Source organism: Sinohyriopsis cumingii, chromosome 12, assembly GCF_028554795.1.
Source record: "Sinohyriopsis cumingii isolate HCF-2022 chromosome 12, ASM2855479v2, whole genome shotgun sequence".
NCBI lineage: Eukaryota > Metazoa > Mollusca > Bivalvia > Unionida > Unionidae > Sinohyriopsis > Sinohyriopsis cumingii.
The window spans coordinates 36,807,926-37,920,409 of NC_142972.1; the positions used below are offsets into that span (position 1 = coordinate 36,807,926).

The window sequence follows — 1,112,484 nt, forward strand, 5'->3', positions numbered from 1 at the left end:
ACTCTAGGTTGCAGGGATAATTTGATAAATTCGTCCTGTGAAATAACTTAAGGGAAGTTTAATAAATTAGTCCCTGTGAAATATCTAAATGGAAATTTATGGCGTGACGTTTTGAGCCATTATTGTGTAATAAATAAAGATATAGATATATTTGTGACTTGAAATTTATGTGAGGTATGTTCACCTCATGTAGTCACTGCACAGTATGTAGCCAGAGACATACCAATAGTAAGCTAGAAAACGGATCTAGCCATGTACAGCAGTAGACACGTTGGTACAAAGAAAGTAGAATCTCTCAAAAACTGCCTGGATAACAACTATTTTGAATTGCATCAAGCTGTTAAGTTTGTAGTGTTTTCATAATTACCACCCCGGGAATGGGCTTGTTTGTAAAACTGTGAACATCACGTGTTCTCCACAAATTACATTCAGACATGAAAACTGCATGTATAAATTTGGGGGTAGGGTGAATCAATTTTGTATTCTATGAATTCCCACTGACTTCTCATGTCAAGTAAATTATATTATCATGTCCGGCTTTATGATACCTATCCAAAATATGTACCTTTGTGACTTCACTCATGTATTTTGGTTTTTATGAATTTTCATATTAGCCAGATGTGTGCAACATTAATTTGTGCACAAAAAGCTGTCTCTTGTACCCATACAGCTTTCCTCGATAATCCGTAAATAATCTGCCCAGAAACAAAACATTCGAATAATCGTAAATGAAAATACAGTCAGTGGGACTACGCAACAGTCATCCTATGCTGTAAAATGGCGTCAAAGTCACAAAACCACAAACCATATACAGAGGCAGAGATGGGCTATATTTTCTCGGCAGGAGGAGTCAAAAGAGAGTACAGGTATCATGTCAGGGGCTATGCAGAGATCGATATCAGCTGCAACAAGAACATCCGTTATGTACAGGGTCATTTCTCATGCATTTTTCTTTTAAAATGTAGTTTGTAAAACTATGGTAAGAAATAACACGTGACAACAACGTTTTATATACTACTTAAAGGACCGAGCAGAGTTGCAAAATTGTATTCCGCCGGCTCAATGATAGTACTAAAAAGCCACTTAACTTTAGTGAATATGAATCTCCTTTATTGATCAAGAATAAACATTATACAATTTTGTGTTATGTCATACACTTGTAAAGCAGAACAGAGATAATTTATTGAACTAAGATTTTTGAGGGACTAGAAAGAATGGTGAAGTTAGAGTCATTCTTAATTGGTAATATTTTAACGGATATATCAAATATCGCTATTTAAACATGGACACTTAGAAACTGATCGCAAGCTATTAACTCCAACTTGCTTCATGTCATCTATTGATTGGAAGAATGTATATTAGTCTATTTAAGAGCATTATTCCGCTGTCATTTTGATGGTGATGCAAGACTTGTATTTAGGCATTGTTGGTATTGATTTAAGGGTCATTGTTTAATCTGTAGAATGTGAAGATTATCGTGTGGATGTCTACGTAATTAACGAGGCGTTGATGGTGATGGTTAAGTCAAATATGTGACCCATAACATGATAGGTTGTTTTTTTAAAGTTCAGCTTCCTCTCAGAAAATAGCCGCAAAACTTTTGACACGAACTTTAGCATAATATCACCTTTGAAATTTGAGATCAACATACGCGTTATTAGAATTGGGACGCAGTTGAAAGTTTTGCTACTAAGAAACAAATCTTGACACCATAAAAGACATCACTTATGATCTAAGTGCATGTACATGGTAATAGATGACGTCCCTGTGCTAGCATGTCATATGCCTTACGTCTCCTTAAAGGCGTTTTTGAGAATAATATTTTTCTTTCGTAAAGAGGATGCTTAGTTATCCATGCGTTATGTGAAGCTGTACGGATCTGTAACATGTAACATGGACCACAATTCCTATTTGTTGACAAGTATTGTGGTAAGAGCAGGCACTGACTCTAATCTATACGCGTCACATAGTATAAGACGTGTTTAAGTGTCAAAGGTTAGTACTAATGACTTGTCATTGGAAGGTCATGTACGTATTGCTCGATGCACAAACAATACGTTTACATTGTTTTAACAAATTTCTGATATCAGTGCTAAACCTCTTACTGTGCCATAGAATAGGTTACATTTTATTTCCTCTTGCTGTAAATTTCTACATGCTAAAAATATATCCTAAGTGAATGAATGCGTGTTTTCTGAATCTGAGAATGTGTACCTGCTTTGAAATCTATTGGACCCTCGTTCGAGGTACAATACCAAAAATCATAATCAACACAAACATATACACACTATGTAAACGAGACTTTTCTTTGATAAGGCAAAGTCTGAGATGATTCTTTGAAGTCGTTTAGCAATGAAACTATTATCTGTCCTACCCTTTCTATGTCTGGAGTGTAAAGCCTCTTAGTGTGTAGCCCTAGCCTTGAAGTTTCTAATATATGCCCCTTCACCTTTATATATGGTTCCACAGCATCCCACTCAAACTTCGTGTCACTGAATTGTGTACGAGTTATATCAATATGTATATGTTGCCAAACATGTACTCGGGTTTCTTTGCCGCGTGCAGCATCACCCGATGGTGGTATATTTTTTCGGCTCTAGTTATTTCGAAATACTGAGCGAAAATCAGACTATGCTGCACGTGCAAATTGCCTGCAGCGAAAAACCTAAGTACCTAGATGCGCATATCTGTCACAGCTAGTATACATATAGAGCAAATTCTCTATAACCAAATTACATTACGAAGAGTCTTGTCGGGAAGCTAGTTAGGCAGGTGTAGAAACCCTGTATCAAAATCTTTCAAAAATAAAATTGCTAAAATAAATTAAACAAACATACACACTATGGAGGGAAACAACAAATAAACATAAAAACCTTTTAACTTTGGGAACTAGGGGTTCCGTCAAATTATGTTAATTCTGAGACGGACCACACCAAAAAAAAACATTATGTTATTCATTGTGATTGACGGTGGTTTTCATACAAGGATCTCCAGGTATACTTTATCCTTTATTTTGTAAGGTGCCATTATTTATACTGTGTACATTTTTGTTATTATTTTTGTTTTTTGTTTTGCATTTTGGAAGTTTAAGGTGTTTAGCCCCTATCAGATTAAGTGGGTAGTTTTTACAGCCCAAATTGGCAATGACAACTAAAGAACAAACTGGAGGAAAGATTAAAAATTACTTTCCCACAGATCTAAATAATACAGACAGTGGAAGACCACTACTTGCGTATAGATCACCAGTGTGCCATGTGTTGGACCTTATAAGCTTTAATGAGGCAGAAAGGCCGCGCCCAGCCGAGATCATGCAGTACCTAATAGGCAAAGGAATAAAAACTAGCGACATCAAAGGACTACAAAATGGTGGCAGAGGTCTATAATTCCTCTTCGCAAAAGGAGGAAAGCCACTATATGACAATGATCAGACAATCAAGTTCAGAGGCAAGCCAGTGAAGATCTACGCCCTGCCGCTCTTGATCAAGAAAATTGGCGATAGAATGATAGATGTGCATTTTTCGGGACTCCCAATGGAAATTGCGACGATCGAATTAACGAACAAACTGCAAAATAAGAACGGCATCAAAATCACTACTGCACAAATAGCCACATACTGGGGATTCCCTTCAGTATACACAGGAGTGAGGATAGTGAGCCTCACCCCGGAAGACATAAAGAAGCTGCCACCCATTTTCTACAAACTGGGTTTTATTATTAAAACAATTGCGTTATAAAGGATGCCGATACGACCGGCAATGCTACAAATGTGGGAATACTGGACACCTACTGAGAGAATGCAAGCAACAAACACCACCGCAGGATACAGAAAGGCAGATTAACACAGCCCCAAAATCATATGCTGAAGCACTATCCAGTTTAGTACCCAAGGGAACAGATACAGTGACAGAAAATATTCTAGTACAATAAACAGAACAGGAACAAGATCTACAAACTCAAAATGACACTACAGGAAGCTTACAAGATAAATGGGGATCTGCTGACCAAACTAGCTCAGCAGAAAAGAAAAAGGCAAGAGCTAGAAACAGACAAATACAAAGAAAGAAGCAGGAAGTAAAGCTGATAGAGAGACAGCCCCCTTCTATGTCCTAGAGACGCAAAAAACAGCAACACCACAAAAATTTGGAGCAAACTCTTGACAATATACAGACAAGTCCAGATATATAGACTATTGAAGAGAGAAAGGACACAGACACTTCAATGGAGCAACACGTGGTAAGAACAACAACTCAACCAAGACAATACCCTGCAACACCAACAATTTACACAAACAAGATAAAAGACAGCATCAACGCCCAGAACACTGTCAGAAGAAGAGATTAATAATGAGTTTAGATCACCAGGAAACGAGACAGGAAAGAAACAAAAGAAACAGCAAGCAAGACGAACAGTCAGTCTCAATAGAGAAGATAAAAGAAAAACAATCAGCATCAAAGAATACAGGGCAAAAATAACTAACCACTAGAAAAATTGCAAATAACCAAATAACGATTATGTAAACTAGAACCTAATAACACAAAATAAAAACTTAACGACTAGCCCATAGTCAAGATGGAGGAATTAAACCTGCCAATCCTGACTATGAACACTAATGGTATAAATAATAAAATAGATGATATCATAGCACAAGCTAAAAACTGATATAATATTAATGCAAGAAACGCACGGAATGCCGGAACACATTATGAAAAGATTAGAGGAAGAACTAAATGCACTAATCTTTATTAGTAACCACCCTTCAGACATAAGGGCTGGAATGGCTACAATTATCAGGCAAACCGCCAAGGGAGTGAACCCTGAAAATATGGAAATACCTAATGAACAAAAAGGACGTCTAATTCACTTAAAAATAAATAAATGGAACATGTTTAATACATATGTTCCGCCAGGTGTAAATAACAGGAAAACTACATTTATTCAAAATATAAATCATTATACTCAATATTTTTTAGAAATTTGTAAAATGGGAGGAGATTTTAATCGGATACTAACAGAAGAAGATAAAAGTGATAGATGGACGGAAAATGATAAAAAACAAACTATTTAAATGTATCCATGCTTTCATGAAAACAAAATAATATTGTAGACGGTTATATATTTTTAAATAATAATAAGAGGGAATATACGTATAAATATAAAATCCATAAATAAAGTCGTATTTATACATTTTACATATCTTAAAATGAGACAAATGCAATTAAGAAATGTGAAATTCGACAAGACAAAATAGCAGATCATAAATTAGTATAACTTGAAATAACTATTCCGAACACTATACAATGGGGACAGGTAGTGTGGAAAATGAACAGTGTCTCATGCAGGATGGATGATCTGTATGAGAGCACTGTTCGCACATACCTCAAGATTTTCAAGGAAAAGTATACTAGGCACATAATGAAAGACTGGGAAACAATCAAAAGTGAAATTAAACGAATTACGAAATATCATAGTAAGACAAAACAACTTCAACAACAATGTCTAAAGGAAAAATATTTAGAAATAATGACATCTATAAGGCCATTAACAAAATTAGACAATGAAATAATCAATAAATGGGAGAAAATTGAAAGAGAGATTACACAGGGAATACAATTGAGATCAGGGAAATATGGGAATATATATAAAAAAGGGAGAGGGCTATACATAAGAATGGAAATTGAAAGGGGAGAAAATACAAAGATAGAATCAATACAAGAAAACGACATAATCCACCAAAATAAAACAGATATTTTACATAATATAAAACAATAATACACAAAATTTATGAATCTCAAAATATCAACAAGGAAATAATAAACAATTATATAGAAAATACTAATTATAAGCAAATTACTACAGAAGATAAGGAGAAATGTGAAAACTTTATCACCGATAAAGAAAGCTTAAAAGCAATTAACAGCCTCAAAAAGAGAAATCACAAGGATCCGACGGCATAACATCGGACTTCTATATTACACTGAAATACGAATTAGTTGATTTTCTAGAACTATTATATAACAATATGCTGTTAAAAGGGGATATGACGAAAACACTAAGGGAGGGAATTATTACTTTAATCTATAAAGGGAAGGGAGACAAACAATTGATAATAAAATGGAGACCGATAACCTTGCTAAATAACGACTATAAAATCTTTAGCAAAATCATAACCAATAGAAAACGAAATTGTTTAAACAAGATAATAGATATAAACCAGAGCTGTGGGGGGAAGGGAAGAAATATTACGAATAATACTCTATCAACTAAAGAAATAATAAATCTTTTAGATGATAAAGAAGAAAAGGGAGTAATGTACGTGTTTGATCAAGAAAAGGAGTTCGATGGAATAGAACATAATTTTATTTTTAAATCATTAGAAACATGTGGCTTCGGCCAAAATTTGATAAACTGGATCAAAGCTATGTAAACGGATATCACCTCTAAAATAATAGTAAATGGAGCGCTTACTAAGGAAATTAATATAAAAAGATCAGTCAGACAGGGCTGTCCCCTGTCTATGCTGCTATATGTAAAAGCAATAGTATCCCTGAGAATAAATATCAACCAAAACAACAATATTCAGGAAATAAAAATACCAAATTTGAAAAAAGAATTTGAAACTATATTACATGCAGACTACTGCACCAATTTTACCAGCGATGGATTTTCTTTCAAACATCTACAATATGAATTCACAAAATTTGGAAATACATCTGGTTCAGCGATCAATCATGACAAAACAGAAATTGTATTAATAGGAAACTGGCGAGGTAATCACCCTGTATTCACCAATTAAAAAATTAACAGACAAGTAAAAGAACTAGGAATTTATTTTGGAATGAACTCTGCTCACAAGAAATATCGTGAGTTACAAAGTTAGAAGCACGAATATAAACTTCTTTGCACACAGGGATTAACCTCATGGACCGAGTACAAGTAGCTAAAACCTACAGGTAGAGTCAATTGAATTACACAATGAGCACGATACAAGTAACTGAAGCCATGATTAACAATATAGAAAGGCGAATACTGAGCTTTATTTGGGATAATAAAATCCACTATTTAAAAAACAGCATATATGCAGACCTAAAGACAAAGGAGGATTAGCCATACCTAATTTAAGCTTTATACAGAAAACTAACATTGTAAATAGGTTTAAATATTTGAATAATACACCCCAACTATCATGGGAGGCAATATATATATATATATATATATATATATATATATATATATGCCAGTAGCTTCTCGAGGGTCGGTGGTTCTTTCCGGGGATTTCCCTGGTTCTTCCTTCACCATTAATACTGGCCGCCATGTATAGCCTATCTTGTGCTGAAAAATGGCGTTAAACCCTACAACAACAACAACAACTATATATATATATATATATATATATATATATATATATATATATATATATATATATATATATATATATATATATATATATATATACACACATATGGATATCTATCTCGCTTCAACGATTCAATATATAAAAACAATTTATTAACTAAACTACTAAAACCACCTGCAAGATGTAAAAGAATAACTGAACTACTATACAAATAAAGAGATAATCAAAATACATGGGATAAAAATGAATATATATAAAACTCTAAACGATAGTCTGTCAAGACAAACAATTAATAAAACTAAAATACCCAAACTTAAATTGGACATTAATATGGAAACACTTTGCAGGGATAAAATCCCCCTCTATACAAGGGAGACTATTTTTATACCTACACGAAAGCTGGATCACAGGTGAGACAGCTTTTGTTAGACATATTATAAATGTGGTACCACACTGTAGACTATGTAAAAAGCATATAGATTCAAAAGTACACCTGATACTACGATGTGCTAAAAATTATGCAGAAAGACTACTTTTAAAAAATAAAATCACAACTAAATATGGAAGAGTAAATGATTCACAATTTTTATTTACAAATAACATCAATGACAAGAAAATATACAACGAATTAATATTATATATCAACTCCATTATGAAAACGAGAAAGGAAAATCTTTTACTTAAAATCTCAGACATTATGATTTTAACTTAATACTAATATTTGTGTATTTTTTTGCACGCCTAAGGAGATCCTTGTACGACAGTATATACTATTATCTACCTACTTATTCATCTTTCTAACACAAGAAAATAACAATAGAAAGAACACATTCAACACCTTCTGACACACATATATAAATAGTATCTTCCAACCTACTACCTACACTAAAATGCTTCTAAAAATTACAACAAAGTAAAATAAGAACAACTCGAATGGAATTTGATCATATAAGCCAGTCCGTACAAAAACACAAAGGGATAAAAACATACAAAAAACATAGCAATAAATACATACTGGACACCATCGATCCATTGGCCCGGATCACTTGTATAATTAACTCCACTAACCAGCCTGGGTTGAGGAGAAATGATACACTAATTAGGCAGGTGTCGAAACCCTAGATCAAAATCTTTCAAAATGAAATTTCTAAAATAAATAAAACAAACATGCACATTATGGAGGGACAAACAAATGAACATAAAACCCATTAACTTTCGGAACTAGGGGGTCCAACAAATGATGTTATTTCTGAGACGGACCACACCAATAAAAACCCTTTATGAGAGCAAATCTCCATCTGTAGAGGTAATGAAATTTAAGTATTCTTTGTTACTATTTGTTTTATATGACAGAATTGTTTCATACTTTAGATGTTTTAGAATTTATTCTAAATTCTACAGAGAGTCAATACCTAGGTTATACAACGCCGTATTAGAAATATTATAGTCTGGTTCGAGTTAACTATTTGTTGTAACTGAACAGACAAATTGAATTTAATCATGCGCTGCATGCATTAAACGATTAATGTAATGGGTAACGAACTCATGTGCGCGCATGTGCAACATATATCAACGCATAAATACTTAACCGTGTCATATGTACTACACGGTTTATTGTTATAATTTTAGCTGCCTTATACATGATTTGATGTGGAGTCACAGACCTCGGTGTGGTTTCCTGTGACGTATACGCTGTGTCTGGTGACGTTGGTTCGGAAGAGTGTACTGGTGTTCTCGATGCGAGGGACCAGGGCTTCGCGACCATCGGGTCTGTGTTAAATGTGAAGGCTCTCGAGGGATCCTTCAACAGACTGAGAGGGGCGGACCGTGGGTGGGTGCTTCTCTGGCCATTGACTAGAGCTAATGGAACGGGAGTTACATCATCGACGTCAAATGGGCGCCACGATAGTTATATATATTATGTATTGCACGGAGCGATGACACATGGGTGGAACTCAGCAAAAAAAAACAAGAGATCAGTATTAGGTTCGCACTATTTAGGGAAATACAAACTCAACATGACACGACGAGAACAGATGTTCTAAATCAAATAATGAAAATACTCTATGAAAACTGAATTTCTACATCCCCGATTGTCCACTCGAATGGATGTCCAACAAATGAAATGATTAGTTGTAAAACTGACACACTTTAGGTTGGAATTTTGTAAATAGTCTCATCATAATAGAGGTATATACCATCACAAACAAAAGGGAATATGTAGTGCAAAAATACATTTACATACAAACACGCCAAATCAGATGCAAAATGAGGCAGTAGCTCACATGTGTATACTTATCATCCATTTGATCGGGTAGCCGAACGGTCTAAGCCGCTCACCGTTACAGAACACTTAATCATCTCAACTCAGTCCGCATGGCTTCGAGTCTCATGTTCTGACAACGAAAGTATGCGAGAAAGTTTGACATTAGATTCCCGTGAGTCGGGGGTTCTTACAGGGATTTTTCCGAGTTCTTGGTTCCCTCAATTTACTTCCGACACAGAGGGTATATATGGGCTATATTTTTCATAAAAACACACCAAAAACACAAACAAGTGTATATTTCTTGCACTCACTATCCAACACACAATCTCATATATAAAGGGTGGGAGTATGATCTTTTAATACACACCAACATGTCGAGTTTCCACCAGTATGACTTTATCCATCTTGTAAAAAAAATATTTTCAACTGTTATTTTTGGAAAGCATTACAGCAATGTAAATGATTCGTAAGAAATTTGTTATTTTAATAAATAATATCTTCCAGTTGTCTATATTACCTTATGTGATGTGATGTGATGCGTGTGTCTTTAAAAAAAATAAACATAAATATCTGATTGGATGTTCTTTATAGGCTCACAGAAGCAGATGCCCTTGTAATGAATTCGTCCACGGTTTCAGTAAAACTATTTTGCCTATGTGCAATTTTACCTAAAATAATTGCATTATCTACTGGAAACCATGACATTGTTTTAACGCCATCTGCAGTAAGCAGGGTCACATATTTATGGTTACAGAAAGACATTCTAAACCAACAGATGCAACTCAGTCTATCCAATACACTCAAACTCTCCAGCTTCCAACCTATATGATAGTTTCTGTATTACACTATACGCGAATTCAACTGATGGGGCAGAAGGAGTTACAATGGAGATTTTGTCAAGCCAAATTTTGAAATCCGAACTACCTTCACTACTTTCCGTATAAAGTACATTAATATCAAACCCTTCACTTACCCAAGAATCATCACCAAGTACGATTGACAATGAACCACGGTACTACCTTTGCCGCCCAGGTGTACGTGTCAGCTTCTCGCAAATCGCAGTAGCCACGTGTATGTCGTCTGCACTATGCAGCACATACATGATATGGTTAAATTCGACGTCTTCAACAGAACATAACTCCTCAGTACTCTAGCTCTACCATTTTATGTTCAGAGGACTTAATTTATTCCTCTCCCCTGCTATTATCAACGGCCCTTTTTATTATGTGCCTGAAAACGTTCAATGGAATGATAGGTCTGAAAGAACTTTACATTATAAATGCTGCAAATATAACTTTCCACACGACTGCATTTGCGACGGTTACATTCGCTCGAGGGATTGTCGATTATAGAGATCGAAATGTCAGCTTTACCATCTTTGTGCCATTAGCAACATTGCGGTTTATCAAACTCTGTGATAACAATATCGGAACAATAAATGCTACGGATTTTAAATGCAATGCTCCTTTAAAAATCTTACAAATAATTCAATTGTGTAAACATAATCTTCAGAAAATAGCAATAAATAGTTCTGAAATAAACGTCAGATAATCTTCTATTTATTTCTTTCAGTGATTACAAAAATAGAACAGATTTATGAGTTTTCTTTCCAATGATTATATTCGTTGTTATGGCTGAATGTTGGAAACAATATCAGAGCATTATTATCAACTTACATTATAAATTGCTTAATCTTGGCGAAGAATAAACCGTCAATATTTTATTCTGCACTGCTAACACTTCTCCGAAACTTCACGGTTCTCCACCTACCTGATGTAATACTAAATATGTCCATTTTTAATGAAATAAGAAATCATCAGTACTTGCAACGTCTGGTCCTAAAAAGCAACTTGTTAAATATATGGAGATGTCGTTTTATTAGCTTATTGTAAGTGTTGGAATATTTGGATCGTTTTAACAACTACATCAGGATCAGAACTCTACTCAGGAATATATTTTTGTCCCAACAACATCATGAAGAGCTAAATGTTTCTGGAAATTTAGAAATAATAAATAAGGAAGCGATTAGTGGATTATCAAAATTGAAAACTCTTGCTTTGCACGATAGTAAGATCCGTAATTTTTATACTAAGAGGTCTTCAACCACTAATCGCGCTGTTTTCAATATTTGTTATAACGCTGTAGAACATTTGCCATAATTTCAAGGACTCCAGAATCTTCTTCTTTTTGGATCTGAAGGATAACAATAAAAACTACCTTAATCGTTCGAAGAAATCAACCTGAACAACAGCAGAATTAAAACTACCGGGGTAGGAACCTTCACACATTCACACCATCTGCTCATACCGTTGATATAAAATAATAAAATAGACTTTATAGAATAGAGTGCATTCGGAGACTCACCAATTATGGAACTATATTTACGAAATAATTTCCGACATAAATGTTTTCTGACATAGTAATATCCCACATCTTCGAAAGCTTGTTATTATTTCAATAATGTTAGACTGCCTATATCCCCTGATTCCTTTAGCATATTTAACAACACTGAAACATTAAATATTTCAAATAATAAAATTCAAAGAATATATCAAATAAGACAAAATATCTTCAGCAATCTTCCTTGACATCATCAACAATGCTTACTTCAGTAAAACTACAAGGAAATCCACTCAATTGTGATTGTAACATGCAATGGATAAATAGCGGGTTGTTGTCTTCAGATACGCATGTCATGCTTATTATAGATTTGCCTACGCTTACGTGTACAGTTTCGATGTCAACAGATATTCGCTGCTCTTCAGACTCGCTACCGAAGATTTCCATTGTCAATAGGAAAGTGATTGTGACATTTTGACATGTTCGTGCTGCAACATAGACGCGTATGCATGTTCATACCCTTGTTCAAATAAGTGCATGTGTTTTCGGAATAGTGACAGATCAGTGGTTTGATGAACTTCCAAAGGAAATATCTCTGACAACAATTCATATATACCTGGATGGAAATAACATTAGTGTAGTGTCGACATATTTCATCACAAATATGACACACTTTGAGTATCTTTCCATGAATGATTCCAATACACACGCTTTTGGGAAACACACTTGTTGCGGTCTAACAGTAAATCATCTACAAGGAGTGACATGGGACTTGTGAAAACAAGGCTAGTTTTCTTATATTGTCCATATATATTGTACTCAAATGAATCTCGTTATTTTTTATATAGGATCCACAGCACTTTAAGATTACAGTTTAAGATCGGTCGCAAATTGTCTTACTTCACTTAAACATGTGCTCTCTTTACTTTCTTTTCCACCACTCTGGCTAATAATAGATTGGCTGTGTCCATCACGTTGTTCTCGTTGCTTCATTGTTTACGTGGCGATAGGGGGATAATGGATATAATGTGATGGGAAATTCTCACATTATTTAAATGCTAAATTGATGTTATACAGTTCAGTTCGAATCCAACATACACATTTGTTTTCTTGACTTTTGGTGTATATTTTTTAAAATCTTGTCACCACTCTCCACTGATAATTGCCAAAGTTATGTTATGATATTATATCAATTTTCACTCTTCCGTAAGGCGTGAACAATAAACATAAACATTAATATTCGCTAATAAATAACTTGACATTTGGTTGTAATCCGAAATATGTACAAAAACAGTACATTTTAGCCAAATATCTTTCACATCTATGACACTTGACAACCATTTGATTAAAGAACCATAAACATATTTGTAATATTCAAAATTTGTGATAAATTCAACTGTTTTGCACAAAAATTAATGATAATTTCGAATTGTTTTCTCATGGAAAATGAAAATATGATGCTGATATCATTACATTCGTACGAAGATTACTCGGGAGTTCCGTACATTCTTTACTCAGGGAAGCTACCAAAGTACTGATACTGTGAACAAGTACCGTGGTATGGTCCACCGGGAAAAAAAAGACAATTCATTATGAGATATGCTGACTCACCAGTGCAAGCTTCCAAGTTTTAAATCTCACTCATTATCATCACACGTCCAATTGAATACGAGAAGCAAATATTTTATATTGCCTTGTTTGCTAGATCAACAAATCGTTTCTGTGTACTTTTTCTTTCAACTGCCACTTCTCGCACCGCTCTTATAAAAGTACTCTACCTACATATGTTTGAAGTAGCTCACAATCTCAAATATGTCTGAAAGGTTCTTTTAACACTTTCTGTCATCGGCATATTAAAGTCTCTAAATAATCTTAAACGAAAGATGGTAATTTATAAACAATTACAATATTTTGAGCCTATCAATAAGTTACCTCATGCTAATCTGAACCATAACCATTTAAAGGAAGTATTGAATATCTTTCACATACATATGAGGAAAGCAGCAACTCGTGATTCCTTATGTTTGAACCATGCCGCGATCTCTAATCTTTATGAAGGAGTTCATGATCTATAATATCTCTGAATCAACTCACGATCTTTAACTTGTCTCAAGCAGCACACGATCTCCAATTGTTTGAAGCTGCTCACAATCTCTAATCTCTGTGAAGCAGCACACAATCTCTGATGTATCGAACAAAACTATAACACTTTCCTTCATCAATAAAGATAATTCACTCTGAACGCATTAATGCAAAAGATGATGATTTTTAACAATCAAAATAATTCGGTACTTCTATGGCACCTACGACATGACATCATACCGATCCTAACCTTGCCATTTTACAGTATTTCTTGAATATATGAGATATAAATATGAGGAAAACCAGTTGGAACATTGTCAGGCAAACCATAGGATTGTATTTTGTGTAATCGCAGTTTGCGAAACAAATAATAATCAGTATGAATTGTATGAACATTTTCAGTACTATTACTTTCGTTTGAAATAGAATCAGCTGAGAATCGAATAAAATTTCTGACCTATTGCAATCTTTTTCATTGTACAAAATTCAACTCTATTGTCACTCCGTAACTCCGACCGGTGACGAAAACAAAATTAGAGGAGTAATTTTTCTTTGTGGGATAGACTTCTCCCTGAAACATCAGCTAAATAAATACTTTTATTAATGGCACCTTTAACAAATAATTGACTACATGATACCCAATGTACGTGAACTAAGTACCTATTCCATCAAACCCGCTACCATTTGATTACGAGTCAAACACTATACAAAATGTGATACCGTGGTGCCCGCTAAACAAATAAATAAACAAACAAATACGTAAATAATGCTGATTTTTGGGCCATCTAGATTCGCAGGTTGTAATGATCTCAAGTTCGTTACAGTGCAAATGTAGGAATTTAACTAATTTTTTCATTTATTGCTGCAGACCGCAAAGATATGATACTTGCATATCTCTCTCTCTCTCTCTCTCTCTCTCTCTCTCTCTATATATATATATATATATATATATATATATATATATATATATATAAAGAGAGAGAGTGAGAGGGGTAGAGAGAGAAAGGAATTACAAATTAACATGCATCTAAACAGTAGTTTGAAGAAAAATTGAAACTGAGATTGCACAAAAGTAACGTACAATATCTTTACTCATAACGGCGTGTTTACACTTCCCTTGAGACTTATATAAAGTGGTTATATAATCAATGATACCAAGTTGCAATTTCAGGTCGACACAGTAATATAACAGTCTTAGTTTCGGGGCATACATATTTAAAGAATTTAAGGCATTAATGTTGCTGTCGTTGTCTCTTAAACCTATTATAAGGTTCTAAAAAGTGATTATTATTAATCAAATATGAAACTATCCAGAGGCCGCCCTCCACCTCTGTGTTGACCATCGTATCAACAAATGGGCGAACATCCATGAAAACACGAGAATAGAGGATATTCGCTTATGTAATACCATAACTCGGGACCTATGAACAATGATGGTAAATGTTAAGTAAACCGACCAGAGATAGAGGGAGAGATAATTAAGGTCGGTAGTACTGTTATTTAAAGCAGAATAAAGGTTATATCAACTTTAAATATATTAAGATATTTTAATTACCTCTTGCTGTTTCGTCGTTTCGCTTAGATCCTATTCCACGCTAATTTCCTTGCGCCTGTTCCTCAATACACTGTCGAGAGTTAAGTATTCAAGAATCAATATGTATGTAGGTATAGTGATCTACTTTCTTCATTAAGACCATCTTTTATGTTTAAATCATAAGTGAATCTTATATTGATTTAATCAATATGAATAAATATTGAAACTCAAAAATAAAAAAAACAAATCAACTTATCAATATGAAAAGGTGATTGTGAATAGGCACAAACAACAGAACTACACTTTGTAATGGACACACTCAGCAGGCAAGTGAGTTCATTAAACCAGTGAATACACAGTTGCCTCTCGTCAATCTAACTCCGTTCAAATGACAAATATATGTATTCGTATGTGATATAAATAAAATATATGTATAGAAAAGTACGCTGTATCAATGATATACCACTGGTTGTATAACTTTGTTAATAAAAGGAAACAATGCAATCCTCGTTTCCCTTTAATGAAAAATGTATTCATCTCATGGTATATTATGGATACAACGTACACACACACACACACACACACACACACACACACACACACTTATAAATAAGTGTTCAAAACTTTAAAGTTCATGGATTCTTTGAAAATGTATTTTCTGTCTTGGAAATATGGCAACTGCTACAGTCACATTTGCTTATGAATTAATGTGTTGACAGATAAGTTATTGCTTCAGACTGGTAAGCGTATTGTTTTTTCATGAAATATTGTAGGTATATTTTTTATTCAGCTGGGACACTCTGGAAATGCTTAACACAATTTTAAAAAAGCATGTTTGACAAAATACATTTCTGACTGTTACTATGCTTTCCGTAGTTTATAAGAGAGTTGGATGGCTATGAAGCGTATAGGTCTGTATAGTCTATGTGCATGGATCAGTATTTTTGTCATAGTTCATTTCACACAGCATTGATAATTTTAACCTATATGTAGCACAGTAAATTGTCACGTCAGCGTCATTAAATATAGCTAATAGTGTATCATTTGTTTCACACGAAGTATTTAAAACTAGTTAGGTAGCTTTAGCTGCATTTTATTGACGATGACCTGAAAATGTACTGAACTAGGCCTGCATATAAGATAAAATTGGACACTGTGTTGACTGAACTAGCATAATGCCAAAAAGCTTGACATCGTATGCGTGTGTGTCTTTGTCTCTCTCCAAACGTTTTGTTATGGTGTGTTCTCCAAGATAGATTGACCTTAAGTTATTATATTTTTGTTTTATATTTGCTGTATTTGTTAGATTTGAGAATAATACGTCAGGCATAGCCTGAAGACAACAGGGTTTTTTATTTTGTTTAAGTAGTTCAGAGCGCTTGGACACCTTGACTGAGACGACTGGTCTGAGATAACTAGACTCAGATAAGAAAAGTAAGGTTAGCTAAACAGCTGTATTTCTCTGTCGAATGGGTAAGAAATATAACACAAATGTCTGGGTTTGGACCGAAACAAGGAAATCCAAGTCGCGGAGTTACATATAATGTCTCCACAAACGACAAGCCTCGCAGGGAGACATACAATGTAAATCCGCGACAGGGATTTCCTTATCTCAGTCCAAAACCCCAACGTAGATTATTTTTCTCACACTATTTTTTCTTTTAAAGTAACTCTTCACTAGTGTAATATAGTTCACGTACAAAAGTTTGCATGTGGCTCATTAATACAAATATGTTAATGAGAGCTGTGGTGTGACCGTTGCATCCGAAGTACACAGTGTATGAGCGTTACGAAAGAAATATAACAACATAAATTGTCGCATAATAATGAGGTATTATCACTTTCATTATAGGGATGTTATATGAACCTGACAATAATAAATTAATATTCATTACAAGAAACTGTTTCATTTTCATCAGTTCCAATATTGAAAAGTTATATTGTAAATAATGAAATGATACTGGGTACTCAATTCTACTGCAGTTATACTTAGTACCAGCTGTAACGAAGAGTAATATGTTGTATCAGATGGACGTGACATACTTGTGTTGTTATTAATATTGATTGTAAAATTACGCCCGTGTATAAAAGCCTCTCCACATAAGTACCCTAGCGGATACCCATGTCCTAAACTTAGAGTTCACACTGATTGCTTGAAACGTTACTTTTCTGTCTTGAACATATGGCAAGTACTAATGTAGTATGTGCTTATGGATTAATGTGTTGACGGAGAAATGAGTGAGTGAGAAAATAACAGCCGCTTTTCTTTTAGAGGCAGCGTAAACATCATCAGGTATCACGGTACCAATTGTTTCTCCATATACCTTAATGCTAATGTTCTGTGAAATAAATATACTTTCTGTCCTACTTGGGCATGCATGTCACACACTGCCATATAGAACAATGCTAGATTGTCAATTTGACAATGACATAACCAGGTACTCCATTGCATTTAAGAGAGATAACTCTACTGGAACTAGACAGGGGTAAGAGTTATCTAGTCACAACAAGCACATTTTCAGCCATGTGTACCATATTTTAAAAAAATCATAAAAAATACAAAATATGATCTAGATAGAAATTAACACAAACTCACATGTTGCCAAGAAGCTCAACATTTTTTTAAGCCAAACAGAAAGTACAACTCTTACATAATGCACCAATCACAGCTAGAGTTGTTCTTTAATTCTGAATACAATGTTCCATACACCTTAAGCTCCGCCCACCTGGACTTGCGCAATTGGTACCGTTATACCTATAGCAAACCTTAATTTTTCCAATAATCTGTGAAATAGTTCGGGACTGTATAAGTAACAAATATACTTAGTCTCACTTGTGAAAAACAATTTGATGAGGTACTAGCCTATGTCTTATATGAATGTGTATAGAAATGTCATTGAGCTGTTTGAACTATTGTTTTCATACTTTTGCTTCACCATCAAAATCATCTTTTGAAATAAAATGAATTCTTTCAACTATGAGTTGTATCTTATTCATATCAGCACTTATTGAACTTCACATAGGTGATATGGGATAAATCACATTATGTCATATTATGTAATAACTAGGTCAAAGGTCAATGTACCAAATAGTATGTACCTTTCCTACTTCAAAATGTACAATTCACCTAAAGGAAAGGAATTTATATTTGTTTGGTAGGTACAGAACTTAACATCAGAGACCGGTGGACATGACCCAATCTTATTATAAAGTATAAGCTTTGACCACTTTACACTATCTGCAGATACAAGAGGTCACTAACCACCAGTCCTCACACAAAGGTCCACCTACCCATCCTCATTGTAACACAAATAGTAAGCTTTCCTCCTTTGTAATGTGAATAAAATTGTTTCAATAAGCCAATCAGTCACCAAATATAGTAAATCACAGCTTATAAGTGGTTATGTTGGATTGGGGGGTGAAATTAGGGGAATAAAATACAGAAAAATGCCAAATATAAACACTAAGTATAGCACATCAAATGGAGTTAAAAACAGGAGGAATGTGTTTATCTAAAAAGGAGAGGTAGCTTATGATAAAGGAATTAAAGGAGGCAAAATCAGCAATGCGAGAAATGAGAAGTGAAAGTTTGATGACCTTACCTTGGACAAATATATGGGGCAGGGCCCAACAGGTCCAAGGACAGCCCAAAGGCAACTGTGCTATAACATCCCTTACAGGTACCCAAATTTCAAGTGAAGTTGTGTTCATTTCCATCTAATATAAAAGGGTGAATAATTTAGATAATATAGATACATATAAAGTATATTTCTTCTACATAAGAATTTAATAATAATTGGCATAAGATAGAGATAAACTTATCTCAGATCCAAGCAGAACATACCTTATCAGTTTTTAAACTTGTAAACTTTACTGTGAGAAATTATTAAATTGCTTCTACTTACATTTGCATCAAGATTGAGGGCTAATATAATACTTCACAAATCTTCTCTTTATTTTCATAACCAGTCACTGAAAATGTGAGATTTTATTTCCTTGAAATGTTATGACTGGTGAAAGGGAGATAACTGAATGATATACATAAGGTGTGGTAACCTCTAATACAGTATCCATGTAATATAGATGAGTTCATCAACAACCTGTATTAACTTCATTGCAATTAAATTATCTCAAAAATACATTACTGATAAAGTGAGAACCTAACATTTAGACTCCTATATTTAGTGGAGACCTCAAGAGTCATGTAATTTTAATTTCTAAGATGACGCAGCTCTTTCATATCACATAGTTCATATTTTCTACAATGCCGGCATGTAGAGTGCAGCCTTCCATAACTATGCAGATATCATCTCATGCCAATTTGGATTCTTGCGATGGGATGCAAAGTTTCAAGAACAGTGTGGATTTGAATGGAATGAATACGCACTGTGTGACTAAAATGGTTATCATTCTGTAATGTTGGACCAAACATGGAAATTCCACAAGAGCAGCTTGACAGAAAGAAATAGGATTAATTGAAAGTCAATAGTAGATTATAATTGGGCTTATACAAGTGCCAATGGGAAATGATGACTTAAGGAAACTGTTCTTATTTGTTGGTATTCACTGCTACTTCAACAAAAGGGAATGCAAGAGAACTGAACTAACTACATGAACAATTTCAAAGCAGAAAAGTGTAAAAAAAAAAAGGACAATTAGAGCAGGACGATTCAAATCAAAGTGTGAAGGAATACCATATCCTTAATAAATTACCTAAAAATTACTCATGCCAGAACATCCCACATGGTACAAGTGATCTCTCTACAAGTGTACTTAGAGTGTTCTCTATCCTGGTTTATGGCATGCCTCACAAGAACAAGATAGCTGTTTTTGTACACATGATTTTTCATCTTTTGCAGGTAAAATAGCCAATATTTGGCCAGAATCAACTATATTATGTTTCCATAACTTATTTTGTTGCATGCATTCCAATCTAGGAGGTAACAGCACATACATAAAGGCATCAGGTAACACAAGTCTATATCTATCATAGCTATAGTTATCAAGAGTCCCCATCCAAAGCCAACTTGTACTATTTTCTGAAGATTTCATACATTTTATTCTTAAAGAACTTTCAATATTTGACCAAAACTGTTCAGCACACATTTGTTTTCCTACATCAAACTAGTATAGTTCATAAATGCCGCCCACATGTATGCGTTTCTATGGATACACTGTGAGGCTATTCTTTCCTTTAGGTATCACGGTACCAATTGTTTCTCCATATACCTCAATGCTAATGTTCTGTGAAATAAATATACTTTCTGTCCTACTTGGGCATGCATGTCACACACTGCCATATAGAACAATGCTAGATTGTCAATTTGGCAATGACATAACCAGGTACTCCATTGCATTTAAGAGAGATAACTCTACTGGAACTAGACAGGGGTAAGAGTTATCTAGTCACAACAAGCACATTTTCAGCCATGTGTACCATATTTTAAAAAAATCTTAAAAAATACAAAATATGATCTACATAGAAATTAACACAAACTCACATGTTGCCAAGAGGCTCAACATTTTTTTAAGCCAAACAGAAAGTACAACTCTTACATAATGCACCAATCACAGCTAGAGTTGTTCTTTAATTCTGAATACAATGTTCCATACACCTTAAGCTCCGCCCACCTGGACTTGCGCAATTGGTACCGTTATACCATCAGTAGTTTTCATTATTTCTTACCTGAAGGTTCTCATTCGCTTAGATTTTATAAAACCCTATATGGATTTATATTCACTCTTAGCATGAAGTCTTAATAAGAAACGACAATTAATCTGCAATATATTTAATCACCTTTTCGACCTTGTGCTAAATATCACAGTCATAAAATATTTGCATGCAAGTGTATTTGGGCAAAAATGCTAAATACTTAGCTGAATTATGTTTATGCTAGGAAATAATCATTATCAAGCGATGGCAACTGAATTAGCGACACACTCACTCACACAGTCTTTTGAACTAGGTTTCAAGGATGGAATCGCATAAGATTATAACTAAGATTTTGGTTCTCAAGTGTTTCATGTATTTTCAGGCCACAAACTTTCTTGATATATTCTGTTTGACTAGGCATTCCTCTTATTAGAGTTGGGTACCTTCAAAGCATTTTTACCGAGGTATACCTAGGCATTACTGAACATACATCTAGCTACACGTAACATGGTATACCGCAGTTATATTAGGGGACAATAAATGAATGTTCTTTAGCAGAGGTCTTATATTTTCTTTTTAAATTTTCATCTATCAATGGATGAGAAAATATTGATCAGAACAATTATGATGATCTGATTTACGTATTTATATTACATTTGAAATTATATATATATATATATATATATATATATATATATATATATATATATATATATATATATATATATATATATATATATATAGCTTAAATGATAAATTATCACATATATCTCATTGAAAGAAAAAATATACTTTCTGGCAGTAAACTATTTTGCGAATACAAACTGTACATATAAAATATTTTGATTCCAAACATCAAACTACATATCAAAGATTTTAAAAGAACCATATATACATATACATATACATATACATATATATATATATATATATATATATATATATATATATATATACGCAGACTTGTCTTACTCTGCAATGTTTATTTCGCACTGAATGAGACCATGACATTTCCCTTACCTGTATCATAGTCAACAATATTGTTGCAACAGTGACTGACTACCATCTCATTATCTTAGTTACAGTCTCATTTCCCTAGTTGACTCTATTATTCTAGCAATACCTGACTACAGTCCCGTTTTCTTAACTTATGTTTAATAATTATAGATATGGATATCTATGAAATAGGTGTTTGAGACTTGTGTTTTTCTCGAAATTGTTGTGAGAATATACGCTTCCCATAATTACTTTACAGTATGTAGACATTTAAAAACCAATATTCGACTAAGAAGAAAAAACTTCCGGTGTCCTAAGCAGTTTAAGCGTCCGCCGAGGATGCGGGATTTCAAGGGTTCGAACCTCGACCGAGTCATATGGAAGAACTATGTAAATAGTATTAACTGCTGCCTCGGTTGGATTGGAATATTTAGAACTTAGGGATAGGACTGGTTTGTCTGTTGTCAGAATAATGTTATTGGGTTGGACATGATGCTGCATATTTGCTGCATCATGTTACAGTGCTAGACATCACTTTAAAATGCCACACTGCAGAAATTGTAGCGATGTGACTAAAATTGTTAATGCTACGTTACAAATCCAAATCACACAAATACCAACACAAAGAAGAGGTAGCCATCCTCAGCACTAGACGTGAGTAGAATATCTAAAAAACGGGATGGATAACATCTATCTTGAATATAATAAGCTGTTTAGTACACAATGTTTTACAGAATTATCAGCTGGGAAAAGTGTTTATGTTTGCAATATTAGCATCACATGGTGTCGAAAATAACCTTCGGACATGAAACAAATGCATTTATACATTTGGTGATGTGGTGCATAAACTTATCATGCTATGCACTTTTCTGGTCAAGTGAATAATATTATTCTGCCTTGTGTTACTATCACCTATAAAAAAATGCGAAGCTTTTCACGCCACTTGCGTATTTTACATATTGTGATTTTCTTTATCTACACAGGTAAATGCTACATTATATATGTGCATCATACAAATTCATGCATTCTCAAAAGTCTGCAGGACCTGACCGCTAAGTGGTCGCTATCAGATCTCCGAGTAGGACAGTGGAGGTCTGATTTTAATCAGACTGGTGATCAGTCTCGTTATCCGAGGTATCTTTGTTGTCATAGCAGTCCCAGCACTTCTTGATTCAAGAAAGGTTAGGTATTCTTTTTTTCTTCCGAAAACCTGACAAACGTGCATCAAGAGTTGCTGCGATGGCTGTAATTCAGAAACCTTATAAAAATCTGTTATTGTGACTATTCTATATATACTTTATTAATTTTCACCAGTGATCCCAAAAACATACACTATGGTGCTCAAATGTTTTCATGCTACAAAAAATATACGTTCAGGAGGTGTACTTGTTTCATTCGTCGAGGATGCAAACTTCACACGTTAACTTTTGTTTTTATTTTGCAATGCTGAGTGACTTCAGTCATTTCAATGTATGAAATGGGAATCAGAATATGCTGACATCATCATATAAGTGTCAGTTGAAGACATTCATGATATTTTTACTGTCCATTTTGATATTTTAATTGTTATAGGAAAATATAGGGTACTGTCTAGAGCAAGAATATTATTTAATATTTAAAAAAATTGTGGTGAATGATCAGTAAAGCTGAGCGCATTTACCCACTGGGTCCCTGGTTTAGGGTATAGTACTATAAATATATGTGAAAGCAACCTTTCAACTTTATATATAGTAATATATGATGGCATGTGGTGGCACGTTCTACACTTAAATGCAGCATACATGTATTTTCAATTTCACTTATATTTGAGAAGAACAGTATTGATTCACAAGGAGTATACACTGTTATTCATCAGTTATGTGAAGCTATAGGCATATTAGCATAGACTGGTTTACATATTAGTGCTGCTCATCTGGGCTTAACGCAAATTTTCACCACATCATAGACTGCATGTGAAGCTGTACGAACCTCTAACATGACACAGTTAGTAGATGGTCGAGGATTGTTACGACACGAACAAACACTGTAGAATGTATGCATCACATATATTATCAGGTGATGAAGTGTCAAAGGCTATTACTACCTTTGTGCCATTGGAATAAAGTTGTGTTATCTGAGTCTGGCTTTGTGTACCTGCTTTAAAATCTCGTGGAACCTCGTAAGTGGTACAATATAAAAACAACTCAACAAACACAGGTACACACAAAAGCACCTTCTTTAAACGAGTCATTTCTTGGTTAAGGCGAAGTTTGAGTCGCTTCTGTGGAATCGTATAACAATGAAGCTACCAAATGTATTTCCAAATGGATAATGTTTTCCTACCTTTCCAAAGTCTGCAGTGTAAGGTCTCTTTGCGGGCGAACCCAGATTTCCAGATTCAGCTGGATCATGGGCAGAATGCGTCGAACGTAAGTCCCTTCATTGATATATCATTCTACAGTATCCCACTGAAACTTGACAAATGTAGGAGTAGTGGAGGAGGTGAGAGCCAAACTTTTAATTAACATTGCAATTTATACTAAATAGTGCATAGTATGACAAATTATATTGGATAACCTATATATTTTCTCCATCTATTTGAGTCTTTGGTTATTGGGCAGAGATATAAAACAAAAACTGCATACACTTTAAAATATTTTTGGCTTGGAAGTTATCTTGAAATGGCAATATATATTCTTATAAGCCAAGTAGTCTTTACTTGACCGAACGGTTGTATAGAAGTCATACGTTTACCCCAACTTTCCAAAGACTTCCATACAATTTCAGTTGTAATTTAGAATGCCCGACGTGTCCATTCTATACCTAAAATTTACTCTAATTAATGCAAGACCACAGATAAAACAACCTGCCAAATATATATCAACCGCACATCTGCATGGTTTATCTCCATCAGGTTTTCGTACCGCCAGTCGTTCACGCCTTAGAAAATATACGAGTATCCCCTAACACTGGAAACTATTTTAACTCTGCCGCCTTAAGCCAGTTCATATATGCTTTCCATGCACATTTCGCCAATATAACTGCACCACATTTACCCCCATGGCAACATAAGCGGTATCTGCCGAGTCCCTTCTTATTTATTATTTTGTGTAATTGACCGGTTTCCTCCCGTAAATACTGCCACTGCACTCACACCACCAATGTACACCACTAGATTTTAATATGGACTATCTTACTCAGGGACATTCGTTCGGTTTTGGCCTGAATTCACTATTAGTGAACCATGGCATCATGGAAAATCACTAACACTTCACTCCGTGATGGTTGCTCCTAGCAACTGGCTAATTATTTCGGGCTAAGGATATTTCCATTGCGCCGAATTCCAATAATCACAAAAGTAATCACACAAATTTAAGAATTTTTTTAAACGGCAAATGCGCATACTCCAACTTTAAAACAATATATATATATATATATATATATATATATATATATATATATATATATATATATATATATATATATATATATATATATATATATATATATATATATATATATATATATATATGTATGTATGTATGTATGTATGTATGTATGTATACTAGGTTACCATACAAAGGATGTATCAAAGTTAACATCCGAACATTTTTCCAGATCTGTTATTTCGTCACATTTAATCTACTTTCAAATTCACATTGATTTGAGGAACATGTTATATCTCTTAAGGACACGTTGCTAATTTCAAATTCAAACACATATTGGGAAGAAATTGATCTTCACATATTTATTAAATGCAATTCATTTGTGTGTATACAGTATATTTTCCCTCATCTCATTAGCAACCGTTCTAATTTACCCTATAGATGATATAAGTAAGGGGCAAAGCTAAAAATTAACTTTTAAAAAGATCAGTCTATGATAGGACTAATCTGTAATAACTTGCGCAAGCTTACGTGATTAACACATCCGACTTCAAAGAAGTCACGTGATTGAGATCGATTGAATCACATCCACACGTTTAAAACACGTTCCTAGTCTCACTACCAGTTGTTTAAGACATGAATATAGTCATTCTTAGAGTTCACTTTCCAGTGATACCACCAAATAAGCCATCATCACTTCCCATGATCCCTTCTTTCTCATTTGTACATAATGCAAGACCTCGTGTAACACTTAAATATTTTAATGAAGCGAAAAAACATTTACAAATAGATGCAATTATATGAGGAAAGGACAATATGCATGTATTGCTAAATCAGATCTCTCTTTTTTTAAGCAAGTGAAATGTACTGGTTACTATTGCGGACGCAAAGCTTTTATCTCTTGCTTTTGCACAAGCAGTAGGTGTAAGTTCTTCCTTTAACAACAGAGTTATATTCTAAGCCATTTAGTGCAGCAAACAGTCAGGCCAATCGTCAACATAAGACAACACAATGTGTGAAACTTAAGTATTGTTAGTATTTCAAACGATTTAGACGAGAAACCGTAAAATTCCAGAAATATCAAAGGAAGAGAACAGTTCTGTTCTTTGCAAATGTACTCGTGAATAGAATATATAAAATTGGTATTGATATTATTCTGTATCACATTTTAGAATAACACAACACGATTTTCACATAGTCGCTACACCTTACATGCTGCGTGTGCAGTTTACTATTTTTCTTTTTACATCGCAACTTGTTTATTTAACATCTTATATGATTCTGATTGGTCTAAATAACCCTTGTAATTCCTGCGCAGTGTTTTCATTCCTGATTGGCTGAGACCTTGGGACGTTTCCTCTAATAGCGTGATGGAACTCTTTTTTTGACAATCACAATCAAGATTTAAACGACCATTTCTCGATCCCTTGCCCACCATGCATTAGGAGAAAACGTTACCTCTGTCGGAATATGACCAAATTTAGAGAGTTGGGGAGGGGGTACAAAAAACATGCACGCTCTCTTATGAAAAGCGTGGTGTTAATGTTAATTTATAGGAGTAATTAAGCACGCTTCCGTTTGGAAGTATGCCTCCCATCTCATATTATTCCGCCACTGTACTTTAATTATAGCGCTAATGCATCGTATTAATTGATGCAATGTGATGCACTATAGATTCTCGATATAAATTTGTATATGTCTTCAGGTACTGCCTGAAATCAAATAAGACACATATCCGGTCGCAGATGGGACTTTTCTGTACCCATCAATCTTCCCATCTCATAAATATCCAACACTGGAATGCTTAGTAGTGGAACTAACACTCTTTAGGCTGAAACATTGCAAAAAATGTCATCGACAAAGAGATATGTAGCTTAACTAACCTAAACAAAATCAACTAACTATTTGTCATCACGGGGTCTGTTTCAAATGTTCTATTGCTTTCGAAGAACAGTTGATCTTCGAGTTATATTTTGATATAATCTATATTTTGCTGGTTGTATAACTGTATTATTAATTTAACTAGCGTCCAGAAGTATATTTATTCGTTCAATTCGTGAAAGTTGCAGCCTCTGGGCCGCATGAAAGAAACTATTTCTACTTCTTTCTCTTTAAACTATTGGCATTAAAATACAACTATTTGGTAATCAGAATCTCAAACGGGTAATGATTTAATACTGCATTTATTCAACTGATTGAATAATGTCTAGATTCTGCGAGCAAATATCAGAACATTATCAACTTGAGATTCTCTATACGTGCACAGCATTTGGTTGCATGCGGAACAGCGTTATTATAGTGTCTGAATTCATGTCTAAAGCTTGATTTGAAAGAAAGGCTGAGTAAGATATTTTATTCCTATTTTTGGTTTCCACAATAATTTCTCCTCAACTTGCTACAAAGTTACCTCACCGGTTGTCTCGAACACTCGATCCTTTTTAATCATTACAGCCTTAATTGGAACAAATCAACATTAGTAAAAAACAACTTTTGCCGTCACAGATATACACTACTCATTTACAGGTGAGGCCTTGGTGATAACTGAATATGAAAGGGATGATTCATAAGTAAGAACAGACTAGCTCACATACTTATAGTTACGATCCATCATACCATCATATATACAAAACGAGGGGAGAGCACCAAACTTATATTTACTATCTATTATACCATCACATTCACATAAAGGGAAGGTCTAGGACAATACTATATGTTCATAAAAATACACAAAATCACATGCAAAATGAGGAAGTAGCTCACACATGTATACTTACCATCAGGAGCACCGGGTAGATGAGTGGTCTAAGGTTCTCATCTTTACAGCTCACTTACACATCTCACCTCTGTCCACGTTGGTTTGAGCTGAGGGCTCGGACAACCTGGGTATGTTCAGTAAGCTTCTCATTAGCTTCCAGTGAATCCACCACACAAAGACCTATATAAAAGGGTGGGGTATTATCTTTTTATATAGACAAACATATCGATTTTGAACACGCGTGACTTTTTGCATCATCTCAAACATGATTTCCAATTGTCTGTGGCTGGACAATGTTAAGATCAAGGATAGCCCTGACTAATCGGTGGTCCATCCAGCACTCGGATCCTCTCAGGGCTCTTGTTATCCGTACATCGCGGACATCTGTTACGAACGATGATATGGTCGATCAGATGGCATTGATTGGATCTGGGATGCATCCAAGTCGCTTTATACTTCCTCTTCTGACGGAAGAGTGTGTTCGAGATAGTCAGATTATTCTCTGCACACATCGACAGTAGAAGCAGTCCATTCGTGTTCATTTTTCCGATTCCATTTTGTCCCAATAATCCAGTCCAGCTTTCGTCGTCGTGGCCCAATCGGGCGTTGAAATTACCAAGTACGATGAGTTTATCTCAGGCTGAGGTAGCTTTTACGAGGGCATCGAACCTTTCGTAGAAGGCCTCCTTGTCTCCTGGTCAACGTGGGGGCATACGAACTGATGATTCTGATATACCATGACCTAGATAGGGGGACGAGGAGTTGCATCAAGCTTCGTTCACATGCGTATGAACCACTGGGAATTGACACAAAAGTGTAGTACGAATGGCAAAACCGACTCCATGTATTCTTTGTTCATCTTCTCTTGTCTCCTTCCAGAAGAAGGTGTAGCCACCCTCGGGTTCGCAGATAGATCGTACATTGGCGAGACGTGTCTCGCTAAGAGTGGCAATGTCAATATGGTATTGGCTCAGTTCTCTGACTATGAGGGCTGTTCTTCTCTGAGGCCTGGGTGTATCTTCTTTGTCCATGAGTGTGTGTACGTTCCATATACCGATAATGATTTTGGTTTGTTTATACTTATGGTGTCGACCGCATTAAGTGTTAACTGACAACCATGGCTAGCCGGCCAGTTCGTTTATAGTAGAGGCAATTTTTAGGACACCTTTTCTAGTCCTTTCCGTTACTAGGGTGAGCAGTGCTGATCTAAACAGGTCTGCTCAGTCACCTGGGATGCTACCGGACTTCCTTGCTCTCCTGGTGCAAAGACAAACAACAATTTGTCCACACACTGCCTCAATGTAGATTTGGAACTACGACTGTCAGTAATAACCTCTACTGGTCGCTTCGTCCCTCCCCTATCACAATTGGGCTTTGAAGATGCGCAGATTACAAAGAAAGAGGACTCAGGGGTTTGAGTGAGGAGCGCAACACAAGAAAAACCTGCCCGTGAAGGAGATTACGGTGAAGAAGTTGGTCAGTTTTACTGATAACAATATATGATCATCGGATGAAACCTGTCTTTTATGCAATGCCCCTTTTAAAAACTTACAAGTAATTGAATTGGGCAAAAATAATCTTCGAAAAATAATTATCAATAATCTGAAATGTCTGATAATCCTCTTCATTTCTCTGCCGGTGATAACAAAATAAAACAGATCTGAGAGCATTCATTCAGGGGATTATCTTTGTTTTCATCGCTGCACATAGAAAATAATCTAATAACATCATTATCCAGTAACATATTCCAGGACTTTAATTGTTTAGAAGTCTTGAGCTTAGCCAAGAACAGACTGTCAAACGTTTCTTCTGTATTGCTGAGCCATCTCTAAAACTTAACTGTTCTCCACTTATTTGATTTAGCACTATTTCCATTCTTAATGAGATAAGAAATCTTAAAAACTTGCAAGAGCTGGTTCTGTACAACTATTTTATTGAAAGCATGGAGATGTCGTCCCTCAGCCTCTTTTCACGGTTGGAATATATGGATATTTCTAACAAATATATCAGGACTGTAACTGACTCTATATTTACGTCTCTACAAAATCTTGAACAACTAATTATTTCTCGAAATTTAATGGAAATATTAGGCAAGGTTGCGCTGGTGAATTTTACGACACACTGCAATCTCTATGCACACAAAGTATATGAGATACTGAAGTCTCAGAGGCTGTTACTAATGTTGTGCCAATAGGGGATATTCGACGAATAGCCAGATGCTCAATGAAAGACATTTTCACAGTTTTCAATAAACTTGTTGTTAATAAGCATGACACATTTCTAATAGCAATGCTAAAATTCTGAATATGTCATAGAATTGTATACGTATTTTCGTTCAAGGTAAATTTATACACGCTAATGTATATGTGCTAGTGAATGAGAGTGTGTTTTCTGACTCCGAGTTGACGTACCTGCTTCAAATTCTCGTAGAACCACGTAAGTAGTACAATACCATAAACCGGAATACACACACACACACGTACACGCATACTACTTAAACGAATCTTCTCTTGGTTAAGGCGAACTTTGAGTGGATTCCGTGGAAACGTGTAATACTGAAATTAGAATAATCTGACAGTATGAGTAGTGTTTATCTCTCTTTTCTAGGCAGCGATTTAAGATCTACTAGCGCACAACAAACGCGCACAACTGACTCATGGGCAGTATGTATCTAATCTAAGGTGGCAGGGAACAGTTTCGTAAATTTGCCCATGGCATATTTCTTAACTTAAGGCTGTGGTGCGACTTTTTCAGCTATTGTTGTTTACTATTTAAAGATATGGATCTATTTGTGAACTAGGTGTTTCGGGCTTGTGTTATTCTTGGAACTGACGTCAGGTATGTACACCTTCCATATCTACTCTGCAGTATGTTGATAGTGAAATACCAATTGTCGGCTAGGAACAAGACCTAGCCTCCACTAGTTGTTGTTGTTGTTCTAGGGTTTAACGTCATTTGTCAGCACAGGATCGGCTATACATGGCGGCCAGTATAACTGGTGGAGGAAGAACATTGGAAAACCCAAGGAAAAACAACCGACCAACCAGAAGCTACTGACAGGCTTTCCCACGTACCCACGCTAGTCGAGCCTTGGACTCAAACCCACGCAGACAGAGGTGAGATGGCAGTGATCCGGAACGGAGAGCGCTTTAGACAACTCGGCCTCTCGGGGCCACACCTCCAATACTAGTAAACACATTGGTTTGGCGGAAGAAGATTATCTCAAAAATGGCTTGGCTGACAACTATTTTCAATTGCATCATCCTGTTTTGTACACTGTTTTGCAGAATTGTCATCTAGGAAAAGGCTTGTGTTTGCACCGTGAGCAGCACATGGTGTCAAAAATAACCTTCGGACATGAACATTGTAGGTATAAATTTGGGGTTGGGGTACATAAACGTCTTCTGCTATGAACTGACATTGACTTCTCTGGTCAAGTGAATAGTATTCTTCTGCTTTGTTTTAATATAGGTATCTAAAAATATGGACCTTTTTAACCTCACTTGTGTATTTGATTTGTTGTTTTTTATACTAGGTCGCTGATTGCGGCATTAAAGTTGTACATAACAACTGGCCCCTGTCCCCTAAGACTCTTCATTGTTGTATATGACTGTACAGAATCCAACTCAAACATCGACTTGAAACTCTTTTAAAGTAGTTGGTGGAGTGGGTGAGAGTCCAATTTTAAAAAAAAAATGTTTCAATTTATACTAAATAATACTGTCTAAAATTGTTTCTTTCATTTTTCAAACGAGTAAGAGCAAGGTTGATTTGTCAGCTTTCTTACAGTTTCGTAAATTCGTTCTCACTGGATAGTTTCGTATTTTGACACCTCCCTAATTTTTAAGGTAGAAGGCATGAACGTAATTATCACAAGCCTAGCATTTACAAATGCACACAGATGCTAAAGCTGTGAAGTGGTTGAGATTTACTTTGAGTTAGACTTGGAAATGGGTTGGCTTGTTGGTGACTGCCTGTCACAGTTAGACAAGCATTGGAGATCAAAAGCGTAACTTGGGCTGCAAATCAGCATCCGACTTGGCTTACGTATTTACATGTGTCTGCTACAGAGGTAAATATCTAAAAATCTAGATGGTTGAGGGATGATGGAAAGTATGCTAATTTGTTATAGTACTAGTAAACTTGATTCATGCGTAAGGCACATAATGATTCTTTTAGCTGCTTTGTCACAGGAAAATATTCAAAACAGCTCTTTCCTGTCAAAAATGAATGTAAAAGGGAGGGGTTGGTGGCAGTGTTGGTTCAGTATAAAAACCACCAGTTCCATTAGGAATTAACCTGATCGCCGCAGTCAAAATCTCACATGTATGCTTGCTACAAAAATCATTATTTTATTTTATTTTTGTATCTTCCGTGTAATATTATTCTCATGTTTCTGCAATAGGTCATTGTCGGATAAAAATTCACCTGATAAACTGTCCAGTGAGACCTTAATTATCTCCGCTTACACGGGGAAGATATCGCTTGGGCTTCTCTGTACGCAATATAGAACAATAACAAAAATAATAAGGCAGTCCGTCAATAAAACGATGAATGTTTATCGTCTATATAAGCAGATCCAAGGAAAAGGTGGACATTCATTTTCATTGATATTTGTTTGACAATTCGACAAGCGAGTATGTTCAGGCGTAGGTCATTTGGAGTACATTGTACTGCATCAACACAGCCACGTAACCCCAATGTGTTACCCTTACAGTAGATGTTTGTGAAACTGATAGACTATTGCTATGAGAACGCCACGTGACATGGGGCAAAGATTCATTCAGGAACATGAACTCAGATTTCTAGTTTTGCCCAGAGATACTCGAAAACTGCATCTTTGGCTTTAAAATGTATATTGGGAAAGACTGTATATAGATCGCGTTTGCAGGCTATCACACGAATGATATTTCAAAGGTAACATTTCTTGACATTCAAAATGTTGTCCAGAATTATGATGGTGCTATACATATAATCTGCTCTCAAACTGAGATGAGAGGGAGATTCTGACACGTAAAACGCACGCATAGCTAGTTCAAATATAAACATATGATAGGAAGGCACTGGTCAACAATTATTTACTATAGGCATTTTATTAATGGTAAATTGATGATTTTCTCACCCTATGTCTGTAACAACCATTGTAATTTATACGTGATAAGAGGAAATAAAAAATGCAACACTCTTGAGCTTTTACGTTTTAAAAATAGAAATGAACGCATGGGCTAATCTAAAATAACTTAACCAAGCTTACGTGATTAACAGATCTGACTACAGTGTTGTCGCCTACTTGAGAGACAAAAGGACTTCCACACTTTTCGAAATACATATAGTCACTCCGCGAGTTCAAAGCCCAAATGCCGCCTTTTTTCATAACTTTCATTGATCCTCCAATGTGACTAAAGTGGAGTTACGAAAGTTTACGTTTAAGTTCAGTTTAAATTACTTTCAAATACTCAGCTCAGAATGAGGAGCTGCCACCTCTTAATTCAGTCCCCAAAGTCGCTTGTAATTCAAGAGTGTACCGTAAGTGGTGATGTGACAAGGTCAACAAGTTTTGTTAGTGACTAATCTAAAAAGAACAACGCTAGAACTTGGCGGACAAACTCATCCGAGAATGAAGAGAGGCAGGCCCACTATTTTAAACGGATCTGAGTAGAATAAACGTGCATTAGATAAAAATAAGACTCGGGTGAATATTGGTGATAAGCTGGAATAATGCGCTGAAGACAAAACCAGCAATTGCGGATTTCCATATCAGCTAGCAAGCATATGAAACGCCCCTACAGAAAGTAAAATTATATTTTCTCTCTGCTAAGATTTATCTTTATTCCTTCATTTCTTGATATTCGAAATTTGTCCACAATTGTAATTTTGCTATATATAATATAATTTCCAATCAAAATTAATGTGGGGTAGATTCACCTTTTTCGACCTTGTGTTAAAGGTCATTGTCATAAAACATTTGCGTATTAAGTTCATTTGCTTATAATCCTAAAACCTCAAATGGATTATATTGATACTTGGGATGAATCATTGCCAAGTACATTCACTAAGATTCATCAAGATTTCGCTTCTCAAGTTTATCATGTGCTTATACGTCCTAAACTCCCTTGATATATTCTGTTCGACATGAGATTCTCATTATTAGAACTTGGTACCTCAACAATTTTGCTCTGCGGTACATTTAAATATACCGCGATTCGTACCATGGTAAACATCAGTTATGTGGGAACAAACAATTTCTTGTTCATTGCCAGTAGCCTGACATTGTCTTTTTTAAATTTGTGTCTATCAATAGCTGGAAAATATCTTGCAGTGATTTATAGGAAAATAAAACTATATTATATACATTATATACTACAAATAATCATATTAATAATAATAATAACATAAATAATAAAATCGGTTGAAAACAAAATCGACAACCACCCCTACCCCATCCCCTAACAACCGATAAATGGATGAAGAGTACCTTATGCTAGATGAATTTCCAAAGTGCATAATTGTTGAGTACGTTGTAATTAAACTGTACCTAAAGTTGGAATGAGTAACCCTCACACTCTGATTGACACCCTGTGAATGTGATCGTTCTAACATCAGACAGCTTGTTGATCAAAATAGAAATAGAAAGTGTTTACACTGAAACACCAACATTATTGATAAAATAGGCAGATAAACTTTGAGTGAGATGCCAATACCCGGGCAAGACATTTATCAGTGGGGGCTTCAGTAGGTTCCGCAATTAATAAATGTACGCAAATTCCTGAGTAATTACTATTAAATTCATGAAAGATTACTCAGGAATTTCCGTACATGTATTACTAGCGGAATCTACTAAAGCATCAATACAGTGAAAGCGTACCCAAGTACGTACCAGCGAAAACAAAGGAAATTCATTCTTCGATTTGCTCAGTTACCAGTTAGACCTTGGCGTCAAGTTGACAATGTTTAAATCAATTCTTCTGTTGCATAGGACCTAGATATCTCGATAGATACTGAATATTAAAAACACCATAGAAGCACAGTCCTTGAGCAATGACTTGTGGGACTTAGATATCGTGAATGTGTCAGGTCGAAGAAATACATCTGCTCTTTTAGCTGACATTTATGGCTATACATATATGCGGGAATTTCATTTGTATGTCATATTAACAATACAAACATACAGCCAGTCATGCTTACTTACTTACTTGCTTACTTACTTACTTACTTACTTACTTTTACTTACTAACTTACTTACCAATTTGCATGCATTCATTGTTGCCGCCATATTAATGACAAACATTTCCCTCCAAGTTATTGTATCAATATTGGTTATTATTAAGTCAAGAAGCATGCATGTAGTTTTAGTTAAAGGATATGGTATTGTTAGAGTGAGAGATCAGAGTAAATTCACTACTTTCGTAATACGGATCAGATTGATTCTAATTGGGTCCAAAATGTTTGTTTTAGACGTTGGTCAAAATGTTGTATATGGAATATGGAAATATTTTGCTATTCGTAGAATCCATGCTCAGTATTATACTTGATCGAAATCTAATTGCCGGGGATATGCTAGAACGTTTAAATTCCATGAAATAGAGTAGTTGCATTCACATGTACACAATACAGCTAAATATGAACTCTTCAATCCTGCTTTATCACTCTTTTTTAGTTTTGTTCGAAAACTAAAGTCTTCTCTAAAGGGGGATGTTGCTGCCATCATAGTAATGCCTACCATGTCCCTTCACGTTTTTGTACAAATATTCGATATCATGATGACAAGAGGACAGGATGTTAGTGGTAGTTTTAGTTTAAAAGACTTTAAGCTATTGCATATGGTGATATTAAAAACATATTCTACTTAGATCAGGTATCTGCTGACCCATCGGACTTGAGTCTGTGTTTGTCATCAATGGAAAACAAGAATTTAGACTGTAAATGAACACTGACTTTGTCTCTATTCTGTAGTTTTGATAAAATATTGCCCTGGTGTAAAACTACCAATCTCTTCTGTCTAATGGGCATGTTTCTTTACTCCTAACCTGGATGAATACTAAAGAATTTTAAACCTATACTGGTTATTTAACTGCGTTGTTAAAAAGAACCCCGTAACATACATACATACATACATACATACATACGTACATACATACATACTTTGATATGTAAACTTAATTTGTTTACGTCACGGCTACAAGTCCATGTACAAAACTGTCCACTCGGAATCGCTATGCTTTGTTGAAATAACTAATATAATATTTCAGTTGCTATGTATATTTAATGTGTACTGTTTGTTGGATTTTCTTAAAGATTATATGCTGTGAACATTAGCATTTGGTGCTTGACATTTGTCTACAATCAACTTTATGGACCGGTGTACCTGACCAGTTACATTTATTTTGTAAGAAAACGTAGCTAATAGTTATCTAAGATAATATATTAAATATTCACATCATTATTAATGGTAAACATGTTTACATTACTCGGAATCTAAGATATTACATTTTTCACTTAGAAAGTCCTAAAAGTATGGACAACTTTAAATGTTTTATAGAGGAGACTGACCAATATTGTGTTTCTAATATTGTGTCAAAGCATTTCGTATAATATTGTTTACCTGAAAAATTATGCATTATTGTCCTAACATCTGAAACAGGATCAGTCTTGTTGTTGTGTTCAGCTTTTAAGTTTTTGGAATCATTCATGGAAATACAATGTGCTCAGTGATATTCTTGGACTGAAATATTAATGTGGAACTATAATGAATTCAGACACGAACATTTTTGGATTATATTATTGTGATACATCAAACGACTGATAGCACATCCATCGCCACGCTCCAGGTCAATGGTACATTAGCACATCAAGATTATAGACACATCAACACATTCAATATCGAAATTTATTTTGAACACCACTGGAATTATATTGAAACTTAATGTATTTGGACCTCTGATATTACTTTTAATACTGTTAGGGACTTAATTCACAAAAAATTAGTTCTTTTTTAAATGTTCACTTTGAATTCTGCGGAAATAAATTATTTCTTGTATTTTAGAAAACTTGATGTTTTTCGATCGTTCATGTTACTTAGTTTAAAACCAAGTAGTCTAGCACATAGATCTTATGGTCGATTTCTGCAGCTACGTTCCTAGCATGTCTATTGTCAATCAGCAAGTTTAGGATCTTTTTACCTAAGATGTGGCCATGTTTTTGTTTTACAGCTCTATCATGGCTAGACCTCCTCTACCTAGTTTTATTTTATTTTTCCAACATTTGGGTAAAACTAGATATATCAATATTCTTTCTGAATTTTTGCAAATATTGTTAATCTATTGTTGTTATCCATAGTGCCACTGCAAGTGTCTTACCTGTCGCAACCGTTTTGCATGCAGATCTTTGTATTCTTTTTGACCCATTGAGAAGTTATGTCATCTCCTGGCGCTTTTTCTTCAGATTGTACATCTCTCTCCTCCACAACGACTTCTTCTGGCTCAGCTATCACGTCTTCTGTGGTGTTTTTGTTTGTTTGTTTGTTTTTCTGTTTGTCCTGCTTTGAGTTGTAGCTCCCGTGGCTACCATACTGAAATCTGCTCTTGTTTTTCTCTGATTGGTATTAAACGCCAGCAAATACATATTTTCTGTAACTGCAGCCTTATAGTTTGCTTCCTCTATTTGGGCAGATGATATTTTACTATATATCTTTAAAAACATTAGCGATCAACTCACCGTTCTCTGCTTCATCAGCAGACTCAGTTTGGGCAAAACAAATCGTCAACGCTACAACATTGCGTACCAGGAACTTCTGTAACTCGATGAAAATATGATAAAAGTATGTTTATTGATGCCTATAGCCTCGTGATAGCACTGCTTAGATATTAGCAGAATCTATTCCGCAGCAATTTGCGTCTTATATATTTTTGAACATAATTAAAAAGACAGCGTTGTTATATTATATTATATTAACAACTGTTTGAATTTAGTCTAAATAGAGCTGCTCATTTATTTTTTTCAAATTTTTCCTGTAAAAAGGTGTTTGGTTTTTCAATCGAGTAAGAGCATAGTCGATGAATCATCTTTATAACGACATTTTCAGACATTAATGATGTCTCCTTAGAGTTAGCAGGCTTCGTCAGAGCGTCTTCTATATCAAACAGAGAACAAGACAAAGTCGAGGACACAATCCCTCAATCACACCTTGTTTATCGTCTGTATAGGCCGATCCTAAAAAAATAGGTGGACATTTACCTTTATTGACATCTGTTTGATCCCTTGACAAGAGAGTCAACTGACGTGTAGAACTGACGCAGTTCTTGGTAACCCGGATATTTTGGCATGTCTAGTTAGAATACGTCTCAGAGGACGTCACATGGTTTGGAGTAAAGACTGATTAAGGAACACGAAACTCGGATATTATGTTCTTGCCCAGAGGTACTCGAAAACTAAACGGACGTTAATGATTATTTTATTTTGAAATTTCTTTTGGGAAAGAGGGTGAGTTTGCTGGCTGTCACTTGACGGATCTCTCAAAGGTAACGTTATTACAGATCCTAAGATGATGTGGGTGATGGTTTGACATGTCTAAATCACACATTACTAGTTTTAAATTCAAACACATGTCCAGAAGGCATTGATCTGCACATATTTCTTGTATACAATTCCTTATTTCTAAACTGGTTACATGTTCTCCCTGCTTCGGTAACAATGTAATTCAATTCATACCAGATAAAAGTGAGGGAACAAGCAACATCTTTGAGATTTTTAATTGTTAAAGCATCAATGTATGCGTCGAAAAAATATGAGATTAACAGTTTCGACTTAAAATCTTTCGCCTAACTAATTGATTGAATGGCTTCCACACTTTAAGACATTCATATTGCCACTCTTCCTGTTATTTTAAAACAGACATATAGTCATTTTTCTAGTTAATTTTGCACTGGAAACTAAAAAATATGCCATCATCACTTCACAGGCTATTTATGTTTACTTACTACAAGACTGTCTGTGGGGTGAGTGGGGGTTTGGGTTGTGAATCGTAAATATTCCAATATATTTTTCAAAGAAGTGATTTTAAAAAATTCAAAATAAATGCAGTTATTTGAGCAAAATGGATCTGGACCGATTAAAGCAAAGAGTATATATGGGAAAACATAGTATCGCTGGATTGGGAATTATACATTATGGAAATTGCATACGGAGTGGATGGGAGAATGAACACTGTGTCTGAGCCAAAGGAAGAAAAGAGTTCAGTTAATTGTGAAAGTACATAAAGATGGTATTGATAATATTTTATATCGTATCAAAAAAATGGCATCTTGCAATTTATCAAATAGTATGTACACGTTGCACATAGTGTGTCTAGATTAACATTTTTCTATATCAAAACATGCTTACATATCACTTCGGGTGATTCTGCTTGATCAAAATAACCCAATTAAATTCTTGCACAGTATTCTCTTTAATGGCGACCGTGGAAATTGTCCTTCCTTCTGGAACCTTTTTATTTTAAATATTACTATCAGCATTTTGGTAGCCAGTGTTCTAAGCAATTGCTAACGGCACTTTGGAAAAAGGATTGTCGGAATATGGCCAAAGGGGCTCATTACAGATGAAACTACGAGTATCGATAGAGAGCTAGGGATACGTGTAACATGGACCCAACCCTATGACAAGCGTGGTTTAAATGTTAACGTATAAGAGTTATTAATCTCACCCCAGTTTAGAAAAAACATGTGTACATATGCTGGTCTCCCATCTGTATGCAGCAAAAATGCCCCAACTAACTAATGTTTCTTGTATGAGGTGCGACCCCGACTCTAAATAAAACTGGAATATGTTTTACTATACAGTTCCAAGCCAATAATGCAAATATCTAATCACAACTGGAATTTCAGCATATAGTGATCTCCCCTTCAAACGAACATCGAACAATTAGAATGTTTGTAATGCGGCTGAAATAGTTAAGGTTGAAACATTATGAACAGGATCACTGAAACAGAAAAAATGCCTTAACTAACCTAAACCAAGTCAACTATTTGATATCACAAGGGTTTCCATGGTGTCAAATGACAATAGTTTGTCTGTCAAATGTTATGATGATCTGACTCTACAGTTTTCTCATTGAATTATCATTTGAAAGGACCTACATATTACGGGTCATAAGTATACAAAATGTATTTCTTCTTCTTTCACTCTATTTCCATTAAAATAAAGTCATTATTGATAAATAGCGTCTCAAATAGGACATGATTTAATATTGAATTTATTAATTTTGTTGAATAATATCCAACTCACGTGATCCTTTATGGTGTACAAATACCACATTCGCGACGCTTGCTGGGCCAAGGGGGGTTTGTGAGAAAGCTTGTCTTTAGTTTACCAGCGTCCGTGGTTCCTCTCGGGGTTTTCCAGGTTCTTCCTCCACAAGCAATACTTGTCGCCATCTGCTCAGAAAACCCCACAGAAAATCAAATAAAAAAACAAAATGTCAACACGGCATCACTTGCAAAAATGTAGGAGAAAGGTCGGTTTTGTTTCATACAGAAACACCAAAACACGAAGTATCCTACTTGCACGTACTATCCAACATACAATGACCTAAATAAAGGGTATGGGGCATGAACTTTTCATGCTCACAATCATTGATTATGAACACGAATAACTGTATGCAACTTCTAAAATATTCTGTTCAACTGTTACATAAATGATTCTTAGGAAATTAGTAATGTACGCTTGCATGTAGTAGCTTCCAGTTTTCTGTATTACATTATGCTATATATTAAACAATCTAAACATACATTTATGTTGTTTACAGGCTCACAGGCGCAGTGACATCATGGTGAATTCCTTCGTGTCTTCTGTAAACGTAATGTTCTTATATGCAACTTTGTCCATATTAGTTGCAATTTCTACTGGAAGCCATAACAACGTTCCAGAGTTCTCAAAATCAATTTCACTATTTCCCGTACAGAGTACGATAGTACCAAACACTTCAATTATTCAAGAACCAACAAACATGATTCGAAATGAGAATGAACCACAGAACTACTTGTGCCCCCCGGAGTGTGATTGTTGGCTACACGAAGGTCCCAGTCGTCACCTGAACATCTTCTGTACTCTTCAGCACATCCATGATGTGACCTATTTTGATGTCTTCAACAGTACTACAATAACCTGTACACTAACCCTTCGTTGTGACACTCTTACACATCTGAACAGTACGCTTTATCCCTTTATGTTCAGAGGACTTCATTCATTCACTGCCCTTACTATTCTAAATTGTCCTTTTGATTATGTACCAGAGAAAACGTTTTATGGCATGACAGCTCTGAGAGAACTTTACTTAAGCAATGCTGCAAACCTAACGTTCCACGCGGCTGCATTTGATAACCTACCATTCCTCGAGAACCTGTCGATTGTAGAAAGCGAAATATCGTCTGCACCATCTTTGTGCCATTTGCGAACTCTGCGGTTGGTCAATTTCACTGGTAACAATATCGGAACATTAGGTGAAACTGGTCTTTTATGCAATGCCCCTTTTCAAAGCTTACAAGTAATTACTTTGTGTAAAAATAATATTCGGAAAATAGCAATAAATATTTCTGAAATTTCAAATAATCTTCTATATTTTGCTGCCAGTGATAACAAAATAGATCACATTTCAATGTATTCTTTTAAAGGATTATATTCGTTGTCATTGCTTAACATCGAAAACAATCTAATAACATCATTATCAAGTAACATTTTCCAGAACGTAAATGCATTAGAGAATTTGAGTTTGGCGAAGAACAGAATGTCAAATTTTTCTCCTGGATTACTGAGCCATCTAGGAAACTTGACTGTTCTTCACTTATCTGATTTATCACTAAATAGCTCCATCTTTTATGAGATAAGAAAGCTTCTAAACTTGCAACAGCTGGTTCTAAGAAGCAACTGCATTAAAAAGATGGAGATGTCGTTCCTCAGCTTCTTTTCAAAGTTGGAATATTTGGATATTTCTCATAACTACATCAGGAATTTAAATGAGAATATATTTGCTTCTCTACATAATCTCGAAAAACTAAACATTTCTGGAAATTTGATTGAAATAATAGATAAGGACACGTTTAGTGGATTATCAAAGGTAGATACACTGAATTTGCAACATAATAGGATCCGTAATTTACACAGAGATTGTTTTCAACCACTCCTAGCATTACGTGTGCTCAATCTTTGTTGTAATGCTATTGAAAATCTACCATCGTTTCAAGGACTCCAGAATCTGTTGTTTTTGAATCTGAGACATAACATTATAAAGTACCTTGATTTTTCAACTTTCGCAGGTGCTAATGGCATTGAAGTAATCAACCTGAACAACAACAAAATTAAAACTATCTGGGCAAACACGTTTATAAATTTGCAAAATCTACTTTTACTTTCCTTAAACAATAATGAAATAGACTATGTAGATTACAATGCATTCGGAACCTCGCCAATTACACAACTATTTTTAAGAAAAAATAATATATCAGACATAATCTTTCTCCATTACAGTAGTTTCCTGAGACTTCGAACACTTGATCTGAGTTACAATAATGTTAGGCTGCGTATATCCTCTGACACGTTTGGTAAATTTCGACGGATTGAACATTTAGTGATTTCAAATAATAAAATTGAAGGAGTATCTAGTCGTGCATTCAAATCTCTACTTAATCTTCGACTTCTCGATCTTTCACATAATGAGATAAGATATCTCGAGGAAACTGCGTTGTCATCATCATCACCAATAGGGACTTTGGTAAAACTACAAGGAAATCCCTTCCATTGTGATTGTAGCATGCAATGGATCAAGATATGGTGGTCGTCTCAAAATACAAACGGCGTGTTTATTTTAGATCTACACAAGCTTACGTGTACAGCATTTGACGAAACTAATGATTCTTTTATCTTCAGACTTCCTACCGAAGATTTCCTTTGTCAGTATGAACGTGATTGTAACATTTTGAAATGTTCATGCTGTGACGTAGATGCGTGTTCATGTTCGTACCCTTGTCCAGATAAATGCATGTGTTTGCACAGCAGTGACAGATCAGTTAACGCTGTCCGATGTCAAGGAAAATGGTTAGATGTAATTCCAGAGGAAATACCTCCAGCAGCAACTCATGTGTACCTGGATGGAAATAACTTTAGTGTAGTGTCAAGACATTCTTTATCAAGTATGCCACACCTCGAATATCTATATATGAATGATTCCAATATACATACTATAGATGATTACGCATTTGCGACATTATCATCACTGAAGACACTACATCTTAAAGGAAATTATATATCTACAATTTTGTCAAAGACTTTCTTTGGACTAAACAAATTACAACGATTATCACTTAGCAGCAACAGAATATCTTTTATAGATGTCGGATCGTTCAGTCATCTTCCTGCGACATACAAGCTGGACTTGTCCAAAAACCTACTCCACAAACTAGATAAAAATGTATTGTACGAAATGTCATTTGCATCATCAGTCCATCTTTCAGATAATCCATGGACATGTGATTGTGAATTTCTAAACTATTTTAGCAATTCCACATATTTTAGCGTTCAAATAATTAAAGACTTTTCTGCATTGACCTGTACAACAACCACTACTTCATCCTCCAACACAACTATGTTAGTGTCGAATGCGTTGTTTTCGGATATGTGTCCAAGTATTATCGAAAGTCAAACCAAGGAATTACTAAATAGCTTCACCTTGGTTTCGACGCTAGCAACTTTACTTGGGGCCCTCGTGATTGTAGTCATTATTATCTTTATTCTCTTTTGGAAACGTGATTTTCTGAAAGTTTGTATTTACATTAATTTCTGCTGGCGAATCTGCAATCATGATGTGGACCCAGTTAATGTTTAAAAATTGGATCATGTTTTTGTTTCGACAAGAATGACGACTTCATTGTGCAGGAATTATTCCGGTTCTTAAAAATAAATAAAACTGCAGACTGCGTTCATTAAACGGATTTCCCGGTACGAGCAGCGATTGCGGATAACACTGTATCTCTCCAGAAACCGAGTCATATTGTTATTATCGAATACTTTTGTCTAGAGTGAGTGGTGCCAATACTAATCTCAGATAACTCATCAACGGTCACTAGCAGAACGTAACGCTTAAACATTATGATTATTTTATGTGAAATAAATAAATCTAAACAGGTCCCTGAAATGAAAGATTATACATAGACAAATACGTATGTAAACCACGACGATGTTTGGTTTTGGAAAATAATCAAATATGCTATGCCTTATTTTGAAGGGCTCTAGTGCATAATTTCACACAAATGTCTCTTTGCTTTCATTTTCTCATTTTGATTCAATGTGTTCAATGTACGAAGGCTTTAAATCACTTTTCAAACGGCAAACTTGGCGTAGGCAGGGTTTTCCTTGTCTAAGAAAATGTATTGCTTGACTAGAAAATTTGATCACGTGACAAATTAAAATGGAAACCCTGCATAAAAGTCGTGAGAGTGGATGTTGATTGTTTCAGATTAATTTATGTGATGATAAACGTCTATGTACTGCTGTCGCCGAGTCCAATAAGTGAGTAATACTGGTGTTATCGTACAATTTTGTCGAGAGTAAGTGGTACCAAATCGAATTTCAGATGGCTCATCAAAGGCTACTATCTGTTTCATCTCAGCAGTGCCAGACGAAGGTGGAAATGCATGGGAAAATACCCAACCCAACCCCACACCCCATAGTAATTGGCTCCCCTGGATCGCGTGTTTCAAATTACATGTGTTTAAATAAACCCTCAAATGATTCATCAAATATAGCTAAAATAAGTATACAAGAATAAAGGTCAGTTTAAGAAAAGCGTTAAGGGTGTATTTGTGTCTCTATATTTTAGGTGCCCCAGCCTCCCACCAGCACCACCACTACTACCACCATCGTCAACTTTAATCTGCCCCTGTCTCTCAGACTGGATTAGTATAAGAACTTGATGTGATATTTTTTTAAGTTGAGTATTTATTGTAATGATGGACTTCAACCAGATATATAAGCATACAATTTTTTTATTTGTTTTAAACTTCGTTAAATTCAAATGACATTTTATCAGGGTGTATTCTTAATTTGTCAATCATTTCTAATATCAGTTTTCAGTTCGCTCTTTCAATTTTACAAAGACAATTCAAAACCTTCACTTCAATCAAAGCTATTCTACTTTTGAAGCAGAGAAAATAGTATAGGATTTTATTTGTTTTTCAGTAATGCTTTTATTACAATGAGATTTCATTGATGTTTACTGCTCATTTAAGCATGAAAGTATGTAATTTGTTTCATACAAGTAGGAATAAATATGTTCAACCTTCCCATAGGTCATTTTATGTTTATTTTATTCCACACGAACCATAAGGTCTTAATATTTCGTGCGGTAAATGTGGCTTTATTGCCTATATTTGATACGTCAGAAAGAATGAAACCAAACTCAAGAAAATCAATAAACAAGTCATTCGATTGTACTCGGCAAATAATCTCATAGAATTATTTTGCACCAGTTTACCATTTCAATTATTTTATTTCATTTTTTGACAAAGTTCATAGGAATCGAATTAAAATACTTGCAATAGTAATGATAATAATAATAATAAATCGGATCAAAACAAAATTGCATCCGACAACCACCCACCCCGCCTGCGAAAACCGGAAACAGTGAGTGTTCTGTGGCTTATAGTAGATGAATTCCTACGTGTATGCTAATTTTTGAAATAAGCTGTAATGTACAAGCTAGAACTAAACATGGGATGAACAAGCTTACACTGTATCTGACACCCTGTGAATAACATAGTGCTAACATTAGGCATTAAACAGCTTGTTAATAAAATTAGGAACTTGATACTGAAGTGAGCACTTACTATATTAATATAATAGGCAGGGAGACCGCTCAGGTGGCCTGGTGGTTAAAGCGTCCGCCTCAGATGCTGAAGGTCGCGGGTTCAGACCCCGGCCAAGCCATACCAGAGACTTATAAAACATGGTACTTACAACTGCCTCCCTTGGAGCTCAGTATTAAAAGATTAGTATTAGGATTCGTCGGCCTGGTGTCGGAATAATGTGACTGGTTAGGACATGATACTGCATGTCTGCGGCATGATGTCCCAGTGCTTTTCAGCGCTATAAACTGCTGCGCTGCAGAGATCGTAGTGATATGACTGAAAATTGTTAAAGCTACGTTACAAATCCAAAACACACACAAACACGCATATAGGCAGGGAAACTTTGAGAGGGATGCCAATACCCACATTAACTCGGCCCTTTGACCGCGGATTCAAGGTCGCAGTTATATAAGATTCTCATTAAGATTTTGGCTCTCAAGTTTTTCTTGTGCTTATACGTACTAACTCACTTGATATATTCTAGTCAACTAGGGATTTGAATTATTAGAACTTGGTACCACGGACAATTTTGCACAGCAGTACTTCCGAACATTACGCTACACATCCCATGGTAAACATCAATTATGTTAGGAACCGACAATTTAATGTTTTGGGCAGGGGCCTGACATTACCTTTTTTAAAATTCCGTCTCTCAATAGCTGGAAAAATATATTGTAGTGATTTACAGCAAAATCAAACTATATTATATATCACATAATAATAATAATAATAATAATAATAATAATAATAATAATCGGCTCAAAACAAAATCGCAACTGACAACCACCCCCACCCACCCCATAACAACCGACAAATTAATGGTCCGTACCTTTTAGTAGATGAATTTCCTATGTGTGCGTTAGTTCTTAAATCTAAAAACTGTAGAGAAAGTTGTAATGATTAAGCTTCCACTTTGATTGACAACCTGTGCATGTCATTTTACTAACATTAGACAACTTGTTGATCATAACAGGAAGTATTTACACTGTACCCTACACCATCACTATTGATATAATAGGCAGAGAAAATTTTGAGTTCGATGCCAATACCAAGGCAAGATATTATATTTATCGGGGGGGGGGGGGGCCTCTTAACAAATATTTAGAAAAAATATTTAGTGGACTTGAGAAATTACCTCAACAAATTCTGTCATGACATCCTTTACAAAAGATTACATTCACTTAACACATTAACATACGCTAGTTAATAACCAAAAAATGACATTTTGTGTTTCATCAGAAACTTGTCCAGAAGTTGAATTTGGTCCGAATGTCATTCGCAACAGGGTCACCACGATGGTATGCTTGACCCGTATTAAACAGTTGATTAAAGTAGCGTAAATATATGTGTAATATTTAAAATTAATATCAGATAAATTAAACTATTTTGTACAAAAATAATAATTTCGAATTGTTTTGTCATTCTAAATTAAAACATGCTGCTAATATTAAATTCATGAAAATATTACTCTGGAATTTCTGTACACATTAATTACTTGCGGAACCCAATGAAGTATCAGAACAGTGAAAGACTACCCTAGTACATACAAACCGGAAACAAAGGCAATTCATTCTTCGACATGCCCAGTCACCAGTTAGACCTTGGCTACAAGTTCACAAGACTTAAACCAATTCTCCTCTTGCATAGGATCTAGATATCTCGACAGATACTGAAGATTACAAACACTATACAAGCAGTGTCCTTGAGCAATGACGTGCTAGTCTTATATATGGAACGTGTTTAACTTATACTGACCACTAAGATTCGTAGAAATGAATCTGCAGTTGGCCGAATTCATGGATGTACATATATGTGGGCCTTAATTTTTTTTTTTTTTTTTTTTTTGTTTTCCACATTGACAATGTGGAAGGGGTGTGTAAACTTACCCTGTGGCTTGGAAATAATGCTTCTAGATGCTTTCATCCTAGTTTTATTTATTTTTTATTACGTGCATAGACCTATCGGAAAAAGTGATAATAAAGGTATTATATAACGATACATTGTAACCTAGGTTCACATCCACATCTTGTCTATAACGTACAAACAATAGAAAATAAGACCTTTTGTAGTTCTCCATTCATAAATAATAAAGTGTTTCCTTCGGAAAGGAGTCGTAAAAGCTGTATTATTATTATTATTATTATTACGTGAGTGTTTCTTTTAATTTCTTTTGTTCTTCAGTAATTTAGATGTTTTCCTCTTGCACTATTTCTTTCTTTCTGTCCTTCTTCCTCGTGTCTTAAAGCCAACGGTCTCAACTAGCTTAAACATAGCCATGCAAACAATTTGATTCTAAATACTGCTATTACAAATGTATCATACATTTTTCATTATTCAGCTCTTTTTTATCGTTCCGCCCTTTCCTGGAGCGGATAAATCTCTTACTCTTGACCATTCGCATGAGAGAGAGAGAGAGAGAGAGAGAGAGAGAGAGAGAGAGAAGCAATAAGATTGCCATTTCGAGAAATAAATATGGAGGGGACGGGGTCTTTTGGAGTCTGTCTTTTGCATCTTTGCTAGTGTTCGTATGTTGAAATTTGGATGTATTAAACCCGTCTTCTTTAATAGTATAACCTAAAATGTACGTGTGGTTTGAATGGTTGTTTCTAAATCATCAAAACTGGGCGAGATGGTCTACCATAACTGCTCCATTTCATTTTTCAAATCGACTTATAAACCAACAGTTCGATTGCGGACTTCACCATTAGTGGAAACTTCTCCGTATCCTTCAGTAAACACCCTGTTGTAAAACCGTCTCGATGTTCTTGCTGTTTGTGTGCGTGTACACGCCTTTGAAATAGAAATTGTTATGATATATTTCGGATTAACTGTACATTCTAACATTAATATAAAAGTCGTTTTTCCTCATTTCAAGGTTTAGTTTTATCTTTACATGTTAAATGTTTACAAGATGAACAACGTTACCATGTCAGTTTGAAATCCAGTGCCAGATGACCTTGTTTATTTGATATCACTACAACACAAAAAGAAAATTCAAGGGACACTTAAATTGAATCCCAATTTACCTTAACTGTCCTATCACAAGTCTAAACATATAGAATGTTCTGAATGAATTATAATAGTCTTCAGTGATCTGATGTACCAGATGGATGCTATCCAGGTTGTCTGTGAATCAGTTTGCAATAATTTCACAACATTGTGTTAATCCAAAGGTAATGAGAACTTAAAAAATCCAGTGACTATATTTAATAAATAATTCCACTAGAATTATAGCTGAACACAACTGTAAATTCTGCTCAAAGCGGATTCCTAAAGACTGACCTAAAATAGAATAAAGTATTTGTTTATCAAATCCGTATTTATACATATTTCCCTTGACCTGTAACCTAAGTGATTTCCAGCGGGAAAAACTAGTCTAACTAAACAAAACTAACCTTGGACTCTTGCTACGAAAACGTCTTGTTTACTAATCACCATTATCTAAAACTACAATCTATAATGATGGACAAAAGTTCAGCATTGAATATTGATAGTCATCACAGTTATAAAAAGCGGGTTAATAAATGAAATAATATGGCAAGATTTTGTCACGAAAAGAATCTAGAGCGTTTTCCTGATGATATTCACCACTGAAAGTACATACGTTTAAGGGATACATACTATTTATTAAAACAATTAAAACAGTAACGAGATAATGTTGAGTTTAGTGTGTTATGCCACAGTAATGATGTCGATAATAAGATTACAGATTATGTGAGTTTCGCATATATATATATATATATATATATATATATATATATATATATATATATATATATATATATATATATATATATATGCATACATATGTATTATGCATACATACATACATATATATATATACACACACACACACACACTATATATATATATATATATATATATATATATATATATATATATATATATATATATATATATATATATATATATCCACACATCCTTAGTCGGTGACGTAATTATATATTTTGAACAAGTGCCTCAAACGCTGTATATATTACACAAAATATTCAATTTATCACACTTGCATAAAACTGACAAAAATTATATCAAATGTTAGGATCAATCATCATCATAAGGAATATTTTTGTTCGAAATATTAATAACATAAACTAGGCACTTTTCTAGAAAGATTAACGGGTTCCATCCTATAGACTCCTAAGCTAAGCGATATTTCTGGTTCCGCTCCCGGTTATCAACTATTTTATTTGACAACATCGTCTCCATACCTCCTGTAATATGTGAGTTGTTAAGAGGAGGGATTCCAAGTATTTTATGTTTTAAAGAATAACATTTTAATGAGTTTATAAGAAGTTAGCAAGTGCCAAACAAGATTCATATTTACATACGAAATAGGTTTTATGTGTATTGAAGTTTAGCTGTTGGGGGGAGTGACATTTTTTGTGGGGGTGGGAGTTGCTGGGGGGGGGGTTTTGCTGTCTTTTTCTGAGTTTTGATTGTTCTCTGGGTTATCAACAATAATATGATTTACATCTTGCTGTATTCAGCTGAAGGAGTCCTTCATGGATTTTCGAAATATACTAATGCCAAATCTATATTTTGACTCTGACTTTGACTGTGATTTAAAGCTTTATACTTTTGCTGACACTCATCCATGTTAGCTCCTTTATGTACTTCTTTTTCATCTCACTTTTCATTGAGCTGCTTGATAAACTTTGAACATCTTTTTGAATCTTTGAATACATCACGAGAAGAAAGGTAACTGTCAAGTAGGTCTAGATCTTGTCCAGTGTACATGATTCCTATCACAGCGTATACAAGCATGTATGTCATGTATGACACAGCCTGAGTAACATGTAATATGATTTAGTTATCCGAGAACAAAATAATAATGATCAACAGCACTTGAAAGAGACGATTTGTGTTTGAAAAGTCATCATCAGTGTGAAGTTCTATTGTGACTCACTGTTATACGTTGGGGTGGGGCGCTCCCAATATTTATTTGAATTACTGTGGAATTCCCACCCTGGCTCGTTTTTGTAGGAAGTGAAATTAGTGATAGAGAGAGGTAAAGCTCCGAGCCCCCAGTCAGCAATACCGACAATTAAATTATTAAGAACACAAAGGTGAAATCCAAAAGAATAACAATTTAATACAAATTAAACGATATTAAGTTCTCAACCAATCTGCTTCCTCTCGACCATGTGACAACCTATTTCATCACGTGATTTTAGTGTGAGATGACTTTCCCCTGTACTTGGTTTCTACTCATCTGTGTTTACTACGCCAATTGCTTTCCTCCTTCCGGAGTTCTCCGATTCTTCCTGTCCTCTTCCCCTTTTTTCTTCTTTTCTCCTCCTCCTTTTCTTTCTCTCTTTCTCCTTCAACGAAGCTTGTTCTCCGCCTACTTCTATCCTGTCTCTCTGAGACTCGGGACTTGACTACTCTGTCCCCAAAAGCTTCCTACGAAAAACACAAGGACACTAAATCAACAATCAATCAATCATCAGATCAAGGTTATCTACATCTTTGGTCACGCATTCGTGCACATCGAAAAACACACACGTTCTTAGAAAAACAACGTTGCAATAAGAGATGTATCCTACTTATCATACAGAAATCACTAAATTGCGTCACATCAATATATATATATATATATATATATATATATATATATATATATATATATATATATATATATATATATATATATATATATATATATATATATATATATATATATATATTCTTAATCTCATTATTCTCAACAATATCACAATAACCCGATGCATTTCTGTACATCACACTCCCACAAGTGTACACAAATATTCAAATATTCATATCATTTAGATTTACACACTGCAACTATTTCCAAAATTACAATTTAATTCAACAATTGCAAAATCTAAACTATCACATGAATAAATACATTAGTTTACTACGAAGTAACTAAATAGCGTATTACAATATCAATTCTGACGAGCGAGCAATCTACATAATCACAGCTCATTTCTCAAGTACGCATGTAAATTAAACAATACAAGGGTAGTTCTATGGACTAACGATTCTAGTAAGTAAATATACATACTGCACTTAATTACAATTACAATGCCGTAACATTTTGCAACAATCGAGCAAATAACTCACTGACCTTTACGAAGCTTTCTGTCCTTAGAATGTGCTAAGAGTTTTCCCGCCAAATCACGAGTGGCTCCCTCGGAGTGAGTATATTCTGCTTTACCAGTACGACGGCTTACAAATCACTAATTCGTTATCAGTTCAAATGACTGTTAAGTTCTGGTTCGAATTGATGGCCCCACCTTTCCTCAGTTCTAATTGGATATCAATTCTACCCCCAGTCGATTCAGATTAACAGACGAGTCTCAGGCCATCTGTCAAAGCGGGGAGATTTACAATAGCGTTGAGGGTCCTTTGTTCTTAGAACAAAAGCTTCTAACATCTATATGCGAGTGTTAACACCTAACGGGGGGTTCTTGTACAAACAAAATCGCCGTAACAGTGCAGGGTCGACATACTCATTGCGCTAATCCATTCCTTTGTTCCTGACTTACGTAATCGCTGGCAGGCAAACGTGACAATCAGATTGTTGAAGTTCTATTGATCCTCATGAATTACCCATCTGTGTCTTAAACACCAGTTATACATTCTACATCTGCGCGAAATCAGGTACACGAGAAAATTGACAAATAGCATCCTGGTAAGGTTAAAGGTTGTAAATGTTAAAAAATCAAAGAACTATAAGAAGAAATGAAGATAACAGAACGACAATAACGATTCTTTGCAACAAGCCTTTTAAATCTTTAAACCGTCTTGGAAAATCGAGTGCGTAAGCAAGTAATCAAGTAAGCTGTCTGTGGTTTCTCGTGTGCTCTGAAGAACTGATTGTTTTAATTAGCCATGTAATTTGCTTTGAAATTTTGTCGATGGAGACCGGAGTAGAAAATATTACAAACCCATTTGTCTCTGAAATAACTCCATGTAATGCTGATCCTGTCAACGGCCGGTATGCGTTTGGTGACTTCGTCTTTCTCATAGATATAGAAAATTAGGATAGTAATCATCCACGGAATAATAAATGGAATAATTAAAACCAGTTTCATCAATTCCTTACAACAGTAAACAAATGCGATACGCTTTATACCGCGGAGTTCTCTGCATTATTCTGTACACATATGGCGCCACAGATCCTCACATAACGTCTCGCATGGACCGCTTATGCTAACTTACATTTCACAATAGTGCTATACAAAACCTAGGTGAATCTTAAAGGGACACAGTCGTCTGAGAGCCATATCAAATGTTGCACTTCAAAGCTCTTTATTCTAAACAATATATTGCTTCCTTCTGAATCTTGTGAAGTTTGTTTAAACTCTCCTTTAGTTTTTCTATTTTGCAGAAATTAATGTATGCAATAATTGGCTTCGAGTCGCGATCCATATATGTATGTATGTGTGTGTGCGTGCGTGCGTGCGTGCGTGCGTGCGTGTATGTATGTATGTATGTATGTATGTATGTATGTATGTATATATGTACCGTTACATGTATGTATGTATGTGTAATCTTTAATTATTACAGAAGACCCACCCTGGCTCGTTTTTGTTAGAAATTGAAGTAGTGATAGAGATGCACAGCTCCGAGCCCCCAGTCAGCGATGCCAACAGTTAAATTACTGAATACACAAAAGGTGGAATTGAAATCAAAAACAAATTTAATGCCGTTCAATAACAGATAGTCCATCCTCAAATGAAATTCAATATTCAAAAGTCTATCACTCGTCTTTCACTCGAGCAAGTGACGGTCTATTTCATCACCTAACTTAGTGTGATAGAATTTCCGCCTGTCCTGTGTTTCTACTCATCTGTAGTATTTCTTGACTGGTACCCAGTACCCCTTCAGTCCAACAAATACGTCTTTCACCCTTCCACTTCCTCCACTTCCGTTCTCTCCTTTTCTTGTCTCCCAGAGACTCGGGACCAACTCTACCAGGGTATTTCCCTTCTCTGTCTCCAAAATCCCCTCCGGTCCCTAAAAGCTTCCTTGACATAATAGTTTTCGACAGTCGAGCAAATGAGTCGCTGACCTGTCCGAAGCTCCTTTGTAATTCCCAGAATAACAATGTTTCCCGCCAATTTCGAATGACGTCGGATTAATTTTTAACTTCCTTATGTAATTCCCGCAGGATGGTTTAGCGACTACTGACGTTTAGTTTCAAGACACTATATTTAAATTTGCGATTCCTATGGTGGCCACACCATGCTCATTTCCGAGTGGATTACGATTCACCCATTTTCTACATAATTCGCAGACATTGCCCCCTCCCCGGCAGTCTGTCAAGGGTGGATTTATGACCCCCACTTGATGTTCCTTGAGGCCAACAACGGCAATTCATGCAACTTACGTGTGAATCGCACGCAGCCAAATAAGACGCCAGTAAGAAGTTCATATGGCCATGTTGTAAACAACTGGCTTCCCACTCATCCTTTTGATGTCGGCTTACACTATCGTAACATCAGTCGGCCGGCCAGCTGGGTACACATCGCTATCACACTCATTGTTCGCAAGGCTGACACTCGCAACATTTGTAAAACGAATAATTAGCCTAAGGGTCTAGCATATACACGTGGCAATCTGGTTACTGTTCAGTACTTATAACGTGACAGTATGTGACAGTATGTATGTGTGTGTGTGTGTGTGTTTGTATGTATGTATGCATGTATGTATGTATGTATGTATGTATGTATATATGCATGCATGTATGTATATGTCACACTCATCGTACGGTACTATTTATAATACCGGAGAAAAATGGACAATTAAAATTTAAATAGATCCGAGCTCCAAGTCAACAATGCCGACGGTCTAAGTATATAAATAAACCAAGCTGGAAAGTATAACAATTTAATAAAATATAACAAATGAATTAAATAATTTCCCAGTGACAATTTCTCAAATTCAGCTCTTTCAAAATAGTACAATCGATGACCTATTAGAAGTTGCCAAATGTCATCATATACATTTAGCGGTCTTAAGGGGTCCCCGCGTGGCCGAGTGGTTTAAAGCGCTCACCGTTCCGGATCACTGCCATCTCACCTCTGTCTGGGTGGGTTCGAGTCTCAGGCTCGACTAACGAGGGTGCGTGAGAAAGCTAGCCAGTAACTTCTCGTGGGTCGGTGGTTCTTCCCGGGATTTTCCGGGGTTTTCCCCCACCAATTATACTGGCCGCCATATACAGCCTATCTTGTGCTGAAAAATGGCGTTAACCCTACAACAACAACAACAACAACGGTCTTAAGAGAGAGAGAGAGAGAGAGCGTTTCCTTACCGATGTTTGACACAGTCACTGCCACTCTTTGGTACTCCGGTACCCTGGGTAATACACTCTCCTGGCGCTGCTGGTGCTCACAATTACGTGTCCTTCCGGCGCTGCACCTGCACCCAAACCTCTGACGTCATTATGGCGTCTTCTACGTGCCCTTTTGAGCCTTTTCCCCGTTCACGCACTTTGGGCGTCTAACCTCCACGTCCACACTGAAAGCTTCCTTAACAGCGTAGTCTGGTCTCGCTGCTCCTCTCTAAGGAAATTTCATCACTCTCTCACAGACCATTCATCAGAATAATGGCAAATAAATTAACAGGTCAACGCACTCACTCATGTCTACGTATTCCATACACGCTTTGTTCTACAGTATTATAATTGTGCTACACAAATATTATTATTAACGAGTTCAAATACCTCAGTAGTGAAGTGGGGCGATTCAGGGACAATGGGAAAATACATTACAGACACCCACCCACCCCCGGGCCTGTTTAGGGACAAGAATTATAGGGACAATGAGAAAATACATTACAGACCCCCTTTGGGCCTATTTTGGGACAAGATATATAGGAACAATGGGAACATGCAGTCAAAAACATAGTGGGCCTGTATAGGGACAAGGGAAAGATAGCGTCTGACGTCACGGTAGGGGAGATTGGTAACAATGTAGCAACTAGGGAAGTTGACGTCACAGTACTGAGCAAATAGCACGGGTGTACAGATATAACACAGACATAACTTACATTATATACTTACACAACATGGGTTCTTCTTCTTCTACTTCAAACGGGAAGGAGCAAAAAACATAACCAAAATCTAATATCCACGCACGTGAAGAAGCAAATATCTAACCCAAAATCTACTATCCACACAGAAGGAAAGTTAAAAACCACACACTCTACTATCCACACAAACGTACGTGTGCGATCACAAAACCCAATAATCTACTATCACACAAACTTACGTGAGCGCTTACAAACAAACACCCATACAGACACACACACACACACACACACACACACACAATATCATTAGTAAAAGAGTAAATTTTTAAATTCACACTACTCCACAATCACACTAATTGGCAAATTGAATAGTCTCTTTTCTAGAGTTTTTGTTATCCCTGAAAATGGCTGTTTTTCTTGAACTCCATATGCACCTGTCAGTGATTACACCTTCCGGGCCTTGCCCCACAAACACATCTTCTACTCCAATCATTCTCCCAATTCACTCTTCTAGCTGGGAGTGCTGAGGGAGGATGATTCGCTTCACTCTCCCAATCTTCTGTCTCTGGGATTGTCAAAACTTCCCTCTTTCTTCTTCTATTCCATACTCCAGGATGTTGGGGTCTCATTATATTATCTCTACGCACATGTACTGCTACTGGCTGTGGTGCTGATAGAGATTGTTGTGTTGGTATAGTGTCCAGTGTTTGCCTCTGTGGAGGTGTCCTTGCCTCTGGCTTAACCTCACACACAGCTCTCATCATGAGGTGAGGTAATAAAGTTTTTTTCTTTTCATCCTTTTCTTTCCTTTTTCTCTCCTGCTCCTCCGGTTCTATTTTCTCATGAATCAGTCATTTATAGCATTCAGGTACCAGTGGTTTAAGTGTTCTTTACGTTTCACTTATATTTTAACCAGTTCTCGGTAAATGCGTTCTCTCAACTCCACTGGCGCACCACGAATGTTTTCATGTAAAGTATCCATGATTAGGTCATACTAAAACTCTCTTTTGTTGGAGACAATAAGAGTACTGTCTGCCCAAAGATGGTTTTACTCCAGTGGCGAATCAAAATTGTTTAGTCACTAACTTGCACATCACAGTTCGTTCAGAAGTTACCTGTTTCACTAAGGTGACATTGTGTAAAATATTTTGTTAATTCTCTACCTCTTGCTCTGGAATTTGTTGCAGTAAGTCTACTTGGTAGCAAATAGAATTATCAATAACAAACCAATCCTTTAAACCAAGAGGTAGTTAATGAATGTCTGACCAATGGAACACTTTCAACTGAATTAGTCCTTTTATAGCATTCAGGATCAGTGGTTTAAGCACCGGTGACGTAACGGATGCAATTGTTCTTTTCTTTTCACTTGAATTTTGACCAGTTCTCGGTAAATGCGTTCTCTCAACTCCACAGGCAAACCACGAATATTCTCTTGTAAAGTATCCATTCAGGGATTACTGATATCGTCCCAATAAAGGTAAATAGGGACAATTGGGAGACCATCGAACATGTCCCAGGTAGGCTGAATCTTGTTCGTAACCTCAGGCCGCAACTGAAACACTGTACTTTGTATCCCAATTCAGTCTCAGGTCCCAAATAGACAAATCCTGTTCTAGCTAAAACATTCTAAGTAGGTAATCTTTCCCTATCAGTGGGCCATTTTTGAAACTTTTCCAATCGACGGACACAATCACAATAGTCAGGTAAGACGACCGGAAAATGGTAGGGTTTGAACATGGAGATCTCACTGGGTCTCTCACTCGATTCTTGCTGTGACGAAGTCATTCTTCTGGTTGGTGGCTATCCTCTTACAACCAATTTTTTATATAGACATGTCTATACCGCAAAGTGAAGTGATTGGGAAGACGCACTTGCTTCTGGTACACGATTTGATAGACTTTTTCAAAGGGTCGACTGACGATTTGGTGAGTGGGTAAACGTACAATCTTGTTCGGATGGTAGGTGGTCACTTTAAAGTTTCCATCCTCTCCAGACTGCAAGGCTTCTTTCAATACCCCAACGTTTACCACTTCACTGGTGCGATAATTGAGAGTCAATCATTTCACTTTACATTCGGTGTGTACTTCTTGTTTGTCTCGGTATTCGTAGCCGTAATTTTTAGGACCGCCACTAGCGAAACTTAAAATCTTCTCGTCGGGGTGCTCGCCTGTCCAGCCTCCTAAACGGTCTCCTTCGATGTTAGGGTGTTGCTGACCCGGGCGATCGATGTAAATGCAACTGTCCGTGTCAAAGTACAGGACGCTATGCTCTAACAGTTCTAAAGATTCGTACAATTTTAAGCGAGCATGAGCTGTCACGTAGACTGCAATGATGACATTTCCAAATTCACGGGCTTGTACAAAGTCTTGGTCTTCTTCGTAATTGACCACGATCAAATCCTCACGAACGACGTCCACGTGTTTCATGTATTTGGTTTAATCGTGAATCATCTGGAAGTAGCGGGAAGGTTCTGTCAAGAGCTCCGTCTTGGGTAAACACGGTCGTTGTGCCATTTTGCCCCACAAGCAATTTAACATCACTTTGGCAAACGATCGCCTGCCTTCGTTTTTCTCGATGTGGTCTAAAGTGATACCTTGCTGCTCCCAGTATTTTTCTTTGAATGTATTTTGATCTTCGGGAGTGTTACACCAGGAAGGATAGCCAGTGGCTTCATGTTTCAGTTTCAAAAAGGCATCCACGTAGTCTGCGAAAATGCCTTTCTGAGTCTCGTCGCTCTTGTGGTATTGTTGTGTCTTGGGAAAGTGGTAAATTTCGTACACTTCTAACAGTTGGTATTCCAGGTCCAGAGCTTTGAACAATTCCACGCTGACCCACGTCCCCGTCAAGGCGCGTTCTTCCTTGGTGTGCTGACCAGGCTGGTCTTGGTTACACGTTTAAACACAATTACGGCAAATGGGAAACAGTTTGCCTTGGCAATGGTGAGGTAACACGGGATGATACAAGTCCGTGGGAGGCAAACTTTTGCACTTGATCAAGCCTTCGTATTGTCGAATGTGGTCCAGGTCGATGTGTTCCTTCAACAATTGCGGGTGCCCTGCAGGAAAGCGACAATATTTGCACACGTAAGGATACAGTGAGCACACGTACAAGTATTTGATTTCTTCTCCTCTTCGTTAGCGTGGTACAGCTAACAGATGGCATTCGTCCGTCCTCCGTACAAACTGTCCCTCGGGTTCAGGGGTCCATCAACTTCTAACTTTCTACGATGCGTTTAAACTCAGGATCGGTTTTCAAACGGTGATCGTACTCGTGTTCACACATTTCCACCACTTGGTATCCTTGCTGTTCTAACTTCAAGCGTCGCTGACAAATGGCATGGTACTAGTCTTCTATGGTCCGTTGTAAAATCTTATTTTTAGTGCCACGTTGAAGGTAGCAGACGGAACATCCGTGAAATAAGCAACCGTTAAACTCGTACACAATCTTGGGGTTTTCTAAGTCCCAGCCATATACCGAATACGTTCCCGTGGTCCTTTCGCCTCCTCCGTTGCGGGCGTACGGAATCCATTTGTCTTCCTTGTCGTACAAGTAATGTAACCAGCGTAGGGCTTTGACCGAGTATTGACGTTTGACAAAATTGGTCGTTTGAGGACTGATGACAGCCAGGGTGTTTTCGGGCATGAATCGATGACGGTACACTAAGGAATACGCTTTGGCAATGGTGCAGGCTTCTTTCAAAGGATCGACCCCTCCGTGTTCCATGAACAGTTCTCGAAATTTTCCACAGCAACGCCGTAAAATGTCCAACTAGGAACGACAATACTTTAACATTTCTTCCTGAAAGTCGAAAGGGTCCGAAGCGTGAGCCTGGTACTAAGCGTAGAAAGCTTCTCGTTGTATGGTACGCATCTTGTCGGGGTCGTAATCGTGAGCCTCAGGCAAATGGGGTAGAAAGGCATATTTATTGGTTTCGTAATTGAAAAAGTGAGGAAAGTAACCTTTGGCCATTTCTGTCATTCCAAGCGTTTTAGGCATTCGACTCAAATGCATGGCCAAGTAACTCATCGAATCGTTAAACTGTACTTGTACCACTTGCATGGAATAGATTTGGCTCCGTACAAAGTCACTTTAGGGCGTTCGATGCCTTGTTCCGTATAGTATCTGAGGAGAAACTGTCCATCGTATCCGGAGAAATTGTGAGCCATCACGGTGGCATGACGATGTCAATCTCCGTAACGTTCAATGTCCTGTTGGCTCCACGTTTTGTCGATGGGGTCAAAGATCCGTTGAGCGAATTCGGCTAGCGTGTTAGGTCCCCGAAAGATTTGCTCACGTCCTCCAGGAATCTTTCTGCATTGAGGGCAATGACTAAAGATAGGTTCTTGAATGCACTTCTCGCACGCTCGGTGAACCACGCAGAAATTAGGAATGTGAATGCCGGTCTCTTGCAAGCATTCGAAATCGAAAAAGATGAAATTCCCTTTCTTCTTGTGGTCATCATCTTCCTGTTGGGGTTGGTATTCTTGAATGTAGCATTGGTGTTCCAAGTCCACGATTTGGTGGCTAATGTGACATCGCTTCTTTCCTGAACATACGTGTGCCTTGGCATTATTGGTAAGTATGGCTTATCCACAAGTGGGGCACAATCTCAAGCACTTTTCTGTTGTGAACCTTGCGTTTTTAGATGTTATTGGTAACAGGCAGAGCTGACAAACGTACGCTGACAAGCAGAGCAATGCACTCGTTCTTGTCCTTCGTCCAGACAGGGTTGAAAGGCCAAACATCCTGAGCATTTCGAACCACAGTGTTTGTGTTGCTCTCGATTGTTATAACCATAGTCACATTTCTCACAGTAATAACTGTATCCCAGGAATCCGGTGATACTGGTAATAGTATCGAAATGTTCATTGTGATAATAAACGTGAATGCATTTTCCATCCTTAAAATCTTTGCCTCAAAACAACAGAGGCCCGCGTACTTCTTGAGGGTGCACTTTCAAAGTGTAGCGTGGCGCTATGACATCTTGCAATTTTTGCATTTCAGGAATACCACGGGGGGGGGGTGGTCTTTGGACAGGCCGGCTTGTTGTAACAGGAGTTCTGCTTCACTTCGTTGTTTTGCTCGGTTCTCCCAGGCCCTTTTCCATTCTACCGTGTCGTTCTTGTCGGCATGCGTTTGTCCCACCACGATGGCACGGGCTAAACACATGTGGTCTTGAGAGTTGTTAATTTGGTGCCGCGAAGGTTGTCCACCAATAACACCTTTATGCGTTGTCCCCTCCCCTTGGGGAGAGAGACGTGGGTCATGAACAGTGTCGCTTTTCCATCGGTGATGTGAAAAATGTCATTGGATTGTTGCACGTGTTGTATCTTGTCCATGACTTTGGAAGGGGTCAATTCTACTGGGCTACTGAACTCGATCCAAACAGGGGACTTCAAACCGTCGTGATGAATAGAACGTCTCAAGCGATCGTCTTCTTTGGCTTTACATTGGTGTTTCAGTGAGTTAACAAAGAATCCCACACCTCAGTGATGAAGCCCTCAGCTTTCTCCTGCGGTACGTCGGCCTCGAAATCCTTAAACTTCACCCTGTAAATGTAAGCCGTAGTACTAAATTGTCTAGAGGAGCGCTTTTCCGTCTCTACAATGTGATAGTAATTTTCAGGGTTTACAGGTGAACTTTGACTAGGTGTAGAATTACTGGGTCTGGAATCTGGTTCACTCATGTCATCTTCAAAATCACTGGCATGAATTTGTGCCAGGACTATTGTAAGAGGCGATAAAGCACGTTTCTGTCTCTTACTTTCTTCTTCTTCTTTCTTCACGAATTGAAGCGATCTTTCCATCTTGACTTCAAAAGGTCAAATGACTACATGTTAAACCCCATGGCTCACTTTGTATCCATAGCAGATCAGCGTAAATATAATGAGTGTGTGTCTTGCCTTCCCATACTCATTTCACTCTTGAACCAAGCAGAACGATGGAAGAGCCTACACAGATCGAACGTTTGATCAGAGCTTTGCGAGTGGTCATCAGAAAATTTTCTTCAGACAAGCCGACGGACTACTCACCCTCCTTTCGAGATAAAAGTCAAGATACTTGCTATATCTGTGAGAAGAAAGGGCGTTGGTCTTCAGAGTGTCCAGACCGTCAAAAATGCAAGCCAGATGCTAGAAGAGACAAGTTAATATACATGTTATCATTGTCAAGAAAAAGGACACTGGTCTTCAGATTGCACAAAGAAACAACAGGAGCAAGAAGAAGAAGAGAGGGATTCTAGAGAGGAAGAAGAGGTTACCTCCCCCAAGAAAGAACGCAGACACGTGCAGAAAGAGAAACATGAGAGAGAAAAGAAGACGAGGAGAAAGTGAGGAATAAGTGGGAGAAAAAAAATGTGAAAGTGAAGAAATTTAAAAAACAGAGAGAGTGAAAACAGACACAGACGAAGATTAAGAACTTTTGAAAGTGTTATGTTGTGCTGTGAAATGAATTGTAAAATTTGTACCAGAATAGACTAGACATAAAATGTAAATGTCTCTTGGTTATGATTTTTAGAATAAGAACCTACAGTCACGCACTCATACATTCACACATACAATAGTGGTGAAAAGGTCTTTTTTAGTTTTAATTGATGTTGGCAATGAAATGCTATCTCTTTTCGAGAGAAATAGGTGGCCCTGAAAAGGGCCTTTGGGTATTTGTTGGTTTAAACGACAAACTTAGGAATGGGAACTAATCAACTTTAACTGCCTTAAGCCTTTGCCACGGCCAAGGCCTACTTCTGAACTGTCTCCTGTCGATGATTTGGTACAAATCACTAATGGTGGTACGGCAGGCGTAGTCACAGGGTTGGGTTGTTTAACTCGGGAAGATCTTTTTCTCTTCGTTCGTAATAATGAAGTCTGATACATTTCTTAACTCTGCTAAAATGTCCCAATGTACCGTGACCATTTGACTTTCACTACATTGTTTCTTAGCTGCTTCCTGTCGTTTCCTTCTTGCCTCTTCGTCTTGTTGTTGTTGCTGAAGGAGAAAAGCTTTCTCTGCATCCTTTTGCTGCTGTAAAAATTTCTCCAATTCTTCTTTCTGGCTCTGTTTAAAATTATCCATGTGTGGTAAAGAAGAAGAAGGTGGCTAAGGTACTGGTTTCGGAACAAATTCTTGCGAAAGAAAATCTACAAAATCCCAATTAAAATTAACCTCTTCAGGAAGTAGTTCTGGGTTGACTTGGGTAGTCGATGCTATTCCATCGTTTTTTGTCTCCACAGCCGGTACACCCCAATTCATCATCTTCTTAGTTTCCATTATTGGTGTGGTCCGCCTCAGAATTACATCATTTGACGAACCCTCTAGTTCCTAAATTAAAGGATTTTATGTATGTTTGTTTTCTTGTTTTCTTTGGGGGGGGGGGTGTTTTGTTTTGTTTTTATTAAGTAAGTTGTTTGTATATTTTTATTTTCAAATTTCATTTGGATAAATTTTGATAGGGTTTACACACCGCCCTACTCTAGTGTCTCAAAGCTACATTGCCCTGGCTGGTTTTGGAGTTATTTTCTTCAGTGATCCATGCCAATGGATTGATATTGTCCGGTGTATGCTATATGTATTTGCTATATTGTTTGATTGATTTTATTGTTGTGCTTGTGTTCGGACTGTCTTTGCTGAATCAAATCTTTTTGAGTTGTTCTTATTTATTTTTTTATAGTATAGAAGCATTTTAGTGTGGTAAGTAATAGGTTGTTGAATAGTTGTATTTGTTGTATTTTAAAAGTATAGTGTGGATAGAAGCAGTAGTATTTGTGTTTATGAATGTGCTGTATGTGTAGTTGTTGTTAAAGATAATGCAGTCTTACAAGGACCTCTTTTACAGAAAAAAATTCTGTCTTATTATGGTGAAGAAGAACAAATTATAACAAATAAAAAAAATTAGAAACAGTTTCAATGTATTTATATCCTATTCATTTTGGATTATATTTTAGAAATTAGAATTTGGATTCAAAATCTTCCATTCTTATGTTCATAATAGTGTTAATATACCCTATTAGGTCATTGTATATATTCTTTTCCTCAATATTATTTGTAAATGATAACTGCATACCATTAAACGTTCCATATTTACTTATAATCTTGCTTTTATGATTTGTCTCTCTCTGTATCCTTCTTTGGGCATCTTAATATTATATGCTCTTTTGAGTCAGTATGGCTCTTACATTGCCTGCATCGTGGTATTTTGTTAATTATATGTCTATTAAAAACCGCCTCACCGGTCATCCAGCTTCCATGTAGTTATAGAAATATTCTACCTTGTATAGCTGGTGATTTAATTTCCGCGAAGTTTTTTTTCCATATTATTGACCAGTTTAGGTTCGGATATTTGAATTCTATTGGATGTTTATCTTGACTTGCTCTCTCATTTAATATATTATATATCTTCTAATTTTTATCCCATATATTTTTGTTATCTCTATATTTATGTAATAATTAACTTATTCATTTACACCTCCAAAGGGGTTTTTATAGTTTTGATATATTGTGTTATTAAAACGGCATATATATATATATATATATATATATATATATATATATATATATATATATATATATATATATATATATGTATGTATGTATATATGTATGTATGTAAATAGATTCCCTCGGTAATTGGGGAGAGTTATTTAGATATTTAAATCTGTTCAAACTATTGGATTTTTGTATTCCACTTATGTTAGGTAGGGCTAATCCTCCTTTGTCCTTAGGTCTGCATATATTGTGTTTCTTTAGATGGTGGATTTTGTTGTCCCAAATAAATCTCAGTATTTTCCTTTCAATGTTATTAATCATTGCTTCTGTTAGTTGTATGGAGCTCATTTTATAGTTCAATTGCTATACATGAAGGATTTAGCTACCTGTATGAGGTCCATGAGGTTTATTTTCTTATGCAGCCAAGTTCTTGTTTGTGTTTCAACCTTGATTAATAACTCACTGTAGTTTTCTTTAGAAGAGTTCATTCCATATGTAATTCCTAGTGCTTTTACTTGTTTTTTAATCAGGTTGGGGAAAAGCCTGGGTGGTTGCTCCTCCAGTTGCCTATCAGTAAAATCTATGTATTGTCGTGATTTATAGCTGAACCAGAGGCTTTCCCATATTTTGTGAATTCGTGTTGTAAATGTTTGAAGGACAACCCATCTCTGGTGAAGTTAGTGCAGTCATCTGCATGTAATATAGTTTTGAAATCTCTTTTCATATTTGGTATTTTTATTCCCTGAATGTAGTTATTTTGATTGATATTTATGTTCAGGGATTCTATAGCTATTACATATAGCAGCATAGCCAGGGGACAGCCCCGTCTAACTGACCTTTGTATACTTTATTTCTTTTGAGAGGTATCCATTTACTATTATTTTAGAACTTATATTATTGTACATGGCTTTTACCCAGTTTATCATGTTAGGTCCAAAGCCACACTTTTCTAGTGTTTTAAAAATGGAGTCATGTTTTTTCGATCAAAAGCTTTTTTCTTGATCGAATAGATACATGACTCCATTTTCTCCTTTAATGTTTAATAATTCAATTACAGCACTTATATATAGAGCATTATTCATAATAGTTTCCCCTTCCCCCCCCCCAGCCTTGATTTATGTCAATAATTTTATTTATACAGTTCTTTATTCTATTAGTTATTATTTTGCTTAAGATTTTGTAATCATTGTTTAGCAAAGTTATTGGTCTCCAGTTTTTTAAAATCTTTTTTTCTCCCTTCCCTTTATATATTAGAGTAATACTTCCTTCCATTAGTGTTTTGGCCATCTCCCCTTTAAAAAGTATATTATTATATAATAGTTCTAAAAAATCTATTAATTCATACTTAAATTTCTTATAAACTTCCGCGGTTATGCCATCTGAGCCTGGCTATTTCCCTTTTTGTAGACTAATAATTGCCTCTAATATTTCTTTATTAGTAATAAAAGTTTCACATAACTTCTTGTCATCTAGTGATATATGCTTATACATTGTTTCCCCATATAATTATTTATTATCTCTTCATCTATATCTTAAGATTTATAAATTTCAGCAAGGTACTATCTTATACATTCTAAAATGTCAGTTTTAGTTTTATAAATTTTATCATTAATTACTATTGAATCTATATTTTTGTTTTCTCCACTTTTAATTTCTAATCTTCTATATATTCCCTCTCTTTTTTATATAGGTTTTCATATTTCCCCGCCCTTAGTTTAATCCCTTGTGGGATTTCTTTTTCCATCACCTCCCAGTGTTTTTATTGGTTTTTTCTGACTCTGTTAGAGGTCTTTTTTTGGGTCATAATTTCTGAATACTTTTTTTATCCACTGTTTTTCAATCCTTTTTGTCTTGCTATAATATTTGGTTATCCGTTTTATTTCATTTTTCATTTTTTCCCATTCTGTCATTATATCCTCAGTGTGTTCTTTCATCCTGTTGAGGTGTGTGCGAACAGTGCTCACGTACTCATCATCGAGCACTAGAGCACTGTTCATCTTCCACACGCCTTGTCCCCATTTCAATGTGTTTGGAATTTTTTGTCTCTAAAAGTACTGAGTTATGGTCTGAGATCTTTTCTTTTAAAATTTCACAATGTATTAATGCATTGGTCTCACTTTCAGAGATATAGAATATATAAATCCTACTTTCTTTACTGTTATCATATTTATACGTATAGTCTCTTGTTTTTATTAAGAATTCTAAAAATGTCTACAGTGTTATTTGTTTTTATAAAAGTTCTAATCCACTTTAAAATTGTTCTATCATTTATAGTTAGTCCTTCACTTTTGTCCAATTCGGTAGATACCCAATTAAAATCCCCGCCTAAAATGCAGTGATCCATGGCAAATATTTGAGTGGTTCAGGTTTTGTATAAAGGTCGTCTTTCTTCTTGTAATTCCAGGTGGTATGTATTTATTAAATATATTCCAGTTGTTTAATTTTAAGTGGACTAAGCGTCCTTGTAAGTCATTCGGTATTTCCAAATTTTCAAGGTTTAATCCCCTGGCGGTCTGCCTGATAATTGTCGCCACTCCAGCCTTTCTCTCTGTTGGGTGGTTGCTAGTAAATACTAAGGCGTCTAAGTCCTCCTCTAGTTTTTTTTTCTTTTCATGACGTGTATCGGCATTTCGTGCGTTTCTTGTATTAAAATTACATCATATTTCTTAGCTTGTGCTGTGATACTTTCAATTTTATTATTTATACCATTAAAGTTCATAGTCAGGATTTTCAATTTTAGATCCATCTCGACTATGAAATTAGGGAATTAAGTTTTTTTATTTAGTTGTTAGGTTGTTATTTAAAACAGAGAGTTATTTTTACATTATATGAATTATTTAGAATTGTTATTTTAAATTTAGATTTAGTAGGTAGTCTTTTTGCCCTGTACTCTCCAATAGTTATGATCCTTCTTTTGTAGTCTCTATTTAGACTTACTGTTCTCCTTATTTGTTCTTTTTCTTTTGTGTCTTTCCTGGATTCTCTTTCCCATGGTGATTTGCATTCTTTAATGAAGTCAGTGATTTCAGCTTTGGAAGGTGTTCTTTGGCGTAGACGCCGTTATATTCCTTTTATGTGTAGCCATTGGTGTTTCGGCCTGTCCTGTTTTGGGTGCTGTTGTCGTTTCCACTTCTACTTGCTGTTCTTCCGTAGCTATCGTCTCTTCTATTCTTGAAATTTCGAGACTGGTTTGGGTATTGTCTGGTGTCTGTTCTAAGCTATTTGAACTTTCTGAGGAGTTTGGCTCTTCTATAACATAGACGGGAGCGGGTTTTTTCTCATCAATTTCGCCTCTCTTTTTCTGTATTTTCCTGGCTCTTGCTTTCGCCCTCTTTTTCTCAACTGAACTAGTCTGGTCCGCTTACTCCCATTTCTCGGTTTCGTCATTTGGAGTCTGCATTTCCTGTTCTGGTTCTGGAACAGTTTCTACCATACTCTCCGTCTCTATTGTTATTATCTCGGGCGTTGTGTTTGTTATAACTGCTGCATATGATTTTGGAGCTGTGTTTGAAGACGACTCCTGTGCAGCCTGTTGCTGACAGTCCTTGGCCAGATGGCCAGTGTTCCCACACGTGTAGCATTGTCTATGGTTTTGGCACCCCTTGTATCAGGTTTTAATTAGAAAACCCATGATGTAAAAGAAGGGTGGCATTTTCTTGGCGTCTTCTGGAGGGAGGCTCCAATGTATACTGAGGGAAATCCCCAGTATGTGGCCATATGGGCTCTTATGGGCTTCACTCCATATTTTCTCTGTATTTTATTTTGGAGCTCTACGGTTGGTATTTCTAATGGTAATCCTGTGAAGTGCACGTCCACTGCCTTCTCTCCTATATTTTTGATTAGGGGCGGCGGGGCGCAGATTGTCACGGCTTTCCCTCTGAATTCTATCGATTGATCTTTCCTGTACAGAGGTACATCTCCTTTGGCAAATAAGAAGAAGAGGCCTATACCCCCGTTTTGTAGTCCCTTGATACCGCTTCTTTTTGTTCCTTTCGCTACCAAGTATTGTAGCAGTTCGGCTGGCCTTGGTCTTTCTGCTTCTCTGAAGTTAGTGCAGTCCTGGCGATCTGTATGCCAGTAGTAATCTTCCATTGTCGGTATTTCTCAAGTCTGTGGGGAAATAGTCCCTTATCTTGGCCTGTTTTGCGTGAGCATACACGGACATTTTGGGCTTGGATTAAAAAAAAACAACCCAATGTTTTTTTTAAAGGAATTAAACCTTACAGTTTCCAAAATCAAACAAAGTAAATTACACAAAATAAAGCAAAAATGTACACTATGAATATGAAATAAATAAAATATGTGAAAAAAATGAAATTAAAGTATACCTGAGGTCCTTGTAAGAATTTTACAAAAGATCACAGAACAAATATCCTCTGCACGTGAGCTGATATCAGGTAATCCCAAGAGCGTAATTGCCGACGATAAGCAGATTACCGACAGTTTGAAAACTGCGTCGCATGGATTGACTGCGCACAGACGCTAGCGACCCTATATAGATAATGTGACGTCACAGACTTCTCTCTTCGGATTGGGCGAGTGACTCCGTGTGGTGACTGAATTTTGTGACGCGTGTTTAGATTGGTGAATGAACTCAATCGGTTTCGATCCTCCCTTCCCCTATAAATAACCGCAGTTCGCTGCATTCCTTCACCTGTTCTTGTCACAAGAGGTGGACCGATGTAGAATCCTCTACTCTCGTATATTCAATGCTGTTCTGTACGGACTTACCCATGTATGTCAAATCATCGTGGACCACTGTCAGGATGACGGATACAAGCGTTTGGAAAAGAAGAATTTATGTGGAGAGACAAAGCTGTTTGAAGAGGGTTTTGATTTTCGGACCAGAAGTCAGACAAAGTTTGAGGAAAAGAAGAAGACCTATACGATGCCCTCTATCTTAACGGAATAATGTCAGCATAAATCCAAAGGCCCTTTTCAGGGTCCCTCACTTGCCTCGAAAAGAAATGACTTTCTTGCCTAACCCTCCCAATTTTTATTTTAAATGTTGTATTAGTATAATGTAAGCTATGTATGTGTTACGTCTGTACACCTGTGCTCTTTGCTCAGTACTGTGACGTCATCTTCCCTAGTTGCTACATTGTTACCAATCTTCCCTACCGTGACGTCAGACGTTATCTGTCCTTTGTCCCTATACAGGCACACTATGTTTTTGACTGCATTTTCCCATTGTTCCTATACATCTTGTCCCTAAACAGGCCCAAGGGGTCTGTGATGTATTTTCCCATTGTCCCTATAAATCTTGTCCCTAAACAGTCCCAGTGGCGTCTGTAATGTAGTTTCCCATTGTCCCTGAATCGCCCCACTTCACTACTTACCTCCATACACATCTAAAATTGTTAACGTTTCGATATATTAAATTATCATCATCAATAGCAATCATATGCATTTTCCACTCTACGAGTTTAAAAAAAAAGACACATACAAATGTATAAATACCATATATACGAGTGCATACGTGGAACAACTATATGTTCATATACGGATAAGCAAGTACAGGTCTAACACAAAACTCCATAAATTCAGTTATGCATTACTATGCAAGATAGTAGTAAATGACACATTGCACTTAGATTTCAGTTTAACAATCTACTATACGTAACAATGTATCAATCTCACAAATTCCTATTTATGAAAGTAGTACGAATATTGGGACGAAGATATGTTATGTTAAGAAGCCTTCGTTGCAGATTCCAACCTCGAATTCCACGAGAATGTATTCTCTCCTGTTAAGACCGCTCCGGTGGCCTGGTGGTTAGAGCGTCCGCCCCAGATGCAGGAGGTCGTTGGTTCGAATCCCGGCCGAGTCATACCAAAGACATATAAAAAGGGTACTAACAGCTGCCTCACTAGGCACTCAGCATTAAGAGATTAGTGTTGGGACTGGTCGGCCTGGTATCAGAATAATGTGACATATGCTACATGTCTGCGGCATAATGCCCCAGTGCAAAACATCACTTTTAGGTATCACGGTACCAATTGTTTTTCCATATACCTCAATGCTAATGTTTTGTGAAATATATATACTTTTTACGCTACCTCAGCATGCATGTCACACACTGTCATGGAGACCAATGCTAGATTGTCAATTTGACAAGGACAAAACCAGGTACTCCACTGCATATAAGAGAGATAACTCTGCTGGTACTAGACAGGGGTAAGAGTTATCTAGTCACAACAGACAGTTTCAGCCATGTGTACTACATTTAAAAATAATTATAAAAGATACAAAATATGATCTAGATATGAATTAACATAATCTCACATGTTGCCAAGAGGCACAACTTTTTTTAAGCCTAAAAGAAAGTACAACTCTTACATAATGCACCAATTACAACTAGTGTTGCTCTTTATTTCTGAATGCAGTGTTCCTACACCTTCTGCTCCGCAAAAATGGACTTGCACATTTGGTACCGTTGTACCTATAGCAAACCTTAATTTTTTCAATAATCTGTGAAATAGTTCGGGACTGTATAAGTAACAAATGTACTTAATCTCATTTGTGAAAAACAATTTTTTGAGGTATTAAGCTATGTCTTATATGAATGTGTATAGAAATGTCATTGAGCTGTTTGAACTATTGTTTTCATACTTTTGCTTCACTAGCAAAATCATCTTTTGAAATAAAATGAATTCTTTCAACTATGACTTGTATCTTATTCCTATCAGCCCTTATTGAACTTCACATAGGTGATATGGGATAAATCACATTATGTCATATTATGTAATAACTAGGTCAAAGGTCAATGTACCAAATAGTATGTACCTGTCCTACTTCAAAATGTACAATTCACCTAAAAGAAAGGAATTTATATTGGTTTGGTAGATGCAGAACGTGACATCAGAGATAGGTGGACATGACCCAATCTTATTATAAAGTATAAGCTTTGAACATTTTACACTGTCTGCAGATGCGTGAGGTAACTAACCCCCAGTCATCATACAAAGGTCTACCTACCCATCCTCTTTGTAACACAAAAAGAAAGCTTCCCTACTTTGTGTTGTGAATAAATTTGATTCAGTAAGCCAATCAGTCACAAAATATAGTAGATCACAACTTCTAAGTGGTTATGTTGGACTAGGGGTGAAATTAGGGAGTAAAATACAGAAATATGACAAATCTAAACAATAAGTATAGCGTGTCAAATAGAGTTAAAAACAGGAGGAAAGTGTGTATCTAAAAGGTAGATGTAGCTTATGATATAGGAATCAAAGGAGACAAAAGCAGCAATGAGAAAATTGAGAAGTGAAAGTTTGATGGCCTTACCTTGGACAGTATATAGAGGAAGTGCACTATAGGTCCAAGGACAGCCCGAAGGCACCTGTACTATAGCATCCCTTACAGGCAGCAAAATTTCAGGTGAAGTGGTGTTCATTCCCATCTAGTATAAAAGGTTGAATAATGTTGATAGTATAGATGCATACGATTCATATATCTTCTACATAAGAAATTAATAATAATATGCAGAAAAATACCTGAACAAAACTAAACATACTTTATCAGTTTTCAGACTTGTAAACTTTATTGTGATAAATTATTAAATTGCTTCTACTTACATTTGCATCAAGATTGAGAGCTAATACAATACTTGACAAATCTTCTCTTTATTTGCCTGACCAATCACTGAAAATGTGAGTTTTTATTTCTTGAAATGTTATGTCTGGTGTAAGGGAGATAACTGAATGATTTACATAAGATGTGGTATTGTTAATTACTCCAATATAGTATCCTTCTAATATAGATGAGTTCATGAACACATGCATTAACTTCAATGCAATTAAATTATCCAAAAATACATTACTGATAAAGTGAAAACCTAAACTTCAGGCTTCTCTATGTAGTGGAGACCTCAGGAGTGATGTAATTTTGCTTTGTGATATGATGTGCATTTTTTATATAACGTAGTTACTGTTCTTCACAATGGCGGCATGTGGAGTGCAGCTTTCCATAAAAATGCAGAAGTGGTCCCATGCCAATTTGGATTCTTGCGATGGGATGCAAAGTCTGAAGAACAGCGTGGACTTGAATGGAAGGAATGGGCCATCTGTGACTAATATGATTATCACTCAGGAATGTTTAGCCTAATATGGAAATTCCACAATAACAGCTGGACAGAAATAAATTGAATTAATTGAAAATCAATAGTAGGTTCTAATTGGGCTTATACAAGTGTCAATAGGAAATGCTGACTTAAAGAAACTGCTCTTGTCTGTTGGTATTCCCTGCTACTTCAACAAAAGGCAATGTAAAAGAACTTCTCTAAATAAAATGCATGAACAATTTCAAGGCAAGAAAGTGTACAAAAATGAACAATTAGAGCAGGACAATTAAAATCAAAGTAAAAAGGAACGCCATATCTTTAATAAATTACCTAAAATTACTCATACCAAAATATTCTATATGATGCAAGTGATCTATCTACAAATGCACTTAGAGTGTTGTCTATGTTGTCCTGGTTTATGGCATGCCTTAGAAGAACAAGATAGCTTTTTTTGTACACATGATTTTTCATTTTTTGCAGGTACAATAGTTAATATTTGGCCAAAATCAACTTTAATATGTTTACATAACTTATTTTCTTGTATGTATTCCACTCTAGCAGCTGACAACACAGACATAAAGGCATCAGGCAACACAAGTCTATATCTGTCATAGCTATAGTTATCAAAAGTCCCCAACCAAAGCCAACTTGTGCTATTTTCTGAAGATTTCATACATTTGATTCTTAAAAGACTTTCAATATGTGGTCGAAACCGTTCAGCATCCATTTGTTTTCCTACATCAAACTAATAAAGTTCATAAATGCTGCCCACATGTATGCGTATCTATGGATACACTGTGAGGCTGTTCTTCCCTTTAGGTATCACTGTACCAATTGTTTTTCCATATACCTCAATGCTAATGTTTTATGAAATAAATATACTTTTTATCCTACCTCAGCATGCATGTCACACACTATCATAGAGAACAATGCTAAATTGTCAATTTGACAAGGACAAAACCAGGTACTCCATTGCATTTAAGAGAGATAACTCTGCTGGAACTAGATGGGGTAAGAGTTGTCTAATCACAGCAGACACAGTTTCAGCCATGTGTACCACATTTTAAACAAATCATAAAAAATACAAAATATGATCTAGATATGAATTAACATAATCTCACATGTTGCCAAGAGGCATAACTTTTCTTAAGCCTAAAAGAAAGTACAACTCTTACATAATGCACCAATCACAGCTAGTGTTGTTCTTTATTTCTGAATGCAATGTTCCTACACCTTCCGCTCCGCAAACCTGGACTTGCGCAATTGGTACCGTTATACCTATAGCAAACCTTATTTTTTACGAATGAATGAATGAGTGAGTGAATGGATTAAATTGCAATGGAAGTGAGTGTATTTATCCTATTATATGCCTCTTCCGAAACATCAGTTCCTATGCTAGTTGTGTTTAACCTGGTAAAAATGTATTATTCTAAGTAAAATATATTTATATAGATTCATAAATTGTCAATAAAGTCATAACAATTATGGTACTGCAATGTGTTCATGTTACACTGAGAGAAAAAGATCAAGTTCACCCGGTGTATGATTTCTTTCTCCAGTTCTCTTGGAAACACACTTCACAGTACCATTTTGTTTTGTTATTGCAAGGCACCAAGACTTAAATAATTTTGATAGATAAATATGAATGAGTCAAAATATTATGTCGTTCGTCACCAAACGTCACCGCCTAATTGACATCAGAAAAATGCTACAACAATACGTTCTGGATAATCTTAACGAAAATGTTTATGCTTTAATTGTTATGTACAAACCTTGAAAGGTATCAATAGCAACAATTATGGTCAGTATTGTGCGGTGCATAGCTATCTCAAGTATATATGCATTGAACTGCAATATTGCACAAAATTTGCATCTCCTGAAAGAGTCATAGGTTACTGCATTTGTATGGGAAAATATGAACGAGCTTTTTGGATTGAAATACTGCACGACCTTCGGAGTGCAGTATATTCATTTGACAAAACGAGTTCATATTTTCCCATACAAATGCCGTAACCTTTTTATTATATGCTCATTTTTGTTTAACTACCTAAGGCTTAATAATAATATACATTACAAGAAACAGTGTATTTGATTTATGCTCTATTCCAAAATAAGTTCACAACCGTTGATTCTTCAGAACACAATAACAGTACTCATGCCCACATAGCTCCGCCCACCGACCTTTTAACTTCATAGCGTATCGTGCGCTTAGTCACTCATTTGAAAAAAGAAACCCCATTTTGCTCTATCTGAAATTGAAATTTAAAGTCATGTTATGAATGACCGCGCTATTGAACAAAGTTCCCAACTGGTCAGGAATGGAGGAATTGAGTTGTTCTGTCAATCCAGCTAAATTCTGATTATCTCCTTTTGGATGTTTTCCGCACGATGTACATGTGACTTGAGGGTCTGGCGTTGACAACAATATGCAAAACTCTTTCTGTTCTCCCATGGATAATTTGGAATCGTAAGCTGGAAAAATATGAAAGTTTTTAAATCTACATTCTCAAGAAGATGCTGGATTCGACATTGTCTTTTAGAGAACAACAAATTCTTTTCGTTTAAGAGTGCAGTACAGTCTACTTTGTTATGTGATTTCGATTTCAAAAATGTACTCTAGATTATAGGCCTACATATTACAGTATATTTCCGCGATGTGGAGCAGTATTTGGAAAACAACTTGATTTTTATTAGCAGAAAGAGACCGCAAAGAACATTTTGAGAAGATTAAAGATGCAAGTAGATGTATTCTCAGTATTATTACCAGTTATAGATGACATATTTTTGTGCCCAGTCACTTGCATGATCTTTATTGGAGGAACACCAGCTTTCGACAGGGTAGTTGCAGTAGTCTTCCTTACTGAATGGTTGGTAATTCTACTCTAATTTCTGCCCTTTCTGCGGCTCGTTTCATCAGAGTTCCCCGTTGATTAACCACCATTGGTCTCGGATAATACCTGCAGTTTTTAATAGTTTGTCCAGTAAAATATATTGTTTATATTTTTAAAATGCACACGTTCATAGAAATCTGTTTTCTTATATTTCGCAAGGTTGGTTGATGCATTTCATTGTGAAAATTGTTTGGTATTTCCAGAGTACACAATTTATTCCAGATTTTTCCCATATTTCTTGTTTACTTTGATATAATTTTATTTTCATTTATTCTTTTTATTGTCGGGAAACAAAATTACGAATATATTTTTCTTTATATTTTTTGTTTTAAATAAGAACATTAATTGAATCTTTAGAAATATAATTACCATATCTGGAAAGTTTCTGTCAGTTTCTGCATTGGAAATGGTGTCAAATAAAAGGGGCTCTCGGCATCCATCATTTCCAAAGGCATTCGTTTCAAATATTGCAGGTAAAGATGAACAGGGTCTCGCTCCGGTGTTGTTCCAGTATAAAAAATGCGAGGTATTGTTGATCTGTAGTCATCCTTCCCAGAACCGTCAAAGGTTTTGCTATCCCTCTCATCATATTGAAGATATTTTGTACCGGTTGAATCTGTGAAAACTGATACATTTCCAAACATTAATTTTCTGTGCTCGTCTCGGCCTCTAAATCCAACATTTTTCCAAAAAAGTAGAACAGGGAAAATTCAAAAGCAGCTGACTGTGAGAGCCCATTTCACCAGCTGAAAATAAAGTTTCTTCGTCATTGTGGCTTTTCTGCTCTGATGCTCTTGCTTTTCTTCCAAACCCAGCCTTCTTCAGTTGCAATGTTTTAGAATTTAGTGCTGTGATTGATTTCTGAAATGGACGGTCTCTAAGAAAGACGGGATACCCTTTAGCCTTAAGACACCGGTCTATGCTGTTTCTTATAGAATCTAAAAAGTATGGCTCATACTCAGTACCATTGGCTTTGCGAATCGTTATACACATCTCCGCTAAATACGTGTTTAAATGATCCGGAATTATATTTTCAATGCAGCGTGTCTCACGTTTTGTTATCATACAGCCATCGCTGCACATTTCTGATGTCACGTTCAGTCGCCTGCTTTGTTGAAAGTTTCTTTTGTTATTCTATGAATTCATCCACATTGTCAGCTGTGGCATCTCTACTTTCAAATGGTTCAAACAGCTAGTTTACTTCATCCAAACACAAATAAAATAAATCAAAAGTGCTGGCGTCTGCGTCCATTGTTTATTTACAATAGAAAGTAGATCCTTTATGCACGTAAAGGCAATATGTGTATTTGCGCGCGAGTTCAGTATCGGTTAATATTGCACAATTCTGACAATGTAAAGTTAACGGAGAAAAAATGAGCATATAATAATCATTTTTATTAAATTCTTAGTCTATTTTATTTTTGTTCCTTTTATTTTGTATAAAAAAATAACTTGTCTTTAGCATATTTTATTAATCGCAATGTATAGTGTAAAGCATCATACGATTATAATACTGATGTTGATTCACACAAGCATGCACATACACACACATCATACACAAACATTTGTTCTTTGGTTTTCACATTTATGTAGCAAGGTCATCCATGATAATGCAGAAAACCTTTATCTTGTACTTCCGTGTTTTAATACCTTGTTTGTGTCGATCGGAGATGTTTATTGATTGACCTAAACGTATTTGTATACGAAAATCAAGTCATTTATTAAGAAATGAGCAAGAGAGAACGTATTCTATGACTGAGTGAAACAAACGAAGGTAACTATATTCTCAATACAGTGAAATATCTGTTTAAAGAAAACAGTGGTGAAGCAGATGGAACAGTTCCTCCAGGGCCTCTGCAAAACAGAAGTGGGAGCCGCATCACCGTTACATTATTTTGCATTGTTTGGTTGTTTGGAGTGGGGGAGGGCTGCATTTTAAAATTCTTCAAGGCATCCTACCACCTTAATCCGCTTTTGCAAGAGACCATAATATTCTTACATTTCTAAAGAGGTAATTTTTATTTGTAGGTGCACATAAACTTTCGTTTATTTTGTGCAGGTTTTCTATCATATATGTGTCCGTTAAGTAAGACTTCACTGTACATTTATTCCATTTGTGAAGCATTAGTAACGGCCATTTAACCACAGCTTCCAAGCGTACTTCCGTTTTTTAGGCTCATGGTCAGGTGCCTTCAGAAGCAGGGAAACAAATGTTTAGAAAAGGGTACTGTGGTCAAAGATGTTATGCGATTCTAATTAAAATGTGAAATTAATATGCGTGATTCTGGTAACGGTGCGGAAAACAATAGGGTATGAAGATTAGTACTGCATGTCTGTTAGTTTTATTTATCATCTCGTCACTCGTGTTAGTTGTTACGAATGGGATGCAAAGTTATCTGCGAAAGGTCATTAAAATAGGGGAAACAGAGTTACTAGAGTCACACATACAAACGCACATATGGCCTTGTAGATGTTCCTACTATTCTTCAAAGAGAGAAATACTATTAACACGATCATGTGCACAGGCCCCTTTAGCATTGATAGTATGTCAATTAACAGGTATGCTATTAGAACCGGACAAGTTTCAAAGAGAGCTTAGAAATCATTTTTGTACCTTGAAGACAGGGTCCAATATATAATATTCAGCATTAGATATATAGATGGATTCAATACGGTGATCAGACGTTTCTTCGGTTCCGACCGATATAAGCAGAATACCCAACAGTTTGAGACTCGTTTAGGGTGGGACTGAAAAGTTTTGAGACTGGTTTAGGGTAAATTGTTTTTTATATTTTTTTCAGGACAGCATGGGCTGTGCGTGGTGAACAGTAATCACGTATAAGAAAAACCCTGAAAAATCACGAAAAGAAGTACAGACCCTCGGAAAGCTGCTGGCAAGCATGTTTATATATCCATTCTGGTAGAGCTCAAGAATCAAACCAGCGTGCATTGACGTAAGATATAAGTGATCTGAAAAGGCGAACGCCTTGGACCATCCGGCCGGTAATGGCACCTGGTTAAGGATACAGAACTATCAATACCTACAGAAGCATCCTTTCGACAAGGTTCAGTTCACAATTTTAACATCCTGTTCAGTATTCAGAATGTAATCCTAATCTATGTTGAAGCATTATCCCGCTCTCATTTCGATGGTAATGCAAGACATAGATGTCGCAGAATAGAAACCGAGTGGGTTTTTGGACTAAATGAATAAGACAAACACAATATGAGGAAGATGGAAATTTATGAAATAAATTAATAAAGAAAAATATATGATGTAAAATACAATGATTCTCTCACGCTCTCAACATACGATTGACTCAAATCACTCTACACAACATTCACACATTGAAAATAAACCAAAAATATGAAATCAGTATGAAGTACAGATCCAAGAAACCTCATGGACCACAGATACGCTTCAAACAGTATTCTACAATACAAGAGATTCACATAATCGCAAATATGAAATCTGATTAAGATTCAAAATAATCTTATGAACCAACTAAGATTCAAAATAATCTTATGAACCAACTAAGATTCAAAATAATCTTATGAACACAGGTAAGATTCAAAATAATCTTATGAACACAAGTAAGATTCAAAATAATCTTATGAACCAACTAAGATTCAAAATAATCTTATGAACACAAGTAAGATTCAAAATAATCTTATGAACCAACTAAGATTCAAAATAATCTTATGAACACTACTAAGATTCAAAATAATCTTATGAACATAAAAATGCAATTCGAACAATAACTGAACCAAACGTATGCTTCTAGACCCCTTGTACAGTTGCACGATTCCTTGGGCTGGCCCACACTCTTATCGGCCGCTCGCACCCTTTATAGATCCACCACATGTACAATCATACGTACACACGTATAGACAGCATACAGCACCCTTTTGAATTTTCTACTTCTACGTCCGTGGCACAGACATACGTACATACATACGTATCGACAGCACGCAGCCTTAAATACTCTGGAAACTCCAGACAGCTCTAAACAGCTTCAGATAGCTCTAGACATCTCTAGTAAACTCTAGACAGCTCTAGTCACAGTCACAGTCACAATCCCAGTGACAGTCACAATCAGCTACAATAAAACCAAATTGGTCATAATAATAGTTTCTGTAAAATCTATAGAAATATGCTAATACATTAACCTCTAATAGTGACTTGTAATTCAAAGTTCAAATCTGCGTTGTAATAAATGCATTATTACGCGATAAGACATTACAAACCGAATAAGCTTCGCATATCAAATGAAATGTAAATTTAACACTTACCCCTATGGCTGGAGAACAATGGAGAGCGTACACTCCTTGACGTGATCCAAAACGACCAGTGTCGGTTTAGAAATCGATCTTACTTAAATCCATATGAGAGTGAGCAAAGGTCAAGATAAAATGCCCGTGCATATCATGTTATTAATGTCCCGTCGTCGCAAGTAATTTCAGGCGAGGTACATCTATGTGCATGCATATGGATCTGTAACATACAACATAATTCGTAGATAGTTGACGATTGTTACGATACGAGCAGGCATTGACTGTAAACTATATGCGCCACTTAGTACATGACGTGTTTAACTGTCAAAGGGTAGTACTAATGATTTCTCACTGCTAGGTGCTCAGATAAATACATTTACACAGTTTTATCTTAAACCTATTGTTGATAAGCATGACAAATTTCAGATAGCAGTCCCAAAACTCTAAATATGCCATAGAATAGTGTGTACAGTATTTCATCTTGCTAAAAATGTATACATGCGAATGCAAATATCCTAGTGAATAAAGTTGTTTGTTCTGAATCTAGGATTGTGTACCCGCTTTAAAATCTCATAGAACCTCGTAAATGGTATAATACGAAAAATATAATCCACAAAAACATATACACCCGATTTAAACGAGTAGCTTCTTAGATAAGGCGAAGTCTGAGAGGATTCAGGGAAGTCCACTAGCACTGAAGCTATCATCTATCCTATCATTTCTATGTCTTTAATGTAAAGTCTCAGGGCATTAAGGGCAGTAAGCATCTCCACAGAATCCGACACAAACTTCACCTAGTAATCGTTTTAATCGCATAATAATCGTTTAAGGAGTGGAGGATGCAGTGACCGCCCAGTTTTAAAAAATGTTTCAATTTATACTAAACACTGCTGCTAATATATGTCTGAAAGTTCTTTTTCCCTTGAAAAAAAAATCCTTCATTTTTAAACCGAATAGGGCCAAAGACGATGCATAAGCTTTATAACGACATTTTCATTTACTAATCATCTCTACTAGTTTCATACTAAACTGAGAAATAGCTAAGTTAATCAGACAACACCTCAATCAGAAGCATACTTTTTATCGTTTGTGTAATCCGATCTTAAGAAACGCTGGATATTTACATTTATTGACATTTATATGACCCTTCGACAAGCGAGTCAATTGATCATGTGGAGGGCATTGTATAACATAAACAACACCGGGTAACCCTGTTATTTTCCCTGCCTAGTGAATGTACTTGTATCTGTTAGGCTATTCATAGGAAAACGCCGAATATTGGAGATAACGATTGATTCAGGAAACCGAAACTTTGATTTCTGTTGTGGCACAGAGACACTTGAAAACTGCACCCACTTTAAAGATGCTGGATTTGCACATTTACGTTCGGAAAGGCAGTAGCTCGTGGTTTCAGGCTGTCAAACGTTATATGTATCAAAGTTAACATTATCTGAGATCTGATATTTGGTCCGGAATTGTTCTTCTGTTTTATCTAATCTACTTTTATATTGAAGCTGATTTTAAGCAGACTATGACTTGTCTAGAGCATACATTGCTAATTTCAAATTCAAACACATGTAGGGAAGACACTGATCCTCAAATATTTGTTATATGCAATTGATTATAATGTAAATGGATAACTTTTTCCATCATCCTCGGTAACAACCGTTGTAATTCACTGTTTGCATAGCAAAAGTGAGGAAAAAAGACAACTTAACGCAAGTAGCATTAGATGGCACTATTCGGAAAGCTAGCATCCCAGTTGGGGAATTTTATATTAAGGATATTGCACCCAGGTAGTTGTGTGAATGAACACTATCGTTGACCCTATGTTGGCTGTGGATATTTAATACAATAGTGGTCCTCATGTTATCATGTCAATGTGCGGCAAATGAAAATTAACATCATAAATAGCTTGTGAGGGCTTTGACTGTCAAACACAAGGATGAAGCTTCAGGTAAAAGGGGAGTTCAGTATTAGGTTCGCACTATTTAGGGAATATAAATTCAACCACGACGGATAACACAAGGGGGAACAGATGCGCTAAAAAAAATAATGAAAATCCTCTATCACAACTGAATTTCTGTATTCCTGATAGTCCACTCGCATGGATACCTAACAATTGGAATGATTATTAGTAGAACTGACACACTTTAGGTTGAAACGTTATAAACAATCTCATCATAATAGAGACATATACCATCCGTTTTACAAAAGGCAAGGGGTGGTGCACAAATATATTTTCATACAAACACACCAAATCAAATGCAAACTTAGGAAGCAACTCACATACTTATACTTAACATCCATTTGAACATGCGGCCGAGTGATCTAAGGCGTTCACCGTTAAAGATCACTTAAATATCTCACCTCAGTCATTGTGGTTTCGAGTCTCTGGTTTTTACAACGAAGATATGTGAGAAAGTTTGTCATTAGCTTCACGTTATTCGGAGGTTCTTCCCATGATTTTACCGAGTTCTTTGGCCGCCATGTGCTGAAAAGAAAGCCACAAAAAATAGTATAACTTATACAAAGGGAGGAGATATCGTCAATGTTGTTTTAAAGACTATCACAGATAACGAAAGAAATAGCTTGGTTTCGCCTTAGAACGATTTGATCATTTTTGTCGTACATGCGTACAAGGTTACCTAGGGTGGATAATTGTTTTTCTACTTAAGCCACTGAACTAGCATGTATCTCGTCGTAGATCGCTTCCGGCGAGACACACTAAAAGCAGGGTACGCACAGGTACTTTACCCTTACTAATATTCATTCTCCTGTACATTAAAGGCAAGTGTCTTCTCTAATTGACACACTGGTCTTTAGGATCTTGTAAATGAGTGTACGTTCTTCATTTTTCTTCTACACCATTTTTGGGAAAGTGTTACATTTTTATTTTACTTGATATGTAAAGCATATTTAGATTTTAATGTCGTAGCGTGAAATGGTTCCTTTACCACTACGCGGATTTGAAACTTTGTGAACTTTTCAATTGTTACAAGCTGCTAATATGAGTTTAATTTAGTAGCATGCATCTATAGGTTTTAATTCCGTACCAATTATTATGACCAGTTTGGTTTTATTATAGCTGTCTGTGCGTATGTGCGTGTGTGTATATAAGGATGTTGGTCTGGCCGTCTGTTTGTCTGTATGGGGATGGAACCTGATGTGACCACCAAGGCCATACAAGGACGGAACCGCTGATTTGTAACCTTATGATCATGATGGATCTATGAAGGGTGTGTGTGGCCAATGCAAGTGTGGGCAACCAAAGAATTCAGGAGAACTGTATGGTTTGTCAATGGACACGTGTGCAAGTTTTTACAAGTATTTATGAGTCATACGACTGTACAAATGACTGCATGATGAGTCATATGTGTGTTTAAATTATGTTGTTTCAATTGAGAACAATTGAGTCATTTTCATTACATGATATTATTTGAGTCTTACTTTTAATTACATGATATTATTTGAATCATACTTTCATTGCAAGAGGTTATTTGAATCTTACTTTCATTACATGAGATCATTTGAATCTTACTTTAATTATATGAGATTATGTGAATCTTACTTTCATTATATGAGGTTTTATGAATCTCACATTCATTACATGAGAATGTATTAATCACATTTTTGCTTTCGTATTTGTGAATGTTTGTGTGAAGTAACTGAATGAGTTGTATGTTTAGGGCGTGAAGGAAACACTATTTGTAGAGTATATACATACTTTTATTAATTCAATTCAAAAACTCCCATCTTTCATCACATTGTGTTGTGTTGTCATTTGATCCGAGCAGCCATTCAGGTATATACAAACACACCAAACACAAACAAATGGGGAGAATATCTTACTTAAACTTACTATCCATTGCACCATATCCTGTCCAAAGGGTGGGCGTATAATCTTTTTATATATACAGACATATCGAGTTTGAACCAGCATGACGTTATGAGTCTGTTAAAAATGATTTTCAACTCTTCCATTTGCACAGCGTTACAGAAATCTAAATGATTCATAGTAAATCAGTAATATATACGTATTTTTAAGAAATAATAATTTCCAGTTGTCTGTATTACATTATGTGATATGTGTCCAGACAATTTCCAGCTGTTTGTATTCTATCTCTTAACTTAAGGTCTTTACACGCTCACAGGCGCAGTGGCCCTCGTAATGTATTCGTCCATGGCTTCAGCAAAACTATTTTGCCTATGTGCAATTTTGCCATATCAATATATATATATATATATATATATATATATATATATATATATATATATATATATATATATATATATATATATATATATATATATATATATATGCAATAAAAAGAGTTGTGTATTTAATATTAATTCCTGGAAAACGAAAGGCCACTTAACTAACTAAATTAAACAAGGTTTGGTTATACCAATATTCAAAGGAGGGGGAAAGAACAAATTAGATATGAATAATTACCGCGATATAACTATAATTCCAGTGCTTCAGAAAGTTCTAGAACAAATTATATATAGTAGACTACTTATATTTTCTAAACAGATTTCTTTTCCAAATCCGTTGCAACAGGGTTTTAGAAATAATTGCGGTAGTATCACTGCAGCGTTCTGTATCAAAGAATCTATATGCTACTATTTGGATAAAAATACTCCTGTCTATGCTACATTTCTTGATAATGCTAAAGCCTTCAACACAGTTTGGCATAACGGGTTATTCTACAAGTTGTACAGACTTGGCATCAAAGGGAAGACCTGGCGCATCATGAAAGATTCGTTTGAGAGAGTAACAAGCTCTGTTTTATATGCGGGCAAGCTGTCCAAACGCTTCGATATTATGCAGGGTGTAGGACAGGGCCGTATCTTGTCTGCCTGGTTCTTTCTTGTAATGATAGATGATTTGATCACGGAATTAGATCACACTTTGCGAGGTCTAAATCTTGTTGATCTCCACCTGCCTTGTGTCTTATTAGCAGATGACACAACTGTAATGTCTAACTCGCGTCATTCAATGCAACAGCTGCTAGATACAATTTCCGACTATGCGAAAAGGTGGAGATTAAGATATAATGCAGATAAAAGTTGCACCATCTTGTTTACTAACAAAAGAACGACTGGTATACCTTCTTTTATGCTCGACAAATCTCCAATTCCGGCAGTCAAAAGTAAGAAGTATGCCGGCATACCTCTAAAATACAACTTAAAACCAAACGACGCGATAAAAGAAGCATGTGATAAAGGCAAACACTTGTTAAACTCTTTATATTTTATTGGTATCAGAGATGGAGGAATGAACCCTCTAACAAGTCTGAAGATTTGGAAAAGAATTATTCTACCCTCGGTCCTATATGGATGTGAACTATGGTCAGGTATCACAAACTCAAATATAGAAGAACTTGAGTTATGCCAGAGATATGCAGCGCGACGTATGCAAGCTTTCGATAAATATTCGCCTACGGAGGCAACAAGTAGTACCTTAGGACTCTGGTCAATGGAAGCATACATAGATAGGATGAAATTGCTCCTTTTCAACCGATTATGTAAGGGCGATTGGACTTTTATCTGGAAAAAGATTTTCATTATGCGCCTATGTCAGTATCTGAACAACCCGCTAAAACAGACGGGATTTATACCTGATATTGACAGAATAACTAAGAAATATGGTATGGGAAATGTTCTTTTAGACTATGCAGAAAGAGTACAAACTGAAGAAAAACTCATCTGGAATCGACATATTACTGATATTATCCAAAACCATGAAGAAACTACCTGGAGAGCAAATATGGAACTAAGGGATGATTTAATTCACTTCAGAAACATTCATTTGGACTTAAAACCAAGTAATATATGGTTTCTTGGGCGTAAATATCCATCCATGTTATGGCCTCTCTCTGAAGTAATGAAACTATATATCATGCCTGTTGGTAAAGTCATGGTATGCAAACTCTGTGGAAAAGAGACTGACGACAGAGCGAAACATCTTATTTTAGGCTGCGAAATGCTGCTTGAGGAACGAAATGTTTTCTTTGAGAGAGTGATTGACTCTTTAGAAGTGAGAGACGGGGTTAACTTATTCAATCAAGAAGACGATATATTGTTGGAGACACTTCTTCGAAGCAGGGTTGACTGCATGTCGTCTATTGACGATGACGTATCAGATAGGCTCATGTTGGTGACCGCAAACAGCATAGCTTCATTCTACAATAAAATGTGTGCCCTACTATCAACTAACATGCCCTAACATGATATTAAAAGTAAGTAGTAAATTAACATTAAATATAAACAATTAAAGGCCAAAGTCTTCTTGTCATATCCGCAAATTTTGTTGTCTGACAGCTGTTTGTGTGTGCGTTTATGTATTTGTTTATGTATTTGTTTATGTTTATTTCCAAGAGATTTCTATATGGTTTTCTATATTTATATATCTCATTTTGTAAACGCATTAGTTGACGATGTATATATCATGCTTGCGTTCTCGTCTATGATGTGTCTCATAATTCTATGATATGTATAATATGTATCTTAGCAACCTGATATACTCTTTGTTGTAGAGGTTACTAAGTCATTTAGACAGTCAGTCATATGCACGCACGCATACGCGCAAACAAGTATATATATGCATAAATACATGCGTCATATGAAGAAAAGAAACTACATATAGAATTACACTGTTATAAGTTTTACATTTCATTTTCGTTGCTATCTCGGACTTAATGTTAAGCACATAACACTATAGACGTATTAACTTTTCGAAATATTATCATCATCAAGCAACTGTTAAAAGATCAGTGCCATGCTCAGCCAGATGATTGCAGATTTGCATAATTGCAGGTATTGAGATATTTCGTTTTGTCAATACGGTAGCTGACACAGTATTACTAATTGTATTACTACTGTATCTTTGTCACTTTTCTGTTCTATTTTATGATCTTGTATTATTCTGAATTTGTTTAATCTGATGTAATCTCTTTTTAAAGAGGAAATAAAGTCAGTCAGTCAGTCAGTCAGTCAGTCATACATACATACATACATACATACATACACACAAAGAGACTGACGACAGAGCGAAACATCTAATTTTAGGTTGCGAAATGCTACTTGAGGAACGAAACGTTTTCTTTGAGAGAGTGATTGACTCTTTAGAAGTGAGAGGCGCGGTTAACTTATTCAGTGAAGAAGAAGATATATTATTGGAGACACTTCTTGGAAGCAGGGTTGACTGCATGCCGTCTATTGACGATGATGTATCAGATAGACTCATGTTGGTGACCGCAAACAGCATAGCTTCATTCTACAATAAAATGTTGTTGTTGTTGTTGTTGTTGTGGGGTTTAACGCCAATTTTCAGCGCACGATAGGCTATACATGGCGGCCAGTATTAATGGTGGAGGAAGAACCAGGAAAACCCCGGAAAGAACCACCGACCCACGAGAAGCTACTGGCAAGCTTTCTCACATGCCCACATTGGCTGAATCTTACAATAAAATGTATGCCCTACTATCAACCAACATGTTCAAACATGATATAAAATGTAAGTAATAAATTAATATTAAAAATAAAAAATGAAAGGCCAAAGTCTTCTTGTCAAATCCGCAAATTTTGTTGTATGACAGCTGTATACAGTGTAGATGTTTATGTATATATATGTATGTGTATATGTATGTACGTATGGGTGTATGTATGTGCATATGAATATATGTGTGTATGTGTATATGTATGTATAAATATATGTATGTGTATGTGTGTATATGTGTATATGTCTATGTGTGTATGTATGTATATATGTGTGTGTATGTGTATGTGTGCATGTATATGTGTGTGCATGTCTGTGTATATGTGTATGTATATATGTATGTGTATATGTACATATGTATATATGTGTACGTATATAAATATGTATGTATATGTGTATATGTATATATATGTATGTGTATATGTATATATGTATATGTATGTGTATATGTGTGTATATGTATATGTGTGTATATGTATGTATGTGTATGTGTGTATATGTATGTATGTGTGTGTATATGTATGTATGTGTGTGTGTATATATATATATATATATATATATATATATATATATATATATATATATATATGTGTGTGTGTGTGTGTGTGTGTGTGTGTGTCTGTGTGTGTGTCTGTGTGTTTATGTATTTGTTTATGAATATTTCCTAGAGATTTCTATATGGTTTTCTGTATTTATATATCTCATTTTGTAAATGTATTAGTTGACGATGTATGTATCATGTTTGCGTTCTCGTCTATACTGTGTCTCATAATCTTATGATGCGTATAATATGTATCTTAGTAACCTGATATACTCTTTGTTGAAGAGGTAATTAAGTCATTTAGACAGTCAGTCATAGATAAATGCATGTACGCACGCATACGCGCAAACAAGTATATATGCATAAATACATGTGTCATATGAAAAGAACTACATATAGAATTACACTGTTATAAGTTTTCCATTTCCTTTTCGTTGCTATCTCGAACTTAATGTTAAGCACATAACAATATAGACGTATTAACTTTTCGAAATATTATCATCATCAAGCAACTGTTAAAAGATCAGTGCCATGTTCAGTCAAATGATTGCAGATTTGCATAATTGCAGGCAGTGAGATATTTCGTTTTGTCAATACGGTAGCTGACACAGTATTACTATTGTATTTTTGTCACTTTTCTGTTATATTTTATGAACTTGTGTTATCCTGAATTTGATTAATCTGATGTAATCTGTGTTGAAGAGGAAATAAAGTTAGTCAGTCAGTCATACATACATACATGCATACATGTATGCATACATGCATACATCTGCTAATCATGATTTTGACAATATTGATGTCAAGTGCGCAGAGCTACGTCAAATGCCTGCATTAAGATAACAAGAGTTATCTCCCTATTCATGCATACAATAGCTATCTCCCATGATACATTCTATTTTTAGCCACACAAAATATGCGTTTGCCTGACCACAAACTCGACAACATATTATAATGCTTATTTACACAGGAGTGGAAATCTCAACAATAATAGCTATCGCATGGCCTACTGTCTCACTGATTAGGTTACTTGTATTGACATTAGGGCTGAGTGATAGTTAGGGGGCCAGTGCAGCAAAATAGCTGAGTTAGAACCCGTTACGAGATTGGGCTTTTCCCACATTTTTATTTCATTTTTCGAGCGCATACTAGCCGCCTTTACAAGCTACCTCCAAACAGTTGGCATTTACATGTTGAGTATATCTGCATAAATGTATAATTAGACTGAAAGTGGTCTAAGTGATGGCGTGGAGAGGTCAGCCGTCTTTGATTTGAATCAAGTAAGTAATAGGGGCTATGTCAGAGATGTCTTACGTCATGCAATTTTAACCAAGAACATTAAGAGCAATGGCTACATACTTAACGCAGTTTCCAGCATAGGTAGGTGTCTACAATTTGTTAATGCGCAGATAGTTATTCCTGAGTGTTGTCGTGATTTCATACCGAACGATATCATTATCGATCATATCAACAGCAACAAGTCAGAGAAAAGGATCGAAAACCTCGAAGCTCGAAGTTGTATCAAACATTAGAAAACACTTGGCCTGGGTCGACGCTTTCTTATTTTGGTCTTCTATGATTCCAAATAAATCCCACTCACCATTCCGTGCCATCTGGTTCTCGTTTTCTTTTACTGAAGCAGCAGCTCCCCCTCAAAATTTGGATGACTTAAGTGGTTCCCCTCAAAACTTAATTGACTTAAATAGTTCTCGTCGTCTTGACGGACGAACTCAAACTAAGGCAGCATGAAGTTTTATATTTAGTCATTTGTAATATCTTCTCTGTTTTTGTTTTATTTGGGATGATTTGTTTTTCTTCTTATTCTTTCTATTCTGAAAGCCCAAGTAGAGAGGTAACAATAATATAATGACCAAATGGAGAACCCACCGAATCTACGATAAGTATGAATCCAATCAGCCAGCTGCAATAAGGCATGTTAAACTCAAGCATGTTATTTCAAATCAGCCTGACAACATGGATCACATTAGAATGATAGCGACAGGAATTGTGATAGCATCAAAAACAATGCATGCGCACAGGTTCATATTTGAAAGTCACCGTGGTATGATACTAAATAATTGTGTCCTGGACAATCTGAATGTGATCAGAGCTTTGCTGGTCGTTATATTTCTTCTTGATCGTATAATAATTATAGGTTACAGCATTTGTATGGGAAAATATGAACGAGTTTTGGGATGGAATACTGCACGACCTTGGGAGCGCAGTATATCCTTCCGACAAAACGAGTTCATTTTTTCCCATACAAATGCAGTAACCTTTTTATTATTGCTCATTGTTTAATTCTACCTAAGGTTTAATTATATAAACACAATACACTACAAGAAACAACGTAAATGAATGTATGCCGCATTCCAAACTAAATCCACAAGCGCATATTCATCATGACACAAATCAACATTATTAATGCGCACATAACTCCGCCCAGATAAATTTTAACTTAGTCGCGCGCTCGACATAACTTTCGAAAGAAAATGGTGTGTCTAGTTAAAATTGAAATTTGGAGTCCTATTGTGAATGAATGTGCATTGCAACAACTTTTCCATTTGATCTGGAATAAATAGATTAAGGTATTCTTCTCGATTCTAGGAAATTTCGTGATTATTGACTGGATTTGTATGTGGCGATTCCACATGAAATACATGAGATTTAATAAGCTAGGGAGAAACGTGTTGACATCTGCAAGTGTGTTTCTGTTTCTGTCATTGAATGTTTGAAATGATAATGTGGGAAACATATTAAGTCTTTCAATTGCAATTATCAGAAAGACGCTATGGAATTTAATGCTTATTTCATTTTGGGTGCAGTAAGGAGGATGCAGTTGCACTTATCATCGAAATTACAGCACAATTTCGAAATGTGTAATCCAGATTGAAAACCTATGACATGGCTCATGTAATTCGGATTTGCAGAATTAAGAAAATACATTTTTCAGGATGTAAAACTGTAAGTATATTTTATTTTGCCATTCTTATCACCAGCTAAAGAAGAGAGTATATGACTTGTCACTTTTATGTTATTTGTAAGGACCTTATCTTGTGTCTGTTATATAATGTAGCTAGCCTAAATCCGTAACATGGTATCAACGCGGAATGTGCCAAAGTAAATGGTATGTGGCAGTCCACGAAACATCTGTTTTAGTTCATTCAGAAACAAATTTAAACAACCACAACCTAAAGAGCCTCTTACGCGAGTGTACATGATTTGTGTACAAATCAAAAGTGCTGACGTCTGCGTCCATTGTTTGTTTACAATAGAAAGTAGTTCCTTTATGCATGTGAATGCTATATGTGTATTGTCGCGTGAGTTCAGTATCGGGCAATACTGAACGATTCTGACAATGTAAAGTTAACGGGGGAAAACATGAGCATATAATAATAACATTTTAACATAAGAAACCTTAATAGTTCCAGAACGGCGAACCTGACGTAGATAGGGTTCATTTAATTTGAAATGTATTTCCTTCTGTGGACTGCACTTTGAAACAAAATTCTTTTACAGGAAATCAGGGTCGGCCACTAATTTGTCACGTCATTTACAAGTTTTGTTTGCCTCCTTTTCTTCTATTCTCTATTGTTTTGGGGTTTTTTTTCTCCAAATACTAGATTGTTCATGAGCAAGAAATCGTTTGATGCTGCTCTCTTTTCTGCGTATTGAAATAAATATACAACTTAAACCGAATCTCCAGTCCGAATTTCACGACACGTTGAATCTTGATGAGTCGCAATCCAAATCTAAGACATTGTTTTGATTTTTTGCAGTGGATAACATAGCGCACCTTCTAAAGCATGTTTTGAATCAACTTAGGCATTCTAAAACTGCCAACGTCAAGTTGTTAAGGGCTATAGAATAAGGACATAGCATTGCGTCATCTCTACATCAGCCTCGGGAACGCAGCCTGTGTCTTCATCGCCATGTGATATTTATTATGGAAAATATTCTGTGGCATCCAAGCAAAATTGCTCACAATAATTTCTGCGATACGGCTCAGCCAAACAAATTACTCGTGTCAAGTAGGTAATATATTGTTGTTTTCTGCGTCTTGTCATATCTGTGCATGCATGTATTGTTCACTGCAGCATGTCTCTTTGTGACGACAGAAATTCCACCTCGGATTTCCTTTTCGAGAACATTATGCATATCAATATAAGCGATCACCTCAGGTCTGATACTTGTAAACTTGAGTGTTATATTCAACTATAGTCTTGGACAATAATAATGCCAAGCAGGATTTAGCATGTAATATGATATGCAGAGATTACAAAATTTTCAATCACGTCTGCAGAAACAGCAAGTCTGATTTAAAAAAAAAAAAAAAAAAAAATCTGGACATTAGCCTAAATGTATATACCGAATTAATTACAGATGCTGCTAGTGTTTGTGTAGTTGACATCAGAAATATCAGTGCCATCCACTTGCTGTAGAATTCTTTTTGCTGCCATCGAGGTCTCATCAAGCTTTTCCACGACGTCATGTAGTCGTACAAATAAACTCCTTTACTTGTTAGAAAGCTAAGATTTGTCAACAGCAAATGCTTCTGCGATGTATCAAAGCGATTTTGTACCAGCTATTCAAGTGAAGTTTGTATGAAATGCATGCTGCCTGTGCAACACGGCTCACCCATAGAGAATAATAAATATAGTTATTTGGGTGCACGTTATTTTCTTCTCCAGCTTACCAGAATTTTTCACTATGAGATGCGATTCGTGGCTTCTAGTGTTGTGAGTTGAGACTGGAATAACTTCGGCAGTCCGAAGTTTCAGAGTTTCATGCACCGCCCCACGACAAGTGAAGTGAAAGTTATCTCTGACCTTGTCCTCGTCCTCTAGATACGATTAAATTGATAGTCTAACTGACGGGAGGGACTCTCCTAGTACGTTTAGGCTTCAAGAGAAAACGAAGTCTGATTAAAGACGGGGCAACAAAACAGTAGGATGATATCGAGCGCTTAAAAATACTATTAGATAACTTCCTCTGCTGTCTAATGTTTTGAACAAAAGTTGCTTCAAGGTACTCGCTCGCTTCGTCCGAATATTGCATCATCTGCCGGCCATATTCCACATTGAGCACTAGGAAATGAGTAGGCGAATGCTGACGCTCTCAATAGTGTTTGGATTCTGGTATATTCTGGCGTTTTTGCTGTTGGTTGTAAGATGGATATCAATGGATTTATGAATAATTGTCGGCTGGAGAAGTCGAATAATGTTATCACCTGGACAACTCTTTTCTCAAGTGCATAATTATAGGCTTTGAAATACATAGCTTCGACATCCCGAATCCAGGTACGGCTATATACATGATGTTACTGCAGCTCCACCGAACTCTGCTCTCACTTAATTTCAAACACTTACACTCGGTGATATTTTGTAAACAACATCATATATATTATATCAGAGTTTCCTAGGTTCGCGCTCGAACTGAATAAGCTGTTGTTTGAGCAGGCACATGTTAAAACAGAATTGTCGGCCCATTTGCCATATCATAGAAGGACAGCACTGGCTTTATGAACAATATGTGCTAACTATTCCATCTGAACCCTACTGTGATCAGAGTAGACCTTGATATGACGAATCTCATTTATGTTGCTGACGTGAGATTGAACCAGCTGCAAGAGTAACTTTTTGTAACGAAAAGAGTCAGCTAGCTGCACAAAGAAACTAGAAGCGACGGCAAGAATTATAATGAGCTAGACAAATACCAAAACTACAGACTATAATAAGGACGGAAAATATATTATGTCCAGAAAACTTAAAACGAAACAAGGAAAGGACCATAGCGAGGACCACGACTGCATGGACAAGCAAATCAAGACGAACAATCGAAAAACAATTAAAAGAATATTTGGGAAAGAGTTGGCAGAAGAAGATTCTACAGCGAACTTGGGATCGATTATGATGATGAAAAAACAATGCTGCGGGGCGGAGAGCTGTCTGATGAATAAGCTGGTGACTAGATTCTAATGTGGAGGAGGGAGTCCAACCCGGATACAGAAATTCCTCAACCTGCGTTTGGAGTCAAAATTCCACGGACAAACCTGAATCAGATATTCCTCAACTAGAACAGCCTCAACAAAACGAAATTCCAGAAAACGACCGCAGAAGCGTATTATCTGATCATGAGACACAAAAGCTATGAAGACTATGACATTTAAAAGACCAATATTATTGCGGCGGCTCTTGGACACGTTTGGACATTAACTTCAGATAATCTATTAGCGCGTCCGGCACAAAGTGGACACATTATATGTCTAAAATATGCTGACCAAGAGGCAGATCATCGCATTTCGGCTCCCACATTCAACTTGAAGCGGCATAAGGACTATTTTAAGAAATATACAAAATATTGTTTGAATTGTGGCCAAACTGGATGTTCAGTGGATACCTATTCTGAAAAACAGGAGAAACTAGCAATACTTATGTTATTATCGTTAAGTACCACTTAAACAAGAAACTGCTATTGATTTTGTCAGACTAAGGATTGCTAGCGAGAATATCCTTAAAGAAAGAACATCAACAACAATAGAAGAGCCGCGAAGAAACTTTGATGATACTCTAGATATGTCAGGCTATGACGTACCATTTAAACTGCGACAATCACGCCATGTGACATGTACTGGGAAACTAGATATGGGATGACACACACAATAAAACTGAAATTCCAAAATCCTGAAGAAGAAAGCTGCAGCATAACACAGAAAAGCCGCAGGCAGACAATGAGGGAGACAACCATGACTTCACCGAGATACCACATCAATATTTACATCAAGAATTTGCCATAAGCCAATGCTGATCTTAAAACAAAGCTAGAAGAAAGATAATTTGAGATCAGCTTCTTCAGAAAGTTCTAAGGAGCAAATCATTAACTCAGAGTTTCCCACACAGAAGCTTTGATCTGTTAAAACTATATTTGTATAATATGAAAGTTAACATAGACGTCAATCGTATTAACAGACATCTTGAAAAGAAAATAACGCGAGAACCAAATCTTAAAACGTTATGTGCAAGTACGCTTACATCACGTATACGAAAATTTTTAATCAAATTAAGACTTCCTTCATCCCTCCCCCGCCCTCAACACTTGATCTGATCCGTCCCTGCAAATTAAGGTTGTAAATGAAATGGCTGCCAGGATGCAAGCGAAGTTTTGTTTTTCCAAAATTATGGTCTCGTATCTGATCCTGGCCCTGCTAAATCTTTAAGTTCCTCTGCTACTAAGGAACATCGGATTCTCGATCGAACTTCACCCGGTCGCCAATATGAAAGGCTTTCGAAAGTTGGCTTTTAGCCCAATATTGTCAACTTCTTCCAACTTTTCTGTTGTGTTCACATCGATAGTTAAAACAGTCCTCCTAGATATCTCTCAGTCAAAAGAGAATGGTCTCCCTTGCGAGAAACAAGGCCATGCAGTAACTTTCATTACAGAGACTTCAGGAATCAGGTCACAATTAGTACTTCCAGTTCAATACCCACGAGTGTAGTTCTAGTCTATTTTAGAACATTTTTTCCTCTCTTATTTTGGTGGTGATAGAAGAGTTTTATTTATGCATTTTTGGTAGGGATTTAAAGGTAATTGTTTATTCTTGAGAATGTGAGCTCAGGGTGTGGTTGTCCGTGTGTATTTCGGCGACAGTGCAAGTGAGTAATAAGGCCTTGGTGATGATCCGGATGCGAAATCTATGTTCTGTTTACATGCTGCTCTGTTGGCAGTCTAGCATCTCAAAAAAGAGCAGGTCAACCTTTGACAAGAACTTCACCGAGAAATCATCTCTGAAGGTATTTAAAATTAACATATGATTTGTATTGATTGTCACACAGTGGAAAGGTCAGTACAAAGAAACAAATGTAGAGAACACATAGTAAAATGAATTGTGTTATATGGCCTGTCAGGTTCCATAAATAGGCACTATATTATGTTGCCAAGTTTCTGGTTAGGTTAATGCGCATTTTACATTGCTACAAGATAATATATGTATAAATAAGGGATGAAACTCTTCTAACCTTAACACATGCAAAAGAGGTAACTCTTTAACGCTTTTCATCATTTTGCTCTAAAATTATTATATAAGCTACCATCATCTGCCAATCGTCCGCAGTAATGTTTGCCTTAACAAACATATAAAAATCATAGTCTATGTGTAAATATGAATATAGGCTAAATGGTGGCATATGTAAAGGAGAGTACTGGGATCACAGTATCGTTATTACGAGAGTGCAACAAAGCTTTTACGATGACAAAATTGTGCAGACAAATATTGTCTCCTGATATGAGCTCATCTTGGTGCATGCAACTCTCCTGGAAAATGATCATGGATTGCCCTCTCGGTTAATACGGAAAAATCGCTCTGTCTTCTTGTAATAACGATACATATTAGCTCATTATCCCCTTTATCTATACAAACAACGTTCTTGAAAAATCATTGAAATGCCCTCTTTAAACTATTCTTTGTGAATGTAGAAACCTTGTCTTGAATTGTTCGTTATGTGTCTATTTGCAATGCAAAAAGACCACTAATGATTCAGTCTCAAATAACAATCATCTCTTGGATCAGATAAAGTTTTGTATTCCTCTTTTCCAATAGAAATGTGAAATTGTCATTGGACATTCGAAATGTATAATTTACTGAATCACGCTATAATAAATGCAAACTGTATGAATAAAACATATATGGGATGAGCTTGATTTAGAGCCATTTAAAATCAATAGAGCACAGACTTGTAGATCAGCCTGGTTCCCAGTTCTTACAAAACGTAAATTAACTTACTTAGGCCATGAAACGATCGTCTCTTCAGCTAAGAAACTATTTCATCTCTAGAGTGCCAATACCGAGAATAAATGAGCTCAACACATGTCTTGTAACTGGTTTTTGACATGTAAGAAGGGCTATGAATTACACTAACCGCCCAGCCACAACGGCTCCAAAACAACGGGAACGTTTCAAATGCAAATGAAAGGATATGTCTAAATTCAAGATGTCATGTAGGTGGTAGTGATGGAAAAGTCAGTGTTGATCTTGCTAAACTGTTTATGCTGGTCTTGCCTACATCAAATTAAAGGAACATCATGTTTTTTAAAAATTCTAACATAACGGTTACGCTTTAAATATAAGTTGTGGGGCCAAACTTATTGGGGGGGGGGGGGGCATTTACTAGGATAGAAATCATTATATTAAATTGTCTTAAAGAACAATGTAGACTTCTTCTACAACCGTATTCGGTAATTACATTGGCTCTGACTTCTTCCACAACCGTGGTATGTAATTACGTACGCTCTGACTTCTTTCACAACCGTGGTATGTAATTACGTAGGCTCATGGGAACCGACATCTCGCTAGGATCTTGTGGCTGAACGAATCTGCCTCAAAATGTTTACATGTACTACAGCAGTTTTTGTTCACAAATAGGTCGCTATTGTACACATAGATCATCATTCCCATGTGCCTAATAATATCTGCATTGTAATAGACAAAAGAAAATTACCGTACATACTTGAGTTGATGATTCAACAATAATAACACATCAGAATCTCTGCTTCTGAAATATATATAAGAAAAAAAAAAGAAAAAAACGTTTACGGCAAAACTCAAGAAGACATAACCAAGACATTACTATGTCGATATTATAACCCCTATAGTTACAGTTAGGTTGCGTACATATATGAATGTACATTATAGTGAAATAATTTGTCCATCATTCTCCCATAAAGTTAATGCCAGAATTTATCTAACTGCAGACACTTTAATTAAATAGTAAATAACCTTACTTTAAAAACAAAGAAAAAAGAAAGAACATAAAACACAAAATGTACAAAATTTGTTTAAAGTTTCAGAAATTTAATACCGGATATAAATCATCTCTACCATTTTCTGCTCCGTCTTACAGCTACGACCATAAGAAACGTGTTGAACGGGAAACATCTAACTTCACAAACACGCGTCTTTCTTGCTGCATATCGTGAGAATAATCTGCGATCGTCAATTACAGAAAATTTCACTGATTGTTAAATAATCGTGATGTAATTATTCAAGGGAATTGTATAAAAGGTGTAATTTTCAATAATTTCATACGTAATTATCCTTATTTTAGGCAACATATTTTGCAGAGGCAAGTGTTCGGTGCAATACGATGCACAGCCACCAATGAATGCATTTTGTGTTGTTAAATTGTAATGGTTATTATTAATTCAAAAAATAAGTTTTGCAAAAATAAGAGATTCTTATAGAAGCGATTATCCTTGATGTGATTTCGTTTGTGATTTCAACATAGCTACAATCTTTTGATATAAGAGGCGATACCGCACGTGGATATATTGTTGTGTTCTTAACTTTGTATTAATCATTGTAAAATGCTTCTTGTGTTGACGTTTTGCGATTTTTGCGATTTTGGCACCAGATCAGATTTCACCCTCAATTTTCTCGATGTTAAATTTTTTGTAATTTTCGTCTCGACAAGTCTTGAAAATAAAACCACACGGAGACTTCAACACATGCGACAAGTCGAGTGCCAACATGAGTTTACGAGGAATTCATACACAACCAAAAAGCTCGACAAATAATTCCAAAGTTATGACAAATTACGAAAATTCTTTCTGACACTCGAGTTCCAATACGTATGAGGTAAAATATTAATATATCACTTTGCATGATTGTACATCAGCCATGGACGATATTATGTTTTTCACAGTAATTGCAATTTAACTAAGATTGACAGCAATATCACAGTCAATGCTCCAGTAGAATACAAACAGGTTATAACTTAATTACTGGAACGTCTCTATGGTCTTAAACTAAGTAATATAAAGAAGCAAAACCAACCAGTTTCAAATCCGAATATAATCATAAAAGTTATATCACCAGTCCAAAAGTATCGAGCATTCCGAATGAATTCCAATCTAGAAAATCTGGATGTACCAATAGTCATTAATGTGACAGTATAATAACAGCTGCGATGCATTTGTGTTTTATTGACACATTTTTATTTTCAAAATGCATTATAAATGAACAGCATGATTTGGTACTTTGTTTCAGGACGAAAACGATAATGCTTAAGTAAACATTTAGGTTTTCACATGTATATTAAGTAGAGTTATGGGACATATCGATGATGCGCTATTCTGAAGTTTGCAATCTTTCGTCCATGACGACACTATGTAATGTCATGACTGATCATCCACATGCTCTACAAAATTATGTTTCACTTAACTTAGCCCTTTACAGTAATAAACGAGGGTATGATAGGTTACAGAGACAGGTATAGCAGTCGATATATATTCCACAATTTTGTTAATAGCTCTCAAACTAGTAGCTGGTGCATATCAAGGGAAACCTCATTCAAAACTGATTCCAAGACGTTATGTTAAATAAAATCTAGAAGAACCCTTCTTGATGCAGTGTTTTAGTGTTTGCATCACGGAAATTGATGCAATCTGCTGCTGACTTAATATGCACCAGATTCTAAATATTTGCTATTTTAAATTTTAAGATGCAGAGTGCAAATAATATAATCGAAGAAACTGCAGCGAGGCGGGCTTTGCAAATAATTGAAATAAAGGTCAACATTTATAATTTTGAGACCACTAAATTTACTTCAGTGAGGCAAATTTCAGAGAGACTACATATTACAATGTGAACTTTTCAGATGATATATCTTAACTTAATTCTTTTATTAAAGTTATATTCTTCAATGGTGCCAATGTGATGAAAAATCATAGGCACGCATTTGCACAAAAGATATAGCAACACCTGTACATTGAAGTGTATGGAAACGTATTTACATTAAAAAAGATATGGGAACACCTTTTGCTTCAATGCATAGGAACTCCTTGAGAGCAAAGGAACTGGAACACCTTTGCATAAAAGAAGCACTTGTAAACAACGATCATGGAATAACTGTATGGGATATCTAAATAAAAAGGCTTCAGTTTTAAAAAGAGATATTGAAATCATGAGTCTATTACATTACTTAAATACAAGAAGAACACACTGTTTTCAACGTTTAATTATACAATAGACCTTCTGTGTATTAAAGTCGCGTGTTTTTATAATTATTTATCGAACAGAAGGTAGAGGTTATGTTATTAGTACAGAAAGGACTCGAGTATATTTTACTACACTTAGATAATAAACCCCGGATGTTTCATACGTGTTTTAAGCCTATTGTTCGTTATGCTTCTGAAATTTGGGGCAGTTGACACGAAAAGTCATTGAACGGTTTCATCTGAAGTACGTATGCCCAATCACAGGTATCACAGAAAATGTTATTGGTCATGTCCAAATGTTTAAATGGTGAAGAAAGAATTACATGAACAACTTATATAAAAGAACTACTTTGTATATATGGTTTTGTTGGTTATATATGGTTGTCGGAAGATGTTGATGTGGAAATTTCATTGCACTGTTTAAAAAGATAATAATATATTGCAATTTTCATCCGTGGCACGATGAAGTAAATCAAGATATTCATTTTCTTTCTGTAATGCGTACGAATGTATTAATTTGAATTTATTTCAAAGTGAACAACTCATTTCATTTCCCGTTCTTTATTTAAAAATAAAAAATACTATTATTTAAAGCAAACTCTATTTTGGAATGGTTGCTTATAACTATGAACGAAACTTTTGGTAACTAAAATAGTTCCAAATTCGAACTCATAGTACAAAACAATTCGCATGGCTCAAGAACCTCAATAATGTGGAAGTTGTGTTTAATTCACTATTTCATTTGATATGTTTAATACTTGTCAGTGAAATATTAAAAGTGTCGGAATCTGCTTTTGTGTGCAATATTATACTTTACAATTCGGCATCAATACTGGATAATAGAGTCTTTACGATCTTTCCTGGCTTAAAAATAATTGGCTTTAAGAAGCCAGCATAATTCACCCCAAAAATCCTGGCTTATTTTCTAGGCGGATTATTGATTCAAAATAATTGATTCCTTAAGTCCCGTTCGTGTTATCTATTCATGCATTGAGCTTCCACAACCACCATTTCGCATAATATACGTAAGTCAAGGCGAGAGGAACCTGACGCACATACCGGGATAATTAAGGCAAATGTCAGTAAGGGTCATGAAGTCTGTATCGATTCGTTTCTTTGAAACGCTTTCCCTCATCAGCCTCTTTAGAGCCAAATGTTAATCACGATTACAGAGACAGGAAAAGCACACTTTCGTAATTGATGCTATTTTAATTTCTGATTTAAGCAAGTTATAATAGAAGTCTCTGTCATTTTTAGATTAAACATTAAACAATCTACTGTGACACATGTTCACAGAATACATATGAGCGATTAATGATATCGGTGTACGATCCTATTTGAATGAGAAAGAGAAAAAAGATATTAAAAACAAGAAAGAAGACGATGGCGATGGCTATTATGATTCGAGCTTAGCCATGAAAAAGAAGAATAATTAAACCCAATTTGAATATACCCCTCGTCTTCAGCTCTAGGTGTACATGAACACCCAGGCAGGAAATATGTACCCGTATTATCCACCTATCAACTTATATGGCTAATAAAAACAAACATGATAGCTTTAAATATTTTGCTGTAGGATAAATCAAGTTAGTCATGGAAGTGTACGTTATTCTGAAAATGAGTTATCGTTTTAGGTTCACCTGATTGATATTCCGTTCCTGTCATTCTTGCTTAATAGTATCTTTGATAGAAACCATCTCGTGAGGATTTTAAAATTAGATGTGATTTTGAGCCAGCGATTTGAGAAATTGGTTCTTTCAAGCCCTCACAGCCTGTATTGATCGTAATTTGTTCTGCTCAGTGCGAAATAAATGTAGCATCAAACCTTTAGTCCATAGAAAGGCTTTTTCTTGACCTTATGATTGTATTAGTAATTCAGTGTACCATCAACCACTGAAATATTTGCAACGGAAAAAAGTGCCTGAATGTATCTGAGTATAAAAATGAGTGGATATTGTCGTTGAATGACAGCTTTCTGTTTTAAACATGCAACGCCTTTAATAGTGTTTGGTGTTTTGTTTCCTTTATTTCCTTTTTAATATGTGTTGTAGTCTGTTATTGTATGGAATTAATATACATCTTTCAGTTGACAGTACTTGAAATTTCATTATGCAATATTCAAAAACATTTGCAAGGCTCATTGTTATTTCGCATGAGATAACAATAATATATCGTCACCTTTCAAGAACAAGCCAAATTAGTTTGTCAAAGCCACGATTATCAACAGTAGCTGCAGCAACAAAATCAATAACAACAACAACAACAATAATAATAATAATAATTATTATTATTATTATTATTATTATTATTATTATTATGAAAGTTATTTGAAACCACACTGTCAAGAAAGCAAGAAGATGCGGTTGTAGCATTTGCTGTATCCCTATATGTATTAAATATTCTTATGATATATATATATATATATATATATATATATATATATATATATATATATATATATATATATATATATATATATATATATATATATATATATATATATATATATATAAATATATATATATATATATATATATATATATATATATATATATATATATATATATATATATATATATTCAAGTATTACACAGATCAATGATATGTCTATATGAATTACACAATATGAATTACACAAACCTATGATATACCTATACGTATTCTACATACCAATGATATGCTTATATGTATTACACAACCAGTGATATACATGTATGTATTACACATACATATGATACACCTATATGTAGTATACGTATATATGATATGCTTATAAATATTACACAAGCCTTTGATATACCGATCTGTATTACAAAGTCATAACTACATAACTCTTAAACACATGTATTCATATACTGACATATCAATTGATATTCATACAGACTCACTCACGTAACACTTATCTGATCAAACTTTTAATGTAAACTACATTCTAGTTTGACAAATGTATAGCCAAGGTAACACTAATATTTTGTGAAAAAGAAAATACTTGGCTGAGTAAATGTGACTCATTGTAGGCAGAAACTTTTTCTAAGTTTTTTAAAAGGTGTATAACAACTATTCTGTACTCTTTCTGGAATTGCTTTTCAAGCTCCACACCAACGTCTTTTATGAAAGTGTGTACTTTTCAGTTAGCCCAGACAGTACAAGGTTATTCAACCTAATGTCCCCTGAAGTAAGTTAATGTTTATCATAGTTTAACTTTTGGTATGCCTTTGCTTGGGGTATCACAAGTATAGGACATCTAAATAGCGTTGATTTAAAGATAACGAAATAACTACATGCCTGCAGTTGCACATCTTTAAGAACAAAACATTCTTATCAGGAATAATATACGTGATGGCAATATTTCTATAATAGTTTTCTGCATTTCCAATGAATATATCGATTTCATTTTGATTCAAAGGTATGGTTCATTTCTTATACATTTACTGTCTTATAGGAGAACTTCTTTTTCTGAATATATGCTTCGTACTCTTAACAAATGTGTTTGGTGCCTCAGTTGATTCAAAATTCGATAAGAGTGTGAACACATTTCGCATCACCCATGAGTCTCGTTCTTTTGAAAATTGACTTTAATTAACTCTTCTCTCTTCCTCAGACTGTAATAATGCAAATACACTGTAATAATGCAAACACACTGCATTTACCGTGATACAAAATTCATCCTTGCCATACGTACTCGCATGCAAAAGGAGATACTAATACTTTCCTCATATGTTGCGTATTGTAAACTGAGTGTAATAACGAATTTGTCTTGTCTTGTCTTGTCCTGTCTTGTCTTGTCACCAAGACCGGATTTTGGGGCAGGCGTTGGCGGGGGGTGTTATTCAATAAGGTATTCAAAAGTTCAATAAACGGGCGGGTAGGAGCGGGCGCCGAAGATGGTCCTTGCCTGGGGCGCCGTTTGATCTGTGGCATATTTGTTTTTCGGGTAGGGGTAGTCCTTGAAGCAGCCGCGAAATATTAAGATATCCTTACGGTATCACATTATGCCTGGAAGAATTTATTAAGAAACCCGCATGATTCACCCCAAAAATAATGGCTTCAGTCGTAAGGAAAATAATTTTGATTCGAAATAATTGATTATTTCAATCCCGTTCGTGCTAGTTAGGCAAGATATAGTTTCTAGTCATCAATGCCAATGATATACTTTCTCTTAATAGTCTCTTCCAAACCCAATTTCAAATGAAATATATGCTTGAACTTTAGCACTATTACAATTTATTATGCATGAATATATCGTGTTTTTATCAGGTACCCATAATGCTCAATTACTCATAATGTAGTACAGAGTTTATATCGCAAATCAAGCATGACAAAAATCCTAGGAAGAACAAAGAAACTTGCGATTCCATCGCGTCTTGGTAAACTGTATAATTTTGGTCTGCATCGACAAAGCCTGGCTAGAAAGGCGGTTTTGAAAACAGAAGATACTAATGAAGCAAAGAAGTTCTCACTGTATATGAAACAGCAAAAAGAGCTTTGCAGAAAAAGCTTTTAATAATCTGCAAAAGCTTGCAAACATACAAAGTTACTTAATCAATACGTAATTATTTCTTATCTCAGTTTGTCTCCAAGTGCTAATTTAAATGTATATACTATCATAATAGACAATTAAGATATGCATTCTCGTGACGCCAATGTCTTTCTCTCTGAGATATTATCAGCATATGGCAAGTTTATTTTCCATCAGGGAGTTTTGTTCCCAAACTAAGCTTCTTTTTTACGTTAACTGGGACAGAGCATGGGGGCACTGGATGAAACTAGGCTCCCTTAAAATTCAAAGCCTCTGCTTTAAATACATGCACAATGCATGGTTGACAGGAGAGGCTGCAGTGAGACGGCGCATGGTCAGAGTACCGCCAAAATGTCCACTGTGTAAAAGAGGCCCGTTTTCTAAATTCCATGTGATAATACAATGTGAAAAAACAAAAATAAATAGGGACAAGGTAATAGCTGAAATAAACAAAACAGATAAATATAAACAACAAAGCATTTTATATCTTGATGGGAATTTTACTAAAAATACGCTGTATAAAATTACTGACTATATCGTTACAACAATGATGGCCTGTGGCCAAATAATAGTCATAGGAAAATAAACTAAAATGAGAGGCATATGTAATGATAACTACCAACGGTAGTTACCCCAATGGGACATTACTCCTGCCTACTCTTGATAAATAATAGTAGAACGTATACCTCTCCATTTCTACTTAAGCAAATATATATTGAATACTAATACCTTTCTTTTATCTTTGAGAATTATAGGACAGATACCTACACTCACATGGAGCTAGGAAGGAAGGAACAGGCATGCGACATGGAAAAGTAGACATACAACACAATACAAACCAATCTATACTAACACCTATACTGTCACTCAACTGTATAGGAAATAAAATTTTTGGGAACCCTTTTCGGAAACATAATAAATAAATAAAGGTAGCCAAGTTCGAGAGAGTGAAGTAAAAAAAATAAAGTAAATATGGAGCTCTCTCGAACACAGCTGACCTCAGCAGAATATAGATGGGCGAAGAACGATACACACATAGCACACACTAAAACAATAGTTGTTTTTTTCCCCTAAAAATATTATTACACTGTTACTTCGCCCAAAATTCAAAATTCTTATTCTAAAAACTTGGAAATATAAATATGTACAAAATCTAGAAGATCCATGTTATAAGGATCGCAGGACAACTGGGGAAGAATTCGATATAGACGGCTGTCCCAACACGAACACAACTATAGCACGAACAAACATATAGCACATTCACACATAGCAAACACGGGACGTAGGCGACCTTTAGCCAAGGTAACAAAGATACTAGGAGAGGGACTCCGAGTCAGGTGATCGAAAACGACTCGGAAGAACAATCCTATAGAATACACTAGGAAATAAATACCCCGTCAAAAATTCATTTAAAATTTTTGATCGAAATTCTGTTTAAATTAAAAAACAAAGCAACATATCTGAGGGACTCAGTGAAACATAAAAACACTTTTATTCTTTGGCTGGGGGGGGGGGGGCATCTGTCTTGTGCCCAAAAAAAAAAAAATTGTTAGTGTCCATAGTCACCGAAATTGCATTGTTATGGCCGAAGAGATAAAATAAACAGGCGAACAGGTATTGTTGCAGAAAAATCTATTGTACAACACAAATTAGAAAAGTGAACAGTAGTTGTAGATGAATATCCGCAGGTTCTGTAGTGCAGAAGTCAATCAATACATCTAGAACGTTGTATCATGAGATTGCAGGTGTTCCGTTACAGTAGTAATGGTTATACTTAAGTTCTAGAGGAATGGTTAATATTCGCCTGTTTTGGTATAGCATTGTAGAAAGGAGTAAAGTTCTTTTGGCGACTTAACAAAATTGATTATCCATAACTGCCATTTTTTAAATACTTTCATTGCTTGTCTTGACTTGTTAGTAAGAAACGTCCCATTAAATATAACGTGTCGCCCCAGGATACGTTTTTGTTTGGGAGTCGAATGTACTGATTGTACTCACTTATAAGACGAGTCCAATTGCAAACTGCACAGACTCAGATCTGCCGTCGAATAATGCAGCGACAGATCTGGGTCAGTGCAGTTTCTTAGGAGCAACCCGTAAAACAAACAACATAGACCCTGATTTGCAAGTGCATTATCCAACGGCAGATCATGATATTTGTTGTTTGCAGGTCAGAGCAACTAAATTCGTACTATTTAGATTACGAGGTGAAGGTCACTCCCTTCATATAACCAACACAGTGAGAGCTATTGACAACACGACATTTACTGTAACCTGTTTTCTCTTAAAATGGTCGTATTATAGAAACATCACGGATCAGCTGCTGAAGCATGTTTCCTTCAGGGTAATAAAGATACCTATTAAACACAAAGTTAGTTTCGTAGCCATTAGTGATGCAGGAAATTAGCAATGAATCTAAAGTGCGAAAACTCAATATGCAATTTGCAAAGCCATTCAGAATAGATCATGAATGCCACTTCCGGTACATAAGTGACGAAGATAGAGCTACCACTAATATTTCATTGGTAATCATGTTTCATCTCTATCAAAACGAAGAAACAATAGTAACTTTATGGATGCCTTCCATGAGAGTTATCGAAGCTTGTTTCCTGCAATGTACAAGCAATATTTTCGAAAGCTAAAATGACAGATTCGTTTTCATTTATGATACATGGAATTGAGAATGAACCCAAAACATCAATAATCTAAGATCCGTTTCTTGGTGTTCAAATTTATGTTCCCTCTTTGAATGAGAAGATGCTTATCCTCCTGAAATAATTATTATTTGCCATTTTATCAGGGTTCAACTGATGTATTTATTCACCTTGCTTCCATATCATTTAATTTAAAAAATTTTAAATTATGGTGAAATTCCTTCTAATAACATAACTCATTTTTATTTTCAAATATGAGTCGTATCATTGAAAAGTTGCTTCATCAAAATAAAAGAAAAGACGAAACAAACATAAATAAAACCAAATTAAAGCAATTAAAAACAATCGCTGACTATTTCTAGAATTTACCGGCAGTTAATTTCGTAACGGCTTTTAAAAACTGTCAACATACCGCGTATTAAAATATGTACATCTTCCACACCAATCCATTCGCATAAACGTCACCTGGAAATACACGCTTGTTTGTTGCCTTCCCTACTTCATGAAAACAACCTTCCCTTCACAGGAAGCATGTACAATCGTCAGCTGTTGATTAGAAAGACAAATAATTTGGTGAAAATGGAAATGTTCTTGGGGAGGGGGGTAACAGCGAATATGGAGTAAGACATTAGGTCACGTTATGGCGGTTCAACAGGAACTTCGAGGCCGATAGCTGCCATCTTTAGCTCTTGACGAGACGATACTTGGCCGAGAAACTTAATCAGTTCTGCAGTCAGACCAATATTGATCCGAATAGATTTGCTGTCGAACACAATTTATGATTTTTCTGTAAATTACTAAGTCGACGTATTTTTCTCTCGCAGAAATAGCCAATGTGGTCTGGCTTTTATGGAAATATAATGTAAAATAATGTCCCTGGGGTTAACATTGGGGCCACTATACCTTTTACGCGAATTTAATATTATTATATGCTAATTTTGCTATCTGTTAACGTTGCATTATCTAGAATCGTTCAATATTTTTCGATACTGAACTCGCACGCAACTTCATATTGCACTCATAAATGAACTACTTTCTGTTGTAAACAAGCAATGGAAGCTGACGCTAACACTTTTGATTTGTAAACAAATCATTTACACTTGCGTAGTAGGCGCTTTACGTTTTGGTTGATTAAATTTGTTTCTGAATGAAGTAAAGCAGATGGTTCGTGGACTGCCACATACCAGCTGTTTTGGCACATTCCACGTTAACTTTTTTTTTGATACAATGTTTCGGATTTAGGCTAGCTTTACACTAGACGCCAGAAAGTGTATTTACAAATAACATCCAAGCGACAAGGCATAAACTGTCTTCTTTAGCTGGAAATAAGAATGGCAAAAAAATGTACTTGCAGTCCTGAATTTCCTCAAAATGTACTTTCTTAGTTATGCAAATCCAAATTACATGAGCCATGTCATAGGTTCTCAATCTTAATTACACATTTCGAACTTGTACTTTAATTTCGAATATAAGTGCAATTACATCCACTTTACTGCACTCAAAATGAAATAATCATTAAATTCCATAGCGTCTTTTTGATAATTGCAACTGAAAGACTTCATATTTTTCCCACATTATGATTTCAAACATTCAATGACAAACAGAAACACATTTGCTGATGTTAACACGCTTCTCACTCGCTTCTTCAATCCGATGTATTTCATGTGTAATTGTCACATAAATCCAGTCCATAACCACGAAATTTCGTAGAATCGACAAAAATAGCACAGTCTATTCATTCCAGATCAAATGGAACAGTTGCTGCAGTGCGCGTTCATTCACAATAAGACTCCAAATTTAAATTTTAAATGGAAACGCCATTTACTTTCGAAAGTTATGTAGAGCGCGCGCCAAATTCAAATTTATCTGGGCGGAGTTATATGCGCAGTAATAATGTTGTTGTGTAATGATGAATCTGCGCTTGTGTATTTAGTTTGGAATACGGCATACGTTCAGTTACTTTGTTCCTTGTAGTGTATTTTGTTAATATAATTAAGCATTAGGTAGAATAAGAAAATGAGCATATAACAAAAAGGTTACTGCATTTGTATGGGAAAATATGAACTCGTTTTGTCGGATGGATATACTGCACTCCCAAGGTCGTGCAGTATTCCATCCTAACAACTCGTTCATATTTTCCCATACAAATCCAGTAACCTATAATTATGATCGCAATGAGAATTTGAAGCTAAAATCGTCAATATTGTTAACATTGAATGATACTATGGAGGTTATGGAATTTAACCAAAAGCAAAAGTGTGCTGAAATTGCGGCTATGGAAATCAAACATTAGGTCGCCATTTTAGACAGATGTCCCAATGTTGTTTGTTTGAATTTAAAGCTAGAAAACATCAAAAGAATGTATCATGGTAGGCTGTTATAGCGGCTATGGAACTATAACATCAGCTGCCATTGCGGGGAAAACACTGAATGGAATATGGTCTAACGTGAATTTAACATTTTGTGTCAAAAGGGTGATCTAACACAATTTACAATTCTGACATGTTTGTTGGTGATAGTCGACTTGACCATGTGATATTCAACTGGCTGCTGTAATGAGGTGATATAGGTGAATCGGGGGTGGGGGTATTTTAAATAGTGGTGTCCATATATCTAACATAGCTGTTATTAGAAATGAAACTAAAGGTTATACTAAATTCCACACCTGGAACGGAATTTAGTGAAAACTAAAAGAGACAGAATATTTTGTATAAATGGCCGAGAGAAAAAGTAAGCTGAACACGCTACCATAAAGAATATGTGGGGGGGATAAATTTATGATGTTCAAACATATAGTCAATTTCTTTGTGTAATATTATTGAAATTAGCGCGAATCTGATAATTGCAATTCTTAAATAAGATCTTTTTTTAGTTTTAGTTTATTTTTCTCTTTGTCCGTACATAAAGGTTAATACTCTGTATTATGTTGGCAATAAATATAATATTCGTATGTCATACACCTATTGAAATATATTTATTAAACATTTGGATTAGCAATGGAACAATTTAACATTTTCTTTCATTTCTTTGCAGCATCTGAGCAGTCCACCTTCTCTTTTCTTGCAGGCAAAAATGAGCACATATGAATAAAATGACTTGATTATTATAGTGAATTACTGATTTATTGCTGTTGATAGCCTTTTGTGTTTAGATTGCATATTTGCTCGTTTACCTTTATTTTGTTAGTGTCGTGTTTCTTTTGATAAGTTATCTGCATCTAACAGACGCCTTTATTAATTATTCCTTGCTTTTATAATTTTCTGACTTTCTAAAAACAAGTATTGTACATGAAATTGATTCCTATTGCTTTACATTTAGTCAAAATGCTTTACTTATCCTCACTCTGACATCTCAGTCTTGACAGCCCTACTCACGCTGACATCTCAGTATTGACAGCCCTACTCACGCTGACATCTCAGTATTGACAGCCTTACTCACGATGGCATCTCAGTATTAGCAACCTTACTCACGCTGGCATCTCAGCATTGGCAGACACGCTGGCATCTCAGCATTGGCAGCCTTACTCACGCTGCCATCTCATCATTTGGCAGCCTTACTCACGCTGGCATCTCAGCATTGACAGCAATACCCACGCTGGCATCTCAGTATTGGCAGACTTACTCACGCTGGCATATCAGCATTGACAGACTTACTCACGCTGGCATCTCAGTATTGGCAGCCTTACTCACGCTGCCATCTCATCATTGGCAACCTTACTCACGCTGCCATCTCAGTATTGACAGCCCTACTCACGCTGACATCTCAGTATTGACAGACTTACGCTGGCATCTCAGCATTGGCAGCATTGCTCATGCTGGCATCTCAGTATTGACAGCCCTACTCACGCTGACATCTCAGTATTGACAGCCTTACTCACGCTGGCATCTCAGTATTGGCAGACTTACTCATGAATGGCATCTCAGCATTGGCAGCCTTACTCACGCTGTCATCTCAACATTTCCAGCCTTGCTCACGCTGCCATCTCAGTATTGACAGCCCTACTCACGCTGACATCTCAGTATTGACAGACTTACGCTGGCATCTCAGCATTGGCAGCATTGCTCATGCTGGCATCTCAGTATTGACAGCCCTACTCACGCTGACATCTCAGTATTGACAGCCTTACTCACGCTGGCATCTCAGTATTGGCAGACTTACTCATGAATGGCATCTCAGCATTGGCAGCCTTACTCACGCTGTCATCTCAACATTTCCAGCCTTGCTCACGCTGCCATCTCAGTATTGACAGCCCTACTCACGCTGACATCTCAGTATTGACAGCCTTACTCACGCTGGCATCTCAGTATTGGCAGACTTACTCATGAATGGCATCTCAGCATTGGCAGCCTTACTCACGCTGTCATCTCAACATTTGCAGCCTTGCTCACGCTGGCATCTCAGTATTGACAGCCCTACTCACGCTGGCATCTCAGTATTGGCAGACTTACTCACGCTGGCATCTCAGTATTGGTAGCCTCGATTTGATTACAGTTCGGATAGTGAATCCCATTTCTTTACGCAACACAATGTAAAATGTAAGATATATGATCTTAATGCCTTTACACTTTATGTTTCACAAAATATAGATTTTTTTCAGTTAGTTTTATGGGGCAAATTGAATATAATTCGCTCCTTGAACAAATGCTTTTTCTGTAAATAGATATGTAAGCGTATATGGGTATTATATGCACAATAGTGGGTGCATGGTGCCAGCTACCGCTTCTAGTCGTTTTAACTGCAATGTTATATAGTTGAGAAATCATTATAACTTTAATATGCCTGGTTTCTTCAATTCTCTGCAGCAAAACAAAATTTTATGAAAATAGTTATATTGTAAGCATTTTGTTCAATATTGATAATTATATCAATTGGGCGTAAAATTTAATTTCAGTAATTTTTCAGCTTGATTCAGTATGTTCCACTTCTTCTTAAGCTTGCATTTTAGGAGTAACAACTGTCTTTTGATAACGTTTTCGATAATGAGATTTTGTTGTTATGTTAGATATTTTCCTTTTGCTTGCGTTGAAGCACCACATACACAGAAATGTATTTAGGTGTATGTATAATGATTCAGACCCTCTGCTTTTCATTTGGAACCTATCTTTGAATTGTGTTAAATAATTTTACAATTATCTGAATAGGTTATTTGAAAAAGATAATGCACGAAATTATTGTATTTTCTGAACGTAGTACAACGCTATGAAGCATTGATTAATATGTTAGTTTTGCCTGTAAATATTATATTTGTATTATTTGAGATTTTCAAATTATCAAAATAAATAATGAAATGTACGTAAAGATTCTAGTCTGTTTAAGGACCAGTTAGAGATTTTAATATTTATAAATATTAAAATCTTTTATACTTTTATATAGGTATTACATAGGGTTATTTCCCTTGTTGCGTACAATTTTTCACTGTGTTAGAGCTTGACTGGTAATTACTATACGTTGTTAAAAAGTCATCATAATTTAAAATTTAATTGATATGATCTGGATAATTTAGACAGAAACAATATGTAAACTACAATGATGAGCATGATTCTTAACTTCTTTCTTGCTTTCTTTCAGTTTTGTATAGATCAGTGCTGTCCAACCTTTTTCACACCATGGGCCACTGAAAAATGTTTTTCTTGAAGCCGAGGGCCGAAGTAGAAAACTGCAAAGCAACGACTATATAGCTGATCGAGCTCTGGCGGGCCATTTAAAATCAGCGCGCTGTCCGGGGGGGGGGGGGTGTTGGACAGCACTGGTCTAGATGTTTTATAGATTTGAGATTGATAATACACAGTTGTTTAAGCCTTTTCCGAAACTAGGTTACTCCCCTTGAATTGGTACTCTTCTGTCCACTCAATGCGCGTGCCAACCGTTCTACCTCAGCTTTGGAGGACTTTTGTTACCCGTAATCTGTAACATGTTTTTTATGACAAAAATTACATATTTTTATAGTATTGATATACAGTTTTATCTTATATGGTGTAACACAATATCTACACGTATTAGAGCCGACATTTGTTATTAAATTTCACTCACAATCAAGACCATATTTAAAGTACCAAAATTGGAGGTTTATACATTTGTACAAGGATTTGCATGGAACTTGGTGACCCGCAGAAGAAAAGACGTGTTCTCATATTTTTGAAAGCAAAATTTTAAAAAAAGAAAGGGCATTCTAGATTTTTACGCAACACATTTCCTTTTTGAAACTGGAGACATATATTGACTCCACGTTGGGATATGAATGCTTTGTATATTCAACGGCCTCTATGGTATTGCAATTTTGGTGCGCCAGTGACTTTTAATTTTCATTGCAAATATCATTAAAGACGTTCTTCAAGACAATACGTTCATTTTAGACACAAGTACTCATGAATACTAGTAATAGATAGTTAAAATTGATAGTGGCTGTAAAAGTAGCTTTGATTTAGCCTGTTTACAGACCAGCTAATTCTATAGTGATTATAAAATTTGAATTGTATGTGATGTGTGTGATATTGGATTTTAACGTAGCTTTAAAAAAGTTTTCAGTCATGTCGCTACGATGTCTGCAATGTCGCAGTTCATAGTGATGTCTAGCACTAGGGCATCATGCCGCAGACATGTAGCATGATGTCCCACTCAGTCACACTATCTTCTGACAAAAGGCCGACCTGTCCTAACCCTAACCTCTTAATGCTGAGCGCCAAGCGAGGCAGCTGTTAGTACCATTTTTGTAAGTCTTTGATATAACTCGGCCAGGTATCGAACCCACGACCTCCCGCATCCGAGGCGGACTCTAACCACTAGGCCACCAAAGCGGTTATTTGAATTGTAAGAAAACATTATCTAACGTAAATGGCTTAAGCTTGATGCTTCTTTATTTATTTTGGAAGATGCAGAATATGTGCAGCTAGTTAAACATCCTGACATTGGTGTTGAGAAATATGCCGTAACATATGGCAGACATAACAACAGGTTAAAAATGAACTGCTACTGCATTTTTAAGTTTATTGGGAAGAATTTGCCATTTCGTTTTCAGATATGTGAATAACGGTTATAGGGTAGAAGAACGTTCCGCATAATGGACAAAGGGAATACTTATTTGTGTAGCAAAATGGAAATAAACCAAAGCATTTAAAAACTGGAGACTAATAACATTATTCGATTTTTAATCTAAAATGGCTTCTGCTTTTCTAGCTAATAAGCTAACATCATCTGACCTCATTTTATAAACGATGATCACACTCGTGTTGTTAATGGTAGATACACAAAGTAAAATATTAGAAAAACAAATTTAAAAATGTAAATAAAATACAAATTTACAAATTGTGTTAATCTGGTTTAGATACGATGGCCGACTTCCTCTTTTTTACTTATTCTCTCCGGTAGGTCGAAACTGCGATGATGATAAAAGGAAACACATTTTATCCTGTAACCTTTTAAATATCCAAATTTTCACGTCAGGACTGGGACTACTGGACTATTGGCAATGGATTTTTTTTTAAAAAAAAAAAAAAAAAAAAACGACGGCGGCGAGAAATATATTAATGACAACCAATTGATAACGGATCGGTTAGACATGGAACATCCGCAAAATGACATGAAATTCAAAACCATACCGTTGCTATATTATTATCAGGTTATGTTGCATCCGTTTAGTCTGATCAAGTTTTAGATAAGCAACACGTTAGGCTGATCTGAAATATTTGCAATTTTACCTTCAATATTTGTTTAAAGGCCCATGCATCATTTGAAGGTCGATTATACTCAAGTTCACACTATTTTGTGATGTTGGCATTGGACTGATACGGTAATAGGCAAAAAATAGTGTCATCACAACCAATGATAGTTCCCGCTGCTTCTAGTTCGAATTATAACGGTAAGCCCTCTATATGATTCGAAAGAATCATCAATTATGAACAAATATCGCGTACTGTAATATATCGTATGCCAATTATCGTCTAGATCCAATATTAAAATCGCAAAATGGGATTGATCTCATGTTAGGCAATTAAACAATATTTCTCGTTGAAGCATTTGAAGTCGAAGTGTAATGTTTACTATTAATAATAAAATAAAATCCCTCCAGATATGATTGTGAACATCCATCGCAGCATCTTTTAGCTATTAGTCCATGCCAAGTCACGAGAAAGTGAATATATTATAATTTTTATGTCTATTTACATGTATAATATTATTTTGCTTGTGTATTTGCATGTTAAATATTGTAGTCAAATCTCTCCAGATATGATTCGTAACATCCATCGCGACATCTTTTGGGTAATTGTCCATATCAAGTCACAAGAAAGCGAATATATTATTATTATTATTATTATTATTATCTGAAGTCTTTTTGCACGAAAAATATCATTTTGCTTGTTCATTTACATGCTACCTTCATAACAAAAAAGGAACGGAACAACTTAATGTATACTGAGATGCCAACTTAATCGCTTGAAATACATGTTCTGTCGCATCTATTTGTACGCCTCTTTCTTATTTATATTATAATCTAAAACATGTGAAACTCCTCACAATAATTTATATTTCATATTGAAATTCATTAGTATATTCAGTGTATTGTCATTGGCAAAAATACGGAACTGACTGAAATTCATCGGAATTTACAAGCTATTGTCACTGGCACCAGTATGGCACTGACTAACATTCGTTGGAATATACAGGGTATTGTTATTTGGCACCAGTATGGAACTGACTAACATTCGTTGGAATATACAGGGTATTGTTATTTGGCACCAGTATGGAACTGATGATGTTAGACCACCGTTTGTCAAGATCTTGAGTTAGAACTTCAATTGGATCAAGCCAATATTTCAGATAAAATTGGACTGACTCCAAATATGATATTCATGGAAGAACGCATAAGTAATTATAATTGAAATGCCCAGTGAAAAGGTGCAATATTGCGTCCAAAGGTTCAAATGCAACATCAAAAGCAACCGATCTGAGAATTCTTTTACCTAGTTATCTAATTCCTGAAAGCCTCAAAAACAGGTTTTTATATCCATGCTTCCGACAGTGCGGACATGCCACAATTTTGTGAAAGGTGTAAAGGTGTTTTGAAGATTTTTGACAATGGCGTTTTAATTGCACTTACAGTGTTTTTGAGGCCCCCAAAAATATACTGGTGGCGTTTTCGAAGGATATCGAATATTACTTAGGCAGGCGAGTATAGTACCACAACATGCATTTTGAGAGTATCGAGAATGCACATGCATGAAATAGTCTTAAAGAGACTTTGGAGATACTTTAGAAGTCTTCGAATCATAGTTTTACGTGCTTCAGAAGGCAACCAGACTGTTTTAAACGCTTTTTATACGTTATAGAGAATGAAGAATGATATATTATTTAAGCATACTTCATATGGTGTCTTATAAGTTTTAGAAAGTGTCTGTTGAGGCTTAGAATGATATATTTATACTGTTTAACAAACCCTCGTTTATGGTGCTTTTAAGGTTATCTAGAAGACTAATTATGTGGGTGGGGTGGGGGCCAAGGAAAGGCTCTAGAAGTATATGCATCTTTAGACCATTTTAAAAATATCATTGAAGAGACTTTTACCGAACTTAGGACAAAATGCGATGAGCTGACCATTTAAATAACTCATTTTCCCCTGTGATATATGTATTTGTGTGTGTGTGTGTGTGTGTGTGTGTGTGTGTGTGTGTGTGTGCGTGTGTTTAAAACAATATAAAATCCAAATAATATAGATATTTATGAAAACTACTTCTAATGTGTTATTTAACTATTACAAGCTGTTATAAACATAGTTTTTTGTTGCATTAAATAGTCGCATAAAATACAATATTACCCATATATTATTTTACAGAGAAGTGTGATGTGATGTGATTTGGATTTTTAACGTAGCTTTTAACAATTTTTCAGTCATATCGCTACGATATCTGCAATGTGGCAGTTTATAGTGATGTCTAGCACTGGGGCATCATGCTGCAGACATGTAGCATGATGTCCCACCCAGTCACATTATCCTGACACCAGGCCGACTGGTCCTAACACTAACCTCTTAATGCTGAGCGCCAAGCGAGACAGCTGTTAGTACCATTTTTGCAAGTCTTTGATATGACTCGGCCGGGGATAGAACCCACGACCTTTCGCATCCGAGGCGGACGCTCCAACCACTAGGCCACCGGAGCGGTATTTTACAGAGAAATAGTGATAGCATGGCAAACGCATACATTACTTTTACTAAACAAGCGGCTACCATACTTAGAACAGATGTAACTGGGGATGGATTGCGTTGTGTATTTGCTAGATTAGAAACAGCAGTTGAGAATGTTTCAACGAGTCGTTCCTACTGGAAATTTGGGAATGACGTATATGCGGAATACTCTTATAATCTACCTGACGCAGATAACTGTTATCCATTAACAACTGAAACATTAAACGTTACAAAGGATAGTTAAATAGCTATCAAATTAAATCATCAAAACGTGTATTTTGTAATTGTACTAACTGTGGTAAATTAACACACAAGATAATGACTAAATGGAAATATATAGTATCAAGACATAATCAAGCACCAGTCTTAGTTTGAAAACAACTAAGTCCATAGAGTATTAGTGATTAACCAATATAACAGATATTTATATTCATTTAAATAGTATGAGAGTCCGATTGAAGTTAATGAATAACTCAGCAATCGGGGAAAGAATGAAACTGAGTAAAGTAACTGAGTTAATATCGATTTAGTTATGCCAACGGAAATCGACCAAACAAAACGACTAATGAGCAATCCAGCATTTGTCTCAATAAAATATTGAATGAGCAATTAATAGCCATCTGTAAACCTAAATCAAAATTAATGTCTAATCGGTAAATCTACTCAAGCTAGTAAGTATTATCCAAGTTATTCTTGTATGTCTTTTATTATAATAATTTAAAATTATACACCATAAATGTATCATTACGGCACTTCAAAATAAACATATTTTGATAACTGTATGAACTTTTAATACAAATAGCTTAATAATTCTGGACAACATTTCTTTTATATTAAATTTCAACTAATAGGCGATGAGCTAGCCATTCTAGAACTTCATTTATTGGGTCACGAAAATAACTGAAATATGTTATTACAGCACTTGTAAATATACATATTTAAATTACCATAATTTAAAAAAATTGTTCTGCAAAGTTTAGAAATATCTTTTTAAACAAGACATCATGCTAAAAGAGACGGGCCAAACACTTTAAATTCGTGTTCTTGAAACTTCAAAATACTGTAAGTATATCATTCCTTGCCGTCTAAAATACTTTGAAATGTAAAATTCCAATTTCTTCAAAAAGTAATTTCGTGAAATGCATAAAGCAAACGCTGCGAACTTAAACAAACAAACAAAAGCACATTATCCTTGGACCTATAAAACACCAAAAATATATCATTGTAAAGCCTTTCAGCGAACCTTCAAGAACATCATTATAGTCGTTTTGAAACCATTAAAATAAACATCATAAACATTCCCCTGAGGATTCCTTAAACTCTCTGAACAGATCCGTTGCGGATAAACACAGTATTCTACAGACACCTTCTGAACCAGCACCGTTTGGAGCTTGTCCATGACCCATGGAAGCTCGTGCGTGACAGTACCATGTGTGCCAGCCTCATACGGAAGAGTTCTATTGCCACCCAAGGGGGTATTTAAAGTTAAATTACCATGTGGCGTGAGAGCTTGATGTGTTGGTGTTGGTAACAAACTCAAGATAAGAAGTAGTGTTGTGTAATTTCTACAGATCAGTTTCCACAAAGCGGAAATAAATGTTGATTAAGTAAACTGCAATTTATTTCCAAGTCGGGAATGAAAAATTTGAAATTTACTTCTGCCCCAATAAAAGTGTCTAGGGACATAAGATTCGCGAGGACTTAATGTGTTTTTGAAGCTGTTACTGGAGTCTATTTGACGAGTCTTAATATAGAATGCATTCCGTTCTCGAATAGTAAAGAAAGAAAGGAGTTGATATAGAGACTGTATTATATACTGTACTAACTATAAAGGGGCCCCGAGTGACCGAGTGGTCTAAAGCGCTCTCCGTTACGGATCACTGCCATCTCACCTCTGTCTGCGTGGGTTCGAGTCTCGGATTCGGCTAATGTGGGTATGTGAGAAAGCTTGCCAGTAGCTTCTCGTGGGGCGGTGGTTCTTTCCGGGGTTTTTCCGGGTTCTTCCTCCACCATTAATACTGGCCGCCATGTATAGCCTATCGAGTGCTGAAAAATGGCGTTAAACCCTACAACAACAACAACAACTAACTATAAAATGTTTAACATTACGTAATTCATAGCGTGTAATATCACTAACAGCTGGTGGAATCAGAGATAAATGATGACCAGTTGTCAGTTTATACAAGAATGCAAGTTTGTCTTTTGTTGTTTGTATCCGATATATTCACATCCTATTTCTGAGAGTTAGTGCTTAAAAAGACTAATTTTGTTGCACCAGTCACAATTCTGGCTACCTCATTTTACATTTTTTCCTATACACATTACATTAATGATTAATCAAGCGTTTTCCATTATAAAAATTTGATATATCTGTTTGTACCACGAACGGTCATTTGAGAGAAAAACTCCAAGATGTTTGTGCGGGTCAGCTTCATTAATTCGTTGGTGAGCATACACAGCTGTGGACAGAAGAGTTTATTAATTTTCCTAAAAGTTTACAGTGATTCAGTTTTAAAAGGGTTGAAAGATACGAGCCAATTGACTGTCCACTAAGAAATGTTTTCCAAGTCAATTTTGGTTACCAGCGATTACGATGGGATTACATACACTTATAAAGAGACTTGTATCATTTTCAAATAAATTATATTGGAGCATGGATCAAATACAATGTAATGTCGTTATTAAGAAATGTAAAGGACCTAAAATCGGTCCTTGGAGTACACCAGCTCTAATAACGCCTGGAAGTATCAATCGTTGTGTTCTGCCGTTGAGAAAGCTATACAGCCATTTTATAACCCTTCCTTTGATATGAGCAGCTTTCAATCTGTGAACGAGTCCTTCATGCCATATTTGGTCAAAGCTTTCCTTGTGTCGCAAACACAACTCTTATTCCTTACCGAAATATATTGCTTTGCAGAACATATCACAGATGTATGTAAACTGATTAACTGTAGAATCGCCCGGAATAAAACATAAATGGAAAAGTGTAAGAAATGTTTTTTTTTACACTGAAGTAATTAGACTATTGCCTTAAAAATCAGTCTCGCAAAACCTTACCAGCAGTATTGGGAAGAGGTATTCGATTGTAATTAGACACGATGGAAGTGTAGTACTTATTTAAAGCAATCAATATGGATTTGTATCGTTTGTTGCGATATTTAAAAAAATGCACGTGCATATCATGATTTCTTGACTTTACCAGTCTCGTGCACATTAAATGTCAACCAGTAATACTATGAAAAGCACCTAAGACTGAGATAAGTAACGTGGTGGGGGGGATTTGGATTTTTAACGTAGCTTTAACAATTTTTTCAGTCATATCGATTCGACGTCTGCAGTGTGGCATTTCATAGTGATATCTAGCACTTGGGCATCATGCCGCAGACCTGTAGCATTATATCCCACCCAGTCACATTATCCTGAAACCAATCTGACCAGTTCTAACACTAACCTCTTGATGCTGAGCGCCAAGCGAGGCAGCTGTTAGTACCATTTTTTGTAAGTATTTTGTATGACTCGGTCGGGGATCGAATCCACGACCTCCCGCATCCGATGTGGACGCTCTAACCACTAGGCCACCGGAGCGGTGATAAGTAATGTTCTTTAATAGAACTAAAGTTAAGGTATTGGACCCAAAAAAATGGCTTTTTATAGTCTATTTTATTATAACCAAATGTTGGGAAATTTAAGATAAAATCAAAACAATTATATATTTTGCAAATCAGCAAGTATTATTAATTGGTATATGTCGTGAAAAGAAAATTAGAACATCATATCGGATTTTCCGATCCTAAATTTACTTGTAAGTATTAAAAGATTAATCGCAGTAGGTTTCTGTCGTTTGTCAGATTTTAGAATGTCAAACTACTTTTTATTAAAATCACAGGAATTAAAACCCGTGCTACTTAGATTCCGTCACAGAATTCACTTCCTGTAAATAGCTAAAGTAGGAAGAACTATATGCAAAAAGTAATTTATAGTAACACTGGATCAAAGAAGCCATACTCTAGGACTAAAATTGTAATAACTTCCGAAGTCAATAGCTGCAGCATCTTATTGCCGCTATAGCGCAGTAATTCTTCAATGATTAATTAATACTTCATTAAATACATTAGAAGTTTCACACAACATGTGTAAGGATACGACAACGCATAGAAAAGCCGTACGAAAGTTCCGTGGTTCGAAAGTCAGCTGAGATGATAAACGCTTTTCCTAAATACAAGAGCCTGTAAATTGTGTATTGGCATTACCAGTGCAGAAAAATGGGAACGGTGTCCAAAAAATTTACTTTGTAGATTGTATATCAGAAACAATCAGTATGGGGTTATGGCGAAGGACGTAATCCATTTAGGCTAAATCCCTGCAGATTGCACAATAAAGTTTCGTACTTTGCAGAGTTTGTTTTTTTTTTAAGAAAAGAATTTCCCAGGTTTGCCTCACTGGTAATCCTGACTTTTTAATTTGACCTTGCATATCTTAGATATTGCTTAAAAAAGTGTAATTCCCTTCATTTTCGTGTATGGTTGATGAGTGTAAATTGAGTTATAGAGTACTGTTTGACCTTACTTCAGATACGCTCATATAAACAATGCTAGCTCGGCTTGATCATTTTCACTTCCTGGACTATACGGCTAAATTGTATTTTTTTATGAAAAAAATGGAGCAGATATATTGTTTTGTTTACTTTTTATACATTTTGTCAGTTATTCATTTCACTTTCAGATTCTGGTATTGCCTACTCTGACAAAATTCGTCTACCCTATTTTAATAACTGCTAATATTCGTGTACTTTGGATTAGTTCTGGCTGATTTTTCGAGCACATAGGAGCAGCTATTTTGATTAGCTCTGTGTTTAGATCATGCACAATTTCCACAACTACAACATGCAAAGAACTCGCAGGCACAGTACATGAAAGTAGTATAGAGGAATAACCACACTCCCTTCTTTGTGCGTGTTGCTAATGCAGACAACATCACCATACACGTGTCACTCTTTCAAAGTACGTAATATCGCAATTGTAATAAGCTTTGATGTAAAGGTGCACAATAAATGATGACGTATATGTAACCATTAAATGATAACGTTATAAATTAATGTTGCAAAACATAAATAAGGGTACGTTGTAATGAATTAAATAGTTATCAGAGAGGTGCTTGAAATCTACAACCTCATGATAAAGATACAATGTATATTTATTGACAATTTGTGACAGAGTAAAAGTGTGCTAAGACTCAGTTCTGTTGAAGTGTAGCATTCATTAAAAGTGTTGATGATTTTTTCAAAATAAAATCCTGCAATGTTGCAGAAAAGGTTGCAGCATAAATAGACATAATCAGTCCTGACAGAAATATGGTTAAAACATTTCAGATGCAAGAAAAAAATATATCTTTCCATTTGGCTAAATTTACAGTAAAACTTGAAGATCTCGCATATGCCATTTGTCCGGATTGAAAAATAATAAGAATGTGTGGAGAACAAATTTTGATTTAAAACATGATGTCTTCGAATATGGATAGAAGTGACAAACTTTGTCATAAATCTGAAGTCATTGCAGCAATTGAATGATAGACAAGACTTTGCAAGTTGTTTAAGAATAAAGGTACCTGCTGTGCACTGACACCCTACAGTATTGCAGTTTACACCAAAAGACAATATATATCAAGCATACTGTGTTCTCGTTTTGCTTTAATCCTGTTTAAAATGATGGAGAGATTTTAGAGCAAGATTGAAAACTGTCAATCAATTGTTGAAACTAATCAAACAGGATAAAAAGAGAAGAAAATACAATGAATTAAAAGAATGATTGACTGAGTAATCTATATACATACCATACAAGCAAGAACATAAATGATTTCACTGCTAAAGAGTTTATGCTAGACGTGCGGACGACCAGTGGCAGATTTTGTTCAGGTGTAAGCACGTAAAACCACGTGTATAATAATCCATCCCTTCCACCCGCAAAACACCATATTCCCCACCACCCATCACTTCGATTGCTTTGATCTACTTATTATAATTATATCTTTGATGCAATTCAATATGAAATTATTCTTTATATAAACATGTTGAGAAATCGCCAGTGTATATAATGAGCCAACAACTGCAGACCGAGTAGACCCCAATTTCACATCGAAAAACCCATCGATAGATCTAGGTGTACTCTGTTCGTGGACCGTTGGGTCTGCAGTTGGCTTGCGTAGAGATTGAATTTTATTGTTCTCGGTGTGTACGTTATTCTCGGATGGGTGGATACGTCGGGATATGGCAAACTTTTAATTTCATTATCCACTCTGTTCACACCAAATTAAAGGATGCAATACGCGTTAAAATTTGCGATGACAGGCCAACGAAGCGCCCACCAGAAACACATCATGTCATCGTTGTCTTTATAGTTATCGTCCACTTGGCAGTAATAGTGTTCGTTGTAGTGGTAGAAGCAGCGGCAGCAATAGTAGTGTTGCTGTCGTCATCAATTTTGCTATTATAATCGTTATCATCAGCATCATTACTGATCGTAGATTTTCCGGACTTTTGGAACCAGTCATATAGTATTTTAGGGTGGGGGTGAGGGTGGGGGATGGGTAATGATCTTTTGGACCAGTATAGTTTTCTTCTTTTACTTCAAGACTTTTTTCAACAAATATAATAATTATAATATGTTATTTCTACTAAACAAATCCTAGTTACCTTGTCCCCTCCCCCAATTGAATGGTCGGTCCCTTAGATTGTCACTCGCCAAACTCCACACAGATCGCCTATCCCAAAATAGTAGTGCCGATGTGAATTGGAGTTCAAACTAAGATGCCAGTGAAGGGTTTGGCAGAGGCACATCAACTAACTGAACAATGGAAAGTGTTTTACGATATATTTTTGGTAAGACAGTTATGTGCAGTTTTACGTCCATATTATCCGAAAGTATTATTATGCTATTCGTGGTGGCTGAGGAATACGACTCTTTCCCCGCTAAAATTGAGCATTTTATGTACGCCAAAGAGTGTCTCTAACAAAAGCTATAAAAAGCATGCAATTTGCTTAAATCATTAGCCATTTTAGTGCTAGAGAGATAAAAGAATTTTTGACACAGAAGAAAATTATTTTTAACCCCTCCTAGACGTTGATTTGGGAAACAAGGGAACATGTACACATTCATTTTCACAACGATGATTATTTTCAAAAGAAAAATAAACAGTGATAATTTTATGAAGCACGTAGGTAATAATGGATTTTTTTAAACATGCGAATATATTTAAGTATTTACAGAACAAGAAAACACTGACATCGCCGCTACTAATATGTTTAAAGGCCCTCAGAGGGGTCATGAGAAATGACGCGAAGAAAATCGATGCTTTAGTGTTTTACACACAGATGTCTTTATTACTTTTATTTCTTTCTTCACAGTCGTATGTCTGCTTTTCTTATTAAAGAAAGGTCTATTACGTCTATTGAAACTAAAATGACGACTGTTCTCTATAATTAGCGAGCGGCTGTGTTTTAAATATTTTATTCCAGATTAGTGAAGCGTCAGCCATAAATGCAGCTTTTAGAGCATGAGTTTATCCAGGTTGACGCTCAATGAGTGGATGAGATATGGGATTACATTCTCTCTCTCTCTCTCTCTCTCTCTCTCTCTCTCTCTCTCTCTCTCTGTATGTATGTATGTATGCATGTATGTATGTGTTTATATATAAGTTGATCAGGACAACATTTCCGGTGCCCCAGGATCGTCCAGATTGAATGGATAGATCTGAATAAAATCCGTCACCATATCATAGTACTTGAATACAACCAAACCTAGGTCAAAATTATTTCTCATACATAAATGGAGGAATTAGTACCAAGACAATAATGCAAGAAGGAACAAAGATAACAAAATGTCCTGGGCAACAAAGCAAAGAAAAGATTGTGAGAACGCAAAATATAAGTCCTACTCTATGTGCAGTATTTGCGGCCATACAAATAGTATCTAATATTTGCAGTATGTGAAGCAAGAGCGACTACATCTAAGAGGTGACCTCTGAACTCAGTGTCATGAGTTCAAATCTACACGTGTGCGTGCGTGCATGTGCTCACGCGCGCGCGCGCGCGTGTGTGTGTGTGTGTGTGTGTGTGTGTGAAATGGCTTTAGCAAAGGTAAACTGGATGTCTCGGCCATTGCGCCTTCACTATAACAGTTGCAATGCGGCGATTATTATTATTATTATTATTATTATTATAAATTTCTCTTTCATTGTCTCTCCTTGCTATGCCCATTCTTTGTATTGTACGACTGAAAATCCATGGTTTAGGTTTAGGAGAAATATCGATTCGATCCATCGATTCAAGAACCATTATTTGTACTTTTTTTGGCCTCCGCAGCTGTAATTTAATCTAGTATGTACACTCAAGGCATGGAAGTGTGTCTCTTTGCGCCTGAACTTGGAAAGCCTGTAAATGATTAATCTATCCGTGTTTCCCGTAGGGACCTAACAGCTAAAGAGACGCATTTCTTATTGAAGTGTCAACTTTCAATCTTCCTCCCTGCTGATGCCGTCCTCATCAAAAATTAAGTTACACGAAGAAAAGTACTTGTGTTATTGACGTCTTAGTTATTTTTATTTTATTTATATATAACAAGGAAAGAGAGGATGAAACTTTGCCATATAAACTAAGTCCACTTTATGGTGCTAAATTTATATAAAGTGTGCAGGTTTCTGTACGAAAACCATATACGGTAATGACAATTGTTGTCACGCGCTTCTTAAGAAAAAAGTTTTTAAAATTCAATTTGCGACTGTGAGCTGAATTTAAAAAGAGACTGACCTCAGATTGTTAGAGGGCGATGAGGAGAATTCCGAAGACAGGTGATGACAACGATGATGATTATGATAATAACGAAGACAACGATTCAAAGATGACACAGATATGACTTATGACGCAGTAAGGAATAGAATGACAGAAACGACTTTTACCAACGATGACTGACTCAATCAAGAATAGTTTCACATGATCAAATGAAAAAATGTAAATATGTCAAAATAGTAGTTATTGCACATAGAACTTTTGAAAAAGTTCATTAAATTTGCGATGATGATGATAGTAGTAGTAGTAGTGTGATTTGTATTTTAAAACGTAGCTTTAAACCATTTTCAGTCCTATTGCTACTATGTCTGTAGTGTAGCAGTTTATAGTGATGTCTGGCACCGACCAGTCCTAACACTAACCTCTTAATGCTGAGCGCCACGCGAAGCAGTTGTTGTTACTATTTTTGGGTATGATTCTGGCTGGGTTCGAACTCGCGACCTTCCGCATCCGAGGAGGACGCTCTGGCCTCAAAGGCCACCGGAGCGGTCGATATTAGTAGTAGAGTAGTAGTAGTAGTAAAGGTAGTAGTAGTAGTAGTCTCGTGTATTATAGAAAGTATAATGTAGGTGTTTATTCTAAAATATCTCCATATTTAATGCGTTTTCTGATGGGCGGAGGGTCAAATTTGTGGCATGGTCCTCATATTGGGTTACTTCCCATTACATCTTAGATAAAAACACTGCCACAATAGGTGAAGTTGGCTAAAAATTTGCAGAAAGATCTTTTCTTGAGTTAACTTTCCTTGCTAAAAACAATTTGCAAAAAAAATCCAACGAATAATATTGAAAATGTAACATTTAAACTAGCAGACATAGCGCGGCCATAATGCATTTATTGATTTTTTCATTAAAATTAAATAGCTAAAATAACAGAAACAGCGTTTCAAACGAGGCTGACCTCGAGGTAAAGGGTTTGTGCAAGCATGGGCGATCTTTATGATATCATCTGTGGATCATGTGGAATCGTTTCTTGTAAATTGCACGTTATACTCGCTGATCGAACATATTCAGCTTGCATCGGAAAGAGACGATGATGTTCCGAAGGAGTTATCTGCAGTCTTCTCTTTTGCCTCGCCTACATAGGCAGGCCAGAATCATACGCCTGGTAAATGGTAAATATATGTATTCCGATCAGTTAGTTGTGTAACGGAGTGGGTACATAGCAAAGATATAGACTAACGATCTCGATGCATCATGGGGGTGGGGGTTGGAGTGGAGAGATACAGATTCAGTACTTTCATTAAGATGAGTGGTACTTTTTCTCAATTGGACTTTTCCGTCAAGTCGAGAAAGAGACACTGGATGCAAGTCGCCATCAATTGAGAAATATATTCTGCACTACTCGCAATATGGCAAAGACTCTAAGCAAAGTCAGATTTGGAACATCCGACCTTTTCTGTAGGAACATACGTGGTGTGATCTGCCGACGGCGATTCACTAAACCCACAAAACTGATGTGAATTCCTGCATCTACTTCAAGATTATTTCTCGTCTTGACGGAAATGGCCGAGCGGTGTTCTAATCGGTTAGTTCTGTTCAGTCCACGACTCATTATATTGTCCGGAGAATTACATTTTATTCTTCATTTTTGGTCATCAGATATTTCAGTATTGTGTTAGAATGGAGATAATAGTCATCTGATTGAGGATATGCGGACGTAAATGAAGCGTCACCTATAAAACTCAATGTGCGACCACACCCCCAACCTTGAAAAACAAAAAATAACTACTCGGCTCTCATATAATGGGTTGATATCCAATATTCTTTCTTCTGCTTCTTCTTCCTAATCTTTTTTTCATTATTATTACTGTTATCAATAACGACATATACTGTGATATAACTCGATCGGTTGAACTCTCTCTCTCTCTCTCTCTCTCTCTCTCTCTCTCTCTCTCTCCGGTCTGCAGCTCCACGTGTGGTGGTGTTCCACGTCGGGTCACATTACTCCATCACTTTCTCCATAGTACCCATGAATGTCTCTTTAGGCCGACCCTTCTTTTAACTACTTTCTGGGCTCCAGAAAAGGGTGTCCTGGACAGTATGTCTGGTAACATTCAGCACGCATACAGTCGGCCGTTGCCATCTTTTTTTCACAACCTCGACAAGATATGTTCATGACGATCTTCCTGTAAAGCTAGACGACGCCAACAATCCTCCTCATGTTTTTGGAAGATTTCAAGTCTTAGTGCTATCCTTGGCGTTAGCGTCCAACATTTTGATCCGTAAAGCATGAGATTGGTTCTGAAATCCTCACCTTGATTTTGATTTCAAGTTGTCCGGACTTCCGTGTGTATTTGAGCATAGCGAATGTTTGATTTGCCTAGCTAGTTCTAGTTGCTGATTCTCTATCTGTGAGTCTCCGTCTGTAGAAATTTAAATTATGAGGTATGTGAATTCTTATACCTCTTCAATTTCCAGTTATAGGACCGTTTGTTATATGTGCTTTCCTCGTTAATTTGGTTTTCTTGTATTTACTTTGGCTCTTTTCTTTACGTCCGTCTCCATCTTTTCTTCCGTATCTACATGTCGACTTGAAAACAGATTAATGTATTCGGCTCAGCCAAGAGTTTCCACTGATGAAGTTAGGATCCACCTTATTCATTTTCTTCTGTCCAAATGGGTCTCTTTCATCAGCCAGTTGATGGCAAATGTGAAGAAGAAAGGTGCAAGGATGCGACCTTGTTTCAGTCTTGTGTTTACGCTAAAGCTGCCTGTAAGAGCATTGTCGCATAAAGCTTTATATTGAAAGCCACGATGCAGAACTTTTATGATATTTACAAACTTCATGGGATAACGTGGAACTTCAGTATATTTTTAGTGAGTTTCATTATACTGATTAATTCATTTTGCAATGTCATCACATTCTGGCTACTGGGATCTACTTTTCTTGGCTGTTAAAATTATTATTAATAATGAAACAAAAGATCAGTATTTTCCTGAGTTCAAATTTTCTGAATCTAATTCTGCCGATGGTTCCGATTTGAAAGGCATTCCTTTCACAAACCACAGGTTTGTATATGATTTTCTTGATGAGCATTCATTGCACATATAGGCAGAAAACTTTTATATATTTTTTAAAACTACCCTTTCATTACCATATTGCGTAAACATATTTGTGCATTGCTGACGATTGAGAAATTACAAAGTAACACAATTGTTTTCCGCCTCCTGCGAAATTCTTTGAATGCATAATGACGGAAGCTGTCGAAACCTTTCCACCTAGTTGCACACATTACATGTAAGTGCCCAAAACACAAAGCTCTTCTCAAAATTAGACAAAAGAGAATAAAGAACAGTGTACTATGTCAGATGTGGCTGTTAGGCCTCCTGACAGTTAAAATCAATATCAGAAGACCGATTTTAAAACAAGAAAGTAAATGGGATTCGGGCTTACTTCTGGGTACTCCATGGAAAACGTCACACAGAATTACAGGATTCTTTTGAACACAATAATTTGTTAGTTTCGCAGTATTCAACGGCAGAGATTTAATCCAGATTGGCACGGAATGAGATAAGTGCTTTATCCCGACAGTATGGTAGAAGTTTAATCCAAACTGGCACGGAGAGAGATGTGTAATTTCTGTCTGTCAGGATCCTATTATCTTAGACACGTTTCATGACTTTATTTATTGTCTTTTCTTTTATCTTTCTTTCGGTCCTCTTCTTGCCTGGTTGCGATAAATTTTGTTACGTACGCAATCGAAACAAAGAAATATAAATAGCTTAGAATATAAATATGCGTAAGAAGAAAGTACTTTAAACACAGGGACCAAGGAATGTTTTCATCAAAGTTGGCCTCTTTTTTTAAAAATACAAAAAAAAATAATTAAAAAAATGCAACCCACCATTCTCTGCTTAAGTCTATTCCGATAATAGGCCAATCGGCATGCACTGCGGCAGTTTCATCAGTCATCTATCTTTAAAATCCGATATCTTAAAGTACATCACCAATATTATTTCCTCTTTTCAGAGATAAGCATTAAACAAACGAAACAGAAAGAAAAAATGAAAAAAATGGAAAGTAATTTATCTGTAATATAAATTAACAGAGGCGTACTCGAGAGGAGTCTCTTAGAATCGCATCTTCTCTTCTAGGATGCTCATACGAGATCACTATATTTAATACAAAGTTAGGCGTACTCCAATGAAACTTTCTAATACTTAATTACTGTACACATCATCATTAATTTTGTACAATAAATACAATTTTAAATATTATGTCATAAATAGCGTGCAAGAAGATACCACTGTCATGTTTTCTACGATCACACGTCTTCGAAATCTTGATTATTTGAAAATCAATCTTATTACTAACAATATAATGCATGTATTACAGATACAGAGAACATTGAAGCAGACATTACAACATTTCTTAGTATTTCGACTCATCTAAACCGATAACTTTGGGGAATTCCCCACCCAGGCGATGCTGAATAAATTCCTGATATATTATGAAGGAACACATCAAGATGAATGTCAAAAGTGTTTACAATATGTGTCCAAAATATTTATCTTTGCCGCACAGTGCTTTGACAGCAAATACATGCATGGGTTATCACGTTCTTTTTAAGAACAATTGCAGTGTTGACAAACTTTATGGTATTAAATGGAAAAGTGATCAGAACATTTGCGATGGATGTAATTAAATGAATATTATTTGTTTTTTTAAAAGTTGGACATGAAATTGAGGGTTCTATTGAAATATAAATATTTTTAAAATCTTTTTTAGGACATTTCAATATGGCACAAGTTCGTAAAGCGCTCATTTTCATACTTAAGAGTAGTCTATCTAATAATTTTTTCCATTGTCTTTTTCCTGGAAATACTGTTTCTTAAAAAAAAAATCAGTAATTCATAAATATTATTTCAGCAAACTGCTATATATATATATATATATATATATATATATATATATATATATATATATATATATATATATATATATATATATATATATATATATATATATCGTGAATAAAACATTTACGTTGTGTAACACCTTTTCTAGATAGATATAGGTATAATCTAAATAAAAATATTCTTTTAGATTTTACATTTTCTAGAAGATGGCATAATTTACCCCCAAAAATGTTTAATTCCCTTCTAGCAGTTACCGATACAATTCTCTCTATCCCCGGTAACGTTTCGCTCATTCTTTAACGTGTGATTTGAGGAAATCCTTGCAAATATTATTGGTAACATTGTGCTGAAATACATCGAATTTACTTAAGTCTTTGTGTCTGATATTCGTCCAAACATCACAGCCATAAGGGACTGATAGTGAAACAGTTATTTGTGTGCTTTTGTAAAATATACAAACTAATGTGCCAATCCCTGCAAGAGAATAAAAATGATTTTCTGCCTTTAGTACAAGCCCTGTGTACTTTTATCAAGCATTTCACATTGGAACACACATAAATTACAACTTGCTCGGTTTCATTTAAATTAGGCATGGTTTGATTGCCTATTGTCCACTTAAACTTCTCCCATGTTGTTTGTCTATTCTTAACGTTGAAGGTGAAATTCCAAATCAGAGAGTAGCTGTTACATATATCAAGCATCTTTTGCAAACGGATGGGCGTGTTTGCAACCGAGTTATATCACCGGCTAGCACTGGATTTCCAGCTGGAGTCCACCAAACAGGCATCCCTAATTTTGACTCCTGTAATTCTGGTAAAGGTTATTAATGTTAACAAGATGTAAGATATCTATTTAAAAAAAAAAAACACAAGATGGGGCTTTGAGCTGAGCTTGATCAACTGTACACAAAATTCCAAAATATATGCAGCTTAATTTTCGAAATATTTGTTTTCAATACATTAAAGCTTACCGTATATTAGCGTTTGTAACTGTCCAATCAAACTCCAATCAACAAAGACCCTGATTTGCCGTCGCATGATGCGCCGGCAGATCACGATCCATCTTGTTTGCTGTACTGATTACTCATAGTAACTGCATCGACCTGCTAGCACATTATGTGCCAGCAGATTTGGGTCTGTGCAGTTTACACTTTTATCTGTGTACGGTAAGTTCAAAGAACAATATCTGTGATATTCTGAAACTTTACTTTCGTAACTTTGGTTCCTGTACCCAATAACCTATATTTACCCCAAGTATCGTATCTGATGGTGAAGATGGATAAGAAAACGTTTAAAAGAGTACTGGGCCAGATGTTACGGATGTCATCTGTTCTCACTTAACACGGATATAAACGTCTCTAGCTACGACTCGAAAGCTCAAGATATATATCAAAATAAAACGTCTGAGATGTTCTCTAGGTGTACGGTGCACTTAGAAACACACTGCGATTTATCAACTTTCGGTGATTTATGTCCTCAAAAAGATTAATATGTCCGCTGTTGGAACTAGAGAAAATGTATGTATGTATGTATATATATATATATATATATATATATATATATATATATATATATATATATATATATATATATATATATATATATATATATATATAAAACTTTTCCTTTGTTGATTTTAATAGCACTTTCAACACTTGTTTGGCTGTGAAAATGGTGATATACTTGCTTTTTTAAAGATACAGCGATGCAGCTGGACCTGCAACCCTTGGATTACGAATAAGAGGCTCTACCAACTGAAAAACTGCTGCTCCCGTTCCATGATGTCAAAACAGAGAATAGTTTTGAAGTGACACAATAAAATAAAGTAGGATCCATAATACCATTTAAAATGAAAAGATAGCAGTAAGATAAGTACAGTGGAGGGGAAGGGGTCATTTGTTTTTAGCATTCTCTGCAAACATTCTGGCATAAACAATATTTTATATGTAGATATTATATGCGATAAGCAAAACTGCATCATTTATTTCACGTATTTTGATCGTTGCGGAAAAGCTTAAATTATTAACAATTATTATTGTGTAAATTTATTATAACTACCGTAAGGATAGTGTGCCCGGTTTGTGTATGACGTTGCGCAAATTGAAATAATTTTCTACTGAGAAAAAAGTGTAAGATTTAATTGAATCATACATCTTTTCAGTGTTAAAGCAATACATTTAACGTCTTTTCAAAATGTATGTTCATGAACACATGCATTTTTATCTTTGAGTTAGTTAGTGATCATATGCTGTATGGACCTTTCAATCTTTCATTAATTCTAATAGCAACGGAAAATAGAAAAACAGAGATAAGAAACAATCTGTATTGGTAGGGGATAATGCGCCCCCTCACCCCAACACATAACTACTTGTACTGTTAAAAGAGCACATTTCAAGCAATATCTACTTATCTAACTTCCACACGTCGTCAATTATTTTTCCCATGACTTTTCTACTTTTCCGCCTCTGCCTAATACATACCTGGCTTATCGGGACCTCCCAGACTGCTACTAGACACGATAGGAATGCTGCGTTTAAGAGGTCGGTAATTGATATACACTTACTTTAATTGAGACATCCGAGATTGTAAAGGGGGAGGCGTGGTATTTCAGTGTGGGTTCCGTAGATCGTTTGTTCATAATATGAAGACTTTTTTAATGAAAAAATACAATAATCGGTTTCAGGCCTGTAATATATTGGAAACCAATTTGAGTATCTACTTAAACTTTTGTCTTTAATCGTGCAATCTGATTTGTTGAAATTCAAGTCTGATTTAAACTGGATCGATCAATCTGGTATTTCATCCAAATATTTTACACTTAGACCAAACTTTCAAAAATCTCAGATCCAGAAATTTCATTCGATAATACTGAAGTCTGAATTTGTATTGAATAAAGTGAATAACACAGTCAACTCTAGACCACAAACTGAACATTTGTATGCGAAATGTAGCCTTTATCTCCTAATTGTAATACACAAATTTTAAGATGTGTTGATGATGTTTGAGACTGTCAGTAGTAGCGCAATGTTTTGGAGCCCATTGGTTGAAGGCTGTCATAAGCAGCACAATGTTATGGAGTCATCGATTGAAGGCTGTCATAACTAGCACAATTTTTATGGAAACATTGATTGAAGGCTGTCGAAAGCAACACAACGTTATGAAGCCATTGTTTGGAAGCTTTTATAAGTAACGCAATGTTATGGAGCCATTGTTTGGAGGCTGTCATAAGTATCACAGTCATATGGAACCATTGTTTGGAGTCTGTGATAACCAGCACAATGTTATGGAGCCATTGGCAGGCGGCTGTCATAAGTAACACAACATTATAGAGCAATTGTTTGGAGGTTGTTGTAAGTAACGCAATGATATGGAGACATTGGTTGGAGGCTGCCATAAATAACACAATGTTTTGGAGCCCTTGACTGGAGGATGTCATAAGTAACACAACGTTATGGAGCCACTGGTTGGAGGCTGTCATTAGTAGCTCAGTCTTATGGAGTCTGTTTGGAAGCTGTCATAAAAAACACAATGTAATGGATCCCTTGGTTGGAGGCTGTCATAAGCAATGCAGTGTTATGGAGCCATTGGTTAGAGGCTTTCATAAGTAACACAATGTTATGGAGCTAGATATCAATGTTAAGCGAGTCAGTTTTTGACAGATCCAAAAGCACATGGTTATGATGCCAATGTGCATTCATAAACCATAGGTACATCCACAATTGATCCCATTACCTTAACAAATGCAAACTCCACATTCCACTCCATCAACCTACTGTGTATTTCATAAGATATGTACTTTTGATTGAAAAGCAGTTCATTTTTAACAGAATCTGCATTCAATGACTTGGTGTATTATTTATGATTTTCGAGTCTTCATCGTCTTCGATACATTTTTGTACTTGAATGATTTCGTGACTGCGGGATCTGGATTATGTGATTGTACAAGAACTGAACCTGTGTTATATACAGTAAAATACGCATCTTGATTTATCACTGTTCTGTTCTTAACTCAGTATTGAAGGGTCGTCCTTCTGAAAACCTATAGCCTTCATATATTCTTATGGAAGTAACCCAATGTCAAAGGTAGCACAGTTAAGTGAAGGGAAGTAAAGCAAAACTGCACAATGTGAACAATCCTGAGAGAGAGAGACAGACAGACAGACAGACAGAGAAGCAGGAAAAAAGAACTATGAATCGTATTCTTATTTTCAAACGGCATAACTAAAAGGCTATTAACCTAAATATGAGGCATGCTACCATTTTTTATTATACAGATTGGGAGTCTCGGTAATATGCTGTCTACAATTTAAGATGTCATCAAACTTATAGTGCAACTGGAACTTCTAGCAACTGGTAGTCGGAGAGCAAATTCGATGTTTTGTCGCTCATGAAGCTTATACAGGAGCCTTTAGGCACTAGTCACGCGATCAAACAAACCTGCAGTTAAGCATTGATGATTTCAATATCTCAAAGTACTCTCTCTCTCACTCACATAGACATGTACATTGCACATCTAACGTACCTTCCTGTTTACTTGCTTACACTTTGAGTATCTATCACTGTGTAAAGGTGCAAAACAATTTAGAGATAGTTTCGCAGTACAATTTGTCATGATCAGCCTGGCACGTAACTATTAAGTTTTACGTATAAGCTAGACTGGGACTAAATTATTGACTGGGATCTGTTATGCTTGTGGCATGAATTTAATATTAATTAGAACCCGTTTTATAACGGTCCGACAGATATGTCAGTGTAAGGTCAATAGCGGGAAAACGAGAAGTGTCGAGACAAACCAAGAAAATGTTTTGAAGTCTTGGGCCATTTGAAACAAGTGTCATAAAATGATATTTTCCATAATGGTTATTAATAAAAGCAGACTAGAGAGGATTACTCTGACTTCGATGGGAGTAATAAAACTATTGGTGGTTAGAGAAAGTAATCCTGATGAGCTAATCTGAACGCGGGGGTGTGAGTTCCCAGATGAAATTCAGGTTTTTAAGAAATTCCTCTCTCAAAAGCAGTCAATCTAAGTTTCAGACGCAACCCATAATTTAGGTCCGAGAATTAATAGAAAGTACTTTTCTCGTTAAATTGTCTAAGGGGCGCGTGTCGGAAAGTGGGGGGTCACGAAAGGAGAGAGATTCGACTTTATGGTTTCGGAAAAAACACAAGGCTATTCTCACTTACAGACAATATATGTTCATTAATGTAAGTTTGTTATTACTTGTTGAATTTATTTCTTTTAAGTGCATACGTCAAGTTTTCCTCGAGTTCAGAAGTTACTGTTGCGTGCATTTTGTCTCAAATATCATATGATTCATATAATATATGAATGGGTTCGGAGCTAGAGCTTTTGTTTGTAATAGAAATCATATATCGGGCGAATTCATTTATTGCTCTATTAGGCATTGTAAGAATTATTTTTTTTTTTTTTTTTTTTTTTTGTCTTACATGATTTGTATCATGTGTGCATAGAATTGATTTTTATATCTCTGGAAATGTATGACAGTGAATCGTTAAATCGTTAAATAGCAAAGTAGCGTAGTTAAGAAAAGGAGTGATCTAATTAGTTGATCTAAGTATTTAAATTTGTGCATTCTTTACAACCGAGAATCGATGATGTTAACATTAGGAACATGTTCAGCTAGAGATTTAAAGCCACAGCGGGGTCTAGTTATGTCACAGGTATCAGCTAGGAATAAGATGTATAGTTATGTCACAGGTATCAGCTAGGAATAAGATGTATATTTACGTCACAGGTATCAGCTAGGAATGCGAAATAATTTCCGATAATAGGGTGAGTATGTATCAGGTGGCGAACTGGCCAATTCTGTTGAATTACGATAGACTATATCTGACGTACAAGAATGGGAATATTGTTGATCCCAGAAGAAAAACATGACACGTATTTAGGTTGGGTATTATATTTTTTAACTGAATGATAAAATAGCTCCATACTGCACTGTAGAGTAGAAAAAGCAGTCTGCAACCAAGACGGTTACTGGCTGGAAGAGAGAGAGAGAGAGAGAGAGAGAGAGAGAGAGAGAGAGAGAGAGAGAGAGAAAACAACAACAACAACAATGTAAGACTGTCCTATTACCAACAGTGATTTGGAACATATCGGAAGAAGCACCGTGTGATGCTGACATACTGGTAATTTCAGTTCGATCAGTTTATATACTAGATAATATGATGAAGCTTTTTCCATCGGTATAACAGAACGGCTAATTGAATTTCGCATAAATTGAGTAATTCGAAGAGAAAGTGTATCATTCAAACGTCATGTTCAGTTTCATTTTGTTGGTGTAATTGACTATATTTGCGTACGGGGACTCGCGTTGTTCTATTCAATATCTCAGATCAGGTCCTTGCTATTACATTGCTTAATTTCAGTTTTAATAGTATTATTTACTCTATCAGGGTAATAGCACTGTGGTCGATCATCTCCAAAATAACGATAACAAAACACAATAACAAGGTCTCACAACTTCCACTTCGTGACACACTGGTTATTATATGTCTCGTGTTTAAGAAAGGCATACGTGTGTGTGTGTGTGTGTGTGTGTGTGTGTGTGTGTTTGTGTGTGTGTGTGTGTGTGTGTGTGAAGTGTCGAATTTTCAATTGCAGTGAACTTTAAGGTTGAATGCATTGAGCATTAAATTTTATCTCATTTAAGCCAGAAAAGTCTCTGTGAAGGGTCACTTCGGCCTTTCTTCGTTCATCTCCCCCATGTCAGTGTAAGCTTCAAAGGGCAGCATTCCAAATCTTTGAAATTGACCGGGGTATCTTAACACGGTCCGTAGAAAGTAAACATTTGAGCTACCAACCCTAACCACTTGGTAGGAACTTATGTCCACTTATCATTTTTCCAAAGGGAAATTGTTACGCACCGTCGTTCACAGATTCCGAGCTGTCTAAACCCGATGAAATGAATAATTTATTTGGGGAACATTAGGGACCACTGCCTATGATTAGGCAGAATAAATTAAGGCGTACACTTTACAAGCAATCAGACTTTAAAATGACGACCTTGGTCGAAATTCTTTAGTCTGAAAATTCCTGAACGAGGGAGGGAGTTTTGACTGCGGGGATGCCTAAAGAGAATATAGCTTTCCTCGTTAAACAAGAAAGGGACCAGGTGGCCGTCTTGTAAAAAGAAAGACAGGTTTTAGTGCTAGGACTCACAAGTTCTGAAAGAGAACAGCAATAAGGAACAGCTTTCTGGGAGGGGGACGGGACAGTCTAAAGACAGATGTCCGAGGAAAAGAGAAGGACGAGGTCAGAATAAAAGGACCAGTAAGTCCATGAAGGGACAAAGCACACAGCTTAAGAAGGATGAACTAGGAGGACGCTGGTATACGGTCAAAGGAAAAGAAGGTGACGCGATCAATCGAGGACATTGTGCTCTTTTCACCTCTCGTTATGATGATGAAATAAAATTAGACACTCCAGTTAAACTTTATTTATATAATCTAGCTTGAACTGGAATTGCCGTTATTAATTTGTTTTAATTAAATTTGTTAGTATTCTCACTCAGTTCTCTGTTGAAATTATAATCTTCTTTCACTGCAGCCGGGCTATAATATCGAGGGAGGTCATCGTCTAGATAACTCCAGCCAAGTCCAATTAACCACCTGCTTACTAAGGGGGAGACGTTATAATATATATATATATATATATATATATATATATATATATATATATATATATATATATATATATATATATATATATATATATATATATATATATATATATATATATATATATATATATATATATATATATATATATATATATATATATATATATATATATATATATATATATATATGTGTGTGTGTGTGTGTGTGTGTGTGTCTAATTGTGTGTGTGTGCAATAATGGCGTAGCAACTGCAAAAATATGGGAGGACCCAAAATTCACTTTTCAGTAAAGGATCGCTAGTGTCAGGGATTGATTACGATAATTGAAATAAATTACAACGAACAGTGCAAAACTATCTGTTTTAGGTAGCCTAAGCGCTTTTGACTATAAATGAGACTTTGCAATTACAAAACAGAGGCAAAGAAGAGAAACGACAAACACAAATATAGAGATAGAAGTGTCCTTTCGAAACTGGATATCGCACCATAGTGGTTTTAGATCAGAATTCATGACATTGCGCCATATTGATTTTAACTCCAAATTCATTTCATTTCGGATCAATAATAAAGTGCGATATCCACAATGTTGAAATAATCTTTTTATTATATTCAAAATAGGTTAAAGTTTTGTTAAATCAACCTTTCCTCTTTTTGGAACATGTAGTCAATGAAGTTAGAAAACGCTTAAGATAGTCAAAGTAAACTGGCTTTGCGTTTTGTTTTTGTTTTTATAAAAAAAATTATGTTCATCATAATATATAATTATATTAATCCACACGCCGTCGTAAAATTGCCAGGCTAGTTGTCATGGTTAAGAAGACCAAAGTGATTACAGAAACAAAACATTTATCAAACCACATGCATATCTCATTTTGTATAATTGACCAGTGAGTCAAATCAAATTAAAATATAACATTGCAAGCAATCAGATTGAAACACCATAATCTGATGCAGGATCGGATCGTCATTTTCTTTTATATCCGGCAATCAAATGCGTGGTTTTATTACATTCAGAATGCTGTCTGACTTTAGTGTGTCTCATATTCACGCAACTTCTACATACACGGGGAAACCAAAACAACAGTCTTTGACAACTGCTTCTCGAATTTGCCATCAAAAACAAGCATTTCTGATGTAGGTGCTTTATTTGCACGCTTCTTGAAAATATATATATTGTTTCATAAACAAATAAATACTCGTGAAGTTTACACAACTTTTGCGAAACCTTTCACACCGTGGTCTTTGACACATTTCAAAGTATGCTTACAAAATAGTCCATTGTGCCCAGAAAGGTTTTGTACAAATACAAAATGTGTTAACAAATAACTTATAAGTGTCGACAAGCAAAACCATTATCAAAATGAGTTTCACTGGAGAAAAAGAGAGTAACTACATGCAGAAGGTTTAAGAACGAAGAAGGGTGCCCCCGCACAAAAACTAATAGTCTCGTAGGAACTCAGAAGGGTAATAGTTCGAAGCTATAAGCGTTCTGTAATCCTCAACGGACACCCATTGTGATGACATTTGCATTTTCTATCAGATTCACGCATCTGTCCTTCGGTGGTACAAAACCGTTGGCCGTTGATTCAGTGTCATTGTGTATCAGTGAGACGACAGTTACAGGACACACGGTACTAATTATATGGAAAAATGGGTGAACACAAAATAGAGTAAAAACATAAAATAGAGTATATTAGGATTTGGCTGGCCAGGATTGGTTATGTTTTAGGAAAAAGAATCTTTTGAGAGCTTATCCTAGTTGTAAGTGAAAAAGATAGACATTGTTTTATTGATGAAATTTCAGTCCTTTAACAGTCTTGAGTTTTGAACACTCATTACTAAAATTAGCAACTGACTCTTTGGAGCAGAATTGAAAGCACATGTTTCAAGCACATGCAGGTACAGAAAATGCCCCGGCTTATATCCTTTTCTCTAAACGGAAGCTGACATCGAGGTTTCATCTATACTGTTAAATATAGGTTTGATCATGAGCACTCAGAAATTTTTAGTTATTGAATTTTTAATACCATGGTGTTTGCATAGGTTTATAATGGGAACTGAATTAGTATCATGAGTCCTACAGATTTGCGTTTCCAGAAAACACACTAAAAGCCTGGGGAATATAAAGGCATTTCAAGACTAATTGCACTTAAAAGTTCGCGACGTGGGATACAAAGACAATCACTTTATCCCATTCGGGTCACCTCGTGAGAAATTAATGAAGAAAAAAAATATTACATAATAAAAAATAATATAAATGCTCAAACAAAATTTTAACAAAATAATTTAATTTTAATACAATTGATTGCATTGCCTAAATTTCATTGTTAAAATTTTTGTAGTTACCAGTAATAACATATTTTTTTTTTTTTTTTTTTTTTTTGCCTGATTCAACCACGGATGAATTTTCCCAGAAAATACCTGTTGCTATGAAAAGCCTAACTTAACACGATCGCGGTGAGGGCTTTGCACTGCATCGCTTGCAAGAAATCTTGTAAATCGCTTCGTAATTTTATAAATGTTGCTAAAAATATACATTTACAATAATTTTTTATAAAAATAAAACAAAAGCTTTATGCAACAACCGTTTATACACTGAGATATTTTAAATAATTCCAGTTGTTATGAATTGACCTAGTTTTCTGCAATGTGATTGGATATAAACGGTTAAGTGAGACTATCTGAAATTGGATACATGAACGTTAAATTCTGGATAGTACTTTCAGTTCCCATTCAGTTTCCAGTACACTTTAGATGAAAAGTTGTATATGCCAACTCATTACACCATAGAAATAAGAACAACATGTACCCACCTCCATACTTTCAGATTGAAAACAGCCCCTGCTAAAACCGACACTTCAAACAATGTAATTGCACACTACTTCCTGCACTCCAACACTCACCTCTTTTGCAAAGCAAAACATACAGAATACTCCACGCGCCACTACATTCATAAATTGTTGTAGGATTGCTTCAACAATACGTTTCACCATCTGACGATAATGGTCATATAACGTTAGAACAGCGGACATAGTTTTATGTGAGCTTTTGAAAGATCGAAACACTTAGAAAGCACGAACAACGAATGATACAAGAACGGGATGGGGTGGGGTTGTCCAAGTAGTCTAAGGAACTCACCTTTACAGATTATTGACATTTCACCTCAGCCTGCGTGGGCTCGAGTCACAGGCTCAACCAACGTGGGCGTGTGAAAAAGATTGCCAGTAGCTTCTCTTGGGTCGGTGGTCCTTCCTGAGGTTTTTCCGGGTTCTTCCTCCACCAAATGTACTGGCCGCAATGCATAGTTTATCATATGCTGACAAATGGTGTTAAACCCAGAACACCAACAACAACCTAGTGGTTAGAGCGTCCGCCTCGGATGCGGGAGCTCGTGGGTTCGATCCCCGTCCGAGTCATACCAAAGACTTACAAAAATGGTACTAACAGCTGCATCTCTGGGCGTTCAGCATTAAGAGGTTAGTGTTAGGACTGGTCGGCCTGGTGTCAGGATAATGTGACTGGGTGGGACATCATGCTACATGTCTGCGGCATGATGCCCCAGTGCTAGACATCACTATAAACTGCCACATTGCAGACATCGTAGCGATATGACTGAAAAATTGTTAAAGCTACGTTAAAAATCCAAAATCACATCACACACACATCACACCAACAACAAATAAAACAACCGGTGCAAGACGCGCAATTCACGTTGAGAAAAAGCAATATACTGGTTTGAAATCACTCTAATAAAAGTGTCTCGGACCACTGACATGACCCGCTGCCACTATACCCTGTAACAAATACTAAAGAGTCGTCTACCCTTCGCTAAGGAAGATAAGGCTAAGTAGTCTAGTGCAATGTGAAGTGGCTAATAAAAGAAAACTACTATATATGTAATGACGATGAAACGAGGGGAATTATAATGATTATATGGTCATGGTTGGGTATTTATCGAAGCATAAATTGTTACCTAATCACCTCCAAAGTTAACATCACTTTGTGAGTGTTTAGGTAACAATTTACATATCGATAAATACCCAACCAAAATTATTTAATCTTATTGTTGTTGTTGGTGGTGGTGGTGTTGTAGAGTTTAACGCTAATTTTCAGCACTAGATAGGCTATACATGGCGGCCAGTATAAATGGTGGAGGAAAAACTCGGGAAAACCCTGGAAAAAACCACCGACCCACGAGAAGCTACTGGCAGGCTTTCTCACGTCCCCACATTGGTATTTAATCCTATAATAAAATTTCGAATTCATTAGTAATTAGACGCAATAACCTGTTTCTGCTATTTACAGTACCTTACAAGAGCATCGCTTACTATTTACGCAATGTTTTTTCGGGGTGGGGGGCGCTTACTTTCTGTGATAACCTGGAGGGTTCGTTTGCTATATTTCAGTTTATTTTCTTATCACAGGTGAAGGAGAGTTCGTATTCATTTCCATTAAATGAGATAAACGTTTGTGTACATTTCAAAATGTGATATTTCGTAATTAATTTTGACAAATTTGCATTTTTTTATTTCTGTTGCATGACAGTTACAATTTTAGTATAATAAAATGTTTTGCCGATTGCACAGTGAATGAATGTCTATTAACATCAACATGTCTACTTTAATTGTTATGCATTCTCATACGACGATGGGCAGATAAGTGCAAATAAGAAATAATGGATTAAAATAATATTAGCATAATAATGTTATCTGAAATTGTAAATGTATTTTCAAGGTTTACTTAACTCAATTGCAAATAGAAGTTCTTCACGTCGTCTGTGTCTGCGATATTTGATGTACACCTCGATCATTGGTGCTTTGTTGTAAACCCTTCTATTTCAACCCAGGACTCGTCTTCATTTTGTATTCGAGCTGTGAATTATAACATGGGCCTGACACCGGCTACAAAGGTCTTTTGCTGACTTTAATTTCCGTCGACAGAGGAAAGAAATAGCATAAAATCTGCATTCAAGAGCTGAAGCTTGTATGTGCACTTTGAAACATATTGTTATACAGACAGCTGCATGCAGCGGCGTCGCTAGGGTTGGTGTCACCCAGTGCGGTAAACTCATGGTGTCACCCCTCCAGACTTCCAAATAAGCACCAGACGCTCTGCAGACTGCATGGTGGCACCCTGTGCCTGCTAGTCATGTATTTAACAATGATCAGTTAGTTATTCGCTTATGAAATCCGACTAGACCGAGCAGTGAATGCTCTGTAAAATTTGCAATTTTTCATTTTGGTGTCACCGCTCTGAGATGGTGTCACCCGGTGCGGTCCGCATCCCCCGCACCCCTCTAGCGACGCCACTGGCTGCATGTAATCATTTGTATTACATGGCAATACTATTACTACTACTATTACCATACTACTAACCGCTCCGATGGCCTAGTGGCTAGAGTGTCCGCCCCAGTTGCGGAAGGTCGTGGGTTGGAACCACGGCCGAGTCATACCAAACACTTATAAAATGGTACTAACAGCTCCCTCGCTAGGCGCTCAGCATTAAGAGGTTAATGTTCGGATTGGTCGGCCTGGTGTCAGGATAATGTGACTGGGTGGGACATCATGCAACATGTCTGCGGCATGATGCCCCAGTGCTAGACATCATTTTAAACTGCCACACTGCAGACAACGTAGCGATATGACTGGAAAATTGTTAAAGCTACGTTAAAAATCTAAATCACACACACACACACACACACGCGCGCGCGCGCGCTATTAACATTACTACTACTACTACGACGACGACGATAATAATAACACATATCATCATAATGATCAAAATGATCTTTACAATATAATTTACTTGCATTTAACGGTTCCTTCTCTTTTAAGAGACCGCTCAGGTGGCCTAGTGGTTTGAGCGTCCGCCTCGGATGTGGGAGGTCTCGGGTTCAAACCCCGACCGAAGACTTATAAAAATGGTACTAACAGCTGCTTCGATAGGCGCTTAGCATTAAGAATTTAGTGTTATGACTGTTGGGCTTAGTGTCTTGATAACGTGGCTCGGTGCTATATGTCTGCGGCATGATGCCCCAGTAATAGACATCACCATATACTACCACAATGCATACATCGCAGCGATATGACTGAAATTTTGTTAGAGCTACGTTAAAAATCCTAATCGACCGCTCCGGTTGACTAATGGCTAGAGCGTCCACCTCGTACGCGGAAAGTCGTGGGTTCGAGCCCCGGCCGAGTCATACCAAAGTCTAATAAAAATGGTCATAACAGCTGCCTCGCTAGGCTTTCAGCATTAAGAGGTTCATGTTAGGACTGGTGGGCCTGGTGTCATGATAATGTGACTGGATGGGACATCATGCTACATTTCTGCGGCATGATGCCTCAATGTTAGACACCACCATAAACTGCCACGCTGCAGACGTCGTAGCGATATGACTGAAAATTTTTAAAGCTACGTCAACACACACACACACAAACCCAAATCACACACACACACACACACACACACACACGTCTTAAAAGAAATATGTGAAATTAAATACTTGTACAAATTAAACTATAAATCTTCTGCTAGGCAGCATAAACCCACGATTTTCTCGGATATCAGGATTTTCCCATGATATATGAATTAATATCCTCATCCAATGCACAAGGGCTTGTATCGTTTGCTTCCAATTGGCCTGTCATACATGTACTATGTAATATAGTAGTTATTCCAATGCACAGGGGCTCGTATAGTTTGCTTACAATTGACCCGTCATACATGTACTATGTAATATAGTAGTTATTTTATAGTACATGTGTGGCAGGTCAATTGTAAGCAACGATACGAGCCCCTGTGGTCCAATGTGGATATGTACGGAAGGTTGCCAGTAGCTTCCCCTGCGTCGGTGTTTTTGCCGGGCTAACCCAGGTTCTTCCTCCACCAGTTGTACAGACCGCCATGTATAGCCTATCATGCGTTAAGAAATGGTGTTAACTCCCCCTCCCGCAAAAAAAAAGAAACACAATTTTTTTAATAAAAGAAAACGATCAACAGCATTCGCATCCGACCTATAAAAAAGTGTTCTGCAACCAACTGCTGGATACTAATTTCAAAACAGATACCAACCACCTTTTTGAAATGGGGATACGAGTGTGATTTTATAAAGATCAATTGAATTTACTGGCGTAAACCCCATCCCCCAAAACATGCATGTATATAATGCACGCGGAAAGGACATGCGTTACAAAAGCGCAGCAGGCGTTGCCGGTTAAAACCAAAGGAATCACGGGCAATAACAGTGGGTATGATTGATAAAGGTACTTAAACGGTGTACAACAATATATACTACTACTTCACTTTTGTATTGATTGCTTGTAATACCAGCTTGTTATCACGCTTCAAATCATGGCATGGACTGACAGATGGCAGGTGCGCTTTCTCTGGTTTATATCAGGCTAGAATATAATAATTTTGAACGGTACATTAATTTCATTATTAAAGCATTTGCTGGTTAACAAGAACGCGTGCCCAGCTGCGTGCAAAAACCCATATTGTGTTCGCTCTTTGTTGTACGTATGATAACAAGTAAACAGCGTGTTCTGACAATAAGTTTAGTCCGTTTTTGTAAAATTAAAGCATCCATGCGGAGCCCAAAAATGAGATTATTAATATGACATCTCTATTTAGGTGTATCTGGCTTGTATACGGATAAATGGACAGACCCACTAGGTCCGGCGTGTATCTATGTAACCGTTATACTGATCGGATTCATGCAAAAACGTGTTCAGTTGTGATATTTTAATATTTACAACACGTCATATACCGCAAATAACAACAACATATAAACAGTGGTAGATGTTAAATTAATCTGAGATAAAGACAATTAATTCACGATATTCTTTGTTCAACAAATTTAGAACAAAAACTACTTTTACAGAAATAAAACAATAAGTTTGACAGCTATCAGTTTTTAAATAGATTTTTTAAGACGAAGATTATCTAATGTGTGTGTGTGTGTGTGTGTGTGTGTGTGACATAATTAACTTTGGGAATGTATATATGTATGTAAGATGACTTGGTAAAATAGTGAAGGACCCATACAGTTCTATTAATTGCAATCAAATCCCTCTGAAAGAAAAGGTATGAAGCCAGCCCAAAATAATTGAGACCATTGGAAATATTTATCTAGTCTCGACTTGTCGCAAATTGGCGACATAAGCTTTATATTCCGGAAAGCGATGTGATTTCAGTAAGTTTGCCTTACTTACAACAACGAGAGCAGCAGCAGCAACAACAGCAACAACAACAAAAGCAACACACACACAAACACACACACACACACAATCCCACACGCTAACATATTGGTTGTGTATTTGTTAAGGGGAGTCTCTGGTCTTTTCCCTGTATCGAGAAACATTTAAATAATCATTTAGCCAAACTTGTCCTTAAATTATCCTGTGAAATACTTTAGCATTTCAAAAACGATTATCCTTCTTTTGAAAAGAAGAGAGTCCAGTCTGCCGTCGTACAGTGTGCTGGTAGATCAGTGACTGGCAGAAGAGAACACACCCAGAGATGACAATTGACAGCAAATTATGCTAACGCGGTCTAGGGTATATCCTATTTTCGGTCATATGTATGCTGTAAGAAAAAGGAAAAAAACAACAAGTATCTTTACCCGGAAGAAAATGCTAATGAATGTCCCTTTGTGAGAAGCCTTTCATTTTCTAATCAGTCGCGTGACATTCATTATATAGGACATAAACAACTCCAGTCAACAACTTTTACACTTTTATCATCACGATGTCATTCTGTGAGAGAGACAGAGACAGAGATGGAGATGGGGTGTATTTTAATTTAAATTAGACTCGACGACGTAACAGAAAAAAAGGAATTATTCCAATAAAAATAATATTTTCACTTCAAAAGTAATAATTTATAAAATAACTGAATTAATCATGTACGTATGAATGCGTCTGTGCGTGAATTGTTCTGCATTGCTTTCAAGTACGAAGTCAGCAGGTACTAAAGTCCTGAATTAACCCGAAAGTTGCGGAGAACTGAAAACTGGCGTGATCGTAGAATATTTTATTTACGCAGTAAAATGCAATTACTCAGAAGGATATGCCAATCTAACTTAACTTGTCACGGATCCAGATTACCAGCAGTTTAAATTTTCCTTTCACTCCTTTCGTTTTCTTTTGTCTTTCACATTTCACAAGAGACCTGAAAGAGCCATGCTTGGAATGAAATCAAATGATGTACCAAAACGGCGTCTGGCAGTGATAACATAATTACAAATATTTAGATGATGGAAAAAGAAGGTAAACAATCGTCAAGAAAATATGTCTACGTTAAACATACCATCTGTTTAAATAAAACGAAAGTCTTGTATGCTAGGAGTTGGTGGAAAAAAATCGAAAGGTGCCTCTTTATATTATATTTTAGTTTGATTCGCATCTCTCTCTCTCTCTCTCTCTCTCTCTCTCTCTCTCTCTCTCTCAAACCGCTGAAACAACTCCACGGTGCACGGTACAAATCATAGGGGAAAATGGGAACCAGTCTTGAAATGGGTATAGATAAAATAGAGTATATATGGGTTTGCCTGGCCAGGATTGGTTAGTAACGAAAATAAGATTTTAAGAAAAATGATGTTTTGTGGGCTTATCTTAGTCGTAACTGAAAAAAAAAACCCAGAGAAATTGTTTTGTTGATAGGATTTCAGTTCCTTGACAGACTTGAGTTTGAAAGATTCATCACTGAAATCAGCACCTGACTCATTGGTGCTGAATTGAGATTACATGTTTCAAACACATGTCGATCCTAAAAATGCCGCCGGTCATATGGTTTTCTCTTTACAGCAGCTGTAAACAAGGATGTGTCTATACTGGCTGAAGTAACGCTTAACCTACATTTTATGTAGGATAAAAATCGAGCGCTAATTAAAACGTGAAAGTTTAAAAGCACACTTAAAACATGGGTCATGGTCATCTAATCAGCTTCAAAGGTCAATTATTGTGAGAGTCTGTGTCCACAAAAAGTAAATTTGATCTGATCTTAACGTGAGAGTTGAATACTTTTTAATACGTTGACCAAATCCACCTTCTTGGTTATGGTGTAAAAATCACTTGTGAGATTTAAAATATCTTTAGCCAGTTAACAGTTGCCAGTGAGATTTTGGACGTTACACTTAAAAGTTATGTTTTTGACCTCACTGTTACATGTGTGCGTGCGTGTTTGTGTCTGTGTGCTCTTCGATTGAGAACTTCGACTGAGGTTTCTGTCTCAGTATACGTAAAAGCTCATTTCAAATTAACTGTATGAAATTCATTGCATGATCTTTTACTTTAGAAAATCTTCGGCATTAAAATATTTAAACTATTCCAGAAGTTTTCTATGCATGGCGTTATGACGCCATTTGTGACGTCATAAGGTTGTTTTTTTTTTCCATTTCGAAACTACATGCATTTTTGCATTGCGGAAAATTAGGACGTCTGCCAGCAAAACCTACTGGCGGAAAGTTTCAAGAGATAACCTACATTTAAGGTACAAACTATGATATACAGGATTATCCTATACATCGACCATAACTTCAAGGCAGCTATCTTCTATATCAGCAAAGCAACTGAAGTAAAATAGACAAAGAAAATAGGGATATGTAACTAAAGAAAATGTTCCAAGACAATGCAAACTCGGTCTATTGCAATAGCGTTATCCCGACACACCAGCACCAACACCACCATCACCATTGTGGACCCTAAGTTATCATCAAATATAATTATCACTGAAATAATACTTGTAATTATTATGAAGAAATTAGGAATGGAATGGATGTCTTGTTTCAAAGTGATGCCTAGTTTTTGTAAAGACAGTCCAAAACCATCAACATGTTTTGTTTTCTAATTAACCATAGCTATTACAAGGTAACGATGTCAAACCAAAATAACGAATCAATATACCTGTATTGAAATAGTAATCACACTTACTGCAATCGAACTTCAAACAGACGTTTCGTTCATACTAATTATATGCCGAAGATAAATATGCAGGTATCTAGCCCATGTAGGAACATATCATACGTGAAATGATAATCGTCTGAGTCGGCAATTACCGTATAAAACCCATCAACCTACAAGCAGAGTAGACACCATATATGCCGTCTCGTGCTACTTCGGTAGATCAGGCTCTACACAGTTGGTTCTTTTTGTGGTTCAGGTTAATAGCCTATACATTGATGTGTGACGTCAGACATGGGTCTGCCATGTTCGCAGTTACGGGCAAATTTTACAAAGGTAAATACGGTAGGTCTTATACGTTAGCGTTATATAAATAATTGATAAATATGAATATGCCGGGTACGGTTGATGTATCTCAAATAAAGAAAATAAATCTCTCTCTCACTCAGACACACACACACACACACACACACACACACACACGGACACACAAAACATACAGTATGTGTTATGTTCGCAGCCACATATTGGTCCTCAGAAAATGAAATGGTTTCAGTGGTCTACTTACCTTCAGATGTATCTTTAACCATTCTATTCTATTTACATCGATAAAAAGTTCAAAAATTTACAATAATTTTAAGACTGAAACTATTTACAAATTTATATTGGAAATGTAATTGTTGAAATTGTGACACTGTACCGTATGGTTGACACGAGATGTCGCATAGCAATTAGGCAATGTAAATTCATTCACTGACAATTTGCACGATTCTTGTGAAAAACTAATCATAAAAACTTATACTTGAAGCCTACATTTTGTTGATTGGGATTCAGTTTTAAAATTTCTGATGGCATTTTCTCACTGGTTATATAAATGTATGCAAGAAGGTCAACAATCTTCACACATTTTAATATCTATTCATTCTGATGGAGAAAGAGAGATAAGAAGAAAGGGAAGAAAATGTAATTGTTGAAATTGTGATACTGTACCGTATGGTTGACACGAGATGTCGAATAGCAATTAGGCAATGTAAATTCATTCACTGACAATTTGAACGATTCTTGTGAAAAACTAATCATAAAAACTTATACTTGAAGCCTACATTTTGTTGATTGGGATTCATTTTTAAAATTTCTGATGGCATTTTCTCACTGGTTATATAAATGTATGCAAGACGGTCAACAATCTTTACACATTTTAATATCTATTCATTCTGATGGAGAAAGAGAGATAAGAAGAAGGGGAAGAAAATGAAATGGGATTAAATGTGAAAATACTGGTCTAAATAACACACATAAGGGCGTATGTATTTCCTAAACGGAAAAAGGAAGTAATTAAATTAGTTATAACGCCATTGTGGCGATATAAGTTTTTCCCACTGATATATTTCAGTATCTTATTGTGGAATATATAATAAACGTAGATATTTCAAATTAAAGGACATTGAAAACGGGTTTCGTTTAATTTATGTGTTTTAAGAATATAAAAACGTCTGAGTCATATGGTAACACGTAATGGGTCTCACTCCCGAGCGAAACAAACACCTGCATGAGTCAGGCTTGGGGTTCATTTTTTTTTCACCTATTTACAAGGACCTAAAGACAACAGCCGGTGTCAACTAAATGGTTCTTAAACCTGAGAACACAACAAATAATTGTCCCCTAATCGTTTGTGACGAAACAGTCACGAGACCCTAACTTCACACTTGCATGGTTTATCTTGCTTTCATTGGTGTGATCCATTAATGATCCATTCCAAACCGAAGATTTGTACTTCACAAGGCACGATCGAAACAAAAAAAAGTATTCCTATCTCAAATTACTAAACACTTTTAGATTAGAACATCCCTAGAATGGTCTTGTGTTCAGAAATTACCTATGCTTTGTAAACGTCTCATGAAAACTGTACATTATCACCTTTGCTCATAGAAACGGGCTAATTACTCGGTTTCAGATATATCTTCCCAACAGAGACTAACCATCATCAAAGAATAATAACTAAAATCTAACAAAGCCATAAACAGAAATGTAAAAACAACTAACACTAACCCTAATTTATTACAATATTAACAGAGCAATGGGATAATTTCCCGTGTTTTACAAACTTTTACGTACCAAACATTAGAAAGTAAGCCTTGCGCAATCTTGGTAAAACTTTATATAAAACATTTAAAATTCAGAAATGTCTTGATGGAATAATAATCACATTTTCCTTTCTTGACAATGTGAAAAAGTGTATTTGCATCTGCGGTGCAATGTGTGTAACATAGTCCGAATGAACGAACGAACGAAATAACGAACCAATGAACGAACGGACGGATGAACGAACGAATGAATGAATGATCAGCCACATATACGTAGCGATCGTTCATTAGAAAAGATACAAAAATATAGATATATTGATGTGTAATAACTCCTGTATTCCCAAAAGTATGCACACGTTAACAAATATGAAACAATTAGTTTCACATGTCATTAAGATATTAATAAGTCATGCCATAAAAAATATTCGCACTCAACGTCAGGGACATTTGTAACAAAGTGAATGATTTAAGCCGAGTATAACAGGATGGGCGGAACTTCTCAAGACTTCCTTTTCAGAAAAAGAACGAGAAAACTGACCTATTTCACTTCAATTGTGACGCTGCTGGTGCTTTTACCAAGTCACATAACAATAAGAGGAACGCAAAGAAAAACTTTGCAGGTGACTGAGTTTTTTTTATATCAATTTGCTTGAAATCATTATGCACAACTTGAAAAACTGATAAAGGAGTCAAAGGATCTGGTAACAATAGCGTCGCTATATCGAATGCTTAAAGCGAGATGAGGCATATGTGACATTCTTAAGAAATTGTATCCTATATATGTATGTATGTATGTATGTATGTATGTATGTATGTATGTATGTATGTATGTATATTGTTTTTCTAGGGTTTAACGCCATTTTTCAGCACAAGATAGGCTATACATGGCGGCCAGTATAACTGGTGGAGTAAGAACCCTGGAAAACCCAGGGAAGAACCACATGAAGCTACTGGCAAGTTTTTTTCACATTCCATTATGTTATGAAAGGGGATGCCACAATTATCTGATTGTTGTGATATTCTAAAGCTTATTGTGGAGTTTCCATTTCGCATAATTTGCCAAGTATGAAGAACCTGCTGATTTATATAATGTTTGAGATCAGAATATGAAATATTCCATTCAGAAACGGGCAGCATCGGCTGCTTGATCAGACCTTTCATTACCCATAATACCAATGTGACTAGGCAAATACTAATATTTCCAGATTGTACGAGTAAATCATATATATATAGAGAGAGAGAGAGAAAGAGAGAGAGAGAGAGAGAATATATGTATAATATGTACGCTGTATCAATGATATACCACGATATGTATAAATTTTATATACAAAGATTGGTATATCATTGATACAGCAGACATATTGTACATAAATTTTATTTTTATCACATAAAAAAACAAAATATTTGCCCTTTGAACGGAGTTAAAATTTACAACAGGCACCTGTGTATTGACCGAGTGAATGAACTCCTCACATCCACGAGTGTGTCTGCTACAAAATGTAGCTCTATGCCTTTTGTGGCTGTTCAGTCACCTTTGCACATTGATAAATTGATTGTTTTCTTTTTTAGTTTCTATTTTCTTCACATTGATTAAATCAATATAATACACACGTACGATTTAAACATGAAAGATAGTTTTTATGATAAAAGTAGAGCACTACAAACACTTGGTTGGCTACGCCATTCACATGAAAGCTTTGTCATTCACGTACCGGCGCATGGAAATTAATGTGGAATAGAATCTAAGCGAAATGACGAACCATCAAGATGTAATTAAAATATTTTAATATACTAACAGTTGATCTAAGTCACTATTCTGTTTTAGAGAGAGAGAGAGTAATGGTTAGCATGTGAGGTTTTAAATTTGAATTTGATGTAGTGAAAAGAAAGCATTAAATATGTACGCAAAGCGTATTGTTTGTTGGTTCTACTTGCTAATTCTCCAGTCTAAATGCCACCAGACGACATCTATGACAATATAGCAAAACCTGTCTTAACTAGTAAATCAGTGGTCAAGGGGCCCACCGCGGTCACAATTTGAAATTCACAGGGACCTACTGGAGAATTTTTCTTAGGGCCCACAAATTCTGTCCGCGGCCCTGTAGTTAACAATTTTATAAATGAATAATATACAATCAAGCAATTCTAGCCGAGTGAAGCACTATGTGATGTTGGCAGATAGATGGGCGGAAAAAAAAAAATGGGTGAAACGAAAATGCTGTTCAGTGTTCACTGGCTTGGAACTTAGCCAAACTAAGCTAAAAGTCTAGATCAATATATGCTGCACAATCTCTGTGTGTGATTAAACTTATTAATCTCCACTGATTGAAGAAAAAGAGGAGGAGATTAAGAAGCAATAATAGAAGATGGTAGATACAGAAGAAACTTCAATGAATTCGTGTAACACTAACAATCCGCTACCTAACACTTACCTAACTCAAAAATGTAGGTGACAGACGGAAAAGTGCAACATTATATGTTCTACCCCAGGATCCCTACTACAAATTTAAGGGCCACTTGATCTGTAAAATTCTTATCCTCTTTCTCCCAACAGTCTGCTAGGTTTTTGGAGGATTGTTTTTGTTGTTTTTAGAAGTGAATTAATTGTTTAAAAACTTTCTGTACAAAATTCTTGATATAATGATATGGTTTTTATGAATTTACCTTCAGTCGCCATTGACAGCTCACACAAACACTGAGGATAGAGGTCGCTCTGGAGTGTTTGTACAAACATTAAATATAGATATCGCCCTGGACAGTTACAACCATTTAGGGTATATGTCGCCCGTTTATACAAACATTAAAGATAAATGTCGCCCTGGACAGTTTTTTCAAACATTCAGGATATATGTCACCCTTTACAGTTTGTATAAACATTCATGATAGATGTTGCCCATGACAGTTTATGCTAGTACCCCTCATGTAAACTGATTGACAGCTACTGTAACCTACAATAGATTACAGTGGGTTTTATTAGAATTATAGACAACTACTGCAAGCTACCGTCATATTAGAATTAAAGACGGATATTGCAAGCTACAATATAATACAGTCGGCCATATTAGGATTAGAGACAAATGCTGCAAGCTACAGTAGTATACAGTCGGTCATATTAGAATTAGAGACAACTGCTGCAAGCTACAGTAGTATATCAGTCTGTCATTTTAGAATTAGAGGCAACTGCTGCAAGCTACAGTAGTATACAGTCGGTCATATTAGAATTAGAGACAACTGCTGCAAGCTACAATAGAATACAGTCGGTCATTTTAGAATTAGAGACAACTACTGCAAGCTATAGTAGTATATCAGTCAGTTTTGCCCGTCACCCTTGCCGGGGTATAGGCCGGCCACAAAAGATCGCCAGAAACTTCTGTCATGTGCCATCCCCTCGAGCTGACTCCAGGTGTGACCCTGCATAGCGATGTCCGCCTGAAGGTCACGTCACCAGGTGTTTCTTGGTCGGCCTCTTCTCTTGCCTTGAGGGTTCCACCTCAGTGCCTGTCTGGTAATGTCGAGCCTTGCCTTGACGTCTACGTATGTCTTTCGCGGCTCGCACCACATAGCGTCATAAGTCTTCCAGAAGAATACCCTTCCACCCTCAGGATTTCAGTTTCTGGTGTTTCTTCTGTTGACGTTTTTGTAGCAAGTTGGGTTTTACAGGGTTGGGTTGCTAGCCCCACGCCCAACTCTCCTCCTTTCACATCTGGGCTTGGGACTGGCAATGGCGTTGTTACATTAGTATATAATCGGTCATATTAGATTTAGAGACAACTACTACAAGCTACAGTAGTATACAGTCGGTCATATTAGAATCAGAGACAACTACTGCAAGCTACAATGGTGTAGAGCAGGGACGCCATTTCAACTTTTTTTTTTTGTTGGGGGTTGCAAAACTTGACGGGCTTGTTAATTTTCGTATATAGGCAACAGCAATTTTATATTTTACAGCAAATGCAAATTCAGAGGGGAGGGGGGCAAATGCCCCCACTGCCTCCCGACCCCAATGACGTCCCTGGTGTACAGTCGGTCATATTAGAATTAGAGACAACTACTGCAAACTACAATGGTGCAGAGTCGTTCATGTTAGAGACAACTACTCCGATCTACAACAGTATACAGTCGGTTATATTAGAATTAGAGACAACTAATGCAAACTACAATGGTGCAGAGTCGGTCGTGTTAGAATTATAGACAACTACTGCAAGCTACAACAGTATAGAGTCAGTTATATTAAAATTGAAGACAACTATTGCAAGCTACTGTAGAATACAGTCAGTCATGTTATAATTAGCGACAACTAATGCAAGCTACAACAGTATACAGTCGGTCATATTAGAGTTTGATACATCATCACAATAGAACATAGACGATAATTATTATCAGCTTACTGACTCGAGATTTCACATACCATCTATATTTGATGATCAGTCGGGTCCAACTTCAAACAACATAGATCTGAATCAAATGTCTCATAATGCACAAACAGAGCAGGGTCTATGTTGTCTGTTCCACTAACTACTCCTAACAAATTGCACAGGCCAGAGCTGCCGGTACATTATGCAACAGCGTATGTCAGTTTGCAGATGGGCGTTACTCATAAGCGATTAAACACGAAATGCGTTCATCCTAAGTAGAATGGTACACAGTACACAGCGTCTTTTGCTGAAGTGTGTGTGTGTGTGTGTTTGTGTGTGTGATTTTGATTTTTAACGCAGCTTTGACAGTTTTTCAGTCACATCAATACGATGTCTGCAGGTTGGCAGTTTATAGTGAGTGATGTCTAGCACCGGGTTATCATGCTGCAGACAAGTAGCATTATGTCCCACCCTATCACATTATCCAGTCCTGACACTAACGTCTTAATGCTGAGGACCTAGCTAGGGATCTGTTAGTACCATTTTTATAAGTCTTTGGTATGACTCGGCCGGTGTTGCTGAATTATCGATACATTTTATTCAGTCCTGGAGGGAATACAAGATTACAACACATGTAACGATATTAAAATTAAATAGGATTTAGACATATTGCAAGAATTGTAGATAAAATTACTTGTATGAAAAAAATAAATATATTTCAAATGCAGACATAATGGTCTTATTGGGTTGTATTGTTTTTACTTTCTTGACTACGTTATTTTCTTATAACTTTATTTAACAGGGATTCGTATTGGAAGTATAAATAAAAAAAATATGCGCAGAAAGAGAACACGGGCACAACAATTGCAATAAATATTTCAAAAACAGATTGTTGCTGAATTTTGTAACAAACTCCAGCTTCTTAATAAACCTTTGTTAAGAGCAGTCAACGTGAAATAGCAAGTCATTGATTTCTGTGTCTTTGATCGCCATTCATGCGTCCCACCGTTCTCCCTCTGGTGCCCTTTCTTCACAACATTCTCTTGTTAATTGAATCGAACAGCTCAACAGCAAACGTTGATTGCTTGCCTTATTATATGCGACGTCTTTCAATCTAGACTCGCCTAATCTCCATATTTCAAATAGATTAACTTTGGTTAATTTCATTTCGGAGATAAACTATAATATATTCTACAACCGCCATACATTATTAGCACTCAGTTTTATTTGTCTTTTACAAGTGGACGTAGCCAATAGAGTGTTGAAAGTGCAAACCCAACGAATCTACTATGTGCAATCCAACCATAGTTCCCTAAATGAATGTACAGGTGTATAATATGCCGTTAACTATGAAGCAATCAAATGAGGAGTATCATCACGTCATCGTTGTTGTCGTCGTAGTCATTACAGTCGTCGTCGTCATCATTATCGTCGATTCACTATAACGTAGGCAATGCAATATGAACTGAACAATCTTTCAAATCAGAAAAGTCAAGCGAAACAGATTTTAAAATCAACATCCAAAATAGTGATATGTAATTCTTATTCATGGTGTAACAAGACAACCGGATGGGATTTCGGATTTACAGCAGAACACTTTTGATGGTGATACAAATACAATGTTTAATGACGAGCGACTTGAATAGAAAAGAATTATGATTAATGCGTGCGTATAATATCCAAATATTGGATCAATTAACATAATCCGCAAGAACTAAATAATGAAAATACAAATAAATGATCTTACACAGTAAAAGGACAAGGGGTGCATGATTCACAGTGATTTCACAACGAAAGAATGATGTGTTTTACTCAGATAGTAAAATTGGTATTTTACTCAGAGTAAAAATGTATCCACTCAAATAGTGAAAATGATGAAAACAAAGGAACAGATGTACAAAATATCTTTACAGTCCCAAAAACACACTAGTTATTACAAACCCCAAAGATCAGCCCACGGCTAAAAGATTGTATGTATGGAGTTACACACTCCGTCACCAGCACAGATGGCTACAAGTCACACTGGTCAATCAAGCAGTCAGTATTCCAGGTTGGTCAATCAAGCAAACAGTGCCCACCAATCTTGGTCAACAACACCCGATCACCTGCTACTTGACCAGCAACATTGTTTACTCAGCTCTACGGCTGCTATGGTTCAGCTTCACAGCTGCTATGGTCAACTTATATGGTTAGCTCTGCAGCTGGTACCATGTCGACTCCGATCATTCCGATAATTCTGATCACTCTGATCACTCCAATCAGCAATACAGATGCGACTCCGATCACTCTGGTCACTGACCACTCCAATCAGCTATACAGCTGCGACTCTGATCACTCTGGTCAGCCTGGTCAGCTGAAAATACATATAACGATGTGTACTATGCATGACACGGGCATATACTATAAAAAGTAATGACGTTATATACGGTAAGAAACACATATTACATTATCGGCAAAAGAATTTAAAAACAATACACAAGTTCAGAAGTGTACCTAACCATGCCCGACAAGAATCCTACGGTACTAAAAGTTTCTAAAAAATGCAACTTTATACATTGCTAATATAAATATCTTGCTAAGTCACAAACAAGAACAGAAAATATTTGCATGATACTACGTAAGCCGAAGCTAGATAGAAACTATACCAAAAAAATGTGGTAGTACAATAGTTATAACTTATACACAAGAAATTAATAACTCACATACCTCTACAGCTGACGATGTGGAAGTCCTTAAATTTATTGATGTGATTCCTCTCAGATTTACATCATAGAGGAGACCTCCTAGTGTCTAAAATTAAAGGGTTTTGTGTGTTTTTGTAGTCCCCCCCATATATATTTTATTGTATAAATATTTGTTATAAATTTCTATTTTATTAAATTTTGTTCTATGGTTTATACACCTCCCTAACTAGTGTATAGCTACTCCTTGACCCTGGCTGGTCTTCGAGTTATTTACATAAGTTATCGGTACCAGGGATCACTATTGTCCGGTGATTGCTATGTGATTTGTGCTATATTGTTCTGTATGTTATCCTTTGTATTTCTGTTCGGAATGACTTGTAAAGATCAAATTTCTTTTGTGTTATTATTTAGTTATATTAAGTTAATTTTTGTTGGAAGCAGTTTAGTGTAAGTACATGAGTATTAAGTATATGTATTTGTTTTGAACAGAGAGTAGTAAGGAAATACTTAACCGAGTTCATATTACGATCACCTGGGATTCCATGGCACACGCGTTCAGCTTAGAGTTGATTAGTTAATGCACGTGCAACACTTGCGTCCTGCACGAACTAGTAGCTGCTCATGCTAGCACATGTGCTGCAAGTTTGATATCCATTAATAATTCAAGAAGTTTCAAAGTATAGCATTGGTAATTATATATAAATATTAATTTAGCTTCAGGTTCAAGTTATAACATTGATAATAAATAGTTAAATATATATAAGTATCAATTCAAGAAGTTCAAATTATGACATTAGATAGATAGATAGATAGATAGATAGATAGAGATAGAGATAGATAGATATTAATTCAAGAAGTTCAAGTTATAGCATTCCGCGATAGTGTGTTTCATTTTTGAAAGCATTTGTTAAGTACAAATAAACAAATAAGTAAATAATGTTTCTAGTGTACAAGTTTGTTTGTTGTTTGTATGTTTGTGGTTAGCATAAAATTAATGAAAATTCGGGAAAACTGCCTCTTTGTGGTGTACTCCATTTATTAAATTCAAGTTACAAGTTATGGCAATTTGGTAGCAGATCTTTTCTGTTTAGAACATTTAAGAAACTTTGAAATAATTCTAACGCTAGCATACGATATCTTCAAGTAGTTGTTTTGAATGGGTTTGCATGTTTGCAAATAGATTAGAAAAATTGTAGTGAGTGTTTCAGTAATTAGCAGAGCAGAGAAGCTTGTAAGTCTCTATGTTCGTCCATTAAGAATTTTTGCGTTCAGTTATCTGAACATTGTCTTATACATGAGAATATATTGTTAAACTTGGTTTCGTATTGTATTCTCAACTTGTATTCGTTTCTAGTATTATAGTATACTTATTGTATACATCCTTTTATATTGTTAGTTTTGTTATCAAGTTGTATCCCTCGATTAGTTATTCAGTTCTACAGCTTGGCATCAGTTATTGAATCATAGCCCTGTACACTCAGTCATTTCCATAGTAGTATGCCTTTACATATATTTCCTCAAAATTATGAAACGTTCTTTATTCTGGATTTTAGTCCATGTTCATTCTGAGTTTCCTAATTCGATATTGTAACGTCACTCTCTTAGTAAGAGGGGCGGTTAATTGGATTTGGTTGGCGTTATCTAGAGGATGACCTCCATCGATATTATAGCCCGGCAGGAGTGAAAGAAGAATAGAATTTCAACGGAGAACTGAGCGAGAATACTGGGAAGAAACAGTAATACGAGCCCCCTTTGACAAGAAAATAACAAATTTAATTAGAACAAATTAATAACGGCAATTCCAATTCAATATTTAACAGGAGTGTCCAATTTGGATTTATTTCATCATCATAACGAGAGGTGAAAAGAGCGCAATGTCCACGACTGATTTGCATCACCTTCCTCCCTTGACCGTGTATCAACGTCCTCATAGTTCATCGACTTCCTAAGCTTTATGCTTTGTCCCTTCATGGACTTCCTGGTCCTGTACTCTGACCTCATCCTTCTTTTCCCTCGGACTTCTGTCTTCAGACTGTCCCGTCTCTCTCCCAGAAAGCTGTTCCTTAAAGGACAAAATACCCCCAAATTTCTGTATACCCCACTCTCTAGACGTACATAAAATTCCCTCAGGTTACTCAGAGCATGTTGGCTATCCACACACTGCGTAAATTCTGGCTTAGTACGGTAGGACATTGACCTCACTTCCAGCGGCAGGTATTGTTGTTGTTGTTGTTGTTGCTGTTCTAGGGTTTAACGCCATTTTCAGCACAAGATAGGCTATACATGGCGGCAAGTAAAACTGGTGGAGGAAGAACCCTGGAAAACCCAGGGAAGAACCATCGACCCACGAGAAGTTACTGGCAGGCTTTCCCATGTACCCACGCTAGCCGAGCCTTGGACTCGAACCCAAGCAGACAGGTGAGATGGCAGTGATCCGGAACGGTGAGCGCTTTAGACCAGTCGGGGCCCCCGCGGCAAGTATTAAATTACCACACGAGCGTCTATCGAATATTACCGTATTATTTTACATATGCTACTACATGTTCGATTACTATTGCATGAAACTCACAAACTGTAACTCACAACAATCCTTAACCTAATGATTATTCAAACACTATAAAATCAGATATAATTAGGTAAATATCGTTAACTCACGATAATCTGTATCGTCCTAACAAACAAAGGAAGTTATTTCATATACCCTTATGAAATCCTACACATATGAACATTTGGATCGCATGCAGTCAATTCTACCAATGACCTAATAACTGTAAAATTAAAAGGTAAACTGCATAACAATTCTAAAATTCAACATTTCCATGAAATTGAATAAAAATAAATTGCATAACTCTAGCATCAACACATTTCCATAAAATTGAATAAACGATACATAATATGGATCCTATCATAACAAACACATTTGCATACAACAAACAATCAAATAATAGAATATTACGTGAAACTAAAATTGCGTACCTTATTGCTGTTCTCTTTCAGAACTTGTGCGTCCTAGCACTAAAACCGGTCTTTATTTTTACAAGACGGCCACCTGGTCCCTTTCTTGTTTAATGAGGAAAGCACTATTCTCTTTAGGCTTCCTCGGACAAGGACTTCTCTTCCTCTTTCAGGAAATTTCAGACTAAAGAATTTCGACCAATTTCGTCACTTTAAATTCTGATTGCTTCTAAAGTGTACGCCTTAATTTATTATGCCCAGTTGTAGGCAGAGTCCCTAATTTGTCCCAAAGAAATAATTTCTTTCATCAGATTTAGACAGCTCAGAATCTGTTAACAGCCGTGCGTAACAATTTCCATTTGAAAAAAAAAATGATAATTTGACTTAGGTTCCTACCAAGCGGTTAGGGTTGGTAGCTCAAATATTTACTTTCTAAGAGCCGTGCTAAGATACCTCAGTCAATTTCACTGAGTTGGATTGCTGCCAATTTGAAGTTTACACTGACATGGGGGGGGGGGATGAACGAAGAAAGGTTGAAGTGACCCTTCACAAAGACTTTTCTGGCTTAAATGCGATAAAATTTTAGTGATAAATGCATTCAACTGTAAAGGTCACTGCAATTCAAAATCCGACACTTCACATATATTTATATCGAGTTGTATTCATATATAAATTGTAATATACTGTTTAAATATTATGATTCATTATACGTGCCATTCAAGGTTAAGTAGTGTCTATCGCAAGAATAATCGCGAGACGTTAATCAATCGCGAAAATAGTCGCAAGACTCCACCCCACAAGAATGAGTATCAGAATAATAATTCCTGTATCCGTTGTCTTGAATCCTAGTCCGTGGTCATTCCAAGTTGTATTCATTTTAGTGTCGTGTCATTTATATTTCCATCGTCTCATATCCTAGTCCATGTTCGTTCAGAGTCGTTTCCTTTATAAATATTTCGTGTATCCGTTGTATTGAATCCTTGTCCATGTCCGTTCAGGGTCATTTCGTTTGTAGTAAACTGTTTCATATTTTAAAAAAATGTGCAAGTCTTTAAGTGGATCGCTCACTGACAAGGCATTCTGTAATGTAAAGATTTTGACCTTCCATGAAGTATTTATACACAGACGATAACGCAATACATCATCTGTGCGCTGGAAGTATTCGGTTGTTCCCATAGAAAGTACATCCCACGTGCGGCATAGGATGAACCAAACTCACTATTTCGAAAGCTTTGTACAATATACATAAATCACCCTCGGGTATCGTTGTACACTAAAAACGAAACACGAGTACATGTATTTAATAAATAAAAGGATTTATACAATTCCGTGACACATGTTAAAAATCGATTTCATTCGGTTTGACGCGCGAGCTGGGATTGCTGAAGTGACTAATGCGGTTAAAACAATCTTATTCAAATTACTTCCGGGGTACATTTTAAAAACCCGCGAGCACTCATCTTCGCTAACCAAGGTTCCGATAACCCTATGGAGAGAGAGAGAGAGAGAGAGAGAGAGAGAGTAAGATGAAATGCATTATACATATATTTATCTATTTACCTGGGTATTTTACACTTGAGTAATTGTCATACTTTGTTCATGCTTTTCTTGGTGTCTGCCAATAAAATAAGGATAAATAAAAGACTCAATAATACTGTTAACGGCATAATATACACCTGTATTGAAAATTAGTCTGTGTAAGCACTAGTGGCAATCTGATCAAAATCAGATCTCCATTGTCCTACGTGAAAATCTAACAGCGATCGTCTAGGGGTCATGTTCCAGTGACCTATACACAACCATAGTCGCTAACTGTATCAGTGAATCGTACGAAATCTTTTATCTTCGCGTTTGGGAGACTGAGAAGCGTGTCTCAAGAGCATAACGATTTGACTCACTTTCAAATTTGTTGAAAGTTGCATTTCCTTTGGCTAATTGGTTAAAATGTCAAAAGAGCATGGCCCCTAAGCTGTCGCTGTCAGATCTTCATGTAGGATAGTGGAGATCTGATTTTAATCAGATAGTACTAGTAGGACATTGTTGACTCGAGATAACTGACCAGCTGATCTCTGTGACTTTTACCTATAGGTAACGTATGTGGTCTTGAACTGAATTCAATGTGCGGAACCCCAAATTCGTATTCGACTTGTCATTACAATAACGTTTAACTCATGTCCTCCATCATTTTTGGCGTTGAGTGCAAACCATCCACATATATTGGTTAAGGCATTTACTCTTGAACAAAATGTATTCCACAAAGCTCTTTTTTTTCTCTAAGTCAAAATAGCTTTGATCTATAACCTGTTGACGCCAAAGAAACTAAACCTCTTCCATCCTTAATGCGCATGTCCTCTACAAATTTGGGAAAAGGTAAGTGGTATAGTACTGGAGTTATTTTGTAATAAAGCATATTTCTTCTTTCAGTCAGTTCCTTTGACCTTTGCCCTTCAACTCTACTTGTTCCAAACCAAATGTTTGAGCCATCTACAAACATTGGTGATGGTGCATGATCTAAATCTAACATTTATGTGCATAAGTCACATTTATTGTACAGCCACAGGAGCCTTAACCTTTGACCCAAAAATATACAGGCTTCTGTCATGCAAGCCATGCACAAAATTTGATTCAGGTATGTGAATTGAACTGATTTTATTGTGCGGAAACAATCTTTCTTTTTCCTGTCAGTAACCTTAATCGTTCACTTTTTTTAACCCGCACTCTGCATGATTTATCTATAGCAAAAGTGCAAGCCATCTATAAAGGTTTGGTGCAGGTATGTGATAAAGAATTAATGATATTATGAAGAGAAAGAAAAACAGTTTTATTCTTTTATTCATTATGCCAATTACTTTTTTTTTACTTGTAGATACTGAAATTGACAAGTTTTTTCTTTACCCGAAGTACAATTCATATTTTGGAGAACTGGAGGTATCGTACAGAAACGAATTGGGAAACAGATTTCTGACGTAGGTACGGATAACGTCATAAGTCTCGCACTCGAACCTTTTTCTTTTCTTCAATTTTTAAAAAATAAAACTCATAATCAAAGACAGATATCAGATTTAGGAGTGCATCTATGACCAAGCATTTGGAATAATAAACAGGTTCGAGTGCTTTAATACTTGACAAAAACTTGCCATTAAGGTGAATGTTGAAGTTTTGAACTCGAGCAAACAATGTCGAGGTAACCTGCATTTTTCTTCGATATAATTTAATATAAACATAACAACACATGCAAGTATTGACTTGACTGCGCTGTTGAGTCTTACATAATTCACTATGCACTATGATGAATTTAGTATATAATGCTGAACAAACCATTCGGAGCTCGTGGCCTAATGGAAGTACAGAATGTAACAACTATCGGTAGCTCTTACTTTAATGGTTGTATAGAATATAACTCTTATCACTTGCACGTTATCTGCATTTTGGGTCATGACAAGTGGGAAAAGATCATGTATTAACAAGTTTGCAATCAGGCCTGTAAAGGAATAGTGTGTGTGTGTGTGTTATGAGATTTTAAAAGAGTATTACAATACAAAAATCCTGTTATAATCCTAACAAGAATCTTTCATAATGCTGTTGCACAGCTGTTATATTCCTAGTCGAACATCTTTCATAATAATTTTACAGCCTTAAGGATTACGTTCCCAACATGTCTAATAGTTTTGTGCCCCGATTATTCTTCTCTCTTCCTCTTACGTTCCGTGCAATGCTTTCTCTGTAACATTTTCCAAGTTTATTGAATCGACGATTAATAGAGTTTCAGGTTCGTTACCCGCACATGCCAGTCCAGGTGGGATTCTGTGTGGTCTGAAGAAAGGCGTTTAACTGCCACTTCCTCGGCATGATATAACCAATAATGTGTTAAAACTGCAGTTAAACCAACCAACCAACATATATCGACGATTATCCGCCGATGGTGTTGTGGGATCACTTGCCTTATTGCTGCCAGCGTCTTTAATATCAGGCAGTTTAATCTCTATTCTTCCAATAAATAAATTTGGTTTCATTACTGATATGACCTACACAATAAGTGAACATCAAGGCAGGAATCAGCAATGCGAATAATCGATTCACATCTGATAAGCTCATGCTATCTGTATTCTAAAACAATCAATTCCAAATTTTGGATTTCGCCGTATATGATTTGAAAATAAAATTAGGGATATAATCCAGCCACAAGACTGAATACATTTGCCACAATTAACTCATTAGTGGATAAAGAATATATTTACTTCTAACTATGACAAAGGACTGTTGTTTGTCTCTTTAATGGAAAATAGTCCTTAAGAGTGTTGTTTGTCTCTTTAATGGAAGATGGTACTCAAGAGTGTTGTTTGTCTCTTTAATTGAGGATATTACTCTCAAGAGTGGTGTCTCTTTAATTGGGGAATGTACTCAATAGTGTTGCTTGTCTCTTTAGTACATGGATAGTACTCAAGAGTGTTGTTTTTCTATTGCAGAGACAATACTCAAAAGTGTTGTTTGTCTCTTTAATGGAAGGACAGTACTCAAGAGTGTTCGTCTCTTTAATGGAGGGACAGTACTCAAGAGTGTTCGTTTGTTTATTGCAGGACAGTACTCAAGAGTGTTGTCTCTTTATTGCATGGACAGTACTCAAGAATGTTGTTTGTCTCTTTATTGCTGGAAATGTACTCGAAGTCAAATGTTTTAAAGAGTGTAAACAAAATTTCATGTATTTGACTAGACAACAAAGTTGAATAGTATTGAGTTATTGTGAATTATAACTCAGTAATATTCTCTCATTTAAACAGCTATATTAAGTGCGAATGATTCATTTATTTCAATGATTAATTTATTTCAATCAGGAAAATTTAAAAACGATTAAATATGATTCACACTCTTCGGCAGATCTGGGAAGAAAGATAGCCAGACTAAAAAAATCAATAACTAAATACTACAAACCACAATAAATAATGTGCGAAATTAATCGTCCGCGACATTTTGCCCTGCTAGTTCAGGAGCGAAGATGGAGGCGAGAGCAGGGTAAATACATTTGTAATCTAGTAGATTGAAAGCCTGAGGCTGGGAAATAATTGTTTATATCCGGTCCCGAAATTGACCGTTTATTAAATTAACGCGTTTCGCTAACACCGTTGGTACGCGGTCAGTGACTACGAAGCCTTGATATCTTTGGGAATTACTTGTACTCACTTGCATTTTGTGAAATATGGGAAAATGGAGCAAGCTGTGTTACTATCAATCTTCATTATCGTTATTATGGGAATAATGTCTTTGTTATTACAGAGTATAATCAAAAAAGCATTTGTATACGTACTTAAAGCATACAAAAATATGTATGGTCAGTACAAACGTCTATCAAATGATTACAAATTTAGTCGTATCGTATGGTCTTCGTTCTGCTGTTGATTCGAATAAGAGAAATGTGAACAGTTAACAAAAGTGAGAGCACGTGTTCTGTGTAAAGACCAGCTGCTGCATCCGTAATGCTTAAGATTACTTTATTCAATGTGGCGAAAGTACTTGAAGATTGGATTTTGCGTTCCCCAAGTGCAGTAAATGCAGTAATATACGTTCTTATAAATCTCCAATGACGAGAAACAGACGCATTCCTTACATGACCAATCGTGGGATTTTCAACCTGCAATTTTTGAACAGAATGACTTCAACATCCGAGTTCGTTTCTGTATAATTGAGATACAGTCTGCAGCTTAAGTTTGTTTAATATTTCAGCAGTAGCTAAATGGCTGTTAGTGCGTTGTGTTTATCGAGTCACGTGTCTCTCTGAACAAGATACTGTATGGTGCAAGAAGAGAGAGAGCAATCAAGCATTCATCTGATAGTTTTTATGTTAATTCAGACGCCAGCAGAAGCTGCTGAACGCAAGAGTTGCATTTTGTGGATAATACTTTCGAATTGGGATTCTTTGATATATATAATATACGATTATGGTGCACCATTTTCCTTTTCACTGAGGAAAGTCATATGGTTTGGACATTATGGCATGCCTGTTTCAGGAAGATTGAGTAAGATTATATGAAAATAACTGTGACAGAGACAAACGAGATAGACACATTTTGGAAGGAAAGTTTAAACAAAGTACTTGAGGAGCGACTATAGTATTAAAATTATTGACTTTCCTGAGAGTTTTGATCTCCTGAGCAGTGAGCATATCTCAAAAGCTTTAAAAACAGCAAGAGACAGTGAAGGGGGCAGCCAATCCTCTTAAAAGTGTTTCAGTTTATGGATCTTGGTTGTGTATTTGGTGGACCAAGCAAATTTGCAGGCCCACTTTGCTTTTGCCTCATTTGTTTGCTTCAAGAAAATGTAACAATTGTGCCACAGCTTTCGTTAAGGCTCGGCATAAAAGGCGAGTAAATTGGTTCCCTAAGCACACTTCCAGGAAGAAGTCAGGATGGCATACAAGCTGACACCAAGACGGTATGAATTTCTCTCACTCAATCGATAATTTGCATATTGAAGACTATTATTTATTTATTTATTAGCTGTTTTGGTAAATTTCTTAGGGTGACTATTTTTATTATTATGTGAAGATAGTATAAATGCATTAAAGTGATAAATAAGGCAACGCATTTGATAATGATATATATAATTCTGACAAGTGTTCTATCGTATCATATTTCTTGTTATCTTCTCTACTAGACGGTCATTTAGAGAAATATCGATCTCCATAAAAGCAGAATCAAAATTTGCTACCCGTTATATCTACATTCGCTCTGATAGGTTATAACCGTTATATAAAATTAACAGTATCAGTGAAAAGTACTTGTGTTGTAGCGTCAACGAAATATAAGACCATGTTCGTTGTGCAAATATCACCTAAAATAAATCATTGTTTAAAATGAAATATTCTCATGAAATGCAGCGACGCGGAAGTGCGCTGCCATACTTGTTTTAGATAATTGTTTCGGCATGAAACCTGAACGTTAATTAGAGAGCTTATCACATATGTTCATTCTGCAATTGATCATGCTATCTGGCCTAATATCATCTCATGTTTTGACTCGGTCCCATTGTGAGCCTTTCTGTTTTATATTTGAATGCTTTGTGTTTACAATGGTTTCCCGAAAGAAAAAAAACTTTGATTATTTATTTCTTTATAATGGAGGCAGGAGCCGCATGTTTGGCTTTGGGTTCAAATTTAACTATATGATCAGCCATGGTCGGCTATCGTAATGTGTCTGTGCAAGGCACCGTCCTCTAACTGCCTGAGCATACAAAACCTACTTGTGTTGCTGTGTCGTAAAATAACAAACAAAACTTTCTCTAAAAATGTTTGCTACCTCAAAATATTCTGTGGCATGTTCTGAAACAGACGAAGAGACTTGGAATATATAAATATTTTGCAATGAACATTTACATGGGACTAAAATTTACATATTTCAGCCAATGAATGCCAACAATTTTGAACACAATAGTCCCGTTTCAGTATAAAATGTTTCGTAACACGGGCACAGCCTTAAAATGATGCGAAATGACAACTAGACTATTCAAGTTGTTGTTGAATTAATTTTACTCGTAAACATAGTCAAACACCAATGATTCCGAGCACTAGTGCTGCTCTAAAGACATTAAGTGCAGATTCGTGCTTTTTCACGAGAACGTTATTTCAGAAATTCTGAGTTAATGCTATATTTTACAGGTCGATATTTTGAGATGTTGAGGTTGATGCTATATTTTACATGTCGATATTTTGAGATGTTGAGGTTGATGCTATATTTTACATGTCGATATTTTGAGATGTTGAGGTTGATGCTATATTTTTCAGGTCGATATTTTGAGATGTTGAGGTTGATGGTATATTTTTCAGATCGGTATTTGAGATGTTGAGGCTGATGTTATATTTATATTATTATAATTAAAAAGTTTAGATTTTGTTAAACATTTCGTCAATATTGTACAAATTTTATTTTAGTGACGATGAAAACTCAGAAAAAGTCGGGATAATAAAACACAATATTCATTCCTCGTGTTTATTTTGTTTAGTGATTTTGAGCTTTGTTTTTCATCTCAGATTAAACTGTTAATAAGTTTCCGATTACAGAGTGCACTCAAACGCTAAGCACAATCAGTATTCAGTGCTGGATAAACCCTTCCAGGGTCCTAAGCTCTGAAAATATGATGGTGCCCCCCCCCCCCCAACAAAATGTGAAACTCAAAAAGAAAAATATTAAAAGCTATTAAAAAAAAGTGGCAAATTACCAGTGTTGCCATCATTCCAAATCAAAATACTCGTACGTACAGATAGAAATGGTCATATATAATTCATACCATTTTATCATCAACGATTTGAATTTTCGATTGTGCTCCAGTTGGTCTGGTGCCCCAAGCGCGTGCTTAGTGTGCTTAACGGGTAATCCGGCACTGTCGGTATGTATACGTTAGTGTACTTGTATGTTAGAAGAGGAAAGGTTTACACGATAAATCGTCCTTCTCAAAGATCAAAGGAAGCTGATTTTCGTCAAGGATCAAAGAAAGAAAATCGTCAATTCAAAGGAAAACAATACTCATTTGCCACAGGAAACAACGTTTTGCAGCATATTATGTGTACAATAATAGCACGTTAAAGAATCCTATTTTGTAATTTGGCTGCTTGCAGTTGAGGCATATTGATATAGTATTGTCCGTCCGTCTGTTAGCCTGTTCCGACAAACTTACTAGAATTACTGTGCAAAAACTTCTGAACGTGATCAAATGAAATTTGGCCAGAATATTTGTCTATTGATATGTAAATCACCCAGTTACATTCTGGGATATTGGCGTAATTTTACTTTTCTTCTTTTTCTGTGAGCATATATTCAGACAAAAACAAATGAGGTTGACAAATACAGTTAAACATGAATATTTGTGTTCGTGTATCAATGACCTCGGTAGATTTTCGGACCAATAGAGACATAATTTTCCAATTTTGTTCACTCATTCTAGAACTGTTTAGACTTACCATTTTTTACTAAAAATAAACCCGCGGTTTTATTGCTGTCATGATTCCGAAAACTAAAGGTTTCCATGGAAACATTGGAAATAGCCACTTATCATTGCAGCTGAATTGAATGTACCTAACGATTTTCACCTACTGGACAGAGTAACAATGTAAAGGCAAATCAGACTGAGGCTGGGTTTTTATGACGGGGGGGGGGGGGGCAGTAAGAAAATAGATTATCATCATCGTCGTCATCATCATTGTTGACTTCGTTATCTGACTGGTTCTTAGATTTTGGAAAGAACCTGACACGGTGATTAACAAGTGAAGCCTAACACCTGTCAGTATTAATTTAGTTATAGATAAAGGACAATTATACTATCTGTAAGTATGCCTCGAGACTGACTAATAAAGATCTTACACATTATTTCTTATTACATATCGGATACACTATCTACCCCCTTAATGACTACCGATCCGTTTCGAATCAGGCATTTTGGTGATGTTTTCGCGTATCTGGGAGTATAGTGGAATATTTCTTAAGATTTATTTGTGCGAACAAAACATTTTTAAGTGGCAAACGAAAAGACTGATGACATATAACCATCACAGCTTAAACTCTAATATATATATATATATATATATATATATATATATATATATATATATATATATATATATATATATATGTATGTATGTATGTATGTATACTGTAGACTCGAAACGCATTGCGTGCATAATTTAACTTATACTGAACATACAATCCTTTAACTAAAGATATCGTTAGTTCGAATAGAGGTATACATCTCACAATTTCATGAGTAATGTTAGGTTGTTTATGAACTTCATCGGATGCCAGAAGATATTTTGGCGTCTTCGGTTACGGTTCAACTTTTGTACAAGTGTAGTGACTGAAAGGCCTGTATTTCTCATGGAGCCTGGTGGCTTATCGATTAGTGTCCCTGACTCACAATCAGGTTCGAATTAGACTTGGTCGACTATATGGTGTATTTCTTGGCAAAGTATTGTATCCCACCCTCCCGTTACTTAGTCATCCAAGTGTTGATGTGTCGTTAGTCACCAATGAATTGATAAATCAACCTGTCGTGCCTTTATTTCTAATCCTAGACAGTTCTCTTAAATAGTCAAGTTCATTCGTTAACTTAAATAACTGGTTAACAAATTCTTAAGTGTTTTTGATTTACCAATGTATCATTGGATGCATATACGTACAAAAAAAGGAAGTTTGTTAGATTCTCCATTTCCAATCTTTTCTTTCATTGACCTGTTTAGAAATAGTATCCAGTCCCTATACAATAGCGAAGTTAAAGAGCTGCAGAAAGAGTCCCATTGCTTGAGTTAACTTGATCATGTTCACCAGACAATTGAAACATCGCTCGCCATTTCTGTCAAGTCAATAAATAACTTCAAGGAAAACGCTGAGGATATTTTGTGTGGGTTTGCCAGATTGTATTTGTCACAAGAGAGGCTTGCCACCCGACCCATGCATGCAAGCAATTATGCATTTTGGGCGTCATCTCTTAGGCAGCTGCACACTTCACACAATAAATCATTTTCCCCCATTTTTATTCACTTGATCATTTGCACTTTGCAGCTACGAAACAATAGCTAGCTTGAGTGAAAGATCTTATTTTAGAGAGTCAGGCGAGTGTTGACAACATACTATGCTATGCGATATATATATATATATATATATATATATATATATATATATACACAGCGTTATGCTATGATTCATAACTGTACCTCCCTGTCCCGCCCCACCCCGAACCATACCATACGGTACCATAGCATAGCATAGCATACCATACCATACCATACATAGCTATTGCTGTGATTTGCTATGCTGTGCTTTGCAAAGCTACGTTTCGCTAGGTCATAATATAATAAATACTACTCAGTACTATATTATACTCAGGTTTAAAACATAATATACTTATAATTAAGCCCGTTTATATTAGTTGCACTGAGATGAAATCTACGCACGCTCTTATTGCGCAGAATGTGTTTTTCAACGTTACATTTACCTTAGGCATTTTCTGCGATCTTTATACTGAGACATTGTCGATCCACATTCGCAGATCATATTGTTTTTAAACTCATTTTTAACTGATTGTTATCTCGTTCTTGCATTTTTTTAAAATTTATTTCAATAAATTTGTAACGAATTTTATATTCTCCGTGTCCATATAAAGTTATAAACATTGTCACGATACGTTCATAAATTGTCTTTAGTTTTTCTTGGGTCCCGTTCCCCTATAGCAATCAATTTTCTTCTGTTCCAGCCTTTCGGTTACGAAAGCAGTCTACATTATAGGTAAGATAAAACTTGGGGGTGGGAATTACATGAATAAAACTAAACTTGCATCAGTTTTCTTTAAGATGCATACCATCATCATCTTTATTTCCTTCCATGGAAGATTACATGATATAAGAATAAATCATCTGAATACAATCAATAAATAAGTATTTTTTAAAAAAATGCTATATTACGAAATTCTTACACTTTATCAGTCAACAACGTGTTCGTCAACTGCATAAGTTGCAAGTTACAGTACCTTATTTGCAGAAGATAGCGGCACACTGCATGACAAAGTATGCTGCATACAGGACGAATAGCTTGGAGTTTTCTTTGTCGATTACACCTGAAGGTAACCTTTTACCTAGAAGATACTGTAGTTGCAGCTCATCTTCTGCATTAAATAACGTAACGTGCAGGCTCAGAGGAAATTTATCAGATAGGAAATCCCAGAAAGAGTTTCTAAAATTCGACATATATGGACAACTAACACAACAATGAAGTATCAAGTCTGTATAAACATTCCCACATCTAATACACTTATCAAGTTGTGTTTGAGGAACAGCAGCCCATAGTTTAGCTACATATGTAAATACGTTAGTGTGTTGTCTCTACACTAATTATAATGCTTGTTCAGCATCCTAGTACGATATATTAAAGAGGAATCGTAAATGTGAAATAGTACAATAAATATTTTTGGAAAAAAGTAAAATAATAAAAATTGATTTTTGTGCAAACCTAAGCAAAGTGCAACTAAGCTATTCAAAAAATATTCTGCGAGTTATACGAGCTAACGTAATTATTCAAACATCTGTGTCTCTTACCCTTCGATATGTTTTACTACGTATCGATGTATGTAAATCTGAAAGGCAATGTCACCGTGGGACTTGTAAAGATTGGTATCAGCTTGTAAAAGGAAATTAAATTGTATGCAATCGGATAGCCTGTTGTTGTCGTTTGAATTTGATTTGCCCGTAACATCTTCCGTTTCTAAAAATATGTATTTTGATTGATGGGGCAAACAATGAGTCACTGTAGGTAGAAATCAATAAACACTTTTAGTAACGGATAAAACAAATAAGTGACAAATGCTCTGTGTGTGTGTGTGTGTGTGTGTGCCTGTGTGTGTGTGAGAGAGAGAGAGATTATAAAAAGGCCTTACTGTTTTTTACGTCTTTGCTTTTTGCCACTGTTTTTCCAAGCCCTGAATATTTGTAAAACTTTAAACTTTCGACAGTACAGCAAAAATACCAATCATACGATCAGAAGCTATTGATAATGTTTTCCTATCGTCAAGATGTACATGGTGTAAAACCGGTTATGCAGGCTAGGGAAAAAAATAAAGATAACAAATTACATAGCCACAATGAGTCAGGAAAATTGACCTTTCACTCATTGTTTTACCGTACGGATTTAAGCCGCTTATATTCCGTTTACTCGGACTTTATCCACAGTCATATAATGTAATTCTAAACTCAACAATTTCCAATTTTGCAAAATAAAGTTTCAAAAATCTGTTAAATAAATTTGTTCTTTAAATGTCTCCAACAAGAAAACAGTTTCAAAATAATACTAGTCATTGACATTAGATGGATAAAGACCGAGGCAATCACCTACTCAAATGTGAGATCATCAACTTCTGATTGGTTAATCCTATCGAACACGTCGGTGAGACGATATTTAAGCTTGGGAGATGTTTTAAAATATCTAAAACGTAGACTCGTACTTCAAGGCCTGTTGGTGAAATTGGGTCTAAATCGCATATCAGGTATTGTGTTTTCCGCAGCTACTTATGCGACGCATACGTGTACGGCATATCTTTTCTCTATATCTTTTTCAACAATATACTAATTCCTATGAAAGATTGATAAAGAACCTAAGAAATGTTGACACGTCATTATGATACGCGTTCAGCCGATTAAAAAATATGCTCGAGTTTTGTTTTCAATATAAGAAGGAAGAAGAATAGTTTCATTGTATTCGTGTATAAACATGTTTATAACATAGGTCTATTGATATTTGTGAGAAATCAAAAATATTATGTTACTATTATAAAAATTACTTTTAAAAATAAAACTTAAATTAGAAGATACCTAAATTTTGTTTTATTGTCATACCTTTATAAACAGAAAGATATATTATGCAAGGATTTTTTTTTCTTTACGTTTTTTTATTCTTCCAAAAACTTGGAAGAGTCTGGAAAAGGAACCCTTATGGAAGGAATAATAAAAATGTAGAAATGAGAGACATCATTAACAATATAAGTACATCACCCTAGTTTTCCACCCCCATTTTTTTTAATTCTATGTTTATAACATAGGTCTATTGATCTTTGTGAGAAATCGAAAATATTATGTTACTATTATAAAAATTACTTTTAAAAATAAAACTTAAATTAGAAGATACCTAGATTTTGTTTTATTGTCATACCTTTATAAACAGAAAGATTTATTGTAAGGATTCTTTTTTCTTTACTTTTATTTATTCTTCCAAAAACTTCACAGCACAACCAAGGACAGAGCATGATACTTTTGCCCTTCACTTGAAGTGGGCGGTTTGCTTGAAAATTTTGTGAAAGACCGCAATTCAGGAGTTCCACGCATTTCTTTATTTTGAGGTTTTCATGTTTATATTTTATCAAATTGCGAGGAAACATCTGTGTTGCAAAGTGCATTGGGCTTGGTAAATTGTTTTTCTGGGTTGAACTGTACGATTGCATCATCTTTATTAGCAAAAATAATGCAACAGTTTTCTTCCGCTTAAAACTTTTGAACTATTGTCTCGTTTAACCAGACCTTCCGTTTGGTTTTGTCAGATCTTCACCATAATATGGACGTGGTGTAGGTCTTTTGAAACGAATTTATAACTCAAAACGAGGCTCAACAACGTGTTGATAAACGCCTGGTAGACACGTTAGCGTTCTTGATACAATCTTAGATCATGTAAAGTACATACTACGCATGTTTACGCTTATCGCATTGATAGTACTGCTAAAATTCGCGGTATAGAAGGTGCGTATCACCCATTATGCAACAAATGTATACCATACCCCTCACTTAGTTATAGATCTCTCAGACTCACGCGAGTCACGTTGAATGAACTACCTTAACTACTGTTTAAAATATAATGCTGTTTTTGTTACCTCAGCATGAGTCAGAATATTTTCTAAAACGCATGCACAGAAGACCAAGTGAAATGTTGAAAAACAAAATTCTACAGAAGATTGTCTGATAAAATTTAGTGATTTTGAAACATGTTAGTGCTCTCTCTCTCTCTCTCTCTCTCTCTCTCTCTCTCTCTCTCTCTCGTGTCTTAAAAGAATGCTTAGAACAATTTCATGAACAATGTGCTCTGTCTTGGGTAACAAGATGTTAATTTCCATGCAATAAGAGCTTTAAAAAATGAATATGTCGTACGATTTCACCATGAAAAAGAATATCATGTGCGTAAAAATGTATGTGATTCAGAAAATTTGGTAAAAAGGATAGATTAGTGAAATTTTAATTTATATTCCAGTCATACGGGGGGTGTATAAAAAAAATACCCCAACAAAACCACGTATCAAAATTAAATAAGGAACAAATGACAATATAATGATACTATAATGACAATATAAATGCTAAAGTTCGCCCGCCCTTGTGAGAGAAAAGAGGAAGTATACTGCGACAACGCTGAGAGTGCGAAGTGTTTCGTAAATCACATGCACTGTAATGTATTTAATTTTTCGTAAACCACCAATCCGTACATGTCATAATTGTTTTATATTTTTGTTTTCTGCAACTTTTGGTACACAGAATTGGATTCTTATTAATATAATTTTACAACTGTATTACTTACTAAAATTAAAATGGTTTGTTTTATCTGCACTCATTTGTACAAGAGTAAAATGCAGAAAAAGTTTGCAGGCATTACCTAATTATTATTTTAAGTTACATCGATCTTCCTTGAGTGAATCTTGCCGTATTTATTTTTCTCCAAATGAAATAAACAATATAGTCGAAAAACTGAAAAACATTATTCGGAAAACTGGAAAGTAATATTCTGAATATATCTGTCTAACACCAGTATGTGATTGGAAATGAATTTGTACAATAAAATGTACACTGTCTTTAAAACAAGGCATGGTCTTAATCAGCTGTGACACAGTAATACACTATATATGATTATATCATCGACGTCATACTGTGTTGTTGTTGTTGTATGGTTTAACGCCATTTTTCAGCACAAGATAGGCTATACATGGCGGCCAGTATAAATGGTGGAGGAAGAACCCGGGGAAAATCCCGGAAAGAACCGCCTACCCACGAGAAGCTACTGGCAAGCTTTCTCACTTACACACATTGGCCGAACCTGAGACTCGAACCCACGCAGAAAGGGGTGAGATGGCAATGATCCGTAACGTTAAGCGCTTTAGACCACTCGGCCACTTGGCCACACGGGGCCCCCGTCATACTGTGTACAACCCTATGAGAAAGTCTGTCACTTAATTTGACTTGGTAATTGTCTCCGCATTAGTCCTTATAGAGTTTTTAACTTCTGACTTTATATTCATTTATTACACCACGCCGATTTTGTTTTTCGGGACATATGTCTATAAGAGGTCATAAAAAGAGCCATTCACTTTCTCATTTTTGTTTTAAATATAAATCACTTGGTTGAGAGATCTAGCATGGAACTGTGCATAAGGTTCAAGTAAATTACAGGGACAAGTTTTATATATACTTGGACAAACATTTCTTGAGAGAGAGAACAAAATATTCATGTGCGTATTCGGAACGACACTAAGATCGCCCGCATTAGCGCCTCCATAGAACATTAGCACTGCATTCGGAACTACCTCAGTAATTTATGTAAGACTAAAACGTATCTCGACACAGCAACCGCAAAGAAAGAAACCTCATTCTATTAAGACTACGTTGGCTATTTCTGCCATTCGGTTGGCTGTAAGACTGACCGAGATATTACGACACTGCGCCATATTCGCTAAATAAGCGACTCTGCTATCAGGTGATTTACAATCCAATTTTGGATATTATCCCTACGCCGACCAACTCTGAGGTCACGATTGTATGATAAGTGCAACAAATTAGTTCCAAACACGTGGTTCCATTACTTTGTTAATTTTCACGACTTACCGAAGTCAGTCTAATAATCTTTTGGAACTAATTTAAACTAAACATAATTCTTTCAAAACTGTGTTAATATGTGTTTTTGCAAAGTGTAAAATTGCCATGCTTATTGCAGCACTGCCTTTTGTCAAAACTTCATTTTCGAAGGTGTGTAGTTTTGCACGTTTTAAAGCTCCTTAATTTCGGAGGTAAGTCAATCTTGCTTGTAGTTCGCAATCCCATAAAGCCTAAATAGAAGCAATAGGTTTATTAAATAAAAAAGAAAACTATCTAAGTTTAATATTACGAATGAAAAAAATAGTTCTCACATTCGTAACTTCTTGGTCAGTCCTTGTTTGGTAAATAACCAAAGTGAACCGAAAAGGAACTATCCATATCCGTGGGAAGTATGATCCATAGGATTGACCTCAAAGTTGCGAATGCTTGGCACTAAACAAGCGGTAGTCATGGTTCTTGTAGGAAAACTGGCAGCCGGATACAAGGTGCAGAGCCTAGTTTATCGCACTTTGTCAGAATTTTTTAAATGTTAAAAACATTACCTATGTATTGTTATATTGTATTATTAAACATTTTTATATGGTGAAACTCAACACGACAGTTATTCTTCGGTTAGATAAGGCTGGTTTAATTTAAATCTATATTACATTATTTTCTTTGCATTCATCTTGGAATAATTGTCATGTGTGTTACCTTGAAGTTAATCACAAAATAATAATAATAATAATAATAATAATAATAATAATAATAATAATTTTTTATGTCGGTGCTCTCCAAGCAATACAAATTTCTTAAAGTTCCCGAAACGATGATTTGTTTCTTACGCACTGGTGATTCCTTTGTTATGAGTAACTGGAGAGCGACATAAGACTACGAAATGATTAGGTTGTTGAAAAATGGAAACCCAAGGCTGATGCCTGAAATTTAATATTAAAAATGCTACCTATTCATTTATACATTGTATTATTAACATTTTAACCTGATAAACTCAATATAATTACATTTCTGTTAGATAATAGCTGGTTTGATTGTAATCTATATAACATTGTTTTCGTCGCATTCATCTAGGAATACTTGATATATGTCTTTAAGTTTGAACTTGACTACAATACAAATGAATTGCTCTCCGGTCAATAAAAATGTCTTGAGTTGCTAAAACGATAATTGACAATTCCTTTGTTACGAATACATGGGGAGCGACATAGGACTATGACGGTGGGTAGGTCATTCAACATGAAAACCCAAAGCTGATGCCTGAAATTCGTTTTTCAAAGAGAGAGAATTTAACAACTGATATTTCGATCCAGAAATTGTTATTTACCTCCCAGGCGCGACGATGTTTGCTCACTGATTTATTTTTTTTTTCAAGAAAAAGATTAAGTTGAAACCTACATCGTGCCATAATTCAATCAGGTTTCAAAATGGCGACAAAATCTCAACGGGATAGGGAGATTAAATCTGATAAATGTGTTTAGGCAGTTTGCGCGATCGATGCCAGCAATGATTCATCATTTATACAGACTTGCTTTTTGTGTCGCGAAAACTCCCAGCATTGCAAATGTCACATAATCCGTCTACCGTGTTGGTTCCAACGAAAGTCAATTACAGATTATTCGTGCTTGTGGAACGGGTTAATGTAGAAATAATTTTGTATCAAAGTGCAGATAGTCCTAGACCTCTAACTCAGTGGAAGAGAATAAAAATCTAAGGACAATTACGAACTAAAATATCGCCATATGACTGTCGATGATCGACACAGATAATTGGAGCTTGTATGGCCTTTATTATATGGCAATTCCAAAACCATGCAAGGTGTCTGTGTGTGTGTGTGTGTGTGTGTGTGTGTGTGTGTGTGTGTGAAAACAACATCATCATTATCATAGTATAAATATTAGTAATAGTAGCACAGGCATATATTGTTATTGTTCCTTCTTGTACTATTAGTAATAGTACAAGTGGTAGTAGATACTACAGCAATATATTGTTGTTATTGTTCCTTGTAATAATAGTGGAAATAGTAATAGCAGTAGTCGTAGTAGTAGTATTAAAGGCATATATTATTATTGTTTATTGTAATAGCAATAGTAGAAATGTTGTTGTTCCTATTTTCCGGTTACGATAAAAACCGAAGGAGCAGAAGCAGTATTAGTACTGATAATAATGTTTAGTGATGGCAGTAATGCAGGAAAATTCCTTTGTATGTGGACTCCCATTAGAATTTAAGATATGAGTAATTAAATATGAGTAATTAGACGGCAATACTTTCAAAATCTGTGCAGGGGATACTACCAGTAAAATATATTTACACGGTGATCTCTGTCAGCTTTCATTGAGGGGTTGCCTTCTTCTGTCGTTATAAAATCATTGATATGTTAATTTCATACCCATACAAAGGTCATATTTTGCATATTTATAAAGATTATTTTTTCAAATGAAAGGGTCATTTGCTTTTATTAAATACTGCGTTTGAACGAAGAGTGCAACAACAAACAACAACAATAATAATAATAATAATAATAATAATCATAGCAATAATAATAATAAATTCACAGATGTATGACATTCGTTTTGTGAAATTTTAGAAGCTGAAAGAGGAAAATGTTTCACACAAAGAAGGGTACTTTAACTTTTTTTTACGACAAAAAATCAAAGAGACGTTTGCCATCGAATTCCCAGTAGACTCTCACACATCAAGAACCATGCGAAAGAGCGCTGCAATCATTTGTCTTGAGGTCAATAAGTCCAAATCTTGTATTTGTACTTGTCAAGTGGTCTGAATGCCGAACTAGTCAATATGTAAAGTTTATTCGACACATGCATGGTAATTGCATTTGAAATGTATCAATACACAACAGTATCTTCTTCTAGCTTCTTTTTGTTTTCAATTTCTCGCATATACAGTTACACGTGTAGGTAATACAAAGATCTATAGCCACAAAGAGGAATGTCTATAAAACAAGGAATGGCCCTAAAACAGGTCATCAGCTAGACTACAATTCATGGAATGACCCTAAAATAGGTGATCTGCTAGCATACACTTCACAGAATGGCCCTAAAATAGGTTATCTTCTGATATACACTTCATAGAAATTCCCTAAAATAGGTGATCTGCTAGCATACACTTCACAGAATAGCCCTAAAATAGGTGATCTGCTAGCATACACTTCACAGAATAGCCCTAAAATAGGTGATCAACGGCATACACTTCATGAACATAGGCGATCAGTTGTGCATACACTTCCTGGAATGGCCCTAACATAGGTGATCAGTTGTGCATGCACTTCCTGGAATGGCCCTAACATAGGTAATCAGCTTGGATGCACTTCATGGAATTGCCCTAAAATAGATGACCAACTTGATTCTTCATAGGATGGCCCTAAAATTGGTGATAAGCTGGCATAGAATGGCCCTAAAATAGATAATCAGCTGGCACACACTTCAAGAGATGGCCCTAACATTGGTGATCAGCTGGCACACACTTCACGAGATGGCCCTAAAATAGATAATCAGCTGGCACACACTTCAAGAGATGGCCCTAACATTGGTGATCAGCTGGCACACACTTCACGAGATGGCCCTAACATTGGTGATCAGCTGGCACACACTTCACGAGATGGCCCTAACATTGGTGATCAGCTGGCACACAATTCATGGAGTAGCTCTAAAATAGGTGATTAACTGGCATACACTCTCCTACCTCAGTATGCAATATTCATATTGATTAGGCTGCTACAAAGTACATTCGTGATGCTTCTGCGCTGTTACATGTTTGTTTACATTATATTTGCCAGCCTAGCCCAATGCTTAACTTAGATTCGTCCGTGTCATTCAACAGTGTACCTACCGTCACAGGTGTCCGACGAAAGCTTCTAGTTGAAGACAAGCAATATCCTGGAAAAGAAAATAAATCATATAGAGTGACTCAGATTACTGCTTCGACTCGTTCCGACACTTGACCGGGATTATCATATCAAAACAGAGATAAGGTTTTAACTGTGAACAAAATCTGTTTCACTAGTGACCCTCATCCTCTCTGGCTGTCATTCCCGTTGATAAAGGCACTCAGCAATACTGTATAGATCATTTTACTCCTGATATATTTGTCTTATCAACAAGCTATCGTTTATTTTTCTAGGCAGGACCAAACTGAATTTTCGAGTTACAGAACGTACGAATTGTTCTTTACCGATAAATTACGCTTGCGCTCAGACTGACGGTACATAACAGATTTACGACTCTACGAAACATTCCTAAATCAATTTTAGAACAGAAGTAGATTCAAAGGCAAGTTTTTGCTTAACATTCACTTAATCAACTGTCGAAATTGTTTTCATTACCTCCTGGCTGACGAGATTCTTCGCGGCACACAAAAGTCAACGGCAAAAGTTGGTTGGTTCAAAAGTTAACTCTTAACCTTTCCCAGCAATTGAACGAACACAGTTTAGTTGACTCATTATTTAACTTATTATTTTTAAATGAAATGGTATATATTGTGACCATGTTTATTTTATGTATTACGTTTTGAACCAATCAGCTTTCGCCCTGTCTTCTGAATGCCTCCAATTAGCTCTTTATTCTGGTGGTTGTAAATTTTGTTTTCAAATGATTATAAGTGAACGGACGTTTGATTTGAATGAATGGCAAGTAGAAACTTTCGTTTGCACTATTAATGTTCTCATATAAATGAAGGAGTGTCTCATAGAGTCATTTATAGCAGAAAGTACATGCAGTCTGTAAGCGAGCACAGCATTGTCTGACCAAGCAAAAATTCGCATAGTTCTTAAGTTTTGTAGCCTGTAACTTATAAAAGTAAACGATGGCTTGATGAATAGAAAATATATCAGGAGTAAAATCAGCCATGAATTATGTCTGAGTACCTTCGCTGACTGGAATAGCAGCCATTGATCGATGGTTGGGTGTTGAACAGAGCGTTACTCACCTTGTCTTTCATAGAGAAAGGATCCAGTGACAGAACGTGTTTAGCAATAACCTGAAGAACTTTTGCCACTCAATGTGATATTTATTCTTCATTAGGCTATTGCTTTTCTTTCGACACTAAACTTGTGTCGACCACATGCAAATGCTTTTAGATCTATGTAAGAGTGCGAATGTTATAGGGTCAGTCCATGAAACCCCTTTCACTGTGAATTATTTGATGATGTTGCGAGCCTGAAACTCAGATCAACGCGAACAGTGTGTGTGTGTGTGTGTGTGTGTGTGTGTGTGTGTATTTTTAACATAGCTTTGACAACCTTTCAGTCATATCGTTATATCGCTACGATATCTGCAGTGTGGCAATTTATAGTGATGACTCGCACTGGGGCATCATGCCGCAGACATACCCAGTCACATTATCCTGGCACCAGGCCGACCAGTTCTAACATTAACATCTTAATGATGAGCGCCATGCGAGGCAGCTGCTAGTACCATTTTTATAAATATTTGGTATGACTCGACCGGGGTTCGAACCCGCGACGTCCCGCATCCGAAGAGGACACTCACAACACTTAGGACACAGGAGCGATCCAACGCTGAGAGGGGTGATATGGATTATACCCCAAATGCTTGTCAGTCGCTGCCATTCTGGTCATTTCGGTTATTTACGAAACAAGAATTCAAGGAGGCGTTACGAATGGTGGAACTATTGTTTTCAATTGTAATCCCTTGGTCAAACCCACAGTCGATTCGATTGTAAAAAAATAGTAGAGATGATCCGAACAGATTTGGTTTCCTTTTTGGCAGTGAAATTGCCGGCGAACAAAATATTCGATGTTGTAGTCAATAATTGCGCCTTAATACATCCGAAGCATACTTTTGTGTGGCAGAAATAGCCAAGGCAGTTCCGATTATTGAATGATACGAAGGCATCTTCGAATGTCTAAATGGTGCATAGCATCATGTAGTCTAGCTCAGCTAGACTCGCTTCGCTACACAGTATATTCGTCACACGAGTGTCTGTTAGTTTATTTTGTGTTGTTTTTGTGATAGTTTGCTCTCTTTTTTTATATAAAAAAGTACTTTTCTAGTAAAGCCAGAATGTAGCTTTTCCAAATATTGGAAAAGTAATTTCATTGGCTGATGAAACTTGCACAGTTTTGTTTATGCGATGACTTTATACCCGTGAACAGTTTCAGTGGCTGGTTGAGGCGGGTCTCCTGTATAGCTAGTGGTGTTAAATTGCATCCTTGTTAGATTTTCAATCTTATTTTACTTAAGATTGAATAGTTATGTCTTGAGAGAGAAAAAAAGAGATGTTTTTGCAGTTTTACTTCCATTAGCGGTGACCTTGTGGTTAGAGTGTCCGCCCCGCCCGAGTCATACCAAGGACATAAAAATGGTACTAAAAGATGCCTCGCTAGGCGCTAAGCATTACGAGGCTAATGTTAGGACTGGTCGGCCTGGTTTCAGAATAATTAGACCAGCAAGATGTTCTCCACCTTCTTTTTTGTTTTGTTTTGTTTTGTTTGACTGGGGGTGGAGACCAACGTTATTATGCACTACTTGTGCTGAAGCCGTCCGCACTATGTATCTTCGGATGATCGGACCGCGCGATATTAATTAATAAATTTATTTAGACTAACCTTTGTATCCAGACGGTAAGTATAATCCCTCTTCTAATGATCCACAGCGTTAAATCCTTTAGAACACACAGTTTTTAGTATAAATCCCTGTCAGAACAGAACACCTGTGTATTCATCGGCTGTTGACCTCAGATTTGAATTACTGACGCATGCGTGTAAAACAGCATCACCACTCGGAAAGAGTAACGCGTGAAAACCTTCTTGCGAGGCATATATCACTGGGAACTTACTGATGCTTGGGTGGGAGCTGTGTCGTTACGGCAGAAATTTAGGACAGAGACAGAGAGAGATACGTCATGTCAGAAATGTGAGATAGAGTGAATGATAAATAAATTGTAAAAAGACCACAAACTGTATTCAGATGTGAAAATATGCTAACAATAATAATAATAATAATAATAATAATAATAATAATTTATTATTATTACTAGTGGTAGTATCTTCAATCATATTTAATAACATTTACAATGGTATAAATGGATTTTATGACATACATACATATCTACATATTAATACTTTTCAATACTTATAAGAAGAACATGGTTATTATGATGCCCCAGGATAAAGTATTTTCTGTGGTTATTGTTGCTTCCAAAAGGACACCATTGATGGGCCATCATCTCTTCTTACTTTATCTTCCATCCCTCTGATGAGAATTGTCTTTGTATACTCGAATTTTCGGTCGACAGCCTTTTCACTTATAGAGTCTTTCTTGCTCTTCCCTTTCTTAGATTTCCTTCTTGATATCTTTTTGCAATTATAACAGACGTATATATGTATTATACATGTATGTATTATTAAATACCACTGTAAATGTTATTGATAAAGTTCATCATACTAATCATGTTATAAGTAATGTTAAGTATTAACATGTATGTATGTATGTATGTATGTATGTATGTATGTATGTATGTATGTATTCATAAATACCATTGCAAATGTTATTAATAATGTTTATCATAATAATCAAGTTCTTCTTATAAGTACTGTAAAGTATTTCTCACATTTCGTTGAAAGGGATATACAGACGTATTTCGTCAATTTATGTTTTATGTCTTGCCAGGCTCACAGTTTATGTTTTATGTCTTGCCAGGCTCACAGTTTTATGTTTTATGACTTGCCAGGCTCACACTTTATGTTTTATGTCTTGCCAGGCTTACAATTTTATGTTTTATGTCTTACCAGGCTCACAATTGATGTTTTATGTGTAGCCAGACACAATTTGTTTTATGTCTTGCCAAAACGATAACAACGCGTTAAGTTGCACCACGGATGAAAACTTAAGTGTCCATTGATAAGGAGTATCGCATATACTCGCTTATAAGACCAACCTTACTGCAAATTGCACAGACCCAGATCTACCGGAGGATCTTGCGCCGGCAGATAGAGGTCTTTACAGTTTGCTAGGACTAATTAGTAGAACAAACACATAGACTCTGATCTGCAGGCGCATTATGCGACGGATGATCAGGATCTTTCTTCTTTGCAGTTTAAGTCGACTTATATCTGAGTTCAGATGTTATGTTAGAGGACTTCGTGTATTTACTTGTAAGCTTGTATATTCTACATTTATATATACACCCACATACATACATACATACATACATACATACATACATACATACATACATACATACATTGAAATTACATGCAGCAATATGTCATTATTTTATCTATTCATGAAATTATCACAATCGTGGCTTCTTTCTTGCAGGTGGACGAACTTTGCCGTGATTCTTGCGAGTGCTTTGCAGTTAGTGTCACCAAACCTTTCGTGTCCTCCATCATGTGACTGTTTCTATGTTGAGAAGGAATTACGCCGCCATCTTGAGGTGAGGTGTTTCGTTCCTCAACTTGACGATCTTGATGTTTCTCCTTTAAGGTCCGTGACTGTAAATTACTCATTGCACGTGCATTGCAGTTCTGACGCAACGAGTGAGCTGAAAAATTACGCCCTATCTGCGTTACATCTCTGCGTGGATTTATCTCTCCACAGTTGTAAGATTTACTTTCTCCAACGATATGCTTTGCATGGGCTTTCGGTTTTGAAAGGGTTGTACGTTGACGGAGCAAGTGACATATCTATGGGAGTGCAGACATTTTCATTTAATCCCTACTTACAGAGTTTAAGCATCGTCAACAGCAGACTTCTTCACCTGCCTGAAATATGTGATCTTCAAATGCTGAAAAATGTAAATATGTCTGGAAATAGTTTATTGAAAGTTTCTAATTCTGGGTTGGTTTGTATGGATGGCACTAAAATTCTTAACGTAGAGAACATTGATTTATCCAGGAACAAGCTCAAAGATATTACAAACTTGATTGAATATCCCCGATTCCCCATACTGGAAGCTTTGTATTTGTCTGGCAATCAGATACATTTTGATGATACAAACGGATCATTAGCCAACATCGGAGACTTGCAGACGCTGGACTTGTCAAGTAACCAGATCAATTCTTTACCAGCAGATTTGATCAAAGACAACCTTAAGATAACGGATCTCGATCTTTCCAATAATTGCTTGCAAAATATTCCGAGAAACTTTTTCGCTAATTCCCAGAAACTTCTCAGGTTGAATCTTAGTCGGTGTTGTTTAGACAGCAGTGTTTTACCCGAGCTTGTACCAGTAAAAAAACTGACTCATTTATATTTGAGTCACAACAATATGGGAGTTATTCAGGAATCCGGTGCCGAGGCATTGAAGGCAAAGGCAGATTTACTTGTATTAGAACTATCCTTCAGCTCGATTGAATCCTTTCCCGAGTCTGCATTACAGTCTCTGGAACAACTCGTCGAGCTCTGTTTAGATGGAAATCGGCTGAGCTCAATATCAAGAAGTTTATTTTATGGATTGAAATACTTGACTCGATTGGATTTACAAAGCAACCGGATTGAAACTATTCACTTCGAAGCTTTGACGTCCTTGGGTTCCCTGACACATTTAAATTTGTCATCCAACTACATCAGAGATCTACCAGCGTTTCCTAACTTGTCTTCGTTACTTTACCTCGATGCAAGTTCGAATTCTGTCAACAACTTATTCAAGGGTACGTTCGATGGATTAATCAATGTTAGATCCATCAGCCTACGAAACAATTACATTAAGTTTTTAGCTGATGGCATTTTCACCTCTTGTCCTAAACTGGAAGCACTGGATCTTTCCAAGAATGAGATTGAATTTATAGAAGCAGAAACCTTCAGAGACCTTCCACTGAACACACTATACTTAGATCACAATCGCCTTTCGGAGATTGGAAAGACATTCATGTTTATGCCGAAGTTGGTAGAGCTCTATTTAAGCTACAATCGGATTAGTGATTCTATTCACAATGATATGTTTCCACAAACTTTGGAAATATTGGATCTTTCTCACAATAGGATTAATACAGTTCGACAACATGCATTTAATGGCATGGATAGGCTTCGTACTGTGAATTTAGTTTCCAACGATCTTCGAACCCTAGCTGAAGCGTCAGTTGCTGTCTCGACTGGACGTTTCCTACAAACCAGTTTTTATATTGAAGGGAATCCCTGGCAGTGCGATTGCGAAATTGTCTGGCTCAGGAGATGGTCTCCTCCTCCTCAAGGACCGCTAATTCCAGATCTGAATTCCACGTGGTGTACTGGTGCTTATCAATATCCATCTGCACCTCTGAGAAAAATTCCGGAAGATAAGTTCTTATGTCAGTACAGAAAAATGTGTAATGTCTCGTGCGTGTGCTGTGGATACACCTCGTGCTTATGCGAATACGAGTGCCCTGATGAATGCACGTGCTCAAGGAGCAAGGACTGGAGCTCAGAGCATTATATCATATGCTCAAATAGCAACGTGACAAACATCAAAAGGAACCTACCCAAAATCGCTAGGGATTTAGACCTTAGCAGAAACAACATTACAACAATTGAGAGTCTGAACTTTATTGAACTGAGCTATTTGCGTCACCTAGATCTCAGCAGAAACATAATCAGCGTCCTACAGAACATGAGCTTTGTTGGTCTGAAATCTTTGCAGGTGTTATCCCTCTACAACAATAAAATTGAATTGATAGAGAAGGGGGTATTTTTTTCTTTGGAAACTGTAAGAGAAGTACTTTTACAGAATAACATGATCAGATACATAGAAGACGGTGCATTTAATGGTATGAAATCGTTGAATTTGTTGAATCTGGCGAATAATGCATTACAAAAGGTTGATAATTACATATCTCACCTCATGTTCTCAATTCCACGCTTGTTTCTTCATGACAATTCTTGGATATGTGACTGTTTATTATACCATTCATTAAAATGCGTGCCAGCCGCATTCGTGAACATCACTTCTGATAAAACTCTTGAGAGTGATATTTCATGCACTCTTCTTCAAAATGAATCTACAGTGCAAACAAGTCTCGTATCTTTCGGTTCCAGCTGCCCAAAGAAAGTTATTGATGTAATTAAAGGAATATCTTACAATCTTACTTCACCTAAACAAACCGTGCAAACAGAAGAATACAATTCGGTTGTTACAACAAACCTTACCGACTCAGATGTGCCACAACTGGTGGAAACAACCATTCGAGATACAGCAAATATCTTCGGAGATCTTAATATAAGCCTTTTCTTTCCTGCCCTTTTAGCGGCTATTATAATCTTATTGATTATTTTTGTCATCTGCAGGAGGAATTTCGTTAAAGTCTGGCTCTACGCAAGATTCAAGTGCAAAGTAAGTAAAAATGACGTTGTCGAAGACAATAACAGATATTTTGATGCATTTGTGGCCTATAGCCCCAAGGATGAAATCTTTGTCATTCGGGAGCTTGCTCTTAGACTCGAACGAGGTCGACCAAGTTATAAGCTCGTTGTACAACATAGGGACATTCAAAAGAATGCATCTATGCAGGGTTTTATACAACATAATATAAAATCAAGCAAAAGGACAATTATGATCGTATCAAGTGATTGTTTCGAGAGCGAACCTTGGTTTCGGTACGTTTCAAAATATGCAATGGAAGACTCCCCAGACAGAATAATCATAGTTGTTCTTGGAGAAATAAATGAGGCTGAATTAGCTCAGCCACTGAAATCACTGCTCAGGTCAAGACAATGTATTCATCAGGAGGACTCATGGTTCTGGGAAAAGCTAAACTATTGCATGCCAGAACCACACAGTAGTTCCTCAAAGAGAAAAGGTACCCTGACAGAGACTCAACCGTACGCAGCTTCGGATCTGTCTGCCATGAATTATGTCATGATGGACAACGAAGCCTATGAGGAACCACTTTCCGTAACCTCTCAACCTTTACCGTCTGTAATCGAATACGCTGGAACTTCGTTGGCATATAGTTTGGAATCGGACTACAAAAGTTGCTCAGACAGCTCCAATGTGTATGAGGAAATTGCGGATTTTAAGGTCAAACCCGACTCGTCTGGTCAGGATACACTTGAGACTAAAGCAGACTATGTTACCCATGCATTATAAGCTAATTCAATAGTTAAGACGAAACTTAATTGTTAATCGTGATACTCATCTGTTTCAACATCGTTGTATGTAATACATGTAAATGATGTCACTTGTAATTCGATACATGTTTATGTCGACGGACCTGTTGTTACTTGTACCGCTCATTCAAGGTGGTTATTTAGTTCACGGTGTACGTAATTGTATTCCTTTCTGAGCTTCAAAAGCATCCGAATTACACCGAGTGTTAGCTGGTTGTGCCAAGTTGGTAGTTGACATTGCTTACACCGTATCTTGTATGTAAAACTACTTATCCTGTAACTCTTGAATCATTCTATAATCACATAGAATGGTAGTAAATACGTGATTCACAACGCCATTGCCTTCACAGATTTCCTGCATCTTGTTCAAAAGACATTGTCTCGAGTTTTCTGTAATTTTTACAAGGTGTGTTCAAAACTTGCCTAATAGAACTAAATTTTAATCTTGTCGTTTTTGTTTCCATACTTTCTGAAGGAAGTGCAGTAACCTTGTATTCTTTTCCATCAGCTGGAGGCGTTTGTTAGCGTGTGCGAGCATGCGTGATCTCGCATAGCGCATCCTTAAACACTAAAAACAATTTATCAAACATTGAATTATGACTGAGATGGTTTGTAAATTTTTAGAAATGTTTATGTATTTGTGCATACTCTACGGGTCGGAAAGAGATTTGCGTGGGTGAGGGTGGGTTGGGGAGGTTATAAGAGATTGAATAGGTGGGAAAATCATGTCTCTGATCCTTCTGACTTCTTGAAGATTTCTAGATAATATCTTCATTCTTTCAGTTAAAGAGAAAAACAATTATTTGACATCAACTTGGTGTATATACCATCCATATCATACATACTCAAATTTGCTTTGATATTGTTCAGCAACGCAGAAGGTTCAATGTTTGACTATGTTTACAACTAGTCTTGATAATACAAACGATTCATGTGGACACTTAAGGTTCTGCTCCACGTTAATTAAGTACTAACGAAATAGGGACAAACATACGGTGAAACTGTCTGCATTTACAAGAACCACAGTGCAAGAAAGTTAGCCTACCTCTGTGCTATGTTCATGTACTGTGACTGAAATTTCCTTCTATGTTGAGTAAGGGAAACATAGCGTCGAATAAAAAGTTCATTTGTTAAAAATGGCTTCTCTTATGCTATATTTTTTTAAATAAAAAAGGAGTCTAATATATACCCGCGTTAGCTGTTATTTACAATAGGGCAACTTAATTTGTTTTGGTTGCATACTAGATTCTGGAAGTGCAATAAATGAATCATAAGTTATAAAATGTATGGAAAAGTTATTGGTTAGTTTTCTTTCGAATTTACCTCTGAAGTCCATGAAGTGAAAGTGACGAAAATGAGCATGCAGCCTTTAGAGATGCCCGTCTAAGGTAAGGCCAACCCGAGTACTCTGCAACCCAAATTACACTCTACAATCATACGAAATATCAAAGGAATTAATTAATTTTTGATACCTAAGATGTACAAGGCATTTTATAAGTTGCCATAATTTCCATCGAGAAAAATCTGGCATATTGTTCTTTTTTAAGAATCACACAATGTGCAAAGCAAGAAATGGTGAGTGGACTCTTAAGAAAAAGATAAACATCTGTGCAATTGTTTTCTCCTTTTAAGATCATCATGTATCCTTTTTTTTAATTAAACGGTACATATTGATGCTGGATGTGAAAATATGCAATGATGCTTATTTTGCTTATACAACATACCCTGTGGCAATAATGTGTTTGAAACATTTTATGTTTGGTAATTAGAGCATAGAACTAAAATCAGGTTTTTAAAACTGCTAGATTAAACGATGACAAATACAGCAACAGTTTTTATTTTATTTCATTTGTACAAGAATTGATACATCAATAGTGACACATCAGATTTGCATACTTCATATACTGGTGTCATTACAAACTTTTAACCCTTGATTTTTAACCCCATGAACCTGATCCGTTTTTTATAACTATCTGAATTGTACAATTTATCAGTGATATCTCGGGAATAATTATGGCAACTTTCTTGTGGAGCAGAAGGGATATTAGCTTGAGGGAGACTTTAGGAAGTGTCAGTACTGTTCTGTGAAATAAATGCATGATAATTTTTGCGAAGGATTGCTTAGATACTTACGATTTGAATGTTTCAGCTATACAACTTTCGTTTTTTTTTTTTTTTTTTTTTTTTTGGTCCTTATGGTTCGGCTCCACTGTTATTAAACTCTTATACAAGACGGGCATGAGTAAAGAAATTTGCGTGCACGTGGAGCTCGCATAATAGCGATACTATTGGGATACCTTTCTGATACAGACTGTGACTGAAATTTCTTTATATGTATTATCAATTGCAAGAAACAAATTACATGTAATTTCTTTTTAAAACCATTATTGGCTAGCTTTTCAGCTTTTATTGTTTTCTTCTTCAGTTTGTCTCAGAAGTTTAAGAAGCCAATGTCCACACTGAGCTAGTACCGTTTTGAGACATGCGTTTCTGAAGGAAGGGATAACCGTATAATCCCCAACCAAAATTACATCCATCAATCAAACACCCAAATGAAGGAAACTTTTCACGTACAACATAAGTGCTGAAATTTTATATTTATTTTCACACGGTCAGTTATCACATTCTGAATTTTGCCAGTTTGAACTCGAATGTAATCTAGTGAATGATTTGTTTTATACTTCATTATGTACATGGTCAAATAATAGTAATGCTCGTATTAATGCAACTTTTGCAATATCAACAAGGTTCATATGCAAGATATAGTCCATTAATTACACGGCAAACGTTTCTAAATGCCCCCCCCCCCCCCACGTAAAGACAGCTTATTTGAGCGTCAATAAAACTTCTGTAATCTGGTCACTTGTATAAAATGGTCATCATGTGTTTATCTGGTAACTTATGTACGAGCGCGTGAACTTAGTGGTTAGTATCCTAGATTCGTATACAGGAGGACTAGGTTTGATTCCGATATCATGCTGGATTGACTACCGTATTGTGTTCTTAGGTAAATTACTTTAAATCTCAATGACCAAAATAAACTAGCTAAAGCCACTAAGCAAAAGAACTGAAAAGAACGGCTCAGCCCAACCAATCCAGAACTGTTGTTGTGGGTTTCAGATGCACGCCATCTGGATAGCGAATTTTATGTGCTTACGGTGACCATGAAGTAATGGTTCCCTTTCTTTAAATCAAAATATCCTGTCTTTTTCTTTAGTCTCAGAGTACCATTTTTTTTCTTAGACTTTGACTAGGCATGCAATAGAACCCACGAAGGACCTCTGTTTACTTTAGATGTCGTGTATAAAACTGAAATCATAATGATTCAATCAAAGTTGTAACAATGCCAAAGAAACCGAACTAGTGATATAATGACAAATTGACTTTTAGGTTTTAGTAGTGCAAACCAAAAGTAATTATCGGAAAGATATATCAAATTCTTTACGTTAGAATAAAAAAATTGATAATTTGTCCGTCTTACAGTTTCGCTTCGACAAGTATCCGCATGTTATTGATTGAAGTCGAATGTAATTTCGTGCAATGTTTTCCCTCGATAATGTCGGATTAGGCTGGTGTACAAATAATTCGAGAGGACAAGGTAATCGATATACGTTCGGCTATCCTACAGTTTTTCGGATAGAATGTATCGTCTTACTCGGGTACAGTTGTCTAAGGGACAATATTCACTTTGTGACGGGCGATTTTACTTTAAAAGTTAAAATTGTAAATATAGTTAAACTTGTAACATACTCCTGACTTGATGAACAATAATTCGAGTTGATCAACAATAGCCGATAACGTGAAGATTTCAAAGTAAAGTTCGTTTTTTATAACCTCCAATAAACCCATTTTAGTCTTGTTTTTAGTTATTTATTTTGTTTGGGGAGGATGGAGGTGCAGTCCGCTAAAAACAGGTTTAACTTTACTTCCATTCCTTAGAGTTGTTTCGTATAGTATGAACACCTTTGTTCGTGATATCTCATGATTTAAAAGAAATAAATTAAGGAATGTGTAAATATTGTTCGCATCGAGTTCGTGTATGAAGAAACTTAATTTTGCTGTCGAAATGTGACACTGGTATTGAGAATGTGCCATAAAATGGATTCGTCTTAACGTTGAAAATACTCACTGAATCGTTAATATTTATGTCAGTTCACTTTGTAGTAATGTTCACGTGTTCTTTGCACTAAGTGTTTGATATTTTTCTTTGATAATAGTCATTAAATAAATAATTTACCACCAATGTAGGCTTTCTCGACTTCTTCCAAGAGAGCTTTATCTACATACATACATACATACATTCATTCATACACACATACATATACATACGTACACATACATACATACATACATACATACATACATACATACATACATGCACAAACAGTGACCATCACCGCACCCACCCCACCCCGCATACAGCAGTTACTAATATTTCTCATCCATACTAACGATGCTGCACGGATAAAGTCGCGAGAGGAACATACAATGCACGAGAAAGATCACGAATGCAGACGATAAACTGTGTGTCCAGTTCGGATAGCCAATTATCATTTTACGTATGAAATGAATACATTGAATAATGACCGTTTTCTGCACCCTTTTTATCGTTTTGCTACACACACACACACACACACACACACACACACACACACACACATACATACACACAGACAGACAGACCGACCGACCATCTAACATGGACTGGTATACTGGAAACTGCAGAATATTTGCTCATTCCAGAAACTTTACTTCACAAGTAGATAGCAATGCATGCTTGCTCCACGAAGACGTTCAGCAGTCTGCGTATCTATAAGGAACAAACGCATGTTCAGAATACCATCGTGAAGAACATGGCATATTTAAAATACTTTCTGCGTAGCATTCACTTTTTATTGCTGTTGCGTTAAATCAAGCTCCACGAGGGAGAACCACTACCTATAATGAATCGTCGCGTTTTGTTTTGTTCTTTTTTGTTTTGTGTTTCTGTTTAGGTTTGTTTTTTTTTTCGGGGAGGGGGAATATCCTTAATAGTATTATACTGTAAAAGTACCAGCAAAATATCGGATTATTTCAAACAATCTTATTCACCTTTTTCCTTCTTTGTTCCCCCACCCCCGGATGCTTGGCTTTGTCTTTAAAACCAACGGGGTTTAGAAAGTGACTGAGATGCATTCTTTAAAGTCATTTTGTTCTTGAATAAACCCAAATAGTGTTTTCTTACCATAGAAAAGAAAGCCATAACTGTAAGAAAGATAAAGAAATATCATATTAGTCTGCAAACAGAATATAATTAAACATTTTACACTCATTTATTTTAGAACAGTTAATTTTATCCAAAATATTGTTCACATGTTATAATGAGTGGTGATTTCAGTATTACACTAAGTTATTATTCAAACTACTAATAATAACGTTAAAGATTTGAAACAAATTCTGGTTGATTATGAAATTCAGGATTTATTTTTAAAAAATACTCAATCTAGATATACAGTTATAGTTAGGAAAGAAACAAATTAAAATCAGGTTTCCACTGTCCTACGGACGCTCTAACCACTTAAGCACCCGGAGCGGTCGATAATATTGTTGACGTTGTGAGCTACATTTTTTAAATTGTTAACATATTTTAGCACGAAGACTGTATTCAAGATCAGCGGCGTAGCAATACATTATACACCTTGCCTGCAAAACATAATTCTGGGGCGTTTTTCAATAAAATAAGTTGTTTGATGAGTATCTCCCCCCCCCCCCCCCCCCCACTTTACCGGATTACCCCCAGACCCCGCGTGGGCGGTTGCTACGTCACTGATCAAGATTTATGAAGGTAGGAGTTATTTCCTTGATTTACAAAAAAAACGTGCTTTATCCCCTTTAACAAATTTGAGAATATACAACACCTAAAATGTAGGACAATATTTATGATTCGACGTTTTGTTTTTAACTGTACAAGGCGCTGAAAAAAAAGATTACTTTTTAAATCCATTTCAGAAAATACAAAATTTCATAATGAACAGATTGAATCACATTCTTAGATTTTATACTTGATACATGAAAGATAAAGGTCCGTTGTAACCGACATAATATCGCGCTATGGATGAAATAGTGATTGTGCACGTGTCTCGGCCATGAATTTAAAGAAGTTATCAGAGTCTGACACATTTCATTTTGGTGTTTTTATCTGATAGACAACTTTTTCATAGTAAATACATAATGTGTATATACTCGATATTTAGCTAATGTTATCACGCTCCTTTCTTCAAAATTCCAGAGCCCTATAGGGGCGGAAAATGTACCATTCTTGCGCATTTTGTAATCTCGCAATCAAGTTTGGTGCTCCCCTACATTCCAAACATGCTTGTGATGAGTACGATAAGGACATACATGATGACAGACAGGTCGATGGATGTAAGCATATCTGACTTTGCTTTTCTAAGCATGAAAATTAATATAGAAACAAACGACCCAAGATAGCTAAATACTGAAGTTCTTTTTTCTTTGGGCCCAATGTCTCAGGTATCTGCATTTTACTGCAGTTACTTACTTTTGATTTTAAAAAGTGTTCAAGTTGCTTGCTAAAATGTAATTATGTACGGAGAGAATATAAAATAGGATGCTTAGGTATACCCCATCGTTGCAAGCCAGTGGTGATAATCCATCACGTTCATTTATCACTCTTGGTTGCCTCTGTGTGTGTGTGTGTGTGTGTGTGTGTGTGTGTGTGTGTGTGTGTGTGTGTGTGATTTGGATTTTTAACCTAGCTTTAACAACTTTTCAGTCATGTCGCTACGATGTCTGCAGTGTGACAGTTTATAGTGATGTCTAACACTGGGGCATCATGCCTCAGACATGTAGCATGTTGTCCCACCCAGTCACATTATCCTGACACCAGCCCGACCAGTCCTGCACTAATATCTTAATGCTAAGCGCCAAACGATGCAGCTGCTAGTACCAGTTTTGTAAGTCTTTGGTATGACTCGGCTGGGGTTCGAACCCGCGACTTCCCGCATCCGAGACGGACGCTCTAACCACTTAGGCCACCGGATCGGTCGGTCACTGGTTTAGAAGTTTCCTCTTGTCTCATGAATATTCATAAATTGGGATTAACCAACCACTGCAAAACGAGAGTGAATTTTTCTCTGTATTGTGACCCGCATGACCTATCTCGTTGTTTGAATGGATCACTCCAAGTTTCTCTTCCAAAGACCGTTACTTCTCGATCGAGAAAGCGGTTGATGTGAAGGAGAATGTAACAATGTGTTGGTGATAACCTATTATTGTTTTATTCCCATTTCAATGAGAAACGAAGAAAAATCAGCATAGGATTCCATCGGTTTCAGTATCCTTTTTAGTCAAACAAACAATACAAGTCAGGAAGTTGTTTCAATGCGCTCGCAACATTAAACTTTGGACTCAAACAGAACACGACGATTAACGAGGTCAGGTTGCAGAAGAGAACTGTGCTACAAGTGGTGCTGATAAAATCTCTCTCTCTCTCTCTGTGTTTTTAAATTACTGAACAAAACCAGCTTGCTCGACAAATTTATTCAATATTTCTTTTGTAGTACATCTATTTATAAAGCTATGTGTGCTTACATGTCCGTTTATTTCATAGCCTTGTCATGTTTTAGTTATCATTTGTATATTATGGGAGTTGGTGTTGGGAAGATATTTCTCAAATCAAGTAATTAGCCAGTTTCTAGGAGCAGACTTCATAATGCAAAATATTCTCGGGATATTTTAAGGTAAAAGTGTTTAAAACTGTGAGATAGGAATACTTTTTTGTATTAGGTGTTTGGGTCGTGTTTTGTGGTGCATGGTGTAAAGTAAAGTACCATTCTTTATTTTGGAAAGGTTATGATGATCGGCCATACAAATGTGAAACTGATGCACATGGAAGTGTCAAATTAGAGTTTCGTGATTTGTGGTCATTAGGTGATAAGAAAAAATTATTTGTAGTATTTACGAGCTCTTCATAACCAGGGTACAGTTCAAATTGTGCATAATAAGTAGTTCGTTTCATGGTTAACTTTTCCTTTGTGAATGAAAGCTATCAGCAGAAATTGAACAGTCAAGTTACGGCTTATTTGTCAAACTGATGAAAAGGTCAATGATTATCCTTACCTGTCATCAATGAACACAACAAGAGTTTCGTAAAATATGGTGTCTTCGTATAAAAAACACGCATTTATGTAAACTCTTTACCCACACCTCCATCTCCACAGATTACACCTGACTTACAAAACGTTTGGTCAAATAGTTTAATGTCAAATCTTAACATTCACGACGCAATCACCGCAGCCTCTGCCGAAAATAATAACAAAATACTTTCACCGTTTACTAAAAGCGGTGAGACAAAAAGAATCTGTTATACTTTTTTATGTGGGTCAACAAAATTCCATGTTAACGATCATACTTCGTAGGCTGTAGCAAGCATTTTCACAGGTAAATTACAGACTGGACGATGCATTGGACCTTTGAACTTTGACATGAGCGTGTATGTTTGTTTTGAACTCAAATTCATTTAGACATTTAATGAGTTTAAATTGCTGCATTCAGAACAATGGAATCTCCCTCTTCTATTTCAAATCATATTATTTGTACCACTAAATGTAGTTGTATGAATTGTTTTAAAATATACCAGCTGACATTATTAAAGTTTAATATGATTCGTGATTTTAATATAATTTCTATTTAAGCTGCAGTACTGTCACTGTGTGTTTTCTGTTAACTATACGCCTCTAACAGCATTTCCCCTTTCCGTCCATCCTTCACGAAATTTAATTAGCGTCCGTCAGACTTAGAACGAAACCCGCATATGGATAAATCACTGTTCCCACAATTTGTATAAGAATTTATTGTCTTTTTCACTGGTACATGAATGCATTGTATGATAGAATCTTGCGAACGCATTTGGTCTAAAAGATTTCTCTGGACCGCCAATAAATTTTTGAAATTAATTATCATTTGAGAGGTTTGAGTGTTGAGAGCATCTGACTACCGCAGCAGTTGAAGAAAAAAAAAAAACTATTGCGATATAGGAGGAGTATAGGGGTCTTTCCAGGAGTCATATGTATGACAGGTATGGGGTTAAAGGAAATTAACATTAGGGATGCCATCTTAAAAGTATGGCAGTTTGCAATTAATGGGAATTAATGCTAAAATATCCATAGGTTTAGACTGTTAGTGAGAGTCTGGATCAAGGGTTATTTAATATAAAGGAATTAACATTACATTTCATTTTGATGCCGTAAAATAATTTTGTTTTAGATATTAAAACGACACCCTCTGGTGAAAGAAAAAGCTGTTAAAAATTTCCATAGGTCTAACATACACATACATTCACTAACACGCCATATGACCAACCAGCACCGTACTACCTAATGACTAAATGAATAACTAATACTCGCACAACCTAATCAATACGCCGCTTGACTGACTGTCACCCACTGATCTACTGACCAACACCTGCATTTACTAACCATGCGCCGTTTGACTGACCATTACCCAGTCATCCACAGACAGACCTATATTTACTTACCAATGCTGTAATAAATTTAGAGTATGCGCATTTGGTTATAGCCCCCCGTTTTAAGGAATTCTTAGATTTGTGTTATTACTTGTGTGATTATTGGAATTCGGCGCAATGAAAATATCCCTAGCTCGAAATAATTAGCCAATTACTAGGATCAAACGTCAGGGAGTGAAGTGTTAATGAGTTTACATGATGCCATGGTTCACTAGTAGTGAATTCAGGCCAAAACCGAATGAGTAAGATAGTCCATATTAAAATCTAGTGGTGTACATTGGTGGTGTGACTGCAGTGGCAGTATGTACGGTAGGAAACCGGTAAATTACACAAAGGAATAAATAAAGGACTCGGCAGATTTTATGTCGCCATAGGGGCAAATATGGTGGAGTTATATTGGCGAAATGTGCGTGGAAAGCATATATTAACTGGACTAAGGTGGCAGAGTTAAAGTAGTATCCAGTGTTAATGGATACTCGTATATTTTCTAAGGCGTGAACGGCTGGCTGTAAGAAAACCTGATGAAGATAAACCATGCAGATGTGCGGTTGATATACATTTGGCAGGTTGTTTTATCTCTGGCCTTGCATTAAATAGAGTAAACTTTAGGTATAGAATGGACACGTTGGGCTTTCTAATTTACAGTTGAAGTTGTATGGAAGTCTTTGGAAGTGTTTGGAAAGTTGGGGTAAACATATGACTTCTAGCGAGAATCGCGCCAGGGTTTGACAACCGCTCGGTCAAGTAAGGACCCTCGGCTTGTAACAATACGTTGTTTAACAGACCGTCATTCACATCTACTAATCAAAACTCCGTTTGACTAACCAGCACTAACTCTTATACCAGAGGCGTAGCTGGGGGAGGGGGGGCAGGGGGGTACATATGTCCCCGGGCGCCAAGGTACAGTGGCGCCAAAATAAGGCTTACAACGTTACATTATAATAAGTAAACAAGGGTAATATTCAAAAATGTGATTAAACGGAGAGGGGGCTGGGGCGCCAATTTTATAGTTCGTCCCCGGGCGCAAAATATCATAGCTACGCCTCTGTCTTATACTAACTAATAAGCCATTTTGACTAAGAAAAACATGCTCTTTCTAGCTAACGGAATGAGTAGTCGTGCGTACACATACAGGAGAATACTATCATCCATAGATTGTGAGTAGAGAAAAGAGTCTGAGTCCTTAAAAATTATACACAAAAATGTACTTATATACTTCGAACACAAGGGTAGGAGTACTCATGCACAATCATATCACCCACCCCACCCCCAGATAGGAGAGAAGGGATTAAGTTTTAATTGTGAAAGATATAAACGACCTCAGAATAAGTTTTAACATTCTCTCTCTCTCTCTCTCTCTCTCTCTCTCTCTCTCTCTCTCTGTTTCTGAAAGAACTGGTGGCTCTGAGATGGGCCTTTGAGGTTGGTAACAAGAATGGTTAGCACACACCATATCTCTTCACTTTTCTGCGTCTCAGTTTTCTCTTGTTCATTGGTCCATATTCTAACACTCTTTTAAGACAACCGTTTCTCTTTAAATATATTCCTAAGATAGAGGCAACTGCTTCAGTCCTTTCCCTGATCGTCCACTTGACTATGGCGTAGACTCCGATCAAAAACATATTTCAGATGTCGGTCGAACTCTCTACATTCATCATCAACATTTTGACTTGTTATGAGAACGGCTGACAAAAAGGTTAAAGGCGCCTCAATAGTAGTCTACGAGTGTGGCGTTCTATGACGTTCTGCTATGAGCTGGGGTGGGGTGCTCCCAATATTTTATTTAAATCACTATGGAACTCCCACCCTGGCTCGTTTGTAGGAAGTGAAATTAGTGATGGAGGGAGGTAAAGCCCCGAGCACCCAGTCAGCAATGCAGACAATTAAATTATTAAGAGCACACATGTGCAATTCAAATGAATAACAATTTAAACGATATTAACTTCTCAACCAATCTTCTTCCTCTTCATGTAACAACCTATCTCATCACGTGATTATAGTGTGAGATGGCTTTCCCATGTACTTGGTTTCTACTGATATGTGTTCTACTCTGTCAATTCCTTTCCTCCTTCCGGCGTTCTCCGTACTACGATTCTTCCTATACTCTTCCCCTTCTTGTCTCCTCCTCCTTCTCTCTCTCTCTCTCTCTCTCTCTCTCTCTCTCTCTCTCTCTCTCTCTCTCTCTCACGATTAGGCTTGTTCTCTGCCCACTGCCTTGTTCTATCCTGTCTCCCCTCTCTGAGACTCGCAACTTAACCACCCGGTAGTTCTGTCCCCAAAAGCTTCCTGCGAAAAACACAAGGACGTTAGCATGTTTCGTTAGCCATCTCGCCTAGCACTAAATCAACAATCAATCGTCAGATAAAGGCTATCTACATCTTCCGTCACGCATTCGTGCACATCGAAAAGCCCCACACGTTCTTATAGAAAACAACGTGGTAATAAATAGCGGTATCCTACTTATCATACAGAAATCACAAATTGCGTCACATCAGTATATATATTCTTAATATCATTATTCTGAACAATGTCACAACAATCAGACGCATTTCTGTACATTACACTCCCACAAGTGTACACAAATATTCAAATATCCATATTATTTAATTTTCCACACTGCAACCATTTCCAAAGTTACAATTCAATTCAACAGTTGCAAAATCTAGAATATCACATGAATAATTACACTAGTTTACTAAGAAGTAACCAAATAGCGAATTACAATATTAATTCTGACTACGAGGTAGCAATCTACATAATCATAGCTCATTTCTCAAGTACGCAAGTAAATTAAACAATACAAAGGTAATTCTACGTACTAACGATTCTAGTAAGTACATATACATACTACACATAATTACAATTACAATGCCGTAATATTCTGCAACAATCAAGCAAATAACTCACTTTACGAAACTTTCTGTCCTTAGAATGTACTAAGGGTTTTCCCGCCAGTTCACGAGTGGCTTCATCGGAGTATATTGCTGCTTGACCAGTACGATGGCTTACAATCACTAATTTGTTCCCAGCCCAAATGACTGTTAAATTCTGGTTCGAATCGATGGCCCCACCCTTCCTCAGTTCTAATTGGATATCAATTCTACCCCAGTCAGTAGAGTTTAACAAACGAGCCTCAGGCCATCTGTCAACGCGGGGAGATTTACCACAGCAACAAGGGTCCTTTGTACTAGAACAAAGTTTCCAACGTCTACATGTGAGTTTTGACACCCAACGAAGCGGGGCTCTTGTACAAACACGAATCGCTACGGTAGCCGGAGGGTCTACATATACATATGGCTGCTAACCCATTCATTTGCTCCTGGCTTACGTAATCGCGGGCAGGCAAACGTGAGAACGAGTGGAGCAAAACTATTTTTTGGGATCATCCAATCATAACGCTTTTGACTTAATTCGTATAATTCAGTCAGTGTTTTTCTATATCTTCCAATCAGAATGCAGCAATCTACAATTGCAGACTATCTTCAGTGCAGTACAATGCTGCAAATGAAGACATTTTGTTGGGATGCGTCTGCAATGGATTCTTTTTATACCTGAAAGATAGTACAACTACTGCTGTTGTAGCAATAATTATTCTCAGCTAGTGATTTTGATTCGAATTTAGCTATTCCCTAATTCTTATACGCGAAAAAATATTTGCCGGTACCGCCGTCACCTCCTTCTCCATCACTGTAATTTTATGATGGTATTAAAAAGGAATATAATATATAATTAGAGACGTTTTACCAATGTCAAACAGCTAAAAGAGGTAAATAAGTGTGTGTTCTTTTGGATTTTTAACGTAGCTTAACAAATTTAGTCATATCATTACGATGTCTGCAGTGTGGCAGTTTAAAGTGGTGTCTAGCACTGGGGCATAATGCCGCAGAAATATAGCATCATGTCCCACCCATTCACATTATCCTAACAGCAGGCCGACCAGTCCTAACACTAACCTCTTAATGTTGAGTGCCAAGTGAAGCAGCTGCAAAACCATTTTTATAAGTCTTTGGTATGACTCGGCCGGGGTTCGAACTCTCGACCACACACATCCGAGAATGATGCTCTAACCACTTAGGCCACCGGTCGAGGAAAGGAAAGTATGATTCAACAAGAGGAATGTTCTGAACAGCGATGAGAAGGAAGGTAGTGGCAACAAACTGTCAGATTTGTTACAGAATACTTGGACGGAGTTAAAACAGTATCAAACTTCTTTTGGCGAAACTCAAGACAAAGGAGACTTACACAGTCCAAAAATTCTAGATATTGCGTGACTACACACCAGCGAGATGCCAGACACTTACTATTACAGTTCCAGTAGCAGCAGCTGCAGAGGAGTACAGCATGGAGGTAGAAAGGGTTAAAGCAATTATAATTCTTGCTGTCAAGATAATATTTATTTCAAAACTCAGCATATCTTTGTTATGACCTCCCAGATCTCTCATAAAAATCAAACATAAAAATTCCTCTTGAACAAGAATATTGATATTTTAAAAGAAGTATTATACAAGACTTCTTCATTTCCTCTGACCACGATAACTTCCTCTCAAAGTCTTTGCAATCTTCCAAAAATCTCTTGCACAAGAGGGAAATCATGATGTCCCTTCTCTTTCAAAATTGGTTAGTTTTAGCAGGCCGACCAGTCCTAACACTAACCTCTTTATGTTGACTGTTACACACTGATCGTTTGCTACACATTTTTTACACAGATAAAAATGGTGAAAACATTGGGATGTATTGGCAGTACTTTTTATCAAAGTCAATAAGAAAACAGCTGATTTAAAAAATACCTAAAAACATCTTAGATACGGTCTGTGAACATTTTTAAAGAAACGATTCCTTTGACCATGATACAGAAACAGCAATTAAGATGATATCATCACCTTCTCTGAAAAATGGTGAAAAACAAAATTCCAATTATTCAAAAAGAAAAGGTGTTCTTTCAACGAGGATGATTTATTCCCACGCTGATAGGATCGTTGTTACAAGTTGCTGCTCCCCTATTAGGTTTGATTGCTGGAGTTCTTTCAGGAGGCAGGTAGAGGTGATTAGAAAACGTCGACTTCTCTAAATGTACATCATACCTGTGGTTCAAGTCCTACTTGGTTAACAGGACACAAATTGTATCTGCAAATGGAATACACTCCAGCCCAGTTGATCTAGGTTGTGGTGTTCCACAGGGGTCTGTTTTTGGACCTGTTCTCTTCATTCTGTACACTCAGTCGCTCTCAAGTGTCATATATCATCATCCAGTGTCTCACCAATTGTACGCTGATGACACCCAAATATACAAATCTAGCCACCCAACTGAAGCTGATGCTACCATCCAAGGTGTAGAGAGGTGCATTTCTGATGTGAAATCATGGATGACATGTAACAAGCTGCAGATGAATGATGATAAAACTGAGGCCATTCTGATCACAACACGAAGACTTTCTCATTCACACCCTTTACCTCAACTAATAAATATCAGCAACTCCAACATTAAATTCACACAATCATTAGGAAACCTAGGTGTTACTCTGGACAGTTCTCTCACATTGCACCAACATGTCATGAACCTATATGCAAGGCTGCATATCTTGAGCTGAGACGCATCAGCTCAATTCGCAAATATCTTTCAGTTGATGACACTAAAACACTTGTGTGTTCATTAGTACTTTCAAGACTGGACTATTGTAACTCAATTCTGTCTGGTTCATCTCAATATCTACTCCAGAAACTTCAAAAAGTTCAAAACACAGCTGCTTGGATCATACTTATGTAGCAGAAGCATATGTTTTATAATTTTATATCCATGTTTTAATTAGGCAGAAGTAGGTATTTTATTATTTTATGTAGTTAATGTTTATTATTGAGTGAAATACAGTCATCAGTTGCAATTTTTGTGTTATTCTCATTTTACACGTATTTAGCCATTTAGGTAACCTTGAACCAGGATTATCTGTTAGAGTTTTGTTCACTGAGCAATGCAACTACCCTGATTGCTGGTCATGCTGGGTTGTTCTATTGTATGACAAGTGGTAAACAACTTTCTGATTGGTTAGTTTGCTACTTGTCTGTATAAACAACATAGTATGAACAGCATATTAGTGGTCAGTCCATTAGAGTTTCTGAAGGGTGCTGGTCATGGCATTGCATTAAAGTGCTATGATTCTTGTGCTTGCAAGAAAATGTAAATTGGCCTTTATCCCATATGATAAGGGTGTATTTAACAAAGCAAGGAGAAATTCTCAATCTCCACCTATCAACCCAATAATGCACAATAAATCCAATACTGAACAAAATACTGGACTTGTATCGTCTCACCAATGAGTAGAAGGCAAGTGCGGTAACACTTAGAGTACCACGATCAAAGCACACCTCCCCGCTGCTCTGTACCCTACACTGGCTATCCGTTCGATCCAGAATCAAACACAAAATTTGTTCTGTGTGCTACGTTTCACTGTCGGACTCTTGTCCAACATACCTATCCAATCTCACCCATGTGTACACACCAGCAAGATACTTACGCTCCTCTTCTGACAATCGTATACTCATTATTCCCACTATGAAAACAAAGTCATATGGACAGCGTTCTTTTGCATACCAGTTCCCAGCAACGTGGAATGAATTGCCCGCTGAACTTAGACACAAAGACACATTGATCACATTCAAGAGGGCTCTCAAAGCTCACTTATTTCGACTGCAAGAACAAAGTTAAAGACTTAATAAAGTTTCCTACCTGAAATATTCTCAGTATGTTTTTTATTTTTTAATGTTTTGCTAATTTCATGGTGTTTGTTTTTGTAATAATATTATTATGTGTTTTTTATCTTATAAATGTTATCTAATGTTGTAAAGCGCTTAGAGCTTCTAAAGATTAGGCGCTACACAAAGTCCTCATTATTATTACTATACCTATTCCGCTGGGTCTTATGGAAGGGCGACAGTTAAATTTAGTTGCTTAAAAACATTTAATGGAACACCATTGTTATTACCAACAATAAATGTTGCACTTACCTCCTGCTCCTGATTTCAACCCAGACGTAACACTTGCAACAATTTACAATCGTCGATGTCAGGAACAGAAAAGTAGAAAAATAAGACAGTGAACACATTCATGCTTTCAACACTGAAAATCCTGAAACCAAAGCCAGGAACAAGAGACCTTTTTAAAAATCTTGAAAAAACTTGTTTAGAAATATTTTACACATAAACATTCTTGTCAAAATACTGACGCTTTACCACGTCTGGTCAAAATGTATTATATATCGTGAGGCTATAGTATCCCCTTTCACTACTAATGTATTATATATCGTGTCATCGTAGCATCGAAACTGTTTGAGAAGAAATGACGCTTCAAAATCGAAGTGACTATATATGCTTTATTATTTTGACAGTCGGAGACCAGAAAAAGAAAGAAAATTTAAACTCGGGAAATTGGATTCGCTTTGAACGAACAAAACTCACTTTTGACCAATGCAATTTACGAAATGGATAACTGAATTGTTTTGTATGACAGGAACAGTGCGTAAACGTGATCTATCTTTTCTATAAACTATGATTAATGAACGGATAAATATTAAAGGGAAATTTTACTTGTCCGAGTTACGACGAGTGACCAAGAAAGATGACGAGATGATATCGAAAGCATTATTGATCAATGAACAATTAAAGTGACAAAACATCAAATCCAGGAAGTTAAATGCCGTTAGACAGGATATCCTCCGTATTTTGATTCTTAGATTACAGTTTCACAAACCATCGACAATATAAAAAAAGTAAAAGTTACATACATGCCGATAAACACTGCAACACCTTCTCTGTGGACGTGGTACAGAAAATGTGTAGCAAACAATCAGTTCGTCTTTTTTCTAATAATTGTTTGTGGGGTATGGTTTCACCTGAGCAGCCATTCCAAATTTGAATTTGCAATAAGGAGATATAGAACTGCGGACTATTTTACTCAGCATATAATTGGCTATCATCTTCACATCCCTCGTTGAAATGTTCTGGAACTAGTAACAACAACGGTATCCACACCAACGCTAAGCGCAGTGCTTAAGATCATGTCAATCCTTTGGAATCCTGGGGAAATCATCTTCTGACATCGAGAGACTCCTCAGAGAAAAGAACCATCGAACAAAGAATAATCAGTTTTATTTAACATTACCATCCCGTGGATTTGTTTCCCGAGGACAAATTATGTTTTTCCACAGCCAAATGTGCTGCTATTCTGAATAGAAATACAGATTTAGTTCCTGTATATTAAATTTTACTTGCAGTTCACATTGAAAATGTAGGTCATATTCTGGAAACCAAAGGCCATACAATTTATATTGTAGGTAACAGTTGCTTTGCCAATTAATCAAATGACTAAACAAACACCAAAAACAGTCATTCCTCTGCCAGAGTGTCCCATGTTAGTGCAACAGAATATATTGCAACAGTTCCGCTATCTAAGGCAAATATTTGTAACATATAATTTAGAACAACGTTGAAAACAAAACAATTGATCCCTAAAATCAATATAATTTTTTACACGTACTTGAACATTTCGTTCTGTTTGAATATCTTTCATATATTGCATTGAAACCTAACATCATGGCTGGATATTGCATACAATACATATTTACGGATTATAAATGATCTTGGTTGGAAGAATGATAGCTATTATACTGTAATAAATTTGGAGTATGTGCATTTGGTTATAGTGCCCGTTTTCAGGAATTCTTAGATTTTTTGTGATTACTTATTTGATTATTGGAACTCGGCTAGTTGTTGTTGTTGTTGAGTTTAATTTTAGTGGCGTGCGCACAATTGTGCATGTGCCACTTTTTCCTGACTGCACCGCAGCCTGCTAGTTGTTCCTGGAGAAGGGAATGGTGCCACCTCCCCCAGGCTTTTATGGATTCAAGGAACCCTGATAGTTTGGCCTCAATCTATGGGTCCATAAAGGTCCCTTACAGTTGAATGGTTGGCTGTCATTAGTGGGAAGGAGAGCTCGGGAACGGTGTTGCTGCTTTACATCGCTGGTTTCTTGTTGCATTTGCCTGGTGTTTCTTGCGATTTATTTATTTTTTTCGATTTTTTTTCTTCTTCTTCAAAATGCTCTAAAAACGGGGGGTGGGGGTGTTCTATGCTGTTTATATAGGTTCTTAGTAGAAATCATGTATGAAGAGAGATTTTCAAGGTTATTATGGTATTACTAGTCGAGGTGTTTAGGGTGTGCTTCCTACGTTATGTTATTTATAAGTTTTTAGATATTGCCTCTTTAAGTTTTTTATTTATTAATGTTTTTAGAGATTGAATGTTATTTATACTTTGTTTAGCAAGAGACCGGAGTCCTAGCCGATTACTCGGCCAGTTAGCAGGAGCAAACGTTACGGAGTGAAGCGTTAGTGAGTTTCCATGATGCTATGGTTTGCTTTTGGTGAATTCAGGTCAGAGCTGCACGAGTGTCCCTGTCGTTCCATAGTCCCTATTAATATCTAGTTGTGTACATTGGTTGTACGACTCCAGGTGCAGTATTTATGATTGGACACTGGTAAATTACACAATGAAATAAGCAATAAGGGACTGTTCTGTCGTTGGCAGATACCGTTTATGTCGCCATGGTGGCATATGTGATGCAATTTTACAGGCGAAATGCGGCTCAAAACTATGATCTGATTTGCCTAAGATGGCGTAATAAAAATAGATCCCTGTGTAGGGAAAAGTTGAATAGTTTTTAGGCGTGAAATGCTGACGGTACGAAAGGTTGAGAAACCATGCAGATGTGCGGTTGATAGATAATTGGAAAATTTTGAGATCTGTGATCTTGTATTGATTAGAGTAAATTATTTATAGAATGGACACGTTGGGCTTTCTAATTTACAACAGATTTTGTATGGAAGTCTTTGGGTTTAGGGGACAAATTATGACTCCTAGCGGAATTGTGCCAGGGTTTGACACCGCTCGATTTAAGCAAATACCCTTGGTTTGTAACAATACTTGCAAATCATCACACATTTACATAAATTTAACCTGAATGACCAGAAAGCTGTGATTCATAATACGCTTTTTTTGCATGCATATAATGTATGTTCAGTAAGCATTGATCTTTCATATTATCAAGATTCTGAACACAGCTCCCAGATGGAATTGTATTGTTGCCACTAAAAATCTACACGGATAACTAAGGGTAACAAGGATAATAAAATATTTGCAGAAAGAGCAATGTAAACTAGACATACGAGAGCACGAGTCTGACGAATATCATTGTAGGGGATATAACCAAAGGAAGCACATTTACATATTTGATTAAAGTTATGCCCCTTATAAATATACTTTGACTCCATATGCTTGAACAATTTGTTTTAATACATTAGATTTACAAATGGTATTACCTGCTATCATTAGAATTTTTAAACATATGCACACACACATTAAAAAAATATGAACAAATGTGATTTATTACAATCAATCGACACCTGATAATAAACACATAAACACTGGACAAGTTACATAAGTTTACATGATCACTGTATCAAGTAAAATAAGAAAAAAATTTAATACGTGAAGAAACGACAACGTTAATACCAATAATAATATCATACAGGTTCGAGAATTTTTATTTTGTACTCTACGGAGTACCGAACCCAGATCCGCGGGTAAACGGCACCCATCGCCTTACCTGCACACACGAGCCCATATTCCCTCACGACTAAGCACACATCACCATTAAATGATGTTACTCAATCGGTGTTATATGCATTCGTGTGTAGCAGACACACTCGCATGACGACCTAGTAATTAATTCTCATGTATCTACACAGTCATTCTGGATTCCTATGAAAGAAATCAAGGTACATAGAAGAAACAAACCCAGAGAATTATAAATATAAACCAGACAGAACGGAAATGGCTATCCCTGGATACCAGTAGTAAATAGGGCCACCATAGGGACAATGGGAATTAGCATTACAGACCGCCCCTGGGCCACTATAGGGACAATGGAAATTTAACATGGAGAAAAACGCTGGGCAACTCTAGGGACAATGGGAATTTAACATGGGGAATAGAGTTTGGGCTTGTCTAGGGACAATGGGAATTGAACATGAGGAATAGAGTTTGGGCTTGTTTAGGGACAAGGGGAATTGAACATGGGATTTTTTTTATTTTTTTTTAAAAAAATTTTTAAAAAAAGGGGTAGGCAATTGAAAAGTCATTCTCTTTTCGAGAAATATGGCTGGCCCTGAAAAGGGCCTTTGGGTTTATGTTAATGTAGCCATTAACATAAAGGGCACCGCATTGGTCTTCTTCTTGTCCTTAGGCTGCGTCTCACTGTTGGCCCGTAAATCAGGACTCTTTTGAGACATCCTTGTCTTTCTACGTAGATCCTACGTATCCACAGACTGGTGTCTGTCCTGTGGACAACGGTCCACTTGGATCGGACATACATGGGTATGTCCGTCCGGAACATCATGGAAGACACAAGCGTAGAAGATTGCACATCGGTCCACATCTTGAAGCGACGAGAACAGGTGAATCAATGCACTGAACTGCGCTTATTTATAGGTAGAGGAAGGATTGAAACGGATTGAGTTCATTCACCAATCCGAACACGCGTTACAAAATTCAGTCAGTCCGCATCCAATCCGAAGAGAGCAGTCTGTGACGTCATGTATTCTATATAGATTCGCTAGCGCTTATGTGCAGTCAATCTATGCGACAGTGATTCAACATGACGGAAACTCAGAAAACGATCCATTGGGGTGCACCAGTAGGGGAGACTGCCCAAGGGAACCCGGACTTACTTTCAGAAGAGGTGAATTGGGATTTTGTGGATTTTCTCTCCTCGCAAGCATTTGTTCCGGAACCTTCGTTACCTTCTTCATTACCGCAAGTGGAGAATTTTAGGCAGAGACAGAAAGAAGAATTGGAGAAATTTATACAACGACAAAAGGAAGCGGAACAAGCTTATCTCCTACAGCAACAGCAAGAAGAAGAGGTAAGAAAAAAACAACAGCAACAACAGCAAGAAGAAGTAGCAGCAAAGAAACAAGAGGGTGAAAATCAAACGGTCACGGTATTGTTGGATATTTTAGCGGAGTTAAGAAGTCTGAAACAAATGTATCAGACTTCTTTATTACGACCGAAGAGAATACGACCTTCCCGAGCTAAACACGTCAACCCTGTGACTAAGCCTACCGTACCACCCTTAGTGATTTCAACCCAATCATCATCAACATTACGCAGTCCAGAAGTAGGCCTTGGCCGTGGCAAAGGCTTAAGGCAGTTAAAGTTGATTGCTTAAACTCACCCCTACACCATAAAGAATAAAGGCCCTTTTCAGGGCCACCCACGTTTCTCGAAAAGAAATACAATTTCAATTTGCCAATAACTCAAAAAAAAAAAAAAAAAAAAAATAGTAAACAGCCCATTTTACCCTTATAGTACGTGTCTTTGTATGAGTGCGTGAGTGTACGTTCTTATTTTAAAATCAAAACTCAAAGACACTTACCTTATATCATTAATTTATTATTTTATCCATTTTTACAATCCAATTCACAATTCACAACACATAACTTTAATAAAAAGTTCATTGACTTCTTCCTTCTTCTTTAGTCTCTCTGTTTTTCAAATTTCTTCACCGTCTTTTCCTCATTTTCTTCCCTTCTTCTTTTCTTCTCCTGTTTCTTTGCCTCTTGTAAATATAATTGTCTTCTTTCTTCCTCTTCTTCTTCTGAAGAATCCCTCTCTTCTTCCGAAGAATCCCTCTCTTCTTCTGAAGAATCCTTTTCTTCTGACTCCTCTTGTTTCTTTTTTGGGCAATCTGGAGACCAATGTCCTTTTTCTTTACAATAATAACAGGTATCTTGACTTTTGTCTTTTTTAGTCCCTGTTTTTTTTCTTTTTTGACGGTCTGGACACTCTGAAGACCAATGCCCTTTCTTCTGACAGATATAGCAAGTATCTTGACTTTTATCTCGAAAGGAAGGAGAGTAGTCCGTGGGGTGGTCTGAAGAGAATTTTCTAATGACCCCTCGCAAAGCTCTGATGAAACGTTCGATTTGGTTAGTCTCTTCCATCGTTGTGCTCAGCTTGAGAGTGAAATGAATAGTGAAAGGACAAGACACACACCCTTTTATATACGCTGGTCTGCCATGACTATAAATTAGTCTATGGTGTTTAAACTTGAGTCATTTGACGTTTTTCACTCAAGATGAAACGATCCTATTCATTCGAGAAGAAAGAAGAAGAAGAAAGTAAGAGGCAGAAACGTGATCTATCGCCTCGTACCAGGGCTGAAATCTTGGTACAAATTCATGCCAGTGATTTTGAAGAGGACATGAGTGAACCAGAATTTGAAACCTCTAAACCAAGTTCACCACCCTTAGTCAACCCTGAAAAATACTATTCGATTCGAGAGACGGAAAAGCGCTCCTCTAGAAAATTTAGAACCACGGCTTACACCTACACAGTGAAGTTTAAAGATTTCAAGGCTGACGTACCATTGGAGAAAGCAGAAGGGTTCATCACCGAGATGTGGGATTCTTTGCTCACCGCACTCAAGCGACAATGTCAACCCAAAGAAGACGATCGCTTGACACTATCCATAGATCACGACGGCTTGAAATCCCCTGTTTGGATCGAGTTTAGCAGACCCGCAGAACTAACCCCTTCCAAAGTCATGGACAAGATTCAACACGTATAACAATCTAATGATCAGTTTGACATCACCGATGGTAAAGCCACACTGAAAATGGCCCACGTCTCTCCTCCTCAAGGGACTGGACGCAAAAAGATGTTATTGGTGGACGATCTTCGCAGCACCAAAAAGAGTCTCGTCCAAATTAGCAACCCTCAAGACCAAATGTGTTTAGTCCGTGCCATCGTGGTGGGACGAACCTATGCCAACAAGAACGACACGGTAGAATGGAAAAGAACCTGGGAGAACATTCGAAAATCGAACCGAACCAAACAACGAAACGAAGCAGAACTCCTGTTGCAACAAGCTGGCCTGTCCAAAGATAACACCCTGTGGCATTCCTGAGATGCAAAAATTGCAAGATGCCCTAGCTGCACGCTACACCTTGAAAGTTCACCCTCAAGAAGTGCGTGGGCCTCTGTTGTTTCGAGGCCAAGATTTTAAGGACGGAAAATACATTCATGTTTATTATCACGATGACCATTTCGATACCATTACCAGTATCACCGGATTCCTGGGATACAGATATTACTGTGAGAAATGTGACCGTGGTTATAATAATCGAGAGCAACACAAGCATTGTGGAATGAAATGCCCAGGATGTTTGGCCTCTCCACCCTGTCTGAGCGAAGAACCAGTGCCTTGTTCAACTTGTCTGCGCACGTTTGTCAGCCCTACCTGTTACCAACAACATTTGAAAACACAAGGTTCACAGAAGAAATGTGCTTGTCAACTCCTGAAATTGTGCCCTACCTGTGGACAAGGCAAATGTACCAATACTGCCAAGGCACACGTATGTCGAGGAAAGAAAAAATGTCACATTTGTCACCACATCGTGGACTTGGAACACCAATGTTACGTGCAAAAATACCAACCCCCACCAGAGAAAGAGGACGGTCACAAGAAGAAAGACAATTTTATCTTTTTCGATTTCGAATGCATGCAAGAGACCGGCATTCACATTACTAATTTCTGCGTGGCTCATCGAGCGTGCGAGAAGTGCATTCAAGAACCTATCTTCAGTCATTGCCCTCACTGCAGCAAGATTCCTGGAGGGCGTGAACAAATCTTTCGGGGACCGAACACGTTAGCCGATTTTGCCCAATGGGTTTTAGACCCCATCGACAAGACGTGGAGCCAAGAGGACATCGAACGTTACGGAGATTGTCATCGTCATGCCACGGTGATGGCTCACAATTTCTCCGGATACGATGGACAGTTTCTTCTCAGATGCTATACGGAACAAGGCACCGAGCGTCCTAAAGTGACTTTGAACGGAGCCAAAATCATTTTCATGCAAGTGGGACAAGTACAGTTTAAAGTTTCGATGAGTTACTTGGCCATGCCTTTGAGTCGAATGCCTAAAACGTTTGAAATGACAGAAATGGCTAAAGGCTACTTTCCACACTTTTTCAATACGGAAGCCAATCAACACGCCGTTCTACCCCATTTACCTGAGGCTCACTATTACGACCCCGACAACATGCGTACCGAACAACGAGAAGCTTTCTACGCTTGGTACCAGGCTCACGCCTCGGACCCTTTCGACTTTCAGGAAGAAATGCTAAAGTATTGTCGTTCCGACGTGGACATTTTACGGCGTTGCTGTGGAAAATTTCGAGAACTGTTCATGGAACACGGAGGGGTCGATCCTTTGAAAGAAGCTTGCACCATTGCCAAAGCGTGTTCCTTAGTGTACCGACAACGATTCATGCCTGAAAACACCGTAGCTGTCATCAGTCCTCAAACGACCAACTTTGTCAAACGTCAATACTCAGTCAAAGCCCTACGTTGGTTACATTACTTGTGCGACAAGGAAGACAAGTGGATTCAGCATGCCCGCAACGGAGGGGGTGAAAAGACCATCGGAACGTATTGGGTCGATGGCTGGGACTTAGAAAACCCCAAGATCGTGTACGAGTTTAACGGTTGCTTATTTCACGGATGTCCCGTCTGTTACCCTGATCGTAGCACTAAAAATCAGTTTTTGCAACGAACCATGGAAGACTTGTACCAGGACACTTGTCAGCGGCGCCTAAAGTTAGAACTGGAAGGATACCAAGTGGTGGAAATGTGGGAACACGAGTACGATCACCGTATGAAAACCGATCCCGAGTTTAAACGCCTCGTGGAAAGTTACCAGTTCATGGACCCGTTGAACCAGAGGGATAGTTTGTACGGAGGAAGGACCAATGCCACCTGTTTGCTGTACCAAGCCGACAAAGAGAAAGGAGAAGAAATCAAATACTTGGACGTGTGTTCGCTGTATCCCTACGTGTGCAAATATTGTCGCTTTCCTGTAGGGCACCCGCAATTGCTGACGGAACACATCGACCTGAAAAACATTCGACAATACGAAGGTTTGATCAAGTGTAAAGTTTTGCCTCCCACGAACCTATACCATCCCGTCTTACCTCACCATTGTCAAGGCAAACTGATGTTTCCCTTGTGCCGTACTTGTGCCGAAACGTGCAACCAAGATCAGCCTTGTCAGCACACCCAGGAAGAACGTGCCTTGACGGGAACCTGGGTCAGCGTAGAATTGTTCAAAGCTCTGGACATGGGATACCAACTGTTAGAAGTGTACGAAATTTGCCACTTTCTCAAGACACAACAGTACCACAAGGGTGATCCCAGTCAGAAAGGCATTTTCGCTGACTACGTGGATGCCTTTTTGAAACTGAAGCAAGACGCCAGCGGCTATCCTTCCTGGTGTCACACTCCCGAAGACCAAATACAATTCGAAGAGAAATAGTATGAACAAGAAGGCATCACTTTAGACCACATCGAGAAAAACAAAGGCAGGCGATCGTTTGCCAAAGTGATGTTAAATTGCTTGTGGGGTAAAATGGCACAACGCCCGTGTTTACCCAAGACGGAATATTTGACAGAACCTTCCCGCTACTTCCAGATGATTCACGACAAAACCAAATACATGAAACACGTGGACGTCGTTCGAGAGGATTTGATCTTGGTCAATTACGAAGAAGAACTGGACTTTGTACAAGACGACCCTTTTGGAAATGTCATCATTGCGGCTTACGTGACAGCCCATGCTCGCTTAAAATTGTACGAAGCTTTAGAACTGTTAGAAGAACGCGTCCTGTACTTTGACACGGACAGTTGCATTTACATCCATCACCCGATTCAACATCACCCTGACATCGAAGGAGACCGTTTAGGAGCCTGGACAGACGAGCATCCCGACGACAAGATTCTAAGTTTCGTCAGTGGCGGTCCCAAAAATTACTGCTACGAATACCGTGACAAACAAGGAGAAGTGCACACGACGTGCAAAGTGAAAGGACTGACTCTGAATCATCGTACCAGTCGAGTGGTCAACTTTGGGGTATTGAAAGAAGCCTTGCAATCGGGAGAGGATGGAAACTTTAAAGTGACCACTTACCAACCGAACAAGATTGTACGTTTACCCACTCACCACATCGTCAGTCGGCCCTTGGAAAAAGTCTATCAAATCGTGTACCAGAAGCGAGTTCGACTTCCCAATCATTTCACCTTACTGTATGGACACGTCGGTATTGGTCTGTATATAAAAAGGAACTCTAGGCAAGATCGATAGTTCATTGGGACTACCAAGACCGAGCGAACAAGATGAATACTTTCAGAGAAACACAGAACATGTTGTTTAGAAAGGCACAATTCAAGTGTGGGACTTCTGAAGTGGAATGTGATTGTGAGCCTTGCGATGGGTACGATGCTGTACGTTGTGACCTTAGCGATGCCGTAAAGCATCATGGGAACTTTAGTGTCACTACTCCTATCATGGAAAGGGATGCTGTGCGTGTCAAACCTGAGGGATGCGAAAGTGATGCCGCTCGTCCTCTTGGACATTTTACTGGGTTTCGTTTCAAAGGGGAATGTTCACCTTCACGTCTACCTCCCTACGGATGTCATTCAGCCCTGAGCAAACTCCTGCCCATGTCACTCAACCCTCATCGAAACGAACCTGTGAAAGACGAATATTCGTTTCCTGTGCGTTTGTCGGAATACTGCGACTTTGAAAATCGTCTTCAATCGTTCAAAGGAAAATGGCCTAAGTATCTGGGAGGACCGACCCCCGAAGAATTAGCCAGAGCCGGATTGTTCTACTTGGGCGTAGGAGATAAAGTCAAGTGCTTCAGTTGCGGTGTGTCACTTCACCACTGGGAACCGCAAGATTCGGCCTACGTAGAACATGCTCGATGGTCACCGAATTGTCATTACTTACCCTTAGTGGGACCGAGACATTGAAGTAACTTACCATAATCTGTTCATGGATACTTTACAAGAGAACAATTGTGCTTTGCCTGTGGAGTTGAGAGAACGCATTTACCGAGAGCTGGTCAAAATACAAGTGAAACGTAAAGAACAATTGCATCCGTTACGTCACCGGTGTTTGAACCACTGGTACCTGAATGCTATACAAGGACTGATTGAGTTGAAAGTGTTCCATTGGACAGACATTGATCAACGACCCCCTGGTTTTAAAAAGGAATGGTTTGGTATTGACGATTCTATCTACTACATTGTAAACGTACTGCATCGAATTCCAGAGGAAGAGTTAACGAATTACCAACATCTTGTATGCAATGTTAACTTGGTGAAAGAGGAAACTTCTGAACGAATTGTAACGTGTAAATTAGTGACTAAACGATTTAGATTCGACAATGAATTAAAACTATGTCTGTGCAAACAGTACATGTCTTGTGTCAGACCAAAGAGGATTTAGTATGACCTATTCATGGATACTTTGCTAGAGAACATTCGTGCTTTGCCTGTGGAGTTGAGAGAACGCATTTACCGAGAACTGATCAAAATACAAGTGAAACGCAAACTCAAAGTTATTCATCCGTTTTTAAATTATGCTCTGTTCCAAAGTACAAGAAGACTGATTATGAGTGGATATTACATCAGGCACAAAGTTAAACGAGGCTATTGGCCACCACCCAACGATTCCAAAAACAGTGTATATACTTATGGATACTTTACAAGAGAACATTTTGGGCTTGCCTGAGGAGTTGAGAGAAAGGATTTACCGAGAGCTGGTGAAAATACAAGTCAAACGTAAAGAACAATTGCATCCGTTACGTCACCAGATCTTTAACCACTGGTACCTGAATGGTATAAGAAAACTGATAAATCAGAAATTGTTTCAGTGGTCAGACATTGTTCAAAACTTTGAGGTCGCCAATGATGTACATGTTCATAATTTTGGTTACTTCGACATTCACTTACTGCAACGTATTGAGGAAGACAAGTTAAAGGATTACCAACATTTGTTACGTGGAATCTGCTTAGCGGAAGACGAAACTTCTAAACGAACTCTGACGTTTCGGTTACAGTATGTAACATTTAAATTCCCTACTGGAGAACGAAGATCTCAAGCTAGAAAGTACGTGTATTGCATCCGAAAAAAAGAGAATATAAAAACAGGCTGCCATGCCACGACTTATGTCACATGTCATTGAACAGATTCCGTGGAAGGAACTCAATGACCATATTCAAACCGTGGATCATTACCATCGATTATTACAAGAACTGTATCCATTCAATTTGGGACGACAAGTGGTGTGTGTCTTAGTGACTTGTTTTCTGGGATTTCGTTTACCAGCCGATTCTTTGTGGACTCTTTACGATCAGTACTTACCACCTCAATGGCCTTAAATGGTCACGAAAAACTCCTTTTGCTCAAAGCCTTGCGTTTTCATCTGGATACTTCTCGACCTCAACAGGAAAAAAAGATTCGTCAACTTTTAGCTACCCAAGACGTGTATGACGATGTGTGTGTAGCTTGCGACTTACATCCTCATTGGACAGATGTCCGTGCCTGGAAAGAATGGGGTTTTGAGGCTTGGACCCAAGAAGTGGCCCAGTATGCACGAGAGTTGTTCAAGGAAAAAAGTTACTTTTCAACCCGTGTTAGTGACGGTGCCAGAAGAACCCGTCACCCAGGACAGGCCTGAAAGACCCTTTCGGGAGGACACTTGTGTGACCTTACCCCCTACTATAGAACTGGTTAGAACATTACCCAAAACATGTTGTTGTAGAGACACTTGTGTTTATTCCACGTTAATGGTTATCATGTGCCTTTTATTCTTGTACTTAAGCCTTTGGCTTTTATGTATTTTTGTCCTTCGTATTCATGTTTGAAAAAAAACATTCAATAAACGTGTTCTGAAAAAAGTATATAAACTCTTGTCTTGTTTGTTTTCGTGTCACAAGTGACATTTCTCACACTATGGCTACCTCTGCTGTCTCTGCTCCCTCTTCCTCTACTGTCAAAGTCATCGACGAACACTTAGATCGTGCCAGTTGGGAGGCTTTGTATCTTCGCCATCCCTTTAACATGCTCATTGCTGGACCTAGCGGTTCAGGCAAAACCGAATTCGTCAAACGTTTGATCGAACATAAACATCATTTGATCGATCGGCCACCTCAACGGATCGTGTGGTGTTACAAAGAGTGGCAATCGGCGTACAGCCTCTTGCGAGAAAGTCAAGGCGATTCCATCGTGTTTGTGGAAGGCATTCCTAAAGAAGACGACGGCATCGTCTCTGACTCCCGTCAAACCCATTTGGTCATTTTCGACGACATGTTAGGAGAAGACGAAGAAGAAATTAAACTGTGGTTCACGCGCAAAGGGCATCATCGTAATGCCAGTTTCGTTTACATCACTCAAAATTTGTTTCAACAAAGTAAAGCCCATCGCACCATCAGTCTCAATGCGCATTACGTGGTCTTGTTTAAAAGCCCTAGAGATAAATCGCAAGTGCAAGTCTTAGCCAAACAGTTAGGAACGCCTTGGCTGACTCAGGCGTACGACGATGCCACTCAAACTCCACACGCCTATTTACTCGTCGATTTGAAACCTACGACCCCCGAGGATTTGCGATTTCGTACCCACTTGTTTCACCACTGGTGCCAAGACGGAGGGCCTGTCCTGTACACGTCTCCGTCCTCGACTTAATTTCATTCCCCATAAAAAAATCTATAAAACCCTCAGACCCTTTTTCGTCTGTCTCACACAGTGTGAACATGACGTCCCTTCAGTCGCATCTTCCCGTCAAATTGATTCGTGCCTTGTATGGCATCAGTCGAGAAAAAGATCCACAAACACGAGCTCGTGTCTTAGAAGCTAGTCTCAAAGAAGTCTTACGATGGTTCACGGTGACGGCAGGTCAAATACTCCAAGGAATCATTCAGATTCCTCATCAAACCAAACGCTTTTTCGATCGAAACAAAGTCGCTTTGGTCCAACTGGCCGATCCCCGCATCGACACTCAAACCAAAAAACAAATCATTTTGAAACCTAGAGGGAGCGGTACTCTAGGAGGGGTCATCATTCGCTCACTCTTAAGATGGGATCCTAATGCCCCCAAAGTTATACCCAAGAAAAAAGTCCAACGAAGCCCCAAGAAGAAAAAGAAAAAGACCAGGTCCCCAAGAAGAACTTCTCCAGTGGCGGTACCCTCCTCTGATCAGACACCACCACCACCCCGGAAAAAGAAAAGAAGCCCCCAGAAAAAGAAACAGAGAAAAAGTCCCCAGAAAAAGAAAAGCCCACAGAAGAAAACTAGTCGCAAGAGAGGCACTTCGGCCAGGACGCAACCTTACACTCGCAAACCACGATCTGCCACGGCAGTGACTGCGTCTCCGGCATCCTCACGTTCATCCACTTCTCCGTTGATGACACCAAGAACTGAAAAGTACTTGGAGACGTTGATTACACCAAGAACTTCTCCGGTGATGACTCCAAAAAGAACTTCCCCAGTGGCAGGACCCTCCAATTTAGTGGCAGTGGCTGCTGCTCACAAAGTACCTTCTCCCAAAATCAAAGTCCAAGAAAGATCGGGCATGTTACAAAGTTTACTGGATTTGTCCAAGCAAGAACTGGCTCGATTTAGTCCGTTGCGTACCCCTGCACGACGTGTCATGCCTGTCCTCAAACTGATACGACGTAAAGACAATCAGTGGCGACGCGTTCCAGTATAAAAAAGGCCTGTGACCAAGTCGGGGGTATCAGTGTTTTTTTGGTACTCCTGAAGACTCAAAGATGTCACCGTCCAGAAAACCCCAAGGAAAGAAAAGGAAAGGACTACCACCACGTTTAGTCAAACATGGGGACATGTTATCTATCCTGTCCAAAGGTTCTCCACCTCTACGAAAAAAACTCATTTAATCGGCCTCCAAAGAGGTCATCAATACCGTGTGTGAATGTTGTTTGAACGTCTTGAAAGGCACGATCCCTTTGTCCAAACACCAGAAACAATGCTTAAGCAAACATCGTCACGTTCTTCGCCAAATGGTTCAAAAGAAAATTCCCATTCGTCAAAAGAAGAAGATGTTGGTCCAACGTGGAGGCATTTTGCCTCTCTTGTTAGGCCCCATACTGAAAGGAGTCTTGGGAACCATGTTGGGAGGACTGGTGGGAGCAAGATAAAAAGGCCCTCGGAAGTCCCAAGATCTCAGATTCGACCCCTGACAACCCCATGGAAGGACGAAAACTAGCTTTAGTACCTTACAAACGATGGATGGAATACCATCGGTGGCAAGAACAACGCACCCCGCATTTACCTCCCAATCCCCATTTGAGCGAGATGTCCCAGTTACAACACGAATTGCAGTCCTTGATGGATCGCCAAGATTTGTCCGAAACAGAAAAATCGCAAAAGTACGGTCAACTCTTGCAACGACTGCAACTCTTTCACCAGAAAGCTTTAGACGAAACAGCTCTACCCACTTTGAAAGATGTTAAGACCTTGATGAAAAGTCCAGCTCCATCATCACTACCACCACCACTACTACCATCCCCAGGGGTCACCAGAGATGCTACCCCACGAAGACCTGAGGAAGAAGAGATGCGAGAAGTGTTTCAAACACCGTCAGCAGCTCCCATTTCGAGTAAGATTGCAGCATCCTTGTTGACCCCGTCCCCCACACCCCAACGAGAAGAAATGAAAGCTTGGGTTAAAAAGATGATGTCCACTCCTCCTTCGGCAGAAGTGAAAAAAAAAGAAGGGAAACCAGAAGTGAAAAAAGAAAAAAAAACCAAAGCCATTCCATTGCCACCTCCACCACCACCACTACCTTCGACTTCTACTCCCGTAGCCCATCGGACACGTAAATCCGTATCCAAACCACCCTTTCGACCCACCCAAAGTAGCATCACCGAAGAGTGGGTGACATATTAACACACCAAAAAATGGAAAAAATCTTAGCCAGCATTTACTACGATCCCTCCCATCCTGCAGGTTACGCAGGAGTTCAAAAATTGTATCGTGCTGTAAAAAGTCGACTGAAAAGTCTCCGTTTACCTCAAGTGCAACGATGGTTACAAGAACAAGCTACCTACACTTTACACAAACCCATTCGACGCAAGTTTGCCAGAAGTCGCACCCGAGTGGAAGGCATCGATCATCAATGGCAAGCCGATTTAGCCGATGTCTCTCATTTGGCCACCTACAATCGTGGCTACAAATATTTGTTTTGTGTCATCGACGTCTTTTCCAAATTTGCCTGGGTCGTGCCCTTGACTTCCAAATCGAGCAACGAGTTAGTGCGAGCCCTGCAACGGGTGTTGAAACAAAGCGGTCGTCACCCTCTTCGATGGCAAACGGACAAAGGCACCGAATTTCTGAACCAAGCTTTCCAAAAAGAATTAAAGAAACGTGACATTCATTTTTTTACCACCAAGAATCCCGAAACCAAAGCCAGCATCGTGGAACGTTTTCAACGCACTTTGAAAGAACGCATGTGGAAATATTTTACGCATCACCACACTCTAAAGTATATCGACATCTTACCGCACCTGGTGCAAGCGTACAACCAATCTTACCATCGAAGCATCGGACGTGCCCCGCAAGACGTGACTCCCGACAACGAAGTACTGGTGTTTGAGCGCCTGTTTGGTACGTCCCCGACGAGGGCTGTCCCCAAGAAAAGTGGAGAGTTGGCCGTAGGAGATTGGGTGCGCATTGGCAAAACCAAACGCACTTTCGACAAAGGTTATTTACCTAACTGGACGACCGAACTGTTTCGCGACACTGGACGAGTGCATGGCCGTCATCCTACCGTCTATAAATTGGAAGACATGAACGGAGAAGTGCTCAAAGGAACGTTTTATTTGCCCGAGTTACAACGTGTCACCAAAAAAGAAGACGACGTGTACGACATCGAAAGCATTCTCGAACGCAGAACCCGTAAAGTGGGCAAACGACGTGTCAAAGAAGTCAAAGTACGTTGGAAAGGATATCCACCCAGTTTCGATTCTTGGATCGACGCTTCGCAAGTCATCGACTATAAAAAGAAGTGACCATCATGCCCTTTCACACAGCAGACGCAGCTACGTCGACCACTCCTCCTTCACCCAGTTCTTCTGTGCAAGATTTACAAAAACAACCCTTGTGGGTGTGATGTGGAGAACGTGTGCCTAAAACGCAAATCGTCTTTTTCTGCCAAATCTTCGTGGTGTATTGTGTCATCGGGGCAGCCATTGCCAATTTGAGTTCGCAACAAGGAGACAAACAATTGTGGACCATTTTATTGAGCAGTTGCATCGGTTACCTGCTTCCCAATCCCTCCCTGAAATTCTCCTCGAACGGGAACCACGGGAACCTTGTGTCCAGTGCCAGTGCCAGTCACCACTCCAACAACAACCACAACCAGAACCCCATTTTGGGCGGAGACACGCCTCTGACGTCCAGTAACCCCTCGGACAGTCACAGAACTCTGGAATTATGAGTCACGAAAACCAATTTTACTTAACCTTACCCAGTGACAGTTCCATGGAGGTGTTTCCCAACAACACGTTGTGCTGTTACACGGCCAAATTACCTCAGGCCATCCCCTTAGATCACGAAGCCCATTGGGAAGTGGCTTTAGTAGAAATGATTCACCCGACCCAAGTCCTCAATGTCCTTCCCAATCAAAATAAATTTGATGTGGAAATTCATGACGAACAATTGCAACAAGAGTTGGATAAGATTGGCAAATATGACAAGAAAACCTATAATGACAAAACTCGAACGTGGACCTATCACTTGTTGATTCCCCCAGGCTATTATTTTAGCGGTCAACATTTGGTCAACACCATAGTCACCAGGTTTAATGGCGTGTTTCTGAGAGCTTTTGAGCTTGCCAAAAAAAGTGTCACCATGGAATACCACAAAATAGCTCGTCGCTTCCAGATGAAATTTCCTGAGGGGGGCAAATTCATGTCTTTCTTATTTTGTCCTGAATTGTTTGACATGTTGGGCGGAGACATGGAGCTGAGGAAGAAAGTAGAACAAAAACCCGAATTACCAATCATTTTCGACAACGAGTCTTTTGTCAAGTATTTTCGTACCCCAGTAGAACTGAATCAAGGACTGAATTTGATTTTCGTGTATTCCGATGTGGTGGAATACAACGTGGTGGGACACACCTCCGTACCGTTACTGCGTGTCATTCCTTTCAATGTGGATTCTGCCGCGATCGCTGACGAGGAAGGTGGAAACACTTACCACGTCCACCGCGAATTTGTCCATCCTCACTATTTGCCGGTCAGCAAGTCGTATTTGGACACGGTCAACATTACTATAAAAGGAGAAATTGGGGACAAAATATTCCATTCACCAAAGGAAAAGTCACGGTGAAACTCCGTTTTCGAAAACGGTTCTCTCACGACTCGTAAGTCATGTATCCAGTGTACCGAGGGGTTGCACGACAGCGAGGACACGGTTTAGGAGATATGTTAAAATCGGCCTTTCGTTCGGTGGCCCCGGTGTTGAAACCGATGGTGACACGCGGATTGCACGCCTTGAAAGATGCGGCACTGACGCAAGGCAAAGAATTTCTCCAAAATGTCATCATCGACAAACAAAACCCTAAAGAAGCCTTCATGAGGGCTGGCAAAAATGTCCTGCTGCAAACGGGCAAAGACATTTTAGGCCGACGAGACACACCTATAAATGCCCTGCACGCTACCGAGTCAGGCATTCAGCAAGGACAAGGCAGAAAGAGACGACGAAGAAAACACCCTTTCACCAGACTTCAAGCGAGAAAGGCCAAGAAAAGAAGAACCGTTCGAGACTTAGACGTTTTCGATTATTGAGACACAGAAAAAAATGATGCACCGAGGGTCATGTGCTTGTTCCAAGACGGAACTGGATATGTTTGCCATGCCCCCCACCATGATGACGATGCAAGAATCCCAGTGGGTGGAATTTCATCCCGTCTCCTCATTGACCGATTCCGCTCACATCGAGTTCCAAATCAAAGGACAACCCGAAGATTACATCGATCTGAATAGCAGTTACCTGTACTTGAAAGTCAAAGTAACCGAAGCGAACAACGGTCCCATAGACAATGATGATGTAGTAGCTCCCGTCAATAATTTCATGCATTCCTTGTTTAGCGAAGTGGACTTGTACTTGAATAACAAACTGGTCAGCAGCAGCATGGATACTTACCCTTACCGAGCGTACCTGGAAAATCTCTTGACGTACGGAAAAGAAGCCAAGAACACTCATCTGGATGCTTGCGTGGTATGGAAACCTGACCAAATGACTAGGTTCAACAGCATTACAATTGCTGGGGATGCTCAAAATTTATCGGGATTTGTAGAACGACGGAAGAAAATTCATCAAAGTCGTAGTTTAGAACTGATGGATCGCTTGCATTTGGACATGTGGTTGCAAGAAAAGTATTTGTTGAACGGGGTGGATATCCGCTTGAGACTGAATCGCAGCAGTGCCGCTTTCCATCTGATGGCTGCTCATGATGCCACTTACAAAACCATCATCCAAGAAGCCAGGCTCTACGTACGTCGTGTGGAAGTGTTACCTAAAGTGGGAAACGACATCAGTCAGACGTTGAGCAGAACGACTGCCAAGTATCCGATACGTCGCGTGGAAGTGAAAACCTTCACCATTCCTGCTGGACAGCGATCCATGATCGAAGATCATCTGTTCCAAGGACAGTTACCCAAACGTTTGATTGTTGGTATCGTCAAGAATTCAGCTTTCAATGGAGTCTACCACGAAAATCCTTTTGAGTTTCAACATTACAATGTGTCCAAGATCGAAGTCAGTCGCGATGGTAAGACCTTGTGTACCCGACCTTTCGAGCCTAACTTTGGTGCCGCGAAGAATTATTTGAGATCGTACTTGTCCCTGTACGAAGCCACGGGACAGTTAGGAACCAACACCAGTCACGGTATTTCGTACGACAATTATGCAGGAGGCTATGCTTTGTGGGCTTTCGATTTCACTCCAGACCAAGGCAGCGACGAGGAACATTTCCACCCTATAAAATCGGGTCAGATTCGTGTGGAAATTCAGTTTGCGAGTCCACTGGAAGCAGGGAACACAGTGAACGTCATCCTGTATGCAGAATTCGATAATACCATAGAAATCAACAGTTTGAGAGAAGTCATTCTAGATTACTAGAAGTCATGGAAGACTGTTATCCCTCTTTACCTAGTGGAGAAACTTTGGACATGAAATGTGAGGAGGCTGTGGAAGAAGAAGAAGAAGTGATCATGATGAAGTCGAGATGGCCAGAACAAGAAGCCCATTTAGTCTGCTGTTTTGCCAAACACTTGGTCGAAAAAATGACGGAATTGATCAAGAAAGATTGCTATGGATGTCAAAACGATCATCCCAGTCAAATTCAACACGGTAAATGCCTGATGTTGAGTCAAGAAGAAAAATTGGACGAGTATCTGGACGAAGCTTGGAGTCTCATCTCGGACGAAGACGTGTTGCACCAGTGGTATAAAGACTTGCGTGAACATTCTTGTCCACCATTAACCACTCAAGAGATCCATCGTATCGAAGTTCTCCTGAATCAGAGTGAGGAGACGAAACGAAGAAACGGTTATTTGTCAGACATTTTCAAGCAAAAAGTCAGGATCGAATTGACGACTTATTATTACCTGTGAAGAAGAAAACACACAGACAAATCAATGGATACCTGGGAACTTTATTACCTTTTGAACCACAGTTCGTATACGGCTTCTTGGAATCCTGTCGTCTGTGCTAAAGATGAACTCCCTCATCGCAAACCCCAAGACCATCAAGCTTACGTGATCAACACGGACGACAGTCATCTTCCAGGAACCCACTGGGTAGCCGTTTACTTTCCTCAAGAAGGATGTGTGGAATATTTCGATTCGTATGGATTGCCTCCTTTGGAAGACGATATCATCGACTTTATGAGAAGAAATGCTCAGACCACACGATTCAATAATGTGAAATTACAAGGCACAGATTCCTTGGTGTGTGGACAATATTGTGTGTATTTTCTGCATCATCGCAGCCTGGGCTATTCCTTAGAACATTTAGTGACTCATTTTGATCCTCGTTCTTCTTCAAGAAACGATGTGAAAGTAGATAGATGGTTTTGTGACCATTATGCTTATCTTTTGTCTCAAGCTAGGAAACGTAGTGTCCATCAATGGCCTAATGATTTCCAACAGTGGAAATCACAACGTTGTCAGCCCTGTTTAAAGTAAATTGAGAATTGAAAAAATGTTTCTGATTTGAAAAAAAATGTTTGATGTTATAGTGTTGGATTATTGTTAAAAAATGTTAGAGTTGTTGTTTAGTGTTAAGTGATTATTGAATAAAAAATGTTGTGTTTTAAAAAAAATGCCTTTGTCTTTTGTTTAGGTATAAGAATGTTAGATTGATGCTCTTTCATTTCTTACTATCCCTCTCATGACACTCATTGAACGTTGCGACTCGAAAACCGTGTGGGGGATGTTTTTCTTCACGTCCGCGCTTTGAGTTTAAGAACCGGGGTTGTTTCCAGTCTAACCATCCATTGTCAACTCATCCTCCTACGAAGATGTGCTCCAAACTAGCTAAGCTCAACGAAGCCTACGTGAATTTGCATAGGGTCAGACACAGTCTGATACCGAAGCCAGAAGAAATAGAGAATGTGAGAATGCTAAAAGTCACTGAAGACCTGATAGAAGAGCTCTTCAGAGAAGAAGTGAACAGGGAGAAAGAAGAATGGACAGAGAAGTACAGACTTCAGAGACAGCAGCAACAGCAGCAACAACAACAACAACAGCAGCAACAATCTGAACCTGACAGAGGCTTTGTCGATTGTCGTATCGACACCAAAGAATTCTTCTTCTCTTTCCGAAGAAGCAGACCTATCGCCAGAAAGTCTATCCTCAGAGGACATCGCATTCTTAGAAACTAAAAAAGATTGCCATAGCAAACAAAAAAATAGCCCTTTTCAGGGCTACCCAATACTCTAGAAAAGAAATAACGATCCATTTGCCAATGTGTGTAGGTAGAGTAGTGTGAATATAAACAATAACTCTTTTTTTTCAAAAAAATGTGAGGGTATGTGTTTGTGTATAAGATTGTGTGTTTGTAAGTGATCAACTAAGTTGGTGAGGATAGTAGATTAAAATGATGTCTTTTTTGGTGTTTGAGGTGTATATTTTGGGGTTAGATTGGATTGCTTTGCGTATGTCAATAGTCTATTGAAGTGATTCATGAAAAAAATTTTAGAATAGGAATGGGTAGCATAAAAAAGTGAGTGAGTGTTTCTTTTAGGTCCGCGCGTTGTTTCTTTGGTCATGATCTAGGTGAGATCAATTTTAGAAGTTAACATAATAACCCTCAACACAAAACAATCAATAAATGACCACCCCAATAATGGATTATACAACAAACCGGAACATTATAATATGGCAATGGAATGCTAGAGGCTTAATAAGTAATATCAGTGAACTCAAAGCCAAATTACAAAGCTTAGAACACAAACCAGATATTATATGCATTCAAGAAACAAAAATAACAAGTAGAACCAAACAAATACCCAAACTCCCAGGATATGCCCCAGGTCACTTCAAAAATCGAACCACGGGACAAGGAGGTGGGGGTTTAGCCATCTATATAGCAGATAACATCCCGAATGTAACAACAATAACCATAACACCAACCCCAGGTAGCAACGAAGCATTCGAAATTCAGTCCCTCATAATTCATACAGGCAAGGGTCAAATACAAATATTCAATATTTATGACCCAGGGGGAACATCAGGCACAGCTAACTTAATTACTTACAAACAAATAAATGATCACAAACGAGTAAATCAGATCGTCATCTGTGGAGATTTCAATGCCCATAACGAGCTATGGGAGGTCGGTGTGACGGACAAAAGAGGCAAATTGATTGAAGAATGGACCGCAGAATCTAACTTAGCCATTTTAAATGACGGTACAAAAACACGCCTTAACCCAGAAAACGGTCTCATGTCCGCCATCGACCTCACCATTTGCTCGCCATCAATAACCCAGGTGGCGGACTGGAGAGTGGATCAAACTGACCCCTTGGGCAGTGACCACTTTCCAGTAATAGTCACCCTGCAGATGACGGTCCAATACAACTCGCTAAAAAGAACCCCTAGATGGATATATTCAAAAGCAGATTGGACCTCATTTAATGAAACACTAAGCAAAATAGACACCAAAAACATAGAAAATGATAATATTAATAAATATTACGAAGACCTGATTGATACCATACTAAAGGCAGCCACCACTAACATACCCAAAACTAGTGGTAACCCACATAAACAAGGAGTCCCATAGTGGAATGATGAATGCAAACAAGCCATCACTGATAAGAAAAAAGCCCTCAATAAATTCAAACGCACTAAAAACTCTATTGATTTCACTATATATAAACAAAAGGAGAAAAACCTTAAAAACATAATTAAACAGGCAAAGGAATCAACTTGGCATAATTACTGCACGAATATCAATATCACAACTAGTACCAAACAAGTCTGGGATAAGATTAGATCAATTAGAGGAAAGACAACTAACACCACTCCAAAAATAGCTGGAGCCATTACTAATAAAGAAAAGGCTGACCGACTAGCTCAGCATTTCTCAGATATGAGTAGCAACACCAACCACACCCCAGCATTTCAATTACATAGGGACAAAGTAGAAAGAACCCATAGTAATCTCTTTAAAGACCTCGGTCCCAAAGTCTCGAACCTAAATAAAGACATTACAAATTACGAATGGGACCTAGCATTGAAAACCAAAAACGAAACTAGCCCAGGGGAAGATCAAATAGGATACACAATATACAAAAATATCCCAAATAACATTAAACAAACAATTATTAAATTACTAAACCAAATATGGACCTCAGGCAAACTACCCGATAAATGGAAACACGCAATAGTAATTCCAATACCCAAGCAAGGAAAAGACCCTAACGATATTAGCTCCTACAGACCCATTTCCCTAACAAACAACATTTGTAAGATCATGGAAACCATAGTCACCAACCGACTCAAACACCACCTAGAGAGCAATAATTTAATCTCCGATAATCAATGCGGATTTAGAAACAAAAGATCCACCACGGATCAACTAATACGATTAGAAACCGCAATTAAATTGGCGTTCAACTCCAAACGCAAAGCTGATAGGAATTTAATTGCAGTATTTATTGACCTCGAAAAGGCATTCGACCTTGTATGGACCAAAGGCTTATTAGCCAAACTCAACCACTACGCCATCACAGGTCGAATGTTTAAATTCATTGAAAACTTCCTCGCTGACCGTAAAATATCAACCAGAGTCGGCGACACCTACTCTGAACCACACACACTTGAAAACGGTACACCACAAGGGAGCGTACTCAGCCCAACCCTTTTCAACATCATGATTAATGACTTGGACACCAACTTAACATCAAAACTAACTGAACTCTCACAATTTGCTGATGATAGTGGATTATGGAGAGCAGGAAACCCCTCCAACCACAAAGTAATCAGCGATATTCAAACAAGTTTAAACAAAATAGGGAAATGGGCTGATAAATGGGGTTTCAAATTATCCCATGAAAAAACCATAGCAGTATTATTCACCACCAAACGTAAATTACAAAATCAGTTTCCCAAACTCACCATCCAAAATCAAGAAATTAAATTCGTAAATGTAGCACGATTTTTAGGAATGCATTATGACTCCAAGCTAAACTGGGGACACCACATAAACGAACTAGTCAAAAGGTGCAATAAAGACCTTAACCTCCTTACAACCCTTAAAGGAACCACCTGGGGATCCAATCAAGAAACCTTACTAGCATTATATAAATCGTTAATTAGATCTAAACTAGATTACGGATGCCAAATTTACAACTCGGCACCGCAAAATAACCTCAAAAAACTAGATAGCATACAAAGAAAGGCCCTAATTATTTGCACTGGTGCACTACCATCCACATCACTAGTGGAACTTCAAATCTTAACTGGAGAACTGCCGCTCCACCTTAGAAGACAAGAACTCACCCTCAGATATGCAGCCAGGCTAACAACACACCCCGACACACACCCCACCCGGCTAGCTATAAATAAATGCAACATACCTTTTAGAACTAAATTATCACAAAACATACCAGCAGGAAAATTAGTCCATCAATTAGTTGAACAACTTCCTATAGACAAACTCCAAGCAGAAATTGCAAATCACTATGACAAAGAACCATGGATAAATATCAACCCCACAGTTAACACCCTCATTACGAAATATGGCAATAAAAACGAACAGGAACTCAAACTAAACACAATCTGTACAGAAGAAATCAACTCAAAATATTGCAACTACATTAAGATTTACACTGATGGATCCAAAATTACAGAACCACCCAGAACAGCAGCAGCTTACGTAATCCCCGAACTTAACATTAAAGTAGGACGAAGACTTCCTAACCTCTGCTCTATATACACAGCTGAATTATGGGCCATACTTGAAGCACTCAAATGGATCAAAGAGAACAAAATACCCCAAGCGTTAATAATAAGTGACTCGCTAAGCGTCATAAACTCAATACTTAATAACAACACCAAATCAAGAGAAAACTATCTTAGGCAAACCAATTTATTGTTAAAAATACTGAACAATAATAACTTACAAGTAGAATTTATGTGGATACCATCCCATATTAACATACCAGGTAACGATATGGCAGATATAACAGCTAAACAAAAACTAAACGAAAACACTCACATCAACCTAGATTATAGCATATGCGAACTCAATAGCATATCTAAAACCCTCATTGATAATAAATGGCAGGAATTATGGAACACAAGCACTCAAGGCAGGAAACTAAAAACCATCATTAAAGAAATATGTAGAAATAGGAAACCACCCAAAACAAAAGGCAGTGAACAAAAATTCATAAATAGAATACTCACGGGCAAAACCAAGCTGGCTAACAGCTTCGGACAGTACATAGGACCACAACCACATAACCCTAACTGCTACCACTACAGGGTCCCAGAAGACATAGAGCATATTTTTAACAACTGCCATACACTTGAAAAAGAAAGGGCTAAGTTTAAAGTTAAACAGCATAAAATTGGATCCCCTACAACATACCCAGAATTCTTGATGAACACAAACCCCAATATTAATCTAACATTCAAAAATATCATAAGTTTTATACACGAATCCAATCTACTCAAAAAAATCTAAGAAAGTAAATCAAAGACCAATTAAAAATATAACAAATCACTGTTTGGGAATTATGACGGCCGGCTCGGTCTCGTGGGTTCACAGACTGACACAGCCGTTCATAGCCCGAATAATAAAAACCAGTTAAGGACGAATATTACAAAATCACTGTTTGGGAATTATGACGGCCTGCTAGGTCTCGTAGGTTCACAAACTGACACAGCCGTTCATACCCCGAATAATAAAAACCAATTAAGGCCACAAAAAATTAAAATAGGAAAATAGGAATTAATTAAAACAGGACTCCATAATAACATACAAACAACCATAAAACAAGTTTTCATTCCAAACCAATAAGATAGGGAATCAAAATAAATAAGGAATTCATGAATAAAAAAAAAATACTCCTAACCGTCTCCTTGTCTCTTAAACAACATCTGGCTGAACTTTTAAATCAAGCTTCCACAGCTATTTCTACTAACATACTCAGCCAAATCCAGGCAATGTTGGCAGACGACACTGAAGAATTTGAAACTTCCACGCTGGCAGCGGCCCTGGAAGTATCATCATCCAGCGGCGATGAAGCTGATGAACCTGCACCACCTAAACAGAGTGGAAAAAAGGAAGGCTCTGTCTACCGGAATATCGGACTGGGAAAGGCAATTGATGATATCAAAAAAGCGGGCCACTTCGTCAATGCCACAAGACCGGGTGTCCTAATGTGACGTCATCGCTGCCGACCAATCGTGGCGGGAGTCACATACTGCTTGGTTTGACACCTGGGGCATTTCAATCCAACTAAGAAACACGAGTGTGTGGTGTGACTATTCCCACTCATGTCTATTAGCCTTTCAGTCAGGTTGTTAAGGACTAGTTAGTCCTACACCTGAGTGGCTAAATTAAAAAGTACTCTTTGAGTACATAAAAGCCTGGGGGATGAGGCTCCTTTTCCTTCCCCCAGGAGTAATTAAAAATCACGCAGTGCGTGAATAAAAAAGTGGTACATGTTCAAAAGAACGAAAACCACTATAATCCAACTAACTAACTAACTAACTAAGATCAATTTTATGTTTTTAGGGGGATGTTTTCCTTCACGTCCGCACTTTCACTATAAATTGAAACTCGCTGGGCAGTCTAGCTATCCTTGTTGATTGATCATCACAAGAATGAATAGCAGAATAAGCAAACTTCTTGAACTCCAGATACATCTGGAATATGTCAGGCGCCTGTTAAATGAACTGGCCGCGGAGGCTATAGTAGAAGAGGAAAGAATAAAGAAGGAAGAGGAGGAGAGAAGACAGAGGGAAGAGGAGGAAAAGAAAATAGGAGAGAGGATGTCGTACAATATTCCCGAGACAGAGGATTGGGGTGTTGAAGCGAATCATCCTCCCTCTGCGCTCCCCAGAAGAAAGGGGAAAGGAGACTGGGGAAGAAGATGCGTGTGTGGCGCCAGGCCAGGAAGGTGCCATCATTAGATAGGTGCATCTGGAGTTAAAAAAAAAACAGCCCTTTTAAGGGCTACCCAATACTCAAGAAAAGAAATAACAATCAATTTGCCAATGTGTGTAGGTAGAGTAGTGTGAATATAAACACTAACTCTTTTTTAGTGGGAGTGTATGTGTTTGTGTTTGTGTTTGTAACTGATCACGTAAGTTTGTGTTAATAGTAGATTATGGGTTTGTTTATTGTTTATTGTTTATTAGCGTATGTGGAGAATATAGTTTGGGTTTTATTATATGAAATGAGAAAAGTAGGGGATGTTTTCCTTCACGTCCGCGCGTTGTTGGGTCATGATCTAGGTAAGATTATTTTTATGTTTTAAGGGGATGTTTTCCTTCACGTCCGCGCTTTTCGTATAAGAACCCACAGTATTCGTCGTTCAAACCATTCTACAAAGAAGATGGCTTCGAACCAACTGGACAAAATGGAAAAATTACAAGAGGTTTTAGACAATTTAGGAATGATGGAGCAGATGTTAGTAAGACTCAATGAAGACCACTATTCCTATAGTCCCCATCGTGTAAAGATGGAAATTAATAACGTAAGAAAAGTAAAGGACATAATAAGTGGTGTCATGAAAGAGATAAAGGAGAAGAAGGAGGATGAAGAGGAAAGGATAAGAATAAGAAAATATAATGAAAAAATTGAAAAAGAAGAAGAAAATGAGAAGAGGAAGAAAGAAGAGGAGGAAGAGAAGAAGAAAGAAGAGGAGGAGAAAGAAAGAAAGAAAAGAAGAGAAAGAGTGTAGGAGAGAAAATAAGAAGTTGGTTGAGAAAAAGAAGAAATTAGAAGCAGAAGAAGAAAAACCAAAGGCCCTTTTCAGGGCCAGCCATATTTCTCGAAAAAAGAATGACTTTTCAATTGCCTACCCCTTTTTTAAAAATTGTTTTAAAAAAAATTTAAAAAATCCCATGTTCAATTCCCCTTGTCCCTAAACAAGCCCAAACTCTATTCCTCATGTTCAATTCCCATTGTCCCTAGACAAGCCCAAACTCTATTCCCCATGTTAAATTCCCATTGTCCCTAGAGTGGCCCAGCGTTTTTCTCCATGTTAAATTTCCATTGTCCCTATAGTGGCCCGGGGGGGGGGGGGGTCTGTAATGCTAATTCCCATTGTCCCTATGGTGGCCCTATTTACTACTGATACCTATAGAAGAATGCTTGATAATAATAGGCAGAATTAATATTTTAATACAACTAATACTATCATGCAGGTTAGAGAATCCCGGGTTCGAATCTCCGTAGAGTACGAATTAAAAATTCTCTAACCTGTATGAGTTTGTACCTAACTGAATAATGTCCTTGTTTATAAATAATATATTACAGTTTTATTAATAGACCTGCTATTGTTGACAACATAGAATGCTCTAGAAATGAGTTTTTCACCCTCATCCTAGTCCTCATATTGTGACTTTGGTTTCTATATAATGGAGAAGTAAACAGAACTTCTTTGTTCCTATCTTAACATCAGTGTTTAGAGGAGTCAATGTTAGTTGTGTTTCATTTAATATTTGAAATAAGTTATTTATTTAAATTATTCATTGGAATTACAAATTGCTCTTCGATTTTAGGACTAAATCACTGTTTTGGACTTATTCTTAATTCATTGAGGGATATTTTGATTATATCATTGTGATACATAAAAACTGTTAGCACATAAACACTTTGGTACATCATCAAGTTCAAGACTGGCATTCATTAGAAACACCATTGGAATTCGGAATACTCTATACATTCAGACTTGTGATAGAACTTACTAAAAAGTATTTGGAACTTAGTTCATAGTATCATAAGCTCTTTTTAATTTTCACTTTGTATTTCAGATATCGTAGCGATATGACTGATTTTTTTTAAAAGCTATGTTAAAAATCCAAATCACACACACACACACAGACACTGGTTGCCATACGAATTGCTACCGTGAGTACACAGAAGCAGTGCGGCTAGTATATGAACAGTTCAGTGTATTGCTGCCTTGTAAATAGACACTGATATACTGTATCCTACTGACTTACACCTATTTAGGTCCCAATTTGTTCTGGTGAATTTCTATGCTTTGATCAGCGTTCATTATCCAGTTTCCTATTATTATTATTATATTATTATTGTTATTATTATTATTATTATTATTATTATTATTATTATTATTATTTAAAGCTGAGATTGATTAGTCAAGATTTTCAGGAAAGAACTGCCATTGGCGCGTTTACCGCCTTGTTCATAGCTGAAAGGTATTTTCCGGATTTGGATTTGGAGTTTGTAAGTAATTTTAGAACAAGATTGCTGTCTGCTATTTCCAGTTCCGTTGTAAAGGTTGCAGCTTGCACATTTCCTAGATTAACAAATTTTAAAAAATAACATGTGTGCATACCGATTATTTACATATATTTTGCTTGCTTAGGAGTTGTCAGAAATGCTAAAAATATTTGCATTAACTTTATTTTGAAACTTCTTGGAAAATGATATGTTGAGAACACAGGACACGACGAAGGTGCTGCTCTGAAACTAACATATCAATAACTTTATTGTTTGCCTTTGGAATATGATTAATGGTGGAGCAAAAAATGGAGTGTCAGCTTATCTCGTGCATACAGAAGCTAACTTTGTACGAAACGAAAGCGGTATGAAAATAAGTCTATGCTAGTAGTCGGATAGATTGACGTGTTGCCAGCCCCTCCCCCAAAACAGAAACTAACATGGAGATATTTATACAATGTCATTTCGATTCAAAACAAAAAATGAAAAAGATTTGGAATTGTATTACCAAAAGTTAATTCCAGGCTTCTTAAAAACTAGGATATAGCGGGGAGAGTTACCTACCCCTGTTGCTTGAGCATAGCTATACTTAGTCCTACAATGTAAAATGCATCACGTTATTTCTGTTTTGGCGCAGTGTTATACTGCCCAAATAACAATCTTTTATAGCATGTTCCAATGTTGACTGACATCAGAACAAGTGACCAAATTTTAAAGTCATGTTGATTTAGGCGGACTTTACTTACTCTGATGTATTTGTTTTTTTCGTACAAATTCTCACCCATGCGAATGGACATGTCAAGTTCCATGGACCTATATTTCAGTTAGTTGGAATGTAATGGAAGCTGGGAATGCCAAAATTGGTTGAAAAGAATTGATAAATATCTTGAATGATACAAATTATCTAAATACTTTCTTTGATATTAGTGTATCATTATTCGTTTCAGTGAAGAAAGATTCTTCAACCTAATTTGATTTTGGTATTCCCAGCTTCCATATCATGACAACCATCTGAATGGAACATGAAAATGCACCATCAGGATAAAGACAGCAAAATAAATATAATCAATTAGATTTTAAGTTTGTGGAAGAGTGTCAATATGGGCTGCAAAGTGTGTGAGCTATTCCTGAACATTTTTCCTCTCATTCTCCTGTCAGTTGACTTGGGAACATGCTACACAAGGTTATTATTTAGGCAGCAAGACAAAGCACTAAAACATAAATAACACATGATATGCCTTACATTGTAGGAATAAGCTACCCTAAGTCCCACCCAGTTAAATTTTGAAGTTAGACTTTATTATAAACTTTTAAAAGGTGCAAGTCCTTTTTGCATGTTTTAATGGAGTCAGGCAAGTGTTAGTTTTCATACTTTAACCCCTTTATTTACCTTTATCTGGTCATCCAGAGACCCTCTGGGCATAATGAAAAAATACTGAATGCTTCAGTCTGTCTTTCATCATTTATTTATTCATATCCACTGATACTACAGTAAGTGGTTTTTGATAACTGTCTTATGTGTGTGAGTTCTATTTTTTCATATTAGGCTAAGTGACAAAATTATCAGCCAATCAAACAATTTCAAACAAAAGAAATCTGGTACAGTTAATTAGCAGTGTTTTATATGGCCTTGTTATATCATGATTACTTAACCCAGATACTCAAAAGTATATCACTCTTTGGTTTCAAATCCACTGACTCAGTGCAATGAAATTAATAAAAGCACTTCAGTGATATAATTGTCCATTCCTTTATGAACCGATTAACTGACAGTAATGAGCCTTTAATAGTTTTAATTGAGTATATAGAGCAGGGGTGGGCAAAATATAAAGACTGGATCTGGCCCATGACCTCAGTTTATCTATTAATGTACACTATAGAGTGTGGCTTTAAAAATCACTTACCTGGACTGCACCATAGAGGAAGTTGCCCATTCCTGATCAACATTCTATATTATATTGGAAGCAAGACAGTTTTGCTGATCAAAGAGCAGTCAGTGTTTGCATTTGAAGACAAAATATATGTTATAATCTTTTTATTAGAAGTAGTTGTCAGATGAGGAAATCTTTCCTATTTGGACAAAATGAGTATACTATGTTATTTATATAAGGAAGGTCATGAGAAAGATTCAGAGGAGGAAATTCTTGTGAAAGTTGAGGGGTAAAAACTTAAAGCTGCAAGTGAGTAAGATGTAACTCTTTTTACAAAGAGACATAATCGAGACTTTATGGCAGCAAAAAATGTCAAATACGAGACATCTAAGAGACAAAGAAATGTTTTTTTATTTAAATTTTTAAAAAAAATGTAGCTTTGACAATTTGAGTCATATCGCTATGATGTCTGCAGTGTTGTTATTTATAGTGATATCTAGCACTGAAGCATATTGCAGCAGACATGTGGCATCATGTCCCACCCAGTCACATTATCCTGACACCAGGCTGACCAAGTCCTAACAAACATGTTAATGCTAACGGCCACGTGAGACAGCTGCTAGTACCGTTTATATTTTATGCAAGTCTTTGGTATGACTCAACCTGGATTTTGCATCGGAGGCAGATGATCTAACCACTTAAGTCACTGGAGCAGTCCCAAAGATAGATTTAGCCACATCGTGTTGATAATTATTCAGGGCTAAAACCCACCAAGTCTGAAGGAAAAGATGTTTTGCAGTTATTGCAAACAGAATCCTAGACCAGCATAAGTTTTATCAATTCAAACACTATGTATCAATGGAACTGACAAATTCAGATTTAATTAGGCAAGTCTCATTACACTTTTGAGCCTCATAAAGCATGTGCAGCACACAGTATATGTGTAAAATTAGCCAGCATGTGCAGAAAATCCCTGAATTTAGAGTTGTTGATACATGTACTCCACTTGGAAAGGCCATTTTAAACATACACGAGAATGAATTGAAGGAAAGAAAGTGAGAGCTCTCTTTTTCACAGTCTATACCCTAGTCCAATACAGGAAACCATTTTCTGATATAAAAATGCTGTGTACACTCCAGGAGAACAATGTTAAACTCAGTGCTAATTTTAAGAACAGACTTGGGTCAGGAGACTTTGTTCTGTCAGTTGATCAAGTCTTAAGTAGTTAGGGAAAGTGTGAGTTTGAAGAAATTCTTTTCCATTCTTGATGGATGTGCTGATGCTACCATATTTGAGCGATAAAATGTATATTAGATGCCGTGACAATAAAACAACTTAAAATATTAATCCCTTTGAAAAAATAGATGTCCTGTACATTACTTCTTTTGTTTTTATATGGATTAAAATGCATGTATCTCATCGAATCTAAGCAAAAGATTCCAATTTTGGTCCAAGTGAAAATTTAGGAGGTCCTAGTGAATTTTCTTAAACCACTTGTTCTGGACGTGTAGTTGAAAAAAAAATTTGATTTGCCCTGTACAATGTGAAGCCTGTCTATAAAGGGCACTAAAGTGACCACAGGCAAATGTCCTTTTTATATATCGATGTAAAATGATCATAAAAGAACTCTTAAGTATTGGCTACTGCTGTGGTGGCCTAGTGGTTAGAGCGTCCACCTTGGATGCGGGAGTTTGTGCGTTCGATCCCCGGCCGAGTCATACCAAAGACTTACAAAAATGGTATTGACAGCTGCCTTGCTTGGCACTCAGCATTAAGGGGTTAGTGTTAGGACTGGTCAGCTTGGTGTCAGGATAATGTGACTGGGTGAGACATCATGCTACATGTCTGCAGCATGATGCCCAAGTGCTAGACATCACTATAAACTCTCACACTGCAGACATCATAACGATATTACTGAAAAATTGTTAAAGCTACGTTAAAAATTGAAATCACACACACACATACTCTAAGTAGTGTTCTTTATGAACAGGATTCATGTATCTGCTACAGGTGCACAATATTATTGAATATTAAATTGCAATATGAACATTTTGATACTAAATATTTAAATGTTTTATGAAACTAATATTACTAAATCAGTACTTTTACCAACATATTTCCAGTTATGATCATATTTAGAATTAAGGTAACAGAATTCCAATTAATAATAAATCTTTGTCACTGGGAAGCTCTCATTACTTGTTACAGAAGAAGAACTTTGTTGATATCGATCACTGAACTGACATTGACTTTACACTACATGTCTAACAAGTTCCAAAATCATGGCTTAAGTATGACAGTTGGGACCTGTGGATACTTTTTTTTGTTGTTTCCAGGTAAATTCATTTGAAAATTTCACAATTCACTGAGCCTTGTCTTAAGTAGGTACTATAGAAAGTGTACAGAGCAGATGTTACTAAGTCAGGATACATTGGCTAGTAATAAGAAAGAATAATTAATAATAGACTAATGATGAATTCCTATAATGAAATACATTTAAGTTCTCTTGCTTTAATTTCCAGTTCATTTACATAGAATAAGGCTCAGCAGAGTGAAGTAATATAAAGAGTCTGTTTGGAAAATGTGTTTACTGGATGGTTATCCAGACAATAAAGGTTGTGTAGCACACATGTTAAGATAATCACTTGTGAATAAATACATTGTAGGACAACTGGAATTTCCTCATAATACTTTATGTGAGATTAGGAAATCCCAAAGTGGGGTACCACACCTATATTCATTGAGCAGCCATGACTGTTTATTGGCCCACAGGAATTCGTTTCTGTATTCAGATTTATTTAGAAAAATTAGACATCAAGGTATCCTGTATACAAATTAAGCAAATCACATTCAATCTGGCTTATCCGGAGCAAATAACAACAGTGACACATTGCATCTTATAAACATTTGCAGCATGTTAGCAGTCTTATTGATAATTGTATCAATATTTGTGATCATTTAAATTCAGAAAGTTTTGAAGTATCGGTTGTTTCTTTATCAGTAATATATTGCAATAATATTGGCAATATTCCATTAAATATTGCAGCATGATTTTCATTTCCATAACCACTGCTGGAGTCCACTTCGATAGATTTAGCTTTTGCTACTTACAAAAATTTTCAACGAAACTTTATATATGATGGGTGAAGTTAAAAAATACTTTGTAAGACTATATTATTTTTTCAAAATTTAACAACATTTGCATTAATATTATGTTCTTCATTTCAGCGGTATTATATAGTGGGTTCCAACGAAACAGAAACTTCATTTAGGGTGTTGAAGATAGACCGTACAGAGCCGAAGGATTTACAGATTCAAGATGATAAGGTATTGTAAGCTTTAAAATGGTGATAAGCTTCCTTAATTGGGATGCAGCAAGATGGTATAGTGACTATGCTTCGCGCCAGTATATATTTGCCGGTATTCAAATTACAAAGAATAACTGCAGACAATCAAAACCATGCAGAGATCCTCAGAATGATATCATTGATGAATTGTCAAAAAAATTCTCACCATGCCTGGATGTAACGTTTGTGTCATAAGTGTCATGTCCCAAAATCAGATACATATTATGCCAATCTCATAAGATCCTGACTGTGTTTGACTAGGTTAGAAATCTTATGCTTGATACCAGTTGTACAAAGAATGCAGCACTAGAACTTAAGAAGTTTATAAACTGGTTTGGTGTCTGAGTTTTGTTTTGGATTCTTATGAAATAGTGGTAACAACTAGAAAAACAGCTGACAAGTAGTGTTTATTTTATATTGTATATATTCACTCTGATCTAAAATCACCTGATGTCATACATCCTTTTTTGTTCATTTGCAGATGAAAAGAAAGTATGCCTACTTTGTTGCCATAGTTCCATGGGTGTAAACAACATCTTGTCTATGGAATTTTTGTTTGTTAAAGATAGAAAATAGTATAAATGATTATAAATTGGCAAACAATTTCAATTTGCTTCATATTTTCCTTTAAATTCATGCAGAAATGTTTAGATGTTGCAAGTGATTTTCAAGAATGTCAGATTTTCCAGCCTCTGTACATTTGATGACCAGGATCCATTCATGTTCATTGTTATGTGCTTGTAAGTTTTAATATTTCGATAACACTTTTTGGATCGAGAATGATTTCATAACAGTTGTTCTTTCAGAAAGAAAGGAAAAGAGTAGTCAGTACAAGTAAAAACTTAATAATTGTTCTTTTACCATGCTCCATTAATTTTCTCATCATTGTTGTCATAAAATATTCCTTTTTATAACCCATGATGAAAATGGTCGGCATGTAGTGTTAGCCTTTTTCTTTACTATATCTGTCTTTCTGCATATGATGGGGGGCCCTGGTTTGCAGAGTGGTATAAAGTGCTCGCCTTTACTGAACACTGATATCTCATGGGTGTGTGAGAAAGCTGCCAGTTGCTTCCCGTAGGTCGGTGGTTCTTCCTGGTGTTTTCCCAGGTTCTTCCTCCACCAGATATACATGTATTGCCTATCATGTGCTGGAAAAGGCATTAAACCCACAAAAACCAAAACTCTCTGCCCATGACAGTTTGATTTAGTTTTTTCTTATAGGTCAGTTCTCAGGTACTAAGGCCATGCATGTGTACTCCATAAACACATGTCTAGTTTTCTTTCTTGAAACTAATTTGGAGTTTATTCTTAACTTTTTCTTGCAGCACACATACAACAAGATTGAAATTGCTGATTTGCTAACCACAATTGAACATGGCAACCTGCCAAAGACAACACAGAAGGGAAGCAATATTGGATTCACAAGAACTGTCTCTGCTTTTGGAATCGTAGGTAATGGCATCAATCTTTGCATTTAAATTATAATGGGTGTTGGCATCTTTTCTAGAATGTGCATTGTGGGATTTGTAAAAATTCCTTAAAATTTAATGTGTTAAAATTGTCTGCTATCTTTTCAAGGCCTACTCTCACATCACTAAATCCCTCCTATTTTCAGAAAATTTGTTCTTTTTTTCACAATGGATGGGTGAACTTCATTTTTGTTGTTCTTGAATAGACCCAGGATCTTTCTAACCCATACTGAGACTGGAGAGATAATACATTTAAAATACTGCCTTCTGCTAATAGTAGTCTATAGGTATTTTATCTGTATTCTCTATCCCATGTTAAAATTAGTAATTGAAGTAGAGACTGAATTATTTAAAATAAAGTTTCAAGATGAGAAGTTATAAAAATGTTGTAGGTTTCATAATTTTATTTTATTCACAGGTTTTGTCAGATTTCTGGAGGGCTACTACATTATCCTGATCACTAAACGTAGGAAAATTGCTCTAATCGGACCCCACACAATTTACAAGATTGTTGACACTGCCATGTTGTACATTCCAAATGACAGTGTCAGGTACACCCATCCGGATGAGAGCAAGTAAGTACAGTGGTCCCTAGCAATAAACCCATTAAGGATACCAATGACCTGTAATAATATAGGCTTGTTCATGACTCGTTAATTTGATTTAATGTTACTCTATTTTGTTCTTTTTTTACTTCATTTTATTCATCTAAATATGTAGTTTTACATTATTAAATGTCGATATTTTTTTGCAGTGTTTTAAATAACTTTAATATTATAACATAATGCAGTAAATCTTTCAACAATTGTTGCAAAGTTTACTAAAAGAGGAAGTATTCAAGATACACCTACATTTGCATATCAGTATAAAAACATTGGAAAACTAGTCTCATTGAAAGAGTCTCCATTAGTCATTAACAGTCTGTCACTCCCGTATTGAAGCCTCAAGGCAGCCACCAAGTTCTATACCAAATAAGGATATTTTTACCATCTGTATCCGGAATCGGCCAATGTGGGAATGTGAGAAAGCTTGCCAGTAGCTTCTCATGGGCCGGTGGTTCTTTCCAGGGTTTTCCCGGGTTCTTCCATCACCATTAATAATGGTTGCCATGTATAGCTTATCGTGTGCTGAAAAATGGCGTTAAACCCTACAACAACAGCAGCAACTATATTGATGAATAGCAAGAATGAATGATTGCTATTTTGAGTTTGAGCTGTGATCAGTGTTGGTTCTGGCACTTGTCAAAATTACCAGAAGTGACCAAATATCTCAGAGAGACTTCCATTTGAATTAAAATTGTGAGATTTGTGATTCATATAGTCTTGTTTGCCCAGGTTTTTACCATTATAGTTTGATAAGTATAAACTGAGGTTCTTAAACATTAAATATTATTGTGAGGTGACAACAGTACCTGCATTCCAGAACTATGGGCTGTTCATAAGGAGCATCATTTTAAAGAGGTTGTTATCCACACCTAAGGCACACTATGTACCAGTGTACACCATAAAATGGAAATGGCATGTTTATGTACCAGTATGGATCTAAAGTGCAATGTGCTTCTGAGGTTATATGAAAGTTGCTTAGTTTCTCCATAAAATACATTACCTAATGACATTAGCATTAGGAAATAAACTCCACAACCTCCCAAAATAATGCTCTTCCAAAAGAGGAACCCATCCATTGGACCATACCCACTCGTAGGAATCACATTTGTATCACCTTATCCAAAAAGCTGCATCTAAATTGCAGGTTTTTAGAGATTTTGCTTCCATGCAGTTGTCCCACCTATCGACATGCAAGTTGGAGAATGTTGGCAAAGATACCACTCCCATTTTGGCACAAGGTCCGCTGCATGTCTTTCCCTTGCCTTAGTGCCTTTATGACCAGGTAGATGAGATTGCAGTCTGATCTTGCAGACCTTCACTACTTGCAAGACCCTTGCCAGATGTCCTTTGCTATACTGGCTGTTAACTAGTGCATCCATTTGTCAAGTGGTTTGTTGGTCAGAGATCAATGAATTGACTTCTGTCCAGTCAACAGATTCATCTGCAATGATTGAGTAACATTTTTCATCCATCTTGTCTGTTAGTCTGGCTGTCCAACTGGCATTCCTGACATGACATGCCTTGCTGGGATTCCATGCTGTATTGGCCACCCAGAATGTGTCAATCACCTAGCCATATGTTCTTGCAGTCTGGGGATCATTCTGTTTTGGATATGCGGAGTCCAGCATTATTTGGCTTATTTAATGGACAGGTACCACTCCTCTCTTAGAGACAATGTGGCAGCATCACGTCCATGTGATAGGCTCTTTCCAAGCATAGTGTGTAGGATGATCATAACCTTTCTGTTCAAGAATGGGGCTGTCTTGATTTGCCACAGCACTCCCACACAAATGTGTAATGGATGGAATTAGATTCAAGACTGCAGTCAAAGAAATTTATCTCATTTTGTCAACCTGTGGTGAACCTGATATTAATAAATGTCTTTGGTTGATGCTTATGAAGAAGATGAGAACCACTCATGGAGAATTCTTCACCAGTTGTATTGAAGAAATTACCAGGCACAATTTTGTCAAAGTCTGATACCCTGGTAATGCCTTAAGTGTTTTTCTTAGTGAGCCAACTGCTGACATTGGTCTCACTTGCACATAGCCAGTCTTAGTTTGGATAAGGATATTTCTGATGTTAACAAATCTGCCGACATGTTTTATTAGATCAAGAGACAAGTATTTAATGCCATATCAAAACTGATGAGAGATACTTTAGCAACTTCCTCCTTGTAAGTTTTGATTCCATGAGCCATTTTCCACCTGGCAGAAATCACAGGTAGTAGTCACGCATGGAAATTAGTGTGATGCATATTCAAGGTTAATAACACAGTGTACAATGGATAATGCATTAAGACTTCTTGCAGTTCAGATTTGGTGAGAAATGATATCCTCTTGCACTTTTCTTTAACCACATCACACAGGTGCTTGGCACTCCTTGCCTTTCAGCTACTCATTTAGCTTCATGAGGTCTAGTGTTAGAGCAGGACAGATCATCGGCAGAAGCATAAAGGAAGTTTGCCACAACAGTAATAGTCTTTTCACAGCCAAATGAATTTCTGGCAGCCACAGTGGAGCCTTCTGCAAAAAAAAAGAGTTCTGCACTTCAGACTTGGAGATATATCTTGACAACTTAAAGGCTTTCAGTTTTAAAGGTATGGGAGGGAAAGTAGCACATTTTTATTAACTGGTGTCAGGACATTGTTGTCATCCCCCGCTTATTAATTACTGATTAATCAATAAAAAAAAAAGAAAAGAAAACCAGTGTTGCTTTGATATGCTCACTTTGCACCTGTTTAGCTCTGGGCTTGATCTCCCAGTTCTGTTGTATGCAAGATGATAAACCCCCCCCCCACATCTTAAGTTGGTTATTTTCTCTGGTTTCTCCAGTTTTTTTTTTCCATCATAAGGACGATCCTACACTATGAGCTGCATTACCTGAGCATAATTACTAAAATTTATTTTAATGTTTCTTAAATTCTTATTTTTCTAAGATGCTCTCTTTATCTTTCAGGTATGTCAAACTGTTCCAGAGTGTGGATTTATCCACTAACTTCTACTTCAGGTATGATCTGTACAAAATTCAGTTTATTTTCAATTCCCGTAGATAAGTATGCCATGCTAAGAGAAGAAAATACAGGTATTGTGTTTCTGCTCATACATATATGTGATCTTATGTCATGCAGGTACTCACACTGCTGAAGTTAGAAACTTAAGACACTGGGATTTGGTTGCACTAGATTTTGATAGTTTAGATCAATTATTTAGGTGGAGCTTAGTGGGGAAGGGGATATGTACTCATGTTAATGTTGGGGTTCAAACATCATACACTCAGATATGCCATTGCAGAGCAAGTGTTTTCTTTGTTCTTCTGATTACTCCAAACTGCATAGACCCAGATCTGCTGGCACATCATGCAATCAAAGGACTGGTTCTGTGCAGTTTGCTATATGATCTGACCTGTACATGAGTATATATGGTATATATTGATTGAGTTGGGATAAATTAAAATAGGAATTGGATAATGCTGCATTGCTACAGACTTTTTAATAAGCATGGTGTGTTAATCATAGAAGTCAATATATTCTATATGAACAACATAGTTTTACCTTTTATACTAATATATTATACTTAGTTCTGCCTTTATTTTTAGATTTCTTTATTTCTTATGTTTGATGCACAGAAAAACCTCTTAAAGACAGGGTTTTCCATGATGCATAAATCACATGTCATTCACACAAAATTAGCCAATGACACATAAATCAAAATTCAAGCTTTACATTGTAATTGTTAGTCTTATTACATTAGATACTTGTTATTTCTGGTTCATGGAAGGCAGTGTGCTCTGGTAACTAAAGTGCATTTAGACTGCTACAGGATTATATTTATAAGGAAATTATAAAATATTAGGAAAAGCTATTAAATACATGCCAAGATTTGCTGTTACAGTCACAATGGCTCAGGTTTTCTCAACTGCTAATTTGTATGTGGAGCTTCCGTGGCAGTCACAGTCACCTATTAAGAACAAGAGAACTGCAGTTGAATTGGATGAGCATCAAAGACAAAAATTTAGGCTTTTCTTTCTATGTGGTTCAGTTATTACTCATGGTTAATATATGACAAAAGTACCAGTGTGGTGACATATGATGTGTGCATAAGAACTGGTCAGTCAAAACCATTTACAGCTGGATGCACATACATTAGAAATTCAGCATTAGTTTACCAAAGTTGCTCAAAATCTTGTGTTGAGGGTCTGAAACAACTTTAGTTGCAGTCACACTTGAAGAAAGATGTAAAAAAGTCAGCAGGAAAATAGCTTTAAAAGTGAGTTGTTGAATAGTTGCAAATGGTATATGATGTGCATCCTGTCTTGTCAAATTGGTTTCAGCTGCTGTTCTAATCACTTTATACAGTGCTGTTTGTGAAAGGGGATTTTCTCAGCAAAATATACTAAAACAAAAACTTTGAAACAGGCTGAACCTGGAAAGACTTAACAGTCTTCTGAAGGTTAGGCTTCTCCTTCATTAAATGAATTTTCTCTCTGTAGCAGGTGCTTTTGGGGACATGGAAAGAAAGAAACAGCAGTAGATTTGTTTGTTAAACTGTCCATTAGTAGAAATGTAAAATTTTAAATATTTACAGAGTGTTATTGACTTATGAACTTAATCTAATTAAGATGAAAAAAAAATATAAATATAATAGGTATCACTGCTTTTAATTTTTTCTTTAAAATTTCATACATAATTGCCAAAAAGGTCTTTTCATCCTTTGATCCCCAAAACTACTTTCGCTCACAATTTTTCAAAGGGAAGGTCCACATTACATGCAATTTTAAAACCATAGGAAAACATTATCAGAGACCATATCCCTTGGGACCAAATTAAAGTTTGATTTATACAGTGTTTTAGATTTCTGAATTAATATAATAGAAAGAAGGAAAAATTCAGGACCATTAAACATGTTCACTTTGAAGGGTATTTTGGTTTTCTGGGGTTAGTGGGTCTTATTGTAATTTGTATGGTTGCCATAGGATGGGATTTTAATGTATATTTTTGATTTGCACATTTTTCTAGTCAGACATAATGGTATGCTTAGCTTAAAATAAGATAAACTATCTTTTATTTATTTATAAAATCAGAATTTAGTTGTTTGTAATTTCCTGTCAAAGAAATTGCATCACACTCGCATACATGTATTTAACATTTAGCATTGTCACATTGGCATGTCTTTGAGTGATGCAGAGTCTTTAGTATTGGTTCTTTGATAAATAAAATCTCAAAATCATACCATCAAACATGAAATTAATATTGAAAAGAGCTGTTGATGTTTTTAAAAGAATTTCTAATATATGTGCATATAGTTGGAATCTTAAAATGAATTATTTTTTATTATATGAAAACAGATGGCATAAGGATTATAGCATTTGAATGTGAACTATATGGGAATCAGATGTGTTTTTCCTAATATTTAGTTTGATAATATCTTTATGTTATATATTACTGATGCAAAGTTTCTTGTAATTCATGCAAAACCTAATTAGTTTGCTTGCTTTCTTTCAGCTACAGCTATGACCTGACACACACCCTTCAGTTTAATATGACCCCAATCATACCAAGTAATATGCAACATACAGGCCAGGAAAATAACAAAGGCAAGAGATGAAGCTTGTTTTATAATTAAGTCTGGTGCAGCATCAGCAGTTGCACAAATAGACTTGCTGTGTATAGAGTATTAAGTACTTTCATATATAACCCAACAAATTTAATATTCATGCAGTTAAACTTTTCAAAACCAAAACCACCTACAGTGAACTGAAATCCTTTTGAAACTGAATTATAATTTTTATTCCAGATTTCTCCTTTAATTTCTGTAAACTTTTTAGTCAGTAAACTGAAATATCTCTAATCGAAAAAAAGAAAACCACATAGAAATGTTTGAAGTTTAGTGTCATTTTTTAAAACTAAAATGAGTGTTATAAAACTGAAACTTAATCAGAGAATGTGGTCAGCCAGTGGTCTTAAAACAGTCTGAAGCCCTGCAGAGTAAAATAAAACCTGACGTAGAACCACATAAAGATGTTATGAAAGCCTCGCTATCATTGATATCTGCTTTTGATTTTATATATATATATATATATATATATATATATATATATATATATATATATAGATACATACATACATACATACATACATGCATACATGCATACATACATGCATACATACATGCATACATACCACCATGTCGGTCAATTCTGCATGTCGGGTAATTCTGTGCAATGATACATCATTTCCGTAAACATTTGATCAAATGCTTTTATTGGTCAAAAATCCATTTTGTATCAAGAAAAAAATGATCATGCTTTAATTAAGGAAAGTGATATTCATAAAATGTACAAAATTGTCCCACATTTTGACTCGAAATGCATATGAAAGTGTGATTTATAAATCTCAACATGAAGACACTCCATGACCTTCTTGAACAGTAACCCAGAAAATCCTGTTTACTTTGTATCTTTTTTAATCATACATGTATACCATAAAACAATTATACATCTTAATTCAAGTTCAAATTTTGCACGAAGTTGTCCCACACATACAAAATCGTCTGCTACCCAACGTGTCAACTTGCCGCGAGAACAGGATTCTTATGACATTCCGTGCATATAGTCTGTTTCTAAATTCTTTAATAATTTTTTCCCATAAACAAGATGTTGCAAACACATTACATCCTATTCATTGTTGTTTCTCTTCCACATAATAGCTTATTTTTCATAAAATGTTGAACTTTACTAAATTTTTTACAAGGTCGGTTTAGTTTGCTTAATATCTCTTGCCATTTATTGGCATTGTTACATTGAATTTTGTAAAACTAGTTATAAACCTGACCTAATTACTCGATTGAACGGCTGACAGATACAGACCAAAGTAATGTATTTCATTTCTTTAGCTCAATGGATAAACATTACATCTTTTCAAAGCTGTGTGCAGAACAAGCCGACATATCGTGAGTCATAAAAACATGTGTCCAAATTTAATATTATTTTGAACAGAATATTCTGGTGACAATTGCCTCTTTTCAAATGGTAAGCATTACAGTATTCTATTTTTGTCAATCTGTTGAATTTGGTATGCGTTTTGCTTCAATATTGGAGACTGAAACCTTGGGTGCGCAGAAATGCCTGACAGCATTGCATATATATATATATATATATATATATATATATATATATATATATATATATATATATATATATATATATATATTTATTTATTGTGTGCACTTGATTGTTTGTCTTCTTCATTACAGACATCTTGATGCATGCAATTGCTCATTGGTACACACATGTAATGTGTATGCACATTGGTACAAAATATTTGGCCCAATGTTTTAGACAAGAAACTCAAGTGCACGCCCCATTACATCCTAGCAAGACTTTTAAGTTACATCTCATATCCATATTATTGATTAGTCTCATGGGGAATGTAGTGATTCCCTTTTCACCCATCATTCAAATGCAGAAACAGCTGCATGACATACTGTATCCAACAACAATTGTTGATATAGTCTCATGGGTGAAATCAAGATGCCCTAACCCACCCACCCCACACCACCCCACCCCTGCAGATGCAGAAGCAGTGCCAGAATGTATGGTATCCATGAATACAGTAGGAAGCAAAACATTGATTCCAATCAAGCCGTGGAATCTCATTTGATCAGTATCACTTGAAGGGCTTTGTTATTGATATGTTGATAAGTAGAAATGGTGTTTCTGTACTGTAATTCCGCTGTGATGAGCCGATGGACCTGCCAATGAGGCATGAGTGTTCACAAACAAATATGCCCATGCCCATGAGGCATGATGGTTTGCAATAATTTACTCCATCTATGCATGAAAATATTAGAAAACTAGCCAGATGTGGAAGATTTGCAATTTGACCAATACTGTTTGGACGGATAGTTTGTACCAATACAGTACCAATGGATGGTCTTTACTGACCATATCACGCCAGCTGGGCTAATGCTACATCAGAAGTTAAGAATCAGCTTCCTCCCTACTTGACTTGTGCATCTGATGAATTTTTCATCTGAGATTAAAGCCATTATCTTTCTGTTTTCCTATGCACTCCCTCCCTCTTGGTTCTCTACTCCTGTTATGGCATCAAATTGAGGAAGTGAGAAAGCAAGAGGCACAAGAGTCGCTCTTCAACTTTCAGTGCACTTTACTACAGTACCACTCTCATCATTTTAAGAAACCCCACTCTTCGCAGTGGGGGTCTTAATCCCCTCCACTTTTGCTCTACACTGCAATGGAGGTTAAATACCTACAATTCCCCACTGTACCTCAGAAGGCATGCTGATTGCACCACCACCCTGAAGAGGCTGGTCAGCATTTGAAGAAACAGTGTATGAAGACTGCCCTTGCAAGTCTGAGACATCAAAAATGATTTCTACCAGGTAGCATTTGAAGAATCATTCATTTGTATTTGGATAATATATTTAGACAATACAAAAAATAATTTAAAAAGTTGTGTATATTCAGTATGTTAAATATGTATTTAGAATTCTTTACAGTAATGTTATGGTTTTGCTTTATTCAAAGAAATCAGAACAAACTTATGCATTGACTTGAGAAGAGACACACTTTATTGAGCTCCAAATTCAGTTTCTGTATGTATAGATTAATGAGGGGTATAGACTGCAACTTTAGCTCTGATTGCTCCACTAAGATGAAACTTTCAGGATGAACGGTCTACTCCTTTCAGTGATAGATGTACCCAGATGACTTGTAATTACCTTCCCTTTACTTAAGTAGTAAGAATTGCTAGTAATCTATCCATGCCCAAAGAAACTCCTTCATTCCTGGCCCCTTTCAGGGATGTCCTGATTGAACAAAGAGTTTGGAATTTCAATTATGGAAAGGTACACAACAACTGAAGATACACCACTTTAGAGACATACAAGGGGAAATTGTGTGTTGTCATTGACTGGTGTTACATCAGTGAAGTCACACCACTCTCAGCACCCATTCTCTGATGGCAGACCTGTTGTTCTCTTTGAAAACAAGAAGTTAACCCCTATCACATTCAAGGGATAATGTTCCATGATCTCGTGCATGTTCAGACTATATGGAAGGATTGATTTTGACCACAACGAGGTAATGTCTGACTTGCAGTTTGGGCCACACACACCACTCACCCACCAGAAGCATGCAATTTATGATGACACTACAGCTACATAAAATTTCCATTGATTAGAACTACATGCAGTTTCATTCTGATCGTTCAGTCGTTCTTTCCTGAGAACATTCTGCTTTCACTAGTCAGCCATTAATAACAACTATTCATTCCCTGTCAGGGGCCCCGAGTGACCAAGTGGTCCTAAGTGTTCATCATTATGGATCACTGCCATCCCACCTCTGCATGTGTGGGTTTAAGTCTCAGGCTCAGCCAGCGTGGGTATGTGAGAAAGCTTGCCAGTAGCTTCTCGTGTGTTGGTGGTTCTTCCCAAGGTTTTCCCAAGTTCTTCCTCCACCATTGATACTGGCCACCATATATATTCTTTCTTGCGCTGAAATGGTGTTAAACCCTACAACAATAACATATCATTCCCAGTCCTTGCTTGATCTGTTGAGAGAAGCAAAGCAGCAGAACCCAGTACATACCCTCAGACATTACTTGAGATGCCAGAACAATATCTGCATCAGCTGTAAAAGACTTTTCTCGCCCATGAAGGCAGGAATGCAAGACATATGTGTTGTGATGTGATTTGGATTTTTACCATAGCTTTAACAATTTTTCAGTCATATCACTACGATGTCTGCAATGTGGCAGTTTATAGTGATGTCTAGCACTGGGGCATCATGCCGCAGACATGTAGCATATCCCACCCAGTCACATTATCCTGACACCGGGCCGACCAGTCCTAACACTAACCTATTAATGCTGAGTGCCAAGCGAGGCAGCTGTTAGTACCGTTTTTGTAAGTCTTTGGTATGACTCGGCCGGGGATCAAACCCACGACCTCCCGCATCCGAGGCGGATGCTCTAACCACTAGGCCACCGGAGTGGTATGCAAGACATAAATCCAGAAGTGCTGGTTGCTTTGCTATAGGGAGTTATTTAATTATTATACTTTGAATTCTCGCAGGATCAGGTACACTAATGAAGATTTCAGTTTACAAAATCTGAGTGACTTGCATCATCCTGTCCTTGAATATAATTTCTCATTTTGGGACATAGCAGAGAAAAGAACTTAACCTCGTTGGGTTAGTGGTTGCAGCATGGACAATGACCGCTCACCATTTATGAAAGCACAACCTTAGACCCAGACACGAATTTGCCACTTTCACTGGATTTTCCATTGAAACTTTTGATGGTGAGACAAGAATCAAATCCAAAATCCCACAGGGATTTCTCTGGCATGTGTATCATCAAATTATCCCTCCATGTGCTAAACTAATATTAGGAGAAGTTCATCCTTTAGTACAGCTATCATGATCCTAATGGGTGACACAGGTAGAGGTAGGATGCTCATCATTTCTTCCTCGTCTTGCCTATTTGCCAAATATAAAGTGATCAGGTAATGTATTTGATGGAGAAAGCCAATTTTTTTCTTCTAAATTATGTTTATTTTATAATACTTACCTGGTCATATTACAGATAATCCCTCCCACCATTTTCTGCATTGCATGCATCTTCTAAGGTTTCACTCAAGGAAAAGCTGGTTTCATCTGGGTAAAATGGTAACCACCTAATGGGTAGCAGGGGAGTTAACCTGTAAGATTTGCTTCCCTTTGTCTCTATGAGCAGAATGAGGTTTTTCAGGGGGTGGGTGGGCAGCTTGATGCAAGGTAGCAGAGAAGGGTATCCCAATGTAATGTGATCAGGTAAGTATTGTCAGAGAAATATAATTTACTGAAAGGTTTGATTTTCTTAAGACCAAAAAGTATATGTAAGGATACTTAATCACATCTCATTCTCAAGTGAAAGTAGATCCAAAACAACTTGTACCTAAAATCAAATATGGTTTCTTGTGATTTCAGTTGTGAGAGTTTTCACTGTATCTGATATTCCTAAATACAGTAACATTGATTCAAAATACATTTATAAAATAAATGAGCATATAAAGGTCTAGTAACTTCATACATGAAAAAATATTTCAATTTAGTAACAATTGCAGTAAATCAATTTTCCTTGCAAATATTGCTATAATAGATCACAATTATTGTATTGACCATTTCAGTAAAGGTATAAAAAAAAGTCTGTTTTATTTCCAGAAACATAAGTAAATGTTCTGTTTTATTTCCAGAAACATTAGTAAACATTAGTATATATCAGTAATCCAAGTTTGCGCATTATTTCAGTGATGGTGGGTTTAAAGAACAGCCCTGAGTACAAGTTTGTCTGGAACAAGTACCTGCTTGAGAAATTTGAGGGCAAGGTTGACTATGACTGGATCTTGTACATCATATATGGCTTCATTGCTCAGTACAGTATCCTTGGTAGCCTATGAGAATGTGATAAATTTAACCCAACTGAAGAGTGTTGGCTAATATTCAGTAACCCAAAAGACAGGTGGGTCTACTGATAGGGCCAGCAGATTCAGGAAAGTCAGGGATGTTATTCCACCTGAGCAAATGCAAGAAGTTATATCTTTAAGCAAATGAGGTTTGAAATGGACAGTATCAGGTTAAAGATTGGCTACATGTTCTGGACTTTTGTTACCTATAAAAAAATACACTGTTAGTGTTTAACTTTCAAGAGTATAATTCAGAGGAAACTCCGGTTGTTGACAGGTGTGATATGTACAGATTGGACAATGTTTACCAAAATTTCTCTCTTGAATACATTCCCAAACAAATTAGTATTGGGAACAAGCTCTGCTACCTCTCATATTAACATTGGGAAGTAACTGTTCCAATCTCTTACAGTTACCTCCCCTTAACATTACTAGGTGACTGTGGCGGTTTACTCAGTTTTTAACTTTTACTCAAAATGACATAGATTGTATCTTTGTGTAAATTTTTAGCCATTGTAGACTTGAGCAGTTATTTTTCTGATCTTGTACTCTAACACGATATGGTTGGTGACTGTTGTTATATTCATATGGTTGTAATGGTTACTCCTTTCATTACATTGATATAATCTGTACGCTAAATAGGTAGATCATAGTAATGGACATAGAAACCCATCTTAACTCATACAATAACATTTTCTCAGCCCATGTATAACCTTTGTATAAAGCACATCTGTCTGTTGAGGACAAAATGGTGTGGTGTGGACACCTATTATCTTTTATATTCAGGTTTCATTGTACTACATATATTAAGTTTCTTTTCTAAATGGTTGCTTGGCATTTAGCCCACCCCATCCCCAATTTTATTGCCATTTGTAGTCATAATTTTATTGTCCTTAATGTTCTCAAAATAAAGCCAAGTTTGCATTGAACAAATTCTCTTGTAAACATGATCACATTGAACATATTCATAAACCATTTCCATGTAACCAGTAAAGTCTTCTGTGTAAAAATTTCTCATACACTTTATGAACAACTGGTGTGTCAGAAGAGTTTGATCTTTATTAATGTATTGACCCTTAACAGCTTACAGATGTCTGTGTGTATGGTAAGCCGGTACACATTACACTTGTAGCTCGTAGATCAAACGAGTTTGCTGGCACTCGCTTTTTAAAAAGAGGAACAAACTGTGAGGTGAGACAATGGAACATGATGTGTGCTCTATAATTACTCTTATGTAGTGTGCATTCAACCATGAACAATTTAGACCCCGATTTCTATCACATGATGGACTTACAGATCAGGATCTATGCTGGTAATTATTTGTAATAATATGGGGCTTATATTGCCCTGATTTGTGTGCAAACATTTGGCAAGCATGAATGAAGACTTTTAACCACATAATTTTTTACACACAAAATTATACATAATTTTTATTCTTACATAATCCTAATGAATGTTTTTTAACAACAACAGCTGCCAAAAAAAAACCACTCCAGAAAGTGAGCCATGATTAAGAATTAGATCACTGTAAATTTCCACTGTTCAGGGATGGTTACTTGACATATGTGACTTGACAGCTGGTCACCTTGCTTTGTTTTCTGTCTTATTTCATTTATCACATTCTCCTACCCCTATGATGACAAATGACATATTCACCCACTGTTGGCCAAATGATCATTGCTGCTTCAACATTGCCATACTGTTATCTACAATTCATGTGAGACTCAGGTTTGCAGTTGACACAAGTAAAACAAAAATGATATGCAGCACACAAATCTCCCATTTCTAGTACAGTTTACATCACAATAAGACATGTTCAGGCAGCAAACCTTATCATACAGGAATATAAACAAACAGCATAGACCTTGATCTGATTGAACATCCTATAATGGCATTTCTGGTTCTACACTATTCAGAGTTGGATGTGTGCATTATACGCAATTAACGTTTTGGTCACCCCACCATGATTCAGCCTTTCTAGCCATTTTTATATTTACAAGTTTCTAAATATGTTCTCGGAGGAATTTTGTTTATTTATTATTGATTTGAGTTTTTTAGCAGACAAAAGTCAGATGTCATTGTTATTTCTGCTTTGTAATTTAAATTGAGTGGTTCGTATTGTTATTAGACTGGTTCCTTCAAGAAGACTTAGGAACCAATCAATTACATGTATCTAGTGAGCAGACCCATTTATGATATAATATAGTGACATCTCGTACCTTTAATTGTCAACTAAAGGATCATTTAAATCAGACATTTTTCACTTAAAATGTACTTCAGAAGTCATTTGTTTATATTAGACAATGAATATTTTCAGTTGGGTGTTAAATCTTTTAGAAATTGCTGAAAGGACTGAATGATTGTAAGTGGAGCAAAACTTTAAATACTGTGCAAATTCATGTACGTGTGTTTTCTTGATTCCCCAGGAATTGTTTGTACTAGTTTTAGACAGTTCTTTGTACTTTCTTCTTCAAATACATTGCCAGATTATTATAGGAAGTAACCTCTACTGCTTCTGAGTTCAGCCCTCCACAAAAGATAAGTAAAGACTTTCCATCTGCACCACTTGTACCCCAGTAACTTGCGAACCCTCTTATAATGAGGGGTCAGGCATGGTTCCCATTTTTTAAACTGAAAAATACAAACAATATTAGCTCTATTTGTTGAACTTGAAGAAAATTGCAATCAGAATTGATAAATGAAACTTCTGTGTATCGCTAGTTTTATCATTGAAAATGCTTGATTGGACATTTGGAAACTTTAATCAACATTATGAAATTATCAGCTTTTAATAAGGAGTCATATATTTTGTTTTAAGTTCATTCCAAATTACTGTACCTTCTTAGTACACTGTAAATAACAATATTCAACACACTTTTGATCAATGAAAATGTCACGCCTGCTGGAGGCATTACTTTATAAATAAATATCAATTAAATAAATTTAAATCAAGCAAAATTTGTATTTTAGTTCTGTCTTTTAGTTCAGTTTAAGTGTAGTCTTTATAAACGCAATGTGCCCTTTTGTATTCAAACAAAATGCATCAATAGATCATAACAACTATGTTTGCATGTGTTTCGCTGAGAACCTAATTAAGTGCCAACCATGTTTTGATATCAGACTTACGGAAGTGTTTGCTTTATGGTTGCACTGAATTAAAAGCTGGCCTCCTTTATATTGTCATGTTTATTGCAACTTCTTTATCAAATAAAGGAGGTTGGATAACAGAAAAGTTAAAAAGCATGCAGATTCTACATGTGTAAGATCTAGCAACCCCAGGCATAAATCGACTGAATTCATTCCAATTGATCAATGGAACACAGTTATAAATAGTATTGTATATGTAATATAATTAAAGTATCTTAAATTAACCTACTCATTCATACATGTGATCAAAGGCAGCAAGGCCACCAAGCGAAATGAATACTCTGTCTAATAATGAGCTTTGTTCTAGACATGAGAAGCGAGTTTCAGAAAATTCCTTAATTGGCACTTTGAGATATCCTTAAGGCTGAGTAGATGTATGACTAACATTTGCAATGAAATATTTGCATCAGTATGCTACTAACTGAGCAACAGAAATTTTTTTAGTTTCAACGTAGACGATTGTTTCACAAAATAAATGCCACTGTTTTTGAGGAAAAGGAAGTGTGTTTTGTGGTATATCAACAGTTAGTCTGGTCCTTGTTTTGTAAATTCCCTGTTTTGAACTTTGTAGCCATTTATAACACAGGAAACCAGACTAATCAATAACAACAAAAAGCAATGGTGTAATACACAAATGTTCTTGCATACACATGAATTTTGTTTGGAACTGGTTGGAATAATGTTAACAATCTTTAGATGTTGAGCATCTTGAAAACAAATGTCATTTATACAGAATAAAAAACAACTTTATATGAAAAAGTGCTTTATTAACAAGTATTCTCAATTTGATTATAAAACGAGTTACCAGCCATTAAACAGTACATTTACAGCCACCCATCCCATGGTTTGCTCAATGTCCAGCAAAGATGGATCATCTATTTTTTGGAGGTCCCTTGGTAACTCATGCCTTTATTTATAGTGATGTCTATGTTTTTGGCCCCCACTGTGCACGAGTTATCGAGGGAGAGGTCTGTATATAATATAGATCACATATATTGGTGAATGTTTACAAAACAGACTTTAGTATACGCATTTTACAGTTTGGTTCAGATGAGGGAACATGAAAGGAAATGACAGATTGAAATAATAAATAAGAAAATTTGACTGCATTTAACGACCATAAAGGATATGAAATGCAAATGGGAATAGAATGCAAGTGGGCAGTATTCAGATTCAATGAAAAGAAATTCAGACTTGGTAAAATGTGTAGTTTTGTTGGTTGCATCTAGCTTACAATCTCAGGAGATGTTGAGAAAGTAGATCCTTTCCTGCATTAAAATTTTTTAATTTGGTTTTGTGTTTTTTTCTTCACTAGTTTGTGTCTAGTGAAGGCATATGACAAATGATGATGATAAATGAAAATTAAATATCAGAATTTCCAAATTTTGAGCCTAGACGAATTATCATTGGTCTCCAAATCATCTGTTAAATTAGAATGACTATATTTTACCTATTGCTAGATTTTGTAGTAAAAGGCATATTTATATTTTTATTTACTCTGGTTTGCAGACACTGATTAACATCAGTGAGTTGTTTTGTTTGTACAGGGTGCTGTGGCCAATGAAGTAGAGACAGAGCAGATAGTCCATGATGCTTCCTTGACATCTCTTAACAAGACTAGAGTCTCATCATTTGTACAGACAAGGGGATCAATACCAATATTCTGGTCCCAGGATGTCTCAACAATGGTCCCAAGACCAACAATAACAGGTTAATTTGCAAGTCCATACACCTATTTACATAATGTATCTATGAAGGACCATCACTTTTTTGTGCTGGACTAAATGGCATCCCATGCAGATGTTGCCTTCAGCACCCGCATACTTGGAATTTTTTTTGTAAACTCATGAAATGGCACCTCTGAGCTTGGTGCCATGTATCGGCCACCCCTTTTTGAAAGCTCTGTCTACATGTTTATCATACATGCTGAAGTGCAAAGAATGTAGGTGCAGCTTTGGCATCAAATAATGATAGTTACAGAAGAATAAGGCCATGTTCTTTGCTTGATATTATGAGTAGAACAAATAGTGTTTGGACAGCTCCTGATCTGAGAATGGTGACATGATCATTACATTATGATATCATCAGTATGATATCACTTTTAACCAAAGTGCACTGTAGCACTGTTAAGTATGGAAAGAGATGGCATGTAAAATGACATATTTGCAAGTTTCATCTGTAATTAAATAATAAGATAATATATACAATTTTAATAATTTAAATAACTGTCCTGAGGGAAACTGATGAAGCCATAGAAAAATAAAGATGACCTTTGGAAGTCTTAAGTGATTATATAATTCCATAAATTGACAGTGCAGACAGGCTGTTGCAAAAACCAATGTAATCTAATTAATTGTATCATAATGAAATAATTTCACTTACCAACATGTACGTTTCTTAGTGTATTTGATCAGATGATTAGGTAATCTTTAATCAGTGCAAATTTGATGAATTTTAAAGTGCTCATTTGGCTATTATTTTATTGACTTTGACATGGTACTTTTCCCCATAAGTTTCTATGGATTGACACTTATTTGGAGATACTCAGCTAGGAGTAGTGCAAGAAGATGTACTACAGCTTAATAATTGTGATTTCAGATTGCTTATAATTTTGTTTTTAGATGCATACAATATTTTAGCAAAATCTGTTAATAAAGATTGGAATATATGTACAGTGATTATGGTTATTTTTCTTTAAATTGTTCTGAAACTGGACCTTGGGAACTGGTCTTTTTGTACAAACCTGCTGTGAGAGACCACCTGTCTTGAGAGACCGTCTTTTGTTGGCAGAAGAGATGGTCTATCATAACAGGTTGTACTGTATATGGATATAGACAGGGAAAAGACAATTTTTTAATTCAGGGATAGTGGATTCTGGAGGTAGAGTTCATTCCTGACCTTGATGTGAATGGGGGAGTAATTTTGGAGAAACATGAATATCCCATTTGTTACAAAGTTCACAGTTCACAAGCGATTATATTTAAGCAGGTCAGAAACATTGCTGCAATACATTATAGCATGCTTCTGTCTGTGAATTATTGTTTATAAATTTTCTTATCAGTTGCATAATTTTTGTTAATTTTCAGTAAACTTGTACTGAATCACTAACTTTACAAAGTCTTTAGTAACCACTTAAAGACTGTATTCATGTGTATCAGATACCTGTTCTTTATAGCATAATATATTGCAATGTGGTGATTTTATTCCTTGGGGCTAGTAGCATGATTTAAGCCTGAGAGGGGTTTTAAGTTGGCTTTTCTTCTTTCCACAGTGGATCAAAGTGACCCTTATTTCCATGCTGCAGGGCTTCATTTCAACTGGACCATTCGTAGATATGGAGCACCCATTATTGTTCTTAGTCTTGTTAAGGTAAGTTATAAAGTTTTTATGACATTGATATACTTAATGATGTACATTGTGTCTTCTTATTGAGAGCATGTCCACTGCTTTTTAATGCAACTGAAAGTATCTTCTGTAAAACTGAGTTTATCTATCTTTTTTGCTTTTGATCATTTTTGCTGCCTTTTTGTTGTGTGTCTATTAAGATAGTAATGGGACATCATATTCCTGTTTCTGTTCAACCATCCATCTGTTCATTAATTTCTATCCATCATAATACAAATTTTATACAAATGTTTTGATCATGTTTGAGATAAATTGATACAGTTGCTACACATATGTATCATAAGTATACTACCACCCTGGCATTGACATTAGAATCAAGTGAATGAAGTAAAAGTATATATTTATGTAGAGTCATGCTACATCTCAACTGTTCTTTCTTTCTAGTTTGTGTGTTTAGCTCATGTTTTTTGCTACTTGGTACCTGACTCCTGGATGTGACGTAAAGTGGCATTGGACAGGCTCATTAATAGACCAAGCTCTGTCATGACTTGGTAGCAACTATGATGAATCCCCATTCCGTGAAACTCATTAACAATCCTGGACCAATGATGGATGAGAAAATACAGTGAACACCTCAAGATTACTATGTTCCAACATGGCTTGACCCTCCCAGCCTTGTTCACCCTTCCACCTGCTTAGTCACTGCACACATCACATGAGGGTTCTTTGTCATCCCATTCTTCATGTTTGCAGATTTGCACTCACAAGCACCATTTTCCCTGCTTGATCCAATAATGTCCAAGGAGAACCTTCATGCATCAGTCAAAGAGATTTTCTGGCTGGTGCCCTAAATTTTTGTATGCTTCCACTTACTCTTTCAGTGGTCTTATAGAAAGTGTCTTTAACCATTGATCTTTGAGCTGTTGCAGACCTGGAAATATCAAAACCATAGTATGGATCTGAAGTCTTTTCTTGACACTCAATAATTATTTCAGAATTTCATTGTGGTCTCATCCATGCTCAACTTGGTTTGATGGTTCTGTTTTAACAGTGAACACAGCTTAAACTCTTGCATTGATAATCCCACTGATGGTTTTGCTTGGGAGTTGGTCGCTCATATGGCATGTGTTTTTATCAGAACAGTGCAACATTCAGTTTCCACTGACAAAGATGCATCTGTTAACATAAAACTTGTGCAAAACTGTGCCATTCTCTTATTTCTGCTTCCTTGGATGATCATCACAAAACCAATTGCAGATTGCAGCCGCTTTCTTCCAATCTTGTCTTCCACTGCTAGATTGAAGAGATCAGGGAACAAACCATCAAAGGCAAACTTCTTTTTTCCTAGGGGGAGATCAGAAAACAGGAAGGACACCCCTTCCTTGGGTATGCAGAATGGAAACAAGGATGAAAGCACTTTACTTCAATTAGAGCTCATTGTTTTAGAGCCACCATTGATAAGTCATTGAGAGACCAGGATTGATTTTGATCCGGTTTCTCTACTTGGTAGCTATCTTGTCATTGAAATTGATGTCATGTTCACACTTTTATAACATCTCATTGGGTTGAAAATTTAAATATACAAAGATTTGAATATTTGCTATGGCAGACCTGCCAACTCTTACGATTTTGCCATAAGTCTTACGAAATTTACCTTTAAAATATGGACTTATGGCATACAAGCAAAAACTATGGAAAAATGATCATTGCCGAATATTGCAGAAAATTTGTTTGTCCATGTTTGATTTGGGTCTGGGTTTCATATTAGAAGTAGTAAAATTGGTCAGGGAACCAGACTAACTTTACAGCAGCACATTAGATGCTTTAAACTGCACATATTTGTTCATGCAAAGCGTCTACATGAGCAAACTGTTGATTATAGAATTTTTTTTAAAATGGTAGTCCAGCAAGCGATGCATGATTATGACAAAAGGGGAAATAAGCCTCTTGAAAAGTGTTAATAATTCAGGAATATTCAAATTCTTGTGAATAAAAGCTGGAAGGGACACAATTATGTTTATTGGACATCACATGCCAATTTGAGTATGACTCATGGCGGGAAATATGATTGATTTCGTCATGTGAAATGGAAAAAAGAATTCCCAAGAATTACATCAAGTTGAGAGATAGCAAAAAGCCATTGAGGTCTATAGGGTTTGGAACTAAAATTTGTGCAACTATACTTGTGGTAAATAAAGTCTACGCATACTTTACAAGCTGCACATTCCAAATGCCGAACTTTTAATTATGTTTTCCAGCTTTACAATAACAGTTGGTATTTTGTTACACATTACTGAAAACTGGTCAAACTTGGGAAAAAAATCAACTGCCTTACTGAGACGGACTTGTCAGGGTTGGCAGGTCTGCTATGGAATGATTGAGAGACTGTCCTGACAACCCTTGCATTTTGCAAATTATCCAGTAGGTCCTCCAGATCATATTCATGGTCTTTCCCCATTGTCCAATGCTCCAAGTACAGATGTACCAAGAGAGCCATATAAAGTAGATGTTCAGCAGCAATAAATAAATGCTTTCCTTTCCGATAGGGTGTTAGACAATGCTCACAGCGTACATTCACCAGGATTTTAATCCAACTTTTTGTTCCCAAAGCCAGTTGCAAGCTTTCTCCGGTCATAGATCTGAGATCTCTCTCAAGCAATTCATTTGGGCACCTGTAGCTCAGAACAGAGACACTGAGATCTCTCTCAAGCAATTCATTTGGGCACATGTAGCTCAGAATAGAGACACTGAGGTTCATTCTCAGCATTGTTAAGGAGGGAAACTTTGCAGCCAGCTTAGACTTGTAAGCTGTGTTCCTTCATTTAATATCTACATGTTTTCCTCAAAATTTAAAAAATTTGTATTCATTGTATCAGTCCAGGTCACTCCCTTTCAGTCTGGATATCAGTCCCTGGATGTTTACAAGAATTTTAGGCAGTCATGTCACACTTTGAATCACCTCCATGCTTGTGACTTAGACAGTCAGCAGGTGAGTTATCGTTTGTATTCAGACATGAAATTCCTTGTTTTGTTTTTGCTTCACCTCGGATTCCTTGTCCACAAGAAAATTCCAATCTTGTCCAGTCTCACCATTTCACAGGCTTTTGTATGGAGTTCAAATCTCTCTTAAACCAAGACTATTTTCATTAAGAATGAGCCTGAATGGGCAAGTATTTTTGAAGATATATTTTTACTCTAAAGACTGATATTCTTTCTTGAGATCTTGCAAATTTTACACATGTAATGCTGATCTGATATCTTTATGGCTCCTATTTATAAGGAATATAGAAATCTTGAACCCAGATTTCTTTGCAATAATGCTATGTGTTTGACTTTCGTGTACATTTCAAATGGATGAGTGATTTCAAGCCCATTTTGGGTCCCTTTTCCATTTCCAGAGACGAGAGAAGAGGCCTCATGAGAGCATATTATGTGATGAATTTAAGAATACTGTCACCTACCTGAACCAGTTCCTGCCAGAAGAACACCATATTAGGTACATTGGATTTGACATGGCTTACTCAAGTAAAAGGTGAGGACTACATGCCATGAGAAGGTAATATGAGCAAGCAGTAGGCTCAGAATTTTGTGTGCTCTTATTTGAATCTACCATGTTGTTATCACTGTGCTCTTGTGTTGGGCTCTCTGCCTTAATTACTCAAGTTGATCCAACTGAAAATGATAATGTCTTTGAGCATTGGTGGTGATGGTGGCCGACATGCAATGGAAAATGAACTGTTGGACTTTGGTCCCATTAATTCATGGGGAACCACTTGTTGGTTTACTTCATGCCATGGAGCTAGGATAAACTTTGAATTTTTTGAGTCACTAGTACTATATGGAAGACTTGATGTCATTTAATACTTATAATTTTGCTTATTTTACAAATGTGCCTGTTTCTTTTGAAGCTTGTGGGAGCCTCAATGACTTATAAATTTCATATGATAACTGAACACAGATTATGTGGGAAGAATGTAAATGTTAAGTAACTACTGAAAATGTTCAGTGTTATGACTTGCTTTATTGTTGGACACCTCAATGTCATGCTTATACTTGTGTGGCTGTATGACATGATATCTTATGTGTAACATTAATAATATGCAATACTTTAATGAAGCATCATATTGATGACATGTCATGCAATAAATGGTCTTTCCATATTTCAGCAAGACTAAAGACGTTTTGTCTCGTCTAGCTGAAATTTCTCACTCTTGCATCAAGCAGACTGGATTCTACCTTAGTGTACCAAAACCTGTCAATGATTACATATGGACCCAGGAAGAGTAAGTGTTAACATGTTAGCCAATTTTGTGTTGGAACTATGATATAATATATAACTATAATATTTACAAATTTTGTATTAGAACAAAGAACTTATTGTATTGAAGCAGAATTTGCTGCAAGATTTTAGGTTTGGAGGTTTAGGCATGAAAATTGAGAATCAAGTCTTTAGAAGACTAGAACCAATACTTATAATTATGAATCATGTCTACAGAAAACTTTAGTGCCAGTATTTTTAATGGTCGGTCAGTTCTGTAGAAGACTGTAGGGCCAGCATTTATAATTGTGCAATCCAGACCAGATAATGGAACTCCTTGAAGCCAGATTACTTGATATTGAGAGTTCAGTTTAAGGGAAAAATGATATTTTACTGAACCAACTTTCACAGGATATCCAAGTTTGCATATTTCATTATCTCAATCTGTGGCATAGAATCAAGTTTGATCAGTGAATTGTTTTGAACCTCTCTTGTCCTTGTATAAATTCATAGTGGTGGCTTACGCATAGATTAGTTGAAATTAGTTCCACTTGGATGTTAATATTACACTTTATCTGTTCCACTTAATTATAAAGAAAAGGAAACATATGACTTTTCATGGCATCAAGATGCTTCAGCCTAGTTAAATCAACTTGATTTAGGTAATTTTAATCATATGTGCAATCAAGTCCTACATTAGTCTTATGTTTCACTTTTTGTAAATTTAGTAAATATTTGTACAATTCAATATAATCAAAATATACTCATACTATTGTATTATAATGAATTTCAAATAGATTTAAAGATATCCAGAGCTTCAGAACACAGTGTGGAAGCAAGCAGACAGGTGTTGTCAGAACCAACTGTGTTGACTGCCTAGACAGAACGAATACAGCTCAGTTTGCTCTTGGCAAATGTGCTCTTTCCTATCAGGTAGGAATGAAACTTCTATGAACATGTAACATGAAACTTTTATTCAGTTTTTAGCCCACTTATATCTTTAGACCCTGTGAGCTTATTGTCCTGCATCTGTCATTCATTATCCTGCTATCATCTGTTGTTGTTATATTGTTGTTGTTATAGGGTTTAATGCCATTTTTCAGCACAAGATAGGCTATACACTTGTCGACCAGTATTAATAGTGGAAGAAGAACCCGGGAAAACCCCAGAAAGAACCACCAACCCACAAGAAGCTACCAGCAAGCTTTCTCACATATCCACATTGGCCAAGCCCAAGACTCCAACCCACGCAGACTGAGGTGAGATGGCAGTGATCCGTAATGGAGAGTGCTTTAGATAATTTGGCCACTCGGGGGCCCCTTGCTGTCATCTGTAGTTTCACTCAGCAGACCATATTTGTGATCCAGTTTTGATCAGACTTTGAATATAGGCTGATATCATCAAGATCTGGAACAGCATTAATAGGGATCCATACACACTGATGAGGTGAATTTCATCGGATTGATTGAACTTCTAATTCTGTTCTGATCAGACTTAGAATATAGACTTATATATCAAGAACTCAAAATAATTGAGAATGAATAAGATCCATGCATTTTAGTCACGAGATTGGCTGAGCTTATTTCCAATATATAAGTCATAGTTCTAATCCAGTTTTTCATCAGCATCTCAGAGGATGCAAGTAATGACCTAGATCCATACATATTAGTTGCATGTTATTTTTTGAAGCCAGTTTCCTTTTCCTTTGTTGCACAATGCTCCTTCCCAATTCTTGGTTATGTAATCATTTGGTTGTATGCTCAGTTTAATTTCACCAGTTGATATGATCATAAATGCCAATATCTCTGTGTGACCAAAACTTCAGCTGTTCATTGTATAGCAGGTCATCATTGATTATTGATGCCGTGGTGCATAAAGGAAGACTTTGTTTATTGGAACTGACTGCTTGCAGTGTGGTGTACACACTGTGGACAAGGTTTTAAGTAGATGTAATTAAAGGAATTATCTTTTTAACTGAATTGTCTTCTTGGCTGTCTGATTTAAACTTACTGATATCCTGATTATTGTCAAATTGTATGAGAAGCTACAAGTAAAATTTAGATTGCAATGCATCAAATCAAGGTCGGTTTGAAAAACGTTTTTCTTTAGCAGATAGCTTCTGACAGGGTTTAATACTTGTCATTTATTAATTTAATGAAGTTAATGTAGTCTATTGCTCGAAATTATTGGCAAAAATTGAACTAGAAATCTCAGATGGCAGTTATAAAATTACTACTACTTGTTTGTAAGAACAAAATCAAAGAGCACACCAATTGCTACTTACTTGCTATAGCATTTTTCTTTAAAATGTACATGTAAAACACAGATCCTGATGTAATTTTAGTAATTGATATAATTTAGTAATTGATGTAATTTTTGCTCTCTGAGTGCAAAGATGCAAAGTATTTACAATTAAAGTAAATACACTAGTAGTTATTGTCATCAAGGTGAGTTTTCTATGCCCCTAAATTTATGTGAGGCTGTGTGCAGATATGTTGACCTTGGAGGTAACTGCAGGGTTCCCACACTGCTGGGAAATTGGGAAAAATTTGGAAGCAATAATCATTTTTTTCTTACCATGAAAAGTTCTTAAATTTTGCAAATATTGATGAAAGTCGGGAAAAAACCTTGGAATTATCTGCCACCACTGAACACCAGAAACAGTTAAGTAACTGAGTAATAACTGAACTAATCATGACTTAAATTTATTGAGTTCTGGCCAGAATATTCTGAGGTTGCAGTCAATCCAAGTGCTCATTGGATTAGATTCATCCATTAGATGGGTTATTTCACAGACAACTCGATATCTATATCTTTTATTACATGGACGGAATGAAAACCAGTCTAGCATCACAAGAGGTCAACATCATGGCAGCAGAGTGTAGCTGCTTAGCAGATGACCTAGCAAACTTAAACGCTGTTATATCATGTTATACCTGCATGAAATCGATGTGAACATTATTTATTTTCTCAGAAATTGTGAGTGTCACAATCATTATGTCTTTAATATGCTGAAAGACAAGATAAAACTATGGTGTTGATGAAATTTGACTTGATACTCGTGATTTGGATTGTTAGTCGCACAAGTACACAAATATCCCAACTCAAATGTTCATGACATCATTGATCAAGTAATTACTTCTATCAGTAATAACCCATTTCAAATGTTGTAGAAAAAATTTAACATAATAAGTGAAAGTTATAGACTATTTGTAATAAAATCACAAAAACAAAAGAACACTAGATTCTCTATATATTTATTCCAAGCACAACTATCTGGGCTTTTTGTTGTATCATGTGACTACCACATTGACATGTGCTTTCTGCATATTGAATCTGACTGTCCTGATTGCTGCAACAACAACAGGTTTCTGTTCATTGTTCTCTAAATAAATATGTTGCGAATTATATGTTCTTTCTGTTTTTTTACAAATGGTATCTGACTATGATTCAGTACAATTTAACTTTTTTGTACAACAACATTAAAACGGAGTATTTTATTGATATAACAGGACTTTTGGAGTTTTAATGTTGTAGCTTGAGATTTGTTTAGTCATGTGACTAGTAATGCAAATGGCGAGTACCAGATGTTTCATCAATGCTGTAGTTTCATCTAGTCTGTCAGCAGATTAAAGACTAACAATTATAATACTGTCCATTTCTGAGAAAATAAATAATTTTCCTATCAGTTTCATGCAGGTAAAACTTGATTTAACATCATTTAAATTTTCTAGGCCCATTGGTAAGCTACTACTATATGCCACTAAAGCACGGAGGTGACAAATTTCAATTTTTCGAAAGCAACTGCTCTGACTCCACACCCCAACCTAAATGTACAAATGTGAAAAATGGGGTGGGAATATTCTGAGGAAAGCCAGATTTGAAGATGGACTGCCACTCATTTTAAGTCAAATTTATAGTACAAAACATTGAATCTCAGAGCTGAACTTTGGTTCTATACTAGTACACTGTGACTTGAAGCTTGTATTTTATATTAAAAACAATATACGAGCTTCTGTGAGTATCAGTATAACTTTGGGGACTGGTTTATTGCATTACAGGGATACCATTGTTGATTTTAGAGAAAATTCAATTCTTGTTTATACATTAGTATGTAATTTTAAAAGGTCTTTTTATCAAAATTTAAATCAACTGTTTTGTAAATATGTTTTTCTTTTCATGATGAATTTTTAACCAAATTGTCTTAAGGAGTTTCAGTTGTTTGAAAAAAAATATTGTTTTCAGTCTTATTGGTACAGATTTTAATACAGGGTTAAACAAGATAAGATGCCAATACTTTGCTTTGTTTTTTCTTACTGTGTTAGGAAATGTTTTTTTGCAAAACATGCATATAGATTGCAATCCTGATTTACGACTGATTATTCATATTTCTGTTCTCCCACAGCAACATCTGGGAAGTGAGAAAAGTGGCCTTTGGTTATTGCTTGAGACAGTTTAAATTCTTCAATAATTTGGTTTACAAGACTAAAAAACTGGCATTTTTGAATTGATGATTCCTTAATACAAGTGGTCTTTAAGACGAATTCTTCTGTACATACCTTCACTCAAAATGAGCATAAATTGAGATGTTGGTTTTGTCATTAATGTGATGCAAAGGGCAGCTAATATAATGACAGAATTTGTGAAAATTAAAGACACATAACTTTTGAGCATTAAAATCCACATGCTTTATATATTTAGTTGCTTAGGAAATACAAATGAAGCCTAGTTCTTGATCTTATCAATATATGTTTTATCTGCATTGTAATAAAAGGTACCATATATACTAACTTTAAGTTGAGTCCAACTGCAGAATGCTTAAAATTTGATCTGCTGTCATATAATGTACCAACATATCTGGGTCTGTACAGTTTGATAGGAGTAATCAGTAAAACAAACAATGTAGAACTTTGTCTGCTTGTGCATTATGTAATGGCATATCATGGTCTATGTTGCTTGCATTTGGACTCATCTTGTGAGGATATACATTATAGTTGTAACAGTTCAAAATGAATATATTTTGTGTTGTTGATGTCTTGTCTTATACAGAGGATTTTTTTTTACAGTTGTGTGCTTTAGGTGTCCTGTCTACACCAGAGCTAGATTTTGATACAGACTGCCTCAGGTAAGTGTTAAGTACGATTTTCAAGGGTTTGTTATAGTATCGTTACTGTCATATCTGATTAGAAAATAGCAGGACAAAGATGTCTTTTTCCAGTGGTGCTGGTAACAGTGATGGTGTCATTGTCAATAGTTTAAAGGTTAAAACATTTTTTCAGGTGGGGGGGGTACATCATATACTTGTACATGGGTTTTATACTTAGTAATCTGTGGAATATTTCTACTTTGTAATCTGTGGAATATTTATACACAGTGAAACATATCACATTCTGCAATAAGATTGACTCACCAGGTAGCATGTTTCATGATGGCTATATTAGATTCTCACCAGGTAGCATGTTTCATGATGGCTATATTAGATTCTCACCAGGTAGCATGTTTCATGATGGCTATATTAGATTCTCACCAGGTAGCATGTTTCATGATGGCTATATTAGATTCTCACCAGGTAGCATGTTTCATGATGGCTATATTAGATTCTCACCAGGTAGCATGTTTCATGGTGGTTATATTAGATTCTCATCAGGTAGCATGTTTTGTGTATATTATTTTTTATGTATATTATATATGATTTTGTGAAAACAATGTATAACCCTTGTGTGATCTGTACATAACTGCTGTTATTTCCTGAATATGGTAAGGGACCTGACATTGAGAAGAAAAAAAAGATGAATTTACAGATATTTTTTCCAATATTTTCCTCTTATTAGGATAATGCATTTCAGGGAATAGGGTGACTCACACATCAGCTAGTTTTGCTGTATCCAATAAATAGGCTACTTTATGTACAGTTTAAGTGACTCTAACCCTCTACTGCATTCTTTGAATCAGTTAACCAAAACAGAGGAAGATGCAAGTAGACTGCAAAGTTTGGAATGAGACTGTGCACAGTAAAATAATGTGCTAAGATGTGTTTGCTGTTTAACTGTGGGGCTCTGCTTGGCAGAATGGTATGAGGTGCTTGCCTTTGCAGGTAACTGACATCTCAACTCTGCATGGGTTTGAGTCTCAGGCCTAGCCATCATGGGTATGTAAGAAAGCTTGCCATTTGGTTCCTGTGTGTCGATTTTTCTTCGCAGGTTCACCCTCCAAGAAATATACTGGTCACCATATATATCATGTGCTGAAAAATGGCATTAAACCAATCAAAACAACATCAACAACTGATTAAGTTTATATTCACCATTTCAGCATTATTGATGTTTGATATTGTGTGTGTGTGTGTGTGTGTTTTGGATTTTTAACATAGCTTTAAAAAAAGTCAGTCATATCATTATGATTTCTGCATTGTGACATTTTGTAGTGATAACTAGTGCTGAGGCATTATGCTGCAGACATGTAGCATGATGTCCCACCCAGTCACATTATCCTGACACCAGGCAGACCAGTTCTAAACTAACCTCTAAATGCTGATCACCAAGCAAGGTAGCTGCTAGTACCATTTTTACAAGTCTGGTATGACTCTGCCAATGTTGGAACTCGCAACCTCCCGCATCCGAGGTGGATGCTCTAATCACTAGGCTATCGGGTGGTCATGATATTTTGAAAATATTTAGGTGCTAATTTAAATACCTAGCAGTACAACACAAATCCATAGAAATGAAATCCTCATATATTTGTCCATTTTAGAATCAAGGAAAAACAATAACCACATGACACATCAAATGCTTTTAAGCTTCCAACAGCTGGTAGTATATGTTTATCACTGTAAATGAGAGGATTTGTATTTAGAGAAACATACTTTTAAATCTTTATTTAATGTCACATCTAATTTGTTAGATTTTAAATCTATAATTTTAGTTGGTTGAATTGGACAAAAGAGTTGATGCATGATTCCCTCAGTGTGTGTGAATTAGGCACTTCACGGATGACAACCATTAAAACTGTTGCATAGAGATTGCCAGTTGATTTCGTACTCACTTAGGTTTCTTTGTTTCCAGCTTTTTATAGATCTACTACATTAACATTAGGGATATAAGCCTGCTATCTCCCAAATCCTGACTTACTAAAAAGACCAAAAAAATCTTTTCCTTTTAATAGACAAAGGGCTATAACTCTTGCCCATTACCTCTCCTTGTCGCTACCAATAGTTGCTTTGCTTTGGTAATGTCAACTTTAGCCATCCATCTAAAAATTTGGACTTGCAGTGTGTAACAATCATTCCTCCACACATAAATATTTTAAAAACATTTATCCAATTTTTTGTGTGAATGTGTCACATTTTCTCTATGGTCAATGCACTGACTGCTTCCTTGATCTTGACCTGATGTAATGTATGTTTGCGCTTTATGCTGCTCAATCCATTACTATTTGGGTGCAAAATTGATACCGTTCAGAGGCAGGCAGTTCAGGAACTGTCCCTCCAACTCACAACCCAACCTGGACAGTCTTTTATAAACAATCTGCCCCCACCCCACCCCACCCCCACACACACAGTATAGGATGATAGGCATGCCAGAGACAAGGGATCTTTTTCATCATTTCCTCAGATCTAGCCTAATGCCAGGAGGCAACAAGCTAATCAGTTTAGGAGGCCATCTTTCAGGGAAGGCAAAGAAAAGATCCTCTGCCTCCAAGCCCCCTAACTCTTGATGTTGTCCTGACAACCCCACCACCCACAGATTGCCTACCAGTGGGGATGCACCTCCTACAGTTCCAGTCTCACAGGATCACTCTGGGAGGCCCCGAGTGGCCAAATTGACTAAAACTAAAGTGCTACTGTTACAGATCACTGCCATCTCTGTCTGCGTGGGTTTGAGTCTCGAATTTGGCCAGTGTGGGTATGTGAGAAAGCTTGCCAGTAGCTTCTCATGGGTTGGTGGTTCTTTCTAGGGTTTTCCCAGGTTCTTCCTCCACCATTTATACTGGCCACCATGTATAGCCTATCTTGTGCTGAAAAATGGCATTAAATCCCACAACAATAACAACACAGGATCACTTCATTTCCTCAGAGTGAATGGGTGATTCAGGTTATTTCTGAGGGGCTTTCAATTTCATTTATCCAGCCTCCTCTCACCTGTTCATATATATACCATCAACTAAGGAGGACACTTTTCTACAACAGGAGATATTGAATCTGGCTTGGCAATCAGCATACAGATGCCAGACCAGGGAAGGGAATCAGATTGGCAGCCCTGCCTTTTGTATAATCCCACTAAATTTGTTCATGTTGTGTGGGTCTGCCTCCACAGGGAAGTGATTGGTCCTTCCACTGCATGCAGTCAAAGCCTTTATGACCTTGACTACATGGTAGGGATGCTGATGCTGCAATCCATGGATGGACATCATCTTCTGAAGTAGGGTTGAAAAAGGGAAAAGGGGTCAAACTTCTGAATCTGACACTAGGGACAGTCCCTTGGGGTTCCCTGCTTCTTTCCAACTGTTGGTCAAGTTAATAGAGGAGGAAGAGATCTGGTCTTCTCACAAAGCATCTAATTAGGTTTACCTTCATTAATCCTGTGATCTGTGTCACAAGCCTTCATGCTCCAAGGACATTAAAATTCTGTCTAGCTTGAAGATACCCTGGGGCTACCTCTTGACCAGATTTTTAAGTGCTTCCTCACTCATCTAAGGAGCTTTTATAAAGGCTTAGTAAGGCTAGAGTGGTACAAGTGGGTACTTCTGTAGGGATCTGAGTTTGCCTTTCACTTAAAACATTGGAGGCCTTGGAGCTAAAGGCTAGGACACTATTAACCATAGATATTTTGGCAGCCTCTTTCAGCGTACTGAAGGAGGAAACATGGTCTGCCCTTCAACATTTTTTGAAAGCAGTAGCCAAAACATTTAGATATGCATTAACCTTGTCCCGGGTTTTATTGGCAAGGCTTCTTGAGCTGTGCAGGGATATTGCTCTGGACACATCCATGGTCTTACTGGAGCACAATAAAGAACCTTCTAAGAGCTGCTACCCAGGAGGCAGAGATCTTTGGAAAGCTCATTCCTTCTGTGGCCTTTAAGGATTTGATTGACTTGCAACACCGATTGACCAGTTGATTTGGTACAGGTAAAGGAAGTGGTATACCCTCTTCTCTAGAAGGTTGCAATAAATAGGGCCTTATACTTCCTTGGTTTCTTGGTACAAAAAACTGGGCAAGTTGCAACTAATTAGGAACCTTTTCTCCTTTAACAGGTCTCTGCAGGAGGAACCTTTCAAGGTAGAGACCACATCTTCAGTCAGGGATGCTATCAGATTTGGGACTGGGCAATCTCAATAGATTTTCAGGGTGTGTACCTTCACATCACTATCTTTCCTTCTCACATAGTACCTCTGATTTTGTTTGAACATCTTCTAATGTTGTACTCTGTCGCTCAGCCTAGCCTTCCTATCTTACAATATTTCTTTGATTGGTTGATCCACAGTGGCCAGTTATAGTCCTTCATACTTGATCTGTCCTGAGTGACCAGGCTGTTTCATTTACCCAGTCAAGAGAAATTGGAGCTTACTCCATCTCCAGTGTTTTCCTACATAGTGAATGAATTTCCTCACAAACAGGATTAGTCTTGAGGACCAGAAGACAAGATCCTGATCATTTAGGTGATGCTGACAGCGAAGGTCATGTTGTTAATTGGTCTGTTTCTTTTTTATCTGGTGACCTTGAACTCTGCAGCAGACCTGATTCCCTAGATCGATTGCATTTGTGCTCTCACCAGTTTCTCCTTCTTACAATCTGGAAACTGCATAGGGGCCATCACAAAGCTCAAATTTCTCTAGGTCTGGATTTCCACCATTGTCTGATTTGGTGGACAAATCTGGATGGGTTTCTGGGTAGACTGTCTGGGTATAACCCCCAACCCCATTTCTGATTGGGGTGCTCATCTGGCACTGGAAGGATTGATTCTTCAGGGTTTTGTGGTCCCAGGAAGAATCTGCTTTAAACATTGACATTTTGAAATGGGGGCAGTGGCTGATTCAATGCCACATATCTGGACCAAGCTTTGTGAATGGCATGTGCTTAGAGTAAGGAAGAAGCCTAATGGTCTGATGTTTAAGAGGTTAAAGATCGTAGTGATCATGATGGAAAATAAAATGCTTTCCACAGAATAATGTTAGTTTACATCACATGTTCAACACTTGCACTCGTGGTAAGGATGATGTCTATCAGTTTTGAGGTCAAAAAGACAAGGTCACTGTGACAGAAAAAGAAGAAACATTGTATACACACAATAACAACAGTTCTACATACAAGACATGGGTCAAAAGGGTATGGAAGAAGCCTGTTGATTGTTTGGTCTCAAGTTCAAAGGTCAAGGCCATTTTGAAGGAAGAAATATGATTTCTGCACAGAAATGTCAGTTCCTTGCTTAGATAACTATTAAACATGTATTGGTGGTGGTGGTATGGTGGTTAATGTACCCTTCACAATACTTTTGTGAAACTGTTATCAGAGTAAGAAAGCTGTTTGCTGTAAATTTCAACAAATTAAGCATTAGATCAAAATACTTATTTTATTGAAACTTATTAAGACCATTAGAGTATACTGAAGAAAAGTATAAGCAAAAAATATGCTGCAAAAAGTGTATTCACTTACTCTGTTTGGACACTAAAAATAAAACACCTTTTAGCCTATACTTGGTGTAACCTTAGAGAAACTCCGCTAATTAATTAGAAAATCTTGCTTTTCTCAGTCATAACTTTATAGAAAGCAAAGTTTGACTGATTTGCAAGAAAGAAGTTCAGTATAAACAGATTTGAAAAATATGTACTTCTGTAATTATTTATACAAAAACACATCAGTATCTGGTTGCCATGGCAACCATTAATTTCACCCATTGCATGCTGTAATAAAGCATGTCCAGTACCCATTCAGTGTTCACAACAAATTATCCATGTTAAAGAAAATTATTATTGTATATGAAGCAAGCTCATTATGAATGGATGATAAATTACTGACTTAATGGATAACTTGTGTGCCAATAAAATAGTTCAACCTTCACACTGATGTGCATTAAGGGTTCAAGGTTATGCAGTTGTTTTTGCTCCATGTCTTGTGTATAAAATATTTTTCCTGATAACAGTATTCAGATATCATAGTTATGAGGTACTATCTTGTACGTGATGAAAATATTTGAGGGGTTTGCTTTTTGAGGTTTAATACCAATTTTCAGCATATGAAAGGCCATACATGGTGGCCAGTGTATCTTGGTAGAGGAAGAGCCCCAGGAAGAACCACTGACCCACGGGAGGCTTCAGGCAAGTTTTCTCATATACTTGAATTGATCAAGTAGAGACTTGAACTGACGTGAGATGTGTGAGTGATTTTTAAAGGTGAGCACTTTAGACTGCTTCACCACCCAGGGCCTCCACTAAAAATAATTTGATTTGAAGTAACATAACATTACACATGGATTTAATAGATTCTGTCAAAAACTTAAAACCATCAAACCATCAACTTTAACACAGTACAGCAAGAACATATTTTGATTATACTGTATCATTGTATCACCATCTCTTCAAAGAAATATGGAGAGTTTATGGCTGTCTAGAAGGAGTTTTGCAACATCAGGCACATATGTATACATATTAAGTTCAAAATTTCACTCCAATGGAATGCATGATGTGCATGATAGCAGCCAAAACAATTTATGCATCTTCCAATCACATATTATAATTGAACATTATAACTTACTAATGAGAATTATAATTAACTTTAATATTTTAAGAAAAAGGGAGAGCTTGCATAACACTATTTACCCTGGTATCAACATTGGTGTTGGTGTTTTTGATTAGTTGGGCTGTTGTCAGTGATATCTCTTGGACTTGTTAAATAATCTATGTACTGTAAGCCTTTTGCACCTAAGGATGCTTTAATTTTGTGAATGTTCTTGCCTTGAAGGATGCTGGAGGACCTGTATGAAGATTTAGGGGACACAATAGCCCTTCAATATGGTGGTTCCCAGCTAGTCCACAGGATAGAGGGATATCGGAAAATAGCTGTCTGGAAAGCCCACTCTAGGGATATCCTGCAAACCCTGTCTCGATACTACAGCAATACTTTTTCTGGTAAATTTTATGCTTTAAATGTGTTTGTTATGTTGACAAACATTTTCAGCCATTGTCAGTCTTTCACGACATATAAAATGCATGTGTTCTGTAACATATCACATGGAAGTTATCTCTCTTGGTTAAGAATGCGAAATTTAATATCAGTTATTTCTGTATATATAGAATTCTGTTTTCACATATGTGGATGGCATGAGAGAACTGTGTTTATTTCTAACATGACCTAAGACTGTATTTCCTAATACAGTGCTAAAATACTATAATTCCTGATGCAATGCTAAAATACTATAATTCCTGATGCAATGCTAAAATACCATAGTTTAATTTGGTATGCTAGAATATGAACATAACTAATATGCACTAAAATAGTATAATTCCTGTTACAGTGCTAAAATACTCTAATTCCAGAAACAGTGCCAAAATATTATAATTCTTGAAACAGTTCTACCCACTTATGTCAACAAGCTGCCTATGTCGATAAAAATGCAAAGTCCTCGGCCATGGTTTATTGTTACTACTAAATCTATCTTGCTTATGTCAATGTCAGGATAAGAAATAAATATATATGATGACAGAAGCCATCAATTCCATATGGAGCAATTTCCTTTGTTTGCTAATTGTTTATGTTGACAAGCAGCAACTTGTAACCATACTTTGCTCTCTGTGCAATGATTTCATGTTGCTGCCAGGTTTTAATGTTGTCATTGTTCCAACAAGTGGATATTTGTTTGGCCATCCAAAATTGGCAGGTGATTTCAGTAACATTATGCACACAGGCAAGAAGGCTACAATCTTCAATAAAAATAATGCAATTGTAAAAAAAAGAGCTGATAACCTTCGTAACTTTTTATATATTTTGTAATCCATTCTTTCTGCTTTCAGAAGATGGTATTGTCTAGTGTGGCAAAGTTTGTTTCTTCTTCTATTTAATAACTTCTAAAGATTGTGTCCTTCAGACTAATTCTGGCTGATGTTTTGAGCACATGGGAGCAGCTGTTTTGGTTAGCTGTGTGTTTTAGATCATGTACATTTTCAACATGCACAATCAGCCACAGTACATGAAAGCAATAGATGTATGCCAACATTCTCTCCATTATGCATGATGCAAATGAAAACAACTTCACCTTGCAGCTGTCACTCTCAGAAATACATAATATATGTAGAGTGTTCACTTGGCCAGTCCTTATTTTTAAATGATAAACAAAGTTTTGACTTCTCTAATCCAGGGAGCCGTGGTAGCTCACTTCTAATCCAAGAGTAATGAGTTTGATACACACCACCTCTTCGTGCTATACTGATTAGGATACCTTTTTGTGTCCTTAGAAGAAGAACTTGACTCCATTTGCCTTGGCATGATAGAGCCTATAATGTATTTAAAGTCCTATGAGAAACATTTTTTAAAAAAATAATGTACTTATACTGTCTACATTTATGCCCTCAAAGTGGGTACTGGAGTAGTGGTGGCACACCAAACAAATACAATTTTGTTTCGATTTCTGTTCAGACAGAGTATTAATTTATTGTAGATATGGAGAAACAACAGGCCACAAATATATTTCTTGGTCTATTTAGTCCAAAAGAGGGGCAACCCAATATTTGGGAGCTGGTTACAGATTTCTACCTCCACAATAGAGATGCCAGAGGATGTATTGTTCCCAGAAAAAGGTTTGTTTTCATACTGCAGTCATTGTCAATTTCCTGGCTCTAAATAAATATTGTATTGGCCTTCACCCTAAAACAAATGCAACTCACAAAATATGCTTTAAAATTTTTCCATGAATGATAGTACCTTTGGGTTTTTTTTCTGAATAAAAGATCCCATGGTTGCTCAGCATCTTCAGAAGAATATATTTTGAACATAATCTACCAAGAAGAACTAGTGCAAATTAGAAAGTCATATAAAAGCATTAGATGTTATATCAAGCATAATTTTTAGGCAGTCATATTAATACGAAATATTGCATCTAGGATGCATAATACATTGATCTGGACTGATAAAGATCCTTCTTGGTGTCTTTGGGATGCAAACAATTGTAGGTGGGATGCAAAAAGATGAGAGTTTATATCAGAATTTGTCATAAATTTGTTTGTTGCATACCTTCATAATAGAAACTGATTACAGATGATAAATACCAAAATGATCAGTTGTTAGTTTGTGATTTTTATATACAAGGTTATTATTGTCCTAGTTGTTTACATTAATTTTCCAATGGTAAGTTGATGTTAACACTTCAGCTGCTGTATTAGTCTGGTTCCATTCTTAGTTAAAATTATACTTAGTTTGAGTATTTATTACTTGTTAAACATGGGACCTGACCACTGTATAACTTCCTCAAGTAGCACTTATATCCTCAACTATAGTAGTTCTTTTGTAGTATGCAAAAGAAAAAAAAATTGTTACATTCACCTTTTTAGAATTCAGTTAATTGCAAAATTGTTTGAAATTTGCACCATGATTACATGGAGACAGAAATTCAGACCAATAGGTGTCAGCTACTGACAAGCTGTGTATGGTTAAAACTCAGGGACCTGGTTATTACTCAGGGACATGGGATGCAAAAAATGTATTGTGCATTCATTCTAGGATTTATACAAAAACATCTATGATCTCAGTTCAAAAGGGTGAGGTCTTTTAATAAGCTGGTAGGTAGTTATTATACATTAAATCTTACACATAGATTAGTAATGATGAATAATTAACATAAATTTGTTGCTGTCAGTTAATTCCCATTATTTTAAGTTATTAAAATTGTGAAATGTGCTGTGACCAGGAATTGGTAAAGTGCAGCTCTTTCAACTGAATCGAGAAGCTTATCAGTGACATTAACTTATTGACTAAAAACAGGTTTCTGCTGATTGAAGGCCTTGGTTAACTTGGTCTAATTGCTTAGCCTCAGTAAATGTCTCCTTTGCTGTTAATTTACATTTTCTGAAAAATAAAGTGTTAGAAATTTGAACGGAATAAATGTTTGCATGCTATTTATGAAAGATCAATGTAATAAATATAGCATTGTGAAAGGGTTATATTCACGATCCAGTTCCATAATGTGATTTGGATATTCACCAATTAAATCACCTCCTCAAGTTAATTCCAATAAAAAATTTAAGATTGGTCACATACTAGTGAAAGGTAAAATGAAGAAAAGGAGATGAATTTTTTATATAAACATACCCCAATGTTTTTAATGCCTATCTTATTTTCGTCCAGGTATACCAACTGGTGCAACTGGGCTTCATTTCAGTGTCTGCCACTTCCTAGTGATGAAGGTAAAAATTAATGCACACTTGATAATATCATAAATAATGATCCAGGCTTACTTTGAGACAGTGAGATAATAGGTTATGTAGATAATTGTTGTATTTTAATGCAGAATAAATTGTGCATCCTGGTGACACTTCATTCAGACATCTGATAGAACAGTCTGGAAATGTGGCCTCAGGACAGTCTTTTACTGTAATGATGATGATGATGATGACAAAGATTCCTCCTTTTTTATCAAATAGATGTAAGTCAGGATCTTTTACATAACATTCTTACAGATCTGTAAATGTAGCATGATTTTATTTATTAGTTATGGTGTTGTAACACATATGTAAATATTACTTTTGTCTTATTGGTTATGACATTTTAATACATCTGCAAATGTAGCATCTATTTTGTTTGGTTTTACATCCTGCAGTAAAATGCACAATGTGCTTTTGGAAACTTTGACACCATTATCATGCCATCTCTCTCCATGTTAAGAAGTGCCATGAATAATTGCATTTTCTGTAATTTCTTGAAACATTCTATGTTCTAAATGCTATGAATATTTACATTTTCTGTTATTTCTTGAAACACTTCATGTTGTGAAGTGCCATGAATAAATATTTTCTGTAATTTCTTGACACACTTCATGTTGTGAAGTGCCATGAATAAATACATTTTCTGTAATTTCTTGACACACTTCATGTTGTGAAGTGCCATGAATAAATACATTTTCTGTAATTTCTTGACACTTCATGTTGTGAAGTGCCATGAATAAATACATTTTATGTTATTTCTTGACACACTTCATGTTGTGAAGTGCCATGAATAAATACATTTTATGTTATTTCTTGAAACACTTCATGTTGTGAAGTGCCATGAATAGTTACATTTTCTGTAATTTCTTGAAGCACTTCATGTTGTGAAGTGCCATGAATAAATACATTTTCTGTAATTTCTTGACACTTCGTGTTGTGAAGTGCCATGAATAAATACATTTTATGTTATTTCTTGACACACTTCATATTGTGAAGTGCCATGAATAAATACATTTTCTGTAATTTCTTGAAGCACTTCATGTTGTGAAGTGCCATGAATAAATACATTTTCTGTAATTTCTTGAAGCACTTCATGTTGTGAAGTGCCATGAATAAATACATTTTCTGTAATTTCTTGACACTTCATGTTGTGAAGTGCCATGAATAAATACATTTTATGTTATTTCTTGACACACTTCATGTTGTGAAGAGCCATGAATAAATACATTTTATGTTATTTCTTGACACACTTCATGTTGTGAAGTGCCATGAATAAATACATTTTCTGTAATTTCTTGACACATTCCATGTTCTAAATGCTATGAATATTTACATTTTCTGTTATTTCTTGACACACTTCTTGTTGTGAAGTGCCATGAATAAATACATTTTCTGTAATTTCTTGACACATTTCATGTTGTGAAGTGCCATGAATAAATACATTTTCTGTAATTTCTTAAAACATTCCATGTTCTAAATGCTATGAATAATTACATTTTCTGTAATTCTTGAAACACTCCATGTTCTAAAGTGCCATGAATAAATACATTTTATGTTATTTCTTGACACACCATGTTTTCAAGTGCCATGAATAATTACATTTTCTGTAATTCTTGACACACCATGTTTTCAAGTGCAATGAATAATTACATTTTATATAATTCTTGACACACCACATTTTGAAGTGCAGTGAATAAGTGTTTTCTGTTACTTCTTGATACAGTTTATAAAATCTATCAGAAATGGGATAACAGTATTATCTTTTCATATTTATCTGCTTACTTTGGTGATTGATGTTGCCAATTTTACATTTATTTTTTCAGCGCTGCTAATCCCTCTTTGATGAAACTATATCTGCAACTGTAGAAATTCTAATGCTAGCAGATATGTACAGTTATTAGTGCAGTAATTTTGTAAGACATCTTACAGTGTTGATTGTGATGTAGCCTGATACGTTGCATTATTTGGAAAACAAGTCTTGGTAAAATATGGAATTTTGCTGCGGTCCACCAAAAGGCTTGCCTTATCCCAGTGTTCACCTGCCTTATGCAGAGTAATACCAGAACTTTCTCCAAAATATATTTTTGCACACATTTTTCTTTGATAACTTTTTTATAAAAATATTGTCAACAACAAATTCTTCCTAGATGACAGCTGGCAGTTTTCATTTATAAAAACATCTGTACAGAATGTAAAACAAACATCTACAGTCAGATAACACATTTCAAACATCTCTAGTCAGATAAAGCATTTAAAACATCTCTAATCAGATAAAACATTTCAAATATCTCTAATCAGATAAAACATTTCAAATATCTCTAATTGGATAAAACATTTCAAATGACTCTAATTGGATAAAACATTTCAAACATCCCTTATCAGATTAAACATTTCAACAGTTGGACAGTTGAGCAGCAAAATGATGTCTTTAAACCATGCCCATTGCATACAGAGCACTGAACATTTTAATCCCAGTTATCTACTTTTTATATTCATGTTTCTATAGTTATTTGCTTTCACAGGTCATAGACAAGAGCTTATGTGATGGCCTGTTGTCCATTGTCTGTCTTCCCTTAGCTGGCACAAGTTTGTTAGTGCTGTTCCTAAAGTACTAGGAGCATTGCCCTGAAATTTTACAGACACATTAATTCCATGGTCTGTTTGGTCCTTAATGCAAATGATGCAGCTTGAACACTATGAAAATCTTGTTATCACTCTTCCTTTTGAACAGATCATTATAAAATTGTATGGTTTGCGATAAAAGACTTCTTATAATGTTTTGTTGGTTCCCAGTGAAAATGGTGCAATATCATGTTCAATATGTTCACCACAGCAGCCATCTTGAAAATCTCATCACTTCTCTTCCTGGATGGAAGTCATATCTACATGGGGTTTTACCAGAAGACATTGTATAGTGTCTGGTTGTTACTAAATGAAAATTATGCCAATCTGACAAAGTGACATCGTGAAAATCTTGTTATTGCTACTCCTTCCAGATGGAAAGTCATGTCAAAATAGGGTTTTCACCATAAGAATTATTATCTCTAGTTGGTCCTATATGCAGATGGTGCCCGTCTTTTATCAAATTATCACTGCCATGATAGCCATCTTGATGTATTGTTATGTGGTTTTCACCAAATGTCTCCTCATGGTGTCTAGTTTGTCCCAAGTGAAAATGGTGCCAGTATTACATCCAGTATTGCCAGCACAGTAGCTAATTTGCAAGTCTTGTAGCTCAAGACAATCATCAGAAATAGTTTCAGCACTTGACAGTTCAAATTAAGAAAAGGTCTTATTTGAAATTCTGAAAATTGTTTTTGGGCAGGAGAGCATCAGACCCTTTTGTTCATCCATTGGGATTAGTTTTTGAAGATTTCTTAATCATTGTACATTTTAGAAGAAAAGATGTTTGTGGTTTGTATGATTTCTTACATAAAAATGTTCATTACTCAAACAAATCTGAGTCTGTAATAATTATGATTGAACACAGAACAAACAGCACATGATATTCCAGATTTGCTGTTGTACAATGCACTGGCAGATCTGGGTTTATGCAGTTTGATATTTGTAATCAGCAGAATTAACAACACAGATGCTTATCTTCTGGTGCATTTTTTGACAATAGATCAGAGTTTTTGTTTTTTTGCAGTTGGATCTGATTTATAAGTGAGTAGGTATGGTAATGACGATGAGTTAATTGTACATCTCTGCTTAAACTTTATTTATTTTACATAAGTTGAAGGAAAAAAATAAGTTTTTACAAGTTGTAGAATATGTTCTTGATGACTCAGATACCAGCTTTATTTGGTCTTTGTAGAATGCATTCTTAAGGGCTCAGATTTAGCTTGATGTGTAGTCTATGTAGAATGCATTCTTAATGGCTCAGATTTAATTTGATGTGTAGTCTATGTAGAATGCAGTCTTAATGGCTCAGATTTAATTTGATGTGTAGTCTTTGCATAATGCATTCTTAATGGCTAAGATTTAGTTTCATGTGTAGTCTTTGTATAATGCATTCTTAATGGCTCAGATTTAGCTTGATGTGTAGAATGCAGTCTTAATGGCTCAGATTTAGTTTGGTATATAGTCTTTGTAGAATGCATTCTTAATGGCTCAGATTTAGTTTGATATGTAGTCTTTGTAGAATGCGTTCTTAATGGCTCAGATGCAGTCTTAATGTCTCAGATTTAATTTGATGTGTAGTCTTTGTAGAATGCATTCTTAATGGCTCAGATTTAGCTTAATGTGGTCCTTTTAGATCATGTTCTTGGAAGCCTATATGTCAGCTTGATGTGGGCTTGTAGAACAAGTTCTTGATGGCTCACGTGTCAACTTTATATGGTCTTTCGATGAATGTGTTCTGGATGGCTTTGACGTCACCTTAATGTTGTCTTTGTAGAATGTATTCTGGATGGCGCAAATGTCAGCTTGATGTGTCTTTGTAGAATTTGGTTTGGATGGCTCAAATATGTCAGCTTGATGTGGTCCTGGATCAAATTCTTGATGGCTGAGACGTCACCTTGATGTGGTCCTGGATCAAATTCTTGATGGCTGATATGTCAGCTTGATGTGGTCCTGAATCAAATTTTTAATGGCTGAGATGTCAGCTTGATGTGGTCCTGGATCAGATTCTTGATGGCTGAGATGTCAGCTTGATGTGGTCCTGGATCAAATTATTGATGGCTGATATGTCAGCTTGATGTGGTCCTGGATCAAATTCTTGATGGCTGAGATGTCTTTTGAGTAGTAGTAGACGGAGTCATATGGACCAGGCATCAACTCCAGAAGTGCAAAGTCAATAAGTTATTACTTTACTGTCCAGGTTACAAAGTTTTTTTATACATACATTGTCTTTCAGAATAGCTGAACTATGCTGTCTTGCAACAATTACAACTTGCAGTTATTTTGCAGCATACAAATCAGATGATTACAAGGGTGTAATACTTAAGACAGACCCTCAGGATGAGAGAGTCGATCTTTTCCATCAGTACTATAAACCTTACCAGCTGACTGTTCTTGAGGACCTGTACTGCTCTGCGATGGCTCACTCTGTCAGGTAGTACATAACAATTAATTGTGTGATTTATAATTTATACTCTTGGATTCACACTTTTGATGAAGCTTATCTTAAGATCTTTCACAGTGTTTGAGCTGATTAATCATGTATTTGGACCTTAGGATTTTAAAGTACGTAAGAACCATTAATTTAAAATTAAAACTCAGTTTAAACAGTGATAGTGATGAGTGAAAACTAGTGAAAGCTTGTTTCATACCTTTTATGTAATAAAACCTATTGTATGTTGCAAAAAGTTCTATGTAGTGTTATATTATGATTTTTTTGTGAGCCTGAACAGATTGCAAAAATATAACTTGACAGAAGAAAAAAATTAAAATTGCAAAACCTGAAGATTAAACATGCAGATTAAAAACAATTGGCACTTCACAAAAATTGGAGGCTGTAAACATTTTTAAATAATCTGTCCTTTGATCTTTTACCAGTTTAATTTCCTCAGAATATCTGAATTGATCTACAATTACTAAACATTATGGATGGCTTGCACTTCTGGTAAGGTTGAACCCTTCTATTTTGGGGTCAAAATGTTAAAGGTCACGGTCACTGTGATGGAAAGAAGAAAAAAAGTTTTTGCACAATAACTGTTGTTCCCCACCATATACAGTTAACAAAACTTGTGGATCACTTGTATTTGGGGTAAGAATTAACTCTATGGAAGTTTTCAAAGGTCAAATGTGAAGGTCACCTTGACTGCAGAAAGAAAATTGGTTCCACACAAAAACATTAGTTTCCAATAACAGACCTGGACTCTACTTTGTACATCTGGACCAAACTTTGTATTGCTATGGACTCCATGTTCAGAATTATAAAAAAGTAATAAAAAAGTAATCCAAAAGACACCAAAAAATGTTTAGCATTCATAAGTTAAAAAATTTACACAAAAACCATTGTACATGAAATTGGACTGTCAAACATATGACAGTATGGGTTGAAAGAAGAAAAAAACAATGAAGCTTAGTATTATATCTTTATTTCCATTTTAAAGCATTATTTGACAGAATTAAATGCATTTGAACTTAACTGGGTACCTATAGTTTTTCTGCTTCCTTCCCATAAACACACATATATATATATTGATCAGACTTTTTATTATTCTCCATTATTGTTATACAGTGTAACCCTGCTATAGCACAATGGTCAGGGTCCACAAAATGGAATCATGCTATATACTAAATCATGCTATAACCAACCAAGTCAATTAGTTGTTGAAATGATGCATGTACAAGAAAACATCGCTGGGGTGGGTGGGTAATAAATGTATGTGCAAAACTACATGCATCATTGGCACAGTTACCATTCTAAATCAGTGCATATTAAACACGAAATACTAATGTAGTGAAAACATAATAAATTGCATATATAATTTAATTTATTCAGAGAACCACGCAGTTGTACACATATATACATTTCTATGGCATAAATAGAGTATCAGTGCTTTGTACTCATCACCAGCTGATTTCATGGCATGTGTGAGAATGCATCCATAATAATTCCATCAAAAATATGCACACAGAAGTATAATATTTAGTATATTTATCACAGATCATTATGTGTGTGAAATCAATACAAAAAAAGAAAGCCATCTTAGGTTAGGATAGATGAAGCACATTTAACATTCATCATGTATAAGCATGTGTGTTCAGTAAATGATGTCTGTATTTCATACTGCAAGAATTTTCTTTACATCGAATACCCACTTATTAACACATTGACACATTTTTGTTTGAACACTTACAGCAGGAATAATTGTTAATCAACAATTGGGTCATATTTTTAGGGTACTGTATTTACCATATATATTGGAACATGATAAATTATTTTTTCCTGTTCCAGAACTTACATTGAAACCTTTTTTTTACCTAGATCATATGTCCCAAGACCTAAGAAACAAAATAAAATTGTGTTGAATTTGCCCTCCTCACACACATTTAAAATAGATAAATAGAATGTTTATTTGATAATAAAAAAGAAACCAACCTTGTATTATTATCGTTGATTCCTCTTTTTTTCATCATGAGCATTAAAGATAAAAAATATATCTCTGTATATGTAGCATAAGCATCCATGCTGTAGCGTGTATCGCTCATGTCCGATAAAACACAACACATTGTTCATTAATGTGAACTTAGAGAAACAAATCCTATTTGGTTATATACAGAGGGCTGAATATGTTATCCATTTGAAAACTGGAGCCAACAAAATCGCAAACAAGAGAGGGGATTATCAACCGATTACTTGAAGGAATCTGCCACTCATGCATAACACGGTGTTAGGTGTAAAATAACCAAGATTGTATTATATCCAGGTTAATTATATGACAGTATCTCACAAATAAAAATCATTATTTGAAAATACAGTCAATGTAAGTGCAAATGACAATCTTTTCATTAGCATAGGTTAAAAAGTCTTTTTAAAGCAACTTATTGCTGTGTATACTTTTTACCTGAAGACATCAATGTATTATTTATGACTACATATACCAAGCAAATAGAAGCCCAGGTGGTAAATAAACACATGCAATTAACTCATTGTTTGAAGTTACCAACAGGATAAGAAATACAAAGGTTATTTTATTACAAGGCAAGCTGATCTTGGAAGCCAACCTTTTGAATCTTTTAAGTGTGTTGATATATATATATATATATATATATATATATATATATATATATATATATATATATATATAATAAAGTCAGCTGACATATGGAAGCCAACTTTGGTTCCTTTTTATTGCTATTCAAGGAATTTTGAAAATAGCATGAAAAAGGGAAGAATTTGTAAAGTGACCCAATATAGTGCTTCTTGCATGGACATCGACGATGACACAGTATCACCCAGAAGATTTGGAGAAAATAAAACCATTAGATGAATTTGTGATGGTCAGAAGAGAAGAAGATGATTTCGCTGACAATATGATCGTTAACCTGGATGAAGAGTCAGTGTACTCTGATATCATTCCTGAGTGGACTTTTGATAAGAACAGGGTTAAAAGTGAGAATTACAAGACTGGTGCAGAGTTTTAAAAAATCTGACTTTAATCCTTGCAGTTTCTGCTTCAGGAGATTTGTTGCCTTCAATGATAATTTTCATGGCATGAGAAGGCTAAATATTCATGACCAAAAGGATGGATTTTTATGTGAGCAGAAAAAGGGTTGGGTTGATGAGATGCTGCTGCTGTTGATTAAAGAGTTTTACTTCAAGAACATAGTTTTATATTTTTTTTAAAGTAAAATTTAAGTTGGAATATATTTTTCGATATGTAATTTTTTATGATTTAAAATGTGTCCCACAACTTATGACCTGAAAAATAAGATGTGTCCCAGTACATACAGTGCACAAAATAATTACTTAAAAAATTCATTGAAAGTGTCCCAACCAATACAGTGTCACAACATATACAGTATGTACAAAATTATTTCCTGGTCAAATGATTGATTAGCACTTGATTTACAACATTTTTTCTTTTTATATGTTTTATAAATCATTGTATCATAATCTGAGCAAAGTTTAGCTGTGAGATTGACTTTGTTGATTAGAAATTACTTAATTGATTTATAACTTCAGGTTAGAATCTTTTATCAACCGCTGCATTGTTTTGTGCTTGGTTTATTATGCAGTTTAATGGCCAGTTGTATTTTGGCAATTATGTGATCAACAGTTGTATGCAGAATACATTGAAGACAAACATAAAGCAGGCTTGATGGCTTTTTTGTTCATGGATTAATAATAATAAGATTAACACTTAGGAGCTGACATCTTTCAAAATAAACTAAGATCAAGGTGCAACGATTGACTACTGACACATTTGAAATGAACATTCACAATGGAAATGCATAACAACTTTATTCAAATAAAGAAAGGTGCAGTCATGCAACGTTTTTCTTCAGGAATAAAATACATCTTGCTGAATTATAACATTAAATTCTTGTTTATTTTGGCACAGTGTATAAAGAAATTGGTGAAATTGTCATAAAATTTTGAGAGCCATGCCACAAATATATATGAATTCATACACAAGCTCTTCCCAAAAATTATAATGAATTTTTTACACGATATTTTTTGCACTTTGAAAATAAAAATGTATTTTGTCTTGTATGAAAATAATTTACATAATTTTGGGAGACATGCCATGATTGTGTTAAATTTAATTCTTATTGTAATGAAGCATGCTGTAGCAGGGTTTTAGTTTTGTACACAAATCAGTCAAGACAGCATCTATTGCATTAAAGTGGGGTAGAGCTGTATTTGATTAGCATTAAGAAGCACCATTCTCCTTATCTCCCATTTTGTGATATACATGCATTGATTATGACACCTGTTAAAAGTTGGCATGTTTATCTAACTCATCCAAACTTAGCTTTAACATCAAAATCTGTAAAGGCTGTGGCATAGTAATTGAGTTGATTGGGACCAACTTGTTTTAGTAATCCATAACATTATAGTTATCATTCTTATAGATTTTAAATAAATTTATATCATGACCATCAAGGCTGTATTTTGGAAACAAGCAAATTGTTTAGGTAGTCAGCAGAATACAACTACTGGTGTTATAGTTTGCAAAATGTTACTTATTCTGAACATTTACATTTTCTTTCACTAATTTTCTTGTAGGAACTTCATGCCAAAGTCAGCTGTGGATTTCAGTCCATTTACACGCAGGATTATTGAAAGAAGTAAGGAAGTTAAGTAAGTGACAGGATTGTCATCATTTTGCAATACACGTGTTGCTATTGTGGTTAAAAATTCAGTATATATGTATATATTATTTTTGTTTGCTTGATTCAACATTGTAAACATCGGAAGCAGACGACATAGTATTTTTCTTCTATGTATATATGTGTAGTCATGCATGCACCCCTTTGGTGAAAATAGACTTGTCCAGGAACTAGAAATGACTGATGTACAGGTTAGTCTTTTACAATGAAAATTTCTGTTTGGAATGAAACTCACAGACAATAAACAGTGTTAGGGTCCCACCTGGACATAATTAGGTTTGAAATTAAAAATCAGTAAATGAACTAAGTTCTGTGTATCTTTTATCTCATTTGCATTTTTTGTCTCTTAAATTGGTAGCAGGGTATAAACAAATGGGGAGGTATATTCAGACTGTAATTTACTACCGATCACACATAGTATAATCGAATGATTACTTTTAGGTTTTTATATGTTTAATTGGTAGTTAATGGGTCATTCTTTTATAATACACTTCACATTATTGTTTACACAGGAAGTTTTTACTATAAATTGCTACACTGGAAGCAAGGTGGGAAAAAATGTATGTTCCAGCATTTTTGTAAAAAATAATTTTGAGTACTCTTTAGATTTCAATGGGTAGTGGGAGATACCACTCATTATGGGAGGAAAACCCTCCTAACCAGGAGGTTTATATATATGTAATGTGGCAGTAATTGGTTGATAGATCATAGTAAACAGTTGGGTGACTGTTGCAAACATGTAGACACCAGATCAATCTATCAGAGAATTTTGATAAACACGTAGATACCATATCAATCTATCAGAGAATTTTGACAACATGTAGATACCATATCAATCTATCAGAGAATTTTGATAAACATGTAGATACCATATCAATCTATCAGAGAATTTTGATAAACATGTAGATACCATATCAATCTATCAGAGAATTTTGATAAACACGTAGATACCATATCAATCTATCAGAGAATTTTGATAAACATGCAGATACCATATCAATCTATCAGAGAATTTTGATAAACACGTAGATACCATATCAATCTATCAGAGAATTTTGACAACACGTAGATACCATATCAATCTATCAGAGAATTTTGATAAACATGTAGATACCATATCAATCTGTCAGAGAATTTTGATAAACACGTAGATACCATATCAGTCTATCAGAGAATTTTGACAACATGTAGATACCATATCAATCTATCAGAGAATTTTGATAAACATGTAGATACCATATCAATCTATCAGAGAATTTTGATAAACACGTAGATACCATATCAATCTATCAGAGAATTTTGACATGTAGATACCATATCAATCTATCAGAGAATTTTGATAAACATGTAGATACCATATCAATCTATCAGAGAATTTTGATAAACACGTAGATACCATATCAGTCTATCAGAGAATTTTGACAACATGTAGATACCATATCAATCTATCAGAGAATTTTGATAAACATGTAGATACCATATCAATCTATCAGAGAATTTTGATAAACACGTAGATACCATATCAATCTATCAGAGAATTTTGACAACATGTAGATACCATATCAATCTATCAGAGAATTTTGATAAACATGTAGATACCATATCAATCTATCAGAGAATTTTGATAAACACGTAGATACCATATCAATCTATCAGAGAATTTTGACATGTAGATACCATATCAATCTATCAGAGAATTTTGATAAACATGTAGATACCATATCAATCTATCAGAGAATTTTGATAAACACGTAGATACCATATCAATCTATCAGAGAATTTTGACAACATGTAGATACCATATCAATCTATCAGAGAATTTTGATAAACATGTAGATACCATATCAATCTATCAGAGAATTTTAATAAACATGTAGATACCATATCAATCTATCAGAGAATTTTGACAACACGTAGATACCATATCAATCTATCAGAGAATTTTGATAAACACGTAGATACCATATCAATCTATCAGAGAATTTTAATAAACATGTAGATACCATATCAATCTATCAGAGAATTTTGACAACATGTAGATACCATATCAATCTATCAGAGAATTTTAATAAACATGTAGATACCATATCAATCTATCAGAGAATTTTGATAAACATGTAGATACCATATCAATCTATCAGAGAATTTTGATAAACACGTAGATACCATATCAATCTATCAGAGAATTTTGATAAACATGTAGATACCATATCAATCTATCAGAGAATTTTGACAACATGTAGATACCATATCAATCTATCAGAGAATTTTAATAAACATGTAGATACCATATCAATCTATCAGAGAATTTTGATAATAAATGTACCTTAAATCTTATCTGACCTCTGCACAGGTCATCTGCACATCACAGACGTACTAGTCATTTTCATGTTTCACATGGTGGATCATGGAGGTTAGTTGTATTTCTGCATCCCTTGCTATATTGTAAGCAGATTCTAACCAAATATCTTATCAAGTTCCCAACTTCCACAGCTTATGATTCCTCCATATCTTTCTGAAAAAAAATGCTTCCCAGAAAGTTGCTGCTGTCATGCATCATGTATGCCTTTAACCTATTGTTCTGAAAACCTATGCACATCACAAGTTTTGATATATTGGAGAACAGTTATAAAAAAACACAAGAAGATAGTGTAGTAGCATATAATAGTAAACAGATTTGGTAATTAATATGTTGATAGAACCTTCTACTGAGTTAAGCAAGATCTATGGTAAGAAAAATTGTCCATCAATTGGTATGTCTGTCAGGAATATATTTATGTGTATGCTTTTAAACAGATCCTTTACAAAATAACTTGCATGTGACATATGAGTTACTTATGTTCATCACTTATAAAGGGCTTGTAAAGTTATATCTAAGTGACTGTTCACTTTGCTTGCAGATAATCTTTATAAGAAATGTATAGGTGAATGATTATGATTTTTAGGTAAATTAGGCATTTCACTTATGTGTGATTTTTACTTTTAAGTGAAGCATTGTTTATTCATAAATGTGTTAGCTTATTAAACTTATACATGAAGTAAGTGAAATGTGAGTCATGCATTTACAAGTGATTGAATCAAATGTGATTCATTCACATGCTTCACTTATTAATGAAATATGAGTAATTCAGGTTGCTAAAAGTATCCAGGTGAGACATTCACTCAATGCACTTACACACGATGGAAGTGAAATGTGGGTCTATCACTACAGTTTGCACACAATGGAAGTGAAATGTGAGTCATTCACTTACTACAGTTCACATGATGGAAGTGAAATGTGAGTCATTCACTTACTACAGTTCACATGATGGAAGTGAAATGTGGGTCTATCACTTACTACAGTTTGCACACAATGGAAGTGAAATGTGAGTCATTCACTTACTACAGTTCACATGATGGAAGTGAAATGTGGGTCATTCACTTACTACAGTTCACATGATGGAAGTGAAATGTGGGTCTATCACTTACTACAGTTTGCACACAATGGAAGTGAAATGTGAGTCATTCACTTACTACAGTTCACATGATGGAAGTGAAATGTGAGTCATTCACTCAATACAGTTGCACATGATGGAAGGGAAATGTGGGTCATTCATGTTCTACAGTTACACGTGATGGAAGTGAAATGTGGGTCATTCACTTGCTGCATTTAAACATGATGGAAGTGAAATATAGGTCATTCACTTCCTACACTTGTAAGTGTCAGAAGCAAAATGTGAGCTATTCAGTTACTACACTTAAACATGAGAAAAGTGAATCCCTGTTAATTGTATGAAGTTTTGTAATAACAGCATGTCCCCTTCCCCCAAGGGCATGACAGGAAGTCATCTCAGTTGCAAGTCATCAGTTCAGTAAAATGTAGAAACATAACATAATCCCCGAATGATAAATGAAAGTTTTCTTTAAAACATTTGTCTGCTTGGCAGAATCTGTCATCATCAAGTACTGCTGGATTTGAAAGCTGGTTTTGATTTGGCCAGCACACCTGGCAGCTGTTTAGTTCTCTTTCAGAATCTAATGACTTTTCTTCTTTCATGTAAATGAATGTGGTTTCAGAAATCGACTATCAGTTTGTGAACACTAGGATATCAACTCCACCAAAACAAATGCCATAGGGAGCAAGTGTAGGAATGTTCCATTTGCAGACTGCTATGATTTAAATTGTGGAAAGAGGATAACAAAGCTTAAATTATGATAGTTTTATCCCCTAAAATCAAATGAGCTCTGGATTTGTCTCTTGCAACATCATTTGGGCAACAGTTTATTTGACAGCATCTAGCAATAAATTGTTTTTGATGACTTCAGTCAGAAATAAAAAAATAATATTGTTTTAAATGAAATCTTAGACACCAATTTATTGGTGGATGCTGAAGAAGTCCCCTTTTTACAGTGTAACCAGTATGTGAGTGTGTCTTCTAGCTTATGACCTCAGTTTGCTATTTACACACACACAGGGGCCCCGAGTGGCCGAGTGGCCTAAAGCGCTCACTGTTCAGGATCATTACCATCTCACCTCTGTCTGCATGGGTTCGAATCCGAGGCTTGGCTAGCATAGGTACGTGGGAAAGCCTGCCAGTAGCTTCTTGTGGGTCGGTGGTTCTTCCCGGGTTTTCCAGGGTTCTTCCTCCACCAGTTATACTGGCCGCCATGTATAGCCTATCTTGTGCTGAAAAATGGCGTTAAACCCTAGAACAACAACAACTACACACACACACACACACACACACACACACTAAAGTTGCTGTATCTAAGCTTTGATGCCAAAGGTCCTTCAGAGTTGGAAGTTTTCTTTCAGTGTGTTTTTATTTCTCTTGAACCATTTTCAATGAAAGATTCTGAGATTTTCTTTCATGCAGTATGATTGAAATTGATAAATCTTGTGGGAAGCTGTGCATTTTTAATGAAACAAATTAGTATCACCTTTTGTTGCAGAAAATAACAATGCCCATGAACTTCACTTATGTTCAACTCATAAATGCTTGTACCACTTAGAAATGACATAACGATCACTTATTAGTGAAATGTTAGTGGTTTTATTATGAGGTTTAATGCCATTTTTCAGCACATGATAGTCTTTAATTGGTATAGGAAGAACCTGTGAAAACCCATGGGAAGAACCATTGACCCATGAGAAACTACTGGCATGCTTTCTCATGTACCCATATTGACTGAGCCCAAGATTAGAACCCATGCTGACAGAGATTAGTGATCTGTAAAGGTGGGCACTGTGGACCACTCAGTCACTTGTAAGTGAAATGTTGGTGAAGCATGGATTAATATTGTATTACTTGCACATGCTAACTTTTACTAATACAAATTATTATTAACTTTCAAGTGACATACAATTCTATTTGTAAGAGATAAATTTCATTAGATGATTTAATAGTTTACTTAGTCCATTGTTGTTTATTATGTTGTGATAAAGAATAATGCGCCAAATTAGTTTTAGTTAACTAAAAGTTTACATTTCCATCAAGCAACAAGGGAATTAGCATTAGGTAGCTACCAGAGGGAAATCATGACTTACAAGTATAGCCAGGGCAAGCAGTTTAGACATTAGTTTATTTCCAGTACAGCACAACCTAATCTATACCAGTCACCTCCCATCTAAATATGCATCTCATGTCTGTCTTATTTCTAGTTTCCTCTCAGATCCTTTTCCTTATATACTTTTACCTATCTCACTCAGCCACATCCCTTGCACCAACACATTTGTCAGATTCCTTGGCTGCATGCTATAGAATGGTTTCATTAGATAAAGCCTGCATTCATCATTGATGATATCAGATAAGAATTGTTTTAAAAGATGCAGGGTAACTTTAAGCACAATTTGTTTAACATTTAGAGATGGAAGGAGAAGATCAGAAGGTATGATATATCTAATGAGGGAACAAAATATACTAAAACCGAATCAATCCAGATACTTTTTATTTCAAATCATGTTGGACAGATGAAGATCCAGTGACAACTGTGGATAGCTATAATCCCCCATCCTATGATATTTACTTTCTTACAAGCCTAGTTACTGCTCCGGTGGCTTATTGGTTAGAGTGTCTGCCTCGGATGCGGGAGGTCATGGGTTAAAATCCTTGGCCGAGTCATACCAAAGATTTACAAAAACAGTACTAACAGCTGCCTCGCTTGGCACTCAGCATTAAGAGGTTCATGTTAGGACTGGTTGGCCTGGTGTCAGGATAATGTGAATGGTGGGACATCATGCTACATGTCTGCGGCATGATGCCCCAGTGCTAGACATCACTATAAACTGTCACACTGCAGACATTATAGCAGTGTGACTGAAAAATTGTTAAAGCTATGTTAAAATTCCAAATCACACACAAACACACACATACAAGTCGAGTTAAACTGCAAACAACAAAGATCCTGATCTGCCATTAATAATGTGCCTGCAGATCAGGGTTTATGTTGTTTGTTTTACTGATTACTCCTAACAAGCTGCACTGACCCAGATCTGCTGGCATATTATGTGATGGGTTAATGCAGTTGGACTCGACTTAGAGGCAAGTATATATAGTAGTTTAAATACTTTTTTTCATTATGCATTGTGCTGATGTGAAGCTACTCCTAGCCAGTCATCGCAGTTAGGGAGAGTTTCAAAACTAATCAATTATGAGACACAAAATTTACTAGTTACCAGACTATGATATGAGCTTATTGATTTAGGCTGGGTACCAGTCAAAGATAAAGGATGAATTCCAACAAATTATTGCATCAAATAATGATGGAGAAAATCTGTTTCCAGAAATGTATTGGATGCCAAAGATTTAGATAGTGAAACATATAAATAAATAGTTTTGATGAATAAGATTTCAATTTCTTTTATACAAAATATACCGTAAATCCACAAATAATTTGTTTGTTTACAAAATCATATAAGGATGAATCATTTCAATATTAATCTATTGACGGTTTTTCCGTGACTGTACCTTTACATGGCAAATGTCTCAAATATCCACCATCACAGGTTTTATAATCTTTATATAATCCCATTATATGTCAATTACTCAATACCAATCATAATTATTTTCTATTTTGGCCATTGCATGTATTTGGTCATTTAAATATTCAACTAGTGTATGAATGAAAGGTATGGGATTTATCTTTTCTTTTATTTGAAACAATATTTATGTTGATAAGACAGAACTTTAGAATAAAAATTGTATCACATCAAGTTTCCAAGGATAACCACATTCTTGCATATGTTCCTACTTTATTAAAGTGAGATATAATATTACGGTGTTGTACTTAGCGCTAAACAAGTGGTTTTGCAGATTTTATTACATACATAAGGCTGCCAAAAAAAAATGTGTTTCCAATCAGCCAACTGTCCCTGTTTCTCATTGTGGCCCCTAGCACTTCTCTTCACCCATGGAAAAAAATGAACAAAAAAGTCCCAAAATTGATTTGTGGTTCAATTGATTTTGCCCAGGACTTTCGAAGTGCTTAATCCTCCTCCTCATAAAAGCAGTGCAATAGGAAACTCATTTATTTTTTGGCCAAATTATACATCAGTTTGTAAGCTCTTATCTGTGTGTGTGTTAAAATTGAGTAGAACTACAACCACTTGTTATGCTGTGTAGAACACCCATGCAAGCTTGGGCATTTTAGCCACATGAATGATTTCTCAACACAACCATTTAGCATTACAGCAAAACATCAGTAGTGACCCATGGCTTTTTCAGTACTTGGTAACATAAAAAAGCTCAGATATATCAAACTGTAACATATTCAGCTGGTTGTGTTGTATGTATCATATTATATTGAATCAGATTCTATGCTATCTATACAGTTATTGCCTTATATCTATGTATATTATTTATATTCATCTTTTCCATCTTTTTGCTATTTTCAAGTCAAGAAGTTAATCCCAACATCAGTGGCAAGGATTCAACGGCTTCTGTGACCTCGACAGCCTCAAATGGATCAGAGGATGCCAGCATCGGCAGTAACAGTAGTCTAGAAATTGAGGGTGATATCACCATCTCCAACTGGAGTACAGATGAGTCGGATGATTTCCATGAGATAGTGATAGACAAAAGTGTGGATAGTGCATGTTGTAGAAGAGATTCAGGAGTATATGGTCTGGAATTGAGGACACCCAATGATATAAAGATCTATGAGAGGTAAGTGAATGTTCTTTCCTTGTACTTTATTTCGTTAACATTGATTCCACAACAAGTTATGCCAACTTACACAATGTATTCTCTATGGCTGATGTTTCAGCAAAATGTTTTGAAGTGGAGGAAAATGGATAACTTGGAGAAAACACTTTGGATAGGTGACCAAGTACTTTTGCACTAATTAGAATGTGGAAATGATCACCAAATTGGAAGTGCAGTCTAAAGGTGCCTTATGGCTGCTAGTGGCTCATATGGGCACACTAGATCAGTTTTTTTCTTCTGACATCTTACCATATCATGATGCATTAATAGTACAACCACTGCCTAACAAATATAGCCCTCCAGAGCTTGTTATAAGCAGTAAAGTGCTGATGGTCATCATTGCACCTTGGTGGAGGTCAGGGTAGAGTGATCTCCACTTGGATAACGGGACTGGCACAAAATCCCATTCATACATCAGTTACTACTGCCATTTTTGCTAGGAAGCATTCCCTTTTCAGAGAGTTTGCAAATTCAGTATCCACTTGGGCCTTTTCACCATTAGAGTGATTCAGAAGTTTTCTCACACAGGAAAATATACTCCAGCTGTATTTCTGTCATATATGAATATTTCACCCTTCATTTGTCAGACTTGTCCCTATGATAATTGTTTTGGTGCCATTTTCAGAGGCTCCCTTAGGATCCATTGTACTTCACTCATTTTAGCACTCAACCTAGTCCATGAATTCTGTTGAACAATTGTCTGTCGTGACATACATGTAGTTTCCATAGGCATATTTTTATATCGAAGTATCTTCTTAACAGCAAGTTTAACATGATGTTTGATTGTTTTCTCCTGTTCTGCTTTGTATATTTAGAGAGGTCAGTACAGCATGCAAGATCAGGTGTGTAGGGCGTAAGCATCTCGAGCTACAACTGAGGTCAACTTCTCTACTTGTACAAGTATTGTATGGCATGTAACTTATGCTATACATGGCATATATTTTCATGCTGCTGATGCCACCTCTGTTTACACAGATTTTCATGAAATACCGTGAGCCAGCACCAGCATGGTATAGCAGCCCATTCTGACCAGCAATAGATACTCAACAGATATACCCCAGTGCTGGCAATAGTGATCTTTCTAAGGATCTTCAATACAGGCGCTGAGTCATACCGTGTGGTTGAGGGCGAGCCAGCTGTACATAGCCATCCTGGGGACAGGAAGGTCAGAAGTGGATCTACGGGTAAGTATTCCACTCACTTACCCAGACAGGCTTCAACAATGGAAAGGGGCTCTACAACTGCAAGCACCCAGGGCATTTTGCCAGGGACTGCCCCAAGGGCAGGTCGACACTGGTGAATGCTGTTGCCAGGGAGAAATGTGGGAGCAAGGCGATCTGTTAACCAGTAAACCTTGCATCCACCACCATCAATGGGGAAGGTGCCACCATATTGTATGACACTGGTTGTAGTGTCTCCACCCTTGTCAGCAAGAAATATATGAAGCCAGTGGACTATACAGGGAAGGTGATTGAGGTCCAGTATGCCAACAGCACGCTTGACTTGTTACCAGTTGTCCTCATTGATCTTAGGTCACCTTATGTAAAAGGTAAAATTTAAGCTGCATGCTTGTCTGGGTTGTCACATGACATCATACTGGGATGTCGTTATGTGTTGCTGCAACATAACCCCAAAACCTGTACACCGGCACCGGTGAGTGCTGTAGACATCAGGTCCAAGAGTCGTAGGTGAAGATAACGCTGATGCAAGTTACATCATTACCGGTTAGTAACGTACTGCCAGCCAAGTTGAAGAAACTGCAGCAAGAAGATGCAACACTGGCACAGTTGTATAAACACGCTGCAGAAGGGATCGAGAAGAGAATTCTGAATGGCTAGGTGAGGTTTATTTAAAAGAAGGGGATCTTGTACCGCCACTCCAGGAAATCATACAAGCACTTCAAGCAAATCGTCATGCCTAAGGCGAAGCGAATCAAAGTATTGAAGCTCATGCATGAAAATTTCATGGGAGGACACATAGGGATTGCCAAGACGCATGACCGTCTTGTCAAAGGATTCTACTGGCCAGTGGTCCAGGGAGATGTTAAGAGGGTTTTTCTCTCATGTGACAAGTGTCAGAGAATGTCACCGAAAACAGATCATCGACCTGTTCCCATGGGGAATACTCCTCTTATCAATGAACCATTCTGTCGCATCGCGTTGGATTTGATCAGACCCATAAAACCCACAAGGAAATCAGTTGCATGGGATTTGGTCATGAGTCGGAGTGCCTGACAAGATCCTGATCGATTAATGGACACAATTCATGAGTCATATGATTGGGGGAGGTGAATCAACTTATGTCAGTTAAGCATTTCACGACCACACCGGATCACCCCCCAGTGCAATGGACTGGTCGAATGCTTTAATGGAACTCTGAAAAACACCCTTAAGAAGCTGTGTGAGGGCCGTCCCAAGGATTGGGATCAGTATATTCCTGCCATGCTTATCACATATTGGGAAGTACTGCAGGTGAGTTTAGGGTTTCCTCCTTTTGAATTCTTGTATGGGAGGACCATGCATGGCCCTATCACCGTACTGAGGCAGCTGTGGACTGATAATTACTTTCAAAGAGGTACATACTACCTATCAGTATGTTACTGACTTGCGGAACAAACTGGAAGAAGTTTGTACTTTAGCACAGGAGAACCTCAAGCAAGCAAAGTCGCGTCAGATGAAGTATTACAACAAGCACATGAAACCATGCCAGGATGAGGCAGGGTACAAGGTGTTGTTGCTGCTGACCCAAGAGCACATCAAGCTTCAAGTTTCTTGGAGAGGGTCATAGGAAACGGTAGGTGGTCAAACCTATTGGATATGACTACCAAATAAAGAGAAGCTGTACTATGCAAATCTCCTTAAGAAATACTGAGAAAGAGAGGCCTCTAGAGCTTTTGTTGTTGCCATGATCGTCACTGAGGATACCAAAGGCAATGCAGGAAACACAAACACCATTCCGAGCTGTCCATTGACAAAGGCTGAGACACCCTCATATGTGGAGTGCAACCCAATTCGGACTATGTGGCAGTGGGAAGAGGTAAAGATGTTGCTGGTGCATTATTCCAATGTGCTTACAGAGATAGCCAGGAGAATGTCACTTGTCGAGTTCAGTTTAAAGCTAGTGGATGACTGGCCAGTTCAGTGGAAATTGAACAGATGATTGCTCTTGGAGTGATCGAACCTGCCATCTTCCCGTAGTTTCTCTGTAGTCATAGTACATAAGAAAGATAGCACCCATCAGTTTTGCATCAACTATAGGAAACTGAATCCGGTAAAGGAATTTCCGGTCGAAATGCTACTTGACCCAGAACATATTTTTGCCTCTGTGCTGATTGCAAAATATTTCTCAAATTTAGATTTGTCCAATGGCTATTGGCAAACCTCTGTCAGAGAGGTCAATAGGGCAAAACTTGCTTTTGCTACCCCCGAAGAAACCTACCAATGGTTAGTTATGCCTTTTGTAGTCCAGAACATGCAGAGCATCTTTAAGTTATTGGAACCCTTGCGCAGTAGGGGTTTTCACAACTTTATGGATGATCTCCTGCTAGCCACCGAGACATGGGGTGAGCACCTAACTCTGCTAGTCGATGTTTTGGAATGATTGCGTCAAGAGGGATTGACGGCTCGTCCTTCAAAATGTCATGTTGGATTCTGGAGGCTAGACTATTTGGGACACGTGCTGAGCCAAGGCACACTGTCACCAGAGAAATCTAAGGTGGAGCTGCTGCAAAATGCCGCATGGCCCACTACGAAGACTGAGGTAAGTCATTTCTGGGATTGGCTGGGTATTACCGGAAGTATGTAGCCAATTTCAGCACAATTGCGAGATCGTTATCTGATCTTACCAGGAAACGGGCCCCGAACAAAGTTATTTGGATGGATGCACGCTTTCCAAACTCTAAAGGATAGACTGACATTCGATGCTGCTGTCCATCTACAGGATCTGTCCAGAGACTTTGTATTACGCACTGATGTGTGTGATACAGGTCTTGGAGCAGTGTTACTACAGAAACATGATGGAACGCTTTTTCCCTGTCTCATATGGCAGTCAGAAACTATCTGCAGTCGAGAAGAACTACTCCATATTGGAGACAGAATGCCTCAGAATCGTGTTCAGGATATCACGGTTTATATTGGAGAACGACCATCAGCCACTCGCGCATCTTGCACAGGCGAAGCTATCAAATGGGATCATATACATAATTGACACAGAGAATGTAGGTGCAGATTTCATGAGTAGGAGCGCCAAAAATGCATAGATTGCTCAGTAGATAATTATATGTCATGCTGTATGTTTGTGTCCATAAACAGCGTGTGGTGTCGTTATGATTTTCTCCTTCATATTGCGAGTAACTGCACATATTGGCACTTCGAAAAAAAATCCGGGGATTTTATTTTCAAGTGTAGAGGGTGTCACATTGTGAAGACAGTCCTCATGTATACATCTTACCTTGGGTGGAGAATGATGTCACCACACCTTAGCGACTGACCTTTGTTGCAAGATTATGGCTTGAATCGGCACTGGAGTGAACAAAGTGGTGGCTATCTTCCAAGAGGCAAAGTACTAGCAGAACCAGAAGAGGTTGTTTTTTCACACCCTAGCTGTGGGAGAAAGAAATTTGACTTATTCTTGAGAAACTAGGTTGACTACAGTTCAAATAGAACCCAGTATCAAATCAGGGTTGAGTTAGGGAAATATGGGTGGGGCACCTGTCTGAAGCAGACCCTTATTCCACAGGTCATTTTATGAACACTTCAATAATTGGCAGAGGTCTGGTAAGTTAGGGAGTGAATTCTAATAGGTGTACTCGTGTTGCATATTATAACCATGGTGACTGCGTCAAGGCCAAGGCGATATCAAAGGAAAATGCAATTCTGCAATTTGTTTTCTTGATTACAATCATTGCACCAGTGGAGTTATTTTAATTATACTTTAGCCGATTATATGTTGCTTAGCACAACCATTTTTATTGCTGTCACTTTCAATCTCTAAAGGTATTGTGACAAATCTTTATCCAAGTCCTCACTTTATTTAGTAAGTTTTGTAGGTTAAATATCAAGGTCATTAAGAGGGAAATTGCTTTTAATTAATTTTGGTATTGACTTCCTTTGATGAAAAGTTCTTTGTTTTACTTGAAGATTGTAGTCAGCTTTCTTTGATGAAGGGTGTATGTGTTATTGAAGTCACCACTAAAGGACAGCTTTGGAGAACCAAAGAAATGCCCATTTCTTATTGTGGCGGCAACATCAAATAATTGTATTGCATGATTGAGACTGATTTTTGTTTCCATTTGTTAAGTACGTTTTCAGAACAATCTGTGCTTCGAAGGTAATCTGTTTCTTTTGAAATTTCAGGAAACTGTTTTATCTGGGTACATTTTTAAACAGAAATTGGCTGTCATTTGGTCTCTTCTAGTTACTGTACCTCCCTGCCTATTGAACAGACCAACAAGTAAGATGGTTTTCTTTTTTCTTTTTTTTTATAAATTGTGATAGTGGAGTGATGCTTTCTTCCACGCATGCATCAGAAATTTAACAAGTGTCAATGGAAGATAGAGATGCAGGTGTTCTGGTCTGATGACAGGGATTATTACAGAAAATCTGAGTGTTCTGAAGGATTTAATTCTGAGTGAAAAGAAGAGGAATTTTACTTACCATCCACATACAAATGTCAGTCTGTGTAAACATATTGATTACTAGCAAGCAGCAGAAAATCCAATGAAAGATAGATTACAAGATAATGGCTCGTCCGTTGATCGCCATTACCATAAATGTCAACAACAAAAGAGCAGATATCTCACAACCTACAGTACCCATGCTAGATGTCAAGATAAGCAGATTATAATATAACAATGCACTGTTTAGATGGTTTGTCAATATGGACAAAGAAATTTGTTTATATAACAAAAGATAAATTTCGGTGCATTTTATATCAAGTTTGTGGCTTCCTTTCTTGGGGCCTGTGAATTTCCCCACTCCAAACCAATGTTTGTATACAAGTTTATACAGCCAATAATGTCGCCAATAAAAAAAAATCGCTGGATGGTATATTTGCTGGCAATAAGGAAAAAATATCCAAGTTTGTGACATTGGCGAAGTACTACACGATCCCAGAATAAACATTGTACCCGTTATTTTTTTTACTTTTAAGAAGAAAAACCTTTTTTGTGTACGAGACAAATACATATAAAATTTCAGAAGCCACACCAAGATCATCTTGTATTTTTCATAAGCAATATCTTCCCCAGAATGATAATAAACTACATGTATATGAAATTTCAGGAGCCACACCATGACGGTGTTATATCTGAATTCATTTTATAATGGAGCGTGCTATAGTAAGGTCACACTTATCTGAATTCATTTTATAATGGAGCGTGCTATAGCAAGGTCACACTGTAGTATATAATGGTTACATGACCTGTATGACTTGTAATATAATAAAAAGGGTAGTATTTGCAACAGGGCTAGGCTTATGTTGGAAATCATGATTTGGGTCATCTACCTTCAAGGTTTTTTTTACTTTTAAAATATGGTTTCTCAGCATAGATGTGGCACCACCACTTAAAAACCACATCTGACACTTATTTTAATAGGTAGTTTTGGGAAATATCTGTCACATAAGTTTGTAATAATTGTTCATTCTGACGTGATAATAGATGTGTGAAGCATTAACATCAGTATAGTGTAGTTGATTACATAAACAATTATTCAGGTTTTTCTTCTTCCTTTCATTAAGTGCATGAATAATGGTACAAAATATACATGTCCTATGTAAAATAGTACTGTATGTAGATACTAGTAGGGCATGACAAAATCTGGAAAGAATTGACCTAATGATCTGGGTGATCTCAACTTTGACCTTTTAGCCCTGCAAACAGTAGGTTCCTTTGCTGCCCACAAGGCAAGCAATTGGTGAATTTTTGGAAAGAGGATGGTGTAGAAAACCATGTCCTTTTTTTGACATTATGACCTTGACCTATTTAAATCAGCATCTGGAGCATATTTCATTCCTACACCATCAGACCCATTTCATTGTTTAGTGTCATTATGTGCTATGTAATTATATTTCCTGCCTACACCATCAGACCCATTTCATTGTTTGGTGTCATTATGTGCTATGTAATTATATTTCCTGCCTATACCATCAGACCCATTTCAGTCTTTGGTGTCATTATGTGCTATGTAATTAATTATATTTCCTTCCTACACCATCAGACCCATTTCTTTGTTTGGTGTCATTATGTGCTATGTAATTAATTATATTTCCTTCCTACACCATCAGACCCGTTTCAGTGTTTGGTGTCATTATGTGCTATGTAATTAATTATATTTCCTTCCTACACCATCAGACCCATTTCAGTGTTTGGTGTCATTATGTGCTATGTAATTAATTATATTTCCTTCCTACACCATCAGACCCATTTCATTGTTTGGTGTCATTATGTGCTATGTAATTATATTTCCTTCCTACACCATCAGACCCATTTCAGTGTTTGGTGTCATTATGTGCTATGTAATTAATTATATTTCCTTCCTACACCATCAGACCCATTTCAGTGTTTGGTGTCATTATGTGGTATGTAATTAATTATATTTCCTTCCTACACCATCAGACCCATTTCAGTGTTTGGTGTCATTATGTGCTATGTAATTAATTATATTTCCTTCCTACACCATCAGACCCGTTTCAGTGTTTGGTGTCATTATGTGCTATGTAATTAATTAACTTTCCTTCCTACACCATCAGACCCGTTTCAGTCTTTGGTGTCATTATGTGCTATGTAATTAATTATATTTCCTTCCTACACCATCAGACCCATTTCAGTCTTTGGTGTCATTATGTGCTATGTAATTAATTATATTACAGACACACTTTACCTTATTCATATCAAAGTGACCTTGACCACAGACCTTTTGATTCTAAAATTGTTAACTTTCTTGCCCCATGCAAGGTATTTGGTTTGGAGCCAAACAAACTATTCAAAACCAGTTTTTTTCTTACACCTATGGCAACTCTTGAACACTGACTTTTACAGACCTAAAATTTAAAGGTATCTTTCATCTTAAAAGTACATGCCATGCACAAAGTCTGGTCGAGAACGTTTTCTAGAACTAAAATTATTGTACTCAATCACTTTTCTTCTTTAAGTCACTGTGACATCAACATGTGCATCTTACTTTAATTGCAAGTCATCTCCAAAATTTGGTCAAGGTATGTGATCTTGAAATGAATTATTATGTAGAATTTCATCATTCAGTTACCACTTTTGGTCAAGGACTTAGTCAAGTCAGAGCTTAAGTTATTACATAAAAATCCCTTTTGTTTTTGAAGTCACTGTGACCTTGACTTTGGTCACTTTGACCACAAAATATGCTTCATTTTTATCCCAAGTCTTGGTCCATTCACAAAGTTTAGTGTAGGTTTGAGGTCTATAACTATTGTGCAGAAACCGCTTTTTTCTTATTGAGTCCTAGTCCATGTGCAGTGCCATTCACATTGTACATGAACTAGAATTAAAGTTATTTATTGAAAACCATTTTTCTTTTGTTAAGTGACCTTGATATATACCTTTTGACCTCCAAAACCTAAAGATTTGTCCTAACCCCAAGTGTAAGCCATTAGCAGGTTTGGTTATGATCTATTGTTTATAGCTAAGTAAACATTTTGTGTGAAAACTAAAATAGATGGTAGGTCAGATGGACTGACAGATAAATGTCATAGCATCATAATGCAATCTCCTTACAACAGCTATACAAGAAAATAATATTGTTGCAGAAAGACTTTAGATTTTCTATTTCATTTTCTGTAGGTATGCTGATTTAGGAAAAGCCTGCATAAAGCCTGAGAAGAAAGCTAGAAATGTTATCTCAACAGACTGCATAGAGATGTAAGTTAATCTATCAACTGATATTTTAAAACAATTTTTTCTTCAAAAATATGGCATTTCATTGGCACTTGAATGATGATATGTTGCTGTGGGAAGAGGATTGTACTATGTCACTTAGGAAGAGGGTTGAAATTTCCACTGTATACTATTCCTTTTTCATTGGATTTTTAAATTTGTAGCAATCAGAAAATCCAAAAAAAAACTGGGTGCATCAAGAAGTAGTTGAATTCACTGTAGATTTCCTTTGAAGACAGGTCATATATATTAAGCAATACTCATAGTAATTTTATGACTTGATAATTGCACGTTTAACTTAATAACAGGGTTCCACATTTAGTGGAGAAAGATAAGGGCTACTTTGTATAGATGGAGTGACATTATAAAAAACTGACTTTAGAGATTTAGTAGTACTGATCTGTAGTTCAAATGATTTCTGATCACAAACATGCTGCATTTACAGAATTTGGAGAGATATTATCAATCCTGTCTGCATTTCAGCACCCCATTGACTGATTACAGGGACTGCTTTGTCCTGGGCATACCAACAGTGTATAGGGGTGCCACTGAGCTGTATGCTAGTCATGTCCGATGTGGTCTGAATGGCCCAGTGAGCCCATCCCAGGGAAACCAAGACATCTATAAAGACTATGTCAGGAAAAAATACAAATAAAGATATCAACATCATTGGTGATAAATTTCATCAGTAATGTGTATAGGGTATCTCTAGATGTAAAATTTATCAATTTCATTAAGGCAATATATTTTGAATTTTGTCAAGTTACTAGTCAAAGGTTATACGTAATTTGATAAATATTGATGGTATATATTTGTCTATTCATATCATGATTCTGTGCAAAAAAGCATTTACCAACAATTTTGCAACATGATGTATGAGGATTTATGCATTGAAATCTGTGTTGCTGGTCAATACAAACAATTTAGGTCTGATTAGACAATATATGAGAATATTCTGTCAGAGATTCATTTTGGCTGAAATAGATCAATTGGTCAGGGCTGAGTAGATTATTGCTTGCTTTTACATCTAGATCTGACAGAGAAATACACTGAGTCAGCACAAGATGCCATTCATCTTTCCTGCCATGTGCCATACTCAATGCATTGTTGTCCCTATTGCTTCTTTTGCCCAAGAATCTGAAAATTTCCTTTTTTTTTCTTCATTACTGAGTATTAAAAACTCTTTAAGAGGTTATTTTCCCTTTTGTTCTGAAAATGTATCTCTTGATGGATGCAATTTTTAAAACAAATAAGCAACAGCATGGTCATGCAGATGTTTTGCATCACAAACTATGTGCATATTAAAGCGTCTGAGGTACTCGTGTAAAGTTGGCCTGGTTCCCTGACCAACTCCACTGAATCTAATATGAAACCCAGATCTGAATTGAACACAAACAAGCCATTATCCAGATTTTACTGCAGTTAAAGGTAATTTCTTTAGGACTTTTTAAGGGTTAGCAGGTCTGTTGTACTATTTGATTTAATGTGTGAATTCACTTTTATTTTAGGTGTACTAATTATTATAGGTTTATATGATTGCTGCAAAACATGAATAGAAGAACTTGAAAAAATAGGATTTCATCTGTGGACCTTTTTTCCATCAGAACACAGCCAGCATTGTGAATACTGATGAAAAAGTCTTTGTTTTAGTTTGTGCACTATTCATTGTCCGTTAGTAATTGCTTGTTGCCACTCAAAATTCCTTATTTCTGATCTGATTTAGTATCCACAATTCAATCAGTCTTGGAATGTAGTTTTACATCATCAAAATCTCAATCAAGTTTGATAATGGATCCATGTATATCTTATACTGACTGGCTAACCATGTTTCCACCCAGAAGCTATATTTCTGATCAAATTCAATGATGAGTGAGATGCACACATATTAACAAGGTGATAATGGCTAGCAGCTTGTTGCCAGTATTCAAGATGTATTTCTGATCAGACTTTGACCCCACTTGAAATATGGACTTGAACAAGTTCAGTAATGAACAAGAGTCATATTAATGAGGTGGTATTGCATATGATTGACCCAGTTTGTTACCAGTCTAGTGACTGCATTTCGGACCAAATTTAGAAAACAGGCTTAAGGCATTAAAAATCAGGGGAAGAGTAGTTATAACCAAAATCCATTTATTAAATTTGGTGATTTTCAAACTGATTGGTTGAACTTGTTGGCACATTTTAGAAAATTAATCTCTGTTCATGTTTTTATAAGACTTGGTAATTGGGCTTACGTCATCAAGATTTATTATGTGTTTTTTTAGAGCAAGATTGATGCATATGATTAGTTGAGCTTCTTACAACGTCAGAGACTATTTCTGACCCAGCTTAATCTCACTTAGTAAATAGGTTAAGGTCAAGATATTAAATGATTTTTATCATAAGCATCTTGCATGTGATACAGCTTTTGCTTACCACTCTTCAGACTGTATTTTCCATTTGGAGGATTTCAATCAAACTTGGTACGTATAACTAAAAGTACCTAATTTGTTTAAAATACTTTGTATGAAACAAATTAGATACTTGTAGCTACATTTAATGATTCTGACCTAAATATTTACTGAGTTACAGATATAATAAAATATGTAATGCTGTGTGGAACAAACTAGTGAAAAAGACAAAGCTGAGGTATTGATCTGGCATTGTCTTATACTCAGCACCAACTTATATATGGATAGTTTACAGAATTTGCAGATTTGACTTGTACTATAGGCCAGCAAATACAGTACTTATTTACAACTTATTTCAGGATAAATAAGATAACCTGTGTGGTAGGTAAGTTATATGTGATGTACTTTCTGTAAAAAAATTGTTATTTCCATAGAGGTTCATTGACAGACCTTGTGCATGTGACAGTGCAGATGCAGTATGTTGCAGTGATTGGTGCTTTCCTAAGAGCTCTGCAAATTTCCTTTGCTTTCACATCACATGAATATATGTTTATATTCCATAGTTGATAACTGTTGATATGTAGTGGTCTTCTGTTTATATATGTAATAGCTGGATGAATCAGCCTTCAAAAGAAGTACATTTTAACAATTGGTCCTTTGTGTTTTCATTTTTCTAATCCAGGTATATAAAGTGTGATATACAGTGACCAAAATCTAAATGATCTGTTTATATGTATCACTGACTTTGGGAACAACTGCATCTTATGTATTTTGCTCAGTGATTTATTTTTCCAGTCCAGAAAACTTTATTACACGATTATGTATACCAATTCATTTGATCATTACTTCATCTTACGTGCAATATTTATAACATTCCCGAATAAATTGCAATGCTAAGAAAATAGAGTTTGTTTTTGTTTTTTCTTCAAGTGTTGTCTGACACAAGATGACATCATCTTTCTCCATTATCAGTGTTATTCTCAGATTAAAGTTATGACTAGGTAGTTCCAAGGTTAAGGCTTCTTTCTGTAACGCTGAACGTTCCATATTTAAAGTGAATTTCTGGGTTACAAATGCTCCAATAGAAGAGGTATGCATCTGTAACAGATTAACAACACGTGCTTTGTACAGTCATCAGATAAAGTCACTCAATACAGGGGTGTGAAATCGACATTTAGTCATGGAGGAGATAGGATGACAGAAAGTTGGTTAGAAAAACAACTAGAGGCCATATCAGCATTTTATTGGAGTTTAAGATAATCGTCATCAATATTGTAAGAGGATTTAGACAGTAATTGAAATTTGGACAGACATTATCTCTGATAATTTATTCTTGCTACACATATTCTCTCACACAAAAAAATGAGTATACATAAATCCAACTGCATGTAGCAAAAAATGATGTGTTGTAGGACAATGTACGTACAATGTTAATACTCTTCATTCTAGCTAGAATTTCTGTAACACTAGTGAAAACAAGGACCCTTTTATTGGACCTTTTTCAGCATGAAACATAAACTTAAACTCACAAACCCCCAAATTCTGATGGGATCTTCAGAGTCAACTTCCTGTTTGTATATGCTAGCATATATAACCTGTTTGTATATGCTAGCATATATAATCTGTTTTAAGAAGGAAATATGTAATTTTTGGAAACAATTTGGCATATCTCTCACAATTATTTGTCCAAAATGGAATAATTCCTTTTTAATTTCATTTGACAGCACAATTTTAGAAAGAATGTTTAACATCAGCTGTCTTTAATGTTGGACATCATTTGTTTTGGCATTACTATTTTTTATATTTACTGTCCTGTAATTTATTCTCTTTTTAAACCAGCAAAATAGGCAAGTCAAAATACATGTCTAAAATTCTTTGTTACATTTAAAAATTTTAAATGTATATTTCTGAAGTTAATTGCTGCTAATTATTCCCAAAGTATTTCTGTACCTGTAGCATAATCATTTTTAAGATACTTTGCTAATAGTAGCAACTACACCAAGCACACAACAAAAGCAAGTCAGTGAGCCAAGCTTTACAACCTCAATAAACTAAATAAAAGAATGAATGAAAACTTTTTTATCACCATGATGGTTCAGTGGTTAGCTGATTGGTCTTGCATCACATCCATCCCAGATCAACTGCTGTGGTTAATCTCAAGGTCTTGACACTATATAACCTTTCACACATTTCTGTTCCATTAAATTACAAACAATCATTTATCACCTTTGTACATCATGATATTAAAAGCTATTAGAAATTTAAAATAAGCAGTTCATTCAAGTTTTAGTTGGTATATTATCATGGAATATCACTACTGAAATCAGTGGTTGTGATTTTGGATACAGGTGTTCTCCACTGAGTGAACATTAGATATGTTGTTTTTGTTGTTGTTATAGGTTAAACACCATTTTTCAGCACAAGACAGGCTATACATGGCGGCCAGTATAAATGGAGGAAGAACCACCAACCCATGAGATGCTACTGGCAAGCTTTCTCATGTACCAACATTGGCTGAGCCTGAGTGAATATTAGATATAAAGTTTATGAAATGAGAAAATAAAATAAGCCACAAACAAGTGGCATTTTGTGTTAATGGTGTCATGAATTTGTATCTGTTGAATTACAATATTCATACAAGTATACAGTCCTTTAAATAATCACAGACGTTATTACATGATCAAATTAGGTGTTATGGCACACTGTAACAAAAGAATGTTATGACATGACAGTATGACACTTGATATTGTGGGATATATCTGCTTTTGAAACTTGGTTATGAAAAAAACCCACATAGGGTCTGATACTCTGCATGGGTCAAGCAACTTACAAAAAGAACAGAATTTCAAACTTTAGGACAAACTTTTTATAAACAGCAAAACTTCACAATCTCACAATATGAACATGATTTTTTTTTAAAATTGCAGTAATATATTATAACAAAATATTTGAGAAGTCATAATATTTACTCCTGAAGACAAAAATGATAATGACAGTTTACATTCAACAATGCAGTGAAAAAAAGTAACATGGCTATAATCTTAAGACATCTCAACAAATAATTTGTACATTTTCTTTCATATACACTTCTTCATATAAATAGAAATATACTTTGTTAGCAGGAATATTGATGTTTTTCAAAGATCTTAAATACATGTAAATATAAAAATTTTAACATTTCAGAAAAGAATTGCACACTAATCTTTGTTCTAGCTCCAACATTGACTTGGGCATGTTCTCCACTTCCAGGTTAAGGTTGAATAACTTGTATTTTTTTTAAGAGCTAAGCAGGAGGGAAGCCATTATATTGTTCTTTGAATAACGAGAGAAACAAAAGTGCTAACATGAGTGAACTTAACATGGATCAATTATAGGATTAATGTCACTGGACAATAAGCCTTTAGTACACTAGATTTATCATACATATTTACAGGAAAATCCGTTTCAGTTTATAAAACTGTCACACAAAATAATTTTTGAAATACTCGGGCTACATTCTGTATTTTAATATTATTGAAATTACTCTAAGAATAACTTAATGTAACCCTTCTAAGATATAAAATTGATTGATCTGCTTATTGACATGTATTGGAAAGGGCTGATACCCACTCATGCAATTATACATATTGAGGTACAGATTAACTTACTTTTAATTGAACAAAGATGCAAATTTGAAATTTAAGGTGGGAATTCTTGGTAAAACTCATGAGTGAGGGAAAAGACCTTCCAGAAATAATTACAAGAAAAAACCCAACAACAACAAGAACCAAACAAGCAAGCAAATACACAGCCCATGTACAAACAATGTATGTGCATGAAACTGGAATTGTGCAAACATTTGGACACATGCAATTAGTATGTACAACAATTTATATCAGCAGGTAATCGACAGTAATTAAGATATTCACATATTTAATGAATAAAATATTGGCATTTTCAGTCAAAAGTGTACATTTACATTCATGATGCAAATGAGACAGAAGTAGCAGACCTCTCATATATCAAACTAAAAATGCAAGAAAAAAAGTTGCTTCTTCCATTTCTGTTCTGTTTAAATCTTAAATACAACAAAGCATCTAGATTAATCCCACAAAAGAAAAGTATATTGCCTCCTGGAAACAAATTTTAACTTGATTAATGAAATACTTGAAGGACTTAAGTTAACATTTAACATGCCACTTGCATATACATTGTATTTATTCTACACAAAAAAGTGCAAAACAAATTTTAATTAAAATGCAAAACTCTTGTTATTACATGTAAATGGTATTGTACATTATTGTTCTCCACCTTGTTTACAATGTTGCTCTTTATGCAACTGATCTATTGACCATACAATGACTGTTAAACAACTATTACACACAAATAGATGTCCCAATGGAATGATGACCAATCTAAATGTCTGATAGGTGTGAATACTTGTGTGAATGGAATTGTTCTGTGGGCAAGTGGGACTTCTCCACATAACATACAATTTCAGCATATTTTTTTTTACACCAATAAGTTCATAAAATTTTCATCATATCCTTGATGTCCCATTTCACTAACTATACGTTTTCCGACAAAAGCATGATATCAATTAAATAAGTAATGCTTATGAGCAAGCAGGTTATTCTACTCGTGTACAATAATGCAACAGTGGACAAAAAAAGTTCTGAATGTCTCTCTGAAACTAATGATGGTTGAACTGCAGAGACGGAGAGTTTTTCTGTTATTATCTATAAAGACTGTGATTAGAAAAATGCGTAAATATTTTAAATAATCATGGACAAAAATTTAATATAAATTTCTTTTTAGATGTCATTTTGAACCATTTACAGATTTTTTTCGATGAATACCTCGTCACGCCAGACTATTTCAAATTTTCCCAATGGTATACTTTTTTCCAAGCACAAGCCATAATGTTTTTTCATGCATTTTAATACTGAAATCTATGCCACTGTACTCAATGAAATGTAAATACAAGTGTATTGATAATTAAATAGGCTACTTTGAATTAAAAGCTTCAGTGGTGAATACAAAATGTAATTTTATTTGGAATTTGTTTTTGAGTCCTTTTTTATTTGAACATCATCAGTTCATAAAGATTCAAACTTTTATACTTTTAAGTTTTCAATGAAGATATATCTCTATGTTTGTATTTAAGTTTAATGGCATGTCACCACTTTAATGGCTATACGGTGTCAATTAAAATAAAAGTTCTACAGGTGTATAAATAAGTTGCACAGAAAAACTTGAAGATAAACTCTTCCAGTTCAATGTAAAACATTAAGTACAAAAAAGATTTTCTTTGAAGACTATTCTTCACACAGTGTCACAGATCTTCAAACTTAGAGGTATGCTCATGTTGAGAAATATTTCTGAGAATTTTCTGCAGATATTTGCTTAGTGGAGAAATAGCCATTAATTCCCTTGATTCTGGGCATTTTCAGTTATTAAATCGGACTAGCAGCCAAAAAGTACATAAAACTCGGCTTGAGCTCAACATCACAAAACATGAAATATCACAGTCAGGAAGAGAAGATAAACTGTTCCCATCACCACAGTTACATGATCATGTGAGGTCCCTGGTGATATACTTGTGCCCCCTGATGTCTCACGTTCATGATTGGGCAATGTTGGAGTTACAATTTCATACACTGAAAGGAAAAATATTAAACAATTAAAACTTTTTATACTTGACATATTTGTTTAGTCATCTATAAATCCAAGTAGCAATGTATAATTTAATAGACTTGCATAACATTCTAAAATCAGGAATTTATATACTCTAATACAAAGACAGAAATGCTACCAAAATTAATATACTCCGCACCCAGATTAGGTTAACATTCAAAAGGGACTCATTACACATAGTTTTTTAATCCAAGTTTGACTGAAATGGTCTAATACAAGACATTAAAGAAATAGCAAACAATTTCTGTTTTATTTTGGTGAGTGTTCTCCCTGGGACAAGGTTTTCTCAAAATTTTGTAACAAAAGAGGATCAGTTGCTGTGCCATACAACGCATGATCTAGTCATGATACATATTGTATTCGAGCAAAGTTTCATTGAAATATCTTCAGTGGTTCAAAATTTATACTTGGACAAAAATAAATGTCAAATAATTGGCTCTGACCTTCTGGTAGGGTGCATGGTGATGGTACAAAAAAATGGTCATGATAAGTTTCATGAAAATGTGGTCAATCATCGCATGGATACGAGTTGGAAATGCAAACGTTAACAGACAGACTGATGGACAATGCCACAACATAATACACACAAGTGTAGAAAATTCCCACATACCTGGCACAAATCTGTAGTTTGCCTTGAAACCAGTGGCATCATAGATGTCATTGGATTTGAAAGTCACCCTGAAGAAGGCTCCATCAGACTCCCGGATGACTTGCCCAGGATTCATTTGGCCACACAGGCGTGGCAGCTTTCTGTCTTCTGAACTCAGAAAATTTGAAAAAGACACGTAGTCACTCTCAGTGAACTTCTCACATCTAAAAATAAAAAGGAAGAAAAATTATTTTTGTTCATTGCAAATTTTACAGCCAAAAAATTATAGGTTATCATAAATATACTGTCTTGAATGGATGAAATGTTTCTACAAGTCAGGTATGATAAAACAAGTCACCTGTAATATCAGAAAGTACTGGTACACATAACAGCCAATTATATTTAATATATACTCTATACTTTTCAAGTTATTTAAGCCAGATTTTTGTTTTTGTTTTTAACAAATTGCAGGCCCTCCTCCCACAAAATTAAATGGCCAGTCCCTTGTGTGATTTCTGATGCTGATAAAGTTGGGTGACATGATTCTAAAATTGTCAGGTGATGTAATTGTGTCACATCACAGTATCTGTCATTGTCAACCACATATCCGAGTAACTGCATTGCAAAAAAAGATCTATTATGAAAAATTCTTGTCTTGATTATAAGAGACCTTTATCATACCTTTTTCTGCATGTTCAATACTAGTTTTAAAACTTAGTTTTACTGTGAACAGAATAAAAATTCTTGCATTAGAAATGTTACTACTGTTTTTAAAGAAACGATTTACTTGCATCTTCAACTTGTCAAGCCTCGTCAAAGTCTTTTGCTTACGCTTTTGTTTTTAAGTGAAGCTGATCTCCATTTTGTTTCTTTGGGATAGACAGATAGGAAGAAAATTAAGATCAGAGCGAGAGAGAATACTATCGTATTTCAACACTTTTATTTCACCTATATCTGCCACTTAAGTGTTTGTGTATAATGTAGATTAGTTAATATATACTGCTTGTGTTAGAAGTTACCCGTATTACTATAACATCTGAAATAGAATACCCACAGGATGTAAAGCATTATTCACAAATTATTAAAAATGCATGGTTCATAATAAAAAACGGACAGTGCAACACATACCAGTCATAAGATCTACAAGATACAAGCAACATGAAAACACAGAAGCAAAGAATTCAAGAACTTAAGTTAAATGAATTAAAAACATGCAATGTGTTAATTTACTTGGGCAATTATAATGGGTATTTACTAGCATTCATTCTGTCTACACTGACCTATTTTGACAATCTGGGTCATCAACAGCTTATGCCTTTCTACATTCTTATCTCATTTGAAATTTTAGTGCACTGGCCTGTGTAATGGAGACAAATATTCTCACTTATATCAGTTGAAATGATTGCCCTTGATAAAAGAGACAAATCTTCTCTCTTATCCCATTTGAAACCTTAGTGCACTTGCCCTATCTAATGGAGACAAATATTCTGTAGTGAAAAGATCAGATCATGAGATTACAAAAGGAATTTTCAGCCACGGACCAACTCAAATATTTGATATCTTACTGGATAACATCATATCACTGACCTGATATCTTACTGGATAACATCATATCACTGACCAATCAGATATTATAATTTAGAGCTGAGACAAATTGTGAGAATCATCTTGGGACTTGATCTCAAAAGCGACTAGCCTCTTATAAAATGTTGACAAAATTGTTACACATTACCTTGATGCCAAATGACCAAAGGCCAGTGGGTGGGTGGAGTGGGGGATGATTTATCTGTCTCTTGAGGAAATTTACATGTCTACAATCGCTAAGGATATGCTGCCTCATTTTGTATGGCCATATCTATTGATGTCACCTTTTCCAGGAAATACATTTTCAATGACTTCCCTCTTGAAAGCAAACTCATAAAGATTTATTTGGCTGCATTATGTGTCGTCACATGAGGACTGGTGTTTTTTTTAAAACTCATTCAAAGTGCAAGGTCAAGGCCATTAAGATCTTCAACATTGTGATTAAAGTCATTTAAATAATGCAATGATATTGAGTTAAATGTGTTTTGAGATTCACTTTTTATACTATATTATATGGTTTCCATGATACAGTTTGTTGTTGTTGTAGGGCCATTTTTCAGCACACAATAGGCTATACATGGCGGCCAGTATTAATGGTAGAGGAAGAACCCGGGAAAACCCTGGAAAGAACCACCAACCCACAGGAAGCTACTGGCAAGCTTTCTCACATACCCACATTGGCTGAATCTGAGACTCAAACCCACGCAGACAGGTGAGATGGCAGTGATCTGTAATGGAGTGTGCTTTAGACCACTCGGCCACCCCACATGATACAGGTCAGATTTAAGCAATGGATACAATGGCAATGATGTGGTAGCAACGATAGGCATGTGAAATATTTATCTCTTCCTATTAATGAGCATTGGGGGAAGAATTTCTGTAAAATGAGAATGGAATGTAGCAATAAATTCTAATACAAACCTGAAGAATCAACATCAATAAACACTCCTAGAATCAGGAATCATTGCCACAAGGTGTCAGTTATGCTGATGATGTGATAAAACAGGACTGCCCAACCTGATAATTAAACATGCCTTTGGGACTTCACTTTGAGTGTTCTGAATTCTGAGATGCTTTATTAATTCTCACACCTCTGTTTTCCTCCTACAGATGAAACAAGCTTGGGTTTACCATTTTCCTCAAATGTCTGTTAAAGATTCCTAAATCTTACTAGATCTAGTCTTTGTAACATAAACCAGGGAACTTCAAAACAGTGCTATCTACTTTATTGCCTTGAGTTTTGTCTTTAGTGATCAGTTCTCTTCCTTCGCTAGGTTTATGTTTTGGTGTAATAACAGAATGCATCTGAATTTGTCCTGTGTTTTTCCTTTGTTCAAATACAAATCCTGACAGACTACCACACAAAATATCAACTAAAGTGAAAAGGAATTTCCTTTGCTCAAGTAAAAATCCTGAGCATCTTAAACACTCTAAATGTCAACTACAGGCTGTACATGAATTTCAGAAAATATATACATTTCCATGCAAATAATGTATTTCTACAAGACAGTACAATGTCCTATCATATGATTTAATAGACGCTGCACACTAATTAAAATCAATGATTTCAAACAAGAGTAACCGAGTTGTACATTGTACATCATCATCCTATATTTAATTGTTCTGAATTAAGACACAAGCTGCGTATTCCCAACATGCGACAGCACTGCCCAAGAAACTAGATGTAACTTGACATCTGTAGCTCATTTATTTCCTATGTCATCAAGCAATCCTCAAAGTTTGGTGCTGTTATATAAGGTAATTAACTTTATCTAAAAGAAAAGTAGGTCAAGACAGGTGGTCTGGAAATGAACTTGCTGTAAGATAGCCATTTTTCTTTTATTTGATTGTAACTGTAAGCCTTTGACTTTTCAATTTCAAAATCAATTAGTGTCTTTCTTGCCACAAGTGCATGACATCCTCAAAATTTGGTGAAGGTATGTGGTCTAGGACTGAAGATTTTGTGCAAAAACCTTTTTTTTTCCAAGCTGTTTGCAAACCATTTCTTCCCTTTGAATCACACTGACTTTGATCTTTGACCTTTTGACTCCAAAATAAATAAGTTTCTTTTTCATTCCAAGTACAAGCTATCTACAAGTTTGGTAAGGGAATGTAGTCTAGAAGTAGTTATCCGAAAGAAACAAATTTTCTTTCCACAAGTCACAGCAACTTGACCTTCTGACCCCCAAACTGATTGGGTGCAAGTGCAAGCCATCTATACAAGTTGATGAAGGTACAAGCTAAACACAAAAACGCATTTTTGTGTTAAAACCTAAAATGGACAAAATGTTGGACAGACAGATGTACAGTGTCCAAATATTGTATACCATGATGCAAGTCGATATTATATTTACTAAATAAATGTAAGATTCCTAATAAAAATATAATAATAAAAATATAAAGATGGTAAAACATCATTCCATAATCTGTTGATTTTTCTTTCATTTTCAGTGTTTATAATACTGTGTGACAAATGCATGAATCAAATAACTCCATGAAAACCTTGTATCAGTCAAGATAAATCTGTCAATACAGTACTGTGTTAATGCCCAACTTAAAGACAGTTTTTTCATGAAATTGACAAAATTAGGAAACTGGCTTGCATGGGAAAAAAACTACAACTAATTTATAACAAGGCAAAATAAACAAGTTATTCCATGATGCATGTTTTTTCTCTGTTTCTGATGTTCTATGAACTGATGAAACACAATTTCTACACAACAATTCATGTGATGCTAAATGAACAATAATACATCATACAGTGGCTGAGGAGTACAGTAGTCAGGAAATGTCAGCTATCTAAAGAAAGAAAAACTAATAAATTGCTCCCATAGGGCATCACACTAGTCCTACATGTAAGACCTCAAGGCTGATATTTGTTTTGGGCCTCATGCACCAAAACAGAAATAACGTGCTATGTAAGACTAGGCATCACAAAGGCTGACAGCCAGATAATGTCACTGAACTACAGGGAACAATTAAAAAAGCTGTGATAATGATTACTAACATGACGGCCTTAATGAGGGGAAACAAATTACCCTATATACTTGCTTTTAAGTCTAGTCCAGCTACAAAACTGCACAGTTCCAAATCTGCCATCACATAATGTGCTGGTAGATCTGGGTCTATGCAGTTTGTTAGGAATAAGCAGTAAAATAAACAACATAGACCCTGATCTGCTGAGGCATTACATGGTGACAGATCAGGGAATATGTTGTTTGCAGTTGGACTTCAACAAGAACTTGCACAGATGACAGCAAAAACACATAAACAATGAAAAAATGTGTGTGTGATTTGGATTTTTAACGTAGCTTTAACAATTTTTCAGTCATATCACTACGATGTCTGCAGTGTGACAGTTTATAGTGATGCCTAGCACTGGGGCATCATGCTGCACACATGTAGCATGATGTCCCACCCAGTCACATTTTCCTAACACCAGGCCAACTAGTCCTAACACTAACCTCTTAATGCTGAGCACCAAGCGAGGCAGCTGTGAGTACCATTTTTGTAAGAGTTTGGTATGACTTGGCTGGGGATCAAACCCATGACCTCCCGCATCCGAGGCGGATGCTCTAACCACTAGGCCACTGAAGCAGTAATGAAAAAATAATTTAACACCTAACACCCATCAGCAAGAAATGATCATTAAAAACAGCTATCAGATTTTATGATAAAATTCGACAGTCTCGAAAAAAGAAAGAAAACTATCAGATGTGACCGAAGCAATTAGTCATCAAGCTGGTGTCTCATTCTTGAAGAGGATAACAAAAGTCTGAAGAAGAAAGTGTCAGCTATTAGTAAAAGACAAAGATTTGCTTCCAACTGAAATTATTCAAAGGAAACATTGCTTTGCTGTTTTTTAGAACCTGAAAGTTATTTTAACTTTAGTGCAGAAAGACATAAATATGAAAACAGAAAAAATGTCCACACTTGGAGAGTAAAAAAAAACAAAAAAAAAGATCAGTGAAATGAACTGCCGAATTATGAAAACAAAATAAATCACCCAGAAAGAAAAATATAGTACACATACCAAACCCACCCAGAATACAGGAAATAAAACTTCATGTCACATGATCATTAGTGAAAAGCTATCTACCAAACATGGTCATAAATGTTGATAAATGTCCTCCCATTTTAGAACTAGTAACTAAATTGGCTTCCTAATCTCCTAGATTCTATCACAGGCAGAGGAGAAAACATAAAAGTTAGAACATAATGTTTCTGGAAAACACTCTTGTAATCAGAGGTTACATCATTAAATAAGGTTACTGAAAGCATTAAATAAGGTCACTGAAAGAGATCTGAATCCTTGGTCATATATATGATGCCATATAAAGAGTGACCTTTCTCAATAAGGCACCATCATTATGTGCCAGTTGCCATGCCATTAATGGGCCATTATTATTGACTATATTGGAAAAACAAGTTCTATAACATACTACTTGGACATTCCTGACTCCTCAGTCTGTTTTTAATGCAGTGCATGCCCAAGAACTGACACAGATATTAATGAAATGAATACTCTAATTAAACATCTATGTCAAGAGTGGAATTACACAATGATGGAGATTGTGGATGCATTTGTGACAAAGTCTGAAACAGTTTTGGAGCACCTATTGGCAAAAGACAGAATCCATCTGAACAAGTAGGGTTTTCACACCTTCTCCATGCCATATATAAACAACACCACATGTGTTTTATTCCGAGTGGGCCAAACGAACAAATTTGATACAGTGTAAAAAAATGTATGTTTCTAAGATGCATCAAATGTGTTCTTTACATCAGACTTCGAACAAAACACTTTTATGATTCTTTTCAATTTTTTTAAATGTATACTTTAAAAATTGACTAATGCATTTGGCATTTTTTAAATAACATTGTTCCTAAGATTATCAAATGAGGTATTTTCATCAGACTTCAAACAAAACACTTATGTGGTTTTGTATTAATTACATAACCCCTTTCTATTCACACATTCTTTTCATTTTTTTTAAATGTATACTTTTAAAAAATTAATAAGGCATTTGGCGTTTTTTAAACAACATTGTAAAATCCAAACAAAAATCTTGAAGTACGTAAAAAGGGCTAGGCCTAGGTATATACTATGCTATTGCTTCATCAGTCTGTCCGCGTTGCAGATCTGGATTTACTCTTTAGCTTTCAATTTCTACAAATATTGTATAGGACATATTAATGTATTTCATGTGCAGTCATGGGCAAGTGGATTCTTTCCTTATGTCTCAAATGGAGCATAGCTTTTTGACCAGTAAGTCACCCTTTTACCTTTTACAATTCACATACTGAATAGACACTCTACTTCCAAGCAAATTTCACAGACTAAAAGTAAATAAATACGTTCAATAAATAATTTATTTATGATTAAAGTGATAGTTTAAGCATAAATTTTAATAAATCACAGATTCATTCTCTTTCTGACATGCAGACCAGATTTTCAATGATCATCTAGATATGAGAACATTCTAAACAATATTTTTCTGTTTTTTTTTCTCTTTATTTTCTACTAGAACAGTCATCAGAAGTTAAAATGTAAAAAACATACACTTCCCTCCATGTATCCCTGTGATGAAATACACATACACTTCTCTCCATGTACCGCTGTGGTGAAATAGTCTCAATAGCAGTGTAATAAAACATACACTTCCCTCCATGTACCCCTGTGGTGAAATAGTCTCAATAGCAGTGTAATAAAACATACGCTTCCCTCCATGTACCCCTGGGATGAAAAAGTCTCAACAGCAGTGTAACAAGATGTAATTCTTCTAAATTTCCATCACAATCAAAACAGCTACTGCTCACTTTGATCTGTTTTCCTTTATGTTGCAAATGTTTGTTTTATCCTCAGATTGTTTGATTTGGTAAACAAATTAGATTCTTCTGTAATATTCCCAGAAAAACCAAAGTCCCTCCACTTAAACTTGCTCCTTAAAATATATAATTCCACAGACCATATTTTTTAAACTCTGAAGATGAAATGGATTTTGGGTAAGTTTAGTAATTTAGATGACTTACATTGTGGAATGTCTCTTGGGAATTAAACATGGGGTTAAAGTTCTCTGAACATTAGGGCATTTCTAACCAGCTGCCTTGATTAATGACATGACCCCCCCCCCCCCCCCCCGCCCCGAGTCTTTACTTTGGATTATTTCAGCTTTCAGTGCAAGATTTCAGTAGCAAATAACTTGGTCTCTCTATCTCTAACAGATTTTATGTCATTTTGTAAACCAACTTCATCTAAGAACTCATTGTCATATACTGTGTCAAAAATATTGTTTTTCACCTCAACTTAAGTTCTAATTTCTCAGTGGTGAATACCATGAATTTCCCATAAACTGCTCATTGCTACTTACCAGATTGCCAAAATGTGGACATTCACCAAAGATAAAGGAGTTTGCTATGCCTATCATACATCAATGGTCTCTAATTATCACTAATGAAAGGTTTGTCAAAAGTATGGGACTGAAACATGAAGCTCTACCTGGGCATAAAAGTTGAGCTTTATCATCTCCAGCACAGAGACGACCAGGACGGCAGATCTGTAAAGGGAGTGAATCTACTGATCGATGCTGGATTTTTCGCTTAAAAAATAACCTGGCTGGCAAAGGTAAAGAAACTGATTCATTATAAATTGCAGCCACTGAACTGCAAACAACCTGGTTCTTTGAAAATGTTTCTTGCTGCAGAATCACAGCAGATGCTCCAGTTTGGCATCATAGACCTATGGATGCAGAGCATCTATTGGCACGGAATGATGTACTTGTCAAATTTACTCAAATACCTGTCCTGCTGATAAATCACTTGAAATGAATCAAGCATGAATTTGGAAAATCTGCAGACTGTTGTGGAGGAGAAAGACCTCCTGATGTGTTGTTGGAGAAGAAAATCATGCACTGACTTCATATTGTGTTGATGCATAACCCTGTTGGGTTAAGAACACTGCCATAATTTCTAAATTGTTTTTTTAGAGGGCAGACTCTTCCCAGGAGTACAAAACCTGAAGAATTAGAACCTTTTGACTACTGATGAGCACCTTAACCGGGCATATGATAGGGCTAAAACAGACAGGAATGAGTGTAGGTGCATGCATGACACTCCAGCCATAACTGAGTCCCAGACCAGTCTATCTAGCTGTCAGAGGATCTGTACATGGTTTCCAGTTTGCTAGAAAGAGAAACTGGAGAGGGCACAAGTGTAGTCTGCCTAGGTGAGCCATGTCTGCCACAGAGTTCAAGGTTCCCAGAAGGGATATATATAGACAATCTCAATCTGAGCACCTCAAACAAGGTTAGGATTCTGTCTACAGAGTCCTACAAGACATTAGACTAAACCTTTGAGAGAGAGAAAATTCATCCCCACATATATGAAATCTTGAGACTGAACCAGCTCCAATTTCTCCAGGTTGGGTAAAAGACCCACTCTGGTCACCGTGGACCATCCATGAGCCAAATCTTGTCTGAGGACTCTAACCAGCCATTGTGGATCAACCAGTCATGGAAATACTGGAAGATAAAGACCCCCAGTGACTTTAAGAGGACAGCATGACTCTGGAAAAGCTCTGGGTGTGGATGTGAGGCTGAATGGAAGAGCACAAAACTAAAATAGTCCTCCCCATACAAGCAAAACCAGCATTATTTTCTGAGAGCAGGAAAAACAGGGATGCGAAAGTGCACATCCTGTAGGTCAGTAGAGACAGCCCTGCAGTCATTCGGCCTTTATGCAGGTCGATATGAAATTTTCCAGGCAGATTTAAGATGGATTTCAGATGGGCTTTTTAAGCATTTTCTGCCTAAACCATAACTTCTTATTTCAGGAAGCATAGGCAAATTTCAAGCAGAATTCAGGTGGATTCAGGGTGGAATTTTAGGTGAAATATGCAAATTAGTTGTCCTAATATTCTGCTTAAATAAAAATCTGTCTAAGATTTCTGCCTGAAATAAACATCTGCCTGAAATCTGGTAAGACATTTTCCAGGTGGACTTAAGTCAGATTTCAGACAGGTTTTTCAAGCGTTTTCCTGCCTAAACCAAACATCTAAAGAAGCTTAGGCAAATTTCAAGTGGACTTTAGGTGGATTTGTGGTGGGATTTTAGGTGAAATATGCTAATTAGTTGTCCCGAAATTCCGCTTAAACAAAAAAAATCCATCTAAGATTTTCACCCTAAAAAAAATCCACCTGAAAATAATCCCGCCTGAATTTTCCACCTGAAATAAAAATCTGCCTAAGGTTTCCATCCAAAACAAGGCTGCCTAAAATATCTACATAAATATCATCCAATAAAAAATCTGCTTCAGATTTCTATTAAACTGGCTAATGATTCTTAGAAATTATTGGGAATCAAAGATAAATACTCACAATAATTTTTATAATGGATTATAATTTTATTTTGACAGACATTATCATAAAAGATTTAGGTTTTTCTTGTCCTCATTTTCTTTCTAGCATAAAAAACCTGTTCCATGATGGCACCATTCGTGTCTTTTTCATTGCACAGAAATTCTGGTGAGATTTCACAAACATTTTCCCAAGACTTTCACTTAAATTTGCTGAGATCTCACTAACAATTCATTGAAAGTTTGGTGAGAGTTTACTAAAATATTGTTGAGATTTCACAAAGGTTAAAATGACCATTATATAGTATTTTACTTAAGTTTCAGTAACTTTTAACAGATATTTCAAAAGGTTTCAAATAAACAATGTATACGAAATAAACAGGACTTTTTTGAACCAGGATATTATTTCAGTGTACATGAAACAAAATTATACAGCTGTTATAATTATATGACATTGAAGAGATATGGGAGTTGTACCGCAGACTTTACTTTTTGAATGTACAAATTATATGCTGTTGTGGTTGCTTGAATGAGTCCTTGTTCCATAATCAGCCATGACAAATGTTTATCATAATACGATTATTGTTATATTACTCTTAATTCTAACACAATAAGAACAGTTTGATAATATAAATAATACCACACATACTATTTAAGGATGATTCTACTTGTGGGTCAAGAAAACTCCACAAAGATATGATAATCTTTGAAAGACATAGGTATCTGGCAACAATATCAACAATTCCCCACCGGTGATCTATACTCTGTCCCTCCTTAAATTCTGGAAGACAGAGGCTGTGCTCTGCATCTTCAGTAACTTCACTCAGAGGTGTCAACGTTAATCTGAAAAAGGATTTCTTTTGCAGTTTTAAAATTTTCATCCAATCTGTAGCATTTTATGTATTCAAAGCTATCATATCCAGCACAAAAGCCTATCATTGATACTTTGCTTATTTTCCTGAAAATTGGAAGAAAATAACAAAAGCCCATTCTGTTTTCCATAACCACTTAGAAACAGTATAGAAATATTGCTTTTTACAACCTTCAGTGGTTGAGTATTTACAAATGCATTATGTAATTGCCCAGGATTTTTTTAAAAAAATTCTCATGGCATAATATCTAGTACCAATCTTGAATTTTGTCAAATTAGGAAACGGAGACAATTTCACATGCAAATACTATATCAGACAATCATAACTCATTAATATTTCTGTCAAAACCACATTATTGATTTCTACTAGCATTTATCGTTGATGATTCTTTGATGTACTGGTATTTTCAAGGAAGGACTAATTTATTGTGATATTAAGACTTGTTCAGAGTCATACACAAAAATGTACTTGTGGCAATACACACAGATATAAATTAAATATTTTAAATTGAAGATCAAATTAAATTTAGCTTTTTGTCTTTGTCAAGTTTTTGGTTAATGTATTCAGACAGCAGCCTACTGCTCCACCATAGGACATTTTGTCTGCTGTCAACTTTCAAAGTTGTTCAGGTGCAGTCCACACAGGGATGATGTCTGGATGAATTCATATACAGGAGAGAAAGAGTGAATCCTATTTACCATGCCCACCTCTCAAAGAAGATATATGACCAGATTTGTGATTACAAAACATTTATGTGCCCCTCTCCAGACACACAATCATGAAGACAAATAAATACCATTACCCAAAATTTCAAACCAATTTTAGACAATTTCTATAAGGACATGACAAAATTAGATCATGCACATATACATACAAATATACATATCACATTTCTACCATAAGTTGTTTTATTTTATTAATCTTTCCAATACAATTTTATCAAAAAAGAAAGAGGTTTAAAAATGTAAAACCTTAAAATTGCTGTAATGGCCTAAATAAAGTGTGAAAAATGGAAGGATTCTGTGTGTAATATCAATAGTTGTCATGTAGTTGCATACATACCAATCTGGGATTGATGTATACCAGGCATTAGTTAACCTAAATCCTGCAAGCTGCATCTGGCTTGCAACCTGGTTTTATCCAGTTACATTTACATTTACATCAAACTGGAACATTTTAAAATCATGATTTGTCCTATGCCCTGGATATAGTTGCACATACATGGTGTATATAATAAACACATGAATGGACAGCTGCAAAACAATATGCTCCTTCTGTTATAATTGTGGGAGCATACAAATTTAATGACAGATTTTACCAGTGTTCATCATCACAGTAAAATCTGTCATGAGAGACCACTGCTATGAGAAACAAGTATCTCCATCCTCAGATTTACTGATTATTTAGTGATATGATCTGTTGCAAGAAACTACATGTCTTGAGAGAACCTTGATTTTTTGGCAGAAGGGGTGGTCTTTCAGGACAGGTTCTACTATACTTTGTGTTGATCTGTTCGGGCTGTTGGCATTGTGGAATATCATTCATCTGAATTGACAGTATTCTGAAGTCTCACAGAGCCCCCAATCTAGAAGAGTAATTGTAGGTTATAGTCATTACATGACCTACCAACTCATGAGAGAAATTTTAAAATCTAACTGCTTGGATGCTGATCAATATCCAGCTAAGTTCCCGCAATATACATAACAGAAATGTTGGAATCATTCATATGGGGATTTGGTGATTGATGTGTGAACTTTTAATCATGATCCAGTCAAGTTTTTCGACAAGAATTATTTGCAGATAAGATGAGATGAAATTGATTCTAGTTTTGGGAGATTGCTGAGACTTACAAAAAACTGGCACTCTTGTCAGAGCATTTAAATATGGGGGTCAAGTTATGTATTTGTGAAGAAAAAGTGAACTGGTGTGTGCTACAATGAAATGGTATGTTCTGAAATGAATTGGTGTATGCTAAATGAACTGGTGTTTGCTGAAATGAATTGGAGAGTGCTGAAATGAACTGGTGTTTGCTACATGAATTGGTGTATGCTAAACTTTTCATTTTCACAACAGATGATAAATCTGAAGAAAACATTAAAACCCTTGAAACAATTTCACACTGAAGGTCATGACCTGTTGGTTGAGCTCATGATCCAAGCACTACTGACAAAATGCATGGCCTTGACCCCAAGGTCAAAAGATTGAGTGAGCATGTCACAGAATTATTTGTCTTGTGTATATTTAATTTGCATTGTTTGTTGGGGTAATTTTTCTCCATGATCATATGATATGTGTGATTGCATTTTGGACTTGACCTTATCTAAAGTCAAGTTCACTATGTACCTGACAGTGATGTTGTTTTGATTTTGGTAAACAATTTCTCTATGAGTGTGAGTTAAATAATAGAATCATTATAGTCTGAGTTAATAACATAATGTTTACCATGTTCTTTATTATAATTTTAGTAACAGATTTTATCTGTTTACAACTTAAAATTTTCTATAATAAACTTTGGACCCACATCCTTGCTTTACTTGTGTGTTTTAGTTCTTTCTATATAACTTTGTTTTCTTGAAAATTGATTAATTCTTGCTTTAATATCTTGTAGCAGAATCAGTTTTATTGTTGTGTTCAGTATTTTATTTGGATGGAATCATCTGTTCAAATTAATCTTCAAAGGAGGTACAAAGTGGTCATCAATAATATTCTTGGAATGGAACATTGATTTGAAATTATAATGAACTCAGACAAGAATATTTTTGGATTATATTACTGTGACTTATCAAAAGATTGTTGTCACATCTCCTTGTCATAGGCCACTACAAACACATCAACACATTCAGAGTTGGAACTTTTTGGGACACCACTGGAATTTAATTAGAACTGTATTCATTAGGATCAGTGACAGAACATATTGGATTATTTTAGATTTAGTTTACAATACTGTAAGTTCTTTTTAAATTTTCACTTTGTATTATAGGAAAATAAATTATGTTAAATTTTACAAAACTTGTTGGTTTTCACTCTTTTCTGTTGTTTAGTTTAAGACCATAGAGTTGTAGTAATCTTACTTTCAGAATGATTCTTCCAATGTATGAAAAAAAGCAATCAGGTGGTTTAGGAAAAATATGTGAAATAATGAAACTAAAGAAAATCATTACAAATATTTTCTATGACTGACCTTGACACTGTGGTCAAAGGGGTAAGTGTACATGTCATTGAATGAATTGGATTCCTCTCATAATGAATATTAAGAAATCCATCAAAGAGTTTAGGAAATATAGGCAAATAAAAAGAAACTAAAAAAAAATGAACAACAATTTTCAATGGTGATCCCAACGTCAAAGAGGCAAGCATGCATGTCACAGAATGAATTGTCCTAGCTTCATAAAGATTCAATCCAAGTAGTAAACAAATCAATGGCTTTGCAAAATGTAAGCATAAATAAATATTTTAACAAAAACCTTATTTTTTATATATCTTTAAATGTGACCTTGACCTCAAGTTTATGGGGTGAGCAAGCTTGTCATAGAATTAATTCTCTTAGCTTCATTATGATTTGTGACAAATTTTATGGGAATCTATCATGAGCTTTAGGAAATACTGGTATATTCCAATGAATGAAGAACTTTAATCAAAATTTTTTAAAAGCTGTTGATGTGGCTGCCATTAGAATGCTTATACAGTACCTTATTTCACTGTAACATGGGTTTGAACTGCATACTCTGTATTTTGCAACTATTACAGTCTAATTGAACTTAAATCACTCCAGAAATATGTGGAATAATGCACTTATTACAAAATATCCAATTTCACTAATGGAATAATAATGGTGTTGGTCTTCTTAACAGGTTCAATTTATGGCTAACTGCTCCAGTTTTTGCATCATATAAAAGTGCGTTTTGCATAAAGAGAATCAGATAAACAAGATTAGACTGTACTATAGTGCCTCAAATATCTAAATCAAATCCATAATTTACAAGAAACAAGCATGACCAACCTTTCTACCATCCCAAAAATACCTTTTCATGGTCTCTTGATAATGAAAGTTAAGCTATTAATAGCAATCATTGCCAATAGACTGTTTTATCTCAATGGTGATCTAGTGTCTAATCTGCAACAATGCCATAGTGAAAATGTAGTCTGGATTTATGGTAAATTACAGACTGAAAGACATGTTTTGGAAAGTAATTAAGAAACCAGAACTGCTGACCTTTTAACTTCTGGACATTACAGTGCCCAAATTATTCCTGTTGTAATTTACAATATATATTCTAATAAAAAATGTAAATTTGGGAGTCAAACTAAAATTTTGTACTTGAATATGGGTATATATATATATATATCTCTATATATATATATATATATATATATATATATATATATATATATATATATATATATATATATATATATATATATATATATATATATATACTTATTGGTAAATTCTTTTAGCCAGAATAATGTCATTATTATAAACTTTGAGGTAACTGGAGGGTTCAATGCTGCTTATGAGCAAGGGGAACACAAGAAAAGATCAGGCAGCACTTACATGTACTGATGTATATAATTTAATCTAATTAAAGTTAAATCTGCACTTAAAGGTCACTGGCCACCTATATTGTACAAACGTGTGATATTATTATAGTTATAAACAAAACGCATTGGTTATATATGCACACCATAAAAATGTTTAATTAGACTTAAAACTCCACTTTATAAAATGAAAAAATTATTCGGCAATCTCTGTAAACAATCGGTAGTTTTTGCATGCCAAAACCAGATATGATGTACATGTATCCCTTCTATTCAACCTATTCAAGTGCTCAATTTCCCCATGTAAATGTCTATGTGATATAGCATACGATCGTGCTTTTGTACAGCATACTTGGTGCACTGTGTTGCGTACGCATGTAACCCAAAGAGTGATGATGGGAAAAAGCGTTCTTTCTTTTTCTGAGAAACCATGTTTACCAGAAAAAAGTGGATTTAATCTGTGGGATCGAATAGGGGAGGGATGAGAAAGTTGTATCATTTATGCCGGATTATAGTGAATTTGGCCCAAAGACAATTCAGCCCAACTCAAAATACAATTCGGCCATACTTAACAATAGTTTGTACGTTCTTTTTCTTCAACAAAAAAGTAGATGCTATGTAAGATAGGTTTTAGGAAGAAAACTAAATTTAAACAAACTATTTTGATATTGTTTGAAAGAAAACAATCATACTTCATAACGAACATATTTATGAGAGAAAACACAAACTGACATATCTTGCTTGTTCTAATTAAAATATTTATATACATTTTTTATGCTAAAAAATATATGCATCTGCACAACGACATTCTCAATTTAAGTCTTCTGGTCAAATTGTCAATAATCATTTCTGAAACAAAAATACATAACAGATAATATTCTACATAATACATATACATTTTGCTAAGGGTAGTGTACATGAGATATTATAACAAATATACTTAATTTTAGGCTTCATGTTGTAACACAGATGCATACAATACATACTAGATTACACGAGAGAGAGAGAGAGAATAATGTTGAGCATTTTGTCAGTATTTAGTTGCTGCAATATGAAGCTCTTACCAGTTAATTTAATTTTTATTTTTTCTTCACATAAATTGAAAGCTTGTCATTACTGGTCAATATCGTCAATCATATTTGTTCCATTATTCTGTACAAATTAGAAAGGAAATAATTTTGTGTTTAATTTGTGCCCCCCATCCCCCGCTCACGGTACAAAATAAATTGATAAACATACACTTGTTTGAAAATAAAATGAAAGAAATTAACCTTGCATTGTTATCATATATTCCTTCTTTTTTCATCATGCAAAAATTAAATTAAAAAAAAAATATATCCACGAATTCTGTATATGTAGCGGATGCGGGCTTGCATATGCATCCTTAGTGTAGTGTGTATTGCTTATGTCAAATAACAAAATCGCAAATGAGATGAAAGTATCACCCGACTGCTTGAAGGTACCTGCCATTTACGCATGATAAGTTACTTACTGCAAACTGGCCCAGATTGTATTGTATCCAGGTTAACTATAAGTCGGTATCTCACAAATAAAAAGAAATCATTATTTTAAAATACATTCAATGTGAGTGCAAATGATAATCTTTTTGCTAGCATGGGTTACAAAAGTATTATTAAAGCAAGTTATTACTGTGTATACTATTTGCCCTGCAAACATCAGTTATGACTACATATGGCAAACAAATAGAAGCCCGGGTGATAAATGCAACTGGCAGGAAGCAATAAACTCATTGTTTAAACTTACCTACATGATATCAAATACATAGGTCATTTTATTACAATGCAAATCAACCCCGGAAACTTGACTTTGGTATCTTTTTAGTATGCTAATTTTTTCTTCTGAAGTCAAGTTTGGTTCCTTTGGATTCTTTAAGTGTGCTGATTTCTTTCATCTTTTTTTTATATAAAGTCTGCCGACATAGGGAAGCCAGCATTGATTCTTTTTACCTGTATTAACGGGAATTTTCAAAATAAATTGAAACAATGAAACAGTTTTGAAAACGACACAATCTAGTGCATCATGCATGCATACTGATATAAGGCTGAACAATAAATTAGTTTTCATTAGTTTCATCTAAATATTCCCTATCTATAGTTTATAGTGTTTTATTTTTCGACAACAAGAAGCATGTACTTCGTCTTGTAGGAATAAATGTACATCATTTCCGGTTGGCATCCTCTATAGGTGGGAAATCATAACTAAGTGGAAGTAACAGCGTTGTATACTTCTATTTTGAGTAATTAAATTATTATTTCTTCTTTACACTTGATAATTTTTTTGTTCTTTTTGTGCGAGTATAACTATCTTTAATCATGTAATGCAAATCTGATATAAGTAGGAAAATGTTGGAGTATGGCCGGTGACCTTTAAGGAAAACAACCTTTCAAGTGCGCAGCAGTTAAACTTGAAATTTTCTCCCTAATAATTTTTGAACCACCACCGATTTAAACAATTTTAGGTCCCTCTTAAAGTTATGTGCCGAGAGCTTATTTTGCAAAAGCTCCATATATAGACATGAGTAAAGGAGCTGCTGCTGCTACCTTAATCTGCTACATTTGTAGTTTTCACTCTTGAAGATCTGCTTATTGCCTTACTTGCCCAAAATGTGGCTTACATTGCTGACATTTAATTTCAGTTAGATTTTCCCTGCCAATGTTAGATGACAACTGAGTTATTTTAACTCACCCACATGTGTAATGATTTAGTTTTTTAATTAATTTGTTTTGCTTATAACTTTTAGTTCCATAATCTTGTTTTTAGCTTTCAGTTACTTAAATTCCTGTGTACTGTTTTTATATATTTGCTAGCCACTATACATGTATATTTTAACTCTAGATGTAATTTTATAATCTATTCATGTAAATTGCTTTCTCTGCATGAAATCTTAAAAGAGAAAGTGCTCTGTCCACGTGGGTTTGAGTCTCAGTCCTGGCCAATGTGAGTATGCAAGAAAGCTTGCCAGTAGTTTCCTGCTGGTTGATAATTCTTATTGGGGTTTTCCAGTGTTCTAACTCTGCCAGTAATATACTGGCCATCACTGTGCAGAAAAATGGTGTTAAACTCATAACAATGGAACATAAACAGAAATTTAATCTTTTTAATCTTATTTTCAGACTAATTTTGGGATAAAAAAAAGATTTTTAAGAACTAGTTACAGAATGTATGTATGTATGTATGTATGTATGCATGTATGTAGGTAGGTAGGTAGGTAGGTAGGTAGGTAAGTAGGTAGGTAGGTATGTGTGTATGTATGTAGTATGTATCTATGTATGTATGCAGGTTATCTATGTTTGTTGAAATTGTTATTTTATTGTTTTCAGTCCATGTGTAAGGTGTAATATTGGCATGGGGAAATGGCTTTATGTTGAAACAAAAAGCACAAGCAGTCTTGATGTTGCTCACATGCAGACCCTGGCCAGACAGTCAAGTCAAAATTTGTCTTGTCTGATCTGATTAAAATGAATCATTGTCATTTCTGAGACAAAGTTAAATCATTTTTTTACAGCAACACTTGGTAGATGAAATACAAGATTTGCATCATTAATAAAAAATTCAAAGATCAAATTGGCCATAACTACTCAAGCAGTTCAAGAGAAGTCATTTCAGCTATATAGCAATTCTGGAGGACCAGTAAATAATGTTGTTGATGAATTTATCAGGATAAAAAACATAAGGACACAAGACAGACAAGATGCCATGACATAACCTTAAAATGCCTTTGGCTGCAAGTCGAGCTAAAATTGATAAACCATGACTTATTTATTTCTATCAATCAAAGAAATTATCTAAACATAACAAAATCTGTCTTAAAGAACATTTCTATGGAAGACCACCTGTTGTCCAGATTTTTAATAAATGGATCATTTTCATCTTTTGACAGATCACCTGTCTTGTGGGACCACTTTCTTGGCAAAAGAGTGGTCTCTCAAGACAAGTTTTACTGTAGTAATAAACTGAACACATACAAAATAAAAGGCTACAAAGGCAAAGTAAAGATAACTTCATGCATGTATTGTGTCAGTTGCCTGCATGCTGAAAAAAAACATGATATATGGACTCTTTCCTGTTCAAAGCTTTGATTGGGGATAAAGTGTGACAATAATGAGAAAGAGTAAATATTTTCATGTAAATTGACATTAAGCAAATTGCACTAAAATTAATTTTTTATACGTGTTACAGGCTTATTAAAATCAATCACAAATATAACACTCAAATAAAATCTTTAACTCTTTATACATATATAGACAAAAAAATATTGAGGGTTAAAGTTCTAAACCAAAGACAGAAACATGTCAAAGCTTGCCAAGAAAATATAGTCTTGATAATCAGTTCCCTTGTGATTATCAACCAAATATGTACAGACTATTCACTCTGTATACATTTTATAATCTGAGTAACCTTTAACATTTATTTTAATCCATCTGCCTTTACCTTAAACCATTCACTTTTATCTTAATCCATTTATCTTTGCCTTAATCCATTTGTCTTTATCTTAATCCATTTATCTTTACCTTGAACCAGTCACCTTTATCTTAATTCATTTACCTTTGCCTTAATCCATTTTCCTTTATCTTAATCCATTTATCTTTGCCTTGAACCATTCACCTTTATCTTAATTCATTTACCTTTGCCTTAATCCATTTTCCTTTATCTTAATCCATTTATCTTTATCTTGAACCATTCACCTTTATCTTAATTCATTTACCTTTGCCTTAATCCATTTTCCTTTATCTTAATCCATTTATCTTTATCTTGAACCATTCACCTTTATCTTAATTCATTTACCTTTGCCTTAATCCATTTTCCTTTATCTTAATCCATTTATCTTTATCTTGAACCATTCACCTTTATCTTAATTCATTTACCTTTGCCTTAATCCATTTTCCTTTATCTTAATCCATTTATCTTTATCTTGAACCATTCACCTTTATCTTAATTCATTTACCTTTGCCTTAATCCATTTTCCTTTATCTTAATCCATTTATCTTTATCTTGAACCATTCACCTTTATCTTAATTCATTTACCTTTGCCTTAATCCATTTTCCTTTATCTTAATCCATTTATCTTTATCTTGAACCATTCACCTTTATCTTAATTCATTTACCTTTGCCTTAATCCATTTTCCTTTATCTTAATCCATTTATCTTTATCTTGAACCATTCACCTTTATCTTAATTCATTTACCTTTGCCTTAATCCATTTTCCTTTATCTTAATCCATTTATCTTTATCTTGAACCATTCACCTTTATCTTAATTCATTTACCTTTGCCTTAATCCATTTTCCTTTATCTTAATCCATTTATCTTTATCTTGAACCATTCACTTTTATCTTAATCAATTTATCTTCGCCTTAATCCATTTACTTTACAAGACTACTTTATACATATTTATTCATCTACTATGCAAACAACCATATCACTACTTTTAGTTAAGATAAATCATTACATGTATGCAATTAAAATGTTATTTTAGCTGACTAGTTTTTTTTTATAAAAATGAGGAACATCTGCTTTTGGAAAGCATACAATTCAAATGATTATAAATAAATCTTTCTGTCACGAGAATGGTGTCTTCTGATCAACAGTACATCAGACAGCACATTGCATTTCATTCAATGGATCCTTATTAAATTTGTATTGGGATCTGCAGTTGATCTGTTGGTAGAGCATTGGACTCATAATCCAATAGTCACAGGTTTGATACATGACCAAGCCAGCCTGGGTCAGCTACTTCAATGTGTCTTTTGGAAATGTCTTTAGCTCCACATGTCCTAAGTGGCATGTATTGCTGATAATATGCTTAAATTGTCATTGATAAAGTCAACAGTAACAAATACAACAAATATAACAAAAAATGTAAAAAATGAATTTAAATGATTTCAGCAAGAAAAAAAGGTAAATTACCAAATCCTGTCTCCTTGCTAACAAATCTCTGGATAGTTTGTGCAAATAATCTATCTGCTCAGAACAGAGTCCACATACTATGAAAATGTTTTTTAAAATATTTTAATAGCAATCTGAACAGGGTATCCACAGGTTGTGCTCCATACAAAGGGTAGGCCTGACCTGTGAGGGCATACATGAATTTTTGTGTTATTAACAAATTCAAAGCATTTTCTCCTGTAGGATCATGGCTTTCATTTCAGTCAATTCTGTAAAACAGGTAAAGAGGATACCTGTCAGAATTATATCATAGCAGGTTTGATGGTAAGATTTCTTAACTGAAATTTTTTCTTTTTCTTGACTTGCACAAATGTGCCCTGAAAGAGATTATTTCAATAATACTGTATTATTTGTCAAAAAAAAAGGATCTTTGCACAGTGGTTTCAATATGCACTGTGGCTAAGTGGTTTCAGTATGCACTGTGGCTAAGTGGTTTCAATATGCAATGTGGCTAAGTGGTTTCAATATGCACCATGGCTATGTGGTTGCGATATGCACTGTGACTCGGTGGTATCAATATGCAATGTGGCTCAGAGGTTAGTGTGCTGGACACATGACCAGAAGGTTGCAGGTTTGAATTCTGCCCTGACCAGACTGGGTGACAGCTGTCATGGTGTATTTGTGGACAAGGCCATTTACTCCAATTCCTTGTCAAAATACAGCCTTTCATGTGTTGATGTTCTTTAAACATGAAACAGTCAAATAAATCATAAGGATTAATGTAAGAGTAAAATATGATATCAGGTATTCATGTGATCGATGTTTGAGTTATCACTGTCTTACCATATTTCTAAAATGATGAATCAAGACAAGGTAGAGTGGGATGTGTGGAGGGGGGCAAGGTGCAAGTTTGTTTTACAACTAAAATTTCCAATGAATCTTGCCTTTTTCCCTCCATATTTACTGGAAAGTCAGATAAAATCGGAGATGATCCCTGATGAAACATACAGCAAATTTTGGGAGTTACCTTGGCTTAAGTCCATCTACATCAAACTGAGTGAATGTGATCTCAACTTTCTGGTTTTTCTTCCCATAGAAAATGTAATGGCACTCTGTATTACGAGGATAAAACCCTGAGAAGTTGGGGGATGTGAAAGTGCCACTAGCACCTTTACCATGGAGGTACATGAATGTGCAAACTGAAAAAGAAACGATAAAACATGACAGCTAAAACGATCACGAACACCAAAAACTTAAACAAAATGTGTGCAGTAACTTGTGTCAGTCGCCAAGTCAAATATCCCTTGAGCGACAGTGCAGACAGTAGAAACAATGAAAAAGTAAGATAAATGAAATGGTGCAAGACTAGTCAGAGAAAAGTGCTTACATAAAACATGGTAAGAAGTTTCAGTACGAAAGGAAATACATCAGTTCTTAAAAGCTAAAAATTTTTTAGATCAAGCCATCAATAGAGTATAATACAGCAACTGAATAAAGTTCACTACAGTAAATGAGTAAAATTCAATGTAATAAATGAATCCTTTGATGTTATGGCCAGTGCTGTATTGTGGGCTCCTGCAATTTTTTGTCATCTGTCCACTAAATCTTAATATCTTTCACCTTATGGCATGCTTTTATTATCAGCAATTTAAAAAAATGCATCTACCATATATATTCACTTGTAAGTCAAGTCAAACTGCAAACAACAATGACTCTGATCTTCCATAGCATAATGTGCCTGCTGATCAGGGTCTATATTGTTTGTTCTACTGACCCAGATCTGCTGGTGCATTATGCAGCAGTAGATTTGGGTCTGTATAGTTTGCAGTTGGACTTAAAAGCAAGTATATATAATACATTTTTCTTAAGTGCACATCCATACAGATCTATGTCACTGTTTGGAATGGTCAAATCATAAATGTGATAAAACCTGTAATATGGCATTTGATATCCATTTGAAATGATCTTTGGCAATTAAAACATTGAAGGTTTGTGTTTGACAGCTACTGCTGTAGTCAATCTGAAAGCAGTAAACTATAGCAATTAAGATTTAATTTATTTCAGGCTGCATTAATGAAAAACAGTAATAAATTAATGTTAAAATACATCATTTTTCAATCAATCAATAAATTACTACTGCAAATGTAAAGTATTTCCAAAGAAATGGGAATCACGAAAATAAATGCTTACAGACAGGGAGTGAGCACTAAAGTTAAATAACCACATGATTCGAAACAAAAAATCCATAATGCAGCTCATTTCAGAAGAAACCTGATATTCAAACATGTTAATGTTTTTATGGGTTATCTCAGAAGATCTTGATAAAACATTTATCATATTAAAGGCAATGTGCATAGAAATGATAATAGTACATGGACATGGCAGGCAACAAAGTTAAGGTGGTAAAACTGTCAAAGCAGGTCAGATTATCTCATTTTTAATTAAACACTAAAAGTACATTAAGTCTTATCCAGTTTATTTAACTCTGACCCTTTAAAATGATGTTTCCCCTGCCCTTGGAATCCACAGTTCAACCCATACTAGGCCCCAGAGGACACATATAAAGAGAATATGAAAACCTCTTTATAACAAATGATTTAAATGGAATCCCAAGTTGTTCATTAAAGCAAGAGATTACAAACATTTCAATTTACAAAAGCTTCGAGTTGAGCTGCAAAGTGTAAATACAGTGTGAACCTGTTATAATGTGCCCTGTGATAATGTGAATTTGGATATAGTGCAGTTGTGGCCTCGCTCCCAAAATTTCATATATTCATTCACACAAGAAGAAAAAAACAAGTCTTCAAAGTATGTGAAATAGTGTATAAAAATTTAATATCATTTTGGGGAGGAGATTGTTTATGAATTCAAATATAATATGATCGTGGTGTGGTTCCTGATATTTTAAATACATTTTTAAAGTACAAGAAATAGTGTGTAAAATGTTTATTATCATCTGGCGGAATTCAAATATAATACAATCATGGCATTTCTTCTGAAATTTAACAATTTCGCCAGGTTCTTGAAGTGTTATGCCAAAATAAACATTATCGGAAATGTTACTTATTACTGATCCATGAGTAAAGCCAGTAAGTCGTCTTTGTGATTGTCTTCAATTAATTCTGTATACAATCGTTGCTCAAACAATAGTGGACATATGTTTCTTTTTTTAACTGCATACACAACCAAGCAGCAGATGTGGTGGTAGTTGATAACAGATTAAAAAAATAAACATCAAAAAACAAAAGCCGCCAACATGTTTGCTGGGCTTGGCAGTGTTATTAGATGCAATCAGTTGACCAGTAAATGATGTCCACTTTAATTGCTGTAAATTGAAAGGGTATGAAATTGTACATGTGTTTAGCTTTAAATCTTTATAAAAGTATTTTTCTCATGTTTCTTTTGATATTCACAAAATCTGAAGTAAAAGTTATATGCAAGCTGAAAGCATGTATTGTTTGGTAATTTTTCTTGATGTAGTCATTCAAATGAATAGGCATACAAGTGTTAATTATTGGGAATTTACAATGGATAAAGGTACACGGAAATGCATATGAGAAAATTTTAGCAGTATGAAATTTGTACAGACACATTCATAGACCCTGGAACGTAATGAACCGTACATGTGCTTCTTCTTTCTTAACCTACTTTTGCTCTTATTTTTTTCCCATTGAATTCAGACACATAATGATCTGTGACAAAAATACTGAATAGTTTAAATATGTATGCAATTATTGCAATGGAAATACATGTATTTTGGATTAACTGCATGCCACAATGGTACGATATCAGACAGTAAGTAAACAGTATTAATACTCTGTTCGTGTTATATATAAGACATTGAATTCAGACACAATGATCTGTGACAAAATTATTGAATATTTTAAATCTGTGTGCAATTTTTTAATGGAATTACATGCATCATAGATGAATTGCATGCCATGACAGCACGATAGAAAATTGTGTTGATACCCTATTCATGATATACATTAGACATGAATAAACATATATGTGCCAATGCGTTGTTCTCTGAATAAAGTAAAATGCTGTAAAACCCCGCATTAACATGACCTCACTATTAACAAGATCCAATTTTTGGACCCCAATTATGGTATTATAGCGGGGTTCCACTGTATATGTATTGAAAACAACAATAATATTGCATAATAAAATTAATAAAATATGACAATATACACAAATTTGTCTGTATCAATTGCCTGGAAAATGGAAAACAATATTTTGGCTGAAACAAATTTGAAGTTGGATCATTCACAAGTACATATGGTAAAAGAAACATCATCACGTTCCAGTGAATCAGAATGATATATCCATAAAAGCAAAAGAAAGTTGTGTGATGTGACCAATATTTCTTTGTTACATTTTTGAAAAGTGATAGATGACAAGACCTAAAACATCAACATCAGTTTAATTTACACTTGGATTCAAGATTTCTTGTATTCTTGTCTTATTAAATATATGCCAATGACATACATTCAAAATTAAATAGGAGTCTCACTGGCATACATGTTAAATTAAATAAGAGTTCTTATGGCATACATGTGAAATTCCAATGGCATACATGTGAAATTAAAGAAGTCCAAATGGCATACATTCAAAATGAAATAGGCATCCCAGTGGCATACATGTGAAATTAAGAGTCCCAATGGTATACATGTGAAACTAAGAGTCCCAATGGCATACATGTGAAACTAAGAGTCCCAATGGCATACACGTGAAACTAAAAAAGAATCCATGACATACATTTGAAATTAAATGAATCCCAATGGTATACAATCAGTATTAAATAAGAGTCCCTTGAAGCAACTCATGATCCACCTGCTGAAAATTACTTGTATAGAAATCCATGATAAGATAGTTTCTTCTGTTCCTTTATTGTTTATCATTGCAGAGTGTTAAGGCCATTTCTAATAATTTTAAGAAACTCTTACATACCAACCCTAATAATAAATATGTTTCCTTAAATGTCTGAATTAACATGCAATACCTTAAGTAAAGTAAACAATCTTTGTCATGATCAAGATACAAAAGAGTATAAATTTCCTAAAGGTTCCTCATCAGAGAAACAAAAAAATGCACCCACCCCCATGTCAACTTAATGTCTTCAGCTTGGCAGGTCAAGATATTTTTCAAGTTTTCCCACAACAGTACAAATGCCTGCATCACTGAGATTGTGGCTGTTAGTCAAGTGAATTATAATGATAAAATCTGATTTAACCAAGCCTTAATCACATTAACTTTCTCCTGCAAATTTCTGTTGATTTGTCCACACATTTTTATAACACCAGCTTTCAAATTTCTGATGATTTGTCTACACATTTTTATAACACCAGCTTTCAAATTTCTGATGATTTGTGTACAAATTTTAATAACACCAGCTTTCAAATTTCTGATGATTTGACTAGCTTAGACAATATGGTCAGCCATATCAGCACACTCAGTACACTTTGGGATGTGATTACTGTAGTGAGACCAAACATTCAGTACAGGAATGCAGGCACAGACATCCAATACAGTGCCATAACTGTGGTAGCTTTGAACACAAAGCCAAAATTCACACTAGATTTATGGAATAGGAAAAGGGCAATGTAGCCATCTCAACTCCACAAGAAGACTCTATTCAGCGGGAGGACCAATCTGTCAATCAAAGACTGTCATATACACCAGGCATCCCTTGTCAAAACAGATTTGATCTGCTTGCTGATGCATGTTCTGAATGTGGAAACTTACCAGCTAATTGTACATATTCAAATATGACTGATAGTTCAGATTTATACAATGATTATAAAAATAGAAAATGCAGAAAAACTAATGACAGTTGTAATGATGATCATTGTGAATATAGTTTTAATACTTTTAATGTCTCCTTGAGTGCTTCTAATAGCATTGATATTAATCTCATGAATTTAGGAATTTCTAGTAAGGGTTTACACATAAGTCCTTTAAATATTCAGGGTTTTCATGGAAAGATTGATCAAGTGAAGTTACTGCTAACCTCTCCAAATAATAATATCCATTTATCTGGACTCTCGGAAACAATGTTAACAGAAAATCAGGGTGAAAATTTCTTGTATATCAGTGGCAATGACAAATCTTATTGAAGAGATAGGAAAGCAGGCAGTGGTGGGCTTCTTGTGTCTGTTAGAAATGGTTCTATTTCTAAAAGATGGGAAGACCTAGAAACACAGGAAATTATAGAATCCATCTGGCTACAAATCACTCCAGAAAAAGCTAAGCCCTACTTAGTAGGTTTTGTGTACAGATCCCCAATCATCACATACTGATTGGTGTGAATATTTTGAACTTCAAGTAGATACAATTTCAAATGAAGAGAAAGAATTTTACATTCTAGGTGATATAAATAAAGACCTTCTCATTGATCAAATAAAAGTGAATTGGATGGATTTTATTACTTCATTAGGTTATGGAGCAAATAGTAAATGAACCCACCATAGTAACATCTACCTCTAAAACACTTTAGATCATATTTATACCAATACAAAAGAAAATGTTTTGGAAGTAATGGTTCCAAAGATTGGTATAAGTGACCACTTTGCAATTTTTCAAACACATAAAGTCAATGGCAAATTAAAAAAAATAATACCCATAAATCCATTACTTATAGATCTTTTCAAAACTTTGATGCTGTTAAATTCCTGGAAGATCTGAAACAGATTCCTTGTAATACAGTCCAAATCTTTGAAGATATTGATGATGTTTTAGATACTTGGACAGATCTGTTCATCAGTATAGTGAACAAACATACCCCTTTAAAAACACACAGGATAAAGAAAGACCACCAGCCAGGCTGGATCTCCCTAGAAATTTTTGAAGCAGTAAAGCAAAGAGACCAACTAAAATCAGTACAAAAATCAGGCTGAATACAGAGTTTGGAGGAATAAAGTTAATAAAATGATACGTCAAGCCAAACAAGCGCACTACAAAAAAGTGCTGGATGAAAACCAAAATAACCTGAAAGCTATCTGGAAAGTGTTTACAGAGTTTGGTGCAGGGAACTGTAAGAATGAAACTGAAATTTTATCCCTCAATCAAGAGGGCATTTATACCAATAATCCAACAGACATCTCAAATATTTTTAATGACTTTTTCATTCAAATTGCTGAAAAACTTAAAGAACCCAGAACTTATTCTGATCATCTGGAACTCAAAAATGTTTGTGCTAAAAAACTACCAAACAATATAAAGTCTGAAATTCCTAAAATGAGTCCAGAATTTGTGTTGAAATATATTTATTGATATGATTGGACCAAGGTTACTAAAGGTAGCTGCATCTGCAATTGTAGAGAACATAGCTCTCATTTGCAATGAAAGTATTAGGTCTAATAAATTTCCACAAACACGGAAAACTGCCAAGGTTACACCATTGCATAAAGCAGGAACAAAGGATGATGTAAATAACTACAGACCCATCTCTATCCTTCCTTGTCCTCCAAATTACTAGAAAAACATGTACATGATTCTTTTTTCAACTATTTAAATACTTATGATCTTATTCATGATAATCAGTCTGGTTTTTGACAGAATCACTCCTGTGAAACTGCACTTGTATCTTTGATAAATGGCTGAAATCATTAGATAAGGAGAAATGGTAGGCACTATTATGGTTGATTTTGTAAACCATGAGATTTTGCTTGAAAAACTAAAAATCTATCAATGCAGTGAAAAATCCCTAAACTGGTTTACTTCTTACCTAACTGACAGAATGCTAAAATAACAAACTACACAGACCCTGATCAGCCAGTGCATTTTGCAATGGCACACCTGGGTCTGTGCAGTTCACAATTGGACTCCTCTTATAAGCGAGTTCATATGTTGCTGACAAGACATAAACTTGAATTAATCTATTCACTGATATATTTCATATGAACTGTCCAAGATAGATTATTATCTACAAAAACACCAAGTACTCTATCCATTGGCTAACATATATCCACTTTGGCCAATACAGGGAATAATAATAATAATAATAACAATAATAAATGTGATCTATGAACTAGTAATGTAGGACCATGAGGTAGCAAGGGAATAAGGAACATCTTCATCCCACTCTTGCTCCTGGGAGGTAGAACTTTGTGACCCAATGTCTCTCTGTTGTAATGGAAACTTGGGGTATAGGAGGAACCTTAATGTGTAACTCCTGGTACAGAGATAATGGACTATTATTAGCAGCAGACTCTACAGGTGGGTGATTGTGACTCTCTACTCTCCTGGGGCATATGGAGGAAGGTTCATCCTCCCTCCCTGCTGTTTGGACCCAACATTGAAAGTGGAAGATGTAGGTCCTTGGACTGCAGCATTGACCTCTCTAACATGTGGCCAAGGTACTGAAGCCCATGGTTGCAAGCAGGAAATGGGACAGCCACTTTCTTGTCATGGTAGGCCCCATATCCAATAGGGAATTAGAGGGATTATAGGAAAAGGGGAGATGCCAATCTGATCCCCCATCCCCAACAGGGTGAAAAGGTAGTCTGAAGGAAGGGGAGGGGACTTGACTTGATCCCTTTATCATGGGGCTCCAATGGTCAGTGTGAGGTACTTACAGACTGGTGCATGATTGCTGGTCAATGACTGGGTCGAGTGATTCAGATGTATTGGACGATCTTTCACTAACCTGATAGACATAGATACAAGTTCTTTCCTTACCTGGTTGCTCAATCCTGTCACCAACAATAGGCTCCATGGAGTGAAAGGGTGCCGCTTCCCCCTTATATGGAGGAGGGAATTTGTAGGGAATGCTGCTCTCCCTCATGGAGGGGGGTATGTGGCACAACTCACTCTTTCATGGGAAGGTGTGATTCATTTTCTGTCCTAGTGGTGCTGTTTCTCCCTCACATAAGAATTCAACTCACTCTCTGCCCTAACAAAATGGTGAAAGCACTGTCCATCCCTAACAGGAGGGCATGACTCACTCTCCACCCATTTATTACCTCCCTTTGGAACAGCCAAGAGTCTCTGACAAAACTTTGTAACACTTCTCCCAGATCTGAGGAGAATCAGAATGAAAACTATGAAAATTCTGAGAAAGACATAGCAGGAACTTCCTTCTTTCCTTTAGAAGTATGGATATGCTCGGCAGGATAACAGATCTCATCCGACCATAGACTGCAAACGGGGCAACCATCTGTCCTCTCACAGCCTGTACAAAGTAGCTAAGTGGGTGTGTGTCCTGGGGTCTTCCTGTGGCTACACCCTGCTTAGACATTGCTACAAAATAATGCTGAAAAGATTTCTTCAAAATCTTGTATGCAGGTATACATCTCCCTTGGATAGCTCAAACACAATGGGGTCCAAAACATAGACCACACTGTAAGAGAGGGCATGAGTACCAAGGGACCTCACAAAACTTAAGAGAATGCCATCTCACTGGATATCAGAAAAAAAATGGGAGGGGGAGCAAAAACAGTGATGTTTTATGGCTGATTATTCATTTTATAGTTGCACTGGGAATAGTTGTCAAAAAAAGAACTTTTTCTATTGCAGCAAATGTTTCCTCTTTTGTATAAATTAACCTTATTTTCAAGATACCCAATCTCTGAGGAAATCAGAGAATTCTAATCCCACTAAAAACTCTTGCTTCTCCTTACTAAATGTATCTGTGAAGTTTTTTCATTCACCAAGTACTCATTTCACTTTGTTACCTTGCTATTTATGATCACATCTGAAAATGAGCTCGATAATTTAATGTAATTTAATAATATTTATACCTGCATTGAGTCATCAACCGAAATGAACTGACCTGATACACAGCCATAACCAGTAACTCTTACATGGCTTGGATTTGAATAACTTTAAAGTTTTCTTTTATCCCTTATTTGCTCTGATACAAAGAACATTAATGTGATAATACAAAGTATGTCTGATTTTAATTGATTGTAACAATACAACAAAAATACTTCTGCAAATTGGGAATCAAAACACTGTCAGCACTTAACTGGATTCTTACAGGAAAGCTTGCAAACTTAACTGTGATGGTAAGTTCACATTTTTCATTTTGAATGCAAGAGGGCATATTGCATTTACATTTAAACAGAATTAAAACACAAATTTCACTTGACAGACTTATTTAATTGGTATCTATTTGTTAAGGCGTTGCCACCAGTTTGCATTAGTGATATATTCATTCATCAAAATTTTGTTCTTATTTATAGTGAACTGAGAATATTGTTTGGAAAGAAAAATTAGCAAAATATACAACTTCTGAATTTAAAGTTATGAATTTCATGGTACATTTTCAAATTTTCACGTTTTTTTTCAACAAAACAAAAACAAGGTTTCATTTACTAATTTTGGTCATGATTTTCTTCATTCAACAAATAGGGGCCAACATTTTTTGTACTTTCTAGTAAAATATATATAGGATACATACCTGACCTCATGTTATAAGTGGGTTTGCAAGTTATGTGGGTTTGAGTTATTGAGGGTATGATCTATGCATATTTACATGGACTAAATCTTCGCTAAATATGATAACAGCAGGAATTCACCTTTCTTAGGTGTTGTCTCCAAGAAGAAAAAACCCAATGATGTTTTAATGCAAAAAGGTAAGCCATGCTAAGCTGAGAACTGAAGATTAATAAAAGATAATGAAGTCAACCAGGATTAATATAAAGCTGGGGGTGATTAAATTAGTGAAACTCCAGATGATATTGCAAAAGGAACAAAACAGGATGAAAATGGAAAACTAACCAATACTGATTCTAGCTGAAAATAAATCAGTGTTCGATAATGAAACACACAGCATAAATGAAAAAAGTGACGTGTGACCTGCTTTTCAAATTTAAAAATTGATCACAATTCACATTAAGGAAATGCAAGTTTTGACAGTTCATTGTAATAAACAATAAAATGAATCAAAAGAAGTTTGTAGACCCAATTAGGCCAGGATAACAAAATACAAAATTAGGGCAGGATAACAAAATCCATTCCCAAGCTAGAAAATAACAAACTTATCACATGATGAAAATCTAAATGCAAGGTAATACAAAAATATATACCAGAAAAAGAAGGTCAAATTGCTTTGATAACATAGTAAGCGAAGGAGTTTCTTCTTTAATCTAAATAAAGTAGCCTTGACACTGACAAGCAGAAAAAGACTGAAAATATTTCTGGGTTGGACTTGTGATGTCCTGGTATTCTAAAACCATTAGATTCACCCTATGGAAGAATGAATTCTCATCATATGGTTGCTGTATCTTCTATCCTGAAAAGAGCCCACTATACTTGCAATAGCAACAGGAGGTGTATCACTGATTTTAAAACAGACTTCTCAAAGCAGCAGCATACAGGTGTGTGCATCATAAAAATAGTCCTCACAAAGCATTGATAATACTGTAGTATCACTAATTTTTATGGATTTTGTTGTTGCCCTGAACCACAAATTTAAAGATCCAATGATAAATTAGAAACATCTTATAAAGAATACAACACACACACAATTGAAATCAACAAAGTTATTTGATAAATCAGTGTAATTTCTGTAATCTCATTAAAAATATTAATGTTTGCATCTGTTTGTTCTATTTTACACCTTTAAATAACAAAAATAAATTGTAAAGCATTTTATATTGTTACAATGCACACATATTTGTAAGGTATGTTGAAGCTGTGATTTCCACTCACCATCTTAAATCAATATGTTTTGAGATAAGGATTGAGAAATGAGAAAAAGCACAAGATCTTCAAACACAGTTATTACTGAAAATGAAAAAAATAATAAGAAATGATACTATAATTGAAAATTAGATTGAATATTTATTCAAAGTGATTTTTCGTTCCAGTGAACTTTTATCAGAAAATTAATATTCTTGTGGTGGCATGTTTTCCTATTATCCATGCTTGCTTAATCACAATCAACAGCATGACTGTAAAATACTGTAACTACTGTTGAGGGACAACTACTAATGAAAAATGTAGTATATACACTAATTACAGCAGAGTACTGAAGCTCACATCACTGATTTTCAGAGGAAACCACTGAATAAACAGTTCATCAATCAAGTCCAGTGGTACACATAAATGTTTGTCAGGTAAATAATCTTGAAATTGTTGAATTAAACAAGTTCAGCATTCTCAAAGATATGGAAAATTAGGTCAGATCTTTCACTCAGTTTTGTGGTTGAAATTGTTTGTAAATGAGCCAGGCTGAAATGAAGTAATGAAGGAATGATTTTCCATCTCTTTTCAATTTTGTTAGCATCTTCACACTCTGATAAAAACATCACATGTTGACATTGCTTTTTAATATGTTTGAACAAGGGGCATCTGGTCATGTGTTTGATTTAAATGTTGCATGATGATATTATCAAAACTGATAGGGATCTAAGTTGATTTTTACCACTCTTAATGCCATTGTAATAATGCCGTTGATCACTAGAAAGCAACTTTATGGGCAGTGTTTGAAGGAAGAAATCATACATATGTATTTAAATACCTGATAAGTAGCTTTTATATAGTGTTGCTGACCACATTGGCTCCCTTTGATGTTGAATACAAGTGTTCATTTTGACAGGTGCTTGATTTGTGATCATACAGGTGATCATTAACTGTTTTAAGCATTGAGGTGGAGCAGCCATCATTTGTTGTCATCAAAGTTTGTTCCTTTATAATGTTTATATGGAGAATTTGAGGCTGTTAATCAATGAATGCCCTCATTTATGCAAACATTAACAGGTAAAATCACAAACACAAAAATGTATTTTTCTCTTTTCAAAGCCATGAAAGTAGAGACCCATGAAAATAAAGACCTTAGAAAAGACCAATCAAGTTTCTAAAAATTTGGCAGACTGAGATTTCTTAATGTGATCTCAATTTAATGTACAACAATAGTACAGTATAAAAATAAAAAATAACAAAACTAGTTTTACATTTTGTTAATAGGATCTGAGAATGCAATTCAATGCATAAAACCTTTCTGAAACAAATGGACTAAAACTGCTAATATAAAATCCTATTTTTTAAAGAAAATAAATTGTATCAAAATCTGTAAAAAAAACATGCCAGCATGGTGTCAAAATAGAAACAGTGCAAATTTGATTGATGATTGAAAATGATATGACCTTTTGCTCTATTTGTACCCGTTGCTGACTGGTTTGGATGATTTTATTTGAATATTGTACAAAAACAACATGAAATGTGGATTTTTAAAACCACAAATTAAGAAACAAGCTCAGTTTTTCTCTGCCTTCTTTCAATATATGTACTTTCTTTGCACCTATCTAGAAAGTATGTGATACAAGGGTGTTTTCTTTCTTGCAGTAACATGCAAATAATAACTGGAAGCAACAACTACCCATTTTCTCAAAATGATTTTGGAATCTTTTTAGTCTAGCATCAGTCACTTGGAGTTAATTGACAAATTAATTATAATTCCTGTGATCCATTTGGTGGAAATGGAACAATTCTCTACCATTCCTGCTGCTTTGGATTTTCGGCTTAATACTCCACACTAATGCTGACATTTTAACTAATTAGTAAATCTCTGATTAGTTAGTACATGGTAATGACTGATAATGAAACTTGATCTGATTTCTGACACTTTTAGGCCTACCACTCTCAGATCTCCAAAATCTATCTCAGGCTTCCGACATCTGATGATGTAAGTCTTTGAAATTTAGTAAGCCAGAAGAGGAAGTCATCCTCTAAATTCTACACCACTCCTTCATTATAATGCCCATCATTATAACATGGTCCCCATTATAAGGCACGTATGATCATGATTCCCATTTCATTATTCAGTGGTAGATATATATATGTATCATTTACTTCATTATAATGCCCATCATTATAACATGGTTCCCATTATAAGGCATGTATGATCATTATTCCCATTTCATTATTCAGTGGTAGATATATATGTATCATTTACTTCATTATAAGATGGTCTCAGTGTTATGTTGTATTCTCTAAAGATCCCAAGGGCAGATTTGTAACTAGTTCTGCATATGATTTTAACTTTATTTTACATAAAGTTGCAGAATATCAAAGATTTCAGACATTCAGTTTGAGCTTGAGTTTTGTACTCAAAAGTTTGAAGAATACAAAACCTAGATCTGTGTAAACTGCTTTGAATGCCCCTCCCCACCCATCTATGCATCGGGCATTCAATACATGTTATCCATGCCTGTTTGTCCTGTTCCATCTTGTCCCATCCTGTTAGTCAGGAATTTTGTTTCCCCTCTGGGCATGATGTCTTACAATAAAAAGATCTTGGCCAAATTTGGATTAGTCACTTTCAGGTAAAACTGTCCTTTGGAACTCTCTTCTTCTATTGTTTCATACTGTCCAAGACATCCAAGTCATATGGACAAATTTTAAAGCAAGCCATGAAACACTTTTTTATTTAGGCCAGAAATTAGGAGAGTAGTTGACAAGACAGCACATTACATCAACCCCACAAAGTCACATGGCATCATTAATATCACCATGTTCAATAATAAAAAAAACTCTATTTAACATGTTTGTTTGAATGGCATATTGGACATAAAACCTAACTGTAAAGAGCTATGTCAGATGGAAAAAAAAATGTTTGACTTATTTATACAGAAAAGTTATTAAACTTGTAGGTAGGTGCTGATATTATGCAACAGAGTGGTTTGAAACTGAATCTACACTATGGTGTTTCTTGATGTAGGTAAGCAAATATTGACAAGCCCAACTCTCACTGTTTTGCCCATCACATTCCACCAATTATACAGGAACACCACAAATTGCCCATCACATTCCACCAATTATACAGGAACACCACAAATTGCCCATCACATTCCACCAGTTATACAGGAACACCACTAATTCTGATATCTCTCACATTCCACACATACTGTAGTAAAACCAGCTCTAATGGTAAGCCAATCTCTCACTTTCTACAATGTTTAAGAAACATTACAATTATTCTCAACATGCAATGCTTATTTTCACTGCTTTCAGCTACATAAACTATAGGTATTTTTAAAAGGAAAATATTAAAAGCTCTTTTAAGAATTTCAAGAACTTTAAATGGTAGTAATAATGCTATTCTTGTAGCCAATAATTGACTTCCGCTAAAATATGGATTTATGACTTAAACAGCTCCACAGCTAAGAGCTCATATGAAAGTTTTCATCAAAACTGCAAAATCAATTTGTGGACTTGAAACCATAATGTCTGGCAATGGTGTCATTTTGACTCCTTAATGGTATGTGTTAAGAGTGAAAGCTTTCAAGAAGTTGTTTTAATAGTTGTCATTAATATGTCAGAGACATTGATCTTTGAACAATACTTGTCATAGAGCTCATGTTTTTCAATAAGACCAGGCAAGTTTCCAACACATTCAGACAAATGTGTCAGAAAATGAAATGTGTTCCCTCCTGATAATATTGTCCGTAAAAGCCACAAAAGTATTTGATTCTCTTTATAAGCTGTAGCCTGCAGTTGCCTAGTTGGTTGAGTATCAAACTCATAATCCACGAGTCGCTGATTCGATACCCACCCAGTCCAACCCGGCTTTGCTGCCCCAGTTTGTTCTTGTGAAAGGTGCTTAGCTCGAATTTCCTCTGCATGATATAGCTTTTATTGTATTAAAAGTGCTGTTAAAACCAACAACATAAGAATAAAATTATAAAATGACATATGGAATGTATAAGAGACCCCCATGTTAAATTAAACTACACTAAAATGAGGTTTGTTTCAACAAGGTTGTGTCATAGTACTGTATATACGCTTATAAACTGAGTCCAACTGCAAAATGCACATATCCAAATCTGCCATCATATAATGTGCCATCAGATCTGGGTCTGTGTGGTATGTTAGGAGTAAACAGCATAACAAACAACATAGACACGGATCTGCAGGTGCATTATGCTACAGCAGATCAGGGTCTTTGTCGTTTTTGGTTTGACTCAACGTATAAGTGAGTATATATGGTATATAAAAAAATGATTTATTAAATCTAAAGATCGGAAATCCCCTTATGTTTGTTGTGCATCAGTCAAGGATCGAAAATAAAGTTAAACAAATTAAGAAATGAAAATAAAACTAAATTAAAAAATCAGTTTTATCAGATTTAGGACCATGCTCATAATACTACATTAATGATGAAGCCAATTTGTATTGCAAGTATGTCTTGTAATACAACAGTGGGTATTAGCATATATACTAACAGACACCATATATACCCTCATCTGCTGTTGAATAATGCACCAGCAGATCAGGATCTATCTTGTTTGTTCTACTGACTGCTGCCAACAAACTAAATAGACCCAGATCTGCTGGCGCTTTGTGCAATGTTAGATCTGGGTCGCTGGAGTTTGCAATTGAATCCAATTTATATGCAAGTATAAACAGTAGGCTGCAACATAAATCAATATTATGTGAAATAAAATTATAACAATAAATGATTAGCAAGAACTAATGTAAATTAAAATAAGCAGCAATGAGAAATAAATGTTTATATGATGTAATAAATTAATTTTCTTTACCCATGTTATATAAAAATACATTATAGTAAGGTACTATATAATGAGAGACTATTGAATTGACAGACTAAGGTCTTTAGTCCTAACATATGGTTTTGTCTGTCAAATTCACTTCCATTTATAAATCTTGTTAAATTTTGGACTTTCACTGTAATGCATACATGCCATAACATGATATGTCATACACACACACACACACATAAAAAGGTGATTTTATAGTCTCAAAACCCCCAACATGGTCATGAATAAAAAAAAACATGATTTTCAGTAACCTAAGAAAAACAACAGAAAGATATTGTGACCACCACTAGTTATGTCTCGAGCATGAAGTTAATATAAACAGTCAACTGTTCTGTTTAGAGCCCATCGTATCATCAAGGCAGATAATAAAGCTGATTATCCTATAGGCAATTAAAAGTTAAGTTGGTCACACATGAGCATCCACCATTTCACAAATTTCTAAATTGGCTGAGAAGAGCTAGGTTAAATCCTTTAAAAATTGTTCATTAAAAACCCATTAGGTTAATTTGCATAGGTAAAGTGGAACAACTAAGTTCATTTGAAGTTGTAGAAAAATGAAAGAGATGCATGTAGAACAACAAATGGTACTGCACAATACTGCCTTGAATGAGAATGTTTATGCCATCTTTATTATTACTGACAAGTCTGTGATAAGCAGCAACATTTCTTTGAACTCAGATTACACTCCATACGTAAACACAAAACAACTATTCGAAATAATGTACAGGTGTGATTACTGTTTTAGGTAAAATACCAAAATGCAGTTATAATTCCATCTGTAAAGGCAGCAAAGCCTAGTAAAACTAAATTGTAAAACTCACAGACAGAGTTTGACTTTTTTTAGTGCAATAGCAAGGGGAGAACTTTACTTTATGCACACAATGCAAACACCACCTCAATGGTAGTCACTCTGAAGTGTTCTACATCCATTGACATAGTAACACGACCCAGAATATTTGACACTCCCACATATCAGCAGATGCAAAAAGATCAATTTCTAAACCAAGAAAAATTCAACAAAGTCTTTGGGTAAGTTTGGATAACCATACCATCCAATTTCTAATAAATGCAAAGATGAACACAAATGACATCTGCATGACTGTTACACCCTACACTGAACTAATGTGAGCAACAAAGGCTACATTTAATTAAGACCATGTAATAAACTATTTAATTAAGACCATGTAATAAACTATTTAATTAAGACTATATAATTAACTATTTAATTAAGACTATATACCCCAGTTCAATGAAGTTCAAAGGAAGAAATGTCGTATACTCAATTTTTATGAATGCCCATCTGGTTGAGACCATTTCAGCATTGTCACATGTGTGGGTATGCATTTGTATGTGTGTAGATGGTACTGGCATGTGTGGGTATGCATTTGTATGCATGTAGATGGTACTGGCATGTGTGGGTATGCATTTGTATGTGTGTAGATGGTACTGGCATGTGGGGGTATGCATTTGTATGTGTGTTGATGGTAACGGACAATGCTAAATCTACCAACTATTTTTGTTTGTAAGTGTATTAAAATGTTTTAATAAAAACCCCAGAAACATTTGAATTTCCTTCAATTTTCTATACATGTGTACTGATATGAAAAGATAACTTATTCTCAACTTGACGCAGTCACTTTTTGGGGTTATGTACACTGACGCCCCTTGGGACCTTAAAACACATTTTAAGTCTGCAAAACCACATCAACACCATTGGGAATGTGGCAGATGTGGCAAAGTAATGTCACAAATTTTAATTCATTATAAAACTGGCAATAAAAAATTAGCATGATAATATGCAAAATTAATGATATTGTATGACTTTTATGGCAAATGATTAGTCATCAGTCAAGTAGTGCATTTTACCTGCTATAAAAAGTTCAAATAGCATCACTGCTTGCACTGTTATGAAGTACTATCAAGATCCATTCTAGGACAAATGAGTGTGTGATTCACATTAAAGTGAAAAATACAGTGTAAAACAAAACCCCATTGGAATGCATGAAATTCATGGATCATATTTACAAAGCAACCATAATTTTTCCATGAAGTTCCTTCTGCATCTAGAACCCCCTCCTTTTTTTCCAAATGGGAGGTTGCTATTTTTCTCCATACATGGGCACCCACACATGGGGATGTGGTATTTGTCCCACCCACCCCAGATTTCACTTTTTAACATGTTTTGACCCACATCCGTAAAACTTAATACCTAAACAATAACATGTTCCCCTCCCCCCATTGAAAATAATTCTGCAGGTGCTCCTTTCTGCATAGATTTTTGGTTCAAGAATACACCATGGTTATACAAAGAGATCCACTTCTACCACTGTCTTAAAAGCTGAAAAAGATACTGACAAATTAAGCAAGTTGCAAAGATTTGATCAAAGACTGGCAGTCATGTCCTTGCAAGGACTGTTCTGATTTTTTGTAAACTGCAATTTCCTTCTATAATATGTTGTTTAAAACAGTTGAATATTGGATATCTGGTTGTTCTGTCTAAAAACAGTTGAAAATTATATATCTATTTACTCCGTCTAAAAACAGCTGAAAATTATACATCTATTTACTTCGTCTAAAAACAGTTGAAAATTACACATCTGGTTGCTCTGTCAAAAAACAACTGAAAATTACACCTGGTTGCAGTCAAAAAACATTTGAAAATTATACATGGTTGCTTCCGTTCTGGAATTTGATGCTTTGTATTAATCCTAATTTAATGTATGGCTGTTGCAGAAACTGGAAAGATGCAATTCCAGTATAAGTGGAAACAAACAATGAAAAATTCCCTAAACTGAGATGACTTATTCCTTAAACAGATGTTGACAATTAAATTACCATATACCCTTACTAACAAGTCATATCCAAGCACTTGAAACAACACAGATGAAGATCTGTCATTGCATAATACCATATATACTCAGTTATATGTCAAGTCAAAGTATAAACAACAAAGATCCTGATCTGCCATAACATAATGTGCCTGCAGACCAGGGTATATGATATTACTCCTAAAAACTGTACAGACCCTGATCAGCTGTCACATTACATGACTGCAGATCTAAGTCTATGTTTTTGCAGTTGGACTTGACTTGTAACCAAGTATATACTGTACGCCAGCAAGTCAGGGTCTATGGTGCTTGTTCCTCAAATTTCTCCTACAAACTGCAGGGGTCTTTTCTGATTGTTCTAGTGCTGATTACTAATAACAGTGATGCAGGGACACAGATCTGCCAGCACATTTTGTGACAGCAAACCCATGTCTGTACAGTTTAACTACAGCTGAACTCAACTTTTGAGTATCTATCCGAAGAAACCATTGTCATGCTGATCACTGAATATACATTAAAGATCAGGAGCTCTAAGAAGCACAGCAGTTACTAACGAGGCATGTAACGGACATGTTGTGAAGGAATTTTAAATATGAGAAGCATCTGGATAAGGACATATTTCATAAACTTACCATTTCCTTTCATGCTGCTGCTTTACTGGTCAAACGTTTGATAAATAAATCATGAAAATTCTGATGTTCAGTCAGCAGCTGTTCACAATTTGCCTTGTGGAAATATTTACAAGAGTTTTTTAATTAAGGGAAGAGTATGATGATGAAAACTAGATATTTATGAAACAGAATGATGATTATCCTTGTATAAAACCTCTCGGATTTGTCAATGGATTTTACGGAAGAAAAAAACAACAACAACTGATCAAACACTTTGATCACAAGATAAAAACTTGACGCTAGGATACCAAAGACCTCTAGGGAAAGTTTACAAGCTACTGCTGCTTTTGTAAGAATTTAAATGGTGAAAGTAAATTTGTAATAAAATACTGACAGTAACTTTCCTTCGATAATTCAAAATGTAAAGAACACAAGGGTCTGACAACTACTAGTCTTGATATGTATCGTTTCATCCAAAGAAATATATTAGCTGCTGATAGCCCATCTAAAACTGACTTTAAACCTGAGCTACTTCCATGTCACACCATGACAAATCTCCATGTTTTTAATACATATTCTCCTCCACTCCTCTCTTTTGCCCTACAACCTTTTCACAGGGCTGATAATTCCTACTCTATTACATGAATATATCTCGTGCATCCTTGTGCTATGACTGCATGTGTAAAGTTTGGTTGTTGTTGTTGTTGTGGGGTTTAACGCCATTTTTCAGCGCAAGATAGGCTATGCATGGCAGCCAATATTAATGGTGGAGGAATAACCCAGGAAAACCCCAGGAAGAACCACTGACCCACAAGAAGCTACTGGCAAGCTTTCTCACATACCCACATTGTCCGAATCCTTAAGACTCAAACCCACGCAGACAGAGGTGAGATGGCAGTGATCCATAATGGAGAGCACTTTGGACCACTCGGCCTCCCTGTAAAGTTTGGTAAAAGAACATTAAAAAAGAGGTCACTTTAACTGTAATTGTTTTTATTTTTGAACTCTAATTTCTCCCAGGTCAAATATCAAGATATTCCACTCAGAGATGGTATCACAAGAGTGAAGTTCTGTATCCTGTGGTTTTGAAGAATAAAGACAAATGGACAGACAACAATATCACTTTCCTTAAATATAGGCGTAGTCATAGAACTATACAAATTTAGTCCATATATATAATTTCGGTTTCACACATTTTTTTCCATACACAAAAACCATACCAAATGAACTACAAGTCTATACTAATTTTCGGAATTGCACTAATCTGGGATAGATTCATCAGATATTGTGCCATTCTTTCAATTAAATTATTTTTTTAAAAATAATTAAACCATGCTGGGCTAATAATCACCATCTGATTTTTAATGCAGAGTTTCCAAAATATGCCCTCTGCCAGCTGTCCTATTAAGGGTTATGGTGATTTTAATCTTTACCCTGACTACCTATAATGATTGTTGAATGTACACTATGTGGAACTGAATTATTATATGACAAAAATGTATTTCTTTTTCAGATCAGTGACAATGATGTGTTATGATTTGGATTTTTAATGTAACTTTAACAATTTTTCAGTCATATTGCTACGATGTCTGCAATGTGGCAGTGTAAAGTGATGTCTAGGACTGAGGCATCATGCTGCAGACATGTAGCATGATGTCCCATCCAGTCACATTATCCTGACACCAGGCTGACCGGTCCTAACACTGACCTTTTAATGCTGAGCGCCAAGTGAGGCAGCGGTTTGTACCATTTTTGTAAGTCTTTGGTATGACTTGGCTGGGGATCAAACCCACGACTTCCCGCATCCGAGGCAGATGCTCTAACCACTGGGCCACTGAAGCTGTCAGTGACAATGATGTTTAGCTGCTCTGAAAACAGATTTCTTATTAGCCAATGAAATCCTACATGTCAGAGTGAGGAGACCTCAGTGGTATATAATAAATCACTAAGCCATTTTGGATAAATACACACACACACACACACACACATTCTCTTGACTCTAACAAGTTTTTCTTATTTCACTGTTGAGCTCCCATCCTTCCTCTCTCTTTATGTATGTGGATACATATATATATCACATACCAACACACACTTCCCTTACCTAAAGGAACTACAGACAAAACAGTACGGGGCCCCAAGTGGCCGAGTGGTCTAAAGCGCTCACCGTTCCGGATCACTGCCATCTCATCTCTGTCTGCATGGGTTCGAGTCTAAGGCTCGGCTAGTGTGGGTACGTGGGAAAGCCTGCCAGTAGCTTCTCATGGGTCAGTGGTTCTTCCCTGGGTTTTCCAGGGTTCTTCCTCCACCAGTTATACTGGCTGCCATGTATAGCCTATCTTGTGCTGAAAAATGGCATTAAACCCTAGAACAACAACAACAACAAAACAGCACCTAAATGATACTGACCCAGCATTTCACAAGAATATGACCCAGTTACCCAGATTTATCATTAATTTCTTCCCTCATATTGACATGTTTTCCAAATTCTTATTCCCCACTTGTTGCAAATTTGAAACCTGATAATGGTCCCTGTTGATTCTGTTATTTCCATTCAGCCTGTCTATTCAACCTTACACATCTTTTTTTTGGTACACTACAGTCCAATACCTGCTATTGTAAACTTTGATTAGTAGAGTTGGCAAACACTTTTGACAGATAGATAATTGAAATGCTTCATTGCTGAAAGTCCCACAGTAAGTACTTTATTTTTGCAGCAGATCTAGGATCTAAAAGTCGAGTGCTTTTATGATCCAATTAATTTCATTAATATTAATGAATCTTACAAACTGCATACTCACTGCAGATGGCATGCTCAGTATTTACATACGTACTGTATATACACTGTTAAAAGTTGGGTCCAACTGCAAGCTACATGGATCCTGATCTGCCATTGCAGAATGTGCTAGCAGATCAGGTTCAGCGTTGATGATCATGCTGATTACTCTTGACAAATTGTACAGACTCAGATCTGCCAGTGCACTGTGTGATGATAGATCAGGATTGGTGCAGTTTGCAGTCAGATCATGGTGACTTACAAGGGTTATGCACATAGTACTAATTTTTAGGGGTGTGGACAGTCACATGTTCTGAAGAAAACACCTAACATGGCAATGTGCTGGACTGATGTTCTATTTATACCAAGATGCATTTACCAAATGTGCTCTATGAAACAAAGAAGCTACAATTCATCCCAAAACCACACGATGTCAATTCTGCTAAATCAATTCATACGCAGGACATTTAACTCCAGTGCTAAACATGATAAAACAAATGATAGTGCAGCTAAAAAGAATTCATGCAAACAAAACTTGAGAGAAACTGGCATTCTGCAGCCAAGGGAATAATGACCTGGACTGACAAAAGCTGGTGCAAACCTACCCTGATTCTCCAACATAAAAATCATCGAAGGTTATAAAAACTCTCTCCTCTTTGTTTTTTCCTAGACCATGGAATTGGTAATTACATTCAGTGTAAGGTGGATATTGTCCAGGAAAATTGGGGGATGTGAAAAATCCCACTTTGGAGCTTGTACTGTTGTAGTGAAATAAGCAACCTACAAAGATGATACATGTCAGGATGGACATCATAAACAAGATTTAAACGTGCATGTCTACCACTATAAACACCTCTTGAAAGACAAATTATGTGCTATTTAGAATACTTGTATTGAAAGAGCTATTAATATTTTAATGTCATGATGTATATGAAACATTATTGGGAACAATACAAAATCAGTGAATTTCTCATAAAATCTACTTTAATGCAAATTTGTTCATTATAAAGTGGAACAATACAAACTGTACACATAATTTTGCTATCTAAAATACATATATGAGTTATAGATAAAAAAAAAAAAAAAAGCTTGAATCTTTTGTAATTCTCACAAGAATTCTAGTTTTAACTGGGCCACAGACATTCCTGTCGAGCTATTATATGATTTTGGTTAAAAAAATTATTTGAAAGTTTTTAATTACATTTAATTTGAATAAAAGATTTCTTGATTTCTCTTGTTAGACTAGTCATGGCAAGAGTTAATGTCACAGCAACATCTGAATAAAATTTGGAACCAGTCATGGCACAAGTAAGATAACAAATAAAATTGCTAAATCTTGTGTAATTCTGGATTTTCTTAAATGTGCTAATTATTTATTAGTCTTAAAATATTAAATTATGCATATGCTACAGAATATTTGCTACTGCACAACGTGAACATGAATATATGGTTACCTTTTCTTTGATCTTGTATACCAGATCCCTGGACACCAAAATCTGTAAAACACAAATTAAAAAAATGAAATAATAACTGCATATATTTATGTGATTAACTGAAAACCACTCATCCTAAAGTAAAAAAATAAATGAGATATCAAAAGTCACATCTTGAAAAATGGCTTTGTTCATTTATTTAATTTAATTCAATGCTTTGTTATAGGAAGCATTATTTACAACTTGTAAATGGTACATTTACATAACAACTGTAATAGATCCCCATGTCTGGTAATGATACACTTTATTTTAGTCATTATTACTTGTGTCCTATGTTAACCCTAACCTCAATGAAGTTTTAGTTGAATTGGTCGAAATTTTGCTCAGAAAAATCGAGTGAGAAAATGGTGTTCACCATTTCATGACATCTTTCATGTCAGTCAAGTTATGTGGTCTAGAACTAAAGTTATTATGTAAAAACGACCTGCATTATTTCAGTCACAGTAATGTTGATCACAGTAGACCCTAAAATCAAAATGCTTTTTCCCTTGCCCCATCTGCAAAACTTTTACAAAGTTACATTCATGTTTGTGATGAAGACAAACATTTTCATTGACCCTAACCTTTAGTCTTTTGATCCCTATCAAGAAAAGCTTATGTGTAAAATTGGACAAAGGAAGATGCTGTATAACTCTGACGTCATGTAGTAGAAGATGGACAAATGGACTGACAGACATGGAGAGACAGAGAGACAGACTGGGTCATAGCATAAGTATGCACTGCCAGGCAGGTATATAACAATCAAACAGGACAATTTACAGATTGTATAAATTTTAAAAACTGCGTTAAACAAACTTCATATGGAAACTAGCTTTATACAGATACAAATCAACCAAACATTATCTTGAAATGAATAATCTACAATATACTGTCATCATCCATTATACCAATGATTCAATTTGGACACACCCATAAAAACAATTTTTCACCATCCTGCCTACATACAACTCCTGGGCAGTTCTACCAGTCCAATCTGCAAGCCAAGTTCATAATCCAACTGATATCACAACAGAGAATAAATATTATAGGACTCATGGTACTAATTCAGTTCCTATAGTAAACCTATGTAAACCCCATGATATTAAAAATTCAATAACTTAAAATTTTTGAGTGCTCATGGTCAAACCTATATTTGTCAGTATAGATTAAACCTGGATGTCAGCATCTGTGTAGAGGAAAGGATATGATCTGTAGTATTTTCTGGACCTGCATGTGTTTGAAACATGTTTTCAATTCCACACCAAAGAGTCAGGTGCTAATTTTAATAATGAGTGTTCCAAACTCAAGGCTGTCAAAGGACTGAAATTTCATCAATAAAACAATGTCTCTATTTTTTTTCCACTTACAACTAGATAAGCTCTCAAAAGGTTCTTTTTCCTACAACAAAATTACATTATTAACCAATCCTGGTCAGCCAAATCCATATATACTCTATTTTAGGTTCACCCATTTCCAGGCTGGTTCCCATTTTTCCATACCATTAGTACCGAGTGTCCTTTAGTATGTACAGTTCTCCAAGTCCACTAAACATATTACTGTAGAACATGTTCCACACACACCAAAAAACACAAAAGTTTTCGACCCAACCCTTACCCAGCAGTCATGTTTAGAAAAACATAATTTTCAATAGTCTAAGTTCTGTCAAGAACAAGAGAATAATACCAGTCTTGACACGACAATAAGTGCCTGTAACCTGTATGAACAGTAAAGAGTTGTGCTTAATGGAACAAATCCTCTCCTCAGGGCAGTTTATACAGCTGATTGTCATAGAGGTGATTAAAGTGCAAGTTAGTCACAAAAAATCAACCACCTTACACAGATTACTTAACTGACTGACAATAACTAAGGTGATACTGCATTAAGAATACTTTGTGGAAGAACCCTGATAGACTAATTATCACAGGTACATTATACACAAAGTGCAACAACCCATGATGTTTGAATTAGGTGAATCAGGAGTTCCATAAACAAAAGTTATTACTCTTCGTTGCTTTGAATGGTAACGTTTAAACCATTTTCATTAAAGATTATTGGTTAGTTCATATGAAGTTGGATGTAAGTTCATATGTCATATCAATAACTTATCCTGTGGGTGTACAGCATTATTAACATATAGTTATGCAAAAGTAAAGCAGATATTCATACAAGTATGTAATTACTTTTCACAAGAATCATAGCAGTAACTTGCATTTGAATAAAGAATTCCAAACATCTCAATTTCCACCAACTATCGTACTAAATTATCCATTTTGGTGAAACCTCCATTCAGGAGACCTACAGATGGGCACCATAAATAGGTAGATTGCTGATTAGCCAATACAATTAGAAACTATCTACACCACTCTGTAAATAACTTGCAAGCCTGCGCTATTAGCCAATACAATTAGAAACTATTTACACCACTCCCTCGATAACTCTCAAGCCTGCTTATTAGCCAATACAATTAGAAACTATCTACACCACTCCCTCAATAACTCGCAAATCTGCTTATAATGCGGGGTCAGGCGTGAATCCCATTTTTAAAACCAGAAAATACCCCCCCCCCCAATTTATCTTTATTTGAAGAAAATCGTGATCAAAATTGGTAATGGAAACTTTGATATATCGCTCGTTTTATCATCAAAAACAGTAGAGAGGACCTGGAAATATTATGTCACAAAGCCAACTGTATTTCAACCAATCAGTAGTGGTCTTAATATTTTCTACTTTATAAATAGATAACAATGGCATGCATTGTGTGATAGTTGATGGGAGCAGGCTGAAACACTAAAAATATTTATGTCAAATGTAAATTGGCAACATTTTTCTTCTGAAAAGTAATTGCATACATAGAGAGATATTAACTGATATCTTCCCTTTGGCATGACACTGTATCAATACAGCTTCAGTCATGAAAATTCCAGTTAACTAAGGCAGCTGTGACATTCCCTGATGAGATTAAATTTTTTTTTTTAAACAATCTACATATTGTAACATCTCTGAGGTGTCACTCAAAAAGACATGTGATAGCTTGTTGAAAGGAAAACTTTCTTCTGATTAGAATGATGCCTCAATTGCTGAAAAGCATCACTGTCAATGCAAACACCATTTAGACATTGACAGCTAGGTGTGAAACTCCAATATAATATATCTATAACTGTGCAAAAGAAAAGAATTGTTTCCTTTGCAACATGTTCTAGACTGACAACAAGTAGGCAAATTAGGCAAAGGCTATAACTGTAGCATGCAAAGTTTAGGTGATTCTGTACTTTGATGTTTTCTAAGGGCAGAAAATGCAATCAGATTTATTTCTCAAGATACAAATCAGCACGAATGTGGCCCAGGGACAATAATGTAGTAAAGTTATATTTGGCCAAGCCAGTTTTAACCCAATAAGGATTTGAGGTCTTCCTGAGCCCTGCCAAGCAGAAGCTATCCATGAAGTTTGGCCAAGATAGGGGGTCTAGAATTACAACTATTGTGCATAAACAGAAACAAAAGAAAACTGAAGGACAAAAAAAGTAGAATTACAGACATCTTAACATAATGGTTCACAACCTTCTTTGGCTGTGACCCTAAACAATTTTTTCTTTCTTTCTGAGCTGCATGTCTCTATTTCCACACTGTGATAAGTTTTCCACACTAAAACAAAAAAATCATGCTGAATGTCCTCATGACCTGTGGGGCTGGAAGCCATTGTCATAACATCCAACACTCCGCCTTACAGTGGGCAAATAAAAAGCTTATTTAAAATGGAAGCAACCTTGACCTTTAGGTGTGGCATTTGGATGTGACACATAAACACAATAAATATTAGCATTTAATAGATGATAAAAGATTTATCAGGGTGTCTGAAGTAAAACCGATGTATAAATGAGTGAAAAACTTACTTTGACCTGTGGTTAAAATTAGAAAGTAATGTTCTTTCTAAAAAATCAGAGTACTTGCCTGTCCTAAAATTATACTCCAGCTGGAACCCAAACACATTGCGTGTCTCTGAGTGGGAAGTACTGGTGAATACAACCTTCATGCGTTGACTGCTGGACATCAACTGATTGGGACTTTTGTTTCCACAGTATTGTCCCAAAAGAATCTCTTTGTTTTCTATATAAATGAAGACTGAGATACTGTCTTGGTTGATACAGCTGCAATAAAAAAAAGTTAAAGTCTTTGTTATTCTGTCCAATAATTGAGGGACAGAAGATGTAACTACATTTTTCAGGAAAATGGCAGATATCGAACCTCTGCAATTTCTCATTAGAAAAGTATAAGCAACTGCATTTTTTAAAAGCCATCAAAAGTATGAATGCAGAAATGTACCTAAAAAACATAGATGTCCAGAAAACCTGAGTCACTGGTGCATAAAATGTAGGGCACAATGATCTACTTTTGATTGATGGTTGAAAACTGAGGAACATCAGTGTAAAATATGCTTGATCTCCAAGATGAATAGTATACATATGATAAACAATATAGAATACTTTAAACCACAGAAAAATGTGTGAATAGAGAGATGGTCAGAGGTTTACAATTTACGCCTAATTATCCCCCTCCATAATCATGACATGGCATATATAACATGGTAAATTGCCTTTATTAACTAACAGCAGTGTGTCTTTGTGAAAAGTAATGTGAATGATACTCAACAGGCGTAATGCAAAGTATCTTTTGGTGGATTCTCTATCCATATCTTTTAGTGAGCACCAATGAAAACTGCATATTAAATAGGATTAATCTATAAAATCCATGCATTTTACAACCTTCAGCAATACTCGTCAAAATTATATATAATGGTCTGTACTTGCAGTGACTGAAATCAGCATATAATGTGATGGCAGTTCTGGGTCCACACTTATAATCACTGAAATCAGCATATAATGTGATGGCAGTTCTGGGTCCACACTTATAATCACTGAAATCAGCATATAATGTGATGGCAGTTCTGGGTCCACACTTATGATCACTGAAATCAGCATATAATGTAATGGCAGTTCTGGGTCCACACTTATGATCACTGAAATCAGCATATAATGTGATGGCAGTTCTGGGTCCACACTTATAATCACTGACATCAGCATATAATGTAATGGCAGTTCTGGGTCCACACTTATAATCACTGACATCAGCATATAATGTAATGGCAGTTCTGGGTCCACACTTATGATCACTGGAATCAGCATATAATGTAATGGCAGTTCTGGGTCCACACTTATAATCACTGAAATCAGCATATAATGTGATGGCAGTTCTGGGTCCACACTTATGATCACTGAAATCAGCATATAATGTAATGGCAGTTCTGGGTCCACACTTATAATCACTGAAATCAGCATATAATGTGATGGCAGTTCTGGGTCCACACTTATAATCACTGAAATCAGCATATAATGTGATGGCAGTTCTGGGTCCACACTTATGATCACTGAAATCAGCATATAATGTAATTGCAGTTCTGGGTCCACACTTATGATCACTGAAATCAGCATATAATGTAATGGCAGTTCTGGGTCCACACTTATGATCACTGAAATCAGCATATAATGTAATGGCAGTTCTGGGTCCACACTTATGATCACTGAAATCAGCATATAATGTAATGGCAGTTCTGGGTCCACACTTATAATCACTGAAATCAGCATATAATGTGATGGCAGTTCTGGGTCCACACTTATAATCACTGACATCAGCATATAATGTAATGGCAGTTCTGGGTCCACACTTATGATCACTGGAATCAGCATATAATGTAATGGCAGTTCTGGGTCCACACTTATAATCACTGAAATCAGCATATAATGTGATGGCAGTTCTGGGTCCACACTTATGATCACTGAAATCAGCATATAATGTAATGGCAGTTCTGGGTCCACACTTATAATCACTGAAATCAGCATATAATGTGATGGCAGTTCTGGGTCCACACTTATGATCACTGAAATCAGCATATAATGTGATGGCAGTTCTGGGTCCACACTTATGATCACTGAAATCAGCATATAATGTAATTGCAGTTCTGGGTCCACACTTATGATCACTGAAATCAGCATATAATGTAATGGCAGTTCTGGGTCCACACTTATGATCACTGAAATCAGCATATAATGTAATGGCAGTTCTGGGTCCACACTTATGATCACTGAAATCAGCATATAATGTAATGGCAGTTCTGGGTCCACACTTATAATCACTGACATCAGCATATAATGTAATGGCAGTTCTGGGTCCACACTTATGATCACTGAAATCAGCATATAATGTAATGGCAGTTCTGGGTCCACACTTATGATCACTGAAATCAACATATAATGTAATGGCAGTTCTGGGTCCACACTTATGATCACTGAAATCAGCATATAATGTGATGGCAGTTCTGGGTCCACACTTATGATCACTGAAATCAGCATATAATGTAATGGCAGTTCTGGGTCCACACTTATGATCACTGAAATCAGCATATAATGTGATGGCAGTTCTGGTTCCACACTTTAAAGTTAACTGTGGTCATGTAAACACATTTAATAATCTAAAATTAAACTTTGTTTTCTAAAATGTATTTTATTACTGATATAATTTAACCATTAAGTCTATTCAATCATGGACCGCTCCGGTGGCCTAGTGGTTAGAGCATCCACCTCAGATGCGTCAGATCGTGGGTTCGATCCCCAGCCGAGTCATACCAAAGACTTACAAAAATGGTACCTACAGATGCCTTGCTTGGTGCTCAGCATTAAGAGGCTAGTGTTAGGACTGGTCGGCCTGTGTCAGGATAATGTGACTGGGTGGGTCATGATGCTACATGTCTGTGACATGATGCCCCAGTGCTAGACATCACTATAAACTGCCACACTGCAGACATTGTGGCGATATGACTGACAAATTGTTAAAGCTACATAAAAAAATCCAAATCACACATACATACTATTGGTGAATGCTCTGCATCTTAAATGTCATAAGAAACAACCAGACACAAATTACTGACCACTTTGGACCTTTACAATTGTGGCCAGTGGAACCAAACTGGGTCAAAAAGGAGTTCATCAGGTCTTATCACAAGAAATTAAAGAGTAGTACTAATTTTTTCCAACCTGTGCAGCTTTCTTTGTGACATCATTGTGTGTTGTATTCAAACTTGTTTTTAAACTGAACAGCACCTTTAGGTAGGCCTTGTCCAAAAATGTCTATATACTTTAACACAATTTTGTTGTATTTATTGGGGTGTGTATATGATCTTCCAAGGAATATAAAAACAACAACAACAACAATAATTATAATAATGATGATGATAATGATGACGATGACTTTGTTTAAAGAAGCTCATTTGGTAAATATATATGGCGCAATTTTTACAGGATGAGGTGTCTTTGAACAACAAAATGCTATTAGAAACTAGACAATTGATCTACTGCTGCAATAAAAAATGCACACGGCTTTCATGTAGCCATTGGATTCTTATAAAGAGTAGTAGTGAATATGTGTAAAACATAATAGATGAGTACAAGATAAAACAATGTTTTCAAGAGTAGTAGTTCTGAATTACACAAAATCATACAAAACAGATGTTGACTAAGAAGCTTTTCAAAAGCTTGGCATGAGTCAGGTAACTTCATATAAGGTGGTATGGAATTTCAAAAGATTGGCATGAGTCAGCTAACTTCATATAAGGTGGTATGGAATTTCAAAAGATTGGCATGAGTCAGCTAACTTCATATAAGGTGTTTCATAGTCTGGCTACAGAAAAAGCAAAAAGAATCTTAAGTAACAAATTTAAATTTCGTTTATTAGATAATCTGGAGCCAATCAATGTTAGGATTTATATAGCCTAGGAAACCCTTCTAAAACTGAGTTCTCTGCTGAAATGGAAGCCATGTGTTAAGGTGTTGCTCTACAGTTTTGTATTGTACATAGGGTTAAATTCCTAAAGAAAAAGCATTACCGGTACCCTCATTTTCTTCACTGATTATAATGGCTATTTTAAAAATGACCTTGTATATCTTAGTTATTTTGAAAGAACTTTTAATTCCCTTTATTTTGGTGTAGGATTTAAAAAATTGCTACCTCTGCTTGGTCATTTTCACTTCCTGGACTTCAGAGGTAAATTGTAAAAAAATGAGCCAATAACCTTTTTATACATTTTATATATTTTGTAATTCATTAATTGCATTTTCAGACTCTGGTATTGTCTAGTTTGGCAAAATTTGTTTCCCTATTTTAATAACTGCTAAAGAAGTGTAATTTAGACTAATTCAGGCTGACTTTTTAGCACAAGAGAGCAGTCATTTAAGTTAGGTGGGTGCTTAGATAATGTACAATTTCCACAAGTACAATATCCAAAGAAATTTCAACCCAGGACATGAAGTAACATAGATGTATATCATCATTTTCTTTACTGTACATGTTGCAAATAAAAACACCTGCCCCACTCTCAGCACTTCATAGTATCTGTAGAGTGCCCACTAATTGTGTATCTAAATCTGCATCAAGAATAACTCTACCTGCTCTTTGTTTTAAATTCAGTAATCTTTTCTTGATTTTCTGCACAAATATTACACCAGACAGAACAACAATATATTATGTGTGACATGATATTTTCATTGCAGAATATCTTTTGTTCTTGAGAGAGATATATTTTATTCTTTTCAAGAGATAAAGCAGTGAATTAACTTTTTAGTGACCTTATCATCTTGCATTTTTTCTCATCTTTTACTCTTGCTTGACTACCTATGATCATTCTTTTGATTTGGCTGCATTATCTTCATACCAGTGAGCTCACACTAGTTATTTAGTTTTACCAAATCTTGATTTAATTTAGTGATGATCTCATAGCCTGTTGATCCAGTATTATACAATTTCATTTCATATGCAAACATGTTGGTAGTGGATAGCTCAATGTGCTAAGGTAAATCATTGATGTACAACAGAAAGAGTAATAGTACAAGAACTGAACCTTGTTTAACACCAAACTTTATCAGTTTATTATCTGAACGCTTATTTAAAATAGAAACTTCTTGTCTGCCTTCAAGATAGGTTTGAAACCAAGTTAAGTTTCATGGTTAACTTGATATATGCTGAGATTTTTCAGCAGGATATTATTGTTTTTATCTACAAGGATAAATGCCATTACAAGGTCAAGAAACACTGTACCTACCAGATTACCTTGACCTACTGCTGTTAACCTATCATCCACCATTCTAGTAAGTGTAGTCTGACATGAATATCCTTCATGGAAGTTGGATTGACATGAGTATAGTAAATTAAATGAGTCCAGGCAGTTTCTAAATTCATTACAACATGTCTTTCTAATATCTTTGAAAGTGCTGATGAAAATGATATAGATCTGTAGTTTTTCATATAAAAAAGATCTCCATTCTTATGTATTAGAGTTACTTTTGTCAATTTTAGCCTGTTTGGAAAAATACCTGTGGAAATACATAGACTGAAGATATACATGTGAAGGTGCAATCATATGAGATGAGTTTTAGGTATTTAGCACTTAATATAGATGTATGATGATCAAAGTAAAGTGAATAGTCACCTTCTGAAGGTTTATGTAATGCCCAAATTACCTATATCACTGTACTTTACACTTGTAATACCAAAAGTAACATGTTACGGGAACTATAGTCTACATTTTTAATAACTGAAAGCAGCATGAAATGTGATTGTTGTAGATCAGGATCTATGCTTGTAATGGTTGAAAGCAGTTCATAATGTGGTGGCAGATTTGGGTCTTACTTGAAAAACAGTGAATGTATATGGATGAGAGGTGAAAATTTTGTGCAACAATGATTATATTTTCTCAGTATGTCATGCTGACCTTTGACATTTTTTAGTATACCTACTCCTTCTTATATCAAGTGCAAGCCATTTATAAAGTTTGGTCTATACTATACAACAAATGTTGTGTTGATACCATTTTCTTCTACCATCCAGGGACCTTGGCCTTTGACCCCAAAATTGATAGGGTATTTCCTTATCAAAAGTGAAAGCAATCCATAACATTTGGCAACTATATATAATGGAGAACTCAAAATTATTGAGCAGAAACAAAATTGGAAGCAGATGGATGAACAGCATTCCAAGATTGAACACTCTATCATGTGACAGGCATATATAAAGTGGTCTTGCTAAATCCCAAAACATGTGGCAAAATTAAACTGATATATGACCAAAAAGGAAATTACATCATATTATTTATGTAAACCATCAACAGGCTGTAAAAGACTCCATAGTAATGTTTTTTTACTCAATTATTTTGAAATGAAATCTTTGTGCGACATCTGTTAGTGATGCATTTTAAAGGCTAATGGACAAGATAATAGTAGGAAATCAAAATGTTCCGTATCTAACATGGAGATCATAAAATGTTTTCACAGCTTTAAATGTAATGGATCTGCATGGCACGGCTGATTTTGCACATTTAAATTTAATGGAACAAGATTGAAATGACATTGACACTAATGATTAACATAAAGAAGAAGAAACTAAAGTGGACTAGAGAATGATTGTCTGGTTGATAGATGCCTAATGGCCAAATGCATGAGCAGTTGCAATCTGAATAGCAATCAGTCATTTTGGGCAGAACTAAAAGATAATTCCATCCTACTTGATGCTTTAGTGACAAATGGTCCTTTTATGGTTGGCACCTTTACTTTTGGCAAAATTTACATTGATCCAATGTAGATCATTATGCCAAAAACAATCTGGGTATCTTTCTATTTGACAAAGGGTAGAGCCATTTCCCATTCGGATAAATTAGTCAAGAAAATCATTCAAAATGATTTGTTACTCTTCATCAATATCTAATGGCATATTAGCACAATTTTTCCAGTGGTTAAAGGCTTTTATGACTCCTGCTGAAGTCGATTAAATTAGTTCACCATTTGTGTTTGGTGTGATGTGTCAATTATTTTCTGGATGTTCAATTTCGGTTATAAAAACCTGAAATCCCTTGACATAATAGCATAATTTTTCTGTCAAATTTGGTCAAATTCCGTTTAGCACTTTTTGAGAAGAAGTCATTGAATACATTGTCTGTTTTTAGTAATAGTGGCAAATTTGGTTCATTATCATAAATTTGTGACAATTACAAGAAAGGATACTTTTTGTCAAATTTGGTCCAGTTCTGAGTAGACTATCTGGGCTTGCTTTGTTGTTTTTTTTATGTTTATAAAACAATTCTTCTTGATCAATGAAAAGGTCTTGAGAAGAAAATTTGATCTGAAAATCTGGATTCCCAGAATTCTACCAACGAAGATATGGGTATCCATTGGCATATTTGAGGAATTGTCAATATGCTCTTGTCTCTGATTGGTTATATAGCTTTCATCTAATATAATAACATCTAATAGATGCACTATAACACAATAGAAACTTCAGAAAATCTATTTTATTACTTGGAATACTCCCATCAGGTGGTGCATTGAATTACCATGCAAATCATGGGTGATTATCAAGGGCATCAGAAAAAATGCTTGTGTGAAGATTTTGAAGGGATATTTAAAACTAGCTTGCACTTAAATGAGGTAGATGCCGTAAAAGGCGCTTGCACTAAAATATAGATACATCCAGATGCACTTTTATGTGTTGCATGTGGGAAAAGGTTAACAAGATAAAAGCTTGCCTTCCAGAGTTCAGTCTGCCAAATATGGTCATACAGCACCTGTGAGAAGTTGGCTGATTGGCATTATTTATATTAATGTAAACATGTAGACAGCAGACAGAAATGTCACGGCAACCAAATCTGGCAATCAGGTTGTAAAATAGGGCCATGGAGTTGAAAAATAAAGCTAAAAACATTAAATATAATCTAAACTAATCTATTAAATATAATCATCCAAAATATGTACATGAATGCTTAAGTTTTTATTTACATATCAGTTATATCTTTCAGCATATTATTTCAGGATCAAAGCTGACTGATTAAAGTTTTATTTTCTATCCATTTCAGCATGTTGGAATACTAAGATATTGCAATATTTATCTTGTGTTCATAGTGTTCAGTTAACCGCAATCATCTCCATATGAAATATGACCCTGTTTCAGATAGTATACAAATACACTCATATTTAAATAAAATAATACAAGAATTTACATTGGTTGCCATGGTGATGAAAAGTAGGCCTTCATAGGATTAAAGGATTAAAATCACTTGGAATGTATTAAAAATAATATACTGACAGAACCTTTTATCTGAATAAAAATATAATTCATTCTTCATGAAAAAAATAGACTCAGCCAATTTTAACTTTAACATTATGGTAAAATACTAATTATTAAAAATAAAGAATGATTATATTTATTCTGTTTGTATGGAATGGAGTCAAACTAAAGTGGTATATCAGAAAACTAATTTAATTTGCATATTTAGAATTTGTTAAAATGCAGATGACTCACACATTTTTATATGTAAATACAAATATGATTTTTAATTATTTGTTATGAAGCAGTTTGACAAATACATGTAACTATACTGTGACATGTAATGACTGACACCAAACCCAACTGCTGTTGGGATGAATGTGTGCATGGCAATACTTGAAGTTGTTTGGAGGAACAGCAATAACAGGATTTTCAAGATACTGTAAGTCATATCAGCACCGTTTGCATTTAGGACTGATTAAACATCAGAATAAATCTTCTGGTGTGAACACCCCATGTCAACATTATTTTCTGTGCAGGCGGTAATAAATAGAGCTTAAATATGGCTAACATACTGGCCACATTGAATGTCAAAATCAGCACCATTTTTAAATATGACCAAGTGGACATCATAAGTCTTTACATGAAAAAACCCATGCCAATATATTTTTTTGTTCATGAGGTATAGTGTTATGACTGTATAGTCATAAACTAAGGAACAGAAAGAACCAAGACCAATTTTGTAAAACTTAACAAATAATTTAATCAAAGTTATACAATGAAACTTTGAAAGAGCAATCTGCAGTATTACGAATTGAATCTGAAAGAATCCTAAAGTTCTATTAAAGTCGAAATGAATCAAATGTTCTGAATGAATTTCAAATCCTTGAATGTACTGGTCTGCCAACAGTCCTGATGTATGAAAATGGCTTGTCCTAAGCTCCTTTGAATAGTTCACAATGGTCACAGAATAATATTCTAGTCCAATGAGCACTATGTAATTCCAATGAATAGTCCTCAAAAATGTTTCCTCTCAAACAAAATCTAATACGTCTGAAGACTAATGAACAAGATGGCTACTCAGTGGCCATATTGAATGTCAGATCAGCACCATTTTTAGTTAGGCTCAACTAGACACCATAACAAGTCTTTCAGTGAAAACCCCATGTTGATATGATAATCTGTTCAAGATAGAGGAATTTTAAGATGGACAATGTTTGGACATTTTGATTTTGTTTCAGGACTAGACGACATTTTCAAGAAGGCTGCAATGGCAGCCATACTGGATTTCTGATTAGCAACATTTTCATTTTTAACAAACTAGACATTATAAGCAGCCTTTTTCATGTTGATGGGACTATATGTTCAGTAGGAGTAGCAATAACGAAATTTTTAAGTTTGACCAATTAGGCTGACAAATGAACAGGATGAATTAGTTCATGAAGTTTCATGGCAATCCTCCAGCTAATTCTGGCAGAGCTGCGATGACACACTTAAGCTAGCAGATGGACAGAGGATGATGTTCAACTGACCATACCAATTGCTCTTCTAGTCTATGAACAGAAGAGCTAAAATTATGTGACTGTTGTCATAGTCTGTGACAGTAAGTTAGGCTGTCATGGCTTTCTCAGTTGCACAGCTCCAACGGATTTTGAATGAAAACCAGTATGCATTCTATGCCTGAGCCTTTTTTAATTTTTTGGTTTATCCTGATCACCAAAATCTTTGTCAGCCATTGTGTTTTGAGCTTCCACTACAATGGTAAATAAAAACTGAGATTAACTTACTGCAGTCAAATTAGTTGTGAAAAGCCTACACATTTTTTTTAATTACAAAGTAGACATTGGATATCCCCTGAAGACTTTTCTTGTACTGTATGATTTCCATGAAGTTTTGGTTTCATTGATTTTTGATGCTGTATAAATTACTTCTAATACAAGGGTTTCACTCATATGTTAGTAGAATACCATCTGTACTCACTTATAAGACGAGTTCAACTGCAAACTGCACATATCCAGATCTACTGTTGTAATATGCACTGGCAGATCTCGGACTGTGTGGTTGGTTAGGAGTAATCAGCAGCACAAACAATACAGACCCAGATCTGCAGGCACATTATGGTTTGGCAGATCTGGATAATTGCAGTTTGCAGTTTGATTTGACTTATACTTGAGTATATATGGTACATAAATATGTACCAAATGGAGAAAGAACAGACTAACAGATCCAGATATGCACTGGCATAATGCATTATCAGAGCTAAGTCTATGCTATTTAGAAGCTGGTGTACATTATACAGCATTCCCTCACAATAAAGCACCTCAGTCTAAGTTGGTTCTTTTTATAAGGTGTGTATGGTCATTGTTTCCATTCAATTATTTAATGCGTAAACCAGGTAAATAAAACAGTCCACAATTATGGCTTATATTATAGTGAGGGAGTAATGTGTATGAAGACAATTACTAATGCAGGTGAAGTTCTTTTGAGTGTGTATCCATGGAAATTGATACATAGTATATACTCACTTATAAGTCAAGTCAAATTCCAAACAACCAAGATCCTGATCTGTCATAGCATAATGTTCCTGCAGATCAGGGTCTATGTTGTCTGTTCTACTGATCACAATTAACAAACTGCATAGACCCAGATTTGGCAGTGCATTATGTGATGGCTGATCTGGGTCTGTGCAGTTTGCAGTTGGACTTGTCTATTAAGCAATAATAAAGGATAGTACCAATCATTAAAATATTGAATTAACCAGCCCAACAAGGATGATGCAGGAACAAATGATTTTGAAATTCACATTTTTTTTAAATGTAAAAATTGGGTTCTTTATGTAAAATTTCACTTGCTCAACAATGATTTTTGTTTTTCTGTGCTTAGTGTGCAAAGGAATTGCCATCCTCTGATTAACTTGGTAATTCCTGACTCGATGGAGGAATATTTTGCAAGCATTTATTAAATGAATTAGAATTAGTATCATCACAATTTCAAATTACATGAATATTTACATTCTGTCATCCATGTGACAGGACCAGGACATCAAACAAGTTGATATTTTAATTGACATATATTTTACATTATCTACAAGGGTTGAACAGAAAGGAAGTGCAGTTTTAAAAATAAATGTTGTGAAAAATATTTTATTTTCAAAAGAGGTAGATTTCAGATATAATATGGTATTTGTGGTAGATGGCCAATAAAATGGCATTTTTGTCCAACTGCTAGTAGAATCACATGTATGGTCAGCTATGTTGCATCATGCACTTAAATCAAGTCCTCAAAGAGCTGAGACTGAGAAGAATTTCCTGAAATTCATTAGTCACATTAAACTTTTTAATTGCTGAATACTGACATAAATATCCAGGAAATATTGACCATTTCTCATTTTATAAATTTTAACTGAAAAGTATTAAAACTAGCACTAATATTTCTCAGAAACTCTGCTATATCAAATTTGGAAACAAAAATATTTTCATGTGTCTGTTTTATCACATGTCTGAGTTAAAGATTTTTACCCAATATCTTCAAGTGCAGCATAAAATTCTTTATGATGACCTTTGACCTTGAAACCAACATCAAGAATAGAAGATCACTGAATTTGTCTACAATGTTCACACATAACTACACTGTACATGCCACATTAGCATACATTTGTAATATTTACTGAAAACAAAGTAACTTTACTTAAGCAATATCATTTGAGGTATTCTTTACATATAACTGTAGTGTTAAATGACACAAATTATGTTCATACATGTTTGTATCCTCATGCTTAAAAGCCATTATAAATTAAATACCAGTATTTTAACCTTGATCTTTGACCTTGAAATCAGTATCAGAGTGGTGACTATATTCTTGTTTATAGGAAGATATAACTAAATACAAAGTCTGGTCAAAATTAACTTGCACATATACAAGTCACTGTTTATAAACTCAGTAAATTAGAAACAAATACAAGCAATGACTTTAGACTTGACCCCAAGGTCAATTAGGCCTGATTTTCAAAACTCCTTCACAAATGTGCATATATATATAAGTGGTAAAATCTGCATCATTTTTTATTTATAACCAATTAACATTGCAAGAAATGTTTTAATTAAAGATCTATATCAATGCTGCCTTTCATACTGATTTCTTGATTTCTGAGATAGCGATGTTGCCATGATGGAGATAAGATGAGCACGAGTTTCCTTCAGAACTAGCTAAATCATCAATTTGTCCATTTTGCAGGTTGTATCAACATCGTTTTAATACAAGGACATCTACATATAACAATAAACTAGCAGTTGCAAAATGCTGATGAAATCATCTTTTGGAAGAAGCAAACTAACAAGATTTGTCAAATTTTGAGAGGTCACAGTCACATAATTTTCAATTGGACCAACTAAATATACTTACAAGTGTTTTAGTGAGAACCTGAGAGGTCAGTATCTTCATCCCTTAAGGAGGACAAGGTATAATGATTTTTAAGATTATCCACTTAGGAGAAGTAGCTGAGACAAAATTTCTAGATGGCCACTTAAGTGGCACCATTGGACATCAGATTGACACCTTTTTTCATTTAGAACCGAACATAACTATGGCTATCCATTTATGAGAGGTAGAGAACAAAATCTGGCAGTCATGGTGAAGGTCTGAAGGCAGCATTTTCATTTTGGTGAAAACCCCATGTATATATGACCATCACTTTAGAGGCATAGTAACAAAATTTTCAAGATGGCCACCTTGGTAGCCATACCGGATGTCTGACGGGCACTTTTTTCATATAAGATCAACTTGAAATCATATGAAATCTTTTAGTGAAAACCTCGTGCCAATATGAACTTCCAGCCTAGAGGAGTAGTTATAATAATAAGATTTTCAAGATGGCTGACAAGGAGGCCATACTGGTTGCCAGATTACTACTTTTCATTTAAGACCAACCAGAGATCATAAGAAGTATTTAGAAAAACACCATACTTATATCACCATCCATTCAGAAGGAGCCATGGTAACAAGAGTTTCCAGACTGTAGGTCAGATTCACAGCATTTTCACATATGATCAACTAGTAACCATAACACATCTTTCAGTGACAACCATGTCAATATATCCAACTGTTCAAAAGTAGTAACAATAACAAGATTTTGAAAACAGTTGCAATAGTGTCCATACTGAAAGTCCAAGAGGCACCATTTTCATTTGGTATCAACTAGACCTTCAGAGGAAGGCGTTTGTAAAGTTTCATGGCAATTTTCCTAGTACCAGTAGTTTAGGAGAAGCGGTGATACTAAACTTGTGCAAGTGGATATCCAAGTCTGTCTGGATATGACACTGTCTGGATATGGCAGAAAAGGCCTCACACAAAGTTTTCTTGTTTATAACCAGAATAGTTAATAATATGAATATATTTCTGTGACTTCATTTTCACTCTTTAACATTACAAAAAGCTTCTATCCTGACAAGTCTGTAGCAACACTAACAGCCAGTTCCAACAGCTCTTGTAATCAATGTGTTAACATAAAATGTTTGTGTTTTTATTCAATCTTTGGGAACATTTTTTGGGGTTTCTTTATCAATGCTGCACTATTGTTCTTGCTCCTGCAAAAATACGCAGGTTCCTGACTTGTTTTTAAATGAGAAAAGTGAAGTTTATTCTTTACATGACAAGTTCAAGGTTACTCTGAGAGCAAACCAACACTCAAGAATGAGTCTGTTGCATTTTGCATGAATAAACAAAATTAGATAAAATCAATACAGAAAGAATTCTTACCCATGAGGCATATCTGGATCCCCACCATTATAATAGAGATTCATTTTCTTAAAGCTCAGCTGGACTCGCTCCTGACCTTCACCTTCAAACTCATAGTTACATTTTATAGAAGGAGGGTATGGATGTGGATAACTGTGACTTTCTATTGTCCCATTCTTGGCATTAACGCTGGATTTCTTCATATTGCAGCTTGTAACTAAAATGAGATAAAACAAATTTCTTTTATGTGAAGAACAAGAGGCCAAAAGTGGAACCAATATTGCTCACCTGTTATATGATGGTCTCAAAGGCAAATGTAATTATAATTCATGTAGCTACCCTGAGCTGAATGACACACCTATGAATGGATTATTTCTGGCTATCTTGTTGAAATCAGTGGGATATGATATTGTTTTCATTGATTTTGTAGTAATTCTGGTTGGACTATATGGTGCACTGGCAGCTTTTGCATGAATGTAAAAAGTGTTCATGGCAGGCAGGACAGGACAGGACTCGACCTTCCAATATGGTCTGATAGGGTACAGCAGTTTGGAAAGTCATTCATGATAGTTAATACTTTTATAGTATATATTAGTAACAATGAGCCATACATGATTGGACATGAGTATCATTTGTAGGTTTTCCATATAGATGCTATGGAAGCCACACCATTGCATAGGGGGCCACCAAAGACACAAGCCTGACAGTGTATGTCCAAAGAAAAATTCATACCAAATTCAATCTAAAATTGGCAAGGCCATATTTAATGAAAAAGTTTAAAATAGGTTATGAATATTTTTGCTATGCATGCATCTTTTACAAAGCCATGCCATACACTGTTTTGAGGATGTTGTAAAAAAACAGCCTGTTAGGTTTGATCAAAACTGACTCTCCATATGGTGGCGTGGAAGCCACACAAATTGTTAGGAATGACTCTGGACACATTCTGAGCAAAGCATAACCTACCAATATTTCAGATGGTTCAGACTACGTGCAGACCAAATGCCCCTGCAGCTATTCCAAAATTCAAATTTAAAATACAACTTCATCTGGTATTATTAAATCAATATCAAGGAGCCACTGTGCGGCACAGTGATTAACATGCCAGACTCACCACCATGGATGTGCATTTGAATTGGATCAGCCAGAGTTGGCAACTGTAGTGATAATCCTTGGGCAAGGCAATTTACTCACTAAATAAATGCCTTGTGTTGCTGTGTCTAATAAACACCAAAAACTCAAAAGTGTTTTAATTTAATCATGCATACCAGGTATAGCTCTTTTTAGAAGAGTTTTCTTCCCAAAAGAACAATTATTATAGGAAACACCTACTTAGCAAAGACATTATATTCTCCAAATTCCTAAAAAGGTTTAGTCTTCAATTACTTCCTGACAATACATCAGATTTTATTACTGTATGGAGCTTTTATAGACTCCAGTGGATAATTCTATGACTATATCACAACTAAACTGCCTGCATTTATATCTATTCAGCATTTTTCATATCCATGGCAACTTCATCCATTAATGTACTTCTAATCATTACATCTTGACCAATTCTATGGTGATTGTCCTTAATGCATTTCCTTTTGTCCAGCCTTTCAAAAACACGCAGTTAGGTATACAGTCTATGATAAAGTTAAGCCCATCAATAAACTCTGCGTATCCACTCCAATGAGCTTATAACAGCTTGCATTTACCATATATACTCTCACCAAAAACAGATGTGAGAGGTCGTTGGTTCAATCCCCGGCTGAGTCATATCAAAGACTTAAAAAAATGGCACTAACAGTTGCCTTGCTTGGCGCTCAGCATTAAGAGGTTAGTGTTAGGACTGGTAGGCATCATGTCCGGATAACGTGACTGTGTGGGACATGATATGCTACATGTCTGCGGCATGATGCTCCAGTGCTAGACAACACTTTAAAATGCCACACTGCAGACATCATAGCGATATGACTGAAAAATTGTTAAAGCTACGTTAAAAATCCAAATCACACACATGCACACACACTCATCTAAAAGACATGTCCAACTGCACACTGCATAGATCCAGATCTGCCCTAGCATAATTCACCAGCAGATCTGAGTCTGTGCAGTTGTTAGGAGTAATCAGTAGAACAAACAAGACAGACCCTCATCTGCAGGCACATTATGCTATGATTGATCAGGATATTTGTTCTTTGTAGTTAATGACACGGCTTGTGAACAGACATCATGTATTGCTTGACCTTGTGCAAACAGCACAGATCCAGACCTCCCATCACGCATGATCAAATACTGATGTTCATTTAATTTAAAATGAACATATGTGGACCCCAACTTTCTGACTCATCCCAAGACAGCTGTGGATTTATGCTTTACATAACAGGGTTGGCATTAGAGACAGGTAAATACAAAATTGAGAAACTGTAATAACTAATAGCATCATTATTTAAGTATAGGTTGCAATGGCCCTCATTTGACCTAACAAATCACTACCTCATACCTAAAAAGAGAATGTAGCTCCAGTTTCAGACAAACAGATAATAATATGGTGGGCCAGTACGATTATTTAAATTATAAAATAGTTACTTAAAGAAAATGAATAAAGCAAATTAATTTTTAATTAATATAATGAAGCAGCAATTAATCTTACTGATTGCTATTCTTGCTGCCTAACTACCTGTACATACAGATGATCTGTTCTATTCATATATCTCTGTAACACTATTTATACACTTATTCTTGCCCTTTGCATCATTTCTGTAACATAATGGCAATTAAATGATGAGGTAGCTTGTGCTCTAAACATCGGGAAAACATTTTTTATACCGTCAGTTAAAATCAAGGGATTTTTCAGAGGGGTGTGGGGCAATTAAGATTGAATTTGAAAGGGTTAGTTTTTTTTAATCTATTCAAAATGGGCATAGTGAAACAATTTTTATTAAAATTAAATAATGTACTTTATTCTAGTGATTCACTTCAAAAGATTTACAATTGAATCATACAAAGATCAAATAATAAATAATAATAATAATAATAATAGTGGTTTACTACTGGAAGGAAAGGTAGTAGGCATTACAATACCATTGGCACAAAGGTAAGCTTGATGAATATTATGGTCTAATATATATCACCTAGCTAACAGGGTCTGTATAATAAAAATGAATAACAAAAATAATAACTTCATCATTTTTCAACCTATTATCATGGAAGTTTCAGTATATACTTCGTGTTCATACCACTTCATATTGATGTACCATCTGTACTTGCTTATAAGACTAGTCCAACTGCAAACTTCACAGACCCAGATCTGCCATCACACAATGTGTCAGCAGATCTAGGTCAGTACAGTTGGTTAGAAATAATCAGTAGATGCAAACAAAGACCCTAATCTGTAGGTACATTATACTATGGCAGATCAGGATCTTTGTTGTATGAAGTCTAACTTCACTTATAGGCAAGTATATATGGTAACAGTCAAATGTTTTTAAAAAAATCAAATTTTATATGCCATGGCAGGCAAAAGGTAAGGTCAAATCTATTCTAGTAATACTGTATTCACTTGCTAATCAGTTGAATACAAATGCAGCTACAGACCCTAATCTGCAGTTGCAAAATGTGTTGGCAGATCAGGGTCTATGTCATTTGTCCTACATAGTAAAAAAACTGCACACAACAAGATCTGCTCACACACTATGCAGTGAAAGATCAATGCATTTTACAGTGGGACATGACTTGTAAATGGGTATATAAGGTAGATAAATTTAACTACAATTAGCCATCCTCTTGCTACAAGTAGTCATACTAGAGACCTCCTCTTGCTACAAGTAGTCATTCTACAGACCTCGTTACAAGTAGTCATTATACAGACTTCTTCTTGCTAAAAGTAGTCATTCTACAGACCTCCTTTTGCTACCCCACCAAAAAATAATTCACACCTGATTAATGCTTGCTGCAAGTAATTCTATTCTTATTTTATCTGTCTCCAGTTAATACAATCCTCCTCTATATTTTACTAATTATGTTCCCACTTCACTCCTCTTTCCATCAGGTCTCCTGTCTACTTCAATTGCAATCAGATTAGAAGACTTGCTATGTCTACAGTTTGTATCAGTATGCAATACACACCCAGCTGTGATCAGCATAGATCCATATCTACCCTGGATAATGTGCCAGCATACTGAGTCTATGCTATTAGTCCTAATTATGATTCAACAGTAACAACCAAACTCTGCCACAGAGGTAATCAATGACAGACAATGTTTCTTCAGGATCAACCTTATTCTGTTGCATGCTTTCTCTGATGCTTTGAATTGAATTTAGTGAAAGTAAGATTATCAATTACAGTGCTAGAATTGCTAGCTCAGTGCATACAATTTGCATACTTTCAGTTACTTTTAAGAATTCCATAAAAAAATAAAGTAAAAACAAGGGCATTCCTGTCAGAACATTGCAGATATCAAATTGCAATCATTGGAAAGCAATATAGCCAATAGTAAAGACCGTGATCTGCCATCACATTGTAGGACAGCCAGTCTGTAAAGAATGCTTGTCACACATGGATAAATATGGTACCCATATATGAAACATCAAATTTGGTCCTGAATACATACCATGATTACTTGCTTTGAATCATAGTAATAACTAATAGCATAGCACCATATAATCAGGGTCCATGTTCTGCTCATTACTCTTAGCAAACTTCATAGACCCAGATCTGACCATGTATTATGCGATGACAGATCTGGTTATATGCAGTTGGCAACTGCAACTGGCTTGTAATAAATATGTGCAGTATTGCAAAATATTCACTCCAAGATCTTTGGCACTGTAGTTGGAAAACTATACCCAGTATGTTATTAGTGTCAAATAATGTATCCTCGTGATGTCATGTGAAATAATGTATCCCACTGATGTAAGATAATATATCCTCATGATGCCATGTTAAAACAATGTATCCTCATGTAATGTCAAATAATGTATCTTTATGGTGTGATGTCAAATAATGTATCTTCATGATGGCATGTCAAATAATGTATCCTCATTATGTCATGTTAAACAAAGTATCCTCATTATGTCATGTCAAATAATGTATCATCATGATGTCATCCCCAATAATGTATCCAATGGTATCATGTCGAGTAACAAGCTCATCTTAAAACCTGTGTTTGGACTGTGGTGGGATTAGTGACCTTTACTGATAGATGATCATTTATTGGGATGGTCTCCTTCAATGACAAAGATAGATTTTCATCTTCCTTTGACAAAGAACCCATGTAACATTTGAAAGGGATATGATGTTACGATTTATGTTGGGAGTCCAATGTTGGGAATTGTAATGTTCACTATTAACTGACTGATTGTTGTTTGTTGTTACATCTGAGTAAGTGTCTTGCCCAGACCAACTATGTTTACCAAAGTGGTCTTAAATTTTGGTAGGTTTTAAATCTGAACTCTTTTGATTCCCAATCCAGCATGCTAAACACTCAAGAAACAGGAGTTCTGTAGGAAGTTCAATGAAATTAATGCAACTTTTTATTTACCTGAAATTTGTAAGACACAACTACAAAATAATCAAGTGGAAAATGAATGGTATTATGTGCCATACAGACTTACAAGCCACATACTACTGCAAGCAACACAGACCCAGATCTGACACTGCATAATGTGCCATCAGATCAGAGTCTATGGCGAGGTGTTTATGTACTAGAGAGTAGTATGTCTCAGTGTTTTATGTACTAGAGAGTAGTATGTCCCATCATTTTTATGTACTACAGAGTAGTATGTCACAGTGTTTTTATGTACTAGAGCACAGCATGTCTCAGCATTTTTACATACTAGAGAGTAGTATGTCTCAATGTTTCATTACTAGAAAGTTACATTATCAGTATATCTCAGTGTTTTTATGTACAACAGGGTAGTACATCCCAGCATTTTATGTACTAGAGAGTAGTATGTCTCAGTACTTTTATGTACTAGAGAATACCAGCTACCATACTGCCTATGTGTACCTTTTATATACACTCTGCTGGGAAGGAAGAATGTCCCAGCAGGTATGCACAGAAAACAGAGAATCAGAGTTTTGATGTTACTCCAGATAGAGTACATCTATCATACCACCTGAGTGGACTGTTTATATACCTTTGGGGGTGGGGGAAGGGGACACTTCTTACCATAGTGACAACCAAGTATCTCATAATTTTGATGATTCTTTGGAGTGAACCAGCTATCATGCTTATTGGATGTTCCTTTTACATACCCTTTATTGGGGTAACAAGAAATGTCTTAATTGCAGAGATGACTGCAAGTCTCCAGGCTTTGTGACATGTATCCACAGCACACCTACCATTTTCTCCTGAGTCTACCTATTATGTAAATTTGTTGGTATGGGCTATTTAATGCAATAACAACAGAGAGTCTCCAAATTTTGATGTTATATATTACTCATGTATAAAACTGTAAGAACAACTTTTACAATTTAAAATTCAAATGTGCAAATGTATCTTGACTTTATTATCATCATAAGAATAACTTGGGGTATAGTCTTGAATGAACAATAGTGCCCATGGGTATGGTCTTGAAATAATGAGAAAACATGTGGATATGTGTTGAAATCACAAGAAAACCTGTGGATAAGGTGTTACATAACAAGAAAACCTGTGGATATTGTGTTGAAATCACAAGAAAACATGTGGATTAGGTGTTGAAATCTCAAGAAAACATGTGGATATGGTGTTGAAATCACAAGAAAACCCAGTGGCTATGGTGTTGAAATCACAAGAAAACCTGTGGAAATGGTGTTGAAATCACAAGAAAACCTGTAGATATGGTCTTGAAATGACAAGAAAACCTGTGGATATGGGTTTGAAATCACAAGAAAACCTGTGGATATGGGTTTGAAATCACAAAAAAACCCTGTGGCTATGGTGTTGAAATCACAAGAAAACATGTGGATATGGTCTTGAAACCACAAGAAAACCTGTGGAAATGGTGTTGCAATGACAAGAAAACCTGTAGATATGGTCTTAAAATGACAAGAAAACCTGTGGATATGGTCTTGAAATCACAAGAAAACCTGTGGATATGGGGTTGAAATCACAAGAAAACCTGTGGATACGGGGTTGAAATCACAATAAAACCTGTGGAGGATGGGGTGGAAATCACAAGAAAGCCTGTGGATATGGGGTTGAAATCACAAGAATATCCAGAGTTATGGTTCTAAAGTAAAGAAAACTATCTGCAGTAGGATTGGAATGTCACAAAAAAACCTGGTAGTAGAGTTGCAATGTCACAAAAAGATCTGGGAATAAGGTCGTAATGTCACAAAAATATCTGGGAGTAGGGTCGTAATGTCACAAAAATATCTGGGAGTAGGGTCGTAATGTCACAAAAAGATCTGGGAGTAGGGTCGTAATGTCATGTGAATACTTGGTCTTTTAAGTTACATGAATAACTGGGGTTATGGTTTTGAAGTCACAAGAATCCCAGGGAGTAGAGTTGTGAAGCTGTTGTAGGGTAGGCATTATACTCATCCATATACATTAATGGGTAGTATATGGTAATGATTTTAAATATTGATTTTGTTGAGAAGTTTGAGGATGTTTGTTCCATTTAAACTTCTTAAATTGGTTACTATAAAACAAATAAAAATTAAAAATGGTTAAAACTAATTTGTTGTCCATGTGTATTGACAAAAGCTATGAATCTAATAGGATGAAAGTTTCATAATCTCAAGTGCAATTTACAGGTTTCATGAAAATAGGGAATTACCATCCCTTCAAGAACAGAGTAAAACAGTCAAATACTGTTCTTGAGCAACTACAGTAAAACCTGTCTTGGAAAAAAAGTTTTGGAAGATCGCATGACCTGAAAGATTAAATTTTGAATCGCAGAACAACTGTTTTATGTAATGTGACAATGTGAAATGAGAAAACACTTGTCTTGAGAGACCACTATTTATTAGTAGAAGGGTGGTCTTTTAAGATAGGTAGTAAGTACTTGGATGCTGGTGTTTTTCTTTTGCATGTTGTCATGTGGATCTCTGAGAATAAAGGGTGTTGATGGTGGTTGTGGTTCTTTTAGACACTTGGAATGAAGTTTTTAATGCATTTTTAACAAAATGGCAGATACAGGGATGTTTGTTCTCTTTGACCAATATTTTGATCCATTTGACTAAGGGTACTCACATCTTGTCTATGTGCTGTTAAGAGTGGCCAGTCAGTGGTACGAAGTTTGTACATTTATTACTTGTTTATGACAGTCAGGAGCCAACTGAAATTAAATCTCCAGAACATATCTGTATAGCCTATGAAACAAAACATTAACTTTCATTCCTGGCCAAGTTATCCTGAAATCCACAAGTAATTTTGGGATCAAATCATTAATGCTAAAGGTGCCCAGAGCAAGATAACAAATTATTGCAATCCTGCATCCCAAGAGTAAAATGTGGTAACAGAAAAGAAGAAAAAATTGCATTAACTTAACATGCTCAGAAAATACCCACAGGTGTATTGCAAAATCCTTTGTCATGGCCTTTTAATTTTGAATACAATATGCAGGATAGAAGATATTTAAACTAAACCTTTATGTACAACACCAATGTAATGGTGCAGCATTTTGGTGAGGTAATTTTGCAGTACATTTTCTCACTTTCAGGATGAAACATAACCATTACATCTGTTGTATAGACTATACTCACAATAAATTTCCGCCTGTGAGGGATGGGATATGCTCTGTTTGTAGCATGAATTGAATCTTAAATAGAGTCTGTTTGATAACAGCTGACAGATATGTCAGTATAAGGTTATATAGTGGAAAATGACAAAGTTGAGACAAACCTGAGCACAAATTTGAAACAGGTGCAAAAATTATATTTTTCAGAATAGTTATTAATAAAGGAAGACTAGAGAGGATCATTCTTATTTTGATGGGAGTGTTAAACTTTTTGGCAGATAAAGTAATCCTGACTGGCTAAGCTAAACGAGGGTGTGGATGCTCACAGGTGGAATTAAATGTTTTAAGTAAATCTCCCTCATGAAATTATAGCACCCAACCTAAATTTCTGTCAGGTTTTATCTTCTCCTGGGATCACATCATCCCCAACTCTTGACAGCCAACATACACTCAGAATGTTTGGTTAATTTATAATTATCATTGTTTGGAAAATACTCAAGTTATTTAAATGGTTATCACTCAAGGTATTTTTCACATATACTCCAAAATTGGGGCTTTCTAAATCATACATGTTTGTGTTATCATACTCGAAAACCAATACAGTTATAAGCCCTCAAGTCAACATACATGACAAATGTAAATAAATTGTGTGCCCAGTGGTTTTTACAAAATCTATTTGGTAGATTATGCATTACTGGTGGGTAGATAAGGTCAAATGAAAAATGCAATATGTAAGTAAGCTTGTTCAGTAGCAAGATGAACAACACAATGTCTCATTTCCAAGGACAGAATATCCTACTCAACATAGGATCAATCAACCACCAAAGCAATTTGTCAGCAGTATCCATAAGGGTTTCTTTTTTCATTAAAAATCATCAAGTCTGATTCAGCGGAGGCAGTGCAGATGCAATTTGTACCTACGTATCACTAGCATGGTATGTACATATGTACATATGTATCACTAGCATAGTATGTACATATGTATCACTAGCATGGTATGTACATGTGTATCACTAGCATGGTATGTACATATGTATCACTAGCATGGTATGCACATATGTATCACTTGCATGGTATGCACATATGTATCACTAGCATGGTATGTACATATGTATCACTAGCATGGTATGCACATATGTATCACTAGCATGGTATGTACATATGTATCACTAGCATGGCATGTACATATGTATCACTAGCATGGTATGCACATATGTATCACTAGCATGGTATGTACATATGTATCACTAGCATGGTATGCACATATGTATCACTAGCATGGTATGTACATATGTATCACTAGCATGGTATGTACATATGTATCACTAGCATGATATGTACATATGTATCACTAGCATGGTATGTACATATGTATCACTAGCATGGTATGCACATATGTATCACTAGCATGGTATGTACATATGTATCACTAGCATGGTATGTACATATGTATCACTAGCATGATATGTACATATGTATCACTAGCATGGTATGCACAATCTTGTTATTATATGACAGACTTACAATTTAAGCTACTTCAAATGTATGTGCCTTCAGAGGAAGATTAAACCTTTACTGGGAAGAAACTTTACAATTTCCATTAAATTAGTTATCATGGAAAAAAATGTAATCGATAAAATTAAATATATTCAGACTTGATTGAATAATTGCATAATATAAAAACTATTACGTAATATTCAATCAAAATTATTTATGACAATAAAATTTAATCTGCCCAGTAAGTTGCTTCTTTCCAGCATTCAATCATTCTGAACACCCACATTCTTGACATATAAGATGAGAAATGAAATGCAGGATTTTTTTGTTGTTGTAGGGTTTAATGCCATTTTTCAGCACACAATAGGCTATACATGGCGGCCAGTATTAATGGTGGAGGAAGAACCCGCGAAAACCCTGGAAAGAACCACTGACCCACAAGAAGCTACTGGCAAGCTTTCTCACATACCCACATTGGCTGAATCCTAGACTCGAACCCACACTGACAGAGGTGAGTGAAATGCAGGAGATCACTTCAGAAAAAACAAGGTTGCACAATAATGCTGATCATTTTTTTCAGAATAGAGATCACCCAACTGTTACAAATCTGAAACATTTTAAAAAATGTATTTATTAACTTCACTAATTTGATTAAGTCCATCCAATAGTATCCTGGAATACTACAGAAAGTAATGATACTTAATACTATCTTTACATGAAAATAACTTGGCCTTAATATATGCAGTGCTCAGTGGACTCTAATGTCTCCGACATGGAACCACTGGAATTTTGGGAATCTATTGTCTCCAATATGAGACCACTGGAATTTTGGGAATATAATGTATCCTATGTGGGACCATTGGAAGTTTGCAAATCTGATGTCTAATATGTGGGACTAGTGGATGTTTGAGAATCCTCCTATGTGGGTCCACTGGAAGTTTGGAATCTAATGTCTCCTTTATGGGACCACTGTAAGTTTGGGAATCTGTCTCCTGTATGGGACCACTGCAAGTTTAGGAATCTAATATCTCCTATATGGAACCAATGGAACTTTGGGAATCTAATGTCTCCTGTGTGGGACCACAGTGACAGTTAAATCAGAACTTGGCCAAATTGCCCCTGAATCAAGTTTGTCTCCACTGCAGACTATATTGTCAAAGTCCAAAAAGTGAAAAATTTTAGAACAATTTGCAAAATGACACTAATCTGGTACAATAGTAAAATAAGGTCATGTACGTATATGTCCAAAATGCCAAATTTAGTTTGCCTACCTGAAGTTCTTTCTGCTAAACTGTACCAACCAGGTAATAATCAAACAAAATTATAATCAAATGTATTAGCAGCATTAAGTCCAAAAAATTCAAAATGTGCACACACAAAAAATGTACATATTGCTGTACTCACCTGAGCATCAGGCCTTCTCCATATAAATACAAACATGCTTACCAAGTTTTATAGGACTATCTCAAGTGGTATTTTGCTAATTTGTGCTAACAAGATTTTGTCAAAAAGTATAAGTCCCAAAATTTAATCAAATAAGTCCCTCAAAGGAACAGATGCTCAACTGGGCAATAAAAAAATTCTAGGAATTGAAAATAAGACCAACTCTTCCTTTCCACTGTTGAGTGCTGAAACCATTTCTGATATTCTTCAACAAAAACAAGATTTTCAAATTTGCTGCTGTGGTGGACACATCTGATGTCAGAGTGGCACCAGTTTTATTTAGGACCAAATAAAGATCACTTAGAAGTTTTCTGGTAAAAACCTCATGTCAATATGACCAACCATTCTAAGGTAGAATCAACAGCAATATTTTCACTTAGAAGTTTTCTGGTTGTTGTTGTTGTTGTTGTTGTGGGAATTTAACACCATTTTTCAGCACATGATAGGCTATACATGGCGGCCAGTATTAATGGTGGAGAAAGAACCCAGGAAAACCCCGGAAAGAACCACCAACCCACGAGAAGCTACTGGCAAGCTTTCTCACATTCCCAAGAAGTTTTCTGGTAATAACCTCATGTCAATATGACCAACCATTCTAAGGTAGATTCAACAGCAAGATTTTCATTACACCTGTCATGGTAGCCATACTGAATGTATGAGAGGCACCATTTTTATTTAAATCCAGTTACATATCAAAAGAAGTCTGTTGATAAAAACCACATGTTGATATAGCCACCTGTTTCTGAGGAGAAGAGGTAGCAATAATTTCAAGATGGTCACCATGGACTGAAGGTCAATTTGCATTATATTCATATAGGACCAACTACACACTACATGATCTTCTGAAGAAATTTCCATGTCAAAATGGCTTTCCATTTAAGAGGAGTAATGATAATAAGATTTTCAGCATTGCCACCATGGTGGCCATAGCAGACATCAGACCAGTACCATTTTAATTTAAGTCCTACAAGACATTCTAAGAAGTCTTCTGGTGAAAACTACATTGATATGTATCTCCAATAATAAGGATAAATGATAACAAGATTATTCGATATTATATTTGAACCATTTCCATTTTGAACCAACTAGACATCATAAAAGCTCTTCTGGTGAAAACACAATTTTGATATGATCAGCCACTATGACAGCTACATTTGGGGCAAGATTTGCACCATTTTCATTTTCATTTAGTACCTAGTAGACATCAAAAAATGTCTTTCAGTAAAAACTCCATTTTGATATGATCATTCATTTATTAGAAGTACATATAGTGATAACATGATTTTCATGACGGTCATTGTGGCAGCCATATTGGATATCAGATCTGTGCCATTTTTGTTAAATATGAACTAGATATCCTAAGAAGTCTTTCAGTGAAACACCATGTTGATATGATCATCCTTTCAAGAGGAGTAGAACTTGCAAGATCTTCAAGTCGGTCACTACTGTGGACATATTAAACATAGATTGGCACCATTTCCAAGTAGGATCAAACAGATATCATCAAAAGTCTGGTAAAACCACATGTTAATAATACCTTCTGTTCAGGAGCAGCAGCAATAACTATATTCTCAAGATGGATGCCATGATAGCCATATTGGCTGTTAGATCAGTATCTATTTCATTTATGACCAAATGGACATAATAAGAAGTGTTCTATGAAATCCCCATGTCAATAGGACTTTCCATTCAGGTGTAGTGATGACAAGATTTTCAAGATGGCTGCTGTGGTTGCTACACTGAATGTCACATCCTCAATATTTTCATTTGGGATCATGAAGTGAAAAAGATATAAGAAGTGTTTTAACACATTAACCCCTAGCGACAACTTCACGGGGCAGGAGGTAGTAGCCTACTACCGAGCCCTGTAGCGTCATGGTCATGCATGATACACTAAAGTGGGTGGTATTATAGAAAGGTAGACAGATGTAGCTCTACAATGATACCAAATAATCTGGAACATGTAGTTGCACTACAAAATACAGATAGAAAAACCTCATTTTTTAGACCCGACTATTTTTTAAGCAAACTTCGCCTGTAGTCGGAATCCCATTTTGTGTCCGGAATTTAGACTTTTTGGTCTCAGATCTAAGGCAAACTGGTATGAACTGCAAACAGACAGATGAGCCTTTGCAAAAAGTAGGATAAGATGGGCATTTGGAATAAAGAGTGGTCTCCATACAAAAATAATGGCTCCGTTTAGCAAAAACAAAAAAAACAAGTCCAACTTTTACCCTTCTGCTCATGCGTGAGTCAAATAGCCAATGAATAATGATGTTTCTAACACAACTAGGCAGTATATTATTGAAAGATGACTGGGGATTTGGTGTTTTCGAGTCTATTCAGAAATAGCTTTCAAAATGTGTTTCCTACTCGATTTTCAGGCAAAAATGGCAGAAAGCTCCAGGGGTTAATGTGTTAATGAAAACTCTATGTTGATATGACCATCCATTTAGAAGTAGCAATAATACAATGTTCAAGATGCCATCAGTTGTGGCAATATTGGATGCCCTAGTTGCACTTCTTTTATTTAGGACCAACTAGACTATAGGATGAGTGTTTATGTAAAGTTTCATTCAATTTTCTGAGCAGGAGTACAGATAAGAAACTTGTACTAATGGAGTGGACTCTCTCCCTATCTCTGTCTGGAGTCCTAACTTTTCTATTGCAAATTGTTTGATTTTGATTTCTATGCTTTGCTAACTAAATCAAAATACTGAGCTGCAGTTTTAATATCTCAACTAAGTATGACTTTCAGTTTCCAAATTTAGAAAGAAAAAAGGAACTCACAAAAGAGGTTGCTAGAACTAGAATGTTGACTGGTGGTAATTAATTTTGAGTCAGTTTACAAATTAATTTTAGATGTCTGTTTTGACACTCTAATATTCTATAAGTTTAAAAAAAAACATATCTTCATTTCAGTTGGTTATAATCCTTCTGATTTAATTTTCATTAAATTTTCTAGCTCTTCCAAATTATGATCAATAAAATAACAGGACTTTCTTGTGAAAACGTTTTCTTTAAGATAAAAGCAAAATGTCAGAGCAAATAAAATCATATAAAATTAAATAGAAAGTAACATTTCTTGGTTAAAACACCCAGTCTCTGATAAGATGCTGTATCCAACCTAAATTTTGGTTTATACACATTTTATTTTAGTTGATACATGTTTTAGTTTAGTTGATACACAGTTTATTTTGGTTGACACATGTTTTATTTTGGTTGACACATGTTTTATTTTAGTTGATACACAGTTTATTTTGGTTGACACATGTTTTATTTTGGTTGATACACGTTTTTTTGTTTGACATGCATCTGATTTTCTACCATCAAGTATGGCAACTACAGGCCAAAATCTGATGGAACTAGAAATCATGTTGCACATTTCTGGACCAATACTGATAAAATCACATGGATTAATTGTTATACTTAGACTAAAATTCACTTTTTAAATCATTATTTTAAGTGACTGATTTTCCAACGTGAATCAATACAATAGCTCCCTATTATGAAAACCCAGTTCCTATATTTGTGGTATTTATGTGCACAGAAAAAACTGGCAAAATAATACCAGTTGTGGAATAAATGAATACAGCTGTATATTTTCATCTAAAAGTCCCTCTCCAATAATATTACTCAAGATTTTCCAAACTTAAAAACCAGATTACCTATGCACAGCTTACATGTATTTACTCACAGCTGAAAGGAATATTTGTTTTATGATAAACACAAAATTGTATTTTATTTTACATGTATCTGGAAATAAAAATTGCTGTTATGTGTAAAACATGTATATAATTTGTTTGATCCAAAAGTTAACCTAGCTTTTAAACTGTACTCCAAATCAAATGAATGTATAGTACCCAATGATGCTTACTCACATAAAGTTCTCATAGTTACAAAGAACTACACAAGAAATTTCAGATTTGTGGGAGTTTTGATTCTGCAGATTGCTTTTAATCATTTAATTTGTCATCCATGTCTATTCAGTGAAGTTAGCAATTTAAACATTATGTAATATATTAGTCACTTAATGACACCTCAGCACAATAACTGCTATTATGCCAATTAAAATTTTTGTTTAAAAAAAAGACTAAAATGAAGAACTGCATAAAAAAACATTTTAAGAAGATAAACCCATCTAAATAAATGCAAACATTAAGCACAAGAAGATAAAATATAAAAGGTACAGATATTAAAATTATCTCTGAAGTTGATCAAATAAATGATAAAGGTAAAGTCAAAGTTTAACACATATGGTCAAAATTTGCTATATAAACTGCATTCCCTTAAAGAGTCAAAGATTTTATTGGGTTAAACATCTTCATCTGGATTCTTCACAGAATTTAAATGAAAACACTTCTGTCTCATGAAGTAAAAATCAACACACTTGACAAGTACATGTTTCACTGTCAGCGGACACTGGCAGGCTTACCCTCTGGATACAATAATGTGTGTGCATCTGTTTCCAATGTGTAATCAGCACAATACAATGATTCCTCTACAATTCATTATATGCAAGGGATGCCCCTCTCCATTGGTGGGTTTGATGTTAAGCCCATTTGTGGAGTTTTTATTCCACACATTTTGTTGGTATGATGAATATGCTGATTTACATGGCTGCATGTGCCATGGAACAGGGTGCAAAAGGTCAGCTCTAAAATAATAATAATAATAATAATAATAATAATAATAATGATAACAACTTTCTTTAATGAGGAAGCTCATTTGGTCAATTAAACTGACCATTCTTCAATAAGGCCTTCTGCATTTATATTTGTACAAATATATAATGTACAATTTTTACAAGATAAGGTGCCTTAGAATATTAAGATAATTGATCTACAGCTACAAGTAAATATATACATGACTTTAAAGATGAGTAAATACAGGATTCGTACAATGAACAGTAGTGATCCTGTGTAAAACATTATAGAGGAGCACATGATAAAACAATGTTTTAAAAGTAGTTAAGGACTGAATTAAACAAAATCATACAAATGTCTGTAGATGTTGACTTGGAAGCTTTTTAAAAGCCAATGGCAGGAGTGAACTAACTATAATAAATTCCATAGTTTGGCTCCAAAAAAGCAAAACTCTTCATATAAAACTCTGATTTGGTTTAGGTTAAGTATAAATTGTTGTCTGAGATGGATCTTAGTTCATATGTATGTACATTTTCAACAAATTTAAAGTTACATTTAAGATAATCAGGAGCCAATTGATGTAAGGATTTACAGACTAGTAAACCATTTGAAACCGAGTTCTTTGCTGAAATGGAAGCTACTTTTGGATTTTAGAAAGATTTGTTGATGGTGCATCTAAATCAGCATCAAGAATAAACTCTAGCTACTCAGCTTTGAAATTTCAGTAATCTTTCTTGATTTTCTTTCTGTATCATTTTTATCCCAGACAGAAACAAAAATATTATAGGTGACATTGCAATGATATATGCATTGTAGAATATCTTTCTTTTTCTTGAGGGAGACAAGATTTTATTCTGAGAGAAAGCATTGAGCTTACTTTCTAATGACCTTATAAATTTGCATTTTCCAGCACAAAATATTGTCTATCATGATGCCAAGTAGTTTTCATTTTCAGATGTTTATATATCCATTCCCTTTAGTATTGCATGGAGGTTGACTTTCTCAGTCTTTACTCTTGCTTGACTGCCTATGATCATGGCTCTTTGATTTGATTACATTTATCTTCATTTATTTTTACCAGATCTTTATTTAATTTAGTGCTAATCTCACATCCTGTTGATCAGCATTGTGTGTTGTCATCTGCAAACAAGTTGGTGGGTAGATCAACGTGACATAGAAACATTAGCTCACCTTTATATGACCTGCATTGTGAAGGTTTCACTTATTCTGCAGTCGTTCATGGAAATAGAATTCTTATTTTCATATTTACCTAATGTCAAATGACATTTAACTAAATGCTATTACAATGACTGGTATTGACACTTATAGAATTTCTTTGATGCAGTAATATTGTCATTTAATATCAAGTCCAATCAAAATGCAAATTGAACAGACTCAGCTCTGTCATCATATAATGCACTGACAGATCTGGATCTATGCAGTTTGTTAGGGGTAATCAGAATAACAAAAACAACATAGACCCTGATATGTCTGACCATTATGTGTTAGTGGATCGGGCTCTATGCAGTTTGCTAGGGGTAATCAGAATAACAAAAACAACAAGGACCCTGATTTGTCTGAACATTATGTGTCAGCAGATCAGGGTCTATTTTTATTGCTATTGGACTTGACTTAAAAGCAGGATTATACAGAAGGTCAGAGTAGTAAACAGGAAAGACAACTATTTATTAATGCAATAAAATTTATATTAATTTCTGTCAAAAGAAAATTATGAATAAATAAATATTGATGCCAAATATGCATACAATGGACATGTTATGCCAGTAAATATGTCTATATATGTATCTCACTCTAGAAGCCAACCTCCAACTCCTTTTTGCACTTGCAATAATTCTCTAAGGAAACTGTTGGCAAATGACTTGATAAATAATTCACAACATAATTCTAAACTCATAGAAGATTTATTGCTAGTACTGTGCAGAATTATTCTCAAGTGGGTTTTCAGACACATCTTTTTCTTATTCACCTACTCGCGTATTGATGTGCAGTATTTGAAGACAAATGAAACTATTGATAATTTCAATTCATTCATTTAAAAAAAAACATAAAGAAACAGATGAATCAACAATGTCCCCATTTTGACTGCTTTTACTTTTTGGGTTCCAGATTACTGCTTTTTTTGTTTCAGGTTAAAACATGTGAAGGAGCCAAGTAATAATGAAAAATGATTCATCATATGGAGACCACTGTCCAGTAGAGGATACCTTTGCTTGTAGAGTAACACATCTTACAGCATGGGAGCAAAGAATAAGTTGTTGTTGTTGTTGTTGTAAGGTTTAACGCCATTTTTCAGCACACGATAGGCTATACATGGCGGCCAGTATTAATGGTGGAGGAAGAACCTGGGAATACCCCAGAATGAACCACCAACCCTCAAGAAGCTACTGGCAAGCTTTCTCACATACCCACATTGGCCGAATCCGAGACTCGAACCTACGCAGACAGAGGTGAGATGGCAGTAATCCATAATGGAGAGCTCTTTAGACCACTTGGCGGTTCTAGGACAAAATGGTAGTGGACAAAATGGTACAGACAAAATGCTATGGACAAAATGTTAAGTGGACATAATGGTATTGGACAAATTGGTATGGATAAAATGGTGCGGACAAAATGGTACGGATAAAATGGTATGGGACAAAATGGTACTAGGATTAATTGGTATAGACAAAATGGTATGGTTAAAATGTTGCAGACAAAATGGTATGGGACAAAACAGGATAAAATGGTACATATATTAGAATTTCGATTGCTAATGAAAATAATAATTACCTAAAATCATAATAAAATTTAATTTTTATACACATATTATAATATTCACGCGTCAATAAACTAACTGAAAAAGATACCAATACAAATGATTTTTATTAAATTTGTTTAACTTTGGAAATGTTAATTGTATTTTATTTATAAAAAATAGAGTGAAACTTCAAATAACTTATGTCGAATCTTTCAAAATGCAATGATACCAAATAGTATTTCAATGCTATTTTAATGACTGTTTTTCTTTTACATACCCTTAATTTTTGGTGTCCCGTCATTTGCATGCATGTTAAAAACGTGCCAACAATATATTGCAGCAATTGTGACATTTGTGATTAACGAAAAAGTGACACACTAGAAAGCCTGGTAAGACTTACGAGACCTGTGTATATTGCGTATATTTGGTGACGGTCTGCCGTGCAAAATTTTCACAACTCGTACGAGTGACATTTTCCGAACTGCGCGAGTTGAACCTAAAATATAGCCAATCTGGTGTCAGACAAAGCTGACAGTTTAGAGTAGAATAAATTAAATTGCAGTCCGAGTTACAACAGTATTGTACGGCATGTAGAGTTTATCGATCAAAGTATCAAAGTGAACTTTAAGAGGACTTTATTGTCTTGATTATTTATATTTTAAACTTGTAAAAAAAAATCATCATGTTAGAATATGTTACTTCTCAAAGAGGGACTCGCAAGCTTGCATTTCAGGTTATTTATTTACCAAGAACACCGATGGCAGTGATGGCAAGGAGCTCTGGCATTGTGAAAGAAGAACATGCAAGGCACGAATTCATACACAAGCGAATGTAATTGTTCTTGAAGTTGGAGTTCATAATCACACGGTAACGCATGGGCAAGTCGAGGTTGAAACAGCTTGTGCCAACATGAAAAGAAGAGCAGAAACAACCGAAGAAGCAACACGATCGATTGTTCACAACAAATTGCTGAGTGTTGCAGTTGCAGCCGCTCATCTACTTCCAAAACGAGCAACCTTATCACAAGATGTATGAAGACATTGTCAAATGGCTGTACCGAATGATCAACAAGACATTATGGTTTATTCTCAGACACAGAGCAACCACCCATTCATCCATGTCAACCGAGATAACACGATCATTTTTGCAGCCGACGATGCTGTGGATTTCCTTTCGAGATGCCAACATTGGTTTGCCGATGGCACATTTCGAGTCAGCCCGAGTGGATACAATCAACTCTACACGATACATGGCTTTTTCAATGGCGAAGTTTTTTCTGCAGTGTATGCATTACTATCCGAAAAAACCGAACAAGCATATCAACAACTCCTTCAAGAAATTCTCACCTTTTACGACGGTTTAGATCCAGTTACTGTTGTATTTGATTTTGAATTGGCAGCAATTAGAGCTTTTCAGAAAATATTTCCGATGGCAACAGTAACTGGATGTATGTTTCACTTCGGTCAGTGCGTCTGGAGGAAACTGCAATCAGAAGGTTTTTCAGAACATTATAGAGACGAACCTGATTTCGTGCTTCTTGTCAAGCGTCTTCTCGCTCTAGCATTTATTCCAACAGATAGCATCATAGAAGTCTTTGAAATTCTGACCACAGATCCAGCATACCAAGAAATTGAAGCAATATGTGATTACATGGAGGACAACTTCATCGGAAGACCAAGGAGAGGAAGAAGAGGTACACCAAGATTTGCAATTCAGTTGTGGAACCAATATTCTAGATGCATCGATAACCTACCTCGCAGCAACAATGCACTCCTGGGTTGGCACAATGCTTTTAACAATGTTGTTGGTTTTGCCCATCTGACCGATCACAAAATTGGCACGAAAACTACAACAGGAGCAGCATAGCACTCAACTTCAGCGTTGTCAAATGGAACTGGGAACAACAACCAGAAAGAAGAAAACATATGTTCGCATCAATGAAGCACTTCACACCATAGTGGTCGATTATAATAACCAAGATCTGGTTACATATTTGGGAGATATCGCTAGAGTGCTCAATATAAATGTTATCTGACTGTGACTAGTAAAAACTTGTCTGTTTTTTTTAAATTTCGTATTAATAAAATTGTAGTCATACCATTTTGTCTGTACCATTTAATCTTAGTACCATTTTGTCCCATACCATTTTGTCCGTACCATTTTGTCAGCACCATTTTATCCATACCAATTTGTCCAGTACCATTATGCCCACTTAACATTTTGTCCATACCATTTTGTCCGCTACCATTTTGTCCGGCCACCCACTCGGCCACTCAAGGCCCCTAAAGAATAAGTAAATAAATGATTAATCATTCAAGTCTGAGTTGAATTAAAGATTGATCAATAAGCAAATGACCAAAGATTTAATACAACTCACGTATTAAGAGTTAGAAAAACTGACAATCTTTTTGAACGTCATAAAATTCTTATCAACTTATATAAATGTATGCATGCAAGAGAATGTGTATATGGGGTGGTGGTGGTGGTGTGTGTGTGTACAAATATATGCATAACACACTTGATTTGTATAGGTACCTGGTATTTAGTTTTTTGGGGGTGGGTGGTAAAACTTATTTTAATTATGCAATATTTACTTGCTGCTATTTGTAGCTTTTTTAATTTTGTCCTGAAACATTTTGCCAGCTTGATGTGAATACATCCTCCCAAAGAGTGGAGAATTGTCAACTAGATGTGGTTCGCTGGTGCCCTTGTGCAGAACAGGCATCTTTTTTCATATTATTATTATACAGCTAAATTGAGTTATTTCAAGTGCTATGGTACTTATATAAGTTTTAGAAGAGAAGATATATTCCTGTATAAATTTTCTAAATTCCCTCCATAAATTTAATAACAGTATGTCTATGATAGAGAAGTATTACTCTACAGTCTGCTGTTAGATTTAGAGGCAGAGATTTTGGGTCAATACAATGTTATCAGCAGCTAGTCAAATGCTATGGTGTCAAGTTACAGTGCTGAGTTTACAAGTAATTTCTTAAAATAATATTTTGGGAAATTCTAACATACAGTATCAGTGGGAAAAGAGTGTATATGGAGAGTACATATATGGCTTTACTTTAGATTATATAATTTAGATTATGTGCATTCTGATATGTAGATCAGAGTTAGATAAAGGGTCTGTACCTAAGCAGACCAGACCTTTAGTTCTAGAAAAGGTCTTCAGGGTCAATGCTCTCTCTGAAGTCTGCTAGGACTGTTTAAAAAGCCAGGTCAAACATAGTGCAGGGAGTCAGCATGAAGAACTAGAGGTATCAGAGTTCCACATTAAATGTAGAAAAGATGAAACCCTCTTGCTTGTGAATAATTCCCCATAGTGCAGTTACATCAAGTAGGTGCTACAACATTATGCCAGGTCATTAGAATGGGGTGTGAGGTGGGTATTTGACAATAGTGATGGGTAAGTACTGCATCATTAGTTTTACCCTCCCAACCCCAGCTACATTTAAATAGCAATAGTATCTTACCCATCACAAAAGTTTCTAGCTGAATTTGTCAGTTAGGTTGGTAGGATGATGTAACAAAAACTGATAAAAAATAGAGAACAATGGAAAGAACAGAACGTTAGGGGGACTCAATTCACTTTACTTAAAGTTGGTGTCTCTCTGGGTCATATATTGTGTGGAACTATGGGTCCCAGAGAAAAACTACCAGTGCTCTGTTGTGCTAAGGAAGGAAGAAGGAGGAGAAGGTAGTGTGTGATTGCCAAAATGCTGACGTCCTCCAAACAAGGTCAATATCAGTATGTCTAATGAGGCTGTGACAGCTAACCTCATAGAGAAAACCTCTATCAGTAAGGGTCTGATAAAGTCTCGATGGTAGTGACAATCTACCATGAAATGACAGAAACTGAATATCGGTGACCCTTCATTTTCCCTTGAAATAAGATGAAGCATCTTGACAGGGCATAACAGCCTATCCTGATCATTCACAGCACAGATTCAACTAAGATTGGTGGTCTTGTTGGGTGGTGCTTATTCCAATGTACATGTAGTTGCTTTAGCTAAAAATTCCAGTTGGTAAAGAAGAACAAAGGAATCACAATTGCCAAGAATGGTAGCCAGCCAGTGTTGAAGACAAAGGCAAGAAACTCACTCAGTCTTATCATAGGCAGCAAGGCAAGCAAAAATCATAGTCTTGACTGAAAGGTTCAGTAAGGTAGCTTCACTCAATGGTTCATAAGGTAATTAATTGTTCAAGCAATTGTTCAAAGATTATAAAACACAGCACTGATTGCATTTGGATGTAAGAGAACAGGAGAGAGATCTAGCTCTCACTCAAAATACTTGACAAGTTCAGCAAGGTGCAAATCCAAACCAAATACTGTGCCCTGAGAGAATTTAAATGTGTTGGAAATGGCAGCTCTATTGACCTTTATAGTAGATACAGAACACCCTTTTCTTGAAAAGAAACAAAATGAGGTCGGCAACAGAGAGGGACAGCAAGGATCAGCGTGTTCCAACTGTAATGATCACAGAATAATTTCCATTTGGCACCACATACCTTTGACAAAGAATCTTTACCAGCCTGAATGATGCATCTGGTAACTCAAAAATCTGGTTTTGGCAGATAGGTCGCCTGTGATGAAGTCACAAGTGGAAGTGGAGAATGTGAGGGCTTTATGTAGGAGTGAGCCTCTGTGTTGTGACAAGGACCTTGGTTGATTTATCAACAGATTTAGAAGATCATTGAACAATGATCATTAGGGAAAAAGTTGTACTATGAGGATGACAGATGTAAAAGGAAAGTCTGTTGTTGAGCCTGGTCACAAACAAATCCACCAGAGGCTTCCCCCACATTGTTGTAAGGGACCCAGAATGCATCAGTGCTGAGACCATTCCATGAGGACTATCTACTATCTTGCCTTACCTGGACAGACTGTTCACTAATACATTCTTCTTGACCAGAATGTGGTAAACTCAGGATGTGGTGTCCTCTGAAGCTGTCCAACAGTGGATGTTCTAAACCTCCAAGCAAAGAGAAGGAGCATATGTGCCTTCCTGACATAGGAGATATGGTACAATGGACATATTGTCAGAGCAGACCACGTCACATAGACCCTTTACTTCATCGATGCCTCCTTGTAATGATAGAAATATGGCATAATTTCTAGATTGTTGATGTAGTGGGATGATTCAACCAAAGTCCAGGATTGGAAATACTTCCTTGTCCATACAAAACCTAAGATGTATTGCCATGTGGACGAAGATGGCATGTTTGAGAAAGCATCCTGAATATTGATGGCAACTGCCCAACGTGATGGACAATTTGCTTACAGGTTGAGGATAATGGTCCCCATCTCAAAATGTTCCACCAGAAAAAACCAGTTAAAAGAAAAATATTGACTACGGGACAAACCTTTCTGTTTCACTGGTGACCATGAATATTAGGAAGTAAAATGTGGGCATCTGATTGTTCAGTTAAACCCTCTTTACTGCTCCTTTCTTTGAAAGGATGTGCACATATTCAGTTTCCAAATTTGAGTGTCACTCTTGGCAGTTGTGGCCATTTTTACCCCAAAATTATAAATATTCGGTCTTTGGAAATCCTACCAATTGAAATCCACAAAAATTGTATGCCCCAAAAACAAAGTACTATAATAATGGTCAGTTATTGGGTACATGCTTGGACCTATTTAAGTACTTATACAAAAATATAAAAAACTTCTTTCTTTTTTATGGCTAAGAAAGCTGTCAAAGTATTAATAAAACACCTGTAGCATCCAGTGTCTCAAGTTTTCTTGCTTTTTAAATGCTTTTGATGTTCATTTCAAAGACCTCTCTACATTTAACATCTGAGCTTTCCAAAGTACAGTACTGTTTTTCCCGTCGGCATTTCAGATAATGCAACGGTTGATCAGGATCTATGCTATTCACTGACATCAAGGTATAGTGTCTACTCTGATCTGAAGACTCTTAATGCAAGGGGGCCCTGAGTGGCCAAGTGGTCTAAAGCGCTCTCCGTTACGGATCACTGCCATCTCACCTCTGTCTGCGTGGGTTCGAGTCCAAGGCTCGGCTAGCGTGGGTACATGGGAAAGCCTGCCAGTAGCTTCTTGTGAGTCGGTGGTTCTTCCCTGGGTTTTCCAGGGTTCTTCCTCCACCAGTTATACTGGCCGCCATGTATAGCCTATCTTGTGCTGAAAAATGGCGTTAAACCCTAGAACAAATACAACTTAATGCAAGGGCAGGTCTGGACTTGTGCTATTCACTCTACTTATGATATCAAGGTAAATTGTACACTCCAATCTGCAACCACTTAATGCAGGTCTAGATTTTTGCTATTCACTCTACTAATGACACCAAAGTACAGGTGAAACCCATTGTAATGCAATTTATTATAATGCAATTCCGCTTATAACATGATGGCAGCATTGCTCCCATTTATTAATTTAAGGTGACCTTTATATTTTAACATCATAAATACATGCTATCGAAAAAGCTGATTATTCGTATCCCTAGCAGATTTTTTATCCCAGCACTGTGTCAAATGTTGCCTTAATTTCACCATGCACCATTTCTGCCATATTGGCATGTAGACAATTCAAAACTGAAGTACATTTAATTTCTTATGAAACTCAGAGTACAAAACAGGGCCCCGAGTGGCCGAGTGGTCTAAAGCGCTCTCTGTTACGGATCACTGCCATCTCACCTCTGTCTGCGTAGGTTCGAGTCTCGGATTCGGCCAATGTGGGTATGTGAGAAAGCTTGCCAGTAGCTTCTCGAGGGTCGGTGGTTCTTTCCGTGGTTTTCCCAGGTTCTTCCTCCACCATTAATACTGGCCGCCATGTATAACCCTATCGTGTGCTGAAAAATGGCGTTAAACCCTACAACAACTACAACAACATCAGAGTACAAAACAAACAATATATGATCAAGAGGTTAGTCAATGTTCATACGATTCCACTTATATTATGATGTTATTCTTTGGACCCTGAGCATTGTGGTGTACCAGATTTTACCTGTAAATCTTCATTCCAATCTGCAGGCCTTTAATGCAATGGTAGGTCTGAGTATAATGCTGTTTAGTTTGATGTGCATTACAGGCAATTACCAGCTACTAATACTGTTTATACTCTCTTATGAATCCAACTGCACAGACCCAGATCTGTCATTGCATAATGCACCAGTAGATCTGGATCTGTGCAGTTTGTTTGTTTGTGGTAATAGTAGGAGAAACACAGACCCTAACCTGCAGGCACATTATGATATAATAAATCAGGATCTATGTTGTTTGGAGTTGGACTTGACTTAAGGTGAGTATATATTATTGAATTGTAAAAGCTGTTTGAACATGTAGCAATCTTGACCTGAAAGCACAAAACTACAACCAAAGGTCACTCATTGTAATTCTGTTCTGGGAGACACAGGATGTGCCTTATACTGAGGTAGTTGCCTTATAGTGAGGTATGGTCAATATGACAACCATATTCACTCCCTTAAATGTTTAAGTGTAGTTGCTTTATACTGAGGTATGATCAATATTTCAATCACATTCATTCCCTTAAATATGCAAGTTTAGTTGCCTTAAACTGAGGTAGGGTCAATATTTCAACCACTTTCATCCCTTTAAATGCGCAAGTGTAACTGCCTTATACTGAGGTTAAGGGTCAATATTTCAGCCACTTTAATCTCCTAAAATGATAATATGACAACCACTTTCATCCCCAAAAAGGTATCCACGAGTAGAGTCAAGTGACATAAGAGGGAACATGTACACTAGACTTCTGTACCTTATTATAATGGAACATTGTATATATTATTGAACTGACACCTACCTTGATTGTAGACTTCTGGATATTGACTTGCAAGTAGAACATCACACTCCATGAGAACAATACAAAGTAAAAAGATGTGCAACATTGAACAGGGAGCCATTTTTTCTGCTTAAGTGCTAAAACATCTACAGCAATGTATGAAACACCTAATGTTTTTAAACACCTTAACATTAATTCAGTCAATGGTTCATCAAATTCTTGGATTCAGTCATGGAATTAAGATGAAATGTTTCCTTTTCTCTACAGAATTTCTCATAAGGATTAAAATACAGCAGATGAATGTCAACACTTCAGTCAAGATGGCAAATAATCCAAAAAAACATCCATTTACAAAGAAGTACAATGCTCTCAACATATAATATCACAATGAAAAATGTGTCAAAAATACTGTCATGTGACAGGTTGTGAACTATGCAAGTTCATAGTCAGTCATGGTCAACATTTATGAAAGATTCTAATCAATTCCAGAAATGTCCAAGAATGAATCCTTAGCACCTCTTGAAGGTGTAATTTGCAAGAATAGCAAATTAAAAATTGATGATCAATAATCTGGCAAGCTGATAATAGAAAATGCCTGTCTCTTACCTCATAAACCAATACTATTTCAATGTTCTTCAAAGAACTCCTACAGTTTCAATGAGGCTAAGTAGTCTTTTCATAAGGAAAAACAATCTTTCCTCTTTAAGCAAACAAAACTGCACAGGTTCAAGACAACAGACTAAGTCTTCTTGTAAAGAAAATTTCACGTTTCCGTCACAAATATATCTTTCATGATAATACTTCAGCACTGAGTCTGCTTGGAAGATTTATCAAAAAGGTTTTGATGATATTCTTGATTCAGTTAAAATTGGCTTCCGGAAATTCGTATGTATGTTATTTTCACTATAGGAAAAAATTCTGACTGTCGGTTGAAACCTCCACTCTCAAATTAGACATTGCTGTGACTTGCTGAGCAAACACAGGTTGAATTTAGTGTAAACCAATAACAGACACAATACAGTAACTTCAATCAATCTAACTTCTGCTATTTAGAAATTCAAATTCCTTCACAGCAGAACTTGCCTGAGGAAGTAACATCCAAACTGCAAAGCAGTGAAGCTGATAGTAGCCATATCAGGTCTTTGCTTCAGGGTCCATCTTGCAGCTGATTTGAGATCTATAAATTATTTCCAGACATATTTGATACTTAGAGAACATAATGCATCCTTGAAGCTGAAAACAATCCCTGGCTAAAATCTAAGAAAAATAAATCCTAATGGTATGTGCAGCTGTGTGACAACTGATGACCAATTTCTGTAAGGAAATCACAGTAATCAGATATACTGAGGCTTTTTAACTAAACTGCCTCCACACAGGGACTATCAAGTAACACAATCAATTTGGTGAAGGATATATTTATAAGTACATGTATTCCTACACTAAAGGCAATATTACATCCAAGATGCTTTTCAGAACTACCAGACAGCGTGGTATGTTGAGAGCTCTTTAGTACTTCCAATATTCTGGCATCCAATTCACTAATGCAACACGTACGCAATTCAGTGTATGTCGCTAAAGTTCTGTTGTGTGCTTTGAGAGAGGAGAAGATAAGCATGGTCAATAGTATAACCGAGTCCGAATTTATGAGCCGAGAGTCAAGAATCCCACATATATTGTACTATTCCATGATAAATCTCATATCCAGGCAAAGTTTATTTCATGAATAAATGTTTATTATATGACTAATATGTGACTAAATTTAATGACCTCCAGCCCAATGCAATTTCCATATGACAATCAAGTTACAACTACTGAATGTATATGCTAATGATCTGGTTGTATTTGAAAATTAGCAAAATCCTGAAATTAATGTCCCCACCTTTCAAAGAATTCTTATAATATTTCAAGCATATAAAATTTGGATGAAATCCAATCATGATTAAGGGAGTTATTGTGCAGAAATAAAGGTTAGTTGATGGCACACTGCATTGTTAAGCTGAGTTATAGGCCTTGATTATTTGAACTACACAACTTAACAATCAAGGCTTATAACTCAGCTAAACAATGCAGTGTGCAGTCATTTAACTCGGTCAGTCATGCGAAAATCAGGCTGAATACCAAATGACTGATATCCAGTAATGATGAAGGTAATTATTGCAAAGAAATTAAAGTGGTTGGTAAATGACAAAATGCTAAACTCAACCAGGATCTTGTCAATTTTTATATAGAGACATTGGCTGAAATTCAATTATAATCACTGGATTTATTGTTTGGGAAAGAAAGCGAGTGCATATGAAAATCTTGGGTTTAAATAGTTCTGAAAAAATGATGCTGCAGAAGGCAGATAATCAAACTTCTCCAAGGTCACATCAATGTTAAGCTGCATACTAAATCTCAATTGATTCTGATAATAATGGAGAATTATTATGTGCGGAAAAAAGCAAGTTGGTTTGACAATCAGCTGATGGCAATGAGGATAAATAGTGATGCAGAAATTGGTGATAATCAAACTCGGCAAAGTCTTATCAATTTCAATCTGCATACCCATGTTTGGTTGAAAGAAATCAAGTAGCAACAAAGAGTTATTCTGTTGAAACAAACAATATGTAGGTGGGTCCAAAAATCAGGGATATAAACAATGACATTGAGCAAATAAAATTTAACTTGGCTTATGTCTCATTATTTGGCTGCAAACCAACTTATTTAAATAGTTTTAACTGAAGGAATTAATTACTGTGTAAACAAAAGTGGAATGGATGGATGGATGAATGAATGGCTGAAATGACAAGGCCAATTCAATGCCCCTCCTTTTTATCTAAAAGCTGGATACAATAAAATCTCTAAAACTGATGTTGCAATTAAAAAAACAAATTTCAACATTAAACAAGATGAAACCCTTTCAAGCAGACCATCTTTAATGAAGTTTCCACTCTTAAAAATTGCATGCAACCATTGCAATTTGCACATGATAAAGTTGTTCTTGTTCTTGTTGTGGGATTAATGCCATTTTTCAGAACATAATAGGCTATACATGGCAGCCAGCATATTTGGTGGAGGAGAAATATGAGAAAACCTTGGGAAGAACCATGGACCAATGGAAAGCTATTGGAAAGTCAAATGCCCACATTGGCCGAGCCCAAGACTTAAACCCACGCGAACTCAGGTGAGATGTCAGTGATCTGTAAAGTCAAGCACCTTAGACCACTCAGTCATTTCAGAAAGGAAACTTAACAGTATTCTGGCAATAACTACCATATATGCTCTCATACAAGTTGAGTCCAGCTGCAAAGACAGAGATCTGCCATTGCATAATGTGTCATGGGTCTAAACAGTTTGTTGGTAGTGGTCAGTAGAACAAACAATAAAGATCCTGATCTGCCAACACATTATGCAAAGGCAGATTAGGGTCTATGTTGCTTGCAACTGGACATGCCATATAAGCAAGTTTACATGGTAAAGCCTTATGATCAAATCATGAAGGTGTGAAAATCTTTTACACAAGCTGACTTATCAAAGGCTATTGTCAACTATTTCATTTACTGAAAAATGGGTTAAAAACCAAAAACAATAAAAAGATGACCTTCACATTGTGCTATTACTACTTCCTTTGTACTTCTAGACACATCACTAGAATTCTGACATGTCTTAAGTTATTCACTATTCTTATCCCATAGTATTCCTCTGAGTGATGCCATTTTTGTCACTTAAAATAGCAATAAATATCATCACCATGATAAAAGCATACATCACAGATACATATAGTAAATGCAGAACAAAATTTTATGAACAGATTTTTTTCTTTGTGATCCTTTTAACCAAAGAATGATACAGTACTTGTTTGTTAATAATAAAATTTATTTTTGAATAAATCTCCTGATGATCATATCAATCATGAATGTGTGCATATTTCCAAACAATCTCAGGACCAACCATTTAATCTTGTGTAGGGGTGAGTTGAGGGCTTTCTTGTCAACCTGGATATTTTCTTTCCTTTTACATCAAGTCTGTTTTCTTCCCCAGCAAAATATGAGTGGCACAATTACATTTTTCCCACAAAAATAAGAGCATGAATTTTTTTTCAAGGTGTTTGGGAGCTGGATTTTGTTTCTCAAAAGTCTGCCCCTCACCTCCAATATGGTAGAAGTGAACCTAACAAACTGTTTTTTTTGCATGTTATACAAATAAGCTTGGACAAAAAACTTGTAAAATATGAGATCTCATGGAGTTTTATCAAGGCTGGTATAAGCCTTGTCAGAATCCAGAATTTGGGATAATAAGATTATCTCAGGTATGAAATGTTATTAAAATTGAACATTTTCAAAAACAAGTTCCAGAACATCCCATACTTAAATAAACCTTATGTGCTTAGCATCAAAAGTTTTTATTTCTAAAAGTTTCATTTTCCCCTGGATAATGTAATGGAAATATACCCAAGCTGTGTCTCCCATACAAATCAGACTGGGACATACAAGGAAATCAATACTTTACAGGCAGACTCTTTGCAGGTTTGATATCAGGGCAAGAAGACCATGGCAGATACAAATACAGCAACACTGTCTGAGGTGCTAAATGTGATCATTCCTTTCAGACATGACACAATTAATCAATTTATTGAGAAGAAGTAGGCACACAAAACAAATATAAAGGCAAACTAGAGGAACGGTGACAAAGACAAATAAATATACTCCTACATTTCCCATATCCCACCCCTACCCATTAAGGAGCTCAGTCTACAATCAAAACATAGGAATGGTGATGACTTTACTCACATTATTGATCAGATAATTTTAAGGACCAAATATTTTTTATTTTTTTTAAAAAAAGGGCGGGATACCTCTTGTGAAAATTCAGTGAAATCATTGGTCAATATGCATAGGTTCAAATGTTGACCATTATAATATACAAAGTTTCAACAACAATTAACTGAAAACTGCAAGCATAGTGGTATTTACAAAATTCTGTTATGCACATAATGACAACCAGCTGTAAGTTGGGGCCCCAGGTGGATGAGTGGTCCAAGGTGTTAGCCTTTACAAATCATCAACATTTCACCTCTGTTCACTTGAGTTTGAGTCTCAGGCTTGGCTAACGGTGGGTATGTGAGAAAGCTACCCAGTACTAGCAGTTTCCCATAGGTCAGTGGTTTTTTCTCAAATAGATACATTGGCTGTGATGTAAAGCTTATCATGTGCTGTGAAATGGCATTAAACCCACAAACCAACTAGCCATATAACACTCCATAATATGAGATAATGTGTGACTGGTTGCATTAAGTAGATTGTGTCCAACACTGCATTAAGCCACAAGATAAAAATGACAACAACTTTGACAAAAATTGCGGAAATTAAGTGATTTGTTAATATGTGCCTCTTCAGGTGATGACCAAAATATTTATATTTTCATGGCAATCCATTAAAAAAATTGTGGGACAACTTTTTTAACAAATTTATATAATTCTGTTAGGTATACTATCATAGGGGAGGATGTAAAAACTTCTCCCACATCTGAGGTAGTAACTATAGTAACTAATGCATGTAAAATGATTTGACAATGTTGCAGATCTTGAGAGTGATGATGACCTTACTAGTATATCAACTAACTTTCACAACAATTCATTAAACAGAGGCTGAAGTGGATATGTAATTGCTCACCTACTGATATGTGCCATATGGCCAGATGCAACAGTGGTTGACAAAGAATCTGCATCAGGAGGATGCTTCCTGTTGAAAGGGGTAGGTATGTTAATTTTGGCCCAAAAGTTCACCAATTTTTATATGGAGACCTAATAGGATATGTTTTGTGCAAACTGATTAATGCTTTTCCAAATTCATTCAAAACAGACTTACCATATCATACATCTCTATTGTTTAATTTCTGGAACCTGATTTGTTTTATCAGTAATATGTACATATATGTTTATTACAATCCTTACATTTGTAATATTGTGTGTGTGTGTGTGCGTGCACATGTGCATGTGTGCATGTGTATGTGTGTGTGTGAAGAAAAGGCAAGTACCAGTATAGTAACAAAATAAAAAATGAGTAAACATGATGATTAGGCAAAGGAAAAATCTGTGTTTCCTACTGCACTATTTATAAAATTAGGATAAGATTATTTTACATTACATACATTATAATGATTAGAATATATATATATATAATGTACTAAGCACTTAAGTACTGGGCTAAACCAGCTCAATTAGATGCACAAATCAATTTCGGAATTTTTTATAACAAAATTTTTCTTTAAACATTATATATATATTATAACAATTAGTGCATATGTATGTGTATATATATATATATATATATATATATATATATATATATATATATATATATATATATGAACTTGTGTTAATGGATGACTGATGTCAGGTGACAAACAAGCCATAAACTCCTCTTGACTATGACCCGTTAGAGTCCACAAAGTGTGAGAGCTGGGGGGGGTGTGTGTCTAGTTGTATTCACAAGCTTGGATGCCCAGCAGAAGAATGGATGGATGATCATAGAGGTCCAATGTGGAGGAATACTAAAAGATAAATGACTGGAAAGATGGTCATGTTGCTCAGCCATTTGATATATTGATGATAGAAAAATGAGATTGATTGGGCATTTCTAATTTCATGGGATATGTTTTCTATATGTAGTTATGAATACTGAATGAACTGGAATTTGATTTGACTCTGTTATGTTTTTCTCTTCCATACTAAGATGAAAATCAAAGTGAATAATACAATGTGATGCTTCTGCTAGAGTTTCAGATAGGAAATTTTATTTGCATAAAATGTTCACAATAAGCGTTAGATAATTCAAACCTTGGCTCAGGAAGATTTCATTTTAGTGATCATTGAAAATTACATTTACATATTACATGATTAGAAGGAATGGATATCACGTAGGCTTGAATACATTTGATCATATGAACTACAGGAAATTAACTTACCACATATACTTGCTTGTAAGACAAGTACAACTGCAAACTGTACAGATCCAGATCTTCCATTGCATAATAAGCAGTTAGATCTGGGTCTCTGCAGTTTATTAGAAGCAATCAGAAAAAACAAACAACATAGACCCTGAACTGCAGTCACATTGCTATAGTATATCTGGATCTTTCTTGTTTGCAGTTTGACTCAACGTATAAGCAAGTACATATGGTAAGAAATACTGTTTTGTAACGATTACATTTTGACATGATCAATAAATTTCACCACTGTACACGTCAAAAGCATGTAGTTTCTATAAACAGTAAAAAAAATTAAGAGCCCATGCAAAACTGTCCTTGAGGCAGTTATCATAGAGTCAGTTATTATAGAGGCAGTTATCATAGAGGCAGCTTATCATAGAGTCAGTTATCATAGAGCCAGTTATCATAGAGGCAGTTATCATAGAGGCAGCTTATCATAGAGTCAGTTATCATAGAGCCAGTTATCACACAGGCAGTTATCATAGTCAGTTATCATAGAGACAGTTATCATAGAGCCAGTTATCATAGAGGCAGTTATCATAGAGGCAGCTTATCATAGAGTCAGTTATCATAGAGCCAGTTATCACAGAGGCAGTTATCATAGAGTCAGTTATCATAGAGGCAGTTATCATAGAGGCAGCTTATCATAGAGTCAGTTATCATAGAGCCAGTTATCATAGAGGCAGTTATCATAGAGGCTGCTTATCATAGAGTCAGTTATCATAGAGCCAGTTATCACAGAGGCAGTTATCATAGAGACAGTTATCATAGAGGCAGTTACCATAGAGACAGTTTATCATAGAGTAATACAGTGAAATGTTCACAGATAAACAACTGCCATTTTCTAGGTTACTTAATTGGCCGAGAATTAAGCTAGTATGATGCTGTGTCAAAGCATATTTAGCTAATTTGCATAGGTAAAGTACACTAAGTGGAACAACCCAATTCATTCTAGATGTAGGTACAATCATTGAGATGTATGTTGAAGAGCAAAAGCTATTACACATTATGGCCTTGAATGAGAATGTATAAGCCATCATTATTAAAGCTTGATAGCAAGTTTATTATCAGGGGCAAGGTTTCTTTTAACCTGGCTTATATTCCATATATAAAATGCAAAACACAATTATTACAGTAGTTGGAATACAGTGTACAAGTACGGTTCATTTTTTTGGGGGGGGGGTAAAGGTCAAAATGTACGACAACTGTCAGCATTACAACACCACACAGCACAATTTCCATTCCCTCAGAACTGTACAGATGCAGAAAGATCATTTTCTAAGGTGAGAAAAATTCACAAAGTTAATAGGGGATGTTTGAACAACCTGTATATTCTGACTCGAATAGGTGCCATAATAAATATGAATGACATCAGTTTTACCCACCCCACCAAACTGATTTTTTTTAATGTCAGTGTGGTGACTTTGTATGTGATGATAATATTGAGTAATTGCAGGTCTACCAACTATCTTTGGTTTAAAAGTATATTTAAAGCATCAAGGAAAACATCATTTTATTCTCTTTCTTAAAAAATAAAATTTGAGTTTCCAGTAATTTCATTTATGCTTATTATAACTTATTCCCAATTGGACGCTTTTTTATATCACACACACTGGCACCCTTGGGACCTCAAAAAACATCAGAATCCCAAAACCTCCAACACTGGCTGGGAGTATGGCAGGTATGACTCAGCAACTAGTGTAGAAAAGGTGTTAATGGAATGCTTTCTCTGATGTCTGCAAGGATATTTTATCTTAACTAAGATCATCCACAGTGCTGCAGTCAGTTGGTCAGTCCCTCAAGGAGGCAACATACAGAACAGCAGTACACAACCCTCAGCCCACGGGCCAGATCTGAAAAAGGTTGTGCACCCCTGATATAGAACTAGAAGGCATCATATTGAGTTAAATGTGTAAAAGTAAAACTCTCTCACTTGGCCGATGCCCCAAGTGAAGGCTCTCATGGCACAATAGGCACCACAGTTGACACAAGCCAAAAAATGTTTTCTGAACAGAAATTCTTGAGAATTTATATATTTTATATATCATGGTGATAATCTGTTGATTTCCAATTTTCTGGTAATTTATAAATATCCATAACCCATGCATGCACCATCCAAGTATATTTCTCATTCATCATCTTTCCAATTCAATAACAATAAACACATAAAGTTAAAACCAACCCAAAGCATCACAAGTGCAAACTTTCAGAGAGAAAGATGAGAAATGTGTAGAGCTTTCCACAACCTTCTTTTCACACACCAATTTGTATGCACAGGAAAACAGGAGTCTTTCATCATCATGGTCTCTTTTGAAATGAGGACAAATTTGTTTTATTGGTTTTCTGCCTGCAGCAAATTTCATCTTCAGCTAATCAAGTCTTCATTTTCTCGAGGAAATTCGATATTTAATAGAATTCAGGACCAGCTACAAATTGAGAAAATTATCTGGTGGTCTAAAAGACAGCTTCATTCTGCAGAAACAGCAGTATAATCAACCCAGACAAATATTTGTTGACTTGCACCTGTAGACTTGACTCATAATAGTGCATTACTGGTTACTTTTATTGATGTCATTTTCTGTGAAAATGAATGGATGTTTATAAACAGCTGTGTGCATATGTCTCTAAAGAGAATTAAATGCATGTACAATTTGAGAAATTAAACAATATGCATATAATAGCACCAAATTGAGTTATTTCAGTGTTTTTTATGAAGTTTAAGTTATGCCTTTGAAATGCTGTGCCAGTAAGTATATGCTTTTCTAAGCTCTCTTGATAAATTTCAATTGTTTCTAGTTAAATATTACCTGGACACGATTTTAAAGATTGCTTCATTTGTACTTAATGCTAATTTTGGCAACTGCGATTCTTGTTAAAGATTGTCTTATCCTTAGCTCACACTTGCATCTTTGACTGTAGGGGAAATTACAGTTAGATGTTGAAACCAAGTGAAACAGAGACACCCATTAGAACATGAATGGTATCAAAGCAGACTTGCAGTAAATCACTCTTAGCAACTTCCTCTTTACAGCCGAACATTTAGTTTTTGACCAAACATTTTGTTTTGTGATCATTTGTTGCAAAATATGTAACTCTTTCCGTTGGTGCAAAGTGCTTAAAATCAAATAAATTACCAGTAGTGTAGCTTTTATTATATTGCTCATATGAAAATATTTTACAAGTAATTTATCACTAAATATAACATTTTGGAAATTCTTCTACAAAGGAAATTTTACAAATGTTAGTTTGTGAAGAGTGGATGCATTTTGGTGATATAATTTGGACACAATTTAACCCTAGTCGAGGCAGCTATTACTGGTAGTACCATTTTTATAAGTCTTTGGTATGACTCATCTGGGCTTTGAAACTGTGACCTCCTGCATTTGAGCTGGATGTTCTAACCACTAGGCCACTCGAGTGGTCATATTACGAAAAATGAGGAAATCCTGTTGCTGGCAGCCATGGCTGAAAATAGTGCATATGCAACTTGCTGGTTCAAGTTTAATTCTAATGCTAGCTGTGCTTGAGACATTAGTGGATTTGATACTGTTTAATTCTAACACTAGCCATGTTTGAGTGATTAGTGGACTTGATGATACTGATTACTTCTAACACTAACTGTGTATGACAAAGAACAGTGGACTTGGTGATACTGTTTAATTCTCTAACACTAGCTATGCATGAGAGATTAAAGCACTTCATACTGTTTACTTTGAACTCTATCTATGCCTGAGAGAGATCTGTGAACCTGATAATACTGTTTAGTTTGAACACCAGTTATGTATGAGAGAGACTAGTGGACTTGATGCTACTGTTTCATAATTACATCAGTCTGCAGACCAAATGTTTGTAAGCCCAAATATTATTGGTTTCTAACTAGAGTTTGTGTCTGGATTTTGACTTTTTTGCTCAAGATCTAAACCAGACTGGTCCAAACTGCACGCAGACAGATGAACCTTTGCAGAAAGTAGGATAAGTTTGATGTTTGTAGTAAAATGGGGCCAAGACAAAAAATCATGTATCTAATGAAGAAAAAAAAAAAAGAAAGAAAAAGGAAGTTCAATTTTCATCCTTTTGCACACATACAAGCAAAACAGCCAATCAAAAACAGCATCTTTAATATACCTAATTATCTCGCTAAATGAAAATTACTTGGAAACAAATGTGTTTGCATGCAATCATAAGTACCACAAAAATGCATTTCCACCATTTTATGCAAAAAATAAAAGAATCTCCAGAGGACATTAAGAGGAAGAGAATTCCCAATTATGGCAATTTACCCCTGAAACTGTTCAAGCTAATAAACATTTTTCCCAAGATGACAAATTCAGGCTCCCCCAAAAATTCACCACTTAAAATTCAATTATGGCAAGATGTAATATATGTCATACATGTCATGACATTATGAGAAATAGCAATATCAATTGTTCATGTTTAGACAAGCATTTGTGCAATGTACTGGTTGTAATGACAATATAAACCAATTTGAAAACAATTTAGCCTGTAAGTGATTTTTCTGATTAAGCAGATTTGCTGCAAAACATTTTCACCGTCACTTCATTAAAATTGTAAAAAAAAAGATTCCTATCACAGCCTGATTATAATTTTTCACTATCTTTATGCAATGCAAAATTCAGGGTTGAAACATGAGTTGTAATTTTACAGATTTTTTTAATACAATATTTATAAATTTAATACCGTTTGATACAGTATGACCCTTATTGTATCTGTTGTATATATTCTGTTGTATATATCTGTTGCATATATTTGTTGTATATATTCTGTTACTTTTAAAGACCAATAATAAACACCCACATAATTGCCTCAACATAAAAAACATACATGTCATTTTCCTATGGAAATTAAAAGCATGTTATTTTGCTATGGTAATTAAGTGTGTAAAGATACTAATTTCCACTTTCAAATGCCCCAACCATAAAACACAATGTGGTCTATATATTTAAATGTTGTGCCCTCCCCCATTTTTTCCCATGTGCAGATAATGTCACTGCTTGCCATGTATATTTACAGAGTCAGGTCCAGCTACAAACAACATTGGCCATGATCTACTCTTGCAAAAGATGCCAGCAGATTAGGGTCTGTATTGTATGTTCAGTTGATAATGTGATTACTCTGAAACAAATACACAGACCCAGATCTGCAAGCACATTTTGAGATGGAAGCCATGGGTCTATGCAGCTTCTGGGTCAATTTCAGCTTATAAACAGGTATACACAGTAAATGCTACAGCTGTACTTCAGACTCCGGCCAAAAATTTAATATTAGAGTTAAAAACACAAAAGTTGTTATGTTTTTTTTCCTCCATGTTAGCAGAACCAGAAGAAAATATTTTTTTAATTTCTATTAGCAAATTCCACAAGTAAATCTTCTGAGTTAACGAACATGGCCACAAAGTGTGTTTCATTAGCAAAACAGCCTCAATATTCAATTAATTGTATTTGAGTAATTAAGCATCACCATGCATCAGACTGGGCCGGGAACTTGAAGATTAAACATTAAATTATGGCATTTGCACAGAACTTGCAGATCTGCCAGTACATTTATAATTTACTAACAGGTCTGGGTCAATTCTATCTGCATGAAAAGATATGTACAATGAACATTATAGACCATTATCTATTGGAACATCAATTAGGTGTGCATTTTAAATGAACGAAGTAAGGAACATGATGCTGCTTGATACAGTCACATGTGACTTCATTAACACTTCCCTAGTGGAAGCCATTTACTGTCATATGATTATATGCCAAATGCTGTAGATCAGATCTAACACAAGTGTACTTAAAAAACAAGAGTACAGTGAATGGCATATTATTTGCCTACACCATTTTTAAATCTCCTCTATGTAGATAGTCAAATTATTGTGCAGAAACAGTATTTCTTGACTATCAAACTTTTGACCCCAAAATCAATGGGCTTATCATTCGTACCCTAAATTGAAGCCACGAACAATGACTAGTCCAAGTAAGTGATGGAGAACTCACGTTACTGTGCAAAAACTGTTTTTCTTCTTCTAATCAGTGACCTTGACTATTGACCTTGACTGTTAAGCATTCGAGCTCAAGATCAATAAGATTCTTCATTAATCCTGATGCATGGATGAAGTTTAACGATTGAAGATGGTGGAGTACTCGAGTTATGGTGCAGAAACAATTTTTTCACCTTTCAGTCACAATGGCCAAAACTTTTTGACCCTAAATCAAGTGTCCCTTATTATCCAAAGGGGCAAGCCATCCAGTTTTGTACCTGTCGATGATGAGCAAGTAGAGTTATCATGTGGAAACAAAATGGGTAACAGTTGGAGGGACAGGCAGACACCATAATATGCTCTGCCTCTGGACATAATAATGGAGGAGGTGAAACTGGAGAGTAAAAAGATGTGGGGAACACAGGAGAATATCAAAGATATTACATGATCTGGCCTTTGTAATGGCATCTCCACAGAATATTTTCATCCTCTGCATATCAATAACTTTTCCTGTATTCTACCAAAATATAATACTATGCTTTACCGGTTCATTTTTTGGCCAAGACCTTTTGGAAATGCACCCGCCCCAACTGTTAAATACTTACATCTCTGTGGAAATGTGAAAACTGATTATTGTTTTAAAAGTTTAAATGTGTCTTTTAAAAACAAAAAAAAAAAATTCAAAGAATTTTACAAAATCCAATATAATGTAGAATAATTACGGTATTTATTTTGTATAGAATAGATGCAAAAAGTCTTCCACCACATGACTTTTTTTCTTGTTATCAACAGTTACATACAGGCAGTTTTTGACATTTTAAAGCGTGCTGTCACGTGATGTGGCACTAGATATGCTAATCTGTGGTAATATATGCATGAGGAATTGTAAAACTTTTGAATGCAACTTGCACAGCATAATGTTACTGGTGCTACTTCGTAACATTGTTTTGTGTAATTTCCATACTGTTTTAAGAAAATTTGCATTCAATTGTCATCACAAGTCATACCTCTGACATTAAACAAACAAAAAATAAAGCACATTTGATAAAAATAAATTAAAAAGTAAGATAATTCAGAAGAGACCTCATCAGTGACAAGCAGAGAAATAAAATAAATCATTCATGAAGATATTGTAAGATCAGAATTTTCTTGTGGCCTAAATATTTAAGGATGGGGGATGGGAAAAAGCTGCTCCAACAAGAGACCCGACTGATACAGCCTTCATCAAAATTGGCTTAAATCCAAAACATAAATATCTTGCTTTCTGGTTCCTGATCATATAAACAGTGTCATTAACTGGGGATTTTTTTTATTGCAATAAAAAGCTAAGGAAAACCTAAAGCATGGAATCTGGCATTTATCCTTTGGAAATTTGCAGTCAATAACAGCTTTAGCTAATAAAACAAGATTTATTTGTCGTAGTTTGCATTAGTAATGGGCATGAAACCCAATACAAATAAAATTCTGGCAAGAGGTAGTCAAAGCTTGAGCTAGGCCTTAAATTTCATGCAAAAGCTTGGAAAATTAATGAAATGATTTTCAAACAGACTAAAGCAGTGGTTCACAAACCAGTGGGTTCCAGATTATTCCAAGGGAACCTAAAAGTACAACTATTAGCATGGGGGGGGAGTCTGCAAATTTTTTTGAAGTTGAGAATAAGGAGTCCTGATACTTCAAAGAGTTGGGAAATGCTGGATTAGAATATTTTAATTCATAATTTCTTCTAAAAAATGAATGATCATAAACAAAGTCTTTTAATGTTTCCAATTCCAAAAAGTCTGAAAGTTTAAGTTGTATATGCAGCCATCATACAAGCAGCATGCCCTTGAACTAAATGTCTCAGTTACACATTCAATTATCTTATAGTTAAAAGGGCAGAAACTAAATTTTGCAGACTGGTTCATATTATTTTCTTCACATAAAATTAGTGATTTTTTTGCTATGTAACAAATCAATTAATGAATAAGCCAGCAAAAGGTCTAGTTATAGGTCTTAAACATAGTTAAAACAAAGGACACCTGAACCAACAGTTCCGGATTAGGGAGAAACAAAGTCAAGTCAATGGTTGAAATGGCAAGGAAAACTTAATATTCCACTGAAATATTAGATAGTATTATGAAAAAGAACTCAAGAAAACTCTGCAAAACCTTTAATGTCTTGAAGAGCAAATCTGTCAATAATGTGCCATTTACATATTAAGCAAGAACCTCTTGAAATTGCAAATGCACTCAATGATTACTTGGCGAATATAAATGCAAAACTTATGGATCTCACAGCACATGAAAGATTCTCCTGTGATTAATTAAATCAGCATATTTGCTAAAAACCTGGCAAAGAGTGTTTCAGAATACAGAAAGAGAGTCTTGAATTCATTTTATGAATTAGATCAAATTTATGTCATAATATCTACTGGTTTAGATGACATAATTGCTCAATTCCTAACACTCTCATTTCAAGTGATCACACCTTCACTTATGTATACATGTATCTTAAATCTAAGTATTTCCACAGGTATTTTTCAAAACAGAATAAAAAGGGCAAAAGTGACTCCAATACATAAGAAGAGATATCTTTCTGATATGAATAATTATAGACCTATATAAATTTTATCATCAATTTGAAAGATATTAGAAAGACATGTTGTAATGAATTTAGAAACTAACCAGAATCTTTAATTTACTACATTCATGACAATCAGGCTTTCCTGAAGAACATTCATGCCAGAATGATGGATGATTAGTTAACGTAAATAGATCACAGTCACCTGGTACATACAGTATTTCTTGACCTTACAAACTTTTCCTGAAGGACATTCATGCCAGACTACACTAACTAGAATGGTGGATGATTAGTTAACATAAATAGATCATGGTAACCTGGTAGGTACAGTATTTCTTGACCGTATAAACTTTTCCTGAAGGACATTCATGCCAGACTACACTAACTAGAATGGTGGATGTTTAGTTAACATAAATAGATCATGGTAACATGGTAGGTACAGTATTTCTTGACCTTACAAACTTTTCCTGAAGGACATTCATGCCAGACTACACTAACTAGAATGGTGGATGTTTAGTTAACATAAATAGATCAAGGTGCCCTGGTAGGTACAGTATTTCTTGACCGTATAAACTTTTCCTGAAGGACATTCATGCCAGACTACACTAACTAGAATGGTGGATGTTTAGTTAACATAAATAGATCATGGTAACCTGGTAAGTACAGTATTTCTTGACCTTACAAACTCAGCATATAGTTGAGTATGAGTATAATCTGAGAACGATTACTTCAAGGTACATGAAATGCTAAAAGGAATGGATATACAACAGTCTGAAGATGATAAACTACTTGGCATCATGGAAGACAAATTTTGTGTGTGCGTGTTTGGGATTTTTAATGTAGCTTTAAACAAATTTCAGTCATATCACTATAATGTTTGCAGTGTGACAAGTTTATAGTGATGTCTCACACTGGGGCATGATGATGACGCAGACATGTATCATCATGTCTTTCAGTTACATTATCCTGACACCAGTGCCAGTCCTAACACTAACCTCTTAATGCTGAGCAGTAAGCGAGGCAGCTGCAAGTACCATTATTACAAGTCTTTACAAACCCTCAACCTCCTCCATCCTAGATGGATGCTCTAAAAATAAGGCCACTGAAGCGGTTATTTTGTGATGGAAAATGCAAGCTGTCAAGGTCATTAAAAAGTTAACTCACTGCTTTATCTCATGAACAGAAAAAAATTCTTATCTTCCTCAAGAAAAGAGAAAGATATTCTACAATGCATACGTTATGCCACAACTAGAATATTGTTGTTCTGTCTGTGGTAATAGTGAAATAAAAAATTAAGAAAGGTTACCGAAATTTCAGTAAACAGCTGCTAGAGTTACACCATAAAAAATCATTTTAAAACCCAAAAGTGACTTCCATTTCAACAGAGAATTCAGTTTCAAAAAGGTTTACTGGTCTAAAATTTCTTATATGGTTTAGGTCCTGATTATCTTAAACGTAACTATAAATTTATTGAAAATGTATATACAGTGTATTATGAAATAAGATCCATCTCAAACAATTTATTTTTACCATAAATCAAATTCATAGTTTTATAAATATTTAATTTAAGATGTGTCTGAAGTTCATAAAAAACTTAATTGACATTAATTAAGTCTTTATCAGGATTAATTGAGGTATCCGTGGAATCAACATTATGTCTTTAATGTGTTCTGGGACTTCGCTTCAATGGCCTATTCTAATTCTGTCTCTGTTGATTTAATGGCCCATGCAAGCTCAGTCACAGGTTTGTCTTTAATGCTTCAGTGACCCATCATTCATATATTGAATACTGCATGAAAATTTGAACAATATAAAATGTTTGGAAAAATAATGTTCTTTTTTTACTCCCTACAATGATAACATGTCATATCACAAATCTGTTTTAATGTAAAGGCAGTGTCTATCAAATTAAGAGCCATAAAATTTGTGTAGTTTCTCACCATGACCATAATTTCCATATATATATATACTCAATGATAAGTTAAGTGTGATTGTAAACAACATATACCCTGCCATTGCAAATTATGAGGGCATATCAGGATCTATGTTGTGTTCTACTGATTACTCCTAACAAACTGCATATTCCTGATCTGACAGTACATGATGTAACAGCAGATCGGGGTCTGTGCAGTTAGCTATTGGATTTGACCTGCAAGCAAATACATATGGTAAATGACCTGATCAGATTTTTTCAGCCATTAGAGAAAATGTTATCATTTGTTCTACATTTCTGATTAGTTTGTTTGTTTATGGTCTGAAATAGGGACATAAATGTTTTGAAATCTATTTTATTTATTACTCTAACCTTGCAGGTTTTTCCCCCCAGACTTGCAAGTTTTAATTTACAGAATCCATTATACATGAGATTTTAATTTGAAAAATGAGCTGCATAACATTGCAAATGTTAAAATAAGACAAATAAATTTTAACTAAAAATCAAATATCCTCCCTCAGCCATTTCTTCCAAGTATTCTCCTACATGAAAATACAGTTATACACATTTTGTTTTCATTAAACTCAAAATCATTTTAAACACTGAAATTCCATATATGAAATGTATCAAACAAGACTAAAGACAAAGTACTTACTTTGTAATAATTAGCAATACCTCTTTGAAATACTGCAGGGATACCCATAAGCGTTGTTTTCACCAAAGCTGGGATATCCAAATTCATATCATCTTCCTCCATGGGATCCCAATAAATCCAATCAAATTTTTAAGGTGAGATCCCAAATAGGCTTTCCCTATTGGATTCCACTAGGATAAATTTATCTTGGGATAGCCCAAAATTCATACATTTTTCCACTGGGATCTAAGCTGTAATTTCTGGTGGGATCCAATTTGGATAGACAAAAATCAATACAGGATACAAAAAGTCCCCTAATTTTTCCCTGGTAGGACCTATTTCCTCAACTAGGATCCTGAAATCTATTTATGGAGAGTTCATCTGTAAGATGTATTGGTTAACTCACAAAAAGGATTGTAAAATTATGGATGGAAGTTTCCTCTCTAACACTGATTCATGACAATAATTGTTTTCACATTCCTGAATGAAAAATTAGTCAGTCATGCACTGCAGAAACTGATGTAACTTTCAAACAGTAAAACACCCACAGAAAAGTTTCTCAGCTCAAGATAGAGCATACAAAGTTAGGTTTCACTTAGTGACATTTAAGCAAATACCAGCAATCAAAGCAGATTATCCAAGACTAATCAGGTAATGGCAATAAACAGCATCCAGATTGTGTACTGCTGATAGCTTGCACAATAAAACAATGTGAACAGGTAAAAAATATGAAGACCACTAATATATCCAGAGTGTAACAGACAGACAAAAACAAAGGTCATTAATCAAACTTTGATTTTGAATTGATTCACTCAAAATAAACAATAATGAGAAAAGGAATTCAAACAAAAATCTCATAATTTGCAACAATGAAAAGATTTATTATTTATTGAAATAATCACCTCTTTTCAAGTTATTCTTTCTTTAAATCTTTTCATTATTTGCAGGAACCAGTGTCACATGATGCAGGTGTCTGCTTCGGCATGTTTACAGTATCAGAATTTGCCCAAAAAAACTTTAAAAAGTTCTTGTGTATTTGCTAAAGGTGTCATTAAAGGGATTCAATGCAAAATTATGAGTAAAATGATGTATTACCCCTCTCTCTCAAGAACCCAAGCATAACTGGGTCCAAAACACAGAACACAGCATAAATGATAGTACAAATTACTAAATTACCTCAAATAAATTAAGAATGGACTGGACTTCAACAGTGAGAGTAGGGGCTTGGCTAAATGGTTGAAAACTCATTTTATAATCACTTTGGGAACCATGAAAAACTTTATTATAGTGAACTTGTTCACTTTCTTTTTTAAAATTACCTTTAGTTTCGACCTAACTAATATTTGAAAGAACATACTCCAAGAAGTTTCAAGACAAATCACGTGTACCAGAAAATAACATTGTGTATGTCACTGCTTTTACTTGTGAAAGTGGATACATTCTAACATTATTCTTAATCCAAAACAGAACTAGATTATTTTTTCCCCCAAAGCTGCAGAAAAGTTTTTTTAAGAAACAAGAATATGAAATTTAGTTGCTATTGTTTTATCTGCAAAATATTTACTGTATATACTCACAAGTCCAACTGCAAACTGCAGAGATCCAAATCTGCCATCACATAATGTGCCAGCAGATCTGGTTCTGTACAGTTTGTCAGGAGTAATCAGTAGAACAAATAACATAGACCCTGATCTTCAGACTCATTATGCTAACAGCAGATCTGGATCTTTGTTGTTTGCAATTTGACTGGAACTAAATTCTGCTTGTCCTTGAAAATACTTCTGAATGCCAAGTCAGGAATTATGTTTGTTACAAACTTTGGAACCCATTATCCATAATGAACCCTATCTATGAAACAAAGTACAAGCATTTCTTGCACTGAGTACATCTGCTTATTTCCCTTGCTATCCTTATCATAACTGCAAATAAGTAGACTTTACTACTGGCTATTGTTATATACTTTGATGATATTATTTACATAGGTGGGATATGCATGCCTTTTAATGATATGTTTTTAACCACTTAACTTTATTTAATACATAAGATGGAAAAGTCTCAGTGACAATATAAAGTAGACCAACTTTCAACTGATTGTGTGTGTGTGTGATTTAGATTTTTAATGTAGCTTTAACAATTTTTCAGTCATATCACTACGATGTCTGCAGTGTGGCAGTTTATAGTGATGTCTAGCACTGGGACATCATGCTGCAGACATGTAGCATGATGTCCCACCCAGTCACATTATTCTGACACCAGGCTGACCAGTCCTAGCACTAACCTCTTAATGCTGAGCACCTAGCAAGGCAGCTGTTAGTACCATTTTTACAGTCTTTGGTATGACTTGACCTCCCATGTGTGAGGTGGATGCTCTAAATACTTAGGCCACCAGAGCAGTGATTTCAACTGATTGTAACAATTCAATAAACATTTCTGCCAATCAGCTATCAAAATGCATTTTGGGACTGATTAGGCACCCATGGAACTGCTTGGAGCCACTACATGAAAATAAATTAACACTTTTCATGCTTGAGTACAAGAAGGCATTTCATGGAGCCATTGCATGAAAGTCAATTAACATGTCTCATGCTTGAGTACAAGAAGGCATTTCATGGAAACACTGCATGAAAATCAATTAACACTTTTCATGCTTGAGTACAAGAAGGCATTTCATGGAGTCATTGCATGAAAGTCAATTAACATGTTTCATGCTTGAGTACAAGAAGGCATTTCATGGAGTCATTGCATGAAAGTCAATTAACATGTTTCATGCTTGAGTACAAGAAGGCATTTCATGGAGTCATTGCATGAAAGTCAATTAACATGTTTCATGCTTGAGTACAAGAAGGCATTTCATGGAGCCATTGCATGAAAGTCAATTAACATGTTTCATGCTTGAGTACAAGAAGGCATTACAAGGAGCCATTGCATGAAAATCAGTTAACACTTTTCATGCTCGAGTACAAGAAGGCATTTCATAGTTATGATGTTTAAAATGAAACCACTGTTTTTATTTGACTGTCATTTCATCACACATTGGTATTAACTGTATGTTGAGAGATATTTTATCAAGAATATTTAACAACATAAATTACTTTTTATTAAAAGTTGTAAATGTCATAATCCTGATTCCAAATTTCCAGGCACAAAGAGCTTTGTTCAACGATATCTCTGGGTTTTGCTTACCAATTATGGCTGCATTTTTATTTTTACTAAGCAAATAGGGGCCCATTATTTCTGTATTTTCTATAAGAAAACCTGCTCCTCCATTGGTGGTGCATATTTTTGCATAAATGGTTTTTAATAAAGTGCTTTATTGTAAAGCTTCCTAAGTGCATGCCATTTTTGTGTAGCAATGATTATTCAAGTAACTGATGTTCCAGTGGAACCCAGCACATTATTGGAAGAACTGACAGGGCAGAAAAGGTGCTAAAAGTGATGGATGTACGAAGACAGCCTCATCATGATCCATTAGCCTAAGCACAGACAACTACCATATTTACCCTGCTAATAAGCCCAGTCCAACTGCAAGTAACAGATCCTGGCAGCCATCATATTATGCACCAACATATCAGGTTCTCAGTTGTTTGTTTTACCAATTACTCCTAACAAACTGCATTAAACCATAAGTGATGGTACATTATGTGATGTCAGGTCTGTATCTATGCAGTTTGCACTTGTATCTAGCTTTTATTTGAGTATATAAGGTAATTAAATTCCACTGACCCATTTAGCAAAATAACTATACTTTCATGGTAAGAGTGGAAAAACATGCCAACATTCTATGAATGATCTACAGAAAAACAGTCTTTAAATAGAATGACTCATATGCAAGATGTGGAGCTTGTTTCTGAAAAAATAATTTGTAGGTACCCACTATCAAAATCGAGTATGAGGAAACCACCCTGTTTACATCCAGTATGAGGAAACCACTGTTTACATCCAGTAATACCTACACAACAACAGTAAAAAAATGAAAATGGTTTAAGGTTCAAGCCAACTATCATGTACATTTTACATGTATATAGTTGTCTTCCCAAATATATTAACATTAAAACTTCAGCAATTTTTTCTTTCTGCCAAACAGCATCCTTCGTTCTCTTAAATGGCATATTAAAAAATCCACCACACATAGGCTGGTTTTGAAGAACACACAATAATGAGTTGTATGTAACCTATATTGAAGTTTCATACTCATAATAATATTTCTTGGCTAAACCATTTCTTTTCAAGACTCAAAGGCACCATTGTGTTGCAGCTACCATAATGAAGACACTTCTACTACTAATGGCTTTATTTAATAAGGGTGACACAATTAGTTTCATGGAACTAATCCTCACTGTGACCCTCTATTATGTACATATTTATTTACATTCAATGTACATGTACATAGTTACACACACACAGCATTGATAATAAGCTGTATTTATATGTGGACATAATAAATAGAAAATTGAAATGAACATGCACCAACTAGGCACACTACATATATTTAGTACAAATGTAGTGAGACAACAAAGTAGATGGTTAGTGAATTTCCATTTTAGGTTGCAATGTATTTGTAAAATGGAATAAGTTTCATTTTTCATTCATTAAATTAGATTATAATTAAATGCATTTATATTTGTACTTTCTCCAATTTCCTTTGGGATTCTGTTCCTAATTAGTGATCATGAATATTGCAAAAATTTCTTATCTTGCTAAATAACCACAGACATAAACTGATTTTATGACATATGACTTGAATATATTCATTCCATTGTAAAGGTTGTAAAATATCACCACAAGGATTTTGTCATGTGTAATCATGTAGGCAAATTTAATTCAACTTAAGATTCAAATTGTTATTTTCCAATTTTGCTCTCTTTTGCTTGGTAGAAACCATTAATACAGTGTACTTTAGTCTTGTCTGTGTCTGTGTTTACTTTCTTGCCATGTTCCGTGCAACAGGAATCTATTCAAAGTAAGGCTATCTAAAGGAAGACCTCAACGGGTCTGATTTTAGCTGTTTGAAATTTCTTAGTGTGATATGATCTGCACTCAAGTCATAGATGAAATATGGTTACCTATTTTTAGTGGCAGATCGTTTATGAAAATAAGAAGGAGGAATCAGGGCCTAGGATTTATCCCTGTGGAACTCCATTTTTAATATGTTCTTCTTTAGAAAAACTGCCATTTAATATTGCACACTGTTTTCTTGTTGCTAGATATGATGTAAACCCAATCAACTGTTGAATTGTCACATTGAAAAATGCTCAGTTTTTTTGGATAAAAATATCATGACTGACGAGGTTAAAACCTTTTCCAAGATCAACTTGTATGGGTCCAACTAATTTTCCTTGATCTAATCCATCTATCATGGAGACTGAGGCTGTCTCACATAATCGGTTTTCTCTGAACCCTGATTGTTTTTAAGAACTAAGTTAAAGTTAGATATGCATATCAAAAGATTGTCATGCACATGTATTTCAAATAGTTTGGAGAAAGTTGGTAAGATAGATATGGGTCTCTTGTTATTGATATCTTCTTTGCTGCCAGACTTGTGAATGATGGTAACTTTTGCCAATTTCCACGTCTGGGGAAACATGGAGGTGGCTATGCTTACATTACATATGTAAGCTATGCTGTCAAATATTGTATCTGACACAGTCCTCAGGAGATGTGATCCAATATTATAAATGCTTGTTGATTTCCTTGTTGCATTAGTCTGCAAAACTTTCAAAACCTATTCATTTGGCATTGCATGCTGAGAAAAAAAAATTGTCAGGTGGAATTGTTTCTGAACAGAAATTTCATAGTTCAACCTGATTAGAGTTTACAATGGATTCCTAAATTCGATAGGCTTTGCTGACAAAAAAATGTCAACATCCTCATCAATATCCAGCCTTCCTAAGTTTTTGCATTTTGTACGACCTTATGAAACACTTACCTGCATCTACTTTGTTAAACACTTTCCACACAGGATTCTTATTGCAATTATTGCCTAAAGCTGACTGATACTAATTCTTCTTTGCCTGATTGATCATTTTGGTTACTTTAATTTTCCATTTTTTGTAATGCGCTGGTTGACCAACATTGAGGAGTTTGTTTCAATTACGGTTCATGCAAGTGCCTGCCATAGCGGCAAGTTTATAAAATTTGTTACAAAAGAAGAGAAGTCATCCCAAACATAAAAATTCATGACATACATGAAAAAGAAGCATTTTGGTTCCTACACAGATATGTAATGTACAATTAAGTAAATCACAATAAACTCTATTTTAAAGGGAGGTAATCTGGCATCATTATTACATTACTCCACATATTAAATGTGTTTACATAATAACTGGTGGCATCTGCATTTTTATCTTCAGGATTAAATGTATGGAAAATGTTGTCAATCTTGCAACTTTCTTCACGCTGTCATAATCAGAGATTATAAAATAAAATGGACACAAAATTACAAGCAGATATTTGTCTGTTGAATAAGATAATCACGTTTCAAGTCACTGTTTGTCAATTCTACTTGTGATTTCTATCAACAGTATACAATCTAATCTGCTGGTGCTTTTTGTAATGGATGATATAAGTTTAGGACATATGCTGATATGTGCGTGCTATATGTAAGCAAATACATTAATTGCCATGAAGTACAAAGCCTTTTTTAATGTCCAAGAAAAACTGGTACTGGAGCATTTTTAAAATTTTTTTTTCACTAATTCAACTGATTCATGATAGTACCAAAGAAGATCTCTTAAAAAGAACAATATCTGACACATGATTAAAATGAAAGGCAGTGACTTACATACTAAAAATTCATTCTCCCTTTATGAAATAATTCACTCTGAGGATAAACATTTGTCAGGCACAACTTCAAAAACTACCAATATATTCAATGCAAATAAGAAGTTTTCTGTCAGTAACATTTTCAAATCTGTAAAGTACATCAGATGTTCTCACATTTCCTGCAAACTTCAAAGGTTTATACATAGGTCATTTAAATATTCAGGGTTTTCGTGGAAAGATTAATCAAATGAAGTTACCGTTAACCTCTCCAAAATAATAATATCCATTTATTTGGACTCTCAGAAACAATGTTGACAGAAAACCAGGGTGAAAATTTCTTGTATATCAGTGGCTATGAAAAACCTTATTGAAAGGATAGGAAAGCAGGCAGTGGTGGGCTCCTTGTGTATGTTAGAACTGGTTCTATTTCTAAAAGATGGGAAGACCTAGAAACACAGAATATAGAATCTGTTTGGCTACAGATCACTCCAGAAAAAGCTAAGCCCTACTTAGTAGGTTTTGTGTACAGACTCCCATCATCACATACTGATTGGTGTGAATATTTTGAACTTCAAGTAGATAAAATTTCAAATGAAGAGAAAGAATTTTACATTCTAGGTGATATAGAGACCTTCTCAATGATCAAATAAAAGTGAATTGGATGGATTTTATTACTTCATTAGGTTACAGAGCAACTAGTAAATGAACCCACCATAGTAACATCTACCTCTAAAACACTTTAGATCATATTTATACCAACACAAAAGAAAATGTTTTGGAAGTAATGGTTTCAAAGATTGGTATAAGTGACCACTTTGCAATTTTTCAAACACGTAAAGTCAATGGCAAATAAACAAAAAATAATACCCATAAATCCATTACTTATAGATCTTTTCAAAACTTTGATACAGTTAAATTCCTAGAAGATCTGAAACAGATATTGATGATGTTTTAGATACTTGGGCAGATTAGTTCATCAGTATAGTGAACAAACATGCTCCTTTAAAAACACATGGGATAAAGAAAGACCACCAGCCATGCTGGAGCTCCCCAGAAATTTTTGAAGCTATAAAGCAAAGAGACCAAATAAAGTCAGAAATCAAACTGAATATAGAGTTTAGATGAATAAAGTTATTAAAATGATCTATCAAGCCAAACAAGCACACTACAAAAAAGTGCAGGATGAAAACCAAAATAACCCAAAAGCTATCTGGAAAGTGTTTACAGGGTTTAGTGCAGGCAAATGTAAGAGTAAAACTGAAATTTTATCCATTAATCATGAGGGCATTTATACTAATAATCCAAATGACATCTCAAATATTTTTAACAACTTTTCTGTTCAAATTACTGAAAAACTAAAAGAACCCAGAACTTCATCTGATCATCTGGAACTCAAATATTTTTGTGCTAAAAAACTTCCAAACAATATAAAGTTCTAAATTCCTGAAATGAGTCTAGAATTTGTGTTGAAATGTATTTAAAAAATGGATGATTGTAAAGCTACATGACTTGATATGATTGGACCAACTACAGACCAATCTCTATCCTTCCTTGTCTCTCCAAATTACTAGAAAAACATGTACATGATTCTTTTCTCTACTACTGTATTTGAACATTTATGATCTTATTCATGATAATCAGTCTGGCTTTCATCAGAATCACTCCTGTAAAACTGCACTTGTTTCTTTGATTGATAAATGTCTGAAAGCATTAGATCAAGGAGAAATGGTAGGCATGACTATGGTTGATTTTCGTAAAGCTTTTGATCTTGTGAACTATGAAATTTTGCTTGAAAAACTAAAAATCCATCAATGCAGTGAAAACTCCCTAAACTGGTTTACTTCTTACTTAATCGATAGAGTGCAAAAAGTATCTTTAAATGGTCAACTTTCTGAAAGTAAAAATATTAATTGTGGATTACCACAGGGCTCTAACCTTGGACCTCTGGTATTCATTCTATTTATCAATGATTAAATTTACCTCTTTAGATTGGAACAAATCAATTTCTTCCACTGACCTCTATGCAGATGATACTACACTGTCTGAGATGGGTAAAACCAAAATGGTACTTAAAATTAACTTACAAGATGCTCTCAACAAACTTCAAGTATGGTGCAAGGAAAACAGTATGATCATAAATAAAGAAAAAATGAAAGCCCTACTAGTTACAACACAACAAAAACGAGCAAGGCTAGATAGTGACAAACTCCAGGTTCTATTTGACAATGTGAGCCTCAATATGACCTCTCAAGATAGAATTCTTGGTGTATTCGTCGATAACAATCTTACTTAGTCTATTCAAATTAAACATGTTTCCAGAAAGGTTAATTCTTATCTCTGGCTACTGAGGAAAATCAAAACATACATTCCTCTTTAGTATAGGGTCATCTTTTACAAAAGTTACATTCAGCCATATCTGGACTACTGTAATGTAATTTGGGGTAATACCTCTAATTCAAATATAACAACACTTTTAAGACTCCAAAAGAGGTCTTGCCATTTAATTCTGGATCAGTGTATAGACAATTTTCAGGATGCAATGAATAATATAAAAGTTTTAACAATACATGAAAGAATATTTCTTAGAAAGGCCAAATTGATGTATAAAGTATCCAGAAAAGCCATTCCTGTCTATCTAAGCAATATCTTTCACCAAAGAGTTGCTGATGGTACTCCAAATTTAAGGTCCATAAGAAGTAAAAATTACATTATGCCAAGATCAAAGAAGGAATTGTTTGAAAAAGTTTTCAATATACTGGTCCTCTGGTATGGAACAACATTCTCAGTGACATAAGGCAGGCTCCTAGCATTTCTTCTTTTCATACTCAATGTCTCAAATAGATGATATCTTTAGAAATTGAACAGTTCTAGTACAAAAAATACTGGATGCTTTTCTGCAATTCTGCATCATTTTCATAGTTGAATTTTTCAATGAAGGATGATATTTTATGTTTTATATATGTTTATGTTTTCACAGATGCCTGTGCATGTGTTCCAGGCTTGCTACTTTGAATTTTAAAATTACATAATTATTTAGTGTCAAGCCAGATTCTTCACATCATGTTGTATATACTGTACATAACAGATAGAAGGCCTCAAGGTATATTAGTTCTGTAACTAATTGAGTTACCTTCTCTAAATAAAGTCTTTATTATTATTATTATTATTATTATTATTAAGTTGTTGCAATTAATTCCTTAATGCCATAATTTTACTTCATGTGGTAGTACCTTTGTCTACAGTCTGTGACATCATCACAATTCCTGATAGTTAGAGCTGAGAGTGGTTTTGGAGAAAAAAAACTGAAGAAGGGTGAAATATTATGATCATGCTCAGCAATGTAAAAGTTATACTCATGCTCAAAAATAGAGCAGAAGTTATACTCATGCTCAAAAATAGAGCAGAAGTTATACTCAAAAATAGAGTTGTATAAGCATAATTACTTTCCCCCAAAACAGAGTTTTACATCCAGATTTCAGACTTCCTTTCATTTGAGCTACTAACTGATGAACCCGAACATTATACAGGGTGCCAAACTTTGTAAAACATGTGTACTTTCAGATTTTTAAAAAAGGGGGACCTGGAGGTGAAAATCAAGGGCCCAAAGGAGAAACAAGAGTCTTTACAAGGCTTTCCTTATCAGTCAGGAGCCAGGTGATTACCTGGCTACCTTTATTTTAAATAGCTACTTGTACAAAAATCTGTATCTTTTTGGGGGAGGTACCCAAAACCCTCCACTATTTTGGCAACTCACCCTCCAACTTTAAATCTAATGGAAGGCCCTGCCTTAAAAGGACCTGATGTTCTATTGGTCAAAAAGAATTGCCAGGAATTCACAAGACTATTTCTTCCTTTTAATTGCATAGTGTTAAACCAACTCTGTTATTCTTCAGTGATACAAAATTTTCAAATTAGCTGCTGTGATGGACATAATGAATGTCAGATTGGCACCATTTTCATTTAGACTGCATCATTTACTGAACATCAAAGTCTTTTAGTGAAAACCCATGCTGCTAATATCATCCATTCAAGATGAGTAACTAGAACATTATTTTCAAGATGGCCACTATGGCAGCCATACCAGATTGCAACATATTCATTTAAGATCAGCTTTACCATCATAAGTCTTCTGATGAAAACCCCTATGTCAAAATCTTTATTTTCAGAAGAAATAGGCAATTACAAGATTTTCAAGATGACTGCCATGGTGGCTATAATAGCACATAATGTTTATTTAGCACAGTCTAGACATCATATGAAGTCTTTTAATGAAAATCCTATTTTGAAAATTACCATTGATTCAGGAGGAGTAGCAATAACAAGATTTTCAAGACAACACCTTTGGCAACTATACTGGATGTTTGAGTGGCACCATTTTCAACTTGGGCCATCAAGACCATGAGATGAATATGTGTATAAAGTTTCATGGCAATCCTTTAGGTGGTTTTGAAGGATTAGTGATAACAAACTAGTGCTAACAGACAGATAGCTGTGGGATGACACTCAATGGACAAGGGACAAATGGCCATCCCATAATCTCTTCTGGTTGTTGTTGTTGTTGTAGGGTTTAATGCCATTTTTCAGCACATGATATGCTATACATGGCGGCCAGTATCAATGGTGGAGGAAGAACCCGGGAATACCCCGGAAAGAATCACAGACCCATGAGCTCTTCTGGTGTATTACCAATAGAATGAAAGAAGAAGTCCAATTTTCACCTATCTGCTCATGGTATGACACAAAAGCCAATATAAAACAGCTTCCTCTAAACAAGTAAGAAAATGGTTGCACGACAATGTCTCAGGTAAAAGGTGCTAAAACCCTTGTAAAAAAAAGAAGAAAAAAAAAGAAAGGTTTAATTTTGAACAATTTTGGAAATAGTTAAATGGAATTCTGAGCTTGGAAACTGGACTGTAGTTTGTACAGAATACCTTGCTTTTTTCAACAATTATTTGAAATGTGTCTGCTTCACAATGAAGTCATAGCTTATAAGAAACGATTGAAAAATAACTTAGTTCAAGAAAAATGGTTACCTTTAAAGGGGCCATACCTTAAGAAATTATGAATGAGAAGAAGCAACAATAAAATCAGTAAGTGCCTATGAGTATATCCATCTAGTTGTATTTTTTATTTTTATCATCTACTTATATATTGTAATACAAAACAATATCAACAATAATGTTTAATCCATACCTGTCAACCAGTTGAGATGAAACCTGTATGCCAGACCAATAAAAACCTTACAAAGGCAAAAAAAACTTACACGAAAAGATATATTCATACAATATATAAAATCAACAGTTTTAAAACAACAAATGACATAAATGAACTAATTTTACATATTTACATAATTATTTACATTTCTGAAACTTTATTTCATTTTATTCTTTTTGATTTTCAGTGTGTTGTAACACATGCACCCACACACACATTATTATATGCAACACACTCACCCTTTGCACTTTTCAAAATATAATCAGGGCTTTTAAAGTCTATGCAGCAGGTGTCAGTGTTTATTTTACGCTGTAAAAATGATTTTAGTATGTCTGCATTCAAGGACTTCCAACAATATGTATTTTTTTCATCATAGAAAAAGATTTTTCACAGTCTGCATTGTTGTATGTCAAGGTAAGTAGTTGCTGAATAACTAATTTCAGATTGGGAAAGCAGATGCCACCAGTACTATATGTCTGGCTGATAATATCCAGCCAGTAGCCACAAAAGCTCCTTTTCTGGCCATCGTCTGTTAATACAGGCACACAATCATTTGGCAGCATGCAATAATACTCAAAATCATCTTTAAGTGCTTCATGATCCAGGTGTGGAGCAACTCAAAAACGAAAGTGTCGCTACTAGTAAAAATAAAAGATATGTGCAAAGTATTTTGAAAAACCAATTTTTAAGGTATAATATTAACTTGTTTGGATTTATCATGGTCTCATTTTACATATTTATATTTTTTCCCCATAAACCCTTAGTCCTACAATATAAGACCCCAACCTGATATTTATTTTTTGGGCATCCAGGTTTCATTGCCCTTGATGGTGCTGTGTAGTGTGTTTCGATGTCAATTAACTTTGAATGATCAGTCCAATTTTCAGAATATCTCTCAGTACTTTTCTGCAAATTAAAGTTATAATGTTTTAGTCAGACTTTACTTACACTGATGTCTTTTTCCTAATAAATGCAAATTCCCATACAAGCAAATGGACATGTTTTCAAGTTCTGTTGGCTTACATTTCAGTTGGCTGGAATGCAATGGAAGTTGGGAATACCAAAATCAGAAGGATCATAAGAAACTTGAACAAAACAAAGCTATCTAAACACTTTCTTCAATATTAATATATTTGTATTTGTTTTGCTAGAAAAAAGATACTTTCACTTAACCTGATTTTGGCATTCCCAGCTTCTGTTGCTTTCCAAAGCATAATAGAGTTATCCCCACATTGATTGCACATAGCTTAAAAAGATTCTGGATCACAGTCAATTTGAAGAAAAGAATTATGTCCAAACCCCCCAACTTAACAAAATAAATTGTAAAAATAAAAATAAAAAAACCCATTAATTTTTATAAGAAAAAATGTACAAAACAAAAAATGATGAAAAAACCCCATACACCTTAAAGGCAAATTGTACAAGTTGACAGGTATGTTTAATCTAAATACTGTACATGTATATGTATTGAACAACTGAACAGTATGATTTGGATTTTTAACATAACTTTTATAAAAAAATCAGTCATATCACTAAGATGTCTGCAGTGTTACAGTTTATAGCGATGTCTAGCACTGGGGCATCATGCCACAGACATGTGGCATGATGTCCCACCCAGTCACATTATCCTGACACCAAGCTAACCAGTCCTAACACTAACCTCTTAATGTTGAGCACCAAGTGAGGCATTTGGTAGTACCATTTTTGTAAGTCTTTGGTATGACTCGACCGAAGATCGAACCCACGACCTCCTGCATCCGAGGCAGACACTCTAACCGCTAGGTTAACAAAGCGGTATGAACAATTGAAACGAGATGTTTTAATGAATCCTGTCATATTATGAGGCAAAATCTTTATGGCAAAGAAAACAAGTACAGGCTGAGAGAGGTGAGATTTACAATGCTGTTCAAAACACGATGAAGATGATGCTAAGGAGGGTTTACCTAAATATACGTATTCAGCAAAGAATCTATCATACTAAGCGATTAAAAGATGTACAGCAAATAAACAACTGCAAGTTGAAAAAGGTCAGATATGGACATTGAAAATGACTCACATAAAAAATAGTTATCTCTGAAAGCCTGATGAGTGGATTGGGGTAAAGGTTGAGTTTAGAATCAGTTTCATTAAATGGATGTTGTTTCAGTTAATTGAATACTGGGTATATGTTTCTAAATTTTGGGAAACATAGCAGTTTTTGCTCCATTATGTGGCTTAATGATTTTTCTCCTTGAAATCAACGCCAATACTGATCATTTCCAAGTTTATGTGATTAATCCTTAAGAATACAGAAAAGAACATCAATAAGATAGAACTTAGGCTTTGCATACTGTATATACATGCTTGTAGGCTGAGTCCAACTGTAAACTGCATAAAAATTATGGGATGGCAGATCTGGTCTGTACAGTTCTTAGAGGTAATCAATAGAACAAGCACAGAGACCATGACCTGCAGGCACATTATGCAACAGCAGATCAGGATCTCTGATTTTTGCAGTTTGACTAGACTTATAAGTGAGTATATATGGTACTGAGAAACTTATTGATTTCAGTGGATAAAATTTAGTACTACATGCCTGGTGCTTTTATTACTGGCTGCTGCCATCATACTTTATCTCCACATCTCTAGTAGTCTGTCTAAACAAGCCATGATTTGCAAGCAATGTGGAATTGATGTGGAAATCAATAAGGTGATGGAAAATTCCAGTTAATTGAACATTACTATAATTGAGGTAGCTTACTACATGTGAGGGTTAAATGCTTCCAGTTTTCCAGAAAAACAAAACAATTTGGAATAAAGAAAAGACATTCTATAACTGAATTTGCCTCAATTTGGAATAAAAGAAAGACATTATATAATTGAATTTGCCTCAGTTTGGAAAAGGTGGAAATATATATTAGGGTAGATGAATTCTGTCGACAAATTTCCTTTTATTGCATATGTAAATTTTTCAATGACAAGCAATGCATATTTTCACAACACAGCTTGAAACAGATTCCAATTAACAGGTAATGGTATATAAGAGTACCGGGTAATAGTGACATTAATTTCTAAATTAAGTATATATAAAAAAACATTGGGGTGGGGGTCAGGGATCCTTTTCTCGAGGCAGGGAATTCTTTCTCAATTCTCTCCAAAATACCTTCTTTTTTAACAGTAATTAAGAGAATTTTTTTACATTTTTATTACACAAATTTACTATATATACTCAAGAGTGGAGTCCAACTACAAACTCATCAGGTCCAGATCCATCATTGCATAATGTTCCAGCAGGTCTGGATCTATGCAATTTGTTAGGAATAATAACTAGAAAAAATGACAAAGACTTTGATCTGCTGGCACATTATGCAAAGGCAAATCAGGGTCTATGTTGTTTGTAGTTGGATTGGACTTATAAGTATATGTGGTAGATAACACACTAGAATCTTGATGGAAACCGTAGTCCTAGTACTGTTCCTGAGATTTTTAAAAATCCATACTTAATGATGGTGCATTTTATCAATGTTAACAATGCTATTAGAAAATATTCCAGACATTCCCTGCATATCTGGAATTACAGTACTTACGAACAGTTAAAAACATTTATTCCAAACAAGCCATATAATCGAAAGCACCATGAATTTGTCTTGGACAACCAAGTGAACAGACAACCAGTTAAATTTCCTGACACCATAATTTCAAAGACTGGCCAAATGACTAATTTCAATTTACTCACAAGTCAGATTCTTCTGAAACATGATGTTAATTTTTCTTGGTAATTATTTTCTGCCAATCAGTCAAAGTCATTCTTTCAAATACGGTATTTAAAATACAACCACAAATATTCTAGATCAGAAGCACATACAATATTTAGTTGCCTATGGCCTAAAACAAAAATTTTACTTTCTCAATAATTATTTGTATAGAACTTTTATTGAAACCTTATGTAAAGGCATAGCCATCTGGCAGTTACCATTTTAAAGATTTCAATAAATTTATTTCTATTGTAATGATACATTTATAAAATTTTCCCTCTGAAACTTCTTGTTGTGTCCAAAATGCAGTATTTTGGTTCCAATATGGATTACATATACTAAGTTAAATAAGTTTAGATGTACACTGCAACATTACCCTCCAATAACGGGAGTCATTTTAGGATTGTTACACAAGTTCCAAGTCAATATTAAATATTCACAAATTTTGCATTTTGCAATTGTTATTCAATGTCACTGAATGTGCTTACATAAAGTTGGTACCATTATTCAATGTCACTGAATGTGCTTACATTAAATTGGTACTATTATTCAATGACACTGAATGTGCTTACATTAAATTGGTACCATTATTCAATGTCACTGAATGTGCTTACATTAAATTGGTACTATTATTCAATGACACTGAATGTGCTTATATTAAATTGGTACCATTATTCAATGTCACTGAATGTGCTTACATAAAGTTGGTACCATTATTCAATGACACTGAATGTGCTTACATTAAATTGGTACCATTATTCAATGTCACTGAATGTGCTTACATAACATAATAAAACCAAACTTTTAAGAAAATGTATGAAATTGCAGAAAATTCAGAAAAAAAATTTATATAAATAAGTTCACTTTATAACAGCAACATCCAACTCTTAAAAGAGTGATCGATCGACTAACCTCTTTTAGTAGTCTGGTTCTGTTCAGGTAGATGTACAAAATAGGCAAAAATGAAGTATTTTTAAACAAACTTTAGTATTAAAATTGAACATTTTTCATCTGTAGCTTTTGCAATCATCTAGTTTCAGTTAAAAGTAAAGAACTGCATGTTAATCATATATTTATGTGCTTAAATATACAATTTTTTTTAGGATACATGTAATTACTAGTGCTATGAGAACATGAATTACTCGGAGCTTTAGTAAGCTTACCAACGCTACCTAATTTTAAAATTCGTTGCAACTAAAAAATGGTATGGAAAGTTAACAAAACAAAATTTACACAAAAAGCAATTAAACTGGCTGTAAAAATGTTTGAGACAGGGCTTGGGTGTATTTATCCAGTCCTTTTCCACTTGATGTATATGTTGTAATGAAGCAAAGACATCTAATTCAGTTCCGATAGACTGTATAATTCATGTTGGTCAAAATTATTATACTTTTGTTGTAAATCTGGTAAACCATACTTACATCATATAAATGATGTATCCAAAAGGATAGTTTTAAAATCGCAAAATGATGCACTGCACAGCTCATTTTTGAGAAGAATTTTGTTGTAGGTGCCCACTATAAAAGTCTTCGGTGAAATCTCCCAGTTTACAACTAAACACTGCCTGTGTGGTGACAGAGAGTAAAATGAAAATGGTTTTAGGTCTGAGACAGTTTTAAACCAGACATGTGCATCCTATGGCTTGTGACCCTGGTTTTATCTGCATATTTACATCAAAGGGTGTGACTTTAAAAAAATTGCTTATCCAACCTGCATCCTGGAGGAAGTTGCACACGCCTTGTATAATCATACATATGTTTCTTCAGAACAATTTAATTGAATTTTTTGTGGTAAAATTATTTTCAGCAAGTCAGCAACCTTTGTTTTTTGAAATATGGTATATTCAATATACATGTACTACCACACACAGACAGATTCTGTACCTCATAAAAATTACCAGTAGTTGTCAGGCATGGTTAACGTGTTCATGATTAAGTCTGGTACCATAAATTTTGTGTTTTTCAGTCTTTACCAAAAATTTCAAAATATGCAATTATTTCCAAACAAGGGAAAAAACTCCAAATTTATTACTCTTATTTGGAGTTCTGCTTAGATATCAATAACTATCTAAAATAATAATTTAGCAATACTCCAGCAAGGTATCACATAAATCTCTGTGCACCTCATTGCAATTAAAGTCAAACATGACTACAAGATAAAAACTGTAGCAAAATCAACAAAAAGCTTTGCTTGATTTTTTTGGTGTTCTCCAGTAATGAGATTGATCTTTATATACAACCACACATGATCAATAACCTGAGTCTTTCTATTTATGGCTTAAGTATTGTTATTGACCAACCATTCTAGGCACATGGATTTTCTTTCATAAACCTGTCAGCTGCTCCCTTCTGCAAAGAAGATTCACTGCCCCGTCATGAACATACATAGATAAAACCTATTCATACAAAATGCAATCCAGTGTGTCAAATAGCTGTTACTTGTTGATATAAATGAATGATCTTTGACCATCAGTTTGAGATATAACTTTGCTCCGAAAATGAATTACTTTGATTTATCAGTCTTGGTTAAGTAGTGGATTTCCTCACACAAAAGGCCAGTTTCTGACAATTCAGTACATGAATACAGTGAATGTATATAGTCAATCGAGAATGAAATGTAATGAACCAGAAATCTAAAACACAAATGGAGAAAATGGTTTCTAAATGTAGTAAATACATTTTGTCAAATAAAATTGTTGTTACATTTAAGATACCTGGCTTTCTCATTAGCCACATAAAGCCAGCCCAAGAACTTTCTACCTCTCCAAATGTTAACATTTATGTCTAGTATTTTACAATACTGTAACATTTTTGTTAAATCACTGCATGACTTAGCCTTGTACTATTAAATTTTTGAACCAGTTGCCTCAAAAGATAACAAGAAGGCTGGATATCAAACTTGCACTACAGTAGCTTCCCTTGGGTTGGTGGTTATTATTGGGGTTTTCCCTGATTCTCCCTCCACCAGTTAAAATGGCTGCCATGAATAGCTATCCTGCACTGAGAAATGGAATTAAACTCCAAAAAACAACAAAACCAATGTGCCTTGTCAGGCTACTGTACACTTTCTCCAAATCTTTCATGAAAAGCAAAATAATTTTTCTAATAATTTAAAAAATGTGAAGATTAGGAACTGTTTGCTTACATACTACTAAAATATCATCACTGAATAAGGACATACCATAATCACCTTTACAATGAAAATAGTGTCAAATTATGTACAAATGCAACAGTATAAAATCCATCTGCCTCGGATGCAGGAGGTCTTGGGTTCAAACCCTGGCCAAGTCATACCAAAAACTTATAAAAATGGTACTAGCAGCTGCCTCGCTGGGTGTGAAGCATTAAGAGGTTAGTATTAGGACTGGTCAGTCATGACCCACTGCTAGACATCACTATAAGCTGCCACAATGCAGAGATCATGACAATATGACTGGAAAATTGTTAAAGCTACATTAAAATTCCAAATCACACACACACAATAAAATCTGCATCCGTCAAACAAAAATTGACTATTTGTTTTAGTAATTGGGAACAAAAGCCAGGTAACAGCATAACTGTTGCCCTTGCTAATGGACAAAAAATTTGATTTTGTGGGGATTAGGGAATTATGTGTGTATGTGTGTGAGGTAGAATGAAATTGTTTTTGACAAAACACTTTGACAAAAATTCATTTTGCTCTAATTGCAGAAGTCACCATATGATATCCATCATTTTTGTTGAAAAAAACAGCAACAGACCTCTGCATAAACTTGTATAAAAAAGAAAACAAAAATCTTGACAGGAAGGAAAATCCCAGCCCATCTAAACCCCCTCCCTTTCTGAGCTTTTCCAATATACTATAGGACTACTCTTCATAAACAAACTATCCCCATGTTGTCTACTGTAACAGTTTTGACTCAGAGTGGCAATATCACCAATTTCTTACATGATTCTACTGGCTGGTTTTGTTAAGCATGAAAGATTTACTGTCCTGGCCAGGAACCTTCACAGATTTTACCAACTGAAGCTAAGCTATAAACTAGAGAATTAATTTATCATTGACATTAGGCCTTAACCATAAAGCCTGAAGAGCATAAAAAAGATATTTTCAACAAAAGGCTTTCTTATGATTTTATCACACTAGGTTAAAATGCTTATATTGAAATCCAAAAAAATGCAAAATTATGTTTTTTAAAATTGTTTTTAAGAAGTATTAATAATTAATCTTTGATAGAGAAATGGTTATTCACAAAATCCAGTTTTTGGCATCAGATTTTCAGAAGATATCAGAATGACTGTATAAATAACACTTATTAAGTCAAATCAGCAAATTATGGCACAGGAAACTAGAACTATTGGCAATAGATGCTTTGCCAAAGGCTGCATGACTACAATCTGCTCATCAGTGTATTAAATCCATGTTGGGAAATAAGTTAGAAGGATAGGAATTCATGGTCATAGTTCCAAATAATGATGTGGTTTGCAAGAAATCTAAGTCACTCATTGCCTCATAATTATAAGATGTAGGTCAAATCTAGCTGAAATCCTACAATCCTTGGAAAAGGAATGCTGCAGAAACCAATCTCAGGAGAACAGGCAAGCAGGGTCATGACTCTTCTAAAGTCGAATACTGGGAATAAAATTTATTTTAAGGTATGGCATGGCACTTTTTAGTTAGAACTTATAGAACTTAATAAGTAATGCTTTGAAAACCAATATCAGCAGAAAAGATAATCAGTATGGAAAATACTCATGTGCACAGTACATCATGAAGTGTTAAAAATCAAATTCAAGATCTTATCAACATAAATGTGAATGCTATTTTTTTTCTTTGAATGAAAAAATCCTTTGTTAGGTTATGATATATATAAAAAAATATTGAAGTTTATAAAATCAGGGGTCACAACGTTTCTAAATGATGCTATGGAATGATGCAAATCAAAACCTATTCAAGGTTCAATGTCAAGATTGGCTGAAATCCAACAATACTTGGCAAAGTTTAGTTGAAGAAACCATAATCAAAAGGATGAGCAACCAGATAGCATAACTCCTGTCTGGTAAATATCATAGGCGAATGCTGGATATTGAGCATTTCAAAAGTGAGATCAATATAAAACCTAAAGCGAACTTTTTTGAGTTGAAATCCAACAAAATGTTGGTAAAGTTATGCTGCAGAAACAAAGGTCAGGAGGATGGGCAATCAAGGGGAATAATTCTTGCAAGGGATGTCTTAGAAAGGTGTCATCACTATAGAGATCCCCAAGAAATGTGGATGAAATCCAACAATCCTTGGTCAAGTTAGGATTGGGAAACAAAAGTTTGGAAAATGGATATTCAGGGACAATAACTCCTCCAAATAACATAAATGATTAGAAATCAAACTCCTCTGAAGTGGAATGAATATAAAGCTGCACACTAATTTTGCCTCAGGACATTAATTTCTATAAAAGTCATCTTCCAAAAACCCAGTTATGAAAAGCTGAGAGGAGAAAAGATAACTTGCCTCATGACCATAGGCTTTGACTTCAACTAGACCCGTGATCTAGCTCATCCTTCATAGCATTAAATTATGTTAACGTTTCTTATCAATCTGTCTAGACACAAGTAACATATTAATTTGAAAGTTATTTTCATTTGCATTCTAAAAATGAAGCCTTTTATTGCTCATGTTTATTAATAACTATCTCAAAGTCCAACCTATAAAGTGTATATAAGAAGCTGGAAGCCAGGCCACAAGTGCTATTCCAATTTTTAATAATGATTGATGCCCCTACACACAGCAATTATTCAAGTAAGTGCCATCATTAAATCTGTTCAGGTTCACAGAAAAGCTTGACGCCATGAAATAGTTTGTGCCTAATGGCTAACAAATTTGTATTGAAATATTATGAAATTTCAATCAGCATGCAAGAAAAACAAAAAACTGCTACACATTTCCTGTACTGCATGCTGTTGTTGTCTGCATCCATACAAGTAATGACAGAATTTTGAATAATGTGAAATAATTGGTTGGGGAACTAGTCTAAAACTTTAATAAGTCCTAATCATCCAGAAACTTATATTCAAGCAGGTACCACTACAAATATGTTGCCAACATGATCTATAATGATATTATAGAACTGTATAAGTTTTCAAAATGCTGAAGAGGATAGTGATTGTTACATTTTATGTTGATTTGCCAAAAGAGAAATGACACACATAAAAAAATATATTTCTAATTTGGAGAGAAAATGGGACTGGGTAAGAAGAAGTGACATGGACCAATTTTTGTTTTTGGCATCTCGTGCAGTAAGCACTTGTGCATAAGTCTTGACAGACAAAATGATTTTATGTTCACTTCTGTCAACAGAAGTTCAGTCCGGATGGAGACCTGTTAAGAAGACTACATGGAATTAAATTCAAGAATATTGTAGTTCAGCACAAGACTTCTTAATGATAAACTTTTGAAGAACCGTGAAAAGGAAATTGTTTTAGAGAAGTTTTTTTTCTTATCTTAACTGAGATATAATTATGACAAGCAATACATTTGTAATAAAATTAGTATTACTTAGTCGCAAAAAACTCAGAAACAGCAATGTATGCAGAGGCCAAATTTCACATATTAAGATAAAACCAATTTGCTCTCAAAGCATTATGATATTTCCCAACAGGCATACCTCACTCATGTTTCTCTGTGAAATGTAACATGTCTGCAGCCTAGAATAACAATTAATTCCTAATTGTATTGACTGCATGGATTTTGGTCATCACTTGAAAGGGATTTCCTTTTCTCAGTGCCAGCCATCTACATTATTTTTCTCATCTGAATATTCTTCAAAAAAGGAAGCAATAATGATCCCATAGGTATTTATATTGCAACATTTATTTGCATAAACCATCACCACAATTGTGAAATCATTATAGTGCATCACACTATATAATGTCATCAAATCATCACATGACAACTGATATAAAATGACATTTCCAAGACAACTAGCAATACAAAAGGATTACAAATCCATTCAGAATGACTGATGTCTGAAATTCTTGATGCTGTAAGAACCAGAGACAGATCCAAGACATGAGAATTGACAAGTCAAGACATGGGAGCATAAGGAACATGGGTGCTTGATAAAACAAGACAATGGAGCTTGACAATCCAAGACACAGAATTTTGATGAATCAAGATACAGATCAAGATAAACCAAGGCAAAGAGGCTGATTGAACAAAGACACAGGAGCTTGATGAACCAAGATACAGAGCAAGGTGAACCAAGGCAAAGAGGCTGATTGAACCAAGACACAGGAGCTTGATGAATCAAGATACAGAGCAAGGTGAACCAAGGCAAAGAGGCTAGTTGAACTAAGACACAGGAGCGAGATAAACCAAGACACAGGAGCAAGGTAAACCAAGACACAGGAGCTTGATGAATCAAGACAAAGGAGCAAGATAAACCAAGGCAAAGAGGCTGATTGAACAAAGACACAGGAGCTTGATGAACCAAGATACAGAGCAAGGTGAACCAAGGCAATGAGGCTGACTGAACCAAGACACAGGAGCTTGATGAACCAAGATACAGAGCAAGATGAACCAAGGCAAAGAAGCTGATTGAACCAAGACACAGGAGCTTGATGAACCAAGATACAGAGCAAGATGAACCAAGGCAAAGAGGCTAGTTGAACCAAGACACAGGAGCGAGATAAACCAAGACATGGGAGCAAGGTAAGCCATGACACAGGAGCTTGATGAATCAAGACAAAGTAGCAAGATAAACCAAGACACAGAAGCTTGATGAAAGAAGACAAAGAATCAAAATGAACAAAGTTAATAGCCAAAACAAGGGACTGATGTTTTACTGGTTGAAAAGAATTTGTAGGAATGCTAGAAAGATAATTTCTTCCTTTTAACTGCTACATGTTGAAACCATTACTGATATTCTTTAGCATCATATTGAATGTCAAATTGGCATCATGTTCATTTGGAGCCAGCATTGTACATCACAAGAAGTCTTCTCATAGAAACCCCATCTGATATACTTGCATGACTTTGTTTCAGAAAGAGTAATGATAACAAGATTTTCATAATGGCTGCCATGGTGGCCATATAAGATTACAGGCTAGCACCATTTCCATTTGAGGCCACCTAAACACCATTAAGTCTTTCAGTCATGAACAATGGTGATATAACCTCCCATCAATCCAAAGTCATAACAATATTTTCAAGATGGCTATTGTGGTGTCCAGATTGAAAGATTAGAACAGTTTTCATTAACAACCAACCAGATAACATATGAAATTTTTAAGTGAAAACCCGAAGCTGATATGACCATTCATTCAGTGATAAGATGGACATGCAAATGGCATCATTTTAATTTGTTACAAGCTAGACAATGCAAGAAATCTTTTGGTGAAAAATCCATGGCAACAATTGTTTTCATTTAGGAGAAGTACTGGTAACAAGAATTTCATGATGACTGCTATGGCATCCGTATTAGAAATCAGTCAAGCATCATTTTCATTGAAGACCAACCAGACATCATAAGAAGTCTTTTAGCGAAAACTGTATGTTGATGTGACCATCCATCCAGGAGGAGTACCAATGTATATCTGAGTGACATCATTAAACCATTTTCATTTAGGACATACTAGACATCCTAAGAAGTCTTATGGTAGTGAGAACCTCATGACAAGATGTCTTTACTTTCAAGAGAAGATAATAATAAGATGATTTTCAGATGGCTGTTAAGGTAGCAATATTGGACATATTTGTTATGGTAGCAATATTGGACATTTTTGTTATGGTAGCAATATTGGACATTTTTGTTTATAACTAATCATAAGATGTCTTTTAGTGAGAACCCCATGCTGATATGACCACCCATTCAGGACAAGGAATAATAACAAGAAAGATACTGTGGTAGCCATATTGGATATTAAACATGCACCATTTTCATTCAGAACCCACTAACCATAGCATGAATGTCTGTGTAAAGACATTTCATCATAATCATCTAAGTAATTTAGTTGGAGTATTCTCCAAGTTATTCAGGAAGAGTAACAATAGCAAATTTGTGCTAATGGATTGACAGATGACAGATGATGGACAACAGACCATCACACAAGATCCTCTCTATGTCCAGCATTTTTTAAAAACCCTTTCTAATATCAAGCTCCTGTGTGCCACAATTAGGGGAGATGACAGAGAGTGTACATTATGGAAAAATATTATTAGAAAACTTGTTAGAAAAGCCAGCAAAAAATGTATACCAGGAAAGAATCACAATAGTAACCGTGGGCTTTTTGGAAAATGTTTAAAACAGATAAAAGCATATTCTGAAATTCTTCAAATTCATATAAACAACATAAAAATAATTGCTTCAGATCTCGATATGTCAAAGGCAACACTAATGGACCAATATAGCCAATGACTCCTTAAAGCAGTATATATCCTGTCTTAGCAGATCATATTAAATATCTAATCAATGTAAATATAAAAACTGGACAGTCCCATCTTCCCTCAAATGGAAGACAACAAAAATCACCCATACTCACAGGAGACCCAAGTGGGATTGAGACTGCTGACTGCCTGAGAGTGAAATGCAAGATCTCATGGTCATGAAATTTGGGTCAGTATGATGCCATCTGTGGAAATCTATTCCGATGATGTTGATTTAGAATGTTATGAGAATAATTATTTCAAGATTTCTACATTTGTTGCATCTTCAATCACTTTTAATGGCACATGTACCACACCATTATTTCTCATGAGTGAATGAATGACGAATATTAATGTCACATTGGTGACAATAATATGAACTGGTATGTGATGAGGAATCCTTAAACAAGGTCAGAATCTGTATGCAGGAACAAAGCCTTTCTAGAGGAGCCACCAAAGATACAACTATATTAAGATATATTTTTACCAAATTTTGTCAAAAACATATGCTCAGCTGTTTTTGGAGAATAAGATAAATAGGTTTTCTATTTCATTTGAAAGTCACAGTGAAGAGGAGTAACCCCAAATTTTGATTTTGAGAGAACACGTCTGAAGAAACATTCAAACCATGTTTAATTAAAACTGTCTCAGCTGTTATGGAGATGAGATTGAAAATAGGCCACACCACTGCTTGGGGAGCAACCCTGGAGAACATTTTGATAAAGCTTGTCCTAACAAACACTCCCATCAAATTTGATCAAAACTGGCTAAGCCATTCAGCAGAGAATCTGAAAACAGGTTTTCCATGTGGATCTAAGGAAGCCACACTACTCACAACACCAACACACAGGTTTTCCATGTGGATGCTAAGGAAGCCACACTACTCCTTCAACTAGACAATGTTGATGGAGCAGGTAGAGAAACATTGCTACCAAGTTTGATCAAAATCGACCGAACTATTCAAAAAATGGAAAACCCATTTTTAATTTCTCCATTACCACAGGAGGAACACCATTCTAAACCTAAGACACATGAGACACAATTTTGGTAGAGAACATCCCAAGGAACATTCCTACCATTTCTGATCTAAACTGATTGATTAGATTGATTGATTAGATAGATTGGGTTCCATCTTGAGCAAAAGTGGACTTTTGTTGAACAGTTACCTTTTCTATTGGATTATAGGGTCTCAACACGGAAAACTGAACTTTCTATAATCAGGTAAGAATGAGCACTTGTGGAAACTGTTCATGATTTAAGCACACGGCTAATCAAATAGGGGCAAGGAAGTTTTGCCAGACTTTAACAATATCAGCTTCTGAAAGTGCACTGAATGAATTACCTAATATATAAAATGTATTTTAAAAAATATTACCTCTGAAGTGAATGAAGTTAAAAGAACCAAGTATAGCTTGCAGTTTTTTTTTATAGGTGCATATCAAAGGTAAGGCCAAGTTGTATACTCTATAACCCATATTACACCCATCAATCATACACCAAAATAAATGGAACTAAATAAATTTCAATATCCAAATAAAGTTCAGCCACAGTACATGAAAGTAACAGAGGTATATCAACATTCTCTCCATTGTGATTGTTGCAAGTGTACACAACTTTCCACATGTCACTTTCTCAGAAGTTCATAATATCTGTAGAGTGCCCCTGAATAGTTTGTCCAGGAGAAGTGTGTGTTTGTGGTTTTCAATGTTCAGTGTAGCTTGAACAGTGTTTTAGTCATATCGCTATGATGTCTGCAGTGTGGCAGTTTATAGTTATGTCTAGCACTGGGGCATAATGACGCAGACATGTAGCATCATGTCACACCCAGTCACATTATCCTGACAGCAGGCCGGTATCCTAACACTAACCTCTTAAAATTGAGCATCAAGTGAGACAGCTGTTAGTACCATTTGTATAAGACTATGGTATGACTCAGCTGGGGTTTGAACCCATGACCTCCTGCATCCAAGGTGGATGCTCTAACCACTAGGCCACTGGAGTGGCCCTGGCCAAGAGGAAATCACCTCAGTTAATAAGATGGATGGAAGAATACTTCTATGATGTAATGCAACGTACATGTGATTGCAAAGACGGCTACTGTAATATTTACTGCTGGTAGGTGTTTTTCCAATTACTGGCACAAAATCCAAAGCATCTTCTGACTGAAATCCACATAACAAGTTTAATCCCAATGTGTTAATAAATAAAGGCTCTAGTCTGTCCATGATGCCAGCTACATTCATAAATGCAGATTTTGCTTAATTCAAAAGCAGACTGTTTTGATACAAAGCTAATTAATAGATTTCGTCAAATTCTTCTCATAAATAATTTAAAAAACTTGTGTGTTCACAAATTCAGCCACTGAATCTCAAGATGAACTTATTAATATTCACAAATTTGCTATCGACTTTTCCAAAAGTTGATGAATAAAAGTTATATTATAAGTTACACCAAAATCTGGTCACAAATAAAATCTCTATTCAGTTCAAAAGGTCATTCAATCAGATCTGAGATCAACTCATTAATAACCTTGTCTTAGTGGTTAACAAATTCAATTGAGAACTCGTTTATGTAATACTACACAGCAACATAATATACTAATTAAGGGCCATTTTCTTGTAAATATCACAACTCTGTGTCTCATGGTATTATTTGATGTATAAATCAGCCTATTCTGCATTAAATATGCATATGAATTTCTTTTTCATACCTAAACACGATCTTTGACGATGGGCTGGTATGGGAAACTTAAGAGAAAATGCTACATTTGAGCAACTTAAAACTAGAAATAAGCTCTAAGCACAGGCTTGCTCAAACAATGTATTTACACTAATTGATTAATTTTTATGAAAATATTTGGGTTCTCATATTAACTTATGTGAGCACATTTGAGATATTAACTAAAAACTAAAAATTCTTGACGTTTACTATGTATCATTGTTGTTGTTTTCTCGGTTGCACAGTAGCTGCCTACATCTTGCTAATTGTGAACAATTAAAAATGATGTTATCCATTCATTTCTCTCTTTCTTCATTTTTTCTAATTGCCTTGGGAACAAGATTTTTCTAACAGGTGCTGAAGGGGCATTTGGAACTATATGTAAACAAAGACTATGTGGAATAAACATTAAATGGATTTAATATATTTTTATGTTGCCAATTATTTGCAAAAGTATGCTGTAAGTAATAGGATAAGTACATATATATTATTTATTTTATACATAAATAACGGGGTTTTCTTCATTTCCATCATGATACTGTTTGCTACGTTTAATTCACTCACTATTACAGTGTAATTCTGTGCAAGTAATCTTTAAATGAATCTGTCAATTTCCAGATGGAAATAACAGTTACAACCAGTGTATTGTTTCATTAAATTTTGTTAACTGTGTCTTTCTTTGAATAGTAACAATATTAATTCTTTAAAGCTAAAGCATTAACTGGGAAAACAACAAAGGATCATCTGCAGTTATATAAATCTGCATGGAAGGAATGTGTTATCTGCATGATATACAGATTGAACAACATAAGCTTCATGTTAGCTCAAATGGTATAGCATTATTGTGTAAAATTGTTATACCAAGTCTGAATCCCGAAGAGCCGTTTTTTTTCTTCTTCTTTCTTTATAAGAATTAATATCCATGATATCAACAGCTGTCAGTTTACAGGTTTGAAATAGAATTAGTAACTACTCAGTTTTCAAAACCAACCAAAAATAATGCGCAATTTGAAAATCATTTTATTTTTATGTTGTGCAAGGTAACATTTTTTTATCTCAATGTTATTCATCTAAAATGGAACTATACATGGGTGGCCAATTACGTCTGTATCAGAAAATAATAATGGTATTGGAACTTGTGTTGTAAAGCAGTTATTCTTCCATAATTAGACAGTATAACTTTCATACAAGTTTATTTATATTCAATTTTTTCGTACTGAATTTTTATCAAACTTTCTGGTGCACTCAACCACATGAAGAAAAATCACTTTTAAACTGACTTAAAAATGTTAAACTTGCTTACTACATCAATGATGTTTCTAACAATTGCTGAAATTAGAAACCATTTCAAACAGTGGGAACCATGTTCACAGTCTCAATGGAAGCCAAGAAACTGAATTGATTTATGATTTTTTAATTGAAAATATTTGTTGCATTACTTCATACTCCAAAAAGCAGCAATTATATCTGCCTCAATCATTTGCAAATCATTTTTATAAAGTGTAATATTTTTATGGGTATGGTATTTGTCTAAAAAGAAACTAGTGGAGATTGGCCAAATATTTTTGCATCAGAAAATGATTGTGGTGGAACAAGTGTTGTGAAGCAATTATTATTCCATAGTTATATAGTATCATTTTAAGACTTAATGTTTTATTCCATTTTCCTAATCACTCCACCAAATCAAGAAAAAACTGATTTTGGGCTGACATACATTTTTACCTGCCTACTAAATCAATGAGTTTTCAAGAAATTACAAAATTAGAAATTACACGTTTTGTTTCCAAACAGTGGGAAACATGTCCCAGGGTCAGGATGGAAGCTAAAGTAACTGAATTGATTTATGGTTTGTTAATTGAAAAGGATAATGGTATTGTTCCTACCCCCTAACGAACAAAAATAAAATAAAACAAGTTTGTTCAATCTATTTATCTAAATACTGCATATTTATTGCAATGGCATATTTTCTTTATTTCATTAAATGATAACCTCATAATTTGATACACTTACTGATTATAACACCAGAAAATCATAAATATAATAACATTTACAGATTTACCACTACTATGACTACTACTAATATTAAAAATGCTACTACTACTACTAATAATAATAACACTAAAACAATGTCCATCTACCTATTTTTCTAGTGGTAATAAACAATGGGGGGAGGTGAGTTGGCACTAACCATAAAACATATCAAGCATACAATATATTCAGACCAAAACAATTCTGAAATTAAAAATTTTGGTGTGTAACATGGCTAATGGATGATACAAGAATTTATGATATAAAACATGAATTATGATAATTAATACATAATAAGCCAAGTTGTTTCTTTTTAGATACTATTCATACAATTAGCTCATGGGTCCATCCCTAGAATAACTGATTATATGGAATCTGCAGGCTCTGTGTATCATTATAGACTAAATATGTAAGTTAGTACCTGCAAATGCATGAAAAGCACCCAACAAATGAGACTTTATGTCAGATAAATTTGGGGAATGGTCTAAAACACTTCAAATGCTGCCATAAAAGGCACATAATCAATTCAACTTCAAATTCCATTGACATCACAATCTCACAGACATTGTGTTGTATGTAAAAGACCAAATGGGTATCAAAATCATCTTGTTAATGTCCCAATGATGGCCATAACCCCGTCTTTTGCAGAGTGTAGTATTTTTACAAAGTCAGATAGTAGATGTTGCAAATTCCATTTGGAAATCTACTTCACTAATTAGTGAATCTCTGTGATTTATCACTGCAACAAAAAAGTTTGAAAAGTTACAAAATGTTCATGAGCTAATATAAACAAAGTCTTAACTTTGATGTTCCTTCTTCCTTATCTGATGATGACTATTTCCACCGTTTTTGGCTTAAAAATGAATCAATTCCTGTAACCGAATAAGGTTTAAATCCTGGTTCAAGAGAACAACTTGCTGAATAAGCACAAATTGTACTTCAAGACAGATGCATCCACTTGGAAATTGAAGGAATTCCCCAGGATATCAGTTGATTACCTGTGTGACATCACTATGGGCATTATCAAGTCAAACAGGATCCAAAGTATACAAATGAGCAACTCAAAGAGGAGGGGCACTATGAGGTTATAGCATGCATGAATTTTCCAGGTCTGTTACATGCAAAAATTCATTCTCGCCACTCCAAAAATAAAATCCATTCACTGTGGATCCAATTCAAGCTGAAATATCAATGGACTCCATCAAAGGATGGTATTGTACCTGCAAGGATGGTGCTTGGGTTGTTGGGTATTGTGCCCATGTAACTAGTTTCCTTGGCTGCAAAAGATTGGTAAATGATGAGTTGACAAAGAATGCATCACTAACTAGTCATCTTAAGGTTGCATCGTCTATCCCAGGATGTGAATATGACAATGGGGAATCAAATGAGGAGTTATTTTACTACAATGTGACCACTACTTTCATCAGTAGTCATCTGGCTCCTTTTATGTTTATATGACAAATGATAATTTTGTATAATTTGAATTGTCATCCGTATCATGATGTTTCCATTATTATGGCACCTTATTTGTGTGATACTGATGAAGAGAGAATGATAATACATAACAATTGCCAGATCAAGACCTTCCAGGGCCCTTATCACTGAAAATATTATAGTACCCCACCCCCACTACTAAATGTAAAATTAAAAACAAAACAAATATCAGAAGCTAAAAATGGCTTGAAAATATCAGTGCTGCCACCATTCCAAATCAAAATACTCGTACATCCAGACTGAAATGGTCATTTATAATTCATTCAGTTTTATAATCAGCAAATAATTAAAAAAGAATTCTGGTGCCCTAAGCATGAGTTTGTATGCTAATTGGTAATCTGACAATGTACATAACACATTCAAATGAATACCAAAAGGTATATTTTTAAGACATACTCATTAATAATTTGACTTTTTATGTCCATGTTGGCCTGAATAGTTTATTGTTAATGCTTTTTATTCTCTCCAATGACTGTGCAGTCATTGCAAGTTCTGTTTGGTCACATCCCAGTGAATCTAAGAGGGGTCCAAGGTTAAATACAAAAATAAAATGGCAATCATAGTAACAACTGCTCATCTTAAATGTACAGATGGCAGGAGTGTATCACTCCTGAGTCATATTGTATGTAGATGAGTGGAAACGTTACAATCATCAGGATTTCCTATTAGTTAACTGCTGCCATTAGATAATGTGTTTAGTGAATGCATTTCTTTTATCAGATGCTTTGTCGTCTCTTGCTTGCATAGATTTTCATTTTAAAACTTCTCTGAACCTCAAGTTATATAGAAAGCCTTACAGCGAGGTATTCACATGATTTTTACATAGGAACATGGACAAGCATGTCAGCTTTTATGTATAGTATACAATACTTAAATATTTATGGACTGCTCCGGTAGCCTAGTGGTAAGAGAGTCCACCTCAGATGCGGGAGGTCATGGGTTCAATTCCTGGCTGAGTCATACCAAAGGCTCACAAAAATGGTACTAAAACAGCTGCCTCACTTGGTGCTCAGCATTAAGGTTAGTGTTAGGACTGGTGAACCTGCTGTCAGTATAATGTGACTGGGTGGGACACCACACTGCAGACATCGTAGTGACATGACTGATATTATTTTTAAGCTATGTTAAAAATCCAAACACACACACACACACACACAAAATATTTATGCACACAATTTGCCTTTGAAACCTCTGTCAAATTATAATTTTCAATGTAATAATGTGACTATCTTTACTTTAACGGTATATATGAACATTATTTTATTCGTTATAATTTTTCTATATGTTTTTTTAATTTCTTCATTGCCCGCACAGAGGGCCCCAGTTTTGAGTCACGACAAAGAATTTAATATACATGTGCATAGGATGAGAGAGGGAGAGAGTATAGTCATATATAGTTACTTTAAACAATGAAAAGGTAGAAAAATACTTACTTTGACTCCTTTTTCATCCAAGTTTATGTGCAAAACTTGTTCCCTAAAATTCCTTGGAATTTGCATTCATTCAATAAATCTCCAAATGTAGTCAGTGTAATGCAGTATTCTCGCGCTTGTTTAAAAATAGACGCAAAAAGTCTAGAGAGTACGAAACCTATAGCCATTACTTCTAAAACATATTTCACATTTTTCAGAAGTTCATTAAAAGTGCTGATCCAATAGTGTTTTCTTTCTTATTATTTCTTTCTTTACAGATGAATGTATAGTTTAGAAATAGATTAGAGTTTGACTATAGGCTACCTCAAGGAGTGTGGAAGACAATTTTTTTTTCTTCTAAAGAAACACAGTAGTATGTGTGTTATACAGCCATGAAAATATAAGGATAAAAGTACTTTAATACATAAAGAACATTTGTCATTTCCAGTGAAGGTAACAAACCCATGTATTCGGCGAAGAAGCAAACATACAGTCCCCTGTTAATGTCTCCTTTACAATCATATTCAATAATATTAAACAATATTTTATTGAGGAACAGTTTTTGTATTTTATGATTAAGTACCTTTTTGTCAACATATTTTAGAAACAGATGACGTATAATTTTGATATTCTATTTTTGTCTATGAGGGACCATTTTGGAATAGTTATAGAAACTAAATTTTATTTATAGAGCTTTATAACCCCATAATTAATAAAAATGCATATTGCAAATTTGAAAGTGAGTGAATAGCTCATGGTAAAGCAGTATCTATGAGAAGTAAATGGAAAAGATGACTACTTTTCATGTCTTTTTTGGAAATGATTTGACACCCTGTAACCATGGCAATGGACATGTGAACACAAAACTAATGTCAGAAATAAATGTTAACCACCTCATGTGTACAGTATACATAATATAAGGGCATTTGGAGAGGGGGCAGAAAATGGCCCTTATTCAATATAGTCCTTTCATCAAAATCTATCATAAATAAAGCTTGTGAAACATCTACTGAGCCAGCTATAATCAGAGCTTTGGTCCACTCATTAATAAGCTTAGATCCTAATTCTGTTTATACCAAGCTAGATACCAAGTTTGATCAAAATCTGTTCATGGATAAAGCCTCTATTGCATCCACACTAAGAGCCAATCTGAGCCATGACTACCTTATTTATTTATAAATATGTACTGATTTTTCTAGTAATCAAGATCTTAAAGCTAGATTTCAAGTTCTGGAAAAACTGGTTCATAATAAAGTCTGTGGAGTTCCTGCAAGCTTTGGTAGATGGACCTACAATACATGGTGCACTGTGCTGAACACACGATGGACACAGGATTATGCCGTGAGCTCACAATGCTATAAAACACTTGCTGTTCAGCCAGTTGAGCTAAAACTGCCAACATTCTAGGGAAATTTGTGTAGTACTACTTTTTAAGACTGTTCTTTACACATTTTCTCACAGCAATATCCAAACCAAATAAAGTATATACATGTATTGACAAGAGCTATAAATGTTCTTAAAACTAGCAATGGACATGTAGTCCATACCTGAGATTTTGTATCGCAGCCATTTTGAGAAACTGCCTACAAATGAAATATGAAATGTTTTACTAGATTTTTAAGAAACATTAGAGACTGAGAAGACCCATCATCCAAAATTACAATACAATGTGTTATGAATATTTATTAGTGTTCTATTGCCAAAAATCAAATAGTCTAAGAATATTTTTCCAAAGAAAATCATGGCATCAATTGCCCATACTTCACTTTCCAACTATTGATCCTTACTCCAGTAAGCCACTCTCAAATATCTATTGGAAGCTCTACCCTCTGATTAGGCCATTAAATAAGCAGCTGGCGGCAGTCTGTTTGGGGTCTTTGGAACACTTATGCTTTCAAAAGATGTCCTAAACAAGAGGATAAGAGTCTGTCGTGTGTTATTTATGCAGATTCAATGTCTTTTTTGTTTGTAAAGTAATAGGTACTTTGGCAAGGAAAAATAAAAATAAATTTGAGAGTCATACATTATATTTAATATTGAATGTATCCATTTTCATTGAATTTCTTACAGTGCAGAAATCCCCAAAATTGGAACACAAAACAAAGTTGAAGCACTCAAAAGGGCAAGTCCAAAACCACAATGTTTACAAACTTCCTGATCTTCTCAGATGGACCATCATCTGGAGACATATCCAAGTGCAAGAAATTTGTCTCCATTAGTCACCTCTAAGTGACATACACTCAAGGGCACATCAGAATTATTCTATATTCCAAAGCCCACATGGGGATGGTAATAGAGTTTAAAAACTATTTCATCACAAGTACCTACAAAGTGTGAATTGAGTAAACTGTGCATTCAATGATAATTGATTAAGAGGCATGCTTCCTTGACAACAGTAGTGTAATAACAACCTTTATCAAATACTTTTGTGCAATAAATTCTTGTAACTAAATTTAATTTGTCATGATTCATAACACTGATTGTCATTCATTTTGGATAGAGTTTCTATAATAATAATAATAATAATAATTTCAATAAGGTAACTCATTTATGCAACTATTATCTCCTCTGGGGTCTAGTCAGAACAGTAAATTCTAATGAAATAAAATTGTATTCAGTTTAACATAAAGTTATTAGCAATATACACAAGCATTAAAAATACAAATACATACTATTCATGTATATAGAAAACTTAAAATGGCTGCTGTGGTGGTCATATTTGATGTCTGAGCAGCACCATATCGGACCAACTGGACCCTGGGATGAATGTCTGTGAAAAGTTTCATTAAACAACACCAACATGTTGTTTATTTTATGTTTATTTTATTTTATAATTTATAAAGAAAACCTAGACAACACCATGGCATCAACATATGATCCACGGATTAGCAATAGAATGATGTATTTAAAAACAACAATGGGAACATTTGCGGAGAAACAGATGAAAAATGGATTACACACACACTTTCTTGAAAATTGTCTGGAAGACAATCTTGTGCCAAAGAGATTACATTTAAAACAACAAATTCATATTGGGAATGACATAGCATCAAAGAAGTTTCAAGAATTTATTGACACCCTATTGGAAAAAGTATCTTTGGAAATATGTGAGAGACTAAAAGAAGAACATCAGAGGAGAGTGATCAAGATAGGCAGAAAAAACTAGAAGAACATAGAGATGAACTAAAAACTTTGATAAAAGGCAATGCTGGCATTTTTTATGAAGAACTTTTTTAAAAAAAGAATCTAAAAAAAATGAACTATTGTCAAGTCAACTTAAAAATTTACAGAATTTACAGAGAGAGAAAAACACTTTTCCAGGACAATGAGAAACCTCAACATCAAAAATTACTAGAGATAAATCAAAAAGATATAATCAACAACCAAATGAATCAGCAGGGGAAATTAACTTCATAAATAAATAAACAACGACCAAGAAATGAAAATGAAATGGAACAAACATCCTCAGCATCAAAAAGAATCTATCAACTAAATCACACAAAAAAAATTATAGACCCATGCAAAACAATTCCATGAATGATCAAGCAAAAAACTTAATAGCCCCAGGCACACAAAAGGCATCCTATGCAGATGCAGTAAAAAAAAATGGGGCAAAGAAAATTACACAGGAATCCAACATAACCATTATAGCAACAATACAAAGACTAATGGAAACCATAATGGAGCTGTTGCAAACAACACAAACAGAAGAAATAATAGGAGATTTTTTAGAATACAAAACAAGAACAGATGGAGAAAAGAAAAGAAAAGAAAAAAGGAATTGAAAGAGGAAAAGAAACCGTGTTAAACCTTTCTGACCGAATTCTAACTAATAGTGATTACATTCTTCTAGGTAAGGGGTTATCATTAAATTGTGTACATATTCACAATATGAAAGTAGTTTTCATCTACAAAATAAGCCCCTTTTCAATAAAAAAGAATCATCATTTACACCTTCTAGTGGATGAGATAGTAGTCCTAAAAGAAAACATTTTACAAACATATCTGAAGAAGAACTAAATTCTTTGCATACCTTATCACAAGATGAAAGTAATATGAAAAAGCTGATAAGTCTAGCACCATAGTAATAATGAATAAGGAGGATTATATTAAAGAAGTAGAAAGACAATTAAATGTTGAAGTATGTTATACAAAACTTTCCTATAATACTTCTGAAGAAATGAAAGAAAAAAAATAAGCAAATGTATTAATGATATCTCTATACACATTGCTCTATAGATGATGAACTATATATATCTTCCCAAATATAATATGCACACCTCAGTTTTATATTTTACCCAAAATACATAAAACAGTTGATAAATCACTACCATTAGGGTATCCAGGTGGACACATTATTTCTACATGTAGCTCAATTACAAATAATATACTGCAATATACTGATTATATTTTAGAACCACTGATGAAATCATTACCTTCATATGTCAAAGACACTTTTGATTTTATTACCAAATGGAAATCTTTACCGAATCGAACTGAAAATTCATTCCTAGTTATACTTGATGTGGTTTCACTCTACATGAATATAACACACAATGATGGTATCAAAGTGTGTAAATATTATATTGAAGAAAATGAATATACATGAAAACTATCCAAAAAACATGCTTGTGATTAGATAAAACTTGTGCTCAAAAATAACTTTTTTCAATTTGATGATACAAACTATCTCCAAAAGTTGTGAACAGCAATGGGCAGTTCTATGGCACCTTCTTACACATCTTTATTTATTGCGAAATTTGAAAATGATTTTCTAAATAAATGCCCCTTAAAACCAGATGTTTGGTTAAGAATTTTAGATGATATCTTTATGGTTTGGAGTTATTCATTAGAAGACTTTTATTATTTTATAGGCTGTTTAAACAAATTACATCCAACAATAAACTTTACATTCAATGTGTCTAAAACTAAAGTATCATTTTTGGACGCAGAGGTCATGAAAAATGAAAATAATGACATCACTATCACGGTTCATGTTAAAAACATGAATATTCATCAATATGTTGAATATTCTTCATGTCATCCTAAATCATGTAAAAACAGGATACCATATAGTCAAACAAAAATATATAGAAGAACTATTTCGGATGACACTGTTTTTAAATCATCTTTGACGGATTTAGGTCAGCATTTTTTAAATAGAAATTACCCTATTGACATCATTAACACTGCTTTCTAAAGAGTATCTTCTCTTACACAAATTGAATCTTTACAATGCAAAATCAAAATCAGAAATGAAGATATCATTCCTTTTGTTATTAAATATAATCTAAGTTTGCCTAATATAGGTAAGATTATCAATAAATATTGGGATTTATTAAAATTATCATGTAAAGCAAGTGTCATATAGCTACATGAAAGAAAACCCACACTTGCTTATAAAAGGACTAAAAAGATTTCCTAATTAATTCTAAACCAAAAAAAACATCATATAAAAAGGATCATCGGCTAAATGTAATAGACCTAGATGTTCTCACTGTTCTTTTACTAATGAAAATACTTCTTTCGATAGCAATAATACAAAAGAAACTTTTAATATGCGTTGTGATACTAATTGTGCAACATCAAATGTTATTTATTTGATCACATGTAAAAAATGTGGCATCCAATATACTGGACAAACCAGTCAACAAATATCTAAATGTATGAACCAATATAGATCAGACATAACAATTATATCGATCAATCATTTTCATCTCATGTTGCTGCACATTTTAACAAGAGTTCCCATACTTTGCAAGATTTCTCCTTTCAACATATTGTTATAGCTGATTCTCAGAGGGAATGTCTGCTAAAAGAAAGTTATTAGATTCACCGACTTAATATGGTATATCCAAAAGGTCTAAATTCAAAAACTGTATATGACATTCAAAAACTGTACATGACATTCATTAATTCCATTTTTTTCTCTTTTTTGAATTATGTCCTTTGTTTACAATTAGTTCAGAATATTTTTATATTTTTTTTCGTTTAGAGAATAACTAGTGAAAGTATAAACTAATATCATAAAATTAAGTTTTCTAATTCTTTAAAAATGAAAGGGCATTTTAAAATTAATTCTCAGTATATTACGCTTAATTATTTATAAAATACTTATTTATTTTATGATTATAAGTCTTATTATGCACACCATAGTTTTTATTATATAATTTGAGTTCTGATGGAATACTGAACATTTGTCAATAATATATCAAGGTATAATATATAAAAAATTGTAAACGTGCATTATACAAAATAAAAATATTAATAAAACTGTTTATCTCTATTTATTTATAAAAATTTTTAAAGTTTCATGGCAGTCCTCCATGTAGTTTATGAGAAAAAGCAATAATAAACTTGTGCTAAAAGACAGATGGATAAAATTCCATTCCATAATGGCAAGATCATATTTTCAGCATTGGCTTACAACAATGCTAACCTGTTCAAAACTGAATTGAATCATGCTTGGCCTATAAGCAAACATTTGTGTTAATCCAGGCTTATTGGTTCCTTATTTTTTGTAAATTACATATTGATACACAAGGGTATTACTTGAAGGATTTTCCAGTGGCAATAATCAATGGTCATGAATCATTAGTCTAAGGGAAACAACTCTACATTATTTACAACACAAGTCATTTTTAGGTTATGCCCCTTCAGACAATAAATGCAGTTGTTACCCTGTATGTATTCCAAACACTTCATTAGTAATATTTCCTGACATACATAACCCTGACCCAAACTCATATAAATCCTCAGCCTGAATGCACAATCAGATTCAATATTGATAGCTTACAATATATATATATATATATATATATATATATATATAATTGAAACAAGAGATTTCATTGTAGCAACATATGTTAAACATGTATGGTTTATTTTGCAGTACTTTAACATATAATAAATAAAAGAAATGATACATGCATAAATTGAATCTGAGTGAACACTTCAGAGGTTTTGTCAATTTGGGCTTAGATATCTCCCTAGATATGAGAATATCACATTGTGAAACATCTGCTTTTCTTACAGAACTAGAATAAGGAGGTAAACCAATAATATCTGAAAATTTCCTCTACCAGTGGTATATGAAACTTTTTCCCTACCAATGGCGTATGAAACTTTATCCTTACCAATGGCATATGAAACTTTTTTCCTACCAATGGCATATGAAACTTTTGCCCTACCAATGGCATATGAAACTTTTTCCCTACCAATGGCATATGAAACTTTTTCCCTACCAATTGCATATGAAATTTTTTCCCTACCAATGGCATATGAAACTTTTTCCTTACCAATGGCATATGAAACTTTTTCCCTACCAATGGCATATGAAACTTTTTCCCTACCAATGGCATATGAAACTTTTTCCTTACCAATGGGATATGAAACTTTTTCCCTACCAATGGCATATGAAACTTTTTCCCTACCAATGGCATATGAAACTTTTGCCCTACCAATTGCATGGGAAACTTTTTCCCTACCAATGGCGTATGAAACGTTTTCCCTACCAATGGCATATGAAACGTTTTCCCTACCAATGATATACTGAAATGCTGTAGCAATGATATATGAATGCTTTACCCAACCAAATCATGCTACAGAGTTTTGGTATGGGCAGACGAGGTGTTAGATTGCCTATCTAGATTTGAAGCTGCATTCCTTCACAAAAAATACACTGGGTTAATGGAATGATATGATTCTGCATCTCTCCTTATGAAAAATTGAAAATACTTTTGCCAAATATGTATTCATTTATAAGTTGTTTGCAAATGCAAACAATATAGACCCTGATCTGTTGCTGCATAATACAATGGCAGATAACACACTGCATAGATCTAGATCTGCCAGCACAATATGTAACAGCAGATCTGGGTCTGCACAGTTAGCTGTTGGATGACACATGTGCTTACATAGTGTATATCTGAATCAAGAAAAATGCAAAATCCAGGGATTCAACATCTATGATTTTAACACAGCTGATGTTTAAAAACCTAGGGAAAGCAAGTTATTTTTTCAAAATGTTCATGTCACTTAGTACCAATCAATATTATTTTTAGTCCACAGCATTGGAGCTATACCCACAAATCGAAGTGGACAATCTGGACAGACTGAGGCTCATCTCAATTTGTCACATCCATGCTGTAAAAATCTTTAAACCTCCATGAAACAAGTGTAAACAATATTCCATGATGCATAATAATCAATACCTTTCTGTCGGCACAGTACATCAAGGTTTTAAAGGAAATTTAACCTAACCTAATTTCTTTGAAAATACATCAACCCTTGTAACACCATTCTATTTAGAAGACACAAACCAGTTAAAGTTATCAGTAGCTGCAGTCAAGGCTTTATTTTCTTTTATTAAAAAGTTCATATCAGCTCAAGAATGAAGAAGAAATTTTATGCTTCATGTGGACTCAACAGTGACAGTGAATGTTGATAAATGAAATGAAGAGAATTTTGATGGAAATAAAAACAATGGTTGAGAAAATCATGGGACCTATAGCTTCGTCCACTTAGGTATTGTAATGATTTCTCATTTGAGACTCACTTCCTGTTTACTTATAGTGGACATAAAAATTATTGTTTCCTTGGTGCATGATCAAATGTTTATACATGTCATTATGAAAATATACCATTCTGGTGATAAGATTATTTAACATGATCCATACTGACAAGTCAAGCCCATCAGCAACCTCAGAGATCTAGATCTGCCATATGTCATCCACTTAAGGTATTGTAACAAATCTGAAATTCTATCTGTAATTTTATGTACTAACACATGTACCACTGATTCTTCGCCATCATTTACATGTCAGTCTTCTGGTTCTATCAGACCAAGAGAGACAACTCATGTTAGGATTGTGTTATAAGAGTTGTCTCCTTTACACTACAGAAGACCTAGACAGGCTGAAACTGCTAGGTCAAGTCAAACTGAATACAAGCACTAGATTTCTAAGAAGCCTGAGTCCTCTGCTATATTTATCTGCTTGGCTAAGAAAGAAACATTAAAAAACAATTAAATGATTAAATGTCCTGCTATATTTATCTGCTTGGCTAAGAAAGAAACATTAAAAAACAATTAAATGATTAAATGTTCCATGACAGAAGAAAGAATTCCGGTAATCTATTTAATGCAAGAATATTCTTGAAATTTTTTATGAGTTGTGGGATTCTGCTTTAGTAAGACTTCTGGCTGCCATCAAGCAAAGGATAAAAGTAGCCTACTTTTTATGCTCAAAGGTACCTTTTTCTGACTCGGTTGCATGCTCAGCCTGGATTGGTTAGTAATAGCACAAGTTCCCTCCTTTGCATGCTCAAGCATACCTGTGTATCTGAATGAAGTAAATCCTACATGACAATAAAGTCTCGCAATTAAAATTATTGCCAACGATCCCTCAATGCAGATTCTGTGAATTACATCACACAATAATAATCTCACTATAAAAACTGTGTAAAATTTATAAATGCAACTTAGATTGATAATTACATGGACTTGATAATATGAATGCTGAGTATTATGTCAGTTCCAGGCATACTGTATGGGAGGAGAGGGCAAGTTCCAGGCATGCTGTATGGGAGGAGAGGGGCAAGTTCCAGGCATACTGTATGGGGCGAGAGGGGCAAGTTCCAGACATACTGTATGGGGGGAGAAGGGCAAGTTCCAGGCATACTGTATGGGGGAAGAGGGGCATAAACAACTGCTGGTGAAAGTGGTCTGTGTTTTGGATTTCCTGGTAGGTGCCCAAAAGATGAAGCCCCCAAAAGTCCTTAAATTTTATGCATTTAACTGTAAAGAAAACTGGCTTCATAGATTCCACCAAATGGTCACTAACACTGTTAATGTTTTTAGAGCATTAAACCAAATGGAAGTCTACAATAAATACAAGGAGCCTGCTCACCATCATTTTCTTGTGGCTGGTATAGTCCATTTTCAGCAAGAGGTGGAGGCAAGGTTTATACGTACATAGAAAATCAATGAACTATCTGGAGTTTACAGAACACTTTGAACTACATACTCATTACAAACTATGAATGAAATACTATGTACCCATTACAGACTATGAATGAAATAATATGTACCCATTACAAACTATGAATGAAATACTATGTACCCATTACAAACTATGCATGATATAATATGTACCCATTACAAACTATGAATGAAATACTATGTACCCATTACAAACTATGAATGAAATAATATGTACCAATTACAAACTATGAATGAAATACTATGCATCCATACCAGACTATGAATGAAATACTATGTACCCATTACAGACTATGAATGAAATACTATGTACCCATTACAGACTATGAATGAAATACTATGTACTCATTACAGACTATGAATGAAATACTATGTACTCATTACAGACTATGAATGAAATACTATGTACTCATTACAGACTATGAATGAAATACTATGTACTCATTACAGACTATGAATGAAATACTATGTACCCATTACAGACTATGAATGAAATACTATGTACTCATTACAGACTATGAATGAAATACTATGTACTCATTACAGACTATGAATGAAATACTATGTACTCATTACAGACTATGAATGAAATACTATGTACTCATTACAGACTAATTATGTATGAAATACTATGTACCCATTGCAGACTATGAATGAAATACTATGTACTCATTACAGACTATGAATGAAATACTATGTACTCATTACAGACTATGAATGAAATACTATGTACTCATGACAGACTATGAATGAAATACTATATATTTCTTACAGACTAATTATGTATGACACACAATATGAAATACTATGAATTTGTTAAAGACTAATTATGTATGAAATACAATGTATTTGTCATAAAATTATGTATGAAATATTATTATATGCTCATTTTTTTACCCGTTAACTTTACATTGTCAGAATCATTCAGTATTCCCCGATACTGAATGCACTTGACAATACACATATAGCATTCATGTGCATAAAGGAACTACTTTCTATTGTAAACAAACAATGACACAGACGCCAGCACTTTTGATTTGTACACAAATCATGTACACTCCCGTAAGAGGCTGTTTACGTTGTGGTTGTTTAAATTTGCTTCTGAATGAACTAAAACATGTTTCATGGACTGCAAAAAACTGTTTTGGCACATTCAGCGTTGATACAATGTTACGGATTTAGGCTAGCTACATTATATAAAAGACGGAAGACAAGTTCCTTACAAATAGCATACAAGTGACAAGGCATATACTGTCTTCTTTAGCTGGTGATAACAATGGCAAAATAAAATATACTTACAGTTTTACATCCTGAATTTCCTCAAAATGTATTTTCTTAATTCTGCAAATCCGAATTACATGAGCCATGTCATCGGTTTTCAATCTGGATTACACATTTCAAAATTGTGCTGTAATTTTGATGATAAGTGCAATTGCATCCTCCTTACTGCACTCAAAATGAAATAAGCATTAAATTCCATAGCATCTTTTTGATAACTGCAGTTGAAAGACTTCATATTTTTCCCACATTATGATTTCAAACATTCAATGACAGAAACATAAACACATTTGCAGACGTAAACACGCTTCTCCCACGCCACTTCAATCCAATGTATTTCATATATAATTTGCACAGATGAATCCAGTCCAAAATCACAAACTTTCATTGAATCGAAACAAAATACCAAAATATATTCATTCCAGATCAATGGAACAGTTGTTGCAATGCGCATTCATTCACAATATGACCGCAAATTTCAATTTTAACTAGACATGCCATTTTCTTTCGAAAGTTATGTTGAGCATGCGACTAAGTTCAAATTTATCTGGGTGGAGTTATGTGTGCATTAATAATGATGTCATTGTGTAATGACAAATCTGCACTTGCGTATTTAGTTTGGAATACAGCATTCATTCATTTATGTTGTTTCTTGTAGTGTATTTTGTTTATATCATTAAACCTTAGGTAGAATAAAAAAATACAAATGCAGTAACCTAATGATGTTTGACATGTTTAAAAATTGTTGCAAGTTTGAGAGCAGAATTTGCCAATAAAGATGGGGCATTCTTATTCTCAGCCAACACGTTTGATAGAAAACTTATAATTAATTATTCATTGTGAAATTTTAAATGTATGGGAATTTTAAGTGCTATAAATAGTATATTATAACCTGTAATCCAGTTCATGCACACCTTCTTTACACAAAATGGTGGACTTTGATTTAGATAGTGACTCAAACAGTGAAAGATTGTGGGAAATTGTCAACGAAAGCTCTGATTTTGATATTGATGATATACCTTGTGATTTAGACATCTCTAACACCAAATCAGAATCAGATTTTACCTATGTAAATGCAGACGGCGATGATCCACATAATGGCGGTCATCCCAGTGTGACCCAGGTATGATCTTACCACCAGCCCTAAATTGCCAGCTGATTTCAATCTTTCTACAGCAAACCCAACTGACTACTTCTTTCTTTTCATAGAAGACACCATGTTTGAAACAACTGCCAATAAAACCAATTTATATGCAGAGTGTTCACCTGTCACATCTGATGAAAACAGAAGGTTGAACTGGGTTAGATATCATCATGAGTGTTTCTCCATATCATTCTTACGAGGATTACTAGTACACAGATTAATTTTTTGGGTCTTGATGACTTTTTAACACAATTACAAAAAAAAGGTATGAAAAAAATCAGTCAGTATTTTTGTATCAGTGCAAAAGCCTTGCAGATGCAAAGAAATGACCCCACTTATTATCCCATTATCCCAAACCTCTTTGTGACATGGTGTTGGCCAATTTAAAAAAATACTACAAGCATTCCACTGAAAATGCAGTTGATGAGGCAATGAAAGGTTACAAGGGGCATTCAGAACTGAGACATTATATGACTACCAAATCGGATAAATTTGGAATAAAGTTTTGGGTTATGTGTGATGCAGTTAACTCCTACATGAGTATTTTTCAGCTATATTGTTTCAAAAAAGACCAAAGTGAACTCCAGACAAGGTATGCATTGGGGTATCTTGTTGTTTGTGATCTGTCACAAGATCTGGAAGGTGAAATATAATTATTTATACTGTGATAGGTACTTTTCCAGTATTACCCTTGCTGAACACCTGGAAGAAGAAAACATTTACACCTGTGGCACTATATGCAGCAATCATAAAAGTCTTGCACCATTTTTCTTAGGAAAATAATCAGTGATAAGGGAGTCAGATACCAAACAAGGGCAATCAACAACCATGTGAAGGAGTTTATCTTAATTACTGCATGGAATGACAACAAAATTGTAAAGGTAATATACAACAATATTGATGATGATGATGATGATGATATTTGTGAGACTGGTGGGCAAAGAAAAGATCAATGTCACACAACCAAAGACTATCATCCATTTATACAATAAACATGTGAATGGAGTAGATAAACATGACCAGCTGAGAAGGCAGTATGCTGCTGGAGGACCAAGCCAAAATTACACCTGGTTCATTACTTGGTTCATCATTGATGGTGTTAAGTTAATGCTTACCTGATCCACAAACAGGTATCAACCAGGCAGGTAAGCAGTGCCCAATACACTCAAGCTAACTTTATCCTGAACTTGGAAGAGGTCTGATCAGTAACTTTTGTAGAAGAAAACAGTCAACTGTGAGGGTAAATGGTGGTTCCAGGTGATTCTTGTGTTGTCAAATCAACAACAACATGCATATATGTGCTTACCTGAGCTAAAAAAAAAGATATATAAACTGTGTTTTCAGATAAATTTTCATCCTGAAACTGTCTATGGCTGATGTGTGTATAATATCCATATGTGTCATGTCTGCTTCCATGCAGTACAGCATCAGGAATGAACCAATTGTGTTTCAGACTGAATATAAAATCAAGTTTTCTGTTTGCATTAAAAGCAGAAAAATTAGGTTCAGTTGTTTCTGTTACCTATTTTTCACCTGTTTAGTGATGCTGTAACTGTTCGTTATCTGCAAAAACATTATGGAATTTGTAAATAGAGAAGAACAGTGAAACAGGTCAGCATTATCTGGGGCAGAGCAAATAACAATAGTCCTCTTAAAGTCAGTACTAACAGGGCAACTACTCACTAACGAGGTTACAATTACTTATATTTATATCTCATGAATACAGTACCCTTCATGTAACAATTTTGTAATGGGCTCCTCAAATTAAAAAAAAAAAACACTTATCAGTATGACACTTTAATGACAACAGTTTTAAACAGAATAGACTCTGAAAGTATCATCTAACAATTTGAGAAAAAAAAGTCTACTCTGATTTAAGGAGAGTGATGGACATTGTGAAAATGAACAGATGGATAAATGGAAAAGATCGCCACTGAGATAATTACATATATACAGTGAGCTGCAGTGTCAGTGATGATCTCCACAACCCCAAGTACATAAAATCATCTGTAATTATCTTGTCTTGCTGCAAACATCATATTTATCAATTACTTTTGGCTCCTAAGTGTGATTTCTCCATCACGCTATAATAGCTGCAGAAGCAAGCATACTGACCAAACTGATAATATTCTATTATAAATCAACAGTGCCTGCAAATAAAAATAAATCCTATTCAGCTTGAGCTATCGAACATATTTCATTTATAGCAAACTTTCCAAAACACAAACATGCAATTATGGCAAACATTGGCTCCCAATTATAGTTATTTGCATAAGTGTGTTTTGCTTCCTCTGGCTACCAATCTAAACAAGTCAATAAATATTCAATTCTTCCTAATTGTGAGATCTCAAACACTTTTGGTAAACAAATGACTGACATTTTTGCACTCCTACTGGCATCACTCGCATAATGTTTTAGTTGATGTGTGAGAATAATTAAAGCAGTGTAAAATTGCTAGAATGTCTGACCACTGCTGATGTGAAAATATTGACATTGCCACTGGACATAATGAAAAATGTTTTCCAGAATATTATCTGAAATAAAATTTAAAAGTAAATTGGAAATTTGTAGAGGATAAATATTGAGACAATAAAACTCTTCCAAAACAAGGTGCCGAAGACCATATGTGTTTCTTGACTTTAAAAAATTTATCACTATAAGGCATGCAGATTTGGGGTAGAGTATGCTGTATTAAATTATTGTGCACTCCCAAGTCCTAAAAATTCAAGTATTTGTACTCATATTAGAATTTGTTTTAAGAAGTTAAAGTGCTCATACCTGTACTCAAAAACTCTCACAATAAAACAGAAGTAACATGGTACTCCAGATAAACATTTTAAAGCACACCATAATATTCAGGCAGTTAAAGACTGTCCACAGAAACATTTCAAATCCATTTAACTATTTAAAGTTAAATAATCTATTTAATCAATGAGCAAACAAATAATTAAAAAATTTCTTAATTCTTGGATATGATTGTTTTTTTTTTCAGTGTTGTTTACTTGTGAACCTAAGACAGAACTATGCTTCCAAGATCTACTGGAAATGATGATAATGTGGCTGGTTGGTTAGACCCAAAAAATGTTTCCACTTGGCTGACCATCCCTGATTCTCACTGCCAAACCTAGCACTTTTTTCCCCAATGGAACAAAACAATTTTTTAAATTTAAAATTCACACAAAATTACATTAGAAAAAAAAAAGAAAAAAAAATATATATATATATATATATATATATATAATGTATTTTTAAAAAAGCACCCACATACTCTAATTTTAAAACCAGTGCAATGGGCAAGACAAATTTTAATTTTAAAAGCACATGTTAATGAACGGCGACAATGTCATAACATAATCTGCCCCACTTAAGGTAGTCAACCCCGCATTTATTGACCATCGCAATAAAATCATGTAATCTGTAGTATATAAGAACAGTAAACAGTCCTGCTCAAAGCTCAACTATACCATCTCCTTGGGTCATACAGCTGATAGAAGGCAACTAACAGTTAAGGCAGTCAGAGAAAACAACCACCTTTCAAAGATTACTTAATTTAGCAGACAATAGCTAGAGTGACGAATCATGTTAAATTCTGTTGTCGGAAAGACCATTTAGATAATTTGCAAAAGTACACAAAATAGAACATCCCAATTCATTTGAAGTAAAGTATATCAAACAGATGTGTTGAAGAACGATGAAGTTATGATTTTTACTCCATATATAAAATGAAAAACATGATTATTGCAGTTGTTAGAAAAGTGTTAATGTGTCATTCACTTTTGAAGAGTGTGGATTTGGAAGCAATACACTATCAGCAAAGAACAGAAAAAATAAATCTCAAAACTCCAGTCTGACAGAGTTATAGTTTGTCAAACACAGCAACAATAGGGAAGCATTTAATTTTTTGACAGTTATACTTTGTCAAACACAGCAACAATAGGGAAGCATTTAATTTTTTGACAACAATCATACTTTGTCAAACACAGCAACAATAGGGAAGCATTTAATTTTTTGACAACAGAGTTATACTTTGTCAAACACAGCAACAATAGGGAAGCATTTAATTTTTTGACAACAGTTATACTTTGTCAAACACAGCAGCAATAGGGAAATATTTAATTTTTTGATAGAGTTATACTTTGTCAAACACACCAACAATAGGGAAATATTTAATTTTTTGATAGAGTTATACTTTGTCAAACACACCAACAATAGGGAAATATTTAATTTTTTGACATCATAATGACATTAAGCATATGATGACCGTCAAAATATGAGCATCACCTGGATGTAGTATATCAGACACGATGAAATGAACATTTTCTTTATCATTATTCATTATCATTACCTTGTTAAAATACTAACTATTAATTGACTATGCTTTTGAGGATGATTTTAGCAATGAAATAGATTGACTGAAAGACAATAATAAGCACATGCACAGTTGATTTGTGTTGATAAAGTGTTAACACCAATGGAATGAGGCATTTATTACCACTGTATTACATGTAATGCCTTCAAAACTTCAAAATATTATGATCTCAGCCTTCCCTCAATGAAATGGTCAGACCTAAATGTGATATTCATTTTTTCTGTAGAGACAAGCATATCCTGTGGTAAAACTGTATCAGATGCAATTCTGACAATGCTAACATTAAGGTTGTTAGGAACAACAACATTCTGACCAGGAGAGAAGTTTGGACAACAGTACTGTCCAGTCTCTATTGAGTGCAAAGATAAGTACTAGTGATACCTGTATAACCTTCAAACCCCCTCCTGAACTAATGAAAGCAGTAAAAGACTGCATCCAAGTAGGCATATATTTTGTCATCAAATGCATTTTAAGACAGAAACTTTATTGTTTTTATTTAATATCAGTGTGTTTGTGATTATGTGAGTGTTTGCACATGTGTATGTGTACAGCTAATTTGATAGCTCCAATGATAAATCTGCCAACTATATCTTTCTTGTAAGTATATTAAATGCTCTGAGAGAGAAAAACTAAACAGAGAATTAATTGCTTTTATTTAGATTTGAATTTCCAAACATTTTCTAATAGGCTGTTTATTCTCAATTGGATATTACCTTTTTTGGTTTTACACACCGCACCCCCCACCCCAGGACTTCAAAACACACTTTTTTGAGTCTCACAAACCCCCAACACTGTCCAGGAATATAGCAGGTATGGTATGAATATTGTATATACTCATCTATAATATCTTGTACAGGTATATTACTAATTTTTGTATGAATATTGTATGTGCTCATCTGTAAGACAGTGTGACCCCACTATAACAAGGTAGTTGGGAGCCATAGAACCTGACCATATTATAGACCAAACCATGTTATAAGCAACCAGGTAATTTAGCTGAAGAAAATGATGCATGTACCCCAAAATATTTGTGGGGGGAGGGGTAGGTAATAAATGCGGGTAGTAAATACGTGCTTCATTGGTACAGTTACCATCTTAAAGCAATGCATATTAAATGGGAAATATACCTGTAGTGAAAAGAGAGAAGGCATATATAATAGTTTACTTTATATTTAGAACCGTGGATTGGTACCTATATGTGTATACTATTATATATACATACATGTCTAATGTATAGCATGAATAGAGTATCAACATCATGTATTCACTCATGAATCTCATCACATACATTGAACCCACAATACAAGTAATCCATCGAAAATATGCACACACATTTACAATATTCAATAATTTTGCCACAAGTCAAATAGGTCCGAATTCAGTGGAAAAACATAGCACAATCACGTAACAAATGATGAAGCACATTTACTTTTTAATACGTCCCAAGTCGGTAAAAGTTAGTTTGCATTTTAAGCTGCCGTTGGTAGCATTCACAAACATAAACTTTTTCCAGTGCAAAAAGGAAACTTTCATGACACAGCAAACGTGTTCCAGTCACATTGGAAAATGAAAAAAATCCATCAGATTCCATTGCTTTTATGTAATGGGCTAATCCAGAAAGAAAGCAAGGAAAATTTAGCTGGTAAGTTAAAAATACATGTACATGTATTACCTATTAAAGACTGAATCCGTTTGAGAAAAGCCAAATTAATGTACAGGATATCCCATAATAGTGCTCCTGAATATTTACAATCACTATTCCAGTATAGGCTCCTGGTAATACTCCCCACCTGCAATCCATGTCTACCAAACAGTATAAAATTCCCAAACCAAATAAGGAGTTATTTAAAAAAGTTTCCAATACACTGGAACTCTGCTCTGAAATAGTGTTCCAGTTGAGATTAGAAATGCACACTCTATTTCCTTCTTCCAAACCCAATATATCCAGACTGGCTTCAGAGATGCAACTAAACTAAATAAATTCCTTTGTATGAGGGCCTCAAGGTAGATTAGTTCTTAGCTAATTGTGTTACCATCTTTAAATAAGGTTATTATTATTATTATTATGGATATATTCTAAGGTGATAAGATCCCCTTAATATCACATGCACTAGGCAGTGGGGTGGGTGGTGTGAAATCATTTGGAAATTTTCTAACTTTATCATCAAGGTCCATGGCTTCAAGATCATTTTATACTCAAGTTAAATCTTCTCTCTAGGGACTGTAATAGTTTCATCCTCATAGAGGGAACATGATATCAAATTGCTTCCCCAAATATGCATAGTTTGATCAGTGGCACTCTCAGCAAATTAGATTACAAAAAGCATATCAGTTCATCTGACATGTGATGGGGTAAATAATAAAAAATCAATGTGTTATCAGAATGGAAGTATTTTTGACTGTCACTTTGATTATGGAGAAGAAATAACTCATTGCAAAGTAAGAGTTGATTCTGGAAAGTAAATTATATGTGAACAGAGCTGGGGAGAATACTCTGATGGTTCTGGCATTCATACTCTGGTTAGACTGGTACACATACTTTTTTTAAATTTCGTGTCAGCAACACAAATACACTACACACTCTGGTGAGATAGGTTCACAGCACATTCTAAAAAAACAATTTATGTCATGAAGACAAATATGCTACAAAACAAGAAGAACAATTCTTAAAGTGTTTCAAAAATGTTACTTTTAGATAAAAAGACAAACTGAATAAAATAAAGTATACAAATCTTTTACAACTTTCTAACATCAGAGTTGGATTTTGCAGGTCAGATGTATTCAGACTCTTGCATTTTTGTAACTTTACGATATTTCATATCATAGATCCATCATGTAAACAATTCAAGTAAAGTTACAATTATGCACATTTTGTATCTAGCTATAGAGGGTCAATATGCATTAAACTTTAAAAGACTTCCTAGGGAATATCTGACGAAAAAAACAATGGCTATGTATTAAAACAGATTTAAACCATATGTTTTCATTTAAATGCTGCATCCCAGATCCCAGTATAAGAGGCAAGGACAAGCTTTTCATCAAATGGAGAACAGTCTATTTGGTAGTCTGCATTTAGGTGTCTTTCTTCCGTTTAACAAGAATCTAAGTGACTTCCTGGCATAATGTAAATGTCATTTCTCCTTTTCCTATCTTAGACACTTTTTTAATCAGTTCACAAATGTACTGATGTATCACAAATTGTGCAAAACCCCATAAAGTGTAGCTTAAGAAATGTCTTCTATGCATCCTTGATAGGAGATTTAATCATTTATCTTTCCATTCACAACACACATGCTTCAATCTATGTGGCATCATGAAATAACAGCTTCTGGCTAGAAACTGCATAACATATTTTGCAGAAGAACTTGAAGTGCTCAAATTATGTCATTAGAGTTTGGACAAGACCATCAATTAAAAAAATATTATACAAATCTATATATGCCAGCAGTATACAGTTACTTGTACTTACAATTATCTGAAGTGGATCTGGTTTCTAGAAAAGAGAGAAAAAAAGGTGTACATGAACAAGACATTATTTGTCTTTTGGATGTTTAATTCTCCTGCATGCAGGTAATTGACAGTTTTTAACAGAAGCCATATTTTCCTTTCTGCAAGAGTGACCTTGACCTATGACATCAAAATTGATAGGTTTCTTCCTTCTGAATTTAAATTAACTTTTACTTTGGTTCACTTTTACCCATGCAGAAAATGTGCAGAATTTTACATAATATATTTTAATATCATTAATTTTTGTGGGATATCAAATTTCATGGATTCTGCTGTTGCCCAAACCAACAAATTTAAAGACCCAATGAAAAAGCTTATTGCAATGTGTGATGAAGAGACATGTTTCAAGAAAGGTTAATTCTTATCTTTGGCCACTGAGGAAAATCAAAACATACATTCCTCTTCAGTATAGGGTTATCTTTTATAAAAATTATATTCAGCCATATCTATTATTGTAATGTAATTTGGGGTAATACCTCAAATTCAAACATAACAACACTTTTAGGACTCCAAAAGAGGACTTGCCATTTAATTCCAGATCAATGTATTGACAATTTTCAGGATGCAATGAATAATATAACGATTTTAATACATGAAAGAATATTTCTTATAAAGGCCAAATTGATGTATAAGTATCCAGAAAAGCCATTCCTGTCTATCTAAGCAATATCTTTCACCAAAGAGATGCTGATGGTACTCCAGATTTAAGGTCCATAAGAAGTAAAAATTACATTATACCAAGGCCAAAGAAGGACTTGTGTAAAAAGGTTTTCAATATTTTGGTCCACTGGTATGGAACAACATTCCTAGTGACATAAGGCAGGGTCCTAGCATTTCTTCTTTTCTTAATCAATGTCTTAAGTAGATGAAATCTTTAGATGATTGAACAGTTCTAGTCCAATAAATACCGCCTATTTTCTGTAATTTTGCTTAATTTTCACAGTTTAATTTTTCAATGCAGGATGATATCTTATTTATGTTTATGTGTTCATAGATGCCTGTGCATATATTCCAGGCTTGATACTCTGATTTTTAAAATCACCTAATTATTGAGTGTCAAGCCAGATTCTTCACATCATGTTGTATATACTGTATTTATTGTACATAACAGATAGAAGGCCTTACGGTAGATTAGTTCTGTAACTAATTGAGTTACCTTCTCTAAATAATGTCTTTTGTATTATCATTATTATTATTATTATTATTATTATTATTATTATTAAATGCAAGCATTCCAGAAACTTTGATCAAGATATATGATCAAGAACTAGAGCCGTTATGTGAAAACCTTTTTCTTCTTTCAGTAAGTAATCTCGAGCAAGGATGTTTTTTATCAGCAAAATGAAGAGGCTTCTTTCTTACCAAACATGCAAGTCTTCCAGAAACTTTGGTTAAGGTACGTGGTCAATACCATATCTTTCAATCACAATGACCTTTACATCTGACCTTATGATGCCTGTTTTGACTCTATGATCTTAAACTAAGTAACAGAAAATAGCAAAAACAAAAAAGTTTATAAAACTCAACAAATAATTTATTTCCTAGAAAACAAACTGAATATTTATAAAGAACTTACAGTATTGTGAATTAAATCCCAAACAATCCTAAAAGTTCTATCGCAGGTCGAAATGTATTCAAGAGGTGTTCCAAGTAAATTCTAATACTGCTAGTGCTGATGTGACTGTAGTCTCAAATGTGCTAATGTGTCAATGACCTGGAATGTGGCAATGTACTAACAGTATTGACGTAACACAAAAATATAATCCAAAGGTCCTTGAATGAATTCACAATAATTCAAAACTACTGATTTAGTCCAGGAACTATTAATAAGCCCTTGTAATTCCAGTGTATAATTTAAATAAATTAAATGAATCCACCCAAATTAAAAACTGACCATAACAATAAAACTGATTTCACTTCAGATGCTAAAGTAGGAATGAGTAATTCTGAAGTAAACAACATTAACATAAAAAGACAAGACACAATAATACAGCCAGGATGTATGTCAGTTTCCCTTCTAAAGCATTCAAAGTTGTCAACAAGCTCAGGATTTCCCAAGTGAAAAACTAGTGTTCTATGCTCAGATACAAATAAACATGTTTACCTCCAATAATAATGATCTGAATATTTAATATATAATCATAATGAAATATTAAGTATGTATCATGTTGTTTACAAACTAAATGTCCTTAGTGAGGTAGACCATTGATTGTGGATATGGTCCATTATGAAATACATAGCATATAATCATTGTGAAGAATGAACAAAAGCTACAAAGAATATATATATATATATATATATATATATATATATATATATATATATATATATATATATATATATATATATATATATATATATATATATATATATATATAACAACATCAGACTGAATGGGCTTCTTCCCAACCCCATATGCAAGCCATCCACAAACAAAATTGGTAACAGATGGCTAGATGGACAGACATCATCATAACATAATAATGCTCTTACATTTGGTAGATAAATGAAAATGTAAGCCTTGGTCAGTAGGTTTTGACATGGATTTATCAAACCAAAGAAAATGAATTTACCTTAAATCTCCCAAAACAGAATCAGAAGATTTCATCACAGTATCAGTTTCCTGTGAGAGTATGTGAGACTGCAGAGAATTCTGTGAGATTTTACCTCATACAGTGAGATATGAAATATACACATATATTACTGAGTTTTACATATGGCCAAAAAAAAAAAACACACACTGTACTGTGCATATTTCAACCCAGGAATATCAAAACATTTAATAGCCAGAAAGTGCCTCTTTTTAGCTAGGAAGAGAACAAGTGTCAACTGTTATTCTCCTATGATAGGCTAATTATGTATAATTAATCATAGCTCATTCCTACATTTAAAGAATTTGGGCAAATTATTGTTTAAACAACTCTTACTGGTGATAAACCCACTTCAACATAAATTAAAAGGTGTAATAGGTGAGGCTTCTTAAGCTTATAATGGGATTAACACTGAATAAAGCCTTACCACCATTGTTCTGTGGTGGAGGTTGCTGAGTATAAGGGTTGGCATCATCAGTAAACTCAAATGTGGCTGCGAAGCCCTGACTTTCATGGTGATGGTCACTGTTGAATTCTATGAACATGTACTGCCCTGAGGACACGATATCCAGTTGGTTGTGAATACCACATATTTCTCGAAGAATTTTACCATCCTTGTTGTTACTATCATATACTTTGACCGTATCTGGATTTGACTGACAGCTACAAGAAGAAAAGATCATCATACTTTCTGGTAAATGAAAATAAAGAGATACAGTCAATTTGTTTAAAATCAAGATCAAGATGGATACCAATGGGAGGTCAAGTTGTATTGACCTTTCAAATGACCAATCAAATTACAGCTTTTATATTTACAAAAGTGACAAACTTAATTTGAAACATGTAGGTTCTAATGATAACTCTTCTAACACAAAATGCAATGCTTTCTCTGTTGTTACCAAAAACTAAGTAATGAATTCCAAATGTCAGAAGGATATGAATTTGTATTACTGCTTGTCAGATGTACCTTTGTAAAGAGTCGGTAGGTAGGTAGATAGGTAGGTAGGTGGGTGGGTGGGTAAGTGTGAGGTACAGTAAAACACTACCATAACATGCTTAGCATTTACACAAATTCATATAACATGATCTTGGTATGACTTCCAAAATTTTACAATAATTTCATCTACTTCTTGAAGCTAAGCTTTGTTGCCAAAAATAAAAAAGCATCTGATTCAATAATTTGTATTCTTGAGGAAATTTCTTTAACAAGCTAACAACTGTTAATCTAATTACTACTGAGCCATCAACAATAATTACATGATGTCTTTTTCTTATTTGTCTTCAATGCATCCCATTAACACTAGTTCTATCCCGGGTAAACAATAGCTAACACGTGCTTGCTCATTCAGCTGGCACACTCAACCAAGAATCAAGCAGTGGTTTAGAAAAGTTTCTCAGCTGAATTTATAAATCAATTAATTTACCAACCTATTTAAGGGAAACAATAGATGAATAATAATAATAATAATAATAATAATAATAACAATAATAACAACAACAATAATAATAATAATGATGATAATAATAATAGTTGTTACTTTATAACTATTAAAACAAGTTTATCACCTCAACTGTCATAGCAGTTTTAGTCATTGTCCACTCACCAATCTTATTCATTTTTATTTTAGACTCAGAAATGCAGATAAGGTTTAAAAGTGAAATTGAATTTTAAAATTTTAGGTTATTTTTGTGTTGTTTTTTTTTCTTCTTCAAGGTTTTAAAATACTTTGCAGTTTACACACACACAGTTACTTTGTCTCCATGGTGACCATAACTTTGATTACAAATCTGATAAAGTATGCTTTACATTTGTTCTTAATAATTACAATGAAAATAAAGATAACATGAAAATTGATAAATAATTACAATGACTAGATGTATTTCATTTCCTTAGTTCATGCATTTTCTAGACTGCTAGGCTAACATAATGAAAACCTGTGTGTAAAAAAAGCACTTTCTGTGGGGTCAGGGAAGAGCTGTTCACCATTTTTCAAACTTTTTAGGTTTTTATCATTTATTTAGGTTTCCTTCAGTTTTGGAAGGCTTTTTTCAGGTTTCTAAGGTCAAAATAGAAATTTTTAGGTTTCAAGAAAGTGCTCCAAATCACTCATATTCACAACCCACTGTGATGGTAAAGTTACATACATGTAACTTATATTAATGTATGCCACTTGACTCAAACAGGACCATTTAACACATTAACCCCTGGAGGTTTTTGACATTTTAGCTTGAAATTCGAGTAGGAAACACATTTTGAAAGCTATTTCTGAATAGATCTAAAAACACCAAATCCCAGGTGATCTTTCAATAACATACTGCCTAGATGTGTTAGAAACATCGTTTTTCATTGGCTATTTTAGGCTCGTGCATGAGCAGAAGGGTAAAAGTTGGATTTTTTTATTTTTTTTATTTTTGCTAAATGGAGCCATTATTTCTGTATCGAGACCACTCTTTATTCCAAATGCCCATCTTATCCTACTTTTTGCAAAGGTTCATCTGTCTGTTTGCAGTTCATACCAGTTTGCCTTAGATCTGAGACCAAAAAGTCTAAAATCCAGACACAAAATCAGATTCTGACCACAGGCGAATTTTGGGTAGAAAAAAATCGGGTCCAAAAAATGAGGTTTTTCCCCCTGTATTTTGTAGTGCAACTAGAAATTCCAGATTATTAGGTATCGTTGTAGAGCTACATCTGTCTACCTTTCTATAATACCACCCACTTTAGTGTATCATGCATGACCATTATGCTACAGAGCTCAGCAGTAGGCTACTACCTCCTACCACGTAAACTCGTTGCCAGTGGTTAACATGTTAAGTTGCTGGGGTATATGGATTTGCCATCATAATCAAATATCTGTTTTTCATCTGCTGTTGTGTAAAATCATACTTATAAATGCAACTGTCATATAATACTACCTTCATTGTATTCATTTTTTGTCTGTCTTTCAGAGACTGTCTGTTTTTATGAAGATAATTCTTTACCCATGAAACTGAATGGTTTACTCCCATACTGAGTCCAGGCAATTAAACAGAACCGTTCAAGTATCAATCTAAAGTGCATTACAGGGCGAATACCCTTGACCTCCTGTATGAAATTTCGATTAATTAAAATATTTTTCAAGCCTAAATACAAGTTTCCTTTTAGAAACTCCTAATGTCTGATTTATGAATTTTATTGTCTGTCAGAATTCAGACCCTTTGGTCATGTCCAGTAAATAAAAATGTTTCCGATTTAGAGTTTCCTGAGTTAGTGTGAGTTTATCAGGAAGAAATTAAGTATCTAGATTAAATGGCTCAAGCAGAAAACGTGTAGAAATTATGCTTTCTTTTCACATTTTCATCAAATTATCACTATTGATACAACCAGATCAGCTGGTGATTGGTGAATACTCTATTTACACTTAAGTTACTGATCCTTGTAGAGATTTTTTTGTATGTGCCAATATAAAGTTTTTACCCCAACCCAAATATTAAACATGTAAAAACTATTTTAATTCTTGATTTATATGCAATACACAATACTGTTATTGTGTCCTTCTCACATTTGGCTTTTATCTTAATTGATAAACATGCATGAAGCTTTACACACAAATATGTAAGTAAAAATTTTTTTTAGGTACAGTCTGCACCTGAAGTGAAGCTCGCAATTTGGAATTTAAGAATATAATGAATACCAACTTTAAATCTGATGTCACATGTATATTAATAGAATACTTTGTTAAAATGAACACTTTGCCATAATAAACGATCAGCATGGACCAGAAGTCTTATATTATACAAAGGGACTACGTGCATAGCAAAACATTGGAAGTTAGGATTTCTTCTCTAAAAATACACATTACTAATTAAGTCTGTGAAAATGGTTAAAATGCTTACCTGGAATCCCTATTGTCCAGTTGAATGTTCTGGAATCGAACAATGACTCTTTCTTTAGCATGTCCCATGAATATATACTGACAATTAGAACCTTTTGGATAGTTCTGTGGATATCTTGGTGAGAAAAACTTCCCTTTAGTGCCATTGTTACTACTCTGAAAAAAGTATGAGCACTGTTTTCCTAATTGTTTGTGGCCATCATTTCTGAAATCAGCTGAAAAAGAAATCCAAAAAAATTAAAATGACACTAAGTTTTGGAATAAACATTGTAAAACTAAAGAGAATACCAGAATATAACCAATACCTGACTGGACAAAATCAACATTTGTTAAGTAGTTGTATGGTTATGAGAATTTACTGATTCTTAGAGAAGACAACTCCACATAAAGTTATTGCCATTTTCTTTCTCCACCAATACAATTTTAATAAAGAGTTATTGTTAGATTCCACTAATAGTGTAAAATAAAATCTCAATGTATATGACAACCTCTTTCACTCTGAGTCATCTCCCTTCTTGTATCCCATGTGTGAAACAGTATTTTTCAACACTAATGTTGCTGTTCTTGTAGTAAATTCTCTCTATTAACAAACTTCAGATTGGACACTAAATTAATTTTAGTCAGGTAAAACATTTGTAATTTATAGTCTCTCCCTCTATGGAATCTAGAAATTTATAATTTCTAGATATAATGAATATCAAATGCACCCTGACAATATTAACATTTATCAGATCAAAAAAAAAAGAGTCCTGAGTTTCTTTTTTCATCCTAAAATTACCAAAACATCTTCAAGTCCTTTTTTATCAAAGACTATCAAATTCAAGAATATCAGGCCCAAAAAGAACTTTTAGATGCTGATAAATTTAATTATGGAACATACCTCGATGGGCCATGTGACTGTTTCAAACAGGGTGATTATCAAAAGAAATAATTACAAATGGCTGACTGTCTATACCCCAAGTTAACTGCATCATTTAGCAGAGTTATAACCCCTGACTCAGACCAATTAACTTCTGTTTCACCACAATAGCTCCCATAATTACTGAATTTCAACCAACTCCCATAATTACTGGATTTCATCCAACTCCCATAATTACTGGATTTCAACAAACTCCCATAATTACTGGATTGCAACCAATACCCATAATTGCTGGATTTCAACCAACTCCTATAATTACTGGATTTCAACCAACTCCCATAATTATTGGATTGCAACCAACTCCCATAATTACTGGATTGCAACCAACTCCTATAATTATTGGATTTCAACAAGCTCCCATAATTACTGGATTGCAACAAACTCCCATAATTACTGAATTTCAACAAAATTTGATATGCAGCAAGATACTGATGAGACACTAACAGTGGTTGTTTGTCTGCATATTTTGTCAGTCTGATGGAGTTAATAGTCACCCACATTTGTTAGCCGCACATTAACTTTTTTAACTGTTATTGGATTTCATCAAAACTTCAACTGCATATCGTATACAGCAACCAAGAAGATGCAACTTCCACTCATTTGCTCATCTGAAAGTTTTGGTTGCTTTGGTCATGTGACTCAACTTGAGCATATCCAGATTTTGTCAACCATAACGTTCAAATGAGTTATTGAGAAGAAGTTGCATCTGATTAGTTGCTGTATTTATTTTTAACTGCCACAGGGTTATTTCTATTTCACACGGATTTACAAGTTGTCCAACATTTGATTTGACCTGAAAATATTCTGTACATAACAGCTGAAAAGACCCTTGAACAGACTGCTACCCAACAACTGAGAGAATACAATGTGCACAGGTTGTTGTGGACACGTATGTCTGAAACAATTGCTAAATTTAATTAATAGGTGAAATCATACCTAAAACCAGTCCATAAGTATCAGTAATGGTTGGGGGGGGGGGGGGCTGATTTATATGACCAGAGTTCTAGCATGTTAAATCACATTTCTATACTGCAGATCTAATACCTCCATTAATCATAGTGAAGTGTTCTCACTTCACGACTGACCACTTTTCTATGAATTCATAAAACCAGTGCACATAACCATCCTTGTAAATCAGCACTTAGAGACATAAAGTGATAATCCTGAATGTCTGCCTTTCTTAACATCTAAAGTGGCATATTATCATCATCAGTTGAAAGGTTGCCCTTTTTATATGGAAACCAATTTAGATTAACACAAGTTAAAGTGGCTACCACATGTATGGATTCTACAAGCAGTAGTTACTTAGGGACATGTCTTCGTATAAGATTATTGATATAGATACTCGCTTATAAGACAAGTCCAACTGCAAACTACACAGACCCAGATCTGCTGGTGCATTATGCAATGGCAGGTATGGGTCTGTGCAATTTGTTAGGAGTAATCAGTAGAACAAATAACATAGATCCTAATCTGCAGGTGCATTTATAATGCAATGGCAGATAAGGATTTTCGTTTGCAGTTTTACTTGACTCATAAGTGAGTATATCAGGTATTCTGGCTTCATTTTGTTCCACAATAGAAACTGTATGGCTATTTCAGTAAAATATTCCAGACTGAATAACAGTCAAGTGTTCAGCAGAATATGGTGTCTTATTTGCATCCATACAATGGTGTATCCCTTTGTAAAAACCTAACACAGAATCTGGGGAGCCATGATAGATCAGTTGGTAGAGCATTTGGATTCTTGATCCAAGGCTGGTGGGTTTTATACCTGCCCACTCAGGTCAGCCCATGTTAGCTGCCTTGGCATCTTCGTGTGGAAAAATACTTAGCACTTAGCTCAAATTTTGTTTGGCATCATATAGTCAATAATGTGTCAAAAGTGCTTTTAAAAACAAACCAACCAATAACACAGACTGAATAGTGAACTTGATATCTGTGTCCCACCATGCTTATGTAAGTGAAAGGAACATTAAATTGGACAAAAAAACTTGTGCATTAGAGTAACACAGCACTATATACACTTATGTACAAATTGAGTCCAGCATCAAAACAGCACAGACCCAGATCAACTGTCACTTAATGTGTATGCATATCAGGGTCTATGCTCTTTGTTCTACTAATTAGTCCAAACATGCTCCATGGCCCAGATCTGCTGGTGCATCTGACAGCAGATCTGGATCTGTACAGTTTGCAGTTGATTCTGATTTGTATATGAATAGATATGGTTGCATACTCCCAAGTTATTATATGAATCCATAAAGAAAAAGTGCAAGATAACACCTTGTCTAAACAACCTGAAGGAAATCACTTCAGTTACCAAGATTCTGATATGAATATTACAGACCAGAAGGTACATTATTAATAATGATGATATTGAGTATAAGGTCATCATAGCACTACCTCAGTATAAAGCCCTTCATTATAACACAGTTCCAGTCATAATGCCTTTCAATCTAACACAATTCCAGTTATAGGGCCCTTCTTTATAACACATTTCTTGTTATAAGGCCCTTCATTATAGCACAGTTCCTGTTTTAAGGCCCTTAATTATAAAATTTCCTTTTATAAGGCCCTTCATTATAATACTCCTAGTTATAAGACCCTTCATTGCAATAGTTTCTGTTATAAGGCCCTCCATTATAACAGTACTTGTTATATGGCCCTTCATTACAACACAGTTCCTGTTATAAGGCCTTTCATTATAACAGTTCCTGTTATAATGCTTTTCATTATAACACAGTTCCTGTTATAATGTTTTTCATTATAACACAGTTCCTGTTATATGGCAGGTATGGTCAAGGATTCCATTTTGTTAAGTGGTAGTAAAATTATATGTATAATGTACTTCATTATAAGGTGGTGTCACTATAATCCGGTACATTTTATGGCTACCACAGATAGTTATAATTAGGGAAATTAGTATAATATACTCCATTGTAGAATGGCTTCACCATAAGCCAATGCTCTATTGCTCCAAAGGACAGTGTGATAGTGAGGGAATACTGTAATAATATCTTCTTGTGTTCCAAAAACTTATAAGTTTGAAAATGCACAGATTGAATACATGCCATAAATCTTCACAATGATAAAGGGATTCAATGACAATATCAACACAGATTTAATTATTTTCCATGTGTTACTTTTTATATTATTAAATTAAATAAAAATTAAATATTATTAAATGAAAAGTTTCTGAAGAAGATCTATTTCATCAACAATTTTACCGTAAGCCAGATACTGTGATAGATTAATAATTTAAAAAAAATACTTCATCAAGCATTTCTTTAAAACATGGATAAAATGATGTATCCTTCAAATTGAATTTACATACAAACGAGAACATTTTTGTAGATACAGTCAAACCTGTCAAAAGCAGCCACCCATGGAAAAAAGCAAAACTAGCTTTTGCACATGTCACATCTGTACACAGGTTTACATTTTAAAAGTGGCTTTGGAACAAATGCCAACACAAAATTTCATCATTATTATTATTATTATTAATAATAATTATTATTACACAAAAAATACCTTCCTTGTAATAGTTTACTTTTCATACAGTCACTGTAGATATGCTCCACTGAATGGGTAAAGCAGAGAGAAACAACTGTTCAATTAGGAAACACCTGGCTGCTGATCCTAGAAAGCAGGCGACAATTACATAAGAGATTTATATAGCAAATTTGCTGGAGGAAATCAGAATGGCAGTTGTGACTAGGTGACCAGTAGGACAGGTTTCACTATATATATATATATATATATATATATATATATATATATATATATATATATATATATATATATACTTGACTATTTTGTAACAAATATTTGTAGTTTGCATCAAGTAAGTACATAAAAATTAAAAATAAATGCTTCAAGCCTTGATATGAAATGCTTTCAGGGTGTAGGAGGGACAGTCTTAGATTAGGGTGTAGGTGGGGCAAAGTCTTAGGTCAGAAAAACTAGAATCAGTATGAAATAAAATACTGTATTGTCTGTAATTTTGTACATTTTTTAAACGTTGATTTGTTTTACTTATATGCCAAATATTTACTTATAATTTTCAATATGAAAACAATTAAAGCTTCTATGGATTGGTAGTGCCTGAAAAAATGAGAGCATATGAAAACTTACAGACAATCAGGTAAGAAGAATGCTTAAAGAGCAGGATTGCTGTCAGATGTGTAATAAATAGCAGGTTTACAATGTGGAACAAAGATAATGTAAATTTAGGTGCTAGACACACAGTGTCAAGGAACATGGATTCCAGTGATAAACACGGGACATTTTTAAACAGTTCACTTGTCATGACGTTTTGGTCTATTGTCCTACATCAAATGCAACTTGAATCAATTTCTTTCCAACCATTCTCCTCAGCCCAACACATTCTATTACTTAATTCATCTTCCTTGAACATTCTGCAGGTGGTGTTGTACCTGATGAAGGACTGTAGTCCTAAACATTAGAACAATTCAACTGTTGAAAAATTGAATTTTAACTTCCCTTATCAGGAACAAAAATATGTAATAAGTGAAACTTCCTTATACAGACAATGTCAAGACCAAAAGACGTGGTCATAAAAGAGGCGTTAATTACATGGAGTTTCAAAAGACCTTAAACAGCACCAAAATATCTGGCCAGTGTGCAGTGGAGGGGGTGGGATAAAGAAGGTCTGATTACAGGAAGTTTCACTGTAATGAGACAAGAATATGCACTCAAATTACTGTAGAGTGCTTTAAAAATATCTAGCAGTAAAATTCAAGACAACAATATACACTAGATTCAATTTTAGTTAAGAAAACAATATACACTTGAGTCAGTTATGGGTGCTTTAGAAACAAGCAAAGAGGCAAGACAACAACATACAAAAGTACAATTTTCTTGTAGCAGAGTTAAGCTAGATTAAGAGACAAGCCAAATTGCTTGCATATCTTGAGTGAAGGAGTGAAGACAATCCTACTTAATGCCAGCAGCTAGAGTCGAGAGATAAGCAAGGCATCTGCCATGTTAAGCAGATGAATTCAAGCTAAAGGACAGTGTTTGTTATGGTGAAATTAATATTTTCAACAAATGATTCCAAAAGTTGAAGTTTTTGAGAATGCAAGTAAATGAAGTTAAAGTAGAATTGTAAAAATGGAAAATAAATATATAGTGACACATATGACTCCATTGTCAATTAAAATCTTGCCTGCACAGGGACTGGTTGCAATGTGAGCGATGAGCTGCTTGGTGCGGCAAGGGTCTGGGGGAATCAAAACAATCAAAACAATCACAAACTACATCATAAGGTAAGACATTTACAATGTTAAAAATCTACATGATGCAGACATTAAAATCTAAAAGCATCTGGTGGGTGGGTGGGTTGGTATGTAGTTCAAGAGGACACTGCTTCTATGAACTCCTAGCAATGAAACATCAATTAACAATTTTCTAGCAATAATACCGAAAGAAGGTTTAAACTATATAGGATACATGTGACTAGCAATCATGATTGTAAACTATTAGCTGAAAGAAGACAAGCCAAACGAATTCAAAACTACTATCAGCTCATTGTTTTTCCAGAACTTACCATGTGATAAATTATATCACTATACTTTCTTCCTTCAACATACATATATCAATATTTACCATAATACATGTACAATAGATTTTTTTTATATAAAATAATTGTTTAATAATTTCAAATCAAGATAATAATTGCTTCCAACAGAATGCAAAAGTAAATAATAACCTTCAAACATAAATGAAATGAAATATTTAGAAAATATGAACTAGATTTAGAACCTTTGTCACTCATAAATTTTCAAGCTTTTCTAAACATTTTACGTCCCCCCCTCCAACGCCATGCCAACCACCCACAACAGCTACCCTGGGTAATAATAAACTGAAATCTGCGATATGTTGTAAACCAAATATGCTAATGATGTAATGTTCCTTCCTTCCTGTTACAGATTCATAACCGAGCATGGTCTCAAAATGTTTTAAAAGTCTGTTTAGTTGAAATTTAATAACTTATACACAACTCCCTCCCATGAATCAATTTACTGTGTGACCCTGCTATATCATGCCCTATTACAACATGAATTTGGATATAAAACAATTGTGATATGGCTACTGAAATTTTATATACATGTATTTTTCTTGCACATTAAAAATATTTTGTTAAAAGTAGAAGAAAAAAACATGTAAAAAAATTTTATTATCATTTTGGAGAAGAGATTGCTAATGAATTCTAATATAAAATGATCATGGTGTGGCTCTTGAAATGTCATAAACATGTAATTTTCTTGTGCACAAAAAATATTTCTTCTTAAAAGTACAAAAATAAAAAGTTATTTTTCCTTTAATAGCGACAAATTATACCATCTGTCTATTTTTGGTGACACTGTTGGCTTTTAAAACTAGTATTTTAGGCTTGGAATAAAGAAATTCAGAGGCACCATGAAAGGAAGCCACAAACTTGATATAAGATGCACTTTAATCTATCTATTGTTACATAAAAAATTTCACACTGACAAACCATCTAAATAGTGCATTGTAATATCTGCTTATGCTGACATCTAGCCTGAGTATTGTATATTGTGATACACTCCAATAATCATGCTACTGGGACCAGCTACAACTAACCAACATCTGAAGATAGGAACAGTAACTGGTATGATTAACCAAACAACAGCTAATTCCTTCTTTTTTTTAAAATGTACCCAGAAAAAATAGTTTTCCTGAAATTTCATAAAAAATTGATTACCATTGAAGTACTGATTGTTCAAAAATAAATACTAAGCAAATGAAAACAAAAAAAAAACAGTCTCAATCAATGTTTCACAATTCATTGATGCTGCTGATGCAATAAGAAATGGGCATTTGTTTAGTCCTCCGAAGGTATCTTTTAGCTGTGACTTCAATAACACATGCAATTTTCATCAAGGAAAACCAACTACAATCTTCAGTAAAAACTAAAGAACTTCTCAATGAAGGAAGTCAGCAATAAACTCAAATAAAAGCAATGGAATCAGATGATGGATTGTTACATTTTCCAAAGTGACTGTAACATGTTTATTCCCCGAGTAGCCTTGGAAAGATGATAGCTGTCTCCAGCTGACAAAAAACCTAGGCTAAGTACATGTACATGTAGCATGTAAACACCTATTGCCACATGCTAGTGCAAGGAATTGTCTAGAGACAACTGAATATAGATTAAATGAGGATGACCATTTTTTATCCAAATGGTGTTTGTGTTTTCTAATGTGATGTGCCTGATGCATGAATTTTATAACATGTGATCTAGACTCGAATTCATGGATTTTTCATATATATGTCCAGTACTTATCAATTTATGGATTATACTAAACAAATGTAAGTTGTCAATATGCAAGTGTATTTCAGATTAGTTTATCTTCATTTAATCAAAAGCACTTATTTTTGCACCTGCTTCTCTTACCACCCCCGGGCAATTGTTTGGGACATGCATAATTGACTTGGTTGGTTATAACACTTTTAGTCTATAACATTGCCAGGTTCTGTAGACCCCAACCACCATGGTAAAGCAGGGTCACCCCATATATTTAACTGAAATTATAAAATATTTGATCAATGACTTCCTCTCTGAGATCCCAGAGCCCAAAATTAAAACCCTTTAACCCATGCCTACTATGCATAAACAAAGTAATGGATTTCAACCCACCATTTTGGAATAAGATGGATATTACTGACAAATTAACAGGTTATCTGCAGATGTACTGATGCAGCATACATTATCTGAAATGATTATAAACATGCGATATCTAGCAAACTAAGAGACCAAGACCCGCAATTCACGATACATTCTATAAATTACACCTGTGAATACAAATCATCAGCACAAGATAAAATTTCTTACCTTGATTAAAAAATTTAAATGTTCCCCTAAAACCTGTAAAATGTCCGGTTGATTTACTGGTAGTGTGGTATTCTAATATAAGACTACGACTGCTGGAATAATATGTCTTTTGTTTTAAATTTGAAATATTTCCACACAAAACTTCATCCCACTTGCTGTGCTCATTCACTTCTGGTCGATCAATGTTTAGAAACATTTTAAGGAAATCTGAACATCTGAAAAGAGAGAGATAAGAGACATTTAATCTAAAAGAAAGGTTCACATGTGAATACAGTGTGTCAATGAGTGTTAAGAGACATTTAATCTACAAGAAAGGTTCACATGTGAATACAGTATGGCAATGAGTGTTAAGAGACATTTAATCTACAAGAAAGGTTCACACGTGAATACAGCATGGCAATGAGTGTTAAGAAACATTTAATCTACAATAAAGGTTCACATGTGAATACAGTATGGAAATGAGTGTTAAGTGACATTTAATCTACAATAAAGGTTCACATGTGAATACAGTATGGCAATGAGTGTTAAGAGACATTTAATCTACAAGAAAGGTTCACATGTGAACGCAGTATGGCAATGAGTGTCCAAGAACAAGCCGAGTACATCTCTCAATATAGTCAAAAGTTTAGATTTGTATATTGAAAAAATACAACTACCAGTGACATTTTCGGAATCATTTCATTAAGATTTATTTTTCTTAAATTTATGTCAAACATACTTTATGCAGAGTTTTTATAAACCCTTTGCACTTGGAGTCCTTGACTCTTGCAAGTCTCCATAATCTGGGGTTCCAAACAGAGGAACTGGGTTTCCAGGTGAGAAAAGTGGTTACATTCAAGAAAATAACTAAAATTTAAGTTTTGTAAACCCCCTTTACTCTTAAATGTGAAAATTCTTCATTTTATTCATCGTATTCACTTTTTTTTGCCAACTAGTGCTTTTTTTTATAACCTATTGCACAGAACAGTGTTTTTTCTTAGACAAAAATTACACCAGGACATCGGAAGGGGGGGGCGAAGGAGGACATTTGGCAATAGTAACTAACAAATACTGCATAATTAATGTGTTTTAATAGCAGCAATAACTTGCTCATTGCTACTGCATAGGTAAATTTGTCAGGTGGGTAGACTGATTTTTTAAATTGATCAAAAACTGAGATAAAACAGAATGTATTCACCATTTAAGAGAGAGAACCACTTTACAGAATGTTTGTATCTCTTTGGACCACAAGTATTGTCAACCTAAGGGTCCCATAGAAAAAATGCCTGCACTTTGTTGTACTAATAAGTAAAGATAGAAGGAGGAGAAGGTAGTTTGAGATCACGAATATGCTACCTTCTTTAGGTCCTCCAAACAATAACGATTTTGATAAGCAAATGAAGCAGCAATGGCTCACACTTCCTGGGGTTTTCATTTTATAAATGTGTGTGTGTGTCAGTTTAACATAACTTTAACAATACGAGTCATATCGCTCTGATGTCTGTAGTGTGACAATTTATAGTTATGTCTAGTACTGGGACATCATGCCACAGACATGTAGCATCATATTCCACCCAGTTACATTATCCTGACACCATTAGAAATTTTTCACTGATAACATATTTGACACACATCCATTAAAATGACATCCTTGAAAAAGATAACTATTTTGTTCATCACATACAAGGTACACATTCATCACATACAAGGTACACAAAGTGGATAGCATCTCAATGAAAACCTTCCACTCTATAGGAGGATGTATTCACATCCAATGGATGAGGTTTTTCAACATGAAAAGTAAAAGCTATGCAATAATGATGGATAAGCTATTGCTGCATTATGTTTTTTTTGTATGTAGGCTCTTTTGTAGAATCCCCAATAAATGAGTCCACCTTAGTTAATGAGGTGGAGTCTGATATTAAAGATTTTAAATCTCTTTGAGCAAAGTCAGGCACAATATACAATCAGGACTTGGTTTGGTTGGACTTGGCTTGAGGTACTTTGCCTAAAAGGCTTTTTTACCTAGCACAAAAAAGTAACTTGTTGGACAATGAGGGTTAAGTTGCATACTGATCATCTAGTCACATGCAACAATTTGTTTTATTGAAATTAATACATTATATGTAAAAATCATTTATGTAAGGGGAAGAACTCTTCTTGAACCCAAACATCTGAATCATGATAGTTTCCATCACATGTTACTTCCATTCCTTTGATAGGCAAGCTGACATGTTTGTGCAGGATATTTTCTATCAAGTTTGGTCAAATCCTACTCAACAATTTTGGAGAAGAAGTTGTTATCAAGCATGTTTGTATGTTTACAATGCTGAACATAGTTGATTGCCGATTGGCAAAATTTGTGTAAATTAACAGCCTTCATCCCAGGATGCTTGTGTCAAATATACTTCAATTCCAGTTGGGATATTTTTAGATGTCACTATTTATATTTTTAGTAACAGTGGCCATACCTGTCAGCATCATTTCTATAAATCTGAAAGCCTTATAAACCTGGATACTTTCTGTCAAATAATTCACTATTGAGCCAAAAGGTCAAAGGTCAAAGTGACTGAAAATAAAACTGGTTTCTGTCAAACTGGTACATATTTTGCTGAATAGTGCTTGAGAAAATATATATATATATATATATATATTGTTTAGTGATGGTAGTCATATTTGATGTCTGATAAGTGTCATTTGCATCAAAAAACTGAAAGCCATCAATACCAGGTTGCTATACATCCAATTGGGTAAAATCTTTTAGTTTTTTGAGAATAATTTGTTTAATGGTTTTTCTATTTTGTTAATAACAATGGTCATACTTGATAGTATATCAGCATAACCTGAAAGACCTTCATACCAGTATCCTTTCTTTACAATTTGGTCAAATTCTTTGGTGTGGTTAATTTGTGCCATGGTAAATGGATTTTTCTATTTTTAGTAATGGTGGCTTACTCTGACAGCAGATTGGCATCATTTTAACAATCTGAACAAGACAGATGCTAGGGTGCTCTCTGTACAATTTCATCAAGATCTGTTCAGCCATTTCAAGAAATTAAGAAACAATTGTTTACAAATGATGCATGATGAGTAAATGAACCATACCATAAGCTCACTAGGTCTTATGGCCAGGCGAACTAAAAATGTAAAATTGTTCATTACATTGATATCAGAATCAAATGCAGTCGTGAATGTACATATTGGCTGACAGAGAAATAAAATCTAAGATCCCAATTTTTATAGAAAAAGCTGGAGGACAAGAAGTGAAAATTTAAAGCTGAACGTATGTCAAAGTGCAGCCATACAGTATCTTCTTTCTTGAATGAAACAATATGTAATTTTCTCATTTATCCATTCAAGCAAACATCATCCATAAACCCCTAGATCTGTCCCCCTAACCCACCCCATGAATTTTATCCCTATTTGTCAGGAGCCTATGGGATATTTCAGCCCCAAATTAACTTTCTTTCTTACATCACTCTGTGACATTAACCATCTACCATTTTACACATATAAATGCTGGGCACTTTTGAAACATTACAGTATTCTATTCAAAAGATCTGCATTCACATATCACCTGAACTGGTTTGATTTATATGTGAACAATTAATGTCAATTCTTGAAAGCATATAGCAAAGTCATATTATAAAAAAAACAGTTCACCTTCAATTATAGTTATTTCTTTTGAAAAAAACTAACATTTGTGATACTAAATTTATTGATCCAATTTTCTTACAACCACCAAAAATTTTGATGTGATCATAAAGGTTTTGTACATTGTAATGAACCATGAGCACGTACCGATACCAGGTACACAAGTAAAAACATATTTGATTTGGTCAATTATACATCTGACATAAATTCATGACAGCCAATAAATTAAAGTCTACACTTAATATTGTTTGTGAAATCTAAAACAGAGCAATAAATATTTGCTTTCAAACATTGGGAAGTCGAGTGTAAAGATCCATCAATTCAGCTGAAGATAATCATTATTGAAGATGCAACTTGTCTTTTGAAAGATAGAATTTTGTTATATTTCATTCGATTTCATGCATATATCTGATACTTTAAAATGTGTAATACACTTGAATTACTTCTAAACAAACTGATAAATATTTGATTAATCTCTGAAACTGAGCCCTGAAAACCTCTAACCATGATAATGAAAGTGAAATATTGACATGTAAACCAGTCAAGTTATAGAACAGAAAGATGTTTATTTCCTGCAGATGGATAAAGGACCCATGAAAAATAAACATTGACTTTGTTCAACTAATGTCTCTTGTTCAACCATTTCAATTCATATTCATGGTTTCAGAAAGGACAGTTTTATTCAAGTGCTTAGTGTTGGAATCTAAAATAGCATATTTAATGATCGAAAATAAATACCTGGAAAGGAATAGAAAAATTATAAATTACATTATTTTTATCCAGATATAAAACTATATACATGTAGTTTAATTTAGATAAAAGTTCACTCATCCAAAAGCACACAAATCTAATTATTAATTCCTCTAATTAAGGTCAGAAAGCGATTAATTTCATCCAATCTGATTAAAATCAGATCTCATCTGTTATACAAGAAGATCTCACAGTGACCACTTAGGGGTCATGTTCTGGTAACCTATGTCATTACCATAATCACTAATTTTATCAACCAATCAGATGAAGTCTAATATCTTCATGTTTGGAGACAGATCTCACAGTGACTACTTAGGGGTCATGTTCTGGTAACCTAGGTCATTACCATAATCACTAATTTTATCAACCAATCAGATGAAGTCTAATATCTTCATGTTTGGAGACAGAGCACTGTGGATGAAGAGCATGAATATGTACCGAATGATTTGATTCACTTTCAGATTTATGAAAGCTGTATTTCTATTGGCTAATTCAAAGGTCACATGACCCTTAAGTGGTTGTCATCAGATATTCATATAAGACAACAGAGATCTGATTTTTATCAGACTGAATTTCACCTAAACTGAGGTCATGTTTGAGAAGCATTCTCCAGGGTACTCTTGATTTTAACAACCCATACAATGAGTTCTATGTGTAGTACTGTTTTTGCATACATGTACACTGTATTGATCCATGTTTGCAGTCCCATAATGCATCTGTAGAACAGAGCAGGTCAACTTCATTCTTTGCTTGAAATCATAAGTGGAATGAAAGACAAAAGTCCAGCTCCATCCAGCATAAAACATTACTCAACATTTTGAGTAATAAACATCACTCTAGACTGAAAGTTCATACACAATATGTACAAATACAAATGTTAGGTATATACAATAAAACAGTAAAATTATTTCAACCTCCCAATTTTTAAAAAGTTATTTTACATTATATATGTATGTGTCATTTTGAAAAAACATGCAAAACTGAAAGGAAAGTGCAGAAAAATACTGTTTTAAATGAAATCATCATCTTGCGGGATGGAGAAAATTTATTGATACTAATACTATAACATTTGAACAGTGAAATGCTCAAGCTTGGTAGAAATCCAGGGTAGGCATATAATCATACTTTAGGCTTAGCAATGTCACAGCAACCAATAGATTTATCAGTCTCTAGATGGTGCATTCTCCTTCTTGCTTTTAACTATACTGGCACGAGATCTGGGAACTAAATACTGGTAGCACAGTTCTCCAATGTGATCTGGGAACTAAATACCTGTAACACAGTTCTCCAGTGTGATATACATGAATACCCATGTGATTTGGGAACTAAATACTAGTCGCACAGTTCTCTAAGGTGATGTATACAAATACCCATGTGATCTGGGAGCTAAATACCTGTAATACAGTTCTCTGGTGTGGTACACATGAATACCCATGTGATTTGGGAACTAAATACTGGTAGCACAGTTCTCTGGTATGATATCAAATACCCATGTGATCTGGGAACTAAATACCCATACCACAGTTCTCTGGTATGATATAAACAAATACCCATGTGACCTGGGAAGTAAATAGTAGCACAGGTCTCCGGTGTGATACACATAAATACCCTAGCATTCACATGCTAAACTCATTTTGGACACAATTTTAATTTACATGGAACTAGACACATGTCTGAAAGAAACATTTTTATCAATTACCAAAAATACTCAAACGTCATGGCCAATTGCAAACAACATAGACCCCAATTTTCTGTTACATTATGTGCCAACAGATCAGGGTCTGTGCCATTGGATCCAACTTATATAGTAAATATGGTACTTATGGAATAAATTTTGTTTTTTATTATCACCTATCATGCCTGGTGATGGTGGTGGTATCTTTATTAACATTAATTGTGCTTTTGCAAATTTAAAAAACAAAACAGCTCAAACAGAATGATTTTTGAATACTTGGAGCTGGGTTCTGTGGCAAAGCTAGGGATTGCAAAGCAAAGTCTGTAGCAAAGAGATTGAAGATGGCCTTTGCAAAATATTTGCTGCACATATTTATAAATTCCAGAATTTTTTCAGCATATTCCAGTTGCAGAATATATGCAGTGAATACTTTCTTGTCTCTTTGTATTAAATTTTGCCAAATGTTTGCAAAATGATACTGCAGAAAAAATGCTGTATACACTCACTTCCAATTGTAAACTGCATAGACACAAATCTGCCATTGCACATTGTAGTCTGGCAGATCTGGGACTATACAGTTTGTTAGGAGTAATCTGTTGAACAAACAAGACAGACCCTCATCTGCCAGCACATTATGTGACATCAGATCATGGTCAATGTTCCTTGCAGAGGGACCCAACTTTAAGTATTGGTAGCACAGCAATGAATATTGCAATTATGTTGTACTGAAATGGAATATATTCCATCAATATCCCATTTATATGTGGGTGACAATTTTACATCCAGGAGAGTAGCAAAAATGTCCCATTAGCATGGAGATCATTATTTGAAAATAGACCACAATGATTGATCTGTTTATGATAATAATTACAATGTTGACTAGACAATAGATTGTCTCATTAGTGTCTCATTAATGCCTAGTCGCAGATTCACATCATGAAAATGTCCACTGCTGCAGACGACAATCTTTTATTTAATCTGTGGACAGTTGCATCCAATTTTTTCCAACCTAGACAGGAAAACTGAAATTGGTTACAATAATACAGTCTGGAAATCAGCTCATGTTTAATCAGCATAAATGGCAGATATCATGCATCAGAAAAGTGTTCTTCCATTCTCCCAATGTATACTATAAAATTCAATAAACCCTGAATACAATATATTCTTTATGCAAATATGACCAATGGTACAATTTACATGCATGTCCTGTGTTTAATACTTCTGTAAATAGGCACTACAAGTTATTGCTAATTCTGAACAGCATTGTCCAAAAGGTCACAGTAACTTTGACCTGACCTTCTAATTTTACAAGCAAAAGGCTTCTACCTTACCAAAAGGTAGACCATATATGAAGTTTGTTGTACAATAATTGTTAGAACACAAATTATCATGCAGAAGCCAATGGCATCTATCTTGGTCTGTGTAGAACACAAATTATCATGCAGAAGCCAATGGCATCTATCTTGGTCTGTGTGACCATGACCTTTAAGTGAACAAAGTTTAAGTTATCAAGTCATCCTCAAAGGATGTTGCAATTATGTAGTGAGATTTTTAAAGAAACTATTTCCAATGGCTGTGTTATGGAAAAAACTTTCTGACTTAGAAGTGACATGTGCTTGACTTACAGAGGTCTTGTAAGTCACTTACAAGTTACTTGTACAATGCATATGTAATGAGGAAAGTGAAATGTCCATCTGTCTAAATGTAAGTATGGTATATAATTGAAAACAATATTAATCCATGATTTACCTACATTTCACTTATAAATGACATATAAAGTATTTGAAAGTGGTATAAGCCTTCGCCAATGAGCACACATGAACTGAAACAGGTTTTGACACTGTCATTTTCTAACCAACAGTATACTGCAAAATACAATCTTAAGTCCAAGGGTGACTGCAAAATACGGTCTCATGTCCAGGGGTGACTGCAAAATACAATCTCAAGTCCAAGGGTGACTGCAAAATATGGTCTCAGGTCCAGGGGTGACTGCAAAATACAATCTCAAGTCCAAGGGTAACTGCAAAATATGGTCTCAGGTCCAAGGGTGACTGCAAAACACAGCCTCAGGTCCAAGGGGGATCACAAAATACAGTCTCAAGTCCATGGGGGAATGAAAAACAATCTTAAGTCCAAGGGTAACTGCAAAAAGACAGTCTCAGGTCCAAGAGTGACTCCAAAATACAATTTCACATCCAAGGATGACTGCAAAATACAATCTTAAGTCTGAGGTGATGACAAAATACAAACTGAAATTGACTGTCATTTTCTAACTAATAGTGTGCTGCAGTCTTAAGTCCAAGGGTGACTGAAAAATACAGTCTCAAGTCCAATAGTGACTGCAAAATACAGTCTTAAGTCCAATAGTGACTGCAAAATACAGTCTTAAGTCCAATAGTGACTGCAAAATACAGTCTTAAGTCCAATAGTGACTGCAAAATACAGTCTTAAGTCCAAGGGTGACTGCAAAATACAGTCTTAAGTCCAAGGGTGACTGCAAAATATGGTCTCAAGTCCAATAGTGACTGCACACTACAGTCTCAAGTCCAATAGTGACTGCAAATTACAATCTCAAGCCAAACTGTGACTGCAAAATATAGTTTCAATCTCAAGGGTGACTGCAAAATAGAATCTGAAGTTCAAGGGTGACCATAAAGGATAGTCTCAAGTCCAATTGTGACTGCAAATTACAATCTCAAGCCAAACTGTGACTGCAAAATATAGTTTCAATCTCAAGGGTGACTGCAAAATAGAATCTGATGTTGAGGGTGACTGTACACTCCATGAAGGATGACTGCCAATACAGGCTCAAGTAAAAGGGTAACTGCAGAAGATAGTCTCAAGTCCAAGGGTCACTGCAAAATAAAGTCTAAATTTCAAGGGTGACTGCAAAATAAAGTCTCAAATCCAGGGTGACTGCAAAATATAATCTCAAGCCTAAGGGTGACTGCAAAATAAAATCCGATTCCAGTCAAAAATCCAAAGAATTTTGTTTCTTCAAATATTCACTAATTCCCACCAGATCTGACTATCTGAATAAGAAACATTTAAAACAGAATTTCATTACAATTGACTTTAAATATTTTCAGATTTAAAAAAATAAAACTTATAATCCTGATGGGTTTCAGATACCTAAGCAAACAAAATATAGTCTGTGGGGACATAAGTAAGGATGCACACGCCCACATTGTGGACACACCATGAAATAAGGACATTTTCAACATCCAGCAATAAACTACTTCCAACTAAAAACAACATTATTCAGTACTAAACATTCATTGATGTATTCTACTGAAATCATAAAAAATAATTTATTGCTGGATGCTGAAAAGTTACTCCACATCAAAAACATGTCTCAGTGGCAAAAATCCATAGCTGAGGAAGATTTCCCGGGCAAACACTATCATAATTTAAACTCTGCCACACTTCCTGTCCTGTTTCCAGAATTTAAACCATACCAGTCTGTTCCTATGGAATTTAAAACATACCAGTCTGTTCCAATGGAAATATATTATATAGACTTGTTCCCAATGAAGGTTCTGTTTCTTTCACTTTGTGCTTTCCAGCAACACAAAGTAGGTATTACACAAATATCCTTATGTTCACATGCTCACAATTGATTTTGTGATTGACTGGCCCAAAAAGTAAGGTCATTGCTGAAATACAACTAATCAGCCATATGTGAGTCAAAATCTCACTTTCAAAATCAGTTGTAGAGTCCTACTTAATGATGACAAACGTTGCCCAAGATGTGTGTTTGAAAGAAAAATTTTATTCATTATTTAGAAAATAAATTATGTTTATGATTGTCACTTTTAGGTTTCATCTCAGCCCAAATTTTGCAAGCTTTGAAATGATGTGTCTCAAAGCAGCAGACTGATGTATGTACTGGAACCATTTCATAAATTGTCATTTAAATGGAAATGAAAGAAATTTTATAAGGTCCAAACTAACAGATAGCCACTTATATGCATACATTCTTTCAAAACTTATGACTTGTATTTATACAAAGCCACAAATTTCCTGACAATCTGGAATGGGGACCCTTTTTAAAAAACCCAAATTCATTCAATTTTGTGGGAATTTGTTCTTACAAAATTTCATTCAATTTTGTGGAAATTTGTTCTTACAATCATGTTCAAGTGTAATAAATTAATGACTTTAATGTCACTTAAGTTCCAGCTGCAAAGAGCTCTTCAAGATTACTAACAAGCTAATGTCAAGGAACAAATGTACACCACTTTCAACTACCTTTTCTCCAGTCGTCCTTCTGGACATGTTTGCAAATTTCTTCTGTGACAAAGTACAAACCATTAGAGATAAGCTCGACACAACAATTTCAATTGACTCGTCGTCACCATACAGCTGGGATACAGAATTTGAGCGGCAACCATTAGCAACATTTGAACCTGTCTCTATGGATTTCGTACATACAATCCTGACGAAAAGTGCACCAAAGTCATGTGAACTTGATCCAATTCCAACATCTCTGCTGCTTGAGTACTTAGATCCAGTATTCCTTCACTAACGGATGTTATTAATACCTCTCTCTCATCCGGGGAATTCCCATCATTTTTCAAAACTGCCATTGTAAATCCTCTGCTGAACAAAACAACACTAGACCATAATGATTTAAAGAACTACTGCCCAGTTTCTAATCTCCCATTCATATAAAAAATCTTAAAAAAGGTTGTTCTATCCCAGCTTGTGTCTCATCTGAATTCAAACAGCCTTTTTAGCAATGTACAATCTGCAAATCGCCCTTGCCACAATACTGAAACTACTTTTCTAAAAGTAGTTAATGACATTCTCTCTGCTTTGGATAGCGGAAAGATTACAGTCCTCACCCTCCTTGACTTGTCTGCAGCATTTGACACAATAGACCATAACATATTACTTCACCATCTCCAGCATATATTTAGCATTCATGATACAGCCTTACTGTGGTTCAAGTCCTACTTGGTCAACAGGACACAAATTGTGTCTGCAAACGGAATACACTCCAGCCCAGTTAATCTATGTTGTGGTGTTCCACAGGGGTCTGTTCTTGGACCTGTTCTCTTCATTCTATACATTCAGCCACTCTCAAGTGTCATAGATCATCATCCAGTGTCTCACCAATTGTACGATGATGACACCCAAATATACAAATCTAGCCACCCAACTGAAGTTGATGCTACCATCCAAGGTGTAGAGAGGTGCATTTCTGATGTGAAATCATGGATGACATGTAACAAGCTGCAGATGAATGATGATAAAACTGAGGCCATTCTGATCACAACACAAAGACTTTCTCACTCACATCCTTTACCTCAAACAATAAATATCAGCAACACCAACATTAAATACACACACTCAGTATGAAACCTAGGTGTTACTCTGGACAGTACTCTCACACTGCACCAACATGTCATGAACATATGCAAGGCTGCATATCTTGAGCTGAAGCACATAAGCTCCATTTGCAAATATCTTTCAGTTGATGCCACTAAAACACTTGTGTGTTCATTAGTACTTTCAAGACTGGACTATTGTAACTCAGTTCTGTCTGGTTGATCTCAATATCTACTCCAGAAACTTCAAAAAGTTCAAAACACAGCTGCTTGGATCATACTTAGAGTACCACGATCACAGCACACCTCCCTGCTGCTCTGTACCATACACTGGCTATCCATTTGATCCAGAATCAAACACAAAATTTGTTCTCTGTGCTATGTTTCAGTGACAGACTCCAGTCCAACATACCTATCCAACCTCACCTATGTGTACACACCAGCAAGATACTTATGATCCTTTTCTGACAATTGTATACTCATTATTCCCACTATGAAAACAAAGTCATATGGATAACGTTCTTTTGCATACCAGGGCCCAGCAACATGGAATAACTTGCCAACTGAACTTAGACACAAAGACACAGCAATCCCATTCAAGAGTGCTCTTAAAACTCACTTATTTCGACTGCAAGAACAAACTTAAAGCCCTAATAATGTTTCCTACCTTAAATATTTTCAGCATGTTTTTTTATGTTTTCTAATTTCATGGTGTTTGTTTTTTGTAATCATATCATTATATATGCTTTTTATGTTATAGGTGTTGTCTAATGTTGTAAAACGGTTAGAGTTTCTAAAGATTAGGCACTATACAAAGTCCTCGCTATTATTATTATTATTATACACTTGTAAGTGAAATATAATTCATTTTTAAGTGAAATTCCTCATTTGCATAAAGAAACTTAATCACTCACCTATATGTCATTTGTAAGTATCTTAGAAGTTTAGCAAGTGAATGGATCACATTTCACTTGTAAGCAAAGTTTTCTTCATTTATAAGTGAAATGCCTAATTTACAAATGAATTCCTAATCCTTAACCTATACATCACATGTAATATGAATATAAGTTACCACCAAGCCATGAACATGTTATCTTCATACAAGAGTGACCTTTTGCAAAGCCATATTTTTCGGCAGTTTGGCCATGGTGGTAACAATTTTTGTTCTGGACGACATTCCAATACATAAAAACTATATCTGGTTATAAAACAGACAGACCTTGGATTAGAAAATCTTCAACAAACAACAAATGTACATTCTGTGTTGAAGTTCAGATAGGTAGTTCATTCTTTCTGAAGGAAACAAAACTCCACCTCCCCCAACCAACTGACCCACCTATGTGTATTGTGGTTGGCTGCATCAAAATTAATTAAGAACTGAGAGCTGTTTTTTTAAACCCTACAACAAAAGAATTTTTTCATGTCCCATTCGCAAGCCATCCATAATGTCTGGTCAACCAATCGGCCTGGTCTAGAACTGAACTTAATGTAAAGAAACCATTATTTTTCTCATGTACAGAAACCATTATTTTTCTCATTTACAGAAACCATTATTTTCTCATATACAGAAACCATTATTTTTCTCATCTGACCTGATGTGAGTTCTGCCATCAGTAATATTTTTCTTACATCAAATTCAAGTTATCCACAAAGCTGGGTAAAGAAACAGAATGCAGGTATTTAGTTACTGTATAAACCCACTTTTTCTTCTTTTCATCACAGTTAGAGCCAAAACAAAAAACAGGATATATATAAATCATAATATAATTTGTTCAATATTCAAACAGAAATTGGTACCTGAATATTCGCTTGATTACTTGGTGAGTTCAGCAGCATTGTGCAAAACACACAGACATGATTTTAAAAAAACAATGCAACTTTCAATTGGTTTACAAGGGAATAACTTCATTCCTGATAAATCACCTGAAATCTACATCCCAATTAACAAGGTAATCATAATGTAACACAATTCTGAATAGTCATTGCTCACAAGTTAATGAAGAACACATTATAGAATAGCAGGCATATCAAAGTTAACAAAATCTTTATGTATCAATCAACCAATGCTTCACAACATTTGCAAAATTCTGTTGGATAATTATTCCTTAAGGAACTGACTTTGTAGTCAGTCCTGCAGACCATAAGTGTATCCCCCATATCTGACTACTAGTTACCGTGGAAAGCTAATTCCACTATATTTCCACACTAGGTCTTTCTTTAAACTTTTGTAGTCATTACACAGCTTAGAGAATGACCAATATGCTTATAATCTGACACTATCATTTTCTTTATTTTCTTAGAAGTCAGCAATGCAGATACAACTCTACCCCATTACAATGTGACTTTTTATAACATGATTCCTCTCCCCCATTACAATGTGACTTTTTATAACATGATTCCTCTCCCCCATTACAATGTGACTTTTTATAACATGATTCCTCTCCCCCATTACAATATGACTTTTTATAACATGATTCCAGATATTACAAAGTACTAGACGTATGGACTTATGACCAAAATCAAATCATGTCTAACATTATAAGGGTTGAAAGAAAACAAGGTAAAACTTAGTCTAATTTGTTCAGTTCTTTTCAAAACCATTATTGAACAAATTTTGATAGTGCCCTCAATACCACAGTTCCATGAATTACACTGTTCTCACTATATCATGGTTCCATACAAAGTGGTCTGGTACATAACTCTGTCGACAGTTTCATGTGAGGGAGAGTTGTATCAGCTTTATATCACTATTAAGATGAATGTCTGTCAATTCATGACTTTGGAACTGAAACATTTCAGTTGTAGGGGTCCAGAGTTTGCTGTTTCAATAAAATGTACTACCCTGGTTTTGCTGTGCATTAGTACAAAAATCATAGCTATCAGCATAACGTTTTATTTGTGATGGGATTTTTTTATATTTCCTTTCTTATGCCTTTGAGAAAATAGTTTGTTATGAATCCCTTTTAACACATGAAACAGAGTGTTCTTCTCCCATAATTGGTTAAGGCAGGAAATTAGTTATCTGGTATATTGCTTTCTGGTAGACAGTTACATGATACTGTTTACAAACATTCCAGGTCATTCAATTCTAGTCCAATGTAAATCTTACACATCAGACAAAGTTAATACCCATGTATGGGTTTCATAATAATTTATCAGGTCTGAATACAAGTTTCCTGTTGTTTAGCAGACTCCAAATGTCAGATTTGGGCATTTTATAGTTGGTAAAAAAAGGTCAATCCCTTTGGACATGTCCATTATATATGACAAATTTTAGAGACCTGCAATCAGCTTATCCACACTCAATTAAATTAAACTGGCCACATGACCATGCAAGTCTGACTGAACAAATCAGTTCCCAGATAAATTGTCGAGATAATATCCCTGTATTTAACCAAACTGGTAATCAAGTTTCTACACTTCCTTAATTTCCATTTTCAATACTAAAGTAACATTCGACCACTCTAGTGGTCTAAGTGGTTAGTGTCTGCCTCAGATGCGGGAAGTCTTGGGTTTGAACCCCAGCCAAGTTGTACCAAAGACTTACAAGCTGATGCCATGCTTGGCGATCATGCATTAAAAGGTCAATGTTAGGACTGGTCAGCCAGGTGTCAGGATAATGTGACTGTGTGGGACATGATATTACATGTCTATGGCATGATGCCCCAGTGCTAGACATCACTGTAAACTGCCACACTGCAGACATTGAAACAATATGGCAAAAATTGTTAAAGCTAAATTATAAACACACACACACACACACACACACACACAGGAACATTCTGTGTCATAACAAGTTTGAAGACAAAAATGGAGAAAGAGAAACAAGTTTTGGAGGATGTATAGAAAAAAAGATTAGTTTGTTTACTCTGTAGTTTACATGTCTTGCATAATGACATAGGTCCAACATCAGATGTGCCAAGATCAAAATCTCTGAACAAGAGAATTTAGAATAAGAAATGTTATAAATTCCATCTCTTGAATATAACCGTCCTAATTTAATGCATCGTATGTAAAGACAAAAATAGCCCTAAGCTTATAGTCAACATTTTTCTACTCCCAGCAATGGTTATATCCTTTCAGGTCTAAATTCCTTGAAAAATATCTTTATTATCCAATTCTCCCAATGTGTTTCTTTCTGTTTCTCAATCTAAAACTAAGGATGTATGTCTAATAAACACCGAAGCCTCTGTCATCATTGCTGCAAGAGAATTGGACCTGTCATTCTTTCTGAGTAAGAATCAATACATAAATCCATTCAATTCAGGTCTTTTTAGAAACATCACATACATCCTTATGATTTTTAACATGCAACAACTCAAGACATTGTATGCATTATATACAGTTCCAAACGGAAGTGTGTTCCATTGTCACTGGAATACAAATTAGCATGAACTTGTCTCAATAAAGCTCTCACTTAGAGTCATGATACGCTTGAGCAATTTTCAGATATAACTGCAGACAAAAATTTGACTTCCATTTTGACAAAATTCAGATTCGTTTATTTTCTTCAGATAATCTACTAATAATTTAAATCGAAAAATATCATCTCAAGCTAAATTTAGAAATCTCTTATTATCGATTCTTGCCTGACAAGAAATTAAAACAGTGTTGACAAAATTAACATTTTTTGCTAAAGCTCATCACCGACCTGCGAACAGCATAGATAACCGATCTAGCAATTGTTAAAACTCAGAGCTCAAGTTTGCTAGCAAGTTTTCAATCTCAACCAATCAAAATTAAACTAAATTAAAACTCATTTTGACTGGCCGAATCAAATCTCTCACTCAAACTCAAACTTGGTTTATTGATTTCCAGGTCTGATCCACTGTAGTATTGTATTAGAAAAATAAAGTTTATACTATACATGCTGCAACTTGCCATTTCAAACAGACTGAGCAAAGACCTTGATCTGACTGCATATTATGCAATGTAAGCTCTGGGTCAACAGTGTTTAACCTGTCAATTGTGCACTTGCTGTATGGTTCTAACCAATGTAAATCATGCATGAATTGTATACCCTTTTGTTTTTAACAGCTGATACTCTTTATCAGGACTATTACAACTCCAGGACAAAAAGGTGACTAGAATCATTTTGACAGCTGAGGAGTCACTGTAGTAAGCAAAAGATTGATTACCATTTGGACTTCTGTTCTAGAGATGCAACGCTTTAGCATTGTGCCTCTTACAATATATTGGTATTCACTTTGATACCTAGGTCTCTGAAGCACTTTATAAAAGCACTCTTTCATAGTAAGGTCTCTGAGACACTTTATAAAAGCATTCTCTTTCATACCAGTGTCTCTGAGACACTTTATTACAGCATCCTTTCTCATACCAATATCTCTGAGACACTTTATAAAAGCATTCTTTGATATTAATGTCTCTGAGACATTTTATAAAAGCATTCTCTTTCATACCAATGTCTCTGATGCATGTTGTAAAAGCATCGTCTTTGACACTAATATCTTTGAGACACTTTATAAAAAGCATTCTCTTGCATACCAATGTCTCTGAGGCACTTTATAAAAGCATTGTCTTTGATACTAATGTCTAAAACACTTTTATAAAAGCGTTTTCTTTGATACCAATGTCTCTGAGACATTTTATGAAGCGCTGCCTTTGATACCAAGGTCTCTGAGACACTTTATAAAAGCATTGTCTTTGATACCAAGGTCTCTGAGACACTTTATAAAAGCATTCTCTTTCATACCAATGTCTCTGAGACACTATATAAATGCATTGTCTTTGATACTAAATTCTCTCAGACACTATATAAAAAGCATTCTCTTTGATACCAATGTCTCTGAGACACATTATAAAAGCATTCTTTTTCATACCAATGTCTCTGAGACACTTTATAAAAGCATTCTCTTTGATACCAATGTCTCTGAGACACTTTATAAAAGCATTGTCTTTGATACCATTGTCTCTGAGACACTTTATACAAGCATTCTCTTTCATACTAATGTCTCTAAGACACTTTATAAAAGCATTCTCTTTCATACCAATGTCTCTAAGACACTTTATAAAAAAATTGTCTTTGATACCATGGCCTCTGAGACACTTTATAAAAGCATCCTCTTTGATACCAATGTCTCTGATAAAACATTGTTTTTCATACCAATGTCTCTGAGACACTTTATTCAAGCACTTTCTTTGATACTAAGGTCTCTGAGACACTTTATAAAAGCATTCTTTTTCATACCAATGTCAATGAGACACTTTATAAAAGCATTCATACCACGGTCTCTGAGACATTTTATAGAAGCATTGTCTTTGATACCAAGGTCTCTGTATTTTACCGAGATCTCATTATTTTTAGATGCATACAATAATGAACATGTCAACAGAGTTTTCCAGTCTGTTACTCAGAGTTTGTGTAATTATAGATTTACTCTTGGTAAGTACCACAGAGATAGCTAATTTAGCATTTTACACTTGATAGTTTGAGTCTCCATCATGATACACTATCACTTAAGTCAATATTGCAATGTTTCAATGACATTAAACCAGTTCTACAACCATGGCCACTTTCAGTCACTCTTAGCTCCAGTGCAAAATACTGAGGGTTGTATAGTGAAGGAACATTGCACTTGCTATGTATATTTAATTTGTATTGTGTGATTGACCTTTGTCAATTATTGAGAGTTGGAGTTTGGGCTTACCTGACTAATGTGTTTTTTTTGGTAAACATATTACATAACTAATTTTTGTCTGTGATTATTATTTTAAGATTATTATTTGCAGATAAACATGTTCACTTGGAGTTGAGTTCAGGCCATTGGTTTTCTCTCAGGAATTCCTGGTATAACTGCTATTTGCCATATTCTTTAATAAACTTTTAGTAATAGACCTGATCTTGTTGAGAGCTTTGAATGTTCTAGAAATGAACTTTAGGTCCTCTTATTGTGTCCTAGGTTTTCATATTAAGGATGCATTTGGATTACCCATTCCTGTCTTAACATCTGAAGTGGAACTAGTTGTTATGTTCAGTTTTAAATTGAGAGGATACATTTAAATTATTCATTGGAATTATGAAGTGTTTATCAATACTTTTCTAACTAAGTCACTATTTTCAGATTATTGTGAATGCATTTTGGATTATATCATTGTAATACATCTTGACTTAGTATATAAACACTATTCCAGGCTATTTGTACATCAGCACATTCAAGATTGGAATTTATTTGGAAAACCACTGGAATTCATTCTGAATACTCTATACTTTTGGACTTGCGATAGAACTTTTAGGACTATTTATGATTTAATTCACAATACTGTAAGTTCTTTTCAAATTTACATTTTGTATTCTAGGGAAATAACAATTTTTTTAAAATTTTACTCAACTTGTTGGATTTCACTCTTTGTTGTTACTTAAAGACCAAAGAGTTGTAACATACTGTGACCAATTTTTCCAGTGAGTCTAGCTTGCTGTATATTGAGCATTGTACAGTAAGGGACCAAGGTTGCACTGTATAGATACACTGTATAGATATTTTGTGATTGGCAACCATGGTCTAGTTTCCAATTACTTCAGTTCCAATGTATTCTAGGTTGCTGCATGAATGAAGGAAACTTCTGACTTTCATACATGTGTATGTATCAATTATGCTGCCTAAATTGTAAACAGACAGTGAAAATGTATGGGTTAATATCATTCCTGGAACTGTGAATTTCTGGAAATTAGGTTACTGAAATGGTGGATGTCATCAAGGTTTGGCAAATATAATTCCAATGGTATTCAACTAATGATTTCTGATTGAAACTATTCATACCAAAATCATTTATTCCCTTTGAGTTCCTTGGTTTTGACTTTAGAAGCAATGACTACATTTTGAACAAATATAAGCAGGGCTTAAACTAGGGTCAGAAAAATGGGAGCAGTGACTTCTCCCTCCAGATAAAAATGTAAGAATTGAAAGAGTTGATGGAATAAGCAAGGGAGAAGCCACTTAAATGCATTTTTCTTGTGCAATATATTACGTGTTGGGATCTCAAAATTCTAATGGTTGTTGCTAGACATTTTTTTCCCAAAACACTAATATGGTGACCTGACATTTGTGATATTAACATAAAATAATTCAGATGCATACAGAGATGTAGCAATAAAGAAAGCATTGATATAATTATTAATATAGCAGAAGCTGTTATATTTTGGGTTCAGGTTGCTTGGATTTTATTATTATTCTTCCATGCTTTCCTAGTTTTCTCTCAAGATAGGTACTTGTAAAAATTATATTTTCTTTTGGAAAACTGCTATAGAATGTCACCCAACAATATTATTTTATCCCACTCTAGACCTTTCAATTAATGAAATAATTGCTGACAAGAAGCAGACTTTCTGCAAGAAAAAGGAACAATTCTTAATGGACTAGCCTTTCTAGTCAAGCCTGACAGTAAAGTTTTATTTGAACAGGTCCTCAAACAAGTCCTGGAGAACAAAGTTAGTTGTTGTTGCCTGTGTATCTCATCATTGATAATTACAGCCTGTGTATCACATCATTGATAATTACAGCCTGTGTATATCATCATTGATAATTACAGCCTATGTATTTCATCATTGATAATTACAGCCTATGTATCTCACCATTGATAATTACAGCCTGTGTATCTCATCATTGATAAGTACAGCCTGTGTATATCATCATTGATAATTACAGTCTATGTATCTAATCATTGATAATTACAGCCTGTGTATCACATCATTGATAATTACAGCCAGTGTATCATCATCATTGATAAATACAGCCTGTATATATCATCATTGATAAGTACAGCCTATGTATCTCATCATTGATAATTACAGCCTCGACTACAAATATTTTCTTCTAATGGTCTTATTATGTACTGACACCACCTTACAATATAGTTAGAAAGCACTTTTCAAAAGCAGAAAAGAACCTTACATGAGCAAACATCTGGCATCTTTTATACCATGTATATGGAAGTTAATTACTATTGTTAAATTAAAAGAAGGAGTGAAAATACATACCACTCAGCATATATGTCCTCAAAAAACTAATTTAGAATACATGTTTTATAGTAAACAATACTAAATACCTTACTAGCTACAATAAGGGAATAAGGTCGGATATACAACATGGGGAAAATAGTTGCCATATGTACAGTTCCGTGAAGCTGCCTATTTAGGTACCTTTAGTTCAACAAAATTGGGAATCCTTTATTTGCTAATCAATTGCTGGTGCTTGCAAAACACAAAGTAGTGTAGTCTGAATTTCCTCGGACCCTTGCCACCCCATTTTTGATATTTGAACACTGATGTTGGGATGTAGGGTCAGAGTCCACTCCCTATCGAAAAGTTGGAATTTGCCAACACCATTTGGTGTCTGTATAGGGTAACCACTTACTAGTCAGCCTAGCAAACTTGAATGACCTTTCATAAAGATATACCTGCATGAAATTTATAGGAATGTGATTTATTTTCTCAAAAATTGCGAGCAATTAGCATTCATCATGTCTTTAATCTGCAGATAGAAGAGACAAAAGTACATCATTGCTGAAATTTGACCTGGATCTCGCCATTTGCATTTCTAGTCAGATGACCCTACACCCCAACATCAATGTCCAAATATCAAAATTGGGGTGGCAAGGGTCAGAGGAAACTCGGACTAACAGTAGTGCAGAACATGGATTCTTTGAATTATGACGGAGGGCCAGTCATTTTCACAAAATAGTTGCCTCGATAAGGATTATCTTTTAATTAGCCGCACTGGCTTTCTTGCTTGTTTATTTAAGACTAACCTTTAGCAATTGTGCAATTTGGCCACAGCTGACCAGATTATGAAAATAGGACACATCCTGGGGGGGAAATAAGGCATGCCACAGGGAGAAACAGCACATCCTTTGCAAATTTCATGCATAATGGACCCGGAAGATCAATCAATATTTAGTGAAAATACGGTTTTAAAATGCCACCAAAAAAAGACAACAATTTTACATCCCAATCTCTCTATTTTTTTTTTCAGCCTCCCTACTTGGCTTTTGAAAAGTTGACAGGTATGCCTTATACGCCATTTTACAAAACCAAGGTAATCGTGCCAATATTATGGAATGAAAGGCAATTACACATCCATGTACAGGATATAATGGCTGGTCAAAATTCCCTCTTAACACAAGCCAGTTTCATGGTTTTAATGATTAACTGGCCTGTATTGCTGTCAAAAAAAAAGACAAATCCATCAGTTATCAACAAAGGAGACTGAAACTTCAAGCTTCCCATTGTGTGGAAAGTTATGATGTTGTTCAGCCAAAACACAAAAATAAAATAGAAAAATAGATTGATGATGATCTTATCTGATCTATAATGAGAATTTTTGCCTTTATTATTACCACGTACTCTTCATGAACATGAAAGTTATGCTGGTTATGTGCCTTGTACAACTAAACATGTGTACCTTTTCATAAATATTACCTCAGTTTGTCGGATCGATTATATAACTGAAAATAAGTAAGTTGTGAGTGCGTGATTCAACGTAAATGAAACAGTTATTAAGGACTAGCTGAAATGTTATCTGGAAGAATGCAATATGGTAGAAACAATGAATAAAGCAAAATCTGCATCTAATATGTTTGGGAATAAGTAAGGATTTAAGTTATGCTATGCATGCTTTGTACTGTGTAAGTGCTGTACATTATAGTTCAGCCTGGTCTCCCGGGGAAACTCAACCAGCCCACAAATAATTAAGTCTGTATTTGCCTTTATTAATTTAACGTTAAAGAAATCAGAAAATATGCACATACAAAATAATAACAAAATCAATCATAGTACTTTATAACACTTTAATAAGTGTTGGGTCACCGAAAATGATTATTTTTAAATGCATATGTCTTAGGACATAGAAAAAATTATTTTTTTGTGTCCCAAGATTTACAGCCATTACAGTAGTCAACAAAAAGACTTAAAAACTGTCATATTTAGACATTGGCCCACAGATAAGCTAACCCTCTTTCTTCCATCCCTTTATTTTTTCCTAAATTATTCAACTTATATGGGAGTATATACAGTAGTAATCTCTGACTCCAAGCTATAAATGTAAAAGCCCATTAAGAAATGGACAGAAAGAAAAAATAGAAATCAAACAATAATTATACATTTATGCCATGTGTGTATTTAGATTTGATTGCAAATTATGTATAGCATTAACAGATAATGGTAAAGACTTCCAAGCCATGGAACCAAAGCACTAAAAGCTTCTTTTTTTAATAATTCTTGACATTGTTTTGAAGTCTGAATATTAGTTTGAGCCTGTTTGTTTTTACACACTTTGAAAAGATTTTGGAGGTAGTAACATAACATTCCATGAACTCAATAAACAAGAACTGTGAGCCCTTATACAGTTTATTCTATCATGAATAGTCATCTAATCTGAGAATATAGAATAAATACTCAGAGGAAATATCCCATAATACATCTAGTATGATGAATGTAGCCCATTTTTGTAACCTCTTTTTGCTATGACAAGAAGACAAGAGTGAAGCATGAAAGCCGATTTTACCCTCGAGATGGTAACTATTGCTTAACTGGCTTGAAGCAGCTGTTCCGATTTTTGTGCCATTTTTCATGATATATGTGATTGTTATCTGTCTTTGTTTACATTATTGTGTTCATCATGCATTGGCTGTTCAGTTCGTATGTGTTTCTTCATCTCTTTATCTTGGAAACAAGAACAATTAGACTTTTTCTCAGCTGTCTTGCTCCACTGCTACAACTTCCTTTGTTGTTGAACAAACTGTCATCATGGGATACTCGCCAGTCAACCTGTTTATGCTATGATGGACCCTCATTAATTGCTTTAAATGACCACTCCTTGACTCTCCACACTACAGACTAAATGAACTGGGACTACATTCATCAATACTTAAATGTAAACAGAAGCGAAAAAAGAAACGTTGTTTCAAGGCTAGCAAGCATAGAACAAGAAGAATTCCAGTTATCTCCCTTATGCCCTTTCTGACTCAACAATTAAAAAAGTTGACCATTAATTTTGATAACCTAATTCAAATCCCTATTAAACTGTCAACCTTTGTGTCAACTATCCAAGAGATACTTCTGTGTATTGCATTATTCAATGCCCAATCAGTAGGACCACTGGAAAGGGGGCGCACACCAGTTATTATGTACTTTTGAGAGAGTGACGTATGTAAGGTGAAGTTGTTTGCATTTAAACATGCACAATGGAGAGAATGTTGGCATACCTCTATGCTACATTAATGTAATGTGGATGATATTTCTTTGGATATTGTACTACTGCTAACTAAAATGACTGCTCCCTTGTACTAAAACATCAGCTTGAATTAGTCTAAAGTACACTATGCATAGCAGCTATTATAAAAGGGAAAATAAATTTTGCCAGACTAGACAATACCAGCTTCTGAAAGTGCAATGAACGAATTACCAAATATATAAAATGTAAAAAAAAGTTATCAGCTCTTTTTTATACAATTTACCTTTGAAGTTCAGGAAGTGAAAATGACCAAGTGGATCTAGCACTTTTTGAAAGGTGCACATCTGGAGTAAGGCCAAGCTGTATACTCTATAACCCATATTATACACATAATCATAAACCAAAATAAAGGGAATTAAAGGTTCTTAAAATTATACCTAAGATATACAAGGTCTTTTTTACATAACCAGTATAACCTGAGTGAGGAAAGCCGGGGAAATTCTTTTTCTTTAAAATTCTAACCCTATGCAAAATGTGAAACTGTAGAGTGCCACCAAAAGCACACAGAAATAATTAACTTTATCAACAATCAGAATATCAATGTCTTTTTCCTGACAGAAACATGGCTAAAAACATCAGGTGATGAGCCCAAGTGTGCAGATCTAACACCCACCGGTTTCTTCATCAAGTCATTCCCCTGCCACTCTCACAGAGGTGGAATTGCTGTCATCACAAAGAACTCCATGATCAAACATCTTAACCACACCACAACTTTTAATTTCTACCATACATCGTTTGAACTAGTCCAAACTGTAGTCCTACATGTAAGACCTTGACGCTGATATTTATGTTTTGAGAACTAAAACAAAGCCTATACTGCCCTCCTCCTAGTAGAAAAAACAAATTGACTGAATCTCTCTTTTTGGAACAGTTTCCGAATCTCCTTGAGTATGGAAATTCAATAGATGGCAACCTGATTATTCTTGGAGATTTCAACTTTCATTTTGAATGTCCCAGAAACCCAAGCACATCAGAACTCCTAGATTCCATTAATGTTTTCAACCTCAAACAGTCATTTAACCAACCCACCCATAAACATGGTCACATTTTAGACTGGATTCTTCATAGACCTGATGATAATATTCTACGGTCCTCCCTGGTATTGCACAAACTTGCATCAGATCACCTCTGCATTATATGTCATCTTGACGTATCTGTCCCTAACCCTCCACCTTTATTTGCTGCTAAGAGAAACCTCCATATAATAAATAGAACCAAACTAATGCATGACATCCAAGCAAACCTAACAACTTGCTTACCTCCTACAGCAGAACAACTCAATAACTGCCTGCATTCATTGCGCGACAAACATGCCCCAGCCACCAAGCACAGAGTATCAATTCAAAAGTGTTCTTCATGGTATAGCAGTGTTAGGGACCAGCTTCGTACTGCTAAAAGAGACCACCATAAAGCTGAGAGCCTTTGGCTTTCCACCAGACTCACTATTCATAAGCAAATCTATTAAGCCGCTAAGAAGAATGTCACACACATAATCCCTGCAGCAAAATCAGCCCACTACAGTACTATGATCATGGAAAGTTCCAGCTGCAAAGAGCTTTTCAAGATTACTAACAAGCTAATTTCAAGGAACAAATGTACACCACTTCCAACTACCTCCTCTTCAGTTGACCTTCCAGACCTGTTTGCAAATTTCTTCCATAACAAAGTACAAACCATTAGAGATAAGCTTGACAACACAATTTCAAATGACTCGTCATCACCATACAGTTGGGATACAGAATTTCAGTGGCAACCATTAGCAGCATTTGAACCTGTCTCTATGGATTTAGTACGTACAATCCTAATGAAAACTGCACCAAAGTCATGTGAACTTGATCTAATTCCAACATCACTGCTGCTTGAGTGCTTAGAGCCAGTATTGCCTTCACTAACTGATGTTATTAATACACCTCTCTCATCCGGGGAATTCCCGTCATTTTTCAAAACTGCCATTGTAAAGCCTCTGCTGAAGTAACCAATACTCAACCATAATGATTTAAAGAACTACCGCCCAGTTTCTAATCTCCCATTCATATCAAAAATTTTAGAAAAATCTGTTCTATCCCAAATTGTATCTCACCTGAATTCAAACAGTCTTTTTAGCAATGTACAATCTGCAAATCGCCCTTGCCACAATACTGAAACTACTCTTCTAAAAGTAGTTAATGACATTCTCTCTGCTTTCGATAGCGGAAAGATTACAGTCCTCAACCTCCTTGATTTGTCTGCAGCATTTAACACAATAGACCATGATATATTACTTCACCATCTCCAGCATGTATTTGGCATTCATGATACAGCCTTACTGTGGTTCAAGTCCTACTTGGTCAACAGGACACAAATTGTGTCTGCAAATGGAATACACTCCAGCCCAGTTGATCTATGTTGTGGTGTTCCACAGCGGTCTGTTCTTGGACCTGTTCTCTTCATCCTAACACTCAGCCACTCTAAAGTGTCATAGATCATCATCCAGTGTCTCACCAATTGTACACTGATGACACCCAAATATACAAATCCATCCACCCAACTGAATTGATGCTACCATCCAAGGTGTAGAGAGGTGCATTTCTGATGTGAAATCATGGATGACATGTAACAAGCTGCAGATGAATAATGATAAAATTGAGACCATTCTGATCACAACACAAAGACCTTCTCACCCGGCTGTACTTTTTCCATCGTATACTCTGGAAAAGGATGGAATACGATGGAAAAACATGGAAAACCCTGGAAAATGATGGAAAAATGAAATATTCTGCAGAATTTAGCATGGAAACCCTGGACATTGTGCATGGAAAATGCTGGACATGCCTGGAAAATGCTGGACATTTTGGACTTTGAAATTTTTCAGCATGGAAAACCCTGGAAAACGATGGACATTTTGGACTTTGATTTTTTTCAGCATGGAAAACCCTGGAAAATGATGGACATTTTGGACTCTGAATTTTTTTCAGCATGGAAAACCCTGGAAAAGCATGGACAGTTTAGACTTAGAATTTTTTGGATAAATTTCAGCATGGAAAACCCTGGAAAAGGATGGACAGTTTGGACTTAGAATTTTTGGGATAAATTTCAGCATGGAAAACCCTGGAAAAGAACTTAGTCAATTTTCAAGATTGGTACAAAGAATTATTTTGAATTACCTAAAGAAAGAGCAATCATGACTAAACTGCGCTGTAACACAGATTTTTGAACTTGAAACTAAACTATTATTTCAAACCTATGATAAATATATACTGAGAAATAGAGGACACAAGTCAAATAAACAAACTAAACCATACACACACACACACACACACACTTGACCCCTGCTTTAAAAAAACAAACTACAAGTGTTGAAGTAGTACATCATTTATTGTATGTACCACATATGTAATTAAATGTTCATTATCAAAAGAACATCACTATACAAAAATGTTGGTGTAACACAAACTATTCATGTATGAAAAGATATCCTGAAAAATTAGTTAAATCCTGACCAGAAAATATCTGGTGCATATAAAATCATAAATATGTCCAAATCTGTTCACCACTTGTGCTTGACACTACAGTGTATAAGTATGAAATTCTGCTGTGCAATGGTGAGAGCCATTTTAGTCCTTTTCATGATGATTGGGGAGAACAGTACCATAAATGGCATTTCCAATTTCAACAACAATAATAGGTTCTCGAAGACACTTGATCCTATTTTTGATGATGAAAGGAAGTCTTCTTTCTTGTCAGAGCCAACTTCATTCCAAACAGATGTTTGCTCATAATTATTAGTTATGTACACCTGTACAGCCCCCAGTTTCACACATTTCTTCTTTATCGGAGTACAATTTTTTGCAGATCCCACAATAAAAATTGTATTTGAGATACTCCTTACTGAATTCACATTTTTCCTTCAAATCTTTGACAATTGTCAATCCTGTGTTTGCTGAAGGAAGATGCAACTGAATTAAGTCCAAAAAGTCACATATTTAGCATCTGACAAATTATGTCTTGTTGGCAAAGCCCCAAGGACAATAACATGTTCAGACTTTGTGATTTCACTACAATATATATCTTGTTATGGGGCTATGACATAAAGTGGGGGATCTGTGACATGAGATGGGTAAGACTGAGTTGCTTCATTCACCTGATGATACTGTTCATTGTCTGAACTTGATTAAAACTCTATACTTTCTTCTGAGTCAGATGAAAAACTCATGTCACTGTCACCATATCTAGTTGGTTCATCTGTTGATATTCTCATTATATTTGAAGATTAGTATTACGTACAGTCACCAATTTCATAATATCCAAGACCAACAGAACTGGATTCACCTAGATCAACAACACTGTAATGAGAAATACAAATTTTAGTGAACATGTATAATTCATATTAAAATCTTAACATTCAAACATTATTGTTTTGTTGTGGGAATTGAATATGTACAGTTAATATTACACTGTTACAGTAGTTTAGTTTGACAAATCCAATGTTAATGGATGCATCATTTAAACATGGGTAATGCAAACATGATACACAATGAATGCATGTAAATGACAAGTAATTGATACACGATAATATACTCAATCATACAAAGTACATGTGATACAACATACACTTCATAAATGTATGTGACGTTTTCAGAAAAACAACTCAAGTTTCATAACATTTTAGGGCATTATAAGAAAAATGAAAGTAAAAATTATATTTAACATTTTAAATAATTAAAAACTTAAGTATGACAATGCATAACAATAAATTATTATATCTTGTTCTGCAAGAATCAATACTGATCAGATATTTCCTGGAATTTCTGTAATTGGCTGATTTGGTTAAATATGGTGTACATTGTGCATATATTGTGTATGGTGTGTTGGATAACCCATACAGAGTGAACGTTCTGTTCAAACACGTACACTGAATATTCTGTCTGTAAGTACTGAATGATTTCACCATATACTCAGAATTTGTTGAACTCTGAAAATTCCACTTAGTGTTGTATAGTGAAATTTGTTTATTCCTTAAATTATTGATATGATAATGAAACTGTGTTTAAGATATGAGCCATGTTAAGCTGTGAATGTACTAGGTAAGAACAAATGTATAAAGAATAATGCTTATCTTCACACAAATAAACATTGTTGTGGGAGACAGCTGCAGACATTATTTAAAATGTAAAAAAACTCTCTATTACTCCTGGAATTACCATTGTTTTCTCTTCCTCCAGTACATGGTGCTTTTAGGAATGGACTTTGTGGAATTAACTTCAAACTGCTTATATATTTTGTCCTGAACACCAGTACCTGTAATACACAAACAGCATTAAAACGTTTACAGACTGTACAGTCAGACTGATTAAAACATTAACATATCGTTCAAAAATCATCTTCATGGTAAAACTTGTGTACATTTTAATCTTGCTAAGATTAATGTGAAATTTTTCAAAATTTCTTTTTCCAGGACTTAAGTTACTTAAGTTATGATTTTACTTATATATGTAGCAGTCTGAAAATTTAGCAGTAACCTAAAGACCTTTTTGGACTAGATCTACAAATACTCAAGAAATTCACAACTTTATCATAATACCAGAGCAGTCCCTGTTTGGGCTTACATGTATCACTGGAGTTAACATTTCCAAGACTGACAATTACAAGGTTATGGCTGTTAAAATAAAATTCCACAAATTAGGTTGCTTTGAAAGTTATATATACATATATATTGAAAAACAAAAATACCTACTCTAATTTTAAAACTGGTGCAAAAGGAAACTTGTTTTTGACCTTGTATATCTTTTTACATTTATTGAAATATTTGCTTACAATTTAATTACTAGTCATACATATATTGTGTTGGGCGGTTAATCATATAGTCAGTTTATACTTGGGCAAACGAGATAAAGTCGAGACTCCGTTTATCTCATACTCACCTATAATATTTGGGTGTCCAATTTGTGTTGTCTTTCCATTTGTGTTCCACACCTCGACACGATATTGCCTCTTGGTCGTAAACTTTGTCTTCTAAAACCACTTTACTGTAAACCAATCATTCCCCAACATATCCAAATCACGGCGTTGGTATCCGATGTATAGATATTAACTCTTTAGATAAATCATAAATCAAAAGAAAACAAAATGTCTGATTTTTCTGTCAAGTATTCGCCTTCGCGTATCGGAGTCACGTTTTTGTCACGCAGAAATAGCCGAGGTTGTTCCGTATGATGATGGCTGATGAAGCTGACTATGATGGGATATAACATTAAGAACTTATTTTTTTTTAACCAATTACTACATTGAAAAAGCCGGCATATTTCGATTTCATGCGTTAGAACCAAATTTTCTGTAAAAAGAAAAAAACAAAAAAAAAAAAAAACCGTTTCTGTAAATTTTGGTTCCAAATTTGGCACCGAAAAACTCTTTGGATAACCAGTCTAGAATTTGGGCGCAATTTTCGATTGGAGTGTCATTGAAATTGTAAAATATAAAATATCCCAGGATTTTAAGATGACCACTGAACCAGAAATATCACTGGTTATATGGGTGTATGATCGTCCCATTCAGGGAGGCATAATCTGTATGGCTGATGTACGCTCGCCACGAAAAGAAATGAAGGAATATCGCACGGGAGAGAAAGTGATGGCGGTTTGTCGTGGTTTCAAGGGATACCATGAGTGTATTATTGCGAAAATAGCAGGTAAGTCATTACTCAGTCCAACTGTAGCAAAAATATTTGCACGGCCGCCAAGTACCTTAGCTGCGAAAGACTTCGCGTGACGTAAATTTACGGAAAGTTATTACGAAATATATCCTATGGAACAATTTCTTTTTTTCATGCTGTTTGAAGACTGATAAATTAAACGTCAAACTTGTAAGGATATTGAAAGGTATGTGTTATGTTTTAAGCTTTGTTTACATAATTGGCAACATTTTTTACTTATCCTAATGCACAATGACCAGTCATCTCGTGTCTGTCGTTCAAAAAAGTTGGTACGTGCCGGCCTTGCGAATATACATTTACAAATTGTAAATTTCACTTTAAATTTTATTGACCCTTGATATTATTAATGATCTGACTGGTATTTGTATTTTTTACATTTTCGTTATTATTTTCCAGACAGTGTGCTATTTGTAGCAATAAGTTATATTTGTTTTAATTAATTTTAGACTGTGACTCGGAAATATACCGGTAGATCTCTTTTCCAATTAATCTTCAATTCAGATTATGGCTTGTTTCTGTCTATCCAATTTATATTCAGCCATTTCAGTAATATTTAATAGTAACTTATTGTATAATTAATAAGAATGTACAGTTGTAAACTGTTGGAAATGATTATCATTTTTCCTCACCAAAAATACTTGTTTAGTTTGTGTCCTTTAATTTCAGAAAAAAAGTGGCAAGGCACAGTTATGTAAACAAGTTGATGGCGACAGCTTCATTGAAATTCTTTGATCTTTTAATTTGAATTAAGCAAGCGAGAGGTAATACCACATTTGTTTCAAATTCAAATGTCTAGAACATTAGCTGTAACCTGGAGTTGTGTATGTAGATAAGTAAATATATCAGAAACTTAGTGCATATGAATCATCATGGTGAAAATTTGGATTAAATTTTTTTTCACACCCAGCATGAGGCAGAAATATGTCAAATTTTGGATTTTAACAAAGCTGCTAAATAAATATTCAGAATGCTGTACAGCTCTGGTGAATATATTGGGAAGACACTAACTGGGGCAAGAGCCAATAATAAGTACACACAAGGCCACCTCTCCAAGAACAGTCCAGAATTCAAATAATTTATAGTATATTTTAAATTATTAACCATGCGTTTTAAACTTTGTTAACCTATGACAAAATATATGCCAAATTGTAACAAAATTTTTTTATGAACTAAGGCTGGAACATTATTATGAAATTAAAACGTATACACAACTACTACTTGAAACATTATAGTGTAGACAGGCAATATTCAAATGGACAATGTAAATCTACTTTCAGTTTAAATGGTATAATCACAACTGCATGTATATATGGTAGCCAGTTTGTGTGTGCGTGATTCAGATGTTTAGTAACGTAGCTTTAACAAATGTTTAGTCACATCGCTACAATGTCTGCAGTGTGGCAATTTATAGTGATGTCTAGCACTGGGATATCATGCCACAGACATGTAGCATAATGTCTCCCACCCATTCACATTATCTTGACACCAGGTTGACCAGTCCTAACACTAACCTCTTAACCGTTTACCTTATAGAGCATAATTACAAAGTGCAGCATGCTATAAATAGAGCACCTGTTACCTATTCGACTCCATACGCATAGGCCTGCCTGTTAACTGTTAAGCAATGTAGTGTATTTTATGTTAAACAGCAATTGTAACCGTTTTACATTTTTGGTACACATCTGTTATGTGTGGAAAAATTTAAGATTAAAAGTCTGATTGTTATAGCTGCGTAATTATTTTTCACTGAAGAATTTTTTACGTGCTTTAAAATCTTGAGAGGACTCATTCACCGTCATGTCAGGGAGGCCGCGTGACCAATCGTAGCTGCCATTTCTCATACTTCAAATTTACAATTTGTCGTCTGCATCTACATCACTAAGTCATCTGAATTTGATAATTTATGAAAACTAATTGCTGCCTGCATCAATATCAGAGCCTTTACCTAAGTTATTGAATCTTTCGTAGTTCTGATTCTAATCGTGAAAACTTCGTAAGTATTGAATGAAATCCGCGACCTCCATTTTGGAGAGTGGAGATTATGACCCAGTTACTTTAAATAGCAGATATCGACCAGGGCATAAACAGTGACCACGTGATCTGATGTAATTGTCATTCACAGAAATGAATGTAGTATCTAAATGGGGGTTTTCCCCGAAGGTGGCGCTATGAAAACCGGCTTAAAATGGCTGATGTTTACAGTAGGCGTCAAAAGGCGCTTCCATGTGAATGGAGTAGAGGCGTCAAAAGATGCTTGCATGAGGTAAAGGGTTAATGCTGAGAACTAGACGAGGCAGCTAATAGTACCATTTTTTAAATAAGTCTTTGGTATGACTCGGTTAAGGGTTCAAACCTGTGACCTCTCACACCCGTAGCAGGCGCTCTAACCACTTAGACTTTGGCCACAGGAGCAGTTAGCTAGCCAGTTTAATTTGTGATGGAAACCACAGGTTTTTAAGCCTATCAAGTTAGTCATCAAGCCAAGTGCCTCATTACAATTACCAACCTCAGGGATTGTAAAAGTACTGTAATTGCATGAAATGTTTCAGGCATAACTCTCATTCTCTCACTCCCCTCTCTCTCTCTCTCTGTGCCTCTGTCTCTGTCTGTCTGTCTGTCTCTCTCTCTCTCTCTCTCTCTCTCTATATATATATATATTTTTTTTTTTGGGATTGAAATAAATTTGAAATCTTGCTTGATTCGATTCATTAATATACAATGATTTGTATTTCAGAAATCATGAAGGAGAAGTATAACATTGGGGAGGTGATGGTGAGACAGAAGCTTTGCGATTTGGTTAAACCATCAAGAGTACCATCACTTCCACAGACTCCAGTGGTGACAACAGAAAAATAAGAAATGTGGTGAATGAACTATGAAACAACACGTGTAAAAAGAAATAATTTTTTTAATTAAAATTGAGATAGAAATTAACGTGAATTTCTGTTATTTTGTTGTTAAGATTGCTTCAGAATAAATTCAAACTATAACTAGAGTAAGAGAACATATTTTTAGAAACTCGGATGATGTTAAGGAGCCAGTAATCTGGATTTTATGACACCAGTAGAAGTGTAGCAACATTTATGACAACTTAAGCCATGTTGTCTACTGAATACTAGTGCACAACCTATTAAGCTACCAGTGACAAGTATAGTTTTTAATTTTTGTTTCGTTGTTTAAAAGTTACTAAACATCACAGTCAATACAATGAGTTGGTTGGGGTAATTTGGATCATGTTCTTCTTGAAATTATCATCAAATAAAAGTTGCATCACTGTTAAAAATCTTGTTTTCATAAAATATTTCAACAATTTTCAGCTAAATTTTAGTGTTGTCCAGGGTTTTCCAGCCTACCCTGGATAAAGACTGGAATATTAGTCCAAATGCTCCAGCATTTTCCATGCTAGAATTGTCCAGGGTTTTCCATCGTTTTCCATGCTAGAATTGTCCAGCGTTTTCCAGCCTACCCTGGACATAGGCTGGAATATTAGTCCAAATACTCCAGCGTTTTCCATGCTAGAATTGTCCAGGGTTTTCCAGCCTACCCTGGACAGAGGCTGGAATATTAGTCCAAATACTCCAGCGTTTTCCATGCTAGAATTTTCCAGCGTTTTCCATGCTAGAATTGTCCAGGATTTTCCAGCCTACCCTGGACAGAGGCTGGAATATTAGTCCAAATACTCCAGCATTTTCCATGCTAGAATTTTCCAGCGTTTTCCATGCTAGAATTGTCCAGGGTTTTCCAGCCTACCCTGGACAGAGGCTGGAATATTAGTCCAAATACTCCAGCGTTTTCCATGCTAGAATTTTCCAGCGTTTTCCATGCTAGAATTGTCCAGGGTTTTCCAGCCTACCCTGGACATAGCCTGGAATAATAGTCCAAATACTCCAGCGTTTTCCATGCTAGAATTGTCCAGCGTTTTCCATGCAAGAATTGTTCAGGGTTTTCCAGCCTACCCTGGACAGAGGCTGGAATATTAGTCCAAATACTCCAGCGTTTTCCATGCTAGAATTTTCCAGCGTTTTCCATCGTTTTTCATGGAATATGATGGACATTCTACAGCCGGGTATTCACATCCTTTATCTCAAACAATAAATATCAGCAACACCAACATTAAACTCACAGTCAGTATGAAACCTAGGTGTTACTCTGGACAGTACTCTCACATTGCACCAACATGTCATGAACATATGCAAGGCTGCATATCTTGAGCTGAGACATATCAGCTCCATTCACAAATATATTTCAGTTAATGCACTAAAACACTTGTGTGTTCATTAGTACTTTCAAGACTGGACTATTGTAACACAATTCTGTCTGGTTCATCTCAATACGTACTCCAGAAACTTCAAAAAGTTCAAAACACAGCTGCTCTGAGATCATACTTAGAGTACCACAATCACAGCACACCTCCCCACTGCTCTGTACCCTAAACTGGCTATCCATTCGATCCAGAATCAAGCACAAAATTTGTTCTCTGTGCTATGTTTCACTGACAGACTCCAGTCCAACATACCTATCCGACTTCTCCCATGTGTACACACCAGCAAGATACTTACGATCCTCTTCTGACAATTGTATACTCATTATTCCCACTATGAAAATGAATACATATAGACAACATTCTTTTGCACACCAGGGCCCAGCAATGTGGGATGAATTACCCACTGAACTTAGACACAAAGACACAGTGATCCCATGCAAGAGTGCTCTTAAAACTCACCTATTTCGACTGTAAGAACAAACTTAAAGACCTAATAATGTTTCATACCTTAAATATTTTCAGCATGTTTTTTAAGTTTTCTAATTTCATGGTGTTTTTTTTAAAATCATATAATTATAAATTTATATATATATATATATATATATATATATTTATGTTATAGGTGTTGTCTAATGTAAATCACTTAAGAGCTTCTGAAGATGAGGCGCTATACAAAGTCCTCATTATTATTATTATTATTATTATTATTATTATTATTATCTGGAAATGAGTATTCTCTGATATATTTATAATGTTGCTGGGCAACATGGTCTTAAAAACTTTTATACAATTCTAGAAGTATGGAGACAGATCGTTAATTTCCTGGGTCAACTTTCACACCACTCTTATAGATATGACACACTGTTGCTACCTTCATAAAGTCTGGAAAACCATTTGTATTAATTCTCAAGATGACAAAATAACTGTTTCTGACATTTTGTGAACAGAATTTGAGTTTCAAGATTTTGGGTTCATTCCTTCTAATCCTGCAAATTTAGATGTGTAGAGTGTAGTCAGAAGGTCATATATTTCTCAGTAGCATTTCACATAAAGAAGATTGCACAGCAGGCTCTACATTTTCCAAGGTCTAGAGATTTGGCATATCTTGATTTGTATGTGATACAACAACTGAAAGCAACATCATTTGACAAAGTAATGGTCATACTGTCATATTCTAATTTGAATTGTGCATGTACATTTACTTTTCAAGTCCAGCCCATTTAGACATTTGCAAAGTTGTGTGCTCCATTTACTCTCCTGTATGATTTGAAATTTTCATATCAATGTCAATGAAAAGCTTGGCCGTTTCTCAAACTCTGACTCCCCCCTCGCCCATCATTCTTTTGATAATATTTGTCCCCCAGCTGTTTTACCTCATTTCACATGCTAACCACTTAGGTTCTTATACTGTTTGATCCTACTATAATTGGTGCATGCATATCCATTACATCAACAAATCATTTGTACCATAGGAATAAACCTTTATAAACATTATGTACAGTGCCAATTATTTTTAAAGGCACACTGTCTAGCTAAGACAGTTATTTTTTTCATTTAAATTTTGATAACATGGTATTAAATTTCAAATTTTTGACCATTCTTAGCCCTTTTAAGCACAGGCTTTGTCACATAGACTTAATAATGGTCACTAAGTGCATGCACTGGAACATGTTTCTCTGATACATTGTCTGGTCAGTTTGCATAAATATGACCAGTCAGGGTTGAAGTTTTTTCAATCACTCTTGTCGGTTGATTTTTAATTTGTGTCAAATAATTAGTTTCTGTTAAAACCAGCCATCTCTTGGGAATAAATTCAAGGTAATCAATGTCGAAGTCACCTCATCTGAATCTTTGGAGATCTTCAAATCAATGAAATAAGTCCAGGCTGGAAATTTTGCTAACCTATGTATAGTTTTTTTTTCAACACAAGTAGAAAATAATATCTCTCAACATTCACTTAAATGCAACTGAGATAATCATCTTATGCCTTAATTCAGTACAATGACAGACTAATGGCAATCTCTGTCATTTTATAAATTTCCTCCCATTTCCAAAAGGATCTATTCTATTCACAAAATTACTGTGACTCTGTTATAATGATCGTGCAGTGTTTAAACAAGTAGAGCTTTGGACCTTTCTCCAATGTCACCATTACTACACATCTCTGAATGCAGACCAAAATCTATTACTGTATTATAGTGGCCTAGTGGTTAGAGCAGCCGCCCTGGATGCGGGAGGTCATGGGTTCAAACCCCAGCCAAGTCATATCAAAGACTTCTAAAAATGATACTAACAGCTGCCTCATTAAGCGCTGAGCATTAAGAGGTTAGTACTAGGACTGGTTGTCCTGGTGTCAGGATAATGTGACTGGGTGGGACACCATGCTACATGTCTGCGGCATAATGCCCTAGTGCTAGACGTCATTTTAAACTGCCACACTGCAGAAATCATAGCAATACAACTGGAAAATTGTTAAAGCTACTTTAAAAATCTAAATCACATGCACACATTACTGTTATCATCAAGATGGTATTAAATTGTGTAAATTATCATATACAACTACTTACAAATTGAGCCCAACTGCAACTTACACAGTTCTGCTGTTGCATTATGCTCCTGCAGATCTAGGTCTATGCAGCTTGACAGAAATAATCAGTAGAACAGAAAACACAGTGTCTGATCTGCTGGTTCATTATGTGATTGCAGATCAAGGTCTATGTTGTATGGAAAATAGCACAAAAGTAAACGCTGACAGGATTAATCTATTAATGATTACTTAACCAAAACAAAAGAGAGCAAACTTGGAAAATAACATTTTAAATTTTAAGTTGAATGAAATTTGCCAACAAATGGTTACCCTTGACAACATCCTTGGGTTGATAGTTGACAACATGATTTGCAGTGGAATGAACATATTCAAGTCATGTCGTAAAATCAATCCAGGCCATATCTATCAACTAAACATAGGTTAATATATCACAAATGATATATACAACCATACCTAGACTACTGTAATGTTGTCTCAGAGAAACACCATTGATAAGAATATTTACAAATTGTTTTGCTGGCAAAAAGAGCTTGCATACTCATCTTAGATAATGCTGAAAGCATTCCAAATGAAATGAATGATATTAAAATGTTAACAGTAAGTGAATTAATATTTTTGAGAAAGGCTAGACTTATGCTTAATGTTTCAAACACAATATGGCCCTATTATGTATAAATGAACTATTTCATGCTAGAAACAATATGGTCCCATTATGTATAAATGAACTTTTTCATGCTAGAAAACAAGGCAACACCTCCAATTTAAGATTAATTTCAGCTAACCACCCTTCCATTGCAAATCCAAATAAAGAAAAGTTTTCAATATTCAGGATCACCAATTGGGAAAAGAATCCCAAAGGAAATTAGAGCAAGTACAAATATAAATACATTTATTTATAATCTAATTCAATCAATGAAATCTGGAACCTATTTGATTTGACAAATACAACTTAAGAATAAATTCACTAACCTTCCACTTTGTTGTCTCACAACTTTTGTACTGTATTTACATAATGTACCTAGTTGGACTGTATATACATAATGTACCTAGCTGGACTGTATGTACATAATGTACCTAGCTGGACTGTATATACATAACGTACCTAGCTGGACTGTATATACATAATGTACCTAGCTGGACTGTATATACATAATGTACCTAGCTGGACTGTATATACATAATGTACCTAGTTGTATTGTATATACATAATGTACCTAGCTGGACTGTATATACATAATGTACCTAGCTGGAGCATGTTCCTTTGAATTTTCTGTTTATTTATGTCCATATACAAATATAGCTTATTATCGTGTGTGACTATGTACATGTACTTTGAATGTAAATATGCATATAATAGAAAGCCAAATTAGGAAGATTAGTTCTATGCAACAAAATGTGTCACCCTCTTTAAATAAAGCCATTATTATTATGATGATGATGATTATTATTATTAATATTATTATCGAGGTCATGTGTAAGTTTCTTCTGACAACTGTCAAATCACCTTCCAGGTCATGTGTAATTTTCTATTAAATCACTATCTAGGTCATATGTAGTTTTCTCTCTAATCCTTTAATCCAGGTCTTGTATAATTTTCTATCAAACCACTATCCAGGTTATGTGCAATTTTCTATCAAACCACTATCCAGGTCATATGTAATTTTTTATCGAATCACTATCCAGGTCATGTGTAATCTTCTATCAAATCAATATCTAGGTCATGTGTAATTTTCTTTCGAATCACTATCCAGGTCACGTGCAATTTTCTATCAAATCACTATCTAGGTCATATGTAGTTTTCTCTCTAATCTCTTAATCCAGGTCTTGTATAATTTTCTATCAAACCACTATCCAGGTTATGTGCAATTTTCTATCAAATCACTATCCAGGCCATATGTAATTTTGTATCGAATCACTATCCAGGTCATGTGTAATCTTCTATCAAATCACTATCTAGGTCATGTGTAATTTTCTATTGAATCACTATCCAGGTCACGTGTAATTTTCTATCAAATCACTATCCATGTCACATGTAATTTCCTATCAAATGACTATCTAGGTCATGTGTTCTTTTCTGTCAAATCACAATACAGGCCATGTGTAATTTTCTTTAGACAACTATCAAATCACTTTCCAAGTCATGTGTAATTTTCTATAAAATCACTATCCAGGTCAAGTGTAAATTTCTATCAAATCACTATCTAGATCATGTGTAATTTTCTTCTGACAATAAGAAAAATCACTATCCAGGTCAAGTGTAATTTTTTGTCATATCACTATCTAGGTCATGTGTAATTTTCTATCAAATCACTATCCAGGTCATACATAATTTTCTATCAAATCACTATCCAGGCGATATGTAATTTTCTATCAAATCACTATCCAGGTCACATGTAATTTCTATCAAATCATGATCCAGGTTGTTAAGTGTTAAATTCTGAACTGTACTGAACCTTAAAGTTGAATGCACTGAGCATTAAAATTGTATCACATTTAAGCCAGAAAAGTCTTTGTGAAGGGTCACTTCGACCTTTCTTCTTTTCTCCCTCCCCCTTTGTCAGTGGTAAAACTTGAAAGGCTAGCATTTATGACTCAGTGAAATTGAGCAGGGCATTGCAATGCTGTCCTGAGAAAGTAACACTTGAGTTTACCAACCATAACCACTTGATAGGAACCCATGTCAAATTATCATTTTCAAAGGGAAATTGATATGCACCATAAGCTAAGATCTGATGAAAGAAATGATTATCTTGGGAAAAATTTAGGAACCACTGCATATGATTGGGCAGAGTAAATTAAGGCATACACTTTGAAAGTAATGTGATTTTAAAGTGGCGACCTTGGTTGAAATTCTTTAGTCTGAAATCCTGAAAGAAGAGTAGTTCCACTTCAAGGAAGCCTAAAAAGAATAGTACTTTCCTCGTTAAACAAGAAAAGGGGACCAGGTGGCTGTCTTGAAAGAAAAGTCATGGTTTAGATCTAGGATGCACATTTTCTAAAAGAGAACAGCATTAAGGTACGCAATTTTAATTTTTCACATAATTTTCTATTTTTTATTGTTTCTTTTATGCAAATGTGTTTGATACAACTAGGATCCATATTATTGATCATTTACTCAATTTCATGGAAATCTGTTAATGCCAGAGTTGTTATGCAATTTATCTCTTTAATTTTACAGTTACTAGTTCACTGATAGTATGGGCAATAGCATGCTATCCAAGTTTTCATATGTGCAGGATTTCATAGGGTTATATGAAATAATGTTCTTGTCTGTTAGGATGATACTGATTATCTAGAGTTAACAAACATTGCATGTTTATATCTGATTTTGTAATGTTTAAATAATCTTGTAGGTAAGGGATTGCTGTGAGCTAGAATTTTGTGAATTTTATGCAATATTAATCAAGCATGTGGTAGCATGGGTAAAGAGATACGGTAACATTAGATATACCACTAATGTCTTAATTATGGCCTGTCTCTGTAAAGTGAGGGTGATGTTCTATTGGATTAGTTCAGAATTTATGCATTGTGGATAGCTAGTATGCTTCTGAGTAATGTAAATAAGGGAATTTATGTATGTGTAGAAAGTGGTGCATATAGAGATTTAGGGGAGAGATAGGACAGTCAGAAGATGGAAGTCCAAAAAAAGGAGTGATGAGTTCAGAATAAACGACTAGGAAGTCCAGGAAGGGAGTGAAGAGTAGAGAATAAGAAGGCTCGAGAAAACAGGAAGATGATACACAGTCAAGGGAGGAAGGTGATGCAATCAGTCGTGGACATTGCGCTCTTTTCACCACTCGTTATTATGATGAAATAAATCCAAAATCAGACACTGCTATTAAATTCTGTTGACATAATTTAGATTGAATTGGAATCAAAGCTATTAATTTGTTTTAATTAAATTTGTTATTTTCCTTGTCTAAGGGGGCTTGTATTGCATTATTTCTTCCCACTATTCTTGCTCAGTTCTCACCACTCCAGTGGCCTAGTGGTTAGAGCATCTGTCTTGGATGCGGGAGGTCGTGGGTTTGATCCCCAGCTGAGGAATACCAAAGACTTACAAAAATGGTACTAACAGCTGCCTTGCTTGGCACTCAGCATTAAGAGATTAGTGTTAGGACTGGTCGGCCCAGTGTCAGGATAATGTGACTGGGTGGGACATCATGCTACATGTCTGCAACATGATGCCCCAGTGCTAGACATCACTATAAACTGCCACACTGCAGACATCATAGCGATATGACTGAAAAATTGTTAAAGCTACATCAAAAATTCAAATCACACACAACACATCTTGCTCAGTTCTCTGTTGACATTCTACCTTTCCAGTGACCAGGCTGTAATATCAGGGGAGGTTATCCCCTATATAATGCCAGCCAAATCCAATTAACCTACCCCTCTTACTAAGAGGGCAACATTACACAGGTCATACGTAATTTTCTATTAAATCGCTATCCAGGTCATGTGTAATTTTTTATCCAATCTGTAAGAAAATCATAAATTCTTTAAGAAAGAACTGACAAAGATTCTACTAACAGTTCTCTTATACAAAGAAGTGAAAATTTGTAATTTAATTGGAACAAGTAGATCTGGCAATGATATCAAGGCCTGAAAATTATGCTGGTCCGAGGTCCATGACCCATTTATTTTAGTTGTGGACCTGTCCAATATTAGCAGCACTAGCCTGCCAGGCCTTTATTATGTTTTACTTTCTTACTTGTTCCAAATAATTTAATAAATTGTGCTTTTTCTAATCATTAAATCATCTTGGAAAAAAGTCAGAAAAGTGCATTGATGCAAATGGAAGTCTACTGAAAGTGAGAGAGACTGGTGGATAAAATGTTACTGTAAACTGGCAGTCTAACCATAATCTTTGTCAGTCAAATGTTTATCTGTTCTCACCCATAGCTAAAACAAAGCTTCAACTGCTCTGACCTACTGCATGTGCTACATCAACAACCATTAGTTTGTTTAAAGTATGGTTTTACCAGCAGTGGATAAATATCAATGTCAGAGATATTGTTTCCTATAGGAACTGATGCACTGCAGGACCTCAAAAGTCCTAGGCCAGAAAAGAATGCAAACTGTGATAAAAGCAAATATATTCTGACTTTCCAGGATCACTGGAAACAAACTTGGCCATGGGTTGAATATGGCGAGAATATGTTGCTTATGCTTCGCTCAGCTAAATCAGCAAATCAGTCACTTGCCTTATTCAAAGGCACTTCAGATTTTAAAACTCACCCATTGATAGTGCATAAAGAAGCAGACAGCATATTACTAGCTCCAGAATGGTTATCGCCAGTAAACTGAAATACCCCCCTCATTAAAACCCCTACTGCCCATGCCTTCACAAAGATGAATGTAGATCAGAAGAAAAGGCTTGAATGTCTTTTCAACAATGCAAATGGTTGTGCTAAAACTGGAAATCCATTCTCTGATTTTGTGTTAGCTTGTCACATTCAGCAAAAGAATAGCTTAGATTAGCCACAAAATTACATCAACAGTCATGTCTGTACATCTTTCCTCAATTATATAGTTCATTCCCTGAAGGAGCCAACAAAAAATCTGATATTTGAGTCCCAGTTCATAAGCATTCTTTATGATGGATAAGCACTGATCAAGCCATTCTTGACCAAGAGATAGTATTTGCAAGGTAAATTTTGCCTGCAGACAAGATGCCCACCACCAGAATATCTATTATTCCACTGTCTAATGCCAGAGCAGATGGTATTTGTGCTGCAATCAAGGTTAAGAAAGTATTGAATTAAAATAGATTTTTGAAACCAGATTGAAAAAAATTTGAAAACCATTGATCAAAAGTTAAAAGTGGATACCAAATATCATAGTTGACTGAATACCTGTTCACATATCTCCATCTACAAGTGTTTGTGAGTGTGGTTTTTCCAAAACCAGCTGTGTAAGACTGACTTGAGCACTTCCTTGACACAAGAGATTTCTCACAACCAGTTATTCACCATATGTCACAGGGACCAGAACAAGTGGATTTCTGTCCTGATGAGGCTAATGCCCACTAACTCCTTCCTTTGAGAAAACAAGGCACTTGACACATACACTGATGAGGCTAATGCCCATTGATTCCTTCCTTTGAGAAAACAAGGCACTGGACACATACACTGATGAGGCTAATGCCCATTGACTCCTTCCTTTTGCAAAAACAAGGCACTTGACACATACACTGATGAGGCTAATGCCCACTGGCTCCTTCCTTTGAGAAAACAAGGCACTTGACACATACACTGTCAGGGCCAAGGCAGTGTTCATCTGAGGTTGACTTTGAGCAATCTTTTAAATGACTTGTTTCTTGGGAGGTTACAGACTGTATATAAACCCAACTTAATGGTTTGTTTTCTTGCTTTACTGAACAATACTTAAATTGCAAATGTGTTCCATTTTATGTTGGTGCTTGATGTTTTTCATCTGATGTTGAGAACTTTTTTTATAAGTGAAGTTTCTGTTAACTACTGTACAGCAGCCACTAAGATTCAAAGATTATCCATTCAAGGGAGGCATGACCATGTGATTGAAAAATTTTAAAATGGTATGGTAAGTAATGAATTTATGATTGAATAAGTAATATAACATATGTCTGAATATTCAGTTTGTATTTATTTTTTCCCCTCTCTTTCATTTATATTAATACCCTGAAATATTCACATATCCGACTTGCCTGTTGGGCATGTCCTTGGCTTATGCAGACCTGTGTAGTTTAGGGTCCATCTGTTCCTGGACTAGTGAGTCAAAAGAGAAATTTTCAGGCCCTGCACATGCATTTTCATTTACACAATTATTGTTTATGTCAATGTTTACAGGTAATAAACTAATTTGCACATTTAATGCTGCAGCCTTACAGAAAATCTATATTTTCCTTCAAAAAATGCTTCAAGTGATCTCAGTACAGAAACTCCAATTACGGTGATGATTTTACTTAATATGTAAATGAACCAAATCACTTCAACTGTTCAGGAATTTAATTATGGCACATTATTTGCAAGTGATAAATGAAAAGGAAATCGGCTACTGAATAACAGTGAAATGACAAGAACTTGTGTGTTGGAGATGATAACCAATTAATCTATGTCACCCCAGTTTACTGGAGAAGGGAAGATGATGATAATAACCAGTACACATGTTTAAAACTTTACATCACAAAAGATAATCTGCTTTACTGAGAATATCACTGATCTATATCCAGTTTATCACACTGAATAATCATGAGATGAATGGTTCACCAGCTGTTGTTATTCCTACCTACTGATAATACCTTCAGTTCATCCATGAAAAGATATGGGTAAACAAAATGGTTCCACAGTCTGAACGTTGTCTCTGCAAATACATGTTTTTGAGTGTATGATACATTCCTTTAGCCTAATTTCCAATCTGCATGTCTTATTTTTCATCAGCTTCATAAAACATACTTGGTGGCTGTACATTTTATAGACTGTTGCAAATTATTATAAAGTTTGAAAATATTGAAAACTGGAAGAATCATATGCACTGTATTTAGGTTAATTATGATTGAATAGATTTCAATTCCAGCATGATTTACCGCCCTTGGTAAAACATATCGGCCATCATGTGAATCAAATTTTTGTAGTATTATTTATGGCAGAAATTTTAATTAATTAATTTTCTAGTGTCTGATCATGCATACAAAATTTATCTAGAACATCATATTTCTTAAAACTTAAAACTGGTTGGAAAGTTGCTTTTTTTATAAACAATCCAGCTATTAACTTTACCCAATAAAAAGAAACATTTAAAAAACATAAAGCTACATTAAATTATTTCACTGCCAGTTAAAATATAAAAAGAATATAAAAATAAAGAAAACCAAACAGTTAATGTATTTATTCCGATGGACTGCTCTCTGACTGTGTGATTCAGTGAGGATGATGTGGAGGTCCTGGGGTGAGTAAAAAATGCAGACTTGTCAAGTCACATTTAGGCCTCACATTAACAATCCAGCAAATCAATTACAATAAATCTGAACTTGATTTCACAGAGACACAGTACAGTATGATTGATTAAAAGGAATGAAAAAAGAGTGCTTTATTCTTTAATTTATTGACTGCAAGAATGCATACTGTATATACTCACTTAATAAGTCAAGTTCAGAATGCATACCATATATACTCACTTAATAAGTCAAGTTCAGAATGCATACCATATGTACTCACTTAATAAGTCAAGTTCAGAATGCATACCGTATATACTCACTTAATAAGTCAAGTTCAGAATGCATACTGTATATACTCACTTAATAAGTCAAGTTCAGAATGCATACCATATATACTCACTTAATAAGTCAAGTTCAGAATGCATACCGTATATATTCACTTAATAAGTCAAGTTCAGAATGCATACCGTATGTACTCACTTAATAAGTCAAGTTCAGAATGCATACCGTATATACTCACTTAATAAGTCAAGTTCAGAATGCATACTGTATATAATAAGTCAAGTTCAGATTGCATACCGCATGTACTCACTTAATAAGTCAAGTTCAGAATGCATACCACATGTACTCACTTAATAAGTCAAGTTCAGAATGCATACTGTATATACTCACTTAATAAGTCAAGTTCAGAATGCATACTGTATATAATAAGTCAAGTTCAGAATGCATACCATATATACTCACTTAATAAGTCAAGTTCGGAATGCATACCGTATATACTCACTTAATATGTCAAGTTCAGAATGCATACCGTATATACTCACTTAATAAGTCAAGTTCAGAATGCATACTGTATATAATAAGTCAAGTTCAGATTGCATACCACATGTACTCACTTAATAAGTCAAGTTCAGAATGCATACCACATATACTCGCTTAATAAGTCAAGTTCAGAATGCATACCATATATACTCACTTAATAAGTCAAGTTCGGAATGCATACCGTATATACTCACTTAATATGTCAAGTTCAGAATGCATACCGTATATACTCACTTAATAAGTCAAGTTCAGAATGCATACTGTATATAATAAGTCAAGTTCAGATTGCATACCACATGTACTCACTTAATAAGTCAAGTTCAGAATGCATACCACATATACTCGCTTAATAAGTCAAGTTCAGAATGCATACCATATATACTCACTTAATAAGTCAAGTTCAGAATGCATACCTTATGTACTCACTTAATAAGTCAAGTTCAGAATGCATACCGTATATACTCACTTAATAAGTCAAGTTCAGAATGCATACTGTATATAATAAGTCAAGTTCAGATTGCATACCACATGTACTCACTTAATAAGTTCAGAATGCATACCACATGTACTCACTTAATAAGTCAAGTTCAGAATGCATACTGTATATACTCACTTAATAAGTCAAGTTCAGAATGCATACTGTATATAATAAGTCAAGTTCAGAATGCATACCATATATACTCACTTAATAAGTCAAGTTCAGAATGCATACCATATATACTCACTTAATAAGTCAAGTTCAGAATGCATACCACATGTACTCGCTTAATAAGTCAAGTTCAGAATGCATACTGTATATACTCACTTAATAAGTCAAGTTCAGAATGCATACCATATATACTCACTTAATAAGTCAAGTTCAGCTGCAAAATGCACAGATCCAGATCTACCACTGCATAAAGTACTAGCAGATCGGGTTTTAGTAATTTATTAGGAGTAATCAGTAGAACAAAGACCTTGCTCTTCTGGAACATTATGCAACAGCAGATCAGGGTCTAAGCTGTTTCAAGTTGGACACAATTTATAAGGGATCATAAGAACATAGTGGATGAAAGTCCACAATACATGAAAATTGAAGATTTCAATAAAATTTTTAAAAAATCCAAGGCACAGATGCTAAATATGGAGTTATCAATAATAATTTTAATGAAATATTACCCCTGAGAATTCATGCATGCATTCAATGTGGTTATCTGCACCAAATGCAATAAAATATGTCCTTGATGCTACTGCATGAGGGATGAAAAAAGACGCCAATGAATTGATAAATTAAATTAGAATTACCAAGTAGAAGCATGATTGTAATTTCATGAATCCCATAAGTGCTTTAGTGATCACATAAGATGACATTGGTCACATGGCTGATCAGTCTTGAGTGCAAAAAGAAATGGAAGCCTCAGTGTTTTATTGGGCGGGAAATTGAAGGGTTATGGGCATGTGATCACTAAGGCACTTATGGGGTTCATGAAATTGAAACTGAACTATGATTTGGCAAGTCTAGTTTAATTTATCAATTTCACTTCCCCCATAAGTGCCTCGTGATCCTATGGAGATTTCAGAGAGAGGCTTCCACTTAAGGAATAGATTAACAACTAGGAAAAGAAGAAAACTTGTATGTGTTTGTTACATAAACAAACCAGATATTCCAAAGTTACAATGTACATTACATGACCATTATGGAATTTTGGATGCTGACAAGACATTTGTACTAAATTCAGTCTTGTCTGTAACAGGCTTATCATACAATTTCCTGAAAATACAGAAAATAGCCCAAACAGCTACCTTCAAGACTGTACCCAACTGTATGCCTCTAACACAGGCTGCAGAAACAGATGACCTGAAAAGCTGATGTGTCAATACCAGAGGTCCTCAAAACAGTCTTCATCCAGCTTGATAATGAGTCTTTTGCATCGTTTATATGGGGCGATTATTTGCTGATGAGTAACTGTGTTTCAGAATTTTGCAAACTTGGTCTGTTGCAAATAACACTGTAAACAAGCCACAAGATATGGATAAGAGTGAAAAACAAAGGGTTCCACATAGTTCCCTGGTTTAGATTGTTTCTGCAATGAAGAAAAATATATTTGTACCCTGTCAGCACCAATTTTTATTGCTATTTATCTGCATAAGGTGAAATGTATGATACCTCTGTCCTGTTGACAAAGCAAACAGCATGGCTCATGGGATCACGAGGCATTCATGGAGGAAGTGAAATTAAAAACCATTTAGAGGAAATCACACTGCATAATTTACAAATTCAAGTGCTAATAATTAACTTCTTGGTCAAAAGTTAAATGCAAGTCATTGAAGTTTTGATAAAAATCTATCCCATTGGCAATGCATGTATAATACAGCACAAGATACATCAGGTGGCATGTTACAGGATCATGACGATTTCCTCTACAGCGATTCTGGAGCAACTTTCATTTTAATATTCCGAAGTCATATTGTAGAAATATCCTTAGACTGCCTAATGTAACAAAAAACAGACATTTAAAGTCCAAAATCATGTTCACACCAGCTTGAGACACTAAAATATAATGTGCCAATATATGAATTCCTTGAAAAAAATATATATTCAGAATTGTTCCATAGAATTGATCCTGCATTTTTCACAAAATCAATGCAATGATGTAACCCACATCATACAACTTTAAAAAACTTGCATCACACATTTTTTAAATCAAACATTTTTGCAATGGTATCATTACTGCTAGAAATGTGATGCTAATAGTGTCCCAGTCTGCTAATTAATGTAGAAAAGTGATACAAATAGTGTTCCAGTCTGCTAATTAATGTAGAAAAGTGATACTAATCTAGTGTCCCAGTATGCTAATCAATGTAGAAAAGTCATACTAATAGTCTCCCAGTCTGCTAATTAAGGCAGACTCAACAAAAACCATGTTAACTAATCAATGTGTATTAATTATTTCTCATAATTGTATACACAATGAAATGCAGATACTCTTTTTCAAGCTTAGGAATTTCTACATGATGAACAATTTAATGTAGAAATAAATGAGTACACACCATTCATTCTGAATATAATGTTACCAGTAAGTGGGGCAAAAGTTCTAAAAACATCATGTGAACACCAAAGGTTTGGACAGCTAGAGAAGTAACTGAATAGTAAGTAATTTACAACTAGAATAGAAATAACTGAATGCATTGTGAACACCTAGAGACATAACTGATTTGTAAGTTTACAACTAGAATAGAAATAACTGAATGCATTGTGAACACCTAGAGAAGTAAATCAATGGTAAGTTTACAGCTAGAATAGAAATACATGTAACTGAATGCATTGTGAATGTCTAGAGAAGAAATAGCCAGATAAATGGTAAAATTAAATGACTGCCTTATGCACATGACTAAATAGCTGAGTGAATGGTAAAATTAAACTGAACGGAACTGTACACTTCTAGAAGAATCCTGGCCAATTCAGACCATGGCTGATTTGGACCGTGTCTGATTCAGACCAAATTACAGTCTGCTTTTGATCCTTGTGCTTGTACAGTATGCATTATACAACTTTCAATGATAGCTGATACAGATAAATAGTACAAAATAAAGTCAGCTAATAAAAATCACTTAAGGTTGCTTTAGTAAATACGGTTTATTTAGTACAAAGAAATATTCTAAATAATCTATTTCATTTTTAAATGCAATAACATACTGATACCAGTTTATAATGGTGAAAAAATAATTAATACATTAACATACTGAGACTGGTCTATATCAACAAAAACACATCCCCTGCATTTACTTTTCTTCAGTCTCAATAATTTGCAGAACATTAAATGATACATCATAAATTGTACAGGACCTCACATTCACTTTCGTAGCATACAAGTTTCATCTTGTACTATTAGTGTATTGTACAATAGACAGTATAACAAAAAATTCTGCCTAAATCTAATAAATATAACAAAGGCATAAACCTACCCAGACCTATAAAATGTAGACAAAAATATTGTAAAGCATAGACAAACTCAGACATATATATATATATATATATATATATATATATATATATATATATATATATATATATATGATCTTACTGTATGGACTATGTTTGCACATTTGTTCCAATAATTTTGGCATACAATTAAATGAATATGAATTCACAAGAAACAAAATAATGTGCTTTAAACAAAGATTTTATAAGATATATTTTTCAAACAGCGGTAAAACTGCTATTTTCATGACCCAAAATTCTTTTTTTGTCAGTGTTCTTAAATTGTATTATCTGACAATAAGAGAAACTATTTAAATTTTGCACAAAGTTGAATAACCTTTTTTAAAAAATATTTCATTGCTAAACCACTGATTCAAGACAAACAGTCTTACGTTATTTCATTTGATTATATGTAACAAGCCTATTATCATGTTACTGTAGTATTGAGGTTTTGTTGTCATAAGTGCATATTTTAACTGCTCAACATACTTGGAAAAAGTGAGAAAAATAATATATTTAAAACAAATTTGAATGTCACATTTAAAACCTGTATGAAACAAATAATATTTCACAGGATCTGAATCAGCCAGGAATTTTGGGCTGAATCAGTCAAGTCCAAATCAGCCTCTTACCCTGCTATAATAATAATAATAATAATAATAATAATAATAATAATAATAATAATAATACTTTATTTAGAGATTAGGTAACTAAATGGGTTTAAAGTTTGAGCAGAACAGTGAATGCACTGTGTACATCTAGAGCAAGAGAATGGATCATTTATAACTGGGCTAGAAATAACAACGTATGGAATATTTTCATGTAGAGTAGAATATCCGAATGGATGTAGGTTTTCAAAGTCAAGTAGAAACAACTGAACGTATCATCAAAGTGTAAAAGTAACTTATTACAACTTCACAGGATCAAAATCACTTTAATGTGAGAATTTACAGATAGGTACATGTACTAAGTAGAATGTATGAATGGAGCACACTGCTAAAACAGAAATAACTCTAAATGAAAGATTAATAGACAGATTAAAAATATCTCTGAACGGACCCTATGGGTTAACAGCTAGAGAATAAATACAATGAATGCACTGTGAACATCTAAAATAGAAATAACTCTGAATTACCATATATACTTCTTATAAGATGAGTAGCTGCAAACTGGACAAGCCCAGACCTTTAACTGTCACAAAATATGCTTATGTACAAAGTTTTAGAATAGCTTCCACTAAACCTGAAATGCATGCATTTTCATATGTACATGTTGGCTGAGCCCGAGACTCAAGTCAAGCAGACACAGATGAGATGTCAGTGATCTGTAATGGCAAGGGCCTTAGACCACTCAGCCACTCAGGATTTGTATGATATAAGCATTTTTACCAAGTTTTATAAAACCAGGAACAGAATTAGAGTTTTAAAGTGTTCAGAATGTCATTCAATCAGATGTAAAATCATTCATACGCATGGCTCTTACTAATACCTACTTTTCCAAGATCTTGATAACCAAAGCCTATTTACTGGTGCATTATGCTATGGCAGATTAGGATCTTAGTTTTTTTGCAGCTTTACTCGACTTATAAGCAAGTAAAGATGGCATATGCATGATCAATCTGCATGCTGAGTTAATGGACAGCCAATGTAATATTTCATTACTAAAAACATCATCTGTGTCTAAGCAACTTTAAAAAAATATAGATCTCTTCATAAAAATGTGTATTCCAACTGTTTTCTATGGAGTAAATATAGTTTAAAAGACCTTTATGGCATCATTGTTTAGTGGCCGAACCATTAGTAACAAAAACCTATAAGGCCTACAGAGCAGAAACACCAATGACACTAAGTAATTTTATCTGAAGCAACTTTGCATTCACTTGCCATCTATACAACTTAGAATCATTCAAAGTCCATAAAGATGACAATAAAACTATCAAAGCTTGACAAAATGGTCATATCTTGGGATTAGGAAACTGCAGACAGCCAGTAAACCAGTCTGAATTAGTAGCATTGTGCCCACCACTACATCTGGCTACCAGTCTGTCTAGATGTCATTATGGCTTCTGTGATATACCCATCCTGTCAGGTTAAATTCTGAATCCCAGGATTAATGGAGTCTCAAGCATTTGGCAAGTATCAGTCACTTTGATTACAATTTGTCCAAGAAAGCCCTTTAAAGCATCTTTAATTCTCTTCCTAATGCAGTTCAAGTAAATTACTGCTGATGGTGCGATGATTTTCAGACGAAGCTGGAGGACAATTTTGTTTCTTGAGTCTTAGAGTGATTCCGAAGATAATTAAGTCCTGTGGCAATGACACTATTTTAGTAGATTTGAATCAAGATGTCTTTTTTAACTAGTCCCCAACAAGTGATGCAAGGATTCTGAATGCCACACACAGACCCATGACCTTGACTTCAATCCAATTCAAAGTTTCTGTATCAAGCATTATTTCCATTTTTTGGGTTGCTGCAGGCATATCAATGACAATGCATTCTCAAAGAAGCACCAAGATGTTTCAAAACATGACTGTCAAATTAAGACCTTGCCCGGTATTCATAACCTTTTCACATACAGCTGTTGTATTAGAAATCACACCCTTAGTCAAATTCTTTCAAAAACTATAGCAAAATGCTTAATGAGAGAAGAGCTAGCAGCCAGAGAAAACTTCATGTTCATGAATCAACAACAAAGATATTTTATCTCAAAGTTTGAAGTAAATTTTCTAACTTGAAAATGTTTGACTTCTAATTCAAGTCCTTGTTTCAAAACAGCTACTCCCTTCATTAAAGCAATTCCTTAAAGGTCAAAGGTCCATTTCAAGATGTTCTTCAATATATGTATTGTCAGGGATCATTTAAATACAAAGATGAGAAATTCCGTTAAAACGATTCCATCTCTTCTCAAACCAAATGAAGGATTAACTTGGGATATAATAAAGTCTTCAATCTATTTATTATAATGGCAAATTATTAAATTTAATCATTTTTGATTTTTTTTTATATTTCCTTTTTTCTAATTTTTCTGGACATGAAAAACATGGACCATTCATCAATTTATCTGTGCATCTCCTGGGAACTGCAAAAATGTAAATACTAACTGATACAAGAAAATACAACAGTGGTTTCTTGCTGATATCATTCCCATCAAAATTCAATAAAGTTGTTCTTTGCTTCATCTCTGTAGTGGATACAATAGTATTCATGCTGTACACATACACTAGAAGAGTGGTTTTCAAAGTATGTGTCACAGAATGTCATGCACGAGGTTGCCTTATGCCAATTCAAATATATTGCAATGTTATGATTTTACAAAAAGTCTAGTTAAAAGATTTAATTGTTGGGTTGAGGACAGATATGATTTTCTTCAGCTGGGATCATGAGATAAAATTTGAAAAGCATTGTACTAGTATATAAATATACAGATACAATGGTTTATCTCATGAATGGCCCCCATGACCAGTGGCCACCTCCTTTATATGGCATCAGTGAGTCTGTTTAAAAGTACCCCTCATGAAAGGATACTCTTCTAACATGACCAGCAGCCAGCTAATTAGTGCAAAACAATTGGCCACATTTTAATTTAATATGTGTCCAGCACCAATTATTTAATTCATGCAGTTAGGTAAGTAGTCCAATTATCTTTACTGATGTCTGTTTCCCGATGTCAGGTTTTCATTACTGAAAGAAGTGTTGGCTAAATTACATGTACCTCTAAGGCTAATATTATATCATTAATATCAACGTTTATAGGAAATTCGGTCAACAATGTTGTGATAGAGTTCTGGGCTTCATAGAGCAGCTGAGGTTGTTTTTTGCTTATTATGACCAACCATACATAATTGCCAAGATCATAGGCTAAATATAGATTTGGTGGATTAACACATAGAGAGTAATTAGCCTTGAACATAACAGAGTACCAGACAAAAAGACCACAAAATCACATAACAGTTCATCTATCACTTCCTTTATAAACAAGGCATTTCATTTACAAGTTTAGTCAGTAAAATTACATTGCAGTACTTTACAATTAGCAACATAGGAATACATTATTGCAAAACTTTCTGGAAAGGCCATCCGTTTTATACAGACACTTTTCCTGTGCAACAGAGGTGGCCATATAAGAGGGTGAATACCACTGTATACTAATATAGATGCTCTACAAATATACTAGTATACTTACTACATAGATACACAACTATTCATTCTATATAGACATACAACACTCTCTCCATAACATGCTCCTGAACAACTTATTAACCCGCTAATAATGTAGGGTAATGTGTGGATAACATTTTACAAGATAGAAAATAAAACTGGACCAGATTGTGAAGAAAATTGTGATCACATTGGCAAATGAAACGTTGATATATTGTTTGTTTTATTGTTGAAAATGGTGGTTAGCAGCTGGTAATTTGAATCAAAAACATAAAATTCACAACTTTTAATAGTCATTTATTTTGTTAAATTTCTTTTCCCAAAAAAAACATATTTAGTACACTATAAATAACTGTACACAATGAAATTTCAATCCATGAAAATGTCAATAACACCTACTGGTACCTGTATTTTAATAAATAAATACCAAGTTTTTTCAAGTGAAATCCATCTTTTAATTATGTTTAAGTATAATCATCATAAATGCAATATGTCCTCTTGTGTTCAAATGTAAGTGTTTCTATGAGAAAGTATGTGCCAACAATGTTCTGATTTTCGACTTGCAGGAGTATTTGTTACTCAATCAAAAGCAGACCTGTTTTGTGTTATGAAATTAACTACATCCTCGTATGCTAGCATTGTCATATGTTAGGTCAACTCACTTCACATGATCAATCAAACAGTGTTATTAATATTATTATGCAATGAAATCATGGCATCTAAATTTTACTAATAGAACAATTGAAAAAAACACACGAAAAACTGAGTTTCACCTTTGATGGTTAAATCTCTAAATAAGTGTGTATATATATATATATATATCTATATATATATATATATATATATATATATATATATATATATATATATATATATATATATATACACACACACACACACACACACACACACACACTTTACAGATTTACCATGTGTACTGAAAGGTTAATTAATAACATCTGAGGTGCTGTGGTGACTCCTCTGTCAATATGCCTGACAACAGACTGGCTCCAGTCCATTACAAATCATACCCCACAACTGGTCTTTGAAATTATTTATCTGGTTACAAAAGTAAGTTACTTAATCATGCTGAGGATTACCAAATCCATATAAACTTTAAAAATTTCAAACCAAACCAAAATCCGTTATCACAAGCTTTTGTTAATCTGGAAAAATAAAGTTGTCAACAACAAGTGTGATTCTAAAGAATGCTATTTTTGTGTATTACCAATATAGCCACTTCAGCCTGTGTTCTTTGCAAGCTAAATGTATTTAAATGTAATTTATAGTATAAACTGAAGTTTTCAGTGTAAACCTAACATATTAGGCTTGATCTTAAAGGCGTTTTGCCATTTAAAAATTACAATAGGTCATTTTTTACTTGGACCTGATTATTTGTTCTGAAATATGAGAAAAAGAATTCATTATTTTACTTCCCCCATAAGTTCCTCACTATCTGATGAGATAACATTGGACAAGTGACTATCAGAACCATGGTTACCTTGATGTGATCAGTTTGTGAGCAAAATATTAAAGAAGAAAATGCCAAATACATATACAGCATAATTTATAATTTTCTGCATAAAAGTGTTGCAGTTAGAATCATTCTTTTGCCATTTGTGAGCAATATTTTTAGCACATTGGGGTGCACCTTTTCAGAGGCAAAGTGTTGCAGGCCATTTCCCTAATTTTGCAAGTTTCACAGGACTGTGAATTTTAAGACAATGGAGGGTACAAACTGCCCCTGCAGATCACAGAGGGGATGGGCTTAATAAATGAAATACTCAGAAACTGTTGTAAACAAAAGGCAAAAGTCACATGATTCTAGCACATTTTCCATTACATTTTTCATGGAGTAAACAAGTGTGCTTGCTATTAGCAGCTGCATCCATAGGTGCCAGACCTTAGCAAGGCACATATTGGTCAGCTCGGACAGGCTAACTCAACTCAGCCATTACAACTACAACAAAACGTGATTTCATTTTGTCTGGCTCTACTGGCACAAGTCATGTGACTTCTGCCAAAAATCCCAATATAGATGTGCTGGACAAAGAATTAGCAATGCAATGTCAGCTGTAGGCACAAAATACTGATAAAATGCATGCACAATTGACAAAAATGGAAGAAATAATGGCCAGCTTTGCTAGGAATATGCAAATGCAGACCAGCTGTGGTTTCAGCCAGCAAGTCACATGGTCAGTTTGACAAGGCAATGGATTTGCCTCAGTGAGGAAGAGGAGGACTATGAGGATGTCAATAATGGTGGTGTTGCATGGCTAATTTTGCCAGACAAAGACTCCAAAGAGGTTGACGTGAACAATGATGATGATTTGTCTGCAGAGGTTGAAAGTTTCTGGTTGGAGCAGATAAAATTTGGCCCAAATGTGGATGAAAATCTAGCTGAAGTTGTCAATATAGGCTTGCTCTTATTCTTGACTTTAATGACAAAGTTCAATGTTTGCTGAAAAAGCATTCCTGACCAGGTACTTGTGACAATTTAAAGGTGTTCAGAGTGAACACTGAAGTCTGGAATGCAATATCCAAACAGGCAAAGAGTGCAGATATTTCACTGCAAAAGCTGCTAACTCATCTGGAACAAATGTTGGTCCCAACCTTAATTAAGGGCAATTGAACTGTTTAAAAAGCATAGGAACAATGTACAGAAAGTACCATTTGATTCAGTCCAGGATTTTGCCATGGACATTTATAAAATGTTGTCCTTTTCTGTTCAGTGACTTAAGTTTCAAAGGCTGCAAACTCATAAAGCCAGAGATAAACGATGCTGATCAGCCCATCTGTGCTGCCTTGAACCCTATCACTGACTGGCCTATTGGTGAAAACCTAAAAGGACAGATTACTAACCTTAATGATTCTCAGAACCTGGCTGCTTGAAAGAAACAATACAATGCATCTAAAAGAATAAATTGGGCTCAACCTTTAAAAGCACTGTGCCTTTCTTTTTAAGATGACACTCCCAAAACCAGAATTTTCAGTGGAAGATCAATCATGGCTGGAAACAAGGTTACAAAAGGTTTGGAAATAAGAACAGGGTTTTCTAACAATCAGAAACATCTGTAAGATCAATCCAGGCCAACAGTATGTAGCTTAATGTAAGTATGATATTTCTTAAATGAACAATACAACCAACAATTTTGTTACCTGCAACTTTTTTTTTTGCATTTTTTGAAGGATGGCAGAATATTGCTTCAGATGCTTGGATTCTAAATACTGGTCAAGGTTATGATATTTAGTTAGAACAGCAGACTGTACAGACATATTTACCAAACCAGATTAATTTCTCTTTCAATGAAGAAAGACAAATAAATGCTAAAATTCACAAATTTAAATTTCTTACAAAAGGTTGGACTGTCAGCCATTTTGAATTTCCCATGCCTGGAGAATATTTTTTCAAACATTTTCATTTGACATAAAAGAGAAGGGTCTGTGAGACTTAATTTGAATTTAAAACATTTCAAAACAAATGTTAAGAAGATACATTTCAAAATGGAAACTTTAGAAACAGTTGTTATGCCATGCACAAAAATTGTTTCTTTGCATCTCTTGATTTAAAGGACAATTCCATGTGTGATAGGAAATTAACACCCTCAGCACAACCTCTGATCTGATGCAAAATGCTGACCCTCAGGTGGAACTTTCCTATCCTATGCCATTACATATGATGAATTCTGCTGTTCTTGTGCCACTGTTTTGCTCAAGTCCATCCCATTTTTACTCTCTGATCTGCATCAAGATTCATTTAATCTAAGATTAATTGCAGGGTATCCTCATTAAAGAATAGTCTTGAATATTCTATAGTCTTGGTATTATCAGTTATATAGTTAATTTTCATGCTCAAAATGAGTCATTAGTATTTCCATTAACACTTTCATAGCACCAATAATCTCATCTACTTCAAAACTCTCAAATGAAATCATTAACTGAAGATCAATCACACTGGAGTCTGCCATTTTAATTTTTCCAGTTACCATATTTTAACCAGTATTTTAAACTTATTTGCAACAAATATCACATAATACTTGTTCCAGGGCCCAATGACCCAATCAAATTAAGTTTTAAAACCAGTTGCTGACTTGAAATATGGCATATAGTATACTATGACAAACGCTACAGAACCTCTACCAATCCTGTGACTTATGCCATGAGAAGCACTTAAAGAGTTAATTAAAACCTATGTTAATATGACCATCCATTACAGAGGAGTAGCAATAACAAGATTTTCAACACGGCCACCATGGTGGCCATTTTGGATGTCAGCTCAGCATCTTTTTCACCGGAACCAGAGTTGCCATTGTTGCCAAAATTAGTGTCTGTGGGTCACAACTTTGATTTAGGACCAACTGGACATTGGGATGAATGTGTTTATTTCCAAATGGACGTGAGAAATACGATACTGTGTTTAAAAAACAGCAAATGACAGTATTTTTTATTTAAAATCAGATAAATATGCTCAAGTAAGTTGCATTTCTGTATTTTTAATATATTCATGAAAACTATCTGAAATGATGAAACTGAATATTCAAATAGTCATCAAAGAGAACAGTAAAACATGAATTCTGTTCAATCCAGCCCATGTTTTTCAGGCATCCATAAAAATACAATTCCCATTATAACTGCAAATTTGTCAGAAAACTATGCAGATGTGTACATTATGTTGTAGAAGTATTTATGTTTGCAAACAAGCAACATGAGGATGCTTGGGTAATGGCACCATGCTGGTGGGCAAAAAGAAATATCAATAGTGGTGATAAATAGGAGTCATCATGACTCTGTGGTTAGCATGCCAGATTTACAACTAAAAAGGTGAGGGATCAAATCCTATCATAATCCCATGCTGGTAAGTGTGTTCCAAGAAGCTTGCTCTAATTACATACAACCTATTTGTGTTGATGTGCCATAAAAAAATGCTTATCAAGTTTACAGCAAATGAAAAGTTTTAATCGGCGTCAATACATTTTCTAAACAGAAGAGTTAATCAATATTTCCATGAGTTAAAACAGCACATTAGATGTTGCAAACAATATAAACAGTACTGTTACCTATAGATCAGACTGGCCAGTCAGGTAACCATATTAAAGACAGGTAACCATATTAAAGAGTTATCAATTTTCCTTTATCAGGAAAACTTGATTTTGTAACGACAACAGACCCAACACATAAATATTAAACCTATCAACTTCTGAAGTTAAATCATGGTTACAGCAGGTGACTGAATTACATTTAAAATTATCAAAGATCAATTTGAAAGCTTTCAGAACATACATAACCACAGGATACTGCAATTAACCATGAACCATAATAACACCCAAGCTATTCCTGCATATGCTCTTCAATTATTTTCTTGCAATTTGTTGTAATTTTGTTTGATAGACATCAACGCAGTGGTATGTTATTGCAAAGGAAATGCAGATGTTACTGCCACAGGTTCAGCAATTGCATATCCATTTCAGTATTGAAAATCAATCAAATTTTGGGGGAATGTGAAATAAATCATGTTTTGGATGGAAAACTCAAAGTTAACATGCTAATGTTACATAAACAATGTCTAGGTTTTGAGGATTTTCAGGAAGCTGGGTATGTGGTTAGGAAAACCATACTTTAGAAACAGAGGTAATTTAGAAACAATTAGGCGACTTCTGCTTCTCTTATTTTCAATATCCTGCAAAAATATTTGAGGAAGAGTACCATAAATGCCACATTATATACCTGACCCATTGTAGGTACTAAAAATGCTAAATTTAGCATACATACATAAATAAAGCATTATTTTCTAATTAGACTTACAGTGGCTGTAACCTCTGATCTTTCCACCCCAGAATGTATGGGTTACTTTATTACCCTAAATGGCATGCCATCTAAAAAGTCTGAATAAGTATCTTACTCAAGAACAAAAGTTGTTCAGCAAAATCCATTTTTTTACCACAATGATCTTCAATTTTTTCAACAAAATCAACGATCCTCTTCCATACCTTAAGTGTAAGCCTGACATAAATTTTGGTTAATGTATGTAGCCTAGAGGAAAAGTTATAATGCAAAATAACTCAATATTTTTCTTCCTTTAGAGTGACCCTGACATCTGATACTGATAGGTTTCATCCCCATTCCCAAGTGAATTGCAGTCAAAAAGCTTGCTCCAGGTCTGTAATACAGAACTAATGCTATTATACTATTGCTATTGTGTGGTAAACATTTTTTGTTCTTTTAGTCACCTTGAATTCACACCTATATAACCGTGAAATAGAAAGGATTTTTCTTTACTACACATGCCATCTGTAAAGTTTAAACTAGTTTTCTGATTTACAATAACTGTTATTGTGCAGAAAATCTCTTTCTTTCAGCCATGGTGACCTTGTCCTTTGACCTTTGATGCCAAATTAAAAAGGCTTCTTCCTTTCCTTATGTACAAGCCATCTACAAAGATTGGTCAGGGTATGTTTGTATAACTAAAGTTATTGTGCAGAAACCAGTTTTCTTCATTTGGTCTATGACAATGACCTTTGACTGTTTAACCCCCAAACTGAAAGGGTTCTTCGTTACCTCAAGTGCCAGTTATCTTTGTGTAGATAGTAGAGAATTCCAGTTATTGCGCATAAACAATTTAAATTTTTGATAACCACAAGACTGACCATTGACCTTTTGACCTCCAAATTGGATTGGCTCTTTCCTTATGTCAATTGCAAGACAAGCACAAAGTTTGGTCTTGGTGTATTATGTAGAACTTGTGTTATTGAGTAGGAACCATTTTTCTTCTTTCAGTCACTGTAATCATCACCTTAGAAATTCTGAACCCAAAACCAAATATGACCTTCTTTACTTTAAGAGCAAAATATCCACAAGCTTGGGTAGTGTATGTCATGGACAAACAAAGTTATTATGCAGAGGCAATCTGTGTTATTTCAGTCACAGTGACCTTGACCATTAAGTGTCTGAGCGTAAAATCAATGGGGTTCTTCCTTGTACCACATGCATGCCATCCACAAAGTTTGTTAACTTCAGATATGGAGGACAACTTGAGTTGTAATGCAGAAATGAAACTGGTAACATGCGTATGGATGGACATCTTAACATAATATACCTCTCCCTTGATAACTCGCACACAACGGGGTTCAAAAACATGGACCACACTATGAGTGAGGGTGTGAGTTATCGAGGGACCTTCATAATAATATGAAATGATGTTATCCTCACTGGACATTGAGAAAACCACCGGTGGTGGTGGTAGGTAGTAGCAAACTGATCTGTTTAATGGCTGAATACTCATTTTAAAATCGTGTTTGGAATAAATATTGATAAAGCTCATTTTCTAATGAAGTTATTCATTTTAGGTAAAAACAATATTTATTTTCAAAATCCCCAACTGCTTAGAGATTGTTAACATTATTCTAGCTGGTCTTAACAATCCTTCATGTGTATGCAAAAACATTGTGTCTTACATCACTGCTTTATGTTGTTGTTCAGTAGTCTGGTTCCCCGATCTGTATGTTCCTTGCATTACTCTCTCCATTAGTGGAATGAAGCAATAGGTGCACAAGAAAACTCTTAAAGAAATGCTTGCTGACATATTTGTTATGGTAGATTGACATATTTCAAGTTTGAATACAACTGGGCACATTATATTTATGATCATTACATTTAAACAGACCTAAAGATAGAACTAACACACGAATTTCACTTGATAAGAAAACTTGTTTAATTGGCATTCATTTATAAAATTGCTGCCTCAAGTAAGTATTTGTGACATTGTCATTGATCAGGTTCGTTGCATACTGTTATTCATAGTGTACCAAGTATGTTGTTTGGAAAAAGATTTTTAACAAAATACATGACTTATTAACACTGATAAATTCATCATGCTGATTCATATTTCCAGGTCATGTCAACCGTTTTTGACGATAAAACGAGCAATATATCAAGGTTTCAGTTAGCAATTTTTATCATGATTTTCTTCATTTTCAGCAAATAGGGGTCAATAATTTGATACTTTCCAGTAAAAGAAATGGGATCCATAACTGACCCCATATTATCAGCAGGTTCATGAGTTATCATGGTGCATGTTATTGAGTGAGTGGTGTATGCTCTATCTTATGGCAAGTATAAACACACTTATAAAATAAATTCAGTCTGACTTCTTTCACTTGATATCCATTGATCCAACAATTACTGTCTGGTGTCTGTCATTCTAACTGTTTCTGTCTTGACGTATGTTGATCCAACTATTACTTTCTTGATGTCTGTTGATTCAACTATTACTGTCTTGATGTCTGTTGATCCAACTGTTACTGTCTTGATGTCTGTTGATCCAACTATTACAGTCTTGATGTTTTTATCCAACTATTATTGTCTTAATGTCTGTTGATCAAACTATTACTGTCTTGATGTCTGTTGATCCAACTATTACAGCCTTGATGTCTGTTGATCCAACTATTACAGTCTTGATGTCTGTTGATCCAACTATTATTGTCTTAATGTCTATTGATCCAACTATTACTGTCTTAATGTATGCTGGTCCAACTATTACTGTCTTGATGTTTGTTGATCCAACTATTATTGTCTTAATGTCTATTGATCCAACTATTACTGTCTTAATGTATGCTGGTCCAACTATTACTGTCTTGATGTTTGTTGATCCAACTATTACTGTCTTGATGTCTATTGATCCAACTATTACTGTTTTGATGTATGTTGATCCAACTATTACTGTCTTGATGTATGTTGATCCAACATTACAGTCCTGATGTTTGTTGATCCAACTATTACAGTATTGATGTTTGTTGATCCAACTATGACAGTCTTAATGTTTGTTGATCCAACTATTACTGTCTTGAACTCTGTTGATCCATCTATTACAGTCTTGATCTCTGTTGATCCATCTATTACAGTCTTGATGTATGTTGATCCAACTATTACTGTCTTGATGTATGTTGATCCAACATTACAGTCCTGATGTTTGTTGATCCAACTATTACAGTATTGATGTTTGTTGATCCAACTATTACAGTCTTAATGTTTGTTGATCCAACTATTACTGTCTTGAACTCTGTTGATCCATCTATTACAGTCTTGATCTCTGTTGATCCAACTAGTACAGTCTTGATGTATGTTGATCCAACTATTACTGTCTTGATGCCTGTTGATCCAACTAGTACAGTCTTGATGTCTGTTGATCCAACTATTACTGTCTTGATGTATGTTGATCCAACTAGTACAGTCTTGATGTCTGTTGATCCAACTATTACTGTCTTGATGTATGTTGATCCAACTATTACTCTCTTGACATCTACTGATCTGACAATTACTGTCTTGATATCTATTGATCCAACTATTTCTTTACAACTGAATGAAAGAATGCTGTTTTTAATGGGTATGGTGTTCATTTATGAGACAAGGTATCAGAGCTTGACATTAACAGTCACCTGATTGCCTTAGGCAGGAGAAACCCCCCAAAAGCCTGTCCACCTATGAACATGTTTTTGGAAAGTGTTCCAATGAAAGAAAGAGGAAATGCTTGTAGAAATCTATTGATCATTTTATGAGAAGCTGTTAAGCAGTTTATGCCAAGAAGTAGTTAAAAATTTTATTTGTTGTATTTTTAGTAATGTCAAATATAGAAGATGATCAGTATCCACTGTGAAAGTCCATGATCCCACACTCATGTGCAAATTGCTCATTCGATTTTTGATATGTAAGTAATCATTATTAGTGGATGATGTACGATGGATGAAGGACAATACCATAGGCTTCACTTGGCCTAATAATGGCTAGGTGAGCTAAACTTAAAACAATTTTTGGTAAAAGTATGAATTACAACAGTTCTGCATTCTACCACTTATACTTTCACTATATGCTCACCTACCAGTCAGATCTTACTGCATAGAACCAGATCTGCTAATGCATAATGTGCCAACCGATATGGGTCATTGCTATTTATTATGAACCATCAGAAGAACAACAGACCCTGATCTGCTGGCACATTATGTGATGACAGATCAGGGTCTATGTTGTTTGCAGCTGGACTGGTCTTATAAGTGATAATATACAGTATATGTATAAAAATTACATACATTTAATATATGCAAGGTTTAATGAACGGGAATCTTTTTTCAACATATGTGGATGATGTATTTCTGACACTTGTAAAACATGAAACCTGCAAGAAATTTGCTCACATAGAATGGTTGTTAAATATTACTTACTGTGGACCAGATGGACTAAATGAAGGAGGCTTCAGGTCAAATTCAAGGAAAGTGATTTGAACAAGTTCATTTACATCTCCAATGAAGGTGTAGAGGATACAGTCGATGCTATGATTGCTTGGCTGAGGAAAGTTGGGTGAGTGAAAGCGTCCCTGAGATTGTCCATAACTCTGAAACGTCACACATTCACATGCTGAAATAAAAGAAGAAAAAAATTCTAATGAAACATTCACATGAAAATTTCAAAATCAACAATGACTTCATTATTTTTCCTGGGGTACAAATTTTCATGCATTTTATCATCGCTAAAAAAGCATAAATTGTATGCCCCAATGAAAAATGATCCTTCCATGGAAGAAGCAGGATTCCACCCCAAAGTAATAAATTTAGTACTGGCATAGATGTAATTTTTCATAAAACAATGAAACTTGAAACCCACAAAAATAAATTTGCAATATTACAGAAAAATGAACAAGATTTAGGTACAGACAACATTTAGATATGAACAAGATTTAGGTATGGACTAGATTTAGGTATGGACAATATTTAGGTATGGACAAGATTTAGGTATGGGCAAGATTTAGGTATGGACAAGATTTAGATATGGATAAGATTTAGATATGGATAAGATTTAGTTATAGAAAAGATTTAGTTATGGACAAGAGTTAGTTATGGACAAGATTTAGGTATGGGGAAGATTTAGGTATGGACAAGATTTAGGTATGGACAAGATTTAGATATGGATTTAGATTTAGTTATGGACAATACTTAGTTATGCACAAGATTTAGGTATGGACAATATTTAATTATGGACAAGATTATATATTGAAAAGATTTATATCTGGACAAGATTTAGTTATGGACAAAGAAATTCATATTTTGGACCCATATTTTTCTTGCTTTTTCAGTAACATATGATCATAAATTCAAGACCCAAAAATTATTAAAGTTAACACATCAGTTCACGTAATCTCAAAGTTCACTCTTAGCTATATAATAATCATTCCTTTGTAATTGGGTTATAAAGGGTAACCACAACTATATTTGAATTTGTTCTGTGTGACAAAATACTTCGTGTCAAATTTGCATGTTTGGAGTTTCAAGGGAACTCATGAACATGGTTTCCAACTGTAAATACAGAGCATGTTTCACAATGATATTTTCCAAATTCATGTTGGAATGGGATGACAGTTTTAATGAAAGAAAGAAACCATTTTTAATTTGTTTTTATAATTTTTGTTTTCTCTGTACAAAATCTCTCAGTAAAGGTGAATAACATCACTGATGTATGGTACAAAGTTCAATCAGCATGATTTTAATAATTTTTCTGCACATGCTGGTATTCAACCTCTGGCCACCTTGCATGCATAATCTGACATCAAGGAAAACTTTTGTCATTTAAGATGCAAGATAACGGTTAAACTCTTTATCTTTTCACATTAATCTGCTTTTTGAAAATGTTTCAAATCACAGTAATGTAAAATTAATTTTAGCTTTCTACATGGAACATAATGAATTGGTTGTTGCTGGCTATGAATTACAGCAAGAATCAACTCTGTAACACTCTGGCAAATTCTGGGCCAGAAATCTGGACCAAGCTTGAGGATAACAGTGTTCAGCTGAAACAGACAAAAGTTCAGGTTGGTTGAGATCCATATTAATTTTGGACAAGTTTGATGGGTCACACCATGTAACCCAAATCTGCCTCAAACAGTTTCAGTCATTCGACAAGCAGACCCCTGATTTTTCGTTCTGTGTTATTTTTGTTGTTGATATTGTTTTGAGTCTTAAAAGAATGGTTTCTTTTGCAGGAAAGGATGAAACATATCTTTTGCACAAAATTGTCTGATCTTTCTACCATGAAAGGGGCATATACTCCCTGAATTCTCTTGATATCTGACCCTGCATTCAAATGGTTGATTTACACATGGACTGTATCCAAGTACCTAAGAATAGACTATACCTAAATACTTAAGCAATGGGATGCACCTAAATATTTAAGAGAATGGACAATACCTAAATATTTAAGAATGGTCTATACCTAGATATTTAAGAATGGACTATACCTAAATATTTAAGAATGGTCTATACCTAAATATTTGAGAAATGGACTATACCTAAATATTTGAGAAATGGTCTATACCTAAATATTTAAGAATGGTCTATACCTAAATATTTGAGAAATGGACTATACCTAAATATTTGAGAAATGGTCTATACCTAAATATTTGAGAAATGGACTATACCTAAATATTTGAGAAATGGTCTATACCTAAATATTTGAGAAATGGACTATACCTAAATATTTGAGAAATGGTCTATACCTAAATATTTGAGAAATGGACTATACCTAAATATTTGAGAAATGGTCTATACCTAAATATTTGAGAAATGGACTATACCTAAATATTTGAGAAATGGTCTATACCTAAATATTTGAGAAATGGTCTATACCTAAATATTTGAGAAATGGTCTATACCTAAATATTTGAGAAATGGTCTATACCTAAATATTTGATAAATGGACTATACCTAAATATAGTATGAAACATTACACTACAGAACCTTGAAGTACAAACTAAATACAATCAATTTGGCACCAAAAGTTAGAGCAATTTAGCTAGACTGAACACTAACGCTTTAAAATGTATGTCTGTTGCATTCCAGGCCAATATCATAGATTTTTGCTGAGAAATGATTTCAACGAATTCTATATATTACAACATTTTCAGTATGTTTACATCATTAAGAAAACCTTTAATTAAAATCAAAGACACTTTAACGTTAGAAAAGTTCAAAACAAATGTATACCCTACTAGAATTGTCATTTTGATTATATAAAAAATTCACAAAACAAGTCATTTTATAAGCCTTCATAGCTACTTCCAAATAAAATACTGTTTTTGACTTCCAACTTGAAATAGTTTGCTATTGGTGAATAAGTTCAGAAGGAGAGAAACACTATACTTACCACCTGTCAACAATACTGCATGTTGTAAAGTTAAATTTATCTACAACTTTAAACATAATCAATATACTAACATCCTCTATCAGTGTTTACTATTTATAACTAAGCTTTATAATTTCTTCTAATTAAAACCATGATGATCATAAATTCAGGTAATTACAATCACATATTTAATTAAGATCTCTATCTTTATGAACTCCATAATCACATGTTCTTATTTCATTCACATTTATTTTCTTTATAAAATAAATAAAGAAATAATAGTTATAATAAAGAATTGTCTTTATTAATTTATAAAATAACTGACATCCGTTAATTAAACTTCTGAAAAATTATTTATCAATCAGCAGTAATAATTAAATGGTAAAAGTATTATGTATAAATTACTCAACTATAATGCATTCATAGTCCAGTGTTAACAATGTACCGAATATACTTGCTTATAAACTGAGTCCAACTTCAAACAACAAAGATTCTGATCTGCTGTAGCATAATGAGCTTGAAGAGCATGGTTAATATTGTTTGTTCTACTGATTACTTCGAACAAACTGCACAGACCCAGATCTGCCAGTGCATTATGCAATGGCAGATCTGGGTCTCTATAGTTTGCAGTTGGCCTCAACTTCAAGCAAGTAAAAACGGTAATATAGAGAGCAACCTCTTACATCACTGGCTATTTTTTGTAAAAATTAGTTACATGTATATTTTAAGTTTCTAATTTTCTTCAGTTAATAATATTTTATTTTCCCCTTTTGTACCTCTTGAAATATGATATTCACTCTCAAAAGATAAGCAGTGTTCTTTGGCTGAAAGAAATGGGGACAAGAAAAGAGAAAAAAAAAACATTAGTGGCAAAGAATAATTTTTCTTCATCTAATTTAACATAAAAAAAATCAATGTATGCTTTAATGGTGATTATGATCATGATGATAATCAGGGGTGTAGTGCTATGGAAATGGCATTCCCTTACTTTTGTTGGCATTCCCTTACATTTTTTGGCATTCCTTTAATTTTTTGTGCTTGCCATTGTCCCACCCCGCATCTGAGTAACGTGTTTCCTCACATCTTTACTGCAATCTCTCACTTCTTTATTTAGCACTACACCACTGGTGATGATAAAGGTGGTAGAGGTTATAAATGAGGATTCCAATAACAACAACAACAACAATAGTATTGGTAATCATATAATTAAACTTGAATAAATGGAACAGAGCATACATACATTACATGTGCATGATATGAGAATGATTGTTTCAAGGTTTTTATAGTTTTTATATTGTCATCCATATTTGCATAATATTGAAAGGCCAGGTCACTTCTGTCCAAGTTGTTCAAATTCTGTTGATCTCTTTCATAACATAAAGTTGTGAAAATATCTTTCTATTTTCAGTAATAAAGGCCAATTGTTTAATGGTGGAGCAGCACAATTTGCATAGAGGTGAAACATTTTCCTGCTAGCATGATTTCTGTTAAATTCTATGTATGTATGTATGTATGTATGTATGTATGTATGTATGTATGTATGTATGTATGTATGTATGTATGTATGTATATATGTATGTATGCATGTTGATAGGTAGGTATGTATGTATGTATGTATGTATGTATGTATGTATGTATGTATGTATGTATGTATGTATGTATGTAAGTATGTATGTATGTATGTATGTATGTATGTATGTATGTATGTTGATAGGTAGGTAGGTAGGTAGGTATGTATGTATATTGATAGGTAGGTATGTATGTATGTATGTATGTATGTTGATAGGTAGGTAGGTAGGTAGGTATGTATGTATGTATGTTGATAGGTAGGTATGTATGTATGTATGTATGTATGTTGATAGGTAGGTAGGTAGGTAGGTAGGTATGTATGTATGTATGTATGTATGTTGATAGGTAGGTAGGTATGTAAGTATATATATATCTGGATCAGCAGGTAGATAGGTAGGTAGGTAGTATGCATGGTTTAATGGCACAGCTGCTGAATTCTTTGGGGCCGTGAGTGGCCAAGTGGTCTAAAGTGCTCTCCGTTATGGATCACTGCCATCTCACCTCGTATGCGTGGATTAAAGTCTAGGATTCAGCCAATGTGGGTAGTGAGAAAGCTTGCCAGTAGCATCTCGTGGGTCAGTGGTTCTTCCCGGGGTTTTCCCGGGTTCTTCCTCCACCATTAATACTGGCCGCCATGCATAGCCTATCTTGTGCTGAAAAATGGCATTAAACCCCACAACAACAACAACAACAACAACAACAGCCAAATTTTTGCTATGTGGTGCCAAAATAAAAATTTTAAAAATTAAGAACTGCCAGACAAATTTTAGAAGGAAAGAAAAACATTCAAAATCAATGTAAACATATAGTACCATATGTACTCACTTGTAAGTTGAGTCTAATTGAAAACAAAAAAGTTCCTGATCTGCCATCACATACTGTATCTACAGAACAGGGTTATGTTGTTTGTTCTAATGATTACTCCAAACAAACTGCACAGACCCAGATCTGCTGGTGCATTATGCAATGGCAGATCTGGGTCTATGCAGTCTGCAGTTTGACTAGTCTTATGGAGCATGTACAACAAGATAAAAGATAAAAGGTAAAGACATTAATCGATGCAAAACCAGAGTTCCATTCAAAAATGTATAAAAATGGTCCCCACCAGGTCAAAAAGTTAATTTAGAAAATGCAAAGGTTATCAATATCTTTACTATTATCTTGTAGATTTAAGGAGTTGTTATATACTATATGTCCCTTAACACACAGGCACTATTCAAAAGCACTTGTTTCATGAATTTATTAATTTCTCCAATAAATAAATATTTACTTTTCAAGTATGATATGTTTTCAATCAATCACTGTTGCATCAGACTATAGCACCATTTCCTACAATTTCCTTATCAGCTAAAATAGCTATTTCCACAGGTCATTTTAGCTGACATGCAAATTGCTGTAAACTGTGCTAGATTCTGACTGAACAATGACATATTGGATACATGTCTTAGATCATTTGTTCAATCCTGTTAGTTTTGCATACATGAAGCTGTTTTAAAACCAAGTTAAACCACATGCAGTTAGTGGGAGACAACAACTACATGTATTATTGCACAGATAAGTTAATAATAACAACAACTACATGGTACTGTTATTGCACAGATTACTTGATAACAATAACTACATGTAGGGTGATGTGATAAGAATGCTTTGTGGGACAGTCCATTATGTGAAACTGGATAAAGTACACAAAATGGAACAAACCAAAATGTTTCAAGTTAGGGAAATCCAAGTGATGCATGATCTGAGTTGATGATAAAAGCATTATTAATCTTGATTATCTTCAATAATAATGTTTAAGCCATATTATTATGGATTACTGGCTAGTCTGTAATCAGCTTGGGGCTACATTATAATCCATACTGTCATACTCATCAAAAGGAAATATTGCACCAAATGAACTTGTATGATCACCTCTCAACATATAGCCAGGAAAGTGCTGATTACTATATTCACATATTGTATCATTAAGTCAAGATGGGGTTCAAACACACCCATCACTCAACCCTCCCCATTTCCCTATGCATGAATACTGGATGGATCCACAGCCTTCGTTGTTTTGCAATATGTTAAATATAATTAAACTCATTTGATTAGAGGTCATTAAAGTTACAAGGTCAACTATGAAATATACAGACAGACATACAAATGGATATACAAGCACAATGTAGTGGATTCATTTATTTTCATGATCAAAATTTTCTGGAATTTATATTTTCATCAGCACTTTAATTTTGTGACTATACTGCTGATTGATTGGGGGCTTTGGGGAGGCTGTCTATGATTGGTTAGGAGCTATGGGGAGGCTATCTCTGATTGGCATGGGGCATTGGGCAGGCTGCATCTCATTTGTAATGGGGCTTGGGAGAGGCTGCCTCTAATTGGTAAGGGACTTGGGTTGATGCTATTGTGTTCATAAATGGAGTGATCACAATGTTGGGTCTCGTAGTCTGTGGAACAAATGTATTTATATGACAGTATGTGATTTTAAGAAGGAACATGTATTGTTCAGCTTCTTCTTCATAAAAAAGATAAAAGTTTTCTTAATTTTGTGCACTTCTATACACACAGATGCTGATGCTCTCATAATTACATTGTCTCTCTTTTTCTCTCCACATAGAGCTTACCAAAACACATTTTGTTTCACATCTGCAAAAGGACCAGAAAACAAAACCCACAATTTTTGGGGTCCCTAAGATCTATATGTGAATTTTCACAGTATATCACTTCAATTTTACGTTGAATTTGCTGTCTGGCAGTCATGTAACAACACTGACAGAGCCTGTTGTAATTGACTGTTTCCATGAACAAACCAGAGTCACATGTTCTGACTATGTCAACTGTAGTCTTCCTATCTCTCACTCCAGATCTGATGCATAAATAGATTCGGGACATGAAGTAGACTTGGAAAGCATGCCCATTCACAGACAAATGAAGATTTATATTAAAATATCTGACATTCAGACAAAGACAAAAGTATTTTGTCTTTGGTACGAGACGATGATATCGATTTTAGCATCCTTGCTGAAAGATTGGACAGCGGTGATTTGGTGAACTTCAAATAAATCTTGAATTATGCTAATGTATATTGTATGCTATACATAATGCTCCAGACATACAAAAATACAATGAATCAACACTGTAAAATTCTATTTAAAATTTTATGTGATACACAAAGGACTAAAACGCAGAAATTTTAATAATTACACCATTCATATATTCTGGAAGTTTTGTCCCATTTCACTATTAAAACAATCCCATGACCATAAGGCTTGTTTTCATTTCTTGATGGTCACGAACTGCAGCTCTCCCTTGTTATAATGCACTTCATTATAATGTGATTCTGGATATAGCACAATACCACAATGGACTCCAACTGCAGCTCTCCCTTGTTATAATGCACTTCATTATAATGTGATTCTGGATATAGCACAATACCACCATGGATTCCATGGCCAAAATTATACAAATGTACTATTTATACTCACTTATGAGTCCATCTGCAAACTGCAGAGACCCAGATGCCAATTCATTATATGACAGCAGATCTGGGTCTGTGCAGTTTGTGAGGAGTAATCAGTAGAATAAACAATACAGACACTGATCTGCTGGGGTATAATTATACCTACAGATCAGGGTCTATGTTGTTGTTTATGCCAAGGCATAAGGTGCCTGCAGATCAAGGTCTATGTTGTTGTTTATCCCAAGGCATAATGTGCCTGCAGATCAGGAATTGTGTTGTTGTTAATGCCAAGGCATAATGTGCCTGCAGATCAGGGTGAATGTTATTTATGCCAAGGCATAATGTGCCTGCAGATCAGGGTCAATGTTGTTGTTTATGCCAAGGCATAATGTGCCTGCAGATCAGTGTCTATGTTGTTCATTCTATGATTACTCCTAACAAATTGAACAGACCCAGGGCTAACAGTTCATTATGTGGCATCTTTGTTGTTTGCAGTTTGATTTGACTTATAAGCAAGAATAAATGTTGTAACATTGGATGAAAGAAAGCAATGTTAAGCTTAATATTATCTATCTTTATTTCCTTTTCAAAACACCATTATTTAACAAAGTCTGACCAACTGCCACAACACAAATGACATTATAAACAAGGTAAGCTAACAGTAATACTCATAAATAAAATGTCACTGGGCAAATGTCTTTGGCCATGAAGTTTTGACTTTCAGTGCAGCTAAAATGATGAACTGTTAATACAAGTTACATTTTTTAGGAATAATTTCATGGTTTCTCCTCAAGGGTTCCAAAACAGATATTGCTTATACCATAGATCTTGCCTATAATCCAAATAATTTCACATCTTGATAGCATTTAGAAAGTGTCATTGTCCTCATTGTATAGCTGCTTGATTGCTGATCAGCCCAACCAAGATTTAGGCCTATTGACCCCGTCTGATGAATAATTTTATTTAAAAAATACATTATCTATAGTGGTTAAAAAATTCTCCTCAAGATGCAAAGTCACATAATATCTATAGGTCAAGCAAATAATAAAAACCATCCAATGTCTTGATGACAGTAGCCTATTTACCAAGTTGTTAATAAAATTAGGTCAGAAATAGTCTATTGAGTGGTGAGAATAGATTAGCCAATCATATGCAAGATCACCTCATTAATATAAATAAATCTTGTCCATAACAGAACACCTTGTACATCTTGATGATATGAACCTATCTACAAAGTTTAATAAAAATCTGATCACAAACAAGTGTTGACAAAGTCAATATTATAAGTGTCACTCAAAGTGTCACTCAAAGGTGCAGATGCTTCACTAATCAGAAATGTTTTCTAAGAATTTAAGATAAGACCATTTCTTCTTTCTACTGAGTGCTGAAGCCAAGTCTGATATCTTTTAGCAATAAAAAGATTTTCAAATTATATCTGCTATGATAACCATACTGACTGTCAAGCAGCTGCATTTTCCTTTAGACCAACCAGACATCATTAGAAATCTTTTGGGGGAAAATGTCATGTGAATTAACGACTCTGTGTGTGTGTGTGTGTGTGTGTGTGTGTGTGTGTGTGTGTGTGTGTGTGTGTGTGTGTGTGTGTGTGTGTGTGTGTGTGTGTGTGTGTGTGTGTGTGTCTGTGTGTGTGTGTGTCTGTGTCTGTGTGTGTGTGTGTATGTGTGTGTATGTGTGTGTGTGTGTGATTTGGGTTTTTAACATAGCTTTAAAAAATTATCAGTCATATCACTACAATGTCTGCAGTGTGACAGTTTATAGTTATGTCTAGCACTGGGGCATCATGCCACAGACATGTAGTATGATGTTGTACCCAGTCACATTGTCCTGATACTAGGCTCCCCAGTCCTAATACTGATCTCTTAATGCTGAACACCTAGCGAGGCAGCTGTTAGAACCATTTTTATAAGTCTTTGGTATGACTCAGCCATGGTTCTAACTGGAGACCTACCGCATCAGAGGCAGATGCTCTAACCACTAAACCAATACAAAATATGACTATAATAATAATAATAATAATAATAATGACTTTATTTAAATCCATGCAGAGGACAAGTGATAACAAGCTTATCCACATGGCTACTATGATGGTCATCCTGAAAGGTTGGATCAATCTCCATTTCATTAGGCCCAACTAGGCTTCTGATCAAAAACCCATGTTGACAAGACTCAACTGAGGACACGCAACAATAACATGATTTTCATGGTGGCAGCCATGATTACCATAACTGATTTCAGACTGTCACCATTTTCAATTGGAAATTACAAGATTACAAGAAGCATTTTTGTGAAAAGTCTTTGTCAGTATGATCATTCATTTAGGAGATGCATCAATCACAAAACAGTTAAGATAGCCACTGTAGTGGACATATTGGAAGTCAGATTGATGCCGTTTTCATCTGAGACCAACTGTACATGATAAGAAGGCTTCTCATGAAAACTCCAACTGTACATTCATAAGAAGGCTCCTCATGAAAATCCCAACTGTACATCATAAGAATGCTTCTCATGAAAACCCCAACTGTACATCATAAAAAGGCTTCTCATGAAAACCCCAACTGTATATCATAAGAAGGCTTCTCATGAAAACCCCAACTGTACATCATAAAAAAGCTTCTCATGAAAACCCCAACTGTATATCATAAAAAGGCTTCTCATGAAAACCCCAACTGTACATCATAAGAAGGCTTCTCATGAAAACCCCAATATCAATATGCCTTTCTGCTCAGGAGTAGCAACAACAAGATTTTCAAGAGGAATAGTGACAAGACTTTTAAGATGACTGCAGTGGTCACCATATTAGACTACATATTGGCACCATTTCAATTTAAGACCATGCAGATATTATACGTAAGTTTAGTTAAAACCCCATGTTGATATGACTTTTCATTCTGCAAGAGTAGCAATTACAATATTTTCAAGATATCAGCTGTGGAAATCATAGTGAATATCCATGCTGTACCATTTTCATTTAAGAGAAACAAGACCTAATAAATGTCTTCTAGTGAAAACCCCATGTTGATATCACTTCCAATTCTGGAGTTTTTCACGTGATGCTTTATGGCACAGCAACACAAGTAGGTTATTAAGTGCTAAGGAATTGGAGTTAAGTACCTTGTGCAAGAATATTGCCTTGTGCAAGAACATACAATAGCTGACTCTGGCTGGTCTGATGGTAGGATTTGAACCTGCACCCTTTTGGTTGTGATGTGGGCATTCTAACTACTGAGCCACCATGGCTCCCACCTCAAGAAAGAGTAGCAATAACAAGATTTTCAATATGGTTGTCAGGGTGTCTATACTGTGGATATTATATAAGCAGCATTTTCTTTCCATGCTGATACAACCCTCCATTCAAGAAATGAAACAATACAAAGATTTTCAGATGAATGCTCACTAACGGCCATAGTGATGTGTAAGTGGCAAAATTTTCACAAAACCCATTTTTGTACAACTTTCTATTCAAGAGTAGCAGAAGCAAAATTTTCAAGATTGCTACCACTGCAGCCATATTGGACATAAGATCACCACCATTTTCACTGAGAACCATGCACACATCAGAAGTCTTTTAGTTAAAAACCTATTCTGATATGACATCCATTCAGCATAAGTTGACACAAGATTGTCAAGATGGCCACTGTGTTAACAAGACTATGGGATGAATGTGTGTTTGAAGTTTATGGCAATCCTCAGAGTAGGAGTACAGATGTGAAACTTCAGCTATGTAACAAATGGACATTGGACATTACAGGCCATCCCATAAGCTTTTCCAATCAAAGACCAGAGTAAAGGTCATTAATCACCTCATTAGGATGCATGAATCACCTCATTAGTATGCATGAATCACCTCATTAGTATGCATTAATCAGCTCATTAGTATGCATGAATCACCTCATTAGTATGCACGAATTATGCTCATAATTGTACTTATTCTAGACTTTATTGATTTAATCCTGTTTACTAAGTTTGATAAAAATTGGTTAACATATTTAACATTTGGTTTCTGGTGTGGTAACAAGCTGAGTCATTCACATGCAATATCACCTCATTTGTGTGCATTGCATGTATTATAGAATTCATTTAGGATCTTGATCATTTTACCCTAAGTTTCATGTTTCATCAAAGTCAGATCAAAAATATGGATTCAAGAGTGGAAAGATCACCTTGTTAATATGCATGATTCCAAGATCTTAATGATGTATACAATTTGATCAAAACAGGATCAGAAAGTACTGGTTCTAGAGTGTTAAGATGCTCAGTCAATGTCAGATGCAAGATCACCTTGTTAATATGTATGTATGAATCTCTCATTACTGAACTTGTCATACATCCTAATAATATATAAGTGATATCTATGTTATTTTTAGTAGATACAAGGAAAAATGTAACAAATGTACTGGAAACAATGAATTGTCATGAAAATGTTTCCACTTCATGAGTGAAATTTTCTTGTTATTATATGTTTGTTAAGGCAAAAGCCATCTATCTGCATTTGTTTTCTCCATTCTGTACCCATACAATTATGAGCTTAATTACTAAATCAATAAACAGAAGTTCCTAAATTATGCAATAATTCTGGGATAGCAACATTTAACAAATTGAACTTATACAACATCGTGTTTCAAAATGAGTGGTTTGTCAAAACAAAATTTTCATAGGAAAAAAATAATCATACAAAATATAATACTTGAAGTCTACTTAAAAGTTTAATGTTGTTTTTTTCGGAGTTTATCGTGGTATAAACAACCGGTCAGCTGCCAAATCACACAGCAAATAAGGCCTGAAGGGTATTATGTAAACTGTGTTGTGACAGTTTGTGCCACAATAAACTCAGAAAAAGACAACATTAAACTCTTATAATCGCAATTCTTTATAATTTTATTAGTTCTTCTGTAACTTAATAACATAACTCAGCATCCAACAAATAATTCTACCAATGGCAATCTAAGGCTTTGAACATTCCACTGTATTTTTGTAATATTTTATCTAAATTGGCACATGTGGTCTGAGTTGAAGTTCAATATTCAATGCAAATGATGTGTAGTTTTGTTATACATACAAATGACTTGGATTGGATCAACTCATTTAAGTGTGCATGATCTTTGTCACTATTGTACTCATCTGAAATTTTGAAGATATAAGCCCATATTCCAAGCTCAAAGTTTGCTTGAACTTGGATTAGAAGCATGGAATCCTGAGTGGTAACAAACAATCATTGACAAATGACTGATGATGGACAACAGACATTGGGCACAGGGCCATACCATAAGCTGACTGGACCAAACATTCAAGATGAAAGCAAAACAGTTAAGCTGGCCCAATTTGTCAAAGTCAGATGACATAGGGAAAGGAAAATTAAGGCACTTCAATTTCCACCTGAATTTAGAAATAGGAACGTTCTTTGTCAGACAGGAGAGGACAAAAACCACTGAATTGCAGCTATTTTTGAAGTAGTTTTGCTGGTTCATGAGCTTGGTTTGAAACTAGTGAAAAATAAGATGCACTTAAAAGATCCTAAAACCACCAGGTACACAGATTTAGGTCTTCTTAAAGTAATAACTCCTACCAAATTCTGGTTTCAAGCTGAAAGACCTTTAAAGTCATTATGCTGAAATGGAAGGAGAAAGTTCTAAATCAATCTGGGGTCACAAGTTCATACACATTTTGCTGGAAAATGATGAAAATGAAACTGCACTCCAGAACATTTTCACAGAAGACAGTGAAAAACTGAATGTTACCCAGGGGTTCTAAATGTAAAGCACGATATCAAATTTGGTTTCAATTCAATACTTATATGGTAGAAACCATAACAATAAAATGTCCAAAGTTTAAAATTAAACATGGGATACAACTGTTACATTTTGCTAGAAATGGCAAATAGTAATACCAAATCTGACATCAGACAATTCAGATTTATTTATCTCTAATGCAATGCATGACAATCTTGTATGGCTAAAACACACAATGACAATACATATTGATGACTTCACAGCCAATGAAGGCTAATAGTTTATTTGGACAGAAATATGCAAGGAAGATTGATTTATTTGTAAAACAAAAACATTTTCCTCAAGAAATAACTGAGTCATTTGTAAGTGAAGCTAACCAGTCTGCTGAAAAACAAATTACTGAGAAGCCTGATCCAAGTGGTCACCTACTTCAGTTGCAGAAATGAAGGAAATTTTAGCAAGACATGTCGCTTAAAGCATCATGCAAATCCATCAAAAATGATTGCCTGGAACACAGGTAATTGCTATGGAATACAGGGTATTCTACATGTAATGAGGCTAGAAAAATATAAGAGGCTATCCAAGTATTTCAATATTAATGACACAAATAACAACCTCCATGCAGGCAACCCATGTATGACAATTTGTGTTGTACAAGAACAGTACTCAACACCCTCCATGCAGGCAACCCATGTATGACACTTTGTGATGTACAAGACCAGTATTCAACACCATCCTTGCAAGATGCCCCATGTACTCGCTTATAATATGAGTCCAACTGCAAACTGCACAGACCCAGATCTAAGTATATAAAGTACAATCCAACAAAAATGAACCAAGAAATCAACAAGGGTATAGAGTTTTCCTTTAGACAATACTTGCCAGCAAAGCATAATAAATTTAGTAAAATAGTTAGGAAGCAAGCTAATCCTGCCAGGAGAAGAAACCATAGCACATAATATGGTGGATATCATATATACCATCTATAATCACTTTTAAGTCAAATCAAACTGCAAACAGCCAAAGATCCTGACTGCCATTGCATAATGTGCCTGCAGATCAGGGTCTATGCTGTTTATTCTACTAAGTGCTTCTAACAAATTGCACAGGTCAAGATGTGCTAATTAATTGTGCACCAGCAGATCTGAGTCTGAGCAGTTTGCAGTTCGACTTGTCTTATAAGGCAGTATATAGAGTACTACACAAAACATCTGTATGCATGCTTTTTCAGTCAACTTCTTTTAAGTTACCATTTCTGTCTGTACTTCTTAATGGCCATGAATATGATAAAGTTACAATGAGATGCTATGGATGTTTGTGCACTCAAACAAATAGGCTCTTATGTAAATTAGGAAGTTGTTTATTTGTATATCAAAATTAGATTATTCAAGTCTTTTTGCTGCACAGTGTATTACAAACCCTTATGGACCAGCTTCAGTGAATATACAAAAAGAAAATTACTTATTTGTTATAATAAAAGTCTTCATTTTCTATTAATCACTCCAAGATGGAACTGTGGCTCCACCATCTTATTAAATTAAAGTGTATTTGGTTTTAAAAAATAATGAGAAAGTATGTGTTTTCAATGATGACAAAAATATCTAATAGTAAGAAATATATCTTGAAAATTCTGTGGAACTACGATATTCATTTTAAGTCTTGGATTATATATAGATGGATCAAATTACTATTAAATGTCTTGCATAATTTTGTTCTTATCAATAACATACTTCTTTATTTGTACATGTGTCTGTATATTTGTATGTAGGATATGTATAATCTTTAAATGCCTAAAATACATTTCATATCTTTACTTAGATGTAGTCTGAAATAAAGAATTCTTATCTTGTTGTTCAGCAATGGCATAAGCATGGTGTACACAGACCTGGTACCTTGAGTGGAATAAAAATAAGGATGCCATATGAAAAAAATAAGAATTTAGAGGGGGGAAAAAAACAGGATCAGTGTTTGCAACCATATATTTACAAAAACTTTACAAAAGATTTGACATCTCTGCTGTCCTGTGCTATTTACTTAACATGAAAAACGTATGCTTCAAACATGCCATGAAATCTATCTTTTGTCCATTTTTATCTTTTATGCTGATATTTGTGTTAATTCAATTAACACATTAAATATCAGCTTAAAGGATGAAAATGGAAAAATGATAGATTTTCATGGTATGACTGTAGTGTATTTCTTATCAAATTTCTGCATTACTTTTGCTGTCTTTGAAGGAGGTGCATACATTGTGAATCAAACTTGGGGGAGGCATGTTTTAAAAATTAAGGGGTTGTTGTCTAATAGATCAAATAATCAGAATTTTGGGATTTTGAAATGAAAATTCAGGATGATCCTGAATAAGCTGGGATAAGTGGCAGGACTGTGCATGGCACCAAATATTGCTACTTTGCACTTGAAGAAGAAAATGGATGCTGATTTTGCTGGTCAGATCCCAATGCAGAATACTACATGTAGAATACAGCCTTATGCAATGTTTTCCTTATGAATCTTCAAACCAAGGACATACCAAGACAGGGCTGATTAAATGGTAGGATTACAATCTGCACCTAACCACTTAGCCATCTGCTCTCCTCGTACTAAATGTACGAGCCTAATTTACATCCCTATGCCTACAGGAGGTTAATTAACTTCAACGATTCTGCAAATGTCTGCTTTGATGATGTACTCATTAAACTCCATATCATGTATCCATATTAAGCTATTGTTTATATTCACAAGTTGGATCTAACTGCAACCAACATAGACTATGATTTGCAATCATAATGTACCAGCAAATCTTACATGTTGCTTGTTCTAGTGATTACTTCTAACAAACTGCAAAGACTTAGATCTGCTACTACATAATGCAACAGCAGATCTGAGTCTATAAAGTCTGCATTCAGATCTGATTGCACATGTGTATACATGTTATTCATAATAAAATTCTGTTTGAAAAATGCAGTTTAATGATTCTGAGAGGCAAAATACTATATTTCTTCCATTACAAGTCCCTGTATGCAGAAGACAAGCCTGTTCTTCTTTTGAAAAACATTCCCCCTAATTTTAGTTTGCCATCAAAGACTTTCACCAGTAAATAACTACTCATCTTGTGTCATTTAATCCACTCAATGATGTGTGCTCAAAAGGAAATTGAACAGATTTTGGAGCAAATTTCAAGGAGTATGGGCAAAATGCAAGGACTTTTCATGGATAAAACCAACTTTTTCTAAATTCAAGGAGTTTTCAAAGTAACCTCATTGAATTCAAAGATTTTTAAAGGTAATATGAAATGTGGGAGATTGCAAACTTGTTTCAAATATTATTTTCAGTTGGGTTTTTAAACATGAAGTATGAAATATAAAACTGACCTGGCTGTTTTTCTTCGATTCATGTTTGAAGCAAGAAAATAGATGATTAAGCTATTGTCCCTTGCTTGAGTATGATGCAAGATTAATTAAAACTTACATGTGTAAAAAAAAGAATCAGTTTAATTGTAACTATGCTAATAGAATTTTGATTTTAAAAAACTTACCGGGATTCACGCCATCACTATATACCATCAAATAGGCCATGAATAGTACAATACCCTCCAGACAAATCACCATCTGAAAGTGGAGAACAAAAATGTCAGCACAATGATACAACCATTTTAAGCTATTCTTATTTATTACAATGTCTGACATTATTATTTATTAACTTTGATATCTTTAATTAGGAAAAATAATTCATGGAGTTTTTCCCCAAGAGGAATATAGACTCGGCATGGATAGAAGCAGAGAAAACAACATCATGTATATCAAGCAGGAAATTGTTTTGGCAAGGAAAAACAGAAATTTTACATTGCCAGTGCATCACCACAACCATATAGCACCTATACAGAATGTCACTTCATGACCTTGAAAATTAAGTCAAGGTAAAAAGACACCTGCATTGTTCTTGGGAACTTTTTAATGTATCTACGTATCAAATTTGATTAATGTTGGTCACCTGATATTGTAGATGTCAAGCTTATAAGCGGCCATTCTGTCCAAGCTCCAAGTCATCCTGTGATCTTGAAAATCGTGTTAAAATCACCTGTACCTAATCAGGTCACATAACCCTCTCAAAACATCTAAATATCCTTTTAGGTCTAGATCATGGGTTGTATTAACTCCATGCTAATCTCCCAATCTGTGACTTGCTGGTTCAGTCCAGTCCAGCTGTCATCAACTGCCTCTGGCAAAGCACTTTATTTACATTGTCCCAGCACCAAATAGCCTTATATTTGCTGATGTGCAATTAAATACAGATCAACCACTCAAACTAGACCAGTGTAATAGTTTCTGAGGTATCCTGCTTACAAACTCAGTGTGATGGATAAACAATTTGGATCCAATGTATCCCACTGGTTCAAGCATCAATATGCCAAACCTGTAACTTGCTACTGCATTAGAAAATACATGCAAGTGAAGAGAGTTTAGCTAAAACCTAAACACAAATTTGTATGGCTGCGAACTTGACCTTAGGACCATTGATGCAAGCATATGTAGAATTGATGGTCTTGGCTTTGTAATCATTAATGGCAAATGTGAGCATAATCCATCTTGGAATTTATTAACAAATGAAAACCTTCACCCCAAGGTCAAGTGGATTAATGAGGATGCAGTAGAATTAATTGTTAGTCTCATAATGATTTGAGTGAAGTGGGATGAGAACCTATGAAATAGTTAAGGAAATATAAGCAAATAAAAAACTTCAAAACTTTAACAAAAGGTTGACAATCACAACGCCGTTGAGAAATGACTGATATATCTCGTCAATGTCAAAACCAGGAGAATAACTTGACTCACTCTAAGGGACTAATATCCTATACTGTCTCTCAATGCTTTTTCTTCTTTTGCATTGAAACCATCTCTAATACTCTTGATGGAGAAGATTTTCAAATTAGCTGCTACGGCAGCCATTTTGGATGTAAGATTGTCCAACAGCAAACACAGACCCTGAATTGCTATTTCATGATAGCCTGGTAGATAAGGGTCTGTGGTATTTGTTATACTAATTACTAACAAACTGCAATGACCCAGATCTGCCAGCACATTAGGAAATGGAATATCTAGATCTGTAAAGTTTGCACTTGGAGTACCTGGATTACCAGGAGGAACATTAATGAAAATTATTAAAACATTTCATGTAACCCTAACATCTCAAGTGGCTGTTTAATCTACTAACTGTCCCTTGCCTTGTCAGTACAATGCACTGAAATCTTAAGCAGTGATTCAGACTGTTCATTTTTGGTCAATAAAACTGGAGAGAAAAAATAATTACTGCCCAAGTGAATACTTGGATCAGAACACATGTGAACATCATCAAGACACTGTATACAGTGTTCACACACTATAATGCTCTCCATGGAATCCATAGAGTAGGTTACCTTATAGTGAGATCAGCTTATAGTAAAATACATTCAATGTACACTTTTACTACCACTTAATGAAATAGGACCTATGATGATACTTGCCCTACAACAGAAACCATGTAATAATGAAGAGCCTCATAACAGGAACTGTGTTATAATGAAGGGCTTTATAACAGGAACTGTGTTATAATGAAGGGCTTTATAACAGGAACTGTGTTATAATGAAGGGCTTTATAACAAAAACTGTGTTATAATGAATGGCCTTATGACAGGAACCATGTTATAATGAAGGGCCTTATAGTGAGGGTGCACTTTAATACCCTGATCTCCAAAATCACATCTTTTAAAAGCTGAAATTATTCCACCTCATCAGATGCTCTAGAAAGATTCAGACTTAAGTTTTTTAACAAAAAAAGTTGGAAACAAAATATAATGATAGTACTGTATGAAACCAATCTAACTTCAAAGTGATTGATTGTCTTTTAACAGCACATTTGCACTTGAAAGACTACATACTGCTGAAGTAATTGGAGCAACATACCTTGCCCAGAAAAACACCAAGGAAGCTGATCTGGACTGGCATTAGCAGGATTCAAACTCAAGAGTCTAGCATATTAACCATTCAGCCAATGCCACTCTACAACTTAAAAAGACCTCCCCAGAGAAATCTTGGACCTGAATATCAATTGAAAGGTATTGAGACACTAATCCTCCAATATCCTGATTGACAGCTGAAGATTTCAATTATCCTACAACATGGCTTACTCCATGGTCAAAACTTGCTGACAAGATGAAAAGAAATCCAGTCAATAACAAGAATGACAGGACAAGCGAGTTCTGAAGATTGCTACAAGTGAGTCATGGTGCAGTTTTCCCTTCCATGTATAAATCATTAGGAATAAAAACATTTTGATGCAAAACACTTCAAAAACATGAGAATGAGATCTATCAAACTTAATGCCGCTATCATACAAGGTTGAGCTAAGAGGATTGCCTTTAACGATCCATTCAAAAAATGGGTCTTAAACTGCAGTTAACTTCAGAAATTTCATCCTCGTGATCAAGAGCACAATTTCTATGAAAATAACACCCTACACATCCATGTACATGTACCAGTATGCAAGTCAACATCCTAAGACCATGAACATTTCAAGGTCAAAAATAATGAACAATTACAATTTAAGCACAAGTTAGAGTGTGCTACATACAATAAAAATGATGACAATCATAATGCTGTACAAAAAAGAACAACTTTTTTTAAATTTGCAAGAAACATGTATGTGAAAACTATGATTTAAATTCAACAACTTACTGATAATTCTTGTTAGTATACATTGATTTGGGGGATTTGGGATTAAAATCAAAAGCTCCGATCTAACAGAGATCTGAAATACACCCCAAATGCAAGGGCATGTTTTGTTGAGCTTTCGATTCACCAATCAAATTCCACCTTTCACACTTATACAAGTGAATAAACTTTGTTCAGAATATATTGTTTCTAATGACAGCACTCCTTAAAATGAAATGCAATGTTTCATCTGATAATTTACTAACAACAAGTGGACCAGGCACTCCAAAGGTTGGCAGAACATGAACCCGTCCGTATCTGTGCCTGTCATATCTACTTATTACATACAGTATTTAAACCAGAATGAGCATGTAAGTATTTCACTGTCAACTTAAAGCAGAGAGAATATTTCGAATGCTGTAAAGACTACAAAAGCTAGAATTTCGGAATTCTTACGTATGCGTGTAATTGTCCATGTTTGTGTCATTTGTGTTTTATTTTATTTTATTTGACTCCAATGACTATTAAAAAGGTAAGAAATCCCAGAAAGGTAATGCAGTAGAAACCAAGGTTAGGAGGCCTGGGAGTCAAGGGCCATAACTCTTCTTTATGATAGCAAAAGATGGATGAAACTATAATTCTTTTGAGGTTTCATCAATTTAAAGCTGCATACGAAATTTATTTTTAAACAAATCTGAAAATTCAAAATGATGTTCTGTTTCAGAAACCAAACTGTAGAAATATGGTGAACATATGGATAGCATGATTACTATAAGACTTGGCCAACTTGTGGAGCTGGGCCCTAATAGTGACTTCAAGAGAAATATCTGTTTGAATAGATAAACATGTTTGCTGCAATTTTTAATGTAATTCCTTTGGAGTTGTTTCCTTGTGAACTATGAAAAGCAGGACAGTGAAAACAGATTTTGATAGACTTAAATAGATATTTATTTTTAAGAAGAATAAATACTAGAGGGCCTAAGAATCTGATGATAATTTTTAAGTGAACCTAGAAAACCTTAAAATATGACAATTATGTGATCAAGACAATTTGGGAAATCTTGCTGGAGCTGTGACTACTGCAACCAAATTTGGACTACAATATCCAGATCAACTATCACCAAAATGTAGTTAACCTTTCCTGTAGCAATAATTTTCTCTGAAACAGAAGTCTCAGTTTTAGATCATTATGTGTCTGGATGAGAAGAAATAAGTTATTAGAGCTTTAAAGACTTTGGTTCTAAGAATTAATTGAAGAAAATAAAATGAAATCTCTTCTTAATGGAAATCGAGCTATAATTTTTTGATGCGCTGTGAAAAAAACACAAAGTGAACAGTAAAATACATAATATAAAACAGTATCACAATCTGCCAAGAACTTTTAAAGATATCATAGATTAATGTTAGTCATTCCTGTTTACAGTCAGAGGAAGAAGAGTTGCCATGACAAATGTAGCTGTGACATCACTAAGTCACATTGCTCCCTTGCTGATGCTGATACATTGATTTACCTGTTCACTCTGGTATAAGAAAGTTTGTTTTGTATCTGGTGTAAAAAGAAATCATAAAATGATAAACAAAGTTAAACTCGTTGTTGTATATAATTTTCAATTAGACAAAAATAAGTGGGTGTTCTTATAATGAGGATAAAACACTGAGATAGTATATTGGGCTCTCAAAATAGTTCAACCAATCGCATGTTTCAAGAAGCTGAAGGCAAAATAACTTTACTGATTTGTGATATAAAGTCAACATTTAGTCAGAAGAGGTATACGTTTTAATTTGACATGAAATAAAATCTACATTTAATCTACCAAAAATTACGAATCAGTTTCAACAGCTTAAACTTTTCGCCTAAATTGAAAGGATTTATGATAACATCACTGAACAGACATATGGCATGGCATCCATTGCATTGGGAAATTCTGGCAATGAAAGTGGCAATGAAATCCCTGACAAGAGTACTAAAATGCAGTCCTGCAATAAATATCCTAATCTGTATACATTAAACACAGAAAATGCATACACTCACCCTTAAAGCCTCAAGGACATCTTACTGTTGAAACTTTTGTCATGCTGTAAAAAGTTATTCCTTAATGGGGCTCAAGCTCCAACGTACACTACTAGCTCATTACTGCTCAATAGTTTTATCAGAATTATGTCTTATACAGTTTCTTTATTTTGATAACAAAGTTTGTTCTTTTTATTTACAATTGCTAATTATGATACAGATTAAGTTAGTATGATGATTCAAGGGAGGTGACCTTGCAGAGTTCTACCAACTTCTACCTAATCCTGTTGGATGAAAACATTTACATTATGAAATACTTCCATTTTTTATGGTGAGTGGAAGCAGCAAAAAAAAAATACAGTATAAGCCATCGAAAAGCAAATATTAGTTGAGTGATATTGGGTTTTCATCCATTAGAAACTTAAGCTCATAGAAAAGGACACTAATAATTCATTTATTTTATAAACCTTCAGTTATTTCCCCCACTTTAAAGTAACTGCATACATGTTCATAATTGCAACGAGCAGCCAGCCTTACTGTGATGTACCCATACATACTAGCCAATAAGTCAAGGCCAACTGCAAACAAGAATTTGACTGAATGATGGCATTTTTGGGGGGTCTATTCAGATGGGGAATATGATGTCTTTTTGTCCAAATATTCTAAGATATCATATATACTTGCTTTTAAGTCAAGTCAACAAAGATCCTGATCTGCCATAGCATGATGTGCCTGTAGATCAGGGTCTATGTTGTTTGTTCTATTGCTTCCAACAAACTGCAGAGACCCTGATCTGCAAGTGCATTATGTGATGGCAGATCTGGGTCTGTACAGTTTGCATTTGGGCTTCACTTTTAAGTAAATAATTATGGTAGTTTTTAATTTTTTACTTTTATTTCACAAGTTCTGTTTAAAATGTACAATAATCATATGAAATAAAATAGGAGTGATAAAAGATAATTTCAGCTTTAAAAAAGACCCCTAATTATCACTATATTACAGTAGTTCCCTTTCAGGAAAAAAATAAAAATGCATGTACCAGTAGTTCAAATTCTGAATGTACTTCTTTTGTACTGTAAAAGACTTTACTGCAATTTTACATACATCATGAAGAAAAAGATTTACTTACAATCATTTAAATGGCCTTTTCCCTGGAACAAATTTTAATATGTTTAATTGACCTTCTGACCTTGCAACAAATATTAGTGTGTTTGTGTGCTTCCCATTCTTTAACTCGATGGTAAATAAGATTTTAGACTTATCCATTTACTATTCTTTATTCCTAATTCTAATGGTCATAAAACTAAAATGTTTTGATAATACTCATTATAATATACTTTTTATTCACCTTATCAAGATTGTGTTCCCCTGCCCTCGAAATTTGGGAGGCATGAAAAATTTAAAATGGACAAAGAAATTTACCAGATATATGTAGTACTTAATGCAGTTATAAAAGTTGGTAAAAATTGAGGCAATCTTTTGATGCTTTGACAGTTTAGTTTACCTGGAATGAGCTTCACAATGGAATTTTCCATTGCGGATCTCACTCTTGTTTAACATGATTGTTAACTCATTATCTACCGACATTTAATGTAATAATTTCCTGCAATTTTTAAAAAATAATAATTCACTGATTAAATTCCAAACTGTATTTCTGCAAGCTTTTAACCCCAGAAATATAGTTGCTTCTGTTGTTAATTCAACCATTAAAATGCATTAAACTAGCAGCCATCAGTGACTTTGCAGTGCATCTTGGATGTTATGATTGCCAACATTATTCTAAAATGGAAATTAACTGCCAATTTGTAAAGTTTTTATTGCCATTTACCATTCTAGTCAAGCAAACACACACATGGATTGACATGTATTAAAGAAAAATAGTAGATGGAATTTTCAATTTTTCCATGAAAATAGTGTGCCCTAGTCACAGGAGTAAAGATTTGGGGGCATAAAAAAAAACCACTGCAATATAAACTCCTGTCAACAGACAAATCCATGGCATGTTTCTGATTTTTCTCAGGAGTCTTTCCAGCTGTCTACAGGGAGAGGATACACTAATATTATTCCATTTATCCCTTATGGTTTCTGTGAATTAGGTATTTTTCAGAAGCCAAAGGTCAATATGATAGCCATCTTGGCAAATGCTGAATCTATGAAGAAAAACATTTAATGCTCTTGGGATTTATGTACTAGATAACCATATATAACAGATGAAGACCCATGCCTAATCATAAACACATTCCAAATATTAGCAAAAATAGGACTGAGCTCAAGATCAACAAGGTATCTGGCAAGTATTACAGGGTTCAAGATCAACAAGGTACATGTATCTGGCAAATATGACAGAGTTCAAGATCAACAAGGTATCTGGCAAATAGGACAGGGTTCAAAACTGACAAGGTATCTGACAAATATGACAGGATTCAAGATTGACTAGGTATCTAGCAAACAGGACAGGGTTCAAGATCAACAAGGTATCTGGCAAATATGACAGGATTTGAGATCAGCAAGGCATTTGGCAAATATATGACAGAGCTCTAGATCAGCAAGGTATCTGGCAAACATATGACTGAACCTATGGGTCTAGGTTTCTTTGCACTTGGACTCAGCTTACATGTGAGTACAATTCATTTACATTGACCGATAGACTAAAAATCCATAAAGAGATTCTTAAATGCATTCAAATTATGCAAAATATTTTAATTTTCAGCATCAAGTTCAAAGTTTTCTGCAAACTGATCCTGCTGTAATCAGTTTATTTTGTATGATGCTACATTCAATAATCTAAATTATGATGTAGGTTCAAGTTCCAGAGGTTCAGTGTATGTTTTCAATGACGGCATTCATTCAAAAAGAAACATACATAATCAAAGTCACCTAGATGATTGATGCAATCAAAAGGCATCAGACCAACATCTTGATGCATAGACCATAAATTGGAGAAATAAACACAAACAACCAAGCCAAGGTGTAAAATAAGAATTTATTACTGTATATACTCACTTGCCAACACCCGTGAGACAGATGACACTTCAAGGGAGCTATTCACGTGGTCTCTCGAGACTGAGCCACCAATGATGAATGATGATGATGATGACTCACTTGTAAGTTAAGTTAAACTGCAAACAACAAAGATTCTGATCTGCTGATCAGGGTCTATGTTGTTTGTTCTACTGATGACTCCTAACAAACTCCACAGATCCAGATCTGCCAATGCATTATGTGGTGGCAGATCTGGGTCTGTGCAGTTTGCAATTGGACTCATCATATAAGTGAGTATATACAGTAAGTTCTTGAGGTCTTTAGAATATCTTTGTCTCATAAAAAGTCATCCCACACAGCTGATTTTATCCAATGAAATCCTACAATAATGACAACATGCAGATGATGCTTAATTTTATGCCACAGACGCATTCCTGAGTTTATGGCATAAATTAAAAATTGCCTTAAATCAAAAGTAATTTTTCCCATAGCAGACTTATATATTGAAAAAAGTTACTGGGCAAATTATACTTCTAAATTTCAAGTAATGATTATTTATTCATAATTTTCTCGGTGAGCAATCAGATGGATACACTTACATGTACACAATCTGCATGCAAGTACCAGAACATGGCTTCTGCGATGGAGTAAAAGGGAAAAAGAAAATTCGTTGTTTTTTCGTCATTACAAATGGCATTAAAATGAAAGCATGCAAGTCAAATCAGCAATTAGAAAGCATCACCTGTATTGTATCCTTCTACTGTATAACCCCAAACAACAAGCTATACATAATCTGAGGCCTGTATGCCCTTTAGATAAATTAAATTTCATGGGAGTACAAGTAGATGCTAAACAGAAATGTACAATTTTCACATAAATTTTCATGCAATTATACATAGACACCATGTAGACTATTGAAAATAATAAAATAGTTACACAACTGTTTAACAAAGCCAGTTATAAAGAAAGGTTAAAATCATGTAGTAAAACAAAGATGATAGAATTATTTTTACCTGAAGTAAAATAATATTCTTATTAAAATTTTAAAATATGAAATGTTATTCCCAGTCTGATTGAAGTTTTAGTATGTTTACAGTATGTACTGATAAACTAAATGGATTCTTATTTTGGGCTTGCATAAAACGAAGTTATACATCACAACACTATGTGCATTCATCATCATGTACAATGAAAAATGGAAGTCACAACTAATATATTAACGAGATCGTGAATTACATTTACATGTAATTGACATCTTATTCCAGAAAACAGAGTTATGTCATTGAAACTGAGGACTCTAAAAACACGGCTTGACCATTTACAGGTACTGAGATGGAAATGGTGCTAATTGTTTCTATTTTAAAGTGTCTTGTAAAGTGCTACAATCATCAAGCACATGCTTTCTAATACATAAATGGCTGAATTAATAAAATCTCTGTATTCTGGCCTTGGTATTTCAAATAATAATATGCCTATTATATTTGGTCTTCTAAGGCAGTACATCATGAAGACAGTTCATGGACATATAGAAAAAACAAAATGCACATTCAAACCTGTACAGAAAAAGGGAAAACTATACGAACAAATTAGGCAGATAGTGGAACTCTTTGGATGACTTCCCTTCTAGCCAACAAAAGAAGGAAAGGGTCATCAGTACTGGATATGGAACAAAAATCGATTGAATATTGAGTTATTGGACTTGTCAAGTAAAATTATCATTAACATTTCTACAAGTAACTGAATAAAATGAGATGACACACTAACTTCCTAAATATGAACATTTAAAAAGAGTGCACAAAAAGTGGATCAAGTATAATACAGTAAAACTTGTCTTGAAAGACCACTGCTATGTGAGACCACCTGTCTTGAGAGATCATAATTTACTGGCAAAAAAGGTGGTCTTTCAAGACATGTTCTACTGTAACTGAAAGGAGTACATAAAGAGAATATTAAAACCAGTGGCTGGACTGTATCTTTAGAAGAATTTGCATTGTCAAGATTTTTATATCTTTTTAATTTTCATGTTACATAAATCTATATGAATTATAATTATTGTACTCCAATTTTCTTTAAAAAAATGGTGTACTTAAGAGTGATTGGTAAATACTGTTCGTAATGAATATTTTGTCAATGATTTTAAATAAACTGAACAAAATATTAGACAATATGAGACAGAGTAATTTGTATTGCAGGCATGTGCAAACAATGGCCAATGACTTGGTGTTATCCACTTATTTACATTTCAGCATTGGTGAGAAAATTTATATTAATAAATAATTGCCTTCAAAAATCTTTTTTTTAAAAGCCAAGAGCATTACTTGAAAAAAACAAAAACAAAGCCGTCAATAACAAAAGTTAATTTTAGTAGATTTACTGATCAAATGATACTTTTTAAAACCTGAATTCACACAGCTACTCAGAGAAATGAATACTTAAAAAACTTACTGTCAGAACTTGATGAAGACAACCATCTAAATAAATGGTTTGCTTGGTTTGGTTTGCTCTTTTATGGCACCGTAACAGATGTATTTGCATCAGTTGGTGCCAAAGCAATAAATTGGAGTAAACATTCTTCCTGAAGGACACACCACAGAAGCTGACATAGATTGATCCAATTATGTAATTATATGATTCAAACACACCCCTTCTGGTCAAAAGTTGAGCAAGTTAACTCTGTTAGTTGCCTCTTATAACATGCAGAACTGTACAGAGAATATAATATAAATCGCTGAGTACACATTGTATTAAACAGCCATTCATCTGTCTCATTGATGACCTACCTTTTATCTCATAAGTACAGCCTTATTGTACAAGAGAGGATATTAAACGTTTCTCTCAATTAATACACCACCAAAGATTGGCTAACTTCCAATGGAATAATCCATAAAAATATAATAAAAAATATGAATGTTATTCTAGCAAATGGGGAGAGTGTTTGGTTTGTTTTGGCTTGGCATCTTATGGCAAAACAATGCCAGTGGCTTATTTAGTACTGAGGCAATCGGTGTATGATTCCTTGACCAAGGATCCACAATGGTAGCCAAGGAAAGCTGATCCAATGGAAGGATTTGAATCTGTTCATTTTCAGTCATGTGTCAGGCACACTAACCACTGAGCCACCATGGAGGAAGATGGACATTTCTAATGATTTTTGTAATAACAAAAATACAAGATCTCTGTTCATATTATTAGAACCAATAAACTACATAGACCAGATCTGCTGGCATATTATGCACCAGCTGATCTGCATGTGTGCAGTTTGTGGTTGGATCCAACTTCCATGTGAGCACACATGGCAGGTAACTCAATCTATAATTGTTCACAATGATGACATAATCCAGTTAAATCAAAGCCTTATTACACTCTAATACAGTCCCTGAAGTAAAGGAATCATTCCAGTTCCTTCTTATTTCACCAAGGAAGTTCCACTACATTACTCATCAAAGAGGAATTACTATTCTTAATATGACCATTATTGATGTCATACAGGTACTGATGCCATTAATGCCTAGCACCAAAGTGACACTTGTGCTTCAAGAGTTTATCTCATTAATAAATGGTAGTGATAAAACTGCATTAGTAATCGGCAAGAAAATAACTGCAATTTGTGCATGAAGATGAAGCTAGGAAGTCTGATTACATCCTACAAGATAGTTCAGTGTTATATGGTGCTATCACAGACAGGTGACAAAGACCAAGAGAAAAAAAATGTTTGAAAAAAAAATGGTTTTTGAAGATAATCCTTCTGCAGTTGTCATCATTATTTCCTGCACTAAATTTTATGAAATACAATATAGCAAAGATAGATTGAAAGACAAGGATAGATAAATGCATACAGTAATATAGATAGACAGAGATATACCATTGTGGAAAGAAATCCCAACATCCATCCAATGTCAATATAGCAAATAATAAGGTTTTTTGATAGTTCAAAGCCTAGTATTTCAACACATTCTAAAATCAATACTTTTCCCTACACTATGATTGTTCTCTACAATACCACTTTACCCTTTGTCTAGCCAGTAAATTAAATTATAAAATAAATAAAACTAAACTGAACTGCAATATTTTAAAATATTACCTTCAAAGGCATGAATATGTGTCAGGCAAAGTTTCTTTGTAAATCCGATTCAAAATTTACCTATCTTGAGCTCTAAATTGAGAAAAAGCATTCATGAACAAACTTACTTATCACCAAAAGTTTCTCTAACAAAAAATCTTAAAATAATTTTAATAAGACATTTTGATTTGCATATATATAAAACTACTCAACCTGACAGTGCTTAAACAGGATTGTTGATATCCAGATAGATTTAAATAAATCAAAAGGTGCTTCATGTTACACAAGAATATTCGTAATCATATAAAAATGATGTTTTCCAGACATTTTTGCCAGTTTATATGTTTATGTTGACATGGAATACTGAAGATATATACATAATGACATTTACTTTTCCGATAGTGAAGCATGCAGGACATTTGGGAATTAGCAGCCAGATAAATTGATAATTCAGGCAGCCAGATAAACTGATAATTCAGGCTGCCTGATAAATTGATAATGCAATAGTGTAGCTAGCTGTTTGCCATCAGGATTCTTTGTCAAAGATAACCAAGGTTACAACTGATGATCTCAAAGGGGTTTCTGAGAGTTGTTTCCTGCACCCCTCCAGTTCAGCTAAAATGCACAACATTAATTTTTTTTAAATTTGGGCATTTTAAGCAAACAAACCGCAATTATTTCATCAAAACTCTCAAAGGAACTAGAGTTGTTGGTGAACTCAAGCTCGCAAGATGTTGCTTTCTTTGGCACTTCTTTAAGAGTACACAATAAATGATAGAAAAAAGTACTGGTCACAGCAATAAATTTTTGGTATGTGAGATGTATTAATCTCCTGATGAACTTTATGATCAATATATATTTAGTGATACAGTAGCAAGTTGAATAGTGCTGAAAGCTTTATTTCTCTTATGCAAGATTTTGGCAATATAGCAATAGCTAAATATTAAACAGACTTAATAAATCCTGAAGGTTAGATCACTGCAACGCTCTTTTATCTCAAGATGGACAAACTGTTCAAGTTGTATGTCAATAGATGATACAAGAGTTATAACCAGTGCAGAAAAACTGGACATGTATTTTAAACAATTTGAATTAACCTCAGAAAGGTTAAAGTGATCCAGTTTCAGTGCACAGTTTATATCGAGCCTATGATACACCTACAAAACAGACAAATTTAAAGAAAGTTTTAATAAATTCTGGAAAGCAGATCACAGTAACCTAGTTTAGTATACTTGTTCATAAAACGATGCATGCACATTGAAAGTCTGATGTCAGTGGGTGGAATACCACAATTTTTTTAGCTCAGCAAGGGAGATCTCAATGGGCAAAGTGAAAGCTATACACTGCATGCCTCTTAAGGCGGGTGTCAAAAATTCCTGACCTAATGACCTTGACTTTTGACTCTGAAATTATTAGGTTCTTCCTAACCCCAAGTGGAAGCTACCCATTAATATCTAGCCAAAAATATATGCAACACATGATAACATGTAAAGACAATACCTAGATTTAATGCATTAACTACTATACGTCATGTTCCAAGCACACTTTTAGGTACATTTACTTAACAATTTTCAGTTGCTGATGTGGTCTACAAAGACAAAAATAGACTAAATCAATCGAGGCTGTGGGAACTAAATACAGTATGTTATGATGCCAATTTCCCCTGCCAAATGTATGTGCATCAAACGAAATTGGAAGAGACACATTCGCATGGCACCTGCAGGATCATGTTTTGTTTTGTTTTAAATTAATCTGTCTTTGGATATCTTGACTGTTAATCTGAACAGGTACAGGATGTAAATTATACTTGCTTGACTGAATTTGTTTCTTTGGGGAGAATTATTTCATCAGAATTTACTTTACTGCCAGCAGCTGGCTCAAACACCTGCTATTTTTACACATTTTATCATCCTACCCATCTAATTTTATAATGCTATAAACATTTTTTTTATATTGTTACACTGACATAGACTTACACTTTTAATTTTGGGCCTCTTGTTTCAAAACACGAGAAAGATGTAGTTTAAGGAGGCCAAAAAAATACGTTTCTGGTCAGACAACTATCCATGTTTCTCACTGCAAAAAAATCACATATTAATTATATATAAAATTTAAAATAAAATAAAAAATGAAGCAGCCTACCCTAATTTTAAAACAATGAATAGCAAACATAGTTTTTTGGGGGGTGGCTAATCTAAAGTTAAATTGGTGAAGGCATACAAACATTACCCAAAAGAAATAAAAATGTATATGATATTATTTTAAAAATCTTTCAAGGATTAACAACTGCCATCATGTGACAGACTACAATCCTTTGAATTTAAAACAAGTGAATGAAGCAGTTAATTAGGTAGATACAGTAATACAAGACAGACAGTATATATGTTGTAAACAGTCTTTTTGTTTTCTTAATTAATTAGGACAGAAACATGAACAGCAAGTATTCATTTCATTTTTTAATAGTTTATATCATTTCATAAATGTCATTCACTATACTACCATCCTACATTGCATTGAAAGACTGAGTGGTATCACCAACATAAATAATGTGATTCATATGTATATACTTCAAAGAAATCAAACCACTTTTACAGCTGGCAGAACACTTCCCTACTGCCTTCTGCAATTACTGTCCTTAAAATGATGTTAGTTTCCAAGCAATCCCAATGGGAACCAGTCTGATCACACAAGATAGGTGTTGTCTGCTGTACTCCATTTCCAATTCAAATGAAGCCACAACACAAGTGTGTTTGGCAGATGCATTTCAGAGTGACAGTAACTTTGATAAATAACTAAAAAATATTGACAAGACAGTATACAAATTTCCTTTAGCATAATTGATATCAACAATAAAAACATTTTCAAGAACAAATATATTTTATTTAAAGAAAACCAGGTCAGCAGAATATCCAATTTTCCCTCTTTCCCATCAGTACCTATAAGCTTCATTCAACATCCACAGATAACTCGTTAACTGCATATTGTCAAATTTAACATATGCAAAACACATAATGCTAAAACTTATAACCTGGAACCTTTCACATGCACAAATGTAAGGGCTGCACAACTTAATTAAGTGTCTGGGATCCCAATTGAAGTCAGTTTATGATCAGGTTAGTGTTACAAGCAACCTGGATGGATGTAAGGTGGAAATAATATTTGGCATTAACAAAAAACAAGAAAATAAGCATCTGCGTGTGAAATTTAGTATATACTCACTCAATATTTAAAAGCTGTCATGCTTGCTGGCCTGTTTTACATATCTTTATACCATTATCCAGTCAACTTTTTGAGACAGATTACTACTAGCTGTATGCCTCAAAGAATTCTAAATGATGGGTTTACATAGTTTTCTTGGGATAATGGTTCTTAACCCTGTATACTTAGTTTCCTTGTGAAGAAAATGTTTCCATTTGTTGAAGAAAATCTATCTAGCTCAGAATAACTGAATTAGCAAAAAGTGCCAGTGACAGACAATCACAAGAGTTACACCCATTTGTAAATGTGTTTCTGTCCTCAACAGATATAATACATGTCAATGCAGACCAATTCTAATTTCCTTTCAGTAATAGAAGCACCAGCCAATGTATGTCAGTCACTGTGTGGAAGGCATGACAAACAAAAGCAATGTTTAACCTTTCATGGATGGCATTTGAGGTACATTAGACAATTCACATTATGTCAGCCACTGTGTTTTAGACAGCTCAAGTAAAAACAACTGTTTAGTTTCGTATTCATGGCATCTGAGGTACATTAGGCAATTCACATTATGTCAGCCACTATGTTTTTGACATTTCAAGTAAAAACAAGTGTTTAGTTTTGTATTCATGGCATTTGCGGTACATTAGGCAATTCACATTATATCAGCCACTATGTTTTAGACAGTTCAAGCAAAAACAGGTGTTTTGTATTTTGTGGCATTTAAGATACAGGCAATTTACATTATGTAATCCACTGTGTTGCAGTTCACTTAGTAAAAACAAGTGTTTAGTTTTGTAGTCATGGCATCTGAGGTGCATTAGGCAATTCACATTAAGTCATCAACTATGATTTTGATTGTTCAAGTAAACAAGTGTTTAATTTAGTATTCAAGGTATTTGTGATACATTAGGCAATTCACATCAATTGTCATCCACTGTTTTTAGATTGTTCAAGCAAAAACCAGACAGCTTTGCATTCATGGCATGTAAGGTATGTTGACAATGTACTGTATGTCTCTGAACCCAAAATGAAAGATAATGGAAACAAGAGAGAAAATGACAGCACATGCCAATTTTATGTCAGCCTTCTGTGTGGGAGACAGATGAAGAACAAGGAATGTGCAAGTTGGCCCTTAAATGGGAAACAGTTGACACAAAAGGCAAGATATATCTGACATACATGGAAGAAAACTGTTCAAGGACAAAAAAATTAAATTTATACAGACAAGTTCAAGACTTTCAAAAGTTGTAAACTTTTTTAAAGTGTAATCTCTAATGATTCACTTTTGTTTTCTTTCATGTGAACTTGATTCCTAAATTAATTTCTGATATTAATCTTGACAATTTTACTGGAATCCAAAAAGATAAAAAGAAAAAAAAAGTTTTCTAACAGACATGTCTAAGTGTTCTTGGTGATGTCAAAACCAGACTGGATTTCCTTAAAACCTAAAAAGATGGTGTGTGAATTCATCATCAATTTAATAGTAAAACCTTTTGCCATTTAGTTTTTAGTGATCATATTCACCCCCAAACAGTTAAATGTCTAGAAAGAAAACTGTTATGATATACCACATAAAGGAAAATCAATACCAATATTACAAGAATCAAAATCTAAAATAACATGCCTTTACAAAAATTCTCTGCTAATGCAAGACTCGTTTCTGTTGAACCCACCTTGAATGTAGACAGATACACTGACAGACATGCACATAGATGCCAACAAGTTCACAACATGGAGCTTCTGTCAAGGTGGAATGCTGAGCATTGAAATAAACAATCGTATTTTATTATATTGGAATCAGAGTAAAAAAAAATGCATTTTGACCTAGATTCTTAGCATGCATATTGTTCTGAAATATGACATGAGAAGCTGACAAAAGCTCCCATTAATGACCTTCAGGGTTTGAAATAACAAGACTCCTGCCTCAAATGAATTATAGCAATAAACTTGAAGTCAATAACCACTGCCATAATCTTGAAGCAAGCAGTCCACAGAGGGCCATTTCCACTGTGTTTAATTTAAGTACTAGAGCCACAATTTTACCAAGAAAAAAAATTATACATTTAACAAAACAGAGTAAAAAAAGAAATCTACAAACAACATTAGACAATATATATGTATATGCATCTCATATAAATCAAGTCCAATTGCAAAGAACATAGACCCTGATATGGAGCTTGTTGTTCTGATTATTTCTAACAAATAATAAAGGTGCATATTAATCAACATAATATGCAATACAGATCTGGGTCTGTGCAGTCTGCAGTTGGACTTGAACTAAGAAGACTAATACAGTATATATACATACTCCCTTATAAGTTGAATACAACTAAAAACTGCACAGACCCAGATCCACCATCGCATAATGCACCAGCAGATCAGATCTTTGTTGTTTGCAGTTTGACTCAACTTATAAGCAAGTATATACAGTATGTATATATGATATTTTATTCTTACATTTTACATTGGAAATACATGCATCCAAAGACTCCATGGTCAAAGCACTTTACTAGGTGCCATTAGTTTTACACTAAATAGTCTTTCATGTGCTGATATCCTGCTAAATACAAATCATTCAACCAATTCCATGTGCTGTACACAAGTTTTCAATGTGTATATGTTATTTCAATAAAAAGAATTCATCTAATGTTTGAACAGTATTATGGCAAATTTTCACCAATCTGATTAGTTACAACTGCAAAATGCTGATGGATTTCTCCTGCTCTTCAGTTCTACTTCCAAAAGTTATCTAGAAACTATCTATCAGAACTAATAATTCTCCCTGATGAATAAATTTCTTCCAAACGAAAGGCTCTGTTGGTATCATGGGGGTATACTGTTGCCAGTTCATGACAGCTTTTCCTGAAAATCAATTTCTGGTCTCATTGTTGCAAATCCACTCTTTTGCTCAACAGTCTCCACTAATACTTGGATCAAATTTGATAACAGAATGGACAGCATCCCTAATGAGGTCTGTTTCTATGATATTGTACGATGAAAATAAAAACTATTAGTCTATTTAAAACTCCATCCATCCAAGATCTTAAGACCTATTTCTTTGACAATTCATAAAAAAAATGCTACTAATTTAAGATGAGAGAGTCTGCCTTACTGATGGGGTTCTTGAAACTTTTGTATTTTCTGAAATATTAACTGCCAAGTGCTCCATCCAAACTGTTAGAACTTGCAGTATTTGACCTGCAAGGAAACTCTTGGGCCACTAATTTACTCATGGATTTGTTCAAGACAAATATGTCCAATTCATGAAAGATAGAAAAGTCAAATTACTTTTTACTCCGCAGCTTCTAACTTGAGAAACATAAATTTTGCAAGTTTAGCAACATTTAGGTTTCTCAAATTTTAAAAAAATCCCTCCAGTACCTGAATCATGAACTTTTTTGTGACACTAAACCCATTTTCTGTGTGCAGCAAAACATATAGTTTTTTTAAGGGGAGAGGGAAAAATCATCTTTCATGAAATAACACTTAACTGTTGCTATTGCACAACCGTTACTTTTCCCAGTGGAAAATACTCCAACTTATGATGAGAATTTGTCCTTCCATTAGGGTGAACCAGGAGATTCTAAAGCACTAGATCACCATTGGTTCAACTCACAGATACCTTCGCTATATGTATTATCCTTAATTCGTTTTGAGATACAGCTTAAACTAGTGGGGCATCAGTTTGGGGGTGGGAGGAAGGTATCTAGCATTTAGGAACAGGTTAGTAATATATCAAGAGATTTATTTTTACCCCCCCCCCCCTTTCCAAAAGACAAATAAACAGCATTTGAATACCAGATATACAAAATCTTTTGCTACTGCATAGCTGAATGTGTGACTTAAGTTGGAAGATTAATGATCCCACACTTGCCTTTTAGAACAGTTGACTTCTGCTGAATGGCATCCATATGGGTCATTTTTTGGAAATAAAACAATCTTTCTGAGAAAATTATGACTTTGCTTTGTTGAGTCTGCCAGTGAACATAAAAGGATGAGAAGCTAGTGAGACACAAACAAGTTAGATATTCCAAGAGATGGCTCAAACTTCATGATCTTTAATTTCATGAATGAAAGGTCCGACTCAGGAAGGGACAGATAAGCTCTTCTAACAATATATGCAATCAACCTCAAACTGATGGAAGCTGAAAGATCATCCAAACACTTAAGGGGAAGGAAAATAAGTTTCTTACACTTTCTTGTCTGTTTAGAATCTGCCAAATAAAAGCAAAACACTCTAACAGGGCACAAAAGTATTGACTTCATCATCCCCAGCACATGCATGACTAAGACTGGGGATCTCAAATGGAGAGTGGAGCAACTGATGGAAGCTGGTGCTGCTACAGGAGAGAAGCCGACTCGTAATTCTGCTGAGCCTCATCCAGCCTGGCACTGAGAGAGAGTCTGTCTCAGTGGCCGGGCCTTTCAAAAACTTCTGAGTTTTGGAGAGGGCTGCTATATAGTCTTTGATAGCAAAACCTGAGCATTGTTTCTCTTCAAAAGTGATGAGAAGAAAATCAACCACTATATTCATAGGAAGACAGTTACGACTGACACCTTTCCTACTCCATCAATCCCAAAGGATATTTTCCACTTGGAATCATAGGCCTTAGACAATTAAAGACTGGCTCCTGGACTGAATCATGAGCAACTTGTTCAAAACCTGGTCCTGGTGGAGAGATCATTTTAGAGGAGTCAAGTGAAAGGTGGAGAATCTGTTGGTTATTGTCAGGGAGTGAGTCCCTATTTCAGGACAGGAGGCCCCTCATCTGGGGTAAAGTCCTGTATGGTTTTATTAAAGTCAGATTTTTACTCCAGATATAAAATGCAAAACATGATTAGTTCAGTTGTCAGAATTTGTGTTCAAGTGATTCACGTTTGAAAAGTGTGATTCAGGAAGCAATGCACTATCAAACAAGCAAGAAAACTCAGTAAAACGAAATTTCAAAGCTCCAGGTTGACGGGGTTGTACTTTGTCAAATAAATCTGCAAGGAGGAGCACTTAATTCTTTGCACATACTGACATTAGTCATATTTACAGTAGTAATTCTGAAGTATATGACAGCCATCAAGACAGGATCACCATCTGTATGTAGCTCAAGAAACCCCAGTGACTGTCTGGAAAAATGGCAGGTGTGAGATAGGGAGAAAGTCTGTAGGCTAGCCACCCTTGTCATTAGGCCATAAACTTCCTCCCTAGGCCTTTGTGGCACACCCTTCTAGGGTCCAACTTCCAAAGGGGAGTTCTGAAATTGGGTTGTTGCTTGAATGGGGTTGCATGTCTTTTAAAGAACTTCACCTTGTGATTAATCAGAATGATTTTGCTTAATGGCCAGACTGATGGGCCAGGAGTGGATACAAAGGACCACCTTTGGTGGTCTCTGAGTTAAAAAGAAGCCAAGGAGGGGATGAGACCTCCAAAGAAAGACCCTGCTTCCAGGGGGACAGCCCTCAGAAGGTTCTTGCTGTTGCTCCAGGGTGAGGAGAAGCTCCAATGACAAGGCTCAAAACAGGGACAACAGATACCAAGATGTTTTTGTCACTGCTTCCAACTAACTATGAAAGGCAATTGTTTACAGAGATTCCGCCCTTAAGCAGGTTTGAACGGTACTGCTGAAACTAAGGTTATTAGTGATCTAGTCTTGTGTCTTAAAGTTTCCAGTGCTGAACTGAGAGGCAGGTCTATTTCCAAATGGAAATACCCACTTTAGTTGCTTTTGCATCCAAAGTGAGTGATTTAACTGGCCAGGAACAGATATGAACCTTATATCTAGATGGAGAGATGAAGGGTTTCAAGTCAGAGGGGTGTGCACATAAAGGGGCTCAACTCAATCTATAGCCCCATACCGTACAGGCTCCAATGACCAGTGACCATTTGATAACTGGCTGCTGACACCCAGGAGACTGATCAATGGTGTGCTTCATGAGATGACTCAGAGCTGATATCTCCCCTTACCAGTTGGCTCAATCCTGTCACTGACAACAGGCCCTGGGGACTTAACGTATGCTGCTGCCCCTTACAGGCAGGAGTAGGGCCACTTTCACTTTCAACCCCACAACAAGCTCTTCATGAATAGATGGTGCTGCTCTCCCTCATGGGGATAGGAGGTATGACTCACTCTGCCCTTCTGGATGGAAGAGGGCACTATCTGCCTAACAGCAGGGAATGACTAACTCTCTGTCCTAGTACAAAAGAAAGGGTGCTGCTCCTTCCTCATGGAGGTTGTGTCTCACTCTCTGCCCTCATGGAATGGGGAAGGTGCTGCTAGTCATAAAAGACTGTCACAAATCACTCATTATCTTCCTTAGGTTGGGAATCAATGCCACCAAGACTATTATGAGAATATGATAATCCTTCCAGAGACACTCTAGAGACTTCAAGGAAGAACTAAATTCAGCAAGGTCCCAGACCTTGTCTGACCTGAGATAGATAAGTGGGGCAGGTGTCCCAGGGAGCTATCATGTGGCCACACCCACTGACACCCTGCTTGGCCTTTGTTGAAACAGAATGCTGTAAAGATTAATTCAAAAACGTCTATTTAAGTAAATGTATAAATGTATTTTTGTGCATGAAATAAATCTACACTAATATAATAACTACCTGAGCTAGAAATAAATTCTCAACAAAAATAGTCATGCTAACATCCCTTTGAAAAAAAGAGTCTAAATGAAAGGCTATACCAGATGTAACCAGAAAAAGAAGAAAAAAACTTGATCAGGAGTAATTCCACACAATAAAAAATGACACATAAAGAGAAAACTTAAATAGCAATGCAAAACACAAAGCAAAAGCATATAAAATTTGAGCAGCATGTGTGGCCAAGAAGAAAAAAATGTGTTTCCAATTGCACTGGTTTAAAATTAGGCAGATAGGTTACTTTATGTTTTTTTTAACATATATTTAGTGTGACTTTTTGTGGATTTTTTTAACATGGGGGAAAAAGAGTGATAGGGTCAGCAATGAGAAACAGGGATGGTCAGCAGATAAGAAACAGACTTATTTGTTCGCTTGGCCTAATAGCTATGACTGGAAAAAGGATGAGGGACAGTGCATGGCAAGGTATGTGCATAGTGTCTCGGGTGATCCAGTGTTAAGGAATATTTTGTTTCACCCAAATGAAAGGACAAATTCTTGTCCTACAGTCAGTCTATTTTCCATCTGGAAAAGTACCAGCTATGCAAATGCAACAGGTTTTGTATTATTGATATTAAAATCAGACATTTTTGTCCAATATGTAATAAATTTGGTTTGGTTTTGTGTCATGTTAGCACATACAAAGATGAAACGGTATATCATTATGAGGAAACTGGAATCAATTTTTCTTCAATCGAGTTTTGTACAGAGACTTAAGGTGTCAGTCTGGAATGCATTCTTTCCATGCATATTCAGTATTACAGCATAACAAATAATAACCCAGATAATATATATTCTTGTTACTTTGGGCAACCATCACTGAGTACAACTATCTTCCTAAAGTCACAAGACAGGCTTACATGCATTAAGCTCAGCCTCCTAACATATAGTTTTGTTGTTTAATTTTTTATTGATCAATTTCAGTTTTCTTGCTGGGTTTCCGATGACACTTTAAACTCTTTTCCGGTCAGTGTCATGACATTGAACATAGCCATGGAATATGAAGTATCCACAATATTGTAATGGATATACTGTACAAATTTAAATCTAAAAAATGTAAATTACTGTACATACTAAATTGGAAATCGAGTTCAACTGCAAATACTACTGTCTCTGATTGGCAGTTGCATAGTGCTTCAGAAGATTAGGGGTTTATGTTGTTTGTTCTACTGATTATTCCAAACAAATGTATAGATGCTTAATGTGCTGGTAAATCTGGGTCTGTGCACCTTGCAGTTGGACTGGACTTGTAAGCAAGTGTCATCAGTAATGTTAAACCTTAATATATGTATTCTGACATCTTTCCCTTGATGGTTTATTAATGACTATAATCAAGGTAAATCAGCAAGATCATACAGATGTTATAGTTGTTGTTGTTGTGGGGTTTAATGCCATTTTTCAGCACACGATAGGCTATGCATGGCAGCCCTGGAAAACCCCGGGAAGAACCACCGACCCACGAGAAGCTACTGGCGAGCTTTCTCACATACCCATGTTAGCTGAATCCTAGACTCGAACCCACGAAGACAGAGGTGAGATGGCAGTGATCCGTAATGGAGAGCGCTTTAGACCACTCGGCCACTTGGGGCCCCCGATGTTATAGTCTGATACAGGTTTTTTGAAATGTTTGTTGTTTGTTCCAAAGGCACTTGTATAACATTATTGAGTAGAGCATGCCAAGGAAATGGGAGACACATGTCTTTCTGAAGGAAACACCAAGGCAGCCAACTCTGTCTGGCTCAAACAGGTATCAAACCCAAAAGCCTTGGATTGCAAATCCAATGTTTTACCAAGTGAGCTACCATGATTTCCTAATTTAAGAAATATTGTTCTGTTGGCTCATAAAAATTAAGATTCTTTTAAATTTGTTTAATAAAACTTGCACAATAAACCTAAATAATCGTCTTCTTGCAAAGGTCATAGACAAATTTAGATGCAAAGTACTAACCTAATGCTATGAGAAAACAAAAATTTTAAAAGTCTTGATGCTAGGATGCTCTCTTTCAGCTTTGGTCTAAATTGAGCCAAGTAGCTTCCAATTCATTTTGAGGCTCCTCAGATTTAAGTAACAGTGGCCATATCTTGTGGTCAGTTGGCATCATTAGTACCAATTTGAAGGTTGTTGTTGTTGGTTGGCTTTTAATCACTTTGAACTCTCTATTGGCTATATAATGACAAGGAAAACAATCAAGTGACATTCCCAAAATCACTCCAAGGCAGCTGACTCAGGCAGCCTGGGTGGGTATTGAATCACCAACCCTTGGATTAAGAGCTAACCCTACCATTTCCCAAATTTACAAGGTCTTAATGCTAAATTGCTCTCAGCCAAATGCCTTGAGATTGGCTGAGTGGATAGTAAAAAAAAGAAAGTTTTGAAAGATGATTCCATTATAACAACCATAGCTGATGACAGCTGATCAGCACCATTTGTACTTAAGAGGTTGATCAACCTTGATGCTACAGATTCTCTGACAAATTTTGTTGGACTCCATTCAATGGTATTTGAATAGTAACAAGTAGCAAATGCAATAAATAATGAATAACAGTTAAATGATGCATGCTAAATGCATAGTCATGTCGTAAAGCTGTTAAAATAAATAACCTTATACAAGTACAAACAATCCAGACCTCTAGCAAATCGCAGAGACTTTCATCACAACAGGAAGCCCTCCATATGCATCCTGTTTCACTACAAGGTTCCACAACATTACGCATGGAAATGAAATCAATAGTACTGATTTCACCATAATTGATGTCACATACCAACAGTTGCCATTAAAGCCTGACACCAAACTGGCACTTGTGTTTAAGATATCGTTATTGATAAATGGTGCTATTATTGCATTAGAAATTGGCAAGATAATAACTGGAATCTTTGTATGTAGACCACAATTTGCCTCCAAGAACTCTTCTTATCTGCTACTAATCACAATTCAAAATGACACAATCGCAGATGATATTGAATGCAGATGAGTGTAACAAATCACCAAACATGATATTTTTGCTGCGTTATCAGTAGTTTTTGCTTTATTATATATATATATATATATATATATATATATATATATATATATATATATATATATATATATATATATATATATAAAATACAATTTATTTTTTGGCTTTCTGAATGGACTAGGCACATAGGGAATAACTGAATGCTATATGAACCACACAATAATTCATACACTCTTAGATACATTTTAACTGACTCTTATAAAATCAATTGGCAATATTGGCAATCTTTTATAATAAAATTTATCACTTTTAGTTTTGTTCTTCATTTTCTTACTGCATGTTTCTGGAAGGTGACATATGAAACTGGATTACATCACATTTTTATATCTGTTCAGTGTTTAACACATTAACCCCTGGAGGTTTTTGTCGTTTTCGCCTGAAATTCGAGTAGGAAACATATTTTGAATGCTATTTCTGAATGCATCTGAAAACACCAGATCCCTGGTGATCTTTCAATAACATACTGCCTAGTTGTGTTAGAAACATTGTTTTTTCATTGGCTATTTGGCTCGCACATGAGCAGAAGGGTACAAGATGGATTTTTTAAAAAAACTCTTTGCTAAACGGACCCATTATTTTTTTATTGAGACCTCTCTTCATTCCAAATGCCCATCTTATCCTACTTTTTGCAAAGGTTCATCTGTCTGTTTGCAGTTCATACCAGTCTGCCTTAGATCTGAGACCAAAAAGTCTAAAATCTGAACATTAAATCAGATTCCAACCATGGGCCAAATTTGGATAGAAAAAATCAATTCCAAAAATTGAGGTTTTTCCCTCTGTATTTTGTAGTGCAACTAGAAATTCCAAATTATTTGGTATCATTGTAGAGCTACATCTGTCTACCTTTCTGTAATACCACCCACTTTAGTGTATCATGCATGACCATGACACTACAGAGCTCGGCAGTAGGCTACTACCTCCTGCCACGTTAACTCGTCACTAGGTGTTAATGTGTTAATATCAGTGACTGTTAGAGCAAAACATGGTGTTATCAGCAGTATCACTCAAAGCATTGGCTTAACCTGGTAAGCTAAAATGCAGTTAGAACAAAGGATATTACTTAAAAAATTGTCTCTAGAAAATACAGCATTCACCAGTGTAGTTTTTACCAAACAGTCCCTTAGTTTCCTTGTAATGTTTTATTTATTGAGGGGATATAGTAATTTATCTCACGGTCCATCCATCTGTTTGAAATATCTTCTCCTCCTAAACCACTTAGTGAAAATTCAATAAATCAGGTATGTTGGTTAGGTGGTGACTTAACCATTCATGGAAATTTGAAATGGCAAGCAGCTGTAATTTATATTTACACGAAGAGGAAAATGGCACTCTTTCCCAAATACACAGAACTGGTGAAAACGAAAATGTCACAGAATATTTTATCTTTTCTGCAAAAACACTGCATTTAACCACATTGTACTGTACACTAATGCAATGAAACAGGTCATAAGACCAGTCGAACCGCTCCGGTGGCCTAGTGGTTAGAGCGTCCGCCTCGGATGCGGGAGGTCGTGGGTTCGATACCTGGCCGAGTCATATCAAAGACTTACAAAAATGGTACTAACAGCTGCCTCGCTTGGTGCTCGGCATAAAGAGGTTAGTGTTAGGACTGGTCTGCCTGGTGTCAAGATAATGTGACTGGGTGGGACATCATGCTACATGTCTGCGGCATGATGCCCCGGTGCTAGACATCACTATAAACTGTCATACTGCAGACATCATAGCAATATGACTGAAACATTACTAAAGCTATGTTAAAAATCCAAATCACACACACAGATCAGTTGAGCATTGTAACTCGATGTATGTGTGTGTATGTATGAGAGAGAAAAAGGCTGCTCCATGCACTCTAGTGCAAAGAAGCATTAGTTTTTAAGATGAGTGGACCATTGTAATGAATAAGAGTAAGAGTCTGCTTCTTCATGCACTCTAACAAAACAGAGTTGTTGTTGTTGTTGATCCTGTTGTGGGTTTAATACCATTTTTCAGCCCATGATAGACTGGCTTTACATGACTGACAGTTTTATCCAGTGTAAGTATTGTGTGTGTGTGTGATTTGGATTTTTAATGTAGCTTTAACAATTTTTCAGTCATACTGCTACAATGTCTGCAAAGTGGCAGCTATCGAAATGTCTAGCACTGGTGCATCATGCAGCGGACATGTAGCATCATGTCACACCCTGTCACATTATCCTGATACCAGACCAAACAGTCCTAACGCTAACCTCTTAATGCTGAACATCTAGCGAGGCAGATGTTTGTACAATTTTTGTAAGTCTTTGGTATGACTCAGCCAGGGTTCGAACATGCAACCTCTTGCATCCAATGCAGATACTCTAACTGCTAGGCCACTGGAGCAGTTGTGGAAGAATTAAGAACCCAGGAAAACACCAGGAAGAACCACCCACAGGAAGCTAATGGAAAGCATTCTAACATACCCACATACCTAGCCAGAGATTTGAACCCATATGGACAGAGGTGACATGGCAGTAATAGGTAAAGGCAAACACCTTAGACTACTTGATCACTCAGGGCTCCCAAAGCAGGTTGTATGACCAATGAAGTATGGTAACTTGATGTATATGTAAGTGAGAAAGATAATTCACTTCCTGCACTCTAACCAATCAAAGCAGGTTGTATTAATGGCTGGAGCATTGTCACAGATGCAACCTATTAGCATGCATGTATGTCCAAGTGAGAGTGAGAATCTCTTCCCTGCACTTTAATCCATCAAAGTGGTGTGTAAAACCAATGGAGCATTGCAAACTTTCAAAAATTATTGCCAGCAAATTGAAATAGTTATTAGTATTGTGGAGTGAAGCAAAGTGGAAATGCTTGACTTCACTGTATTTAAATGGCCATAAATGAAAGAAGCACTTCTTTAAATTAAAAAAAACAAGACTATCATGAATAGCACATACATATAGAATCTATATTGAGGTTTGGACTGTGACAAGGAAATCCCAGTTAAGGGGTTACATTATTTATCTCCCCACAAGGTTTGCCAAGGGGGGGGGGGGAGACATACAATGTAACCCCAAGTCTGGGATTTCCTTGTCTCAGTCCAAAACCCAACATAGATTCTTTTTCTCACCCAATAATTTCCTTTCAAGTAAAATAGAACTTCTCACTTTTGCAATATAGTTCACGTGCAAATGTTTACAAGCAGTGCATTAATACAAATATGTTTATGAGGACTGTGGCATGACCATGTCATCCAAAGTACAGTTTTTATGCATAAGCCAAAAAAATAACAACATTAAATGTTGCATAGTATTGAGGTATTATCACATTTAATATATGGATGTTATATGAAATTAACAATAAATAGCTAATATTTATTACAAGAAAATGTTTCATTTTCATCAGTTCCAACTTAGAAAATTATATTGTAAATAATGGAACGATACTGGGTCCACACCTCTGTTGTAGTAGTTATAGGCCATTATTATAACAATAAGTTACATGTAGCATGAGTGTCCATGCTTGGGTTATTCACGGGTAATTAGTGATTTGTGTCACTATCGTATATAACTCTGCTTTGAAGGAGGTGAAACTATTTGTGACATACTTGTGTTGTACTTAATATTGATTGAAAAATTACCGCTGTGTATTAAAGACCCTCCAAATATGGACCCGAGGATAACCATGTGCGAAACTTTCAAGTTCATGGATCCTATGAAAATTTATTTTTCTGTCTTGGAAATATGGCAAGTGCTACAGTGAAATTTGTTTATGGATTAATGTGCTGACAGATAAATGATTCATTCTGGCTGGTAAGTGAATTTTTTCTTATTAAATATTGTAAGTATATTTTTGATTCAACTGGGGCACAATGGATATGCTTAAAAAAATTAGAATAAAGCATGTTTGACATAACACATTTCTGGCTGTTACTAAGTTTTTCATAGTTGTTAAGACAGTTGGGAGGCTATGAAGTGTATAGGTCTATAGTCTGTGTGCATGGATCAGTGTTTTCTGTCATAGTTCATTTCGCACAGCATTGAGAATTTTATCCTATCTGTAGCACAGTCAATTTTCAGGTCAGTGCCATTAAATGTAGCAAACAGTATATTATTTCACATGAAGTATTTAAAACTAGTTAGGTAGCTTTAGCTACATTTAATGACACTGACCTGAAAATGTACTGAGCTGTGCCTGCATATCGGATAAAATTTACTATGCTGTGTGGAACGAACTAGAATAATATCAAAAAGCTCGACATCATATGCATGTGTGTCTTTGTCTCTCTCGAAATGATTTTGTATGGTGTGTTTTCAAAGATGGATTGACCTTAAGTTACTATGTTTTTGTTATACATTTGTTGTTGTTGTTGCTTGATTTTAGAACAACTACGTTGGGCACAGCAGAGGACAACATGGGTTTCTTTTTTTAAAAGTAGTCCTGAGCACATGGACACCTTGACTGAGACGTCAATGGTCTGAGATGACTAGACTGAGAGAAGAAAAGTAAGGTTAGCAAAACAGCTAGATTTTTCTGTTGCATGGGTGAGAAATTATACACCTACCCAATGTCTAACAGTACTCTATGCAAATAACTAAACTTTTTGTGCAGACACCATTTTTATCCTTTCAGTCATTGACCCTGACTTTTCACCTTTTGACTCCAAAACTGATGGACTTTTTTAAAACCCCAAATGCAAGCCAAAGTCTGGTCCAGGTATTTGATGTAGAACTAATGTTTGTCACTGTTGTTGTTGTTGCTGCTCTTATCATTATTATTATTATTATTATTATTAGTTGTAGTAGTAGTAGTAGTACATTATTACTAGCTATTATGCAATGAATCAAGTATATTGTTGTCTGAAATTAAACTTCTCTCTGCTTCCTCTACAGGCTGTTCCTCTGATGTTTCATTCCCAATGTGTTTCTTTTAAGACAAACCAGGTATATACATGTATGTATGATTAGGGTTTAATGGCACATTATACAATACTGGATATATGGTGCTAAACAAATGGCAAGTTCTACAAATCAAAAGATTTTTTTTAAACTACAAAAAGAAAATGTATGCTTTACAAAAAATTAAAGCTGTATATAACTCTGTAAGTTTGGTAAATAAATGAAGAAAAAGAATTCCTTAAAAATACAAAATCAAAATGTTTTATGCTGGTTAAAAACATTCCCTCAAAAAGTCTAAGATTTTTTCTTCGGGTAATTCTTTGAAATTTCTCCAGTTCTGCTCAAAAGTTTTGTGTACCATTGTGCAGAGTTGATTTTTAATGAAAAAGAAATTCCCAGGTTTTCCTCACTGGTTATCTTGCCTATTTAAAAAAAATACCTTCATGGGTGTAATTTGGGGTGTAGATTATAAACTTGGAAGTCAGCTCTCCAAAAACTGCTAGCTTCACTAATTTAATAAGACCACAAAGTTTGCTACCATCTTTAGTAACATAATTTATATTTGGTAACACAGAAATGGACACAATGCCATAAATATCAAGATCAATCTCCCCAAGCCAAAAGGCAGATGTAGTTCTATGTAAGGAATACCATAATAATAGTTTCCATATTTTGCATTATTTATTTGCAAAGAAATTCACAATACAACTATGCACAATCTTTATGACTGCCAGAAATCCACATGTGTGGTACAGGTTTATTTTACTGAGACAAAGAAATAATGATCTGATGAAATACACACAATTTGGAGTAGCAAGCACAATTATTAAAATGAAACGAAACTTCAAAGAGGTGTCATAAATTTTTTACCATGTGCTAATCCCTCAAGCAATGATGATGGCAAACAATACTGGCAATAGGGTGTGTTTGCCACTTTGTGTAATACACAACAGTTAGATAAAATTCTGATACAACAGACTCCACTTTGAACATTAACAAGGACCTGGCTTCATTAGTTTTTTTTTTGTTCGTTTCGAGGTCATCTGAGTTTCAGTGCTTTACCTGGAAAGAGCATCATTTATTTTAACGAACTTGAAACACTAATCTTATACAGCCTACCAATTAGTACTAGAAGTGTAATTACTTTCCCCAGTAAAACTCATTTACAGTGTTCCACAATGAGTACAGACTTGTGGGTTTCCAGGGTTTCCACAGTATTTGGTCCAATGTCACTCAAAATCTTAACCCAGTGTATGCTACCTTTTCCGTCAGGAATTTTTCAAAAAAATATGGTAACAAATTTTTATTAGTGGATGTTCATCCATGGCTACATTCTTTATGCTAAATTATATCACAAAACTGAAAATGAAGATGGTTTAGAGATAAATTATAAAGAACAACCAGAAAATCTAATTCCTCACTCTTTTACTATTTCTGCCAATTTCCATGTTGTTTTTAAAAAAAATGTAAATTGACTTCCATAATTTAAATAATAGTGTGGATTTCTTGCAAAATCTGTTTTAACCATGTATTTTTCCTGATATGTTCACTCTTTTTTTACCACAATTATGTATTGTATCTTTTATTCTGCATTTACTCCATTTTACCTGTTATGTTATCCCACTCACAGTGCTTGCAGTGGGAGCATTCAAACTGGATCCTGTCTGCAGAGTCTATCACCCTTCCATGCAATAAATCACTACTTTCTTGCATGTTCTGTTTCTCTCTCCTTCTTAAACTAATTCATATTCACAACCTTGGCTGCCATACAGTCTTAACTGATGCATGACACATAAGTGCTGGTCTGGACAGCTTTAGTGTCATAAATAAATAAAATTATTGATTTTCTTAAAAATGGAAACAAACATTGCATGTTCAATTCTGAAAGCAAGTTTTTAGCAGCTGATCCAGAAAGAGTTTACAGACACCTGCTGGCAGTTTTACTCATGTTGTAAATTAGAGGAAGTTTAAAGACAAGAAAAAGTAATTAAAGCAAAATATAATTTACGAAAACATGAAGCTGGAAAGTCAATATTGTCTTGATGTGTAATTATTTTTAAATAAGCACTCCTTCTGTTGCATGTGTACTGGTAAACAACATCCACTACCGTCTTCTCTAAATTAACATATCTTCTAATCTCCCCATCACAACATCAAATAAAAGTGAATTGAAGAATTGCTTTAATTGAAAATACAACATAATTTTGGGGAGGTATGGGACAAGACCTTAATTAAGAGGTTGTTCATTTGCTCTTTACAGACCAACCTCATCAGAACTCTTCAGTTAGGGAAGTAGGTTAATTATTTTTCCATCAATCTGTACAAAGATCACACTGGTTTTTGTGTGTTATGGATTGCCTGGCAGGTACTCGTTAATCCTTGGTTATGCTGTGTAGTATGCAATTACTATCTTTGAGGAAAACTACAAAGCTAAAAGTGGGCACATTGCATGTCTACATGGATAATTAACCAACCTGAAGTCTGTTTGAATCAAACCCTATCAGCACCTCAGCTCAATAGTGACTACATGGTGCAAGCCTGAGTAAAATTTTAGTAATTCCTAAATTTGTCATTAAATTCAAGATTAACATATTTTGCAGGAAAAGAAATTCAGAATTTAAAGAGTTAATTGTTTTTTCTTTACTCTTCCCATTTTTTTCTCTTACTCAGATTACATTATTATCACAAGTTTGGTAAGCAAAATGAAGATAAATCTCGCTTATGGAATAATTTCCAAAACTGATTGAAATGGCAGTCTGGGCCCTAACCCATCTTTCAGTAAGACTGATTTCCTGGCTCTACTAAATTAGCAACAGGAGAGGATTTTGGTCCAGCTTTGTAGCCACATTTCCTCCCCCACCACCTTCCAGAACGTTTCCTGTGAATTTAAGTATTTCATATTTTTTTGTCAAATTCATAATTGTGCACATATTTATTTTGTGATCAGTTTGACACATTTATAAAGCACAAATAATTTTTCACTCTGAGGCAAGGTATGGTAAGGGACTTTTCTCAATGGTAAATTCAGTATCATTCAAACTGGACCTTAAAACATGGCCACAAATGTTTTTCCTACATTTCTTGTACTGAGAATTAATTTCCCACAGAGTCCTGCCACCTTCACTTTCTGTGCTTTTCAGTATGACATGCGTTCCTAAATATGCTTGAATCAGGAGTTGAAAGACTAATAACAAAATGTAAAGCATCCAAAAGACCAGGATAAGGTCCAGGATAAGAGTTGCATCTGGTTCAGAGAAGAAAAAAATCTGGTGCCAGACCACATTCATATCATCAATAACTTGTGGGATTTAGTGAGGTCAGATGGCAGGAGCTAACCAGCAATTTTTCAACCTTTGGTCTCATTTTATTTCATATTCATTGGGTATAATCACGTATAACTGCAAACAACAAAGATCCTAATCTGCCAAGGCACAAAGTGCCCGCAGACCAGAGTCTATATTGTGTATTCTGCTGCTTACTCCTGACAAACTGCACAGACCCAGATCTGTCAGCACATTATGTGAAAGTAGATCTGGGACTGTGCAGTCTGCAGTTGGATTCATTAGCAATAATTAGTGTAAAGGGATAATAGTAACTGTTTAATAATTTATATAAGCATGGAAATGGTACAGTAGTATTCTCTAAGTGGAAATTAAAATTACAACACACCATTTTCCACAAAAGCAGTCTTTTTCATACACTTCCATAACATTAAATTCAAACTGCCTCATGAAAATGGCTTCTTTCATGCTCAAAAATGAATCAGTTCATTTTTATTTCTATCTAAAATTACAATAGTTTGGGGCTAAAAACAAAAAATACATCTAAAAGATACAAATTATGAAATTTTAGATTTTATTAATTTCTTTCATCATAATGGTTTTTCATTTGTCATTTTTTATTTACTTTATAATTTATTGCCAACTGTATACTTGTTTAGTTTCTAGACTGTTGATGGCTTGCCTGGTGTTTATGATTTAGCATTATGGTTTGCCCGGTGTTTTTAATTTAACACTTAGTGTTTATGGTTTGCCTGGTGTTTTTAATTTAACACAGTGTTTATGGTTTGACTGTTGCTTTTAATTTAACACTTAGTTTTTATTGTTTGCCTGATGTTTTGAATTTAACACTTAGTGTTTATAGTTTGCCTGGTGTTTATTTATTAGCATTTAGTGTTTATGGTTTGCCTTGTGTTTTTAATTTAACACTTAGTGTTTATGGTTTGACTGTTGCTTTTAATTTAACACTTAGTGTTTATGGTTTGCCTGGTGTTTTTAATTTAACACTTAGTGTTTATAGTTTGACTGTTGCTTTTAATTTAACACTTAGTGTTTATGGTTTGCCTGGTGTTTTTAATTTAACACTTAGTGTTTATGGTTTGACTGTTGCTTTTAATTTAACACTTAGTGTTTATGGTTTGCCTGGTGTTTTTAATTTAACACTTAGTGTTTATAGTTTGACTGGTGTTTATTTATTAGCATTTAGTGTTTATGGTTTGCCTTGTGTTTATGAATTAGCATTTAGTGTTTATAGTTTGCCTGGTGTTTATGAATTAGCATTTAGTGTTTATGATTTGCCTGGTGTTTATGGATTAGCGTTTAGTGTTTATGGTTTGTCTGGTGTTTCTGGTTAGAAATTATAGCATTTAAATGGTCACTCTTTAAAATTTTAAACACAGCACTAATAATTCATTCTGTTTTTTTTCATTATTTGTTAAGTACTTGTTTTCCATTCATTTTCTGTGTGTTCATTCTGATTGCATTTCAAAGGGGTACGTAACTGATTCAGAGTCTGTGTCATGCATCTGGACATTTTTAGAAAACATCCAAATGTTTCAAGTCACAATAGCTTTATATATAATTAGGTAATACTGATGCTTGATATTGAAAGGTGATTTACCATATTCCAGTATATCTGGTTCAGGAAAACCCTGGGTAAACCCTGGGGAAGAACCACCAACCCAAAGAATTTAGCTACTGGCAAGCTTTCTCACATATGGGGCCCCGATTGGCTGAGTGGTCTAAAGAGGTCTCTTTTACGGATCACTGGCATCTCACCTCTGTTTGTGTAGGTTTGAGTCTCAGATTCAGCCAATGTGAGTATGTGAGAAAGCTTGCCAGTAGCTTCTCGAACATCAGTGGTTCTTTCCAGGGATTTCCTGGGTTCTTCCTCCACCATTAATACTGGCCACCATGTATAGCCTATCATGTGCTGAAAATGGCATTAAACCCTACAACAACAACTTTTTCACATACAATCAAATCCTGAACCCAAGACTGGAACCCACGCACAGAGCATAGAGATGGCAGTGATTGCTAAAGGCCAGAGCTTTAGACCATGTGGTCCAAGGGAAAAAGGAAGAATGAATGAACATTTCATTACAAAAATATTTTTAACATTTAGAAAATTCCAGTTTTGATAAAGACACTGAGTAATTGGTCAAAAGTTAACCACGCAGGTTTTATGACACTGCATTAGTACACAAGATATGTGTCCATATGACACAGATGCCCTTGCCATGATAAGCAACTGGTTATTAAAATTTGTCTAAAAATAAAAAAAAATAACCTCTATCATCTCAGTGTAAAGCTTCATAAAATGAAAATTGTATTTTAAATCCAGAATGTCCTTTAAATGTTAATGAATGGAAATGATTTCATAGCTGCAATCAACATTGACCCTGATCTGCCATAGCATAATATGCTAGCAATTCAAGGTCTATAACATTTCTTCTATTTGTTGCTCCCAACAAAGTGCATACCCCCAGATCTGCCATCTATTGTGCGATGGGAGATCTAGGTCTATGTAGTTTGCAGTTGACTTGAGGTATAATAGGCAAGTAATTACAGTAGATAAAACCATATAACCCCTCCAATGGTATGGTCATGCATAAAAATACTGTAATGTTGGTTTCATTGATAAGGCAGTTTGTCTTGAAATTTACATAAACAGGCTTCCAGTCATCTGCATCTACATAAAAATAAGTGATTGTGCATAAGAAAATTACAAACGATTCAGAAGCATGTTAAAAGCTACAAAGGTTTCTAAGTTGTTAGTGCATAATGTCCTAATTACAAAATTAGTCAATAATGTCCTAATTACAAAATTAGCATAATTTCCCAATTAAAAAATTAGAACAATGTCCTAATTATAAAATCTGCATCATTTTCTGATAACAAAATCTGTATAATGTCCTCAAAACAGAATTTGCAAAATGTCAGACAGTAAAACCTGTCTTGAGAGACCACTGCTATGAGAGACCGCCTGTCTTGAGAGACCAGGTTTTCCATGTACAGATTTAGAGATTATATAGTGTTATAACCTGTTATGAGAGTCCACCTGTCATGAGAGACCATTATGTTTTGGCAGAAGGGGTGGTCTTTCAAGACAGGTTCCACTGTAATTACAAAATATTGTGACGTTATTTGTCTTGAGCATAAATTTTGTGTTTTTTCAAGAATATTATACTTTCAGAAGTATTTAAATTTGTGAATAACAGAACCAGGTCCTCTTGTTCCATGTATGAGTTCTAATTATGTTGCCTTTAAATCTCTAGTTTTCAACTTCCAAGAAAGTAACTGAAACTTCTACCCCATAAATTAAAATAAATGTATGACACCACATCCTTTTAATAAAACAATATATTTATATAAAACATATGACTTTTAAGGTGCAAATACAAAGCATATTGATGGTATATCAAACTGTGATCCACCCATGTCACATGAATACACAAATATAAGCATGGTTTAAACTGGATGCTATTGCTTCCATACTCGATAGATCAGTGATGAATTTCCACCTATTAATCATTAATGGCATAAGAAAATAACAAAAAATGATATTAATAATCTTGATTTTCTAAGTGAATTAATTACTATACATAATTTGATTGAAATCCCCTGTTTTCTCTTTCTTCTCTCTCTGTCTCATGCATAAAGGACCAAAATATACATACACCAAATCCATGCTGGACAAAAATGGATAAAATGGCAACCTCAGAAATAGATAATGGTCAAGACATGCAGCTGTTTCCATATCAGAAGTCCTCTTTTTACATGTTTCCATAGTAGAAGTCCCCTTTAACATGGTTTTATAGTAGGAGTCCTCTGTATACATGTTTACACAATTTGAATAAAATGATTACTTTTGTTAGTATTGAACCTGGATACAACCAGTGAGGCATAATTTGGATACAACCATTGAGTCATAATTTGGATACAACCATTAAGTCATAATTTAGATACAACCACTGAGTCATAATTTGGATACAGCCATTAAGTCATAAGTTGGATACAACCATTGGGGCATAATTTGGATACAACCACTGAGTCATAATTTGGATACAGCCATTAAGTCATAAGTTGGATACAACCATTGGGGCATAATTTGGATACAACCATCGAGTCATAATTTGGATACAGCCATTAAGTCATAAGTTGGATACAACCATTGAGTCATAATTTGCTCAGATTACAAAACTTTAATTTTACTCTTATTTTATTCAATTCCTGACCTTTATGTTCATCAAATTAATGAAGTGTTATTATCAGCGGGGCATGGATATATAATCGAAACAGTGATTTTAATTTCACTCTCAGTGCAAGCATACAGAAAACAATTTTAGGGCAACTTTTTCACATGACCTCCATTTGGATTGTTGTAAAGGTGTATGCATATATTGATGGAAATTTTCAACACCAACGTTCTGAATCTGAAAATCCTGCATGATTAATTTTCACTTTTTCAATTTGTTAAAATTCAATTACATCTTTATGATACTCTTGAATTTCTTTAATTTTCACAAGGTCAAAATGTCGGGATTTGTGACCAAAGAGCAAAAGTTGAAACAAGTGACCTACAAGGACATTTCCACATATACGGTATCTCTTCTACCAGGAAATTTACATCTAATCATTCCAACAATATTGGTGGTTCTGTCATTCCTAATTTAAACATAACATGTGCAATTAATTCAGTCTGAAAATCAAACCTGGATCAGCTTGCCAGACTAGTTCTCCATCATATTCTGTGATGACTTTCATAACATAATCTTTCTGCACTGGGAACCAGTCAAATCAAATAAGGTCTCTTCCTTTTACACTCAATTACCAATTTAAGATCAGACAAAATAAATAATGAATCTCTTTGACAGATACATATCAAGGTGAGAATAATTTATCAATAATAGATAAATATAAATGAAAACATTACATATAATTGCACTTGTACCATACTCAGGGTGAGATCAGTCATCTCCAAGGATGACATGTTTAATTCCCACCTGGGGAAACTTGGGTTTGCTACCTTGATTTCTCCTTGGGAAAGGCACTAAGTTCACATTTCCTCAGCATCATATAGCCAAATATAGTTCCAAATAAAGAACTAAATACAGTGCCAAATAACGCAGTAAATAAAGTGCTAAAGTCATATTAAAGCCAGCAAAGCCTTCACAATTGTTCCATCGGGAGCAGTAGCGGTCATTCCACCATACAAGAAACCATCCATACACCCTAATCATGCTGCCTCGGAAGAATCCACTCAGTACACCCAAATCATGCTATCTCTGGAGAAATACATTTGGTCATTTATCCAAGTGAAGTAATTAAATAACTATAAAAATAAAGATATGCCTAAAATCTGTTACTTGTCCTTTTTCTTATTTCCTTCAAAGTCACTACTACATATCATTGAGACGGACATTGGCCAGTTGATGACCAGACTTGGAAACAGAATCATTTAAGTTATGAAATATAGGTCAAGGAGTTCACAATGATGCTTGCTACTCTGTTTTTACCTTGTTCAGGCACAAAGCCAGTTATTGGCATATACAGTAAAGATTGTTTATTACGTTCTTGAATAAGTTTTCCCAGAGTATGTCAGTTTCAGTCCCCTGCCATATTCCTAATCACTAAGGCTTTATTGTAACGTTCCTTAGTTGCAACATTTTAATGTTTACAGCATTTCTTATATGGTACCTGCCAGAAAAAATTAGCTCAATTGTAATATATTTATCACCTGATTCACCAAAACCAAATAAACAAATTGTCAGTCATTGAAATAAGAAAGGAATAAGAATAAAGGTGCCAAATAAAACAAAGCTTGATAATCACACATCAATTTTCACAAACAGTAAATAACAAAGGCCACACAAAGGCACCATGTAACTAGGACATGATAATCACACCTGATTCATATTTGTTATTTTAGAATCTCATGGTGCTGATTCAACGAAATTAAAGCAAAACAACCCAAATGTTGGTTTTGTACTGTTTTGAGCATATAATTTAGAAACATTCTTTGGCTATCATTCCATACCTTTACATTGATTTATTTAGTAGCGCTTTAAGTAAATTTCTCAATGTGTTCATTTCGAATTCCAACTTTTGTAAAAATGGCTGAAAATTCACATCATAAACAAGAACAAATGTCTATTTTGACATGCAGCTACTGAAAAAATGAGGATAGATACAGGGCCTGCATAAAAGTTGAGTGTGAACTGAATGTATTGGCTGGAATCAATATGATTTATAATAAACGGAGTGATGTTTCCACAGAACGTGTTCAAAACTGTTTCATTAAGGAAGGTTTGCTGCTGCTGATGTTCCTTTACTATGGTGTATGATGATTTATGCCTAGTTTGGTCTGGTAATGAGGATGTTGATTTCTTGATTATGTTAATTCTGATTGACAATCACGCATCTTTGATACCAACAAATGAGGAAATTGTTATGAAATTAGAGATTGCCAGGAATCAACAGATATTTCTGCTACTAGAAGTGATGTGGATGACTGATTTATCAGTGCAACCCATTATTCAGGACACACTGATATATTCTTCATGAGCATTTGCATGTCCTTAAAAAAACAAATCAACAGAAAATCTCATATTAGTATATCAAAAACAACATATGATTACTGACAATTTCTTTCCATCTTAATAAATAAAACACTAATTAGCTAGCCATTAAGTCATAAAACAAAGATGTAGAAGCACATGTATATTGGAAAATATCAGTAGATGTTAAAATTTACTGCTTTATCAATTCTTTTCTTCTTCATGATAACTTGTATTTATACAGAGATATGTTGTTGGAAAAATGTACTATCTTTACATACGAGTTCTGACAGGAATCATTCCAGTATAAATTGTTTTCTACTGATGTGACCAATGTCATCAAAATGGATGAGATGGTAGATCTGGGTCTATTTTGTTTGAAGCTGGACCCAACTTACAAGAGTATGTGTAGTACTGGCATGTTGTGTTTCTTCCAAGTTGAATTTGACTTTTATTAAAATCTATTTTTGTAGTGGACATTTCCAATAAATGGCTTTCAAAATGTTCAAAATACAATGGTTAAAATCTGTGAGTAAAAAATGTTGAGACTGTATATTTAACAGCTACTGTGTTTCTCATATGATCAACCTATATTTAACAATAAGTCTATTCCAAACCATTTCCAGGCAAACATTTATACAAAATCCAGCGACAGACATATCCCCAAATTTAAAGAAGAAAAAAAATTGCACGGCTGCAGGTTGTCAGGGAGAGAAAGAGAAGGGTGGTAAGCTTGGTTTGACTAATGGTATATATAAAACACTGATTATGGAATTACCTCATTGTTATATGCCTGAAACACAAGAGCTTTTTTGTTGATATTTTTAATGCCACATTTATCACTTTTTTAGCTACCCAGTATATAATACATGCGATTCTTAAGCTAGCGATCCGTAGGCCAAAAACACCATTCTAAAGCCTGTCTACTGCAAATACTGTTTTATTGCTAAAATCTACCACTTCTGAAAATTAAAAGAATTTTTATAAAAAAAATTATTTAAGCCACCCCAATCCCCAACACAGTACTTTTTACTGTTCTATCAACAAGTTCGAGAAACCTGCCAGAACCAGCCAAATGGGGACTGGAAATATTCCACCAGTACATTGACCACTGGAGTGGGATGATGTGTGGCAGACCAAAATAACAGCTGACGTGTATACAACATGCTGTTAATTGATTACTTTATTGTTGGAATTCAGTGAGTTTTAAGGCCAAATATGGTATGTTTTTGGAGGTGTTACAAGTAATAAAGAAATATAAGTTGGTCATGATCCTTGATGTAAATCAGCAGACCATTGGCAGAGGGAGTTAAGATGAAGACCGAAATAAATGATTTTGGCAGTCACATTAGAGAGGAAGTATTTAGATTTTTTTGTTCTGTTTGCTTGTTATTGTATTGATCAAGATATTTTAAGCAGACTATTTAAAAGCAGTTCTTGAACATTTTGTTAAATTTATGTCAAACTTCCATAACTTCCAAAACATGTCCTTTCACCCAAGGCTAAGAAATATTACAAATTTAAGACTGCTTAAATTTCAGAATATACTGGCATGTGAAGATGAATAGTGATGGTACTGAGTTTGCCTTGTGCATTTCAAATGTATGCATCTTTGTATTTCATGAACTTCGCATAAATTAAGTTCAATCCCTACATAAAAATATCAGCGATATATTACTATATTATTAATTCTGGGATAAAATTATTAATTCTGGGGTAAAATATTCATAAAAGAATAATTACACAATGTCTTTTTTCATTGTTTAATTCAAATCTATATCATTTTTTAATAAAATTTACAGTTGTGAAAGCTGCTAGCAGGTTTTTGTATCTGAGCCATTAAGAGAAAGAAGCCCTTGAGGAATACATATATCTACTCAAGAATACATCTATCTACTCAGGAATACATCTATCTACTCAGGAGTACATATATCTACTCAGGAATATATCTATCTACTCAGGGAATACATATATCTACTCAGGAATACATCTACCTACTCAGGAATACATTTATCTACTCAGGAATACATTTATCTACTCAGGAATACATATATCTACTCAGGAATACATATATCTACTCAGGAATACATATATCTACTCAGGAATACATCTATCTACTTAGGAATGCATCTATCTACTCAGGAATACATCTATCTACTCAGGAATACATTTATCTACTCAGGAGTACATTTAAAATCCAAGTCACGAACTTCCTCTTTATGGTGAATGAACATAATCTTCTGGAGTATTGGAGAGGAGTCAGCAATGTTACAAACCCAGCAAAAGGGAAACTGAAGCATGAACTTCTGTGCAGGCTGAGCATAGATGTCAATTAGTACCATGCCATTACAACATTTTAATGATGATACAAAGAGGGCATTGACCATTCTTCACAAAATAAGTGATTCAGTGGTAAATCTGGACCAGAGAACAATTGAGAACCTGTTAAGTGTGAAGTTTAATAATCAGTGAATGTCACCTGTCACCGTAAGGTGAATTTGTGAAGGAAACTAAAAATCATATTGGATGTGATAAAAAAATACCTTTGAAGTGAACTATAAAATAAACAACTCCTCGTTTTTGTTAACTGGCAATATTCTGACTCATTAATTATTACTGTAATGTTATCATCCGAATTTGAATCTGATTTTATGTTCAAAATTTGCTATTATTTTATACTGTGAAATGAATACATAAAATGGCAAAAAATGAACTTGTTTTGTTTTCACGCCTCTTTAAGAATGTAAAATTTACATTGCAAAAAATCTACTACTTTAGAAGTCAATCTTCTGATCAAAATTTATAAATCTGCTGGCTTGAATCCAGCTAGGTTTTGTGACCTGCATGGTGTCTGATGAGGAAATGATAGGCAAGAGCTTTTTGCCAAGGACATGCTAAGGCCGCCTACCTGGGCTGGCCTGGTTGGGTACTGAACCCATGATCCTTGGATTTCAAGTCTAATGCTCCATCAGCTGAGCTACAGTGGTTCCCTAGAAGACAAAAAGCTACAGTGGTTTCCTAGAAGACAAAAAGCTACAGTGGTTCCATAGAAGACAAAAAGCTACAGTGGTTTCCTAGAAGACAAAAAGCTACAGTGGTTTCCTAGAAGACAAAAAGCTACAGTGGTTCCATAGAAGACAAAAAGCTACAGTGGTTTCCTAGAAGACAAAAAGCTACAGTGGTTTCCTAGAAGACAAAAAGCTACAGTGGTTTCCTAGAAGACAAAAAGCTACAGTGGTTCCATAGAAGACAAAAAAGCTACAGTGGTTCCCAAGAAGACTAAAAACTACACTGGTTCCCTAGAAGACAAAAAGCTACACTGGTTCCCTAGAAGACAAAAAGCTACAGTGGTTCCCTATAAGGCAAAAGCTTCAGTGGTTCCCTAGAAGACAAAAAGCTACAGTGGTTCCCTAGAAGGCAAAAAGCTACAGTGGTTCCCTAGAAGACAAAAAGCTACACTGGTTCCCTAGAAGACAAAAAGCTACAGTGTGATAAATGTAGCTGTAACTACAAATGCTCAAGTCAGATTGATATCAAAACATTAAGCAGGATCCACAGGCACTTAATGTAGCCATTGTATTAAACCTTTGAGTCCATTAATACAAAAACAGATGGAATATTAATTAAAATTTATGAATATAATTAAATTTTTCTACTCTAATTCCAAGAAATCTTTTGTATGACTTCATTACTGTAAAAGATGGTCATCTAAAAAATAGGTTACTACTTTAAAAATTTTAAAAAGTTTTTAGTTCACAACACCAGAAAGGAAATTTTGAATTTATATACCTTTTGTGTGTACTTTATGAATCATGGGTCATTTACTACTTGAGATTCTTTATTATTTTGCATAACGTTTTCTAATTATAAAAATTGAACTTTATATTCTGCATGCAGTCATGACATACTATGCATCAATGCCTTTGTTTTGATATGGTCATTCATGCTGTGTATACCCCACTTTCATGCTGTGTATACCCCACTTTCATGCTGTGTATAACCCACTTTCATGCTGTGTATACCCCACTTTCATGCTGTGTATACCCCACTTTCATGCAGTGTATACCCCACTTTCATGTTGTGTATACCCCACTTTCATGCTGTGTATACCCCACTTTCATGCAGTGTATACCCCACTTTCATGCAGTGTATACCCCACTTTCATGCTGTGTATACCCCACTTTCATGCAGTGTATACCCCTTTCATGCTGTGCATAACCCACTTTCATGCTGTGTATACCCTACTTTCATGCAGTGTATACCCCACTTTCATGCTGTGTATACCCCACTTTCATGCTGTGTATAACCCCACTTTCATGCTGTGTATACCCCACATTCATGTTTCATGATAAAATACTGTCAAAAATGAATTTCAGTTCTCAAACAATGGGTGGGTGGGTGGGGTGGATCCATCCTTTATGTCATCTGCCTTTCATGATAATAGCTTCATTTTGAACATCTATTCCAAATGGGGAAGGTGGAGTATCACTTTTAGTTAATTTAAATTATATAAATTGTGTCACTTCATGGTATTTATAAATTTTATTTTTTTAAATGATAATGTTTTATAAAGAAAATGTACATATAAAACTAAGTTTCATGTTGTTTTCTTTCAACCCATGTTGTCATCCATTTAATGATGGTTTAATTTTGGTCACATGTTCAATAGCAGTACCATGTCATATTCAGAACTACATTATATTTAAGGGCATTATAACAAGGGAGGATTGCATTTTTAAATTTATTTCCCAGAGACTCCACAAATTATAGCATTTGAAAACTGAACAATGGATACACTATAAGACTTGACTGCACCAGGGATCCACTCTTCTTGTAAAGCCTATATTAATATATGCAAAATCCTGTGTCATGGCTATATAAATGTATCTACAATGCTGTGTAATATCTATACTAATGTATCTACAATACGATGTATAACGTATCTGCAATGCTGTGTAAAGATGATACTAATGTACCTACAATGCTGTTTAATACCTATACTAATGTATCTACAATACCATGTATAATGTATCTACAATGCTGTGTAAAGATGAAACTAATATATCTAAAATGATGTATAATACCTATACTAATGTATCTATAATACTGTGTATAATGTATCTACAATGCTGCGTAATACCTATACTAATGTATCTACAATAATGTGCATAATGTATCTACAATGCTGTGTAATACCTATACTATTGTATCTACAATGCTGTGTAATACCTATACCAATGTACCTACAATACTGTGTATAATGTATCTACAATGCTGTGTAATGCCTATACTAATGTATCTACAATAATGTGTATAATGTATCTACAATGCTGAGTAATACCTATACTAATGTATCTACAATACTGTGTATAATGTATCTACAGTGCTGTGTAATACCTATACTAATGTATCTACAGTGCTGTATAATACCTATACTAATGTATCTACAATGCTGCGTAATGACAATACTAATGTATGTACACTGCTGTGTAATGACAATACTAATGTATCCACAGTGTTGTGTTGTTGTTGTTGTAGGGTTTAATGCCATTTTTCAGTACATGATAGGCTATACATGGCAGCCAGTATTAATGGTGGAGGAAGAAAGAACCACCGACCCATGAGAAGCTACTGGCAAGCTTTCTCACATACCCATATTGGCTGAATCCTAGACTCAAACCCATGCAGACTGAGGTGAGATGGCAGTGATCTGTAATGGACAGCGCTTTAGACCACTCGGCCACTCAGGGCCCCCAGTGCTGTGTAATGCCCATACTAATGTATCCACATTACTGTGTAATACCTAAACAAATGTATCCATACTGCTATGTAATACCTAAACAAATGTATCCATACTGCTATGTAATGCCTATACTAATGTGTCCACACTGCTGTGTAATGACAATACTAATGTATCCACAGTGTTGTGTAATGCCTATACCAATGTTTCCCCACTGCTGTGTAAAGAATATACTAATGTATCTACACTGCTGTGTAATGCCTATGTCAATGTATCTACACTGCTGTGTAATGCCTATACCAATGTATCCCCACTGCAATGTAAAGACTATACTAATGTATCTACACTGTTGTGTAATGCCTATAATAATGTATCTGCACTGCTATGTAATGTCTATACTAATGTATCCACACTACTGTGCAATGCCTATACTAATGTATCCACACTCCTGTATTATGCATTATATTGTTTGAAAAATGCTCAGAAAATATATTTGCATTATGTCAGCATTTCGCTTTATTGTCTGCTAATACAATATGTGTAGTCTTACAACAGTGTCACCTGTGATCCCATACTCAGGAAGTAGATATAATGGTACCAAATGAACAACCCCAGGGAGTGCAGATAAAACTGGCTGTGATTCATGCATTATGTAAGAGCTGTAGTTTCTTTCAGGCTTATAAAAAGTTGAGTCCCTTGGCAACATGCTAAATTATATTAATACATATCTAGATCATAATTTTGTATTTTTTATGATTTTTTAAAATGTGATACCCATAAATGAAAATGCATCTGTTGTGACAGGATAACTCTTACCCCTTTTTAGTATGGGCAGAGTGGTCTCACTTAAATGCAATGGCAGACCTGGTTTTATCCTTATCAAATTGAAAATCAGACATTGTTCTTTATGACAGTGTGTGGCATGCATGATGTGGTAGGATAGAAAGTATGTTTATTTCACCAAAAGTTAGCATGGAGGTCTATGGAAAAACAATGGGTATCATGATACACCACTCCCTCGATAACTCGCACCCTGATAACTCACAAACCCGCTTATAATTCGGGGCCACGCATGGATCCCATTTTTTAATGCATAAAATACCCACAAAATTTATCTCAATTTATTGAACTTGAAGAAAATCCTGATCAAAATTGGTAATGGAAACTTTGATGTATCACTTGTTTTATCCTCGAAAACGGTAGATAGGACCTGGAAATTTAAATCAGCACTATGAAATATCAAATTTAAAAATAGGTCATACAATTTTTTACATTTTCTTTCCAAACGACATTCCTTGTAGACCACAATTAACATTATGTAAGGAAATTTTGATCAATGAAAATGTCACTTATGCTGAGTGGAGACAGTACTTTAATAAATAAATACAAATAATTTTTTTTTATCAATTGAAATTTGCATTCTAGTTCTATCTTTTAGTTCCTTTTAAGTGTAATCATCATAAATGCAATGTGTCCTCTTGTAACTAAATGTAAAATGTGTCAATCTACCATAACAGCTATGTCTACGTTAGTGTTTCTTTGAGAACCTAATTAAGTGCTGACCGTGTTTTGACAACTGACTTCCGGAAGTATTTATTGTATTGGTGTATTGAATTAAAAGCTGACCTCCTTTGTATTAACAAGCTAATTATGTCTTTTGAATCAAATAAAGGAGGTGGAATAAAAGAAAAGTTAAAAGGCATGAAAATCCTACAAGCTTAAAATCTAGCGGCCCCGGTCGTATGTCAGGTGAACTCTATTTGATCAATCAAACACTTATAAATGTTATTGCATATGTAACATAGACTATCTTTAATTAACCAACTCTTTCATAACTGTGATCAAAGATAACAAGGCAGCCAAGTGAAATGAATACTTCATAAAATATAGAGCCTGATTTCACAGATACGGACCATTGTGGGCAAGCAAGTTTTAGAGAATTCTTTAACTGGCACATAGAGATATCCTCAAGGATGATAAGTTTAATTATTACTTCCAGTGAAATCACGATATCAATATTGTACTAACTGAACAATAAAAAATGAGTTTTGACGTAGACTACTGTCTCATGAAATAAATGTCACATGTTTTTGAAAAAAGGAATCTTGTTTGGTGGTGTATCAACAGTTAGTCTAGTTCCCTGCTCTGTGGACTCCCGTATTGGCAGGATAATATTAAATATCACTACGGGAACCAGACTCATCAAGAAAACTAAAAGCAGTGATGTAATACAAAGATTTTTTTCGCGTACATGTGATGGTTGTTGAAACCAGTTGGAACAATCGTTTGTATGTTGGAAATTTTGAAAATAAATGTTATTTAAACAGAATATTGAACAACTTCATTAGAAAAAGTGTTATTAAACATTATTATCGATGTGATTGTAAAATGAAGATTCAGTCAATGAACAGCCCAGTTCCCTAACGCTGCTCTCCCCTATGATTTTCTTGATGTCAAAGTGATTTTTTTCTTCAATTTTTGGAGGTCCCTTGGTAACTCACATTTTGCTTATAGTGCGGTCTATGTTTGCAGACCCCATTGTGTGCGCAAGTAATTGAGGGAGAGGTGTACCTCAATTTGAGGTACACCTCTCCCTCAATAACTCATGCACACAATGGGGTAAAAACACTGATACAAGCATCAGCCTTTGCGAGCATTCAAGCAAAGTATTTGATGAAAGACATTTTTGTTAATCAAGGATTACTATGTCCTATTGGCTCTGCATTTTAATAATTACCCCTTTTTGCCTTTATCTTGCGTGTATTTTTAAAGAGATTTGTGATATCTGTACCCTTTATCTTTAATTTAAATATGACATGTACTGTCTTCCAATGAATTTTGGCAAGGTTTCTGCCTTGATCATTTTGGTTACCCTGCTTTTGCTTTGTACATGTATTAGTTTATGCTGATGCATTCTTCCTTCATCATAAATGCCACAGAATAAAGTTTATATTATGAAATATTACACATATTTAGAAAATGAAGTTCTCGAATCATTCTTCAACATAAATTAACACTTACAGTTTACTAAATCATTTTGTAATTACTTGTATCAAATTCCAATACTGAAGTAAATGTAGAAAAGTCACAGGAAAAAAGTCGCAATTAAGAAATGAATGACAACGACTATTTTAGGATGTTATGTGGTATAACAGACTGTTCACCCTTCCAGAAGACATCATTAATGGCATGTACTTACTGAAGACACTCTGCCTTGATAATCGCCCAGTCTACCTCTCTCCTTCATCATTGAGGACACTCTGCCTTGATAATCACCCAGAGTCTACCTCTCTCATTGACTACTGAGGACAATCTGCCTTGATAATCACCCAGAGTCTACCTCTCTCCTTGATGACTGAGGACAAAACTTTGTCAGTGGTACTCTCAATCTGAGAACTGAATGAATGGCATCAAAGAGAGAAAGCAACTGTTAGGATTGTCCTTCTACAAGATGCCACTACACCCCCTGCCAGACGTGTACAATTGAGATTCCTGCAGAGTCAATAGTGTTTACAGAACTTGTGCAAAGATGTCACAACTGTCCAGAAGTCTTTAGCCAAATTCTGACGTGGTTTAAGCTGGAACATCCAACTTTCACATCAATATTAAAACCAATGACATTTCATCAATTTGTTGAATGTTGAATAATACTTGGATTTTTATCATGATTATTATAAATTATTTCATATATAAGATTAAATGTGAGGTTAATTTTGATATTTTTAATTTTTTAAAAATTAAACTAAATGCAAATGACTTTCTTTCTTGTGGCTTTATTTCTTGTAAATATTTTTCCTATCCAGATTATGGCTTTTTTTTGATGACATTATTTTTGATGACTTTTTTTTCCGATGACTTTATTTCTGTTTACCATTCAAGCAGCCAGTTAAGACTGAGTTTCAAACTGCTCCTGGGACTCGCATGGTCCTCATCTTAGTCACTTATTATCTCACTATGCAAATGTAGTATTGACACTATAAAAACTGAGCAAGATAAGTCTGTAAGATACCCAGCATTGGTGCTAGACTAATGGTATCACTGCCTATGCTACATCAATTATGGTAAAATCAGGACTAATGGCTTTTCTTTCCATGAGTAATGTTGTGGAACACTGGAGATAAAACAGAAAAATCAGGCCCCCTGAGCTGAGGAATTAAGGCCATGTGAATAGAATATTGTATCTTCATCCCTACAAGAAAAGTCTAATTGCCATTGTACCTGCAGATCAGGGTCTATGTTGTTTTTTCTGCTTATTACTCCTAACAGAATGCAGATTTTTTGCAAACAAGGAATATATGACAAGAAAACCAACTACTGCATATCCTGTAGATGCTAAAGTCTTCGTTGTGTCAAGCTTCCAATGATCTTTGCAAAAATCAAAACTCCTGCAGTAAAAATGCTATATTAACTCTGATTTTTCATGTGGGGAACATTTCTCATTACTCTGTAATAAACCTTATTTATTACTGTCAGGCAATATTAATATATCAAGCACAAATATTTTATTTGGAGAACTATGGTTTAATGTGTAACCAACTGCGGGCAGTGTAGACCCAGATTTGCCTTGATATAATGTGTAAGACTGGGTCTATGCTGTTAATTCTATCACATGACTACTGTGCTATTTTTACATTAATGTGCTTATATTGTAATTTTTACACTTTTTATATATGTAATGCACTATAACAACACATCATTACATCAAAAAATGATGTCATAATGTCATGCTAAGGAAAGGCAAAATGACAAGTCAATGTTTTCAAAATTTCTCACTATACCATTCAGTGTCAAAGTTTTCATCATGTCATAAATAGAATCTTATATTTGTGCTGATTTATGAAATTTGTGAAAATCTTCCACAATTCTAAATTGTTTGCTTGACAAAGCTATAGAAGAGAGAATTGTTCAACTCATTTCATGAATTTCATTTGAAAATAACATCTGTGTAAGATCCTCTATACTAACCCTACATATAATTTAAAGGATCTTAAGCTACAAACAACACAGACCCTGGACCCCTATCACATGGAACTGAAGAGCTGAATCTAAAAACAACACAGACCCTGGTCCCCTAACACATGGAACTGAAGAGCTGAATCTACAAACAACACAGACTCTGGTCCCCTAACACATGGAACTGAAGAGCTAAATCTATAAACAACACAGACCATAGTCCACTAACACATGAAACTGAAGACCTAAATCTACAAACAACACAGACCCTGGTCCCCTAACACATGGAACTGAAGAGCTAAATCTATAAACAACACAGACCATAGTCCACTAACACATGAAACTGAAGAGCTAAATCTACAAACAACACAGACCATAGTCCACTAACACATGGAACTGAAGAGCTAAATCTACAAACAACCCAGACTCTGGTCCCCTAACACATGGAACTGAAGAGCTAAATCTACAAACAACACAGACTCTGGTCCCCTAACAGATGGAACTGAAGAGCTAAATCTACAAACAACACAGACCCTGGTCCCCTAACACATGGAACTGAAGAGCTAAATCTACAAACAACACAGATCCTAGTCCCCTAACAGATGGAACTGAAGAGCTAAATCTACAAACAACACAGACCATAGTCCCCTAACACACAGAACTGAAGAGCTAAATCTACAAACAACACAGACCCTGGTCCCCTAACACATGGAACTGAAGAGCTGAATCTACAAACAACACAGATCCTGGTCCCCTAACACATGGAACTGAAGAGCTAAATCTACAAACAACACTGACCCTGGTCCCCTACCACATGGAACTGAAGAGCTAAATCTACAAACAACACAGACCATAGTCCACTAACACATGGAACTGAAGAGCTAAATCTACAAACAACACAGACCCTGGTCCCCTACCACATGGAACTGAAGAGCTAAATCTACAAACAACACAGACCCAAGTCCCCTAACACATGGAACTGAAGAGCTGAATCTACAAAATATCTATTAAAAAGCTAATGATTATCCTTTCTCTTAACATACTGTGCATTAATGAAAACTTGCAACAGTGCAGATTGATTTATTTACTCCTTGGCAAATAAATGCCTGAAAAATTATTGATATTCTTGACAAGACTTGTGAAAATTACTGTGTATTAAAAGTCTTTACATGCCATGATACTCAGTTTATAGGAACCCAATTAGAATGAGGTAAATCAGAAGACAACCAGAGTTACAGAAGCTTTTTGAATAATGAAAGAATAATGGTGTTATGCCAGTGTTTTCATGCTTTATGTGTCTGGTTTTGGTAACAGGATTGCTGAAATAATTATCATGGGCTTTAAGAGACTGAAGAAATGAATCAATAACTCATTGGTCAGATAATTGGTGCATCTGATGGAAGTATTTCTCAAAGCATAAAATTTCAGATACTGTTTCACTAAAACATTTTTCAAATTGATAGAAAACATTATACATTAAAATTCTGATCATCATATATTATCATGTAATATTTTTAGTTTAATGAAAATCTGCAAAAGTGCTTGTAACACTTTATTTATAGAGGCCAACTCACTTAGACAAAGACTTTTCTTTCTTTACACCCTCTTACGAAAAAGCATATAAAAGTATATCATATAAAAGATAATAGTAATAACTATTTTAGTTTAACATATCTTTAGTATTATAAATACTAAATTCTGTTATAACCTAACAGAACCACATGCATGCTCATGACATCTCTTCTTAAATACTGTAAAATTCTAAGTCCATATTACACACAAAGAAAGCTAATTATTAGAACTGTACTAAAGAATTGGAATATTTTCTTCCAATGCACTCTCCCAGGTTTCAGAGGATTAAGGTTTTCACAGGCATGCCACCCTGAGTGGGATGAAAATTAAGATGCCAAAATAAATTAATCAGCTTTTGAAAATAATAAAATAAAGGATCAGTCTTTGTGTTTATATTTACAAAACTCTGCAAAGGAATTGACATTTCCAGTGTCTTCTGCTTTTTACTTAATGATAAAATACATACTACAGTTTTATTGTTAAAAGTAGTTTTAAAATTCCATTTTCATCTTTTATACTGATATTTAGTGTTAATTCAACTAACCTAAATATCAGCATAAAGGTAAAATATAAAAATGGAAAAAATTAGATTTTCATTGTATGACTGTAGTGCATTCCTTGCAGAATTTCTGCATCACTTTTGCTTTCTTTGAAGAGGAACAGCCATCATGAATTAAAAGGTACTTTGGGAGAAGGGTAAAACTCAGGATTTTGATTTTATTTAAAAATCAGAAAATCTGATTTTTCATAATTTTAACTACAAATTTGAGATAATCCCAAGTAAACTGGGATAAGTGGCAGGTCTGATGTTATGCTGACACAAAAATTAATGTGATAAACAAGGTCGGCGAAACTCTTACTCTAGTGCAGCTCCATGCAGACATTTATGTACAAGAACTACTTCATGAAAAACCAGAACAGTGTTGTCTTTGCAATCGGTTTATGAAAAGGTCATAAAACTCTGAATATAAAAAGATTTGTCTTTTATAAATATAGACAAAGAGAGCAAAAATGTCAAACAGACAAACAATGAAAGATGTATAAAACACAAAGATATTCTCTGGAAATCTCTAATTTGCATCTTCATCAATGTTCTCAAGATAAATATATTCACATGCACCATGCTGATATAATTCCTGGCTGTATGTCATCTTGTGGATTTGAATGAACATCCCAAATGTATTTCTATTCTGAAAATCAAACCATGATGCAGTTGACAGAATATGACCCAAATGTATTTGGCCACAAAAGATTTTTTTCTTCAAATGGAAGGTCATCTCATGAGAGAATATGCTTTATACACTTAAGTAACGATGAAAGGATGTAGGATACATGAATTTTTTTTTAAATAATGGACATATCTGTATGCATACATCTCAAAACAAGTTGTATATTACATGTACTATCACTGAGTGCTACAACAAATGTCTTTTTTTCTCTCAACATTTTGCTTTAATTGCTTTTTTTACCTAGCTTCTGCTAATCACTACATAAATAAGAATGTACTTTTGTGTCATTAAATCCCCCCCCCAAACCTACACCACTCCCACAAAACTTCTTGTGAGGAGCATAGCACCAGAAGCAATTTTAATAAAAATTCACACAGAATCATGAACATTCATGTTTATGACATGTTTTATTAAAATATTTTGAAATATGATATTTTTCTGCAGATCATTTTGGTTTTGTCTTGCACAGCATCAAATAATAATGGTTTTTGCTGTACACTGCATCAAGTTCCTAGTGCAAAGATTACTGGTTTTGTCCTGCAATGCATCAAAGTGCAAAGAATAAAGGCTTTCTCTGTGCATGGCATCAAGTTCCTGGCACAAAGATTGCTGGTTTTTATCATAATTACTTTTTGTATTAAATTTTTCATACAGTAAACATCATACACACTCCCTCACTATAAGGCCTTCCATTATAACACCATCCCCATTATAGGGCACATATGGTCATGGATCCCGTTTCATATTATGCTAAAGAAATAACATGTCTAATGTACTTCTGTAAGGAGATTTCAGTGTAAAGCAGTTAAATAAGGGAATAGTGTGTCATGTACTTCATCACAAGGGAGCTCACTATAAGGCAAACTCATTATATAGCAGTCTCTCTTTATAGTTATAAGTTCATATACCATATGGCTCCCATGGAATGTGGTATAATTTGAGATGACATTATTCATTTGAATTTTTTTTGCACATTACTGAAATTCACAAACAGCTGAAAAGTAATATATATATATATATATATATATATATATATATATATATATATATATATATATATATATATATATATATATATATACTTGTAATTCTAATAGTTTGATAAATTCACTAGTCAGCTCATCTTGAGAAGTAGTCAGCTGATACAGAGAAACAGCCTTCATTTTCCTAACATTAAAGCTAGAAATAATGCTTTATTGTGTCCTGTAGGATCAGTAACAATGTCTTTATTATGGTTATTAATGCACACAAACTTTGAAAACATCCCAACAACAAAAATGCCTCTGCCAATATGATGCAATAAATGGGACAAGCTACAGGTCAAGTCATACAAAATCAGTAAGAGACCCAAGTGGCCCTGATATCACTCACTTTTCATGCACTGGAAAGTTGATGTCATAACAAGGCAGATGAATGGCATTACAAGACACCAATTACAGAATAATTTCCAACTATAGTAAAATTGGTGGTATTACACGTTTGTTAAACTGTGTTTCAGATGGACAAAATGGTGCACTGTTCTATAAATGCAAAAGGTGTTCATGTAAGGATATCAGGTCTGATATGATAATGCAAATTAGGAGACGAAATTGTTCTACAAATATTTTTTTTTAAATATTGTATATATTGTTAACAATTAGTTGCTATGGAAGCCTAACAACTGCTAGGGTTCAATCCCAGACAAATGTACAAAGTTTGAAAAATTTAAATGGACTTGGCAATTTTACAGAAAAGGTTGAAAATAAGTTTCCCACCCAACTGCCAAGAAAGCTATGCCATTATTAGAGCAACCACTCCATGGACACCTTGGTAGACCATGTCCCAATGAAAAAACTGACAAAACAATTAAGGTGAAGTTAAATATAGGTTTTTATATGGTTGCTATGCAATATTGCCTAACAGAGTACCACAGACATAATTTCAATAAAGCATATCCTAAGGAGTATTCCTATTAATTTGACGAAATCAGCTCCAGAGCATTTTAGAGACAAATTCAAAATAAGTTTTCCAATCACTTGTTAAGCAAGACCCCACAACCACCACCACCACCACCCCAGCTGCAAAATGTTTGATCTCATGTTTGAACAAGCATTCATAACAAGCTTCATCAAAGATGGTTGAGTCATTGAAAAAGAGGTGAAAAATAAGTTTGTCATTGTTGGTTACTTAGAATGCTACAAAAGTGCTATGGCGAGCCACTCTAAACATAATTTTGGCAGCCAAGTCCAGACGAACATTCCTATTAAATTTGATCCAAATTGGCCCAGAGTTTTTTTTAGACATTGAAAAACAGCAGCATCGACAGAGGATAAACGATCAATTATGTAACCTAGATGCAAATCCATACCATAAGCATACTTGGCTTTACAGCCAAGTGAGCTAAATTTCAAACGTGACCTCAGTGTACTTAACATGAAGCCTCATATGAAATATATTTAAAATAATGAGTACCTAGATTCATAAATTGGACTGAAGCAAAATCAATAATAACACCAAAAAAATTTAATTCTTTTAAAGGTATTACACACATATTGATTTTTAATTTTGACATCTAATAACTGATGGAAAATTTGTTAGATTTCAATACATCATAAAAAGTTACAAGATTTGTCAATTACAGAAGTGTGAAATGAAGTGTAGTCAAGTTCTAATGATAAGATGATTTGAGAAATGTAATTTACTTTGGTCCTTATTTGGGTAAAAAAAAAATTCAGGTGTGATTTCTGTATTACAGGGTTCAGTTGTTGCAGTTTTAGCCATTCAGGGGAGTCAATGAATTCCAGGAATATGCTGAAATCTGAGGGGTTGCATAACTTCAGGATATCATTGTTAATTGCAATGTCTGTTAAAAATGTAGGGAATGGATGGTACTGGTCAACTCAGCATGAGGACCAAGAGTTCTGGACCAATGGACCTGCGCAGTAGCAAGGTTCCCAATGGATCTTTTAGCAGGCTGGGATGCATGGAGTCTTTCCTCAGATATTCACTGTGAGCAGCGAATTGGTATTATTCATGGTTATCATGTGGGTAGCACAGAATAATGCCATCATACTTTGTGATAAGAAGTGTTTTTGGTTTTTACTAGAAATTCCTTCTTTGGATATGTATGACTAAGTAATGCAACATTATACTTGTTAATGAACTGTTATTCACTTAATCACCTCCACTAATTGCAATTGTTCTTTTTAACTTCTCCATTTATGATCATTGATTTTATAAAATCTTTTCATTATATCATCTCTATTCATGAACTATTAGTCATTTTATCATTGCTGCTGAACTATCTATTATTCATTTTTTCACATCTGTTGATGAACAAATATTCATTTTTATCATCTATTGATAAACTATAAATTTTACCATCCATGTTGATGAACTATACATTTTATTGTATCTGAGCTACTGTACATTTGATCACATCTTTTGATGAACTACTATAGATGTATATCTGTTGATGAACTATAAATATATTGATTGTACTATACAGGTGAACTTTATGTGCATCTGGAGGAGCAATAATAACATATTTTCAAGATGGCTACTGAGGTGGCCATATTGAATTTCAGATCTATTGGCACCATTATCATTTGAAACCAACTAGATTATCATAGAACTGTATAAATCCTTTTATTTATTAAATACATGTACTCAGGTTTCATTTTCTGTGTCCAACAATACCCGAGGGTAATTTATGTATATTGTACAATATTTCTAAATAGTGAGTTCGGTTCATCCTATGCCGCACATGTGAAGTGCTTTCAATGGCAAAAAAACAAATGCTTCCAGCGCACAGAAAATGTATGACGACTTCACCTGTGTATAAATGCCTCACTGTAAGATTAAATCTTCACATTACAGAATGTCTTGTCAGTGAGTGGTCTACATTAAGGACTTGCACATCTTCAGCTGTAGAGGTATGTGAATTATTAATTTCTTTTGTACAAGTTATAACTATTGTACAACCACATTTATTGTTGTACGCTTGCTATCTAGCTTCAGTTTACATAGTATAATGCAAATATTTTCTATTCTTGTTTGTGACTTAGCACGGGATTTATATTAGCAATATAAAGCTGCATTTTTAAGAAACATTTAGTACCGTAGGATTCTTGTCGGGCACATATATTTCTACTTCCGAACCTGTTTGTTGTTTTGTAATTGTGCTGATAATGTAATCTGTATAACTTACCATATATAGCATCAATACATTTTATCATATATGCCTGTGTCATGCAAAGACACAGTGTTAGATGTATTTTAAGCTGCCCGAGTGACCCGAGCGATCTGAGTTATTGGAGTGATCGGAGTCGATATGGTACCAGCTGCAGAACTAATCATATTAGTCAGCCATAGCAGCTATAGAGCTGAATAAACAGTGTTGCTGGTAGAGTAGCAGGTGATCAGGTGTTGCTGACCAAAACTGGTGGGTGCTGATTGCTTGATTGACCAACCTGGAATACTGACAGCTTGATTGACCAGTGTAACTGGTAGCCATGTGTGCTGGTGATGGAGTGTGTAACTCCATACATGTAATCTTTTAGCCGTGGGCTAATTTTTGGGGTTTGTAAAGCCCAGTGTGGTTTTGGGACTATAAAGATAATTTGTACATCTGTCCCTTTTGTTTACATAATTTCACTATTTGAGTGAATACATTTTACTATATAAAAATACTACATTTGTTTTACTATTTGAGTAAAACACATCAATCTTTTCATTGTGAAATCACTGTGAATCATTCACCCCTTGTACTGTGCAAGGTCATTTATTTGAATTTTCATTATTAAGTCCATGCATTTTATGTTAATTGATCCAATATTTGGATCATATACACACACATATTAATCATAATTAATTGCTCATTCAAGTCATTCGTTATTAAAACTGCATTTGTATCACCATCAAAGGTGTTCTGTTGTAAACATGAAATCCCACTTGGATATATTGTTACACAGATATCTTGTTACATAGATATTAGAAGCCTTCTGGCTAAAACCCCATTCCCATATAACTTTCCATGTAGGAGAAGCAGCAATTAAGATTTTCAAGATGGCTACTATGGCATCCATATTAGACATCAGATTGCCACAATTCATTAAAGACCAACTAAATACTAGAGGAAATCATCCAGTGAATATCCCATTATGACAGAAAGAGTAGCATAATAGCAAGACTTTCAAGATGGCCACTATGTTAATATGACTTTCCAGTGAGGAAGAGTAGTGATAACAAAATTTCAATATAGCTACTATGGCAGCCATATTGAATGTCAGATAAGCACTATTTTTTTAAAGTCTTTTAGTGAAAATCCCATGTCCATTCATTAGGCATGAGCAGCAATAGTAAAAGTCTCAACACTGCCATTGTGGCAGCCATCTTTGATGTAAGACTGGCATGATCTTCATTTAGAATTATAAGTCTTCTGGTGAAGACCCTGTGTCAATTCCGGAGGAATAGCAACAACAAGATTTTCAAAATGCTGACACAGTGGCTATATTGGTTATATTATCAGCATGATTTTCATTTTGGGCCAACTAGACACAAGACAAAGTCTTACCTGGTACACTTCTTAAAAAATCAACAAATAATTGCTTTCAGAATAAAGAAGTAACACTTACTATCATTGATAACTAAGATAGTGTCTCATGTTCAGTCACATTTTTCACTTTAAAATCCATTATTAGTATTCAGTCAACATTGCCAAGGAATTTTGGTATTGTCCTGACTCTACGAAAAGACAGAAAACATCTTCCACTGCACACAATTTTTATTCTTTTCAAGAATGCTGTCATAGCACACATTACACACAATGCAATGCTTTTTGCTGAAAATTCAGTCACTTTTCTAAAAGTGTAACAAAATTTATTATTTTTGCATTAAAATATAATTTCCTTCACATTATTTTGCTAGATAATGTCTAAATATGTGATATGTACAAACTTTTTGACAGAAATTATTTTGCACAAAATGTTTAAGGTGGCAGGGCATGTGGTGTAAATCAGCATCTGTTGAATTTCTTAATTGAATGCTACTTTATTTTTTATGACTTTTTATTTTAGGCATGTGTATGTGGCATTCAATTTGTACATAAAAACTGTCCTTTGTACCCTAAACCATTTACATGGGTAAACATGCATTCAATTTATACATAAAAGCTGTCCTTGGCATGCTAAACCATTTATGTGGATATGCAGCATTCAATTTGCAAATAAAAGCTGTCCTTGGTATGCTAAACCATTTACATGGGTATGCGGCATTGAATTTGTACATAAAAACTGTCCTTTGCACCTTAAACCATTTACATGGGTAAACATGCATTCAATTTGTAAATAAAAACTGTCCTTTGCACCCTAAACCCTTTACATGGGTATGCGGCATTCAATTTGTACATAAATCTGTCCTATGCACCCTAAACCATTTACATGGGTATGCGGCATTGAATTTGTACATAAATCTGTCCTATGCACCCTAAACCCTTTACATTGGTATGCAGCATTCAATTTGTACATAAATCTGTCCTATGCACCCTAAACCCTTTACATTGATATGCAGCATTCAATTTGTACATAAATCTGTCCTATGCACCCTAAACTCTTTACATTGGTATGCAGCATTCAATTTGTACATAAATCTGTCCTATGCACCCTAAACCATTTACATGGGTAAACATTTCAGCCTTAATGGCTCAGAACCCAAAAGGGTTTTGAGGCAACAGCTTTCTATTTTTAGATTACTGGTTAGGAATGCATCACATTCAATAACAATCATGAATAATAGATTGGAGCTAGATAGTCCATTGGGTATCATTTAAACAAAAATTCCAACATAGCCTGCTTTCAGGATGAACATTTTATGACCTGAATTAAATTACGAAATATGATGGCAACAGTCCTGGCATTTATGGAATCGGATGCATAAACAAAGACACGAATTTACCAGAAAATAGTTCCAAAATCAGAAATACTGCAAATCATAAAGTTCTGTTCAAGTCCTTTGCGGTATTTTATTACAGTTGTAATAAAATCAGGAAATTGTTTGATTTATATTTCCATGAAAGCAACCTCAATTTTTAAACTTTTATTATGCATCTTATAGAAACAATAACAGTAAATATTATTACACCTCAGATTTATTCCAAAGTACTCTAATAAATTGTCTCTGAGAAAATCACAGGACACAAAATTAAGATCAAATAGAAGAATAGCTAGCTCAGTGTTCATCCCAGAAAGGTTAAGTGTGGCCCATGGGTCCCAACCATGTCAAAATGGGACAATTTACAAATAAGAATCCTCAATCGGATTTATGCACTACTGGACAAAAAGAATCTCCAGGGATTTATGATAAGACTATTTCTTTTTTTATACTGCTTTGTGTTGAAACCCTCTCTGATATTCTTCAGCAATAACAAGATTTTCAAATTAGCTGCTGTGACGGATGTACTGGATGCCAGATTGGTACCATTTTCATTTAAGATTTTGAAGACATTATGAGAAGTCTTCTGGTAGAAACCCCTGATTTGTTTTGGATGAGTAATAATAAGATTATCAAGATGGCTGCCATGGTGGTCATAGTCAATATCAGATTAGCACCAATTCCTTTTACTACGAACTATACATCTTAAGAATATTGATATGATCAGTCATCTGAGGAAGTAGCTAAAGCGAGATTTTCACGATGGTAATTGTGGTGGCGATAATGAAGCCAAATTTATACCATTTTTATGTATGATCGGCTATATATCAAAAGTCTTTCAGTGAAACTCTATGATGATATGACCATTCAGAAAAAGTAATAATAACACAATTTTTTAAGAAGGTCACTGTGGCCAACAAACTGAATGTCAGAGCAGCACCATCCTCATTTAGGACCAACTACATATCATTAAGAAGTCTTTCAGTAAAACTCCTTGTTGATATGACCATCCATTCAGGAGGAGTAGCCATAACAAGGTCTTCATGAAAGACACTGTGGCTGCCATACTGGATAAGCAAACAGCACCATTTACGTTTATGGACAACCAGACATTACAGAAAATTTTCTGGTGAAATCCCATGCCAATATCACTTTTGGTTCAGGAGAAGTAGCAATAACAGATTTTCAGTATGACTGCTTTGATAGCCATGTTTGATGTCAGATGGCCACAATTTTCATTTAGAACCAAATAGATATAGAAAGCCTTCCATGAAAGCCTAATGTTGATATGACCATCCATTCAGGAGGAGTAGCCATAACAAGGTTTTAAACACGGCTGCTATGATGGCCATTTTGGATGTCAGTCAGATGGTCAATGTTTTCATTTAGGACCAACTAAATATCATCAAAGGTCTTTCAGTGAAAACCCCATGTTGATATCACCATCCAGTCCGGAGAAGCATCAACAACATTTTCAGAATGGTCACTGTGGCTGTCATATTGGATATCCAAATGGTACCATTTTGATTTAGAATCAACTAGACCATGGGATGAATGTGCATTAAATGTAGTAATAATAAACTTGTGCTAATAGAAGGACAGATGATGGATGAAGGACAGCAGACCATCCTACAAGCTCTCCTGGTCAATAGCCAGTAGAGCTAAAAACAAGGGTCATAAATATCCTCACCCATTTTATATTTATTCAAGAAAATTCATTACACATATTATTAATAGCCTTTCCCTACCACAGGCCTTGTTCTGTATTGGGATTTTAATTCTTCAAGCTTCAGTTACAATTGTCCTTCTAGAATTTATTTTGAACACTTAAGTCTGCAAATTCTCCTCTCTGTATATGCCTACTTTTGAAATAAATGAAGCAGTGCTGTTGCAAATTATTTTGTCTTCCTTTTCTTACATTTTCTATCTCTGAACATCAAACATGTGCTCTCAGCTGGCACCCACACTAATCAAAAACAGTAAGAGATGTCAGACAGTCAATGAAAATGATCATCCTTTCCTTCTATTGCAATGAGAACATTCTACTGAGTAAGCCAGCTTTGGGTGCTCTGAATTTATTCTGTTTGAAATCAACTGAAATGATTGGCAAGCTTTATGTCATGCACCCCAGAGGCAACATTCCTGCAGCAAAGATGAAAAATAAGGGTCAATGACACTAAAATGCAACCTAGAATGAAAAATAAGGGTCAATAACACTAAAATGCAACCTAGAATGAAAAATAAGGGTCAATAACACTAAAATGCAACCTAGAATGAAAAAAAAGGGTCAATGATACTAAAATGCAACCTAGAATGAAGAAAGGGTCAGTGACACTAAAATGCAACCTAGAATGAAAAAAAAGGGTCGATAACACTAAATGCAACCTAGAATAAACAATACGGGTCAATGACACTAAAATACAACCTAGAATGAAAAAGAAAAGGTTCAGTGACACTAAAATGCCATCTAGAATGAAAAATAAGGGTCAATGATACTAAAATGCAACCTAGAATGAAAAAAAGTTTCAATGACACTAAAATGCAACCTAGAATGAAAAAAGGTTCAATGACACTAAAATATAACCTAGAATGAAAAATAAGGGTCAATGACACTAAAACGCAACCTAGAATGAAAAAAAGGGTCAGTGACACTAAAATGCAACCTAGAAGGAAAAAAGGTTCAATGACACTAAAATATAACCTAGAATGAAAAATAAGGGTCAATGACACTAAAATGCAACCTAGAATGAAAAAAGGTTCAATGACACTAAAATATAACCTAGAATGAAAAATAAGGGTCAATGACACTAAAACGCAACCTAGAATGAAAAAAGGGTCAGTGACACTAAAATGCAACCTAGAAGGAAAAAAGGTTCAATGACACTAAAATATAACCTAGAATGAAAAATAAGGGTCAATGACACTAAAATGCAACCTAGAATGAAGAAAGGGTAAATGACACTAAAATGCAACCTAGAATTAAAAAATATGGGTCAATGGCACTAAAGTGCAACCTAGGATAAAACATAAGGGTAAATGACACTAAAATGCAACCTAGAATGAAAAAAGGTTCAATGACACTAAAATGCAACCTAGAATGAAAAAAAGGTTCAATGACACTAAAATGCAACCTAGAATGAAAAATAAGGGTCAATGACACTAAAATGCAACCTAGAATGAAAAATAAGGTTCAATGACACTAAAATGCAAACCAAAATGTAAAATATGGGTCAATGGCACTAAAGTGCAACCTAGGATAAAACATAAGGGTAAATGACACTAAAATGCAACCTAACATGAAAAATAAGGGTCAATGACACTAAAATACAACCTAGAATGAAAAACAAGGTTCAATGACACTAAAATGCAAACCAAAATGTAAAATAAGGGTCAATGACACTAAAATGCAACCAAGAATAAAAATATGGGTAAATGACACCATGATACAGCCTAAAATGAACACTGCTAGCTGATAACTGGAGGTATTATAAAAAAGATGAAAAGATAAATAAATGTACGAGGATTAAAGTCCCAAATTATTTATTTTTCATGTTTGTCTTCATCTGAATAAACTTCTCCATGTGTCTCTCATATAACAATTTTGATACCAACAAATATTTTGGTACCGGGTAGTTTGTTTTTTATCAAGGTTTTAAAAAAGTTTCTCCCTGAAACAGGATTATTCTTCCTTTGAAATATGCATGGATTTTATCTCTATTTATACCAAAACTGATCATGAATGTAATATCAGAGGCAATAATGACTTCCTGAATGTGCACAATTCTACAAATTATGATCCACATCAATATCAAACAACCACATATCAAACAATATCAAACAACCACATGTCAAACCATATCAAACAACCACATATCAAGCAACATCAAACATCCACATGTCAAGCAATTTCAAACAAGCACCTATTCTTGTCACATGTCCTGAAAATAAATGCCACCACAATCACTGTGCATGGAAGACCTGGACTGACTTTTCCCATTGATATTAGGATCAAATTTAGATTACTGTATTGATGTTAATTTCTAAGACATGCAATCAAAGGAATGAAGCTACTGGCTTTTGAAAATTCCAGTGCAGAAGACACAATGCTCCTACTTTTAGCTTTTATTCAGTCAATGGTCTTAATTTGGGGACGGAAACTGGATTTGCAAAAATAGTAAGAGCACTTATAAAGTGACAGAATCGAGGAAGTTAAATGAAGTAAAATAAATACCCCAAGAGTTATAAAGCCTAGGAGAAATAGATCTCATATCCAAAAATGAAAAAAAATCTAATTAAGTTACTACATGTACCAGGATTGTGTGTTACTAAGTACTGAAAAAGAGGCTAAATTTATTTATTTTTATTTTGTATCATTATCTCAAAGTCGATCTTTACGCAAAACTTGCACTGTCAATAGAATGGTGCTAACAAGCACAGCTAAGGCAAAGAAAAAAGATGTGTGATACTCTTAACTGCGTTAAGATGACGATAAAATAAAAAAGAGTAAGAATGTCCGTACAAATTATTTTGTTTTTTATTACTTTTTTAGCTAGCTTGCAAGACTGTGAATCATAACTTGCATAGCATAGTTGTTTTATGTTTGAAATTTACATCATTTCTCAAGTCCACTAAATATTGTTTTTTGTTTGTTGAGAGTAAACGTGTTTTAGGTTTACTGGCCTCTCTGATGAACATCCTGCCTGGGTGTTGGCATACCATTGATAGTTTCCCTGCCAATTATATCAATAGTGTAGATAGCAGATTGTAAGTTTAAGCATCAACACTTCCTATTTGCATCAAAGAGCTTTCTAATATTTTCTCAATGTCATTCATACAGTGTCTGCAGCTACTGTGTAAGTGTGATCATCTCATTTTAGTTACACTTTTTAGGTTACGACTTATACAACAATCAACATACACGTGGCAAGTTCATCTACTAAAAGGTATTTCATTGATGTACCTGCAATTTTCTTTGGAGCTGAGGTATTTTAATTTCTTTTACCTCAAGATAATTAATGTTTTAAAATAATATAGTGGATACAGGTTGGTATTATTTTGTTCTCAGTCGGACCTAGATACATTCTCCAGAGACTGACAGATGGACAGTAAAAAAAAATGTTGCAGGACAGTACATCAGAACACTGAATTGTTTGTGCCTAATATATTTGTAGTGTATTATGGTACCTATTATGGCATGTTCAGAAATGTAGCAGATAATGTGTTACCCAGTTTGATAAATTAACAACATTCAAGATTTTAATAATATTGAAAAAAAAACGTGACAGAAATCAAATAACGTCTTTGGCATAATACAGTAATCTTTACCAACTGCAAACTGCATAGGTTTAGTTTCATAATATTAATAGTACAACAACAGAATATACCCTGATCTGCCAGCACATTATACAATGGCAGATCAGTGTCTGTGTTGTATGTAGTTTGACTCAACTTATAAGCAAGTATGTATCATAGTCAAACAACGAATGCTCTGCTCCTTTATTGAAAAAATATGTCCATAAGGAAACAATGCTAGCCCCAGAAACTGTGTCATTGATGATAACTCCTTCTTTAAATTTCAAATTGTCCATAAGGAAACAATGCTAGGCCTAGAAACTGTGTCCTTGATGATAACTCTTTCTTTAGATTTCAAACCTGAGTAATTTGAAACGTTCCTGCACAAATAAATAAACTGCACAAAGTCTACAGAAATTTTTTTTTAAAAATAAGTGAGACATTTTATAAAATGTTTAACTTTAAATTTAATATGCAAAGAAGTGAGGCATGATTATACCAAAAACAAAGCATCTGCAATTCAACAAGATTAACACGCTAAAGTTAGCCTGGTTTTCACATTTTATCACCTTGAAAAATATATAGCATTCACTTCATTTAAAGATTATGATGCCCACCAGAATGTCAGTAACTTTAATTCCTAAGGAGTTTTACCAGGTCAGTTTTCAATTGTTCAGATAGCAGCTGAGAAGTCCATTTTTTGGTTCAATTTTTAGCAGGTTGCAAGTAATGATAATTACCAAAATCATGACAACTCTTCATTTTTGGCATTCTGACTATTTATCAATCATCAGAATTTGTGTAATGTCAGTATTTTCAATAATAGTGATACTTGGGGCTTCTGATTATATATAATGCCACTGCACTCCGAAGAACACCTGGCAACAAATGCCACTTGCACTACAGTGCCCAACTGCCAAAGTCAATTGTTGACACTTGCACACAGTGCAGACACTTGTATATTTTGCCTTCATTTGTCATAAAGATCAGAGGGTTCACTAGCTTAAAGATCAAAGGGTTCACTGGCAAACAAGATCAGAGGGTAAATGCTATTTTCAAGGGTTCACTGGCATAAATATCAATGGTAAAGGGCTATTTCTAAGGTTTTACTGGCATAAAGATCAAATGGTTCACTGGCATAAGTATTAAAATGGTCCACTGGCATAAAGATCAAAGGGTGCACAGCCTTAAAGATCAAAGGGTTCACTGTAATAAAGATCAAAGGGTGAGCAGCCAAAAGATAAAAGGGAACACTGGCATAAAGATCAAAAGGTTCATGACAAAAAAAAATCAGAAGGTAAATGGCTATTTCCAAGGGTTCACTGGCATAAAGATTAAAAGGATTCACTAGCATGAAGATCAAAGGATTCACTAACATGAAGATCAAAGGGTTCACTGGCATAAAGATCATAGGGTTCACAATGGCATAAAGATCAAAGTATTCACTGTCTTTGTAGGGACACTACTCACAGCTCTCAGCCATCTGTACCAATTATTACACCAATGTATTCTGGCCAGAGCTAACACTCAACTAATGTCCCCAGAAGCAATACACTGCTATATTCTGACCAGAACTGACCCCTAACAAATGTCTTCAAAAGTAGTATACACTATTACCTGACCAGGTCTGGCCCAAAAAATGTCTTCAAAATCAGTATACACTATATTCTGAACAGAGCTGACACTGAACTAATGTCTCTACTGAGAACAGAATTGGTAATTTAGGTATCACAGATGATGCAAGTGAAATGCTGCATGAAACGTAAATTCAAACAAAATGAAATTTTTTTATATCTTCTTTCAAGTTTATAATTAGAATCTGAAGGTCTGTGTAAAGAGTGGACCAGCAGGAAAATGTGCTAAGAATGAACCAACACAAAATTATGCTGAATAATTTCATGTATTGGGCATCATCCAAAAAGTTGGTATTATAACCAGTTTAACAAGAAAAGTAGACTAAATTTACTTTTGTGGGCATTATACAAGTGTTAATGGTGAAAGTGCACATGGAACTGCACGACCATATAATGCAACATTCTCAGGGAAACTGAGTTATGAACAATAATGAGTGTCTGGCTTATTTTGCTGAAGCAATTATGATTGCTGAATATATTTAACTACAATATGATTTAGATAACATTAAAGTATCTCAAAGCTTTACACATCTCAGACTACACACTGGGACATCATGTGATGACGTTATACAGTCATGCTCTATTTTTAAATTGGGAAACCCCTACAGAGACCTAAACTTGTCCTTTTTCAGTGTGATTTTAGACTTTTCTACTTCCAACACAATCTAAATTTCATGATTTTTCAACATTATGAATCTGATAGAAAAAACAAACAAATTTAAAGTAAAATTTAAGAAAATTTAGTAAAACGGTGATCATTGAAAGGATACTGCTAATTTTAGCTGCTAAAATTAATAATGAAATTAGCACAGATCTATTTTGAGCCAACCATATATAGTGTCCATTTTATTTATGCAGACATTATACAATCCATATCTAACTAAAGAAAGATGTACATGAAGGAAATAAGATCAATGTATTTAAAGCAAGTCATTGTTAGTTTCTTTTTAGAGAATACTACTACTACTACTACTACTACTAATAATAATAATAATGATTTTTTTTTATTTAGAGAAGGTAACTGAATTAGTTATAGAACCAATCTACCTTGAGGCCTTCTATCTGTTTCCTTTAAGAAGATGCATTTTGGATGCAAACTGCTGTTGAAAGAAACAAGAAATCCTGGTTTATAAAAGTGTTTTTTTTTTTTTTTTAAATCATGCACACTGCCATTCTCTTTATTACTTTGTGAGACTGGTTCACTATTCTGTTATTGTAACAAAACTTTGCCTCGCATCAAGTTGTGAATGTCAATCAATACTGTTAGGCACACAATATATTTATTTACTCGGTATGTGCTTTGTACACCTTTCTGCTATTTATATATTGTACCTTTCTTCATGCCATGATAGGCCAGGCCAATACAGAAGTACGTCTCTTTTACCTCAAGATATACAAACAGCCTGAAAGTCCATACGTAAAAAACCCCACATAAATCAAGAGGATGCTCTACACAATTGACATCATATTCAAATTTCATTACAGACAAGAGGGTTTCAGGCTAAGATTTAGTATGAAAACATTCCTGGCCCCCCAAAAAATTTAAAAGCACTCATGCTCTAATTTGTAGTAAAAACAATTCTAGCTGCCCTATTAGTTAGGGAAAAATAATCATGTCTTGTGATAAAGAAACGAATATCCTGGTTGGTAAAAAAAAAAATCTCAGCCCCAAGCACATTAAAATTAAATGACTCGTCCCTAAACGTGAAGATCAAGGAGGTCTTGCTTTAACTTATGTAGCATCTAAAGACATGGTAACATCCTAAAAGGGAATGAATTGTAAGGTATTTAAAATTTTTTAAAAGCAAAACCAATATCATTTATCAAGAAGTAGTGATAAGTAGTCAGTTTTTAAATCGGCCTGAAAAGAATAGTTCAGATCTAATGATAATTTCTGTTGTGGAGTTGGCATCAATAAATACTTTAAATTCATTTATAAAAGTCTCAATTTTTTAATATTTTGTATATGTTAAATTTTTTTCTTTTCTTTTTAAATTTTGTTTGGTTTGTGTTAGTTAAAAAAAACTTGGGCTCATTTTAGCTGATGGTCTGATTGCAGTTGTGTTTGTTGTCAGTCATTACATACATCAAATGTATATTTGCATCAATTTGTCAAAATGATTCTTGCCAACTGTAGAACATGCATATATTTCTGTTTACTTAAAAATATATCAGACATCTTTTAAGCTAATTTAAAATGAGGGAATTAAATTAGCTTTTATTATATCACCTTAATCTGGCTTCATTGCATAAACAATATTCTCTTCAGACACAAACAGAATTGTGTGTGTGTGTGTGTGATTGGATTTTTAATGTAGCTTTGTTTTTCAGTCATATCGCTATGATGTCTGTAGTGAGGCAGTTTATAGTGATGTCTAGCAGTGGGGCATCATGTCGCAGACATGGACCATCATGTCCTGCCCAGTCACATTATCCTGACATGAAGCTGACCAGTCCTAACGCTAACCTCTTAATGCTGAGTGCCTAGCAAGGCAGCTCCTAGCACCATTTTTATAAGTCTTTGGTATGACTTAGCCGGGGTTTGAACCTGCAACCTCCTGCATCTGAGGTGGATGCTCTAACCACCAGGTAACCGAAGCAGTGCAAACAGAATATAATGATTGCTTTGACAGCAAGTCTAAATATTATTTTATCTTCTTGGTGTAAGTTGAAGCTTTTTAACTACATTTTATTTTTGGAAGAATGTATGAATGGGGTTGAGGGAGGCTAGGTCTGGTGGGGTTGTAAGTGAATGGGTGGAGAAGAGAGATAAAGGATTGTGCAAATAGATTGTTTTTAAAAAATATATTCCACATCTTGCTGATTCTTTAAACCTTTGTACAATATTTTTGGTCACCATGGCAACTGCCCAAAATCTAGGATTATTTATCATTTTTCTGCATAAGTAGCATTGGTTCTATATCATTTATTTACCTATACATAATTGAATAGGCATATTTCATGTGAAGACATTTTTGGTTAATTGAGCATAACAGTAAATTTGAAGATCAACAATCAACACTGACATGCAACCACATCGATTCAAGAAGCATACTTGACCTGTAATGAATCCATATTGTTTATATTATTTTGCACAGAGAACAAACCATGCACTGAATTCCCACATTAGCAATACAAATTGGTAATAGCAAATGGTCATGAACAACTATTCAGCTACATGTCCTGTATATACTTGCGTATAAGGTGACTCAAACTGCAAACAACAAAGATTCTTATTTGCGATAGCATAATACACCTGCAGATCAGGGTCCATGTTGTTTGTTCTTCTAATTAAGCTTATCAAATTGCATAGACCAAGATCTGTTGGCACATTGTGTTATGACAGATCTGGGTCTGTGCAGTTTGCAGTTGGACTCAACTTACAAGCAAGTACATACAGTACATATCTCGGATGACTAAATAAATGCATTAAAATAAGATTTGAAAGCAGTGATATATAAGGTGTAGCACTTGCATTTTATTTTATCATTAAAATCTATCAGAGAATTTGAACAGCTAGCCTTGATGAAGTCTGTTATGTTTGTGTATGATTTGGATTTTTAACAAGGCTTTAACAATTATACTCATATCACTATCGTGGGGGCCCTCAGTGTCCGAGTGGTCTAAAGCGCTCTCTGTTACGGATCATTGCCATCTCACCTCTGTCTGTGCGGGTTCGAGTCTTGGATTCGGCCAATGTGGGTATGTAAGAAAGCTTTCAGTAGCTTCTCGTGGGTCAGTGGTTCTTTCCGGGGTTTTCCTGGGTTCTTCCTCCACCAGTAATACTGGCCACCATGTATAGCCTATCGTGTGCTGAAAAATGGCGTTAAACCCAACAACAACAACATATCACTATCATAGCTGCAGTGTGGCAGTTTATAGTGATGTCTAGCAGTGGGGCATCATGCCCCTTCAAACAGTCACATTATCCTGACACCAGGCCAGCTGGTCCTAACACTAACCTTTTAATGCTGAACACCAAGTGAGGTAGCTCCTAGTACCATTTTTAAAAGTCTTTGGTATGACTCAGCCATGGTTTGAACCTGCAACCTCCTGCATCTGTGGTAGATGCTCTAACCAATAAGGCCACTGCAGCAATTTAGTCCTTGATGAAAGTTTTTATGTAATTTCTAGATCAGTGGTTCATCATGAAATGATTACTGCTACTAAGATGTGAGGGTCTAACAGGGCCATTCTCTATGAAGATTTGAGGGTCTAACTGGGCCACCCTCTGAAAACAAAGACTATTAGTATGTGAAAAGAAATATATTTAACACTTAACTAAACCAAATACAGATCTCCCCCACTATAGAGTGTTTGTATGTGATTTGGATTTTTAACATAGCTTTAACAATTTTTCAGTCGTATCACTACAATGTCTGCAGTGTGGCAGTTAAAGTGATGTCTAGCACTGGTGCATCATGCTGCAGACATGTAGCATGATGTCCCACCCAGTCACTTTATCTTGACACCAGGCCAACTAGTCCTAACATTAACCTCTTAATGCTGAGCACCAAGCAAGGCAGCTGTGAGTACAATTTTTATAAGTCTTTGGTATGATTTATCTGTGGATCGAACACACGACCTTCTGCAACTGAGGCAGATGCTCTAACCACTAGGCCATCAGAGCAGTCACCCCCCACTATAGAATACTTCATTATAAGGTGATTCATTATATAATATATTACTACCATGGACTCTGTGACCAAAATCATACCAACGAATAACAACAGGGGCTGAAAGAAAACAAGGTGAAACTTAGTCTTACATCTTCATTTACTTTTCAAAAAACCATGAACAAATTTTTATAGTGCCTGCTACAACAATTCTGCACAGTATTTTATTATCCATATATTTTATTATCCATATATCATGGTTCTGTATTTATCACAGCACTCAGTATAAACACTGTTTGATGCATAGCAATGTCTGCAGTTATGGCCAATGACTACCATATTATAACAAGGGAGAACTAACTCAAATATGTTGCAGCGCTATAACGAAGCAAATTTTTTGAAACAGCCAAGCTATTCAAAATAGAAGGATTTATGTTTAAATGTCTTTTAAAGATAAAATTGAACTTATTCTGTTGTTCAGGTTGTGAATTTGGAAAGTGGATTGTTTGTTTCATTAACAAGAACTGGAATGTCACCAGCAACAATGACGACAGACTACAGGTAAACAGGGACAGTAACTCTAGATTACTTGTTTTGTTTACCATCTTTTGGAAGCGATTTGTTCAGAATAAATACTACATTGATAACTGGCTAACTGAATTTGATAAAATCTGGATGCATTGATGTGTAAGGGCTTTGCTGACTATGATATAATAATCCACATTCTACAGCATTGATGTATAAGGGCTTTGCTGACTATGATATAATAACCCACATTCTACAGCACTGATGTGTAATGGCTTTGCTGACTATGATATAACCCACATTCTACAGCATGGATGTGTAAGGGCTTTGCTGACTATGATATAATAACCCACATTCTACAGCATGGATGTGTAAGGGCTTTGCTGACTATGATACAATAATGCACATTCTACAGCATGGATGTGTAAGGGCTTTGCTGACTATGATATAATAACCCACATTCTACAGCATGGATGTGTAAGGGGTTTGCTGACTAATATAATAATCCACATTCCACAGCATGGATGTGTAAGGGCTTTGCTGACCATGATATAATAACCCACATTCCACAGCATGGATGTGTAAGGGCTTTGCTGACTATGATATAATAACCCATATTCTACAGCATGGATGTGTAAGGGCTTTGCTGACTATGATATAATAATGCACATTCTACAGCATGGATGTGTAAGGGCTTTGCTGACTATGATATAATAACCCACATTCTACAGCATTGATGTGTAAGGGGTTTGCTGACTAATATAATAATCCACATTCTACAGCATGGATGTGTAAGAGCTTTGCTGACTATGATATAATAACCCACATTCTACAGTGCTGATGTGTAAGGGCTTTGCTGACTATGTTATAATAACCCATATTCTACAGCACTGATGTGTGTAAGGGCTTTGCTGACTATGATATAATAACCCATATTCTACAGCACTGATGTGTAAGGGCTTTGCTGACTATGATATAATAATGCACATTCTACAGCATGGATGTGTAAGGGCTTTGCTGACTATGATATAATAACCCATATTCTACAGCATTGATGTGTAAGGGCTTTGCTGACTATGATATAATAATGCACATTCTACAGCATGGATGTGTAAGGGCTTTGCTGACTATGATATAATAACCCACATTCTACAGCATTGATGTGTAAGGGGTTTGCTGACTTATATAATAATCCACATTCTACAGCATGGATGTGTAAGAGCTTTGCTGACTATGATATAATAACCCACATTCTACAGTGCTGATGTGTAAGGGCTTTGCTGACTATGTTATAATAACCCACATTCCACAGCATGGATGTGTAAGGGCTTTGCTGACTATGATATAATAACCCATATTCTACAGCACTGATGTGTAAGGGCTTTGCTGACTATCAATATAATAACCCACATTCCACAGCATGGATGTGTAAGGGCTTTGCTGACTATGATATAATAACCCATATTCTACAGCACTGATGTGTAAGGGCTTTGCTGACTATCAATATAATAACCCATATTCTACAGCACTGATGTGTGTAAGGGCTTTGCTGACTATGATATAATAACTCATATTCTACAGCACTGATGTGTAAGGGCTTTGCTGACTAGCAATATAATAACCCATATTCTACAGCATTGATAATAAGGGCTTTGCTGACTATGTTATAATAATTCACATTCTACAGCACTGATGTGTAAGGGCTTTGCTGACCATGATATAATAACCCACATTCTACAGCATGGATGTGCAAGGGCTTTGCTGACTATGTTATAATAATCCACATTCTACAGCATTGATGTGCAAGGGCTTTGCTGACTATGATATAATAACCCACATTCTACAGCATTGATGTGTAAGGGCTTTGCTGACTATGATATAATAACCCACATTCTACAGCATGGATGTGTAAGGGCTTTGCTGACTATGATATAATAACCCACATTCTACAGCATTGATGTGTAAGGGCTTGCTGACTATGATATAATAACCCACATTCTACAGCATGGATGTGTAAGGGCTTTGCTGATTATGATATAATAACCCACATTCTACAGCATGGATGTGTAAGGGCTTTGCTGACTATGATATAATAACCCATATTCTACAGCATGGATGTGTAAGGGCTTTGCTGATTATGATATAAAAACCCAAATTCTACAGCACTGATGTGTAAGGACTTTGCTGACTATGATATAATAACCCACATTCTACAGCATTGATGTGTAAGGGCTTTGCTGACTATGTTATAATAACCCACATTCTACAGCATGGATGTGTAAGGGCTTTGCTATGTTATAATAACCCACATTCTACAGCATTGATGTGTAAGGGGTTTGCTGACCATGATATAATAATTCACATTCTACAGCATTGATGTGTAAGGGCTTTGCTGACTATGATATAATAACCCACATTCTACAGCATTGATGTGTAAGGGCTTTGCTGACTATGATATAATAACCCACATTCTACAGCATGCTATTTATCTACTTGCTAAATTACATGTTGCCTTTTAAATGCCTGAAGAATGACAGTGAATAGAAATGGTGATGTTGAGAGCAGTATGGCTATTCAAAACTTTGACATTATGATAACCTTATGAGTCGGAGCTTGAATTATAAGTGATTATCAAGTTTGAAGTTGTTTTCTTGTAAATTAATTCAACGTTGCATAGTTTACATTCTATACCATTTCTTAATTTTAAAAACAATGGCTGCAAACTATATTGGCTTAGGGTAAACAAACAGATATTTGAATACCATTTCATTATTTTTAAGAGAGTATTCTGATTCAAATTATTGGTTATTTGTTTCAACTCTACCATATGTACTCATTTATAAGTCTTGGCAAACTGCTAACAACATAGATCCTAATAAGCCATAGCATAATTCACCTGCATAGCAGGGTCTATGTTGTTTGTTCCACCTATTGCTCCTGACAAACTGCACAGACTCAGATCTGCTGGCACACTATGCAATGGCAGATTAGGGTCTGAGCAGCTTGCAGCTGAACTTGTCTTATAATAAAGTATATATGATACTGGTTTTGTAGTAGTTCTATGGATTTGGAAAAAAAAGTCAGCATTGCTCTGAAAGATTACTTGGCATGCACAGATACAGCAGTTAGAAGCAAATCGGCATAGGTAACAAGGTCATATTAATACAACCATGCACTGCCTGGGTTAAAACATTATGAGTGCTGTTTTATAACTGCTGCCATTCACTTTCCCACTAACCAACTGTTTTGAAAATTGCTATAAATTTTTTTTTTAATTTGAATTACCCATCATGACAAAAAATGATAACATTGTTCATTCTCAGCATAACTCCACGAAATTAATTCTTACTTCAATTCTCAATTTTCTTTGAGATTTCCCTTAAACGAGTCTCTTGGAAAATGATAAAGTCTGTTTTTGCAAACTAAATTGGAATAGCCACTTTCCTTTATCAAATGATATATTTCTCTACAACTTCATTGAAAATCAATTTTCAGGAGAAACTGAGAGACAATCTTGCAATTCAAATAATGTAATAATAATGACAACAGCATGTGCAACTCTTAATTTAACTTATTGGATTTCAAATTAAGCACATGACAATTTATGACGACTCATGTTCAATCTTAAATCTCCATTAGATTCTTCAATGTTGAAATATAAAGACATTAGTTTCTTATGGCAAAAACATTAACTTACAGTTCAAAGAAAACTTTAATCTGGAAATGAAAATTTAACAAGTTAACCACAACCTCCACTTTTAGCAAAAAGGGGAAAATTTTGGACTACGGGGGGGGGGGGGGTTAATGAAAAAAATTAACCGAGTTTTATCAACAGAATGCATGACTTAATCTTGTGAATATGGTTGATTTTCTGGGTGAGGTTTTTAATATAAAAGTGCACATCGCATTATCACCCTTCCTACAATAGTACCTAGCTAAGGTGGCACATCTTTTAACATTTTAAAAGTTTATTTTAATTATAAGATACTGTGTAATATGCATGATGTGGCCATACCAAGGAAACAAAAATATTGCATATGCATTTCTGAAGCCACATTTGACAGAAATCTGAAGTAACGGGGGGGGGGGGCAAAATACTTAGATTTCAAACTTGATAAGTATACTCTAGTTCGGGTATGGCAAAATCTCTCAGTATGAAAAAACTTCAGTAACTATGGAAATGAATATAACCCATGAATGTGCAGCGACTACAAGACATGACTAATGACATCATAGAGATTCAAACCTAGGATTATTTCAAATGTGCAAAGCAACTGCTTGAACAACAACAAAACGGGGCAAGAATAGCAATTTCAGACAGAATACAGGCACTTTGTGTGATTGTGTCATGGACCATGATTTACTTTGTCTATTATCAATAAGTTATAATGCTGCTGATAATCAGGAAAACAATCATTTTTTTTGTAACACCTCAGTGTCCAATGTTGGGCTATGAAAGTTCTGAATAGTTTATTTTCAATTGCTAATTTACAAGATCCTTCCCAACATGCATCATGACCAAATGAATTTAAACTGTTTCCCTCTTTCCATAAGTCTTAGACTTTAAAAAAAAGCAAAACATTTTTGTAACATGATTAGATTTTAAATCCTATAAGATCTGAGAAAGAAAGACACAAGTTAAATTAGATCTGCTATCAATATCATTCTTGTATCTCTATTATTGATTACTGAAAGATAATGTCGGATAAAGTTACCCTACAGGACATGATTTATGTCTAAAATTCACCTCCATTTATCTAGATTCTATCTTGCAAGAAAACAGTACTCTCTTTGTTCAACAGCAGAAGTATGAGCATTCAACCCACATAAATGTTTCCAAAAGGAGCAGTTAGTCCCACTATCGGATGATTTATGTGATAGGCTAACTATGCAAGTGAACAAATCTGTCCATATTTGACTACAACTCGATCCATATTTTACTACAAAATCAGTATTGATTCTACTACAAATCTGTCCATAATTCACTACAAATCAGTCCATATTTTACTCCAAAATCAATCCATATTTTACCCCAAATCAGCCCATATCTTACTCCAAATCAGTCCATATTTTACTCCAAATCAGTCCATATTGCACTCCAAATTGTCAAAATTTTACTCCAAATCAGTCCATATTTTACCACAAAATCAGCCCATATTTTACTCCAAATCAGTCCATATTTTACTGTAAATCTGACCATATTTTACTCCAAATCAGTCCATATTTTACTCCAAATTGGTCCACATTTTACGCCAAATTGGTACATATTTTGCTCCAAATTTGTCCACATTCTACTCCAAATCAGCTCATATTTTACTCCAAATCAGTCCATATTTTATTCCAAATTTGTCCATATTTTACTCCAAATTGTCCAAATTTTACTTCAAATCAGTCCATATTATACTACAAATTGTCCAAATTTTACTCCAAATCAGTCCATATTTTACCACAAAATCAGCCCATATTTACTCCAAATTAGCCCATATTTACTTGAAACTTGTCCACATTTTATTCCAAATTGGTCCATATTTTACTCCAAATTGTCATATTTTACTTCAAATCTGTCCATATTTTACTACAAAATCAGCCCAAATTTTACTCCAAATCAGTCCATATTTTATTGCAAATTTAACCATATTTTACTCCAAATTTGTCCACATTTTACTCCAAATTGGTCCATATTTTGTTCCACATTTGTCCACATTTTACTCCAAATCAGCCCATATTTTACTCTGAATCTGTCCGGATGTTACTGACTTACTTTGTATAATCTAATCATGCTCTAGCTGTTATTCAATACAAACTGTTCCTCCCTTGCAGTTTCATTGAATGAAATGACACTGTAAAATGCACCCAAGCAAATAAATTTTCTCCCCTTTTTATTCATGTCAGGTGTTCCCATACAGCATCTGAGTTTCTTACACTAATTTTTAAACAAATAAATTTGGCCACTGCATTGTTTTTAAATTTCAGCATACTTAAAAGAGAGCACACCACTTTCTAATGATTTCAAACTTTATGGTTAGATGAATTAAAATTGTAAAAGGTAAATATCTAATACCCTTGCAAATTTATTCAATGAACTGTACAAAATAAAATAACATTCAGTCATCAATTATTTCTGTGCTAATAAATGAAATAATATTTTATCCCAAGAGGAAATTTGGGGATATGGATGAACCTGTCCCCATTGCAATCCAGGCATCCTACAAGGAAAGAAGAGGCCCATGTGGGTTAGACATTGCTCAACTGGTTAAAATTTATACAGTAGATTTTGGGACATATTGCTCATTTGGTTAAAATTTATACAATAGATTTTTGGACATTGCTTATTTGGTTAAAATTTATATAATAGATTTTGGGACATTGCTCAATTGTTTAAAATGTATACAATAGATTTTGGGACATTGCTCAATTGTTTAAAATTTATACAATAGATTATGGGACATTGCTCAATTGGTTAAAATTTATACAAGATTTTGGGACATTGCTCAATTGTTTAAAATTTATACAACAGATTTTGGGACATTGCTCAATTGGTTAAAATTTATACAATAGATTTTGGGACATTGCTCAATTGGTTAAAATTTATACAATAGATTCTGAGACATTGCTCAGTTGGTTAAAATTTATACAATAGATTTTGGGACATTACTCAGTTGGTTAAAATTTTTAAAATAGATTCTGGGACATATTGCTCGATTGGTTAAAATCTATAAAATAGATTCTGGGACATATTGCTCAATGGGTTAAAATTTATACAATAGATTCTTGGACATTGCTTGCGTGAAACAGTGTGTGCAGTTGGATTTGATTTTGTTTTGTGTTTCACAAGTGTATTATTATCATTATTATTATTATTGTTAATACTATTTATATAATTATTATTTAAAAACATGGTGATGATGAATGAAATTATATTAAAGCTCCTTTTGTGAACTTTTCAGCAAAAAGTTGAATCCAGTGTATACAATTTATATTCCACATCCAGTCTGATTTTGTACTTGATAATTAGATGTGACCTTCAGCGTTAAATATCCATATGAAATTTAGGCCCTTCAAAAATTACTCGCATATTTACTCTGATCTCTCACATTTTCAAAACATGCTCAATGCTGCAGTTCTTCTATAACAAAAACTGCCGAGTCAATATAACCTCAAATTAATGATCTAATGAGACAGTTCACTTCCAAATACCTCATCTGTTAATTGTTAAGTATACTGCAGTAACATATCACAACAGCAAGCATCCACAGTGAGAGATACCCAAAATAAATCATAAATTATTCACATTATTTTAATGGCACAACTAAACTGCCTTCAAAAGATATGCTCATGTGCTGATGTACCATAAAAGACCAGGTGATAAAAAGAAACCCATGACATAATGAATTATTTCTGCACAAAAATGTGGATGCTTAATTTCAATGCCACCAAAGTTGCTGATCACTGGATTCATTAAATTGTTTGAAAATGCCTGTAACTGTGCAAGAGAGATTAATTTTTTCATGTCATGCATGAAAAAGAAAGTTAAAATGATAGTTTCACTTACCTTCTGAATTTCATAAGATCATAAACGAGTAATCCAATTTTAGGAACCACCATAAGGTTTCAAATGAATGTTAGATTATAAATCCACCAGGATGCTGCTGTATATTCATCTCAAGTTCGCTTCAAATATCCACCAAAATTTGTGCTCATATCAAACAATATTTTAATGTTTACTCTTTCTTCCTTAGGAACATGGAAAATCACAACCCTCAGTAAAAATGTTTTAAAAAATATGATAAATTCCATTGATAAAATTCACCCAAGTATAATTGAACTTTAACATTTTTCAGTTCTTTCTAATTAAACAGATTTACAATGTCTTAGAAGTCTGGAAAAAAGAATATTGGGATCCAACACACGCAGCTCAAGAAAGAAAAAGAAAAAAGAACAGTAGCATGGATTGAAATCGAAATCCTGCTTTAATCACTCCTTGAATATTAAACAACAATAAAGTAAGTTTACTGCATGACTGGTAACAATGATGTACTAGCTACCAGTCTATCTTGAATTATGGTGAGATACTAGCTACCATTCTAGCTATGAATTAGAGTCAGCAGTCATACCAATCAAAGTGACTGCTGAAGAACCTAGCTATGGTATTGCAGCTACCAGTCTGTCATGAAAAATCAATGAATTCTTCCTACCTCTGGAATTATCACTGTCTAGTTCGTAATCTCCTCATGAAAGTTGGCAGACACTTGCACATGGCCTCGGCAAAGAGCTCCTGAAATTGAAAGAAATTTGAATTCATTTCACCAGTTTCACTAGCATCAATCCCCTTTCCAAGAACTGAACTGTATGCAGCATTCAGGACGTGGCTGAATTTAATATGTATTGGAAACATTCATGCATCTTCAAGTAATAACAATCAGTCTTAAAATACAGAGGAATCCTGCTATATATATAATGTGCTTCCTTCTAATACAAATTTTGATACAATATTATCATAATATGACCCCCCCACATTCATTTGTCTTAAATGTCCCTTACTTTCAGACACTACTTAAAACATAAGCCAAGCTGACAGATAAAAATATGAAATGAATTTCAAAACCTAAAGGTTGCTAACATTACTTATGTTCTTACACAGCAATGATTGATTTACATGAAGCAAGAGGACATCTTAAACTGATTGTTATATTAAATTGGCCAAATAGCATAATTATAATATAGATCTGACAATAAGCATCAGTTTTCTATCAAACAATGTTGTTATACACTGGTGTGATGTTGGTCAAAGCATCCAAATGTATTGAAATACATCATCACATTATAATGAGGGACGGCTGTATTACTAAGTTCAACTGGCATTCAGTTTATTCACCCTTCTCCCAACTCCAATGTGCATCAATGAATTTTGTGCCATCATTCTCCATAAACTGGTACCTAACATGGTCAACAGTTATGGACTCCAAGTACCACATGATAGTAGTCTTCCACTGTACATTTAATTCCATGTTTCAAGGAATCTATTAAACAAGTGAGGTAGTCAGAAATTCGCTGTAGCAAAATGAATATTTACACAGATTTTGGTGGTCAATCTAAAATAATTTCGACTCCAAACCTACTGACCATTCAACAATTGTCCATCAACTACTTCTTTTCTGTGATATTGGTGGACTGCTGACCAACTTGACAGTCAGCTGTAATTATTCTTTGTGCTGCATGTTTGTCTTAATTCCCAGCCAACAGAACATTTCAGCCTAAATAACTTGTACAAATTCAATTTGTTGTCATTTTTGTTCAATTTTCATTTTCAGCAGTGCATTTGAAGTAAATATTGAATTTTCAAAATGTAATCATTCATTTTAACAAAGATGATGCACTAACAATTAAATGGAACATAGTGTCAAAAGGTCATATATACTTCAAGCAGTCATTTTTGTTTTCTCAATCAACAATAATCAATGTGGTGCTTTTAGCCACAAATTTTAAGTTCAAATGCCTAATATCAAATGATACTTGATAAACAATTTCAGAATTATTTCTGTTTGGCTTATCTACAAACTTATAAAACAACAATTATATTTAGATAAATTGGTAACAAATTTTAAATTCAATTCTCTCTCTCTCTCTCTCTCTTTTAGGCCTTAGGCTTTGGTGCCACAATCAGAAAAATTAAGTCTTAAATTTGTCCCATTATAAAAATTGTTTGGACTGGTTATAAGTTATTCAGTTATGGAATCTAATGTTATGGACTAGTTGCCAGCTATTGAGGTAGGGAACCCATAATTTTGTTTTCCCAGTCACTGCGGCAATAATTACTGAATTCATCCCAGAAATTCATGTCAACCACTATAACAAGACATTTTAACGATTTTTAATTTGCTTATCAAGGCAGAAGCAGATCAGTTAACTTCAGAAACTCATAATCATGCAGAACCATTATCTTGCAGTAAAGTGGTATTGTAAATTTTGGGAATTAATGCAATTCAATACTCCTGGCACTCAGATGTGTTTACTTTCAACTTGGAGATGCAGTTTCAATGCAAAAAGTATTGCCTATGTTAGTTTTGATGTGGAGAAATAAGAACAAGAAATATCAGATGCAGAAGAACCAACTTCCAGACTTCGTATTTCATTATTCGTCGGATGTATGTGGATAACATTTGAATATTCATCAGTTATCAATTATTTAACATCAATCCTCTTTTCATAGTCATCCACCATCATCCTCTACCAAGCTGCACTGAAAATGGTAATCTAATTCCAATTAAATGGAAATTAAATTTTTGGAATCTTGCATACATTTTTGACGACTTCACACTATTGTTGCTGTCAAAGTTTATGGACCCCGTTGGTCGCAAATATATATTTGCATGCATTTGTGGTGTTCATGTGAAGTTTTGAAAAAAAATAGTTAGTATGACCTAGTTATGATATGTAATGTACATTTGCACTATGATACATCCAGTGTTTGACCTAGTTGTCATGGTGCGTGATCATAAACATCCATACTGTGTAACAAATTTATGGTGCATAACTTTAATTTCACAGAATATTCATCTGAGTTGTAACCTAATATTCGTGTGTAACCCATCTACACACCAGAATACATGCACACTGTGTGAATCGTGGTGTGCAACATACATCACCTAGGATTTCTCTCTGATCATGGTTCACAGTGTGTGCTATAACAGAAAAGAAATCTGGCAAAATGGAGAGAGGAGCAGACAGATTGGACAGGACCATAACAGATAATGCTGAGAACATCCAAATGCATGAATGATATTAAAATGTCAACACTAGGTGAATGAATATTTTGGAGAAAGGTTAAACTTGTGCACCAAGTTTCAAACAATATGGCCCTATTATCATCTCAAAGAACTAATTCATGCAAGAAAACAAGGCAACACTCCCAAATTAGATCAATTTTAGCTAACCACCTTTCCACGCCAAAACCCAAATAATATCTTTAAGAAATGTTTTCAATATTTGTGGTCACTAATTTTAAAAAGAATACCAAATTAAATTTGAGTAAATATGAATATAAATGCATTTAAATATAATCTAATTCAATGGATATGAAATGGAATCTGTCTGATTTGACAGATATTTACAAATACATTACAACTTACAGTGTAAATTCTCAACGTTCCACTTTGTTGTCTTGCTATTTTGTACTGTATATACAGTCTTTTCCTTTACCCACAATTATGTATCAGAGATCTCCAAATTTTTAATTTGACCACCAGTTCTGACACCAAGGGAATTTTTTACTCTCAATTTTGGACCACTATTGGAAAAAATTACATAGTTGGACCATATTCTTGCAAAATGTTCTGTTTATTATATCCATATAAAACTGTAGTAGATCATTATCAATTTTTTTAATTTGTGTAGTTTTGTTCTTTTTTTTCTCATTGTGTATGTAACTTATGCACGATATATGTAAATATGTATATAACAGAGGCCCACAACATGGGTTAGTTCAATGCAACTAATTGTGCCACCCTCATTCAATAAAGGCATTATTATCATTGACATTTTTTTTTTCTTATTCGCAGGCTAAAACCACTGCTAAGTCATAAAAAAGACTTGTAAAAAAACTAGCAGCTTCCTTGCTTGACACTCAGCATCAAGAGGTTAGTGTTAGGACTGGTCAGACTGGTTTCAGGATAATGTGAATGGGTGGGACATAATGCTACAGGTCTGTGGCATGATGCCCAAGTGCTAGATATCACTATGAACTGCCACACTGCAGACATCAGAGTAATATGACTGAAAAACTGTTAAAGCTACGTTAAATATCCAAATCACACCCACTATTATTATTGTTCTTATTATTATTATCACTTTTATTATTATTATTGCTATTCTATTATACTTTGAGCATGCATAATGAAAAAACAATAGAGTAAAAACAGCAAAGTATTATACAGGAGGAAAAACAAAAATGAATTTATATTTTATTTTATCAGCAATTTATATTGCAAACTAGTGAAAATAAATGAATTTGGTATTTAAGAATGCATTTTCAATAATAAAATGAAGATAATTCAGGTTAAAAAGTGCATTTAAGCTATTTAAAAATCTGAACATAAAAATGCCTATCAATTGTCACAGAAAATAGTGTAATGGTAATGAATTTTCTTGACTTTTAAAGTAATTACAATCCATGAAACATTCACAATCACAAAGAAACATAGCATAGTAATAATAATAATAATAATAATAATAATAATAATGACCTTATTTAAAGAGGGTAACACAATTAGCTAAAAACTAATCTACCTTGAGGCCCTCATACAAAGGAATTCATTTATTTAAGCTGCATCTCTGAAGCCACTGGATATATTGGGTTTGGAAGAAGGAAATAGAGTGGGCATTTCTAATCTCAGCTGGAATACTATTCCAGAGCAGAGTTCCAGAGTATTGGAAACTTTTTTTAAATAACTCCTTATTTGGTTTGGGAATTTTATACTGTTTGGTAGACATGGATCGCAGGTGGGGAGTATTACCAGGTAGCCTATACTGGAATAGTGATTGTAAATATTCAGGAGCACTATTCTGAGATATCCTGTACATTAATTTGGCTTTTCTCAAACAGATTCGGTCTTTAATAGGTAATATTTTTAACCTACCAGCTAAACTTTCCTTGCTTTCTTTCTGGATTGATATTAGCCCAAATGCTCTTTTTTGAAGATGTGCCAGCTTTGCTATGTTTTTATCATTTGAATTACCCCATACTGTACTACAGTAGTCCAAATAGGGTTGTATGTAACTGTTATAAAATAGTTTCCTGTGCCTTTCAGGGAGAAAATGTCTTATCCTACTGAGAAGCCATAAACTTGAATTGACTTTTTTACTGGTATGTTTGATATATTCAGTCCATGATAGGTTATTATCTACCAGAACACCAAGTAGCCTATCATGACAGACTATTTGCAGATTTGTATCCTTCCATGTCAGACATAATTCATCACTATCAAGATTTGTCCTTCTTTGCCGTGTTGAGATAAGAATATTTTAGTTTTACCAGTATTTACCACCATGCCATTACATGTGCACCAGTTTTCCAGTTTGTTTAGTGCATTCTGTAAAGAAATTTCGAGCTCATGCTTTGTGTTTTGGATGTCTGACAATGTTGTGTCATCTGCATAGAGATCTGTAGATGATATTGAGTCTCTTAGTAAAAGTGGTAGGTCATTAATAAATAAAATGAATAGTAGTGGACCTAGAATTGAGCCTTGTGGTACTCCATATCTAATTGTTTCAGGTTCAGACAGAACATTATTTATGTAAACATGTTGTGTTCTCTCATTTAAGTACGAAGTAAACCATCTAATTGTTCTTTCATCACACTGGTAATAGTAATTTATACTGCACAGAACTTTACATCTTCATAAGAAAAGTGATTGGATGTCCAGCAAAGAGAAACTTAAAGCCATTATTCATAGCAAAGTTGACATTAAAGTATCAAAACAAAAGTGAACTATGCTGCATTTTACACTGAATGAAAATCTGGGGTAGGGGAAAAAAAGCATTTCCAAGCCCTGTTCTTAACACATTTCATGAGATAAAATTTTGTGTTTTGTATGTGATTCTCCACTTAAAAAGAGCCTAATGAAATTCACAGTAATGGAAGGCAACTATTAGCTTGTGATATGTTGATGTTTTAATACTGCCATGATATGATGACATTTTAATACTACTATGATATGTTGACATTTTAATACTACTATGATATGTTGACATTTTAATACTGTCATGATATGTTGACATTTTAGTACTGTCATGATATGTTGACATTTTAGTACTGTCATATGTTGACATTTTAATACTATGATATGTTGACAATTTAATACTGTCATGATATGTTGACATTTTAGTACTGTCATGATATGTTGACATTTTAGTACTGTCATGATATGTTGACATTTTAATACTATGATATGTTGACCTTTTAATACTGTCATGATATGTTGACATTTTAATACCTATGATATGTTGACATTTTAATACTACTATGATATGCTGACATTTTAACACTACTGTGATATGTTGACATTTTAATACTGTCATGATATGCTGACATTTTAATACTGCCACAACTAATCCCAACATTTCTTCATTAATGTTTTTGCATAGAGTGACACTATGAGTACAGATTTTTAATGTTCATTTCCTTTTATCTACAGAAATGTCATGGTGATATGGGAAGTTTAAGTTCACTTTAGTAATGTTTACTTCTTGTATACTATGGGTACTCATGTATGAGCCTGGTCAAACTTCAACAATATAGACCTTGATCTGCCATTGACAGATCAGGGTCTATGTTGTTTGTTCTATTGATTACTACAAACAACCTACAGAGACCATGATCTGCCAGCACATTGTGCAATGGTATATCTGGGACTAAGAAGTTTGCAGTTGGATTTGACTTACAAGCAAGTATATACGTTAGTTTATAATGACCCATTAATCCTTTCTCCGAGAAATTTCTTCCATTAAATTTGTGCTTCTTATAACCACTTTTTCAATATCACACAATCTTACTTGCAAATGCACATGAATAGGGTCGAAAATGGGCATTTCAGCATAGAAGTCTTTCTGTCATTACTGTTAGAATTAGCTATCAGTCTATCAAATGTTCACAAAGTGAGGGAAGGAGTGTATAGGGAATTGGTTGTGCTTACTAATAACTATTGATTTAGCAGAGAATATATCTTATTTGCAAACTTATCAGTGTTTCAAGATGCGTATTTCATACTAAATACACATAAATTTGGAAACCTTAACTTAAAACAATCATTCTGTACAACAGTGTCTTACTCATTTAAATTATGGACTTGCACGAAACTTTCACATGGACAGACACAAAAACTTTAGAATTGTGTTGTTGCCAACCTACATCATGTTTGCTATGCTATATATTTTTCTGAAACAAGGAGTAACCATAAGAAACCTTCAAATTCCTGTAAGAAGTAGCTTATGAAACTCATCTGTAAATAACTGTCATGGTTAATTTCAGTACTTTTCAGGGTTAATGAGATGCCAGTTTCTCCAGCCCCTCCCCCTTTTTATATTTTGCCAGAAAGTTAAATAAATTCAATATTAAATTTCATCTAATATAAATTAACACCAACCTTGACCTAGGGTGTGTTTTGATATACAGACATACAGGCATGCAAGATATGTCAAGTTATTGCTACAACAAGCATTCAACAAAGTAATCTTGACATAAAAACACAGCAACTCTAACAACATTCTCATTTTGGCTTCTTAAATGCCATCAAAAATTGAAATGTTCACTGCCTAAAAAGTCCTCTTAAGAGATTTAAAATTTCATTAACCTTTATTTTTGCCCTCTCAACTCATCAACTGCATTATATTCCCCTGAAGAATCAGGAACCACTCCCAACATTGATTTTTCTTTCCCAAATTATAAAGTCAAATGCTGGTTCTTTCATAGACTTTACAGAGCATGGTATCAGGCTGGTTCAATTAATAATTGATAGAAAAAATATCTCTGCTGGCAAACTAAGGTTTTCATTTTATCACACTTTTACTCTAGCTGCCTCACATTGTTTTATGGAAATCTGTGTTACTGGTATTTGATAAATTTGTGCAATAAAACATAAGAACAGTAATTAGCACACAGATAAATATAAAAAAATTAAATAAGGTTCAAGTTGGCCTGACATAACTTACCAAGCTGGCACCCACCTGCTATCATAGGTGGCCAAGAATTCTGCAGTGTGTAATGGGTATGTCAACACATTTATTATGTCAAGTGATTATGTTTAACGTCATTTTTCAGGACATGCTAGGCAACACATGGCAGCTAGTATATTTGGCGGAGGAAGAACCTGGGAAGACCCCAACAATGAACACTGACCCCTGCGTAGCTATTGGCAAACTTTCTTACAGACCCACTTTGGCCAAGCCCGAGACTCAATCCGTTTGAGCAAAGGTGAGATGTCAATGATCTGCAAACCACCTGGGGCCTCAATATACCATTATATATATCTATGTGGAAAATCAGCATCATTTGCAAAATCTGAAAGATCTTCAAGCCAACTATAATAACCTCTGTAAGAGTTTTGGGAATTTAGTTAATGTACCAAATTTACCAAATTTGATCAGAAAAATAAGGTTGTTTAAATGTTAAGAAGCTGACAACAACTCAAATGCAAGATCATCTCATTAATATGCATACATATTTTTACTCATTTTGAAAATATAACCTTATATTTTTACCAGCTTTGAGCAACATTGACCCACCAATTCAGTCTCAGGAGTGGTCATAAACTGAGCCAATCTGATTTGGTTTAGTGTTTGGTCTGGTATTTTATGGCACAGATAGATATTCAAATCATTTTATAAGTGTCAAAGCAATTGGAATGAAGTGCCATGCACAGGAACATACCATTTTAGCTGACCTGGTTTGATCTGGTTATACAATTCACACTTTTTCACTTGTGAATGCAACACACTTACCACTGACTCGAGCAAACAGACCTTTCAGTGATATGCATATAATATTTTCTGATTAAATCCCATCTTTGACAGCTTGTAGGTCCACATGGAATAACACAACCCCACCTTCAGTCACCTTTTGAATTTCTTGGCTACATCGTGCATCAGACTTAACAACCAATGATATGCAACTTTTGAACATTTGCTCATTTGAAAGCTTTGGTTGCTTTGGTCATACGACTCAACTCAAGAGTTTGTGGATTTGTCAAAAACTCTCACATGTACTCAGGCAGCAATGCATCTCACCATACAGCAAAAACTGTGAAAATACCCAGGATAGTGGATTTCTTGTTCAGTTCAGTTCACAAATGATTAGACGAAATGAAAAAAATGTCAGATAACATTTGATAGGTCAAGTGACCAAAGCAACTGAAACTTGCAAATGAGCAAACGTCACATTTGTCTGGCTGCTGCATATGATGGAACTGTTGGATGTAGCCATGAAATTCAAAATAGTGACAAGAGGTAGGTTCTGTTATTCCAAACAGATTTTCAGGTTGTCAGGGGATTTGATCTGAGTATATTCAATACATATAGCCAAAAGGCCCCTTTAACTAACTTTAACTTGGGAGCTGCAAGAAATACAATTAATTGCCTAAAATGTAGACTGGTGTGTTGCAGACACAGATGTCTGCATAAACTGCATTATTTTATCAAGAGGTGAGATCAGATTCAACTGTCCATCAGTATCATTATGAGCTTGGGAGCTGATTTATCAGACTTACCTGGCCCTACAGACAGATGAACTAAACCAAAAATTAATGGAAATAATTTACACCAATTAATGAAGCTGGGACCTGAATTTGTCTGAATTTGTGAAAACTGTGAATTGGTCATTATTCTTTGTAGAGTATCAATTTTCTGGATTTTGTGGTTGTGATAAACTATGAATCCAAAGACCCAATGAACAATGATCCTTCTGTTGAAAAATAAAGGGCCCTTCTTGATCCTGTCAGGGAATTTCAGCACTAATGAAATGAGCCCTTCTTGATCCTGTCAGTGAATTTCAGCACTTAGGAAATGAGCCCTTCTTGATCCTGTCAATGAATTTCAGCACTTAGGAAATGAGCCCTTCTTGATCCTGTCATGAATTTCAGTACTTACAAAATAAGCCCTTCTTGATCCTGTCAATAAATTTCAGCACTACTACTTACAAAATGAGCCCTTCTAGATCTTGTCATGAATTTCAGTACTAATACGAAATGAACCCCTCTTGATCCTGTCATGAATTTCAGTACCTACAGAATGAGCCCTTTTAGATCCTGTCATGAATTTCAGTTACTACTTACAAAATGAGCCCTTCTTGATCCTGTCAATGAATTTCAGCACTTAGGAAATGAGCCCTTCTTGATCCTGTCATGAATTTCAGTACTTACAAAATGAGCCCTTCTTGATCCTGTCATGAATTTCAGTACTACTACTTACAAAATGAGCCCTTCTTAATCCTCTCATGAATTTCAGTACTACTACTTACAAAATGAGCCCTTCTTAATCCTCTCATGAATTCCAGTACTACTACTTACAAAATGAGCCCTTCTTAATCCTCTCATGAATTTCAGTACTACTACTTACAAAATGAGCCTTATTGATCATGTCATGAATTTTCAGAAGTTACAGAATGTGACCTTCTTGATCCTGTCATGAATTTCAGTACTACTACTTACAAAATGAGCCCTTCTTAATCCTCTCATGAATTCCAGTACTACTACTTACAAAATGAGCCCTTCTTAATCCTCTCATGAATTTCAGTACTGCTACTTACAAAATGAGCCCTTATTGATCATGTCATGAATTTTCAGAAGTTACAGAATGTGACCTTCTTGATCCTGTCATGAATTTCAGTACTACTACTTACAAAATAAGCCCTTATTGATCCTGTCATGAATTTCAGTACTACTACTTACAAAATGAGCCCTTCTTAATCCTCTCATGAATTCCAGTACTACTACTTACAAAATGAGCCCTTCTTAATCCTCTCATGAATTCCAGTACTACTACTTACAAAATGAGCCCTTCTTAATCCTCTCATGAATTCCAGTACTACTACTTACAAAATGAGCCCTTCTTAATCCTCTCATGAATTCCAGTACTACTACTTACAAAATGAGCCCTTCTTAATCCTCTCATGAATTTCAGTACTACTACTTACAAAATGAGCCCTTCTTAATCCTCTCATGAATTTCAGTACTACTACTTACAAAATGAGCCCTTATTGATCCTGTCATGAATTTCAGTACTACTACTTACAAAATGAGCCCTTCTTAATCCTCTCATGAATTCCAGTACTACTACTTACAAAATGAGCCCTTCTTAATCCTCTCATGAATTCCAGTACTACTACTTACAAAATGAGCCCTTCTTAATCCTCTCATGAATTCCAGTACTACTACTTACAAAATGAGCCCTTCTTAATCCTCTCATGAATTTCAGTACTACTACTTACAAAATGAGCCCTTCTTAATCCTCTCATGAATTCCAGTACTACTACTTACAAAATGAGCCCTTCTTAATCCTCTCATGAATTTCAGTACTACTACTTACAAAATGAGCCCTTCTTAATCCTCTCATGAATTCCAGTACTACTACTTACAAAATGAGCCCTTCTTAATCCTCTCATGAATTCCAGTACTACTACTTACAAAATGAGCCCTTCTTAATCCTCTCATGAATTTCAGTACTACTACTTACAAAATGAGCCCTTCTTAATCCTCTCATGAATTTCAGTACTACTACTTACAAAATGAGCCCTTCTTAATCCTCTCATGAATTCCAGTACTACTACTTACAAAATGAGCCCTTCTTAATCCTCTCATGAATTCCAGTACTACTACTTACAAAATGAGCCCTTCTTAATCCTCTCATGAATTCCAGTACTACTACTTACAAAATGAGCCCTTCTTAATCCTCTCATGAATTCCAGTACTACTACTTACAAAATGAGCCCTTCTTAATCCTCTCATGAATTCCAGTACTACTACTTACAAAATGAGCCCTTCTTAATCCTCTCATGAATTTCAGTACTACTACTTACAAAATGAGCCCTTCTTAATCCTCTCATGAATTCCAGTACTACTACTTACAAAATGAGCCCTTCTTAATGCTCTCATGAATTCCAGTACTACTACTTGCAAAATGAGCCCTTACTGATCATGTCATGAATTTTCAGAATTTACAGAATTTGACCTTCTTGATCCTGTCATAAATTTCAGAACTTACAAAATGAGTCCTTATTGATTGTGTCATGACTTTCAGCACTTAAAGAAAATCTTTGTTAGCAAAACACAAAACTGATACCCATTAAATTAAATGAATTCACATCTGATGTTCCAAATGGTTACTAAGTCAAAGCCCAAAAAATGGCAGCCCAAGCTAACAGAGTCAGTGGATTCACTCAAAAGGTACATTTCAAAGTATAGTTATGATAATGGTGAAATCTTTTAGATTCCAGTTTAAAAACCAGACCTCAAAAAGCACTTCAACAAAAACTACATACTGGTACCAGTCACAAAAACAAACCATTGATATGAAACCTTAGAATCATATGCCAGCAATAAATTTCTATATCTTCATGCAGTCTTCAAAATCGGATGGAAAAACTAAATGGCCACTAACATGCATCACACAAAACTGATTCATCATTTTATTTTCCCTGTTTTGTTCTGTACAGTGGATAATATTTAAATAAAAATTAAATTTAAAATTTGATATTGTAAAATGGCGCAGGCAAACAGTATTTGGATCAATGTCACATTCAACAGGTATTTTGCCAGTTATTCAATTTAAATTCAATCCCTTTATTTAATTAAAAAACTATTTCAACAAATTAATTCATGAACTAACAGTAGGTGCTAGAACAAAAGTATAAATTTAATCAGCTTGCTATTGTTATTTTAAATATTTTTAAAATCATTTTATCAGCTGCTCACTGGTTGAACATAACCACAAAATCATGACCAATTCAAAACTTTTCTTTCTATTCTCAGATTAACTACAGGCATCTGAATAAGCAGTGAAGTTCATGATGAATTTCTGCTACAAGGAAATTGAATTCTATGATGCACCATCAAGACTAAGCATTAATCACGGATCCATGTGAAAGCTGTGCAAATAAACTGATATCTTAAATGTACACATCACTGTTAAAAATAAATTAATTTTAATCCTATTTATTTCATTTTATTGCTGCAGATGGTGCTAGAGTCATAGAATACGATTTCTGCTTTCACAGCCTGAAAGATGATAAGAATTTCTAGGAATCGGATGTTAATACAAGTCACTAAACTCATAGATTTTTCTGATAAATGAAAGTAGTCAGCATGGTAAATACATGCTAAGAGGAATTACAGCCAAAGTGGGTCTGATATTGATGCACCTTATATACAGAACTTGACCATTGACCATTTCATTTAGCAGGCATCTCTAGTTAAAGTGCAAAACCATAACCCTATGAAGACCATCTCCAAACCATCGTCTCATGTCAGATTTATCATACATACTTGCTTGTAAATCTAGTCCAAATGTAAACTGCACAGACCCAGATCTGTCATCGCATAATGCACAAATAGATCTTGGTCTGTGCAGTATGTTAAGAGTAATCAGTAGAACAAACAACACAGACTCTGATCTTCAGGTGCATTATGCTATGGCAGATCAAGGTCTGTTGTTGTGTGCAGTTTGACTCTAGTACATATGGGGCTTATTTTACTACAATCTTAAGGAAATTATTGCAAAAGATAAAGGCATTATCGGGGTATATAATTGTAGCTTAAAATCAAATCCATTTTCAGTGTGCCCTCCTGCATGTTGTAAGAGGCAACAAGTGGAGTTAACCAATTTTCCTTTGTTTGGCATCTCATGAAGATGATCCTCCTGAGAAGTTTTTGGTGTGTGTTTCTGATTTGGATTTTAAACAATGCTTTCACAATTTTTCAGTCATATTGCTATGATATATGCAGTGTGGCAGTTTATAGTGATGTCTAGCATTGGGACATAATGCTGCAGACATGTAGCATGATGCAAATCCCACCTAGTCCCATTATCCTGATACCAGGCCAACCAGTCCTAACACTAACCTCTTAATGCTCAGAGCACCTTGCAAAGCAGCTTTTTTCTTCTTTTTCTTAAGATTTGCCATTTCTGTAACAGCAGCCAAATTTGTTCACAGATTACCATCCTTTGTGCTCTTAGAGGGTTCCCCACTTTTAGAAACAAAAACAATTCTGATCTTTTCAAAGTTTTGTCTTTGATAAAATTAATTTTTCATGGTTCACATACAATCATTACTGGGACTGCTCTAGTGGCCTAGTGGTTAAAGTGTCTGCCTCAGATGCAGGAGGTCATGTGTTTGATCCCCGGCCAAGTGATACCAAAGACTTACAAAAATGATACTAAGAGCTTCCTCGCTTGGCACTCAGCATTAAGAGGTTAGTGTCAGGACTGGTCGGCCTGGTGTCAGGATAATGTGACTGGGTGGGACATCATGCTACGTGCCTGCAGCATGATGCCCCAGTGCTATACATCACTATAAACTGTCACACTGCAGACATCATAGTGATATGACTGAAAAATTGTTAAAACTACTTTAAAAATCCAGATCACATACACACACACACACATACACAATCATTAATGAATAGAATTTCTATCAAAAAACATTTTGGTATAAAAAATATGCATTTTAAAATTTGTTGTTTCTATTTTGAGACTCTCACATAAAATCTGAATTAGACATATGACCATGTACTAAACAATATTATTTATTATCACCAGAAACAAGTACTGTGTAACTATTGAAATTTAAATAAATTTGCATGTAACTGATTTTAATTTACAGAATAAGGATGTTAATAATAATCTGCTTAACTTCATATGTTTGTGTGAATAAATCATTTTAGAAAGAATTGTAAACTGTGACAAGAAACCCTTTATCATTGTACACTTTTGCTGTTTATACTTGGCTTATAAGATGTGTCCAACTGCAAACTACACAGACCCAGATCTGCCATCGCATAATGCACTAACAGATCTGGCTCTGTGCAGTTTGTTAGGAGCAATCAGTAGAACAAACATGGACCCTGATCTGTAGGTGCATTATGTAATGGCAGATCAGAATCTTTGTTGTTTGCATCAATCGAATATGGGATATAAAATTTGGACTAATTCATGTCTCTGGGAATTTTTTTAATGTATTCTTCCTAGGGATGTATGAGTTGCAATGGATATTTATATCATTACTTTACTCAAAAAGGGTACTCAATGCTGCTTGTGCTTTTACTTAAAAGCAAACACTGGCACAATACAGTTTTGTTTACATTCACCAATCAAAAAGGAAACTGGGAATGTTAAGCTATATTATGTTTCTAACATTTCTAAGATCACAACTGTTCAAGCCTTCATGTTGGCACAGTGATGTTTGATTGGTCTTCCTATCTCCCACTTAACACATTAACTCCTGGAAGTTTTTGTCGTTTTTGCCTGAAATTTGAGTAGGAAACACATTTTAAAAGCTATTTCTGAATACATCCTAATACATCAACTTCCAGGAGATTTTCCAATAGCCTAATGCCTAGTTGTCTTAGAAACATCATTTTTCATTGGCTATTTGGCTCACGTATGAGCAGAAGGGTAAAAGTTGGAGTTCTTTTTTTTTATTTTTGCTTCACAGGACCCATTATTTTTGTATCGAGACCACTCTTTATTCCAGATACCCATCTTATCCTACTTTTTGCAAAGGTTCATCTATCTGTTTGCAGTTCATACTGGCCTGCCTTAGATCTGAGACCAAAAAGTCTAAAATCCAGACACAAAATTACATTCCAACTATGGGCGAATTTTGGGTGGAAAAAAATTGGGTCCACAAATGAGGATTTCCCTCTGTATTATGTATTGCAACTAGAACTTGCAGCTTATTTGGTATCATTATAGAGCTACATCTATCTTCCTTTCTGTAATACCAACCACTTTAGTGTATCTTACATAACCTTGATGCTGCAGAACTCAGCAGTAGGCTACTACCTCCTGTCACTTAAAACTCATTGCCTGGGGTTAATGTGTTAAGAAAAGATACCAATAAGGAGCAGACTAAGGGATAACCAGTCTCAAACTTGACCAATCTGATTGCTTGAGCTCTTGGATTGACAATACAAATATATTTAGGGTTTTCACACAAAAGATCCATAAAGCAATTTTATCTCCACAAACTCAAAGAGTTCCATAATCTCCAAAAAATCCAGTAAGAACTTAATGAACTCCTGATCAGTTGATTTTAACTCGATTTTGTATATTTGTCTCATCAAGTGGTGGCTGAAAATTCTCAGTTTTTCCACAACAATCATCATGATTTGCAAAGTGTTAGGACATTTCTTTCTACCAACTTTTTCCTGACCATTATCATACTTTTAGCCAAATTCTTTTCCGGATGTTTTTTTATACAATTCCTTTAAAGATTTTTTCTTTTCCTTTTTAGAAATATCAGCCAAAATTGATGGTGAATCATCATCAATTGTGAAAATGTGAAACCCCTTCATGACAGGATGTTTTCTGACAAATCTGGTCATATTCTGTGAAGCAGTTTTGAGAAGAAGTAATTTTAAGGTCACTGGCCACCTATATTATACAAATGTGTGATATTATTATAGTTATAAACAAAACACATTGGTTATGTATGCACACCATAAAAATGTTTAATTAGACTTCGAACTCCGCTTTATAAAATGAAAAAATTATTCAGCAATCTCCATAAACAATCAGTAGTTTCCGCATGCCAAAACCGGATATGACATACATTTATCCCTTCTATTCAACCTAGCATTTCAAGTGCTTAATTTTCCCACATAAATGTCTATGTGATATAGCATACAATCATGCTTTTGTACAGCAAATATGGTGCACTGTGTACGATGTAACCAAAAGAGTGATGGTGGGAAAAAGCATTCTTTCTTTTTCCGAAAAACCAATGTTTACCAGAAAGGACCGAAAAGGGGATGGATGGGAAAATTGTATCATTTATGTCAGATTATAGTGAATTTGGCCCAAAGACAATTTGGCCCAACTCGAAATACAATTCGTCCAAACTTAACAATAGTTTGTATGTTTTTTTTCTTCAATAAAAAAGTAGATGCTATGTAAAATAGGATTTAGGAGGAAGAGAAAAAATTTAGCCAAACTATTCTGACATTCTTTGAAAGAAAATAATTATACTTCATAACGAACATATTTATGAGAGAAAACACAAACTGACATATCTTGCTTGTTCTAATTAAAATATTTACATACATTTTTTATGCTAACAAATATATGCATCTGCACAACGACATTCTCAATTTAAGTCTTCCGGTCAAATTATCAATAATCATTTATAAAACAAAAATACATAACAGATAATATTCTACATAATACGTATACATTTTGCTAAAGGTAGTGTACATGAGATATTATAAAAAATATACTTAATTTTAGGCTTCATTTTGTAACACAGCTGCATACAATGCATACTAGATTACAGATGAAAGAAAGAGAAAAAAAGAGAAATAATAATGAAGATGCATTTTGTCAGTATTTAGTTGCTGCAATATAAAGCACTTACCAGTTAATTTTATTGTTTGTTTTTATTTTTCAAGTTGTCTTAGTGTTTGCACGCGTAAATTGAAAGCTTGTCATTACTGGTCAATATCGTCAATCATATTTGCTCCATTATTCCGTACAAATTAGAAAGGAAATAATTTTGTGTTTCATTTATGCCCCCCTCCACACTCACTGTACAAAATAAATAGATAAATATACACTTGTTTGAAAACAAAATGAAAGAAATTAACCTTGCATTGTTATCATATATTCCTTCTTTTTTCATCATGCAAAAATTATTTTAAAAAAATAAATATCCACGAACTCTGTTTATGTAGCGGATGCCGGCTTGCATATGCATCCTTAGTGTAGTGTGCATTGCTTATGTCAAATATCAAAATCTCAAATGAGACAAAAGTATCACCCGATTGCTTGAAGGCACCTGCCATTTATGCATGATAAGTTACTTATTGCAAACTGACCCAGATTGTATTGTATCCAGGTTAACTATAAGTTGGTATCTCGCAAATAAAAAAAAACATTATTTTAAAATACATTCAATGTGAGTACAAATGGTAATCTTTTTGCTAGCATGGATTACAAAAGTATTATTAAAGCAAGTTATTACTGTGTATACCATGTGCCCTGCAAACATCAATTATGATTACATATGGCAAACATATAGAAGCCCGGGTGATAAATACAACTGGCAGGGAGCAATAAACTCATTGTTTAAACTTACCGACAGGATATCAAATACATAGGTTATTTTATTATGATGCAAACCAACCCTGGAAACTTGACTTTGTTATCTTTTTAGTGTGCCAATTTTTTTCTTCTGAAGTCAGCTGACAAAAGGAAGTCAAGTTTGGTTCCTTTGGATTCTTTAAGTGTGCCGATTTCTTTCATCTTTTTTTTTTATAAAATCTGCTGACACAGGGAAGCCAGCATTGATTCATTTTACCTGTATTAACAGGAATTTTCAAAATAAATTGAAACAATGGAACAGTTTTGAAAGCAACACAATCTAGTGCGTAGTGCACGCATACCAATAAAAGGATGAACAGTAAATTAGTTTTCATTAGTTTCACCAAAAATATTCCTTATCCATAGTTTATAATGTTTTATTTTTTGACAACAAGAAGCTTGTTTTTCATCTTGTAGGGATAAATGTACGTCATTTCCAGTTGCATCCTGTATAGGTGGGAAATCATAACTAAATGGAAGTAACAGCATTGTATACTTCTATTTCGAGTAATTATTATTATTATTTCTTCTTTACACTTGATAATTTTTTTGTTCTTTTTGTGCAAGTGTAACTACTTTTAATCATGTAATGCAAATCTGATATAAATAGGAAAATGTTGGAGTATGGCCGGTGACCTTTAAAGGATTAAATATTTTCAACCACTGCCAAAATTGATGATTTATTTAAGGTCTTCATTCCAGGATGCTTTCAGTCCATTTTGATCAAATTTTGTTCCATACATTCTGAGAAATAGTTTAAAGGCTTTCCTACTTTTAGAAATGGTATGTGACCATATCTGTCTGCAGATAAGCATCATATGTACAAAACTGAAAGGCCTTCATGCCAAAACACTCTCTGCCGAGTCTGCAAGAAGGTCATTCAGTGCTGCTTTTATTTAAGAACCTGAAAATAGCTATTGTTGACAGACAGTGTATGAAGGCTGATACAGGACATATCTATTGTTGACAGACAGTGTATGAAGGCTGATACAGGACACATGATGTATGCAGGACCACGTTTACTTGGTCTACTGTCTAGTTCATTGGTTCCATGCAAGGCAGTATGATACCCAATTCAAGTTTTATCAATAGTTCTGATCCTGAAACTTTCATCTTAAATGTTAGAACGGAAGAGCACAAAATGCAAACCAATCATGCCCACTCATCAAAATGATGATAGTTATAGTGCAATGGCTCCATTTTTGGGGAACCCATTATTATAGTCTTAAATGGAATTGAACAATTCATCCTTTACTGATTATTATTCAATCTTTCTTCTCTTCCATTTTTAAGAATAACACGCGCAAGTCATGACTTGAATAAGCTCAAATACCACTGGGCTGAAATAAGCTAAAATAGAATTCCTTAGAAATCGATCTTACCCATAATGCCATTGGAACCTTTTCTGCCCTAATTTCTATGCAAGCCGTCAGAATAAACAGTTTAAAAATTCAACGTAGAACAGAACTCAAGTACATCTTCAGGATCATTTGGAGGTTGGGATTATTTTTACAGACAGAAAGTTTCCCGCCCTAATGGTAATTAACGTGTTCGTGTTGTTGCATTTTAGATCATTTTGATAATGGAACTGTGGTGAAGTATCTAATCTGAAGAGTGGAAATAGTGAAATATATCCATAATCAAATTTCTCCTTATAACAACTGCATTAAAAGAGTAATCACAAAAGACAGCCATTGATTGAGAAGCATTGCACTGACAAAATGACTCGTACTATGAAAGAGGTAATTCCTATAACTGAGCTGTCCCAAACATAAAGGTCACTATTTATAAGTCTATATGTATATTGGGGTTAACAACACATCAGAACAATACAGGCTATAGAGTACATATTGAAAGTTCTAGGTATGGGTATGTATATAGGTATATAGTAGAGTTTATTGGCACCTTAGTACATTAGTGACTATAGAATGATTGCTACAAGTTCAAAATATGTAAAACCAAGAATTGCAACTTAACTGAAGGTAAAAATGTTGTACAAAATATAAACATGAATCATTTCACAAAACTCCACTAAGATAAACCCTTCCAAAAAGTATAAACATATGAAACAGAACATGAAAAGGTAAAGTTATTAAAATTCAGATAAAAGCTGTATAAAATAATAGGTTAAAATAATTTATTTTTTTTTTACAAATATACCAAATTAATCAATATATATTCCCTAGTATTTCATTTTTGATTTTCTTTTATTCCATCATTTGTTTTTAATATTTATTGTCACAAAATGTATTTGGCATTACAATAATAATGTTATGATTGACACCCGACTTCATGACATCATAAGCTTATTATGATCTTTATCTTTGGATATTTGTTTTGGTTAACACAGTACTGGATATACCATGCCAGGTAATCATGAGCTATGTCCCTTTCACAAGGACATTCAGAGGAAGCTGACCTCAGACCTGATCTATGCAGGTATATAATACACTACCCTCACATTACATGTATGATGCTCACCTGAGCAGTCATGGCTCCCAAATTCATGCACAGAATGGCTTAATTCATTAAATATACAGTCAAGTTCCCTGAACTACCCCACCATACAAGAGATCCCATTTTGTCAAACATAGTTTTATATTCTGTCCGATGTAAAACCAACTTTTAACATGGCTTTAAGATTTAACTTCATGTATGGTGTGGGCAGTGAGATGGACACGTACATGAACACTAAAGTGATCATTACATCTAGTTTCTACCATGGCAGGCTCAAGATATCTGCCACTGCAAAGGTTGGCTTAAGAATAACCAGCTATCTGCCACTGCCAAGGTTGGCTCAAGAATAACCATGTCTACCACTGTCAAGGTTGGCTCTAGAATAACCCTTTCTTCCACTGCCAAGGATGGCTCAAGAAAATCCCTGTCTGCCATTGCCAAGGCAGGCTGGATCAAGAATAACCCTGTCTGCCACTGCCAAGGTTGGCTCAAGAAAATCCCTGTCTGCCATTGCCAAGGCAGGCTGGATCAAGAATAACCCTGTCTGCCACTGCCAAGTTTGGCTCAAGAATAACCTTGTCTGCCACTGCCAATGTTGGCTCAGAAATAACCCTGTCTGCCACTGCCAAGTTTGGCTCAAGAATAACCTTGTCTGCCACTGCCAATGTTGGCTCAGAAATAACCCTGTCTGCCACTGCCAAGTTTGGCTCAAGAATAACCTTGTCTGCCACTGCCAATGTTGGCTCAGAAATAACCCTGTCTGCCACTGCCAAGTTTGGCTCAAGAATAACCTTGTCTGCCACTGCCAATGTTGGCTCAGAAATAACCCTGTCTGCCACTGCCAATGTTGGCTCAAGAATAATTGAACATGGCAAGTTTACAGAATTTATTGGCATTACATTGACTCATTTTATTCCTCTTAGTTTAGGGAATTTATTGGTGTTAAATCAACTCATTTTATTGCTCTTAGTTTAGGGAATTCATTGGCATTACACTGACTCATTTTATTGCTGTTATGTTTAATAGCATGATAGCATGTCTGTGGTTGGTGTATGTTTAAACAGCTAAAGTAAATATGAACAAAAAAAAACAACGACAAATGTGGCTAGTAAGATTTTATGCTCAGATCATAGACATCTGTGGTGGCCCATGGTCAACCATCATCAACCCATGAAACATGGAGAATACAAAAATGCCTTTTGCCTCAGAAACATTTACAGAGCAGAACTTGTGCATTTATAACATTAGCTTAAATCTAGCAGATTTTCAGTAAACTATATTACTGTAAACAATAAAATATTTGTTTTTATATTATGCCTGTTTAAGTATACTGACAGAATTTAGATCTTCAGAAGTAGAATACATTGATTTTTAAATTCTATTAAGTCGATACCTAAGACTGATATCTATAAGGCCAAAAACAAAATATGTACGTTTCCTATTGCACTGGTGTTAAAATTAGGGTAGGTAGGTTAATTTTTTAAAAACAACGTACATTTAAAGTGATTTTTTGGGTCTTTTTGTTTTTGTTTTCTATTTTAAACATGGGGTAAAAAAGTGCTAGGGTCAACAATTATAAACAGACATTATTGGCCAACTGGAAACATTTTTTGTTTGGCCTAATAGATGACATTGTTCTATAATTTGTACATAATTTTGCAATACTTAAAGAGGGCCCTGGGTGGGCAAGTAATATAAATCCATCACCCTTACTAATCACTGTCATTTCCCCCTCTGTCTTTTGTGAGTTTGAGCCTTGGGTTCAGCTAATGTGCGTATGTGAGAAAGGTGCCTGTAGCTTCCTGTAGGTTGGCGGTTCTTATTGGGGAATTCCCAGGTTTTTCCTCCAGAAGTTATACTGACCACCATATATAGCCTATCTTGAACAGAGAATTGCATTAAACCCCAAAACATCAATATTTGAGGAAATCATTTAAAATAATAGCTGAGATGTCACTGTTAAAATTTGGGGTATTTTATTTTTTTTAAATCTTAACTGAATTCAAGTTAATGTAAAATAACAACTCATTTTCTCAACTGGTATGGATTCTTTGTTACAAGAACTACACAAAACTGTACACTTTAAATGTATGTTTCTAATAGGTAAAGAGAAATTTGGATACAGGTATGTATTCTACAAATAGCCACCTTCTAAATTCTCATTCCTCAACTCAAATCTTTAGAATAAATAAATAAATACAGAAGAACCTCAAAAGCTTGAACCTCCAAGCAAGAAATAGATCAATTCATGAAATCAGATGTTTGAGCCAATCATACTTAAAACAAAAAACAAATATAAATATTTTTCAGGGTATTACAACACATGTTCAACTGATGATGTCAAATCCAACTATCTTTGAATCAATTAGGTTATACCGTAAATAAATAAATAAATAAATAAACACATATATTTGTAATAAAAGATGCATGTTTTTCTATGGTACATGGATAAAATTCCAATGTATCAGCAAGAGTAGCATAAATGGCACATTATACCTCTGCCCTGTGTTTAAATGGTCCTCTATGTAGAAAACTGAAATTTCTGTGCAGATTTTTTTTATAGTCACAATAATCTTAAACTTTGACCTTTGATCCCAAAACAACAAGGCTTCTTTCTTACCCGATGAGAAAGTCATCCAAAAAGTTGGTCCTGGTCTCTCACAGACTATTATTATCCACAAAACATTTTTCCTCTGTCACAATGACCTCAGATTTTTTACCATGAAAAATCAAAAGGGTTTCTTAATTAACCTGAGCTCAATCCATCCTCAAAAGTTTACTCAAAGTCGCCAATGTACAACAAATGTTATTGTGCAGAAACCATTTATCTTCTTCAAAGTGACCTTTAACCTTCCACTCTCAAATTCATAAGGGCTCTCTCTTAGCCATAAATACAATCCATCTCCAAAAATAGGCAACTACAAATGGCAGAGTACTCGAGTTACTATACAAAAGCAAAATTGGTAATAGACAGACAGAGAGACATGGTAACATAATGCATTGTGCCTTATGGCAGGCACATCAGTAATATTTTAATCAACATGGTTCTTCTCCACAATTTTACTAATTATTGGAACTACTAAAAGGGATGTTTCAGAGGCAATTTAATTACCCATTCCACCCTTTGCTCTTTAAATTCTTTTTTCTTTTTATGCAAATCTGGAAATACATACAAACGGGAAACCAGACCATTCAGATGTACCCAAGCGCGATGTTATAAATGATTTCCCACAAAACAGTGACTTTAGGGCAGCATTGTTTCATGAAATCAATATTGCCATGAAATAATAATGAGAGGTGGCTGAATGACACATACCTGCTTAATCCATTCAAAGATACTGCTAAATGGAAAAAAAGAGCAATTACTGAAGTTCAAAAATGACTACAAAATTATCATGGCACACTATCCAACATTTTTGTGCACTTCAGTATCACCCTCTCCTTTTTCTGTAAAATAATGAATACCTTACTGCAAGAATTAGTAGCAAGGGTCAATAACCTTGAATCTAACTTTAACTTAGAGCACACCTTTTAATGGAAAGCACAGAGGAAAGAAAATATTGACCCAACCTTGCAAGAAAATGTTGATTTTCATAAGAGAAGGCAAATTAATATTGATTTATATATATATATATATATATATATATATATATATATATATATATATATATATATATATATATATATATATATATATATATATATATATATATATATCAACCATAATAGATTCTTGCTGCTCATGGTACATAACTGAATTTTTTTAGAAGGAAATATCACATTTTGGGAAATGCAAGAATGGAAAGTGTCAGTTCAGAAAAGAATGTCCTAAACTTGTCATAAAATATTTTATTTTTGATGGAAGTGTAGTAGCGCCTTTCTGATGTCACTGCGCTATGGGGAATTAGTCACAAGCAAGAGGGTTTCTTCTTTTTCTACCTTTAATGATGTATGTTGCCCCTAGTTCTTCATGCTGACTCTCTGCACTATGTTTGACCTGGTTATTTAAACAATCCTAGCGGACTTCAGAGAAAACATTCCCTGAAGACCTATTCTAAACTAATATTCTGGTCTGATTGTGTTAGGTGCAGACCCTTTATCTAACTCTAATCTACATATCACAATGCACAGAATCTAAATTTTGTAATCCAAAATAAAGCCATATATGTACTCTCCATACACACTCTTTTCCCACTGATGCTGTGTGTTAGAATTTATAAAAATATTATTTTGAATATGAAATTACTTGTAAACTTTATCCTTTTGAGCAAATTACTTCAAAATTAAACTAAAACTACTCAACTCTATTTTAAGCACCTTATACCTACTAAAAGAGATTCAAATTTCCCTTCAAATGGTCACTAATTTTAATGTTTAAGCATTATGGCAAACTTGCTATAATTGATTTTAATTAGCTTTACAAACACATCTTCCAACTGTTCTACTGACTCCTTTGTTTCAATTTCTCTGGACTGTAACTTGACACCATAGCATTTGAATAGCTGCTGGTAACCTTGTATTGACCCCAAATCTCTGCCTCTAAATCTAACAGTGACTGTAGAGTTACTCCTCTATCCTAGACATACTGTTATTAAATTTATGTAGAGAATTTAGAAAATTTATACACAAATATATCTTTCCTTCTAAAACTAATATAAATACCATAGCACCTGAAATAACTAAATTTAGCCCTATAATAGAAGGCAGATATAAGAGTACCATGAAAGGAATAGTAGGTGTCTGCCTCTTGTTTCATAGTCCTCAATGAAGGAACTTGTGAGGAGCACATGGCTGACTCTGGAGATAATTGCTAAATAGGTCTCACTGACCTGGACCTTTGTTTAAGGTAGGTGGTCCCAAGTTACTTGGCAAAAAGATTTATTTTCTGATTTGACTTTAAAAAATCTGACTTTTACACCACTGAATCAAATGCAAGCCATCCACAAAGCTTGGAATAAAAACAATTCTGCAAACCAACTTTTCTTGAAGTTAAAGACCTTGACATTTGACCCATTTAATGTTAATACTCTAGGTCTCTTCCATACCTTAGAATCTTGCTCTCCACAAACTTTGGTTGAGGTTACATGTTATGCAAAAACCACTTTTTTTCTTCCAATCACAGTGACCTTGGCCACATAATTTTTTAAACTCCAAAAGTCCATATATAGAGACCTTCTTTCTTATTTACTGTTTAAGCCATCCACAAACTGTAATAAAGGTTCAAATTTTGAAAGGTCTGTGTTAAAACAATTCTTTTTCTTTCACAAAAAGAGACCATCGCTTTGATCTTTTAATCACAAATTCAAAAGGTGTCTACATTTTTGTTAGCAGCAACAACATATCACAAATCTTTTGGTGAAAACCCTACATGAATCTGACCATCAATTCTAATGGGGTAGCAATACTAAAATTTTCAAGATGGCGTCAGTGATGGCCATATTGTATGTCCTAGCAGAAACAGTTGCTTGTAAAACTTAAGACATCATAAGAAGTCTTCTTGAGAAAAGTCAATGCCAATATGGCTTCCCATTCAAGAGTAGCAAAAACAAGATTTTTAAGATGGCTACCATCGTGGGCATACTGGAAATAGATTGGCATCATTTTTATTAATGACCAACTAGACATCATAAGAAGTTCTTTGTGAAACATCCATGTTGATATTATCCTTCATTCATAAGGGGTAGTGGAAAAAAGATATTCAAGATTGGCAGTATGGTTGCTCAGTGTCTTTTAAACCATTTTCATTTAGGACCAACATGCATCATAAAAAGTCCTCCAGAGAAAACACCATATTGATAGGACCATCCATTCTGGAGTAGCATTAACATGATTATTTTTCAAAATGGCTGCTGTGGTGGTCATATTGGGCATCCAAGTTGCACCATGTTCCTTTAGGACCAATTAGATCTTGGGATGAAAATGGGTGTGAAGTGTCAAGGCAGTCTTCCAGTTTAGGAGAAGTAACTATAACAAGCTCATGCTAATGGCTGGACATAGGTCACATGTCAGATGTTGTACAATAGAGAATAAGCCATCCTAGAAGCTCTTCTGTTCTATGACCAATAGAACATAAACAAGAGTCCCACAAAGGGACTGATGCTCTAATGTGCATATAGAAATTCCAGGAATTCAAGATAAAACCATCACTTCCCTTTAACTGCACTTCACCTTGTCCTGATTTCATGCCACTTCCCCCAACCCTAATGCATATTTTTGTTTCAAGGTAACACATTAACATTTGTGACAGCTTTCCATTTGAAGAAGAAGTTAGAAAACAAACAAGTAGTAAACTTTGGTGCTCATAATTAGTGCCAGAAATTACAATGCACTTGAAAAGAAAAACAGTAAAAAATTGAACTTCTTTAATTAGTCAGAAGTGAAATATCACTACCTGGACATATATAGATATATGATTAATTTACGAGTCCCTAAAATGGACTGATGTTCCAATGACTCAAAGAATTTCCAACAATCCAAAATAACCATTTCTTCTTTGTAACTGCTGATTGTTGCAACCATCTGGCGGCATACTGGATTTATGACTGGCACCATTTTCAATTAACACCATCTAACCCAATCTCAATATGACCATTCATTTTGGAGTAGTAGTTATAAATGATTTTCAAGATGGCAATCATGGTAGTCATATTATAGTTAACATCATTGCCATTTCCATTTACAACCAGACAATATTATACCATAAAAAGTCTTTTGATGAAAACCTCATGTCAATATGGCCATACATTCAGTGAAAGTTGTGATTACAAGATTTCCACAATAACCACCATGGCAACAGTCTTGGATGTCTGATAAGCACCATTTTCATTTAGGACCGACTAGACAACATTAAAGGATTTAGTGAAATCCTCATATTAATACATGTAGTAGTAACAGCAATAACAAGACTCAAAATGGTTGCCATGGTGGCCATATTTGTTGTCCCGATGGCTGGAGTTTCATTAAGGACTATGTAGATGGGATGAATCTGTTGGTAAAGTTTGGCAGCAATTCTACCAGTAGTTGAGGAGAAATAGCAATAAGAATCTTGTTCTCAGAGAAGATGGATGAAATGCTGTTGCATAAATTCTTTCAACCTATCATCAGTGGAGCAAAACAATTAACCATTTTATCAAAACTTCACCCAATAAATGTATTAAAAACAATTGCAGCTACTTTTCAACTATAAACTACTTTCTAGGTGAAGTAAAGTAAGAAAAGTTTGAATATTTAAGTGACTATTATGAACATTATACATTTGGAACTCTCTACACTCACTTTTCACTATTATTTTGCCAACTTCATCCAATTACTGCTGGAAAGAAAATCATTTCAATCAAATAACAAGTCCAGCATGGACCATGATTAGCCATCCATGAAGTTTGGTCAAGAAACTTGCTCTAGAACAAATTATTCTGCAAAAACCATTTTTCTTTGAACAATTACTTTGATGTTTAACATCTGATTCCCCAAATCAATATGTCCCTGCTATAACTTAAGTCCAATCCTCAAAACACAGTAATTATGCAAAAACTTTCATTTCTTTAGTGAATCAGTGATTTTGACCTTTGACTTTAAAAATTAAAAACTTTTTCTTAAACTATAAGTCATCCACAAACATTGGTGACAGAATACTGTTAATAATTACAATTTATGTAGAGAAAACATTTCTGGCTTTCAATTACAATGACCTTTACAGAACTTTACCTGTGACCTTTTCACTGCTTGTAGTGATTTTTGTAATCCCAGAAGCAAGTAAATACCAGAAAAGTCCATCAAATTTACCCACCTTACTATTCACTAGAACCATCATATCCAATCATATTTACCTACCTCACTATTCACTAGAACCATCATATCCAATCATATTTACAAATCCTACTATTCACTAGAACCATCATATCCCATTATATTTACCCACCCTACTATTCACTAGAACCATCATATCTAATCATATTTACCCATCTCACCATTGATTAGAACCATCATATCCAATCATATTTACCCACCTTACTATTCACTAGAACCATCATATCCCATCATATTTATCCACCTCACTATTCACTAGAACCATCATATCCCATCATATTTATCCACCTCACTATTCACTAGAACCATCATATCCCAATATATTTACCCACCCTACTATTCACTAGAACCATCATATCCCATCATATTTACCCATCTCACCACCAACTAGAACCAGCATATCCAATCATATTTACCCACCTACTATTCAGCAGAACCATTATAGCCCATTATATTTACCCACCCTACTATTCACTAGAACCATCACATCCGATCAATATTTTAACCACCCTACTATTCACTAGAGCCATCATATCTAACCATATTTACCCACCCTACTATTCAGTAGAACCATCATATCCCATTATATTTACCCACCCTACTATTCACTAGAACCATCACATCCGATCAATATTTTAACCACCCTACTATTCACTAGAGCCATCATATCTAACCATATTTACCCACCCTACTATTCAGTAGAACCATCATATCCCATTATATTTACCCATCCTACTATTCACTAGAACCATCATATCCAATCATATTTACCCATCTTACCATTGACAACAACCACCATAATCTATTATATTTACCCACCTTACTATTCACTAGAACCATATACTTACCCACCTCACTATTCACTAGAACCATCACAACTCATATTATTTACCTATCCTACCACTGACTAGAACTATTGTAGCCATTTCTAATTAACCCCCTTATCATTACCCTAAGAGTGGTCATATACCAATTAGCCCTATAACAATCACTGCTTGCAGCTTTGATGGACTGATACAGAGGCTTTCATCTAATCAATTTCATAGATGAAATTACTCAAACTGCCACAGATATTTGGTGGCAAATTACAGAAAGTCAATTTAAAAGAGCTTCAATAAAGAGCGTAGTTGAAGCCTTTTCAGTGTGTAAACAGACAAAGGGTGATTGCTCTCAATTAATTTTGAGTATTTTATACTGAAAAAATGTGAGCCAATGGAAATATAATGTTGACAAATTAAAAAAAGCCAAGAGTGCACCATAAATAATTAATAGTATATTCAGACCTGAGACCACTTTAGCATACAACTTTCTAGATGAGAAATGTGTATTGAAAGACAGCAGAATAATTAGTCTTCTGGCTTTCTAAAGTGACAATCAAGTGGCATGCACCTCCTGCATATACCACTTAAAGGACGAGAAAAGGAGCCAGATCTGCTATCGAATAATACACCGGCAGATCTGGGTCTGTGCATTTGATAGAATTCAGTAGAACAAACAATACAGACCCTGACCGGCAGATGTTTTATGCTACAGAAGATAAGGATCTTTGTTGTTTTGCAGTTGACCTGACCTATAAGCGAGCATATACGGTATATTAAACTGAGCAACATTTTGCCTTGGTGCTGATGAAGGAAACAACATATATGGAAGTGATCACTATTATAAAGTTTGGTAACAGCTTCTTGCATACATAATTTTTGTAAAATGCTAGCAGACAAACACAGTATCACTTTGTATAAACATTACAACGATGGTAGATAAATTGGGATAGTTTATTATAGAGGGTATAATGGTGCCAATTGTATAACCCCCAGGTGGGCGGAGCTTAAGGTGTAGTGAACATCGTATTCAGAAATAAACAACAAAACTACTTGTGATTGGTGCATTATGTAAGAGTTATAATTTCTGTTAGGCTTAAAAAAGACCAGAGTCTCTTGGCAACATGTGAGATTATGTTAATTCATATTGAGATCACATTTTGTATCTTTATGATTTTTTTCAAATGTGGTACACATGGCTGAAAATGTGTCTGTTGTGACTAGATAACTCTTACCTCTGTCTCATTCCATCAGAGTTATCTCTCTTAAATGCAAAGGAGTACCTTGTTCTGTCCTTCTCAAATTGACAATCTAGCATTGTTTTCTATGACAGTGTGTGACACGCATGCTGAGGTAGAATAGAAAGTATATTTATTCCACAAAACATTAGCATTGAGGTCTATGGAAAAACAATTGGTACCATGATACCAGAGGCACGAGCCATAAGTTGATTCTGCATTCTCCTTCTTCATTATTTTAAAACTAAAATATACAGCAGACCAAGTCCTCCAGCACTGGTTCTCCCTCAGGCAGTCATATTTTAAGTGAACTGGTATCCAGGGTAAGTTAAAATAATGCAAAGGTTTTATGTGATTACTGGCAATGACTGGATAGTCATTTGGGGTAAAGATTCAAGACCACTACCAACTTGGGACAACAAGATTCAAATTACAAGATAACTACAGACAGATAACCAGAACAAACATCATAACAATTCACAGATCTATTTATAGTGGTAGAAAATTCGCAATTTCTTCTCAAGAAGACCAAAAAAACTGTTTATGCATTCTCTTGATACAGTAGAACCTGTCTTGAAAGACCACCCATTCTGCCAACAAATACTGGTCTCTCAAGACAGGTGGTCTCTCATAACAGGTCATAACACTAAATAATCAATGAATCTGTGCATGGAAAATCTGGTCTCTCAAAACAGGTGGTCTCTCATAGCAGTGGTCTCTCAAGACAGGTTTCACTGTACATTCAAAATCACCATTATGGCAAAGCAATGGCAGCACCTGTTATGACCATAGCATAAATTCTGCCGAAGAGCCCAAATCTGTTGTGGGAAGGAAAGTCCATTGGGCTACTGACCTTATCTTGGGAGTTATTTTACCAGCCTATATGTATAACATTTGCCACTTTATTTCCTGTCCAAATGACCAGATTGACATCATGTTCATGCACATCCGTATTTTACAGTGTCTGAAAGTGAAAATATTTTCATATCAGATGAGCTATTGACCTACCCAGACTGCACCTGCATAGAGATTACGGTCAGTGGGGAAAACTGTCTAAAATACTTGTGGATTGTTTACATTACGTGGATATATTCTAATTTCATACCTTGAGTAAATGCTGATGTCATCAAGATTATTGCATCATTGTCCCACATGATGTCAAGCTTACAACAATATTGATCTTAAAACAGTCTTCCAGATCAATATTCATTTTTCTTTAGTTAACCATGATGGAGTGAAGTGGCATGCTTTGTTTTCATGATTTACCTAGCTTACTATTCCCTATAATACCACCTAAATAATGCATTATGCCTTATACACACACTAATGAGATGAGACCAATTGCAAACTACACAGACCCAGATCTGCAATCACATAATGAGCCAGCAGATCTGGGGCTGTGCAGTTTATCAGGATTAATCAGTGCAACCAACAAATAGATTCCGATTTGCATGTGCATTATGCTACCGCACAGCTGGATCTTTGTGTTTGTAATTGGACTTGACTTATAAGTGAGTATGTATGATTTTTTTACCTACATTGACTGCTGACTGCTGTGATGTGGTGGCTAAAACCAGTGGACAAGTTTCAACCATCTACTAATTATGCAAACAGTTTAGCCAATCAAAATTGCAGCCTAAATTTGTAGAGAAAACATATCAGTTCTAAGGAAAGAAAATTTAACTTTGATAGCATCAAAAATAGACTTATTCAATTTGAAAACAATGGAAAATTATGAGAATTTTCAAGCAGCTACTAGGAGGAGAAAATTACCCGACTGATCTGGATGGAGAACATGTTGGATTTTCATTAGAAGACATCAACAATAACATTGAATTATAAAGAAAGCTACAACCTCCATCTTGTTATGCCAGTCTATGATACCTTTCAAGACAGCTGACAGCTGTGCAGATTAACTACAACCACTGTGAAAAAGTAAATAAACATAAATCAATATATTAGCTTTTCTGCCAATATTTAACAGCCAGGTCATTTATGGATGAAATCTAGATGATGGCCAGTAAATCATAAGCAAATGGCTTCACCAATTAATTTCAACTTTGCACAAGTAAGGATGTAACTAACTGACAAGTAGAATTTCACTTCCCCCATTAGTGCCATGAGATGAATTTGGTCATGTGGTTGATCAGGGACAAGGTTGCAATGGCGGTGTGAAGTTGGGAGCAAAATAGTACATGAAGAAAATTTTGAATATTACAGCGTAATTTATGATTTCCGCACAAAAGTGTTGCAGTTTTAATTTTTTGGCATTTTGGAAGCAGTAATTTCAGCAAATTGGGTTGCACCTTTGCAGAGGCAAAGTGATGCAGGTTTTTTCCCCAAAATTGTGCGACTTTTTGATTTGGCTGGTGAAATGAGTTACTGGAACAATGGATGGGGCAAAATGCCCAAGGCAGATCCCAGAGGGGTCAGGCTTAATGAGTGAATGCTTAAAAATTGTCAGAAACACAACGAAAGTGTCACAGATGATGTAAGTACATTTCCGCTATGGTTTTGATGGTGAAATGAGCATTTTTGCCATGAGCAGGTGCCTCCATAGATGTTAGGCCTAGCGAAGCACATGTTGTCCACATGGGCAACATTAAGTCAGTCATTACAATAGCAAGACATGACGTCACTGTCTGGCTCTACAGGCCAATCAATACAACAATATGGCTACCCATGATAAAGAATTAGCCATGCAGTGTCAGTTGTGGGCACGAAATGCTGATGTTGTGTCTATAATGCATGCACGCTTAAAAAAAAGAAGGGAAGATATCATGGCCAGTGTTGCTAGTAAAATGCAAATGCCTAGCATATCAGTGCCAGGAACACTTTGGTCTCATAGACAAGGATTTGTCTCTACAGTATGTATGAAGAAGGGGACATGGACTCGGATGTTGATCATGGATGTCTCAGGGCTAATTATGCCAAATATAGATTCTGCCGAGTTCAGTGATGATGATTTGTTCATGGAATTAAAAAATTTCCTTTAGAACAATAAAGGCCTACCTTCAGTGTTTAAACTAACAACAAGATTCAACCATTGCAGGAGAAATATCTCTTCCCAAAAAATTGTGACATTTTTAAAGATACCCAAAGTCAATATTCAGGTCTGGAATGTGATCTCAAAACTGGACAGGAATGTTAATATTTCACTGCAAAAGGTGCAAAGTCACCTGGGGAAAATGTTGGTCCCTACCTAAAGGGTAATGGAACTGTTTAAGAACCATAGAAACAATCAATCTGCAAGAATTACTGTTGGATTCAGTCAGGGATTTTTTCAGATGTCATCTGTTCTGTTTAACAACTTCAGTTTCAAGTGGCAGGCGCTCATAAAACCAAACTGGCATATATCAGCCCATTTGCACTGCATAGAACCCCAACTCTTACTCATTTTTTGGAGATAACCTAAATGGTCAGATAACTAAGATTAATTGATCTTAGAAGGCTGTAACTATGCTGCTTGGAAAAATGCAACAGAAAGCGATTTTCATTGGCAGCAGCCATCACTGGAGGCAAGGCTTCAAAAAAGTTAAGAACCTAGGAATCGGGGCTCCCAAATAACAGAAGGATCAATAAGATCTTCCCAGGCTGTTAGTATGCAGCATTATGTAAGTACATATGATATTTCTTGTATGAATAATACACCTGACAATTTTGTCGCTGGGAAAACTTCATCATGGTTTGAAGGTTGGCAGAATATTACTTCAGATGCTTGGACTCTGAATACTGTGCAACAATATGAAAATAGAGTTGGAACAGTGACCTGTGTAAACATATATATCAAATCAAATTAATTTAACAGAAGAGAGACAAATTAATGCTGAAATTAACATTTTTCTTGCAAAAGGTATTTTTCATAAAGTTCTTTCAACACCTGGACAGTATTTTGCAAATGTTATCATTCCACCTTAAAACGATGGGTCTGTGAGACTTATTTTGAATTTATAACAATTTCATGCTGGATGTCAAAAATGGAAACTTGAAAAACAGCTGTTAATGCCATTATAAAAAAAAGGGTGCCTACTATGTTCCTGTGGCCCAGAAACATAGGAAGTATTTCTGATTTTATGTGGTTTGGGGTTATATATGAATTTACCTACTTGCTGAATGTTTTGGCATCATCATGCATTTTCACCAGGCTATTGCAGCCAGATTTTGCATCATAAAGATGAAAGTTTTCACAAATGTGGCACACATTCATGATAGTTGTTTCTTCATATGACCAGTGTAGGGAAATGTTAAGGTAATAGTTCATACACTTGATGGATTATGATTCACTATTCTCCCCCCCCTCAAAAAAAATCTGTTTGAACCAACCCAAAAATAAAATTTGTTGGCTCACTATTCACCCAGAAAAATATGTGTTTGAACCTACCCAGAAATAAATTTTGTGGGAATCTAGTGGGACTCTGTCAGAATGACTGTGATACTAACCTGAGATAATGTGGACAGACTCGACGCTCTGTGTTGTGATTTTCTGCGGAAAAGGAAAATAACTATTTGGGAATTTGCTCAACTTGTGGGATAGCTTCTTGCTAGCAACCCACTTGTGGAGTGTACAAGTTTGTATTTTATAGATCTAGAACACGAGAAAAATAAACACTTAAAGACACATTAAGGTGATTTCCAATCTTATTTGTCATTTTCAACTGACAGCAGACAGTGTATATATGGGTTAGGATACATAATGTGCACACCAGTATTTTAAGTACCAGTAGTCTCACATGGTGAACCACAGGTTGTTTTGCACCTGTGACAGCTCACTTGTTGGTTGGAGGGGAATAAATCATAACAACCCAAAACTCAAACAGGTGGTCATTGGGATCAAGATGAAAACTTACTCATGTTTACCTCTTGGAACTTGAAGCATGTTGTTTGACATAACATCCTCCTTGGAGGTTAAGAACGCTACATGGAAACTCTGTAGCAGTTTTCATATGTGAACAAAATGGGGGGGAAGGGGCACAGTTCTCATCTGCATCAATTATAGCATGATATCTGGCTGTTGTGTGCAGTTAGGAGTATCTGGGTAATGCTCTTATTTGCCAGGAACACTAGATAGATTGTCAACAGACCTGACCCAAAGGTTATAGCAGCTGATGGTTTTGTCATTAAAATCGACTAACTGACAAGTAGAATTATCAGCATGTGTTATCTTAAACCTGACACCAAAGATTTGTGGAAAAATTCACATAGTAAATGCAAACATTTTTTTCACCAGTTCAGATTTGTGTGAGATACAAGATATGCATGTGAAATGTAGAATCAAACAAACCAGGATTCCCATTACAGCATCTTTAGGTCTCTCTGGATTAAGTTTCGTATTTTGACACCACCATAATTATTAAGGTAGAAGGCATGAACCTAATTATCACAAGCTAGCATTTATAAATTCACACATAAGCTAAATCTGTAATGTGGTTTAGATTTACTTTGAGTTAGGCTTGGAAACGGGTTGGCTTGTTGGTGACTGCCTGTCACAGTTAGACAAGCATTGGAGATCAAATGTGTAACTTGGGCTGCAAATGAGCAGCCGACTTGGCTTATGTCTGCTACAGAGGTAAATATCCAAAAAATCTAGATGGTTGAGGGGTGGTGAAAAGTATGCTAATTTGTAATTGGACTAGTGAACTTTATTCATGCATAAGGTACATACTGATTCTTTTAGCTGCCTTATCACAGGAAAATATTCAAAATAGCTATTTCTTGTCAAAAATGAATGTAAATGTAGGGGTTGGTGGCAGTGTTGGTTCAGTATAAATCCACCAGTTGCATCAGGAATTAACTTGATTGCTGCAGTCAAAATCTCACATGTATGCTTTCTACAAAAATCATTAGTTTGTTTTTATTTGTATCTTCAGTGTAAAATTATTCTCATTTTTCTGCAATAGGTCATTGTTGGATGAAAATTCACCAAAAAAACTGTCCAGTGAGACCTTAGAAGGGAAACTGAGGGTCCAAGGGAAAATAAAGATAGAGTCAGTGAAGGGAACTTAATACCAACATTTGAAAGAACAAGCAGCAGATCTACACCTCATTAACAGCTGATAGATCCAGCAATCACAGAAAAGACAGTACAGTGCAAGCCCAAAAATGGAGAACTCATCAACATCAGAGTGCCATCTACTGTATTGAACTTCAGAATAATAATAAGACCAGTTGTATAGTAGTAGTACAGGCCCAAAGTCTTTGTAGTAACATTTGCTTTTGGGGTTTATCGTTTAATGTTTTCATCACATATTTTAACAGATGTGAGAATCATGTCAAGAACAAAGCCACACCACATAATGGATTTTAGAATGAATTTAGCACAGCTGCTCATAGGAGACTGCCAGAAAAATAAAATGGCATTACTAGCTATAGACACGGGATGGCATTATTACGGGACAGGAAGTAATGTCAACAATGAACCAATATAGAAACTATGGTGAGAAGTTGTAAATATGCGAATATAGTGTAATATTTATTTCTGTGTGGATTGTTGTAAATATGTGATAATATTGTAATACTTATTTATAAGTGGATTGTTTTAAACAATATCATATAGATCTATTACAATGTGAATAAAGACTGGCTGATGTTTGGGATTCATTAAAAGAAGTAATATAATAATGAACTGATACACAGTCGTTTATTTGGTTTTGAACGACAGTTATGTGAAGAATTCTAATGATAAATTCATATGAGGATGTCTGCTTAAAGTTTTCAAGAGAGATGATATTAAGATTTCTCTATAAATAAAATATGAAACTATATTATGTGTAAAATATGTTTCATTTTATTCAGTGTGAATTCACAATTGATTTTATGGCATTATACATGGATTAATGGATTATTTACGACAAGAGAATCAATACTGGTAAATAAATTAATCATTTTATCTGCTTTCTCTTGTATGAAATTTATATCATTACAGTATCTTGTTATTGTTACTAAGAAAACCTTTGCCAAATTTCAGCTGAAGTGAAGGAATACAAGGCAAAAGAATTACAACAATGATCTGAAGGGGCTGACATCCTAATGTCCAGAAAGAATTTCCAGTAATTCAAGACACCTTCCAAGTGTTGGAACCATCTCTGATATTCTTGAACATCAATAGTTTCAAGACTGCCCCTGTCACAATCATATTAGATGTCCGACTGGCACCCTTTTCATGAAGGACCAACCAGACATCATTAGAAGCCCAGTGGAGAAAACCACATGTTGGTACGATTTCCTTTCTACAAAGTAGTCATAACAAGACTTTCAAGATGGCTGCCATGGTAGACATACTGGACATCAAATTGGATCATTTTCATTTAGAGACCAATTAGACATCTTAAGAAGTCTTTTAGCAAAAACACAATATTGATATGACAATCCATTGCAGAGAAGTAGCGACAAGATTTTCAAGATGTGGTTGTCATAATGACAGGTCTGTAGAGAGCGATCATGGGCCCTGGGGTAAGAAACACCCAGGCATCTCCTAGTTCTTGTTCAAACAAAATGTTTCTTTTATAAAATTAAAAAGTGTTGTTAGGCCTGGACCTTCTTATGGGCCCAGGCCCCAGGGATATATCCCCAGTTCCCCACTCCCCCTCTTGTTGACCCTGCAGTACCATTTTCATTTTGAATCAACTGTAAAGCTAATAACAAATTTATTACAGTAGTATCCTAGGTCAGTTAATGTCAATGAGAAAATGAGGTACTGATAAGGTTATCCTCTACCTCTACACTGTAGGGCACTACCTAATTACTTCACTCAGGGGATAGTAAATTAATGTCATTGCTAAGCCACCACATAGATTCCAAACTTTGGGGTACCACAGTTTTTTCACTTTTTTTGTGTCTCTGTCCAAGTTGGACTTTACTCTTCATAGTAGATAATGAAAAATGAAGGGGCCTGCATGATCCAGGCTAATACAAGATCAATCTCTGGATCCTATATATCACATATATCTATTCCATCTAAAACTCATAAATCAAGAGAAATGTTTTCTCACTGGAAAATGAGCAACATTAACAACCAATCAGACTTGTGTTTCTAAAACACACATGGCCCACACTGCCCATGAAAATGTATTTATGTCATGTACATAAGCAAACAAACATACCAAACAAATTTTGTTGTCTGAACCGGGTGGTTTTTACGCAATCTTGATAATCAGCTTCTCTTGTAGGATGACTGATGTAAGGACATACATCACCAAATCAAGATGCCTCTGTTGCATGATGTTGCTACTTTTCATAATAACAATACAAAAAAATAAAATTCTTTCCAAACTCCTTGACATAGTGATAAAATGTAATTAAACTGTATGGCCATAGAGGTCTTGTTATCAATTTTATCATGAGCTTAATCTACGATGCTCTCTATTCCATTAAAACTCTATATCAAAGTAATAACTTTTATCACAGCATTCATGCCATTTTGTATATGTCTGTTCTAATTTACCTTCACAATCAAAAGATCAACACAAAATCTGCATAAGCATACAGATTTTTTTTTCTTGGAAATCTGACTTGACTCAGTTTAACAAAGGAAGGGTGTAACTTCATTGTCTCTGACTTTATAATCCCATACAATGGAGAAGAAAAAAAAACATTTCTTTTGAAAACAGATTATGTTCCATTCCAACACAAACAAATGTTTCTTCATTCCAATACAAACCTATATATCGTATACAGAAGAATTGGTAGTCTATGCATACAACTTTTATTGAATGACCCCTCTTTAGAACACTGTTCAATGGATTAACACCGCTCCAGTGGCCTAGTGGTTAGAGAGTCTGCCTCGGATGTGGGAGGTCATGGGTTTGATCCCCAGCCTAGTCATGCCAAAGAATAACAAAAATGGTACTAACAGCTGCCTCGCTTGGCACTCAGCATTAAGAGGTCAGTGTTAGGACTGGTTGGCCTGATGTCAGGATAATGTGACTGGGTGGGACATCATGCTACATGTATGCAGCATGATGCCCCAGTGCTAGACATCGTAGTGATATGACTGAAAAATTGTTAAAACTATGTTAAAAGTCCAAAATGTAAGTGAGCATTGTTAGTGCAGTCACCTTATACTGGGGTAAATTGTACATATTACAATAACTGTGATGGGATCTGTGATGATAACCACCTTATAAAAAGGGACCATGTTATACTGAGGTGCTTTATAAAAGGGAATGTTACAATGAGATTCCTTATAAAGGGACATTGTTATACTGAGCAACTAGTAAAAGTGGACCATCATATATAGAGTTATATTATAAAATGGACTATGCTAAACAAAGGTGTTATAATGAGGTGCCTTCTAAATGGGACCATGATAAATTGGACTGTTATGATGAGATTCCTAATAAAGCATACCTGTCAACTCTCACACCTGGGGATAAAAACTCCCAATCTGTGGGGTCCTTCCATGCCTACTTTCCTGATTTTTGCAGAGAACTTCTAATACATTATGTCTGTTGATTTTGATTTTTCCAAAAAATAATTCTACATAAACAGATACATCATAAGCAATACACATAAGCCAGGTTCTATATCACCTGTAAATACTGTTGTGAAGAAACAATTCTTCAGCAAATGAAATGTTACGTTTAGACATTTTCACATAAATTTATGATTTATTTTTTGTCCCAAAAACAATACTGAAATCAGAAAATAAATACAAAAAATAGACCAAGGCAATAAAATTGTGAGCAATTTTTTTCAATCCCAAAAATGATCACTGTGAATACTGTAGCATCTCCATTCCCAAGAAAGAAACTTACGCGAGTAAAATACCTGGCATTAACATTAATTACCATGATTAAGATAAAAGAAGGAATAAAAATAATACATGTACCACACAAAATATGTACCTTAAAAACTAATTCAGAATAGCCATAAATATGTTATTTAACGAACAAAATGTTAAATGCCTTACTAACTGACAATAAGGAAATAAGGTGGGATATAAAATGTTGGAAAAATAGTTGCCACTGGCATATTTAGGCACTATTAGTACAACAAAATAGGGCATTGTTTATTCGACAATCAATTGCTGGTACTTACATAACACATCAAAGAGTCAGTCCATTTCACAAGACAATTGTAATGATGAGAATTAACTGTTAACTATTCAGACTGGCTTTCTTGTCTGTTTACTTAAGACTAACCTTAAACTATTGTGCAGTTATACTGACAGCTACCAAAATATGAAAAGAGGGCACTTCTTGGGGAAAATTAAGGCACAGGGAGAAACAGAGTGTCCTGTGAGAATTTCACACATACTGGACCCTAAAGATCGGTCAATATCCCAATTGTAGGTCCCAATCACCCTATTTTATTATTCAGTCTCCCTAGTTAGTTTTTGAAAAGTTGACAGGTATGGTAAAGGGACCATGTTATACTGAGGTACCTTAAATAAAAGGGGACCATGTTATTCTGAGATGCCTTAAATAAAAGACAATGTTATATTGAGGTGCCTTAAATAAAAGGGGACAATGTTATTATGAGGTGCCTTAAATAAAAGGGGACCATGAGGTGCCTTAAATAAAAGGAGACCATGTTATACTGAGGTGCCTTAAATAAAAGGGGACCATGCTATTCTGAGGTGCCTTAAATAAAAGGGGACCATGTTATTCTGAGGTGCTTTAAATAAAAGGGGACCATGTTATTCTGAGGTGCCTTAAATAAAAGGGGACCATGATATACTGAGTAACTAATAAAGTGGACCATCTGTTGTTTAGTACAACCCAAATGCCAACAACATGGCAGATGACTGAAGAGCTGGTATGACTATTAGACTTTCATCAATATAATTAAAAAAATGTCACCATAAACAAATTTGTGTAAATGCTGCTGTCCAAGATGAAAAATTCTCGGAGAATTTGGTGAATTAAGTTGATAGATGATCGATTATTTTGAGCCAAACAATCATTCATATTTAAATTTCAATGAATTCATACCAATAGCAAATATAATATATTGACATTTTATAAGCAATTAACAAGGAAGATTTATATTAATTCTAATTAATCAAAATCAAGTTTAATTCTGTACCAATTTTACAACAAAATGAATGCAATAGTCAAATCACGATATATACAAGAAACTGACACCACATGATCTTCCCTTGAACCTTGTCAATATAAAGTCTCTTGAATTTAATTTGACTATTTTATTAATAATAATAATAATAATAATAATAATAATAATAATAATAACAATAATAATACAGTCTTCATTTTATAAAAGCAACACAATTAGTACAACAATAAATCACCCTTGTGATCCTCAATGATTAAGATATGTATTGGAAAATATATCAAACACAGTTGGGGAACAAGTACATATATTGTATACAAAAGGTATTATGGATTTTGTGTACACAAAAGCACAAGAATATGGATTGAGCACAGTGTACACATGGATTCAGCACAGTGTACACATGGATTCAGCAGCATACACATGGATTCAGCACAGTATACACATGGATTCAGCACAGTATACACATGGATTCAACAGTGCACACATGGATTCAGCACAGTGTACACATGGATTCAGCAGTGTACACATGGATTCAGCACAGTGTACACATGGATTCAGTGCAGTGTGCACATGGATTCAGCACAGTGTACATTCATAACAGCAATTTTTTTAATTCACACATGCAAGTTAACATCTAAAGACATTTTATGTATGCATGTACAAAATAAAGAAAGTTTGTCAAAACCTGTGATGAAAGGAAGGCACTTTTTATTCCTCTTTAACATCGTTAGGTAGGCAGTTCCAAATAATTAAACAAAGAAAGACAAACTACAATTATACAACTGGGTTTTGATGACACAGAACATTGCATTAGCAGACAAGAATCTGTATTTGGCCTAAAAAAGTACATGTATCTGTTTTCTGATGCAATTTTAAATTAGGGTTGTCAGGTCTTTTTGTAAACATATTATATATATATATATATATATATATATATATATATATATATATATATATATATATATATATATATATATATATATATATATATATATATTTGTGAATTGTTTTTAAACCATGGGAAAAATGTGCTAGGGTTGGCAAGAAGAAAAACAAATATTAGATCTATTACAGAAAGAATTATCATGTGGTTAAAAGTTAGGAAATCTTTCTGTTGCCATGGCAACCATATATTCACTCTTTTTGTAACAATACTGATATGCCCCATAATAACATATTGTTATGAACTTCAACTCCTAAAATTTATTATGCTGAACATTTTCCACAATCTGGAGATTGAGTGAAGCAAAAGCAATACGTAAGTTTCTGCAGTATATTAAACAGATCTGATATCATACAAGGTGGCATCAATAGCGTAGAGATCAGTCTCAATTTGAAAATTGCAACGAGTGCCTCGCACCAGTCATCTTGAGTTTCAGAATAATTTGTAACCCCTGAATTTAACTTAAGCTAAATCATGCTTACACAAACCTTAAGCAATTAGCAATCTTGTACAATTCTTCCATTACTTTGCTCAAAAGACATGTAGTATTATTTTGTTTCAAATGGAAGTGAAAAGATTACCCAAGAAGATCAAATTTTCCCCAAAAAACTTTTGAAGCAAATAATAACTTTTTGCATCCATTTAAAACATGAAGTTAAATTATTAAAAAGTTAATGATCAATTAACTGTTTGACCTTACTTCAAATTTATCTTTTGACAAATAATGGTCATAAAATTTCATATACAAGCATCAGTATCATATAGCTGTAAAAGACATACTGTATGTACTTGCTTACAAGTCAGATGCAACTTTAAACTTAACAAACCCAGATCTGCCATTGCATAATGCACTGGCAGATCTTTGTCACTGCAGTTTCTTAGGAGTAATTGGTAAAAAAATAAGACAGACACTGATCTGCCAACACATTATGCATTCACAGATCTTTGTCAATGCAGTTTCTTAGGAGTAATTGGTTAAAAAAAAAGATAGACACTGGTCTGTCAACACATTATGCATTAGCAGATCTTTGTCATTGCAGTTTCTTAGGAGTAATTGGTAAAAAATAAGACAGACACTGATCTGCCAACACATTATGCATTCACAGATCTTTGTCAATGCAGTTTCTTAGGAGTAATTGGTAGAAAAAAGACAGACACTGATCTGCCAACACATTATGCAATGGCATATCTAGGGCCATGTTCTTTACAGTTGGACCCAACTTATAAGTAAGTATGTATGGCAATACGTGGTTCAAACACACATTGCCATTTTTCCAGGATGTCCTCAAGGTTCAAAGGCATTCATCTTACCAAAATGTAATTGTCTTTAAATGTTCCTTGATCACTGCATAACAATAGGTGTGAAAGAAGAAAAAATAACTAGCAAACCACTCTGTCATTTGGTCCACTCCACTAATTTTATTTATTTATTATTTTGAGAAAATACATAAATAACATTCTTTTATTGTTGCCACAGATACATTCAAGAATTCTGGGGAAAATTTAAAAAAGTTTTTCTACAAATTTAAGTGCTCTTTAATGACGAAACCCATTTTTTCAAAACTCAAAGACTTCTCAAGGTAACCTATAAAATTCCCAGATTTTTCAAACATGTTTATATGCTGGTGAAATTTTTGTTTGATAAAATGCCAAGAAGTGTTGCTTTTCTACCTAAATGCAATCCATGAAAACTCCAGTTTTGTTCTCAAACAGAAAGTCAGCAATTCCTATGGGTAATAAAATTCCAAGGTGACCTTGATGGATTTAACTATCTGCCATCATGACATCTTCTTATCATTTAAAAAGAAATGAATCATCATTAAACAACAGTTTGTCTGAAACTATTACATATCTTCTCATTTAATCTAATCAGTGATACTAAAGAATTCCATAACTTCTATAATCTAATTCTATATATATATATATATATATATATTTTATGGCTTCCATCATCTTTAATTAAATTGGGCTGATTGTACTTGAAAACGTCAACATTTTAAAGAAAGGGTATAACAATAATAATAATAAAGACTTTATTTTTAGAAAACAACTCAGTTAGTTACAGAACTAGTCTACATTGAGGCCTTGTAGCTGTTATGTACAATATATACAGTACACATGTTCATAAAACGTGATAAATTAATGGACTTGACATTAAAAAATGTAGTGATTCTACAAATCACAGTTTCAAGCCTGTAACATAAGCACAAGCATCTGCCAACACATAAACATATACAAAATATAATCCTGTATTGAAATCAGGATATATATATATATATATATATATATATATATATATATATATATATATATATATATATATATATATATATATATATATATATATATATATATATTACCAGGACTGTTCAGATTTCAACACTTGAGACAGCAATTATGAACAGAAGAAATGCTAGAGCGTGTCTTGTGACACTGCAGATGTTTCATACCAGTGGACCAGTATAATGAAAACTCTTTCTAAACAATTCCTTCCAGTAATTTACCAGTATCAAAGTTTTAAAAAAAAGATCTATAAGTAATGGATTTATGGATATTATACTTCTTTGTTTTACTAATGACTTTACTTGTTAGAAAAATTGCAAAGTGGTCACTTAAACCAACCTTAGAAACCATTACTTCCAGAAGATTTTCTTTTGTATTGCTATAAATATGGTCTATAAGTGTTTTAAAGGTAGATGATACTCAAGTGAGTTCATTTACTAGGTGTCTAACAAAGCAATAAAATCTATCCAATTCACTTTTATTTGATCTTTGAAAAGGTCTATGTTTATATCACCTAGAGTATAAAATACATTTTCTTTACATGAAATTTTATGTATTTGAAGTTCAAAGTATTCACACCAATCACTATGTGATGATGGGGGTCTGTATACAAAACTAAATGGGGCTCATCTTTTTCTGTATTAATCTGTAGCTAAATGGAGTCTATTTACTGTATTTCTATATCGTCCCATCTTTAAGCAACAGTATGAGTTTTAACATACACAAGGAGCCCACCTCCACCTCCTTTTCTATCCCTATGATAAGGTTTAACATAGCCATTGATAAACAAGAAATTTTCAACCAGATTTTCTATAGTATATTGCAGTACATTCAGAAATACCACAGTATAACATTTTTTTAAGGTACCCATCTCCAGTAATAAATAAAGTGAATAACAGAAAGAAAAAGAAACTCCAGTCTTGTTTTTTTTTAAAACCAATAAACATTTAACCATGCTAACACAGCATGAAATCAAATATCAGGATTCGAAGAAACCTATTTGCAAATACATGTAATATGAATAAGGTTCAAGTTACAACAATGATAATGTTCCCCATGGAGCATTCAACTTTCTGCAGCAATATTAGATTCCTCAATGAGCTGAGAGTAATTTATCATCATCTTTATTGAAAAGCATGGGTCATGAAAATAGGACACCACATTCCCTCTCAAACGAAAACACTGGTGAAAATGTGACATTTAAGTGTTCTACGTAAGCCAGTGTCTCATTTTTGTTCATTTGCTGATGTAATGCTTGTGCAGGTGACACAAAAATATGTCCCTTATGTTAAAAACACAAAACAAATTTCAACAGATAGTGCCAGAAACAAGTAGCAAATCATAAAGTAGTTCTCGCAAACACAGAGGCCATAAAAAGTTTGATGTGAAACAAATAATAGAAGATATTTCTTTTCTTCGATTATACCACAAAGCAACTGGGCCATAAATGAATAGATGATTTAAGCAAAGTGGTTTATTAGTATCATAATGCTGCTCTGCCTATTATCAACAACTGAACCACTTTGTCTGGCAAGTTATAAACAACCACCATGTCCTATAATATGTTATGAACAACTGAACCACCATGTCTTATAATAGCTTATGAACAACTGAACCACCATGTCCTATAATAGGTTATGAACAACTGCGACACCATTTCCTATAATATGTTATGAACAATTGAACCACCACGTCCTATAGTAGGTTATGAACAACTGCGACACCATGTCCTATAATATGTTATGAACAACTGAACCACCATGTCCTATAATATGTTATGAGCAAATGAACCACCATGTCCTATAATAGGTTATAAACAACTGAACCACCATGTTCTATAATCTGTTATGAACAACTGAACCACCATGTCCTATAACATGTTATGAACAAATGAACCACCATGTCCTATAATATGTTATGAACAACTGAACCAACATGTCCTATAATATGTTATGAACAACTGCGACACCATTTCCTATAATATGTTATGAACAATTGAACCACCACGTCCTATAGTAGGTTATGAACAACTGCGACACCATGTCCTATAATATATTATGAACAACTGAACCACCATGTCCTATAATATGTTATGAGCAAATGAACCACCATGTCCTATAATAGGTTATAAACAACTGAACCACCATGTTCTATAATCTGTTATGAACAACTGAACCACCATGTCCTATAACATGTTATGAACAAATGAACCACCATGTCCTATAATATGTTATGAACAACTGAACCAACATGTCCTATAATATGTTATGAACAACTGCAACACCATGTCCTATAATATGTTATGAACAACTGAACCACCATGTCCTATAATATGTTATGAGCAAATGAACCACCATGTCCTATAATAGGTTATAAACAACTGAACCACCATGTTCTATAATCTGTTATGAACAACTGAACCACCATGTCCTATAACATGTTATGAACAAATGAACCACCATGTCCTATAATATGTTATGAACAACTGAACCACCATGTCCTATAATGTTATGAACAACTGAACCACCATGTCCTATAATATGTAATGAACAACTGAACCACCATGTCCTATAATGTTATGAACAAATGAACCACACTGTCCTATAATATGTTATTAACAACTGAACCACAATATCCTATGTGTTATGAATAAATGAACCACACTATTCTATATGTTATGAGCAACTGAACTACATTGTCATGTACTATGCTATGAAGAAATGAACCACACTGTCCTACAGTATGTTAAACAACTGAACCACATTCCTATATGTTATGAACAAATGAACCACACTGTCCTATATGTTATGAACAAATGAATCACACTGTCCTATAATGTTATAAACAAATGAATCACACTGTCCTATAATGTTATAAACAAATGAACTACACTGTCCTGTAATATGCTATGAAGAACCGAACTGCACTGTCCTATAATATGTTAAACAACTGAACCACATTCCTATATGTTATGAACAATTGAACCACACTGTCCTATATGTTATGAACAAATGAATCACACTGTCCTATAATGTTATAAACAATTGAACCACACTGTCCTATAATATGTTATGAACAAATGAACTACACTGTCCTGTAATATGCTATGAAGAACCAAACTGCACTGTCCTATAATATGTTAAACAACTGAACCACACTGTCCTATAATGTTACAAACAACTGAAATACACTGTCATGCATGTTATAAACAAATAAAATGATCATAGTGCTTTAAGAAAGAAGATAATGAACAGTAATGGAAAAAATGCTGGAAAAACAAAACTGGGAAAGTCAAAGACAATCATTTCCAAATGTTGGTAACATTTCAAGTTTAAAACATATTCAAACAAAACTAGAAAGTTACAATGATTATATATGAATGGTTCTGGTACAAAGTCCATCCATTTTTGAAGTCATGGTGGTCCATTGATCAGCAAACTTTTGCTACCAAAAGGATGCAAGTTCAAATCCAACAGTGAATCAACCTGGATAAAGCTATTATTTTATGTTGTTGGACAAGCCACTTGACAACAGTGTTTTGCAATGGTCTACAAAATGTAATGAGATTTGTGAAATGTTGTTTTGTACTGGAGGCTCAAGCACGTAACAAATGTTGGAAGATTGTAGAAAATGTTGTAAAATAAGCTTACTCTTGTTTGGTACAGTGGTCACGGTCCTTAACCACCAACTGTAAGAATCATAATATCTACAGAAACATCGTTAACTGAAGATAGTGTAATATACAAAATAGTGGTATGGTGGTTAAACATAAAAAATTGTTAAATAATGGTGTTTTGAAATGAAATTTGAAAATATAAGACTAAGGGTCCATATTAGCACTGCGTTATATTGTAGAACTGCTTTATAATGAGGTACACAATGGCCTGGAAGAGCTGTGTAAAAAGTATAATCTTTAGGTCCCAAACAGTCATGTGAGAAATATACAGTTTACCGGTTAGCTTTTAAATCAAGATCCCTGAAGGTCATGTGATCTGCTTTCTAACAATTCACTCCCCAGTTGTTCAGACTGCTCCACACATATCTGGTTGACTCTTGGGCCCGATCAGTGCCAAGTTCTGCTCCAGTGACATCAATTAACAAAAGGACGAAAAACAGTCAGGAAATCTTATTGATCTCTACAATAGAAGACAGTGACCATGCTCTTGGCTACATAACAATTATAGTGCATACCATTTATACTTGCTTATAAGAGTATTCCAAGTGCAAACTGCAATGACCCAGATCTGCCAATGCATAATGTGCCAGCAGATCTGGGTCTGTGCAGTTTGTGAGGAGTTATCGGTAGAACAAACAACACAGACCCTGGTCTGCAGGTGCTTTATGCCATGACAGATCAGGATCTTATTTGTTTGCTGTTGGACTTTACTTATTATCGGGTAAATATGGTATGTTGACTAGGCATATTCATCAATTTCTGTTTAGATACAAATGTAACTAAATTAATTATTAACCAAATTCACAATCACTTGCTTTCAGAAATACAGCTTGTCATTTTGTATTACCTAATGAAACAATGAGTTTACTTAACATGAAAACATATTATCATGCTGCATTTGTTTTTGCCAACTGCAGCAGCTGTCGTTTGGCATGTGAACCAACTAGGGCATCAGTCATTTGGCAGAATGAATTCATGAAATGATCTTGCTTGATTCATTGGATAATTTTGCTTGTGGTAAATTGTTTACATTAACAGTAGATAGTATGCAGTACACTGGTGCTGTATAATACTAGAAACTATAATTTCCGCTCTTATTAGTGCCACTGATTCTTCAGAATGGCAACATCAAAGAGTATCCATATTGCTTAAATACATATATATCAATTGCTCTGTCAGGATTGTACTGACAAGCTTGCATTATGATTCAAAAAGATGAGGTCAGTGCAAATGTTCTTCACAGCAGTCAAAGTACTCTCTCTCTCTCTCTCACACACACACACAAATGCATGCATCAGCAGCACATGTGCACACACACACACACATGCACACAGACATACGCATACACACACGCACACATTTGCAACCAGTACATTCAACACATCAATTTGGAACACCATACCAAATCTAATACACTTGGATCTGAAGATAATTATAATTTGATCTTTACTTGATAAACTGAGGTGAAAATGGGGGGGCAGGGGTAGGCTTTCAAGCCAAGAAAAAAAAAGTGTTTTATTTCAAGCAATGAACACAATAGATTTTATTCTTCTATAAATCAGAGGAAAATGTTGATTTGAAAGCTATTTGAAGAATTTTTGAAAATGTTTTTCTCAAAAAAACTCGCTTCCTCTTTCCCACCTCAAAAATTGATTCTTGATCCCTCAAGTGTATCTATGGTCACAAAAGTTACATGCAACTTGGACAGCATGAACTGACTCACCAACTGATGATGCATACAAAATATCAAACAGCACTCCAGTATTATAACACTGTCACCGATTACACAGGCCCTAACATAACACATGCCCCAATATAACACAAGCCTTGTTATGATAAAAGCTGGTCTGATCTTTGATCAAAGTACACTAGCTGCATTATATTTCTTCAAACAATTGATCTCACTATAACATGGCCTCCTATGTGGCACAGTACATTTTAACCGTAAACAGCCTTATGGTCTGGAACTAATGTATTTTAAAAAATTGCTTAAAATTAGTTTTTATATTATCATCAGTCAACCAGATAGGGGCCCCGAGTGGCCGAGTTGTCTAAAGCGCTTTCCGTTATGGATCATTGCCATCTCACCTCTGTCTGCATGGGTTCAAGTCTCGGATTCAGCCAATGTGGGTATGTGAAAAAGCTTGCCAGTAGCTTCTAGTGGGTCGGTGGTTCTTTCCGGGGTTTTCCCCGGTTCTTCCTCCACCATTTATACCGGCCACCATGTATAGCCTATCGTGTGCTGAAAAATGGCGTTAAACCCTACAACAACAACAACAACAGTCAGCCAGATGATTTATCTGAACAACATCACTGTGTCCAGGTAAATGATGCCTTAGACCAGAGTTCTCAAACTCAAACCACCTTGAGAGCCACATGAGGGTATTTTCAATGGCCCTAGGGCTGCACCACATTTGTTATCTTTCATGAAACCTTGTGATGTCAATCAATTTGCGGATCACAGGATATGGCTTGGCAGGCTGCATGTGGCTCATGGGCCACATATTTGAGACCTCTGCCTTAGACTGTAGCAAAAGCCTGATCCTCATCTCACTGTTTGATACTTAAATTTCTAGTCAGAAAGTGTTCCGCAAAAATGTCTTACCTGTACAAAAAGCAAATTCCTCATCAAGATATTGACACATCAGCATAATGGTGGATACATGGTGCCAATTCAAAGTTAATGCTCAGAAATTAAACAAAAAAAAAACAAAAAAGAAGAAAAAGCTTTCTAAAACTAGAGTCATCTTTAAGGAACTGATTACTCTGCTGTTTGAAAAGATTTCCATGAATTCAAGACACTGTCAGACCTCTTCTTCATTGTAAATGCTGAATGGTGAAATCACCTCTGATATTTCTCCATGATACTATTTTCAGATTAGCTGTTGTGGCAGCCATACTGTATGCAAGATTGGCAAATGATTCATTTAGGATATTAACTGGACACCAACATAAGACTTTTTGTGAAGAAAAAAAACACAAAACATGTCCAATATAACCAGCCATTCAGACGAATTAGTGATATGATTTTCTAAACATTCATTGTGGCAGACATACTGCATGTCTGCTGGGCACCATTTTCATTTAGGACCAGATATATATTGCAATAAGTCTTTTAAGTGAAAATGCTGTGTTGATATGATCATCAATTTTGGAAGGGTAATGATAACAAGATCTTGAAACTGTGCCATATTGTACATCAGATTGGCATCTGTTTCATTCAGGACAAACTAGACACCATGACAAGTCTTCTGGTGAAATCATCAAGATTTTCAAGATGGCTGCCATGCTGGTCATAATGAATGTCAGATTAGCACTGTTTCTTATTCAGGACCATCCAGACACCATAAAAAGACTTCTGGTGAAAACCTCATGTCAATATGACTCTAAGATCCCTGTAGCAGCTGTACTGTGCGGCCTAAGACACTATCCTTTACAGATCATTGACATCTCACCTCTGTCCACATGGGTTCTAAGCCTCAGAAATGACCAACATAGGTATGTAACAAAGCTTGCCAGTAGTTTCCCATGGATCAGTGGTTCCTCACAGAGTTTTCCTGGCCTCTTCCTACACCAGATATACTGGCTGCCATGTAAAACCTATGTGCTAAAAAATGGCATTAAACCCATACCAACCAACCAACAAGTATCAAATATTTAGTGAAAACCCCATGTAAAGTTAACACTCCAATTGAAGATTTGTCGTATTAGAATCCAGATTGGCACTATTTCATTTAAGATCAACCAGATATTATAAACTGTCTTTTAGTGAAAACCTCATGCTGAAATGGCCATCCAATTAAATGGAGGAGCAACAACAATTTGTGGTAAAGAACTGACGTTATGTCAAATGATGGATGACAGACAACAGGCCATCCCATAGCCCTACTAAGTCAAAGACCTTGTTTTTACCCCACACCTTTATTCCTCATGGATAGAAACCATTTGGTATTTCAGTTCTGTTACATTGTAAAAATTTTCAGCTTGGTTTAACCACCAAAATATAAATACCTTCCATGAAAGTGACATTATCTCCTTCTATGGAGTAAGTGTTTGGTAAAACTTGCACAAATCATTCAGCAGAATTTATTTTCCAAATGATCGCAAATCTGCTCAAACAATGGAGATCAATTACAGATAGGATATGTACATTAGTATAACTTTAATAATAAAGCCAGGTTCTATGTCATGGGGGACAAAATTTACTGATTTCATCAAACTGTATTTGTAATGCTGCCATCAAGATATTAAGCAGGCACTACTCAGATACTTACAACTGACAAGAAAAAGACTTGCAAACTCTGGCTGATCAATGGAGTTATCTAAAAGAAGCATAATCAAATATTCCGCAGTAGTAATTTGGTTCAATAACATGGACCCCTACTACCCACCCACTCTTAATTCATCTCTGAAACTTTAATGGATACATAATTCCATTGTCTTTCACATAATTTTATAGCTATTATATAACTATGAAATTAGCCTAATATACTTCAACTCAAACAATGTCATTTTTTAATGTTGTAGAAAAGTAGTCAGAAATATTCATGTCATCATCTATTTAATGTCCATTTTCTTTTACAAAGAAATACTTTCTTGAAACAAGCGACTTTTCTTCATGAAAAGTCTTTTCATAGAAAAGTGTCTTTTTTCATGAATGAATATTTTTACAAAAATTGATCTTTGACACTAATTGTTTTCAGGAAAAAATATCATAATACCTAGTCTAAATAAGCCAAAAATGAGGTGACTTTATCATAAAGGAACCTCTCCTGACGAGTTCTTGTCCTTCTAAAAAAAGTCACTCATGTTTATGAAAATGACAGCATCTTTTTTAAAGAAAACACTCACCAACATTTATTTAAGATTTGCATCAATGAGGAAAGGCTGAAACAGGTTTGCATTGAGATGTAATGGTACTCTTTGGTCAAGAAAGACAAAAAAAGTACCTTTTTTGAAGACATTTATCAGAGAAACCTTATATGTAATAAATACATTTTAATAATTCATGAAGAATACTATGAACAAATAAGTTACTCCTTTTGTATGGATGGTAAAAAGCAAGCATTTAACCCTGAATTGTGCTCCCTTATGCAAAGTTTTAATCTTCATTTGCGTGGTGTGAGTGTGTGTGTGTGTGTGTGTGTATGTGATTCTGATTTTTAACTTAGCTTTAAACATTTTTCAGTCATACTGATACAATGCCTACAGTGTGGCAGTTTATGGGGATGTCTAGCACTGGGCATCATGTCACAGATATGTAGCATCATGTCCCACCCTGTCACATTATCCAGACACTAGGGTGACCAGTCCCAACACTAACCTCTTAACTCATTCGGACCCAATCCCGCCTGTAGGCATGATGATGCTGTACCCTATTTCCGAGCTCTGCAGCATCAAGGTCATTTAAGATACTCTAAAGTGGGTGGTATTAAAAAAATGCAGACAGATACAGCTCTACAATGATACCAAATAATCTGGAAATTCTAGTTGCGCTACAAAATACAGAGGTAAAAACCCAATTTTTTGGATCCATTTTTTTTCACCCAAAATTTCGCTCATGGTCAGAATGCAATTTTGTGTCTGGATTTTAGACCTTCTGTCCTCAGTTCTAAGGCAGACTGGTCTTAACTGCACACAGACAGGTGAACCTTTGCAAAAACTAGGATAAAGTGGGCATTTGGAATAAAGAGTGGTCTCCATATGTAAATGATGGGTCCATTGAGCAAAAAAAAAAAAGAAAGAACTACAACTTTTACCCTTCTGCTCATTCACATGCAAAATAACCAATGCAAAACAATGTTTCTAATACAACTAGGCATTAGTCTCATGGAAAATCTGTTGAAAGTCAATGTATTTACAATGTATTCGGAAATAGCCCCGAAAATGTCTGTCCTACTCGCATTTCAGGTGAAAATGACAAAAACCTCCAGGGCCAAATGAGTTAATGGGAGAATTTTGGTGACATCACCAAATCTGAATATTACTTATTTATTTCATCATTTGTGCATCAGTATTGCACATAAATTACAAAAATAGACATTCTTTGACAATTTCTAATAAATTTCCATAAACTTGGTTAACTCATTCGGCCCCAATCCCGCCTGTAGGCGTGATAAGGCTGTACCCTATTTCTGAGCTCTGCAGCATCAAGGTGATTTAAGATACACCAAAGTGGGTGGTATTACAAAAAAGCAGACAGATATAGCTCTACAATGATACCAAATAATCTGGAAGTTCTAGTTGCACTACAAAATACAGAGGGAAAAACCCAATTTTTTGGACCCATTTTATTTTCACCCAAAACTTGCTCATGGTTGGAATGTGATTTTGTGTCCGGATTTTAGACCTTTTGGCCTCAGATCTAATTAGGCAGACTGGTCTGAACTGCACACAGACAGGTGAACCTTTGCAAAAACTAGGATAAAGAGGGCATTTGGAATAAAGAGTGGTCTCCATACATAAATGACGGGTCCATTAAGCAAAAAAAACCCAATGAACTACAACTTTTACCCTTCTGTTCATGCGCATGCAAAACAACCAATGCAAAACAATGTTTCTAATACAACTAGGCATTAGTCTCATGGAGAATCAGTTGAAAGGCGATGCATTACAATGTATTCAGAAATAACCCCGAAAATGTCTTTCCTACTCGCATTTCCGGCAAAAACAAAAACCTCTGGGGGCTGCTGAGCACCTAGTGAGGCAGCTGTCAGCACCAGCTTAATACTCTTTGGTACGACTCATCTGGGTTTGAACCCTTGACCTCCCACATCTAAGCCAGATGCTCTAACCATTTAGGCCACCAGAGCCATCTAGTAGTATCATTTTACATTCCTGGGAGCAGCTAGATTCAGATCCCAAAATAGGTCATAAATATTCGCTAGATATTTGTGTCAGTGTTGTATATGTATTCACTTGTTAGTCTAGTCAAACAGCAAAAACAAAGATCCTGATATGACATAGCATAATGTGCATGCAGATCAGGGTCTATGCTGTTTGTTCCACTGATTATTCCTAAAAAAAAACTGTAGAGACCCAGATCTGCTGGCACATTAAGTGATGGCAGATCTGGGTCTGTGCAGTTTGACTCATATTTGAGTAGATACAGTAAATGGTTCCTACGTGAAAACTGGAGCTGAACAAATCGTTAAAGCAATTTTAACTATGGATTTATCTTCAATATAACACAGACCACCAATGTACAGACTACTTTAAATTTCTTTTTTAAATTGCTGTGACAATGACATTCTTAATTAAAAAAATCCAGCATATTATATGTGAGCTTTAGTTTCCTCTAACTGGAACTCTTCAGTATAATCACAGAAATAGCAGCTCCCAGTAAAAATGACAACAATTCCACTGAACAGTCAAAGCATTTTAAAATCACCTAATTTTGGAATCTGGGAATTAGTGCTGTACCATATTTGACTTCTGCACATACGAATTTAAATGCCTATTGTAGCAATATATTTTTATTAGCCATTTAGCTAGTGAGAAATATAAATCATTAAAACTTTTTAAATAAGGCTGAAAACTTCGCATTTTGTTTTCTCACTTAAAAAATAAAAATAAATTAAAAATAAAGCATTTTTAAAAATGACTTACTAATATATTCAAAAGGATTCAATAGCTCATATATGTGAATTAAAAAAATGATACCTTTTTGCATATAGGTAAAGTTTGCCTAAAAAAAAGCAATTTCTAAAATGAATGTAACTTTATGAAAAACATGTCCCGAGTTCATGCCAAAGATTGTTTTCATTGAAAAATGTACAATCTTTACAAAAGATGATTGCACAAAATAATACAATATGTGATTTCTTTCATAAACAGAGTCTCTTTATAACTACAGCTTTCATGAAAAATCCTACATATAATATATGTTAATTCAGCCAAAGTAGAAACTATATATGTGAAAAAGCCATTTGTTTCTACTTATGCCATATATACTCACTTATAAGTCTATTACAACTACAAAATACACAGAACCAGATGTGCATAATGCGTAGCAGATCTGCGTCTGTGCCATTTGTAAGGAGTAATCAGTAGAACAAACAATATACCCTGGTCTGCAGGTGCATTAAGCTATGGCATATCAGTGCATTAAGCTATGGCAGATCAGTGCATTAAGCTATGGCAGATCAGTGCATTAAGCTATGGCAGATCAGTGATTTAAGCTATGGCAGATCAGTACATGAAGCTATGGCAGATCAGTGCATTAAGCTACAGATCAGTGCATTAAGCTATGGCAGATCAGTGCATTAAGCTATGACAGATCAGTGCATTAAGCTATGGCAGATCAGTGCATTAAGCTATGACAGATCACTATATTAAGCTATGACAGATCAGTGCATTAAGCTATGGCAGATCAGTGCATTAAGCTATGGCAGATCAATGCATTAAACTATGGCAGATCAATGCATTAAACTATGGCAGATCAGTGCATTAAGCTTCAGCAGAACAGTGCATTAAGCTCTGGCAGATCAGTACATTAAGCTATGGCAGATAAGTGCATTAAGATATCGCAGATCAATGCATTAAACTATGGCAGATCAATGCATTAAACTATGGCAGATCAGTGCATTAAGCTTCAGCAGAACAGTGCATTAAGCTATGGCAGATCAGTACATGAAGCTATGACAGATCAGTGCATTAAGCTATGACAGATCAGTGCATTAAACTATGGCAGATCAGTACATTAAGCTGTGGCAGATCAGGATCTTCATTTTGCAATTTGACTCAATTAATAAGAAAGTAACTATATACAGTATGATGTTTCTGTCAAACTTGGTTAAATTCTATTAAGTGGATCTTTTCAAGAAGTTTTAAATGGCAATTCTGAACTGACCAAATACAATGGATGATGCGCTATGCAGTATGGATGACAGAGAAGGGACCATACCAATAAGCTCACTTGGCTATCTGGCTAAGATCAGATAAAATACACTACAAGGTAGTTACCTGAAAATCTAAATAATGAAGAATCTGTTATTTGTGAAAGCTTAACTGTTGTAAATGTGCTGAATTTATATTATAATCACAACAATTTGTGATGAAAAAATCTGGTGATCTACAGTGCATCAACTCACCCTTGCAATGTTCTTTCCATGAAGGAAAAGGCTTCCAATAATGATCCCTCAAGATATAACAGGTTATTCCAAAATTTGTGAACAAGTATTCAGGTATGATTTCTATTAAAAGTATATCTTTTAAAATGTAACAGAAGTTAGTTTTATGAAGAAGATTTCTTTCAAAAATCTGTCAACATTTAGTAACTTGATACTCAAATATGCTGATGAAAGCAGAATGAAGTTCGCATGGTTTCAAAAAGTCACCAAAACCAATGTATGTTGCTTAACATCCAGGAATGCATACACAGAACTCTAATACCTTACCAAACAGATGACTGTGTCTATGATATAATAGTACTGCTCAAACTTGATTTGCTAAGGACACTCCGCAGTTTTGAAGCAACCTGCTTGATGGAAGTCTATTGATCAGCAAACTCCTGCCTAATATAGCAGGAGCATCCTGATTGGGTAACCACTGCTTTTTTTTGTGGTAGGAAATAGTAAATCTCAAAGCCAAAGGTCTGTCATTCTCAAAATCCTGTCACAGGAAACTGCAGCCAACTGATCCGCAGTCAATACAGCTGATATAGCTGGCCTCAGGCTTCTTTTGAATGACATTAATTTAATTAATCAAATAATAAATACAACATTGACAGTTTATTGAGCCCCAAAAATGAATAATACATTCCTGCCCTTTTAATGCCGCTAAACTGGTTAATCAGATATATAAAAAAAACAATAGTGAAAATCACTTATGTTCTGAAGTTTATATGCCTTCAAACATCCAGATAATCTCTTGTCAAGTTTTAATAAAACTTTTCAAACAGTTTAAATGAAGTCGTTAGCTTCTGTGCTGCTTTTATTAATACCTACAGATCAGCAGGATTCCTAAAGATTGTATTATGTAGTCATGTCAGTGTACTGTCTCTAAACTTTGGTCCAAAAGAAGTCAGTATATAAGAACAGGTCTCTGTAACTTTGATACAGCATGTTATTCTTAACGGACTGCATCAAATTCATTTGTAAAAATATAAACAGCTACTTTTTTGATATGCTACTCTCATATCGCTGAAATTTGTAAATGACTTTTTTCTTTTTTTTTAATTATTTCCCATACATAGATAGCAGTGGGTTGGGGATCCATCCCACTGTCAACCTCACAAATCATTAGCAGGAAATAGAAGTTTAGTACATGATATTATATTCTAATTCCAAATTTCATTAGGGAATCTAATGGCTACTTTAGAGAGAGACTGCAAAAGAAAAAAACAAGTATATTTATCGTTATCATTTTCTACATGTACACATATATACCAGTACACATACAATTAAACATACACATACATATGTACCCCCATATATATATATATATATATATATATATATATATATATATATATATATATATATATATATATATATATATATATATATATATATATATATATATATATACATACACACACATACATACATACATACATACACACACAATGTGACCCCAATATAGCATGCTCCATTATAACACAAATTCTGATATAACACTGTCACGGTGTGGCTCCCGAAATTTTATGTACAAGTATTTTTCTGGCACATATATACATATGAAACAAAATTCTTTCTTAAAAGTATGAAAAAAATCATAAAAGGTTTATTATCATTTCGGGGAAGAGATCGTGCATGAATAATACAGGACATTCATGGTGTGGGTCCTGAAATTTTATATGTATTTTTCTTTTTTCTTGTACACAAAAAAATATTTTTTTCTTCTTAAAAGTATGAAAAATAACATGTAAAAAGTTTATTCTAGGACCATGTAGGGCTTCACCAATGTCAAAAGCTGCAATTTTTTTCCTTATTGGCGGTAATATATACCAACTGGCGATTTTTTTATTGGCAACATTGTTGGCTGTTTAAACTTGTATATAAAACCATTGGTTATGAGTGGAGAAATTTAGAGGCCCCATGAAAGGAAGCCGTAAACTTGATATAAAATGCATTGAAACTTATCTATTGTTACATAAATAGTTTCTTTGTCCATATTGACAAACCATCTTAACAGTGCAATTATATCATAATCCACTTGTGTTGATATCTAGCATGAGTACTGTAAGTTGTGAGATATCCGCTTTTTTGTTGCTGACATTTCTGGTAGCAGAGATCAACTGGATGAGGCACTATCTCATAATCTATCTTTCATTGGATTTTTTGCCGCTCTCTAGTAATTAATATATTTACATAGACTGACATTTGCATGTGGATGGAAAGTAAAATTCCTCAAATTTCCACTAGAATTTAATCCTTCAAAACACCCACTATTTCTGTACTAATCCTTGTCATCACACCAGAACACATGCGTCTCTATTGTCCGTTGTTAAAGTTCTGATGCATGAGAGGAAGGCAACATCACTCTGCTACCACAAATGTAAAAAGACAACAAAACAAACAAACAAAAAAACATCTTACTTGTTGGTCTATTCAATAGGCAGGGAGGAACTGCAACTACAATTGACCAAATGATGGCCAATACCTTTTTTAAGAATGTACCCAGATAAAATAGCCTGCTGAAATTTCAAAGACAATATTACCTTTGAAGCACCAACAGTTATGAAAACGTACCAAGCAAATGGAAAAAAATCAGTCTCAGTCATGCAATACAATTATTTGATGTTGCCACCACAATAAGAAACAGGCATTTGCATGGTTCTCCAAAGCTGGCCTTTAGCAATGACTTCAATAACGCATGCACCCTTCATTAAAGAAAGCCGACTACAATCTTCAATAAAAACAAAGAACCTTTCTCTAAAAAATGTCAGTGCCAAACTTAAATAAAAGCAATTGGAATCGGATGGATTTTTTCATTTTTCAACATGACTGGAACATGTTTACTGTACTGTGAAAGTTTCCTTTTGGCAGGGAAAAAGTTTGTGCTTACGAACGCTACCAACGGCGGCTTTAAACATAAACTAACTATTACCGACATGGGATGTACTGAAAAGTAAATGTGCTTCATCATTCATTACATGACTGTGCTATGTTTAACCACTGAATTCAGACCTATATGACCTGTGACAAAATTATTGAATATTTTAAATCTCTGTGTGTGCACTTTTTCGATGGAATTACTTATATTGTGGATTCAATGTATGTGATGAGATTCATGGGTGAATACACAGTGTTGATACTCTATTCATGCTATACATAAGATATGTATATATAAACAGTATATCCATATATGTACCAATCCATGGTTCTCTCAATAAAGTAAAATATTATATATGCCTTCTCTGTTTTCACTACAGGTGTATTGCTCATTTAATATGCATTGATTTAAGATGATAACTGTGCCAATAAAGTACATATTTTACCGCTTGCATTTATTAGCTACCTACCCCCACCACCCCGCAATTTTTAGGGTACATGCATCATTTTCTTCAGCTGACTGACCTGGTTGCTTATAACACGGTTCGGTCTATAACATAGTCGGGTTCTATGGCTCCCAACTACCATGTTATAGCGGGGTCACACTGTATATATATATATATATATATATATATATATATATATATATATATATATATATATATATATATATATATATAGACACAATACACCCATGCATGTTACTTGTATCTACTAGATTCAGCATTCACTTATAACAAGTTTTATACAGTAGTTATTTTCTTTATTCATTTGACAATATTTACATAGTGTCATTTTTTAAATGATGTTTTTTATCTTATTATCAATCTCCTAATAAAATGACACATATTCCTACTTGGATTCATCCATAATGGAGTTTCAAGAAAATCCTTCGAGTTCTCTTCAGTCAATTTATTATGTAATTCAATATATGCTGCAAATGTCTCAGTCCAGAATACATGCAAGCATTTCTCACCTTTGTCACAAAATCTATACCAAAAGTGAAAAATGTGTCTATATTTGGCATGGAAGATGTTAAAATCTCTTTCCATTTAGGTCTGGAGGTGACAAATCTTCTCATCTATGATAGTTTCAATAAATGTATAAACAATGTTTATATTTAATATTTTCAAACCTCTTTACATCAAATTACTCTTAAATAAAACTTTCCTTTGACTTTTTTGACCACCTCATTCAAATGTATGGAAATGAACATCAAACTCTTGAAGCTTGGCTTTAGGTGCATTTTGTATGAAATAAGCGAGTAATCTTGGATATGGCCAAGCTTTTCACAACAAAAAATTTTCCGTGTGGGTAAGGGGCTGTCCATTTAGTGTGTACGCATGGTTATGGGAGGGGGATAATCCAAATGCATATGCTTGCATATGGGGAGTCGACTGCTAATGCAAGCACACATAGGAAATGGGGGGGGGGGGAAACCTCAATAATAATTTTTCTAATACATAACCTGTTCAACTGGGTTCAGTCGGCATTTGAATTTGAGCAGAAACAAAACAAACTTTTTAAAGTTATGCAGCTTATTTCTTTGATGCAGCCAGACATTCAACGACGGTCAACAAGAAACACATTATTATTATTAATCCTTGACCATTTCTGCGTGGATTAAATATAGGCTGTTCTATAGAACTGAGTGGTTTGGCATCAAGCATACATATGCAGGTAGGGTGTGTGTAAAAAAGTATGCATGTGTACAGGGAGGGGGGAGCGGTCAAGCTTTGCCAGATTTTTGTGTACATACTAAATGGATGGCCCCAAAGTGATCGTTTTGACAACTTTACAAGTGAATATTTAACGTTTCTAATTTTATTTTGCTTTCATAATGGACCTTGACCATACCATCTAACTCTGTTGAGAGGGTAATATCTAGATACATTAAATAATGGTAATACATGTACGAATTCCAATCTAAATGATATTCTTGACAAAAACTTACAATACTTCCAGTGGTATTTCCTATCCATACACATTTAGTGTTTTCAATATATTTACTGAGCCCTGAAAATTTAGAATACTGGTAGATAAGATCTTCAGCAGACTTAAAAGACTTCTTCAAGACTTCCAGGATAAGAGTAGTGTCATCTGCATACTGTGAAAACTAGAATTTGTGGGGGTTTTAAAATTCCTTTGATGTTTGGATTTTTCAAAATCAAATGAGCTAATATCTCTACACATAAAAAAAAATGAATGGGGGTTGGGGGTCACCATCTCTCCATCCTCTCTTGATTTCAAACAATGGTGAGCACTGTCCATTTATAGTGACACAAGATTTGACCATTTTTATAGAAGAGATGGGACCAGCCTTGAAAATTATTGCTAAAATTTTGAAAATGTAGAACTAAGTCAATTAAAGGCTTTCTCAAAATCAATTAAAAGAAGTCAAGATAGCTTGGATATTTTTTAGTAAAACATCAAGTCATAAAGAGTACTGATATTCCACGTATGTTTCTGCCTTTAATAAAGCCTGCTTGATCACTGCTTATAATTAATGGCAGTACAGGTTTAAGTCTATTTGTAATGCATGCTGAGTCACGTGACTCTGTGCCAAGTATTAGTTCTTATACATATATATATTCTTTCATCAGATCTGGTGAAATTGATGCCATTGGGTCTTCTTTCATCAAATTTGGTCAAATTGATGCCAAGGTCTTATTTTGTCAAATCTGGTCAAAACTGATGCAGTGGTTTTTGATACGAAGGTTCTGCTTTTTTTTGGGTAAGAATGGCCATATACGACAAAAGACCAGCATCATTAATGTTGCTATTTTGGGGTTAGAATGGCCATATATGACAACAGACCAGCATAATTAATGTTGCTAATTTTGGGTAAGAATGACTACATATGACAACCAACCAGTATCATTTTTTGAGTGTTGCTATTTTTAGGTAAGATTGCGATGTATGAGAACAGAACAGCAGCATCATTACTGTTGCTATTTTGAGTAAAAATGGCCATATATGACAAGAGACCAGCATCATTATTGTTGATATTTTGGGGTACAAATGGTTACATATGACAAAGGACCAGCATCAGTAATGTTGCTATTTTGTGGTAAGAATGGCAAGATATGACAACAGTCCAGCATCACTAGTTTCATTTTGCAACTAGATGAGGCAAATATTTTTTCAAACCCATTGTAACACTTTATTATGTTAGGAGTAATCATTAGAACAAACAAGATAGTCTCTGGTGCATTATGCAATGTTTTTTGCAGCTGGCCTTGAGCTAGATGAGGCAAAGATTCTTTTCAAAACTATTCTAATGCTAATTATGCTGGGAGTAATCACTAGAACAAAAACAAAATAGACTCCGTTGCACTATGCAATGTTGTTTGCAGTTGGCCCTGAGCTATAACATACATTTTATGTTGATACTGAATTATGCATTTCAGATGCTTTACAAGACAGTGGTGGACCTCACTATAAATCCCCTCAATGTACCACTTTCTTCTTATAATACATCTACAGCTGTGGATCCCGTTCATTTAGTTACATTTTGTTCATGGCTGTTTACCATAAACTGTCATGTAAACTGCATGGCCATATATCATGCACAGGTATATTTTAAGAGTAAACAATGTTGTGAAACAAACCTTAAAATTTTGACAACTAAAATGTCGTCCAATTGGCACAGAACCTCACTGACTGAGCAAGTATTACTCATTGTGATGTGAAACCAACTAGATTTGATGTGACATTGATTTTACTTTTTTATATTTTGCATGATGAAAGTGTATACATGTTATTATGTTTTACTGCAATATTACTCCATTTGTTATGGAATAGGATTCACAAATCTAATCTATTAATACAACATATGATAATCAATAATCTAACTTTGATTTCATTCTCTGACAGTTTTCACATGATCCTACCTTATAAGAAACACATACAAATAAATACAGTTATGCATCACCAACATAGTCTGCAGTTATTGGTAGTACTTGTATCATAATACTGCTGATAAATGGCCTGTCTTTAATTTATTAAATTGGTTAATTGGTTAAATTGGTGATTTAACAATGTACAATATCATTGTGCTATAGAAATCAACACCATACATTTTTTAAATCCCCATAGTGTATACAAAATGCTCTTTCCCCAATATGTCTGCTCACCATCAATAGCAATCACATCAAAGATGTTAACAATGTGAATGTCATATACAGCTAAGCAAAACCTTGTGACATTTGAAATCAGCAAAAAAAAATGCCAACAGAGTTACTTGTGATCACTTGCATATTCCTGAATGAACACTGACCTGCCTTAATGGCCACATCCTCAGCATGCCAATCAATCAAAGCAAGCCTCCTGTAACCTACCACCACAAATACCATTACTTAAGAATCATCTGTATGGCTGGATTGGCAAGAGGTGTGAGAAAGGATTCACAGTCTCCTAAACAGATCTTAGAACAGCATTGTTTTTTAAGGCCAACTAGGACAAAGGGTAACATCAGTACAGATATTACTTCTGAAATTCACAACAGAGTGATATACATTGTCCTGGAAACATTTTTTAAGAAATTCTGATAGAAATAACAATTGTGTCAACTGCTGCTTAGTAATTAGTAATTAGCTGTAATTACAGTTTGGTCTTTGAATTCTTATTCTTTAGAATATTGTCAAAATTGTTTCCAGATACAGTTTAACTAGCTCCAACAACCACCTGTCAGACAGCCATTACAAGAGTCACTTAAACATCCAGAAGACAGCAACTTTTACAGACATACATCTATTAGACAAGCACCCTTTATAAGACAGCCACTTTTGTCACACAACTACCATTGTAAGGCAGCCAAAATACTCAGGGAACAAGAGTCCCTCCAAGGCACTGATGATCTTGCTGAAAATTTCCAGAAATCCAAGATAAGACCATTCTTTGTAACAATTGATATGTTGATATTCTTCAGCAATAAGAAGATTTTGAAACTGACCACTGTGGCAACCATACTGGCTGTAAATGGCAACCATACTGGCTGTATTTGGCAACCATACTGGCTGTAATTGGCACCTTTTTTATTTTTGACTAGCTAGAGATAATAAGTCTCTTGCTGAAAGCCATATTCAATATGACCATTCATTCAGTAGTAGCAATAAGATTTTCAAGACTGCCAATATGGCAGCCATATCAGATGTACAAAATGCACATCTCATTTAGGGCCAGCTAGATCCCAAAATAAGTATTTTAGTTAAACTCCCATGCTGATGTAGCTTTCTGTTTAGGGGGAGCAATAACAACAATATCTTTAAGAGGGCTGCCAGTGAAAACCTGATGACAGTGTCATTATTTAAGCAAGAGGAATTGTGACAGCAAGGTTTTCAAGATGGTCTCTATGGTGCCATGTTGGAGGTAAGATGATCATTTCTACTGAGAACCAGTCACACATTGCTCTGATCATCTTTAGTGAAAACCCATCATCAACAAGACCATTTAAATCCATATAAAGATTTTCTGGATGGCCATCATGGCATCTATTTATAAGGTTAGAATAACATGATTTTGATATAGGAATAACCAAATACTGCAGGAAGATTGTTTTACTTTGTTAATGCTGGTATGGACATATGTTTAGTTATGTAACTGTCAAGGTGGCTACCAATCATCAGTACCCTTTCCATTTAAGGCCAATTAGACATCATAATAAGTCTTTAAATGAAAATCTCAAGTCAGTGGATTGTACACTCAATGGAGTAGCAATATCAACACTTTCAAGTTGGCCACAACTGTGATCATATTGGAAGTCACAATGGGTATCATTTTTTAGGACCAATAAGACATCTAAGATGTTTCTTGTGTGAAAACCCCAAATCAAATAGACATCCGTTCAAGAAGCAAGAAGATTTTCAAGATGGCTACCATGGCAGACATACTGAATGTCAGATTGAAATAATTTTCATTTGGGATTACTTGACATTAAAGTCTTTCAATGAAAACGCCATGTTGATATGACCATTCCTTAAAGGGAAGTACCAATACGAAGTCTTTTAGTGAAAACCCAATGCCAATATGACCATTTATTCTGGAGGAGAAGCTATAATAAAATGTTCAAGATGGTCACAGAATTGCTATACTTGGCTGTCAGGGCAGCACAATCATTGTTTAGAACCAAGCAGATCTTGGACAAATGTTACAAGTTTTATGGCAATCTTCATAGTAGTTTTGGAGAAGAAGTGGGAATAAACTTGTGCTAACAGAAACTATGACAGACAACAGGCTATCTCATGAGTTCTTTTGGTCTATGACCAGTACAGCAAACAAAAACAGTATGTAACAAGTCTTCATATTTGTTTTTACTTCTTTCTCTCTCTCTTTCTCTCTATCTCTCTCTCACTCTCTCTCTCTCTCACACACACAAACACACACACAATTGACATAAACATAGTTTCTTTAGTTTCAATACTAACATAAATATTTTTCTAATGTCAAGTGTGAATAAACAAGTCTACAATAAACAAGTCTACAATAAACAAGTCTATCATCAGGTAATCATTTCTATTATTTGCAAAATTTTACATGATTAGTAAAGAATCTCAGTTTTTGATGTACCTTTTACCATTATTCTGTATCTTTAATGTTTACATTTGTTTGGAAGTGTTTATCTTCCTTAATTTTTTTTACAATTCATTTTTACATTTTCAACCTTTCATTTCAGTTGGCACCAGACAGCACTATTATGTCCACTCATCCATCTATCCCTCCCTCCCTCCATATTTGTCTCATCACTAACAACAGAAATTCATTTGTCAATTGGGATTTGAACATTTTCCAGGATATTCCTCTGAATGCTAGATTCTTCCTTTGTTATGTCATGATGAATTATATCTTCCATCAACACTTTTGTGTTTTAGAACAGTATTGCAATATCAAAACTTATCCATCCATCCATCACTCCCTGAATTATGAAACATTGGGTCACTTTCATTGCCTCCATGAACATGTGTTAGCAGAGACAATGAATCATAGTAGTATAATAATTATGTCATTTATAAAAATTACTAACATACAAAAGCAAATGTGATTTTCCAAGTATATTGATGAATTAAAATCACAAGACAATATTGAATCAATATAAAAAAGGGCCAATCCATGACAAGAATTTGCTTTTCAGTTATCTTCCTGTGTATAACGGCCAAACTTGACAGCATCAACCAAAATTTAATATTACACTGAGAAAATTGCTGAGTCAGCTATATTTTATTTGACATTGCATTAAACAACATTTATTGATTTTAAACAAAAGGTTGAGCATGGAGTCCAGAGCTGGAAGTAGACACCTGGCATTTCTGGTTAAGAATTTTGATTGATGATAAAATGTTAGGAGTGAACAATGGAGGAACTATGTGTCAGGTACCACATTTGGGATATTTTTTCAGGAAAAAGAAGAGCATCTCCTGCAGACTGTTACTCTAGTGCTAAAACAAGTGTATAGGAATTTATGCAAAGTCTGTTTCCTTTGTCCTTTTATTCTTTTTAATTGATGAAACCATATCTGATATTACTAGGTAACTCCAATACACCAAGTTGAATGAATTATACAATAAATAAAAAGTTAAACCAAAATAATCATTAGCTTTTTTTCTTGACACTTGGCCTCTGAAGTCCAGTGGGAAAAAATAACCAAGCAGAGATAGCAATTTTTTTTATAGGTGCACAACTGAAGTAAGGCCAAGCTGTATACTCTGTAACCCAAATTACATACATCAATCTTTCACTTCCTTTAACAATTAAAAGTTCTTTTAACAATACCAAAGATAAACACAGCCAGTATAACCAGTGAGAAAAACCTGGGAAATGTCTTTTCTTTAAAATCTAACCATATGTAAAATACAAAACAGAAAGGAGAATTTGAGCAACACTGTATAATTAATTATACAGCCATGTTATTGGCACCATGACATTTGGTCTGGAAAAAAAGTGTCAATATAGGATGGATGGATGGACAGATGAATGAAAAAAATCATTTAAAGCCTTGAAACTAAACATGTGCAAGTAGCAAAAGTTGCACCTTAGCCCATTAGTTTAGTGGTATGTGTACCACATTTCACCAATGATATGTGTACCACATTTCACCAATGTAACTAAACTAGTTTAGAGTAATTTTGCACCAGTAGATAGTGTGAATAATGGATGGACAGATGAAGAAACAGATAAGAAATGAAAAAGACTGATGTTTGTAAGACATGTATGCCCCCACTGCAGACAGTGCAGACCAAACATGTTCAAGTCTGAAACATCCAAACCTAGACATCAAAATTGGAAAAATAGCACTAATGATATAATAAAATCTGGTTAGGTCATATATTTATGTGTGCAGTCATGCATGACAAATTTGTCTAAGTGATTTTTGCTTAATTGTGCTAAAAATTATTTTAGAAAAGTTTAAAAAATGTCATAACATCCATACCAAATTGCATACGCCAACATCTCAAATGGTCTTTGCTAAATTGTGTTAATAAGGTTGTTGTTCAAAAAGTCTGAATTTTGTCCAAGTCCAAAGAGTTCAAATTTTTATTATAGTCACAAAAAGTCCATCTTTCTTACCGTTACACCCCCAAATCAAAAGGCCTCTTTCATGCTTTCAATGCAAGTCCACTGCAAACTTTTACATGTGATCTAGAGCCAAATTTATTTTGTACATATATTTTTCTTTCAGGCAGAGTGAACTTCACCTTTGACCATTTATCCCCTAAATCAAAGGGCTTCTTTCTTACCAAATGTGAACAGTTCCACAACCTTTGATGAAAATGCATGGTGTGAGAATTCTGTGCAGAAATTATTTTTCTTCTTTCTAATTTAGTCTTTTATCTTTCTTCTTCTTTACAGCAAATGCAAGCCATCCACCTAATGTTATTGTGCAGAAACCATTTTTATTCCTTCAGTCACAGTAACAATACCCTTTGAATTTTGACCCAAAACTTATAGGCTTGCAAGTGCTAGCTAAAGTATGATAACTGTACACAGTGGACAACTCGAACTCTTGAGAAGCAACATTTGACTTCTGCTCCCAATGTCTACAAGCTTAGTTCATCCTGAAGTTTAGTAATTGCAGATGGTTGACAACTCAAGATATTGTACGGAAGCAATTTTTCTTCTATCAGTCACAGTAATCTTGACCTTTCACCTTTGATTCTGAAATCAAAAAAGTTCTCCCACTGCCCAAGTACAAGCCATCAACAAATTTTGGCATCTGTACATGAAGGATGATTCAAAATACCATGCAAACATAAAATTGGCAACATGCATATCCTCAATCATATTAAGGTATATCATATGTTGGGTGTATTAAAATGTTAGAAATATAATGACAGTAATGTGAATGGTACATATGCATTTCAGATGTTATCAGTCCTCTCTGTAGATACTAGTAGGCATGGTTGTGGTTGACTCTGGAGATTACTGACCAATGGGCCTCAATCATCTTGACCTTCAGTCAAAGTATGCACTCTAACTTATAGTGCAGGCTAGCTAAGACTATGACCTCTGACATTTATACCCCAGAATCTACCATATATACTCGCGTATAAGCTGAATAATTTAGGAAAATATAAAGGCCTGGAACAAGGGGGGGGGTTGATTTATCCGTAGGCCAATGTCTAAATTTGACAGGTTTTAGATCTTTTTGTTGACTACTGTAATGGCTGTAAATCTTTGGACATGAAACAATAATTTTGTCCATGTCCTAAGACATAGGCATGTAAAAAAAAAACTTTCGGTGACCCGGCAATTATTAAACTGTTATAAAGCACTATGATTGATTTTGTTATTATTTTGCATGTGCATATTTTCTGATTTCTCCAACACAAAGTTAATTAAAGGTAAATACAGACTTCATAATTTGCGGGCCAATTGAGTTTACCTGGGAGACCAGGCTGAACTATAATGTACAGTATTTACGCAGTACAAAGTGTGCATAGCATCACTTAAATCTTTATTTATTCCCAAATATATTAGATGCAGATTTTGCTTTATTCATTGTTTTGACCAAATTGCTTTCTTCCAGATAACATTTCAGCTAATCCTCAATAGCTGTTTTGTTTATGCTGAATCACTCAACTGATTGGCAAATAAAAGATTCCCAATTTTGTTTAAAGGTACCTAATTAGGCAGTCTTGTGTTATTTTCCCCTTGTATATCCAACCTTATTCCCTTATTGTTAACTCGTAAAGCATTTTGTATTGTTTACTATAAAACATGAATTCTGAATTAGTTTTTTGAGGACACATTTGCTGCATGGTATGTATTTTCATTCCTTCTTTTAATTTAATGATGGTAATTAACTTTGGTATATACAGTGTAAAAATGCCAGGTGTTCACGCGTGCAAGCATCGTTCATGGGAATGGCGCTCTGGCATATGGAGTTACAGCATTTGTAGTGATCATTCTTGGGATTGAAATTAATTGGACGATTTGATTGTTGTGGTTTATTTTTTTGTTCTGGTTTATTTTTTTATTTTAGTATTAACGTAGAGGTAAAAAAAAATCATTAATTTATGTGAATAATGTTTAAACTTAACAATCTATTAGTGAAGAAGCAAATTCTTTATAGTAAAGCAATTATTTGGTCACAACAATAATTCACAGGTGATACACAGAACATGTAGGACTTGTCTTGTTTAGAAGAAATGAAAATCGAAGACATAATGTAAAAATCGGGAATTCTCTGCAAATATCAGAAGATATTATGAAATTGGGAGGTAGGCATGGAGCAACCCCCAAAATTGATGTTTTTTTTTCCTCCCAGCATGACAGGTATTACAGTATTAGCATAACTTTCAAAACATTATTTCCAAAATTTATTTATTGTATTTTGGAGATATCATTAAAGTTTGGCACAGTGGTGCCCATGATTTGACTCCAAGGGATGTACTTAATTCATCGCATAATCAAACCTACAATGTACATGCGGCAGTGCCATTATGTAAATACGTTCAGTAGCCTAATTGCAAGCATTGAATCAAACCGCATTGTTGTTTGTTGTGTTGTCATACTGGGATTATACTTTAATGAGTTCGGTATTTACAATTTCAAAGCAAAACAAAAATGTAATTACCGGTGCACTGATGTAAAATGTCTAATGCAATAATGCATAAACAAACAATAATCAAGTCAAAAGGGAGAGGTAGTGTTACAGCATCTTGCGACTGCTAAATTCTTGTCATCGTTTGATCAAATTATGCACAAATCTAATTAGGCAGAAACAATAAGAAAACAGAAAATTAAATAAATTACTTTTCAAACAAGTCTATACCATTTCTTCTTAATAATCATGCATGCCTACCTCGAGATAAGCATGCATGTAATATTTTAAAATATAAATTTGTCTAAATATATACATTTAGAACTTACCTCTTGCATCTTGAGATGTCTAGGAGTTGTAGGTCGGCTTATACATGGGTCATGCAATTTTTAGTCTGATTACTCCTAACAAACTGCACAAACCCAGATCTGTCAGCACATTATAAGATCTAGGTCTGTGCAGTTTGCAGTTGAACTTATATGCAAGTATATATGGTATATACCGTATATACCTGTGTATAAGCCCGTCTGCATATAAGCCGACCCCCAAACTGAACAGGTACGCAGAACAAACTACATACACCTTGACCTGTGGGTGCATTATGGTATGGCAGATCAGGATCTTTGTTGTTTCCAGTTAAACAATGACTTGGCTTATAAGGAAGTAAATATGACATGTTCTTTATTACTCTATATGCAAGCCATCCACAAAGGTCAATGAACCTACCCAGACACCTGAATGTTTTTCTGCAAAATCTATTTTCTTTCAATAACAATGATCTTCCTCTTCAAGATTTTGGCCATCCACAAAATGTCTTGGCTACTCGAGTGCCACTACAAAATTATTCTCAGATCTATATACTTCTGTTTGTGTACTTTTTATATTTTTATTCCTCTTTATATATATATATATGGTAACACTGATTGTAAGGAATCATGGAACATTGTGTGACAAATTTTTCTTTCAAAATGTTCCAATGTTTCAAAATTGCTGTGCATATTGGTATATCCATTCACTAAAAAACAACTCAACAAAATCAGCTTCCGTAAGTTGGCCTATATTCTATATAAAGGATATATACACTTACAAGAATCCCAAATCATCATCTAGGGTTGGCCTTCTTTGTTATCAACAAAATATTAATATATCAGATAAGCAAAGTTAAAATGAGGTGTTTTTTTTTTTAACTCTCTAACCTGTTGTATTTGTTCATTGCACAAGCTTCTATAGCTTACCACCTGTCATCATAATTGTTAGAAACAGGTATTCATGTCTGCAAGGGTAAACACCATATACCACATTGTCTTTAAGAATGCTTGTTGTAACCCATGCAAATGAAAAAATTGTCATTTGCACTCGTGTGGATCTGTTTATTAAAAATTAGTTTTCTTGTGAAATATATTGTCATACTGTTGACCATGATATAACCAATGTATGGCTATTTTTTAGCATACGCAATGTAAGATGCAAACCTCTGGCACATTCAAGCAATCGTTGAGTGACATCTCTCTCTTTATCTCTCTCTCTCTCTCTCTCTGATATTTTTTTATGCAGTTTTCAGTTTGATAATATATGAAAACCTCTTAGGATGACTAAACTTCTTTATATGTTCATCTATATTCACATTAAACAAAGAATACATCAATGTCTTTCCTTGACATGAGTGATAAACACTGCGGATGTATTTGCTAAATTACAGGAACATTCAGATTTTAGACAAGTGGATACATTTGTGTCTTTTATACATAAATGGTTTTTGAAAAAAGTACATAAAAAGGAATAAATGAGACACCATTTTCTATTTGTTTTTAATAGTCTCTTTTGAAAAATACTGAAGCATGAATATGACAGTGATTTGTTTTATTTACTTAATTAGAGTGGGTGCTTAATTAGAGTAGTATGGGTGCTTAACATATGATTGGTTCCTTTGTCCAAGCTGCAAGTGTATTTTAGCATATATATTGGGCTAAGATAATAAAATTTATATCTTTCCTGAATTTGCCACCACCCTCCATGACACATTACAATAAAGCTGGTACATAACACACATAGCTGATCATAAACGAAATGGTGTCTTTTTTTTTTCTGTTTTGTAAATTTTATTAATAAATTCAATAATTATTCTCATGTATCTGGTCTCATTTCTCCATGAACAGCACTTATTTGTAGGATGAGAGATCGTTCGGTGGCTTACATGAATGAAATATTGTATTTCTCTGAAATAAATGGTTACCCATTAAATGATCTGTCTATAAACAACTTTTTCAAGGATAAATAATGTAGTTCCAAGACATTTATGTCAGCCTTGTCAGTAAGTCAACCTGATGTATTGTACAATGTACAGTATGCACACTTCTTATCAATGTCACCTTTGTCTTTTCTGGTGATGCCACATTCAAAATGAAAATCATCCGGTCTTTAAGAGAAGAGTTACGAGCATAAAAAGGAAATAGATTGCTTAGTATGCTTTTACAAATTATTATCTGGCTCAAAACTTGGCAAAATGCACATTAAAGAAAATTGCAATAATTTCCATAGACTCAATAAAGGGAATAGTGCCAACATGGCATTTCTTCCTACATCATATGAACTGTAAACAACCCAGACAATATGAATCAAAGGAAACAAACTAATGAATCTAATAAAGATTGGACTGTATTATTCTATTTTGTAATTCCAATTGACTTTTCTGTCTGAAATACTCCATTAGTAGGGTCAGACATATTGTAGTTTCCATACGGCTGTTAGATGTATGAGCCTGAATGGTGGAAAATGCCCATGTGTATGCAATGAATACCATTAATAGGACAGCTAATGGTTTTAACTAAACAAGAGTCCCTTGAGGGGACTGATACTTGACTGTACCATAAGAATTACCAAGAAACGAAAATATGACCATTTCTTCTTTTGAACTGATGAGTGTGAAACCATCTCTACCAGTCTTGAGGGACAACAGCTTCAAATTACCCATGGTGGCAGCCATACTGAATGCAAGATCTGCATCATTTTCTTTTAGGGAAAAACAGACACCATTAAAAGACTACAGTGAAACTCCCTTGTTAATATAACCATTCACATTTTTAATATGTTCTTTGTGGTAGCCATATTTGAGGTCAGATTGGAACCATTTTCATTTAAGACTAACTTGATATCATAATTAGTTTTCTGGTGAAACCACATGCAACATGACCTTCCATTTAGGAGAAGTAGCAATAACATTATTTTCAAGATGTCTGCCATGGTGGCCATACTGTCAGATCAGCACCATTTTCATTTAGTACCAGCTTGACTTCACAAGAATTCGTCCTGTAAAAAACCAATGTTGATATGGCCTTCCACCCAAGAGGAGATGCAATAATAAGATATTCAAGGTGGCCATTGTGGTGGCCATATTGAATATGTGAGTTAGACTATTTTCAGTACAGACCAATCAGACATCTTTTAGCTAAATGTCATTCTGATGTGACATTCTATCTGGAGAAACAGTGACACTATTTACAAGATGGCTGCCATTCAGGAATAATGACAAGATTTATAAAATGGCTGCCATGCTGGCCATCTTGTACATCTGAGATCAACACCATCTGCATTTAGAACCAACTAGACATCACAAGCATACATGCCACCACACCCAACCCAACCCATGAGGTATAAGCATAATTATTGCAAAAAAGGCATACTTTGAGCATGAAAAGTGTAATCTATGTATTACATGCCAGAATTAGAGCACATAGTTTTGCTGCTAACCTGGTTCTGCAAAATTCTTGTCACAAAAAAACAGAAAACAAACTATACTGAAAAATTATTTATGTTCAGCACTCACTTCAACTATATGTGTAACTTTCACTGAATAATCATGAACTGGAATTCTTCAATGAGCATGATCATGTGCTCAGAGTGATTTATTACATTTCTATCATATTCTTCTTTCAAAGTTTGTAAAGCAGTGTTGGTTTGGCATTTTTCTGATCTGACATGATTTGAAGTTTGAAAAGATCCACCTGCTCTAACATTTTCCATCATATAACATCCTCAACTCACATTGTAAAGCATTTCATTTAACATTTTCTTTACAAGCATAGACTGGTCCACTAAGTGACTACCTTATCAGTATAATGAATATGTGAGGCAAAGTTCATATTTGAAGAAACCCATCAAATATTTTTGGAAATGGGTCAAATACACTTGCAGTAAATAGCAAATAAGAAAAGTACTCTCACACTATCCTTTTGTAGCAATCACCTCTTTCAGAATATTCTCAACATTATATGAGTGGATTTAAAGAGATGATAATAAAAATGACAAATTGCATAATCTATATACAGGTGAGCATAAAACCTGATTTGGTGAGAAAAAAATTATAATGATTAAGCCAAAAGCATAATGGTTGGCATGAATGAATAAGAAGTGCTTCTGGGTTGAAATGATATGACCATCCAATTAGGAGTAGAAATTATGCTTTCAAGATGGCCGAAGTGGCAGCCATATTGGATGTTTGAACATGACCATTTATGGTTGGGTTCATCTAGACCCTGTGATGAATATGCAAGTAAAGTTTCATGGCAATCAGCCATGTTGTTAAGGAGGAGTAGCAATAACAATTACCTGGTAATGGATGGATGGACGCCATCCGAAGGATGATGGATGGATAAAAGGCCATTCCATAAGCTTGACTTTGGTACTGCTCTTTCTAAGACACATTTCACTCTACTTAGTCTTTGATCTAGTAGACATAACAGTTATGGCATGACATCAATGACTGGTCCAACCAAATTGTAGCTCAGGTTTATACTTGTTTCAACAGAAAGAACATGGAGGACACAAGAGACCTACCATCATATTCAGCCATATTCTAATTAATGAAGCAACACTATGTTTCTGTGGGACAGTTCTTTGTCAAAATACAAAACATTAGCTATCAGCAATGACTGCATCAAAAAAAAGCCCTGCTAACTACACTTTGCTCTAATGAGTCTTAACCAGGGGACCTTGTGTAGGGAAATCAAAAAGTTTGGACACGATGGACAATCAGGGACCATGACTTGCCAGAATGATGATTTCGAAATCCAACTCCTTCATGGTGTATTCAATACAAACAGTGCCTCATGTAAACATCTTAAGTTGATTGACAAGGGCCATAACTCTTTGAAAAATAGATAAGATGTGACAAAACCCTAAAAATACACACTGTCTCGGTCAAGAAATGTTTATATAAAAAAAATCAAACTGCATCTAAATACAGAATGGTTCTTGACCTATGCTGATTACAAGCAATAACTCATGCAAATATACAAAGTAGACACAGAGGTGATGCAGTGTAACCCTGTCCAAATTGTTGTAGATGAGACAATACCCATAAAAGGCAAGATGAAAGAGACAATATTTGTGCCAAGTTTCATCACAATGTGTTGAATTGTTCTCAAGTTGTGATGACTGCAGCGATGTTCCAAGTTTACATGCAAAGATGAGAATTTGCTAAGCACGGGGCATAACTCTGTCCAAAAGTGAAAATTATGAGAATAAATCCATAAATGGCACATGCAAGTCCATCAGACAATGCTAAAACCAAAAGCATCAAAATATATCAAATTTTACAAATCAATAACCCATTTGAAGGCACGAAATTGACAATGGCCATAAAATCTAACAAAAAAGGATTTTAGTGGGAATTAAAACACATAAAAGTAACATCAAATTCTACAAGACAATGTTCATTCCAAATTGCCTCCAAATATGTTGAATTTTTCTCAATTTGTGCCAGTGACAAGCAACATCCCATGTGAAGATATGCAGTTAAATGAGACAGGCCATAAGTCTCTTGCAAACTGAGTTGATGAGGCAAGACAGATACAAGGCACATCTAGGCACATGAAATTGCGGCAGATTAATATACTGAAAGGTTCCTGAACAATACTACTTGCAAGTATCTGCTGAAGCAGAGGTTTAAAATTGATGGCAGAAAGGGCAATAACTCTGTCAAATTAGACCTGGACAGATACAGAGAGACAAGGTGATTGGGCTCTAGCATCTCAGTTCAAAGTCCTAATTATTTCCTGTCAGAGCACATACATACAGTAAAGTGCTGCTTATCAAACTTGCATTTATCCAAGTTCCACAAGTTCTTTACGCCATAATAGAGATATTTAGTTCTATCAAAATACCATATCTTTCAGTGACTAATGTGCACAGAACAGAATAGTGTGCTGTTTGTTTGAAAGATGGGCAACTGTAACTATAGTGTTTTTAGGGAGTCATAAAAATATACAATGTGATACTGAGGTCACCTTATAATGGGGTATGTTATCCAGTGGTCCCTCTAAAAACACTTTTAGAGAGTCGTAAGAAAGTACCATGCTATAGATCTTACTGGTCTATATTGGGGTACATTATACAGTGGTCGCTCTTTATAACACCTATAGGGAATCATAACAATGTGCCATGTTATAGGTCAGGTTGCCTTATAATGGGTACATTATGCATAAGTCCCTCTTTAAAACATTTCTGGGGAGTCATAAGAATGAACCATGTTATAAGTAAGGTTATCTTATATTGGGGTACAATATACATTGTTGCTTCTCACTATAACGCCTCTGGGAGTCATAAAAATGTACTATGCTATAGGTCATGTTGCCTTATAATGAGTGCATTATCAAGTGATCCCTCTTTATAACACCTGTAGGGAATCATAAGACTGTACCATTATATAGTGGTCTGTATTTATAACACATCTAGGGAGTCATACAAAATATACCATGTTATAGGTCAGGTTGCCATATAATGGGGTACATTATACTGTGTTCTTTGTTTAAAAAACTTCTAGGGAGTAATAAAACTGTTATTGGTCAGGTTGCCATTTACTGGGTTACATAATACAGTGTTCTCTCTTTATAATACTTATAGGGAGTTGTAAAAATGTACCATGTTATAGGCCAGATTGCCTTATAATGAGTTACATTATCCTGTGGTTTCTGCTTAAAACACTTTTAGGGAGTCATAAAAATGTACCATGTTATAGGTCAGGTTACCAGTTACCGGGTTACATAATACAGTGTTCTCTCCTTGTAATACTTATAGGGAGTCATACAAATTACCATGTTATCAGGTTGCCTTACATTGCAGTACATTATACAGTGGTCTCTCTTTATAACACCTTTAGTGAATCATAAAAATATACCATGTTAAATAGGGCAGGTTGTCATTTACTAGGAAACATTATACAGTGTTCACTCTTTACAATGATGTCATTGGGAATCATAAAAATGTACCATGTTATAGGCCAGGTTGCCTTATAATGGGTACATTATGCAGTGGTCCCTCTTTATAATACTTCTCGAGAGTCATAAAAATGTACCATTTTATCGGTGAGGGACCCTTATATTGCAGTTCATTATACAGTAGTCTCTCTTTACAATACCTCCTGGGAGTCATAAAAATGAATGATGTTATAGGTCAGGTTACCATTTACTAGGGTACATTATACAGTGCTCACTCTTTATAATGATGTCCTAGGGAGTCATAAAAATGTACCTTGTTATTGGTCAGGTTGCCATATACCGGGGTATATCTTACACATTATAACTGTGTAATGTAACGTAATGGGATCCTTGACCTTTTCAGGCTTATAAGAGGGACTGTATTAAACTGAGGTATATTATAGTGAAGGACAACTATAAGTAAAATGAATAAAGTAAACCCTGATCTACTACATTATGCCACTTTAGATCTGGTTCTATGCTGTTCAGTATTATGTGCCTGTTATACAAGAAAATACAGCATGTCTGTTTGACAGGTTATCTTTGCTTTGTATGGGTGCTCTGAGTTCAAATAGATTAAGATGCTGATCAGACATGCTGAGAGATGTGAATTATGCTCTTTTGCTTGGTTGTCTGTATAAGCAATACTTTTATCACAACATTTTTTGCACGTGATGGCTAATATATTAGCCTATATAATTAGAAAGTTTTGGTAACCCACATTAAAATAATCCCCTAATTAACATGACATACTATATGATAACAATGTGACATACTATAAGACAACAATGTGACTTACTATATGATAACAATGTGACATACTATATGATAACAATGTGACATACCATACAATACCAATGTGACATACTTTATGACAACAATGTGACATACTACATGATAACAATGTGCAGGAGCCATCTGAAGTAACAAGTCTCCTTGAGAATTCAGCCAAAAATAAATTCTTTAATAAAATAATTTCCTCCTGTGGAACAATAACATAAACTTCCATGGTAGATTAAAGTGTCTGCCTGTGCAGATGTGTCACCCAGCCTTTGTTTAAATGGGAATTCTCACTACAAATTACAGTGTATGAAATAAAGTATTCTTCTAGCCAAAAGTGACATTTGAAGATATATGTTATCTATAACTGTAGTGGTAATTGCATAGCTGCAATTGAAGGTGACAGGGTGAAAGATGATTGTAACACTTTGTAAGACCATCCTCCTTGTCCTCACAAAGGCAAAGCATACAGCAGAAATTTTTTTTTTTAAAATCCTATAAACCACAATGCAAATGATATCTGAAACTTTATTGTCCCACAAATATCTTTGCTAAATTACTGGATAGTTTAACAGGAATCGTTTATTAGGACTGATTCTTAACCGTTTGAACATGTCCAGGAATTCATGACAAGTCCATTTCATCATTTCAATTCAGTGTTGAAATCATCTCTGACATTCTTGAGTGAAACAATTTTCAAATCAGCTACTGTGGATGGCATACTGGACATAAGATCAGCACAATTTTCTTTCAGGTCAAACTGGATATCAAAAGACAATTTGCCGAAAACATGCTGCTACAACTTTCCTTTAAGTAGTGACATCATTATCAACATGATCTTCATTGCATCAGCCATATTGGATATCTGCAAGCACCATTTTTGTGAAAAACCTGTGCTGATTATGACCATCAATTCTGGAATAGTAACTATAGCAAGGTTTTCAAAATGGCCACCATGGTGGCAATACTATATGTTAGATGAGCATTAGTTTCATAAAAGACCATGTAGATATCATAAGAAGTCTTGTGGTGAAAAGTCATGTCATTACAATGTCCTGTTTCCAAGGAGTGGATCAAATAAGATTTTTATGATAACTGCCATGGAAGCCATATTTGATGGGCACCATTTCATTAGGATCAACTAGCCATCAAAAGAAGTCTTTTAGCCCAAAAAATCTATGTTGATATCACATACCGGTACCATCCATTCAGGAGCAGCAATAATAAAATTTGGTGGCCATACTGGATATCATGTGAAACCATTTTGATTTAGGACCAGTTAGATGTCTGACGTGAAGTGTTCTGGTGAAAACCTCATGTCAGCATAATAACAAGACTTTCAAAATACCTGCAGTGGTAGAAAATTTGTATGACAGCAGATCTGCATGGTTTTCATTTAGAACCAATTAGAATCTTCTGGTGGCACTCTACAGTTTCGGATTTTGCACTTAGATTTTTAACTTTGACTTCTAACAAAGCAAATTTTCCAGGATTATCTCCAATGGTTATCCTGGCTATTTAAACAACCTTCAATACATCAGGTATTGTTAAAAGAACTTTAAAACCACTTTCTTTTGGTGTATGATTGATGGGTGTAATTTGGATTATAGAGTATATAGCGTGGCCTTAATTCACATATCCACCTATCAGAAAACTGCCAGCTCCACCATTTTCACTTTCTGGACTTTAAAGGTAAATTATTAAATTATTGTAATTCCTTCATTTGAACTTTCATAATCTGGTATTGCCTACTCTAGCAAACAATATTTTTATTTTTCCCTATTTTTAGTAACTGTTAAAGAGAGCGTACTTTGGACAGCTTAAGCCGATTTTTTGAGCACATTGGAGCAGTAAATTCTGGTTGGCTGTGTGGTTAGATCATGTACAAATTCCACAAGTTCAATATGTAAAGAAATTTCAGCCACAGTACATGAAAGTAGGATCAGGATATGCCAACATTCTATCTATTGTGCATGTTGCAAATGCAAACAACTTTAAATACCAGTGTCACTTTCACAGAAGTACGCAATATAATGTGTAGTGCCACTTTTATTGAAAACTACATGTAATACGAACTTCCATTTAGGAATAGCAATATCCACCTATACTGGATGTCTCAGAAGCACCATCTTCACATGTGTGCATGTGTGTGTGTGTGCATTTGTAATTGGTGTAAACCGAGGACATTCATGAGATTACACACCAATGTACCAAGGACACAACTCCAACTGAGGACATCCTCAGTTAGAAAAATGTTAAAATCTTGCTTCTCCCAACTATTTTAGCCTAGAATAATGTATAATCTTGATTTGTAGGAATGTCCCCGTTTACATGCTTGATACTTGATCACAATTTTGGTGTGTAGCTTTCTTCCAAAGCTGGTGATACACACGCTCGAAACCATGTCCTCAATTGCCCTGGTGGAAAACTTGTAGAGAGATCTCCACTATCAAATTACACATTGCAAAAACATATTTTCTCCCTTTAGATCCAAGCATCAGATACCAACTCCTCAATATCCACCAAATACAAGAATGTGTATGTGTGTGTGGTTGTGTGTGTGCAGTGCCACTGTTACTGAAAACTCCATGTTGAAATGAACTTCTATTTAGGAATTGCAATTATACAACTAAACTGGATATCACAGAAGCACCATCTGTGTGTGTGTGTGTGTCAGCCAGCCAATCCTCTAAGCAGTAAGGGGGGGAACGATAATAAATCTGAGCCAACAGACAGATGGACAGAAGTCAGCCAACAGATGACAGCCAACAGATGACAAACAGGTCATCTCATAAGCTCATCTGGTCTGTGACAAATCAAACTTCTTGACATGCTAAAAAAATGCTGAAGCAAGGCAACTTGAGATTTCCCGATTTTATTTTTTACATCCTACACTTAATCGTTCCTATCATCAAGAAAATTGCATTTAATTCTTCTGTGTATTCATGATTGATACAAGTTAATATAACAAAATTGTATCTGCTTTATATTAATAATTTTCCACTGACATTTTCAAGCCATTTATAAGCACTATTACCTAATTAAGTGAGAATATAAAATATACTGAGAATATTAATTGCTGTAATTTACATCTGAAAGAAGTTAATCCTGCTCAAATCTTCAACACATGCCCACCAATAACAATCAAATTTCCATTTAAATAAAGAATTCAAGTGCCTCTTGCATACAATTCAGTAGTTAAACCCTTAAGTGCTGTACCATTGATTTAAAATCCCCCTACATAATTTGCATTTCAAACTAAATTAAATTTTTAGGTTGTATAGCAGCAAAGTCTCTTTCCAAATGTTCAATTCATCTGGCCGTGTCAACTTGCTACTTGTGATTTCCATTTCAGTTGCATATCAACTTCTACAAAAATTAAACTTTTGCTGTAAACATGGACACACAAAATTCAAGAGCACTGAAGATTAGGATTGTTAATAAAAACAGTACAGGTCAAATCCACTTGACCATTTACAGTACAAGCTCAAATCCACCTGCCCAAAGGGAAGAACAAGCTCAAAACCAATATATTGTCCATTGCCCAGTACAAACTCAAATCCACTTGCCCATTGCCCAGGATAAGTTCAAATACACTTCAGACAAAAACAAGTTTGCAAAGTATGCACCCACTGACAAGTCTTAAAATTTGAGAGTGAAGGTAACATCCTGTTCAGTTCTACATGCCTTTATGTTTTTCAAGTTTTAAATCTGCCATCTTGCTAGTACATATATCAGCATCTTTATTTAGTGTTTGTATGTACTACATGCTTCTATAACATAATGCCCCTCACTCCCATATTTCATTGATTTGTCAAGCTTTTGTTTTACATGATATACTGTCAGAGTCTGTCACTTCCATCATATTCAATGTCAAGGTCTACCCAGCATTTTCTTGCACAAATGTGAGAATGCTTATTATTTTTGAAGCAAGGATTTAAAAATAAGGCAGATATTTTGTTTAAATTATACCCGTAATAGGTTGACCATTGGATCTGGGAATACAATCCCAAGGTTACCTACCAATCAAACATAATCTAGGGACAATAAATGTAGTGTACAGATACAGAGAAAAAAAAAACACATGCAAGCACAAATGTAAACTGCATTTATTATGCAATCTCTTCACGATTTAGACAGACAAATACAAATATACAGCATCTCGGTGACATAGACTTTGTAATATTATCATCTTTTCTTCACGTTTACCACTAAATCTGACCCAAATAAATATTAAAATTTGTGTGGCTTATAGCTTGCATTACAAACACATTAATCACTGTGACATGCATTTGAATTAGAACACATCTTTCATAGATATGGTGGAGTAATGGTTTTCACTGTTCCCAAACCAACATAAATTTGATTGCAATATATGTTTCCAAATTAGAGTGGTCTTTAAGAACATATTCAACCCATTTTGAAAGTCATTTTGGTAAAACTGCTGACAAGATATCACACTAGGTTTTGACCCAGTGCCTTATACATGGTCCAAAATAAAAAAGAACACTATAAATTTCCATGAAATAGAACTGAATGTTTTTCCAAAATCAATTAATAATAGTACACCCTGAATTTGTAACTCATCTGTAATGTGCATACTATTATATACAATCATTGTATATTTCACCAATGTATCTTCCTTAAATTACAAAACCAATTTGATCATCAGATATTGTTTCACTCAGCGCAGAGACTTAATTCATTTGGCAATACATTCTGATGCTAATTTGTATACAACATTAAGTAGAGAAACTGGACACCAGTTTCTCAGGTACTGCTTTAGTTTACCCTCCTTAGGTATGCAAGTTATAATGCCTTGTCTCAAAAGAGAAGTGAAAGATCCAGTTTCACATGCTTTTTTAACTTAATCCCAAAAAGACATTAACTACAAATTCCCCAATGTCAATCCAAAAAATACATTACATATTCAGCTCTGAAACCATCTGATCCTTGGCTTTTGCTATTTTTTCATACTTTTCAAAACAAATAAATATTATTATGTTTTAACTTGTCATCATTTACATTTTAATCAAAACTGTATAAGTATATGGAATTTGCTGACTTTCAAGTTGTAACACAGGCAGATAATGAGTTGGCTCTACCCTAATTACTATGATGAATGGAACTACCTGACTGACTTTCTCAGCTAGTCAAAGACTGGTCTGATGCATGTCACCAATAACCTGATGATAATTATAAATTATGTAACTCATAAGATTACAGGTATGTTATAAATTGTGTAACTCATAAGATTACAGATATGTTTTAAATTATATAACTCATAAGATTACAGGAATGTTTTTAAAAAAGGACTTGTCTCTAATGGCAAGTAACTTCAATAAAAAGTGCTAAGCATAACTACACCTACTTTAGTTTACATGGATATTACATAAGACTGTGATGCATAATTGCTTTTTGGACAAATAATTCCATCAATAAAAATAAGTGGTCTTGAATCATTCAGATGTCTAATATTAAATAAATAATAACCCACTCTCAGTACCAAGACAACTTTACATTATTGTTGATATAGTTCATGAGACAGATCTGTTAGTTTATGTATCTTTGTTTCTGTAACTATCTACAGTATTATCTACATGTATCAATTCAAGTATGGGGCCCCGAGTGGCCGAGTGATCAAAAGCGCTGTCCATTACAGATCACTGCCATCTCACCTCTGTCTGCATGGGTTCGAGTCTCAGATTCGGCGAATGTGGTTATGTGAGAAAGCTTGCCAGTAGCTTCTCGAGGGTCGGTGTTTTTTTCCGGGGATTTCCCGGGTTCTTCCTCCACCATTAATACTGGCCGCCATGTATAGCCTATCGTGTGCTGAAAAATGGCGTTAAACCCAACAATAACAACAATTCAAGTACTTCCATTTTCCTCATCTAGAGATCTTTCTACATGTACTATTAGATACATCTTTTATTTCTAACATTAACGATTAACACAAGTTTTTAATTTGCAAACACAGATAAAAAGGGCATTATGATCAGTTTCTTACATGCCCACCCCAGGTTTCTTAGTTCTTCATGTAGAGAAATGAAATTTGTGCACAAATCAGTCTTCTTCCTTCAATCAGTGATCTTACCCTTTGCCATCTGACCCTAAAATCAACAGGCTTCTTCTTACCTTAAGTGAAAGCCATCCACAAAGTGGTCCAGGTCTGCAGTGTAGAACAAATACAACTATGCAGAAACTAGTTTTCTTCTTTATGTCAGTGACCTTGACCTTTGACTTTTTAAACCTACATTAAAACAGCCTTCTTCCATACCAAATTTCCAGCTTTCCACAAATCTGGATACGGTAGTTTATGTGAAACTTACATTATTGTGAGAAGACCATGTTTTTGGTTCTTTTAATCTTTGACCTTGACCTTCATGTTTTTCTTGATTCTATAATCAATAGGATTTTTCTTTACATGAAGTGTAAGTCATTCATAAACTCTGGTATCTAATGATTGATACTCAAGTTATTGTGCAGAACATGGTTTGTCTTCCAGTTGGAATGACTTGACTTCTGATTCCAGAACTTAAATTGTTGTGAGAAAACAATTTTCCTTCTTTTTGACACAGTGACATTGACCTTTAACCATTTGCGCCCAATATCAAAAGGGTTAATTCTTACCCCATGTGCAAACCATCCAAAAACTTTAGTATCTGTAGAAGATTAACAAAAAAAATTACTGTGTGGAAATCAAATTGGTAACAGACAACATCATAACATTGTATACTCCACCTTATGGTGGTCATATCAGAAAGAAAATAGACTGTTGTATAACTTTCATCATAATATTGTGTAAAGTGTCAAATTTTGAATAGTATTGAACCTTTTAGTTGAATGCATTGAGCATTAAAATTTTATCATATTTAAGCCACAAAAGTCTTTGTGAAGGGTCACTTCAACCTTTTTTCTCACCCCCCATATCTGTGTTAAACTTGAAAGGCCAACATCTATGACTCATTGAGATTTAACCAGGGCATTACAATGTTGTCCTGAGAAAGCAAACATTTGAGGTACCAACCATAACCGCTTGATAGGAACCCATGTCAAATTATCATTTTCAAAGGGAAGTTGATTGTAATGCAGTTCAGAGATTCTAGGCTATCCAAAATCTGACAAAAGAAATGATTATCTTGGATAAAATGTAGGAACCACTGCAAACAAATGGTCAGAGTAAATTAAGGTGTACACTTTGGAAGTAATGTGAATTTAAAGTGATAACCTTGGTAGAAATTCTTTAGTCTGAAATTCCTGAGAGAAGAGAAGTTTGGCTCCGAGGAAGTCTAAAAAGAATAGTGCTGTCCTTGTTAAACAAGAAAAGGGGACCAGGTGGCTGTCTTGTAAGAAAAGATAGGTGTTAGTGCTAGGACACAATTTCTGAAAGAGAACAACATTAAGGTACACAATTTTAATTTTTCACATAATTTTCTATTTTGATTGTTTATGTTAGATACACTGCTCACATTTAATTTATGGTCAGTTGCTGTGAAGCAAGAGTAATGATCTATTGAATTTGGTCAGAATTTATGCAGTGTTTGGATAGCTAGTTGTGCTTCTGAGTAACATAAGTGAGGGAATTTTATGTACGTATAGAAAGTGATCCATATTGAGATTATGGGGTAATTTTGTCCTTTAAGGAAACAGCTTTCTGAGAGAGACAGGACAGCCCAAAGATTGAAGTCCAGAAAGATAAGACATGTTCAGAATAAAAGAATAGGAAGTCCAGAAAGGAATGAAGTGTTCAGAGTAGGAAAACTGGAGAGAGAATAGGAAGATGTGATACACGGGGGCACGAGAGGAAGGTGATGCAATCAGTCGTGAACATTGTACTCTTTTCACCACTCATTATTATGATTAAATGAATCCAAATCAGACACTACTATTAAATTATGTTGACATAACTTGAATTGGATTTGCTGCTATTAATTGTTTTTGATTAAATTTTGTTATTTTTAATGTCTTAGGGGGCTCGTATTGCATTATTTTTTCCCAATCGTCTTGCTCAATTCTCTGTTGATATTCTATCTATCCACTTCCACTAGGCTATAAAATTGAGGGAGGTCATCCCTTAGATAATGCCAACCAAACTCAGTTAACTAACCTTCTTACTAAGGGGTGACATTACAATGAGCCAGCTCAAATCTCTCATGAGAAAGTTTTATTTTTTATTTCTGGGCAAGCTGACTTTTTTAAAAAATATATGTCCAGTCCTAAAGAAAGCAGTATGTAACTGACTGACTACACTTATTGCCATCTCACTGACCAATCATTATTTAAGTTTTGTGTGACTCATTATGTAAAGACCCTCTGTGTTTGTAAGAGAACTTGCAAAGGAAAATGAGTAACATAAATATGATAACCATAACAAATTTATTCTAGTGAATTCTTAGAATTCTTAGGATCTTTTTAATACTATACTGTGCTGTTAAAGAAGTTTATAAAGTACCATTTTGAAAGGTCAAAATCAATAACTAAATCATGCTATATTAATTATTTAAATAAAACATGTTTCAGTTTTTACTATAGATTCTACATACCAAATTTGTTTTCCACTTTAAATTTTTGCTAAATAATGTTAACAAGTGGTTATGGTGAAAACAAAAAAAAATGTGTAGAAAAATTGTAAATATCCCCTCAACAACCTGAAAATATAATCAAGTCATTTATTTATACAGACCAACATACACATCAAATTTCTATCGTGTGGTCTTTGACTCCTGCTTAGGTTTCTGACAAAAACATTTAACTAGGCAAAAAATGTTTTAAAAGGGTTAAAAACTGAACAATCACTACAACTAACCTGTAAATTTAATCATGTTACCAAATCTATCAATAAAAATATTTCTGCCAAAACTCATTTGTCTACCTTAAATAATTTTTTAAACTTAATTATTCAAAATCAAACATTTTATTATTTAAAATGTTAAAATAATTATATAACAGCATGAAAATTCAATAAGGTTACCTACTAGTGACCTTTAACAAGTGTGTAGAAAGATCTCATGACTCCAAGTTCAAGTTTAATACTGACATACAAATGAATGGACATAAAGAAAATTGCAAAGCAACTATGGCTTCTTCTGGTATCGTATCAGGGGGCACCAGGATTATATCTGAACACACTCATATGCTATACAATCAGTATTTATGACTGTTGACTTCCTTATTAATACTTATATACATCTTATAAGACTTCTAAAGTAAGAAATGAAAGATATAAAGAAATAACACAAAAAATTCCCTAGCTGTTGTTATTTGTAAGGTATACCCAAACATCTAATTACCCTTTTCTCTCAGAATAGTTTCAAATTTATTAAAATTACAGTCTCTGATATTAAACAGGTTCAGTTTCATGATGTAAGCAGAAACATAAAAATGAATCATCTGTACCATGGAAATTAAGGAAAACATAGCTGTTGAAAATATTTAAATAATTGATTAAATAACACTGAGGCTTGTACAGACTTGTACACATCACATCTTCTAGTACATTAATCCCAACACTTTCATTATTAACCACAGTACCTCACTGCCATACAATATTAGATCTGGAATATACCATCTGTACTTGAATAAAAGTTGGTTCCAGCTGCAAACTGCACAGACCCAGATCTACTGTCACATAATGCCAGTTTAAGCTCGGTCTATGAAGTTTGTATGGAGTAATCTGTAAAACACACAAAATAGGCCCTGACCTGCTGGTGCAATATGCAATGGCAGATTGGATCTATGTTTCTTTTCAATTTAACCTGACTTCTGAGTCAATACAGCATCTATAAGATGGCCAATCCCTCTTATTTTATGGACTGAATGGAAGAAAATCCCATTTTGGATGTTTTTATATATTTAGCCACCAAAGATCTGGAGAAGAAATACTAAACAGCAATGAATAATAGATATAAAATTGTATATGAAAATTTACCAGTATTGTAAACTTTGGATAAAATGTTTTACAATCATGAGTGAATCATAAAGCATCTTTAATTAATTAAATCCTTTTTAGGTGTAAAATACTGGTACTTCTGAGGAAATGCGACAAATGCTTGTTACAAAGATTTAAAGTTTAAAACTTGCTTTCTACATGTCACAACTTAGAATGGTTTAGTTTATAATAAAGTGTTGAATTCTAAAGCTGCATAAAAGAAAAACAATGTTTCATACTTCATATTATTCAGCATTTTATATACACCACTGTTGGGGTTTTCTGCCCATGCAAGGTTTCTGTCACCAATATTGGTGCAAAACAAGTACCAAATTCAACCAATTGATGAATATAAAATACCCCAACGCTTGCCATTTGAAAAGTGGCAATTGTCACCAGAACATTATGTTCGAAATTATACCAATTTTGGACACACAGGATACCCCCCCTCCCCTGTTTTTATGACTTGTGATATGTTGTCCTATTCTGCGCATGGCTTTGAAAAAATGTAATGTTTATGTATCAGGCCATGGAAATGAAATGCATTACTTTGGACTCTTTCTCTCAGCATTTCAGCCAATGAACTAGGTCAGGCTTATAGCTGGTTTTACAAAATTCAATGTAAAACAATGTAAAACTTAATGGCAAGAGATATTAAACAAAGTAAACCTATCTTGTAAAAAAATTAGTTCAACATTTTGAAAGAATAAGCTATTATGTTTTAGAGAAATAACAATGAATATGATGTAAGGTGTTTACAATATCTCTTTTATGGGAAAAAAATTAATTACTAAAGAATTTAGAAATGGACTATACACCCAGGAATTTCTTGAGAATCTGTTCAAGTGGCAAGTTGACAAGCTGGACAACAGACGATAAAATAGGTGTGGGACAACTTCTTGCAAAACTAGAAACTTTGATTAAGATTCAGTATTGTAATAAGGTAAACATTTCTATCTTTTAAATAATGTATTTGTATGAATCTTAAACATGAATATTAAATAGGTTTTATGTGTTACACATTCAAGAAGACCATGGAGTGGGTCTTCATGCTGGCATTTAGACATCACATTTTCATATGCATTTAGAGTAGAAATGTGGGATATTTTTGTACACTTTATGGATATCACTTTCATTAATTAAGGAACAGTCGATCTTTCTTGATACAAATAGGATTTTTGACCAAAACAACATGTGATCTAATGTTTACAGAAATGACATATCATTGTGTAGAATTACATGACACACAGAAAAGGCAAGCACTATCCAAGTTTCTATAATAATATATATATATTCATGAGAGTAAGCTAATTTTTTTATTGGTCATTATTGATTTCAGAATAACATCAGTTCAGCTTATATTGGATATACCTTAGGAGCATCCATCATGATGTGAAAGTGATTGAAATAATAGAGGATGAACTGATATTCAGTTAAATTTACAATTTTATTTCTATATGTGGACCAGACTGTTCATATATATATATATATATATATATATATATATATATATATATATATATATATATATATATATATATATATATATATATATATATATATATATATATTCAAATTGGTTCACTGTTGGCACGAAAACAAAAAAAGCGTTTACATTTTGGGGAGGACAAACAGTTGGTGCTGCTAACTGTCACCTATAGTTAATAGTATGTCCTACTGAAAGGGGATCCAATGAGGAAAATATGGACATCATTATTAAAAATTACATTACAATGAAAACTATTTAAATATTTACCATCTTTAAACCTGCTCAGTAAAATCAATGATGCAAGAGGGAAATGATGGACTCACATTCTCAACCACCCACTCTTTCTTTGAGGGACCCCAGGTACATTCTCAACCACCCACTCTTTCCTTGAGGGACCCCAGGTACATTCTCAACAGCCCACTCTTTCCTTGAGGGACCCAGGTACTCGCCGTTACAGATCACTCAAACATATCACTTCTGTCCACACAAATTCTAGTCTTGGATCGACCAATTTGGATATGTGAATGTGAGAAAGCTTGTCAGTAGATTTTCCTGTGGGTTGGTGATTGTTTCAAGAGTTTTCTTGGGTTCTTCCTCAACCAGATATGTTGACCACCATGTATAGCATATCATGTACTAAAAAATGGTGTTAAACCAAACAACCAACACACCAAAAATAATTTCCTTTATAATGCCTTTTTTTACCTTTAATCTGCTTGTATGGTATAACTACTATATTTAATGCCATATCCTCACATGTCTTAACATGGACACTCCTTTGAACAAAACTTGGTTAAAAACAATCACTTGTACATTCCAATGTCTTGATCCTATCATGCCTTGTGAGAGTGGAGCAGCTGAACTACCCACAAAACCACAAACACGTTATTTCATTTGTATTCCTCAAAATTTCATATCTTAGATCGAATCCCAGCCTTTTTCCTGTTATTTGGCAATCTAGATATTTAACTGCTTTTCATTCATTATTTCTAAGCACAGAGTGTAAGAAAAATACATCACCTATGTCTTGTATATACAGGAAATATGAGCCAAATGCTTTTCCCAAGTTCATACAGAAGCAGTTGACCTGTGGATAACTGGGCAGGATCAAACCCACAACTCCTGGATTATAAGTCTAAATCTTATACCAACTGAGCTAATGAGGCATCCTGCAATTCTTACTAAAAATTGGAAATAAAAATATCATGAAGTTTTTATTAATCTGGTGCTAAAACTGATCATGCAGGAAAAAAATACCCACTTGTTTTCACGCCAGCACAAGGAGGTTAAATATAAAAGGACGACTGAGCACCAGTTTTAAAAAAAATGACCAGCAAACAAGAGGCCCATCTAAGTTTAACATAGCTCAATAACATAGCTCAAGTGATAGACATATGTCAACTTAAAAGTCAAATGTAAGGACAGCTGGCTACGAAATCTGGGTTAGAATGAATTTTGCTGATATTGTATTTAAAGGTTTTACACTGCATGGACATATTTGATGACCATTAACATCAGCATAATTTGTAAGCCTTCAAGAAAGGATGTTTCCTAACAAATGATGTCCTAGATCAGGTTATTTTAAGTAAAAGTTCTTTAATGGGTTTCTATATTTAGAAATGACAGCTGTATTTTTTTATATATTAGTATCAACTGCACAACTTGGAAAATGAACTGTCAAGTGGTTATTGAAAAAAGTATTTTTTTTATAGTACAATGGTCCTTAGCATGTGGCCAGATTGCCATATGCTGAGATGCTAAATAAGGAAATCCATGAAAGAATAGTCACATGCTACTTTGTGACTTGCTACGAGTTAAAACATCATCAACTACAAATCTGTGTCAAAATATACTATAAACTGAAAACAGTCTGTAATGTGTCAAATTTTTAGTATGCATTGAACATTAAAATTTAATATATTGTACATTAAAATTTTAGTACAGTCAAGCCAGCAATGTTTTATGTGAAGGGTCACTTTGACCTTTTCCCATATCATTTGGTACATTTTGTGGAGGAGGGGGAGGCCAGCATCAACTGCTAATTTAGAATTGACCCAGGCATCGCAATGCTGTCCTGGGAAAGTAAACATTAAGATGCAGACCATATCTGCTTAATGGAAACACCATGTTGAATAGTCATTTAACAAAAGGAAGCTGGTATGTGTTATATTTCTCAGATTCTAGGCCGTCAAAATCTGATGGAAGAGATAATTATCTGGGAATTATTTTTTAGGAATGGCTGATTACAATTGGGCAGTTTAACTTAAGGCATACACCCTGGAAGAAATGTTGAATTTAAAGTAATGACTTTTGGGCAAATTTTCTGTCTGAAATTTTCCTACAAGAGGAGGAAGACTCATTTGACTCTGGGGAAAACTAAAAAGTAGTTATTCCTCGTTAAGAAAAGTAAGGGGACCAGGTGGCTGTCTTGTAGGCAAAGACAAGCCTTTAGTGTTATGATGCACATTTTCTTGGAAAGAACAGCATTAAGGAAAACAGCTCTCTGGAACAGTCTGGGACAGTCCAAAAGACGGACGTCTGGATAAGAGATCAAGCAGTTAGGATAGAAGGATCAAGAAAGATCAAATGCTTACATGTGAAGGTGGGAAGATGTGAGATACTGGAGATGAAGATGGGAAGCGATGCCAGGTGATGCAAATCAGGCATGGACACTGCTCATTTCACCGCTTTAGTTACCATGATGAAATGAATCAAAAATATAACACTGCTATTGAAATTCTGTAAATTTGTTTGAATTGAAGCTGACACTTTTAGTTTATGTTATCAATGAAATTTTTATTCTCTTGTCTAAAGAGGGCTTGTATTTTATTATTTCTCCTCAAAAGTTATGCTCAGTTTTCTGTTGAAGTTCTATCTATCCACTCACAACAGGCAATAAAATCGAGGGAGGTCATCCTCTTGATAACGACAGCCAAATCTAATCAACCACCCCTCTTTACCACGAGGGAACATCGTTAGCTTATTTTTATTTATTACATCTGTAAAGTTTCATCACAACCCTCCTTCTAGTTTAGGAGAAATCAGCCTTTAAGTTCATTTTTTTCAGACACAGGAAAGGGTGGAATATTTGTAGAATGCAACCTGCAGTAAGGTTAATGCTGTGTTAGTGTCTGTGGTCCAGTGAATTTAACCTGATCCTTGAGAAAGAGAAGGCAGAACATTTATACATTTTGTATTAAAGGTGCAAGTGAGCTCACTGGAAACATGATGCAAATAATGAGTAACTGTTATCCCAGATTCCATACTATTCATAAGGCCAATGATCAAAAGATAAAAATAAATGAAGTTGTCACATGCTATGATGAAATGTATGTTAAGACAAGCTAATCATGTTAAATGACACATTATATCCTTGATCAATCTCTAAACAGGGTACAGTATATGAAATGCATCTCACGTGATATCTTTGATCAGTCTCTGTGAACAGGGTATATGAAATGCATCTCACATTATATCCTTGATTAATCTCTGTGAACAGGGTATATGAAATGCATCTCACATTATATCCTTGATCATTCTCTGTGAACAGGGTATAAGAAATGCATCTCACATTATATCCTTGATCAATCTCTTAACAGGGTATATGAAATGCATCTCACATTATATCCTTGATCATTCTCTGTGGACAGGGTATATGAAATGCATCTCACATTATATCCTTGATCATTCTCTGTGAACAGGGTATAAGAAATGCATCTCACATTATATCCTTGATCAATCTCTTAACAGGGTATATGAAATGCATCTCACATGATATTTTTGATCAATCCCTGTGAACAGGGTATATGAAATGCATCTCACATTATATCCTTGATCAATCTCTGTGAACAGGGCATATGAAATGCATCTCACATGATATCCTTGATCATTCTCTGTGAACAGGGTATAAGAAATGCATCTCACATTATATCCTTGATCAATCTCTTAAGAGAGTATATGAAATGCATCTCACATGATATTTTTGATCAATCTCTGTGAACAGGGTATATGAAATGCATCTCACATTATATCCTTGATCAATCTCTATGAACAGGGTATATGAAATGCATCTCACATTATATCCTTGATCAATCTCTGTGAACAGGGTATATGAAATGCATATCAACTTCTTAGGTCACAGGCCTGCTCACACTTATGTCTGATTAAAAAGAAAATGATATTAATATTATTTGTTTTTCTGCATAAAATAACTCACCTGTTTTGCTTCATTTCCACTTTCACTGGATTTTGATATAAAAAAGTGGATACTGTATGTGAAGTGTCAAATTTTGAATTGCAGTGAACTTTAAAGTTGGATGCATTGAGCATTCAATTTTATCACATTTAAGCCAGAAAAGTCTTTGTGAAGGGTCACTTCGACCTTTCTTCATAAAACTCCCCCTCCTGTCAATGTAAACTTCAAAGGGACAGCATTCCAACTCAATGAAACTGACTGAGGTATCTTAACACGATCCTTAGAAAGTAAACATCTGAGCAACCAACCCTAACCACTTGGTAGGAACTTATGCCCACTTTTCATTTTTTCAAAGGGAAATTGTCACGCACTGTCATTCACAGATTCTGAGTTGTCTAAACCTGATAAAAGGAATTTTTTCTTTGGGAAAAATTAGGGACTGCTGCCTACAATTGGGCAGAATAAATTAGGGCATACACTTTAGAGCAATCAGACTTTAAAGTAATGACCTTAATCGTAATTCTTTAGTATGAAAATTTCCTAGAAGAAGAAACTTAGTCTCAACTCCATGGAAAGCATAAAGAGACAAGTGCTTTCCTTGTCAAACAAGAGAGGGACCAGGTGGCTGTCTTGTAAAAACAAAGACATGTTTAGTGCTAGGATGCACAAGTTCTGAAAGAGAACAGCAATAAGGTACACAATTTTATTTTCACGTCATATTCTATTATTCGATTGTTTGTTTATGCAAATGTGTTTGCTATAACTAGATTTCCATATTATGCATTGATTATTCAATTTTATGGAAATGTGTTGATGCTAGAGTTGTTATGCAATTTATTTTATTCAATTTCATGGTAAGTGTTGATGCTAGAATTGTTATGCAATTTACCTTTTAATTATACAGTTATTAGTTCATTGGTAGAATTGATTGCATGTGATCCAAATGTGTAGGATTTCATAGGGTTATATGAAATAACTTCCTGTGTTTCTTAGGATGATACAGATATCATTAGTTAACGATACTTACCTAATTATATCTGATTTTGTAATGCTCGGATGATCTTGTAGGTTAAGGATTGCTGTGAGTTACATTTTGTGAATTTCATGCAATAGTAATCGAACATGTTGTAGCATATGTAAAATAATACAGTAATTTAAGACTTGCCACTGGAAGCGAGGCAAATGTGATACCGTACTAAGTCAGAATTTACGAGGTGTGTAAATAGCAACATGCTCTGAATAACATAAGTGAATTGTATGTACCTCTAAAGAGTGGGGTATACAGAATTATGTGGTAATTTCATCCTTTAAGGAACAGCTTTCTGAGAGAAAGACAAGACAGTCTGGAGTCAGAAGTCTGAGAAAAGAAGGACAAGGTCAGAATAACAGGACCAGGAAGTCCATGAAGGGGCAAAGCATAGAGCTTAGGAAGGATGAACTAGGAGACGCTGATATATGGTCAAAGGAAAAGAAGGTGATGCAATCAATCATGGACATTGTGCTCTATTCACCGTTCATTATGATGATGAAATAAATCCAGATTGGACACACCTGTTAAATTCTATAGATATAATCAACTTGATATGGAACAGCCATTATTAATTTGTTCTAATTAAATTTGTTATTTTCTTGTTCAAGGGGGCTCATATTGCTTTATTTCTCCCCAGTATTCTCAGTCAGTTCTCTGTTGAAATTCCATTCTTCTTTCACTCCCGCCGAGCTATAATATCGAGGGAGGTCATCCTCTAGATAACGGCAGCCAAATCCAATTAACCACCCCTCTAACTAGGAGGGCGATGTTACACTATGCATTTGTAATTACCATGTGTGAAAATAACAAATTGACCACCCAATAAAATGCTGAATTCTTATGCATACAAATTTTGTTTTATTTAGTACCCATCTTAAACAACTATAGGGAGAAAAATTTAGTAAATTTAAAAATAAAGAAGCAGCCTGAGAAATGTAAACTCATATAAAAACATGTAAATGACAAATACTATCTCCATTGAGAACTGCCAGTACAACATTACCAAAAGATAAAAGGCAGCAATTTAGTTTCTCTCCAAATACCTGGAATGAGCCAAAAGGGAGGTACTTTGTGATAATTAAAGTTTGACATATGTCTTAATTATCTGCTTGACAACTATTTTGATACATGGTATTATAGTCTCAAATGTTTTGACTATTAAAAGAATCTAAATTTTCTTCTCTGTCAGATCAAACTGCAAACAACATGAACCCTGATGTGCCATTGCATAAAGCACTGGCTGTTTTGAGTCTATGTTGTTTATTCTAGTGATTATTCATTACAAGCTACATAGAACCAGACCTGCCAGAGCATTATGTGAAGGCAGATCTGGGTTTATGCAGTTTGTAGTTGGGGTTGACTTTTAAGCAAATAGATATTTAGTGTATTGGTAACAAATCTGATGGCTGGATTTTAACTTTAATATAACAGTAAGCATAATATCTAGAACACAATTCACAATGGGACTCAAAGCCATATAATGTTTTATTAGGGACATTATAAGTTATAGTAATTGATATCTAAATAGTTATATTAATTGAGATCTTAATAATTATGGTTGTATTTCTTGATGTCTTAATAATTAAATTAATTACTGTGTCTTAATAGTTGTATTAAAGTGTCTTAATAATTATATTAATTAAAATGTCTTAATAGCTATACTAATTAACAAGTCTTAATAATTATATTATTTAGCATGTCTTAATAGTTATATTAAGGTGTCTTACTAGTTATTTTATGGTGTATTAGTTATATTAATTAAGGTGTATTAATATTTATATCAATTAAGGTCAATATTAATAGTTATGTTAATTAAGTTATCTTGACAGTTATGTTAATTAAGATGTATCAATAGTTATAATAATTAAGGTGTTTTAATAGTTATATTAATTAAAGTGTATTAATAATTATATTAATTAAGGTGTATTAATAGTTATATTAACTAAGGTGTATTAATAGTTATGTTAATTAAAGTATCTTGATAGATATATTAATTAAGATGTATTAATAGTTATATTAATTAAGGTGTCTTAGAAGTTATATTAATAAGTGTGTCATAACTGTTATATTAATTAATGTGGCCTAAGAGTCAGATTCATTAAGTGTATTAACAGCTGTATTAATTAAGGTGCATTAATAGTTGTAGTAATTAAGGTGCATTAATAGTTGTATTAATTAAGGTGCATTAATAGTTGTATTAATTAAGGTGCATTAATAGTTGTATTAATTAAGGTGCATTAATAGTTGTATTAATTAAGGTGCATTAATAGTTGTATTAATTAAGGTGCATTAATATTTGTATTAATTAAGGTGCATTAATAGTTGTATTAATTAAGGTGCATTAATAGTTGTATTAATTAAGGGGTTTTATTAATGAGTGGGACCACTGTCTATGGAAGTAATTCTGTTCATATTGCCCAATGACACCTATTATTTAGAAACAGAACCATTGAGATGATACTGAAGTTTGAAAAACCTGGTTTACACCTTGACTAAAGGGCTAATTTGATATCTTGGGTAATGTTGCACTGCCACCTCACACAATATGGCCTTGCAAATTTGTGCCATGAAACTGATGCCCAAAGTTAATGATCTGAGTATTAGTGGAAATAAACTTGGATTAAATCAGAGTTTACTGTCTCCTAATTCACCAAGAAACTATTGATTTAATCCTTCAATGTGCTGACTAATTTTGTCTTCTGTCTGGGTAAGTCCCATTTCATTGAATGCCAAAGAGTATACTTGTAGATTAAAGGCATAAATGAAACCTGTATGCTGTACTCTTGTCATTCCTCTGGAGACAAGACCATGCAAATTAAATCAATTAATGACAACAATGTAGGAAAATGTACCCATACACACTCATTTCCTGATTAAATTATATTATACTTTTCACAAAAAGGCCACATAGGTCTGTGAGAACAAAAGATTGTGGCAGTTTTAGTTGTTCTGGATCATGGAATAAAATGTCAATAAAGTATCGCAAAATCCAGGCATGATCCACTATTTTTTTTTTAAATGTACAGTCAACACAGTTCTGCCAGAGGCCCAAGTTTTAAAATGTACAGTCAAAGAGTACTACCAGAGGCCCAAGTTTTAAAATGTACAGTCAACACAGTGCTACCAGAGGCCCAAGTTATAAAATGTACAGTCAACACAGTGCTGCCAGAGGCCCAAGTTTTAAAATGTACAGTCAACACAGTGCTGCCAGAGGCCCAAGTTTTAAAATGTACAGTCAACACAGTGCTGCCAGAGGCCCAAGTTTTAAAATGTACAGTCAACACAGTGCTGCCAGAGGCCCAAGTTTTAAAATGTACAGTCAACACAGTGCTGCCATAGGCCCAAGTTTTAAAATGTACAGTCAACACAGTGCTGCCATAGGCCCAAGTTTTAAACCACTCATGCTTATGCACTTATAAACACTTTTCATCCAAGGAACATTGCATTATAATGGAATTATAATGTCTATGATGATACAGTGTTTGCTTGTAAACAGGAGACACTTGCCTGCAACAGGAGCACATTTCAAGTAACAGTATACTGAATGTCACAGAGACAAACACCAGAATAATTCAAGGTGAAATTAGGTCACAGTGTCCCCCTTTTAGTATGGCTAAGTTTCTCTCCTTAAGATGTATCTACTAACCAATTGTCATTTGTAGGTGAAATGGGGTCCAAAACGCATTGAGCATATAATGAACTGAAAGCAAAAAATAGACTAGTCACTCAAGCATGAAACATTCATTACAGTGATCTAGTTTTGGCACTGTTAAGTTACCCTCATCAAGATGCCTCCACATGCAAGATATTATGCCTATGGCCAACAGTGCATGATCATCACAGATGAAAAAATGGATTTGTATGAAACACACTACAAAATATCTAATAAAGATATGGTTTGTGACAACTAAATCAAACACATTGTTTGAGCTCATGGGGCTGCAGAACAATCATTTCAACAGCAAGACTAGTTTTGCCTTGAACAAAGTCATGAGAGATCAACATAGATTTCATTCATTTAATTAAACCCACTGCATCTTTATCTGGTATTAATATGATTCAAGATGTTAAGATTGAGCACGTTAAGCTCATGGGGCTGCAGAACAGTCATTTCAATCAGCAGGGCTAGTTCTGCCTTTTTCGTCTCGAGTGATGTCACAAGAGTCATGTGACATAAAGTCATGGTTATTTACAGATGAAATAAATAACCAGTGCACTGCAAATGCACAGCTGTGGCAGCAAAAAGCTGTGGATTTTCTGGCAGAGTTATCACGATTCTATTAACTCCGGGATTGTTCAGGTCCTGCCATTTTCTGACATTAAACTGTCTACTGTTGTGAATGTGCCATGTGCAGTTTATGACACCCAAGAACTGCAAGAATTTAACGGTGCCAGAGGTATATCTGGAAATTGTTTTTTGAAACTTTTCAGACCTTAATACCTGGTTTTCTGACATCTGAGTGTAAAAAGTTCAGGGGTGCATGAAAAATACCATCATTCCCTCACATTCCCAATGGATACAAATAAAGAGCAACTTGACAGGTTCAATGAAATTATCATCAAACTTCAGCTTGGCATGTATCATTTTATTTTCCAATTATCTTCCATCTAGTTGATGAATAAGGCTATTACAGCTTGAAAAAGACCATCCCTTGCACCAATTTGACAGTTGTATGATCACCCACTTATGAGATGTAATTGTTGAGTCACTAGATACATCTGATAAATTTATTAGTAATTAGGAACACATTTGGGAAAGCTTAATTCCCAGTTTTGTAAAGCACCCAAAGAACTCATTTTTATCTTCTTTCCATCCAATTAACAGTAGTGCACCATTCTGCCAGACAATCATGTTACCCCTGTCACATAATCAAGAAATAGACAAAGTTGATAAACATCTTCAAAGACCTTTTAATTGTGCAGTCCTTCATAATGGAAAGCCTTTTTCTCCCCTGCCACCATGGATTTAAAAATCAAAAAAAGGAGGTACAAGGATCCCCAAAGTGGATCAACTGGGCAAAAGGAATTTCTAGGAATCAATGACAAGTCTCTTTCTTCTGCCCATCTATTGTTTTAAAATGCTAAGCCCTGAAACCATTTCTGATATTCTTCAGAAACTCTTCAAACCAAATTTAGATGGAAAAATATTTTCTTGCATGTTTCAGTTCACATGTTTACAGGATATCTTTGGCACTGTATTGGCAAAATGAAATTCTGACTGGAACATGGTTTATCCATTACAAAGGACAGTTTTAGAAATGGCTAAATTTCAGGCAAAAATAGTTTGCACCAGGACAAATTACTTTGACTAAAATGTTCTCTGATTTGTTTCAGGGAATAATTGTCAGTCTATTTCAATATAATTTTCAATAAAATCATCTGACGAAATAGAACCTTGGGAAATCTGACTGGGGAATCTTTCTGACCCCATAACATGTAAAGGACCTGATGGCTGACATTCATTGATTGGTCATAGCTATGCCATCTTGTTCATTTTGATGATATTTAGAATACCAGCCTTCTTAGCATAATGTTTTTGGTATCCAATGCATTCCAATCATTAAATTAAAACCCAGCATGATTTTCCGATCATTTCCATCGTCAGCATTATTAAAATCTACTCATAAGAAGTATCACCAATCCCTTCATGTGCAAGTTGCTGCATAAAAGCAGCTTTTACAGAATTCTCATTTGATTCAAAATGATCCAGAAGTCTTCATCAAAAGACTTGACTACCACTGTATGAATTTCCCTGGCTCTGAATTCCAGAAGTGTTTTAGATCAAAACACCATTAATAACCTTATGCTGTTCTTGATAAGCAGCATCAGTTTTTGGCATATGTGTAGTCTAATGTAATACTAAAAACATAGGAATTTCTTGCCAGCCAATACAGCCTTAAAAATGGCAACAAACAGAACCATAGAACTGGTACTGAATGCTTAAAAATCTGTATTGTCACTAAACATATATGTGCTTCAGTAGTGAAGGACCTGTAAACCAGAAAAGAATTCCTTATCAAAACATCCATACAATGGTACCTGATACAATAGGGAATCAACAATAAGGACTGAGCTCAAGAAAGACCCTTACATCAGTAAAAAAAAAAAATGCTATACTCTTACTGCATATGCACTATTTGCCCACCCCCCACTTTTTTATAGTTGTTCACAAAACTCACATTCAAAGTCAGAGTGAAAATTGTTCAACATAAATTGTGAAAATTGTGAAAATACCCCATGAAGCTTCCAAACATGCTGACATGTGTCCAGTCCAACTGCGAAGAATAGACTCTGACCTATCATTGCAAAATGTACTGGCAGATCCTGGTCCACTGATCTGGCTAGATGGAGTTTATTAGGACTAATTGGTAGAACAAACAACACAGACCCTGATCTTCCAATCCATTATGAAATAGCAGATCTGGATCTATGACATTTGTTAGAACTATAATAGTAGAACAAAAACAACATAGGCTATGATCTGCCTATGCATTATAGGCAGAAAATCTGGGTCTATGTCATTTGCAGTTGGATCCAGCTTGCATGAAAACATTCAATCTTCAGTGAATAAAGTTAGGAGTAACGTTCTGAAGATTGATTTGATGACATATCTTTATTTCCTCTGCATTTCAAACAGTATAATCAGTCATACAGATACAATGATGAACAATGGAAATCTTAGAAGCTACTTGCGAGAAGAAACTATAAAGTACTAAACAACGAATATAATTGTTAACAAGAAGAATGTGAATGTTGCACAGCCAGCAACATTTAAAAAATATCAATTTATGCCTGAAAACACATCTGAAGAATTTTCTATAACTAAACCAAATACTGCATATCCTTGACGACAAATAAATTCCATCCACAAACAGATCCTGATCTATCACATAATGCACTGGCCAATCAGGGTCTATTTTGTTTGTTCTACTGATTCTGCACATCCACACTAGAGAGCACATTATGCAATAGCAGACCTGTGCAGTGTGCACCAGTACTCTTCTTATAACCAAGTATGTCAGGTTTCAATCATAAAAGAGATCTTTCTGGTGAACAAAATCTCAGAAAATAATTTCGAGTGTAATCTATCAGATGAAGCATGTAAATAAATCAAAGCTTGAATATTCAAAGGCTGGTTGATTGGTTGGTTGGTTGATTTTAACAGAGCTTTGACATTACTTAATACATCAAGTCTAGGAAATGAAAGCTTAGCATCTTTCCCAAGGACAAGTCAAGACAGTTGAAAATGGCTTGACCTGGCAGTTATCAAACCCACAATGCTCAGATTACGAGTCTGACTGGAGTCTGCATTAAAAGTCCAATGGGAGTCCGCATTAAGAATCTGATGCTTTACCAAGGAAAATAATGAAGCTCCCTGAATATTCATGGGACTTCATGAATTACTGAAGTCATTAATTTCACTTTTCCATAACAAGCCAAAAGCACAGAAAGCTTACTAGGGCAGGTCTTTCAAATGTCACTGAACTAAATTATTAAATATTCCAGGACCTAGCCTTTAACAATGCCTGGGATACTGTGTAACAACTGCATTAAAGTTTCCATTGACAAACAAAACAAAAACAAGATAATGTCAAAATTAGCCACCTGAGAGCATTGGATTATGGTATTTTCTCCATGCAGCTTTTTATTTCAAATGCAACCAGCAGGATAAGTGTAATCTGCACCAGGAAATTGGATAATATCCAAGTAAAGCACTGGATAAGAACAATGAAGAACATCCAAAGTTTTAGTTGTGACTTTTATTTCTTTCAATTAAAGTAAAAAATGGTGGCTTAATTAGTCCAAAACATTGATTTTCTTTGATTTTTTTAAATCAACTTCTTTGTTTTTACTTTTTCTTTTAATTTGTCAAGTTTCTGAACTGAGATGACCAACAGTTTTGTTGTCATAACATGCACAAAGTTAAATCAGGAACCAAAATCATTTCTTGTGCGGTTCACAAGAAGTTATTTCATCAAGTGATAGTGCAGGGGCCTAGCTTGTACAGGTGAGGGTCTCGATCCTATGCAGATATCTTCCAGCTCCCAGGGAGTACCAGGATCTCAACAATAAAGACAAACGTACTGGTAAGAATGCACTGCATGTTTAACTGGCAAATTAAATTATTCTTGTTGATAATAATAATAATAATAATAATAATAATAATAATAATAATAAGAAGAAGAACAACAACAACAACAACAATAATAATAATAATAATATTAATACCACCACCACCACCACAACAACAACAACAACAGTAATAATAATAATAATAATAATATTAATACCACCACCACCACCACCACAACAACAACAACAGTAATAATAATAATAATAACACCACAGCAACAATAATAATAACAATATCAATAACATGGTCATCCTCATCATCTTTGTTGCCACTGTGTTTCACAATTCATTTCAACTTGTCACATACTTTAAGAATTAGGTCTGGGACAGAATCTAAAACATGACATATTAGTTTCAAAGAATATGGAACAACTGATTATATTCAACCTTTCAGGACCATCCAATGTTCAGTGAAGTTTCTTAAACATCTATTAATAACCATTACTTCAAATCGCTTTCTCTGTAAACATTGATATTATCATCTACTTTGTTCCCTGTTTGAGAAACTGAGTACAAAAAATTGCTCTATCTATAGACTAATTTTGATTAAATTGATCTTATTTAAAATAAATTTATTTGGCAATGGATTTCTTTTTTCTCCAGTATCTTTATTAATTGACAAACTATATTCTTGGCTTTAAAAAAAATGAGTTGTATGTAATGAACTAGTATACTTCAAATTTATTTATATTTTTAATTTTTATTTATTTATTACAGTTTCTTCATTTTATTGCCAAATCAATTATTTTACAAGTAGGCATAATTTCAAAACTGAAACATACAAACAGGTGTAATACTATGATAATCACCATATATACTTACTTAAAAGTCAATTCTAAATGCAACAACAGAAGCTATTGATCTGCCTTAGCATAATGCACCTGGACATCAGGGTCTATGTTGTTTGTTCTAATGATTACTCCTAAAAAACCTGCACAAACTCTGATCTGCTTGTGCATTATGCAACATCAGATGAATTGTAAAGTTAGTTTAAGATAACACTCTTCCTGTCCATGAATTGTAAATTTAGCTATAAGCTAACACTCCTAACCATTAATTACAAAGTTAGCTACAAGATAATGCTTGTTCTGTCCATGAATTGTAAAGTTAGCTGAAAGGCATCAAGTATCCTGTCCATGAATTGTAACACTTTATCCATATCCATAATATTTTTACACAAAAACCTAAAAGCTAAGTCACCCATGAAACTAAAATAGATCAACTTGGCAAACAAAAGGATGTAACAAGTACACAATGATGAATTGATGATGAGATTTCTTACTGTGACATATTCAGCCTCATGGCAATTTTTAACAATTGTAACATCAATAAAAGCAAGAAATATACAGTCCTTTACAATCACTAGATAATTAACTAATCCAAAACTATAAGTAACTAAATGAGAGAAAATGATCAAGATATCATTCACCTGTCATTATGCGTTGTAACTTGGAAGGCAATGGTTTTAGGCAGTACCTGTCACACTATAGTGCAACAAGGTGCAAAAATCATTATGACTTTATTGGCTTCTGCACATTTTCACAACCGATAAATAATAAAAACCTCTGAACTGACTGTGTGTCTATGGTTGCATATGCTTTACATATAACATGGTAAACTGCAATAGCTGAAGTTCAGACCAATGAATATTTTGCCTGAATATCATGATCAGTGATCACATTCAACAGGTGGTCACTCAAAACAGTGCATGTAATATAATCAACCCATGCATATGTAGATCAAACTATGCCAAAAAGAAGCCAAAGCCATGTGCAAGGGCATTTGGAAATGGAATCTCAGTTATGATGCTTGCAAATATTTCAAGTATTACAAATCTTTGGTATTAAACAAAGTAAAAGAGCAAGTTCTGAAAGATTTTCCTTCTGAGACGAAGGGTGTCGCCTATCCCTCCCTTAACTCACTGAAATCTCTCAGGTACTTAAAATTATTATTAAAAGCATTCTGCAACAGAAACTTTTATATATCTTTTTCACATCAACAGTAAAGACTTCCTGTGATCACATATATATAATCTAGATTATGCAGGGCAAGTAAAACACTTTAATTGTTAATTCAGCAAAAAACTGAATATGAGCAGAAATTTAGAATGGATTAAAGACATTAACGGATTATGGTTGGATTTAATGAGGATCTCATCCAGCATAAAACAATTAATATTACTGCTATGTGTGATCAAAAGTAATTCAGAAAGTATTAAAGGTATTAATTGATTATGGTGGATTAGTTTTTACCTAAGAACTCAAGTGGCATAGAACAGGTTTGTTTGGCTCAGGTAATTAAAGCTGATGAGATATATAAATGTGTATATCTCCCAATGCCAACACCAAACTCTAAACAACTGAAATATCACTCAAAATCTAATAATTGATGGAAACAAAAGACATAAACTGCATTATTTTGTGAGGGTAAAAATGACCAATATTCAACTGCAAATAAGATATTGTATATTGCAGTCCTGGACATCAAAAACAAGAGGGTCACGTTTGTTTGTAAAAGTCAAACATCTTCATGAACAAGAACATAGTTAAATGCATCTTGTAATGCAATTGACCTATCACCAGTTGTCAATCATTCTGCTCGATTGACCAATCAGCGGGCGCTATTATACACACCTCCAGGCATTGTTTACATCTGCCATTTTCCTCCGACAAGCTGCTTCTGTCAATATCGACTCGGCTACTGTATACCAATAATTATTTTCAGTTCTTCAGTTGAATGATTCCAGATTATAAATATGTCATCTAAAAATCTGAACCAAAGACATGGATTCAACTTTTTGTTTTGAATAAAATTCTTTTCTAATTCACCCATGAAAGGAAAGAGTATGAAGGAGCCATATTAATACCCATTGACGTACCCATTATTTGTATGTATTATTAAATTGAAAATAAGTATTTTCCATGGTAAGTTTTATTACTGTACAAATATCTTCGCTAGATAGTGTGCTATTATTAGGATTATTATCAAGAAAATATTTGTAAGCTTCAATACCATCTGCATGCGGAATGTTGGTATATAGTGATGTTACATCTAATGATACCAGGATTGAAATTATCAGATAGCTGTGGAATAGACTTCCACTGTTTAATGAAAGTAGTTGTATCTTTAATGTATGAAGGAAGTGATTTAATTAAATGTTGTAAAACACTATCAATAAATTTGGATAGGTATTCAGTATATGAATTACAACCTGATATAAAGGGTCATCCTGGATAATTTAAAGGTAAATAATGGTCAGGATTTGTACGAATTTTGGGTAATATGTAGAATTGAGGCGTACGTATGTTAAGAGGGAAAGTATCAAATTCCTCATATACAGAATTATTATTCATGAGGTGTACGTATGTTAAGAAGGAAAGTAATCAAATTCCTCACATACGGAATTATTATTTTTAGCGATCTCATTAATGCATGTTGAAACTTTTTATTTAATTTCTAATTGATGTTCAACTTCTTTAACATAGTCATCTTGATTCACAATAATAATAGTGTTTGACTTATCATCCTTTTTAATCACTATACTGTCGTCATTCATTAGATTATATACAGACTTAATTTTGTCCTTATAAATATTACTATGATATTGCTTTAATTTAGTTAGTATCTCTTTTCTGATCGCGTATATATAAAAAAATATATATATGAATCACGTAAAAGAAGACTTAATTCTGTTATAAAAAGGTTATTTGGGTGACAAGTTTTGGAATGACTTCTCCAACCAATTGGGGTGACTTTTCCATCCACTCTGGGGCGAGTTCTGGAGATACGTGTGGGCGAGTTCTCCATGGGGCGAGTTCTCTGCATACCGACATAACTTAGAGAAGTGCAAGTGATGGATAAATGCTCTCGCTTTCTGTCTCTGTCTCAATTTTGTTTCATATGGCAAATATTGCTCACCAATATCGTCTGGTATATCTTTTAATGTTATCACGCCCGCCATTTTCGCAGAATGTTTGTCGGAGGTTAAGAGGTTGTCAAGTCATGTGTTTGGTAGGCGGAGCTATCTACCTTCTGGCGTAAGGTCAATTGGAATTCTGTTATGAATTTAGTTATTTTGTACAGTTTTTGCCATGACTGGAAAGACCAGACTGTATCCATTTCTTTAAGACATTTTTCTCTCTGTTTTTTTTTTGGGAGGTGTTGGTAATTTTTAACACTAAACTAAAAGAGAATCAATAAGCCAAATTTCAGACCCCCAAACATTGTAGTCTACATGTCTAACTCTGTCCATAGATGGCAGTTTATATGTCTAAACCTGCCTATCAATGGCAGTCTACATATCTAATTTACCCATAGATGGCTGTCTACATTTCAAAACTGGCCCACAGCTGACTGTCTACATGTTGAACCCTGCCCACAGCTGGCTGTCTACATGTTGAACCATGCCCATAGATGACTGTCTACACGTTGAACCCTGCCCATAAATGGATGTCTACATGTTGAACACTGCCTAAAGATGGCTGTTGGAGGTTTTATACAGTAATTAAAAACAGTAGTCCACTGAAAGGACTGACACTAATGTCCCAAAAGATTTTCCAGGAATTCAAGAAATGACAAGTTTCTTCTTTTTAACTGCTGTTTGAAACCATCTCTGATGTGCTCAGGTTGCAATATTTTCAAATTATTCCCTATGGCAGCCATACTGAATGTAAGATCAGTATCATTTTCATTTAATGGAAATTATACATCATTAGAAGTCTTTTGGTGAAAACTCCACATCATATCCATCCAGGGCTAGTGATAAAACAATTTTCAAGCTGGTTGTAATGGCACCATATTGGATATAAGTTTAGCACCATTTGCATTTTGGTATAGCTAGACATATAAGTCTTTCTGAAAAAACCACATGCCAATATGGCCATCCATTCAAGCAGAGAAGAAATTACAAGGTGCTTAAGATGGCCAACATGGTGCCTGCAGGACTAATGGTACTAGTTCAGTTACCATAGTAAACCTATGCAAACACCGCAATATTAAATATCCAATAACTTTACATTTCTGAGTGCACATGATCAAATCTATATTTATCAGTGTAAATAAAACCTGGATGACAGCTTCGTGTAGCGGAAAAGATATGAGCTGCAGCATTCTCTGGACCTGCATGTGTTTGAAACACGTGCTTTCAAGTCCACATCAAAGAGTCAGGTGCTAATTTTAGTAATGAATGTTCCAAGCTCAAGACTGTTAAAGGACCAAAATTTCATCAATAAAACAATGTTTCTATATTTTTTCATTTACAACTATGAGAAGCTCTCAAAAGATTCTTTTTCCTAGAAAATAACTTTTGTTACCAACCAATCCTGGCCAGCCAATCCCATATATTTATGTTCCCCCACATCCAGACTGGCTCCCATTTGTCCATACAATTAGTACATTGTGTACTATATTAGACAGATAAGACATCATTTTCATTAAAATGACTACTAAGACACCATGGAAAGACTCTGGCAAAAATGAAAAGTTTGGAATGACTTTCTTTCTACGGGTAGTACCAAGAAAAAGATTTTCAAAATGGTCACCACTGAGTGGTACCATTTCAATTAGCTTGCACAATTTTCATTTATTACCAACTAGACATCATAAAACATATACTGGTAAAAATCCAATATCAATAAGACGTAATGAACATAAGAATAGTAATAGCACACATATAAAGATGACTGCCATGATTCCCAAATTAGATATCAGATTGGTACCATTTTCATTTAGGACCAACTAGCCAAAGTATGAAATAAAAACCTCATGTCAATACGACCATCAATTCAGGTATAATAACAAGGAGATTTTTATTGTGATCACCATAGTGGCCATAATGGAGGTCAGATCATCACTATTTTCATGTACAACCAACCAAGGTGAAAGCCTTATGTTAGAATGCCTTTCCATTCAGTTGGACTGTTGATAACAAAATTTTAAAGAAGGCTATTGTGGCAAAACCATTTTCAATTTCAAACTGGCATTGTTTTCATTTATAACCATCTAGACATATCACAAGTTTTTATTTAGAGAAAATCCCACGTAGATTTGACTGGTCTATTTCAGAGTAGCGCTTAATATGAATTCTTCAAATAATTTTTTGCTTACATCGTCACCCTATGGTTCTATACATAAATGTGTGTTTGTGTTTTATGTAGTCTACAACTTACCTATGATGTTTTCATAACAGTTTCAGGGCAACCTCTCTGGATCAAATTCAACAGGAAAATATCTGAGAGGTCTCACAGAGGAAGGTAGTTTAAACCGTCTGATGTCTGAATTATTCATGTCTTGTGATCATATATAAAAGTTCCACTGATGCGAAGTCAGTGATCCATGAACTTCATGGGGTGATTGCATGTCAAATAACTTGTGCTTGTAATTAGTGGCTTTTTGCAAATAACAATTACAAGCCTCAACTGAAATACTCTCCAATATCAAGTGCATTTTACACTGCATAGCAAGTCTTCGGTACAAAGCAGTCAATCAAACATCAAACATCAATAATAAATACCATGTGTGGAAATGGCAGTCAATAAAGCACATGCAATGAAGAAAAAGTCACTTACATTAAAACCGTAATAAATTCCTTCTACTTAACAACATATTAAACATGGGTCTCTTAACAAGTTGTCCTTGGTGAACCTCTATGACTTAAGCTGGAACTGAAACTTTAATGGCAATTACTATACAAATCCATTCTTTTCTCTTTAAAATATGTTATTATTACATACAAAATAGTGAAAATTCCCATGTCTATCCAATAATAAATCAACTTGTAATACTGACAGATTATCCTGAGCTGTCTAAGGCAGTGCTTTCAAATTCTGGATGCTCCATTTCACTGAAACTTCTCTGATATTCAGACACACAACATAATACAGAAGACATAAGGTGAAATCCAAATCATATAGACGTATCACACATTTAATTTAAACAGCTTTAAAAGAAAGCAAACCTTGAATTAAATCATCCATTTTGTGCTGGATATTATATTTATAAAAAAAAATTGCAAGTAAGCCTCCCTGAATATACTGCATGGTAGCAAAGTTCACTGTACCTTATGTAATCGCTTACAAGTTGAGTCAAACTTCAACCAGCAAAGACCCAGATCTGCCATTGCATAATGCAACTGCAGATCAGGGTCTGTTATTTTTTCTACTCATTACTCTTAATAAACTGAACAAACCCTTATTTTAGCTACCATCACACTAACAGGTCAAACAGCTGCTACCACATTATCCTACTGTAACCCCTAAAAACAAAATCATTAATGTTTTATCTCTGATCTTTGTGGAGATTCTCCAACTAGCAAATAATGTTACCTACAATCAATGGAATGCAGCATTAAAGTCTTAGCAGAAAATAAAATATTTACCAAGTTTGGTCTCTTATCTTTTGTAGAGGATGACAAATCAAATGAGCTTCAGCCAGTTCCTAGACTAGGTCATTTGCACTAAGAATTCAACTATAACCATAAAATAAAATATTTACCAAGTTTGGTCTCTTATCTTTTGTAGAGGATGACAAATCAAATGAGCTTCAGCCAGTTCCTAGACTAGGTCACTAATTGCACTAACAATTCAACTATAACCAGAAAATAAAATATTTATCAAGTTTGGTCTCTTAGCTTTTGTAGAGGATGACAAATCAAACATGCTTCAGCCAGTTCCTAGACTAGGTGACTTGCACTAAGAATTCAACTATAACCAGAAAATGCAACATAACCTGTTTTAATTTTAACATGTTTAGTATTAAAATAATATATTCCATTATCTATTACCAACACATACATGCTCATGATATCTCTTCTTAAATACTCTAATATTTTCAACAGATTTTACATGTAGTGGGTGGAAGTTTGTTCAAGAGAACTGCACCAGAGTATTGGAAAGTTAGTGCTTAATGGAAGTAAAAGTCTTGAGGCATCTAAACTTTAGCTTACGCACTGGACTTTTTAAAAAAAGAAAACAAATGAAGCAAATATGTAAGGATCTAAACAGTAGGCATGCCTTGAACAGCATAAAAAAGAAATCATAAAAACAGTTTATAATTAAACACACAGATGTATTTATTTATATTCTTATAATACATGTAAATGAATAAGTACATATTTATTTACTGCCTATTTGGTCAATGCTTTTTTTTTTTTTGTGGGGGTCCATTTTAAAGACAGGATGGATATATTTACATAAAACTTCTTTCTTATAAATGAATCTACCAGTCTACTATACACATTAATTTGTCACATAACTTTGAATTCATTAAAAACTTTATTTAAATGCAAACAAAACTTGAAAGCATAACTGCCCTCTATGTGCTTTCTTGACCTGGGTGTACTTATACAGTGTCAACAGGACAAAGGCAGGTGTTTAATTACTTCCAGTTTGAATGGGACATAGAAAGTTTTAGACACTTGTACTGCATAAATACATTAACGCTATATCTGTTTTGTGAACAATTATGAATTCACTGTCAAGCAATATGAACTTGGACACTCAAGAAATATGAACTTAGCTATTGTCAAGAAATGTGATTCAGATATAAAGAATTGTGCACTCGCAATCAAAAATTATGAATTCAGACACTATCAAGAATTATGAACTCAGATGCCATAAAAAATATGAACTCCTCGAGCAATACGAACTTGGACATTGTCAAGAAATATGAACTCAGACTTTGGCAAGAAATACAAAGCCAGACATCAAGAATTGTGAACACAGACAACATCTAAAATTATGAACTCGGATGTTGTCAAGAATTATGAACTTGGATGTTGTCACGAATTATGACTCAGACATTTCTCTATCTTTTCTGTACATATTGTTATTACAGCTTCCAGTGTCTTGAATTTACAAATCAAAATCTTTCTTGAGATTAAGGAAAAAATTGAGACCCGTTATTTAACATACCAAAAGTTGAAAGAAGAAAAAAAACAATCAATAAAACTACCTCAAACATATTCCTTTACATTTTTATGACTATGGTAGCAAATACTTGTGTTTTGAATTAACATTTGTCACAAATGGCAGCTAAAGACATTCCACTTTGACTGCTGTCTTGCAAGATAATAGTGAACACTGAATCAAACACAAACATCACAGTTAAGCTTTAGTGTTGCTAAGATACAGAAACAGAGTGTAATCAATGATTATATAGTTTGCCTCCACAATGCATTTGGTAGTCTCCAGCAGCTACTGTAGACATTAATTATTTCAGAAAATTAATTCAGGCTAAAATGATTTTGACAATGAAATGTTATCCCCCCGAGACACAGCATAAAAGACAAAACAATCAAAATAGAAAAATGCTTTAATCGATATCAAAACAGAGTTACCATAATGAGCAGATAAACCCTATAGATTACTTTGCTTAATTGTTGTAATAAATCATTGTTAACATCAGCTTTAGAAGCTATTATCATTGTCCACTACAAATTACCGGTAGCCTGTTTTTACTGGGCAAAAGTTACAGGCTTTGAATAACTGCAAAGTGACAGCCATTATGGCCACTATTAATTTACAATGTGGACATGTTAAATACTGATCTCTTAAATATACCCTCTGGGACCAAAAAAAGCACTGGCATTCTCTATCAAAATACTGCACCTGAACTTCTAATGTTTAATGATGAAAATATGAAGTCACAGGACAAAGGTCTACTGCCCATGCCTTTACCATTTTATGGTTCAAAACTCTCAATTTAAACAATGTTTAATACTACAGTTTGTCTCCATAACAACACAAATACTGGATACAAAAACATTCCAAGTTAATTAAAAGGCAACTTTGCTAAACTTGCTGGTCCCATGTTACAAAGTGAGTCTGATCCCTTAGTCTGGTCCATCTAGTGAGTCTGGTCCATGTAGCAAGTCTGGTCCATGTAGTGAGTTTGGTTCCTTAGTCTGGTCCATCTAATAATGAGTCTGTTCCCTGAGTCTGGTCCATGTAGTGAGTCTGGTCCCTGAGTCTGGTCCATGTAGTGAGTCTGATCCCTTAGTCTGGTCCATGTAGTGAGTCTGATCCCTTAGTCTGGTCCATGTTGTGTGAGTCTGGTACATGTAGTGAGTCTGGTCACATGTAATGAGTCCAGTCTATGTAGTGAGTCCAGTCCATGAAGTGAGTCTGGTCACATGTAATGAGTCCAGTCCATGTAGTGAGTCCAGTCCATGTAGTGAGTCTGGTCCCTGAGTCTGGTCCATGTTGTGTGAGTCTGGTCCATGTAGTGAGTCTGGTCCATGTAGTGAGTCCAGTCCATGTAGTGAGTCCAGTCCATGTAGTGAATCTGGTTCATGCAGAGTCTGGTCCCAAGTAATTAGTGGTTGAAATACAGTTTAGTTTCAGGTTTGGACAATAAAGCTGTTTATGGACATACAGACTGACAAAATCTAAAAATGTTTATAGGCAGACAAACAGACAGACAGACAGGCATTGCAGTAACTATACCCCAAACCCCCCATAATATATACCTGCAGTAAAATAATCACATGGCATAAAGTACAGTGAAGTACCATATTTAGAGAAGGCTTACTGTTACTCAAACATAACAGCTAAAATATGTAAATCTAAGCTTATTCAAATAACAAAATGTCCATCTTCATACTAAAAACTCCACCCAAACAATTTTTTATTTTAAGCTGCTCCAGAAAATGAAAGTATAATTAAACAAGGCAAAACAAATTTGCTTACCTTGTCTTCAGGTCTTCTTGTCTTTCAAAATAACAAACTTAGTAAACTGGAAACAGAATAGAAAATAAGTTTTAAAACCTTTCTGAAAGTCTGTTTTTGTACAGTTACATATTTATGTGTTGGCACCAGGAAGAAAAATTATCAAAGACAATGAAAAGGTTTAAAACAAAGAAAATAACAAAACAGCAAGAAAAATTTGTACGTCTAAACAGGAATTTACTTTTATGCATTAACAGGCAAACAAAATTCAAGTCCAGTTAGATGATGAATAGTGTTATGTTGTTAGGGATCACCTCACATCTTCATAGGGATATCCTCTTTGTAGGGATATCCTCTTTCATAAGGCATCCTCTTTATTGAAGCATAATCCACTTCGAGACGGACATCCTAGGTAAGTGCCCTTCATGAAACTAGGATAAAGCATTTAAATTATAAGGCAAGGTGGCGGAAAGTATGTATACAACAGGGTCTGATGGTATGTCTCCAAAACTGGAGCAACATGGTACTGATTAAAGGTAAAGTTCTAATAATGCAAATAGAAAGAACTGGAAACCCTTTTTGTCATAAATCAAATATTTGTTTTTAATATTCTTGGAAGATGAATCCTTCTGATCCAAAAACAAGAATCTCTTGGCAAAACTGATGCTTTACTGAATAAAAAGAATTTCCTGGAATTCAAGATAAAACCATTTCTTCCTTTTAACTGCAGAGTGCTGGAACAATCTCTTTCAGCAATAATTATATTTTCAAATTAGCTGCTGTGGTGGATATATTGGAAGTCACATTGGTAATATTTTCATTTAGAACAAAGCAGACATCATTAAAAGTTGCTTGGTGACCATTCATGGCTGTGGAGTAGCAACAAGATTTTCAAGACAGCCACCAAAGCAGCCATATTAGAAGTACAACTTTCACCATTTTCATTTAGGACCAACGAGGCATCATAAGAAGTCTCTGGGTGAAAACCCCATGCTGATATACCATCCATTTTTTGGGAGTAGATATAAGAATATTTTCAAGCTAATTACTATGGTGGATATAATGAAGTTTAGTCATTTTTATTAAGGACCAACAAGACACCAAAAGAACTCTCCTGATGAAAAGCCTGTGTCAAAATACATTTACATTTAAGAAGAGTAGTGAAAAAATGCTTTTCAAGCTGGCCACATACAGTAACATTTTAATTTAGGAACAACAAAACATTATAAGAAGTCTTTTAGTGAAAACCCTATGCTGACATGAACATTCATTCAGAGTGGTGACAACATGATTTTCAAGCTGGCCATTGTGGATTGCAGATATATTGGACATTAAATTGGCACCATTTTCATGTAGGAATAATTGGCATCAATAGAATTATTTTGGTGAAAACCTTATGACTTTATTTTCAGAAAGGGTTGTGAAAACAAACTTTTCAAGCTGGCCATAATGGATTTTAAAATGGCACCAATTTTACTTAGGACCACATTAAGTCATTAAGTGAAAACCACATGTTTATGTCACCATCCATTTTCAAGATGGTCAATTTGGTGGCCATACTGGATATCAGATAGGCACTATTTTATCGGCACTATTTTCATTTAAGACACAAGACCATGGGATAAATGTGTGTAAAATTTCATGGCAATCCTCCAAGGAGTAGCAAGATTATTTGGAGGAGTTGCAATAATGAACTTGTGCTAATGGACAGATGGATGGCAGACTGACAATGGATGGCCGACAGATGATGGATGGCTGACAGACAATGGATGGCCAACAGACAATGATTGGCAGACAGACAATAGATGGCAGACAGACAATAGATGGCAGACAGATGATGAATGGCAGACAGATGATGGATGGCAGACAGACAATGGTTGGCAGACAGATTATGGATGGCAGACAGACAATGGATGACAGACAGATAATGGATGGCAGACAGACAATGGTTGGCAGACAGACAATAGATGGCAAACAGACAATAGATGGCAGACAGACGATGGATGGCAGACATATGATAGACGGCAGACAATAGATGGCAGACAGATGATGGATGGCAGACAGACAATATATGATAGATAATGGATGGCAGACAGACAATGGATGGCAGACAGACAATAAATGGCAGACAGACAAAGGATGGCAGACAGATGATGGATGGCAGACAATGGATTGCAGACAGATGATGGATGGCAGACAGACTGGTTGGCAGACAGACAATAGATGGCAGACAGACAATGGATGGCAGACAGACTACAGATGGCAGACAACCAATGAAAGACCATCCAATAACCTCTTCTGGTCCTTGGCCAGAACAGAAAAAACTTAGAATGATAAACTCTTCCATAAAAAGTACTATCAGATGAAAAATGAAAGGAAAAAATTCAAAAAGTAAAGAACTGCACAATACTCTCAAGAGAAAACCCCCAAATAAATCAAAAACTTATTATCTGGGACAAAACATTCAATTATGTTTTTTGTTTCCATTTGCAGGAGTACTGATCATGAGAAACAAGTAACTTTATTAATAAAATGATCATTATAATTAGTAAACTATTGTATACTGATGAATCAAACTGACACTTCTCTACCCCTTTAAACTAGCTATGATTGGTATAGCCCTTGCAAGCTTAGTCGGCAAAACCTTATTTGTTTGTCTGACACAAAAAAAAATGTTTAAGCTTAACCACCTTTGTATTTACTTCATTAAAGTCTTTAATGGACACTGTAATGTAAGAATATCAAAGACAATTTGATTTAGCATCATTTAACACATTAACCCTGGAGTAGGAAACACGTTTTGAAAGCTAATTCATCTTAATACATCAACTTCCAGGTGATCTTCCAATAACATAATGCCTAGTTGTGTTAGAAAAAACATTGTTTTTCATTGATTGGCTATTTGGCTCGTGCATGAGCAGAAGGGTACAAATTCTGTTTTTTTTTGTTTACTTAACAAACCCATTATTTTTGTACTGAGACCACTCTTTATTCCAAGTGCCCATCTTATCCTACTTTTTGCAAAGGTTCATCTGTCTGTTTGCAGTTCATACTGGTCTGCCTTAGATCTGAGACCAAAAAATCTAAAATCCAGACACAAATCAATTCCGACCATGGACAAATTTGGGGTTAAAAAAAATTGGGTCCAAAAAATGAGGTTTTACCCTCTGTATTTTGTAGTGCAGCTAGAAATTCCAGATTATTGGGTATCATTGTGGAGCTACATCTGTCTACCTTTTTATAATACCACCCACTTTAGTGTATCATACATGACCTTGGTGCTACAGAGCTCAGCAGTAGGCTACTACCTCCTGCCACGTAAACTCGTCACCAGGGGCTAATGTGTTAAGATATCCTATAATCTATATCCAACTGGTCTCAGTACGTGTCAGCTGAAACCTTTTGTTTTTGGTAAAGTCCTGTATGTGTGTGTGTGTGTGTATGCATGCATGTGTGTGTGTGTGCATTTGTATTTGGTGTAAACCAAGGACAATAATGAGATTACACACCAACATACTGAGGACACACCTCCTACCGAGGATGTCCTCGGTTGGTAAAATGGTAAAATCTTGCTTCTCCCAACTATTTTAGCCTAGAATAACGTAAAATCATGATTTGTAGGAAGGTCCCCATTTACACGTTTGGTAATTGTTCATGATTTTGGAGTGTATCTTTCCTCCTAAGTTGGTGATACACACGCCCAAAACTATGTCCTCGATTGCCTGGTGGAAAACTTGAAGAGAGATCTCCACTATCAAATTACATGTTGCAAAAATGTATTATCTCCCTTTAGATCCAAGCATCAGATACCAACTACTAAGCTAAACTATAAGAAGATAAGCTGGTGCATATAACAGTCCTTGGTATTTTTATTAATATTTCATACATGTGAGACAATAGTGTTGGGAAACTCATGATACATTCATATCATACACGTCCAATCTATGACATGTATGAAAGAAGTACATCAAAATGCTATTGGAAATATGCATGAATTCATTATAGAGTTGGAATGAAATTGCTAATTATCCGACCCATCTGTAAAGTTAAAACGTCCTGTGTGCAGCGAGATTTTACACACATTAAGATACTGAAAAGACATCCTTGATATGCAAAATTTATTTTGTGATTATTAAATGAGATATATCCTCTCCTATTTCATAATTTGCCTATTTAGTATTCCAACAGGATAGAACAGATGTGATTCAAGTATAAAAAATCCCATCACAGTGAGATCGAATTATCACTAACCAAATATGGAAGTTACATGCACATAACTTCAGTAAATATATAGAAAGAAAATATATTATACAGAGGTCAAACATTTATCATCAAGATGATCAGTCCCAAAATGAAACATTTAATTACAGGAATATGTTTTTCATTATCACGCTCTTAAGACCTGCGACTAAACGTGCAAGCAATCATACACTGTTGAATGCATTAAATGTTCTTTTAAATGTATTTACTTGCTTCCGTTGGTGATTGAATGACTTTGTTGAACATATCATGAATTATTGTATCACTATTTCTGTTGTAAATAAAGTCTTATTAAAACAACACAAAACATGTAAATACAAGACGTCAATCTATATTGCTTTCCCAAATTTAAAGAGGTTTTTAACAATAGCCAAAATGCTCAGGATGTTCTACTGGACCAACTTGTATTTATAACTTAACAGAATATTTACTTAGAGCTGCATTAGACTGTAATATTCTTACTCATTTAGTCTTTTTTCAGTATGTTTAATACAGACGGCGACGCGGGGAAAAAACTGTCTAAAACTTCCAATCAGTGATACAAAACACTTTTACATGGTACATTGAATTAGCAAATGTATGAACTAAATGATTCTGAAGGTGAACCAAGAGAGTGTTGTACCATTAAAGTATATTCTTGTTCATTCATGGCTCCAAAACAATAAAACAGAATAAACTGTTTGTAAAAAGGTATTATACAAGTATCCCCATCCACTAAATTTATGCATACATCTACTTTCATAGAACTGTTCTTCGCCTCTGCAATTACCTAACTTTAAAGCATTTTAAGAGGTTTCGATTCAGTTAACATAGATAAGTTGTTGTTGTTGTTGTTGTTGTTGTCAATGTTTTAGTCTATCATTATTCTTTGTCTTGAGGTTGAGATAAAACATTATACAGATTACAACAGAAATAATGTTGTATGCATCATCGATTTATTCAACCAAAGTTACTTGAAAAATAAAAAGTCCCCGTGAAATACACAATATGGCTAACACAAACATTCGTTCTTATTTTCAGCTTTACATCTGCACATGCATGAGAGAGAGAGAGAGAGAGAGAGAGAGAGAGAGAGAGAGAGAGAGAGAGAAAAGAGAGAAGATTCATACACGTATTATGCAACAAAGATATTACTATATTTTGTCAAAAAGCGAATAGTCATTGCCAATAAGGTGAGTTTCCTGCCATAAATGATCTAATCCAGCCAAATAGTATTGCTATAATCCAGGGGTATTTGCCTGACCGAGCAGTATCAATCCCTGGCACAATTCCAAATGAAGTCATAAGTTTACCCCAAATTTCCAAAGACTTCTCTACAACTTCGGTTATAAATTAGAAAGCCCAATGTGTCCATTCTATACATAAATTTTTCACTACTCAGTGCAAGACTACAGATCTCAAAATGGTTTCTCTTCATCAACTTTCCGTACCGTCAGCAGTTCACGCCGTAGAAACTATACAACTATCCTCTAACACAGGGAACTATTTTTCCTGCGCCACCTTAGGCCAGTCAATTCATGGTTTCAAGGCACATTTCGCCAGTACAACTGCGTCACATATGCCATCATGGCAACATAAATGGTATCTGCCGAGTCCCTTCTTGTTTATTCTTTGTGTAATTTACCAGTCTCCTGCCGTAAATACTGCCACTGCAGTCACACAACCAATGTACACCATTAGGTTATAATAGGGACTATATTACTCCAGGGACACCCATGCAGTTTTGACCTGAATTTACTAAAAGTCAACCATGTCATCATGGAAACTCACTAACACTTCACTCCTTGACATTTGCTCCTACTCAATGGCTAATAATTTAGGCTAAGGAATGCGTCCATTGCATCGAGTTCCAATAATCAAACAAGTAATCACACAAATCTAAGAATTCCTTAAAACGATGCACTATAACCAAATGCGCATACTCCATATTTATTACGAGATGATCTCCAAAGCGATGGTTTAGTCTGAAGCGTGTTATGTCGTACCAAAGTCTAATTGCAGGACAATCAGTCAATCAATAAATTCATCAGTCCTTCAATAACAACAAGATATATATTCAAAAAATAATGTAATTGCCCTAAAGACCAGTTGTAGTTGAAACCCTTATAGAGGTTACAGTTACTTAATAATAATACATGTATGTGATTTTGATTTGATTTTAACGTAGCTTTAACAATCTTTCAGTCATATCGCTATGGTGTCAGCAGTGTGGCAGTTTATAGTGATGTCTGTCATTGAGGCATTATGCCACATACATGTAGCATGATGTCACACGCAGTCACATTATTTGTACACCAGGCCAACTACGTCATAACACTAGCCTCCTAATGCTGAGCACCTAGCGAGGCAGCTGTTAGTACCATTGTCATGTCTTTGTTATGGCTCTGCCTGGGTTCTAACCCGCAACCTCCCGCATCTGAGGTGGACGCTCAAACCACTAGGCCACCTGAGCGGTCGTACTGATTGCTAAGACTGGATTAAATGTGCAAATATGTCCTTGTTGGTCATAATGTACGAATGTCCACAGTCTCCATGATTTTGTCAAATAGTGTGCGTCCTTAGTTTGTATGGATTATACAGAAAATTTGTGTAAATGTGTGCATCCTCACTTGCATTGCTAAATTTCGTATTCCTTAGAACTGATAATACAGTTCCCTCCTTGATACATCACCATTTCCTATTAATGTACTGCCTCAAACAGTATTTGATTTTGCTCTAACGTCACCAGAACAAATGTCCTCGGTACGCGGTTCCATACATAAGTCTTCTATATCCACCAAATACAAGAATGTGTGCATATGTGCGCGTGTGTGTGTGTGGGGTGGGTGGGTGGGTGTCTGTTTAAGGGAACCCCTCTTTAACACAGTACTTGGGGTCCTGGAAACAGTTGACTCCTGTATGGACCAAACTGTGATGTTAGGATGAATGATTAAAAGATAATCGAATACGTGTAAGAGTGTTTGGAGGCTGGCATAAACAAAATAATTGTACTACCTGTAAATTCAATAACAATCAGGATTATGAAATTAGCCCCACGTACAATAATTGTACTACCTGTAAATTCAGTATTACGAAATTAGCCCCATGCTCAATAAATGTACTACCTGTAAATTCAGGATTATGAAATTAGCCCCATGCTCAGTAAATGTACTACCTATAAATTCAGGATTATGAAATTAGCCCCATGCTCAATAAATGTACTACCTGTAAATTCAGGATTATGAAATTAGCCCCATGCTCAATAAATGTACTACCTGTAAATTCAGGATTATGAAATTAGCCCCATGCTCAATAAATGTACTACCTGTAAATTCAGGATTATGAAATTAGCCCCATGCTCAATAAATGTACTACCTGTAAATTCAGGATTATGAAATTAGCCCCATGCTCAGTAAATGTACTACCTGTAAATTCAGGATTCTGAAATTAGCCCCATGCTCAGTAAATGTATTACCTGTAAATTCAGGATTCTGAAATTAGCCCCAAGCTCAGTAAATGTACTACCTGTAAATTCAGGATTATGAAATTAGCCCCATGCTCAATAAATGTACTACCTGTAAATTCAGGATTATGAAATTAGCCCCATGCTCAGTAAATGTACTACCTGTAAATTCAGGATTATGAAATTAGCCCCATGCTCAGTAAATGTACTACCTGTAAATTCAGGATTATGAAATTAGCCCCATGCTCAGTAAATGTACTACCTGTAGATTCAGGATTCTGAAATTAGCCCCATGCTCAGTAAATGTATTACCTGTAAATTCAGGATTATGAAATTAGCCCCAAGCTCAGTAAATGTACCACCTGTAAATTCAGGATTCTGAAATTAGCCCCATGCTCAGTAAATGTACTACCTGTAAATTCAGGATTATGAAATTAGCCCCATGCTCAATAAATGTACTACCTGCAAATTCAGGATTCTGAAATTAGCCCCATGCTCAGTAAATGTACTACCTGTAAATTCAGGATTATGAGATTAGCCCCATGCTCAATAATTGTACTGCATGTACCTGTAAATTCAGGATCATGAAAATTAGCCCCATGTTCAATAATTGTACTACCTGTAAATTCAGGATTATGAAATTAGCCACATGCTCAAGAAATGTACTACCTGTAAATTCAGGATTATGAAATTAGCCCCATGCACAATAATTGTACTACCTGTTAATTCAGGATTATGAAATTAGCCCCATATGCTCAGTAAATGTACTACCTGTAAATTCAGGATTATGAAATTAACCCCATGCTCAATAAATGTACTACCTGTAAATTCAGGATTATGACATTGGCCTCATGCTCAATCAAGTATTAATCACTGCTGTACAAGAACATTAAAATAATTACAGTCTGAAAGCTACAGGTTTCTGAAACAGTTATATTTATCTGTTCATCAGGTTGGCTATGTTTTCAATAGCATCGGCGAAAAAGGAACATCTAAGAAAGTAAAATCAGAAACCATGATGTTTACAGGTTATTTCCAAATCTGAGTTACAATAAAGAGCTATATGGCAGTGTTCCCATGTGTGTGCATGTAATATATATATATATATATATATATATATATATATATATATATATATATATATATATATATATATATATATATATATATATATATATATATATATGTATAGGCTGAGAGTAATTATATAGATTTCATATTAAAAAAATTTAGGTCCAAAACTTTTGAAATGTTGAAGCCAGCAATTCAAGATGACCCAGGTGACTGTAAATTTCATTGAAATGAGTCTTGTAATAGTTCTTAATGGTGGGAATGAGCTGCAAAGGTATGAGTCCATTAAAACCTATCTTCAGAGACCACTGCTATGAGAAACCACCTGTCTTTACAGACTAGCTGGTTCTCAATGCACAAATTTATTAATTATATTGTGTTATAACCTCTCATGATACCACTTGTCTTGAGAAACTGTTATTTTTTGTCATTATAGATGATTTTCCAATACAGATCTACCGTATTATCATCAACTGTTCATTCTGCAATGGCTGAGGTAAACAGTAATATGAATCAAGTCTCAAATCTTTTAACTATGTCAAATTCTCTCAAAGAAATTTTTTTGTCATCTTTTTGGATTCCATTTCCAACAAAACCCCTTGGAAAACCTTAAATTTGACAGCACATTAATATCTCAAGTCTTATATAAACATGATTTGCTGGTAAAATATGAAACAAGTGTACCATGAAGGGCACATTATACACCCACCCCATATTTAATAGTCCTCTATGTACATAACTGAAACTTATGTGCAGAAACTATATTCTTTAAGTCAGTAACTTTGATTTTGTAAAAAAATTTAACATAAAATCAATAGACTTCTTCTTTATCTTAAATATAAGCCATCCATTATCCTTAATCCAGGTCTATGATTTACAATGAAAAGTTATTGTGCAGAATCCATTCTGCTTATTTCAGTTGCAGTGACCCTGACCTTTGACCATTTTATATCAAATCAAAAAGCTACTAAGTGCATGCCATCCACAAAGTTAAATGGTATAGTTTTATGCTGTGGAACTAAGTTTATTGTGCATAGACCATTTTTTATTCTTTTGGTCACAGTGACTTTAACCACTAACCTTTTGACCTTAAAATCAAAAGACTGCATCACCCAAAGAGCAAGCTATCCACAAAGTGGATACTAACTGCAGATGATAAAAAATCTCAAGATATTGCAGAAACAATTATCTTCTTTCAGTCAGTGATCAAAGCGAAGATTTCTTCCTTACTCCAAGCACAAGCCATCCTGAAAGTCTGACCTATCTAGATGGATACATTATTGGGCAGAAACTACCCTTATATTTTTTTTCCCACAGTGACCTTGTCCTTTCAGCTTTGGATCCCAATATTGAAAGGGTTCTTCCTTACTCCAACAGCAAGGAATCTACGAAGCTTGGGAAATGGAGATGATGGATAACTCAAGTTATTGCATGGAAATGATATTGGTAAAACAGACAAATAATATAATATACTCCACATTATGATAAGCATATCAAAAGATAAACTGGCTGCCAATTTAGTCACATAATGTTTAAGGGTAATGAAAAAAAAGCAGACAAGGCTACAAAGTAGCACTGCAGTCGCTCAATTCTAAGAGGAGGAGTCCATATAATGGCTTTAATTTTATCTAAAGAGGATGTTCTACCATAGGTACTCTGCAAAATTGTGGCATTTGAACTCGGCAAACAAGCTTCTGAACATCAAAACCATCATCAACAACAGTGGCATCACTTATATAGAACAAATTACAAAGTACTCATGGTACTGTTTCACCAACATGTAGGACAGGTATCTGACCAATGCAATTACCTCCTTAATGGTACAACTTGAGTGCATACCTTGCTAATGTCATCTGACAGTAGAACTGAATCTAGTTTCATGTGCTGACATCCACAATTTGAAACTATAGTTTTTAAGTTATTCCAAGCTTTTTGGTTAAATAACTCTTGAGAAAATCTGTAAAGAATGCGGTTAATAAAACAACTATCCTATGTCTAAGGATTTTAATCTTTTTGCTTACTTTTATATTTCATGTACCTTTTTTGTAGTATTTTTTACTTTCATCTTTTATTTTCTAGGAATGCATATTTACATTTATTTGGAAGGCCTCATCTTCATAAAAAATTTCATCTCTACACACACACACACACACACACACACACACACACATGATAAAGTGAAGATGCCCATGAGCTGGCTGATTCATGTACAGAAATCATATTTTACATTGTTCAGTGTGTGTGTGATTTGGATTTTTAACATAGTTTTAACAATTGTTCAGTCATATTGCTACGAATTTCTGCAGTGTCAGTTTATAGTGATGTCTAGCACTGGGGCATCATGCTGCAGACATGTAGCATGATGTCCCAAACTGTCACATTATCCTGATGCCAGGTCGACCAGTCCTAACAATAACCTCGTAATGCTTTGCACAGAATGAGAAAGCTGTAAGTACCATTTTTTATAAGTATTTGGTATGACTTGGCTGGGGATTGAACCCATGACCTCCTGCATGCAAGGTGGATGCCCTAACCACTAGGCCACCGGAGTGGTACATTGTTCCAGGGGATTGAAAACAAAATAAGTGCATTTATTTGCCATAATATGTATTCTCTTCATAGGATAATAAAACATCAAGTTCTGAATATAAATTGGATTTAGATCATAATGTTAAAATAATTAAATTCAAGTCAGTATATTGCTAATTGATGAAAAGGAAGAGTTGCTTATCTTACAGTTCATTGCAGAGATTTTTTAATAGCAACAAATAGTACTTTTATTTTCCTTCACAAGATCAATGTCTAGTATCCACTGATGATATTCACAGGGGCATGGGCATTGAAAATAGGGCAGGTTAATACCAGAATGGTGCAGTAATGTTTTCTGTGTGGCCTTAGTAAAAGTTTATAATTCTATCCCTCAAACTTCTGACTTTCAGAACAATGAACTAAAAGGATGATCTTGTTCTGATTGATAGAGAATACCTCCCCAAAAGCCCCCCCCCCCCACAAAAAGTACTTCCCCAAAAGCCCAGGCCAATCAATCTGACTTTGTTTTCAAATCTTAGCAACACTACACTCTAGAGATTTAGTAGTTTATTTGAAGTATGAAGACAATCAATTTTTGTTTTGCCCATCAGCACTATGGAATTAATTTAGTGATACCCATCAAAACGTCCCAGTGAAGTAAAGCTTTTGTTGCAATACAGAAACATTGCAAAGCAGAAAAATAGATGTCTAAAAGACAAATTAAAGCAGATAGTAAGAAATCGTCCACTCAAAATAATTTCTTCCCTGACTTGCAAAAATTATTATTGCCTATCATTCTTTGTCAAAATTTCATCAATAGGGTTTAGGAGTAAGATAACATCTCAGTATCATCAATAGGGTTTGGTGTGAGACAAACATCTCAGTATCATCAATAGGGTTTAGGAGTAAGATAACATCTCAGTATCATCAATAGGGTTTAGGAGTGAGACAAACATCTCAGTATCATCAATAGGGTTTAGGAGTAAGATAACATCTCAGTATCATCAATAGGGTTTGGTGTGAGAAAAACATCTCAGTATCATCAATATGGTTTGGTGTGAGAAAAACATCTCAGTATCATCAATAGGGTTTGGTGTGAGAAAAACTCTCAGTATCATCAATAGGGTTTGGTGTGAGAAAAACATCTCAGTATCATCAATAGGGTTTGGTGCAAGTTATACATCTTGGCATCATCAATAGGGTTTATGAGTGAGATGTACATTATCATAAATAAGATTTAGGAGTGAGATCAGTATCTCAGTATCATCAATAGTGTTTATGAGTGAGATAAAAATCATTTTATTTCTACCCAAGTGAATTTCGTTTACATCAAATTCATGTAAATCAGTCCTCAACCGCTATATTAATGAACTACTGAAATTTTCACTCTGAATTTATGAAAGCTGCAACATTTTAGGAAAATGAGCTCTGCATTGCAAGTAAATTTCCTTGTACCACAACTTCAGTGAAATAAAATTTCTATGACTTCTATCAAAAATGGCAATGCCTAATTTTTAAAGTAATTTTTGTCTCTAGCTGAAACAGATTGACAGAAGTAAAAGTCATCAACTCTGCTATAACTGACAAGAGAAAAGATTTCCAAACTTATAAAAAAGCATTAAAAAACAAAAGATAATTATAAAACCTAAGACGTGAACACTTACAGGGACATTTTTAGTAAATACTGATACCAAATGCAATTAAAATCATCAAAGAAATCAACAAATACTGCACTAAACCACTGATAAGGAATTCTTCAAAGTGGGCCACTGCTGCTTAACTGATGAAGAGCTTTTAATATCATTTAGGAAAAGTAATAGAAGACTGAACAGTCATATATGACCCTTAAATGTTTTTCTTCAATACAGTATAGACTGTATGATGTAAAATGGTTATAATGATACACATATGAACAATCAATCACAACAAAGAATCTGTTAAAAAGTAACCTTTGCATCTAGGAAAATTTAGGAATTCTAAAATAAAATGAATTTCAGAATGCTCTTAGATATCCAGTCAGTAATCTGTTAACAGTACACAGTCATGGAACTGATGATGATATCACAAAAAATCACAAGCTGATTAATCCTGATGAGAGTAAATAACAAGAGAAAAAATGAGGTCCAAGTGGTCACCCATCTGATGTATGTCTAGCAGTTAAATGTGAGAGAATCTTGCCAAGAAATACTCATCTGGTCTGTCTAGCAGTTAAATGTGAGAGAATCTTGCCAAGAAATACCCATCTGGTCTGTCTAGCAGTTAAATGTGAGAGAATTTTGCCAAGAAATCTGGGTGTACCAGGCGCTTACTGTAGAAATTTCTTCAAATGCTGTTGGTTGCACATGTTATGAAAGCAAATGTTTCAGAATTTCTCTCATTTTGGTATCGTCATCCATATTTGATAGCACATCAGCATCATTTGCCTTATATTGGAAGAATTTAATGCCAGGATGCTTTCTGTCAAAGTTGGTTAAATTCTGGTTAATCATTTTTTAAAAGATAAAGCTGTTTATGGTTTTCTGTTTTTAGTAATGGTGGCCATATTTGATGGTGGATTGCCATAATTTGCATAAATCATAGATGTGAAATGCCTTCTAGCAAGGATGATTCGTCATTTGGACAAAATGTGCTGAGTGGTGGTGGGAGGGGTAAATTATTCATTGCTTTTCTATTCTTGTAACAGCAGCTATATTTGATGGTGAAACAGAATCATGTAGGCAAACTTAAAAGGCTTCATGCCTGGATGATAATTGTCAAAGCAATTCTTTCTTTTCAGTGTTTTTTTTTAGATTGTCTTTTTAGGTATTTTCTGCATCATTTGTACAAGCTTAAAAGGCCTAATGCTAATATGGTTTCTCTCTGTGTATGGATTTAGTCAAATTCTGCTATCAATTGCTGAGAAGTCATTTCCAGGATTTTATTTTGATCATCAGCATCATTTTCAAAATAAATTGAATGACTTTCTCCCCAGATGCTGTACAAATTTGGTAAAATTTTGTTCAGCAGTTACTGAGAAGTCATTTAAAGATCTTTTCTTCTATTTTTAGTAGCAGTGTCCATATTGAATGAAGAATAAGCATCATTTGTACAAACACAAAAGGTTTTAATGCTATGATGCTTTCTGTCAAATCAGTTCTAAACTTGAAATATATTTCAGGTTCAGAGTTTAAAAAGTATAGTCTGTGGAATATCTTTTTTAAAATATTTTTTCAAATATCAAGTTTCTGTAGGGGAACTTTCATTTGTCTATTAATATTACTGAGGAATCATTTTTTTTTAGTAAACCTGAGGAAAAATCTGACAAATATTTGCAACACTGAAGTAGACATATCAGCTGTTTTGACTATTGCAAATTTAGAAGAATTACATATTGTTACAATGTTTTTGAGACTTTTTCCATTCCTGGGGGACACTCAAGGAAGTGTACATTTACTTACATTTTAATTCTCAAATTGTTCAAGTAGAAAATAAAAGGAAAACAACAAAATTGTTTAGAATTTTCTTTTCAAGAAATATCCCAATGAATGTTAAAATCAAGTCCACATCTAAGAAAAAGAATCTTCATTTTGTTTAAATTATTACCTTCAAGTTCAATGCATCAAGAATTTCTTTTATTAAATAAAAACAAACATAGTTTTAATGTACTGTAAATGAATCAGCTTTCTGTGTAAAATTGAATGTATTGAAACACTATTAGAAGTATAGTGTGTGTATTAGTAAGTAGGGTACAAATAAAAGGGTCACTTACAGGTAAAAAACCTATTAGAAGCAGTTTAAATCTATTCATCTGTCCCATACAATATTTTTTTAAAATTCAAAGCTAAAGAGGTAATAACCATATCTGCAATGCAGACAGATGACCCGACTGTGCAATAAATTGTATATATATATATATATGTATATATATATATATATATATATATATATATATATATATATATATATATATATATATATATATATATATATATATATATATATATATATATATATATAGGCTTTAAGCCCTGGAAATGTGCATTGGGATTTTTTCAGAGGGTTATACATAATCTTTCATCAATGCCCAAATCTTAATTAATTTTTCTAAAAGTATACATAAAAAAGAATAGAATGTTTGAATAAAATGGGGATTATGTAATAAATGCAAAACCACACAATTGCTTTGTTCCAAGCCTGTGTAAAGAACTCCCACATCTTTATTCATTTTTCTAAAAGTACACATAAAGAAAGAAAAGATTATTTGAATAAAATGGGGATTATGTAATAAATACAAAACCACACAAGTGCTTTATCCCAAGTCTGTGTAAAGAACTCATTTGATACAGCATAGGAACATATCTCAACCTGACAATCTCTTTTTCTCCTCAGAACAAAATGCATGTAGTTTTGTATATGCAGATCATCAAAATTTATATGAATTTAAAAGCTCCATTTGCTGTAAGGATGCTCTTCATCAAATTTGGTCAAATTCTTTCTTATTGGTGACACTCTACAGTTTCGTATTTTGCATAGTTTAGAATTTTAAAGAAAAATAATTTCCCCAGCTTTCTTCATTGGCTATTTAAAAAAGACCTTGTATATCTTAGGTATAATTCAAAGAACTTTTAATTCCCTTTCTTTTGGTGTTTGATTGATAGGTGTGATGTGGGTTATAGAGTATACAGCTTGGCCTTACTCCAGATGTGCACCTTTCAAAAAAGTGACAGCTCCACTTAGTCATTTTCACTTCCCGAACTTCAGAGGTAAATTGTATAAGAGCCAATAACTTATTTTACATTTTATATATTTGGTAACTCATTCATTGCACTTTCAGAAGATGGTGTTGTCTAGTCTGGCAAAATTCATGTTCTTATTTTAATAGCTGCTACAGATAGCATACTTTAGACTAATTCAGGTTGATTTTTTTTAGTACAAGGGAGCAGTCATTTTAGTTAGCAGTGTGCTTTGATCATGTAAAGTTTCCAAAAGTACAATATCCAAAGAAATATCATCCACATTACATTAATGTATCATAGAGGTATGCCAACATTTTCTCCATTGTGCATGTTTTAAATGCAGACAACTTCACCTTACATATGTCACTCTCTCAAAAGTACATGAAAACTGGTGAGCACCCCCATTATTGTTGAGAAGTATTCTAAATGTTTTTCTAATTTTTATTAACGGCAGCCATATCTGATATTGGAATGGCATCATTTTTGTCTATTTAAAAGGCTGCTTTTCTAGAATGCTTGGTTATAAATTTCACAAATTCCGCCTGCAGTCATTGAGATGTTGTTTAAAGGTTTTCCTATTTTTAAGTAATGATAAACATTTTTAACGACTGAGAAGCATCAACTGTACCACCTTCAAGCTCTTCATTGCCAGGATGATGTCAGCCAAATTTGGCTGAAATTGGTTTTAAGCTGAAAAGAGTAATTGTTCATACATGGGCAATGCATAGTGAACAAAGTATGATCCAAATTAATCAAGAATACCTCCTCCTTCTTGCAGCTGCCTACTTATTCCTTTGCACACATGTCAGTAATTAGGGACCTCCAAGGAAATTATTTTTTACTGCATCAACTTCATAAAGAAAAACATTATTATTATTATTACATGTATTATTATTATTTTTTATATATTATTTAAATTATTATTTTTATCATTATTATTTTTAATAATATGCTTTGAAATCATTCTGAGAAAATTATAAATACTTAAAGACTATATCATTTCCTACTACAGATACACATTGATGGTAATAATGACTTATAAGTATACTTAACTTCATGTACAATGAAGCACTCCAAACCCCAAACTCTTGGGACCCCAACGAAAATTTAGGTTTTGAGAGGTATTCAGCTTACTGAGGTTCTTGCAGATGTGAAAAAATATTTTTTTCAACTATATATGGTTTGTTAAATTTGTGGGCATTGTTGAAACAACACTTGTTAGATCACTGTGTCACTGTTGTTCTGGAATTTATTCCTGTAGAATTAAAGTTCTTCTGAATATCTGAGAAAGAGGATGTTCCCATGCAGAATTTTTCCCCTACATTCTTTAATGTAGGTTTTGGTACAGATTCATACTAACTGATGGGACTAATTTTATCCTGTATGGATAGTTCATTCTTACAATACTTATATGGTGGGCATGTTCTGACTCTTTGTCTCACCAAGTCTTCATCTCACTGAGTCTTTGTCTCAACTAGTCTTTGTCTCACAGTCTTCATCTAAATGAGTCTTTGTCTCACAGAGTCCTTGTCTCACTGAGTCTTCGTCTAACCGATAAGTCGTGATAACCATAATTACTCTGTTCAAGGATGTGTTAAGAAATTAGCAGCTAAAATATATTTTCAAGTTTGAAATGAGTTTCAGTTTTTTGTGGGGAGGGTAAATGTAAAATTGAAATTCCAGTGATCAAAATTTTTTAAAAGTATTCTGCATTGCTGGGTTTTGGTTTACTGTGTGATGATATTAAAGAAGGAAAAGTTCAGGACTCCAAAATGATTTTGGTCTTGAGGGGATTTTGGTACACTCACATTTCAGTTTTTCGAAGTTTCATTGCCGCAGCATCTGATACCAGTACTGGGAAAAATACTGTAAATACTCACCTACAAGTAGAGTCCAACGGCAAACTGCACAGACCCAGATCTGCCAGTGCATTATACAAAGGCAGATCTTGATCTGTGCAGCTTGTTAGGAGTCATCAGTAAAACAAATAATATAGACCCTGATCTGCAGGTGCGTTATGCTATGGCAGATCAAGAGCAGTTTGAATCAATTTATATGTGAGTATATATGATAATTTGGCTGATCCAAGGTAAAAATGCAACAAAAATAAATGGAATCATGATACTGCTGAGATCACATAATGAAAGTTTGGCTTCACAATGGCACAGCTGAAAAATGAGATTCAATTTCTTTCAACCTTGTATCAATTAAGTTCCATAATACATGTATATGAAAGAACCACTGATTCATTTCACGTCTTTAGAGATGTTCGTATCATACAATTGACAAGAAAATAATTTCAAACTAATCTCATGTCAGCAAGAAATATTGGTATCAAATTAATGTAGTACCTGATAATTATCCATTACAGGTCAAGACCAACAGCAAGCAACATAAACCATGATCTGCCATCACTTGGTACTCTTACAGATCAGATTGTCTGTTCTACTTATTACTCCTAACAAACTAAAAAGACCCAGATCTGCTGGTGCATTATGCAACAACAGATCTGGGTCTGTGCAGTCTCCAGTTGGACTCGACCCTTAAGTGAGAATACATGGTATTTTATAGTTGCTGAATGACAATATTCAAAACTCTGTTGATTTAAAAATCAAGATATTGTTGCAACAGGTTCTTAGTAAGTAACGAAATAATACATAGGGCCTCTTGAAAATAAGAAGGATGTATAAATGCTACCCCAGGGCCCATTGGGCCCCCTTCTTCAAAAACTAGAGAAAACAACATAAACTGAGAAAACAAACCTTTTATTGAGTAAATCAGTTTTTCAAGACAAAAATCAGTGTTGTTACTGGCATAATTACTTTGCAGCCAATTTTTCTCAAGGTTGGGTTCAATACAAATCCAGTCCACATAAGAGATTTATTACCCTATATTTTAAAGAATTATAGCAGTGTCTGAACAGATGCAAAATGCATTTCTCTTTGTTGAACAAAATCATTTTTCATTTTCCATGTTTGACATTCCTTATTTGTAAAATATTTTTCTTACAAAATATTGGGCATAAGGTATGTCTTATCAGACATAAAATCTATTCTCTTTTCATGGCAACATTCCAGTAAAACCTTTTCTTTTCTTCAGAGCAAGTCAGCCATCACATGGCACAAAGTCTAAATGGTACTGTACACTTTTTTTGCATTTCCATAATTGATTTATACAAGCTTAGCTTATTAAGCACAATAATTTAATATGGCAAAAAACATGAGTAAAAACATTTCATAGAATAATGACCCCAAAACCATTAAGCTGATGCATTTATGTAAAATTTTTATAATATGCCAGCCATTAATGAGAGAGAACTAAAGACCAAAATGATTTTGATGGGCAGTATACAGAATCCAATACAATTCCTATTAAAAGAGTAATTTTGCCAACATTTTCTACTGTTCTATGTTGATAATACAAAGATAGCCATTCAAAGTTCACAAAATTGTATAGATTGTACAAATTACTTGCTGTACAACAAACACAACATTATGTACAGTGACACCTAATTACATCATTCAGGTGCTTTTACTGTTAGTTCCCAGGAACCAGCCTGTTTTCAGAATTACTGCACAAAAATGAGCTAGCTGGTGAACCCTTATGGAAACTTACAAGATTTCATTCACTAAGGTGAGTTAGTGTCCGCAGAAAGTTACAAAGTTCAAACATTTAGACTAACAAATGCACAGTAATGAATAGTTATAGACAAATACAAGGAAAATAACTTTGTCCTGATTCCATCTCTCAGAACAGTCAATAAATTCCCAGGAACCCCAAACCATTACCATATACACTCGCTTATAACTCAAGTCAAACTGCTAACAACAAAGATCACAATCTGCCACAACATAATGTGCCTGCAGTTCAGTGTCTATTTTGCTTGTTTTACTGATTACTCCTAACACATTTCATAGACCCAGATCTACTGGTAAATTATGCAACAGCAGATCTGGGTCTGTGCAGTTTGCAGTTGGACTGCACAAGTGAGTATATATGGCAGGTTCCATTATGAATCTGGATATCCACTTATTTTTGCTGACAAGTAGCTTCTAAAACTCAAATTCAGCAAGACAGTTCTTGCTACTGTTAGGGAAATACAGCTTGCCCTATCAATGTTTGTTCTTAAAACTATTCAAATGAACTAATAATTCAAAAATAATCCCCCCGTTGATAGATGAGAAGACAGACTATAGTAGTCTAGGTACAAAAAAAATGGTTTAGTCAAATTATTCAAGAATTGGGAGTGACAGAGTAATGAAATTAAATTTTTAAGGAGTCTTCTGGGGCTGAAAATAGACACCAGACGAAATTAAAATAATTTTTCATTGAATTCGTGATTCAGCAATTTGCTGCTAACGAAAATGTTCACACTTCATTTCTCTTCTGCTGCAGATGAGCCTAAGCTTCAACATAAGTTAGTGTTCAGGTAAAGCAATAAAAAATAAGCACCAGTAATTTTAAATGCTTCTTGACTTTGCAATATAGTACATATAGTGACTTGTCCTTCATTGACACCTCAATATATTTAAAGAAAATGTACCTGTTTAGCAAAGACTTGTACATGGTATGATAAGTCATGAATTTTATGTTAATCATAATTTCTACAGTAATTTATTTACAGCAGGTACAGCACTCCATCTCATAATGGTTTACATTGGAAGTGAGTTGTGTTATGTGGCAAGTATGGTCAAAAATCCTATATCATTAAGTAGGCACAAACAAACGTGGTTTCAGTGTAAGGTAATATACTCTGTGGCTTGTATGGACAGCATTATATGGAGGGAGTAAGGACCATATCATGCATTCTTTATAAAGTAGTCTTACCATAAGGTGGTACTCACTATAAGGTGGCATACATTTTCACTGCAGTCTCATAAATAAGGTGACATACACTTTCACTGCAGTCTCATTATAAGGTGGTATACACTTTCAGTCCCACGGACAGCAATATAATGAGGTAATAATAATAATAATAATAATAATGACTTTATTTAAAGAAGAAGCTCATTTGGTCAACTGACCAATCTTCTTCCATGAGGCCTTCTACAATGATGCACAATTTTTACAAGATGAGGTGTTAGACAACAAACGCTGTTAGAAACCCTGACAATTAATAATATTAATAATAATGAGGACTTTGTATAGCACCTAATCTTTAGGAGCTCTAAGCGCTTTACAACATTAGATAACACCTATAACATAAAAAATATATATAATGATACGATTTTAAAAAACACTTTATGAAGTTAGAAAACTTCAAAAACATTATTTGGTCTTTAAGTTTGTTCTTGCAGTCGAAATTGGTGAGTTTTAAGAGCATTCTTGAATGGGATCACTGTGTCTTTGTGTCTAAGTTCAGTCGGCAATTCATTCCACATTGCTGGGCCCTGGTATGCAAAAGAATGTTGTCCATATGACTTTGTTTTTATAGTGGGAATAATGAGTATATGATTGTCAGAAGAGGAGCGTAAATATCTTGCTGGTGTGTACACATGGGTGAGGTCGGATAGGTATGCTGGACTGGAGTCCGTCAGTGAAACATAGAAACAGAGGACAATTTTTTGTTTGATTCTGGATCGAATGGATAGCCAGTGAAGGGTACAGAGCAGCGGGGAGGTGTGCTCTGATCGTGGTACTCTAAGTATGATCCTTGTGCCATCATCTTATCGTACAATACTCAAGTCTCGTCAGTCACACACATTGTGTTTGTGTTATTCATTTAGTCCAAAGCCCACTCGGTTTCAATTCTGTTACACCCATACTGTATTACTGTAGTCTAAATAGGGTTCTATGTAACTGTTATAAAATAGTTTTCTGTGCCTTTCAGGTAAAATGTCTTATCCTACTGAGAAGCCATAAACGTGAATTGACTTTTTTACTGATATGTTTGATATGTTCAGTCCATGATAGGTTATTATTTACCAAAACACCAGTTTCCCCAACCCCAACTACATTTTAATATCAGTAATACAAAACCTGTTGCTATTGTGCAGCTGAATTTCTCTGGGTTGCTGATGATCTCTTAACTGGCAATAGATAGAGAAACAAACACAAAGAATATTCACAAGCACACAAATCTGCCACCAGCCCATTCAGGTCTGATACCAGCTAATTTCACAGTGAACTGGGCCAAAAAATAAGCAGCCTGCCTGTCGGACCAGCTGGAGTTCTAGGTATATTGAGTAAATTTAATCTAGAAATTGTATATTTTAAGATATTATAAAAGATAATAGAAACCAAGTGACAAATAAATCATGGAAGTTGTTTCTTATGACCACTCACAAATCTGTGCAAGATGAAAAGATTAATAACTTTTGCACTGTGCATTCAACAGATCCTGTACTCCAATTAAAAACTTTTTGTGTCTGTGTGATGTCTTAAGATGCATGATACTTCCAGTTCCAAAAGTCAGAATCCCAATTGTATTGCCTTGAAGGCACCAGAGGCTAAAAGCAAGCACAGCCATGGGCCACTTTCTGAACAATGAAAATCAGACCAAAAGAAAATATGCCTTCGTTGTGGCCAGCCAAAGAGAGACGGTAAAAGGACATGGTAATATGAGATGCCCAAAACCCACCTTTCATCATATCCTGAACAGATGAACAATTTTGAGAGCCCCATGATTAGCTTGAATAGCTTGAAACTCATGGGCTTAAAAATTTTTCTAGAAGAACTGTCCCGCTGGTTAAGGGTTTGGTATAGCTCTCTTGACCATGGATCCAAGCGCTTTTCGTTAGCCACCACAAGACACTTAAGAAACTAGAGCTATGCATCAGCAAGCATGACACTGGGCCTTTGCAGAATTAAACATATGATCATGTCTGCTTTGTACAATTTTACATCAATGGCTACCCTGGTGAAATGGGACTGAAGTGAAATTTCATTGGATTTAACTGAAATCTCTTTATTTGTCCAGAATTTTCGTAATCAACTGATTAAAGTGAAATTTCACAAAGATTTTGCCAAATTTCTGAAAATATCAGTGATTCTACTTTTGAAATTTCACTGAATAAATATCAGTGAGAAACAGTACATCACAGATATAAAAAATGAACCTTTATCCCATTTTAATGTAATTTATTTTCTTGTTTCTCAAATGATTTTCTGGAAAAAACATGTTCCCATTTTCTGATTGTTTAGATTGTATTGTTCATTTTCAGAACAATAACTTCTTTCTAAATTTTTTCTTCTTATTTTTCCTTTCTTTACAACCTGAAATGGATTTAACTGTTTTCAGATTACAATTTTTCCATTTAAAGCAGAATTCCACTTTTCTCTTGACCTGAATTATTTTTTTCTCAATATGGACCACTCTTTATCATCCTGATCTTCAGTTCACCAGCAGGAGAAACTGGAGAGAACACAAGTGCAGTCTGCCAAAGGGAACCAGGCCTGCTGTTACTAAAACTGAATATAGGATGTGGAATATATCATGTTAGGCCAGGTATATTTATAAGGGAATTACAATAACCTAGACCCAAACCCAAATAAATATGTTTACTTCTATTAATAAAAAATATATACCCAGAGAGAATAATTTAGCTACATATTAGTTGTTTACAGAATATTACAAAAATCAATGATTCAGGTCAGGTAGAACTAGATTTTGGACATGGTCAAACTTACAATTTTACCTTATCAATAGCATATATTGAAACAAACAAGAATGAAAAAAATAACATCAATGCAAATTAAATATACATAACACCAAGAAGTTACCACGGGTAACATTAAATCAGAGTTTATGTCCATCAACAAATGAGTTCCACAGGGACATATTTTAGGGCCTGTATTATTCATATTGCTTATAAATGACCTGCTGCTGTATGTACAACATTAAAAAATCTGATCCATAATGCTGATGATACTACATCGCACAAGTCTGATTCTAAGATTAAAATGATGAACAGACAAATGGGTGAAGATTTATATCAAGATGAACATTGGTGCTCAATGAATAACATGTTTTATCAATCCCTAGAAAACCAGGGCAATGTTGCCTGGAACTAGGCAAAGATTATCAGTGAACAAATGTCCAGATCTTGAACTGCCTATTGAATTAAATTAACTGTCAATGAATTAAGTTAATTGAATTGAGTTAACTGAATTAAGTGAATTGAATTGAAAATCTGGACACAGAATAACTGTTGGGAGTTCATGTTGATAAGAATCTCGACTATTGCAATCAAGTGAAATAATTTTGCCCTGTTGTAAACTCACGAATTTATCTTTTACAGTTTAATCTGCCACTCAGCTATTGGGAATTGTTCTACAATGCATTAATTATTCCTCTATTGGACTACTGCTGATCGATTCGGGAAAATACAATTGATACCAATATTGATACCATCCACAAACTTAAAAAAAGGGCAGCTTGAAGAATCAACCCAGATTTACCATGCAATATCCCTTCCAAAATTTTATTCTCAGAATTGAAATGGTTGACATATAAATACAGATTAGCCTACCACATGTCATTATTAAAGTTGAAAGTTAACTGAATGTTGCCCTCAATATTTACATGGTAATTGTTTCGTTTTTAAGTCAGAAGAACAACACTGAGCAACTAAAATGAAACCAACTACATATGATCAGTGCAGAATACCATTTCCAAAAACACATACATTTCAAAACCATTTGCTTACTCTAGTGCTATTTTATGGAATGAACTCTCTGTAGCCATTAGATCAGAAAGAAATCTTCATGTGTTCAAAACAAACCATTATCTTGAAGGGCAGTTGTCACTTTAAAAAAATTAAAATATTAATTATTAAATATTAATACACACTCTCTGATTTGCTCTGATAATGCATGACATTTACTTAATTAATATTTATAAATTACTGCACTTGTATAGGAAAATATGAACGAGTTTTTCAAATGTAAATACTGTATGACCTTAGAAGTGCAGTATATCCAGCCTACAAAACGAGTTCATATTTTTCCATACAAATACAGGAACCTTTTTATCATGTGCTCATTTACTTATTCTACCTAATGCTTAATTATATTAACAAAATACACTAAAAGAAACAAAGTAACTGAATGTAAGCTGTATTCCAAATGTGAAGTGGCAAATTTTATGTCGATCTAACAAGAATACATTAGTTGAGACCAGAGAACCATTAATTAGATTTATGGAGACAAGCACGTATTATATCGCCATACTACCATGTACGGTAATGTCCTTTAGAGGGAGAATCTGTTCCTAATTAAACATTTGTTTATACAGCAGCCAGGCAGACAATTTAGGACAAGGAAAACTTCATTTTCATGGTAAAGTTGTCACAACTGAGAGAACGCAGAAACTCTGTTACTCAAACTACCAGGTCAAGCTGACCCTGACTTTGGCGCCTCTGGGAAAAGGTGGCAGAGATATTCGATTCTGATTGGTTACGTTAAATGAGATGGCGTGTTCCAACACAAAATTTCATAGGTTTTAATATCGCCCGCATAGAATTTTAATCAGTCTAAGCTTTTCCTATAAGTGGAAACCCAAAAACTAGGACTCTGGGAATTTGCAAGACATTTCTGCAAAACAACTGTTCTCCAAAAAGGGGACGATTGTCGAAAGGAACCAACGAACTAATTTACCGATTAGAGGGAGGAACGTTGAAAGCAAAGGGAGAAAATAGCTCCTGAGACGTATTATTCTGGGACGTATGAGGTGGTGTTATTCTGAGACCTATATGGAGAAGCATAGAGAAGAGTGCAGTGAGACGTATAATCCTGTGACGCAATCCTGCAACGTATTAATTTCTGAAGACTTATTCTGAGAGTGTCCTGAGACGGATGGTAGAAAGTATCATCCTGAGATCCAAGGGTCTGAACAGCGACAGAGGAAGCAAACAGACTGAGGACAAGCAGGTTATGAAATCGTACAAGATGTTGACTTCAATTGTTCACTCGATCCTATGATGAACTAAAGCTATCAGTAAACAGATCGGCTATTTTATTTAAATCTATTTGCGTTTTTCTTTGTATTTCAGTGAAAGTTAAATTTCTAAAAGCAGAGTACATTCCTGATGTAATGAATTTTCACAGTGTTTGTGTGTAATTGATTAAATTGTTTGTTTACATGTACGGGGGCTTGTGTTGGTTTGTTCTATATACCTGCTCAGATCTTTATGTATTCCACCTATAAGTTTCACCACTTATGTTTATATTTACTTGAACCAGGCAATAACATCGAGGGCGGTCAACCCCTAGATAACGAAAACCAAATACGGAGGGACATTCACTCCCCCCGTTTAACACCAAACTAAATACTCAAGCGCAGATTCATCATTACACAACAACATTATTACTGCACACATAACTCTGCCCAGATAAATTTGAACTTAGTCACACACTTGGCATAACTTTCGAAAGAAAATGGCGTGTCTAGTTAAACTTGAAATCTGGAGTCATATTGTGAATGAATGCACATTGCAACAACTTTTCCATTTATCTGGAATGAATAGATTTTGGTATTATTTTCGATTCTACAAAATTTCATGATTATGGATTGGATTTATATGTGACAATTCCACATGAAATACATCGGATTGAAGAAGCGAGGGAGAAGCGTGTTAGCATCTGCAAATGTGTTTCTGTTTCTGTCACTGAATATTTGAAATCATAATGTGGGGAAAAAGATGAAGTCTTTCAATTGCAATTATCAAAAAGATGCTATGGAATTTTGAGTGCAGTAAAGAGGATGTAATTGCACTTATATTCAAAATTACAGTACAATTTCGAAATGTGTAATCAAGATTGAGAACCTATGACATGGCTTATGTAATTCGGACTTGCCAAACTAAGAAATTATGTAAAACTGTAAGTATATTTTTTGACATTCTTATTAACAGCTAAACAGACAGCTTATGCCTTGTCACTTGTATGTTATTTGTAAGGACCCTTTCTTGCATCTACTGTATAGCTAGCCTAAATCTGAAAAACTGCATCAAAAAATTTAACGTGGAATGTGCCAAAGCAGCTGGCATGTGCCAGTCCATGAAACATCTGCTTTACTTCATTCTGAAACAAATTTAATCAACCAAAATGTAAAGTGCCTACTATGTGAGTGTACATAATTTGTTTACAAATCAAAAGTGCTGGTGTCTGCATCCATTGTTTGTTTTCATTAGAAAGTAGTTCCCTTATGCATGTGAATGCAATATGAAGGTGTGCAATATCGGAAAATACTGAATGATTCTGACAATGTAAAGTTAACGGAGAAAAAAGGAGCATGCAATACTATGTATTATACTGTGTTACCCTCAAAAACTAAAGTGTTTACTATTATTATTATTATTATTACATAGACAGGCTCTTGTCTTGTCCCAAAGGGCATGGACTGATGCTCTATTTGTTCGAAAATTTATCCCATTATAGATGAGATCGAGTAAGGTACAATTTTTCTAGGTTCGGCAAAATTTTAAGACATGGCCTGGTCACTAATAACAGACCAACAGCAAGACAGATCTAGTCTGAAGAACACAAACTGGCTATTGCAGATCAGCCAATAATGGACACTTGAGTTTCCCGCTGACCTTAAGCGAGCTGCAACTACTCCCATGATCCTGGTAAAGGCTCAGAGTTCAGACGGTAGGTTGAATGGCAGAGCATGAAACGGAAAGATGTTCCGGTCAGAGCAAAACCAAAGGTATTTCCTGTGAGGAGGAAAGATATGGATGTGAATGTATGAATCCTAAAATTTGATAAAGACTGCCCAGTTACTAGGTTACTAGGTCTTGTGACATTCCTGATTGAACAAGTGGTCTCCATCTTGAAAGGTTCCTCCTGAAGAGATCTGTTTAGGGAGGAAAGGTCAATAATGAGATGAAACTTACCTCCATGAAATTCTGGGAGTAGAAGGCCAGAGAGTGATCACTGAATGCCCTCTCAACTGCATCCTTCTGAACAAGGAAGTGTGCTTCTTCCTTTAATCACACAAGATTCAAACTGGTGGATCAACATGGGGGACCTTGCAAGACAAGGAAGATCATCAAACCAAAGCCAGTCTCCACCTTTTATGATAGAAAAGACATAGCCAACATAGATTATGCCATCCTCTGAAGAAAACAACATAGCCTGGCACCCATGGGAACCAACACTCTGCAAGTCCCTAGGGCTGTCCACCCTTGTCCTTCAGAAAGGGTGAAGGACCACAAACTTTCCCCCTGGGTCTTTGTGGTACACCCTTCTAGAACCAGACTGCCAAGGGGAAGCTCTGAAATGGGGTTGTTGCTTCAACTGGTGATGTAGGGCTTTAAAAACTCTATCAACAGACCCTATGGCTGGTCAGGATTATTTCTTTTCTTGGCTGGTTTTAATGGACCAGGAACAGATGTGTGGGACCAGTGTTGATGTTCTTTCAAATCAGGTAAGGCAACAGAAAGAATCACCCTTCCAAATATTAGAGTCTCTGCTTCATGGGAGCAGCCCTCAGAAGGTTCCTACCATCTGAAACTGTGAATTCTTCCCGTGGACTGTCCTTAGCAAAGGACTTGGCAGGTGACTGAGTGCAAATTTCCACTTCCTAGTGCATTTGGGACAAGGTTTGCCTCACTTCCTCTTTACTGACCAAAGTTCATCAATGACATTGAATTCCATCAACCTCACAATCATGTGGCCTAGGTCCAGAAGTCCATGGCTGCATGCTGAGAAAGGACTAATTGCTTCTCTGTGGTGGAAGGCCTAGCATCCTGCAGGGATTAAGGATAATAGTAAAGTGTGGATGCTGATCCAATACCCTTCCCAAATCTCCCTAAACCTATGACCAGTCCCACACAAAGGAAACTGCAAACTGGGGGCGGGGGGGAATTTCAACCTAATCCCTGTCCTTATAATGTATGGGCACATGACTGCTGCATCACAACAGCTTACCATTCAGGTAACTCAGATCTGGGGGAAAACCCTTCCCAGTATATGACAGACTTGGATTGATACTCTACTCTTATTGAGTGGCTTGTTACCTTCACCAACAATGGACCGAAAGGACTGAAAGGGCAATGCGCTTCCTTGCTGGGCAAATGCAAATCACTTTAAGCTTGAACCAAGGTATGGGCAAGAAGAGGATGAAGCTCCTCCCTCAAGAGGTTGGCACACCTCACTCTCTACCCTTCTAGAAGTAAGGCTATTGGTCCTCCCTCTCAGGAGGGTGAAATTCACTCTTTGTTCACATAAATTAAAGCAGTAGTAATGTCTACAATCAGAAAAAGAATGAAGGATAGGTGTGCATGGGCAAGGTATGTGCAGGGTGGACCACGGACATCCTAGAGTACTAGAACATTCTCTTTCACCATATTTGGGGGATGAATTCTCATCATGGATTCTGGGTTCTTTTTTTCATCCAGAAAGAGCAAGCTTTGCAACAGCAACAGGTTATGTATTATTCATATTAAAGTAATTATTTTATGAGCTTCAAAACCAGCCAATATGTGGTGATCTTCACAAGAACAAATGTTGATTGGCTGAAAATAATGACCTGAAAAAGTTTTAACTTACTTTTCATAAGAAATCTGTTTATGGTTATATTGTATGCAACAGCAGACTTGAACCATAAAACTATTTTTATTTTATCACTGTTGCTACAAATGTACTGATGGATGTACATGGGGAGGTTTCATGGGCTCAATGTCGTTTTACAGACTGCACATACAAGGGAATTTTTTTTTTCAAACATGAGCCATGCAGCATGTCATTTTCATCATTTTAAAAGTTTTCTCTTTAATAAATTAATTAAATGATGTAAGCATGAATTCTGGCTCACCATAGATTAGTAATCTGGTCAAATGTTAAACATTATGGTCCATTGGAACTGAATTAGTTGTCTATGCCCTAAGACCTTAATCACTTGACCTGTCGATTCTTAAAATGCTTATGCACACAAGATTGGATCAGATTAATTGACCAATGTCCAAACTGAGCATCAATCTCAAGAATAATTCTATCTCCTTTGTCCTAAAACAACTTTTTCATCAGACAAATGGAAAATAATCAAATCTCTGTGCCATCTCATAGATAAGAGAAAGACATATAATGTTCTGCACAGTCTCATGGGATTCTCCCAATTGTCTCCATTCATACATTATTTTTTGTAGCCTTTTCCACACAAAGAACAATAGATTTTTTTAAGGTATGAAAAATGTGTAAGGAAAAAATTAATCAACATTTTGGGAAGTTATCGTGTAATGTCAAACTAAAGGACCCAACACTGCAGTGCACTCCACATCTTCCACATGATTCTCACTATTTTAATTTGTGTACATCTGATGTGACTGCACTAAATGCATCATGCACTAGTGCATTTTGTTGGAATTTTCTTATATACATGTATATTGCATTGGATAAATTTTAAAAAAGACAACAATGACAAGGATAGATATCCCATTATTCACTAGTACAACATTTTGTTTTAATTTTCTTATATATGTGTATATAGCATTGGATAAATTTAAAAAAAAGACAACAATGACAAGGATAGATATCCCATCATGCACTAGTACAACATTTTGTTTGAATTTGCTTATCATAACTACTGTGGAACATGCATTTTTATCTGCCATTTTCATATGATCACTTGGTAAAAAAACTGAACCGTCCTTGCTTGATGGAAAATTAAAAACTCGGTGATGTAAATAAGTACACATACATTAATGACATCATGTGAAAGGGGCACCATGTATGATATTCGATTACTGTGGATTCTGATAATGAAGGAAAGGCTAGCATATGATGGAAAATAAAACCATACTTCCAGTCAGGACACAATGTAAAATTACCGGTAATGACTTGAAAGTAAAATTTTCCTTATTTCATTTTTATTGAAAAAATATCTGAAATTCAACAACTTTCCATGACCTAAGTGAAAATTCAAATGACTTGCTATGTTGACTATCACTATATGCTATAACCCTTTACCTCATAGAAACTGGTGCTGTATTGGCTTATTGCCATACGCTGTAACATTTAACCCTTTACCTCATAGAAACTGGTGCTGTATTGGCTTATTGCCATACACTGTAACATTTAACCCTTTACCTCATACAAACTGTTGCTGTATTGGTTTATTGCCATACACTGTAACATTTAACCCTTTACCTCATAGAAAATGGTGCTGTATTGGCTTATTGCCATACACTGTAACATTTAACCCTTTACCTCATAGAAAATGGTGCTGTATTGGCTTATTGCCATACACTGTAACATTTAACCCTTTACTTCATATCATCTGTTGCTGTGTTGATAATTGCTATACACTGAAACAAAATACACTGTAACATTTAATCTTTTACCTCACAGCATATGTTGCTATGTTGACTATCACTATATGCTATAACCCTTTACCTCGTAACTGCCATATTCCCAGACAGTGTTTGAGACTCAAACAGTGTTTTGAGATCCTAAGTGTGTGTGGTGGGGTCATTGCACATGAAAAAGCTACCTCGTCCAATTGAAGATAAACCATCTTTTCATATAATCATAGAAAATGATTGGAAAGTCAAATCTGAATTTAATAGATAACTTTTTCTGATTTCTTCAAAGCAAAGATGGCTGGTAGACTAAGCATTGTCAAAGATCATCACCACACACCCAGAAGCATGTGAAGACAATCATTTGATCTTGACCTCATTGGCACTGAATAAAAACACACACCTGTTTTTGTTTTTAATTCCACTGGATGGTGAAAAATATGCTAGATGTAGTCTTTGCTGCTTTTGACACTTCAGTAGTAAGTTTGAAGGTCATGCAAGTGTCATTAATGTCCATCTATGTTCTCACATGAGATTGGATGGCATGGTTGTTCAAACTTCCCAGTTGGATTCTCTGAGCGAATCCATATAAGAACCAAGTTGTTCCTGACAACCATAATGTTAGCATTGTCAGAACTAGTACCCAAGTACAAGTCAGGTATATCTTAGACTTGAGTCCAAATTTTAGATTCAAGTATTTGACAAAATGATGAGACAACTCCACCTAACAATGGCACTTGTTCTTTCCTGCTCATTTAAACAAAAGTTACCTTACAGCTACCAATGGGACTTGTTCATTCTTGTTCATTTGAACAAAATTTACCTTACAGCAACCAATGGGACTTGTTCCTTCTTGGTCATTTAAACAAACTTTACCTTACAGCTACCAATGGGACTTGTTATTTCTTGCCCATTTAAACAAAATTTACCTTACAGCAACCAATAGGACTTGTTCATTCTTGTTCATTTAAACAAAATTTAAATTACAGCAACCAATAGGACTTGTTCATTCTTGTTCATTTAAACAAAATTTACCTTACAGCAACCTGGGACTTGTTCTTTCTTGCTCATTTAAACAAACTTTACCTTACAGCAACCAATGGGATTTGTTCTTTCTTGCCCGTTTAAACAAAATTTACCTTACAGCAACCAATGGGGCTTGTTCATTCTTGTTCAATTAAACAAAATTTACCTTACAGCAACCAATGGGACTTGTTCCTTCTTGGTCATTTAAACAAACTTTACCTTACAGCTACTAATGGGACTTGTTATTTCTTGCCCATTTAAAAAAATTTTACCTTAAAGCAACCAATGGGACTTGTTCATTCTTGTTCATTTCAACAAAATTTACCTTACAGTAACCAATGGGACTTGTTCTTTCTTGCTCATTTAAACAAAATTTATCTTACAGCAACCAATTGGACTTGTTCATTCTTGCTCATTTAAATTTCTACATTATTATGTATATGTGGGAATGTATGCAATACTATTTGAGAAACACAAGGAGGATGCTTGCATGAGCTACTTTCAATCAGATCTTTTCTCTAGCAATAATATGTGTGGCCTTGTAAAAACTGTACCAATATTTAGCTGAAATACTAATCTTGTACTTTTTGCAGTACTAATCTTCCAATGTGTCTGGCTATTAGGTATTTCGTGGAAGTAACTTAAATGCTCCAAATATGCATTCAGAAATGGTTCTTTAAATATTTTTAAACTTATTGCAAACCAAGCATGGATTTCTACAATGATAACAATTATGGCTTAACTAATACATAACCAGACTTTGAACAGATCTGTTTGATGACCTTAACATTTCCAGTTCACAAGTAACACTTTATGTCTTGGTTGTATCATCATCAAAAGTGACAATACTTCAACCATGGAACATAATGTATGTATTTTTTAAAAATAGATCAAAAACAGGTTATAAATATTTAGTGTGAAATTTTAAAAATAAATTACTTTGAGTTGTTCAAAACACTATGACATCATAAGGCAGTCAGTATCTTAGCATTCAAAACCTTCACAAAAGATTAGCACATGTCCTCTCAACAATGTATCCTCCTCCACTAATCTCAACAATGTATCCTCCTCCACTAATCTGGATCAATACAACCCTATCCTAAAGCCCATTTATCCTAAACCAGATTTTATGAAAATATTATATTATGAATTCTATTTGCTGTCAATCCAGTGAATGAATAAAAAAGTCAGAGATGTTGGAGTGCAGCCTAAATAATTACCCTTTAAAGGACTGGAGGAAAAAAGTGACTAAATTCTTCATTTGCCTGATCACAAAAATATATTTAATAAGTAATCAAAAAGGTATCATGTCACAAAATTAAACTGTTGGTAAGATGCAATTTAATAAAAGAAACAAAGGAGCCACCTTTTTTCATCTTGGAAACCACTGATGATACTTTATAAAGGACTGTCAATATGGACATTTTCCAATTAGGATACCTACAAAATTCTGATATTTTTCCATATCACCAAATGTCAGATGAAAGACAAACACAGAGGCATATCAGAAAGCACAGAAAAAGTACACAAACCAGGTTCCACATTTCATGTCTGAGGAGAGGGGTCCCAAGTGGCTGGGTGGTCTAAAATATGGCGTTAAACCCTAGAACAACAAGAACAACATGTCTGAGGAGCATATAACTGTGTTGAGTACTCAGACCCATGATTCATTTCAAAGTCAGCAGATCATACAAAATTGGTTCGTAACATGCCAATCAATTGCCAGTCAACACTTGGTTACTGATCCTATTAACACATTAAACCTCCTGACCTCCCAAATGTCATTGCACAGACAATGCCAACAGTGAAATTGAATAAGTTAACAAAAGGTCTCCAATATTCCTCAGTATCGAAGTCTTCAGATATAAACCAAACAATAGTAGAGTCAAACTATCATTTTCAGTACATTATTTGCCCAACCTGTGATTTAGATGACTTCTAGGCATGTGCACCAGTATATTATGATTGAATCTGAAGAACAATGTCAATGAAGAGGCCTCAATGACCTTGAAAGTATCCAGCCCTAAATTAAGCAGCTGTGCAGAAACCAATATTTCTTACCAGACTTGTCATGTTACCTTTCAAATTTAGATCCCAAAAATCTATACGTTTCTTTCTATTCAAAGTGCAAATCAACCCACAAAGTTTTATCAGGGAACTTAATCTTGAATAAATGTTACTGTGCAAAACCCATTTTCCTTCAAGTCAAACGACCTTGACCTTTCACTCAAAAATCAATAGGCATCTACATCAACTATCCCTAGGTGCAAGCCCTCTACAAATTTTGGTCAATGAACATGGTCTATAAATCACATTATATGAAAACAAGTTTACTTGCCAATGCCATTGACCTTTGACCTTCTGACCCCCAAATAAATCAGTTTCTTTTTTATCCAAAGAGCAAGCCATCCACAACTTGGGTTGAGGTCAAGTACTTTCATGTTTGCATAGAAACCATTCTTCACTCTTCAGCCAGTGATCTATGACCTTTTGACCCCCAAATAAACAAGCCTCTTCCTCATAGTGTAAGTCATCCACAAAGTTAGTCCAGGTTTGTCATGTAGAACTAGCATTGTTGTACAGAAATATTTTTTCTTCTTTAAATCACAATGACCCTGACCTTAGACTTTGAGCCCCAAGATCAGAAAGCTTCCTCCCAACACCAAGGCAAATATTAACACTGTGCAGATTTGAATATTATCCACAATGTAGGGTGTAAAACAAAAGTTTCCAGATGACAACTTTCAATTTAACAGTTTTCTCCTTTAATGACAGGTGGCATATTCTTCTTCTGTTTTTATCATCAAAACTTTTTATCAGTAGGCGAGTAACAATTTTAAACAAATGTCATTCATTACATCAATGTCAATGAGCCAATGAAAAGTTATTTTTCAACAATTTAAATTGTACATATTACTTGTCATTTATTTTCAGACATTGAATGTAATTATAATATTTTAAAATGTTGGCAAAAAAAGTAATTATTCTCTAACATCAGACGAGTAAAAGAAAAAACATCAATAACAAACCCTGGCGTCCTTAAACAAAGAGATTCAGAATATGTACAGAAAATATGGTAGTCTATTACCTTAAATTACCTTTAAAACAATTTGCCTGGATGCATATACATGTAGTAAGATCTTGAATATCTTTACTAATCAGGAATTGTGAAAATGAATACTTTTTTAAACTGTCAATAGAGTGCACAAGTGGACCACAAAATTCTGTCCCTGGTGGACACGTGTCCTTTATAAACATGTTAAATCTGACAACTTGAGAAGAAAAGTGGTTTCATTAATGTGTTCCTTCGAGACCATGTGGATATGTATTCATGGATGTAAGTATGGTTTAATGGAATATCATAACAATCCTGTGGTGTAAATTTAGGTATCCCTTAAAAGGCATTCAAAGCAATAATAATGGCAAATAGTGTAAAATCCTTCAAAATACAAAGTGGATTTTATTAAAAATATAAACTTATTCTATTCAAAATTCTAGAACCTCAGCTGGAACATAATCATGGATTGCATTTCATGGCTAAAATACATGCCTCCATGAATCACATCTTAACAAGATACAGGAATGAATCTTCATGTTAAAGCTAGCAGTGGGGTGGCGGAGGGGTACGGGTAATTAATGTGATGTCCTTTGCAAGACAGATTTCATAAAAACTTTACATGACCCATTCTGTGCTGTTACTCTAATTGTTGCTAAACCTGATAAAAAGATCAACTCTGAAGAAACCAAACATTCCTATCCACATTCATTGGCATATCCATGCATTTGTGTACAAATGAAAATCTATGTAAAACGACGCCTATTCAAAGAAAGGATTTAGATCTATACGACATTTCTGATCACAACATCCTACAAACCAGGAAATGTTCATACAGTATTAGAGAGTATAACCACATGGTAACAGTACTGGGCATGCAATACAATTATCAACCACTTTTGTTTACTGGGCATGCAATACAATTATCAACCACTTTTGTTTACTGGGCATGCAATACAACTATCAACCACTTTTGTTTACTGGGCATGCAATACAACTATCAACCACTTTTGTTTACTGGGCATGCAATACAACTATCAACCACTTTTGTTTACTGGGCATGCAATACAATTATCAACCACTTTTGTTTACTGGGCATGCAATACAATTATCAACCACTTTTGTTTACTGGGCATGCAATACAACTATCAACCACTTTTGTTTACTGGGCATGCAATACAACTATCAACCACTTTTGTTTACTGGGCATGCAATACAACTATCAACCACTTTTGTTTTGTTGGTCAGATTGTTCTGGTCTCATTCAAAATAACTATTTACTGTCCTGCCTCAGAAAAATTTGATAGCAGTGGTGATGACAGCGGCAATGGTTATGGTGATTATGATGACAATTTTATGATGATGGTATGATAGTTTGCTGTTTATTTTTAAAGCAGTGAAGATACTGAAAAAGCATTGAAAAATCATACCAAGCCACCAATATATTCCAATTCAAAATTGATTGCTAAAAGTTAGAAAGAAACAATGAAAGAAGAAAGCATATCCCCTTACCTTCAGGTTTCTAAATTGCTTGGCTTATAGCAGAAAGGTTGCATCATAGTCAGCATTTGTTTGGAACTTCTAAAATTCAAAGAGGATTGTTTAACAGTTGTAGAAAATATTTCTATTTATAAAAAAAAACAAAAAAAAAAAAACACGTGGACAAAGGGAGGCAACTCTTTCTGGCTTAGAATGAACCACACAATACACGAACAAAACAATAACCATTAAACTTGACTGACTGATCAATATATTTTGCATTTAGAAAAAATCATGCTGCACTCTACATCTCATGTTTGAGTGCACTGTAAAACATGGTTATGATGCACTAAAACATCTCTGTCAAGTCAAATTTGTATTGTTGCTGGAAGTGGACATGTTTTATTGAGAAATCTACAGGATATTCCAATCATGTATGGGTTATCAATATTATTGTATGACAATCATGCAATCTAAAAACATGTCAGTAATAAATATAAATGTCAGCCAACATTCTTCTATTGATGACTATACACATTTTATATTCGTCTCTTGCAAAAATCATTATCATCATGTCTGCAAACAAATATTTGTTGTACATTTGGGTGAAATAAAATTTCATTATCTTTAATTCTAACCCACCTTTTGTTCATTCCCATTTTCAATGAAAAGGAAAAGAGTTGTCTCCCATTGTATCTCTATGATCAAATAGCTCCAATTTCCATAATCTGAATGGAGTTTGAATCATACCATGATATCAGTGAATTTATACACTTATGCTTATTAAATTTATTACAGAACATGAAGCAAATCACAGCCTGCGTTTCAAATCCACCACATTAAGCTTTTGAAAATCTTTTATTTCCCATATGGATCATTCAAATTTGTTGCTATTAAGAATTTTAAATCTCAACCAAGAAAATGTATGTGAAAACAATAGACCCATATACCCAGATCTGCCATCATATAAGGCACCAGCAGATCAGGGTCCATGTGTTTTTTTTTACCAACTGCATTTATCTATGGTCCAGTATGCCATGGCTAATCTCTCTCTATGCTGATCATACTAACATGTGAGCACATATGGCAATCATACAATTAAGCTCTTTTAAGCATAACAAATTTTTCAATGTTGTTTTTTAATTATAATATACTTTACAACATATTTTCTCTACTTATCATTATTTTCAAGGTCAGTTTTAAATGTAGATACTTTCTTTCTTTTCTTGTTCAGTTCTCAAGAACATTTAACAAGACCTGTTGTCATCACATGGTTTATGTAGTTATGCAGTTTGTTACATCACAAACCTAATGCAACCTTTATGCATTTATTTGTACATTCTGCTTGAACCAAAAAATTCATCAAAATAAGAGTTTAATATTGGCTGGTTCCAGTGTTATATTTTTAAATTAAACATCAGACCCATGAGTCAAGATGTGTAAAAAAGAGTCACAACAACTATGTATTTATATTTATATTTAAAAGTGCATAAAACTTGTCACTACTAACATTCCATGAAAGCATTGAACAAGTACTTACCCAATATACTTACATTCCGTTTTTTCATTCAAAAAACACCACAACAAAATATAACAATTCACACACAAAATTAACATGCAAGCAAATCTTATTATTCAAAATATAAAGATTATGATAAGCACTGTAGATACTAATATATCTGTTCAAGTATACAAAGGATTTGATGTAAAAATATTCTGTAATAGAATATCTCTTTCTGCTTCTTTGTTCTGTAACTTATCTCTTGCATGGGTACAACTGTTAAGCACTGATTAAACGCAACTACTACCAAATGACTTTAATTTTAGATTAAAAACAACTACAACACAACCACCTCAAAGTGAAATTAAAAACAAAAAATATTACCTGGTGACTTTAGTTTGCATACCTTCATCTGGGATTAAAAATAACTACTATCCAGCAAATATACTTTGCATACCTTCACCTGGAGATTAAAACAACTACAACCCAGAGACTTTCATATGCATACCTTCACCTGGAGATTAAAACAACTACAACCCAGAGACTTTCATATGCATACCTTCACCTGGAGATTAAAACAACTACAACCCAGAGACTTTCATATGCATACCTTCACCTGGAGATTAAAACAACTACAAGCCAGAGACTTTCATATGCATACCTTCACCTGGAGTTAAAAATCAACTAATTTTCAACCACTTTATTTTTAGGTTAAAAAAACAAAATAACAAAAACCAACACAGTTTTTGATTTAAAAAAACAACTATTATCCAGTGTCTTTACATTTAAGATTTAAAGCCGCCAATCACCATTTTATGGTTGCACAAACATTTTATGTACTAAATGTGGTACTGTGAAAAATTGGCAAAGGTGCTGCACAGATTGTGCAAATTTTACTTTTGTTTTATTAATCAATCTCACCAAGCAACATTACAAAAATGATAAATATTTCTGGCTTTTTATTAATTGTTTTATGTGCAAGCTAATCACAAAAACTCATTCAAGTTTTTGGAAAAAGATTTGCTCCTCTCTGCCAGAGAAAACAAGTGAAAATCTAGTATTTTAGTGTCTTTTGGTGCAAAGGATCATTTTTACAGAGTATAGTTTATAGGTTAAACAACAGGCAAGCACTTGCTTCAGATACTGCCATCTTGAACAAAAGTACCATGAATGGGAGATATAGTCTTCTATCAAGGCACTAACAGTTCATTCGTGGGATTAATGTCCAACAGGTTTGGATGACTCAGACAAGGATATGCAATCTTTAATTAACTTAATGTGCAGACACCATTTTTTAATTACAAATTAGGCTTATTATGACCATGACTTTGATCTTTAGGCCCCAGATTCAACGGATTTGTTTGTAATAGAAAGAATAAGCAATGTAAAGTTTGGTCAAACAATGAATACCATGACCTGCCATTATGGGACAGCAGACTGGTTCTATGTTGTTTTCAGTTGGACCTGTCTTACGAGAAAGCCAATATGGTATGAAGGCTACAGATACTGCCACATGGAAAGGAGGTTCTGAGGAACACAATTCACTATTGTTTAGGCAATATGTATTCAATCTGATAACCAAAACTCCATCTACAACTATTTAGCAAGGGTGATCATATATGATATGATTCTGTGCAAACGTATATGATGACAAATATTTCAGAGTCTGCATGAAGCTACCAGGAGAGAAGAGGTGATGGTCCCAAAACAATTTTCATACATATGAACTCTAGCTTGATCCAACACTCTATTTCAGCGACCTAGTGATGGCAATTATATGGCATGATGCTACATTTGGACAAATAAAACATTGGTTTCAAAACCTAAGTTTGCTAGGGGTGGAGATTTTTTCTGGTGAGTGATAAAAGAACTCCAGTTAAATTTTAAATTTTTAAAAAATTTTACTTTTAATTTTAATTTTATTTAATTAGAAAATAGAGAAAATGATAATGTTTCTTTGCTAAAATTTGTTTTTATTTAAAGAAAAAAGTTTGTTCTACTACAAATTTGCCTGATATCAAATCAGATAAAAGACCAATGTAACCAAGGATACAATAAAAAGGCAAACTACTGTTGCCATAGATTATTTTGCAACAAATCAATAATTCTTAAAAAAAATTATATTTATATTACCATTTACTGATGCAAATGTTCATTGCCTGTATAAAACATCAGATTAAAATCTTATCTGCCAATGTTTTCATTTCATTAATCACTTGCTTTTCTGACAGAAGTAAAACTTGCACTTATCTACCTCTTTGATCTTTACAAGACTTTTGAACGTCATTAACTCCAGCCTGTTCTAAATGCAAGAAAAGTATCAGTTTAAAAAAAAATAACAATTTTCTTCTAAGATATAATTCATCAGATGTACTTAATGGATCAAGATGTTCGAAGCATTAACTGAGTTAACATTTGAACCCTGGGGATGCAGTACACTCACCTCATCAATATTCAAGGTCTGAAATGTACTACATGAAAATGAGATAAAAACAAACAAAATTCAAAATTTGTGTATCAAAAATGATATTTTTGAGACAAAAATTTCCTTCTGAATTATCAGTTTATTTAAGGAGTCTTTTTTGTGTTTTACTTATCCATCAATGATCTGCAAAATTCATTAGAGTTAATCGTGAAATGAAACAGAACTGTACTGGCAGGTGCTGAAAATATCATAGCCAAGAGGTAGGAAATTGCTTCCCTTTCTTTAATGTATTTCCTATTTGCTATTTATAATGATTAAAAATGGTTCTAAGTTTCATCAAACAAATTAAATCAACTCATACTGATAAGTTTCCTTCATCAGAGATATATTTTACATTCACTGCTGATACAGTTCATCTAATTCAAAATTTGTAGTCATCTAGTCTATAATATGCTACATGAAATCACCTAATATTTCACCTTGAAAGATGGAGCAAATCTGCTTAACATTTCACATTGCAAGTTGGAACAAAAATGACCTTAATATTTCACATTGCAAGTTGAAGCAAAGTACCTTAATATTTCACCTTGAAAGTTGAAGCAAACCACCTTAATATTTCACCTTGAAAGTTGAAGCTAAACACCTTAATATTTCACCTTGAAAGTTGAAGTAAACCACCTTAATATTTCACCTTGAAAGTTGAAGCTAAACACCTTAATATTTCACCTTGAAAGCTGAAGCAAACCACCTTAATGTAATACATACATGCCAAACCCACGAGAGGTATATGCATAATTATTGCAATTATAAGTAGCCAAAAAGCATAATTTGGGTGTAAAATTGTAATCTATATATTACATGCCAGAATTAAAGCATGTATCAAAAAGATGAATTTATTTTTGCTACTAACCTGGTTCTGCAGTTGGTCAAAATTCTTGTCACAAACAGCAAAATCCATATGGATTAGAACCAGAATACCAACACATAACATACTGAAGAATTATTTATGTTCAGCACTCTCTATAACTAGTTTACATGTGTAACTTTAGCTGAATGATCATGAAATGGAATAATGCAATGAGCATGATCATACGCTGAATGTGATGTATTACTTTACTCTCATATTTTTAATTTAAGGTTTGTAAAGCGGTGCTGATTTGTCCTTTGGTCTGATCTGACATGTTATGAAGTTTGAAAAGATCCATCTGCTTCAACATGTCCCTTCATAACATTTCCCATCCACAACTCACATAGTATAGCATTTCACTAAACATATGGTGCCATTTTCTTTAAAAGTAAAGACTGGTCTGCTTACTAACTAACTTATCAATACATGTATCATGAATCTGTGAGGCAACATTCATATTTGAAAAAACTCAGTCTGTTTTTTGGGACATAGGTCATATACAGTTGCTATAAATAGCAAAAAAGGCAAGCACTCTTATGCTATCCTTATGCAACAGTCATCATTTTAAAAATATTCTCAAATTTTTATGAGTTGAATTAAAGAAATGATATTAGAATGACAAAAACAACTTTTTGTTCCTTTATTTTTTATTTTTTAAAGAACCAATAAATTGTAATCAATAAACAGGCAAGTGTAAAAAATAATTTGGTGAAGACAAGCTTAATGGTTATGCAAAAGGTGCAATGGTAGGCTTGTATGGTAATAACCCACCCTGTAAGTTAGAGCAAATCACCTCAATATTTACCTTGAATGAAGGAGCAATACACCTTAGTAATTCACCTTTGAAAATGCAGCTAAAATCCTTTTTATTTCACCTTGAAAGATGGAGCTAAAAGCCTGAATATTTCCCCAAGAAGGTAGGAGCAAATGACTTTAATATTTCACATTAGAAGTTCACCTTGTAAAAACCCATTCTAGAAAACTAATTTGACAAGACCTTAAATCAATATTTTAATTAACACATGCTTTAAAACTTTACACAGTAAAAACTGTAGAATCTGATTTCATAATGCAATCTGCACTGATAAAGTGAACAGCATGATAGTGAAAACAGGCTTCATGCATGCTGGTTGATATACAGGATACAATGTTCTAATTTTGGATGTATACAAGTTTCAAAGAATCCATTATAAAGTGAAGCCTCATGAAAAGAACTAGTCTTTGATTTATTTGCAATTCCATTTACACTATTCTGATTAATAGTATGATCCACTTGTAATAAGTATATATGTGAAAGCAGCAATTTGATTGGTAAATCTACTTTAACAAATGTGGAAGCAGCAATTGATTGGTAAATCTACTTTTATAAATTTGAAAGCAGCAATCTGATTGGTAAATCTCCTTTTATAAATTTGAAAACATCAATTGATTGGTAAATCTACTTCTATAAAGGTGAAAGCAGTAATTTGATTGGTAAATCTACTTTTATAAATATGGAAGCAGTAATTGATTGGTAAATCTACTTTTATAAATATGAAAGCAGTAATTGATTGGTAAATCTACTTTTATAAATATGAAAGCATTAATATGACTGAATAATCTAAAGGTCAACACTATCCTGGCTTGACCTAATATCAGCATCCAACAGATCGCCATCACATCTGAGATCTTGAGTTTAATGGAACTACTTTTTACACACACAATGTCTTGAATGGCAACAATTTAGATATTGTTTCTGTTGATTCATCAGACATATGTACAAGTTTGTGACATTGGCTTAATAGTTTAAGTCTGATGCATGTCTGAGTGCATGATTACTTTTAAACTATTCATGTTTGTATGGAGTCTAATTTTATTGGGGGCATAATTAGGTCAATTAGATTTATTATTTAACTTAACGAGTTTCCCTTTATAATTATAATATGCATTATTATTATCACCATTATTGTCATTGTCATCATCATCATTGCTAAAACTACAATCTAGTGAACTGGACATAATTCAAATCAAATGCCTAGTACCATTACACAATACCAGACTATAGCATTTAACACAGGATTGGAAAATGATTGGAATTTGTGAGGGAGTTATTCACTCAGCAAATCATTTTCAGTGGTTGGTGAAATTGGAAGAGATGATGATGATGTACATCCAAAAGGGTGATTGATGGACACTGCTTGCGTAAACTAAAATCCTGCCTCCATCATTTGTTACCTGCATGCACTATGCCCAGGAAGCCTATGTTAAAGCACTTAGTCTCTGATCCCATTCAGATCAGTATAAGTAATAGACAACCCCTGAACACAAGACTATAAAACAATGCTGAGCAGTTTTCATCTGCCAAAGCCAAGACTTAATTATCTTTTGTAGAAAGAACATTTGTTACAGTCAAAATACTAATTGATATAAAGGTGGTGACATGCAACAAACAAATTGAAGACACCCTGATCTGACCACATGCCTAATCAAAATTAAAACCTACTTTGTACTAACTGCAAGTTATAATCCTTTCCCATTTAATCTTACCAATCTTGCATGGCAGTAACAGCTGCAATGTTATTATTAAAGGGAACATTAAACAACAATTTTATCAAAGTAGTAAAAGAGCGACAGTGCAAACTCCTAATCCACATAAAAAATATCAGATCCAATGTGTACACTTGAAAAGATACACGCTACTGGAATCTGTGCACCTGCATCCTTTTATCCAGCAACCTGTATGCCTGTTAGTAACCCACACAACTATATTTTCTCTAATTTTGGTACACTGTGTGGCTGATTCATTTTATTTCTGGTAAAAAAAAAAATCACTGCAAATTGTTATAATCACATAAAAATAAACTGTATTGATCTACTGGAAAAAAAGAGATCTAGGCACACAGGTTCCGACACTATGTGATTATACAAATATAGACGACCATATTTACCTGTGGATACATCCCGTTTAACTGCAAATAACAGCAATCCAGATCTATCATTGATAACAGTGTAGACATTTATCTGACAATGTATTATGCAACAGTAGATCTGAGTAAATGCTGTTTATATTTGTGACATATTTATAATTTTGGGTACACATTAATAATACACCAACAAATACAGTACATGCATGTAGAATAAACAAGATGGTATAATATGGAAGACACTTAGATCACAGCATTTATCAGGCAAGAACAGGGTCTATTTTTGAGCATGTAATTGTAGAATTCATACTAGTATCTATAAAACAATCTTGCAAAAAATCAAATGCATGCATGAAAATCATGCATTCTACTTTCAAGCCCTTCCTTTATTTTTTCATTAATTCCATCCTAAAATTCAGAAAAGTTCTTTAAATTGATGCAGGGGGATTTCCCCTCTAAAGTTTCAGTTCAAGAATAGACCTTGCATGACACATGAAAAGTTTAAAAGTATACACAGCAGAAATACATATAAAATAAAATACAAACTACAAAAAAAAACATTCGTAATAAATCACAAGATTTATTAACTTTATTGCTACTACATCGAAAAAGTAGCATACAAAATGATATTGCTACTACATCGAAAAAGTAGCATACAAAATGAGTTTTCCACACAATGTTATGGATGTCTGATGAAACCATGCACAAAAAAATGTGATGCACAAAATACTCATTTGATTACCAGCACTTCATCCAAATTAAAACTCTCACATCACAAATACTTTTGTTTGCATTTAATCTCTTCTAGTACATTCTGACTTTTTGTTTTCAAACAGTCAGATCCAATCTATACAAACATAAATAAAATAGCTGTTGATGAAGTGTCTGTCTGGTAATCACTGACTATCTTTGGTATTTTACCATCATGCTTTGGACATTACCACTGTAGTTAAAGACCTGGATGGAATATGACTGGTAGTGTCAAAATTGGCTGTGTTTCTGAACAACATTCTGAAAAGAAATTGAAGACTTATGTTTATTCTTCTGATCACAAATGGATGAGATTTACGTATTGGAAGAGACCTGTACATTGGAAGAGACTCCTACACAGGAAGAGATCAAGGCATCGGAAGAGATAATCATACACTGGAAGACATTCATGCATTGGGACCGCTAAGGTGGCCTAGTGGTTAGAGTGTCCACCTTGGATGCGGGAGGTTGTGGGTTCCATGCCAAGCCAAGTCATACCAAAGACTTAGAAAAATGGTACTAACAGCTACCTTGCTTGGCGCTCAGCATTAAGAGGTTAGTGTTAGGACTGGTCGGCCTGGTGTCAGGATAATGTTACTGGGTGGGACATCATGCCACATGTCTGCAGCATGATGCCCCAGTGCTAGGCATCACTATAAACTGCCACACTGCAGACATCATAGCAATATGACTGAAAAATTGTTAAAGCTACATTAAAAATACAAATCACACACACACTCACACATTCATGCATTGGAAGAGATAATCATGCATTGGAAGAGATTCATTAAAGAGATTCATTGAAGAGATTCATGCATTGGAAGAGATTCACTGAAAAGATTCATGCATTGGAAGAGGTTCATTGAAGAGATTCATGCATTGGAAGAGATCCACTGAAAAGATTCATGCATTGGAAGAGGTTCATTGAAGAGATTCATGCATTGGAAGTGATTCATTGAAGAGATTCATGCATTGGAAAGGTTCACTGAAAAGATTCATGCATTGGAAGAGGTTCATTGAAACAATTCATGCATTGGAAGAGATTCACTGAAGTGATTCATGAATTGGAAGAGATTTATTGAAAAGATTCATGCATTGGAAGATATTCATGCATTGGAAGAGATTTATTCAAGAGATTCATGCATTGGAAGAGACAATCACACACTGGAAGAGACTGATAAATAATTAATTCACACACTGGAAGAGATTCATTCACTGAAGAGATTCAAGGATAGGAAGAGATTCACACATTGGAAGAGATTGCATTTCCACCTTTTCACTGTTTATGTGATGAAATTATCAAACATTTACGGGTATTACATTTGTTAGGAGATGTCCATGCACACTGTGCTTAATTAGTACACATGAAACACAACCATGTATATATCAGGGATTCTGAAATTCTGATGTTTCTTTTCATACATTATTCCTGAAAACAACACTGCAGCCAGATTTGTGAAAATTATTGTAAAAACATCCAAAGGCCGTATAACAAAAAAAAACAGCATAGACTGTATACTTAATAATTAAATACACCAGAAAATACATAATTTTCAGTTCCAAATTAGCTGCTGACCCCAGATGGCCAATTGATGTCAGCCATTACATATTACCAAAATTTCACCTCTGTACATGTGTGTTAAAGTCTCGGGCTCAGCCAGCACAGGCACGTGAAAACGCTTACCAGTAGCTTATCATGGGTTGGTGGCTCTTCCCAGGATTTTTCCAGTGTCTTCCTCCACCAGATATACTGGCCCAACATGTAGAGCCTGTCATGTGCTGAAAAATGGTATTAAACTCACAACAACAACAACAACAACAACAACAGCTGTTGCTTCAGTTTTTGCATCATCCTTCCACGCCAGTAATAGTTTTCTACCAATCTATTTATACCTTTTCTTCCAGAAAGGAAGCAATAGAATTTCACACAACAGCAGCATTTTATCCCACTCTAATGTTATACAACAAGGTGACTTGCTACAATGAAAATACAACTTGACAAACATTTTCACTCGAATCTGATTTAAAGCTTCATTTTGCTCAGGTCCTCAAGCACTTATTGCAGGAATACAATAAAAGTCAGTTGTTGCTCATTGTGTATTTATTCTTTATAATTATGACTAAGCCTACACATATTTTGTTCAAAAGGTCATGTCCATGCTGACATACCACCAAATTGTTAAAAACAATACATGGCATTTCAGACTAATTACTGTAATGATTATAACATAGATCCAAAGGCAATGAGATCAATTATAGGCTGCTTTTTTTTCCATTTGCAGGACTGCTCTGGTGGCCTAGTGGTTAGAGCATCCGCCTTGGATGCGGGAAGTCATGGGTTCGATCCCCGGCCGAGTCATACCAAAGACTTACAAAAATGGTACTAACAGCTGCCTTGCTTGGCGTTCAGCATTAAGAGGTTAGTGTTAGGACTGGTCTTCCTGGTGTCAGGATAATGTGACTGGGTGGGACATCATGCTACATGTCTGCGTCATGATGCCCCAGTGCTAGACATCACTATAAACTGCCACATTGCAGACATCGTAGCGATATGACTGAAAAATTGTTAAAGCTACATTAAAAATCAAAATCACATCACACCACATTCATTTACAGGAGTGATCGGGAGAAGCAAACAAATATCTTTAAGCTGATCTTTGAAATTTACCACGCTAGTGTTAACTAAAGAGTCAAGCTGTGCATTTTCACCTGTTTAATTTGCTCACTGCAACCTGTTTAACTCTTACTGAGTTACAAAATAAGCGATCAACACCCATACTGATTTTCCAACAATGCCAAATGCGTAAACCTAACCACTTATGAATTTTACTTCATTAAGGTGGTTTTTTTTGACACATCAGTGGATAAACAATGACAATCTGATATAATCTGAGATAAACAATGATAAATTCCCAGTAGCTCACAGTATGATCCAGTCAAAACTTTTGATCAGTGCTGGACATGTCAAGAAAATGGTCAATTCAGGATCCCTAATATACATACTGTATATACTCGATCATAAAGATTAATCCAACTGGAAACTACACAGACTTAGATTTGCTGGTGCTGACAGATCTGGGTCTATGCAGTTTGCTAGGAGTAATCAGTAGAACAAACAACAATGACCCTGATCTGCAGGCACATTATGCTACAGCAGATCAGGATCTTTGTTGTTTGAAGTTTTACACTACTTATAAGTGACTAAAGAAAGCATGTGCTTTTCCAGATGGATGCATATATGTTTCCTGATGTACATGCGTTTCATGATTTATACATACTTCTATTTCACAAAGTAATGTCATAAATGTTACATGAAACATGTATATATCATGAAACACTGCCTGTACAGTACAATATATATATATATATATATATATATATATATATATATATATATATATATATATATATATATATATATATATATATATATATATATAATGAAACACTGCCTGTACAATATACATCCTTAAACACTGCTGCTAGACATAAAATTTGACCTTTGATCAGATTTTGAAGAGTTCTGGGATGGCCAAAAGGTGTAAAGAATTTATCAAAGCTTTTACTATGGTTTTAATTTTAATATTCCTCAAAGGAATTGCACATGGAATTCTTGTGGATGCACGCATGGTTAACAAGTATTGATTGCCTGACTTTTGAGTTTATTCATATCAAAATGTGAAGTAAATAAGAAAAATGGTTCCAAAAATTCTGAAATAAAAGAAATAAAAAATGAATAAATGTTAATGTCATTTAGCACAAAGTCCCAGCATTCATCGTCCATGTCTGATAAAGTTCTGGAATTCTTGATTGTCTAGTATATTGTCATGGTCCAGTCATCTTAAATATCATCTGACAAATTTTCCTGGACTTCACTGTCATATGTGGGTGCTTATGTAGAGACTGAGCTTGGATTCTGTAAGTATCACTTACTTAACAATGACAAATTTACACATTGGAAAGGAACATTAACAAAGCTGCACTCTATTCCCCAAATAAGAACTCTTTCACTAGACAAAGACTTCTCAAAGGCAAAAAGCACCTGATAATAAAAGACTGAGAAGCTCCTGTGTCCCATAAAAAAAAACTACAATATGGTGAATTAAATACCAAACAGTTCTATCACAAGTCTAAAAACATTGAGTATTCAAAATGAAATCCAGTGGTGTTCCATATCAGTTCTGATCTACAAATAGGCTGGAAAAGTGTTGATGTGCTAACAGTCTTGGTGTATCACAATTACATAATCCAAAATGTATCTAAATGAATTCACAATAATCCCAAAAATAGTGACTTTGTAACCTAGTCAGAAAGTATCATTGAGCACTTTGTTATTCCAGTGAATATTAAATAAATAAATCCTCTCAAAAATTAACTGAAACACAATGCTGATTCCTCTAAAGACTGATGTTAAGATTGGAACAATGAATTTCTGTTTACTTCTCTCTTAGTCAGAAATTTAAAATGTGTGCATTTCCTATTGTACTAATTTTAAAGTTAGGGTGGGTAGGTAGGTTTTCAAAAACAAAAAGACATACTGATTAATATATATAATGTACTCAGTGCTTCAAAGTACTGGACAAAACTGGGTCAATTAGATGTACTAAATCAATGTCAGGATTTTTCAAACATTTAAATTTTTTTTTACATGGGGTCAAAAGGGTGCTAGGGTTAGCAGTGAGAACCAGGGACGGTCAGCAAACCAGGAGCACACATTTGTTTTGGCCTAAAAAAAACACTAAAACAAAACCTAACCAGGATGAGGGTCATTTTCCCATCAAATTCATAAACAAGATCCCTACCTGAAATTTCCAAGGTCAAAAGGCCACATAAACATATCTACCTCCAAATGTTAATTATCTTAATACACAATATACAATCATAGACAAATATCAGCTCCATAATATGTTGTTTTAAAAAATGACATTAGTTAGGTAGGTCCGATTCCTACCCTCAATTATGGACAAAGGTAAATCACATAATACAAATTCAAAATACATAACACTATATGAAGTGAACTGTTGCACGTACCTTTTAGCACCATGTCACATACTAAAAACATATAAATATACAAAGTACTCACCACATATGAAAAACCATGGAAGAACTCAGGATGCTCATTACAGCAATGAAGACTTGCATAGGTAGAGATTACAGGCACTTTTGAAGAGGGCAGGTTCTATAAGTACTCAATCAGCACAAACTGAAATAGACATGAATACACAATATAAAACTGAAATAGACATTAACATATAATATAAAATTTCTGATCATGTATTACTTGTGTTAAATACATTAAATATTCTCAAATTTGATGTTTCAACCACCTTATTTATTAGAAGAATACACATTTCCCCATGACTCCTGATATAGCTAGCTTAAGGTCATCACACCTGTTCCCTCAGGCAATACTGCTGTGCTCCAAATTCACAAGATGGTGTTATGGCATGTGAAATATTAAACCTATTACAGTGTATTGCCTTCTCCACTGGAAAATGTTCTCTATAATGTTGTCTGGTTGTTATTACTTTCACCTTCAGCTCCAGTACTAACAGTTCACAACAGTGTTGCCTGGTGGGGTATATTGTTCCCACCTTTGACTCAGGCACTAAAAGTTCCCTACAGTGTTGTCTGGTTGGGTATATTTCTCTCACCTTCAACTTGGGCACTAACAGTTTCCATGGGAGAAGGCAATAACTGAGTAGTAACATGCAACAAACACACAACAGTGTGGAACCTAATATTCATTACTGGCAGATCCAGGTCCAAGGTATTCACAGGTGGGTATATGTTACACAGGTTTAAACAAGAATACACTGATATATATATATATATATATATATATATATATATATATATATATATATATATATATATATATATATATATATATATATATATATATATATATAATCTTAGCAATGTTATAAAGTAACAGCACTCAGTAACCAAAAGTATTGGAATTGACATATAAATTTTAGTAACGTTATAAAGTAACAGCACTCAGTAACCAAAAGTATCGGATATTGCATTACATTTAGTCTCAAATAGCATCACACAGTAATGGAAAGTATTGTCACATTATACTTAGTCACTAACATCACTCAGTAACCCAAAGTATCTGACATTTGTTATATATATATATATATATATATATATATATATATATATATATATATATATATATATATATATATATAGTGTGCTTAAGTTTTGTCTGCGGTAGAGGGTAATGCTTACCTGATTTTATTTTATGATTCTAAGAAGTAGATAAGATGTTTACTTGGATCTGAATTTAAGACCTGTGTTTTCCCCAAAGAAATTCTATTATGTCTTAGGTCAAGTGAAATTAGAATCTGTAGGATTTGGAGTCCAATTAGTCATTCCTGTTTTATGATCAGTCTGTTGAATCACATATAGTTGTTTTCAGATATAATTTGAGAGGAATTATTTATTTAAATTATTCACTGGAATTACAAAATGCTCATTGAATTTGGGACTATTGTTGACACATTCAGAAACATTCTGAATTATATCATTGTCATTCATCAAGACATTCAAGACTACTGAAATTCACTCAGAACATTCTATACTTCTGGACTTGTGATAGAATATGTTTAGGACTATTTGAAATGTAATTCATAATATTGTGCCTTTCGAATTGTGAAATTAATTATTTGTTGATTTTACTAAACTTTATGGTTTTCTGTTTTTCTGTTACAGTTTAAGAACAAGGAGTCATAACATGTTACATTACACTTATTCTCACAGTAACATCTCTCAATTACTGAAAAGTATCAGATGACACATTAAATTTAGTCGCAAAATATGCTCAGTAACTAAGTGTAACTGACATCACTTTACACTTAGTCACAAATTACCACTATTCAGTAAACAAAAGCATAATATATCAAATTGCATTTATTCACCAAGTAACATCACTGACAGTAGCCAAAAGTATCAGATGTCACATTAAACACATGTAACAGGAGAGGTGCTAAGCAGTAAAACAAGCAATCTAATGATTTAGTTTAAATCTGGACCTGCTAATAAAAAAGATGGAAATTTTATTTAATGTTTTTCCTTTTGTCTATTTCATAAAGTCTGTTTGATTCCTCCATTACTTTCCAAAGCTGCTGCTTTTAAAATGTTAAGAAAGAAAATCATGACTCTACACATACAATAATCTCTCTCTCTCTCTCTCTGTGCTTTGCAGCATATATTTCTAGATACCACTTTGAAATGAGCCTTCAGTATTGTGTATTATATACAACATATATATATGTTCAAATCATTTATTCAAAAAACATCTTTAAGGTTTTAACACAGAAGATGAGTCCTTCTCGTCTAAACTATTATAATATTTCCCAAATTAGTACCGTCCTTAATGACAGTAAATATCACTTAAGATTTGTAAAACAAGAGTAACTGAATGGGACAATGCCTGACCACTGTTTAATGGTTCTATATATAGACACCAATATGGTAGGTTTGTCTCTGGAGATTATTGACCATTTGGTCTCAATGACCAGGACCATTTCAGGTCAAGATATGTAATCTTGAATTGAGCTTATTGTGCGGAAACCATTATTTTCTTAGACTTAACATGACATGCATGACCTCTGACCATTTGACCACAGAATCTAGAACTTTCTTTATTACCCCAAGTGCAAGCCATCCACAAAGTTTCATCAAGGAACTTACTAAAGAACAAAAGTTATTCCATTTTTCTTCACATCAAAATGACCTTGATCTTTCACCTTCTGGCTCAGAATAAGCATGCCTCTTCCATATCTCAAGCACAGGCTCTCCACAATCTTTGCACAAGATGCCTAGTTTGAGACAGCAATTCTTTATTTTCTTTTATCTTTTATCTTTTGACCTTTGACCTTAAAATCAATGGGCTTCTTTCTATCTTCCCTAGCATGTAAGATATCCACAAACTTAAAGCAGATGGATGAGAACTGACATTTGTGTGCAGAACCATAGGTTCTCTTCAAGCTGCAAACTATCCACAAAGTCTGGTAACTGTAGATGGTGAAGAACTGGAGTTCTTGTACTGAAACCAAATTGGTAACAGGCACAGTGTGTCAATGTATCATACCTTGAGAAAAAAATCTGAAGCCAAAGCTCAAAATAAGGGAAAAGAAAGATACAATCAGAACATTGTCATCCAAAACATACTTAAAGAGGCCTGATCAAACAAAATACCATCTGGCATTATCATAAATGCCCATCAATTAGGTGTTACATATTAAGGAGTCAGCAAATCAACTGTTGTCAATAATTAACATTTCAGCGTGGAAAAAAATATTTTTGAAAAATCTACATTACCATGTTTTGAAAAAAAATCTTTTTTTGTGAGCATATAATAATAATGATGAGGACTTTGTAAAGATATTGAGATGAACCATGGCATGGCATAATGCAGATGGCATTAGATTTTTGTGTGCATATATATTATGTAGATAACCCAATTCAAGTTTGGTGTTAAATTAGATTTAGGCAGAGGAATGTCACTTGAAAGATGTCAGGGAAGTGCGAGCCATTGCAGGCCTACCCATTACTGTAACCAATATTTTAATAGGGGTGATACTCAAGATGGAGGATTGATACAAAAACATTCTTACCTTATAAAAGTTGCTTCCAATCTTCAACATACATATATAATTATCAGTCCTTTGTCTCTGTATTCATTACCTTTATTGATATGTATCATATCATAAGTTACATATTACTATACATATTGACAGACTGCAAATGCATACTGTTTCATCCTGACATTTTAATGCTAAAGGGCCTGTACTCTCATACCATGCATCATCGACAGTCCTTAACTACAGAGTCCAACGAATCATATAAACCACACTTGTAAAAAGTCTAAGATCTCAGCTGGAGGTGTATGTTGCTGTTTATCCATCAACTACACTAATAATAATGAACATCACCAATAGAACAAAAGCAGGGTCTAGTAATTATTTATATGATTATTTATACAATTTACAAATTCAAGAGAAATTAAAAGCAAAGTCCTTCTGTTTCTAATGTATAAACAACTGCACTTGTCTATATCTTGGATTAAAAACATTTTAAGTTGATATCTCCAAAAATGAAACCTTAAAATGTCTAATGAACACACAATAAATTGATGCAACCAAACTTTGATTTTGATGATATATAACAAGAGTGCTGTGAATGAAACATACCTGCCCCATGTTTAATACGTGTATTCCTCTATATAGATAGCTTAAATTTTAGTGCAGAAACCATTTTATTTCTTTCAGTTAGTGACTTTGACCTTCAACTTTTTTAGCCCCAAAAGAGATTGGTCTTTTTTTTTGGCCTTAAGTACAAAGTTTGGTTGCAGTAAGTGATGACAAGTTTGGCTACTGTATAGAAAACTGCTTTTCTTCATCTAGTTACAGAGGCCTTAACCTATGTCTTTCTAACCCCCAAACTGAAATGGTTCTTTCCTATCCCAAGTGAAAACCATCCATAAAGTCTGGTTACTGTCAATGGTGAATAATTCAAGTTATTGTGTGAAAAACATTTTTCTTCTTTCAGTTAGTGGCTTTGACCTCTGATCCAAAATATTAAAAGTTTCTTTCTTATTCCAGTGCAAGGCATCTATAAAATTTAGTAACTGCAGATGTCAAGAAGTTACTCTGTGGAAACCTTTTTCCTTTTTTCGGTCTGTGACTTTGACCTTCAAAACTTTGAGCCCAAAATAGAGTTCTTCTTTACCCCATGTGCAAGCCATCCACAAAGTATGACAAGTGTAGATGGTGGACAACTCAAGTTACTGTGCAGAAACCGAATTTGTAATAGATGGACTGATGGACTGGTGGATAGATGGATGAATGGACAACATGACATAATACACTTAGCCTTGTTATGGATGGCATATAATAAAAAGAAGGAAATAAATGTACAAGGATAAATGTTTTTATTGAATGGATAAAAAGCTATTACCTTATATACTTGATTACAAGATGAATCCAACAACAAATTCCACAGACTAAGATCTGCCGGCACATTATGTGCCAGAAGATCTGGGTCTGTGCAGTTTGTTAGGAGTAATCAGTAGAATAAACAACACAGAGCTTGATCTGCAGGTGCATATATGCCTTTGCAGATTAGTATCTTGGTTGTATGCAGTTTGAATTGACTTATAAGCAAGTATATATGGTACATATAGAAAATTTTCTTTGGTGGACAGGTTGATTTTGCTGCTGGGTAAGTAAAGATTGTTTTTACTTGCCCACAAAAAATGTACATCTCCAGCCATAAATGTGTGTGTGTGTATGTTACTTAAAATTTATACACTGGTATTATGTCATACATTGCATATGGCACCACTATAAATGCCAAACAAATTCTTTCATATGGCAGTTAAGGATCACATCCTCAAAACTAACCTACTTGTTAGAACTCTGTTATTATTATTCACAAATACTTCTTCCATATCCTTTATTCCACGTGCATAATTGCAATGGTTTAACCATCAGTTCTCAAAACTTGAAACAACTAATCACAGCACATATAGCCAAAACAATCAAGAGTTAGGACTGAGCCTTCCATAGACCGATTGTTAACCAATACTCAGAAACCTGGCAAAACTTACTAATGAAGACTAGGCGACTGAAAATGACACCTATATGCAGATTGTTACATGACAAAATTAAATGAATGAGAAACACATTTTTCAAGACTGTATTGATAAAAACTATTGGGAACTCTTCTCAAGTTTGAAATATTTCCCAGTGGATCAAAATCAATGTTCTCCCCAAAACCACCCCAAGGATGCATAACAAAAATTCCAGCAACACAGAATGCACCAAGACTAATCCAAACATCGTATGTGCCAATATACTGGGAAGTTATTTAAGGTATCAAGTCTGAGGTCAAACTCAATTTCTATCTCATTAATTACATTGCAATATCTCGAAATTAGGACACTATTCGATAATTACTACTTTGCTATCTCATTATTATGAGTTACATCTAGTTATCTTGTAATTATTACAATGCATCTCTTATTCACACAGAAATTAAAATTTATGTTTTGACAAAATAGGCACTTGCCATATATACTTGAATACAAGTCAAATCCAACTGCAACCTGATGTACCATTGCATGCTGGGAAAGCAGATCTGGGTCTATTCAGTATGTTAGAAGTAGGCACTAGGACAAAACAAGACACCTTAATTGGCTTGCACATTATGCATTTATTGCTTGCAGTTGGACCCAACATTTGAGTGTATACTGTAAGCATTCTCCATTACCTTCAGAACCAGAACAGTGATGAAAGAATCATATAATGTGAGAAATCCATAAACCATTCATCCTTCATGTGCTGCTCATGGACTGTAATCTAACATTTATAATTGTTAAACTTTAATCATCAAAAAGAATTATATACTGCAAAAATGTCAAAATTTCATTATCAAAAGGAATTGTGTATTAGCTGGATATTTTAATGCCTTTTAGTAATTACATTTATTACCACATGTATCAGCTTAAAATTCTATTCTTTTATTCAACGTAAACACTGTTACTTTAAAAGACTTTTAACTAGCTGTAGAAGCAATCTGTTAAAATCAAGGTCTACGTTTAATGCTGGAGATATTTTATTTTAATCATAAACTGAGCATATATATTAATATAGAGTAATAATGTCTTAAGAATTTTAAAATTTTGGTTATAATTTATAAAGTGCTCATTGCATTCCTGCCAAAATTGAATAATTTTTGTGTTCATATTTAAGAGATGCTAACTCACAATTACATGATAACCAACACATATTTACTATGCAATTACAGTATAGCTAACACATAAGTACTATACAATTACAGCATAGCTAACACATAATTAATATGCAATTACAGCATAGCTAACACATAATTACTATGCAATTACAGCATAGCTAACACATAATTACTATGCAATTACAGCATAGCTAACACATAATTACTATGCAATTACATGATAACTAACACATAATTACTCAGTAATTACATGATAACTAACACATAATTACTATACAATTAAGAGACAACACAATTACATTGCAAATATAAGAGCTTAGTAATTTCTACAATATACTAAATCTTAATTACAAAATCCTAATTTGCAATTACAAGAAAGGCAAGTTGCAATCATGATTTAACTAAGTTACCATAAGATAGCAAAGTTGTAATTATGAGATAGCCAAGCTGTCATCATGAGACAGCCAACTCATAACCACAAGGTCAGCTACAGGAATAATGAAAATATTAACTCAAATAAATCTACATCTCTCACTAACCACCCCTACCCCAAGATACAGATAAATCTATAGACCACAAAAGTGCAGAGTTCTTCTGAAAACAGTACAAGTACATTGACGTGTGTGTGTATGTGTGATTTGGATTTTTAACGTAGCTTTAACAATTTTTCAGTCACATCACTAAGATGTCTGCAGTGTGGCAGTTTATAGTGATGTCTAACACTGGGGTATCATGCCACATACATGCAGCATGATGTCCCACCCAGTCTCATTATCCTGACACCAGGCTGACCAGTCCTAACATTAACCTCTTAATGCAAGCGCCAAGTGAGGCAACTGTTAGTACCATTTTTATAAGTCTTTGGTATGAATCGACCAGGGATTGAACCCACAACCTCCTGCATCCAAGGCAGATGCTCTAACCACTAGGCCACTGGAGTTGTTGAGAGGACAGCATGAAATGGAAATGTAATAAGGAAGGCTTCATTATGCACATGACTGCCAATGATGCAGGAACTACCAACTCCAGTTAAATCACAGACATGAACATGTCTGCCAATGATGCAGGAACTACCCACTCCAATTAAATCACAGACATGAACATGTCTGCCAATGATGCAGGAACTACCCACTCCAATTAAATCATAGACATAAATATGTCTGCTAATGATGCAGGAACTACCCACTCCAATTCAATCATAGACATAAACATGACCGCCAGTGAAGCAGGAACTACCCACTCCAATTAAATCACAGACATAAACATGTCTGCTAATGATGCAGGAACTACCCACTCCAATTAAATCACAGACATAAACATGACTGCCAGTGAAGCAGGAACTACCCACTCCAATTAAATCACAGACATAAATATGTCTGCTAATGATGCAGGAACTACCCACTCCAATTAAATCACAGACATAAACATGACTGCCAGTGAAGCAGGAACTACCCACTCCAATTAAATCATAGACATAGACATGTCTGCTAATGATGCAGGAACTACCCACTCCAATTAAATCACAGACATAAACATGTCTGCTAATGATGCAGGAACTACCCACTCCAATTAAATCACAGACATAAACACATCTGCCAGTGAAGCAGGAACTACCCACTCCAATTAAATCAGACATAAACATGTCTGCTAATGATGTAGGAACTACCCACTCCAATTAAATCACAGACATAAACATGTCTGCCAGTGAAGCAGGAACTACACACTCCAGTTAAATCACAGACATAAACATGTCTGCCAGTGAAGCAGGAACTACCCACTCAAATTAAATCACAGACATTAACACGTCTGCCAGTGAAGCAGGAACTACCCACTCCAATTAAATCAAAGACATAAACATGTCTGCCAGTAAAGCAGGAACTACCCACTCCAATTAAATCACAGACATAAACATGTCTGCCAGTGAAGCAGGAACTACCCACTCCAATTAAATCAGACATAAACATGTCTGCTAATGATGCAGGAACTACCCACTCCAATTAAATCACAGACATAAACATGTCTGCCAGTGAAGCAGGAACTACCCACTCCAATTAAATCAGACATAAACATGTCTGCTAATGATGCAGGAACTACCCACTCCAATTAAATCACAGACATAAACATGTCTGCCAGTGAAGCAGGAACTACCCACTCCAATTAAATCAGACATAAACATGTCTGCTAATGATGCAGGAACTACCCACTCCAATTAAATCACAGACATAAACATGTCTGCCAGTGAAGCAGGAACTACCCACTCCAATTAAATCAGACATAAACATGTCTGCTAATGATGCAGGAACTACCCACTCCAATTAAATCACAGACATAAACATGCTGCTTAAGAGGATTATTTTAATGTATGCATGATTTTCATACTCAGTGTGACATAGCTAGGAAAAGATTGACAAGATTTTTTGTGGCATGTATTGCACAGGTTGATTAGCTAATAATGCTGATAAAAGTTTATTTCAGCTTCATCACTTATGTTTTGAACTGGCTTTTTTTTAATAGAACCTTTGATTAGTAACACTTTTGTTAGAACTTTTGATTAGTAACACTGTTTGACATTTGTAAGCCACAGTACAGTTTCTTAGTTTCTGTTGATCCTGCAAAAAGCATCCCATGTGCATGTCCACAAAGTATGTCCAATTGCATTGAGTTGTTTCTTCGTGTACATGTAAATGTAGCAGTACAAAAACAAACACAGTACCACAAGAATCCTAGTGATGCTTTACCTAAATTGTCAAAATATTCAACCTACTCTGAGTAAGTCTAACAGATGTGTAGGGAAAAAGATTGAATTTCTAATCATTTCAAATAATGCCATCATTGTGGCTATTGTAAACCACATACACATTTACAAACTTGGGTAAACTTTGAAGCCATACTACAAGAAGGGCTAGCTGACACATGTACAATATACAAATGATACCAGTGATGATCGGCATGTATTCCACCTATAGATGGATAGAAAACAAATGTGAACATAACTAGACTTCCTTTTCATTTTTAAATAGTAGCATCTAATTAAAATCAGTAATATTTACAACACATATACAATATCATAATCTGGACCAACTGTATTTTCGGCCCAGAGTATTGCCCACACCAACATGCAACCTCTTCTCAAGTTCATACATGTCACTGCACCATCAGTTCAAAGGTAGGACAAATATGACATTAAAAGGGTAGGACAAAAATGCCTTTTCAAAGGTAGGACAAAAATGCCATTTCAAAGGTAAGACAAAAATGCCATTTCAAGGGTCAGACGAAAATGCCATTTCAAGGGTAGGACAAAAATGCCATCTCAAAGGTAGGACAAAAATGCCATTTCAAAGGTAGGACAAAAGTGACATTTTAAAGTAGTACTGAAAAGCCAGTTCAAAGGTAGGATAAAAATGGCATTTCAAAGTAGGACTGAAAAGCAAGGTCAAAGGTAATCTACTGTACACAATATTTTATGGATGAAATCAACCACTTTTGAAAAATTAAACAATTTTTCTCTTCAAATTTAAAAAACAAAATATTTTTACATTTTCTTCCACACAACAAAGAAATCAGTCAGAACCTGTCTTCTGGTAACTGGAAATGTTCTACCAGTACACCATGTGCAATGATGTGTGCTGAGCAATCCAATGATAACTGATGTGTAAATAAAAACTGTAAATGCATTACCTTTTTGCTGCAATTTGGGAAGTTGAAGGTCAAACAAAAGATATTACTTGAGACATTGTAAGTAATAAAGGCATCAAAGGTTGTTCATTATGGCTTCTAAGTCTTTCATTCAAGCCAAGACCAGATCCAAATATCACACTGAGGAAAGGGGACTTAAATTTCTCTATCAAGGACACAATGTAGCAGCCATCCAGAGCTGTCCTGGGTGGGTATCAAACCTGTGACCCTTGCATCAGAGTCTGATGCTCTACCAACTCAACTATCATGGCTTCCATTAATTCAAAGTGACTAAGGGGAAAGAAATGATATCACCAAGCAACAATTCTTCTGTAACACAAACACCCACTTTGAAGGCCTTATTTGACACTGGATCAAATGTTATGTCTCTGTCACAATCTAGTGCTGATACAGAAAGGACATTCTCACTTCTTTGAATACTGAGTGATTCAAAGAGAAATCTGTCAGAAAACTACTGAGTGGTTCAAGAGGAAGTCTTGCTGGGAAAACTAGAGTGGTTCGAGGAAAAAGTTGGGCCAGAAAACTACAGAGCATAACAAGAGTCTACTGAGTGTGAAACTTAATAATCTCAATGACTTTCATGAGTGTGGTCAGCTGGCAATGAACTTGTGAAGAAAACTAAAACTGACTGCAGACTTAGAAATGAGATAGGATGTAAAACTCTTCCTTAATCATTTAATAGTATTCAAAAATACTCAAACTTCAACTAATTATTAATGTAACATCTCCCATCAGGATCCATAAATACATATTGTGATGAAACATTCACCTTTTATCAGTCCTCTTAAAATGTATAAACTTAATGTCAATAAAAAAAAATGCAATTGATTTAGAAGTTAATCTACTGATTAAATAATTCTGGATCTACTGATCTGATGTCCTGGTTCTGTGTTGACTGGTTACTGTTTTGTTTCAATTTGTATGTTATTATAAACCCAATTTTTTTTTCTTTCACTTCCTCTATTATTCTATCACTAAGCAGCTTGCATTTTCCAATGTTTCTTTTTAAACAGATTTAAAAAGATTTTTTTTAATCAGCGAAGTAATTAAAAAGTTATTCATTTCATCCAAAGAACTATGAAATACACAATTCTGCATGACAATTTTTTCTTAATAATAGAATGAAACCCATAAGATCTGAAATAAAATATACCTGTAACAAGAATTTCAACCAAATGTCACAATTCTCTATCAAGACAGTTAAACTTTTGTTAATATGTGAACTCCATTTCAGCAGGACCCCTTGTCCTTCCCATCCCCACTATTTTTCAAAGTTCTGCCACTTTATTTCTTATTGAAAACCTGTAGATGTCATGTGCTCCAGAATGAATAACATCAGACTGGTGTTTCAAGACATGTAGATGTCATATGCTCCAGAATGACAAACACTGATATGGTGTTTCAAGACATGTAGGTGTCATATGCTCTAGAATGACAAACACTGATATGGTGTTTCAAGACATGTAGATGTCATATGCTCCAGAATGACAAACACTGATATGGTGTTTCAAGACATGTAGATGTCATATGCTCCAGAATGACAAACACTGATATGGTGTTTCAAGACATGTAGATGTCATATGCTCCAGAATGACAAACACTGATATGGTGTTTCAAGACATGTAGATGTCATATGCTTCAGAATGACAAACACTGATATGGTGTTTCAAGATATGCTGACTGCATATAATCCAGAATGACTAACATCTACCAGGCATTTAAAGACATGCAAAGTATACTGTGCTGCACAAAGTCAAACTTGGTCAACCAGTTCTGAAAGTTAGTTTTGCTTGCATCACAGGTGGCATTTCCATCACAGAATAACAGCTGCATTTTGACATTTTGTCTTTAAAACTAAATCTCACTTCCATGTTAACTTTACCATTCCAACAAGCAAGATAATCACATATTACATAGTATATCAAGTAAAACACAACTACAAGAAACATTACCACTAATGAAAACCCCAGACAATAATCTTCCATATTATTGGTTTAAAGATTCTCATTCACTGCAACAAAATGCTCAAACTTTCTTCTTTCAAAACACATATAATTTACCCAACTTCAAATGAGCTGGGGGCTTCCATTTCATGTATTTTACCTATGCAAATTAGCCTAATGGGCTCTGCCATAATGATGCTAAAAGGATTAGTATTACAAAATAATTGCCCTACCTATTGTCAATCAATTAAGTAATCAGTAGAAAGGTGGTTGTTTATCTCAGACTGTTTTTACCTTTAAATTTTTTCCATGGCAATAAACTATATTACATGAGCATTAAGCATGAAGCTGTGCAAAATAAGACTGTTTACTGTTTATATAGGTTACAGGTTACTGGTATATACTGCACTGATCAGAAGGTCTCCTGCTCTCTCTTCTTTGGTATGCGAGTCGCAGTAACCTCCCACATCTGAGGCAGATGCTCTGACCACTAGGCCACTGGAACAATGATATCAAAAAGTGAATTGTCCATCTGTGTTCTTCAGGTAGTGATCATGATAGTTACTATGTTTCAAAGTAATCCATTAAGAACTGGGAGACTAGTGCAAATGAAAGAGTGGCATACACTGTTACAAGATAAGAAGGGCAACAACTCCAACAAAAAATGTTGCAATAAAGCGATTTTGTTGATATGTACATCTTCAACTGAAGACAACATTATTTAAAAAGTTTCAACCAATCCATCAAAAAGCTACAGGTCTAGTTGTGCTAATGAGCACTAGATGGAAGGACAGACAGACAGACAGACACAAGGAGTACTGTAGTGTCTTGCAAATGGTCATGAACATGTCTTGCCAACAGAGGCATAGATTATGCCTCACAAATAGAGGCATGGATGTCTCAACAATAGAGGCATGGATGTCTCATCAATAGAGACATGGATATCTCACCAGTAGAGGCATGGATGTGCTTCCATGATTATGTAAGAGTTATTGCCCTTTTTTGACTTCATGTATAATCGTTTTTGAGGACCTTTGCAAACTGCACAAACCCAGATCTGCCATCACATAATGCATCAGCAGATCAGGGTTGTGCAGTTTGTTAGGAGTAATCAGTAGAACATACAACATTGACCCTGATCTGCAGGTGCATAATGCTACGGCAAATTAGGATCTTTGTTTTTTTGCACTTTGTCTTAACTTATAAGCAAATATTTACAGCAAGTTGGTTGCATTGTATGACAAAATTTCGGGTGCTTGTACTTTTAGTTGATTGCTTTGGAACCGTGTTTGCATTATAGTCATCATCATCAAGCATGCATGTTGTCATGTCAATGTACTTGTACTGTTTTCAGAAGAACTCAGTACTTTTGTGATATGACTGAAAATTTTTTAAAGCTACATTAAAAATACTAATCACACACACACACACACAAACACAGTTCCACAGTTCCATAATCTTCAGGGTTCATGCTAATGCAATATACCTCTATAATGTACAACTTAAAATAATATCATACAAAAGGATTTTTAACTTACCCATCATGCAATATCCTGGCTCCTTATTTTCAAACAGTCATTCTGAGCCTATAGACTTTATCTAGAAGTGGTATGTTTTTAATATGCAATACATGTACCAATGAAAGCAGCAGAGGTCCAAATAACATCATCCATAACCCTTAAACAACCAATTGGATGTGAAGTAGGAATTTAGATTTCAGCACTTCAGTAATCATAAAGGTACTTGAAATTATAGTTTGTAGTCTGTACCTACTTAAAGGTTTCTCTTCTTCATCAAATGTAAACAAATAGAAAAAAATTAAATAATTGTCTAGTACACCTTCATTATAATGCTATCCATGCGATCCATTGAGTGTGTGTATGATTTGAATTTTTTAACATAGCTTTAAAAAAAAATCAGTCACATCACTACGATGTCTGCAGTGTGACAGTTTATAGTGATATCTAGTACTGGGGCATCATGCTGCAGACATGTAGCATGATGTTTCACCCAGTCAGATTATCCTGACACCAGGCCGACGAGTCCTAACACTAACCTCATAATGCTGAGCGCCAAGCAAGGGAGCTGTTAGTACCATTTTTATAAGTCTTTGGTATGACTCAGCCAGGGATCGAACCCACCACCTCCCGCATCCAAGGCAGATACTCTAACCACTAGGCCACCAGAGCAATCTGTGAACCATGGAACATACTGTCTTATAGTGAGATCACATTATAATGAAGTACATTATAAATATTGTTGTACTACCCTTTACATCAGACCAATGCCCTCCTTGTAACAGTAACTGTTTTACTAAAGGGCATTATAACGAGCAAGTTATGATGCTGTAATTATTAGTGGCCTAAAATATTTGCTTTATTCAACAGATTGACAAATTTTACCAATCTGATCCATTACTGATCTGAATTTATGATGAAATGAACATGACGGACAAAGCTCTGTATTAGAACAGTAGGGCTATGAAGTGTATAGCATAGTGATACCTCGCTATAACACCATTAACAGGAGCCATGAATGAGGTTGTTGCTTTGGGTTCAGCATATGATATGCTATACATGGTGGCTAGTATAACTGGTGGAGGAAGAACCCAGAAAAATACTGGGAAGAACCACCAACCCACGTTAATACGCTTCCAAGCTTTTTTCACATACCCATGCTGGCCAAGCCTAAGACTCAGACTCATGTGGATATAGGTGAGATGCTGGTGACCTGTAAAGGTGAGTGCCTTAGACACTTGGAAATCCAGGGCTCTTCATAAATGGGGTAGCATGATACAGACATGGTCATCGAATAATGAATGTATTGCTGTTCATGTATATTAGAAGAGCAAGGCCATTAATTATATAGTACAGTGATACCTGGCTATAACTCCATGAATGGTAGCCTTAAATAGTGTAGCATGATTAGACTGGGGTACATTACACGGAAAACAGAATTCAGTTAAGTACTCCAAGTCTATATCAAACTCCAGCAGGCACAGGGTGACCTGCTTGAAGTTTCAGTGGCCATTTCAAAGCTTAGGTCACAAGTCCCTAAAAATAATATGGCTGCATTAGACACTAAAAGTCAAAATGAACAGGATGTGGCATTATAAGTAGAAGATTAAAACAAGAGGTTTTAATTAAGGGAAAATAAAGAGGAATTTTAAAACAATAAAATTTATTATTTTAACAATTTTTGTTTATTGTTGTTGTTCGGGTTTAATGCCATTTTTCAGCTCATCAGGGGCTATACATCACAGCCAATACATCTGGTGGAGAAAGAACCAAGAAATGTCCCAGGAAAAAACCACATCAACCCACAGGAAGCTAGAGACAAGCTTTGTCACATACCCATTCTGGCTGAATCGGATGTTTCAACAGTATAACAAGATGTGTCAGACAGAACTGGCAACAGTATAGCAGGATCTGTCAGACAGAATTGTCAACAGTATTCCATTATGTGGTAGACAGAATTGTCAACAGTATAGCAGGATCTGTCAGACAGAATTGCCAACAGTATCCCAAGATGTGGTAGACAGAATTGTCAACAGTATACCAGGATGTATCAGACAGAATTGTCAACAGTATACCAAGATTGTCATCTATGTCAACCTCAAGCCAGCAATAACATTTTCACAGTATTGAATCCCTAAACTCTCTTGATATCAACATTTTTCTTGACTGATACCATTAGCTGGGGTCAATTCCACAGATCATGTATTACATCAATCATTTACAGGTTATCAGCTGACATACTTGCACATAAAGATACAAAAAATTAATGTGCAAGCTGGCACTCTCACAATCAAAATGGGATTTTAGTGTAAACTAAATTGTACTGTCAATTAGTAGTGGAGAAAGAACTCTGGAAAAACCTAGGAAGAACCACCAAACCCATAGGAAGCTATTGGCAGTCTTTCACATATGCCAATGTAAGCTTAGGCATGACACAAAACCAAGCTCAAAGAGGTGAGATGTCAGTGATCTATATAGGTGAGTGGTTTATACCACTAGGCCATCTGGGTCAACTTGTATCAGGATCACATAATAATGAGGTGCTTTAACATGAGGAACTATTCTATATACACAGTATAATGTGATACATGGCCATATCCATGTCTTACCAAGGTCCAGAGTATGTTGAGGTGCTTTATAGTGAGGGCATATGGATTCATGGCAACATCCATGTCTTAACAAGGTCCAAAGTATGTTGAGGTGCTTTACAGTAAGCCATATCCATGTTGCATCAGATCACTGTTATACTGAAGTGCTTTATATTGGGGGACTACTGTATACCTATAATATAATGGAATGCATGGCCATATCCATTTTACAGCAGGAATGCTCTATTGGGTTACATTTTAATCGGGGACTAGTGTACTTGCTCGCAAGTGCACCACATTGTAAACAATGTAGACCCTGTCATTTTATTACACACTGGCAGATTAGGGTCAATACATTTTGTTCTAGTGACAATTTCAAGCAGATAGTATAAAGACCTGATCTGCCGGGTGAATATATAAAAACAGATCATGGTCTTTTCTGGTTAAAGACATTTACACTTTGCAACAGCAACACAGATAAATACGGTTAAAATCCTGCAAATCTTCGGATTCATTATCACAGAACATAGATATTAAATGCTTCAAATCAGAGGGTGGCTCCATATTGCTGAGAAGAGTTACATTTAGCACTACAACAGAACCCAATAATGGATGATACCGTATTTCCCCAGTGTAAGACTGGTGGGTGAGGGTGACAACATAGTGATGCATTTGTCATAATGCAAGTGGTAGAATTATTTATCAAACATACTTTCAGCAATAGATGCTTCATTTTGTAAAAATGGACTGGCTTTTATCATTAAGCATGGCTGATTCCAGGTAAAGATTACATGTATACTGATGTAATGGTAGCTATCAGTGACAAGACAAAATGAGTATATTGGTGTCAGATTCCTAATATTTGCTGGACATGACTGGCAAATGAGCTCAAATGACCATTTGCTAACATGACATGTCAGTGGCTGGACATAAGGTGCCCATAAATACCCCATCCATTTATGTGGTCATTATGTCTTTCCAAGTTTGAACACTCTAAATCATATGGTAAGACCAGAGAGGTATGAAAGCTGTAACTGAATGATTGACCAATGGTCTGTATCATATAGACATTACATGTCCCCAACACCATTTGCTTTTTGCTACCATATGTACTTGCTTACAAGTCAAACTGGACATAACACAGAACCTAATACGCCAATATACAATACACCAACTGATCATTTTCTTGGTTGTTTGTTTTACTGATTACTCCTAACATACTGCAGACACCCAGATCTACAACTACTTTATGCAATAGCAGATTTGAGTCTATGTAGTTTGTAGTAAATGAACTCGATTTATAAGCTAGTATATATGATATAGTGTCTGGTGTCAGCATCTATGTAACCTTTACAATAAAATATGATGTACAGCCTAGGGGGGCCCCGAGTGGCCGAGTGGTCTTAAGTGTTCTTCGTTACAGATCACTGCCATCTCACCTCTGTCTGCATAGGCTTGAGTCTTGGATTCGGCCAATGTGGGTATGTGAGAAAGCTTGCCAGTAGCTCCTCAAGGGTCGGTGGTTCTTTCCAGGGATTTCCCGGGTTCTTCCTCCACCATTAATACTGGCCGCCATGTATAGCCTATTGTGTGCTGAAAAATGGCGTTAAACCCTACAACAACAACAACAACAACAACAACAACCTAGGCCTGAATACAATATGATGTACAGCCTAGACCAGAAGAAAATATGATGTACAGCCTATGCCTGAATAAAATATATCCGGCCTAGGCCTGACAAAATATGGTATACAGACTATGCCTGAATAAAATAGTATGTACAGCCTAAACCTGAATAAAATATGATGTACAGCCTAGGCCAAAATACAATATGTTGTACAGCCTAAACCCAAATAAAGTAAGATGTACATCCTAGGCCTGAATAAAATATGATGTACAGCCAAGGCCTGATTAAAATATGATGTACAGCCTAGATCAGAATAAAATATGATGAACAGCCTAGTCCTGAACAACATATTATGTACAGCCTAGGCCTGAATAAAATATGATGTACAGCCTAGACTACAATAAAGTAAGATGTACATCCTAGGCCAGAATAAAATATGATGAATAGCCTTGACATGAATAAAATATGATGTACAGCCTAGACCCAAATAAAATATGTACAGCCTAGACCCAGATAAAATATGATGTACAGCCTAGACCCAAATAAAACATGTACAGTGTGAACCCAAATAAAGTATGATATACAGCCTAGACCCAAATAAAATATGTACAGCCTAGACCCAAATAAAATATGTACAGTGTAAACCCAGATAAAATATGATGTACAGCCTAGACCCAAATAAAATATGTACAGTGTAAACCCAAATAAAATATGATGTACACCCTAGACCCAAATAAAATATGATGTACAGCCTAGACCAAAATAAAATATGATGTACAGCCTAGACCCAGATAAAGTATGATGTACAGCCTAGGCATAAATAAAAAAGAACAATGATATCAGTAGCAACAACTGACTCTTACTGTTATTATTTAAGAACTTTATGGATTTAACCAAATAAAACTTTTACATTAGAATTAACTGGAAATGCCAGTCAGTTAAGAGTCAGGTATATTCACGGAGTCTGCTTGATATTTTGTCAATATATAATTACTTGTTAAAAGCACTGGAATGGAAATTACTGATGTTGGGTGAAAAGCTAAAAGTGTTCAGTAAAAAAGCTTGTTTACTGTCACTTTATAACATACTGTTTGACAGAAATGTAGTGAAGCATATAAGGATAATACTAAAAATGAAATCACTGCAAATCCAGAACAATGACTGTGTGTGTGTGTGTGTGTGTGTGCAAATGCATGTATGGGTATGTGGTTTAATGGTACCTAAGCAGTTCTGGCTATATACTGTATTTACCAAATGTTTTGGGACATCATATTTCTTGGGACACAATAAATTATTTTTTAAAGTAATTTGTTTGTGCACTGTATGTTTTGGGACTTTATTTTTTGAAGATGTAAGTTAAAAGATCCTTTTAAATCACTGAAAAATTACAAGTCAGAAATTGGACTCAAACTTAAATTGTGTTTTTAAAAAAAATATTAAACTGTGTATTAGAGAAACTTTTTATTCCACTGCAGCATCAATTCATCAGCCCAACCCTTCTCCTGGACATGTATAATCCATAATTTCAGTATATGATTGTTTTTAGCTCCCTCACACTACGAAAAATTATCAATGGAGGAAACACATCTCCTACTATGGAAACTGCAAGGACTAAAGTTAGAGATTTTATCTGCACCAGTTGCGCAAATTCTTACACTTCTGTTTGATTTTATTTTCAAAATGCCACATGAATGCTGGAAAAAACTAAACCAAAGCAGTGGCTTCTATGTCAGCCGGTTTTGTTATATATATTGGTTACTACCAGTTATGTTTATTCACCACCATATCTTCTATTCATTTGCACCGCTCCAGTGGCCCAGTGGTTAAAGCGTCTGCATTGGATGTGGGAGGTCATGGGTTCGATCCCTGACCGAGTCATACCAAAAACTTACAAAAATGGTACTAACAGCTGCCTCGCTTGGTGCTCAGCATCAAGAGGTTAGTGTTAGGACTGGTCGGCCTGGTGTCAGGATAATGTGACTGGGTGGGACATCATGCGACATGTCTACGGCATGATGCCCCAGTGCTAGACATCACTATAAACTGCCACATAGCAGACATCGTAGCGATATGACTGAAAAATTGTTAAAGCTACGTTAAAAATCCAAATCACACACACACACTTTATTCATTTGCCATATGTAATCATAACTGACTGAGGCATTTGACCTATATGAAAAAAGTTTCACCATGCATTCTAGGATGAAAAGAAAAAAAATCATTTATTTTATCATGTCCCAAGATATATGGTATATATAGTAATGCCAAGTAAATGTTAAGTTCTAAAGAATAAAGATAAAAATTGCTTAAAGTGTTTGAAATATAAACCCTTGCAAATAAATTTTATTTTGCTGGTTTTAATGGCACTTTCAACACAATTTTGGCTTTGTAATGCCAAAGAAATGGGAGCCAAGTATCTTTGCAAAGGACACACCATGACAGGCAACAAAGTCCCACCACCACTGGATTACTAATCACTCTACCAGCTGGATACCATATATTACAAGTCAAATACTCTACCAACTGGTTAACATGGATTACAAGTATAACACTACCAACTGGATACATGAATCACTAGTCTAACACTATACCATCTGAATACCATAGATTACTTGTCTAACACTACCAAATAGGTATGATGGATTATTAGTCTAACACACTACCAACTGGGTAGCATGGATTACTTGTCTAACACTAATGGGTACCATGGATTAATAGTCTAACAATCTGCCAACAGGGGACCATTGATTAGTTGTCTCACACTCTACCAACTGGATACCACTGATTACTAGTCTAATACTCTACCAAATGGTTACCATGGGTTACTAGTCTAACACTACCAACTGGGTACCATGGATTATAAGTCTAACACTTTAACAGATGAATACCAGATGAATACCATGGTTATTAGTCTAACTACCAACTGGGTACATATACATGTATTATTAATCCAACACTATACCAAGTAGGTACCACAAATTACTAGTCTAACACTCCACAACTGAGTATCATAGGTTACTAATCTAAAACTGCCAACTGGGGACCATTTATACTAGTCTAACATTACCAACTTGAGATCATTTATCACTAGTCTAATACTACCAACTGGGTACCATGTATTACTAGTCTAGCATTAACAATGTGATACCATGGTTATTAGTCTAATTACCATCTGGGTACATGCATTATTAATCTAACACTATGCCAAGTATGTAGCATTAATTACTAGTCTAACACTCTACAACTGGATACCATGGGTTACTAGTCTAATGCTACCAAATGGGTACCATGGCTTACTAGTCTAACACTGCCAACTTGGTACCATGGGTTACGAGTCTAACATTACCAACTGGGGACCATTTATCACTAATCCAACACTACCAACTGGGTACCATGTGTTACTAGTCTAACACTGCCAAATGGGTACCATGTATCCCCCTTGCAAAGAAGGTAAATATGTACAGTACTTCTACAAAAGATAAATTATAAAAATGTCGAAATGCTTTAAGAAACATTTAAAACAAAAGATCCTTGAAATATAGGATCAACATTTTATATATAAGCCACCATGAGATGAAATATAGCATGATCAAAAAAAATAATGCATAATCAGCTTTTCTACACATATTTTGCCTACACAGATATTATATCAAATATAATTTAAAAGCTATCTCAAATGTAATTTAAAAGATTTATCTCAAAGCTTTATCTCAAATGTACCTTAAATGTTTTATCTCAAATGTAATTTAAACGCTTTATAATTTTTGACAAACCTTGGCCTGTAATCCAAAGCAGAGTTGTCACTAATCATTTCTTGCTTGATTCAAATCTTATTACATCAGAGCTCCCTCTACAACAATGTTTAGGTACCATGAATTGACTCACCTTATAACGAGGAAAGTTATGAGAAGGACATGTCTTAACAGAACATTAAAGAACAAAAATAGTATCAAGACATGAAATCACAATGTAACTAGTTATTGTGAGCCATGAGATAAAAATAAACTGAAACAAATTAAATATCATTTATAAAACATAATTAATTGAATTGGATGCATATACTATAGCAGATGAATTATACAGAGGGACTTCATAAAGAGTGACAAATGTAATAGATATAACACAAATCCATTTCAAATTACTGATCAATAAACAACTCTAGCTTGAATGGGTCAGCCTACATAAATGTTCAGACAAATTAACACTCTGTCATCAACTTGTTTTTTCATGCACAGCATTCCTAACCCTGATTACCAAGAAATTGCACTGTAGAATCCAGTCTTTCCTCTAGTGGGAGGATTGATGTATGACATTTCCAATCTAATCATGCAACACTGGAAGCACTATTTACACAAAGAACTACACAGCACTTAAGAAAGTATAAATCTCACAGCCAGAAATCTGTACATCAAGGTATGGCTATAGCAGCAGTTTCAGTACAAGCAATACCAGTTCTTTTGTGGCCACCCTTCATCACTGAAAAGGTTGTTCCCATATGAAGGACGGCCAAATCAGGAAAAAATAACAATTCACCAGGACAGGTTGGTATCTTAGAAAGGGGCCACCTCGTTGGGGCAGGGAGGAGAAACCTTTCAAAACGGGAACCACTGTATAAGCCCACAAGTAAATACAGTAGCAGCCTTACAGGAGATGGTACGTGGAAGGAACTCGAAGTCTGAGCGCACCACCTATTCTTCCCCAACTTAAATTGTTTGAGATTTAATATCATCCACTAGATGGAGTACAACTAATGCTGTGCAAAACATGTCCGTACTCTGCAGATTTCTTTTAAATAAACTTTGCTCCTGTCAAACTGTCACTCAGATCAAGCCAATGACTAGCTTTGTTACTTGAGTATAACAGGTAGCTCAGGTATTAACAGTTTTCATTACCAAACAAAATCTACTAAAAAAATGTACAGATACTTGCCTATAAAATTGAATCAAACTGCCGTCACATAATGCACACAGATCTCAGTCTATTTTGCTTGGTTTACTAATTAGGTGCACAACTAATTACACATAACAAACTGCACAGACCCATATCTGCCAGCACACCATGCGATGTCAGATCTTGGTCTGTGCAGTTTGCAGTTGGACTTATAAGCTAATATATACGGTATTTTAAAGAAGTCTTGTTCATCAGAATCATGACAAATGGAAAGACATCAACAATTTGTACAATTCAAGAAACGTAAATGTTCATGCAACATTTCAAAGTTCCATTTTAATTTTTAAATAACCAACACTTACAAATCAGTTTAAATAGTTTAATTAAAAATACTAATTGCTCAATCTTCAATCAATTACAATGGAGTCTGCCTTACAAATCACTTTATGCAAAGGACACCTGCTCATAAAGGAAATTGTCAGTCTATGCCGGCATGAATGAAAACATCCACAAACTTTTCTACACAGTATTTTTTATGAAATAATTTTTCAACTTCCGAAAATTCCCTTTAATATGGCCTCTGTAAAAAGAACACTTGTCAAATAATACCCTGTGCAGTGGTCTTTAGTGTCAACCTATTTTTAAGGACAAAACTGTGTGTTCCCTCAAGTGTCCACCAATGAATAAAGACAAATTTTGAAGTATACTCAGTACCCACTACCAATAAGGTTACGTTTTGTCAAACTCTGATCATCCGTCTGTCAATAAGGACAAATTCTGTGGTCCTTTCCGGTGTCCACCTGTCGAAAACGAAAAATAAACCATATTCCATTGAGTGTCATTTGCAGAGTGGATTGACTAAATAATTAGTACTCCATTTATATGGGGAAAAAAGTGTGCTCCACTGTCAGACCCTAATACATTCCCCTCCGCCATTACGTTCTTCAAATTGCTTTCCTCCGACCATCCACTCTGCCTCTCTTATCAACACAATTTACAACTGTCCGTTTTGCTATTAAATCCATTTTTATGCCAATTCTTTGTGCGTGTGTGTGTGTGTGCGCGCTGAATACTTGTATTGGTCCATTTTTACTTTAAAAACAGTGATAATATCACAACATCGATTACTAATTATTTAATCACAAAAATCACCCTTTCTCCCAAAAAATATTATTTTTTTGTGTAAAAAAGGTGGCCACGTTCAAAAGTTACTTTTTCTTGCTTACCCTATGTAAATACCTCTAGGAGAAGCACTGACAAGTTTTTTTTTATTGCCTCTTTTCGAATCTTGTAAAGTTAATTATCAGTACAAATTTACACATTCCCATCAGAGCCAGGTAGAAGTTAGATATTATAGTATCCGCCAAAAGTTCAACAAAACCTATTTGATCAAAACTGCTCTGATATTAAAAATATTATCGGTTGTATCTATGCATCGCAATGGTATTTATGAACTTGAATGCCGACAATATCGGATTATCTGTAAATAAATGTACCTTTGGAGATAACTAATTTCATTACCATTGGCAAGGTAAATGAATTCCTTATCATCGTTGTAAACTGCAAGAGGTACATGCACGTGACTATTAACTGTAAAATTAATTACTATTGCATCTGGGAGTGTGTCTATGTGAGTTTTAAATGTATATGAACGCTGAAATTCAACGGCAAAAACTATAGAAGGTTAGATGGCGTAAGCAAGAAATGTGAAACAAAGAATGGTTGCGAGACAAACTGTCAGTAAGAGATACAGAGTTACATATATATACCTTGTTTATTGCTACAGGAGAAATGGGAGGGGAATAGAATGTTTACTTCCGCTTTTTACACAATTTGCGATCTATGACAGATTAAAAAAGCATTACAACCAACACATAGGTGAGGATCAAAAATAAATACCTAACACTTTTTTCAGAAGGACATCCGCCGAACTTCTGTACGCCAAAGCCATTTTCGTCAAGATTACTCGAAGTTGGAGTCTTTAAACCGTTACTTTCGTTCGCAATAGTCATGTTTATGTGTAAATACATTTCCTCACTAACAAACCTACATCCACCGTGTGTAACGAGCCTGGAAACAGTACAGCCCATGTCGTATTATGTCACGTGGCAAATTTTTCGCGCCAAAAGTCACTGTGCCAAACTAAACGCACGAAATAATCAGCCGATTTGCTAAGATGGAAACTTGTTATGCCATTTGAGATAAGAACAAAATAATTCCTATGACTTCATATTCCAATATACCATTTCTATTCTTGGTCTGACCAATAGCCGTCAACAGATTCACAGTGCAAAGAAATTAAAATTTCCACATGCGTGATGGTGTACAACAAAGTAACATAAATTTGTGCATTTACACATTTTAGCAAAATGTATGTTTATGTATACGTTCTCTTCCTTGAGTTATAATTGGTCAACAAAACAAAAACTAGTTAAGCATTCCTTTCACAATAATAAATTACAAAGAACAGCGGTGCTGTCTGATAAGGAATTAAACTCGTGTTGTTGATATATGGGTCTGGAGGAAAAGAGAGCCTCTTGTTGTTTATACGAACTGAAGTGTTAGAAAGCGGGAGAAAACATATATAGCGCTTGTATCAATTCCACTAATACAATCAGCACAATTTAAAGCAAACGCGAGCACATCTCTCTCTCTCTCTCTCTCTCTCCATGTGCTGCACACCTTTGAATTTAGACTGACTTGCAACTTTTAGAATACATTGTCTTATGCGTTTAGACTGGAATAAACAGTATCACAAGAAAGAGTGACACAACAAGCTTTGTAAAATATAATAATTTCTTTTCCAGGAAAAAATCTGTAAAAATGAAAAAAATATGAAATTACGGTTTTGAGAATCAAAATCCAAAATATAATCCAAGAATAATCCATGAATAAAATTTTAGTAGTCCTAATAATAAAATGTTCTAATGATTTCAAGTTCGAGTCCAAGATGGAAGACGATGACGTATGCTGTAACTTGTGGTGTTGAAGTCTACAGTTCCTTTTAGAAACAAGAAATATCAATCCGGTTTTGGAAATCTGAATAAATTTTTATAAAAGCTGTCCTTGTTCAACAATTTCATATGAGCACACGTATCTTCCAGGAGAAGAAAAAAATCCTTTTGAATCCAAGTAATTTGAAATAACTCCAAATAGCACAAACATACAACTTCCAGTGTGAGAGCCCAACCGAGAATATCTCTCCAAAACAAAGGTTATATCGTATTCTAAAAAGCAAAAAGGGGGTCACGTGATCATGTTCCAGAACCTCGTCGAAATTATTTACTTGTTAAAATACACATGCATCCAGTGTGGCCCTGACGAAAGCCAATCATTTTACTCTAAGAAATAACATTAAAATAATTGTTTACATCTTAAATCAGTAGTCCCATCATGACCTCGACAACAACCAATCATTTTAAAATAAAAATAGAACTTATTTACGTCGTTGTTACTAATTTTGAATCAAGGTCAGGATCTAGGTCAACACCTGGTGTTTCCAAAACGAACAGTCAAGGTCAAACTAATTTCTGGAAAAAGCATCATCTCCAGTGAATGAATTTACATTACAATAGAATGTCATGAAAAAAATACAATTTTAAATTGAAACAATTAAATTGAAATAAATATATATTAAATCAGATATAATTAAATCAAATATACATAACAATTGTAAAACACATTTATTTAAGCACGTTTAAAAAATGCTTACCACTTTTGCTATAAACGTGACTTATGCAATTTACATGATTCAAATTAGTTAACGCTAATTACCAATCTTTCGTGCTGTAAAATGTATATTAATTTGTTACTTTTATCGATATGGAAGCAAGCAAAAGTAACGTTTTATTTTCGTCATTGGAAGGGTGAATTCTAATTTATTGCTTTCCTTTAACTCACAATAATGACTATATCAATGCATAATAGTGCACACAGTCTTTTATTCTCAGCAGCAAAGGATTGTGAGCTAAACATTTATAACTATTTGCAACTTGTATTAATATCCAATATTCGTCTTTTTGTCTTAGGTCAAAAAAGTTAAAATGCTTCCTAGGAAAAAAGAAACTGGAATATTTGCTTCTTGGTTTCCTGAAGAATTTCAGATCAAATTCTAAGCACCATTATCCTATAACCTCAACATAACCCAAACTAAATTGTTCACCAATTTTGTTCGCAAGTTCTGCAGGCACACTACTTATGGAAAAAAAATATATGTAAAATATGAAATTATAGCTTTTGGCATACAGACACAGACACAAACACACACATAAACACACTTTTCGAGGGGCTGACAACCAAATAGCTCATAAATAAAATATTGTTATTAAGGCGTTCCCACATGGATATATTATACAGCATGGCCTGGAAGAATTATTTCTTATATGAAAAACATTAGAAACTTCTTGCATAATAAATTCTTGATATTATTTTTTATTTTGACTTCGTTCAATTTTGTCCTGCATTTAGCTGATAAAAACTTCGCGCGGAATGAAATATCGACTTTATTAGAAACAATTCCTAATATAAATCTGATATAAAGCTGAATATATATATATATATATATATATATATATATATATATATATATATATATATATATATATATATATATATATATATATATATATATATATATATATATATATATATATATATATATATAGATATATATATATATATATATAGATATATATATATATATATATATATATATATATATATATATATATATATATATCGTGTGTGTGAGAGAGAGAGAGAGAGAGAGAGAGAGAAAGAGAGAGAGAGAGAGAGAGAGAGAGAGAGAGAGAGAGAGAGAGAGAGGATGATATCTGAAATCTCCCCACTCCTTATGATGTATTGGTTATCATTATTTAGGGGAGGATCGACAACGGTTAGGTTGCCCGGATGGAGTAAAATAAAAATACGAAATTGATGAATGGAATAACAGAGATCTGATCAGAGATATATAATAAACTAACATGAAATCCCAATTAAAAAATTTAACAATTTTATCGATTAAATAAAAACAATAGAATTGAACATGACAATTGAATCATTCACTTTCTCTTAGAAATGTAGTTAAATATGTATACTAAATTCAATTAACTTGTATATATTATACCGATAAATAAATTTCATCATATGATCGATTGAGTGACCGAAGTCATATTGCCGGCAAGGCAGCATCACCTGGTTGCCTCCGGTCTTTTACAAACCACTGCTGGAGATAGGTCAGTGCTATCGTATTTATTCTCTCTCTCTATCCCTCTCTCTCTCTGTCTCTCCCTTTATCCTCTTCATGCCATCAACCATCTCGGTTGTAGAATGTACTCTTTTCCACTGTGCAGTATAAGTATGGAGGTATTTCCTTCAGATATAATATATTACCCAACCTAAATACTTGTCAGGTTTCCCTTCTCTTAGGATCAACCAATATTCCCACTCATTTTATTGTGGATATAGTTTATCTTAATTCAACAGAACTAACCTATGATCAGTTTGCAACATAATGCTGATTCACAATCATATTAATGTGAGTTTATGTCTTTTCTAGTAGGCACTTGAATTTCTACTCGATCTACGACATAATTCGACCTTTTAGATAAACCATCACACCCCGCTGTGGCTATAAATTACCAGCGGAACTATAACTGTCGACACACATTCCTAATGCCAATGCCATCAATTATCGGTTGAAAAGAATTCACAGTTTAAATACACAAACACATTAATGGGCTTCTCTCGTTGTCCTAACTATGTTGCATTGCTAATTCATATACATACATTTCCAGATATATAAAAATCAATTCACAGCATACATGAAACATATCATTTAAAACAGATAATGTACTTCTCACAATTCGCATCAGAAGAAAAGTATGAGATCTCTACAATTTCTATTACATAAAAGCCCCTACATCAGACCACATTCATATCATTGAAAATATTGTATGAGATCCTAGAATGCATCAGCTATATAACACTGAAGACAAATGATTAATTTCGCGAGGTGCATTTCTTGAAACCTTGAATTCCGTCTGGGAACACACACATCCTTATTTAGAATAGCCAGTCTTGATTACTTTCTTTAACCGTGGAGAAATTTAACACTCCCTTTCAAGTCAGAATAATCCTATCTAGTTCCGCTTTTATTAATAACTATTCTGGAAAATAGCATTTTATGACACTTGTTTAGAATGGTCCAAGATTTCCCAAACTTATCACTCTAGTTTGTCTCAACTCTGTAATTTTCATCAATTTTACCTTACGTTAATATTAACCTCTTCCATCTATATTTACAATTCAATTCATGCCCTAAACAAAGCATATCCCATCCCTCGGAGTCAGCAATTTGTTGCGAGCCTAGCCCATACGTCAACCTTAATATATATATATATATATATATATATATATATATATATATATATATATATATATATATATATATATATATATATATATATATATATATATATCGAGAGAGAGATCGAGATCTTATGCCCATCAATATCTGCTGGTTGTGATTTGAAAACTTTACAATCTTAATTTTAAACATTCTTCAACAAATTACATATTTCCGCGGTTTTTTTTTATTAAATGAATCTCTGGAAAGTATCATCTCATAACATTTATTTCAATCAGTACCAAAATGTCGCTGCATCATTTCAACTCATTTTTCGATACTTAAGCCCCCAAATTCACAATACGTCAGGAACACACATACACACACGCGCGCGCGTTTATTTCCTCTGCTACCATTCCTATACAAGTCAGAAACATATGTTTCACAAATTGGAAGCTAAATGGTAATAATGTTAACGAGAGAGAGAGAGAGAGAGAGAGAGAGAGAGAGAGAGAGAGAGAGAGATGTATTCACATTGGCTTCAAAATTTGCCGATTTTCTAATTGTTATTGATACAAGTGCTATGTACGCACTTCCTCTCCACTCCGCTTTCATTCCTAATTTGGTTATTGTTGTTAATATGAACAAAAAGAGGATCTCTTAATGGATCCAAACTATCATTTAAATATCACAAGAAAGTCCGATTTTTTACTGTAGAGGTGCTATTCTTTTTTTTGCGTATTAATGTGAAAAGGATGCTGATTAGTTTTGGTTGTGACCTGTCATGAATTAAATTAAATGAATGTATACTTGTTCTCTTTTATCTAAAATGTGTACGTGTGCAAATTAGTTTTAATTTATTGTCGTAGACAGTGACGAACACACTTTCGAAAAATGGGTACAGGGAAAGTTTTAGTTTATTTGCATGGTAAATCTGTTAGCTGTTTACTTTCGTCAATAATATTTGTAGAGCTGTATTCTGCATATTTCCTAATACAGTGTCTAAAAAAAACACAATTAAACATAAAAAACATTTCAGATCAGTTGTCGACACATTAAATTATACTCAAGGTAATGTGACGGGGAAAACTGAGAAATATTTTTTATTCTTAAACTTTAATTCCACCAAAGCCGTAAACACTCTCATCATGTTTGCTTGTTTGTAGTTATTTTTATTATTTTTATTTCTGCACACAGTTCTGTTTTGAATTCAAATGTCAATATATAAAATATAAACCTGAAATGTGGCCACATTTGTTAAAAGTGAATTCATATTGAAATAAAACGAACCAGTTATATCCTTCGACGATAAGTAACCGAAAAATTGATACCCGATTTTTGTATTTAATTTGGGTGATTTTAAATTGATATCTCACGCCATTTAGTTACCAGCTGACATAAAATGCGATCTCTAAGACCATACGGTTTGGGAACTCACCCCCCAAAAAAACAGACACACGTATTACGGATTTTATAAAAGCCATACCAATAGAAGCGCGCTTTAGATTCTCACGAATTTTGCAAATAAGAGATATTGCAAATTGAGATAACTACGTATTACGAAGACACAAATACTGCTTAAGACTGTACAAGCATTTTCGAGTTACTTCCCCTTGACATTGTCTTCAACGTTTGGACTAAATTCAGTTTCGTAGGATATGATTAGAAATCGCAAATAAATAAAATTGATGAAAATTTATATAGCAGTTGGAAGTAATTTATATGGTAATAGTTGTCTATTTTTTAAATGGACGATGAAGGATGTTTGCGAGACTGTCATAAACGAGACCGACGCAGAATGACAGTGCGGTACAGAATAACAAGGTTGTTGGTAGTATCCGACACCATGTAACTTGTAAGGGAATCAGTCGTTGTTGCTGTTTACATTTTTGTATTTAATGTGCCCACTAGCAGAGGAGGGAAGTTATTTATTTTTTAAATAATTATTACATACATACATACATACATACATACATACATACATACATACATACATACATACATACATACATACATACATACATACATACATACATACATACATGTTAATTTTGTTCAAAGATTTGTATTAGCACGAGGGAATACACCGAGTCTAATCTCACGAGAAGTCTATGGGTCTGAAACCGATTGATTAGTCTGACTTGAGTACGAGGTAATACTATATTTATCAAATCGAGAGACTCGTTGTAGTTGAGTAGGCGGGAAGAGTATGGGTCTGTAACTGAGGGACGAGTCTCAGTTGAGTACGAGGGAAAACTATTGGTCTAAAGCCGAGGGACGAGTCTCAGCTGAATACGAGGCAAGAGTCTTTGTTTGAGCACAAGGGAACGCGTGGAGTATGAATACGAGGACAAAGTCAGAGTTACAGCACGAGGGAAAAGAATGAACCTAAAGATGTGGGAAGAGTCTGAGTTTGTACACGTAGGTTCTTTGTTCTGAATTAGAACACTGTAATAAATGTTTGACTTTTGCAACCTTTTTGATGGCACAGAAAGGTTTATTTGTGGATATATGTGAGTAATAATTATAAATTTTTCTGTACGTTCTAACGTTCTAGTACGAACATTTCTTAGATATCTTCTTTCCTAAAACTGACAAATCTTAAACTAGTTTAAACTTTCCTTTGAACAGCAGAAGACTTTTCGTAATTTATCTACATGACGCATGACGTGATTTAGATATTCGAAGTCATTTTGAGACTATATCACATATAAAAAGCTAAACGTAAATAATTAGTTTGCAAGATATACTGTAGAGAAATGGTTTTTTCCTATTACTTGATAACACCTTGTTTTCTAAACAGCCAAAAAGCAAACAAGAACAAGAGAGCATGCTAAATATGTTAAAAAGTGTCACAAGAATATTTTGCTAGTTTGAATAAAATACAGAGAGAGAGAGAGAGAGAGAGAGAGAGAGAGAGAGAGAGAAGAAACCTACATCCGCGTAAACTCCTTGTAAATGATTCAATTTTCGACAAAAATGTACGAGATAACTTCATTCTTGACAGATTATTCACTTCAGTAATAATTATAAATATCCATGAATGTAACCTTTAAGGTGGCTCTCTACAGTTTCGTATTGTGAATAGGGTTAGAATTTCAAAGAAAAAGAATATCCCTGTTTCCTCACTGGTTATGCTGGCTATTTAAAAAAATTATAACTTAGGTATTGTTCAAAGAATTTTCCCTGTTTCCTCACTGGTTATGCTGGCTATTTAAATTTTTTTTTAAAGTTTGGTATTGTTCAAAGAACCTTTAATTCGCTTTAATTTGGTGTATGATTGTTGGGTGTAATATGGGTTATAAAGTATACAGCTTGTCCTTACTCCATATGTGAACTTTAAAAAAAAAAATGATAGCTCCACTTAATCATTTTCGCTTCCTGGACTTCAGAGGTAAAATGTGAAAAAAAGGAGTCGATAACTATTTTTACATGTTACGTATTTGGTAATTCATTCATTGCACTTTCATGAGCTGGAACAGTCTAGCCGGGCAAAATTCATTTTCCCTGTTTTAATAGGTGCTAAAGATGATGTACTTTAGACTAAGTCAGGCTGATTTTTGGAGCACATGAGACCAGACATTTTTGATAGCAGTGCGGATAGACCGTGTACAATTTCCACAAGTGCAATATCCCAAGAAATGTCAGCCACAAAGTAGTATTGAGGTATGCCAACATTCTCTCCACTGTGCATGTTTCAAATGCAAATAACTTCACCTTACATACGTCACTCTCTCAAGATTTATGATTCAGAAAAAATTAAAACAACCTTCTCCCCCTATATGTGGGTCGTACCATATTTTCTTTGCAGTAATATTTACATAAACGCAAAGCAGATTTATGAGATAGAATCAGTTTGCAGAAGGAAGCAAATATTTCTTTCTTTCTTCCTTGAACAATAATGTGATGCTGTATTTTTAACATTTATAAAGAATTTTAATGGTCGAAGACCTGAAAAGTTAAGTGCGAATCACTAAATATTGCCCGAGAAAATACAATTTATCGGTACCTCATTTACAAAAAGCAAAAACTAGTTAGGAAAAGCTTCGTATTCGTGGAGCCTAATGCTAGTGCATGAAATAATGCTTCCCAGAACGTTTGGCACTGGATCTTTTTTTTAATTTCAAACACAAAACATATCATTGTTTTCCATCTTAGTCGAACTATAATAGGCAGTTATATGGTTTAAATATTTCTTGACAAAATGGCTGCGTCCAGACCTAGAGCATATGTCACCTATTACCTTTGAAAGTACACGTACCGTATGTCTGGTGAGTATAGCTGAATGACAAAATGGCTGCGTCCAGACCTAGAGCATATGTCTCCTATTACCTTTGAAAGTACACGTACCGTATGTCTGGTGAGTATAGCTGGATGATAAAATGACTCCGTCCAGACCTAGGGCATATATCTCCTATTACCTTTGAAAGTACACGTACCGTATGTTTGGTGAGTATAGCTGGATGATAAAATGACTCCGTCCAGACCTAGAGCATATGTCTCCTATTACCTTTGAAAGTACACGTACCGTATGTCTAGTGAGTATAGTTGGATAACGATGACAAAATGGCTCCGTCCAGACCTAGAGCATATGTCTCCTATTACCTTTGAAAGTACACGTACCGTATGTCTAGTGAGTATAGCTGGATGATAAAATGACTCCGTCCAGACCTAGAGCATATGTCTCCTATTACCTTTGAAAGTACACGTACCGTATGTCTAGTGAGTATAGTTGGATAACGATGACAAAATGGCTCCGTCCAGACCTAGAGCATATGTCTCCTATTACCTTTGAAAGTACACGTACCGTATGTCTGGTGAGTATAGCTGAATGACAAAATAGCTGCGTCCAGACCTAGAGCATATGTCTCCTATTACCTTTGAAAGTACACGTACCGTATGTCTGGTGAGTATAACTGGATGACAAAATGGCTCCGTCCAGACCTAGAGCATATGTCTCCTATTACCTTTGAAAGTACACGTACCGTATGTCTGGTGAGTATAACTGGATGACAAAATGGCTCCGTCCAGACCTAGAGCATATGTCTCCTATTACCTTTGAAAGTACACGTACCGTATGTCTGGTGAGTATAACTGGATGACAAAATGGCTCCGTCCAGACCTAGAGCATATGTCTCCTATTACCTTTGAAAGTACATGTACCGTATGTCTAGTGAGTATAACTGGATGACAAAATGGCTCCGTCCAGACCTAGAGCATATGTCTCCTATTACCTTTGAAAGTACATGTACCGTATGTCTAGTGAGTATAACTGGATGACAAAATGGCTCCGTCCAGACCTAGAGCATATGTTTCCTATTACCTTTGAAAGTACACGTACCGTATGCCTGGTGAGTATAGTTGGATGACGATGACAAAATGGCTCCGTCCAGACCTAGAGCATATGTCTCTTATTACCTTTGAAAGTACACGTGCCGTATGTCTGGTGAGTAGAGCTGGATGACATAAGAAAGCCGAATAAACTGAGGCCTAAAGGAGAAACATAGTGTATGCAAAAGGGCACGCCTAATAAAAGAAACTTTCTGGAAATTATTTTTAAAAAAAGTAATTTGATATATTCAGGTTGCACAATATTGATAAAGAGAACAAAATATATTTTAATGTTTAAGTTGTTGACAGAAAACATGCAAATACAGAAATTGATGGAAAAATTTAATGTTTACCAATATCAAACGCGCGTTAAAATTAAAAGGTCATTTTTGTTAAAACTTAAAATGGATTGATGTGAGCGTGTCTTTGATGACAGTGGAATAAAAAAAGGTTGTAAATATATGTATTAAACTTGTTCAATTTTGAAGAGTTTTGAATTCAATGGAAATTATCAGTTAATCTTGTGGAAGAAGCCCACAAAATACATATAATTATTGTATATCACAGTATAGGTTATCTCCGTAACAATAAGCGAAATGTTATTACGGTTTAACAAAAGTTCTAAATGAGCCATATTCAAAGTATTTAGGTTGCACATTTAGAAGAAGAAGAAAAAAAACCCCTCAAAACTCAAGGAAAACAACAAAAACAAACCCTACCCCTAAATACATGGACTATGTTTAAAAATCACCCCAAAGCTTAAATAAAAGTACATTCTTTGAAATGAAAATTATCTAGCCTTGGAAAATTACCTTTCAACATTTTGTGCATTTTTTATGCCAATATTATGCCTGTTCTTAACAATGTATCAGCTGCTTTGGGTTTTCATGAAACATCCGATATAGACGTTTTGGGATTTCATGAAACACCCGACATAGACGTTTTGGGTTTTCATGAAGCACCCGATATAGAAACATTCATGTGTCATTTTGTAGCTCAAACTTGAAATATGATAATCTACTACAAATATCGTTGCGTATGATGAATTGGGAAGAATTATTGTGAGAAATATTCGATATATTCGGATATTAAAATACTGGTTTTGAGTCATGAAAATACCATATAGCAGAATCCATAAATAATGTTACAATCTACAGTTAAAATGGGATGAAACTGAGTTTTCATTATAAATAGTGCCAGACAAAAAAGTTTAAATATATGGATTTGGTGATGTATGGATAAGACAAGGCATTGGTGATGGGCGAGATTTTTGCAGGAAAGGTTTAGACAACGATGTGAAGTTATTCTGATGCTAGAATTAAATGGTGTAATGATATGGATTACCTATATATAAACATTTAATAGGTAATTTTAAATGTAACAATATTTTGGTTTGTTATGAGCAATATGTTTCACACACACACACTGGATCCAGTATACCTGAAAAGACTGTTACTGGACAAATGACATACATTTATACCACACTTCATTTGTACTAAAGTGACTTCTGCGATTTACATTAGATACAAAGTTTGTGAATGTCTAACTTGGCAATAAATACTGCGTGTTACAAAAAAAAAACTTAGTATATATATTCTTTCATTGAATAACCTCCGTCCAAATCTCATCTAGTTCCTGGCCGTGGAGTATTGTTAAAGCTACGTTAAACACACACACACACACACACACACACAGAGCTCTTGCATGGTGATTAAGTTAATGGCCCATGGGTTACGTTATGTTACATTTTATGTCTAATATACCTTAAAGGTCTTCGATTCGGAGAGCTTGCGATCGGTCTTGGAGAGAGAGAGCGAGAGAGAGAGAGAGATTTACTTAGTTGTCACCATTAGTTGTTCATGTATTTCCAAACATTTAAACTTTGTGCAGGACATTAATGGGGAATCATTCATTTCGTTTTGAGTGCCGTAAGGAAAAGGTTATTTCTGTTGAAAATGAACTCAAATTAGCGTACCGTATAATTTCGCTGCATGGATCATTTTAGTGGATCTGAGGTTCTTGGTTTTTCTATAAAAACTCTCATTCTTCAATTGCATATTTTGTTTTCGAATTTAGTGTCTGTTTGGAAAAATATTACTTAAAGAATCTGAAAGCGTTGTAATATAAATCAAATCGATGATAAACATTTTATTAGATTATGCGAAAAAATAAGGTAATTCTACTTTTGTTGCAAATAATACGTTGTATCCGTGTTTGACTATACAACATATGTCATATAATTCGTTGAACATTATGGGATGGCAAGAAGTTGATATTGTGCATCGCCAGTAAAGAGCTTAAACATTAAGTAATGATGTTAAATTAGTATGGGGGCACACAAGATAAGAGAGGTTTCTTTATTTGTTCCCCGAAGTTCTTCAGACCAAATTGGTAACTACTGAAGGATTCCAAATGAGCACTGGCTGCCTAAAGCATTTGGAATTACTCGTAAATGTTGATAAGTATTGACATATAGTGCAATAACCCATTGTAATATGTTTCAGTTAGGGACGAATAAATATAATTTAAAGTCTCTTGAGATCTGTCGGTGGTCTCAATCGATAGATTGAGCAAAGCAGCTTCCAGAAATGACTGGGCAAAGGTCTGGTGTTCTTAAGATAGTGTATTTATTGCCTTGTAACTGTACCATATGCACAATGGCTTGGGGTGTCTGATGAAATCATTGCAAACATTCTGTAAAGAACACGATCAAACTTAGCCGTCATTTGTGATTGACCACTTCAATTGCAAATAATATGGGCCATGTTTTCGTGGCATTAGAACTTTGTGATAAATCCCATAATATGCATAGTAAGCTTCATCACGTGATGTTACTGAAATACATTAATTTAAGTATCTTATATTTTTTTTTTACATGCTTGTTAAATTTCAAAATGAAGCTATGGATGTTAAGAAACGACTTTAATAATTGTTAAAAAAATCTTTTAAGTAAGTATATCGATAAGTGATTCAAAATTTATATAGACATTTGATGCTTTAGAAGTATATAATTAAATCTGAGGTGTCAACTAATGAATCTCAGGTGTCACCCATTGAATATTAGGTGTCAACCAATGAATCCCTGTTCGAGACTGATTTAAAAATAGATATATCCCTTTCGTCTTATTTACAATAATATCAAACTTTGATGCTTATTTCAAATCAAATGTATGAAATTTGTTTAATTAGTTTTTGTTCGTTAAGGCTTGCAATAATAACAATTACTCCAGTGACGTGAGTCACAGTACAACGTATCCAGACACAGCTGTGGTGAATTCAATATTTCAGTCATGGCAATAACTGAACGATGTAATTTTCCAGACAAATACGTCAAACAGAGATCAGAGTAAGGATATTAGAAAGAAAACGAAATTAATGTCTTAATTCGGTAATCTGTCTGCATATGCACCGGACATACTTTTTGAGGGAATATCGTGTAAATGTTTTCTTGCTTGCGATCTTCGGCTTGATAAGTATTTATTTTATCCACATTTTACTAATGAATTTGTCTTGTCCAGAAACACATCACGGTGGCCAACCCAACCTGATCTGGATTGGATTCGAACACACATCCTTTTGGTTGCGGCACCTGTACACCGACCAGTGCGCTACCGTTGCTCGGCATAGGGCAAGGAGAGAGCTTGCCTGTGCTAAAAACATTCTCTCCTTTATACGTAAATTATTTATCAGAAAGGCCAGCTAAAATACAGTTGTAGTGAATGCAATTTCCTATTTGAAGCGTAATTGTTTGAATGCGGGAAATCAGCTCAGAATCATATTCATCAGTAGTTTGACAATGGAGAAAAAATAAAATAAACGGAATAAACTTGACTGGCTCTATTACATTTTGCTAATCTTGACTAGATTTGTTATGTCTGAAATACGTTTTAATAACTGAATTCAAAGTGTATACGAAACATATACGGACACTAACAGAATTTTCACTTGATCAATAATCGTCATGAAATATGTTGACTTAACTTCATTCCTTTTATCTCCCATTACCAAATTTATTTATATCTGTTTGTGTTTTCTAAGTATACATTATTACAGCGTATTGACAAATCTCCCGGATGGTCTCTATACGGGTTGTAATTATTCAATATTTAAAGACTTGTCTTTCGTCTAAACCAAGGACGGCTATTGTTTATAAAATGACGTAATGTTTATGAAAAAGCGAATACATAATTAAATCAGAGTACATGTTCACACATGCAATGCGAATTCAGAAATTTTTGCTTTTCCTGCCAGCCTTTTAATTTGTCGTGTTTTTGAAACCATGTATGATTGGAATAGGAAATTGATGCATGCTGCGATTGCGTGTAAAGGAAAGGTAGGAGAATTTCTGAAGAAACCTGTTGCCCTTGCCGTCTACATTTTAATAAACAGAATGTTCTCCAACGTAATGAGTGTTGACCATCAGCAATAGTAGTAGTAGTAGTGGTACTACTACTACTTATAATAATAATAATAATGTAATATTTTAAGCGTCAAACATATTTGACATTCAAAGTTGTTCTTCCATATTGTTCTCACACAGATGTATTCATACTGCATAAGTATACACAGTTAATGTATACTCGTAATCACACCTATAATTCAGATTAAAATGACGTTTAACTTAATAAAAGACGACATTAACTTAAATCAACAAAAGAAAAAGAAAATAAATGCATGTAATAAATTCGAATATAGCACGATGGATGATTCAAATTGTTATCATGGTTCAAGTATTTTATTTTACTGCAAGACGTTTGATGTTTTATTTCAGTAGGGGTAATATTCTATAATTTTGGACGTTATACAGCCAGATATTTATCCACACTGGACGAATGAGGTTGTGGAATAAATATACAATCGTTTTTAAAAGAAAAAGGTCACGGCCATTATTAAATGTATCTCACATATAATCCGGCAAAAGGCCATTGACTACGCTGTACATCATGCAACCTGTTGGCAGTGGAAAGACTTCACAGAATGATAAGCAATTTAACCTAAAAGACATTCCAAAGATTGTTTGATGATATCGGATTAGAATATTATTCGGCAGCTTAGTAATCGTATCAGTTTGAGCGATGCTGCAGTTGTCCCAGGTGCATTGTACTGATATAACTATTCTAATATAGTTTTAAAATATTTTCACCAACCTAATTAGAAAAATGTGTATTGATTGGAATACGTGTTCACAGTATAAGGTACATATAATCAATCTGGGTGTCTCAATGAAAATTTTTATATCAACGAAGACAACTAAAAATTGATGTGAGTGTACGGTGGCAACAGTAACGTCATTGAGTAAAAGTCTGAGTATAGGATTTGTCGGCATCAAATACATGTCTGAATACAACATTTCTCGGTACGAGTACAAGTCTGAATACAGCATTTCTCGGCATCGAGTAACGTTTGAGCACAGAATTTATCGGTATCGAGTACAAGTCTGCGTACAGCATTTCTCAGCATCAGATACAACTCTGAATATAGAAATTCTCGGTATCGAGTACAAGTCTGCGTACAGCATTTCTCAGCATCAGATACAACTCTGAATATAGAAATTCTCGGCATCGAGTACAAGTCTGCGTACAGCATTTCTCAGCATCAGATACAACTCTGAATATAGAAATTCTCGTTATCGAGTACAAGTCTGAGTACAGCATTTCTCGGCGTCAGATACAACTCTGAATATAGAAATTCTCGGTATCGAGTACAAGTCTGAGTACAGCATTTCTCGGCGTCAGATACAACTCTGAATACAGAATTTCTCGGTATCGAGTACAAGTCTGAGTACAGCATTTCTCGGCGTCAGATATAACTCTGAATACAGAATTTCTCGGTATCGAGTACAAGTCTCAGTATAGCATTTCTTGGCGAGTACAAGTACGCGAGTTGCTTACTTATGAACAAAATTATCAGTGAAGTATGTCACAGCGACATTTTAGGAAGCACGTACGACTCAGCGAAATCATCTTTCCATTAGAATGTAAGCATGGGCGCCGCAGAATTATTTTTCTGGCTGGTGTTGGGGGCAAACATGTATTGGCCAGCTATTAAGTTTTATGAATGTAGGCCAAAACATGTTTAGAAATGAAATGGGGTGGTGGGGGTAAATGAATGTAAAATAAAACAAAAATATGATGAAATAAGTACAACAGCTTAAGCAAACGTATAGACGTTTATGTTCTTAAGACGAACTTTATTCGTTGGACATTTTATGGCACAAGGAAACCAACTGAATCCAAGCTATGTTAGCTGTACCTTAGAGGTCTGGACGTTACTTAGTTGCATATCATCATGTACGCGTACTACGCTTGTGAGAGACGCAGAGAGGTACATATAACATTTTACATCTCTTTTTATGACCAAAGTTATTATGATAGCACGAATTTGTTGAACTACAATAGTTTTACTTTATGGACCGCCATGGCACATGATGAGTCGTAGGCTTCATTAGCTTGCTGCAAATTACCAAAATATCTTTTGTGGAGAAAAAAAAACCGCCGAGAATTTTTAAGAAGGGTTGGGAGGGGGCTATCTACATGAAAAAGACAACAACAAAAAATGCAACATTTTTGTGACTTGATGTGTTGGGACCTTATTGAATTGTTGACTTCTACCTGTGGTAATTTCCACAAGTTACAAAGAACTGAAAGTCTTTGGCATAACCAGGCTCGCGTAAAGGAGAAATCATCAAGAAATCTTGACAGTTGCTGTAGTTATGGCAGATCACCAGCCTTTGAATTTTCACAATGCTAATTACTGACAGTGTTGTGTAACTGTGTAGAAGATATAATGTGTAGATGCGTATTTATGACGTGTTGCCTGAGGTTCAGGTGAAGTCGCTTAATTAAGTCCCTGCTGAGTAATAATCTTCAAGTCTGTTTTAACAACTCAAGATAGGTGTCTTTGATATCATTCTAGTTCTTCGGTTTTTTTTGTGTTGGTTTTTCTATCATCTTTAATAGAGGCTTCTGTGTCATATACAGCTAGTTCCTACGTATAGCATTTAGGGCTCAACGCTCAGGGATATAGATTACGCCCGATACGCCCTTCCGTATGCTGTAAGAAGCCACTAATACAGATAATATTCGCGGTACTTGCTTGGTTTAGCATGTTGGAAGACATCAACTCGAGGGCAGCTATCGTAGTATTGTCCTTGGGCGAGGGACTCTGCTCCAGTTGCCTCGGCAATAAAATCGTACTTGTACAGCCGTGCCGTTAAACACCAAACGAAACCAACCCTATCTCTTGATCTCGCCCCCTCTCCCGAATTTTTAAAATAAAAAAACAAACTTCAGATTAAAATCAAATTTGTTTGTGAAATATTCTCATCTATTCGATTTCTTTACCTGAGCTTACTAATTAATTTGAATATTTTTTCACCACGCTACATTGGTCCTAAAGTGACTTAGTTTGAATATTCTGATAACACACACACGCACATGCAAGCACGCACACACAAACATACTTATATATATATATATATATATATATATATATATATATATATATATATATATATATATATATATAGACACACACACACACACACACACACACACATATACACTGTTCTCTATGTGCATTGATCGTTCTAAAGTGTCGTTTTGATAACCAATAGTACAATGATCACATAGTTGTAATCACCTATCCCTGACATTGTTTATTAATGATGTGTTACCAATAAAAATGTTAAAATGTGAGCTATCTGCCCAAGCCCCGAAGCCCCCCCCCCCAACAGAGTTACCTGTGGGTGGAAGTATTTTTCCTAGCACCGTCATGAATGCCTTTCCAACCTGGATTTCTGAAAGCGACTCTCTGGAATTAGCCCAGAAGAGCTCCCTCTGTTCCCCCCCCCCTTCTCATTCAGGTAGTATGTACCTCTTTATTCGTTTTTCCGTTACCTGTATATGGGGTATTATACTGTCACACCTGTATATGGGGTATTATAGTGTCACACCTGTATATATAGTCAGGGTTTGGGTATGCATTAAACCTGCTACTGGCTACTGAAGACGATAACATATTGTACTTTCAGCTGAAACCTGGTTATGGGATCACGTATCATCTTTTTCCTTTTGTTGGCAGTGCCTGTTCTGTCAGAAGCAGATACATGGAAAAGTAAAAATGTGAAGCTGAGTTAAGACTGAAACGTTTGGAGTCGATCAAGGAAGTCCAATCCTTTTTGAACTGTGTGATCAGTGACAAATGGCAAGCTGGCCTAAGTGGTTAGAGCATCGGCCTCGGATGCGAGAGGTCGCGGGTTCCAGCCCCGGCCGAGTCATACCAAAGACTTATAAAAATGGTTCTTACAACTGCCTCGCTAGGCGCGAAGCATTTTTAAGAGGTTAGTGTAGGACTGGGATATGCTACTGTAACAATCCAAGGGGTTTTACTTAGCCGAGCGATGTCAAACACTGGCGCGATTCCTCTTGGAATGTTTCCCTTAATTCCAAAGACTTTCATACAGCTACTGTTGCAAACTGGAAAGTCCAACGTGTCCATTTTATAAAGAATTTTACTGTAATTAATAGAAGACCACAGATCTCATAACTTTCCAATTGTATGTCAACCGCACATTCTCTGGTTTCTCTTCAATAACTTTCCATAATGTACCGTCAGCATTTCACACCCTAAACTTATACTACTCTACCAACTAATACAGGGAACTATTTTTACTACGCCACCTTAGGCCAGTCAAATCATGGTTTTTAGCTACATCTCGCCTGTAACTTTGCATCACATTTGCCACCATGGCAACATAAACCGTACTTGCCAACGACGGAATAGTCCATTCTCGTTTATTCCATTGTGTAAGTTACCAGTCTCCACTCATAAATACTCCACCTGGAATCACACATCCAGTGTAAACAACCAGATTTTAATAGGGACTATTTAACTGCAGGGTCACTTCTACGCCTCTGACCTGAATTCACCAAAAGTAAACCATGGCATCATGGAAACTCACTAACACTTCACTCCGTGACGTTTGCTCCTAGTGATTGGCTAATTATTTTGGGTCGATGAATATATTCCCAGCACCGGCTTCCCATAATCAAACAAGTAATCACAAAAATCTAAGAATTCCTTAAAACGAAGCGCTATAACAAAAAATGCGCATACTCCAAATTTATAACAATACTACCTGTCTGCGGCATGATGCCCCCGTGCTAGACATCACTATTAATTGCCACATTGCAGACATCGTAGCGATATGACTGAATGTTTTTAAAGCCAACTAAAAATCTAGACAACACACACACACACATACACACATACACACGCACGCACGCACACACACACACACACAAGGTTAGTTTTTTCTCTATAATTATTATAGATATCTTTGTTTGTTACTATTTAAATACAAATAGTTGAAACAACTAATGCATATCGCAATATTGCTTCAAACGTTTCATTACTTACCTACATTGGCCAATTTCAATGTTGAAACATAGTGTTTGCTCCGATGTAGCGCATATCCCAACAGCACAGTACACACGCTTTATCTCCGTGTCTCTGAAATCTTGCAATGTTCACGTGACTCATCTGCCCCTGTATCCTTAACACGCCCGACGTCTTTGCCCACGATTACGAAATTTGATAAACAGACTTTCTTTTATCCTGTTGTAACAATTTATTCTTTCCAAAACAACAGTGTATATAGATTTTATTTTACTCCTTTAATTTGTATTAGGGATCAAAGAAATGATGAGAGTAATCAACCATCACGTAAACAACAAACTATGGCAGAATTTGCTGAAAGTCAGTTAAACTGGACGGTGGGGGGGGGGGAGGGTAGGCTCGCAATATGAGATGGTGTTTTTAAATATTTAGAAACGATGATAAAATTGTTTTCAGAGTTCCCAAAATTTAATGTATCTGTAAAAAACTTTGTAAACTGATATTAAAATAACTTAATATTGCACATTTTCCTATAAATATGTTCTACAGCGGTTTTTTTTTCTGCCTCAGTTTTCATTCATATTGGAATAATTGCATTAGGTTTGTAACAAAGAGTTTTGTTCCAACATTTATTTTACAGTTTGGCATACTCATAGATTGTGAACGGTTCCACCTATGCTCAATGTGAAAAACAGGTACACTGTATGTAAATTGTACCACTAAATGGAGAAGCACAAGAAGTGTATCCATGCTGTGTGTGTGTGTGTGTGTCAGAGAGAGAGAGAGAGAGAGAGAGAGAGAGAGAGAGAGAGAGAGAGAGAGAGAGAGAGAGAGTTGTTTTGGATATAAATCATGAACTGATACTGTTATTGTATTTATAAATGGGATCAAAGCTATTTCGTATTGTCGATAGAAAAATTTTAATACACGTACGATATCAGTATTCCAATCAACGCGCATATATGTTTGTAATTTAATGGACAGTTTCCCAAAACATCTCGAATCTCATTCTGAACAATTTTAAAGAAGCGGCCAAACCATTTGTGCAACAATATCAATATATCATCCAGAAGCAGCAAAGAGATAAAACTTTATTTTTGTAAACAGCTGTTCTTTTTCTCATTCGAATTGGGATCGCATGCAAACACGTAGTCATTTTGAATTGGTTTCGCATGCAAAAATAGTCATTTAAATTGGGGTCGCATGCAAACATATAGCCACTTGAATTGGGATCGCATGCAGACATATAATCATTTGAATTGGGATCGGATGCAAACATATAGTCATTTGAGTTGGGATCGCATACAAAAATATAGTCATTTGAATTAGGCTCGCATGCAAACATATGGTCGCTTGAATTGGGGTCGCATGCAGACAAATAATCATTTGAACTGGGATCGCATGCAAATATATGGTCACTTGAATTGGGATCGCATGCAAACATGTAGTCATTTGAAGGGGGGTAGCATGCAAATATATAGTCACTTGAACTGGGATCGCATGCAAACATATAATCATTTGAATTGGGATCGCATGAAAACATATAGACATTTGAATTGGGGTCGCATGCAGACATATAATCATTTGAATTGGGATCGGATGCAAACATATATTCATTTGAATTGGGGTCGCATGAAAACATATAGTCATTTGAATTGGGATCGCATGCAGACATATAATCATTTGAATTGGGATCGGATGCAAACACTTAGTCATTTGAGTTGGGACCGCATGCAAAAATATAGTCATTTGAATTGGGATCGCATGCAGACATATAATCATTTGAATAGAGATCGCATGCAAACAAGTAGTCATTTGAATTGGGGTCACATGCAAACATATAGTCATTTGAATTGGGATCGGATGCAAACATATAGTCATTTGAATTGGGATCGGATGCAAACATATAGTCATTTGAATTGGGATCGCATGCAAACATATAGTCACTTGAATTGGGATCGGATGCAAACACAGTCATTTGAATTGGGATCGCATGCAAACATATAGTCGTTTGAATTGGCATCGCATGAAAACATATAATCATTTGAATTGGGATCGGATGCAAACACATAGTCATTTGAATTGGGATCGCATGAAAACATATAGTCATTTGAATTGGGATCGCATGCAAACATATAGTCATTTGAATTGGGATCGGATGCAAACATATAGTCATTTGAATTGGGATCGCATGCAAACATATAGTCGTTTGAATTGGGATCGCATGCAAACATATAGTCGTTTGAATTGGGACCGCATGCAAACATATAATCATTTGAATTGGGATCGGATGCAAACACATAGTCATTTGAATTGGGATCGCATGCAAACATATAGTCGTTTGAATTGGGATCGCATGCAAACATATAATCATTTGAATTGGGCTCGGATGCAAACATATAGTCGTTTGAATTGGGATGGCATGCAAACATATAATCATTTGAATTGGGATCGCATATTGCAAACATATAGTCATTTGAATTGGGATCGGATGCAGACACATAGTCATTTGAATTGTGATGGCATGCAAACATATAATCATTTGAATTGGGATCGCATATTGCAAACATATAGTCATTTGAATTGGGATTGCATGCAAACATATAGTCATTTGAATTGGGATTGCATGCAAACATATAGTCATTTGAATTGGGGTCGCATGAAAACATATAGTCATTTGAACTGGGATTGCATGCTAACATATAATCATTTGAATTGGGATCGCATGCAAACATATAGTCGTTTGAATTGGGATCGCATGCAAACATATAGTCATTTGAATTGGGATCGCATGCAAACATATAGTCATTTGAATTGGGATCGCATGCAAACATATAGTCATTTGAATTGGGATCGCATGCAAACATATAGTCATTTGAGTTGGGATCGGATGCAAACATATAGTCATTTGAGTTGAGACCGCATGCAAACATATAGTCGTTTGAATTGGGATCGCATGCAAACATATAGTCATTTGAGTTATTTATGTGGACCTCAGTTGTCCTTATTTTGGCAAGACTGCATTTAGTCATATCTCTTGCTTAGGCATATTGACTGATTGAAATAGAAATTCAATCGCAAAGGAAGAAAAAAGATACTTTTATAAAAGTGCTATAAGAAGGCATAATCTGCTCACTCTAGCGGCAATATTTACAAGACAGAACTAACAACGAAAAAGCATCCACACATACATACACAATGAATACGATAAAGAAATTTATTTACAAGCTGGCTCTTTTGGAATTAACTAAACGTAGTAGAACAGAACAAAATGTTATTGTTTTCCAAATTGTGATTCGCCCATAGCGCATGAATTCGCATATAATTAGGGCGTCCATACCGTATGAATTCGTTTATAACTATGGCTTGAACGGCAGAATATTACTACAATGCTCTCAATATTGGTGATAAATTTGTACTTATTATTCATTTTCAAAAATAACAAGAAATAAAAAAAACGAGGAAAAATGTTCATTTTACCCATTTGTAATTAAATTAAATATGTTACATATTTTGAACAAAATCCCACTGTACACTCTCTCTCTCCAAAAATGAATTTTGAATGCGGTCTTGTCAAAATAAGGACACCTGAAGTCCACAGAAATAACTCCGTTTTCAAATCTTTTTTTTTCTTTCTTTCCTGCAATCATTGTACATATTGATGCTCATTTGCAAAAGGTTTATTAAAATATAGAACTTGGTGTAAATCTTCTGAATTTTTATTCTCTTGGTAGTAAATTTCAATACCTGTTTTGAAATTGATACTTGCAGCTGTGCTTCTTAAAGAGAGATAGTGACATACATTTCTAGTGTATTTTGACGTATCGTCCTCACCCATCAAAGAACGATCAACTAGTCAATATTTAGAGCTAAAAACACCCATCAAAGAACGATCAACTAGTCAATATTTAGAGCTAAAAACACCTATCAAAGAACGATCAACTAGTCAATATTTAGAGCTAAAAACACCCATCAAAGAACGATCAACTAGTCAATATTTAGAGCTCAAAACACCCATCAAAGAACGATCAACTAGTCAATATTTAGAGCTAAAAACACCCATCAAAGAACGACCAGCTAGTCAATATTTAGAGCTCAAAACACACATACCTGAAGCAGGAAAACTAAAGAGTAATATCAAGTAAAATACAGACATAAAACCGAGACTGTTAAGAAGAGTGTGCTGGTCAATATTTGGATTGTAGGCCTTAGAGTTCGAAAATGACAGGCACTTCGTACACATGACAGACATATCAACTCACTACAACACAAACTGTTCTCAATGCAGATGCATTTTGATACTTTGATATTTATTCGGAAAGCAATCGAAGTAAAAATGTATCCATGTAATAGAATTACACTTTAACTTATTTACTTGTGCAGACTTTGTTGAAGATATCCGCCAGCAACACATACAGAACTCCTTTAAATGACTGCTTTTAGATTTGCCTCGGAGGGATAGCTCTTATTGTCAGTATTAATTTGAAAGTTACTAATCGAAACGTCTTAACCAAGATTAATTATGATGTAAAATCCTCAGAGAAACAAGGATATAGAGTGCATCGTACTTTTTGTTACATGTACAGTTAGAAAGAAGAAACAAAACGGTGGGATAATGAAAAATTTCACTAGATCACCCTTCTGCTCAAATAAACGATAATAAATGACACAAATGCATATATTTTTCAGCAAAAATAGACTCCAAGAATATAATTTTATCTTGGATATGGTAAAAATTGTAAGCTTTTTGTAAATTCCAATAATATAAAATAAAGTAGTTTTAATTTGAAATAAAATATCGCTAAATTGTAATGTTACGTTTATAACGGACCTTCTGTGTTTAAAATTCACTTTCTGTAATGTTACTGTTATCCTGAACTTTCTATCATAATGTTGCTTGAGTTACAATATTGAAACTGATGATTTTAACTTCTTTCATTTTATGTATTATTATTATTATTACCAGACAGTCAGATCTCATTATCGGAACTTAGTGAAGATTATGCTACACGTTTTCGTTCAAGAACACTACAGTTTAGATAAAAGAGTCCTGGTACCGTACGACCTTTATGCTTTGGGAAGATATATGTTGTTCCGATAAACCACTAATCTGCATGTTCAGACAGCCAATGTTATATTGTATTTTATGAAATCTTTTCTAAGACCCCTTTGGTAAAAACAGATATGAACTGATTTTTTTTCGGTACGCTGCCGTCAGGGCAGCCATTTCAAGAAAAAAAATACATCTGATGTCGTAGACAAACTCGTTTGTTTTGAGATTTGTCACTTACTGCATAAATACTTGTTCAAATTCCTGGTAGATCTCGCAAATATAAAAGAAACTTGATGATACGACACGTAACGAATTTGGCGTCAGCAATATATAAGCCAACTGACCCACATCAAGAGTCAAAATTTTGGATCTGAGAATGACAGAAGCAACTGATGATCACGCAGTTAAAGCCATAATTATATATGTATATGTATAATATGTATAATATGTATATGTATATGTATAATATGTATATGTATAATTATATATATATATATATATATATATATATATATATATATATATATATATATATATATATATATATATATATATATATATATATATATATATATATATATATATATATATATATATATATATATATATATATATATATATATATATATATATATATATATATATATGTATATATATATCTATGTATATATATATGTATGTATATCTATGTATATATGTATATATATGTATGTATATCTATGTATATATATATATGTATATATGTATGTATATATGTATATATATATGTATATATATATATATATATATATATATATATATATATATATATATATATATATATATATATGTATATATATATGTATATATATATATATGTATATATGTATATGTATATATATATATATATATATATATATATATATATATATATATATATATATATATATATATATATATATATATATATATATATATATATATATATATATATATATATATAATTGTAAGTTAGCGGTTACGTAACACATCAGTTACTTACTTCAACCACTCAGTACACGAGTGTTTCCAACTGTTAACAAAGACAAGTACAGCTTTTTCCGCATCAAGTAGGTGCCGATAGGAGTTAAAGATAACGATACAAAAATGGAATTGCATGTACATTTATGAAGGTAAGACAAATTTTAATGAAGAGGACGTAATGAACATTTACCTTAACATGCATAAATAAATCCGTGAATGTCTTGGTGTTGTTATGGATGCGAGTAAACTGTTCCAATATATATGTGTTGTTATAGAAGCTCAGTGTAAATGAGCAAGCAAGTCGAAACACTGTTTCAATAAACTGGAGTTAAATATTTGGTACGCTGAACAATGTACCATTTCCACTTGCGTTTTATTAAGTTTTAGTTATATATTATCTAATGATATACGACCGTGTAAAAAACGTTACTTAGAAGTACGCATGCTTTTGTCATCTGGCTTAATTTAATTGCCTTTTTTGACCTAGTTACTTAAACTTCTCAACAAAACTGTCAAACTCGTACATGTTACATTCGTTGTAAAACAATTGCATTAAACCATATGTACTTCCTGATATGTGCAGTTCAAGAAGTAAACAGACTGGGATGATGACACACTTTTCGGTTCCAGTGCCTAGAGCTACATTATGAATTAGCGTTAATAGAAGGCACACTTCTCACCAGCTTTCTTTCATATTCTTACGAGATAAAGTGCTTTAAATGACGACGTTAACACGATGTTGGCGGTAATAGGACTGAGATAATTATGTTGAGATTAAATTAAAATCTCTTGGACTTGATCATGATTCTGTTAGTGCCTATTGAACATTGACACCATGCTGGCCATTCATTACTCTGCATGGAACAGATAGGGAGTTTTGATTCATAGAAAACATGGACTACGAAGTTTGGTGTGTATTAACGGTTACAGATAGCTGCAAAATCTTCATGCGTCTGTCAGAATAAATATAATGTAACTGGAACTGTGTACGATATCACGTCTATGGCGGCTGCATGAAAATGACTTGCGTGAGGAATACCTGGTCAAGAGGTCATACATAACTGAAGTCACCTCCTAATCCTATGACAGATCTAAATGCTGGTTTGAAAAAAGCATATCATCTAGAAGATATTTGCACCTTTTAAGTAGATGGATAGAGAAATATATAGATGGATAGTGGATAGAAGACAACATTGTTTATGGTGTCAGGAAATGAGCGTGTAATACTTGAAACTCGAGCTAAAATAATCTTGTAATAATCACTTACTTACGAAAACGACCAATTCATTTTATTGGGGCGGGGGCTGGTAGTCTTTTTGAAAAAAGCCCGGAAATTAAAAAAATATAACGTTTGGAAAGGACACACCAACCCCCGGAAAATTAAATGGTAGTGTAATTAAAACGAAAATGGAGACATATCATTTATTTGTTAAAATGTTCAGTCTTGCAATAATTAGTAGATTTAACAGACCTGTACAAATTAATCATACCTCCAATCAGTATCATTTTCGGTAAAGTTTAGATAAAAGCTTGTAGAATCTTTAATTAGGAACATTGTTTCAACAGTGCCATCCCTGTTTAATTTCATCCAAACGGAAGTCGGGAGATCGCTCTGTCGTGGATCAATCCGTACGGATGGGGCAAGATCAGACAGTTAGGTTTCATTCTTGAAAAATAAAAATGTCTTTGAATTTTAAAGGTATATAGGCGTCATTAGTTACAAATATTGCAAGAATACTTGTAAGTATTGGTACAAAAGTGAGTCATTATAACGTGGGAAGCACATAGAGTTAGGTTGAACGGAATATTTTGAATCTGTTCTTAAATTGCACAAGCTTTCAACGTAGTCATGATTTGTGCTGTAATGTCGGCCGCGGTATTTGCGCGTGTACAAGCGTGTTTTCATTCGATAGTGTCGTAAAGGTAGACTGGTTCAAAGTTGCATTAGTGATCTCGCAAGACACTTAGTTCCGCTGGTATTGTCGGCGACGATTGCTGTTAACTGTATAGCTTGTCAGCACGTGTAAGCAACAGAAGACTGTGGATATTTTTGAATTCTTCTAAATAGCTTGACGCTTAGCTGTATATTTGCAAGAAATGTAAATACTGGGCATAAAAGTAAACCCAAATAATATATTTTATTTTTCTTCTCTTCATTTGCCATACTATTTGTTATAAACGCTGAAGTGTAACTAGGACGGCCAAAGATTATATAGGTTCCCAGCCTATATGATTATATAGGTTCCCAGCCTATAAGATTATATAGGTTCCCAGCCTATATGATTATATAGGTTCCCAGCCTATATGATCGAATGTGTTAACCACACGATTCACTCATAGTTAAGAAATGAAAACTTTGTTCAACAATAATTTGTCTTGAATAATAACTGAAGCACTGTATTTGCTTCATGACTTAACAGAGATGCAATGCAAATGCATGTACACGCTTTTGTCTTGTTTGAAGATCGCTTTAAAAGTAAATTGCTAAAAACTGCCTGTAGGATGGAAGTCATACAGTTTTGGGTCAAAAAATAAACATCACGGACAAGTAAAACTTGAAATTTCAAGAATATATCATGGATACGAAATGTACCTCTGATATATATTACACAACTATTTTCAACATCCTTAACTAAGATACGTGTTACACGGAAAATTGAATATGTTTTCAAAAACAAATTATTCTGAATTTCGAGAACCGGGACTTTAACCTGGTCAGGTAATGGACATGTTCTGTCCGTGGAAAGAATAAATTTGACAGGTTATCTTCCAAGAGATTAAAGTGTACGGAGTAAATGTTACATGCAGGTCTCAGGATAAACATTCTCAAGCACTCGTCCCTGTTACGAGTGAGTTGCAAGTGTTACTCGTCTCTGTCCTCGTTATACTCAACACACTGCTTTCGCTTTTACTAACAACCACATGAATACTTGATAATAAAATAGTCCAATACCATGGCTGTGTTATGTTCAAATATATGGCTTCTTAGATAAACATGTAAGAAGAGATAAGGCATGTAACTCGAGAAATAGCAGTTGTACATATATCTTTGATTTCTTAGTGGTATTAACGTTTACAGTAAAGCCTTTTGGTAATGTAGGTGTCGTAATTTGTTCCTTTTCAAGGAACTATTAAACATCTGTATGAGCTAGATATGGAAGAAGTTAAGAGACTGTGAACGCCAAAATGCTATCATTTTTATCTGGTCCGATTTAGTTACGTTCGCCTTAGATTGCCAAAGTAAAGATGCCAGCAAATATCTGCTTAAGTATGTAATTACTTTTCAGAAAAAAAAAATGATAGTAACTCGCACTGAAACAAGAATCAAAGGCGTCTCAGTTTCAATCAATACCTTCCATTTTCATTAAATTTCAGTTATAGACAGGTGCACACGGGAGCCATATAAAGAAATCGTGCTGATTGACCAAAATAATTGGAACATTTCTGGGTCATTACCCAAACTAGATTTTGACCAATCAGCTATTGTCTCGACATTAGCTGCTTTGTAGATAGATTAGAACAACATGTGAAAGCTGGTGAGAATCTTCTTCTTCATTCTCTTCTTCCAATAAAGTGAAGGGTTATTGGAGCATACTCGCACATGTGTTGAGAGGTCCAAGTAAAACTAAAGTAGATTAAAAACATCTCTAGTTGGGAGCTAAGCGATTCCCGCGCTAATTAATCTGAAAGCATCGACTGATTTGGCGTTGACTAGGTTGGGTGGTAGGAAGTTCCACAGGCGGATTCCTGATGGGAAGAAGGTATGCGGGACTCTGGTAAAGGGGACGAGAAATCTGCTTGAGTATCATTTAGAGTAAGCTCCTGTCTGGTGGAATTATTGTGGTGATGGGATGTCAACTAGCTGGTGTACCGTCCGGTACACCATAACAGCTTTTGCTTTTTTGTCGTCAGATTTGAAGATCTTTCCATGCCGATGTATGGTGGTTGTATTACCTATGACCACCAGTAGTAAACCGCGCCGCCATACATTGTACTGCTTCAAGTTTGGCAATGTTTGACATGGTAGATGAGTCCCAACAACGCATGATCTAACTGTGGACTTACTAAGGATTTGTAGCACGTTGATTGTACTTGTTCCGGGCATGTGGACAGGTTCATAGGAAGTATTGATGTGGTGTTGTTTGTCTTCTTTGTAACGTAGTCAATATGGCTGTCACATGATAAGGTGCTATCGATGGTAGCTGCCAAGTCTTTGACCACGGACGTCATAATCATTTCTTCACTATCGATGGAATGTATGTCTGGGACGATCCGTCTTTTGTTGGTAATTCCGATGACCTCGCACTTATTAGGATTGAACTCCATCAGCAGTCTTGTCCCATTTGTATAGACGGTCTAGGTCTATTTGTAATGGTTATGCGACCTGGTCCGGCACAAAGGCTAACATTGGATTCGACACTCAACGGCAAGAACAGTAGGGGACCCATGACCGTTCCGTGTGGAACGTCTTAAATGAAGGGGGCTGATGAAGAGGCCTGGCTTTCGAGCATAACATGTTGATTTTGCCCAGTTAAAAAGATGAAACACTTAAAATTCTCATTTAGAATGTACGTTGGCAACATTTTTCTACTGAAAAGTAAGTACATACTTATAGAAATGTTTGTTGTTGTCTTCCCTTTGGCATGACAATGTACGACTAACGTTTGAGTCTTGTAAATACCGGTTACCGGCGGCTACCATTATATCGCCTGACCAGACGAAAAATTAAACAAAATCTGATATTGTTACTCTTAACGTCTTAGAGGTCTGACTCATAAAGGTGTCCGATAGCTCGTTGAAAGCGAAACTTTCTGAACATCAAACTGATGTATAAATTACTGAAAAGTGTCATTGCAAATGCAAACACCATTTAGAAATCGAGGGCTTGGTGTGAAACTGGAACATACAATGTTCATAATATTTATCTATTTTTGTATCAAGCATACATCGGGTAATTTTGTAAAGGAAACGAAATTCTTTCCTTTATATGTTCTAGACTGACAACAATTAATTAATTAATTAAGTCAAGGTTATTTATAATTGACGCATGTAAATATTTGAAGTGCCGTTGAACTTCAACGGTTCTTATGGATAGAAAATACACTCATATTTATTCTCAAGATGCGAAATACAGCATCTACCTAGCTCAGGAACGAGTACGCAGTAACATTTTTTAAAATTAAATCCAGTCAATTTGTACCAGGTCAGCAAAAAAAGACGATTGGTTTTCCCACAGCCCTGCTTACCTGGAAAGTGCAGCGAGAAAAACTATTGCGTCATTATTATAAGATCACGTGCCGTTTACAACTATTGTCCCTACACTGAACCCAACATTAGTCCTGCTATTTATGAAATATAACAACTTTCCGGGAATGGATTTTTCTTATCATTCAAAAGTTACGATGACAATGCTAATATAATTCTTGGACATGCAAAACATTAATTCAATTTTTATAATAGTTTAAACTTTGGTTAATACTCTTGTATAACCATACGAAGCACTACATGAAGCTGTTTAGATAATTTAAAACAGAACTTTGATTAATTTTTAAATAGCTTCGCACTGGAGTTGATCACTTTAATGAAATTATATCTTTGCGTAAATTATACATGCAATAGTTATACATTTTCCTTTCAGGTTTTGTGCAGTCGATAATAATTTGCAGATGCTGCGCAGTCTTAAATCCCATTTTAGCCGCTAATAAATCCATCGCCTTCAGATGTTTAATAGTTCTTGAATTACGTTATTAGTGGGGTCTAAATGCGATGTTAATTAAAATTGATGAAAATTATTTTTAGTCCAGTAGAGTACAATATCTGAAACTTTACAAACGTCCATGAAGCACACGTGTTCACGATTTATCATTTAGAAGCATGGAAATATACCCGCCCAATACATACGCATCACCATCGTATTTCCAGACCATCGATCAAAGGCAGAATATAATCTAGATCGCATTGGAAGAGATATTCAACATCGAAATTAGAATTCCAATTAATAACAAATTATACTGGTGAGTATTGGCGGTAAATTACCCATAAATGTTAAGGAGTTAATTATATTTTTGTGTCTGTGTCCGATAAATTTAATCAGCAATTTTTCCCTAGAAATCAGCAACAGTATCAAACATTTTCTAGCGTTATGCATATTTAATTTGTATTATTTGTTGGATGTTCTCAATGATTGTATGCTATTTATTTCTGTATTATGTGCCCGACGTTGTCCAAAATCAACGCCATAGCGTACCTGGCCAGTAACATTTATTTTGTAAACAATATTATATATATTTTATATTTCTTTATAAATGTGAATTATATATTCGGTTCATTATCAATGGAGGTGAAGACGTGGGTCTGATGTAGGACATCAAATTTCCATCTCGAAATTCCTAAACAACCTTGAATGTTTTTAAAAGGAGAATGACATACATTCTGGCTCTATTTTTGTGGCGTTGCTTTTATATAATGTTGCTTACTTGAAAAGTACTTATTCTTGCCTTAAAATATGAGCCAGAATTAGTCTTATTGTTGTGTTCAATTTTTAATTTGGTCAGATTTATTTATTCATATTATTTTTATCTGCAATTATAAAGTGCTCAATAATATTCTTGGAATGAAACATTAATTTGGAATAAAAGTGAATTCTGACAAGAACATTTTGGATTATATTATTATTGTGATATATGAAAAGAGTGTTAGCACATTGCCAGACTCTAGGCCATTTGCATATTAGCACGTTCGAGACTACAAGCACATCGACAGTTTCAAAATTAAAATTTTCTGAAAAAACACTTTAATTCAATAGGAACTTCATACATTTGGACCTGTGATAAAACGTTTAGGACTATTTGGGATTTAATTCACAATACTTTAAGTTCCGTTTAAATGTCCACTTTGTATTCTAAGGAAAGAAATTATTTGCTGAATTTTACAAAACTTGTTGGTTTTCGCTATCTTCTGTTTTTGTTGCTGAACAGGGCGATTTCCTTTATGCCCAAAATTCATCTTTCTTATCCAGAATTTGAAAAACACTTTCCAATATGGAAAAAGATATTTTTCTTGGTGGAGTATACTGCATTATCGATTAAAGGCAAGGAGTATACATGGTGGACCACTCTCCGCTGCACATCGCAGCAAGAACAATTAAAGCAACGTTTACAAAGGTGCGCGACGAGTAAGTGTTCATGAAAATATGTTGGATGGGCTTTAAGTACATCCCTGTAAGAATAATGAATTTAACAGCGGAAGAAAAGAGACAGTATACAAATATGGTCGCTTTATGGTCGCTTAAAAATGTTCGATATCAAGTTTTATTATGAAAGTAATGAATTGTGGCTGCAATTTCAAGATTACAGGGAAAGAAGATCTTATTCCATCCTCTTGAATGAAATGGTCTCACGAGGGAAATACTTCTTATAGTATAACATCTTTATAACGTAGTTTGCTTTTTATTTAATTCGCTAAGAGCTCAAAGACATGTTTAAACCGTAAATTTGCAGGTAGGAGATGAAGTGGAGATTAAATATTCGATCCAGTCTGCTTCTATAACATATAAGGTAGTAATCCAGTCAGCTTCGATATAGCAAATGCTAGAAATCCAGTCCGCTTCTATATAATATATGGTCTAGGCGACAGCTAATTGTTGCAACTACTGCCGACTCTCAGATATGTTTTTGATTTTGAGAAATTAGATATGTCAAACAAGGCCCGTCTTTCACAGTTTAATCCGTATTTGTAGTTTCCAACAACATATTACACTAATGAATCAACTGTCAATACATTTATAGGAAGGTTGATTTAATATATGAAAGGGGAACCATGGCTCGAAGACAAATGAGGTTGTAATAATGGGTAGTCTTCTCTTACGCTGTATATTTTTTATTGCTTTTGGTGTGTTTAAGGTATTTTTAATACATCATTGGCTATGCCATGCCGAGGAAACGGGAGCTAAGTCGCTTTATCAAGGACAGCTGGACTGGACTTGTGGATATAAAAACCAACGGCCCTTGGATAAAAAGTTGGAATAGAGTTTGTATTAACTTTTGCAACACCATGCATATTCTGTAATCCTACAATAATGCATTCTCGCGGATAAGAAATAATATTTTTGAAAATGGCTCCTGGACACTGATAACCCCAACGTGCAGAATGATATATATGACATTATAAATCTGGAAAAAAGCATGGTCATTTTATATCTATAGAGTTTAAACTTATTCTTTCGCTTACGTAATGTAGACTTTTCGTTCTCATATCGCCGTGTTGTGCGTCTTGCATTACATCATAACACACTTTTTCACATTAAAAAAAATTATTATAAAAATACATCAATAGGTCCTCTAGGACCACGGTATCCACATAAATTTGATATAGCTTTGTGTACAAATCATGTATGTAATGGTGCGACATTTTGTAGAGATAATTTCTTTGTACATTCAGTCGTGGTCAGAGCGACACGTAACCATTAAGATTGACGTATGGACTAGACCCGCAATAGCACAGGATGGGATATTGCTCAGTTTGTAGCGTTATTGGATTTTAATTAGGACCCTCTGAGATAACGATCCGACAGATATGTCAGTGTAAGTTTAAGTGTAGCGATTGACACGCCAGAGCAAAATTTTGTGAAAGCATAAGCCATTTGAAACAGGTGTCATATAGTAATATTTCCAGAAAAGTAATCAATAAAGGCTGTCTAGAGAGAATTATTCTTACCTCGATGAGAGTGTCAAATGTTTTGGCGTTTAGAGAAAGTAACCCTGATTGGCTAAGCTAAATTGGGGGGGGGGGGCACCACACGAAATTTCTTGGTTTAAGTATCGAACAGCAACATTTTAGGCAGTGTAGGCTTTCATGCCGCGAGGGAAAGTCTGAGGGACTCGGAGAAAAATTAACAAGTAATTTCTCTCGTTAAATAAATCGTCCAAGGAACATGGGTCTGGAAGAACTGGAGAGACTCAGAACGAGAGAAGAGACGGGGAATTCTCTGATGAAAAGCAAGCGAGAGCTTGGGAATGCACACATGTATTGTTTCAATTGTATACAATATACTCATTGATGTAAGTTTATAATTATTTGTTAATATATTCGTTTTAAACTCATACTTCAGTTTTCCAAGAGTTGGGAAAATGATCGTACATTCATATGATTTGAAAGTAATAGAAATCATTTTATGTAGGAATTTGAAACATTACTCTGATACGCATTGTGAGAATTAATTTATTTGTCATGAATGTTGTAGAAATCATGAATCATAAAGATTGTATGCATTTCTTCTGATACGAATTGTGAGAATAAATTATCTGTCCTTAAATGATTTATATCATGTATGCTGAGAACAGAGTTTTCTATGTCTGGAAATGTACGTTAGTGAATCAGGTTGCGATCTGACTGTAGCTTTGTTCTGTTGAAAATACGATAAACGACACTTTTGACGTAAAAAGAGTTCGAATATTGTTTTGATCCAAGGAGAGAGAGAGAGAGAGAGAGAGAGAGAGGACAACCCTGAACTGTCACCAACAGTGTCTGAAAAGAATCAAAAGCAACCAGGTTATGCCAACTTCGATCATCCACTTGGTTCTATTGTTGTTGTTGTTGTGGGCTTTAACGCCATTTTTCAGCACACGATAGGCTATACACGGCGGCCAGTATTAATGGTGGAGGAAGAATCCGGGAAAACCCCGGAAAGAACCACCGACCCACGAGAAGCTACTGGCAAGCTTTCTCACATACCCACATTGGCTGAATCCGAGACTCGAAATTCGTTTTATCATAAAATGTAACGGCTAATTGCATTTCGCATGTGTATCATTTGAATGTCATGTTCAATTTCATTTTGTTTATGTAATTGATTAAATCGTTATGTTTTACATACGGGGACTCTTGTTCTTCTATTCTACCTCTTTGCTCAGATCTCTATTATTCCATCCATGAATTTCATATTTGTATTTTTATTGTCTATCCGGGCAATAACGCCGTGGTCGATCATCTCCTAGATAGCGATAACCAAAGCAAAATAAAACGTATGGGTCATATCACTTTTACCTCCCTCACAGTATACATTTTCTTTGATATTGTTTTCGATTTGCACACAGGAAAGAGTCAGTAAATCAATCAATTTGTAATAAACAGTAAAGATTCTTGCTGTGAAATATTTGGAAATTAATGCAATACATCGATCCAAAGGAATCTCGATTATGTTCGACACTCGGGTTTTGCATAAAGCGTTAGAGGAATAATGCAGTGCAAACTTTGCTCAGCTGATGCGAATAAAATGTTGCAATTTGCTATGCAAAGATAATATTATTTGGAGATTAATACGAACCCCTGGACTTCGTCTCATAATTCTCGAAAATAGCCTTTGGTAAACAAGGTCTTTGATTTATTTGTCAATATATACCGGTAAATCCTTGAACATACCTCTCGTGATGCAACCACCCACATTACTATCTTTGTTTACACGTCTTCAACATAATGTTTTTCGTTTGATATCATATACGTAATTCAAAAGTCTTTATTATTCGTGATTTCATTTTTAAATTTGACTCAAGATACGGAAAATAGAAAAATACAGTCTGCTTCGATATAGTAAGTACTAGAAATCCAGTCTGTTTCTATCCTAACGTCCTAACACCATTCTGCACGTTGAGGTTATCAGTGCCGAGGAGCCATTTTCAAAATATCATTTCTTTTCCGCGAGAAAGCACTGGTACTATAAAAATTCAAACATTGTATCTCTAACACACATTACTCATGCGAAGAAATAATACTCATAGTTCTCAAACATAGTAGGTTTGTGACCTTTGTGAGAGAGACAACTTTGATCACAATGCTCTTTCCTTCCTTTTTCTTAATAATACTAAAGAAACATATGCCTTGATAACGACAATGACTGAAATATTGCTCGTCGCCAGCTTGAATTTTCCTTCTGTCTGCTCTATACAATAGCTATGCAGATTGTGAGACAGGAGACGCAATCTGTCCAAGCGATCTTCAGCGCGGGAAAAATAATACTGTCTGCAAATCTTATCATTATTGAACTTCAGCGGAAAATCTGTATTACGTGATCTAATTTGTTAGTTTAATCTCATAAATACCAATGATATCCATGAATTTGAATGAAATTTTCCAGACATAAATTTTCATTCGATACTTTAAAACCAAACAAGCGTATGTATTAATAGTAATTATAACATCTGCGTGACCCAAGAGATGATACCATGCCTTATTGTAAATCACCATTCTAATCCATCAATAAAATTGTATTTACACTGGAAGGAATTCAGTTTCAGATGTCGGAAATGCTTTGCTAAATTTACAGCACATAATTAAAGACTTAGGGAGATTCTCAAAACTGTCTGCCCAGATCAATCTGGTTATGTACGGAAAATGGACACGCCGCTCCTACGCGAGTATTTCTAGGTGAGGAGATATTTTTAGCTGTGGAAACAGTCCAATGCAATCAAAGAATAGTCTTAATGGAGGAGCATTTAGGGGCAAAAGAGTTCTCATTCCTGGATTTCATTGTTTTTTGAAAATAAAAGATGATGAACCTTGTATTGGAATCTTATGGACAAAAGTTCTGTTTCGTAAATATTTTAAAGGTATTAACCAGTTCAAGAATGCTCTCACCTACATCAGTTCAATAGATGGCTAGCTAGCTAAACGATATATTGTTATACTGTTCTCTGGGCCTTCAACAGATCTCAGCAACAATATATACGTCTGTACGTATGGTTTGATTTATCTAGATAGGTAGGTGGTTAGGGATAACGTAAAATGTTATTTGGGCCAGGTTACTAATTTTTCACACTCACGATGAATGAGTTAAATTGTTGATAAAGAGTCTAGTGTGTAAATAGTGTAGATTAATTTGGGAGTCTACATATTTAAAACAAAAAACAAAAACTACTGCCACTATTACTATACGAAACATATACGTACGTAAGGGAGTAGAAAAGAATATAGAAGTGGACTATTTCTTGCAAAGAAGATATATATTATTTAACGAGATAAGATACAAAATAAATGAGATCTTTGAACAAAACATTCATTCTTACCACGAATAAATATCACATTTATCAGATATTACATGGAAAAATTAGTTAATAGTTAATCTAACCGGAGAGCAGAAAAATATCCATGCTTTATTCCTTCGAGGGCTTTCGCATTATCTTTATCGATGTACCTGAAGAGTGTCCATAAAAATGACGCGAAAGCGCTCGAAGGAATAAAGCATGGATATTTTTCTGATCTTATGCTTCATTAACTAATATATATATATATATATATATATATATATATATATATATATATATATATATATATATATATATATATATATATATACACATTAAAAATAACATGGCATTTAAAGTGTTGGTATAAATCGAATTGATAACGGCAAACAATTCTAACGGTTTCAAAACGTTTCGAGCTAAACTTGCTCTTCGTTAGGGGGAAAAGCGTACATATGCAAAAACAAATACTGAACACAAACTCTGGGAAGATTTCTGGACTTCGACAAGTTTGAATCGACCGGGTCAATTTACAACAAGAGAAATAACACTAGAAAGTCTTGAGAAAGTAATAGGTGAGTGGATTCTTGTGTCTATCATATAGTGAAACAGTATGTTTTGACCTGATTCTAGTGAAGAAAGGATATATATCTCCACATCCTTAGGCACGTATGCATGCTGGTATATAGGCGTATAGGTAGTTTTCGAAGGATGTATGTACCTTCAAATATACTTAAGGATATATGTATATATGTATTTATTATATGAGAACTATATATTAATATATGTTTGCATACATATACGTGCGTATCTACGTATTTATGTGCGTATTATGTTGATATGTTCCTACGCTCTTTTGTACACCTGTTGTTGGTATATGTATCAATATATATGTACTGATATGCTTCTCGATATTGCTGCTTAGCCATAGTCCATGATTGTAGGTTGTACTTTGAGATGATGGTTATTTATAAATGGGATGTTTAAGGCCAGCCATGTTTACAGTTAGCCTAGGTTTTTGCGTTGCAACTGAGTCATATTATTTTACGTTATACGTCAAAATTAAGATGTGTATAAACAGTGGCTTGATAAACAAACATTTATTCCTATTTTAGACCAATGTCTGGCATCTGTTTGTTATCAGATGTTACAGTTGCGTTTGGAGGGATTATTAATTATCCATTGGAATTACTATGTGTTCATTGACGATTGGACTAACTCACTATTTTGGGATTAGTGTGAATTCCTTCGAAGGCATTCCGGATTGTATCAGTGTGGTACAGCATGACATTCAAGACTATCGGAATTCATTTGGAACTTTTAAAATTTTGGACATAGATATGATATTTAGGATTATTTGGAATTTATAGCACAAACTATAAGTGACTCTTGAATTTTCAATATGTATTGTAAAAATAATTAACTTGTTGATTTTACTTAAATTGTAGGTTTCACTTCCATTCTGTTACAAAATGTAAGACCTAGAGTAGTAACAGTATGTAGGTGTCATTGCCCATCCGTCTTTCTGCATAGCTCTTGGTATATCTGGATAGCCAGTAAGTCATCATTATATTAGGTCAGTGAATTCTTGAACTGCTTACTACATTCACAGTTTCATGAAGCAAATTTATTGCAGACTTCTGATCAAATGATCAAATGATTTTTGCTGAAAAATCCATTCCTTTTAATTTTCAAGAAACATTTAAATCCAGAACTAACAAAGCTAAAATAGGTTTCACCGAGTCTCTATTCAGTGATTGAATTGACTTGTCCCTGAAGTGAAATTATCCTCCCCAAACAAGAAATTTGAGCATAGCACATACATGCATGTATTCTATATCTACATATCCTCTTAACTTCTGTTGGTAACATTATTTTGATTTCACTGCTGGCAGATAATATCCTCCGACCATGTGGGGGTAGCTGTTAGCACCAAATAATTGTACCCAAAAAATCTATCTCTAAAACCCGCCTAATAATCTTTAATACACAACCTCAGAGATTTAATATCTTGTTTAAACAAGATATGATCTTGCCTAAGCTAGATAATATTTGTTTTAAACAAAATATTTTTTCGTTTATACAAGATATTAGGTTTATTAACTTTAAACAAGATATGATAGAACTATTTCCTGACACTCTCCTACCACGGCAGAAACATTAGTTAACCTAAGTCTCCAAATACTCGTTGTGGCTGTGAACCTTCAAATTAAAAGCGTCGACTGAAATATTAAAACGCCAGCTTTCAACAGGTTTCTTTAGTGCATCTCGACATGTAAACGGGCTCCCGTTGGACAAGGTTTCAAGACAGCATCCACTTTGAAAACGCCAGTATGAATTTAGAGTACTCAAAAGGCAAAATCACCGTCATAATTTCCTTTTTGGGTGTGGTAAACGATGTACAGATATATATAATTTTTAAAAATTTATTTTCCGAAAACGCATTTGCTGTTTAGTATATTCCTTTCTAGGTAAATAAGGTAACTTCCCGTGCAGACAGTTTGGCACCAGTAATAGTTTCGTTTTGAATTGACTTTGACATTTATTTTGCTCCGACGTTCGACGCCATAAAGGATAATTGAAGAATGAACAGGATAATTGGGGCGAAATTCACTTATCATCAAGGAACATCTATCTTGGGAAACTTCTAAACTATGAAAAGTGGAAAACAATCTTCTTTTTATTTTTAATGAAAAGCAGAGGAATAAACAAGAATGAGCGATAGAGGAAAAGATTCAAAGCTTCTATTACGGTGACAATCTAAATATGATAAAAATGTTTTATAAACAAGACCAAATAACATCAGACAGGCAAAAGGGATTCTACTTAGGGCAAACACAAAATGGAAACTTGTGGGTGAAAAAAGTACTCAATTTCCTTGTAATCTGGAAATGTTATATTTTACGGAGAAATTAGCAGCACAACTTATTTTATAAAGTGCATCAGAAAGTACCCATTTAAAAACAATCCTCCAAGAACCGAAGTCTTTATACGAGTCTCTACTCATCTGGAAATGTAAGATTTGAAAATAATGATAGTAGTACACGTTTTGACTAATCCAAACCATTTATGAATTAACTTATCTACAAAAGATGCCAGTTCACCGAAAAGACATTGAAATTTCATGAATTCCTCTCTGCAAAAAAAAAGTAAAAAATGGAAAATCATCTGCCTAGGATGATTTTACTACAGAATTCCATAATTTGTTTTGTTAGACCATGAGCATCTTTTTTTATATCAATGCATATGTAAATAATTCTTTATCTATTATTACTCGTATCCCAAACGAGAGAAAAAGCTATTCTTTTAAATTCGCGACATATCTCCATTCTGAGCGTTGATCTTCAGCCATAAACAAACATAATTTAATAAAAAGATAATTGCTGTTCTGAAGCTGCTTGTTCAGCTCTCAGTTTAAAAAATATTTTCCTTCATACTTTGCCAATTTCTTGAAGAAAGAAGTGAAAGTGCAGATGTCGTTCCCGTAAGATTCTTGAATCAATCAGGTCCTAGTGGAAGAGACATTTTGGAGAAAGAATCGACGGCTCAATCTTTTAATTTTTAATTGCTTGAGCACACAATCTGCAAACGTAAACTTAATAGATTGATGACTATATAAGTTAGGTGTTAACTATAATATATAATATGACACACCTAATTAGGTCTAAATTTAAATTTTAAAAGTTAAATATTATTACATTGCATATTTGCAAATTCCAAAATAAACTAAATGCTGATAACACACATGAAACCACGCATCTTGCAATATAATAATTAAGAAAAATTACATATTAGGATATGAAATATTATAAGACAAGTTTAGGAGAAGATACATATTTTTTCGTAAAGGAATGGGAACTCTGTAACCACATACAGCAAAATCATATAGTGGTTAGGCCAGTGCAAAAGACAAGAGCAATTTTAATAAACAGAAAAGATATGAGACACGAGGAAACAAGTTTAGTAGAAATGTTACATTTATCCTTTTAACTTTCTCCATAAAATAAATAAATTGGGATCAGAATGACGCATGACTGTCAACTAAGTTTCAAAGAGATCATCAAACAATTAATCACATTCCAAGGTATATCACGAACCATACGATAACGGTGGAAAGCTGCATGTACAACTCTAATCTTCATGCTCCCTGTTTGAAAGAATGGATTTAGCTTCTTCCAGACAGCAAATCACGCTCGTAATATTTTCACGCTCTAAGAAAGTATATACCGAAGTATGAAATAATTGTCTTTCTTTGAAACTGTATAAAAGCCAATAAACGCAAAGTTTGCTGTATTAATTCATTGACGACAACGTTATTCACGTGCACAACAAGAAGTATTTGGCCATAAAGACGTTTCTTTCTAAGCTTGTAGTGATAAACTGCACTTTAAAAAAAAATATATTTATTAACATCTACACGGACAGATTAACCAAGCTCTTTTCTAAAGCGTTGTTACTGCATTGATGTTTAGAATGAAAAATGAATCATTACATGGTTTAAGATTTTTTACTGTTTTAAGTAACAAGAAATGTTCAGGTGTTTGGCATTGCGTAGATGACTATCAGATGGCGTGTATTCACTCTGGTCCATATATTTTTGTTACTACGAAAACAGATAATGTTTAACTCTGATCTCTTTGTTGGATCTGTTACTAGCAATCATCTCCAATAAAACTGGCATTTGATTAACGTAGATTAGATTTTTTGTGATTGCCGTTAAGAGTCTACTTTTTTGGTCATCGAATGCTCGGAAGTGCAGCTAGTGATGTAATGGTGGCCATCAAGGCAGGTATTATAATTAAAATGAATAAGACATTTTAGAGTACTGTCGGTAAACTGCTAGATAAGGCCAAGTCATGATGAAAGAAAAATCGTTTTCTACTTTTCTGTGCTTTACTTTAAATTTGATGATGTACATGCAAAGGATTGTATTTTAGTTTAAGGATGTGTCTGTGGAAATCAATCAGTATGTTGACGTACAAAGTCATCAGAATATTTTCTAATCAAATACATACTTAATTATAATGGGTCTCATTATATAACTAAATGTTTGAATTGCCACAAAAACTGACCGCAACAGATCGAACATTTAAAAAACATTTTCTTATTAAGAAAAGAAACATATGCACAAATATGATTACTGGGCAGACCAGTCTGTTTGTTAAGTAACTATGTATCAGTTGTCTCGTATATTACGAATGGAGTGAAGAAGGAAGTGTACCAGACTCAACATTTTAACGAATTCTATACAATTCGCCAGATGGGCCATACTTGTTCCTCTTTACAGTTGTTATGTACTTCTAAGAGAGGAACCGATATAAGGAAAGGTTTGCTTTTGCAGTATCCATAGTGATGAGAATTTTGACATACCACTATAAAACTTTCAGGAATTGTAACTGAACGTTCTTTACATGTGGTAATCAGGGAAATTATGCACTGAAGCAGACAACTGATCAAAATGGCTGCACCAATAGGAACAGAGAGATTTGCTAGAGTAAAGAATATTAGCTTCTGAAAGTGCAATAAATGAATTATAAAATATATAAAAAAGTTTGTGAAAAGTTGGCTGCTTGTTTTTCTCCAATTTACCATTGAAGTCCAGGAAGTTCAAACGACCACACCGAACTAGCAGTCTTTTGAGAGGTCCACATTTAAATTAGGGCCAAACTGTTTATTCACTAACCCAAATGACATCCATCAATCATACACCAAATAAAGTGCATTAAGATATATTTAGCATACCAAAGATTTACAAAATTCTTTTGTAATAACCATGATAGGCAGTGAGGAAAACCTGTGAAATTCTTTCTTTTTAACACTCCAACCCTATGCAAAGTTAGAAACTTTTGAGCGGAACCAATAGTCGAATGATGTCTGAGAGAACGGGATATAGATAGTTAAGTCGTGCAAGGATGTCTTGTTATTTTACTGTTTTAAGTGGAGAATACAGCAGTACTGATAAAAGCCAATAAGCATAAATAGTTAAGCACTCTCATCAGCAGTGACTTAAAAGGTGGCAAATGAATAATTTTCTAAGGCTGTGTATGCCACGCTTTTCAATCTCCTGTGTAAGAATAATAAACTCAGTCGGCCCTCTGTCAAGTCTTCGAATTTTCGACTTCAGGCTTTAAATTGAAAGCAATGTCTTGAGACAGCAATTGTGGATTACACCGAGCAAAGCTATTACTTCCTGATTGAAAGATTTTCCAGTGGGAAATAATTCTAATGTGTTATCTCCTTCAGATTACACTTTACCTTCTCTGACCTTTACGCACAACACCTTGAAGAAGACTTGTAAGCAATAACATTTTTTTCTTCTATTTTGCGTGCTTATTCAGATTATTATTTTCAAGAATGACAACCACATGGTAGTCAAAGCTTAAACCAAACCACCAAAGACAGCAACTGATATGTTTGGGGTCTGTCTTCCGTGACAAATATTTGCGTCAAAGAAGGTTCGGTCTTTGGGAGGTACCAATCACATAATCCTGACAATCCCAATCAACGAAGATTGTGTTGCTGAGCTGTCATTAGAAACTCCAGGATGTACTGATGCAATATCCGTAAATGAGAGGAAGATAACGTGTGTGGAGATTTAAAACAAGAACTACAATCTGCTTTTAGATAAGATAAGAAACGGTAACTCATGCAGTTGTTGTTGTAGGGTTTAACGCCATTTTTCAGCACACGATCGGCTATAGATGGCGGCCAGTATTAATGGTGGAGGAAGAACCCGGGAAAACCTCCGGAAAGAACCACCGACCCACGAGAAGCTACTGGCAGGCTTTCTCACATACCCAATAAGCCGAATCTGAGACTCTAACCCACGCAGACAGAGGTGAGATGGCATTGATCCGTAACGGAGAGTCCTTTAGACCACTCGAACTCGTGCAGTCTGCGCCGACTCTTTTTTTAATCCAAAACGTCATATTAAATTTGATCTGAATCCTTGAAGTTCTTCAAACGTTATTAACAAAAACGAAATTACTATTACGATTCCATGGTCTTAAGCCAAGCAAAGGTAAAGAGTGAAAAACCAGCAAGTTTATTTTTTTTATAAACAATTCAACAAATTATTTATTTCTCATAAATACAAAGTGAAAATTTTAAAAAAACGTACAATATTGGTGCATGAAAAATTAAAGAGTCCTAAAAGTTCTGTCACAAGTGCACAATTATTGAATATTCGAAATAAGTTCCGGTGTTGTTCTGAATGAAGTTCAATCGCTTTTGCTGATGTGCCAATAGATTAAAAATAGTTTGATGTACTAATAGATTTGATGTTTCACAATGATACGATCCACCACTGACTGTAAATGAATTCACAATAAGTCCAAAGAAGTTTTTTAGTCCTAAAAGTTATAAGTACCTTGTAATTTAAAGTAAAATTTTCAATAAATAAATCCTCTCATATAATAACAAAGTATGTGTCGGTTATGTGTGTATGTGTGTACACGTAAGTGAGTGCGTGTGTGTATGTGAGTGTGTACTTGTGTGTGATTTGGAGTTTTAACGCAGCTTTAAAAAAATGCAGTCATATCTCTGTGATGTCTGTAATGTGGCAGTTTATGGTGATGTATAATACTGGGGTATCATACCGCAGACATATAACATATAGCATGATGTTCCACCGAGTCACATTATCCGTACACCAGGCCGACCCGTCCTAACAACAATCTATTAATGCTGAACGCTGAGCGAGGCAGATGCTAGCAGAGGCGTAGCTGGGGGGGGGGGGGGGCAGGGGGGTATATATGTCCCCGGGCGCCAAGGTACAGGGGCGTCAAAATGAGGCTTACAACGTTACATTATAATAAGTAAACAAGGGTAATATTCAAAAATGTGATTAAACGGGGAGGGGGCTGGGGCGCCAATTTTATAGTTCGTCCCCGGGCGCAAAATATCATAGCTACGCCTCTGGATGCTAGTACCTGTTTAAGTCTTTGGTATCACTCAGCCGGGGATCCTCTAACCACTGAGGTAACACTAAGGAACACAACTAAATGACTCCACCTAGACAGCTGTTTAAGATATAATAATGAATTCTCTGGTAGGCATCCATTATATATATATATATATATATATATATATATATATATATATATATATATATATATATATATATATATATATATATATATATATAAAAATAAAATAAGACACTTTCAGAACCAAGATGAGGTACAAATATTCATTTCCAAATCATTCTAACTTGTCAACAAGGTCGGGTCCTTTAACAGTCAGTGAATAAAAAATCAGGCGACCTAGATTTCCACGGTGGAAATCAGTGACCACAACTCAAATAGCATCATATTCGTCAACAATATTTATTCCACACCTTCTCAAGGTCAAAAGGCCACAAAACATGTTTACCTAGCAAAATGTCCTCGTCTTATAGTACAAACCCACAACAGACAAAATTAGCTTCTAAGTATGTTTTTTTTATTATATGCTAAATGACTCTTGCAATGTATAATGACACAAATTAACAAAAATAATATAGATATACATAATATTACCATACATAAATTTAGTCGAGAAATGGCGAATATCGAACTTCATCAAGATCTTTGTAATATCAAATTTGGTTTTTTAATTTATGTAGTCCTCCAGAAGGTATTGAGCGGGAAAATGTCACGAGGGACACTCCAGTTAGTACGTACGCAAAAATCTGGCAAAACTTGACCCCTCCCCTCTACGTTCGCTTGAGGCCAGATTGAAGGATGCGTAATCCATGGGGCAGGCCACCAGACTGTGTAAAACTCGCTGCTGAGCGTGTGATAGCTAGCAATCAGGGGTACGGTGGCATACAAGTGACACCTCTCCCACAGTCCTATTTCTCCCGGTAGCTGTGGCTCATTTGAAGGCCTATGTAGACAAATTATTATCGAGGTTTCACCCCTCCCCAGTTTCCTGTACGTACGTACATTATCAGTAGACTCCCCATACGCAAGCGTATGTATTTGGGATGACCCCCTCTCCCCCTCCATGCGCACGTACTAAATGAACGGCACTTGATTGGACGTGATCAGACGGGACGGGACGGTAGGAGCTGGGTAACTGCATATACCACCTCCACAGATACGACCAAAACACACAAATTCATGCATGCCAGCTAATACGCTATTGGTGTAATCATAGAGGTTTTTTTCACCAAATTACTTGTAACGCTTGCCTTTATATGGATTACGCTTACTTTGTATATTACAAAATAATTAAAAAAACAATAAAAAGTTGCCTTTGTCACTTCTATTATCATCTCTTCAGTTCTACTCATAAATTTGAGGATATTCTTAAAAATGTGACAGCTGCATAAGAATAGCATAATAGTAATTTCCTTATTTGCTATTTATAGCAACTATATATGACCCATTTCCAAGTAAATAAAAGGGTTTCTTCAAATATGAAATTTGCCTCACAGTTTGTATTGATAAGTATTGATTTCCTGCGATAAATATACTTGATAATGTTCCTTTTTATTGGCAAGTACTGATTTTCTGTCGCAAATCTTTGCGGTGCATGACGTGTGAAAACCATGAAAGACTTTATCACACGCTACACAATGTGTAAACCTGCCACTGGAATTATCTAGGAGCACAGTTCCCATATACTTCGATATAATTTCATGTTCACGTTATATATTATGTCTGATATATTTTCGATTGATTTACATATAACTTGCAAGACGAAATGGGGCCAGTGAATCAGTCCATATCAGAGATAAGGAAAGTCGCTTTACTCTAATATATCTAGTAAATGATGCATGTATCGATCAAAATAATAAACACTCTATTTCGTTATGCATAGTATACAAGTTCTGTCTTTATTTAAATAACCCAGGATTGAGTGAAGATATTCACTTGTTCCAGCTGATGCATACTTAACTCTCGTAGTTTGTTATGTATAACAAATACGACTCCAATCAACAAATGATATGCATTCTACTGTCAAAAGATCTGTAGCATACTGCATAATCACAGAATACATTCCTGGTTTTCTTTTAACACGATCGAAAGTTATGCGTGTTCTAGGAACAATTTATTTTCAATCACTTCAATCATATCCCTGCATAAACGGCTTAACAGAAAGTTGATATTTCAACTAAGCTGAAAAGTCTTTGTAACTCTGGATCCAACTCTAAAACTCTGACATCCAGAACAGACACGAGAAAAACATGGACTGGTTTTAAGAATTCTATAATGGATTGTACAATTTTGCGCCTCTTTTATTGTTATAAGCTATAGGCCGTGAAGCCAATGGATCATTTTCAGAAACATATTCTCTAAAAAGAACTGACATTTAAAGTTTGATAGAGTAAATGCTGTTTGCAATAAACGATGTTTCAGCCACAACATTCTATTAATACAAAAGTAGAACGGAGAATTCATGAAATATTCATTGTCGCCAAGTTGAAAGACTTTGTCAACATTGAAAAGTTCGATATAAATGCAGCTCGAAGTGCAACTTCTTGACATATTACGCCTTTGTTGTTGCACAGACATCTAATAAATAATTCTGCAGAACCTGTACAACTTTAATCCTTGAATAAGGATCTCATCTTTAGGAAACCGCTCCCAAATTTGTGTTGGTAAACAAGATCGTTGCTTCACCAGGTCGTTTTGTTCCAATGAACAACCTCGTTTCGAGTTGAAATTGCGATATGTTTCATTTTTAAAATCCTCTTTGATGTTCAATGCAAGAAAGTGTGATAATATAAAATTAATGCTCAGACCTTAAAATTGCTATAGTTTCCGTTACGTTGACAATTCTCAATAGAAGCATCGTCGATTTTGTTACCCCTCCACTAGGAGTGTATTGAGAACAAAGCTAGTGGTGTGAAGCCGCTGCCTGACAGGAATACGACACAAAAAACACGGTAAAATACTAGCTTATTCAGTTTGAAATGAACATCTTTTAAGTAAGCTAGTTTTAAAATAAATTCATTTTTTAAAATGCGTTTTTCAGCAAATTTGTTCTTTATATTCACAACGTTTACCTTCGATACCCCACCTATAAATTAGGTCAATGCATCGTACGTATATGTATTAATTTAGCTTACACTGGTCAACAGTGAAATCATTACTGACTTGAAAAGGCCCTAATCTGTAGTATTTTGGTGTGCCGAACACGAATATAACCGTGAAAAATTTGTATTGGCTCTCGTTTTGAAGATATTCATATACCTCATTTTCTATGTTTCACTGTGTAAATTTCTCCAGTAGGACTGCAGCAACATCCGGAATAATGATGTAACATTGCATAATACCATCATGCTCACATCATCCACAGTTGATTGCATCATTTTCTGATGCAATGCAATACTAATGCCATGCGGCTGCTGAAGTAAGTTGACGTCAGCAGTGTACTATACATGTGTAGGCCTATTATACTAATGCCAGGCGGCTGCTGAAGCTGACGTAAGCAGTGTACTATATAAAGCCCAATCAGATAGGTTCAGCATTTAAAATATTTTAGACGTTGTGCGAGACAGTTCAAGCTACTGTTACATAAAACTTATTATTTTATCCATTTACGTACAATAAAGAACAGTAATGCCTCGAAAGTGTGTTAATACCGCGGACAATTTTTGCTATATTTGTGGGGAAGTGACATTTGCCAACCAGAAGAAAAGTATCAATTCTCAAGTGAAGAAGGCATATCATCTTTACTTCGGATGCAAGGTTGGTGACCAAGACAAGCCTTGGGCTCCGCATATATGCTGTGCTACATGTACAACACAGCTTTCACAGTGGTTGAATTGCAAAAGGTCATCAATGCCGTTTGCAGTCCCAATGGTGTGGAGAGAGCCAAGCAACCACCTAAATGACTGTTACTTCTGCTTGGTTCCTCCTCTTTCCGGCGGAATAACGAAGCGAAAGAAGTCGAGAATAGTCTACCCAAACATTCCGTCTGCATTGAGACCAGTTCCACATGGTGAGGGACTTCCTATTCCAGAACCTCCAGCAGAATATTCTCTTGATTCATCTGACGAAGACAAAGGTGAGTCGACCTGTTCTTCTCCTGGTCCATCAGCATGCAGTGATCCAGATTTTCACTGTGGTGCATCATCAACCCCACACAGAATAACACAGGAAGAACTAAATGACCTGATTCGTGATTTGGACTTATCAAAGAACAAGGCAGAATTGCTAGGATCAAGACTCCAACAATGGAATCTTCTAGAAGAAGATGTCACAATTACTGCATATCGAAAGCGCCACCAGCAATTGGAGCCTTTCTTCAGAAAGGAAAGTAATCTGATATTCTGATATTGAGGGCCTCATGAATGCTTTAAAAATCACTCATGACCCACAAGAATGGAGACTATTTGTGGACTCTTCGAAACTGAGTCTCAAGGCTGTGCTTTTGCACAATGGAAACATTCTTCCATCTATTCCAGTAGCGTATGCTGTCCACATGAAAGAGACATACGATAACTTAAGGCAGCTACTGAATTCCATTGAGTATAACAAGTACAGCTGGCACCTCTGTGGTGATTTGAAGGTAGTTGCCCTTTTAATGGGACTGCAGCAAGGATATACAAAATACATGTGTTTCTTATGCGAGTGGGATAGCCGAGCAAGGGAAATGCACTACATGAGGAAGGAATGGACTCACAGGCAGAATGTAGCCATTGGAGAGAAGAATATCCAACACCCAGCTCTGGTTGAGGCTCAGAAAATCTTGCTACCACCCCTTCACATCAAACTAGGTTTGATGAAGAACTTCGTGAAAGCCATTGACCGGACTTTGCCAGCATTCCGATACCTGCATGAAAAATTCCCTCGACTCAGCGAAGCAAAGATTAAAGAGGGAGTTTTTGTGGGTCCTCAGATTCGAGAGCTTTTCAAAGATGACCGGTTCAACAACTTGCTGGAAGGTGACGCGAAACAAGCATGGAATGCTTTTCGCCTAGTTTCTACAAACTTCCTCGGAAATGTTAGGGCAGAAAACTATAAGGAACTAGTAGAAGACATGTTGATGAAGTATAAGAAACTTGGCTGCAATATGTCTCTAAAGATTCACTTCCTTCATTCCCATTTGGATTTCTTTCCTAGCAACTGTGGTATTGTTAGTGATGAACACGGCGAACGTTTTCATCAAGATATCGCAACAATGGAACAAAGATACCAGGGAAAATGGTCCACTACAATGCTGGCTGACTACTGCTGGACACTCCTCAGAGATGCTCCCGAACAGCTGTACAAGAGACAGGCGAAGAAATCTAAGATGTAGTCAATGACTTGATTTTTTATAGGTAGGCTATTACAGTTGACCTTTTACTATTGGAATGCATTTCGTTATGTAAACATTAATTTCTTGCAGATTACAAAAAAACCAGAGCCAATTTTGCAATTTGACTGTCATATTCGTGTTCAGCACATAAAAATTGATAAGAATTGACTAATTTTATTTCAGTAACATGACTTTTGTAAAAATTTGTTGTCCAGTGTTACCAATCGATAATGCCATTTGAAACTACTGACGTAACGTGTCGTTACGACGTCTTATTTGGACGTGGGAAACGCAATGTGTAAAACCATGTTCTATCTGCACTTTTGTTGGATGAATGACAACATGAACAAATTATATATTTACCGTCCAAAGAGATAATATATATGTATGTTGTATATAAACCGAAGTTCACAGTTACATTAGGGATATGAAATTAATATCCGCACTGGATATTTTACTATGTTAATTAATATGCGTATGATTAATCCGTACGACACTTAATCACCGAGAAGACTGCGCCCACACATGCCCTTATAAATTGTTGCCAGTAACGAAAGCGATGATCAATCTACATCCCTCGTGTTTTCTTGAGGCAATCAATTTTCTTTAGAAAAGTTTTACTTCTTTATCTCTTCTTTATTCCGCTCTAGTTGCTGCATATTCTTCGAAAACGAACTGATAGAAGATCTCCGTTTCTCACAGCAAACACTGTTTATTTTTCTTTAGCTATATTTTCAAGTAATCATTACTGATAAATCAAGCAGCTGATGACAGCGTGCATTCAGGATGTACGATGATTATTTAATTGAAGCATCAATCTTGAATGTAATTTATTTTCTGTACAATTAACAGGCTTGCTCATTTGTTTTTATGATGCATACCATACTCACTCAAATTGCTGACCATACTCACTCGAACTCGGCCATACTCTCTCGAACTCGGTCATGCTCTCTCGAAATCTATCATACTCTGTCCAACTGTTGGTCACTTTGGGGGATCAAGAATACAATATTTAACTATTAGAACATTTTTTCTCAGACCCATTATATTACGTTTTGTTTTCGATTTAAAGGCTTCATTAATGCCAAAGAGCAGATTTAGGTAGGTCATTGCCTTGAGTGTACATATAAGACGCATGCAGCTTAAAACTCATTTTTATCATCGTGATAGTGTTATAACGCTAGGTATCTTAGATTATCGATGACTATGACACTCGTTTATTTCTCGAACAAAGAGGTTAAAGTACAGATGGCGTTTCCTGACGATTGTTGCCGAACTCGAATTATGGTATCATCGGCTTTTGTTTTTAGAAAGAATCGAGAACACCAGCTTGAACGGCGTTGGACTCTTTAGAACTGCTTTTTACCGAGACCGTTTGTTGTGACTATTTGAAATCTCTCGTTCAAATTGTCCCATTTAAGACAGGTGTCACATGAAATCCTACACCGTCGAAAATAGGATATTACAAAAAACGTGGTATCTGATCTGTAGGTTTTAACGAATCATCTGAATCGGAAAATTATTACACTGCAAACTACCGGTATGTGTCTTTTGTCTAGCCGCTGAATTAACAAAAAATCGAAAGAGATATTTATCACTACGTTGCTGCAATAGCCTTACAAGTAAATCGGCTTAGAGATGGGGGTGATAGTGGATTCGTAAACACTATGTATGCGCTAATATGAATGGAATACTTTAATTAAGGTCAATTCAAACTATTCTAAATGTATCTGGGATCCAAGCTAAATATAGGTCAACATGTAGTTCAAGTGTCTAACAGATGTGTACATTATTGAAATACGCACTGGAAGTTTTAAAAATAAAAAATATATCTTTATCCGAAATAATGCGTTAATGTGGTAAAAATTATTTAAAAAATATTTAGAAGATATTTGCTTGAAACGCATGAATAACGGACATATTTCATCGCGTAGATGAAAAACTTAGTATGAAAATGCTTTTTTGGATAGCAATAGATACTGTGTGCTTAGTAACAGATTGAAGTAAGAATACTGAATCCCGCGCGATGTTCGCGGTTTTGTGATTATTAGCACGGAATATAAACAGCTACAATATTTTCCTTCCAAATTCAATGTAAAATAGCACATTAAGAAAAGATTATTCGTGTCTTGTTAGATTCGAACGGGAGTCTGTTTTTGAGGCAAGGCAGCCATGTACCAAACGGCCACGTAGGCGTCTAAAAATAATTTCGAATTTCACACTTATCTTGTTATGGAGGAGGCAGTGAAATTATTTTGTCGTAATTCTCTCCAGTAAATTATGCCTTTTATTTTACCTGGAATATCCAGTAGCATAAAATAAAAAGCTATTATAGTTTGATATGTGAAATTCTTACCAATTATTGTATAAAGTGAAGTGTTACATTCGTAATCCTCTTATTATATTTGAACAAAAATTACACGACATGTAGATATGATATACTAACCATAGACGCAACTAGCTTTTGTTTACGCTTTCACAAAAACATTACATTTTCAATATAAGTTTCTGTAATTGGTATTTAGGGGTATTGTTTCCCCTTAGATCTCCCTTAGATGCAATAGATCTCGAGGCACGGAATGGTCACATGGCTAGTCACGCCAAGCTTCAGGGGTATCATTAAGGATATTGTATTGTTCTGTTTCTGATACAGTTAAAATGTTACCTTGGCGACGAATAAACATTGTTATTCGCAAACTTACAAACGACATAGGCCCAGAGGCAAGGGTCAGTAAAGTTTATACTTTGCTTGAGGATATCAACATGTATAACCCTGACACAATAAAAGCGCTATATTACCCAAACCAATATTGAAGTAAACATATCAAAGAATCAGCGTGACAATGAAGCAATTAAAGAAACTAATTCTCAAAACGACAAGCCACCCAAAAAGAGCCCAAGAAAAGAAGAACAAACATCTAGTACCAGTGGTCATATAATCAGTTATCAACTCTTCTAACTAGAAACCGGTTAAATCCGACCCAACAAGGGATGAGAAGTTCGCTGGCGCCGTGGTAAAGCATGCACTAAACCAAACAAGGAAAGGAATAATGACACTACTTGACTTTCCAAAGGATCTGATGATCCTATCAAATTGTCGAATCTAGAGAGTGTAGACATTAGAGTGCACCCTGATATCGCACTATGGAAATCTCCCATCAGTTAGACATAATAAAGCAATAAAAATGCCGAGGATTAAAGGCAAACATTGATGAAATCATTATTCTACTTAACAAACATCATCCAACAGCTGTCTGCCTTCTGTAGACTTCCTAAAGGAAAACAAAGTCAATTTTAGAAAGTTTGCTGCATACAGCATCTTTTCAAGAAATACCCCTGAGGCTGATCGAAGAGTTGTCATCATCATAATTTAATACAACTCCACACAGCTGTTGTTGTTGTTGTTGTAGGGTTTAACGCCATTTTCAGCACACGATAGGCTATACATGGCGGCTAGTATTAATGGTGGAGGAAGAACCCAGGAAAACCCCGGAAAGAACCACCGACCCACGAGAAGCTAATGGCAAGCTTTCTCACATACCCACACTGGCTGAATCCGAGACTCGAACCCACGCAGACAGAGGTGAGATGGCAGTGATCCGTAACGGACAGCGCTTTAGACCACTCGGCCACTCGGGGCCCCACAACTCCACACAGACAAATTGGTTTCAGTACTACTCTGCTGGATGTAACCATTTGTGTGTCTCTACACAAAACCCTAACACTGTCTTCAATATAACCCCTTCGAGCACTCCAATCAAACAATCTGACTTTGATCATTGTATGGAACACGCTCCAGTGCCTTTTACTTTGCTTGGTGACTTTAACATCCACCATGCACTTTTGGACTGCCAATACACAAAAACTGAAAAAGACCAAACCGACCCTTCCAGCAGCTGACCCATAGGATTAACAAACTGCATTTACAAAACCATGAATCGGATAATAAAATACTTCTCTGGTTGCTCGAATCCAATAACCAGCTATCTGACGTCCAATGTGGATTCAGGCATCACAGAAAAACAATAGACCATCTTGTCTGCCTTAAAGCATTTATCAGAGATATTTTCTGATATAATAGTTGCCGGTATTTTTTAACTTAGAGAATGCTTAAGATAACACATAGAATAACGACATAATGAATGGTCTATCCATCCTAGGTCAAATGTGACGCCTGCCTAACGTAATCTTCAATTGTTTGAAGATAGAACCTTCAGATTTAAGGTAGATAACGCCCTTTTTGAAAGCTATCCTCAATATATGGGTATAACCCAGGACAGCGTATTGTCAGTCAACATCATAATTAACAGCATCGTCGAAGGTCCTAACCCAGGAACTGATAGCTCACCGTATGTTGACGACCTTCTGAGATGCTATAGATAAATGAGTATGCGTACTTTTGGATGTCAACTACATAATTAGCAGAAACAAAGTTCAGAAACGTGTAGAAGAAAACGGGTTAATATTTTGGAAATAAAAAAAATATTGTTTGCATTTCTATCGATTACACCACGTTCATAATGACCTAATGCTCTATCTTGGCGGTTATCTTATTAGGGTGTGGACGATAGCAAAGTGAATGACCTTATTTTCGACCATAAATAAACATTTCTTCCACATATTAGATATCTCAGAGAAAAATTTAAAAAAGTCATGGATTTAATGCGAGTCATGGCAAACACAGACTGGGATATCTGACTGGAAGGTATGCCGTGGTTTTAAATTTCTTTACTAAGGTCGAAAATTGTCTTTACTCGATTGCGTACGAATCAGAACGTAAATCCTAGCCCCATCTGCATGATTCCATGCACATTTAGGGACTTAGACTCTGTCTGGGTTTATGTAGAACCTCCCTTTCAGAAAGACTTTATGTTGAGACAAATGGATCTTCGCTGTATCTCAGACACATGAATCTGTCTTTTCAGTATGGTACCAACTTATCGTCTAATTCATTTAACCCGGCATATGACGTCGTTTTCGACAGAAACTATTATGCCAAATACAAAACTTTATTCCACCTTTGGTACACAAATTTATCCCGACTCAAAAACAGCAAAAAGTGAATGCTGGAAACTTTGCACAAATTCTGTATTCTCACCATGCTTATCAACCCCTCTAACTCAAAATAATGATTGACGTTTGGAAAACGTCTTCAGCAAATCCCCGTTTTTGTCAGAGAAAATTCAATGAAATCAGGGTCTCCTATCATAGCCATACGTCTCTGTATACAGACAGTCGAAAGACGGAGACATATCTAGAGCTGTCATAACGACACCCATGGCTCCATCTCGAGCCGATTATCGGATAAGGCTTTAATTGTTATGCAAAACTTACATCTATACTCGACGCTTTGAACAATATTGAAACATCTACAAAAAATTTACACCAGTGTTTGGATTCCCAGTCTACAATTAAAACTTTACAGAATCCTGCAATTTACAACCCGTTAATATCTCAGATATTAGAAAAAGATAATGTTCTTATATAGCCTAGGAAAAGTGTTATGTTCTTGGCTGCCAAGTCACATTGGCATAAAAGGTAATACAAGGGGGGGGGGGATAAAGCAACCATGCACTGCAGTTACTTGTTTCCATATACTGACTTTAAATATTGTATAAATCGGTATGCTCGTCGTACCTGGCAAAATAAGTTGAATAAAAACTTCAGAAACACAATAACATCAAAACCAGTATAGGTGAATATTATCCATAGTATACAATAAATCGGAGAGATGAGATGGTATTGTGCCGATCGCTTATTGGATATTGACTTGTTCATACCTCCATAAAGGTAAACCTCAACCGAAGTGTGTACCCTAACAGTGGAACACATGCTTGCCTAGCGTCGACTTCCACCCTGTGAGACAAAAGTATTTCGCCAGGATCTACGTAAGGAAATTGTACCAGGAATTCTAAGAATTCTTGATAAAAATTTTTTAATGGCAACGTGGTTTATACAAAATATTTTAATCCCAATTTCAGGATTTTAGTGCTATCTGTTACTTCATGTACTTTGAAAGAATTGTCACATATGTATGATTTATATTGTTGTCCTTATTTGCATATTTATTTGGAAAGATTTATCTTCTTTATGTTTTTGCAATTAATGTTTTTGGAACATGATCATTGGTTGATTCACCGTACTCACGTTTGTGCTGATGTGCCGTAAAGCACTACTAAATACATGCACCAGGAGTGTTCGAATAATGCTAATATCATTTTTGCATTTGAAAAATATCAACCTTTTTTTTGCCATTCAATTAACATGGATTCATTATCCATGTATTCTTAAGAGAATTGGAGCGTACAAGTTGAAGATAATTGACAAAAAGACATACGATTTGTATTAAAGCTGAGTCCCATTAGATTAGAAAATTAAATAGATTTAGTGTCTTCCTGCAAATTACAACCACAGAATGACACATTTTTCTTTTATATTTTTTTGGTATAGTTGATGACAATTTGAAGATTTTTTTCTGGCAAAACCCATGTTGGACATTGATAATTCCATCATCATTACCTTTGTAATAGCTTCCACAGCAAGATACATGCCAGTTTGAAATACAACCGTTTAATAAATATTAACACATTTGTGGAAGAAAAGCCTCTTTACTTTCTATTCTACACACAACCCATATATATTATTCACTTTTCATGACAAAAGATATTCCGTTTGGGAACTAGTTCGAATTATATAGTATCACATTAAAATTATATTTAGCTGTTCATTCTAAAATTCACAAAAAGTACTTTGTAGAGACGACGAACTGTTCGTGATAATTTAAAATTAGCATGAAAGAGTTTTAAACTGACTTTCGAGCCAAAACAAATCCGTTAATGGTATCAACTTATTGACTTACCAGTAATCTGACCGTCATCTTAAAAAAACTAGAACACTATACATATTTGTTTGTAAAGATACCAATTCATATAAGCAAGTCAATGCATTGAAATGTAGGCTTTATTTCCCAGTTCTGTTGTTACAAACCCATGATGTACCGATCGATCACTCAGCTGCAAATATTCATAAAGATGGTAAGTGTTTAGATTTCATACACGAAATCCTAGCTGCTTCTCAGCAATTAACTTTAGTCGGAGTCTATTTGAGAATATTCGGCCTGGCCGGGATCTTCCTGGGTAAATCTATTGCTAGATCGAGTAGATCGTTGATCCAGGATTTGTCCCAGCGGAGAGGGGCAACCAGAATTATAGCACATTTGGTTCCTCAATTTCTGTATAATCTGTGTTTCTCTTTCATATGTGGCATCCATAAAACATCAGTAAATACAAACAATGATAACTCTCTGAAATATCTATAATGTTGAGAAACTTGGAATATTATGAAAGATTTTATATGTCTAGTTTGCTTTTGATTGTTCTTGTTACCAATACCATGAAGTATCGAATAATGAGCTGTACAATTTGGTGTCTGGACTTATGATTTAAATATGTTAAGAACATAAGCCTTTTCAGTAGTATCTGTTGACTGCAAACTAGTGAAGTGACATCCATTCTCAGCATTACATTATGAAGGTGACGTTAAAGGATGAAAACCGAAAATGTTTTATCAAATTGTGCAACATGACTGACAGTCCGATGTTTCGACGAAACGGGCCTAAGTCCTGGTTGATTGGATATCCACTTCAACAACCTGACATAAGTTATCAGTACATTTTGAGTGCTTCGTAACATCGTGACAAAGACTACAAAAGTTAGATGGCTTAAGATAACAATAAAAGATAAAATAATTGAGCTTCAAATCGATGGATTTGTATGAGATTTGCTGCTGATGCAATTTACTGGTCTATCAAAGAAATTATAAACATTTGGGAAAAGTGTAGGAACAATCCACCGGTTGAGAAGCCATTCATCTAAATAAATGAGGAGAGTGAGGGTCGTTCGTCTTCTGTAATTTAAGTAAAACCTTTGAAGAGATTTTTCACGATGCTTGGATGAATATAATTCCTTTAGAAATCTTATATTTAGACATCATATGATCAGCGGGAGAAAATGTGAGTTCTGTGATCAAGGATAACTGAACCATCTTGACAGTCGACAGAGACAAACAAAGTCTGACGCGCTAAGAGAAACAATAACCAGAAAAATGAGAATTAATAAGTTCATAATAATTGAGGCATTGAAAAAAAGAGACAGGTAATAAAGGATAAATGGAAGTAACCAAAGAGAAGTATATCGGGATATAACTTTAATGCTTATGCCTGTGGTTTATTGAGAAAGAAAGAGATCTAAGATTTTGAAGGATAACAATCTGGAAGTTGCTATCTTTGTGGTACAACATTTTTGTTGAATTTGAAAGACAAAGGTTAAGGCCCAGTTTTGCAAACACTGAACGTCATGAAACATATCAACATTAAAGAATCAGTATAAGGACTTATCTGCGACAACAATCTGACTCAAATGCTAAGTATTATGCAATGGATAATTGTTCTATTACCTTATATATGGGTACATGGTGTTATTTATATTTAATATATATTGTTTTTTATTTGTCTATTTCTTTTATTTCATTAATTGCTGTGGGTTATGTAAAGTTGTATGTTGTAGCTGACTTTGTCCAAAATCAAGTTCATTGTGTTCCTGACCAAAATCATTGATTTCTTTTAATCTGTAAACAACAAACAGGTAGCTAATATTTTTCCCTATAAGTATGGGTTTAATATTAGGATCATTATTAATAGAAGTAAACATATTTATCTTGGTTTGAGTCAAGGACATTGTATTTACTATGTTCTTTAGCATAATTTTAGTAACAGACTTCTAATTATAACTAATATTTTATCTTGTAAACATTTGGAGTCTTCCAGAATGATATTTGATATTAGGTAATGCTTTTGTTTAGAAAATGCGAACTGAACCTAAAGTCAAGTAGAGGATTATGTAAGAGTGCAAAATTTTGTAGAGATTACAGAGTACATTATGTTGGGCACTGCGTGACAGGTACCCATTAAGTTTGATGTATTGGTTGTGATCAATATAGCTTGGCAATTTGTAAAATTCAATCTGTTCTGTTTTGGGCAAGAATTGGGTTTTAATTAGGGCCGCAGACTAACAGTGAGAGCCAGGCAGTTAGCCAGGCACTGAGTGCGATGTTAAAATAAGGTAAACTGTACAGAGTTGACTTAAACCAAAGAATATTTTAGTAAAATGTAGTACATTTGAAACAGTTGTCACAGAATGGTATTTTCCATAATAGTTACTAATAAAGGCGGAGTATGGGAAGAATTTTCTGACTTTCTTGGAACTGATTAGAATTTCGACGGGTGGAGTAGTAATTCAGATCGACTAAGCTAAACGAGGGTGTGTGTTCCCAGAGGGAATTTAAGGGTTTTAGAATAGCTCTCCTCGTAAAATTAATCAGTCCAAGGTTTTATTCCTGGAAAGGGAAGTTGGCTTCGTGATCAGTATAAAGCATTCATCTCGTTAAATAAATATTAAACGGGACAAGTCGGTCCGGCAATTTGCGAGACACTAGTCCCGAGAAAGACGGAGGGAATTCTCTGATGATAAGCAAGCTAGGACTAGAATAAAAAATAAAGAAGAAAGAAAACGAACGAGTTCGGTACTTGTATTGTACAGTGGGGAAAAGAGCACAGTCTGCAACCAAGGGGATTGATGACCCGAAGACACTTAAAGAAGAGAGAGAGAGAGAGAGAGAGAGAGATGTCTGTACTAACAAAATCCATTCTGAGGGATTTGGACGAAGTTTGGTACCATCAATGACTTACGTTAATTGAGATGAAGCTTTTTTTGACTATTTGAAACCTTATTAAATTGATGATATTTTTTGTGCAGACACCAAAATTTATTTCAGGTCTTCGAATCCATTGATTCCAAGATATAATTTTGGAGGCACCTGGTAGTTGATTGATCGTGGATTTGGGTCTCAGATCGGCCAACGTGGGTATGTGAAAACACTTGCCAGTAGCTTCCCGTGGGTCGCTGGTTCTTTCCGGGTTCTTCCTCCACCAAATATACCCGCCGTCATGTATAGACTATTATGTGGTGAAAAATGGCGTGAAACCCATAAAGCCAGAAGCCACTATTCTAATTTAAAGTATGCTCAGATACGTTTGAATCTGCAGCCGATACGATGAGGATAGCTTTGATGTGGATGCATATATATTTCATACTAATTTCTAAATGTACTCTACGATTTACATTAATTTGAAAGGCTTATTTTGTGCACAAAATGCCAACGGCATCAGCTGGGGATTAATTGGATTAAATTAATTGTAGATGAAACACCCCTCTGAAAGCAATACCAATTCAATGGCATCAATAACTCGTATTTCAGAATACTCAGAGAGTCATTTCTAATTGTGTAACTCATATAAAGCCATCTGGGCTTCATATAGGATCATCACAAATATGCTTCGATTTACATAATAACATTACTTCGATGTCTGGGTATGTCGGAGAAGAGATTAGCTCTGTTTGTAGTAACGCTGTTTGTTTATTTAATTGTGTTTTTTCATACAAAATATTAAACCCCCTACATGAAATGGAACCTTCCCATCTTTATTTGATGACCATGTTATTGCATTATTTTTTAAAGGCGTTAAACATTCAACAACCTGCATTCAACAAACTTTACATTTGTTTATTCCCAACAAACCTTCATACAGTGAATGTGGTCCGGAAAGCACTTATTTAATATCTGGAATAAATATCAAAGCATAATGAATCTAGTTTCATGTTCGAGAGAAACTATTATGCCAAAATGAATCTTTTAGTTTCATATTCGAGAGATACTATTATTGGTTATTTAGCAAAGCACACTGAATCCAGTTTCATGTTCGAGAGATACTATTATGCCAAAATGAATCTTTTAGTTTCATATTCGAGAGATACTATTATGGGTTAAATACCAAAGCATAATGAATCTAGTTTCATGTTCGAGAGATACTATTATGGCAAATATACTGTTTTGTACATCATCAGAAAAAATTAGCACAGGGAAGGTCAAACATTCGATTCTTAAAACGTTTGGTCTGTCGTCGGGATAAGAAAAACTTATTTATATTCTAAAAGCCATGTATGCGGAACATATATGATATATGGGGGTTGAAAAAAAACAATTAGAATTTGAAAACGATTAGAAAAGGATAGTTAGATGCTGATTAATAAAATGACAGAAAATTAACATTGATCTTGATTTTCGAATTTCTAAGAGGAGATTGCCCTCTATGACTCTATTGAGTAACTGATCCAAAACAAATCTGAAAAGTTATCAAATTTAATTTAGGACATTCCAAAACATTTAAACTAAAGCCTTATTGTCATGACAGCTACGGGTTGCATTCCTTATTGTAACAAAAATACAAAGAGACAGCCGGGTATCTGCATTTTGTCCTGCACCATTCTTTCCAGATGTTTAAAATCATGTATCCAGAAAGTCGCTTTGTAGTAGGGTGTAAGATATAGCAATAGTAGTTATTTTTAATTTTCTCAACTTTATGTTGTTTAGTGACATAATTTTGGCACATTGTTTTCATATAACTTGAATATTTGTAGTTGTACTATCCTATAATATTTGGTACTTATTATATAATTGCAATTTGAATCTCTTTGGAAATTCTATTAATATGTTTAGACAGCGTTTGGATGCTTTTAATTAGTTCCATGGCGTTGATTGTCCACTGCAATAACCACTGGGTCAACATCGATTAATGTTAATGTTCTGCTGTGTTATGTGTACCTGCGCTGAAAAATAGTTCCACTTCATATGGATGTAAGTTAAAAGATATTTCCATAACAACAATCAACCAAATTGAAGAATAGCAATAATTATTTTAAAGAAACAACTGCAAGTGGTTTTATTGAGATTTAATACTTCTGTTTGTTGCCGAGCCAAAAAATATGAATTTATTCAACCGATGTTATATGGATGAAACGCCATCTTTAACATTCCAAGCGGCATTAAAAGATGATTGATTGGGACATTTCTCACTATATATATATATATATATATATATATATATATATATATATATATATATATATATATACATATATACAGACACACTTGGAATAACATGAAAGCATCCCCACATGAAAAAAGTTCTCCGTGAGCTGTCATATAACAAAATTAGCGGACTTGTACAACAAGATATATGTATGCATATATGTATGTATGTATGTATGTATGTATGTATGTATGTATGTATGTACAGGCAAGAAACCTAGTGAAGACTTTCTGTGCAATTTAGTAAGAATCGCTGTTTGCGTCTCCATTTCCTCCGGTGTGAAATAGTTCCCGCAGCTGGATTGAAAAACATATAATTTATCATTTCTCTACAGTGAATTATCAAATTAACTTCTGTTTAAATAACACTGACTCACGAGTGGCATAAAAATAACACTAGATAAAAGGTTGCTGTAAGGACATGTTTCTCATAAGGAAACGGAGACAGACTACTTGAGACAACAGAGAAGCCACAAGAAATGTAAAAGTTGCAATTTCGTGAGAGTCCTCTGTCACATTGGTAAGAAATGTCCCGGTCATTGACTGGAGGGACGCTATCATGCTGTCCTCGAGATGGACAGTATTAGTAAGGTTCATCTCTGTCAGCTTCCTACCTTGCGATAATCCCTGGTCTTTGTCATTGATTGATAATGGTAACAGATAATGCGCCTAATTCATCAACTCGAGTTTGAATAATGCTAATTAAAACTACATTTTAAAAGAAAACTATACCAAATCTCTAACCTATACTTGTCGAACGAATAAGTCTTATTCTTTGTTCATCAAGAACAAAAACAATTATTCGAGCAGTTAAGATATTATAGATACGGAACTACACTAAACATGTCCTCCTTTTGACTTTTAAAAATTAATCCTTTCTCTGGGTTCTATTTGAAACCGTAAAATCAGATAGAAATACGACAGGTAATAAAACATTTCATGGCATAAATGGCATAGTTGCGAATATAGAACATATAATCATAAATGAAGACATTAAAAAGTTCAACGACAATGACAATCATATAATATAGTAGATAATCGCATGATTTGGTATAAAACGGTCAATATGATATCATATTACAGTGTCTGTCAATGTTAATATGACACTTTGGAGACGTATTATAAGTTATGACAAAGTGAATCAGCACAAATCTAGAGGAATTAGTAACGAAGTGACTAAAACATTAACTTAGAAGCAGTACCAAAATCATGAAAAATTAATTAAAGCACATAAAAAACATGACTCAGGCTACATATATTGGTTTACAAATGTAAAATATCATCCTAAGAGTTAAACAAAGTGCATGCAGTATAATACCAAGTGATGATGTGAGCAACGGAGAAAAAATGTCGATTGACGTTAACTGATCGGAAAATGGCGGATGGGATAGCCAATGTACAAAGTAGTCCTTGAGGATGAATGACGCCTGTCAAATAGTCATTACTAGAGCACCCTTTTCCATGTCATGTATTATAACAATATGTTTTGATGTTCAACAAGAGTAATTGTAACAGAACAATATTGGATGTCTGATAGAACAGAAAGTAGTCAAAGGGCAGAACAGAGTATAACTAATTGCACGCGAAGTAGTTAAAAAGAGGCCAACTAGAAAGCTTCACCGCAAATGTATGAATAGCTGCGTAGTTTAAATCAGTGGTATGAAATAATTCAGTGTATGAAAGCCAACAATGTGTTCCTTTTCGATGAAAAGGGACCAATGATACTGAATGTTTAGTTTTGGGGCAAGGACCCCATGAATTTAATAAGTGTGATGCTTATGAAGTCTAATAATGACCAATCGCTTCTACAACTACGTTGGCTTTATAATCAATCGTAAACACACACACACACACACACACACACACACACACACATGAAGAAGACCGTTAACAGAGTAAACTGATTAATAGAGCATCTGTCAACAACTGGGTCAATGTATGGCATGGAACATGCAGGGCATCTATGCAACGATTGGGGCAGTGTACTGCATAGGACAGCGAGGGTACATACAGGGCATTTAGTGAACAAGTGGGTCAATGTAAGATATATGACAGCCAAGGCATATGCAGGGCATCGAGTCAACACTTGGGCCAATGTATGGCATTGGACAGCCAAGGTATGGGGCATCTAGTCAACAATCGGGTCAATGTGAAGCATGGGACAGCCAGAATACGGGGCATCTAGTCAGCATTTGGGTCAATGCATAAAATGGGACAGCCAAGGTACGGGGCATCTAGTCAACCATCGGGCCAATGTGATGCACGGAACAGCCAAAGTACGGAGCATCTAGTCAACACTCGGGTCAATGTGAAGCATGGGACGGCCAAAGTAAGGAGCATCTAGTCAGCAACTGGGCCAATGTATGGCATGGGACAGCCAAGGTTTCGCGGCATCTAGTCAACAATCGGACCAATGTGAAGCATGGGGCAGCCAAAGTACGGGTCATCTAGTCCACAACTGTGTCAATATATTGCATGGGAGAGCCAAGATACATGGCAGCTAGAAAATTATTATGTTAATGTATAGCATGAGATGGTCAGTGTATTGAGTATCTAGTGATATGGCATATGACGGACCAGTGTACGATTCGTCTGGTTAACAATCGAGCCTATGTATGGCATAGAACGAGACATGGTAAAAGCATCTAGTCAGAAATCGGGCCGATATCTGCAATGAGACAACAAATGGTACCGACCATATGGTCGACAATTAAGCCCATGTGTGACATGGGACGGGCTAGTGTACAAGGCATCTAGTCAACAACTGGGGCTTAATATGAGATGAAATGAACCAGGGTATTGAACATTTAGTCGGCAATCGGGTGAATGGATGGCAACGACATCCATTGTACAGGGAATCTATTAGATAATTTGATCTATGCAGCTCAAGGGAAAGCCGTTGTAAAGAGTAGTCCTCCATGAAACACCAGAAACGATTGTCATCGGTTTACCTTTTAATGCATTTTTGAAATATTAGTAAATTTAAATTTTCCTCTCTAGTCTAGCATAGAATTACACTACGGGTTTAACTAATACAGCTGTAAAAAGTCTGTCTCCTAAAATAAATATGGTAGATAATACAGTTAATCATTTGAACTTTAGCTCAAGTGCTTTGTATGCTTTTGATAGATAAGAACGCAAACACCGAAAATAATCCAGTCCGTATCTCTATTTCATAATACAGTAACGACCAAATTACACTTGTTGATAGTACATTCAAGTAGCTATAGTTTTTGATGCAGATATCAACCACAGGTGTAAGATTCCTCTTTACAAGTTTTATTGTTGGCAATTTAAATAACAAGGTTAATATTGCAATGTACCGAAAAAGTGAAATAAATCAATAGACTGAATGTACTCTTATCATATAAATATCAATTACGTATATGCATAGGTTAGAATAGAGCTCAGTTAAATGACAAAATGTTATTCCCACAAATAATTCAAACTACACATTAGTACACATCCCATGCGATCAATTTTTTATGGTAACTAATCGTTGATCTTTTTCTTCAGATCAATACTTCACAAATTCAAACTTGAAAGTCTTTTATTTGGAGCACAAATAATTGACAGAATCAATTTATATCTAATTGTATCACTCGAAAAAATAAATTTTGTATTACAAGTTTTAACTTCTGTAAATGAACTTCTATCTGACTTTTTTCAGCATCAACTTCCTGATATTCACCAGATATCTACCACTCAGTATGCAATCATTATTCATAAGAACCATTTGGTCGAGAACCATGATTTTAAAATATGAATTAGTTCGTTTGCATCACGTATATGATGAATGGCTTCAATTAAACACGACTTGCTTTAGTTCAAAAATCCATGCGAAACGGTAATACAAAGTTGTGTCACACGAGGAACATCTAATGATTACATATCGTTTGATTCTGTTCCAAGTAATTCATTTAAAAATAATTAATGAACTCGTTTCATAAACCAGATTACTGAATATGGCGGTTGATATTAATTTATTCCCCTTTAATACTCTTGAAATATAACCAAGACACTAAATGCATGTTTAATTTGCATATGCATAACCTCCATCAGTGGATACCCCTCTTGGACAATGCATCTTTGCCTTTCAAATTTTACTAACTTTACTTAACTTGAGACAAATAGAATATTAAAATTGTTTCCATTGTAAATAGACTGTAATAATAATAATAAGAATAATACAACTGTAGTTCAGCTGTAAGTCTATAGGCAATGATCAGCAGTTTTACACAATATAAGATAAAAAAGTTAAAGAAACAAATTGCTTCAACAGTCAATTATTGACGAAGTACGGTAGTATGCAAAGTGAAACGGTTCTTTCAAGATTCCGTTGTTATTACTAGCGAGTTATATTCTAAATGATTACACTCTTTTACAAGCCAAAACGCAAAGGGATGTTAACATTGTTTTTCACAAACATTCTCCGATGTACTATGACGTTTATAAAAACCCATTGAAAATCCACATAGATTGCAGTAAAAAACATTTAACAGCCTTTTTGTAGATCGTGAAAAAGAGAATCACAATACAAATTCATACAAGAATATTTGAAAAATATATTTTTTACATATGTAGGAATGTATTGAAAGATCTTAATGCATATTTACTCGTAGACGATGAGAACGACAATAAAAAATAAGAATGAAAAACATACCCTAGGTACATATGTTCATTGATAAAACAAATGATTTTTGTTTCGCAAAATCTAACCTTGGGTATGGACGCGTTTAGCAGAATTTATGGATTGAAACACATAGCTATTAAGCTAACCCGAAACGCTCTCATATTTTTAATAATTGTTGTAATCCACCAATATATGGACTCGGTACAGACATAAAATTATCAAGCCTGAAGTTATTCAAACATACGACCTATTAAAAATCGATTAAGGTCCGCACTATATGCATTAAACAGAAATGTGGGTAGAACACATCCTTGCTGCACACCATTAATAACACGGAAAGACAAAAACGTTTTCCGACCCCAGTTTATACAAAATTGTGGCTTCTTGCACTAATGAAAGGCAGTCAAGCAAAATACTATGGAACATTTCTATCAATCTGCGTTCGGAATAGGATCTAGTGATTTATTCTGTCAAATAACATTTTTGGTGTCCTAGAGACATGCGTAAACTTTACTAATATTACCTGCATAGTAATTAATGACTCCCTTGAAGGCAAACATACACGCATAAGCGGATAGATGCAACCTAAAGCCCAGCTGATTGTCTGTGAGTTCAATTTCAATTCTTAGGAGCAAAATTGTTTCTAAACCATTTAATGACAATAGGTCGAGAGTGGGGTGAAAAGGAATAATCGATGCACATACATTTTCTAAAAACAAAACATTCGTAGCACACGAAACCTTCCACTAGTAGATTGCAGAATCAGCACCAGGCAAACGACGATTTTTATATAAAAAACCTATCAATAGTATTATTTATCTTTTGCGAGTCTACCAACTCTTTACTGTTCAGCTTCTTAATATAGAAAACTTAAATTTATGTATTTCCGTTTTACATAATCTTAAGGCATAATTATCCTGGTACCTGGATTTCTTCATCATTTCGCATAGAAAACAATGCCTTGACATACCACGATCACGCCATAAAATATAATAACCCCTGTGTTCTGAATGCAATGCTTTATATAGCCATTACATTACAGTACTGCATAATGTTCACAATTAGTAGTGCTGGAATAACTATTACCAGACTTTCATAAAGCAGAATAAAATGTATCAGCGTTTGTCAAAACACAATGATCGAACCACGTGCATCACTAGCATAGGTTTGGGTACCCAAACACCTGTCATCTACTATAAGTATATTGCATGTATTTTATTCCTCTTCTGTGTAATTAATTTGTCCAAGCTAATGTACAATTTCTTTATACGGATCTTCATCATCTGTGTAGGTGAATACACATTAAGAAATAAGCAGGGTGTATCCTTGACGACATACTCTAAACATATTTATATCGATCACCAAACGAACAAACTTTCATATATGACACCGGTGTCTTCCTACATAAAGTAGCGACGCCACCATAGGGTCGTCCAACAAGTAACCCTTTACACGAGTCAATAGGCGTGCCACTACGCCAGTTAGATCAATGTATGTCGTAGGGTTCGGAGCATCTAGTCAACAATTGGGTCAATGTGTGTCATGGGACAAGGCATCTAGTCAAACAATATGCCAATATATGGTATGCGATAGTGTAGTGAGTATCAAGTGAACAATGAGTCCTATGTATGGCATATGACGGGCCAGTGTACACTTCATCTGGTTAACACTCGATCCTATATATGGCATGGATCGAACCATGGCAAAAGCATCTAGCCAGAAATCGATCCGATATATGGCATAGGATAACAAGTGTACCTAGCATATGGTCAACAATTAAGCCTATGCATGAAGTGGGACGGGCTAGTATAAGAACGAATGACGTGCCCTAGGTACATATGCTAATTGATACAGCAACAGCATTTTTTTCTCTCGCAAAATCTAACCTGAGGTATGGAGACCTTTTTCTGAATTTGTGGTGTGAAACACATAGTCGTTGTTGTGTTGCACTCGTTATTTAAAGTCAATGCAAAAGCTCGTATTATTAATGGTTTTTCTAATCCATCAAATTATGGGCTATAAAAAATATTTAACGTATATTATAGACTGATAGTAGTTTAAAGGAAAATATCCAAGATATAATAAAATCGATATAAGGCAATGTAAAGTCAAGAGTTAAATATGATAAATTATGTTACATTATGCACAAATGACATAAACATCTTTTCTGTTTCGTCCAAGGCATTCAGGCCGGAATGAAATTATTTAAAAGATTATGGTGTTAAGTGAAAACTTGTGGCGAACATCTCCAAAAATATTATAACTATCAGAAAAAAGTTGTATCAAAAACTAGAAATTGCAAATAAGTTTGCATGTCTTCCACATGATATAACGTCGGGTGTATCCTTTACTAAAAGTCATGCAACATTGGCAGGCCGATAGTTTTTCTTGAAAAATACTGGTATGAACTGAAATAATTAAAAAAAGCCATGTTACGAAACCGTTTGACATATAAAACCCATCCCAAACTGTGATTTCCAAGTTTTGAGCATTACGTTTTCTACATGCATTAGAATATTACACTACATTTTGCAAAAAGATAAATGGAGTGACGAAGACAATATAAATGATTCTATGTTATGGAGAGTAAGGCTAACGACAAGGAATTAAATAAATGTCTTACATTATGATATATTGGCTTAGAAATGAGATAATTTGTTTAAAAATTAAATAATCCGACAATTTTATCCAAAATCAAGCATTATTTTATGTGAATATTGCAAATGTCAGGTCCAAATTTTACAGTGACAGCACCTATTCTAGGAAATGGAAATGCAGTTACTCAATTTAGAGCATTCTCTGACAGATTCACAGTTAAAGTAGGCAGATGAGCGACAACGTATAAATAAATTCATGATAGATTTTGCTCTGTAACCTTCTGAAAGACAAATGCTTATAGTATAAACATCAAAGAGTCTAATATATTGATAGATATTTTAAGAAAAGACTAAACATTATTTTGAATTATTAGAATTTATGAATACCACGAATACCACGAATACCAGGAATACCACGAATAATTTGGCCACTTCCATTTATAACACTTTTTATCATATACATACTGTTCTTTGTGCAGTTATCTTGTAAATATGTTTTCACTGAGCGTTTCTTAAAAAGTAATTAAATTACACATCATCTGATTTCATTTTCCAGTATCAAATAGTAAGTATAATTTTCATATAGTACGTACGGTTTCATATTTTTAATATTACAACGTGTTACATATCTCTTTGTGGGATTCTGATTGGTCCAAATAAGACCATCAAAATTCCTGTGCAGTATTTTCTTTACTGATTGGCTGTGATCGTGTGAAATCTTTTTTTAAAACCCAGCTTTCTGGAATATATTGTTTTCAATGAATATTTTGACGGCCATTTTTCAACTCGACTCACGAAAGGGAATTGGGGGAAAATGGTCTCGTCTTTCTAAATATGGTCAATTTACTTCCAATATTCTACAACGAAAAATGATTTTTGTCTTTATAAATGTTATGTTTATTCGGATGAGCGCTTGTTCTTTGATTTTAGTTTGTAAAAAATGTATAATCTAATTTTGCTAGTCAGTTTTGTTTGGGAATATGTTTTACGCACAACAAGTGAACGGTGCATCGTTTGTCAGAATGAACGAACTTATTTATTCTTCATTCTATCTAAATTATTTCCACTGAAATAAAAACTGTGATTTAAAAGAATCTTAAGAGCGTTATAATTTCATATTAAATTGACGAAACCCGTTGAATAATGTCTAGCTATTGCTTGCCAAGGCTCGGAAGAGCAGGACATTATTTAACTCGTTTCATAAATTCAGTATTAAATCATTTGAGATCCTCTATTTATTACCCTTAATAATGTAGATATATCTTTTCCATTATGGAGATATCTTAAATTAACCCCGCTTATTTAATGTGCATTAATTTGCATCTGTTTGCATACGTAATATAGTTTCTTAATGTGTTGTCTTTGTCTGTTTTAAACTATAGATGATGATACCTTTCTGTGTATTGTAATATCCACTATACAGTTCCATTTATTGAAAAGAGTTGCACCATCACAGTCCGTTATGGAATGTATCCACACAGTCTCATTCGGCTGTTGGAATGTCTTTATTCAATCCGTTTGGGCTATTGGAATGAATAAAGACTCTCCATAATATCTATTGCAGATTTTACCTCCACAAGATCTTACAAGATGGCAGCCATGTTCACATAAACACTGGTCACAGGTGGTAATTTTGCCAGGTCAAGAGCTGCAAAGATGGATACATTGCCAGGTATTATGTAAATTTAGTTTTATTGTTTGTCGACTTTTTCAATGATGATATATTATGTATATCTGATTTTTGTAGCTGATCTTAGTATAAAATAAATTTTGTGGTCTAAATGTTTAATGACATTTATGTTGTAAACAACTTAATACATAGCTAATATTTATCTATGATTATAGATTACATATTCAGATCGTTATTATCGGAGGCAAACATGTTGATTTGAATCTAGTCTAGGAATAAGTTTTTCTTTGTACTTGGAAATTCTTAAACTTGTTCACAACTTTGAATGTTTTAGAGAGAAGACTGACTGACATCCTAGCTCTTTTATTGTGTCTTAGCTTTTTATATCAGTGTTGTTTACCTATAACGTCATCATTCCTACCTTAACATCCGAAGTGGAACAAGTCGTATTGTTGTGTTTAGTTTTTAATTTAATTATTCACTGGAATTACAAAGTTTTCACTGATACTTCATGGACTAAATCATCAACTTGGAATTATAGTGAATTCAGTCAAAGACATCTTGGGTTATATTGCTACGATACATCAAACCATTGCTTATACATCGCCACATTCCAGTCCAATGGCATATAGGCCTATTCTACACTACAGGCACATATGCACACTCATTATTTGAATTTGTTCGGAACACCACTGGCATTCAATTAAAACTCTGTACATTTGTACGTGAGAGAACTTTAAGAACTATTTTGGATTTAATTCTCAATGCTGATCATTCTTTCTAAATTTTCATTTTGTATTCTAGGGAAATAACTGATTTGTTGAATTTTACAAAACTTGTTGGTTTCTGGATCCTTATTGATACTTAGCTTAAGACCATATAATTTTAACACAGGATTCGCAAATATTAATAAAATTCATTTTGTCCCTCCTATTGTTGAGACACTTCTCCCATTTCCTTGCTTTTAATCCATCCGATCCCTCCATTGTTAAAACTTTCAGTGCTAAAAATTTTTACTGTTAAGGCCTGCAGTCGTTTACAACGTATACATTTATACTGTACAGTATGCATTATATGTCTCTATGGCTTAACATTATTAACTGCCAGTAGGAATGCTCGTACTCATATACGTCATTATTTTTTCTCAAACATCTGGTCAAGGAACGTCTTTTATTTATTACAATGTTAAGCCATAGAGGAACTTAACATACATTGTACAGCATACAATTATACATTGTTAACGCCCAAAGGCCTTAAAAGTGTTAATAAAAGATTAGCCATAATGGTTTGACAATGTAGGGATCGGATGTTCATCAACCTTTCGTCGGTTTTCACTATATAAAAAACAATCTTCAGCGTTTGTTCACACCTTATTTAATTATAACATCATACGGCAAGACGAAGTAAGTGATTGGGTTTGAACACACGCGCACAGTCATCACGTGGGGTTCGTTGGAGTGGAGGATAGGGGCGGCCATAGTCTAATTACTGAATCGAATACCGGAACTCGGGAACGTCGTGTTTCCACATTTTGCAGATAGAAACATATCACCTTATGTTAGTATCAGATATCTGCGTAGCTGGAATTACCACTCTCAATTGGGCTGTAAAATCGTAATTAAACAGATGGTTTCTCTTTTCCTTAGATATGAATCAAAAGAATGCATTGATAAACGTTTGAGTTTCTTACGAATGCATCTTTAAACCTTGCCCCAAAAATGGATCCAACAAATAATATGATCAAGTGGTTGTTAATACTTTTATCGGCAAATCTTTGTGTCCATGCTTCCCCAGGACGAATGCAACAGATAACGAATACGCTAAACACACACACACACACACACACACACACACACACACACACACACACACCTTAATCATCGAATCTTGGAATTCTTAAAGTTCCATGTCTGCTTTCAGATTTTAATATTTTCAAGCAAATATATATGCACATATTGAAACATTGAAACGAAATGGAAATCAATGTGAAAACGGAGAGCTATTGCGATTGTGAGCAATTTCTGTTCGAATTGGACCAACTATGTACGTATAATGAATCGATACTTTAAATAGGTCAATACAAAGCTGAATAGCCTCAAAGTGCTTTTGCCTTATATATTACTCAACAGAGTGACTTTAAGTCGTCTGGGTGCCTTAGATAATACAGATAATGCACGTTTAAACATAAGAACAAAAAACGGGGTTATATAATTATATAGGACTCTTAGGCCATGAAAATTTATTGGTTCGATGGTTATGAAATGTTCTGATGTTAATTTTTATTTCTTCGATACTGTCAAAGCAGCAGATGCCACGATATATTTAGACAGAAACACAAATATATAAAAGCACGGTTAGAGGACAGGGCTGGCTATATCAAACAGACTCTTTCTTCAAAGTGCTAGAATTCTTAATTTTAGAAGTCTGATTTTGGAAAGGTTATGCGTATCTCGATCAATACTCTTACAGCCTTTCCGCCACATTGTTTTCTATATGAAGACTTACTTATGAATTTGTTTCATTGAGATCAGCTCATTTTTGGATACTATTCTTATAAAAGTGGAAAAAATTCTTATTTAGAAAAAGAAATTGATGTCAAAATCTCAGGCTTTCGCAGTGATTATGTTCGCGAAAAAAAAATAGATTTATTGAGATTTGTCAGTTGTTTCAATCATCTCCTATTGATCTTGACGGATGGAAAATATTATTGCTAATTATGACGTATACATTAATGACATATGGTAAATTGCCATCATTTATTTATTGCAAGTTGAACTGTTATCTTTCAGAAAGTGAGTGGGGGAAAACATAAAATAACTCCTTTATAATATCAGTCAAAAGTTTGAAGTTTGCATAAGCCCTCTTTATAGATGAAAGGTAAGTAATGGAAATTTACTTTGTTTTATATATCCATTTTATCAATTTGCTACGATTTTAACATCCGTACGAATTATAATGTTCATTATCATCAAATAAATTGCTACTGAGTGTTTCGTTTTATTGATGAATAACTCTCCATCGAACAATGGCCACATAAACTAGACTTATGGTTTAAATTAACTCTTGCCTAATTGAAAAGAATTTCACTGAGCACAATCACACACACCTAGGATCATTGTTTAAGAAAGCGGGTAAGCTTCGATGAAAGTATATGAAAATAATGAGAATATAAACAATATTGAATATAACTATTTTTTTGGGAGGGGGAGAGGGGTTAAATTCATTTTTCAGCGCATGATTGGCTATGCAAGGTGGCCTGTATAACTGGTGGAAGAAGAACCCAGGAAAAGTCCTGTGAGAACCTCCGACGTGGCCAAGTGGTCTAAAGTGCTCACCGTTACGGATTTCTGCCATCTCACCGTTGTCTGCGTCAGTTCGAGTCTCGTATTCGGCTAATGTGGTTATGTGAGAAAGCTAGCCAGTAGCTTCTCTTGGGTCGGTGGTTCTTTCCGGGGATTTCCCGGGTTCTTCCTTCACCAGTAATACTGGCCGCCATGTATAGCTTATCGTGTGCTGAAAAATGGCGTTAAACCCTACAACAACAACAACAACAACTACAGGTGGTAATCATGGAAAATATGTACTGAAGCAGACAACTGATCAAAATGGCTGCTCCAATAGGAACAGAGAGATTCGCTAGAGTAAAGAATATTAGCTTCTGAAAGTCACTGGCAAGCTTTCTGACCTACCCGCATTGGTTGAGCTCGAGAGTCGAACCCATGCGGACAGAGGTGAGATGGCAGTAATCGGGAAGGCGAGCGCTTTAGACCACCCAACCACCAGGGAGGTAGGACCAGTGAGGATGACAGCTGTATAAAACAGAAGAAATGAAGAAGTGCTCAAATCACGAAACTTTTGTTCGTTTTACGTCTTATTGTGCAAGCTTAAATTATGTACCGAGTTCAAATTTATCTACAAAACAAACACGTCCCAAGCATTTTCGGAATCTTAAATTGAGACGTGCCCATGAACACAAGTATTCATATAATTAAATCATAAATATTAAGATCGAAATATTATCCGTATTAATAACACGTAAAGCTCTTTTTGTTTTGAGCACGTAGTCAACTAAAGAAGTTTGGATATGGTGAAACCTATTGATCATTTTCAAACATTACTTTCATGAAAGAAGTTATGACACTGCAGGGAACGAAGCCTGTACATGTTGAAGATAGGTTATTTCAATGTAGGCGTGTAACGTTTCTCATTGAACATAACACCTAAAAAAGTGTCGAATACGATACATCTTTACGTTCCAAAAGGACTTAAAAGGCAAGGTAAGGACCATATTTCGCAATTCAACAATTAAATATAATTTATACAAACCACATTGATTTCTTTTAATCAGTGTTTAAATATATGTTCAAAATAACGCCACATATTTATACAGCCAAATGTTACAATTAGAATGTAAAGTCCAGATGAACATAAAAAATCTATAATTGAAAGTTCGGAATCAATAATGTTCACGCATTAAGCTCCCCAAAATGACTTAATATTGCGTGTCTTACTGCTGTTCTTGTTTTTTTGAAGAGCATATGTAAACACAATTAGTAATATTTACTTTTATATCAATGAACCGAAAGAACAACAAAATTAAAAAGTACATACTATCTTTGATAGCCCCTTTAAATAACATTAAATAGATACATCCAAACATGTTTTACAAAAATATTTTTGAAAACAAAGTGTAAATCCTGCACTGTACAAATTACAATACAAAATTTGGAAATCAGGGTGCAATCCCATCATTAGTTTTCTCAAATGATAGTCTTTTTTAAACGTTTTTTAATCAGTGTACATTACCTTTTCTACCTTACTTCTTTAATATCAACTTTTGCTAAAGCAGTGACAACATATTGTCTTAGGAAAAAATTGTGGAACAACATTTCTTTCGTGGGAAAAATTGATACAAATGCGTTAATCTAATACATCGTTTCTAGTACACATTCCAAATTCCTGTTTTTTTTTTTGACTGACATCGTGTGCTGTAACGCAGACACGTGTTTTCATTAAACTTGAATGATGTATCAGACTGGTTCAAGTTTTAATTTGAATTCAAACGCACTTAACAAACTGAACGAAATAAAAAATTAATCTGTAAAACAAACAGTTAATTTAGCTACTGACCTGTGAGTCTATCATTTTCTCTTTTTTCTCTGAACAACATATGTATTACATATAAATGAATCACTGTTACCTGTTCGTTATATCAGCTGATGGAAATTATAGTGTAGAATATGGAATGTAATATAACTAAAATATTTTTCCACGTATTTTCACCTTTATATCCAGGGATACACAGAGGTACGAGCAACACCTATTGCTCCAGTCAGGCGGGAGGGGAGCAGTATTTTATTTTGCTATCCCTTAAATGATGCAAAGCACTTTGAGGCCTATATCCCGTTCTACAATGTCATCATACTTATACCATGACGAAATATTAAATGATGCAAAGCACTTTGAGGCCTATATCCCGTTCTACAATGTCATCATACTTATACCATGACGAAATATTAAATGATGCAAAGCACTTTGAGGCCTATATCCCGTTCTACAATGTCATCATACTTATACCATGACGAAATATTAAATGATGCAAAGCACTTTGAGGCCTATATCCCGTTCTACAATGTCATCATACTTATACCATGACGAAATATTAAATGATGCAAAGCACTTTGAGGCCTACATCCCATTCCACAATGTCATCATACTTGTACCATGACAAAATATTAAATGATAATGTATGAGAATACATGTAGAAAAAACTATTTGAATTGTGCAGACAACGTTCAGAAAGCAAGGGGAAACAGCCTTTTTCCAAACTCACGATGTTTGTTTTGGCAAACTGTGCTCATTACACAGTGGTAAACATTGGAAAGGCAGCGATGAGTTCATAACACTTGAGAACATAACACAAGAAAATACTGGTAGATATTCTTGTAGAATATGGATAAAACAAATCAAGTTCATTTAATAGAACGACATATGTAACCCAAATGACCCCGCTTTAGCAAAATAAAACCCTGAAATATAAGACGTCGCGTGCAGTAATTACTTACCAAGCAAGAAATCCTGCGGTTACAAGACGTATCCTTAGTGACTCAAACACTTTAACAGTGAATCTGCAAGAAAAGAGCAGAGTAAATATTATTTTGAGTGTGCTCGGTTAATTACTCTTACTTTCATTATGTAGTTAATCCTTAATCATTCTAAAATATAGCTTTTATGCAACTCTACGTCCTTCGAGTATTTTTAGGCAACATGTGCAATGTTAGTCACTCTAATTGATCTGTTCTTATCTAATTACCCTCTATACACACCAGTTACATCCCTCTTTGATCGGGAACCTAACTATATTTTCGTCATCTCATTGGTGTATTCTTGTACTTTAATCGCTCATTGGCAATAAACATTTTTGATACATACATTTTTGTCATACAACCATTTTATATGGCGCTATATAGCCTTACAGTGATAGTGCGCAAAAAATTACACAATCAACCAACCAGTTATTCTTAATGGACATTAACTTTTTGAAACTAAATTATACCGATTATAAATGTGTATTTGTGTAGAATTAGAATTAGGACACTTACTGCAAGCTTTAAGTTAAGATTAAAATGTAAGTTTTCATAGGAGTCACTCATCATATTCCCCACCAACATCCATACCCATAGAAACGCCTACCGTAACTATTTGCAATCAAACTCCGAAATACAAGAGGGCCTATCAAATAATGTTGCCTCTTGATACATATCTTTAGTCATTGTTATAAATACTTGCGTGGTAGCATTTTACACATAGGGCCTATTAAATAACGTTACCTTTGATGCACATCTGTAGTCATTATTATGAATATATGCGTGTAAGCATAATACACGTAGTAGCAACATCTTGAGACAACATAATACGAAGCTATGGAATGTACACCACGACGAACACCATGTTCAAGCTACAAATTAAAGATTTTCTGTTAAACACTTCTGTCCAATATATTACGTTTTTGAAATTTAAAAGGATAATCTTATTTCAAATAATGAAGTTAGTGTATAAACATTGCAGAAGACTTTTGAATCTTAAATTAAGTAATAGAAAAGAGTGAAAAACAACAAGTTTTGTGAAGTTCAACAAATAATTCTTTTCCCTAGAATACAAAATAAAAATACAAAATTAGAAAACTGACGCTTTTGCCAATTAAATCCAAAATAACCCTAAAATTACAGACACATGTCCTAGTTATTAAAGTTCTGAATAAACATTAGCAATGGCCTGTATAGTTGTGACGTACCAACGGTATTCTGTTGGGTTATAGTAATTCTAAGAATATATCCTTATTTAAAATTTCAGTATAAATTCAAGTCTCTAATTCCAAATATGTTCATTTGGAGCACTTTGATTCCAGCAAAGAATCATTTCAATAAAATAATCTGAATAACTAACAGCCCAAACAAATTTCTGGACACTACAAAAATACAAGTGATTCTGGTAAAACAAGATCATATAGTAATTTACTTGACGTCAGGTCACAATCAGCGCTTTCTAAAAAGACATTACCTAATAGAAAATAACCTTCTAGAAGGCTCCCAATGTCTACAAAATAAAATCTTAGCTATAATTAGAAGTTTATTACTACACTTACAATATAAAATGTAGTAAATAACAGGTAGACCCGGTATTTCATTGGAGATATTCCAAATTTGTGACCCAGATTGAGATAAACATATTGTTTACGAAACCAAAATCAATGATTCAGGTCAGGTAGAAAATGTTCTTGATTTTGGACAATGTCAAGTCCAGAATACAGTGTTACAGTATTAATAGCATCGAATGAAATAAAAAAGATATAAAAAACAGACTTCTTACTAACCAACGATATACATACATATATATATATATATATATATATATATATATATATATATATATATATATATATATATATATATATATATATATATATATATATATATATATATATATATATATATATATATATATTCCTCCAATTGTACAAATAATATAGGAAGATCTTGGTCTCCATCTGTCTCCACTTTTTAGAATTTTCAAACATCAAATCCGCTTAATAAGGGCGATAAAGGTAAGGTAGATGTTTAGTTTATGCTCATGATCAATTTGCAGCACGCGTGTACCATCGTTCATGCTATCTACTCTAGATTCATAAGTAAAACGATCTGTGTGAACATTTCATATGATCATGAGCAAGTGTTAGCCACAACGTTAACTATAGAAAGACCTCTGGTGATGGGAAGGCAAAGCTTCCATGATATCTTTATTACATTTGTTATTTCTTTAGATTTTCTTTTCCACTTGGATTTTGAGACAAGCTACATTCTGAGAATACAAAAGCAGTTGAAAATTCGTAAGATTGGTTAGTTTGTTGAGTGTAATAATGAAACAGAATCAAAGGAAAACCATGAACCATGGTTATGAAACCAAGATCAGAAGAAAACCATGAACCATGGTCATGAAACCAAGATCAAGCAACGCAAGCTTAAGCCTGTCAAATGAAACTTCAAACTTGAAGTATGTCAGTATCATTGGCTGTTGGAATTATTTGCCTACCAGATGTTTACAAATTATTCCTGAATTTAAACTCACTTTAAGTCAAGCTATAAAATATACCAATATGTAAAACTTAAACCCGATTTCTTTTTTGCCCTTACACGATTAGGTATTGTTTGTGGTAAATTTCAGGAAAGACGCGCCGCGTTATAGATAGTCCGACACGTCTTCGAGAGTAGAGTCCTTCATTTGAAAGTTTTTTTTTGTGCTTGTTTGATAAATTAAAGGGCCCAAACTCCACACTTTGAATGTAACGAGTTTTAAGCCCCTTAGAATCGTATTCAAGATTTAACCTGTTTGTATTTTGGCGGTCCTATGACCAGGAACAAATTTCACTTTTGATTCGTGTTGTGAAACTTTGTTTCTTTTGTACTTTGATGTGGTTGTGAGACGTCATTGGTCCAAGTAAAGCACAATTGAGGCTGATAGTGTGATAGAAATCAAACTGTCGGACATAGGCGACTGTCATATGTAACCGTAGTTCACGTAATGAAGGAAGATGGCGGGCAGTTGATTTCTATCTTTATTTTACTAGTTGACGCGTTTGCTTGCAAACAAGATGGTGTTAGCGGATATAGTTGATAAGATCCTCAAAATACACTCATAATACTGAAAATACTGAAAACGAGATCACATAATCAAATCGATTCTACTCACCCTTTGAAATGATGAAACCAGATAGTGAGCAAACCTATAAACTTTAACACGCTTTCATTACACTCATCCCAGGGTCATATTACACTGAATCGTATCCACTGATCCGTGCACGTATAATCAATTTTACACATTAATGTTATTAGTGTTATCGCCACCTCATTTACGGTTAACAATGTCTGTGGAATTCAATATCTAAATTGAACTGCTGTAAATGACTAATAGAAATAATGATTTTAACTTTTGCTAATATTTCGCATATCATTTTAATTGTATGTACAACACACTATATAATGCAAATGCATGGTTTTGGTTTTCACGAAAATCAACCGCATATAATGTAATAATGCTGTGTATACTTGCATGTATTGAAAACTTTATATTCGCTTATCACCCAGTTATGCTATGGTATAAATTATTTATAAATTAGAAACATTTCTCTCCAGCTGAATGATCAGGTTTGCGCTCAAAGATAGTTAACGACGCGACATATTGTAAAATTGACTTGGACATGTTTTATTCTTCGGTCGTTAGGAATCAGATCGCCCTATAAACAGTCCTTAAATTTTTATAAAAGGATAATGAAATTTAAAATTAAATGCAAATTAAAGTTGGCATACTTAAAATACCGTTATCCAGTATAAAACCTATTATCCAATGTTTCGCATATGATTATTTATTTACCTTTTAAAGCTGGTGTGATATATAACTTATCGTAAATGTAGAAATAAAATGACGGAAATAATAGCAGAATCGGACCGGAAATTTATTTAAAAAATGTTCGTAATAATTCCAATAATATGTCATAAAATCCCATGAAGAAGTCTTAATCTATAATAAAAAGAAAAAATGGTACTTTTTTAGTCCAATGAAGAGTTCTTACTTAAAGAAGAACGAATGTAAATTTTGATCAAATATTAACAAATAGTTAAATTTTTATTTTCACTTAAAGGATATTGGTTATTGTTTTAAAGATTAAAATATGGCTGCATGTTAACCAGTGAAGTAGACCCTCCTGATCTGATAATATTGCCCACTGTATACAGTCTAATGCTATAATGACTTACAGATGTTAGATAATTGATGTGGGATGAGTGAGATGATTTTCGACTTCACATTTTCGTTGTACATACACCTACACGTTGTATGAGATAAGATTGTGCACGGAATTGCGAATATCGTTTTGCTATCACAGAGATCGAAACCTGTATATTATATTGCAGAAACCAACGTCATGAGAATGGACACTTGTTTAGAAAAATCCTCTGGATAATTGAGGACTTGGGAAGCTAACACGTGAGATTTGTGTTCAAAGATAATGAAAGTGGAATTCAGGATCGGTACAATACGATGTTACCCTCCCACACACACACACCCAACCGACAACCCCCGGCTCCCACGGTATATCAAATCAAATGAATCTGGTGTTTCTATGTGATTCTCTTCACATGTTTACAAGTTCTCATTGATGATATTGTAGATTATTTTGATTATATGAATTCAATGGGCCATACAATCATTTATTTTATTACGGTTACCGTTATGAAACCAGTACTCTGAACACTGTACTACTCTCCTGACACTCTGTCCTAACTTATTCCCTTATTTACATTCGTACTGTATACTCTTGGTCTTTTGGAAATTATTACAAGTGATCGAAATGGCTTGTTTTGGAGCAAAAAACAGAAGTTGTCAATATGAAAAACAACAACAATAACAACAAAACCTAAATAAATAAACAAACCATACTTGACCCGCATAAGCATGCGGGCACTATGTTTTACAGATCTAGTGCTTTACCTTCTGGATTGTTTTACAAGTTAATATACCATAAAATGAAAAAAAAAATAAATAAAAAACACAACAAACAAACAAACAAACACGAGGCATAAGTTAATCAGGACAAATGTATCGTCTCCTAAGAATTTATTAACTTGTAATATCAATTAGTGCTTCATGATAATAATGTGAAATTAGATTAAGTTGTTTGAAACCGAAATATTTCTGATATTATCACAGAATTCAGACCCACGGAAATACGAAATATATTGCAAACATGGTACAACATCATCAAGAGAATATCCAGCATTTTGTTTATATTTGACGATTTTTAATTCGAATGACCAATATCTGACTGTGTTTTTATGCGAAAGAGTGATGCATTCAGTAATTTGCTTTTCCAATGTTCCTAATGATGGATATTTATTCCAACACTTCCTGGAGAAATTTGCAATCCATACTTGTTGTTATAGCCAGCACACGAGAGTTTTGCATCAGCACTTCATACACTATTGTTATCGTTTATTACCGTGAGTTAGTTTATTGTCCAGTGTTAGGATTATTCATTAACTCGTCTACTGAGCATTGTTAAATATTAACAAAACTAACGCGGTTCTTTCCCAACAGCATTTTATTTTGATCGTGATGATGTTATTGTAATCGAGCGCTGAAATAAAAATGGCAAAATAGTTGAATTTACATTTCCCTTCCACTGGATTCGACTGTAGTCTTGCTGAAAGAATATAAATTTATATTCCTAAATCCTAATGGTTATATGCGACCAACCAATCGTACAGAACGGTCGATCTAAAAAGTCGAAGTACAGACTATTTCTACAAGATTGGTGCCTAGGCGAACGATTTGTATCAAAACAACATGCTGGGACGATCATCCCAGACATGCTTAAAGACGACCTGCTATAGTTGCACGGTAACAAATTAACCCACTTAAAGAAAGGCAGTATAGACGGTCACTATATTGATTCTAAAGGGAGAGAAAATTATTTCTAAACAACTAAACGTCAAGAGCTGAGAAAATCCACATCAATTTAACCTATAAAATGTGCAAAACTTAGTAATAACTTTCATGTTGGCATCAAGTTCACCATTCCCTACGCTCCTAAACTTATTGTTCCTAACATTATTATGTCTACTTAATCTCCGAGGAGACACAGGAGTGACTTTCTCTTGGCAATGGTTATGAGGTCATTTGGGATAAAAATGCAATTCGCAGAATACTCTTTCATTTGAAAGAAAACATAAATTTTGACACCCCTAAATTTCTGATCTATATTGGCGTGTAATAGCCGAACACCTTTCGTCTTCGTAGGCTGTTTTATTCAGAATAAGCTCTGACCATGCTTGGTAGAAGTGTCAATTCATACATTGTTTATAAATTATATAAGAAGCAAACCAAACAATTTCCCCAACTTTGAACTCATAATACAAATTTATTACAGTTAAAACTTTTAATGACAGAACATTTATATACTACTTTTAACTGTATGGGCATAGAACGTAGAGGACTAGTGACCGTATGACCATAATATGCAGATGACTAATAGCTTTATGACCATATTATATAGATGACTATTGACCGTATGGCCGTAGTATGTAGAGTAATATAGGACGTATGACCATAGTATGTAGAGGACTAGTGACTTTATTACCACAGTATGTACAGGACTGGTGACTTTATTACCATAGTATGTACAGGACTAGTGACCGTATGACCATAGTATGTAGAGGACTAGTGACTTTATTACCATAGTATGTACATGACTAGTGACTTTATTACCATAGTATGTACAGGACTAGTGACCGTATGACCATATTATGTAGAGGACTAGTGACTTTATTACCATAGTATGTACAGGACTACTGATCTTATGACCATAATTTGAAGAGGACTATTGATTGTATCATCTTAATAAGTAGAAGACTAGTGGCCGTATGACCATAATATGTAGAGGCCTAGTGGCCTTACGACATTAGTATGAAGGGGACTAGTGGCCTTATGACCATAGTATGAAGAGGACTAGTAGCCTTATGTCTGTATAGTACTATTGATGGTATGATCTTAATACGTAGATGACTAGTGGATATATAACACCTATAATTTATTATATGTCAAATTGTAATATCGCTCTAGAAACCTTTAGATTAAAAGACAACATGCTCTTTGTACTGCCGAATCAGGAATTACGGCCATAGTGGAAAGTAAAACAAGGTCTTACATTTGCTGCAAATCTTCATTAGAAATGGTTCTAGAGAGTGGTGAAATTAGGTGTCAGCATCAGAATAGGATACTGCATTTGTATGGGGAAATATGAACGAGTTTGTTGGATGGAAATACTGCACGACCTTGTGAGTGCAGTATATCCATCCGACAAAACGAGCTCATATTTCCCATACAAATGCAGTAACCTTTTTATTATATGCTCATTTTCTTATTCTACATAAGGCTTAATTATGTAAACAAAAATAGACTACAAGAAACAAAGTAACTGAATGTATGCCTTATTCCAAACTAAATACACAAGCGCAGATTCATCATTGCACAACAACATTATTAATGCACACTTAACTCCGCCCAGATAAATTTGAACTTAGTCGCGCGCTTGACATACCTTTCGAAAGAAAATGGCGTTTTGGTCTACTTAAAATTGAAATTTGGAGTCATATTGTGAATGAATGTGCATTGCAACAACTTTTCCATTTGATCTGGAATTAATAGATTTTGATATTTTTGTCGTTTCTACGAAATGTCGTGATTATGGAGTGGATTTATGTGCAAATCCTAATCCTACATGAAGTACATTGGATTTCAGCAGCGACGGAGCAGCGTGTTGACATCTGCAAGTGTGTTTCTGTTCTGCCATTGAATGTTTGAAATCATAATATCAGAAAAATATGAAGTCATTTAATTTCAATTATCAAAACGACGGTATGGAATATAATGTTTATTTCGTTTTGAGTGCAGTAAGAAGGATGAAACTGCACTTGGAATGTAGTCGAAATTACAGTACATTTCGAAATGCGTACTCAAGCTTGAGACCCCATGACATGGCTCATGTAATTCAGATTTGCAGAACTAAGAATGTACATTTTGAGGAAATTCAGGATGTAAAACTGTAAGTATAATTTTTGCCATTCTATTACCAGTTAAAGGAGACAGTTGCATGTTATTTTATGAATTTTATGAAATCTGGCGTCGATCGCCAAAATCCGAAACATTGTATCAAAAAAGTTAACGCGGAATGTAGCAAAGCAGAAGGTATGTGGCAGTGGTTCATTCAGAAACAAATTTAATCAACCAAAACGTAAAGCGTCTGCTACACAAGTGTACATGATTTGTTTACAATGTAGTTCCTAATGCACTATTGGGCACACGTGTCCTGCACATGAGTGCAATATGAAGGTGTGCAATATCGTAAAATATTGCGCGATTCTGAAAATGTAAAGTTAACGGAAGAAAAAATGAGCATATAATAAATCCATACATGAAATAAATACACGCTGTACTGGGGATAGATTTTATATTCATTGGATGCACTCTAGTGTGCAATGTTCGTTCTGGTACTTTTAATACAAATTAAATTTAATTTACTCGACAGGTTATCGTTTTTTTTCCCACCATTTCCAATGTTGTATACGGTCTTGAGCGACATTACGCAACCACGCTAATATTTCAATTGCAAGTATTATAACTGTGGTTGGTGGAAAGACCTTGCTTAAGGGTGGTTACATTAAACTTTTAAAAGTTGATATCATGTAAATCTGATTAACTTAAATCATTTTTCACATTCTGACCAAATATACGTGTCGATGTAGATCAGCACTATTTTGCAACTTTGTCAAAGTTTGAAGTGCTGAGGAACTGTGTCCTGGAGCAATTTACAAAGTCAGAGAAAATAAAGCTAGAAATAAATGATTTCAAAATAACTTGAGCCAAGTGCTGAGTTATTAGCAAACAATACGCATTAAATTCGGACTTTGCATCACTATAAATTGATATATCTGTAAACTAGAAGCTCATAATCAGTTAGTCGATGTCTGTAAATGTTATTAGTTACGCTGGAAAGAAGACTTAGCCACGTTGGTTATTATTGCTTCAAATGGTTGTTTTATCAACATTTTTTAATTTTAAGCGCATTTATTGTTCGTGCAGATTAATTCGTCGTCGAGCGAGATCTTTAGAATATTTGGGAGACGTGTCTTCAATATACAGTTCCGTAGATGCTGAAACCAAAGATTAAGGTGGCTGCCAGCACCTTGATTGTATGCGGTGGAGTTCCAAATAGAGATGATACTTTTAAACTATTGACGGTGATGGGTTTCATTACCAGGAAAATATTACTTAGAAAGCCAATTATCACCAGTGAGGCAAATGAGAAAACAAGGAAATGAGCAAGGGAACCGGTCAGAATCAACAACGTCAAATTCTCAATATAAATTCGTAACAATTGGTAAGTGATGCAATTGCAGAACAATGTTTTACGAGGAACATGTATAATCAGTAATTCAAAAGCGACGAAATCCCCTTTACTTCAATGTACAACACAGTGTTATAACTCCAATACTTCTCTTTTATGAAGAAAAGCCTCTGAAGTTTTTTCCACTGCAATATTCCCGTGTTCCCTAATAATCACATTAAAACGGCATCATTGCACAGGAAGACAGTTCAAAAGTAGTCTGTAATTGAGACCTAATCAAGCCTAAAATATAGAAAATAAGTGTTCGCTAAGACTGGATAATGAAATGAATTTTCGTAAAGTGGTCAAGTAAACGAGATATCGCATTGTAAGTTCTGACTAGTAAGATTAATGGATGTGAGACGGAAAGTGAGTAGCGAACCGAATCCTCGCAAATCGACAGTAACACAGAAAGGATGGATCGGCTTAAAACATAGATCAACTGCCACGAAGTAGTGGGAAGGATAACCATCCCCGATAAATGGTTTTGAAGCAGAGCAAAGGCTGACTAATGCTTTATGTTATAAAAGTAGGCAAATCACTATATTCCCTTATCGGGACTGGGAAAACGGAAAGCAAATTAACCACTGCAGGTCTATATAAAGAAAAATAAATGTTATTACAACGGCGATTTATGGTTACGGTGTGCGGTCAAAAATTGGATCGAGAAACATTAATCAGTTAGAAGTATTTTAGCATCAATATGTTCATTACAGTAAAAAAAAAATACTCACCTACGACCAGACCCACAACGAGCGACAGCATACTTGGACCTAACAGAATTGACACTGTAATTAATAAGCGAAAGCTATATAGTCCTACAACGCTGTTGCGCCATAAAACCACAATAAATCCGTCATTCGTTACTTATGAACGTCTGTGCAGTTTGGAGAGAACGAATATTGGATTTTATTGTTTCACTGTTTAATGTTCTTTGTCTGAGAAAAATATGTTTTGAAAGAAATCAATGATGACCATATATAACTACTTTTAGCTAAATGACAAGTTTTATTTCCGAGGTACTTAAAATCGGCTGTACATGTGCATAAAATTAAAGGAAATGAAAACTAGTCCGGCGCATACGATACAATGATCGTTCTAATCTTCACAACACTTCCAAATCCTGTGTTTTATTAGAATGTATATTCCTTAATAATATCTTCAAGTTTCTTCATTATAAGTTTTTTCCTACTAAGCAAATAATAGAAGGTCAGTCTTAAAATCTATAAAATTAGAATGGCTTTAAATGTTCTCGGGCGCTTTTCTGACTTAACTAGTGCCAGAAGAGGCATTCCGGATAAGCAATAATTCGTCAGATCTGAAATCAAGTATGTTAAAATTAATCCCGAAGCATGATTAGAATCGACATACTGTGCAATAATTCATAGTTACAGGTTTCAATTAGGATTGTTCAAAATCTCTCGAGATTGGACAGAGGCAATAATGAATAGATGTAACAGATGCGCACAAGACAAATGCAGGAAAAAATGGACGTCTGCTCGATCTTGTTTCGCGTTGTGTATCAGTCACACGCACCAAGGTTTGGCTGTTGCAATTTAGTACTTAACAGACAAGGTCACAAGTGTGAGCAAGATCGACTATGTTCAGTTCTTACGTTAAATAATAATAATTGTATTCTTTCTATAACTTCGAAATAGTCCTTCATGCCTTTAAAGCTACAGATTTCAAACCGAGAATCAGTCGCATACTATGTTTATCTGACTTAGGAAAGAGAAACAATTAAGATGGTACAGCGATACAAATTCTGAGTAAAATATAGATAGACCAGATACACTTAATCTTAATAAGTATGTGCATTTATAGGTGGAGACAAAATAACGAAATTTAAAATGGACATATATATTTATCAGCAAACACCATTGCAAAATTAAAACTGTCCTGTATAACATTAAAGAAGCAAAAGCAAAACCAAAAATGATTTGAAAAAGTAGAAAACACTTTTTTCTTCATTTTGTGACAATAAAAAGAACTGAAGTTACATAGCACTATTTATTCTGATAAGAAAAGAGAATTATTTCAGAAGAACACGTTTTTAATGAAAAGTATAGAAAGGTTTTTAAAATGTAAAACTGCGTAAACTACTGTCACACGAAAATATTCTAATTCGGATGTGATTGCATCATCTGGAAATGAACTCCATCACGTGATTCCTGCTCTGGAAACATAAACCATGAAATGAATAACGTATATTTAGCTACAACAGCCGAAACATCGTCAGTAATCTTTATCGAATATACCGATTTCAGTCAGCAGAGGAATCAACGAAGATAAGTAATAATAAATTTGGTTCTTGTCATAAGAAAAACGTTTTTCATGAGACTAAGCTTTAGAAATTACCTTTGGCATCCATCGGCAACTCCATTTCAAGATCGCATACAAATTTTCTAAGTACTTTGTCCGAGAATTTGGGATTTTAGAATAATACTGGTCCGTCTTGTTAGTACTGGTTAGATAATGTACTCATTATGTTACAAACATTGGTTCGATACCAGGGTCGGATGGAGTAAGGGTTTGTGTGTGTTCCGGACCACTGGGCTTAAAAATAAAACACGTGCACCAACGCACAGTCACTTGTCACTTAAAATTTGACCATCGTTTTATTGTTATGCACGTTTATTGGATATTATGCACATTTTGAATTAATAGACACACAGACGTTTGCTTGTACTCTTCCGATGAAAGTCAGGGCCGTTTTGAAATTTTGAACCCCACCATCTCAACACCTGACCCGATCCGGCGTTGGATACTGTCTCCCATACTTCTGAATATTAGTTTAATACTGTGTCACATTAGTTTGAACATTACTTATATTATCCGTCCCATACGTTGGCTCAGAAGTAATTCTGGTTTTGTACGGACAAGAATTATCCTTGGCTGTTTTTCTTTCTTCTTCCAATTAATAGTCGCTTTGAAATTAAAATAGCATGACCGTTCCAGATTTAAGATTAAAATGAAGCTATTCATCAAAGACATTGACCTCAAATAAGTTCAAGTCTCTATTGGATCAGATAAGAAAAAATTTCAATATCGATGTGACGACTGCGAATTTAAAACATGTTTTGGTAATAAAAGAAGAATGGACCTGTAATCTACATCGCTACTTTGCACTGTAGATATTTCATCCACTTTTATTTTTCAAGTGTAGGTTTTCGTCTTTATGAGTCGCGTCCTCTGGGAAACAGTCTTGTATGCTATCATTCACCATGACGTCGTCTTTCTTTGATATCGGTGGCGAGCACCAAGTGGGAAATGGGATTATCTCTATTGAGTGATAATCTTAAAATCAATACGCTTGTTGATCACTTATTTAGTACAAAGAAAGCCTCGAGATATACATATAATGTTTGCGTAAGAATGGACTCTGTTAATACAATCAATACCTTTACCGTAAAACAATCAAAAGATCTGTACACATCTTCTGTTTGGAGAGTCCTGATTTCGAACACGCGATTTAGGTGCAACAGAGTAAGGTCTATTATATAGCAAGGAATAAGGCAGTTGGATATGCAATCACGTCATGCACATGTTTACCCTGAGTGTATTGTTGGATCCATATATGTCAGTTCAATATTTCAAATCATTTCGACAAACAGTCATATCAACAAATAGTCTCATATCGCCATGATCATAAACAGGGGGTATACTTGTAGAAAATGCTATCCGATTATCCTCAGAAATAGTCCATAATAAGAATGGTTTGATTCGTTGACGTCAATTTGTGATCGATGGCTCTTTCAATGCGACTTTTATCTACTTTTCGTTTGGTTTATTGTTTCATTTTTGTCATAGATTATTCATTAAAAGAAGTTTGTTAACCATTGGGTATAAGGCATCGACTTCATTGCGTTATTTGATTTTCAAACCATTGTACTGAAGGTTGAGGGAATTGACTTGGATGGATCGTTTCCGCTCTGTGTCCACTATTCTCACATTCATACGTGTGAATGATCGTGTTTTCCAGAGTAGAATATCTCTATCATTCATCACGTGACTGACAATATTCATCACATGACTCTCTACTGTGATCTTAGTACGAACACATGTGTAGATTTCTGTCATCGCTTGAACATATCTGAACAGCAATAAGCACTTGCAACTCATTTAAATCTTGAAATACTCGGCGGTTGAAGTTATTGCACTGCAAGCGGAACATTTTGTACTGGTCGATCTAATTAAGGTGGGGGCCCCGAGTGGCCGAGTGGTCTAAAGCGCTCTCCGTTACGGGTCACTGCCATCTCACACCTATGTCTGCGTGAGTTTGAGTCTCAGATTCGGCCAATTCGGCAGATACTGGCCGTCATGTATAGCCTATCATGTGCTGAAAAAATGGCGTTAAACTCTACAACTACAACTACAATCTAAATAAGGTTACATATTCTTGTGTACGATCATGACCATTTGTAGTAAAAAAAACGCCGATATTGTAAATGTCAGTTTTTGATGTTCACCTTATCTTTATTATTTATAAAAGAAAAATCACTTCTAGATCAGAGCTAAAGCGAGGACTAAATCACTATATTTTGTTTGTAACCCTCTCATATTTCTAGACATTTTCGTAAAATAACGACTTCAACGCCGATACATGCTTACGTGATATTTAACATTGTCACTGAATATTTCAGTTTAACCCTACTTTCAGGTTCTGTCTTCATGCAGTTGTGACCTCATTGAGTGTTTGTGACTGAAATCATCACATTTTGTTCTGAAAAAAAGAAGAACACGAACCCCTATTTATGCATCGGTAGTAATATAGAAATATTCTACCATCAGGATCAGAATTTACTTTGCTTCGTGTCTGAAATAAAAAAAAAATGACACGAGTGGAGTTTTTCTATCCTTCACCAATGCTTATAAAGGATTGTATTAGTCCTACATGAGTACACTTGATAACACTAAATGCATATGAAGGATTGTATTAGTCCTACATGCGTACCCTGGATAACACTAAATGACGTCTTCATGATAACAATGTCATTAACTTCATTAGCATGTCTAAGGATTTTCAAGATTTCACTACAAATACATTGTTGTAAACAAAACAAATCCATTGGTCTAAACTAAGATTTTATTGATTTCTAATGACGTGAAATTTGCTTAAACTGCACTTCCTTGGAAGGTTACGTCTACATCCATGCTTCACCATCGTGCTCTCTTCTACTCTTTCCACTTAAAAATGAGACAAAAAAGATATATCGATACTGTTGTGTGGGCAAGAATATATTGGAAAGACCCTTAATTCAGATTCACAGGCAGGCTCTTCTAATTCTCTAATATTTACCAGTGGAAATGATGACAGTATTCCCTACAGGAGCCATGTTATCAACGTTGATACATTGGTACCATTTAGCAAGAAGCCTTTAGCAGGTCACTTGATATAACGGGTTTAGCTGATCATTTTTAGAGTAAATTTCGTTTCGTACATTATTTTTATTCCTGTGTTTTCTCTCTTTAGATACGAGTAGTTAACTGTGCATATATTTAGATACCCAAATGACAGCATTCGTTTAAATTTTATTTCTGAAATATCAGGGAATTCATTAAAACGTTGTTGCCATTAAAACTAAGAGTGCAGGCATAAAGGCGATGAATCTGAATCACAACTGTGAAAGAAGGAAATCTAAAGAGGAAGAATTTGATGATCACGACGAATGAGATGAAAGAAGCAAACCTGTCGATGGACTAAAACGACTTTGAGTGTTCTCACAATGAAAATGTTAGTAGGCATAAATTTGAATATCAGGTCTCAAAGATAGTTTAAACTATTGATCAAATGGCTGCATATATCATTAAAAGAATAAGTAACTCAAACAGAGAGAGTAAAATTAAAATGGTTGCCAGTAACTTGGCGTAGAATTAGATGTTTGTCAGTCGATTTGGAAATAAACTATTGCATAAAACATGCTTGCGACAATTTTATTTAATCGAATAATGCAAATTATTGGCTTTTTTATGAGTTCATCTAGCTTTTCACTCTAATGTTGCAGTTTCATTTCCGTATCATCTATTAAAAAAACATAATCGATGACATGAGTTAAGTTATCGCGTACGTTTGTTAGAAAATGGTGTTCTAATTGGCCAGTAAATTTACTAGGATGCTACCTTTGCTGAAAATAAAAGCATTCAATACAGTTCAATAAAATACTGTCTGGGACATATTTTCCTGGGAGAGTTTTCGACGACCATACAGATGGCGGAAATTTTTCATAACTGACCAACTTGCTTAGGTCATTCATTATATACAACATAGTTCCTTTTGTTTTTGTTTTTTCTTGTAACGGCTTGGTAATATCCAAAGTCAAATATCATGTCGAATCTTTGATGTAATTTCGTTTATTTTTCTTGTTTTGTCTCTTGTGTTAAATTTTATATATATATATATATATATATATATATATATATATATATATATATATATATACAAATTTAGTCAAAGATATTAAATTGTTTAAAACTGTTTAGCTGATATTTTATTTCATATACATTTCACATATTTTTACCAGAATGACCTCTATAATTTATCTTGTGGTGATTCATCTTTACATTTATTTGGAAGGGTTTATCTTCCTAAAGTTTTTGTGCAGTTGGCCAGTTTTACGTATTTAGAAGTTTCCTTTCAAGAGGCACCATTTTGTGCCATAGTGTCGTAAAATTTACATATATACACAAAGACACATACATACATACATACATACATACATACATACATACATACATACATACATACATACATACATACAATGAAGCAGATTGTGTTCATGGGGACGTTTCTTGAGGGCGTGAAGTTGTAATCGCCATCTTTACAGAGATAAGCATCTCCGTTTGCATAAATCTAGTCTCCAATTCCCATTGGATTGACCAATATTTCAATATATATCCTTTTAGACAAAACGCTACGGATCTAACGTTGACTCGTCTTGCATAGAATGCCTTATCGAAAGATGATACATTTGCATCGATAAACACATTAAGGCCAGGCTTCATCTCATTTAGCCCAACATTTAACCTGCCTAGTTGAGAGGCCTGAAAGAAAATACAATAGTTCAATACAGGATTTACATGGAATATATGCTGAAAACTTGAGTGACTGATATACAGGCATGACAAACAGATGATGTCAGTGATAATAAGAAAAAATAGATTCTCTTTTCTAGATCCCTGCCAAATGTCACAAATAAACGTTAGAGTCATTTCAAGTTTGTTTGGTGACCGTTAGTGGAAAACATAATTGATTTAGAGCCTTGAATTTCAGAATACATGTGAATCCTTCTTGTCGACCATCTTACTCGTGTAAAAACCAGTATCCGACAAGAAATTAATACATGATGCATATAAACGCAATAAATAAATATTTCGTTTGGCAAAGCATGCAAAAGAGGACCGAAAATGGCCACGTGTTGATAGTAAGTAGTGAAAGATGAAGAAAAGCACACATAATTTTGATAAATATCATACTCCTTCAAATAGATCAAACTACTTTTCTGTGTATGCCATTATGTAAATGAGTATATATTGCAAGTATTTTTTGAAAACAAAGGTGTAAAGGATGATTTTAATTTTGTCGGTTTAAAGGCATTGAGTCACGCCACTGTGCCGAACTAAATGAGAATTTAATTACAGTAACTGGGTGAGTCATGACCTTTCGCAGACTGAAGTACTGTGAACGAACACATTTTAACGGCCGTTTTCTGTGCTCTTCTTTTGTAGACGAAGTTGTATAGTCTTTTATTTAACGAGGTGACAAGCCTAATCAGCTGATAATTGCAAAAGTAATTTCAGGGTTCAAAGTTTTATTTATAAACACTCATTTAAATAGTCAGGCCAAAGAAAGGAAGCCACGTGATCTTTGGAACTGAACTATGTTAAGTGAATAGATTGTATGATGTACAGTTTGCACTTTCCAAAAGGGTTTGTTTTAGCAAGACCGCTGCCTTCATCTTTATGTATTGCGTTTCTCTGCATAAAACCATAATTCTTTAACTGGTATATTTTCGAAAATGATAGGAGCAGTGCAGTTTTTGTAAAGGGGGTCTTACAGTAACACTAATTTAGATTTAATAATTTTACCGTCATGCAATACCGGCTTTCTACACGTCTATTACTGTGTACATGTTGATGGAAAGAGCGTTCCTGATGTACAGTAACGACAAGCTTGCTTTTTGTTTTATACTCAGTGAAACATAGATAAATTAAATGCAGGTCACATAAGAAGCCTACGCCAGCTTCTGAGAGATGACGCTTTGTGCAAGTATCAGCTGTAGAGGCATTCTAATTTTCTGTGGTATAGGAAAACACAGTTAAATGCCAAGAACTGAAGGGGTACGAAGTTGATAAAACTGGAGTTTGTTCCGCAAACAGAATTCCTGTTATATGATTAAATCAGTACGATAAAAATTACTCTTGCCTCATCGACCGCTGCGTTGTAGCGTGAACTCATCTATGACGAGAAACCTTCACTCCAACAAAGACATAACAATTAGCACAAATTTCTTCACACAAATCTAAAAGAATCAAATACAAAAAGTACAACAGTAACACATAATTTAGGCAACACATCTTAAAGTCATATTAGTACAGTATTACTTTTGATTATTGGTATTGTGTCCATGAAACGTTTGGTCATGTAAAGAAATATTGTTATCGATTATTTTGGGCATTTGTATTCTTGACTTACCATCTGGATAATTTCTTAAAGCGGAAAAGATCTACAACAACTGCTGACGCTCTCTAATGTATAATTCTTGGCTCTTTGCCTCTTGCCTAAGAATACCAGTGTAAGCAGCAGTTATTAGCCACCAGACATAATACATAAATAAACTCAGCTACAATACACTGATTGTCTTTTTCTGATATGTGGGGCCCCTTAGATAGGAAAAAGAGAAAAGGGAAAAGTCATAATACATTTTTTTTTTGAAAAATGCAGTTCTTTTTGAATGGAGATTAATTATCAATTTATTAGAAAGTAGTTGTGATTTCTATAGGAAAAAGATATATGAATACATTTTTTTTTACAGCGAAATGTTTGGAGTAGCCATACTTTACTTTAAGAGTTCATAAAAAAAACATTTCTAGTTATTTTTTCTTCAGGTCAGCCGAGCATTGCAATCATTTGAGGAGATAAATGTTTATAAACCTGTTTTTCTCCATGCTTGATACAAAAGTTAGAGAGTGCGATTTAAAGGTATGAAAATCGTTTTTGTGTCGCTATTTGTTTGATTAGGAAGTATTAAAATAAAATTAAGTAATTACAGAATTTATTGTATCCATACATTTAGTCGAGATCCAAAATATTTCTCATAAGTTGTGTCCAACAAAAGGTAGGCCTGATGCAACCTTTAATATTTTTATAACTTGAAATATGTACGTTACGTACAAATTACTAGGAGAAACCAGCTTTTTAATAAACAATATTGAGCAATGAGTTTAATTAACCCTGTGGAACGATGTTGACTTTTATTTGTGAATGCCGTGGAACATTATGTTTGTAAAGACACTTTTACATTTTGGATACTGCCAACTTATGCCATCGTGTTTAACTGCTGTGTGTATACCTTGTGATGTGTCCTCATTCCGTGACTCAGATACTGCTGGGATACGCATATTAGGCAATTACAACTCTAAAGCTTTCAATGTTTTCCACCATAACTAGTATGCTATTCTATACCTCTTCTCTCCGTTTACATTTTTCAGTTGTTTGGGCTTTTTAAGTGCATTTTCTGTAGTGATTATACCTTGTTCACATATTAACAGGATGCAGGAACAAATAATAAAAATGAAAGAAATTTGTGTTGGTATTTTTTGCCTCATGTATTAGTATACGACCTTCTTGGTTTTAGGATAGCAAAATTTATTTATTTCATCCTCGGGTAAGGTGTCATAGCAAGCATTCAATAGTCCCTTGTTATCTTAATAAATAAACATGTCACATGATATAACACTGCTATTGTCATATATTATCATACCTACCGGTTGCCACAAAGTGATCAAGACAGTCGTATAGCCATTGATAAATCAAAAGGTTAAATAATGGAAGACAATACTAAACTTAAAGCTCGACGAGACTGAATGATACCCGTCGCGAATCAATATTTTCCATCCATGGTCTTATTGACTTTGACAGTAATTGATATTTCTATCAGTAAGTGATGTGGTCTTATTAACTTTGACAGTAATTGATATTTCCATCAATAAGTGATATGGTCTTATTGACTTTGACACCAATTGATATTTCCATCAATAAGTGATATGGTCTTATTGACTTTGACAGCAATTGACATTTCCATCCACGAGTGATATGGTCATATTTACTTTGACAGCTACTGTATTTCGAAAACAGATCCTTTTCAATAAAAAATTAAAGTTGACATTTTCACCAGCTTTGCTGAAATGTCTCTGACTCTGAGATGAGTATTCACAATATAAGAAACCGATAATAGATCAAAAGCGTGCATATCTTCCAAATATTTTTTCTTTCATTATTTAAGTATCGTAAAGTTTAATTATAAGGTTTTATAAAGGAAACGCGAAATAGCTCTTGATGTTTTAATTTTACGAATTTATCGTTTCGGCTTATTTTAGTTGCAATCTATATTTACTGGACATGTTCTGAAGGTCGTAGGGATACTAATAAAAATACATGTAATCATCAGAAGTAAAATCTAACGGGCCATGCACAGCAAAACCTCCAGTCCATTTCCTGACCACTAGGAGGTTAATCTCAGCCATACTTGCTTCCATCGGAAACATATGAAATTGTCGTTTATATTTATTGATTGTATCCGTCCGTAACAGTCGGAGTAACATGTCCTTGTGATGTGGAGTTCGCAGAACGTTAATACCATAGATATACGTGTGATATCGCTATTCTTTGCATAAAACCCCCCAAATCAACTTGTTTAAAATTTTAGATGCAGTTTAAAGTTTCCTTAGTGAAGGAGCTAATCTATTGCGATGGCTTTTCTTGATTCTTTTCTGAGTCAGCGCAAACTCCTGTTCAGCTGATATAAACCGTCTTAGCGTCTCCCAAGAGATCCATCTTCTAGTATATATTAAAAATTAAAAGTTTAGTGCATCGTTCAGGATAATATCTATCATTCAGATGTTTGGTACGTAAATAAGTGAAACTGAACGGATTCTGAGCCTTATTTTGATTGTTAAGCGAATGAGAAAACGCACTGGTTCCGTGGAGTAGACGATATTATTTATATCGCTTTGAATAAATTCAATGAAGACAGCACATCTTATTTTTCTACTTGATAATTACGTTCTTCGGTGCGACTAGCGAACCTAACCGGAAATGCATGCTCCCACTTTTGTAAAATTAATATCTCAAAATTAAACAGAAAATATTGAATAGTTTCAAAGACATGGAGTAATCAATAACTATTGTGTAACTATTTTATTGTCAGTATAACATAATAAGCAACGGGCTGTTATACATCAGTCTCATAAAGGTGCTTGTCGAAGGAAGGCTACAAAAACATACTAATTGACTGGTTTGATAATTTATCAAGAAAACGTATCCACTCAGATATAACGTTAGAAGTCTAACGAACCATCATCGAACACTTCTTGGCGTATTGTATTGCCTACAACGGTCAGCAGACTCCATTCAGCTCAACGATACCACAAACCACAAACCATCATTTCTTTGTTCAAATGATTCATGTTACCGTATTTTGTGTTTTGACAGCCCAGTTAAGAAACTTTGAGACGATATGCCACCAATTTAATTGCAACTTCTGTACCTTTTATTTTTTTATCTTGAAGTGTTACAGATTTACGCTTTTTGGGGTAGAGATTCTCTTCCAAATTGTTTTGTTGTTATTGTTTCATCGTATCTTTTAAATGTTAGAATATAACTTCTAATCAACTTGATACACCCAGTATTGTGCATAAACAATATATTTCTATCTCTGTTCAACCTGGATGACTTTTACGTGAGATTATCATCAAACAAAAGCACACAATTCATCTGACGGACGTCCCTTTACTTGATTTTCATAGGTTGTTGGTTGTGGAAGCATACAAGATTCTTTGTATATGGATCAGAATTATACATAGAACTACACCGATTAATATTGTTTTTAGCGGCATGTTTTTTATAACGAGGAGTCTCGTTAAAGTCAGCTTCAGGAAAAACGTAAGGGCTAAATTTGGAAATCTTGTTATTTCATTCGCTGAAGTATAATTCGTGAATAAGCAGATAGTTGTTTTTACTCTAGTCAGAATCAACATTATTACAAAGGACATTCTAATGTTACGTTCACGATCTCCTTACAGATCATACATTTGCGTTAATTTAGCACTGACGGATTTTACATTTTTATACTTAAAAATTACATAACTGATTTCTTAATGGTATCAGATGAATGCGATTTCGTGCAAGAGACCAATCATATTTCTTTATAAATAAAATTTTAAAAGGATGACCAAACATGTTTTATTTTTTAAATGGCAAGAGCAGTAATGTAAAGGCGACTAAAAGTGAAATATATGCGGAGCTAATGGAACGTCTGGATCTTCGTTGGATGTACAAGGTTGTAGTGAAATTATCTTCATAGTGGATCAACTCAGTTAGGTACATGTATTAAACACTTCATGCCAGTAAAGACGCAACGCAAGATATATCGCACCATTGTACGGGATCGATCCGTGAGCATAATAAGGTTTATTAGGAAGACAAGGGAGATGCGAGGATACAGATAATCAAATGAGTAGGAGACAAAGGGCAGAGAAGGTTAATAAAACAGAGACTGTAAACCGTCCACTTCTTATAACAACAATTGAGCTAATGTGTCTTCTGTTCATGATGTAGAGACTTGTGTATTAGTAGCAGTTAAGACAATCATGACAGCATGTACGGTATGAACATGGAAAACAATACAACAATAATAACAAGGAAGCTCACGGTATCACAAATAATTATTATAGAGACTAAAACATGGTACCAATAAATTAAATATTTGTTCAAAGCCTGTATGGGCACAGTTTTGATGATGACTATTTGCTTGTTATCAATATGTTTACAGATCGAATTTTCACGTTCTGGAAGAAATTAAGAAGATGCTCATAAATTTGTACAGCCTTTGATTGGGCGATACCTGCCAGAAAAGAATATCGTAGCAAATGAACATAAAAGTTCGTGGATATCACAGATATGATGTACAATTCATTCAGTATATTTACAGTTAGTACTTAAGCGAATAAAAGGTTAGGAAGGAGAATAAGTTTGGTATGTCCATAAAATAGATTGGTGAAAAGTCTGGCCAACGTGCAAAAGCTTTGGATTAGGAAACGAAAGGATATGCATTGAGATATAACTTGCAAGACATAGATGGTAGCGGTAAATACCATAATGGGGACCATTAGTTACAGTAGTTGGACAACGGCAGAGTAAGATATAATTGTTACCATTTTGGTTATTTACATAAGGACTTTATATCTAGCACCTTTGTACTTTGTTTGAGCTCGAGTTTGTAAGGTGACTTATGTTTTCATATATGTATTTATTCATGCGTTTATGTATGCGCATGTGTATCCTAAATGTTTCAATTTAGAATAAGTGGGACAGACAATATACATAATTGGACATTTTACAGGACGGTACCATTATTCGAAAGGCTTTTCCAAACATATCTTGATAGACAAGTAGTATATTTTTTCTCATAAAATTATGCAGATCGCATTACGTTGACAACTTTTTCAGTATTGACAGGATTGAAATGAAGTAAGGTAATGAATAGATGTGTCCCAATAATCAAAACCATGCATGAGCCCTTAAGTTGCACATGTCCCAACAGACCAAACACATGCACGGGGCCTTAAAGTTAATGCCATTTTGCACGATCTCACAGAGCCAAAGGCTTAGCATTGGGACACATTAATGCACATATTATACTAGACAATTGATGAAATATGAAAACGATAGCCCAACACTGGTAGTAAGATATAAAAAGAATGTTCTCGCCTCTGGAAGACTATTAAACTATGAACAATATGCCATTTAATAACGCATGGAACGGAGCAAATTTTTTCCACAATGGTTGGTTGATTGCTATTTAAGGCAAATAACACATAATAGACGATATGATGCCGAAGCGATGGGATTAAAGTATATTGCCCATATATACATTCTATTCTGGGCCTGATTCTAACCTGCAACCTGACGTGGTATCATAGTGGCTCCATAACACATTTCTATAATTCAAATGTTTGTCTATCTGTCTATCTATCCGTCTCTCTCTCAGTAGTTGCCTAACGTTTAATTGAAGCTGTGACATTTTATTTCTAATAACCATGGATAACTTCAGTTGCAAATCTTGTTATTTAGAAAGTGTCAAACTTTATTGTCTTTCTTTTATTTGCTCTTTGAATTGAATACCACGGAAGAGATTACACTTCCCTTCCTCTGGCAGAGTTATTTAGAGTTTTTCCCTGAGATGGATACATTTGCCTCTAATTCTTGTGCATGAAAAAGTTTGTCCATTCATAAGAAGACTGTTATGGATTGATTTATTCCTTCTGCGTAGCAACGAAGGGTAGAAAATATTTTACCCTCAAGATCAGAATTTTGCGTCAGACGCTCTACCCGTAAAATTCTAATCCCGAAGGTAAAATACGCCTTTCCAACACAGCGCTGATATAAATGAAGGATTATTTGTCTTAAATTCATGAATGAATAGTGCAGGTTGATGACAAAATTGTGCATTGCGAATACTGCTACAACTTTTAAACAATAAAACATCAACATAAACGTTACTCAGCTTGAGATAGATCGTAAAATGTAAGATAACGTGGAATGTTACCATTACTTTATTCGATGTAACCATAACACGATAATATAATCATACATTATATATATATATATATATATATATATATATATATATATATATATATATATATATATATATATATATATATATATATATATATATATATATATATTCATGAATTTCTTTTGGAAGAAATAGACTTTCGTATAGATTACATCACGAGAAATAGGAAACATATAGGTGGAGTAGTTATTTTTGTCTTCAACTGTACCACAATGCATGAGATACGTGTTATATAGTACTAGTTCTCTTTTCGAGCGGTGTTAATTGTTAAGCTTAACTAAGAGTAGATGAGTCCTAGAGATTCCATTTGTGATGTCGTATGAATGGTGTCATCGATGCTGACATTTTAACACGCTTATCGTACTCAGTTTCATCTTCCGCAAGGTTTTTGTTCCCACATCCACCTCTAGCTCTCACAAAATATAACAAAAAGGAAAAATATTTTTAAAAAGAACATGATCTTTGAGAACAAAAATCTTTTCAACGTATGTGGACAGGAAAGGAAGTCTAATATATAGCAAGGTTTATATCAGCTTAGTGGTTAGCACGCTTATCTGTGGCGCCAGAGGTCCTATGTATAAATCTCAGTGAGGTAAACAGGCTGTTACCTGACATATATGTTAGTATCTTTGGCGGGTTTGATACCGGACAGTGTCTTTTCCGTTAGATAAGACGTTATATGGCGGTTCCCACTGTAGTAGAGTTACACCCTATACAGTAAAAAATACCTCTCTTGAAGAGCCGGGGTGGCCCAGAGGTTAGCTTCCCTGATACACGACTGAAAATGTACGGTTCGAATTGTACTGCAAATTTAGCCTGGGTCGACTACCTTGGTGTGTCCTTGGGAAAGGCACTTGCCTCCGAGCTAAATAACCTATTTGTGTTGCTGTAGTTTTAAAGCGATTAGGTGCCTGTCCTCGCCACATACATTTTCCCCACATTCCAGAGTGTGTATTAGCACATCTGTCGGTAACATTTGATAGCCGAGGGTGACTATATGAATGGAAGGGAGACCACCCCACTATATAAATCTTATACTGTATTCCTTATTCCCTCGGGATTACTTTCTCTATCCTGTCCACATACAAGGTGAAAACGTTATTAAAGTTGAAACAGGAAGCATCTAAATTACGGCCAAATTTCAAGATGATAAAAGTATCAATGGTACATAGTATCGGACTCATTTCTTACTTAGATATGTTGTGGATACTATATTTTATAACACAATGTCACCATAAAAAAATAAAAACGCAACCATAAATGCTGATCCTGATATGAAAGAGACTGATCCGAATAGTTAAAACATCATGTACTATTGATTCAAATGTTAAAGATGGACACCAAGGTAACCAGATATCAATAATTTTGCAAATGAAACAAAGAACACCAGAAGTATAGTGATTTGAAAAACTTAAAATCTAATTTTATGCTGGAGAATGGTGCATATTTAAACCAAAACAACCATTTTCACGAGACAAGTAAGCGTCTATCTCCGAAGAATTTACCGGTAAAAGTGTATGTCAACATTGATGAAAGTTGTGAATTCCAAACGTAGTTGCATGATATGTGTACTACGTGGACGATATTGGCGTTGACGTTGTCAGTGATGTACGTTTTGTAATAATTCCCGTATCTGTGTTGCACACCATTAAACACAAACCGTAGCCTCTTTATAAGTCGTTGTAGGAATAATTTGCAAGAGGGGTGAGCAGTGTGAATGGATTTCGAACTAAGATCTAGCACGTGCATCGTTGAATTTATCTTCGTTAAACCCGATCTATATCGAGCCTTCACTGGAATGTATCTTATGCATGAAGCCCACAACACCTTTTTGGAAATGGAACAATAGTCGGCAGCGGTCAATGTGTGTAATTAGTTGACTTCCCACTGTCAAAAAATAAACTATTTTGCTCCCGCATTGGACGTTTTGAGAAAGAAAATAATTAGTCAAGAGTGACCTAATCTGATAGTGCAAACCAACAAACAAACAGTTTTCACACACGTGTAACTGTTTATCCACGGAGTTGTTTCAAAGCTCTTCTCGTGAGTTCAGGATTTTGACAAGAGTACAAATTTTGGAGTCCAGGCTTTCCCAATATAAATAACTGTCATAAAGAGTCACCTGAAAGCGAGATTCTATTTTAAAACACTCAGGTACATTAAAGCGATCACATCTATATCGTTACCGGTTCAATAACAACGCCATTTCCTAAAATAGCTTCATTATAACAAAGTAATATCCTGTGAACTATCGATTTATACAAAAGGTGGAGCCGAGGATGTTCAATCGCATAATCTTTCGTAAAGTTATAGGTTTAAATTTCATTTTATTGTTGTGCATATTAGCGTTGTAATATACCATTAGAAGAACATGTCTAGGAAGAGTACCTTGTTTAAGATGCTTAGAGATGCTCTGTAGGATGTGGCAGAAGCCAAAGTCGATGAATGGTCAGCAACACCCAAGCATGTCCTGGAGTGCATGCGGTATATACGGGAATATTTGTAGACATATTCTGAGTCAGCTACCACAGTACTATTATCTCTATTTTATCGTCTGAACTAATAAGCGATGCTATAAATCACATTAGATAGAAGTAAGGGCCTCTTTTTCACGCAAATCGTGTTTTAGCTGATCACTTATTGCGCATTATTTTCTTATAAACATGCTTGGCTTTCTAATACCATTCCAATAAACGTCCTGCAATTTTTTTTACACATGACTGGCGGAATGATATAAGTACCCAGTTACAACTAATTCTCAATAATTCAATATGACAATATTAAGATAGAATTTTGAGAAGTAATGCAATATGACTGATGACTTCTCGCAACAATTCGTTTGGAAACATGTTGACATCAGTTTGATTCTTAATTCGTAGAGACAAAGGCCATCGACTGTAATTATGCCGTCATCATCCGTTTCGGCAAAATTATCATGGTCGTTGTAGCAATGGTAGAGAAAGAAGAAGAGGAGAGGGAGAGAGAGAGTGAGAGGTTTGAAGATGAACCATGTATTTGTAATATAAAACGTTAATTATCTTTATCGTTATAATTATTATTATTATTATTATTATTATTATAGAAACAGCATCCGCAGCAGCAGTAGTTGTGTGTGAGAGAAATAAAAATGCTGAACTTCTTTAAATGGAAGGAAATTTTTACGACTGTAATAAGCCACAAGGAAATTAACACAATGCGATTATTTTGTTGTACCGTAATGTTTAGGCACCACGTAACAGAGCTTTTCAAAATTGTTTGTTGGGTTTTGTTGTAAACAGTCGATGATTAAAGAAGGTATTCGAGATTTTCTTAAACTGTGCTATCAAGTCGCCTAGTATGTACCGAGTTATATATATGGTCTGATCTGTACATAAATACAATGGAATTAACCCGAAGCCATCTGCCTAAATGTAAGAAAGAGCAAATATCACTGAAATCGATATGAGACTGCAGGCGGCTTTGATCAATAGATCGCTAATATGATCCAGAAGAGTGTGAAAATAATGACAAATCCCTTGAGTACTCTTCATTTTTAAGGGCAGATAAATATTTTTGAAGAATCGTTTGAAAGCTGATCAACCCATGGAACAAAACTATGAAATAAATATGAACCCCTCCATCACTATCAATTGACTGTGTACGGTGTAAATGGCATTCATTAAAAGCTGCCTCATTACAAAACGGAAATATTGCAACCAAGACTCGTATATGGTCTAGAACCTTTGGAGATTCACCGCTTTGAACACACAGTGGGTTAAATATTGCAAATGGTTTTGGATGCAAGATTTGTTGTGAGAGGACATAAGTTAAGATTTACTTACCCCATCATAACGTAACTATCTTCGTTCATTTTCAGTCTCTTGCTTATAGGATAAAAGGTTGAAAAAGGGGCATTTCTTCATTTGTAATATGTTCAAACTACGTTTAGGATCAGCTTTTGTCAAAATGATATATCAAGTTTCGGCAATGCAATGTCTCATAGAAGAAAAAAATAAAAAATTCACCAGCATTTTCTAACCTGATGATAGTTTCAATTGCATATTGTAGTTGCTAAAATGTTGCCCAATTCGGCGTTGTAAACAAATAGTGCTGACGAATAATAAAACACAAACCTACTTGAGAATAGCTGTGCTAATGATATGCCCTGCAGTGAAACTTGACGGATATTGATGCACTTGGATACCATCTAAACAGCATTCATTCTATAGCGACTGAATGCCTTCAATGAGGCGATCGAATACTATAAATTGAAACACGCTAATATGACCGGAGTTGTTGCCACCTCATTTACAGCGAACAAGACAGACATTCATTGCCATTCTAGTAATGGAAAACATCGTGACCGGCGCCTATGGATCAGTTACTTTTAATGTTCTGCATCGCAGCTATAGTAAAAATGTTTGCTTTTTTCCCCTTCTCAGATCATGCCCAGATGGCATTGGAAACCGGTTTTGGATTTACTCTGATGCCATATTTAACAACATACAGGACATATCTGAACTATGTTACTACATGCATTCCTTTAGATAAATATACTCTCCTGCCAAAGAATATCAGACATAATACTAGGTTTATATTGCGATTTAGAGTTTTAGACTAAAACTCGCATTAGTTGGAAATAACTGTTCATTATTTAGCAAATTCAAAATTGAGAATACTAACAAAAATACATCGATAAAACTTGCGGGACGCTATCTTCTCAGGTTCAAAAGTATTAATGACAATCTTAACATTTTCACATAACTTTTTCACTATATGTTTTGGCAATTGTAGACTGATACATACGTAAATGTTTGCTAAAATTTAGAAGCTACAGACTACAGATAAGCTTTAAACTTATAAAATGATTTGAAAATACAGTAGCGCAATAGTTAAGTAAAATCAATACAGTTTTAAAGAAGAAGAGAAAAACAGATTAATGTAAGAAAGAATTAATGGAACTAATCTAGTGGATAAAATTACTAAGTTACAAAAGGGCACACACAGTAAATACGTACTTTTAAATGTTAGTTCACAGTTTAATTTTACAACAAAATTTTAATAGCGTTCGATAAAATAAAATATTAAACAAAATGTAATATAACCTCAGTTACGTTATCAGTTACGTAAAATAAATAAATATATAAATCGTCCTAATTAAATTATATGCATAGCATTGTCAAAGGCATATATTCATGCTTCGTTTAAATGGAACCATTTCAATGTACCCTCTGCCCAACATGCAAGTGGCTAAAGTGACAACCACTCAGCAATATAAGCGGAATTTTCGAATGGTATCGAAGGTGATTAACAATGACTACATCACCATATTACAAAATGGATACATATATCATATGCACGATAACAACAGACTCAACGAAGATTAAACAGACAGGATCAGTGAATTAAACAAACTTACTTTGTTCGATTTTGTTATGTTGTACGCCAAAAATTATAAGGCAAGGGAAATACTTAAAGAATCTACCCAAAAAGCAGGAGCAAAACGAAGCTGTCCAAAATTTAAAGCAGACAATTTAAGAGCCTTTAGTTGCTAGTCTTTATTACATTTTGTTAAAGCTATTTCAGAGTTACAAAACACTAGTAAAGGTACTCTTCAGTGCAGAATATAATACAATTCTTACTTTCATTATTGCGCAGCCGATTTTCTTTATTCATGCCTGTTGCACTTTATTCTCTAACTTCAGTTATCTCATGGAACATGTACAGCCTTTCCCCTACTAAAATGTATTGCATGCAAATATTTTTGCAAATTCGTATTTAGTAGGGTAGTTTTTTTAGTTTATGATGTATTTTAAATACCGAGTGTTCAAATATATGGGATAAATATCGCTATAATCAAGTAATCTTTTTAAAGAGACTAACCGTTGCATTGTCTTTTCATGCCCCATTGAAGGAAAATAAAGAACAAGACTTCTCTCCGACATGAAATTGTTAGTCAACCAGTAAATGCTCACTACATTTTGACGAATAAGAAAACATAAGTAGCTCACATTAATTCTAATTTGAACTTTTGTTTCACGAACTTTTCACGCCGGTTGCATTTCTTTAGTAGATTGAATGCATTAGCAATGGAATTTAACGGCACGTCAGCACATTAATGATCTTATGGTGCCAATTGAAATTCAAATAATAAATTTGTAAAACCTTAAAAATAATTAAAGCATGAAGCACTCCATTATACAATATAAAAGGTAGAGATGTTCAATCCATTACAGCGTATTTAGAATACAAATTACGGTAAAGAATTTTAAAATCATTAAAATGTTGGATAACAATTTGTTATATAAAGAGCACTCTCTCAAAAAGTTCAAGATTTTCTATGGTGGTGTGTTATCCTAAAGTTCCTTATCTGAATTCGCATCAAACTGTATAATGTCTAACAGGGCGGAAGTTGATATATTCGACAAGAACATGTTCGAGTATCAGTGGACAATGGCAGGGTATGAATGTTGATCGAAATGTATTTAAGGCAGAGATCTGAAGGATATTTTGAAACATACAGTGCTATCTTATATTTAAAACTTTTGCTCAGTCCTATTGTATCATATTGCGAGAGTTAAAGATGTATAATTTAGTATATTGCATATATTTTATATATCCCGATCTCTCCAGTGGTCGAGTGATCAAAAGCGATTGTCTCTGCCGACCAATTCCATCTCAAATTTGTCCGCGTGGGTTCAAGTATCGGGCACAGCCAATGCGGATTCTAAAAAATGGTTTTCCCGGGTTCTTCCTCCACCGGTTATACTTGCCGCCATGTATAGCCTATCATGTGCTGAAAAATGGGTTAACACACAACAAGTACTTAGGTTCTGAATTGCTTCAGTGCTTCGTAGGTATACTATTACTAAGTACATCGCAACGTCAAAATAAATCGCAACGCCAAATAAATCACAACAATCAATAAATGAAGACGTCAGAAAATGGCAACGGTCAAATAAATGACGACGTCAAAAAAAAGCAACGTCAAAAAAAAAAAACCAAACCAAAAAAAAAACAAACCACAACGACAGACTCGAAGAGAATTTATACAGTCTGATGTCTGAATTTAGCCTCGTAGCATGTCTCAGCACTTCTGGGACAACGGAATCTGCACGACAATCAAAGACACACAATGTCTTTGAAGTTTATAGTCACAACACAGGAAATTAAAGCCAGACAGATGAAATAGTCTGCAGACAAACACTTGCCCAGGGACTTCAAAAAACAATCACTCGCCCAAGGCAAATATACAATATTGCAATATGTTTAATGGTCTTCATTCCATGTAATTCAAGAAATGGTGACCAACATAAGGAGTATATTTTCAGAATATCTATACAGAGGAAACTAAAACCATTTCCTCTACTTTCATCCATCAGCATTGAATAATATTACAACATAGTGGATATTACGATATTAAGACATTGCGCTTGGTACGTGTTTGCATATGCGATCAATAATGTAACATTGTTTTCCTTTATTAATTCCGTCGTGGCAGAGGTAGATGTGCAAATGTTTTGCGGACGTTCGGTTTTTCTAAACCGTAATTCAATGACAAGCTTTAGAAAAGCAGCAAACGTATCATCTGGTATTTTGCACTTATTCTTGATATATTAGCTAATAGCAAACGTAGAATCTAAATTAAATGATGGCAGCTGTAACCACATTTCAAGATTAACCAGCCCCATAGTGAATACTTTTATCGGCTTTTATAGGACTCTTATAGTTTCTTTTAACTCCATATAGTGACGTAAACGTCTCTGCGAAGGAACATGGTCACGAGTTTCAGAATGGAACTTCTGTGCTTATAATATTCAACTTGTGATATCTGATATTTGGCTGATACAATGATATACACGTGTATTTGATGTGATGTTGCACCTACCGATGAGGGATGTCAGATAAGATATGAGAAAAGCCTAACAAACTCGTGGAATCGTATACCAATTCCAAACGAAAGCCATCAAATGTTTTTTGATTAAACTCTGACTGCATTCTACATTCTGAGTATCTCTATCTTTATGAAGTTTCTAATAATTTAAAACAAAACACCAAAATAAACAGAACAAAATATAAGCCCCCAGCTAATTGTACCAACAACAAAAAAGAAAAAGAAAAAAGAAACGATCGTCGCGTATGATTCTTACTGTATAACTATTTCAAATGTTCCAAAGATAGACACGATTTATCAATATAAAGAAATGTCCATTGAACTTTCATTAAGAAGGAAGTTTCTCAAGTAGCAAATCTACGTATGTATTTATCAACGATACTACAGCAGCAGACACGTATTTTAATGGCGTACAGTAAACGATGATAATAGGATACAGCCATGAGTTAATAAAGTTTAAAAATACAGTATTCTTGTCCTAATATGTCATTTGTTTTACCCAGTCCCTTCGAAATAAAAAAAAATGATTTGCCTTAGAAAGGCTTAGATAAATGAAAAAGAAGTATCATTCATACGTGTTACAGAATTATAAACAAGACGCTGACATGTGATAAAAAAGATGCCTAAGTCGTCAATCAGAAACTGATGCAGTTCTGTCACGAAATCTCCGAGTGTTGCTGTTGTAATACATTATTCATGTAACTGACTTGCCGATTGCAACGGATTTACTTGGGATGGTCACGCAAAGGTCCAGCTCGGGGTTCACAGCAATGGAATTTATTGAAGGAATAATTACGATGTACAATAAAAATATTTGTTTGTAGAGTTAATCTGTATATCTTAAACCTAACAAAATCGTCACTGAATGCATTCCATTGTAACTGTACTTCCTAGAACTTTGCCTCGTGAAATCACCCCACTGATAGAAAACATTTCTCAGAATAATCCGTCTTGAATAGTATATTCAAGAAGCAACGGGTAGGAGAAAAGTTTTATTGACTATGTTTGCAAAATAATGCTGTTGAGTGTTTCCAGCCTTCAGGTTTAAAAGGAGATTACAACTTTGGTGTATATAAGCAAGTCGTATTAATTCTTTTCCACTTATCAAAAGCAGAATGGATAATAGTATAATAATTTAAAACTTCAAATAAATTTTAATCTTTAAAAATCCAAATCGTCGCCATAGCTTTATTTTCATGATGATATAGTACCGAAAATACATATTTGAAATTTTCTTTTGCGTTCTTGAAGTGTCAATAAAAGGATCAAGTAAATCTGATTCTGCCCCGACTCATTGCAAGAAGAAACAACAACGTGGGTATTCCTGAATAATAGTAAGTCCCATTTTTGAGTATGTATGATCAAAGGCATTTTAAAACTTCAGTCAAACTGTAAAGTTAATAGGCTAAATACTACTTCAAGGAAAATATTTTATAATTCATCAAAATATAGAGCATGCAAATACCCAGCTACGTATGTATACGTTATTTAGTAAAATGATAGTTAACCAAAGGCGACCATTTCAAACTCGCTAAGTATTCATTATAATGAACACTGACAAAATGCTGATTTGATTGGTTTCTGGACATCTTGTAGTTTTACTAAATTAGCACAGGCTAAATGAAATTCATGCTTACTTCATCGTACTCGTTCCGAATGAGTACAATTTACCGTGTAAACAGGAATTACCTTCAGCACAATCAGTGCTAGGGGCTGTCTTACAATGAACATGAAACTATTGTTTCTAATCGCTTAGATATATTGTACCGAATTATTTTATTTTAACACCACTTAAAATCTCTTTTCTGGTCATATATATGCATCTTATATTGTAAATTATTCACGTCCTTGTTTAAAATACTAAATATGTAGCAGAATATTTATTGTCGGTACTGTAGCATCATGAAATTTAAGCTATGCCGATGGTTCGGATTAAAAAAAATTACTAATAAAAATATAAAAATAAAAAACCACACCGTTCCATTTTGTACTCAGAAAATGTGCTTGTGTTTTTAATAGAAAATATATATTATAAATCAGCCGAGGTAAAGGTAGGATATTTTCAGCGATGAAGTGTAACTGGATGCTACTGTTGGTAAATTTACTGTGAAGTCTGACCGGATGCGACTGTTGGTAAATTTACTGTGAAGTCTGACCGGATGCGACTGTTGGTAAATTTACTGTGAAGTCTGACCGGATGCGACTGTTGGTAAATTTACTGTGAAGTCTGACCGGATGCGACTGTTGGTAAATTTACTGTGAAATCTTATTGGATGCAACTGTTGGTAAATTTACTGTGAAGTTTGATTAGATCTGACTATTGATAACTTATCTGTGAAGTTTTATTGGATGCGAGTATTGGCGAATTTACAGTGAAGTTTGATTTGATGCGACTGTTGGTAAATTTACTGTGAAGATTGATTGGGTGCCACTGTTGGCAGATTTACTGTGAAGTCTGATTGGATGCTTCTGTTGGTAAATTTACTGTGAAGTCTGATTGGATGTTTCTGTTGGTAAATTTACTGTGAAGTCTGATTGGATGCGACTTGGTAAATGTACTGTGAAGTCTGATTTGATGCGACTTTTTGCAAACTTACTATCTACTGTGAAGTTTGATTGGATGCGACTTGGTTAATGTACTGTGAAGTCTGATTGGATGCAGCTGTTGGTAAATCTACTGTGAAGTCTGATTGGATGCGACTGTTGGTAAATTTACTGTGAAGTCTGATTGGATGCAACTGTTGGTAAATTTACTATGATGTTTGATTGGATGCAACTGTTGGCAGATTTACTGTGTAGACCTAAACGATGAACAAAAATCATCATCCAAAATCAAAATTCTGTTTTATCAAGACAAATAGTGAATATTCAATATGACCGGCAAGAAAGTCCTCCGATGACGAATTATTAAACAAAATTAGAACTTGAGGCCGGAGAATGCCTGTCTAGAATATCAAAAATCCATGAATAATGTTCCCCTCCTGGGAGAAATTTTGATGTGAGTCACTGCAAATTGAAAATGACACATAAGACATTTTATATTCAATGCTGGTGGGTAATTTTCAGAGGCCCAGTCTTTAACTGAAAGACATATCATCCTATGGTGTGTTCTGAATGTCTCCCGATACGGAGAGATTCCACTCACAAGTCAAACTGTTATATGATAAAAACGCCTTCTAAGCCGACGAGGTTGTCAACTATTGCGGAAAAAGCATCTCGTCTGCATTAGGAATAATCCTGAATACAGGAAAAGGAAAATGTTATGCAGAACTAGAAGAGAGGTCTCGAGACATGCCATGATACGTATGGAGAGTAAAAAAGCATTCAAAATGTCAGAACAGTTACAAAACTGACAGACTACTTGTGCACACTAAATATATACAACCATCCGTAACTGCTCTAAATGGAACAAAGAGACATAATTTTCATAAAAAGCAGTATAGCCTGACCTTGGAATCATCAGTATGTAGTCATGGTGAAATTGCCTATTAAATAAAAAATCTTTCAAAATAAGAGACTAATTAGGCACAAAAGATGTTACAACAATCCATTACTGGCCAAAATATCGCCAAAGCCTAACTAATGAAGGATATGCGCCTCTTGATGTGATGGAAAATACCAAAGTGACAACAATCTGGTTTAGAAAAAGTGAGACAAATTGCGAAAATAAAATATATTCTTCTGTATAATAAAGGACTTTCGTAGTGAAACGGTAATTATTGCAAACTGTCAAATTTTAATGGATGCAACGGTACAGCGCTGCTTATCAATAATATCGATATTTCCGTGACAATACAACATATCGTATTGAGAATCCTTATCACAATTCGCACGATACAGTCTTAGAGCGTACATAAATTAAGCGATCCACATCTTTTGGAGATTCAGGCATCATGCATATCATATCGGGATATATATTCAAATTTGTGGACGATGCGTCGCTTTTTGTTTTCTTCTTTTAACCGCCCCATAGTTACACATACTCAACGATGTCTTTGCTATTGTTTTCCCCCATGTGTAGCCAAAGGCAGTTTCAATAAATAAACTGATGCCCCTGTTTATGGAAAATGATGCTGGTAAAAAAAATTTCTTCACTGTAAATAGTGAAGTTTCCAAGACAAACCTGATCACGTTGCTAATGCTGTCTGTTCGTGTGCCTTGACTTGACCGTTAAGATAATCCGGACCCTGGGACGGTACATCGTGAATCTTAATAGAATATGTTATCATCACCTTGTCGATTACAAGATGGCTAACGAGGCGTACGTGGTAATGCAGCACATGCGTCTGAACGTGAATGATGCGTTTGACCTTGGAAATATTACTATCGATTGCGATTGCAATATTGTTTCAAAATTTGGTTTCAACCTATTGTCTCAATACTTCAATATGTTTTGATTACATCATGTATATTCTATTAAACCAGGAAAACTTATTTTTATTTTATTAAAGGATCTTATTATAACATTAAGTGTAGCAGTAGCACAGAAGAAAAGAAGGTAACATGTAGTTAATTTAAAATTACTTTTGGCGTCTTTAACAGCGTGGTATTATTGGTATTTAGTATTTTATTATTCATGGTTATATAGTGTAACACACCCGTTTAAGTAGAAATGGCTCGTATTTCACATCAAAAACTTCTTCTAATGAAAAACATGGTCACTCTTGACCACCATGTTTCCCCAATTTTTCGAGTTTTTTCTGCAAAATATGTGTAAAGAGATTAAATATATACAGCCAATAACAGAAATATTATAAAGTGATTTAAACGGCCTTTTAAATTCTTAAGACTGTACCAAGCAATCGCCTCTTCGTTGCCTGCTTCTCCTATCCAGTCGGCACAGGCTTCATAAGATATGCAATTTGACCTGAATATATACTTCAGAATCCAAGATTCGTGGACACGCCAAGAATACCAAACCGCTGCCCATGTCTGGTGGATACGTCTAGAGGGAGGAAAAATCAGGTTGAGACAGTGTAGCTTTCGAACTAAAAAATGGCAGAAAGTTGCAAGAACGTTTTGATTCTGTACGAGCAGGTTCATCAATGAAATATTTTGAGGCTGTTAACAAGGTGTTGTGATAAAACACGGTCATCTGTATTTTTATTAATCTTGACTTCATAATTATTGTGGAACTGGGTTGCATATGGATAAAATATAATATAGATAAAAAGTTGCACCTTAGAAAACCCAGCAGCTAAACTTGGATAGTGCTCATCGTATACTCCAGGGTCAAGTGTTAATTATGATCAGTAATCCCACATAAGAAGTTTTAATTTTCTTAATTGGAAGTTAAATACTGTTTGCATAGCAAAAAGGAAACACTGTCTCATACTAAGTAAGAGTAATGATCAGACAGCTGAAACAAAACCCATTAGATATAGTGTTTATAATACTCAGAAAACAACTTTTCAAACAGAAAACACTGACAGAATGAATAATATGCAATCAATTCTTTCACAATAATTGCACAATTAAGAAAAATATTTATGCGGCTTTATTAATATCTGCCAGTCAAGATAACTCCATTAAACATGTAAGTGCATCAAGAGGGCACCAATGTCTCTGAAATGAAAGAAATCATTTTCATGTTCCGATGCAATGTAGTGACTTCTTATTCAACTTTGAGGCATAAGTGATCTCAAACGTCAGCACTCGTGGACAATATATAGACAACAAGGTGCGTAAATAAAAATCTGGTGAATACCGATACATTTGATTCTGGTGAATACTGATACATTTGATTCTGGTGAATACTGATATATTTGATTCTGGTGAGTACTGATACATTTGATGGTGTATTATGTGTCCAATCAAGGATGATGAGTTCTAAATTACACTGAAAATTTAATCGAAGAAAATACCAGATAAATTAAAAAATGCACGTTGTCTCCACAGGTGCTTCCGTCTGTTTATAAAACGCTAATAAATCGATCGATCAATCGATTGATCAAGATAAATTCTGTTGTCAAGATCCTGATCACTAACTGTCATTGATCGGAGATGATTTAATAAACTAAAATGCTGTTTGTATTTGGTACAAAGCTGTTCATGGCAGATCGTTGTACTTGGATAAATGTTATGTTATGGATTAATTAATGTGAGACATACCAATATTATATAAAACCAGCACAGGCACTAACTGGATATCAACGTTTCGGGGGTACCTGAAAGTCTACAGACCTGCCTATAAAATTATATTGTACCTCAAACAATAATTAGTACAAATAAGATATTCTGTTTAAAGATGGACAAAAGATTCGCACACTGCTTTTAAATTAATAATTTCATTTTGCCGTGACATTTTAACTTTCGAATCTAAATTAATTTGTGCAGGTAAGAGAAGTTAATAAATTCACCAATCAAACAATTTCAGAAATCAGTTTTAAATTAATGTGAAGCGTTCAAGAATTATGTGAATTTATTGTTATTACAGTCCCCTATTAGAACACAAAAAACATTGCTACATTTTTACAATGTATACAAAAGGTCGGTGACTACATTACAAAATTTTGCAAACAAAGACATAAGATTCCCCATCTAAAAGATATGTAAAATACCTGAAATAAAATTTAATTTCGGTTCGTGTGCCCATTCTAAAGATTATTAAGAAATGAAATCATATAGTTTACTCTTCCTCCTGAATTAAAATGCAAACAAATGTGACATATTCTCTTTGTTATCAATAAAAACAATAACGAATATTTGTTAAATGGTAATGATTCTTATACCGAATACTGTTATAACAGGTACATTACTATTTCTTTCCTTGTTAGTCAACAGTGCATCATGTGTCTATCGCCTCTAGTCAGGTAAATTAATTGACAGATGGTAAAGGGAAATAGAGTTGCCTTCTTAAAAAACTTCCCGTGCCCTGAAATAAACGGATTGCATCAATCACATTCAAACACTCAGTTGAAAGGCTAATAACCACATATTATAGGCCTTTTTGTAATTGTAAAGTCCACCAAGACATTTGTGACAATTTATGCGGAATAATCATATACCATTGGAATATGAAAGGCGACAGATGATGTTTATCACCCATCGGTTATTATCTTAAATTGGATGGCAGTCTATGAGACAGACTACTAAACTCGTGGAAAGGGAGGGTAGAATATATTTCCAAATGGTAGAAAGTAAGATTTGAATTTTCCTTTAATCTAGTAATTGAATGCACATCAAGTCAATCTAAGTTATGGGAATAAACTGGTCATCTCTGTAACTCATGGCATTTTCTCTGATATTTATTATTGATAAGCAAAGAAATTCATGCAAGCAATGTGATAATGGGGGTCTTGAGATTTGTATTGTTAGTTTTGATTTGATGAGTACTTAAAAAGACAACAAACATTTTGACATATACTTACTTTAGGAGTCAAGTTATTAATGTTCACATAAAATTACATTATAGAAATACAAAGAGATTTGTCTGTTACACTCTTTACATACGGTATGCAAACAATATATAATTAAAAAGATGGGCAAAATCTTTACTGTTCCGACATTAACTGGTTAAAATAGAAATACGTATTCTCTTTTGGAGATCATACTCTCCTTAAGCAACACGCGACGTTTTCATCGAAATAAAATGTGCCAACCAGTCTGAAACAATCAAAACTACTTGATAAGAAATGACCGCCATGAAGGCTACGTGTGTTAAAAAATGACATTTGTTTGGCAGATCACTGATTGCTCCTAAACAGCATCCAATGTATAAAGTTGCCGTTTTGACTCCTTAAACAAGAAAGTAATCAGAAACAAGCAGATAAAAAGCGGACAATAGGAATTGATGAAATAAATCTTGTATGTTTATCGATCATTCTAGACAAAAGATTATCATTGAAGATAGTCAGCCTTTATAATTTTCACATTCCTGACGCCATTCGTTCATTCATTATTTATTTCTTTCATACGGATATTGTCAAAAATATACATTACAAAAAAGGCAACGAGCAGGGAAATCAAATGCAAATGACACGAAATTTGGAAAGGTTGGCTTGAATTATTGTTTAGTAAAACACAATCTAGAAGGAAGGAACAATCTTATATGAGTGAAACTTAGGGAATGATGAAGTAAATATGAAGAAGATGTCTGAAAATGCACAGTGAACTAAATACGTTCGTTCATAAAAGTTTGTAAGAACGAGGATTATATACACGTGTGTATTTACATTCACACACTGTGTGTATTTCCCTGGAATCACAGTTCGAAAGAATTAATTTTATCCAGTTAGGGGGACCCATAACTGCAAGTCCCAGGTGTTGGGTACACTCATCACCAGCAGATGAACTGATGAGCAGAGAATATCGTCTGTTATGAAATTAGATGAGTATTACACTTAAGGTACGGAGAAATTTCTTCCTTATATCAGAACAATTAAATTGAATGAACTAATGTGAAACTGTGTGAAGCCAAGGCGAGTGTCATCAGGGTCGGCCTTAGGCCGATTGAACCGATTTGGCCTAATCGAGCACCTCGCTCACAGAGGCACAGCGAATAAGTAAATTTAAAAAAAATATAGCTATAGAGAGAAAGTAGTTTTAAAGCGATGGAAGAAACTTTTAAATTCAATGTCATATAAAAACTTGTTTAAAAGTTTATTTCTAATTGCTGTACTCATACGGGGGTCCCGATCGCAAATCATGAATACTGTCAGCAGCTGCAGCTCGTCACAACTTTTGCTACAGCCGATGTTGAGGACACCGTCGCAAGCCATGCGCGATAATCGGCTATGCTCCTTTATCATCGTGTTATCCTGTGCTGAGATATCCTCTATTCTCTGGAATATGCATAAACAAAACTACGCCATAAACATCACATTGTAAAACTTTCATAAGCACCAATGATAGTACCAGCTTTATCAAATGGTAAAAATATGTGCTTGGATAAGGAAATTTGCGCATTCAAACAGCATGATAGTTGGGTCACAATGGAAGTGTTTATGTATATTAATGAGAAACAAAGAAATCTCTCAACATTTGGCCATAGATGATAAAGTAGCGTAGACGAATATAACACTGCGTCTGCGACAGGGTGTAGAGGGCTGAGCAAAAGTGATTGTCCATGTACCAATGAAAATCATTGGCGACCTGCTGCGTAGAGTAACAAATATGTCACATGATGTTGAAGTAGGCGAGTATACTGGTGGCCGTGCGTGTGTGTGTGTGTGTGTGTGTGTGAGAGAGAGAGAGAGAGAGAGAGAGATGATTTTAAAATACATGAACTTAATTTATCTCGTAATTATTTGTTGAAGTGGATTAAGGAACAAAAAGAAATTAATTTCTGTATGAATTTGAGAGAAATCATAGCTACTACTTATTATATCTCGCCCAGCAACATGTAGGTATTCGTGAATAGCTTTGTTATCTATTTTTGTCACTGATACTTGTTTGGTAAACATTTACGGTTTTTAAAAGTGTTGAAGAAAAAAAAAACAGTCAGGGAATACTTTTCAAATCTACACCAAATATTTGGAGTACGACCAGTTTGCAATGAACATGTGCCGTAAGTAAATGAAAAGACAAACGAGAAATGTCTGTTTAGAGATAATGCGATATGTGAGGCTACAAAGTGTTCTGTTCTTAACCACTCCGGTGGCCTAGTGGTTGGAGCGTCAGCCTCGGATGCGGGAGGTCGTGGGTTAGATCTCCGGCCGAATCATACCAGAGACTTACAAACATGGTACTAACAGCTGCCTCGCTTGGCGCTAAGCATTAAGAAGTTAGTGTTAGTACCGGTCAGGATAATGTGACTGGGTGGGACATTATCCTACATGTCTGCGGCATGATGCCCCAGTGCTAGACATCACTATAAACTGACACGCTGTAGACATCGTATGACTGAAAAAGTGTTAAAGCTACATTAAAAATCCAAGTCACACCCACCCACACAAAGTGTTCTGAGAAAGAGGATTCTACGTCGATCAATCGCGTCTGTTAACCGAGCTAGTTTGTTCTCGGAATCCCTAAATGTTCTTGGCAATAAAATGCTGAAATGTGTTGAGTTCATCGATGTCAATACTTTGACGCTGATTCCAAATTTCCAAATCATACAGCCGTGTTGGGTTCATAATTTCTTGTATACACTGGCAGCTGTTATTGGGTATAAATTTTGGAATACCAACTCTAAAATTAGCAAAGCCAAAGTGTTTGTCGTGCTTTTGTACAGGCGTCGCTGGTACGATTAATAGTACAACGTGATTATATCTTTTACTATGCCAATATTAGGAGCAGAATAGGTTTACTGAATGTCCGTATCACCGGATTTGATGGATAACCTGTGATTTGAACCTCTCCTCTTTCCAAATACAACGATGCATGACTTTTGAGTATTTATTTAGTAGCGCCATGTTTGAGCGTATTAAGCAATTATTACAACATTTTAGTCAGATTGCAAGGATAGCCTACAAGAATGTAAGGTTATTTACAAGTGTAGGACAGCAGACTTGTAAGCTGCCTATTTCACAACCTCCGTTGATTACGGCCAGTGTATGGAACAACTCATCTATAAATACCAGATAAAGAAAATACAAACTGGCGCTACCCCGTTGGACTCCTTCTCTGCTCCGAAACCATTTGGACCGGTATTTGTTAACTACAACCTCCCTTTGTACCATATTATACGTATCTACACTTATCCTTTAGCTGTTCCATTAAATTCCAAGATCTGAGAGTTTTAAGAGATTTGCATCGTGCCAAACAGTATCAAACATCGTTTCGACATCGAGGAAGGCAAAGTATACATAACTTCCATTGTCGGAGTTGTAGTGGATAACCAATTAAAGGCTGAATATCAGATGTGAGTCGGTTGAACTTACTATTGGGAATTGGTGAAAGTCGTTTATTTTTTATTTGACAGTTCTTGTAATGGCTTGTACGAGACTGGTAAAAGGGATATCAGTCGGTAACTGTCAAGATCAGAGACCTTCTCTACATGCGCGTGGAATATATTCATTTATTATTTTGCGGGGGATGGATATGTTATGGAACAACATAATTATACAATGGCTGATCTGACGGACGAGCCATCGTATGTGATGTGTTGATTTTGCAGCAAATCTCAGCCAGGCACTTTTGACCTTTATAAGACTTGAATAGTACCAAGCGAGTCCAGATGAATGATTTCATCATATCAAAGTTCTATATAAATGTTTCATTGATTGGTTTATAATGTTAGAAAATGATTACTTTATAGTATACGATTTTTAGTCGTATACAAGTCGGCGAAGTAATTTGTGAATTGTAGCAGATACTGAGAACGGATAAGAAAAGGTTCAGCAACAATGACATATTTAAACACCAGATCTACATTTTCTTCGGCTTTTTTATCATACGTGGTCAGAAGAGGCGTAGAACACATTAAGTTGCTTTCTGAATTTCATTCAACTAATTAGATTCAAATGCATCACTGACCATGCGTTGTGCAATCCTATTTGCACGTTTCTTACTTAGTACACAATTCACGCTGAAGACCATGTGGTATACTTTTCTTGACCCAGGCAATGTAAGAGTCCCCGTTCCATTTTATGATAGTTTTAAGAGCTCTACTGCAAGCCGTCTTTGTTTATTGGTCAAAGCGTTTAGCTGGCAGCGTATCAGGTGCATCTTTCAGCGTACATTCCGTTAGGTCGCTACGTAATTGGTTGATATCAAACTGTCCGTGCAAGGGATTATAGTAAAGCAGGTTACACATGAGTGTGTTTTAATAATCACGGGTCAAGTGTTTCGTCAATGTTGTGCCATGACATTCGATTTTGTATATGCGGTAACTCTGGGAGTACACGTTTTTGTGTCCGGAGTGAACACAAAATAAGTAAGTGATCCGATGTTGCAGAAACTTTATCTTTATCAATTATTTTACAGTTAGATACATTGAATTTATAATATCGTCAGATCATGCGTAGTCGAGCATAGTCTGCAGAGGGGTGTGACAGTCCAGTACTATCTGGTCCAATATTGATATATTCGATGTGATTCCTTCCTCCAAGGTCTTTAAAAGCATTGCACTTGGAAATGGTTACTCTAGAGTTATATATTGAGCAACAGTTACTACATTGTTATCCTTTTACGAAGGCATGACTGCACAAAATACGTATATGGGTCTTGTAAAATGCATTATAAGGCTTCGCTGCTATTACCCTTTCGTTTATATGGTCCATGGGCACAATTATCGCTTGAAGTTCACTTCGATATATCAGCGAAACATCTGTTTTTCCACAAGTAACTTCGAAATGGGATCAGACATAATTTCAGAATAAATAAAACTACTGTATTTGTTATTTCTGGAATCCATAAATGAGGCATTGGGGGTTGTAGCTTGTGTTCTTTTATGAATACAATATAACAGTAATACAGGTTAAATACGTTGCTCGACGACTGGTTGATGACATAATGACTTGTACATTCCAATGTATTAGTCTTGGTAACATAGTTAATTCACACAAATAATATGTTTGTAAAGGAATAGACATAAGGATTTTTGACTGTTTTGGGGTATTCTCGTAGATAAAAAAAGAATGGACCTTCGCTTGAATTATGTTGTAATTGTTTCTGCTGTTTGACTTTTATCTTTGAGACTGAGATTTTTAATGACTCGTAAAGATTTCTTAGGACCATGACAATTACTCTGATTCAATTCTTGTGCATACTCTGATTTTACGTTTACACGTGCTTCCAAAAGGCCAATTTTCTTCGATATAATGCAATTGAGTTTATTAGTAAGCTTTGGTTTCTGAAATGGGTATAGATGCCCGCTCTCGTTGAGGAGACATCAAGAAAGTAACTTACGGTGCATTTTCTGCATATACCTATAAGGTTTTTCTCAGCATTTTTAAAATCATGATCTGTTTGATTATGAAATATTTGGTTTGTATTTCGACATTAATTTTTTAATTTTAATTAGTTTTCTTAAGAGATCACATTTCCATGGGAAGGATATTCTTTCTTGTACTGGCTCTTGTATATTTTTAAATAATTTCGGTCGCAAGAAGAATTTGATTTATCTGTCTATCTTTTGTTGTAAATTGTTGTTTATTGTCATCGACGTTTGTTTCCATGGTCATTTGATCCAGTGGATGGCCTATCGCACACGTCAACAAATTTTTGCTGACTAACCTTGTTTGTGTTTTATTCGCGGATGGGGGTGGGGGTTATCTAGTTTAACTCTTTCATTGTTTCCCACTGATATCCTGGATTTATTATGCGAAGTTGTATCACGTGAAGGGCTCGGGGTTGACTTCAAGACATCAGAGTATCTCTTGGTTGAGCTGCATGTGGCAATCGTTATAATTTTTCTTGTAGTTCCTGACGTGATTGAACCGGACGATTGAGATGGGGCTGGTGTACTGTTGATTGCAGCTAATGTGCAGTTGCTGTATGTTGGCAACGATGATGTTTTCAATCCCTGGCTTGTATTGCAGTGAGGTGTGGTGATCTGTCACAGTTAATTTCAGCCAAGTAATGTAAGCTGCTGCATTGGGCCTTAGGCAGCAGGCACAGATGGATTGATGTTCTTGAACGAGTTTTGGGTAATTTGATTACTGGCGGCCATCGTGTCATAAGCGTAATTGTAAGGTTAGCTGTTTACATAAATGGACACTAACCAAGGTGTAGATACTGAATTGCGAAAAGGGTCAAACTGAAAAACGAATGAGTGGCCATCGTCTCGAACAGCACACAATTAGATGTGTGTTTGTAAAACAGGAGTAGTCATACAACATACACCGTTTACAGTCTGAAAGAACGAGCGTGAAATGGCTGATAATATCTTTCTCTGTGGTAGGAATATATGTCCCGTTTATGTGCTGTTTACCTGATTAGGAACGAAGCGAGCATTATGTTTGCATTTTGGGGTCATATCAAAGTGACTGATCTCTCATATCGTCTTGCTAGCATTGATACCTATATTGTAAACTGTAGATGTCACTATTCGTGCCTTAACGTGAGCTTTAACATCTGCATTATAATTTTTTTCAAAATCGAAGTTTGCTTATTTTAGGAAGTTCGTCAATGATTCGTGCCCTGAAATAAAGGCCGCGTGACGTAAGATTGGAATGTAAAAATTAGGCCAATGTGTATAAATAGATCATTTATTGTGCCTTTGTTTTATTATTATTATTATTATTATTATTATTATTATTTAAATCTGTAATATATTTAATTGATTCAACATCCATATGGCAAGAAAAATCTTATAAATAATGATGATAAATTTATCAAAATTTAATTAAAAAATATCATGCATTTTGTCAGGATATTTCATTAAAATTATTGAATTTATATTTTGGTGATGTTTTAAACATATGTTTATGGCTGTTTCACAGAAGAGATTTTTTACTTTCCTATTTTTAAATATTACAAGGACGACTTTCATATTGTGTAGTTTTCCATTGACTCTGAGGAGTTTTGTGTATCTCATAGGCTGCAATCGATAGCGACGTTGGCTCGGAGGACGGTATTGATTTACTCGCAGTGAGGGACCAGAACTTCGAGACCGACGAGTCTGCAAGGAATAACGAGGCTTTCGAGGGATCCTTCAACAGACTGGGAGGGGCGATCCATGCTTGGTGGCTTCTTCACCATTCGACGAGAGCTGTGGAACCGGAAATACTTCATGATCGTCAATTGGACGACAAGAATAACATGTTCCATTGTTGAATCATTATTAGTCAGTATCACTGTATGAGTGAACTCGATAATTGAACCTCACTATGAGTAAAATCAGTCATTCAATATTACTGTATGAGTGGAAATCAATAATACGTACATCATACATGTGGATGAAACATACATTATTGATGGATTTTTTAAATACAAATATTATACTTGATACCCTTGGTGATAGGCCATACATTATTCATATTCAAGTATAAGTTCTATGTAGTGATCATCCATGTTGATAGATCCATGTATCAATCATATTTTTAATAACTTTCATGTTTTAATTCTTGATTCATTACTCGTTGAAGTTACATGTTCTGATTAGTTCCATTTAGGAACGATATTATTTCATGATATCAGTTACTGAACTCGGTGCGAATGATTTTGTGAAATCCATTGTTGGGCTTTATGTACATGAGTGTGGTGTCAGATTCATTCAGCGTTCAATTACATTATAATCCAGCATCTCATTCAGGAAGTTGCTTTGTTTTAGCTTAATCCAGTCCCAACAGGGCTTCATTCTGCTACATGTACATATTAGAGTAACCAGTTTTAATTTACATTGCCTTTGTCGTCTCAGAAATCATCCACGGTGTTTCATACTTGGTATCCCCGGGTAGTCGAGTCGTCTAAAGCGCTCGCCTTTATCGATCACTGCCATCTCATCTCTATCCACGTGGGTTAGAGTCTCGCGCTTGGCCAATGTGGATATGTGAGAAAGCTGACAGTAGCTTCCCTTGGGTCGGTGGATGTTACCCGGTTTGTCCCCCCCCCCCCGCTTAGCTGGCCGCCATGTATAGCTTTTCTTACGCTGAGAAATGGCGTTAAATCCGTAAACATCAAGAAGCCTACTTATAAAAAGTTGTTTTTTCCTTTTTAAATGCCAACATGAACAGCTAATACTAACTACCGGGTCACAAACATGGTGGCATTAGTTAAATTAAACATTTAAAATCACATTTTGTCCAATTGGTCATAATTAACACTTTATGTCTCTGTCAACTAACTCCGGCGACCCGAGGTCGTGTGGGAGCGATAAACATTTTTACATGAATGAAGGAACGGAAAGTGTATAGGACGGTTGGAAATATTTGCCTTTGATACATAAACATTCTACAACTATGGATATTATCGCCTATTGCAATCTTTGTATGTATTTCAAAATAGACAAGACGAAATATATAACAACAAATAGTAAAACCCAAAATAGGTGTGAGACCATTATTCCCTGTTTCACTTTATGCAGTGTTGGTTTTGCTCAGAATTACCTCGTGAGTATCACAAAGAAAGTAACGTATATGTATGTAATGAAATTGGCAACGGCCATAAATCTATACTTGTAACCAATGAATATAAAGTAAAAGTGTAAGCTCCGAATATAAATGAAAATGCACGGCATGTATTAGAGCAGGAACCACATATAATGATACAACCACAGTACATAATGAAAATTCGACCGCATATAACGTCTACACTACCGCATGTGTCAAAACGACTTCATATGTCTAAACTTCCGTAGTGTCAAAACTAATGCATATGTCTAAACTACTGCATGTGTCAAAACTACTGAATATAATGTCTGAACTACCGCGTGTGTCAGAACTACTACATATGTCTAAATTTCCGTCTGTGTTAAAACTACTGCATATGTCAAAATTAATGCATGTGTCAAAACTACTTCATATTCCTTAATTTCCTTATGTGTCAAAACTACTTTATACAATGTCTAAACTACCGCAAAAAAGACGAAACAGCCTCAAACAGTAACAAAAGCACCTCTTGTAAATGCGTCATTCTTGCAGAATTAGTTACCGATTAATATCGAAGCATCACTAATAATCCTTATTCGTATATGCATGAATTAAATTATATGTTGCAAAATGCTCTTAAAGTATATTGTCCCATTCCCTCGCACGGCTCGTCATGGGAAATAAGTTATTCACAAGGACTACTGGGACTAACTGCTTCCTAAAGTAGTAAATATATTAGATTACCCCTTTGAGATGAGAAAGTCTTCAAATTTCATCAGGACGTGAGTCCATATATTCCATTTTTGTCAGTGTATGAATTGGTTTGGACAGTATGTGGAAATCGATCTTTACCAGCAAGGTTTCTGTACTTGATTTATTACTCCATAGTTAAGGAAAAAGGAAGAGGATGCTCGAGCAGAATTAAGTACATCTCTGTACGTTTTCATGTTTTAGCTTTTTTCACAAGAAATGAATGCCCATAACTTTTATATTATTACCTGATTTTTAAACATGGATGTTCATTTGAAAATGCAATTTTTTATTACATAGAGTTTGGGGGCAAATTACATGTTGGAAAAACTCGCAAGAATAAAAAAACGTTTAATTTTCCCAGTCAAAGGTGAAACACCCACATTGGGCAAGAATACTTTTAACTACAACCCGCCTCAACCTCCTCCCAAACAAACAAACAAGAAGTTGTCAGTAAGAATCTAATACTATACACTAGTATACGCAGACTGAGTGTACAAAATAGGACTAGGTAATAATATATTCTGGTGTACGCAAACCAAGTTACAAAAAAGGATCTGTAATACTATATACTGGTGTACGCAGACTGAGTGTACAAAATAGGACTAGGTAATAATATATTCTGGTGTACGCAAACCAAGTTACAAAAAAGGATCTGTAATACTATATACTGGTATACGCAGACTGAGTGTACACGATAGGACTAGGTAATAATATATTCTGGTGTACGCAAACCAAGTTACAAAAAAGGATTGGGTAATACTATATACTGGTGTACGCAGATTAAGTGTACAAAATAGGACTGGGCAACGCTGTATAATGTTATACGTAAACTAAGTATACAAAATAATACTGGGTAATACTATCTGCTGGTGTAAGTTGCTTCTTTACACAATGCAATGAATGAGCCTAAAGTCCTATATGGCATGTTTAGTCCTCTAATTCAGCTTTCGCTGTAGTAATGAATAGGCACTGGTTGTAAAGTGAGTAAACAGTCGATTAACTCGAAATGCAAAGTGAACAGCATATAAATCCATGTAAATAAAATACAAAGTAAAACGATATAATGGAGCAGAACATATTCACGCCAATAGCTGATTGAATATTGTCCCAAATACTCGCACATTTCGACATCGAATGAAATGAATGATTTTGCAGTAGAATCTTTTGCTTCTTTATCCAACGATCATTGATCTTACCTACAGTGGATCATGATCTTACCGACAATGGGTCATGTTTTTACCAACAATGGGTCATGATCTTACCGACAATGGGACAGGATCTTACCAACAATGGGTCATGATCTTACCGACAATGGGTCATGATCCTACCAACAATAGGTCATGATCTTACCAACAATGGGTCATGATCTTACCGACAATGGGTCATGATCTTACCGACAATGGGTCATGATGTTACAGACAATGGGTCATGATGTTACCGACAATGGGTCATGATGTTACCGACAATGGGTCATCATCTTACCGACAATGGGTCATGATCTTACCAACAATGGGTCATGATCCTACCAACAATAGGTCATGATCTTACCAACAATGGGTCATGATCTTACCGACAATGGCTAGGATCTTGCCGATAATGGGACAGGATCTTACCAACAATGGGTCATGATCTTACCGACAATGGGTCATGATGTTACAGACAATGGGTCATGATGCTACCGACAATGGGTCATCATCTTACCGACAATGGGTCATCATCTTACCGACAATAGGTCATGATCTTACCGACAATGGGACAGGATCTTACCTATAATGGCTCGTGATCTTACCGACAATGGGTCATGATGTTACAGACAACGGGTCATCATCTTCCCGACAATAGGTCATGATCCTTCCGACAATGGGCCATGATCTTACCTATTAGGGGTCAGTTTTTTGTCAGGGTTCCAACAAAGAGACATTTTTCCAGTTTGGATGAATGCAAATTATACATAAGATGGCTATTGTGAATATTATCAAGCACGGTTATGATATAAACAGTTCAAATGAATATAATTAATGCAGTTTTGAAAAAAAAATTGTCTATTACGTCATTTGTATTTGTAAACCTTAATTATAAAGATTGATCAGTTTATTTATCACGTTCAGAGTTTGTTTGGTTCATACGTCACTGAATTTAAAAATAAAATAAACTGCCGATCCCTAAATATTCCACATGAAAAGTTGTACCATCTTATGACAGAATGAAATGTGCCCATTAAAGAATTGTCATTTTTTTCTTCAAATTCCGGAACAAATTTATGCGTCTATTTTTTTTTAAGAGGATTTAATGCTGCATTCCAAAAATGATTTCACGTTATCTTTGAACAGAAGGTACACACTAAAATGCAAATTTTTCCTTCAAATTTCACGGCTGAAAACTCATAACTTCAGCTTTCCGTGATTTTGCCTTGCCGCGAACATCGAACAGTACGGATATTGTTTTTCGTTTATTGTGATGGAGAATTATCCGCAGTGAATATAATTTTTAATTCTTTTCTCGTGTGAATGAGTACGGTGGAAGAAATCAATAAGTTATGGGTGCGCATAATTGTTATTTATTACCTCTGAATCAGCAAATTGGCTCAAACCACTAGGTTTCGATTACGTTTAATCGAATATAATATGCAATCGTGTTTATGTGGGATAAACGGGCCTGGAAGCCAACTCGAAGAAAAGCAAAAAAAAAAAAAAAAAAACAAAAAAAAAAAAACAAAACAAAGCAGCATTTGATTGAAACGAGTCAAGTTACAAAGTATTAACAATGCAATAAAGAATGAATTAAATGACTTATGATTTGCTATTCAAAACGATGTTTTTATTAAAACTTAAATGGTGATAATTTCAAATAGGACCCAATATCGTGTGCAAAAACGGTGCTGTGTAGCCTAAATGCGGATCTCCAGAGGCAAGGTTTCAGCAGATATCTTGCTATGGGCTAAACGCCATTTTGCTGAAAGTGAAGGGCTATACATTGTGGCCACTTTAACTGGTATAGGAAGAACCCGGAAATAGCCCGGGAAGATCCACCGACCCAGGGGAAGCTACTGGCAAGGATTCCCATATACCCACATAGTATGAACCCGAGAATCGAACCCAAGCGGACAGATGAATCTGCGGTGGTCGGTAAAGGCAAACGCTATAGACCACTCGGCCACCCGAGGGCTCGGTTTTAGCAGAGTAAAAGTTTCCACTAAAAAATTATGATTTGAATGCAGGGTACCAGAAAATTGAAAAAATAACTATACTCCCTTTACTGTTTCCTTGAGAGAGCTTTTTCCCAGTATCTTTTATTCTCTTGTTCTTCTTCCAAAAAATTAAATTATTTCACATTCAAATGTATTGGTAAAGGAAATGTACATTATCAGGAACCATTTTATGGCTTTCATAAATCACGTTTGTAAGGCATTAGGATCTGTTTCCCAGAGCGCATTTTCCCCAACATTTGAATCTTGTACTATATACATCATTGAACATGGCGACAGAAGCAAGGTCATACATAATTCATTGTTACGGACAGTCCTACAGTCGACGTTCACTTTACCCAAACAATATATGTGCTTGGCGGAAGCCGCAACACGAGTACATTGCGTGCAGTTGAAGCGACAACTCCTAAGTTGCATAAGACCCAAAACTTGTTTTTATTTTATTTGCTTTTATTAAATGGAAACTCTTGGAGCCTGCAGATTTTTGAAGTGCTCGAGTTCAAGCGAAAATTTAATGTAGTTTATTTCAGATGTTTTTCGAAATCATACTCCTGCATTTGTTATCACCTATTGATCATCCAGACTGCTTAATAAGCCAGGAGAAATTAGTATTTTACAAACTATCGATAACAAAATTAAACTAAAAGGAAATATTGTTTTACAAAACTAAAAGGCAGCTTTCTGACAAATGTGTCTACCAAATTCTCTTAAAATAATGTAGAGATCATGCCTTGTAACCAGCAATAAATACGTGTCTGATTTTTTTTATATCCAAACCAAACGTTTCAATACGGTATTGAATTACCTTTTTTGGGAAAATGTAATTTCAGTATCTGTACTGGCTTTATATTTCTAAAGAGCAATGAGACTTGAATTCACGTTTTCGCACCTTCTAAAACGTACTCTCGCTTACAAGGACACCTGCATTGTTTATATTGACCTCAATTAAAGGAAATGCTAAATATTTATATATCACTGGAACTTCCACACATTACTATGATTGATTTGAAAGGGGTGATGAATAAAAACAAGAAGTTATTAAGTTTCTTTAAAATTAACTTCACAACGTCACTGAAATACTAATTAATCACTGTCAGAAGATTAAGAAAAAATCTGAGTTTCGGTTAACATATTCCTGTTAAATATGAAAACTTAATTATGATTTTAATTGATATTCCTTTAGATTTGTCTTTCATTACACGTTATGTATTCTAGCAAGATCAAGGGTCGATGTTGATTGATTGATTGATTGATAGATAGATAGATAGATACATAGATAGATAGATAAATATATAGATAGATAGATAGTCAAATACGTAGTCTTCATTATAGATATTTTTGAAAACTTGATTTTGTTACATTACAAACAATGAATGTGTTCATCGCTAACCTTGTGGAATGTTCAGGGGTAAATATTGCTCTATACTCCACCAATACCATTGAAAAATATTTTCATGGCAATTCTAGTATATCTGTTTTGGGATCAGTAATTCGTTCAATCGATCATACATTTCAATGAAACTGACAAACCCTAATTTCCTTTGGTATGTTCTGCTTTTGAAATTTTTATCACAACAGATTCCAGAAAACAATATTTTTACTATGAAAATGCGTATATTGCCATTCTGTTGTGAGAAACCTGGAAGCACACGTTAATACGAGTCTTCTTTTAGGATATGTAGAACCATGGGAATTTAATATTTATCACAAATGAAGACTTGAAAGGACAACGTTTTTAATACAATACATAAACTATATTTCATAATACAGTATTTGAAAGATGAAAAGAGTTATCCAGTTCATAGAAAAAGCACACGTTCCTTCCTCTGTCGTGGGGGCCCCTAGTGGCCGAGAGGTCTAAAGCCATCACCGCTATCATTGCCATTTCACCTCCGCTTGCGTAGGTTCGAGTGTCGGGTTCGGCAAATGTTGGTATGTGAGAAAGCATGCCAGCCGCTTCTCGTGGGCCGGTGATTCTTTCTGAGGTTTTCCCGCGTTCTTCTTCCTCCACCATTTATATAGGCCGCCATGTATAGCCTATCTTGTGCTGAAAAATGTCGTTAAAGCCCACAACAACAACAACCTTCCTCTGTCGCTCTTGGAAGATTTTTGTGTAGGTAAAATCTTTTGGCCATAGTTTATCCTGAGTCCTATACCGAATGTAATATTCTATGGTTATTGGAAACTAAAGATCAAATCTGCAAGGTAAACCTTTTAGGTCCGATGATCAGTTATGGACTATGACAGATATAGCTGCAAGTAACAACACCAACACAATTACATCGAACACAACAAAAGGTAAAAGAAATTATTTTTCAGACATTTCAAAATTAAACTTATCTACTTTTATGGACCTTTTTTTGTCACGTTTTACTCATTTTTTTCTTAGAAACGTATGGAACAAACATGCATAGATTTTGTCGGTGAATGTTTAAGCTTAGGGATATAGAAAGTATAATCTAGAATATACAAGAAGTTCAAGATATATGCGATGATATCAGCGAGGAGAATGAGCGATATACCAATCTTTATTTGTAGAGACCATAAAATGCTTTCATTTTGAACAACTTTACCAGACCGACGCTTGAAATGTTATAAATGTTCAAACTGATTGTCAATAGAGAGGATGAAAAAATTAAAAATGATTATCTTTGCAAAACAGATATATAAACAAATAGAAACAAGGGACTGGCGCTCTACTAGCTGCAAGAATCTCCACGAATCGAAGGTAAGTCAGCTTTTTGCTTTATTTTTATATTTTAACTGGTGAATATGAAACCATCTTAGATACTATTAAAAAGTCTTCAATTTACCAAACCTTGTAACAGTACTATTTCAACATATGCTTGAATGAACATGGTCGCAAGATACAAGTACGTTCATTACAAATAAAATTGTCATGGTGTTTGTCCTTGAATCTAAATTCGTGGGTAGGTAATCACGGAACTTGTTTCTGACACTGCCAAGATAAAGGCGTTACATTTGGTTAAAAAAATATCAAACAACAAGTTATTTATTAATCATGCGACATTTCGGATATTCTTGAGACATATCCGCAAATTTGATTTGATAAAAGTATAATAATATGTGTGTGTGTGTGTGTGTGTGTGTGTGTGTGTGTGTGTTATCATTTTCTCCAACTGCATTAAATATAATATGATGCACATTTGTAACAGCTAGTTCGGTTCCCTGACCAACTCCATTGAATATTATATGAGGTACGTTTGTAAAAACTAGTTTGGTTCCTGACTACCTCTATTGAATCTTATATGAGGTACTTTTGTAAAAGCTAGGTTAGTTCCCTGACCAACTCGATTAATCAAATATGAGGTACTTTGGTAAAAGTTAGTTTTGTACCAACCAGTACAATTAAAATGCTGCGATCTAAGACCCGAAAATTATTGTCAGAGTGTTACATGTAAACTTGCTTATTGGTATGGGTCTAAACACATGGTCGGGTCAAAATTTATTTGCTTATGTTCAGATCAAAGACAAAAGTGCAAACAGTAGCCTTTGAAAATTACTCCCAGATCAGTTAGTTCTAGTTTTGAAATTCCTTCCCAAAAGTGCGGATATGTTTGGTGGTCAGATCTGCACCCTTCGTTCACAATCAGTTCCATATTGCAAGAACCGCTTTAGTGTAAAACCCGTGTCTACGCCACCATTTATTTTAAGTTCTATAGCGAGAACACAATATTAGAAATAACCACCATGACGCCATGTGGGATGTCTGATGAGTGCCATTTTCGGTCATCAACAGGTACATATTGCTAACAGTGTTTAAATGAAAATACCACGTCGATACTACCATCTCTTCTAAGAGAAGTTACCATAATCTAACTGAATTAATGATATTGGAGATGGTCATCTAGAGACTATTCTGGAGCTTGGATAAGTATCATTTTAATATACAAACAACTACATGATGCAATAAATAAGTGTTAGAGAAGTCAGTAAGTATCCTACAGAGATTTGTCACAATGGCAGCGTTTGCTTATATCTTTTCAGGCTATATTAGCACACTATTCCTTTACAAATAACTACATGTTTTGTGAAGTGTTTTCATGAAAATATCACTTTGATTCCAACCTTACGCACGAGAAGCGGGCTTTCTCGTGCGTATTAATATTTTCAGCATTGATGTCTTGGTGCCCATCTTGGAGGTTTGATCGGCACAATTTTCATTTCCGGTCTACTAAATAGTGTAGGAAAGCATTTAGTGAAGACCAGAAAAAGAAGAAGAAGGAAATATAACAAGTTTTCATGAAGGTCACCTGGACAGCAACGTTGAAGGTCTAATGAGCACACTTTTTATTTAGAACCAAGTACACGTGATAAGAAGGTCTTCAGTGAAAGTCCCAAATTGATTTCAATCATCCGTTTAGGCTTGATAGCACTAACACGAATTTAAAGATGACTGTCAAGGCAGTCATCATACGACCGCCTGATATCGTATGAAGTCTTTAAGTGAAAGCTACATGTAGATACCACCATCCGCCCAGGAGTGCGTTAAAGAGATTTTCAAGATGAAAAACATTGCTGTGAGAGTGGATCGCAGATGAGCACCATTTTCGTTTAGGACCATATACATCATAAAAAGTCTTTTCGTTTAAAAAAGATAACTGTCACATTGGTACAAGTTTTATTTAGGACCAAGCAAACATCGAAAGCAGCGTTTAAATGAAAACATCGTGTCCATGCGACTATCCGCGCAGCGATAACTTGATTTTTTTTACACGTTTCTGTCGTGGCAGCTATATTGGATGTCTTAGGAAAACCATTTCAACAACTATTAACTGACGACGAACTACAAACACGTGATCGTTGCTGAGCTTCTCTGCTATTGGACTATTAAAGTTAACACTTTCATTTCTATACCAACAGCAAAAAATCACATATTTCAATCCCTTTTGGTGATTTAAGTCAACGTCATTCCAAAATAGTATTAATATCGAGATATAAATCGCAAATAAGAACTAGAGATCTATGGAAAAAGTATCTATGTCAATGCAGCTCGGGCAAAACCGTTTCTCTACTATGATACTGCACCTGGGGTCAGAGATAGTGAGGGTTAGAGACGTAGTTAGGGTTTCGCTCAAACGAAATCTCTGAGAATCATTTTGATTGGAAATGAAAAGCAGAAAGAAGTATCTCACATTCCAGATTTTTTTGTAGTTTATCCAATAAAGAAGCAAGATAGTTTCCTTGACTGACAATCGCGATACAATGACTGACGCAGATGTCCACCATCCGGTTATATGAAAAAGAAAATTGGAAGAAAGAACTGGAAAAAGACGATGCAGTGAAAGGAAAACGGATTGGACAAGCGGTTAACGATGATTATATAAATTCTGGAAGAGTCCGAACATTGTGGGATTACAAAGAGCACCTAGATTCAAGTATCTAAGTATCGTTGTTCTATATCTCTAGTGGGTCAAGAACGTTATATCATGCAGATTGTTTGACATACCTACCTACCTATCTACATACATACATACATACATACCCACCCACCTATCTACCTACCTACCTACCTACCTACATACCCACCCACCCACCTACCTACCTACCTCCCTACCTACATACATACATGTATGCATACCTACCTACCTACCTATCTACATACATACATACATACATACATACATACATACATACATACATACATATGCGCATTTTCCTCCAGAAAATTTCTCTCCACGAAATATCCTTTTCACGAGAGAAAAAGGAGTACTGACTAGTTAAGTTCCTTTCACTTAACGATGATGCAGCTTATGTGGGTACTTGAAAAGGCATCAGATCCAAATCATCTTGCGAATTAAGGACACTCATTACATTGAAAAGGGTTGTGAAATTGCAGTGAGTCAGTTAATGAGTCAATGAACCTAACTTGAACTACTTTATGATTTTAAAATTATTATGTGGAATAGAACTTCCTCCAAGAGGATAATGGAGTCTGCATCTAGAATGACGTATGAGGATGACACTGAATAAAGACCATATGTTTCTGGTGATGATGGTCGTCAATAATATAACCTTGAAGATCAAAATTATTTCATGAATTTTCAAATATGTGCAATATACGGTTTCACCTAAATTACACATAAAATACACATAAGATACAAGTCTATTTTTATTTCTGCACCACTTCTCCGTAATATTTTAGAAGCAAACAAATTAGGTTTAACTGTAATATCTCCCCTCCCTAATAAATTCATTCGAACCAATATCCAGATGTGAATGGTATTTCTCAAAAATTCACAGCAAAGTGAAACATTTTAAATAAATAAGACACATGGCATAATCCCTTGAACAATGCATTAATCGTACAAGATGATTCTGAAATAGTTAGGCAGTATGGGAATTATTTGTTTTGTAAGAGGATTGCAAAATCCTACTTATTCTCATTTTGTGCTACACACACACACACACACACACACACACACACACACACACACACACTAAAGTACACAAGAAGGCAATTCTAATAAATTTATGCAAAAAGAAAGTTATGTTGGGTGGTCGGGCTACAATGCATGAACAACATACCGAAGAGTGAACAATTAGTACTCAGTATTTACTGCAATACAATGGAAAATGATATTGTCATTTTACTCTATTAAAAGTTTTCGTTGGATAATATAAACCAGCGATTTGTCATATAATTGAAGTTGAACAAAACCAGACAAGACAGATTTAGGTATTTAATTTCTTTACGTCACAGATTACATTGACACATGGTTGTCAAAGTAAAGTTATATCGCTCTGAATTGTCATTGGGCATCAGTTTTATTCTGCATTTGTAGCAGTAAATTATGTGTAGGATTAGGAAAGAATTCACAATCGAAATACAAACTGGATTTTAAAAATAATTAACTAGTCTACTGAATTAAAGCCCAACATTATTGCCATTATTATTATTATTAAATATAATAACATTAAAATAATAAAATTATTATTTTTGTTCATATTATCATTATTGTAGCTGACACCTCTGATTATTACTCTTGTTGTTGTTCATGTAACAACTATTATATTTTGTTGTTGTTTAAATTGTTGTTGCTTTTATTGTAATGATGATGATGGGGAGGAGGAGGAGGACGAAGAGGAGGGTTTAATAATTGATACTAACTAACTATTATTTCGTAAATTTTTCCAATGTTATATTTATGTCAAGTTGATGGTTTTTAGTTTTCTTATCTATGCATATGTACAAACAACGATAATCTTCGTCGCCTTTCGTCATAGCAAAGTCCTTCGTCGTCAGTCTTTTAGATTTGATATCTTACCATCGAATCCGAAGCTTAACGTGTTTATCAATGAACATTTCTGGTTGAAGCTGTTCTGGGTCATTCAGACTGAATAATTGATACATTTTTATTAAATCTGCATCATCAACGGTGTTTGATTTAAATATCGGCTCAAAACATATCTCGAATTTAAAAAGGGCGCTTTCTTGCACAACTGTTGATCTTGAATTCTTGTCGCAGTGTACATTCTGTTAAGTGCATCATCCAGTCCCTATGCAGTAGCAATATGTTTAAAGTTAGGTGACTTGTTTTAATTTACCTAATATGTTTGAAGAAGGCACACAAGCCGTACCGTGGTCTGTTTTCTATTTTTAGCATTATTGTATTCATTTATTCTTCAGCATCTTCATTAGTCAAAGAAGCAAAACACTTTATTCCGTTAGATAAAAAAGTTTCAATATTATGTCCACCTTCACTAGAAGTCAATTAATGTATTGCTGTATATCACTCTGACCGTAAAAGGTGCCCCCACCTACGGGGGGCGCCTTTGACTTTATCATGATATATATAGAATCTATGTTGGGGTTTGGACCGAGACAAGAAAATCCCAGTCAAGGGAGACGTATAATATACACCTGCGACTGGGATTTCCTTGTCTCGGTCCAAACCCCAACGTAGATTATTTTTCTCACCCAATATTTTCCTTTAAATTAAAAAAGAATTCTTCATTAGTGTTCGCGTCCGATGTTTACATGCGGCGCATGAATATAAATATGTTAAATGAGGGCTGTGGTGTGACCGTTGCGTCCGAAGTACACAGTTTATACACGTGAGCAAAGAAAAATAACAACATAAAACGTCGTATAATAACGAGGTATTATCACATCGAATATATGGATGTTATATTCAATTGACAATAAATAATTAATATTTATTACAAGAAACTTTTATTTTCATCAGTTCCAATTTTGAAAAGTTATATTGTAAATAATAAAACGATATTGGCTACTCAGCTCTACTGTAGTTATACTTAGTACAAGTCCTGTGATCTAAAAATATCACAACACGAGTTCAATACGATGAGCTGTGTGGAAGTTGATATTACTATTGAGGGCCAATAATTAACTCAGCCAATGAGAATTAATAATAATTTTTTGTTAAGGTAACAATGATATTGATGAAAGAATAACGGTCCTCTATAGTGACATTAATATGACTCAGTAGTGCTATTTTTTTTACGAAAACAAGTAACCCCGGGAAGTGCGATCATTCCGTAGCTTTGTACTTTCATTGTCAGGACTCGAAATCGTTAGAATACCTGCACACGAGTATTATTGATGTGATCAACTTTTAGCAAATCCTTGAACATTCTCCATATTAACTCTTGGAAGAGTTTATGTAAAGGTTAGTTTAAATAGAAAATAATAGTTTTCTTCAAAAAAGAGTACCCAAGACTTGAGTTACATACTTCAAGGAATAGGGAAATGATGTTCTGTTGCCACGGTGAATATTCAATAACTGATATTCATTCGGCTGTCATGGAGCGTATTCAGTACGTTTCTCTTTTCATGAGAGTTAAACTTCCCTTTGCATAAACACGTGAATATTTGACGTTTCACTGAGGGGAAGATACAAAAATTCAAGGACTGAAATGCTGAAATATGTACTGATGTCATCACTATATGCATGTTATTTGTTGCCAACACCTCTTCTCGCCTATAATATTTGTCAGTATTTCTCTCTAATCTTCATACATGTCGCATGTTCCTTATTGAGATTAAACTTCTTTATACTGGCCACTTCCATAAAGCGACCTTAAAGTTTAGTATTAGCAGTGCCTAGTATTTTCCTACAGCGTAGTGAAAACAGAGCAAGAAAAAAGAGATCGATATGTAATCTATGATATAGGCAGAAATATCTAATTGTACAGAACATCTGAATGATTGTTATTATGACACTGTAAATGACACGGATGTAATCTAGAAATAATTTTTACTTTAATATAAGAAGACAGTGAATAATAAAGTAAAGAACTTATCTAATACTTTATGTGGCGTATTTTGATAACCCCGATATCATTGTTTGAAACAGCTTGAGCTTTTTCATATATTTGACAACAAAATACGGTTGGAATTTGAATTGAAGCAAAGACATTTAGTTGAAAAGCTTTACCTAAGGGGGCTGGGAGAAGGTATTTAGATATTAATATCAAATTCGTGTAGTCACAAGCAACGTCTGATCGTAACTACGAGATGAAAAATTTGCTGTAATCAATCGCTTGTACTTGTAGCGATTTTTCCTGTTATAACTTAAGATAAATTTAAGGGTGCAACATTTTGAAGAGCTTTCGTAATAGATTTTGTTGTTGTCCGCGTGACACGAACCCATTAAGTCTGATTTATTGGCTAGGATCGCCATAGCCTGGCAACTTGTAATAATTAATATGTTCTGTTTGGGGTATGCAATTGAATTTTGATTAGGAACCGCTTATTAACAGTTACAACAGACGGGGGATGTTAATGTGAGGTCACAGCAGTAACGTGTTTAAAGTTACACAGGAGAGAATAATTTGGAAGTTGTGGTCTATTTGGGACAGTTGTCATAAAAAGATATTTTTCAGAATAGTTAGAAATAAAGGCGGACAAGAAATAAATGTTTGACTTCTGTGTGACTGATAAGAATTCTGGTGGGTAAATTAGTATTCCTGATTGTCAAAGCTAAACTAGTGGGTGTGTTCCAAAAACGGAATTCAGGATTTTAAAATAATATCCTTCGTGAAATTAATCAAAGTTCTGCAAGAAGGCAAGCAGCTGATTCCGGGAAATAATAAATATTTCTGGTTAGAAAGTCCTAAAGGACGAGTGTTGTATTACATGGCGTGAAGTAATAATATTCGGCTTGGAATGGCTTGCTGGTGAATCATAATATTGTAAAACACGAGAAAAACATGCAAGTGTGAAATTATTCGTTTCATGATGTGTGGTAATTACATGATTAGAAAAAAATATTTGTAGTGTTTGCGCGTTTAAAACATTCAGTTGACAACGACTTTTGTCTTGAGGTAGTTGGAAGTAGGGAAGCAATATGTGTCAAAGTCAGACATACGCAGAAATTGTATTGAATTCGCTCGGTATTGAGATTTTGCTTGTAACCATTGTGCTAAAAAGATCCATGCGATGTAAATAATTTGAACATTCTCCTATCCCCTTTGTTGTTTTTCTCATAGTTACTTACTGTAAATTAGCAAGTCCTAAAAGTCATAATTAGTAAATAGTCTCTCTCTCTCTCCCTCTCTCTCTCTCTCTCTCTCTCTCTCTCTCTCTCTCTCTCTATATATATATATATATATATATATATATATATATATATATATATAAGCAAAGAGTAGGGGTCATCAAACACCCCCCCCCGTAAAACCTTCCACTCGAAAATAACAAAATGTTTCAAGTATTAACTTATTAAAATATAGTTTTGATCAAGAACTGTGTAAATTATGATCTTCTTCATTTTGATATTTAGTGTGACCCATATAGAAAACCTAATGCACTTTACGACAAACAGTACGAATATTTCGGCAAAAACTTTTAATTGAATATAATAGCGTGCCAAACATAATAAGAGATTTTAAATTACAGCACTCATAATCTTGTTTGCAAAAATGCAGTAATCGGGAATAGATGAGTTTGCATTGCAAAACGAAATTAAGTAACAATCGAAATTTTACTGTAGTGGCTATAGCTGAGCTGGACTGCACGGTTTTGCAATTCACGTTTGACAGCAGAAATAATCAGAATATTAAATCGAAGTCCTTAAAGAGGAACGTACAGTCATTTATTAGAAATTTTTGTTTTAAGATATTACGCTCTGAAGTCTATCCGATACGACCAATCTGTGATTATTCAACCGTGGGGATATTTTTCAACATTGTTATGGAGAAGACACTCTTTACGTTGAGATTAATTTGATATTTCCGTTTATGCGTGTAGTTGGTCTTATTTAACTATACAGAGTCTTCGTAAGTACCTATGATTTAGATGTTTGTTTATTCGTTTTTTAAACGGTGGTGTCACTATGTGCATTCTAAGATCAGGAAAACAAAAGCTGTCTTTCTGATCAGGCGAACTTTAATTTACCGTGTTTACTCGTTAATAAGACGAGTGAAACTGCAAGCAAGAAAGAGCAATATCTGCCGTAGCATAAAGCCCCTGTATATCAGGGTATATTTTATTTGATCTACTCATTGTTCCAAACAAACTGCACCAACTCAGATCCGCTTGTGCCTTATGCGATGTGAACACCAATCATTATCTTCCTGGTCTGCTTTTAATTTAAATAACTAAAATCAGTGTGCGTATAACATTCATTTTTTCCAGTATTATTTTAATATTAACACAGTTTCAATAATCATTTCGTCTGCCAATTAAATTTATCAGCGGATTCGTGTTTCTAAATATAAAATGGTGTCGTTTCTCCTTCACAGTCGTTGTTTCCATCAGAGGGACGAAGTCAGGATTAAAATAAGTCGTTGTGTGAATAATATCATTTTATATCTTAAGCTTACTAGCTCTGCCTTTTCCTTATAGTGTCTATTAAAAATAACAATAGCTGTTTCAAATCGAATCATTACCTTAAATTCACAACATATTTAGAACAAACTATATGCAGTGAAAAATTAAACGCAGTGTCAACTTTTGCAAAACATGTTTATTGTTTTTCTATTGTTTGCTAATATATGATTGATTAATGGGGTTCTTTTGTTTAGGGTGCTTCAGCAGTTGTCATGGATAATTGTCTCCTGGCGATTCCAAATAAACCAGATAACATGAGATCAATTTCTCATGGAAACCTCCTTTTGTTTTACTTTCGTATATAAACTTTCCAGAAGTGATTGAATGAATGAATGGTGATTGAATGAATGGTGAATTGAGACGATAAAAGGCATTAACTACGGATGAAAGGTTACCGTCGAATAGCAGGAAATCGATGTCGATTCTCTCAAATTAGAAGTTAGCATTCAAAGACGGTGGGTAGACTTAAAAGCGCTATTGAAAAAAACCGAAGTAATAAAATACACTGTTGTAACCTTCATTTATCAATCTCATGACGTCTACATATTTCATTGCCTGAAGTTAAGACTAAATCTCCTCTCCGTGTATGTATGTATGTATGTGTGTGTGTGTGTGTGTGTGTGCATGCATGTATGTATGTATGTATGTATGTATGTATGTATGTATGTAATCACCATCGTGGTGTTAGAACCTGTAATTGTGATTCATATTCTGTAGAGTGATAGCTGGCAGTTTACATTATTAAGAGTATCGATTATCGATTTGTTGTCACGGCTTCCTGCAAAATTAAGACAAATCGTGAAGTTTCAGCTTATCGTTAGAAATGTGTGATTTCTCAGTTTCCTTTCCTTGATATCAAGTTTAAAATATCTTTAGAAAAGTATAACGTAATGCAAGAAAAACACCAAAACGAAACAAATATTGCAAGTGACACGTTTATTTGAGAGTCTCGTCTCCCCCCTCTCTCTTTCTTCAACCACAATTCTAAATCAGATCCTTTTTTTCCACAAAGATCACATATTCAAATATAATAAAATATTCAAACGTTAAACGTCGGGGTGCATTAAGAAAGAATGTCATCATCATCATTTTTGAAGTTCCATGCGCAAACATGAAGCGGAGATTTCAGTGTAACAAACGTTTCATTACTAAATTACATAGAAACACAAATACTATAAATATTGTGAAAAGTAAAACGCAGACATTGGTGGATTGCAAACATAAGGGCAGAACTACTGAGGATAGTAAGATGGTATCAAAGTTCACTGGAAAAATAGAAAAAGCGGCTGAGTGACATTAAAGATAATCTACGTGAAAGGCTGAAGACACCGGAAAGAGCAGCGAACAACAAAAAGAAAAGAGGGAAGATTATGCAGAAGAGAATACAATTCACTGCCAATCTGTTTGGCTTCGTCAAAAATCTTCATGGAGAGAAAATATAAGGAAGGCTTGAATGTCCGAAAGAGGAGGTAGAAGAACGCTAGAGAAAAACCCAGATAGAGAGAAAGCCCATGGAGAGCAGCCCATGCTTATAAACCCAGAAGAACCAGCAGTTCGAATTGACAATTCAGATCCAAGACACTGCAAGGAGTGAATGAGATACATGGGCAGCATCAATTCCTGTCCCTTAAACAGTTTCCAAATAATGTTCAGGAGTAACAAGAAAACTTTAGAAGTTTATGGAAAAGAGGCAGGTTGAGAGAGTGTTGGCTAGTACCAGAGGTCTACTTTATTCCGAAGAAAGAGACTTCGTCGGGAATGAATGATTTCAGACAATATGCCTAGCCATCCTTGCCCTGTGTCTGGCGGAATATATACTGTCGAACAAACTACCTCGATACTTATGTTCAGAAACGTGCAAGTCTAAGAGTATTGGTTGTCTTGAGAATACACATGTCTGACACTAAGATCATCCAGGATGCAATGTAAAACAAAGGCTATTTGACAGTGTTGTGGTTAGACTTCGTCAACGCATGTGGTAGCAATTCACTTACGTTGGTGAACCTGACTCTAGATAAATATAATGTACCAGAGAATGTCAGGCATATGCGTCAACAATACCGCGAGAACTTCAAAATGCGCTATATTATGTCGGACTGCACAACAACATAACAGAGCTTAGAAGCTGGCATCCTTTTCTTGTAAAGTAAGTAGAGAAAATAAGCCGAGAAAAAATCATGTAATCTTGGTTTCAACATCCTTTACCAAGGGCCTTCATGGATGATGTGACAATTACATCCAAGTTAGTAAAAGCAGGTGGAGGGCTGTTTGAAGATGTTGGAGACTCGATTTACTGGGTCAGAATGAAGCTCAAGTCATCTAAGTCAAGAAGTCTGGTCCTGACTAAAGGGAAGGTGCAAGATAGATACACATGGTAGAAAAAGGAGAGGAAGTGATATCATCAATGATGAAGCAACCAGTTGAAAACCTTGCCAAGGTGGTTTAAGGACTTTATAAATGAGAGTGATAGTGTGGCAGACATGAACGGCAAGCTAAAGCCTAGACAGAATCCATAAAGAATAATGATTTACCCGGGGACGTACAAGAATTGGTGTTATCACTATGGTATTCTATCAAGAATTCGTTAGTCACTATAATATAGCAAGTCCCACTGACGATGAATGGAAGTGTCGACAAGCTTCAGTAGTATAGGTTTCTATAGTACCTATATCAAGCTTCAGTTACCACTATCCTCAGTGACAGAGGAGTTCAAGGTGACTTTTGAAATAAAGCGCAGATAAGAAGGTGGAAGAAGTGGCAGTAGACGTTCGGACAGGTTGAAAGTGGAAAGCAGCAAGGGTAGATGAAGAGGCAGAATCCAGACGGAGACACAGTGACATGGTTGTATTACAGTCATCATGGTAGGCACAGTAGCAACAGGAAGAAGGATTGGAAATCAAAAGAAGGTTATATGGCAAGCAGCAAAGAGAAGCGTGACATGGTCCAGAAAGAAGTTCGTCTTGCAGAAGAGGAAGACAGGTACGTTAAACCTATCGACATGAAGAAGCCTGGGGATTGGCTACTCTAGGAAGCTGAGAGCTCAAAACAACTCGGAGTCACATCTGGAGAGTTGTTTATCAGAATCAGTTTCCTCTTGTGCTCAGTGACGATGTTCTCCCTACGGCAACGAACTTCAAGACATGGTTACTAACTGATGACCTAAATAGTAAACTTTGTGGGTGACTAGCAAATTTTGAGCATGTGCTATCATCTTGCAATGTCACACTCACAAATGGTCGCTATAGTTAGCGCCATGACCATGTGAGAAGCGGGACACAAAGACAAAATACTGAGGTAAGGAGCATTTTGACAAGTACGCATGATTGGGAAATGCAGACATATGCAAAAAGACAGCTAAAGTCGCCAATGAAAATATGTAATGTCAGCTTCAGACCTAATATTGTGCTGTAGTACCGTGGTGCCAAACAGGTGATTTTGTTGGAACTGGCAGTGACATGGAAAGCTAGAATGGAGGAGCCCAATGAGATGAAATTAGACAAGCATTAGTCACTTATCTATTAGTGCCAGCATAATTGGTGGAAGGCCTCGGATCTGTTGGTGGAAATAGGATGCCGTAGCATTGCAGAATATACCTTTTGGTGTACCGTATGAGTCATAGGGATTACAGTACATAGCCTCAGGAATTTAGTCACCAGGGTTGGCGAACCGACTGAGGAAATCTCACATTGGATTTGGCCAAATCAGAAATGAGCGATATATAAGCGAATTGGTTCCAGGTTGTTTGATCAACTCATTCGACGAACACCTGGAGAGCGTTGTGGGTCAGCGCTAAAATGCTCTAGGCAAGGGGACATCCACCTGATGAAGGACCGGTAGCAGTACAAATCTATGGCAACACAGGTTTATTCCGTGTGAATCTATGGCAACACAGTTTTATTCCATGTGTGTTGTCTGAACATTGGTCATGGTCAAATTGTATGGCTGTCTTGTATCCTATATATTGTCATTTGAGGCGCAAAATCATAAAATAAGTTCATACTTCAATGTGAGTTAAGAATTAAATAAATACGTTTTAGTTGCATCTGTGCGTGTCCATAGAGGATATAATTCTTTAAGTAACAAATCATGAACTGAACAAAATGCGTTAATTAGTGCAAAATCAAACTTAATTATGAGTACGAACACAATTGTTCAAATGGGAATTAATATATCTATATGTCGTGTATGTAATCGCAAAATTTACTACAAAAAATAAATTCATGACAAAAATATCAATTATTAAATCCACAGTTATAGTGTTTGAATATTGATTAAATTTAAAATACAGGGATATAAATATATTCTTATCATGATACTCGTAAATGTTTAATTTATTTCATGCTTTTAAGTCAATATTAGTCAATATTTTTGTATGTTTATCAAATATTTATATTTTGTAATACATTCTTTGACTATCGCATGAAGATTTTTAATGCGAGAAGACGCATCGTGTTACCAGTCACACTCCGCACTATTCAGCAAAATTTTCATATATATTTAGGAGCGAAGCAGACACCAATCATTCTGTTGGAATCGAACACGAAAATATGTGATTGGCATGAATATGTTCGACCAGCATGGAAAATGTTTATATTTCAAAATAGTATCAATTAGAGCAGTTCCGTTATCCCAAATTAAAAAATAAAAATTATAACAAACATCATAATGATATTAGTGTTAGGTTGTTGTCGCCAACCAATCATTATAATGATATTAGTATTAGGTTGTTGTCGCCAACCAATCATTAAACGAAGCTAAGACGATATTAATTACAGGTGTAGATGACTTTGATAATGTGTTTACATTATGTACATGTATATTTTTATAGATGATAACAGTATTCCAATCTGATCAAAATCGAGATCTACTTGTAATAAGCAGATCTCATCGGTACCAGTTAAGAGTCACGTTGATCAGACCTTTCGGAATTTCTGGTCAACGTTTATGTTTGATAAACATGTTAGATAAGGTGTTGCATTTCGTGTTAGGGAGTTGTGTGGTTAGTTGCTTTGTTCCCAATTACTTTTGTCACTTTCATGTCTGTTATTTTTTTTTTATTAAACTGATTGGAAAGGTCAACAGAAAGTGACCACATATTCATGTCCGTCAGACCTTCGTTTTGTAGGAGATATGAGAGTGGCCGTATGGAAATGAATTTAATAATTCCATCAAAAGAACATACAAGGTTTCAACTCATATTCTAGGACACACCTCTATATTGATATTAGTAAGAGACATAATTCTAAGGAGCTGGGGAGATTTAATTGCCGTTCTATTCTTTTTATTATTCTGACCGTTGAATACTAAAATTGTACACCTATCTAAACTTACAGCATAACAGTTCTCAAAATTTGAACTATCATTGAAACCTATATTAATCACACAAGTGGTATTGTTATGTGATAAATTTGTATTGGTTGGTGGTTGATTATAAAGATTGTGTTTTCGATACAAGTCCTATTAGTTTTGTTTGGCAGGAAAACTCATGGGATTGAAAGAGAGATGCTAAAAACATTTCTGCCCGCCTCTTCATCACAGTGAATAGAGAGGTATCACTCCATTGACATGCGCAATAGGCGTTACATTTCAGGTGTGCGAGAGGTGACCAAGTTTGAACTACATCTGTAAGGACAGAACAAAAGCTCTGAATGATGCAGGTACTGCTTTTCAAATAACACTGAAATTATTATACGTGTATATGAAACTGAATTAAGACTCACCAACATTTTGCTTTGAATTTTTGTATTTAAGATATAAAACATGATGCAAATAATCAAATATCGAGTTGGTCCAAAGTAGCCAAACATGTGAAATGTAATAAGAAACCATTATTTGAGTAATACTAGAATAGTTTTGCATGCACTCACTGGATAAAAATATTTTGAAGGAAAGACAATTAATTAAGGCATGTAACCTTTAAAGTATTAAGAACTTATTTCTGAAAATAATTATGATATAGACAAATTATAGCAAACTTTTCACAGAACACATCCATTATTTAAAGTTACAAAAGATTATTTGCTAACGAAAGGTTGAATAAGTTAAAAATCATTTATAATGCTCTAATAAAGGTTAAACAGTATATAACACTCTTTATTTCATAATTTACTCTATAAAAAAACATAAGTAATCGTTAAAAAGGGAAAATTTAAATTAGAGTTACCATACTTTCAAACAGTAGGTCGCTACACTAACAAAGCATATGAGGAAAAGACTTGTGGCAAGCCTTCCAATTCACGAAAATACGTTTTAACTGTAAAGAAGAACTCAATGTTATAGGCTTTGTTTGCCCCATACATCATCCCGACTGCTTATATAGTGTTTGGGATCCGCAGTGCGTCTATCCCGCTTCCAAATATGGATGCTGAGTTCAAGCCTATCGCAGCGGTTTCTATGTCCCAAATAAAAGGTTGGCAGGTCGTGCGAATGCGTACATCTCTTGCCTTCGAAGTTCATGACGTTTCCAACGCTAACACATAATATTACTAAATTATGCGGCTGAAGCTTTATTAATACTCAGTAAATACGTCTATTCACATTTATGAAAAATTACAGCAATTTCATTATTAACGGAACATTTCAAAGTACGAAATGTGATAGGTGACACTCTTTTATAGTACTTGTAAAGTACGTTAGAAGCAGATTGACATTTTAATGAACAAATGAACATTAATGTACAGTTTTAAAGATAATGTAATCAGTTTTTCTTGTGAAAAGAAAATTGAATTCAGAGCGAGTATAGGGAAATATAAAATGTCTTATGGTACTGCTACTTGGTCATTACATATAGTTTTGTTGAAGTTGCAAATTTTTAAAATCTGCAAGCATTTTGTTGACTTCAAGTATTTACCAGATTGGCATAAAGCGCAAAAAGCGACATCAACTCTTTATTTCATGAATCGACATTGCCAGCTCTCCACATTTTAAAAATGATCGAAAACCATGTACGAAAGGTTTTGTTTGTACAAATCATATTAAATCTAAGAATTTAATAAATAATTTTTAAATAAAAACAATTCTGATATTACGGGATCTGTTAATTAAAATAACATACCTGAATTTATGCGAGGTGCTTGAGCAATTACACTACACTGGGCTCGTCCTATTTTGATCAGCCCGTTATCTAGTCAACCTCAGTTACGAGCAATAAATGTGCCTGTACTAACTAATTTGCTCTTTTATTTCTTTTTTCCTTGGCAATCCCCATTACTTGCCATTCGCCTAGTCTAGATAATGCACAAATAACATGTAAATAATGATTACAGACCTCGAATAAACGAAAGAGTACAGAACATTCCTGAAACTCATGAAATACTCTGAGAGAACGCCGTATCCTTTAATACCGAACTTAACATGACTGACGTTTGATATTTCAGTATTGTTCGGATATTTAAAGACAAAAATTCTATTTCATAAGAGAGCTCAGGTTATGATCAACGAAAGTGAGCCGTTGTCGAACCCTAGCAATTGACGTGACATATGTGTTCATTACGGATGAGACGTGACTTTATAATGTTGCTTCTCTGATCCCAATCAGGAAAGAATAACACAAAAGGGACCAGAAGGATAGACGATTGGATTAGGGATTGGATTTTTGTCAACGATGATGTGTCTGATGAGACGAAACTAGTTTTTTGGCTAAATAATCTGCCAATATCGATGTTTTCGTAACTTTAATCACAAACTGTCTCTAGAATACTCTAGAACACTCTCACAAGAAGAAATCTTGGATGATGTCAGGAATATTATCAAAGTGGAATAAGATTATCAACACGAGAATGAGTTGACAAAAAGAGAGCAATTTGCTTTTGACTGGCATTCAATATGGCAATATTTAGGTACATGACAGGTTTTTCCTGTTTAGAGAGCAGTGTCACATGTTTTTATGCAAGAACTGACTAATGAGACTAATGGGATGGAGAGATTATGTTTTATAAGTGTGTTAAAGGTAATGTTACATGGTAAAGCTCTCTAGATCTAGGTGAGACTCTTTAGGCAACTGAACGTGTTGGTCATGAACAGGAAATTTACCAATTAGAGTAAATACAGAAGGTATGAATATAATTCACTACATATATGCAGTATGTTTGATCTGTAACACGGAAGTAGGAAACCAGTATCACTTTATTGTGACGTGTCCAATTTAAGCTGCAAGAAGGTGTCTCATTATATATATATCATTAAATATTTACAGAAATCAAAACATCCAAAATTCTACCCATGAATATATATGAGTAACGAAAACCTATCAATGTCAAATTTAGCTATGTTTAATTGTAAAGTTTTGAAAGTTAGGGAAAATACTATGGGACGCTGTCTTGACGTGTAACTGAGTATATAATAAGCTAGACAGCTGTAAACACCGACCCCATCTTAAACTCTGTTTAGGAATAACAACAAGCACGAATACCCATGAATTACAAAATTCTAAAGTGCATATTAAAAGCAATGTTATAAAATGATTGTACATATGTCTCCATGAAATTATGTAATGCCTATTAAATTGGATGCATTTTTGAGCAGGTGGCCTACAATACGAATAAAGATTAATAATATATACTATGCGTATGTAGATTGAACATTACAGTCGCTGAATACATTGTCTTTTAGCATGCGCCACACACAGTGTTTCAAACATAGTGGAACTAGATCATGAACGCTAGGCCTGTTTTCTTGAATTCAGAAAATTAGAAATTATTATCGTTATCGCGTTTGCATCGATCTTAAGGAGGAAGAATTAATCTTAAAACATTTGACGTAAATTAAATGACATCTTTAATCGATTGATTTAGAAGAGCATACTGCAATTTGTATCGCGTGGGAATAACAGTTGAGTTTTGCTATAATTAGGACCTGCAGAACATAGGCATAAGTTTGGCAACTATATATCACGTGCATTAACAGACATCACAATTTTGGCATATCCGGAGAATTAAATTTCACTTAAACGAGTGGTTAGATATCCACAGACCGCACACCTTTAACAGTACTGTTTGCATGATCTAATTATTGAAAATATTTTAACATAATTCAAAATGGCTAAATTCAAAATGATTAAAAAATCAAATGCCTTCGTTGCATTGTTGAGACTTGTTGAGTTTGATTGCAGGGTAGTCAATATATGAATAGTTCTCTCAATAACAGCAGTGTTTGGTGTGAATATATGTTTGATTGCTAAAAGCCCGAAGAGAGAAAATGACGAGTGCATCCCATAAAGAAAGATGTAAGTTTACTGACTGTGCTTATGAAAGTATGGATGGATGGGTTCTTGGACGGACTGACATTAGGATTCGAGGAGAAAGGAATTAATCTAGATTAAAACTGAAATTGTTTACTACGCCTCAAAGTCATCAAAGTTAATCTAATTCTTATTTTAACAAACTGTAGAACAGCATGTGATTTTCATATTACTGAGCGTTCCGTTTATATGTAAATACGATTTCTTAGAGGTATCGTACAAGCATCATATGATTAAAGATGAACTACCAAGTTGATCGGTTGTTCTCAACGTAAAATACTACTTTTTAACCAGAATTATAAATACGGTTCAAACTTGTAACTTACGATGTTGGAGATATCAAGATACTCATATATTGGTGTTGGTGTTATGGTCAGCTCAGTGGCTGTTTAGTGGAACAGAGGTCCCGATTCCCAGGAAAATATTTTTGAACTGCTCTCTATGTTTAAACAGCACGATGACTTTCGCTCTTTAAGCATATTGTTTTAGCATCTGAACCATTTTTGGTTGTTGCTGTGACGTATTAAAGAAAATATAGATTAAAGTTAGCAATAAAGCAGTACATTTGTTTCATTGTCCATCCGGTAATGCAATAGAATTGCCCTTATACAGGGCTGATGCAATCTTTGTTCACCCACTTGTCAGGGACAAGTGGTTTCATAAAATTCACTTGTCCCATCTACATTTTCACGTGTCCAAATATTTCAATATTTTGCTTAGACTTGATGAGATGTATGCATTTGAATCCATAAAAAACCAGAAGAACAAAAGAAATAATGTGCAACGGCTGTATTTATTCAAAGGGCTTAACTTTGATTGACAGGTACCTCATATACACTATGTTTTACTCCGATACCGTAGCGTCCGTACTTCTATCAGCAATTTACTAGATGTTAGACATTTCCAAACTTCATCTCTCAATGCTTTATAAGTTGACACAGAAAATTATCTCGCGCCTTGTCTGTTCTTATAATTCACACCACGGAGCACGCACAATATTTCCATATTAGAAAAAGGTTTTCATTATTTAACTAGGGTGTAGTCTGTGTTAAATTTCATTTTACATTTCATTCCCATTTAATTTCAAAACGGCCTTTCCAAGTGTAATGTCAGCAATTCTAACTTTGGCGATATTTTTGACCGTGCTGGCAAATGCCATGCATATATCGTGTTGCGACGGTTTTATGATGTTCTAAACTGCCATTAGGCGTGATTAATTAAACCCTAAATTTGTCAGTCACAATGACAATTACACTGGTTGAATATCCAACACAATCCAGTTTGCGATATTTTATGCAATAACTGGAAAACATCTTTCGTTCCCAGTCAGTGAACCCAATCCATGGATACTTATCAACCGAATTTGACTGAAATTTCTTTGTGACTTAGTTCTGCCATATTTTATAGTTTTTGCTGCCACAAAGACTGGCTTATGTCTCTTTTGAGAAATGATTACGTCAGGACTTAGTGGAAGCCTTACGTTTCACCCCTCTACTTCTATGTGAAATGTCTTTGTTTGAATTTTCCTTATGAACATCTTTGCGAAAATATTTGAGGATACTCATTATATCCAAAATGTCAAAGATTACATCATTTGACAACTTCTCTTCATAAAATGATCAAATTATAGTTTCTTGTTCAAATGCAAACGTTGGTTGCTCCTTAATTAACGAAATCGCTTCAAACGCAATATCTCAAATTGGAATATATCATCTGTTTAACCAATTAAAACATTAAAGACTCATTAAAAATTTATTTAGTTCATAAAGAAAATGGACACTTATGTTGGAAAAGTGCTTTTCAATAATTTCATAGCACTGACCAGCGGATTGAAATCAAAGCATGATCCGCTCGCGCGGTATGTGGGTAAACACAAGGTCGTATAAAACTTTGCTAATTAATCGTATGGGTTTGTTTGTTAGATGTGTTCGCTAGCCTAATATGCAGTCAAGTAGTTATTCACCTACATTGGTTAATTATAAAGGACCCTTTATTGTAGTGTCACAGGATGCTAATGAACACATAAAGACAGGGTAGATTCAAAGCATTCAGTCATTTATATCATGTTGCCGGGTATTATAATTACTTATTGTATCGTTTCTGAATCTACCTTATGTGCACATGCTATAATGGAGGGCAACATCTGCACTGAACATTGCAAACCCAATTTTAGAAATAAGAGAGGTTAATGTAATCGTTGAATGCTGTGGAATCTGAATCTGACAGTGATATTTTGAGCATAACAGAGAGAGAGAGAGAGAGAGAGAGAGAGAGAGAGAGATTTTAAACAAAGGTTATCCAGATGATCTCATTCCAATGACATTAGAATGTTAGTTGTTTACATTTACAATAATATCCATTAAAAGCTTCGATCGCTATTTATAGCCCTTCTTTCAATATTATGTTCTGTATAGTGCTCTGAGTAATATCTGCACTAAATGTAACCAGATATGTCGATATGTCTGTTGGTAATTCTGGAACTAACCTCTCGACTCGCCTGTTTCTGCTGGTAATGCTAGCACTAGCACTTTCGACTAGTCTGCTTCTTCTGGTAATGCCGGCACTAATTCCTTAATTGTGCCAAACATTGCTTCCGAGAGCTGGTAAATATCTAGATATTCATTCCTTGTTGTGTTAAAATACCTGTATTAAACTCAACCCTTCTGGCGTCTCTTCCCATAATGGGATTTCAACACAACACTAAACAGTGCAATGCAAATCCACAATAAACAAATCGCTGAATTATAATGTATTAGAAAAGAAAGAAGAAAAAGAAGAAAAAAGTGCAGTATCGTTTGTCAAGCTTACTTAGGTTAAAACATTGTTTTATCATCTTTCATTATCCCGATGGGAACGAAATATTGCGGCTAAGTAATATACTCAATTGCATTGATATTCAACATGTTCGAATAACAAAACATTCTCCCTGTTCTTACGTGATAAGGTCCCATGTAAAGGAAGACATAAAAATCGTTATCATGACCAGACATAATCTCTGTGTGTTTGGAAAACAGGTATGTCACTTCATGAATCTAAGGCAGTTGGTTGCCATCAAAGGCCTCTTCAGAATATGGAATATGGATTAAAATGTTCGCACTTGTAAAGTGGTTTTGACCTGTATGATGGTGATCTAAGGAATTTCACTTGACCTTTTCGTAATCATTTAAAGTCAGAGAAATACCAGTTTGCACTTTTCAAAAAAATCGATGACTGTTGATTTCAGATATCTATGGGATTATTGTTATATCGATACAATGCTATTTAACACATCATTTTTAAAACAAGGTTAATCGATATATCAATAAAATTGTCCATAGAAAAAAGAAGAAAAAAAAAACACGAAAACGAATGGAAACATGCGGTTTCGTACATGCAAGAATGAATGCTCGAGACATTCTGGAGACAATCAAGACTCATTCTGCTTTAGAAAGGCACTGTTAAAGACACCATTTGAATCCAATTCTGAGTATGTCAAGAATGTGTCCATAACATCAGACTGATCTGATTTCTCATCCTTTTTAATTGCCTTCGTGACGGCAGACAATTAGTTCTCATTGGAATAATGTCTATTAAACCATATTTATTGATGTCAGGTATCGGTAGAAGTACGAGCCACTCACTACATTATCATTATCTTATCTTCTTTAGGCAAATAAATACGATCCGTTTTATCTGGGGTCATATCTGGGTCCATACCAAAACAAGCTATTAGAAAAAAAATCATTATACACACAAACATATACAACCTCACCAATTAAACAAGATGAGTCTCTTCTACATGTATTAGATGGGCAGAGTCACAAATCAGTAAAAGTACATACTGTTAACACTGACCGTCATGAGTCTCACTCAACATCAAATCCAGGAACGGAAGGAACTGCTCTAAATACAACATCCAATTACCAACACAACGAAGCTAAATTAAATACAAATACTAAATACAGCAGTCACCAAACTCTCAATCAGTCTAGCATGGAAATCAAGAAGTCCAAGTAACGCATCTGAGTCCCACATTTGTCAAAATCAGCAAAATAATTAAAGACATGTCTCTTCTCATAGGATCATTGATAATCAAAGGAGTAAGAACAAGAAGATTATATTAAACTGACGTAATAACCCACAGAGGTGCAACTATTAATACTAGTATAGAAAAAATATTGGAAATGGATACGTCACCATATCATACTGTAATTCTTCTCATTGTTGGCAATAATTACAGTAATGGCCAATCTTTAAAGGGCATTGAGGATGATTTTGAAAGCTTGTTGTATGCCATCAGGTCCAAAAAAACATAGATTTTAACATCATTATCTCAGGTCTACCGCCTAGAAGGGATGTACTTATGACTCCACTAAATGATATTCTAAGTACATTGTGTGAAAATTTCCAAATACTCTTTGTACCGCAATATATGACCTTCTTCAAAGACAATCGAGTGAACCAACAATTATACCAGCGAGACCGAATCCACTTGTCCAACAGAGGGATTGCCTTGCTCGTTAAGAATATAGACCAGTACATACGACTTATAAAAGGGTTAGACATGAGTCAGAAAATTGCTTGTATTGTGGAGAGCGCGGTCATGTAACACAGGGGTGTCTCCATGAAAAACAGATTCGTCGCTATGTTTGTAACGAACTAGGACACATGCAAAAGTTGTGCAAATACCAATATGTAGAAGGCAATGATGCACAAACCCATGAAACACATATCCAGCAACACAATGTATTGGAATATGTGTATACTTTTCAATGCAATAATTATATATCAACACACACACACACACACACACACACACACACATATATATATATATATATATATATATATATATATATATATATATATATATATATATATATATATATATATATATATATATATATATATATATATATATATATATATATATATATATATATATATACATGTTTCAGGCACTATCTGATTTGTTTACAAAGTGCAACTTGTTAACATGTAAATAACCATGTGATACTGTTAAAGTTACTTATCCCTCTGAGGCTCCTAAAGTGTCTAATATATCTGTGTCTTCTTGTAGGCATGTAAATCAGTCTCATAATGAACATTCTCATCTATCCACTACATGTGGTCATGGTACAACAGATGGATCTTGTATGTTATCTTCTTCATGTGTTTATGTAAATAATCAAGGTGATGAAAAGAAATCTGTCAGGTCTGAAAACAATACATTACACGCTACCTTGTCTGAAAAGCAATCCTCTATTCAAAATGTATATGTCTTTGGCCTCCTTAAAAGAGGTCTGTAGGTAATCAACCTAAATATTCAACACATCATCCCTAAACTGAATGGGATTATGTTAATAATACAACAACTAGATCGGTCAATATTCTAGGTATATATGAAACCTTTCTTTCTGATGATTCTGATGATTTGCCTCTCCAAATCCAGGGTTCAACTTTGAAAGAAAAGACAGGGAATCCATGGGAGTGGGTGTATTGTATTTTATGTAGACAGTTTCATTAGTTATAACAGACGTGTTGATCTAGATACTATTGGGGTAGAGAGTATTTGGATTGAAGTAACCCTTGCCCAATAAAAGCCAATACTCTTATGTTCTGTTTACAGGCCACCTAGTTCCAAAGCTGATTGGATTGACAGATTTGAGGTGGAAATTCAAAAAGCATTACTGAATGAAGATGTAGAAACAATAATATAATATAATTATTATGTGATTTTAACATTGATTATATGAAGCCTCCACCGTTAACATGGATAAGTAACCTTGAAACGTACAAATTTACTCAATTAATTAACACCATAACTAGAGTAACAGATAAAAGTGGTACTATCATTGATGATTTCCGTGTTAATAAACCTGAAAACATCAGTGAAATTAATATGATAGAGTACGTACTAAGCGCCCACTATCCAGTCTATATAACTAGACATGTTCCGAAATCATCTAAAACTGGTCAACACATCGAAATACAAAACAGGGACTTTAAACAGTTCGATGAGTAAATGTTCTTAAATGATTTAGTTTGCAAACCCTTCCAATCTGTCTGCAATAAAGCTGATGTCAACATTGCCTTAGACAAATGGTATCAGATATTCCATACAGCCTTTGATAAGCATGCCCCAATTAAAACCAAAAGGGTTAAGCACCAAATCACACCCATGTGGATTACCCCTGAGATCAACGAGGTTATTCACCCAGGAGATAATTTCCACAAGAAAAAAGATATGAAAAGCTATAGAATGTGGAGGAATAAAACTAAGCACCTGATAGATAAAGCAAATGAGAACTACTATAAACAGGCTATTGATGAAAATAAGAGTACCAAGACATTGTGGAATCATCTAAAAGAGCTGAACCAGCCCAAGAACAGTTGTCTTCCCCCTAGACTTAAGCAAAATGAGAATATAGCAACATCTGTACAAGACCTTGTGGAAATGTTCAACAATTTCTTCACAAGTATCTCCAGTAACAGTATTCAGAACCAGACAAACAACCCAATTGAACTTGATGCTCTACTCTCATTCACAAGAGCAAAAATTCCTGATGATAATTATTTTTCAATAGCTAATGTTAGTGAAGCTGATGTTTTTGATATTCTAATTAAGGTGAATATTAATAAATCCGCTGGTTTGGATGGTATTGGTCCACAAATTCTTAAAATTGCTGCACCAGTAATAACAAATTCATTAACGCATATCATAAACTTAAGTATAATCAGTGTCAATTTTCCAGAAACATTGAAATGTTCAAAGATTATCTTTAAGAAACGAGAAAAGGAGAATTCAGGGAATTACAGACCAATATCAATTATTATGTCACTTGTTTAGGCTCGAATAAACAGTAACACAAGAAAGAGTGAAAACAACAAGCTTTTAAAAATACAATAATTTATTTCCCTGGAAAAAGTCTGTAAAAATGAAAAAAATACGAACTTACGGTTTTATAGAATCAAATTCAAATTAAAAAATAATCTAAAAATAATCCGAGAACAAAATTTTAGTAGTCCTAATAACAAAATATTCTACAGATTTCACGTTCGAAACCCGACGAAGAATCCAAGATAGAAGACGATGACGTATGCTACCATATGTAGTGTTGACGTCTACAGTTCCTTGTAAAAACAAGAATTATTACTCCGGTTTCTGATAGCTGAATAAATTTTTATACGTATTTTCAAAACAATAACAGAATACATCTAGCAGTTTAACATCCCAGCTTCTACTGAGATTAATTTTCCAAAACATGGCTTATATGGGATTTCTAAAACGTAAACAAGGGTCACGTGATTATCTTCTAGAAGTTTATAGAAGCAAGGACTTGTTACAGATCACGTTTACCCAGTGTGACCCTGACGAAAACCAAACATGTTTACTCAAAGAAAATAAAAATAATTGTTTATATCTTAAAGACAAAGTCCCATCGTGACCTTGGAAACAACCAATCATTTTAAAATAAAATAGAACTTGTTTACGAAGGTTGCTACAAATTCTGAAACAAGATCAGGATTTAGATCAACACATGATGTTTATAAATTAACAGTCAAGGTCAAACTATTTTCTAAAAAAGTATCATCTCTAGTGAATAAATTTACATTACAATATCATGTAATGAAAAATAAAAAAACATAAAACTGACAAACAATGAAGTGGAAATAAATATATATTGAATCAGATATAAGTAAATCAAATATACATTACACAATTCTACCTGTATTATCAAAGTATTTGAAAAGCATGTAGCCATTCAGGTCTATACATTTTTGAAACATGCTCTCTATTTCATAAAGCGCAATCAGGATTTAGAAAGTGTCACTCGTGCCAAACAGAACGTATCAACTTAAGTGATCTTTGGCTGGAGGGAATGGATTATGAACATATAACTGGGATTGTTTTCCTTGCCTTCAAGAAAACCTTTGATCTTGTTGATCATGAATTTCTGCTGCAAAAGTTGAATAGTTACAGTTTCGACAGTCCATCTTTAAACTGGTTTAGATCATACCTAAAGCAAAGGTCTCAGCAAGTAAGCATACATTGGCTATATTAGCTCTCAGACTCGAACCATTCATTCAGGAGTCCCCGTTTTAGGCCCTAGCCTCTTCCTTATCTATATCAATGATTAAAGAATGAATCCACAAATACAGATTTATGTGCAGACGATGGAATCTTGTATACATCTAGTTATGATACTGAAGTTATCCAAATGAGATTTAACTCAGCCCTTCTTAGAGTCCAAAAAGAGGGCACAACAAAATAGGATGGTAATTAATGAAGGTAAAACAAAATGTATGATTTGGGGACATCACATAACCTACATATCAGGGAACCCAGAACTATCTCTTGCAATACATAATCATCCGAAAATTTCCCTGCTCAGCAGAATCAAGAAATAGTTAGCTATGGAAACTCGCAATCTATACTACAAGTCATATATTCTTACAAGAATGGATTATTGTTCACATTTATAGGGAAACTGTGCTAAATCTGAGCTTGACAGGATTTGTAAACTTCAGAAACGAGCAGCAAGCGTAATTGTAGATGCATCCATTATTCATCCCTCAAAAGCATTGTTTACGGAACTCAAACGGTTCGCAATACTTGAAAGTATAGATTTTCACAAGGCAGTTCTTTTATATAAATGTTTACATGGAATTGTACCAGAATATCTTCAGGACTTGTTCAGGCCTTTTTCAGCACAATACCTGTTGAAATCAATATCACATGGAAACCTTCTACCACCAAACCCAAGAACAGAACAATTCAAAAAGAGCTAACAAAATACTCTGGTTCAGTTCTGTGGAACAAGCTTCCACTACATGTAAAATCTGCTGAAAATATTAGAGTATTAAAGAAGAGATATCATGAGCATGTATGTGTTTCTAATAGATAATGGAATTCAGTATTTTAATACTAAACATGTTAAAATAAACAGTAATTGGTGCTATCTTCATATAATGTGCATTGTTATATTCTACTTAAGATGGCCTCAAGGGAGAATGGTCCTTGACTAATGAGTCACCCTCTATAAATAAAGCAAATTATTATTATTATTATTATATCCCTGAAAATTAATCTTCTTAGGGAATCCTTAGCCATCGGAGATATGGTTAATTCTAAATGGCAAAAATGAAGTCTGATTTAGAGTCAATAACAGTTGTTGTCACACAATGTGGTTTGTTCGAAGCCCCCGATGTTCTAGAGAATATAGTGCTTACTTTAAAGATTAATTGTATAGAGGAATGGGAACCAGTCTATAAATGGGTTAAAATAGGATATATCTGCGTTTGGCTAGTCAGGATTAGCTGAAAATGAAAGTAAGATTTAATAAAAAGAATCTTTTGAGAGTTTATTCTAGTTGTAACTGAAATCAAAATAGTGATATTGTTTTATTGATGGAAGTTTAGGAATTTACCTTGAGTTAACTTCAGTACTAAAATTAGCACCTGATTCGCTGTTGCGGAATCGAATTGCAAAACAAACAACATGGCACGGGACATATCGCTTTCACCACAAAAAATCTTGTATCACGGATATGTATATACTAATGAATATAGGTTTGATCATGATGATCCACAAATTTAATGTGCTTGAAGTTTTAATATCGTGGCGTTTCGACAGGTTTACTATGGAAGTCCTTAATAGACCCTTGGCTTATTAAGTGCGGAAGTTGTTTTATTAGAGCGGAAGTTGTTTTATTACCTAGCTTGTGTGACTCTTGTGGCCGGAGAAGCTAGAGAAAACTCTGTGATTTGACTTCCTAATTGCATCAAGCATTCTGAGCCTTGAAGTCACGCAACTCGCACTGAAGATTTAAGATGATTTGTCCAATGTTAAGTAGTTCTATCATAGTACGCAACAAGCATAGAAGGTTTTCATTTCTCAAATCCATCGCACTTCTTGGCATCGGTATAGTTTTTTCTTTATCAGTTCGAAACGCCTAATAAATTATGAATGCGACGCAGTGAAATCGAAACTTTGATTCTTTTATATTCAAGTTTGATCACTACTTTACTTGTTTCAGTATTTGGTGCATATGAACATTAAATGCATTCCATGTAATATACACGTGCTTCATTTAAAATAGACTAGTGATGACCCATGACATATAGGGTGACTGGGTAGCTAAATGCAGTTATTGCACGTGGCAGGGTCCAAAAACTCCAAATATTGCCTTTAAAACAAAAGCTTTCCTTTTAAGACAAACGGTAAATAAGTATCATCGTGTTCTAGCGGGAAACCAACTATATTTATGTTTAAAAGAGCTAAATTCTAACCAAATCATGTTTCCATTTATTAAAGGTTCACTTGTAATTTATGTTCTAAATGATCGGTATGCAATTGACTGCCTGAAAATAACAGTGTATATCTGAGGCAGGATGTTATGGCCAAAGATCATTCATTAATCACAACACGCTACATATTTCTTAGAATTAGGGCGTTTCATGAGTATTTTGTAATATTATGCTAACATCACTATGGGCAATGATGAAGACATTCAAATCGCAGAAGTCTGCCAAAAAAGGATGGGAAATTAAGTTAAGTAATAGTTTATGAGAATATATCACAATTTGTATTTGACTAATTATTGACAGGAAATTCAAATAGATTTTCCAATTTTGAATTTTTATTGAATTTACATGAACCCGCTCACGCCGATTCATGCCGAACGGTTGGTAATAGCTGTAAAATCTGGATTTTTGAGTTAGAAAAAATGCGTATATTCTTTAGAATCGATTGTACTCACAAGATCGAAAAAGATCGTTTGAAACTGACAATGTCTCTGATATTAGAAATGCCTAGCAGACGAATATGATCATTCCAATTTATTGCTGTAACAAAGAATATAAATAGTTCGATTGCTCAAAGTTTAATTTCGATGCTATAATTGTTTGCAAAGTAATAAGACCAACTTGACCGGTAAGTCTTGTTCATCGCCGATCACCCTTTACAATATCATGAAATGGGCAGAGATGAATTCGAGGAGGTTGCTGAAACAGTGCGTGTATGTGTGTGTGTGTGGGGGGGGGGTGTTTTGTACTTGTAACGTAGCTTTAACACTTTTTTAACAATATGACACCTTATACTGATGTCTGGCACCTCGGCATCATCCAGTCAGATTATCCTGACACCAGGCCGACCAGTCCTAGCACTAACCTCTAATGGCGAGCGCCAAGCGAGACACCTGCTAGTACCATTTTTATAAGTCTTTGGTATGACTCGACCTGGGGTTCGAACGTGCGACCTACCACATCAGAGGCGGATGCTCTAACCTCTAAGCCACAATAGCGGTTGGTTACTGAAAAATGAAACAGGAACGATAATATGATATCTATAACGTAGCGTACACAAAAGCAGGCGGAATATTTTATCTATATTTAGCCATTCATATGACAAGAAATTTTGTTTGGCTAATGACAAGTGTTTATGCAGCTGTTGTTTAGTTTGACATTTGCCCTCATACAGGTTTACCATAAATATATATGGCTCAGGGCAGCTAAGGGCAACACTTGACTGATATTCTGTGCTTTGTAAAGGTTCATAAAGCAATGAAACGAAAAGCAATCCCAGCAAACGGTTTGAAGGAATATTTAAAGACACTAAACAACCAATATTTCATACAATGCGATTATTCCAGAATTGTATTTGTCTTTTTGATTATACATTGCAACCACCAATCCACAAAAGGAACTGCGTGCATATTATGTTGCAGTGATGCATCTGGACAATTGTAAATAGTTCATATTCTTTACCATCGGCTGTGACTTTGGGCGTTGCATCTATAATTCAAAATATCATTACCGGCATGGTCTTGATAATGTTTAACCTAGTGTTGGCAGATCTGTCTAGGAAACGGAGTTTTTTCGTGAAAAAGTCACTAATTAGAACGCAGTACAGTTTCCATCCCTTCACCATTGCATTACAATTCAAATAACACTTCCTTGTGGAAACGACCATTCTACTACATACAACTGGGATTCTTAAAAATATTTCCCATAGTTGCCAACAACTACTAATACTTTTATTGCTTGGAATATAACCAAATGAAAACAACCATAATATTGATTATTTGTACCACACTGCAGAAAATGTAGTTAACTAATTTTCACCCCAAGGTTATTATATTCTTCCTTCTGTGCCTTTGTTCTTCAATCTTTTCTTGCTCGTGCAAATACAAATTATGTTAGGAGCATGTCTACGAAACTTCTTTTCTGTAAACTTATTGGCTAAAGAGAGTTCTCTACAATATTTCATATTTTCATTTTAGCTTGTTACACCTGAAAGTCTTTATTTTATTAGAATCCAGAATCTTCAAAGACATTCCGTCTAAAGCCCCAAACCTAATCTTTCCCGGAAAGATATCGTTCTTCAATAAGTGTAACTCTTGTTACACTATTAAGCATGGTACATAATAGCAAACTCGAGATAAGTGCTGTAATCAAAGAGACGAAATGGACCAATCAATATATTTATTCCGACGAAACACAAAGGTTGACTGAAAATGATGGAAACCAAAAGCGAGAAATATGTCAGAAATATAGTACCATCTATACAATAACTGTATAATCTCTCATGTCACTTTCTGTCAACAGCTATCCGGCAAGGCTGATTCACTCCTTGTTCTTGCAATGGCAAAAGCCGCGTGAGTTCCCTAAGACGTGTAGTAAATTCAGAAAAGAAAGTATAAATTAAACGTATTCAGACTTGATGCTTGCATCCCTGAGAAAAGAAAACAAATCGGAAATATTCTGGGCACCTTTACTACGATATCTAAAACAATTATTCATAATTTGAGACTGATAGATTTATAGCAACTACGAAGCCATGCTAAAATATAGAGTCGATCCTTCACTTGAAAATATTTTCAAGAAAGCTTTGCCAAACTGAAGGGAATAAAACCTTCAACGACAGTCACATGTAAAAGAAACTGTTTGATATATTATATTAATAGGTCGTGATGGAATATGTTCCTCCATCTGTGTGGTGATGCTTTTGTAGTTCAAGTCAATGAAGTACCCCCCGAAGGTTCTAATGAAGTTGTCCTTAATTAACTTGAAATAAAACAAAAAAAAACTATGCATTGACAGATTTAAATGATAGATGACCTCAATTTTCATAGCAATTTAAAGACTTTACAGGAAATGGAAATCGTTGCCTCTGATACAGAACTCTGTTGGGGGAAATATTCTTCTGGTATGATATAATGTTTGCTTACTGTCTAGAACACTAACTTCAAACGCCGCATAAAGACAGTATTGCTGCAGGTAAAAAATCAATAACATATCTTTTGTGTAAAAGGAATATAAAACAGCCTTATTAATAGTGTCGAATGGGTAATAAGACTTTTTAGACATGGGAGTACAAATTGAAAAAACTATACAGTAATATATATATATATATATATTACTGTAGATAAAAATGTCTTAATTTGTTTCAGAATTGCAACGCAGAATGTTTTTGCCTAATTCAGTTTTACGTGAGCAAGGATTTTTTAAAGAACAATAATTATGAGATTTTGTGTTTTGAATTAGCCATGCTGTGACACATAACTGTTCTGCAAGGTTTCAAATGAAGTGTTGCAAGTGTTCAAATAATCGAACCTAGTTATAAAGGAACGATTGTTATCACTAACTTGAGTCGATCCATCGATCAATATTTTCGAATGACTCGGTATTAATTACTTTCCTGCCAAGAGACTCACGATTGCTACGATACTAGCCAAAATGTTTGAAGTCTTTGTTTCCCTTAAATAAACTCACACACTTCAAGTGTAATTACTTAATTTTCAAACATTCCGAATGTATACACAGTTTAATCAAAAATACAAAATAAATTTTATATTTATAGCAGGTGCAATAACACCTCTTGATGTTAAAATGACGTCGTATCGTAATGAAAAGGAAACGGCGTAATAATCGAATCTATTTCAAAGTTATTTCACTATATTATTTTGTGGTTTGGTCAAATAAAAGCAGCATTTACGTCGTGTGATAAATAAAAGAGCTCACATAAGTGCTCATTTCAAACAAAATTGATAAAAATCGTTAGATAATCTCAGTGTTGTACATGCAAGGTCTCGTGTGTTAATAAAATGTGTCAAATAGGCAATGATGTAATATACAGTTTATAAAACAAGTTAAATATTGCCCCGTTTTTGCAAACAAAATTAGAAACTACTAAAAGTTTCATAAATTCAATATTAAATCATTATCCTTTTGATAGTCTGGTTATCACTTGACCTTTAGTTTGAGTTGGAATAATCAAGACAGAAGGAAGAACAATGAGTTTAGGCATTGCATTTAGTTCTTGCTCAACCACTGCTTCTTTCAATTTCTTTTTACGTGAAAATATAGTGCCGGACTCGAGTTGAAGCAATAGTATACAATTTCATGACCAATAACATTCAGAATTATATTTTCCTTATTTTCACAATTATATTTCAAGAGCAAATTTTCTTCCAATCTATAGAACACTTGATCCAGACAGAATTATTTCTCAACACTGGATGGCCTGTGGAAATTCCTGTGTGACGTCAGTCACTAAGTTCATTTAGTCAGGCTGACTGATGTGCCATTCCAGTAGTTGGAAAGAATGTTTTCTGGATACAGAACTAGTAATAAATATAAAGGTGTTATGCCTCTGCCGTTGTGCATTTATTTGGCGATATAGTGATTCCCAGATTTAATGTTTTGTGACCGGATATTTGCATCATTTTAATTTGGAAGGATGATGTAGTTGGTGTAATTGCTGTCAGTTGATATATTATTATTATTGGTCGATATGCTCTTCATAAGATAGGTGATTTGAATTACATTTGAGCCATACATGTCTTCAGGGTGGGGTGTAAGATCTAATCGTGTGATAGCAGGATTGTTTGTCTGCATTAAAATACCCAACTGGGCTTTCTTGACATAAACTCGGTGTTTCCCGTGTTAGGTAGCGTGATGGATTTTCTCGGTTCTCCAACATTAACTGTGCGACATTACATCGAGTTTACTCATGTTGAAATTTTATTTTCGCATTCGGAAAATTCTACGTAGGATAAATTGGCCATATTTCGGCATATAGATTCGTTTCCGTGCGTTTATGTGATATTCGCCCGTTTTTATCCCAATGTCCATTCCGCTACCGACTGTTAAGAAGGCCGTCTTATTGTTGATAGCAATACAAGAAGAAACGTTAACGAATGCAGGGCAATGAAAATTTCCATGGCCCCAGTCAACCAGTAATGACAGTACTGCGAAAAATTTCGTTCATATGCTTTTCTGGATCAATCAGATTCACAGAAAGTGAAATTTGAACGTTTTGATATTTAAACAAAGTAACCCACAAAAACTATATGTAAAGTGTACCAATTATGGGATACATGAGGGTATCCTCAACGTGAATGTCAACGTGCGTGTATGCTTCTGAGTTTGATAATTTAAATACACCCTGAAGTTTATAGCGCATTTAAAGGCTCAAGTTTCAAGAATCTATCTACAAAAGTGATCTTTTATCGTTCAGCAGTTAGACTTTTCCGAAACACTTATAAATGTAAAAAACCAAAATCGCACTTCATGCTAAAAGTTGTCTGACATATTCGAATACAGCCAGCTTGAATAATTGACGATTGATTTTTATGTATCATGTATGTGTCCGTGTTGGGTGAACTTTAAGGTTCTTGATATTTTCCAAGCAGAGTGGCGTGCACTTAGATAAAATGCTTTTTGTTCCGTGACATTAACAACACAAGAATCTGCTAAAATAAGGGATGTAAGCTGTTCTGCTTGCAATATATATGAGGAGCAATAGCTTTATGAACACGTAATCAACTTGCTCCCGACCAGACCTCTGCTAAAAGAGAATGTTTCGCGCAAGTAATATATAATTTTTATAAATAATATTCTATCCATTATTTCAATTAGCGATTTCAATAGATTGCATTAGAGACATTTCGGTATCTAGCTCTCCAGAAAGATCGCAATGCTTAATGGAAGCAGTAGTAGCCATGTCAGAATCTGACAGAATGTGTGTGGGAGAGCTTTAGAGTATTGATTACCATTTTATGTCAAAGCATATAGAGTATATAGAGTACATCTTCGTGTTTTTAGCAGATATATCAAAATATTCACCAGTAAAGTGGAAACATTGTATTGTGACTCGCCGCTCATGACAACAAAATGTTTCCACCTCAAGAGTGAAATATTTCCGTACATCTACTCCAAAGCCGTAGATGTTCTTTTTATTCTATATGTTTAAAGGCAAAAGCCGTCGATTTACATGGATCTTCATCCTGTGTCAATGCTATTAACAGCTGCATTATTACAGCAATACAAGGAAGTTCCTATTGGTAAAATAATTGTAGGATAGCGACAATGTAAATCTTTAACTTGGACATATCATGCTCTAAACAGTGTACTTTGTCAAAGTAATGACTGTATTCGTAATTAAATGAAGATCACTTTATTGGTATTGACACATTTCATGCGCGGAATGATACTGTTGGGGGTGGGGAAACATAAAGCGGTTGTATGTGGCAGACATCTGAGCGTAACATCTTGAAACAAACAAAATTAACGATTGCGAATTTACTTATAAGGTCTTAGATCTCTCTTTATTTTTGCTGTCAAACGTGAATTTTCGTCTGTGGTCTTGGAAAGCCTGTTATTTACTTAAGAAGCAGACACTGCATCCATTTTGCGATTTCACTTTATTTCAATTTCATAATGAAGGCTAATCAGTGACCGATTTATCCATACTTTTCGACACGACTGTGATGTGAGTTAAAATTGTTATTTAAAAAATTTGATTACTACATATAAGTACGATTTTGTTTCTTAACACTGTGTACCATTTGCCTCAGAGTATTTCAGGTATACGATACGGTATATATACAATATGTATGATTGACACATAGCAACAAGTCATTTAAAGTTTTGTCACTAGCAGTTTACACGATTGATGTAGAAATGAAATAAACACAATGAATTATTTTCTATTGTTTGCTGACTGGTGTTCGTGTTTAGGCATTCTTGACGGCAGTACATTGGTTACATAAGTATACAGTAAAGAAACATAGCTGATACATTTTAATTCATCGGTTGTGGAGAGAGAGAGAGAGAGAGAGAGAGAGAAAGAGTCCGTTAATCCTGATATGGTGTGTGTGTGTGTGTGTGTGTGTGTGTGTGTGTGTGTGTGTGATCAGCAGGCTAAGATAACCGAAAAAGGCCTAAATAAGGAAGTACAGGTTTGAATAACATATACAAGTTCAGCTATATTGCCTATCTGAGAAAATAATGTAGCTCCAAAAGTGATATCGCCACTGTGGCGGTAACACTAGCATCACTACTGTGTGCGATATCATTTTCTACGATTTATATATTTCAACATTTCACTATGAAATATATAATACATGTCTTGATTTAATTATAAAATCAAATTTAGGAATAAAGAAACTCCTTGAGACAAAATGTTTATTTAGATGCAAGACACAACATAATGACTTTCTGAATTTAGTGCAGACGGGTTGAACTTCTTATCTAAAGTGATTGTACGGTCAGCTTACATGGACCATAGTAAAATTTCATACACCAGATTTACTGGATTTGGTATCACATATATTCTTTTAAAAATTATTAATTTGTCTTTGATCTGCAGTTGAATGAATACAAAATAACTGCAAATCTATGCATATGTACTAACCAAAATAGAAACATGACCCGTCTTGTGTTGTTCTCAAGCATTTGTTTCGAAAAGATTTATGCGCAAATTACAGAAATTAGCTCGGTTTGATCCAGTTCTTCCATACCTATAATTGTCAATGGAATATTTTTCATGTCTAGATGTTTGAATGGTGCTATTTCTTACTGGGTAATTAGAAATGGAGCCCATTCTCGTCGATACTCTTTATAGGTAAGGGAAGCCACTCTAAAGAACACCAGTTATTACAAAAGCAGTTTTGACTGACAAACATGCCTTGTCTCATTGTGTTTATGTTTTGTGTGTGTCTGTGTGTGTACAAGTTGTGGAAATCTACATTACGCACAAATCAATTTAAATCATCTAGCATATGTATGTATGTATATATATATATATATATATATATATATATATATATATATATATATATATATATATATATATATATATATATATATATATGTGTGTGTGTGTGTGTGTGTGTGTGTGTGTGTGTCTGCTTTAGAGAGATTCATGTAAGGTATGGGTTCATTAACCGCATATTATCTAGGAACGCGACAATTCATTTTAAGTGTGATAGCCTATGTTTCAGTCCGAATATTTCAACAGCCATATTTTATTCAACAGAGCACACCATGCATCACTTGCGTCAGCAGTTTGGGGTATCATTAGTAATTTGCAGCTTTAATAAATATCAGCTTTGGTTTTCTTTTGACAGATGAAGACCGATGATTACTGCACATGGGAAATGGTCGGGTTTAATTTGTCGCGAGATTAGAACAACACGGTGCCTGTCTGATTGGTCACTGCCGGGAAATTCAAATGGGAACATGTCTTTAGAATACAAACTATTGCAAGCAAAAAGAATGGCTTTAAAGATATTACCCCAAAATTGGCATTTGACGTTGTTACAAAATCCAAACGAAAGAAAATATTGCATTGTATAGTAATAATAAACCTCCCACTCATTACAGTGTCTGACTCACACGTAATTATGCAACACACACACGTCTGAGAGATCTACAATTGTAATGAACATTCGAGATGCCCACAGAAACACACACACACACACACACACACACACACACACACACACATTTTAGAGTAAAACAAGATAATATATACATGTCAGTTTAAGAAATGTAAAAGTAGCAGGGATATACAATTTAGGTACCTGATTTTTTTTAGCATTGCTTTTGTTTAATATTATTGGAAATTATATTTCACAGCACTACTACTATATATTGGAAACAAACATTAGACCATTGTACGGCTATGGTAGGAAATTATTTATATTACCAAATAACTTTAACGCATTCTACTCTATAATTAAAAATTAAGGACAGTAAGTTAAAGAATAGATTGGGTGTTGATAATCTTTTGTTGTAATTATTGTTGCGGCTCGTTTTTGGAGTTTAAGTATCTGATTAAGAATAGTGACATTAAAATTCCTCCAGATTCATAATCAAATAAAGGTAATATACCCACTATAACACAGTTTTAGCTTTCTGGCACTTTAGAAGACAAAATCTTAAATATTGGAGTTCTTGAGGATACTGTAGAAGAATCAGATATCATTGTGATTTATTATTGTGTTTAATGGCATTTTGCTTTGTTTCGTACCACAGAATAACAACGTCACTAATCCTGTTGTAAATTGTATTCAAGCTGATCAATTGAATCGCTGATGGCATGTAAGGCTGAGTCGTCTGAAATAAACCAAAGATTTAGTGGCTTTCGTGTGAAGTTGTAAATCATTACGGAAAAGGAGAAGGAGCAATGGGCAAAGAATAGAGCCTTATGAGACTCCATTTTTAATATATTGTAACGAATATGCAAACTCGGCCATGTTAGGTAAAAATCAAGCCAAGAAAGCACATTATGATTGATTTTGTGTGCCTTCACATTGTTATGAATATTTCATGATCATCTATCTCAAACATATTTATAAAATGTAAATAAAAAATGGAATATGTTTATTTAGGACCACAAGACATTGTGCAGTCCAAAGTTGAATATCAAGATCAGTGTTGTGAAAATAGCCTGGCAATGACTTAGAGCACATTTCAAGTCTGTCGGTATCTTTATGGAAAGGCGATAGGATCGGTACTTTACAGCGACATGGATTTTGTAATGCTTTGCAAAAATTATTTCTTGTGACACTGGCATGATAGTGGTAACTAACATAATTTTGTTCAATATGAAGCTCATTTTTTAAGCGTAAACCTCTTGAAACGTTTAGCAGATTTTGGACAAGTCAAACTGAATGGTAGAAGACATAAACGTCATTTATTTTATTACTATCGCAAATTTGTGGGACACCGTTAACTTAAATCAAGTGATTTATATGTTGTGGCTTTGCATGCCATTGTAAAGGAATGAGTAAATATTGAGCTGACATTTTGTTTAAGACCTTAAAGAGCTACCTGTATATTATTTTAGCACACAGTGGATGATAACTGTAGTAAGGTTTAATGTTGCCAATAAGGAAGCTGCTGTTTCTGAGATTGTATTTTTAACATCTTTTGAAGTCAGAAATGTTCTTAACGAAATACTTTTTGACATTAAGAGCACATACAAAATAATTGTATCAAGGGATAGATGTAATGAATGACTCAGTCTTAACTACCATTATTTGGAGTGCTAGAAAGTGCAACAGAAATTAAAGAAGCCTCCTCTGACACCTAAATATATTGGGAGAAAATTAAAATTGCCTTGAAAACGGGCTGAATACACCGTTTACATAGGAATATTGTATTAAATTCATCACTTGGATAAGTCAGATATAATTGATATCCTGACTTTTGGTGACCAAACCGTATCTATTTAGGTGTGATAAAACAAATTGAATAGGGAAAGTTACCACGCGAAGATGATAATAAAATATACTTCGATGACATCTTTAAATTCCGAAGCAAGCCATAGGGACTATCCAGCAAGCGCAAATATCGAGTTTAAAATAGGTGCTCAGTATCGAAATTAGACAACGAATTGAATTCTAGACTAATCTCTCTAAAGCGACTAAGTTAAAGTTATATGAAATTCAAAATCATTGAACCAAAACATAAACTGTTTAGTACGCAACTGCTAGATTCCTCAAATTCAAGACGATAACCGCTTATAGAGACACACATCGGTGAAATATTACATTAGATATGCCCTAAAAATGAAACGCATTCAATACCATTGATATCATCAGAATCTTAAGACTCGAATATCAACACTTATTATGTGCTCATCTTTTCTCCCTTAACTTTACAGTGTCAGAATCGTTCAGTATTTTACGATATTGCACACCTTCATATGGCACTCACGTGTACTCAATAGCGCAATAGAAACTACTTTGTAAACGTTTTGGTTGATTAAATTTGTTTCTGAATGAACTAAAGCAGATGCTTCGTGGACTGCCACATACCAGCTGCTTTGTTACATTTTGCGTTAACTTTCTGATACAGTGTTTCGGAATTTGGCGATAGACGCCATGTTTCATAACTTTGCTGGGTGCCTATAAATAACATGCAAGTTATAAGGCATAAACTGTCTCCTTTAGCAGGTAATAAAAATGGCAAAAAATTTACTTACAATTTTGAATCCTGAATTTCTTCAAAATGTCCTTTCTTAGTTCTGCAAATCCGAATTACATGAGCCATGTCATGGGTTCTCAAGCATGATTACGAATTGCACTGCAATTTCGACTACATTCCAAGTACAATAATATCCTCCTTACTGCACTCAAAATGAAGTAAACATTATATTCCATAGCGTCTGTTTGATAATTAAAATTGAATGACTTCATATTTTTCTGACATTATGATTTCAAGCATTCAATGGCAGAACAGAAACACACTGGAAGATGTCAACACGCTGCTCCGTCGCCGCTGAGATCCAATGTACTTCATGTAGAATGAACACATAAATCCAAGCCATAATCACGAAATTTCGTAGAAACGACAAAAAATACCAAATTCTGTTCATTCCAGATCCAATGGAAAAGTTGCACATTCATTCACAATATGACTCCAAATTTCAATTTTACGTAGACCAAAACGCCATTTTCTTTTGAAAGGTATGTCTAGCGCGCGTCTAACTTCAAATTTATATGGGCGGAGTTAAGTGCACATTATTAATGTTGTTGTGTAATGATGAATCTGCGTTTGTGTATTTAGTTTGGAATACGGCATACATTCAGTTACTTTGTTTCTTGTAGTCTATTTTTGTTTACATAATTAAGCCTTAGGTTGAATAAGAAAATGAACATATAATAAAAATTGTCGGATGGATATACTGCTCTCCCAAGGTCGTGCAGTATTTCCATCCGAAAAATTCGTTCATATTTTGCCATACAAATGCAGTAACCTATAAATTTCAGCATGCCACAAAATCTGTCTATTAAACGATCTGTAAAGATTAAAGTCTATTGACGCCATTTTTAAGCAATATTTCTCTTTACCATTTTCAGTTTTGGTTGGGTAAACTTACATCAAACGTTCAGTTTAGTTTGTTATCCAGTTCTTTTCAAAATGTGCTTAAAATGTCAGACACAAATCATTAAATAATAATAGCATGGATTGACCATTTAATTTTCGAAGATAATTAATTTTTGCAACTAATATAATGATTACACATAATTATTCTTTTTATCATAAGAGGAAGAGTATTTTCTGACGCTATTTGGTTGCCGAATATTTATTTAAACCCCTCTTCTCTCCTCCGCAGCCCCACTCCGACCTAGATCTTACAATAAATGGTAGGTCCTTTATGCGCATGCACACTTGCAGACTTGATAAATACTATTAACCCAAAATAAACGCTTGAGCTTTAATGTGGTGAAAAGATTTTAGTCATACCTTGATGCTCATACAGATCAGGTCAATAATTGCGATAGTCAATCACAGAATATAATGTGGTTGCATAAATTATGTGCACCAGTCATTCAGTATATATTCAACAATTTCTGGAAATGTTGTCAAGGTTCACATGTACAGTGCAAGCGTCAGAAATGGATGACTGAACACAATATGTTGTCTGCAAGAAGTAATAAATGAAATCGACGACCTGGTTGATTTGTGTCGCATGGATTCAGCAGCACTAGTGAAATATTTTGTAACTATGTTTATATGATATAGGCCTAGTGGAGAGGGAAAGGAACTCATTTTTCTGCGAGCTGATTTATAAAGCTCGGATATTTTTTTTATCCTAGACATCCGCGTTAAATCAAGCATAGTAATCTACCAAGTCAGAGAAGTCTCTGAGGACGAATTTCATCTCAGGCTTTTGACATTATCCTATCTGACTATATTCAAACATTAGATTAAGGATGTCATTATGATTATAGAAACTCTTTGATTTCCCAGCCTATCTTCTTATATACTACGATTATCAAAGACATGTTCCCTTATATACAACTAGTATCAATAGCATGCATCCTTATATACAACGAGTATCAATAGCATGCATCCTTATATACAACTAGTATCAATAGCATGCATCCTTATATACAACTAGTATCAATAGCATGCATCCTTATATACAACTAGTATCAATAGCATGCATCCTTATATACAACTAGTATCAATAGCATGCATCCTTATATACGAGTATCAATAGCATGCATCCTTATATACAACTAGTATCAATAGCATGCATCCTTATATACAACTAGTATCAATAGCATGCATCCTTATATACAACGAGTATCAATAGCATGCATCCTTATATACAACTAGTATCAATAGCATGCATCCTTATATACAACGAGTATCAATAGCATGCATCCTTATATACAACTAGTATCAATAGCATGCATCATTATATACAACTAGTATCAATAGCATGCATCCTTATATACAACGAGTATCAAAAGACTGTCCCCTTATATACAACGATTAGAAATGGCTTGGCCCTTATATACAATGCTTATTGGTAACCTGCACCCGTATATACATCGATTATTTATGGCCTGACTTACATTAAAGCCAAAGTTATTTCGTTTTTGTTTGTTTATCAATAATACATTACGAGGAATTTACATATATCCTATATTGCACCTGGCTCGAGATATAGGTTTTGTTGATTTCAAACTGTGGCATACCAATCGTTTTGAGAAAGAAAGTGTGTGTGTGTGTGTGTGTGTGTGTGTGTTTCCGATCATATCAGTTGACCAAGCGTAATGTACAGTATAACCTACATCATAGTATTCATCAAGTATTTGACTCATGATACGATTTTCTATGTTGAATATTTACTAATGGTTTCCACTTTTCAACAAAAGTTCTTTTCTTTCTTTTCAGATTTGATCACAATAAATGTTTCCAAATTATAATGGTCTTTAAATTTTTTCAACTCGTATAATCTATGCATTTTTTTATTATTATTATTATTATTATTATATATATATATATATATATATATATATATATATATATATATATATATATATATATATATATATATATATATATATATATATATATATATATATATATCGTATTTGGTAAGTAGAAAATAGTTAAATACAATGGTTCTCATGTATGCGTATATTTAACAGTTCTTTATCGTGGCCATACATCTAGGTTAACTGTATTCTGAATCATGTGGGACACTTCATTCCACAGCCTATTTATCACATTACGTTTTAAAAAAAAATGCATTATTGCTTCGGGGAAATTTTTTAAATTAAAGAGCCACATATATCTATCGGTGTGAGGGAACTTTATTTTATGGAAAAAATAATGCATTGGTAAATTACTACGAGTAGCATGAAATTTGAAACCATTGTAATTTCGAGGTTAAGGCTATATTGAGGACCATTGTCATATAATTTAGACCACAAATCTAAAATCAAAGTGAAAGTTTTATTCCATTTCTATTCGCTAGTTAGTTTAACGTCCTTTTTAAAAACACACTTGTAACAGTAAAGAATATCATCAATATAGATCGTATTATGTTCAAACAATTTCTTACAGAAAACTGGTACCGTTTAACCCTTACAAGTGAGTTCATCCATACAGCTGTTTTGACTTATTGATGGTACATTTCAGTCCTTAAATCACTGAGATTCAAATAAACTGTAAAATGTTCTATCATTTTGCAACATGTGATAGTAAATATTGTCTTGCCATTAACTTGATACCTTTTACATTAATATTGTATGTATTCTTTGGCCGTCATAATAAAGACAATCTAAGAAGCCCATACGCTTGAGCTTACTTCTAGACAGTATGACTAGAAGTCCAAATATTTTCAAGGAATGCCCATTTTTACTTGACGTGTTTATATCTGACATTGTCTTATACTGTATAGCCTTTCACAACTGTAAAAGAACTCTGGCTAAAAGTCATATGTGCGAGCAAGATGTATTTTTTAATATGTAAAAGGAACGAAACAATCTAATATTTGGAAGTCCCTGAAAGCTAGCAATGAGTCCTGGATATTTGCCAAGCTTGTTAACCCAGTACTATATTTCGATGTACTAATTTGCAGCCAACTCCAACAAGTCGATATATGTGTTGTTCATGTCCGATTATTGTCTGAGATTGAACTCAGAATGATGATACACAGTGAAATGAAGTTGGAGATAAATCACGATATTTTGAGTAATATATATCGCTATTGATTGGTTTCGCCAGCTCAGTCGATGTGGCAGATACAACACAAAGCAACAAGCACTTCAACAGTTGAAAAAGGTAATGTTAATATTAAACACATCGACAAAGCAATGATGTAATTACCTTTTTAATCCTTTATTTTAAGTGTTGTAGGTTTATTCAGATTTTGTAAACGTCCGTTGCAATATGCTACATCCAATATTCTGGATGATGACTTTGTCGTACGATGAAATACAGTGAACAAATCCATAATCTGCTAGTCATTTACACTATTTACTACCTTTCTTTTGTCGTAAAGTTTCAAATTCATAACTGGTTACGCCAACACCAGAAATACTTTAACAATATTTAACATTACTTGTAGAGATCAGAACAGAAAAGTTGTTTATTGAAACATATCAAACTCAGACGAATTTGTGCGGTATATACGCAAAACAGAATGAAAAGTCATTTATATATGACGTTATAATGGTTTTATACGGAGGCAGTACTTCCTTTGAACGAGATGATGATAATTATTATACAAAAGAGAACGTGGAATATTTAGATAATTCGTAATTCCATTGCCAGTTAGTCCAAGGCATGAAGAATAATTCGGTTATTCATATAAATTCAATAGCAACACATCTGCCGTCGCATAAGTTAATGCCACTTAATTCCAAATGGATGTTATGTTTTTAGAAGAAGTACACTAAGTGCGTAATCGGCTATAAAGGGAATAGGCTAAAATGAGTAAAAAATGAACAACGCCTGCAAGACTACCCAATCTGAATTATTTGGAATTCAACCAAACGACACTATTTGTATATTAACATTCCTGGCCTCCATACATAACTTTCAATTCAACGTAGCAATTTTGTCAGCGATTCTTCATTACAAATGTCTACTTTTGTTCCATACTTTCAAGCAGAGGGCCCTTACATGAAAAGGAAAAGACCTGTTATTTAACAAAAAGGACATTTTTGCCGTTTCCTCTCTTTCGTTAAAACATCTTGATTTGAGATACGTGAACTTTTTTTTAAAAAATCTTTCTTCAGCTATTGTCCATTCCTGGTAAGAGCAAAGATAATATTTTAGGGGTCTGAACAAACAAGAATCAAATCGAGCAATCAGTGTAGACATCTTGACTGAATATAATGGATGACTAAACTAATAGGAAGCGAACGTGTTACAAATGAATGAATGAATGAATGAATGAATGAATGAATGAATGAATGAATGATAATAATAATAATAATAAAACTTCATTTTAAGATAGTGGCTCAGTTAATTGTGTAGTATATGCAATAGGGCATACTTTGTACTTGTTGTTATTGACAGATACTTGGTATGGTAGAATCCCTGGAACAAAATATTAATATGAATTGCTGCAGCAACCGGTAATTCAAGAACAAGCAAGTGGAAGTTAGATATCCAGTTAAAGCTTTAGTTAAAGGATTCTAAAGTGATCACTAAAACATATCCTAGATGGACTAGTGTCTGTAATGTCTTTCATGTACAGGTTGAAATGGATTTAGAAAGGTAAGGAAATGGACTAGGGGTACTTTTTTATAGGTCCGTTCAGACATACTTCACTCTACGAGGCCACAAGATATGTCCCGTTCATTATGTTAATATCACCATCTCAGAGTCATGTGGTTTCATTGTGGGTTATTCGGATTTCTTTGTATATATATTATGCTCTGTATCGAGGAGATTTAAATGAAGTTAAAGATAGATTTTTTAAATTCACTTATTTGTTTGATTTACGCTGACTTAGGACTTTTGGGATAAGCTAAATGGATTTACAAAGTCTAATATCGCTGTTAAACTTAATTAACTAGCAAACCATTTGGGGCAGGCCGGTCTGATTTAATGTTAAGTTACAGAACTCTATACTGAGGATAATGCCTGCTTATTTCTGTCAGTAAACAAAACGCATTGCTATTTTCAACAATAGGTGTGGACGCAATAACCAGCATTGGTCAAGTATCATCAGGATCCAATAGTCCGTTTGGGGATTTTGTAAAATGTTAGCGAATGTGTCTAAAGCAACCAACAATATGCAAGTACGCATTTGCGCTGTAAACACTGTATTCATATAGAGATTTCGGAAACATTATATCGCCCAGAAAAATGCTTTCGGATACATTTTTTTGAAATTAGCAATCAAAGAATAACTTTAATAACCAAACATTAAACGTCGTTAACTAATTGCAGACTGTTATAATTTCCACTAATTGAAACCAAGTTTTCATCTTTATAGAACGATGTCAATATTGTCTATGTACTTCAAATAAGAAAGAAGATAAAGATTATATTTTTGTTTCGTATCTTTTACGCCACGATAGTGTACAAACAATCCGTACAATTAAATAAATTTAAAAATACCTTGCACTCACTCTCGGGGAATAAATTAAAAAAGATCTTGTAAAACTCTAGCGATTGCTGTTCTTCCATTATCAAAACCGAAGATAAGGATGTAGGAAAAACTAATAGTTTCAAATTTGACAATGATATAAACAAACCTAGAGATATTTAATTCAATGCAGAGCATGAAAATACACAGAGACGTGAATAAAAGGACATCAAATGTTGAATAGTCATCGTTGGAGACAATTTTGTGTACAGTGCCAATTATCCTCTCCAACATTTTTCAATACATCAATGCTAGATCTGACAAGCACTTGTCGAATACCCACTAAATAATTCTGCGTCATTGTCCTGTGTTTCAAGGATCCAAATAGTTGCGGAATATCCGCTTTATAATCATGCGTCAATGATCCCAATAGAACATGTTACCAATTTGTTATAAATAGTTAATTCAGTTTTATATTTACCACGTTTCATTTTCCAAAATACCATAAATCTGACAAAATAGATCAAACGCAAGGCAGGTAACTTGTGGGTTGTCTTATTCTCATGTTTTCTTATAAGGTATATCACATGTTCTTCTACAATGAAATAAAGGCCCGTCTAGGTAACAAGATATTTATCGATAAAAGTCATGCAAGTGTTCCAATATGCGTATAGACTTTCATGTTGTATTGTATTATGTAAAACGTTTAACATATGGTCACGTGCGATTAGTTTGCTTTGGACGTCATCGACTTGCGTTTTCTGAGATCTTGTATCGTATAAATGTTTCTTGGGAGAGAGAGTGTGTGTGTGATTTGGATTTTTAATGTAGCATTAGCAATTGTTCGAGTTCTCGAGAGAGAGAGAGAGAGAGAGAGAGAGAGAGATTCCATTTGCAGGAAATCATTGTAAGAATATGACGTTTGATGTAAATAACTCGAAGCTAACTTACCTCAAACCAAATAAGGCTTGAAATCCGCTTGAATTACCTTACACAAAGAAAAAGACTTGAAATCCGCCTGGATCCAAATCGAATCATTCACAAATGACATTTGATGCAAACGATGAAACGCGAAGGGTGCAGACTGGCGTGTTAAGTATCACAAAACGAATTAAAAAACCAATATTTATAATCTCTCATGAATAGCAGCTCCTGTGTCAGACACATAATATTGAAGCTTGTTTGTCCAATTGTTTTTTCTCCAAGAAGTGATTTTCCGTTTCCAGTCTGTAAGGTAAGTCACATACACGATGAGTTTCGTTGGAAGTATGCATGCTAATTCGACTTCAAGAACTCTTCCCGCCTATTAGACGATATTGCATTTGTTTTCAAACTCTCTGATAGTTGTATTGGCTTTTGCTCCTATTCCATTGGGTAATTATGAGTATGGATCAGCCTCAGCAACCACACTGCGTATGAATAATAATGATTGGGGACTAATTGATTGACACACTCTTTGAAGTGTATTCTGTCGTGACTGTCCTTAAATCGTCTGAATTGTTCCACAGAAGGGTCGAATCAGCGAATGATTTGAGTCGAATGCTACTTTCTAATGAGCCGCGTTTGTTGGATTTTACGAGTGACAAACGTTTTAAAATGATCGAGTTTGTCTTGGTGTTGAACAGAGCTAAAAAAAAATAGAAGCAAATAAAAATAAACTCTTATTTTCTATGCATAAGAGTCTATGATTTCAAAACGAGTGTGCTCACGGTAAAATTTAACTTATCTGTGATGTGGTGTGATCGTTCTAATACTGCTCAAACTACATGGGAACAAATAATACTGTACTTGAACTGCTAATGTAACATAGTCATTGATGTAGGGGTGGGCAGGCATCATTGAGATGTGGCTTTTTATCGGGAACGTAGGGAAATAAACTCATTTGGAGCATAAAACGCACTTAAAACTTTTAGGACCTTATTATTTCTGGTTAGGTAATTGTTTTGAGAATGTAATACGTTTTAGCTCAGTAAAAAGAAATTTTCAATTAGTACCATTCTTGATTTAAAAGTGATTTTTTAAATAAAAATCGAAAGTGTTTTTTCGAAGCATAAATTACATTTGAGACTAAATAACTTTAAATGTACTGAGAATGACTGCAAATAATGTGAGACTGTTAAAACAAGCAAGTCACTTTAGACATTGCTTAAATCTTGTTAGTCACTAATAACCTCCAATATGTTGAACGATATAGGGTACATGCATCAACACGCACACATGGTGTGTATTATATTGTAAGAACCTTACTTTTCTCATATGTCACTGGAAAATCGATCTGAGGAGAAATAAGCTCTGTTAGTCTGCTTGTGAACACCTGCATATAAATATAGACGCGTTTTATATGTCTTACTGACCAAGCAACACCCTAACAGTTTTGTAGAATTCTATCGCATAGCAGGGACGCCTGCCACAATGTCATTATTGAATGAACGCATTAGGAAATGGGCTCAGAGTTACAGATATAATGTCGCACGCCCCACTGACGTGACTAGAAGACTGATTGGTTGTAGGAAACGTTTTACGACATTGATAACAAAATCAATGTAAGTTGCCCAATCGTCACTCGAACAAACGTATGCAATAAGCTTTAACAGAATTCACGAGGAGCAGGGGACCGGAAATGCTGCTACTTTTGTCTTCTGTATTGCGACATAACTCGAAATATAATTTCTAACAGATCTTATATAAAGATGCATAAAGTAGCTTGCATTGTTCATTTCAACTGTTCAAAAACAACCGTACATATCCTAAAGAGGGAAAAATTCGTATGCAAACTATTAGAGAGAAAACTGACATACTTTCAGTATTTGAGAAAGCATGATAATCATTGACGAGAAGAAAACACGACGGTGACTGTACTTTACTACTTCTTAAAGTTCTCTTTTTGTAAATTAATTGTTCGTTCTCCGAAACGTGACATGAAAGTGCCCGAGTAACACAACCAGTAAAACATGAGCCACAAATTCGCACTGAAGATTTGCAAAGTTAAAATTGCTACTTCCTCTCGATGATTCCACATGTTTTTGGCCCTCTAGCTTGCCGACTACGGTTCAATTTTGAGCTAAGAGATTATGGTGCAATTTGTGGCAGTAACGTGTAAAGTCACTCACAACATAAGTTTAATTCTAAATTCCCAAACGAAACGCTATGAAAATTCATTTTACGATAGCTTGTCTGGTCCCAGCTTAAACCGATTTCCCCATTTCGGCTCCCCTTCGGAAGATTTCACATCGACGTCTATGCACTCAAGAGCAATTTTACCAATTAATTTCTTTGAAAAATAATCAGATATCTTCCAGCAACTTTTTAACTTACATTGTTTCCTTATCTGTACTTCTTTAATTATGTCATTAGTCGTATGATATAGCTGTTTATTACACATATTAATAAGTTGCTTTGTGCGAGATATGTAACCACTCTCTTCAAGTTCTTATTTTGCATATGAAGGGTCATATACGTGTATGCATATGAAGGGTCATATACGAGTATGTATATGAAGGATCATATACGAGTATGCATATGAAGGGTCATATACGAGTATGCATATGAAGGGTCATATACGAGTATGTATATGAAGGATTATATACGAGTATGCATATGAAGGGTCATATACGAGTATGCATATGAAGGGGCATATACGATTACAGGGTGGAAGGCTTGCGTAATCACGATCTAAACGACCAGTGTTCTCGGGTTGATTATTGATCATGTTGTGTAATTCGAGACACATTCTATTCGTAATTGGAATATGTGTGTGTATGTGTGTGTGTTGGATTTGATATATAGTTTGAACAATTTGAGTCATATCGCTAAGATGTTTGCAGTGAGGTAGTTTATAGTGATGTCCAGCACTGTGGCATAATACCTCGTACATGTAGCATCCTGTCCCACCCAGTCACAAAATCTTGACACCAGGCCGACCAGTCCTAAAACTAACATCGTAATGTTGTGCGCCGTGCGAGGGAGCTGCTAGTACCAACTTTAAAAGTCTTTGGTATGACTCGGCCTGGGTTCGAAAGTGCAACATCCCGCATCCGAGGCGGGTGTTCTAACCACTTAGGCTACCGAATCGGTCTAGCTAGAATGTATTATAGTTCTCTTACCTGTTAGAGTCTATTACGTTCTATAATGTGCATCTGTTGGATTATGTATATTAATTAGTTGTTCAGTTGGGTTTGATCTAAATCGCTCATACGCTTAAATACTGGCGGTAGTGCCCTATTTCTGCACCGAAGCTGCACAAGAAGAATACTAATAATCATACGTGAAATATACGTGAATAAATGCAACAAACATAAGACTTTGATCATATGTGTTATATCTTTTAAGCGTCAGCAGGCATTATGCATGGAGTTTTAATTGATTATATGACAGTAACACCTTTTCATCATCTAATGAGCCAGGAGCAGGTGCATATTACGAGCAAGAAGCAATATATTAAGTTAACTTTCCGTCATTTACATGCAAATAATTAATTTCTTAATGTTTATAAGACGAGCTTATTTATAAACACTCTTTCTCTTAACGTCATTGAGACCATTACATTGAGTGTGCATTATAAAGTTACATTAAAAGAAATGAAATAATTAACGTTTCGGAATGTACACCTATGCAGACTGGCCGAATCATTTGTCAAGGCAAGAAGTATGTAAAACTATTAATTAGAAAATTTCCTGAGTACGTCTAATGCTAACTAAAGTGGTACGAGCAAAATATGATCAAAACTGCTTTTTCGAATTTAGCAACGAACCAGAATATTCGTTTATTGGCCTTGAAAACGTACACGCTTTATTTACGTGTCTAAGCCGTAGCCTTATCCAGTCGGTATAAGCTAGTTATTTTAAAAATCTAAAAATATGACATCCTATCGTTCATGCAGAATATCACAAAGCCAGCACTATGTGCCTTTGTGTGATCTGATTTGCCTTATTAATAATCTACAACATCACCAAATATTTGCGCTTGATATGAATTGTGAGTCCGAAAAATACAAATTACTAGTTATCCGACTAAGTAGTTCCCAATCAAAATTCGACTTTAATGGCTAGAAAGAAATTTCCGCATAAAGTGCTATATTGAAAGTTTGGAAACTAAAACTGTACCCTAAACCTGGACATTCACTCCATTCATGAATAATGTGCAAGTCTATCAAACTAAGGTGCATACAGTAGTACTGCTAACTGCATTTATTTTCTTCGACAACAGGTACGTTTGCACATTTAGAACTCTGGTCAGTTTATTCCATCAATATAATCTCGTTCTCCCAGTATTATACTGATGATATTGCACATCAAAAATGTCTTTCTGACTTTGGAGGTTTGGAAACACATTGTTCCGAAACAGCATACAAACTCAGTCTTGAGATTTGTTCCAATATCACTCATCTTTAATAATAGTGACGTAATGTTCGGCTGTAACTGTGTAGAGAAATGGAAAGTCAATGTATGATTCCAGACCATCAAACGCCTTAACATTAATATAATCTCTTTAAAACACTTTGCTTGATTAAAAGCCTAAAAATAAATAAATAAATGTTGGTCAGGTAGATGAAAAAAATGAAATTTTCAAGCAAATCAGTGTTCATAGTAGATGTCGTTCTGCTTGTCAACAAATCTTAGCAAGGGAAAGCTAATGGAGTTGTCTTAGTCAAGGTGATATACATGCTTTGACTTTTCTAGTAGTGAAGTATATATCAAGAGTGATTGGTGATATATGGGGTTTAACGCCATTCTGAGAACAATATAGGTAAAACACGGCGCCCAGTATATTCGGTGGAGAAAGAGCCGGAGAATATCTTTGGAAACACCATCGACCCAACTGGCAAGCTTTCTTACATACCCGCATTGGTCGATTCAAGACTCGAATCCACGCAGTGATCGGTAAATGATATCCCCTGAACCACTAGGCCCCATATATTAGGTAATGGAGGAGAATATATAGACGTGTTACAAATCACATATGCAAATAAAATAAAAGAGAAATTCATTTCGTATTTTTTTTAAACAATGGGTTTGGGGAACACTTAATCTCATTTTGTTTGCCTGTTGAATCGTGGTCTTGTACAAAATGTGCAGACGTTATATAATCTGAAAATATGATTTCTCAGAATCAATGTAATACCAAGAGATCAATGAGAATGCCAACAGACCTCTACTCAACAGAAGATTTCAATGTCTTTTTTTTCTAAAAAGGATTAAGCTGATATATGATAAAGGTTCGCATGTTAGTAGGTTTGTACATTAATCCTGCTGAGCAACACGTTCTCGATGTACAGCCTCGCTTGCAAACGAAAATACATATGGCTTACCACAACAGCTTCTGGTCATTTGGAGATATTATAGATTGGATTACTAAAGTGTCATCTTGCAACACGGTATGCCTGTAGAAGTGTAATCGACAGGAAAACATACCTTGTTAATATCAGAATAAAGAGAAATATTTAATTCTTGACAATCTAAACGAAATAATAATGGCAGGACTGGATGCGATCGCTGATATAACATATTTTTGACATGAACATGTACTAAAAATATAAGATAAGAATACAACACAAAATAATTATGCTTTGCACGGAATATATATATATATATATATATATATATATATATATATATATATATATATATATATATATTCCGTGCAAAGCATAATTATTATATATCTAAACTGCATAATAACACGTGACTCGTGTCGCAGGTACCAATTTATAGCTACACAAACTGTCAGTCAGAGAAACACGTTTCTGATGTGCAATTCGTAACGCCCGGTCTCTATCGCAATCATGACATAATGGAATTGTTGAGTTCTGTTTTCGTTATTGTGTAGTATAAATTCTACCCACATTACTATAAGAAAGATACCCCGCTCGAAATTTAAAAAAAATAAAGAAATTTTTTGGTTTACAAGTATAAAACAGAATTTTGATATTTTCAAATTTTTCCAGCGACAACACACATTTTAAATTAGAATCATCGTAAACAGCCCATCACTCACGTTTGTAAAAAAAAAATGTTTGTGCATAAAAATACATTATATTGTAGAACAAGCTGGATAATGTTAGGGGTTAAGTTTCAGGAAATTTAATGTCCATCCTGGTTAAAATGAGTTTGCTATCAATGTTTTCCCACGAGAGTGAGCTATGTTTAAAACGACTGCCCTTCATTAATATAAGTACAAGTCACCAATGAAAAATAATGAAGCTCTAAGTTGATACACCATCATGTTATATACGTTGTTCAAAATCGATATGCTTTTCTATATCAACGTCTACATTGGCCCCTGCTGCCAAGAGAGGCTTAAGACATGTTTATGATTCATGATCAGTTGATAATGATCCATACGCCATTCTCTCTTCTGTTATAGGCCACACATGCCACATAAAATAGTTTTGTGTACGTGGATCCTACTGTGGAGAGGTCTGGCTGAAAATGTTTTCATCTCAAGTGTCTAGGTAAGTCTTGTGCTCCAGAGACGGTGATACACCGACTTCCGTCGGTAACATTCCGAAACAAGCATTCTCAATCACGAGAGTCTCTAACGAATGTTTATTTATTCACATTCTTTTCGATATATTGCGGACAAGCATTGAATAAACTAACAAACGAAAGTAGTTAAATTAAACCAAATTTTGGGAATTTCTGAAAGGCAGTCAGTATAAATAATGAGAGTCTGTTAAGTTTTATTTTTCAAGGGTTGTAATTAATCTTATTTTATCCAAAGTTCATGGTTTCGAAATCATATAATGGAATCGTAAGTCTTTAAATACAAACATTTATGAACATATTTAATGTAAATAATAAAACAAAAATAAATACTTGTAGCACATCTGTAAATTAAATTCAATTTTAGTTAATATGTACATAAATCCAAAAAACGCCTTTGAACGCTTTTGTTCATGTGCTTAATACATGGTAGGACTCGGAGTGAAAAAAAATGAACCGACGCGCTTTCCTAACAATTAGAACCTTTGTCAATGCCCGACCAATGATTCTAAAACTTTTTATTAAATGACATGAGGCCGAGTCTGTGAACCTAATTTAATCTCAAAATGTCGAGTTAGATTCGAAAGCCTTGGAAAATGAAGATTTTTAAATTTTAATGAGAAGTATTGCTGAAACTTTGTTTATGCTCATTTATTTTGCAGAATTTTAAAGTCCTGGAGCTCCATGAGATAATATGTGATGCATCTCCTGAAATGTTACCATTTACATATACCTTGTTGTCATTCGGTGCTATTCCTAAAAGAGGATGGAAATATAATGCAAGTAGCTAATTCAGACATGGTGTTTATTCCATAATTCCTGGATGACGCTGTGTATGACCTACAGAATTTGACCACCGAACGCATGAATACATAAATTAAAAATCTGGTCCTCAAGAAACCTTAGTCTCGTTAAATGTCGTCTTCAAGAAAAGGAAATTAAAAGTCTAAGGACATTTTACCGCGTTACGATGCAAGCCATCATTTCTGGTGCCGAAGGAACATTCCGTTTTCATAAACATTTTGCGTAGTGTTTAGATCTGACACCCTTATACCTCATACCCTCTTTTGTTGCCAAATGAGACGCCATTTTCCATCTGCTTCTGCTTTGGGGTGTTTCATTCAAAATCAATATTTTGAACCTTATTAGGAATTGTAGGATCAGTTTCAACTGAGAAATGGTATTAATTTTCAGAAAATAAAGCCAATCACGATAATTAACTGCTAATAAAATGAAAAGAAGGCAGTTTATGTCATGCCTGCAAGTGCTAGGAAATCCCAACAATACAGTTTTGCTCCTTTGAGATAAGTACCAGACTGCAAAGAGAGTAACATCCTATGCATGTATGCCACAGATTTTGCAACATCGTTCACTTTCTAGAAAAGTTTGAATTCAACCAAATGAAAACGCATTTTATACCGATTATGTCCTGCAAAAAAAAGAAGAGGTATAGATATTTAAACATGTTGAAATTTTGCCAGTGCTTTTAAAATAACAAATATCCAGTAGTGTTCAAAATGCTTGTTAGAGATTGTTTATATAAGTGGTATATATATATATATATATATATATATATATATATATATATATATATATATATATATATATATATATATATATATATATATACTCTGACTAATCGATTAGTTCCTCGCGTAAATTGTACCTATGGAAATCTATTTCCCAGCACTAATGTAAATCTTCGTCAAAGTTGGTACAATCGAACAAATCCCTGTGATGAGAATTTGTGATAGCGATGGATAAGACAATTATATTGAGAGACTTGTACCGTAGTTAAAATACGAGACCAAATGCAAACTACACAGATCCAGTTCTGCCAAATAGCATAGACCCTGATCTGCAGACGCATTATGCTACGACAGATCTGGATCTTTTTGTTTGCAGTTTGAGTAGACATATAAGCGAGTATATACGGTATATTTATCACTAATAAGTAAAAAGGTGTCCTTAACATTGAGTGGATGATCTGACGTACGTTAAATATGCGTGAAGATCTAATGTTTATTTGATAATGACCTCACCTCTGCTTATCTTCCAAGAGTCGGTTGGCACCCTCTAACGCTGATCAAATAAATCGTATTGCTAAATGATGACAGTAGCTGATAGTTGAAAGGAATGAAAACTGATATTAGTACTTATCAGTGAGAACTATTGTGAGTACATATAAATTGGCTGAGTTGTGTAATATTCCTGATGACTGATCCACATTGAAGGTTTCATCATGATGCATTAAACTGTTTCTCTGAGAATCCAAACTAAATTTGAATTTGATTACATTTTGCATGATCGTAGGAAATTAAAAAAAATAATCCAGCAGCATTGCCTGAGATTAAGCTCAACATTGGTCGCTCAAAGTGTGGATGCACGTTGGATAGAAGAACGTACGATGAGAGAGAGAGAGAGAGAGAGAGAGAGAGAGAGAGAGATCGATCAAACCTCTATAGAATAGAGTTGCTTTGCAATCCAACGAAAACGCAGTTATATATAATTTGGATCAATGAGATGACCCGCACCATGTTTCAGGTCTCTGTCAGAAAGTTGTAAATCCTTTATTGTTGCAGACAATCCGGAAAGTTTGCGTACTATTGTGATGTCTGTAATATCGCCAAGATTTCCAAAATATCACTCTAATTTTCAACTGTTCTGTTGTCCCGAGTTGAATACTGTGAGCAGTTTAGTCAATACGCAATAATTTACTCAAAAGCAAAAACCCCTAGAGTTATAAACGCCAGACCGTATTTAAAAAAGATCTTCCTTGAAAGCATGTTAGTGCAAATTGAAACAGTCTTGTGAAATTAATCTTTGTTATAAGCCACATGGTGCACAAAGGTGAAGAAAACCGAATTAGAAGTTGCATCTTACATAGTGGTGAAGTAAATTTAATCAAAATCGGCCAAAGTGTTCAACCTGTAAGGTAAATGTGGACCATAAATAATATCATATTCCAATGATATTGGCGGCAACATTAAAATTCCAAATTTTAATTCATATGTCCGTCATTCTTCTTAGTTTTCCAAAGCAGAAATATATATGCCTCATATCTTGAGAAACCATCCGTTTACTCGTATAGTCCAAACGGGAAAAAATAATACATAGTAAAGATTTGCAACACTATTTACCATTTCTGCTTGGTCAGTTTTAAAGAATATTTTCTTTCCCATTAAAACGTTGACCAATTTATTTTACAATACTTATCTAGACAATTTCAAGCTCATGAGTATTGTCAAGTAAATAATAATAATAATAATAATAATAATAATAATAATAATAATAATAATTTAAAGAAAAAGGAACCAAACAATTAGTGTTAGTAAAAAAAGAATCCCCGCATAAAGAGCTACAATTCTATAACGCAATACCTGCAAACCTTCCTCGGTCATGTATTAACGCTTGTGACCACACATACCAATGCTAGACATGTTAGTTTTATAATTTGGGAGCTATTTAAAATTTGCATAATACCACTCAACATCCCTACTCCCACCCTGGGTGCTGAGTTGAAATGTAAACTCCACTGTGGACATCAAAAGACCACCCAAAATCAAGGGATGAAATCTTGAATGGCGTAAGGGGATTTGTACGACTTTACATACACACGCGTGCTTCTCCGTCTTTTACTGTCAGGTGTTTTTCCTTTTCCTGAGAGTGTTCTTATTGGGGGTGGGGGGGTGGGTGGGGTAGAGTGCGGCTTTGTTAATGTTCCTCTCCATTGTGTGAATTTGTCATCAGACTTACTATCAGGACCCGTGACAGTCAAAACAGTGTTTGCTTTACCCGTCGAGAGCATTAATTTATTACTAGGCAACGACCTACCTCTAGGTATGGTTGTAGTTAATCGACTTGTAACTGACAAGCCTTGTTTGAATCAGCAAGTTTGTCCTATTGACACATAATTCCCTGATTTATCCCCAACACATGTATTGGTCAGTCGTTTGACGAGGTCACTTTCACTCCTAATTTGGATCAATCAAAGGGTATTGATAACAGTGATCCTCTTTTAACGACTCATTCTCATTATTCTAATCAGGGTGACAAACGACAATCACTTGGTGTCGAACAGGAAAAAGATCATGAGATCAATTGTCTGTTTCAAAGTGTCATTAATGAAAATGAAGCCACTGAAGTACTATCTGTTATTTCATTAAAAATGAGATTCTTTTGAGAAAATGGAGACCATCCAAGGTACCTAATAGTGACGAGCGGTAAGTGAACTATCAAATTGTAGTTCCAAAGTCATACAGACAGAATATATTAAGTCTTGCCCATGAACCTCCTCTTGCTGGTCATTTAGGGATTAACAAGATCTTGAATCACTTCTATTGGACACAAATTAAAAGTGATGCTTTTAAGTACTGCAGATCTTGTAATACTTGTAAAATGGTAGGAAAACCCAATCAGAAGATACCTAAAGGCTCGTCTGTAACATATTCCTGAATTTGACGAACCATTTAGCAGAATAATGGTAGTTTGTTTTGGTCCCTTACCTAAGATCAAGTCAGGAAACCAATACTTGTCGACCATAATGTGTGCGTGAACATGATTCCCATAGGCAATTCCTTTGAGGAATATTAAAACTAAAACAATTGTAAAAGATTTGATACGATTATTATTTTATTTACTCAGTTTGGCCTTCTCAAATCTGTCCAATCGGATCAAGGGTCAAAGTTTAGGATCGGAATTTTCCAGCTAATTCTGCTTGAATTTGGCATTCAGCAATTCAAGCGAAAAGTGAAATTGTGGTTCGACAGAACTTCAATGAAGTTAACTTTTGAATCTGCTGATAGAGTTATGTCTGTCTTGCTCATTCTTCAAAATTTTCTTCAGATTAGGCATTAAGGCCCTTACAAAGGTAAGAAGAAAATGAATGAGTTAAATAATAATAATAATAATAATAATAATAATAATAATAATAATAATGGGATGTAAATAAATCATATGAGTACCAGTATGTTGTGTGAGATAGCCAGGTTAATCATGCATTTAATTTAGTTGTACCTGTCCAACTCATTAAATATTAAAGGGAATGAATGCAATTGGACTCTATTAATTTTGGAGTAACATATCTTCTAAATGCAGAAGTTATTTATAATCTTGAACAGAAATTGTCACATTTGCAACAACAATAAAGGAATGTACTTAAACAGTTAGTACTTGAATATGAGCACTTATTTCCAGATGTTCCTACAAAACAAACAAATTTCTCCATGACGTTAAAATTGTAAATTCCATGAATGTGAAACAACACCCGTACAGGATGAAACCTCTCAAACAGGAATACTCGAAAAAAGAAATGCAGCATTTGCTGGAAAATGAATTCGTAGAGCCCAGTAAACGTGACTGGAGTTCACCATGTATACTTGTTTCGAAACCTAATAAAACTTTAAGCATGTGCACTGATTATAGAAAGGTGAAAAGCGTCACTGAAATATATTTATTTCCATTATCAAGAATAGATGACCGAATTGATAAAATAAAAAAAGCAACGTATGTCACCAAATTTGACCTTCTGAAAGGATTGTGGGAAATTCAACTGACGCAATTGCAAATGAAAGTTCGGCATTCGTCACTCCAGATGGACTTTATCAATATAATGTGATGCCGTTTGGGATGAAGGGTTCGCCAATTACTGTTCAACGTTTAATGAACATGATTACCTCTGGTCTAGGTAATTATGATACTTTAAAAGAATTTGATTACATCTGGTCTAGATAATTGTGATGCTTACATCGATGATAGCATCATCTACAACGACATATGGAAAGGACATATATCGACAGTTTGGAAATTCTTTGACAGACTCACTGATTCAAGTTTGAAAATGTATCCAAAAGTTAGTTTTGCCGTGCTTGTGTAACATTTCTAGGACACATCGTGGGATATGGACAAGTTAAACCAATAAATGCTAAAGTCAAGGCTACTCTGAATTTCCCGTGCCTATTAATAAAAAGCAACTGATGCCATTTTTTGGTATGGCTGGACACTATTGGAAAATTGTTTACAAATATTCCTATAATTGCTGAACCCCTGAAAAAGGTATTGAGTAAGAAAACCAAGTTTCATTAAACTGGAAAATGTCATGATGCTTTTGATAAGTTATAAGCCATAATTAAGAGTGCACCAGTTCTTACAGCTCCACATTTCAGTAAATCATTTAAACAGTCTGTTGATGCAAGTGATGTTAGGATTGGAGCAGTATTGATTCAAGAAGATAAAAATGGGTTTGATCATCCAGGCTGCTAATTTTCTATGAAATTAAATAACACAGGAGAAATTATTCTACGATCGAGAAGGAATGGTTGACTTCGATATTGTCATTACAACACTTTGCAGTTTACATTAATTTAGCTCCTTCTCCGAGTATTGTGTTTAGTGATCACAATCCCCTTTCTTTCATCGGCAAGATGAAGAACAAAAATCAGAGATTAATAAGATGCAGATTGTTGTTACAGGAATATATATTGACATTGGTCACATCAAGGGAAAGGAAAACTTAATAGCAGATGCACTTTCCCGTATATATATATATATATATATATATATATATATATATATATATATATATATATATATATATATATATAATTTTATGCGTGCTTTGTATCATTCATAAGATTTTTCTTATGTTATTTTTTTAATAAACTATATGTATAATTAACCTATGTTAAAATAAATCTTCATTATATAAATCTTTCTTTTTCTTTTATGTGGGGAAGTGGTATGTATATATAAATTAATTTTTGTCTGTTAGTTTTGAAATATTTTTTCCATTACATGTTATTGTAAAGTAATATTTTTAATGGACTTGTTTTGTGTCAGATTTAAGTTCAGTTCTGTTTGACGTGATTGATTGTTTTATTTATTTCATTGATTTAAATACCTAAAAATAGAAACATGGTGTGTAGTTGCTGACCTTAAAATCAGTGTCAGGTTTGGTAATTTCTTTTATTATTCTTTCTCTTTGGTTACGTGTTTAGGCTTGAATAAACAGAAACACAATAAAGAGTAAAAACAACAAGCTTTGAAAAATATACTAATTTATTTCCCTAGAAAACTTCTTTAAAAATTAAAAAAAGATGAACTTACGGGTTTTGAAAATCAAATCCAAATATATTCCAAGAATAATCCACGAATAAAAGTTTAGTAGTCCTAATAATTAAATGTTCTAATGATTTAAAGATCGAGTTCCGACGAAGAATCCAACATGGAAGACGATGACGTATGATGTAATATGTAGTGTTGAAGTATACAGTTCCTTGTAGAAACAAGAAATATAACTTGGGTTTGGAAATCTGAATAAAATGTTATAAGAGTTGTCTTTGTTCGGGAATTTAACATGAGCACACGTATTTTCCAAGAATAAAAGAAGAACTTATCATTTTGAATCTAAGTAATATAAAATAACTCCAAACAGCACAACATAAAACTTCCAGTGTAAGAGCCCAACTGAGAATATCTCTCCAAAACAAAGGTTATATAGTATTTTGAAACGCAAAACGGGTCACGTGATCATGTTCCAGAACCTTGTCAAAATTATTGACTTATTAAATATCTCGTACACCCAATGTGGCCCTGACGAAAACCAATTATTTTACTCTTAGAAATTATATAAAAAAATTGTTTACATCTTAAATCAGTAATCCCATCATGACCTCGATAGCAACCAATCATTTCAAAATAAAAATAGAACTTATTTTGAATCAAGGTCAGGATCTAGGTCAACACTTGGTGTTAACTAAAACGGACAGTCAATGTCAAAATTTTTCTGGAAAATGTATTATCTTTATTGAATAAATTTACGTTACAATAGCATGTTATGAAATATTTAAGAACAATAAAACTGAAAAACAAACAATTAAATTCAAATTTTTTTTATTAGATCAGATATAATTAAATCAAATATACCTAACACTTATTAGAGTAAGAATCATTTAGTATGTTTTGCGTTTTACTTAGTCTTGTAACTAATCTATGATAAGAATTCTATCAGTGGTGCCTTAACAGTTGAGAAGTCAAGTTGCTTTATGATGTGTCCAGTTTGGGGCTGAATCTTTCTTTTCTTCAAATTATTGAATTTCAAGAGATTGTTTTCCCTGGAAATACTAAAGTGCTCTAATAATTCTTGGACAAAAGATATTTACCGGATTTTATAAAGAATTCATAAACTGGAATAATATTTCCTGTAATTCGTCAAGAGGCTGTTGACACATCAGTACAACGCTGACTATTGGATACGTCATTGCCTTTCACCTTGGATTTTCATCGGTATATGAACTGTGGTTCACTTAGAACTTTTCATTGATTGGATTTGTGTTTTAATTCTTGGATTCCAATTTGGATAAGATAGGGAAATACATTATTTGTTAAATTTTACAAAGCCTGCTGTATTCACTGATTACTTATTGCTTATTATTTACTGGTTATAACAGTATTATAAGAATACATACATACATACATATATATATATATATATATATATATATATATATATATATATATATATATATATATATATATATATATATATATATATATATATATATATATATATATATATATATATATATATATATATATATATATATATTGGAACGAGAAATCAACTGATTCACATTAGATAAGCGTATCAAGTGCATTTGCATGGGTCATATCCTTTTGAACGAATGCATAATTCACAATGCGAACCGACACAGGCAGTAAAAGAAGCAATTCTGTGGGTCAATGTCGCCAGAGAATTAAATAAGCACTACAAATAATCTATGATGTATTTAAGAACTTTTACTCAGACCTCTTAATTAGATTGCAGGTTGTTCAACGCCGATCCAAAACATTTTCCAGGAAAATACTAACAGGACACACCTTGCTAATGGTATGGAAAAATGGGAACCAGTCTGGAAATGGGTGAACATAAAATAGAGTATATATGGGTTAGGCTGATCAGGATTGGTTAATGATGTAAGTTAGGCTGTAGGGAAAGATTCTTTGAGAGCTTATCCTAGTTGTAAGTGAAGCTAAAATAGTCATTCTTTTATTTATGAAATTTCAGCCCTTTAATAGTTTTGAGTTTGGAACACGGATTACTAAAATTTGCACTTGACCCTTTGGTGCGGAATTAAAAAAAAAACCATGTTTTAAACACATGCAGGTCCAGAAAATGCAATGACTCTTATCCTTTCCTCTACACAGAAGATGACATCTAGGTTTCATCTATACTGATAAATATAGGTTTGATCATGAGCACTCAAAAATGTTAAGTTATTGAACTTTTAATATCATGGTGTTTGCATAGGTTTACTATGGGAACTGAATTAGTCCCGTGAATCCAACAGCGAAGCCAGTGGGGAGACTCCCGGGAAGTATTCGTGCGAACTCAGCTTTAGGAACTCTTTTGGGCAGAGGCAAACAATTCAAATTCCAGTGACCGCATCGTAAATATTTTGCCAAATTGCTGAACAGGATAAGTTTGGCAAACCTAAGTTTGCATCTAAAAAAATGATTTATCTAAAATAAAAGTGAAAACGGTATGCTTCGCACCAAATTTTCGACGATAAATCCCTGATACGTGCTACTATACAAATTCCCGTCTACATCCAATTGCATCTGTGCGGCGATTATGATAACATAAAAATGGCTTTAGGTTAAACCGCATTCATGCAAATATTTACAGATTTCTTTTGAAATACCAATACTTTATTTCCGTTAATTATTTCAGCCAATCAGTGACTCATACTCTTTAAATATTTAGTATTTCACAAGACCGTACCTCTTGCAGTAATTAGTTGCCTTTGGCCTAAAATCAAACTTTATTTTTATAATAAGTTTTCATAGGCAACAGTACTCTTTAACATTTGGAAGGTATCGAGGAATGTATTTCAAATTTTAGTGCACAGATTAAGCTAAGTTAAATTGAATGGACATTTAAATACCGCTCCGACAAGGGAAGGTAATCCTGCATTGTTACATAAACATGAAATTGAAATAAATGTAAGTTTTATTGCCTGTATTAAAACACGACTCGTTGAATGGGCTTACACACAATCGCTATAAATTCCATTTCTTCCTTTGGAGGGTGATGTCTTTCAAATATATATATATAATGCTTGTGCAGTGATTGCCCTAAAAAGGCGAAGTAAAATTTGGAACCCATGTCTCCTTCACAGACTTCATTTTGCTCGACATTGAGAAACCAGGCCATCTTGTTCGGAACTTATAAGACCTCTCTTATATTTTACTCTGAGTCCTTCGACTGAGGGTGTAGCTATTGCGCAGACAAGTAATTTAGTTTCCATAAACTGTATCGTAAACATTTGGCCAAATTAGAATACGTTGGTGGTTATATCGGCAAATCACGCTTACGTCTTAGAACAATCAATCAAAGAAAAATGTTTTAAAATGATGAAAATTATATGCTGCGCGCCAAATGTTTAACGAAAATTCCTTTGCACGCGTCCACTAAGACTTCATCTCACTGATATCTCCCCGCTTACGTCCAGTAGTAGCTGCGCGGCTTCAGCGATAAAATAATAATGGTTTTTGGTTAAAGCCGACTAATATATATAATTTACCAATGCACAGGCTTAACTTATTTCCGGTAATAATTTTCAACCAATCAGCGACCTCCATTTTTTAAAATACGCTGTTTACTGTATCTCAACACATATGTTGATTCCATAGCTCATAAAATAATTAGTTGCACGTGGCCATTGCAACGCATTAGACTGTCGCACTGGTTTTAAACTAGCATATAATTATATTGGTTGTTGTTTCTATTCCACTGGGTAATTATGAATATAAATATATCAGCTTCGTTATGACTTCTGAATAATTAGTTGGGGCTAAATGAATGACACAACGTTAGCAAATGGTATTTTGTATTGTTCGGTTATGTCTAACACTTAAACGTTTGCACTTCTTTCAGGCAACGACGTCGTTTTCGACTTATGATGGTTATGTTTTCATCAATGTTCCGAAGTGTTGAAGAAGAGAATGCCTGATTTTGTAAATTACAGCCTGCAATTCCTGTTAAAAACGAACAAAATATTATGATGGATAGTTGTATAACTAAAGAGTATAATAACGAATAAACTAAACGATCTAAGTTACAAAATAATGTCTCACATGTAAATAACAGAGCTAACTGTCTGATGAATCATAAAGTGCATACAGTGGTCATTCTGAGCCTTGAATTTTGAGTCAGCCAAGTAATGAAGACTATTTTGTTGGAATCTTCAACGGATTCGCAATGGAAATTTAGATGTTTTTATACTTACGTTCAAAGTGTTATGATTTCCGTGCCAGATTAGTTTTTAACAAATATGTTATGACCGATCAAAAGGCTTCGGGCGAGTTACGTTTGTCACATATTTAATCTACATCATTGTCCTTGAGAGTAAACGATTAAATACAGCATGTTTCAGAGAACAAAATAAATTGGCACACGATCTAGTTAATTGCAAATATATTTAATAGATTGATAAACCAGACGAATTTATTCATTCAGTAATATGATCAGTGAGGCGAACATCGTGCAGAATATTGAATAATCGATAAAAGACCGCTAGTGTATGACATGATACAGAAAGATGTTCCGAAGAAGCAATACACTGAAATGTTTCTTGCTTGTTGTATTTTATCAGGTGCAAATGCATATAATATAGAAAAAATATTGCTCTATATATTAATATGATATTTGTTTCATACAAGGAAATAGTGGATTTTTGGGGTGAAAATATTTATATGTATAGATCTTGGAAGATAGTAAAGACACAACATATTTATTAATAAGATACAGTTTACGTTCAGCAGGTACAATTGATAAGTATAATGATTTACATCGATTAAACTTTATAATGATTCATTTCGACATTGTTTGCTCATAGAAAATCTTAATATTGTTTTCATTATACGATAAATCCAAGTGGTCATCACTATAAATATAATTGAAACTTAAAAATTCGTGGACCAAATTCTGTATTTTCTTATTTTCTTGGTTTTAGTGAAAAATATTATACTCGGACGTTTTCTATAATTTGACTTTACGTGAAGCTACTTCAAGAGCTTGAATTACATCACTCACAACAATTTAACTATGACGTATGTTATTTAATAAAAGTTCCCTAAGACGGAAATGAGATTTGAAAAAAACAATCATGCTTTTTTCCCACAACACCAAATTAGAAAATGTCTCATTCATATTTAAGTCATATGGCAATGACCATTTGAGGCAAAAACGATCTATGTAATCCATTTGCTGCTGTAAAGTCAACAATTCCGATTTTGTACTGGTCATATATGACATGGGAACTGAGGCATGAAAAATAGTAACCTCATTATTTTCCCGTACAATATTTAGTTAACCAGCTGACACTTTCTGCTAACCCATTTAATGTGCCCATGCCGTGTTAGACAGCATTTGTATCTTATTAATCTCTAAACGGGAATGGTATAATTTGATAACTCCGTTATGAACATCAACCCCGTTACAAACCATTTCTTTAAAAAAAGCTTTCTCAACTCATTTGTACTCATTATCTCTTCGAGCAGGATTGCCCAATTTTGTTAAAAGCATTGGCATGTTATGTGGTGTGATGAAAATGTTTTTGGAAGATAAACATTTTGTTAAAGTTGTTAAATATTGGCTACGAAGGAAGGAACATATAAATCAGTCAAGAACCATCAAAATAGACAAGCTGGTACACATTTCACATGTTGATAAGAAAGATTTTTTAAATCTATGAAAGGTTTCACACCAGCTGTCATAATGCTTGTCAAGTGGATACTCAGTTGCTCTGTCATCATGCTTGTCAACTGGATAATCAGTTGTTCTGTCATCATGCTTGTCAACTGGATAATCAGTTGTTCTGTCATCATGCTTGTCAACTGGATAATCAGTTGTTCTGTCATCATGCTTGTCAACTGGATAATCAGTTGTTAATGATAAGAAGAAAATCTCTTTCGCTGTGCATTTGATGTTTTCGACTAAAGCATAAATTATTTTCCACTGATACTTCTACTACTTGTCAGAACCTAGTAACACAATCAAAGGAACTCGATACTGTGCTATTAATACTTGCACGTTTTGTCTGCTTGTTACATCGTCAATATCTCGATATAACCGTGTTGAAAAGCTATAGAATCGTGTTTGTCTAATGAAAACCATTCGTCCGCAGCCGTATACACATAATACAAAGCAAGAAATATTTTTCGTAAGTGATCGCAATTTATTGTTGATGGTTTACCAGTATAATTATTATTCAACACAATTTTGGATACGTTTACTGTTGAATTAAAAGGCTTGCTGTTTTCACCCTTTCTGTGTTACTATTTATTCGAGCCTAAACATGTAACACTAAGAGTCTATTTTTGTCAACAACTGTCGTATGCAGCGTAATGGGTAATTTCTCAGAAACATATTTTATCTTGCATTCAGACGTAGGATAAAATCTGCATTGTTTAAAATGAACCTGCATTGTAATTCGCTTTGTAATCATGTAATTTAATGCCCTGATATGTTAATTAACTTTTCTCCTTGGGAAGTAAAAGAAACAAAACTATACGCGTCAAAGGATTGAAATGAATGATAACAACTGCTTAAATTTTCGATTTACGAAAAGCGGAAAATAAGTCAGGGAATTAAGGAAACCTTCTGTGATATCAAGAGGCTTTGTGGAAAACTAAAACCTATATTACGCGATGTTTGCGTTTTGATTGGAAGCTGTCTGTTTAAAAAGGAAGCATTTGGAGACGATGATGAAAGGGGTTACAGTATTAGTTTCGGTGCGTGATTAAAGTGGAGGGCACGTACCCCGGGCCCCCAAGTAATGGGGTCCCTGGTTGCTGTGTCTAAACCGTCGGAGACTTCGCCTAATATAGCTATAATTTAAAAGACAGTTTAAGGACAGCTTTCAGGATGCATTTGCAGATCTACATCTTAAGTACCCAGCTCCCCTCCAAAGTTTAAATGATCCAGGTCCCCCAAGCCTTAACCGTCCATAATTAATGTTATTACTTTGCAGGGCCGAAAACAAATAAGCTTTTGATTTCTTTGTATCTCATGACACATCATTTAAGACTTTAATAAGACAAATTGGAGAGGGACGTTACAAACAGAGGCACTGAAAACGTCAAAGTCAAAGATCCAAGTACTCGGGGGAAAATCTAAGCAGAATTTGCAATGGGTAAGATTGATAATTACAATCTCAAGTGGCTGAACACGAATTCAATAACACAGACGGTTTACGTGGACAATAAAATGGTGATAAAAAACATTTAATATTCGCAGTCACACATTAAGCAAAATCTAAGAAAAGCAAATTATCAAGTGTATGATATCATTCGTATTATTACTGTAAAACGTTTGGCCACACAAGGAGACGTGTAATTGTACACTTCCCTGGTAATTAATGTGACACCTGGCAATAAGGTGATTGGAGACTAACGGGAATTGAAACTATGGTAGTTGCACCTGAAATTAAATACAACTTTTGCACGTATTGCAAAAAGATCAGACTCGTCTGCATGTGCGAAGAGTGAAAATCAATTGTCTGATCTAGAAATTTGTGATAAATAATTAGTCTGGGGGATTTTCTTTTAAACTGTATTAAAGTCTGCATTAAATTTAGATGTGAGCTACGATTATAAATGATGTACAACATGACAGTTTAATAGATCAAACGTAATCCGTGGTAATAATGTGTCATAGTCAGGCACACCATAATCCGTGGTAATGATGTGTCATAGTCAGGCACACCATAATCCGTGGTAATGATGTGTCATTGTCAGGCACACCGTAATCCGTGGTAATGATGTGTCACATCAGGCACATATTGCAGATGACTATTAAAATTGGGTACAATCAACGTGGATGAAGGCGTAAGCATTAGTTCGAAGAAAGTCAATGTCTGTTTGTATGGGTTTTAAAAATCATACCTACTGATGTTTCCCTGAATGAGTGCAGTGATATTTCATTGAACCAAAAGACTAGTGCATGTCTAGAACGACATATTGTTACACGGACTCAATCAGAAAAAATTATATATGATTACTGTATATTCATATCGTTATTGTGCAGTCTGACAAAGAGTAGTAGTCGATGAACATTAACGTGTTTTGAAACCCTCTAGTAGTAGTTGTTGTTGTTTTGGGTTTAACGCCATTTTTCAGCATACGATAGGTCAGCACATGGCGGTCAGTTTAGGTAGTGGAGGAAGAACGCGGGAAATTCCCGGTAAAAACCACCGCCCCAGGGGAAAAAACACTCCTGAGTTGAGGATATATTACAGAGTTGGGGATATAATACAAATGTGAAACGCAATGTCAATTTAAGGGATCTACACAAGAAACGTGATGGAAGTCAGCATTGTGTTTGCTAACATCCATTGTAATTTATGTAAATTTATGGTGTGATCTCTAAATGAAAGAACCACAAATACTGTCGCATAAGATTTATGAGACCGACATTGCTCTTATTGTTTAGATAGATTTATACCACTCACTGTTTGTCGTTTCTTTAAACTGCTTTTTAATTCATTGAGGACACTATTGCCGGAATGAGTAGTATTATTTTTGACGAACAAATGGCAGACATGTGACAAACATGAGTAATAATGCATTTCGATGACAAGAAGAAACAAAGTTCAGGCTGGTAAATTTGTGCCCGATTATTCGAACAGGATTTCCATTCTGTACACATGCTGAATGAAAGGTCACTATAATATTGATATCAACGCATTTACCAACCCTGCCAAATTCTGAACATTTTTTAATTTAAGCCAATAACAGTATCTCAAGGATTGATTCTTTCCAGCATGCACTATACTATCTTAGAACATATCAGCTTCGTTAGCATACAAATATTATTTTATCAATACTTAAGGGAAGATTGTGTTTGAAGGAACACACAAATATTGTTTAATAAGATCATTTACCGAGTCTTTTTTCGGGGTTCCATAGAGTGGATTGTATTCAAAACTCACCTTACTGATTCTAACAATTCTTACAATACCAACAAAGCCATTACGCGAGATCTGTAACTAACAAGCCGACTGGAGGCCATCAAACTAATCTCTGTGGAATGTATGAGTATGCTACTGTTATATGAATGGAAAATGAAAGTATAGCAGATAAGCCCGGAAAGATACAATGTAATAATTCAAATTTTTGTGATTAGTGTCAACTGTGATATGATAATGATCTGGAATTTGTCGCACATTGGTAAATCCTGAGGATTTCTTTAAGGTCTCAACCCGTGTCCATAGCAATCGAGGTGAAGTATTGTATGGATCAACTCCATAATAATAACAACAAAAACAACCATTTCATCGGTGAGTTCAGATCAAAATTTGCGATCCCAGATAAAGCTTCCATTTAAAAGTTCAAAACGAAATCGGACAGACCTTCCTTCACTAAAAGACTCACCTCTGCAGCCAAACAAAGTATATAGTCTTTATGAGAAACTCTACGCTCATGGATTATTATATGTTTGCTTCGACGATGAGCTGCAATTAGCCGCCACGTAAATTCGGGTCTTGAAACGTAAGGATTAGTCAAAATAATTAATTATGGCCACGACTTTTGTTTAGAAAAATAAAAATGCGTAGAAAGCAAGCACTAAAATGCCAAAACGTAAAGAATAAATGCTCAATAAATCTCCCGCCCCCCCTTTCGCACCGCGCGCGCTCGCTCGCTTCTAGACTCTGTGCCATGATTGTATAAAAGTGAAAATGGGACCATGACCACAGGAATGTTTCCGGAGGTAGGACGGTGGCAAAGACGTTTGTCTTGGGGTAGTTGGGGTGGTAGCTAGGTCAAAATCAAAAGGACATGCAAATACTGCACAAAGTATTTGAAAAATTCGGGAGTGAGAGGTGAGCACTGCCCCATTTTGGCGCCTCCAGACCACAGACGTCCATGGAAGGGGTTAGATATTTTTGACGCCATGTGACAATCCTAATGCTATTTTAAATCATACTTCTTAATGGAATCCCCTGATTTCATGACTGAAGGAGGACAGCTGGAAATATAAAAATTAAATAATCACGGTTTTGGTATTTATTCAAGTATACATTTTACCTAATCACTCACAATTGACATAATGACATAAACTCATTCAGGCTTTATTGATCTTGTGATGGATTCGAATATGTTACACTTCGATGAATACCCAACAAAAATTACAATTCTCTCTCTCTCTCTCTCACACACACACACACACACACACACACAAACACACACACACACACACACACACACACACACACGAATTGTTTCTGAATTTGTCAGCAGGCATCTCCTATGGTCGATGAAGTGCTTCCCGGAATCCAGTTAGGATATAAACCTTTTCAGTTCGCGATGGACAATATTTACAATACTTACTTAAAAGTGCGAAAATACTGGCAGTTCTACAATTAAATATACTGAGTTCATTCCACCATTAAGAAGGAACAGAAAACGTTACTGAGGTACTCAAAATATATTTCTGCTAGAGAATAACCAGACTGTACAGTCTTCTTGATACTAAAATGTTTTTATGCTTACAGAAGTTAGATTGACACAACGATACCTTTGTCTGTAATGGAAATTCTATGGATAGATGTCGAAGGTTTTCATTGACCTTTACACTGTAAAATGGTGGATCTTTTAATATTAAATTCATTATGCAGTCTTTAATAATATACTTAACGTTCTTAGTTTTATTGAAGCAAAAGCAGGATTTCATATTTCAAAATGAAGAGGATGCTCCCTAGGTAAATAGGTAAAGTGCGACATAACAGACGTCAAATAAACGCGGACATGATACAAGAAACGAATCCATTAAAACTGATGTATTTATAAAAATCTTGTTCAACACAATATTTTACTATAATGTTTCTAGCAACACCTTTTTGAGGCCAAATCTTTATCTTAAGGTGATACCTTACATAACAAGTATTCGTTGTCATCTGTACTTTCTGGAGATACAATGAATATCTATTTGCCTTTTATATTGGAGAGTGCACACAAAGGTGTTATGGAACACACTCAGAAGGAAAAGGTACCTCAAGATATAAATAGCTAGTCCTTATTTCAACCTTAGTCCCTCGAAAAGTTTACAATGAATAGCATTGCTGAAGAAATCCTCAATCCCAGCAAAACAATCGGCAAGATGTGCTTCCGGGTTACTTTCAAGTGACGTTGACTAAGTGTATGCATGTGTGCTTGTATGTATGTACGTATGTATGTATGTATGTATGTATGTATGTATGTATGTATGTATGTATGTATGTATGTATGTATGTATGTATGTATGTATTCAAACATGCATGCATTGATGTTTTTTGAATGTAAAGTGTTTCCCAGAGCATCAGCATACCTGGGCAACATACATGGCTACGTTCACTTCATATTATTCACATTTTTACTAATTTGATTTACAAGTCTATATGAAATGAACCTCCCAAACAAGTCTTCAAACAAATGATTTTTTCTTCAAGATTTTTTTGAATGGAATGTATGTCCTGCAACGAGCAACGTCTGCGATACTAGTCTTTAACACAACATTAAACAAATACATCGCATAATTAGAAAACATGACTTAATTGTTCATTAGGATTTATGTTGTAGATACAATTATATATTCGTTATTCATAATATGAACGTAGAATAGTATAATAGTTGTTCTTTATTTAATAATACATCATTGAACTCATTCAAGAATGATGACACATTAAAAGGGTGGAATTTGCACCCAACTATTAAGAGCTTAATGAATCTGAGGAATTGGGGAAAATGTTTGTGCTGTATCTACATCGTGTTGCATTTTGTAACATATCTCTTATTATTATATGCTCATTTTTTCCCCCGTTAACTTTACATTATCACAATCGTTCAGTATTCCCCGATACTAAATGCGCGCGACAATACGCATATAGCATTCACGTAAATAAAGGAACTACTTTCTATTGTAAACAAACAATGGACGCAGACGATAGCACTTTTGATTTGTAAAACAAAGTCGTATACACTCGCGTAAGAGGCTCTTTACGTTGTGGTTGCTTAAATTTGTTTCTGAATGAACTAAAACATGTTTCGTGGACTGCAAAAAAACCAAGCTGTTTTGGCACATTCCGCGTTGATACAATGTTACGGATTTAGGCTAGCTACATTATATAAAAGACGGAAGATTAGGTCCTTACAAATAACATACAAGTGACAAGGCATATACTGTCTTCTTTAGCTGGTGATAAGAATGGCAAAATAAAATATACTTACAGTTTTACATCCTGAATTTCCTCAAAATGTTTTTTCTTAATTCTGCAAATCCGAATTACATGAGCCATGTCATAGGTTTTCAATCTGGATTACACATTTCGAAATTGTGATGTAATTTCAATGATAAGTGCAATTGCATCCTCCTTACTGCACCCAAAATGAAATAAGCATTAAATTTCATAGCGTCTTTTTGATAATTACAATTGAAAGACTTCATATTTTTCCCAAGTTATGATTTCAAGCATTGAATGACAGAAACAGAAACACATTTGCAGACGTAAACACGCTTCTCCCGCGCCACTTCAATCCGATGTATTTCAGGTATAATTTGCACAGATGAATCCAGTCCAAAATCACAAACTTTCGTCGAACCGAAACAAAATACCAAAATATATTCATTCCAGATCAAATGGAAACGTTGTTGCAATGCGCATTCATTCACAATATGACTGCAAATTTCAATTTTAACTAGACACCCCATTTTTTTCGAAAGTTATGTCGAGCGCGCAACTAAGTTCAAATTTATCTGGGCGGAGTTATGTGCGCATTAATAATGGTGTCATTGTGTAATGACAAATCTGCGCTTGTGTATTTAGTTTGGAATACGGCATTCATTCATTTACGTTGTTTCTTTTAGTGTATTTTGTTTATATAATTAAACCTTAGATAGAATAAAAAGTGAGCATATAATAAAAAGGTTACTGCATTTGTATGGGAAAATATGAACTCGTTTTGTCGGAAGGATATATTCCATCCCAAAACTCGTTCATATTTTCCCATACAAATGCAGTAACATTTAATTATAGGGTAATGAATTCGGCACCATATTTTCATATATATATATATATATATATATATATATATATATATATATATATATATATATATATATATATATATATATATATATATATATATATATATATATATATATATATATATATATATATATATATATATATGTATATGTGTGTGTGTGTGTGTGTGTGTGTGTGTGTGTGTGTGTGTGAGATCTAATTTCATGAATGCAAACTGGACGAACATGTGCCATAAGTATTAAATAAGTAACATTTTGTATTTTTGTAACAAAAACATATTGAATTTTTTTAAAACAATTTTCTCGCCAACACATCTTCTCGTCCATTTTATATACTTTCGTTATCTGAAGAATACCCATGTGTACAGAACCGCTGCCAGGGATGTAGTGGTGAAAGAATCCTTAATTAAGTGATAGCTCGCTATGGGCAAAGCATTTCTGACTCCAAATCTGTCGTACAAGATGAATGACTGGATTCCTTTTCAGCCCAAAGAGAAAATACGGTTAATTTGCAAGATATCATACTAGAAAATGAAACTTTGTTTTACTTCAACCTACCTGCACAGTAAAACATGAAACACATCTGTTAAGATCCAACTGAATTAATCATAAATCCAAACCGACGTAGACAGGAAAACATGGCAGAAGCTGTCACTGTAACATCAAATGCTGCTGAATGAAGCGACAATAATCATTGCTCATAGCCACCCAAGAATCTGAGATCGTTTCAACTAATCAATCCAGTGTATCTAAACAGATTCAATGCTATAATAACAATCTGTGCAATTTATAGTGGGGAGAAAAAATATATACTTAGCTTTACTTTATGAGTCTTAAGACTCATTTGAAGAACTCGTTTGCAGCTTTATTAGAAGATTTCGCGTTTATTTTCAAAACTGGTTTGTATATTTTGGTTGGTTATTGCTGCTATACCACAGAGTTAATATGACCATTGATCTCTCTCAGCAACCATGCGAGTTCTGTAAAATAATAATGATGAAAGCAAGTTGATTGACACGCGCGTTATGAAGGTAATTTGTTCTTTCGGTTGACTAACAACCCATCTACTGTTGGTTTTGTTCCAGAAAATGATAGTATTAGTAAATCATATGCGTCCGTGTTAGGAACGAACAATCACGATGTTCCAAAGAGGAAGCGCTATAAAGACATTGGCAATATCTCCTGTAGTCTATTAGACTGGTTTCCGAGAAAGGTGGAAACCACCGGAAGAATTTTTAGATATGTTAAGTCAGTCTAATGGGTATTGTAAGTAAACAAAAGAGAAGCTAATATTCGATTTTTACAAACATTGGTACGATCACTGCAAGTCAGGAGTTAAAATACAGCATCAACGGCAGATGGCTAGTACAGACTAATAAAGTCTGGAAAACAAACTAAAATCAATATTGTCCATCAAATAGCTTTTCAAAAATATATATTCCATATAAACATATTGACTGGTATGGATGCCTATCCATGAAATTAGAAATGAAAGCATCTCCAGAGAAGTTTGGTACGTGAGTGACTCAATGTCTCACGCGCTAGCAGAGACATAAACAGAAGATCCGTAAAACCATTTAGATAGTGAGGCAATTGGTTGGAGCTAATGTTTAAAAACGTGAAGAAAAACAAATCACTGGATCACTCGACAAATATAATAAATACAGCTATAATTGTTATTCTACTAGCCGATTATTCGCATTACGGCATGTTGTTTATTGCCAAAGTCGTTATCTAAGATATAATTATCTTAAAGAATGTACAAAAAATTGATGTAAATTGTAATAAATTACAATATGCAAAATCGCAAATTGACCACACTTTAAAACAGGCATAGTCAAGTATGTGAATTACTTGGTCTACAATCAATTTAATTAATTTGATACATTCGAGAGAAGGTAATTCACATTGCATAGATTCAAACTTTTTATAATAAGAAAGGTGACGGGATTACCATTAGCTTTTAGGTGTCTTCACTTCAAATATTTAGCTCTTGTTCTTCACATAGAAAGTTATTCTTAATATCCTTATTGACATTGTGTTAAACGTTTTAGAAACACTTTCATTGGTAAGATTGATGTTTAAAACTCCACGAGTAGTAAAACAATGAATCACAATTGTATTTTGTTCGAGGGCTTCTTACTGATTCAAAGTAAATAAATGAGGAAAGTTGAGAATACAATACTAAATGGAAGAATGTTTATAACACAATACTAAATGGAAGAATGTTTATAACACAATACTTAAGGCAGAATATTTATAACACAATACTAAATAAAGAATATTTATAACACATTAGTTAAGGGAGAATATTTTCAACACAATACTTAAAGAAAATGTTTATAACACAATACTTATGACAGAATATTTATAACACAATACTTAAGGAAGAATGTTTATAACACAATACTTAAGGAAGAATGTTTATAACACAATACTAAATGAAGAATGTTTATAACAAAATACTAAATGAAGAATGTTTATAACACAATACAAAAAGAAAAGCATTTATAATTCAATACTCTAAATCGAGGACTTGCTTTGCCCGAGAGAGTGCTGTTGCCAATAATTTCGTTCGTGTGGTTCGAAATAGTCGGTTGCATTGAAATGGAAATTAGCCGCTTGTAAAAGAAACAATCAGAGAACGAACTAGAACTACCACGTTGGTTTTTCAAATACATGTGATTTCGACTCAATAAAACAAACGTGAGAAGACTAGACTATAACATACACAAACTATTTATAGAAATGAATATCCCAGCATGAATATAGTTTTGAAAGTTATGCATGTTTGTTCTATTTTCGTACATCTATGGCAAACGAAGTGAGAATGTAAGAACCTAACGAATATGCATGGATTGGTGTTATAATTTTGTGTTATCGACAACAAGAAATTGAACAGATGAGAAAAGCAGATTAAGATAGATAAACAACAAAATTGTGATCAGCGAAATGTAAAACAAAACTATCGACAGTCGTAAATATTGAAATTGTCGTCATTTTGTGAAATGCTTGCATTTGTTTATGCAGTTCTATGATTTACACCATTTATATATATTGAACATATTAAATCTTATTTTGAAACGTCAGCAAATGATGAAGATAATGACAAAATTCAACAGAAGAGAATGATCTGGAATTTTAATAGTTACGGCAAATGATATAAGCGAACAATGTCCCTTGGAATTGTTACTTCAAAAGTCTTAATCAACATCGAATGAACTTTTTTGAGCAATAACACATATTATTTGTTTCTATTTACTGCATTTAATTGGGTTGTTAATATTTTTCTTTGAACTGTCAGTTCTTTGCAACCATAATAACTTGACATAGGTTCTCATGTGACGGACATGATAAAAGATATATACCACCAAAACAATCTTCATGCAAAGCACATAATTTAATTTGTAATGTTTATTGGCAAGTTTCATCCACAAAGTCGCTTCAGACCTTTCTTGAGAGAGAGAGAGAGAGAGAGAGAGAGAGAGAGAGAGAGAGAGAGAGAGAGAGAAAGAGAGGGAGAAAGAGATAAACAACCTACCTGTTAATGGAAAGTTAGCCACTTAAAGTTGGTTTTAATTGTCTTTCAAATAATTGTGATTTCATATCACCGTATTTGACAGTATCTAGCTATCATAATTTGACCTGCCAGAGTGATAACGTTATTTGATAATCCCAAAAAAGGGTGCTGGTCGTGAATCATTCTTCTTTGTCCAATAGAATCTTTATCATGACATGATAACATAAATAACATTTGAACAATACAATAGTTCCAAAATGTTGCAAAATAGTTGACATACGAAGTACGTGTTCCTGATGCGTTTTGTTGGCATAATCGAACATGCATGCTAATAGTATAAAGAGACCAGGAGTTTTAAAATCAGTGTCTAATCAGGATAGTTGTTAAGATTTTCTTAGCATTTGGAGATGTCACGTTTTATAGTTTGATGTTTATAACTTCGATTTAACTTTTGATTGTTGTTTGTCGTATAAACATTTATTGTATTCTAGACTAGGCGTTATCTGAACAAACTTAGAACCTTTGCGATAGCTAATGATATGACTCTGATAATAAACGATGGACAATTTTAATCGTATAATTAACACAGTATACTAAATGAAGTATTTTCTGCGTTCATTCAAACAATGATCTATGCTTAATTAAGGCCTCTGATCAAGGCCTATGATCAAGCACAGTGTTAACAGACAATGACGTCAGACTGCAGTGTGGTTGCTTGTGTGTATATTACGTTGTGAAGATTCAAGATCGCCTACGCGATTATTAACCAAGGTAATGTAAATGTCATCCTGATTTGATCCACATATCTTTAATCTGTTGTGATGTCAAAATATGTTTTCTTCTTGCACATGAATTATCAATGTTTATTAAAACACAAATAAAGAATTTTCGATAAAGTAGCAGGAAATATTCTGTCAGGTTTGAAATGACAACCGATTGTCTAATTTGAAAGTTTGCGCTCGTCATCGGCGTCATCATTATTGCTAAGAATGATTTAAATATACACATTTGTGTACGAAAATATTTATAAAAAAGTAAGTCTAGTATTAAGCAAATTAGGGTAGAGTTTTGTTTCTGTTTCCACAAAACTATGACTTAGTCAAAAGAAACGTGGATCATAGATATACTTCATTTTACCATTTTATATCCCGGATTATTTTAATATATATGAATGTAAGTGTAGAATAAAACTTGCTTTTTTGGATATGTTAATAAGACTTTCCCGTTTGAAAACTATGCGATTATTAATCTTGCGTATATGAATGCATTACCTATAGGATTATTGGATTAACAACTTTTGTCATTTTTTACCGAAAAGAACATTGGTACATATTGATCGATATTGATCGAATTAGTGTTTTCTCTCTCAATTTCCTATTAGTGAAACCTACTTTGTTCAAAAGTCCTTGTGTGATGTCATGGAAATGCCAAAATGGAATAAAATACCTTTTATGATAACGGACGAAGGTTATTAATAACCTAGTCTTGACAGCATTTCACAAACTTCAAAACTTATAATGAAATGGAAGAAAGGATTGGAGGAAACTAACCTGGTCTGCTATCGTGTTTCTTGGCTGTGGAGAAAATATGCCTAAACCCATCCACACAGACGGAACTAAAAAGAGCATTGTTATAAACGTTAGCACGTTTGTAAAAAAGCGGTATAATTAATTTTCTAGACATTTAATGACAATGTTTCTCCCTATCTGCGTCTGTCTATATGTGGCAGGGGGAAAGGAAAGGAGGAAAGCTAGCACTGAAGAGTTTAGTATATATCAGTCGTTGATCCCAGCGCAGTCCATTGGAATACTTTAAGAATTAACAAGATGTCAAAAGTCGATGATAACAATTTCTGTCTACCAAAAACGAATAATGTGATTAAGATAATATGGTTGAAATTATATTTATTAAAGAAACACGAATGCAAGCAAAAAAATGTATGCCGTTTACATCATGTAACACCATTCAATTTTGCCCTTTGAAAACCTCATTTTCAAATATTATTGATTACTACAAAGTTTAATTTCCCAAGCATTACAACATTATGAAATATTAATAAAACATATACTAATTTCGGTGATTGTAATGAAGAATACTATTTTTACGGACATCTAATTTTGACAATTTTCTTGGGAAATGGGTAGATGTGTAAAATTTAGTAGTTATTCTATAATGGACGTCTTTATAGAACCACGTGTTAAAATACCAAACTTGCATCATGGAATATATAACTGTCGCCATTCTGAAAAAAGCACAAGTAACATGAAATATTCCTTTCAATTATAGTTTGATGAGTTTGAGGTTAACAGTTTTTAGTCGGGATTTTTCCCACCTGTACATATCGTTTCTCAACAAATTTCCCCCTCAGCAGCCAGAGTCAATGAATCAGTCACTTGACATATTTAGTATTCTAAAAACGTACCATAAAAATGATACTATTTGCAAAACCAAAGTCGTCATTTTCAGGTTAACAGTGGTAGATGTGACTGGTCCTAAGAGACTCTCATGGCGTGAAGACGCCCTTCTACGTGATGAACAGTGTATTTAGGCCCGCAATGCTTTTCCCGTCATTGACATAAAATCTAGTCACTTGCTGTCCAGGAACTCTTGTAGACGACTTTGTATAGTGCCTTGAAATCAGATATATATTAGAAAGATATGCCGATTGAATCACAGAAGTCTCTTTGGAGACTTTGAAAGGTATAACTTCAGATAACACAATTTCAGATGGATATTCAGTTACCGTTTGAGGTTGGCGTTAAAGTCTTCAGGACATCTCAACGTTGGTCTGTATTGTTGCAAAGATTCTAAGAATGATTCCGTATTTAGTCAATTTGTAACTAAACTGACCCATTTTACTTGTTGCTCAGATGATTTCCAGATTAAATGATTTGATTACATTCTATATAAAGCGTTATAACAAAAATATCATTTTTCAACAGGAAGTTCTGTAAATCCTCACTAACAGTTACAGATACGTTCCGCAGAGCTAATTTGAAAACCCCGTATTCCCTCAATTACTTTGAAACAAATGAGTCACGTTATGCTTCTAAACTTCATTATCTGATCTGGTGTTTTATATGTCCATGAGCACCATAAAATATATTTTATATAATAGATACTATGGGAAAAGTTGTTTTTTGGATCTAGTTATTATATCAGTGACTATTGAATAATGACGTGAAATCTGAATGGAACTGATGAATGAAAATTGGAAATATTTTTTAACTTTGGATAACCTAACGAAAATCATAGTATAACGAGGACGTTTAACAACATGAAACAATATGGAAAATCTTATTATCTGGTATTTAATTAGTCAGCCTGATTTATATATATGGTAGTTAAGGCCAAATGTTCTAAAGGAGTATTCTCAATTTAGATTAGTAATTTATGTGAGCGAACGATCAACATTTATTCAGTACAACACTATTGTAATATTATATAAGGCAGGGGTAACTGATCGTTGGTGTCTTTGATAAATAGACATTGCAACGCCTAAAATGCATTGATCTGATTCAAATATGACCTCTACAGTCATACGTGAGATCTGATGGACATCAGTAAGATATCATATTCTGTTTACCTATTGCAATTAAATGACAGCTCTTAAATGTTTGAGGCTGACAAACATCAATTAGCCCATCGTTAATAACAATAACTCTCCGGTACGATTGGCTATGTTTTATTTGCAAGGCTATTAAATATAAGCGAACTGGGAGTTCCAATGGTCACCCAACACACACTTATATCGGTGTCTGTCAGATCTACACGTGATATTTTGGAGATCAGAAAATACGATCATTAATGAAATATAAAAACTGGTTTATTAAAGCTTTCACGTGATGCAGTAATTGCCTGTAACAAGGCGCAATCAGGTTTTCAAACATTGTAGTATACGACAATAACTTCAAATAATTTGAAAGATAGTTGAGTTTAGGTCAGGTTTGTCCAACTGAAGAATAATAAAATTTATAAATGAATTGTGGCGTTATACCAACAAGGTAAATGGCGATGCAACGAATCATAACAAGGGTTGAATGTCAAGTGGCGTTATATCAACAAGGCGAATGGCGATACAATGAATCATAACTATATTAGGATGTCAAGTGAAGTACGACAACAGTCATGTGAGGAACGATATAAGTTTTTATGCAGGAATGTGAGAAAGTGAAGATTTCTTCCTTAACCTGATTATCTGAACCTTCGTTCAAATTTTCCCTGACGGAGAAGAATCCAATCGGATAGTTATTTGTCTAATTGGAAAAAGTGAAGTTGGAATGACATACGCTTCTATTCATTCCATTGATGTTAGATAAAAAGCAAGTATTTCCAAACTTATGTTCGTTCATAGAAAATGTCATGTATGCTGCAACAAACCTAACAGGCAAAACATATATGCATATTGTCCTAGAAATGGGAACGATTGTATCGCTGGTACTGTTCAGATACGTGACGCAATTGGATCCTCTGCAGGTATGTAAGAGAGGAATATTCAGCTTCAAAACGTGCATACAGACAGGTCCATAATTAATATACGCGTCTTAGAATTTCAAACGCAACGATAAGTGACCACAAAAAGAAAGGTCCTAATCAATGTCTTTTTCAGAATGAAGTGTGTCAGTGTCACTTATGAAAACTTACTTTTGTATTTTCTTTACAGCAAAATACAATCTCTTATATTTTCCGTGGTGTAGTTGCCGGCAACAAGTTGTAGTTTTCTATTAACAAGACGATAGGCACGCAAATATAGATACTGTGATTTAGGCGTCAATATATTAATTTTTGTTATAAGTCACGGATTTATCTTTATCATTAACTATAAAATGACTTGCATTTCTTGACCATCAGTCACAAAACAACTTTGTTTTCGTATCTTAGAGGGTTTAGAATGCATGTGATTTAGAAACTCAGAAATTATACTTTTTGTCTTACATTGCAAAGATATATATATATATATATATATATATATATATATATATATATATATATATATATATATATATATATATATATATATATATATATATATATATATAATTTTAGTATAGAAGACAGTCATGTTTCGAAACTCATTCTATGTAAACCCATTTGATGACTTCCTCTTTTCACGGAAGACTTACTATGTATGCATCGTCTCTGTTTTTAAATAAAATATTTCTGATCGAGTCTATGTTTCAAACCCCTTTTAGCAACCGAAAATGATCTCCCTTAGGTTTCTAATTTGGTTATATACAAACTTTTGATAATACATTTTAGGCTGTAATCCAGCAAAGGCTTGTATTATTTTCCCTTTTGATTCGTCCTTAAATCAGTTAAACATTCTCAGTACGTGCAAGCTTAGATATTATACTTGGAATGATATGTGAATATTTGTGCAGTACGAATTTATGTGCGAGAAAACTAATGTTGTTCAACTTATTATGTTTGACGATGCACCTAGCGGATGTAATTCAAGCTACGGGTTAATTTCAGACATATATTATACAGTATCTAACTGATTATTTGCAACAATCTGGCATTCTAAATAAACAAAATTGGAGAGAAATTGCCAGACAGAAAATTGCTGGTATTGCCAGACGCCTTTGGAGAGTTCAAATGTCTAAATAAATAGATTTTGACAGGTTCTCTTTCATACAAGAATTCTTGCGATCTTCCTCAGTATGGTAATTGTCTCAAAAAAGACAAGATAGTAAGGTATTTATTTATATGACTAAGCTATGGGCGTCTGTGTCTCAAACACAGCTCTACATATATTTGCGATGTGAAATGTTTTTAAAGACTTGATACGTCTTTGTTATGTTGCATGTCCTTATATGTTGAGTTTTAAAAAACTGTTTTTGGTATTTCCTGACTAATCATTTTCCACTTCGAGCGCAATATCTTCTAGGCAAAAGGTGATCAATGGGTGTAATAGGGAGAGAAAACAGAGTTATATTTGTGTAATGCAACGCTCTTTGTGATGCAGTGTGCAAGTATGTTCTACAAATAGAGGAGTCGTAAGGTCGAATATAATTTTTACAGCACAGATAAAATCTGCCATGTTAGTCTTATTACTTGTTTCTTTACAACTTTGAATGCGCAATATCATTTTGTAGCTTCTGCTTTCTTCTCTTGACTTTGTCCACATAGCGCCAGTATGCATACTTTGAATGCATATTTCATTTTGTATACATGCTGCTGTGGGTTGCATGCTATTGTTAAGGGTCAGGATGTATAGTTTGCCTGCATCTTTCATTATTTATACATACTACTGTTGGTTGATTGCTACTGTTAATTTTATTTTGTTATTTTTTATTTTCACCTTAATTTTGTACTCATTTGATTCTTTATATCTGATTACTACATGATGTAATTCTATATGGAAGAAATAAAGATGGTGATATCTTCTAAAAAAATGACTATCAGTAAGTGAATGGATCAATTCAACATTTTTACCATAGATAACTTGTAATCATTAAGATAAAAGTCGTACATAAGTAACTCAGACAAATATATTATTGGCTGAGTAAATTGGCCTGCTTAAACATTTTCATTTAAGCCTATGAACGGCTAATATATTTTAATAAATATCTTTTCTTGCTACGAATGTCAAATCGGTCACTTGTCTTATGTTTTCTATTTCGGTAGGCCTGACTAGTTTAAGACATTATCCTTTCTCCTTGGTTTCCAAAATTCTGAGTTATTAATTAACTTTTATAAAATTAGTCTTCAAAAACCATCTTGACATTGTTCTAAAACATTACTTAATAAAACTGGAACTATGGCGCCATCTATTTGTCTTATTTACATTATAAACAATTACACAAAATGTCTACACAAGATTGTTACCTTCATACAAACGTTTGTGTATAACAGTAATTTTGTATTATATATTCTTTTCCATGGTCATTAAATGTGATACTAATGTATCAAAATCGATAAATTTACAGTAATGTGATAACTTTTATTGCTGGTTTCTTAACTATTCTTCTTTAATGGCGAATGTTGCGGGTGCCAATGGGTAACATTGATCAGAATCATGCAGATTCTCGATGCGATCGAAATCAACCTTTAAGATATAATCATTTTGAAATCATCAGGAATATTTTCAAGTAATGTGCGTAGCATAACTCATCTGAATCCAAAACAGTTCATTCTAGCATCTCTGCCCACTCATGCAAAATTTTAAGCAAGTTATGTAATCCCACTGCATGGATTATTTTATCATAATCACTGACGGATTATTGGCGTTAGGGTATCGTTCCGAAATCACTGATTTGACACCGGTCAGGCCCGTTTTCATAAATAATAGTATACATTATGTGTCCTAATATGATAATTTAATCTGTAGATATTTTAATAAATATATAATGATAGTGCTCATTTTATTTTAATAAAAACAGATCAATATTTATCTTTTCTTTTTTTCATTACAAGTTTTCAGTGAATATATATCATATTCAAAACAGAAAATATTAACAGAAATTTCTTTTTTACTTTTTCAAATAATTAATAAATTGTAACGGAACATGAAATTTAATATTGTCGTAGTTTAATTTACCAGTATGATCTACATATGTAGGTTAGCGACTAATATAGACCATTCAAAGTATCTATTTTATCCTTGGTATTAACATGCATACTTTTTTCTTAATTCTAAATCGTTGGATTGTCTGATATAGTTATTTCCTCAAATGGGTTCACAGGTATTTGAATAAACATAATTATTCTCAAAATCCAACCGGGACATAGCAGTTAAAATATATAAATGATTTGCTTTTAATTATGTAAGTACTCAAAGTAAGTTATGAACATTTCATATATTCCAGATATACTGGTCCTTTACCAAGAACAAATTATGCATATATTTTCCTGGAATTTTTTGGGCTAAAATGTTTTATATATATATCTAATTCTAAAACAATATCTTAAGAATGTTCTATGTATAATATTACTGACTATCGACAGTGTGTGATGCATATTATCGACAAATGCACCCACTTCATTATTAGTAGGTTAATCTTATAGGTAAATCATAAATATAACAATGTTTCTGCTACTCAGTGTGTGAAATTCAAGTTAGGTCTACGTCCTGCAGTATCTGCTTTACTCTCTAAGCTTTAAATAACTTTGGTGTAACCGCTGCCTGACTATCTCAGGCTATAATCTTGATACCTTTGTTTTGACGTTTTTTGACGTTTGCCACCTCTTGTATATTCGTATTGATATGTCTATATCTCTTGGGTGCTTAAAACAACATTTTAGAAGCCTTGTAGGAGTTATTTCCACAAAATTATCTAGCGGACACGAATATATAAACTGATCTAAAATTGACAATTTTGAATCAGCGAATCTGTAACAGCTTGATTATATAGAAATTTGTCACCATAGTTTGGCTACAAGGAGCATTTGAATATGGTAACAGTGACAAAGGTTTGAAATCTCACCAATAAGGACGTATGTTCTTGCTTTATATACTGAATATGGAATATGGAAAAGACCACAGTCTATTCACTAGATCGAAGGACTTGATTTTTAACGTGTTGGAAGATGAGTATCACTTTGTACTATAATGCCACTATGATTTTTCTGCTTAGAAAGAAGTATATAAACCTATAATTTTCAAAAGGCGTGAATATGATCAAATTTCTTAAATTACTGAATACCGAGGTTAGGTTTCTGTGAAGTTGTATTCATATTCATAGAGCAATAAATGAAAGTACTATTATATTAAATTTCATGATTTAATTAATTAATTAATTCTTAAATTTACTGTCACGTTCATTTCATCTCCAATTCGGTGTTTAATATTGCATTACAGTCTATTATATTTCATTTAAAATGTTTCTATGATACCAGTAAACGATCATTTTAAATACTGTTTAAATATTGACAATACTTTATTAGTCTTCTCCAGCGAGTATTTAACCGTACACGTGACTGAACAAACATACTCGAGCATATTTTACAGGTCATAATTAAGGTGTTGTATATTTAGTCTGTATCCAACTCCATCTATGCAGGTATGTATGTTTACGTTCGCGTGTGTGTTTGTGTGTTTATATGTGTATGTATGTATGTATTTATGTGTGAGTGCATGTATCATGCTTATATGTATATGCATATATAATGGGTATTTGTGTATATGTTTATACTAGTGTGCATATATACGTAAGTATATCTTTAGTTTTAATTTATTATTTGTACATGCAATAGAGTTAGCTTACAGAATTTATCAAACGTGCCACCGTCAGTTTAGAAAACAAACTTAAATTTAAATGTAAATGTTTTATGATATGCATAATTCACTTTTGTTTATAATTACTTTTATTATTGCTTTTGTTAATGGCGATTTTATGCACGTCTTAGGTAGAATGTATATAATTTCTGTTTCATGGACAAATTTTGCGTATAAAGCATTTCTTGCATATATATAGATTGCAATTTTACGTGGAGGATTGGTCCAAATTTTATTTCCATTTCCCAAATTACCGAACACGTGGATACCCAATTGGAAGCAGACATGAGCTGCGTATCGAAACGAGACAAATGGAAGGACATCACTATATTCCAGTATCGGGATTGGAAAAACTGAATGTGAATTAAACCCCTTAATCACTGCTAGTCTATGTAAGAAAACTGTTATTTCAACAGCGCTCCGTGGATGCGTGGTTTGGTCAAAGATTGCATCGAAAGATATTAAAAGATTAGATGTATTTCAGCATCAATGTGTTAAGCACACTCAATAATTTTCTCGCAAAACCAGGTATGCAATGAGCGAAAGCATGCTTTGACTGAACCAAAATGTCCCTGAAATAGATAAAAGAAAACTATATATATATATATATATATATATATATATATATATATATATATATATATATATATATATATATATATATTGTGTACAACATAGAACGGCTAAGAAGGGATGGAAGCACATTGTATGGAACACCATGAATAAATATGTGAAAAATCGCTTTAGTACACGTGATTTAGCGATCCATCTTTTCAAAGATTAAAAATTATACATCATTATATTAAACCCGATAATTAGTGGCAAATACCTAGGTCAACCAAAGAACTTAAATTGGACAGACGTTTGGCCAGGTTTCTGGTAACCCCATGTACAGTGTGACACTTTATAATTGCCGACATTGCAATACTGCGTATACTGATGTTATTGTTCATTTGCATATCTCGTGTTCAAAACCTCAAAGAATGAGGGATATATTGTGGTCGCATATTATCAATAATTTTGATATTGAACTTCATAATATGTCTGACGAAGTATTTATTCAGCACGTAACGTTAAATAACGAACCAACGACCAATGAATGAGTTCACTCAAAAGTATCCCGCTGGGTTACCGCAGGGAGAGGTACACTGTACCGCTATGATTACGTTGCTATATATCTGCTCATATATTTTGATGTAACATCTTTGCTAGTTCTCGGACTTGATAGTGGTATTGTACACCTCATATATTATGACTCAGATAATATAATGATCCATTTTATTTTTTAGAACACGCTATAACAATTCAATATACCAAAAGTATTTCTATTTAACAATGTATGAATATGTAATTTCTATACGTGATTGTATGATTATATGTACGAGTTTGTGAATGATGTATGTAATTGCACGTCTTGTCCTTGTCATTCTCGTGTCTGGATCAATTCTCAATGTTAGTAATCTCCTAAAGGAGGAAATAAAGATGGAATGAGTGGCGAAGATAAGATCTAGAGCTGACGTAAGGACTTCTGAGAGCCATCCAATGTGAGAGTCATGTGATCAGCATAATGTGCAACTAGATATTCTGTGATTGTAATTTTAATTCCTTTAATATTTTTATTTTGCTGAATCAAATGGAATAATATTTCTGCACATAAAAAAATGTTTCGTGATAGGGAGTCACCATGTCTAGATACTCTCTTGGTTTCAGTCCATGGTGAACATTGTGCATTTGCTGGGATACAAGATTTGCTATAGTTTTATATAAAAGAGACTCAGCCTTTAAATTCCTTCCTAAAAGTTAGAAAGTTTAAACTTTATCAACAAAGACCACGTAGCAGACTCTTGTGGAATATTTTGCAATACCCTATTCTACATTATTAGTGCTAACTGTTAGTGCTCCAAAATGATAGAACTGATATAGTTCATTTAATATATCTGGATTAAATATTGTATACACATAAGGGGTCTGTGAAACAGAAAAAAATATCATAAATGGTATCAACAACTTGCAAAGCAGCCAAGTAAGTTCAACAAAATAAACGTACCTGTGAAAACAAAGAGTAAAATGTTAAGTTATACTGTGTTATTACCTCAAGAAGATATATTAAAACTGAATATTGATAAGGAAATTAAGAGTAAATTCGATAATGATGAATTTTACATGTATCACGTTGTAATGATAAACGTTGCTGCAACATTTGAATAGAAGATCTTAAAGTTTAATTGTAATGTTATTTCATGCCAATAATACTAATTATATGTATATCATTCACTTATAATATATCTTGAAAGACACAGTTTTACCTGGGTATATATCATAGACAAATTACAAGTTAAATAGCAAATATACGGTTAGATTATTTGAAAAAAATATGTTATGAAACCATCGCATTTTACAGTTTTATTTAATAAATTCAGTTTCAATATTCTATATTTGTTAGCCACTAAATATCGACTTATTGTCTGCATATTTAGTAGGCACAATAATACAGCACATAGGATATATTACATTTATGTGAAGCAACGGAACTGCTTACTGACATTGTATAATTAATTGTTGACCAGAAGACAGTTGTGATCTTTTGGATGCTGATATTGAACGTTTTATGTATAAATGTAATTAGTCTTTAGATATGAGAAATAAATTATATCGCATTGGAAATTATTCAAAATTGTAACTAATATGTTATTGAACATATATATTGTTTTCTAACTAATAATAAATAATCGTCAGAAAATATAATTAGTACGATGTATTATTTAAATTGATTCTTTTTTTGGGAATCAACACAGGAAAGCCAATTTAAAAATAATTATACTTCAAATACTTCTTTCAGTAAACTTTCTGACACAAAAATTACACAGTTTGGTTTGCATAATTAATTTCGAGACAATGTTTTAAATATAAGTTGTAAATAGTGCACATTGATTAACTTACTCATGCATCACGGTATTAATTTGTATCGGAATTTAATATTGCTGTGTGTAACTGTTTATTGTGCCAGTGTGATATAATCACAAAACACAGCAGATTATTAAAGATAAACGGCGGATAGCTCGCTCGGAGCCAGTAAGAAATTTGCTGCTTCAATCTGTTTTACTGTGCATTCTTGCTAGACAATAAATTTGAACATTAAGAAAAGAAAGTTTGCTTGCTACAAGTGATATTTGTTTCTCATTAAGAACATAAGGACCATCAAATCATCCATTATAAATTTAAAATTAATATACCTAGGCCAACATCAGTACTGATATGGAATCAAGAATATGAGTTTATTGATCATCGTTATTGGAATGAATACTTCTTCTTGCCTCTCATATTAAATAAGTGTCCTAGATGGTTTCAAACTAAAATAATAAGTAAATACGTAGAATTTGACCATCAGATACATATTTGAACGAAACTGGGAAAGTCCATACAAACATATGCTCCTGATGTAATTAATTATTTGAGGCTTTGTCTTATCCATTTTGGAACGGTTCCAAAACTGAGTCATTACTCTTTAATTCCGTTAGGTGGATAAGGAGTAAATTGTATATCTAACAATAGGATACCGAAAATAACTCATTGAAGAAAAAAATGAATTTTTATTATATGTCAGAAAAATATCATATATATATATATATATATATATATATATATATATATATATATATATATATATATATATATATATATTGTACATGGAACAAGTTTGATGAAATGTATGTATGCATGTATGTATGTATCTATGTATGCATGCATGCATGTATGCATGTATGTATGTATGTATGTATGTATGTTAAAGTGTATATCCGTACAAGTATAAAAGGTTTATAACATATTTTTCGTTTCTCGAACTCCCACTCTCTTTCACTCTCCTTAAGAGATTGTTGTCATATATCTATCCTTCTTTCTTTGTCTCACCCCTATAGAGTATCCAGCGTCAGAGTCGGTATTGGGCTTAGAAACAAAATATAATTCGATGCACTAGTGTTAACCAATGTTCAATGTAAGCTATCGTGCACTTATAATGAATTTTGAAGCAATTAGTATGATCTTACCCAGACTCATTGCTACCTATGTATGGGGAATAATAAAAGTAAAGAAATATAAAACATCAAATAATTATCAACAGGACATATAAATGTTAAAAACGAACTGGATGAATGCATTCGCAGTGGCAAGTATACAATCTGATTCTGCAGAAATGGAACACTATAGAAATTAACAAGATTGTAAAATTAAGCCAAACAATTAAACAGTATGTAAGGGTGCGTCGATAATGATTCAACACTATTGTAACACAATTTGCATTTTTAACAAATTCCATCGAGTTGATGAAAACTTACAGATATTAGTTTATATTTATTTCGTAAAAGGTAATGATGCGGTGACTGGGAACCTGGACACGTATACAAACAACGGAAACAGTTTCACATGTCCGTTGCTGTGATATTGGAATTGCGAAAATATATATGGTCGAGCTTGGAGGTGTAAATATAGGTAATAAAAGATAACACATCTGAATGACCGAACAGCTTACCAATATTTTTGTACCAAATAATACGTAAACAAAATTTTGAACTGGTCATGTAATAAAATGATAGCTGATATAAAAGCTTTATTTTATATATCTATATCGTTGTATATGTTCATTACGCATGTTATTTTTTTTTTGATTATGGTAATTTAGTATAAAGCATATTAAATAGCTAATTTTGTCTATTGTGAACAAATATATAGGATTAGGTCAAACATATTTACGTGACATTTAGATTTTGTTGACGAATTTGATCGGATTTGAGTGCAGGCCATTGGTTTCTCGTATTGTAAAATCAGGTCACTTTCTTTCGGATTGGATGGTTATTAAAGGACCCGACCTTGTTGACAAATTAGAAGGATTTGGAAATGAACTTATGATATTCATCCTTGCTCTGAAATTGTGTCCTGGTTATTGTTGTATAAGGCAGTGAGTAACCAAATTAGTTAAACATCAGTCTTTCTAGAATCAGCTTAAGTTGTGTTCAGTTATAATGTGCAAGGATTTATTTATTTATTTCAAGTATTCATTTGAAATACAAGGCGTTAAAAATCAATATAACAATTATGGAATTAATGTGATTTCATTTAAAGATATTTTCGAGTATATCATTCCGAAGCATCATAAATTAGTATATCAACACTATTCAAGGAAAATGTCAGAACAGCATAACAAATTTGACTTAATAAGAAATATTTAATGCCCTAGAACAGGCATGTGGATCCTCCAGGACTATAGTAGAAGAAGCGATGTTTAAGTCCCAGCCTTTTCTGCAATTGGTGCAATAGAAGAAAACGTCTGCCCTATGCTTACACCTGTAAGTTATTCCATAGAAGAATTTGACAACAGCCAAAATAAAATAATTGTGATTGGAGATGTAAAAATGTTGGCAATATCAATACTAATATGACGAGGAATAAATAATAATTCAGTCTGATTGATAATAAAACATACAGTCTTCTTATGATGTGCCAAAACTGTCCCTAGAGTCACAACATGTTTTGTTCTTTGTATTTTACTGCATAATTTTGACATGCACCACATGTCAGGTGATCTTCATGTTAGTGATGTTAGTAGCCAATGCTTTATCAAGGAAGCCAATATAATCCAACTAGTTTCTTTACACTTGATAAATCAGAAATAAACAACCCTGAAAAATACATGTATGTTTTCGACATTTGTAATATTGGTGGTTCATAAGAATAAAATAAATATAATATGTTTCTATTGGACATTATCTTGCACTTTCTTGCATGATGTTGTACTATCTCACAGGATTTTGCACCATCTTTCTGAATTTATATATATTCATTTCACTTTTATGTGTGCGATATATATATATATATATATATATATATATATATATATATATATATATATATATATATATATATATATATATATATATATATATATATATATATATAATTACGCTATACCTAAGAATATACTCGAAACGTTAAAGAGTAAATAAATGAGGATTTACATTGGGATACGGGTTAAGGAGGTTCAACTTTTAGTTTGTTACAGGAACTTCAGATAGATACAAAAGGCGAGGTGTAGGACTGAAAATCGAATATGATCCCAATGAACCGAATACATTTTACAAATTCGAAGATGCATATTTTGTCTAATTGTATAATAATCACAATAAATTATATGTATTAAAATTCAAATCAGTTTAAATTGATAGCAACTGTGCTTAAAAGAGAGTTTGACGATTTTACTGATATGTCATCGAATGAAATTATAAAAAGAGATTGAAAGTATTAATTAGTAGCAAATATTGTGAAAAGAAGAAAAACTCTGATGATAATGTGATTGTTGAAATGGTAAAGAAATTCACCGTGGTAATGTAATAAGTAAGACTGAGGATAACGATGGTTTTGCAACCATATATTATAATGCATAGTTATATTATTTAGCAATAATGCTTGAAACAATATTGTTTTTAGTTTAGGTGAATGCAAAGTATGGCAAATCAAAATTGTACTGTGGATTGTAGCATGCTTGTAGCGTTTGGCGTTAATAAGACTCATAAAATAGTGTCGTCAATCTCTGTAATAAGTAGCCATGGTTTAATTGAACATCAGTTAATAATGGCTTTGCTTTTGCTATTGAAAGGTGAAGTTGAACTTAGTGAAGTCGAATTTAGTAAAGAAATAAATTATGTCATGTTCCTAAATGTTCAGGAATATATATACGGCAACGTGTTATGTGCGATCTAACGAGTACTTTCAGGTGTAAGCTAAATGTTACTGAAGAAGGTAGTTGATAAGAAAACACTAGCATAACAAATTGCATGCAAAGCTGTAGAAGAAGCTACAGTTCAAGTATGGTTATCGGCAAATAATAGACACAGTAGGCCCAACGTTATAACATAAATTATTTAAAAGAAAACAATCAAGAAAAAGATATCGTCATAGGTTAAAGTATTTGTATAAACATTAATTTCTGATCAAATATAGATAAAAGTTAATGTATCATCCAAATGTTTGATTACTGCAAACATATAAGATCTAAGCATATTTATTGTGGTAATCTCGTAATTATGAGTTCTAGATCACCCTCAACAAAAACCTTGAGTCTGCAAAATAATGACGGGCCTTGTTGATTGGCATCCACAGACTGCAAGGTCATGATGTTACGTTAGTTGCGAATTCAATGTCAAAACTTCGTAAAAACTGATCATTATATTCATTATATATATATATTTGTTTATGTGCGCGGAGTAGATTCATAGTAATTGCATATTATCATCCCTATTCCAGGCAAAAAGAAAATACTCTTTCTACGCAAGCTATTATATCCTTTGAAAAGTACCCATTGACTTGTTCACTTTTTTGTAATTAAATGGGATGTTTGTATCCTTTTGCTAGGATGGTAAATAGATTGGTATATGTAGATAAATTATTTTCCTTTTATTGTGTTAACTGTAGAATTTAGAACCTTTCCAAGAATATAACGTTAACACCGGCGATGAAAAAAATAAGTTCCAGGCCAAAAGCAAGGAACACTAAATAACTTTAGAAATGCCACATATATATGGATCTATTTTATATACTAACAAATGCAGTTACAATAGGAGAAAGAGAAGAGAGACAGATGCAAATGCAAAGAGAGAAGGAAGAGAGGGAATATCAATTTAGAATAAAAGAATAGAGCTGGCAAGTTAAATGAAATATTTCCCACTTCTCATAAAAATTCAAATTTTGATGTCACTAAGAATATTAGATTAGTGCCCCTTATAGAGAAAATGAAGTAGACAAATATTTTCCTCAGGTTGAAAAAATTGCTGAAAATTGGAAATGGCCAAGGGAGCATTGGATTATATTATTATAATGTGTATTTACTGGTAAAGCTAGTGATATTTACCATTGAATGTCACTACAGTAAAGTGCTGACTATGATCTTTTAAGCATTACATTTTAAATTGAATTGGTCCACGAGGCTTATCGGTAAAAATTCAGGAACTATAGAAAGGAAGGTGGACAAACTCATGCCGAATTTGCAAGAGAAAAAGTGCAGTTATGTAGTGCTTAGCCAAGAAAGTTCATCAAGAATTACGAAACTCAGACAACTTGTATTACTTGAAGATTTCAAGAACTGTGTCCATAGTGAAAATAAGACTTATCTTGACGAGCATAATGTCGAAGCCTTGGCAAATACTGTTCGTACTCCTAACGAGTATTTCTTAGCTCAAAAAGTTTCTTTTGTAGGCACGTCTTCCCCTGAGCAGTCTTCTGGTACAAAGATAATACGAACCCTTCTAAATTTCAATCTTGCACCACATGATAAATCAAGCTTCTAAGAAGCTTAATCAAAATTAATTGTCTCTTCCTACGTGTAACTATTGCAACAAAAAAGGACACGTTATTTCTGATTGCTACAAATTGAAAAATAAGCATCAGAATCAAGGCAGACCTATTCCAAATGCTCTTATTTCTTAGAGGTCAAGGTCAAGGTCATTAATTGAAAGCAATACATTTGTTGGGGTCTAATAAATCCCAGTCTGATTTTATTATGGAGAATTATGAACCATTCATTTCGAATGATTATATATCACTCTTGTGTGATTCGACCAATCCCATCCCTATTAAAATTTTAAGGGATACATGAGCTTCTCAGACTCTTTTATTGTCAGGTACTTTTCATTTTTTTGAGAAGTGTTCTTCTAATGAGAATGTTCTTATTCAGGGAGTAGAGTACATCTTTGTGAATCTTCATCTTCATTGAGTAAATTTGTCATCAGATTTAGTCTCGGGATCCGTGACAGTCCAAACAGTGTTTGCTTTACCCGTTGATGGTAATCATTTATTACTAGGCAATGACCTAGTTGGAGATAAGGTTGTAGCTAATACACTTGTAAATGACAAGCCATGTTTGGATCAGAAATTCTATCCTATTGAAAAAGAATTCCTTGATTTATACCCAGCTTGTGCAGTTACTAGATTTATGGAAAAGAAAGCTTTTGAGAATGATTTTGATCATGAAAGTAGTCCTTTAGCTGACACAAGTATTGGTCAGGCTTTGGATGAGGTCACTTTCACTCCTTGTTTGGAACAATCAAAACGTATTGATCACAGAGATCCTCTTTTAACTCATCATTCTCTTTATTCTAATCAGGGTGAAAAACGAAAATCACTTGTCGTCTAACAGGAAAAAAATCCTTAGATCTCCTGTTTGTTTCAAAGGGCCATTAGTGAAACTGAAGCCACTGAAGTTCCTGTCTGTATTTCATCAACAGTGTGATTCATAGGAGAAAATGGAGACCTCTCGAGGCACCTGCTGGTGACGAGTTTTCAGTGAACTATGAAATTGTAGTTCCAAGATCGTACAGATAGGAAATTTTTAGTCTGTCCCACGAAACTCTTTTAGCTGGTCATTTCGGGATAATAATACTTATAATAGGATTTTGAATCACTTCTATTGCCAAAAATTAAAAGGGATGTTTGTAAATACTGCAGATCTTGTCATACTTGTCTAATGGTAGGAAAACACAATCAGATCATACCTAAGGTTCATATACAACCTAATTCCTGCATTTGACGAAACATTTAGCAGAATAATGGTAGAATGTGTTGGTCCCTTATCTAATACCAAGTCAGGTAACCAATATTTGTTGACCATAAAGTGTGCGTCAACAAGGTTCCCAGAGGCAATTCCTTTGAGGAATATGATATCTAAAACACTAGTAAAAGCTTTGATATGGTTTCTTTTTTACTCAATATAGCCTTCCCAAATCTGTCCAATCTGATAATGGGTCAAATTTTATGCCTGAAATATTCCAGAATAGTTTTTCCAGAATAGTTTTCGCCTTTCAAAGTATGATATCCAGTTTGAAAATAGAGTGCTTCTTTGGTAGCAAATTTTGGTAGTTCAGAAAATATTCTGGCTGCTTCAAGATGTAATATTTTTCAAGTTGTTAACAACAACAACAACAACAACAACAATAACAATAATAATAATGATAATAATAATAATAATAATAGAGTATGAATTTTGCAAGGAAATACATTGTAACATTTATCATACAATTTTCATGGTATCGTTAATTCTCAGAGAAATAAAAATACTTAATGCCTTCGTTTCTATCTTCAAATTAATTCCAGGGGAAACTTTGATAGTTATTCATTACCAATTGTGATTTTGTCGCAATGTACGATGGGTCAGATTTAAATTTCTTTAAAATAAATTTCATCCACATGAGATTTTTTAGAGACGTCATGGTCTGAACATCCTTCTGGAAAGAAAATCGCCACTTTACGATGAATTTCCCATAAACAATTATTTTACAGCTATCATAGTGTCAAATAAAGACTTGGGAAGAGTGATTATGAGTTCGGATACAATTATTAGAGTGACAAAGATTAATTTGTTTTGTTGGTACTTATTTATATGGGTTCCTCTAATATTAGATACAGTCTGGCTTGGCACAAATTGGGCCTGGTTGCGGATTTATTATAATCTTAAACATTGTCCGTAAAATGATCTTGAAGTACACCCCCATTATTTTGTATTGCTTGAAGAGATGCAAGAGTCAATACATTAGCTGAGGAAGGTAAAACATGACACCAATCTATGTGTAAAGGAACCGACTTAAAAAAACGAACTGTACAAATTGGTGTCATGGAGAATTAACCTTGTCTTATGTTGTGTATGCATCCTTTCTAAACACATAATCAAATCCCTGTTTGCAGACGAGGCCGCAAAGGTGACTGCTTAATAGTCTTGGTTGCAAATCTTAACGGGGAAATATAAAATGACAAGAGTTCTATTCTAGGAAAAACTATATATTTTCATCTTGTTCTCAAATCTAAACACAAAATGTGGCTGAGCTGAATGTACATGCACCTATAACCATACAAATGTAGAAATTACAAGCACACTTATTGCTAATTAGAGACACATCATCATGCATCATTATTGTTATAATTTGGTATATGTGATTTAATCGACCTAAAGGAGAACCTACCTATTGAGTATTGATTGCTGCCTAGAACTATCACATTTCAGTATGCATGCATACTGATCAAGCAAAATGTTCGTTTGACACTACTTGGGTTCAGTAAAAATGCATTGAATAAACAGATTACTTGCATTCTACTTGAAGAGTTTTATGAAATGAAGGGATGGATTTGTCAAGAGTAAATGCCAGTGTTCAACTGACGATGTAATAGCTTAAAGTTGTATTACAGAACCAGTCTCTCATTGACTTGCAGACTTCAAAAACATAGTTTTTAAACACAATGAGCAGCATCAAAAATGAATACTAGAGCTTTGATGTGATGAAAGTTCTTATACATCCTATGATATTGAATGGAACCATTTCCCCCTCGGTATTCATTATGTTTAAAGAATATGCGTTTTCCATCGCATGGTTCGTGAGCAGTAACAAAACAAGGGTATGCGGCATGGCGTTGTGAAGGAGTAGATTTTTATTTCTTACTAGAGCGGGACAGAAGTACCCAGCGTATTAGGATACAAACTTTAGGGTCTTGAAACACCAGATCAAAGAATTTGTTTAATAATTACACTATTGTACAATTATATCACTTTCAAAACATTATACACCGCGGAAAAAGTGACATATATATAAATAAATAAATATATATATATATATATATATATATATATATATATATATATATATATATATATATATATATATATATATATATATATATATATATATATATATATATATATATATATATATATATATATATATATATATAGATATATATATATATATATATAGTTCACTATTCCAAGAAGTGACAGTAACATTTGCTTTTCATGAGATGCGGTGGCCTAGCAGTTAAAGTGTTTGTCTCATGATTCCCACCTTCGAATAAGTCCGGATTGGGTACGGTGCTGTTCAGTTAGGCTTCTTGTTTTTTTTATGTCTGCGTCGCTATCAAACCTTCATGCTTGTAGACATGAATCTACTTGGGTTAATTTTGACAAGGCAGTTTCAAAGTGTGCTGCGTGCGACACGCCTATTATATATAATGTATTGTAAATATGATTTTATGAAGACGTTTTCTTTTCTAATTCTAACGATACTCAATGGAAATAAATGTTAAATCTATTTTAGAGGTAACAAAACTGAGATAGATATTGAATTACTTTATTGAGAATGACAACATGAATAATAGAGCTTTTAAAAATTTCTTACATCTGTCTCCTTTATACTAATAATCTAGACAATGCTTAAAATTACATTTTCTTTTGTTCTAAGTCCATCCAGTGTTCAAATATTTAATAATTTCCATATTGCATCGTTCGGTGTTGTGAGCCTAGCAAAAACTTTCAATGCCATCATTAACGATTTCTATAAGAAAACGTTCTGACGTTATGCAATGCTCTGAATGTAATTAAATGAAAAGTTGTGTCATTATTTGAGGCTGAGACTATTTAAACGTTCCACCGTATCAAAATTTCTTGGAGATGGGTGGGGTAGATTCTAAATAGATTTATAACGCCAGTTTAAGAAATCCCTGCCTGCAAGGTCTGTGTTCAGAACTGACCATTTGACACTGAAGTCTTTAGAGGTAACAGGACTTCTAAAAGAAAGGCTACTCAGATACATTGCGATTTCAAACGTTATGAAATATTCGAAGCAGCAGCTTCGAAATGATAATTTTATCACATGTGTCCCCAAGTTTTCCTGAAGTTAAAATTCTTTTCATCAAATTCTCGACCAATAAGGATATCAAGAAGTTTAAACCTTCTTTACTCTCAAGTTGAAACTGTATAAACAGTATTTTAGGTACATTTATCGTGCAGAATACATCATTATTTTACACACACACACACACACACACACACACACACACACACACATATATATATATATATATATATATATATATATATATATATATATACACACACACACACACACACAAAGGATTAAGCACACACAGACAAGCTTCTTATTGTAGATCATCTTTAATTGTATAAAAAGCATTTTAATTTATATACGTTATTAATATGGAAGTACGCTAAAAAGGTACTTCAGTCCTCTTGGTTTATAACATGACTCCACTTTGTTATAATAATCCTGCCATAAAGAACTAAAGAACAGTTAGAGAAATTTGTAAATTGTAGGTACTTCTGTTTTAAGCTTTGAAATAAACATCTAAGACACATATGCACTCTAAGTATTATACATTAACACGTAATCATAATATTGTGTGTAAGAGGTTCCCTTTTATTCAGTAAACTTGCGTATTGTGCTCCATTATATGTCAAAAACTCTTAAAAATATGTTTTAAATAAATATCATACAGTGAACATCCAAATATACTTCCAGTGGAAAACGGCATTCATCACCTATCTCTGCTTTCAGTGTCTCATCCATAATGCATTATACTATAACCGGCGATAGTAGAACAATGTTAGACGCGTGAGCATCGCATACGTCCATGAAAAGATGTGGAATCTTGCTAAACGGGTGATAATGAGAAAATATGTTTTCTATCCATGTTTAATAAGAAAACCTCCAAGGGGACTTATGGCCTTTATTATTTATACGTGCTAGGTTATTTAGTGAAAGGCAGCCAAAACTGACGTCAAAACACATCCAATATATGTTGATTTCTAGCTTTCAAACAAATCATGGGATCAATATATTTAATCTTCTTGTGGTGAAATGTCAATAGTTGATAATGACGGAATTTATTCGCTCACAAAGATAATAAATTTAGCAATTGTTTAATTCCGATTATAATCATCCAAGCATAAAAAGAGTACTACATTTTCTTATATTTTTACACATTAAAACAAAAGCTTAAATGTGACTGAAGCAATAAATGTACAATATAATTCTTTCCATACTTCAATTCCGGTAGAAATACTAATTAAATTACAATACCATACCTTTATCTTTGAGTCATCAGATTATCTTTTTAATCCCCAGAACATAATTGGTTCCATGCTCGAGGTACTGATGAGGCAACCGCGGTATATATGCAGCCTGTGCAGTTGTTTCAAATAGCCGACAACAACACCCGGAAGTTGTAAAATAATTATTAATGCAAATGAAAAGGTAAAAGTGATGCGGCTTTTGGCCCAAAGTACTAGTTAGTCCTCATTTGGAACTCGTGGTGATTTAAGTTTGAGATCCTGATTTAAAGGATAATATTAGTGTTAAAACAACCTAACATAAATAACATCATTGCATGTCATTTCATGAAAACATGTGAAAATATAACAAACAGCGTGAATAATCTCCATAAATGACATTTATTGAGCGGAAATGAGAAAAGCTCATATTATTCAGATATACCGTAAAGTAAGATTATAGACAGCGGTACGTCCATTAGATCTGACGCATCATCTTTTGTATCTCCCGTAAATGTTCAAATCAATCGACATATATTTTATGTTCCAGTTTCCTGAATTACATTTCTTAATACGGGATTTTGAAACCAGGCCTTTGTACACGTACTGACAATGGCCAAACCTGATCATATAAATGGTAGAGCAGTCTGGTTAATGGTATTTATAAATCTGTTCACCTCCAAAACCGGGAAAATAAAATAACCCAGCTGAGAAAAAGAAGACAAAAACAAATAATACAAGAAAAGGAACTCAGATTCCTGGCAAAACTTTCACTTTTGTAACTTAATTATTTTAAGAAGAGTTTTCAGCTGTGTAGATTTAGAGTGTCTAAACTAACACTACAATGTTTATACAAAATATTAACTGAGTGAGCCTGGTATTATTTTTTTCCAAGCGAGGAAACAAATGAAGTCAAAGAAACATTTGGGTCAATGAAACTTAACATCGAACATGTTACGAATACTGGAATAAGTAAGGTGAAAGTTAATTATGAACAAGACACAAACACAGATGTACAAATGTATAATTATCAATAATAATTATGTTAATCTCATCGGCGTAGATTAAGTGAGCAATGGGAATACTTTTTATTGCATACAGTAAATTCCTTCCAGTGATACAATTAAGAGCTAGAAAGAAAAAAAAAACACGGGCTATTAAAAGGGTTATAAATCAACCCTCTTTACATGGCAAGTATCAAACCTTTGAAAACCAGCATAATCAAAACTATTTAGATTAGTTTCTAAACCAAAACGTCTGAGACAAGGTAGAGTACGTTTGAGAAGAACGTGACGTTTTGTTTTCTTCATAACTTCAAAACCCATTTGCAGCTGGTCACTTTGATCTGGGATTAACATGTAACGACACTAGTTTCCTTTTGGACAAAACTTTAATGGATAGTTATTACCATTTCAGCTATTATATATAAAACGTATGCTTGCAGCCACATTTAAAATTTTGTTTCTAGTCTTTAATCGAAACAATGATTTCAGTGCAAATGTTATTTATTTGTATCATACGAACGAAGAGTATAGCTTTTGTCCTATTATTACAGGTGTATTCACTTTCATCTAAGCCTACATTTTTACTTAGTTAAACCCATCCTTGAAATGTAATTATTGCAAGAGACTTAACAGTCTGCTACTATGAGGCACTTTCGTAGAATTTCTAGAGTAATTACCCAAATAAAATGGATGAACAGATAAACACAGTATTAAATAATACCTCGTCCAAAGTTGAAAAAATATAGAAGAAACTTATTTGCAGAAATCAGAATCAGAAATGAAGTATATGCGAAATGTGACCTACCTTACTTCACTGAAAAGTAAATCTTTTGACATGCGTTTAGATCCAAATTGAATTATTCACAATGCAGCTGAAGCCGTAAGCGAAATGAGTAAGAAGTAGTCACAGCTGTATTACGAAGTACACAACCTATATAAATAACCGCTCATAGATCAGTTTGTCCGACACATGAAATCAAATCAAGTATAACGTCAAATAGATCCTCACGTTATATACGATGTTTTCTCTCGAACGAATTATATACTAGTGTGTGTAGCATTTCCCTATATAAGATGAAATGCAATTACATACACGCTGAGCTTCGTTTTATGTGTATGAAGATAAGATTTATTTGATCCCGTTTTAGGTTATATTACGGTTGCTTTCTAGTTCATTGATAGTCTAACTGGACTTAGATCCTATTCCATTGGGTTATAGTTACTGTAGATCAGTTTCAGTACCACACTACGACTGAGTAATGGTTGAGATTAGGCGATTGACACATATGCTTCGAAGGGTAACGTATTCTTTCGGCTGACTTAACATCACTTACGCCAGTTATTTTTTTCCAGATAGGGATTGTGTCCGCAAATCACAGACAATTACAGCACCGCTATATTGAACCGTCTAGAGAATATCCCAATAAACAAATCTTAAAGAAGATGGTAGTAATTTTTGCCTTGCAGTTATTAGTCTGGTTTTTCCAAGACACAAAATCAAATCAGCATTGATTGCAAACTATTTAACCATTTGATTTATTTTTTTAACAACAATAATAATAAAAAAGGGTGATAATAATAATAATAATAATAATAATAATAATAATAATAATAATTCAGAAGAAATGCTGATATCGAGTTTCACGGAATTTTGCTTTTCAATTGGAAGTATAGAACGGATGACTTGCAATGATTAATATAACAAATAAAATGACTTTTATATAGTTCGAATAAGCTGAGTGATTAAAGAAATATTCGATCGTGCACATTAGAGATAATGCAATAAACCAGCAAGGATGAACGTTCAGTAAATCAAAGTTGCAGACATAATGTCACAGAAGCCAATCATATCACCAAAATAAATTATCGGGTCTTGGGCTGGAGGAAATGTTTCGCAACCGATTAAAACCAAAGCAAGTTATCTTAATGTTGCTCGACAAATATGTCAAATCAGCTTTTGTTTCAATAAGATCGGGCGACTGGGCGTACTCCTAATTTACCCTACATGACTACACTGGAGATAAGAGCCTTAAAATCAAGATGTGTCTGACAACACATTTTAAAGTTTCTCGTGCAAATTAGTTACTGATAATGTACTTGTCAATTTATCAAGCTAGAGGAAGCGATACAGTCACATTAAATAACAGTAAATCACTGTTAATGTACTATTTTTCGTGGGTACCGATTTATGTTGATTTTCTCGTTGCTGCAAACAGCAGGTGCGCTAAAAATGATCCATGTGTAATAACATTCTGATTACTTTATCGAGGAATTTTCTGCAAAATTATAATATTTGATAACAAAAAAGTATAACATTGACAGACATTTATTTACAACCGTTTAAATGCAAATCGATTTTCTTTGTATAAGAAAAGCGACAGAGATTGCTAATCACGTCCATTTACATTTGATCTGTTAAATCGCCAAAACCATGAACAATACATAAATATAGACTACCGGATCTGCCGTTTGTTAACTACACGGAACCGTTTTCATATGAAACATGACGTCAGAGTGTCTGTAGAATACACAAAACAAAAAAAATAAGATTCATACAAATTTTCGACTGAAAAGAAACTTGCGTTTCTAGCTGCGTCCGAGGAGTTATATTTTTCTTTAATACATTTTTGAAACGTCACATCTATATGGGTTCGAACCCATGACTGTCGGATTTGAAAAAAAATATGTTGCAGACCGACACTGTAGACCACGTTCAAACTATAAAGTAATTATTTATATCAATATCTTAACCACAGGTGCAGAATATGCGCCTTATACGTGCCATTCGATAAACACGAAGAATGAAAGAGGAATGGGGCCTGCAGTGTTTCAGATAGGTTAGAAATATAATCGACGTGTTTGCGAGGTCCAGGAGACAAAAACACATGTGCTCATGTGCTTGGAATTTATCACCTCTTTTAAACTTAAACGGTCATGCTTGTAAACAATCTTAAGTGTTATGAAGTGGCTGAATTCCTGCATTGTGATTGAATAAAATTGGTTATCTCATACTGATTGATATACAATATTTTACATATCGGTAAACTCTAAGTTTCGGTTCCCAATCAGTAAACACAAGATGATTTATCTTTAACAACACCTTACACCATGATAACAACAACAATGATAAGACTCTCTTCCATCCGAGATTTCCAATCCAAATTTGCCACCAAACATCAACATCGTCTATTAGAAGTTCGAACAATGTAATCGCACAGTCCTTCCTGCACTCCAACTCAAACAAAGCGTATATCAGGCTTTACAAGCCACTCTACGTTGATAATTTGCTGCATTTTCCATATGTTCCACCTGCTTTTAGTGAAGTTTATGCTCATATGACGTGGTTGTAGGGGATTTCACTTAAAGTGGAGAAGATATTGGGTTTGAAAGATCGAATGTGTAGAAAGCAAGCACAGCGAATGCTAAAACAACACATGATAGCCTCAAGTCTAATGTTGGAAAAAAAGCAATATACTGATTTGAAGAAATAAAATCACACATAGGGTCACCATTCCTCAGGTTATTACGATTACCCGCTCTGACACTCTACTCGGTAATAACACCATAAAGAGGCAACAAATCTTGGCAAGGGAACATGGTCTAGATGCAACGCGCAGAGGATAATAAACGAAAACCACAAAGTAACTAAAACTGAACACTTTGTTGATGACATCCGCTGATTTTACGACAGAGAGGAGGAACCTTGAATTAGAAGAATTAAATGATTATGATTGGGTATTTATCGACGTGTAAATCATTACGTAATCGCTTACGAAGTTAATACACAATCCTTCGAACTTTATTTATATTGTAGGTGATTTTGTATATATCTACACTACAATAAATACCCAACCTTATGACATATAAAAATGTCTTTGCAAATAAAACTAAATACACCAGTGAAAACAATTAAATAAATGGCTTAATGCGAAGGCATAAAATGCGTTTTTGTTTAAATATATATTCCTAGCATTTGTATGCGTATTCATATGCTTCTCTTCACGCAAAGCATTGTTCAAACATTCTGTGGATAACACACTGATCATCAAAAGAAAAATTTAAAGCTAACAATTATTAAAAAGGCGAAATTTTTAAATAGCGTTATGACAGCTGTAAGAATTCTACCGTTATGTAGCATACCTGGATGGATATGTTACACTCCAAGAATATGTTCGATAAGTCATTTCAAAATCCAGATACCTTCAAGAAATATAAATGACTATGAAATACCCGACACCATATAACTGGCAAAATATGTTTAAATTGCATGAATGCACAGGAGTGTATTTCTGAAAATGTTTCCGCTCTGGTGGTCTGGGTGGTTTGAGCGCCGCATAGAATGCGGGAGGTCGCGGGTTCGAATCCAGACCGAGTTATACCAAATGGCGCTCAGCATTACGAGGTTAGTGTTAGGACTGTATGGCCTGGTGTCAGAATTATGTGACTGGGTGGGACATCATGTTACATGTCTGCGGCATGATTCCCCAGTGCTAAATATCACTATAAATTGTCATTAACCTGTAGACGTCGTAGATATATGACTGTAAAAAAATTAAAAATTAAAAGCCACGTTAATAATCCAAATTATCACCACCACCACCACCACCCCAACTAATTAAAAAAACCGATAAACAAAGAAGGAAAATGATGCCGGTTTTATGGATCTAGCCTAACAGCAAAACTAAGCTAATATGCTAACAACACAACCCTAATAAAGTATAATTTAACAATGTATAATTTACCATATTCATATATTAAGGATAATTCTTCGGAATCCTTTGTTGGCACCAGTAACGATGAGAACTATACTGCCGTCGGAAAGTCCCTTTAATATTCTTCGCTGCGAGACAAACTTTATATGCAAAAGTTCATATACTTATGTCAATATAGAGTTCGTTGTCACAACCTTATATTGTGTCTAAAGATTATGACATAATCATCGATACTTTAAAATACAATCATGAAAACACGCATTAAAAGTGTTTAACTTGAAGAATCTGACAAGATGAATGCTTTCGTTTGACAACAATAGTTAAGTACAATTTTACACATTATAATTAAATTGCTTTTAATGTGTTTTTGTGAACTTCATCTTCTTATTTTTGAATATTACCAGCATTAAAATGTTACGCTAAAAGTTATCATATTTTGAGCTTGGGACAAAGGTTTAAGCACCCAAATACAAGAAGCATCAAGCAACGACTAATTTTGTATCATTCTTATCCCACCAGAAGCATACAATCAAATGCATGAAAGAAAAATGAAACAAATATTGAAAATTAAACGTCTAGAAGAAATGCCACTTCTTCCATTACAACTTTTTATTTATGACGCAAAATGTACTATATGTGACTGGACAAGCTTTTGAGTATAAGTTATTTATTAAATATATGTAACATAAAAGGAAGATAGTGACTTGGTATGTCCATTTCTTGTGATTCCCTGTTACCATATTTGCCGAAACCCAATTATTAGTTTAACATCAAAGCAGTATTCGTATAATTTGATAACCCTGATAAGTTTTGTCGTCAGAAATCGCTTTCAATGTTGTTCTGTAGAAATAGCATCGTCTACCCATCCATCATAATTGACTGCCAGAACTTCCAACCTGGTTAAATCATAATTACCAGCCAGGCATTCCTACCTAGTTAAGTAATAATTGCCAGCCAGGCCTTTCTGCCTGGTTAAATCATGATTATCAGCCAGATCTTCCTACCTGGTTAATCATAATTACCTGCCAGGCCTTCCTACCTGGTTAGTAGCAATAGTATGAGTCCATTACTTAAAACTGAACGGCAAACTGCGTTTAAGTTGTGGTATATTGCATTAGGGCAATCACACAAATGCGTCAAGATTAGGTATGTCTACACTTCAATACCGTATATTGACAGAGATTATGTTTTAATATCCAGCAGTGGCGGTCCTGTCTTATTCTTTGAGCACGTTTGTCACACTTTCCATGATTATATACTTCTTAAATTTTCATTATAAATTTTAACATCATAATGTATATTCATTTTTGCCATAAAGGCTTGGCTTCTTAACGTCTGTTCAGTTTTTAATAAGGAAACCATATTTGAGTTTTTGACTTAGGAAAATCTATGCAAACAAATGTCTCAAGAATGGAAATAGGGTGCGTGCATATTTGGTAATGAAAGAATATATGCCAACATCATGCAGAGAAAAAAGAACCGTGGCTGTGGTGGCTGCGCCAATTGTTATGAATAATGCATTTTTTAAAATAAATTAAAACACCTTTAATTAACAGGAACTAGTGCGGTCAATAGTATCCTCATATAGGATATACAACATGGCTCGTAATACCCTCACATGGGATATACAGTATGGTCCACAGTACCATCGCATGGGATATTCAATTTGGTCCATAGTACTCTCGCATTGGATGATCAGTATGATCCAAATGAAAACTCATTTAATTGATAACAATTATCATGGTCCATATTTCCTTCACATGTGATATTCACTATAGTCTACAGTACCCTCACATGGGATACTCAATAGGTTCCAAAATACCCTCACATTTAGATATTCTGTCTGGTTCATAGGACTCCCACATCTAATATTCATTATTGTCCATATTACCCTTTCATGTGATATTCAGTATGGTTCAAAGTATCCTCACAAGGGATATTTGGTCTGGTCCCTAGTACCCTCACATCTAATATTCAGTATGGTCCATAATATCCTCACATCGACTACTCAGTATGAATTATAGTACCCTTACATGGGATATTCAGTATGGTCTCAAGTATCCTCATAAGGGATATTCAGTATGATTATTAATACCCTCACTTAGGATATTCAGACTCTTATTTTGCGTGTTTAGGCTCGAATAAACAGTAACACAAGAAAGAGCGAGAACAACAAACTTTGAGAACTTAGGGTTTCCAGAATCAAATCCAAAAATACTACAAGAATAATCCACGAATAAAATTTTTTGAAGTCCTAATATTGAAATGTTCTAATGATTCCAAGTTCGAGTCCCGACGAAGAATGCAAAATGGAAGGCGATGACGTATGCTGTAGCATGTACTATGCTGAAGTCTACAGTTCCTTGTAGAAACATAATAATTAATCCTCCGGTCTTGGAAATCCAAATACAATTGTCAAGATATGTCCTTGTTCTTGTTCACGAGTTCTGTATGAATACAATAATATTTCCAGAGAAACGAATTAATCTTCTATAGTCCAAATAATCTGAAGAAAAATCAACATATAACTAAAAGAAACTCAAAAACTCAAACTCTTCAATAATGGTCACAACAGAAGAAAACAGCTTGACATCAAGTGTTCAAAGCCCGGACTCTGAGATCTCTCTCTAAACATCACTGTTAATACTAAGTATTTCGCAATTTTGGAGATGCCTAATTGCGAATTAGAGGATCATATGATCATGTTTACATGTAAAAGTCAGATAGCTCCTGTACGTCCTTGATGAGAACCAATCGTTTTACTCAGCGAAAAAGTTGTTTACGTGACCCTCCATCAAAGACAGGAACTAAGTCAAAAATAGAAACAAGTTTTTCTGTCATTAGGTACTTATGGAACCATTCAGGTCAAACTGACTTTTCTTGAAAATATCAAATTCCTTGTAAAAAAAATTACACTGACATGTAAAGAAAATAAAAAGATTCCAAAACCCATAAACAGTCAAATTAAATCAAACACAAATTAAATCAAATATACGTTAACACAGACCTGATGTAAGTTGGTACTTTCTTTATAAATGTTTGAGCAATGACAATAACTTTAGTGGGTTTCCAGCTTTTTGTTCTGTAGTTGCACCCATCTTGCCCATGTGAAAAATAAGAATTTATGTGTTAACTGGTAAAAGTAGTGAATGGCCCAAACGTTCACCGACTCTAAATGTTCGCGTAGAAACTGCAAGCAATATTCAACGATGACAAAAGTCTTGGAGGAAAACTAAATTTGTATGACACAATGTTTGCTTATGTTACACAAATGATACTTCAATTCCACTGGTATATAAGATCGTAAGAAAGAAACTATAATCTCTTTTGGTACGCTTGTCCGTTTCTTTTTAATAACTCTCTCCATGCTTATATTAGTGTGACAGAACAGTTGTAAAGAAGGAGCCTGAAGACAAGCGCTTGCATTTTGTCTAGATGTAGATAACTTGTCTATAGGGGCATGTTAAATTGAGAAAGAACGGTTATGAAAACCAGTAACTACAGCAATTTGTTCATAAAACGTATACCATTGGGTTATAACCAAACGACATAGCTTTACATCTGGCAGAATAAAATATTTGATCTTATATTTTAGAATTTTTGTGTATAATCCTAATCTTTCTGTTTTATGCAATTGTTTATATTGACAATATTAAATATTAAAATTGAACCTTTATTCTCCATCATGTTGCCAGTATTGTGCTGAGATGTTTTTAAATTTTAATACATAGCTACATATGTTTAGCAGTATGCGCAAACATTAACATTTGCCAACTGGTGACCACAATTTCTGGAATAAACCATCGAGTTTTTGAATCGTGAATGCTGAAACCGAAGGCAAGGAGAGTTAATGGGTTGACAAAAGTATCAGTAAACGTCTGTTTTGTATCTAAGAGATCTAGTTGTAACTTTGTGCTGTAATATCCTGAACTCCATAGCTAAAAACTGAGCTTACACAGAATATTCAACATTTGTCATTCTTTAATTGCGTCTAAATAGATCATACAATAACAATCTGCCTTTGTCTTTGGGATTCTCATTCGTAATTCATTGCACTGTTTTCAGAAGTGGTATGGTTAATATTAAAATAGAATGGTGAAAATCTCCTGGGGACGAGGACCAATCAGTTTAAGAAGATCCTAATGAGGCTATGTTATAGTTTCTATCTTGTTAGTACAGAACAATTCCATAGGGGTATTCCTAGTAAAAGGGTATACACGAATACAAAGCTAATGTCTTACACAAGATAAATTACAACCGGCTACCTAATATGAATGACAACTACTGAAAGAACGTTTCATACTTATTGTATGCACAGTCGAAATATTTATTACCAATGCTGTAACTTTGCCGTTATTTATAACACGACAGTAGTATTTGTTTTGTCAAGCTCTCATTAACGAAAACGAAACATACAGTGGTCACTTCTGCGACGGTGGCGGTTGTGGGTCAACAGTTTGTGTTTTCTTCAGGATTGGTTTAAACAATTTCCGTTAAAGTTTGGGTTCGACATCCCGGCCGTGGTTTTATTATGTTTTTTATACATTCATTTCATATTACTTTGCAGGAAGTACAAAACTAATATTGTACACAGCTTAGTTTCTCGAGTCATAGTATAGAAGAATTCAGTCGTAAATTAACAAAACAATCTCTTCCTTTCGAAAACCAGTCTTACAAACAAAAGAGACAGTTCGAAAGACCTATAAAGTTATTTGAATGAATTATCTAGATATGCTGCTAGTGGAATACATATAAACGCAAAATGATAAGCCTACCATGTACGCGTAAACATATATGGTATACAAAATAATCTTATCCTCTCTGCGCATCATTGGAAATGTCAGCCGACATGCAGTATAGCTCATGAAATGCCGACGGGGATCAAATGGAGGTATAAAATCCTGCTAGAACGTTACGGTTGAATTGATTTACCCAGGATCATAACAGCGTGGATACCCTGCCCCGTAAGACGTTTAAATTTCGTTTCGTTCGAAACCCACAGGTTATCAGCTCTGTTACCACACTATTCATCGATCAAACATTGATTTCCAAAGATGTTGACAGGAGTACAGATAAACATATCGGTCTAGGACTTAAGACACAATTATTAGTTTTTAGTCAGTATCCACGAATGTTGTACCAGTCTATTTTAAGAATATTTTTCTTCTCTAGTTGTAGTAGTGGCTGATCCTTGGCTTAGATTCAGGCATTCTATGTATTCATTTAAGTGATGTTATTTATTCTTTACAATCTGAGGATAATATTGGCTGATTATATTTTGGTGACAGTGCAAAGTTAATTATCAGCTGCAGATGGGGGCCATGAAGTGAAAGTTGTGACCCATGGCATGTTGTTTTTCAAACTCTCCTAGCAGTACTTGTTAACCCATGTCAGGAATTTCATTGTAAGTTTGTTTTTGAGATACTTAGAGTACCACATGATTTATCAGAATTTGGACACATTGTAAAGTTCGGTAATGACAAACAAATGTACGTACTTTATTTAGAACATAGTTGTGAACTGAGTCCTGTCGGTACTCTCCGGGTGTCTTGGCAGGCAGTTTCTCAAGAGAAGCAAGTACCTTTCTGAAAACCGCTGTAGTACCACTGTTTAGTTGAACTGGTCATGGCCTTTTGGGTCAAAAATATATGCATCACCTAACCAAGGAAACTGAGGTAAGAATCACTCATATGACCATAAAAGTATGAAAAGCTCCGAAGTGTTTACCTCAGGCTGAATGATTGTACTGGAATGTTTGATGAAGAAATTTGAACCTTAAAGAGGAATTCTCTTCTTTGATCTTTGACTTGGTTCAGGGACAGGGCCATGCACTCTCTTTTTAGCAGCGTATTAATCTTTTGCGATTATTTAGACTGTGACCAAAGTGGGTCGGAAGATTGATATTTCCCAGACGGAAGGATACCAATGCGTCTAGATGAATTTGTGCTTAATTAATATTTGATAATTAATTAACAATTCAATCTATGAAAAATAAAAATGCAGTCAACCAAACAATCACTAAATAAAAAATTAAAACAAATTATTAAAACAATGTACGGATATGACCAAGCTGAATGCATCATTATTCTTTAATAAATTTCTGATATAATGTATGACACTTAAAACTGTTCATCTATAGTAGTGCATCCGTGACTAAAGGTTGCAAACACTGTATAGTTTATATTAAGATTAATTCAAGAGAGTGTCTCACATTATTTGCAGTGCGTAAAATTAATAACTGACACATTATGAGAAAGAAATGAGTATGCAGATGGAATTACGGTTCAACATGAATGAATTAATACATACATACATACATACATACATACATACATACATGCATACACTTTCATAACTCTTTAAAATATACACCCAACTATATTGGCGACAGTCAAATTGTTGCTTAATCATATAATTTGAAGAACACACTTGGAGACGAAGGGTTATGATGCGATTTACATCATAACTATTAGACATAAGCTTGACAACACAATTTCAATTGACTCGTCGTCGCCATACCGTTGGGATACATAATTTCAGCGGTAACGATTAGCAGCATCTGTACCTGTCTCTATGGATTTAGTACGTACAATCCTGATAAAGAGTGCTCCAAAGTCATGTGAACGTGATCCAATTCCAACATCACTGCTGCAAGAGAGTTTAGATCCAGTATTGCCTTCACTAACTGATGTTATTAATACCTCTCTCTCATCCGGGGAATTCCCATCATTTTTCAAAACTGCCATTGTAAATCCTCTGCTGAAGAAGCCAACACTCGACCGTAACGATATAAAGAACTACCACCCAGTTTCTAATCTCCAATTCATATAAAAAAATCTTAGAAAAAGTTGTTCTATCACAGCTTGTATCTCATCTGAATTCAAACAGTCTTTTTTAGCAATGTACAATCTGCATATCGACCTTGCCACAGTACTGAAACTACTCTTCTAAAAGTTGTTAATGACATTCTCTCTGTTTTGGATAGCGGAACATTTACTGTCCTCACCCTCCTTGATTTGTCTGCAGCATTTGACACAATAGGCCATGATATATTACTTTACCATCGCCAGCATGTATTTGGCATTCATAATACAGCCGTACTTTGGTTCAAGACCTACTTGGTCAACAGGACACAAATTGTGTCTGCAAATGGAATACACTCCAGCTCAGTTAATCTATGTTGTGGTGTTCCACAGGGGTCTGATCTTGGACCTGTTCTCTTCATTCTATACACTCAGCTGCTCTCAAGTGTCATAGATCATCATCCAGTGTCTCACCAACTGTACGCTGATGACACCCAAATATACAAATCTGGCCACCCAACTGAAGTTGATGCTACCATCCAAGGTGTAGAGACGTACAATTCTGATGTGAAATCATGGATGACATGTAACAAGCTGCAGATGAATGATGATAAAATTGAAGCCATTCTGATCACGACACAAAGACTTTCTCATTCACATCCTTTATCTCAAACAATAAATATCTGCAATACCAACATTAAATTCACACAGTCAATACGAAACCTAGGTGATACTCTGGACAGTACTCTCACATTGCACCAACATGTCATGAGCATATGCAAGACTGCATAACTTGAGCTGAGACGCACCAGTTCCATTCACAAACATATTTCAGTTGATGCCACTAAAATATTTGTGTGTTCATTAGCACTTTCAAGACTGGACTATTGTAACTCAATTATGTCTGGTTCATCTCAATATCTACTCCAGAATCTTCAAAAAAGTTCAAAACACAGCTGCTCGGATCATACATAGAGTACGACGATCAGAGCACACTTCCGCTCTGTACCCTACACTGGCTGTCCATTCGATTCAGAATCAAACACAAAATTTGTTTTTTGTGTTACTTTTAACTGACCGACTCAAGTCCAACATACCTATACGACCTCACCCATGTGTACACACCAGCAAGATACTTACGCTCCTCTTCTGACAATCGTATGCTCATTATTCCCACTATGAAACGAAGTCATATGGACAACGTTCTTTTGTGTACCAGGGCCCAGCAACGTGGAATGAATTGCCCACTGAACTTAGACATAAAAACACAGTGATCCCATTCAGGAGCGTTCTTAAAACTCACTTATTTCGACTGCAAGAACAAACCTGAAGACCTAATAATGTTTCCTACCTTAAATATTTTCAGTATATTTTTATGTTTTTTAATTTCATGGTGTTTGGATTTTGTAATCATATCATTATATATGTTTTTTATGTTATAGGTATTGTCTAATGTTGTAAAGCGCTTAAAGTTTCTAAAGATTAGGCGCTATACAAAGTTCTCATTATTATTATTATTATTATTATTATTATAACTAAATACAGATATCAAATAATTAAAATGCTGCAATTTAATATTGTCAAAATTTTGTGGATAATACATATCGCCAAAGAAGAGTTTATTTATTTATTTAGTTATTGTCTGTGTGCCTATATTTTATCCATTAGGTTCTCAGCAAGAAAATTTAGAAAAGTACATAGCAGTAATAAATCTACTTTTAATGAAGTATCTAAAAAAAAATGTTTGAAGACCTATCTTTATCCATTATTTATTTGATCCGAATTATTTCTTCTCGAAAGTCATAACGGGTCATGAGTCAGCTGTTGCATCAGTGCCACCTGAAAAGCAGACCTTCGATTAGGGTGTTTGCAAATAAAACTACAATAAATGATTTCATTATGTGCTTCTTTGCAAAAACAACAACACAAAAAAAAACTATTTAAATGACACACGAAAAGTATTGGATAATAACACGTCAAGGTGTATATGAAACTATTGCATGTGATCGTTGCGGCATTACCCATAAGCCAAATCCCGATGTTTCGAAATTTAGACAGAAAGAAAGGGTGCTGAGATTGTGCTTCCTAGAACAGAACGGATATTAATGAATTTCCTCTCTTTTCATACGACACTAAGTAATGGGAAGAAAATGTAAACTTAGCTTCGCTCTTAAAACAAGAAATATCATCATTTTATATGATGACGTTGGAATAATGCTTCCAATCTAGAGAACATGAATTACACAAAGCAATAGGCAATTGAAAATGCATTACAGATCCTAATAATGGAAGATAAAAGCCAAGCAGTACGCTATGTTCCATTCTAGAAAATTGCGTACTCGAATGATAACAAATTTTAAAAGTAAGACCCGCTTGTAGATGATGTTGGAAATGAGGATCAGATTTAACATAAAAGTTCTGCAAAACTGAATATATGTTTAGTATGCTGTAAATTATTTACTGTATCTCACGTGTATGATCCGAACTCTTTTAAATCTAAAGAGAAGTAGGATTTCTAGAGTTGCTGAAGGCAACTATCATTCACCAAACACCAAAAGACGAAATACGCATCCTGGGTGGCTTTAAGTTGTACATCCCCTTATCCCAAGAACAATTTGAAACATGTTTGCTATAGCTTATATAAGTACATGCTGATCATCTTGCCACCAAATCTGCCCATATCATCCAAAAACAGTTTGGGAATCCGATCATCCAAAATAGCTTGGGAACCATATCATCCAAAACAGTTTGGGAATCCGATCATCCAAAATAGCTTGGGAACCAGATCATCAAAAATAGTTTGGGAAACCAGTATGCTGCGGACTAAAATTAGTTTTGATTGCATGCAGTGACGTGTAGAGTTTGAAAACGAGACCCACATTCCCTGTGTTGTGAAGACTGAGTTTGCAGTCGCAACAAATCGAAAACATTTTAAATGTAGCAGTCTCTGTGATTGGTTGACATAAAATCTCAAGCTCAGACTCAGTCGCAAAAGGTCTGTGATCTCCATTAGATTATTGTTTTCTTCTAAGTTTGTGTTGGATACACTGTTTATTCTCTTTCGGTCTCGATTGCTTGTGCATCCTTACTTATTTTAAAAACGAAAAGCATCAAGAATATAAAAAATGAACAGTAATATGTCATTTCATTTGTTTGTTTATAATGTATCATGTCTGTCGCCAGGCGGCCTCTAACATTGTCAACTTGATCGTCTTTCAAACCAAACGGATATAGTCGTTGCGAAATACCAGATCGACTGTTCACTATCGTTTTCAGACTTCGAAAACAGTCCATTTTCGTGGGTGGGGGTGGGGGGCTGTTGTCTGCATCCATTACTTGGTATATCATGTTTTAATGTTTTTAAATATAATTGAATACATTAAACAAGTATAACTCTTAGAAACACTTATTCTATGTGGTGTAACTCATTAAGTTAAGCACATATTGGGAATTATCAAGACCTTATCGAAGATGGTGACCTATAAAACATCAGCTGTATGAAAAAATATACTGGCCTAAACAAGTATGGCGCCTTGTTAGTAAATTACACCCGTTTTGTTTGAAATAAAAAGGATGAAAATACAGTAACAAATTCTCTGAATCATAAGGTACTCCTCCAAGTAGAAAATAAAGTCAGTATAACTATAATGTATACACCGTGGAAGATACCTGCTGTTTTAACGACTACAACTGTAAAGGGATACACAACTGCGGTGTTAAAATTATTCCAAACCATCAATATGCCGTTCTCTAAATCATAAATGTCATATAAATAGATGATATATTTATATTATTTTATATTGTATTCTAAACATTCCATAAGAATGCGGTATGAACATAAGTATCTTAACCATAAAAATAGGTTTCATTCATATTTGGATAGTATTGAGCATGTCCACAAATTGATGTACATTTCCCTGGATTCCATAGAGGGGTTAAAGGTCACACATATACAAATTACAATTACAGACAGATGTTTAACACCCTTTGACCAAACCTCTAAAACTCAGTCGTAGCTGGATTTGGCGCCGTTTGGCTTACAGGTCTTGCGCCATGGTCTAGAGATGGTTTGGAAAGGTGGTTATTATTGTTGGTGTAATAAAATAGTGCAGATTTGCGACAGACAGCCACATGACAAACCACAATTTTACAATTTTTAAGCCGCTAAAATAATAATAAACTCGTTCGGTATTCTCAAAATGGGAATTGAATTATAAGCTGTTTTTCAATTGTCTTCATTATTATAAGGTATCTTTCTTCTGACATTTTGTCATGAAAAAGTTATAAATATTAACTGTACATGTTACATCTTCAAAAGAATAAAACGTTATTTTGCTCTGAATATACAAAACAATACAAAATGCTAGTGATAATTGGCGTGCCCCGTGCCCTAACTGAAAATACCAGCGGATAGATTAGGTTATCTTTTTCGAAACATACACACGATGTTTGCTTTTTTTATACCGACTTTGACTTTTGGAAACATGGACACTGAAATGAAACTAATTTTGGTAAGTCACTTCCTGAATTATGGCGAGCTAGATTCAATGATATCGATTTATGGATCTTACGGTGTTTGATTAGTGGAACGGGACTATTAATGACATATTAATCTTAATTTTCAACGGTGATATTATTGTTATGGTACTTAAACTACAACGTAACCACGTTTGAAGCCATATTTGACGTTATACATTTATGATACTGGTGACTGTGTAACACGAAAAAAGCCGTATTAGAAAGAACGAACAACTGAATGATTAAGTGGGTTCGGGTAGTAATGAAAGAATTCACATACAAATGTTTAGATTTAGCAATAGTTGTTATAATATGAAATTTTCCAATTAAATTTTCTTTTCTGACTTACATCAATTGAACTATACTTTAAGGGCTTACGTTCATCTGACGTTGGCAAAATTGGAAGACATTTTATAGAATAAAATTTAAACAAAATAAACATCCATTTATGCAAACAAATCTTTGTTTCTCGAAAATTTAAAGCATTAAATATGCTTTGTCAGAGAGTAATTTGCTTGGATTTTTCACTTCTAATTCACATGGAGAGGTAACTTTTTATAAACATTTGCATCTAACTTGTATTTTATGTGAGATACATTTTATGAAATGACTTTATATTCTAAGGCGATTACACACTGCAAGATCTGTCGTATTTGTTTAAAAATATTGTTAAAACACATCATAAGTGCGCACGAATAATAAATAATATGTGATGTTATTATGACCAATTTAAATATTTCATTATTTTAAAATACTGTATGCAAAATATGCTTCTTGACAGTCAGGATTTCTAAATATATTTCTAATATTTTCTGCACGAGTCTATCAAATCTGTATCAATTTTTCCCACCGAAGAAAAATAGTAAAGGCAATATGTTTCGTTTGGCATGTCTCCACCCCAATCCCATTCCCGACACGACGAGAAAATATTACTTGAAACACTGCGTAGCAATGAATGGCGACATTCTTAAAGGCATAAGGATGTAATCCTTGAAAGGATGTTCTGACCTTGTTTAAAAGTATGGTAGCCTGTTCGAAGAAAGGAATGAGCAGGAGCCAGAGAGCTTTGTATGTTCTGCTTCATTCTTCATGACGCGATGGGCCGAGATATGAACATGTTGTCTTTCTTTGGAGTTAGGTGTCCTCTAGCTACCCGCCCACAAAGAAAAGTACTATGGCAGTACAATTGAAATTCATGCAGATTTGAGACTAATTTTGTGGATAAACAGAAAACGAAGCTGGATTATTACACTTCATTAAAATTTACGTGTGAAAGCATATTACACTGGACAACAAATTTTTACAAAAGTCATGTTACTGAAATAAAATTAGTCAATTCTTATCAATTTTTATGTGCTGAACACGAATATGACAGTCAAATTGCAAAATTGGCTCTAGTTTTTTTGTAATCTGCAAGAAATTAATGTTTACATACCGAAATGCATTCCAATAGTAAAAGGTCAACTGTAATAGCCTACCTATAAAAAATCAAGTCATTGACTACATCTTAGATTTCTTCGCCTGTCTCTTGTACAGCTGTTCGGGAGCATCTCTGAGGAGTGTCCAGCAGTAGTCAGCCAGCATTGTAGTGGACCATTTTCCCTGGTATCTTTGTTCCATTGTTGCGATATCTTGATGAAAACGTTCGCCGTGTTCATCACTAACAATACCACAGTTGCTAGGAAAGAAATCCAAATGGGAATGAAGGAAGTGAATCTTTAGAGACATATTACAGCCAAGTTTCTTATACTTCATCAACATGTCTTCTACTAGTTCCTTATAGTTTTCTGCCCTAACATTTCCGAGGAAGTTTGTAGAAACTAGGCGAAAAGCATTCCATGCTTGTTTCGCGTCACCTTCCAGCAAGTTGTTGAACCGGTCATCTTTGAAAAGCTCTCGAATCTGAGGACCCACAAAAACTCCCTCTTTAATCTTTGCTTCGCTGAGTCGAGGGAATTTTTCATGCAGGTATCGGAATGCTGGCAAAGTCCGGTCAATGGCTTTCACGAAGTTCTTCATCAAACCTAGTTTGATGTGAAGGGGTGGTAGCAAGATTTTCTGAGCCTCAACCAGAGCTGGGTGTTGGATATTCTTCTCTCCAATGGCTACATTCTGCCTGTGAGTCCATTCCTTCCTCATGTAGTGCATTTCCCTTGCTCGGCTATCCCACTCGCATAAGAAACACATGTATTTTGTATATCCTTGCTGCAGTCCCATTAAAAGGGCAACTACCTTCAAATCACCACAGAGGTGCCAGCTGTACTTGTTATACTCAATGGAATTCAGTAGCTGCCTTAAGTTATCGTATGTCTCTTTCATGTGGACAGCATACGCTACTGGAATAGATGGAAGAATGTTTCCATTGTGCAAAAGCACAGCCTTGAGACTCAGTTTCGAAGAGTCCACAAATAGTCTCCATTCTTGTGGGTCATGAGTGATTTTTAAAGCATTCATGAGGCCCTCAATATCGGAACAGAATATCAGATTACTTTCCTTTCTGAAGAAAGGCTCCAATTGCTGGTGGCGCTTTCGATATGCAGTAATTGTGACATCTTCTTCTAGAAGATTCCATTGTTGGAGTCTTGATCCTAGCAATTCTGCCTTGTTCTTTGATAAGTCCAAATCACGAATCAGGTCATTTAGTTCTTCCTGTGTTATTCTGTGTGGGGTTGATGATGCACCACAGTGAAAATCTGGATCACTGCATGCTGATGGACCAGGAGAAGAACAGGTCGACTCACCTTTGTCTTCGTCAGATGAATCAAGAGAATATTCTGCTGGAGGTTCTGGAATAGGAAGTCCCTCACCATGTGGAACTGGTCTCAATGCAGACGGAATGTTTGGGTAGACTATTCTCGACTTCTTTCGCTTCGTTATTCCGCCGGAAAGAGGAGGAACCAAGCAGAAGTAACAGTCATTTAGGTGGTTGCTTGGCTCTCTCCACACCATTGGGACTGCAAACGGCATTGATGACCTTTTGCAATTCAACCACTGTGAAAGCTGTGTTGTACATGTAGCACAGCATATATGCGGAGCCCAAGGCTTGTCTTGGTCACCAACCTTGCATCCGAAGTAAAGATGATATGCCTTCTTCACTTGAGAATTGATACTTTTCTTCTGGTTGGCAAATGTCACTTCCCCACAAATATAGCAAAAATTGTCCGCGGTATTAACACACTTTCGAGGCATTACTGTTCTTTATTGTACGTAAATGGATAAAATAATAAGTTTTATGTAACAGTAGCTTGAACTGTCTCGCACAACGTCTAAAATATTTTAAATGCTGAACCTATCTGATTGGGCTTTATATAGTACACTGCTTACGTCAGCTTCAGCAGCCGCCTGGCATTAGTATAATAGGCCTACACATGTATAGTACACTGCTGACGTCAACTTACTTCAGCAGCCGCATGGCATTAGTATTGCATTGCATCAGAAAATGATGCAATCAACTGTGGATGATGTGAGCATGATGGTATTATGCAATGTTACATCATTATTCCGGATGTTGCTGCAGTCCTACTGGAGAAATTTACACAGTGAAACATAGAAAATGAGGTATATGAATATCTTCAAAACTAGAGCCAATACAAATTTTTCACGGTTATATTCGTGTTCGGCACACCAAAATACTACAGATTAGGGCCTTTTCAGGTCAGTAATGATTTCACTGTTGACCAGTGTTAGCGGCTAATGTGGCTAGTTAGAATATGTGACATTTAAAAACAATTCTATAAAGAGTTTTGCCAGCAACAGCAGAGCCAGATATTAGGCAGAATGTTTTATTTTTCTAAAGTAGTTTTTAGTTTGCTAAATATTAGCTAGTTTGTATATAGAGGAATTAGTAGACAGGGCAAATTAAATCTATTACTCGATCATTTTAGTATAACAATGGAACTTTCACTATCTTTCATCAATACATTAGGATTGTTATGACCATGGTGTCACTTATTTTGATTCGTGTGGAGACGTACTAGTCAGAGGACGTTATTGTGGCGTAGCGTTATCTGGAGAAAGACTTGGTATATTTGTGAAACCTCGGCTATGAATAATCAATTAAACAATGTTCCTGAATAAAACCAATATCAGTAGTCATATCACACATTGGTAAAGAAACTAAATATAGGACGGAATCATATACTAGAAAGCTGTGTTGCAAAAATATAAAGTCTTTCTCAGAAGGATGAATGTCGTGAGACAAGAAACCATTTCCGCTTGGCCATACAGTTTGTAATGCTGGGCATTGCATATATGTGATAAGAATAATTCATTTAATTCTCAGTTCTGTCAAAGGTAAGATATAGAAGAGAAGCGTTCTGTCTGACTTCGAAAAAGCACACCGCATTTCATGATCGTCATTTGGTCAATCTGGATTAGATAAATCTAACTTAAATCGATTCGTTACCCGGGTGTCATTTGTTTAATGTACTACTTATGTTTTGTTTTAAATGCATGATTTTTCATCGGTGTATTGGTTATTATCTTACGAAATTGACCATACACTCGATAAAAGAGTCAAAGACGGAGATTGTGTCCATAAAATTAATTATCGGCTTATTGCTAAGACTACAGTGATATCCAAGAGCTTTGAGACAGTATTGTTTTAATGATGCAAAACAGGGTTTAAATACAATCAGTTTAGCTTAAGGCAACATCTCTGAACGGACACGTTAACTGGTGTTTATATAGGCGTTACAATTATTGTGTTGATAATGGCTGTCCAGTTTAATTGTTTACATACTAAGAACGTTTTTGATATAATTAATTGCTGGAACCTAATTAGAAAAATAATTGATAAAAAAGTCCACATTATATGTTATCTTGTTATCTTGTTACTAAATAATCAGCCATTTCATATATAATGGAATTCTAGTATATCCTAATCCTATCCACGTGACTAATAGTGTTACAAGTTGTTCCATTCTGTAATGTATGTATTAATAAAATTAATCAAAGACAGGATCTAATATCAGCTGTTTATTTATGAACAATGTCAGCTTTGCAGATGATAGTGAAAAATTACACAATCCTGTGGACGTTCTCCAATTGATAATGACATGGAAGACAATACTATAATAACTGTATATTTGCTACAACGAACAAATAATGCGATTGAATGTGTGTTATATTAATGGGTTCCGTTTTTTAATGCAGTGTGATCGGTGCCAAAGTGTTTCAGGCATTTTTATTGATAACAATAGTCACAAGTTTTTATATTTCGAAAAAGGAGTTTATTATTTACCAAATCGAGTTGATACTATTGAAAACAAATGTTGGAAACTTCTTTATTCACGTAGTCGTGACTCATCTCTCTTTGCTCATGGAAGCAAATTGTATCAGATTCTATATAGTCAGGATGAATGATTCGACTATGGACTGTGCTTTGAAACGTTATTATTATTATTATTATTATTATTATTATTATTATTGTATGTTCTTCAGATTGTCTATTCCAAGTAACTGACTTCCATCTTGCCAAACAGACTTCCATGTAAAATTGACAAACTCCTGTTAATTACTCAGTGAGTTAAAAGCTTCAAAAGAAGGTCGTAGTTTTGGATGATGAAAAGGTGGACATTGCTATTTCTCAAATATACAGTACATCAATGCACACATTTTCACTTACAACCGATGAATATTGATTGAATGAGGGCAAATCAAATTTGGTCGACAGGTTATGTACGTGCAAATGTTACGATCTCGTACCTTAGAGCAACCATAAACTTGTTTTTACTACCATCTTGTCAAACTTCGTCGGATGCCGCTATTCAACTATGATTAAATTTTATCAAGTAGCTTTTACAAACGTTGTTGAGTTGGTTCTCCAGCTTGATGGCAAACTTGTATCATTTCTACGAATGTCAATGCCGTAAATTGTAATCCTATTTCTCAAATTTGGTTACAATTCTATTCCGGATTTCTTACGAGTGATTAATATAATTTAAAGGCTTTTCTATCGACAGCAGCAGCTGGCAAGTTTTCATTGATGAAGAAACCAGTTTAGTTTTAATAGCCGTTTTAAGGCCCAGCGCAATGATACCCACTATTAAATTGTTAGTTAACAAGTTTTGACAAATTCATCTCACTTTTTCTTTTCAGTAATATAATTCACACCTGATGGTGGATAAGCAAAGATTGTCTGATATTTAAGGGCCTTTAGATAAAATTGTTCTCTGTCGAATATGATCACATTTTGTCCAGCACTCCTGTAGGAAGCTTTTGTGGTACGTCGGGCATGGAAGTAAATCTCAACAAAATAAACATAGTGGTATTTAGAAATGAAGGTTTGTTAAGAGAACGGAACGAATAAATAAGAACTAATACAAGTAGTGCGTTATTACAAATATATGGAATTATTTTATATCAAACATGACATGGTCTGTCTCTAAACAAATGCTAGCTGTGTAAGCCCAACAAATCTGTGATGCGAATATTTTTTTTTCAAAAGAGAAACGTTCGGGAAGTTTCGTATTAGAGACATACGTTACAAATGTTTGACTCAGTGATTAAACCATTATCATTTTATGGAGCTAAACTATGGGGATTTTAATACTCGAAATATTTGGAGTGTGATACAATTCTGTCAGAGATATATCTGTTTTAAATATTACAAACAATTGGATGATTAAAGGGACTGCGGTAGGGTTACTTCTTTTTTCCTCGAATACATATCTGGTAAGATGTATAAAATACTGGATTAAGATTAAGGGATTATCAGCTGATAGATATCTACATCAATGCTTTATTATATCGAAAACGTTAGACGAAGCAGATACTGTCAAATAGGCTACATAGATTAAAGATATGCTCTTTCTATAGCTTTGGATTAGTATGGATTACCCAAAATGTTGGCGATGAATGGGTACATATTTTGGAGGTCACTCAGAAGATAAGAGACACAGCATTATAACTTTAGCCAGAATATATAACCAAGTCTTCAAAATATTGCTATATAGTCAATCTAAATCAATAATACACTTTGAGACACACCTGTCTTGCATCATCTCTTTTACTTTACCAAAACAGTTTGTGGAACTAAGGCGTTCAAACCCTAAAGTAATGATAGAAATAGTAAGAAAGGAAAATAGATAGAGCATTCCGATTTTGTGAACTATGCAGGAGACGAAATATTTACATGACTAAAAGACAAATTTAATTTTATTTGCATTTGCCCAAACTATGACCATATTATTGTATTAATTTGTGTCCAATTCTTCCCGACATAATTGCGAAGAACCTGATTACGTCTATTTATATTACGAGGTAATTATATGTGATGGTCAAATTTGTTATATTCTAGCATGCAGTTTTTTGAAGAATACATTTTAAAATGTGCCTGATGTTGAGAAAAATGGCAATATTTGCTGATTGATCGGCATCAGTTTATACAAAACGTAAGTCCCTAGCGCTAATACTCTCCATGACAACGCCAAGTATAAAATAAAGTTTATGTAAGCCTATGAGCAGGTTGACTATAAAATGTCATATAATAATGCATGACAATTTTTCTGTCCAAAGCAAGATACATATACGCGACAAATTCATGTTTTGACCCTTTTAACCTCTCCTTCCCAAACACATTCCCTACCTTCCGGTAAGTTGAATCTAGGTTCAAGTTCGTAATCGCATCCTATACTTTAATTATTCGACTCCATATTGTTTATATGTTTATTTCATTTGCTGAATATTAACATATTATCTTGTTAATTGAAATTGTATACTGTACAAATAAGAAGTTATCATGCGATGGCACACGTTTATGGATACATTTATTTCAAGAAAGTACTGAGGAAAGTAGTTTCATAACCATTGCATTTCCTTTATAATTAACACATTTAGAAAAAAATATTTCAAATTATTGCAAAACATTACACACATTACCCTAAAAAATGATGCATATAACACCGACTCAGTTGCATCATTTTTTGCTGATGTGTGCTTAGTCGTGATGGAATATGAGCTAGTGTGTGCCATTTAGTGTGTGCCATTTACCCGCGGACCTAGGTTAGAATCTTGGTAGAGTACGAATTAAAACTTCTCTAATTTGTATGAAAGAATTATTTGTATTCAGTGTTAATTCTGCCTATCATAATAACGTATGCTTGTATAGAATCCATGAATAGCTTATTCCATTCTGTCTGGCGTATATTTTTCTCTCTCTCTGTCTCTCGCGAAATTGCGCTATCATTATGATGCCACATTTTCCCTACGTGCTATGAACGGAGGGAGAGAGCAGATCTAAACTGCGATGTCTTATGATATACGTAAAATAAAATATCATTTAATAATTTTATTATTTCAAGCATCATGGGCGAAATACGATTTTAAGATTTTTAACTTTCCTTTCCGTTAATTCAAAACTAAGTGCTTGTTAAAAAAAAAAAAAACGTCTTGGCTGTTTCTCGGGTCATTTTTACTAATACTGTTTACCTCAAGGATCAGTAATATCTTGCCATAATGAAAAGCATTAGGCTCCATTTGTAATTTTCCATAAAACTGATTGCCTTATAAATTGGTGTCCAAATTCTCTTAATAATCAAAATGTATCTTCATTATTTGCTACATAGCTTCCCGTCGTTGTTCTGTGTGAGTTTTGTCTCCGACAGTTCCAAAATAGCCCGCATCAGCTTAGCAAACAATTATGTTCGAGATCTTCGGACGAACGAGCGTTAAAGAAAAATGTCTCTTTTTTTCCTTGAAGCAAACACGATGTTTTTATATCTAAAAAATCGCCATCACTTTAATCAGACAACTATAATTGGTCGGTCCAATATTTTGTAATAAGTGAAAAAGAAATGAATTCTATGTTGAGTTTCCAAGACATTATCAGTTGGACTCAAGTGTGCATTGTTATGATAGCAGTAAATCTGCAGTCAAACAAACAGATAATCAAAGTGGACACAGAAATATAAATAAACATTTATATCATTTAGTTCACACAATAACAAAAATACACAATTCTAATTTACCAGAACTTGTGCAATTTAAACTCTTAATACGGCTTGTCATCGTAGGTGTATCCACTGATAGCCGTGTGGATTAGAAGGTTTAATTAAACAGATCTGTTCGGAAGCGGTCACGATCTTGAGGTCGTATGACGCTGATGCACTGTTAATGTTTTCAAGGCCTTATGTAATATTTGGGTTTCATGATTATCTTCATAAAAAAAATTTTCTTGAAATTTCTCCGTATAACTCGATATAACAGTTAGGATGCCTGAAGAAGAAAAGAAAAGAAAGAAAGAAAGAAAGAAAGAAAGAAAGAAAGAAGGAAAGAAAGAAAGAAAGAAAGAAAGAAAGAAAGAAACAAATAAATACATGTTTTACTTCGAAAATATCATGCCTCGCATGGCAATGACATGGCTAGATGAGTGTTCTGACATTAACTAGAATAAAGGTCCCACAACCAACGAAAATCAATGGATGTTGATCTACACTCATTTGACGAATACGTAAATCAAAAATAATTTAGCACAAGCGATGCGGGCGGTAGAACCAATATATTATTTATTTTAAGCATTTTGTCCTGGATACCAGATTATCGAATCCAGAATATGTCGTCCCAATATCTATGAATTTTTTAAGTCAAATTTGGTAAATTTTAATGTACAGATTCTGTTGAGCTAACGGTCTGAAAATCGCCGGAAATGATCACTGAACTCTATAAATAATTGACATGCAAACAAAGTTCAAACTGACAATTAGATTGACTTAAGTGGTAAGTTTATATCTTACATTTGCTGAGATTTTGTTCATAAGAAGGAGAATGGTGTCCTCTATGAAAATATGTAACACCTTGCAAACAATTAAAAAAGTAATTTCTGATTGACATCCTGTTACCGATGTTCAAATTGTTGTGATTTTAAACGTGATGTCAAAGGGCTTAAACAATACAGTAAATTATATGTACTTTAGTTTAAATGAAATAAACTTTGAAGCTAAACATGCAGAGAAATCAGATCTACTTGTTATGAAACACATTTCCAATCGTTATAAATTCAGCTCCGGCATGCTATAAAAACAATTAAAACGAAACATTGATTGAAAGATTTAATTTACAGGGTTGTCAGATAGACGGTTTGTCCTTTCAACATCTTGCTCTGTGTTTATGTTATTTATGTATACCTTCTGTCCATCAGCATGTCTGTCTGTCTGTCTGTCTGTATGTAAGTATGTATGTATGCATATATGTATGTATATATGTATGTATGTCCTGGCAACTAATCAAGTCTGGAGAGCAAGGAATGAGATGGGGAGAGACCAAGGTATTGATTTGGTTTAGTAAAGAAAAAGGAGGGAAGAAAAACATGAACTAATTAAAAATGTTTTAGAAAGAAAAAAAACCCCAACAATTCCGTCAAGTTTTTAAGTGTCAACGTTGAATCGGAGCATGAAAGAAATAGGTAATGAACGTCACAATAACAGGAGAAAAGGTCAATGTGACTTACTTTTGATGTGATCAAATAAATCCATTTATTATGAGTACACTTACTAAGATTCTTCGCTGCTTAAGCAACAACGTTAAAAGAATTGTACTCGATGCAAAATCGTAACATGATAATGAGCGCATACAATGTAGGTCACGATGATCTGTTTGCAACAGCGGTGACTTTTGTTCCTGTAACGATGAATGGGTACATAAAGTACACGACGAGAGATAGTACAGCTTACTCGAAACCTACAACAACTTCGTTGGGAAAAGTTGGCATAAAGGTTTGCATCGGAAACGAAAATTACACAAACATATGTATAGACGTGGAATTAAATAAAGGCAGCTTACATTTCATAATAAAAATCACGGGCTCGATAAACTGTAGACAGATTAATTTGTCGCGATAACAAACATCTTTTATTCTCATGATCGTTATCAGAACTCAAAGATCTCGTGTTCGAGATGGGTTGATCGGTCTTGCATATTTGTATTGTTTTAAGTAGTATATATTTCAACAGAATTGCTGAATGCAGCACGACTGTCCCATACCAAAAAAAGCTGTAATAATTGGACAGAATCAGAAATTGCAACTTTAAATAACAATCAAATTCGCAATTAAGGAGCAAAGAAAAACAAAAATCATTATATATGTGTCGCGAGCGTTCTTGCCATTAAAAAATAATTCGTATTTGTAGTGATACTGATCCATTCTAGATTTTTGTACCATTCTATGATATTCAACAAATTTATTTAAACTAATACGGTCGCTCAAACCACAGTAAAATAAAAAAAAAGAAAACGAGAACGACAGTTCGAATTATAAAAAGGAAACTGTTATGATCTATTTTCTAGTTATTTTGAAATATAACGTCCAGAGTATAAATTCATACTACAGCTGTGATTTTATTTTTAACCATAAAGGAATATTTCCGGGGCGATCAATAGTTTTATATTACACTAAATACAATTTGTGATGCATTTTGTCTGAAATATTAATTGTATTTTTTGAGCACTGCAAGCAGCTAACATTTGCGGATTGATGGGCATGGGACCACGTTAGATCACCCCGTACCGAAAACAATAGATCAAATAACGGTTAATTTCATCTTTTGGTGATGCTCAGTGATCGTTTATAATTTATAAACCATCAGACGACCTTTCCGTTGCACAAAAGACAAAACCAGATCGAGATTATCCAACTGCTAAAGCAAATCTGACATTTCGATACATATTTTATAGATAGGAAAAACTACTTTATTAGTCTGGTACCAAGGCGCCAACAATCATTATTCTCCGTTTTTCTTATTTTGCAACACTCCACATCTAATTATCTTCAAAGTGGTGATCATTTAATTTGATAACTACAAAAATGCTTCCGTCAAAAAAACATTCTTCTATTATTCCAGTGGTATTTTGATCATCAACCTCTCGTAACTACAAGCCGTACCATTAACATTCCGAAAGAGCATTCCATGTCACTTGAAATCATACACAATGTAGAGAGATACTAATCAAGTTGAGGCTGTCATCCATGTTCTGCATAAAGACCAACAAAATGTGTCCAGACTGGCAAAGCCATAATATATTTTGCAGGACCAACAAAATGTGTCCAGACTGGCAAAGCCATAATATATTTTGCAGGACCAACAAAATGTGTCCAGACTGGCAAAACCATAATATATTTTGCAGGACCAACAAAATGTGTCCAGACTGGCAAAGCCATAGTATATTTTGCAGGACCAACAAAATGTGTCCAGACTGGCAAAGCCATAATATATTTTGCAGGACCAACAAAATGTGTCCAGACTGGCAAAGCCATAATGTATTTTGCAGGACCAACAAAATGTGTCCAGATTGGCAATGCCATAATAAATTTTGCAGGACCAACACAATGTGTCCAGACTGGCAAAGCCATAATGTATTTTGCAGGACCAACAAAATGTGTCCAGACTGGCAAAGCCATAAGATATTTTGCAGTACCAACAAAATGTGTGCAGACTGGCGAAACCATAAGATATTTTGCAGGTATCTATACACATCTGTTGGCGAAAACTATCTCCCAATACACATTATGTTACATTTTTCCAATACCATTTATGTTACATTCTAAAGATAAAGGAGCTATAAAACATTTTTGTAATGACGATTTAGATTTATTATGACAATAATTAAAATATTCACAGCCGCTCGGATTGAAAACATCCTATTAAATAGTTCACTTCAAACAAGCACTGCAGATGGCGACTAGCTGATATGTTGGTTACATGAAAAACATCTTGATTCTGCTTTGAATTTTCGTTTTCAAAAATGTATCTTCCCTGTCCTCATACTTTTATTCCACAGAATGACTTGTAAGTGCCATAGTCGTTCACGTTCAGTCTATATTCTTTTCAAGCTTCATCTGGAGCTGTAAATAGCCACACCCTCACATCATATTATTTACCTTAGTAATTTATTTTTCAAGAATTAAATACCTTTCCGAGTTTTCTTCCTAAATTTGTTTTAGTTTAGACTTAGCTCAAAACATGCCTCGGATGTTGTTATGTACTTCGTCTAAATCTTATTCTGTCTTTAAGAGTAAGAAAGAAATATTCTGATCGAACGAACCTTTATCATAATTTAGCTATGTAACTGATCGATGAGTGTAGCCCTCTCGATTTCGACCAAGCGCACATGTATTACTTTTCTCGCAACAATACCTTTCATTCAAACATTGCAATAGCTGACTAATAATTTGTGTTTGTTCTTGTATGCGCCTTTTTAAATCCCCTTTCTTTTCAGCAATGTATCTATTTCACGTCGTCTTTTAACTATAGTATCGTAGACAACTAATGGAATAAATTGTAAACACAGCATCACTTTGGTTTGAAAATAATGTAATCGTTTTTACTATATACATATTGAAGAAATAGATATGTATGCATCACTAACAAAACAACTGCATTATGTAGGAAATAAGAACAATTCGAGTAAATTTGCATTAAAAACACGTCATAAACTATGCACATGTTTAAGCCAATTTTAAAGTAAAATTTGTATTATTTCAGATGCAAAAGACAACAGATAAAAAATGCAAGTATGGAAAACCTTGTTTGTGAAATCCATCTGCTGACATGATTTTGTATCCGAGTTATGAAACACAAAATATTCAGATCAAAATCCTTTTCTTTAGCCTTCCAAATGTATACCAGTGCTTACTAATGTACAATACATATACCAGTGTTCAAAATGTATACCAGTGCTTAATAATGTACACGTATCAGTGTTCAAAATGTATATCAGTGCCTAATAACGTACAATACATATACCAGTGTTCAAAATGTATACCAATGCTTAATAACGTACAATACATATATCAGTATTCAAAATGTATACCAGTGCTTAATAACGTACAATACATATATCAGTATTCAGAATGTATACCAGTGTTAATAACGTACGATATATATACCAGTATTCAAAATGTATACCAGTGCTTAATAACGTACGAGATATATACCAGTATTCAAAATGTATACCAGTGCTTAATAACGTACGATACATATACCAGTATTCAAAATGTATACCAGTGCTTAATAACGTACGAGATATATACCAGTATTCAAAATGTATACCAGTGCTTAATAACGTACAATACATATATCAGTATTCAAAATGTATACCAGTGATTAATAACGTACGATACATATATCAGTGTTCAAAATGTATACCAGTGCTTAATAACGTACAATACATATACCAGTATTCAAAATGTATACCCGTGCTTAATAACGTACGATACATATATCAGTGTTCAAAATGTATACCAGTGCTTAATAACGTACAATACATATACCAGTATTCAAAATGTATATCAGTGCTTAATAACGTACGATACATATACCAGTATTCAAAATGTATACCAGTGATTAATAACGTACGATACATATACCAGTATTCAAAATGTATACCAGTGATTAATAAAGTACGTTACATATACCAGTATTCAAAATGTATACCAGTGCTTAATAACGTACAATACATATATCAGTATTCAAAATGTATACCAGTGATTAATAAAGTACGATACATATACCAGTATTCAAAATGTATACCAGTGATTAATAACGTACAATACATATACCAGTATTCAAAATGTATACCAGTGATTAATAAAGTACGATACATATACCAGTATTCAAAATGTATACCAGTGCTTAATAACGTACGATACATATACCAGTATTCAAAATGTATACCAGTGCTTAATAACGTACAATACATATACCAGTATTCAAAATGTATACCAGTGATTAATAACGTACGATACATATACCAGTATTCAAAATGTATACCAGTGATTAATAACGTACGATACATATACCAGTATTCAAAATGTATACCAGTGATTAATAAAGTACGACACATATACCAGTATTCAAAATGTATACCAGTGATTAATAAAGTACGACACATATACCAGTATTCAAAATGTATACCAGTGATTAATAACGTACGATACATATACCAGTATTCAAAATGTATACCAGTGATTAATAAAGTACGACACATATACCAGTATTCAAAATGTATACCAGTGATTAATAACGTACGATACATATACCAGTATTCAAAATGTATACCAGTGCTTAATAACGTACGAGATATATACCAGTATTCAAAATGTATACCAGTGATTAATAACGTACGATACATATATCAGTATTCAAAATGTATACCAGTGATTAATAAAGTACGATACATATACCAGTATTCAAAATGTATACCAGTGATTAATAAAGTACGACACATATACCAGTATTCAAAATGTATACCAGTGATTAATAACGTACGATACATATACCAGTATTCAAAATGTATACCAGTGCTTAATAACGTACGATACATATACCAGTATTCAAAATGTATACCAGTGATTAATAAAGTACGACACATATACCAGTATTCAAAATGTATACCAGTGATTAATAATGTGCAATACATATAACAGTATACTAGTTTTTGAATAACAAAGGAATTTAGGTGGGTTTGAAGAGACAATTCTTGGTAAAGGGTTCCTTCTGTAATATACACAAGATAAAATAAATTAATTATTCAGTTCAGTCAATCTTACAAACATTATGACATAAATGAGTGACCCTAAACCTTGTTTAAGCAAAGAAGGAACTCATGGAAAGTTAGGAGACGCCATGACTCCTCTCTCTCTCTCTCTCTCTCTCTCTCTCTCTCTCTCTCTCTCTATATATATATATATATATATATATATATATATATATATATATATATATATATATATATATATATATATATATATATATAATTCTCAACAAAAAGGAGACATTCTGAAAATGTATACTAAAAGACTGGCGTTAAGCCTGAACATGCGTTCAAAATAGAAATAGACACACTAGTTAGAAAACACAGGCCATTCTTTACTGGAACTCAATGTAGCTTTGAAGAGACATGACGGTACACAGATCTGAGTCGATTTTGTTAAGCTGACGATCCTACTTTGAATTCTCCATTTTCTAGTAATATTCTCATAAAAATATCTGATCAACGTGGTAATTATACCCATGCAATTCATTCTAGCGATTTAGATAATAACATGACTTTTAAAGAAAATGTGCGTGTAAGCTTGAATTATATTGAACATAAAAGGAATGTTGAATACAGATATTCTATACTTTGCTTATGTACACACTAATTCCTACATACAAATCTCCCCGTGTGGTGGTGGTTCTATGGTTCTTTCAGGGGTCTTTCCGGGTTATTCCTTCACCAAATATTTTGGCCGCCATGTATAGCCGATCATGTGCTGAAAAATGTTCAGCCACAAAAAGCCAAACAAAGTGTACATATCCACAACAACAACGTTCAAGCTATTAGGGATGTATAAACTTAACGGAAAATTTAGGATAGTCATTCTTTTCAGGAACATAACAGATAGTGATCGATATGTCAATTCGATTAGAGGTGTTGGTGAATGTTGAAACCGTAGGTTATTTGTATTTTAATGCTTTACAAGTATGAAGCATTTAGAGGGAGAGAAAAGAACATGTCAGTGGATATGCATTGTTTTATTCCTAATGTCATAACATGTCAGTGAATATGCCTTGTTTTATTCCTATTGTCAAGCATTTCGTTTCCAGTGCAATTATACATATTCTGTTTTATTTATAGCAAGCCGATATTTTGTTGAGGTTGTCTTGACATATATGGTAATGGGGTTGACTAGTTTATCAAATGTACGATGTATAATCATCAGTGAAGAAATAGCACACTTTATACAAATGTAAATCAGTGATTAACAGTTAGAAAAGAAAAGGCCCTGATTTAGAAACTTATGGAACACCATTAAGGGTATACCAGAATAAGAAGTAATTTTAGCCGTACTAACAACCTATATTTTGTTAGAGAGCTTTGGTTTAAACAAAGAAAATGAGTTTGAGAAAAACTGTAAAGCAATTTCTTAATGCACACCAAATGGTCAACTAACACGAATGCTTCCTTAAGAACACTGCTGTTCCAGTACCTTTGCGGATTCAGTCAGATGTAGCCACTGGTCTATAAGTTTCGTCAATAACGCTAACCCGATTGTGACTTATAGAGGAAATTTTTTAACATATTTTAATAGATAATTGGTTACAAGATTTCTCGATAATGTTTGAAGTTGCATCAGAACAGATTTATGCTGACATGGTGGGTCATTATTTTTATTTTCTTTACGAAATGTGAATATATTCAGAAAGTTTTCCGGAAGTGATACTGCTGTTAATAACATTTTTCAAACGATTCAGAATTTGACAGAGCCCAAATTTTGAGAATTTCGTGATGAATGCCGTCTAGACTAGCCAATTTAGTCCATTTTACTGGTAATATCAATAGTGACAGTTAATGTTGTTCGGGGGAGTTGAACAGCAACGTGATCTAGTATACCTTTAGTAAGAAAGTCAGTAAGTTTATAATCGGCTGTGTAAACTTGCAAATGATTGAGTGTTTGGAAAGTATGAGCAAAAAGAGGTTCTATTAAAATGAAATGTCGTGATCGTGAATATATCTAGCATTGACTGTAATTTCGCATAAACTTCCAAGTACTGATTTCGCGGGAGTTAATTGTCTGAGGTAATTCCAGATGGATCTTCTGTCAGTGCCAGAGACAATGTTTTATTTGAAAATGAGACGTTATTTCTGATAATTACTAGTATAACTTTGTTCCACCATGAACTAGAATTGGTAAAGCCTTCACTTCCATGATATTTACGTTGCGCCTCAGTGATTTCACGTTTATGCAGAATTATTTGTTTTCATCATTTGAATGGTTCTGACTTTAATGGCAGCGTCCTTATTTGGCGTAGTTAGAAAACAGTAATGAGCCAACTGTAATTCTAGCGTCGACTGTTTAAGGTATCTATACACTACTGTTACTACTACTACTACCCCTATTACTGCTATTACAGTCTTTATTTCCTGAAAGTGGCACAACTCGTACAAGAACTAATTCTCGCTGTGATCCCCGAGTATTTACACATATACAGGCAAACGTATCACCTGCAGCTGAGAAGCAAGTATCAAACAAATAATTCAGGGTTAATAACCACAAAAGCAAAATAACATTGATTCAACACATAGAATATTGTGTACATAAACATGCACGATTGAAATTTGTACACACACATGCACGGAAGCACACACAGAGAAGTAAACACCCTAAGCTA

The 1,112,484-nt window shown here is 34.8% G+C and overlaps 4 protein-coding genes and 3 long non-coding RNA genes across 16 annotated transcripts; 5 read left to right on the forward strand and 2 right to left on the reverse strand.

The window, feature by feature from the left end:
* The first annotated feature begins 777 nt into the window (after positions 1-777).
* On the forward strand, positions 778-45,566 carry LOC149786269 (uncharacterized). Its single transcript, XM_089975918.1, has 3 exons — positions 778-924; positions 42,627-42,698; positions 43,134-45,566. Exons 1-3 carry the CDS (start codon positions 778-780, stop codon positions 44,214-44,216), a joined length of 1,302 nt encoding a protein of 433 aa, XP_089832044.1. The 3' UTR covers positions 44,217-45,566.
* Positions 45,567-166,801: 121,235 nt separating this feature from the next.
* Positions 166,802-194,354, forward strand: LOC149786270 (toll-like receptor 6). The gene is made up of 2 exons (XM_089976648.1): positions 166,802-168,105; positions 186,347-194,354. The coding sequence occupies exons 1-2, from the start codon at positions 168,080-168,082 to the stop codon at positions 190,089-190,091; spliced, it is 3,771 nt and encodes a 1,256-aa protein (XP_089832774.1). The 5' UTR covers positions 166,802-168,079; the 3' UTR covers positions 190,092-194,354.
* A 42,237-nt stretch (positions 194,355-236,591) lies between these two features.
* Positions 236,592-311,641, forward strand: LOC149786271 (polyphosphoinositide phosphatase-like). Of its 2 annotated transcripts, XM_089976650.1 has the most exons (23): positions 236,592-236,914; positions 241,649-241,747; positions 243,096-243,222; positions 243,658-243,814; positions 246,803-246,853; positions 249,348-249,439; positions 255,155-255,283; positions 256,400-256,500; positions 260,004-260,166; positions 261,728-261,825; positions 265,200-265,333; positions 265,968-266,084; positions 266,857-266,992; positions 271,126-271,184; positions 278,014-278,180; positions 279,707-279,845; positions 281,389-281,447; positions 286,377-286,521; positions 291,151-291,225; positions 293,608-293,667; positions 299,129-299,398; positions 308,250-308,327; positions 308,826-311,641. In XM_089976650.1, the coding sequence occupies exons 1-23, from the start codon at positions 236,843-236,845 to the stop codon at positions 308,995-308,997; spliced, it is 2,700 nt and encodes an 899-aa protein (XP_089832776.1). In that variant the 5' UTR covers positions 236,592-236,842; the 3' UTR covers positions 308,998-311,641. The 2 variants fall into 2 exon arrangements, with proteins under 2 accessions (XP_089832776.1, XP_089832777.1); XM_089976651.1 differs by lacking the exon at positions 293,608-293,667.
* Positions 311,642-311,957: 316 nt separating this feature from the next.
* On the reverse strand, positions 311,958-845,133 carry LOC149786272 (suppressor of lurcher protein 1-like). Of its 8 annotated transcripts, none has more exons than XM_089976656.1 (19): positions 845,015-845,131; positions 820,169-820,288; positions 815,277-815,346; positions 806,633-806,701; positions 769,802-769,847; positions 655,394-655,473; positions 574,969-575,041; positions 561,434-561,481; positions 557,708-557,900; positions 493,496-493,710; positions 484,696-484,909; positions 481,247-481,482; positions 478,191-478,214; positions 380,337-380,532; positions 366,393-366,589; positions 362,427-362,468; positions 339,280-339,451; positions 317,022-317,224; positions 311,958-316,374 (listed from the first exon to the last, which is right to left on the reverse strand). In XM_089976656.1, the coding sequence occupies exons 7-19, from the start codon at positions 575,039-575,041 to the stop codon at positions 316,223-316,225; spliced, it is 1,965 nt and encodes a 654-aa protein (XP_089832782.1). In that variant the 5' UTR covers positions 655,394-655,473; positions 769,802-769,847; positions 806,633-806,701; positions 815,277-815,346; positions 820,169-820,288; positions 845,015-845,131; the 3' UTR covers positions 311,958-316,222. The 8 variants fall into 8 exon arrangements, with proteins under 8 accessions (XP_089832782.1, XP_089832778.1, XP_089832780.1 ...); XM_089976652.1 differs by lacking the exon at positions 339,280-339,451 and adding an exon at positions 361,578-361,752; XM_089976654.1 differs by lacking the exon at positions 339,280-339,451 and adding an exon at positions 361,578-361,752 and having other exon boundaries at positions 815,257-815,346.
* Positions 520,470-523,227, reverse strand: LOC149786273 (uncharacterized). Its single transcript, XR_016424905.1, has 3 exons — positions 523,035-523,227; positions 522,315-522,411; positions 520,470-521,456 (listed from the first exon to the last, which is right to left on the reverse strand). It is a non-coding gene; the product is annotated as an uncharacterized LOC149786273 (long non-coding RNA).
* LOC149786274 (uncharacterized) lies at positions 523,374-526,754 on the forward strand. Its single transcript, XR_016424904.1, has 3 exons — positions 523,374-523,798; positions 524,489-524,583; positions 526,557-526,754. It is a non-coding gene; the product is annotated as an uncharacterized LOC149786274 (long non-coding RNA).
* LOC149786275 (uncharacterized) lies at positions 690,837-693,751 on the forward strand. Of its 2 annotated transcripts, XR_016425194.1 has the most exons (3): positions 690,837-690,925; positions 691,257-691,792; positions 692,324-693,751. It is a non-coding gene; the product is annotated as an uncharacterized LOC149786275 (long non-coding RNA). The 2 variants fall into 2 exon arrangements; XR_016425193.1 differs by lacking the exon at positions 692,324-693,751 and having other exon boundaries at positions 691,257-692,121.
* Positions 845,134-1,112,484: the final 267,351 nt, after the last annotated feature.

What these genes read in the sequence shown, in the direction of transcription:
- LOC149786271 (XM_089976650.1), top strand. Translation starts at nt 236,843, where the DNA reads ATGGTGGAGCAAAAAATGGAGTGTCAGCTTATCTCGTGCATACAGAAG. An exon ending in CTCTGCTTTTGGAATCGTAG is followed by an intron (nt 243,223 to 243,657) that starts GTAATGGCATCA and finishes TTTTATTCACAG; the next exon opens with GTTTTGTCAGATTTCTGGAG. An exon ending in AAAGAGGAACAAACTGTGAG is followed by an intron (nt 256,501 to 260,003) that starts GTGAGACAATGG and finishes TTGTTTGTACAG; the next exon opens with GGTGCTGTGGCCAATGAAGT.
- LOC149786272 (XM_089976652.1), bottom strand. Translation starts at nt 575,041, where the DNA reads ATGGTGATTTGTCTGGAGGGTATTGTACTATTCATGGCCTATTTGATG. An exon ending in ATTTAAATTTTTTAATCAAG is followed by an intron (nt 484,910 to 493,495) that starts GTAAGAAATTTT and finishes TTTCTTTTTCAG; the next exon opens with CTGATTTCAGAAATGATGGC. An exon ending in CTGGACAATAGGGATTCCAG is followed by an intron (nt 481,483 to 484,695) that starts GTAAGCATTTTA and finishes TTCTTCTTGTAG; the next exon opens with CTGTCAGTCAAATCCAGATA.
- LOC149786270 (XM_089976648.1), top strand. Translation starts at nt 168,080, where the DNA reads ATGGCATACAAGCTGACACCAAGACG. An exon ending in TACAAGCTGACACCAAGACG is followed by an intron (nt 168,106 to 186,346) that starts GTATGAATTTCT and finishes TCTTTCTTGCAG; the next exon opens with GTGGACGAACTTTGCCGTGA.
- LOC149786269 (XM_089975918.1), top strand. Translation starts at nt 778, where the DNA reads ATGGCGTCAAAGTCACAAAACCACAAACCATATACAGAGGCAGAGATG. An exon ending in GCAACAAGAACATCCGTTAT is followed by an intron (nt 925 to 42,626) that starts GTACAGGGTCAT and finishes AACATTATAAAG; the next exon opens with TACCTTGATTTTTCAACTTT. An exon ending in TGAACAACAACAAAATTAAA is followed by an intron (nt 42,699 to 43,133) that starts ACTATCTGGGCA and finishes AATCCCTTCCAT; the next exon opens with TGTGATTGTAGCATGCAATG.